This window comes from Lissotriton vulgaris, chromosome 11 (assembly GCF_964263255.1).
Source record: "Lissotriton vulgaris chromosome 11, aLisVul1.2, whole genome shotgun sequence".
NCBI classification, from domain to species: Eukaryota; Metazoa; Chordata; class Amphibia; order Caudata; family Salamandridae; genus Lissotriton; species Lissotriton vulgaris.
The window spans coordinates 284380907-285534339 of NC_141699.1; the positions used below are offsets into that span (position 1 = coordinate 284380907).

Consider the following 1153433-nt stretch of genomic DNA (forward strand, 5'->3'; position numbering starts at 1 on the left):
CACTTTGCAGGCTCCTGCTGTCTCCCTTGTTGACAGTTTTTCCATCTTTTCTTCCTTTTTCTTTTCTGTTTGTATGTATTCCCCTCTGTTGCTCTCGGAGAATATCTGGTAAGGAAAAATAAGTGCCATGGTCAGGGCCGGACTGGCCGTAGTGGAAATCGGGCATTTCCCCAGGAAGCTGGAAGGGTGGGGGCCGGTTTTGCAGCAGTGGGGGCCGGTTTTGTTACCAGGTGCCGGTTTTGCAGTGGGGCTGCAATATCGGTCCCAGTGATGAAAGTGCTGTTTCACACTTGCCGCCCCCCAATTCCCCATTTCGCCCGGGAACTGGTCCAACCAAACTGCCAGGGCTGCTTTGAGTTCCCAGTCCGACCCTGCCCGTGGGCTCCACTTCCACAAAAATTGAGCCCTGGTGAGCCCCAACGGCAACCACCGGTACATAGTAAGCACTGGCTGCATCTATTTGAGTAAAAAGGATCTCTTAACCTTGCTTTCAGCAATGGATAGCAATAGAAGAACAGTTTTTCTATAGGGCTGGTAGCGGCGAGGAAGTATTTGATAATATGACTTGTCTCTTTGTGAATCAGGTGTCCTCTTCCTTAAACTTCCTGGCAACACGTGCATCCTCTTACGCTGGGCAATAAAATGTCGGAAAGTCAAACTGATAATAGGGAAATGACGGAGAACTCTGAAAGTGCGCCTCACTGCTTCTTGCCACTATCTCTCTGATGACCTCAGGTAACACCATCGGTTTTCTGCCCTGACCTAGGGAGCCACCAATCCCCATATTAATGGCCCTCAATGACTCTCTTACAGATGCCGCTCGCCTTGGTTTTCCAATTCACCTTAGCTGGCACCTAGCCCCGGTAGGCAGTATTTGGGCACAGACTTCACTCAGTTGACATAAATTGGGCTCTGTTGACTTAGCGGCATAGAGTAGAGTGGAATGGCATAGAGTAGAGTGGAATGACATGGAGTTGAGTGGCATAGAGTGGAAGAATTTAGGGGCATATTATCAAGAACAGGCGATAAAATTAACGCTGCTTTATCGGCAGGAAACTGCCGCTAAAGTAGCGATAATGGGCTTGATAATAGGCCCTTGTGAATTCCCATAGCAGCCCAGGTTCTGGTGTTAACCTGGGCTGCTATGGGAATTCACAAGTACATTATCGCCGCTTTAGCTGTAGTTTCCTGCCGAGAAAGCAGAGATAATGTTATCGCCTGTTCTTGATAATATGCCCCTTAGAGTGAAGTGTCAGGGATAAAAGTGGAGAGCATTGAACAGAGTGAAGTGGTGTAGAGTGGAGTGGCGTAGAGCAGAGTGGTGTAGAGTGACGTAGAGCAGAGTGGTGTAGTGTAGAATGGAGTAGCATAGAGTTGAGTAGAGTGGTGTAAAGTGGCGTAGTGTGGGGCAGAGTAGCGTAGTGTGGAGTAGAGTAGAGTAGAGTTGCATAGAATAGTACAATTTTGGGTGTAAGTAACTAAAGCATCACTAGAGATGGCAAAAAGGATAAAAGCAACATAAATAAGAAGCTGTATGCCTGTGTTAACAATAGGAAAGCATATTGAATGTCCAGGAATAATATCAAAATGTTTATAACATTTAAAAAATAGCATGTTTAAAAAAAACTAAGAAGAACAAAGACGAGAAAGAACAAATGTGCTTGGTCCATGCTCTAGGGAGGAGCTAACACAAGAAAGGAAGGGAAGCCTACAGGAGCTAAGCAATCGAAAGACTGAGAGTGACAGTGAAAACAACTAATGGTATATTGAGGGCAGGCTGTTTCGCAGCACAGCTCATGTGCTATGTAAGTGAGACCTAAATAACATACAGCTTTGCAGTTGCTGTGTTTCTCTCAATGTGGTAGTCTGTCACAACTGCACAGGACACCCAAACCACCTTAAACAGGTGGTTTTCACTGCAGTCCATGTATGCCCCATCGATAGGTCTGGACATGCATTTTTCTAAGTGAAGACAGTTAACAGTACTCAAGGGTTAGTGGCCTGTGTCTGAGGAAGGGTACTGGCATTCCTGCTTTAACTCTCCTGCTTTTGTTGTATACTATACATCTGCCATCTTGTCTACAGTTATCATGGGCACCCTGGGCCAGTACTTCTCTTTCATCCAACATGATGGGATTTGAAGTAGTGGCAGGCTTTGTTATCTTACCTGAAATACAGTACTAAAATGAATGTCCATGCCTTGGAGCCACTTGACATCTTTGATAGTAATTGAGCACAAGAAGCATACCATGAGGTTTGTGATCTTTCAACAAACTGTGACAATCGAGATTCGAGCATTTTACAAAACTATGGGCCGGATGTAGGTCGGTCGGTAACGGCCGAAAATCGGTATTTTCGGCCGTTACCGACCGAGATTCACAAAATGGTATGTAGGGCCACATATTTTACAGATTCGGTAAATTTACAGATCGGTAAATTTACCGAATCTGTAAAATACCGAATCGGTATTTTTACCGATTCGGTAACAATGAGATGTAGGTGGGACTCTTCTGAGTCCCACAAGCCTTACAGAATCGGTATTTTACCATGAAATCCAACTTCATGGTAAAATACCGATTCCGGTGTGCATGCACATGTGTGCATGCACACCTGTGCCATATGACAGGCAGACCTGCCCTTAGGGCAGGTATGCCTGCCACATGGCCCCCCGAATCTTTTTTGGGGGTGCTAGAGGGTGTCAAAGTGCCACCCCCTGCACCCTTGTCAAAATCGGTATTTACCGATTCGGTAAATACCGACCGGTAATGCCCCATTCATTCCTATGGGCTTCAAAGCCCATAGGAATGAATGGGGCATTACCGGTCGGTATTTATTTACCGATTCGGTAAAAGGAACATCTGGATGTTCCTATATATCCACCCCTAAGATTTACCGATTTTTAATTACCGAATCGGTAGAATTCGGTAATTAAAATTCGGTAAATCTATTTTACCTACATCTGGGCCTATGTCCTTGCGGTAGCAGTGGTATATGAAATCACACCTCCTATTAGAACACAATTTAGTGGTTTAATTCATCTTGTAGGAAAGTAGTGTGATTGGTGCTATAACTTGCTATCTGGACACTATACTACCAGAATTGTCAATGGCACTGGATCGAGGAGCCACTGCACAGTAAAGTTACACAAGAGATATGATATCATAGCGCTCATAATGGAGTCAGATGAGCAGTCATAAGGCCATTAAGTGAGGATTCCAGTACATTCAATCCAATTTGGTTAACTGTAGAAAATTAGACCTTCAACGACATGAAGCACAGCCAACAAGTGTTATATCACACAAGTGACTCCTACAAGGCAGCAAAATAATAATAATACAGAAACAGACAATCAAAAATCGCATATTCGATGTCATAGTGCATACACATATGACAGGAAATAGAACACTTTGAAAAACTTGAGAGTACGGCAATGGGACTCAGAAAGAGAAGAATAAGTTCTGATTCCCCTAAGTAGACGTGGACAAAAGATGATGACACGGATATGTCAAGTGAGGGACCAAAGGGAACGGAAGAGGAAGAAGAAAGACAAGAATAGATGTATTAAAGTGCTTATGGGTGCAGTGAACAGAAATGGCAACCTGTCACAGAAAAGTATTCCACAAATTCAGTGACCGTGAATATGTAACAAACACACATTACCAAAGATCAGTGAAAACTTAAAAATATGCACACCAACCTCTCACTATGATCAAAATCACGAAAGTCAATAAAGTCAGCAAGTCCAGTAATTCTAGGTTCGTAGATGGCATCTGAAACAATGAATGTCTTGTCAGAAATGGGATTTTTGGTCAGCTAGGGCATGTGCCAAAGCCAGAAAGAAAACACCACTTTAGTCAGGATAAGGGAGTTACACTCCTAAAATAACCCCTGCTCACCCCCTTGATAGCTTGGCACGAGTAGTCAGGCTTATCTTAGAGGCAGTGTGTAAAGCATTTGCACACTACTTTCAGTAATACAGTGTAAGCACTACAAAAAAACACCACACCAGTTAAGAAAAAGATCCAATATTTTTATATACTTAAGACAAGACCAAATATGATAAAGTCCACAGTACAGTACTTAAAAAATCTTCAGTTATCAAAATATGCTTGAAAAACAGTTCCTTGATGTCGATAGCTCTGTCAGGGGCTTTCACGGCGTCACGAGTAAACCAATCCAAACAGTTCTGGCTGGCCGTGGTGTCGCAGGCCAGCTACGGTGTCGGTAAGACCAGCAAACGGTACCTTTTAGAAATGCAGGGAGTCAGCAACCTCTCATTGAGCTTCGAAAGCACGGCGTCCGCAGGCGGCAGTTCCGGAGGTCAGTGCAGGAGTCGTCGGGCCCTTGAAGTCACATTGCAGATCGAACTCTTCTCTGTTAAAGTCAGGAGCGCTGGTGTCAGCAGGCGTCGGGTGCTGCTGTGCGAAGTGCAGTAGTGCAGTAGCCTAAGGTTGCGTTGCGAATAGCGGCTCAGTAGCGTGTCAGATGCCGTCATCGGTGAGACCAGGGTCGCGGTGCAAAGTGAATGCGGTGCTTATTGCGTGGAGCAGCTGCGTCGGGGATACCAAGGCATCGCCTTCAAGCGCGGCTGTTGAGAGTGCAGTGCCAACAGGTCGCGGTGCGAGCAGCTGCTCAGTTGCGGCGTCAGCAGGTGTTAGACCTGGCATCTTTGGCGTGGTTTTCCCCTATCTTTTTTTCCTCTACCTCCTGTATTTTTTATGCTGTGCTGAATTTTGTTTTTGCTGGTTTAGATGCTTTGGACACTCTGCCACTGCTGATCAGTGCCAGAGTGTAAGTGCTCCCTATGTAAATTGCTATTCTGATTGGATATACATGTTTGGCATATTTGTATCACCATGAAGTCCCTAGTAAAGTGCACCGGGTGTGCCAGGGCTGGTGATGACAAATGCTACTAGTGGGCCTGCAGCACTGATTGCGCCACCCACAGGAGTAGCTCTAAAATGGTGTCTCAGGCCTGCCACTGCAGTGCCTATGGGCAGTTTAGAAACTGCCATGTCCTCCTGGTCAGTGTCCCCACGGACCAGGTCTAACCCTTCCCTTTTTGTGCACATCAGTCACCCCTATGGAAGGCCCAAGGTACCCCCCTGGGCAGGGTGCATTGTATGTGAAAGGTAGAGCATGTACTGGTGCAGGTGACATGCTCTGGTAGTTAATTACAGCCATTTTAGTTTTTCACTACTGTAAGGCTATCTTGCTCCATAGATTAACATGGGGGATGCTGGCTACAGGGGCTTCCAGCATTTGTTCTCATAGGAACAAGATAGGACATACGTATCTAGTATCCCTGAACTCAGAATTTAATAACACATCTTTCAGGAAAGGTTGTTTTTAAATCCTGTGTTTGAGAACAGCACTTTTAGAAAGTTGCTGTTCTCTTGTCTGACCCTTCTGTGTGGCTTGGCTGTTTGTGGATTGACTGTCTGGTTTGGGAGTGACAGGGGCTGGGGATTCCCCAGGAGGCTGGCTGAGTCAGCCCTAGGCTGAATGACTGCATTTGCAACTGGAGTGGTGGGAGGAGTTAGCACCTGGACCTGAATAGGGCTGTGCCTGCCTTCCACAATGCTGGCTCCACCTCCTGCTGGGCGGCTGAAGACCCTGCTCCTCACTCTGAAAGGAAAGGAGCAGCCAGGAAAACAAATTACTCAGGAGACACCCGGAACTGGTTCAGACCGGGCTCAGGGCCCACTTGCACAAAGAGAACAAAGAGTTTTAGGGGTATAAGAACAGGACCCCTGACAACAGAAAACTAGATCATCCTGGAATCAAGAAGGAACCTCTGCCAAGGAGAAAGCTGAATCTGAAGAAGTAAGACTGTCCTGCTGTTGCTCTGCTGGACTGACCTGTTGCTTTGCTGCCAAGGAGAGGGGAAGGACCTTGCTGTTGTGCTGTGTCCCCTGTCTTGAAGGAATGTCCAAGGGCCTGAGAGAGTTCTCTCCTTCCTAGAGTGCTTGATCCAGTTGTGGGGCCTCTGGAAGTTGTACCTGTGCTGGGAAGCTTGAAACTAATCTTGAGAGACTTTTGCTTTGAAAAGTGTTGCATCGCTCGCTTGCGGGGCGCATCCCCGACAGTGCAAGAACTTTCCCGCCGCTACGAAGGTCGAGATCGTCGCAGCGCCTGTTGCCGCTGTCAGAGCCGTCGCATCCTTCGTTTGCGGGACGCACCCGATCGGTGCGGGAAGCCTAAGATCGCTGCGAGTGTCGTCGCAGAGCCTGTCGTCGCTGGGTGAGATCGCCGCACTGCTTGCTTGCGGATCGCATCACGTCGCTGTGAGTGTCGTCGCAGAAAGCATCGCGTCACGGAGCTGCGAGAGAGAAGATCACAGCTGGTCCGCACATCGTTGCCCCCGAGATCGTCGCAACTCCAAAGATCGTCGCATCGTGCCTTTGCGAGAACAAACTTTCCTACTGAACCTACGCACCGGAATCCATACAAGTGGCCTTCCTCCCCATACAGACCGGATTCGCCGCAACACGCCTGCTGCTGCAGCGGTGCTGTCGCATCGCCTCCCCAGGGTCTCAGGAGCAACGCATCGCTTGTTTTGCACCGCACCAGCTTCTGCTTTTGGAACTTTGTTGCAACTAAAAGGTACTGTGAGTAAACATGATGTAACTGTGAACTTTTCACGCATCTGTGGATTATTCTATCGCAACCTAAAGAATTTTATCACAAACCTTAAGAACTCTTTTTGAAACCATATTCTTGAACTGTGTATGTTGGATTTTTGTCACTTTGGTCTTGTGTAGTTTAGATAAAATACCTTTATTTTTCTAAACTGTTGTGGAGTCAGTTTGTGGTGTTTTCACTGTGTTCCTGTGAGTGTTGGTACAAATACTTTACACATTGCCTCCTGAATAGCCTTGACTGCTCGTGCCAAGCTACCTAGAGGGTGAGCAGGGGTTATCTCAGAGGGTTTCCTCCTTACCCTGGCTAGAATCAAGGGTCCCTTTTTGGATAGTGGTACCTACCTCTGCCAACTAGAGACCCCCAGTTCTAACAGAAGGCATCGCCGGTGAGACCAGGGTTGCGGTGCAGCATTGCGGCAGGGCCCTCTGCAGTGCCTTCTGGACATGGAGTAGGCAGCGGCATCGTAGACGTCGTCGGGTTGCTTTTCTTGTTGCAGCACAAAACACACAGTTCCCAGTGTTGAGGGCAGAAGAGCTTGAAGTCTTTGCTGTTCCTGAGACTTCTTGAACAGTGGGCAAGCTCTACCTCAAGCCCTTGGATAAACTCACAAAGTAGATTGCAGAAAGTTCAGTCCAGTCCTTTCACTGCCCAAGACAGAAGCAGCCACTGTAGGCCAACACAGCAAAGCACAGAGCAAAGTGGTAGTTCCTCCTCAACGCTTCTCCAGCTCTTCTTCTTGGTCCAAAAGAGTTCTGAAATTCAGGGGTCAATGCCCCAATATTTATGTCCCAAAATGTTTTGATCTCTTAGGCAGAGAATGTCTGTGCCCAGCCAGAACCAATTCGGCCTACTCTGGTGTGACTTCCTGGCAGGAGGTGAAGACGGCATGGTCAGAGGCAGACCAGGCCCTTTGAGGTGCAAGGAAATCTCATCCCCTTTCCCCAATTGCAGCCCAGGTCGATTCAGCCCTTTCCTGACCCACCTAGACTATCTGGAGCCACTCCTGCTCCCCAGCATTCTGTCATTCAAAATCCAGACAGGCAATCCACATTCCAGCAGAGGCACACAGGATGACTGAGCAAGAAAGTACCTACTTTCCTAAAGTGGTATTTTCAAACAGAGGGGCATATTTACAAGATCTGGCGCATCTCTGCAAATCAGTAGGGATGCGCCAGAATAGATGCAACACGCAATTCTCTCCTTGCGCCACCACAGATGCGTCACATTTACAATGCGGTGCACAGTGGCGCAAGGATAGGCAGATGCGTGTAGCATCTTGTGGGGAAAGGTTGGCGCATTGCTGGAGTCATGTCACAAGTGTGATACAGCTCCAGCAATGCACAGTGGCCGCCCATACTTAACGTTGTGCTTCACTCCTTACGCCTGCTTCAATCAGGCGTAAGGGTTTGACGCAGCAGGGTCGTAAAACTGACTCCGTGAAATCTTGTAGATTTCACTGAGTCAGCTTTACAAGGCTTTCCTGCGATGGAACACCCACCCTGCGATGGAACGCCCAAATGAAACCTGACGCAGGTTTCATGTGGTGCAGTGCATTACAATGTGACACATCTGCCTAGATGCGTCACGTTGTACATAAGTTGCAATGTGGCGCATGGTTTACGCCGCTGCTGTGTCACAGAAGTGACGCAATGGCGACGCAAATGTGTCACAAGGGGCTTATAAATCTACCCCACAGAATGTAAAATTCACCTTCACTAAAAAATGTAACTTTAGATTCTGAGTTCAGGCATACTAAACTTTATTTTCTTACCTAATTCCCTGGGCCAGTTATGTTTATAAGATGTTATAAACAAACCCCCCATTCTGCCTATGGGGAACAGGTAGCCTTGCAAAGGCGAAAATCTAAATTAGCCGTAATTCGCGACCAGGACATGCCACACACACCAGGCCATGTCCTACCTTTTACATATACAGCACTCACCACACAGGGGTACCTTGGGCCTACCTTAGGGGTGGCAGACATGTTAGAAAAGGGAAGGCGAGGGACTGGCAAGTGTGTGCAATGGGCCAAGTCGAAATGGCTGTTACAAACTGCGTGCAGACTCCACAATGGCGGATTTGAGGTACCTTTTCAGGGCTACACACATTAGTGGCACAATCAGTACTGCATGCCCACTAGTAGCATTTGATTCACTGGCCCTGGCACACTCAGTTTACTTACTAGGGACTAACAAGTAAATCCAATATCCAATCATGGAAACACAAACCCATAACACAATTTACCACAGGAGCGCTGGCACTTTACCACTGATCAGCAGTGAAAAAAGAGCCCACAAACACTGCGCCAGCAAAAACAGAGTCAAAACTGGGAGGTCAGAAAGCAAAAACTCAGGGGAAACACGCCCAAAAATGCCAAGTCTAACAGGTCTCTAAGAAGATATGAGTTTACTGATAGTAACAAACATATTGCATCTCATCATATGAGAGAAAAAAATGTAATTCAAACACCTGGTTTGGTAAAACTTTCAATGGTAAGAAAGGCGGCCAGTTGTTGATTGTATTATCCCTGAGGTAAAGTCAATGACCAGATATCTCCAACGATGGTGATATATATTCCATAGTATGAACAGGTATCCGTCGAGTCTGTATAAGTAAGCACATTTGATACGTGCTGATAAGACACCATGGGCCAGATTTACAAGCCCCCTGCGCCACCAGTGCGTCACTTTTTGTGTCATACCAGTGGCGCATTTACTGCTCCATATTTACAAGGACAGGAAAAGCCACCATGCGTGGCTTTTCCTGTCCTTGTAAATATGGCCCCATTACACGCAGCACTTTGTATGAAAGGGGCGTTTCATGGGTGTTGCTGTGGGTGTTCCCTGGGGTTTAGGCGGGATGAAAAAAATGGGGGGCCTATAAAAGGGGCGTAGCCAATGTAACTAAGGGTGTGACTTTAAAACATGTGAGCTAAAAATCTGTGCTTAGTATAGTGTGCTGCCCGACTTGTATTTCAATGTTTCTGTCATTGCATCCAGATATATGATACAACAAGTAACATCATACCTACGAGTCAGGACAATTGGCTTTGTCATTGGTTGTTAGTTGCATAAGGTAAATAAGCAGCAAGTGTGGCTTTGTTGTATATATTATTGAAAACGCTTCCACTTAAAGCCCTGGTGCCACCACAACAATGTTGCTGCTTCTGAGTTTCAAAAAGAGAAGGGAAATCCAGAGAAAAATGAGTCTCATAAAGGATTTCCCTTCCCTTACAATGCTCACCTGGCATGACCTCATGCTGTCACTTCTCACCAGTGAGAAGTGAGCAGTGTGAGCACGCACACATTGATGTGCCTGTCACTGCAGTCCAGAAAAAACTGACCCCCTGTGCCAGGGCACAAAACAGAGCCCGATAGAGACCCGTTTCGAGGCACTTTGAAAAAACGGCCGGTGCTTAGCACCGGTGATACCCGGCCCACTTAAAGCCTTGGGTGTTACCACGCAACACCCAGGGAATCAGACGCATTTCTAGATTTACGAGGAATCGTAAATCTGGAAATGTGTTAGAAAGCTACGCCTCGCCAGAGGAGGTGTAGGGAGGCGCAACGAGGAGAAATGTTTTCATTTCTCCTTGTTTTTTACTTTTTCAATGTGTGCTGCATTCTACAGCACATATTGAAAGAGGAAATTGCCTGTAGTGATTGTTTTTGTGCAGGATAGTGCTCCTTCCTGCACAAAAACAATCTCCCCAAGACACAGGCATCCTTCCACTATCGAGCAAGGGTGCCTGCACTGGCGTATGGCAGCAGTTTGTGCGCCAGTGCAGGCGGAAGCACAGAGATGCGACATTTTGTTGTAAATATGTTTCATCCCTGTGCTTTGAAAGTGACTTAGTGTGGCACAGGCAAATGGCTTGCGGAATGGGCTGAGTCACTTTCTTGTAAATCTGCCCCTATGTAATTTCCAATTCAGAAAAGGGGGTGGTGATGAACAGAGTGTCTGAATGAAGCAGACCACTCTTACCCAGTCCAAAGATCAGGGCTTGATCCATCACCGTTATTTATCTCACTGCCCCATCCCAGCTCAGAACCTGGCTATATGCAAATCAGTCTGTCCCTGGCCCAGTGCATCATGGGAACAGGGCAGACTAAACTACCAAGCCAATTCTTCACCAGAAAGGAGACAAGCTACCGGGGACCAGTTTCTGGCATTTCAGCCGTCTTCGGCCCGGCTTGCTTGAATCCTGATGGAGCAGTGAGAAAGGGACTCATGTCTGAGTATACCCTGCCACACCTATAGTGGCCAAAAACGATTCAGAAAAGGGGGTGGTGATAAACAGAGTGTCTGAATGAAGCAGACCACTCTTACCCAGTCCAAAGATCAGGGCTTGATCCATCACCGTTATTTATCTCACTGCCCCATCCCAGCTCAGAACCTGGCTATATGCAAATCAGTCTGTCCCTGGCCCAGTGCATCATGGGAACAGGGCAGACTAAACTACCAAGCCAATTCTTCACCAGAAAGGAGACAAGCTACCGGGGACCGGTTTCTGGCATTTCAGCCATCTTCGGCCCGGCTTGCTTGAATCCTGATGGAGCAGTGAGAAAGGGACTCATGTCTGAGTATACCCTGCCACACCTATAGTGGCCAAAAACGATTCAGAAAAGGGGGTGGTGATGAACAGAGTATCTGAATGAAGCAGACCACTCTTACCCAGTCCAAAGATCAGGGCTTGATCCATCACCGTTATTTATCTCACTGCCCCATCCCAGCTCAGAACCTGGCTATATGCAAATCAGTCTGTCCCTGGCCCAGTGCATCATGGGAACGGTGATGGATCAAGCCCTGATCTTTAGACTGGGTAAGAGTGGTCTGCTTAATTCAGACACTCTGTTCATCACAACCCCCTTTTCTGAATCATTTTTGTCCACCATGAGCGTGGAAGGGTATACTCAGACGTGAGTCCCTAGCTCATTGCACCATCAGGATTCAAGCAAGCCGGGCCGAAGACGGCTGAAATGCCAGAAACGGGTCCCCGGTAGCTTGTTTCCTTCCCAGTATAAGAATTGGCTTGGTAGTTTGGTCTGCCCTGTTCCCATGATGCACTGGGCCAGGGTCAGACTAATTTGCATATAGCCAAGTTCTGAGCTGGGATGGTGCAGTGAGCTGAATAACGGTGATGGATCAAGCCCTGATCTTTAGACTGGGTAAGAGTGGTCTGCTTAATTCAGACACTCTGTTCATCACCACCCCCTTTTCTGAATCATTTTTGTCCACCATAAGATTGGAAGGGTATACTCAGATGTGAGTCCCTAGCTCATTGCACCATCAGGATTCAAACAAGCCGGGCCGAAGACGGCTGAAATGCCAGAAACCGGTCCCCGGTAGCTTGTTTCCTTCCCAGTATAAGAATTGGCTTGGTAGTTTGGTCTGCCCTGTTCCCATGATGCACTGGGCCAGGGTCAGACTCATTTGCATATAGACAAGTTCTGAGCTGGGATGGTGCAGTGAGCTGAATAACGGTGATGGATCAAGCCCTGATCTTTAGACTGGGTAAGAGTGGTCTGCTTAATTCAGACACTCTGTTCATCACCACCTCCTTTTCTGAATCATTTTTGTCCACCATAAGCGTGGAAGGGTATACTCAGATGTGAGTCCCTAGCTCATTGCACCATCAGGATTCAAGCAAGCCGGGCCGAAGACGGCTGAAATGCCAGAAACCGGTCCCCGGTAGCTTGTTTCCTTCCCAGTATAATAATTGGCTTGGTAGTTTGGTCTGCCCTGTTCCCATGATGCACTGGGCCAGGGTCAGACTAATTTGCATATAGCCAAGTTCTGAGCTGGGATGGTGCAGTGAGCTGAATAACGGTGATGGATCAAGCCCTGATCTTTAGACTGGGTAAGAGTGGTCTGCTTAATTCAGACACTCTGTTCATCACCACCTCCTTTTCTGAATCACCTATGTAATTTCCATGCATGTAGAATACTAGGAGTGAAACCGAAAAACCCACCTAAGGGGCGTGAAACAGTTAGCAGACACCTACAAATTTATATTCGAAGTACCGGCAAAATATGAACGAAGTATTTCAGAATTTACTCCAGTAGCTGCAGTAATGGGACAATGAAAAACAAGACGTGTGTATTGATTAAAATATACAAAAATTAACAACAATATTGGCTAGAAGTTCAAAAAATAAAGTGCTCACTTACATGTGACCATGAAGTCACCTGACAATAATCATCGAAATTAGCAAATGTGGTCTGTTTTAAATCATAAATGGCCAACATCAATACAGTCGAGACTCCAAAAATCTATATAAAAGGTATTATAAATTAAAATCAATGATTTGCATTTAAATAAATGACCCACCCTGGGGCTGTGTGGCCAAGCTGAGTATGAAGTAGGACGGTGTAAGAAACAGAGGTCTGGTAGAGGCCAGAAAAGGTCCTCAGGTAGCCTAGGCTACAAATGATTCATTGAAAATGTTACTTAGGAGACATGAAGGACTGGGTTTTCTCTAAGACCCAGCGGTGCCAGGGATAACACCTGAAACCTTCGTGGGTTACCAGTTCCGGCGTACAAATAACAGAGACACGGGACACTTCCTCCGACGTCAAAGATTCGAGGTTTATTTACTGCAGGGAACACAGAAGTCACAAGAAGTACATAGCATGTAGGTTCATTGAGACTGCTTCAAATTGTATCTGTGGATCGCTCCTTTTATACAGTTTTTCGTCATAAGATAACATGGCAAACAAAAGGTTAGAACCCAGTTCCCACAGTAAATTTCATAGGGGGTCGCTTTCATGTATTCAGGGCCCGGAACATAATTACAGTAGCATTTGGCAGTTCCCAACTGTAAAAGTACATCTTCCCACCATTAGTGCATTCCGTTCGACTGTAAACGAATCAAGGAAGAGACAGAAACAGGTGCAGAGGAAGACGAGGATAGCGAACAGATCGAAGAGAGTGTAAAGGGGGTGGTATCAGGAAACACGATTGCAGGGATCAAAGGAGACGTGTCTAATGAATGCGCAATTGAGACAATAGACCAGCACGGCAAGATGAGCCTCGAGCGGGGCCATCTGCCTTACAGTGTCATCCCCCTCATAAAAGACACCCTCAAAGGAACACGTGTCTTCCGCAAGAGTTTGGGAATCCCAGGGTTACGAAGCGGACAGTGTCCGTTCGCTGGCTACTTGAGGGCAAGAAACAAAATGGATGCCGTATCTAAAATGGAACCCGTGGGTTTAGATGAAGAAACCCACGAAACAAACAAACGGCTTAGGTCAGCACAGCGAAAACGCGTACACCCACTAAACTCGTCATTTGCGGTTCATAGATACCAGACTCGACCATATTAGGGCGAGTCGAAAACACCACTTACAATTATCACGGAACCTCAGACGCTCCTTTTGCCCTCATGTAGGCAAGCACTAGTCAGAATCAGAATCGATCTCGATATTCATCAGACAATCCAGATGTTGCTGCAACATCATTCTATCCATCAATGCTTCCTTGGTAACAGATGGCCGTCTTATACACGTCGTAGCACAGAGGCCACATAAGGCAGGACCACACTGCACACAAAGACAACACGTGAACAGAAATGCTACGACAACCCCAATGATCATCAGAATCTTCCAACCCCACGTCGACATCAGGCCCCAAAACCACCCTAGTAGCCTCCAATCACCTACGTCCACGTGTATGGACTCGGAGATCTTATGCAACTTTGAGATGGCTTGATAGACAGTTGGAGCGTTGTCAGGAATGAAAATCCAGCAACTCGAATGGATCACCTTACATACTCCACCTCGATCTGCAAGGACAACGTCTAAAACCATACGATTTTGTAACGTCATAAGCCTGTCAGCCTGAAGCTCTGCTGTAATGTTGCCAAGGGCGCTCGCAGTGATATTAGCGGTCGATTCCACCACTCGAGTCAACTGTCTCAGGTTCCTACTATTGATCATAGGTCCCCAAAACGGCAAGAAACCCTTAAAGAAGTCTCCTGCCTCTTGACCGGCAGTGTCCTCTTCGCTAATTATGCCTCTCACAACTCTGGTCTTGTGATAATCCGACCCAACAGTAAAGGTCGGCGGCAACAAATTCGCAATATAACATGTGCCTGAGAAGTCACGAGGCAGCCATGTATATGCGTGGTCATAACAAACAAAGTAAGTACCCTTGCCAGTCAGAAGAATCGGGGAAGAGAGCATTGGCAAAACATACGTTTCGGTGCAAGCACTCCTCCCAAACTGAGCTCGCGGGCTTCGGCCTATGCCTTTCAGACAGAAATTACAGAGATGGGGTACGATCCAGATCGGAGACGAGCTTTTAAGCTGCCGATCACCCACTGACATGCTATACTCAGCCTCACTCAGATCTCGGTATGCTCGCACCTCTTCCTCTGGGATAAGCGATGCGTCAAAGATATCTCTATCTAAATCAGCAATTGCTCTTGCCAAAGGCTTGTGGTACGGGCCAGGACCATGATCTGCAGTGCGTGGCTCTCAATGGGGGTAAGAATCTAGTGCGCTATGAAACATTGTTTGGAATGCTCGAGCTGAACCCTGGGAACTGTAAGGAAGAACCAAGTACGGAATTCCCCTATCAGTGGTATGCGGCATTAACCCACACACCCAACAGTTGGTAGTATTCATCACCAACTGATGCTGGTGGAGGAGCTGAACGAAGGAATTGTTCATAAATTCCGCACGTCTAACCTGCTCGTGTTGGGGTAAGATGTGGAAGGAATGAGGAGAAACAGTGGAAGTAGGTTTAGGTTCAGAAGAGGGGGTATGTGAAGCAGAAGGCAGTAAAAACTGTATCACATAATAAACTCCACCCACCAATAACGAAGAAACAGTTGGGAACAGAAGGAACACCTGAAACATAAAGCATTTAGTACGTATAATCCTATGCAATTCGAATCTTTGAGATTGAGTCTTTTCCAATTCCGACAGCTTTGAAAAAGCCATCCTCTAAAAACCGTCCGCAACGTTCTTGACGCACTTCGTTCTGTGTAGCAATAGTCAATCCCCAGGAGTTCCTAGGAATCGACGGCCTCCAACCTAATGTCAGGACCTACTAAGCAGAAGGAAGTACCCGCACGGCCCTACGGTCCACCCGGATGTAAGGTTCTTTCAATCAAACAATATATACAAAATTTCCTAGCTGTGGAAACAAACGCACATACAGAAAAGAACTCAGAATTCATACAAAAATCACAGTTGTTCGAAAATGTTCAGAAATGGGGGAACGTGAATTTCAAGGGAAAAAGCAAAAATAATTTTTTATTAGTCTCTAGTGTTGGAACGGAAAAAATATCTGCTTCTTCCAGGACGAGTCTGCTCTTCAAACAGTTGGCCGGATGGTGAAACAGAGTCCTGTCGGTCAGACAATAGCTCAGATCTTGAGTTCTCCAATGACAAAGGTTGTACTGTATTGTCCGGCTGCACTGAGGTATCTCCCACAGGCTGAGCGTCACTGAATGGCACAAAGTTCGGCAAAACCTCCGTTTCAGATGAGGCGACGCCCGTCCTCACCCACGAGTCCGCTGGTAAAGGTATTGGTACCTTTTTGGTGTGGGTGGCATGCACCCAATGCTTGCGGCCCTCCAAACGAACAGTAGTTCTCGTGGCAAGGAGCACTTGAAAGGGCCCGATGAACCTTGGCTCAAGATTTCCTTTTCGGCCAAAGTTCCTCGTAACCACCCAGTCTCCGGGTTGGAGCTGGTGGCCTGGACCCTCCGTCTGCGCCGGCAGTGCTTCAAAGACCTGTTGATGAATTAACCTCAGTTTAGCAGTCAGATCATGAAGGTAATCAATCAGTGTTGGAGACTCAAGATCGGTAAATGCACTGGGTCGAGGGACCCCCCAAATATTTGCAGGACGACCGAACACAATCTCATATGGGCTGAGCCCTACTCGAGAGTGTACAGTCGCCCTGGTTGACAGAAGAGCCAAAGGCAAAGCGTCAGGCCACGAGAGACCAATCGTAGCCTGAATCTTTGCGAGTTTTAGTTTGAGAGTACCATTGTACCCCTCAACCAAACCTGCTGACTGGGGATGGTTGGCGCTATGGAATTTTTGTGTAATTCCAAGGCCCTTACACACACTCTTCATCACACTCCCCACAAACTCACTTCCGTTATCAGACCATACAATCCGTGGCATTCCATACCAAGGAAAGTATTCCTTCAGTAGGATTTTCGCTGTAGACAGGGCAGTATTGTCTTTGAGAGGGTAGGCTTCAATCCATCGGGAGAATGCGCAAACCACAACTAAAACGTATTTTAGGTTATTGCATCGCTCCATATGGATGAAGTCCAACTGAATTACCTCAAAGGGACATGTAGGAGGAGCAAAGTGGCCAGGGGGTGTAGGAGTTCCCTTGCCAGGATTGTACATCATACATATCATACAATTCTTGACCAATCTCTCAGCACACTTAGCGATACCATCATTCTTCCATACAGGGGACAATAACTTGCAAATACCTTTCGCACTAATATGTGACAAACCATGTGCCATAGTCACAACAGCTAGCACATATGCATCCGGCAACATCCACCTTTTATTCTCCGACAAATCAATCCAACAGCCATTCGCATCCAGCTTTCCCGTACTCTCTTTCCACTTAGTCTTTTCAGTCTCGGTGGCCTCATTCTGAATCGCTTTCACACTCTCAATAGTGTCTTCACACATACCAGCTTCTGCAGGCCACCTTACCGAACTCGTATCATACATTCTAGTTGTAAGGTTTCGCGCAGTCTCCTTAGCAATCTCATCAGCAAATGCGTTGCCACGACCAACATCATCCGTCACCTTACGGTATGCACTATATTTAATAATCGCCACCTGCTTGGGCAATGTAAGTGCATCTAAAAGATCATTCACAAGCTGTCCATGCTGAATCTTCGTACCATGCGATGTCATAAAACCTCTCTCTCTCCGCAATCGTCCAAAGCTATGAGCAACACCAAACGCATACTGACTGTCAGTAAACACATTCACTCGTTTCCCTTTCGACAACACACACGCTCTGGTTAAGGCAATCAGCTCTGCCGCCTGCGCAGAGTTCTGGTTTAATCTTGCAGTCTCCACAACCGTACTCAACGTCACCACAGCATACGCAGTCGTCACATCACCATTCGGCAACTTAAAACACGAACCATCCACATACAAAGTACCGTCGGGTTCTTCCAATGGAGTGTTTTTTAGGTCAACACGACCCTTCGTTTCCTCCTCAGTTCGTAAGTAACAATCGTGTGGTGATACCTCATCTGATTCCATATTGGTTGGCAACAAAGTCGCCGGGTTTAGGACATTGCAGCGCTTTATTTGGATGTGACTTGCCAGAAGCGTCAACTCATAACCAGACAACCTTGCGCTCGTCAAGTGTTGGGTTTTCGTACGATTCAAGAGAGTGTCAACTGCATGCGGGACCATCACCGTAAGCATATTATCCATGACCAATCCTGCAGATTGTCGAATGGACACAGCAGCTGCCGCTGTCGCTCTCAGACAACTCGGCAATGCTCTAGCTACTGGGTCCAAGGTCGAGGAAAAATATGCACATGGACGTTGCTTACCACCAAATTGTTGCGTCAAAACACTCAACGCACCACCTTCCCTCTCATGAACGTATAATGTAAACGGCTTACTGTAGTCAGGAGTACCTAACACAGGGGCTGAACACAACGCATCACGCAGTTCAGAAAAACTTTTCTGACATTCTTCCATCCATGGCAAAGGAGTTGGAACATCTTTGCACGTAAGGGCTACCAATGGTTTCGCTAGCAATGAAAAATCATTCGAGCGATCGCTGCAATTCTCTCTGGGGTCAACCTTCTTCCCTCCTTTGACAATAAGTGACCTAGATAGGTTACTTCTTGGCAACAATATTGCAGTTTAGAAGGTGACACCTTATGATGTAAGTCACAGAGATGTTGCAACAAAGACACCGTAGCAGTTTTGCAAATGTCCTGTGTGTCCGCAGCCACCAATAAGTCATCGACATATTGGATCAAGGCCGCACCAGCCGGTAACACAAACGCATCAAGTTGGCTCTTCAGGGCTTGGCTATATATCGATGGACTCTCACAGTAGCCCTGAGGAGCGCGTTTAAACCTAAAGCTGCGGCCACCTAAAGAGAAACCGAATAAGTCCCTGCTCTCTTCAGCAATCGGAATGCTAAAGAAAGCATTCTTCAGATCGATCACTGAGAACCAGGACGCAGATGCTGGAATCAGAGTCAGTAAAGCCGTAATGTCAGGAACCACAGGGAACTGAGGAACCACAATTTTATTCACCTCCCGTAAATCAATGACAAAACGATAAACAGGAGGCTTAGATGGATTAGTGCGTTTCAGAATGGGCAACACAGGGCTGTTACACACGTTTCCCCGTGTCTCCTCGATAACATCTTTCTCGATCAAGTCATAGATGATCGCTAACAATGCTCGTTCACCATCAAGGAAGATACGATACTGGGGAATACGTGGTAATCGCACATTCGATTTCAACTGAACAACATAAGGGGAGATGTCAAGCAGGCCCACGTCATTGGGACCTGTTGCCCACAAAGATGCAGGAAGAGAATTCAATTCCGGTGGGGGCTTATCGATGGACAAATACATAGGAGAGATTACTCTCTCACCCAATGTAAGCTTCACTCCCGCAGGAGAACAATACAAAGTCGCATACAAACGCTTCAGCAAATCCAGGCCCAGAAGATTTTCACCACAACCAGTAGTCAAAATCAAAGAAGCTTTCAGCTCACGAGGCCCAATTGTGAGGGGAAAAGGGCGAGAAACCGGATTGCTAACAGGGGCGCCGTAGAATCCAACGGAAACATTTGTTAAGCCAGACAAAGGTGCGCCAGGGAGTTTCGAATGCATGATGGAACTTTTCGCTGCACCAGTGTCCAACAGAAAAGGCTCAACTACGCCTGAGGTGGCAACTGCGATGTAAGGCCCTCTCTGATCAACTGGAACTGATACTACTCCCTCTCCTTGTCTATGGCTGTCCTAGTAATTACCGTCGTCAGTGCCCTGATCAACGTAATAATCGTCCACATTGTACTGTGCGGATCTACCTGATGATGACCCACGCTGATCAAAACAATTATTAGAATAAGAGGAATTATTCGAACGATCATTTTGATTTTGCCCAACACCACGACCTCTACCTCGTGAAGCCTGCTGAGGACCACTACGGCCTCCTCTAGATGAATTTCCGCTATTTCGGTCACGCAAAACTGGACAATCAAATTTCAAATGACTCTCACCTCTATAATAGGCACACTGATTGTACCCAAGCGTAGATCTCTGCGAAGAAAAGTCATTTCGCGATTGTGACCTAGCGGGCTGCGACTGCGATGTATTCCGCTGCTGAGAATCATTCTGATTCGAGCGCGGAGGATATGCTTGTTGCAACAAAACTTTCGTTTTGAGCTCTTTCGTCTTTTTGTCTGCACGATCATTTTCCTCTTTCTCCCTATTTTCATAATATTGAGCCGTGGCCAATATCTGAGCAGAGGTAGAAACAGCCCACGCACTCTCTGAATTTTTTAATTTATTGCTTAGGTCCGGCAACAAATTCGAAACAAATTTGTCCACAAACAATCTCTGACCTCCCTCAGTGCCCATATCTTGACCACTATGATCGATGAATGCCTCCTCAAATCTCGTAAAGAAATCGGAGACACTCTCGTCCTTCTTTTGCTTGCAAGCAGACAATTTGTCCCAATTGACTTTCATAGCTGGCATAAGCGTTTTCATAAGAGTAATTATTCTCTGAGGAAGATCGGTAATGAGCTGTTCGGGCTTAGCCCCACCAACCTGTCGGACATCAGCCGCCACAAGAGCAGGCCAATCACCACCTAATTCGGCTACATGGTTTTCCTGACGAATTTTCGCCCATACCGGCTGTGGTACAACATTGCCGAACAGCATATCGATGTCGGCATGGTTCATAATCGTCGCATCCACTAATTGAGACAATTCTTTATAATACCCTGCAGGATTCTTGCGAGGATCGGGCAAAGTCTGCTTAACCTGCAAAACTTCCGATCGTTTCCATGGAAGGTGTATACACACTCTCTGGAAATGTGGCAGGATAATAGGAACGGCATTAGCATCACCTGGCATCCACACTGGTGGAACTTCACGCATGGGATACTGACCAGGTGTTGCCATCCACTCCTCAGTTTCGTCTTTAAATAATGCTCGGGGTATCACAGTGGGACGAAAAGATAGAAGATGCTCAAGAGCACGTCGAACATTGCTACCCACGAGTATACCACTCGCAAACTGAAGCTGAAGTTCAGTTACGTCAACCGGTACTTCGTTAACCTCATCATTAGATATTGCTTCACGTAAGAATTTGCACATTTCGTCAAACACAAATCTCTGCGTTGGCACATTGAATTGAGAGAAAGTATCAACAATTGTGCGCAGAGGATTTTTAAGGGGATACCTAATCCAATTACGCGCCATATTGATTAGTGTATCACGTTCCCTACCGCCAGGAAGCTGACTCCGCCGTTGGGGAGCATCAGAATCATCAGACCCAAGAAGCAGTCCAAAAGGAGAATAAAGATTAGCAACAGTATTAGGAATGCGTCTTCGGACAGACGGAGAAGAGGAGTAAAGTACAGGAGCAACAACATGAGGACTAAAGGTAGGAGCAGCAGGAGCAGTAGGAGTAGCTACAAGAGCAGAAGTAGCGGGAACAACAGCTTGAGAAGGTATAGACGGTGGAGCAGTAGAAACAGGAGCAGGTAGAGAAATAGGAACAAGAGGATTCGCAATAGCAGGACCAGCGACAGGCGGATTAACAGCTGCCAGAACAGCAGGTTGAGGAACAGGAGGAATTACAGGAACTGTGGTATCCTGTGCATATGGAGGTGGCGATTTCAGTAGATAGGACAACAAAGGATCCTCTACTGCTTCCTCTCCCTTCTTATCCGTACCCGTCGGTAAAGCGGGATAACATTTATCTACTGTCATACGCTGCAATCTATCAAAAATTTCCTTTTCCTTCTCTTCTTTATCTCGTTGAAACTGCTCTGCATTTCTCATCGTTGTAACAATACCTTCTCTCTTATTACGTTTAAGCTGCTTGATTTCTTTCTGCTTGGCTTCTTTACGCCATAACCGAAAGGAATCAAACATGGACGGCCTTGCTTTTCTTTGGAACAATTTAGCTTCAAGATTATCTAAAATCGGGGTCTCAAAACTACCATGAGGTGGCCAACTAAGGACACCATCCTCTTTAGTGTAACGAACCCAGCAATCATTGAATGTGATAGGACCCACACCATGGCGACTATATAATTCATAAATCGGAGTTCCAACTGGAGGTATCTGTGAGAAGTTGGCCCGATATGCAGCGTTCGCTATTCTAGCGACCGCTATGTATCGTTCCAAACGACCCTTATGGTGATTGGTTGTAAGTCAACCTATAGACCAGCTATCCTAGTAGCGTGGATACGAGCAGTCTAAGGCTAAAAGACTCGAGAGGGCGCGTTAAGCCAGCTGTTTACCACACATGTACCCCTTGAACACCAAGTGAAAGGACACCACACAAGTGTTATGAAAATAAACAGTATATTTATTAAGAATCACAACAGCCCTGTACTCTTTATGAGGACAGGGTACTAAGCACAAACCAAATCTCTTAGGAAAATACTTCAAGTGCACAATTACAACAAGTGTCCGAGGACACGGAAAGTTTAAGGTCTCGGGCGGACCCGATAAGGCAAGTCGGAAGCGAGGGACTCGGGACCCTAGAGTAAAGAGGCTATGCAGGCACCGAAATGCCGAGTTACCTAGCCACGAGGGCTGCGGCTGCACAAGTCTTACAGGCGTCGGGGTCTTCGCTGACGAGCCAGGAGCCGGAAGAAAAGGAGTTGCTGGCCGGCGACCAGTGATGAATAGTTCGTAGAGATCCAAGCCTGGATCGGAGATTGATGATACCTGAAAGCAGAGGGGACCAAGTTCGTACTACTAGCCAGTAGTCAGAGGGTACCAGGAGGGCACCGGTTGGCCGTCACCTCGACCAGGTGAGTGGGCGACGCTAGGCTCTGCAGTCTCACGGACCAGGAGGCGTTGTCGGCGACCACGGTGGAGGTGCGAGCTGTCCCACGAAGGATGATGCTGTCGGCGTCGCTGGGCCCAGGATGGGGCAACAAGCCTTGGCAAATCTCAGGGCCACGTGGTGGGCCTAAGATGGCGTCTGGAGTGGACCAGGAGGGTCCGGGATGCTTCTCGCAAAGATGGAAGCAAGGGCCAGTCTGGAGCAACCAGACTAGCAGTGTTGATTGTCGGATGTCGTCACAAAAGGGCACAAGCCAGCGGCTAGTGACCAGACAACGTGCTGAGCAGCGAGCAGAAGGGCCCCACGCAGATCGTGGAGATGCTGGGAGGCTGCACTTCGGTGCTGGAGCGGCTCAGGGTCGGGGCTTCTCGGACCCCAGAGCACTCACCAGAGAATTGCTCCGATGGTCATGCTGGTTAAGAGCGTGCAGGTTCTGATGATGGCCAGTCCCTCGAGGTCTCGTCGCACCCACAGATCACAGCTGAGCTGATGACGTGGGTAGAGGTCAGAGGTGCCAGGGAAGCCGGTTCTCGTCGAGCTGGGCCGTCGGATCCTTGAGGAAGGACTTGCAGCAAACCGCAGAGTTCTTAGATGGTGCCCGCTGATGCAGGGTGACTACTCCTTAGTCACAAGGGAGAAATCTTGAGAAGAGTCTCGAATGTCCTTTCGTAGAAAGTAGTTCTTGATTCAAAGATGATCTAATTTGGAAGGGTCCCCGCTCCGACCTTTATCCTAAAGAAAGGGGTGGGTACATGACTAGGTCCTGCCCTAAGGGTGGGACCAGGAAGGGGGGTAGTTACACCCCTCTCCCCTGCCGGACTTTCCCCAGGCCAGGGCTGGCGCCCCTGGAACTGGTTCTGACCGGCAGATGCGTAGTGAGCACCGGGGTGCCACTCCGCAGTCACCTTCTCGCAAAAGCCCTACCTACCCAGAATACACAAACCCTGTCTGGGACGGTGCGAACACCGCCCTCGACAGGAAACCCTTTGTCCAAGCGCTCCTCGCTGGAAGGACTCCCAGCAGCAGGAGGTCAGACTCGTGTCTGTGGTGGCAGCATCCATTTTGTGGAGCTGAGGCTTTCGTTAACTTTAACCGGGGTTCACAGTTACGTACATGTCGTGTCCCTCTAGAAGGGCGGAATGCTAACCTCGTCGCCAGCATTGGTGAGAGGGCAGCATCCCGATTCGTATGACACCTTACTCGACATGTCTTGATAACGCGACACCGTAGTTACCGATGTGGTACGCGTTATCATGGAACAGCCATTGGGTCTTGATTCCGCAAGCTGCAACCGGGCTCGGCTCGGGCCAGAGCACAGTTCACACGAGCCCACGCACTCTGCCTTCAGGATTGTCAAGGCCTGCCATAGGAGTGACTGATAGGAACTCGGGTGTCCATTGTGTGGTTAGATATAGGGCTACTACATCTAAAGCAAAGGGTGATTACACGACTTCGCCCCAGCTGTCATGCAGCCAGTTGTGTCAAATTTAGGAGGCCAGCCAGGGGTGGCATAATACATGCTGCAGCCCCTGGCGGCCCTGGGTACACCTATGCCCTGCGTTACGGGGTCTGATAAGGTGGCCCAGTACCAATTGGAAATGCACCTAGGGTACATGGAATCCATTTTAAAGAGAGAGCAGTAGGCCTGGGGTCCTGATTGGCAGGGTCCCAGGTCGACTATGTCCAAAAACCAGCTAAAACACAGGGCAAAAAGTTGGGGGCAACCATAGTCAGGATGTACCTTCCTACACAACCCCCCCCCCCCCCCCAAACGAAAGGAGATAAGGCTATCCTTGTCCAGGTAAGCCTCTATTACCTAAGTGGCCATATAAGGAAGGACCAGCTCTGGCTTGGTTTCCCCCTGTGTCATGGTCCACTAGGCAACCCCTCACCCTAAGGGTATCTGAGGGTCTCCACCATAGGGAATCTCTGTCTCTGGTGTGTCTTGGGAAAGAAGAAGGCTGATGCTGGGATGGAGTACTGAAGTGAGGCTCCTCTACCTTTGGGCTCAACTTCCTCCAATCACCATTCATCATGTGTGCCTTTCTTTCTTTAGCTGAGATGCACTGAGCTCTCAGGGTCAGCCTCTGGCTACCTAAAGCTGGAGGCTGAGTCCCTCTGTTTGGCTTACTGGAGGGACAGGTCAGGTCTGGGGTTTTTAGGCCCCATGTTTGGCTGTGCCCAACAGTGTCCAGCTGTGGGAGTTCCCTAACTATTTTTAAGGGGGATCCCTCAGGAGTCTGTTTCATTTTCACTTGGCTAGGTTTACCAGCTTCAGTGATCCTAATCTTCTGATTAAGGGGTTCTTTTGGACAGGGGGCCCTTTGGGGTCCACCACTGGCCTCCCTGTCCTCTTCAGCCCTGGGCTGACTGAGGCAGGGTAGAGAGGTGCAGGTTACCTGCTCCAGACTGGGTCCCACCTGGGAAGGGTCCACTGCCATCAGGGGCTCTGCCAGGCTAGGCCTGACTACCTCTGGGGCAGTTCCTTCAACAGGGGTAGAGTCAGTTCCCTGAGGAGGCTGGCTCTCACCTAGTGTCTGGGAGGGGGAAGACTCTTCTTCCTCCTCAATGCTCTCTGTTTGAGTGGAGTGATCCATTGTTTCAGGCTTCACAACCTCACTATCTGTCTGAGTAGAGGCTGAGACCATTTCAACCTTGCCAACCTTTTCAGGAGGGCACTCAGTTTGTGTTTGGGCTGTGACTGTCACAGCCCTCCTATCCTGCTCTGGAAAGTCTGTCTGAGCCTGGGCAGTGGCTACCACTGCCCTTCCAACCTTTTCAGGGAGGAATGGTGCTTGGACTGGGGCTGTAGCTATTACTGCCCCACTAACCTGTCTGGATAGGCCTATCATTCTGGAATGAGTGTCTTGTTCCACCTCAGCCCATGCTGAGAGTTCCAGGTCATTCCCCAGTAAGCAATCTACAGGTAGGTTATCTGTCACTGCCACTCTCATGGGCCCTGTGACATTACCCCAGCTGAGCTTGACTACTGCCATGGGATGCCTTCTCTTCGTTCCATGAATGTCCGTCACCTGATAAGTAAAACCAGGGGTCAGTTGAGCAGAGGGGACCAGATGGTCACTCACCATGGTGAGGCTGGCCCCTGTGTCTCTGAATGCCTCAACTTTCTGACCATTCACTAAAACTTCTTGTCTATACTTGCCCAAAATGTGGGGTCCAGTAGTGAAGTTGGCAAACCCCATGCCAGTCTCACAGACAAGAGTGTGGTCAGGGAACCTGGCTAAGCCATAGTCCTCCTGATTGCCCAAAGTAATGCCCACCACATTCTTGGGGGCACTCCCACCACCTGGGGGATTACCATTAGTGGTAACAGGAGGTCTGGGAGTGTTACTTGGGGGTATGTTTTCCTTATTGCTATTTTTAGGGCACTTGGCATCACTTTTGTAATGGCTCACCTGTTTACAGGTATGGCAATAAGGTTTCTTCTGTTCTGAAGGAGTGTTCTGGGACCCACCACCCTTGTTGGAGTTTTGGGGCCCTTGGGAAGTCTTCTCTGTGGATTTATCCCCACCCTTCTCTTGAGGCTTGGTCGATTCCTTTTTCTGGTCACCACCCTGGTTTTTAGGCCTAACCCTGGTTCTGACCCATTTGTCTGCCCTCTTACCCAATTCCTGTGGAGAGGTCAGATCAGAGTCTACCAGGTGCTGATGTAATAACTGGTTCTGACAATTATTTAAGATTTGCTCCCTCATAATTAGATTATACAATCCTTTAAAATCAGTAACCTTATTACCCAGTAGCCAGCCCTCAAAAGCCTTAGTGGCACAATCGACAAAGTCAGACCAATCTTGAGACTGCGTTTTCTGGGTATCCCTGAACAGCACCCTGTACTGCTCAGTGGTTAGGCCGAACCCTTCAACGAGTGTATTTTTCAAGACTTGGTAATCGTTAGCATCCTCCACCCTTGTGGTGAGGAGCTTGTCTCTTCCTTTTCCTTCAAAGGAGAGCCACAAGATAGCTGCCCACTGACTCTGGGGAACACCCTGCACAGTGCAGGCCCTCTCCAAAGCAGTAATCCATTTGTGGATGTCGTCCCCTTGTTTAAAGGGGGGCACTATCTTCCCAAGGTGTTTCGTATCGAAACTCTTTTCCCTATTACTAGGTACATTGCTGCCACCAGTGGGGACTACCCCACTTAACTGTTGCTCTCTAGCAAAGGCAAGCCTTTCTTTGGCCAGGGCAAGTTCTTCCCTTTCGATCCTCAGATTAGCTGCCCTTTCCCTAGCTTCGTACACTCTCCTCTGAGGGGACGTCATCCCTCTTTGAGAAGAGTTGTGAGAGCCATTGGTTTGAAGGGATCTGCCAGAGCCTCTTGACAGAGATCTAGCTCGTCCATTCCCAATGTTAAGCGGACCTGACAGTAGCGCCTGGGGTCCCCCAGTAGCACTATCATGTTTGCTTAAGTTGGACTGTGTTAGTCTGACGACTTCTACCTGTCCCTTATCTGCCTCATCCCCAGAGGGATCCTCATCCTCATCATCCTCCGCATCTTTGTTCTCAGTTGCGAGGTGGATGAGGTCAGGATCGTCTCTGGTTCCCTCGAGGGGAGGCATGTCTCCTTCTGGATTAGAAGGGCTAAGAAGCTTCTCAGCCTTTCTGGCATCATAAGTCTCTAGGAGACCAATCAGAAAGGAGGTGGTGGGGTTAGCCCCTTGCTTAATCTTCCTAGAGGTACATACTTGTCGTAACTCATGGAAGTTAAGCACAGTATATCTTGACGGGATGACCTGTGGAGGGTCAACTGACACAAGGGGAGACTCAGAGTTTCCTCCTTTGTCCGACATACTGTTTCTAGTGTGGTGTAAGTGATGCACCTACCTACACTATGTGTTTACCTACTTTTCCCTTGCTAAGAGTTGCAGCCAAGGTGTGCTAAGCCTTGAGGAGCTGCAACAGCTGGTTCAGTAGAACTCAGAGTATTCTAAGCTTCAGTTATATGTACTAACAGTACTTGTGCGATCTTTCAACAAGATATTCTTAGGATACGTGTGGTAAAACAACAGCAAGCTCAAATCCCAACCGCTGCCACCAATGTGAGAAGTTGGCCCGATATGCAGCGTTCGCTATTCTAGCGACCGCTATGTATCGTTCCAAACGACCCTTATGGTGATTGGTTGTAAGTCAACCTATAGACCAGCTATCCTAGTAGCGTGGATACGAGCAGTCTAAGGCTAAAAGACTCGAGAGGGCGCGTTAAGCCAGCTGTTTACCACACATGTACCCCTTGAACACCAAGTGAAAGGACACCACACAAGTGTTATGAAAATAAACAGTATATTTATTAAGAATCACAACAGCCCTGTACTCTTTATGAGGACAGGGTACTAAGCACAAACCAAATCTCTTAGGAAAATACTTCAAGTGCACAATTAAAACAAGTGTCCGAGGACACGGAAAGTTTAAGGTCTCGGGCGGACCCGATAAGGCAAGTCGGAAGCGAGGGACTCGGGACCCTAGAGTAAAGAGGCTATGCAGGCACCGAAATGCCGAGTTACCTAGCCACGAGGGCTGCGGCTGCACAAGTCTTACAGGCGTCGGGGTCTTCGCTGACGAGCCAGGAGCCGGAAGAAAAGGAGTTGCTGGCCGGCGACCAGTGATGAATAGTTCGTAGAGATCCAAGCCTGGATCGGAGATTGATGATACCTGAAAGCAGAGGGGACCAAGTTCGTACTACTAGCCAGTAGTCAGAGGGTACCAGGAGGGCACCGGTTGGCCGTCACCTCGACCAGGTGAGTGGGCGACGCTAGGCTCTGCAGTCTCACGGACCAGGAGGCGTTGTCGGCGACCACGGTGGAGGTGCGAGCTGTCCCACGAAGGATGATGCTGTCGGCGTCGCTGGGCCCAGGATGGGGCAACAAGCCTTGGCAAATCTCAGGGCCACGTGGTGGGCCTAAGATGGCGTCTGGAGTGGACCAGGAGGGTCTGGGATGCTTCTCGCAAAGATGGAAGCAAGGGCCAGTCTGGAGCAACCAGACCAGCAGTGTTGGTTGTCGGATGTCGTCACAAAAGGGCACAAGCCAGCGGCTAGTGACCAGACAACGTGCTGAGCAGCGAGCAGAAGGGCCCCACGCAGATCGTGGAGATGCTGGGAGGCTGCACTTCGGTGCTGGAGCGGCTCAGGGTCGGGGCTTCTCGGACCCCAGAGCACTCACCAGAGAATTGCTCCGATGGTCGTGCTGGTTAAGAGCGTGCAGGTTCTGATGATGGCCAGTCCCTCGAGGTCTCGTCGCACCCACAGATCACAGCTGAGCTGATGACGTGGGTAGAGGTCAGAGGTGCCAGGGAAGCCGGTTCTCGTCGAGCTGGGCCGTCGGATCCTTGAGGAAGGACTTGCAGCAAACCGCAGAGTTCTTAGATGGTGCCCGCTGATGCAGGGTGACTACTCCTTAGTCACAAGGGAGAAATCTTGAGAAGAGTCTTGAATGTCCTTTCGTAGAAAGTAGTTCTTGATTCAAAGATGATCTAATTTGGAAGGGTCCCCGCTCCGACCTTTATCCTAAAGAAAGGGGTGGGTACATGACTAGGTCCTGCCCTAAGGGTGGGACCAGGAAGGGGGGTAGTTACACCCCTCTCCCCTGCAGGACTTTCCCCAGGCCAGGGCTGGCGCCCCTGGAACTGGTTCTGACCGGCAGATGCGTAGTGAGCACCGGGGTGCCACTCCGCAGTCACCTTCTCGCAAAAGCCCTACCTACCCAGAATACACAAACCCTGTCTGGGACGGTGCGAACACCGCCCTCGACAGGAAACCCTTTGTCCAAGCGCTCCTCGCTGGAAGGACTCCCAGCAGCAGGAGGTCAGACTCGTGTCTGTGGTGGCAGCATCCATTTTGTGGAGCTGAGGCTTTCGTTAACTTTAACCGGGGTTCACAGTTACGTACATGTCGTGTCCCTCTAGAAGGGCGGAATGCTAACCTCGTCGCCAGCATTGGTGAGAGGGCAGCATCCCGATTCGTATGACACCTTACTCGACATGTCTTGATAACGCGACACCGTAGTTACCGATGTGGTACGCGTTATCATGGAACAGCCATTGGGTCTTGATTCCGCAAGCTGCAACCGGGCTCGGCTCGGGCCAGAGCACAGTTCACACGAGCCCACGCACTCTGCCTTCAGGATTGTCAAGGCCTGCCATAGGAGTGACTGATAGGAACTCGGGTGTCCATTGTGTGGTTAGATATAGGGCTACTACATCTAAAGCAAAGGGTGATTACACGACTTCGCCCCAGCTGTCATGCAGCCAGTTGTGTCAAATTTAGGAGGCCAGCCAGGGGTGGCATAATACATGCTGCAGCCTCTGGCGGCCCTGGGTACACCTATGCCCTGCGTTACGGGGTCTGATAAGGTGGCCCAGTACCAATTGGAAATGCACCTAGGGTACATGGAATCCATTTTAAAGAGAGAGCAGTAGGCCTGGGGTCCTGATTGGCAGGGTCCCAGGTCGACTATGTCCAAAAACCAGCTAAAACACAGGGCAAAAAGTTGGGGGCAACCATAGTCAGGATGTACCTTCCTACACAACCCCCCCCCCCCCCCCCCAAACGAAAGGAGATAAGGCTATCCTTGTCCAGGTAAGCCTCTATTACCTAAGTGGCCATATAAGGAAGGACCAGCTCTGGCTTGGTTTCCCCCTGTGTCATGGTCCACTAGGCAACCCCTCACCCTAAGGGTATCTGAGGGTCTCCACCATAGGGAATCTCTGTCTCTGGTGTGTCTTGGGAAAGAAGAAGGCTGATGCTGGGATGGAGTACTGAAGTGAGGCTCCTCTACCTTTGGGCTCAACTTCCTCCAATCACCATTCATCATGTGTGCCTTTCTTTCTTTAGCTGAGATGCACTGAGCTCTCAGGGTCAGCCTCTGGCTACCTAAAGCTGGAGGCTGAGTCCCTCTGTTTGGCTTACTGGAGGGACAGGTCAGGTCTGGGGTTTTTAGGCCCCATGTTTGGCTGTGCCCAACAGTGTCCAGCTGTGGGAGTTCCCTAACTATTTTTAAGGGGGATCCCTCAGGAGTCTGTTTCATTTTCACTTGGCTAGGTTTACCAGCTTCAGTGATCCTAATCTTCTGATTAAGGGGTTCTTTTGGACAGGGGGCCCTTTGGGGTCCACCACTGGCCTCCCTGTCCTCTTCAGCCCTGGGCTGACTGAGGCAGGGTAGAGAGGTGCAGGTTACCTGCTCCAGACTGGGTCCCACCTGGGAAGGGTCCACTGCCATCAGGGGCTCTGCCAGGCTAGGCCTGACTACCTCTGGGGCAGTTCCTTCAACAGGGGTAGAGTCAGTTCCCTGAGGAGGCTGGCTCTCACCTAGTGTCTGGGAGGGGGAAGACTCTTCTTCCTCCTCAATGCTCTCTGTTTGAGTGGAGTGATCCATTGTTTCAGGCTTCACAACCTCACTATCTGTCTGAGTAGAGGCTGAGACCATTTCAACCTTGCCAACCTTTTCAGGAGGGCACTCAGTTTGTGTTTGGGCTGTGACTGTCACAGCCCTCCTATCCTGCTCTGGAAAGTCTGTCTGAGCCTGGGCAGTGGCTACCACTGCCCTTCCAACCTTTTCAGGGAGGAATGGTGCTTGGACTGGGGCTGTAGCTATTACTGCCCCACTAACCTGTCTGGATAGGCCTATCATTCTGGAATGAGTGTCTTGTTCCACCTCAGCCCATGCTGAGAGTTCCAGGTCATTCCCCAGTAAGCAATCTACAGGTAGGTTATCTGTCACTGCCACTCTCATGGGCCCTGTGACATTACCCCAGCTGAGCTTGACTACTGCCATGGGATGCCTTCTCTTCATTCCATGAATGTCCGTCACCTGATAAGTAAAACCAGGGGTCAGTTGAGCAGAGGGGACCAGATGGTCACTCACCATGGTGAGGCTGGCCCCTGTGTCTCTGAATGCCTCAACTTTCTGACCATTCACTAAAACCTCTTGTCTATACTTGCCCAAAATGTGGGGTCCAGTAGTGAAGTTGGCAAACCCCATGCTAGTCTCACAGACAAGAGTGTGGTCAGGGAACCTGGCTAAGCCATAGTCCTCCTGATTGCCCAAAGTAATGCCCACCACATTCTTGGGGGCACTCCCACCACCTGGGGGATTACCATTAGTGGTAACAGGAGGTCTGGGAGTGTTACTTGGGGGTATGTTTTCCTTATTGCTATTTTTAGGGCACTTGGCATCACTTTTGTAATGGCTCACCTGTTTACAGGTATGGCAATAAGGTTTCTTCTGTTCTGAAGGAGTGTTCTGGGACCCACCACCCTTGTTGGAGTTTTGGGGCCCTTGGGAAGTCTTCTCTGTGGATTTATCCCCACCCTTCTCTTGAGGCTTGGTCGATTCCTTTTTCTGGTCACCACCCTGGTTTTTAGGCCTAACCCTGGTTCTGACCCATTTGTCTGCCCTCTTACCCAATTCCTGTGGAGAGGTCAGATCAGAGTCTACCAGGTGCTGATGTAATAACTGGTTCTGACAATTATTTAAGATTTGCTCCCTCATAATTAGATTATACAATCCTTTAAAATCAGTAACCTTATTACCCAGTAGCCAGCCCTCAAAAGCCTTAGTGGCACAATCGACAAAGTCAGACCAATCTTGAGACTGCGTTTTCTGGGTATCCCTGAACAGCACCCTGTACTGCTCAGTGGTTAGGCCGAACCCTTCAACGAGTGTATTTTTCAAGACTTGGTAATCGTTAGCATCCTCCACCCTTGTGGTGAGGAGCTTGTCTCTTCCTTTTCCTTCAAAGGAGAGCCACAAGATAGCTGCCCACTGACTCTGGGGAACACCCTGCACAGTGCAGGCCCTCTCCAAAGCAGTAATCCATTTGTGGATGTCGTCCCCTTGTTTAAAGGGGGGCACTATCTTCCCAAGGTGTTTCGTATCGAAACTCTTTTCCCTATTACTAGGTACATTGCTGCCACCAGTGGGGACTACCCCACTTAACTGTTGCTCTCTAGCAAAGGCAAGCCTTTCTTTGGCCAGGGCAAGTTCTTCCCTTTCGATCCTCAGATTAGCTGCCCTTTCCCTAGCTTCGTACACTCTCCTCTGAGGGGACGTCATCCCTCTTTGAGAAGAGTTGTGAGAGCCATTGGTTTGAAGGGATCTGCCAGAGCCTCTTGACAGAGATCTGGCTCGTCCATTCCCAATGTTAAGCGGACCTGACAGTAGCGCCTGGGGTCCCCCAGTACCACTATCATGTTTGCTTAAGTTGGACCGTGTTAGTCTGACGACTTCTACCTGTCCCTTATCTGCCTCATCCCCAGAGGGATCCTCATCCTCATCATCCTCCGCATCTTCGTTCTCAGTTGCGAGGTGGATGAGGTCAGGATCGTCTCTGGTTCCCTCGAGGGGAGGCATGTCTCCTTCTGGATTAGAAGGGCTAAGAAGCTTCTCAGCCTTTCTGGCATCATAAGTCTCTAGGAGACCAATCAGAAAGGAGGTGGTGGGGTTAGCCCCTTGCTTAATCTTCCTAGAGGTACATACTTGTCGTAACTCATGGAAGTTAAGCACAGTATATCTTGACGGGATGACCTGTGGAGGGTCAACTGACACAAGGGGAGACTCAGAGTTTCCTCCTTTGTCCGACATACTGTTTCTAGTGTGGTGTAAGTGATGCACCTACCTACACTATGTGTTTACCTACTTTTCCCTTGCTAAGAGTTGCAGCCAAGGTGTGCTAAGCCTTGAGGAGCTGCAACAGCTGGTTCAGTAGAACTCAGAGTATTCTAAGCTTCAGTTATATGTACTAACAGTACTTGTGCGATCTTTCAACAAGATATTCTTAGGATACGTGTGGTAAAACAACAGCAAGCTCAAATCCCAACCGCTGCCACCAATGTGAGAAGTTGGCCCGATATGCAGCGTTCGCTATTCTAGCGACCGCTATGTATCGTTCCAAACGACCCTTATGGTGATTGGTTGTAAGTCAACCTATAGACCAGCTATCCTAGTAGCGTGGATACGAGCAGTCTAAGGCTAAAAGACTCGAGAGGGCGCGTTAAGCCAGCTGTTTACCACACATGTACCCCTTGAACACCAAGTGAAAGGACACCACACAAGTGTTATGAAAATAAACAGTATATTTATTAAGAATCACAACAGCCCTGTACTCTTTATGAGGACAGGGTACTAAGCACAAACCAAATCTCTTAGGAAAATACTTCAAGTGCACAATTAAAACAAGTGTCCGAGGACACGGAAAGTTTAAGGTCTCGGGCGGACCCGATAAGGCAAGTCGGAAGCGAGGGACTCGGGACCCTAGAGTAAAGAGGCTATGCAGGCACCGAAATGCCGAGTTACCTAGCCACGAGGGCTGCGGCTGCACAAGTCTTACAGGCGTCGGGGTCTTCGCTGACGAGCCAGGAGCCGGAAGAAAAGGAGTTGCTGGCCGGCGACCAGTGATGAATAGTTCGTAGAGATCCAAGCCTGGATCGGAGATTGATGATACCTGAAAGCAGAGGGGACCAAGTTCGTACTACTAGCCAGTAGTCAGAGGGTACCAGGAGGGCACCGGTTGGCCGTCACCTCGACCAGGTGAGTGGGCGACGCTAGGCTCTGCAGTCTCACGGACCAGGAGGCGTTGTCGGCGACCACGGTGGAGGTGCGAGCTGTCCCACGAAGGATGATGCTGTCGGCGTCGCTGGGCCCAGGATGGGGCAACAAGCCTTGGCAAATCTCAGGGCCACGTGGTGGGCCTAAGATGGCGTCTGGAGTGGACCAGGAGGGTCCGGGATGCTTCTCGCAAAGATGGAAGCAAGGGCCAGTCTGGAGCAACCAGACCAGCAGTGTTGGTTGTCGGATGTCGTCACAAAAGGGCACAAGCCAGCGGCTAGTGACCAGACAACGTGCTGAGCAGCGAGCAGAAGGGCCCCACGCAGATCGTGGAGATGCTGGGAGGCTGCACTTCGGTGCTGGAGCGGCTCAGGGTCGGGGCTTCTCGGACCCCAGAGCACTCACCAGAGAATTGCTCCGATGGTCGTGCTGGTTAAGAGCGTGCAGGTTCTGATGATGGCCAGTCCCTCGAGGTCTCGTCGCACCCACAGATCACAGCTGAGCTGATGACGTGGGTAGAGGTCAGAGGTGCCAGGGAAGCCGGTTCTCGTCGAGCTGGGCCGTCGGATCCTTGAGGAAGGACTTGCAGCAAACCGCAGAGTTCTTAGATGGTGCCCGCTGATGCAGGGTGACTACTCCTTAGTCACAAGGGAGAAATCTTGAGAAGAGTCTTGAATGTCCTTTCGTAGAAAGTAGTTCTTGATTCAAAGATGATCTAATTTGGAAGGGTCCCCGCTCCGACCTTTATCCTAAAGAAAGGGGTGGGTACATGACTAGGTCCTGCCCTAAGGGTGGGACCAGGAAGGGGGGTAGTTACACCCCTCTCCCCTGCCGGACTTTCCCCAGGCCAGGGCTGGCGCCCCTGGAACTGGTTCTGACCGGCAGATGCGTAGTGAGCACCGGGGTGCCACTCCGCAGTCACCTTCTCGCAAAAGCCCTACCTACCCAGAATACACAAACCCTGTCTGGGACGGTGCGAACACCGCCCTCGACAGGAAACCCTTTGTCCAAGCGCTCCTCGCTGGAAGGACTCCCAGCAGCAGGAGGTCAGACTCGTGTCTGTGGTGGCAGCATCCATTTTGTGGAGCTGAGGCTTTCGTTAACTTTAACCGGGGTTCACAGTTACGTACATGTCGTGTCCCTCTAGAAGGGCGGAATGCTAACCTCGTCGCCAGCATTGGTGAGAGGGCAGCATCCCGATTCGTATGACACCTTACTCGACATGTCTTGATAACGCGACACCGTAGTTACCGATGTGGTACGCGTTATCATGGAACAGCCATTGGGTCTTGATTCCGCAAGCTGCAACCGTGCTCGGCTCGGGCCAGAGCACAGTTCACACGAGCCCACGCACTCTGCCTTCAGGATTGTCAAGGCCTGCCATAGGAGTGACTGATAGGAACTCGGGTGTCCATTGTGTGGTTAGATATAGGGCTACTACATCTAAAGCAAAGGGTGATTACACGACTTCGCCCCAGCTGTCATGCAGCCAGTTGTGTCAAATTTAGGAGGCCAGCCAGGGGTGGCATAATACATGCTGCAGCCCCTGGCGGCCCTGGGTACACCTATGCCCTGCGTTACGGGGTCTGATAAGGTGGCCCAGTACCAATTGGAAATGCACCTAGGGTACATGGAATCCATTTTAAAGAGAGAGCAGTAGGCCTGGGGTCCTGATTGGCAGGGTCCCAGGTCGACTATGTCCAAAAACCAGCTAAAACACAGGGCAAAAAGTTGGGGGCAACCATAGTCAGGATGTACCTTCCTACAGTATCGGACATAAGTCCTCCAGTCGGGAATCCGCACCACAACCTCTAAAGCAACTGAACAAAGTACTACGGCTAGGCATCGTGCACACTAACCGAGTTTAATAAACGTCAAGGGTTATTGGATTACAATATCCCCGCAAAATGCAAAAACCCTCGGTTTTTGGCGACTGCAGACGTCAAATAGAACAACTAAGAACAAAATACCAAGAACCACAAATGCAATGGAACCATGCAACAACTAAGCACCCACAACGACTAAGGACTTTGGGAGAAACCCACAAATACTTAACTCAAAGAACAATGGCGTCACCAGGAAGGCCCGTCAATCGTCTCGCTGTACCAAGGTCTACGCCAGGCGCCAAAACAGGTCTACAGTCAGGGCAGCAGTCCGTCGCAGCCGTCAGGAGGCGGGGATCTTCGCGGGAAAAGTCTTCGGGCCACTTATGTCGACAACAAGATCGATGAAGCGGGGTGCACCTTCCCTCGGAGATTTCACATGAAGTTCTTCACGATCGTCGGGCTTTGGACCGGTACCGCTGATGCAGCCCCACGTGGGCGCCAACCAAAGGACTGGGTTTTCTCTAAGACCCAGCGGTGCCAGGGATAACACCTGAAACCTTCGTGGGTTACCTGTTCCGGCGTAGAAATAACAGAGACACGGGACACTTCCTCCGACGTCAAAGATTCAAGGTTTATTTACTGCAGGGAACACAGAAGTCACAAGAAGTACATAGCATGTAGGTTCATGGAGACTGCTTCAAATTGTATCTGTGGATCGCTCCTTTTATACAGTTTTTCGTCATAAGATAACATGGCAAACAAAAGGTTAGAACCCAGTTCCCACAGTAAATTTCATAGGGGGTCGCTTTCATGTATTCAGTGCCCGGAACATAATTACAGTAGCATTTGGCAGTTCCCAACTGTAAAAGTACATCTTCCCACCATTAGTGCATTCCGTTCGACTGTAAACGAATCAAGGAAGAGACAGAAACAGGTGCAGAGGAAGACGAGGATAGCGAACAGATCGAAGAGAGTGTAAAGGGGGTGGTATCAGGAAACACGATTGCAGGGATCAAAGGAGACGTGTCTAATGAATGCGAAATTGAGACAATAGACCAGCACGGCAAGATGAGCCTCGAGCGGGGCCATCTGCCTTACAGTGTCATCCCCCTCATAAAAGACACCCTCAAAGGAACACTTGTCTTCCGCAAGAGTTTGGGAATCCCAGGGTCACGAAGCGGACAGTGTCAGTTCGCTGGCTACTTGAGGGCAAGAAACAAAATGGATGCCGTATCTAAAATGGAACCCGTGGGTTTAGATGAAGAAACCCACGAAACAAACAAACGGCTTAGGTCAGCACAGCGAAAACGCGTACACCCACTAAACTCATCATTTGCGGTTCATAGATACCAGACTCGACCATATTCGGGCGAGTCGAAAACACCACTTACAATTATCAGGGAACCTCAGACAGACCCACAGGACTGAACAATATGTTAGGACACAAGGTGTTCAAAGATAGCTAATTTATTATTGCCATAAATATAGTATCATATACGTAAGTAGTAGATCCAGTGCTCACACATAATTGTGAAAGTGCGTGAAGTGAAGGGAGTGATAGTGACAATTTAAAAAATGCACCTTATGAAGTATGAAGTAGGAGACAGACTTATCCAGGTTCTCACTGCCTAGGCCCATTGAAGCGTAAACCCCCCACCTTGGAATCAAAACCTCTCTCAGGGTCCCTCAGCCAATAGGTAGCTGCTGCTTCCTCGGCTGCTGCTTCTGAGTTCTGACAGCAGCCACACATGGAAAGGCCAGACGTGGCAGCCATCTTGAGTGCATAGTGTGGTCTGATTCAGCACAATGCCCTTTTTGAGTGCTTGCTCCTGGTGCAAGCTGCGAGCTGGGGCACCTTCCTGTGTGATGCTCTTCAAGCACAAGAGTCAGTGGCCCCTGAGAGGCCACACAGTTGAGGGGACGATTGTGGCCACTTGAAGGAGAACTGACCTCCAAATTATTGTTGCGGTTCCACAGGGGTTACAGGATTCCTGCCCTTCATCCAGCAGGATGCACTTTCCCCAACTCAGCTGGGAAGACCCATCCATGACAGGAAAACACAGATAATGGTAGGGCAACCTGTCAACACCTCAATTGGCCTCAATGTGCTGTTTGGAAGTGTGCACACTGGGGATGATGTTGCGATTGACTTTAAAGAAACAGTAAAACTTGGATTCCAGCTATTTTGCAAAGATGGAGAGGCTGTACCTGTCCGTCACACAACAAAAACTGGCCACAAGACTCCTATTAATGACTTCTACAGAGAGTGAGTACAGTGGGTCACTGCCCCAGAAACCTGTTAGTGCCCCACCTTTCCTACTTGTGGTAGCATCAAGGGGGCTTCACATTGGCAGCAGGCAACAGGGAGCAGCGCTTGGCCAACCTAGCTTAGATCACTTTCTTTGCCCCCACATCATCGGCCACTGACAGCCACCCTGGCTATGACCCCTCTGAATAAACTTTGATGTTGGCCCAACCTGGGGGAATTGCAATTTGGGGAATGCCATACCTGCCACTTTGTAAATGAGGGCATAATTTAGTAGCATATCACAAACACACCTCAGACCCTTAAAAACATTAGGAGCCATTATCCTAAAAGCCCAATCCTTGCCGCCAAGACTCACTTCAACGTCACCACCATAAGCAATACAAAGTCACTCATTGAAGGCGCTCTCCCTCCCTCACAAGTGATTCATATGTTGATATCTCCAACGGTGATGTTCTCATCAAACTACCCTGAATAATTAGAATCCCAGAAAGTGGCATCCAGTCAATGACTATAACATAAAGCAAAACCCCTATTTCAAATAAAAGAGACAGCAGTCGTACCCAAGAGCCCACAACACCTAAAGGAGGCCGGAACCAAAAACCACATCTTGGAAAAAGGGCAGTCCACCTTTGACTAGCAGAGACAACCAACAAGTGAGCTTATATATATATATATCTTGAATAATCTATGGTCTGTGAACCCTTTCTAGCAGTCTGAAGCCGCAGAATATATACTTGCCGCAGCTGATTCCCAACATAATGCCCCTTCAAAAAATGACATGTCAGGGGAAAGCCCCAAAAGGAGGGCTCGGTGGTTGACATGTGCAGCCAAAGTATACCAGAAGATGGGGCACAAAAGCAGGACGACCCTACTCCGGAGAGCAGTGAGACCCCAGCAACTTCAACAACCAACAAACAAATGAAACTATTTCTGATTGAAATCAGATCGTATATAGACTTGCTCAAGACAATCTTTAAAAAGTTCCCTCCAGAAATCCATAAAGATGTCAAAGAATTAGGAAACCGTGTTGGCGATCTCGAATGCTCGACATACACGTACAATGCTATGGGACGGAGCGCAAGCAATGCAAGACCAGCATGTTGGCCTTTAAACAAAACAAATGAACAAAGCCGGAAAGAGAATCCAGCGGATATACAAACTATATACGCAGGTGAGACTAGATTCCCATATCCCCACACCTTAGGGAAATGTCTGAAGCACCCATAGACCAAGCTGAACAGAGACAAGTGCTTAAATCACTTCCCACTGGGAAATCTCCAGGCCCGAGTGTTATACAAAACCTTTATCCCACTCCACAAGGCCACTTAGGGCCTGATTACGAGTTTGGCGGTGTGGCAGCCGGCCACATGCCAGCGCCCCGCTACCACAACGCCAAACCCGTAGTCTAACTGCCAGCCATGTGCCCCCCTGCATGCATCCCTGGCAACAGGGGGCCATCTAGGGCCCCCTTCGTTTCCTCACCACCACACTTTTCATGGCGGGCTCACCGCCATGCAAAGGAGAGCGGTGAGGAAACTCCAAATATGCTTGGCGGTGCCGAAGCAGCAAAGTCAGCAATTTGGAGACTCTGACCACTGCAAGACCACCCGGGGATGGCGGTATAATGGTGGTAGCAGCGGTTTTATGGAGGTCTGACCACCCAAATCGTAATATGCTGGTCAGCCCACCGGTGCGGCGGTTCCGCACCACCACTGTGGCTTTGGCAGTCCATCCGACCGCCAAACTCAGGATTAGGACCTTAGTCTCTTTGTTCAACTCTTTTTCCCAGAAGACTAGTCTTACCCCCACAATGGGCAAAGGGGAGAAAGACCTTATTCCCAAATCAGGCAAGGAGTGATCTAACTTTGAGTCTTATTTGACACTTAAATACATAGGCAAAACCTTTTACAAAATTACTAGTAATGCAGCTGGACTTTTTTCACCCCAGTCTGGTTGACCTTGACTAGATTAGCTTGATCTGCAACTGCCAGAGAGCAAATAACATCCGGTGCATTGGTCACATGCCTGACAAACCTCATAGACACAGCATTCCAGCTTTGCTGCTACCACCCAGTGTTGGGAAGCATTCATCCAGGTGAGCTGAGCCTTTCCTAGAGCGGTGCAAAATTAAAATATAACTTGGCCCAGTTATGATGAACAGAATAATGGCAGCAAACATCTTCTCAACAACTCTTATCCGGATCAATGGTCACTGTACTGACCCCATTAAAGTCACTAGGGGCACCAGGCAGGGAAGTCCCCTTATCCCTCCCCTCTTTACCCTAGTGGCAGAGCACCTGTCATGATAATCAGGGAGACACAGGGGATATCTGGCATATCATTTGATGTCTGTATATACAAAATAAATGTATTTGCTAATGATATCCTCCTTACATTGACCAACCCATCGGGAGCCTTATAGTCTTTGGTGAGAGCTGTGGATGAATTCAAACTAGCGAGGTTCTGAATTACCAATGAGAAATCCCACACCCTTAACCTAACAGTGCCTCTAGGCAACCTCTCCCAACTTCAAACATTAGTTCTCTTCATTTTGGGCACCACTTTCTTTTGATATCTGGGCCTCAATATCACAAAACACCTTGAGGGATGGACTAAGGCAAACTGGGAGAAATATGACAAGAAAATATCCTTAAAGACCATAGGAAATGGCACCTGTTATACTTACAATCACTGGGGCATATTAATATTATAAAAATTAATATCCTCCAAGAATTCTCTACCTATTTCAGGCACTGCCATCCCCTTTATCCGTGTAAAACATTAATCTGCTACAGTCCAAAAACAGCTCTTTTTCCGTGGTGGCAAAAACACTGCATATTTAATAAACTGCTTACGCTTCCCAAAGATAAAGGTGGACTGGCATGCCCAAACCCTATGTCATACTACTGGGCAGCACACCTCTGCTATATCACAGCATGGGTGGAGGGAGGCAGGAAGGGAGGGAGGAAGTGAGGGAGAGAGAGAGAGAGAGAGAGAGAGAGAGAGAGAGAGAGAGAGAGAGAGAGAGAGAGAGAGGCATATGAACTGTTCAGTAGCTTGTCGCCCCATGTGGGACTTAGCTTGCCTCCACCCCTCCCCTGATATGCTAGATTGAAATGCTCATACATAGCCACGCCAACTGATACTGTCCTTATGATACAGGACCATGTAGCTGTAAAAGAGGCAGTACCACCTTTTTCTCCACAAATACACCTATAGGTAGGGACCCTGACTTCACACCTGCTGTAAATCCCATGTCAATCCCTAATTGGCTGGAGGGAGACTGTAGAACGCTGAGGGACTTTTTCTGAGAGGAGACCATTAAATCTTTCAATCAATGTAAACAAGAATTGCAAATCTCTGAGACATCCCACGTCCAATACTGCCAGCTTAGGCACTGGGCCCTACATCCATCAAACACAATACCGATCACAAGACCACTTGTACATTTCTAAAAACTAGTCTGCACATTTACTGGCATGAAGGGTCTAGTCTACAGAACCTACTTAGTTATCCAAGTCGCCAATTCAACCACCATTTTCCTATATGAATCTTGCTGGAAGGATGACTTGGGAAGAGAACTACTGGTTAGGAAATGGGAATAAGTATGGCCGGATATGCCGAAAACACTCAGAAGCATTCCCTAAGAAGAGTCAGCGTGCAAAGCTATGTACCAATAGTACTTAACCTCTGTGAGTTTGAATCTTAAATATCCCTCCACAAAAGCTATATGTCGCTATTGTGAAGGTGAGACAGTCACCTTTCTACAATTACGTGGCCCTGTAAGCTAATTGAAATGTTCTGGGAGCAAACAGTAGGCTACATTAAAGAGACTTTGAGTTATCCGCTCCAGCCGACCTAGGAGTCTTGGCCTTGAAAATGAGGCCATTGGTCATGGTGGGTATCACTGGTAGTGACTGTACACTAATTCGCCTCATGACAGGAACTGCTAAACAGGTCATCACCCTTTTTTGGAAAATAAAGTCCCCTGAACAAGCACACTCTGGTTCCATAGGTTTGGGCAATTACTGGCTTTGGAGCAAATAACATATAAGATCTCTACTTCCGAAAAGAAATTTATGGGCAATTGGGAATCTCTTATAAATTATATAACCTTGCAAAAATACATATTCTTTAAACCCCCCCAACCATCGCCTACCCGAGATGAAGGGCATTGCAGATGTTAATCGAGCTGAGCACACTGGGATGTGGACACTGCCCCCGTGGAGATTGACCCCCTTTCCACCTTCATGTAACTTGCATTGCAATAAAGAAGAATGCACCCTTGTTTATCAGCCTTCCGAACCTGACAAATGCCTCAGGCACTAGCTTGGTTCAATCAGTTAACACTGTCCCTACAATTCTATACCTTACTCTTTGGGAGCCCACCATCCTTACCATAGAAAAAACTCTAACCTTTAATGCCAGTGGTATCTAAACCCCTCACCTATACATCCCCCCTCTCCTCTTCTTCTTTTTATTTATTCTTATTTCCTAGTTTATAGAGAGGCTGGGATGGAGGCTGTGGGTAGTTTTACTTTGGGCTCTATATTGTTCCCTTCCAATTATGTTTGACTCATAGCAGATATCCCATTGATGTATGCTTGTATCTTTTACTTCTCTAATGATCTAGGGCCAGATGTAGGTAGGCGTTTACCGGGTGGTAACGGCCGAATTCGGCCGTTACCGACCGGTTAGAGCAATTTGACATGTAGGTCCCTGTATTTTACAGACTCGGTAAATTTTATCGGTAAATTTACCGAGTATGTAAAATACCGAGTCGGTATCATTACGGATTCCGGTAAATTGGTATGTAGGTGGGACTCTTCTGAGTCCCACAAGCAGTACAAAATCGGTATTTTACCATCAAATACTACTTGATGGTAAAATACCGTTTCTGGTGTGCATGCACATGTGTGCATGCACACCTATGCCATATGACAGGCAGACCTGCCCTTAGGGCAGGTATGCCTGCCACATGGCACCCGAGCCTCTTTTGGGGGTGCCAGAGGGTGTCAAAGTGACACCCCCTGCACCCTTGTGACAGTCGGTATTTTCCGATGTGGTAAATACCGACCGGTAAATGCCCAATCAATCCTATGGGCTTCAAAACCCATAGGAATGAATGGGCATTAACTGGTCGGTATTTCCCGCATCGGAAAATACCGACTGTTTCCGATTCGGTAATTGCACATCTGCATTTACCTACATCTCGGTACTTTTATTTTCCGACCTCTGAAATACCGAGTCGGTATGACTCGGTATTTAAGAGGTCGGAAAATAAAATTTACCTACATCTGGCCCTAAGTGCATAGTTGACATATCTGTGTTTCTTAGAAACTCAATACAAATATTTAAAAAACAAAAATTCCCAATCTAACCACCTACAAACCCAACAACCTGCTACTAAATTAACAATTTCTAATTCAATGTAAAAAAATACAAATTCTTACAAACTATACCAAAACAAGTTAAAAACAATAATATATTATTAATAACTTGTCATATTAAAATAATGGTGTACTGAAGATTTTTTAGGTTTACGTTTTCAAGAAGTTTAATTCTAAACTCCTTTTTTTAACGTTTTGAGAATACGTTTATTGAGAAAACAAATAATGGAATACAGTACAAAATAAGAGGGGGTAGGAAAAAAAGGGAACAATAATGCATCATACAGACATACCAATGTTAGAATGAAAAAGAAAGCATTAAAACATCATTAAATATAACAATATAACCTACATTAACAAAAAGCGACCATACATCAAAAAGACGAATCAGGCAAGGAAAAGATAATATCATGACATAGCCAGAAAAATATCATAGTTATGGAATATCAAGGAGGATGAGCTACCTCTTGTTGAGCTGGAGACAACAAAAAGGAGCGTTGAGCACTACGATAAAAAAACTGTCTAACAGGTGACCATATAATGGAGCGTTTCATAGCTAAATAAATGGGATGAATGCAAGCAGTATCCAACCTATGATGATAACAGACTGCATACCACAAAGCCTGAAAAGATAGTTTTGTAAAGTCTGCCAATTTTTTCGTGATCTGTTTGAATGCGACTGCCAGCAGCATGTCCACAATCCTAGTGTTGGAGGTATGATTCTCCCAAATGGGCGATAAGCTTCCCAGAAATACGTGTGTAAAAGAGAGAGGAAAATGGGAGTTAAAAATTGAATTTATTTGATTCCAAACGGATAGCCAAAAACTAAAAAGATGAGTAGAGAATAAAAGCATATGTTTCAAATCAGCAATTGGTGAGGAACAGGACCAACAGGTGTCAGGAACAGCAGCATGGTGTGTGTGTAGTGCAGCTGGTTGTAGCAAAAGCCTATTATAAACAAAGAATAATGTCTGTGTGACATTTGCTGCCCTAGACGTCTTTCTAATTTTGACCCACAGTTTATTCCACATGAAAGAAGGCCAGTCAACCTCAAGATTTGTTTCCCAAGACAATTCCACTTTGGTCGTTGGTCGGACGGAAGGGGGGGAACGTAAATTAGAAAAAATACTAGAGGCTTTGGGACACGAAAGTAAAAAAGAGCGTAGACTGTTAACTAAGGGAGGTATTGGGTGCAAATAAATACTGGTATAAGCAGCAGAAAGTGTTTGCGAAATTAAGTGATATTTAGACTGAAAGGAAGGGGGTAAGTGAAGTTTCTGACTGGCTTCGGAAAAGGATAAGATCCTATGTTGAGAGAATAGTTGTTGGATCCAAAATAAACCTTTATCTCTCCAAGACTTCCAATAGAAGGGTGTCCCAGCAATTAATATAGAAGTGTTATGCCATAAAGAGGAGTGACAAAAAAGAGTCTAAATCAATAGGAGGTGAGGGTAGATAGGATCCCAAAAGTTTACATGTGTACTTGGAGATGGGGGTAAGTAGGGAAGCTGACTTACGTGCAGGGCCGGACTGGGAACTGAAAGCAGCCCTGGCAAATTTTGGCAGACCAGCCCCCAACCGGTGCGTAGCGAGCACGCGTAGCGCGCGAGCCCGACCGCCACTAGGGGGGTTTTGGGGGGGTTCTCTCCCCAAGAAAATTTTGGAAAACGATAGACCAAAATGGTGAATTTTACAGCACATTTTTCATTACATATTCAAATTGTATCAACTTTCAAAGCACAGTTAATAGTAGATGATGACCTTTTAAGAACATTAGGTTAGCCACCCAGTCATATGTACCCATAGACATTCTTTCAGAGAGCACCAAAAATAGACACAAGTAGTGAATCAGAGAGAACAAAGTAAAGTGAGAGTAACATTTTCTGGTTTCTCTGATAGAAATGGGTACCCCCAGCAAACAAGACATGTCACAAAGACTATATACATGGGCAATCACATGCAGGCCACTCTGTTATGGCATAGTTGTTCTAGAAGCAAGGATAAGTACATATGTTCAGCTGCTTTGAAGTGACAGGTCATGACTGCATGTTTGGGGCAAGTGTGGCTGCTAAACGTTTTCTTATCAAAATGGTGAACACTGCATGCATCTCATTGAGTGCACCATGTTAGTAAACATTCTCTGTTTGCTTTCACTGCTGCAGTGTGTGCATTGTCTAGTGGCACGACCTCCCAGGAAGATCCACACACATACACTTCACATTTGGGGACAGTGGCTGTCGAAGCGTTTCATGTAACCTTGTGTAACAATAAAAAAAACACTGCTTGTAGGTTCATGTGCTGCAAGTTTACCGAGACCTATATTATAGTACCTACATGGAATATAACACTCCATAATTTCAGACTCTGGTCTGCAAGGCTGGCTGCACTGTACAAAAAGACACGATTCAAACCTGGATCACCAGGTTCTAAAGTCAGCAGCTCTAGGCCCTCAGTCACATTACTTTCAAAGTAGGAAAATGGAGTTTATTACAGTTGTACTTGTTTAATTGACTCATGAAGACTAAACGGCTGGAGTCGAACAATGCTGATTAGATCCTGTTATTTGTAGGTGTCGTATAAACTATTCAGAAATTGCATTACACAGTGAGATATATTCCTAGTTTACTTGTCAAGGCATAAATAGATGTGAAAAACAGGAGTTAACATGAGCAATGCCTAATAGACTGCCAGTTTTCAGCAGATGCCTGAACCAGCAGACCAAGTGGAATTAAGTAATTTCTGCTTCACCTGTTTTTTGGAGAAATCCTAACACTGTGTCTTGTGAAAGAACAGGGACAGTGAGGTTTTGTGTTAAGGTTGGTTCATAATTTCTTTCTGTATATTATTATGGTAACCTAGTATTAATATAAGCATCATCCTACAGATCTGAAAGTTGTAACCCTCCTGAGTAGCACAATGGCTAATTGTGGTTGAAGTACTTAATAGGATGCATACATTTAAAAGTTTTACGAGAGAAAATACAAAAATGTACTTTTTAGACTTTAAGGTAGTACATTTTACATTTCATAAAATAAGTTCATTAACTTACTGACCTGTTGCACCAGCTCAAACAAGCTGCTGAGATTGTATGCACTGCACTTAGCTGGATTAAGGCATGACAATAATAGGATTTTAAAAGGTAATTACTTGCCCTTATAAAAATAATATTAAAAAAATATGACAGTGAGTTTGCGAACACAACTGCATTGCGGCTTGTTCATTAACCCACTTTGATGTTAGAGATATATAGAAGCTAGCAGAAAAGTTAAATGCATTAAATCAGAGCACTTATATTAATACACCAATTGGAACTGTTTTCTGCCAGTGGTGAAATGGTAGAAATCCGATAAACAGACATATGTGACTAAGTGCAAATTTACAGTGGCCAAATAAATGTTCACTATCAAACGACACTTCCAGTTTACCAACTCCAGTTTCCCCACAGGTGGTGAAAGGGTCGAGAGGCCAAGTAGTAGCGAGTTGTGCTGGATTCCAGTGGTGGCTGGTGACATATGAAAGTGGTGAGGCGAAATGTTCACGATGAGTGGCTGATGGCAAGACCAACCGTCATAAGGGGGGCAGCGGGGTGGGGAAGGCAGTTCGAGTCTTCCCTGGAGAAAGTTTTGAAAACAAGAGTGGGCAAATTGTGCATTTTCAAGCAAATTTGAGAAAGCAGGAAGGTTCATGTGGATATCCTAATTCTATCAGCAGCTAGGTCGCAAAGCAGTAGTAAGTGTCTTTTAACAACTTAAGCATTTTTCATGCTTTTTTTTAAAATTCAAATTAGAGAATTTCAATATAATTTAAAAAGAAGTCTCCTAAAAAAGACTGTTGCTGCACCCTGTAAGAGACAAGGTCGTATAGAAGCTTACACTACTTTCTATAAGTAGTACCTGAGAGGAGGTGAAGATAGAGATATGACATGAAATAGGCAAATATGTTTTAGTGATTGATTGTCACTAGAACAAAAGGTCATTAAATGCACTTAAAAGGGGTGGTGCAGGCTCAGGAGTAACATTAAGAAATATTTTTCTGGCTGACGTTTCAAGGGTCCCCAAACTTGCAGTCTTTCTATAATATGCCAACAACCAACCTCCCTAATGATGCTTTTACACCTTAATTTCACAAAATGGCAACAAAACTTTAGAATGAGAAACACGCTGTGCGACGATACAAACTGTGATTGAATTATAGACAATTCTGCACAATCCCCCAGAGGAACTCAGGATGAAAATGGCACGAAGAAATGACAAACTATCGGACGACTTGGAGACCCCTGGTCTGCGATGCTTTACGTGTTCACAAGGGACCCGGGACCCAAGAGGGGTGTCTGGGGTGGGGGTGAAATGCGTGTGATATTGAATAGATGATTATGTTTTGTTCCTAAACCTACATCTGCATATTTTTTTCACCTTGCCGTTGCCGAACAAACTAACGCAACTGCAGTAATGGGAAACAGAGGAAGCCTGGAAACTATAACAATGGTAGTCTTACTGCCGCGCCACACAGCCGTTAGGATACTGAAGGTAAGAAATGTGCCGGATACATCGACATCAAACTACGCACTTTCCCTGCTAACCGGAATGGTACAAGGAATAAAAAAGATGCAGCGACACGTAACTCTGACATATATTATCACTTTATTAACAATTACTTCTACTAATGAGACCTAGTGCTGAAAAAATACACCCAGAAAAGTGCCTTTTCAATGTGTTGCTGAGTTTGAATGAATCTTGCCCATAGCGATGATGGCAGTACAGAAAGGTAACACATTCTATACATTTCCTGCCTGCTGTTTACACATAAATCCATCATGTTCTTCATCTTTACCCTTATACTTTGATACTGCGGTTTCCTTTATCCTGTGACACCGAAAAAATGTTGGTGACTTATTAATCAGGCCCATTTGACAATCATGACTTACAAAATCAAAGACACATATTTAAACTAACAATTGGTTGCAATAAAGATTGAATATCAAGAGTGTTGCCTAGTTTACATGACCTAGAATGTCTATTAAGCAATGTATAGGGCAAACCCCATGGTCCTCCTGCAGCTGTGGTGCAGCAGGTAAAGTGAAATTGCAGCTAGCTTATCTTGTCCTTTACAACCAATTTCACATACTGATGGCACAAAGCAACCTTATTTTGCCTCTGCTAGCTACAGTAAAAGCTCTCGATAATTAATATGGAAACTTTAAAAAATATATATTTCGTCCACAAAGACACTGTAGACCAGATCGCTTTGCAGGTTTTCTCTCGTGAAGAGAAACTACAAAATGTGCTCACTCCTTTGTAGCAATCCTGCATATTTTTCAAGACAACTCCCCATCCCGCCACCCCATTACTAACATGTTTGCATTGATTTGTTCCAGTCTTGAAGATACACGCAATTTATCTATGCGCTCTCATTACAATACAGGCGGTAGACTACACTAAGTCAATGTTGTTTTGTCTTGATTTCATTTTTCAAGAGAACACAAAAGAACCTCGCCATTAAAATAGTCCTTTCTTCTCCAGCATGAAGGTGAAAGGTTTTTAAAGTGTTGTGATGTTCAGTAATGAGCCTCTATCTAAATTATCATTGGTGACAAACTCACCAAGCACTTTTGTTTTCGAGGACACATTATAGTTATGAAATGCCAGAGCTGCCACTTTCTTCCCTGTAAATTTAGGCTAGATTGCATCCCTTCAATGATCATTTATAGAACAGCTTCCAGTGGATTACCGAGAACTTGAAAAACACACACATACCAGTCCACAACAACCCCTTCTCCTTCCCTCGCCATTGTTTACCGGTGATATGTAAAATAATCCCCCCCTTTCATTCCCTCGCTTAATATGCCAATCACGGTACAGGAATAGTGCAAGAAATAAATGCATGCCATGCGACTAAATAAATAGGGTGAACATTAACATTAAATTGTGAATGTGCGCATTTAAAATTGATTACCCTTTCGGGAATTATTCTGTCGCATGTTTTTGCAGCATCTCATCGTGCTCACCAGTGTCAGTTTTGTGACCTGCTTGCTGGCACCAGCATTTCTTATGGCCCCCTTGCCTCAAATACTGTCTGCTGTGGTCTTGCAATGTTCACAGTGCGAGCTCCTTGCACTGCCCAAAAGTGTGATCGACGTGCATGAGCGCTCACCAGTGTGTCCTCTGCTGCTGCCCCATTCCAGTTTATCATGCTGTGCACCAGTGCAAGCATATCGTGCAGCTCACATTTCCACGCTTGTGTGTGATACTGCATCCGACGCAAACACATTAGATCGCCCAACAGTAACAGCTTCAGGAGTCACCTGCTTCTCATGTGGCCCATAGGTTGCCCCTCTGTGCCCCTGCCTTGCTGTGGATGTTCCTGTACTATGCTCACACAATTTAGCATCAAAGGTTCTCAGGAAGGGGACTACAGAACCCGTGCCCAGTCAATGCATGACCTCTTCGCTGAGACTGCAACTTCACTGGCTGTAGCACATTGTAACGATAGTAGCCATAGTGAAATAATAGTGTGCAGGATTACCACATATCAATATATTAAGCAAAAAATGTAGTGGGGCCACTGGTGAGATAGCTGGAGGCAGAGGCGCCACTGATGTAGTTGGGTGGAATTAACAAGGGCGGGAGGGGAGGGGCTGCGGGCCTGCTTTTTAAACCCAGTCTGTGTTCCCCTTGGTGTGTGTGACTATGGGCCTCCATACCCGCTAACGTTCATAGTCGTAGAGGACTTAGGGGGTAGGAAGACCCCCGGTTACAGGGGCTGAGGCTCCTTCCGGCGGTTTGAATGAGTGTTGCAGTTGGACCGGAGCACCTTCACTACGCCCAACTATGCTCTGCTATGGAAGGCCAGGCAGTGTCCAGTCAGGGTTCAGAGTGGGGTGGAAGAGCTAAGCCAGTTGTTATATTTACCATCTGAATGGCCTGGGTTGCTATTACACACACACAGCATTATAGATTATGAAATAAAACACAAGAGGTTTTGTACCACACGCATCTTGAAGTAATGTATTTCGTGGTGCTCTTATATGTGATAACGAAGACAAAAAGAGGCAAAGTGAAATTTAAAAATAAGTGCCTATGATTCACAATTTGATCAATTGGAGAACTCGGGATTAATCAGAGGTTTTCTGGCTTTATCATGTGCAAATCAGCCTTTATATGCACACAATTCTCCTACCCTATGCTCACCTTATATTGCCCCACAAACCTGCCACCCTGCGATAATCATTGCGGCCCTCGGTCACATGACAGTCAAAACTTGTTGGCCCCCCTAGAAAATGCTTGTGAGTAACCATGTTCTAGGCCCCTGTCAGTTTCCTAAAATGTCAGGTCACCTCGAGGTATTCGAACCATGTGCACGCAGGGTTCACTTCCAACCTGCTTTGGCTCTGCTTTTCGACAGTCAGAAGGGATGGTACAAGCGCCTTCCCAGCACCCACAGTGCATGATTCTACGTATTTGGACTTTGAAGCTCTCATTCTCATAGCTTGTGCTTGCTTTATAAAAAATATCACTTGCTATTTCAACATCGTGCTGTCACCCCGGAGTGGCATTGGTTCAACTTAGTTTAGACAGCATAGCCACAGGACGCTCGCGGCACAGATACAGATTGGGCCTCTCTGGTCCCGCTAGTGGCGTTGATAAAGAACAGAGTAGAGGGGCCTGGTTGTTCCACTTGGGGTGCGCTGGCGTGTGGGAGTAGCATCTGGGCCTTTAGGTTCCCTAAAAAGGATCTTTTAAACCCCACCACCCCGTGCCTCCCATAATTGGATAATTATTTGGATTTCATTTGTTTAGTTCTCCCATCGCAGGCCCGCACGCTTCACCCCTCCCTTTATTTTGGAAATGTGGAAACTGAAAGCGAAGTGCTTTTATTAAAAAAAGGGATAACCAGTTCTGCAATTTTGCATGACTACACTCACCTGCAGAGAGCAGACAGGGGGCCGGGAGCTAGTTAGAAACAATTAAATGTTGTGCCCAGCCTCGCTCTTTTTCGGTCCTTGACTCGTGACTAGTGTCTGCCTCATTGACCTCTTGCACGCGCATTTAGCGCGAGCCATCCCCAATGCGCATGATCTTCACATCCAGACCCCTGAACTAGGCAGCGCGCAGACGCGGGGGCCAGGCGGAGGAGGAGACATCTGAGCGCTGCCTGCCCCAATATATCTGAGCTAACAGCAGCATGTGGCGCATTTATTTAATTAATTTTACATGCAATACTGCCAGCGTTATGCAGAGACAGGCACAGCGGCACATTTAGCATTAATTATGCAGCAGATAGAATAGCTGCTGCTCTTGGACTGTCACGGTGTCACCAGGGACAGGTCAAAATTAATTCCAAACCGGCCCGGCGGCCCCCTGGCACAAAACCGCCCCCCCTGACAGAAAACCGCCCCCCACCCCATCCAGCCTACCGGGGGATTGCCCGGTGCCCGGACTTGTCAGTCCGGCCCTGCTTACGTGTAAAGGAGAGAAATTCTGTAAAGGAAAAAGGGGAAAAGAAGGAGCGTTCAAGCACAACCCAGGTGGGACAGTCAAGTGAAGAATCAAGAAGCCATCTTGAGGCTTGATGAAGGAGGAAAGATCCATGGTAGGTAGGGAAATTGGGGTAATTAACCCCTCCTTCCATTTTAGGTTTTAGCAAACGGAGCAAGGGCATGCGTGTTTTTTTTTTATTCCATAAGAAGGATGATAATACAGAGTTAATTTTTTTAAACTGTAACGGAATGGGGAGAGGGATATTAGAAATAATAAATGAAACTAGTCGAGCCTGCATCATTTTAATGGTGTCTAAACAACCCCACCAAGAGAGGTATAGTGAGTGCCATTTAGCAGTGAATGAGGACATTTTTTGAAGACAATTATCCATATACAGAGAGAGCGTTGAAGAGGGTGAAGAAGTAAAGTGGAGGCCCAAATATTTAATATAATGCGAATTCCAGGTGAAATTGGAGGAGCAAAAATCATCCTTAAATGTATATTTGGTAAGAGGCAAAATTTCACATTTGTCGCGGTTAAGCTTATAGCCAGAGACAGTTGCAAAAAGGTCTACTTCCTGTAAAAAGGCAGGAACAGAAAGCTGAGGATCGGAAAAAAATACTAAGATGTCGTCAGCGTAAGCTGCTAATTTGACATGGGAATCCTTGTACTCAAATCCTTTTATTTCCACATTCTGTCGGATCATAGATAAAAAAGACTCCAAAGCTAAATTAAAAAGAAATGGGGATAATGGGCAACCTTGATGGACCCCCCTTTTAAGTTCAAAATACGGGGAAGAAGTACCATTGACAAAGATGGTTGCCCAAGGGTCCGAATAAAGAAGGGAGATGTAAGAAATAATCAGAGGGCCAAAACCAAACCATTCCAACGTATGAAATAGGCATGACCAATTCACTCGGACAAACGCCTTTTCCACATCTAAGGCTACTGCAGCCATAGAGTGGGGCCGGTGCGGGGTTTTTGACATAATCTTAAAGAAAAGACGGGTATCGTCAGAAAGTAGGCGACCCTTTACAAAGCCTGCTTGTTCTGCGCCTAATAGCTGAGGGAGAAAAGATTCAAGTCGAATAGCCAGAGCCTTAGAGAACATTTTATAATCAATATTTACAAGAGATATGGGTCTAAAAATGTTACAGTACTTCAAATCTTTCCCGTCCTTGGGGATCAAACAGATAAGTGCTTCTAGAAAAGAACCTGAAGATTTCCCAGACAATGCGAAAAGATTCAGAAGATTAAGTAATTTAGGGAGGAGTATGGGAGCGAAATGAGTAAAAAATTCTACATTAAATCCATCGGGACCCGGGGCTTTGTCCTTCGTAAGTAATTGTAAAGCGTTAAGAAGTTCTTGTTGTGTTAAGTCAGCCTCTAGTGGGGTAAAGTCAATTTGAGTATCAAAAGATTTGTGAATACCTGATAGAAAGTCTGTAATGTGTGAGTTTGATGGTATGTGCTCGGGAGAATATAATGATTTATAAAAGAGGAGGAATTCATGTAATATTTCGGGGTCTTTAGTGTGTAGGGTATTATGATCATCAAAGATAGCTTCAATATCCAACTTATTATGCTTAACTTTTAAATAATTGACTAAAAGCTTGCCCGCCTTGTTTTGCCCACCATAATACTTAGCACTGGATTTCAGCAAATATAGAGAGGCGTTGTCGGTAGAAACCTTAATAAATTGAAATTTGTTGTCAATAAGTTCTGAAAGACAACTCTTAGATTTTGAGGAGTAATAGGTGTGTTCTAGCCTCTTTATCTCAGCTAAAAGATCATTGGTAGACTGTCAGGCCTTTTTGAGTTTTCTAGAAACAAAACCCATTATGAAACCTCTGGCTGCGGCTTTAAACACATCCCAGACCACTGAAAAGGGAAGGGCATCAGTCTGATTGATTGAAAAATATTCGTTAAAAAAGGGAATAAAAGAGGAATAAAAGTTTGTATCAAGAAGAAGTGAATTATTAAACCTCCATCTTCTGATTTTAGTATATTTGGGGGGCATATCCAAAGAAATAGAGATAGGGGCGTGGTCTGAGAGCAATATAGAGCCAATATCAGCACTTTGCAAGGATTGAGAAATATTGTGAGAAACAAAAAATAATCTAATCTTGATTGGGTGTGATGAATTGGAGAGAAAAACGTAAATTCTCCAGTAGTGGGATTACAAATTCTCCAGGCATCGATACGCTTATATTGTTGGACAGTTTGAACAAATAGTTTATATGCCTTATGCTGTTTAAAAGGAACCAATGAACTTCGATCTGTAAAGGGATCCAACACTTTGTTGAAATCTCCAGCGAGAATAAAATTCTCATCAATACAGGAAGAAAGGTGCTGAAACAAAGAGGAAAAAAACAAAGGGTCACCATTAGTGGGTGCATAAACATTCAACAAAGATAACGGTGCACCCCTCACTTGAAGTTTAGTACACTGCCATCTACCTTCATCATCAGACTGTTGAGAGAGTAAATTGGCATGCACCTGGAGAGAAAAAAACATCCCCAACCCAGCTCCTTTTCAGTTTTAAAGTCTCAGCGGCATTCAAATGGGATTCCTGCAAACAAACAATATCAGCTCCTAACTGGGACAGGTGTGTTAAAATACATTGTCGCTTCATAGGGGAAGACAAACCTCTAATATTCTAAGAGATAATTTTCAGAGACATAAATCCAACAGAAAAATGTATAACAAGAAGAGGTCACAATAAACCATTAGAAAATGAAAGGTAAAAAGTGTAACAATCTGTCTATATGAACATAATATGCAAGGAGAGAGAAAATATAAAGACTTTAAGATTAAAAGTAAGTTAATAGAATAAAGCCAAGAAAAAGAAGTAAGACTTTTGAACGAAAAAGAAAAAGGTAGTAAGAGAGATTGATATGAGAAAGAGGAGAAAGAAAAAAAGGAAGAGAGAAACGTCAGTGAATAGAAGAGGCATTGAAGGGGAGTTGATAGAAAAAATAAATGCTTGTAGGAAAATAGAGTAGTCAACTGGGAAAAGAACGAGAGTAAAGATAGGGAGGAAAAGGAGAAGACGGTGCAACACAAATATGCAACACAAGGAAAAAGGAAGAAACGAAATAGAAGGGAAGATAGGAGGGAAGAACCAAGAAGAAGAAACAACATGGGAGAATCGATGAGGAGAAGTAACATACCTATGTCAAGGGACATCACAGAGGAATGGGGGGAGGTAAGGCTATGAGGAGCGAGTGGCAAACAAAGAGGATGAAGGTACATAGAGTAATAAACAGGGAGGGACATGTCAAGAAAAAGAGCAACAATAAATGTTACTATAAGAGAAGAGAGAAATAAGCTAAATAGAACAAAAACACAAAGTCTTGACTAAACAACGGTTTAAAATGAGCTATGATGATGAATAGAACTATGAAAAAAACTGTGAAAATAATTTGACACAATGAATGTGATAACCAGTTAAACAACTTAAGACATTGAGGCTCTCAAAGTGTCCATAGTCTCGGTCGTGCTGAAGTTAATGAAACTCCTCAGTTTTAGTGTATCATCATAGGTCGTTGTTTTAATATTGAAAGTAACCTTGAAGAGGCAAGGATGGAAAAGTCCATATTTAGCACCCATGGCACATAAAGCAGGCCTCATATTCAAAAACTCCTTGCGTCGATTAACTGTGGATCTGGCATAATCCTGAGCAAAAAAGAGTGTAGAGCCAGACCAACAGATGCGTTGGAAGGACCTGACTGCAGAGAGTACCTTGAGTAAATCCAGGCACTCGAGAAAGTAAAGTATAACCCCTCTGGGTCTCTGAGAAGGGGAGGTGGCAGAGCGTTGATGACCAAGTCTGTGAGCTTGTTGAATGTTAAGGGAAGTTCCTTGAGGCATGTTTAACAACTTAGGAAGAAAAGATTTGAAAAACACTAGAGGGTCTGATCCTTCTGCGCCGTCCGGCACACCGGAAATGTGGAGGTTGTTTCTTCTGTTCCAGTTTTACAAATCCTCCACCTGCTGCTGCAATGACACAATCTGAGACAGGAGAGAGCTGAATTTCTCCTTTGTTTGAAAAAAGGAGGAGACACTTTGTTCCACCGTTGTGAGACGATCATTCATCTGCGACCAGTTTTCCGTTAGAAACTGCAATTTGGTAGTACTGTCCTCCATAAAGGGACAAAGCGCCCTTATCTCTTCCAGCAATACTTCCAGGGATACAGGCAAGGGGGTAGCGGATGGGGAAGATGGATCTTTTTTGAGTCTTTTGGTGTTAGTTTTACCTGGAGCCAGAGTACTCACAGTCTTGGGTGGAGAAGCTTTAGGAACTGGATTGAGCGAGTTATCCATTTTAGCGAACTCAGAAAAAAATCTAGATTTTTTAATGAACTTATGCGTGATACGTGAAGAAGAGAGTTCCAACTTCTTCAGTCTCCCCATCAAAAAGGCTCAAGGGTGATGAACATCCCATATGAAAGTCAAGGAAGTGCTATGATGAGGGACAATATCACTGTGCTCTACCAGAACCAAGGCTATACCATATGAAGGGATAATAAAAAGTAGAGCCGTATATAAAGGTCAGAACAAGCAATGAGACCAGTTGAAAAAAAATTAAAAGGTGAAGAAAAAATTCATACTGACATATGTATTGCTCGTTTTGTTGAAGCAATGCCTAAACAGGCATATTAACATCAATTGAAATAGTGGTGATTATAGCATTGTTTTCAAAAGTTGAGAGAAAGAAAAAAAACACACAAAAAATGTAACACTTGCATCTGGTCTGAAAGCACAGCAGCTGAGGCGCATAACATATATTCCAAGCGCTAAAACCAGGGCTCCCACCAGGCTCAGTGACAAGAAAAGGAGTCAGAAAGCTGATGTCAAGAAAAAGACCAAACCAGTAAAAAATTTAAAAGACAAAAACAGTCCAACGTAAGGCTCCAAAAGTAATAGGGCTCCATTGCGCCAAATGCTGAAGTTAGCAATGGAGGAAACTCGCCAAAAGCGTGTGAGTTCCACAATGCTCTCACGGGTATTTCTCCTCACAGAGAGAGAGTCGCTGCAAAATGGCGGCCATGATCAGCGCCGCTAAAACGCAGAACGGGACTTGCAGAGTTTCTGACTTTAGAGGCTGCAGAGAGTCACAAAAAGCAGCCTGCCGCCGCAGAACATCTTCCGACGTCCAGAACCGCTCACCAGTGAAGGAATGAGAGATACAAAATGCGGTTGCTCCGTCCCGTCCCGCGGAGCCTCACCGGAACGCCGCCATTTGGGTTGGGCGCTTAGCCACGCCCCTAATTCTAAACTCCTAATTTGTCCTTGATTAAGTTTTTTAGGTACCCTTGTTATATATAGCATTGTGGATAAAGTAATAGGAATTGCAGTGAAAATACCGTAAATGTATCTTGTACTGAAAATGTGGAAGTGTTAATATTTCGATTAAAATATCTAAACAAATTATTTCTGGTATTTTTGACGATAGCTATTTGCTAAATCAGCACAGAAGATTATTGTCACATTTTAATAAGGAAAGAAATCTGTTTTTAAAACTTTTTTTAATGTTTTTTTAAAGACTAATGTATTGTTTGTCCCACTTTCTATATTACATATACTATAATATCTAATAAAGTTTACAACACAGATAATTATGAATATCAAACTACTAAGTATGAAGTACCTCAAGCACCTTCATGTTGACACTGCAACATAGGCACAATCACTAGACAGAGTACCAGAGCAAGAAAATGCCATCAAAAGCACTTACTGACGTAGCAGAAGAGAATGAGGAACCAAATCAAAATGTTTCTAATTACCCTTTTTAAATACGGCCCTTGAAAGGCACTTCTGAGCCACCTGAAAGTTTCTTCTTTTTAGAAACCAGGACACATCTAGAACAAAATCTGTTGCCTCAAAGAAGCCTCAGTCACTGTGAATAGATACAAAAAATTGCCACTAGCAAATGAGGAGCAATTAAAAAACATCAACAGCACTGTGCTCACATTGTTAACCTGCTCATTTGTAGAAGTGTGAACATACCTAGTTTGACTCAGTTAGGCCCAAAGGGTAATGCATGGCACACCCCCTTCAGAAAGAAGGAGAACAGAGAGGTGTCTGTCACTCTTCCCTATGGCAAGCTAGGCTTGGTCAGATTCAGATTGTTATGAGCCCATGACTTTGCCAGAGCAACTCTTGTTAGGAGGGGTTATTTGTAGATGTGTCAACCCACACCTTAGACCCCGAACATAGTATACAAATATTGGTATTTTACAATAAAAGGTTATTTATCATGAACAATTAGTAATACAAAACTTTTTTATCGGAATAATAGTATTTATTATGGTAATTTCAGCAGTCATATATAGAATAAGAAGAATATTAGTGAAACACAAAGTATTCTACATCAAACATACCTACGAGTTGTAATACATTAGTCTAATCCCTAGCAAACACCTAAATACTTGTCATCACCCTCATTCACTCCCATACAACTCTCAACATATAATATCTGAAAATGATAGAGGAATTTTGAGGGACCCAGTGCCGAGTCTCTAAATTTATTTTTGGAGACCCGTAATGTTGACAGGAGAAAAGTTGTTTTTCCTTGACCATTATCCTCTATCATTTTCAGATATTATATGTTGAGAGTTGTATGGGAGTGAATGTTTTTGTATGACTGGAGTGGCTGTATTGGTATGCAATCAGGAGGACGCTTAGTAATGTTATTGTATATATAATCAAATGTTAGGATTTTGTTCTATAATTGTCTTGGTTAAATAAGAAAATGTACCAAAGATACTAATGTATTGTATAAAAAATGAATTCTTAAATTGCAAAAAGCTACTTTCTAATTATAAAAAATGACATGCTATAAAATAATAAAAAAATAATATATTAAAATTTTGATATACAAATAAGTTTTGAGGTCACTGGTATATCTGAAAAATTGTTGGTCAATGAGGGAAATATTGTGGTATTGATTTATGTTTTGCCTTCCTCTCTTTCCCCTAACCAAAAAATATTATAGAGGGGGTCCCATTATTTTTGCTGTTACATACATGTGAACACATTGTAATACACCATCTCCCCTTCACATTGCAGGGGCACCGTCAACACCCCCTGCAGAGCGTTCCCAGCCACTCTTCACTGATGACGAGGAGGACAACAGCAGCATTAACACCCAAGCCATTCAAGATATCATTGACCTCATCCGCCACTCACCTCCAGGATCAGGGCAGGTCAGCTACATCGAGGAGACCCCACCCACTACCCAGAGCACCCATCAGGAGGCACCCACAGCCCTGGCACTCCTCCAAGACCCCCAGGAACAACAAATGGTCTCCCAACGTCGTGTGCAGGAGTGCCAGAGGGAGACCAGAGAGCAGTTGCAGTTGGGCTTCGGCAACCTGGCAACCAAACTTGACGCCATCCTTGGTGTGTAGTCCAGCTCCATGGTCTCCAACGAGCCCTGACTGACATCCCTGGAGTCATGGCGTGGAAAGAAGAACACCTGTCCGCTCAGAGTGGCTCCAGCTATACCAGCCGTGAGCTGGCACACATTCGGAGGCTCATGGAGGACTAGGTGCAGATGGAAGTGGAAAGGATGGCAGCCACCGCTGCACATCAGTGGAATGTAGCTGCGATCTACCATGACCTGCAGATCCTCAACATGGCATTGCTGACACAAGGCGTGGCAATGTTGAATGCTGCTGCCCCCACATCATCCACATCTCCACCCCCTGGTGTATCCATGCCTCCATGTGCGGCTTAAATGCCAGAAACCGGTCCCCGGAAGCTTGTCTCCTTTCTGGTGAAGAATTGGCTTGGTAGTTTAGTCTGCCCTGTTCCCATGATGCACTGGGCCAGGGACAGACTGATTTGCATATAGACAGGTTCTAAGCTGGAATGGTGCAGTGAGCTAAATAACAGTGATGGATCAAGCCCTGATCTTTGGACTGGGTAAGAGTGGTCTGCTTAATTCAGACACTCTGTTCATCACCACCCCCTTTTCTGTATCGTCCCTGTGCGTCAGGCCTAACCACTCCGGTACCTGATGTTACAGTGCCACACAATGCGGCCAACAATCCACCTCCGGCACCTGAGGTGTCATTGGCACACAGTGCGGCCGAAAATCCACCTCCGGCACCTGAGGTGTCATTGGCACACAGTGCCGCCGACAATCCACCTCCTGCACCTGAGGTGTCATTGGCACACAGTGCCGCAGCCGGTACAGCAACACCCCCAGGTGGGGCAGGGCACACATCCGGGGACGAGGACGTGGATGGGATTGTGATCAGAAAGGCTCAGTAGCATTCATTCCCGCCACCTGGCCTGTTCCTGGTTGGTACTGCATATGGCATCATGACCTTCCACTGACCCCTGATTCACTCAGATCAGATGCACTCACCTTGGACAGCGACATGGACCGCCACATCCTGTTTGATGACCAATGACACGGCTACCGGACTGTGGACTGCACCCCTCTTCTTCCGCAGTACTTGTCTTCCACGCATTGACTCTGGCTGGCCCTCCACGGGCCTAATGGTGTGGTGTATTCGGCAGTGCCCTGTACCACTCCAGCTGCAGAACTGCACTGGATGTGCAGTAAACATCCAGTGACGCACTGCTGTGTCATGTCTTTCATCATTCATGTCTGTATGTGTGGATGAATGTAGGGACAGTGATTCCCCTTGCATCAATGATGCTCATCCTGTGGGATGCCAGTCTGAGGGTGCTACATAGCGATGTGTGCACGGGTCCCATGGACACCACAACAGGGACGCACACACCAGCCACTTTCTTGTCTGGACATGGACTGAACCACGCCCAGTGCCCACGAGTCATTTTTGCAAGCCCTGCACTGTTCCGGAGTACGGCAGACCAGACCACTCCGCTCACGCTCCCAGGAGGGGGCCTCATTGCTACCCATCACAGGCGTAGTCACTGGTGTTGTGCAGGTCACTGGTGTAGTTGTCAGCATATCACAGCCACTCCCTGAGGGCAGGTTTGCACGCACACCACACCCATCCGGCACAGGCGTCACAGGCCATGTGACCCCGCAAACATAAGGGGGCGATGATGTCACATACCCCTCTGCCAGTGGTGACTGGATGACGGACCCGAGGCCTTGAGGCCGGCACAGGCCTACCACCACATGGCGCTGACTGGTTTGAACAGGGTTTGTGGCCCACACTGCATTGCGGCCTGCACGGGCCTAACACCCTGCCACGTGGCGCTGACTGGGGTAGAATAGGGTTTGTGGCACATGCTGCATTGCAGCCGGCACATGCACCCCACCACGGGATGGCGAATTAGGGTGCACTGAGCCATTGGCACCATGATCTGCTGAGCGGGTGTGCAGCCTGCGATGATGGCACGTCCGGTCAGTCCGGACTGTTCAGGATTAGGGTGCCTTGCTGGACTGCAGTGTAAGCCGCACCAGCGGGCTGTGCGGGCCTTCAGCCACGTGGCCTTGCTTCCGGGATCACAGAGTTAGTGGCCCTCATTGGGCTGAGTGGCTGTGCAGGCTGCGATGTTGCCGGGTGCCCTGGTATGTCCCATCCCATGGTGTAATCAAAACCCAGCACCAAACGTGAGACCTGGTGGCCTGCGCAGCGTGACTGGTGCCATAGGGTGCCATATCCGCGGGCCCCGGGCTTGTGGCTTGCAGCGGAACATGGTGGGACTTGCAGTCTAAACGCCGGTGGCGGAAGGTGAGCAGTGAGGCCCGTGCGTTCATTGGCGGGCATGCTCCGATTGGCGGTGGGAGGGGCTAGGATGCCTCTGCCTGGGTGTGCATGGGCGGGCGGTGATGTTATCCTGTGCAAGTGTGTGTACTGTGCCAGTCATGTCTCTGGACTCTATTTCAGATGACGGCTCTGTCTCAGATGTGTGACCTGGTGTACTGCTATACATACCGGCAAGTGGTTGGAGACACAATGGTGGTAGCAGGTGAGCAGTGTGGCCTGGGTGCGCAGGATTGTCTCTCTCTCTCTCTCTCTCTCTCTCTCTCTCTCTCTCCCCCTCTTCTCTCTCTCTCTCTCTCCCCCTCTCCTCTTCTCTCTCTCTCTTCCCTCCTCTCCTCTTCTCTCTCTCTCTCTCACATCTCTTCTCTCTCTCTCTCTCGCCCCCTCTCTTCTTCTCTCTCTCTCCTTCGCTCTCTCTCTCTGTCCTTTGATGTGCGCAGGACACACCTTCTCATCATGTTTTTTTCTTGCAGGCTGTGACCTACGGATTGTGTCGAGGGGAGCCGCCGTGTCTTCATTTGGTTTCTGTGTTAATTTCAATAAAGTTTCATTGTTTGTTTTGGAAAGTGAATGTGTGATGCTCATTTCTGTGATGACACATGCATGTCACCAGTTGTGATTGTGCGACATCAGGCAGATTATTTCGTACATGTTTCAGTGTAGCTGATGTGGCATGTCTTTGGTCGGGGGGCCAGGGAGGGGTGGTCCTAGGTGTGGTGTCGGTGGGTGGTGTGGCCCTCTTGAGTGTCAGTGCTGCATGTTCAGTTGCTCTATGGCATCTGTTTGCCTTCAGGTGTGGATGTGGGCTCTGCTCCCTATTGTAGGCTGTGGTCCGACTTTACACCGGGTCAGGGCAGGTGTAAATGTCCTGCTGCTAACGCGCATTATCGCATGTTTTATGTTCATATCACCGGTCTGGCTGGTCGTTGTGAATATTGAGGTGCGGTGTTGTCACGGGTTTTGACACGGGAACGCCTACTCTGCATCTCATTAGCGATAGTTGCGGGGTCCTCTGTGGCGATGTTTTTGCAGCTGCTATCGCAGGAAAACTGGTGCTGTTAGCACTTGTGAATGGTGGGGTAAATTTATCACGACTTTGGCTGCGATAAAGTGCCGTTAATTCGGCGATTGCTCCTTGTGAATATGCCCATCAGTGTTTCATCTTACCATTCAAGTAGGCCTGATTTGTTTATAACATCTATGTATTATCAAAAAGCCCTGCCTCATAACTCCCTCCCATAGTTCAACTTTACAACATTGCAGAAAAAGGCAATGATCAGCGCCTTATGAGCCCTTAAAATTACCTTTGATAAATTAATAAACCCATTTACAAAGCCAAAATGTAACCAATTGTTTATTTGTAATATTTTTACAAACCAGCAGACTTGTTTATTGTACTAACTTCTGTGTTTGCAGACAAACGAATGGTTACAAACAAATGATTGATGAGGCTATGTTGTGACACGAGTTTGGAGAAGAACTCCCAGTCCCAATCATGTCTATCCGCAACAATTTTTCCTCAAAGTGGTTCCACACATGTATTGTCAAACAATATACAACGTACAAGTTCTGTACCCACTAACAAGAGGTTTCACAGTTAAAGTGACTTTTATGACTATTGCATATATCACACTACCTGCACTCTACTTTTTCCAAATGGTAAAAGTTATCATTGTGTTTACAGTAAATATTTACTTTTGCAGACATAAAGGAGTTTAAAAAACGACCTTTTCTTTCATTGGTCAGTTTCAAAAGAAATGTATGTACTTTATACAAGAAATGTTGAAGATGAAAATGTTAATGTTTTATAATTATCCTAGTCATGTACCACAATAAAAAAACGTACTTAGACACGTTTTTCAGTTTGTGAGTGCTTGCAAACAAAAGATTTTAATGAAATACTTTTCATCACTAACAATTGTAAAAAAAAAAAGCTTAAAAGAAAAAGAATTGTGATGACCTTCAATGTTTCATGTATCTATGCATGTCTAGTTTACGGCATTGACCTTGATCACTGCAGATTACAATCAAAACCAATTATAAAGGTAAAAAACAATAAAATCAAATATATACAGTGTAGAAATACACGTTAAAATAACCCACATTATCAATTGAATGTTACCTATACATTTCATTTAGCTCCAGTGTAGTAATGCCACATAAATAACATGATTTAAAAACAAAGACGACAAGGTAGCAATGAAATATTATTAATGCAGAGCTAATTGAAACCATTTTAGTAACTAATGTGTTTTCGTGTCTCCTTCCAATCTTACCAGATGAACAAATTGTCCATGACATTTTACAATTAAATGCACTCTAATTGTAGAAAAAAGGTTCAAGATAGTTGTTCCTCCACTGCTTGTATAATAGAAAAATTAAAAAGAAAGTGCAATACAATTTCCTTAGAAAGATGATCACATACACACACAACACATCTCTTCTATTCAGCATGCTACAAGACCAGGACCGAACAATATCCCCAACTGAATACTTAGGTCTTATTGACAAGAGGCATTTTGTAGAACATGCAGTAGTATTTCTGGAGCCCTCTTTTACATCTTCTCGCGTGCCCAAATGGCCCAAAACAAATGGGAATATCCAGGGAATATTCAGGGATTATTCATATATGATTAGTACATGCTTTTCTCAATTGGCCCTGAAACAATTGGGAAAATTGGTATATAACGTGTACAAATAGAATGGATTGTGCCGTCTGTGCACATTCATTAATTGAGCATTGGGAGGCATGTAGGACTATGTAAAAGAGTTTTCTTGTAGTATTACTCCCGTACTCATACATGCTTTTGTGAATCAGCCCACTGAGACCACACTTCAGGCTCATGGTCCATATTTAGATCCTCTCCTAACAACCCGGGGTATGAAAATGAAAACATGTCCTCAGTCACGTGCCCCATGGCAGGCCTCATGATTGAACCAAATATCTAATGCTTGTATTCACTTTTTGTAACTGGGGAGCAGAATCCAGCAAACAGAATGGATCCTTCCACAGTTCTGCAAACCATGTTTAAAATAAAGGATTCTTCACATGCTTAAATGTGCAAGTGCCCATTGAAAGCCATAATGTTTGTCACAGATTTTTGTTGAACACTCTAAGGCGGCTTATCCAAAGGCCTAACAAGCATAAAATATCTTTAAGACTGATTTTTATCCCCAACTGACTTCATCATTCTATCCAACCTTTGTGCATATAGGACACCCATTGGGAAACTTTACTATGACGCACCCCCATACCTCAGCTCGGTATGTGGTGGAGGAAACAGAGTTAGCTTGATGAACCTTGACCTTGAGGGATATTTCAATCAGTTGAAGCCCAACTTTAGATTTAACACTAGTACAGGCGCCATTTTAGTGAGAGATAGCAGCTTTGGCAACCTTTCTTGGCAACTGAAGTGGAGTTTGAAACCAATCTCCAGATTACCAAAATAATTAACATGTTCTTGCGTGTGCACAATTTACTTGCACAACTGTTATTTCAATCACTATTGTTTAGACATTTAAATAGGGATTTCACCATAGTATTTAATATTTATTTATCAGATAAAAATAGGAATCACACATCTCTCAACAGACCATGGGCCACTAATTCGATTGTATTAAATAATTAATACATTGAAGTGAAAAAGTTATTTATGACAGCAGCCAGGATCGTTTCAATGAGTTGACACATGTCAAAGTACCCATTACGAGAGCGTAGATAAATATAGTACCCTGCATAGAGACATTTAATAACCCAATGCTATTCCATGGCTCTTGGAAGATCTGTCTTGATCTTCTGCTTTGAAAACATGATGACACATTTCCAAGCTCGCTTCAGAAAGGGATTCTTTCACTATAATTCTGTGAATGGGGGGCAATTTACAAGTCGCTTGTGCCTCTTTTACGCCGCCGCTGCGTCACTTTTGTGACGCAGCGGCGGCGCAAAGCCAGCGGCATGCTGCAGGGTATTTACAATGTGACGCATCTGGGAGATGCGTCACATTGTATAGCCCTGCGCCACATGTAGGTGTTCCGGTGCAGGGGGGGTAGGGAGGGGGCAGTCTGGCGCCGGAATCCCTCCTAAAAGTGGCTGAGTGAAATCTACAAGATTTATAAAACACTTTGCAGGTTTGGAGGATTACATAACACAAGCATAGGCTGCAACCTACTGACTTACTTCCACCACCACAATTTCCTCATTTGCACACAATGCACTAATAAAGTGGTGCACTTCTTCAGTACTGCATACCTGTATCATGCTCGTAGGGTGTATCTGTGGTTTATCAACCCCCCCCGATAATGCACACCTGTCTATCACAGCCTGAGAGCCAACTGATTTGTGTATATCTCTGACTGGCAGCTGTTCTTACCTTTTGTCTGCATCTCCCCCTCTCTGTCATATCTCCCTTACTCTCATGTTTATATTAATCGTTCTATATGATTATGCAAAAACTCTATTTGTCTACTGAAAAATGATACTGACATATATTTTGTCTCTAAACACCAAAACGCATCTGGGGAATACATATGGTACACATCTGCAAGTAATTGGTGAATTTTGAAATACAACCTCCTTTTCCCTTACAAAGGTCTGATGCATTCTCACTGCCCCTGTTATATGCTTTTCCTCTAAACTAACTTGTTCTTGTATTTCCCCTGTTGGACCTGGCCCTCTCTGTAGTGCCATATCCAAACCTTTTGCCTTCGCTCCTCCTGTTTATTGCTGAATTGTTTTGTGGTGGCCTTAGGACCCCGTAAACTTTGCCCCTGCTAACCAGTGCTAAAGTGCTTGTTCTCGCTCCTTAAAACATGGTAAAATTGGCTTATACCCAATTGGCATAGTTAATTTATTCGTAAGTCCCTAGTTAAGTGGTACTACATGTAGCCAGGGCCTGTACATTAAATTCCACTATGCAAACACAACAGGTGATGGACCGAATGTGGATCAATGTCACACACTCTACCCAGTCCAAAGATCTGGGCCCATATCCATCGTTTTTTTGCACTCCACACCACCCTGGGTTAGACTTAAATTCCACTAGTAAGCCTATAGCACTTGTTGTGTCACCCAGTTAAGTAACCTTGCGACCTCTCTCAGACCTGCCATTGCAGCCTGTGTGTTCAGCTTGGAATTGCCATGTCCACCTGGCAAAATAAACCTCTTACCAGGCCCAACCCTTCCTTTTTAATACATATAAGTCTCTCATAGGGTAAGCCCTGGACAGCCCAGGGTATTTCTGCAACCTGTCCCTAGAGGAGATGGCAGAAAGGAAGACAGAGAGGGAGTTTATACTTGAGATGGCAAAAACTCAGAATAGAGGAGAAGAAACCACCCCTGGAGGCAACACAAAAGAAGGCTGAGAGCCTTGAAAGAGAGCAAAATCTTGCTGGCTAAAGAACTGAGTCTAATGGAGAAGGAACTCAAGACCAGACAGGCAGGATTCAGCAGTGTTGGTGGAAGCATACCTGCAGTGCCCTCTGTAGATAAGAGGATCCATATTCCCAAAGGTCTGGTACTTGACTTTGTTGTGAGGGACGACATAGGCCAGTGATTTGAAACATATGAGGTGGCTTTGCAGATGGATAAGTACTGTGAGAAGGATTAGAGGGCCAGCCTCTGGAAGCACATCCCAAGCGAAGGGGGGATTCCCTACTGGACCTAGATGAGGAAGACAGGATGAGTTATCCCTTCATGAAGAAAACACTAGTCAGAAATATTGGTTTCCCCCTGAGTAGTACAGGCAGACGTTTAGGGACACCCAGAAATTGCCCCAGCAGTCCTCGGTGGTTTGTGTGGACTTCTTTTGCAAGGCACTGGATAGTTGGGTGAAAGGCAAAAAAGTTAAAGATTATCAGGGGCTGTACAGTTTGATTGCGAGAGAACACATGTACAATCTTCTTTTTCCAGATCTGCGCCAACACCTGGTTGACAGTAAGCTGTCCCATGGAGCTAACTAAGGAAGCTGACCACTGGGTCAACACCATGGGCCAGAAGACTGTACCTGGGAGTGACCCCAAAAAGAGTGGTTCAGGTTCTTCCCAGCAGAGTGAGGGGGAGACTAAAGAAGATCCAGATATATCCCAGAGTAAGGCGAGGAGAAAGGGTTCCCAAGTATCTTCTGAGAACAATAAGGGTGGTTCTGGTGGGCGGTTGACCAGGACACCACATTTCCAACCCCTCTCCTTTGAGTACTTCCAGTTTGTCTTTCTAAAGAAACCACCCACAGGTGGCACCTCTACAGGGGTAAGTAGCCCCAGGACAGGTCATGCCATGATCTCTTTTAGCGGGGTGATAGACTCAGAGGGTGAACTTGTGATCCATGAGATAGGGAGTTGTCACTTCCACCAGGTGAAACTGAATGGGATCCCTGTCACTGATTTGAGTGACAGAGTGACACTAGGGCTAGCCAGACCATGATAGCGAAAAGGTTAGTTTTCCCAGGGTAGTACACTGGTCAGGTAACCCAGGCACATGTTAAGGACTTTATCTGCACTCTGGCCCTGGTATACCTAGAGTGGGATGGGGAGGTGACCTAGAAGAGGGTCATAATTAGGCCCCAGATGCCCATAGACTGCATTCTGGGGAATGAGTTGCCCCCGGTGTCAGGAAAACTAATAGGGGTGGCTGCCAAGGGCGCCATGACAGTTCAGTTTTCTCCAACAGGAGAGTATAGGAGTCCAGATGGAGGGACAGGATGAGGGAGGGTGCACGCTTGTCCCCTATTCAGCCACAGGGTAAAAAACCCTGAGATGAGTGGCCAGTCTCAGGCTACCACCCCTGAACTGGTGGAAGGTAGAGTGGACACAGGGTGCCTAATACCCGAGGCTGTTGCCCCACATTCAGAGAAACCTCAGGAGCCGACAGGTAACTCCATGCCAGCACCAAGGCAGGAAGAAAGGCCTACTCAAAGTCCCAGTTTAGATCCTCCACATGGCAGTGGATGGTGCATGGCCTGGCTGCTATCACTTACAGTTGTCAGTGGCCTCTGTTGGTTGCTGTCCACATGGGTCAAAATTTCCTTGGGCTGGGGACAGAAGTCTGATCCAAGAGGTGGAATGGGCCACATCACTTTGTTGGCCATGGTGGTACTGTCTGCCTATTGAGATGCCTCTGTGAGCAAGATATGGCCCGGTGCTGCACAGATGGGGTCTACAGGTTTGGAGAAGGCAGTTTAGTGACTCAGGAGAGTGTAGACAGAGGAATCTAACTGAATATAGAAAGGCGTAGCACTGACAAGTGGTCCTGCAGTAGAGGGCCTTTGTCCATGTTCTATCACCAAAGCAGAGCAGTCCATCAAGTTATTGATTTGTCTCCCCTGGCTTTAGGCTGGAGGGGGCTGTGTTGGACCTGGACCTCTCTGCAGGGTAATCCCCAAACCTTTTTCCTTCATTCCTCCTGTTTTTGCTGGCCTTAGGATTCTCTGCATTTTACCACTGCTATCCAGTGTAAAGTGCTTGTGCTCTCTCCTTAAAGCATGGTAGAATTGGCGTATACCCAAATGGAATATTGAATTTACTTGTAAGTCCCTAGTAAAGTTGTGTCATCTGCATCCAGGGCCTGTAAAGTAAGTGCTACTAGTGGACCTAGAGCACTTGTTGTGCCACCTACTTAAGAAACCTTGCAAACCTGTCTTGACCCTCCCATTGAAGGCTGCATGTGCAGTTTTAAACTGTCATGTCGAACTGGCAAATAAACCTTTTGCCAGGCCCAATGTATCTTTTTTAAGAATGTGCGTCACCCCTATGCTAGGCCCGGGACAGTCCTTAGGCAAGGGTGCAGTGTTTTTAAAAGGTTGGACGTGTACATTAAGGTTTTAAATGACCTGGTAGTGAAAAACTCTTACATTTGTTTTTCACTACTGCAAGGCCTACTTCTCCCATAGAATAACCTTGGAGTTACATTATTGCATTTAAAAAGCTGTAATTTCCATATAGGAACAGGCAACCAGATCATGATGGGTGTCTTTGGAATTGTAATTAAAAAAATCCAAATTTATTTGGAAGTCAGATTTGCCACTTTAGGAAAATTGGCATTCTCCTCCCTTGGCCATTTGATTTCTGCAGCCTGTCTCTTGGCCACATAAATGGGTGTAGTTGACAGTTGGGCTTTCTGTATTCTTCCTAGACAGCCACACACAATAGAGAGCTTAGGTGTGTCGTAACAGGCCATCACTGGCTGGATGGGAGTAAGCATGGGCGAATTTTGCGGATCTCGCGTTCGCGAATTTTGCGGATTTGCGAACTCGCAATCCGCAAAATCCGCGAATATCCGCGAATTTGCGGATTTTTTTTTTTTTGTGTGTTCGCAATTGTTTCTGCCAGTTCGCGAGGATTTGGTACTAGTTCGCAATTGCGAACTTACTTGTCGGCTCGCAACGGTCGCGACTATGTTGTTTCTACGTCTGGTTCATCATCACAGCCTCCCAGCACCCTCTGTTTTACCACTGGCACCCTCTCTTTGACCCATGCCACCCTCTGTTACATCAATGCCACCCTCTGGTTCATCATCACTGTAGAAGATGGGGGGGAAAAGCAAGCCCACCTGCCCTGCTTGAACTGACATGAATTAATTTGGGGTTAGTTTATTAACAACACCTGCCCTGCCCCAACTGACAATAATGAATTAGGGGCTAATTAATGTGTCACTGAAAGAATTTAAAGTTCCAGCCTGGCACCTGCTTGTCTGCTCCTTTAGCTGTAAATCAGGACCTTTGTGGCATACAGTTAAGGTCAGAGCAGGGTCACACAATAGTTGCAAGCAGGCAACCGAATTCTGGAGGGCCCCCTCAGGAAGCACTACAAAGAATTGTTACAAATCATGAGGTTGACCTTTTGCACCTGCTCATTGCTTTTGCTTTTGCTGAAATCGTTTTTCGTTTTTTTTCGCGCTATTCGCGGGGCGCGGCGTCGTGCGAAACCGACCGCGGAAGCCGCCAATTCGTGCGAATGAGCATTTTATTTTTTTGCGGCTTGTTGTTTCGCGAGTTTTTTTGCAGTATTCGCGAGCCGCTTGCAGCGCAACACGCGAATTTACCCCAAGGTCGAGTACGGGCGCGGCCATTTTGTTTGCGTGACGTATTTCCGTTTCCGCCCGCTATGTATAATCTCGCGCAGTAAGCGCATTGCGAGTAGAGGTTCGCACGAGATCGCGCGGGAAATCTAGAGGTTCGCACGAGATCGCGAGGAAAGTCTCGCGCGAACTTACTTTCGCGCTCGTGAACGGGCGCCGGCCATCTTGTTTTTCATTCATTTCCTGTGTCTGGGCATGGTGTTTAATCCTCTTGGTATCTTTGCCATCCTTTGCTTGTTTTCAGTTTTTTTTTTACGATTTTGCTTCTTATCTATCCCTCTCTTTTCCTAGCTGTATATTTTTGTCTTTTCTGCTATTTTTCTTTACTTTTAAACTACTTTTTTAAACTCTTTTCTTTTCTTCTTCCCTATCCTATTCTTTCTTAATTTTCTACTTCTTCCTACCTTACCTGCCCAGACCATGGTCAAGCCAGGCGCCGTGAAGCTGCCCAGGCACTTGAGGGCCGCAGCGGCGGCGGGGAGTAGTGCTGGACCCAGTGGCAGGACAGCATGCGGGAGATTGAGGGGGGAGCAGGTGACGCGACGGGAGATATTCAGCCCGGAGGAAGTGGGCGCGCTGGTCTACTTCGTCCAGCGCCGCCTGCCCAGGACCATCGCGGGAGGCGGCAGGATCGCGGCCGGCGGCTACAACATGCGGGAGCGCCGGAAGCGGTGGGAGAAGGTGTGCTGGGCCATATCCCACCTCTACGGGGTCCAGCGCACCTACAGCCAGGTCACCCATCGCTGGACGGACCTCCTGGACCGCGAGCGCGACCTGCTGGACCAGCTCGGCTTGGAGATCCCCGGGCTTGGTGAGTAGTAGTAGTAGCCATTTAATCACTCACTACTATGATGTTTTCTCCTGCTCTGTGTTGTTGTATTGCAAATATTTGTTTTTTACATGGAGCAAGCCAATAATGCCGCTGATGACGATTACATTGTAGTTAAATTATATTTCAAAATCTTCTGTGCATTTCAGGTGCACTGCTCTCCTTCTCAGTGGCGTTGCTACTATGCTTATTTGTTTCTATTTCGTGGTCTCATTGGCCTGAGTAACTATTATGTATGAGTGTACTTTACAGAACTGCGTAATGCTAGACACTAGGGGGCAGATTACATTTACAAGCCCCTTGCGCCACGTTTACGTTGCCTTGCGTGACGCAACAGCGGCGTAAACGTGCCGCATCCCTGCGAGTCATTTACAGCATGACGCATCTAGGGAGATGCGTCACGTTATAAAGCCATGGGCCTGCACCACAATGGGTGCGTTCCTAGTACGCAGGGTGGGCGGTCCAGCGGCTGTGCGCCTCGCAAAATTGCCTGCGTGAAATGTACAAGATTTAACGCAGGCACTTCTGCGACGCTGCTACGTCAATTCAATTCCTTATGTCTGCTCGAAGCAGGCGAAAGGACTGACACAGCATGTTAAGTATTGGGTGGCCCTGAGCATTACTGGAGTTGCATTGCGTTGGCGACGTGACTCCAGCGATGCGCCGCTCTTACGTGACGAGATGCGTCACGCAAGTGCCTACCCTTGCGCCAGGGCGCGCCGCTTTGTAAATGAGGCACATCTGCCGTGTCGCAAGGGTAGTTTTGCGTGACGCATTTGATCTGGCGCATCTCTGGAGATGCGCCAGAACGCGTAAGTAAGTATGCCCCTAAGGGGCAGAATTGCAATTACCGTTGCATCCCTGCAAAGTAGCAGGGATGCGCCATTAATTGTGCGGCCCGCTACCACCACCAAACATGGTGCGCCGTATTTGCAATGCGGCGCACCATGGGCCCAAAACGTCACTGAAGCTTTACTGCTGGAGTTGCGTCGCAACGATGGCGCAGCTCCATCAATGCTCTGGGGTACCCTATCTCCCCAATGCTGGGTCAAGCCGTACGTCTGCTTCAAGCAGGTGCAGGGTTTGTGTGACGCATCATTGTCCTAAAGGTGACTGATTGATATTTTGTAGATTTCCCTCAGCCACTATTAGGATGTGTTCCAGCGCAGGAATGCCCTCCCTTGCGCCGGAACGCCCCCTGATGGCGCAGGGCTTTATAACGGGATGCATCTCCCAAATGCGTCACGTTGTTATAATATTATACGCCGCACCATGGCGCCCTTTTTTGTTTAGCTGCTGCGTCACAAAAGTCACGCAAGAACGGCGCAAAAGAGCCGCAAGGGCTTAAATCTGCCCCTTCCTTTGTACCCCTGACAATAAGAAAAATAGTGGCGGTGGATTGATAGTTTGACTATTTAAATGACTGGTAATGTAGCAGGCAACTGTTAGTGTTGTCACTGATCTGACTGAAATCACAATGGAGTTTGTCTGTCACTTTGCGTCTTGCCTGCGGACTGCTGCCTGCCAGTCCTAGGTGAACGTTTCAGTACTTTGTTTAGTGAGTTACGTGACTTTCGAAGTCACAGGTCCGCAAATAAATGAAAAGTAACCATAATCAATATAATTTCGCGGAAATATTTTGTTATTGTTCTTTTGAAATGTTTGATTTGGTTGACATTGACAAGCAACAATCATCCATGTTTTCTGTTCTTTCTTTCATGTTGTACGTCAGCTCCCCCCAGGGGCGAGAGGAGGACACAGGAGCAGCAGGCGGCGGATGCTGTTCAACAGGGCCAGGATCGGGCAGGCGAGGGCTCCTCTGCTGGCCCCAGTAAGTTTTCATTTTAGACTAGTACCTATTTTTCCTAGCGTTCCTCATTTGACTTTTTTCAAAATTGTCTTTGCTCTTCTTGTAGAGTGTATCTAAATTCTTATCCTGCCTCTACTATGACTCCCTGTGGTATTACTAGATTATTCTTATTAGTCTGTCTGTGTAGCTAACTAAGATTGCACGGTTGGCGAAACTCCCATGATTCTAGTCAGCAATAGCTCTATCAACTTAGTGCAGTCCTCTGGGATTGTCCATAATGTCTTTTGAAGTGTTCTATCTGGACTCATGCTTGCAAAAATTGCAAAACCTTTCGCTCAGTCACTCTAGTCTGGACCAAAAAACACAGATTGTATTTAAGTTTAAAAGCTTTATTAAAAGTAAACACATTTATTAAAATGAAGTCATAATAAAACTAAACGTTTAACTGATAATGGAAAAGTGGTTAGTGCTGACGATTAATTGAAGACATTTCTTGTGGTCGAGCCGAGCTCTCACCTGGTTTCAACTTGATCTTGTTGTTAGAAGTCCATCTTCTGTCTGTGTGGAGAAAAATGGTGCGTGTTAAAAAAACAGCCTTCATCAGTTGTGCCAAAAAGTGCAGCAAGACAACCTTCCCTGAAAAAAGGGACATTTTTTTTAACTTTAACATAGACAGTCACAAATTACATTGTTTTCACATGTCTTCATTCCTAGACCAAAGACTAGTGAGTGCTTTATTCTAACATTCTTAAATGTACTTTGTAGGTGGAACATCTGGTGGCGGGGCCAGTGTGGAGGTGGTGGTGCTCGACACGGAGGCGGAGGGCGATTCTTCAGGGGAGGAGGCGGCGGCTGTGAGAGTTGAGACGGTGGTGGTGGCGGCCAGAGGTAAGCTCTTATATATTCCTTACTTATTGAGATTGAAGACTAGCTGGGAAGGCAAGAATATGAGATGCATGGCTGGGTGAATGATGAAGCAATGATGGGTGGAAGGACAACAGCCTGGGTGGGTGACACAGAAACTGTAGGTGTCCATATACCTGGATCATGCTACTATCTGACTCTTAGATAGCATATGTGTATCTAGAGCAGGGGTACTCCTAGTATGGCCCGCGGGCCGGTGGTGGCCCGGCAAGCCTTCCTTGGCGGTGCGCAGACCTTGCAGACAATCACTGCTCCCCCGGCCCCCACAGAGCAGAGGCTTTTTTGTATTTCACCTGTTAGCGCCCCTGCATCTCCACTCTGACAATCACTGCTCCCCCGGCCCCCACAGAGCAGAGTGGAGATGCAAGGCCACAAAGAGGTGAAATAGAACAAAGCCTCTGCTCTGTGGGGCCGGGCAAGCAGTGATTGTCAGGGTGGAGAAGCAGGGGCGCTACAACAAACAAAGCCTCAATAATATGTTCATGGTCTTTTAAAGACCTGTTAAGTACTTTGGTGTTGTTGTCTGTGTGTGCGCGTTGAGGAAGCGGTCTCAACCCGGGCTGAAGGCTGACACAGATAGACACACACACAGTGAGATGACAGAGGGGGAGGGAGAGGGAGGGCAGGAGGGAGAGAGAGATGGAGGGAGGGCAGGAGGGAGAGCAGGAGGGAGAGAGATGTATGTAAATGCTGGGTCTGGTGGCTCAGTGGATGAGGGCATCTGCTGCAGGGACCTGTGTGCAACCTCATGGTCACAAGTTATCGTTTTGCTTTAGCCCCGCCCCCTCTGACTCCGCCCCCACCAGTGCGGCCCTCGGCCCCAAACTACACTGTAAATATAGCCCCTGAGAGAAAGTTTGTGAGTACCCATGATCTAGAGAGAGTAGACGGTCAGTGGATGAACTAAGTGTAACTTTGAAGAGCATGTAACACTGCACCCGCACGTCCGTTCCAGTGTAGGAAAGGCAAGGAAAAGAACTTTTAATTTTGTCCAAATACTACCATAAATAGTAGCAGTAGTTTGTATTGCAAGCACTGCATAGATCCGGTTATTATGGTGGCCACTCCCTACCTCTCTTAATAAGTTTAGTAGTACTCAGTCATTCATGTGTGGATGTATCACTGGTCACTCAATAAAAAGCAAAGCACCTAAAGTCATCCCATATATAAGCAAAAACATCCCATGTGAAGTGATAGATAATCAGATTATTTATCTTCTTCAATTTTCCATTTCTAGTACTCATTTCCACTGTAGGGTGAAAGGTAAATTAATTAAGCAGTAGCCCTTGAGTTGTAACAGAGTATTCTCAGTGCCACCCGTACTAGAAAAGTAAGAGCTTCACCACCTGCATGTACTGGACGGGTACAGTAACGCAACGGCAACGCAAGTCTAGGTCACTCCTCATGGCGTGCGTCTCTTTTTCTCGGGTGCAAGTTTACTGCGCTGGCATTATGCCGGCTTGCAGAAAATAACGTACCAATTTTCCAAAACAAGAGATAAGAAGAAGAATAAGACTGGTGTACTTTCATAGTCGACTCCAATGGAAGTCCACAGTGCTCGTAGAATTTGTTCCTTAAACTCCCACTAATGTTAGAGCAAGGATGAAGAAGTGTGAGGTTAGATAGATACTGGCCTCAATAGTTATGTAATGCGCTTGCAAGTTGCTAGTTGTACTGCAACACAAATTTCTGCTGAATGATTGAGTTAATCTTAAAGAGCATTGGTTACAGACTATGTCTTACTTTCTTCATATAGGTTCTCCTTCCAAACGAACAAGGAGGAAGGAGCTGGCTAGAGCGGCCCGGCAACGGAGGATCGAGGCCACTGTTGCGGAATATCGGCGGCTGGTGGCCCTGGAGGACGAGGAAAGTGTGCAGTCGACAACAACAACAACGTCGTCTGCATCGGCCTCCGTGGCCCCACGGGCTGCCACCCAGCACAGTGGTCCACCCAGACTGAGCCGGGCTGCCAAAGGCAAACGCCACCGCCGAGCAGCAAGGCCAACAGCTGCCTCTCACAGGCATTGCACCTGCAAGGCAGTGAAGGCACGCCTGCGCCGCACTACCCTGATGGTGTCCCGCCTTCAGCAGGAGCTCGCCTTGCTCCGCGAGGAGCATGATGCCCTGGCCCAAAAAGTTAACAGCATCCACCCATAGTGTCCCTTGCCTCTTTTTTAGAGACTTTTGGGGGGTGGGAATTGGGAGTTGGGTTTTTGGGGACTTTTGAAGGACAATCGTTGGGGTTAGGGAGGGTCTTGCGGGAGATTATTTTGTTAGGGATATAAATATACTTTTTCAAACTTTATCTGAGCATACCTGTTTTTTACTGCTTGCCTGGTGGGTGGGGGTTTAACGTTGACTGTTTTCCTGAAAGTTTAGTTCCATTTTCTTCCTTTAAGTGTAAATGCCCAAATGTTTTCAACACTAAGTGCCTCTCACAGACTAAGTGAAGTGAATCCAAGAGTCCTAGGACTTTAGTAGTACTACCTTCAGTCTCTCGTCTCTCGTACTAATACTCCATTATACCCCCAAACCACCAAACGCTTATCTTACCTGTAATTTGTGTTTGAAAGTAGGGCTAGACCCAGGGCTGGCTCCACGGGAAACACCGAATAAGGTTGGCAATCTTGGTCGGATAAAATTTCCTCATAGCGGTGGTACTAGTGGTGTGACACAGTGGCAGTTGCATGCCTATGAAAAAAAAGAAAATGAAATCTGGTTTGTCCTCCTGAGCAATTCAACGGTACAACTGAGAATATAGCAGGTGACAGAAGTACAGTAGAGCAGTGCCACATTGTAGCCTAACAAATGGTAAAGTATAACTACTAATTCGGTTGAAGTTCTTTCACATTAGCAATGGTTCTTTGTGAAGCAGAGTAAGAATATATCCTCGGATTTCTTCACCAGCCTGTTGCTATCACCTTATCCTCCCCAGCAAGTGTGTGGATTTATTGCTGTAATAATAATTTAGTCACACATCAATCAAAACCACACAGCCCGGGGGAAGAGGGTTAGGGTTTGAAAAATGGATGGGTACGGGGGTTTTTGGGAAAGGTTTTGGGAGACAAGAAAAAATAGCACAGCATAGACAAACTATTGTGAACATAAACAAATCTTTGGGTACAAACCTATCCATCAATCTTTGAAAGTGCATGCACTACTGCATGCATGTCAGTGAAAAGTAAGTAGTACATTCGACAACTGTGGAAAGAAAGAATGCGACAGTACAGGGCCTGTGTGGAATTATTGATAACGATATTCAACATAAGGTCTCTGTAGCCAGATACCCGAGAGCCTTGCTGGTCACTATAAATCCATTCACAACAACACTCAATGGGGTTGGTCTGGAAGGTGTCAGGTTTACTCCCCGTGATCCAGTCGATGCAAATATGGTTCCACCTCCAAATGTCACCAACACCCAGAAGTGTAAACACAGGGTGTTCGAGCCATTAGGCGGGGGAGAAAAATAACAAACTAAAATAAAAAATGTGGGATGGGTAAAGGTAGGGTCAGCAGGGAAAGGATACCTGTAACAGAAGACAAGACAGGCATCAGTGAAGTGCTGTCCTAACATACAAGGGTACTCTCATATAGTCTCACTAAATAACCAAGGAAGTAGACAAGTACCTGAGCACCAAGAAAACATGACCTTGGATAGGAAATACTATAGCCCTTCTGCCACAATCTGTGAGGAAGGCCTAAGAAACACATAAACATATAGTTAACGAACACACTCCTGTCGCACCAAACACACTCGCGTTATACTAAGACATCAAACCCACTACTCACAACATACCACAAACTTGGTAGAGGACTCAATGTACAAAGGGGGTTCCAAATAGTCAAAGCAAAGATGTATGGTCCAACAAAAAGGAAGAGGGAAACGGTAGTGTGTAGGAAGCAAGAACTACAACACTGCGCTCTCTAAGTAATGACCCAGTAGAGAATCTTTGGTGAAGGTCAAACAGAAAAACGTAGTTGCGACCACCACTGAATTCTGCCAACAACACACCCCACGGTGCACTACACAAAGAGAACTGGGGTAGCCTGTAGTTACCTCACTACATGCCCAGTTATGGAGGTCCTTTGAAATACACAGTTATACAACGGAGACGCGTAGTTGTCCTTACTACCGCGCTCCGTTTTAATAGTACAAAAACGATCCCCGATGTGAACGCTAACACGTGGTATAGACCGCCACTGTGCTCCGCCACACACAATTCAACCAAACAGGAATTCATCAAAGGTAGAATTCTGTTAGAAAACAGTCACAGAACCTCCCTTAACAATCCGTTCAGGCAGTAATCAGCTGACCGCACGGGCGGCCGAAGAGTTTAGAGCGGCTTTACCTGAAGACGCGTGAAGTCCGTCTACCGCCAAGGACAGAACACGGAAGCGCTCCCCACTGAGCCTCAGGGGGGGGGGGGGGGGGGGGGGGGAGGTGATAGTCCACAGGAGACACGATAGAAAAGCATGCAGAGCGTCCGCTCTCATGCCGGTGCAGAACAGAAACCAGAATAACGCGCAACAGGAAGCGCGTCTGTTCCCCAGATAAACTTCCTGCAAGTCTCCCGCCTACTCATGGGAAATGTAGTTTAATAGTACGGTGGGCGCTTAGGGGCTGCGTAACCTGACAGAAGGTATAGTAGATAGAAAAGGAGAAATTGCTTTTTTTCTAGGTGTCCCCTCACTCACCAGGGTTGCCCCTTGGTGACATGCTTCATCATTGGGGCCATCCCAGTCCTCTACGGCCTGGGGCGTGCTGCGACTTGTGAATTACGTAGGAGCACTTACAAATGACTATGTGTGGTGCAGATGTGATAGTGGAGTGGACTAAGTGATGTGTTAAGGGATCAATTTAGAAGCCTAGAGAGAGCCAAGAAATGCAGTCACAGTCAGAGAAAAAGGCAAGGGATACTGTATCTATGTGGTTGTAGTGGTCCTGTTGGAAGTGGTAAGTAAGTTGCCTGCAGAAAAAAAATACTCCTATTAGCGGCACTCCTCCATTGCAGCCGACGCTTCGTCCATCGATGTTGGTCACCAGAAGACACCCTGTAAAAAAAAGCACAGCATAGACAAACAATTGAACATAAACAATTCTTTGGGTACAAACCTATCCATCAATCTTTGAAAGTGCATGCACTACTGCATGCATGTCAGTGAAAAGTAAGTAGTACATTCGACAACTGTGGAAGAAAGAATGCAACAGTAAAGGGCCTATGTGTAAATTATTGATAACGATATTCAACATAAGGTCTCTGTAGCCAGATACCCGAGAGCCTTGCTGGTCACTATAAATCCATTCACAACAACACTCAGTGGGGTTGGTCTGGAAGGTATAGTAGATAGAAAAGGAGAAATTGCTTTTTTTCTAGGTGTCCCCTCACTCACCAGGGTTGCCCCTTGGTGGCATGCTTCATCATTGGGGCCATCCCAGTCCTCTACGGCCTGGGGCGTGCTGCGACTTGCGAATTACGTAGGAGCACTTACAAATGACTATGTGTGGTGCAGATGTGATAGTGGAGTGGACTAAGTGATGTGTTAAGGGATCAATGTAGAAGCCGAGAGAGAGCCAAGAAATGCAGTCACAGTCAGAGAAAAAGGCAAGGGATACTGTATCTATGTGGTTGTAGTGGTCCTGTTGGAAGTGGTAAGTAAGTTGCCTGCAGAAAAAAAATCCTCCTATTAGCGGCACTCCTCCATTGCAGCCGACGCTTCGTCCATCGATGTTGGTCACCAGAAGACACCCTGTCCACTGCCTGCCTGATGCTGAATTGTGGCTCGCTACTGTGAAGCCTGACTCCATCCTTTTTTCCCCATTGCAGAGACTGAAACCCGGCCTGTAATTATTCAACGAAAAACAGGAAGTGATATAATATTACAACACCACTGATAAATAAATATAAGGTATGTAGGCTGTGGAGTGCAAAAAGTCACAATTTGATTTTCCTAGTAGACAGTACAATATTTTTGAAAGTGCGTACTCTGAGTCACCTTTTGAAGGATAAATAAGTATGGGCAAATTAATGTAGCGGATCTTGCCCCTCAAGCTAGGTGTACTGTAAACTGTGTTTTAGAACAAAATTAGATCTTCCTAGCAGTGCTCCCACCCAGACCCTTACTAAAGCCGGTCGCAAAAATGTAGAAGACCCCCAATCAAATCTCAAAAAACGAGGCCTAGCAGAAAACTGGTGACAAAACTTACTTTGAAAGTAAAAGTAGGCCGAAGTACCCCCTTCCTAATTACCCATTACCCACCGTGGATTGCATTCAAACCACTTGCAAGCAACCAAGCAAAAGTAGCCATAGCCAGCATCGCTCCAAGACTCGAAATCCCCCCCACTCAAACACATGCAATAGAAATACTGCTAACCCTAACGAACCCTAAGTTAAGAATAGTGGCAAAGGCTTTCTTTAACTATGCCAAATCCCCCCTTTCCCACCATGGATTTTCTTCAAATGACTTGCAACCAAAATTACACATTCTCACGAGTGCTCTAAGACCCCAGAACTCAGTTGGAAAAATCTAGAACACCCCGAAACACATGCAATCCTGCTGCTAGGGCTAACCCTAACGAACCCTAAGTTACAAAAAGTGCCAAAACTAAAGGCTTTTCCGCGCGGATTTTGTCCCAACCACTTCTACCCGGTATTAGACCTTCCCAGGAATGCCCCAAGACCCGTCAACCCAACCGCCAAGAAGCATAACACCCCCAAACAGGCCAAAAGCAAAATCTCATACTTGCAATATTTCTGGGCCTTCGGTCCAAACGCGCTGCGTAGCTAGGCCATAAGTCGGGGTTGGCACGACGGATTTCCTGAAAAGCAAATGCAATCAAGATTAGAGTGTCCCAGCAGTGCTCCCAGACCACGAAACTCACCCACAAACACCAGGAAGCCCCCCAAACAGGCCCCCGAAAACGCTACATAGAGCAAAATGTCAGAAATAGCCAAAAAAAAAATCGGCCTGGATTTTGTCCCAACCACTTCTACCCGGTATTAGACCTTCCCAGGAATGCCCCAAGACCCGTCAACCCACCCGCCAAGAAGCATAACACCCCCAAACAGGCCAAAAGCAAAATCTCATACTTGCAATATTTCTGGGCCTTCGGTCCAAACGCGCTGCGTAGCTAGGCCATAAGTCGGGGTTGGCACGACGGATTTCCTGAAAAGCAAATGCAATCAAGATTAGAGTGTCCCAGCAATGCTCCCAGACCACGAAACTCACCCACAAACAGACGGAACCCACCCTAAGAGCACCTCAAAGGCAAGCAAGTCATCAAAAACACAAAAAAAATTCCGCCTGGGATTTGGTCCAAAACACTTTTATCCGGTATTAGAGCTTCCCAGCAATGGCCCCAGAGCCGTCAACCCAGGAGAAAACGAGTAGAAGACCCCCAAACAGCCAAAGAGCAAAAGTACAAAAATGGGGACTTAGTCAATTTTTCACAAATTTCCCAAATCACTCTGCGCGCGCTCTGCAGCTAGGCCCTAAGTCCCCTCTGCCACCATGGATTTGCTTCAAACCTCTTGCAAAGTAAAGTATATATAGCCAGCAGTGCTCCCAGACCACGAAACTCACCCACAAACACCAGGAAGCCCCCCAAACAGGCCCCCGAAAACGCTACATAGAGCAAAATGTCAGAAATAGCCAAAAAAAATCGGCCTGGATTTTGTCCCAACCACTTCTACCCGGTATTAGACCTTCCCAGGAATGCCCCAAGACCCGTCAACCCACCCGCCAAGAAGCATAACACCCCCAAACAGGCCAAAAGCAAAATCTCATACTTGCAATATTTCTGGGCCTTCGGTCCAAACGCACTGCGTAGCTAGGCCATAAGTCGGGGTTGGCACGACGGATTTCCTGAAAAGCAAATGCAATCAAGATTAGAGTGTCCCAGCAGTGCTCCCAGACCACGAAACTCACCCACAAACACCAGGAAGCCCCCCAAACAGGCCCCCGAAAACGCTACATAGAGCAAAATGTCAGAAATAGCAAAAAAAAATATCGGCCTGGATTTTGTCCCAACCACTTCTACCCGGTATTAGACCTTCCCAGGAATGCCCCAAGACCCGTCAACCCACCCGCCAAGAAGCATAACACCCCCAAACAGGCCAAAAGCAAAATCTCATACTTGCAATATTTCTGGGCCTTCGGTCCAAACGCACTGCATAGCTAGGCCATAAGTCGGGGTTGGCACGACGGATTTCCTGAAAAGCAAATGCAATCAAGATTAGAGTGTCCCAGCAGTGCTCCCAGACCACGAAACTCACCCACAAACACCAGGAAGCCCCCCAAACAGGCCCCCGAAAACGCTACATAGAGCAAAATGTCAGAAATAGCAAAAAAAAATATCGGCCTGGATTTTGTCCCAACCACTTCTACCCGGTATTAGACCTTCCCAGGAATGCCCCAAGACCCGTCAACCCACCCGCCAAGAAGCATAACACCCCCAAACAGGCCAAAAGCAAAATCTCATACTTGCAATATTTCTGGGCCTTCGGTCCAAATGCGCTGCGTAGCTAGGCCATAAGTCGGGGTTGGCACGACGGATTTCCTGAAAAGCAAATGCAATCAAGATTAGAGTGTCCCAGCAATGCTCCCAGACCACGAAACTCACCCACAAACCGACGGAACCCACCCTAAGAGCACCTCAAAGGCAAGCAAGTCATCAAAAACACAAAAAAAATTCCGCCTGGGATTTGGTCCAAAACACTTTTATCCGGTATTAGAGCTTCCCAGCAATGGCCCCAGAGCCGTCAACCCAGGAGAAAACGAGTAGAAGACCCCCAAACAGCCAAAGAGCAAAAGTACAAAAATGGGGACTTAGTCAATTTTTCACAAATTTCCCAAATCACTCTGCGCGCGCTCTGCAGCTAGGCCCTAAGTCCCCTCTGCCACCATGGATTTGCTTCAAACCTCTTGCAAAGTAAAGTATATATAGCCAGCAGTGCTCCCAGACCACGAAACTCACCCACAAACACCAGGAAGCCCCCCAAACAGGCCCCCGAAAACGCTACATAGAGCAAAATGTCAGAAATAGCCAAAAAAAATCGGCCTGGATTTTGTCCCAACCACTTCTACCCGGTATTAGACCTTCCCAGGAATGCCCCAAGACCCGTCAACCCACCCGCCAAGAAGCATAACACCCCCAAACAGGCCAAAAGCAAAATCTCATACTTGCAATATTTCTGGGCCTTCGGTCCAAACGCACTGCGTAGCTAGGCCATAAGTCGGGGTTGGCACGACGGATTTCCTGAAAAGCAAATGCAATCAAGATTAGAGTGTCCCAGCAGTGCTCCCAGACCACGAAACTCACCCACAAACACCAGGAAGCCCCCCAAACAGGCCCCCGAAAACGCTACATAGAGCAAAATGTCAGAAATAGCAAAAAAAAATATCGGCCTGGATTTTGTCCCAACCACTTCTACCCGGTATTAGACCTTCCCAGGAATGCCCCAAGACCCGTCAACCCACCCGCCAAGAAGCATAACACCCCCAAACAGGCCAAAAGCAAAATCTCATACTTGCAATATTTCTGGGCCTTCGGTCCAAACGCACTGCATAGCTAGGCCATAAGTCGGGGTTGGCACGACGGATTTCCTGAAAAGCAAATGCAATCAAGATTAGAGTGTCCCAGCAGTGCTCCCAGACCACGAAACTCACCCACAAACACCAGGAAGCCCCCCAAACAGGCCCCCGAAAACGCTACATAGAGCAAAATGTCAGAAATAGCAAAAAAAAATATCGGCCTGGATTTTGTCCCAACCACTTCTACCCGGTATTAGACCTTCCCAGGAATGCCCCAAGACCCGTCAACCCACCCGCCAAGAAGCATAACACCCCCAAACAGGCCAAAAGCAAAATCTCATACTTGCAATATTTCTGGGCCTTCGGTCCAAACGCACTGCATAGCTAGGCCATAAGTCGGGGTTGCCACGACGGATTTCCTGAAAAGCAAATGCAATCAAGATTAGAGTGTCCCAGCAGTGCTCCCAGACCACGAAACTCACCCACAAACACCAGGAAGGCCCCCAAACAGGACCCCCGAAAACGCTACATAGAGCAAAATGTCAGAAATAGCCACAAAACAAAATCGGCCTGGATTTTGTCCCAACCACTTCTACCCGGTATTAGACCTTCCCAGGAATGCCCCAAGACCCGGCAACCCACCCGCCAAGAAGCATAACACCCCCAAACAGGCCAAAAGCAAAATCTCATACTTGCAATATTTCTGGGCCTTCGGTCCAAACGCGCTGCGTAGCTAGGCCATAAGTCGGGGTTGGCACGACGGATTTCCTGAAAAGCAAATGCAATCAAGATTAGAGTGTCCCAGCAATGCTCCCAGACCACGAAACTCACCCACAAACAGACGGAACCCACCCTAAGAGCACCTCAAAGGCAAGCAAGTCATCAAAAACACAAAAAAAATTCCGCCTGGGATTTGGTCCAAAACACTTTTATCCGGTATTAGAGCTTCCCAGCAATGGCCCCAGAGCCGTCAACCCAGGAGAAAACGAGTAGAAGACCCCCAAACAGCCAAAGAGCAAAAGTACAAAAATGGGGACTTAGTCAATTTTTCACAAATTTCCCAAATCACTCTGCGCGCGCTCTGCAGCTAGGCCCTAAGTCCCCTCTGCCACCATGGATTTGCTTCAAACCTCTTGCAAAGTAAAGTATATATAGCCAGCAGTGCTCCCAGACCACGAAACTCACCCACAAACACCAGGAAGCCCCCCAAACAGGCCCCCGAAAACGCTACATAGAGCAAAATGTCAGAAATAGCCAAAAAAAATCGGCCTGGATTTTGTCCCAACCACTTCTACCCGGTATTAGACCTTCCCAGGAATGCCCCAAGACCCGTCAACCCACCCGCCAAGAAGCATAACACCCCCAAACAGGCCAAAAGCAAAATCTCATACTTGCAATATTTCTGGGCCTTCGGTCCAAACGCACTGCGTAGCTAGGCCATAAGTCGGGGTTGGCACGACGGATTTCCTGAAAAGCAAATGCAATCAAGATTAGAGTGTCCCAGCAGTGCTCCCAGACCACGAAACTCACCCACAAACACCAGGAAGCCCCCCAAACAGGCCCCCGAAAACGCTACATAGAGCAAAATGTCAGAAATAGCAAAAAAAAATATCGGCCTGGATTTTGTCCCAACCACTTCTACCCGGTATTAGACCTTCCCAGGAATGCCCCAAGACCCGTCAACCCACCCGCCAAGAAGCATAACACCCCCAAACAGGCCAAAAGCAAAATCTCATACTTGCAATATTTCTGGGCCTTCGGTCCAAACGCACTGCATAGCTAGGCCATAAGTCGGGGTTGGCACGACGGATTTCCTGAAAAGCAAATGCAATCAAGATTAGAGTGTCCCAGCAGTGCTCCCAGACCACGAAACTCACCCACAAACACCAGGAAGTCCCCCAAACAGGCCCCCGAAAACGCTACATAGAGCAAAATGTCAGAAATAGCAAAAAAAATATATCGGCCTGGATTTTGTCCCAACCACTTCTACCCGGTATTAGACCTTCCCAGGAATGCCCCAAGACCCGTCAACCCACCCGCCAAGAAGCATAACACCCCCAAACAGGCCAAAAGCAAAATCTCATACTTGCAATATTTCTGGGCCTTCGGTCCAAACGCACTGCATAGCTAGGCCATAAGTCGGGGTTGCCACGACGGATTTCCTGAAAAGCAAATGCACTCAAGATTAGAGTGTCCCAGCAGTGCTCCCAGACCACGAAACTCACCCACAAACACCAGGAAGCCCCCCAAACAGGACCCCCGAAAACGCTACATAGAGCAAAATGTCAGAAATAGCCACAAAAAAAATCGGCCTGGATTTTGTCCCAACCACTTCTACCCGGTATTAGACCTTCCCAGGAATGCCCCAAGACCCGGCAACCCACCCGCCAAGAAGCATAACACCCCCAAACAGGCCAAAAGCAAAATCTCATACTTGCAATATTTCTGGGCCTTCGGTCCAAACGCGCTGCGTAGCTAGGCCATAAGTCGGGGTTGGCACGACGGATTTCCTGAAAAGCAAATGCAATCAAGATTAGAGTGTCCCAGCAATGCTCCCAGACCACGAAACTCACCCACAAACAGACGGAACCCCCCCTAAGAGCACCTCAAAGGCAAGCAAGTCATCAAAAACACAAAAAATTTTCCGCCTCGGATTTGGTCCAAACCACTTTTAGTGCTTCCCAGCAATGGCCCCAGACCCGTCAACTCACCTGCAAAGAGGTAGAACAACACCCCCACAAGTGCTGAGTCTTTCTTCATTGGGAGTAAACCAGCCCTCTGCTTTGATGGAAATAGGAGTCTGGAGGAGGAGGATAGAGGAGCATGTTCTTCTGAACTTGTGAACCTGAGGAATGCAGACTGCGGCACCTTCAAATAAATTAGCAAACAAGTGAAGACAGTTCTGCTGATGGGCTTGTTTTTGTGATTATCTGATTAAAGTTTGAATTATATTAACTGTGCACAACAAAGAAAGACAGACACACAGGAATAAAAGTGAATAAGGATGAAAAAGAAAGTTATTGATTCGTTGTCTCATTTTCAGGGCTCGAAGTCGGTATCACGGTCCAGGAATAAGAATAAGGCTTCGTCATCATACTCTGCGAATTCAGGCAGGGAGAGCTCAGTGTCACCTGACAGAGTAGAAATTCCCTCATCTATGTTGCTGGCCACCTCCTCTTCATCCGGCACGCTCTCTCGTACTCTGAAATCTGGTGGTATGAGGTGCTGATTCATCTTGATCATTGTTAACCTCTCCACATTTTTGGGCGAGAGGCGGCTCCGTTTGGGAGTTACAATCCCACCAGCCGCACTGAAAACCCGTTCAGAAGACACGCTTGCGAGTGGGCAAGACAAGTAGTTTAAAGCCAGGTTGGTGAGCTGTGGCCACAATTCTTTTTTCCCATGCCAATACGCCAATGGGTCAGAATTAACATAGACCTCTGTTGAGTCATTCAGATAGTCCTTCACCATCGACTCAAGGTCCTCATCCAAGGTTCCTCCACTTTGCTTAGCTCTTGCTGTGCCTCTGACCTTTTGAGAACCAAACCCACGCAGAGCTAGCCAATCCTCTTCAGCCTCCAATGTTTCTGTTGTCTTTCGTGCAGATGATCCGGTTGCCGGTGTCTTTAACGGCTGAGAGGTCACTTGTGCCACAGCCACAGGTGCAGAAGTGGATTGTTTTGACTGGGGATGGCCTGCTGATGTACTGCCATTTCCTTCAATTTCCAGCCGTTCTGTTTCAAACTTCTTGGCTGACAAGGCTAGCCAACGTTTGTACTTTAGAACATGTTCATCATCAAAAGGAAAGAATGCTTGGCCTGCCAGCGCCTTTTTGTAGCGTGGATCCAGAATAGTAGCACAAATGTAATGCTGTTCTGAGTGGATCTTTTTAAGACGTTCATCACCTTGTAGGAGCTCTAATAATTGCTCGGCCAGAAGCAAAGAGTCTTGGTTTTTATCTTTTCTAAACACAGAACACACCTCCTTCAGTTGGTCCTCCAGCATGTACAACAATGGGATAGCTTTTCCCAAATTAGAGTCCTCCTTGCTGACTGCACGCGTGAAGAACTCAAAAGGACGAAGCATGCGTGTCAGGCTTTCAACTATGTTCCATTGCGGCCCACCCATCCTCAGCTCCTCTGCACCCTCTTTAAGGAAATATTGATCGAGTTCCGTATACTGCTCATACAGACGCTCAAGCATGTAGAAGGTTGAGTTCCAACGTGTTACCACCTCCTGGATGAGTGCTTTCACTGGCATTTGATGTTGATATAGCAGGCTCCTCAGCTGCTTCCGGGCCTTAAAAGAATGGCTGAAATGCTTGCACATTTTTCGGCAGGTGTCCAATACACCGTACGCTGCACTGCCTTTATTACCCAAGAATTTTTGGACAACCAGGTTTATACAGTGCGCCAAACACGGCACTCTGAAATAGTAACCGTCCCTCATGGCCTTAACTATATTGGAGCCATTGTCCGTGGAAACATAACCAACCTTGCGTTTTAGTGGGGACAGACAGTTAAGGACCTTTGTGTTAAAGACATCCAAAATGTTTTCTGCTGTGTGACGTTTCTCCAAACCAAACATGGCTAGTGTTGCATGTTTCCGAGCACCTTTAAAAACAATGTTAGTGTCAACACCTGAGTTTAGCTTTGCTTTAGCCCCTGAAAAAGAGACCCAGTGTGCAGTGATGCACATGTAATCAGCGCCTGCGCCACTGGTCCACATGTCTGTTGTCAGATGTATAGTGTGAACAGCACTCTTCTGCAAAGCTGCCCCAATCACCTTCAGTGTATGCAGAAACAATTCCCAACTGGTATCACGTAGAGACAGTTTTAGTTGTAGTATGCCGTAGGCATTACAGAGAAACAGAAAACAAGGAGTCAATAAAGTTTGAAATAGTGGTATTATTCACCAAGTAACAGCAGGGGAAAAGGTTTTCTTATAAAAATACAGTTTAGACAGCACTGTAGAGATCAGATCTTATGACAACCCAGTGGCACTTGGTGCAAAGTGCTATATACAATTGGTGAGGTGCAGGTGCAAGTGCTTTTAAAAACAGCATTGGTGACGCATTACTGACAATATATACATCAATTCCAGGCTCCGGAAAACAAGTTACAATCACTTGGAAAAACAATTGTTCCTATGGGAGCATTGAAAAGTGGTAAGCGACAATTGATTCAGGCTGTAAGGTGACCTTACAGCCTGAATCAATTGTCGCTTACCACTGCACCTGCACCTCACCAATTGTATATAGCACTTTGCACCAAGTGCCACTGGGTTGTCATAAGATCTGATCTCTACAGTGCTGTCTAAACTGTATTTTTATAAGAAAACCTTTTCCCCTGCTGTTACTTGGTGAATAATACCACTATTTCAAACTTTATTGACTCCTTGTTTTCTGTTTCTCTGTAATGCCTACGGCATACAACAACTAAAACTGTCTCTACGTGATACCAGTTGGGAATTGTTTCTGCATACACGATACACCCATCCCAACGAGGTTTATGGGTTTTTCTCCTGTTATTTCTGCATACCAATCACCTTCAGAACATCTTCATGTAGTGCTGGAACCGCAACTCGGGCAAAATAGAACCGGCTAGGAACCTTCCATTTAGGGCAGAGCGCTGTCACTAATTCTAGAAAACCAACCCCTTCTACAAAAGAAAAAGGGAGAAGGTCCAGAGCTAGCATTTTAGCCAGCTTAGTGTTATACAGACGGGTCATTGGGTGGTTGCGTTCATATTGCGCTTCTGTAAACAACATCTTTTTAATGTTGCCCTGGACCAATGATTTACGGGATGATGATGATCTCTTCGACCCAGTTACGCTCGCTGATGAACTTTTCCGCATTGATGTCTCACTCTCTCCCACACTCTTAGTGTGGCTCCCATGGGGTGTGCTGCTGACATGGGAACTGGGTGTAAGTGAAGTGTTTGAATCGTCTTCTTCTACCTCCTCGTCATCAGCAGATGAAAAATCAACGTTTTCATTACGTGCAATTCCGGCTTTCTTGACCGCCTCTAGGTGCGGAAACCATTGGACAGCGTGCCTTCTCTCAAGATGACCTCTCTGGCCTCCGGTACCATAGTTAGAACCAAGCTTACCACGACTAACTCGAAGCTTACAAAGGCTACAAATGGCTACGTTTTCCTTTTTTGGGCAAACACTAAAGAAGTCCCAAACTGGAGACTTGAAATGTCTTCGGGGGCCGGAGGAGGCGGCGATACTGGTGGTGGTGGTCCTGCTGCTAATGCCAGATGAAGTGGAGGATGTGGATTGCCGAACTTCAGTACGTTTTGCACTTTCACCACCACGAATTGAGGTCGAGGACGAGGTGGGTACCTTCTTGCGAAGAAATATGGAAGCGGTAGGTTTTGGTGTACTACTTAACTCCAAATCTAATGATTCCATTTCCATTGCCTCCTCGCCGACATCATCATCACGCTCAGCAGCTTCTCGGGATAGGGTCAAAATGTCTCTTTGCTGCATGCCCGGTGGGGCTGCAGTGACCTTTGTGATGACTGGCTCGTCGTCATCGTGAGAGGCTTCATCACCAGCAGTATCTGTCACTTCTTGTTGAGCCTCATCACACTCCATAGGTTTGAGTTTTTGGACGACCTTCCTTTTACGCTTAGGTACCGGTGTCAGATCATGGTGTGCCTCACTGTCAGACCGCAGTTGTGGTTCCCAAGACGGATCACTTGCATCAGAAGGAGGTGGGCTTGAAGAAGATGTAGACACCCCCCTTGATCTTTTCCTTGCTAGGGATGTGGAAGACAATGAATGATCATCAGGAGGAGTGGCTTCCAATGATACCTCGGCTTCATTGTCGATTTCCTGATGTGCCCCTACTTCGGGAGGAACAACTATTGTGGGCACTTGTGAACCTCCATGCACCTTTGCTTGCGCATCTCCTTTTGCTGCCTCTCCTTCCACATGTACTTGGGCGTGTACTTGCACATGGTGTTGTTGTTGCGGCTGTGGTTGTTCAACACTTGTCAGATGAGTTACAACAACCTGTGTTGATTCAGGGACATTGCTGCTACTTTCTTGCGATGAGCCAACATCACTGGTCGATGGTGATTGGAGAAGTACACTGACTGCCTCTGAAGCACTCAAGGGCTTTGACTTAAGTTGGCGTGGTGGTGGAGGCACTGAACCCAATGGAGCAGGGGTGCTGCTCCCAGCTTGGTCCCCAGCAGAACCTGCTGCAGCAGGCGTACTTTTTTTTTTGCTCCCAAAAAACGTGGCGGGTGGCACACCAGCCTCCTTGGTAACTTGCTTCTTCTGCTCCTTACTAGCAACTTTCTTGCTAGAGGAGCTACGGAGAACTTTCTTTGGGGGCGGGGCCATCTTCTTCAGAGCAGGTCAGACAGCAGGCCGCAGTTGCACGAATTGTAGAGTTGTCTGAGGCCAGACGTGACGTCGCGTGACGTTATGCTGCACACACACACCGCTGCAGGACTTCTTCCTGGCACTGGTGGTTCTCTTGAGTCTTGTGCACCTAAAAAAAATGGAAGACAGAGGAACATCAGTTCAGTTATAGAGCACAAAAAAAATCGAAAAACACTGCAAAATCAGCACAATCCCAATCCATCCATGCCCTCCATAATGTTTAAATTCAAGACAACGCACAGAAAGACTAGGCCCATGCAAGACTCACTAGTACCCCTGGGCATAAATAAAGGTTGAAAAGTAGGCAAAATGGTTGGAGGCCTAACAACAAAGCCTGCATTCAAAATGGCCACTTGCCTCCTAGCACATGGCCAGGGCCTGCCTGTACCAGCACTCAAAATGGCCCCCACCCACATGGCCTGTCCCCATGAACACCCCCAAAAATCGAAAAACACTGCAAAATCAGCACAATCCCATTCCATCCATGCCCTCCATGATGTTTAAATTCAAGACACCCCACAGAAAGACTAGGCCCATGCACCACTCACTACCCCTGGTCAAGGCCCCAACAACAGGTCAAAAATCGAAAAACACAGAAAAATCAGCACAATCCCATTCAATCCATGCCCTCCATGATGTTTAAGTTGAAGACAGCCCACAGAAAGACTAGGCCCATGCTAGACTCAAATACCCCTGGTGAAAAGGCCACAAGTACAGGCCCAAAAAACGAAAATCACTGAAAAATCTGCACAATCCCATTCCATCCATGGCCTCCATGATGTTTAAATTCAAGACAACCCACAGAAAGACTAGGCCCATGCAAGACTCACTACCCCTGGGCATAAATAAAGGTTGAAAAGTAGGCAAAATGGTTGGAGGCCTAACAACAAAGCCTGCATTCAAAATGGCCACTTGCCTGCCAGTGCCAGCACATGGCCAGTGCCTGTAGCTGCACTCAAAATGGCCACCAGCCACATGGCATGTCCCTCCCCATGAACACCCCCAAAAATCGAAAAACACTGAAAAATCTGCACAATCCCATTCCATCCATGCCCTCCATGATGTTTAAATTCAAGACAACCCACAGAAAGACTAGGCCCATGCAAGACTCACTACCCCTGGGCATAAATAAAGGTTGAAAAGTAGGCAAAATGGTTGGAGGCCTAACAACAAAGCCTGCATTCAAAATGGCCACTTGCCTCCTAGCACATGGCCAGGGCCTGCCTGTACCAGCACTCAAAATGGCCCCCACCCACATGGCCTGTCCCCATGAACACCCCCAAAAATCGAAAAACACTGCAAAATCAGCACAATCCCATTCCATCCATGCCCTATATGATGTTTAAATTCAAGACACCCCACAGAAAGACTAGGCCCATGCACCACTCACTACCCCTGGTCAAGGCCCCAACAACAGGTCAAAAATCGAAAACCACAGAAAAATCAGCACAATCCCATTACATCCATGGCCTCCATGATGTTTAAATTCAAGACAACCCACAGAAAGACTAGGCCCATGCAAGACTCACTACCCCTGGGCATAAATAAAGGTTGAAAAGTAGGCAAAATGGTTGGAGGCCTAACAACAAAGCCTGCATTCAAAATGGCCACTTGCCTGCCAGCACATGGCCAGTGCCTGTAGCTGCACTCAAAATGGCCACCAGCCACATGGCATGTCCCTCCCCATGAACACCCCCAAAAATCGAAAAACACAGCAAAATCAGCACAATCCCATTCCATCCATGGCCTCCATGATGTTTAAATTCAAGACAACCCACAGAAAGACTAGGCCCATGCAAGACTCACTACCCCTGGGCATAAATAAAGGTTGAAAAGTAGGCAAAATGGTTGGAGGCCTAACAACAAAGCCTGCATTCAAAATGGCCACTTGCCTGCCAGCACATGGCCAGTGCCTGTAGCTGCACTCAAAATGGCCACCAGCCACATGGCATGTCCCTCCCCATGAACACCCCCAAAAATCGAAAAACACTGCAAAATCAGCACAATCCCATTCCATCCATGGCCTCCATGATGTTTAAATTCAAGACAACCCACAGAAAGACTAGGCCCATGCAAGACTCACTACCCCTGGGCATAAATAAAGGTTGAAAAGTAGGCAAAATGGTTGGAGGCCTAACAACAAAGCCTGCATTCAAAATGGCCACTTGCCTGCCAGCACATGGCCAGTGCCTGTAGCTGCACTCAAAATGGCCACCAGCCACATGGCATGTCCCTCCCCATGAACACCCCCAAAAATCGAAAAACACTGCAAAATCAGCACAATCCCATTCCATCCATGCCCTCCATGATGTTAAAGTTCAAGACAGCCCACAGAAAGACTAGGCCCATGCACCACTCACTACCCCTGGTCAAGGCCCCAACAACAGGTCAAAAATCGAAAAACACAGAAAAATCAGCACAATCCCATTCCATCCATGCCCTCCATGATGTTTAAATTCAAGACACCCCACAGAAAGACTAGGCCCATGCAACACTCACTACCCCTGGTGAAAAGGCCACAAGTACAGCCCAAAAAAACGAAAATCACTGAAAAATAAGCACAATCCCAAGCCATCCAGCCCCTCCATGATGTTTAAATTCAAGACACCCCACAGAAAGACTCAGTCCACCCACCACTGAGTACCCCTGGGCAAAAGGCCCCAAAACAGCCCAAAAATCGAAAATTCCAAAATTTTAATTGCAGCAACTGTATTGCCCCAAACAAACTTACTTGTAAAATTTCTAATCCAACAGTGATCCAAAGAAAGTCAAAAAGGCCTCAAATCCAAATATCCAGCAGCATCCACAAAAAGTAATCCTTCCAGCTCCAGACCCAAATGAAAAGTGACCAGGAGATGGACAAAGCACTGGGAGGAGCCTGCTGAACAGGAACAGGAAGTTGAAGACTGTGGGGCACTTCCTTCCTCCCACCCCCCTGCCCCCCTCCCCAAAATGGACTCCTCGCTAAAAAAGTGCAGGCAAATGTCAAACTAAGGAGTTATTCAGATAAAAATCATCATTTCTAGAAGGTTTATGCTGCTTGCTGGTGGATTTCTTGTGCAGAATTGCAAATTTATATTTTCGCTCGCCGCATCTCAAATCTCGCAATTGCGAAGTACCGCGAGACGTGATCTCGCCGTACTCGCGTTGACAAACTATCGCTGGCAAGCCGCGATGACGTAATCGCGCTCGCCAATTCCCGCGGGATCACACAGCAAGATCCAAAATGGCGCAGCACTCGCAAACTATCGAAAAAAACAACTCGGCAAACGATGATAAACGCCGCGCGCCGCAAAAATTGTATCACCAACGCCGCGCGCCGCCAAAAAAATCCGCTGCGTGCGAATTTGCGGATTTTGCGGGAAATCCGCAAATCTCGCGGATTGCGGATTTCCCGAAAAACCGCAAAATCCGCGAGCGTAACGGATTTTCCGCCCATGGGAGGGGGGAGCTGGGCACAGCCCCACTTACATTTAAATAGGCTGTGTACTGCCTGCACACAAAGAGCTGCATACTCCATGTAGTTAGTCTTGAGCTAGGGCAAGGAAGGCAGGGCACATGTGCACTTGAAAAGCATGCCTCTAGAAGCTTATTTTCACGTCAAAGGTACAACTGTGAATAAATACTGGACCTCAGATACCAACTCTTCAGTACACTTCTGGACCTGTGGTTATACCCTGCCAGGGAGAAGGACTGCTGTGCTGTTGAAAGGACTACCACTCTGGTCGACTGCTGCTCTGAAGGAACTGAAGGAACTGCTGACCTGCAGTGCTGATCTGCTGCCCTCTTACCTAGGCGAGAAGGACTGGACCTGAATCTCTTAAACCCAGAGGGACTGCCAGGGCTTGTTGGCTGGCCTCCTGATCTGAAGCCACAGGGATACAACAACCTTTCACCTGCTCCTGGACTCTGCCATCTGTGAGTCTACTCTGCCAAGTTGTGCCCCACGTCCTAGACACTTGGAAGTAGGCTTAAGGTGCTCAACCAGCCTCTGGGGACCCAGCAGAACTGATTCATCTTCTCTGCTGCATGGTGCACCACTGAGCAGAGCCGACGCATCGCTGCTGTTGCGTGGATCAGTATCACTGCAAAGACCTGAATCGTCTTGACAACCCATAACCTCTTCGGAACCGCTGATGCTCGATGCATCCTCGGTGCCAGCCATTGCATTCCTTGCTGAAGGCAGCCTCTATGACGATGCCGGACTCACAGCCATGCAGTGCCTCGGAACCAACGCCTAGCCTTGACTGCATAATGCATACTTGACACCTGACTTCACAACACTTCACAGACTAGCATTTAATGTACTTTGCTCAGCAGGCCTAACTGGGTCCCTGTAGCTATCCCGTGCTCCATCGTGGTTGGCAATAAATTTGTTGCAGTAGAGCACGACCAGATATCCACAGTTGGAGATTTGTGGTTTTTGGCACTATTTTCACTAAAATCTTTTAAACTGCATATCTGTGGATCTACTGATTGGATTTATGTTTGAATCCTGATGTACTTATTAAGAATAACTCTATTTTTCTAACTTGATGTGTGATCTTTTTTGTGTGGTGTTTTTCACTTTATTACTTTTGGAAATATTGCAAAAATACTTTACACACTGCCTCGAAGTTAAGCTTGACTGCTATGTGTCAATCTACCAGAGGGTTCAGCACAGGCTAATGTATGGTTGGCTTGTACCTCACCCTGAGAAGGATTATGGTTGCTGCGTGGCAAGGGCCCGCACCCCAATCAACCATCCGCCCGATTTCTTATATCCTCCTTCTAGTCAGATCTGCCTCCAACGACCTCTCTGACCACACTCATTCTTATGCAAATCTCTCATTAAGTTAGATCCAACACTCCCTCTGATGCACATAGCACCCTCTTCGTGAGACGCCCTGCCTACCTGAGATCCCTCTATGACCGACAGGCTTCTCTCCATATGATGCACCTCTTTACCTTTCTGTCAGATATTCCGTCGTCTAATCCTTTCCATCCTTGCTCGATCTCTCGTCCTCTGATTCACATCTCTCCCTCTTTGTCATGCTCTCTTAACGTGAGGCTCTCTCTCGCTCACTGTCGGGCTTCTGGCATGCTGATGGATATGTTCACCTTAATGCGAAAAACCGAAGCAGCGAAATACTCAAAGATTCCCTGCTTTTTTCCATTTTTCTTTCATTCACATTACTTAAGTACTTTCTGGCTTCTGAGAAGGGTCACAGAAGTCCTAGACATCAGCTGTTCAAGGGAGCTGCCAGCTCATCAGTGATGTTGTCTGTTCAGGTGGGATTTGTTGACGAGACCCTCATTTCAAATGGTGAATGTTCGAAAAGGAATCGTGCACCTACCTGTGGGACGATGAACGCTTTCAATGCGTGGTCCTAGCATTTGTGTCAATGATGAAAGATGGCTTCACAGCCAAAAAATGGTGGTGGCCATGCAAAGGTGGTTTTCTGGCTCATGACGTGCTGCTTGCTTATCATTCAATCATGCTGCCATTCAGTTGTCCAAACTATCATGGCTGATGCCAAGACTGCCCCAAATTGTCAGGCTGCTCTTTTAATCAGCTCCTTTGATTCAGATTCCATTTTGTCAAGGTCCTTCCCTGCAACTCTACTGTAGGTTTTCAAATCTTGCAAAGCTTCAGTCCAGTAAGCTGCACTCTGTGCTTGAGTCATGCACGCTCCAGTCCTGCATGTTACAGCATTGCAATATTCAGCAGAAGCATGTGCATATCATTAGTCTTCTCGATACTCATTGCCACTACTTTCCTGAGGGCACCCTTTTGTGTCCCATTTTACTACTAGGACTGATAATGAAGCTTCTGGATGATGTTGCATTTACTGCAGAACGTCTCAGAAAGAGGTGAATGATAGAGCCCTGCCTGATTGATAGTCGAATCCACGACCCTTTTCTACATTGAGAAACTCTTGTCTAGATGATTGTTACCTGGCTATCTGATTGTTGGCTGAATTAGACATTTGAGGTCATATTCACAAGCCCTTATCACCACAGGAACGTAAATTTTTATGACGTTCCTGTGGCGATGGCGGCTTCGCCTTTAATTACAAGGCCTCGTAAATAAGGCCCCCTTTCATGCTACACTTAGCGTGAAAGGGGCGGGCAATGGGTGTTGTGGTGAATGTTCCACTGCAACACCCACTCATTTTGAAGCTGTCCCCTTTTTACAAGTGTGACGTAAATAGGAGGCAGCACCAAAATTAAGACCAGGGAAAACCTGGTCTTAACATGGTGAAACGAGGAGAAATGTTTTTTTTTCTCCTGGTTTATGCTGTTTCTGGGTGTGTTGTATTGTGAAGCACACATGGAAACAGCAAAACACCATGAATACAGGTTTATGTGCAGGAAGGTGTCCCTTCCTGCACATAAACAATCATTATAAAAATGCAGATTTGCCAATTCTATGTGCGCTGCACAATGTAGTACACTTAGAAGTTACAATTCGCCATTCTGGATTGTTTACGTGCTGGAAGGGACATCTTCCTGCACATAAGCAATCATTCTACCTAACACACTCTGGTGCAAGGGTGCCTGCATTGGTGCTAGGCAGCTAGTTTAGCAGCAGCACTAGGGGAAACACAGAGTTGTGCCACATTCTTGTGAATACATTGCATCCCTGCGTTTTGTGAATGGCAGAGCATGGCGTTAGAAATGTTTGCTTAATGTTATGTTCCCTCATTCCCTTGTACATATGTCCCTTGATGTGTTAAAATATGGGAAACAGAACCACAAGGTCAATGTTTAGCAGCATCCCCACTAAATATTCAGGATGGATCACAGCAGCCAACAGTCAATGCTCTAGAGAGACTTGCTAATGTAATTTTATATGCATGAGGCCTTTCATGGGTTACAATGCTTGTGAGCCTGCTATAGGTCAAGCGCTGTGTGATATTTTTGGGCAGGATCGGAAAGGCTTGTCAGCTTAACTACAAGGGCCAAGAAAGCTCTCTGATTCTAGAAGTAGCTCTTGGACAGTGGTTGGACATCACTTCCCCATGGCCTCTAACCTTAAGGTACAACTACTCGCCTGTGCAAGCTGCATCTCCCATACAAGAGGTGCTTTTGTGCCGCCATGGTCCGACTTGTTCTCAAGAACAAAGAGCATCCGTGTTACCCTCCTTGATAGGATAGGGTGATGCAGGACTACATGGAAATCTTAACTGAACATCCTGCAAAGGAGTTAGGTAACTTTCTGCCCTCACAGTTTGAATCTTGTATGAACCTGGTAAACATTGACTAAGGAATTTGATAGCGATAAGTCCAAGGTGCAAGGTCAAGTGCAGGGCAAAGATATAGCATTTCATTATTTTCATCTGTAGTCCTAAGTCCATGCAACAGTACTTTGAACAAATTGATGGCTCTAGTGGAACAGTGAAAGCACACTGGGGGATACAGTGTTCTACTTAATAGAAGTCCTGAAGACCAACCACTGAAGGACAAACGTCAGTGTGTGAAGAGTGAGAGAAAGGGTGACGGTAGGACAGGCATGAGGACCTACTGACATAAACTGGCACTGGGTTCCGCAAAGGAAAGACACCCAGTGCTCGCAAATAGGATGTCCAGGCAACAAATAAACAAACATGGTTTGGGGCTTCTTATTTGGCACATTTACATATTTGCACATCAGAAACCTCTTTGATATCTGGTGAGTTACACAAAGTAAGTTAACTTCAAGGACCACCTCATTTGACAGATTCAAGCTCTGCCCTTGTTAATGAGAAGACAAGAGGTTATGGTGTAATTTATTGTGAAGATATAGAAACTTCTGGTATTTGCAAATCTAGGGCCAGATATAACACTTATTCATGCAGAGCATTGCAGCAGCCGTAAATGTTGTGTTGCGTGAAAAAGAGAGAGGAGGAGAACACCATATTTACAGAAATAAGACTCTCCTTTACCTTTCGCCAGCGCTGTGATCAGCTGCTGTGCACCTCTGAGACATCTTTGCACAATGGTGCAAGAGGAGTGCCTCCTTGAGTCTAGCATACGTTTAGTACTGGAAGTGTACCCTTCCAGTACAAAATACTATGCATATTCTGACTTTAACCCTTTTTTTTCTTCTTTGTATGTGTGCAGTAAAGTGCCGCACTTGAACAAAGTCTGAAAAGGAAGGAGAAATTAAAGCAATTCTCCTTCCTTGTGCCTACTCAAAAGGGCACAGTTTTCTGAGGCTAAGCCCTGTCTACTTTTATCAGTAAATAGGCTGTAGCATCAGAAACCTTGGGTTTTTGCCAGGGAAAGCTCATGCACCACCCATGGTACGTCCCCTTGGCACTAAGTAATGCAAAGCAGCACTATGCACAGTTTGAGTTATTTGCTGTTATTTCCAGTGCTAAAAGAATTTAACGCTGGAAAATAAGTCAGCAAAAAAAAAACTTTGAGCTGATTTACGTCACTTTTGTGATGCAAATACAGCATAAAATCTTACTAAATTTCCCCCCAAGTTGTGCTTTTGCTTCTGCTAATTTAACGTTTTATTGCAAAAAGTATTTTGTATTGTACCTCCAGGCACGATACCTGGTCAGTGATACCTCTTAATTGAATTCTAAAAATGTTGAGAGTGAAGCTCTGAAACAATCTGGGTAAAACAGAGTATTTCTAATATATTTCAAAATTTCTAATAAATGTACTTGAGTCTAGTTTCTTGGAAATGTGTTACAAAACTTTAACAAATAAAACATTTAGGTACACATCCAGAAAATTGATCGGCAAATCTAATCCTCTTGAGAAAGGTGGCAGCAGAAATAGTAAGTCCTAAAATCCCCCAGGAGCCACTCAGGAATTATCATCTCCTTCAGCTAAAGAACATGGAAGGGAGCTGAGGGGGACAAGTCTTAACAACTTAGGTGCTTAATTACAAGCACCTTGCCCCACCAGTGAATCCCTTTTTGTGACGCACCGGTGGCGCATTTTGCTGCCCATATTTACAAGGACACGAAAAGCCACCCTGCATGGCTTTTCCTGTCCTCGTTAATACGGCCCCGTTACACGCAGCACTTTGCGTGAAAGGGCCATTCCATGGGTGTTGCTGCGGGTGTTCCCTTGCAACACCCATGGAACCTGACACATGTCCAGATTTACAATAAAACGTAAACCTGGAAATGCGTCTGAATGCTACGCCTCAGAGGCGTAGCAAGGCGCATCGAGGAGAAAAGTATTAATTTCTCCTCGTTTTTTTTCTTTCTATGCGTGCTGCATTCTGCAGTACACATAGAATGAGGAAATCACCTCTTATGATTGTTTATGTGCAGGAAGGTGTGCCTTCCTGCACATAACCAATCATTAAAAAAAATTAAGGGGCATATTACCAAGCAATAGCGATAATTAGCGCTATTGCTTGGTTAGAGGCAAAAATTTACAGCTGAGCTGCGGCGATTTTTATCGCAGATGAACCTTTATATTACCAAGGTTTATCGCAAATGCGATAAAAATCGGCCGCAATGCATGAATATTGCTGAAAAGTCAGCGATATTCAGGCATTACCGAGCTAATGCTCTTAGCCATGTTATCCACCTCCCATTGGATAACATGGCTAAGAACTGCTCAGGGCAGGTGTTAGCTTTTGGAGATATTCGCGCTTAGCGCGAATATCTCCAAAAGTTGGTAATAGGAGATAGCGATGTTAGCGACTGTTTCCAGTCGCTAACATCTAAATATCACTGACATGCAAAGTGGGGCCCAAGATGGTCGCTATCTCCTATTAGCTGTCGCTAACTGGTGTTAGCGACAGCTAGGTAATAGGTAGATAATTTTATCTCCTCTTTCTTGGCTTTTAAAGACAAAAAAGCGGAGATAAACCCCCTTGATAATATGCCCCTAAGTTTTACAAGTTCTATGTGTGCTAATGACCCACACATAGAAGTTGAAAATGCCATTTCAGATTGTTTATGTGCAGGAAGCAACACCTTCCTTCACATAAACAATCATCCCCGTGAAGCAGGCATCGTTCCACCATAGTGCAAGGGTGCCTCCGTCGGCACATGGTAGCTAACCGTGCACAAGTGCATGGGAGAGGAAGGGGATCTGGCATCCCTGTGTTTTGAAGGTGATGCAGCGTGGTGCAGCCAAAGTGCTTGCGGTGCCGCGTTGCGGTACTTTCTTGTAAATAAGGCCCGTGGTTTATTCCAACTCAATCTTCTTGACTCACCGTGGCATATCTCATTCCATGGCTGGATCCCAAATGGTGATATTCATCTAAATATTTGGCCTAGTCTCTTTTCAAGGGATAGTATTTGAGGGTGACTTGAAGAGCAGAATCTACCACCTAGTCTCTGGCCAATCTCGTTAAGACAAACCAAGCTAGCTATGCACAGATGAAAGAATCATATCAAAGTCCAAGGGGGTTTCAGAGACTAACCTTTAAGCATCAGTCTCCAAATTCAAAAGAAAGAAGAATGCTATGTAAGGAAGGGGAGGAGGATCAGTGAGTCATCAGGCACCATCTCTTCAATCTTTCCCTACTTTCCCTCAGCCCATAACTTTTGACAGAAAGCGATCAAGGAGAATTGAAAGGGTCAGGTTCTGGCTGCTTACCAGACCTATTCGCAAGATACATATGAACATAATTGAGTTGGGTGAGCCACTGAAATTTCGAGCCAGGCGCAAGCCTGAAGCCTGGCTCTGACTCATCTCGAGGCCCTGTTGGAGTTCATGTTGGACCCTCGAGCCCATAAGGAGTAGAGGGTTCATATGGCTCCTGCCTGCCACCAAGTCTCTACCCAGGATGTGGTGCTAGGCCAGAGATGCTGACTTAGGAGGGGAGGAGCCAGGTTCAAGTCTTGGCTTCAGCTCAACATCCTGGGATTCTGGGCAAACCACTGAATCTCCAACACCTAAAAATGAATGTGACCTTGTGTAATGTAGCCGCTGCTCATGTAAATCGTTCCAATACCTTTAGGGCAAGTTAGTGCTTTACAAAAACTGCAGAGAAATGTACAAAGAGGTAAGAACAAGGAAAACCAAATACAAACCCATTTATTGGCTTATTTGCACAAAGTCTAACTGGAAAATCAGTAAAAATTGTGGCTTACCTGCTAAAACCGTGTGATTTTAGGCAAATATTTTATTGCACCAAAACTCATTTTCAATATTGCATAAGAAAGCACTTTCAAACATGTAAGTTCAAAATACCAGTTATACAAAAATCTATTGTATTTGACTTAATGGACAATAATGTTGCTGTATAAATATCTGGAGACACATACAGGCTTTAGCTGCATAATGTCTTGCCTTCTTAGTTAACTAATAGTTCATGTTTAAAAACTATTACTTTTAATAAGTACTTCTAAAGGGTGCCGAATTAATGTCATAGCTTCCACATGAAAAAGAAATGCACTTTTTTAAATTTTGAAGAGACTTTATTAGATTGTAAGTGATGTTTGTTAACTGATTTACCTAGCACCATTTTCAGGACACAACTAGTGCACAGACTCTAACAACCAAGCGAGGCCCATGGCTCTGTTGTAGCTCGGCTCTCCCTGTTAATTTGTTGCCTCGCCCATCTCTAGCAGGTATTCCACTTTTAACCATGGACATGTAGAAAGCACGTTGTTTACTGTCTTTGTTTGATTTTCAATTGTCTTTTATTCAAGAAAGAATTGCAACACAAGCTTAGGTCAACCAAGGGTACAATCCTTACATCACCAGGTCATGTCATGTTAAATACAGCAGCACGTGGAGACTGACACTACATAATAAATATTTCTGTTCAAGTTCATTAGATGATACTGTAATCAATTTGAACAGCTGTCCATGATCCCTAACCATCAAAACAAACATTAGCTAGACAATCAAGGACCTTTGCTCAACGTGCTCTTTCTCTATGATTGAATATGGCATGGTTGCTGCCAGCATCTGATGAAATTCAAACATCTAGAGCCAACTGGGGTGTGTGGTCCCTCTTCAGATAATACAGGAGAATACAGTCTCTCCAGTCCCACTATGTGAGTCGATGTATGCCTGTACAGGACACAGTATTAAAGTGTGATTGTGGTCATGGCACCCAATGAGTCACGACCATCAACAGTGGGTTGTACCACATCATGCCTTGTTCCTTATCAAAAGATGGAAGCCAGTGTTCTGGATGGTGAAAGCTACATGCATAGTTTGGCTTGGGCCACCAATAGCAATGTTCCATATTGGGAACCTGAGGGAGTGAGCGTTGAAGTATCCCAATTGTCTCTAGCCTGTTTGGTCCTCCATATAAGCACCAAAAGTACAGAGCCCAAAAAGGCTAAGAATGCTTTAATTAGGGTAGAGGATCTTTAATAAATAGTTAAAATAGATGGGGTAAAAAAAAATTACCTTTATAACCACTATCCATCAAGAAATCAACAGAGGAAGCATTTTCCATCTGGTGACCTGATCCGGTATCTTCATTATTATTTATTTTTATATTTCATTTTATTTTCAGTAGCACAAGCTCAACCCAAAGGCTTTGGACACTTTACATGAGAACCAGTTACATTACACAAGGTCACATTCTTTTATTTTGTTTAGACTCTGGAAGATTTAGTGCTTTGCCCAGAATCACAGGATGTTGAGCCAACACCAAGACTCAAACCTGGTCCCGAGATTCCAAAGTCATCAGCTCTGGACGTCCTGGCCCATAATTCTCTCTGCGAATTAACGCTGAATGTCTATTCCCTCTGGCACCCAGATACCTAACCACAGGTTCTCACCCCTCTAGTGGTAAGTCAGTGTTTAGTTTGGCCTTGCTTGGGACGATGGGAGACTTCTTTCACTTGATTGCCAACCCAGAGAAAAGGCCAAAATGTACAGACTTCCTCACTATTGGGGAAAGATAACCAGAATGGTCCTGCACATAAATTATAATGTCATCCACATTTAAGGATAACAGATAACTTTTCCCAGCATTCCAAGGTCTCCTGTGAGAGTGCTGCTCCTTTGGTATACGGATCAGAGCCTCAGTCGCAATCGCAAAAATTAGCTGAGAGAGGGGACATCCTTGACATGAGGAGGATAAACAGACATTTGCCCTTGTCTGTGGGTAACTGTATAATATGATGATGAAATCAAGCTCAACAAGTCCTCCCGAAATTGTCTGATTACTGCAAACATATATGACAACAACATGAAATCGAATGCCCTGCGGGCATCCAATACAGTTGTGGCAGCAGGGAAGTCTGGGTCGATCTGGTGAGTAAGAGTAAGAGATAAGAATGTACATAAAGGATCAGAGGTTGATCTGCCTGGGATAAACCATGGTTGAGCAGGTAAAACCAATCTCCTCGTGTAGGGCTACATCTTCTTTTTTATACTTAACCAAAATCTTGGTATTTATATTTAGAAGTTGAGAAGTGTGGATCACTGTGGAGAAGTGTGGCTCACTAGTTAGAAGCGGCAGACCCTGAAGCAGAGATCAGGCCTGGACCAGGGTTCAATTCCCGACGCGGCAGGGTCTTGGGTTTCGCGGCAGGGTCTTGGGTTTAAAGTCCGCAGATTTGATAATTCTCTCGCCTCGGCGCCTACTCTAATCAAGGGTCCCACGCTGCAACTCTGAGCAATAGCTTGCTTAATCTCCACAACATCCCCTACAATGCTGGGATGCCTGGCTTCCCCTTGGGGGTGCCCAGGAGAGGCATCTCACAGAGAGAGCCAGGAAGGGTTCCACAGCGTTATACAGCGCCGGGACAGCTGTGCGCTTTACAAGTATATTACATTTACATTTTACATTTACTGAGTGGTCTGTACGATGCACAATCATCCACTGGCTTACCAGGCTTCAGAAAAAAAACACCATAGCCGCTTCTCTTAGAGTGGTGAGTTACCCTTACTGTGTTATAGAAGTGTTGCCACCATCATACAAACCAGTGAACCGCCTTCCCATCTGGATCTAAGAGAGGCGCGTGCTGAAAGCTTTCATTTGCTGTGCCACGGGGATGGGGTGCCTTCAAACGCATGAAAAAATAACAGGTGAGCAAAATAAATGGAGTCTAATGTGAACCCTGGCTGCTGTGAGCACGCAAAAGAATATAAGTGTTATTATATGCTGTCATTTGTTAATAATAACTTGTTTTTTGTTTATCGCTTATTCTTTCCACCTCTGCTGCGTCATAGCGATGAAAATAATAGGAATTACTATTACTCATTTTAATGGTATTCAGTTTGCTAACCTACGAAGGAGGGAAGGCTGGGGTTCTCGGGATCAAAATGCATGACATCTATGTGGCAGGTGTAAGCAGCAAGTGTTAAATCACAGAGCCCTTTGGGGCAGATTTACAAGCCCCTTGCGCCGCTTTTACGCCGCCGTTGCATCACTTTTGTGATGCAGCGGTGGCGCAAAAGATGTGCCATGGTGCGGGGTATTTACAACGTGACGCAGCTGGGAGATGCGTCACGTTGTAAAGCCCTGCGCCAGAAGAGGCGTACCATCACAGGGGGAGGCGTTCCGGCGCAGGAACGCCTCCCAAAAGTGGCTGAGTGAAATCTACAAGATTTCACTCAGTCACTTTTGGGCCCATGCTGCGTCAAAACCCTGCACCTGCTTGAAGCAGGTGTAAGGATTGACGCAGCATTGTGCACATAGGGCCCCCCTGATCATTGCTGGAGCTGCGTCGCGCTTGCGAGGCAACTCCAGCAATGCTCCGCTTTTACGGCACAGATGCGTGACGCATCTGTGCCGTTTTTGCCCCATGGTGAGCCGCATTGTAAATGCAGCGCATCAAGGGTGGCGGAGCTGCAGCGCACAATTACTGACGCATCCCTGCCGATATGCAGGGATGCGCCAGTAATTGTAAATCTGCCCCTATATCTGTAAGTTTCAATTTGGAAAAAAAGGTTTGGCTTTTGCCCACATATTTAATTGAAGTCACATGTTAGCTTTTTTAGAAGTACAATGAGGTACAAGTGGAGCATCTTGGGAGGGGGCGCCGATGGCGATGGTCGCCTGAGAGCTCGGCTCCGGGACTAAGCCCGGAATTATCCTGAACATCGGAGGCTGAGGGGCACCCCAGACCCCGCATTCGGTTGAGCGAGGCGACGACACCCTGCCGTGGGCCCTGGTGGAGTTTGGAAGGAGGTGGCTTTCAAGAAATACCGAAGTTTGCGGAGTGGCGGAGTGCGACCCAATATGGCGCCCGGACCCCTTTGTCCCCTTGATCGAACCTACGGAGTTGAGGAGGTCTCGCGGGTGTCGCCCGGCACCCGGCCTCACTAGCCTCAGTTGGCTTAGACATTGGACGTTGGCTGGTTCGGACCCTCTACAGCGGGACCATACTCGATTGAACGACCGGGCGGGTGCCCACGCGTTGGAGGGCACCGGGCACGGGTGCCCTCAGTTCCAGGCGGTGGTCTGCACTGCGACTCCGCAACTAGCTGCGAGTTCCGGGCCACCCCGACTACATGGATGGCGCGACACTCGGGCGCCACAGGTCAACCGGGGGAGTTGGTGGCCCTTGCCCCGGAGCTATAGTGGGTGAACGGGCCGGCCCGACTCGGAGACGGGTGTCTCCGCCCCCTTATCGGTGCCCTCGGACGCCGTGGCGGTGGCGTGAGCCGAAACGGCGGAGTCTCCACAGGCTCTGGAGACGGCGATCGCCCGTTCCGGACTTGGGGGCGAAATCCCGGGAAAGTCGTGCAGGACACTTACGCACGGAGACGCCTACTCCGGGACCTTGGCGGAGAGCCCCTGGCAGCATGGGGAAACCTAAAGGAGCCAAGGGATCCAGCCAGGCCACCTCGGACTCTGAGGCCCAGGACAAGGAAGAGCATGGAGATCCTAAACGACCTGGTGGCGCACCACTCCAACAACAATTTGACCGTGTACTGGAGGCCATAGAGGCAACTCGGTCGGCCCTACAACAGGACATTGCCCAGGTGGCGACTGGCCTGGGCCTCCTTAGGGCAGACCATGGTAAACTCTCAGACCGGGTCAAGGAGGTGGAGAGCACGGTGAAGACTATCGAACCGGCGCAGAGAACCCTGGCTGCGACGATAAAGGATGCCATGTCCCGAATCGAGGCCCTCGAACGGAGGGCGGAGGATGCGGAAGGTCGAAACAGGAGGAATAACATTCGGGTAGTGGGCCTGCCGGAAAAGGTCGAGGAAGGCGATATGGTGCGCTACTTGGAGACCTGGCTCCGAGACACGGTGGTCCCGGAGGGCCTGTCCTTCTTTTACACCCTAGAACGGGCCCACAGAGTTCCAGCGCGGCCCCCACAGCAGGGTCGAGCCCCGAGGCCGGTGGTGGCGCGGTTGCTACATTTCCGGGACAGAGACCTGATCCTAAATGCCGCCAGACACAGTGGCCCATTCCAGGTTGCGAACAGTCAGGTGAATATCTTCCCTGACTATACCTACGAGACGCAGCGCAAGCGGTTCTCCTTCCTGGCGGTTAAGCGTGAACTCAGGAGTGAGGGCATCCAATATTCGCTCCTATTTCCCGCGAGGCTCCGAGTTATTGTCGACGACAAAACCCAGTTCTTCGACACCCCGGAGGAGGTCTGTGACTGGCTCGAACTGTACCGAACGGGGAAGGATGGTTATAACGCCTCGACCCATCAGGCGGAGGAACCGGAACAAAGGAGGCGATCTAAAAGGGTCAGGAACCGCCGCGGCCGTACAGGAGGACCCTCGACAGCGGAGACATCATCTGAGCGGAGGGGAGTGTTGGAAGTTCTATCGGAACTGTCGGGAGCAAGGGGCGAAGACATCGAAGAGGAGGAAGAACACCCGGGTGCTCAGGGGGCACCATCGGACTCGGAAGACTCAGTGGCAGACAGTTCCCACACACCGGCGATCACACCGAAATCGGTGGAGGACCTTTTGGACGGACAAGGGTAATGGGATAGGTTGCCTTGGTTTTTGGGTGGGGGCCCGGCAGGGGGGAGGCGGCTGCCGTTCTTTATTGCTGACAATGGAGGAGGGAGGGTTGGGAGGCTTCTGCCCCTGCCCCGAAAGATTTTGACACAGGGGGGGGCTTATTATAGTCCTGGTGGCCTGGGCGACTGCCTCCGCTCAGCCCGCACCTGGCCCATAAGGCCTTCCTACGGTGGCGACCGTAGGACTAGTGGGGTTTTTGGGGTTGTTCTCCGTAGCAGTTTGGATGGGATCTAGATGGTGCTGTTTGGGTCCTGTTCTGGGGTGGTTGGGAGGGGGTTTTGTTGGTTTCTGGGGGGTTTGGTTCTGGTTGGGGAAAATGGCCGCCGTCAGCGCTGGGAGGACTGTTGTTTTTTCTTTGTGGGGACCCGGACGGGGAGACTGTGCAAGAACACTCTGGGACAATGGCTGATGTTGCTAACTTGAAATGTATTACTTGGAATGTGAGGGGGCTTCACACTATGTCCAGGCGTCACAGGGTCCACGCTTATTTAGTGCGTAGGGGAGTGCAAATGGCGCTGCTGCAGGAAACGCATCTGAACAAGGCGGAAGGGGCGGCGCTTCAGCGTAGGTGGCGAGGGCAGGTCTTTTCCACGGCGTACTCTGCTTATGCCAGGGGGGCTCTAATATGGATCAGGGCAGGAGTCCCCTTCCAGGTCACGAGGACAGTGTTGGACCCAGAGGGGCGGTTCGTGGCCATATCAGGCACGCTAGGAGGGAGGGACTTGAATGTTTGCTGTGTGTATGCCCCTAATGTGGACCAGACTGCCTTCCTTTCCGAGTTATCGGGCTCGTTGGCCCATTTTTTTGCCGGTCCCCTCTTGCTGGGGGGAGACTTTAACTCCGTGGTAGATGTAGACATAGACCGCTCACATCCCCCGCTCCCCGATTCCCCGGTCCGGCGGACGGCTAAGGGCCGTCGAGATTGGCAGACCCGCTGGGGTTTGACGGACATCTGGAGGGCGCAACACCCCGCGTCTAGAGATTATTCGTACTTTTCGAGCCTTCATGAGCTGCATGTCAGACTGGATGGCTTTCTCGGTTCGTCTGAATTAGTCTCGGCAGCGGTCCGATCGGAGTATTTATCGCGGACCATCTCGGACCACAACCCCCTCCTGCTGGACATTCGCTGGTTCCTTGGGACGCCGGCGGTACCCACTTGGAAGATGCGCCCCGAGATCCTCGAGGACAGTGTCTTCAAGGCAGACCTAGGGGAGAGAATCATGGATTATTTTGCATCCAACGGCGGCTCCGCGAGTACTAGGGCGTTCGAATGGGACGCTTTCAAGGTGGTGGTGAGGGGGTACTGTATCTCTAAGAAGGTGGGCATGCGACGTGTTATCCTGGCTGATTTGGACACAGCGGACCGAACGCTCCGCGAGCTCGAAATTAGCCGGCCCGGACACCCGGAATTGCAAACACAAACGGTAGAGGCGAGGGAGAAGGTGGCGGTGGAGGTAGAGCGGCTCCGCTGTTTTGATTATAAGGCCTACACGGTCCGATCCATAGCGGAGGGCGACAGATCGAGCGCGTTACTGGCGTGGTTGGCCAACCCTACGCGCCAGTCCCAAACGACGACTAGGATGCGCAAGACGGATGGGACCGAGGTGTACACCCAACCGGAGATTCTTAATTGCTTCCGGCATTATTACGGATGTTTATACCGCAGTCGCTCCGCGCGTGACCCAGACCAGCTTGATAACTATCTTAGCCCGCTGGAACTCCGCACAGTGGAACAAGAAGTGGCAGACTCCCTGGGATCTGACATCGGCTTGGGGGAGATCCGCGGGGCCATCAAACGGATGGCGAGGAACAAGACCCCGGGCCTGGATGGCCTGCCGGTGGAGTTCTATGCAGCTTATGCTGACCTCCTGGCCCCTCGTTTACTGGTGGTCTACAGGGAGGCGAAAAGGCTGGGTCGCCTCCCCGGCTCGATGTGTGAGGCGTTGGTGGTTCCTCTCCTCAAGCCTGGCCGAGACTCGTCTGACCCGGGGTCCTACCGTCCCCTCTCAATGCTGACGGTGGACTACAAAATATTGAGCAGCATCTTGGCCTCGAGGCTGTTAGGACATATGAGCTCCCTAGTACACGAGGACCAGGCCGGTTTTATCCCGCGGCGAAATACGACCATGAACATCCGGAGGTTGTTTCGCTTGCTTGGGGAACCATTCGTAGATGCCCCGTCCCCGGTAGTTTTGTCGGTGGACCTGGAGAAGGCTTTTGATAGCCTGGAGTGGGACTACTTGAGCGCGGTATTGCGGAAATTCGGCCTCGGGGAGGGATTCATCAAATGGACAGCAGTTCTCTACGCTTCCGCTTCAGCCAGGGTTAGATCGGGCCCTTTGATTTCATCGCGATATCCGGTGGAGCGTGGCACGCGGCAAGGGTGCTCCTTATCCCCGCTTCTTTTTGCACTAGCGGTGGAGCCACTAGCGATGCATCTTCGCTCGGGAGCCCACTATACGGGCTTATGGACAGCGGCGGGCCCACATTACGTCTCACTATATGCGGACGACCTGTTGCTCTTCCTGGAGGATCCGGTCGACGCATTACGGGGAGCGGAATTAGCGCTAACGGAGTTCGGAGACGTCTCAGGCCTACAAGTGAACTGGTCTAAGACCTGCCTCTTCCCGATGCGTAGGGGTGTACCCACTCCGGCGCTCAGTAGGGAGATCAGATGGGAACCCGACTGCTTTAAATACCTTGGGGTATTTGCATACGAGCACTCCGAGGCAGCATGGACTTTTGGGCCACGCTGCCGCTCTCCGTGGCAGGACGCATCGCCCTGCTCAAAATGGTGGCGCTCCCCCGACTTTTGTATTATTTTCGGACTTTGCCGATCTGGGTCCCACCGGCTACGTTTCGCCGCTTGCGTTCTATGGTGGTCGGGTTCCTTTGGGGCACGGGCCGGCGGCGGGTGGCCCTCAATACTCTGATGAGGCCGAAGGACGAGGGGGGGCTCGCTGTGCCGGACTTTGAGAAGTATTACCTAGCGGCGCAGCTTCAGACATACACCCAGGAGATAGCCAGGGAGTTCAGAGGCCCGGTAGACGGTAGAGGAACGGGTATGGCCAGGCACGTCCTCTCCTTTATCGCGCTGCGACAGCGTTTAGTCCTTCGGGACCTGTCGATGGAGGAGCGGACTATCCGACTCTGTTGGAATCGGGCTCATAACAGAGGTCACCTGCGGACCCCATATGCACCTGAAATACCATTGGGAATGCTGACGGCCCTCCCCCACGGAGGAGACTGGTCGCGACTGGCGGACTGGGAGGACTCGGGTTTACAGCTCGTCGGAGACCTGTATGAGGACGGAGTGCTCCTATCCTTTCAGGATCTCATTGACCGTTTTGGGATCCCCCGGGGCGACTTTCTGCTGCACTCGGCCATTGTGCGAGTGATCCAGGCGCACTGGCAAAACGGACTAGAGGAACCTCAGTTGTCTCAGGTGTGCCAGTATGTAATGATGTCGGCGGGCACAGTGAAGGCGGTCACTTGCCTTTACGGCAGGCTGATTAATGAGGGGTTGGTCCCTCTCGCCACACTGAAGTCCCGCTGGGAAGAGGACATCGGCAGGGAAATCCCGGAGACGACCTGGTCCCAGCTGGTGAGGCGAGCATGGAAGGGTACACGAAGCGCCCGTTTCCAACTGGTCCACTATTACGTTCTCCATAGGGCGTACCTGACCCCGGTTAAGATCAGGCGTTATTTTGCCACGGCATCGGCGGAATGCCCTAGGTGCCCGGCTCAGGAGGCGGACCTCCTACACATGCTATGGGCCTGTCCAGGATTGACGTCCTACTGGCAGGAGGTGGCGGCGACTTTGGAAGAGGTGACGGGGAGGCACTTATCGTTCGATGCGGCGGTAGGGCTATTGCACTGGTTCCCCCATACCCCCCGGAATAAAATCACCAGTAAATTTATCGACCTGGGACTCCTACTTGCTAAGCGAGAGGTGACCAGGAACTGGAAGGCACGTGCTGGTCCTACGGGCGGCAGATGGCACGGTGAACTTTTGAAATGGGCGGCGGGTGAGAGCGCGCTGCGGTATCAGTTGGCTTGGAGGCAGAGCAATGAGAAGGCGCAGGAGGCCGCGTTAGAATGGGAAACGCTGGTGCAGGCCCTCAGGGATTATTGTACCCCCAGCGACTCCGAAAGTGAAGAAGCATCTAGACCCGAGTCCCGTTAGACACTAGCATTAACAGCACTATTACATTCCCCGTGGGTCAAGCAGTGGATCCTAAATTGATAAGCTCCCTGGCGCTGATGGTGGGGGGGGGGGGGAGGGGGGAGTTTCACAATGACTGAAAGTTTGAGGGGGGGGTATCTTTTTGGGGGTTGGGGTTTGTTTAGAAAAGCAGATGACGGACAGTGTGTTATCCGGACCAGCTCCAGCATCCTACTGACCCCAGCTACATTCGCCGCCCAACCCCAGGGATATGGGCTGCTTGGCTGGATAGCAATGCTACGGAAGGGGGTCGGTGGGCTATATCATGTAACAGTTGATTATAATATGATGCTGGTCGTTATTGTATTGTTGTACTGATTCCTGCAATAAAAATATATTTAAAAAAAAAAAAAAAAAAAAAGTGGAGCATCTTGGGAGCTCTGTGATGGTAGGAAACCTCATGTGCAGGATCATGAAGAAGGGCAGGATGGCTGGGCTCAGTCGACCATTAGGCAGAGCAGTAGGAATTCTTGCAAGATGAATTGGTGTATGAGAACCGAAAGATTCACCACAGTCTCTTTTTCATGGCAAGAAGAATGGCTGCAAATGTCCATGAGTCATAGAGTGTGGAACAGTGAAGGTATTGGATCCTACAGCTGGCCAGCCTGGATCTCAACAATTGGAAAAACAGAACAGGTTGGCTGGTCAGGATGATTAACAAAAAATTCTGAAACCACGCAGCCAAAATGTACTACGTGGCCAATAGGATTGTATTCCAAGAAAATGTATTTTCATTTAAACTTAGATTTCATTGGTTTCAAAAACAGACATAAACGGAAGACTGTCAGTACAGGTAGTTCAGCAACATGCAATCGTGTATACAATATATACAAATATATACAAATATACAGATTTACACACAATTAAAGTGAAAAATCAGACACAAAACATATTATTACACCAAAAACGATAGAACGCATACTATTCCAAATCAATTGCAAAGTACAAAATGCTGTTAGAAACAGTGCATTACTTGTGCATGGAAAGAAACAAAACTAGTCCTTAGAACTAAAAACCAATGGACAGGCGGAACTAAGATGGAAAGAAGGTGCCTGCCTGTCTCAGAGGACCTGTGGTCGAAATGTTTGTAGGATTTCACAGCTAGGGCCCGCAGGAGTGGTATGATTTACACCCTAGCTGCACCCTTTGGTCTTGCCACAGGTTGGGGATGTCAACGCGTTTCGAACCTTGGATGTTATAGGTTCTCCTCAGGACAGGGACTGGGAAGGGATTAATCTGCAAGAAGATTAAGGAATGGTGTCAGATATATACAGTGCATGGACCTACTCTGACTCAGCGCGGTAGGGGGAAAAGTATTACCTGCACAGCGGGCGAGGAGGCTGCCGGAGTGTAGGTGTACCGCACTTCAAAAGTGAAAGTCTAAAAGACAAATAAGCAAGTGCACAGTGCGGTCAATAACCGTTGTGTCAAACAAACGGCGTGGAACAAGCAGAAAAATGCGGCTTGTGGTGGTGGAATTCATACCTGCGCTTGATAAGGTAGAAGCCTGGAGGCGCAATGCCCACGACGCGGTGCATACTCATTCGGGAGGGCGGCTCACATGTTAGGCGCCGGTATTGTAGGCTGTAGTTAATCACTACAATACAGAGGGGAGACACCACGGGAAAGGTTAAAGCAACCCTAGTCATGAATTGGATGGAAAGAGCACTAAGGACGAAACTGGAGGTTTTCTCCTACCTGTGTTGGAAAGTGGGATGGAATTCGAGGGGCGGCTGATCAAAGAAACCGATTCAAGCCAGCAAGCGGGGGCCAATCAACCGCAACCCGCTGAAAGCAAAAAGGTGCAAATTAACTGAGGCATCTGGCTGCGGGTCCGCGTAGCAGTCCGGTTCATTTCAAAACTTCCTGGGGCACTTACTCGTATTAAGGATCCTGCTATCTACTGCCGCTCCATGGGAAAATCAATCAGGGAGTCTGCCGCGGACGCCGCCGCGTTGTATTTTAAAGAAAGGACCAAGAAAGTTTTCAGGCAGCATGGCAATCGAGGAAGGACTGCATTCCCGTCTTAGGAATGCTGGTAGATGTAGTTTGGATGTGACTGACATCGTGGAGAAATTAACTAAATTTGGGCGTACATACAAAATTAAGTTGGTAGTTTTAATGCACCGTCAGTGGCGGGGTGCCCAATAGGTTTAGTGACAGCAACCGGGACTCGATCACAACATTTAGGTGGAGGGAGCGCATCGCTACTGGAGCGAGGATATTGGAAAATTGGGTCACCTCCGGGGCTTCGGGGGCTCGTTGTAGGCACTTGGAAAGAGTGCATGGGCAACGCCTATGTGCGCATAGCTGACAGGGACCCCACAGTCTGGCAACCCTAAGTGACAGCAGTTACTAGTGTTCTATACGCTAAGTGCGACCTATTACACAAGTAATAGTCTGGTGCCATGTTACGTAACTCATATCTAACCAATCAGTGTAGCACAGATGTACCAGTGCGAAACCAACACTTTTTTTAACCATTGTCAAAATAGCCCAGCACACATCAATTACATGGATTATCTCATATTTGACAAAGTTGGCACGGTATGCAAAAACGCCCAGAGTTAAGGAAGGTAGTATAATTCAACATGATTCCACCGACCCTTCTTTTCAACAATGATTGACCTAACAATGCACATAGAGGGACATCGTGGATATGAAAGCAACATTTCACAGGCATAGTGATAGCAATTACCCAAAAGTTTCACAGGCATGGTTGTAGCAATATCGAACACGTGGATGTACAACACAAATACATTATCTCGTGGTAGGTATAGCGACCGTGTCTGGCACAAGATGTGGGAGAAAGAGCTCGTGAAGAACTGAATAAAACAGTCATTGAAATAAGTAGACAGAAGTAGAACAAGAAAGGGCGCAGCACAGTTAGAAAGCAGCTCAACCAACCTGGGCAGAACAGGATTCATAGTTCGGGAGAGGCTCATAGACTGGCAATTTCGGACTTTCATTGAGACCAGAATTGGATGTATCGAATTTCAGAATAAGGTATGCCTCTTTTTGAGAAAGGCGGAGGACAGGGTCTCCACTACCCCCTCTGATGACTGCCAAGACGGTCCATCTTATATCATGAGAGGTATGTGTTTGTTGCAGAAAGTGGGAAACCAAAGGTGCGGTAAGGTTCTTATTGTTTATTCTTGAGCGATGTTGGATGATTCTTTGGCGGACCTCCTGCGTGGTCTTGCCTATATACAACTTCTTGCACGGACATAGGATTGCATATACAGTGTATTTAGTCTTGCAATTAGTATGTTCATTATGGCGCCAGAATTTGTTCCCGTCCGTGAAGAGCGAACCCTCTATTGTGAGGTCACAGACGGAACAAGTCCCACACTTACGGTGGCCCTTGACTGGATTTGCTCCAAAGATCGTACTCTGGGAGTCCCTTTTGACAGGGGGACGAGTGGATGTAATCATCTGGCCAATACTCCTGTTTTTTTTTAGGGCAAAGAGTGGAGCGCCTATGTCTGGAAGAATTTCTTCGACCAAATGCCAACTTTTTTTAATGATTTTTTGAAGTTGGTTGGTGTGGGGGCCAAAAGTTGACACACAAACCATTCTCTCAGTTGCTGGTCTTGATCTCTTCTCAAGAAGATGTTCCCTGTGTGTCCATCTGGCTCTCTTCATGGAGTGCTTTAGTAACTTGTGTGGATATCCCCTTTCTTGTAACTTTGTGGTCAATGTCTGTCCGTGCAATTCGAACTGCTGAATAGAAGAACAATTCCGCCTGACACGGAGAAATTGTCCATAAGGAAGATTGTCCCTTAGACTCCTCGGATGATAGCTCTTGTAATGGAGTGCATTGTTTTTATCTGTTTTCTTTTGGTACAGCGAACAGGAGAGTCCATCATTTCTAGCTGATATCTCTACATCCAAAAATGGTAAGGATTTGCAGTCATAACTCAGACTGAATTTTATGTCCGGGCTCCTGTTGTTTAACCACACATGAAATTCTTCAAGTAACGTTGGGGTTCCATTCCAGACGCACCACACGTCGTCTATATATCGGAGCCATTGCTCAATGTGGTCTCTGTAGGGGTTATTGTTCAACACAAATTTCTCCTCATATTGACCCATATACAGGATGGCCATTTCCGGGGCAAATGGGCAGCCCATCGCCGAGCCTTTGATTTGCAGGAACATCTCGTCCTCAAATGTGAAAAAATTCTTCTTAAGGGCCAAGGTCGCAAATGCAATTATTAGGTCAGTGGGGACCCTGTGTGGGCGTGGTCGGCTTTCCAAGTAAAGTTCGATGACATCAAGGCCATCTTGCTGAGGAATCTGTGTGTATAAAGATGACACATCCATTGTGACCAACAATTGACTTGTGGGATCAAACGCCATACCTTCAACCTTATTTATAAAGTCCATAGTATCCCTCAAATAAGATGGAACCTGGACAACGAGGGGTTTCAAGAATATATCCACAAATTGGGAAATAGGTTCGAAGACCGAGTCACACCCGGACACTATCGGCCGGCCCGGGGGTGTTTGGGAGTCTTTGTGTACTTTAGGGAGAAAGTACAGATGCGGAGTCCGTGGATGTTGCTTCTCGAGATATTCCGATTCCTTCGGTCCAAGTATCCCTGCTTCTCTGGCAGAATTGACAAGTCTTTTCACTTCATCTTGAATCTGGGCTGTTGGATCATGTGTGATCCAGCGATACCACTCTTGGTTATAGACATGACTCCGTCCTTCGGTGCGATAAAGGTCCTTGGACCACAAAACCACCGCTCCCCCTTTGTCTGCTTGCCTGATGATTGCCTCTTGTTGAGTCTTCAGTTCTTGTATGGCTTCTTTATGTTTTTTAGTGATGTTATGGGGCACAAACGGGCGTTTCTTCTCAAGAATATTCAAAGATGACATGACGGACCGTTCAAAGGCAATGATGTTTTTAGAGGTGTTGTGGTTGGGGGGACAGAAGGTGGATTTGTTCCTCAGGCCTGAGGCTTCGGTGGAAACTTGATCAGTTGAGTCCTTGAAAAACCATCTCAGACAGACTTTTCGGAAGAATTCCATCACCTCCAATTTGATCTTGGTAAAATCCATGGCGACCCCAGGTACAAACGAAAGGCCCATTTCCAAGACTTCTTTTTCAGCTTTAGATAAAACTTTCCCTGAGATGTTAATAATGGCAGACGATTTCACGAGTTGTAATGTTTTTTGCGTGTCGTCATCTCCCACTGGGGTTTGAACCTCGTTCGCTTCTGCTGTTGGCCCTGGCCTAAAAAAGGCCTCTTGGGAGTGTTTCTATTCTGTTGGTTCCTTCTGGAAGTGCCTTCCCCTGCATCAGAGTCCTCCATCGACTCAGAAGAGGATGTCTCTGAGAATGTGGTGAATCTTTTCTTGGATCTCCCTTTTTTGGTATTAAGGTATCTAATGGAATCAGATCTACTGTAGAATTCGTCTTTCAAGTAGGGATACACAATCTCGATGTTAACGTTTTTTTGATCTTTCTCAAACTTGGAGGTCTTAGAGTTGATGGTATTGTCTCTGAAGGTGACCAGTTCTTTCTCAATCTTTTCCAAGAGAGCTTTTGCCTCAATTTCAGTGTGGTTATCTTTGATAGCTTGTAGTTGTTCCTCGATTTCCTCCTCCTCCTTTTTTAGAATTCGTTGGGCAGTTTCCACAGTATGTACCATCAGATCCCTACTGCATTTGGTGCTAATGAAGCTGAATCCTTTTCGGTAGACTGGGTCATCAGTGAATATGACAGGAACATTCTTGATTTGAAGACCCCATGGGATAGTTCCTGCTCTGAGGTTGGCAAGTAAGAAATGGCCATGGAGCTCTGTTCGGACATGCTTTTTTCGAAGTCTAATGAGTTTCTCTGCGTAGTTGAGCTGTTTGGCTGTGCTGCTAAGTTTAACAGAGGAGAAAAGAGTAGAGTCAGAGAGGAGTTTTTTAATGTGATCCTCACTGAACGACAAGAGTGTCCTGTTCAGCCATGTTAAGTTTACAGGAAGGCGAACCCGCCTGAAACCAGTTAATGTGCAAAATCAACCACTATTTTTATGTCAAAACACATGAAAAACCTTGCGAGCAATGGCCCGCTCTACCAGACTGTGGAACAGTGAAGGTATTGGATCCTACAGCTGGCCAGCCTGGATCTCAACAATTGGAAAAACAGAACAGGTTGGCTGGTCAGGATGATTAACAAAAAATTCTGAAACCACGCAGCCAAAATGTACTACGTGGCCAATAGGATTGTATTCCAAGAAAATGTATTTTCATTTAAACTTAGATTTCATTGGTTTCAAAAACAGACATAAACGGAAGACTGTCAGTACAGGTAGTTCAGCAACATGCAATTGTGTATACAATATATACAAATATATACAAATATACAGATTTACACACAATTAAAGTGAAAAAACAGACACAAAACATATTATTACACCAAAAACGATAGAACGCATACTATTCCAAATCAATTGCAAAGTACAAAATGCTGTTAGAAACAGTGCATTACTTGTGCATGGAAAGAAACTAAACCAGTCCTTAGAACTAAAAACCAATGGACAGGCGGAACTAAGATGGAAAGAAGGTGCCTGCCTGTCTCACAGGACCTGTGGTCGAAATGTTTGTAGGATTACATCCACTCGGCCCCCTGTCAAAAGGGACTCCCAGAGTACGATCTTTGGAGCAAATCCAGTCAAGGGCCACCGTATGTGTGGGACTTGTTCCGTCTGTGACCTCACAATAGAGGGTTCGCTCTTCACGGACGGGAACAAATTCTGGCGCCATGATGAACATACTAATTGCAAGACTAAATACACTGTATATGCAATCCTATGTCCGTGCAAGAAGTTGTATATAGGCAAGACCATGCAGGAGGTCCGCCAAAGAATCATCCAACATCGCTCAAGAATAAACAATAAGAACCTTACCGCACCTTTGGTTTCCCACTTTCTGCAACAAAAACATACCTCTCATGATATAAGATGGACCGTCTTGGCAGTCATCAGAGGGGGTAGTGGAGACCCTGACCTCCGCCTTTCTCAAAATGAGGCATACCTTATTCTGAAATTCGATACATCCAATTCTGGTCTCAATGAAATGTCCGAAATTGCCAGTCTATGAGCCTCTCCCGAACTATGAATCCTGTTCTGCCCAGGTTGGTTGAGCTGCGTTCTAACTGAGCTGCGCCCTTTTCTTGTTCTACTTCTGTCTACTTATTTCATTCACTGTTTTATTCAGTTCTTCACGAGCTCTTTCTCCCACATCTTGTGCCAGACACGGTCGCTATACCTACTACGAGATAATGTATTTGTGTTGTACATCCACGTGTTCGATATTGCTACAACCATGCCTGTGAAACTTTTGGGTAATTGCTATCACTATGCCTGTGAAATGTTGCTTTCATATCCACGATGTCCCTCTATGTGCATTGTTAGGTCAACCATTGTTGAAAAGAAGGGTCGGTGGAATCATGTTGAATTATACTACCTTCCTTAACTCTGGGCGTTTTTGCATACCGTGCCAACTTTGTCAAATATGAGATAATCCATGTAATTGATGTGTGCTGGGCTATTTTGACAATGGTTAAAAAAAGTGTTGGTTTCGCACTGGTACATCTGTGCTACACTGATTGGTTAGGTATGAGTTACGTAACATGGCACCAGACTATTACTTGTGTAATAGGTCGCACTTAGCGTATAGAACGCTAGTAACTGCTGTCACTTAGGGTTGCCAGACTGTGGGGTCCCTGTCAGCTATGCGCACATAGGCGTTGCCCATGCACTCTTTCCAAGTGCCTACAACGAGCCCCCGAGGTCCCGGAGGTGACCCAATTTTCCAATATCCTCGCTCCAGTAGCGATGCGCTCCCTCCATCTAAATGTTGTGATTGAGTCCCGGTTGCTGTCACTAAACCTATTGGGCACCCCGCCACTGACGGTGCATTAAAACTACCAACTTAATTTTGTATGTTAATTTAGTTAATTTCTCCACGATGTCAGTCACATCCAAACTACATCTACCAGCATTCCTAAGACGGGAATGCAGTCCTTCCTCGATTGCCATGCTGCCTGAAAACTTTCTTGGTCCTTTCTTTAAAATACAACGCGGCGGCGTCCGCAGCAGACTCCCTGATTGATTTTCCCATGGAGCGGCAGTAGATAGCAGGATCCTTAATACGAGTAAGTGCCCCAGGAAGTTTCGAAATGAACCGGACTGCTGCGCGGACCCGCAGCCAGATGCCTCAGTTAATTTGCACCTTTTTGCTTTCAGCGGGTTGCGGTTGATTGGCCCCCGCTTGCTGGCTTGAATCGGTTTCTTTGATCAGCCGCCCCTCGAATTCCATCCCACTTTCCAACACAGGTAGGAGAAAACCTCCAGTTTCGTCCTTAGTGCTCTTTCCATCCAATTCATGACTAGGGTTGCTTTAACCTTTCCCGTGGTGTCTCCCCTCTGTATTGTAGTGATTAACTACAGCCTACAATACCGGCGCCTAACATGTGAGCCGCCCTCCCGAATGAGTATGCACCGCGTCGCGGGCATTGCGCCTCCAGGCTTCTACCTTATCAAGCGCAGGTATGAATTCCACCACCACAAGCCGCTTTTTTCAGCTTGTTGCACGCCGTTTGTTTGACATAACGGTTATTGACCGCACTGTGCACTTGCTTATTTGTCTTTTAGACTTTCACTTTTGAAGTGCTGTACACCTACACTCCGGCAGCCTCCTCGCCCGCTGTGCAGGTAATACTTGTCCCCCTACCGCGCTGAGTCAGAGTAGGTCCATGCACTGTATATATCTGACACCATTCCTTAATCTTCTTGCAGATTAATCCCTTCCCAGTCCCTGTCCTGAGGAGAACCTATAACATCCAAGGTTCGAAACGCGTTAACATCCCCAACCTGTGGCAAGACCAAAGGGTGCAGCTAGGGTGTAAATCATACCACTCCTGCGGGCCCTAGCTGTGAAATCCTACAAACATTTCGACCACAGGTCCTCTGAGACAGGCAGGCACCTTCTTTCCATCTTAGTTCCGCCTGTCCATTGGTTTTTAGTTCTAAGGACTGGTTTAGTTTCTTTCCATGCACAAGTAATGCACTGTTTCTAACAGCATTTTGTACTTTGCAATTGATTTGGAATAGTATGCGTTCTATCGTTTTTGGTGTAATAATATGTTTTGTGTCTGATTTTTCACTTTAATTGTGTGTAAATCTGTATATTTGTATATATTTGTATATATTGTATACACGATTGCATGTTGCTGAACTACCTGTACTGACAGTCTTCCGTTTATGTCTGTTTTTGAAACCAATTAAATCTAAGTTTAAATGAAAATAAATTTTCTTGGAATACAATCCGATTGGCCACGTAGTACATTTTGGCTGCGTGGTTTCAGAATGTTTTGTTAATCATCCTGACCAGCCAACCTGTTCTGTTTTTCCATGAGTCAGAGAGAGCAGGAAAGGTTCTGGTGCTCAGGAGAATACTAGGTGAGAGACTGACCATCTTCTGATTGCTACGAGGATGTGTGTAGCGCCAACAGAGTCTTGCACGGCATTCATGGATCATTGACCTCAAGAAGGTGATGCCTTGCAGGACCAAAATTTGTACAGAAGAAGTGTTCAGAATTTTGCTGTGAGTCTGGCAAAGAATCAAAGAAGAGATCATCAGATGGTTCATTAACCTCTCAGAGGAGCAGGAACATAGTAAGACGTTAGGGGTTCCAAGAGAGTAGTAAAGGGACACATCGTGTTGCATAGCTCAAAAGCTAAACATAAGAGAACATCCCACCTTCTATACACATTGTACTGGCTACTATTACAGAACTCGCAACCAGAGTCGGATTGGGATCACAATTTGGCCCGGGTACTGCTGAAAAAAGTGTCCCACATCAGGGCCGGACTGGGAACCACAACCGGCCCTGGCAAAGTGCTCGGCCGGCCCCCCTCCCCACTCGGGGGTGTTGGAGGTGCCGCCGGGCTCTTTGCCGGGGCCGGTTTTCGACCGATTTTGGTACAGGGCCGATTTTGCAGCTATGCTGCAAAAATGGCCCTGTAACAAAATCGTCCCCCAGGGGCCCAAAACCAGCCCCCACCCGTGCGGCGCACTGGGGGATTGCCCGGTGCCCTCTATGGCCAGTCCGGGCCTGTCCCACATTCGAGGTGAAGATGGTGTGAGTTCACAACATCACTTGGCCCACTCAGCGAGACCTCATTCTTCCTCGCGCACTATGCCCTGAAGGAGAAGGGCTGTGCAGCCACGGCCCGTGGAGGGAGTTTCGGTGGTGCGGAGAGGCGGGGCGGGGGTGCTAAAAACTGGAGTATGGATAAATAAAGGAAAGCAAACAATTTAATAAATAAAACAAATTTTGTATCGCACCCTGCATCTCATTTTGCGATGCAGGGCGTGCTACGAAATTCGTTTTATTTATTACATTGTTTACTTACCTTCAATTATCCATACTCCAGTTTTTAGCCCCCCCACCCTGCCCCTCCCCCTCCCCGCCTCTCCGCCCCACCAAAACTCCCTCCACGGGCCGTGGCTGGGGCTGTGGGCGAGGTGGAAATGGCTCAGTGGCCTGAGCAACACCAGGCCCAGGGTAGCCAATTCTGGCACACAATCACCCACTCCCCATCCCACCATCAGTGTGATTGCTTGACAGGGCAGGGGGGTCAAGGAGAGGCAGCTGATAATCGCTGAATGGCCATATCACATGGCCGCCCAGTGAGGCTTCTTTACTCTCCGTGTCTGGCACCCTGTGTGGGCCGGCGAAATGGAAAAAACAGTCCACAGCGGGCACTGAGACACCAGCCCTTTGGCCAATGCCCGGGTGTCCGCAGTACCGATCCGTCCCTGCTCACAACAATCACATCATGGGAATCTATTGCATTGGGTATATTTTCCAAGAGTAAGATATGAATGAGCGTGAGGGTACGCTTTCTGAATCTAGGCCTTCTTTTAGGAAAACACCTACTGAACATGCAGTGGCAGGAACAATGGGGACCGAGCTTCGCCCAGTGGTCTGTGTCTCTCTTCACTACTGGGGTAATGCAGAGAGTATGGCGCTGCACTGGGAGGAGGCCCATAGGTACCGAAACCATCACACTGCAGCATCCTGGGACACTACGTTAATGCAATTTACAGAACTCACGGCTGAGGAGTCCCCGGAATCTATTACTCCCCTGGCAAAGTCGTTCATTCACCCAATTGATTCATTTCATTGATCTCCCTGGTGGGTGTTATTTATGGTGTAGGGTGTAATTTATAGTATGTGGAGACCATTACTCTTGCAGATGGGAAACACTCTTGGTGTGCCAGTGTATTTCCCACTTCATGACCATTGTACTTCCTGGTGGGTGTTGAGAAGCTCAGTATGTATTAAAGCTCAGTATATATTGGGACCATGCCCAAAAATCCTTCCCCACCATTTACCCGCCTGTTAAATGAGCTAAATGCTTATGCACTCCTCTGCGTTTCCCCTTTCCAAATTGTAATTCCCTATCATTATAAACCTGGGCCCTTATTTATGAGGCCTTGCGTCAGTTTTGCGCCGCCGGTGCGCCACTTTTTGTGACGCACCAGCGGCGTACAAAATGCGCCTTGTTGCGCCATATTTAAAAAGTGACGCATCTAGGTAGATGCGTCACTTTTTAAACCCCTGCGCCACATTATACCTGCGTCAGGTATAATGTATGCAGAGGGGGCGTTCCCCCGCAAAAAGCCTCGTAATAGTGACGCAGTGAAATCTATGAGATTTCACTGCGTCACTTTTAGGATGCTGTTGCGTCAAAATCTTGCGCCTGCCTCACAGCAGGCGTAAGACTGACGCAAGCCCTTTCACATGGGGCTTTCCCCATGTGAAAGGACGCATTGCTGGAGTTGCGTCACTTTTGTGACACACTCCAGCAATGCGTCACTTTTGCGCTTACAGATACGTCAGAAATACTGACGTATCTGTAAGTCCTTGCGACATGATGCGTCATACATTAAATATGACGCATCATTGGTGTCGCAAGAAGTGCGCAGTGAAAAGTGACGCATCACTGTTTTCACGCAGCGATGCGTCACTTTTCATAAATGAGGCCCCTGGTGTCTATAACATGACTGAAAGCTTAAGAATATTTGAGTCTCGCCTCCTGAGAGTTATATACGAGTGATAAGGAGAGATTGCAAGTATACATCTATTAGCATATTTACCATTTGAAAATTACTTACGTTGCATTTCTATTAATCTGGATATGTATAGGAAATTGACTAAATGTTCATTGTGGAGTGCTTTCTTATTTTTTTGTAACAGATTTGCCGTGCAAAACGGTAATTTGATTTATTGAAAAACCCAATAAAAATTATTTGAAATGAAACAAGGGAAGATCCCACTATCTGAACATCTCTTGAGACACTCTGGCTGAGTCCTGCAACTCAAAAAGCAAAAATAAAAACACCCTCTCCCTGCTACTAGAACCACACAAGTTTGAAACAAAACAAATGCAAACCAGATCCTTCACTGAAGCATCAACAAGCCTGTGAAATTTCTTATCAACCCAACGGAGACAAAGAAATTCAGAAGTGGCCTTAAAATTAACAATTGGCGGAGTTCCCAGAGTTGCACTACGCGGAGCTACGCGAAGTGAAAAAAAAACTCTTTCTCACTATGTGGAGCTCAGCAAGCAGCAGAGTAAGGTAGAAAAATGCAGTTTGCGGTGATTGCACAGTGCCGGATGCTTCTCCGCACTGTGCAATCATGGCAAACAGCACCATGCACAGCGCAAGCTTACCTTTTCTGCTGCTTGGGTGTAGATTTTTACTCGAGCTGCAGCTTTCTCAATGCTAACGGGCAGTTTCTCAGCGCGAGCAGTCGCGAGCATACGCGACCGCTCGCAATGAGAAACCTGACCCTCGCGTTGAAAAATCTCGCTGGGAGGTGGATATTCCTCGCTCGCGCTCTTGCCAATTTGACTTTGGTGAATGCGAGAGAGGAAAAAACTCTGCTCCGCAAAACGGAGTTTTTCGGAACTCCGCGAGCTCTGCTTAACGCGGAGTGCAGGAAACTCCACAAACTCCGCGAGCGGAGCGGGGTTCACCGCCCTGGGTTAGTTAGAAAAAAATGATTCACTAAACAATCAGGGCCTTATTTACAACCAAATTATGCATTGCGGCACCACAAGCGATTTTGTTGCGCAAAGCTGCGTCATATTAAAAGCACAGAGATATGTCATATTTACAACAATATGACGCATCCCTGTGCTTTCCTCTGCCTGGTGCACAATTGGCTGCCATGATGCAAAGGTGCCTGCTTTGCAGGAATAATTGTTTCTGTGCAGGAAGGGCCACCTTCCTGCACAAAAACAATCATTGATGGTGTTTTCCTCTTTCTATGTGTGCTGCTGACATAGAAAGAGGAAAAAATGAGGAGAAACAAAAGTATTTCTCCCCGTGGTGCCTCCTTACGCCTCCCTTTGGGTGGTGTAGGATTCTGACGCATTCCGAGGTTTATGAAATGTTATAAATCTGGGAATGCATCAGAATCCATGGGTGTTGCGTGGGAACACCCACAGCAACACCCATGGCACACCCCTTTCACGCAAAATGATGCATGAATAGGGGCCGTATTTACAAGGCCATGAAAAGCCACGCAGGGAGGCGTTGAGTGTCCTTGCATATATGGGCCAGCACACTGCGCCGCTGGTGTATCAAAAAAAGTGATGCACCACCGGCGCAAGGGATTGTGAATAAGCCCCCTTAGTTGAGTTCTTTATACAAGTTTAGCATTCTTACTGTTGTTAATCTGGAAACTTTTCCTTGGGCTCTAAAAAGCCCCCATTCAATTGACCAACTCACAGTTAGTTCACTTTACCAAGAAATGTCTCTCCTTTTCACAACTCTAAACCAAATAATTATCATTATTATTACCCCTGAAAGTTCACGATACCAATGCATATGTCCGCTTCTTTATCCCCTTCCATATGCCTCAATGTGCTTCAGTTTACAGATTAAGAATAGATAAGATGTGCTATAGTGATTTCGCGTATGGCATCTGTTATGGTAATAGATATGTCATGATGGTATTATGCACTATGGGGCGTCTCTTAATGTATGAAGGGTTGTCATAATGGAAGAAGTCACTGTGGGATGTCTCTTATGCTACATCACATTCCCATAATTTTTTTAAATTATTTTTATTAGTGTAAAAAATAAATACTATCAAACAATACATTCTCTTTTTTTGTGTCTAAACATTATCACTGTTTAAGTAGCAGCTTCTAAACAGTTTCAATTAACACTCTGCTCTGACTCAGTGAAGGAGTCTGATATCATCCGAGTGCTTTGTGTACCAATACCCATTTGATTTGGTTGTCCAGTTCATTGGCATTTCACTTCAGTAGCTTCAGTGAGTGTATCTTTGGGTTGTTGTGGTCATCCCTAACTATTACCAAGATGAATCTGCCCTGAGTTATGGGGCATTTCTCCCTGAGCTGTGCGGACAGGTACCAACCCAAACTAAAAAACGTCACCCACCTCACCATGCAGTGGCCTCCGAACTGGAAACCACCCCAATGCATGGTATGACTGTTGCCCCAAAATAATAACTTTCTGAATAACCATTGCAAGTATTGGTATCAATAGTCTGTACTCATCGGTCAAAGCAGGAGCTATGATGCTGCCAAGGGGCAGGGTGATAGCCTAGTCAGGCCATGGCTGGGTGGACCTGTTGGGACAGGCTAGCATCTACCTTAAGCATTAGTCCATGTAGTACAATTTCTCAAGCAATCTCTTTGATGTCATCGGAGTGACCTTTTGGAGTGTTGCATCCTTCTCTCTTCTATCATTTTCTGAGCCCTCGCCCTGAGTGCTATCAGTCACAATACCTACAGTTTCCCACTTGTTGGGGTACTCCCAGCCACGTGTCTTATGGATATCCACCGCAAGCTTAGCCCTCGCAAGTATCTCCTGGTCTTCTGTCCCCAACGGGGTCCCAGCAACCCTGTTGGGTCTTGGGCTCCTTGTTTCAGCCCACGCAGTCCTCCGGGGCCCACGGCACCTCCCCACGATGGTAGGCACATCTCTCGCTATTGCCGATCCACACGCTTTTTCAGGCTCTGTGTTTCACCTTGCCCCTTTCATCCCTGTCTCGCTGTGCCACAGGGGGACTGGGACCTGGGGATATTGAAATTGCGGGGCTCAGCACTGGAGCGTGGTACCCAAGCAGCCGTCACTATGCCGCCCTAAGGCCCACCCCCACAATCCCATAACATTAATGCCAATGTGAAGATGCCTTTTATGTAATGAGAGATGGCTACAAGCAAGGGCATCTCATGGTATAAGACATGTTATGGTAGACTTTTAATGCCACTACAAGGAATAGCTGCAATGGTAAAAATATGCAACTAAAGGTAATAAGTGTTGTAAGAAAAGGTGTGGCATGCCAGAGATAGGCACTATGCAGGGGGTGTTAGATTGAGTTATATTTGCATTTGTAGAGTTCACTATCTTGAAAAAGAATGGAATCCCTTTACTGTTGGTTGCATGCTGCTCTGAAAGCCAAGGTTAATTTGTTAAACCAGTGGTTATCGGTATTGTTAATATTGGTCATTAGAATTAGTTTTGTGCTATAAAAGATCTCCTTGCATGCACTTACTCCAGTTTCTTTGTGGGAGATTAAATTAGTAGGAGACAGAGGCGATCATTTAGTGAGGGGTGTGTGCGTTCCCCCATGGGCGTCCGCAGGGGGGGGCAACCCTCCTTGCCTCCCCTGCAGACGCCCATGAAAACCGTGACTTCAAGACAGGGTTCTCACTCTCTTTCCTCTCCTTTCTTATATTTGCTTCCCTGTGAAATGGATCCAAAAAAGAAAGACGCTTTTGCTGGAAATGCCGTATTTTTCTGACATTTTAATTCCAAAGGGCAGCATTGGGAATAAAAGGCTACAAATATGAAAAATAGATAAATAACTACATAAAGTAGGACAGTGGTAGCACACTGGCCAAACTGATTTTATTCACACTGAACACATTAGCGCTACTTTTAAAGAGTTTGCCAGTGAAGCGCTATTTTTGTTTTCTTGTCTTTGTTTTCCCTGGACTTGGAACTAGTGCACCAATCCTGGAGGTACTGCAATGTGTGGATTGGAAAACAAAATGTGTGCTGCGGCTCTGCGTCCAGGGATGTAGTCATTTTACCATACTGCTTACGTTTTGTAAGGATATAAGCAATGGCCATTGAAATGAGTCAATTCAGGGCCCTGTAGTCATGTCCTTAACTTTTCAGACAAAAGCACTCACTGATTTCTGAATAGTGAGTGTAAAAGCATTAAGGTAACCATGTTGTTCCTGCTTACATTTCCCATGGTTTGCTAAATTTTGCATTCCCTAAAAGTGTTTGCTTTTTCCAGGATGTTGTTACTTTTTTTTTTGTAGGCCGCATATTGCTCTTGTCTAGTGCATAATTTAAATTGAGCCGCATCCAGGTGTTTATAGCGGGCAACAATTGGGTTGTAGTTGAAGACAGTGGGAGTTTTTCTCAGTGGGGCAGTACGGTGTTCAGTGGGGGAGAGGATGTGGCACTATGGTCAGAGCTGCTGAATTAGGAACTGGGAAACAGGTTCAGCCTTAATAACCAGCCCACCAGACCACTCTCCTGCGACAGCACAATCACATGCTAGACCTTAGAATGTTTCGCAACACCTTAGAAGTCCTGGTGTCTTCGCACCAGCAGGTGGACCCTAGCATGACAAGTGTAGGTTAACCTTCAAGGCTTGTCCACCACTATCCATACCGAAGCTCACCTCCAGTCTTGTGGGCAGGCCTATGAAGCAGCACACCCTAGAACAACAGTCACAGAGGTCACAGGACCCTTGAGAAGGGCCAGCTCTAGGGCGGTGCAACCAGTGTGACCGCACAGGGTGCTGACTTTAGGTGGAGGCATCATGTTTGCAAGTATATTATGGTTTTAAAAACGCTTGCTGCCTCCTTCCTGGCCTCCAGCAATTTTCAGCAACAATAAAAATGTCATGATGACTCTGGTGATTAATGTTCTTCCTAGAGAGAGATCGGAATTTCGTCTAGTGGAAGTTTTGACTCATGGAAAGGTAGCTAAGAGGGTTAATGTACCGGCTGCAACGAACATGCGCTATGCAGATCACAAAGTGCACATAATGTAAATAGGTCAGTGGGCTACTGCTTTTGTCAGAGAGATCCTTTTGTTACTTGCAGTTTATAAGTTAAAATCCTAACTTAGAACAGTGAGCTATTAACTGTCATCTAAGAGCTGCATACAAACTGCAAGGTATAAATTAGTGTGTTATGTCCGCCCCCCCCCCCCAGTCTTTGATTATCCTATTGTCCCAAAACGTGTTCTTTTGGACAGAAATCAATTCTGATTATTAAGGAGAACCCCCAACCATGGGGAACATCCTTTACAACAAAACTCTAACAACGCGGTACCATTACAACGCAGGTTTTAAAACGAAAGTTGTTACAACGACTTTTGCTGGAGGGCACTCTAGGATAGGGAATAGTTTAATTTACTATCCAACACCTTCCCTACTATCCACGGGGACTGGAGTTGGAATAGTAAATTAAACTATTCACTATCCAGCGCCCCCAACGCAAGTCGTTGTAACGACTTGCGCTGTACCGGTACGGGTGGTAATACCACACGTTGTGCCTTCATAAATCCCCCAACCATGGTATTATGTTTTAAATTCCGGGTATTGTGTTTCTTCAGACCAATCACTATAAAACTACACGGGCTACTAGTATGGTTGTCATGTGACTCCTACACCTTGTAGTCCTTAGTCTTATGTAACATGTTCTATACAATGATTTACACACATATTGATTGTCTCTGTGTAATGTGTTTGATGTAAAGTGCTCTGACACCCTACAATGGTATGAGTGGCGCTGTAAATCAAATTAAATGCATCTCAGAGAGAGTGGTTATGGAAACTTGGGGGCACAGTTAAAGGGTGGTAGTGAGGGAATCCATGGCATAGGTGGTCATTGGGGGGCACTAACAAACATTAATGCACAGTACACCACCAGTGCTATGGCTGGCCCTGCCTTTGAGGCCAATCTGCCTCACCCATAGGTACCTCCATTGGCCTTGTTTCAGCAGTAGTAGCTGCAACTCACCAGGGATTGTCAATGCAGGATTTGCACGCACACCAAACTAAGTTCGTAAACTTCACAGTCTCCCTGCTTCATTCACAAGCACTTTTAACATGTGCTGTCTGCTGTGGGGCCACTGGAATTAATTATGCAGCAAAGGATGACAACATTATGCTGTAGTGTTGACTATATTATGCATTCAAAAAAAGTTGCAGGGTGATGCATTATATTTTCAGATATTTTATTATTTTGATGTGTGTACACATGCTAACAGTCTCTGGAAAGATTTTGCCTTATTAGTACCAGTGTAACATACAAACGCAGCAGTGAGAAAGGTGACCAGTCAACCTTTACAATAGGCCATCCACTCCACAGCAACACAAGTCACATTTTATATTAACTTTTGATATGTTTGAGCTACAAACAATTTATTAGTTTAAATGGTCAGAACATGCAGCAGATCTTGCATTATGAGGTAAATATGGCAGAGCCATCATTTTAGAGAAAACATTAGCAAACTAGGATATTTTGGCATTCATGTTTGAACTGCTGTTGTGGAAAAAGGGAGTATTGCTGATGACAGAAACTCCATGGCTCTGAGAACAATGGCTTGTGTTTCCACATTTTATCGTATTTGGTACATTCTGTGATTAGAAGCCTATCCCACTTTGTGAATATATTTTAATATCAATAACTCATTATAACCTTAAATAATCATGTGTATTCATTGGTTGATTAAACTGGGCAGTGAAATGCCAAACAAAAACTAAAAATTGGGATGTCTGCACATTCTTGCCACACCTCTGGCTCCACCCACAGATCCAATCCTTGGGTTATTCCCGCCCTCTGATTCCACGCCCACTGTTCCCCTACTTTTTGCCCCACTTCGACCACTGTGTAAGACTCAGCATCCCTGGACCTGTGATGTGCCGCCGCTGCAGGCGCCGCATGTGCCACACATTTACGGTGCCGGGCTTCCGCATAAGGGAGCTGGCCATTATTGTATCCCTAAACGTGCACACGTTGTCAGTTTGACATGGACTACACGTAGTGGGACTCTAAGTTTCTTTTCAAAAATATAGCTAACATTTGGACCTATACATGTTATTGTGTATAAATTAATTGAATGTGTGTAAAATTTAGCAATGCCCGGGGAATTCTACTAAAGGGAGCACCCATTGGCGAATCACTAGCGTGTGTGATTGCTGCATTATTTATTACTAACTTTGACGTTGTGCTTTCACTTTGGATAAAAGTTATCATGAATTCTAGCACCAAGAAGCCAATATTGGTAAATATGTGTGCTACAAATAATCCCTAACATACACTGTGCATACAGTATATTTAATCTGGTGCTTTAATCATAGGCTGTTTTAAAGTATTCAGTCCTGAACACAGCCTTGATTGGCGTCAGGTCGAGGATCCGGAAGTCTGCTCACCTAGCAGACAGAGATAAAGCACCTTGTCAGAAAGTTTAGTGTTTTCCCTACAGGTGGTGTTTGTTGGCCTGTGGCAGGGTCAGTCACATGTCCTGGATTCCTGGCATTTAATTGAGTCTATCCCAGTTCTGCGCCCCAGTGTTTCTTGTGCCCCACCTGGCACACATCATGTCAGAGGATGGTGATGACGTTAACATTTTGCCCCCCCCTGGAAAAAAGTCTGCGGACGCCCATGCGTTCCCCCAAGTTCATTTAATGACTGGTGTTATGAAAGGATACGTTACAGAGGTTTGGGGTGGTGAGGCTGCAGGAATATGCTTTCAAAAAAAGAGGATGTGATGAGAAGTGGGTAAATTGCAGAAATACTATAATATAGAGTGGACAGACAGGCATGCAGTTTAGGGTAGGCAACACTCAAAGAGACAGCGGCGGTTTCTACATGGGGGAGTTTGGGCGCCGCCCCACCTGATTTCTCGCCGTGCGAGAAGAAGGCAGAAACAAATGGTAGTTATTTATTTATAACTACCATTTGTTTCTGCCTGCCCTTCTCGCACGGCGAGAAATCAGCGAACTTCCTGGTTGGTTACTAATACTAACAGAGCCTCAGGGCAGGGGGGAGTGGCTTGGGGGAGTGGCTTGCCCACTGTTGTGAATACGGACTGTTTGGACAGCCTGAGAGGCTGTCCAAACAGACAGTATTAGCAACAGTGGGCAAGCCGCTCCCCCAAGCCTCCTCCCACTCTTCGTTCTGCAGGATGCAGACTCGGAGAAATGACGAAGTAAGGGCAGCCGGCCGAACCAATCAGCGCCGGCTGCCATGGAGGGGAGGGAGGCTGCCTGCAGCCTCCAGTGACGACGAGAGCCCACAAGACCACGTCAGACGCAGCGGCGGCGCACGGGCATTCGAAATCCAGAAGGCGGGAGTCTGCACTGCAGTCTCGGGACGGGACTCGAGTCGGGAAGCCAAGCCATTAAGCCAAGGTAAGGTTTTTATATTTCTTTGCCATTTGGGCTGACCTCTGATCTCCGCCGTGAGGGAATGAGAGTGAATGATCTTGGTGCCTAAGCCTCCTCCTGACCGCGCTTTTATTGGGATTGTCTCCTCACATGACACTGCCATGTGGTGTTTTCTTTCCATTTGTTCACTGTGCAGGTTTACTTGGTTTCAATATTCTTTGGCTCTTTTTTTAGGGGGATTCATTTGTACGCATTGGCCTCAATTTAGCTTTCTGCCCTCAGAGCTAGAAAACACTTCCACAACGAGTGTTGAAAGTAAAAGTAATAAAAAGTGCTCCCTACTTCCTCTCTCATTCCATCTACGGGAGAGAGGATGTGTCGATCACTCTGTGTCTACGGTTATGAGGTGAGCAGCAGGGGCCACTGGGAGGGGTCCGGGAGTCTCAGGCATATGTAAATAGTAGTGCATGTAGCCATACGCAATTGATTAGGAGTTCTGTTCCGCCGAATGCCAGTATTACATTGAGCAGTCAGTGTCACATTTTAGAAGTTTGCTTGCTAAATGTGGAACGTTGTTTTAGCCATAGTCTAGGCCCTGGGGATATGCAAAGATGTATGTATGTGCATTACGGAGATGTATGTGCATTACAGAGAGTGTGAGGGAGGTGATGTGAAAGGAGAAAAAGCTCACAAGAGAACGAGCTAAAAAACACTTCCACAACCATGGAGTGCTGAAAGTAAAAGTAATAAAAAGTGCTCCCTACTTCATCACAGGGCGCGAAGCGCGTTATTTGTCTGAGACAGTCACCCTATCCTCTGCACGTCACCCCATCCCTCACAGTGTTTAAGTTCATTTATACCCGTCCTCACCGTGCCAGACTGCATCGACCACCCCTAACTGCCACGTGACGTACATACCTAGGATCCGGTAGATCTAGATAGCTGGCACCCTGTGCTCTGTGGCAGAATCTCCACCAACACTTATATGGCAATATATAAATGGGCGGGTTGAAGGTAAGGGGTTCTCAGCAGCCTTCCAAACACCCTTTCTGTTGGTCACCCTTGCGCACTTCGCACGCTCGCGATGTAAGACTCATACGCAAATTTTACGCCCTGCCACTTTCAAATGTCACCAGCCGCCACTGCAAAGAGAGTAAGGCATGCAGAGAATGGAGGGTAAGGAGAGGGTCATTTAATTGAAAGGAAGGGGTGAGAAACTATCACTAGGTAAGTCATGGCCAATTTTCATGTGTGATTTTAAGAATATAGAGGAATCTTCTGGGGTTAGCAGGCAATCTGAGGATGTAAAACTGTAGAAAGAAATGGTGTTATTTGCATGGAGGATAGCATATCGCACTATAGCATTTGAATAGCGCTTAATACTTTCCAGACGCGAGGCGTCCACGCACCTATCCACACAGATAGCACGCTACATCGAGATATGTAAAACTATATATTGGCATGAAAGTGTAATGCACCCTTTGTAGAGAAAGGGGCACAGCCAGGCGTCACAGGTTCAATAAAGCAGCACCTAACTCGCCGTTTCATCCAGTTCGGGTTTAAAAATGAGCATGGTGGAGCAAAAGTACCTTTTATTTCATAGCAGTTGTATTCTCCATGGTCACCACCCGCAATAATACCCCACCCATAGCCTCACCTGTTGATTCGAAGTGAGTCGCACTCCGAGGGCGCCCTCTGTGTCACCTCGCCATGGTCACATTGGAACTGCAGCTTTACCTGTTAATTATGGAATATTAACGCCGCATCCTTCCCTCCAGGGCGTTGTTTTACCTCCTCCGAAGGAAGCCGTTAATTATTCGCACCCGTTTAGGACCAACAAAAAATGTCCTCTTACTCATCCTTTTCTGTTCAACAGAGACCATGAACCAAAAGGGGTTTGTCAAAACTGTTGAATTTACCATCATTCCTGTAATAATAAATAATTTTGTCTCATATATTATTGCCCGCAAACTCTTGTCGCCTGTAGGGGGCCACGCGCCGCCATTGTGAGCAACATTTCAAGAGGCCTAGTATCTTACATCATTTGCATTTTAATATGAAATTACGGGTGTGTTCACTTTTGAACAATAGCCACTAACGAGTCGTGGTCCAGCCCTTTAATTTCGCCGGGCAGTCGTCAGTATTTCCTTCACACTCAGGGTATTGATGCTGCAATAGCTCTCCTCCCCCATGGGCCTCCTCCCTGGAAGCGGCTCTGGTGGTTAATATTTAACAGGAAATGGGCTATAAATACAGGGAACGGGCCTTTTAATTAAATAAGTGGGATTTTAGAGGACCCCTGGGCTTGGGAGGCCGCTGTTTAAAGATGATTCATTGTCACCGCCTGGGACGTGCCGGGAGCTGTCACTCAGAGCGGGAGCGAGGGGGCAGATAGGCGCGAGTGATGGACGACCCTGGCAGCACAGGAGGCGCGTCAGCCGGCACTTGTTGTGACATGCCCACGCGGCTCCCCGTCCCTTCCTCAGAGAAGCGCTTTCTTATGTTGTTCTCTCCTTCTCACAGTGATGCCTTCCAGGAACCAGGCCTTTAAATGGAAGAACAATGTCAGGTACTGAGTACCTGTATTTCTTCTTTTTTGATGGAGAGAGTATCAGCACTTCTCATTAGCAGACGCCTACTCCTGGATAATGAGTGTGTGCACTTTTATATGTCATTCAAGCACAGCTTATTCCATCTTAGTGTTGTTATTTTGGTTGCTTGTAAAGCGCTTAATGCAACCCCGAAGCCAAACCAAGAGCTACTTTTGAACAATGTGTCAGATCCTGAGCTTCTAACAAATATAATAACTGTCTAAATAGTATAATAACTGTCTAATAGTATAATAACTGTCTAAATAGTAAACACAGCAGACATGGCCATCAGATTATTTTCTTTAAGGTCACACGCTTTTACTCCTACTGCTGCAGCCTGCACTTCAGATAGTCACTTCTTTGACGTACCGGCAGCGCAATGGGCTTGCCCATATTTACAAGGCGACATAAAGCTGCCCTGCATGGCTTTTCATGGCCTTGTAAATATGGCCCACTTTCACGCATTAGAATGCGTGAAAGAGGTGTTGCAGTGGGTGCTCCCATGTAATATCCATGGGACCTGACGCATTCCCAGATTGACAAGGTTTTGTAAGCACGGGAATGTATCACAGGGAGGCGCAACAAGGAGAAATACCATTACTTATCCTCATTTTTCATTTTTCTGTTTCCTGCTTTCTGCAGCACACATAGAAAGAGGAAAACACCTCTTGTGATTGTTTTTGTGCAGGAAGGTGTCCCTTACTGCACAAAAACAATCAACCCTACAACGTAGAAACCCTTGCACCATGGTGCAAGGGTGTGGGAAGGTTGAGATTTTGATCAATACCTTATCACTATCGATCTAAAACCCCGGTCTGGCCGACTGAATCTTTATTGCCTGTCATTGAGGAAAGAAAGTGCATCTCTTACCAAGTTAGTTCCCCCAGTAAAGGACTCTGCTTCAAAGGATCACAAACAACTTCTAGCTTTCAAAGATTTATTATAAGTTGCAGGTACAAGCATCTCAAGATGAGATTCACCAGATACACGGGCCCAACTACGTACACGTGTTCTCTGAAAGCCCTCAGACGAACAACGGAAACTATCAATACCAGTTCTAAAAACAATAGTGCCGTTAGCATAGACACATATTGAAATCTATCACTCATTTACAGGCGGAAGGAAAATACAGGTTAGGCTTTCCCTACCCTGTTCTAGATGGTATCCCTACTTAACCAGGTCTCAACCTATCAAAGGTGTCAGCAGTGAATGACTCCCAAGGGAAGCCACCCACTCTCAAACTCTTGGTGAAAACCTATAGATCTCCAATCATGACCCCTCTCTGCCTACCCATCCGCTCTCTAAAGGGTCCTCAGGCGTCTGCTCTAACTCCACCCAGGGGTGCTATCCCTAATACAAAAATACAACAACATTTAGGACGCCCCTCGTGAGACGCCCCTCACGTGGTGTAGCTTCTGGCTTTTTCCATGATGAGGCCTTGTGGTTAGAGTCGACCTTGCTTCTCAGACTCGTCTCCGGCCCGCTGATACCCCTTAAACATTCCGGAACCCTCCTCCATGTCTGGTCCATTTCTTGAACAAGCTTCTATTCATTATATTAATAATTGAATACCCCCCTTTTCTCTTCCAGACAGACATCTGCAGCCTAATCCCATTCTCATGGTTTTCCAACCGCATTGCAACATTCCCCAACCCAGACTAATACGTATAAATCAACATTTAAAGCTTTCCAGCTCTACTACATTTTATAGCATTCAACTTCTTCTTTAATTATTAGCATGTTAGTACTCATATTCTACTGATTTCGGTAAACACATCTATAAATCAAAAAGCCTACTCATTAATACTAAACATTAGTGCAATCCAAATTGTGCATCTTAATCACCTTCCCCCTCCCGCCTTGCTCTGGCCCTGAGGCCTACCACATTTCAACGTTTCCGTATGCCATCTTACATTTTAGCAGCTACACAACATGGATTCAGGAATAATCACGCTTAATAAAATTGTATTACTTCACACATTTCTGTATTAGTTCCACTTCTATTTAAACTTCTATATTAGCTACACATTTCAGAATACAACTTTGAATACTATCAGCACTCATGGCATTTCTCTTCATGATTTGTGCTTACTACGTGTAAGTGTGATGTATTTCTACATTTTGGTCAGTTTGCGCTCTCTCAGTTCCCCCCTTTGATGACCTCTCGGGGTCATCATTAATATTCAAACTGCAGTGATTGCTAGCATAACTCGTTTCTGTGTTTCCAAAGCCCTCAGACTCCGGTACTGACTATCTTGTATGGCAGCCAATCTCTGCAGCTGTTTTCTCCGAGCCCTCTCTGACCTTCTTGATCTGTACCATTTGAATACCCTCACCAATCCCCACAACACGATCCCACAGATCAATATTATGATGATAGGTTTTAGTATTTTCCACACAAAGCTTTTGCCTAAAGTGGTGAGCCAACCTCCAGCGTCACTTATCCCTTGGCCCACCTTCTCCCAGACATTTTCTCTGCTTAGGTCTTCGATCTCCTTGTGAATATCAGTTATGTTCCTAATAACCTTTTCAAGGGGCTTCGAATTGTCTGGAATGTAAGTACAACATTCTTGGACCTTCAAAGCCTTACAGACTCCGCCCTCTTTTGCTAATAGGACATCTAAGGCAAGACGGTTCTGAAGAACCATAGCCCTTATCGATTGCATCTCTCCTTCTACCAGCATTAAGGACTGAGCAGTACTGGCAGACAACCTGTCTACGACTGTTGCTAGTCGTCTAATTTTAACATCATTAAGAATTAATCCTAGAAAAGGGAACACAGCTCCAAAGACATCTCCAACCATTTCTACACCTCCTACATCTCTCCTTCCCCTCGATGATGTCTTGCCCTCGATGATCTCTAAGTCTTGGGCATGGTATATTTTAGGGAAGATAATTGCCAAGTAACATGAGCCATACCAATTATCAGGTAGCTTCACGTAAGCATTTCTTCCACATACGAAATATACATTTGGAATCACTTGCATTCCCTTCAGGAAGTCCTTGGTGTAGTACTCTAAATTGAAAGCATGTTCACAGCTAACTTCTCCCACGTATACATTTTCATAATACGTTTTGGCTCTGTGAAGACATAACTTTCCTCTCTGCGTTCTATCTAAAGCTATTGGACCACTACTACCCTTTCTTTTGTGTACCCTTTCTTCATCGGTCCAATCTGTTTTCCCTTGTCCTGATTTTTTCAAAATCTTTTGTCTCCTATTCCGATCATCCACCTGCCCTATGAACTTTTTCTCGACCTCTGACACCTTGCATGTCAGATTATTTCTGCGGGCATGTGAAGTATCTAAGGTAATCCAAGGAATGAAGAACTTGGCCAATCTGTCTTCACTCTTCCAGTAGTCCCATTTGTTCATCTGCTTATAATTTGGGACTTCTGGTAGCACTGAGTCATAATTGGAGAAATAGTATTCAAAACTATCTCTCCCATAAAATATACTAAGCAATAAGCTACATGTAATGCCATATGTCAGCGGGAGGTGATGATAACGAATGCCTTCATCTACAGACGCCGGCAACTGCATGCAGACATAGCAGTCCTTGACCTCCATGGCATCCACATATTCATACAATAATTTTGCATAAGCATTTGACCTAAAGTCACCTTGGGACTCATCTACATGTAACCTGCGGGCTTCTGCCGCTAATAACGCTTTCTCTTGTGTGTTCTCCCCTTTCCCACCAGCAACGGCGGGTGTAAGCGCCTCTACAGATTTCACATCAGTTACCTTTGCCTCTTCCTCACGTCCCTTTACATAGGAGACAGTCACTACTAAAGCTATTAATATTATCACTCCTACTATTAGTGTACCTATTATACATTTTGCTCTGCGGTTCTGGGTACCAGCCTCCATTTCGTCAGATAGTGTGGCTCTCTCGTAACTCTGCACAAAGTTCCTTTCTTTCCTTCTTTCCTTTACAGTCTCTTTACTCCTTTTGTCTTGAGAACCACGCACTGGAAGCTGACAACCTTTTCCGCCAAAGTTCCTTTTAGTCCAATATAGACAACCCTAGCCCTTCTCCATCCACTCAGGGAAAGTCCCTAAGATTCTCTGCTTCCTAGGCGCTAGGTAATCTTCTTTTCTTCGCGCTTATTTACAAAGTCTTTTTAAGCATCCACTATCAGGCGCTCGCCTGCAGCTTCGACAGCAAAATTCAATATTTCCAGACGAAGATTGTGCTCTTCTGCGGCTGATATCTTTGAACCAAAATCAGGGAATTGCAATTCTGTGAGAAACATGTCCTTTATCTTGCTGAGGCGGGGAGGACGGGGAAGCATGAATGTCAGTGACCCTTCTTGTTCGACACCGGGCACTAACAATCTTATCTCCACTGTCACGATGGGCTCAGAACTGGACACCACCACCGCTCGGATCCTCCCTGTCACTGGTTTCGAAGCCATCTGTCGCCAGATATGTCCACTCAGGGGTGGAGTATCTTCTGTTAGGCACCCGCACTCTTCTTGACCTCCTCAACTCCGGTGCTTCAGCGCCCTGAGCACCGTCTTCTGGGTCTGAGTCTTCTGATATCGGAGGAAGGGTTCTCTCCAGAGTTGACCTTAGGCTAGAGCTCCTTCTCTGCGGCCAATCAGCTTCTCCGCGTACCCTTCTACTCCGTCTTCTTCTCGTTGGTTCACGCTCTCTGTCAGACCTGTCAGTGTCTGACTCGTACTCCCAGCTACTTTCCCCTTCAGTAGCGTTGTCTGTTTCGCTGTTGTACTGACCGTCCTCAGCTTGGTCAGACTCGTTCCCTGCTTCCGCTGGCACCTCTACAGCTTGGCTAGCCCCCTCTATGGCTTCTCGGTCCGCTGCTGGACGTCTATCCGAGAGAGGAGCTGTTTCTATCAGAGGTGCTGGAACTCTCCGCGTGTGCGACGCGTGGATCCAATTGGGCAGGCCTCCCACTTTCACGGCTGTGTTTGTGGTCAGGATGATCTGGAAGGGCCCACGCCAATGAACATCCAAGCAGCTGCTTCTCACGTGCTTCTTCACCAGGACCCAGTCCCCAGGAAGCAAGTCATGACAAGGGTCCTGGTTCGATGGTACCTCGGCGGCCTGCACCTGAAGGGACACAGAATGAATGGCGTCAGACAGCCCCTTACAATAGTCCAGGATCATATCATCTGTGATGCTAATCAATGCAGCAGTTGGGACAGAAGGTAACCTCATTGCTCTTCCCATCAGTACCTCATGAGGAGACAAACCAGTTCTCCTATCCGGGGTACTACGGAGGCTCATAAGGACCAATGGCAGCGCATCAGGCCAACTCAAGGATGTTGATGAACACACTTTCGCAATTCTGGCCTTGATGGTGCCATTTATTTGCTCCACAATTCCTGAAGCCTCTGGTCGATAACTGCAATGCAGTTTTTGGTCTATATTCAAAGCTGCACAAATCATTTTCACAAGCGAGCTGTTGAAATGCGTTCCCCTATCTGATTCCAAAGAGGCCGGCACCCCGAAGCGCGGGATAAGCTCCCTGAGCAATATCTTAGCTACTGTGAGGGTGTCGCACCTGCGTGTAGGATATGCCTCAACCCATCTGGAGAAAACGCAAACAACCACCAGGATATAGCGGAGGCGGCTGCACCTTGGCATTTCAATGAAATCTATCTGCATTCGATTGAATGGACCTCCTGACCTCCCTATGTGGCTCAGTGCAACTGGTGTCTTCTTCCCTACATTCAACTGCTGGCACGTCACACAACGCTGGCACACTGCTTCGGCTGCTACTCTGAACTTGGGGTTGTACCAGGTCTGTCTAAACACTCTCAGCATAGCATCTCTTCCTAAGTGGACAGGACCATGTATTTGTCGGGCCATTGGGCTCACCATCTCATTGGGCAACACTGCTCTGCCATCTGCTGAAACCCAGAAATGGGCCTCCCCCACTACACATCCTGCCTTTTGCCATGTTTCTTTTTCACAGTCAGGAGCATTTTCTTGCATCTCCTTCAGTTCGTCCCAAGTATCAACAGTTTCCAATATCATAGCTAATTCAGTCCTTACATTTATTCCACCCACTTCCACCTCAGTGAAAGAGTACCCTGTTTCCGCGCAATACCGTGCGACTTCGTCGGCATATCTATTGCCTTGTGACACGAAGTCCATATTTCTGGTATGTGCGGTGCATTTCACAACTGCGATACCTGCTGGACATTGCAATGCCTCTAACAACAGGCGCACAAACTCTCCATTGCGAATGGGAGAGCCTGAAGAGGTCATGAAACCTCTTTGAGACCACAACTGCCCGTAATCATGAACTACCCCGTAACCATATTGACTGTCAGTGTATATGGTGACTCGGATTTGATTGCTTGCCAGGCAGGCACGCGTCAGGGCAACAATCTCGGCTACCTGAGCGGAGTGTACTCCTTCCAGGCATCCAGCTTCCACTACTCCAGTAATTGTACAAACAGCGTAAGCTGCTCTTAACTGCCCAACTTCGTCTCTTACACATGAGCCATCGACAAAGAAAATTCCATCGGGGTCGGTCAGTGGCTCATCTACGATGTCGGGTCTTGGTTTGGTGCATAGTTCAGTCACATCGAGGCAGTCATGGTCTGTACATTCTTCATCATCCTCAATATCATTTGGAAGTGGCATTAAGGTAGCAGGATTTAAAACAGAGCATCTCCTGAGGGTCACGTTCTCTGCAGCAAGAATGACTTGCTCATAGCGCGTGAGCCTGCTATTCGTCAGATACTGAGTTTTAGTCCTGGTCATCAACAATTCAACAGAGTGGGGCACATGCACCTCTAATGGGTGCCCCATTACAATATTCTCACATCTCTCAATGCTGACACCTGTTGCAGCAACGGATTTGAGACATCCGGGCAACGCTGCGGCTACTGGGTCTAAAGTAGCCGAGAAATACGCGACTGGTCTACGGGCATTCCCATGGATTTGGACTAACACAGACAGCGCGCATCCCTCTCTCTCACAGCAATAGAGCAAGAATGGTTTATCGTAATCTGGCATTCCCAGAGCCGGAGCACGACACAAGTCCTCTCTCAGCTGCAGGAACGCCATCAAACAGTCTTTGTCCCATGGTACCGGATCACTCACCTCCTTGTGCGTCAGTTTTTGTAAGGGCTTTGCTTTCAGTGAAAAGTTTGCGATCCACTGTCGGCAATATCCCACCATTCCTAGAAACATCCTGACTTCTCTCTGCGTTTTAGGCGCATTCATCTTCATGATGGCCTCTATCCTGTCTGGTGACACCTTCCGTTTCCCCTTCTCAATTCTGTGTCCCAAGTACTGTACCTCTGTCAGGCAGTACTGCAATTTTCCCGGGGACACCTTATGCCCATTTTCGGCTAGATGGTTTAACAAAGCAATAGAGTCTTCCCTGCAAGCTTCCTCTGTCTCTGACGCCACAAGGAGGTCGTCTATGTACTGGACCAGAACTGACCTCTGGGGTAGTACTAGACTTTCAAGATTTCTCTTCAGGAGCTGGTTAAAGATCGATGGGCTCTCTGTATACCCCTGAGGAATACGACACCATGTTAGGACGCGACCTTCCAGCTTAAATGCGAAAAGAAAATGGCTTTCTTCGTCCAAAGGGATCGAAAAGAAAGCCTGGCAAAGATCAATTACAGTGAACCATTCTGCTTGGAACGGTATCTGAAACAGTATCACTGATGGATTTGGTACCACTGGACAACACGAAACGACTATGTTATTAATCTTTCTGAGGTCCTGCACTATCCGGTATTTCCCATTTGGTTTCTGCAGACCCATAATCGGGGAGTTACATGGACTACCCACGATTTCCTTCAGTATTCCCTGCCTAATCATGGACTCAATCACGGGTTGTATACCTGCAATCGTTTCTGGTGTCAATTTATACTGAGGTGTTCTTGGGAACTCAGCATGAGGTTTCACTACGATTTTCACTGGGTCTACTCCTTTCACCAACCCAATCTCTTCCCCAGTGAAATCCCATACTTCCGGGGCAACGGTCTCTCTCAGATCCCAGGGTAGCTCGTCTACTGTCAAAGTGGGATATAGTTCCACACATATTCTGGAATTGGCGACTTTAAAGTCAGCATCATCATCATTAGTCAATACCTCCACGCCCTGTGGTGTGCAATATATGGTGCAATTTAACTTGCACAAAAGGTCTCTTCCTAGCAGACATACAGGACTAGAATCGCAAACCACAAACTGGTGCTCATCACTGTACTTCCCTATTTTCACCTGTACGGGTTCCGTCAGAGGACTGGTCATTCTTCTGTTAGCGACCCCCACCACTTGTATGGTCTCTCCAGACATAGGCAGGCCTGGCACGGCGGCTGACCTGATCGTGGATCTGGTGGCTCCTGTGTCCACTAGAAATGTCGTGGGGAACCCTGCCACTTCGGCCTCAACATAGGGTCCCCTCTGATCTACCTCCAGAGCTGCCCCGAGGGTGCAGTCATCCCTTTCCACCCTCTGTCCTGTTAGTGGGTCCACATAATAGCATTCCTCTCCCCCGACAAACAGGGGCATCTGTCTATAGGTCTTACCCATAGACCCTACTCTGGGTGGCTGTGGGAACTGAGCTCGGGGAGGTGGCCCCCCCCCTTTGAGCACTTTTCCCTGGTACTGCGTTACCCCTCTTGCAGGCGCACTCTGGGTCGCTTCCTCTTCTACCTCTTCGTCTCCTATCTCAACATTATAGGGACACTCGCGTTTCCAATGTCCCACCTCGTTACACTGGTGGCACCTAGTTGTTTTCTTTAAGGCAGTTATATCTATCCTTGGTCTAAAGGTGGAGTTCTCCTCATTGCCTTTGTTCTGACTGTACTGTTTCTTTCCTCCAGTACCTGTTCCTGGTTGCTGTTGCTGCTGTCCCCCCTTCCCTGCTGCCTGCATCTGTACCACCATCAGTTTCTCCTTTAACTTCTTAGCCTTGGAGTCTATTTCATCACAGCAGTACCTGGCATACCTCAATATTTCGTCTAGGGGTTTATTTTGCCAACAGATCAAGTGTTGCTGTATCATTAAACTAATATCCGGTCTCAGACCCAAGACGAATTTGGACACAAACTGCCCTATGTCCTTTGGATCCATTACATCCAGACCGCTATACTGTTTGAACGCCTTCAACAATCTCTCATAGTATTCGTGAACTGTCTCTTTGGGTTCCTGTCTGGTTCGGTCAATTTTTACCCAATCTATGTCTTGCATTGGCACCTTATCTTTCAGCCAAGTCATTACTCTCTCGAACTTTGCCATCACACTCTCAGACGGCCCATTAGTCTTAGCATCTCTCTCTGGCTCTATGGTGGGCCACTCAGCACTAACCTTGCATGCGGTCCACAAATCTCCTGGCACTACTATGTCAAACAGCGTGTTCAAATCTATCCATAAGACCTTTGAGATTTTTACGAATCTCTCAACTTGCTTATACCACTCCACTGGGTTTTCCCGCAATTTGGGGAAAGAGGTGGTAAAAGCAGCTAAATCCCCCCTACTCCAAGGGACGTGGACATAGGTCCCATTTGCGACTTCCCTCAAAGGGTATGTCTCTACCCCCTGCTGTCCTCCTGGTGTCATCATAAGTGTGCTTCTCCTGACGGTCCCTCTCTTGGACCACCTCTCTTCCCATTTATCTAGGGCCCTCCATGTCCTTATTCCAGTGTTCAGTTCCCTTATGTGTGTTTTCAATCCGATGGTTCGCCTCTCATCTAGGTCTCGGTCTGTGTAATGTAGCCTGTGGTTGCCCTGTAAGGCTTTGGTTCTTGACAGGTCTACCATGTACTTGCCTGCTAGTTCCACTAATTTCTCATGGGTTGCTCTCGCCTTTCGAGTTACGTCCTTTGCCATGAACAGAATTTCACCCTGCTCATACATGTCTATTCTTTCTAAGGGCAGGGTACCATCTACCATGTCATCCAGATCTGACTTTAAGCTGGAGACATCGAGCCTTTTGGCTTTTATTTCTGCTCGTAATATCTCCTTCGAGGGAGGTTCACAGGTGTCTCTCCCATCCCAACTCCGGGCCCTTCGTTTGGGTTCGGGAGAGTTGGGGAGTGCTCTCTCTTGTTCCCATCTCTCCAGATCCCATGCTCGGCCATCCGATCTTGGAAGGTGATGGAACACAGGCCTGTTACCCCCTAATTTACTCTGCCCGTTCTCTCCTCTTTTCTCACAGCAAGCCTCTCTGTTATTCTCCCTTCGATCACCATTCTCTCTTGGCCTCGTATCACTCAGTATCTGATACGATCCTTCCTTGTTTCCCATATACCCTGGGGTGTTCTCATGTCCGTCATCACAGGGACTGTGGTGCGGCCTTTCGCAACTCCCACTCTGCTCTCTATTGTCTGGCACGCAGTGGATACACTTAAAGCTGTCTCTGTACTCCCGAGCCCTTCTGTCTTCATCACTACATAGTGGGCGAGACACCCCCCCGTTTTCCAGGTCTGATCTACCTCCACTCCGGGCCCAATGGGTGCCTCTCCTACTGTCTTTCTCCCTCCCGTCCCACTCCGGACTGCTCTCTTCAGCCCCGCAGTGAGTTCGGGCTCTGCTGTCCTGCCTTTCCCTTTCAGCTTCCGCCACTATGATGCTCTTGTGAGCCTCAACTGCCTCATCCCATTGCTTCATGTACTCGTTTAACTCTTGGAAGGATTTCCGTCCTGGTCCCCTCATATCCTCTGGGTATCTAATGTTCCCCAGATCCCCTGCCGTGGGTACTGGGGTACTCCACTCTCTTGGTATCGGCAACTGGCTCGGGGAGTTGATCGTATCATTCCTCCTTGCCATCTCTGCTCTTTCTCTGTCCCTCCGTACCCGTTCCTCCCCTCTTGCTCCCTCTGGGTCATATATTGATACTATAGGACCTATGGTAACAGGTACCTGTAGTGCATCAGGTAACGCGTAGGATGTGGCACACTCCATTTCTGGCGCTCTTTGCACCACAAACCTCCCGACCACCTGTTGCACTTGGCTAGGCTGGGACAGTTCTTTCTTTGCAGCAGGATCCCATTCGGAACTGGGAAGTGGCCCATGCTCTCCTGCATTGCCCCCCCCTTTCTCGGCATCCCCCTCTGCCCTGTTATACGGAGGCGGCCTGTCTGTCAATAATCTGTTTATCAGGCTATCCTCTGTCTCGCTCTCGTCATCCTCTTCTAGGGGGCTTTTATTTCCGGGCATCTCTAACACTGGATACAATTTGTTTACTTCCATGTTATGCGCCCTCCATCTTTTAGCATCCTCATCCCACTTGGCATCCTGCACTGCTCTTACCGAGCGTTTCACTCTTTCCTGCCGTCTGTTCATGTTCTTTTCATGCGCTGCCCTAATCCATGCATTAAGGGCTTCAAACTGTGTTGGTCTAGGCAAGGGTCTCGTAGAGGTCATAATTGCTTTTAATCTATGTAGCACCTCTAATCTATACGTCCCGTACTTCGGAAACGTAAGTTCCTCATTTCCATCTGTCATCTTACTCCACTCTGAGATCCACAGAATCGTGTGCAGCCCAACATTTACCCCCATGTAATGAGCTGGCGTACCCTCCGGCGGGGCTTCTTCCCCTTCATACGATCCCCTGCGTTCTCTTTTAAACAGCGCTTTTAACCATTTAAAACACTTCATAATTATGCGCAAGATTTCCAGCTTGAATACTCTGTTTACTTCCTGATGACAATCCACCAATCCTAGCGCGGCTTTGCCAGCTGGCCTATCGCAGCGCGGTCTTTCACCGGCCGGCCAATCCCAGCGCGGCACCTTCTGACGTCACTAGTCTCCGCTTCGCAGCAGCACCCCTCCTTTCTCAACTCTCCTCGCGGTCATGCATGCGTCCCATTCATACTCCGAAAAATGACTACTTCCGACCAAGCGGTCACTTCCCTCGACTGTACGTCCACAGTCTATCTGTAATTATCAACTCAACTGACGAGATGTCTGTCGTCACTCTGATAGGTTCTTTACGCACACAGTAACTTCCGACCAGCGTCTGTTACTCGCGCACTCACTCCCCCTATCTGGTCCTTCGGGTGGTCACTGGTACCTCATGACCCCCTTTAGACTGATTAACAATTACTCTGAGTGTCCGATACACCCGAACCACTTAAGCTCTCCTTGAGCTTAAGATTTCCACCGGTTGCGCGCGCTCACAACCTGTTCCACAGTCTCTCTACAGTCATTCAACTCCGCCAAACATTACAACATAGATACAATACAAAACACCGCAATCTTAACACGCATGACCCTTTATACTCACTCTCGACCGATACTGCTGCTTTTCTGTCTCACGTCATCCGGTCCTTCTTCCGCGGGTGGTTCCTTCGATCATCGGTCTCTAGGGGGCTTGGGGTAATCTAACCTGGCCTAGATCACCTTCCTCAAGAAGGCAACCATCCTCTGCTACCAACTGGGAAGGTTGAGATTTTGATCAATACCTTATCACTATCGATCTAAAACCCCGGTCTGGCCGACTGAATCTTTATTGCCTGTCATTGAGGAAAGAAAGTGCATCTCTTACCAAGTTAGTTCCCCCAGTAAAGGACTCTGCTTCAAAGGATCACAAACAACTTCTAGCTTTCAAAGATTTATTATAAGTTGCAGGTACAAGCATCTCAAGATGAGATTCACCAGATACACGGGCCCAACTACGTACACGTGTTCTCTGAAAGCCCTCAGACGAACAACGGAAACTATCAATACCAGTTCTAAAAACAATAGTGCCGTTAGCATAGACACATATTGAAATCTATCACTCATTTACAGGCGGAAGGAAAATACAGGTTAGGCTTTCCCTACCCTGTTCTAGATGGTATCCCTACTTAACCAGGTCTCAACCTATCAAAGGTGTCAGCAGTGAATGACTCCCAAGGGAAGCCACCCACTCTCAAACTCTTGGTGAAAACCTATAGATCTCCAATCATGACCCCTCTCTGCCTACCCATCCGCTCTCTAAAGGGTCCTCAGGCGTCTGCTCTAACTCCACCCAGGGGTGCTATCCCTAATACAAAAATACAACAACATTTAGGACGCCCCTCGTGAGACGCCCCTCACGTGGTGTAGCTTCTGGCTTTTTCCATGATGAGGCCTTGTGGTTAGAGTCGACCTTGCTTCTCAGACTCGTCTCCGGCCCGCTGATACCCCTTAAACATTCCGGAACCCTCCTCCATGTCTGGTCCATTTCTTGAACAAGCTTCTATTCATTATATTAATAATTGAATACCCCCCTTTTCTCTTCCAGACAGACATCTGCAGCCTAATCCCATTCTCATGGTTTTCCAACCGCATTGCAACATTCCCCAACCCAGACTAATACGTATAAATCAACATTTAAAGCTTTCCAGCTCTACTACATTTTATAGCATTCAACTTCTTCTTTAATTATTAGCATGTTAGTACTCATATTCTACTGATTTCGGTAAACACATCTATAAATCAAAAAGCCTACTCATTAATACTAAACATTAGTGCAATCCAAATTGTGCATCTTAATCACCTTCCCCCTCCCGCCTTGCTCTGGCCCTGAGGCCTACCACATTTCAACGTTTCCGTATGCCATCTTACATTTTAGCAGCTACACAACATGGATTCAGGAATAATCACGCTTAATAAAATTGTATTACTTCACACATTTCTGTATTAGTTCCACTTCTATTTAAACTTCTATATTAGCTACACATTTCAGAATACAACTTTGAATACTATCAGCACTCATGGCATTTCTCTTCATGATTTGTGCTTACTACGTGTAAGTGTGATGTATTTCTACATTTTGGTCAGTTTGCGCTCTCTCAGTTGCCTGCATTGGTTCATCATTTCAGAAAAGGGGGTGGTGATGAACAGAGTGTCTGAATTAAGCAGACCACTCTTACCCAGTCCAAAGATCAGGGCTTGATCCATCACCGTTATTTAGCTCACTGCACCATCCCAGCTCAGAACCTGGCTATATGCAAATCACTCTGTCCCTGGCCCAGTGCATCATGGGAACAGGGCAGACTAAACTACCAAGCCAATTCTTCACCAGAGGCCAGGGTCAGACTAATTTGCATATAGCCAAGTTCTGAGCTGGGATGGTGCAGTGAGCTAAAAAACGGTGATGGATCAAGCCCTGATCTTTGGACTGGGTAAGAGTGGTCTGCTTAATTCAGACACTCTGTTCATCACCACCCCCTTTTCTGAATCATGCATTGGTTCATGGCATCCCATTGTGCCAGAGCACTGGAAAAGGATAGGTTTGCACCATATCTTATAGAACCTGCGCATTCCTGCCCTTCTCTTTTGATTCACAGCAGCACAGCAGGAAGGCTTGCTGCGCTGCCATGCGTCAAAATATTGTAAATGAGGCCCATGTTTTTTCTGCATTGTGATTGGTTATGCTGCAGGATTCGTGTTGTCAGTGCAGTCACTCACATTCTGTGTGTGTTTGAGCATGGGGCTTTGCCATTGGTTATGCTGGATTGCAACTCAGTGGTGATTAATCCTGGGCGAAGCCCTACGCTCGCCTAGTTTGTGAAGTTTGCGCTACTTCGCACTACGGGAATTGCACGTAGCACAGTGCAAACACGCGTAGTGGTCATTTTTTTGCTTGCTCGCAGTCCTCAACGTTAAGTTGGCAACCGCGAGCGAGCAAAATGACATCCTGGCAAGACTTTTTCCTCGTTCGCAATCAGCATCATCAAGTTGCCGATCACGAGCGTGGAAATTAAACCTCCCGGCGAGATTCTCAACGCGGGGAAGTCAGGTTTCTCATTGCGTGTGGTTGCGTACGCTCACGACCGCTCACGATGGGAAACTACCAGTCTGCGTTGAGAAACCTGCCGCTCGAGTAGAAATCTACTCGAGCGGCAAAAAAACGACTGCTTGCACTGATTGCACAGTGCGGAAAAGCATCCGGCACTGAGCAATCAGTGCAAACAGCATTTTGCACAGTGCACTACGCAGTTCGCGTAGCTCACGTAGTGCCAAGTGCACTTCGCGTAGCTACACGTAGCGTTACTACGCAAACTACACCCAGGGTTAGTGGTGATGCCTCCTGTTATATCAAGGAGGCAGCATTGAGCTCAAGATCCGCTAACTCATACAGTAGGCTACTTGCTGGCAGCTGGCGTGCTACTGGTAGCTTACAAGCTACTCGTTTGAGACTCGAGATCTATTCCTTATTCTGTTATCAGTCTCCTGGTATCCTGCACCGAGTGGTGGGACTGAAACCTGCTTCTCAAAGTGGTATCCCCAGGACATGCACAGCCAGTAGCATTCTGTAAGAGGCTATGCCACTTTACCCGACATGGGAGCACACCCTCCATATTTTCCATTTTTTATGTCAATTGAGGTGGACAGGTGCCACTTTCTTCCACCCACATCATTCCCATACTCCTTGTTTCAGCTAGTTCAACTCATGCACACTTTTCAGTGTTGTGCCTCAGGAAATCATCTGAACCTGACCAGTAACTTGCTCAAATACTTTTGTCTACCCGGCAAGTATTCATCTGATGTCTGTTTGCTCTATATTTACCACCGTTGTGACAAAGTCTTTACCAAATCGACAGTCTTGTATGCAGAGCAAGGGCATGACCACCATGTAGGAGGAAGAGGAACAGACAAGAAGAAAGTGCAGATGCTCCAAACCCCAGCGAAGTACTTAACATTCAATGAGCCGGTGAGCCATTCCAACAGTGAACACTCTGCTCGGCATGGAAATCATTCAGTCAGTTCAATTGCAACCACTATTTGTGATCACCAGGAAGCTCCAGGCTGAATGACCATTTTCCATATGATGCCTGAGAACTTGACTGGATAAAGCCCTCTCTAAGGTCCAAGGAAGCAGAAGTTCAAGCCCATTAGTCAAAGACATCTACAGAAAAGACCCTTTCACTGCTTGAGAGACCCCTGTGATTTGCCAGAGTCCAACTCCCTGAACAGATGTGGTGGTTGTAGTCAGCCATTGCACCATTGAGTCGACCAAGCCCCTGCACTGCTGAGCATAGTTACTCTTGAATATTACACAAAGTAACTAGACACTCCTCCATCTCTAGAGTATTGCTATGAGGCACGCTTGTATCCTGAGGGTACCACTCACCTGCCAGGACAAGCCTGTCCCTTCTGAACCATTTCTTCTCTATTTCTGCTTTTCCAATAGTCTAGTTCCTTCCTGCTTCATTCAGGCAAGGACAGAGGAGGACATGGCCACCATTCCAGTAGGAAAAGGGCAACACTGCAAGAAGATGTCGTCGAGTTCCCTAAGCTCCTGGTGCACAGTCAGCCTAGACAAAAGGTCCCAGGATATAACAGAAGCTACCACACAGCCTGTGAACTCACCCTGCCCTGTTGTTTGAAGGCTCCTTGTATGAGCTATTGTTGCAGGCTGCAGAGAACATAAACCTACCCTTATCTCTCAAAATGCAGATCTTGATGGATGATGAGTTGCCAAAAATCAACTTGCCCTGTTTGCTTGGGTAGGTCTATTGAGTCTGCAGTCTGTGCCAGCAGCCCATCTCCACCAACTTAACCTAGGGTGACCACCTCACTCCTGGTCACTAAGGGCACTGCTTCAAATCCTGGACTTTTGTGTGACAACCTAATATATTCTGGGTACTCTAATCATGTTTCCCGTCCATTTAACTAATTAGACATTGCTCCAGACAATATGGTATCAGAAACCAAGGATTTGACTGTGGTCTGGTCTGCCGTTGTGGCATTGATATTTCAGGGTAAATGGTCAAAATATCGATTCCAAAATATAGACAAACCAAAATATCGAGTCCAAAATATAGAATGGACAAAATATCGAATGGACAGAATATAGACATCAAAAATATTGTTTTGAAGGTAAGTAATGTAATATCGATTTTAAAAATATAGACAGTCAAAATATCGAGGTACATCATATAGTTTATTAAAAATATCGAAATTTTAATAATATCGAATTTTTTAAAGTGTTTTTTATGTTAGTATATGTGTGAAAAGTGTATATATTTGTGCAATTTATTTTAAGTAATTCATTTTATGTTATTTAATTTTTGAGTAATTTAATTCTGTAGCGGGTTGTGGGTTTATAGGGGAATAGGGTGAGAAGTAATTTAGTTATAATCAATTAAATATGGTAATTAATTAATTGGTATTTATTTAGAATACATTGTTAATTAATTTTTAATTGGTAAATAATTAATTCTTAATTGATCATCATTTTTTATTAATTGATTAATTGATAATTATGTGAATTAAATTAGTTTATTTTTTGTAGCGGGTTGTGGGTTTATAGGGGAATAGGGTGGGAAGTAATTTAATTATAATTAATTAAATATGTTAATTAATTTATTGGTATTTATTTTGATTAAATTGTTATTTAATTTTTAATTGGTAATTAATTAATTCTTAAATGATTATTTTTTATTCATTGATTAATTGATAATTATGTGAATAATAATTTATTTTCTGTTGCGGGTTGTAGGTTTATAGGGGAATAGGGTGGGAAGGAATTTAATTAAAATTAATTAAATATGTTAATTCATTTATTGGTATTTATTTTGAACAAATTGTTAATGACTTTTTAATTGATAATTAATTAATTCTTAATTGATAATTAATTTTATAAATTGATTAATTGATAATTATGTGAATTATATTAATTTATTTTCACTAGAGTGGGAATAGTAAAATTTACCCCTATGCTATCCAACGCTTTCCCTACTGTTGCACTCTCTGGAGTAGGAATAGTAATTTTTACCCCTACGCTATCCAACGCTTTCCCTACTGTTGCACTCTCTGGAGTGGGAATAGTAAATTTTACCCCTACGCTATCCAACGCTTTCCCTACTGTTGCACTCTGTGGAGTGGGAATAGTAATTTTTACCCCTACGCTATCCAACGTTTTCCCTACTGTTGCATTCTCTGGAGTGGGAATAGTAATTTTTACCCCTGCGCTATCCAACGCTTTCCCTACTGTTGCACTCTCTGGAGTGGGAATAGTAATTTTTACCCCTACGCTATCCAACGTTTTCCCTACTGTTGCACTCTCTGGAGTGGGAATAGTAATTTTTACCCCTACGCTATCCAACGTTTTCCCTACTGTTGCACTCTCTGGAGTGGGAATAGTAATTTTTACCCCTACGCTATCCTACGCTTTCTCTACTGTTGCACTCTCTGGAGTGGGAATAGTAATTTTTACCCCTACGCTATCCAACGCTTTCCCTACTGTTGCACTTCCAGGAGTGGGAATAGTAATTTTTACACCTCCGCTATCCTACGGTAATTATATTGTGTATTTTTTATTAATATTATGTTAATATATATGTTTTAACAGATATGATTGTATTTTTTATAAGTTAAATTACTTATTTAATAATTTTAAGGTAATTTAAGTATTTTTAAGTATATTTTAGCTATTTATTTTTAATATTTTTTAATTTTACATTAATTTTAAGAAATTTGATATTTTTATAATGTATATATATATAAACGATATTTTGGGGGCGATATTTTGGTACTTACCTGTTTGTAGATAGGAATTCGATATTTTGTCTGTCGATATTTTGGAATCTATATTTTGGGTAGTCTATATTTTGTCCCTCGATATTTAGTCAGTGATCCATATTTCAGATAAAGACCAACTTTATTCAACCCACAGTTCTATGGAAGGAGGTGAGACCAAAGTTAAGATGGAAATTAACCAACCTCCCCCTGACCAGATTAGGTCAGCACTTGAAAAGCATTCTCCTAGTCTCAGTGAAAGTACCCCAGATCATCAGTTCTAAACCTTTTGACTTCTGTGAACCCCCCCGTGAGCCATTACTTGATTTCCCTGGACAACCTCTGAGTCATTATTGGAAGCCATGGACCCTGAACCAAGCAATTTCTATGATTTAAGACTCACAACAATGCATAAAAATATAGAAACAAGTATACAACAAACAAATTCTCAAATATTAAAATCTTTTATTTAATTCAAATACAGAAATTTTACTAATTTTCATTTTCACTTCTTCATTTGAATATACTTTATTAGTTTTAATTCATTAATTTTAATATTTTTAAATTTTGTAAAACAGTCACGGTCCCCCCTGAGTAGGCCTCGCGTTAGTGGCCTGCTGAACAGGGCCGGACTGGGAACCACAACCGGCCCTGGCAAAGTGCGGGGGGGTTGGAGGTGCCGCCGAGCTCTTTGCCGGGGCCGGTTTTCGGCTGATTTTGGTACAGGGCCGATTTTGTAGCTATTCTGCAAAAACGGCCCTGTAACAAAAACGACCCGCAGGGGCCCAAAACCGGCCCCCACCTGTGCGGCGCACCGGAGGATTGCCCGGTGCGCACTATGGCCAGTCCGGCCCTGCAGCTGAAGTCAGTCAATGAACATCTGTACAGATGGACAGGAGTCTGGGAGTTTTAATGAACGAGTCTCTTTCTTTTTCGCCTCAAATTGAGAAAGTTATGTCCGCTTGTTTTTTATTATTCATAGATTTTGGAAAGAATCTTGCTTTTTATAGAAAAAACTGGTCATCTCCAAATTTTTCGCACACTGATTGACATGCAACTGGAGTATGCAAAAGCCCTTTATCTTGGGCTTCCTGCCTGTCGAAAACAAAGTCTCCAGTTGGTTCCAAACTATGCTGCCTGATTGCTATCCAACCCACCCCAACACATGCTACCAGAGCCAGTCGCATTCTTTCTCTGCACGGCTCACTGTTGAGGACCCTATCAATTTCAAAGCTTGTGCATTTGCTGTAAAGCGTTTCATGGCTGCGGTACCGCTTTCTATGAAGATCTCTTTTCCTGCTACGCACCTACTTAGAGTACTTCCATCTTCATTTGCGAATTTGGTTCCTGGTTCCCAAAGTGAAGAAATCTTACCAAGGGGGTAGACCCTTTGCTTACCAGACCGCTTTACTTTGGAATTCTCTCATGCCACATTTGGGAGCTCAAAGTAATTTATTGCACTTTAGAAAGCTACTAAAAACTAGGGGGGGGGTAATCTACAGGAAAAAGGTGCTGCACCGCAAGCCATTTTACTGCGCCGTGCTGCTTCATTTTCAGAGCTCAGGGATACGTCTTATTAAAAGCAATACGACACATCCCTGTGATTTCCCCTGCACTGCCGCACAATTGGCTGCCATGCGCAAACAAAGGCACCCTTGCATCATGTTGCAAGGGTGCCTGCACTGCGGGGATAATTGTTATTGTGCAGGAAGGGACACCTTACTGCAAAATAATGATGATTATTGGTATTTTTCTCTTGCAATGTATAGAAAGAGGAAAAACAAGAAGAAATAAAAGTATTTCTCATCATTGCGCTACTCCGACGCCTCCCCTGGGGAGATGCAGGATTCTGACACATTCCCAGTTTTACAAAATGTTGTAAATCGAGAATGCGTCATGTTCCATGGATGTTGCGTAGGAACACCCATAGCAACACCCATGGAACGCCCCTTTCATGCAGAGTAATGCGTGAAAGGGGCCCATATTTACAAGGCCATGAAAAGTCAAGCAGGGAGACTTTATGTGATTGTGTAAATATGGGCAAACCCCTTCAGCCGCCGGTGCATCAAAAAAGTGGCGCAACGGCTTGTAAATAAGCCCCTAGATTATCAGTTAACTACCTGTTTAATACTTCCTCTACGGTTCTTTGTTTCATCACCCAGACATTGTTTGGTAACCGCAAATACCTTAAATGAAGTAAATAAATAACTAAATAAAATAAACACAACTGAAATCAATGGTTTGCAGGTGAAAAGTTCAGGACTGGATACAGAGCTGTACAGAGCTGGAATGTGGTGGTTGGGTAAGGTCACCATTTCATCTTCTTGTTCGGTAGAGTTAACATCACCAAGAATTTTTTCTGATCACTTCGATTACGTGCGTGACCTGAAGGTAAAGGTTCAAAGTCAACTTTTTGTTCTCAATCCTTGCCTTGGATTCAATCATGCCAGACCTAAACATTATGGTGATGGCCCCAATTGCATCCCAGTGACTCAGGTGAGCCCATCAAATCCTGATCATGCCTTGGTCAACCCTAGGAAAGGTCATCTCTGAACAAAAAACAGAAGTTGGCTGTCCCTGACCAGGACCCAAAAGATGAACATCGACGCAACTATATGTGATTCAGAGACCTGGCACCCAACATGAAATACATGCACGCCTCTTCATACACTATAGGTTCAACCTCGGGCTCTTCCACCTGAGCAGGATGTTTGCTTTGGCGGCTGCCTCTGCTCCCAAACCAAAGCCTTCACTCCATATCGAGTAGCAAGCCTTCAACAGGCAGAGGAGATCTGGAAGAAACTCTCTATGAATCCACATCTCAATGTGTATCAACATCATGTCTGACGAGAGCACCGAAAGACGCTTGTCTGTTTTATACTAGGAACCATTTAGCTCGGTCTGCAAAGGTGATTGTAGTCTTTTGAAAGGAAAGACTGTATAAAGTCTAGAAAAATGCATACAGGACATTTACCATTCTGGTAGTCTGTCAGTAAGACAAGGCATTGCCAGTGTGATCATGGGCAACAAAAGGTTAAAGGTTGAACCCCTCTAGAGATGATGTAAAACCGGGAGATGTAGTGGAGGGCATGTAATGGTAGTCAATGCATTGGCACAGAATATACACAATTTCAACCAATCATCCTTCCTGGCAGCTAAGTCTGTCAAGTCCTTCAAGCTACTGTTTTTTTTTCACTCCATTTATTTAGACGGCACCACCTCTCTTCCCTTTACTTCAGGGGCCCATGGAGGACCAAAAAAAGAAAATTAGGGCAAAAACCTCAATGGCTAATGCAAATTCTTTTTTTTTTAATAATTCTTTTTAATTAAACCAGCATCAACAATATATATAATAGAGAGCAATCGTGTCACAAAAAACAAATTACTTGCAAAGGGTAAGGTGCCCAAAGTCAAATACAAAATACATATTTATAGGGATGAGGGTACATCAAAAACTGCATTTCTAGGCGGTACACAGATTTCACCTCTGTACAAGTTCCAAGGGCCCCACACAGCAGCCCATTTTCGAGGACGGCCCCTTGCAACATACACAGATTTTTCCCAAAACATACACCAATCTAAGCTAGTTTTCCAGACTTCAAGAGTGGGGGGTTGTTCTGATCCCCATTGTTGTGCAATGTTTCTCTTGGCGATCATGTAACTTAATGTGACCCACCGTGTCTGCGCTGAATTAAGGTCAGTCGGTTCCCATATATTAAGAAGGCACCTCCTAGCCTCAGGGAGCAAGGAGGAACCTAAAACATCATCTATGGTACTGTGAATCTTACTCCAATATTACGCAACATATTGACATTCCCAGATAACATGAAGGAACGTACCACTAAGACTGCATTTATGTCGACATGAATCAAAATTGGAGAGTCCCATCAACACCAGGCAGGGCCCAGTGACATATATCCTGTGTAATATCTTTAGTTGTACAAGTCGGAGTCTTGCAGGGATGGTCTCCACCCTCGGGGACGAGATTGCTGACTGCCAATCCTCATCATCCAGTTCTATGCCATCTCGGACCCACCTATCCCTAAGCTCGCATATCCCTAAGGTCTACTCTCTGATTGATTAACTTTTTATAAATCAAAGAAATCGTTTTTTCACGAAGGTGTCCATCCAATATCCTATCCTCGAGTGGGGAGGCGTCAGGAGGGTCAGCGTCTTCGGGTAGGGCTGCCCGTAGCGCATGTCGAATTTGAGCATAGCGAAAGTACTCGGAGCTTGTCAGTTGGAATTCTTTTCGCAAGCCCTCAAATGTCTTCACCTTCCCTTTACTCCAAATGTCCTTAACAAGGGAAATACCAATCAGGTCCCATTTATCAAACCCTCTCGTTTTCCAAAGTTTACCAAGACGATCCGAATCAAATAGTGGGGTCGCTAATGTCAGTCTATTGCTCCAACCCAGCGAGCGTGTGGCATCATGACAAACCCGAACCGCATGTTTGGTCGGTCCCGACAAGTCTAGTTTAGAGTACTGAGAGTATAAAGCCCTGTTGTAACTGTTGTTTGGCAATAACCATCTATCCATGGCATAGCCAGGGTCCATTGCGGGGCCATAAGTGCTGTGGTTGATCGCTGCCAGCTGAGAGGCCCAATAATATCGCTTAATGACTGGGAGGGCAATTCCCCCATCATACCAAGGCAGGGTTAACTTTGCTAATGCAATACAGGGTCTGCCCTCCCAAAGCAGACTTCGCTGTAATCCCTCCACCTCTCGGAAATAGTTAGCCGGAACCACATCCAGGGAGTTCTGAAGGGTGTACAGAAAACGAGGCAGGGCCATCATTTTGAAAAGCGCAGCTCGCCCCAACAGTGAGAGCGGAAGTCTCCTCCAGTTAGCGATGTCTCCCCTAAGTCTCTGTAAGGGTGGCAAGAGATTCATCGTATATCTGACAGTAGGGTCAAGAGAAATATAGATCCCCAAGTATTTGAACCCCCCCGAGCTTAGCTGGATGGGGCAACCACGTGGGGGAACCAGGGGATCCCCCTTGAGAACAAACAACACTGATTTACCCCAATTAATGGAGAGCCCAGAGTTTTTACCAAAAGACGCAAGAACGTCACAGACAATGGCTAAGGACGCACGAGGAGAGGTCAAATAAAGCAGAATATCATCCGCGTATAATGATACCCGGTCTTACCACTCTGGGGACCACCGTATGCCTCCGACAGATGGCTCCCAACGTAGCCAAGCTGCCAAAGGTTCCAGAGCCAAGGAGAAGAGGAGAGGAGAGAGAGGGCAACCCTGTCGGGTGCCACGGCCGAGAGGAAAAGTAGAGGAAACCCGATTATTGACAACAATCTGTGCTAGCGGCTCAGAAGACAACAAGCGCACCCAGGATATAAACTCAGGGCCAAACCCAAACTTAGCCAAGACTGCCCACAAAGAGGGCCACTCGACCATGTCGAACGCCATGGTGGCGTCAAGAGAAGCAATCACCGCCGGTTCCTGCAGGGTGTGAGCCCTTGCTATGACTCCATGCAGTCTACGTAGATTCAGAGCGGTGTTTCTATGTGGAAGAAAACCTGATTGGTCAGGATGTATAAGCCCGCTTACCACCTTTACCAGCCTATTAGAAAGGAGTTTGGCCAAGATTTTAGGCTCTGCATTCAACAATGAAATTGGTCAATAGGAGGCGCAGGCCTTTTTAGGCTTACCCACCTTGTGGATCACCACCACCGAAGCGATTCTCTGATCCAAGGGTAGGGTTCCCCTCTCGCGGTGCCTCAATAAACATGCCGTTAAGATATGGGGCAAGTTTGTCGGGTCTGAGCTTATAGAGTTCAATAGAAATCCCGTTGGGCCCCAACGCTTTCCCTTATTTTAAAGAACGGATAGCTTAGGCCATTTCATCAGGGCTGAAGGCACTATCCATATAAGTTGCGGTCCTCATCTGATAGGCAGGGGAGTTGTATATCTCTAAGCAACGAATGGGAGTCTTCCTCCAGTCTATCCGAGACCGAGGTATAAACCGTTTGAAAGTGTGTCGCAAAGCTATCAACTATGGCTTGCGGATCGGTAAGTGTGACGCCGTCATCTGTGACAATCTCAGGGACTATCCAAGAAGCCCAATCTTTTTTATCCAGCCAGGCAATGAGTTTCCCTGCCTTATCTCCAAGGTCTTAAAGCCTGCCCTGTTGCTCTGTGCCAAGTGCCCTTGCCCTGTCCGTGACCAGAGATCTATAATCATGCTGTTTGAGTCTTAATAGATGCAAACCAGCCTGCGTCACCCCCGCCTCCAGTTCCTCCTCCAACAGCTTTATCTAGTTTTCAATAGCCGTCACCTCCTTGTTCCTCTCATTCCTGACACCAGCTATCAGTGAGATCGCTTGGCCCCTAACCACGGTTTCGAAGGCTTCCCAAAAGGACACAGAAGAGGAAACAGATCCTACGTTATCAACAAAATAACACTCAAGAGCCTCGATATGGTCACTACGAAGCTTGGGGTCTCGGAGATACCAGGGGTTAATGGGGGCTACTCTACCTGCCGAACCCGCTGTGATGCTAATGCGAATTATTGTGGCCCAGACACCCTACAGTGTTCCGGAACTGGATGTAAATATCACACCGTAGTGCCAAGGCTACCATCTTTGGACACAGTTCAGACAGGAGTTCTCACTTGTCCACAGTTGCTGAGCTCTTCAGCTGTGTCAGTATTACCAAAACCACCTCGGCCTCAGTCATCTAGTAAATGTTCAAAGACTCCTCTTTCTAGGAGCAATAGAACTTGTCTTTCCTCCTAAAGTAGAACAGACCTTTAATTTCCAGTATTCTTCATAAGTGAAAAAGAGGAGAAAGTCTCCTCCTTTTGGATCGGTTTGACCTCAAGCTCTTCCTTCTTCCATGTGTACTTTACTGGAAGTTCTAGCAGTTGTACAGCACAACGAATTTTTCGTGCTCAGCGGGCTTAGAGGATGCATAGTTAGGCATCCCAGTGCGTCACGAACAAAAGACTTTACTTCCTTTTACTACAGGGGAATTTGTATTTTCTGAACAAATCACCCTTTGCCTTAAAAACAGCTCTATAAGCCCTCGCTAAGCTGCTGGTGACAATAAGGAAAACAATGGGCTACTTCATTAAGCTCAGTTCAATGACAAGATAGTGATTCTGGAGGCTGATGTGCCTACTGGCATTATGCACAGGGGTGAATGCCCATGCAGGACTGCATAAATGTCCAATGTAGCTTCACCTGGAAGATCACTCAGATGAGTTGCAGGAGCATCAGTCCATTTCTTTCTGAGTCCACCCATGAATCCTTTCATCCTGCGATAGTCACTACATGCTTCAAGAACCTTTACTTAAATATTTTATGAGACTGATCAGACACATAATGTCACATGAATATGATGGAACTGGAGGCCCAAATACCTTTACTTACCCAAGTTGAACAACAAAACAGTAATCAGGCAATTTGATAATAGAGCAGTGCTCTCTTACATCAACCTTCTGGGGGCACTCACTCTCCTCCACTCTACACACTGGTAATAGAGCTTGCTAGTAGCGGCCAGGTGCATGATACCTTTCCCCTCTTTTCCCTACATCGCAGAAACTCAGACTGGGGTCATAGTCATAGAGTCTTAGTCTGAGCTGCAGCTCATGCATCCCATGAGCTGGAGCTCAAAGAGGCAGTGCTTGGCTCTTTCCATGAGGCTAGTTGATACCTGGACACAGATATTATCATGACTCTTTAAATTCAAGGTGCAGGAACTTTGCTTCCTGGTTGATGAGGGAATCCCAATCCACGACGAAAGATTGGACCACTGACTCGTTAGGGGAGTACCTCCGAGCCCCGCTCGCACATCTTTGTTCTAAGATCCTTTAGAAGATACTGCTGGGTGCTCTGCTTACCTGGCGGCTTCAGGATGGCCTTTGTTGATCAGTTATTTGGAATTCCACCCCTCCTTCAAGGGGAAGGTATCCGTCTCACCATGATGCAGACCTGTTGAATTGGATTAGGGGAAGGAACCTCCATGCTCCCTACAGTCACTCAACTTGAGCACCTGGTTTTGGAGGGCATTTATCTCCCTGTCCTGCTTCAGCGCATTCAAAGCTTCTCAGTTGAAATGATCTTTCTCAACATCAGAGTCTTGTAAATAATATGGTTTTAGTTGGCTTTGGTCGAGGCAGACTCCAAGAACATTATTTTCAGGCAAATAACCTCCTGCAACCAACATTGGGGCATATTACCAACAACTAGCGATAATTATCGCTATGTTGGCTTAGCGGAAATATTACTATCGCCGCCCTTCACCTGTTTTTATCGCTGAGATGCCTTGCTATTAACATATAAGAAGGGGAGTTAGAGGATAGTCAGCTAGGTTCGTCCTCCAGACAGTAAGTCAAAACAAAAAGGTTTCTGTTTCCAGATACCCAAGAGCCTAGCTCAAAGAAGTAGTACAGTCAGCACACACTGGGGTTGATCGTGAGACATATGTTAATGTGTATAAAAAGGGAGAATTGCTCCTTTTTTAGGTGTCCCCTCACTCACCGGGGTTGCCCCACGGTGACATGCTTCATCATTGGGGCCATCCCAGTCCTCTACGGGCTGGGGCGTGCTACGACTTGCGGAGTTACGTAGGAGCACTTTTAAGGACTATGTGTGGTGCATGTGTTATTGTGGGGAGTGGACTATGTGTTGTAAGATAAAAATACCTGCCCAGTAGGTTTTCAATAAACTTTATTCTCGCCTCTAGGTGGTAATATTAAAAAACGGGGTGGGGAGATAGGCTACCCTAAACTCAATGTGTTCAGATGTTCCTATCAACTCCTATAGTCGACATGTTTCGTGCATACCCCAAGCACTTCTTCAGGACTACACAGGGACCAGCCCTGTGTTCGCCACTCCTTAACTCTCCAATTAGAATTAATCAGAATCACTTTTTAGATGCAGCAAACTATATTAAGTTCATGCAGACAATACCTACGTATTTTGTTTCCAGAAAACACGTGGTTCCTGTAAGATAAAAAACATCTTAAAAAATCATGGGGTGAATACCCCCAAGAAACTCCATCACACATAGTTGGCAGGCAGAAAATATGGTGATCTTCTGTGATCTAGAAACGGACGTAATGACCGTGGTTGTTTTCATGCACAAAAACGTGACTTATTTCGTGCATAATAACGTGAAAAAAACATGAAAAAAACACACACCACTCTCAGTGACACACCCAAGCATTCATCAGTCACACTCACTCATACATACTTTTCAAGAGACCTAACTGGGCCCCATGGAGTCGGAGGGGTATCGATATCCTAGCAACTCTGATGGAAGAAGAAAAACGAAGTTTTTGTAAATAACCACAGGTCCGCGCCGGATGGCGATAATAGCCACATCCTTTCTCGGGGCCCAAAAACGCCCCGTCCAAACTTACTTGTGCACCGGATACCGCCCGCATTCAGGCACCTACTTGTGTCCCTCCGGTCCGGATGTTATCGGACTGGGGGATGCGGTGTTCTATATGAAGGAGTGCCCTTTCCCTGTTCACGCTCCACGTGTGGCCACGCTCACGTGAACTAGAGCGTAACGCGCCTACCGCCTCTAGATTTTGCGGCGGCCATCTTGAGAGTACCGATTCCGTTTTCATATAACGAAAACGTTTTCAATGGTGCTCTTGGTTCATGGAAATACTTAAAAAATAATTTTAGATGATATGTGAGATATGATACATATTATCAGGCATTAATTTAACTTGGTCAATTTTCAAGTGCATCCCTCAATTCTTAACTGTGCAATGCGCTGGGGCAAGGGGTGTCCAATAAATATCGTTCTTTCTATAAGCTCATAGTATGTAATGTTTGAACACTGTTGGTTATTCATCGCTTCTTGTTAGATTATATAATCTTACTCAGATTCGCAGAGTGGATTAAGTTACCCTTGTTCTAGCTCACAGGCGGTTTTTGAAACAGAAGTGGCTATGTTTCTCCATTACTCTGTTATCTTATTTCTTAAATAGACTAATGATAAATCATTCAAAATAAATGGATTCGAAGTAACATCACCAGTGATTTGTGATGTGTCAGTTCGGTACTCGTATCGACACACATGATGCTCAATGGGTTTTGTTCTATATGAGTAGACACTCATATTAACAGAATTCTTCATGTGAACTGACCCCACGGGATATCGTCATTGAGTCCCACAATGTGTGAACGGAGTCTGAACACCCAACGTTGTTCTTTCTCAAGTAGTTTCTTTTCCATGTCAGCATTGGGCTGTTGGGTTTCTAAAACTACCCACCGTAAATCGTTGGGTGTGTGTGCCATTTCCAAAAAATGTGTGGTCATCTTTGTGTTCGAGTGTTTACACCTGAAATTGCTTCGATGTTCCACCATTCTCGTGTTGACCTTTCTGGTGGTCATTCCTATGTAATGCAGATTGCATATACATGTGATCATGTATACGACCCCTGATGTATTACAGTTCGAGAAATTTTTCAGGTCCCACACAAGGCCTGTGTTACATGCCACCTGTTTTGTAGTTTCGGTAAGGTGGCATACACTACAGTTAGAACATGGGTGATGACCTACTGGTAGTGGATGCAGTCTTCTGATTGGACCTTCCACAGTCCTTGGACGTGTATGTACCACCAGATCTTTTAGGTTTTTTCCTTTTCGATGACTGAACATAGGTTGGGTGATATTCAGACCGCCACTATTCAATGTTTTCCAGTGTTTTTTTATAATTTTCGTTACCTGTTGTGAAGCTACCGTGTAGGTAGTGATGCAGATGGGTCTTCTTTCAGAGGTGTCTGTTGGCGGTTCCTTTTGTTTTGCTTCCAGCAGTGCCTCCCTGTTATTGTTGGATGCTCTTTTCTTTGCTCTTTGAACTATCCTTTTGGGATACTGTCTTTGTTGTAGTTTTTCACAAAGCTCTTTTGCTTGTACTTCATAATCACTTTTCTCAGAACAGTTCCTCCTGAGCCGTAGGAACTGTCCAAAAGGCAGATTTTCCCGGAGCTGGCGTGGATGAAAGCTTTCAAAGCTAAGCAAGCAGTTCCTTGATGTAGGCTTAAAGTGCGTTGTGGTAGTTAGTTTGCCTCTTTCAGCCTTAATGTTTAGATCCAGAAAGACCAACTGGTCACGACTCATAGTGGAGGTGAACCTTAGGAAGGGATCTTGTAGGTTCAGCCAGTCCAGAAACCCATTTGCCTCTTGCTCACTCCCATTCCAAATGAGGAACACGTCATCAATATAACGTCTCCACAACTGGATGTTGTTGGAGTAAGGGTTATCTGCATTCAGGATTTTCTTTTTCTCTAGCCAGTGCACATACAATCCCGCCACACTCGGCGCGAATGTGCTTCCCATGCTAGTTCCATGGGTTTGTTTGTATATTGTTTGTTGGAACAGAAAGAAATTCTCGGTTAGCGCCAGACGGCAACATTCCAAAACCACATGTCTCGGTGTTTTGTAGTCCCATTCGTTCTCAAACAGGATGTCCTCCAGAATTTGTAGTGTCTCTCTGTGGGGGAGGCTTGTATATAGGCTCTCCACGTCGAGACTGATTAGAATTTGCATGGAGGCGTCAAAAACTAGGTCTTTTATGAGGCACAATACTGATTTAGTATCCTGTAAATAGGTCTCTGTTCTCTGTACTATTGGTCTCAAGAATGCATCTGCAAACTTGGAAAGTGGCTCTAGTATAGACCCGATCCCTGAAACGATTGGTCTCCCAGGTGGTTTCTCCAGTCTTTTGTGGATCTTCGGGATCGTATAGAAATACGGAGTCCTGGGATGTTTATTTTCCAGAAAATCCGATTCCTTTTTAGTGAGCCAGTCATTTACCAGGCATTCTTCTACCATCCCAGCAATCTCAATTCTTATGCGTTCCGTGGGGTCTGCCCTCAGAACCTCATAATTTCTTTGGTCAGCTAGAAGTCTCAGACATTCATCCTCATAGTCTGTGGAGTTTTGTATCACAATTGCCCCACCCTTATCGGCGGGTTTAATTGTAATGCTGGTGTCGTTAGCTAGTTCGTGGATGGCCTCTTTCTCAACTCTGCTGGTATTGTGAAATGTTTTAAAGGACCCTGTATCCAAATCTGTCACATCCTTTAGGATGGCCTTTTCAAATGCCAGTAGCTCCACTGGTAGACTGTTAGTAGGGGGGGTGAACGAGGACTTCTTCTTTAGTCCTGTGTCACTTGCAGTTCCCACAGGTTGGGGTTTATCTTTGAAATAAACCTGTAATTTTATACTGCGAATGAATTCCTTCAATTCACAGTACAGTTTAAATTTATCCAAATTTGTGGTGGGGACGAAACCCAGGCCTTTTTCCAAAACTTTATTTTGAATAGGTGTTAAAACTTTATCAGAGAGGTTCACCACTAGGCTCAGATGTTGCTGGTTGACGGTGTTGTTACCGGTCCTTGGCTCCTCGTGTGGGTTCTGGTGGTTTCCAGAGGTTGTGCCCATTGTACTTGCTGTCCTCTGCTTTTTCCTCGGCCTGGTCTTCTTCCTCTCCCTAAAAAAGGCTGTTGTGGCATGCCTTGCATTTGGGTATTGTCCCAAAATGGGAACGGTTGCTGTGGGTATGGATGTTGAAACGGGGGGTGCCCGTAGAAAAACTGTGGTGGGGGACCCTGGTAAGGTAGCCAGGGGTTCCCTCTATTCATTCTCCTCCCCGCTCTGCCTCATCTATTTCGTGGTTGGTTACGGTTATAACTACTGTCAGAAGAATCTGATCCTGTGTCTGAACCGCCACTGTCACTGCTATAGCCAGGGTTCCTCCCAGAAAGTACATATTCTGCTTTTATATATGGGTACACTTTTTCATGGGAGAAGGTTTTCTTATCTTTGTGGAATTTGGTGTATTTCGTGTCTTTGAGTGATATCTCGAATTCAGTCATAGATTTATTCAATTCATCCAGTCTTTTCTTGAGTTCAGCTGGTGATTGATAAGATTTTAATTTGACTTCCAAATCTTGGATCTGCACCTTCAATGCCTCAGCTCTGCGTGCAGCTGTTTTTACAATGAGGACTAGCCAGTCCCTTGTACAGTGCCAGCTGATCAGTGACCAGTCTTTTTTAAAAATTAGATCATCTTGGAAGATGAATGGTTCATTATTTACTATCAGGCCACGTGGTGCTGCATTCGCCCTGTGGTATTCACTCATCATTACACCATGGATTATAGTTTTTACCAGGTTACGTTTCAGTTCAGTTACCTCATCCCAGCTTTGTTGGGCCTCACTAGTATCTTTATAGGTAGTGCTAGAATGTGGAAGCATGGAGGCTATTATTCTGTCCGCCTCATCCTCTGTAAAGGAGAGCCCCGTAATCTCGGCCATGTTGATCTTCTGTTCGTATGTACTCGTGTGTGGACTAGAAAGTCGGTGTGTGTCACTATGTGGGTGTTTTATCAGACTCCCGCAGCTGCGCGCTGCAACGTGTCAACATATAAGAAGGGGAGTTAGAGGATAGTCAGCTAGGTTCGTCCTCCAGACAGTAAGTCAAAACAAAAAGGTTTCTGTTTCCAGATACCCAAGAGCCTAGCTCAAAGAAGTAGTACAGTCAGCACACACTGGGGTTGACCGTGAGACATATGTTAATGTGTATAAAAAGGGAGAATTGCTCCTTTTTTAGGTGTCCCCTCACTCACCGGGGTTGCCCCACGGTGACATGCTTCATCATTGGGGCCATCCCAGTCCTCTACGGGCTGGGGCGTTCTACGACTTGCGGAGTTACGTAGGAGCACTTTTAAGGACTATGTGTGGTGCATGTGTTATTGTGGGGAGTGGACTATGTGTTGTAAGATAAAAATACCTGCCCAGTAGGTTTTCAATAAACTTTATTCTCGCCTCTAGGTGGTAATATTAAAAAACGGGGTGGGGAGATAGGCTACCCTAAACTCAATGTGTTCAGATGTTCCTATCAACTCCTATAGTCGACATGTTTCGTGCATACCCCAAGCACTTCTTCAGGACTACACAGGGACCAGCCCTGTGTTCGCCACTCCTTAACTCTCCAATTAGAATTAATCAGAATCACTTTTTAGATGCAGCAAACTATATTAAGTTCATGCAGACAATACCTACGTATTTTGTTTCCAGAAAACACGTGGTTCCTGTAAGATAAAAAACATCTTAAAAAATCATGGGGTGAATACCCCCAAGAAACTCCATCACACATAGTTGGCAGGCAGAAAATATGGTGATCTTCTGTGATCTAGAAACGGACGTAATGACCGTGGTTGTTTTCATGCACAAAAACGTGACTTATTTCGTGCATAATAACGTGAAAAAAACATGAAAAAAACACACACCACTCTCAGTGACACACCCAAGCATTCATCAGTCACACTCACTCATACATACTTTTCAAGAGACCTAACTGGGCCCCATGGAGTCGGAGGGGTATCGATATCCTAGCAACTCTGATGGAAGAAGAAAAACGAAGTAAATAACCACATAGCCACTTCTGTTTCAAAAACCGCCTGTGAGCTAGAACAAGGGTAACTTAATCCACTCTGCGAATCTGAGTAAGATTATATAATCTAACAAGAAGCGATGAATAACCAACAGTGTTCAAACATTACATACTATGAGCTTATAGAAAGAACGATATTTATTGGACACCCCTTGCCCCAGCGCATTGCACAGTTAAGAATTGAGGGATGCACTTGAAAATTGACCAAGTTAAATTAATGCCTGATAATATGTATCATATCTCACATATCATCTAAAATTATTTTTTAAGTATTTCCATGAACCAAGAGCACCATTGAAAACGTTTTCGTTATATGAAAACGGAATCGGTACTCTCAAGATGGCCGCCGCAAAATCTAGAGGCGGTAGGCGCGTTACGCTCTAGTTCACATGAGCGTGGCCACACGTGGAGCGTGAACAGGGAAAGGGCACTCCTTCATATAGAACACCGCATCCCCCAGTCCGATAACATCCGGACCGGAGGGACACAAGTAGGTGCCTGAATGCGGGCGGTATCCGGTGCACAAGTAAGTTTGGACGGGGCGTTTTTGGGCCCCGAGAAAGGATGTGGCTATTATCGCCATCCGGCGCGGACCTGTGGTTATTTACAAAAACTTCGTTTTTCTTCTTCCATCAGAGTTGCTAGGATATCGATACCCCTCCGACTCCATGGGGCCCAGTTAGGTCTCTTGAAAAGTATGTATGAGTGAGTGTGACTGATGAATGCTTGGGTGTGTCACTGAGAGTGGTGTGTGTTTTTTTCATGTTTTTTTCACGTTATTATGCACGAAATAAGTCACGTTTTTGTGCATGAAAACAACCACGGTCATTACGTCCGTTTCTAGATCACAGAAGATCACCATATTTTCTGCCTGCCAACTATGTGTGATGGAGTTTCTTGGGGGTATTCACCCCATGATTTTTTAAGATGTTTTTTATCTTACAGGAACCACGTGTTTTCTGGAAACAAAATACGTAGGTATTGTCTGCATGAACTTAATATAGTTTGCTGCATCTAAAAAGTGATTCTGATTAATTCTAATTGGAGAGTTAAGGAGTGGCGAACACAGGGCTGGTCCCTGTGTAGTCCTGAAGAAGTGCTTGGGGTATGCACGAAACATGTCGACTATAGGAGTTGATAGGAACATCTGAACACATTGAGTTTAGGGTAGCCTATCTCCCCACCCCGTTTTTTAATATTACCACCTAGAGGCGAGAATAAAGTTTATTGAAAACCTACTGGGCAGGTATTTTTATCTTACAACACATAGTCCACTCCCCACAATAACACATGCACCACACATAGTCCTTAAAAGTGCTCCTACGTAACTCCGCAAGTCGTAGCACGCCCCAGCCCGTAGAGGACTGGGATGGCCCCAATGATGAAGCATGTCACCGTGGGGCAACCCCGGTGAGTGAGGGGACACCTAAAAAAGGAGCAATTCTCCCTTTTTATACACATTAACATATGTCTCACGGTCAACCCCAGTGTGTGCTGACTGTACTACTTCTTTGAGCTAGGCTCTTGGGTATCTGGAAACAGAAACCTTTTTGTTTTGACTTACTGTCTGGAGGACGAACCTAGCTGACTATCCTCTAACTCCCCTTCTTATATGTTGACACGTTGCAGCGCGCAGCTGCGGGAGTCTGATAAAACACCCACATAGTGACACACACCGACTTTCTAGTCCACACACGAGTACATACGAACAGAAGATCAACATGGCCGAGATTACGGGGCTCTCCTTTACAGAGGATGAGGCGGACAGAATAATAGCCTCCATGCTTCCACATTCTAGCACTACCTATAAAGATACTAGTGAGGCCCAACAAAGCTGGGATGAGGTAACTGAACTGAAACGTAACCTGGTAAAAACTATAATCCATGGTGTAATGATGAGTGAATACCACAGGGCGAATGCAGCACCACGTGGCCTGATAGTAAATAATGAACCATTCATCTTCCAAGATGATCTAATTTTTAAAAAAGACTGGTCACTGATCAGCTGGCACTGTACAAGGGACTGGCTAGTCCTCATTGTAAAAACAGCTGCACGCAGAGCTGAGGCATTGAAGGTGCAGATCCAAGATTTGGAAGTCAAATTAAAATCTTATCAATCACCAGCTGAACTCAAGAAAAGACTGGATGAATTGAATAAATCTATGACTGAATTCGAGATATCACTCAAAGACACGAAATACACCAAATTCCACAAAGATAAGAAAACCTTCTCCCATGAAAAAGTGTACCCATATATAAAAGCAGAATATGTACTTTCTGGGAGGAACCCTGGCTATAGCAGTGACAGTGGCGGTTCAGACACAGGATCAGATTCTTCTGACAGTAGTTATAACCGTAACCAACCACGAAATAGACGAGGCAGAGCGGGGAGGAGAATGAATAGAGGGAACCCCTGGCAACCTTACCAGGGTCCCCCACCACAGTTTTTCTACGGGCACCCCCCGTTTCAACATCCATACCCACAGCAACCGTTCCCATTTTGGGACAATACCCAAATGCAAGGCATGCCACAACAGCTTTTTTTAGGGAGAGGAAGAAGACCAGGCCGAGGAAAAAGCAGAGGACAGCAAGTACAATGGGCACAACCTCTGGAAACCACCAGAACCCACACGAGGAGCCAAGGACCGGTAACAACACCGTCAACCAGCAACATCTGAGCCTAGTGGTGAACCTCTCTGATAAAGTTTTAACACCTATTCAAAATAAAGTTTTGGAAAAAGGCCTGGGTTTCGTCCCCACCACAAATTTGGATAAATTTAAACTGTACTGTGAATTGAAGGAATTCATTCGCAGTATAAAATTACAGGTTTATTTCAAAGATAAACCCCAACCTGTGGGAACTGCAAGTGACACAGGACTAAAGAAGAAGTCCTCGTTCACCCCCCCTACTAACAGTCTACCAGTGGAGCTACTGGCATTTGAAAAGGCCATCCTAAAGGATGTGACAGATTTGGATACAGGGTCCTTTAAAACATTTCACAATACCAGCAGAGTTGAGAAAGAGGCCATCCACGAACTAGCTAACGACACCAGCATTACAATTAAACCCGCCGATAAGGGTGGGGCAATTGTGATACAAAACTCCACAGACTATGAGGATGAATGTCTGAGACTTCTAGCTGACCAAAGAAATTATGAGGTTCTGAGGGCAGACCCCACGGAACGCATAAGAATTGAGATTGCTGGGATGGTAGAAGAATGCCTGGTAAATGACTGGCTCACTAAAAAGGAATCGGATTTTCTGGAAAATAAACATCCCAGGACTCCGTATTTCTATACGATCCCGAAGATCCACAAAAGACTGGAGAAACCACCTGGGAGACCAATCGTTTCAGGGATCGGGTCTATACTAGAGCCACTTTCCAAGTTTGCAGATGCATTCTTGAGACCAATAGTACAGAGAACAGAGACCTATTTACAGGATACTAAATCAGTATTGTGCCTCATAAAAGACCTAGTTTTTGACGCCTCCATGCAAATTCTAATCAGTCTCGACGTGGAGAGCCTATATACAAGCCTCCCCCACAGAGAGACACTACAAATTCTGGAGGACATCCTGTTTGAGAACGAATGGGACTACAAAACACCGAGACATGTGGTTTTGGAATGTTGCCGTCTGGCGCTAACCGAGAATTTCTTTCTGTTCCAACAAACAATATACAAACAAACCCATGGAACTAGCATGGGAAGCACATTCGCGCCGAGTGTGGCGGGATTGTATGTGCACTGGCTAGAGAAAAAGAAAATCCTGAATGCAGATAACCCTTACTCCAACAACATCCAGTTGTGGAGACGTTATATTGATGACGTGTTCCTCATTTGGAATGGGAGTGAGCAAGAGGCAAATGGGTTTCTGGACTGGCTGAACCTACAAGATCCCTTCCTAAGGTTCACCTCCACTATGAGTCGTGACCAGTTGGTCTTTCTGGATCTAAACATTAAGGCTGAAAGAGGCAAACTAACTACCACAACGCACTTTAAGCCTACATCAAGGAACTGCTTGCTTAGCTTTGAAAGCTTTCATCCACGCCAGCTCCGGGAAAATCTGCCTTTTGGACAGTTCCTACGGCTCAGGAGGAACTGTTCTGAGAAAAGTGATTATGAAGTACAAGCAAAAGAGCTTTGTGAAAAACTACAACAAAGACAGTATCCCAAAAGGATAGTTCAAAGAGCAAAGAAAAGAGCATCCAACAATAACAGGGAGGCACTGCTGGAAGCAAAACAAAAGGAACCGCCAACAGACACCTCTGAAAGAAGACCCATCTGCATCACTACCTACACGGTAGCTTCACAACAGGTAACGAAAATTATAAAAAAACACTGGAAAACATTGAATAGTGGCGGTCTGAATATCACCCAACCTATGTTCAGTCATCGAAAAGGAAAAAACCTAAAAGATCTGGTGGTACATACACGTCCAAGGACTGTGGAAGGTCCAATCAGAAGACTGCATCCACTACCAGTAGGTCATCACCCATGTTCTAACTGTAGTGTATGCCACCTTACCGAAACTACAAAACAGGTGGCATGTAACACAGGCCTTGTGTGGGACCTGAAAAATTTCTCGAACTGTAATACATCAGGGGTCGTATACATGATCACATGTATATGCAATCTGCATTACATAGGAATGACCACCAGAAAGGTCAACACGAGAATGGTGGAACATCGAAGCAATTTCAGGTGTAAACACTCGAACACAAAGATGACCACACATTTTTTGGAAATGGCACACACACCCAACGATTTACGGTGGGTAGTTTTAGAAACCCAACAGCCCAATGCTGACATGGAAAAGAAACTACTTGAGAAAGAACAACGTTGGGTGTTCAGACTCCGTTCACACATTGTGGGACTCAATGACGATATCCCGTGGGGTCAGTTCACATGAAGAATTCTGTTAATATGAGTGTCTACTCATATAGAACAAAACCCATTGAGCATCATGTGTGTCGATACGAGTACCGAACTGACACATCACAAATCACTGGTGATGTTACTTCGAATCCATTTATTTTGAATGATTTATCATTAGTCTATTTAAGAAATAAGATAACAGAGTAATGGAGAAACATAGCCACTTCTGTTTCAAAAACCGCCTGTGAGCTAGAACAAGGGTAACTTAATCCACTCTGCGAATCTGAGTAAGATTATATAATCTAACAAGAAGCGATGAATAACCAACAGTGTTCAAACATTACATACTATGAGCTTATAGAAAGAACGATATTTATTGGACACCCCTTGCCCCAGCGCATTGCACAGTTAAGAATTGAGGGATGCACTTGAAAATTGACCAAGTTAAATTAATGCCTGATAATATGTATCATATCTCACATATCATCTAAAATTATTTTTTAAGTATTTCCATGAACCAAGAGCACCATTGAAAACGTTTTCGTTATATGAAAACGGAATCGGTACTCTCAAGATGGCCGCCGCAAAATCTAGAGGCGGTAGGCGCGTTACGCTCTAGTTCACGTGAGCGTGGCCACACGTGGAGCGTGAACAGGGAAAGGGCACTCCTTCATATAGAACACCGCATCCCCCAGTCCGATAACATCCGGACCGGAGGGACACAAGTAGGTGCCTGAATGCGGGCGGTATCCGGTGCACAAGTAAGTTTGGACGGGGCGTTTTTGGGCCCCGAGAAAGGATGTGGCTATTATCGCCATCCGGCGCGGACCTGTGGTTATTTACAAAAACTTCGTTTTTCTTCTTCCATCAGAGTTGCTAGGATATCGATACCCCTCCGACTCCATGGGGCCCAGTTAGGTCTCTTGAAAAGTATGTATGAGTGAGTGTGACTGATGAATGCTTGGGTGTGTCACTGAGAGTGGTGTGTGTTTTTTTCATGTTTTTTTCACGTTATTATGCACGAAATAAGTCACGTTTTTGTGCATGAAAACAACCACGGTCATTACGTCCGTTTCTAGATCACAGAAGATCACCATATTTTCTGCCTGCCAACTATGTGTGATGGAGTTTCTTGGGGGTATTCACCCCATGATTTTTTAAGATGTTTTTTATCTTACAGGAACCACGTGTTTTCTGGAAACAAAATACGTAGGTATTGTCTGCATGAACTTAATATAGTTTGCTGCATCTAAAAAGTGATTCTGATTAATTCTAATTGGAGAGTTAAGGAGTGGCGAACACAGGGCTGGTCCCTGTGTAGTCCTGAAGAAGTGCTTGGAGTATGCACGAAACATGTCGACTATAGGAGTTGATAGGAACATCTGAACACATTGAGTTTAGGGTAGCCTATCTCCCCACCCCGTTTTTTAATATTACCACCTAGAGGCGAGAATAAAGTTTATTGAAAACCTACTGGGCAGGTATTTTTATCTTACAACACATAGTCCACTCCCCACAATAACACATGCACCACACATAGTCCTTAAAAGTGCTCCTACGTAACTCCGCAAGTCGTAGCACGCCCCAGCCCGTAGAGGACTGGGATGGCCCCAATGATGAAGCATGTCACCGTGGGGCAACCCCGGTGAGTGAGGGGACACCTAAAAAAGGAGCAATTCTCCCTTTTTATACACATTAACATATGTCTCACGGTCAACCCCAGTGTGTGCTGACTGTACTACTTCTTTGAGCTAGGCTCTTGGGTATCTGGAAACAGAAACCTTTTTGTTATGCCTTGCTATTAGCAAGGTTTATCTCAGAAGCGATAAAAAACAGGCGAAATGTCGAACCATGTCGAAGTCTATAATCTGCTGCAAGACAATGAGATTGATATACTGACCCTAACAGAGACCTGGTTAGGTGACAGTTCAATGCCTGATATCATTGCCGCTCTTCCCAGCGGGTATGATGCCTTATGGCACAACCGCCCAGGTAACGCACGGGGGGGAGGGGTAGCTGTTCTATTTAAAAAGGCTTTGTCAGTGGAAAGATTGCTGTCAGAGACAGTCGACCTGGCTGACATACTCGGGGTAAAAGTCACAGTTAACAACTCTTGTTGGATGTTGTTAGCGGTTTACCGCCCACCCAATGCGACCCCACTGTTCCATGACCTATTCGGCCCCATTATGTCAGACATATGCACCCGTTACATGAAAATCATTGTCACAGGAGACTTTAATTTACATTGGGATAAACCCCATTGGGATTCATCCAAGCGTCAACTGGACACGCTGATGTCAACGCTAAACTTTAAACAACTTGTGAAGGCTCCTACACACATCAAAGGTCATGTTCTGGACCTGGTATGGACTACAGACCGAAATGTATCACTTAAAGAGATAACCCCGTGTATATGGTCTGACCATTATCTAGTATCTTGTGAGATACGCATTAATGGCCAAATAAATAATCCACCACCGGAAGTCAGGATAATTCGTAAATCGGCAGAGGTTGACCTGATAAACCTGACTAAGGTGCTCCCGCCAAAGGATTGGTTCTTGAGTCCACACCTTAGCTTGGACCAGCAATACGCGGATTTAACGCGAAGCTTGACCCTAGCTATTGATCAGATAGCTCCTAAAAAAACAAAACTGATAAAAGGACCTGGTAGGGAGGCTCCATGGTTTACGCCATCACTGAGGGACCACAAAAAGAAACTCAGAGCTCTGGAAAGAGGTTGGAGAAAATATCAGCAGGACTCAGCCAGAAACCTCTATCGAATCTCCCTCAAAGCGTACAAAAAACAAATCACACTTGCTAAAGCCGAATACTACGAATCCCGCCTAAATAAGGCAGCCAATGTACAGAAAGAGACTTTCAAGATTCTGTCGGAGTTGACTAAAAACCCGACAGATCCCAGTCCCCCATAGATTGCAATACCTTCCAGGGATACTTTCTGGAGAAAGTAAGAACTATTATCCAGGAGATAAAAAGTGGTACGTTAAAAGGGATGGATACACCTACAGTCCCTCATGAACCAGTTGATTGCTCCATCGCACTGTTTCCAGAGATTGACATACGGAGTCTGGAACAGCTGATGGATAGAATCAAATCTGGGTCTCCAGCGGACCCGTGTCCACCGAAAGTCTTTCAGGCAGCCCGTCCCTTACTGGAGGAGCGCGTTATCTCCCTCCTAAACAGATCCTTGAAGACAGGGCAAATACCAGCAGAACTTAAAGAAGCGCGTGTAAGACCCCTGCTGAAGAAGCCAGGCGCAGATCCTGCAATACTAAAGAACTACAGGCCGATCTCTCAGCTACCATTCCTTTCAAAAGTACTGCAACAACATGTACTAAAATCCCTGTCCAAGTACTTGGAGTCTCACCATCTACTCCATGAGCGACAGGCAGGGTTTCGAGCACATCACAGCACCGAGTTGGTGATGCTCGCGGTGCTGGATGAACTGAGAAGCCTGGCGGATGGCAAGAGACCGAGCGCCCTGATTTTGTTAGATCTTTCAGCGGCGTTCGATACCGTCAGCCATGCTCTGCTCCTAGAAAGAATGAGTGACTTCGGTATCAATGGCCTGGCCTTCAAGTGGTTGCAATCCTTCTTGTCGGGTAGGACCCAAAGAATACAACTTGGGGAAGAAACATCTGTAGTGGGGACGCTAGAATGTGGGGTACCTCAGGGCTCGGCCCTATCCCCACTTCTATTTAACCTATACCTGCAACCTTTGATTGCTTCCCTGGCGCGCATGGGCTGCACAGCATTTAACTATGCGGACGACACTCAGCTGTTGCTGAGTGTCGATAACACAAGTGCCGCACAACTTCACACCCAGAACATCTTGAGGTACACGGTCCAATGGATGACTGAAAATCTTCTAAAAATTAACCCAGATAAGACCGAGGTATTGGTGATTCCATCTGCCACCTCACCGTGGTGTGACCTCTACTGGCCAGCAGAGTTAGGCCCGGCCCCAAAACCAAGCCCAAATGTAAAGAGCCTGGGGATTAAACTTGATTGCGACCTATCAATGGTCAATCAGATCTCCTCCGTGGTGGGTAGCTGTACCAACATTATTCGACAGCTACGTAAGCTAGTACCTGTCATCTCCCAATCTATGCTACGTTCCATTGTCGCAGCTACCGTGATCTCGAGGCTAGACTACGGTAACGCTCTTTACCTTGGCCTGCCAAAAACCCTGACTAATAGGTTACAGGTCATTATGAATGACGCTGCTCGTCTCATCTTTAGACTGCCAAGACGCTCTAAAGCATCTCCCCTGCTACAGAGCCTCCACTGGCTCCCTATTAAGGAGCGAGCGGAATTTAAAAATCTGTGTATAGCTCACAAAGCAATCCACGGGCTGGCGCCCGCCTACATCAAAGACCGCATGGAGGTGTATAGCCCAATGAGAACCCTTACATCTTCAGACTCTCAATTATTGGTCTGCCCCCGGTACAAACTTGTTACCAAGGGAGGAAGAGCCTTCTCTGTGCTAGTTCCTCAGCTATGGAATACACTACCTGAGTCGCTTCGCAGGGAAGAGAACCTCCTACGCTTTAGGAAAAGTTTAAAAACGTTATTGTTTAGGAGGTCCATGAATACTATCTAGATTAGTGGATGCCGCTCTCTGTACTGCCAAGTTGTTGTTTGTACCATCGATTTCCAAGCGCCTAGAGGCCTGTAGGTGATTGGGCGCGCTATAAATCAAAAATAACAATAACAATAACAATAACAATAACAATAACAAATGCGTGAATATCGCTGTCAATACAGCGATATTCAGGCATTACCGTGACAATGCTCTTAGCCATGTTATCGACCTCTCATTGGCTAACATGGCTAAGAACTGGTCACGGTAGGCGTTAGCTTTTGGAGATATTCGGGCTTAGCGCGAATATTTCCAAAACAACGCCTGTGTTGATCATAGGCGATAGCGATTGCAGCGACTGTTTTCAGTCGCTGACATTTTGGCACGCCCACTTTGCATGTCATTAGCGATAATTATTGCTGACATGCAAAGCGGGCACCAAAATGCCCGCTATCGCCTACAAGCTGTCGCTAACTGGTGTTAGCGACAGCTTGGTAATAGGGCGATAAAATTATCGCTGATTTAGCTGGAAAAAGTCCCGCTAAAGCGGCGATAATGGCCCTTGGTAATATACCCCATTGTTCCTCTTCGCAAGCGATGTGTCCTTCTCAAACGTTGATACTAATTCACCCAGAGCCAAGGCAACAACATTTACATCTCCAGGCATGTGCCCATCCAACAAGGCTGAGGGGTAGCTAAACGGGATAGCTTATAAACATGTTGCAACAAAAGCACTTCTGAAGAGATGAACACATTGTTCAAGAGATTTTAAGAAATGTGTTTGATTAAAACTTTAGCTCCCCCTATGATGCCTTTTCTTATCTGATCTTATTTTTTACTTGCTCTGGAAAGTGTCCGCAAGTTGGGAATTGGAGAGTGGCAGGACGTATGAGAATGAAAAGGAAAACGTTTCTTACATCTAACACTCTGCAGTTTGTAGTTGCTGTAGCTCACAGGCTTTGCAAACTCCTGATGACCATCGTGGTTGAGAATAGCACAACATGCTTTTCTTTGAGGACATGCTCCGGTTTTAGGCGATTCATGATTCCTCCTCCGAACCCCAAATGCTCAAGTGGACAGGCCACCTTGGGTTATATATTTACCCAAGGGTAAGTAAATGTGCAGCAATGCATGGTATTATGACGCCTGTGTACTAGTAAGGAAATATCACAAAGTCAAAAACCTTAAGAAGTGCAACAGGACACTCCCTACTGGGAGGTCGAGTTCATGTGAATCAGAGTCTCACATGAGCCTTACAATATGCAAAACAATTGTTTCTGTTATGTAATGTTTTCCGTTTGCAGCATGGTCTGCTGTAGATCAAACGCGGTGACAACTCTGAATAACACAACCCAGACCTCTAAAGGAGTGGCCTATGAGCAGAAGAGGGAGAGGCTAGTGTAGAAAACAGTTTGGGCTACCTTCACTTTTTGGTGGGCCTGAATATCCACCAGGCCTGGATGAAATTTAAATTACGCTGGTGCAATTCACATAATTTTGGAAATTTCACTTTTTCGCTTGTTACAAGAAATTCTCAGAATTACACCATTACCCGCTTCACGCAATTACACACCATTTGCAGTAAAAATGTTCTGTGATACGAGCTAATCATGGTAAAAATTAGCCACAAATGCACACGGACAACAACATTGGAGCTGCTGCTGTTCATGGTGCTGTTGTTAAATGAGCCCTCCCGGCAAAAATGGACACAAGGAAGCATGTCATGCTGAAATAAAGATCGAAACAATGGATTTGCATTTCATATAATTGTGTGTAGTTAAGCAGAATTTCACATAATTCTGCCATAATTTTGAGTATTTACACAAAAGCAAATGATGCACATTTCACAGACTCTAATATCCACACAATAGTGTTCGGTAAATTTGTGAAATGAAAACCAAGTAGTAGCATTGCAGATGTCCTCAAAAGGGTTGTTGCCTCGGGAGGCCACTGGAGCTTTGTCCACAAGTGAAAAGTGCCGTAGGGAACACATACATTGTGTTTGGCTTGAGCGAAAAATATGGGAATGAATCTATCAATGTACCATGCAAGACCTGCCTTGAAGATACATTCCCAGGAAGTGGCTGGGCAAATGCAACAGACAGCTGTTTAGTTTTCCTTAGAGAACAAGAACGATCTGTGGAGTGCATGATATTCCCTCTTACATCTAAAATGTGTGAAGGCTTTTCTGAGAGAGATGGCAGTATTGGGGAAAAAGGCTTACAACTCAATGGACTGATTGACACAGAGTGGTGAGACAACCTATAGTAAAAGAAAAGAGAATGTGTGCGACAGCGCTGTTTGTGATCTTGCATTAATGGCTCCTTCTCTGAAAGATCTCTCACTCTTCATCAGTGGCGTAGCAAGGTCAGGTGGTACCTGGTGCGGAACATTTCTTGTCACCCCCGGCTTCACAAAATGGCAAAAATATGTGTTTAAAACACATATTTTTGGAATTCTTTGTCACCGCCCCTCAGTGATGACACCCGATGCGGCCCGCACCCACCGCACCCCCTTTCCTACGCCACTGCTCTTCATAGAGAAGTGATAGCGGCCAGGAAACAGAAACAGGAGGGACAAGAACACAGTAGCTCAGAAACCTTTGCTCACATTATTCTGGTGAGGACTACATTGAGGTCCCATGTACGAGTTTGGGCTTCCTTGGTTAAATAATTCTCTTTCGCCCTTCCCTAAAGACCTTTATAGCAGGCATGCAATTGATAGGCTGATGCTCTCTATTTTGAAGGTAAGCAGCAATTGCAGCGAAATGCACACAAGCAGAGGTGCATGCTAAATATGCTTTTTTTTGTAATTGTTACTATTTGAGGGTTTATGTTTTGTGTAGTACATACACAAAGTTAAATCAGCTTCTATTAAGATACATAAATCTGCTCAATTCTTAAGCCTCCAAGTCTCTTTTAGATTTTTCTTTGCGTTAGAGAGGCAGCAGCTAATATCCAAATTCAGTGACCTCAGTTTCTAAACCACAGCATTGAGTGACTTGGATCCTGTAGCTGGCAGTGGTGCTGACTGAACACGTCTGGACGTGAGGGCACTCTTTTGTATGGATGAATGGACATCTCTACTTAGAATAGAATCCCACAGCTAACTGGTCTATGTTGGTGAGATGAGAATGAGCATCATTGGGATATCTTGCATGATGTACATTATGCAAGGGATCATTGGAAGGTGGACAAAAATAATATGCAAATATCCAGGACCAATTTACACATTGTGCATTTTCTAGGGACTGGTTGTGTGGATATCTGGAGTTGAAGCTTTGACATTATTGGTTTGCATTAGTGTTGAACAGGTCCACTGTGAGTTCTCATTTGTGATTCTCCTGTTTGTATGTGGTTAGGGGATCAGAAAAGTTGTTGTCCGCTCACACCAAGTTTTCGACTGCCAATATATATCCAATGGATGGCGCAACAATACATGACAAATTCTAGGAGCCATCTTGGACAATTGTAGTGAGTGAGTCTCCCTGTTTCCGAATGTAGTACATTGTAGTCATATAGTCTGTTTGTATTAAGACCACCTGGTTGTGGAGCATAGCTCAATATGCTCAGAGAGCTAGCCTCACTACTGTCAGGTCTAATGTAACCCATCATCCTGTGAAGGATCCATGCGTGGTGGTGATCACAAACAAATGCGGGTTCAGAAATGTTGTACCCACTTGAAGGCTCGACCTGTTCCACCATTGGAATCTGTGCTTCACCCTGGGCTCCATCAGCACTAAATACTCCAGGTCACCAGCGACTTCTTACTATGGTCTGTCTAGACACTTCTGTAATAGATGAATAAATAATCGAGCATTTGGGAACAATACAATGCATGACGGCATAATTCCTAAAAGTTTCATTATTGTTCTCACTGTCAGAGGCCACGATGCGGTATAAACTGGCTGATAAGATTTGCAGAGGCACTGACAGTGGGTTGTCCATGTACCAGCCCAATATATAGGTAAGGACATACACGCCCAGTACACAAATGTGTTCCCATTATAGATAGACATTTGGTAAACAGTAACAGAGATTGTGGGGGCCGTTGGTAACACAAAAAGTTGGTCTTGGAACCCTTAATGTGTTCCACTTACCACAAACCTAAGGTAATAACACAACATGTGTGTGTATTTTGTAATGGTGACGAGCCAGATACATCGGAATGTGGAAATAGGTGTCCTTGAGGTTGAGTGTTGCCATGCAGTCTGTCCTCCTCAACAGAGGAATGACATAATGTACCATGGTCTTTTTGAAGTGGATGGATATGAAGCAGGGATTGAGAAGCCTTGAGTTGGGGAAGGGAGGCAGAGTTCCATCTCAATTAGATATGAGGATATACAGGACTGCACTTGCTGCCCTTGGTTGCATGTAGGTACTAACTCTACTGTCCCTTTTGAAGGCAACAACAGGAGATATCATTTGCTGAACTTAAAGTGCCATGTCTGGTGATTTGGTGGAACTGTATGAAACTCCAGGCACTATCCATGGTCAGTGGTGGAGAGCACCCAGATTAACATCACTCTTCATCTATTGTTGTTTGGTTGGGAAGCATGTTTGGGAAGTCGTTTGGTCGCAAAGGTACCCGTTTCTTGGGCACCTCTGGAACTGGTGCAGGCCTTAACCACAGAAGATTCCTTCTTAGTACATGCTTTGCATTTAATATTGTTTATTGTCTGTTTTAAAGGGCAGTTGTGGCTGATGGGGCTGACAACATCTGCCCATGGCCCCCTTTTCTGCAGGATGTGTTTGAGGCTGGCAAAAGTTGGACTTTGTTGCCTTTTGATAGAGGGCACCTATATCCTCTGCAGTGTCCTTTTCTACCTTTTTGACTTTTTCTATATCATCATCCAGTTGAGAGCTGAACAAACAAGACAGGGAGATGGTGTTGAACCTCTCCCCAAAATCCAAGAAATCCGAAGTCAGCTATGATGGTTCAGGAGGATACTGGTGTTCACCTGTCTGGAGGCTGTGTCTGCAGGATCCAAGGTATATGGAAATCTGTTTTTGGTGTAGGGTTTTATATAGCGCGAACTAGACCCGAGAAATCAGGTATCAGAGCGTTTTTCATGAGCACCAGGTTCGTTGCAGAAGGACACATTCATTTTTGTTATGCAAGAGGAGATTACGTGATTTGCCCTGAATCACAGGATGTTGAGCGTTGTTGCCGAGACTCGAACCCTGGTCCCCAGCTTCGAGGGCCACCGCTCTAGCCGTAAGGCTACATCCTCTATGCAAGCTTGCACTGGACATAATTTGCACATCTTGCACTATTACTTGTCCCCTTTTATAATAGGGATCAAGCAGAGGTTGCTAATGATCCTCCATTTCTTCCCACATGAGTCTGTCATAATATGCTAACAGCAGTAGTGAGATGTCAATATTCCTCTACGTAGAGGTCCCAACTTCTAGCTGCTTACCGACTGTCTAAAAATATTTTTACGTTCCATACTAAAAGTTGAGGTACCTCTCATCCCCTACATTAAAGCTCCCTTCCTAGCCACAGGCATGTCTGGAAAACCTTGGGGGGCGTATGTGTTTTGAGGTTAAGACTCTACTGGACATCAAGGACTCTTCAGGTATTGAGGGCCAGATGTACGACCCTTACATTTTGCGATTCGCAATTTGCGACTTGCAAAATGCAATTTAAAACAGTGTCTCAGACACTGTTAGCGATTCCTAAAGGGGTTGCAAATTGCCTGCCTCATTAATATTCATGAGGCAGGTGCTATTTGCGGTCCCATTAAGAATGCCAGCACTCACATGGATGGTGGCCTGCTGGTGTCAGCGGACCACCATGTCTGTGACTGCTTTTTTAATAAAGTATTTTTTTTTATTGCAGCCCGTTTTCCTTAAAGGAAAATGGAATGCGTTTAAAAAAGGAAAATTAGACATTTCTGTTTCCTTTTTTAAGAGCAGGCAGTGGTCCCAGCCACTGCCTGCTCTTAAAAACTATTTTTGCACACACTCACAAAGTGGAAGGGGTCCCCTGGGGAGCCTTTCCCGTTTGCAAGTGGTTTCAAGTAGGTGGTAAACTGCGAGTGTTTTGCAGCCACAAATGCGGTAGCAAAACAATGTTACATTGCATTGTGCTCGCTATTAGAAAGAGACGCCCCTTCCTAATAGCGAGAGTGCAAACACTATTTTGCAAGTCCCTGACTTGCAAAATAGTGTTTGTACTTGCCAGGACCCTTTTTTGCAATCGCAAAAGGGACGATTTCCCGTTTACAACCGCAAAAAATGGTCATACATATGGTCCTTAGTTATGTATTTATTTATTTAGTTTGACTTTTATATACCGCTAGCTAGACTCAAGGGTATTGGAGCACTTTACATATATTATAAATACATTTAACGAAGTACATGATGAGAATAGTGTGTGTCAAACAGTCATAGAGAAAAATATAGGACAATAAAGAAGTATGGTAGTCAAGGTGGACACAATAGAAAATAACAATGTTGCAATAGGCTGTTGGGGATGGAGACAGATTTGAGACTGCAGTATTCAGATGACCACCCCGATGGATCTTGTTAAAGAGGGGTGGATCTTTGGGCAACGTGGATCAGCTCGTGCTTGTGTTCTTCTTTAGAGGTGGTACGTCAATCAAGGTAATGATGCTCCCTCGGAAGCCATCTCTTGGTAGGGAGCCAATGCTCTTTTCAAAGCCAATCCCCTGGGGAATGGTCCTTGGCATGTGTGGAAAGCTAATGTCCTTGTAAGGACGGGCCTTTTGGAGCTGGTTCTGGACATTGACAGATGATGTAGTCTTTGTCCCGGGTACAGGCTTTTCTGGGGGTGCAAGAGAACATTGCTCTCTGGAGTCGAGGCCTCTCGGGAAATAGTAACAGGGCTCAGTTCATGGTGGAACTCCAGATTCTCAGATGGTTACCTCAAACTTCTTTGGATTCTAGTTCTTTAGCCTCCTTTGCAACCTTGAAGGCAGAAGACGTGGTAGGTTCTTGGCACTGCAAGAGGACATATTGCAACCACCATCTATCCCTTCAGGGGGTGAATAGACATTTTCCAATGGACTGCATTGCAAGTTGAACTTATGCTTTTGTCAAGGCTCCTTAGGAAGCAGAAGATACAGACCAGATGTTGTCCCATGTACGGGAATTTGTGGTGCAGCTAGGGCAAAATGTAAACGTTTTCTACAACCTCCCCTCAAACGAGCCATTCTCTTACAGCCTCACCCTAGGTTCTTCAGTTGAATCCACTTCTGGATAATGCTGGATGATGTGCTTGATGACGCTATGGAGGTTATCAGAGCCCTGGTTCTTCAGTGTCAAAATCCTTTCCATGTGCAACTTTCGAAGATCACTCGAAGACAAGCCCATACTCAATTGTGGAAAAAACCAAAGTGGAGTCTGCGTCCTGTTGCGCGGTTGGATTTGGGGGAGGAATCAAGAGTCACCTTGAACTCAAAAGGGTGCTTCAATGTTGCACCATTCCAAACCCAATCTAATGTGACAAGAGTCATCACAACATGTCATCTACAGCAGCACATGCTACAAACATTAGTTTCAAATGCATTTTGTTATACTCTGTCCGGAAGTTCCCTCATATTATCAGCATACCACAGCCTATCCCCATGAAATTGGTTACCACCTTCATACCAACACAATGGGGCATATTATCAAGCACGGCGTTAACATTATCGCCGCTTTAGCTGCAGAAAACTGCCGCTAAAGCAGCGATAATGGGCTTGATAATACGCCGTAGAGAATTCCGATAGAAGCTCATGTTCACACCAGAACATGGGCTTCTATGGGAATTCTCTACGGCGTATTATCAAGCCCATTATCGCCACTTCAGCAGCAGTTCTCTGCCACTAAAGCAGCGATAATGTAAAAGCTGTTTCTTGATAATATGCTCCGACGTTTGCTAATAAAGCAACCGGCAAAGAGAAGGAGAAAAGGGGAGGCGGACAGTGCCAGTTGTGCATCCATCCATCTTACTGGTTAGGCCTGACTTCCTTCCACATGAGAAAAGTTCCATCCATGCCACTAGGTGGCAGGGATTAGGAATCACATAACAGAATCACCTTTTATTTACTATGCCTTATTATGTTTTTGTTATTTCTGAGCCATCTTATTCTGTTACTGTGCCTTGTTAAGTGTGTTTTGTTCCTGGTTCTTGTATTTCTGTTCTAGTTATGTGTGTCTTGTTCTAGGGTCTTTGAGGTTTATGCTACGGTTTTGTGTTGTTTTTGCCTTATTCCCGGTTCTTCTCCACGTGTTGCACTATGCCTTGCTGGGTCGAAGTAGAGTTCCCAGCAGACCCTGCAGTGCAGGGGTACCCCAACCTTTGAGCCCCACCTAACAGGCCAATGGAGAACTGTGAGATATGGGAGACTCGTGGAACCCCATCACATTCTGCAAGGGGCCTCCTCATTTTGCGTTATGCCTTCCTTGCTTATTCTGTTATTTTATTTTGACCTGTAGCAGTTCTTTGTTGAGTTTGTTCTTTTTTCTGATTCCTGTTATATTGTTCGAATTCCTTGGCATTTCTGGTTACCTGTGATTGTTCTCTTTGCATTTGTTTTTTGTTTTTTATTTCAAAAGATGTTATTAAGAAATTTTAAGATACAGTAAGTACAGAGAGTATACTATGCATCTGCTGTCAGTTATACTTTCATTGCAGGGTCTCATTTTACCTGACTCTATTCCGCATTATGTGCATCGTATCCACGAAGCGCGTGCCTGGTCTTCTTTATCCCTTTTCCTCTGTTTTTGGCGTTATTCCTCGTCACGTCGGCCTTGCGCGTTTACTGTTTGTTGGCGTATTTGTACTATATTCGAGTTAAGCTGTATGCCCCTGGATAAGCACGAGACGGGCACGCTGCAGGTGCGGATCACCTTCATCCTCTAAATAAACAAAGCCCTGAAAGGCCTAGCAGGAGCCCGGGCTCTAAAGCCGCCTCTGGGACAGATGGCCTTTGGAAGCGGAGCCAGGCCTCGGTCTGCCTCTGTTCCCCTGTAACCGGTAACGGGATTAGCGCCAGGAGACACCGCCACTTCATTAACTTCCTAAGGAAGGACAAAACAAATCCTTCCTGTCCCTGTTCTGAAAAGAGGACTCCTGAAGAGAGAGGTATGCGAGGGAAGGGGACACCTGGGAGCGGAGGGGGCGCGGAGGCCGTGAAAGGGCCACGCACGCGCTCGTGTGACGTTCCGTAAACCAGAGCGCCAAGAAAATGTCACTTCAGCTTATTCTACGCCGGCGCTGCTGCAGCAGTCCCTGCAGCTCGATGACTGCTCCACTGTACCTGCAGCAGCCCTGGGCTTTCAAAACCAACCTCCAGCGGGTCAGGCCCCGGAGAATGAAAGGCCAGTCCGGCCCTGCTTGTAGGTAAATGAGAAGATGCTCTGGATATGGGAAACAGCATTGAATGACACAGGAGTGGAGGAAGCTGTAGAGAAAGGCGCTCAAGCGCTCGATGTAGGAGTGTTGGGTAATTGTGTAGGCTATATTGTGCCATGGGCCCCAGTGCAAGGAAGGAAATTAGACCCCATCCTAGGGCCGTGCCGCACCCCAATGCACACCCTGTGGTGCGGGATGGGGGTGGCATAACGAAACTTGAGGACCCCCTCTGCAACGTACATCAATGGGGTCCCTATGCTCCTAACCCAGTCTGGAGCACCCGTGTACCGTGCCGCAGGGGCCCCATGGAGCTCGGGGGCTGCAGGGGCTAATGTTACACCATTGGGGGTGGCAACCCTTCAAAGGGGCCCCATACAGCAAAAGACCAATAATACTTATGCGATAGGGGAGTCTCAGGGGGCCGCTCATAACATTCTGCAGGGGGCTCCATCATTTTGTGTTATGCCACTGCCCCAGCTCCTGTTTGAAGAGTGAAATAACCAGTGTTCAGTGGGCCCCTAAGTTCTCTGGGCTGCAGTGTCACTGCACCTGCTGTACTAATGACAGCTATGAACATGTGCTGGTGCCTCTGTCACTTTCCACAGCTCCCTTAGATTAAATACTGCAGGCACAGGGGGCTTCTAAACAAATAAGAGTGGGAGAAAGGGATGGAGAGAGAGGGAGACATCAGAGTAAGAGATGAGCGAGGAGAGAGAAGGAGAGAGAATTCAGCCCTGGGACATTTCCTAGGTCCATGCATGACTACCTGCTCCAGTCTGGGTATTTTCCTTTGAACTCTGGGACTTGTAGGGATGTTCATTTTATTATCATACCCAGACTACAAGTCCCAGGATTCAAAGAAAAAACTGGTCTCATAATTATAGACCGCTGCCTAGTCTTAAAAATGTTTTTGTTACACTTATTTGTTTTTAATGCATCCTGTTTTGCTTTAAGGAAAACAGGTTACGTCTGCTGATCTCAAAAGAAACAATTAATGGACGGAATGCTGGACAATGCAAACATTCACCCCCAGTCAGAAGGATCTGATTTTAATCCATCATTCTTTTGACCACCACACCACCCTAATTTGGACCCAGGCATATGCAGATCAGTCTTTACCCTGTTCCTTATGAGAACAGTCCAGCCTGAACTGCCAAGCCAGGTCTTCCCTGGACCATAAACAAGCATCCTGGGACCGGTTTCAGGGCATCACCCTCCTGCAGTGAGCAGGGAACTCACGTCTGGGCATACCCTTCCTACTTAGGGCGACAAATGCAAAAGAAGCAATTGATGGACGGAATGCTGGACAATGCAAACATTTACCCCCAGTGGGGGCCAATGTCACCCAATGTGATCATGTAGTGTAGTTCCTATATTCCCAATAGGCTCTGCGCATTGGAATAACATAAACAGCAGTGTAGACGTAGGACTGAGGTCATCTAGGTCTCTACTGACTATGTTAGACTTAATTAGTTTTTGCCAGCTAGCTCAGAGGTCACTAGAAACTTTCTCGAATGAATAGGGAGGGGTTAACTTCCCTGATTTAGACAAGAAGGGATTAGCTTCTGACAACCATATAACATGACAACTTTGCTCCCCCAGAATAAGGAGTGTATCTCCAGAGTCGTGTGAAAACAATAGACAGCTATTTCACTCATTCAATCGTGCATGCTTAATTTCACCAGGGTGCAGAGAAATAGAAAGACGGGCGTTTTCAATAAAAGGTGTTATTTTATTGAGCAGTCTTCTTTCTCATGCAAGAGAAATGAATTGCCACAATTGCAATACTTATTATGAAGTAAAGTGTGTACAGTAAAAGGAGTATTATAAAATAATACTGTAAAAGCATTGATATGGTTTCTTAGCCATAAGATACTTTAAAACGGATAAAATATTTACATACATAAAAACATTGGCTAACGAACTCAACTGGTGCTTCTAAGATACGCCTCCCCTAGTGTACCTGACCTAAGCCTAATACGTTTGAAGGAGTAAGTAAGTTGCAGTTTTAAGTTAAGTTAAGTTTTTTGCCAAGAATCTGAATCAAGAATTCTCTCTAAGGTTTGAATCAGCTCCGTACCTTGGTTATAGAATGAAGGAGGTCTTGTATCTCGTTTTTCAGGACTCGATCTCCCAGTAACCTGCAAGGGTGACTGGAAAACACTGGAGCTGGATTTCTCGGCGTGAGAAGAGGCAGCTTCTCCTGTGTGTCAAAGGGGAGGGGCGGCTTCCTTTGGCTCTCGCATCAGCTGGGCTTCGGATAAGTGATAGCCGCTCTGCTCCACACCACTGTGTGTTTGCTTAAGGCAAGTGTTGGTATATTTATACCTGGAAGGTGCCGTGTTTGACGTAAGGTTGGACATAAGACGTCAATAAAAGATGTCACTAAGAACTGACTGTTCCTTTAGTGCTCACAGAAGTTCAATGACAAATCAAAACAAAGACATGGGGAATTCCCAGGTTGCTGAAGGTTTGGTGTGTCGAAAGAACTCGTTGTGCTCTCTAGGAATCTAAGGAAGTAGCCTTGCCGTATTTGGGCTGCGTGGGCTATTACTGAATATGGGCGAGATCCGGTTGTCTTCATTAGGACATGATTTATCATAACCGCATGAAGGCATGAATCAGGGATATTTAATTAGGGTCCTAGATACACTCACAACAATCATAAAGGTGTAACCAGTCAATTTTCAACCACACACTTATTCTCAACCTCTGACTTGAAGCCAGTATCAGAAGGCAGTGACTTTATTTCACTTTGATTCCAATGTGGTTTAGGATATGTAGAATGTTCCACATGACAGTGAAGACCACAAGGAGGCGGACAACCAGCTCTACCCTAACTATACTGATGAGCTATAATTCGATTTATTAAATGGCAGTGGGCTAGATACATCCCCGGAGACACCAGTGGAAGAAAGTAACCTTTTCGCAATAATTTAGTGACGGGCCACAGACGTACTTGATTTACAGTTACCTATAATTGAAACCAAGGCAAACATGTTAACTGAGATCCTTTAACCAGGTCCAACTTCTTCTGAGCCACTTTTGCAATTCAATGAGCCAGTGCTTAATTTTTAAAGCAATGGGTGAAAGTGCCCAAAGCTCTGCTCAGAAGCCCATGGCCGGAGCTATTAAATGTCTGGGCACCAAACAGGCTGTGTATTCAGCACTTCGACACTCCCTGCCCCTTTATCTCAATATTGAAGGTGTCTGCTTTCTCCCTTTGTTACGGTTTTTTGGTCTTTCTCTTCTTTCTTTCCTCTTTGTGTGTTTTCACTCTTTTACTCTCCCTTAATGTCTGATGAAGAAAAATAAGTGTCAGTCCCCAAAAATGAATGCCGGTGGGCTCACTGACAACCACTGGCTTTCCTTGACTCCTCCCTCATGATGACCAGGCAAGTCAACGCCGTCACCTCTTCCTGCTTCAACACCCTCCGCATGCCCTGAAAGATCTTCCGTTGGATCCCCACTGGAACCAGGAAGACGGTCACCCAGGCCCTCGTCACCAGCCGGCTGGACTACGGGAACGCTCTCTATGCAGGGACCACTGCCAAACTTCAGAAAAGACTCCAGCGCATACAGAACGCATCCGCACGACTCGTCCTGGACCTCCCCCGACACAGTCACATCTCCACCAACCTGAGAGACCTGCACTGGCTCCCCGTCAACAAGAGGATCACGTTCAGACTCCTCACCCACGCACACAAAGCTCTCCACAACATGGGTCCCGAATACCTCAACAACCGCCTCACATTCTACACACCTACCCCCAGCTCTGCTCCGCCAGCCTCGCCCTTGCCGCCGTTCCACGTATCCGCAGAACCACCACCGGAGGAAGTTCCTTCACCTACCTAGCGACCAAGACGTGGAACACCCTCCCCACCCACCTACGACTGACCCAGGACCATCTCGCCTTCAGGAAGCACCTCCAGACCTGGCTCATCGAGCAGTAGCGCCCCTCCTCCCCCTCACAGCACCATGAGACCCTCGCGGGTGAGTAGTGCGCTCTATACATTTTGTGATTGATTGATTGATTGATTGATTGATTGACTGGCTTAAATTAATCACTAAATGAGGCTTTTACAAAGATTCTTATGGCCACTTAGTTCAAGTCGTACTTGGGCCCTTGGGTCTGTCAACTTGTTGCCAGGTGAAATTGGTTGGTCCAACCATGATTCCAATTTTCTTTGTAGTAAATAACAAACAAAGGTTGCCAGTACTGATATCAATGAGTAGTATACATCAGTTATAACACAGCACTTGAAACAACATTCAAGACCGGGAGCTAGTCAATAGCTTTTATTATAATTTGTAACTTTTTCAAAGAAAAAACATATTTTATAAAAACTTCATACAAAATACATCTTCAAAAACGGACACATAATACATACTAGGCAGGTGCTCAAATCAAAAATCATTCATCATATCAGACATATCACAGGCATCCAACAACATGCAGCCAATCTCTGGGAGAGGGGGTACTATAACTACAAAAACTACAAAAAGGTGCAATATTTACAATGCAATGACAATCACAAGACAAGGGGGAATACAAGAAAAAAGCCAAAGTCTGCGAAACAGTTTAAGGGTAGTATTGCAATGAATTATTCTAAAAAAGGTACATTCCTATATCAAATCTGAATATCCAGGGAACTTTGTTCGATCATTAAAGAAAGGTAATGTACACAAATCAGTGATAAGCAAAAAGAATCCTTTTAAAGAGCTTATCCCTCTTGCAGACAGCAGAATGGCTGGGGCCTACGCGTTTCGAATCCCGCTGAGTTTCTGGGGATTCTCTTCAGGGCCTTTACTCGTCTCTAAACACAAGACAAAAACAGGGGAAGAAATATGAGAAACTCAAAACATAAAAAGTTTTTAAACCAAAGTCAATGGATCAACATCAGATTCCTATCTCAGGTCCTACCCTTTCTTCCATCAGCTTACCAAAAAGCGGGGGTGCAAAGGGCATGAGGGGCCTCAACGTTCTGACAAGGTGGACTGAGTCCAGGTCTGAAAGAATTAATGCATCGGTGTCAGGAAAAAATGGAGTTTTATGAGGAATAGCTGGAGGCGATGAATGGAAGGCTAGGTTTTACTTACCTTATATATAAAAAGAAGCTTTTCTTAAACACGAACCGGGGGGCGGAATTTGACGTGTACCTGTCCGGGGGGAAAAAATTGGAAATATCAGAAGGGGGATTCTGGTGGTGCTAGGAGGGTGGCGCTCTATGGATTAGTAGCTCTCACCTAGTTAATGAGAACCGAAAGTTTCGGTATACACAGCCGCGGGAGGATAAACACTGCAACGAAGGTCTGAGGGAAAAAGGGGAAACAGATTCAGTATACAGAGCCCGCACAATGCGTGTTGAACCAAGTCAGAGTGGTGGGAAATGTCTTACCAGGAAGACGGGATAAGATGTTTAATGCAAAAGTTGACGATCTCTATCAGTGGGTGCTTTATTAATCTGAAAAAACCAGCGGTAAACAGGGTTAGCAGCGACCAAACATCAGATTTTTACAAGTTTGGCGCAATTCGTTGAAACGGCTTACCAAAAAAAGGCAGGTAAAACACGTTGGTGCCGCACGAAGCGGGTCACAAGTGCAGTAGAATTCAGGTAACCTGAAACGACATTGAAATGAACCTTTTAGCGGTTGTAATTTTCTCAATTGTGACAAATCTAACGGGGAGTTTCAAAAGGCTTACCAACATGTCTGCCACGCACGGTCAAAACAAGTTAATTTGGAAGGATTTACTGAAACAAAAAGGATAGTACGGGCATTAGTCTAACATTAAAGAAGGAGCGGCTGGCGGTGAGGGAAATCTAGATCGCAATACTTACATCGGATTAGTCTGACGGGACCTTTGGCTCGGCGGCGTTTCTGATAGCACTATACCCTGGCTCATGCGCAATGGCTGGCCGGGGCTGGTCTGATCTAACTATATAGGCTGGCCAGGTGGGCAGTCACGCCCTCACTAGGACCAAAAAGAGCGACGGAAAACACGGACCGGAGTTGAAGTTTTCATGCATACTATCCAAGTGACAAGGGAAACCAGGTACTCAAGTTAAACGGTTTAGTGTATAATGTTCTTACAGGCAACGCTGGATTAAAGTTTAAAAATTTCGCTCAATTCATTGAGCCCAGATACTGCCGTGTCGAACTTGACTATAAGAAATGCTTCTCGTTTTGATAATGCCAAATTTTGATCACCTCCTCGAGGGTTTTTTTCTATTCTTGAAATCACTGTCCATTTTAGATCACTGACTGAGTGTTGCATCCGCGTCCAATGTTGCACCAAAGGAGCATTCTCAACTTTCCTTTTTAGTCTGGATTTATGTTGCGAGATGCGTTGACGGACCTCTTGATTTGTTTTGCCTATGTATAATAAATGGCATGGGCATGTAATGCCATATATAACAAACTTGCTCTTACAGTTGCTGAATGTGTCATGCTTCCAGGAGATTCCATTATGTTGGTAAAGGGAACCTTCCACAGTGGATTCACAGCATAGGCAGGTGCCGCATTTGTGATGTCCAAGGATGGGGGGCATCCCCATCATTTGACGTAACGTCGCAGGTTTGGGGGCTGGCATAGCCGCTCGGACTATATGATTGGCAATATTGTTTTCTTTTTTAAAGGCAAATAGGGGCACATTCACAAGACTTACATCTAGATCCTTCACTAGATGCCAATTCTGTTTTATGACCTTTTTCAATTGGTTGGCATTGGGGCAATAGGTGGTGACACAAACTTGTCGTTTCAACTCAGGTTTATTTTTGCGTTCCAGAAGTGTCTCACGTGGGGTCCATTGTGCTCTCTTCATACAGGTCTTAACAAGTTTTTTAGGGTACCCCCTGTCACACAGCTTGGATATTAAATTTTCTGAATGGTATTGGAAATCTTCTTTAAATGTGCAGTTCCTGTGAACTCGCAAAAACTGCCCATATGGGAGGTTTTCTTTGAGATTTCTAGGATGATTGCTGTTGAACATGAGAGACGAGGAAACGCTGTCCTCTGAAGTCTAGGACAATCGGGGACGGCGGCAGACAGCTTGGGCCTGCCTTCTGCAGGTCTTTGTTATAGGGCAGCAGGAATAGATACCAGATAGCGTACTTGCTGAGCTCGCGCAGTACTTAAAACATGGAGACGGCAAATGACATGAATCCGGCCGGGGTCAAAAGACAATGGACACTTATTATATCCGCACCAGGATTTTGATGTAAGCCCCGTCATTTTCAGACTGGGGCTTGAAAAAAAAACAAGCGGATGGATGCAAGGGCCGGGCGCGGTCGGGCACAAATGGCTGCCGCAAAGCTCTGAAATTTTCAGAATCGGGGGCGTGTTTTTTGGTGAGTGACGGATGACATCACAGATAGAAAGAAGCTAAAAAACACGCCCCCGAATCCGAAAAAGACGGGGCTTAAAGGAAGTGACGCCCCTCTCCTCCAATGGCTGGCCAGCATTTACGAGGCCAGCCAATGGAGAAGGGGGGCGGGTACAAGCCCCCTACACTAAAAACATAAAATCTCGGAGCTCGGCCCACTGCTTACGCAGTGCGACAGAGTCCTCGACCTAAAAATGGCTGGCTGTTCAAGGCAGGCTCACCGCAGTCAGTCACAGACCACCTCTGGACAAAGGCTGTACTCCTGATATCTTTGGAGTTCTCCATCAATGAACCAGTATCACACCTGTACCTCACACAGAGAACTGCCTTCATTGAGGCTATTCTAGACATGTGTTATTCAAAGCTTTTCCACTGCTGAAGTAAATCTGTGATAGTCAGGATCTGATTCCAATGTGCTACCCTCAATCATAGGTCTTGGTTAACCACTTCCATGCTCATGACGGAACGGTTCCGTCATGAGCGTCGGTTGGCCTGTGCTTATGACGGAACCGTTCCGTCATGGTTCCATAGACCCAATGGAACGTTCAGCACAGCGCAAGAATTTGCGCCGCGCTGAACGGGTTAAGGATGGCTCTGAGGCTTCTTGGACTGCTAGCCTTGTGCATCTTTCTTGTCTACTGCATGCCAGATGGCCTATGTGGGCCATGCAGTGGAATCTCAGGCTTTAGTGGGCCCAGCACCAGAACTGTCTCTTTAACTTCATCCATATCTCACAGTAGGCGGGTCTGTGGTGGAAGATGAGGACAAACTGGCCAATGGCAGCTTACACTCACTTCACCATCCAGGTGTCACTGTAGTTTCATGTAAGAACAGGGACCCCCTGGAAACTAATGTAGTTCTTGGGACAGGGTAATAAACACAATGGAAAATATCTTTCCCAAGCAACTTTATGAACACAATAGTGAAGGTGACTGTAAACAAGTGAATGAGTTCAAAGAGATTAAAATATATGACAATCTTTAATAAAATTCATTAGAATCAACACAAACATTTCAATAATATAAACATTTCATTTGTTAAAACAACATAGGTGTTAAGGATTAATTCTTCGACGCGCGTTTCGACATGAAAGGGTGTCTTTGTCAGGAAAAGCCAACCAAATACTTGTGATTTATTTCACGAATTATTGATGTGGACAATCTTTCACAATGGAGACCTTGACACTTGATGAGGAGGTCGCGTTTTAAGCATTTTTAATATAAATCCTTATTTGAGGCAATTCTTGATTGTAGAGACCAGTATTAATTTTGTGATTAAAACTATTTAGATGCGAGTTCTTTAAATGGTTACAATTAAGTGTGAAAAAAACGGAGAGGTTCACTTCCGGTTCAACGTGGAGAACTAATCGCCGTTTAACGTTAGCTCGATATGATAATAACACTTCTCGAAAACGGGAGAAGGCGTCCGGACATGTAATAGAACCGGCAAGTTGATATGGGTAATCTCTTTTGAGAAGCGGTTCCATTAACAATCTGGATACGGGTCTCAATAGCGTGGATATAGCGCGGTCGACTGCCCTATATCCTCGCTAGTCAGACATCAACATTTTGGAGCATCAGGCAATCTGTCTTAACCTGAAAGATTTCCTGCCATCCATCAATTGGAGGCAGGAGCAGGTCCTTATGGACAACACAACCCCCTAGTGGTACTGCTACAAGCAGGACAGAGTGGGGTATTGTAGCAAGAGGTTCTAAATCTATGGAAGTGACTTGATCAGCAGTCAGTAGCTGAACCCCACATGCAGTTATTGGTTGAATAGGTTGAGGTTAACACCGAAATGGTATAATTTAAACACTGAATATAATGCAATTAATAAGGAACACCAGCTATTTAATTTTGAGGACTGATTATAACAGGCTGGAACTATTTGAGTGAAAGTAAAGTAACACTATATAGTGGTGTTTTTCTATATTGGAATATGTCTCTTATATGCAGAAATGCTTCATTGAAAACGTAACGCTATTATATGTATATTATCCCCAAAATATTTTTTTGTCATGTAGATAACGTTTTCTGGAACAGTAAATAATAAAAAGTGTGTTTAGAAAAAAGGGGTTTGGCCAACAGAACATCTTTCTGGTACCAGTTATTGAGCAGTATCTCTGAATGCAAGAGCAGATGAGCTGAGCAGAAGTCAGGTGGCAGATCATGAGTGGCACGTCCACTCTGAGGTGAAAAGGGGCATCCTTGACCAGAGGGGCATGTCCTGGTTAGGTCTGTCTGACACTGGTGAGAATGTGTAGTGTCAATTCACTATGTGCTGGACTTTCTTCTAGGAAAGTCACCAAAAGATGGGTTCCGAAAGAGTTGGGATATGGGTTTCTTGTATTCATGCCCATCACTGCCTTTCCTGCCTCGTGTTCTGAGGAAAGGTAGGGGAGAATGGACCCAAGTCATTGTGATAGCTCCAGACTGAGCCAGGCGAATCTAGTACCCGGAGCTTATGATCATTTGCCCTTCCATTCAGCTGCCACTTCGGGAGGGCCTCCTGTATCAGCGAAATGGTATGGTCCTGCACCCAATTGTTTGCAACCTGCACCTCCATGCATGGAGACTGAATGGTGATAGCTGAATGTGTTTGACTTGCCTGCATCAGTAGTAGATGTTTTCCTTGCAGCCCAGATGCCTTTCAACAAAGTCCAAGAAATTTGCTACCTGGTATGATGCTCGTCACACCAACCTTCTGCAAGCCACACTTTCACATGTGTTGTTTATTTATTTATTTATTTTATTTTGCATATTTATAGAGCGCTCTAATACCCGGAGGTGTCCTGGCGCTAGAAAGATAGACTGGTGTGATGGAGCGTGCTTACTGAGTGAAGAGCCATGTTTTTAGACCTCTTCTAAAGGCCATCAGATTCTGGGTCTGTCTGAGCGTAAGTGGAAGTTTATTCCAGGCCTCAGCCACCCCAAGAGAAAAGCTCCTGCCTCCCCAGCGAGCTCTTTTAATTCTGGGGACCTTAACCAGAGCCAGTTGTCCTGACCTCAAGGTTCTTACTGGTTTATGCCAGCAGAAAAGAGATTTCAAGTGCCTAGGTCCCGAGTCATGGAGGGCCTTGAAGACCATGCATACTGCCTTGAAAGTGATTCTTTTACGGATCGGCAGCCAATGTAGCTTGACCAGCTCCTGAGATACCGAGGCAAATTTGGGTGTGTCAGTGATTAGGCGAGCGGCTGCATTTTGCAGAAGTTGGAGTTTATTCAATATACTCTGCTGGGCGTTTAGCATCAGGCTGTTGCAATAGTCTAGGCGTGAGAGCACTAGACCAGTGACTATTGTTTTCCTGTGTTTCTTCTCAAGGTAGGGTAGAATTTTCCTGATGGTTTTGAGTATGAAGTGGAGGGAGGAGGAGAGGGCGCTCACCTGGGATTTAAAGGTCAGGGTGGTGTCCACCAGTATACCGAGATTTTTCACTTTGTCCACCGGTTCTGGGAGAGGTCCCATTTCGTCTGGCCACCATCTCGGGGACCAAAAGTTGTCTCTGTCACCAAAGAGCAGAACCTCGGTCTTTGAGGAATTCAGTTTAAGGCAGCTTTGTGCCATCCAGCGGCCAACTTCAAGCATGCAGTTTCTGAATCTATCGGCGGTGTTTTCTGTGTTGCCGGGAAGGAGGGACACCACAATCTGTGTGTCGTCGGCGTAAGCCGTGAGTTGAAAGCCGAACGATCGAATCACCGGGGCAAGAGTGGACACATATACATTAAAAAGGGTTGGGCTTAACGAAGAACCCTGGGGGACTCCACAAGGAAGTACAAAGGATTGAGATTCGTAGCTGCCCAACGCCACTGTCTGGGATCTATCAGATAGGAAGGCTTGTAAGATTTTTAAAGCCTTCCCCCGAATTCCACAGGCCCTCAACCGGTCCACCAATAGCTTATGGTGGACCGTATCGAAGGCCGCAGAGAGATCCAATAGGATCAGGGCTGCTCTGCCCCCTGCATCCATCACCTGCCTGATATCTTCCATAGATTTAATCAGGGCGGATTCCGTGCTGTGCCCCTCTCGAAAGCCGTGTTGGGAGGAATCCAGTAAATCCGCTGATTTCAGGAAGGCGCTAAGTTGTGCGTTCAGGTAGCCTTCTATTATTTTGGCCGGGAGGGGGAGTCTGGCAATCGGGCGATAATTGTTCATCTCCGTGATATCAAGATTGGGTTTTTTGAGCAGGGGTAGGATGGAGGCTTGCTTCCAACTAGCGGGATATTCCCCTTTCTCCAACATCTGATTGAAGAGGGGGGTGAGAACCCTGGCAATTGCATCTGGTGCGAGTTTAGTTATTGTCGTGGGGCAGGGGTCATGAGGGGAGCCTGATTTAATTTTTAGTAGGCGACTGCTCACTTCTTTTTCCGTAATGGGCGGGAAAAATTGAAGCATGGGTTCAGGTCTGGCGGGATCGAGGGCCTCCCTCGGTGAGGAAGTCATCACTATCCTGTCTAGGGGGAGAAAGATGTTTTCCACCTTTTCACGAAAGAAGGTTGCCAAACTTTCGCAGAGTGAGAGGCTTGCTGGAATTTCAATGGGTTTGGGGTTTGCTAGGGAAGCGACCGTGAGGAAGAGTTCTTTAGGGGTATTAGTAGCGTCTTCTATCTGACTCGTGAGAAAGGCTTTTTTCGCTTGTAGGATGGATTCCTTGTAGTGTCTTTGTTCCGAGTTAAGCGTTTTTTTGTCCGATTCCCTATAGTGCATACGCTAGATTTTTTCAAGTTTTTTGCACCTTGTTTTGTGTTCCCTTATTTGATCTGTAAACCACGGGGCGGCAGGCTTGGCCCGAGTGGAGTAGATGGTTTTGGGGGGAGCTAAGAGAAGGCAAGCCCGGTCCAGCCAGGTAGTATAAGTCTTAGCTGCTTCCTCCACATTGTTCGAAAGAAGGGGCAATGTGTTGTTTAATGTGTTGTCTAGAGAGTCCCCAGTGATATTTTTCCATTTTCTCACTAGTTTGGGGTTGTTTCTCTTGTTAACTGATTTTTCATAAGTGGTGAGAGGAATAGAAAAGTGGATTGCTGAGTGGTCGGACCAGAAGACTGGTAGAACCGAGGAGACTTTCAAATTGACCTGATTAGAGAAAATCCCGTCTAGGGTGTGTCCTGCTCTGTGAGTAGGATCGGTTACTAGTTGCCGCATGTCGATCCCAGCCAATAGGTCGATTAGTTCCTGGGTGTCAGGAGATGTCTTGCATTCCAGATGGAAATTAAAATCACCCAAAAGAGTGAATCTTTGGGAGCAAGCTACTGCTTCTAGTAATTTGCTCAAGGCTGTTAAAAATCTAGTTTTCTCGCCCGGGGGCCTATAAACAAGGCATCCTGTGAAGGACTGGTGATTAGAGAGGGTAAAATTGAACAGCAGAGATTCGTCTAGTTCAGAGGGACCGGGTTGAAAGGAGCCTCTGATGTCTTTGTGATATATGAAGGCTAGGCCGCCCCCTCTCCTCTTGTCCCTATTTTGGGTGTAGCAGATAAAGTCCTGAGGGGTGGCTTTCACTATATCTGGACCTGATGCTGCATCGGTCCAGGCTTCCGTGATAAATGCAATTTTTATGCCTGCATCCTGAATGTACTCGGCAACTTCTGAGCTGTGCTTAACAAGAGACCTCGTATTGAGGAGGAGGCAATTTGCCAGGGGGTAGTTGGTTGTAGAGCAGGAAGACTGGTCTCTTAGTTGAGCAATTGGTAGCCAGAGAGGTTTGAACAATGGTGACGAGCACTTGGGGCAGTGGGAAGGCGTAGGAAGGTGTTTGGTCCCGGGTTCCCAGATATTGCAGTCCTTACAGGGATGTACGATGTTTATGGCTAGGAGCGTGTCTCTGTTGTAGACAAGCCTGGGTAATAAGTAAGGTGCGGGAGCGACAGGGGGACTGGCCCTGGGCGCGGGTCCGGCGCGGACGGGCGCAGACGGGCTCTCCTTTGGCGAGCCTTCGGGGCGCCGTCGGCGCGCCCGCTGCGCTCGTCCGCTGCGCTTCCTCGCGAGGGGGGCCATATAAAGAAGAAAGGGCGGGAAGGGCGGAGCACTGCACTGCTCGGCCGGCTCCCAACCCAAAATGGCGGTACCCTCCGGAGCGGATCGCCTCCAGACGAGGGTTCGAGTGCCCAGAACACAAAGTACACAGTTTAAAAAGGCACACGTAAACACCAGTGTGCTTTGCTAAATAGCGTCAGAAATTAAAATCAATTTTTAAAACAGTGCATGAATCGCATTAGTTTTTGTTCTAAATGTCCCGGCTTCCGCCTCAGGACGCTTACTCCCCGCACCGAGACTATCAAGTCAGTCTCATGCAAGAAGCGCCACGATATTAAAGGAGAAAGGGCGGGAGGGGCGGAGCACTGCACTGCTCGGCCGGCTCCCAACCCAAAATGGCGGTACCCTCCGGAGCGGATCGCCTCCAGACGAGGGTTCGAGTGCCCAGAACACAAAGTACACAGTTTAAAAAGGCACACGTAAACACCAGTGTGCTTTGCTAAATAGCGTCAGAAATTAAAATCAATTTTTAAAACAGTGCATGAATCGCATTAGTTTTTGTTCTAAATGTCCCGGCTTCCGCCTCAGGACGCTTACTCCCCGCACCGAGACTATCAAGTCAGTCTCATGCAAGAAGCGCCACGATATTAAAGGAGAAAGGGCGGGAGGGGCGGAGCACTGCACTGCTCGGCCGGCTCCCAACCCAAAATGGCGGTACCCTCCGGAGCGGATCGCCTCCAGACGAGGGTTCGAGTGCCCAGAACACAAAGTACACAGTTTAAAAAGGCACACGTAAACCCCAGTGTGCTTTGCTAAATAGCGTCAGAAATTAAAATCAATTTTTAAAACAGTGCATGAATCGCATTAGTTTTTGTTCTAAATGTCCCGGCTTCCGCCTCAGGACGCTTACTCCCCGCACCGAGACTATCAAGTCAGTCTCATGCAAGAAGCGCCACGATATTAAAGGAGAAAAGGCGGGAGGGGCGGAGCACTGCACTGCTCGGCCGGCTCCCAACCCAAAATGGCGGTACCCTCCGGAGCGCCGTGTTGTATGTGTTAACGTTGGCCCAGCAAGGCCTTGCAGTAGACACAGTTAAGCGTTGTCTAGCCCTTTTCGGCCTTTTTATGTTTGCCTGATCATGTAAATGACCTATTGTTATGCTTTTTTATGAAAGGGTTGTCTCGTTTCCCACAACGCAATTTGTCATGGTGCAACAGAACTTGACCTTAGTTTTGACAGTTCTTCTGTGCATGACATTTGAACCAATTTACAGCTGCTTACTGCGACTGATGCTCAAAACAGTATTCCTAATTGTCTCAATCTCTGCATGCTGCTTAAGTGAAATACAGATACTCTTGTTGTAACCACCCTAAAACACTTTCTTTCGAGACCAGTTAGTGTTAGGAACAAAGGCCGCTGAATTACCCAAAATAGTAACGACATTCCATGCGGGCCAAACGATCACTCGGTCAACATTTTTCACTCCTCCCAACTATTTGTTATGTATATCATAATCTACAGCGCCATCGCCCGGTAAACAAGAGGAATCTGTTATTCTTGGAACCTGCTATACTTGGAAACTTCTCAACAATTCTGTCTGGGCAAGCATTCTGAATGAATATTGATTATCTTTTATTGGCGGGGGTCTTCAGCAGATACACTTCCCTGTCACAAGAAGACAATCCTCCACCCATGTTAACGGCGACCTTTTGGCTACAGTTAATGCATATCTTTGGAAAGGCGTGATGTAACTCAAAAAAAGCAACTGGTGCATAGTCCCTGAAAACAGCGATCTAGTACCACCAAAATAATGATACAATTAGTGCTGTGTTACTATTAAAGTACATTCCACGGGAAAACAAACATAAGGGAAGGCACTAAATAAACACTAATGCTCAATTTCTGAGGCAAGTAAAGGGCATCTTTCCCGTCCTCCATCACTAACCATCACCATACAAGAGTCACTCTGGAAGGTTCTTTTTTATGATGACGTCTGCTCGGGTGTTGAGACATACTGTATCATTCACCTGATGGAGACTTTACCATTAAGGTTGCATTTTCGGCAAGGCTGTAAATTTGGAATAGCACCTTTTCCAGGTGCGTACGACATTCGGGAAAGTCGGGGGCACTTACCCAGCTGAAGTGCAGACTGCAGGAAGCACATGAAGAGCGCCTTCATGACAGCTGTTTCATAAATTAGTTCCCATAAATACAGAAATGTATGTTCACGAGACCGGCTTCAAGACTAGTCCCGGCTAAACCACCTCTGCAGCCACCCGCCTTGCCTCGCTTTTGAAGGTTTATGGGAATCTTTGGGAAGATGTGGCCTCTTGGTGATAAGAAAATATCCTGTTACATGGAGTGGTGCCAAACAACAGGAATTCGCGAGTCAAGTGGTGCTTACGGCGCTGATTTTATGGACGAGGAAACGCTGTCCTCTGAAGTCTAGGACAATCGGGGACGGCGGCAGACAGCTTGGGCCTGCCTTCTGCAGGTCTTTGTTATAGGGCAGCGGGAATAGATACCAGATAGCGTACTTGCTGAGCTCGCGCAGTACTTAAAACATGGAGACGGCAAATGACATGAATCTGGCCGGGGTCAAAAGACAATGGACACTTATTGTATCCGCACTGGATTTTGATGTAAGCCCCGTCATTTTCAGACTGGGGCTTGAAAAAAAAACAAGCGGATGGATGCAAGGGCCGGGCGCGGTCGGGCACAAATGGCTGCCGCAAAGCTCCGAAATTTTCAGAATCGGGGGCGTGTTTTTTGGTGAGTGACGGATGACATCACAGATAGAAAGAACCTAAAAAACACGCCCCCGAATCCAAAAAAGACGGGGCTTAAAGGAAGTGACGCCCCTCTCCTCCAATGGCTGGCCAGCATTTACGAGGCCAGCCAATGGAGAAGAGGGGCGGGTACAAGCCCCCTACACTAAGAAACATAAAATCTCGGAGCTCTGCCCACTGCTTACGCAGTGCGACAGAGTCCTCGACCTAAAAATGGCTGGCTGTTCAAGGCAGGCTCACCGCAGTCAATCACAGACCACCTCTGGACAAAGGCTGTACTCCTGATATCTTTGGAGTTCTCCATCAATGAACCAGTATCACACCTGTACCTCACACAGAGAACTGCCTTCATTGAGGCTATTCTAGACATGTGTTATTCAAAGCTTTTCCACTGCTGAAGTAAATCTGTGATAGTCAGGATCTGATTCCAATGTGCTACCCTCAATCATAGGTCTTGGTTAACCACTTCCATGCTCATGACGGAACGGTTCCGTCATGAGCGTCGGTTGGCCTGTGCTTATGACGGAACCGTTCCGTCATGGTTCCATAGACCCAATGGAACGTTCAGCACAGCGCAAGAATTTGCGCCGCGCTGAACGGGTTAAGGATGGCTCTGAGGCTTTTTGGACTGCTAGCCTTGTGCATCTTTCTTGTCTACTGCATGCCAGATGGCCTATGTGGGCCATGCAGTGGAATCTCAGGCTTTAGTGGGCCCAGCACCAGAACTGTCTCTTTAACTTCATCCATATCTCACAGTAGGCGGGCCTGTGGTGGAAGATGAGGACAAACTGGCCAATGGCAGCTTACACTCACTTCACCATCCAGGTGTCACTGTAGTTTCATGTAAGAACAGGGACCCCCTGGAAACTAATGTAGTTCTTGGGACAGGGTAATAAACACAATGGAAAATATCTTTCCCAAGCAACTTTATGAACACAATAGTGAAAGTGACTGTAAACAAGTGAATGAGTTCAAAGAGATTAAAATATATAACAATCTTTAATAAAATTCATTATAATCAACACAAACATTTCAATAATATAAACATTTCATTTGTTAAAACAACATAGGTGTTAAGGATTAATTCTTCGACGCGCGTTTCGACATGAAAGGGTGTCTTCGTCAGGAAAAGCCAACCAAATACTTGTGATTTATTTCACGAATTATTGATGTGGACAATCTTTCACAATGGAGACCTTGACACTTGATGAGGAGGTCGCGTTTTAAGCATTTTTAATATAAATCCTTATTTGAGGCAATTCTTGATTGTAGAGACCAGTATTAATTTTGTGATTAAAACTATTTAGATGCGAGTTCTTTAAATGGTTACAATTAAGTGTGAAAAAAACGGAGAGGTTCACTTCCGGTTCAACGTGGAGAACTAATCGCCGTTTAACGTTAGCTCGATATGATAATAACACTTCTCGAAAAACGGGAGAAGGCGTCCGGACATGTAATAGAACCGGCAAGTTGATATGGGTAATCTCTTTTGAGAAGCGGTTCCATTAACAATCTGGATACGGGTCTCAATAGCGTGGATATAGCGCGGTCGACTGCCCTAAATCCACGCTAGTCAGACATCAACATTTTGGAGCATCAGGCAATCTGTCTTAACCTGAAAGATTTCCTGCCATCCATCAATTGGAGGCAGGAGCAGGTCCTTATGGACAACACAACCCCCTAGTGGTACTGCTACAAGCAGGACAGAGTGGGGTATTGTAGCAAGAGGTTCTAAATCTATGGAAGTGACTTGATCAGCAGTCAGTAGCTGAACCCCACATGCAGTTATTGGTTGAATTGGTTGAGGTTAACACCGAAATGGTATAATTTAAACACTGAATATAATGCAATTAATAAGGAACACCAGCTATTTAATTTTGAGGACTGATTATACCAGGCTGGAACTATTTGAGTGAAAGTAAAGTAACACTATATAGTGGTGTTTTTCTATATTGGAATATGTCTCTTATATGCAGAAATGCTTCATTGAAAACGTAACGCTATTATATGTATATTATCCCCAAAATATTGTTTTGTCATGTAGATAACGTTTTCTGGAACAGTAAATAATAAAAAGTGTGTTTAGAAAAAAGGGGTTTGGCCAACAGAACATCTTTCTGGTACCAGTTATTGAGCAGTATCTCTGAATGCAAGAGCAGATGAGCTGAGCAGAAGTCAGGTGGCAGATCATGAGTGGCACGTCCACTCTGAGGTGAAAAGGGGCATCCTTGACCAGAGGGGCATGTCCTGGTTAGGTCTGTCTGACACTGGTGAGAACATGTAGTGTCAATTCACTATGTGCTGGACTTTCTTCTAGGAAAGTCACCAAAAGATGGGTTCCGAAAGAGTTGGGATATGGGTTTCTTGTATTCATGCCCATCACTGCCTTTCCTGCCTCGTGTTCTGAGGAAAGGTAGGGGAGAATGGACCCAAGTCATTGTGATAGCTCCAGACTGAGCCAGGCGAATCTAGTACCCGGAGCTTATGATCATTTGCCCTTCCATTCAGCTGCCACTTCGGGAGGGCCTCCTGTATCAGCGAAATGGTATGGTCCTGCACCCAATTGTTTGCAACCTGCACCTCCATGCATGGAGTCTGAATGGTGATAGCTGAATGTGTTTGACTTGCCTGCATCAGTACTAGATGTTTTCCTTGCAGCCCAGATGCCTTTCGACAAAGTCCAATAAATTTGCTACCTGGTATGATGCTCGTCACACCAACCTTCTGCAAGCCACACTTTCACATGTGTTGTTGTATGTGTTAACGTTGGCCCAGCAAGGCCTTGCAGTAGACACAGTTAAGCGTTGTCTAGCCCTTTTCGGCCTTTTTATGTTTGCCTGTTCATGTAAATGACCTATTGTTATGCTTTTTTATCAAAGGTTTGTCTCGTTTCCCACAACGTAATTTGTCATGGTGCAACAGAACTTGACCTTGGTTTTGACAGTTCTTCTGTGCATGACATTTGAACCAATTCACAGCTGCTTACTGCGACTGATGCTCAAAACAGTATTCCTAATTGTCTTAATCTCTGCATGCTGCTTAAGTGAAATACAGAGACTGTTGGTGTAACCACCCTAAAACACTTTCTTTCGAGACCAGTTAGTGTTAGGAACAAAGGCCGCTGTATTACCCAAAGTAGTAACGACATTCCATGCGGGCCAAACGATCACTCGGTCCACATTTTTGGCTCCTCCCAACCATTTAAAGGATGAGGAGATACCACATCACTTGGTCCCAAAATACGTTTAGCTTTAACACCATATTATCCAAACAAAAAGTCATGTGGGACTCATTTAAATGGAGTAGCTCATCTGTATGTCAGAGGAATTTACGATAAAATTGATGATGAGATTTATGTTTCAACTCAATTGCACAAGAACAACAATCTCAGTTTCTGCCAAACATATTACAAAGAGCCATGTGCATTACAGTACAAACAATATGGTATATGTGAAGTGCAGACAATTCAGCGCTCACATAGTGATCATATTTACAACATATATTTCTTAGGACACTGTATTAAAACCCAATGATTGTGTAAGTTGGTACAGTAAGTAATGGGTAGTTCAGGCTAATCAAAAGTCCGGTATACATTTCTCATTAGTGACAACCATTCGGGAGGGATTGTCGACGTTTCAACCCTGAAATTTTCATATGGACTCTTCAGGACGTAGTCATCCAACTAACAAACCTGCACATGTTGGAGAATCCCTAAGTTCCAGTATCCAATCATTTTGTATATAGGGAATATATACTAAAGGTAACAATTATACTCACCACCAAAGTATGGTGTCTAGGTATATCTTGTTCATAGATAACCTCATCCAAAACAAGTCATATGAATACTCATATGAATACTCATGAGAAAGGATTCCTGAGGACCTATGACCAAATCACAATCATCATCATTGAAATATTTATTTTAACAAACTCCTGATTGATTGATTGATTGATTGAATCATTGCAAAGTGCCAGTACTAATGTCTCCTGTGTCACTAACACACACAGTGCACATAAAGTAGTCTACATAATCACCACATGCCTACCATTCATGGTGTGCAGAAGCACTAGCTAATTCATTACATGCTCTCATGAAATCTATCCCCAAGCGTGACAAACCAAAGGAAAACAAGTGCCAGAAATCATAGTTCCTAGTATGTCAACTCCACCAGAATACCCAACACACATAAAAATACAACCATTGCGTCCACCACGATGTACGGCCTGTGCATATTTATGTGTGTTGGGTATTCTGGTGGAGTTGATATACTAGGAAATATGATTTCTGATAGCTACTTACTTTGGTTTGTCACGCTTGCTGATAGATTTCATGACTGCATGCATTGATTAAACTGTGGTTATGCTGACCATGAACGGTATAGTTTGCCGATTAAATACTGCGGACGCGCTACTGCGCGCCCCAACACCGTTTAGGCTTTTGTCCATTATCGATCAGCTAATTCAGCCTTTGAGCTGAGTTACGATACTCCACTGGGTAAGGACCCATTTGTAGTTCCCTTCGTTCTTCTTTTACCCACACCTGACACTTTTTTCTCAGCTTTCCACTCGACTGCACGTTTACTCCATTTATCGATTTGTTTTTCTTCTGACTCTGGTTTTCTTGGTGGTTTGGTACTTATGCACCACTCACTTTTGGATCTCATTCGAATTGGTGCCCGCCACTTGTGCTGTTGACATTGTGGATTCCATTTAGTGCTTTCTTAACCCTTGTTGTAAATCTTTTGGCTTTCCGCTGTAATGTACATAGACCTAGGTAATAGTTTGCATTATTACCCCACAGAAGCCCCTGATGAAGGGCGTGTTTGTAAGCCCGAAATGCATTGGGATTTTTTGTTGCACCCTTTGATGCTGTTGTAAAGCATTTCTGTTCCGATTTTGTGAATCACTGCAACAATCTCCAAGAATAATAAATAAGAATCAAAACAACGTCTGACGATTTTGGAATACATTTCATTTTGTTTATGCCGATTATTCTTTTGTGAATTTTTTAATCTACTGAAAATGTTGTTTTAATTTTACATACATTTGTTGTAAAGATAGTACACTCTCTCGAGTGACCAGAGCAGTGCACTGGATTTCCCAGGTAATTATCTGGATATTTCCCTAATTGACCATGAACGGTTGGCATGTGGTGATTATCTAGACCAGATGATGTGCATTGCAGATGTTATTGACATCAGTACTGGCAATTTCCAATGACTAAAATAAATATTTTAATGATGGATGATTGCGACTTGGTCATAGGTTCTTGGGAATTAATCTATGCATGAGATATACCTAAACCTCATACTGTGGTGGTGAGTATAATTGTTAAATATATAATATGTTCCCTATACACAAAATGATTGGGTACTAGAACTTTTATATTTTCTTGTTTTTTCTCCTTCATGTGCCAGCGTCAGATGACTATGTCCTGAAGAGACCCATTGAATAATACAGGGTCGGAACATCGACAAACCCTCCCAATTGGTTGTCACTAATGAGAAACATATAAGGGACTACTGATGCACCTTACACAACAATTGGGCTTTTGTGCAGTGCCTTAAGAAATATATATTGTAAATATGATCATTATGTGAGCACTTCATCTTCTGTACTTCCCTTCACGTATATCACATTGTTTGTACTGAACAGCATATGGATCTATGTAATATATTTACAGCAGAAACTGAGATTGTTGTTTTTGTGCAATTGGGTCGAAACATAAATCTTGTCAACAATTTTATTGTAGATTCCTCCAATGTACAGATGAGGTTTCTTCATTCAAATGAGTCCCACATGACTTTTTGTTTAGATAATGCGTTGTGACCCCCGTCTCGTGGACGTATACAGGTCTCCTTGTATAGAACCCACTTTAACACTGACTGCACAAAAAAACATTGAGTGGATGATGAGCAACTGCAGGATTCTCTGGAGTGAAGAAAGGGAAGGTGGTGCATTTGAACGATCCTGTTAAGATGTGGAGTCCTATGCATCAAAATCTGATAAGCGCTAGTCAGGAAGCAACTGCCTGAAGGTCTGCTGGCTTATTTCACCAGGACCCAGGCCACTGTGACTGGTCTGGCAAGGAAGGTATGGGTTCTGGATATCTGGCAGGTTGTGATGTGGATGTCAGTGTACACATTCACTATCTACTACTATTTTGAAAATCAGATATGATGGTAATTTGCCTCTTTGGTCCTGTAGGACTTTCTGCTATGGTCCACTCCTTATACCCTTCAACTTTAGGAGGTACTGCTGTGGCCAAAGTTGATGAATCTGTGGTTATAAATATCATCAGAAGAACTGGTTCCTTACTTTTGGTAATGCTCATTCTGGTGGATACTCTACCTAACTGTAGATTCCTCAAAGCGATCCCACCTCCCAGTGGTGCACTCCTGAACATCATAGTAGGGTTCCAAGTTAGACTTTGGCACACAGTTACCTGAAATTCTTCATAGCGCTTCACATCTTCGGATCTGGATACCACTAGTCTGGTCCGTGGCCTCCCCAACCCAAGCAAGGTACCGACAAAACACAGTGATTCGTGGGAAGAGTCATATTTATTACAAGTAAGTGAAGCTCACAAAATTAGCTTAACATCATGAAGAGTCAAAACATGTGAGATAACATTACACAGTAAGCAATGAAGTACAGGCCTAGGGTCTAAATGCAAATGACAGAAAACATAAGAGAACTCAGCTATAAACACTCCAGCACCAGGGTCTCCAGAAATCTCACATACCTTTGAATGAATGAATTTATGATTTATATCGCGCTCGAATGCCCAAGGGCATCTAGGCGCTACAGCGGAGAGAAACTACCAAGGGAATAATCAGTGCATAAAAAGCCATGTTTTTATCGCCTTCCTGAAAGAGAGAAGAGTTGTGCTGTTCTTTATGGATAACGGCAATCTATTCCAAAGTTTGACAGTGCGGAAAAAAAAAATACTTCCTCCCCAGCTCACCCTTCTGATTTTTGTTACCTGAAGAAGTTTGCTTGTGGCAGAACGAAGTGTTCTGTTTGGGAGATACCATAGGAGATGTTGTTTCAAATATTCAGGTCCTATCCCCTGAAGTGCTTTGAAGGTCAGACATAAGGCCTTAAATTCAGCTCTTTTTTTCACCGGCAACCAGTGAAGATGTTTAAGGCCCTGGGACACTGACTGAAACTTAGGGATGTTCAGCAGCATCCTAGCAGCGGAATTTCGAACCTGTTGGAGTTTGGCAAGATGTTGTTTTTGAAGACCCAAATACAGGGCATTGCCATAGTCCAATCTAGCTAAGGCCAAAGATGTTACCAATGTCTTACCAGTGGATGGTGGAATATAAGGTTTCAGCTTCTGAATCAGTTTTAAGGTTAAATGTACCTGAGAAGCAACCTTATTAACTTGGGATCGAAATGTAAGACCGTCATCAAAAATTACTCCCAAATTGTAAGCCTTTTTTACTGGAATAGGAGGAGTTCCCATCGACTGGGGCCACCATTTCTCGGACCATATGGAGGGATCTGAGCCCACAAGAAGCACCTCGGTTTTACTTCAATTCAACCTTAAGCAGTTTGTATTCATCCAGTGGTCTACAGATGTCATACATTGAATGAAACGAGCAGCTGTCTCATCTGGATTACCAGAGATAGAAACCACGATCTGAGTATCGTCAGCATAAGATACTAAAGAAAAACCAAACTGCCTGATGACATCTGCTAAATGGGTAACATATAGATTAAATAGCGTAGGGCTGAAAGATGAGCCCTGCGGAACCCCACACTGAAGTAAGAATTGCTTTGAGCATTGATCGTCCATCTGAACAAACTGGCGTCTATTATTAAGGTAAGATCTAAGCAAGCATCATGCCAGACCTGAGACTCCCAGCCCACGTAGCCTTAAGATGAGAATGTCATGGCTCACGGTGTTGAAGGCACCTGAGAGATCTGAAAGAATCAAGGCGGCCTTCGCACCTGAATCCAACGATGATCGAAGCTCCTCCGCTGCCATGACCAAAGCTGTCTCCGTACCATGCCCCTCCCGGAAGCCATATTGTGTGGAATCCAGTGAGTTCTGTAGGGCACCAAAGGACGTAAGCTGTAATTCATAATTTTCTCCATCACCTTTGCTAGGAACGGGATCTTGGCTATAGGTCAATAATTACTATGGACACCAGGATCCAGACCAGGTTTCTTCAACAAGGGAAGGATAGAAATCCTCTTCCATGTCTCAGGGAAGACATGGACCAGACAGGTGGAACCACCTGCATCTGTGAGGGTCAGTATCCGCCTCCTTGTCCACTTTCCAGGGCACTGCCCCACGAACACCAGGCTGCATGAGAGGCAGTGATTAGGTGGCCAGGAGCTACAGCGCCATGCCCACTTCAGCTAAATGGTGAACCCTAACCCCAAAGCCGGTGTGTGCATGACATAGTTGGGTCAGGATTGCTGCACCTTACCCTCAGTGCTGTACTGCGGAGAATGTACTGGAGGAACACTCTGCTGACTAGAAGTGAACTTGGAAGTAGGGTTCCTGCTGGAAGACCCCTCTGCTGACTCGAAGTGAATGTGTACATAGGGGGCTGGGTGGGTCACTGACTTGTGCGCCTTCAACACCTCCGCCGCAGTGATGTCCAACTTGAAAAGGCAGAGGCCAGGAGCAGATGACCCTATTTACCCCTGGTCATCGCGGCAGTGGCGGGTGGAAGAGATGCGCATGACGTGCGACCCTGAATTTCCTGTCACCCCAACCACATCTTGTGTCTTGTGATGCAAGGCAATAGGAAGCTTTCAGCGCAAGCGAGTGCACCCAGACCTATGATTTCCGACACACCAAGAGAGTTTAAGGGGCCCAAACCATGGTGATCCCGGGTCCTAATTGGGGCACTTTGTTTAGGGATGTACGTTGTTACAACGCATGCTTTTACCATGCATGCTTTTACAACGCAGGTTTTTTAACGCAAGTCGTTACAACGATTTGCGTTGGGGGGTGCTGGATAGTGAATAGTTTAATTTACTATTCCAATTTCAGTCCCCGTGGATAGTTGGGAAGGTGTTGGATAGTAAATTAAACTATTACCTATCCTAGAGCGCCCCCCAGCGCAATTCATTGTAATGACTTGCGTTGAAAAACCTGCGTTAAAAAGGCACTGTGTGGTAGAAGTTGCGTCGTAAAGGATGTTTCCCTTTGTTTAGAGGGTGCAGAAGGAGAAAGATATACAACTGATGTCAGAGAGCAGGGGGTAGCGCGCATATGCATTTCCACTCTGTCATTTCCGGGAGGTACACAATCATCACAGAGCCACATTGTACATAGGCAGTGACGGCTGGTATGGCTCACGGGTGGTGAGGCGGGCAGGTCAGTCACGGGTGGCAAGAGGGGGGCACGCATATTTAAAAAATAAATTAAAAAATAAAATAAACGTATTGTCGTGCGGGGTCCCGCGTCTCTGCTCCTCCTCTTCTCCAACTTGGACGGAAGCAAAGCCAGGCCTCACTGACAAATCACAATGCTGCAATGCAGAGTTGTGATTGGTAAGCACCCACGTTCCCTTTACCAATCACAACGCTGCAATGCAGCATTGTGATTGGTTTTGAGTGTTCTGGTTGGACGCTCTACCAGGGCATGGGAGCCTGGGTTTGTTCTCCAAGCAGGCTGTAATGCTGCCGGCATGGAGAACGGGGAAAGTGCGCATGACTGGTTTGGGCGGCCCGAGAGGGCTGACCAAACAGTTATTGCATTCTTAGGAGTGGGGCAAACCACTCCTTCCCTGCCCTGCTCCAAGAACTCGCCCACAAAGCAGCAGGAAGCATAAAATGATAATAACTTAAAGTAATTATCATTTTACGCTTCTGCTTAAAAGCAGTGAGGCGATGCTTCTACGCCATAGCGGAGGAGCCGCCACTAGGAGCATTGCTCAGAAAATTCTCCAGATCCAGTCTGGGGCCTGGGGATATTCTTAAGGTGTGGAGTCTTCAGTTAGATAGAGGACGTGTTTGTTTGACCGCTGCTTTCTAATTCTAACTGACCATTTGCCACTCATCTCACTAAAAACGGGGTGGGGTCTCCTGGCTCAGCATGAGCTGTCCATTTCCCCCGGTTCTTAGGCGATCTCCAGTGGTTGTCATACCGCACTTTACGCGGGTGCTTCGCTTGTGTGTATGCTCTCCCGTTAGCAGAGAGAGAGCGATAGATGTTTGCCGAGGATCATGAAATTCGTTCAAGTGGAAAGCCGAGACTCGAACGCTGGTTCCTCGGGAGCACATACCTTCGGTTTAGGCGCCGATCTATAACGACGGGCGAGTCCAAAGAACAAGAAAACCCGGATCTTTAAATGGACGCATTTCCACTCAAGCTGTCAACGTCTTATCTTCACAAGCGGTGGAGATGCTGTTACCGTGTTATTTTTACACCAGGCATGTCATCGCCTCTCCTTCAGACCTGTCATCGCGGTGTGAGTGCGAGAATACCCACCTTTCCAATCCGCAAAACATCGGGGGCTGTGAATCAGGAGCGCTCGAGACGCGGCGGGGCGCGCGAGATTGGTTAGGGAAGGAGCTTTGCGGATGCTCCTCTCTGCTGCCCTGCAGAACCCTCCTGTTGTTCCACGTCGTTCTGGGACCCCGCGCACAGCTCTGCCCCCGCACGTTAGGCGTGACCTACATCATACACTGGCATTCACTACCAACCACCCCGTGCCCAGCTCCGCCACAGCGCCTCACTCCTGACCTTCACCGTTCCCTGTTCCATCATTCAGTGGTCGCACGCAGCTCCGCCGCAGCCCAGGGTTGTTCGCTATTTGCGACCCTCTGCACATCTCTCTGGCCCTACACCTCAGGCGCGACTTACGTTACACGTGCTATTTATTCTCTGTCTGTCACCCTGTGCACAGCACTGCCACTACACCTAGGCCTGCCCTACGCCGCATGCTGTTGCTATCACTGCCTGCCACCCCGTGCACAGCTCTGGCATTGCGCCTCAGGCGCGACCTACGTCACACACTGATTTCAATATCCGTGACCCGCTCACAGCCCTGCCACTACACCTCAGGCGTGAACTACATCACAGACTGACATATCTGCCAACTCACACGGTGACACCGTGTGACACACGATATCGGCTCCCATCAAACGGCCGATATCACATGGTGGCAGGAAAAACGAGCTGAAAACAACAGTAAATAGTGTTTCCAGCTCGTTTTCTGAGGCTTTGAACTGCCCACGTCCATTCAGGGGTGTGAAAACACCCAAGGACGTCATCGGCACCAGCCGCAGCAATGTGGTCAGAGTTAACCTCATCGAGAATATGAGAGAAAGAAGTGACAAACTGTGCAATTTAAACATATTGGACAAACCTGATATTATGACAAACATGTTTTTGAACATTTTACACTTTTCCTAGGTTACTCACAGTGCTTTTTAAAAAGCATATCAAGAACACCCCTTTTACCAATTCATTTATTTTTTTGTGGCAGGACTATCTGCTTGTAAAATATTTATCATTTCAAGTCCAGAAAATGCTCATGACTCATTGTCGGTAACTGAAGTTACAATTTTAGTTTTCGCAATGGGATGTTGAAAAATATTCATGATTGAGTCTGCTCTTAGATGCTGGTCTCAAAATATTAGGCTTAGTGGCAGTGCTTCATTTGAGCTGGTGGTTGTAAGTGGAACTCAGTTGCACTCACTTTTGGTGTCCTGCACTTATTTTTCCTCATCAGACTTTGTTTCACAATAAAAGTCTGTAAAACACAAAAGAGGGTGGAGAAAGATGGAAAATCGTGACAAAGAGAGAAAATAAATATCAATCAATCAAGACACTTATAAAGCGCACTACATGCGTGGTCGGTGGGTGTCGGTGCTGTTCCCAGTGTTGTCGGCCAAAAGGAGTCTTCCCAGGCTAAAGGGGTGGGGCAGAGGATGAGGACCTCTGTCTTGTCTGAGTTCAGCTTCAGTCGGCTGTTCTTCATCAATTCAGCGACGTCCTTCATTCCTTCGTGGAGGTTGATTTTGGCAGTGTGAGGGTCTTTAGTGAGGGAGATGATCAGCTGGGTGGCGTAGGAGTTGATGTGGGGGTCATGCTGTTGGGCGACGTGGGTGAGGGGTGCCATGTAGATGTTGAACAGCGTCGGGCTGAGAGAAGAGCCCTGGGGAACGCCGCAGATGATCTTGGTGGTTTTGGAGCGGAAGGGGGCGGACGTTCTGAGTTCTGCCAGAGAGGAACGATGTGGTTTAGTCCAGGGCCTTCTCTTGGATTCCGGCGTCGTGTAAGCGTGTTCGTAGTGTGTTGAGGCAGACCGTGCCGAAGGCGGCTGACCGGTCCAGGAGGATGAGGGCCGCTGTTTCTCCATTGTCAAGCAGGGTCCTGATGTCATCGGTGGCGGCGATGAGGGCGGTTTCGGTGCTGTGGTTGCTGCGGAAACCGGACTGGGATGGGTCTAAGATGTTGTTCTCCTGGAGGTAGTGTGTCAGTTGTTTGTTGACGAGTTTCTCGAAAAGAAACCTGCAGGAGTGAGATAAAGATCTTTAAAGAAGCACACCAAAGAGAGTGGCTTTGTCTCATTCCACATTTTGGTTACCTTGAGTACAGTATTTTATTTGGCAAGTGGTGTATGCTGGCCATTGAGAAATAGTGCTAGTCATACTCCTCTTGGCGTTTAAGGGGAGTTCCGTCATCTAAAAATACATTATCATTTGGCAGTTTCACATGGGAGACCTCCTCTACTATGCTGTGATAGTATTAGCTAATAATATTGGAGAAGCATCATGACATTCTCATTGTGTGCATTAATTACAGCATGGACTATGTTTTTATTGATAGGCTAATCGTACTGGTGAATACAGTTCTCAGTAAGGTTGTTTCTTTATTCAGAATGTCCTTGGCATTCACCATAATGCTGCAAAGGCTTCTGTGCATGTTTCTTTGTTTCCTTCACCATTTACATTTGTGCGGTGTAGAATTAGCAGTTTGTTCTGCCCTCCCATCCCAGTGCGCCGACAGACAGGCCAGTTGCTGAAGCTCCAACAGCCTCATGCCCATCCTTCCTCCTGCACCAACCCACTGTCTCAGAGCGATCTCCCCTTCTGCAGCAGCCCACACACAACCAGCTCCTTTCAGCCATAGGAGCCAGACTCAAAGAGTTATTGGTATAGCCGGGACCGCATGGCCCAATTTTGACTTTAAATCAGGAACAATTGCAGGTAGGAGAAGACAGTGACGAGCGTAGCCAATTTTGTAATCCAAGCAATTATGTCCATTTTAAGATTAGACAATGCTCTAAATTCATTGCCAAGGTCCTGATCCTGTTCTTTCTGCAGACACAGTGCAGTTCTCTTACACTGTCCCCTCTGCACCCTGCCAATTCTGCTCATCAGTGGAATCTAAAGATATTTGTAAGATGTGGGGTGTGATACACCCCCTGATTTCCAGCGAGCAAAACCAATAAACAGGTTTCTTTTAGGTGGCTTCAGGGAGAGTGGACTCATCCCCTGAAAATTGTTTGAAAAAGTTTGCGACAAATTTGCTTCAACACCATGCGAATTCTGGCAGACCCTTGTGCCTGTGTTCAGGAATAGTGACCTGTAAAGTGATGGGTACATGGACTGCCCGTTTGAGTGCAGGCTGAGCATTGTGCAGGTGCGAGTGCAAGGTGAGTAGTGCAAGCCCGGGGTGAGTGATGTGCCTGTTTGAGAGGTGTGAGCGCAAGGCAAGTGGTGTGCCTGTGTGAGTGACAGGAATGCCTATGTGAGGGCAGGGCGAGCGATGTGCCTGTGTGAGAGTATGGTGAGAGGAGGGAGTGCAGGGTGAGTGATGTGAGTGAAAGTGCGCCATGTGCCCAATTGAGTTTGTGGGCAGGTGACAGTGCAGAGAGGGAGGACAGAATCCATAGTGAATGATGTGCTTGTTTGTGATTGAGTGCAGGATGAGCAGTGAGAGTGACAGGTGAGTAGAGTGTCATATGAGTTCAGGGTGAGTGGTGTGCTTATGTGAGTGCAGAGTAAGTGCAGGGACAATGGCGTGAGTGCAGTTTGATTACTGTGAGTGCAGGGTGATCGTGAAAGTGAAGGGTGAGGGGTAAAAAGGATGGGTGAGTTGTCCGAATGCAGAATGTTTTCCCAGACACTCTGAGTAACTCAGCACGTTAATGACGCTTTAGTCCCCTCTGTACGGGGAGGGAATCGCGAGCTCCATTTGGCCCCCTCACGACTGAACACTAACGGAGTTGGCACTGTACATGGGTGGGGGGCCTCTGGCGTATGCACATCTAGGATGTCGTCTATGAGATGGAGAGGTGTGCCAACTAGGATTATAACACAGCACAGTCCAGAAGAATGATTGAGCAGGTTGATTGGGAGTATAAGGCTATACATGGGAAATGGGCAGGTTTGATAATGAGTGTGTTAATGGGGCCGAGCTCTATGCATTAAGATTGAAGAATGGGAAGCCAGTTTCCTGCGGTATTGGCTTGGCTGGCGTGGATGGCCTACGATTATGTCTTCAGGCACTTAGCATGAATGCACAGAAATGGGTGGTTTGGGGTGTACTGCCTGCCCAACGGCACAAAACTGATGAGGGGGCTGCATCATGCTCTGTGTTCCAGTGGTATCAAGGATACTCTATTTTAATTCTGGTACTCTGTGAAATGCCGCAAAAATGGCAGACTGTAAAGTGCGCGATCTAAATGTGTACTCTGTTGTCGACACACATGCTGTTGAAGTGCTGTTTATCACATCCTGAAAAGAAGTCGAAAGGTGAGATGCAAACTGATTAATATATCTGTGGTTGAAACCATGGTGAGCATGCCTTTTTCTGAAGGGTTATAGGCCGAAGCTTGCTATGGTGGAATGAGCAATAACATTTATAAATGTAAAATATAAAACTTGAAATAAATGTACAGATACACAAAATTACATCATTGTCATTATCATAAGGATACTAGGAATATTATTAAAATGTTGAAATGTTATTAATTGTCACTACATGCCATTCAAAACATTTATTACAGGCTCTCAAGGTGTCACCTTTAAGGTATGTGTCTTTAACAAATATCTATTTTGTGCTAAGTATGGAAATACATTCATGATTATTGTATATATTGGCTTCTGCTACATTCTTGAGAAAGTGCTTTTTTTCTGCGCAGTTCGTGTTGGCTGTATGTAAAGTGATGGTATGAAAAGTAAACAATAGGGAATGGGATCAAATCGAAGAAATAAATTGCTATATTGAAGATAATAAAACAAAAAATGTTAAGAACGGAAGAAGGCCTGTAGTTCTCCATTGATTACATGAATTGTAATGTAGGAGGGGGAAGCTTTTACAAGCTCTCTATTTTGTCTAGCTGGCCACCAGGGTAGCAACTGGTATCCTGAGAATACACTGTGCTGGACCAATCTCTCCTAAATTACCCCAAAATTCGGGAATATAAAAATGTGCTTGCGTTTCTTTTCTTGTGGCAGCGGCTCTCTGTTGTCCAATGTCAATTCTGCCACGCTGGCATTCCAGTGCAGGGAGGGCCTCAACCCTTCATTGGGCTCCTGGCCTTTAGGGGGCCCAATCAGCCTACAACCAATGAATATCTGTGATATATAAGAGACTCAAGGGCCCCTAATCCCATTATGCAGGGGAGCCCCATCATTTTGCGATACGCTACTGTATTGACGGTTGGCAAGAGGGTTTCTGATATCATTAAACTACTATATCTACTATTTAACTACTATTATGATATTTATCAGTTGTGGAGGGGCTAAATGATTTCCTTCAGCCTCATGATATGCCTAATGTTAGTCTTCATGAAATTCATTCTCCCACTTGTCTATCACATGACCACTCTCTCCCAGCACATCTCCCAAAGCCTCAGCCTTCTCCCCTCTTTATGAGTCATTCCGCATCCTTTGTGGCAGCAAAGTTATTTACAATAAGAAGGAATATGCAGAGTGGGGACCCAGGGGATAGGTGAAAAAAACGAAGCCTTGGATGACAAGTAAATGTTACATGAGGCTCAGTTAAAGTGTCAGGTGTCTGCCCAGCAGAGCCCATAGTTTTCACAAATGATTTGTGTGGCCTGGAATCGGCATCAGCCCGAAAACATACGAGGTGGGGGTGGGTGAGGGAGGTGGGGGTGGGTGAGGAGGGTGGGGGGGGGCTAAAGCCCTTTTAGCCCTATGGACGTTGCACAACTGGTACCACAGCCTGACCATTGCTACTCAACAGCTCAGTGTTCACGAGAGAGTGAGAGAGCGAGAGAAATTAAACAAGTCGTCTCTTGAGGTGCCTACTTTCTGAAAGAAATGTAAATGTGTGCTATGGGTTAATCAGAAACTTTAAAGGCTGCTTAGAAAACAGCATAGGCTTTAACGAACATTGCTTTGAAGCCTCATGGTCACAAAGAGATATGTGTCCTTTAAATTGCAATCTATAAAAATAAATATTCTAGGTACAGTCTTATCACTATAAAACCGCAAAATATTGGATTACTTATTTAAAATTATTAAAAGTGATGTCTAGTATAAAAATTCATAATTTTTTTTACCACATAATGTTACAATAATGTTTATAAATGATCTCAATAAAATATTTTAAAACAAACTGAGAATTGTTTTATTTTAAGATTTAAAAAAAAACCAATGTAATCATCTTTTTTTAACAGCTTAAATAATTTTATAGATTTGAACATTAGTTCCTATGGGTTATTTTTTAAGTCCATAGCTCCAGTATTTTCTATCGAAGGATGTTGCAGTACATGCGAGTGGCCATAGTTGGTGATGGACATACTCCAGCTCTGAGATAAAGTACACTTATAACTCTTTTCGACCTCCTTCGACTGCAGTAACTATAGAAGGGCAGTTTGTGAGTAGGCACGGGCTTACTCTTATGGGTGCGTGTCACTCCCTAAACCTCCACCTAATCCTCCCTTCATCGAGAGAGAGACCATCTCAACTCAAAAAGACAGGCTCTTTAACAATACAGCAGGAACATGAAGACTAATAAATAGCTAATTCAAGCTGGTCCCAATTTAAGGAAATGGTCATGGCCAAGTAGCACAGATGACACTCCATCAGACTGGTGCCCCCACAAAGAGGCCATCAAATGTGAGTTCAAAAGGAAGAGGTCATTTGTTCTATCATACTCAGTAGGACAGGAGGTTTCTTCTCCTTTACTATGCCAAAAAGTTCTAGAAGTCAGATTGCACCATAAGCAGTGAATACATACTCTGCACGCCAACACAGTGGTAGCAGCCTTAGCTCTGGTGGAACGAGCTCGAAGACCTTCTGGAGACTGCTTTTTGTCCAATGCATAGCAGATCTTAATGCACAGGACTATTCACCTTAGCAGAGTTGTTTTCGGGCACCGCCTTCCCTTTCTTCGCCCCAGAGAACCCCACAAAAACTGATTGTGACCCCGATGGTCTATTAAATGATCAATGTAAAAGCTCAAAGCTCTTTTGGGTGTCACCTGATGGAGTCTCTGGTCATTTTTAGAGGGGTGAGGAAGGGCAAAGAATGCTGGGAGGATGTTGCATTGCCCAACGTGGAAAGCAGTCACAACCTTTGGCAAGAAGGCCACCCAAGTTTTCGACACCAGTTTGGAAAAAAAAATTGTGTAGAGCAGTTGTACTGATAAAGCTTAGGGTTTGCTCATCCAACATGCTGAAGTGATCACAATGAGGAAGGTAGTCTTTAATGTCAGAAGTCACAACTTGCAGCTGTGCATCAACTCAAATGGAGTACACATAAGGACTGTCAAGACAAAGTTAAGGTGCCAATGTGTCCATCCAAACTGTTCATGAGGAAATGTTTTAAATATTTAATAATCAGCAACAGGTAATTTAAACAAGGATGTCTGGCCCAACTAACATATTATGACTGAAAGAGCAACAAATTAACCTTTATTAATGTCAGAGCAAGGTCTTTCTGGGCCAAAGACAAAACAAACTAAAACACATCCAACAGTTGGGTTTGCAAAGAGTCTGTCTTGTGGACTCCACACCAGGTCACAAATTTGTTTCAGCGACCCAGCTTGAATTGACTTTGTAGGATGGATGCCCAGAGGGTGTATGTATATTTGTTTGGTTTGAGCCAGTGATATCCTAAGATCTTTAGCGACCACTGGCAAGATCTCACTAGCCACGTCCAGAGGTTGTGCACGTATCTGTCCAACAAACAAACTATGTTACCTGACTGCAATACTAGGCTGCCTGAAGAACACATTCGTTGTCCGAACACCTAAATCCCTTTAAGCTCTCTAACTAGGTAAGTCATGGAGAATGAGTTGGGCTTCACGTTGCTGATTGAAGTCTGAACCATCAGACTTTCAGGAATAGGGTGCTTTATGAAGGAATCTGGGTCATCAGGCACCGGTCTGTGATGTGTGGTACGAGCCTGCACAATCTAAACCTCCTTACATGGAGACTGAAAGATAGCAGCTGACTGATCTATAACTTGAGGCATTAAAAGTGATTTGTGCATCCAGGCATCCATCCGACGCCTCAGGGAATAGATAGAATACAGTCAATTGCTACCATTTACTCTCCACACAATGAGGTGTAGCTTGTGCAGGTTCAGGTGGAGAGCCTGGCTCTGCTGCTGTGAAAGAAGATAGCCTGAATAGTGAGTAGATGCTCATGCTCAGATGTTCTGGGTGTCATACTCTCATTGATCAATCCGGAGCTACTAGGATAACTTGGGCCCGATCAGTAGAGATCTTATGAAATTGTACAGGAGTCCCATGTTCCACCCCAGGGAAAATGTAACTCCTAGAGATGGTCTTTGTGTGAACTCCAACATTTGGATATGGTGTGTTCTAAATAGTGGCAAAAACATCTTGCCAGGATTCCCCTACTGTTGGAGGATGCCCTGTGCTGCCTTAGAATGCAGACGCCATTCATGATCTGCCATCAGCTGAGCTTGTCTCCCCTAGCATTTAAAGATGCCACCAGGTGGTTCACAATCCGGGGGGGATGCCCTGATGTTCCAACCAATTTCAAAGATGCAGAGCCTCTTGGAACAGGACCCAGGACCGTACTCCACCCTGCTTGTAGTACTAACACATGGCGGATGTGTTGTCCATGAGAACCTGCACCAGCCTCCCATTAATGGACGTCAGAAAGGCCTTCCACGCCAGACAAATGGCCTGCAACTCCAACAGACTGATATGGAGCTGAATGAGTTTCTGCTGGAGACCAGAGTTCTGTGATCCCCACCAATGCCTGATGACCTCCCCAGCAATGAGAGATGCATCTGTCACAACCATCAGCTCTGGGTGAGGAAGGGAGGGGGGGTCTGCTGCTGGTTCAGTTGCAGATGAGCAGACAACTGCAGATCAACTGCAGTTGGCTCAGAAACATGAATAGCACCTGACTGGGCTCACTGAGACTTCAGATCCCACTGCAGCACCCTCATATGCTATTTGGCGTAGTTCAGAAGCAGTGGGCAGGAGGTTAGCAGGCCAAGAAGGCTCAGATCTCCTTCACAGAGATCCAGGACGAAGGCTAAAGCATTAGGAATATTTCCCCAATGTCCTGGACTCATTTAAATGGAGGTAAGGCCTTTAACTGCACCATGTCTAATACTGCTCCTGAAGGTATCAGAAGCGAATTTGGCTCACTGAACAAGAACCACAGTGATGTCAGGAGTTTCTCCATTGTCTGACCACAGCCAGTCCATGACTGACTGCAGAGAGCCTGCCTTTAACAGCCAGTTGTCAACATAGAGTACAACTGGTATCCCCAACCTCTGAAGATGGGTTGCGAACACCACCATCACTTTCATGAACTACTAAGGGAAACTGGTGTGCGGAATGGGATCCCTGCAAACTGATAATGCTCTTGTGCAACCGTGAACCATAGATGTCCATAGAACGTATAGGACAGGTACATGAAAATACGAGTCCTGCAGACTCGAAGACACCATCCAGTCACCCGAATCACAGGCAGATAGAACCTTGTTCTTCTGCAGGCAGTCATTCAGAGGCCAAAGGCCTCCAACCTTCTTCGGCATGAGCAAACTCCACAAGTCTCTTGATGGTTCCGTTAGAAATTAGAGCTTGCCCATTTTGTTTTAGAATGAACAGGTGCTCTCTTTAGAGCTGCTCCTTTGAGAGCTTCTCTGATGTGAGAGGAAGAAACAGTAGGGCACAGCCATGCTGAACTATTTGGAGGACCTATCTGTTGATGTAATGGATCGCTACCCTGGTAGGAAGTACTGGGTCGCGCCTCTCGTGTGGGGGTTGGGAACTACTAAGGGCAAGCTCAAGCAGCTTGGAGGCTCTTGCCTTATGGGAAAGGGGCTGGGAGAACGGATTCCCCAAATAAACAGTGTGCTGCCTGCCAGATCCTAGGCCAGAAAAGGACTGGGATGATTGCAGCAGAGGATGGGGAGATAGACGCTGCCCGTACGCCAGCCCCTTAGAATTGCCTCTGAATTTCTGAAATTGGTGAGGAAACACTTTAGCAAGAGTTAAGTGACCCAGAGAGCGTGCAGTGGCCCTACGTTCCTTAAAGTGTTCAAAAGACTCAGTCTTTTGCTGTAAAGATGTGAGCCTCGAAACGCATGCCCACGAGCAAGGCATGTACGTCTAAGAGAATTCTATGGGATGCATACATACATGGTGTCAGAGTATCACACGAGTGTCTACTGCCCTCTCCAGATAATCTGTAGTATCAAGGCCAGCACAAATCAAGTATGTGCCCGCATTTTGACCATCCAATTTGGTTTGAGCCAGTGATTCCCTAAGATCTTTAAAGACTAAGGGCAAGATTTTGCTGGCCATGTCCCAGGGGGTGTGTGTATATATCTATCCAACAAACAAACTACAATAACTGACCACAATACCAGGCTGGCTGAAGAGAACAATAGTTTTCTGAAAACCTCAATCCTTTTAAACTCTCTAACTGGGTATGTCGTGGAGAAGGAGTTGGGCCTCACCTTGGTGATTGCAGCATGAACCACCAGACTTTCAGGAGTAGGATGCTTTTTGATAAAATCCTGGGTCAACATGCATCGGTCTGTGACGTGTGGCCACCTATCTGTTCACAGGCCGGCAATTACACAGCTTTGAGCAGGTACCCATTTGAGCATCAATGAGAGCCTCATTGAACAGGAACAAGAGCTCAGATGTGAATGGCCCAAGCTGCAAGATTTCTGTAAGGACATTAATCGGTACCTCAGAGAAAAGGTAGATGTAAGTCCTAGACTTCAGCTGTACATCGAATTACCACTATAATGAGGCACTCTCCCCTGTTGCAGGGCCAAATGGCGAGTTCAGCCCAGTATCAAGGAAAGTAATTAGCTCATTGGCCTTCTTGTAATTTCATAAAAAATGGTCATTCTCATAATGGACGGGTTGGGTGAGGGGTGATTAACATCATCATTTCTGGGTGGTGGCTGACTTTAACCAGAATCTGAACTGAAAAAACAGCCTCTAAAGGCTTGTAGGCTTGTCCATTTTAGAAGATGAATAGGATTTGAATCAGGCTATATGGTGACTAGTTGCGCTTGTCTGATTTTATAGCGCACCATCAATTGAGATTCAGGGTCGGACATAGAAACCAGCACCAGATCTTCCACCGCTGGTACCAGCGTCGATATGGGGACTGACGCAGATTGGGGTGCCAGGGTAGAAGTCTGAGCTTGTGCCAGAACAGAGCTTGTGAAAGGCCCAAGGGGGTCAGTTAGCATCAAGGACAGATCAGCCAGCGGTAACCAGATTCACAGCCGCTGAAGATCATTATGGCCCAAAGAAACCCCAGAGGCAGTCGAAAGAGTGCCAAATATCTGGAACATGGTCTCCTTAAATACTTCAATCAGTTGCTGTCGCAGAGGCCCCAGGGAATTGGGGGCACAACGGGATCAAGTGGGGATCCAGAGAAAGAATGACTGTCATTTTGACGACCATGCATCTTCCGATTAGTTTGAGAGTGGCAGGATGGGGTCGAGTCCTACTTATCCTTCTTGATTTTGTGTGGACTTCGACCCTGAAGTTGACCTCTAGCAGGAACGACCTTGGGAACTTTAATGAGTCAACACCCTTGTTTTGGTACATGATCGAGACTTACGAGAGGCCCATAAATTCTTTTTGTGTTCTGTGATGTGCTTTCTTTCCCAGACCCAGACTGCCTTCGGGTGCATTTATCACACAACATCAAGTTGTCCCCAGAGCCCAAACACCCTAGACCCACTTTGTGCATGTCTGTCACTGACATCTGTTTCCAACAGCCTCAGCGGCATCTGAAGACTTTAGTTGTAGGAGAGGACATCGTTTCCTAGCACACTAGATTTCACAAAAGATGTTGGAGTACTGACAAAATTGGTAGCAGAGCTTTGGATGTGTGTTAGAAGGCAAGGAAAGAAACTGATAGTAGCGCTTAAATGCATCTCTGCACCGTCACTTCTGAGGCAGAAAGAAGCCTATGTGGAGTCGCACACTGTTAACTAGTGGATCGCGTGAGAAGCTATGAGAAGTTTCCCCATCTAGTCTGGTGCCTGAGGAATATTCTTAAGGAAAGCAATCAGCAGTTAAAAGTATCCATCAGAAGTGTATTTTCTGTAGGAGGCTGCACATCAACATTAGTTTGGCAGCTGCCTAAATAAGTATCCCCGCTTTCATGAGCAGAGGTTCCAGAAAGTTTAACCATCAGTTTCTCTAGAGATCACCACTTTCCTCATAACTCTCGTTTGCAAGAATAAAAGCACGTCTCCTTTGGACAATTTGCAAGGGGATGCCTCCTGATCTTGCAGAGCTCAATACTCTTTTTGCATTTTCAGAGGTAGACCAAAATGTTGCTGACTTTTTTCAAAGGTAGTCCCAAGGCCAGCATTTTGCTCATAGTCTCTAGAATCTCGGAGCAAGAAATACAAGCAGTGTCTGAGCGAAAAGAAGCTAAGGCTAAGGAAGAAGGCATTTTATTGCACTTCTTTTTAGGAGGTATCATTGTGACTGATGCCGGCCTTGTGGATGGAACTGAGCTATGTCCTAAGTCCATGTCCATGTCCACAAAGGGAGCGGCAAAAGACCACTGACGGAGGTGACTCCCTGATCATTTTGAGCATTGCCGCTTGAAACTGCCACCTGCTGTGGGTAAAAAAATGACAAGAACGGTGTCCATGTGATCTGTTATAACATCAACATGGGTTCATCAGAGAATTATGGCAAGTGCAGTGATGCCCGGAAGTCTTCACCCAGCACCAATCGAAACCCAATCTTCTTAGTTAGGAGGAGGAGGACATTTTGAAGTTGGATATTCTTTTTTTATCCTTGCGGTAGGAGAGATCTTTTGAAAAATGTCTTCCCTCAAACTTTTCTTCTCAGCCCTGAAGTGGGAGTGAGGCCTTGGCACAAGGCCAGAAATAAACTGTGAGTGCCATCACTGAGGTGATATATCACACCAAGTGGGACTCCAATGCAGCCTGATCATTGAAGCTGCTAGGAGCCCCATCTGTGGGTACTATACACCTCTTGGATAAAACATGATAATGGGACATTTTAAGATATGAGGCAGTATCCTTTGGTAGCAAAGGTCTGAATAATAGGACTGTGTGTGAATGCATTTGCTCAACATGTGAAACTGGAAAGATCTGTTCAATCAAGTGTTTTTTAACAAAAATTCAAGAGGTCCATATGTAGAATAAACCATGTGTGACTTTAACAATAAGGCTTGTAAGGAGTAGTTTCTTTTCTGTAACTCCAGTTCTGTAGTAGGGGTATCTCTGTTATAGTCATAATCTAGTGAATAGTCCCGCCCATGTGCGTGGACCCCGGAGCAATCAAAAATAATCTCTAAAGTGTCGAAAAAATGCAGAACTGCACAGACACTTAAGAGAGAATTTAAAGACATATAATGCAGCCTATAAAAGGCTACACTGTCCAGTACTTCAGCTAGAAATTCCACCAAAAATCCACAAAAACAGCAAAGCCTGTCCAGATTTCCTTTGTCTTCAGTACAAACCCCTCTGGAAGATAGAGAGGAAGACATGGACAGACAAGCCCCATAGGCTGCCATTATGTGGCTCAGAATAGGATACTGTGCCTTTAAGAGAACTTTCCAGAACTTCACAGTATCCCAGAATGCCTTGCAGGTCTCTCTTACTTTCAGTTCTTTTTGAAGGCGTAACACGCCCGACCTGTAGCATTCATTACATGAACATCTCTCCACCGGGGAGGAGGGCGGGCGCTTATGACTATAACAGAGATACCCCTACTACAGAACTGGAGTTACAGAAAAGAAACTACTCCTTCTGTAGTAGGGGATCTCTGTGTATAGTCATAATCTAGTGAATAGAATGGCAAGCCCATCCCCACACCAAAGCGGCAGTGGAGAAAAGAAACCAACACCACTATTGTGCGAACAAATTCCGCAGCGAAGCCTGTCCAACCTGAGCATCTGCTCTGGCATCAGCGTCCAGACAGTAATGCTTAGCAAAGGTATGAACTGACTTCCAAGTGGCGGCCTTGCAAATTTCTGCAATCGGCACATTACGGAGCAAGGCTGTCGTGGCAGCTTTGCCCTTGGTGGAATGAGCCTTAGGCTTACCCCCTAAGGTCTTATTAGCTTTCTGGTAACATAGTTGTATGCAGGACACAATCCACCTAGAAATGGACTGCTTAGAGGTCGCAAGACCCGTCCTGACTGATCCGTAATTGATAAACAATTGGTCTGACCTACGAATATCTTTAGTCTTATCCAGATAAAATTTCAACACCCTCCGAACATCCAGGGAATGTAAGGACCTTTCCGCTGGAGATGAAGGATTCTGAAAAAACGTAGGCAAAGTTATAGTTTGGTTGACATGAAAGTCAGAAATAACCTTGGGAAGAAATTTAGGGTGAGTACGCATAACAACCTTAGCAGCATGAAATACAGTATAAGGTTCATTACAACACAACGCCTGAATTTCACTCACCCTGCGGGCCGATGTAATGGCCACGAGGAACGCCGCCTTCCAGGACAGGTGCTGCAACGAAGCCTTATGAATGGGTTCAAAAGGCTCCTTCATCAAACTGGACAGCACCACATTCAATTCCCATGAAGGCGAAGGAAGCCTGACAGGAGGGAACACTTTCTTCAAGCCTTCCAAAAAGTCTTTGATCACAGCGATCTGAAAGAAGGAAGTCTGTGAAGGGCTTTTCCTGTAGGCAGTCAATGCAGCGAGATGAACCCTAATAGAGTGAACATTAAGGCCAGATCGCGCCAAATGTAGAAGGTAGGGAAGGATGACATCTTCCTTGCACGTCGTAGGATCAAAGTTCCTGGACACACACCAGATACAAAACCTCTTCCACTTGTAAACGTAGGACGTCCGAGTGGAGGGCCTCTTAGACTCCTTCAGTATGTCCATGCAATCTTCTGGTAGATTCAAATGGCCATATTGCTCTACCTCAGGAGCCATGCCGCCAAACTCAAGGATGAGAGGTTGGGGTGCACCATCTGCCACCCGAACTTTGTGAGAAGGTCCGGCCTGCACGGCAACCGTATGTGTGGAAGGAGGGACCGGTGTAGAAGGTCCGTGAACCACCACTGTCTGGGCCATTCCGGGGCAATCAGGATCATTCGTGCCCTGGACCGGGACAGCTTGATGAGCACCGCCGGAATCAGAGGGATGGGCGGAAAGGCGTAAACAAAGCTGTTCGACCAGTTGATCCAGAGTGCATTCCCCAGCGTCCCTTGCTGGTAGTACCTGGAGGCGAAGTCTCGGCATTTGCTGTTTTCGGTGGTGGCGAACAGATCTATGTCTGGAGTCCCCCACCTTGCGAAGACTACTCCTAGTACGTCGTCGTTTATGACCCACTCGTGGTTTTCCTGAATCAGTCTGCTCAGTGTGTCCGCCTGAACATTCTGCACACCTGGCAGATGGGTAGCCGTTATTGTCAATCCTCTTGCCAGAAGCCAGTGCCAGATCGTCTGCGCCTCCCGAGACAGGGTGCGCGATCTCGACCCTCCCTGCTTGTTGAGGTAATACATTGTGGTCGTATTGTCCGTCTGTACAAGCAGAGAGTTGGTCCGGAAGGATGGATTAAAGGCCTTCAGCGCCAAGTGAACAGCTCTGAGTTCCAGGAAATTGATGTGATACCTGGACTCCGTCTGAGACCACGAGCCTTGGATCTGTAAGTCCCCCGAATGCGCTCCCCAGCCCTGGAGAGAAGCATCCGTCACAATCGTCTGAGTAGGAATGTCCTTGTGGAAGGGAACCCCTCTGAGGAGATTCTCCGCTGAACACCACCACTTCAGAGACTGAAGAGCATGCAGAGACAGTCGTATCTTGTCGTCCCAAGATCCTCTCCTCTGGTCCCATTGGTCCTCCAAGCACTCCTGCAGAGGCCTCATGTGTAGTCGTGCATGAGGAGTGAGGAAGATACAAGAGGCCATCGACCCCAGTAGAGAAGACACCGTCCTCACTGTTGTAGATGGAGCGGTCATAAGAGCCTGAGCCTTCCGAAGGATCGATCTCCGTCGCTCCTCCGAAGGAGACACGCTTGCTGACAGCGTATTGATGGTGGCCCCGAGTATTGAATACATTGAACCGGGATCGGGACAGACTTGGACATGTTGATGTGCAACCCCAACTTGTTCAAGAGAACGCACGTCTTCCGGAAGTCTGCTTGAGCTTCTGAGAAGGAGGAGGCCTTGATCAACCAATCGTCCAGGTACGGGTAGACAAACACCTTGCCTTTCCTTAGGTGTGCCGCTACCACTGCCATGCACTTCGAGAATGTCCTGGGTGCAGATTTCAGTCCGAAAGGCAGCACCGTGTATTGGTAATGATTGGTGCCGACTTGAAATCGCAGAAACTTCCTGTGCTTGTGCGCGATGGGCACGTGGAAGTACGCATCTTGTAGGTCTATGGCACAAAGCCAGTCCCCCTGTTGCAACTGAGGATAAATCTGATGCAACGACAGCATGCGAAACTTTTCTCTGCGAATCCACTTGTTTGCCTGCCGCAAGTCCAGAATGGGCCTGAACTCGTTCTTGTCCTTTTTGCGAACCAGAAAGAACCGGGAGTACAGACCTCTTCCTCTTTGAGACAGAGGTACGTCTTCTATCGCCCTTTTCCTTAACAGGATATCGGCCTCCGCCTGGAGCTCGCGCAGTTGATACTGCGAGCTGACCGGAGGGATCGCTGGAGGAGGGCTGATGAATCGAAGACTGTATCCATTGCAAACAATATTCAGCACCCACTTGTCCTGAGTAATTTTTCTCCACTCTGCCAGAAAAAATTGAACGCTTCCCCCCACCGGAGCGGGTAACGGATGACGGGGAAGTAACCGCTCAGGGTCGAGACCCGGCCGGGCCCTTGTTCGCGGTAGAGGACTGCTGTCCACCTCTACCCCTCTGACGTTTTTGGAAAGGTCTTCGGAACTGCTGCTGTTGTTGCTGCTGCTGTTGTCCCAAAGACTGTCCTCTTCCTTTCCCTTGCGAGCCGAACCGCAGTTGGAACTGGCGGTAGGGTTTCTTGTCCTTGGGCTTCTCCAAGCCCACCGCCGTCAGGGTTTCTGCCTCGGCCTTCATCCGGGCCATCTCGTCATCTGCGTGTTTACCGAAGAGCGTGTCCCCGGAAAACGGCAGGTTGGCCACTCGCTGTTGCGCCTCAGGCTTGAGAGACGTAAGCCTGAGCCATGCATGGCGGCGCTGGTTGATACCGTGGCAGTAGCCATGTGCAGCTAACAAGGAGATATCCGCCGCGGCACTGATGGCCTGGTTCGAGACCAGCATCCCCTCCTTGACGATTTCCATGAAGTCCTCCCTCCTGTCACGCGGCACAAGGTCCGCGAACTGCTCCATGGAATCCCAAAGCGCACGGTCATATCGTCCCAGTAATGCCGAGTCGCTGGAAGCCTTCATTGTGGTGGAAGAAGTCCCACATGCCTTCCTTCCCGCCGAATCAATCCAGCAGCTCTCCTTGTCTGGAGGCACGGTGGAGGACGGGGAGGTAGAATGCGGTTTTCTGGCCGCCGTTACTATCACTGAGTCGGGGACTGGGTCCATCCTCAGGAAGGCAGGGTCCGAGTCCGGTGCCCTGTAGTTTTTTCAAAAGTCTGGACGGGGCAGCCTTCACCACCGCAGGTGTAAGAAACAGTTCCTGTGCCGGTTTAACCAGTCCCGGAACTAAAGGCAACAGAGGGCGAGACAGGTGCTTCTTGTGCAAAGTCTCGAATATCACAGACGTCGTAGGTGTAGGAGCCGTCACCTTGATACCCAACTTCGCAGCCCCCCTCAGGAGAACCTCCTGGAATGTACCGATGTCATCGATAGGAGACACCCTAGTCTCCGGGGAATCGGACAGAGTAGGTGAATAGGAGCGGGTCCTAGAAGTCGTATCGGACCTGGATCTATGTCTCCTATGGCGCCGCCTGGAACGGGTGGAGGACCTGTGCCTGCTCCTCGATCGTTCTCTCCGTCTGGAGCGAGATTTCGATCTCCTGGGCCTCGGACGGTCAACCGGAGTCTCCGGGGTGGCCGACTTGGGCTTACGTGGTTCCTTAGATTTAGGAGTCTTCTTGGGAGGAGTCGGGAGCCTGGGCAACGAGACCGACCTCGGCGGAACCGGTGGAGGCTTGTCAGGCAGAGGAGGCAACGGAGGAGGGGTAGGAGTCCTCGGACGCGGGCCTCTAGGTAACGGAGGAGGAGGTGAAACAGACTTCTTTGGAGTATACACCTCCGAGTGCACCGATCCCGGTGACCCACCATCCTTCCCGGACTGAGGGGAGCCCCCCACAGCCCTAGGCCGCACAGTACGATCCCTCGACGCCGCTGACCGGTGTTCAGGCGACGAACGTTGTCCCCTCGACGTCGAGCGTCCCTTCGGCGTCGACCGTCTCCTCCTCTTCGGCGTCGAACGCCTGCCATGCCTCGACGTCGACCCAGACCATCTTGACGACGATCCTCGGTGTCTTGACGGCGATCTCTTGCGCCTCGAAGGCGACCGCGACCGCTTCGACGTCACCTTGGAGTGTCTCGACGTCGACCTCGACGGCGACCTCTTTCGCCTCGACGGCGAACGCTTCCGTCTCGCCGGCGACCGCTTCCGCTTCGACGGCTGTCTCGACGACGAGGATCCCCTCGACGACGATGAAGCCTTGTCTCTCGACGGCGATCGACGGTATCGCCTTGACGGCGAGCGCCGACGCCGGGCCCGCCGACGCCGAGAGCTCGACGTCGACGCCGAAGACAGCGACAATGACAATGTCTCTGTGGTCGACGGCGGCCTATGCAAGTCCCTCGACGTCGACGGGCGACGTTTCCTCGACCCAGAGCCCTGGGGAGACGGGGAGCCGGCCTTGGACTTCCCTCTCGACGTCGTGGTGGGTGCCACCGACCCCGACGGAGAATGGGGACGTGTGCTGGGCTTCCTGCCCCTGGGGAGCCCCCCAGAGGCCTCAGCATGGGCAGAGGAAGCCTCTCCAGACCCACCTTGCGCCTTCTGTCTTCTTTCTTCTAGTCCCTGAAGCCTGATCTTCAGTCTGTCCTTCAGGGTCCTGCCAGAGAAGCCTTGGCAGATCTCACACTCCTCAGGGATGTGGGAAGAGGGAAGGCAGAGGATACAGACCTCATGGGGGTCTGACTTGGCCTTCTTCCTGGAGCACTCTGGGCATTTGTCAAATAATGCAGGCATTATGGACAACAAAGGGGTGCAAGAAACCAAGAAGAAAGCTCCAAAGTACTTTAAAAGTACACAAAATCGAATTTAGTGCAAAAAACACCAACAAAACCCTTGAAAAGGGAGAGCTCAATGCTCCAGGGTCCTGCTTGCAGGATCCGGAAAAAAGAACTGAAAGTAAGAGAGACCTGCAAGGCATTCTGGGATACTGTGAAGTTCTGGAAAGTTCTCTTAAAGGCACAGTATCCTATTCTGAGCCACATAATGGCAGCCTATGGGGCTTGTCTGTCCATGTCTTCCTCTCTATCTTCCAGAGGGGTTTGTACTGAAGACAAAGGAAATCTGGACAGGCTTTGCTGTTTTTGTGGATTTTAGGTGGAATTTCTAGCTGAAGTACTGGACAGTGTAGCCTTTTATAGGCTGCATTATATGTCTTTAAATTCTCTCTTAAGTGTCTGTGCAGTTCTGCATTTTTTCGACACTTTAGAGATTATTTTTGATTGCTCCGGGGTCCACGCACATGGGCGGGACTATTCACTAGATCATGACTATACACAGAGATCCCCTACTACAGAAACAGTTGCTTCTGCGTAAATATTTAGGGAGTCAAACAGATGCCCAAATATAAAGGAGTATCATAAAAAGAAAAGTATACAATTTTATCAGTAAACACAGTCAAATAATAAAGACTCCTCGCCAATAAAGAATAATTGAAAGGAGTCAAATTTAAAATGGATGGATTTGAGTCTCAAAAGACAAACAATTATGAACGTGTTAAATGAATTAGAAGTTGGACAAAAACAAGAATAACTTTATTGTGCACACCGAACCACGTAGCAGCTTGCAATGCAAGAAGGATGATATTTAAGATGCCTCCACGGTAATTTAAACTAATGAGAACATGAGCGCAAATAATGAATTAAGCACCATTCTTTGTTGTTACAATACTGTAACAAATGTGGCTCTAAAAGGATCAAGTATTTTTTATCGTTTAATGGAGGATCAACAAATTCAGGTTCCAAAGGCAAAAGGAACAAAGAAATGGACAGTAGCGTTTTAATTTATGTTTAGATTTCTCTTCAGGTTAACCTAGTCAATTTCTTAGCAGAAGTAAAAATGACTAAAAAGAAGATATATATATATATATATATATCCACTGCACGAAGTTCGCTTCAATTCGAGCCGCTTACGCCGGCCGGCCGTGGCTGGTTAGCGACGCCCAAAAATCCAAGACCACGATTCCTTGTTCACGAGTAAAAGCGATATTACTCGTGAACAAGGAAACGTGTTTTCCGAAACGCGTAGAGGGTTTGCCATCTAAATAAACTTTATCTGAAAGCAGCTGTGGTGCCGTGGACCGTTGTTTTGTGCGTGGAAACAAGACACAAACGGAGATCTTGGACATATATATATATATATATATATATATATATATTTTTTTTTTTTTCTTCACTGAAAAAAACAGAGGTTGCAGGGTCATTATAGTTAAGAAATAGAATTTAAAAGCTACGTGCAAAACCATAGAAATTCAACAGTTATAGTTACTTGAGCTAACTATAACTTATGCCAATGCAATGCTCTGCTTATGACCTCACAATTTAAACCCCTCATGATATGGTCAGTGTCATCACTGATGACATCTCAAATGATATCACTCATGACATCAGTGATGACATCATCCACAGAACAACTGACTCACCCATACACCTACTCACACAGCCACTCATTCACCCACACAGCTATACACACACCCACCTATTCACCCATACCACCACTCACACCCACCCACTCACACAGTCACTCAACAGAGCCGCTCACTAACTCATGCCACCACGCACCCGCACACATTCACATTCACACATCCATACAATCACTCAGTTGTACACTCACTCACCCATGCAGCCACTCACACAGACATTCACTCTCCAATACAGTCACTCACACACCCACTCCGTTATCCAAACTGCACCTCAAACACCCACTCACTCACCCATACAGCTATCTACACACCCAGTCACTCACCCAACAGCCGCTCAGTTACCCAAAAAGCCACTGAAACACCCACTCACCCACCTAGTCATCCACTCACCCCTACAGCCACTCACTCACACACCCACTCACCAACACAGCCACTCACAGATACTCACCCATACAGCTACTCACACAGCCAGTTATTCACCCAAACAGGCACTCACACACCTATACAGCCACTCCCATACAGATACACATAGCCACTCACATATGTTAGAAATAGTATCACTCATTAGTACTACACAAAGTATATTCATTTGACTTTTGTAGTATCTTAGTATATATGCTTAACACTCATAAACCTTAAGAAAACTTGCGCAACCAGTGGATGATGTTATCAGGGATGTTGTTTGAGATGTCATCAGTGATGTACTACGTGAGGTCATAAGCAGTGCATTGTGGGGTGTATGTTAAAGTTTGCTGTAACTGCTGAATTTCTATGGTTTTGGTCATGTAAAATCTGAGCCTAACTATATCGTTCCTGTAACCATTTTTTTTCAGTGAATTTCAACTTTTTAAAAATGTTATTGCCTAAATATAACATCCTTGAAATGTTTTCTTTTTTGTGAATTTCGAAGATATTTTTCATTTCCTAACTGTAACCTGTAACCTTTGAGAGTGGGTGTGTGAGTGGCTGTATGGGTCGGTGAGTGGGTATATGAGTGGCTGTATGGATGTGTGAGTGGCTGTGTGATTCTCTTAGTGGGTGTGTCAGTGACTGTATGGGTCTGTGAGTAGGTGCGTGAGTGGCTGTGTGGGTCTAAGTGAGAGTCTGAGTGTCCGTGAGTGGGTGTATGAATGTGTGTGGGTCTGTGAGTAGGTGTGTGAGTTCCTGTGTGGGTCTGTTGCTGGGTGTGATTGTTCCTGTGTGGGTCTGAGCAGGTGTGTGACTGAGTGGGTCTGTGAGTGGGTGTGAGAGTGTCTGTGTGGGTCTGTCACTGGGTGAGTGAGTGGTTTTGAGGGTGTGTGATTGGCTGTAGGGGTGTGTGAATGGTTTTGTGGTTAGGTGAGTCAGTGTTAGTGACTGGGTGTGTGAGTGGCTCTATGGGTATATATGTGGATGTGAGTCGTGTTGAGGGTGTGTTAGTGAATTTATGAGTCAGTAAGTGGGTGTGTGAGTGGCTGTATGGGTCGGTTAGTGGGTATATGAGTGGCTGTATGGATGTGTGAGTGGCTGTGTGGTTCTCTTAGTGGGTGTGTCAGTGACTGTATGGGTCTGTGAGTAGGTGTGTGAGTGGCTGTGTAGGTCTAAGTGGGAGTCTGAGAGTCTGAGTGTCCGTATGAATGTGTGTGGGTCTGTGAGTAGGCGTGTGAGTTCCTGTGTGGGTCTGTTGCTGGGTGTGATTGTTCCAGTGTGGGTCTGAGCAGGTGTGTGACTGAGTGGATCGGTGAGTGGGTGTGAGAGTGTCTGTGTGGGTCTGTCACTGGGTGTGTGAGTGGTTTTGAGGGTGTCTGATTGGCTGTGTGGGCGTGTGAGTGGTTTTGTGGGTATGTGAGTCAGTGTTAGTGACTGGGTGTGTGAGTGGCTCTATGGGTATATATGTGGGTGTGAGTCGTGTTGAGGGTGTGTTAGTAAATTTATGAGTCAGTAAGTGGGCGTGTGAGTGTCTGTATGGGTCTGTTACTGGGTGTGTGAGTAGCTGTGCGGGGGTGTGAGTGAGTTGAGAGTGGTTATGTGGATGTTTGTGTGTGTGTGACTGTATAGGTCTATGGGTATGTGAGTGGTTTTGTAGGTGTGTGAGTGACTGTATGGGTGTGTGAGTTGGTGTCTGTGAGGGTGTGTGAGTATATCTTGGTGTGGATGTGTGAGTGCTTGAGTGGGTCTGTGAGTGAGTGAGTGTGTGTGTCAGTGAGTGTCTCTGTGAGTAGATGTGAGTTCCTGTGTGGGCATGTGAGTACCTGTGTGGACCTGTGAGTGTCTGTGTATCTGTGTGGGTCTGTGAGTGGCTCTGAGCGAGTTCTTGCATGGCTCTGTCACTGGGTGTGTGAATGCCTTAATGGGTCTGTGAATGGGTGTGTCAGTTATTGTGTCGGTCTGTGAGTGGTTGTGTGTGTCAGAGTATCTGTGTGTGTGTGTGTGTGTGTGTGTGTGTGAGTGGGTGTTTGAGTGCCTACATGGGTTTGTGAGTAAGCCAGAGTGCCTACATGGGTTTGTGAGTAAGTCAGAGTGACTGCATGGGTCTGTGAGTGGGTTTATGAATGCCTTTAAATTTTCTTTTAAATAACGAACACATTTTTAATCGTGTATTGTAAAAATTCGATTAACTAAGACATAGGGAATACCTGTATTTAGTGATGTTCTTATGTATATAATGTTTTTTAGATATTTTATGATTGTACTCATGTATTTATGAACTTTTATGATATTTTTATCGAAATAAAGTTAATTGAATTTAATTGAATGCCTGTATAGGTCTGTGAGTGGGTGCATGACTGCCTGTGTGGGTCTTTAAATGGGTGTTAGAGTACCTGTGTGGGTGTTCGAGTGAGTCAGAAAGTGATTTTTTTCAAAGTGTTTTAAGGTTTGCAGATGTCACAGATTTACACAGGGGGCCATGCTGAGACTCACAGGGGATCGGCTGATTCCCGAAGTGGAACCCCCTGATATAACTCAATTTTGTCCCCAAAATAGGTCCTTCTCACACTCTTCTAACACACTCATTGGTTTAGGGTAGCTCTACCCTGACCCCTTTAATCATTTTCCAGAAAAATGTTAAGTCAGTTCTCTGATACTTAAAATTTCAGCCGCTCCCTTCCAGTCAGGTTGTGGTCAGGTTATCAAGACATTGCTGGCAGTGCATGAATTCATGGATCCACCACAGGGGATCTGCCTAGGGTCAGCGTCTGTAGATATTCCGTTTTATTTTTTTAATAACACCACAAAGACTGAATGAATTTACAACAAATCACAAAAAGGGATTTTCTGGACCAAGAGCTACCTCTCTGCCAAATGTGGTGTAATTCCGTCCAGTAGTTATGCTATAGTCGTGTTTAAAATCCCTATGAGAAATTGCATGGGAAATGCATTTTTTGACCCTTCCCGTTTCTCAGCCCCCACTTGATGGATCACTCTGAAACCATCCATGAAGAACTAGACATACTGTGGCACTGTTTTTGCGGAAAATTCTGTGCAAATTCGTCAAAAAGCGCGAAAGTTATAAGCTAGCCAAAAAATGCTTTAAACCGCTTTCCCTATGGAAACTAGGTCCAAACTATTATATATATATATATTTATATATCCATTCCCACTTCTGCTCCTATCCCCTTTGGGAGACTTCGTAAGCAGGCACCAACATGACTAGAGACAAAATATATTTCTTGATTAAGCAAAAACTAGACGTGTTTCAGTGGTTACAACCACCTTGCTCATATGGTGTCATCACCATTTTGGTTGCTATTAAATCACTGATGTAGCTATGCGTGTCAGCATAGACATGGAAAAGACAGTCTGCGTTCCTGTTTACTTTCTAATTAAAGTTCACAGTGCAAAATATAAAAAACTAAAACACAAACCCCTCTGCCTGCCATTTCCCATACCTTACCAGCCACCACTACATATTTCTCTAGTTCTTTATTACATAATTGGTAGAGCTATAATGCTTCTAGGCTAGACCCGAAGATATCAGGTGCCAGAGCGCTTTACATGAGCACGTTTTGTTACAGATGGACACATACATTTTTTATTTTTGTTTGGCACAGGGAGATTAAGTGATTTGCCCAGAATCACAGGATGTGGAGTGTTGTTGCCGAGACTCAAACCCGGTTCCCCAGCTTCGAGGTTGCCCGCTTTAGCAGTAAGGCTACATCCTCTCCCCGAATATATATTTTAAATATACATTGTGATCCCCAGGAGACCTCTCAATGCTTAATAGCACAAGAAAATAATCTACATAATCCAAACCTAAAAAGGAATAGCCACAAAAGAGGTGCATAAAAAAAAGTACGAACATCTTCCTGAAGCCATATTTCTCCTGACAGCGATCAAGATCTTCTGGACGGCAAGCATAGAAGCATTATAGCTCTACCAATTATATAATAAGAAACTAGAGAAATATGTAGTGGTGGCTGGTAAGGAATGGGGGTGGCGGGCGGTGGGGTTTGAATTAAAAAAAAGTCACTTAGCTGATCTTGCAGCGTCTCTCCTTGGTCTCTCCCGCGTCATGTCGAATGAGTCTCTTCCGGGAAGCACCCAGGCTCCCCACAGCCAATCACAGCACTGCAATGCAGCGTTTGATTGGTCTGAGCACCCTTGATCGGCGCTCAGCCAGGGAATGGGGGCCTGGGCATGTTCTACATGCAGGCTGTAATGCAGCCTGCATGGAGCACATGCAAAGTGTTCATGACTTTTAGTGTAGTTCCTATATTCCCAATAGGTTCTGCGCATTGGATATTATATCCTATAGATGTGACGTAGGACTTAGGTCGACTAGGTCTCTATCGAATATATTAGACTTAATTGTGAGTGCCAGCTAGCTCAGAGATCACTAGAAACTTTCTCGAATAAACAAGAAGGGATTAGTTTCTGACAACCGCATAAACATGACAACTTTGCTTCCCCAAGATAAAACATATCTTTAGAGTCGTGGAAACAATAGACAGATATTTTACTCAGTCAATCGTGCATGCTTCGTTTCACCAGAGGTGCAGAGAAATAGAAAGACGGGAGTTTTCAATAAAAAGTATTTATTGAACAGTCTTCTTTCCCATGCAGAAGAAATGAACTGCTACAATTGTAATACTGGCTGTAAAACATAATGCGTACAGCAAGAAGAGTTTTATAAAATAATACTGTAAAAGCATGGTATGGTTTCTAAGCCATAAAATACATACATAAATAACAAAGACTAAAAGAACTCAACTGGTGCTTCTAAAATACACCTACCCCAATGTACCTAACCTAAGTCTAGCACGAGGGTAGAAGTAAGTATGGTGTAGCATAGGTTTTAGTTTCTTTGCCAAGAATCTATCCAAGATTTCTCTTGGGGCCTAATCAGCTCCGTACCTTGGTTTAGAATGAAGGAGGTCTGGTATCTCTGTAGAGGGACTCGATTTCCCAACACCCCGCGAGGGGAGCTTGAAAACACTGGAGCTGGATTCTCAGCGAGAGAAAGGCAGCCTCTCTGTCAGTGCATCAGCTGGAGGGTCGGCTTCCTTGTGCACTTGGTGTAGCGAGCTGCGTCAGGCAAGTAGATAGTCGAACTGCTCCAAACCACTGTGTGGTTGCTAGGGCAAGTGTAGGCATATTTATACTTTGAACAGGCCAGGATTGACGTAAAGTTGGACATAATAACGTCATCAACGAATGGCAGTTCTTTGAAAACTCCACGAGTTCTGAGACAAATCAATATTCAAGCAAGGGGAAGTCCCTGACTGCTGAAGCCGAATTTTCAAAGAATTCGTTGTGGCTTTTCGAAACTAGTGGAAGTGTTCATGCCGGTATTTGAAATACAAGGGTTATGTCTAAATATGGTTATGATTTCTATGCCTACGTAAGGGTAGTGTGAATTATACCGATATAAAGCCATGAATCGGGAAAATTACACTAGGGTCCTAAAATGCTATACAACAGACTGTTTGGCCGGCATGAGAGAGACGGTCAAACAGTCATGTGCAGTTCACAGAGTGCACAAATACTCCACTCTGACATCAGGGGAGCCAAGCATCGCCCCGCCCTAGCCTGACGAAACTAAAAGTAAAATGATAACTTCAGTTATCGTTTTATTTTTTCGTTTACACTGTTCTGTGAGCAGTGAGACGGCGCTCCTCTGCCTTAGCAAAGACGCTATCGGAAATATGATCTTACCAAACACTGCGAACTGTGTGGTTGCAAAAGAGCTATTGTGAGTTTACAGTGGGCTTTCAGCCAGCCCATTGCTTACTGCTGGTTGGCTTTATTGTCACTCTCATTTGCTTGCTTCTTATTCAATGGCTTACCCCTCTCTTCTTATGTTTGTCTTTCTCCTGAAAAATGGCCTCTTTACAAATGCTTTTGAGTGGCTAACGCACAAGTTACTACTTGTGTAACGATATATCTGTAAGAGACATTAGTTAGTGATAGATTCCTTACCTTAGAATATCCCCAGGCGTCAGACTGGATCCAGAAACTTTTGCGTAGCAGTACCCTTGCGCGTCCGTAGGCGTCGTCTGCGGCCCCGCGTCCGTCGTCGGCGTCGTGATGACGTCGTCGGAGTACTTAGACGCTGCCTCCGCGTGCTGACATCAGTTCTTAGACACAGCTTTTCCGCGCCAGAAGCGCTGAGCCATGTTAAAAACCAACACTGGTGCCATTGAAACTAGGGCCCTGAAAGGGGATGACCTTAACCCTAGATATCGGTTCGCAGAACGGGGAGGATGGGTGGGTCGGTAAGGAATCTACCACTAACTAATGTCTCTTACAGATATATCGTTACACAAGTAGTAACTTGTGCATCTGAAAGAGACACGTTAGTGATAGATTCCTTACCTTAGAATAGATACCCCAGCAATACCAACCCCGGTGGTGGGTCTGCGAACCAATAATCACACCAGAAAGTCCTGGAGGACGGAACGGCCAAAGAAGCCATCCCTCCGGACTTGACTGTCCAGGCAATAGTGTCTTGCAAACGTGTGCAGCAAGGCCCCCGTAGCTACCTGGCAAATGTCCTGCAAGGGCACTCCCCCGGCCCAGGGCAGTCGTTGTTGCCGTGGCTCGGGTGGAGTGAGCCCGCAATCCAACAGGGGGCTCCTTTCTAGCCAAGGAGTAGCATGCCTGGATACACAAGATCCAAGGAGATGGTACTCTTATGTACCGCCTTCCCCTTCTTAGAGCCCACGTAGCCAACAAAGAGTTGGTCATCCACCCGGAACTGGCATGTGCGATCCAAGTAGAATGAGAGCGCACGTTTTGGGTCCAGACGGTGGAGACGCTCTTCCTCTTTAGAGGGGTGCGGTGGCGGAAAGAAGGTTGGCAAAGTGATGGACTGCCAGATGTGGAAGGCTGTGACAACCATGGGCAGGAAAGATGGCTTAGTACGCAACACAACCTTGCCTGGATGGACAGAAAGGAAAGGAGGAGTACAAGAAAGGGCCTGGAGCTCACTCACTCTCCTGGCAAAGGTGATGGCAACCAGGAAAGCAGTCTTCAGAGTAAGAAGGCGGAGAGGACAGTTGTGAAGTGGCTCAAAGGGAGCGCACATCAGAAATGTAAGTACAAGGTTAAAGTCCCACTGAGGCATCACAAACGGAACAGGTGGAAAAGTGTGTGTGATGCCCTTCAGGAATCGATTTACAATAGGGGACTTGAACAAAGATGGTTGTTCAGGCAGCCTTAAGAAGGCTGAAAGGGCAGAAAGATAGCCCTTGATAGTGCCCAGAGCAGAGCCCTGCTGGGCAAGAGAAAGAAGGAAGAGAAGAACCTCAGAAAGAGGGGCAGAGAGAGGATCCACAGCCTTTGCTGTGCACCATGCCACAAATCTGTTCCACCTGCAGGCGTATACCGACTTTGTGGAGGGACGCCTGGCTGCCAGAATGATGTTACAGACTTCAGGAGGCAAGTCAAATGGCCTCAACTGTCGCCGCTCAATCTCCAAGCATGGAGTTGGAGACTGGACAGGTTCGGGTGGAGGACCGTCCCCTGCTGCTGCGACAGAAGGTCCTCCTGAAGAGGCAGACGAACCGGGGGATCGACTGACATACTGAGTAGCTCTGGATACCAGTACCTTCGTGCCCAGCCCGGAGCCACAAGGATGACTTGGGCACGGTCGCGCTTGATCTTCTTCAGCACTCTGGGCAGAAGTGGTATAGGCGAAAGGCGTACAACAGACCGCAACTCCACTCGCGATGAAAGGCGTCTCCGAGCGAGTACCGCCTTGGAAATTCCAACGCGCGGAACTGATGACATTGCGCGTTCTCTTCGGTGGCGAATAGTTCTAACCAAGGCTCTCCCCACTGCAGAAAGAGACCTTGCGCCACGTCCGAGTTCACACGCCATTCGTGATCCATCATGCACCGGCGGCTGAGTTCGTCCACCTTGGCGTTCAGAGAACCTGCCAGGTGTTGAACCATCAGGGTCACGCCCTGATGTTCCAGCCATTGTCAGAGGCGCAGAGCCTCCTGGCAGAGGGTCCACGACCCACCCCGCCCTGTTTGTTGCAGTACCACAAGGCGGTGGTGTTGTCCGTGAACACCTGCACTACACTCCATCGGACAGAGGGGAGGAATGCCTTCAGTGCTAGACGAATCGCCCGCAGCTCCAAAAAATGTTGATATGAAGCCGGGACTCTGCCAGAGACCAGAAGCCTCTGATCTCCGCCTCTCCCAAGTGGCCTCCCAGCCCTGGAGGGACGCGTCTGTCACAACTACGTGCTCCGGATGAGGAAGGGAGAGGGATCTGCCGCAGACCCAATCGTGGACCGTGAGCCACCACTGCAGCTGTCTCGCAGTGCCCTCCGAGATCAGGACATGGTCGGATAGGTTGCCCTGATGCTGGGCCCACTGAAACTTCAGGTCCCACTGCAGAGCCCGCATCCGCCACCTGGCGTGATGCACCAGTAGGATGCAGGAGGCCATCAGCACCAGAAGCCGCAGCGTCAACCTGACCGAGATCCGGGATAACGGCTGAAAGATGGGAATCAGAGCCTGAATATCCCGGACCCGCTGTTTGGGCGGATAATCCCGAAACTGCGCCGAGTCTAGAACCGCTCCGATGAAGAGGAGCTACTGAGAGGGGCACAGGTGTGACTTCGGCACATTGATGAAGAACCCCAGCTGGTGCAGGAGGTCTGCCGTCGTCTGGAGGTGGCTGACGACTGTCTGGGCGAGCCCACCTTCAACAACCAGTCGTCGAGGTAGGGGAAGACTGAAACCCCTAACCTGCGCAGATGAGCTGCGACCACCGCCATCACCTTTGTGAACACCCGTGGGGCGCTGGTAAGGCCGAAGGGGAGCACGGTGAACTGAAAGTGCTCTTGGCCAACCGTGAACCGCAGGTAGCACCGGTGGGCCGGCAGGACGGGTATGTGAAAATAAGCGCCCTGCAAGTCCAACGCTACCATCCAGTCTCCTGGGTCCAGGGCAGGTAGGACCTGAGCCAGTGTCAGCATTTTGAACTTCTCCTTCCGGAGGAAGCCGTTGATGTTCCTTAGGTCCAAGATAGGGCGTAGAAAGTAGTGGGAGTAGCAACCACACCCTACTTTTGGCCCAGGAACGCGCTCAATGGCCCCCTTGGCCAAGAGGGCCGTAACTTCACCCTGCAGAAGTCGCAAATGATCCCCCGATACACGGTGGTTCTGCGGTGGCTTGGCTGGCGGAGTCGCCTCGAAGGGGAGGGAGTAGCCCCTACGGACGATCTGCAGCACCCACCTGTCCGACGTGACAGTGCGCCAGTGGGAGTGGTGATGTCGAACCCTGCCACCCACTAGCGTCACATGGGCCTGAAAGCACGGACTAGGAGGGTTTTGAGGCAGATGCTGCGGGGGAAGGTGTGGACTGACCTCGCCGTTGTCCCCGACCGCCGCCACAGCGGTTTCCACGGCCGCCACCGCGTTGGGTATTACCTTGCGGAGTGTGGCTGGCAGCACGTGTGGGTGCACCCCTTCCGTGGCCACGAAAGGAGTGAAAGGCAGCCGATTGCTGGCGTGGGGCCGAGAGGCCCAAGGAGTTGGCCGTAGCCCTGGAGTCCTTAAAACGCTCAAGCGCATGGTCTGCCTTGTCGCCAAAGAGGCGACGGCCATCGAACGGCATGTCCATAAGTGTGTTCTGGACATCGGCCGAGAAGTTGGCTGACCTCAACCAGGCGTGGCGTCTGACCGCCACCGTCGTTGCCATCGCTCTACCCAGTGAGTCGGTGGTATCAAGTCCATACCGGATAGAATATCTGGCTGCATCCCGACCTTCCACAAAGGCTTGGCCGAGTTTGGCCCGTACCTCCAACGGACACTCTGGCAGCACTTCCGCGACTGTATCCCACAGAGAGTTGGTGTAGCGGCCCAAGAGGCATGCGGTGTTGGAAGACCGCAGTCCCAGACTAAGGGATGAGAAGATCTTTTTGCCATACTGCTCATACCTCTTTGATTCCCTGTCCGGTGGAGCCGACGGGAATGCGATTTGGGAATTGGAGGCCTGGATGACCAGGCTCTCAGGGGTGGGGTGGGTGGACAGGAAACATGGGTCACCCGGGGCCGGGCGGTGGCGTTTGGCCACGTTCCTATCTACGGGCGAACCCGTAGCGGGCTTGGACCAAGTGCCCAAAAGAACATCATTTAAGGCCTCGTTAAACGGCAGCAGAGGCTCGGCTGAGCATGACTGCGGCTTAAGGACCTCGGTGAGGAGGTTAGTCCTCATGGCCGCGACAGGGAGCTCAAGGCTCAAGGCCTTGGCTGCCCTCATCAACACCACACTATAGGTTGCCCCCTCCTCCGTAGCCACGCTAGGAGGGGAGACAAAGCCAGTGTCAGGCGAAGTGTCTAAACCACTGGCTTCCCCAAGTTCACCTGCCCAGTCCTCATAAGACTGGCACTAACGTGTCAGAGGATCCTCAGACCCCTCCCAATCCTCCTCATCACCCATCACCTGGTACTCAGGGTCAGTAAAGGATGGGGCCGGTTCATGGAAAGTGAACTCACCAAATGGCGTCTGAATCGGCGCCGTAACCGGGTTGAGGGAGGCGTCGGGGACGGCGCTGCCCGAGGATGGGGCCGGAGGTGACACCTGTGGAGTCGGCGCCGGGAGGTCGTTAAATCCACCGGCGACGACCCGGATCCGGAACCGGATCCAGTGGGGCCCTGCGGCGCCGGGCCCGAAGGCGCCGGCGGCGTCGGGGCCGAAGCACCCGACGGTGTCGGGGCCGAAGCCCCCGACTCGCTAGGACCCCCAGACGGGGCAGCTGGGCCCGAAGGCGCCGCGGAACCCGTCGGGGGAGAGAGGGACCTCATGGCCATGAGGAATCGCTCGATCTCCCCCGGCGTCGCGTTAGGCCCAGGGACCGGAGGGTATGAAGCCGGACGCGACGCCTGCGACTCCGACGGAGCCGCGTAGGCGGTGCCACCTGAACCCCCGGCCGCGTCGCGCGAGCGTCGGGGGGAGTCGGAAGAGCGATGACGTCTCTTCGACTTCTTGTGCTTACCTGACGACTTCGACCTTGAGGAGTGATGTCGACACCCGGAGCTATGATGGCTACGCTCCCGCGACTGGTCCCTCGACCTCCGTCCGGACCGGGACCTCTCTCGGCACGGGGCCGACTGCAGGAGTTCGAGTCGCTTACGGGAACGCTCCCTTCTAGCTTTCGAAGTGAGGGCCCGGCAGTCGAGGCAGGTCTTGTCGTCGTGGTCGACGCTGAGACAGTGGAGACACCGGCGGTGAGGATCCGTGACCGACATCAGTCGATCGCAATCTTCACAGGGTTTGAAACCAGGCACCGATCGGTGACTCGAAGAAGGATGATCAAAAGATCAAAAAAGGGGGGGCGTGGCTGGCGGCCGAACATGGCGGCAGCATAGAGGACTAGCTCCGGCGGGGAAGCGACCTCTCCATCTATCCGCACGATAATCCGTGACTATTTGTTACCTCCAACGGCAGCACCGAACGCCCGGGACCGGGCGGGACTGGCGGCAGGTTCCCAGACGAAAATCGCGCATTGGATGACGGAGTTATTGTCGAATGTTGAATCGACCGGAGCACAGGCCCACCTCCGGGCCCTCAAGTGATAGCTGAGACCGACCGGAAGTGCAGCCTGCTCGGTTGCTGCAGACAGGAAGTGGTCGGTGCAAGAGGCCCACACCCAGTAACGGTCCTGCTCCGCGTCATTCGGCTCGCTATATCCAGCGAAGACTCATTGGAAGGGTGGCCGTACTTTATCGAGACTATCCTCCGAACTTTGCCCGACAGTCTGCCCTGGGGGGACCGTCAAGGCATCTCGCTTTTAGCAACGGAAGCCCCCTCCATCTTGAACTGAGATCAGCGTAGTGATTTCGCATTCACTCGATACCCCACCGGACCGACGAACTGTATTCCCTCCGTGATCGAACGATGGCCGGGAAAGGTGTGAAAGGCGGCACAACCCAGACTCGTATCGACCGCTTCACAAACGATAGGACCGATTCCCCTCCGGCGGAGGGAAGAACTCCCCCCGTGAAACCAGGCGAGTCTGGGGGAACGAAGAAGGCGACGCTGGATGATGTCATGAAGGCTCTCACACAGGTCCAAACAACGGTGGGCTCTATCTCGACAGAAATCACCCTTATCCGTGCTGACTTTCACAAGATGGCTGAAAAGGTAGGCTCTCTAGAGCTTGTCACGAAATCGCTGGTGGAGGATGTTTCGGAACTGCAGACGGCCATGGAAGCGGTCATGGCGGAAAACAAGCTCCTTAAGGACAAGCTCGACGACCAGGAGGGCCGCTCCAGGCGGAACAATGTACGCATTCTTGGCGTTCCGGAGTCTGAAGGTGTGAGGGCTACGGATCTATACGTGGAGGAACTCATCAAGACTCATCTCCAACCTAAAGGCCTGTCGACCTTCTTTTCTGTGGAGCGAGCCCACAGGGTCCCGGGAGGTCAACCAAAACCAGGGGCCGCGCCGCGGCCAATCCTAGCGAGACTGTTTAACTACCGCGACCGGGACATCATCCTACAGGCGGCACGTGTCTTGCCACCGGTGAAAATCCTCAACTCAACGGTGGCCTTTTTCCCGGACTACACGGCGGAGGTGGCCAGGCGGCGGAAAACGTTCTTGGATGTTAAAAAGGAACTTAGGAAACGTGAACTCCCATATTCTATGATCTTCCCAGCCAGGCTTCGGGTGGTGGCGGAGAACAGGACATGGTTTTTTGACGACCCAAGCACTGCGCGAGACTGGCTGGACGGCTGGCGTCCTGCCTCTCACTCTCGCCGCCCTGGACGGACTAAGAACGGCTCGCCTCACTCTGATCGCAACGCTGCAGGAGCCGAGGGTACGAACAGTGGCAGAAGCTCTCCGGTACGAGATGAGGCTGCTCTGAGTCTGGAGGTGGACCCCTGAACACATGTGCATGCTATTGAAGTCTGGAACTGTGGCTGGAACCGCCAAGGACACTAGGCCGAGGGCCTCCGTGGAGGGTATGAGGGGTCGCTAATTCCGGAGTGCTCCTCACCCCCAACGAGCAAGTAACTGTGTGTTTTCTTTGGGGTGGGTTTAAGCACTCTGCTAAATTGGGGTGGCGGGCAGTTTGGAGTCCGTGTAGCAGGGAAGCAGGGAGGGTGGGGACGTTGGGTGTGGGGGGGTTATGTTGGTTGATTGGTTTGAACTGTTTGGCTCTACTTCTCATTTTGAAACTGCTAGTGGTCACATATGACCGTATTCCTGACACCGGGTATATTGCCTCTGCTCCTCGAACACTGAATCGGCGCAGTTGCACGGGGTTGGGGAATTCCCTACTTGATATGGCTCCGTCCCACCCTCTAGGACACCCAATTGCACGCTTGATCACAATATGGCGGATCCCCCACAACCTGCTGTAGTAACGCATGACACGGGGGTGGGGGCGGTACCACCGCTTCGGGTAGTGTCCTGGAATGTTCGGGGGTTAGGAGATAAAGTGAAGAGAGGGCTGGTCTTACAATGTATTAAAAGACTGAACTGTGATATCGCCCTCCTCCAAGAGACACACTTAGTGGGGGTGGCCACCAAAGCCCTGGATAGGAGAGGATACCGCATGTTAATACACTCGGACTTTACTTCGGGATCCCGGGGGACGGGAGTCTGGGTGAAGAGGGCGTCACGATTCATACACCACTCCACGAAAGCGGACAAACATGGCCGCTTCGCGGCGGTGTGTGGGCAATGGGAGGGCGTGCCCATCAACGTGGTGTCTGTGTACATCCCACCAGCGCTACATTCATCGGCACTTCCGGACTTGGGCAACTTTCTTTTGGAACTCCCGGAAGGGGATCTGTTAGTGGGCGGAGACTTCAATGCATTGGCTGATACTGATATGGACAGGTTCCCGGCTCGCTCCCTCCCTACTGGCCCAACGAAATTCAGGGACTTCTTGGAGGCACAGGGTCTGGTAGACATTTGGAGACAACTTCACCCTACTGGTCGCCATTATTCGTACTATTCCTCCACCCATGCTTGCCTGTCACGCATAGACTATTTTCTCACACTGGGGGGCGGCAAACTCACTTTTGACAAAGTACAGATTGCACCACGGGGTATTTCAGACCATTCTCCCTTGACCGCTACACTGTCCTGTTCTGCCACGGCCCGCACACGTCTCTATCCCATTTACCCTGGTTATCTCAAAATTCCCCCGATCCGAAAATCCCTCAAAACTGCCACTAAACATTACTTCCAGGAAAACTCCGGGTCGGTGTCCTCACCGACGATTCTCTGGGAAGCTTACAAGACGGTGCTAAGGGGCCAGGCCATTGCGACCATAACCGATCATAAACGCAAACAAAAACTAGAACTGGTAGAACTGGAACTGCAGTTGGAACAAGCTAATGTGACTCATATGACCACACCGTCAGAGGCCACTAGACACGCGCTGACTCTCTGCCAGCAAAAGCTTGACGATCTTCTCCGCCGTAGGGTATTAGAGCGTATAGAATCGACAGCATGCAGAGTTTATGATGTGGGCGACAAAGCCAACAAATTGCTGGCTTGGTTGGACAAAAAGCGGGACGGGGGCAGGCACATTCTGCAGTTACGGGACCAAACGGGGACGTATCACACGCACCGTCCCAAGATCGTTGACCTCCTGGCAGACCACTTCCAAGGGGTGTACACCCCAGAGGTGGTGGTCACGGCAGAACAGGCGGAACTGGCACTCCAAGATGTAGAAGTGGAGGTACTAACGCCGGAGGCGCAAACTAAGTTAGAAGCGGATCTCACGGTAGAGGAACTCCGTATGGCGATAGGCGCACTGCACACGGGCAGAGCGCTGGGCCCCAATGGGATACCAATCGAATGGTTCCAAACGATGTCTGACACACTAGGCCCACCATTGCTGGCCATGTTCGAGAACTGCCGTGAGACCGGAACGCTACCCTTGGACCAGCGCTTGGCAACGATAGTAGCTATCCCAAAACCTGATAAACCTCCAGAATGTTGTACATCCTATCGCCCGATCTCGCTCATCAATGCAGAGGCGAAGATCCTGGCGAAGGTGATTGCTAATAGATTGACCCCACGCCTAGCCCAGCTGATCCACCCAGACCAGTCCGGCTTTATGCCACACAGGAGTACGGCATTAAATCTCCGTAGAGTGCACGGCGCGTTGGCACGTGCGCACTCCCTGACAGAACCGGCGGCCATCTTGTCGCTGGACGCCAGGATGGCCTTCGATATGGTAGAGTGGCAGTACCTGTTCGCAGTTCTGCATCGGATGGGCTTCGGACCGAAGTTTCTATCATGGATCCGACTGCTCTACACAGGCCCAATAGCTCATGTGGCGGCCAATGGCCATATCTCCCGAGCGATCTCTTTAGCGCGTGGGACCCGCCAGGGCTGCCCCTTATCCCCGTTGCTGTTCGCATTGGTCCTTGAACCCCTTGCGATCGTTCTCAGAACGACACCACTGTTGAAGGGCATCAGGTGGACGGAGACCTGGGAAGATAGAATATCATTGTATGCGGATGATATGTTGGTGTACGTGTCAGCCCCCGAACTGAGTGTTCCGATTTTATTGGCACTCTGCGACAAACACGGTGCGGCCTCTGGTTACACAATCAACTGGACGAAATCGGTCCTTTATGCTCTGAAGGGCCCTCGGCCAGTCCTCCCTGAACACTGTCCGTTGGTGGTGACAGATGTCTCCTTCCAATATTTGGGTATCCATGTCACTAGCGATACGGCCGTCTTTACCGACCGGAACCTGGCGCCCCCCCTCCTCCGCTTGAAGGCAGACGTGAGACACTGGTCGTCCCTGCCACTCACACTCTTAGGCCGCGCTGCACTGTTTAAAATGATGGCGCTCCCGCGCCTCCTATACATCTTTGAAAATACGCCAGCTGTGATCCCGCCCTCCTACTTGCAGAAAATCACCGCAGTTGTCACCACTCTGCTTTGGGGTGAGCGTCCCCCGAGAATAGCTCACCTCAAACTCAACTGCGGCTGGTACGATGGTGGAATTGCGCTACCGAATGTACAGCTTTATTACTGGGCATCCCACCTCAAGGTACTCAACCAATGGATCCATGCATCACACACTGACCCGGCATACATGGCGGACAGGGCCCAACTGGGAACACAAAGTCTCCTGGCCCCCCTCTATAACCCAAGTCTCCTTAGGGACCTGATTGGCCCCACTAAACACACAGTTACCTTATGGTACAGGGCACTCACCAAGCTGCAGTGGAAGGGAATCATCACGAAGCTTACCCCGCTTTGGGATACCAAAAAACTGGGTTGCCTAAGGACCAGTAAAGGGTTCACCCAGTGGGACAATATAGGCATCTCTACGGTGGGGGATCTCTGGACGTCCACAGGGGTGGTTCCATTCGAGCAACTTCAACAACAATATGCCCTGGGCCCGACAGAAACGTATAGATATATCCAAATCAGACACGCTCTCCTGGCGGTGTTGGAACCCGGAACTACAGTCCCGGAATCCTCACCCCTAGAAGACCGGCTCCTCACGGATTTCATGCAAACAAGGGCCACCTCGCTTACATATCGTAAGTTGCTAAACAATCTCCCAGACCCCCTACAGAAACTGCGAGAAAAATGGGAGGATGAGTTAGGTGCTATGGATGAGACGGATTGGAATGCTGCAATGGCGTCCCCGAGAGAGGCTGGGGTTTCGGCCAGGTTCAGGCTCATACAGTTAAAAATACTACACAGAACGTACTATACGAGGACCACCCTACACAAAATGCTCAGGGCTGACTCCCCTCGTTGTCTTAGGGAATGTGGGGAGGATGGCACATTATTGCACACGTTGTGGGGCTGCCCTCTCGTTGCCAGGTACTGGCAGCAGGTCATGCGCACGATTTCACAGGCCCTTGATACTTCCCTCACACCCGAACCGCGCCTTTGTCTCCTGAATATATGGGAGGGCACTGATCTTAACCTCAGACAACAGCAATGGGTTACAATTGGTACAATGGTGGCAAAGCGTGATGTGGCGCAGAGATGGGGGGTAGCGGAGCTACCTACTTTGGCGCTGTGGTGTAAAAACATGGACAAATTGATGATAACTGAAAGAACTGTCTACAAACTCAGAGCGAACCCAAAGAAATGGAACAGGGTGTGGGAGGCTTGGAATAGGTACAGAGGGGACATCTGTGACCCGCTACAGGAGGATGAAGACGAAGATTCAGAAGAGGAGGAGGGAATGATTGATTAACCTGTGGGTCACTGCGGGGTAGGACTAGAAACGTACTTTTATAGTTGGAAATTCTGCTCACGCTATGCGAGGGAGTGAAGGGGGTAGGCCTGGGGTTGGGGGTCGGTGTGTTCTACTAGCATCTTCTGTTCTATAATGCTTCATGTCTATGCACTACTATTGAGCCACTATGTTTGGTTTTGATTTTTTCATAAATGGAACAAAAACAAAAATGCACTTCAAAAGTAAAACTTCATGACTCCGATATTTACATCCTGGTGGTCTGCCATATCATCCTCATCCTGTGCTGCCGGACCGGAGGGTTGTCGGCTGAATAGCTGTGTAGAAGTACGTGACATTCTGTTCTTATCTCCTGTCATGATTACTGTGTAATTATACTGATGTAACGTGGATGATGAATATCAATAAAAGTTTTACACCAAAAAAAAAAAAAAAAAAAAAAAAAAAGATCAAAAAAGAGTTAGTCAAAAAGTGACTAAGGTACCACTTTTTCCGGATCTGCGCTGCTGGCGCGGAAAAAAGAAGAACTGACGTCAGCACGCGGAGGCGGCGTTTAAGTACTCCGATGACGTCATCACGGCGCCCACGACGGACGCGGAGCCGCAGACGACGCCTACCGACGCGCAAGGGTACTGCTACGCAAAAGTTTCCGTATCCAGTCTGACGCCTGGGGATATTCTAAGGTAAGGAATCTATCACTAACCTGTCTCTTTCAGATTTGCATCTTTCCACTGCTCACATTTAAGGAATTACTTTTTTTTTCCATTCAGCACCCCAATGAGAGTGCATGAGTTTTCTAGCTCTCCCCCTTGTGTGCTGCTTCATCCCTAAAATATATCCCCCCCCCCAACCGCCCCCCAGTACTGTGTGGGTCCCCACACTTCGCGCTTGTTTGTAAATAAATATCAACAGGGAAATTTTGCTGGGGTGTGGTTGAAGAGACAATTTAAGGGTTGTTTTTGTTTGACCTCCTTATCTCCACAAATTGCATGAAAGCACAAACTTTTGTACACAATGGCTTTTATGAAACTAATTGCCATCTGCTTCACTCATTCAGGTGGCGTATAAGGCGGGATGTGTACTTAGCATGACTCTTCTACTGGAGGCCCATAAATATGCTCCCTGAGCTACTGCAGAGAAGCAAATGGCTGAATCATGTGGAAAGTAAATTCATCCTTTTAACAATTGCTCTTTATTGGATTCTCTGTTTTATGGTTACAAGTCTATACCCACACACACACATAGTGTGTATGCATAGTCTTCTTCCTTTGACATTATGAAGGATAAAAATGTACACCAGTAATTTCAAGTAATGAATGACATCATAGGTGGGGAACTCTCACATTTCATGGAAACAAAAGCAATTTATGGAAAAGAAAAAATATTTTAAAATATCAAACTCACTCCCAGACTAGCACATTTTCTATGACATTTTGACTCTGTTGACTCGTCTGGGGTGTCTCCAGTAGGATCGGTCAGCAGCTTTGCTGTCATCACTGCATTGTACCCATGTGTCAACACCTGGCCCATCCATGCAGGATCAGGCATACCAGTCCCAGAGTTATATAACCCCAACATGTTGTTGACTTTTTAACAGAAATACCCGTGGGGCAATAGCTAAACCATCTCTCAACAGTTACTTCTCATAGGAGTCTTTCATCAGTTGTAGCACTTGCTATTTCTCGGAATCATGTCCTATTGATTGAATGCCGTTCCAGCTCCATTTGCCTGTTTTGTGCAATCAGGACAGTAACCTCCGCTGTGGACCATTTAGATATATTGCAGACCCACACTTTAACCTATGGGGTCTTAATAGACTTCAGTTCATGGTAATATTTATTTTGGCTACCCCTAAAGCTAAGTCGAAAAATGTACATACTCGTTTACTGTGCTTCTTTTGATGCAGCGAGCCAATAAGCATAGCCTAGCGAACAGTCGGTTCTCCAGTAAATTCTCTAACATGACCAAGTATTTCCCACCAGTATTGCTTACTATGGTCACATCCTCACACCATAAGGTTGAAGTCAGCATTGTCCAGCCTACATCTGGAGCAGGTGTCAGGGATTCCAGGATATATTTTTGCTAATCTAGCTTTAGTGAGATATGTTTGGGGAAGGCAATTATGTTTTGTGAACATATACCTTCTATTTCCAGAAACCTTTGTGGTGTGTTCCAGGGCCCCAAGCCAATTTTGTTCAGTGAGGGACATACCAATTAGTGTGTCTCATCTCAGCTTAGGTGCAGCTAAATCTGCATGAAATGTAGGTGCTAGGGCCCGGTAAGGTCTTGTGAAAGCTTATCTCTGCATACCATGTGTTAGTGGTATTGTTAGGGCATCCGATTTCTGGAGGTCCTTAGTCTCATTTCCCCATATGAGTGCCACTTTCCTTTTTAATGCAATATAGGTCAGAAAATGTCCTGTGTTTACCTCATAGTCCTCCATGAGGAAGTGGAGTGCATGAAGTATGCATTTGTGAATAGATCTCCAATCTCGATTACTTCAGCACTCGTCCATGATCTCGGTCTAAGCCAGTGTACGGCATCTGTGGGGGGACCATAAGGGTATTTCCAGAGACTATAAAACCATTTTATTTTGGTACCTGAGAAGTCAATACCAACAAATCTGATTCACTCATATGGCTCTAGGTACATTTTCCATGTCTTCCTTTATGTCCAAAATCAGCTCTAATATATTGATACCACTCTCAATGCCGCAAATCTCTACACACTCAATAGCTTGGGTGCTACTTACCAATTTAGAACTCCACTGAAGAAAGGGATGAAATCATTCCAGCAAAGTATACCCGAATCACTGGGGATAACTGTAGTTTGCTCAGAAGGCAACTGACTGTATGTCAATTTCTTACTGATAATGGCATTATTCCTAGTCCCTTGCCGTACTTCTTAGCCAGTGAATCTCCCTTGCCGCCAATAGACCCTTCCCTCTTTAAATAAAAATGCCTCCCCTCGTCTTGTACGTAAACAAGCCAAGCCAGATACTCAGTTGTTCTGCACTGGGAGGGCTGGAGGGACCCTGATGGAAGGTGAGGTACTAGGAGTAATGCCATTATCAGTAAGTAATGGACACAATACCTCCCGTCCCTGCCTCGCCTTCCTTCTTAACCAATGAGACAAAGCAAGTAAACAGACACAGACAACTAAGTTGCAAACACTCAACTTTAATAGAGTGCCCAGGACATATACAGAAATACCCCTATTCCTTCCTTCACAGAGGACACAACTCGGTGACCCAACACATTATCAAGACGTTCCAACTTAGCAATCCTGTAGTGACAAACAAAGGTAGATGGGGTAGCCCAAGTTGCAGCCCTACAAATTCCCACCACCCAGGTCCCCTGCAATTCTGCCAACGTTGGCACCATACCGGGGGTAGAACGCCCCTGAACCCCTAGTGGAGGAATCACACAGTTCACTGCATACACCAACATGACCAGTGAACGTATCCATCTACTCAAAGTAGCTGTAGATGGCTTCTCCCTGTTTTCTTGCAGGATCAAAATTCACAAAGAATGCACCTCCTTTGCAAAAGGACTTTACCATATCCGAGTACCACAGGAAAAACTGTTTCAAGTCCAAATAACGCAATTTACACTCCTCAGGCTCTGGACAAAATTACCTCTGACTGACGTGAAAGGCAGAATTGACCGTAGGCACAAATGATGGAACAGGAATCAGAACAATCCTATCCTGAAACGACCGACAAAAGGGATACTTATAAAATTAAGCTCCTAATTCCCACAACGCCTAGCAAAAGTAATGGCCACCAGAAAACAAGTCTTAAACAGCAAGAGTTTCAAATCAACCCAATCAAGGGACTCAAATGGGGAACGAGTCAAGGCCTCTAGCACCAACTGTATATTCCAACTAGGGAAATAACGCACAGCTCTATGAAACAAGCTCAACAAACCTTGGGAAAACCTAGGCATCAGTCCTTCCTCTTCCTTCAGATTTCACTGCCAACTGAACCCTCAAAGTAACGACTGACAGACACCCATGGTAGCTTCAGCTAGCAAAAACTGCATAATTGGAAATAGACTGGCTTAAGTAGGACCCACCTGTTTCCCTAAACACCAGATCGAAAAGGCCTTCCAATGTTTGGCATAAGAATCCAGAGTAGATTACCTCCTAGATGCCTGTTAAGTCACTGTCAACTTTTCAAGAACCCCTAGACCAGCTAAACCTCTTTGTACAACCTCCATGCCACCAGGTGCAACTTCCTCAACAATCCTAACGGAAGAGCCATAAAGAATAGAGGAGAAAAGACAACTGGAAGTGTGCATTCCTGACCGTTCCTTAACAACTCCAGGAGAGGGAACCAATTCGCTCAGGCCACAGTGGAGCAATCAAAATTACCTGAGCCCGCTGTTTCCTGACCCTCACCAGAAAAGCCTATATCAGATCCTGAGGCCACCAACAAGTCAACCCGCCCATTGCCCAAGCCTGAGGACACCTTAGCATTCTCTGGAGAAGCAAACAGGTCAAACTCAGGAAGACCACACCTCGAACAAATTATATTGAACAGACACGGGTGCACGGAGAAATCCTCTGCGGACGGAATATCCCTGCTTAAAAGATCTGCCTGGACATTCTCCTCCCCCCGAATATACAGAGGACTCTGAGCCAGAACATACTCTTGCACCTAGAAAATGATGTCCTGTGCAATTAAGTTTAGGGATTTGGGCCAGGTACTGCCCTGCTTGTTGACGTAAGACTCTGCCACCAGATTGTCTGTCTAACCCAGCACCATCTTCCCCTTCAGGATCAATTGAAAATGAACCAGAGCCAGCAGACCAGTTTTTAACTGCTTCTAGTTCGAAGACTTCCTAGATTCCTTAAGAGACCAGAACCCTTGGACCTGCTCGGTTTCCAGCAAAGCTCCCAACTGGAGAAGGTGGCATCCATTGATACCAAGCTGGAGAGGAAATGGACATCACTTTCTCTAGATGATCCCGGCCCAGCCACAACAGATCCCTGCGGACCTGTACCGACATCTGGATACAGACCTGAAGATCGGGTGCTCCTAACAACCAAGGGAGAGAAACCAGTCGATCAGTTTGTGCAGGTGAAACCTGACCCAAGAAACCAGAAATACAGTTGATGCCAAGTGACCCTGCACACACAACCAATCCACTGCCTGTGGTGCTTCCTCAGCCACCAAAGAATGCACCTGAGTCTGCAAGCTGACCAACCTCCTTTCTGAAAGAGTCACTAGACCCCTGTGAGTCGGAAAACGTGTTCTGATGAACACTATGTCCTAGGACGGAACCAAAGAAGATTTTTCCCACTTTATCAAAAATCTGTGCACCTGTAGGACCTGCAACACCCTTTCCACATGAACCCCCTGCCGGGACTCTTCTGGGGATTGCACCAACAGATCGTCTAAATGGGAATGAACAAACACTCCCTCTGGGTGAAGATGAGCCATGAGAGGAGCCAGAACCTTTGTAAACACTCAGGGTGCGGACTTGAGCCCTAAGGGAAAAACACTAAATCGGAAATGATCTTCCCCTATCATAAAACACAGAAACCGTTGAGAGGGAACTGAGATTGGGACGTGCAGATAGGCATCCTGGAGATCCATTGAGGCCGGAAAATCACCCGGACTGATCAGAGGAATTATCGCTTGAATTGTAAATATTCGAAAATGAATTGATTTTATCGCAGAATCGACCCATTTCAGATCCAGGACTGGCTGAAATGCCCGACTCCTTCTGAACAAAAAACAGGATAGTTAAGGTCCATTCTCCTTGCCCTGCAACTGGCTCTCAGCAGATGGCCACTTTCTCTATCAAGTCCCTGATTCCACCTAGAAGAGCCAGCCTTTTCCCCTTGGCAGCCGGAACCAGAGTCAGAAGGATGCAAGTATCTAGACGAACGTGCTTAAACTCGATTGCGTAGCCATTGGCCACAACATCTCTGACCTACTGATCGAACACAATCTGTCACTACACTGAAAGAAAATACTGAATCCTGCATCCCAATGGCGGAATCCCAGGAGAACTGTGATTGGCAGGAACCGTTCTTTGAGGTCCTCTTCTACTTGGAAGATTGCGCTTAGGAGAAAAACAGGGCTGAAACTTCCTCTCTCTAAAGGAGGAGTCACGGGCCTCATGCTTCGGAGATAACTTAGAGAATTTATTCCAACCACTCCTAGCTGGAGAACCCCCCTTACAGGGCAAGGTAAGCTTTCTTTCCTTAAATACATTAGAGATCATGGCAGGCAACTGTTCCCCAAACAGTGCCTGACACTCAAACTGTATTTTGATTAAGGAGGCATTCTCCCCAGGTTCTCCTTTCCACTGCCTCAGCCATAGAAATCTCCTGGCCGCGATCAAAGCCCCCATGGAAATGGTAGAAGAGCGTATGTCTGAAGAAATATCTGCAAGCAACCTCGTCTGCTGTTCCGTAGCTGCCAACAGATCAGAACACTCTGAACCCTCCTGAGTGGCCACAGCCCGTTTATCGAGGTCCTGCACCAAGGATTGCACCGAATAAACAGAGTCCACCTTTCTATCCATGGCATCAGTGGGAGTAAAGACATCAGGATTAATGCAGTCTTGCCAATCAGGGTAGCCAGAATAGAATGCAGGCGAACGGAATGAGGAAGAGTGTCCTCACCTTCTAAGAGGTACAATGTCTGCAGAAACTGAAGGGCCTGAATCTTATCTACATCCTTCCATTTCCTTATTACAATATCCCTAACAGGAACCTGGCATACCTAGAGAGCTTAACATATTTGTGAAAAAGGGGCCCGTCCTCTGCTGCTCAAAAGCATGGAAACCCCAAGTTTGCTCACACATGTGCCGGAATATTTCACTTTTCTTCTCGGGAGACATAATTTTCCCCCTGAAGAAACGGATGGAGTCTCAAATCTCAGACTGAAGATTCATTGTCTACCGGACACGTCATGGCCGCTTTACCAGGCTTTCCAGTATGAGCCTGAAGGGCCCTCACTACAGCTGCCTCAATCATGTCTTGCACCTCTTCCCTAGACATGAGAGGTGCACTTCCCCCATCTGGACTTCGAGGGTCACAAGCCCTCTTGTGGGGAAGAAGAACTTCCTCCTCCGAGTAAGAAGAAAAATCCCAAATCCAACCAGTGAGATGAAGCCAGTAAGGAAACACATACATCTAATCACAGCCCCACACCATTCCCCCAGGCTGCACATTGGAGAGAAAACCAACAAAAAGATAGGTCTCCTTCACGACAAAAGAAAACAGGACGAGGAGGGTGTCTTCATTTAAAGAGGGAGGGGTCTATTGGATGCAAGGGAGCCTCAATTGTTAAGAAGGAAGGCGAGGGAGGGACAGGAGGTAATCCTAGTTATCTCTTTCCCGAGATAGCCTCTGTGAAACTTGTCAACATCATGGGAAGTTTTTATCTCCCAGATACTTAAAACGTTTCAGTTTCCCCCCTGAAAAAGGTGTTCAGCAGTATCGGGTGGTCAGTACACTCCACAGGTCTCAAGGGGAACAGACTTGGTTACTCCCAATTCCTTCTAATGACAGACACGTCCCAAAAGTCTGATATTATCTACACAGCATCTTGTAAGGTAGCTGTTGAGTTGCATAACTATTAGAGGGCATCATCTACGTACATTAAGACTTCATTTACATTCTGACACTTTCGTAATCTTTAAAAATTCTGTTCAGAGTTTCCTGAGTGAAAAGTATTTGAAAAATCCACTGAACTCAATGTACAGTTTAGAAATTCTAAGAGACAGGAGGTTGCTTTTCTACCAGAATTTTGAAAGGTTTTTTTCTTTTACTTTTTACTTTTAAACAATACCTTATAAGCACACACTAGCAAAGCCAATAGCTTGGCACTTGCATTAATGCCAAAACCTATTTGCTTTGCAGATGCTTGTTATCAACAGTCTTCAGTGTGCAGTAGCATTCTTCTTCATTAATTGTAGCATACCTGTAACCTAGTGTAATGACATCTAACTGACCATTAGGTTATTCAACACTTCTCAACTAGAAATGATGAAATCTATGAAAGCATCAAAAGATATCAACTGCAGACACTGACAATACTGGCAATGTGACGACTCGGACCCAACCGTTCCAAGCGGAATATCCAAAGCCTTTACCTCTTGAGTCTGTTGATAGGAGAGTTGATGCATGGCAGCAGATGCTTAGATCCAACAAATCAGGAAAGTAAAATATTCGTTGAGATGGGCGTACAATTCCCTAGAATTTGGGTATTGTGGGGAAGAATTTTTGCAAGTTAAGATGCCCACCCTAAATGCCATTGTCACAGGCAACACCAGCCCCATAGTGGCAAGACAGGCATTTATTTCACAAAAAGTAGCATTAGCAAGCAGTGTCAGCACCACGTAGTTCACTCCTTCTGCACGGCTCATCACGCTCTCCGTCCATGTTTGTACTCCCCCTCTTAGTTTTTTCTTGCTTGTCAATAGATGCAAAGTAATGATTCAAGAACTACCCTTCATACAGCATCCTCCGTTTAAGTGTTACTATATTTTCAAATGTTCCAATTCACATCGTCCGTTCATTTGACAAAACTACTCCACACGATGAATATATCTAAGAAGCTGTTGTCCCACTTATACCATTTCAATCCTTCTCATAAGTAATACCAACAATAGGGTAATACATTTCCGAGCTTCCCTCAATATTGTGTCCTGACACTCTCCCCAGTAAGTAAATATTACACTTCCAACATGTATTTTATAATTTTTTTCATTACCACTCACTTGCATATTATGCATCCTTTGTGCAAATGTTTTATCTATGAATTTAAACCTGATGAAAACCTAAAAGGAATCACTGGAATGCTGGCCTACCAATACGTCTAATATATTTTTCATGTTTATGCCCAGTTTTTATCTTTTTTTTACTATCTGTGTGAAAATCTTTATTTTTGGTCACCCAAGATTGTTTTTGCTTTTTTACTAAACCCTGCTTTTGCTGGCAAGAAAACTCTGAGCACTTTACCCATGCTTTTATTTTACTCAAATATTCCTAGTATATGGTATGAAGTGTACATGGGCTTGCAAATTAAATGCTATCAGTGGGCTGCAAAACTCATTGTGTCATTCACTGTAGTGGAACTGTAAAACATGTTTCCAGGCCTACCATTGTAACCCTTGCTGTGCAGTTTTAAAACTGCAAGTTTCAACCAGTCATAATAAGTCATTTGACAAGCTAAACCTTCCTATTAATTATTAATAGGTCAATCCGAAAGTAGGCCTTTTTACCAATAAGGTAGGGTGCATGATATTTAAACGCAGGGCAAGTAAAAGATCAGGTAAAACATCCTTACAGTGAAAAAGCCCTAAAAGCTATTTTCACTGTAGCAGGGTTGGCTGTTCCTTACAAATGCATTCCGATACAATATTACGTTTAATAAATGTTATCTGCACCTACAGCAACGTAGTACATTTTTGGATTTTTTGAAATATTTAATAAAAGATCAAGTCAATGTTGAAGTGGGATTTGTAATACATATTTTGGTAAGATGACTTCTAAAAAATTGGCATTTTCACTGCCTGATTTCTATGATAGCTAAACATCCATTTTGTACTCTCCCTTTTGCCATCGAACAATTAGCATTTCAGTGGGTGAAGTATGAACTTGTTCAGAGAACAGGCACCAAAGGCCTTTTGTGTGGGGATGGGTTGCTGCTTTGCCCTTGACAAGATGTCCTGTGGAATTGGTCCACTGACTTAATTAACTTCAAAGAACCCTACCCTGTCAAAATGAGATGTAGCTAACACTCAGGCCTACCCCTTTCTTTTGTCCTGAAAGACAGACCAGCCTCCATCACGGTGGGCCTCTTCTTGGCGTCAGTGTCAGATCCCGATGGAGAGTCAAGACTTGATTGATAGGTGGCTGGGGTTTTTCATATGAGATTTGGGGCGCACTTCAAAGGATGGCAAAAAGATAACAACACAATTATTGTGCAGTTGTCTGGTGGGTGGTGAATTTTGATTTTGCTCCACCAGACTTCTGTCTCTGACTTTGTTGTGGGTAAAGTTACTGCCTACAACTGGAATTTAATGTTAGATGTGGGATGACACTAGGATTGCCATAGTTAACTCCCAACATACAACCACAGCCATCAGAGCCCAACTTTAGTGTGGCAGAAGACTTTGACCATCTTGAAAATGCCAGACGTGGATAGGGGTAGCCCAGGGAACATTTACCCCATTGGTTAGAGCATCCCCACAGGTCATTCCCACCGACTAGCTTGTGCAAAGCATAAATGTGGCATCTCTAGGCATCCACTTCAAAACACTCTTGGACCTGTGGAAGATCAGAGGAGGACAGAACCTGCTGCCTGAGGCCTAAGAAGAGCACAGAACCTGCTGCCCGAGACCTAAGAAGAGCCCCAAAGGACTGGATCTGCCCACCTTTTTGTACCCGGGACAAAGAAGAGGACTTCATGGGTAAGGGTGGCCTCCAGTTAAAGCTAAATGAACACAAGCTACAAGAGTTTTGTTCCTAAAATTACCCAGAGGACCGGTGGCAACAGGATCTGCACTGGAACCTATTGTGGCCTCTGACGGCCACCTTGTGAGTCTCCAAGTGCCTCTTCGGAGGCCCTGGGGGGGGAGGGGCTTTAGAAGTGTACTCCTGTGGTGAATTGGAACTTAAAGGACTAAAGTCAAAGGTAAAATCTTAGACCAGGACGCACCTCCATTGTGGTCAGCACCAAATTGTGCCTAGGTACTGTTCTACCACAACTACTACTATCATTGGTACTTTGTGCTTCTTGGCACTATTTCTACTTTAAACTTTGAAAAATCATATCACCTGTTCTACTTATTAGATTTTTGTCATTTTTGTTTATTTCATTTTACTCTATTTTTCTAATGCATTTGATGATTTCTTTTTGTGTTGCATTTTGGTGTTATTCCTATTTTAGCACTGCATACATACTTAACCCCTTCCGTGCTCATGACGAGCTCAGCTCATCTTGACCACACCCATTTATATTGACCCTCAGCACAGAAGAAGAATATCTCAAGCAGCGATGGTGTTAACACATTGCCCAATCTTAAGCCTGTCTGCTCTGTGCCATAGCTACCAGGGGGTTTAGCTCAGAGACATTGACGGTTCACCCTGACAAGGACTGGGATTTTTACTTGAGGTGGTTACACACCCCTCTTAAATAATAACTAGATTTGTTACAATTTGTACGAAGAAACAGCTATATAAGTCTAATACCACTTCACCTCTAATGGTGCACAATGAACAGGCACCACACTCAGGGAGACATTTATATTTCTTACAGAAAAGGTGAACCACCATAAATTGATGGGTTCCCCACCTGTCAACCTTGAGATAAACACAACCCATTTACCAAAGAGTGACTCACAGGGATTCTATTGGCAGAGTCTCATTCAGCTCTGCTGGCAGAAACCCTTAATCTAGATGCCTTTCTGCCATTGACTGGCTCGCCAGGTAACAGTGGCACTGTTCTGTTCTATTAGGGTGTGTTATGATCACTACTTTCCTTCTCAGGATCACCAAGGGAAGACTGACCAGCAGGAGTAAAATGTTAAAATGTCACTGACGATGAGCATTCAGGACATCTGTCTTTTGCTACGAAGAAACAAACCCTAGCTTTTTTGGTTTGCTGCAGCTAATAAAAGAAAATTTGAATGGGCCTCTTCCACATGGCGGCCTGCCCGATAGTCAACAGTACAGAAAGTTCATTTAGCACAGTTGAGGCTTTACTTCCATTACAGAGATTTTGCTAGGCAGGAATCTCTAAATGTGGTGGGTTGTCCTCTGCCAAGGGAGCAAAGGAACAGCCCCTGTTGATCTGGAGGGAGGCAGGTCACTTACCATAGTGCTGATGGTTGACCAAGGAGACACTCCATCACAAGCCAATCCAAATTTTCAGTAGAAAATACATTTTTAATTATGTGTCTAACCACAGATTCACACTGTAAATCCTGAAAAGATTTGGCTACTCCGCAGAAGCATGCCCTTGTTATGGAGTGTAGCTCTGCCCACTTTCTAAGTCCCTTTAGCTTTATACTAATATTTGAAGGTGTTTGCTGAGCTCTTAATTCCTTGTCATTCAAGTACATTGCCACTAACTTTAGAGGATGCGTGCGTTAACACACAACTATCGTCCATGAAAGACCACCTCACCACTGCCTGTGCTATGATATGCATCAATCTGTTAAAACACAATCACACACATAACATCTCCTTTATATGGGCACAAGTCGAAACCGAATCCAACTTGTGCTTTCAATTCCAGGGCAATCCACCCAGTTTTGTATCCCTACGTTGGAAGGATAAATATGGACTTTCAAAGCCAGAATTTGGAATGCGATCTTCAAGAATCTTCTTGTAGTTTCGGTGGTGACTTCAGGCATTTAAATAATCAGTGAACTAGAAAAAGTATACCATTCTCTGTCTTTGAGCATAACATGCCCCTGACTACCATTATAAAAACAGCCTATATTGTGTAAGCTTTAAACCATGGTGAGTAGACAAAGACCTTACATAGATTTAGAGATGGATTAGAGGCAAAAGCTGCAATTAAACATTAAGTACATTTCAATTATGACAGGAACAATGAAAGTAATAGAAGAAAAATTGTTAGACGATCTTTACATGCCTTGGATTGTTCTGGAGCATCGCTGATCTTTTTTTAATTTACACTGCTTATGCAATTAACACAATTAAAACATGTTTAAAAGAATATCAGTTTTACTTGGAAAAGGCTGCTGTCGCAAAAATTATATACAGGGGACCTGAAATGGCAAGATGACTCGCTGCTTTATCGTGTCCTCATTAAAAGAGCCAACATGTCCAGTCGACTGTTACAGTGCACTCAATCTCTGAATTGAGAAATAAGTGCCAAAGGCCAGGTCAACAGAGCATGTCCATTCTCATCTCATCTTACAGGCTGTGTCAGGCCACTTGATGAAGCAGGGGCTCTGGACAACTATCTGTATTAGTTGCACTCCTTGTTTCCTTTGACACCAGCTCTGCTTAAGTCAGAAGATTGTGAACGTTTTCTACACGAAAGGAAAACACAATAAACAAAGACACGGGTTAGACTGCTCTAGTAACTAAATAGTGTTAAACATGATAATCACAAACAAGTAGCCAAAAGTATCAGTCAAAGAAATAGATCTATTACTATACTGCATGTACAGTGAAAGGATAAGAGATGTTTTACTCAAAATATTGGCTGTATGAGAGCTCCCAGTCTCTGAGACCTGGGACACCCTCAAAGAGCAAAGGCTGTAACAATCAGGAGAGAATAAAATAAATACTTAATTAATAAACAAATTATTCGGTGTAGACATCCTGCTAAGATTTTCTGGATGAAGACATTTCACAGTGTCTTGCCATCTTCAACTGTAATCATTTTGTCGGGATATGATCTGCCAAAGTCTTTAAAAGCAGAATAGTTTGCATCCTGATTCCACAGGAAGAGGTCGGGAAGATCGCAATGTCGAGTAAAATAAGACCTTTGCACACGAAAATGATTGTTAAACATACGTAAATACGCTTCTTCAGCATGTGTCTTGCTTTAGATTTTGTTGCTTAGAAAGTACTACACAAGGAAGCTCCTACACCTTTTAGTGGAATAGCTTTGCAGTGACAGATCAAATAACTAGCCGGTCATCTCTGAAGTCGGTATGCCATCAGTTTTATTAGTAGATGGTGCTAGCTGATTTACAAGCGGGCATTCTGCAAATTTTACTATGAGGGTCACTGCCAAATAGAGAAACAGATGAAGTCATGCTTCTAGAAGAGTTGGTACTAAAACCTCTTTGGCTAAGAAATTAAGTGCAAAAACCTAGCCATCTGGAAAAACTTTTCTTTCAAATATGTTGTCCTTCCTCAGTAGATTGGAAGTTGCAAAGATTTGCATTGTCTCATTTTCTTGTGGCCTACCACAATAATCCATAAATTCATGTAAAACCAACGGTACGCAAAGACTGTACTTGTCAGGAGATGGAGGATTAGAAAAGTGAGTTTGCTGATAAGACAGGCACATTAGGCACATATTAGATCCTTCTATATATGATCAGATACACTTGCACTGCACCGCTCTGTCATGCACCGCCACTCGCAGAGCCACTTCTACTACTCTTACTGACAATGTTAGCTGGATGAGGTAATGAAGTGGGAGTATGGGGGGGGGGGGTTGTTATACTGGGTTACTATGTGTTGCTGTAATGTCCTGCGTAGCTCTCGGATGTAGTTTTTTTAATCATTCTCATGGTAGTAGTTGTCATTTTTCAGCATCTCGATTACACAATCGACCTCTGTACTTCATGTGAAAAATCAAAAAAATGAAGAACAATTAAAAAAAAGTATAACATTTCCCTACAAATCACTCAATCACAACAAAGAAGGAAAACATACAAATAAGGACTACACCCAACTTTCACCACCTAATAATTTTATTACCGTCAGAAAAAGAACTGTGTGATATAATAATCACAATCAGGCCATAAGAATCACCTTCAAACCCAGCACCTTTAGAAATGTTCAAGATGTCCTCCGCATATTCTGCACAGGAGAGGTAGCTTGAACCTTACATAACAATTTCCTATATCTATGGTATTTTTCCCCTGGATTAAAAACCTTCTACACAAGACTACTTCTCAAGGAGAAGAACCTCAACCCAACCAACCCAGCAAACTACAAACCAACATCCAATGACCCATTCCTATGTAAAATATTTGAAAGAGCAGTTTTCCTCAACTTTTCAGGTTTACAGAGGAAAACGACTTGATGTCAGACCAGACAGAGGAACAGAGTCAGCGCTATTATCAATATGGCATGACCTCCAATCTACAGTGGACAAAAATTGAGTGGTCAATCTATTTCTTCTGGACTTATCAGTGGCATCTGTCAATGTCCACCGCCATATGCTACTAAAAAGACTCCATCACAGAATACTGTAAAACACTCTAAAATGGATTGCCTCATACCTTAAAGAGACACAGCATGTGTACCTATCACCTTCCACATCAGCCCCTCAAACCCAACATTGTGGCGTCACTCAGGGGCCCATTACATATACTCTCTTTTTTTTACACCTACAGCCCTTACCAGACCTAATTAGATCAATCATCTTCAACTGGTACAACTATGCAGATGATAAACAAATCACAAATGAAACAGTAGACCTCTCCAAATCAAACCTTGATGACTTCCTCTGTCTTAAATGAATGTAGGATGACTAATCACTTAAAACACAACACCAGTAAAACAGAGACCATGACCTGTGGACAGAGGCACAAACAGCACCCTAATGCCTTATGGTCCAAGGAACTTGAGGCTCTCCAACCACATCAAGAAACATAGGATCAGATGGATAGATTCAGACCTATACATACCAACCTAGTAACAGAGCACATTGTGCACAATGAAAACACTGCAATGTGTCTTCCTTTACCTTGGATACAAACAAAAGCTACAATCTATCCTCAAGTCCAAGCTCGAATATGCCAAAAGATTGCATTGTGGCATCCCCACTTTCATAAGCAAAAGCAAAATACAACTAATCCAAAATGTTATTGCAAGATTCTTTCTCCACCTCTGCAAACACTCCAACGGCTGCAGCTATTTGACCAATGTTTAAGGCACTCTGTATTGCCCAGAGCCTTACATTGAAAAGGACCACAATATATACAAATTGAATTCCAGCAAAGCAAATTATAGGACACTGCGCTCCAGGCTTGCACCGTGGATCATCATGCAGCCTTACTATAAGAAATGCATAGGTGGTACTGCTTTCTCAGTATAAGAGGCCAAAATTTGGAACTCACTACCAGTCAAGATTCGAGGCATACAGAGGATTTAAAGTTCAGAAAAGAGGTGAACACATGACTGTTTCCACACTTCGTACATCCCATAACGCTGAACTAGAACTCGCAACAATAATCACTCCTTAAAGAACAATCTACAGTCCAGAGATATGGAACAGCCCTACTGCCCAGGTGGGTTGTGAAGGGCTGCCCTGGGTCTGATCAGGGCATTGTATAGTAAAATAAAAAAATATAACAATCCTGCTGGTCCTCACTAAAAACAAATACCATATCCTTTAGCATTTGTGCAGTCAATCGCAGTTCAAACAGACTGCATATCAGTTCCCCTAAGCTGCTTCGCCGTCGCACACTCGCAAGGTCTTGTCTATCACCCAGTAATGTAACAGTCCACTGCAATAACCAAACCATCATCAAATGAACACGCACTGAATAAATGAAGAGACCTGCCACAACTGCTGGCAATTCTAATTTAGTCCTGCAGGTCCCAATTAACAACATACTATGTCTGCCACTTGGCACTGTAAAATGAGAATCATAAAAGGGATAATTGTAATCAAGTTCATCCTAGCAAATCTCCAGACCATACGTCCCTCCAACCTATGACCGGTCAGGATTGTAAACAAACACAAATCCCAGACTGGACAACCCTGTGTGGTAACTGAATTCTATCATAAGAAATACCAAAAAAGAACCTGCAGACCTGATGAGAGCGGCCAGCTTACTAGAAACTCTAAACTGTCACACCTTTTCATCCACCACACAGTTCAGCGCTGCGTCCTGTAACAGGATAACCATACCTATGTGGTCTTCACACAGGTCATGAAAACGTGCACAGAGGATCAAAAGAAAAACACCTTTCAACCACACACCCTACACAGTGTAGTGTATTCATTATGTAGTCAAGCACTTCAGCACCCCACAGGTAAGCACGCTATAAAAGGTCTCAGTGTGAAGAAACGTGCTGCCTTGGCTCTTTGATAAGGACATAACAGATTTATTTTTCAAAATCATCGCAAGTTTACACAAGTGTCTTGGGGGAGATGTCCTAAATTCTCTCCGTCAAAACATAAGCATACACGACATTTACCAAAAGGAACATTAAATCATCTTCCAGCGCTTGGCATTTCAGTTTGCTACCAGTACGGACAGGCAATTTGGTATCTAAAAGTCAAACTAAAGGATCCTTATTTGTCAAGAACCAGCCTGTCGGGCCATGTTACACAGTCATGTCTGCCAAAGTAAACCAATTTTTCTATAAGGCATCCCTAGAGTTACTTTTAGTAACGCTGCTTAAACACCAATACACTACTTTTAGGGAAAGTGTTTGTCACAAGTTAGATTACAGAACTCTTAAAAGAAATAAAATGTCAAACTATATTTAGATAAAAAAGAAAAATAATTTATGACTATTCAGGAGCATAAAGGATCAAAACTGGATCAATCTTTTTTCTACAGCAAAAAACTGTCCTAATTTAAAAAAAATGACCCAGACAGTTGTGTGTTCTAACTTTTAAAACATGAGAAGAGTAACTGGATAAAAAAAACAGATTGACCTAGAGCTGCTATTGAACCTATGTTCAAATTCATAGTTGTACCTGTTGAGCTGTGCTGAGCTAGGCGCTAAGTCAGATCACAAGAGAGACAAACGCAAGAATCTCATGCGAGATGTCAGGTTGGATCAGTCGTAGAAACTGCTGGTACAAAGTGGGGAAAAAGGGTGAGGAAGCCAAATTGTGATGAATGAGTAGTAAAAGCTTCAGTAGCTATCGAGACGCTGAATCTCAGGTGCAGGCGATTAGATTCTCTGCCAATGCTTAAGGTAATCTAGATGCGGTAGATGATTCGAATTTTGCAAAATGTTGCACAGATTTTCGAGATGTCGCAAATCTTATAGGAAAACGGCAAGCTAATAGCCTCTGAGATGCCCCAAAAAGGCATTCTGGTTGACCACAGGGATTTTTCCCACCAGATAACAGACTTTCCAAAGCAGCCTAGAAGAAATAGGTATAAACATGCAGAGGCATATACATCCAAAGAAAAATGTATAGAAGGATGAATGTACGGGTTACTTACCTTCGGTAACGATGTATCTGGTTAAGACGTTGTTTAACCGCAGATTCCTTAACTTAGAATATCCCCAGGTGTCAGACTGGAGGCGGAATTCTTTTTGCAGTTGCACCTCTGCGCACCGGGGGACGCCACACAACTCCGCCCTGACGTCGTCCACATACGTGACGTCAGCGAGGTCATATAAGTCCCTCCCGGCACGCTGACGTCAGTTGTCTTCGGAGAAACTTTTCCGCAGCACAAAGCGGAGACACCAACAAAAAACTGTGAAACTGTGGAACAGTGTGCGAGGGATGAAAATTCTGTGAACAAGAAGGAGGATAGTGGAGACACCATCATAAAAGACAGAATTAGACACTGCCTACATATAAGTGAAAAGCTGTGAGAAAAAGCCCCGCAAGCCAAGCGAAGACCCTTCCCTGAGTGCAACAAAGGAAGAACATCTCAACAGACCGAAATAGACTAATATTGCCATGTAGAACTGTGTCGTTTATTAAGAACGGAGCACAGAAAAACAACAGTGCACCGTAGGAAGGATGAAAAGACTGGCCCTTTCCCTATAACGGAGGTTGAAACCAAGGCACAACCGACCCCCAAGAAGACAACCAAGAGGAGACCAGGCCCTGAGTCAATAGAAAAGAAGTAAGGAAGGGAAGGTAACTGGAGAGGAAAACAAATCTCCTTGTGCCGTATTACAGGAAAAAAGCCCTTCAGCAGAGGTTAACTGTATATGGAAATACTCAGAGGGGAGCCACAAACTGAACTCCTGTGAGAGCTAACCCAATGGCTACTGAAGAGGCCAGTGGAGAACACCACTCTGCAAGGTTTTCGCAGAACAGGGAGGCTGGGGGGACATTAAGGAATCTGCGGCTAGACAACGTCTCTACCAGATACATCGTTATCGAAGGTAAGTAACTCGTACATCTGATAGAGACATCTAGCCGCAGATTCCTTAACTTAGAATAGATACCACAGTCATACCTCAAAGGGGAGTTGGGTCTGCGATGAAAAAACAGAAAGCGCCAAGCATCCAGTCCGGCAATAGAGTGATGGATAAAGGGGAAAAACTGTGGCGGAACAGCCAGACATCAACCCAAGCAGCTCAAAAGAGCAGAAATAACGGACTAGTAGATATCCTAAAAACGCCAGAATGGTGCTACACCATACCTGTATAAAAAGGACAGGTAGAACGGCATGATCCCTGTACCAGAGCAAAGAAAGTGAGAGAGATAGAGGAAGAAGGACCACTCTCCGCTTAATGGCGCACGAGGAGTACACCGACTCAAGCTCGAAAGGAACTTGAAGAGACGCAAACAGAGCCTAACAGACCAGCCCATAGAAGGAAGCCGAAGGAACCGATGTCAAGAGCCGAAGACAAGTGCTAGAACCGGAACAATGCATTGGGAATAGTCGGCGGGAAAAGGACCACGCCAAGCGCACCCCCCAATCCCAAAAAGGGTAATTAGGGGCAATTTAGCATCAGGAAAAATATGCAGCAGGCAAACAGCCATAGAGACCTTAAAGTGGCTCAAACAAGAAGCATAAGAGTGCCCGACCAGGCAGTATGAAGTCAAAGTGAGAAACAACCCACAAGATAGACTTGCAGGCAGTAGTCAAGGACCACTGCCATCAGAAGAGCTATCCCGCAGAGGTAGCTTTAACAATAGTAGGTGATAAAAAAGGGCATATCCGAAGGAAGTGGCTAAAAACACCAAGTTAACTAATGAAGGGAAGAGTCTCAGAATCTGAGACCAACACTCCAGAAAAGACATGTAAAGGGTCGAACACCAAAAAGGGAGCATATTAGAAATTGGGAAATCACCCCAGGAAGCGGAAGCAAGGAGGACTCATGGGCAACTTGCAACAACTCCGAAAAGCTCTCCCACACATGGAGATATTGGTACAGATCTCGCAGCCTCGACAAGAGGTGGCGACGTAGGAAGAGGAATACCAAGGCAACCGGCATGTTTACATAAATGTATAAATATATAATTATGTAGAGACAGAACTAGTCAGGAGCATGAACATGTCCATACCGGATCATACCTAGTGCAGTAAGGGCAGGTTGGAGCAGTTTTTGAAGAGGAGACTATGAAACCCTCCAAGGAGGTGGATGGCCATGGCATAAGCAGATGGCACCAGGGACAAACACAGAACACCGTACAATGGACCACCAAGCGATGCGTGGAGCAAACAGGATCTCCAGGCCCAGGTGAGATAAGCAAAGCTATATAATAGCTTACAAGTACCCCACAAGGAGTATGCATACACCAAACAATGGGGAACTCCTCTTAGGGCAATAAGCCAAACCAAAGAGCGCAGTAACGAACCAAACCCGTAAACTTGAGTTCAGAGCAGTATGACATTACCGAGCCGAGCCGCCGGCTCAATACCACAGTCAGAGGACCAGACACAGCAACCCATGGAACATGGCCACAGCAGGCCAACAGGCATCTCAAAGCAAAACGCATCCAAGGGATGCCAATAAAAGGGTAATCACCCTTGATCACAGAAAAAAAGAAGAAGCAAGGCTCACTGCCCAGGTTAAACACAGAGCGCATCTAAAGGATGCGAAATGAAAAAGTACCATCACGGAAGACAGGCCTAAGAAGACCTCAGTTGTAGGACAAAAGTTCGCCAGGAGCCTGTGAACCGCCGATTCGACGTGAGCGTCAAACAGCAAAACCCCATCAAAGGGTAAGTCAACCAGTCGCTCCCGGATATTATCAGGGAAGACGCTACCTCGCAACCAAGCATGAAGCCTTAAGGCAACAGAACCCGACATAGCTCGGCCCAAAGAATCTGCAGTATCTAAGGCTGAGCGGATTGTGAATTCTGCAAGGTCGCGGCCATCCCGGAGGAGGGGAAGGAGATCAACGTGAGCACTTTCAGAGGTGGCAGAAAGCAGGGATTCTGGAGAGTCCCACAGGGCAGAGGTAGCCCGAGCCAAACACACACTATATTTAAGGACCGTAGGGCTGCACTAGTGGATGCAAAGATGTTCCTACCCGTCCGGCGCCAAAACTATGACAAGCTCCCCTTCTGAAGAAGGAGAAGGCGCCAGAGTGGGCAAGGCAAGCTTTTGGCGCCGCCCCGGCACCAATTCCACCTCATCCATGACAGTCTCCGACCCCAGAGAAAGAAGCGGAGGCAGAGCCTGGGAGGCGAGCCTCCGGCGCCGGAACAGACCATCCCCGGCTCCGGACAGGCGGCCGCCTGCCCGGAAGCCGGGGGTGTGCTCAAGGCAGGGCTGTGAGCACCGGCAACCACCTGCGATGCCACAGGGAGCAATGCGGCGCAGCAGAGGTGCCGTGGGTCATAGAGGGGGACCAAGCTGGGCCACACCCTAACGACTCCATGTGGACCATAGAGGGGGAACAAACCGGGCCGCACCTTAACACCACCACATCTCTGACGTTCGTGGAGGTCAAAGGCTTAATTGGCGCCGGGGTCGAACCCTCCTGAGACTCCATCGGAGATCCCACAAGAAGCGGAGGCTCCGAGGACGCCCCAGGAACGGGAGAGAACCCAAGGGAGGCCCGCAGAGCCAAGACATAAGGCTCCATCTGGGCCTGAGTCGCCCCCACACCCGGAAAGGGCGGATAGAGGGGGGCGACTGTCGGGAGTGCACGTCCGAATGTTCCGGGGACCAGTGTTCCTGACAACAATGAGGAGGGGAGTTTGAAGACCTCGGAAACAAGCGCCTCTACTTACCAAGTGGCGAACGACGGCCCCGGACCCCAGAGGGCGATCGACAGCGGAACCGAACAGCAGAGGGACCTACCTGCGATGAAGAGGCAAGGGGGGCGAGACGGCTCCGACTGGGACAACCGTGCCAAGAGAAGCTTCATACGGCGCTCCCGCGGAGACTTCGGCTTCAGGTGTTGGCAGGCTTCGCAGTCCGTGGAGTCATGGTGTTCGCCCAGACACCACATACAAATAAGATGCAGGTCCGTCACATACATCTACCGCGAACAGGAATTACAAGTTTTAAAGCCCAAAGGCATCGCACACTGTTCATGACGCAAAGCGTCAAAAAGGAGGCCTGAAAACAGGCTAAGGTACCGCTCACTGCGGATCCGCGCTGCACGCGGAATAGAAGGAAACTAAACTCAGCACCCCGGGAGGGACTTATATGACCTCGCTGACGTCACATATGTGGACGACGTCAGGGCGTGGTCGAGTGGCACTGTCCCCGCAGCGCAGAGGGGCTGCTGCAAAATCAATTCCGGATTCAGTCTGACGCTTGGGGATATTCTAAGTTAAGGAATCGGCGGCTAGATGTCTCTATCAGATATGCATAGAAAAAACATCGACATTCCCGTAGAGACACGTCATACATGCTAAGAAAAAGTATATCCACTCCATCGCAGGTAACCCACGTTATCCGCCAGTGAGCAGTAGGACGAGAAGAACAAGTTACTTACCTTCGGTAACGATATATCTGTAAGAAACATTAGTTAGTGTTAGATTCCTTACCTTAGAATATCCCCAGGCGTCAGTCTGGATCCGGAAACTTTTGCGTAGCAGTACCCCTGCGCGTCGGTAGGCGTCGTCTGCAGGCGTCCCCTGCGGCTCCGCGTCCGTCGTCGGCGTCGTGCGCCGTGATGACGTCGCTGGAGTATATAGACGCCGCCTCCGCGCGCTGACGTCAGTTCTTTGTACACAGCTTTTCCGCGCCAGGAGACGCAGAGCCATGAGAGAACCAACACTGGTGCCATGTAAAAACTAGGGCCCTGAAAGGGATGTCCTTAACCCTAGGTATCAGTTCGCAGAACGGGGAGGATGGGTGGGTTCGGTAAGGAATCTAACACTAACTAATGTTTCTTACAGATATATCGTTACCGAAGGTAAGTAACTTGTTCATCTGAAAGAAACACGTTAGTGTTAGATTCCTTACCTTAGAATAGATACCCCAGCAATACCAACCCCGGTGGTGGGTCTGCGAACCAATACATTCCTACACCAGAAAGTCCTGGAGGACCGAACGGCCAAAGAAGCCATCCCTCCGGACTTGACTGTCCAGGCAGTAGTGCCTCGCGAAAGTGTGCAGCGAGGCCCACGTAGCCGCCTGGCAAATGTCCTGCAAAGGGACTCCCCGGCCCAAGGCAGTAGTAGCCGCCGTGGCCCGAGTGGAATGGGCCCTCAGCCCAACAGGAGGCTCCTTCCGAGCCAAAGAGTAGCACGCTTTGATGCAGAGAACGACCCATCGAGAGATGGTCCGTTTATGGACCGCCCGTCCCTTCTTCGCACCCACGTAGCCAACAAACAGTTGGTCATCCACCCGGAACTGGCGTGTGCGATCCATATAAAATGAAAGCGCACGTTTTGGGTCCAGACGATGGAGCCGCTCTTCATCCTTTGAAGGATGCGGAGGCGGGAAGAAGGAAGGGAGGGTGATGGACTGCCCGATGTGAAAGGCCGAAACAACCTTGGGCAGGAAAGAGGGTCTAGTCCTCAGAACCACCTTGTCAGGATGAATGGACAAGAAAGGAGGTTTCACAGAAAGAGCCTGGAGCTCACTCACCCTCCTGGCAGAGGTGATGGCAACCAGGAAAGCCGTCTTTAAAGTCAGGAGACGGAGAGGGCAAGAATGAAGGGGCTCAAAGGGAGCACACATCAGAAAGGTCAGAACCAGGTTCAAATCCCACTGAGGCATCACAAACGGAACAGGTGGAAACATGTGAGTGATGCCCTTCAAGAATCGAGTCACAATCGGGGATTTGAACAAAGAAGGCTGATCAGGAAGCCTTAAAAAGGCTGAAAGGGCAGAAAGGTAGCCCTTGATAGTGCCCAGAGCAGAGCCCTGCTGGGCAAGAGAGAGAAGAAACAGAAGAACCTCGGAAAGAGGGGCAGAGAGTGGATCCACAGCCTTTGCTGTGCACCATGCCACAAATCTGTTCCACCGACAGGCGTATACCGACTTAGTGGAGGGACGCCTGGCTGCCAGAATTACATCACAGACTTCAGGAGGCAAGTCAAATGGCCTCAACTGCCGCCGCTCAATCTCCAAGCATGGCGGTGGAGACTGGACAGGTTCGGGTGGAGGACCGTCCCCTGCTGCTGCGACAGAAGGTCCTCCTGAAGAGGCAGGCGGATCGGGGGACCGACTGACATGCTGAGTAGCTCGGGATACCAGTACCTTCGAGCCCAGTCCGGAGCCACAAGGATAACTTGGGCCCGGTCGCGCCTGATCTTCTTCAGCACTCTGGGCAGAAGTGGTATAGGCGGAAAGGCGTATAACAGACCGCAACTCCACTCGCGCCGAAAGGCGTCGCCGTGCGAGTGCCGTCTTGGAAACTCCAACGCGCAGAACTGATGACATTGCGCGTTCTCTTCTGTGGCGAATAGATCTAACCAAGGCTCTCCCCATCGCAGAAAGATGCCTTGCGCCACGTCCGAGTTCAGACGCCATTCGTGATCCATCGAGCACCGACGGCTGAGTTCGTCCGCCCTGGCGTTCAGGGAACCTGCCAGGTGTCGAACCGTCAGAGTCACACCCTGACGTTCCAGCCATTGCCAGAGGCGCAGAGCCTCCTGGCAAAGGGTCCACGACCCCACTCCGCCCTGTTTGTTGCAGTACCACATGGCGGTGGTGTTGTCGGTGAACACCTGCACCACACTCCCGTTGACAAAGGGGAGGAATGCCTTCAGTGCCAGACGAATCGCCCGCAGCTCCAACAGGTTGATATGGAGCCGGGACTCCGCCGGAGACCAGATGCCTCTGATCTCTGCCTCTCCCAAGTGGCCACCCCAGCCCTGGAGGGACGCGTCCGTCACGACAACGTGCTCCGGTTGGGGAAGGGAGAGGGATCTGCCTCTGACCCAATCGCGGTCCGTAAGCCACCACTGCAGTTGTCTCGCAGCGCCCTCCGAGATCAAGACGTGGTCGGACAAGTTGCCCTGATGCTGGGCCCACTGAAACTTCAGGTCCCACTGCAGAGCCCGCATCCGCCACCGGGCGTGATGCACCAGAAGGATGCAGGAAGCCATCAGTCCCAGCAGCCGCAGCGTCAACCTGACCGAAACCCGGGATAGCGGCTGAAAGATGGGAATCAAAGCCTGAATATCCCGGACCCGCCGTTCCGGAGGATAAACCCGAAACTGCGCCGAGTCCAGAACCGCTCCGATGAAAAGGAGCTTTTGAGAGGGACACAGGTGTGATTTCGGCACATTGATGGAGAACCCCAGGTCGTGCAAGAGGTCTGCCGTCATCTGAAGGTGGTGGACGACTGTCTGGGGCGAGCCCGCCTTCAACAACCAGTCGTCTAGGTAGGGGAAGACTGAAACCCCCAACCTGCGCAGATGGGCTGCGACCACCGCCATCACCTTTGTGAACACCCGTGGGGCGCTGGTAAGGCCGAAGGGAAGCACGATAAACTGAAAGTGCTCCTGGCCTACCGTGAACCGCAGGTAACGCCGGTGGGCCGGCAGGACGGGGATGTGAAAATAGGCATCCTGCAAGTCCAACGCTACCATCCAGTCTTGTGGGTCTAGAGCAGCCAAGACCTGAGCTAACGTCAACATCTTGAACTTCTCCTTCCGGAGGAAGCCGTTGACGTTCCTTAGATCCAAGATAGGACGTAGGCCCCCCTTGTCCTTCTTGGGTACCAGAAAGTAGTGGGAATAGCAACCACGCCCTACTTCTGGCCCAGGAACGCGCTCGATGGCCCCCTTGGCCAAGAGGGCCGTAACTTCCTCCTGCAGAAGTGTCAAGTGGTCCCCCGACACACGGTGGTTCTGCGGTGGCATGGCTGGAGGAGTGGTCTCGAAGGGGAGGGAGTAGCCCCTTCGGACGATTTGCAGCACCCACCTGTCCGAAGTGATCGTGCGCCAGTGAGCGTGGTGATGGCGAACCCTGCCACCCACTGGCGTCACATGGGGCCGGAAGCACGGACTAGGAGGATTTTGAGGCAGATGCTGCGGGGGGAGGTGTGGTCTGACCCCGCCGTTGTCCCCGACCGCCACCACGGCGGTTTCCACGGCCGCCACCGCGTTGAAAGGATTGTTGCGGCGCGTGGCTGGCAGCACGTGTGGGGGCGCCCCTTCCTTGGCCACGAAAGGGACGAAACGAACCCGGTTGCTGACGCTGGGTCGAGAGACCCAAGGACTTGGCCGTGACCCTGGAGTCCTTGAAGCGTTCCAGCGCGTGGTCCGCCTTGTCACCGAACAGGTGACAGCCATCGAACGGTATGTCCATCAATGTATTCTGGACATCTGCCGAAAAGTTGGCGGATCTCAGCCAGGCGTGGCGACGAATCGCCACCGTCGTTGACATAGCTCTGCCCAGCGAGTCGGTCGTATCAAGACCACACCGTATCGAATATTTAGCTGCATCTCGGCCCTCAGCCACAGCCTGACCGAGTTTTGCCCGCACCTCCATGGGGCATTCTGGCAGCAGTTCCGCGACCGTATCCCACACAGAGTGGGTGTAGCGGCCCAAGAGGCAAGCGGTGTTGCAAGACCGCAGGCCCAAACTAATGGACGAGAAGACCTTCTTGCCAAACTGGTCATACCTCTTGGATTCCCGGTCGGGCGGGGCCGACGGGAATGCGGACTGGGAGGTCGAGGCCTGGATCACCAGACTCTCAGGAGTGGGGTGGGTAGACAGGAACTTGGGGTCGTCCGGACAAGGACGGTGGCGCCTGGCCACGTTCCGATCAACAGGCGCACCTGAAGCGGGCCTGGACCACGTGCCCAACAGAACGTCTGACAAGGCTTCATTAAACGGCAGCAGTGGCTCCTGTGGGCATGACTGCGGTTTGAAGACCTCAGTGAGGATGTTAGGCCTCACGGCCGCGACGGGGACCTCAAGGTGTAAGGCCTTGGCAGCCCTCAGCAGCACCACTGAATATGCAGCTCCCTCCACCGATGCCACGGTTGGAGGAGAGATCAAACCAGGGTTAGGAGAGTCGTCCAGACCACTGGCATCCCCCAAGTCACCTGTCCAGTCCGGGTCATACTGGCACTCGCGTGACAGAGGGTCCTCGGACCCCTCCCAACCTTCACCGAACTCTTCATCCTCTCCGTATTCGGAGTCAACGATGTAGACCGGCTCCTCGGGGTTCATGGGCCCCATCGGCGCCGGGACCGGCGTCGAGCGACGCCGGTCCGGCTCCGCGTCCGGCGTCGGGGAAGGTAGGGGAACGGCGCCGCCCGGAGCCGGCATCGGAGCCCCGCTGCCGGCCGGAGCCGGCACCGGAGAACCGGCGCCGCGCGGGGGCGGCGTCGGGGGTAACCCCGATGGTAACGGCGCCGGAGAGGCCGGAAGACCAGCCGGCGCCGATCCCGAAGGCCCTTGCGGCGCCGGGGTCGGAGCCGTCGGCGGCGCCGGGGTCGGAGCCGTCGGCGGCGCCGGGGCCGGAGCACCCGACGGCGCCGAGGCAGGGACACCCAAACCGCCAGGGCCCCCAGACGGTAGCACTGGGCCCGAAGGCGCCGTAGGCCCCGTCGGAGAAGCGAGCGCCCTCATGGCCATGAGGAACGCCTCGATCTCCTCAGGCGTCGCGCCGTGCCCAGGGACCGGAGGGTATGAGGCAGGCCGCGCCGGCGACTCTCGCGCAGCCGCGGGGTTGGGGTCACCCGAGCCCCCGGCCGCATCGCGCGAGCGTCGGGGGGAGTCGGGGGTACGATGACGACGCCCCGACTTCTTGTGCTTCTTACCTGATGAGCCTGACGAGTGGTGTCGACTTCCGGAACGCTCGGCGCGGCTCCGCGACCGCTCCCTCGAACGCTCTCTCGACCTCCGGCCGGACCGGGACCGCTCCCGGTCCCGACGTGGGGCCGGCACCCGGAGCTCCAGTAGCTTGCGGGACCGCTCCCGCCTAGCCTTGTTGGTGAGGGCCCGGCAGTCGACGCAGGAGTCCACGTCGTGGTCGGGGCCCAGACACCGGAGACAGAGGCGGTGATGGTCTGTGACCGACATTGTGCGCTCAGTCATCACAGTGCTTGAACCCAGGCATCCTAACAGGCACAAAGAGAGAAATAACTATCGAAAAACTTGGTCAAAAGACCGGCGTACTGCTCTTCAGATCTGCGTCCACTGGCGCGGAAAAAAGAAGAACTGACGTCAGCGCGCGGAGGCGGCGTCTATATACTCCAGCGACGTCATCACGGCGCACGACGCCGACGACGGACGCGGAGCCGCAGGGGACGCCTGCAGACGACGCCTACCGACGCGCAGGGGTACTGCTACGCAAAAGTTTCCGGATCCAGACTGACGCCTGGGGATATTCTAAGGTAAGGAATCTAACACTAACGTGTTTCTTTCAGATGTAGCGGAACAAAGGATAATCCAAGAACAGAGGTAACCAAGGAAGGACAGAGATAATAAATCCTACCATTGTAAAAGAAGACGTTACAACAGTAAATGTGGAGGTGACAGAAAGGCTGGGAAACAGCAACACAATGCCACAGAAGAGTAGGAAGTAGAAGGCATTACCCACTAAAGGAAAACAAGGGCAGCAGTCCAAGAACCAACGCCACTGACTGAGGAAGAGTGCCAGCAGGCATAAACAGGTGAAACAAAGAATAAACAGCATGGGTAAGTCCACCATGAAGATGAAGAAGACCGCCAGGGTGAAACAAAAGGGCTGCAGAAACTAATGGCAACACATAGTCAATTTTGACAATCACACATTGTCCAACCCATGGAGGCTTGAGAGACAAGTAAGAAAGCTGACCAAAGCTCCATGGAAACTTGAGAAACAAATAGTAAACATAACCATAGCTTTAGATGAAAACTGGGAGTACAGATTATGAGGGGAACAAACCCCAGGAAGGGGGGAAAAGCACCCAACATTGGATGACAGTGCAGAAGCAGCAGAAATACGCAGTTGGTCAGAAGATAGGATATGCCCAAAGAAAAAGTAATGAAATCCCTCCCACCAAAAAAGGGGGTAAACGGAACCTCTCAAGGGAGGAGGAAAAAAGAGGAAGTAGTCTGCCACATAGAAAAACGACACCACGAAAGGCAGGAGTGGCATACAGAGCTGTGAGGGAGAGAACAGTATCTCAACCTACGAGGAGGAAGGAAGATATAGGAAAAATGTGAAACATAGCCTCTTGTTAAAAAAGGATACCAAGACATTGATCCAAACAAACAAAGGGACTGGTATCCCTGGGGAACAGAACTGGAAAGAACACCAGACACAACAGCTACCCCACGGTGCGATGGCAGATATGTATAAACCCCCCTTTCAGGAAACAGCAGTGGCTGTAACCCAATTAGGTAGGGAACTACACCTAAAGGGAAAAAACAGATTCAAATAACACTAAAACTGCTGAAGATTAACAGCATCAAGAGCACGAGCACGTTAAAGTAGAAAAAGAGCTTACATAAGAAAACGATACCCAGGCCAAAGTATCTGCCTGCCTGTGGTACCATATGGACATAAGGAGAAGAGAACAGATGAAGTTGAAGTCTCTATAAGGGATACTAAGTGTATAGGTAGCACACAAAATGCCCCTAAGGCATACAAAATAAGGTCCTCGAAAAACAGGGAACAAGACTATAGTGCATCCACACAACATAACAGAATACCTGACACAGAGTAAGTACTCTAGTAGAAACAATCATGCTGCAAAAAGAATCTGTGGGAACAGGCTCCCATAAGACTGCAAAGTAAGATATGTTTCAGATGGCTGGAAACTAAATCTGTCACTGACCACACAAATTAGAAGAAAACACCTGCAGCAAGCAGGAACACAGAGGGAGAAGTACTCTACCCTATGAAGGCTGATAAGAGCCTTAACAAGGGGAAACAAATTGTCCCAACAAACCTAGTACAACGACAGATTTAAGACTCAGCACCACCATGATTATCTCTGAAGTAGCGTAAAGCAGAGTCAGCATGCTAGCTAAATAAGGAGTAGCCATCAAAAGGCATGTCAAACAATGTAGTTTGCACAGCCTCCGATAACCTGGAAGTACGCAACCATGCACACCAATGTAGAGCTATGGAAGAGGCCATAGCCCGGCCAACTGAATCAGTGCTATCCATACCACAGCGGGTACTAAGTTTGGCAGTCTGTTGCCCATCTCATACTAATGTAACAAGAGCACTCTGGGCTTCCTCTGGAAGGGAGGGCAAGAGGTGCTCCACTGAGTCTAACAAGGGGTGGGAGAGGCGGGCAAGGACACATGAAGTGTTGAGAGAGCGCAGGGCAGAACTAGAACAAAAGAAAATATGGCTACCACAACCATCAAGTTTCCTAGCTTCTCTTTTCAGGGGGACAGGAGGGATGAAATCAATATTTTGGGTGGCTAAAGCAGCCTGTACCACAAAGCTCTGATTAGATGGATGTCTAAGGAGACAGGACGGATACTCCAGGGCCGGGGGATGCCTGTGAGAAATGGAGTGTTCCACACGGAGCCCTGTTTCTGGTTTAGCCCAAGCACCCAACAGGATATCAAAAAGACATTCACTATAAGGAAGGACAGGCTCTAATTTAGACTGGTCAGGATGTAGAATGCCAAGTAAAGGGTTAGTTGACAAATCCACAGAAGGAAGTTGTGAATCCAATACAATCGAAACTCGATTGAGCATACCACCAGAGAGGAACTCTCTTCCGTAGACACACCAAGAGGGGAGAGGAGGCTGCAGAAGATTCTAAGCCACTGGAGTCACCAAAATCAAGTAACCAGCTAGACTGCATAGGGGGGTGGAACTGTGTCCGAAACGGGATGATGACACACCACACCTTCCTCTGTACCTTCACAGTCATGGTCCTCGGAAGGATAAACGGAAGGAAGGGCTCAAGAGAGCAGAGGAAAAGAGCCTGAGACGGTCGACTCCTTCAGCATATCACCCGATGCTGCAACCGAAGCCGGTCGGCTCAGAGAATGCGATACCTCAACATCAGGAGGAGCGTCAAGTGGCGTTGATGGCACCACCATCAGAACCGGCAGACAAGAGTCCGACGCAGACATCGTAGTCGACAGAGCAGAAGCCGAAGATGGTAGCCACGACAGGCTGTACAATGGCATCGCTATGGTGTCAGAAACCAGAAGCTAACCTGAAGCTGAGGGAGAACCCACCGGCAGGGACACAGGCATGACCTCATGCACCTCCGTGGGGCCCAAGGGAGCTCCTGAGAAAGGTGAAGTACCAAAAATAGAATGTAGAGATTGATTATATTTTCTCATCTGGGTCAAAGTCACCTCGGCCCCAGGATAGGTGGGGAGGCACAGGGCAGACTCATGTCCGACATTTCAACAGAAGAGCGGTGACCATTGGTAGGTGACAAAGAAGGGAGGCACTGCGACTTGGACTGCCTACTCCGAAACTTACCTCCGGATATTGAAGGAGAATGACGCCTGTGGGAGAGGTTCATAGAGCGGAAGCGCGGTCAGTCTGTAGAGTGCACCGGAGAGCGAGGACGACGAGAAAACTTTGATGACAGTGACATCCGTGCCAAAAGGAGCTTCATGTGACGTTCTCTTCGCACCTTCGGTCACAGCTGACGACAAGAGTCGCACTCGTCGGAGTCCTGGTGCTCACCCAGACACAACATGCAAACCGAGTGAGGGTCCATGGCGGACATTTGGCATCCACATGACTCACAAGGCTTGAATCCAGATGATATTGAAAACGGGTAGAAAAAGGCACACTGCCCCATCGTTGAAAAACGTCAAGTGGACCAAAAAAAACAGCTGGAGGAACTGTAGTGCATCTACGTTGCTAAGCGCGGAGAAGAAGTCACTGGCGGGAGAGCGTTTGGGGAGGACTTATTTGGACTCCGTTGACATCACATTCGGGAGACCACGTCACTACAGAGTCGCTCGATATTCAGAGGTACTGCTGAAAAGATTTCCGGATCCACTCTAGCACCTGGGGAGGATTCTAAGATAAGGAATCTGTGGATAGATATCTCTTTCAGATTGCAGACCCAAAAATCTTCATTCTTCAAAATTCTTCAAGGAAGGATGTGTTATGGTTGAAACAGTCAGTGCTTGAAATGGAAATATAGAAGTGCATGAACTCTTTGTCCCAGAATACCCATTTGATGCTGAAGAGTGCAAGTACTATCCCCTTCAAATTAGAGAAGTGAAGGTACCTAATAACATTTGCCCATTGAATGTACTGGATATAGTTTAAAGTGCAGCATTCAGATTAATACTGTCAATCATACTTCGTGATCTCTGCACAAAACACACTCTGCCAGACCTGTCGTATGCCTTTAATGTAAACACAGAAGGATTATTTTACCACAGATACCATGGACATGTCCAGACAGTTAATGGTTCGGGCAGGGAGGGGCACAGAGAAACGCCAGGGCTATAGTACAACAGATTGTGAATACTCCAACCACATGTCACCTGGGCATATCTACATTTACAACTAAATTCAAAAATGTGAAAACAAGCTGCGCAGCTTACAATATGATGGGCTATGCGGACAACAGCTATACATTGGATGTGTGCAGAAGCACCAAGCTATAGAGATCGAAAATTGGGTTGTAGCAGATTCAACATGTATTAAAATTGTCTGTAGAGTTAAGGTTGAGGCGGAGTAGGTAACAAACATGAAGAATCTAATATATTCCCATGAAAGGGTTCATTTGGATATTTGAGAGAGAGATGGTGCCATGCATCTAATCCTGAATGGGAGTCCCGCCCTTCAGAACCAGCCATACACTCGTGAGAATGGCAGTGATCATAGCAGAAAGATGGGATGATGTTACCTACGCAGACATGGAGAGAGAAAAGACAGACAAACCTAGTCTATAAGCTGTTATTTCTGAACAGAGATGCATATAATTTAATGTGAAATACTGTTTCCCTGTGTACACGACTGATGATCTTGTACAGATTGTTTAAAAAATGGTGCAATTACTTTCATTTCCTCTGTGATGGTGTTATGGATACTAGAAAAGAGAGAGACTAAAAACCAATAAAGATAGGATTTTTAAAAATTGTCACAAGTCTTCAACTCAGTCTCAAACAAAAAGGCCACTTGATGAACAATTGCAAGAATCTTTCTACAACAATCTGCTAGGCTCAATTAAAACCCTCAGTTCCGCAGGAATGGGGCCTGAGAGGGAAACGCGGGACTCAGCAGTCACTGCACTCCAAAACCGTGTCATCTTCTTCTTTGCAGTAGGTACCTTTAACAGGGCACAGATCCAGGAGGCTTGGAGACATGTCCATTGGTCCATTGAATTCCACGCCCCATGGAGACTGATTTTCGAAAGGCTCTCTCTATGCTGCTTTGAAGATCAGTCTACTGGTAGCCTGACAGAACTGCTCATCCTATGAGATTATGTTACGTGTATGGGGGTTTCATTTCTGGGTTCTCAGATACAGGAACGAAACCTGCCTGAGGCAGGTGAAGAGAGTAGGCTGTCCTAATTCTGAGCTTAAGATTATCTTTAAGGGACCCTAACAGTGATTTGGGGTAGCGCAGAGGAGACAACCCAGCATGAAGGAGGAGATCCTTAGTCAGATAATGTGAAGGACGAGCCGGGAGGCCACACTTCAAAGAGGTAGGAATTGGCTTGTTCAAGAGAAATATATGGCTCAAGCCTGCTTTTATAAGAGGCCTTGGGTCATAGACAGGTGAGCAGCTTCAGGTATGTTTCCCTGTACAGAAAGCTAACAGCATTTTCGGGTTGTCCATTCTGCAGTGATATAGTGAGCGGAGAGTTAAGACTTTCTGATAAGCTTATGGTTGTCCACTTACTTTGAAGGGTTTTCAAAGTAAGTGAAATTGTGGTAAACCTGGGAGTGGTCAGAAGAGGAGATTAGTGTAGGGATATTCACCTAAAGGTGCCCGACACTACATTCAAAGCAGATTGTTAAGTGTAAACACTATGTGAAGACTGCCATCCCACAAGTAGACGTGTCAGAACTTCGACAAACCAGCAAGAAGGAAACAGCTGTAATTTATGGAAGAGAGGGTAGATGCGGACAATGAATGAACATGTTACAAGGGGTGGGGATGCTAATCTCCTGTTACCTTAGTGATAAAAAAGGCCAAAGGTAAAACTCTTCAGAGGAAAGACAAGTGGGCTAGTGTGAAGAGGACTGCATTTGAAGTGAGTGGTGAAACCGATTCCCATTTACTGTGTGCTGATGTCCAAAAGGGAACCTCAATGTGGAATTCTTAGAGCTCCTTGTGTCATCAGAAATGTCTGAGCTTACATCTGGAAAAGTGGAGACCCATCTACTGGCTTTATCATAGACACAGAGGGACCAATGGCTCTGTGCCGCTCTTGGATCCCAAGCCAGGGACTCCCTGAATAAACATTGCGAACTTTGGAAGTTGTGGACTGTGCAGGATTTTACGAAGTTTACTAAACTTGCCCTGCTATTCAGTGAATGACAGTCCGGTGCTCCTTAAAAGATAAGAGGCATCCGCGGGCACTTGTGGGTAATGCACAGAGAATTCCCTTTACTTTCCACACTGATCTCGAGTTGGAGTTGAGGTGCGCTGTAGAACAATTACTCAAAAATCAATATCTTCAGAGTGACTGATCTAATTGTTGCCGTTTAGTTCTTACTTTAATTAAACAAAAATGTGAGCTTTAATTGGTGGTTTCCTAATGTAAGTGGTCTTCTGGTAAGGCCTCTACCTTCCCTCACATTCTCTGGCAAAAAGCCTGGTATCCGTTGCTACTTGGGGCAAACCAAAGTCTTGTTTGAGAAACAGTAATTGCCCATCAAGGTCTATCATAACTGTGTGAGAGGCTTTTTTGCCCCCGTAGAAACCTGGCTTTCGTCCAGCAGTTACGCTTGTTTACTTTTGTCAATCTTGGGCTGGAAAAACATTGGTAATTCTAATATCTTTCATAACTCATAATGAGACAGTTATCAAAATCCAGACACAAATTTGAACTCCTTGTGCAGAAATATGTTTTTGAATGAGTTGAACTGCAAAAGAGACCACAAACATTTAATATTTTTGAATATATATAACTATAAATTTAGAGAGAGTACCACAGATGGTACTAGAGCCGCGACACAGAAGCCTGATCAAAAGGCATTTTCTGAGACAACTTGTCTTACTTCTCCACGCCATATCCAATAGAATGGTAACTAGGCAACTTGACTATGTATAACCATTCAGTTATGTGTATCTGTAACCAATACATGCAAGCCACTGCAACAAGCAAAAATCTATTGCAATACTGGTTTAGATAATTATAACTTGAGTCACATTAACTAGCACGAATGATCACATGAACAAGTTAACATTGTCTTTTAGAGCGTAGCAGCAAACCCTTGCAGTAACCTTGGTACTCCAAAATGAAAGAATAATTCTGTATCCCAGTGAAACCGTTTTTTTCTTCAGGACAAGCTGATGTTTTGGTAAATTAGTTGTTGAGGAGCTTCTCATGCAGGTTCAGATATTGACAAGAAGGATGGAAGAACTTTCCCGATTACATGACAGTAGGTCAGGCCACTTTGGAAGATCTTAGTTTCAGAAGGAGATTCCTCAGGAAATTCAACTGACACTCTATCCAAATTTGCATGGCAAACAGAGGAGTAGCGTTTGGGGGTAAGCAGTTCATCTTGGTGAAGATCTGAAGTAATGACTAGTGGCATGGGCACTGTATTGTCCAGCTTCGAATTATGCGGCTGTGATGGGAGTAGCTAATTTGGTGTTCCATTATGCTTCTTAATCCAATAAAATGGCGAATGGTCGAGAACAACTTTCAGACCTCATTCACTAGAATTAAGAAAAGAAGGGATTTAGTGGAACTAGCATATTCAAGTAGGGCAAAGCTCAGATTTTATCATTTTACAACAGGACCATCTGTTATTTCCTTTAAGAATAGGGTGGAAGGTCCTCACAGCCAATAAGATTGCATTTATTTTTAAGCATGCTAATAGGTTGTCTGCCATTCTTTAAAATCAAGCAATGTAGGAAGTACACTGTGACGCCCACTTTGAGTCTGTTGTTATGAATATATCCTGAGCAGAGAAGCAAAGCCCTGTGAAGAAGTTCTTCTTCTAATCCTATGAAGACATAGCTTGGAATAAACATACGTTCCATAAATGAGGCCTTTACCCAACACTCACAAACAGTTGGAGAGGTCAAGTCAAGTCAAGTCAAAAGATTTGTATAGCGCGCTACATACCCAGAGGGTCTCAAGGCGCTTGAAGAAGGGTGGGGAGTTACTTGTCGAATATCCACGTTTTGAGTTGCTTTCTGAATGCTAGGTGGTTCTGAGTAAGGCGAAGGTGAGTGGGAAGTGAGTTCCAAGTTTTAGCTGCTAGGTAGGAGAAGGATCTACCTCCCATGGTGGTTTTGTTGATGCGAGGTACAGTGGCAAGGGCTTGGTTGGAGGATCGTAGCTGGCGGGAGGGGTGTAGAAGGATAGTCGTGTGTTGAGGCATTCGGGTCCGATTTCGTAGAGTGCTTTGTGTGCGTGGGTTAGGAGCCGGAAAGTGATCCTCTTATTGACGGGGAGCCAGTGGAGGTTTTTCAGGTGATCAGAGATGTGTTCTTTACGCGGGATGTCTAATATGAGCCTGGCTGAGGCGTTCTGGATGCGTTGTAGTTTTTTCTGGAGTTTTGCGGTGGTGCCGGCGTAGATGGTGTTTCCGTAGTCCAGTCGGCTCGTGACCAGAGCGTGGGTGACTGTTTTTCTAGTTTCGGTAGGGATTCAGCGAAATGTTTTTTTGAGCATGCGAAGAATGTTGAAGCAAGATGAAGAAACGGCGTTGACTTGTCTGTTCATCGAGAGTGAGGAATCCAGGATGACGCCCAGGTTCCGTGCGTGGTCCGTCGGGATGGGTGCTTTTCCAAGGGCCTCTGGCCACCAAGAGTCGTCCCAGGCGGAGGGGGAGGTACCTAAGATGAGGACTTCTGTTTTGTCTGAGTTCAGTTTCAGACGGCTGTGCTTCATCCATTCGGCTACTTCTTTCATTCCTTCGTGTAGGTTGGTTTTGGCCGTGTTAGGGTCTCTGGTGAGTGATAGGATCAGTTGAGTGTCGTCGGCGTAGGAGATGATGTTGAGGTTATGTTGGTGTGCGATGGCCGCGAGGGGGCTCATGTAAACGTTGAAGAGGGTGGGACTGAGTGAGGACCCTTGAGGTACGCCGCAGATGACTTCAGTAGCCTCTGACTTGAATGGTGGAAGGCGGACTCTCTGGGTTCTTCCGGAGAGGAACGAGGTGATCCATTCCAGTGCTTTTCCTTGGATTTAGATGTTTTTGAGGCGCTGTAGAAGGGTGCTATGGCAGACTGGGTCGAAGGCTGCGGAGAGGTCGAGGAGGATGAGGGCGACTGTGTCTCCATTGTCCAGTAGAGTTCGAATGTCGTCTGTTGCTGCGATGAGGGCGGTTTCGGTGCTGTGCTTGGCTCGGAAGCCGGACTGTGAGGAGTCGAGGGATTTGTTGGTTTCGAGGAATGCGGCGAGCTGGTTGTTGACAGCTTTCTCGATGACTTTGGCCGGGAATGGAAGGAGTGAGATAGGGCGATAGTTTTTGAGTTCGGTGGGGTCAGCTGTGGGTTTCTTCAGGAGGGCGCTGAGTTCGGCATGTTTCCAGCTTTCCGGGAAGGTTGCGGAGTTGAGGGAGCAGTTGATGACGTCACGGAGGTGCGGTGCAATAATGGAGTCTGCTTTGTTAAAGATGTGGTGAGGGCAAGGGTCTGTGGGGGATCCTGAGTGGATAGAGTTCATCAGACGGATGGTGTCCTCAGTGGAGATTGGCTTCCAGTCATTGAGGATGTTCAGGGGGGGTGGGGGTTCTGCAGGGGATTGGGTGGGTTGGTCTCCGGGTTGGTTGTCGAAGCTGTTGTGGATGTCTGCAATTTTGTTGTGGAAGAATGAGGCTAGGGAGTCGCAGAGGGCTTGAGAGGGGGTGATGTCGTTGGAGTTGGCTGAGGGGTTGGTAAATTCCTTGACGATGTTGAATAATTCCTTGCTGTTGAGGGCGTTGTTATCTAGACGGTCCTTGAAGGCTGCTTTCTTGGCATTTCGGATTAGTTGGTGGTGTATGCGGGTGGCGTTTTTGAAGGCGTCCTTGGTGCTGGTGGTTGGGTCTTTTTTCCAGGCCTTCTCGAGGGAGCGACAGAGTTTCTTGGATTTCTTAAGGTCATCGTTGAACCAGGAGGCCTTCTTGCTGCCTAGTTTGATTTGTCGTTTTTTCAGTGGTGCTAGGATGTCGGCGCTGTTGGATAACCATTGGGTGAGGTTGGTGGCTGCTTGGTCTGGGTTTGAGGAGTGGGCGGGGGGCTTTTGAAGAAGCGATGAGGAGATCTGGTCGATGGTGATTTTGTTCCAGTTTCTTTGCAGAGTGGGTTGGGGGTGGTTGTTGGATGTGGGCTTGTTGTAGGTGAAGTGAACGCAGCTGTGGTCAGTCCAAAGGAGAGCTGTGGTGTGGCTGAAGGAAACATGCTTGCTGGAGGTGAAGATAGGGTCGAGTGTGTGACCTGCGATGTGGGTGGGGGTAGTGACAAGTTGTTTAAGTCCGAGGTTTGCGAGGTTGTCCAAAAGGGTGGTGGTGTTGCGGTCGTTGTTCTTTTCAAGGTGAAAGTTGAGGTCTCCCAAAAGGATGTAGTCCTCGGAGGGGAGCGCGTGTGGAGTGATGAAGTCCGTGATGTCTTCACTAAATTGTGCGCGGGGTCCTGGTGGCCTGTAAAGGAGGGTGCCTCTGAGTGTGGTCTTGGGGTCGATGTGGATCTGGAAGTGAAGGTGTTCAGAGTTGGCGAGATTGACGTCTGAGCTGGTTGAGATGCGGATGGATTTCTTATGGACGATAGCGATGCCTCCTCCTGTGTGGCCGGTACGGTCCTTGCGAATGATCTTATAGCCTTCCGGGATGGCAATGGTGATGTCTGGGGCTGAAGAGGCATTCATCCATGTTTCTGTTAGGAAGGCGACGTCCGGAGAGATGGTGTCGAGTAGATTCCAGAGGTCAATGGCGTGTCTGTGGACCGAGCGGGTGTTGAGCAGGATGCATTGTAGGTGGTTGGGATCGGATATCTGTTGTGTGTTCGTAGATGAGGAGTTGTTCTTGGTGCCGTCGAACTTGCAGGAGTAGCAGGAAAAGGGTCCATGGGTGTGTCCAGGAGCAGCTTGGACGCAGTTGAGGGAGCGGCCGGGGTTGAGGGCTAGGAGGGTGGTGGCATCGTAAGTAATGCTGGAGGGGTGGACTTTACGAGGACCAGGGGCTCTGGTGCCGGGTGCGGTCCAGGAGCGGACGGGCGTAGACGGGCTTACCTTTGGCGCACCTTCGGCGCGGCCGAAGCGCGTGGACGCTGCGCGTTGGGTCATCTGCTTCAAATGGAGAGTGGAGGGGGCGGAGCATGGGCGGGTCAGCTGGGAGGCGGGATCTATGTGCAGGGAGGGTCTGGGACGGGCCAAGGGGTCAATACAAAATGGCTGCAAGGTAAACAGATGCACGAAAGTGAAATATCCAAAGCGCTACACACCTTGAGGTGCACCACAATGAAAGCGCCAGCAGAGGTTTATGTGGGGTAAGTAGCGCTATACACAGAGCTAATTGCAATCAATGTCAGTTGTTCAATAACACGAGCGCTGCACACAGCTCATTAAAATGAAATGCAGGCAGAAGTCACGAGCGCTGCACACAGCTAATTAAAATGAAATACCAGCAGAAGTCACGAGCGCTGCACACAGCTGATCTCGTCAGTGAAAATGTGCACATTAGTATTGGTGCTTACAGCCCACTGCATACAGCACAAGGCTGTTGGAGAGCACTTTGGAAGGCTGACAAAATGTCCAGAACCACCACACTGAGAAGGCTTCGTAGAAGAGAGGAGTCATCGGGAATCCTTCAGAAGTGAGGTAATTTTCAAAGTTAGTAAGACAACTTGCTGAAAAAAGTTTTGAAACTTTCCAAACCGAACAAATACTTTTCATTTGTTAACCGTAATAGTGAAATAGGCAACAACTTCGGTCAGGCGACAATTTGACCCATACATTTAAGTGTCTTCCTTCATATTTTAAATCTTGAGCTTTGTAATGGATCATGCCATGGAGGTGACAGACCTCAAGTTCGTGTTTAGCAACTAACTGATCACGAAGTGATGAAAGTATCCATGTTCAGAACTACAGATACCCCTTTACACAATCATGTGTATATTGAACATAATTGTGGTCTTCTGATGAGCTACAATTGAGGGTTGTAGATTGGGTTGTTGGTCATTCACAGTGACCTAAATGGGAATTCATAAGAGACCAAATGTGCTGTCTATCTTCGGTGGTCAAAAAGATGGTGGGGTTTCTATATTAATTTGGAGCTTGTTTTGCTTTATTACAGAGTTAATTTGTTTGACATCAAGCAGCTGGGTGAAACCAAACATATGCAAGCCTACTGTGTGTGCATGCACACCTGAATGTCAACATGCCTGAAAATGTGTGGCTGGGTAATATGCAGATCATAGAAATACATGTTTGCTGCACATTAAAATAGGTATTTCACACATATGACAATACGAAAGTCCTATGTTCCTGTCATGGAGTACCATCTTGTAAAGTTGTGTCTTTCCTCCTTCAACGGTTTATTCCACACACATGGAGAATTACTCCCCGGCTGGCTAACTTGATTTTGAGGGGCTTGTGGCCCCTTCTAATCTGAGGGGGTTTTAACCAAAGCTGTTTGGGAAACATATATCCCTTGAGCACTATATATGCAGTATATGTTACCCGATAGAAATACAGGTTCTATAACCTTCTTCCAGCATATTTTATGCAGAACCGGCAATACAGGTGTGTATAGAGCTTTACCTGGGATTTGCACACAAAGAGATTTATCTACATCCTCAGAAAATTCATACTCCTCTACACCTAAATAGGAGTATCTGCTTGATAGGAATAAAGAAATAATTATGTTGTTGGGAGATATTGTTTTTCCTGAGGAAGGTGGTTGTGCAATCAAATAACCCACCAAAATGTGTCACTGCTATACAGTTGATACACTAAATCTTTGGAACATCTGTTGATATTAGAAAATAAAGTCAAACAGTACTTTTATGCAGAACCGGCAATACAGGTCTGTATGGAGCCCTACTAGGGATTTGCACACAGAGAGATTTATCTACATCCTCTGAAAAGCCATTCTCCTCTACACCTAAATAGGAGTATCTGCTTGATTGGAATAAAGAAATAATTATGTTGTTGGGAGATATTGTTTATCCTGAGGAAGGTGGTTGTGCAGTCAAATAAACCACCAAAACGCGTCAATGCTATACAGTTGAGACACTAAATCTTTGGAACATTTGTTGATACTAGAAAATGAAGTCAAACAGTACTTAGGTTCAGCAGATGATTTGCTAAAGATTGGTGTTCATTTAATGACACTAATAATTGTATAATTAATTACCCCGCTATGTTTTATGTGTTGATGATGTTTTATCAATAATGTTATGTTTCATTTTGTTTTTACTTGAGTATTGGTCCATGGGTGGTTTGCATGAATTTTAGCTAAGAATTTGTTTTTTAATGTTGAATATGCTTGTACAAATATGATTTCTTATGCACTGTGCTTTTATTGAAGACAAATTAAATGTTCTAGAGAAATAATTAATTGGTACGGTGCATACATATTTTTATATGATTATATTTGGGTTTTGGTGATATTGGTGGATCCTTGGTTTGAATACAGGAGAGTTGAACTACTTAGCTGCCTGAAGGGAGCATTATATTTTGACTCCTTCGACTTACTTGTATGTATCATTTTTCAGCTGTTTGTTTCTAGACCACGCATATGCAAGTTCGAAGGCTGAAAAACACTGGACATGTATCTCCTTTCAAGTTGATGGCACTACTGACTGGAAGTACATTGGTAGGCGGATGGTTTTTCTTTTGTAAATCCAAATCAACATATGAGAGAATATGACTGTGAATGTGTATTTGGGATGGGGGGGGGGGGGGGGGTGAGGTGTGTGTGTGTATATATATATATATATATATATATATATATATATATATATATATAAATATATATATCAAAACACACAAGATGATGGACGGAATGTTGCACATTGGCAAAACATTCACCCCCAGTCACAGATCTGGGTTTAATCCATCATTATTTTGCTCACCACGCCACCCTAGTTCAGACATGGCCATATACAAATCAGTCTTGACCCTGTGCCTCATGGGAACAGTCAAGCCCGAACTGCCAAGCCATGTTTTCACTAGAGCGGAATCAAGCATCTCCTATGGCTTAGTCTCGTATTTTATACGAGACTAAGCCATAGGCGAAACGCGTCTTTTTCATGTTTTGCGTCCACTGAATTTTGAAAATAAACCCATCTGTTTGCAGTAAACCCTGTGAGTGCCTTTTCCTGTACAAATGGATGGTGGGAAATTGAGCGTGATATATATATATATATATCATTGAGCATTTGCATGCTGATAATCCCTGGTTCCATGGATGTTTGCAGGGCAGTATATGGACTCCCCTCACCCCCGTCCCTCTTGTGCCCTCTATTCACACCCCACAACCTACAAGAGGTGCAGTGTAACCATTATATTCTCCATTGACAACAATACAGTACTGCTAAAACAACGACGGGAAACAGAAATTAAAGATTTAAGGACCGCATCTACGAAGATGCTTTGGGTCTTTAGTGAAGGAAAACATCTTAGATAAGTTCTATGCTGCTTTGTTTGAGTGCTACAACAATATGGGTTGATGTCTGAACACCGTCATAATAACCCCCTGATCCAGAGTCCTTTGAGAAGTAATCAAGAAACCAAACCCTTGTAATTACATAGAATGAGTGCTACCAATGCACAAGTTACTACTTGTGTAACAATATATCTGTAAGAGACATTAGTTAGTGATAGATTCCTTACCTTAAAATATCCCCAGGCGTCAGACTGGATCCGGAAATGTTTGCGTAGCAGTACCCTTGCGCGTCGGTAGGCGTCGTCTGCGGCTCCGCGTCCGTCGTCGGCGCCGTGATGACGTCGTCGGAGTACTTAGACGCCGCCTCCGCGTGCTGACGTCAATTCTTAGACACAGCTTTTCCGCGCCAAAAACGCAGAGCCATGTCAAAAACCAACACTGGTGCCATTGAAACTAGGGCCCTGAAAGGGGATGACCGTAACCCTAGATATCGGTTCGCAGAACGGGGAGGATGGGTAAGTCGGTAAGCAATCTATCACTAACAAATGTCTCTTGCAGATATATCGTTACACAAGTAGTAACTTGTGCATCTGAAAGAGACACGTTAGTGATCGATTCCTTACCTTAGAATAGATACCCCAGCAATACCAACCCCGGTGGTGGGTCTGCGAACCAATAATCACACCAGAAAGTCCTGGAGGACGGAACGGCCAAAGAAGCCATACCTCCAGACTTGGCTGTCCAGCAAGTAGTGTCTTGCGAACGTGTGCAGCGAGGCCCAAGTAGCTGCCTGACAAATGTCCTGCAAGGGAACTCCTCGGCCCAGGGCAGTAGTAGCCGCCGTGACCCGAGTGGAATGGGCCCTCAGCCCAACAGGAGGTTCCTTTTTAGCCATAGAGTAGCACGCTTGGATGCACAACAAGATCCACCGAGAGATGGTCCATTTGTGCACCGCCCGTCCTTTCTCAGCGCCCACGTAACCAACAAAGAGTTGGTCATCCACCCGGAACTGGCATGTGCGATCCAGATAGTATGAGAGTGCACGTTTTGGGTCCAGACGGTGGAGCCTCTCTTCCTCTTTCGAGGGATGCGGAGGCGGAAAGAAGGTGGGCAAGGTGATGGACTGCCCGATGTGGAAGGCTGTGACTACCTTGGGCAGGAAAGAGGGTTTTGTCCGCAACACAACCTTGTCCGGATGGACAGAAAGAAAAGGAGGTTTAGAGGATAGAGCCTGGAGCTCACTCACCCTCCTGGCAGAGGTGATGGCAACCAGGAAAGCAGTCTTCAGAGTAAGAAGGCGGATAGGACAGTTGTGAAGTGGCTCGAGAGGAGCGCACATCAGAAAAGTAAGAACCAGGTTCAAGTCCCACTGAAGCATCACGAAGGGAACAGGTGGAAACGTGTGTGTGATGCCCTTCAGAAAACGATTTACAATAGGGGACTTGAACAAAGATGGTTGATCAGGCAGCCTTAGAAAGGCTGAAAGGGCAGAAAGGTAGCCCTTGATAGTGCCCAGAGCAGAACCCTGCTGGGCAAGAGAAAGAAGGAAGAGAAGAAAGTCAGAAAGAGGGGCAGAGAGAGGATCCACAGCCTTTGCTGTGCACCATGCCACAAATCTGTTCCACCTGCAGGCGTATATCGACTTAGTGGAGGGCCGCCTGGCCGCCAGAATGATATTACAGACTTCAGGAGGCAAGTTAAATGGCCTCAACTGTCGCTGCTCAATCTCCAAGCATGGAGGTGGAGACTGGACAGGTTCGGGTGGAGGACCGTCTCCTGCGGCTGCGACAGAAGGTCCTCCTGAAGAGGCAGACAAACCGGGGGATTGACTGACATACTGAGTAGCTCGGGATACCAGTACCTTCGTGCCCAGTCCGGAGCCACAAGGATGACTTGGGCCCGGTCGCGTTTGATCTTCTTCAACACTCTGGGCAGAAGTGGTATAGGCGGAAAGGCGTACAACAGACCGCAACTCCACTCGTGACGAAAAGCGTCTCCGAGCGAGTGCCGCCTTGGAAATTCCAACGCGCAGAACTGATGACATTGCGCGTTCTCTTCTGAGGCGAATAGATCTAACCAAGGCTCTCCCCACTGCTGAAAGAGGCATTGCGCCACGTCCGAGTTCAGATGCCATTCGTGATCCATCATGCACCGATGGCTGAGTTCGTCCGCCCTGGCGTTCAGAGAACCTGCCAGGTGTTGAACCACCAGGGTCACGCCCTGATGTTCCAGCCAATGCCAGAGGCGCAGAGCCTCCTGGCATAGGGTCCACGACCCCACCCGCCCTGTTTGTTGCAGTACCACATGGCTGTGGTGTTGTCCGTGAACACCTGCACTACACTCCCTCGGACAGAGGGGAGGAATGCCTTCAGTGCAAGACGAATCGCCCGCAGCTCCAAAAGGTTGATATGGAGCCGGGACTCCGCCGGAGACCAGAGGCCTCTGATCTCCGCCTCTCCCATGTGGCCTCCCCAGCCCTGGAGGGACGCGTCCGTCACAACTACGTGCTCCGGTTGGGGAAGGAAGAGGGATCTGCCTCTGACCCAATCGCGGTCCGTGAGCCACCACTGCAGCTGTCTCGCAGCGCCCTCCGAGATCAGGACATGGTCGGACAGGTTGCCCTGATGCTGGGCCCAATGAAACTTCAGGTCCCACTGCAGAGCCTGCACCCGCCATTGGGGTGATGCACCAGAAGGATGCAGGAAGCCATCAGCCCCAGAAGCCGCAGCGTCAACCTGACCGAGACTCGGGATAAAGGCTGAAATATCGGAATCAGAGCCTGAATATCACGAACCCGCTGCTCGGGGCGATAAACCCGAAACTGCGCCGAGTCGAGAACCGCTCCGATAAAGAGGAGCTTTTGAGAGGGACACAGGTGTGACTTCGGCACGTTGATGGAGAACCCCAGTAGGTGCAGGAGATCCGCCGTCGTCAGGAGGTGGCTGACGACTGTCTGGGGCGAGCCCGCCTTCAACAACCAGTGGTCGAGGTAGGGGAAGACTGAAACCCCTAACCTGCGCAGATGAGCTGCGACCACCGCCATCACTTTCGTGAACACCCGTGGGGCGCTGGTAAGGCCGAAGGGGAGCATGGTAAACGGAAAGTGATCGTGGCCTACCTTGAACCGCATGTAGCGCCGGTGGGCCGGCAGGACGGGGATGTGGAAATAAGCGTCCTGCAAGTCCAAAGCTACCATCCAGTCTCCTGGGTCCAGGGCAGCTAAGACCTGAGCCAGTGTCAGCATTTTGAACTTCTCCTTCCAGAGGAAGCCGTTGACGTTCCGTAGGTCCAAGATAGGGCGTAGGCCCCCTTTGCCCTTCTTGGGTACCAGAAAGTAGTGGGAGTAACAACCACACCCTACTTCTGGCCCAGGAACGCGCTCGATAGCCCCTGTGGCCAAGAGGGCCGTAACTTCCTCCTGTAGAAGCCGCAAGTGACCCCCCCGATACGCGGTGGTATTGCAGTGGCATGGCTGGAGGGGTCATCTCGAAGGGGAGGGAGTAGCCACTTCGGACGATTTGCAGCACCCACCTGTCCGATGTGACAGTGCGCCAGTGGGAGTGGTGATGGCGAACCCTGCCCCCCACTGGCGTCACATGGGCCTGAAAGCACGGACTAGGAGGGTTTTGAGGCGGATGCTGCGGGGGAAGGTGGGGGAAGGTGTGGACTGGCCTCACCAGTGTCCCTGACCGCCTCCACGGCGATTTCCACGGCCGCCACCACGTTGTATGTTAGTCTGCAGTGCGTGGCTGGCAGCACGTGTGGGGGCACCCCTTCCTTGGCCGCGAAAGGCACCCGTTTGCTGGCGCGGGGCCGAGAGGCCCAAGGACTTGGCCGTAGCCCTGGAGTCCTTAAAGTGCTCAAGCGCATGGTCTGCCTTGTCACCAAAAAGGTGACGGCCATCAAACGGCATGTCCATCAGTATATTCTGGACATCCGCTGAAAAGTTGGCGGACCTCAACCAGGCGTGGTGAGGAATCGCCACCGTCGTTGCCATCGCTCTGCCCAGTGAGTCGGTGGTATCCAGCCCACACCAGATGGAGAAACATGCCGCATCTCGACCCCCCGCAAGGGCTTGGCCGAGTTTAGCCTTGACCTCCGCCGGGCATTGTGGCAGCACGTCCGCGACCGTGTCCCACAGGGAGTGGGTGTAACGGCCCAAGAGGCATGCGGTGTTGGAATACCGCAGTCCCAAACTAAGGGAGGAGAAAACTTTCTTTCCATAATTCTCATACCTCTTGGATTCCCGATCAGGCGGAGCCGACGGGAATGCGGTCTGGGAATTAGAGGCCTGGATGACCAGGCTCTCAGGGGTGGGGTGGGTGGACAGGAAACAAGAGTCGCCCGGAGCCGGGCGGTGGCGTCTGGCCACGTTCCTATCTACAGGCTGGCCTGTAGCGGGCCTGGACCAAGTGCCCAAAAGAACGTCAGTCAAGGCCTCATTAAACGGCAGCAGAGGCTCGGTTGAGCTTGACTGCGGTTTAAGGACCTCAGTGAGGAGATTAGTCCTCACAAACGTGACGGGGAGCTCAAGGCCCAAGGCCTTGGCTGCCCACGTCAACACCACACTAAAGGTTGCCCCCTCCCCCATAGCCACGCTAGGAGGCGAGACAAAACCAGTGTCTGGCGAGGTGTCCGGACCACTGGCATCCCCAAGTCCACCTGTCCATTCCTCCTGGGACTGACACTCACGTGTCAGAGGGCCCTCAGACCCCTCCCAATACTCCTCATCACCCATCTCCTGGTACTCAGGGTTGTCAAATGATGGGGCCGGTTCATTGAAGTAGAACTCCCCAAGCGGCGTTGAGAGCGGCGCCGCTCCGGCGCCGGAACCGGGTCGAGGGAGGTATTGGGGACGGCGCCGGAGGTGACACCTGTGGAACCGGCGCCGGTGAGGTCGTCAGGTCGACCGGCGACAATCCGGATGCGGATCCAGTGGGGCCCTGCGGCGCCAGCGGCGTCGAGACCAAAGCACCCAGCGGTGTCGGGGCCGAAGCACCCGACCCGCTAGGGCTCCCAGACGGGTCTGCTGGGCGCGAAGGCGCCGTGGAACCCGCCGGAGGAGTGAGGGACCTCATGGCCATGAGGAAGCGCTCGATGATCTCCGGCGTCGATTGCTGCCCAGGGACCGAAGGGTATGGGGCTGGTCGTGATGCCCGCGACTCCGACGGAGCCGCGGGGCGGTGTCACCCGAACCCCCGGCCGCATCGTGCGAGCATCGGAAGAGCGATGACGTCTCTTCGACTTCTTGTGCTTACCTGACGACGACTTCGAACCTGAGTGATGTCGACTCCCGGAGCTGTGATGGCTCCGCCCCTGCGACCGGTCCCTCGACCTTTGTCCGGACCGGGACCTCTCACGGCGCGGGCCGACTGCCGGAGCTCGAGCCGCTTGCGGGACCGCTCCCGCCTAGCTTTCGAGGTTAAGGCCCGACAGTCGGAGCAGGCCTTGTCGTCATGATCGACGCCAAGACAGTGGAGGCACCGACGGTGAGGGTCGGTGACCGACATCAGTCGGTCGCAGTCCCCACAAGGCTTAAAACCTGGCATCCCTACCGGCACCGATCGGAGTCGAAGACTCTAAGAATGATCAAAAAGATCTCAAAATGTTTAGTCAAAAAGTGACTAAGGTACCACTTTTTCCGGATCTGCGCTGCTGGCGTGAAAAAAAGAAGAACTGACGTCAGCACGCGGAGGCGGCGTCTAAGTACTCCGACAACGTCATCACGGCACCCACGACGCAGACGACGGACGCAGAGCCGCAGACGATGCCTACCGACGTGCAAGGGTACTGCTATGCAAAAATTTCCGGATCCAGTCTGACGCCTGGGGATATTCTAAGGTAAGGAATCTATCACTAACGTGTCTCTTTCAGATATATATGTTAATGTCTGTGAAAGTTGAGGTTTCCGCAGCCAGAGATTTTCACTGAGGAGCTGCTCTCTTGCTCGAACAGGTAGTTGGGTATTTTACCATTTCAGGTGTTCTATACCATTCAAGATATGCACCACTTAACAATATAGTTAATATGCACTAAAGAGTTTTAATGAAATCAAAATGGCGTAATGTAAAGACAGTACTTCAGTAACAATAGAACTGTATTGTTTAAATGAAAGATTACCTCACTGAAAAGTGATCAGTATTAACTGCTAAAAGAAAGAATGGAAAAAACAAAAATGCAAGAACTGCATTTACCACAATGCTATATGGCCTTATGGAAGCCACATAACTGTGATAAGTTCTGTGCTGCTTTGTCTGAGTGCTACCACAATTTATCTTAACAAAAAAAGGGCACCTGCCAAACCAAGCCCTGTTGAGGTACTCCGGAATCAAATCCCATAGTATTAAATTTAGTGGTATGTTGGTCCCCTAGCAAAGGCATTGCATAACTTTTAGTTAGGACTTCTCAATCATAACAGATAGTTTGGATGTTTATCTATCCAATCTAAATTAGCTGTATTTTTCCAATTAAAATGTTTTAAACTAAAATTGTGTTATTTAATAAAGAAATACATCAGGCTGAACATTCAGATATATTGCAATAACTACAGCTATGTTTTTTCTCTCCCTGAAGAATAAGTTACTTACCTTTGGTAACGCCTAATCTGGTAGAGACATGAGGTAGCCGCAGATTCCTTACCTTTGAAGTTCCCAGCGGCAGACTGGATCCGGAAGCCTTTTTGTCGAGCAATACCCCTGCACGTCGGTAGGTGGTGTCGGTTGGCTCAGTGTTACGTCGTCATCCGCATCACCTATATAGGTGCCACCTCTGCGCACTGACCTCAGTTACTTTTCACAACTTTCACACCAGAAGCGTGGAGCCATGAAGCACACTGAAACGGGTCTGTTTGGAACAACTAGGGGCCTGAAATGGAACAGCCCTGACCCTTTAAACTTATCCGCAACACGGGAAGGATGGGTGGGCCGGTAAGGAATCTGTAGCTAGATCATGTCTCTAAGGCGCTACTGAAGGTAAGTAACTTGCTCATGTGATAGAGACATCTAGCCGCAGAATTCTTACCTTTAAATAGATACCCAAGCAATGCCACCCTCGGAGGAGGCTCTGCGGACAAGCTTAGACTAGAAAGTCCTGCCGGAAATCCTGTGGATTTGGCTGTCCAGGCAGTAATGTTTGGTAAACGTGTGCAGGGATGCCTGACAAATGCCAAGGACTGGAACTCCACATTGTAACACTGTGGTAGCAGCCTTAGCCTTCAGGAGGCTGTTACTTCGCCAGACTGTAGCAAATTTTGATGAATAGGAGGACGGATCATGAGATAGTCATCTTTTGCATCACTCAACCTTTCTTTGTCCCAACCTAGCCCACAAGGAGTTGGTCACCCACCCGGTCAAGGAAGAACGAAACTGAACTGAATGAATGAACAACTGAATTGAATGAATGAATTTTAGATTTATAAAGCGCCTGGCTACTCCAAGGGAGTGTCCCCGCGCTGAGCATAAATAAGGCCCTAACGAGTCCAGTGCAGATGGACTGAAAGTTCTGTCCAAAAAGCAAGATCTTCAGGATTTTCCAGAAGCTTGCCTCTGACTGCTCAAGTCTTACGTTAATTAAAATAGAGTTCCAGAGCTTGGCTGCATGCAGCCAGAAAGAGCATCCCCCCACAGCCTTGCACGATGAACTCTGGGGATCACTGCCAGTGCTGCTTCTCCAGATCTGAGTTTTCTGGAGGTAGTATGAGGCTTGATCAGGGAGAAAGGGTAGCTGGGACCCCACCGATACATTATCCTATGCGTAAAATACAGGGCTTTATAGGCGATTCTGTGTGTAACTGGGAGCTAGTGGAGTTTGGCCAAACCATGGATAATAGAAGACCATTTAGGTCGTCTGAGAAGCATCCGGGCTGCAGCGCTTTGTACTCTTATCAGCATCGCTAGCCTGTCCATAGATGTACCCAGATAGAGCACATTGCAGTAGTCCGGTCGCGACATTAGCAAGGCCTGCACTACTGTTTTAAGTGCAGCAGCCGGTATTCGCCTCAGAAGCTTCTTTATCAATCTCAGCACCCCAAAGCATTTGCCCGCTGTGGCCCTAATCTGACTGTCAAAAGAAAGCTGTAATTCAAAAATTATGCCTAGATTTTTCACTTTGGGTTTTGGGCTCGGGGTGGGGCCCAAACCGACCAGCCACCATGCCGAGGAGCAGATGGAGGGCTGTTTCCTGACCACCAGCACCTCAGTTTTCTCTGCATTTAACTTCAGGCAGTTAGCTTGCATCCATGTTGCTAGGTCAGCGAGACATAGTTTAAAATTGGTTGCTGCCCTCTCATTTTCATTAGCTAGGGTAATCAAGAGCTGAGTGTCATCAGTATATGACACCATCTTCACTCCATGGCTCTGGATCACATCGGCCTGTGAGCGCATGTAAAGATTGAACAGAGTGGGGCTCGGCAGCCACCCAACAGGCACTGCCCTCTACAGCAGGATAATGTCTAAGGTGTATGACTTCTGGATGACCTGAAACGAGTGCTTATGAAGGGCTCCACCCCTAATACCCTGTGTCAACATTCGATCCAGTAACACATTATGTGAAACTGTATCGAAAGCTGTGCTGAGATCTAACCTGATGAGTGCCCCTGATTTCCCTTCGTCAGCCACCCTACGTAGTGTCTCCGCTGCCAAAAACAGGGCCGATTCCGCACTGAACTGTGGCCTGACACCTGACTGGGTTTCATGTAGGATGTTCTTCTCTGCAATGAACTCTGTCAATTGTAAGTTGATATGCCTTTCTGCCAGTTTCGCTAAAAAAGGAAGGCGAGAAATGGGGTGGAAATTCTCTGGTTTAGAGGGATCGAGAGAAGTTTTTTACAGGACCGGGATCACCATGGCATGTTTCCACTCACCCGGAGGTCGTCACCCTCCAACGAAATGTTGAGCACTGAACATAGCCTGGGTGCAAGTGCGGGCAGTTCCAGTTTCCAAATAGCTGGAGGCACTGGGTCTAGTGGACAGCCAGATTTGATTTTAGCCACTAGTGCGTCCAGATTTTCCACTGTGATGCCCTCAATCTTGAAAGCACCCTCAGGGATCTGGATCCAGATGGTGGAGTTGCTCCTCTTCCTTAGAGGGATGCGGCAGAGCATAGAAAGTGGACAACTTGATAAATTGCCCCATATGGAAAGGTGTTACCACTTTTGGGAGGAAAGAGGCCCTAGTGCGATGCACCAATTTATCAGGAAATATCGTCAGGTAAGGAGGCTTGGATGAAAAAGCCTACGATTCGTTCACCCTCCTAGTGGATGTGATTGCCCCTAAAAATGCTGTTTTGATGTTAAGCAGCTGGAGGGGGCAATTGTGCAAAGGTTATATGGTGCACACATCAGGAATGTAAGAACCAAATTAAGGTCCCACAAAGGCATAATGAAAGGGGAAGGTGGAAACATATGTACAAGGCCTTTGAGGAATCTATTTACAATGGGAGAATTAAATAATGAGGCTTGGTCTGGCAGCCACAGAAAGGCAGACAGGGCTGAAAAGTACCCTTTTAGAGTACCCAGAGCAGAGTCCTGCTGGGCAAGGGTTAAAAGAAAAAGCAAAACATCAGAAAGGGAAGCAGAAAGAAGGATGATCAGACTTTTTTGTGAAATAAAAGGCTTTCAATGCCAATCGGATCGCTCAGAGCTCCAGCAAGCTGATGTGGAGTACAGATTCCGCAGGTGACCAGAGTCCTCTGGTCTCCACCTCTCCCAAACAGCTGTCCCATCCCAGAAGTGACACATCTGTCACTACTGTGAGATCTGGTTGGGGAAGGGAGAGGGGGCCAAAGGGGAGCACAGTGAACTGAAAATGCTTGTAGCACACCTTAAACCGCAGGTAGCGCCTATGGGCAGACAGGGTGGGAATATGGAAATAGGTAACCTGCAAGTCCAACACTACCATCCAGTCTCCTGTGTCCAGGGCAGACAGGACCAGAGCTATCACCATTCTTTAGCCCACTCTGCCACCCCAATTCAGACATGGCCATATGCAAATCAGTCTGGCCCTGTGCCTCATGGGAACAGTCCAGCCCGAACTGCCAAGCCATGTGTTCCCTGGACCGGAAACAAGCTTCCGAGGACCGGTTTCTGGCATTCCAGCCGTCTTCAGCCCGGCTTGCTTGAATCCAGTGGCAAAGTGAGCAAGGGACTCACGTCTGAGCATACCCTGCCACACTTATGGCGGCCAAAAGCGGTACAAAAGACTGTTCCCATAAGGCACAGGGTCAGACTGATTTGCATATAGCCATGTCTGAACTGGGGTGGCAAAGTGGGCTAAAGAACGGTGATGGATTAAACCCAGATCTTTTGACTGGGTGCGAGTGTTTGATTGATTCAGATGCTCCGTCCATCACCACCCCGTTTTGTACCGCTTTTGGCCGCCATATGTGTGGCAGGGTATGCTCAGACGTGAGTCCCTTGCTCACTTTGCCACTGGATTCAAGCAAGCCCGGCTGAAGACGTCTGGAATGCCAGAAACCGGTCCTCGGAAGCTTGTTTCCGGTCCAGGGAGGACATGGCTTGGCAGTTCGGGCTGGACTGTTCCCATGAAGCACAGGGTCAGACTGATTTGCATATAGCCATGTCTGAACTGGGGTGGCAGAGTGGGCTAAAGAACGGTGATGGATTAAACCCAGATCTTTTGACTGGGTGTGAGTGTTTGATTGATTCAGATGCTCCATCCATCACCACCCCCTTTTGTACCGCTTTTTGCCGCCATAAGTGTGGCAGGGTATGCTCAGACGTGAGTCCCTTGCTCACTTTGCCACTGGATTCAAGCAAGCCGGGCTGAAGACGGCTGGAATGCCAGAAACCGGTCCTCTGAAGCTTGTTTCCGGTCCAGGGAAGACATGGCTGGCAGTTCGGACTGGTCTGTTCCCAGGAGGCACAGGGTCAGACTGATTTGCATATAGCCATGTCTGAACTGGGGTGGCAGAGTGGGCTAAAGAACGGTGATGGATTAAACCCAGATCTTTTGACTGGGTGTGAGTGTTTGATTGATTCAGATGCTTCGTCCATCACCACCCCCTTTTGTACCGCTTTTGGCCTCCATAAGTGTGGCAGGGTATGCTCAGACGTGAGTCCCTTGCTCACTTTGCCACTGGATTCAGGCAAGTCGGGCTGAAGACGGCTGGAATGTCAGAAACCGGTCCTCGGAAGCTTGTTTCCGGTCCAGGTAAGATATGGCTTGGCAGGTCGGGCTGGACTGTTCCCATTAAGCACAGGATCATACTGATTTACATATAGCCATGTCTGAACTGGGGTGGCAGAGTGGGCTAAAGAACGGTGATGGATTAAACCCGCATCTTTTGACTGGGTGTGAGTGTTTGATTGATTTAGATGCTCCGTCCATCACCACCCCCTTTTGTACCCCTGAGAGTCCTTAAAGCACTCCAGCTCCACATCTGCCTTGTTTCCAAAGAGATGGGTGCCATCAAAGGGCATGTCCATGAGAGAGGCATGTCCATCCCCTGAAAAGATAGAAGTCCTAACCAGGCATGGTGTAGAACAGCCACTGTCAATGAGATCGCTTTGCCCAGCGAGTTGGTCATGCTGAGACTACACCGATGGCGATCTTTGCTGCAAATCTCCTGTCTGATACTGCTTGGGAGAAAATGACCAGGGACTCCTCCGGGACCTGTGGCAGCATTTGCGCGACCGTTTCCCACAGTGATTGGGAGTAACGGCCCAAAAGGCATGCAGTGCTCACTGATCGCAAGGCTAGTGTGAAAAAAAGTCTTACCCTAACTGTCCAGCCTCTTGGATTCCCTGACCTGGAGTGCGGATGAGAACGCACACTGGGAAAGTAGATGCCTGGACCACCAAGCTCTCAGGGGTACGGTGGTTGGTGAGGAAGTTTGTTTTACTTGGAGCAGGGCAATGTAGCCATGGTAGGGGGAGAAAGCAGGCCAGAATCAGGGGAGGTATCCAGTCCGCTGGCCTCACTCAATCCCTCATTCCAGTCCATTTCCTGATGAAGCTGGTCTTGTAAAGGGTGCAGGGACCCTTCCCAAACTTCCTCCAGTACTAGTCCCTTCAGAATAAGGCTGTGAAACCGACCTAGGACCCAAGGGTTCTGTTGGCGCCAATCCGGCTGTCGGTCATCAGAGATGAGAATCGGACTGTGCCGTCAGTGAGCACCGGGGCGCCAGGGGTCTCGAGTCGGGGCCAGCGCCGGGGAAGGTCGCAATGGTACGACAGGCCCAAGTCCATGGCTGGATTCATGGGGGGGGGGGAGGGGTGTCATTTGAGCCAGGCCGGAGCTGCCAGTGCGGATCACAATGGGGACCCCTCTGAGCCTACGGGCCATATGGCGCGCTGGTGGGGTCAAGCCACCCAAATATGAGGCACATTATGTCATAGAATTCTTTGATTAAGGCGGGAGTCGCTCCGGCTCCCAGAGATGCAGGGAAGCCTGGAGCCGAGGCGCAGGTTCCGGGGAGAGAGAGCTAGAACACCGAGACTCCTTCCTTATTTTGGCCAATGGATTTTGAGAATTCGAAGCACGCTTCGAATTCTTGTGTGTTTTTTGTGCTTCTTACCTGACTGACTCAACAACTTTGAGTGGGAGGACGAAGACTTGGGGCTCCCAGAGTGGTGCCTGAACCTTGCTCCCGACTGGGACCAAGAACAAAATCTCTGGGGAGAACAACATGGTGCCAAGCGCCGGGCCGCAAGCAGTTTTAGGGACCACTCCCTCAAAGGTTTCGGAACCATGGCCCGGCAGTTGCAGCACTACTTAAATCATGGTCGCGCTCCAGGCACCAGAGACAAACCACTGTCCGTCACCGACATAGTGTGGTGACAGGCACCGAAAAGTTTGGATCCAGACTTCTTGGACATGATAGGAAAACCTACACACCAAAAAAGAACTGACATTAGAGCGCCTATAAAAGTGATGCGGATGTCACTTCGGGTGCAGAAGACACCGACGATGTCACACGGAGCCGACTGATGCCATCTGCCGGTGCACAAGGGTATTGCTCGAGGAAAAGTCTTTCGAATGCAGTCTGACACTTAGGAAATTCTAAGGTAAGGAATATGCAGCTAGATGTCTCTATCAGATCCCCTAAACATCTCCTAAATAAGTCTTAACTGCTTAACCAAAACTACTACTGAATAATCAAGGTAGCTAAGGGATTCATGGACAACCATTTCAAGCAAAAGCCTCCGAACCCCAGCGACTGATACTGCCAAACCCTCCCTAGCTGCCTCAATATCGGACAGGAAAAAAACATTCAAACTGCATGAGGGTGAACACTCAAAAAGGAAAATCTGTAAATGAGGCTCAATTTTGTTCTATGCAAGTTTTGCCCGGGTTCTATAGTAAACATCTGGAACCAACTAAATACAAAACATGAAAGGTAAAAAAGACAAAGCTTGTACCATGAAGAAAAGTAAAGGGTGCAGGGCAACACCATGGTGAAATCCGTTAGCGAGCAAGATAGACAGCCTAGCTGACGTTCAAGTGGAAGGGATGGCTGTTACCTCTGTTGAGACTTGACAGCTGAAACTGAAACTGCCATTAGAGTAAAAACACTGTATCTTGACTCCAGATGTGCTTTTGTACTGCTACCAAAAAAAAAAAGACCCAATCTAGTCTGAGGCCTCAGCAAATACCATTTGTTGTGAGTTTTTTCTACTAATGGCTCGTACCCTGATCCGATCACAGGATATTAAGAGACTGTGGCACGGTGGAATACCATTGGAGGTAATGCCTTAATATTCTATAAAGGAGAAGGTGGATAGATGTGGTAAGGCTTGGAGGGAATATTAGTAGAAAACAACCATCAAACTGTGCACACCTCTCCGAAATGGGTTAAAGCCAGAGTGTCCCACTCTGCACCAGCTGTCTATGTCCGAGTTAAAATAGTGCACCATGTACAAATCCACCAAATTCTTCTATTATATAACCAGCGAGGGGGCTCAAATTCACCCAAAACCAAAGATACAGGCAGGTAAACTATCAAATTGCACATGAGTGTACAGCTGCCACAGAATATCCAAAGAGTCTGACTTCTTAAAGAAAACTTGGAGAAAGCAATTTTCCCCCAAAAATCAAAACAGCTCAAAGACTTTCCACTTGTTGAACTGTGATGATGAAACGGTCTATACCTTCTGCCTGAGAAAACAAACCGAGGTAGTGGAAGGCAAGTACCAGCAGGAAAATACAGGAATGAGACTGTTGCCAAGGAGAGGAGGAAATTACTAGGAAGAGAAAAGAATGGTGAAGAAAGAAAAAGTGGACAAAGACGATATAAAAGGGAAAAAGTGAGACAGAAGGGAAGGTGGAGATGACAAGGAAATAACAAGCATTGGCACAGCCATAGGTCTCACCTATACAAGTGCTATTGGCTTTGGGCATGTGTTTTAGCAATGTTGCACACCATTGTGGCTGCTGTTCTGCATGACTAAACGTTTGTGATGTGGAGTAGGGTGAGGTAGGGTAGTTTGGAGTAGGGTAGATTGGGATAGAGGGGAATGTGGTAGATTGGGGTAGAATGGAAGAGGTAGATTGGAGTGGAATGGGTGTTAGGTGGGGTAGAATGGAGTGGGATAGATTGAGTAGCTTGGATTGGGGTTGTTGGGTAAATTAGCAGGGTAGACTGTAGCAGGGTATTGAATTGTGTAGATTGGAGTGGAGTAGGGTAGAGTGGAGTCGATTGGGGTAGATTTGAGTGGGTAGATAGGAGTAGAGTAGATTGGGGTAAATTGGGGGAGAGTGGAGTGAGATATATCGGGTAGATGGGAGTGGGGTAGATTGGGGAAGACTGGGGTGGATTGTAGTAGACTGCCTTGGCGTTGGGTAGATTGGAGTAGGGTGGATTGAGGGGATTATAGTGGGGTAGAATGGAATGGAGTGGGTAGATGGGGTAGTCTGGATTGTGGTGGATTAGGAGAGAGGGGTAGATTGAAGTGGTGTGAGGTAGACTGAGATTGGATGGGGTAAATTGGAGTGAGGTGGAGTGGGGTAGATTAGGGTAGAGCATTCCTAACTCTTTCAAAACCAGAGTGGGGTAGATTGGAGTGGAGTAGATTTGGGTTTGGTAGATTGGAATGGGGTAGATTGAATTGGGGTGGATTGGGGTAGACTGGGTAGACTGGAGTGCAGTGGGCTGGAGTAGATTGGAGTGAAGTGGGGTAGATTTGGGTGGAGTGGGGTAGAGTGGATTGGCGTAGATTGGAGTTGAGAGGAGTAGATTGGAGTAGAGTGGGGTAGAGTGGGGTAGATTAGGGTGGAGTGCTGTAGAGTGTAGTGGGGTAGATCGTAGTGGGATGGGTTGGGTGGATTATAGTAGGGTAGACTGTAATGAGGTAGACTGGGTTTGTGTGCAGTAGACTGGGTTAGGGAGGGGTAGAGTGCCATATATTAGGGTAGATCAGAGTGGGGAAGATTAGATGGGGCGGATTGGACGGGGTAGATTAGAGTAGGGTAGTTTATAATGGAGCGGGGTAGGGTAGATTGAAGTGAGGTGGATTGGTGTGGAGTGAGTTTGACTGGACTGAAGTGGGGTAGATCTGAGTGGCATGTGGTAGAGTGGAGTGAAGTACAGTGGGGTGGATTGGATAGAGTGTGATAGATTGGGGTAGAGTGGAGTGTAGTTGAAAGGATTGTAGTGGAGTTGAGCTTTGGGTGTAGTGAGATAGACTATGGAAGAATGGAGTGGGGTAGATTGGAGTGGAATGCAGTGGGGTAGATTAAAGGTGGAGTAGAGTTGGGTAGATTAAAATGGAATAGGGTAGATTGGAGTGAGGTGAGGTAGTTTAAAGTGTAGTGAAATGGACTGAGGGGTGGATTGGAGTGGGGTAGAGTGGGGAGGGATTGGAGTGATGTAGAGTGGGGTGGGATTGGAGTGGGGTGGATTGGAGTGGGGTGGATTGGAGTGGGGTGGATTGGAGTGGGGTAGAGTGGGGTGGGGTAGAGAGGGGTGGGATGGAGTGGGGTAGTGTGAGGTAGGTTGGAAAAGGGTAGAATGGCATGGAGCGGGGTGGTGTAGACTGCAGTGGGGTTGATTGGGCTGAGGTGGGTTACAATGGAGTGGAGTGGGGTAGATTTGGGTAAAGTGGAGTGTGGTGGAGTGGAGTTGGGTGAATTGGATTGGAGTGGAGTAGATTGGAGTGGAGTAGGGTAGATTGGAGTGGAGTGGGATCATTTGGAATGGAGTGAGGTGGATTGGAGAGGAGTTGGATAGAATGCAGTAGAGTTGGGAGTCAAGTGAGGTAAAATGGCATAGATTGAAGATGAGTGGAGTGGATTGGAGTCGAGTGGGGTAGTAACACCACCTCCCTTCGGGACAATCTCGCCAACCTCGGACTCAAACAACTTGTCTTCACGCCCACCCACATCGCAGGTCACACACTCGACCCCATCTTCACCTCCAGCAAACATGTCTCCTTCAGTCACACCACTACCCTCCAGTGGACGGACCACAGCTGCGTACACTTTTTCTACAATAAAACCACCACTCACAACCAACCTCAACCTACCCTACGAAGAAACTGGAACAAAATCACCATCGACCAGATCTCCTCATCGCTTCTTCAAAACCCCCCTGCCCACACCTCAAACCCCGACCAAGCAGCGCTTAACCTCACTCAATGGCTAACAAACAGCGCCGACACCCTAGCACCACCGAAAAAACGTCAAATCAAACTTGGCAGCAAAAACGCCCCCTGGTTCAACGATGATCTTAAGAAATCGAAGAAACTCTGCCGCTCCCTCGAGAAGGCCTGGAAAAAAGACCCAAACACCAGCACCAGGGACAACTTCAAAAACGCCACCCGCATACACCACCAACTGATCCGGACTGCCAAGAAAGCAGCATTCAAAGACCGACTAGACAACAACGCACACAACAGCAAGGAACTATTCAACATCGTCAAAGAATTCTCCAACCCCTCAGCCAACTCCAACGACATCACCCCCTCTCAAGCCCTCTGCGACTCCCTAGCCTCGTTCTTCCACAACAAAATCGCAGACATCCACAACAGCTTCGACATCCGACCCGGAGACCATCCGACCCAATCTTCTGCCGTACCTTCACCCCCCTCGAACATCCTTAACGACTGGAACCCAATCTCCACCGAGGACACCATCCGCCTGATGAACTCCATCCACTCAGGATCCCCCACAGACCCATGTCCTCACCACATTTTCAACAAAGCAGACTCCATCATAGCACCACACCTCTGAGACGTCATCAACTGCTCCCTCAACTCCGCCACCTTCCCGGAAAGCTGGAAACACGCCGAACTAAGCGCCCTTCTGAAAAAACCCACAGCGGACCCCACCGAACTCAAAAACTACCGCCCCATCTCGCTCCTTCCATTCCCGGCCAAAGTCATCGAGAAAGCCGTCAATAACCAGCTCGCCGCCTTCCTCGAAAGCAACAAATCCCTCGACTCCTCACAGTCCGGTTTCCGAGCCAAACACAGCACGGAGACCGCCCTCATCACAGCAACAGACGACATTCGAACTCTACTGGACAATGGAGACACAGTCGCCCTCATCCTCCTAGACCTATCCGCAGCCTTCGACACAGTCTGCCATAGCACTCTTCTACAGCGCCTCAAAAACATCGGGATCCAAGGAAAAGCACTGGAATGGATCACCTCATTCCTCACCGGAAGAACCCAGAGAGTCCGCCTCCCACCATTCAAGTCCGAGGCCACTGAAGTCATCTGCGGCGTACCCCAAGGCTCCTCACTCAGCCCCACCCTCTTCAACGTATACATGAGCCCCCTCGCGACCATCGCTCGCCAACACAACCTCAACATCATCTCCTACGCAGATGACACCCAACTGATCCTATCACTCACCAAAGACCCCAACACCGCCAAAACCAACCTACATGAAGGTATGAAAGAAGTAGCTTAGTGGATGAAGCACAGCCGTCTGAAACTGAACTCTGACAAAACAGAAGTCCTTATCTTAGGCACCTCCCCCTCCGCCTGGGACGACTCTTGGTGGCCAGAGGCCCTTGGAAAAGCACCCATCCCGACGGACCACGCACGAAACCTGGGCGTCATTCTGGACTCCTCTCTCTCGATGAACAGACAAGTCAACGCAGTCTCATCTTCATGCTTCAACATCCTCCGCATGCTCAAAAAAACATTTCGCTGGATCCCCACCGAAACCAGAAAGACAGTCACCCATGCACTGGTTACAAGTCGCCTGGACTACGGAAACACCCTATACGCCGGTATCAACGCAAAACTCCAGAAAAAACTCCAACGCATCCAGAACGCATCAGCCAGACTCATACTAGACATCCCACGTAATGACCATATCTCTAGCCACCTGAAAAACCTCCACTGGCTCCCCGTCAATAAGAGAATTACTTTCCGCCTCCTAACCCACGCTCACAAAGCACTCTACGAACTTGGACCCGAATGCCTCAACACACGACTTTCCTTCTACACCCCCCCTCGCCAGCTACGATCTTCCAACCAAGCCCTTGCTACCATTCCTCGCATCAATAAAACCACCATGGGAGGCAGATCCTTCTCCTACCTCGCAGCTAAAACCTGGAACTCACTCCCCACTCACCTACGTCTCACTCAGAACCACCTAGCATTCAGAAAGCAACTTAAAACCTGGATATTTGACAAGTAATTCCCATCCCTTCCTCAAGCGCCTTGAGACCCTCTGGGTATGTAGTGCGCTATATAAATTTCTGACTTGACTTGACTTGAATAGAGCGAGAGGGGTAGAATAGAGCAGAGTGGGGTAGATTTGAGTGGAGTGTAGTAGTTTTGGGTGGGCAGGGGTAGATTGGATTGGGGTGGGGTAAAGTGGAGTGGGGTAGATTAGAGTGGAGAGGGGTACATTAGATCGTAGTGGAGTGGATTGGGGTAGAATGGAATGGGGTAGATTGGGTTAGAGTTAGGTAGATTGGGGTGGGTGGGGTAGATTGCTGTAGGGCAAATTGTCGTGGGGCAGACTCAGTGGAGACGGGTAGAGTGGAGGAGATTTGGGTAGATTTAGGCAAAGCGGGGTACCATTGGGGTACCTTGGAGTGGGGTTGAGTGGTGTGTGGTAACTGGTGTGGAGTGGAGGGGCATTGAGTCAGGTGGCGTGTTGGGTCTTGGAGTGAGCGGTGTAGATTGGAGTGGCGTGTTGTAAAGTGACTTATAGAGTGGAGTGGCATGTTGAGGAGAGGAGTGTCATAGAATGGAGTGGAGTGGCATGGAGTGGAGTGCCATAGAGTGGAGTGGCCTAGCGTGGAGTATGCATGCTGTGAGAGCGCACAGCCAATGCAGACAACACTTTTTTACTGAAATGACCATTACATTTGTACTGAAATAAGGATTTACTGAACACAAACGATGTGTGCAATTGTCAAACTAGTGTATTGATGCATTTCGCTCGTATTAAAATACTTGTTTCAACCACACTTCAGAATTACATTTTAAAAAAAGTGCTTCATTGGAGAAAGTACAGAGGGTGGCGAGTGGGTAAATAGGTGCTTATTGGAAGTCTAATTTTCTCTTTCATCCCTCATGAACATATTGTATTTGATCTGCTGTGTTCACTCCGTGATGTATTGCTGAAACTGTTTTTGCACTGTGTGGTCTCTTGAGCTCTGTTAATAACATTATTTTTTATTAAAAAGTGCTTCATTTGTACTAATTCTGATATATTCAGAAACATCAGAACAGTTCGTTTTTTTTTTTGTTGTGTGCCAGAAAAAAACATCCTACACCCTCTCCTTTCACATGAGTACTCAGCAGGATTGTCACATAAATTCTCTCACTTTGAAGTTAGGGAAAGACAAGTGAACACCAAGCTCCCTGTAAGACAGAGCTTGATATTTGACCTCTGTGTTTGAATGCATAGCAATTATGAAAAGATAAGAACAAGATTCAAAGGCCTGTTTACTGAAAGTGAGTTTGTTGAAGAATACAGTAAACAAGGTTGGGCAACAGGAGGGACAAACTCAAGCAAGACAGCCTAAAGCATATAAAGCCAGAAAATAGTAAGCCAGAAGATGAGAGTTGCAAACCACAAAGCCAATGGTAAGCAACAGGTCAGCTTTCAGAATGTCCCTAAGATGTCTTTAGCAAACCAGACAGCGGTCTGGTAGGCTTCGACCTAAAAATTAAAGGAGTTATGGTGAGATCATGAGAAAATGTGGACACAAGCAAATATGAGAAACATGACAGAACGTGGAAGAGAGGAAATGAGCAAGCTCAAGGACGAGAGGAAAGAACAAAATGGCAGAGGAGAGAACAGGCAAGAAAATGTATAGAGGGGCTAGAACAAGGGAAGACAGTTCAGAAAGGGGTGGAGGGCATCCAAAGCGAGCTCAGAGAATTGAAATGAGATGAAACAATAAAGAGGGTGAAGAGTCCACAGAAGGACTGGTGATTTTACACTAATCCCAGAAAAAAACGGATTGTCCCTTTACTAAAGATTATGGATTTTAACCAGTGTTGTCCTGCTTTTTAGGTCTCGGACCGGAAATGCTGGCTTGCCAGCTTCCGGTCAGAGAATTAATGATTTTGAGTACGGAGCTTGAACCCGCCTCTGTACTCGACCTCTCCTCAATTGGCTGGCTTCCTAAACGGAGGCCAGCCATTGGAGGAGAGATCCATCACTCCGATGTAGCCCCGTCCTTTTCGGATTTGGGGGCGTAATTTTTGCTGTTCTTTAGACAGTGACGTCATCCGTCACTCAGCACAGCAAAACACGCCCCCAAATCCGAAAATGGCCGTGCGTTTCTCCAAGGCATTTTCTCCTTGCCTCGGAGAAACGTGGTGGTGTTTTCGGAGCTGCTCGCCTCCTTAGGAGCTGCTCGGCTTCGCTCGCCTCCTCCATTCCCTCTGCCCTCCTCGTTGCGCTGCAGCTCTCCTCCGTCGTGCTAAACATCACATCGGACCGCATTTGGTCCACTTCTTCACTCCTCCCTAGGAGCTGCTCGGCTCCGCTCGCCTCCTCCCTTCCCTCTGCCCTCCTCCGTCGCGCTCTCGCCTCCCCCTCCCCCTCCTGCTTCCCATGCACGCAGCAGCAGCATCCCCGGGCGGAGGATGTGCGCGCGGGGGTCCCTGCCGGGAGGAGATGTGCGGCTGAGAAGGGAGGAGCCCCTCTCCCGTCTGTCCCCGACTCTGCCCATGACTGTGTCCGGCGCCTAAGTCCTCTTTCCTCTCAGCCTGGATCCGACTCTTTCCTTCTCCTATTCGTCGGTCCCGTCTCCACAGTTCTCTCTCTGGTTGGTGCAGCCTTTTAACTTATAGCGCTTTGCAGCTCTCTGAGGCGCTGTACGAAGTCCGCGTGAAGATAGTGGCCAGAAGCGCCGAGTTTTCCTGCTTTCATTGCTCCTCGTTTGCTGCGCTGCTTTGTGGAAGCGCCGCGAAGCATCTGCTAGCGCTATATGTCACGCAGTGAACCTAGCGACTTTAGCGGATGCAGGACATTACCTCCTCGTTACCCCCTCACCCCTCCTCAATTTATTACTTAAAGAGGCAGCCGCTACCCACAGACACATCCACTTCCCAAAAAGTTGAAAAGCCCCCTCCCCCCATCACACCTCCTGTTTTAGTTAACAAAAGCCCGTCCCACACATATAAAGTTGGCCTCGTCCCAATAGAGAGGGAGAGGTTACATAATGAGGGTGAAAAGAAAACCTTACTGTAGTAATGTAGGCTCTCAGGAGAACAACCTTACACCACAAAACCCACACCCTCGAGTAATTAAACCCCTGGCATCACGTTATCAATTGAAATACGTCACAAGATACGTGGAAAGATTAATTCCTTTCTTTTCTCCAGCCAGGATCTCTGCGCACACAGCCCTGCACTGCGTTTGCATCTTGATTCGCCTTCTGCACTTCATCAGATTAAAAAAAGTGTTGCTGCTCAACAAATCTTATTTTATTGGAGCGTGTGGCGTTGGCACCGCTCCTGCCAGACACTTGCAGTCACTGCCCGCTTCAGACTTCCGGGAAGTGCCAGTTTCAGGGAGTCCGTGCCAGCCTTCCCCGGTGAAGTGCAGTGCCCGTGTCTGCCACGGGAAACTAAAACCAAACATGTCTTTATCTAGGCAATCTTTAGTTTTTCTGCCGGCACATCCACGTTGTCACTCTGATGCTGTGACGCGCGAAGAATGAAACACCACAACAGCGCAGTCATTACCAAAAGAAAATACTGCTTCACTCCTAAGCATGGGGGGTGCAGCAGACGACCTTGGCGTGGGGGCGGGGGTCACCTCCTGCGGGGGGCCAGCCACCAGAGTAAGGGGGGGGCGAACCAAGGGTCTGGCTCGGATCGCAGAGCCCGAGCCCTGAAAATGCGTCATGCGAACCATGCAACAAACATCACGTAAAATATGACTGTCAAGTTCAAAAAGTGCATTTCTTTAACACGTGGACTCTTAGACATTAAAGGGCACAACAGACCCCTGCACTGAGAAGTGCTCACTAAAAGGGATACTTTCGTGCAAGTGGTGTCACACTTGAAAGCACTTTCATACACGACCATGAAGAAGAAACCTTTGCTGCAAAACAATGTGCAACGTAGTCTGTTGTGAAGTGATCTTAAATCCTTGGGCACGGGTTGTGCTCTGTAAAACTGACAACATATAGCATGGATTCTGCCTATGCCCCATTCTGTGGTATCGTCCATACAGAAGTCAGAACAACGCATCAATCTTTGATGTCAAGAGCTGCCCATCCAGAGACTGAATTGCACGGTGTAGATAGTTCCAGCTTCTGTGCATCACCGAATTGCGCACCCCCAATTCAGATCGAACTCTCTGGTATAGCACCTCAATTGAGCCCTATTGCATCCGAACGACCAACATTTCCCCCAGTTCCCTCCCACCTGCTGTCGCTTGATCGCCACTTCTGTCCACTGAGCCACCCCTTAATCTCCCCCACCCCCGCCGCCCTTACACCCACTCCCCCTCCCCCTCACCCCCCTCAAGGCTTCGCTCCCCCTGCTCGTGCCTGAAGAGAAGAGGTGCTTCTGCTGTTGAGCTATGATACATCTGCCTGGCTGACAATGGAAGTGCCCCAGTACAGCAGGCCTATTAAAAGAGATGGCACTGTCTATTTAACAGCAGAGCAGCCTGCCTGCTCAGTCCCGTTGAAAGAAAAGAAACTCCGCTGAGAGGGCAGCAAATGGTTAATTTAAAGGACATCAGTCGAGGTAAAGTCTGAAAAGTTCAGCTGCCTGCTCGGATGCGCTGGTCCTGTCCAACTGAAAGCACAGCGCCATCGAAGTAGACCCACCCCGTGGAAAAGTGCTTGTACTGTCCAAATGAAAGTACAGCAGAAACATTCTGGTACTCTCCAACTGAAGGCCTAGACCCGCACATGAGAATTGCATGTGGTGTTCAGTTTAAGATACACGAGCCCTGCTGAGATGTCTATGCTGTGAAACAAACTTTTCTGAGGCATGCTTGTGCTCTCTATTGAAAACCGGCAATGGCAATGCCACTGTTTGACTTATAACTAAACGTGCATATTCAGTCTCTGATGAGTTTAGGCACTCATTCACTAACTCATCTCACATGTGCCCTGTAGCTCTTTCTTCCACACATGCATCCTTCCATTCTCTGACTCATTATTGCATTCACCCACTCACCTGAATTCATTATTTCACTCATGATTAGTAAAACACACACTCCATGTAAGCAAACATATACAAGATACATTTATACAAAAGCAGAAAAAAGTTTTTAAAAAATGCTTTGCATTAAAGAATAAGGTAAACATAACTGGGTGGCCATCTTGGAATGGTAAAGTGTATAGTTTATCATTGTTTTAAGGTGCCAACATTGCGACTCATTTAGAAGCAATATCTCAGCCATCTTAGAATAGTGAATAGTGAACCAGTGATTCACCAAGGACAATACCATTGCACGAACACTGCAATAGGTCTCGCATTTGCGAGAGATTAAGCTATTGGCATTGTAAATGACAATGCCATTTATTTTGCTGTTTTCAAAACCAACACAAATAAAAAAATTGTCATTTACAATGTCAATAGCTTGGAACGTAATCAGAATAATCTAATGATGGGAAATGTCAAATGCTACTGATGAATCCAGAAATATCTTGAGCACTGACACCAATGAGATATATGATATATGATATGTGTGGCTGTGTGTGTGTGGCTCTGTGTGTGTGTTTGTGTGTGGCTCTGTGTGGATAGCTTTTTTTGTAGGTGGCTCTATGTGTGGGTGGCTCTGTGTGTGTGAGGGTGGCTGTGTAGGTGGCTCTATGTGAATGACTCTGTGGGTGGCTCTGTGTGGGTGGCTCTGTGTGGGTGGCTCTGAGTGGGTGGCTCTGTATGTGTGGGTGGCTCTGCATGGGTGGCTCTATATCTGTGTGTGGGTGGCTTTGTGTGTGTGGCTCTGTGTGGGTGTAAATGCAATAGGTCATGCATTTGCGAGCGATTAAGCTATTGGCATTGTAAATGACAACACCATTTATTTAACGATTAAGCTATTGGCAATGTAAATGACAATGCCATTTATTTATGATTAAAAAAAAAAATGCCATGAGCAATGCCAATAGCTCTACCTTTAATAATGCCGAGACCATTGCATTGTAAATGCTTGTTTAGAATTACAACGGCTTGATAATATTTTTACAGTAGCATCCCTGTCCGTATATCTGAAAACTGTTTTTAAATTTCGTAAATCTATTACATGAATGTGCTCTACTTAGGATAAGCAAATTGTTTAAACTGGACTGTAAAATTATTGCGTTTTTTACTTGTACTTTCATGGTTATTTTCTGTGCTAAATAACCGAATAAAGTTTAAATCGGACTGGTGATGAAGAAAGAAAAGAGGACAGGGAGAGAAGAAAACGTGGGCAATGAGGCACGGAATAGAAGAACGCTGAGGAAGTCCAGAAGAGAGAAGAGAGCAGGGTAGGACTTGCATAGATCAAAGGGGACTATCATAAACAGAACACATAGCTAAAAATGTAACCTTGATTTGCAAATCGGCGTATTTTTTTAACATTTAAAGATAAGCTGTAGAGGTGTTTTGCAAGGTATGGGAGAATGCACATGTGTGCTTACTTCCTGCAATGTTTGTGGTAACATTAGAGAAAGCAAGCGTAACCGACCCACTGGACCTTGGAAACTGGGAGATTGCCCTAAAAGGCCATTCCGTCTCTGTCATAGAATTGGGATGCAGAACAGAGGAGAAACCCCAGAAGGTAAGATTGAGAGGAAGGAAAAGTGGACAAAAAGAAGAAAAAAAAGTGTACGAGGCGACATTGGATGAAAAACGTTGGACCAGAGAACCGAAGGAAAGGGAGATTGGTGAGAAGAGAAAAAAAACACAAAGAGGAAACTTCAGAAACATGACAAAATATACTGTGGGGAAGAGAAAATATGCTTACAGGGCAGAAAAAAAGGAAAGGCGAGTTAAAGGGACTGAGAAGGAATGAAAAGGAGAGAACGGGAAGGAAGGGGTATAACATGGGTTTAAAGGACAGTCGGAACGAGCAATGGAGAGCCTACGGTGGTACAAGGAGGGAACTGGACATAACGAGACGGGAGAGCGGCGAGAGCGGCGAAAGCCCGTCCACGCTGCACATTCCATTGAAAAGCCCTGCATTAAAAATTCAGCAGCCAGTGAATTTCCAAGGGACTTGTAGTAATTAGATGACAAAATGCTGGCAAATCTACGGCATGCCGAAGATGTTACTCGGGGGTCGGAGACTCCACACTTTCAGCTGGGTAATTTGTAAGTGTCAATCACGCGCAGTCATTGGAGAGAAGGGACGGATCCGGCGCCTGCATTCTAACTAACTCCAGCGCCTCGCCCTGAGCCGTGCTGCCTGCCAGCGGCCCCTCCATCAAAGGCTGCAGCTGTCAGCTGCTCTCCAAGGTGGGCGGCCCGACACGCTGCCGGCGCCAGCCTCTCTCGAGCTGCACCTGGGCCCCACCCGAGTCCATTCAGAGGGAGAGTCGCTGCAGACAGAGGCGGCGGGAAGGGATGCGAGAGTCGCGAACACAGGCGAAGTCGCGATATGCGACTCACAAAAAAGAGGAATCCGGCGACATAACATTAAACAATATATACTTGAGGCGCTGAAAGTATGTCACAATCACAGACAGCTGCAGTTTGCATTCGGAACTCGCAGAGGGAGGCAGCAAACTGCACAGAGATTCATGAAAAAGACAGACGACTATATATTTGAGACTGCAGGCACATTTTCAGAAAAATATGCCAATAAATGGGAGTCACAGAAAGAGACCACACACTGTATAGCGCTCACAACAAGAGGCTGCATGCTGCATGTGGAAGAGGCTGTAGATTGTACTCAGGACTCCGAGAAAGAGGCTGCATGATGTGTACTGGAAGCACAACAAGTACTGCATGCAGGCTGTATCTGTGGCAGGCAGAAAGAGATCAGAAACTCGGATGCGAGGGCAGGGCAGTGGGTATATTTTAACTGGGACTACTTACCTGTACACTGCAGTTTTTTTGTTTTGTATTTTTTACTCTAGACATGAACGACCTGCTGAAAATAACAACATTTTTAGGTCTGGCTGGGGCCGCAGCGATCTGAAACCTTTTGTTTAGAATATATATTGAGTGGGTATTGGGCCAGCCCCCTTCAACCATCAGCTGGTAAGGGTCATATCACTCCAGCCATGGTTTGGTGCATCATTCCACCTCCAAGGAAGAAACGCCACTGCAATGCATGATTGACAATTTAACATTGAAAAAGTACACTCACTCCTAACACTTTTTGGTAGCATTGCAGGATAACACAGCAGGACTGTCAGATAAAAGTGCAGGCCTCAAAAATTCACTTGGGTTCACTAAAATAAAAGGTCGTGTATTTTGTTCTATCTGGAGTGTGGGGTGTGACTATCTCCTTTTGGGCAGGTTGTAGTGGTTAATAGTTTTCAGGGCCTCTCTTTGTCCCAGGTCTCCGTTAGCTCTTGGTTGTCAACTGGGGCCCTCCCTTGATTTTATTTTGGATGCACTGGGGTGATGGAAGTTCTCATTCCTGTATCTCAAAGAAGGCTTGCCACACTCACAACCTTTTGGTGGTTGGGGGCTGCTCCAATACCAACTGTTTAGAGTTACTGGCCATCCAGATACTTCAATCTCAGATACCTCAGAAACCACTAGTCCCATCAAAACATTACTTTGCTGGTGGGCCCGTTATTGCCCTGAAGCACTTTTAACACTGACTTACGGTCTCATATGGGAGAGCACCTGAAGATATCCTGGGCCCTTGAAAAATCGCTGGTATAGTGTTTTCTGAGGAGATCAGTTTTGAACGTTCAACGTGTCTGAACTCCCTCACAGCACACCAAGGGAGATATCGGTCCAGGGCTCGTCATCACTGAACAGAGGCAGGGGCAGACTGGGGTGGAAGTTGAAGTTTCATGGAGGTGAGTGTGGACGTCAAATTGTTCTTTCATAAGTGCACAGGAGTGCACTAAATGACTAGTGCCACTGCTAATCAGTTGGTCACGTGCACATTTGTAGATCGTAATAATTTTACTCATCCATTTGATTTTCCGATTCACCATTTCTTCCCGCTGACTCAGGTATCGCCCCATGGTATCTTGGGAGAGGCAGGCAGGTTTTAATTGAATTGTTAGACTCGTGCTGGTGTTGTTTCTGTCTGTTCAGCTGAGCTATTGAGCAGGCAGTTACTTCACTTAACCAGAACTTCTCCCAGCTTGTGGTGTACTTGTTACTGTCACTATGACATCCTGGAAGCACATTTCATCGAGCTTTTTCAGGTCGTTTGTAAGTGTAGCTCTTCAAAGCCCTGGATTCAGATGTTGGGAGAGCCGAGAAGAACATTAGCATCATTAGCAAACAATTGTGTTTTCAAAATCTTGGTGACCAGCTTTTCATGACTGTAGGCACTTTAAAGGATTTTCTCTGAAGTTTACATACTGAAACCCATCCGACCTGGAAATGGATAGTAATTCCAACTTTGAAACAGGAAACAGAAAGACAATAGGGGATAGGGTATAAAGCCATGGAGACAATGGGGCCCTTCCTAAGGATGTAAAGAAAGGTCTCATACACCCATGGCCCTCTAGGGAGGAACCATTGTTACCTAGGCAGAACAAGAGATATTAATCAAAGGGGAGCAATGACCCTACATGGTAAACACGGTCACATGCATACATGCAAAAAAAAAGCTCAAGGGGTCATATTATATATGGGTGACCTACCTAAGGTCCAGCAGCTTGTTTCCAGCCGTGAGGGCAACGGCTTGTAGAACGGAGCTCTTTCTCTGCTGCTGTGGGACGGGTGCGGCCAGCGGCTCCACGAACGTGCCGTGAGGGCAACGGCTACAGAGAAGACCACAACCCCCAGGTGCCCCGGGACCCGCGTCGCATTTCCGACGCCAGCAACAGCGCCCGGAAGCGCTACAAATCACCAGAGCGACTCTCGTCCCGCGGGACGCGCGCGGGCAGCGCCGGGCTAAGTCCGGGCAAAGGGCGGGCCATCTGTGGCCCTCAGAGGCCAGAGGAGACTGGGCTGGGCCACAGATCTTGTTTCTGCTGCTAAAGACATCAATTATAAGTGAGACTTAATATTTAAAAAAACTTGATTGTTCTTGTAAAAGTGCTTAGCAGTGCTTCATATTGGTGATTGTTTTAATTCATTATTTTTTACCCAGAGTTTTACACTAAGAAGACGTGATGTCAAGAGGTAAAGTAGATAAACCTACCTCTGGGCTAGGCACCATGGATAATTTCCTAGTTAAAAAGGTCTAAGGGTATGCATAATAAAAAACGAGCCGAAACAGCTGCATCGGTTAGTAATGGCCCTATTTCAGGCCCCTGTCCTTCTGAGGGAAACAATGAGGATGGTACCAAAATACAATTTGAACAACTTAGCCTCTTGATAAGCACCATAGAAGGAAAAATGGTGGCAAAAATGGAAGAGCTGTTTAGACCTCTGTCTATCAAGCTAGATACCTTAGCCTCAGAGGTAGATAGACTAGGTGGCTTACTGTCAGCACACCTGTTATCGGCCCGCCTGTTAGACCTAAGGCTGTGGAAACAGGGCAGGGTCCCTTGAGGGAGTCGGTACAGCAGGTCTGCCAGCAAGTTACTGTAGCAGATAATGCTCTACCCAATCCCCCACCAAAAACTGTCCTGACTGCACCGATACCAGCAGATCAGGGTGGTAGGCCAGATTTTAGACAAGTAAGAAGAAGCCGTTACATTTTTCTCCCACCTGACTGAGCACCTTATGTGGCTGTCTTGACTAACGTTCCAATTTTAGAAGACCACCTTGCCCAGTCACAAGGGGAATCTCATATCTCATGAATCACTAAAAAATAAAGCAGTAGCTTTGCTGAATTCCAACTGTGGATTTCCCACTGCATATTCTGATCAAATACTTTCGGTGAGAAGGGTAAACTGGATTGGCCCATCTAGAAAGTCAAACAATGGGGACTGTAATGTTGTCAACTTCAGACATCCCCAACATGTGGCAACAGTTTTACTAAGAGCATCATCATTACTGGCTGATGCAAATAGCATATGTGTCCGCCCACTTGGATATTTTTACACTCACCTGCTCAAAGCCCCGCCTAGACGTAGGAACTTTAGGCCTCTGTTTCAATCTCAGCCCCTCGCTCTAGCACCACCATACGTGTATAATGTTGTTAATCAAAATAGGAATGGGTTTATGGTGGAAACACAGAATAGATTTGATTTGCTTTCAGGCCTTGAGGCATGTGATTGACGGGAGGAGTCTACGGGCCAAGGAAATGTAATCCCTGGTGAAGTGGTTCATATGGAGATTACGCAGGTGAAATCGCATGGAAATAATGTAATCTCCTGGAATATTGCGGGATTGGGCACTAAGCTGACAGATTGTAATTGGGTCAGTTACATTAAGCAGTTTCAGATTATTTGTCTGTAGGAGACCTGGTCAGTGAACTGTGATTATTTTCTTGAGGGGTATAAAGCTTTTTATGTCCCTGCGATAGCATCTAGCAGAGGTAGACCTAAGTGGGGGCATGGTAACGTTTATTTCAGTGGCACTCTCTTGTAAAATACGTAGAGTTTTAACAGATAACTCTGGTATCATTGGCCTAGTATTATGTGGAGATAACTGTCTGGTTGGCCTGGTGAACTTTTATAATGCAGTTAACTTTTGTTCAGCTCCTAGTAATATATTAGCACTAAATGTATTTATTAGTACTTCAATGAATGAATGTCTCCATAATCTTATGATAATGGGTGATTTTAATGTTCATCCATGTGGGGACCCGCTGTTTAAAAATCTCTCAGATTTGTATTGCGAACGCACAGAGGGATTGCATCTGGAACACACATCGGAGGGGGAAACCTTCAATGACCTATTGACCAACTTGGATTTATCATCGACAATGGCACTGAGGGATCCTTTTAAGCGCTTTGAGATTCCCACTTTTAAGGGTCATGGGAAGGGTACCTTCATTGACTAGGTTTTGCTTTCTGTATCAATGCAGCCTTTTGTGGACTCTTTCATCATTGAACATAGTGATTTCAGTGATCATAACCCATTGACTGTACTTCTGAGGGGTCCCTGGGTGGCCAAGGAAGGTCGGAATTGTACCACTGGCAGGCTGAGCACTACTGACGGCAGAAGACGCCTGAAGTGGTCTATGATCTCCCCAGAGCGGTTGTATAAAGACATTAAGGATCACTGCACTGAGGAAATTGCAAAATGCACTCAAGAAGGGCTGGATCCATGTCAGGTCCTATGCGCTTTTCAAAGTATTTCAGATAAGGTGTCTCAGCTCCAGTAAAGCGTTCAGAGACTAGGGGACCAAGATGGTTTAATCAGGATTGTTCTAGGGCCTCACGTAATTTAAGGACAGCCCTGACAACAAAACCCAGAATAAAAGAGAATATCCAACAGTGTAGGAAAGAATACAAGTCTGTTATTAATGGACGTAAGGAGTTTTTAAGAGAAGACGCATGGAACGAGATTCTCGAACCCTCTACTTTGAAGTGTAGCTCTAGATTCTGGGCGGTAGTAAAAAGAAATTTTTTGACCCAGGACCCAGGGGATGGACTAGAATGTTGCATTACAAAGGAGGAATGGGTAACACACTTCATGCAACTGCATGGAGGCACAGTGAATGTTAACTCCAATTTTACTTCCTCTATAAGTGGTGACTATATTAGGTTTGATAGAGGCGAGGTCATTGAGGGCATAATGGGACTCACAGCCGGGAAAGCTCCGGGACCTGATGGGATCCGGAAGACTTATATAAGTCTGATCCCAGTTTTTGGGCACCAATATTAGAATCGGTCTTTAACGCAGCTGCTAAAATGGGCTGCCCACAGTCATGGGGGGTATCAACGATTGTCCCAGTTTTTAAGAAGGGGGACAAGGGTAGCCCTCTTTGCTATAGACCCCTTTCATTAATTGATTCTATGGTCAAAATAGTGGGTAGAATTCTACTGCAGAGGCTCTCTAACTGGGCGCTGGAAAACAGCATTATGTCCATCTCTCAGTACGGTTTCTGCAGTGGACGCTCTACCATCACACAGTGCCTTAACCTCTTTCTAATACTAAGTAAGTACACCGTTACTCAAAAGGGTACTGTCCACTTGCCTTCATGGATTTGTCCTCAGCTTTCGACTGTGTCAACAGGGGAAAGCTGTGGCAGTCCATGAGGGACAAGGGTGTTGACAGTGGGATTGTCAACTTTCTTGTTGATTTACACAATAATACTAGTGCTAATGTTAGGTACTCTCAAGAGTTATGTGTAACTGATAATTTTAACATTGGGAAGGGTGTGCGTCAAGGCTGCATCCTTGCCCCTTTTCATTTTAACTTTTATATAAATGAACTAGACAGCGTACTGCAGAAGGTAAAGGCTGACTGTCCTAGAGTCGGCAGGCGTGGTATTCCTGTTCTTTTATATGCAGACGATGCAGTTTTACTCTCTAGAACAGAGAGAGGTCTACAAGCTTTATTAAATGCTTTTAATAAATTTATGACGATAGGGACCTCTTGGTCAACAATTCTAAATCTTTTATTATGCAAGTTGGCCAACAACCAAGAAGGAACTTCTTATTTAAAATAGATAATGTAGCAATCCCCATCTCTAAGACATTCACATATCTTGGGGTCACTTTTGACTCCAAACTTAGCTGGGGCCCACACCTTGACAAAAAGGAAAAGGAATTGGTAGGGGCAAATGCTACTATTTTTAACTTTGCATCAAAACTGGGGAAAAAAACCTAACAATGCCATGATGAAACTTTATAATGCAAAATCAGTGGCAACTGCCGTTTATGGCAGCGAAATATGGGGTTATGTGGCAGGTGAGCACCTACAGATTGTTGAAAATTCTTTTATGAAACGCCTTTTGTGTGTCCCAGTAGGCACATCTAATTTTGTAGTGCACGAAGAGCTAGGGTCGCAATATCTTTGTGATATTTTTTCATTACGCCCTCTGACTTGATGGTTAAAATTGTGGCTGAATCAAGATATTCCATTGACCCACTTGATTATGAGAGATTACTTGTCTCAGGATAATGCAATGGTTACACCCTGGTTAAAATACTTGAAATCAAACTTTTCTAAAGCTTGGCCGTCTGGATTTGTTTGAACACCAGCATGGGATTGTGAAGGGTGATGTGGATGCATCCACATCACCCTTCACAATCCCATGCTGGTGTTCAAACAAATCCAGACGAGCCTTCTTTTTGGACAGAAAGCTTAAAAGGGAAGTTGATGAGCTCCTGAAACCAAGTGTAAGATTTGGTATGTTAAAAACCGCTGATATGATGGAGCCCTATTTGATGGGATCGCTGTCTTCCCATACGAAGTTTCTGCTAACGAGGTTCAGATTAAACATTTTCCATCACTTGCTGTTTAGACCTAAAAATGCTGCTTTTATTAAACCTGCAGCTCCCTGTGGCTGCGACGGTGTGACTCCACAGGATATGCTGCATTTTATATTTTTATGTAAATTTTATGAATACCCCTGCAAACGCTATCTGGTAGATCTTTTAAAGAAACTTAATTTTAACCATATCAGACCAGCATTATTGTATTTGCAACTTTTGCACAGTAACAGTATTCTTCAAGTTACCGAATTTTTTAAACTGTCTATTAAGTTGAGAAATTGTTTGGATCAATGATGGTATCTCTGTTAATTTGACTATCTTTATAATGAATTTGCTATGTATGAAATTTGCTGCACCTTGCACTTTTGCACTATTTACTCAGGTTTTATAATTACTGTGTGTCTCAATATGTTTCAAATTGTTCATACTGTAATTGCACTTTTATGATTTGAATCAAAACCGAATAAAGCCTTTTTGACTTGACTTGACTATATGGGTGACCACAATGGATAATACACTGGCGGGGAAGAAGGTTGCTAATTATCATCTTCTGGAGGAAAAAAAAAAAGTTGTACTACACTTTTAATTAAAAAAAAACACAGACCATGCATTCAGCTGCAGTCCACCAATGAAGTTTCCATTGAGGAGAAGTAGGGTTTATTTGGGCACAGCACAATCTGTTGGTGTCTAACTCTGTATGTAGACACAAAGAAATTGGTATCTGGTAGGTTTTGGGGATTTCAGAGCATCATGGAAAAAAGTTTAAAAAACTGGGGCACTTACTACTGCGGGGAGGAAGGTAAATCGACGTTGGCAGGATGGTACAATAGTGACGGGGATCTCTGGAGTTTCATCTTTTTTTTATTTATTTCTGGAATTATCTGTTCGCAACTATAAAAATCAGTCTTGGCCAGAAAGGGGTAAAAGGGACACCTAAAACACATACTACATTAGGAGAAATGTAAGAATGTGCACACCAGTGAGATAATAAATTGTGTGGCAAAAATCTATAATTATTTTCAAGGGCTACTGGCCTAAGGTCAACTTTAGCGAATTATCTAGGAAAAGAATGAGCCCCACTCCTCCCTACAAGGGTAAAAGGTCTCCAAGAGTCAATAGGGCCTAATTGGTTTTTGACCCCAGCAATGTAGCACTGGCAGGAGGGGGCAATATATTAGCCTGAAACTGACAAGACCACCCCTTTACTCACAAGCAAGAGCCTTGGGTCATAGTTCAAAAATATGATGAGCAGATTAGATCTGTTCTGTGTAATGAAAGTCTGTGTGTGACTTAAAGAATGGGAGTAGAAGGAAAAATGCAGGATGTATTGGAGGATATGTGTACCACGAGCTGTTACTTTAAGTGAATATGTCTTTAGATTTTCAGACTGTAGGAAGAAAGTTAAAGGCAAATAGCTTCTTGCCTGGCGAATCAGCGTTGCAGTAGGAAGATTCAGTTTTTTGGGTCTGGATAGAGACATCGTCCAGTTATGAGCAGCGAATTAAACTTATATTAGACCTGCAGGCAGGATACTTCGTGGAATCACTGAACACTGAGAGCGAAGCACTGAAGTGGTCTCAGTATATCGTCCAGTTCATAAGCTTTAAACGAATCTTGCACAGAGAGTGGGTGGCTTAAAATAAAGTCAGAGGGCCGAAATGCTAATGAGGAAGAAAGATGTCTTGAAACATCATTATAGGAACTGTACTAAAAAAAGGTTACAAAAATGTGGATCTTTTGGTTGCTACAGGGGAGTTCTTTAACTATGTTCCTTGTTCTTACCATCCCAAGAACACAAGTTCAGAGAGCAGGGCAACAAGCTGAGCCTGTGAGACTCAGAAAGAGGCCACAGGCTGTGTGTGAACCTTGGACTCGTGAAAAGGGGCTCTGTAGTTGGGACTTCATAAAACACACCCTTGGGCAGTGGGTAAAAGGTCTGTATCTTTGAGATCCACCAATCAGTATCTGCGTCTTCCTTCACCTCACTCAGCCCCTGCCTCGGTTGTTCATGGCTTTCCATTGCTAAAATAAGTTCGTACTAGTGCAGACCACAAAAGGTTATGATTAATATTATTTTGATACTTGTTTTTGACCAAGATTTCCTCTAAACGGTGTGCTTTGGAGCATAGTTTCGCATTTCATGATATGTAGCAGCCAGAGAGCACAGAATTCCACGCAGTTGTTCAAAAGACAAAATTAGAGGAAGGTGATGACCAACATTCTCGAATTTCAGCGAAGGGGTGTTTAAGGAGCAGAGCACACAGATCGCTCTGCTAGTCCCATAAGGAGAGAAGTTTACGAGAAAGACAAGGCAGCCTCCCAGTGAGACGGTTAAGAGGAGTCACGAGAGCTGTGACCCTCCATCGAGTTCCCCACGATGACAGATTTAATTGAAGAGAAAGAGCACGGACCCAACTACGAGACCCTAAACTTAGAAGGGATGTTTAGTGGAAAGAGGCGAGCGTAAAGAAACAACTCGAGGCCCACTTAGTTAAGCAATTCTTAACACTTTCATCACTTTGCCCACTCCCATCCATGCTCGCGGCCTTCTATCTGATAACTGCTGCTACCCTGCCTCTTAGGATGTAACTACCTGGCTAACTTGTTTCGATGTAAAGCAACCTGCTATCTATTGGTCTTGGGTGCATGCAGAAAAGTTTAACTAAATACATTAAATAAACATTTAATGGAAAACAGTGAGCAAGGGAGAGCCCTTAAGCCCATGTATGGAGAAATGGAGAGTTTCATAGGACAAAAGCAAGTGCACCCCTTTCCATTACAACCCCCCCTGCCATAAAAAATCGGCTTAGAAAAAAAAAGCGATTGCAGACTCCACTCTGAGTCAAAGGAAATGTGTTTAGAGGACGAGGAATGGACAGTCCTCCTCTGAGTCCTGTAACATGAGGTGCTCATGGATGGAGGTCAGCAGAGCCCACCCCTGAGCTCTGTGATGCACGGCGCTCAGTCGACAGGGCAGGCGCAGTCAGTCCCTGAGCCCTGTAGGCTGGGGAGTCGGTATATACAGATAAGCACAGACCACCCCTGGAGCCATAGGTGGTCAATGGATGACACAATATGCCTACGCCTCCCAGTTGTAAGAGGTTTTAGTGGACGGCAAGCACAGGCGCCTTCTGACCCCAGTGACCTGAGGTGTTTGGTGGTTGAAGTCGAGCACAGACCAGTCCAGAGGTGGTCAGTTGATAGCACCAGTCACCTCTGCTTCCCGGTAAAAGAGCTGCTAAATGGATGGAGGTGACCACAATCCTAATAGTTAACAGAAGGTACACTGTTCCAAAGTGCATATTGCTCACTTCCAAGTCAGGGAGGAGACAGGGGTCACCCAAAGTCATTGCTTAATAGGAGCTAATGCCATAACCCACCATTAGGTGGCATGCTTCATTATCGGGCATGCTCCTCGTCGGGCCGGCACTGCAATGCCCGACAGGTCCCGCGAGAGGGCTCTTTGCCGGAGATCTTTTTAGAAGAGTGCCGAAGAGATATCCAGGGTGCTAGGTTTTGCCTAGATGTGGAAAGTCAGAATCTGGGGGGGAAGTGAGTTAACATTTTATGATTTCTGATTGTCTGATTGTCCTCTACCGTAATTTTTTTGCCCCGCAGCATATGAACCTTTGACACACTGATCTCTTTCCGCAGCGCCGTGATGCCCCTGGGCTAAGTCCAAGCTTTAAAAGTTTTAGATTAATTCTTTCATTCATTCATTCATTCAAAAATGACTATAGGTACCGGTGCTATAATTTTACTCTGGGCGGTGGACCTATGTCAAAGTTAAAACCAAGAGATGGGAAGTAGTCAGGGATGATTACCTGGCGTTCCCTAATTGAAAGATTGTGTATGGAGTTTGTATCCTACAGGCAAACAGTTAGATAGATCTGTGTGTGGGACTACCTAGGCTACAGAAAATTGGTCGACATGTTTCAGAACCTAAGTAGTCCAAAGGGAACTAAGGGCATTTTTGTCAGGACCTAAATAGAAAAACCTAGCCCTCACTAAGAGAGTAGGGGTGCTCTCATTAAAGTTTATATCTGCAGGCTGTCGCACTTAAATAGGTGTATGTGTATCTCGTCTAGTGGGTGGCTCTCCAAGATTCAGGTCTGGGACCCTTGGGATAACGTGGATGCTACAACTCCTTCAAACATTTAGCCGAGAGGCTGTGGTCAACTGACCCATCGTCGACCAAGAACCCAGAGAGCACGGTGACTACTCCTTCTCCTTGAATTGGTAGTTTGGAGCAGGCACTTTTGAAAAGTGTATCTTTTGTTTACTAGTAGTGATATTTTGGGAGAACGTACACTGTCCCTTCTCTCTTTTGGGTGACCACGATCCGCCTCTGACACTTGAGGTGTTGAGTGGACACAGACGAGCCCAGGCCGCCCCCGGTTCCCGAAGGGATGCTCGGAAGTGCTCGCAGATGAACGCAGGCTCTGCTCACAGACTGTGCTGAGCTGTTCTGGCCCTCCCCGCGAGCCTCTCGGAGGAGCAGCGCTCAGCGTAGCCCAGCGCGCGCGCTCCGTTGTTGGTAAACATGCCAGCCACCACAGGCCATGCTGTGAAAAGAGGAAGAGCAACCTGCCACATCGGCCCCTCCTCGTCCTCCCCTGCCTCTCACGCACACAGCTGTTGTTTACTGTAACAGAAATAGGCCCGGCTGTGGGTAATTAAACTGCAAACACGAGACTAGCATCTTTTCTTGAACTATCTCCGTCGTGGCAGCTCTGGCTCCCCTTTCAACCCCTTTCAGGTAACCCTTTCAACCGGACTCCCACCCTGTGACCTCAGGTGCGTTCACTCAGCCATTCATCTCATGTACGAGGAGGAGCACTGCAGACCGCTGGGCAGGTTCACCACCTACACAGATGGCAACTGTTAGACCTGACATCCTTGGCGTGGTTTTTCCCCATCTTTTTGCCTCTGACTCATGTATTTTTGATGCTGTGCTGGATTTCGTTTTTGCTGGTTTAGATGCTTTGGACCCTCTGCCACTGCTGATCAGTGTCAGAGGGTAAGTGCTCCCTCTGTAAATTGTCATATTGATTGGGTATACCTGATTGGCATATTTGTGTCACCATGAAGTCCCTAGTAAAGTGCACTGTGTGTGCCAGGGCTGGTGATGACAGATGCTACTAGTGGGCCTGCAGCGCAGATTGCGCCACCCACATGAGTAGCCCTAAAATGATGTCTCAGGCCTGCCAGCGCAGGGCCTGTGTGCAGTCAGTGGACTGCCATGTCCGCCTGGCCAGTGTCCCCACTGGCTGGGCCTAACCCTTCCCTGTCTGTGCACACCAGTCACCCCTATGGAAGGCTCAAGGTACCCCCCTGGGCAGGGTGCAGTGCAGGGATAAGGTAGAGCATGTACTAGTGCAGGTAACATGCTCTGGTAGTGAGCAGCAGCCATTTTGTGTGCTCACTGCTGTAAGGCTATCTTGCTCCATAGAGTAACATGGGGGAGGCTGGTCCCATTGGATCCCAGCCTATCTTCCCATAGGAACAAGATGGGACATGAGTGAAAGATATCCCTGAACTCAGAATTTAATAACACATCTTTTAGTAAAGGTTGTTTTTAAATTCTGTGTTTGAGAATGGCACTTTTAGAAAGTGGCTGTTCTCTTGTCTAAACCTTTCTGTGTGCCTGGGACTGTTTGTGGATTGACTGTCTGGGTTGAGGATGACAGGGTCTGCAGAGCCCCGGGGGGTTATCTGAGCCAGCCCCGTGGATGAAAGGCAGCATCTGCTGCCAGGGAAGTGGGAGGAGATAGCACCTGATAGTGAAGGGCTGTGCCTGCCTAACCACAAAGCTGGCTCCACCTCCTGCTGGGCGACTGTCACCTCTGTCCCTGGGACAGGGAGGAAGAAGGAAACCAGAAACACCCCAGACCCCCAGAACTGGTTTGGACCGGGCTCAGGGCCCCCTTTGCACAAAGACTTCTAAAGACTTCAAAGGACTTCAAAGCCTTTTTGGGGTATAAGAGAAGGACCCCTGACTACAGAAAATCAGATTCTACAATCAAGAGGAACCTCTGCCAGAAGAAGGACTGCTGAAGGAGCTGATGGAAGATTGCCTTGCTGTGTGCTTTAAGGGCTGACCTATCCTGCTGTCCAACTGAAGGAGAGGAGAAGAAAGGGACTTTGCTGTGTGCTGTGACCCTGCCTGCTTGAAACTAAGAAGACTTTGCTGTGTGCTGTGTCTTGCAACTGAATCTCCAAGGGCCTGAGAAGAGCTGGCCTCCTGTCTGGGAACCCAGGGTCAAAAGGTTCCCTTGTAACTAAACTGCGCCAAGAAGATCGTGCTTCAATCCTGCTGAAAGCGTGACTAGTAGCTGTGGCCAAGGAGGAAGATCGTCGTGCTCATCGGCACGTTGTGGTGGAGAACCGGAGGTTGGTTGTGTCCCCTCCGTGAACTATCCCCCTAGCAAGCGTGGGGGCTTCTCAAACACTCTGCCCGCTCCTGACTGCATACACTACTGGCCGCCTAGGAACCGCCGCTGCCCGTGTCCAGAATCATCCCCGAGAAAATCGGCATCTGGCCGGGGCCGCCGAGGGCGAGAACCGAAGGAGCAGAGCCCTGATTGGCCCGGAGTGCCGAGCCCCCTCACCAAACGCCGCGCTGGGATTGGCTCCCTAGCGGCAGCGTCATCGCCTGGTTTGAGCTCTCATTGGCTTTGGAGGAAGGAGTCGCGTCGTCATAGGAGGGCTCGCCGGTGGAGCCGCGCTGTGAGTGGTCACCCCCTCGAGGAGTGCCTACGTCACGCAGGGGGCTCGCCGAGTGAGCCGCGCACCGATTGGACGAGCGGAGAAGCACCGCGTTTCAGCCCGTGAAGAAGAGCCGACCTCGCCGAGGGAGTTTAACAGCGCCCCGCACCCCTGGCCAGCCGTCCCTCCAAGGTGAGCAGCACCGCCTCCCCCGCCGCTCGTTGGATTGTCGAGAGCGGGCGGGAGAGGGAAGGGGACCGGCCGGGGCGGGGGCGAGCGAGATCTGTTTGGCGCGGTGCGCCGTAGGCTATCTAGAGCGCGAGGCTGTGCCGGGGAGAAGAGAGAGTCCCTGGACCCTGCGTGAAAGCGCGTTGGCAGCGCTGAAGGCCACATGCAAAGACGTACGTGGGCATTGTGATTATTGCTCGTTTTGAGGGCAATTCCAAAAACGATTAGTGGCATTATTTGATCACTGATAAAGAGACTAGAGACCATATTCGTTTCTCTAGAAGAAGCTTCCTGATGACAACAAGTGCAAACCTTAAGAATTAAGTTTCATAACAAAGTATTCACCAGTGCAACCACTAAGATTATGTGCAACATTTACCTGAAGAAATAATTAATGTATATTGATGATTCTTGCTGCTGAAACTAGATAAAGTTATATATATTTTTATAAAATATACTTACCTGTGTGGTCTCAGTTTGTGGTGGATTGGGGATTATTGTTGTGTTGAGTGCAAATATTATACACATTGCCTTGGGGATAAGCCTGCCTGCTCGCGCCAAGCTACCTAGAGGAGAGCGGAGGTTATCTACTGTGTGTATTCCTTCACCCTGACTAGAAGCAAGGGTCCCTACTTGGTCTAAGGTACTTACCTATGCCAACTAGAGACCCCCAGATCTAACATTGTTGGACAGCGGTGCGGATTCTGAACTAATAATTGCACTTGACCTGCAGTGATCTCTTGTACATCACTAGTCTAGTTTAGCAGCACAGGTTGCGCAAGATTTTTTCTTTTTGGTGAAACCTTTTGTTGAAAAGGTTAGGAAGCATCATGTCTGTGAAAGCGGCAAGCGTGAGAGTAGAATTGGAAGTGGAATTCGAAATTCAGGAGCTGTACAACTACAGAAAGGATATCCTGAAACAATTCTGCAAACAGCTTGGATGCCCAGCAAAGGGCAGCGCAAACAAGGAAGAGCTGCAGAAAGCTCTAAGGGCCTGGTGGGAGGCCAAACATGTCTCAGAAGAAGCTACTGAAGTGGAAGGCGCACCGGAGAATGTTTTTTCGCTCAGTGATTTGCCAGCGCGGCCAGCATCTAAGGCTGGCAGCAACCGTTCCAGTAGGGTTATTTCTCCAGAGGAGGTGGAGGAAAATCAGAGAGCTAGGGCTCATGAGATTGAGATTTTTAAACTCAGAGCCCAAGCAGATGAAAGGAGAATGCGCCTTGAAAATGAGAAGGCGGCGGAGGAGAGAAGACATGCTCTCGCTTTGGAGGAGAAGAAACTCCAATTGGTTCATGAGAGGAACATGAGGGAGCTGGACATCAAAGAAAAGCAAGGGGGGTCCAGCTCTAATGGTGGCAGCGCACAACCAGTACAGGCGGGTAAGGTATACATACCAAAGGATCTGGTACAGAATTATCAGAGGGGTGAGGATATTTATGCGTGGTTTAGAGCGTATGAACTAGCCCTAAAGATGAATGAAGTGCCTGAGAAAAGTTGGGGGGCAGGTTTATGGAAGCACTTTGAGGCCTCTGGGAGGGATGTCTTGGCACCCTTAGAAGCAGCAGGTACTTTAGCCTACCCCTCCATGAAGGAGGCTTTGTGCCTCAGGTATGGGCTCACTGCAGAACAGTACCGCCAGAAGTTTAGGAACTTCAAGAAGCTTGATTCAAGTACTTGGGTGGAGTGTGTGAGTATGTACACGCGTGCACTGGAAGGTTGGATAAAGGGCAGCAAAGTTACTGATTATGTGGGGTTGTGTCACTTGATTAGTTGGGAGCACTTGAGTAGTTTATGTGTTCCAGAGCTGCGCCAGCATCTTTTAGACAGCAAGTTAACTGATCCCAGTGAGCTTGCTAAAGAGGCGGACCGCTGGACTAGCACCAGGGTCCACAAGGGGGTGGTAAGTACCCCAGCCAAGGGTGGACAGGGTCCCCAGCAGAAGAGTGGGGGGGACACGGGTAATCAAAAGGAGTCTTCTAAAGGGCCCCAAAATAGTTCCCAGGAGAAAGAGTCTCAACCCCCCAAGTCTAAGAAGTCCTGGCCCCATAAGGGCAAGCAGGACAACAGGCCCCCACCTACTTGCTATGCCTGTAGGGAGGTGGGGCACATTGCCCCAAAATGTCCAAAGAAACCTCCAGCACCCACTGGTGCTCCAACACCGGCATTAGCTAGTGTAGCTTTGGGAGGGGATTTGATTTCTAGTGGGGAGGAGGGGTTAGCAGTGATGACCCTTGTCTCTTTAGGAGACCAAGAGATGGCCCAGGAAACCTTGCTGCCCTTAAACACTAAGAAATATGGGCAGAAGGTGACCATCAATGGAAAAGAGATAGAAGCTCTGAGAGACACAGGGGCCAGTGTGACATCTGTCAGGTGTCAATGGGTGTCTGAAGAGCAGATCATTCCCGATGTACTCCGTCCTGTGGTGGCAGCTGACAGTTCAGTGCGCCTCTGCAAGTTGGCACGTGTTCCATTTGAGTGGGGAGGAGTCTCCGGTACATTGGAAGTTGTTGTAAGTGATGCCTTGCCTGTAGATTGTCTGTTAGGTAATGACCTGGAGAGCTCTCCATGGAAGGAGGTAGAGCACAGGACTCACTTGGAAATGTTGGGCTTGCCTGCGTGGATCTGTGTGACCACACGTGCAATGGCAGCCAGTAAGGGTGGATTAGCAGAACTGGAGCCTGGAACAATGGCCCAGGGACCTGTCAAGAGAGGAAGGGGCAGAGGGCGCGGGAAACCAGCCCCCACTGTTCCCACGGTCCAGGAGGAAGCAGAACCTGAGGGGGATGCCCTGGAACCTACAGGGGAACAGGTGGCCGAACTAGGGGAATTGCCTGAGCTGTCCCAGTGGCAGCAAGATGGTGGTCCCTCCAGGGAGGAATTCTGCCAAGCTCAAAAGGAGTGCCCTTCCCTCATTGGTGTGCGGCAGCAGGCTGCAGACCAGGCAGCAGGCCTGGGGTCCAAGGAACATTTGATCTACTGGGAGGATGACTTACTTTATAGTGAGCCTAAGTTCGCTGAGCCCGGTGCAGCCCGTGTGCTGGTGGTACCCGAGCGCTTCAGGAACTTCCTACTGGGCCTGGCTCATGACGTGCCTCTCGCAGGACATCTGGGGCAAGACAAGACCTATTACCGGCTTGTCACCCACTTCTACTGGCCCCAGATGAAGAAGCACGTCGCTGCCTTTTGTAAGTCTTGCCAAACTTGTCAAGCCAGTGGCAAGAGCGGAGGGAAGTGCGTGGCACCCCTCCAACCCTTTCCTGTGGTGAGCACCCCTTTTGAGAGGGTGGGCATTGACATCGTGGGGCCCCTAGACCCCAAGACAGCCTTAGGCAACAGGTTTATCCTGGTCTTGGTGGACCATGCCACCCGATACCCTGAAGCAGTCCCTCTCAGGACAGTCACAGCCCCTGTGGTGGGCCGTGCCTTAATGGGGATCTTTTCCCGTGTGGGATTCCCCAGAGAGGTGGTTTCTGACAGGGGTACAAACTTCATCTCTAGGTACATGAAGTCTCTGTGGGAGGTGTGTGGAGTGACATACAAGTTTACCACACCTTACCATCCTCAAGGAAATGGGTTGGTTGAAAGATTCAACCGCACCCTGAAGGGCATGATTATGGGCCTAGAGGAGCCCATGAGGCGGAAGTGGGACGTCTTGTTACCATGCCTGTTATTTGCATACAGGGAGGTGCCTCAGAAATCCTTAGGGTTCAGCCCCTTTGAGTTGCTGTATGGCCACCCTGTCAGAGGACCTCTCACTCTGGTGAAGGAGGGGTGGGAGAAATCCCGTGGGAAAACCCCTCAGGATGTGTTCAGCTATGTGCTGGCCATCCGCAATCAGACCAAGCGCTTCAGGAAGCTCGCTCAAGAGAACCTGGAGGCTAGCCAGGAGGAAATGAAGAGATGGTATGATCAGAACACCTCTCTTGTGGAGTTCCAACCTGGGCAGAAAGTGTGGGTGATGGAGCCAGTGGAGCCTTGTGCGCTCCGTGACAAGTGGTCTGGGCCATATGAGGTGGTGGAGCGCAAGAGCGAGGTTACCTACTTGGTTAACCTGAAGACTCCCAGGCAGCCCCTGAGAGTTGCATGTGAACCGCCTCAAACCCCACTTTGAGAGGTCAGCAGTGACTTTGCTCATGGCTACAGATGCAGGAGGGGAGGAGGATAGTGATCCTCTCCCTGACCTCCTGGCAACCAAGGAGCAAGATGGGTCAGTTGATGGGGTGATACTCTCACCCACCCTGACCCCAGAGCAGCAACAGGACTGTCGCCAAGTCTTGGGTCAGTTCGCCCCCCTGTTTTCCCTGACCCCAGGTGTCACTGACTGGTGTGTCCACGATGTGGACACTGGTGACAACCTGCCTGTGAAACAGAAGTTTTACAGAGTGGCTGACAAGGTCAGGGCTAGCATCAAAGAAGAGGTTTCTAAGATGTTAGCGCTAGGGGTCATTGAGCCCTCCAGCAGCCCCTGGGCTAGCCCAGTGGTCTTAGTGCCTAAGAAAGCTGCTACCCCTGGTGGCCCCCAGGAACTCCGTTTCTGCGTGGACTACCGTGGGCTCAATGCGGTCACCAAGACTGACGCGCACCCCATCCCCCGAGCTGATGAGCTGGTGGATCGGTTGGGAGCTGCCCGGTACCTGAGCACCTTTGATTTGACTTCAGGTTACTGGCAGATTGCCTTAACTGAGGGGGCCAAGGAAAGATCAGCATTTTCAACACCAGAGGGGCACTTCCAGTTTCGTGTCATGCCCTTTGGGTTGAAAAATGCCCCTGCCACATTCCAGAGACTGGTCAACCAGGTATTAGCAGGGCTGGAGGAATTCAGCGCAGCATACCTGGATGACATTGCTGTGTTCAGCTCCACTTGGGAGGAACACTTGCAACACCTCTGCGCAGTGTTGAAGGCTCTGCAAAAGGCAGGCCTCACTATCAAGGCCAGTAAGTGCCAGATAGGGCAGGGATCTGTGGTGTACTTGGGACACCAGGTGGGGAGCGGCCAGGTGGCGCCCCTACAGGCAAAGATTGATACCATTCTGGCTTGGGAACCCCCCAAGACCCAGACTGAGGTGAGAGCCTTTTTAGGTCTCACCGGGTATTACAGACGGTTTGTCAAAGGTTATGGCACCATCGTAGCCCCTTTGACAGAGCTGACATCTAGAAATCAGCCCAGGAAAGTGAATTGGACTGAGGCCTGTCAAACTGCTTTTGACACCCTCAAAACTGCCATGTGCACAGCACCGGTGCTTAAGGCACCTGACTTTTCAAGTGAGTTCATTGTGCAAACTGACGCTTCAGAGCAAGGCGTGGGAGCAGTACTCTCACAGATCAATGAGGAGGGTGAAGACCAACCGGTGGCTTTCATTAGTAGGAGGCTACTCCCCAGGGAACAGAGATGGAGTGCAATCGAAAGGGAAGCTTTCGCTGTGGTCTGGGCTCTGAAGAAGCTGAGGCCCTACCTGTTTGGGACTCACTTCCGTGTTCAGACCGACCACAGGCCCCTCAGATGGTTAATGCATATGAGGGGTGAGAATCCAAAACTGTTGAGGTGGTCCATTTCCCTACAGGGGATGGACTTCACGGTGGAGCACCGCCCTGGTACAGAACACGCCAATGCTGATGGTCTGTCCAGATTCTTCCGCCTTAGTGATGAGGACTCCCAAGAGGTTGGGTAGTTCTCCCCACTTTCAGCTGGAGGGGACACGTGTTAGACCTGACATCCTTGGCGTGGTTTTTCCCCATCTTTTTGCCTCTGACTCATGTATTTTTGATGCTGTGCTGGATTTCGTTTTTGCTGGTTTAGATGCTTTGGACCCTCTGCCACTGCTGATCAGTGTCAGAGGGTAAGTGCTCCCTCTGTAAATTGTCATATTGATTGGGTATACCTGATTGGCATATTTGTGTCACCATGAAGTCCCTAGTAAAGTGCACTGTGTGTGCCAGGGCTGGTGATGACAGATGCTACTAGTGGGCCTGCAGCGCAGATTGCGCCACCCACATGAGTAGCCCTAAAATGATGTCTCAGGCCTGCCAGCGCAGGGCCTGTGTGCAGTCAGTGGACTGCCATGTCCGCCTGGCCAGTGTCCCCACTGGCTGGGCCTAACCCTTCCCTGTCTGTGCACACCAGTCACCCCTATGGAAGGCTCAAGGTACCCCCCTGGGCAGGGTGCAGTGCAGGGATAAGGTAGAGCATGTACTAGTGCAGGTAACATGCTCTGGTAGTGAGCAGCAGCCATTTTGTGTGCTCACTGCTGTAAGGCTATCTTGCTCCATAGAGTAACATGGGGGAGGCTGGTCCCATTGGATCCCAGCCTATCTTCCCATAGGAACAAGATGGGACATGAGTGAAAGATATCCCTGAACTCAGAATTTAATAACACATCTTTTAGTAAAGGTTGTTTTTAAATTCTGTGTTTGAGAATGGCACTTTTAGAAAGTGGCTGTTCTCTTGTCTAAACCTTTCTGTGTGCCTGGGACTGTTTGTGGATTGACTGTCTGGGTTGAGGATGACAGGGTCTGCAGAGCCCCGGGGGGTTATCTGAGCCAGCCCCGTGGATGAAAGGCAGCATCTGCTGCCAGGGAAGTGGGAGGAGATAGCACCTGATAGTGAAGGGCTGTGCCTGCCTAACCACAAAGCTGGCTCCACCTCCTGCTGGGCGACTGTCACCTCTGTCCCTGGGACAGGGAGGAAGAAGGAAACCAGAAACACCCCAGACCCCCAGAACTGGTTTGGACCGGGCTCAGGGCCCCCTTTGCACAAAGACTTCTAAAGACTTCAAAGGACTTCAAAGCCTTTTTGGGGTATAAGAGAAGGACCCCTGACTACAGAAAATCAGATTCTACAATCAAGAGGAACCTCTGCCAGAAGAAGGACTGCTGAAGGAGCTGATGGAAGATTGCCTTGCTGTGTGCTTTAAGGGCTGACCTATCCTGCTGTCCAACTGAAGGAGAGGAGAAGAAAGGGACTTTGCTGTGTGCTGTGACCCTGCCTGCTTGAAACTAAGAAGACTTTGCTGTGTGCTGTGTCTTGCAACTGAATCTCCAAGGGCCTGAGAAGAGCTGGCCTCCTGTCTGGGAACCCAGGGTCAAAAGGTTCCCTTGTAACTAAACTGCGCCAAGAAGATCGTGCTTCAATCCTGCTGAAAGCGTGACTAGTAGCTGTGGCCAAGGAGGAAGATCGTCGTGCTCATCGGCACGTTGTGGTGGAGAACCGGAGGTTGGTTGTGTCCCCTCCGTGAACTATCCCCCTAGCAAGCGTGGGGGCTTCTCAAACACTCTGCCCGCTCCTGACTGCATACACTACTGGCCGCCTAGGAACCGCCGCTGCCCGTGTCCAGAATCATCCCCGAGAAAATCGGCATCTGGCCGGGGCCGCCGAGGGCGAGAACCGAAGGAGCAGAGCCCTGATTGGCCCGGAGTGCCGAGCCCCCTCACCAAACGCCGCGCTGGGATTGGCTCCCTAGCGGCAGCGTCATCGCCTGGTTTGAGCTCTCATTGGCTTTGGAGGAAGGAGTCGCGTCGTCATAGGAGGGCTCGCCGGTGGAGCCGCGCTGTGAGTGGTCACCCCCTCGAGGAGTGCCTACGTCACGCAGGGGGCTCGCCGAGTGAGCCGCGCACCGATTGGACGAGCGGAGAAGCACCGCGTTTCAGCCCGTGAAGAAGAGCCGACCTCGCCGAGGGAGTTTAACAGCGCCCCGCACCCCTGGCCAGCCGTCCCTCCAAGGTGAGCAGCACCGCCTCCCCCGCCGCTCGTTGGATTGTCGAGAGCGGGCGGGAGAGGGAAGGGGACCGGCCGGGGCGGGGGCGAGCGAGATCTGTTTGGCGCGGTGCGCCGTAGGCTATCTAGAGCGCGAGGCTGTGCCGGGGAGAAGAGAGAGTCCCTGGACCCTGCGTGAAAGCGCGTTGGCAGCGCTGAAGGCCACATGCAAAGACGTACGTGGGCATTGTGATTATTGCTCGTTTTGAGGGCAATTCCAAAAACGATTAGTGGCATTATTTGATCACTGATAAAGAGACTAGAGACCATATTCGTTTCTCTAGAAGAAGCTTCCTGATGACAACAAGTGCAAACCTTAAGAATTAAGTTTCATAACAAAGTATTCACCAGTGCAACCACTAAGATTATGTGCAACATTTACCTGAAGAAATAATTAATGTATATTGATGATTCTTGCTGCTGAAACTAGATAAAGTTATATATATTTTTATAAAATATACTTACCTGTGTGGTCTCAGTTTGTGGTGGATTGGGGATTATTGTTGTGTTGAGTGCAAATATTATACACATTGCCTTGGGGATAAGCCTGCCTGCTCGCGCCAAGCTACCTAGAGGAGAGCGGAGGTTATCTACTGTGTGTATTCCTTCACCCTGACTAGAAGCAAGGGTCCCTACTTGGTCTAAGGTACTTACCTATGCCAACTAGAGACCCCCAGATCTAACAGCAACCCATGGCCCTATAGGGTTAGGATAATGATGGGAGCACTCACTTAGGTGTTGAGCTAGTTATGAAGTAATGAATACACCCAAAAAGTTAATTTGTGTACATATTTCTTCTTAATGTTTGGCATTATAAGCGCAAGTCAGATTTCAAATCCAATCATTCATTGTACAGAGGTAGTATCACGTGGACACATTTTTCAAGTTGTAAATGAGCATAACCGCAATAAACAGCCAGCCAACACGTTTCACCCCTTATGGACTTTTTCAAGTCGGTAGAATCAAAAGTGGCATGGTACACACAACTCTCAAGTACAATTAATTTTTTTGTTTTATCAAGAGGTTTTGATACTGCTTAGTAGTTTTTTTAATTCAACCTTTACATACTTCGTGTAATTTAATTTCGAGCATAAAAATGTAAAAAACCTGAAGTTTAAAATAAACTAACACACAATAATCAAGCCTTGGCAAAGCCAATAGGTCTACTTTACAGTACCAGCACATGTAAAGACAGATATTCACAATGCTGTCTGCATGCACTGAATGCAAAAACGTTGTTTATCCCATTAAAGCCTATCCTATTGGCTTTGCCAATGCCCAGAAAAAAGTAGCAAATATATTACTTTATCTGTAGAATGCATACAGAAGAGAAATAACTGAATGTGACAAAAATCATAGTTTATTTTATTTTTTCAGATTTAGACTAATGCTTCATTCATTCTTATGGAGGTACTCCCTAGGAGAAGGAATGATACATTGCCAGCAGATAGGGGTTTTAAGACTTCAGAGAAGGGTAGCGTAACGTGGTAGCAACAGGCTTTTAGGGTTCAGGGAAGGGTAGGTTTAAGAATTAGTAAAGAGTTTTAAGGTCCAGGGAGGGTAGTGTTAAGGGATACTAAGCAATGATTATGGTTCAGGAGAGTGTAGCACTATGGGGAAGTAAGGTTTTTTAGGTTTTACGCATGGGTATCGTTAAGGGGTATAAAGGGTTTATAGGGCTCACCGAAGAGTAGTATTAAGAGGTCGTAATGATTTTTAGGGTTCAGTGGTGGGTAGCATTAAAGGGTAGTATGGTTTTATATGATTCCGAGATGGGTAGATTGAAGAGGTAGTCTGGGTTTGGAAGGTTCAGGGAAAGGTAGCTTTAAGGGCTAGTACGAAGTCTTTAGGGCTCAGGGAAAGGCAGCTTTAAGGGCTAGTAAGAAGTATTTAGGGTTCAGGGAAAGGTAGCTTTAAGGGGTAGTAAGAAATCTTTAGGGTTCAGGGAATGGTACCTTTAACAGGTGGCAAATTATTTTAACGTTCAGGGAAGGGTAGGGTTAATGTGTATTAGAACATTGGAATGTTGGGAGCTCCATTGAAAACAATGGAGTGCTCCGGGCTTATAATGGCTGGTATAAGCCTGGAGCTTCAACATTCCAATGTTTCTTTGTTCACAGCTCTGGCTGTGAACAAAGGCTTCAGGGAACCTGAGGGGATTCCAATCCCCCCACGCTCCCAAAAGGCTTTGTTTTTTTTGTTAGAACATTCTGTCCTCTAGTGGCTGAATGTTCTAATAGCCTTATAGCCCTTCGTAGATGGGCTTTACCGCTATTAAAGTCCCTCTCCCTTGTTAAAGGCCCTCGCCTTCGGCTCGGGGCCTTTAACGCTGGAGAGGGCCTTTAATAGCTGGTAAAGCCCTCTACGGCGGGCTATAAGGCTATAGTAAAGGGTTTTAAGGTAGAGGGAATGCTAGCATTAAAACAGATGAGGATTTTTAGGGGCCAGGCAAGGGTAGTATTAAGGGGTAGTAAGGAATTATAAGGGTTCAGGAATTGGTACCATTAAAATGTAGTTAGGGTATTTTTTGTTTAGGGATGGGTCCTGTTACAGGGTAGTAGGATCCAGGGAGGACAAACTCTAAGTGGTAAATAAGGGGCTCTTAAGGTTCATGGATGGATAGCGTTAAAAGTAGTAAGGGGCTGTAGGGTTCAAGGCAAGGTAGCATTAACGGGTAGTATGGGTTTTTTAAGGTTTAGGCATAGGTATCTTTGAGGCGTTGCAAGTGTTTTTAGGATGCAGGGAAGGGCATCATTAAGAGATGCCAAGGGTTTAGAGTTCAGGGATGGGTAATATGGGTCTTTATGATTCACAGATGGGTAATATTAAGAGGCCTTACGTTTTTCCAGTTCAGGAAATAGTATCATTAAGGGGTATTGTAGGGGATTTAAGGCTATGTAAAGGGTAGCTGTAAGGAGTAGAAAGAGGTATTTAGGGTTCAAAGATGGGTGGCATTAAGGACTTGCAAAGGTTTTTTGTGTTTTATTTTAGAGTTTAGGGAAGAGTAGCATTAAAGGGTATCAAGGAGTCTGCATGGGTCACGGATAGGTACCTTTACGGATTAGCAAGTGCTGTTTAGGGTTCACAAAATTATTGCATTAAAGAGTAGTTAGGGGATTTTAGGCTTTAGGGATGGATGGCATTAAGGGGTAGTAAATGGTTTGTAGGTTTTAGGGACAGGTATTATTAATGGGTTTGCAGGATTCAGGAAGGGTAGCCTTAATGAGTAGCAAAGTGTTTTCAGGTGCAGGTTAGGGAAGTATTAAAGGGTAATCCGGTTCTTTATGGTTCATGGATGGGTAGTGGTAAGGGGTTTATAAAGTTCAGGGAGGGGCAGAACTAAGGGTTTAGGGAAGGGGAGTGTTAGGGGGCAGTATGGTTTTTATGGGCTTAGGGAAGGGAAGTTCCAAAAAGTATTTAAGGTTAAGAGAAAGATAGCGATAACGAATAGTAAGAATGTTTTGGGACTCAGAGAATGGAGGCATTAAGGGGTAGTGTGGGAGTTTTATGGTTCAGGGACAGGTAGCGTTAAGGGGTAGTATGAGGGTGTAGGATTCAGGGAAGGGTAGCATTAAGGGGTTTGTAGGGTTCAGGGAAGGGTTGCATTGAGAGGTAATTCAAGGTTGTTAAAGGTTCATGGAAGGGTAGCATTGAAGCGTAGTAAGACGTGTTTAGAGTCCAGGGAAGGTAACATTAAGAAGTAGTAAGGGATTCTTAGGGTACAAAGAACGGTAGCATTAATTGGTAGCAAGGAGTTTTTATGGTTGAGGAAGAGTCGTTTTGAGTGGTAGCAAGAGGCTTGTAAGGTTAAGGGAGGGTAGCATGAAGAGGTAGTAAGGGTTTTTATGGTTTAGGGGTGCATGACAAAGAAGTAGTACAGTGTTTTAAGGGTTCAAGGAAGGTACAATAAAATGGTAATTATGGTTTTTAGGGTTCAAGGATGGCTATCATTAAGGGATAGTATGGCATTTATAGTGTTCGAAGAAGTGGCGTGCTAAGGGGCTTTAGAGTTCAGGGAAGGGTAGCATTAATAGGTTTAAGTTTTTTTTTTATTGTTCAGAGTAGGATGCTGTTAAAGAGTACCAAGTAGTTTTTAGGTTACAGAGAAGGGTAGTGTTAAAGTGTAGTAACGGTTTTCAGGGTTCAGGGATAGATAGCGTTAAGGGGAAGTATGGTTTTCTGATTTAGGGAATAGTAGCTATAACGAGAAGTAGGTGTTGTTCAGAGTATATGGACGGGTAGCATTGGGGTCTTAAGAGGTTTTTTAGGAATTAGGCACGAGTAGCGTTAATGGGCAGTAAGGGTTTTTTATGCTTCAGTGATGATTACCTGTAAAGGCTGGTATGGGCTTTGTTTTAGGGTTTAGGGATAAGTAATGGTAGGGGTAGTAAGGCTTTCTAGGGTTAATGGAAACATTAAAGGGTAGTAAGGTTTTTAGGGTTCAGGAAAGAGTAGAGCTAATAGGATTTAGAGAAGGATTTAGAGAAGGATAGGGCTAATGGCTGGTAAGGCTTTCTTAGGGTTTAGAGATGAATGGCTTTAAGTGGAATTAAGGTTTTATGGTTCAGGGCACAGCACCTGGTGGGTAGTAAGAGTTTTTAGGGTTTAGAAAATGGGTAGCATTAAGTGCTAGTAGGAGTTTTGGGTTCACAGAAGGGTAGCATTAAGAGGTAGTACGGATTTATAGGGTTCAGGGATTGGTAGCTGTATGGATGGTTTGGCTTGAGGGGTAGTGAGTTGTTTGTAGGGTTCAGGGAAGATTTGTGTTAGGAGTAGTAAGGGTTTTTTACGGTTCTGGGATGGGTAGCATTAAGGAGTAATATGGTTTTTAGGGTTCACCGAAGGGCAGCGTTATTGGGTAGCATGGAGTTTTTAGAGTTCAGGGACTGATAGAGTTAAGTTGTAGTAAGATTTCCTGGTTGAGGGAAAGGAAGAAGTAAGGGGTATTATGATGTTTTCAGGGCTTAGGGAAGGGTAGCTGTAAGCAGCAGTAAGGGTAGTTAGGGTTCCGGGAAGCATAGCATTAAGGAGTATCACAGATATGTTTTTGTTAGTTCAGGGAAGGGTAGCATAAAGGTGTAGTAATGGATTTTTGGGATTCAGGGCAGGGTACCCTTAAGGGATAGTATGGTGGTTTTAGGGTTCACGGAAGGGTAGTGTTAAGCAGTGGTAAATATTTTTAGGGTTTATGGAACAGTAGAATTAAGGGGTAGTAAAGGTTTTTAGGGTTCGGGGAAGTGTAGCATTAAGGTGTAGGAAGGGGTTTGTAGGGGTTAGGGAATGGTAGCATTAAGTGTCAGTAAGGGGATTTTTAGGATTCAAGGCAGGGTTATAAAAAAATACAGTATATTAAATAAGCAAAATGATTTAGTATAATAAAATATTAAAAGTAAGGAAGTTAAATATTGTATTAGTAATGTCTTTATTAAATGTAAAAACATACCAATTCATGAACAAGTTACTTACCTTCGGTGAGTCTTTTTCTGGTAGAGACTATCTAGTTGCAGATTCATCACCTTTTGAATAATCCCTAGGCGTCAGACTGGATCCAGAAACTTTTCAGCAATACCTCTGTGTGCTGGAAGATGGCACCCTGTGACTCCTCATTGATGTGGTTCCGCTCTAGAAATGACATGTGGAGCCTACATAGGCCCGACTCCGGCGCGCTGATGTCAGCTGCTTTGGAGAGCGTTTGTCCCCAGAGACGCAGAGCCCCAAAAGCAAATTGGTGTGACCAATGTGCAGATTCCTAGATTTGATATCTTATTAATAGATAGAGTACAATCACAGAATGGGGAAGATTGGTGAGGAAACTGCAGATAGGTAGAGTCTCCACCTGAAAGAGCATTACCGAAGGTAAGTAACTTGTTCTAATACAGACAGCTAGATGCCGATTTCCCACTTTTGAATAAATACCAATGAATTGCCTATTTGGAGGTGGGTCTGTGGATGGACTTAAATTAGAAAATCCTGCAGGAACAACTGGGTAAAACGCCCCTTTTGGCGAACCAGAGTGTCCAGACAATAGTGCCTTGCCAACATATGGAGGGATGCCCACATAGCCGCCTGGCAGTGGTTGCAGTTTGGCCCTTTGAGAATGAGCACAAAGTACTTTTGGAGACTGCTTTTTAGCTGGTGCCTAGCAGATCTTTATGTGTTGCACAATCCAGCAGACAGTGGTTCTCTTCTGCACAGTCTTGCCTTTTTTAATTCCAAAGAAACTGACAAAGAGCGGATTGTCCACCTGGTGTTCTTTAGTCTGACCTATGTAAGAGCTCAGCATTCTCCTGGAGTCCAAGCAATGGAGTCTCTCAGCCTCCTTAGAGGGGTGAGGCAGAGCATAAAAAACTGGCAAGGTGATGGTCTGACCGATATGGAACAGCGTCACAACTTTAGGCCAGAGAGATGCCAGTATTCACAAAATCAGCTAGTCTGGGTAGAAGGTGGTGTTCAGCGGGTTGACACATAGAGCTTGTTGCTCCCTCTCATGCAGCGCCAACGTTTGGGTGACAAGGAACACTATCTTCAGTGTGAGAAGTCACAAGGAGCCGGTGTGAAGCAGCTCAAAGAGAGTACACATCGGAAACATAAGGGCCAAGTTACGGTTCCACTATGGCATGACAAAGTGAGAGGGAGGAAACAAATGTAAACATTTCAAAAAGTGCATAACAATAGAGACTTAAACAATGATTATTCTGCAACCACAAAAAAAGCCAAAAGAGCTAAAGGAATCTTTTCACTGTGCTCAGAGCAAAGCCTTGCCAGGCTTGGGACAAAACACACAACAAAACATCGATAACTTTGCCTGAAGGGGATCTATCTGCAGAGTACCATACAAAGCCCAACATTTGTCACAACAATAAGCATTCACAGTTTTGTCAAGAGATGACTGGCTGCCAAGATGACATCAAACAACTTCAGAGGAAGGTCAAAGGTGTTCATCTGTCACCACTCAATCTCCAAGTGTCAAGGTGGAGATTGCGACTGCCTGAATGCTAAACCCTGCTTTGCTTCTGCGACATTAGATCCTCCTAAAGGGGAAGTCTGATTGGAGAACAGATGCTCAAGCCCTGACGTTTGGGATATCATACTGTCCATACCCAGTCCGGGTCTACAAGGATGATTTGGGCCCGGTCAGTCCTGATCTTCTTGAGGACTCTGGGTAAGAGTGGCATTGGTGTAAATGCAGGAGTCCTGAATTCCACTCAAAGCAGACGTGTCTCCTATCTAGAGATGCATTAGAAACTCCAACACGCATAAGTGTAGGCATTGTGCGTTCTTGGCTGCGGTGAAAAGATCGAGCCAAGGATCTCACTAATTGCGGAAGAGACCTGGCGCCAACTCCTCGGGAAACCGCTAGGTGCAGACAGCTAAGCTCATCCAAGTCCAAGCAGCCTGAGAGCCAATCACATTTTAATCCAGGACCAAGGCTGAAATATCAGGATCATAGCCTGAATGTCCCAGACTCTCCGCTCCAGATGGGAAGAGCAGAACTGTATAGTGTCCATTATAGCTCTGTCGAAAGGGAGCATCTGAGAAGGAGTCAGGTGTGAATTTGGCATGTTGCTAGTGAACCCCGCGAATGGGGAAGGTTTGCCGTAGTCTGGAGGCGGCGATGACTGACTAAGGCGAATCTACCTTCAATAGCCAGTCATCGAGGTAGGGGAAGACTGGGACCTCTAAACTCGGCAGATGTGCTGCAACCACTGCTATCACTTTCATGAACACCTGAGGGGCACCGGTGAGGCAAAGAGGGAGCACAGCGAACAGGAATCGCTCCTGGTATGCCATGAGCCACAGGTAACGACTGTGGGCCTGGAGAACAGAAATGTGGAAATAAGTGTCCTGGAGGTCCAATGCTACCGTCCAGTCTCCGGGATCCAAGGCAGACAGGACCAAACTGAGCATCTTGAACTTCTCTTTCCATAAGAAGATGCTTGGAAGGCAAAGATCTAGGATAGGCTAGGAGGCCTTGCCATTTCTTGGCACCAAACAGTAGCCGCAATAACAACCACTGCCTATTTCTGATGCTGGCACCCTCTTGATGGCCCCTTTAGCCAACAGGGCCATCCTGATGTAGCAAGGAGAAAAAGTCCTCCATCAGAAATTCAGAGGAAGGTGGCAAGGGGGGTGGAGTTTTCAGTAATAGAAGGACATAACCCCGCTGTACGATTTGGAGCACCCACTTGCCAGATCATACTGCTTGCCATTGGGGCAGGTGGTGCCTGATCCTTCAGCCTACAGGATGGGTGTACTGTGTTGATGGCCTATTAATGAGGTCTGGTGGCTGCGGCAGCCAGCGTGGCAGGAGAATTGACAGTATGCTAGGTGTGGGTTCCACATCTTCTGTGGTGTCCGCATCCACGGCCACGAAAGGAAGGAAGCCTGCTGGCCTGAAAGGGTAGGGCTGGAATTGTGGGCGCTATTGGAAGACTTGGTCATGGCCACGGAAGGAGTGAAAGAAGGAGTTCTGTTGTTGGGAAATCCAAGGAGAGGCCTAGGGATCTGGCAGTGACCCGATTCTCCTTAAAGCGCTAAAGTGTTGTGTAAGCCTCATCACCGAATAGGCGGGAGCCATCAAAGGGCATGTTCATCTGGGAAGATTGGACATCCCCTGAAAACCCAGTCGATCTCAGTCAGACGTGGTAGCGGAGTGCCGCTGCTGAGGCGACAGCCCGGTCTAGTGAGTTGGTGGGGTCTACTCCACACTAAAGGGTGAACTTCTCTGCCTCTCAACTATCTAGCAACGCTAGGTTCAAGACGGCCCAGCCCTATTCCGGGAGCATGGGCAGCAGCTGCACAACGTAGTCCCATAAGGCGTGAGTGTATCGGCCCAAGAGGCAAAGTGTTCACTGATGCAATGCCAGGCTGGTGGAAGAAAAGATACTTTTACCAAACGAGTTCAGCTTCTTTGATTCCTTATCCAGTGGGGTGCTAGGGAAAGTGCTTGGGTTCAGTTTGTCATTTGAGGCTTGCACTACCAGGATCTCGGGCAATGGATGCTGGGAGAGGAAGTCCAGGTTTCTTGGCGCAGAATGGTGGCAGTGGGAGCCCCAATGCAGGGTTTGGTATAGGCTGCCAGCAGCACGTCGGTGAAGGCCTCATTAAAAGGGAGGAGGGCCTCCACAGAGCTTAATCATAGTTGAAGCACCTCAGTCAAGATGATGGTATTAAACTCGACAGAGGGAGCTGCAGGTCAAACACCTCCACTGCCCTTCGCATCACCATAGTGAATGAAGCTCCTTCCTCTGTGGCGAGGCCTAGAGGAGAAACCCAGCCAGATCTGGAGATATGTCCAGACCACTAATGTCAATCAGGTCCTCATGCCAATTCTCCTCCTGTTAGGATTCATCTTCCAGGAGGCCATTTCTCTCTTCAGCATCACCCCGCTCTGGGAGGGTGGGTCTGTCAAAAGAGTAACGCTGTCCAGCCTGAGCTTGTGTGGACATTGAGGTGGCACAAACTCTGAAATGGAGAAGAGGATATCTTACTCTTCATAATTGGCATTGGTGGTGCTGGGAACGGCACCGAGGGATCTGGTGTAGGTGTAGTTAATCAGTTTGGATCTCGGAATGAATGCAGAGGGCTCGGTTGGCAATTGACGGGGAGGGAACCTGTCGGTGGCAACCCATCAAGGGGACCTCTTGGCTCCATGGGGCTTGAAGGTGTGACAGAGGGAGTCGTTGGTCCAAAGGTATAGTGCATGGCATTGTAAAACTGCTTGAATTGGCCTGGGTCGCTCCAGCTCTGGGGAGCTCGGGAGAGCGTGGAGCAGACCGATCTTAGATGGTAGAGTGCAGTAGCTGGGCTTTGAAGAACAGTGCTTGCTAGGAGAGGCTGAGGAGCGCTTCAACTTCTTCTTGTGTTTTTTTAACTTACCTGACTTTAAATAGAACAACTTGCAGTGGGATGAAGTTCTCCACGGTATTGGCTTCGAGAAGGGCCAGCCCACAGGAGCTTCACTGTTTGCGAGTGAGATGCCTTGGGATGCACCGACTTGCAGTTGATGCAGGCCCTGGAGTTGTGGTCTAACCACAGGCACCACAAGTTAATAAAGTGGCGATCAGATACAGTCATCTGTCTGAAACATTCCTCACTTGGTTTAAATCCCATGTGGTTGTTGGGGGACATATCCATCGCACACTAACAGCCAAGCTCAAAAAGAATCAACAAAAGGTCTAAAAAAGTGGCAAAAAAATGACTGAGTTAGCTCTCCGGATCCATGTTTTTGGCGCAGACAGAAAGGAACTGATGTCAGTGCACCAGGGTGGCGCATATATGAACACCACGCATGTCACTTCAGATTCGGATGATGGCGATGCAGGGCCGCCTGGGCAGAGGGACTGCTCAAGAGTTTCCAGATCGAGTCTGAGGATGCAGGAATATTTTGGATGAAGAATCTGTGGTTAGAAGTCTGTAGCAGAAGCACAGTCTTCCAGTACTTGTCGGTGTAGAGTTTTGCCTTGTGGTCTTGTACGGGCTTCGGGTTCTACACAGAATCCTTTCAGAACTTGAAGTCATGACCCCAGGCACTACAGGCCAATCTGATGAGGGTCTGTGACATACATTTATTTGCTTTTTAAAAAAACAACAACGGCTCCGGTGGATAGATATAAAAACACTTACAATAAGTATGTATGCACAATGGCAATCTGGGTGGTATGGTGGAAGTCAAAGAAAGAAGCTGTCTACACATTGGTCAGTTTGTCAGTGTATTTCCATAGTTTATATAAACAGGTCGTCGTACCACCAGAAGAGTGCTCATCACGGAGGGCAACATAGAACGCAGCTCCATTGCGAGCGCCTACATCCCCAGAAACGATTCACCGCCATTAACGGAGGAATCTCTTTATTTACTTGAAAACACACTTACCTGTACAGAGAGTGCCACTGTGTGCATCTTGTCCCCTGCCTCTCCTGCCACTTCATACTTGATTTTACCACGGATCAACCCGACCTGCCACTTACACATGTTTGCCTGCTCATTACACCCTCCCAAGGGTTCCCGGCTGGGATCCCTGTGAGTCTTTTTGTTCACCTCTACTCCACGGTGCCACCACTCTTTTGATACACAGCAGCGCAAGCCCCCTTCAGGTGTCCCTAAATTGACAAGTCCTGAGGAGACCCGACACCCAACAAGGGTTGAAACGTCGTTGACAGTTAAAAAGAGACAGACCGTGAACAACAGTTGCTTACATTTCCAACTGTTGTACATTTATTGGATATAGTTTACTTGGTCGCCTCTTTCTGATGAAAAACAAATGAAAAATAGAAACCTTCCTTATGTATATGTTACTTACTTTTCACTATAGAAGTGTAGATTCTTTGTTATATTCACTTGGGACACACCGTCACTTGTTATAATGTGTATGTAAATAATTTGTACACTATGAAAAAAGTATTTGTCTATGTTCGTATAAACTATGGAAATACACTGACAAACTGACCAAATGTGTAGACAGCTTCTTTCTTTGACTTCCACCACACCACCCACATTGCCATTGTGCATACATACTTATTATAAGTGTTTTTTTATCTATCCACCGGAGCCGTTGTTTTTTTAAAAAGCTTTATACCCAGGCTCCTAGTGAGTAGGGTTCCCTTGTTGTCCTTTCATATACATTTATTTGCAACAGTTCCTAGAAGGTTTAAAATCTGTCATTTTGGGAGGTGACCTTTTTCTTGCACACAGGTTTTTACATTGTTTGAGGTACCGAGACGAGTGATCGCTCCGGATCCACATCTGGTGGTGCACAAAGAAAGGAACTGATGTCAGTGCATGGGAGTGGAGCCTATATAGGCTGCGCACATAATTTCTGGAATGGAACAGCGTCAGTGCAGAGCCACACAGTGCTGCCTACGGGAGCGCAGTAATGATGCCGACAAATTTCCAGATCCAGTCTAAAGCCTAGGGAATATTCAAAGGTGAGGAATCTGCTGCTAGAAGCATCTATCAGAAATTAAATTATCCATTTGGGAGGCAAGGAGCTTAAAACAATCTTTTCAGCACATAAACCTTAAAACTTGGAATTAGATAGAAAAAACATCATTCTATCAAGGAGCGTCATTTTTAGGAATCTCTGATGTTGATGGTGGAAAAGGGGAGGTGGCTGGGACTCTATTACAGCAAAATATTCCTTCCGACTGCCCTCCTCTGCGTTGCAGACAGAGAAGAACTATCACCATGATTATCCAGGAGACCTATCCTTGCAAAGGCACGTGTTTGACCTAAAGGCCAAGATCTGTTGTAACACAAAAGCTAGATTTGATAAAGAGCTCTTACACAGGCAACTTAATAAACAAACTGGTACAGCTGTTAGAGGGAAGTAATTTTTCGTTTGAAGCACACCATTCAGCCCATTCAAAATATGTACTCCTATCCATTAACATGTGGGTGGAGCTAATGCCTCTCTGTGTAGTACAATCTAGGTTGATCAGATAAGGTAAAACTATAGCTGTGCTGTCAAGCCAGGCCTAAAAAGAGTAGCTTGGAACATACAAGGTCCAAGTGTGTTTGTTGACATTTGGAAATGAAATGAATAGAGCAACTGTGCTAAATGAGGGTAAGAAATTAGAGTTTAATCAAAAGTGAGACAAATTAATTATGGTTTAAGACGTACCAAACATAGAGGAGGCAAAATATAGTTCGATTATTAACAGGTGCAGTCTGAAGACACAAAGGAGAGAAAATCTGAGAACAGTGTGGAGGAAATCAGTAATCAAAAGTTTTGGACTTCATGTTGTTACATTAATTACTGCATCTATTGCAAAACGATGGAAGTTGGACAAAATATCGCTGAGTCACTAATAAGGGTATGGTGGTTGCTGTGGTCTTGAGCCTTCTAAGCCGTCAAGTGGGGAAAAGTTAGTGAACTGAGCAGAAGTAGAGAGTCTTTTTCATAGGTCGTGATAACAATGATCTGAGGTTGAGGGGGTACGTCTTGTAGTATTGAGAAGTCAGTCATTATGTGGGTTGTAGCCATGCCGATATGAGATTGTGCATTTGGCACATAGGTAGCGGCCTGCACAAAAATCGTTAAGAATAAGTTTCGGTGTCTGGTAGTTTTAACAAATTTGGCATATTAGGCTTTATCAATTGAAACGCGGTATATATTAGCATGCAGATAGGCATTATAATACATATGTTTTAGAATGTTTATTAGAAAATGCAATTAAAGTTATATGCACAAAATACTTTATCGACAGCCTTATGTTACGAGTAATGTGCGGCTAATGGCAATGCGTTATATTAATTATATGGCAGAACACAATGACTTATATATAGCACGGGCAAACTATAAAGTGCATAACACCGCAGTTACCAGAAAATATTTGTGGAAAGCATGAGCAACAGTAAGAGGCATGTATGAGGCAGTGCACACAAACAGCGAGAATGGTAAAATACAGAAAATAGGACGTGGAGTTAGAAAAACAAAGGGCTTCTATAGAAAGTCCCACCATGGCCTACATATGGTAAGGAGTGGTGGCATGAAAAGGCCAAACCTCAACTCTACCGGATAGAAGTGTATGCAACACATCTGCCAAGGAGAGTTTCAAGCCCAGCCTTTTCAATGCACCCCCGTGAACTTTCTGTTTAACACCCGCCCACCTCTACCTTCCCTCTTTACTTCAAAATTGTTACATTTTTAATGCGACACTTTTAAAATTGGAGTTCTGAGTCCACTGGTTTCTGCCTGCACACTTGAACGCGGTTTCATAATAGGCCCAAACACATCCTCTGAGTCAAGCGATGTGTATAATTAACTCAGGACACCAAGAAAGTGCACATTCAGATTTTCAGGCAGACCGATCAGAATGTAGGAGAAGGGAAACGAATTTTAAGTAAGAGTACACAAGGAAAGACATTAAGGGCCAGATGTAGGTCGCCTAATACCGGTCGGTAACGGCCGTAATTTACGAATTTCGGCTGTTACCGACCGGTATTAGACTACTGAGATGTAGGTGGCCTCAATAACAAATTCAGTGAGTTACCGATTCGGTATTTTAAGGAATCGGTAAATTACCGATTTGGTAAATTACTGAATTTGCAATGTAGGGAGCACTCAAATGAGTGCGTTGGATAGGTAAGGATTCGGTATTTATCACCAACTACAAGTTGGTGGTAAATATAAATATCGAAAACCTTTGCAAAAGCAAATATTTTGCTTTTACAACAGTGCGATGTGGCAGACATACATGCCCTTTGGACATGTATGTCTGCCACATGTTCACCTATGCACTATTCAGGGGTGTAACAGGGTGCCAATGTGACACCCTGCCACTCTTGAATGAGTTCCCCATTTTACCGAATCGGTATTTACCGATTCAGTAATTCCAATTCATTCCTATGGGCCTTGAGGCCCATAGGAATGAATGGGAATTACTGAATCGGTAAATACCGATTTGGTAAATACCGAATCGTACCGATTCGGTAATACTTACAGAATATTTACCTACATAGCATTTACCGATTCTAAAATACCAAATGGGTAAAATTCTGTATTTTAGAATCGGTAAATCAAGATTACCTACATCTGGCCCTTAGTTTAAAAAAAAATCTCAATGGGGAAGCCACTTGAGCAGACTCCACAGGAAAAAGTGCAACACATTAATTGTCATCTGCACTAATTTGAGAAAACAGCAAAAGTTAATACTACAAAATCAGCTATCATGCAATATAGAGCTATACATCGCCATAAATGAGTTGGGCTGCAAAATATTATTCCACCAGATGAAAGGACATAAGGTTTGACACCAGAAACCATGTAAGTGAAAAATTACTTGTGTTGCAATTAAACAGGTACACATAACAAATATATTACTCAAATCCTAAAAAATGTAACAAAGAAGGATGATATAGACTTAGGGTCTGTTTTATAGAAGGGCTGTAAGGCATAATCATCTAGTGGTAATTTCCAATAAAGCAATTTCCCTTGGCATTCAAGGAACTGATAATTCCTCGTTCAGGGAATCTTCTGGTTAAAATTAAATTTTGCACGAGATGACGTTACCAACGCGTTAGCTAGGATTAAACCATACCACCTTTCTAAAAAAAAAGTCTCTTTCTACATGCCACACTGCCTTCAATAACGGTATAAGTAACATCTCTGTCAAACGAACACCAAAAGTTGTTGTTGGCATCTGTTTTTCACTCATGGCAGCTCTAGTAGTGAGGTGAGGTAAAGAGATCTAGCTAGACAGGGGGAGGGGGGGGGGGAGTGCTAGTGTTTGTGAGATGCTTGGTCTGGACCTGTGTGTGGAATCTTGCTGGGAGAGCGAGTCTGTCCCTTTGGAGGGCTGGTTGGTACACTGTGGGTGTAGGGGGGGCACGAGAAGGAGGTTGTGTGAGTGGAGTGTATTGTGATGGCACAGTTGCGTCTTGTGGATAGATATAGAGTTCAACCGATTTCCTGAATAATCATAGGTGACAATAACATTTACTGACTGGGTGGCTGGAATTGTGTGGGTAGTGGGGTGGGATGTGGAGTGGAGTAGGAGTTCTGCAGGTCAAGTATACAGAGAATGGTGCAATGTAAGGGGGTTTCCTGTGTGACAAGGTTTCCCATGTCTTGGTTCGTGAGAGTCAAACTATTTTATGATGGATGTAGAAGAATTTGTGGGATGGTGGAGACAGGATGTGTGTGGGGGAAAGTGAAGTTTGCCTGTGTGTGATGATGAAATAGTTGTTGGGCGAAGGAAAGTGTAAGAGTTGTGGGATGTCTGGTGTGTCAAGTAGTGACAACAATGTTGTGTCAGGGCTTCCCAAGATGATGCTGTGGAGTGTTTGGGATGGAGGCTGAAGTTACATTTGGAGCAGCACTTAGGATAGTGTGATATTCCTGTTGATGGATTGTTAGAAATGGAGTTTCTGGGTGTGTAGGGTATGCACCTAAGCCAGGCAGAACCCACAACTTTAGTCCGGGCAAGGGAGTTACACACCAAAGATAATCCCTGCTCACCTCCTTGGTAGCTTGGCAGAGCAGTCAGGCTTATCCCAGAGGCAGTGTGTAAAGTGTTTGTGCAAGACACTCACACAGTAGTGACAGACTAGGCACACCACAAAAGAGACTCCACACAAGGTTATATAAAAATATCCTTTGTATTATCCATAAAAACATATTAGATTACAATCAAATATATTACTGTGCCACCAGGCACTTGTCATGACTTCACAGGGATTATACAAATCACTTGGCCAATCGGACCATTGTCATACTCATCACAATTAGGTTGACCAGTAACTACTGGTAGGAGTACACTGAGCATAAAACATTATGCAAACACATCATCCACAGAGCAGCACACTAACCACCTGTAGCATGCACATATTAGTAATCCTCACCGGCAATGCAATATCCAAAGCCTAATCACATCAGGGCATAACACAGACCATTAGGCATACGAGGCAGTAGTTTGCTCTGCTACTTCTGCACACTTGCTAAGACAGCAAACACCAGTACACAGTCCCACACCAATAGGCCCGGTGTTTCACAAAACCTCAACCAGACAAGGACCTCCGTGGAGGCTTCCTCCCCATCTGGTTCACATGCTCCCTCCGGCACAAGGCTCCCAACTCGACCCCAAGGCAGCCTGGGATGCACAAAACACGATGAGGGCAGAAACCTGGCCCCGGTTGTCTGGATCATGAACCCAGAACCCCGAAGAACCGCAGCGGGACCTCGGCCACAGGCACGGGCCCAAAGACTGCAATGGCAGCCTACCCGGAACCCTCCGGGGCCGCGCGGACCGCTGTAGGAAATGCCCAAGTAGGCGGCCTCACATTTGCAATCCAGGCGAAGTGCCACCACAGTGCAGCTCCCACAGTGAGACCGATGGGGCCCCGGGAACGTTGGACTGCGGCTTCTGTAGGGCCATAAGCATACAGAGCGGAGTATCCATCGACTCTGCTCTCTTTGGTCCAGCCCTCCAGCTTGGCTGGGCCTCGCCCCTTTATGACCTGGGCGTTTGCTTGGCAGTCCCGGAGACAGCGGTCGAGCCATGAACAACACCAGCGGAGAGCCCTTCGTTAGCCTCAGCTCTCCCCTCCCGTTGTTTGACTGCCAAGGAAGGCGCAGTGCTGACCACGCTGTAGGGCATTGAAAAAGCACTCCTCCCAACCTTAAAGGGCTCTCAAAGCATGCTGGCACAATGACGAGCAAGGTGCTCCCAAATGCACAAGCCTTGACAATTCCAGACGCTGTTAATACACATGTCCTGCTTTTTACCTACAGAGCACACTGCCCATAGGGCTAGCTAGGATCTACCTTAGGGCTGGCTTATATGTAGTAAAAGGGGAGTGGCAGACGTGGCAACCACATTATATGCCACATCACGACGGCAGTAAACTGCGCGAGCAAACCCTGCAGTGACAGAGGACTGAGACAGGTTTGAAAGGCTACTTTGGTAAGTGGCACAGGCAGCGCTGCATGCCCATCAGTAGCATTTAATTTACTGGCCCTGGGTATATGGGATAACACTGTACAAGGGATTTACAGGTAAATTAAATATGCCAAACTGGTGTAGACCAATCTTACCAAGTTTAGAAGAGAGCACATGCACTTCAGCACTTATCAGCTGAGATAAGAGCTCAGTCTCATACAACCACCACCAACAGGTCAGAAAAAATATCGAAGGAAGGCAAAAGGTTCTGGGGTGACACTACAAAAGGGCCAAGTCCAACGTGGGTAATGAAATGTTGAGATATATGGGGTAGAACGTAGTGTCTGTTGCAGGTTGTTTGCTGTGTTAAGGCGGAAATAGACTTATTGTGTGCTGAAGAATTTTGTAGCGCAGACATTGTAGAATGAGTCAGGTACGTTTGTGTGAAGAGGAATATGAGGATTGCATATTGTGGAGGTGTGGTTTGTTCAGTAGTGTAGTTGCTGCAGATTTGTGAAGGCAACTGTTGTGCAAAGTGGTTACAAAGTACATTATTTAGGGAAGCACTGTATGCAAGAGGGTTTAAAACCTAAAACCTGAGGTTAGTCTGCAGTCATGAGAAGGGTGTGGTGGCTGTTGTCACTGTCATATGGGTGTACTTCTTCATATGACAGGGTGTCTCAAAGAAGGTAGTGTAATATATGGGGCATTAGGTACAGAGATGTTCTAAATGGTCCATATTTGACTAGAAATGATAAGGCAGAGATCACCGCAACCAAAAATAAAGCCTGATATTGGTACACCTTTACAACAGAGAAGTAGCAGCTGATAAACAAAACCCATAGACGCCTACAGGAATTATCATTACCACTTCAGTCTAATTTCAATTAGAATTCTATTAAGTAAGGAGCGGAAATGCACAGGTATTGTGTATATCTACAATCCTTTGGATGTGCTTTCTTCTCGAATATCTCCAAACATAACCTCTCCCAGTGACTTCTGGCCCAGACAAACCCAGATCCCGCTGGCTGTGTCTGCCTTATTCATTCCCTTAGTTTACAAGTCCTGTGGCCGCAAATCCCTCAGTAGGTCACCTTCCCAGCAAATAACAACATGTCTAAACCGGTTGAGTGGCTAGCTCTAATGGTATTTTGCGTACTGTGGTTCACATTGCTGTGTAGTGTCAACTTCACAATAAACGGCATTACAGCAGGTTGGCACTCATTCCTTACTGATGAAGAGCACATACTGTAAAGCAGCAGCAGGGCGGGAATAATATGCAATAAGATATGGCCACATTCTTCATTTCTTTTGCCTTTCAAGAACATGTGTGAGACAAGATGACTCAGAACCAACATGCAGTACAGAGGATGAAGAAAGTAATTTCCACAAGGCACAGTGCACCACCTACCTTGTGAAGAGACCCGACGGCTACTCATCCTCGTCCTCGTTTTTCTCCTTGGTTATTTTCTCCAGCAGGTCATCCAACTTTCCACTATGCTTGGACTTCTTTGGGGCATCTTTTCATCCAAAGGGGAGAGTGAATGGAAGAAACAGGATGGGGAGCAAAGGGAAGACAAATAATATATTATATGGGCAGATCTCAAATCACATCATATTGCTCATTTGTTAATTCCGATATTTCACATACTCATTTTCATGTGATGACATCTAAGATCAAACATCATGTGTGCGTGACAAGTGATTCTACAAAGAAAATAATAAACTAGGTCTCAGAGTCTGTAACATCTTCTATATAGAAAGGCAGAGGACTGGTCAAGCTCAAGAGGAGTCAAGGTGTGAAATGAATACAGATCATTCTATGTATACCATTCATAGTAACAATCATGATAAGACAATATGCTCTCCAAAAGAGTTAAACTATTTGAACTGCAGACTGAAGCTCACTGTTACTAAATGTTGTAATTTTACCGGGTATTTCAAATATCTGGCAGGCAAACATCACTCAAAATACAATTTTAGATAAAAAAAGAGCACTGGTTTCTAATTGAAGTCATAAAGTGGAAGATAAAGTGGAACATTATCATAACATGATATATGAAATTTGAAAAAATAAGTGGAGGCATTAACTCCAGAAGAAAGCCATTTTCATTACAATGTGCCATAACCACAAACTCAGACTTACAGAATGCAGTCTCAAAAGTAAGTAACCAAATGAACTGTGTGAAACATGGACATTTAAAAGGAACACAATCAAACTCTACCAAACATAGGACTCATAACCAAAGTTGGATGAACACAAGAAGTGTAAGCTGTACCAGATAAATTCAGCCTTGAGGGCAGAGGCCAACTAACCCCCACCACCGGATTCCTAAACTGGTTATCTTAACAAGGCCTGGAAGATGTAGCTTACAGAAATCGTCGGAAGCAAAACAGGCCCCAAAGTCACAGTAAGAACCGAAACTGAGCCAAGATTATGTGGCAAACCTAGGCCAGCATCCTTGCATTCATCAGTCTCTTTGTTCAAATCATGCTTCCTTCATTTTCCTCTTAATTGAAGTACTGTCATTATTCCTCCCAAAAGCACAACAAGAGCAAAGGGAGTAGCTCTTCGTGGAGCTTCGTTCCTGGGACTCATTTCCGGCGGTAGGTACAAATGAAATGCAGTGTATGTTAAGGTTTAGTTGGAGTGCAGGAGGACGATGTATTCATAAGCAGCATTCAATCAGAGAGGGTGGGGCTTGTAAAGGTTTTAGAATCACTGGGATAAGGGAGAATCCTGATATCTCCCTCAAGAGCATCAGTAGGCATGTTCCATTGCTGCAAAACCCAATAACCTACCCTAGAGAGAATGCATTTTGAAATAAAACACAAGTCCACAGAGGTGAACCATGGAACATGAAAACAAATAACTGGGTTCCAATAACTATAAAGATTTAAAAGAGAAAGATACACTGGAGGTTTCGCAAACAAATAAAAGACTGACAGACCAAGCATTATAGATATAGGAGACAAGGGAGGGCATACTGACATATACAAGGGACACAAGAGATATGACAATACAAACAAGAGACAGGCTTTATCCCTCGGCAAAATCACAGACGCTCAGCAGTGATGCTGCAAACACACAGAAAGAGATAGTGCGAGGCAAGTAAGCTAATAAATAGTGCAGGCTGGGCATGTAAACGTATAAAAGAATAGGGCAAATGAATGTGTCTGAACATATAAAAGAGGGGCACTGAGTGGCATACATAAATGAAGGGGAGGTACAGAGCAAATGGGTTACTTGGCTCCAATGTTATCAAATTCTTTTTTATCTCTTTTATCTTCTAACCTCCTTACTATGGGGCCAAAACTGAACACCAAGTATACCCCTGTAGCACTTGCCCATAAATGTAGCTGGGCAGAGCAGTTCAATGATTATTCAAGAGATGATGTGGGATAGAAAGCCGCATCTCCATACGTGTACCTGTAGAGGTGAATAAGGTCCAGCAAGTGCTCTACCTTGAAAAAGAGACAGTAAACAGGTTTGCCTCAGAAGCTGAGCTTGCTCGTACTCTGGCTTGCCTTCCTCCCTCACAGGGAGGATGCTGGCAGTCTTCTTGTCCTCTTTTTATTCTGCGTCTAGATCTATCATTAGTGGGATCCCTCAAGAATCCTCACTCAGTCCTACGTTGTCCAATTTCTATGCCTCCCCCTAGGCTGCCATTATTCAAGACTGCGGCTTTTCTTTGATGCCTGATGCTGTTGACACACAGCTCATCTTCTTTTTAAGTGTGATCTGGGTACTCTCGAAAACTTTCTAGGCTGCCTTACTGCGGAAAGATCCTGGATGCATGCAGTCTGTCTAAAGCTAAATGGAGACAAAACAGAGGCCATCAATCTAGGAGGCCGACCCTCCATCTCCGTTTCCGAACTACGGCCTCAGGAGCTAGGGAGCTTTCTTAACCGAGTCTCAGCAGCTAAAAATAAATGTCTTATTTTAGGTACAAGTTATTCTTGGTCCAACAGATTCACAACATTTTTCCATCCTTCTTCAGGGTATGGCTTTTGATTTTTCATGAAAATCTTTGCATTTCTTCCTACGGCTGTATGAAAAGAAACGCTCAGGCCTTCATTTTGGGCAAACTTGATTATTACAATTCTCTGTACATTGGCCGCCCAAAATTGCTACTACGACAGCTCCAAACCATCCGAAACTCTCTCACTCGACTACTTTCAGGGGCTCTTGCACGCCTCACCAACTTCTTCTTTCATGCACTGCTTCCCCATGGCCGGAAGCAGCCTCTGCAAGGCTTCGGTCTCTCTACCTCACTTGCCAAGGACTCATTTTCTTCAACAGAAACTTCACTATTATTCCCCTACCAGAGCCCTTAGCTCTTTTCCAGCTCATCTGATAAGAACGTGCAATACTATCAGGAAGCACGTCAGAGGATGTACTTTCCCCATTTTGGTGGCTATGCACTGGAATTCACTCAGGATGCAGAGCACATATAAACATACAAGAGAGAGGCGTCGGCCGGCCCATAAACGCGCTCTATAGACAGTGGAAGACATCCAACTAAGCATATAAACGACACAAGCAATGGAAGGCACATAAACATACTGGAGAGATAATGTCACATACATGAGACCGAGAAAGACAAACATGAAAATGAAAAAAAACAGTTAGCTGAGGGGATACAGAAAAAAAAAGAGAACACAGTGTCAGACATACAAATAGGCCATTGTACTGTATTTATTTATTATTTTCATACACCCTGCGAAGTGTAAAGGGTTTTCTGGCGTGGCCAGACGGATTTACCTATATAGCGCATCATACCTGAAAAAAGTTGTGAAGCACTTTGATTTGTAACAGGTTCGTGGGCGCGTGTTGGAGAGCATGGTATTATATAGAAGAAACAGCAATGAAGGGAATGTATGCATTCAAAAAGGGAATCATACAACACAAGCAAAAGTGATAGAGGGCGGAGGGCGTACACAAATACAGACATATAAAGCACTAGGACTAGAGACATCAGAAACGTGCAGAGGGAGTCTAAAAAACATGAGCACGAGACAGGCATACAAGGGAGGTCTGTGCATGTAAATGATACAGAGTGGACCATGTATGGACAAACGAGGTCAGCCGTGGCCTCCCATTAAATAAATGCAGGCGATGAAGCATGCCACATGAAGGCACACGGCCACACGAAGATGCAGCCAGGAACCCGTGCTTCCCCTGGGGCCTGCCGTCCGTGCAAAGTGGGTACCTGCTCCCAATGTAGCTAAATGACTATTGACATGTGTTCTCTCAGCTCCACAAACACTCCTGCTGGCTGCGAGCAGCAGGACGGCCGGCATCCTGCCAGGCCCGGCACCGGGAAGCAGCTGAGAAGGCCGGCACGGCTATTCCCTCATCGATCGAGGCCTTAACTGACAGAAGTGGAATTTCGGCAGGAGTGGCACACATTTTGTCGGGAGGAGATGGAGCCAGGGGTGTCCACGGGGGGATGTAGGCAGGGGGGCAATTTCCTGACCCGCCTCTGCGCGCACGCATGGCGAAGGACGCAGCATCCAAAGCCAGGTAACCCGGGAGCGCTCAGCAAGCGACTGCAACCTTCCCAGCTGAGGCACGAAAACATATTAATAGATACTTTAGCATTAGAGACACTGCACAATATACTTCACATAAAGCCTCACCGCACCCTTCACCAGCTGGCACGGAAAGAAGTGTATTATATAAGCAAGGAGTAAAAACAGAAAAAGAAAGAAAAAGAAGTGAGATAAAAATACTGATAAATCAGATATACGTACTGTGAAAAATGTATGAAAGACAGAAACAAGACTCAGGAAGGAAAACATGGAGGAAAGGAAAACATGATGTTGACGCTAACCAAAAGTAGAAAGAAAAAAAGGTTATAGAATGAATAAAATGAGAACAAATAGGTTAGGTAGCGTTAAAAGCAAATACCGGCAAATTTAATAAAAATGGGGAGGTCAAGAGAAAAAAAAAACAAAAAGGCGGAAGAAAAGATGTGCAAGAAACAGAAAGAGGAAATGGAGGAAGAAAGAGAAAAGGGAAAATAGGAATTGTAAAAAGGACAGGGAAAACTAAGGGAAGGGAGACATAAGTGAAGCAAGAAAAGAAAAAAATGCGTGAATGAAGGTAAAAAGGAAGAAAGAAGACAAAAGAAAGGTAGAAGGAATCAAAGATAAAATCGCCACACGAAGTACAGGCTCCACTGGAAAATTCAATCACAAGCATATCTATCAACTTGCAGGAGGGCAAATATGAGATCCCAGAGCACATCCATGCATCAACAGCCTTTTACGAAGGTCAGGCAGCTACCCCCAACTTGTCTTTGGAGACCTGTCCTCATAAAAATGCTACAGTAAGACCTCATCATAAATGCCAGTCCAACAAACCTCCACCACCCTAATGAAGCTTTACGCTTTAAGAAGCATACAATTTACTAAGGACTGGAACTGCCATGCACATCTAGTCTGGTCATCGACTACTACTCCTACTACTAATGCTGCTGCTACTGCTGCCAACGTTGCTGAAATCATTCATCAACCCCTCACTCCACACTACATAGTTTCTGTTTATCTTGGTTGCTCAGTAATATAACCCCAATGAACTTTCCTCAAGTTTTGCCACTGATTTACGGTTTATGTATTCAACATGTCGCCAGGAGTTTGTTCATGCATTCCCTAGAATAGCTGCACATAGGCAGGGGTATTACAGGGTATTGAATAAAAGGCTGCTCATGGAGCTGCCTTCTTTTCCCAACAACCATCTCTTCTCTCCATGACTTCCTGCTGTGCGTCAGGCCGTCAGTTTCTAACTCCGCTCACCAAACTGGGTCTCACCCAAACCAGACGATGCTCAACCTAGCTGCAAGAAGCCCCTTCGATGCTATATCCACCGGTGTCAGGTCTTCGCAATACTTACCCAACAGTACAGAGAACAGTGGATTCACTTATGGAATAAGTACATTCTCCTGACCTCTAATTGGAGCAGGGGGACAGTAAGTAAGGCAGTTGGACATCCTACAATTTTAGACTGCCAGTCTCCTTTCTACTGCAATGCGTTGGAAGTTTGCACATCATCGCCATTCCCATTTCCATTCCACTAGTCCTCATTCTACCGGTCCCCAACCTGTCCCTAGCAGGTCAATATACAGGCTGGTTCGCAAAAAATTAACAGCAACACAAAAAATCAACAGTAATGAGAAAAACAAACACAAAGAACATTCAAGAGTGGAGACATGCACCATGTGAAAGGCACAGGATAGCAACAAGAGACACATCCAATGTGGCGAGAAGGGTGTCGACAAGCAGATTCCACTTTCCAAACATTCATTAAACAATTCGCGGACTGAAGGACTAAAATCTTATCATTAAACGCACTTGGTCGCCCCCTTGAATATGAAATGTCCATTTCCTTCCGGGTATTTACCAGCCATGCCCATTCACCGTCTACCAGCCTCCAAGGCAATCAGAGCGGCAGAGCCGAACAGGTGGCTCGTGCCCAGCCATTTCTGGTGGGTCGCCCTCCGCGCAGCAACAGCAGGCTAGGAGGCCAGCTTTTTAACCACACGCACTTCATCCAGATGTCTCGTACCCCCTCCAGAGGCACTTCAGGGAGCCCACGGCTACATCAATCTGTGAGAGATATTCTGAGTGCTGTCAGAACAAAATGATTCAATGTGGGGGAAGGGTCAAGGCACGTGTGAAACCTTGGCCGTGTGAACACACTTCCTCCGATAGAGCTTAGCTGGCACTGAACAGGCTCGGAAAGATAATGCAGCCTAAATTTGTACCATTGCAATATGCCACCCCTACACCCCACTCCCCACCAATGAGACTTATTTAGGACGAGTTCTGGATCTAACCTGAACAGAAGGGGGCATATGTCATAGTCTACATGTTATGTGTAGGGACAAATTATGTTTTCTGCAAAAGTAAAATTCCTCCATTCTGGATATGGGTCCAGAACACCCTCCATCGTGTACCCTCTCAGGAAGAGATACCCGTGCAAAGTTATCTGGATACCATACTTCATAAGTTCCAGTTTGACAACATGAATGATGAACAATACAGACACTAGAAAGCAGTAGCGTAGTCAGTGTGTTAAGCCTCTAGTGCCATATTCATTCATGGATCGCGCTCTTAGTTGAAGGCCGGAAGCTCACTTACAGGCTAGTTCATCCCTACCACAAGGCATACTGCCATCAAGTCTCTAACAATTATTCTGAGGTGATAGTTAATAGGTGATGGGGCAAAAATTTAATGTGTGTGCAGGTGTCATGACAGCCCCCCCCCCCACTGTCCCCCCAATAATCCAAGCCTGACAAGTGGAAGATAACCAACAAGGGCATAGAGCCTAACATCATGGACAAAGACTACCTCCTGGCACTGTAAGTCGTGACTGGTGCCCTATAACTCGACCATCACAGATCTGGTCCTTCCACTCCCCCCGCCCAGGCACAGCGCCTGGTCCTCTAGCCTTTGGGCCCCAGCCTAGCTCTCATGATAAAGTCCTGCTCTAATAATGTACTTCCCTTCTTTTTAGGAACAATACCTGCACCCTCCCATGCATGCCTGGCTTGGGAGGGTAAGGGCCCCTCTATTCATGCACCTGCCCATGGAAATGCGAAATCCTAATTTCTAAGTAATAATGTCAAAGGTGAATTATCACATTCTGGACCTAGGCCATATCTCAGTGCCCACTACCTACAAGTATGGGTGGCCTGGGTTAGAGTGTGTTTTCAAATTCACTTTTCATTTATTTTATCGACGATTTCTACATTACACAGAAGTAATCCCAATGTCCTTTAGCACAGCAGAACAAAAGGTCATGCTCTGCATCTAAATACATACACTTGTATGCAATTAATGTAATTTCCTTACTTACTTTCCTTTACCGCATCCATATTTCTCCTAACATAGATTATTAGTGATTTATTATCACACCCAGTAATCTCTCAAGAGTTACTTTTACTTTAAATACCAATGAAGGCCTGTCATATGAGCAACCAAACCTTAATCTTAAACGTCAACCGGCTTTTAATGGAACATGATCTACATCCTATCCAGGCTCATTTCAGATTAGCATTTCTATCATAACTTTTGTCACGATCAAGTTCTTTTTAGGCCTGCCAGCTACTGGAATCAGTAGGGGAAAGTTAATCAGCTGTAACAATATTTCTGCACCAAGGGTATCCTCCCAAGATTTATAAGCTCAGAGTACCGCTGCCACCACCTTGAAAACCAGAACATATGTAAAGATTTTAAAATTTCAATCCAATCTTTTCTGATTATTTAAACTATGTTTTTTTCCTTTCTCTTTCGGTTGAAGTCATTTCTACAGAGTCTAATTTAAATTTATACCTCTGGCCAGAAGTCTTGCTGAATACATTTTTTTGTAACAAAAGTCCCTCAAAGAGGGTGCTATTCTCCCCAGATTAAAAGTGATGCCCTTTTTCTCCACACCTTAAAAGCTATCAGTTGCACAGTAAGGCGCATGGCACACTGGATGCACATGCAGCCTATTGCCATCAGGAATTTAATGAAATATCTTCCATTTTTACTGAGGGAGTACGAATGGAGGTTTCTTAATTTTGTCTTTTAGATACACTTTTTTTTTTAAAAGAAGAAAATGATTCACATTTTGGAATGCTTGCATATTTTTTACAGGGGTTTGATGTCCCATGTAGTGGAGTAAGTAGGGAAGTCCCATGATAGAGAATGGAAGTTTGCAGAAAAAGACATAACCATGATAAAGGTATAAACAGCTCTTATTGGGCACTCAAGGTGGGAAACCTTTACTGGCCCTTCTGATGCTTGGTTTCCAGGCCCCCTCATCGTTATCTTATATTATACGACAGGGGGTGGGGGGATGTTTTCCAGCAGGTCATTTGGCAAGCTCTCTATGCGCCGGATATGCCTTTGTGGGCAGTACAACCTTACTTTTCCTTCACTGAGTCCATGTCGGTGCAGCGTTGGAGGGATGGGGGATGTAACCTGAAGGGAGATATGTATGTTGAGTAGCGCTTTATCATGCAGGAGTAAGCGATGGCTTCCTTTTCTCTGGGCACCGGGCTATATCTTCAGTATATGAAAATCTCGAGTCCAGCTCGGGAGGTGTGGCTGTCTTTTCGCATGTACGACGTGGTTGAGGGGCGTATGTGAGTGGGCAAATATGGAGGAGGTGCGGATGCGTCAGTACGCAAGGACAATAAACTTGAGGATGATCCGACAGCCAGGTCGTTTATGTTGTCTGCATTAAGAGGGCAGCCAGAGTTGTTTGAGCCCGGAGCCGGACTGCATGTTCTGCACCTCTTACATTGGGGAGGAAACAAATGTAGGTGATGACTGAGATTTAAGGGCAAACGGGGACTAATTGAAGTGTTTTGCTATTTATTTGTTGCACAGGCCAAACACGAAAGCAGGTTGGGGGGATGGGGAGGATGAAATGCGTTACTTACCTGTAACAGCAGTTATCCAGTATTGGTGTCTTTCATAGATTCACATGCCTGAATCATTCCCCGTCGCCGAGACGGGAGCCTCCGGTACATAAAAAAGTAATGTCCTAAGGACATACATAGAGAATATAGGCCGAAGGGCCTCCCCTTTGGGGCCTTTCCACGTCCTTATGTAAAAAGGACCGAACTCTCATCGTTAGCAAATCAGCTCCGACCTCCCTCTAGAACCTTCCCGGGAGGAGCCTCAGTCCCTCAGATTTTCGTACGCACCCAGCTAGGGTGTCGCACTGTAGACAGAGAGGTACGTGAGTCCTTACCGGGGAGGCGGGAGGGGTGCATGTGAATCTATGAAAGACACCAATACTGGATAACTGCTGTTACAGGTAAGTAACGCATTTCTTATCCAGTATTTGGGTGTCTTTCATAGATTCACATGCCTGAATCAGAGTAGTTAGCAGTTACACATGCATAGTGGTAAAGCACATTCCCACAATCAGCAGGCCTGCATAAACACAGACAATGTGAGAGAAACATGGTAATATACAGTCATGCATATAGCAGAGATAAACAAAGACCATGAAGAATGTGCATACCTGGATGGCGGGACGAGGTAAGGCTCACCTTATTGGAAGAGATGGCGCAGCACCGCTTGTCCCACTGCAGCGTCCTTCTGCAGTTCGATGTCCAGGCAGTAGTGCCTGGAGAAGGTGTGCGGGGACTTCCAGGTCGCCGCTCGGCAGATGTCCAGGATCGTCACTCCAGCGAAGAGCGCCGCTGACGTTGACATCGCTCTGGTAGAGTGGGCAGCCACTCGGTCCGTCAAAGGCCGTCCGGCCTGATCATGGCAGAAAGCAATCGCTGAAGAAATCCAGCGGGAGATGCTCTGTTTCGTCAAGGGCAACCCCATGCGTGGGTTGCTGTAGGCTACAAAGAGTTGAGAAGACTTTCTGACGTCTTTGGTCCTGTCCAAGTAGAATTTGAGACACCTTTTAAGGTCCAAGGAATGCAGCGCCCTTTCCGCCGCTGTGGAAGGGTTCGCAAAGAACGACTTGAGGACAATTGGTTCGTTCAGATGAAAGTCCGACGGCACCTTAGGGATGAATTTAGGGTTGGGCCTGAGTACCACCCGGTCGTGCCTGAATTGGAGATACGGTTCCTGAATAGACAGCGCCTGAAGTTCGCTGACTCGTCTGGCTGACGTCAGGGCTAGCAGGAGTGCCGTTTTCCAGGAAAGATGTTTGAGTGAGGCCCGGTGTATGGGCTCGAATGGGTGTTTCATGAGTTGGTTGAGCACCAAGTTCAACTGCCAGGTTGGAGGGACTTTCCGAGGCCTCGGAAAGGATCTGTAGAGCCCTTTCAGAAATTGCTTTATCAGTCGACTGGACCATAGGGAGGGTCCAGATGGGGTCCTGGTGAATCTTGAAATCGCAGCCAGATGAACCTTAATGGAGGCGTGAGCCAGCCCCGATTGAGCCAGGTGGAGGAGGTACGGTAGCAGCTGCACCGGGGTGACCCGGAGGGGGTGTAAGTCGTGTTCCGAACACCACAGGCAGAACCTCTTCCACTTCAGCGAGTAGGTTTTGTTCGTGCTGCCCGCCCTCGCTTTGGCTAGTACTGCCCTGCAGTCCTGCGGGATCTCTAGGTCTCCGAACTCTCGGTGCTCAGGAGCCAGGCCGATAAGTTGAGCGAACGGAGGTTCGGGTGGTGTACCTGGCCTCCGGACATCGTTAAGAGGTTCGGGTGTTGTCGCAGGTGAATCGGGGGCCTGATGGACAGGCGAAGCAGGTCCGAGAACCAATGTTGTCTCGGCCAGTACGGAGCAATCAGTATCAGGGTGCACGGTTCCGTCTTCATCTTCCGGAGGAGCCTCGGTATCAGCGGGAACGGAGGAAAAGCGTACGCAAACACGCTGAACCAGCCGATGGAAAAAGCATTTCCCAGTGACCCCCGTTGGGGATGCCAGCTTGCGTAGCTTTGGCATTTGGCGTTCCCTGCCGTCGCGAAGAGATCGATCCTCGGAGTCCCCCATTGCGAGAAGACGTGGGCTACCGTGTCGCCGTCCAGCTCCCATTCGTGGGAGAGAGAGGTCTGTCTGCTGAGGGCGTCCGCGATAGTGTTGTCCTTCCCGGGAACGTACTCCGCTTTGAGGGAGAGTCCGTGCGCCACCAACCAGTTCCAGATTTTTTGCGATTCTCGTGAGAGAGAGAGAGATCGCGTTCCCCCCTGTTTGTTCAGGTAGTGCATCGTCGTGGTGTTGTCTGTTTTGACGAGCACCGGGGAAGTGCCGATACGTGGCAGGAAGGCCTGCAGAGCCAGATACACCGCTCTCAGTTCCAGCAGGTTGATGTGTAGTTGTTTCTCCTGGGCGTCCCATTTTCCGCTGACGCGAAGGTCCAACAGGACTGCTCCCCATCCTTCCAGTGAGGCGTCTGTCGTGATGACCAGTGGTGCCGGTGGCAGGAGGAACTGCAATCCGGTCGTCAGGTGAGTTCGGTTTCTCCACCACAGAAGGGCCTTTGTGATGGCCGGTGTGATCGTGATAATGTCCTCGAAGGAGCCGGAAACCTGTTTCCATTGTCTCGCCAGCGCCTCCTGCAGGGGACGCATGCGGAGCCTGCAGTGTGGTATGAGGAGAATGCACGAAGACATCATCCCTAGCAAGGAGGTGAATGTCCGTACCTTGATGCGAGGCTTCTTGGCCACCGCCGCGGCCAGGGACAGTATTTTGTTGGTCCTGTCCTCCGAGGGGAAAGCCTTCGCGCGCTTCGTGTCTAGGGTAGCCCCTAGGAAGGTGATCCTCGTTGAAGGGGTAGTGCAGGATTTCTTGAGGTTGATCGTCAGACCCAGCTGTTGAAAAAGAGCGCTGCAGGCGTTGGATGAAGCCGTCGTGCCTTCCGGGGAAGGCGCCTTCACCAGCCAGTCGTCCAGGTAGGGGAACACCTGGTGACCCCTTTGCCGCAGGAAGGCCGCCACTGGCGCCAAGCACTTCGTGAAGATACGTGGTGCGGATTTGAGGCCGAAAGGCAAAACCTTGAACTGGTAATGTCTGCCTGCTATTTCGAACCGTAGGTACTTCCTGTGCCTCACGAGGATGGGGATATGGTAGTAGGCGTCCTGTAAGTCCAGGGAGACCATCGAGTCTCCTCTTTCCAGTGCTCCCAGGATCTCCTGGATTGTGACCATCCGGAAGGATTGACTCCGCAGGAAGGCGTTGAGCGCCCGGAGGTCTAAGATCGGCCTCCACTTGTCCCCTTTCTGTTGGACTAGGAAGAAGTGGGAATAAAAACCCTTCCCCTTCTGGGACTTTGGGACTCTTTCGATGGCTCCTTTGACCAACATGGCGGATACTTCCTGGAGAAGGAGGTGCAGGTGTTTGTGAGCACGCTTCAGCGGAGGAGTGTTGGGAGGGGTGTTGACCAGTTCGAGGAATGTCCAAATTGAATTATTTGCAGTACCCACCGATCCGTAGTGATTTTTTGCCAATTTTTGAGGAAGTGGGTCAGTTTTCCTCCAATTCGAAAGGATTGAGACGGTGGTGGGACTGGCTGGAGTAAATGGTCACTGGCGGCCGCCAGCGCCCTTCTTGGCGGATTTGCCTCTGAAGGACGACCTCCCATAGGACGACTGACGGGACTGTTGTTTGTGCTGGGGCTGGTTCCTGTTGCTGTAGGAATAGGACAACCGATTTTGGTAGGAACCCCTGTAGGAGTACTGACCTCTGGAGCGGCCCCCCCGAAAGGATTGGTTCCGGGACTGGAGGGAGCCCAGAGCCCTCGCCGTATCGGTGTCCTTCTTGATGGCCTGGAGCGCCTCGTCTATCTTCTCTCCAAAGAGGAATTGACCGTCGAACGGCATGTCCAGCACCTTAGATTGGACCTCCTGCCGAAAGGACGTTGCTTTGAGCCAGCCTTGGCGGCGGAGCACGGCAGCCCCGGCCAACTGGCGGAGTCCCGTCATGGCTGCGTCGATGGCGCAGTCGATAATTTCTGCCGCGGAGTTTTGTCCTTCCGCTAGAAGAGCTTTCACCTCGTCCTGGACCGCGGCTGGCAGACTTTGTAGATAAGGAGCTATGTCTTCCCATAGCTGGCGGTTGTAGCGGCCAAGGAGGGCGATGGAATTCGCTACCTTGATGGTCATGGCGGACGTGGTAGAGAACCGTTTGCCTATGGTGTCCAGCTTCCTTCCTTCCTTGTCAGGGGGCGCGGACAGCGGCGAGGAAGGGTTGCGGGATTGTTTTTGGGCCGCCTGCGTCACAACCGAGTCCGGATTGGGGTGGCCGGTCAGGCAGGCAGGTGCGGTGTTCGGGGCCTTATATTTCTTGTCTAGGCGCGGAACCACCGCAGGCACCGAAGCAGGCGTGAGCATCAGCTTCTTGCCCTGTTCCCACAGAAAGTCTATAAGTGGAATAGACTTGGCCAATTTCTGGCTGTGTTCCTTGAAATCATGGAGGAAGCATTCCGTTTCCGCGGATTCCACTGCCATGTGAAACCTCTTTGCAGCTCTGTCCACCAGTTTGTGAAAACCTCCCACGTCCGCCGCCTCAGAGTGGCGCGGTCGCGGGGATGCCGGGGTAGACGAATGGTGTGATGACGCAGCATCGGCATCGTCGTCTCTGGGGTCCGAGGCGGCGTCTTGCACCTCGCCTTCCTCTAAGTCCGTCTCCTCCTCCTCGCTTTCCGATGAGTCCTCCGCCTGAGTTTGCGGTCGAGTGCGAGGTTGGGGTTGGTTCCGAGGACGGGCCTGGGGAGCGGAAGGTTGCGAGGCCGATGGTTGCGCTTGGGTGACCGGCACGTGGGTGCCGCTGTCGGCGTCCGGGAACCGTTGTTTATAGTCCTGCACCAGGGATTTCAAATCGTTGACCAGAGACAGTGGCAAACAGATCATCGGGGTGTTCACCGTGTCGACGTTCAGGGAGCGCCCCTGATATATAAGTTCGTCCCGGATCTCGTGGACGTCCTGGTGTTCCTCGTGAACCTCCTGTTCTTCGTCTGACTCCTCACTCTGGAGTGTCTCCTGTTCTTGCTCGGGTGCCAACTCCACCGTTGGGTGAACCGAGGGCGTTGGAATCGAGTGAATAGAGGCTTCGACCAATCTCGATTCCTTCCAAGATGGCGCCGGGGTCTCTTCCGACGACGTGCGTGAAGATGGCGCGCCCGCCGTGTGTGTTGGTGACTTGGGCACCTCCGTTAGGGTCGATGGCATCAAATTTTGTGGGGATAAGAGTTTCGCCGACTTACTGGTGGTAGGGCCTTGGACTTGAGATATCGTTGTCGAAGGCGTGCCTTTTGAACTTGACCTCGACCGTTTAGGTGACGATCCTTCGGTATGAGATGTTTTCGGCGAAGGCGTACCTGTAGATTTAGACCTCTTAGGTGACGAAGACTTAGTATTCGTACTGGATTTTGTATTCGTACTGGATGAAGGTTTCAGAGGAATGGTCGAGGAGACCGGTGCGCCTGAGGACGCAGTGGTGGTCGTCGTGGCCGTCGCGGAGGGCGATGAGGCCGTAGTGGTCGACACAGAGGTCGTGACCGAGGTGGTCCGCTTAGTAGATGGAGCGGGCTTCTTGAACCTCTGGCCATCCTTAACAGACACGGAGGAGGTGGTGGAACGTGCCTCCGAAGGTTTCCTGTGCGCCTTCTTAGGAGGAGTGTCTGTCTCTCCAGGGGACTGCACCCTGGGTCTCTTCTTGGAGACTTTAGAGGTCGCGGAGACACTACCCTCGGAAGATTCCAGAGTGTCTCGGACCTTAAGCCTGTCGAGCCATTCGCGGAGGCGAGTTTCCCTTTCCTTAACAGTCTTCTTTGGGAAGGCTCTACACACCCTACACTTGTCAGTGACGTGGTCAGGGTACAGGCAATATAAGCACAGGTCGTGCTTGTCCTCCGCTTGAATCCGTTGCTTGCCGCAGGAGGAACAGGCCCTTAGAAGGGCTTTCTTCTGCGAGTCCGCCATGGACGAAGCTTTCTTATCAGATTCCGACATGTAGTCGAAGATAGGATATATAACCTTTCCGTACAAAGTGTACTTCAGCGAAGTTTGAGACTTCGAAGCCAGGAAAACCTGAAGAGCTCAGGTTGGAGACTCCCTAGCACAACGTGCGGTAGAAAATCTGAGGGACTGAGGCTCCTCCCGGGAAGGTTCTAGAGGGAGGTCGGAGCTGATTGGCTAACGATGAGAGTTCGGTCCTTTTTACATAAGGACGTGGAAAGGCCCCAAAGGGGAGGCCCTTCGGCCTATATTCTCTATGTATGTCCTTAGGACATTACTTTTTTATGTACCGGAGGCTCCCGTCTCGGCGACGGGGAATGATTCAGGCATGTGAATCTATGAAAGACACCCAAATACTGGATAATAAATGGTTATGTATTGGCTTGTAAGGTACGCAGACTGTTAAATAGGCATTTTCTCTTGTATTGTATTTTTGATGAGGTCGAGTCTTATGAACTTGTGGGATATTAAGGCTTGCTTTAGAACTTATATAGAAGAAACGTGTATTGTTTTTCTACATTTACTCTTATTGGATACATCTGTAGCTCCTGAATGAGCAGTAATACTTCTGTTGCCTGTGTGGGTGTTGACGAAGACTGCAGGTCATTGGAATGTTGTAGAAGGACTCCTTATGGTTTCTACTGTCTATGTAATATCCACATATGTCAATACATTTTATTAAAAAAACAATAAAGATACATTTCAGAAAGCTCAGTTGTTCTGCAGTTGCTTAAGGCAGCATTGCTAAGCAAGCACCATTCATGCAGGGGTTTGTCAAGCAATGATATTCCACTATTGTTCCGCATGTGTATAGGCCCTAGCCAGTTCCTTTCTTAAAAGCACTAGCAAAGCCTCAAGGACATGTTGGCTTTGCTAACAATTTTTCGTGATGCTGTAGAGAGAGAGGGGAAAGCAAAATTATTTTTTTCGATGTTGTTTAACATTGGTTAAAAAATTTCTTTTGAAAAACAGGCACAATGACAGGACTTGTGAGAATTCACTGGCGCACAACAGCAGAATAAAAATGCACCATTTTCCATATTTTTTATTTACTGATCCAAGATGATGGACGCCACTGGATCAGTAAATAAACAAGCATTGGAAATGCAATAGGTCTTGCATTAGGAAAGTTTGAGCGATTGGTATTGTAAATGACACTTTTTTTATTTATGTGTTGGTTTTGAAAATAGCAAAATTAATAGCTTTGTCAGTTACAATGTCAATAGTTTTAACTTTCGCAAATGTGACACCTATAGCATTTGTAATGCACTGTGTGTTGTATTTACGTGACTTAGATGTATTGATATTACAAATAACAAGGGCTTTTAATTTTGTAAATAATTAATACTTAAATAAGTTATTGTAATTTATAATGGCAATAGCTTAAACGTTTATAAATAACTTTTGTGAAGATTATGTTCAGTGTATTTTATGGTGACGAAAATCCAAGAACATTGCATTTGCACCTACACACACACAGAGCCACACACACACACGCACACACACACACATATAGATGTGGTGGTGGTGGATCTGGGGGATATGGTGGTGGTGGATGTGGTGGTGGATGTGGTGGTGGTGGTGGATGTGGTGTTGGTGGATGCAGTGGTGGATGCGGTGGTGGTGGATGTGTTGGATGTGGTGGTGGATGTGGTGGATGTGGTGGTTGTGGTGGATGTGGTGTTGGTGGTGGATGTGGTGGTGGTGGATGCGGTGGTGGATGTGGTGGTGGATGTGGTGGTGGATGTGGTGGTGGCAGATGCGGTGGTGGAAGTGGTGGTGGATGTGTTGCATGTGGTGGTGGATGTGGTGGTGGTGGATGTGGTGAAAGTGGTGGTGGATGTGGTGGTGGATGTGGCGGTGGATGTCATGGTGGATGTGGAGGTGATGGTGGAGGTGATGGTGGATGTGGTGGTGGTGAATGCGGTGGTGGTGGTGGATGCAGTGGTGTTGGTGGTGGATGCAGTGGTGTTGGTGGATGGGGTGGTGGTGGTGGTGGTGGATGGGGTGGTGGTGGTGGATGTAGTGGTGGTGGGTGTGGTTAAAGTGTTGGTGGATGTGGTTGTATATGTGGTGGTTGTGGATGCGGTGGTGGATGTGGTGTTGGTGGAAGCGGTGGTGTTGGTGGATGTGGTGGTGGTGGATGCCGTGGTGGATGTGGTGGTGATGGATGCGGTGGTGGTGGAAGTGGTGGTGGACGTGTTAGATGTGGTGGTGGATGTGGTGAAAGTGGTGGTGGATGTGGTGGTGGATGTGGTGGTGGATGTGGTGGTGGTGGATGTGGATGTGGTGGTGTATGTCATGGTGGATGTGGAGGTGATGGTGGATGTGGTGGTGGATGTGGTGGTGATGGTGGATGCGGTGGATGTGGTGGTGGTGGATGCAGTGGTGGTGGTGGATGCAGTGGTGGTGGTGGATGGGGTGGTGGTGGTGGATGGGGTGGTGGATGTAGTGGTGGTCGGTGTGGTGGATGTGGTGGTGGTGGGTGTGGTGAAAGTGGTGGTGGATGTGGTGGTGGATGTGGTGGTGTATGTGGTGGTGTATGTGGTGGTGGTGGATGCGGTGGTGGATGTGATGGTGGATGTGATGGTGGATGTGGTGGTGGATGTGGTGGTGGATGTGGTGGTGGATGTGGTGGTGGATGTGGTGGTGCATGTGGTGGTGCATGTGGAGGTGGATTTGGAGATGATGGTGGATGGATGCACACATGGATGGATGCAAATGTGAATGGGTGGGTGAATGGATGCATGGATACGTTGATAGGTGTATACTTGGATGAATATATGGTTGGATGGGCCTGCCTGCATGCGAGGGTGGATGGGTAGGAGTGGCAGCACATGGAGATGGATGAAAGTGTGTATGGGTGGATTTATAGAAACTGGATAATTTCAGATACAATTTATAATAAGAGGCGCTTTGCAGGCAGAGAAGGTAGCATTTTCAATTGCCTCAGAAGACATGGTTGAAAAGTAGGTCCATCGCACTAGTGTTAAGATAATTTTGAGGCTTAATATTTTTTAATAGATCGGTTGGGAAATTCATCCATCTATAATACCATGGAACGATGTAATCATTCTAAAATCTACAGTTCTTTTTTAAGCTAACAAATCAGCCACTCATTAAAATGCACTTCCTGTACATTTTACATGTCTCCGCAATTCGAAATAGGAAGAAAGCCGGGTGGCAGAAAAAAATTACGTTTTCTAGCCCAGAGTCTGTCTGTAAAGGTGTTAATTGTATAGTAAAAACGCCCGACTGTAGTTGCAAATTGCATTAGAAACCTGGTATGAAGAAACCATCGGAGCAGTTCTCAAACGACCATCCCAGAAAAAAATATATATACTTTCGAATTAATTGGTAAACACAACAAGCGTACACATGGCGGAAACAAAGTTATCGAGGTAAAGCTTTGTAAATAAAGGGTGCAGTCTGTAACACTTACCTCGAAAGAAACAAGACGGAGGGCATTGCTGTGGGGAGGTGGGGAGGAGAAATGCGACACGGCCGCAGCAGGGGGCGGAGCAGGGAGAGCGGCCTTTGAAGTGCACTTTACACGGGCGGCCGGCCGGCCGTGAAAGTGAAAGCACGGCCAGCCGGCCGTGAAAGCCTTTGATGAGAGTGGGAGAACATTACAAAGAAGAAAACACATTCCTAAATGATAATCTAGTAACCTAGGAAAGGAGGCTGGTAGATCAGCATCCCACGCAGCCCAAACTGAAGAACACACACTTGAAACAATCTCTTTCTGTGGCAGAGGGGGCTTCATGGGCATCTTCTAGATTCAGATCGATACATACCTGAAACAGGCATTTTTCTAATTGTTCGAAGAAGTCATCAACTTTGGGCATGGGATACAAGTCACATGGGGATATTGGATTTACTATTGCGAAATCAATGTCCCTCAGATAAGTCAACTGAGACTAAGCTTTCCGTCTGAACGCGAGGGTTAAGCCGTCAGTATCGGGTAGTTGGTTGGATTGAAGACAGTTCACTTTTTCAAGTTCTGAATTGCAAACAAGCAAAACAAGTCAAATAAGGAGAAACGGCCAGCCGAGCAGCCGTGAAACTGAAAGCACGGCCGGCCGGCCGTGAAAGCCTTTGATCCGGCAGGGGGTGGAGCGGCACCAAGCTGGGCAACAGATGGCTGGCGATTTGATGCTGTGCACGCGCATTTTAGGTCAATGCGCTTGCGCATTGACCTAAAAGCGCACGGGCACAGCACCAAATTGCCAGTTGGGTAAAGTCTGTTTAAAGCCCTACAGTCTCGCTCTGCTCAATGCGCATGCGCATTGAGAGGCGAGACCTAAAAATGAAGACTGTTTTGCGCAAAAGCATAAAACTTAAAGAAAAAAAAAAGACAGCAAAGGTGTGGAGGCAGTGGGGAAAGCAGTGCACAGATGCAACGCAACATGGGTGGGGAAGAGAGCAATAAGAGCGAGAAGCACACAATGGAGATGAGGATCAGGGGAGAAGAACAAGGAGTGGACAAGGGTGACAGCAACACAGGGAGTAGGGAAGAACAACAGAGTGTGAGGGGGAAGACCACAAAAGAGAGACACTGAGCACGGCGGCGTCTTGGAGGAGCACACGAAGGCGAGGGAGAGAGATGGAACATAAAAACTCTCATGGAGAGCCTAATCAAAAAGAAAAAAAAAGCAGTTCCCAAAAAGTGAGCAGTAGAATGACACAAGTCCGAAAAAACAATAGGATGTTAAAAAGGTTATGCTCCACAGGAGGGATAAGTACAAGACGCAACAAGATGGAAAAGGCAAGACAACAAATAAGAAGCAAGGATGTGAGTGACAGTAAAGCCAACCAATGGTGTGCAGTGGACGAGCTTTAAGCCCAAGCTAAGTTCTTAGTAAGCCTACAACAGGTTTTTTTCAACCAGACCGCTACGCGTTCAGGTAGGTTCAACTTCAAAAGCATCACATCAGTGTTTTGTTTTTATTCAAGGCCGAGGGGGGTGGCAGGAGAGTGTTGCCAACATAAAGGAGCCAACAAAAGCAAAGCAACAAGGTCATCATCAATACAGTTTTCTTCTACTCTTACATCCGGTTTCTCTCCCATCTCAACCTGCTTATTGATTCCACAGGACTGAGAAGAGGTGAGAACAAGATAAGGCATCTCAGACCTAAGCGAAGAGGTTCAGTGGAACCTGCAAGTTGAACTGAGGATTGCTTTTAGGAGTAACTTCAAGAGGAAGCCTCAAGTGTGAAATGTCACAAAGGTTTGTGTCTATAGATTATCACTGACATGGCAATAGCTCTGCTGAAGTGTACACAAAACCAGATGGAGGGTCTGTCCCATGCAGAGTATTGCAGTGAGAGATACATTTAAGCCATCTTTCATCACTGCTTCTACCTTTTAAAACTTGGCTTTCATCACTGTTCCCAAAGGTCACAAAGGGCTAGTCTGTAGCATCCAGAGTACTGGCTTTTTTCGCAATTACAAATGTAAGCCAACTGAAATATAGTCTGTGCTAACTTTCTCACACAAGAGGCCACAGAGGCACAAAAGACAGTCAAGAGAAAATTTCTTTGTTCAGGTGATAGCCAGCAAAAGTGGAATCAGGATGACTTTGACTTATAGAAAAGTGCAATTTTACAGAGGCGTAAAGGGGTCTCATGCTCAACACCATACTAGGCTTACGTTTTACCAAGAAGGAAGCCATTCAAAAGACAAACTAAAAGTTATCTTAAGTCATGCACTGAAAGTGTTTATGTGCCACTCCAGCAAGACTCAGGTTCACATCAAAATACACCACAGGACATATCACTAGAGAGAACAGGTGCATCGGCCCAGTCACATGTCAACTTCTGTGGCAATGGAAAACGATTTTCTATCTTGCTCTGTAGAAACCAATATATTTAATTTATATAGCAGTTTTATATAGCGCTAATGCACCATGCGTTTTTGAAGCTCTTTACAGGTTAACCTGAACAGTGCCACAAAGTTCTTATATCAAACAAGAAAACAGTATGAGCTGGCTGGCATGTAGTTCTTACAGGTGTCTACTTTCGGATTTTTCTCCTTTTGCTGGACCATATATTTTTGCTGGCTTTAAACCTCTGTGCACTTTACACTTGCTAACCAGGAATAATGTGCCTGTGCTCCCTCTTTAAAGATGGTTAAATTGACATAGTCCTAATTGGTATATTTAACCTGCCTATTAATCCCTAGTATATGGTACAAAGTGTCCAAGGCCTCAAGGTTAAATGCCAGCAGTGGTTTTCAGTACCTACTAAGCCATCCACTACAGTGGCAGCGCAAACATGGTTTCAAACCTACATTTGTAGCCTAATTGCAACAGTAAAAAACAGAATACAAACTGTCAAAACAAACTATTTTGACAGGTGAAAACCTCCCTTTTACATATTAATAAATCACCCCTATGTAGGCCTTAAAGTCCATAAGGCAGGGTGCATGGTATTTAAAAGTAGGACTTGTAAACTTATCATGTTAACATGTCCATACAGTGACAAGCAGTCAAAAGCTATTTTTCACTGTGACAATCCTAGATGTCCTATGTAGAAAACAGGAGACAACATTTACAACGTTGTCTTTACAGCGGGATGCCTTTACCATGCAATGTCTTTACCACCCATGCCTTTACAATGAAAGGATAATATATTTAAGGTAAGTGTGAGAATAGAGATAGACCGATAGATAGATGTATGTATGTTTGTAGTTAGATAGATAGACAGATAGATAGATAGACAGACAGAATTTAATTTAGGGTAATGGAGTGGGTAGGGGTATTGGGTAAGGGTGTTTGTAGGCTTTAGAGATGTATAAGGGTATTTTTAGGGTTTAGGGGTGGGAGGGGACATTGGGTGGTAAGGGTATTTTAGGGATTGGGGTGATTAGGGGCATAGGGTGGTAACAGTGTTTTTAAGGTTTAAGAGTGGGTATGGGTATAGGTTGGTAAGGAGGTTTCAAGGTTTAGAGGTGGGTAAGGGAATTGGGTGGTAAGCGTGTTTTTAGGGTTTAGGAGCGGGTAGCAACCTAGGATAGTAAGGGTGTTTTTATGGTTTTGGGGCAGGTACACGTATAAGGTGTACGAGTGCTATCAGGGTTTAGGGTGGGTAAGGGAATTGGGTGGAAATTGTGTTTTTAGGGTTTAGGGTTGGGTAAGAGAATAGTGTAGTAAGGTTATTAAAAAAAAGGGGGGCAAGGTTGGGCTGCCACCCAAAAAGGAACATTTAATATTTATAATATTAAATATATACAAATGTATATGTAGTTCCCAAAAATAATAAGGGGTTTCACTTATGTATACTTACTTTGCGTTGTAAAGGCATGTGGACAAAGGTATGCTTTGTAAAAGCATGCGCTGTAATTTCATACATTCGTATAAAAACGGAGTACAAATAAAAATATTAATACTCTAGGTCTAGCAAGAAAAAATTAAACAACTATTTTATTAGTTGGTAAAAATCCAATTCAATTGTGAAGTCGGATTTTAGATAAATATTAAGGAAAAGTAACTTTTAGAAAGTTACATAGTCCCTGCCTAAAGTTGCTGGTAGCTAATTTGTGTTTGCTATCCGATTTCTCCCTGTCAGTGATAAGCATTTGAATGGGTGTGAAATGCTTCCCAGGAGCAATCAACAGCTGTGGGCATCCTTTTTGACACTACAGTTTGAAATCCTGCTGAAATGTGTCAAATGCTTCTTGACAGGTTTACATATGACACTTGGGCACTCTTGAAAAGAAGGAAATAGGATGCCAAGACAATTCTTGTGTATCTACTGTCTGGTTACCGAAAAACTTGCTTTTGTTACTCCAGACTACTTTTTTTGGGTTTATTGGGGTTACAGTGGCTGCTTCAAACTGGATTTTGGTGTTAGATGTGAACGGGCACTAGGATTACTATAGTACTTTCTGCCCATACACACCATTGGCCCTCACAGCACAAGTTTAGTGTGGCAGAAGACTTTCACCATCTTGAAAATGCCCAAAGTGGGTAGGGTTGGCTCTGGGAACTTTCACCCCATTGGTCAGGATTTGTCCAGGAGTCTTTATCATCCACTAGTTTGCTCAACACATAGATGTGACATCTCCAGGCACCCATGTCAAAACACTGCAGGAGCAGAGGAAGAACAGATGAGGACTGGACCTGCTGTCTGTGATCATAAGGAGCCAAGGAGGACTGGACCTGCTGTCTGTGATCATAAGGAGCCAAGGAGGACTGGACCTGCTTGTACCCAGGATAAATAAGTGGACTAAAACATGTATAAAGCTGACCTCCTGTTCAAGCTACAGGGATAGCTTGTACAGGCCTTTATTGCATCTGCCCAGCTGGCAACTGGACTTGGTCTGGACTTCCTGTTGGCTGCTACCTGCCACCCAGTGAGTCTCTAAGTGCCGCCCCTGAAATCTTAGGGTGGTGGTGGGGGAGTTGGAAGTGTACGCCTTTGGTGGATTGGGACTTAAAGGACAAAGTCTAAAAGTAAAAAATTTGACCAAGACAAACCTGGTTGGTGTATCTCACATGTGCTCCATCGCAGACAGCCGCAAATTGCACCTAGGTCCTGGTCTAACACTATCATTGGCTTTGTGCTTCTTGGCGCTATTCTTACTTGAAACAAAAAAAATGTCTTATCTTCGGCTTCCCATTTTGGAATTTTGCCATTTTGTTGTAATTTTGTTCATTTCATTTTACTCTATCTTCTAATTCGGTAAGGGATTTTTACTGTTTTGCATTTTTACAATATTCATGTTTTGGTACTGCATAAACACTTTACACATTTCCCTAAGTTAAGCCTGTCTACTCTGTGGCATAACAAACAACAGGTGAGCTTGCTTTAATTTAGTGACTTTAAGGGTTTACCCTGACAAGGCTTGTGATTTTTTCTTGATGTAGGTAGTCACCCATCCCAAATAGTAATCTAATTTCTTACAGCATCTGCTGAGCTCGTATGCCTTGATAATTAGGGATCATTTCAGATGGCTGACAGTCCAGGAAATTCTCTGAAGATTTTGCCAGCACCATAGCCTCCGCACCTTCTTGTACTGTATAGCAAATGTGACCCCAGTCACTCCTGTTGGTTGCAGTACCAAATGGTGGTTTTGAGAGCCAGATAAAAAGCACACATCTCCAGAAGGCTGTTGTGCATCGGCTGCAGTGAAGATCAAAGACCTCTAACTTCCACCTTGTCCCGGTGAACTCCTACACCCAGAGCAGATGCAGTCATCACTACTGTGAGCTCTAGATACGGTAGGGAGAATGACCTGCCACAAGTCAATTTTCAATCCTTCCTCTACCAAAGAAGGTCTTGTGCCATCTCATCTGACACACAGATACTGTCTGAGAGGTTCCCATAGTGAAAACCAACTGAAGATGTAAGTTGCACAGCTTTGCCCGCATGCGCCAATGGGCACGATCCACAAGGAGGATGCACAAGGCCTGGAGACCAAGCAGTCTCAGAACTGCATGTGCTACAACATAGAATCAAGCCTGAAACAAAAGGCTCATACCCAGAATGTCCCGGACTCGCTGCAGGGGAAGCACTGAACATGTCTGGAATGGCTCCCATGAAGCCTATCATCTATACGGGCATCCAGTGGAATTTTGGCTCTTAGGTGGGCAACCCTGGGGAAGACAAGAGCAAGATAGTTGTTGTCTGTATGATAAGGACACCTAACTTAGGGAATTACTTAAATATCTGTATCCCTGATTGTGTCCAGTTGAAATTTATCAGACACTTCTATGACTGGTTGAGTCAGTCAAGGTGGTACACACCTACCTTGACGTGGGGAATTCACAGACGATGGAGCATGCCACAATATAGGAAGCAAGGTTATTTTCAAAATATTTTTGAATGCCTGCATGGTAGAAGAGGTTACCACAGGCTGCACATCCATGTTTGACAAAGAATCACCATAATAATGCCCAACAGCATGGCCTATGCAGACAGAGATATCTAGCCCGGCCTGGAGAATACATTTGGATGTACACTGTCAGTTGTGGGCTGTTTATGCAAAGGTAATTCAAACTTTTTTCAGAGAGACTGGGAAAGATCTTGCTTGCTATAGACCAGAGGGCACAAGTGTATCTGTCCAAGAGGCAGAGCGCATTCAGAGGTAGGAATACTAAACTAGAAGAGAACCCCCTCTTGCCAAGATAGGCAAGTAGGTACGGCATTTGGATTTACTTTGCTGGCTGAAGCTTGCTCTAGAAGACTTTCCAGTGTTGAGTGCTCATTCAGGAAAGCTGGGTCACCCGGAGCAGGCCTATAGCACATATAGAGAGGGCAAATTACTGACTGTGTTGAGCAAGGCTTTAACCATTTAGCAGTCAGAGTCTGCCAGGGCTTCACTGGAAGTTACCAAAGGCTCAGAATTTGAAGGCCAAGCGGCAGGCAGATTAACCTTAGTGTAACCAGTTAACAACTGCAGTTCCAGCAGCTGTACTGCTCTGCATTCAGCTGCAGCAGAGGGGGCACTTTTCCACAATGGAGTGCGGCAATGGAGAGTACAATTTCATGGTGGGGTGTAAGACCGTTCACATTTTGGAGGTCTTAATACAGTTCATCACCAGTATAGTGAGATGGCAAGAAATTGTCCACCTCTTCCTCCTCATCATCGCTATGCGGAAAATTATGCTGAAATGACTAAAACATCCCATTAGATATTTCTCTATCATCTCTTTTGCAAGGACGGTATACTATTTCTTATTTAAAGAATTTAAGGTGTTAACATTATTCACAGATAAGGACAGCGTAATTGTGTCCAAATTATTTGGAGATTACTGCGAAAAGAACATGTTATTTATCTTTGGTAACAATCTTTCTGGTGGATACACTATTTAACTTATCAAAGTAAAGAAACTTGTTCTTCTGATGCATACTTCTACCTGGAGATTCCTCAGCTTGTAAAAAAGTACCATTGTAGTACCTCCTCAGTATTTGGCTCAAACCAAAAAGTCCTGCAAATCCACAAAGGAAAAATGCCCCTCTTGATGGACCTGATTGTTGCGGCAGTAGTGCTTCCTATGTGAATGTATGCATGTAGATGTCTCACAAATATTAAGGACAGGTACTCCACATGCTAGTGCAGTAGAAGTAGCATTAACTGTGGTGAAATGAGCCTGTAAGCCCTCTGGAAGCTGCTTCTTCACCAGTGCGTAGCAGATCTTTTTACGGAGAACAGTTCATTGGGAGATGGTCTGCTTTTGCACTGCCTTACCCTTGCCCTGAGAGAAACCCATCAGATGTTCTTTGATGCACTCAATGTAAAAGATTAGAGCCTTCTTGGAGTCCGAAAGATGAAGTATCTCTTCCTCCTTATAGGAATGACGTGGAGGAAGGGACGTCAGAAGGGTGAAGTCTGCCCAACATGAAACAGAGTGACCAGTTTTGGTAGAAAAGAAGTTCAGGTTCTCAACACCTACTTCTCTGATAAGAATTTAGTATAAGGTTTGTTGACAGAAAAAGCATGCAGTTTGTTCACATGCCTTGCCGAGAGGTGTGGTGCAGCCGCCAGGGCAGCTGACTTCGGAGCACAGGGTTCACGGTTCGATCCCCGGCTCCGGAGGCAGCTCAGCTCAGCACCATGTGACTCTGGGCAATAGCTCACTTAATTTCCATAACGGCCCCCAGCGCCTTGAGACCCATAAGGGTGAGTAGTTCGCGCTTTACAAATACGGATTTAAATTTTCATGAAGATGAGAACAACTGTTTTCAGAGTAAGGAGTCTTAATAATCAACTGTGCAGCGGTTCAAACGAGGTGCGCATAAAAAAGTGGGAACTAAGTTCAAGCCCCATTGTGTCACAACAAAGGATTTTGGCAGAAACAAATGTTACAAACCTTTCAGAAATCTAATCACAGCAGGTGCGTTAAAGAGGGCTGCTTTGGCAAATGCAAAATATGCAAAATAACTGATAAATTGCGTTTAACAGTACCCAAGGCAACCTCTTACTGGGCGAGGAACAAACAAACGACAAAACGTCAAACAACTTAGCTTCTTGTAGAGTCAGTTTGCTGGCTGGTGCACCAAGCACAAATGTATCCAATGACCAACGTTCACTGAGTTTTTTAGAGGGACTCCTCACCGCTAAGATGCCATCAACAACTTTAGGAGGAAGGTTGAAAGAGGTCAATTACCGCTGGTCAATCTCAAAGCATGGAAATGTGAAATATGCAGGATCAGATGCAGTACCTTTCCCTGCTGTTGCAACAGAATACCCTCCCAAAGCTGCAGCTTGATTAGAGGCTATATGCTCATACCCAGGTTTTCCAGGTACCACACTTCCCTGGTCCCATCCAGAGCTACTAGAATTATTTGGGCTGGGTCGAGTCTGACGTTCTTTAGACCTCAGGGCAGGAGAGGCAGCAGCAGGAAGGCATATATGAGTCTTGTGCTCCACTGCATGCAAAAAAAGTCTCTGGGGGAAACACTTTTTCGGAACTCCAATGCACAAAAGTGTTGACATGGCAAGTTCTCCGCAGTGGCAAAAGGATCAGGCCGTCATTCTCCCTATTGCTGGAAGAAGACTTGTGCCGTCTCCGGGTGTAACTGCCATTCATGTCCCAATAGGTGTCAGTAATTGAGCCTGTCTGCCCTGGTGGTTTAGGTTGCCAGCAAAAGCTGTGTCACCAGGTACATGCCCTGATGATTTAGCCAGCTTCAAAGCTACAGAGGTGTAGAGCCTCCTGGCACAGGACCCAAGACCCCCAAGCCATGGTGCTTGTTGCAGTACAACAAGGCACTGGTGTTGTTTGTTAAAACCTGAATCAGCCTACCCTTGATGGTCAACTATAAGATCTTCAATTCCAAGTGAATCATCCACAGCTCCGACAGATCTATGTGGCGACAGAACTCTGCCAGAAACCAGACTCCGCTGATCACCACTTCTACTAACCTAATAGTGATGTGTCTTTCACCACTGTCAAGTCTGGGTGGAGTAGGGAAAGGGGTTTACCACTGGTCCAATTGCATTAGAGCAGCCACCACTGCAGATCATTTACAATCTCCTCAGACAACTGGAGGGAATCACATGGGCTCACCTGCTGCTGGGATTAGAGATTATTTGCAGTAAATGTATGAGCTGCTGCTGTGTTATAATATTGAAAACACACCTCACTGTCCCTAAATATTAGATGAAAACACATATAGGGTGTGGGCCAGTGGGCATGTGCACTGTCAGTACCCTGGCCAAAGAGGGCACAAAAGAGCAGAAACTGGCTAAAAAATTCAAAGCGGTTCCGAATAGGGGCCCCCGGAAATACGTTTGGCCCAGGGCCCTCAAAAACCCTAAAATGTCCCTGACACTAACGTTTATGGTGTGTTTTGGTTATTTCGAAATAGACACACACTGTACAAGATCCAGGGCAAAGTACAAAGCCCATCCCACCAGCTTAGACCAACGACAGGCGAAGAATCTAGATATAGGGATTACAGAAATCACACGAGGACCGTCAGACTCAGCATCTCGTGTTCCAGCTGCCAAGCCTTTAGCGCTGGCTGTCTCTTCACTGCTTCAGGCAGAGCGAGGACTGCTGATCTCAGGCCTTTCCTTGACTGGGGACAACCTGGGGAGGCGGAGAGCATTGATCTGTGGGAGGGAGCAAGCCTGGGAGACCACTCAGCACTACTGTTTGTAAACAGAAACGTCTGCATCTGTCAGTGCACATCAATAAAGAGGCAGTGGGGAGATCTCCCCTCCAGTTAACTGCTTATGTCATGCTCCCTCATAACGCCTCTTTGCCCTACAAACGCCCCCCACCCCGATCTGTCCATCCTTTATGAGGGTCTCTGCTTTCCTCTCGTGTTCTATTCCATCATCTTTTCTTCATCTCTGCAGCTCTTTTCTGCTCCTTGGGATTCCCCGACTCACCTCTACTGCGCTGCTCTTCCTTCTCGCTCCCTTTTCATCTCTACAGCTCCTTTCTGTTCCTTGGGATTCCCTGACTCACCTCTACTGCGCTGCTCTCCCTTCTCGCTCCCTTTTCATCTCTACAGCTTCTTTCTGTTCCTTGGGATTCCCTGACTCACCTCTACTGCGCTGCTCTCCCTTCTCGCTCCCTTTTCATCTCTACAGCTCCTTTCTGTTCCTTGGGATTCCCTGACTCACCTCTACTGCGCTGCTCTCCCTTCTCGCTCCCTTTTAATCTCTACAGCTCCTTTCTGTTCCTTGGGATTCCCTGACTCACCTCTACTGCGCTGCTCTCCCTTCTCGCTCCCTTTTCATCTCTACAGCTCCTTTCTGTTCCTTGGGATTCCCTGACTCACCTCTACTGCGCTGCTCTCCCTTCTCGCTCCCTTTTCATCTCTACAGCTCCTTTCTGTTCCTTGGGATTCCCTGACTCACCTCTACTGCGCTGCTCTCCCTTCTCGCTCCCTTTTCATCTCTACAGCTTTTTTCTGCTCCGTGTGATTCCGACTCACACCTACACTGCGCTGCTCCCCTGTTTCTCTCCCTTTTCATCTCTGCAGCTCCATACCTGCGGTGCTTCACATTTCCAGAGATTTTGTCTCTTTACTATCCTCCTGTAACCTGTATATGCAGATTGCCTGGTCATCATCTGTATTTCCTTTGCTCGTTTTTCTGCTGTTCTTCGTTTCCTCCATGGCCCTCACTCTCATCCTTCAATCGCCTCAATCTTTCCGAGTGTGCCTACCCATATTCACCTTCACTAAGAATCATATCCCCCCGCTCAACATCACCTTTTTCTAAAGTCTATAGATAGTACTTTCATTAATGGTTGCAGCATGAATATAGGCATGCTTGCATTCACCCTAGCTACTTTTATCTACTCTCCATATTCATGTATTTTCATTTACTCCAGTAGTTCCCAAACGTTTTGAACCACAACCCACTTTTTAAAACGACAAACTGTTGTGACCCATCTAGGTAAATGGACATGAGGTGGGTGATTTTTTATTATAATTACAGTATTATGTGGAAGTGCACTGTCATTTGCAGACAGCACACTTTACATTGAAATGGGCACTAAATGTGCAAAGACATACAGTTTTACTGATGAAACTATATTGCACACAAACAATAATGTGCCGTTATTAGCTTTAAGTGAATATTTATCATGTGTGCACCAACAAGTAAAGTATATTGATTTGTTTGTTAAAATCTTTTTTTCCATCACACTTCAGGATTACAAACAAATGGGTCTCGTTTTGCTTTCCTAACTGCTAAATTTGTACTGTTTGTTTGTAGGTATTTACATTTTGTTCTGTGTGACAAATTACATCCTACAGGCTTTCCTTATAACCTGCACCCCAGCAAGACTGCCACATAAGTCACTTTACTTTGGTTTTTCTGATTGCAAAGTGAGAGGAGTGAGTAAACACCAAGGCCCATGCTAAAAAACAGCAGCAATTTGTCAGAAGACATAGGCTGGCATTTGACCTCTGTCTTTCAAGCGTCGGAAAATTGACAAGTACAGAATTTATAGGCATCGTTTTTATTGCTTGAACTTTCACGAGCCACCAAAAATTGGCTCAGGACGCACAGTTTAGGAAACACTGATTTACTCTCAACTACACCTCTTTCCATTCCACCTCGTGCCTTTTTTGTCCCATATTGACTTGCCCAATAACCAAGTGAGGTCTCTAGTTGCTCACTTTGTCAATTCTCTCCAGGCCAGGGATTCATTGCTTACGGGAAGTAAGCTTTGTTGAATCCACCTTCCATGCTAGGCATACGTAATGAAGAGGTGCAAACTCTCAGACAAGCACAATTGCCACATTCCTGTGGGACTTTTCACCCCAATCACCAGCTGCGCCTCCTCACCGTGAAAGTGCTCCGCTGTCTTCCTCCTTATGGCCTCCACAGAGTCCTCGGCATCAGCCCATTCCAGGACCAGTCGCCTCCCATAGAGATGGGTACTGTGGCACAGGGCGCTGAAGGCTTTCTGTAGAAAGGGGAGAAGGTGCAAAACATTTACATTAATGTACATCCAGAATCTGACTCCAGACTTTGGAAGTAAAAACACTGATATTGTTAAAGGCAGTTCAGTGGTAGTGCAATCCCTAGGTAACCCCAGGGCTTTAAGTGGGATGAAAAAACTTGGGGGGTGTCTCTCAAAGGGGATTGGCCAATGTAGTTAAGGGCGTGGCTTAAAACACATAAGCGAAAAATCTGTGCTTAGCATAGCGTGCCATCCGACTGGTATTTTGCTGTTTCTGTCATTGCATCCAGATATATAATACAACAAGTAACATTACACCTACAGCAAGCCAACGCTATTGGCTTTGTCAATTGTTGTTAGTTGCATAAGCAACAACTATGACTTCATTGAATATAATAATGACAATCCTTCAGTTCCGAAATGATGAGACCGTGAAGGAACCTTAACAAGTCTCTTCCAAGTGACCCCAAATGCAGTGAAGGGAGGTACCGCTGCAGAGTTAAGATTTTTTTTTCACCCGGAGGGTGATGGAGAAAATGGAAAGCCCGATCGGGACTCGTCTTGACACCTGTTTTTTAGAACTGCCGGTGCTTAGCACCGGCGGGACCCGGCCCACTTAAACCCCTGGGTAACCCTAACAAGTAATTTTGAGACCTTCACCTGGGCAGGCACCATTCTTTAATAACATGCTTAGACCTTCACCTGGGCAGGCACCATTCTTTAATACCACGCTTATACCACCCTCTATGCAGGCAACTTTTTTTAATGACATTAATGACACATTTGAGTTTCACAGTGACTCTCGAGGTGTGCCACATCATTGCTTAGTCCATTAGAATGAGTGGGCACCATATAGAGAGTTCGTTTGCTTCAACTTTTTCAATAGAAGACACAATTGAATATAACACATAAGAATGATTTACAACAATATAAAACTGCAACCAAATTGGATACTATAGGAAAGTGTGCACATGTTCTACAACTGACTGCCTTTTAGGGCAAATCACCTCCGAAACAGCCCGATACCCATAGCTCTATCACTTCAACAAAATGCACAAAACAAAATGACAAAATAAAAGGACTTTTGAAAGTGTTAGTGTAAGAAATTCAGCAACGATGGTAGGTCTTTCTTCTAATGTGCAACATTAAAGACTGCACACGGTCCGGGAATACAGGATATTTTCATGAGTCAAAAAAACCTTTGGAGGCAGATATGATTGAATAGTCAAGTCATATGCTTTACCAGACATGTGCTCAAGGATGTAAAGAAGCACTGGACATTAATAGAATAGCTTCCCCCGACTCGATTTTTAAACAAGACTTCAGCTATTTGTGATTGGACAACTTCACTACATTAAGGACTTAACTTTCCATTAACATATTAATTAAAGTAACATGAAACTAATTTCACCACCAACAAATTCAACTATGATCAGATTTGTTGCTATGTGTATAAGGTAAAAATGTAAATGCGTGGCCAACACTCACGCTAACGAACTGTAGTTTGTTAGTGTATAAACATTGGGCCAATTCACAAAGGCATTTTGTGAATGCATGACGTAGGCCGCTAGCCGTATTACTTCACGAAGGCTTAACTGCCTGTGAATTGGACCCAAGACAAACAAAATTGGAATTTTAAGGAAATACCAATACACAAAAAGTACAAACAAAAATGACTGCGCCATCTCTGCACTTTTACTAAAAGGGTGTTGGATATTTTTGTGATAAGTTCACAAAGGCATTTGTGAATATGTGTAATGCTCCTCTAATACCACTTATCTTACTCATATATGATGATGTGAATCGTTCCCATAGAGAAATAAAATAAACACTACCACTCTTACTTTATCAGGTGCAAGTGGGCACACGAACATGAATGTGGTCTATGTTATATTTTACCTCTTGAAACATTAGCTTACTTTTTTATTTATTTTACAGAGTTTTAAATAGCGTGAACTTGACCCGACGGTATCGGGTATCAGAGCGCTTTACATAGCACCAGTTGTGTTACATGAGGACACATTCATTTTTTGGAAGGCACGGGGAGATGAAGTGATTTGCCCAGAATCACAGGATGTTCAGCGTCATTGCCGAGACTCGAACCCAGTTCCCCAGATTAGAGGACGACCGCCCTAGCCGTTAGGCCAACTTCTCTACCCATATGTACATGCAACTAAACCAAAGTCTTTGGCTTATGACATTCATTTCTATCTCCCAGCCAAAACAAGAGTGGGTTTAAAATGAGAATGGATCAATTGTTTTGTTAGCCATAATTAGCTATGTTTAATGGATTTAATGAGTACAATCTGTTATCAGAAAATAATCTTAACTAAATAACCCTTCTCAGGCAACATCATTTTTGTACATGTCCTTCATATCGAACACATGAGCATTCGAGTCAGGCAATAAGTTAGCAGAAGATAATAGGTTTAACGTACATCCATCCACTGGCGGGGGTCATAACAGCTCATTTACGTTCAAAGGACTCATCTAGAGATACAAATGGTGAGGGAGCAAGGATTTTCTATCATACCAAAGGCTACTCATAACTTCCTGGTGGAGATTAAACAGCAGATGCTAGTCACTTGAATGGTAAAACATGGAGAAGTGGAGAAGTGTGGCTCAATGGTTAGAGCGGCAGACCTTGATGCAGAGCACTGGCCAGGGACCAGGGTTCGATTCCCGCCTCGGCAGGATCGGGCTTAAATTCCTCTGACTGGATATTCTCGCCTCAGTGCCGAATCTAAGCATGGGCCCCACGCTGCAACTCTGGGCAATAGCTTGCTTAGTCTCCACAACGGCCCCCGATACACAAGGGATGCCTGGTTTCACCATGGGATGCCCAGGAGTGGACACCTCACAAGGAAAAGCCAGGAGGGGTTCCCTTGTGGTAGGAGTACAAGCGCCGGGATGCTTACGGGTTACTGTTCGCGCTATACAAATACAACACACATCAGAATTTAAGATACTGGGATCGGCCTCTCTCGTTTCTTTCTTTACCTTCCCAACGTACGGCATCCATGGGCATCAGACTGGGCACAGAAGTAAAAGTGATGAACCTTAGGGTTATAATGAATTACAGGGTATTGTTTGAATTTTAAATATCTGTTACACCTGGCATCCTTGGCAGGGTTCCCCCTGACATTTTGCCTTCTGACCTCCTGTTTTGCAGACCTTATTTTTGTTTGCCTTAGTATTATGGCCACTTTACCACAGCTGACCAGTGCTTGAGTGCTTATGCTTGTTCCCTAAAACATGGTAACACTGGCTTATCCACAGTTGGCATATTGAATGTACTTGTAAATCCTTAGTAAAGTGCACTATATGCGCCCTGGGCCTGCAGCCCTGATAGTGCCACCCACTCAATTAGCTCTTTAAACCTGTCTCAGGCCTGCCATAGCAGTGCCTCTGTGTGCAGCTTTAACCTGCCATTTCGACCTGGCAAGTTAACCCTTGCCAGGCCCAAACCTTCCTTTTAGGTCTTGTGAGGTAAGCAGCGCATGCGCTGCTCTCATCTTCCGAGGCTTCTTGGAATCGATACACTTCCAGAAGCCTCGTCTCAGTTCCGCCTTAAATTTTAATTAGTGTGCGTCGTTTTGCGTCACGAATCATTCCAAAGGCAGTGCAATGATTGCACTGAAGGCATGACAATAGGCGCCGGTTGCCACCCTGTCTCCTTTAAGCCCCTCCCACCGGGATTGGATCTTTTACTTGCGGCGGGAGACCGTGTCTTCTAATTAGCCCCTGCACACTTTTTTGTGATCTTCCTTTGGCAAAGGCAGTGCATGTTTATAATTGCATCGCGCTTTCACTAAGTGAAAGCGTGATGCAATTATAAACACGCAATGCCTTTGCCAAAGCCGGGAGCTTTTTGAAGGCAGACACAGGAGAAGACCCATTGCATTTGGTGAGGGGAGAGAAAGGGGTTTACTAAGGACTGGCTAGTTTTGGGAAGTGACTGGGATCCTACTGAGGCTATACTGGGGCCCAGCACTGCGCCGCATGGCTCTCCTGAAGGGGTGGGGGCGGCCTGGCTGCTCCTGATTTTGAGCTCTACGTCTTGGCTGTGACGCTGCAACGAGTGACCCCCTGGAGGTCGGTGCTATGGGATGGGGGGGCCTCGGGAGCGGGACCCTCCCTCCAAAAAAGGGCTGTCTACTGTTCTGATGAAGCCTGCCCCCGCCTCTATGGCACCAGGTAAAAATGTAATGATCAGGACAGCACACTGCATTTTGTGTAGGGCGCTGCAGAGAACATGCACTACATTGCCATATACGTGCGAACTTCCGCTGATGACTGCCCAGCGCTGGGAACGCCCAGGGGGGAGGTCAATACATTGGGTGATTTATTTGTGTCTCTTCTTGCACCTCCGGGAGATGCATGGCCTCCCTGTGGGGCACCTTTTACTACGCAAGGCTCTTATACAAAAAAATCTATAAAGAACAACAAAATGGTGTACAGAGTTCCCCCGGGAGAGCTTAAGAAATTTGGCTCAACCTGTAATTCTCTCTCATAATACCTAGACGTAGGGTGAAGAAAGGGTCTCAAGTGTGCAGTGTCGACCCATATTCCAGAATGAAAAGGCACCTCACACAGGCTATCAACAGGACCACAACTGTAGCCCCAGTCGATAGTTGTTCAGCCTCATCATCGGTGCCTTGCTCCTTCGGCGGGCTGGCGGTGCAATGCCCGTCGGGCAGCGGTGAAAGCTGCACTTTTAGTGGAGATCTTTAATTCTGGGCCAGCGGGTGTGTGCGTGTGAGGGGCCAGAGGGAGTGTAATAGTGAGCGTGGTGGTGAGTTTAAAAGAAGTCAGGGAAGTCCTGTTGGTAGGCAATTTATTGGTCAGGCTTCCTGCTTCAGTAAAATGAAAAAGGGGTACTACGGGGTGGCAAGTGATGGGACCAACCCGTATTCAACCCTTTGTGTGCAAGTAGTGGTCAACATGTTTCACGCCCTAAGGGCGATTCTTCAGGACCTGGGTGCTCATAAATTACTTGGTTCCTTAAAAATTAATTAGGACACCAGTATACGACCTGAATTAGTGTCGTATCGTAATAGTTCCACAGAGGGGACTTTCTGGAACCTTAGTGTTTCTTCCTAGAAACCTCACGGGCCATCCAAGTGGGGCCAGCAGCGAGATGAGGGAGTCCTCTAGCGTCGCTGCAGACAAGCTGCTCTGCACCTACCCCTCCCACAGGACAACAAGGTCTGGACAGCCGGCTGTCCAGACCTTGTTGTCCTGTGGGAGGGGTAGGTGCAGAGCAGCTTGTCTGCAGCGACGCTAGAGGACTCCCTCATCTCGCTGCTGGCCCCACTTGGATGGCCCGTGAGGTTTCTAGGAAGAAACACTAAGGTTCCAGAAAGTCCCCTCTGTGGAACTATTACGATACGACACTAATTCAGGTCGTATACTGGTGTCCTAATTAATTTTTAAGGAACCAAGTAATTTATGAGCACCCAGGTCCTGAAGAATCGCCCTTAGGGCGTGAAACATGTTGACCACTACTTGCACACAAAGGGTTGAATACGGGTTGGTCCCATCACTTGCCACCCCGTAGTACCCCTTTTTCATTTTACTGAAGCAGGAAGCCTGACCAATAAATTGCCTACCAACAGGACTTCCCTGACTTCTTTTAAACTCACCACCACGCTCACTATTACACTCCCTCTGGCCCCTCACACGCACACACCCGCTGGCCCAGAATTAAAGATCTCCACTAAAAGTGCAGCTTTCACCGCTGCCCGACGGGCATTGCACCGCCAGCCCGCCGAAGGAGCAAGGCACCGATGATGAGGCTGAACAACTATCGACTGGGGCTACAGTTGTGGTCCTGTTGATAGCCTGTGTGAGGTGCCTTTTCATTCTGGAATATGGGTCGACACTGCACACTTGAGACCCTTTCTTCACCCTACGTCTAGGTATTATGAGAGAGAATTACAGGTTGAGCCAAATTTCTTAAGCTCTCCCGGGGGAACTCTGTACACCATTTTGTTGTTCTTTGTTGCTAGGACGAGTGCATTGGACCCCCTTAAAAATTGTCCTACCCCCTTTCCCCCTTCTTTTGATATCACAAAAAAATCTATAACTGGTGGGGGCTGCGAAGCCTACAGAACATGAATGTTACAACCCCTCCTCCTTATCACAGGCAGATGAGGGTCACACTGCTGTGCAGGGCTCTACTAAAGGGGGCGCAGTTAGACTTGAAACACCCCCAGAGGTGCTGGGATGAGGACCTGGGTGCACCACTATCAGACAAGACACTTAAGCTGTCTCCTAGAGTGTCTAGGAACACTTGTTTCAAGCATACTCAGTTCTGTTACTTGCACTGGGCATAAACCCCCCCCCCCCCCTCCGTCCAGGGGAGTAAATGCCATGTTTCCTGGCGCATCATTGAATTGTCCTCAGTGCGAGTGGACAACGCAGACTTTTTCCATATGGTATGATCCAGCCCGATATTCCTTCCATCCTGGATCACTATTCTCCGGGCTGTCCTTGGGGCTAAGGATCGGGGCCTCGAGCTCACCGCCACCACCACCCCTAGTATGCCTCCTGGGTCTACAGTAGTGCAGAACAGCTCAGAAGGTGAAGGATAGATCTGCAGACCCAGCATTGATTCTAGCCCACAGCAACTGATGCGGAGCTGGAGATCGCCCCCGCCCTAATATCTACAGATGGGGCATGGAAGGGATAAAGTGTTGGAATACGAGAGAGACGATTAGGAAGGAGCAGGCCAGGGACATCAGAAAGGTGCTGACACTGCTGGCTAGTGATGTGGTATTGTTGGCTTGCCACAGAGTGGACCCGGGAGGGCGCATGTTAGAAGATTAACTACTGTTAGGGGTTGCTCCCCCAAATGCTGAGATGCTGGACAGAATCTTAATCCTGGGGACCAAGCATGAGTCAGACTGAGTGTTTGTGAGAGACAGGCCCCTAGATGTGGAATGGTTTGAACACAGGATTAGTGAAGTGCGTCTCTGGACCATGGAAATGAGAAGCTGCTTTCGCAGGTTACTGTCGTGAGCGGAACTATCATCCACACACACACCCCATCGCCCTTCTGCTACAACTTTATACCCTTGATATGTTTCACCCTATGGCCTTAGCCCTCCTCGCTGAAATTTACAACTTTGCTGTATAACATGCTGCTTGATGGCTCTGCTCCACTGTGATGTGTTTGTTTTGATTAAACTATTAATATTTTTTTTTTAAATAATATATATATATATATATATATATATATATATATATATATATATATATATATATACATTTATATATATAGTAATTAAAAAAACCGGTGTGAGTTGATAATCCAACATAGAGCATATTTTGTAAACCTTGCCTTTTGTTATCTGTTCTGTTTGGGCTTAGTTGGAGTACATGGTTTCAGAGCCAAAATGGAAAATCTCCTTTACGAACGTGACAGGGGATGTGGATTCTACTAGACACCGAGGCAAGAACTATGGCTTTACATTTTCACAGAAATCTCTTATAGCAAAGAAAAATATTTATATATGAAACATTACAAGATCCAAGATGAATGATATAGTAAGAGCGTACATACCACTGAGGTAGCGGTCCAGAGTCCAAGTGACCTCACAATCTGGCCACCAATTAGAGCATGCCCTGGAATAACCATCCCAGAGCAGCAAGCTCCCCTTGAAGTAAACCTGTTGAGCAACTCTTTCTAGAGCTGATGAAAGCTGAAAGCGAGCAGTAGAATCCGAACAGGAAAGAGCATATTTGTGGAATACGAAGGATGCTCTCTGGGAAATTAAATGCTCTCCAAATCAAACAGAAAAGAAACAGAACAAGCATTTGCAATGCAAAAGGTCTCGCATATTCGCAACTTTAAGCTGTTGGCATTGTAAATGACAAAGCCTCATATTTATGTTTAAAAAACAAATACATAAATAAAAGACATTGTCATTTACAATGCCAATAGCTGAAACGCACCTACATGCGAGACCTGTTGCATTGCAAATGCTTGTTAATACATATGTCACCCCTAAGTTAGGCCATGAACAGCACCAAGGGCAGGGTGCAGTGTATTTAAAAAAGTTGGACAGGCACTTTTAAGTTTTACATGTCCTGGTAGTGAAAAAGTATTAGATTTGTGTTTCACTAAAGCAAGGTCTATCTCTCCTATAGGTTAACATTGGGATTACCCTATTACATTTTATGAGTGTAAATTCAAATTGGGAAAAGATATTTTGAGTTTGGTGTCACTGGACTCACAATTTAAAATCACAACGTATGGCAAAGTTAGATTTTAAGTTGCATGTCATTGAACGTTGGCATTTTCTTACTTTAACCACTCCATGCCTGTGCCGGTCTATGAATACACGTTTGGGGAGGGTGACAGCTGGGCTTTGTGCATTCCCTTTAGATAGCCACACACAAAGAGCTTAGGTGGGCTTGATGGGCCATTTGCATCCTGATGGGCCATCACCAGGCTGATGGGGTAGGATGGAGATGACACCTGCACCTGAATAGGTCTGTGCCTGTCCTCACACAAAGAGCAGCATACTCCCCTGTAGTGAGTCTGGAGCAAGGACAGGGAACGTGTGTACTTCCAAAGTCTCCAAACTTCAAAGGCACAACTGGGTATAAGTACAGGACATCTGGCACCACCAACTCAGTACACTTCTGGACCGGAGGACTGTGCTGTACTGGTAAAAGGGTGTCAGTCTGCTGGACTCCTGCTCTGCTGGGCCTGCCTGTTGCCCTCTGTGCCTGGTAGTGAGAAGGACTGGAATTGCATCTCTACACCCCCAGTACCTAGTGACCCTAGAGACTCCAAGGGCTTGCCTCTTGTTTTGAAGACTCAGGGACATCAAAGACTGCATTCAACCCTACTACAGCCCCTGGACTATGTCAACTGTAATTCCTGCTCTGCCAAGTGGTGCCATCCAGTTCTGGGCCCTTGGAAGTGGATTTTCTTGCAGTGCTCTGCAAAAATCCATGCATCATCATCAGTGCATCAGTCGGAACCCACGCAACTCACCTTGAAGCATGGGTGCTGCCGCCCAAGACGAGGACTTTGCATCGCTGCCTGCGCAGCTTGATGACAATGCATTGCCTTCAATGCAAGGGGATCGACGTCGACGCATCGCCAACTGCGCAACTTGCAACTGACGCATTATCTACAATCCTAAGGATTGATGCAGGCGCATCACCTCCGACTGCTCCTCACATCTTACTTTTCAGCTTTGATGCATTCTCAGAGAAGGTACTGTTTGCAAAGAGCTGTGCATGGCTCCTGTATTTGACCCTCGCTTCACTGCAGAAAGCCTTTACTTTTGCATTTACCTCCGCCAAGCGTGATCCGATTTCCCCGGTTAACCCATTATGCTTTTAAGCACCCTATTTCAATGTAATCTTTAAAAATTCATAGCTCCGGTGGTACTTATTGGATTTTTGTCATTTTGGTCTTGTTTTGTTCATTAAATTCAGCACCGTTTTATTTTTGTGTGGTGTTTTTACTGCTGTACTGTATTAGGTGCGCAAATACTTTACACATTGCTCTTAAGTTAAGCCTGCCTGCTCTGTGCCAAGTTAACAGAGGGTGAGCACAGGTTAATTTAGAGTGTGCATCTGACCGGGATTGTGGTCCCTACTTGGACAGGGTGCATACATCTGCCAACAAGAGACCCAATTTCTAATAGTATTGTTTGAATTTTAAGATTTTAAGTCTGAAAGTGGTAAAATCTTGCAGCCTTCACTCGAATTACCGTGACAGGCTGGACAGTCCACCTTGTAAAACACAAAGACAAACCCTGACAAGTGGCACTGTTCTAGCAAGACTGGTCCACTCATTCTCAGTGTACACAAGGCTTTCCCTCAAGAAGATACACAGGCTTCAGAAATCTGACTAGGATATCAAGGACTGGCGGTGGGGCTCAAATCACGGCACTCCAAGCCACTATGGGTGAACATGGCCTACATTGGCTATCTTTAAAAAGTAAAATCAGATTTAAGGGCACTCATGCCCCAGAGTGGTCTTGACAACTGAAAATGAATCCCCAAGAAACAATGCACCCCATATACAAAGATTCCTGTTCAGAAATGATACAGTGTGACATTTAACAACTTGCAATTTATCAGGAGTGTACAAAAAATGAATTTGGTTAAAGCACACAGACTTTTACCAAATGCGTTTGTATTTTGCGAACTGCCCTATGTACAAGTACATCAGTTCACGAAACACAGAATCATAGAGAGACGCAATTCGACCTACCTCATTAATATGTATGAGGTAGGTTACAAATTACAACCCACTACGACGGGCTACATTCCTCTTGGGAATGGCTTACCACTTCCCTTGAGATAGAGGCCAAATATTATTGTTTTGAAACTAGATTTAGTTTAAAAAACATTAATACATCCTTAATGGAATTGGCATCTGGATGGGACGCCCTGAGCACGTTGCTTCCAAATACCGATTCGGTATCCATTCCCAAACCCAAATTGAGATTCGGGAATGTCTTATTGAATCACAAATTGGGGTAGTGAATTAAAAAATGTCATTTTGCATTCAGAAAAGCTCGAATTTTACGAATCAGAACGACACCAATCACCATCTACATATCCCAGGACCTCTCGAATGCTACAAATGCACGTCGCAAGGAATTCCTTAATCTGCGTCCTCGCATGAGGGAACTCAACATCCAATATGGAATCCTTCATCCTTGTCTCTGCAAAATAACCCACAATGGCCGTTCCCGTACCTTTGATGATCCGCAGAAGCTTCGAGAGTATCTTCTCACCATCTCTTCACCCACGATGGACACCAATGACTGAAACAAAATTTCTTCTATTCTTTGCAATCATTTTTCTACTGTCTTGACGACTGTTGTGGCCTTGTCCCGGTTTCTTTCTTGTCATGTCTTGCTATAACTTCACTTCCTATCGAATATATCATACCTATATTCCCGCGTTTTCCTTGCTCTGTTGGATAGGCGCCCGCGTTGGCGTCTCCATGCTTCCTTTACTTAGATCTTCTCTTTCTTCTCAGGTCTGGCATCTTTGCCTTGATCTGTTTCTTAGCTGTTTCCTTCTTTTTTCCTCCTTTCTCTTTCTCCTCCTTTTCACAGGCCATTGTTGCATATTCCTTGCTCATTCATGTTCCGTTATCTTCTTTGTTTCCCTTCTTGTCTTTCTTCTTGTAGTCTCTAGTGCTCCTCATGGTTACTCCTTACTCTTTTTATGGATTGTGATGCTCCTCCATATTTTGTTTTCCTATATTTACCCGATTTGTATTGCTAACATGTTTGTCTTCCTTGTCTCTCCCTTTAGTTTCCTACCTGCAGTGTATTGGACCCAACTGTTACCCTCCTCCCTTACCTCCCATCATGTGTAACTTCGTAACGTGGAATGTTCGTGGTCTCGGCAACCCAATTAAGCGTCAAAAGGTATTGTCCCACTTATCCAAGTTGAATGCTCAGATTGCTTTTCTCCAAGAAACGCATTGTACAGATGTCGAATCGCTGAAGCTTAGGAGGGCTTGGGTGGGTCAAGTGGTGTTTTCTCCTGCGATTGATAAAAAAGGGGGTGTTGCTATTTTATTCCGTAAAGGTCTGGATGTTCAAATTTTATCATCTCAATCGGATGCTGAGGGTCGTTGGGTTATGTCAAAAGTGTCAATACAAAACAAAACTATGGTGCTCCTAAATATCTATGGTCCTGTCCGTCCTGACCCTAAATTTTGGAATGATATTAAAATCCTCATTTCGTCTATTGACTGCCCTAATGTTGTCATAGCTGGCGACCTTAACCAATGGTTGGACCCATTTTCGGATAGACTATCCTCCTCCAAATTCCAGCCGGATAAGACTCATAAAGCATTCCAATCTGCAATTGCCTCCCGTCCCCTTTTTGACGTGTGGAAAACCTGTAATCCTGACTCACTCGAATACACATTCTACTCTAATGTACACCATACTAGGTCCAGAATTGATTATATTCTAGTCAGTAAATCTCTTCTCCCTGCGATTCAGAAATCTGAAATTGGTTCTATTTTCCTTTCGGACCATGCACCTGTATATGCCACTTTTGACCTGTCCCACACTGCCACCTTTTTCAATCGTTGGAAATTTAACACTTTCCTTCTCTCTGATTCAATTTTTATGTCTAAAGTTAAAAGTTTCATCTCTGAGTACTTCTCCCTCAATTTACCCCAAGACACATCAGTTTCAAACAATTGGGATGCTTTTAAAGCTGCATTGCGAGGTTTCACAATCTCTTATGTTTCTAGGAAAAAGAAACTCAACAGGGACAAATACACCGCCCAACTCGCCAACATTAAGACCCTAGAACACTCTTACTTCTCATCCAAGAACCCTGACGCTCTCCTCCAACTTATTAAAGCCAAATCTGAACTTAATCAAATTGCCACAGTTGAAGCTTGCAACACCCTTTTAAAGGTAAAATCCAAATTTCATGGGGGTCAAAATAAAGCGGGGAAAATGCTAGCAAATTATCTTAAAATTAAATCCGAACGAAAATCAATTGGCTTTATTCTTAATGAAGACACTAATACAATGGTTTCCTCTGATGAGGATATTGCACAGGTCTTCCATAATTATTATAAACTCCTATATACAGATGATACACAACCTGGTGATGATGATCTCTCCCGTTTCTTCGAAGACCTTCCCCCTCCCCCATCTCTTCCTACAGAATTCCATCAATTAGAATCTGACATTACCCCTCAGGAAATACTCAAGGCTATTACCTCCCTTAAGAAAGCGAAAGCCCCTGGTCCAGATGGTCTCCCTATTGAATTTTATGCCAACATGCATTCCATTTTTGTTCCTCACCTTTTACAACTTTTTAATTCCTTTATTGCAAATGCCAAAGCGTCGGGCTCATTTTTGGACGCCCTCATAATCATAATTCCCAAACCTGACAATGACCATTCCCTATGCAAAAATTATCGCCCCATATCCCTTATTAATTACGACTGTAAAATTTTTGCCAAAATTTTAGCAGCCCGCCTCGAATCCCTTATTCCTCTGTTAATCACAACCGATCAAGTTGGCTTCGTGAAAGGCAGACTTGCAGCAGACGATGCCCGTGTTTTTGCCAATATTATTTCCCACAGTAACCGTTTTAAGGCCCCTCTAGCTGCCCTTTCACTAGACGCAGAGAAAGCGTTTGGTCGGATTAATTGGAAATTCATGTTTAAGGCATTGCATTGGTTTGGGTTTGGCCCCCACTTCATTTCCTTGGTTAGACTCCTTTACTCTGCTCCCCGCACCAGTGTTTTTGTTAATAATCAATTCTCTAAGTTTTTCCCCTTATCTAGAGGGACAAGACAAGGCTGTCCTCTCTCCCCTTTACTCTTTATTCTTTGCCTTGAGCCCTTCCTTATTAAAATCCGCTCTAACCCCCTCATTCAGGGATTCAAACAGTCCTCGATTGAGACAAAAATCTCGGCCTATGCCGATGATGTTCTGGTCTACATGGCTAACCCTGTCTCCTCCCTCCCCCCATTTTTAGAAGAAGTCCACTTATATTCATCTGTCTCTGGTTATAAACTTAATCTCTCCAAAACGGAAGTCCTACCCCTTAACTCATCCTGTTATCAATATATGTTTGCTTCAACCGATTTTGCATGGTGTCCCTCCAAGATCAAATACCTGGGTATTTGGTTCTCCTCCACCCTGCGTGACACACTCAAACTGACCTTTACCTCCCTTACTCAAAAAATTCAATCACTCCTTCAGACATGGTCTCCTCTTTTCCTTTCATGGTGGGGTCGCTTAGACACCATCAAAATGATGATTTCTCCACATATTTTATACACTGTTTCCATGCTTCCTGTAAAAATTCCTAAATTGTATTTTAATAGGCTAAACTCCATCTGCTCTAAATTTTTATGGAACAATAAGCGACCCCGGATTTCCCTACCAAAACTTATACGCCCTAAATCTGAAGGGGGGTTCGCTTCCCTGATTTCCAATCGTACCACTCTGCCTTCTTAATAAAACAAGCCTTTTCATTAGCGTTTGATTTTACTGATACCCCTTTACCCAGATGGATTGCAGTTGAACGATCTTTGTTAAAGGATTTTACTTTTCAACAATCCCTTTTTATGTCAAACTGTTCATTCTTGACAAATTACCCTGTGTTGAAATATTCCCATACACTGCTACACAATATCTTTTCAAAAGACTCATCACCCTTACAAACTTTTCTTTCCTCCAGTATTTGGTATAACAAATATCTTAAGTACAAGGGTAAATCTTTCTACTTCAAGTATTGGAAAGAAAAGAATATTATGTTTGTCTACCAATTTTTTTCAGATTCAACCATTATTTCATTTGATGAAATGCAAACTAAGTTTGATTTATCTGTACAGTATCGAAATGAATTTGACATCATTACCAATGCCATTGTGTCTCACCTATCTACCCTCCCTACGTTTGATATCCTTCCTTCCCTTACTCCTTCCACCCCTCTATACCCTATGTTTACTCAACAAATACCCAAAGCTGCTCTGATTTATAAAATGTTATTAGAGAATGTTGGTCTTAGACCTAAAACTGTTAATGAAGTTGCTTGGGAAACTGATTTCTCTTTTTCGTTATCTGTTGATATTTGGGATCGGTTATGGTCCAAACTGTTTAAGACTTCAGTTTCTGCCCGTATTACTCAATCACTTTTTTTCCTTTACCATAGAGCTCTTTTTACCCCTGTAAGCATTACAAAATTCTCCCCTTCCTCCTCACCCCTTTGTTGGTCCTGTTCCTCTCACCCAGGCACACTTAAACACCTTTTATTTGATTGCCCATCAGTTCTTACCTTTTGGAACTCAGTTTGGAAATACTGTATGCGTATTTTTCATTTCTCTGAACCATTTTCACCGTTACATATTTTTCTAGGTTCTCTATCTGATGTTTTGGACTTACATTCTTATAATGCTAAATTGTTTGACCTATTCATTGCAACTGCATACAAAGTAATCTTGTCTTGCTGGAAGGATAACTCTAAACTGTCTGTGCAGACATGGTGGAATTTTGTGTGTGATGAGCATAGAATTGCTATTGCTTCTTCTTCATCTGTCTCCTTAAAAATCAAGTCTGATCTTACCTGGCTACCTTTCTCCAACTTCTTATCCTCTCCCCCCCCCCCCTTAACTCTCCTTCCTTCCTTTCTCTTCCTTTCCTCCTCTTTTTCTCTTTCCTTCTTTTTCTTCTTTCTTTTTCTCTACGGTTTTCTTCAATTACATGATTTTACTACCCCGTTTTTTTCTTCTTTATATCTCCAAATATCTTTTCATGATTATCTCCTATTGACTTTGCGTTATCTCATGTTGTTATATTATGATGTATCATTTCTCTTATGCTCAATAAAACTTTATTAAACTGAAAAAAAGAACGACACCAATCACAAAATAGCTTAGCACTAGAGGGCTAAGGTGTCTCTATACACTTGTAACGCCTCTCAGTTCACAAACAGCTAGCCTGTTCTCCCAGGCACAATTCCAACGTCAAAGATTCCGGATTACAATCTTTGCAGTGAGTGGACTCTTTTCATTAAACACATGTTTTGCAATAGAGCAGAAGGAGGAATACCTTCCTGCTCTAGAAAAGCCATATTTGGATCCTAGAGTTGCACCATTCCAAGATGTGTGTCCAGGGAATGGGTAACAAGTTGATCAAAGGATACTGAGGCCATAGTGGTTGGGTGAAGTATGTGCTGGGTGCAGCTCGTGATGGTAAAAGGTGTGATGTACAATCCAAACATGGATGGATCAATGTTATTTCATGAAGGGTTCCTGTCCCTCTTCAAGGCTTTTTGTCATGTCTGTCCCCTGTCACTTAATTAAGGCCCCTGTGCTTAAGCTGGCCAAATAGTGTGTCATCTCGCAAAGCCGTGATTGACCGCAGCATATCAGATATGCTTATCAACCCCTCACCGCCAGTGTGATCCCGATTCATATGTTTAAACGGTAGGCACACATTTTCAAATTGACCAACTTGGTCATATAATATAACTAACAATTTTTCCATAGCATACATATTCCGGACCTTACTTCACCATGCATGCATGGGAGGAACAAACTGTTGCTTTCAAGCTTGAGCTTGAACAAGCCTGGCCTCTAAAAAAGATGTGATATTAGCTTGCCAATAAGGGTCATCAGTGAGTACATGCATTCATCCTTAGATTATTCCAGCAGCACTGCCAGGGACTGTAGGGGCAGTGGAATGCCCATTATGAGTTTTCCATGCGCCAATATATTAGACTAATACGCCTGAACATAACCACATGACCACCACATGTGATTAAGATACCCCCCTCACCACAGTTCTTTCAACAGAGCTCTAAACTCCCAAGCATTCTATGAAGTCTTGCGGGGGACATTTACGACCTGGTTAACAGTTTATTTATCCACTCTCCTTGTGTTGCACAAAAATAGATAAGTGAGTAGTTCTGTCCAAGATCTTAACAAAGGTCTCCTCAAATATCTCCACCCCTAAGTCTCCTCTCATTGGGAAGCGTATTTGCGTTTGGGTTTGGATTTGGATTGCAACTTGGATATATACGATTGGAATCATGTTATCCCTTTACAGGACTGTTTGTTAAAAAAAATCAGTCCAATTGAGATCTTTTCTCTTCCAACTAATTCCAACTTCTCGAGGGAGCCAGCCCAAAATAACAGTTGAGCTAATCCAAAATCGTTCTGCTGGCCCAGTCCCAGGTCCTTCCGAATTCCCTCCCTGGAATTGAAGACTTCACTGAAAAGAAATATCCCAACGAAGGGGGAGTCAATGTTGTTCCATCGTTTGAAACTTGGATCAAATAATGCCAGGGATAAAATCCGTGTTGTGTATGATCGGTACATCGAGGAGGGGAAACATTGTAGAGCCTGTCCTTAGCATGAGTTGTTTCCAATACTCCAACGTGTCACTGTTGTAGGCAGGATGATGCCTGCTGTTCATTTAGTTAGTTGCTTAAATTTAGTGGTTGTTTTTTCATAGCTGGCAAAGATTTTTCATTTTAGGGCCCAGGGATGTTTTGTCTAAGATCTTTGCGATGTACTACCAGGCTATCCTATCAAAGGCCTGCTTTGTGTCAAGCATGAGAGGGACCATTGGCTGCTTCATTCCCTCGGTCACCTCCTTTAGGGCCACTGTTCTGCGGGCATTACTGAAAGCATGGCGATTTTGAACAAAGTAGACTGCTGCGTGGAGGTGAAACTGGGCCATACTGTGTATTGGCAAGCGACTAACATTGATGTAATATTTTCATGCCGCTATTGAAGAGGGCAATGTGCCTGTAAAAAGAGGGTGTGGTCCTTCTCTAGTTTAATGAGTAGGGTGAGGGGCAATTCCAACATGTGTCCATAACTTGCCCTGTGTTTAAGAAATTATAGAAAACCCTTGCCAATAGTTTCGCTAAAAGGTCTTCAAATGCCTAATAGAAGGATATTGAAAAGTCATCAGCCATGGGGGCCTAATGGCTTGGTAGTTGTTTAAATGCTGCCCCAGCTTCCTCACCAGAGATGAACTCCTCCGGGGGTGTATGGTCTATGGGGTCCCACCTACCAGGAAAGGAACCCAGACATGTTGCATGTTGTTCCTGGTCCAGTGGCTGCTCAGTTATCAGGGTACAATAAAATTACATAAAGGTTCTTAATATTCCTGGGGCATCTGTGTGTTTCCCTCCCCTGTCATCTTTAATTTTTTTGATAGGATATATAGTGTACATCACTTTAAGCTTGTATGCCAGAAGTATATCTGCCTTATCTCCTCTCTTATAGTAGGATTGCCAAACATACAACAGCTTCTTTGACAAGAGGAAACATGGAATTTTCTTGTGCCAAGCAACATGCTTCTCCTTTCCTGTTGTCAAAGTCCCGTCTCAGGACATATGACATCATGTAAAGCGGGGAACAGGGCTTTTCAGAACAGGTAAGAAACTATAAGCTAAGAGACTTCTATGATAGTGAACAATCCTGATCCACCCATGGCTGCCATGTTTGTGCTTTTTCAAATTAACTTTCCAAGTTTAGCAATTCACAAGTCAGGGAAAATTAGCAAATATAAAGATTATAAAACCCTAAGCTTCACAACTCCTTATGACCTTCTGAAGAACCATAATACATAGCTGCGAAGAGGGGTGCAACCAAATAATAGTAGCAGGATAGCCATGAATAAGTTACACATTACACTGGAATCAAATTCCTCTTTTGGATGATGTCTGAAATATTTGACTATTTCACTGAATTTCACATAAGCTTGTGAGGTGCACATGTTCTTACCAAGTCCACCTAACTTGATAAGCGCACATGACTTACTTGACTCACGTTCACATTAACTCATTTCAAGAATGGCTTTGAATAAAGCACTTTAAATGTACTCAACTTCATTAACTATCTTTACTCCATAAAACTGGACCTAATAAAATGTACAATCACTCTACTGCAGGTATATTTGGACAAACAGGTATAAATTCATTCAAACAAATGTGTATTTAAACCAACAAAGTACATCATAACTTCTAAATGTACTGTTACAACAAAGACATTTTGACCAATGAATGAATTTCCACAATAACACCATTACATTCATACAGTAGGCACACAACGACCTATTTACTGGATTCAGCTGGACATGCACTCAGTGAACGGACCACAAAAAAAGCATGTTCAGGGAAACAATACTGCTGTCATGTGTTACCTAGGGAGACTAATGTAGTTTTTCAATATGTTACCCTACCTGTGCACTTTGTAGGCCACTTTTGTTTTGCACGTTACAAAAATCACACTTGTTTTTGTGCCACATTGTTATTTTACAAATAGGCTGCACATGTTTTAGTATTTCGTTCTTCTGCTGGGATTTTGCCGGAACATCTCATACAAGATCAAGCAACACTGCTCTGTTATTCTCTGTGGTTGTACACTAACACCTTGACACATAGAGAAATCTAGCTGCTGTTTTTGAACACATAATTTTCATCATATAAGCCGGGACTTGTCGTTTTGAAAACAGAGAGAGAAAGCATTCTTGCAGAGCAAAGGTCCCAAGACGAGAGAGCTGCGCCAGCTGATATGTAGAACAGCTACCTATGTATGCCAGGTATGGGGTTCGGCACTAATCCCAGAGATCTAGAATGTATCACTGTGCTTCCATAGTAAGAGTAGGCTTAGGCAGATCTGTCAGTCAATATGACAAGGCTTTTAGTGTCCAAGGCCTCTAAATTATGCTAATCACATTGTGACCTGCATATCTTTTCTAATTGCAGTGCAGTGGTTACATAATAGAGCACAATAGTTTCAATAAATATTGTAGGCTTTCTTCGTGTCTCTGTTTTATTTATTGTGGACATGTATGATTGAGAGTACGAAAGGTGATGACCTGCAACCAAGATTTCTGAGAGGGTCTACTTCTAGAGTGTTGTGTTCTGGTGTGCCAATTCAATTGTCTCTCTGGAGAGGTTAGGAGGGCAAGTGAGGCACTATTAGCTCGTCAGATTTGGGCCCATGGGTACTGATGTGGTATAGTAACTCAGCCTCTACATACTGATGGTCTGAGGTCCCAGGCATAGTCTTGTTTCTGAACAGAATCCCTGCAACACTTGCATGAAACCTCCTAATAAACAAAAATTGAAAGAATAAATATTCAAACTTGATAGATCTGTACTGTATGCTACATAACTTTAATGTGTGATGATGTTTGACTTAATATCATTTTTGCACCTGGAGTTAAGGGTACAAATGGGTGTAAACTACAATACTTAAAAATATATCTCAAAGATATTCAAGTTCATCTGATACAGTGGTTGTACACAATGCTATCCAAAATCCTTATATTATTCTTAATGATCACAAATACTTAGGGGCAGTACTCAACACCAAACTACATTATTTCAGAATAAAAGAATGGGAGACATGCAAGCTGTTGAGGCATAGCTATACTTTAGTGTCAAGTGTAGCAGACAAGTTGAGAATATACGCTTTTGTACATTCGAGTATTTTCTATTTTTAGGGGTAGCTGTGTTACTGATCCGGACCATCAAGGAACGATAAAAGCGCAATCACTCGAGGCACTGTTACACCACCAGAGAATAATATAAGAAGCCACCAAGGAGCAACAGAAGCTCAGGCCAGGAAACTGTGATAAGCAACCAGAGATTTCTGTAAGAGTTCAGCCAGAGAGACAGTTCACTTACCCCTAGAAGGTTAGACTGCACATGGGGTATGAGGTCCACCCTGGAGAGGTGCTACCCCAACCATTCAGAAGGGGAGACATTAGGAAACAAGAGACAAAGAGAGAAAACAAGTATGGCTTCCTACTGTTTAAAAAAAAAAGTCAATATTGTTCTAGTTTTAGCTGTAGTAGTAATAAAGGGAATTATTACATAAAATATAAGTTAATATGGCTCTAAGACGACATAGAGTCTACTAAATATAGAATGAAGGAAATAATGAATACATTTATTGCAAGATTAATTAAAATCATTGCAACTCTTCAACCAATACAATCGTGATTAAACTTTGCATAGCACTGCATACATTCAAAAAATCTGAAAGTTCCATATTTCAAAAATTATAAGAAACCTTTACAAAGGGTCCATTGTGAATCTCTCAAATAGATTGTTCGTTGAACATGTGCAAGCGACAACAGACTAAAACCTTTCGTGTGAAATGGACGCAGTACACAGTATAAAGACCGCTCTCCTGTGGCAGATTTTTGTAACAAACCTTACATGTGTGATTAAAAATCATAAAGGCATTGTGTTCTATGAAAAGAACGAGAAACAAGGGCCTGCGTCTTGCAGCCTTGTGCAAGAGAGGAGGTCGAAACACAAGGGCAGATTGTGATTGAAGACGAAAAGTATTGACGGCCGATTAAAACCATGTGAAAATAAGTAGAGTGCACGATCTTCCTTGTACAGTGTACATTGAGAGTTATAAAGGTGTGCTATTCAGTGTACAGTTGTAGTTAAGAAGAGTATCAAAAGGCAGCAGCTGACGACCTAAACCCTTATGCGAGCGGGCAGGACAGAATGCAGGGTCTCCCTGCACCACAGCACAGAGTTATGGAATATGCCATGTGGGGCAGTTGTGATTAAAGCAGCTTGAATACACAGCTTAAAGTATAAAAGTCCCTCTTCAATCAGATTGTTCACTAAAAACACTATACAGAGGGCACGTGCCCCAGATGTGATTAAACAGCTTGTACCATGCGCAAATACACAGGTTAAAGTATACAATCTACCTTGTTCAATCAGACTATTAACTGAAAGCACTATACAGATGGCACAATAAGAGGCTTCCATATCAACCTTTTCTCTAGAAATGTGCAGATGAATGTACTAAGACTTTCAAGTAGGTTAAAACATTATAAAAGAATTGAGCTCACATGACCAGCTTGAAAATGTACAAATTCAAGAATTAATGTCTTCCGCGTGCGGCTGGATATGTAAGGAGGCAAAATCTTCGAGTTAAATTCAGCGAGTCTTCCATTTTTGCCTACGTAGGGAACTTGCGTGGCTTTTTTCAGGCAGGATTTTGCAGCGGACATAAATTTGCCCAGTTTAGCCAAATCCGATGGGGTGGTGCTAGAAAAGAGAGCCGAGATTGCTTCTATACATCACTCCGCTAGCGCCAAGATGCCCTTTTCGGTACTCAAGCGCTCTACAAAATCAACTAACATAACATAACAGGTCCGTATCCCCTTGTCGGAGAAAACGGTCTTAATAATTTTTGTCATAACTGTAGCAGGGTTGGACAGCAGCATATGAGATGCAACAAAGACTCCTTTCTGTAATTACAAAGTCTACATCCTATATTGTGCAATATCGATTTCCAATTTGAATTTAATTATTTTATCTGTAAAGGCACCAGCATGGGCCACAATATCTCTTTCAAGCATCTCTTTCCCAGGTCTTGGCCTAGACATTGCTGTAATTTCTGAGCCTCAAAAGATGCAATAAGGGCTGTATGCCATTGTTTTTCCTTATGGCTGGCAATGTTGGCTTCCCATGATAACCAAAGGACTTTATTTATTGCACTTCTTATGGCCATGTAACTTATTCCTTAAGTTGTCCAATTCTCAATGGCAAATTTTAGGACTCACCCACTCTGCTTCGAAACCTGCTCCAGGGATTATTCAGTGCTGCATATATTGGCTTTAGCACCTCTTTTATACTGCTTACTGGAGCCTTCAGAACCCGATAGTAGTACTTTGCATGGATGCCTAAACATTCATATTTTTGCTGCATGAGGTCAAACATCAGTCATATCAAACTATTGTGTTTATGTCGTGGTAGTGAGGAGATACGCGTATAGCCCTGGCATTGGATTTTTCTAGCAGGGACTCGCTTTGTGCTGGAAAAGCTTGTTGTGAATAACCTACTGTAGACAACAGTTATGTTCTTATGACTCTCCTGATTGCTACAGTCGTGGGGCAATGTAGCACTCTCTGAGTTTGCACAGGGCACATATAGTTGCCTGGGCTTTTACTTTCATCTTGTGCTGGTGTACGGTCATTTTGCCCATATCACTAAACCATGTCGCGAGATAATTATAGCTTGTTGCCGATGCTATGGTCTGGGACCCCAGTCTCCATCTTTGTGATGTCTTTTTTGGTAGTGTGAGGGAACCCCGAATGCTGGTTCAACCCGATCTTAACCATGCAAGTCTTAACCATGCATATGCCTTTACCTCACATGTCTTTACAACAAAATATGCGTTGTTAAGGCATGTATGGCAAAGACATATGCATGGTTAAAACTCACGACCCATGCCCCCCGTCATGTGCCCTAAAACAGCTCCTCAGCCCCAAAAAATGAACCTGATCCCAGGCCCCCGTCCTGAGCCCTAAAACGGCCCAAGGCCAAAAAACGACCCCATCCTCTCTGCCCTGAGACCTAAAAGTAACCCACCTCCCCTCTGAGCCCTAAAAACTTCCCTGACCCCCTCAGCCCTGAAAACTACCTCTAACCATTAAAAAGTACCCCGACGCCCCCAAAACCCGGCGTCAGCCCCACTTACCTCACTGCGTCCTCTCCTGATCCTTCCTCTTCCTGGGACCGCCCATTTTGGATATTCAGACCGTGCATATGCCTTAACTACGCATATGCGTGGTTAAGGCACGGGTGGAAGAGGTGTGGCGCAGCGGCCAGGGTGCCCGACTCCAGACCACAGGGTTCAGGGTTCACGGTTCGGGCTCTGGCGGCAGGTTAGCCCCGCACCATGTGACTCTGGGTAATAGCTTGCTTAATCTTCCCGAGGGCCCCCAGCGCCAGGAAACCTCCGTCAGAGGTAGCTGTGCGCTTTACAAATTCTGGCATTTAGTATGGCTTGCATTGTTTGGGCAGATGTTGCTGAGGCTGCGTTGTTCCGGCTGTTTCCCATCTTTTTTGCGTAGTGACAGAATTTCACAACTTTTGCCTTATGCGGGTTGGCCACCAGGTCGCTGCGTTAATTAAAATAATGTAACCCCTTCTAAATATAGTTAACATTGGGGAACAAATACATAGAGCATAGAAGCACCCTCAATGTTGACCCACCTTGGAGAATACAAAACGCTGGCATTCCTCTGCATCATTTGATTGGTTTAAGTTGAAAGTCAAAGATTGTGTTGTGTGTCAATTCATGGTTCACCAAACTCATACTGTTGTACATACTCATGTTTTTATATAGTGCTTTATGGCTCACTGCAGCCGTTTCTAGGCACTGTAATCTGTGTTATTTAATTTAATAGTACTGCGTTTATCAACATCCAGAGTCACTTTGCGGGGGTTCAGACTTGTGACTTGCTGACTACTGCATGATTCAGCCACAACAGATACACTCATTGAGTCACCCTGCCATCAACTAATTCTTCCCTGAAAGTTTTATTTCTATGTGGCAAACATTTGGTCCTAATTTGTTCACAAAGCATGTGAAATTTACTGCACTAGGCAACACATTGGAATGTTATTCAGCACCCATCACTTCACTATTCCTTATAAAATGTTCCTGCCGTCTGCTCTCCCAGAAGCAGCAGAGCACCAATGATTCACTAATAAGTCAGAATTACAAAAGGTTGTAACAAATAAAGACCCACTCACCAAGACTTCTTCCTCCTGCGTTGTTTTCCAACTCCACCCCAAACTTTGTGGACAAACCAGTCTACTCCAACCACTACCATTTCACACCTGTGTCACTGCCACTCTCACAGGTTGGCTTACATCGTTGATTCGTGAAAGGAGAACAGTTTCCTTCTGTCTAGTGTATGTTATGCAGAAAAACACAACAAGCCATGTGAGGCCCTGAACAAAAACATGAAAAAAACACCCACGGATGCTTTTCCAGTTCTCAATGAGCAATGGGAATGGGTTCGGCTAAAACTGGGTCGGCTGCTAAGTAGTAAAACATCACTCTTATGACTTGTTATGACCTTTAACGATAGGGGTTTGTTGGCGCTGCAGCATATAGTAGTTGTCTTATCATATCTTGTCAAAATAGAAGCATTAGACATGAGCTTTAAACCGAGTGTCTAAGAACCAGGAGAACTTCGTGTGTCCATTTATCTCGTTAAACCCTTTTGCTGCAGGACAGATTGAGCCGCAGTCCAGAAGCGTAAGAGGACCAAAAGCAGTATTTTTGGAAGGAGGAAGCTCCATTACCTGAGCTGGGCCTTGTTAGAGACAAATAGGAAGGAGTTGAGCTAAGAACACTAGACCAAGTAGTCCCTAGATCCACCCGAGGAAGCTCCACCAGCAGAAGAGACATTCCTCGGAAGCAGACTCAGTATTCAGTAGGTAGGGAGGTGTTCCCCCAGAAATAAAAACATTTAGAAGGAAGCAGAGTGGCAAAACCCAGAACAAGAAGCAGCAAGTGTGGCTCGCTGATACACCCTGACTCTCTGGATTCCCACCGGCGGAAGGTGACTGCGCCAGGTAAGAGCAACAATGACCTTTAACTAGAGGCAGTGCCCCAGAAGTATCCATGAAATGCAGCGGTGTCTGTGGGATACAGAATGTCACTACCTGCAGATTCAGCACTATCACCACAGGAGGACTCGTCAACAAAAGTTTTCTGGTTGATTCAGCTTGTATTGACCTTCAGACGGGCAGTTAAGACGCGGTTCTCGGCCCTGATCTTATGTGCATTTACCAAGACATAAGCTGGGTTGGAACTTAGCAAGTGATTCAACATGCACGTAAGTATAACGAAACTCAGCTTTCTCTAAACATTATTTTAATACCAGACACTTATCCCGCTTTGGTGTAGGGTAGTAATATGTCGCCTTTTGGTCCTGAAGAAACGCCAAGGAATCCTTCTGGACTATTTAGGCGTGAAACAGGTCAACCTTAATAGATTCAATATGAGACTGTCATGGTTCATAATATCTAAGGCTCCCTGTTTTCTGTTTTTACTGAAAAATACAGACAGAAAACGATTTATTACTAGCCTACCAGTCGCGCGTTGCTGCGATCTCAGAAAAAAGGAAATTTAAGGAAACTTGTTATGATAAAATTTCATTTACATTGTGTCATTTTTATTGAAACGTATTTTGATATGGAAAACATTTTAAAGTGTTGTTTTAATTCTGTTTATTTATTCGAGTGCTTGTGGATACACTGTATTTTTTGTTTTTCCGTCTGGTGGGTACACAAATAAATCAGAAGGTTTTCCGACGCGTGATCTGGCCACATACAGTTGTCCATGTGAAAAGCACGGATTCTCCAAATCTAGTCCACACACTTGCAGCGATTGTCCTTGTGCTTTGTTGATGGTCATTGCAAAAGCAAGTCGCACCGGAAACTGTAAACGTTCAGTATTGGAAAGATTATGAGGGCCCTGGGGGGCCGATATTTAACAAATGTATTTTTTATTTTTTGCCAGAAACCTTCGCGGGAGTGTACTCAACAACTTCCCAAAGTTTCATGCCGATCAAATGAATGGTGTAGTAATGCATAAAGGACAAACAGACAGACATACTTTCGTTTTTATATACATAGATTCTGTCTATATTTATTTTTAGATGTGCATAAAAACGGAATTGGATTCTTCTTTGAGTGATTCTAAATGCTCACTAGAGGTGGGGGAGGGGTGACAAGGATCTGGATATAGGTCTAGTGACTTGTGCTCCTGAATAATAGTAAAGTTACTGGGGGGAGTCGCAGTTCCTAAGAAAGAGTAAGGTAGAGAGAAGGGAGTCCTGTTCTTTTGAGAAAAAGGTAGGAGATAGTGTGTCCTTTTCTTGATGCCCTCACACACCCGAAGGATGTCATGCTTCATCACGGGGCAATGCTACTTGTCGGGCCGGCGCCGCAATGCCCTACGGGTCCCACAAAAGGTCACTTTGTCGGAGATCTTTTTTAGTGATCTAGCTGTATGGGTGTGTGCAGGTCTGAGAATAGGTGGGGTGAAGTGCAGATATTAAAAGATGGTTAGAAGGAAGTTAGGGTAGTAAAGTTTAATAAAAAATATCTCTGTCCGTTAAAAAATCGGAAGGTTGTGTGCTGCTCGAGGGTGATAATGGCCCCCGGTAGCTAGACAAGTGTTAAGTCCGTTCAGGACGGGGGTAGGGTCGACATGATTTGCGCAGTTATGTGGTTTCAGGAGGAGATCCTTAGCGCTTCTACAGGACCGGGAGGGGAGTGAGGCAAGTGCTGGGGTGGTATGATGGCCTAGTACAATTTAGTAGTGCTACTCATTTGACCCATAGAATGATCTTATCTAGAAGGACAAAGGAACAAAGAGAAATGCACATAGTGAATAGAAAGGAACCCAACAAGGGGCATTGTCTCGATGTAAAGCGAAGGTTCCCAATCGGTTGACCATTAGCTTTCAATGCAACCAACTACTCTATCCACCCAATCATTCTTATTGCGGGGTGAAAAGTGTGAGCTAGCTTATGAATGGGTGGGTATAAGATGAACAAACAGATTGGTTAAAATACAGTTATTGATATCAGATGGTACTGGTATTTCAAAACACTCATCGCGAACATTGCGGCATGTTGCTCTCAAAGCGTTGCATGGTAGGTGAATAGATCACGTTATAGTGCCCAAATGGTCAACTGGTGCTCATGAACGTATTGAGGGTAAAGTTACGCAGTGCTTACCCATTGATGGCAAAACCTCTAAATGCACACTGTGCTGACTATGGTGAGTGGGATATTACCGCTTACCTAGTCAATGTGAGCGTAATGTCCCATAAGGCCAGGCTGAGATTTTTCCGTCGCAATCTGTATGGAAAAGTCAGCGTTAATCATGGGATAGTGAGCAAGGGTGTAACGGGAGCATATGGGGAGCAGCAATGAAGCAGTACTCAGTTACGTCGGTTTAAGCAGGTGTGTGAACCTACCCGACCTCTAGCCACCTTGGAAGGTGTTCTGTGTGGCACCTTCAATATTAGTGCTCAGTAAGGCGGGGGCGTGGCTGTGACCGTCACGTGTTGTTAGTTTGATTGGAGCAAAAGCTGCCAAACGTGATGGGACCATCTTGGAATGATGTAATAATAACAGTGCAGTTATGTGAAAAAAGGCTTGTTGTGAATAATAGGCCGCCGATGACTGCAGTTCCCTGGATCAAGGAACTCTCAAAACCAAACATACAAAAAACAACTGACTGCAGTAGACTCCTTTCTTCAACAGTCATCATCCCAAGGCACTCCGTGAGAATTTACCATACAAACAATTCATGAGACTAAGAAGGAACTGCAGTAGCACTAACGACTACGTGGTACAAGCGGAGACTCTCAACAATAATCTCCATAAGAAGACCTACCCCAAAAAAGTCATCAGAAATGCAAGGAAGAGAGCCCGTAATAACCTAAGTGAAGCACTCATGGAAACCACCACTAGAACACAAGAAAACACCATGACCTGTGTCACAACATTCACTCCCTCAAGTGAAGAGCATTATCCTCAAACATTGGAATATCTTCAACACAAGAGAACTGCAATTAGAACGTCCCAGGTTTGCCTTCAAAAGAACTCAAAAGACATACCGATCCACACTAGACCTCCGACAAACCAGTCTACTTTATGGGACATTCCCTCTGTCAAGGGTCGCTACCCGTGTGGTGATTGCAACGCATGTGCCTCCACCAGCCACACCAAGGACCTTAAGATAGGCTACCTGACCTGGACCCAACAACAACATACCAATTGCAATATGAAGAATTGTGTCTACCTAATCAGTTGCCATGCAACCCGTACAATGTGGGAATGACCACCTGACCAGTAAAGATTCGAATAAGTGAACACAAAAGAAACATACACCGCAGCACAACAAAAATGAGCAATTATTTCATTGAACAATGCCACACCATTCACTAACTTACATGAAATATCCCAGAGGCCAATACTGCTTGGAACGCCACCACTCTGTTCCACAAAGTGCAACGTTGGGTTTTCCAACTACGTTCAAACATTAATGGTTTGAACAATGAGATTCCCTGGATAGAATTACAGAATTGATCCTACCTCTCTGTCCATTCAAGAGACATCCATCCTTATTCTATCCCTTCCAACACACGCTGCCACGACTCTTACTATCCTCCTGGACACTACTGGTTATCAGTCATTATACCACCCCCCATTGAAACACTGCCCTTGTAACATCTGCATGCCATTGTGGCCAACATCCATACAATTATCACTTGTCCTGCAGCTTTATTACTACCGTGGCTCAAACCACAAACTTAACGTGGCAACATATTGTAAGTCCTGACATTACACAAAAGTCCTATAATGAAAGAACCCATTCGGTTAAAACAGCCGCTATCTGCTTCTTCAACCTTCCCCTCACTTTTCTTACATCAAGCAGTGACACCACTACAACTGCACTGCAGTCATCGGCGGCCTATTATTCACAACAAGCTGTTTTTTCACATAACTGTACTCTTATTACTACACCATTCTAAGATGGCGAAATATGTTGACCCTACCCCCGTCCTAAACGGACTTCACACTCGTCTAGCTACTGAGGGCCATTATCACCCGTGAGCAGCACACAACCTTCCGGCTGTTAAATGATGACAGAGGGATTTTTTTCTATTAAACTGTACTATCCTCACTTCCCTCTAGCCATCTCTTAATATCTGCACTTCAAACCATCTATACTCCAACCCGCACACACCCTTACGGCTAGATCACTAAAAAAGATCTCCGACAAAGTGACCCTTCGGTGGACCCGTAGGGCATTGCAGCACTGGCCCGACGAGGAGCACTGCCCCTTGATGATGCATGACACCCTTTAGGGTGTGTGAGGTCATCCAGTAAAGGACACACTGTCCCCTACCTTTTTCTTAAAAGAACAGCACTCCCTTCTCTCTTCCTATTTCTTAGGAACTGTGAGTCCCCTTAGCAATAATACTATGATTCCAAATGCTGTCAGTCATGACTGGCAGGCCAATAGATGTGCAGATAAACAGGTAAGGGGTTACAAAAAGAAAGGAATTTTAATAAAGGAGTAGATATGCACAACCTTAATTAAAAAATTGTTCATGTTTTCATATTAGTGCATTTATCATCTGTGGGCGTTCATATCATTGAAACATATTGGGGATTCAAGCATGCATGCACATACATCGGTTACATAAATATGGAAATACTAGTTTCAACTTGATTTTTTCACGAAACCCCAAATAAATATGGATAAAAACAGATAACATTAGCAAACTAGCATTTACAATGCAATAGGTCTCGCATTAAGTTTGAGCTATTGGCATTGCTAATATGGCATCACCAATTGAAACAAAAGTCTATAAATTGTAGGCCAAAAAAATGTGTATTTATTTTTGTAGCAATGGTGGCATGCTGCACTTTAGATGAATATGTTTAAAAGTAAAATGCGCCATACTGCGATTGCTACAATAGTTAATTGTGGATGCATTAACAATTGATGTGTGCACTGAAGGCTGGTGGTGTGTGTGCCTGTAGAAATTGTGCACTGATTGCTGTTGGTGTGTGTGCCTGTAGAAATTGTGCACTGATGGCTGGTGGTGTGTGTGGCTGGTGCTGTGTGTGCCTGGTTGAAGTGTGCACTGCCGGCTGGTGGTGTGTGTGCCTGGTGGAAGCGTCCACTGATGGCTGGTGGTGTGTGTGCCTGGTGAAAGCGTGCTCTGACTGCTGGTGGTGTGTGCGAGCCTGGTGAAAGCATGCAGTGATGGCTGGTGGTGTGTGTGTGCCTGGTGAAAGCATGCAGTGATGGCTGGTGGTGTGTGTGTGCCTGGTGAAAGCGTGCAGTGACGGCTGATGGTGTGTGTGTGCCTGGTGAAAGCGTGCACTGGCGGCTGGTGGTGTTTGTGCCAGGCGAAAGCGTGCACTGACGACTGATGGTGTCTGTGCCCGTTGAACAAGTTACTACTTGTGTAACGATATATCTGTAAGAGACATTAGTTAGTGATAGATTCCTTACCTTAGAATATCCCCAGGCGTCAGACTGGATCCGGAAATTTTTGCGTAGCAGTACCCTTGCGCGTCGGTAGCCGTTGTCTGCAGCTCCGCGTCCGTCGTCGGCATCGTGGGCGCCGTGATGATGTCGTCGGAGTACTTAGACGCCGCCTCCGCGTGCTGACGTCAGTTCTTAGACACAGCTTTTCTGCGCCAGAAACGCAGAGCTATGCTAAACACCAACACTGGTGCTTTGAAACTAGGGCCCTGAAAGGGGGTGACCTTAACCCTAGATATCGGTTCGCAGAACGGGGAGGATGGGTGGGTCGGTAGAGATCTATCACGAACTAATGTCTCTTACAGATATATCGTTACACAAGTAGTAACTTGTGCATCAGAAAGAGACACGTTAGTAATAGATTCCTTACCTTAGAATAGATACCCAAGCAATACCAACCCCGTTGGTGGGTCTGCGAACCAATAATCACACCAGAAAGTCCTGGAGGACGGAACGGCCAAAGAAGCCATCCATCCGGACTTGGCTGTCCAGGCAATAGTGTCTTGCAAACGTGTGCAGCGAGGCCCACGTACCCGCCTGACAAATGTCCTGCAAGGGCACTCCTCTGCCCAAGGCAGTCGTAGTCGCTGTGGCCCGAGTGGAATGAGCCCTCAGCCCAACAGGGGGTTCCTTCTTAGCCAAGGAGTAACACGCCTGGATACACAAGATGATCCACCGCGAGATGGTCCGCTTGAGCACCGCTTTCCCCTTCTTAGCGCCCACGTAACCAACAAAGAGTTGGTCATCCACCCGGAACTGGCATGTGCGATCCAGATAGAATGAGAGCGCGCGTTTTGGGTCCAGACGGTGGAGCCTCTCTTCCTCTCTCGAGGGATGCAGAGGCGGAAAGAAGGTGGGCAAGGTGATGGACTGCCCGATGTGGAAGGCTGTGACTACTTTGGGCAGGAAAGAGGGCCTTGTCCGCAATACAACTTTGTCCGGATGGACCGAAAGGAAAGGAGGTTTACAGGATAGAGCCTGGAGCTCACTCACTCTCCTGGCAGAGGTGATGGCTACCAGGAAGGCAGTCTTCAAAGTAAGAAGGCGGAGAGGACAGTTGTGAAGTGGCTCGAAGGGAGCGCACATCAGAAAAGTAAGATCTAAGTTCAAGTCCCACTGAGGCATCACAAAGGGCACAGGAGGGAACGTATGCGTGATGCCTTTCAAGAATCGATTAACAATAGGGGACTTGAACAAAGAAGGTTGATCAGGAAACCTCAAAAAGACTGAAAGAGCAGAAAGGTAGCCCTTGATAGTGCCCAGAGCAGAGCCCTGCTGGGCAAGAGAAAGAAGAAAGAGAAGAACCTCAGAAAGAGGGCAGAGAGAGGGTCCACAGCCTTTGCTGTGCCCCATGCCACAAATCTGTTCCACCTGCAGGCGTATACCGACTTTGTGAAGGGACGCCTGGCTGCCAGAATGATGTTACAGACTTCAGGAGGCAAGTCAAATGGCCTCAACTGACGCCGCTCAATCTCCAAGCATGGAGGTGGAGACTGGACAGGTTCTGGTGGAGGACCGTCCCCTGCTGTTGCGACAGAAGGCCCTCCTGAAGAGGCAGACGAACCGGGGGATCGACTGACATACTGAGTAGCTCGGGATACCAGTACCTTCGTGCCCAGTCCGTAGCCACAAGGATGACTTGTGCCCGGTCGCGCCTGATCTTCTTCAGCACTCTGGGCAGAAGTGGTATAGGCGGAAAGGCGTACAACAGACCGTAACTCCACTCGCGACGACAAGCGTCTCCGAGCGAGTGCCTCCTTGGAAATTCCAACGCGCAGAACAGATGACATTGCGCGTTCTCTTCGATGACAAATAGATCTAACCAAGGCTCTCCCCACTGCAGAAAGAGACCTTGCGCCACGTCCGAGTTCAGACGCCATTCGTGATCCATCATGCACCGGCGGCTGAGTTTGTCCGCCCTGGCGTTCAGAGAACCTGCCAGGTGTTGAACCACCAGGGTCACTCCCTGATGTTCCAGCCATTGCCAGAGGCACAGAACCTCCTGGCAGAGGGTCCACGACCCCACCACGCCCTGTTTGTTGCAGTACCACATGGCGGTGGTGTTGTCCGTGAACACCTGCACTACACTCCCTCGGACAGAGGGGAGGAATGCCTTCAGTGCTAGACGAATCGCCCGCAGCTCCAAAAGGTTGATATGGAGCCGGGACTCCGCCGGAGACCAGAAACCTCTGATCTCCGCCTCTCCCATGTGGCCTCCCCAGCCCTGGAGGGACGCGTCCGTCACAACCACGTGCTCCGGTTGGGGAAGGGAGAGGGATCTGCCGATGACCCAATCGCGGTCCGTGAGCCACCACTGCAGCTGTCTCGCAGTGCCCTCTGAGATCAGGACATGGTCGGACAGGTTGCCCTGATGCTGGGCCCACTGAAACTTCAGGTCCCACTGCAGAGCTCGCATTCGCCAACGGGCGTGATGCACCAGAAGGATGCAGGAAGCCATCTGCCCCTGAAGCCGCAGCGTCAACCTGACCGAAACTCTGGATAAAGGCTGAAAGATTGGAATCAGAGCCTGTATATCCCGAACCCCCTGTTCGGATGGGTAAACCCGGAACTGCGCCAAGTAGAGAACCGCTCCGATGAAAAGGAGCTTCTGAGAGGGGCACAGGTGTGATTTTGGCACATTGATGGAGAACCCCAGCTGGTGCAAGAGGTCTGCCGTCGTCTGGAGGTGGCTGACGACTGTCTGGGGCGAGCCCCCCTTCAACAACCAGTCGTCGAGGTAAGGGAAGACTGAAACCCCTAACCTGCGCAGATGAGCTGCGACCACCGCCATCACCTTCGTGAACACCCGTGGGGCGCTGGAAAGGCCGAAGGGGAGCACGGTAAACTGAAAGTGCTCGTGGCCTACCGTGAACCGCAGGTAACGCCGGTGGGCCGGCAGGACGGGGATGTGGAAATAAGCGTCCTGCAAGTCCAACGCTACCATCCAGTCTCCTGGGTCCAGGGCAGCTAAGACCTGAGCCAGAGTCAGCATCTTGAACTTCTCCTTCCGGAGGAAGCCGTTGACGTTCCGTAGGTCCAAGATAGGGCGTGGCCCCCTTTGCCCTTCTTGGGTACCAGAAAGTAGTGGGAGTAGCAACCACGTCCTACTTCTGGCCTAGGAACGCGCTCGATGGCCCCCTTGGCCAAGAGGGCCGAAACTTCCTCCTACAGAAGCCGCAAATGATCCCCCGATACACGGTGGTGTTGCGGTGGCATGGCTTGAGGGGTCGTCTCAAAGGGGAGGGAGTAGCCCCTTCGGACGATCTGCAGCACCCACCTGTCCGGAGTGACAGTGCGCCAGTGAGAGTGGTGATGGCGAAACCTGCCCCCTACTGGCGTCACATGGGCCGAAAAGCACAGACTAGGAGCGTTTAGAGGCGGATGCTGCGGGGGAGGGTGTGGACTGACCTCACAGTTGTCCCCGACCGCCTCCACGGTGACTTCCACGGCCGCCACCGCGCTGGATGTTAGCCTGCGGCGTGTGGCTGGCAGCACGTGTGGGGGCGCCCCTTCCTTGGCCACGAAAGGAGCAAAAGGCACCCATTTGCTGGCGCGGGGCCGAGAGGCCCAAGGACTTGGCCGTAGCCCTGGAGTCCTTAAAGCGCTCAAGTGCATGGTCTGCCTTGTCGCCAAAAAGGCGACGGCCATCAAACGGCATGTCCATCAATGTGTTTTTTGGACATCGGCCGAAAAGTTGGCGGACCTCAACCAGGCTTGGCGTCTAATCGCCACAGTCGTTGCCATCGCTCTACCTGGTGAGTCGGTGGTATCCAGCCCACACCGGATAGAATATCTGGCTGCATACCGGCCCTCCACAAGGGCTTGGCCGAGTTTGGCCCGTACCTCCAACGGACACTCTGGCAGCACTTCCGCAACCGTATCCCACAGAGAGTGGGTGTAGCGGCCCAAGAGGCATGCGGTATTGGCAGACCCCAGTCCCAGACTAAGGGAGGAGAAGACTTTTTTACCGTACATCTCATACCTCTTGGATTCCATGTCCGACGGAGCCGACGGGAATGCGGTCTGGGAAGTGGACGTCTGGATGACCAGGCTCTCGGGGGTGGGGTGGGTGGACAGGAAAACTGGGTTGCCTGGGGCCGGGCGGTGGCGTCTGGCCACGTTCCTATCTACGGGCGAACCCGTAGCGGGCCTGGATCAAGTGCCCAAAAGAACGTCGGTCAAGGCCTCATTAAACGGCAGCAGAGGCTCTGTCGGGCATGACTGCGGTTTAAGGACCTCAGTGAGGAAGTTAGTCCTAACGGCCGCGACGGGGAGCTCAAGGGCCAAGGCCTTGGCAGCCCTCATCAACACCACACTGTATGTTGCCATCTCCTCCGAAGCCACGGTAGGAGGAGAGACAAAATCAGTGTCTGGAGAGGTGTCCAGACCACTGGCATCCCCAAGGTCACCTGTCCAGTCCCCTTGGAACTGACACTCTCGGGTCAGAGGGTCCTCAGACCCCTCCCAATACTCCTCATCACCCATCTCCTGATAATCAGGGTTGTCAATTAATGGGGCCGGTTCATTGAAGTAAAACTCCCCAAGCGCCGTCGAGAGCGGCGTCCAGCTGCGCCGTTCCGACGCCGGAACCGGAGCGAGGGAGGCATCGGGGACGGCGCCGCCCGAGGACGGCGCCGGAGGTGACACCTGACGGACAGACCCCGGGGGGGGTTCGTAAGGTCCACCAACGACGACCCAGATCCCGAACCGGGTCCAGTGGGGATCCCGCGGCGCCGGGCGGTGGCGCCGAAGCACTCAACGGCGTCGGGCCGAAACCCCCGACCCGCTAGGGGCCCCAGACGGATCCGCTGGGCCCGAAGGCCCCGCGGAGCCCGTCGGAGGAGAGAGGAAACTCATGGCCATGAGGAAGCGCTCGATCTCCTCCAGCGTCGCGTCTCGCCCAGGGACCGGAGGGTGTGGAGCTAGACGCGACGCCCGCGACTCTGACGGAGCCGCGTGGGCGTTGTCACCCGAACCCCCGGCCGCGTCGCGCGTGCATCGGGAGAAGTCAGAAGAGCGATGACGTCTCTTTGACTTCTTGTGTTTCTTACCTGACGACGACTTCGACCCGGAGGAGTGGTGCCGACTCTCGGAGCTGTGGTGGCTCCGACCCCGCGACCTGTCCCTCGACCTCCCGTGGGACCGGGACCTCTCGCTGCGTGGGAGCGACTGCCGGAGTTCAAGTCGCCTACGGGACCGCTCCTGCCTGGCTTTCGAAGAGAGGGCCCGGCAGTCGGAGCAGGCCTTGTCGTCGTGGTCGACGCCTAGACAAGTTAGACACAGGTGGTGAGGATCCATGACCGACATCGTGCGGTCGCAATCCTCGCAGTGCTTAAATCCAGGCATCCCTATGGCACCGATCGGAGTCGTACGACTTCGAAGACTTCGCTACTTTCTTCAACCAAAAAACGGACAACATAAGGAGCGATCTCCTCATTGACGCAAGCCTCTACTCCAAAACCCACCGCATAACACCCAAGGAACAAAAAAACAATGCAACATGGTCATCCTATGACACTTACTCTGAAGAAGAAGTTGGCAGACTACTCAGCACCCTGAAACCATCCAATCACCTCACTGACCCTCTTCCTGCTAACGCTGTAAAAGACTTCTGAAGCCAAAATACATCTGAGAATTGCCTGCATGACGCACAAGGCTATACATCTGAAATCACCCGGCTACCTCACTCAGAAGTTGACAATTTCCGGCGGGTCTAGAACCACCAGAAGTACAAACAATCTTCTGCTGAAGCCTCGAAGATTCCGGAAGGAAAAAACTTACAAACGATCCTTCTCAGGAATGGCACCTAGTATCTGGAACTCACTCCCTCCTGAAACAAGGCGCATCTCATCCACTCTCCTTTTTAAGAAAGAAGTTAAAGCTATCCTCATGGCTAAATTTACTTGAACTACTACTCTTGATCTTTCAAGACTTTGCGTCGAGCTATATTACGTGTTTGATCCTTTTGCACATGTGTTTTTACTTGTATTATTGACCTAACCGATTGCTCATGCTCCCCCTTATTTGTACCACTGTATCGACCTACCTCATCCTACCTTACCCTCGTCGAGCTATATTACTTGTTTGACCCCTTGCACATGTGTTTTACTTGTATTATTGACCTACCGATTGTTCTTGCGCCCTCTTATTTGTACTACTGCATTAACCTACCTTACCTTACCTTCCTAATTATGCTCCCTCGTGTACCCACCCTACCACTCATTTATGCCTGTGTAAAGCGCTCTGTTATCTGCAAAGATCTTGTTTGCGCTATATAAAACATTCAAAATATATAAAATGATCCAAAAAGTTAGTCAAAAAGTGACTAGAAGTACTGCTTTTTCCAGATCTGCGCTTGCGGGCGCGGAAAAAAGAAGAACTGACGTCAGCACGCGGAGGCGGCGTCTAAGTACTCCGACGACGTCATCACGGCGCCCACGACTCCGACGACGGACGCGGATGACGCCTACTGACGCGCAAGGGTACTGCTTCCGGATCCAGTCTGACGCCTGGGGATATTCTAAGGTAAGGAATCTATCACTAACGTGTCTCTTTCAGATGAAAGTGTGCACTGACTGTGTGGCTGCGTGTGTGGTTGTGTGTGTGTGTGATTGTGTGTGTGTGGTTGTGTGTGTGGTTGTGTGTGTGTGGTTGTGTGTGTGGTTGTGTGTGTGTGGTTGTCTGTGTTGATGTATATGTGATTGTGCTTGGTTGTGGCTGTGTGTGGGGTTGTGTGTGTGTGGGTGTCTGTGGTTGTGGTTGTGTATGGTTGTGTGTGTGTGGTTGTGTGTGTGGTTGTATGTGTGTGTGGTTGTGTGTGTGCTTGTGGTTGTGTGTGTGGTTGTGTGTGTGGTTGTGTGTGTGCTGGTGGTTGTGCGTGTGGTTGTGTGTGGTTGTGTGTGTGGTAGTGTGTGTGTGTGGGGAGGTTGTGGGTGTGGTTGTTTGTGGGGTTGTTTGTGTGGCTGTGTGTGTGGTTGTGTGTGTGCGTGGGTGGGTGTGTGTGGTTGTGTGTGTGGTTGTATGTGTGGTTGTGTGTGTGGTTGTATGTGTGGTCGTGTATGTGGCTTTAAGTGTGTTTGTGTGTGATATTGTGTGTGTGTGGTTGTGTGTGTGTGAGGTTGTGTGTGGTTGTGGGTGTGTGGTTTGTGTGTGTGGCTTCAAGTGTGTTTGTGTGTGTGGTTGTGTGTGTATGTATGTGTGTGATTGTGTGTGTGTATGATTGTGTGGTTGCGGTTGTGTGTGTGGTTGTGTGTGGTTGTTTGTGGGGTGGTTGTGTGTGTGGTTGTGTGTGTGTGGTTGTGCGTGTGTGTGGTTGTGTAGTTGTGCGTGTGTGTGGTTGTGTGTGTGGCTCTGTGTGTGGTTGAGTGTGTAGTTGTATGTGTGGCTTTAAGTGTGTTTGTGTGTGGTTGTGTGTGTATGTATGTGTGTGATTGTGTGTGTGTATGATTGTGTGTGTGTGCGGTTGTGTGTGTGTGTGTGTGTGGTTGTTAATGTGTGGTTGTGTGTGGAAGTGTGTGGCTGGTTGTGTGTGTGTGGTTGTGTGTGTGGTTGTGTGTGTGGAAGTGTGTGTTTGTGGTTGTGTGTGTGGTTGTATGTGTGGTTGTGTGTGTGGTTGTATGTGTGGTTGTGTGTGTGGTGGTGTGTGTGGTTATGTGCGTGGTTTTGTGTGTGGTTGTGTGCTTGTGTGGTTGGGTGGTTGTGTGTGTGTGTTTGTGGGTGTGTGTGGTTGTGTGTGGTTGGGAGTGTGTGTGGTTGTGTGTGTATGGTTTTGCGTGGTTGTGTGATGTGTGTGTGTGTGTGGTTGTGTGTATGGTTGTGTGTGTGGTTGTGTGTGTGTGTGTGGTTGTGTGTGTGTGGTTGTGTATTTGGTTGTGTTTGTGGTTGTGTGTGTTGTTGTATGTGTTGTGTTTGTGTGTGTGGTTGTGTGTGTGGTTGTGTATGGGTGGGTGTGTGTTTGTGTGTGTGGTTGCGTGTGTGTGTGGTTGCGTGGGTGTGGTTGTGGGTTTGGTGGTGGGTGTGGTTGTGTGTGTGCTTGTGGTTGCATATGTGTGTGGTTGTGTGTGTGTGGTTGTGTGTGTGTGCCTGTAGTCTGAAGTCCGACATTTCTGTAAGGTTTGTAAGCATTTCCAGACAGATAAAAGGAGGAGCAACTGTATGAGGGAGTATGGCCTAACGAGCATAGCTGCCGACTTTGGAACTGGGACAGCATGTTCGATCTGGGCTCCGCTCAACATCTTGTGTCTGTGGGCAAACGGCAGTAATCTCTCCATGTCTCAAAATAAAAAATGCTTTCATGTAGTCTGGGGCTCATGTAAAGCGCTCTAATGTCCTTAGTTTAGGACTTCACACTATATGAAAGCTACCTGAAAAATAGGAGATGGAAGTTCAGAGGTGATGTGATGCTGGGGCAAAGCACCTGGCAAGGCTGATAAACTGCCTTAGTACAGTGAATGACCCCTGTCTCAAGACCTCAGTTTGCTACCGGCTAAGTATGATTTCCGTACAAACAGCATGCGCTCACTATAGGCATGACTTTCCTAAAGCCCTTGCAGTGCCCTTCGTATCCGTGCTTAAGTATATATTATTTGCGGCTCTTGGAAGAACTATTTTATCTAATACCCATGCATTCAAGACACTTTTTTTGCTTGTAGTCTGAATTCTGACATTTCTGTAAGGTTTGTAAGCATTTCCAGACAGATAAAAGGAGGAGCAACGGAACGAGGGAGTATGGCCTAACGAGCAGAGCTGCTGACTTTGGAACTGGGACAGCATGTTCGACTCTCGGCTCTGCTCACCTTCTTGTGATTCTGGGCAAACGGCGTAATCTCTCCATGTCTCAAAATAAGAAATGCTTTCATGTAGTCTGGGGCTCATGTAAAGTGCTCTAATGTCCTTATTTAGGACTTTGCACGATATGAAAGCTACCTTAAAAATAGGAGACGGGCCCCAAGAAGTGGGATAAAAAGTGGGGACACTGGAATGTATATAGAGGTGAGATCTGTACTTCCCCATCGGTGAAAATGGCAACGGATAAGGCTGGACCGAGACGAAGTACCGATCTCTAAAGTGTTTCTTTTTGTACATGCCCGATATATTTGATTACTGTATTGCATTGCTTGGCTATGGATGCTGACTCTGCTGTTGTTGTTGTTTTTTTTTTCTTTCAATAAAATGTTAAATCAAAAAAAAATAGGAGACGGAAGTTCAGAAGTGACGTGGTGCTGCGGCAAAGCGCCTGGCAAGGCTGATAAACTGCCTTAGTACAGTGAATGACCCCCGTCTCAAGACCTCAGTTTTGCTACCGGCTAAGTATGATTTCTGTACAAACAGCATGCGCTCACTCCAGGCATAACTTTCAGAAAGCCCTAGTAGTGCCCTTCCTATCCCTGCTTGATAATATATTATTTGCAGCCCTTGGAAGAACTATTTTATCTAATGTCCACACATTCAAGGCACTTTTTCTGCTTGTAGTCTGAAGTCCGACATTTCTGAAAGGTTTGTAAGCATTTCCAGACAGATAAAAGGAGGAGCAACTGAACAAGGGAGTATGGCCTAACGAGCAGAGCTGCCGACTTTGGAACTGGGACAGCATGTTCGACTCTCGGCAATGCTCAACATCTTGTGATTCTGGACAACCGGTGTAATCTCTCCATGTCTCAAAATAAACAAGCAATACTGTGTTTATTTGTCAAAGGTAGTGATAGATGCTGAGCAGATGGTTGACCCAAACAAGAGGGGATTCCAATTAGTTGAATGTTGTGATTACTTTCGAGGCCGCTTTGATGTTCTCAGTGGCTGCGCGGCTCACTGAGAACATCAAAGCGGCCGCGAAAGTGCTCCCAAAGGCTGCAGGCGGAAAAACGGTGCGCGCGCCCGGCGCTCGTGCACTGTACTCGATCCGCCTGCAGCCTTTGGGAGCTCTTTTGAAAGCCCCTTACTTAAAATCTCGCCAAAGCATCGCTTACGCGATAACTTAGGCGAGACCTAAAAATAAATATGGATAAATACAGACGGAAATGTCAAAAAAATAAATACCATAAAAGTGGCAGTCCTAATATAATCGGGCTGACAGAACTCCCATTTTTTCATTTTTAGCGCTGCGAAGGGGACTCCTTTCTTAACACCAAAAACGGTACTCCTTTGGCAATTTTAAAACACATCTCACCATATACAATAACCTACCTTCACATTCCCTCACTCATAACCGCATAAAGGGAAGACCTCCGACAAAAAGCCCAGTTGCGGGCCCGTGGGGCATTGCAGCGCTGACCCCACTATGATGAAGCATGACACCCATTTGGGTGTGTGAGGGCCTCTCTTCTGATAAGGAAGATATTCTTGAACACAGGACATTCCAACTGCCCCTCCCTTCACTCTTTTCTTTAGGAACAGCTACCCTCCTTTTGTGTACATGATTTAGCTTGTACTCAAAATTCTTTCACAGTTATGTGGTGGCACCTACTTTTAGCCCACAAACTGGCAGAAATGTAAAAACCTAGTGTGAAAACGTTTTCTAGACCAGCAGTTTGGTTTCTTGCTGAGGCGCAACCTATTTTTTTTCCTAAAGAAGGATATCATGTGAGAGAATTGTTGGAAAAGTGAAACAGGTTGCTCGCTCGTAAGGGGGCCTGCCTCCGCTACAGTAAGGGCAGAAGAGATGTGGTCCAGGTTGTGAGCCTGAGAGAGGGGAGGGTCAATTTGGTTAAATATTGGAGATACAACAGAAAGTTGTAACTCTGAAAATCCTTATTGTGGACAAGTACGAGTGAGTGAGCAAAAGGGTATGTCTTGCTACTGCGATTCCTGAGAGCCGGGAGTGTTGTGTTCTGGGTTGTCTAATCATTTGTAGCTTTGTGATGATATAGGAGAACGAATGAGAAACTATAGCTAGTCGGATTTGGGGTACTAAGTTGGTAGGAAGGTACAGCCCCTATACACGAGGTCCTGTTTTCCTGTGCATAGTTCGGTGTATGTGCAGAATCCCCGCAACAACCAGCAGTTTGGTTTCTAGCTGAGGCACACCCTATTTTCATTCGTAAGGAAGGATATCATGTGAGGGAATTGTTGGAAAAGTGAAGCAGGTTGCTTGCTCATAAGGGAATCTGTGACCGCCACAGTAAGGGCAGAAGAGAGGTGGTCCAGGTTGTGAGCCCGAGGGAGGAGAGGGTCAATCTGTTTATATATTGGAGGCACAACAGAATGGGGATGAGCGGAGGAGGAGATGTGGCCTTCCCCCTGCATAAAGCAGAAAGAGATGGAACTTTCACTGAAGCGAAGAAGTGAGGGCAGTGCTTGAAATGGAAATATAAAAGTGGAGACACTCATCATCCCTGTTTGCTACTGAGAAGAGCAGGTACTCTCTTACTAAACGTTTTGTACCCCTGCAAAGAAGTGCAGGGGTGCAATACGTTTAATAAGAGAGTTCCTGCAAAGAAGTGCAGGTACTCTCCCTTTCAAATTAAAGAAATGCTAGTACTGAGTACCTATGGGTACTGCCCATTTAAAGCTGGGTGAGGGCAAAAGAGGAGAAGGCAACAGAGAAGAGGGGAGAGAAACAGAGCAGAGGTGAGGGGAACCTTCCAAAACAGGAGCAGGAAGCTTCAAAACACAAGAAAACAACAAGGAAAAAAAAGCGGACTACCGCTGCCCCTCCCCTCATCATGCTTTTAAAGGAAAACTGATAGAAGTGAGAGAAAAGAGAGTATAAATTAGCAGAGGGGCACGGCAATTATCAAAGCTGCCATTCTCAGCAGAGGGCATAGCTTGGCGTGCCAATGTAAACAGGCGCTGCTTTCTCTCGACGCACCCAACACCCGTAGCCCTCAGGCAGCTCCCTGCTTGTTTGTGGATGCTGGCAAATTGCAATGCTAATTGCATAACATTTGCAACGAAAACGTGCCTTTAAATGAGCATACGACAAACACCAACAGCTGTAACAGTAAAACAGACAGACTGCTTTCCAGCCAAAAAACAGGACGACTTGGCTCCGTCTCAAGAGCGCCCTGACAACGACTAGCCGGGGGGCGGGGACAGGCAATGGCAGCGGGGACAACATGGCCGCTCCTGGGGACAAGTTTCCGGGAAGGCAATCCGAGCCAATGGTACTTTGGATTCGGCCGACTGTTTACCATCACCCTCCGCCATGATTGAAACGTCTTCAAGACCGCGCGGACTGACTTCGAGTAAGAATGCTCCTGAAAAGCGACAAAGGTTTTAAATTAGTCTGAATACGGAACCAATCAAAAGCCCTTCCCCATGTGCCCTCGGTATTTAGTGAACACATTTCATTCAGGGAGTTTTAATTTGTAAAAAACACATAGTTCAAGAGACACTTTGTTTTGGAGGCTGGAACAGACTGAGATGTATACACAGGGGAGAATAAATGAAGTTAGCCGCTCGTCCTACTGGTGGGGAGGGGCGATGCTGCCACAAGTTTACGCTAATTCGGGATTCCGAATTCTGTGGTAATCACCGAACACCCGCAACCTTTTTTTGACACCATGGCACCAGCTTCACAAACCTACTACAACTTGCCATGCCTGATTACGACAAGCAGAACAGGGATGTTTAACATTGCGCCCGATAAATACCGCACCGTGCTGTGTCGGTATTTACTGCGTGAAGTAATAACGTCCAAAACAATGGGCAGCCAGAATGAGGCCTAGAACGAGTGCGTCTGCTGTGGAAAAAGACAACAAGCATTTAACAACTCAATAATAATAATAACTGTTTGATGGATGGAGACGATGGAGTTGTTAAAGTTGTTAAATTGTAGTTCGAAACTCATAGTGTTGCAATATGGCAGTTGCAGTGTTGTCAAATTTGCATTGTAGTTTTGTCCTTCTGTACAAGTGTAGATGCTGCAAGAGCGCAGTGTTGTGATATGTTTTTGATGCAGTTGAAGTGTTCCATTAGTAGTGTTGTTACAGCTGAGTCATCATGATAGGGTGATCATGGTAGTGCGTTGTCGAGTTTTACTGTATCTGTAAAGTTTTAGGTACACTGTTGTGTTGTTACCAATGTACTGTTGTCAATGTAACATTGTTATGGCATACTCTAGTTGTAGTGTGACTGTAGAAGAGTATTTACAATTTAGTAAAGGTACTGGAGTGTTGTAGAGGTGTACATAACTTATTGTATTAGCTTCTGTCATGGTAATGTTGTTACTTTAACGGTATTCGTGAGCTGTGGTGGTTTATAGTGGTGTTGTAATTGTAGTGATGTACTTATTGCAATGATTTTTTTGTGTTGAGGGTCGTTCTTTCTTCGGACAGCTGAGAAGTAGCAGCAGCCTGGAGGGGAGCCAGCGGTTGCAAGGAGCCGCACAAAGCAAGCAAACAGCAATGCCTGTGAACCTCACAGGGCTTATCACAGCCCTAATACATACATCACAGTATTAATTTTAGCCTAAATGATGTTAAAACGGCACTATGATCAAACCCCCAAAACGGGACGTCAAAGTGTACAGAAGAAGAATATGTATTTAACACCAGAAATTCTAAATCCCAAATATCTCATCTTTCTCTTACTATCTGAGGGGTCGATCCGCCACCCCGTGTTGGAGATGGTCAAGTTAGGTCAGAGAAAAACGTCACCAACATCCCACGGGTGTTGTCACGCTTTTAGTCCTGTGAAGAACAGTACACAGTTTCTCTGCTGCCCGAGGACGGGAACCAGTGCCAGGGTCTTTATCCAGGGTTTGCACAGTTTTACTTCTGGTGTTCAGTTTTATTTTCTTGCATGCATTTTTCTTTTCAAAGCTGGCAAATCAAGGCGCAACCAAGACAGGGCTTCAAGGACTATGCGGTTTGCAGAGGTCAGCTCTCACAGTGGGCACCTCAGGTTTATCTCACCTCAGACCGTCAGAACCTGAGGATTGCAGCAAGTTCAGTAAATGAAACCCTGTCATGGTGATTCACCTGCTTCCTCCCCTTGCTCCTTCTCCTTCTCCTTCTCCTTCTCCTTCTCCTTCTCCTTCTCCTTCTCAACTGGCTGGACATCCTGCTGCTAGCAGGCCTGACTGGAAACTACTTGAAAATCTGCTGTTGCTTTAAGGGGACAGAGATTTGCTACCCCGAATTTAGATCACAGGTTAGGCTCTGCCCTTGGGATAGTCACCAAATGCCGCAATTTAGTTACCTCAGCTTTGCTCAAATCACGTGATTTGGAATAGCTAAGAGGGAACCAATATGAAGGGGTTTATTATTACTCCTCATTCTGTTTAATGTACTTCAAAGGTGGCTTGACCAGATTTGACAAAATGACAGTCAACAGATGTGACAACATATGAGAATTCATTCAGGACAATGAATAGGAACATGTTAGCCAAAGCAAGCATAACTTCTGAAACAAACAACCAGAGAGTAAGACCTATGGAAAGAATAAATGGGAACACATGTGTTGCGCATCTTCTGGCCCAGAGGCCATGAAGCCTTTTTTTCTACCGAATCCACATCTAGGATGACAAATCAAAAGCAGTTTCTGGTAGATAGTCTCTATCCAACCACACATTCCTCATCTTGCAATACTCCCCAGATGCTAGACTGGATCCAGAAAATGTTCTCAGACCTGTGCACCCATGCACCACTAGGTGGCAGTGGCTCCACTCTGCCCCAGAAGTAACATAGCGGAGACACTTTTAAGCGCCAACCCTGCGATCTGACAGTTTCTTATCCCTTTCTGCACCCTCAGAAGCAGATGTGAAAAACTTGTTGGTAACTGTGCTGAGTATTAACTTGGAACCTTTTTAGAGGTTTAAAAGAGGCCACACCACAGAACGGAGAGGCAGGGGGTCAGTGAAGAATCTGTGGTTAGTCAGAATACCCACCAGAAAGAGCATTACCGAAGGTAATTAAATTGTTCTTCTGATGGATACTTCTAACTGCAGATTCCTCACCTAAGGATAGATACAAAACAAGCATTTGCAATGCAATAGGTCTCGCATTAGGAAAGTTGGAGCTATTGGTATTGTAAATGACACATTTTTTATTTATGTTTTGGTTTTGAAAATAGCGAATTTAATAGCTTTGTTATTTACAATGCCAATAGTTTTAACTTTCGCAAATGTGACACCTATAGCATTTGTAATGCAATATGTGTTGTATTTACGTGACTTAGATGTATTGATATTACAAATAACAATGGCTTTTATGTTTTTAAAATAATTAATACTTAAATAAAAGTTATTGTAATTTGTAATGGCAATAGCTTAAACTTTTGTAAATAACTGTTGTGAAGATTATGTTCAGTGTATTTTATTGTTATGAAAATCCAAGAACAGAAGTGAAATATTAACATCTTTTTGTGACATTTGTAATAAAGCTTGAAACATTGAGAGAACATATTTGAACCAGTTGTTGTTGAATGGTTGCACAGATTGATGCTGTTGTTGGCACTGAGTGATGTTGTAGTGGCGACGAGTGATGCTGTGGCGTTCAGTGATGCTATGGTAGCGCATAGTGATGTTGTGGTGCCCGTGAGTGATGCTGTAGTGGTGCTGAGTGATGCTATAGATAGATAAAGATAGATAGAGTGAGGGCGATAGATAGAGTGAGGGCGATAGATAGAGTGAGGGCGATAGATAGAGGGAGGGCGATAGATAGAGGGAGGGCGATAGAGTGATGGCGATAGATAGAGTGATGGCGATAGGATAGCCCCCATGCAGCCCTTGTTGCCCACAAGATTAGCAAAAGAGTTATGACAAGTGATGTGTGTCTAGGAAAGCCCACCTGAATCGCCCTCCTCCCTCATTTTACTTAGCCATAATTAGAGGTCAGTTTCTTTGTGGCTCCCATAGTGTGGACTTTGTATGACGCCTCTTTCAGTGAAGACATCACTATTCTTCCCCAAACATAGGGAGGCACCGAAAGACCTTTGCCTCTGAAAGACCAGTAAGACGGGAGCTGTCCAGGTCATAGGTTACTTACTAGTTACAGGTTGATGACCTATAGTTTATTTTGAGTCCACTGTGCAAGTTCTTATCCAATACAGATCCAAGGAAAGATGAAGTTACTAAAGAAGTGCTCTTACTATAGTATATAGAAGATTACAGCAAGCATGTTTCGCTCAGCAATCTATGCCTAGACATACATCATGGCCTTTATGTGCTTTTAAGTCTGAATGTAATGGTGCTGAAATGTCACGCTGGCGTGTGTTAGCAAACGGGAAAAAGCCCACCAGCATCAGATATGTGTAATGTATTGTATGCTGGCCTGAAAGCAAGGATGTACAGTTTTCTACAATGTATTGGGGAGGCCTAGCTGCTAGTAATTGAAGACTAGAGGATTGTTTTGGGTGATCAAGGTTGATGTTAATTGGTCTTGGATCAGGTCAGACAATAGTCACGCAGATTTGCCTGAATGGGTTTTAAAGTCCTTGACATTCAGAGGATAAAAAAAGTTTACTTTATGTTAAAGAGTAGCAAGGCGCACAAAGAGCCCGGCTGCCTGGGGCCACTTTGGGACGTGGAAGGGGGTGTCCGGGGGAGGGGGGCTTCGCTGACATCATTTCCTGATTCTTGTTTCATGCCAATGGCATGGCTAGGTGGGTGTGTTCGGGGAGGGAGGTATTTAAAAGCCGGCCTCCGATCGGCTCACCTGGGGAGGGCAGCGCGTGAGTCTTGGAAAAGAAGGTTATTATTGCGCCTGCTGACAGCTGGAAGAGAGTGCTGCGGTGCAGATATCCAGGCGCCGCGCTCAGCTGCAGGGACAGTCCGGGTCCAGCAGTCCCCTGAGGTGCTGCTGAGCTGCCGTCACTGACGAGACGCTCCCAGACTTCCCGAAGGACCACCGAAGAGCGAGTCTAGGCTCCTGGGACTTCTCCGCGGACTAGGGGCTGCTGCGTCCCTGCACGGAGCTCCATCACATAAGGTAGGAACAGAGCCCCCTCTCAAAAAGCCCTCCCCGAGGCCTTGGGACGGGAGGAGGCAGGGGGCTCTCACCAGACAGATGTGGAGGCTTGTCAAAAGAAGCACTGTTTCCAGTGCACTCGTATTAGTTTGTTTCTTAGTTTAAGATATTAATTCGAGAGCAATGTGTGTTGTGGGACGATAAACTTAGTAATCGGGACGGAGCATGTGTGTTAGGAGGCATGTCTTGCTGATAGTCCTCGCAACGACTTTACAAAAATGTGTGACGTTTGTTCTCAGAAATGCAACAAAAACGAATATACGTAATGCGTTCTGTAGAGTGATTTTAAAGCGGTGCAGGTTTGAGGTTTAAAGAGCCTCGCTGCTCCTTCCCTGGGCCCCGTGCTGAGCGGCCCCCTCAGTCACACATTCATCCTGTCAGAGGCATTGCGCCATCTCTCCACAGTGCTGCTTTTCTCTGACGCCACAGCGGTAGACGGGGCTGCAGGAGGGGCGCGTTCCTGGAACTTTTAATGCTCATTATTGCTGCTCGCTCGGGAATGCCGAGGGGCCTGATAGAAACAAGATGTTTGCCAGGAACGGACTGAACCCTCCGCACGGCATGGGGGTGAAATGCAGCGACAAGCTGTAAAAATAATAACAGCCAAGTGCACTCCTCTATCTTGAAATTGTAAATTATATTGATATAGTGCTTACTGCCTTTGACGAGGTGCTAAAAAGGGACGTCCATGTGACGCAGAGGGTATTGTATTGTTGCACATAAGTGAATGTCGCCCTACATGTTTTCGTGTGAAAAGACAAGAAACGAGAGTGCCGCCGCGCTGCCCGCGGCGACCCGGAAGCTCTTGGCCGGCCGGCCGCGGCCGACCGGAAGTCCCGCCTCCCGAGGTCCGCGAGCTGCCGGCGCATGGAGCGCCCTGCCGTCCGGTGTAGCCCGGGTCCCCAGGAGGGGGCCGGGGAGAAGGAGGAGTGTGGCGCCTGTTGCGGGGCTCCTCTGACCTGAGGGAGCCCCGATTTAGATGAGGAGACGCGCCGTGAGGAGCCCCGCCGGAAGAGCGCAGTTGGTGAGTGGGGCCCAGGGCTGATGTGAAGTGCGTGCGTGCCTGTGTGTATGCCTGGGAGGGGTGGGGGAGGGGGGGGGGGGAGTGTGTGCGCGCGTGTGTGCGCGAGGGAATGTGTGTGCGCATGCGTGACTGTGTGTGATTGAGAGAGAATGCGAGGTAGGGGATAGTGTGCCTGTATGTGTGCCGTATGCCTGCGTGTGCATGCGCGCGCCTGTGTGTGTGTGCGTGCGTGCATGCAGAGGGGTGGGGGCTGCCTGTGTATGTGTGTGAGCAAGGGCTTTGCACCGCGCATGCGCAGCTACCAGACGCTCGCTCCCGAGGTGAAATCTGACCTCGACAAAGCGCGCGTCTGGTAGCTGTCCACATTCCTAAATACGGGCCACAAAAGGTCTGAAGCAGACACTCTCAATGCTCACGCATTGAGAGTAGGTCTGCTCGACCTAAAAAGTACCTCTCGAACTGGAGGAACTGTGGAGGAGATTCGACCAAAAAGTATTGCAGACCCGAGCAGGCGAAATGTCCTTCCCGTCTCAGTTAGCTTTTAAAGCAGTAGTGCTTCGTGAATGTATGCACTGAAGCATACGTCGCCACCTGGCAGATGTACAAGACAGGCACTCCACTTGCCAACACAGTGGTATCAGCCTTATTACTGGTGGAATGGGCTCTCAGACATTCCAGAGGCTGGTTCTTGGCCAGTGCGTACCAGATCCTAATGCACACGACTACCCACCTAAACAAGATCCTCTTCAACACAGCCTTCCCTTTCTTAACTCTAGAGAAACAAATAAAATCTAACAGTCCACTCGATTGTCCTTGGCATGATCAATGCAAATGCTTAAAGCCTTTCTGGTATGTAGCCTAAAGAACTTCATCTCTTTTGAGGAATGAGTAAGAGCGTAGCATGCTGGTAAAGTGACTGGTTGCCTAACGTAGAAGGGAGTCACGACTTCTGGTAAGAATGCCACCGAGTCCTCAGCACCAACCTATCTGAGGCAACAAGTGATGTAGGCCGGCTGCACCAAAAGTGCCTGAAGTTCACTCATGTGGCGAGCTAACGTAATCACAGTGAGGAAGACTGTCTTTAGGATCAGGCGACACCGTGAGTAGCAACATATCTGCTCAAAGGGCTCACACATTTGAAACGTTAAGATCAAGATAAAGTCTCACTGTGGCTACACAAACGGTTTGGGAAGGAACACTTGTGTACAATATTTAATACATTTAATCACAGCAGGTGATTTGAACCAGGACTGCTAGTCCGGCAAATATAGAAAGGCCAAAACGGCCACCAGATTATCTTTAGTAGTGCCCACTGCAAGGCCTTGCTTGATCAAAGATAAAACAAACACGACAACATACAATGCCTTTCCTTGTAAGAGGTCAGTTTTGCGGGTGCCACACCAGGTCACACATTTGTCCAAGCACCCTGCATCAATGGATTTCCCCCAGATGACCTCTTCAGTTCAGCAGGGAAGCACCAGTCACCACCCTTGGCTCTGGGTGTGGAGGGGAGGGGGCCTACCACTGAACCAACTGCGTTTGAGCACTCATCACTGCCTAAGTGGGACTTAGGTTTTCGGATACTGAATCTCACTGATGTCAAGGTGTTCATCATTGTCTCGAAGTAGTTTACGACTGACTGTGGTGAGCTTGCCTTCAACAGCAGTCGTCGAGGTAGGCAAAAGATCTAACCAGAGCAGTCCTCACTGGTGTCTCATACCACCTCCAGGTGCACTGGCCATTTATGGTCGGCCACATGGTATCTGCTGAGCTCATCCACCCTAACATTGAAAGAGACAGCTAAATGTTTGTCCATCAGTGAGAACCTTTGATGGCTGAGTCATCTCCACAGCCTCAGCACTTCCTGGCACAGCACCCATGACATCACGATGACATCACGCCACCCTGCTTATTGCAGTACTAAATGGTGGCTGTGCTGTCCGTCTGAAACTGGACCAGCTTCTCTTTGATGGAAGGGAGAAAGGCCTTCACATGTAACCAGATGGCTCACAACTTCAGGACACGGATTTTCATCACAAGCTATCGGAGACCAAAGGTCCTTGACATCCATATCCAGATGACCAACCCAGTCCAGAGATGATGCATCTTTTACCAAAGAGAGCTTGGGGAGGGAGAGACAACAGTCTGCAGCAGGTCAGGCTGGCATCTATCAGCCACCATTGAAGGTGCCAGCGGGCCCGCCTCGTCCAAGGTATGGATGTTGTTCAAGAGACAACCCCAGTGCTGAGACCATTACATGAGCAGATTCCATTGCAGAGCTTGAATGTGCCAATGGGAAAGCAAAATGCATGAGACAAGGAGGCAAAGAAGCCTCAGAATAGTCCGTGCCAGAAGACAGGACTGAGCCTGATACATCAGGACCATAACCTGAATATCCCGGACCTGTTTTGGAGTTTTAAAGGCCCCGACAGTCAGGGTCCCAGACCCTATACTGACTTGCTAGTTTCGGTACCACGTGGCGATCGTGCTGTCAGTGAGACTCTGCACTAGCCATGATTTAATGGATTGTACGAAGGCCTTCAATGGCAGACAAATGATACAAGCTTCAGCGGCTTGGAGGTAGCTCCTTTACTGTGAAGGCCAGCGTGGCCAGAAATGCACTTCCCCTTGAACTTCGCTCCATTCAGGACACAGCACTGTTTAAACGGAAACTGAAGACCCACTTGTTTGTCTAATTTGGCTTCCTGTCCTCCTTCCTTTCGGTCCCCTCTTTTCTCTCATACCTGTGGCTCCGCGCCGGGACACTCATGAGTATCTGTGCGGGTTATAAATTGTAATAACATAACATAACATGATGGCCCACAACTCCAACACACTGATATGGAGCCTGGCTTCTCTCGGAGACACAATTCCCCTAATCTCCACCTTCTCCAGATGACATTCCCAACCCAGCAGTGACACATATCACCACTGTCAGCCATGGATGGGGAAGGGAGAGGGGCATGCTATTTGACCAACTGTGTTTGAGCAGCCACCATTTCAGATCATAAACCTTCTCTTCCAAAATCTGCATGACCAAGGAACCTTTACACTGCAATGGGGGAAAGAGCCTCTTTCAGGTGGGTGGCTGACCAGCCCTCTAGGGAAGTAAAAAAGGCCCACAATTAATTTGGTCAAGGGGTGATTCAGCCCCTATTCTGGGGTCCTCCCCCAATACTGGAGCTCCACCTCAATACAGTTATTCCCTAGTGACCTAGTCAGTGGTTAATTTGTAAAATAATAAGTGCCGGGACTCTTGTCAGGAGGCAGCTTGCCCCAGCCCATTTCTCCCGGTAGTGCGGCCTAAAACCCGAACCAACTACTAACCATAAAAGTGGGGAGAGGAAGTAGCATAATGGCCGGAACTGGGGACTCAGGTTCGAATCTCTGCTTCGGCTCAATATCCTGTCATTCTGGGAAAATCACTTAAACTCCCCTTGCCTACCACCGGCTCAAATTTAGCATTTGAACTGTTCGAATTTACCGTTCCAGGACGGATGTCTTTTCATACAAAGTAGAGGAATGTGAATGCACTTTGCTGACAACCATGCTATATAATGACACACTAGGGATTTTTTTTAAATGGTGCACAATAAAACCAGGATACCTTTTTATAGCCACAATCATGTGTACCTGACCCGCATGTTATATAAAGCAGCTAGGCTTATTTCCTTCATAATGAGCCAAACATGTACAACACATGCCCCAGTATGTCGAGATTCCACCAGATACAATCAAGATTGCAAGCCTTAAAACATTATCCTGCCAAAGATTAGAACTCAATTAAAAATGCCCCACATGTGCCGACACTAATCTATTGTTAAACAACAATTTAACTCATATTAATCATTCCGCTGAAAATTAATAATTCCCACATACACAACCACACATTTCAATTCAATCGAGGTTCCCGCATTGCGTATACTGCCTCACCTGAATCTGTATCAAATGCCGATAATATGGCGTCCCATCTAATGAGTTGCCTGGGTAAGCAAAAAACCACACCCGTATTGTGTCTACTTTTATCCCCACCTCACGGCCGCCTAATTTAGGCTCAAATTTAGCACTGACAAAGAGGGGTTGAAAGGATTAAAGGTTTGTTCCCCCCTTTCCCGCTCGCCAGATTTCTTAACTCGAAAAGCCTTAATTAAAGGACAATCCGCTAATATCTTTTGTTGGATTGATATCTTAGCTGCCAGAATACATTGAAATTTAATGGCAGGAAAGATAGTCATTGGGTCACAAGCCCGTTTTTTAGCCGCCTGCACAAGATCGAGCCACTCTGAGCAGGGGAGGCTACATCAAGGGCAGGGGCCGAGCAGGCCCTATCCTGATATGTGTGCGGCCAGCGGCAGCTACTAGGCCAGGCAGTGCTTTAACAGCATCGAATTATGGAGCCGCCGCCGGAGCGACCACCACAGTGACCGTCACGCCACAATGCTTCCAAAAAAAGCAGAGTTGATTTGGCAATAAGTATGGCATATTGGCAATGGCATGGCTACTGCTACTTAGTAGTACTTCCTAGCTGTTACTCGTGGTGGGCTGGGCAACTGCATTGCCTTTATTAACTGATTAGGCCTGGTGGCGGTGCTGAGGCATGGAAATCGAAAAGAAGAATCTGTGCACTCTGCCTGATACCGCAAAGACCCTACCCCCGCAGAACCAATATCCGCCCACTGGCAACACTTCCGCCATCAACATATCATTAGAATATCCTCTTGGCTCAGGCTCAGTCTCACAGCCGCACACTCTTCACCTGGGGAGACGAGAACAATACTCTGCGTCGAGTCCGGTAGTGAGGTAAATATTTCAATATCATCAATTTCAATATGTGACGTGCAGCAGATGTGTGTAGACCCAGCCCTGATAAGTAAGTGCCGGTGCTAAGCACCGGAAAGCACTGGCACAAATTAAGCACTGGACCTAGCGTAGACTTCCTGCTCGTAAATCACAGCCCAGCCGCAATCCACAAGCAGGAGTCATTTGGAAAGGGACACCACTGGAACAGGGAGATTATTTGCAGGGGTGTATCTGTTGCTGGATATTTTGCCTGGAGATGAGCAGGGTTATGTCCAGAGGCAAAGCTGCAATAAAAAAAATAAAAAAAGCTGCCCACCATTTTTTCCTTGTATCTAGGAGTCCTTTACCCTTGCCTGGGGGGAAGGTTTGGGGAGCCGGGGCCTTTGCGCACTCACTTATGAGGAGTGGTACCATTGGAAATAGGAGACTTTTCCCCTTTCCAATGGTTCCACTCCCTTTTCTTTTTTTATGACCTGAGGCAGTGTTAGGACCCCAGACGCAGTGGAATGGTGGCTCGTCCTGTGGAACATTGAGGCACTCTCCTCGCTCTGGAGCGAGGACCCACCCTCAGAGGTGGGATGATAGATCTTCATGCTCACCAGGGCTCATTTTTCTCTCTTTTCACTTTACACAAAAGAATAACAATAACATTCAATTGTTAGCCATTTGCTGTGTGTTAAGGATACTCTTCTATTTCATGCCATTGACGCTTTGTTCTTGCCGGGTGTCCAATTGTTTCTTAAGAAATCTGAAGTCTTACAGATAGGCTCTCTTCTGATTTAATAAGAAGTTCGGGCTTCCTTCAAGAAGGTGCAAGAACAGATTGGTTCGAAGCAATCCAAGGTCAGTGCCCTTCCTCCCTGGTCCTGACCGACTATATTGTAGAAATAAAACACACTTGTGTTTAATTAGCATTGTCTTTTGCTCTCCTTCTTGCCAAGTAGAACCTCAGCAGTAGACATTTCTCGTTTTGGTGAACGAATCCTGTTGCATTTACTAGAAACCACAGTACGATTAAAGAGTCAGGGTATTGCATGTTGTTGGATAACCGGCAAACACCATACATCTCTGTGAATGAAGAGTCTGATGGAAGCATTGTAGCATATCTTTTTTAGACCAGCCTTCAGTTGCAAAAACGTCGTTACTCATTTCTATTTTTATTCACTTACTTTAACTGCTTTTTTATTTCAACAACTTGTTTCTTTTCGAAAAAACCTGACAAATCGCCCATCGCGGAATTCAAAATTTTGAGTAATTTTCTGAAATGTCTAGCCTTCAGGATTCACCTGTAGGTTTCACACCTCCTCACCTCACAAACGAGTAAGAAGAACACTTTACATTGGGAAAATGACCACCACTCTGAAAACTGCAGAAACTGTGGTGATTTTTTTTTCTTTTTCAACTCTGTTCTGAAATGTGGGAAGATTACATTTATAGCGCAGCACACCTCTTGATGAAGCCATTTTTAGAAAAGAAAACACACACACTTTCTTGCACAAAACGTCTACTCCATTTTCAGGGAAATGCCTCATTTTAGTCATTTTGCTAGGTTCGTACAGGTGGAAACCACAAACCATGTGTAACTCTAGAATACCCAACATGTGGTAAAAAGACCACATATTCGGCGGGCATGTCTTTGGTGGGATAAAAAAATGAAGACATAAGTACAGACTTCCCCAAACATCAAAAAAAGAGTCTCACAATGGGGTGAAATACTGCAGCACAAAAAGAAAGCCAAGTCTACAAAGGGGATGCTAGAAGGGGGGGCTGTTGTCTCGATGCTTGAAGCAGTGCTTCCGAGATTTCCACATGGCTAGCATATGCTCCAGCTCTTCATTTCCACTCTCTTTTATCTTCTCGCTCACGCGCACACATAGCGACACCACTTGATGCAGCGAACGGTCCAATGCAGAGCACCAGGGCTGGATAGCACATGCACCAGAAGGGGACCAGGAGCCCTTCATAACCCTCTCTTTTCCAGCTGCTAATTAGACGGAGACTACCGTCTGGAAAGGCAGGAGTAAGGGTAGGTGGTAACTCTCTGCTCCCCTCGTTGCACATACAGACAATACCTGGGGCTATGGATGGGAGAGGAAACAGCTCGGAGAACCCTTAACGACTGAAAATTGACTTGCTCGTCAGCCAGCTGATCACCGAGTTCTGTGGGCACTGCAGACTGTGAGGAGGAAGTTAAACTGAATTTTAAAAAAACTGCAGAAGCAGATGGGTTTGTTTATTCTCTTATGTTGTGAGAGGCAATTGAATACAAGGGTGCAACATGCTGTCTCAGTCTGAATCAGGGCTGTGGTTTAAAGGAAACAACCTCTCAATTGTAGACCGTTTGGAAACAGCTTTGTTTTCCAGGTTGGAATCGGTTGATGGGGTCAACAGTGGTCCAAACCAGCTTTCTTCTGACTTAAAAGAGGAGGGTAGCAATTAACTACATTAACTACATGAGAAAGGCGTTGAGTATATGCGCAGTGAAAATTAATTCTAAGCGTCATACCATTCTGATCTATTTAGAGCAGGCAAAAGACAGAGTGGCATTGTGGAGAAGTGTGGCTCACTGGTTAGAGCAGGCAGACCCTGAAGCAGAGGTCAGACCCGGGACCAGGGTTCAATTCCCGACGCGGCAGGGTCTGAGCCCAAGTGTCCACGGACTCGATAATTCTCGCTTCGGTGCCTGACCTAATCATGGGTTCACACTCTGCAACTCTGGACATTAAGCTTGCTTAATCTCCACAACGACCCCCCGTGGCGGGACTCCTGGCTTTCACCTTGGGGATGCCCTGTAGGGGCTATCTCACAGGGAAAAACCAGGACGGGTTCCCAAGGCAAGCGCGGAGATACCCCTTCGGGGGTCGATTCTGGCGCTATATAAGAAATATAATAATAATAATAATAATAATAATAATTGAGAGCCATTTTCAATATGACCTCCACAGGTGAAACATAGGCTCAAGAAACGGCGACATGTGAGCCAACACTGATGCACCACCTCATGTTTCTGCCTGTACAGGTGAAGCTACCCAACTTTGGTTAGGGAAATAACGAGGACATTATGCTCCTCTGATGACCACATGCACACAGCACAAACCTACTGATTACAATCAGTAGGTTTACTTAATGAGCTAAAATTATTGCACCACTAGAATACAGCCAAGCAAAGTATTGAAGAAAATCCTAGTTAAAACCCATTCTCTTGCTTTTATTGCATTAAAGCATGGATGGATGAACGCCAACATAATTTAATACTTTGCAAAATTTGAAATAAAAAATAAATATTGCCCCAGGAATCTATGGTGTCTAAAATAGGTCATTGGAGGATGCAAAGTGGATCTGAAACTTTGGTACCCTGAAAACAAAATGACAATTTGGACCTAATTTATATCCTATTTATTTGTTTAAATATAAAGTTTTATATAGCGCGGACTAGACCCAATGAGGGTATCAGAGCGGTGAACAGGGTAATTACCATCACCATGGCAGAGTACTTTACTCCCACCATGGTCGAGGGTAACTCTGCCCGACATATTTAGAGATGTCTTCTGCCCCTGCAGACACCTATTGCATTTCCAGGAACCGCCGTCAATACGGTTCCTGGAAATGCATTAAAAGTTTGACAGAGCGGGATTTTCTTTTTGAAAAAGAAAAAAATTATAAAACAATGATCCCCTTACCGTGGGAGCATTCTCCCATGGCATCTGGGTAATTTACAAGTTTTCACTGACTTTACTGCTACATTTTCCAGTTAGGTGACAGGCAGGAAAAACTGGCCATGTGTCCGCCCACTCTACATATTGCAAGTAGACAAATCTCATACAGCCCTTAGTCAGGCCGTCGGAGGTGTGTGCAATCGGTCGAGCCAGAATAGTCTCTGCCGTCTACACACTGAAGGTCCTCCCCGCCTCGAAATGAGGCCGGCAGACCATCAGGATGGCGGAAAGGGTACTCCTTTGCTGCTGTGATGGAGTACCCTTTCAGCCAACTTATAAATCAGACCCTTAGTGTGGTTAGAAAGTGTGAGACTGGAGAGAGGAGAGAAACACGATATCAACCTTCCATACAGAGATAATAATGCTCACCCTGATACATCTACAACTCTCAGAGACACTAACAACTGCTTAGGTTTGGAAGATACAGTTTGTTATTGGATGAACGGCAGGATCCTTCACTATTTCATGCATTTACGCCAGTTTCTTTACCCAACTGTTCTGCCCTGTGACGGCTCTCTCCTCACCTTTGCATCCTGCTTGGTGATAAAGTCCACAAAGCCAAAGCCACGGTGCGGTCCAGTACCACTCACTTTCTTAGGTAATCTCACGGTTTTCAACTCTCCAAAAGTGCTGTGCGAAGGGGTGGGGGGAGAGAAGATGGTGAGAAATACATGGTTATTAGACAAGGCAATGAGATTTAATTAAATCAAATTCTTTACGTGCAGAATTCGGATTTAATATTTCTGCATAATTCACGCAGGGTGAAGATTACTGCACCCCACCCTTTGGTTGTTCATATTTTTGCATAATACTCAAGAATTTTTAGCAAACCTTGAAGGAAACTGCATTTTTATCAACGTGTTTAACATTTCTTTAGCATGTGCTAAAGAGCAATTAGAAATCTGACATTATTTCAGAAGGACATTTTCAATAAATCTGCACAATTTCAGCAAACATTTAATGATAGAGAGAATTAGTTTCATTTCCAGTAAAAGTAAATCAGGGATGCAGTACACTTTCAAGAACGAAAGCAGAAACAACACCGTTTATTGAAAAATTAAACTGTTCAGCACATTTTCATTAAAAGCTCTAAGATTCTGCATGAATTAGGAAAACATATTCTAAAGATTAAAGCAACATTTCCTTTCCAAAATGAAGACAGCTGAAAGCGGAATGAAAAATTAGTTTTTGCAATATTAGCTTTTAATAATAGGTTTATGTGTGGAACTGTATATTTTCAGGTAAAGGCCAAATATACGGTTGTAACGTTTTTCTTTTTCAATTATGCAAAGGAAGGTTCTTTCCAACAGGGAAAGTAATGATATGTTGATCAATTAACATGTTAAATGTAGACTTACATCTTCAAAATAGAAGGCATTTGGTCAAGTTCAAGTTCAGTAATTTGTATAGCGCACTACTCACCCGGAGGGTCTCAAGGCGCTTGAGGAAGAAGGGTGGATGCGTTATTTGTCGAATAGCCAGGTTTTTAGCTGCTTTCTGAAAGAGAGGTGGTTCTGTGTAAGGCGGAGGTGAGTGGGGAGAGAGTTCCAGGTCTTAGCCGCTAAGTAGGCAAAGGATCTTCCTCCCATGGTGGATCTATTAATGTGTGGAATTGCGGCGAGGGCTTGATTGGATGAACGTAGTTGGCGGGTGGGTGTGTAGAAGGATAGTCGTTTGTTGAGGCATTCGGGTCCTAGGTCGTAGAGGGCCATGTGTGCGTGGGTGAGGAGACGAAACTTTATTCTCTTGTTGACGGGGAGCCAGTGGAGGTCTTTCAGGTGACCGGAGATGTGCTCTTGATGAGGGATGTCCAGTATAAGTCTGGCTGAGGCGTTTTGGATGCGTTGGGAGTTTTTTCTGTAGTTTGGCTGTGGTTCCAGCGTAGAGGGTGTTTCCGTAATCTAGTTGGCTAGTGACTAGTGCATGGGTGACTGTCTTTCTTTTTTCGGTGGGGATCCAGCGGAAGATTTTTTTAAGTATGCGCAGGATGTTGAAGCATGATGATGAGACGGCGTTGACTTGTCTGGTCAGCGATAGTGAGGAGTCAAGGATGAAGCCCAGGTTGCGTGCATGGTCCATAGGAGTGGGTGCGGTTCCCAGGGCCGGTGGCCACCATGGGTTGTCCCAGGAAGAGGGGGATGAGCCTAAGATGAGGACTTCCGTTTTGTCCAAGTTCAGTTTTAAACGGCTGTTCTTCATCCATTCGGCTACTTCTTTCATTCCTTCGTGTAGGTTGGTTTTGGCGGTGTTAGGGTCTTTGGTGAGGGAGAGGATCAGCTGGGTGTCGTCAGCGTAGGAGATGATGTTGAGGTTGTGTTGTCGCGCGATGGCTGCGAGGGGACTCATGTATACGTTGAAGAGGGTGGGACTGAGTGATGAACCTTGTGGTACTCCGCAGATGACTTCGGTGGCATTTGATTTGAAAGGGGGGAGGCGGACTCTCTGGGTTCTTCCGGCGAGGAACGAGATGATCCAGTCCAAGGCTTTTCCTTGTACTCCGACGTTGTTGAGGCGTTTAATGAGTGTGTTATGACAGACTGTGTCGAATGCAGCGGAGAGGTCGAGTAGGATGAGGGCAACTGTTTCTCCGTTGTCCAGTAGCGTTCGGATGTCATCCGTAGCGGCGATGAGGGCGGTTTCGGTGCTGTGTTTGGCTTGGAAGCCAGACTGTGAGGGGTCAAGAGAGTTGTTGGATTCAAGGCAGGCGGCGAGCTGACTATTGACGGCTTTCTCGATGACTTTGGCCGGGAAGGGGAGGAATGAGATGGGGCGGTAGTTCTTAAGTTCAGAGGGGTCCGCTGTGGCTTTCTTCAGAAGGGCGCTGAGTTCGGCATGCTTCCAGCTTTCTGGGAAGGTAGCGGAGATGAAGGAGCAGTTGATGACATCGCGGAGATGGGGTGCGATGATGAGGTCTGCTTTGTTGAAAATGTGGTGGGGACAAGGGTCAGTTGGCGATCACGAGTGGATGGAGTTCATCAGGCGGATGGTGTCTTCAGTTGGGTTCCAGGCGCAAAGGTTGTGAGGGTGTTGTTTTGGTTCGGAGGTGGGTGGAGTGGGTTGTTCTTCGGACAGGTTTAAAAAGCTGTTATGAATGTCGGCAATTTTGTTGTGGAAGAAGGAGGATAGAGAGTCGCAGAGGTCCTGGGAGGGAGTGATGTCGTTGGTGCCGGTGGTGGGGTTGGTAAATTCTTTGACGATGTTGAATAGTTCCTTGCTGTTGTGGGTGTTGTTGTCAAGTAGGTCCTTGAAAGCTGATTTCTTGGTGGATCGGATCAATTGGTGGTGTTTGCGGGTGGCGTCCTTGAAGGCGATCAGGTTGTCAGTGGTTGGGTTTTTTCTCCATGTTTTCTCGAGGGCACGACGTAGCTTCTTGGATTTCTTAAGGTCCTCGTTGAACCAAGGGGCCTTTTTGTTTCCTTGTTTGATCTGGTGGTTTTTAAAGGGTGCTAATTTGTCGGCGCTGTGGGTGATCCATTGTGTGAGATTAGTGGCAGCTTGGTTTGGGTCCGAAGATCTGGCGGGGGGGTTTTGGTTAAGCGATGTGAAGAGATGGTCAGTGGTGATTTTGTTCCAGTTTCTTCGAGGAATGGGTTTTGGTGGGATGTGAGTTGTGGTCTTTTTGTATCTGAAGTGGACGCAGCTGTGGTCCGTCCAGTGAAGGGCTGTGGTGTGATCGAAGGAGATGTGTTTGCTGGAGGTGAAGATGGGGTCGAGCGTGTGTCCGGCTAAGTGGGTTGGGGTGTCAACAAATTGTTTGAGTCCGAGATTTGCCAGGTTGTCCAGAAGGGTGGTGGTGTTGCTGTCATTTTTCTTTTCCAGGTGGAAGTTGAGGTCTCCTAGTAGAATGTAGTTTTCGGAGGTGATGGCATGTGGGCTGATGAAGTCAGTGATGTCTTCGTTAAATTGTGATCGGGATCCTGGTGGTCTGTAGATGAGGGTGCCTCTAAGTGTGGTTCTGGGGTCGGTGTGGATCTGGAAGTGAAGGTGTTCGGCGGTTGCGAGGTTGTCGTCAGAGCTGGTCGTGATTCGGATGGTGTTCTTATGGGCAATGGCGATGCCTCCTCCTGTTTGGTTTGTGCGATCTTTTCTGATGATTTTGTAGGCGTCCGGGATGGCTATGGCGATGTCGGGCGCTGAAGAGGTGTTCATCCATGTTTCTGTAAGGAAGGCAACGTCCGGTGATGTGGTGTCGAGTAGGTCCCAGAGTTCGGTGGCGTGTTTGTGGACTGAGCGGATGTTCAGCAGGATCCATTTCAGGTGGTTAGAATCGGAGCTGTGTTTGGAGGTGGAGGATTTGGTATGGGTCTTGATGCAGGCGAACTTGCAGGAGTGGCAGGAGAAAGGACCGTGGGTGTGTCCTGGGGTAGTTACGAAGTATTGTGGGGTGCGACCGGGGTTAAGGGCAAGGAGAGTAGCGGCGGAATACTTTATGCGGGTGGAGTGGATTTTGCGGGGACCAGGGGGTCTGGCACTTGGCACGGTCCAGGCGCGGACGGGCTTACCTATGGCGCACCTTCGGCGCGCATTGGGCGCGATAGCTGCGCGTGAACGCTGCGCGCAAAAGCATCTGTCATATGTGGATAGTGGAAGGGGAGGGGCGAGGGAGGGTCAGCTGGGAGGCGGGGCGGGCTGTAGTGTTAAAATCTAGTTTGCAGCATCAACATTATCAGCGCTATCTTGTCCCTTTCTAGGCTAATTTGTGCGCATAAGCGGCAGCCATTTTGAATGCCATGGCCTCTCTGCCCGCTGCCGATAGCCAGCGCGTCTCTCTCTCTCTCTCTCTCGCTCTCTCTCCTAACCTCGCAGGCATCACCCGCGCACTGACAGCCCCCGCTCTCACATGCTTGGGCCTTAAAACCCTCTCCAGCGCAACCCTGCCTCGAAACCCCATCCTGTTCCCAGCTCAACACCTCCCTCCATCCCTTTCATGATCCCGTATCCCTTTGATAAAACCCCTTTCCTCTGTGCCCGATTGTCCTGCCCGTTCCCAGGCCGCCACCTGGCCCTGCGGATGCTGTTTATTGCCCTATACAGTAGGAAGCTCCCCCCATCAAAGGATCCAACTGATCAAAGCACCCACCCCATGAGATCCGATCAACCACATGCATTCCGGGAATCGGCGGAATGCCCAGCTGCGTGACAATCATCACCTGTTGTGACCGGGGTGGGGACTTCTACTGTAAATGTGTGTGGGAACGGGCCAGAAGCGGGGATTCCGAGGATGTCTTTCCGTACATCAAAGCATTGACAAAGATGCGTTTTATGTAATAAAGCAATAAACTGGTGTATAAGAGGCCATGCCTCAGAGATGCGGTTAGAGCACCTCGAGAAGATACCCTGTTGTCGGAGTTGACGTGTTCTGCTCCGTCTGAATAAAACTTCTGTTCCCTGCCTTCCAGTCTCCAGCACCTGCCTCTTTGTTTGAAAGATTCGTATGGTATGAGAGGCGGTTAGCGCCGGGCAATACTAAAAAAAGTTCTCGATCAACATCGGCCCTACCATTTTCCTACAGTAGAGGACGGGCTCCGAGGCACAACAACAACTAAAATGGCAGCGATAACGAAACTAGAGATAGGCTGGGGCACAGAGATTAATTAATGACTGAGACAATGTGTCTTGAAAGCGCGACAATGATCGAGTAAAGAAACAGGCAATGCAAATTCCAATAAAGCAACACAAATAGCGCTACAGCTGGAAAAGCGCGAATCAAAGCACAGTGCTAAAATCTCCTTAAAGCGCTACAAATATTTCTATTATTCCACAATGCTAATTGCGCTACAGCGCTATGCTATATAGGAGCCAGCAGATTTGAGAGCAGCAGATCAGTAAAGAGCGTAGCCAACGATACCAGGTGAAAGCTGGGAGCGTGGGGAGCGACCGCTTCTGAGAGCTTTAACCTCTTAAGTGCTGCGTCGGGCGTTGGCCGACGGCAGCACTACCTCCCCAGTGCTGCGCACGACCATTGGACGTCCATTCAGCACTAGTTCCAATGGACAGCGCAGCACTGGGGAGGGATATTTGCGCCGCATCTAAGGTGTTAAAGTAAACAATGTTTTTAACTATGTCAGTGTATAAAATGAGGAAACATTGTTAAAAACAATCTTCGGTGGAGTAAATCTGATCTCCTAACTCATGTGTTACATCATGTTCTTACAAACTGAACTACAACAAGGCATCCAACAATAATGTGGGAAAGAGTAGCCCAGAGAGGCCTGGCACATCCATGCATGTATTTTTAGAGGGGTGCACGAACATCTCATTACAGTCCTTTGCTATGTGAACTTTTGCCTCGAGATTCAGACTAGAAAACACGCCAGTAACTGGTGGTTAATAGATCTGATATGGGAGTGAATGTATTTATTGCCCTGTTCATCAGAGAAAAACAGAAAAGTGATGGGTGAAAGGCATGAATCATTCTCACCAGGGATAATTACTCTGGGCTGCATTGTAGTCGATTGTTTATATCAGTGTCATTCTAGATGAGATGCAACCATATGCAATGTTATAGGCCCTCCTCCAATAGAAAAAGACTCATGTGAAATGTCAGGAAACGTCCCCTCTGAACAGAAAATAAGCAACCACTGACTTTGTTTCGCATTGTTATGCCTCAGCAGTGAAGTGAAGTGCAGCGTGAGTCCTATGATACAGTGGGCTACGAGACCCATGTCTGGGAATACCTGTCGTTAGGTCTCGCTATTCGATGCGCATGCGCATCGAGCTTGCGAGACTATGGGGGCTTAAACAGACTTTAACGAACTTGCAAGGAATTGTGGCGATTCCTTGCAGTGCCCGTGAAATTCAAGCTCAATGCGCATGCGCATTGAGCCTAAAAGCGCGTGCACATGCCCCCAGCCGTATTTTCCCTCAGGCACACTCCTCCCACACCCCCGCTCCGCCCCCTTCCCTGCCCGCCGTGTCGCATTTCTCCTCCCCCCTCCCCTTCTCTGCCTTCCCTCCGTCTTGTCTCTTCACTTCGCCGTGCCTCCCCTACTCTCCTCCCCCCTCCTCCTCCTACTCTCCTCCCCCCTCCTCCTCCTACTCTCCTCCCCACTCTCTCTCTCCCAGCACAACCTTTAAAATTCATTATTTTGGTTCGTCACGCTGATACCAAGGAACTTGCTATTTGCGAGGGTCCTTTTTTTTGTGGAGGTTCATGAAGATAACTTTTAAGTGGCCCCTCGTGTGCTTACCACTCCTGGGCCGAATTATATGGGTAGGCGACTGAAGAATATTACTTCCTTTTTATATACGCATTTTGTGCTTATTGGAAATTGTGGGAAATTAACTTTTGGCATGTTCCTTGGTGTTAACTGCTCTAGAAGTAGGACCTGGGACTGATATGCTTGTAATAGCTTTGCACAGTAAATTCGTTTAACTCCATTAATTAAAGGCACACCGTACCAGAAAATGTATTGATTCAAACCATGAATGAGTTTTCTTTTGGATTATGCAATTCATCTATTTGGAAGCATTCGTTTTGTATTCATTTAGGTTTGTGCGTTGCATGGGTACCTTTTGTATGGGTCTCGATCACTAGTGTACGAAAGCCAGTACTTCCCTCTCTGTAGCACTCCTCTCCCCGCTCCGCCCCCTCCCCTGCCCGCGGTGTCGCATTTCTCCTCCCCCTTCCCCTTCTCTGCCTTCCCCCTCCGTCTTCCCCCTCCGTCTTGTTTACCATGGGCGCCCGCTTCACGGCTGCCATGCACATAAGTGAAACATACAGGGGCACCATTTTAGTGCGCCCCCTGCGTTTATCATTTAAAAAGAATTTACAGCCATGGCACCCATTGCCGCCTGGTAGGTCACGCAGTGTGACATGCATCAGGGGCCCAGTGTAGCCCAAATAGCTGCTACTCGCCGTTCATCTGCTCCGTTCTGCGATGGTGCTTTGGCCCTGAATGTAGCAACGGAAGCATGAGGCTCGGGCAGAGCTGCTCTCCTCGGCCACTACCATCAACGGGCACAACAGTCACCCGAAAGCAGCAGCATAAGCAGAAGGCTTGACCCTGCTTTGGTCAACATACATTTGTTTGATATAACCACAACACCCGTTTTACTCAGGCCCGGTGCTGCAGCGCGACATATATCAGGGGCCCAGCGTAGCCCATAGCTTCTGCACGCTGTTAATGTGCTCCTTTCGGTGATGATGCTTTGGACCTGAAAGCAGCAATAGAAGTGGGAGGCTCGGGCGGAGCTGCTCTCCTCTGCCCTCGCCATCAAAGGGCACAGCAGTCACCCGAAAGCAGAAGCAGAAGGCTTGGACGGAGCTGTTATCTGTAGCAACTGCCATTGATGATCAGAGCAGTCACCCAAAGCGCCATGTCCAGAGCAGGTAAGGGACCCATGGGTTCGGGGAGCCATCCTGAGTGTTTGTCTGTACCTAACCCTTGCACCATCTCACCCTCACACCATCTCACCCTCACTCACCCTCACACCCTCTCACACCCTCACCCCATCACCCTCACACCTCCTCACCCTCACACCTCCTCACCCTCATCCCCCTCAATCCCACACACCCTCACCCACACTCACACACCCTCACTCATCCTCACCCCCTCATCCTCACACACCCTCACTCACCCTCACACCCCCTCACAACCCTCTCACCCTCACTCAGCCTCACACCCCCTCACACACCGTCACACACCCTCACCCACCCTCACCCTCGCACCCTCTCACCATCACCCCCTCTCCCTCACACACCCTTACCCTCATCCCCTTACCCTCACACACACTCAGTCACCCTCTCACCCTCACCCTCACACCCCCTAACCCTCACCCTCACCACCTCACACACCCTCACTCACCCTCACACACCCTCAAACACCCTCACTCACCCTCACACACCCTCACCCTCACTCACCCTCACACACCCACTCACCCTCACACCACTCAGTGCTACAACACATATTGTGTTGCAATAGGTGTCACATTTGCGAAAGATAAAACTATTGGCATTGTAAATAACAAAGCTATTAATTTCGCAATTTTCAAAACAAGCACATAAATGAAAAATGTGTCCTTTACAATACCAATAGCTCAAACTTTCCTAATGCGAGACCTATTGCATTGCTGTGCTTCTCTCCCCTGCTGCACTCTCCTGCTCTCTAGAGATGTGGCCTAACGACCAGAGCTGCCATCTATGTCACGTAAATACAAAACATGTTGCATTCCAAATGCTATAGGTGTCACATTCGCGAAAGTTATAACTATTGGCGTTGTAAATGACAAAGCTATCAATTTAGCTATTTTAAAAGCCAACAAATAAATAAAATATTTGTCATTTACAAGACCAATAGCTCCAACTTTTCTAATGCGAGACCTATTGCATTTCCAATGCTTGTTTAAGGTGGTCACACATTGAAAGACAAAAATGTTATAGGAGGAATGTTGAAATTATCTCAGCCAATCAGTTGCTTTTACAATAATGTGCCACTCCAGACAAGAACCACTTATATGCAAAGGTGACCTGCACAACACTCTGAAATAACAACCTTCATGTTTTCTACTTTTAAACAGATAAAATCACTTGAAAGGTTCATAGGAATACTTAGCCTGCAGTTATGAAATCTGGTCACGATCCCGCTCTTCACCAGAAATATGCCAGTTAGCAACTACAACTCAAAATAGTCAACAGAGATCTAATTCATAGCCCAGCACTAAGGTGTTATTTCTCTGAGCTATTTATAAAGAGAGGCCCAAGCTGCTTATTTATTTATAACGTTTCATATAGCGCAAACAAGATCCCGAAGGATAAGACAAAGAGCCACTTTACAAGCTTGACCGATCTGTAATCTTTGACCATACAGTGGCGTATAATAATATATGAGAAAATATGAATACTAGTGTAAAATGGAAAGATAGTATACAATAGTGTAAAACAAGGTTAAAGGAAAGATTCATCTAGAGCAGTGATAGTCAAAGTACGGCCGGGGGCCACGGCCCCCTTGACCTTTACATGAGGCCCCCCTGGTGAACAACAGCACCCGCTGCTGAGCACTAATATTCTGAAAAAAATGGAAATAAATGGACAAGCATTTATTAATTTGCAAATAAATGCTTGCTCGTTTATTTACCATGTTTTTAGAGCGCCTTAAACAATCCCTGGCCCACCCAGTCCCGCTACCGCCACCCTGCTGGCATCAGTGCAGCCCTCGGTCACACCACAGACAGTACTTTGTGGCCCCTGGACAAATATTTGCGAGTACACATTTATTATTATTATTTATTTATTAATTCAATTTGTAGAGCGCATACGTTTGCCCGTAGGCGTCTTGGCACATGATCTAGAGCATCAGACGTATCCTTAAGCGAGCAAGGTGTTGACAATACTGCAGGATGCTGTGTGATGGGGCAAATAGTACCATTTATCTGTACCCAAGGAAGACATGTACAAGGTGGAGCACAGCTACTAGCTGGAACAATAACCAGAGACAAGACAAAGGACCATTTCTGACATATGAAGAATGGTTATATCATTCATGACTTATGTTGCAGAATAATTTTAAATCACCCAATCTCGCTAATAGTTCACTTTAACATGGCGCTCAACAGGAAGGAAGGTCTATTTTCCCTAGATGTTGACCAGCAGGGCCTAGACAAAGGATCTGATGTACCCTGAACTTTTGGATTCACAAACCCTTCGATTTGCAAAATCACGAAGCCGGCACCTGCAATAGTGCGTTTTAATAGATACTCAATCCTATTTAAGAGTCAGAATTGCCTTTTTCGCTCACCAAACAGTTTTAAGAACTCATTCAGGATTGCTGTTAGGAGAAGCCATAAAAGAGGCATCCTCTTGTAAAATCGATTCACAATGGCGTGTATCGATGATTTATAACTGTAATTGTGGTTGCAAATCATTGATCAGATACTGACACCCGATAGGAGTGGTATGCCATTTTCAAACGGGAAGGTGTCAATGTCGACCAACTACCCGTTTAGGAATCATCTAATTTCTCCCACCCCCTTCCCCCTCAAATAATTAGCAAAACAGGAAAACATTTTTTTAAGAAGAACCTGTCCCCTTAAGGGCCATTGGCTGCACTAAAAATGATCATGTTCAGGAGGAATACGAAGACAGAGATAGAAGTCTGCTGTCTCCTGCAGGCCACCATCCTGGTGTTTGCCACCAATGGCAAGGGGTCGCAAACAGCAACCTGCTCAATTAATATTTATTAAATGGGTTGTTTTGGGACCCTCTCCAAAAGGCCATTTAGCAATGTGATGTGTTAATAAAATGGTTGCAACAAAAAATTACATGAACATTTCAAGAAGTAAGTGCTTGGTTTGAATTCACTATTTGTGATCTATACTTCCCTAAAACTGGATGATTTTTGTAGATTTTAAGACACAGAGTGCAAACTCATACAGTGGGTGGCACCTCACTCCATGTCCTTACATGTGTCATTACATGTGTCCAGTTCTGGCCTGTCATGCAATATCCTAATAAATGCTACGGGTGGTATGTAGTCTTAACTTGATTCCATTGACCAAACCAGGCTAACAAACCTAATAGCAAAAATGTGAACTGTAAACAAAGCATGTGTTGACATACAGTAAGGTGGCCACCCTCAGAGTTGGATTAAGAAGGCGGGCAGTCGGGCATTGGGCGGATGACTCAGGGTCACCCGTGGGCCATTTCTTAAGGGCCTCGGTCAACCAGCTTACAGAGCCGTACTGTCTTCCAGGCCCTGCCAGGCCTCTGGAATGTGGGGCCAGCATCCTGGGGAGGCAGTCTCTAGAGGGCAGGGGCTTACAGAGACGCCAGGCCAGTATTGTACTGGCACTGGCAGACTTCAGCTTGGCCCCGTAGGGACTGCCCAGAACCCCACAAGCAGTGTCCCACAAGCCTACCATGCTGTCAAACTGGCGCAAAAGAAGAGGAGAGTACAGCAGCCTACTGGGGGCAGGTGATGTGGCCGTTGTGCCATCTTCACCTCAGCCACACCCTTTCCGCACCCGAGCTAGGCGGGCCAGGTGTTGTTCTGGCTCATGGGCCATTCTTGCCCCAGGCCCCTCCACCACCCATGTGTAAGACTGGTCCAAGCAGCAGTGTTTTTCCCAACACATTTCCGGCAGGCTGCCAGATTCAGTTCATGGTGGGCGGGGGAGGAGGTAGTATGCAGGGGCCTTGATGAGGGGACAGGTGTTTTCATTTCAGTCCCAGTGTCTTTTAAGTCTTGATGAAGGGGGTGCGCTTTTGCATAGGCCTCGCTGTGAGGCCCCCTTCCCCAGAAAGAAAAATAGAGAGGATGTAATTTGTAAACTATGTGCAAGTCCCTAGTTGGTTCAGCATCCTGTGATTCTGAGCAAGTCACTAAATCTCCCAAGGCCTAAAATAAAATAACAAGCATTTACAATGCAACGGTCTCGCCTTTGCAAAAGTTAGCGCTTTTGGCATTGTAAATGACAAATGTTTTATTTATGTGTTGGTTTTGGAAACAGATAAATAAATGGCATTGTCATGAGCAGTAGAGAGTGAGTAGTAGAGAGTGAGTAGTAGAGAGAGTAGTAGAGAGAGTAGTAGAGAGAGTAGTAGTGAGTAGTAGAGAGAGTAGTAGTGAGTAGTAGAGAGTGAGTAGAGAGTAGTAAGTGAGTAGTAGAGTGTGTAGTAGAGAGTAGTGAGTGTGTAGTAGAGAGTAGTGAGTGTGTAGTAGAGAGTAGTGAGTGTGTAGTAAAGAGTGTGTAGTAGAGAGTGTGTAGTAGAGAGTGTGTAGTAGAGAGTGTGTAGTAGAGAGTGAGCAGTAGAGACTAGTGAGTGTGTAGTAGAGTGGTGAGTGTGTAGTAGAGTGGTGAGTGTGTAGTAGAGTGTGTAGTAGAGTGTGTAGGAGAATGTGTAGTAGGGAGTGTAGTAGAGTGTGTAGTAGAGAGTGTGTAATACAGAATGTGAAGTAGAGAGATTGAAGTAGAGAGATTGAAGTAGAGAGATTGAAGTAGAGAGATTGAGGTAGAGAGATTGAATTAGAGAGATTGAGGTAGAGAGATTGAAGTAGAGAGTGTGGAGTAGAGAGTGTGGAGTAGAGAGTGTGGAGTAGAGAGTGTGGAGTAGAGAGTGGAGAGTCTGTAGTAGAGTGTAGTAGAAAGTAGTGAGTGTGTAGTAGAGTAGTAGAGAATGTGTAGTAGAGTAGTAGAGAGTAGTAGAGGGTGTGTAGTAGAGTGTGTAGTAGAGCGTGTGTGTAGCAGAGTGTGTAGTAGAGTGTGTAGTGTAGAGTGTGTAGTAGAGAGTGTGTAGTAGAGAGTGTGTAGTAGAGAGTGTGTAATGTAGAGTGTGTAATGTAGAGTGTGTAAGGTAGAGTGTGTAATGTAGAGTGTGTAGTAGAGTGTGTAGTAGAGTGTGTAGTAGAGTGTGTAGTAGAGTGTGTAGTAGAGAGTGTAGTAGAGAGTGTAGTAAGTAGTGACTGTAGTAGATAGTGTTTAGTAGAGAGTGTCTAGTATAGAGTGTGTCGAAGAGAGTAGTGGCTGTAGTAGTGAGTGTGTAGTGAGTGTGTAGTAGAGTGTGTAGTAGAGAGTAGTGACTGTAGTAGAGAGTGTGTAGTAGTGTGTAGTAGAGAGTAGTGACTGTAGTAGAGTGTGTAGTACAGTGTGTAGTAGAGAGTAGTGACTGTAGTAGATAGTGTGTAGTAGAGAGTGTCTAGTATAGAGTGTGTCGAAGAGAGTAGTGGCTGTAATAGTGAGTGTGTAGTGAGTGTGTAGTAGAGAGTAGTGACTGTAGTAGAGAGTGTGTAGTAGTGTGTAGTAGAGAGTAGTGACTGTAGTAGAGTGTGTAGTACAGTGTGTAGTAGAGAGTAGCGACTGTAGTAGAGAGTGTGTAGTAGAGAGTGTGTAGTAGAGTGTAGTAGAGAGTAGAGTGCGTAGCAGAGAGTAGTGACTGTAGTAGAGAGTGTGTAGCAGAATGTGTAGTAGAGAGTAGTGACTGTAGTAGGGAGTGTGTAGTAGAGAGTAGTGACTGTAGTAGAGAGTGTGTAGTAGAGAGTGTGTAGTAGAGAGTGTGCAGTGATTTGAGTTTTACATCAAATTAAAAACGGGAACGGAACAAACTCATCCTATACATTATTGTGGTAGGTGCCCACGCATATAGGGTTAAATGATGCGTTAGATGCCACAGGTCCCACCAACACGCTTCCTTTATGATAGGAGAATGCCCAACATCGCGGAGATTTGCTCTCTGCTCAGTCCCGGATATTTGTATTTTCAAATGTATAATGTTATCCTGCTAAACGAAGACGATGCTCAAACTATAAAAGAAGAGGGTTTCACAGATATGTTAGTCCTTCCGGGCACACGAAATGACCCAAAGAAAGATCAAGTGACAGTTTAGAGCTCCAAGTGAGTCTTAATAAAATCAGTGTCTGGAACACATAGCATCAAAAAACGAGCGGGGCATCAAACTGCAGTGTCATTCAATCAAAGCTTCAAGGCTTCTGAGCGCTAGCCGAGAATTATTTTTTGTGAAGCACTAATCACTGTGGAAGGTGCCCCTGCTATCCCAGATGTGAGAAGTCAGTCTGATATGAAAATAAGCAGTATTTGGAATTAATGTATTTGGCAGGGGGAAGGTGGGGCGGCGCAAGACCGTACAGACGAGTGAACAGGAGCCATTTTGTACCGAGTGATTCTGCCTGTGTGCATGTAGACAAACCAGGCAGCAGCATGAGCATGTGATTCGGTAAAATAACAAGCATTTACAATGCAATGGTTTTGCCTTTGTTAAAGTTAGAGCTATTGGCATTGCTCTTGACACTCTGAAGCTCCACTCTGCATTCTGAAGCTCCACTCTGCACTCTGAAGCTCCACTCTGCACTCTGAAGCTCCACTCTGCACTCTGAAGCTCCACTCTGAAGCTCCACTCTGAAGCTCCACTCTGAAGCTCCACTCTGAAGCTCCACTCTGAAGCTCTACTCTGAAGCTCTACTCTGAAGCTCTACTCTGAAGCTCTACTCTGAAGCTCCACTCTGAAGCTCCACTCTGAAGCTCCACTCTGAAGCTCCACTCTGAAGCTCCACTCTGAAGCTCCACTCTGCACTCTGAAGCTCCACTCTGCACTCTGAAGCTCCACTCTGTACTCTGAAGCTCCACTATGCACTCTGAAGCTCCACTCTGCACTCTGAAGCTCCACTCTGCACTCTGAAGCTCCACTCTGAAGCTCCACTCTGAAGCTCCACTCTGAAGCTCCACTCTGAAGCTCCACTCTGAAGCTCCACTCTGAAGCTCCACTCTGAAGCTCCACTCTGCACTCTGAAGCTCCACTCTGAATCTGAACTCGGAAGCTCCACTCTGAATCTGCACTCTGCACTCCGAATCTCCACTCTGCACTCTGAATCTCCACTCTGAAGCTCCACTCTGCACTCTGAAGCTCCACTCTGAAGCTCCACTCTGAAGCTCCACTCTGAAGCTCCACTCTGAAGCTCCACTCTGAAGCTCCACTCTGCACTCTGAAGCTCTACTCTGAAGCTCCACTCTGCACTCTGAAGCTCCACTCTGAAGCTCCACTCTGCACTCTGAAGCTCCACTCTGAAGCTCTACTCTGAAGCTCCACTCTGCACTCTGAAGCTCCACTCTGAAGCTCCACTCTGCAGCTCCACTCTGCAGCTCCACTCTGAAGCTCCACTCGGAAGCTCCACTCTGCACTCTGAAGCTCCACTCTGAAGCTCCACTTTGAAGCTCCACTCTGAAGCTCCACTCTGAAGCTCCACTCTGAAGCTCCACTCTGAAGCTCCACTCTGAAGCTCTACTCTGAAGCTCTACTCTGAAGCTCTACTCTGAAGCTCTACTCTGCACTCTGAAGCTCCACTCTGAAGCTCCACTCTGCACTCTGAAGCTCCACTCTGCACTCTGAAGCTCCACTCTGCACTCTGAAGCTCCACTATGCACTCTGAAGCTCCACTCTGCACTCTGAAGCTCCACTCTGAAGCTCCACTCTAAAGCTCCACTCTGAAGCTCCACTCTGAAGCTCCACTCTGAAGCTCCACTCTGAAGCTCCACTCTAAAGCTCCACTCTAAAGCTCCACTCTAAAGCTCCACTCTAAAGCTCCACTCTGAAGCTCCACTCTGAAGCTCCACTCTGAAGCTCCACTCTAAAGCTCCACTCTAAAGCTCCACTCTGAAGCTCCACTCTGAAGCTCCACTCTGAAGCTCCACTCTGAAGCTCCACTCTGAAGCTCCACTCTGAAGCTCCACTCTGAAGCTCCACTCTGCACTCTGAAGCTCCACTCTGAATCTGAACTCGGAAGCTCCACTCTGAATCTGCACTCTGCACTCTGAATCTCCACTCTGAAGCTCCACTCTGCACTCTGAAGCTCCACTCTGAAGCTCCACTCTGAAGCTCCACTCTGAAGCTCCACTCTGAAGCTCCACTCTGAAGCTCCACTCTGCACTCTGAAGCTCTACTCTGAAGCTCCACTCTGCACTCTGAAGCTCCACTCTGAAGCTCCACTCTGCACTCTGAAGCTCCACTCTGAAGCTCTACTCTGAAGCTCCACTCTGCACTCTGAAGCTCCACTCTGAAGCTCCACTCTGCAGCTCCACTCTGCAGCTCCACTCTGCAGCTCCACTCGGAAGCTCCACTCGGAAGCTCCACTCGGAAGCTCCACTCTGCACTCTGAAGCTCCACTCTGAAGCTCCACTCTGCACTCTGAAGCTCCACTCTGAAGCTCCACTCTGCACTCTGAAGCTCCACTCTGAAGCTCCACTCTGAAGCTCCACTCTGCACTCTGAAGCTCCACTCTGAAGCTCCACTCTGAAGCTCCACTCTGAAGCTCCACTCTGAAGCTCCACTCTGAAGCTCCACTCTGAAGCTCCACTCTGAAGCTCCACTCTGCACTCTGAAGCTCCACTCTGAAGCTCCACTCTGCACTCTGAAGCTCCACTCTGAAGCTCCATTCTGAAGCTCCACTCTGAAGCTCCACTCTGAAGCTCCACTCTGAAGCTCACCTCTGCACTCTGAAGCTCCACTCTGAAGCTCCACTCTGAAGCTCCACTCTGCACTCTGAAGCTCTACTCTGAAGCTCCACTCTGCACTCTGAAGCTCCACTCTGAAGCTCCACTCTGAAGCTCCACTCTGCACTCTGAAGCTCCACTCTGAAGCTCCACTCTGCACTCTGAAGCTCCACTCTGAAGCTCCACTCTGCACTCTGAAGCTCCACTCTGAAGCTCTACTCTGCACTCTGAAGCTCCACTCTGAAGCTCTACTCTGAAGCTCCACTCTGAAGCTCCACTCTGAAGCTCCACTCTGCACTCTGAAGCTCCACTCTGAAGCTCCACTCTGAAGCTCCACTCTGAAGCTCCACTCTGAAGCTCCACTCTGCACTCTGAAGCTCCACTCTGCACTCTGAAGCTCCACTCTGCACTCTGAAGCTCCACTCTGCACTCTGAAGCTCCACTCTGAAGCTCCACTCTGAAGCTCCACTCTCCACTCTGAAGCTCCACTCTGAAGCTCCACTATGAAGCTCCACTCTGAAGCTCCACTCTGAAGCTCCACTCTGAAGCTCCACTCGGAAGCTCCACTCGGAAGCTCCACTCTGCACTCTGAAGCTCCACTCTGAAGCTCCACTCTGCACTCTGAAGCTCCACTCTGAAGCTCCACTCTGCACTCTGAAACTCCACTCTGAAGCTCCACTCTGCACTCTGAAGCTCCACTCTGAAGCTCCACTCTGCACTCTGAAGCTCAACTCGGAAGCTCCACTCTGAAGCTCCACTCTGAAGCTCCACTCGGAAGCTCCACTCTGAAGCTCCACTCTGAAGCTCCACTCTGAAGCTCCACTCTGAAGCTCCACTCTGCACTCTGAAGCTCCACTCTGAAGCTCCACTCTGCACTCTGAAGCTCCACTCAGAAGCTCCACTCAGAAGCTCCACTCGGAAGCTCCACTCTGAAGCTCCACTCTGAAGCTCCACTCTGAAGCTCCACTCTGAAGCTCCACTCTGAAGCTCCACTCTGAAGCTCCACTCTGAAGCTCCACTCTGCACTCTGAAGCTCCACTCTGAAGCTCCACTCTGCACTCTGAAGCTCCACTCTGAAGCTCCACTCTGCACTCTGAAGCTCCACTCTGAAGCTCCACTCTGAAGCTCCACTCTGAAGCTCCACTCTGAAGCTCCACTCTGCACTCTGAACGGTCAGACTCCAAAAATCGGCCCTAATCACAATAGTATTATTTCACCTGCGTGAATATAAGTCTTTGAAATTCTGGCCAGTGGTAATACACACAAGTAATATAAAATTGTTGTTCCAAAGAGCATTAAATGGAAATAAAACAAGTACCAGACCCATTGACGCCTGCACCTTAAAAGTGAAACTGACTGAAGCAAGCGCCAGGGCCACGTTGAAAAACAAGCACTGGCGTTGCCAATAGGTTTCGCAGTAGGAAAGTTTGAGCTATTGGTTGTGTAAATGACAAAGCCCTTTATGTATTCTAAATGATAACAACAGTGAAAGGCATTGTTATTTGCCATTGTAATAGTTCCACCTGTCGTACTGCACGATCAATTGGCAACGTGAGTGTTGTTCGTGTGTGAGTGGCGTTGCGTGTGTGAGTGGCGTTGCGTGTGTGAGTGGCGTTGCGTGTGTGGCGTTGCGTGTGTGAGTGGCGTTGCGTGTGTGAGTGGCATTGCGTGTGTGAGTGGCGTTGCGTGTGTGAGTGGCGTTGCGTGTGTGAGTGGCGTTGCGTGTGTGAGTGGCGTTGCGTGTGTGAGAGGTGTTGCCTGTGTGTGAGGCGTTGGCTGTGTGATTTGTGTTGCCTGTGTGAGTGGCGTTGCCTGTGTGAGTGGCGTTGCCTGTGTGAGTGGCGTTGCATGTGTGAGTGGCGTTGCATGTGTGAGTGGCGTTGCATGTGGCAGTGGCGTTGCATGTGTGCGTAGTTGAGTGGTGTTGCGTTGTTTAGTGGCGTTGCATGTGTGAGTGGTGTTGCATGTGTGAGTGGCGTTGCATGTGTGAGTGTTGTTGCGTAGTTGAGTGTCGTTGCGTAGTTGAGTGTCGTTGCGTAGTTGAGTGGTGTTGCGTTGTTTAGTGGCGTTGCATGTGTGAGTGGTGTTGCATGTGTGAGTGTCGTTGCGTAGTTGAGTGGCGTTGCATAGTTGAGTGGCGTTGCATAGTTGAGTGGCATTGCGTAGTTGAGTGGCGTTGCGTAGTTGAGTGTCTTTTAGTAGATGAGTGGCGTTGCGTAGATGAGGGTGAGGTGTTGAGGGTGAGTAAGGATGAGTGAGAGTGAGGGTGAGTGAGGTGTTGAGGGTGAGTGAGGAGTTGAGGGTGAGTGAGGTGTTGAGGGTGAGTGATGGTGAGGTGTTGAGGGTGAGGTGTTGAGGGTGATTGAGGTGTTGAGGGTGAGTGCGGGTGAGGAGTTGAGGTGGAGGCGTTGAGGGTGAGTGAGGGTGAGTGTGAGGTATTGTCATTGAGTGTGAGTGTGAGTGAGGGGGTGTGAGGGTGATGGGGTGTGATGGTGAGGGTGTGTGAGCGTGAGGGTGTGTGAGTCTGAGTGTGAGTTATTGTCATTGAGTGTGTGTGAGTGTGAGTGAGGGGGTGTGAGTGTGTGAGTGTGAGGGTGAGGAGTTGAGGGTGAGTGCATGTGAGGGTGACTGTGGAGTTGAGGGTGAGTGAGGTGTTTGAGGGTGAGTGAGGTGTTGAGGGTGAGTGAGGTGTTGAGGGTGAGTGAGGTGTTGAGGGTGAGTGAGGGGTTGAGGGTGAGTGAGAGTGAGTGAGCGTGAGGGTGAGTGAGTGTGAGTTTGGGTGAGGTGTTGAGGGTGGGTGAGGGTGAGGCGTTGAGGGTGAGTGAGGATGAGTGAGGAGTGAGTGTGAGTTAGGGTGAGGGGTTGAGGGTGGGTGAGGGTGAGGGGTTGAGGGTGAGTGAGGATGAGTGAGGATGAGTGAGGATGAGTGAGGATGAGTGAGGGTGAGTGAGGGTGAGTGAGGATGAGTGAGGATGAGTGAGGGTGAGTGAGGGTGAGTGAGGGGTTGAGGGTGCATGCTATTTAGAAAACAAAAATATGCTATTCCCTCAAAGTTATTACTAGCAAAATACTGGTAGTACGTGTGAGTGAAAACCGCAAGTGTAGTTTGCACAAAGCTCTAAAATAGCACTGGAAACAAAGAAAACAAGTGAAAGCAAGTTACGGTACCATAAAGTGGGTTTGAACTTTCATTTAATGTTCTTCCCGAAATGTGCTCCAGGCAACACGTTAATCTCTTTGTACGCCGTGTTTGTGCTGCACATTTGGAGGTTTAACAAAAACATGCTAGTTGGGGCAGAGCAACTCCATCGCTGCCGTACCAAAATGGTTAAAGGGACTGTAAGAAGGGGCGGTGCAAGGAAAACAAACTGCGACGTGCTGAAGGAAGGAGACTGTAAATAAAAAAAATTCTAATGAAAAGAAGCGGGACAGGTATAAATTACAACAAACTGTTGTCCAGCACCACAGCATTTATATTGGAAATACTGTGCTTCTGTCAGACGGTGGTCAGAGGGCGGAAACAGCAGGGGTCCCGGACAAAAAAACAAGCGTTAAGAGCGGCCGGGAAACTGAAAGCACGGCCGGCCAGCCATGATTAATTAGGGGAGGAGAAGCCGCTGAGCGCACGCTGGGCGAAGCCCTTTGATGTGCTGGTGGCAAGAAAGTGCATCATTTTCGAAGAACTGCCGCTTTAAATATGTGACTACATAAAGGATGAAGGCGGAAAAGAAAGTTCTCTCTTTCTGACTTCGGCTCCAGGTGGCGTTAGAGTCTTACACTTGTATATGCAACTGTTAAAGTAAATGGCAGAAATAAAACAATTACCTCGCAAGCGTTTTACGCTCTGTGAACTCCAGGTTATATAAAAGTTACCAGCATACACTGCGGTTTCTCAGGATAAACAAACACCAAAACTGTTGTCTGAACATCCAGACACTGTAGAACTCATGAATAAACCTCCCCTCGAAAGCCGCATATCTCAGACATACAACTATTCCAGACCTTTCCGTTAAAATGGAGGGGATTTGTTGAGACAAATATATCAGTAAACAACCTGGGAAGCCAAAACGAGCACTCGGACAGGAGAAACGCGACGTGCACCAGAAACAAACAAAAAAAAAATGAAACGCCGGATGGGGGCGGGAAAGCCTGGTGGGAGGCGTGAATGCGCGAGGGGAGCCAGGCGGATTGGGAGAGAAGCCTGATGGGGCGGGAGAGCCTGGTGGGTGGGCGTGAATGAGGGGAAGACTGGGCTGGGCTTGCATGCGGATTGGGAGAGAAGCCTGATGGGGGCGGGAGAGCCTGGTGGGTGGGCGTGAATGAGGGGAGGACTGGGCTGGGCTTGCATGCGGATTGGGAGAGAAGCCTGATGGGGGCGGGAGAGCCTGGTGGGTGGGCGTGAATGAGGGGAGGACTGGGCTGAGCTTGCATGCGATGCGCGTGCATGTTGACGGGCACTGCATGAAAACCGCGGGCTGAAAGCCCTTTGGTTTGACGAGAAAATAGCCGACTTGAATTCTCCCCATTTCCCATTCCTGCGGAATGGTAAAGGCTCGACCTAAAAAAGCCACACACATTAGATGCAGTCAAGGCGCGCTCACGAGGTCAGAAGGCACTCCACATGAACAACTACCAGACACATTGACGCCTGCACTTTCAAAGTGAAATGAAACAAAGTGAAACTGACTAAAGGAAGCGCACGGCCCATTAGATGCAGTCAAGGCGCGCTCACGAGGTCAAATCTCCAAAGGAGAAGCTCGTGACAGCCTGACTACAGCAGAAAAAGCTCGTAACAGTCTGATGTCCACAATATTCCCAGAAAAGTGGCAACATAAGTTGTCTTGCATAGACAGCAAAAGCTTCGCTTTTGCTTTCGTCTAGGCGAGACCTAAAAACGAATTTGATCTTGTGTAATTTAACTGGTGCGCATGTAAACTAATGCAATGCCTTTGGGCCAAGTTCAAACTATATAACACTATACAAACACAAAATATCCAGCCACATTCTGCAAAGACCCAAGCATAATTAGGGCCGGCTTTAGCTCTGGTGGCGCCCGGTGCGACAATCACTTTTGGAACCCCACATCCCTGGACTGCCTCCTCGGATTCTCTCACTTCCACCTGTAAAAGTGCGCCCCTCATCTCTCATATCATAAAATATTGCTAAACACCGGGCCCCCTGAGGTCACAGCACCCTCCTCCACAGGTCAGCGCCCAGAGCGGCCACACCAGTCGCACTGCCCTAAAGCCGGCACTGAGCATTATAATGAAAGCAGACTCTTTATATAAAAAACATCTGTATTAATTTTTAACATGGCTTTTCTACCTTTGCATGTTTAACTATCAGTTCAGATCATTACAGCAGCTTTAGTATTTTCGTATGTGCCAGGATGTTAAAATGCTGGTTAAACTAGTAACAAACAGGCCAGGTGGCCACCCTAGGCAGATCAGGTGTTGTGGTTCTTGGGTCAATTTGCTTCGAGGCAGCCCGGCCAAACAGCAGTGTTTCTAGCTTTCACCAATGTTACTGTCTCTACAATGCTAAATATAACAAACATTTCTCTAAAAATGTCTCCAGTAAGACTAAGCAAATGGCGATCCATGAAAGGGATGATCCCGGGATGTGGGCGTCTTTTCTGGGGGCGAGTGTCTGGGCCTAATCGTGATCCCAATCTGACCCTGGTCCGGCAGTGGCCGCCCTTTGCCAATGGTGGCAAGATGGGGCCGTGTGCCCCTGCTTCTGATGATGGAGCTGCGCGGTGTGATACTTTCTTTCAGCACCTGCAGGCGGCGGCTCGTTCCTGGTACCTCGCCCAGCTGTCAGGACGGATTCCTGCCGCCCACGTTAGCGCGAGGCCCGCCACAACATACGCGCAGGATGTGTACGTTTAATGAGGACCGGAGCACATGAAACCACTTACTGCTTCATTGGCAAATCTGTACACAAACAGGGGGCGTTCGCAAAGCGCGGGGCTTGGGATAAACATGCTAAAGGCCGCAAATGCTTTCGCGAGATGATATAAACTAAATCCAGAGAGTTAACCCGGCGCGCTGCTAGCATGCCCAAGCATTCATCTTGTCAATTTCCTCAGGGCGACATGCCGCGTACAGCGAGGGTTATGAATGTGGAAAATGAAACGGCACGTCCGGCCTGCGGGGCTCTGCCCTCCCCGGCTCCTGCCTCCCCCTGGAGCTGAGGTGCGTGCGGCGGAGGGGAGGGGGTGGTCGCCGGAGGCGCTGGCGCTAAATAGAGGCGTGAGGCGTCTGCACGGGGTGCAGAGCTGACTTTCAAAGGCACCGGATTGACAGAAGTGGGCCGCGGGAGACGGGGTGCAGAGCAGGAGATAAGAAGTCGCTCGAGCACACCTTCTCCAGTTTCCTCACTAGGCCAAGCCATCAATAGTACAAATGGGAGAGGAGACTGGCGCGATGGGAAGGTGGCAAACAAGCAACAACTTAAAAAGGTAGCACACGAATACCAAAGAAGAAAAAAAACAAATCAAAGCGGGAAGGAAACATTGCAGAGGGGAAACGAGCAGAATGGAGTTTAGACCAACAAGCATGTGCAATGCAATAGTCTCGCATTAGCAAAGTTTGAAGTTGTTAGTATTGTAAATGGCATTGTTTTTTATCTATTTGTTTTTAAAAGCGTCTGTGGTGTATTATTTATTCTAGTTTTATGTAGCACTATGTTCCAACGGTTTAGACGTCGCAGCGCTTAAAGTAACAGCTGTTACGGAAAATGGCATGTTGCTTTAGTAACTGGGTTTTAATGAACGTACAGAAGAAGCTGTAAGGAGTGGTGCTGGTGACTGCGTCCTCTGCTTGAAGTGCTTGTGCGTTTAGCTGCTGGCCTCTAGGAGCTACACTCCTGATTTTATCTCCTTTCGGGTTTCTAATATTTCGGCCCTCCTAAAAACCTAATTTGAGCAAAGAATTTCAAAGAGGACTCACCAGTTTTTAGCTTTTTTATGTGACTTGTGGCAGCACGGAAAAGGGTTTTGCTTTCTGAGGCTTATGTTTAATGGAATTATTTCTGCACCCCATAAAATGTCAAAGCACACATGATGCGCAGACCTCTTTCTGTAGACCCAAAGTACCACCTAAAATATTATTCCTTATCCCCATCACCGCCAAACAGCACCCGAACCGGAATTGGTACATGTGCTCGGCGGTGGTAACCGTCTCTGAAGTTTTGACGCGGTTTACTAGAATAATAGCCCGATGCCGAGATGTGCAACTCGCAGGTCATGGGTTCGGTCCTGTAGATGAATAAGCTATTTTTAAGCGGAACTGCGAAAGAAACAAGTTCACGAGCTACTCGTTGGAGATGCCTCTTCCACATCAACTAAGAACACAATATGATTCTTCTAGAAATTAAGAGGTGTGAACACGGAAATAACCCAGAATGGATTAAATGCGGTCTGAAAGGGAGGCTGGGAGGAAGGGGTAGAAGTGTAGGGTATGTGTCAAGCTGAAGACTGCGCTGGGTTAAGAGTGAGCAGCCGGCTGGCGAATGACACGAGACCTAGGTTTTCTGGTCTGCGGTCACATTCTAGGGTCCCCGTTCCTAATTCCTTCCCAGCTCTTGCTATCTGCTCCAGAGTCCCCCCATGACCCCTCACATCCCTCTCCGACCCAGGTCACCAGAGGCCGGAGCTGTTTCTCCTTCTTGACAAGGTGTTATCCAGCGACAAGCAATGACAGACTTTAGTGTCTACCCTCAGGGTCTGCCGGGCTCTACTCATCAGTGCTAAATGAGATAATGCCCCACCAGTGACACCTATGAAAAACAAGCAATTATTTAAACTTGGACCCAGCAGGTATTTGCCAATAAAAGCAACTTTTTACACCCTCCTAATTCTGGTACTTATTGGAATTTCGATTGTGAGAGTTAAATGGTTTGCCCAGGATAAAACAATATGGCCTACTGAGAGAGTCTGTAATTAAAAACATCAGGACCCGCCGTCTGTTGTCTAAAATGTCAGGACTAGTCTGCAGCCGCTCAGTTAAACAGCTCAGCAGGATAAGCGCATGCTGCAGAGAGTTAGATATAACTTGTCATCTACAATTCAATCTCCCGACAATTGTAACTCAGTGAGTCACCCGCCTTGGACCAATAAAATGATCAGCAATAAATCAGGCAATAAAAACACACATTCTTGCATTAGGCTTGTGGTATGTGAGGTGGCGATGGCAACAACCACTCAAGACCCCGGTCTCAGAGATCTGAGTTCGGCTGTTGTGAGAAGGGTGCACTGAGTTTATGAAGTTGTTTCTACGGGTCTGTCCACGCGCTCAGTCTCTGACTAAAACACGTCATCATATCATGTCCCCAAAAGATGAGAAATGTTCCTGCCCCATTATTTCCAGTCTCAGACCACCCGCACACCTCTTCCAAGTACCAATTTTTTTTATATTACTAGAGCGCTATAGAAACATTGTCATGTAATTTAATATAACTTTTCAAGTACGGCGTACAGGAGCATGCTATCACTGAAACTGCACTATATATACACGTTACACATTTAAACACGGAGTACTCCTGTTAAATTACTTATTACATGCCGATCAAAATGAGATCCCACAAAATTCGCTTACATCCTGGCCCAAATGCATGCGTTGCAGGCTAAAACTGGGAGTGCATCGAAACTAGCGAACTCCAGTACCAATCGCTACATGATCGCAGTACATGTACATTTCACACGTGTTTTCCATGTATGTACTTTTCGCCTTTGGGAAAAGCATTTCATCGTGGACATGAATTCCTGGCGTCCCCTCAGACTAGTTAACGCCCGGGCAGTTATCCTCACATTATCTAAATGCATGCTCCATCTGTCCCTGTGTACTGCACAAAGTTGGTTTAGAAGCAGAATAAAGTTAAACACGCTTCCACAATGGCAATCTGGGCTTGCAACTGTGACCCAAGCTGCTAAGGAAAGACATTTCGGTGGTATGTAGGGTTTACCAGCCACCTGTAGCGGAGACGGTCTGTTACTGCAATCACAAATATTTGACACATACTAGTCATTTGACTGACACATATGGTAGCAGTGATTTGTAGACGAAAAGTTCAGAACTGGAAACAGTGTCCACGAGGACATGGAGTGAGGTGGTCGCCCTCGTACAGCCCTGATGAGCCAGGTATAAAGGTGCTGCCCCAGGAGTGGTCCAGGAAGCGCTATTCCCCCCTTACGAGGGGGTCGTACTGACACTTACACTGATGCTCATCTTCTGCCAGTGTGGGCCGGTGCCCTGCACCACCCTGTTCAGCACCGTCACCTCCTCCACGTTGGACGCCTTGAAGCAGCAGCTCCCCGCCCTCCTGATGCTCACTTCGCTGTCAGCGAAGCAGAAGACACAGAGGACCGATTGGCGGTCCGCCTTCTCGAAGACTCCAAACAGGAGCCCCTGGGCCTCAGGGTCCAACATGGCGGCCTCAGCATCGAAGACGGACATCAGGCTGTTGTAGACGTCACCCTTGGCCCGGCAGCGTAGGCCCAGCTGGATGTAGGACTCCGTCAGTTTCTAGGTCTCAAGTGGTGGGCTCCGGTCACTCCGGGTGTGCAGACTGATCAACCCACATACACAGCAACGGCCTTTACGGTGCCCGAGCCCCGGAAACACGGACCACATAGGCCGATAAAGAGGAAATCGCAAGGGTGGACGGCAGGTTCAGAGGAAAGTAAAATTATTTTTTAATAGCAAAGAGATCATCTTCCTCTCATCGATGTACAAAAATGCTGTAGGATATTTATCCTATTTGTGAAGCGGAGGATCTCTGTCATTCACTCAAACAACGTGGATTTCACATAAACAAAAAAAATGCTTAACTCTAGAATTTCATAAAGAGCACAATGAAATACATACTTCATCCCTTTTTATTGAAAGAAAAAAAAAAGATCTTCCATGTACAGTGGTGCGGAGTGAAGATACTTCCAATGTTTTAACATCCGGGCTGGGGAGGAGACCTGGGAGGGCGAAAGCTGCCCGCGCACGCGCAGTACATGTAGCGTTCCCGTGCTCTGCGGCTCGTGCCCAGTGGCGGCACATGTGGATGGTGCAGGCAGCGTCTGACGCCTTCCGGGGCTCCTGTGGTGAAGAGGGAGCCCCGGCGCCAGAAAGGAAGTGTGGGAGCTGAAGTCCCGGGTCCCAGGAGGGGGCCCAGGTGAATAGCAGCAGATGGCAGTGCAGGGCTCCCGTGACTGAGGAGAGAGCCCCGCGTCGTGCAGCCAGAAGTATAGAGTAGCAGGAGTGCTCCGGAAGCGCACCGCAGCCAGCCGCCGTTTAGGAGGATTCCCCCCGCAGACCGGGTGAGGGAGGGATACTCCATTTGTCCATTGGTTGTGGCGATGAAGGCACAGTGCACATGTTTATAAGTGAAAGTGCATGCTGGCTTGCGGGGACTGAAGGGGTACAGGAGATGTGCACACGCGTGGCTGTTCGTGCGCGTACACCTGCGCAAATCGCCAAAAGCTGTGCGAGTGCCCATCTCCTGTCCCACTTCCGAGGCAAGTCGATAACAAGAACCCTCACTGGCAACATGTACGCCAGGCTCGACCTAAAAACCAGGAGAGGGGAAGAGGAACGCAGATGGGGAGCTGTGTAGAAAGGGAAAGTGAATGGGTATAATGAACAGAAAAAAGGGGCGGAAATAAAAGAAGGAAAAGGGGCGTCCTAAAGGAAAGTGCGAAAGAGATCAAATCAAGGTAAAGTAGAGGAATAGGAGCAATAGCAAGTGAAGGGCAGAGGAAGGGGATGAGTATGTGAAGGGTTGGGCTATGAGAATAGAGGAAGAAGGGATAGACTGGAAATGAGAGAAGTAGGTAAAAAAAAGAAGAGAGCAATTTTAGGCAGGTATTAAAAAAAAAGAATGCTTTGTTGTTATTTGGCCCTTACATAGCACACAACACTACAGACTTACCAGCTACTACCCTAGGTAATGTATTTTGTTGACATTTCTATAGGGCGGTTATACCCTTCACAAGGCACACAGTATTTGCTAGGCATCACAATCACAACTGGGGTACTGTAGAGGTGTGTTCAAAAGGAGCCTCATCTTGCCAAATAAGAACTGCATTCGCGAAATTGAGACATCATCCAATTTGTAAGATAATGTTGCTACTGGATAACATCCCCCACCAGAATTGGGGGGCTCTTCGGAAGACTTATATACACAAAAGTGATGGGGGAATGCTTGCAGATAGTCTAGCCACTGGTAATCATTCGGGGTACCATTCAAACCTATTCTTTATTTGTCATTTATGATCCCTCAGATTGGCCCCGGCCACATACATAACAGCTTTTTCCTGGAACATTTCGACCTGAACCGCCAAGCCAGGTCCTCTCTGAACCAGAACACAAGAAGCCTTAGAAAGGTTTTGGCCTACTTGGGAATCTTTAGTCGGGTGCAGCTTGGTTCTCGAGGCACAGCAAGCATGTAGCCCACGTCTGGACAAACCATTGGCCACTTAGGGAGTTACATCAAACACACAAAATGTGATAGGAAGAATGCTTGCAACAGGTATCGCCAGCAACATCTCTTTATCCAGAAGAACTTGAACCGTAAATGTTTTATTTTTACATTCAAGCAAGGCTCTTGAAAGCTGTGTAGACTGTCTATTGAGTAGACATGCATTTTAATAAAGAGAATCCTTCCACCATAACTAATCCTAGGAGGGCAAACCCCAATGTAGAATCAACTGAGTCTTCATATTTTACACAAAACAAGAAGAAGTCCATACAGGCCTGACCTATGTCCTGATTTACAGTTTGGGAGATGGGATACTCGCTCATAAACGTGCCGGATATTGCACCTCCAGTATTACCCGTGCCATAGGATAATGCACTTGTAATACGGCAGATGGAATATCTGTGATGTTTGTGATGGAGTATCTTATCTGCAAAACTCTAAATGAGGCAGACAGAGTGTCCTAAAATCAATCAATCAATCACAGCATTTACATAGCGCACTGCTCACCCGGAGGGTCTCAAGGCGCTGGGGAAGAGGGGGTCCGCTACTGCTCGATCAGCCAGGTCTTGAGCTGCTTCCTGAAGGCGAGGTGGTCCTGGGTCAGGCGGAGGTGGGTCAGAAGGGAGTTCCAAGTCTTGGCGGCCAGGTAGAAGAAGGGCTTTCCTCCTGTGGTGGCTCTTCGGATCCGGGGGACGGCGGCGAGGGCGCGGCTGGTCGATCGGAGAAGGCGTGTGGGAGCGTAGAAGTTGAGGCGGCTATTGAGGCATGCTGGTCCTTGGTTGTGCAGGGCTTTGTGTGCGTGGGTGAGGAGACGGAAGGTGATTCTCTTGTTGACCGGGAGCCAGTGCAGATCTCTCAGGTGTCCGGAGACGTGGCTACGACGGGGGATGTCCAGGATGAGTCGTGCTGAGGTGTTCTGGATCTGCTGGAGTCTCTTCTGGAGTTTGGCGGTGGTTCTGGCGTAGAGGGAGTTGCCGTAGTCCAGACGGCTGGTGACGAGGGCCTGGGTGACCGTCTTCCTGGTCTCGGTGGGGATCCACCGGAAGATCTTACGTAGCATGCGCAGGATGTTGAAGCACGACGAGGAGACGGCGTTGACTTGTCTGGTCATGGAGAGTGAGGAGTCCAGGATGAAGCCTAGGTTGCGTGCGTGGTCTGTTGGTTTGGGTGCGCAGCCCAGGGCGGGGGCCACCAGGAGACGTCCCAGGCGGAGGGAGAAGATCCCAGGATGAGGACTTCCATCTTGTCTGAGTTCAGTTTCAGGCGGCTGTTCATCATCCACTCGGCTACTTCTTTCATTCCTTCGTGTAAGTTAGTTCTGGCGGTGGCGGGGTCGTTGGTGAGGGAGAGGATCAGCTGGGTGTCGTCGGTGTAGGAGATGATGTTGAGGTTGTGTTGGCGTGCGATGTCTCCGAGGGGGCTCATGTAGACGTTGAAGAGGGTTGGGCTGAGTGAGGAGCCTTGAGGAACGCCGCAGATGACTTTGGTGGCTTCTGATCTGAACGGGGGGAGGCGGACTCTCTGTGTCCTTCCGGCGAGGAACGAGGTGATCCATTCCAATGCCTTCTCCTGGATTCCGACGTTGCTGAGGCGCTGTACTAGGGTACGGTGGCAGACAGCGTCGAAGGCCGCGGAGAGATCTAGGAGGATGAGGGCCGCTGTTTCTCCGTTGTCGAGCAGGGCTCGAATGTCATTGGTAGCTGCGATCAGGGCGGTCTCGGTGCTGTGGTTGGCCCGAAAGCCAGACTGCGAGAGGTCGAGGGATCCGTTCGTCTCGAGGAAGGCGGCCAGCTGCTTGTTGGCGGTCTTCTCGATGACTTTAGCAGGAAATGGGAGCAGCGAGATGGGGCGGTAGTTCTTGAGGTCGGTGGGGTCGGCTGATGGCTTCTTTAGTAGAGCGCTGAGTTCGGCGTGCTTCCAGCTCTCCGGGAAGGTGGCGGTGTCGAAGGAGGTGTTGATGATGTCCCGCAGGTGGGGTGCGATGACAGCGTCGGCCTTGTTGAAGACGTGGTGGGGGCAGGGGTCTGTCGGAGATCCGGAGTGGATGGAGTTCATCGTGTGGATGGTGTCTTTGGTGCTGATCGGGGTCCAAGCGTGGAGGGTGGTGGTGGGGGGCGGTGGTTCAGTTGTGGCGTGCGTCGGTTGAGAGCTGAAGCTGTTGTGTATGTCCGCGATCTTGTTGTGGAAGTAGGAGGCGAGGGAGTTGCAGAGGTCCTGCGAAGGGGTGATGTCGTTGTTTCCGGCGTTGTGGTTGGAGAGCTCTTTAACGATGTTGAAGAGTTCCTTGCTGTTGTGTGCGTTGTTGTCCAGTCGTTCCTTGAATGCAGTTTTCTTGGTGGCGCGGATCAGTTGGTGGTGTTTTTGGGTGGTGAGCTTGAGGGCAGTCATGTTGTTCGGTGTTGGGTCTTTGCGCCAGGCTTTCTCTAGGGCTCTGCAGTTCTTCTCGGAGCTCTTGAGTTCGTCGGTGAACCATGGGGCTTTCTTGCTGCCGGGTCTGCTGGGCGAGGTCTTCAGAGGGGCGAGGTCGTCTGCGCAGTTGCTGATCCACTTCGTGAGGTTGGTGGCCGCCTGGCTTGGGTTCGTTGCGCTGGTGGGAGGGTTCATGCTCAGGGAGGTCGCGAGCTGGTCGGCTGTGATCTTGTTCCAGCTTCTGCGTGAAACCTGTTGCTGGTGGTGGTGGATCGTGGTCCTGCTGAAGCTGAAGTGGACGCAGCTGTGGTCCGTCCAGTGTAGTCCGGTGGCGTGGCTGAAGGCGATGTCCTTGCTGGATGAGAAGACGGGGTCGAGTGTGTGTCCGGCGTAGTGGGTGGGGGTGGTCACCAGTTGCTTGAGGCCGAGGTTGGCGAGGTTGTCCAGCAGGGTGGTGGTGTTGCGGTCGTTGTTGTTCTCCAGGTGGAAGTTGAGGTCCCCGAGGAGGATGTAGTCAGCGGAGGGGAGGGCGTGCGGGCTGATGAAGTCGGCGATGTCTTCGCTGAATTGTGTGCGTGGTCCCGGGGGTCTGTAGATGAGGGTGCCGCGGAGGGTAGTCTTGGGGTTGATGTGGATCTGGAAGTGCAGGTGTTCGGCGGGTGCGAGGGTGTCGTCGGTGTTGGTTGTGATGCGGATGGTGTTCCTGTGGACGATGGCGATGCCTCCTCCTATCTGGCTGATGCGGTCCCTCCGGATGATCTTGTAGCCATCCGGGATGGCGATGTCGGGCGCTGAGGAGGCATTCATCCAGGTTTCCGTGAGGAAGGCGACGTCTGGGGCTGTGGTGTCGAGCAGGTTCCAGAGCTCGACGGAGTGTTTGTGGATGGAGCGGGTGTTGAGCAGGATGCACTTGAGGTGGTTGCTGCTGGAGTTCGGCTTGGTCGGTGCTGGTGTGGTGCAGGTCTGAATGCAGGTGAACTTGCAGGAGTGGCAGCAGAAGGGTCCGTGGGTGCGTCTCGGGGTGGCTCGATAGCAGCCCGGGATTCTACCGGCGTTGAGTGCGTAGAGTTCGGTGGCGTCGTAGGTCAGTCGGGTCGTCTTGCGTCGGTGGGGGCCAGGGGTCCTGGCACTGGGCGCGGTCCAGGCGTGGACGGGCGCAGACGGGCTTACCTTTGGCGCGCCGTCGGCGCACAATCGGCGCGCCCGCTGCGCGGGCACGCTGCGCGTACGCCCGGTCGCCAGTTATGGTGAAGTGGGAGGGAGGGAGGAGCTGGGAGGCAGGAGCGGGGAGGGTACAGAAAGAAAAGGGGGCGTGGCCGCGAGTACGGCGGCGGGGAGCGGGGCGGGGGGCACAGGGGCGCAGGGAGAACAACAACAAGGGGAAAAAGGTACAAATTACAACAGGGAACACTGGAGAAATACAATACAATGAGCACGAAATATCACAGAGGGCACTGGGGATAAAATCAGAATCACACGACAACAGTCAGGCAGAGGAGTAGGGCACACGCTGCAGCTGGTGGCCGTGTGGTGCGGGGGTGTCCTGGGAGCAGGTCATTAACATTAACACAGCCCCACTGTTTCGGGAGTTCATGCTAATCAACCATACAAGTATCTGCACATAAGCATCCTCAGTCTACTGACACGTCCATCTACAACAGGTATTTTGTAAGGTAAGCATGAAGTGACAGAAAAGCAAGGTGAGGATTGTCAATTGGGTAAGAAGAGGTCGCAAGTGCAATCCCTATAAATCAACTTGATAATTCTCTTTTGCACAGGTAGCCATAGTGGCAGATTCGTATCTTCCCTCAAATTCTATCTTTTGTGACTCTCTAGCCTCTCTGTCGCCTCCTATTGTCTACTTGGGAAGTAGGGACATGCAGGGGCACGGGGAGGATGCAGAGGCAAGGAAATGCCAGAAGTGACAAGGGAGCAAGAAGACGGCACCTGCAGCAGAATCCTGCCTCCTGTATTGCATAGAAGATATAAATGTGGGGCTATAGAAAAGGACACAGATTGCTCATCTGTTCCCACACCACGCACTGATTTTGGCCTACTGGTAAACCCATCGAAGACAGAAGACTGGCAGTGCTGTACAGAGGACCTCATCACCCTCTCCTTGAAAGTGGGAGTCTCTGTTGCTGCTCTGTCATTCACTCACCCCGGCAGAAGCATGCCTTCAAGGTGGGAGCTACAGCAACTAAACGAGATTCAGGAGCAGGGTTCAGGAAAGAGAACTTCCGTAATATTGGCAGCACACCCGAGGCTACAGGATAATAACTCCTTAGGTGATGGTACCACATTTCAGGCATACGATGGTAGAACAATAACGGCTTATGATGGCAGGACAACCTGGGTGTTTAGCAAAAGTGTGCACAAGTATACAGTGGTAGAACATCCCTGTGTAAAGATAAAACGTTGAGTACTTCAAGATGAGTTGCATTTATTGTGGCAGAAGAGGCAATGCACTTCTCTTTCCTTCCAAGCATATTATAAATATTCATCTTGGTCCCAGAAGCAAAAAAGAAAGGAATTCAATACCTGAACCGACAATAGACACTTCACTGCTTACTTAATGCACATAAACACAAAATCCAGCAGCTACCCACCTACACATCATTACACCCCAAAACAGGAGATAGTTCAAATTTCATTCCACAGCACAAAAATGTGTTTCCCAGAAACCACAAACGGGAAAGCCACCCTATGACTGAACAGGTATGATACACTGACATATGACGGGAGCACATCTCTGGCTTAAGGCGGTAGATTTAAAAACACACTATCATCCTAAATGGTATCTTGGCCCTATTAGCAGATAATGGATGCATACTGCTCCTCAGCTCAATTCTTCTAATGTCATCTGCCTTAGATAAATGGGGGCCTACTTTTGCATACTTCCTCCAAGTACCAGCTATTCAGCAACCACATGCTCCACTGGAGACGTTTTAGCATTTTTATTGATATTTTAAGATAGAAAAACCAAGCAACATGTTGCAGTGTACATGATAAGGCATGCCGTAGTCACACAATAAAAATAACACAATGACGTCCAACATCATACAACCCATCATATTAGCATGACTGAGTGGTGAATGTTCCAACATTTATGATATTATGTGACCTGTTGTGGGTGGGAGGTGTCGAGGGAGGATGGGGGAATGGGGGGCACAAATATATTTGTTATGCAAACAAGCTGCAGCCAAATTTCAGACTTTAACTCCACTTAGGCATATAAGAGGCCAACGGCGCATGACCTTATCAGGACCAATGGACATCTAACTGCCGATCCCTTGGGTGCTCCACTGGAGAATTAATACTAAGAGAGTTTCATAAAGTATTGATTTTTGTTCATACAGGGCTCGTCTCTTGCTCTTCCTCTTTGATCCTTAGTTTCCTCATGATAACTTTGAGCCAGGGACATTTAATATTGGTCTCAGTAACATGATAATAACGGAATCTCGAAACTAGCTTTGACACATTATGTCAAATTATGTTAACCGACGACCCTCACTTTAGTACTCCACAGTGATCCCAGTTTGCACCACATTACATTTACTCTAGAAAACAGTTAGCAACCCTGTTCACTTAGTGAAGATGCCAACACTTTTGAAAATGAAGGCGGCGTAGAGAGTGCATTGATGGTGATTTTGCTAGTCAAACATTGCATGGCAATGCCTGATCTACAGCGAATCCAAGTGCACTCTGGTGCCCATGCTTTGACAACCTGCCTTAGATGCAGCATTTCTTCTGCGGGGATGAATGCAAGTTATGAAGTATTACGAGAAAAATGTAAGCGAGACTCGCTTTTTGACACAATGTCGCTAACATTTCTTTATTCACTACCGTTATTTTGTATCAGCTACAGCTAACATCGCATTTATTTACCCTGTTCATTAAACAATACTCCAGGATGCAATCCCCGTTCAATAACACAAAAAAACAAAAAAAGTATTGAATAGTCTTCAACTGCATGACAGCTGAGGACTGACAAATGGGGATGAGAAAAAGAAAGACAAGATTTGAATGTATGCACTTTTAATTTCCAATCAGTCTTCATATTCACAGGGGTTACTAAAGGAAACATCTCACTGACTAACACTGAAGACTCAAAGATGGCCCCTTTTACAGGGAGACAGGTTCTAGTCGCATTCTGATTCTTAGAGAAGCCAGATCAAGGAGAGTACCACTAGTCACAATTCAATTCTAAGAGGATAGTAGCCAGGCGATAGACAGCAGCATTGGTCACAAGCAAATTCTCACAGGATGAAACCAGATCACAGAAAGCGGCTTTAGTTAGGTTTTGTTTCTCGCAGAATAGAAGCAGATCATGAAGTCCAGCTCTTGTCATGCAGTGATTCTCAGAGAAAAAAGTGCACTAATTGAGAGCAGCCTTAGACACACTTTCATTCTTGTAGGATAGAAGCCAGATCATGGCAGACAGGGGTAGTAACACTCCAATCCTCACAGGTTAGAGGTCAGGTTAATAACTAAAAATAGAATGATCAGGAGAGCTCAGCCTTCGTAAGGCATCAGTTTAAAAGATCTGTAGTGCCTGAAATAACCAGACATCTCACACTTCACATGTTATGACAAATCTTCAAATGGCTCCCTCGGAACACCAAAAGTGCCGTCCTCAGGCCCTAGTCACCAGTCGACTAGACTATGGCAACACACTCTACGTGGTTATCACCACACACCTTCTGCAGAGACACCAGACCATACAGAACTCTGCTGCCTGCCTCATCCACGACCTCCCCAGATTGGCCCACCCCTCACCTCAGGAAACTCCACTGGCTCCCTCTACAGAAAAGGAGCCAATTAAAACTGATGATTCACGCCAATAAAGCACTGCACAACCAAGGACCAGCCCACATAAACAACCAACCTGCCAGACAACTACACTTGCAATCCCTCTCACTTGCCCACACCCCACACATCCACCAAAGCAACAGCGGAGGACGCTCCCTCTCCTACCTTGAAAACTTGGAATGACCTCCCCCTGGTGCTACGGAACCCAACATCTCTTCTGGAATTCTGGAAGGCACTCAAGACCTAGCTGTTCAACTGAGTCACTGAACCCTCATGGCCCTCAAGTGCCTGGATACCCTCTAGTCGCGCTATACAAATCAACTGATTGATTGACCCTATAGAACCCACAGGAGACTTTGGGAAAGTCAAGATATGATGAGGAGGGTTTTGAAATTTAAGAAAAAGAACCATTTGCAATTGGGCATTTATGAGAAAGTGGTGGGGTCAAGAATGGGCAAAAGGTAAGTTGACTCCTACTTTGCATGACCGACTTAAGCAAACTCCATCAAAGACATCATGACGAGGCTTCTGGAGAACTTATGGAAACTATAGAACTTTGAGGCAAAACACATTCAGAGATTTTGAATAATCCTCAAACAGATGACAGCTCAACAAACATGGAGGAATTGGTCCTGAGAATCTGATCAGTGAATACATTATCTCAAGCAGGAGATTCCCTGCAGTTGAAAATATAAAAATGTATGTATACAGTGAAAGGATAACTCCTTGATGTGCATGTGCACCAAATCAATCATACAGTTTTTTGAGTGTGGTAAATGTCATCTTTGGGGAAATATTACAAATGTTATGGCCCTGCATGGATGATGGTTTGGGGCATTCACTGCTTCAGTACAGCCCTTGGTTAACAGATATGCTGCCAGTGTAAAATGGAGGAGACTGCACTGTACTAACACTTCAACACTGAAATGAATGTCGCCAGCTCAAAGAGAATCTCCTCTGCCGACTTGTTACTGAATACAAAGCTGTGAGTGTAAGATACATAAACAAAAACAAGAGTTATCCCTTTAGTAACACAGTAAGACCTAAAAGCAATTGCCAATGGAGAAATCCCATGCCATGAAATCAATACAGGAAGCTGAGGCGCTTTCAGTGGTATTCAAAGAAGGCTGCAATCTCGGAGTCCATGCTATTGAACAAACAGCGTTCTTTGGTCTTCCCAGTGGAATAGATAGAGCAGTAGATATGGCCCTAAAGGTGAGCTGTAACACCAGGATATGTATTACTAATTTGGGAAAGCAAGATTCCCACCCATTGTACTCCTATCAGGATCTAAGCAGCTAAATGACTGGAGTAAGAGTCTTCCCCAGCGCACTTCTGTCAGGATCCATGCCACTTACGTATTAGATGAAGAGCCTTACACTGTAAGCGCACTCCTTTGTGGATTCACACTGCTATCTTCAGAGAGCAATCTACCTACGCGCTCTTATACTATGATTCAGATGATGAAGAGAGATAAGAGCATCTCAGTTGTATCCATGTTAGGATTCAGACCATTAAAAGCAGGCATTAAGGCACACCGCCCAGGCCTCAGACTGCTAGCATCTGAGTGTACTTGTGTCAGGATTCAGACAACTAACTCAGCAGTGATTTCCATAACTGTGCCTTGTCAGTATTCCCCAGTCCAACTTCAGAAAGTATCCTGAAAACATGTAATGAGAAGGAAAACAATACCTGTACGCCTCCTGCAAATGTATGCATCACAATGTGTGTGTAGAATGTGAGCAGTGGTGGGGTGCTATTGTTAAGTTTGCAACTGGTGACCATTACTTCCTAAAATCGTCAGCTTCTTCACACAAGATCCATGTTTTGTGCCTGCGGACAGTACATATGTGTACTTGGGTCAGACTAAGGTACACTGTGTGGAATGATGGACCAAATGAAAAAAACAACACTTGGCTATTGAATGCAGCACAATTCAAGCCAATGGAAAGACATCCTGATGTCTTGGCTCGCCCCTCTTTCGTGGTAAACAGTCAATTTTCCTACTCTTCATTAACCTAGTCACTGGGCTCTTCTCCAGTATCTCTTGACCCACACAGAAGACCACAATATGAAAGACTGAACCTGGCTAACAAACACATTTGACTCCATGTTTGAGGTAAAAGCTTCTCACAGTCACACTTAAACAAGCAGTAAAACTAAACATACACTTGTTTCATTATGAATATTATGGGCACGATACAGGACATTTTTCCTGACTACGCAAAGTGATAACCTTATAATCTGGCAATGGGACTCTATTTGAACTAGCAATAATGACATCTCTCCTGCGGGCAACACCCTACACATTCCCCTACTTTTCGCATCTCCTAACACTGATCCTAAACAGCAAGACTCACTCAAATAACATTGACTCCAAAATGGACCATTACATTTGATATGAAACGGAGTCTAGTTTTTCCTATAAACACCATTTCAAGACATGAAGTCTTTTTACTGTTGAGATAAACAGAACAGTATATTCAATATCTGCAGGTGGGGGAAACAAATGGCCATGTATGCATATTTATACAAGGAGTAGTAGTAGCAATTGTTTATTTGGGAGGGAACTCACATGAAACGATCACAATACCAAAAGATACAAATTCATATAACATAGACAAGATAAACACTGAAAACAATCACATATAAAGATAGGAAAAAGAATATAACATGTTGCTCAGACATACAGGTAAAAAGTATCCTTCCATGCAAAGTGAAACTGTGATAAGCACCTACGGGTTCCCTGGAACAGCTGGAGTTGGGTCAGGCCCCGGGCCGAAAGTGACCATGGTGATGAGGCTTAATCCACACCTTCTTCTCCCTAGAACGGAACGGAAATGCCTGAGGCTGCCCCCCACCACCAATGGACTTGACCCTCCCTGGGGTAAATTTAGAACTTTGTAGCAGAGTGCTACTCATCCCATTCTCCCTTTGGTTTACCCAAGGGAAGGACCTTTCAGTGCTCGCTTCCATGGTTATTGGACCGATTTACACAATTTTAGAGCTGTTTACTTGCGCCTGGTGTCCTGTTATAACCATCAGGTGCATTTGTTTCAGGCCTTCTGGTCTCCAAACTTTACTTTCTTCACAGGGCTTGATTTACCAGCTCCTGCAGCAAAACCAGCATCTGGTTGGGCTCCTGGCCCTGCCTTCAACCAGGGGCTTTATCAGAAGTCCCTGCATAGTTCACCAGCAGAGCACAGTCATTGCTGCACTCCCCAAGCCCCGTGGCCTATACCATCCGATTCTCCATTGTACACGCTTTTTAAGAGGGTGTAAATAGCTCTAAAAGCTGGGTACCTCTACCCAATCCTAGGGTGCCACATCACTCTACCACTGCCTCAACCCTCCTTGATAGCATTCTTGGATCTTTAAATATGGTAGCTTTAAGTGGTCTATGGAATTAACTTTCCAGAGAGCCTCAGCTCTGCGCCCAACTGATACAGCTGCCAATCTCTTAGTACCAAACCTTCAGAGCAGAGCCCTTCTGGGGTTTGGCTCCAGAAATCTGGATGTCCTCTTTTGTTTCTGTGGGAGTAAGCTTTCCCAGACCAGGTGCAGTGTGAACAGCTAATTAGCACATGGAGATTTCCCTTCATGCCTTCCCTTTTCAGGAGCACAGACAATCACTATCAAATGGTGCAACTGTGTGGGAAAGATGTTGATCCTCCTGCTGGCCAGCAGAGTAATTACCCTGGCCAAGCAGGAGTGTGAGGGGAGGGGAAATATCACAAAAGTGTGTTTGGATCGGCACTTGGCGTACATTTTAACCCTAGGATTGATACCGAATGGCATCTCAAGTAGAGCGAAGCTCTGCTATGGCGCAGATTTCCCCCATAATGTGTAAATAAGTAAAGCGCCCAATGTCAAGCACTACAACCCTACGCTATGAATGGCCTCTAACATTATAAGGCATGCACAATCTCACCACCAAAACCTTAAGGGTCCCTTCTGCAACAGGTTGCCTGTGCGCAGATACCAGGATGAGCAAGATGGTAGTCTAAAATGCTCAGCCCACACGTTTTACTTACATTTTTGCGTGTAGTCCACCCAGAGCTTCTTACCCTAGCTGTACTGCAGCAGTCTTATCTTAAAAGGCAGACACTGGTTTTTACCAATTCCACAGAAGTTACCATGAGTGAGACTGAGTTGTTGAGACTCACTTCAGTAAAAGTCAAAAACTGGGTAGCAAGAAAAGTGAAAAATCCAAGGGGGATCAACTGGGTTGAGTCCATTTGGTACAGAGGATGAACTTGAAGGTCCTTGCTGAAGCATTAGTCAAGGCTTGACCAACCAATCACCTCAGACACAGTGGACTCCTTTCTTACAATAAAAACAGAACAGCTGTTTGAGTGTTGAAAGAGGAGTGATCCATCTTAGGAAGCTTGTATAACTTGTTAAAACGGATACAAAACTATAGATGAAGATACCAATGAACGGTGTTGTAGACAATTTGATCAATCATGATACTTCTCAAGGTGTTTCATCCACTGAACACCACAAGCGTGCAGGGGATGGCTTTCCAGGGCAGACAGGCGTCCACTATGTTGGGCACCTAGGAGGATGTTAGCGGGGCCAAGCTCTGGTACTGTGAATTGGTAATGCTGGCCTAATAACAATAGTAATACTTTCTGAACATTTTACTTACTTGTGCGTGTAAGGCGTCAGTAAGTCATACTGCAGAAGGAATACTGCGCTCTGGATGGGTGAGCTCAGTATCTCCAGTGGCAGTCCTGGAAATTCTTCCTTAGTATCAATTGTTTTAAGGCCATTGGTTCTAGAACTGGGACAAGGACCACTACATATTTTTTTTTAATAAGCAAGGTCAGTCTTTTTATATGTTTTGAATTATTAGTAACAACAGTTACTGCAACAGGAGCCTTCCTAAAGAAAAAGATATGAATTTTCATGGGTATATTCGGTGGCTTGGAGTGAAAAATGACAGCTGTCCAAAACCCTCAACGTATCCAATTATTTAAGTAATAGATTTAACACCATCATGCCACATTATTGCCACTTTACGGTTCTAGAAGCGCCAAAAGAAGCGGATCAGTTTTTCGATATGGTCCACATAGGGTCCCTCCTGTCTCAGGTCAGGGGCTCTCTCACTCAGCCACCACAGTCAGGAGTGCTCTTGGGAGGCATGTGCTCTCCAAATGAACACAGTGGCTGGGGTGTACGGGCCATTTCAGAGGCGGGGGCTGCTTAAACAATGGGAGATTTTTAAGCTCTTCTTGAAATTCAGCATGCAGGACTGTGCTCAGTACGTTTTTAGAGACAGGACAGATACCACAACGTAATTGTAATTGCATTTATATAGCGCTTACTACCCCTTATAATTATTTTATGTTTTTAAGCGATGAAAGTGGTTCTATAAGAAGGTTTTTTAAATTTGATAGCATCAACTCCACATCAGACAATGACGACAGACTGTGTCCCTCTGTCCCACTTCACCCCGGCACAACTATCCCTCCGCAACCTCACACAGTAAACTCGCAGCTGCCTGAACCAAGTAATCCCATGATCCTCGAAATAACATGTCTAATTCAAGCGAATCCAAATGCTGCAGGAATGCAGCCAACCTGGCAGGGGACATTAAGAATAAGCTGGGGAGCCCTGGCAGGATGGTGCCCTTTTCGAGGGGTGAGAGGCCGAAAGACAGCCAAAGGGCGAGTAAGGAGAGCCCTCCTTCCGCGGCTTTACTTCTTCATAATAGAGGACAGCTTAAAGGTATTTTGGTCTAAGGAAAAATCCCAACTCATATATTCATGAAGCAAGGAAGTGAGTTATATCTCAGGATTTATTTTATTAAATTGAACCATTTTCCTCCAAATAGTTCATTTTTTTTTTTTTTTTTATATTTTATTGGAGTTCATGGTGCAATGAAAAAGTACATAAATAACCACAAGCAAGGTATGATAACATCTGGTACAATTACATGATCACTCGAATAAAGCATCCAAAAACACGTTATTTGTCGTGGGGGGGGAAAAATAAATAAATAAATAAAAAAAAAAAAAATAAATAAAAAAAAAAAAAATAAAGAAGATCTATCAATAAATATAACAATATTACCATACAATGCCTTTCAAGTTCTTATTCTGTCCTCCAGCCATTTCTTAACCGGGGCCCATAATCGTCTTCCCATCTCTCGTTTTTTAACACCTTTAAATTCATAGAGACAAGACTCAATATTATAAATACCCAACAATCTAGACACCCACATTTGAAAAGAGGGGGCTGTAACATCCTTCCATCCGGCCGAGATTAAGATTCTAAGCACAGCGACCGACATAAAAATCAAAGCAGCCTCATCCTCTGTTAAAACCAGTTTTGAATCTGAGCCAAATAACATCAGTGTTGGGGATAGGTCGATCTTATGACCTAGCAGCCCCTCCCAAAATTTTGTTATTCCATCCAAGACAGGGGCCAATCGCACACAAGTGAAAAACATATGTAATAAGTCTGCTTGCCCCTTATTGCATCTCGGGCAGCAATCATCATTCCTAACACCCCAAGCAAATAGTTTAGCCGGTGTGTAATACAGATTAAAAACTGTTTTAAAATGCTGTGCCCGTAGGTTGGACGCCCGAAAAATCTTTTTATTTAACGATAATGCTAGGTCCAAATCTACGTCCGGGTTTCCCAGTTTAATTGCCCAGTCGCTTTCTACTTTTCCTACATCATCCTGTAATCTGGATGCCAGCATATTATAGACCTCTTTTATCTTCCTACATCCTCTTCCAATGCCCTCAACCACAGGGAAGTCTACCAGGGGTTTAAGTTTAGGCCTACAGGCCTGTATGATACCCGAGATTTGGCCATGTATAAGCCACTGATTTTCAGGTAGTCCATATCTTCTTTGCATATCCTCAAACCCACCTATCTTGTCTCCTACTATTAGGTCTCCAATAGTCTTCACCCCTAGCCCCTTCCAAATTTGTAGATTCCCATCATTTTTTAACTGAGGAAACAGACTCGAATTTTCCAAAAGAAGCGAAGGATTAATTTTAGGCACGTGAAAGAATTTTAAGATTGATTTCCATACTTGCCATGCCCCCAGTAAAGTCTTAAATCGTGCCTTCCTATAAAACCTATATTCCAATTCCGTCAACAATAGGCCTGTTGCTTTCTCCCCCATCAGTAATTTAAAGATTGGAGGGGGACCCTGGTTATCTGCGATAATCGCGCCAGTGTCGCGTTGAAACAGAATTGACATCTGGATCAGGAGACAAGCCCAGTGGTACAATCTCAAGTTCGGGAGTGCCATCCCACCCCTTTCCAACGGAAGGGACATGAGGGTCGTTGATCGTCTAACCTTACCGTACTGCCATATAAACTTAATAAAGGTAGACTCTAGTTTCTTCAAAATTTTCTCCTCAATATATAGGGGAATGGCTCTAAATAAATACAACACCCTAGGAAACATCGTCATTTTTAATACGTTTACCCTCCCAACCAGAGAGAGATGAAGAGCGTCCATCCTTTTTAGATCTATCTCTATGGATTTAATAAGGGGGGGGTAATTTTCCTCCACTATCTTACCCACTGAAGCATTAATCTTTACCCCTAAATATATGGCAGAATCGACATACCTTAAGTCGGGTCTTGGTATATTCCTGGAACAGATTATCTGTGTTTTGGATTCATTTAAAAGGTATCCAGAGCCTTGACCAAAAACTTTAGCCATCTGTACCAATTCCGGGAGTGCCAGCTGCGGGTTTGTTGTGATAACCGCCAGGTCATCAGCGTAGGCTAAGATCTTATTTTCGAAGCCATTATAGATCACTGGAGATATTCTAGGGCACTCTAAAATTCTCTGAATAAGAGGATCAATATACAAAGCGAATAGTATGGGGGAGCAGGGGCAACCCTGCCGTGTCCCTCTACTTATTTTAAACTTATCAGATTTCTCCCCCATAACCGTTATTGTAGCCACTGGATCTATATACATAGCTTTAATAGCCCTAATGATATTCGGACCAAAACCTCTCCCGGCCAAAATGCTCCAGAGGAATCTCCACCCCACCCGATCAAAAGCTTTTTCTGCATCGAGCAGGATCATGGCCATCTCTCCCCCCACGGCTTCCTGGGCATCAAATAAAGTTATCGCTCTACAGGTATGATCTGTCGTACCGCGTCCAGGAACAAAACCGTGTTGCCATGGAGAGACGAGACCGCCTATGACCCTGCCCAGCCTCTTCGCCCAGATCTTTGAGTAGAGTTTAGTATCGGCATTTATTAAGGATATAGGTCGATATGACCCCGGTTTCTCGGCTGGTTTGCCTTTCTTATGAAAGATTATAACATTCGTTTCTTTCCACGAATCCGGGACCACCCCCGAATACAGTATCCCGTTAAATAGATCTACAAAAAGAGGAACAATCACTTTTTCCATTACTTTATATACCTCCAAGGGGAGGCCATCAGGGCCTGATGCTTTCCCTGATGCTAACTCTCGCAGGGCAGATAAAACTTCATCAAACGTTATATCCTTATCAAGGGCTGTTTTTGTTAAATCATCCAGACAAGGTCCATTATCACTACATCCCTCCTCCTGATCATTATTGAAGGGATCCTCCTCATATAATTTCTGGTAGTATTTTTTAAACACCAGCAGAATATCCTTTATCTCTGTATATGTTATCCCTTCCTCTTCTATACACACAATCACATTCTTTGATCTTTCCTGTCTAATCCGAAGAGCAAGTGCTCTACCAGCTTGCTCTCCCGTTTCGTACCTCTTTGCCCTTGAGGATTGATACTCCCAGATAGCTTTCTGTGTAACCTCCTTCTGCAATGCCGCTTTTACTGCCAGCAGAACACCCTGACTAGCCTCACTATTACTACCTGAGGCAATATCCTTTATATGTTGTTCTTCTGCCTTAACCAGTTTATCCATTAGTTTTTCTACTTCGCTCCTATCTTCTCTTCTAAGCCTGGCGGCACAGCTGATTGTTTCTCCTCTCAGTGCAGCTTTGAAAGCCTCCCAGACCCCATTCCGAGATGTGCTGTATCTATTTGCCGCAAAAAATTCACCAGCCCAAACATTCAAGTGGTCAACAAATCTACTATCTGCCAACAGCCGTCTTTCAAAAGTCCAGTTAGTTTGAGAACGTTCTAACCCTCCCATAGCATAATTTAGCATCAGAGGATTATGATCTGAAATAACCCTTGGGAGTCTGCATATCTTAACTTTTTCAGATTCTAAAACAGAGACAAAAAAATAATCCAATCTTGAGTATCTCTGGGCTGGATTAGAAAAATATGTAAAGCCTGCATTTAAGGGTTCTTTAGCTCTCCATAGATCCTGAAGCCCATGAGAAGCTAACATAGCTTGTACCGCCTTAAAAACTCTGGGTTTCCTCCCCTGATATGATATGCTCCTCCCCCATTCAGATGAGATATTTAAATCTCCTGTAAAAACCAAAGGGGTGGGCCAATTTGCAAGCTCTATTTCTAGAAAATCGTAAATTTCAGGGTCGTCCTCATTAGAGCCATATACTGTACAGATAGTTAGACCCAATTCCATCTCGATAATCACCCATCTTCCATTGCTATCTACTTTCACTTTCCTCGCTTTCCCTAAACTTTCCCTTCCTAGAATGGCGACCCCCCTAATAGTTGATGTTTGAGTTGTACAGGCTAGTAATTTAAATCCATTTATTAAGAGCAAATTTCTCTTAGACCAAGGGAGGTGGGTCTCTTGTAAACAGAGAAGATCTATTCTATTATGTTTTACCAGATATGCTAATTTCTGTCTTTTCCTCCAATCATTTAATCCCCCCACGTTCATTGTACAGATATTAATGTGTGCCATCAAATTGAGTATAGCAACCTATATCAAAATTCTTTTCAGAAAACTTTTTCCTTGCTGACATCCTTTGACCATTACTGATTCTGCACCATTCCCTCCGTTTTCCATTTTTTACCTTATTCTCACCCACCCTTCCCCCTCCCTTTCCCCCTCCCCCCTCTCCACCCCCATTCTCACGCCTCCCTCCCCCCTCCAATCCGTGAGGCATCCTGAGGCCAAGGGGCCCCAGGTGTGGGTGACCGGGTGATCCGGGCATCACCGCTTGCTCGATCGCCTGAGATATCAAGAATCTTTAACCATATATCATTTCGGCTGGTTAACGTTCCCCCTCCTATTTTCTTAGTTCAGAGAGTTCATGCAGGTAAGCTTCTGCTTGAATCTCGCTTGTAAAGTTCCTTGATGTTCCTTTGTAGAGTACTCTTAAACGTGCAGGATTTAGCAGATAAACGGTTGCTCCGATCTTCTCAAATGGGGCAAAGAGTTGTCTCAGCCTCCATCGGCGTTCAACTGTTGCATGGGCAAAATCCGGGCGGACAAAGAACTTATTTCCTTGGAATTCTTTTCTGCTCGTTGGTCTAGCCAGATCATAAATTGCTTCTCGTAAAAGAAAATTTCCGAAGCAGACCAGAATGGCTCTTGGGTACTGATTCTCTTTTATAGGTCTCTTAGGGAGTGTCAGAGGAAAGCGGTGAGCACGATGAACTTCTCGTTCCAAATCCCATTTTGAAAGTTCAGGCATGGAAGACTTCAAAAGGTTGACAATATATCCCTTGGCGTCACTTCCCTCTGCCCCTTCTGCAATTCCCAAGAAGCGGAGGTTATTTCGTCTTCCCCGATTCTCAAGGTCCTCCATCTTTGTCATTAGGTCTTCGATAATAGCAGTTTGAGACTTTTCTCTACCTTGAAGTTTGATGACATCTGCTTCTAGGTTTTCTGTGCGGCATTCCACCGTGGCCATTCTGTCCACTATCTCCATACAGGTATTGTCTACCTTCTGGATAGCACCCTGAAGTTGTTGTATTGCGTCATGATTCCTTTGACTATCAATTTTGACATCCGAATGAAAATCCTTAATGGTCCTCAGGACCTCACTCAATAATGGTTCTTCAGAACCTCCTACTTTATCAGTATCATAGAATTGTTGTTTCTCCTTAGTCTTTTCAGTCTTTTCAACTGCCCCATTCTTAGGATTCTTAGGATTTTTCAATTCTGTGTCTCCTTTAAATGTGGGGGTCAGACTTTTCCGGAGGGGTCTAAATTTTTTCTTTGACTGCTCCTGATTACTCCCCTGATCCGTTGTTTCATCATCTAGTGGTTGGTGGGATTTTCTGAATTTGGATTTCTTCTTCTCCACTTTCTTTTTTGAAGCCGAGTTTCGACCCGGTTCAATATTGTTCTTTGTATTGATTGCTTCCAAATTGGCAGTTGGTGAATTTTCGTCCTCGCTGACCGCCCTTACTCCTCCAGTTTCGCTATCAATTTCGCTAGAGATTGAAACGCCGGTTTCATAAATTTCAGAATTTGTTTCCTCTGACGAATCCTCGCCCCCAGCTTCTAGTACTTTATCTTCAGGTATGATTTGTGCGTTAGTGCGCACACATTCCCGTTCTTGATCAACCGGATCTATAGCCATTTCTGCACTTGTGCTAATTAGATTAGGATTTACTCCATCGCTGGAGATCTTGTTCTTCATTACATCTTTTAGCTTTCCATTATTCCTGTCATCTCCCTTATCTCCTTTTTCCAGGGATTCTTTTGATAGCGGTATAAATATGTTAGATATCCTTGGTTGTGTTTCATCACATAGACCCGTTAGCTTTGCTGCGGCCTTCAAGCTTTTAATAATTTGCACTCTTTTAGCTTTCTTGAGCAGAAGTTCCATTTTCTCATCAACTTGGTCATCGGATTCCTCTTCTTCGGGGTTGCACTCATTTTGAAGCTCATTTAGCTGCTCTTGTTTCTTCTGTTTTCCCCTTTCACCCTCTTTATCCTTCCTCTTTTCTTTCTCCTTCTCGACATCTCTCAGGACATTTTTGCTTTGACTTTTGTTTTTCTCCAAATTATTTTTGTATTTTACTTTGCCGGTAGTAGTGCCCTCTGTATTTTCCTTTCCATTTTTGGCCTCCTTAACTTCTTGTGCCTTCAACCCTCGTGTTTCTGGTCTTCTAGTGGAGCCATTACTCTTTTGTTGATGAGTTATCGGTTGTTTTAGGCCACTATCATGATCTGATGTTCCCGCGTTTTTTGCAGGTGCTTTAATCGCCTCATTACATTCATTTACTTCATTTGCCTCATGTACCTTGATCGTTTCCTTGGCTTCATCCTCTGGGAGCACCTTGCTCGTGGTTTTGGTAGAGCTTATCTCAGACATTTTCAATACAATCTGCGCTAACTGGACTAAAATTTGAAACTGTGGTGCTATTGCCGCCGTAGAATCTTCAACAATATCCTTGAGGTTGGGAAGATCTGTATTGGTATAGTTCCACTCTTGTATCCCCTTCAAGATATTCTTTTTCGCGATCCTGTACTCGGTCTGTTCAGTCTGTTCAGTCTGCCCAATCTGTATTAGCTCTTGCAGCAGTCTATGCTTATTTTGTTTTCTTTTATATGTTTTTATGTGTGGATTCTCCTTAAGCCTGCTACTTCTCCCAGATTTCCTTAATATAATAATGATTCGCAGTGTGCACATGTAGACAAGTGTAGACAAATCAGGGTTTTTTTTTCCCCCTCTAAAGCAAGAGAAGAGGGTGTCTTACTCCACACCCCTTGTGAAATGGAATGTTTTTTTTTTTTGTTATTTAGTTATTTATTGATGCTCCCTGGCCCGTGTGCAGAGGCATGGTTATCCACCTATTAGCAATCGGTAGGCAGTTCTCTGATGACGCCCTGCACACCTCAACTGAGCTGCCGTCTATGCGAAGGGACCGCTGGTACAATATCCTGTGCAGAAACTTCGAGCGACTGGAGCCTCACAGCAGGCAAAGCGGCCACGAAAAAACTCCGGCACTCTACACCTCCATTCCACGGAGGGCGGGAGGGTCCAGGAGACGAAACAGCGGGGAAAAGTGAAAAACAGAACAGAAGAAGCCGTCTGCGCCGCAGGGCACACACCAGCGCTCAATCGCCGCTTGACACTCTCGACACTCTCCCGTTGCGCACAGCTCCCAGGTCCGATGCAGTGTCCGACCCCCAGCTGCCTGGCCAACAGCCCGGTAACCCAGCTGCGATCCACCTCTCGATACGGCGCCGCCGCTGGTAAGAGTTTTCCTTTTCTCCCACGGATGATTTCAGAATATGCACGATACTCGGGGGTATTACTACTCTCCCAAGTCGGCCATCAGCCATCAGCCATTCTAGAGTTGCTCTCAGGTCCTCAGAGCAAGAGTGGTGTGACTTCTCACACTGTCGCCATCTTGCCTCCTCGATCTAAACCTCCGCCATTACACACCTTCCTCCAAATAGTTCATGTGTGACTCCCATAAGACTATTTACAACATACTATATGTGTTATTACTTACATTGGAGTGATCTAGTCCCACCAGCCAATCCCTTAATTTTCTTCTTCCAACCCCACTCTCTATCACAACCGCAACATTTGAGAAACGTATGCACTCCTGAATCAGACAGACAGATGTGCAGTCAGGCAGGCAGACGGTCACAGAAGAGAGCGATGGTTTTTATCAAACTTTTGACCCTTTACCATAAAATGCTTTATTGAAGATGCCAGGGGCTCTTGGGACACAAAGGGAGCTAAAGCAATCTGGGAACCCAAGGACCTGACAGCTGACGGATGCAACGAGTTTCAGCTTTGGACTCCGCTAAAGGGTGTGGCCAGACTCAGCAAAGATTTTTCACAGTACACAATACCACAACTGGGACTTGCCATGGGGACTTTCAGGGAGGCATCGCCATAGTAAGAGCGCAGACGAGAATGGGTGAACTCCTGCATACCGACAAACGTTGGATAGGATAGGATGGAGAAAGGACTGGCAACAAAAAGCAACCATGCACAAGTAAATGTTCATATCAGCCATTCTTCCTTCCCAAAGCTTAACCCCGCCCCCCCCCCCATCTCCCCCTCTGCTGTATTTACCTCTGGAGGAAGTGACAGGGGTCTCAACAGCAGGCCCCTGCCCTGAAAGCAGCCACCAGAGGCTCCATCTCGCCGGGGAAGTGCCCTGAGGAAGCCAAACGAGCATTCCAGACCTGGAAAATGGCCCTCACTCTGTGGGTGTCATGGGAGAGCGGTCTGTTAGTTACAAAGGGAAAGCAACCCCTGATTCAGTGCAGCAGGTACCTCCATTCAGCACGGGTAGGAAGGGACCCTCATTTATTGAATAAGGCCACCTCCATATTCACCAAAGCAGGCATAAGTACCCACGTCTAAAGGAGTAGGGAACTGGGCTATATGTTGAGCCCAAATTAGAGGAGTGATCCCCACAGTCAACGTAATAATGAAGGGTTTTACCCATTCTGTGCAGCAGTATTTGAGGTCAAACAATAAGAGTAGCATGGATGAGCATCCACGGTTAAACGAAGAATAAATCCAGTGCTTAATTTGAGCCGGTGGATTACGGTACTCAGCACCATCGCTAAATTGTCAACACCGGCGCTGGAGAAAGTCTGCCTCAATGTGGCGCTGTCCGGATAATTTAGAGATGACCACAACCTCAGGTAATTTTTAATTTAATATACATAAAAAATGACTATTACCTGTCGCTAAAGCCATTCTTACAGCTTTTGGGGCCTGGAATAGTCTGAATTGTCATACTTGCAGAAGTGTGATGGTTAGTAGTTGGCAGCATGACAGGGGCAATGTGTAGTGCAAGCTGCAGTGTTCTCCTGACAAGAGCCCCGGCAATTATATATATGTTTTTTTTACAAATTAAGCACAGAAAAAATCCCAATGCAGTAACAGGGAGTGGGGGCGGAGGGGTGGGAAGGATGCATCAGTGGTGCAGCAAGGGGGCACTGGACCCTAAAACAAGCAACAATAATGACCGTCCACCTCCTAATTTAATAATTTAAAAAGGCACTAATTGCAACTGCAGCTCCTACGATAGCTACGCCCCAGGGGAGCATTCAGTGCAGTAGGAAACGCACAATTTTCCTGTGCTGCACATCTCCACTGCACATGGAGAGGCTGCACAACCAGTGCAGCGGCAAGGGCCGCAAGCTATGCCGAGGAAATAAAGAACTCCCTACGGAGAGTAGGATGTGAAATTCGTGCTGACGTGAATCGTTCACGTCGACCTGTCGTGCAGTTACTTCTTACATCCACTCGGACTCAGGGATTCTCCGGATGCACATTCAGTGCATTGGCTAAGGACCGAACATTACAGTACGTTCAGCTTCAGAACAATAGACAGTCTACGTAAAGCGCTTCGAAGCCTCGTCAGGGCAGGACTAGTAAGCGCTATATAAATGCAATTACAATACAATACAATACGTACCTTCGGTGCGGTGGCCATACGGTATGTGCACGAGAAGACCAATTCAAAGTATATTGCAGAGAAGCCAGCAGTCAATGACGTAGAGCGAGTTTCCCTAAAGAAACATCAGAACATCAGGGCGCCCAAATGTCAGGTGACACGCGTGTGCAAGCGGCGCAGCAAAGGTGTATTGGTTCTAATGCAAGGAAGGGAAATAGGCCGCGTACCCCTGTTTGGTTAGTAAATCGAGGGTGGGTTTGAGATTCAATGGTACAGAGATGGCATCATTCAGGATAGAAAGTATAATGCCAACATGTGGTGCCGCGGGTAAGCGAGACTGGGTGCAAGGCGCCGAGAAGACCAGCTGTACTTCACAATGCGCTACAGGAAGGTTTCCGCAAGTATGCACCTGAGAGATCGGCGCGTACACCAGCGAGTACGGAAGTCTGCAGACATGACTGGGGCCACTGGCTCTCGGGAGCACAAAGCAGCCATTCCCATTGGCTGTCAGGGGTGACGCGCTTTAGACAGCACCTGCCAGAGAGGGGTGCGAATCTGCCATCGCCTCGCATCAAGATTCAACACCTACAGCCGACAGCTCACGTTAATCCGAGGATGGTGCAGGCTGCGGGTTTACGGAATACGAGATCGGCTTCTCAGGGCCTCATTCAGTACACGAGCCCAGACCGCAGTCAGTGCATGTCAGCAGGGGCGGCCTTAGGCATGTGCAAGCTGTGCACCTGCACAGGGCCACCAAACCCCAGGGGCCACCACGCCAATATATATCCTTAATATAATAATCCTCTGAGGATGGATACATATTTGCGTGGCGGCCCCTGGCAGGGATTTGGCGGCCTCTGGCTCTGTTCCGCTTTTAAACATCTTCCTGAGCTCCGGTAGAGGGGGGGGCTCCGCCCCACTTGGACGACCTCTTCTGGGGCCCCCTACCTACTCTCCCTGCCCAGGGCCGCCATGAGCTTAGAGCCGCCCCTGATGTCACGACTGTCGTGCTCGCGAGGCGCAGACCGGCGATCGGTGATACAGGATTATTTAAAGTTTCCATGCAGAGGGAGGGGTGGAGCAAGGTGCCGATTTTTAACACAATGCTGCAAGTAACCACAAAGCACCGTCAAGATAAAGTGTACCCGAAAATGCAGTCCACGAGCACACCGTGCGTCAGCGTGATTAAGGGCAAGCGCCTCTGCTGGCAGACGAGACGGGTGTCTTTTAAGCATGCTGGGACAGGGGCCGACACGACACAGCATCCGCGCTCCTGCAATGACCGTCTGAAAACCTGGACTCTTCCTGAAGCCCTGCGGCCACCCTTCTCCCATGGGTGCCCAAAGAGTGTTTCTAGGCTCTGACGCCATCCAGGGTAGTAGCTTCAGGGGGAGGGTTTGGGGTGTTAACTTACACCCCCTAATAAATGCATATCCTGATAAATAGTTGGGTACAGGTGCCTTCAGTCTGGTATGTTAATGAGGTGTCTACCGGTTTTCACCAGTAACTGTTACATACACAAAGACTACAACGCACACACACTCTCTCTCCCTCCCTCCCTCGGTTTTAAAATTCCTCAAAAATGTTGGATATTACAAAATATTGTGTGTTCTCTCACTTAGTGCACCTACCACTCCCCATTCCTCCCCCTTCCCACTGCCCTTTAAGCCCTTCTCATGCACACTGCGTATCCTATAACGTATATGTCCTATTACAAGTGCATTATATGCTAAGGCACTTGCACAGAGCCTGGTGGGAGATTCAAGTCACCTTTATGACTGAGTAACTTGTCTGCCAAGCTCTAAATCAGGGCCTATGTACTGAGCATACAGGCTTATGCTGTGGGTGTCCTCATATGCACTTTAGACGGGCTGTACTAGCTTCGGCATGGAAAACATGGCTGCTCTCTATTTAGCATTTATCCTGGTGTTTCTTGTGGTAACCTCAGCTCTATTGCTTGGGTGGACACTACTGATAATCTTGCGTAAATTGTGTCATATATGGTCACTATTTTACAGTATTAAAAGATGCTACTGGCTCCAGAGGACTTTCCTTGAGCAGGAGTAGCTCTCACTACACGAGCTACTAGCATAGGCTATTGGTATTAAATGCCTATCCGAAATAACCGCCAAAGCATCACATGCCCTCCAGCACAAAGGACATAACAACAGCAATAGGTCGCCCGACTCAGCTTAAATTATCTTTCAACTATCAGGCATAGCCATTTTTATGCGAGGAGCAGCCACTCTTGGCAGGGACGGCTACGAGTTGGCTAGACAAGCTCTTAATAGGTCAGAATGCCAAAGCTAGACCAAGAATGCACAAAATGGTCAAAGATAAGCATTACTATGCCATACACACTATGACATGGACAAACACAATTGTGCGAGATTTAACCCGTTTGGTGGGGGAGGAGGGATGCATCATATACTTCTGGTGTCTGTTGTCCTTGACACCAGGCAAAGCTTTTAGGGAGTGATACTGTTTATTACGGAGGGACACCATTTCACACACACAGACGTACATAAATGTGCACACATGCATACACACACACATAAGGGGATTTTAATTGTCTCAGCTCTGTATCCATTCCCTGTTCTCCGATCTTTGAAAGTTCATGCAACTAAATAACATTTTTTTCACTTTGGCTCCTGTCGTCCGACACTTCGGTGGGTCAGCGCCGGTGACTGGTCAGGCTACTGCTATCATTCTTCTGTCATGGACCAATCTTCACACGCAGTGTGTGACTGATAGAGCAGGGACTACAACATGTCCAATCTCCTTGGTACTTAGCTAGATTGAGACTGGAGGCAGATGGTGTTTTTGCAGACTCTATAGGTTGGCCGAGTGTTTATCTGATTATCTTGGGGGTGTGTAATTTGTTTACCTGGCTGTCACTCTAAGGGTCTTGAGATTAGCAGTAATTACTTCTTTAATATGCACAGACTCTGAATAAGATACTTTGCTACACCTCTGAGAGTTACTTTGAGGGTGTTGGTGAGCCACCAGTAGCTCCAGAGACTATCTGAGACCGCTGGTGCAGGACACCTTCTACAGATCCAGCAAATTTTCACATTCTTGGACATCTTCTACAGTTGTGACGCACATGTTACTTACCTTCGGTAACAATATATCTGTAAGAAACAGTAGTTACTGTTAGATTCCTTACCTTAGAATATCCCCAGGTGTCAGACTGGATCCGGAGAGTTTTCGTCAGCAATACCCCTGCGTGTCACTAGGCGTCATCTGCGGCTCCGCGTCCATCCTCGGGATGACGTCGTCGGAGTACTTAAACGCCGCCCTCGCGCGCTGATGTCAGTTCTGTACATAGCTTTCCGCGCCAGGAACGTAGAGCCATGCAAGAAACCGACACTGGTGCCATGAAACTAGGTCCCTCAAAGGGAGATACCTTAACCCTAGATATCGGTTCGCAGAACAGGGAGGATGGGTGGGGTGGTAAGGAATCTAACACTAACTACTGTTTCTTACAGATATATCGTTACAGAAGGTAAGTAACTTGTGCATCTGAAAGAAACAGGTTAGTGTTAGATTCCTTACCTTAGAATAGATACTCCAGCAATATTAACCACGGTGGTGGGTGTGCGAACCAAGATCACACCACAAAGTCCTGGAGAATGGAACAGCCAAAAAAGCCATCTCTCTGGACTTGGTATCCAGGCAGTAGTGCCGAGCAAACGTGTGCAGCGAGGCCCACGTAACTCCCTGACAGATGTCCTGCAAGGGGACTCCCGACCCAGGCCAGTTGTAGCCGCCGTGGCCCGAGTGGAATGGGCCCTCAGCCCAACAGGAGGCTCCTTTTTTGCCAAGGAGTAACAGACCTTGAGCACAAAACGAGCCACCAAGAGATGGTCCATTTGTGCACCGCCCTTCCGTTCTCAGCACCCACATAACCAACTAAGAGCTGGCGTGTGCGGTCCAGAAAGAATGAGAGCGCACGTTTTGGGTCCAGACGACGGAGCCTCTCTTCCTCTTTCAAGGAATGCAGAGGCGGAAAGAAGGTGGGCAAGGTGATGGACTGCCCAATATGAAAGGCTGTAACCACCTTGGGCAGGAAAGAAGGACGAGTCCTCTGAACAACCTTGTCCGGATGGACAGAGAGGAAAGGAGGTTTAGAAGATAGAGCCTGGAGCTCACTCACTCTCCTGGCATAGGTGATGGCAACCATGAATGCAGTTTTGAGAGTCAGAAGACGAAGAGGACAGTTGTGAAGTGGCTCGAAGGAAGCACACATCAGATAAGTCAGTACAAGGTTCAAGTCCCACTGAGGCATCACAAAAGGAAATGGAGGGAACATGTGTGTGATGCCTTTCAAGAATCTATTTACAACAGGGGACTTGAAACGAGAAGGCTGATCAGGAAGCCTTAAGAAGGCTGAAACGGCTGAGAGATAGCCTTTGATAGTGCCCAGAGCAGAGTCCTGCTGGGCAAGAGAAAGAAGGAAGAGGAGAACCTCTGAAAGAGGGGCAGAAAGTGGAACCATAGCCTTTTCTGTAAACCATGCCACAAATGTATTCCTCCTGCAGGCGTATATCGATTTTGTGGAGGGAAGCCTGGCTACCAGAATCACATCACAGACTTCAGGAGGCAAGTCAAATAGCCTCTACTGTTGCCGCTTAATCTCCACGCATGTAGGTTGAGACTGGACATGTTCGGGTGGAGGACGGTCCCCTGCTGCTGCGACAGAAGGTCCTCCTGAAGAGGCAGACGAATCGGGGGATCGACTGATTTGCTGAGTAGCTCAGGATACCAGTATCTTCGTGCCCAGTTCGGAGCCACAGGGATGGCTTGGGCCCGGTCTCGCCTGATCTTCTTCAGCACTCTGGGCCGAAGTGGCATAGGCGGAAAGGTGTACAACAGAACGCAGCTCCACTCGCGACGAAAAGCGTCTCCGAGCGAGTGCCGCCTTGGAAATTCCAGCGCGCAGAACTGATGACATTGCGCGTTCTCTTCAGTGGCTAATAGATCTACCCAAGGCTCTCCCCACTGCCAAAAGAGACTTTGCGCAACGTCCGAGTGTAGACGTCATTCGTGATCAATCATGCACTGGCGGCTGAGTTTGTTGAATCACCAGGGTGATGCCCTGACGTTCCAGCCATGTCCAGAGGCGCAGAGCCTCCTGACAAAGGGTCCACGACCCCACCCAGCCCTGATTGTTGCAATACCACATGGCGGTGTTGTTGTCTGTGAACACCTGCACTACACTTCGCCGGATAGAGGGAAGGAATGCCTTCAGTGCAAGTCGGATCGCCCGCAACTCTAGAAGGTTGATATGGAGCCGGAACTCTGCCGGAGACCAGAAGCCTCTGATATCCGTCCCTCCCATGTGGCCCCCCCATCCCAGGAGGGACGATTCCGTCACTACTAAGCGCTCCGGTTGGGGTAGGGATAGGGATCTGCCGCTGACCCAATCGCGGTCCGTGAGTCACCACTGCAACTGTCTCACAGTGCCCTCCAAGATCAGGACGTGGTCGAACAGGTTGCCCTAATGCTGGGCCCACTGAAGCTCCAGGTCCCACTGCAGAGCCCGCATCCGCCACCTGGCGTGATGCACCAGTAGGATGCAGGAGGCCATCAGCCCCAGAAGCCGCAGCGTCAACCTGACAGAGACCCGGGATAAAGGCTGAAAGATCGGAATCAGAGCCTGAATATCCCGAACCCGATGCTCGGGGTGATAAACCCAAAACTGCGCCGAATCCAGAACCGCTCCGATAAAGAGGAGCTTCTGAGAGGGGCACAGATGTGAATTTGGCACGTTGATGGAGAGCCCCAGCAGGTGCAGGAGGTCGGCCGTAGTCTGGAGGTGGGAGACGACTGTCTGGGGCAAGCCCGCCTTGAACAACCAGTAGTCGAGATAGGGGAAGACTGGAACTCCTGATCTGCGCAGATGAGCTGCGACCACCGCCATCACTTTTGTGAACACCGGGGGGCGTTGGTAAGGCCGAAGGGGAGCACGGTAAACTGAAAGTGCTCGTGGCCTACTGTGAACCGCAGGTAGCGCCGGTGGGCCGGCAGGACGGGGATGTGGAATTAAGCGTCCTGCAAGTCCAACGCCACCATCCAGTGTCCAGGGTCTAGGGCAGCTAAGACCTGAGTAAATGTCAGCATCTTGATCTTCTCCTTCCGGAGTAAGCCGTTAACGTTCCGGAGGTCCGCGACAGGGCGAAGGCCCCCTTTTCCCTTCTTGGGTACCAGAAAGTAGTGGAAGTAACAACCACACCCTACTTCTGGCCCAGGAACGTGCTCAACGGCCCCCTTGGCCAAGAGGGCCGTAACTTCCTCTTGCAGAAGTTTCAAGTGATCCCCGACATGCAGTGGTACTGCAGTGGCATGGCTGGAGGGGTCACCTCCAAAGGGAGGGAGTAGCCCCTTCGGAGGATTTGCAGCACCCACATGTCCGAGGTGATGGTACGTCAGTGGAGGAGGTGAGGGCGAACCCTGCCCCCGCATCGAATCGACCTGAAATGCCGGACTAGGAAGGCTTTGAGGCAGATGCTGCAGGAGCGGATGTGGACTGACCCTGCCGTTATCCCCCAGCACCGCCACGGCGGTAACCACGTCCGCGACCGTGTTCAGACTGGTTCTGCGGCCTGTGGCTGGCTGGACCTGTGGGGGTGCCCCTTCCTTGGCCACGAAAGGGGCGAAAAGCGGAGTTTGCTGGTGCTGGCCTAGGCCCAAGGACTTGGTCGTAGCCCTGGAGTCCTTAAAACGCCCTAGCGCACTGTCCGCTTTGTCGCCAAAAAGGCGACGGCCATCGAATGGGATGTCCATGAGCATGGCGTGGACATCCCCTGAGAAGTTGGCAGACCACAGCCAGGCGTGGTGATGAATCACCACCGACGTGAAAATCGATCTGCCCAGCGAGTCTGTAGTGTCGAGTCCACAACTAATTGAGTACCGTGCTGCATCCCGCCCTTCCGCCAGGGCTTGTGCGAGCCGTGTTCGGGCCTCCTCCGGACACTGTGGCAGCACGTCCGCAACCGTATCCCACAGAGAGTGGGTGTAAGGGCCCAAAAGGCTGGCGGTGTTGACAGACTGCAGCCCCAAACTCAGAGAGGAGAACAGTTTCTTCCCAAACTGATCATAACTTTTGGATTCCCGATCCGGAGGAGCGGTCGGGAATGCGGTCTGGGACGTCGAGGCCTGGATCACCAGACTCTCAGGGATGGGGTGAACAGACAGAAAGTAGGCGTCGCCTGGAGCCGGGAGGTGGCGTCGGGCCACGTTCTGATCCACAGGGAGGCCTGTAGAGGGCTTGGACGAGGTTCCCATCAGAAAGTCGGTGAGGGCCTCGTTAAATGGCAGTAAAGGCTCCGAGGAGCTTGCCTGCGGTTTGCGCACCTCAGTGAGGAGGTTAGTCCTCACGGCCACGACAGGGAGCTCAAGAGCCAAGGCCTTGGCCTCCCTGTTGAACACCACGCTGATAAGTAGCCCTCCCCTCCGAGGCCATGGAGGGAGGAGAGACGAGTCCAGTGTCTGGCGAAGTATCCAGACCACTGGCCTCCCCTAGCTCTTCTGCCCAGTCCTAACTTAACTGGCACTGTTGTGCCAGAGGGTCCTCAGACCCCTCCCAGTCCTCCTCGTCATCCATCTCCTGGAAACCAGGCAAAAATGATGGAGCCGGGTCGTAGGTGAATTGCTCATCCATCGGCGTCGGAGACGGCACCGAGCGACGCCGTTCCGGCATCGCACCCGGACCGGGGCCGGTGCCGCCCGAAGACGGCACCGGGAGCGAAACCCTCGGGGTCGGCGCCAGTGGAGGAGTCGTGAGGTCGACTGGCGACGTCCCGGATCCAGGCCTGGATCCTGTGGGGCCCTGCGGAGTCGGGACCGGAGTCGATGCCGGGGACAAAGCAACCGATGGCACCGGGGCCGGAGCCGCCGGCCCGCTAGGGCTCCCAGTTGGACTCGCGGGGCCCGAAGGTGCCTCAACAGGTTCCAACGGAGGGAAGTGAGACCTCATGGCCGTGAGGAAGGCACTTATCTCCTTCCGGCGTCGTGTGCCGCCCAGGGACCGGTGGGTATGGAGCTGGACGCGGCGCTTGCGGCTCCGGCGGAGCAGCGCAGGCGATGTCACCCGAACCCCTGGCCACGTCGCGCGAGCGTCGGGGGGAGTCGGAAGAGCGATGATGCCTCTTCGACTTCTTTTTAAAATGCCTAGTCTTACCGGAGGACTTGGAGCCCGAGGAGTGGTGGTGACTCGACGAGTGGCGATGACTGCGGCTGCGCGACCAGTCCCTCGACTTCCTCCTTGACCGGGACCTCGAGCGGCGCGGAGCCGACTGCCGGATCTCGAGCAGCTTAGGGACCACTCCCGCCTGGCCTTCGAGGTCAAGGCCCGACAGTCGGGGCACGAATTGTCATCATGGTCGGCCCCGAGGCAGTAAAGGCACTGACGGTGGGGGTCGATCACCGACATCAGGCGGCGACAGGCCTTGCAAAGTTTAAAACCAGGCATCCCTATCGGCACAGCGGGTCGTAGTGGACTCGAAAATGGATCAAAAGAGATCAAAAAAGTTAGTCAAAAAATGACTAGAGTACTGCTCTTCCCGGATCTGCGATTGCTGGTGCGGAAAAAAGAAGAACTGACATCAGCACGTGAGGCGGCTTCTAAGTACTCCGACGACGTGATCCCGGCAATCACGACGACGGACATAAAGCCGCAGACGACGCCTAGCGACGCGCACGGGTACTGCTGACAAAAACTTTCCGGATCCAGTCTGACACCTGGGGATATTCTAAGGTAAGGAATCTAACACTAACCTGTTTCTTTCAGATACGCTTACACAGTCGGGACATCTACAGTTGTAACATGCTTCCACAGTGCAGGGCATCTTATACAGTTGTGGCATGCTTCCACAGTGCAGGACATCTTCTACGGTTGTGACACGCTTCTACAGTGCAGGACATCTTCTATATTTACTGCACGCTTCCACTGTGCAGGACATATTCTACAGTTGTGACACGCTTCCACAGTGCAGGACATCTTCTACGGTTGTGACACACTTTCACAGTGCAGGCCATCTTCTACAATTACTGCACGCTTCCACAGTACAGGGCATCTTCTACAGTTGTGACACGCTTCCACAGTGCATGACATCTTCTACAATTACTGCACGCTTCCAGAGTGCAGGACATCTTCCACAGTTGAAACACGCTCCCACAGAGCAGGGCATCTTATACAGCTACAGCACACTTCCACAGTGCAGAACATCTTCTACAGTTGTGACATGCTTTCACAGTGCAGGACATCTTCTACATTTGTGACATGCATCCAAAGTGCAGGACATCTTCTACATTTGTGACACACTTCCACAGTGCAGGACATCTTCTACAATTACTGCACGCTTCCACAGTGCAGGACATCTTTTACAGTTGTGACAAGCTTACACAGTGGCCAACATCTTCTACAGTTGTGACACGCTTCCACAGTGCAGGACATCTTCTACGGTTGTGACACGCTTCCACAGTTGGACACATTTCCACAGTGCAGGACATCTTCTACGGTTGTGACACGCTTCCACAGTGCAGGACATCTTCTACAATTACTGCACGCTTCCACAGTGCAGGACATCTTCTACATTTATGACACGCTTCAACAGTGCAGGACATCTTCTACGTTTGTGACACGCTTCCACAGTGCAGGACATCTTCTACAGTTTTGACACACTTCCACAGCGCAAGAAACAAGTACAGTTACAGCACACTTCCACAGTGCAGGACATCTACAGTTGTGACACGAGTCCACAGTGCAAGCATTTTCTACAGTTACAGCACACTTTCACAGCTCAGGACATCTTCTACAGTTGGGAAATTCTTCTACAACACAGGAAAGATTCCTACACACAGCTGCACTTTTTTGTGGCACGCTACTATACTGCAGGAACATTTTGACGAATAGGTATGGGATTGAATCTTATGGCACACTACCATAATGAGGAAATTGGTGAACAATGCCTCAGAAATGGCATTGGCGCACATCAACAGTGCCAGAGTTTTCTGAAGTAAACAGACTGGTGTGGAATAGAAGAGCAAATCTTTACAACACAGATGCACAAAAAGCAGACAGTAAAATTTCAACTCAGTTTGACAAAATTGAAGAGGCCAAATTTACAGGCCATTTTGAACGAGAGAATCAGGTAGCACACTGGCCACTGTTTTCCTATAACTGTCAAGAAATGTATTCATTCACGCCTTGTAACTGTTATAATCTGAGATAACGATGTGAATAAAAGTAACTCCTTTTAAGTTTCTATATTTATATGGCATAGTTTCTCCAAAAAATGAGTTCCTTAGGTATCAAACACGTGCCTCCTGGATGCGACCCTGTCACCTTTATCAAAGTTTAATCGGATTGTCAGTGTTATTGAAAAAGGTTGAGTGAAAATTGAAGACAGGGAACGACCCTCGATAGTTCATTCAATTATACAGGTTGATTGTTAACAGGACAGGGAATGTACTAAGACTCAGCAGTCCCTCTAAAGAGTGTCCACGTATTGACAAGATGGAGAGGTGACTGGTGCTGCCAAAATAATTCATAACTGGCATTTGTAAAGGCAAGAGTACCCCCCCCCCCCCAAAAAAAAACAAAAAAAAAACTGTACAGCAAACAGTCCAACGAGTTGTTTCAAAATCTAACCATTTTGCAAACCTGGCCGAAAAGTAGTATGTTAAAGCAAATTGAATGTGCATCTTTCCTCCGTGTCTAATGTGCGCAAATGAGCAAACTATCCTATAAAACACCACTGTTCGGCCCAGATGACCCACCACACAACTAGGGGCAGCTGTCCACTTGAGGCCACTATTAACTCACCCAAAGCAATAATTACAAGTTCACACTGTAGAAGAACTTTTGTGCAGTCACATTTACCACCAGTTTCACCATCTACAAGGGCTCTGACCATACTGACTGACCACCTGGAACACATTCAGTTTGCTTCTGATGTATGCAACAGCTTGTCCCTGGTTGATCTTCTGACCATGAAAATCCACCAATCAACAACACTTGACGATGCAACAGAGGAGGAAAGAAAGGCTTGCAGCATGTTGTCCTCCAATGCACTATCTAACACTCATTTCACATGAGAACAACATGCAATTCACCGTCACGAATTCTTTTTTTCCAAGGATATTCTATTTTCTCACAGATTCACCATCTACTGAAATAGTCCAAGGAACCAGACGGAATCTGGAAAGATCTATACCAGAGTACTTCTGGCTGCAGAGAAAATGACGCATAATTTAATGTCAGGACAGCGCTCCATGTAGGTACTACTCGACACCCATGAGGATTTACCTACTGCACAGAGGCGACGATGAAGTGACATGTCTAGATCAATCAATCAATCAATCAGCAATTTGTATAGCTCGCTGCCTACCCAGTAGGGTCTCAAGGCGCTTGGGGGGGAGGGGGGGGGAGGGGAGGGAGGGGTTCCGTTACTGCTCGAAAAGCCAGGTCTTGAGTTGTTTCCTGAAGGAGAGGTGGGCCTGGGTCAGCCGTAGGTGGATGGGGAGGGAGTTCCATGTCTTGGCCGCCAGGTAGGAGAAGGATCTTCCTCCAGCGGTGGCTCTGCGGATGTGTGGTACGGCGGCAAGGGCGAGGCTGGCCGATCGTAGCTGGCGGGTGGGCGTGTAGAAAGTGAGGCGGTTGTTGAGGTACTTTGGGCCCATGTCGTGGAGAGCCTTGTGTGCGGGGTGAGGAGTCTGAACGTGATCCTCTTGTTGACGGGGAGCCAGTGCAGGTCTCCCAGGTGGGTCGAGATGTGGCTGTGGCGAGGGATGTCCAGGAGGAGTCGTGCAGAGGCGTTCTGTATGCGCTGGAGTCTTTTCTGTAGTTTGGCAGTGGTTCCAGTGTAGAGTGTGTTCCCGTAGTCCAGTCGGCTGGTAACGAGAGCCTGGGTGACCGTCTTCCTGGTTTCGGTGGGGATCCATCGGAAGATCTTACGGAGCATGCGCAGGGTGTTAAATAAAGAGTCACATTTAGAAAAACCATTACTGAAAAACAACATTGTTCAACACTTAGTGAAGAGAAGAGGGACAGTAAGTCTGTGGGAAAAAATAGTATCCAACAGAAAAAAAGAATGTAGGTAAAAAGTTTTTTCTTTTAATTGATACTTCTCTCTGCAACTCACCAATCTACTGAAAGACGTTCTGAGCATGTTCCTGAGCTGACAGGTCGTACTTTGGAAAGGGCATAAGAGAAAGGCAAAGCCTGCTACAACTCTGATTGGTCCAAATCAGTCTTAGGGACTCATTACGATGTCGGTCCGAAAGGCGCAGAGCGGCATTCGGTTTTTCCTAATCCATGTCGGCACCCATGTTTCTGACCGACTCGAAACATTTCGGACTGACCGATTACGATAGAAGTTAACCATTCGGTCTTACTGACTCAGTTCTGACCGGCATTTGGAGACTCTGAGACGGTATGAGGCAAATCGCACAACTCTACGGAGCACGTTTCCACCCGACATATAAAGATGTCTGATTTGGACAACCTTTACAATTTGGTCTGTCTGACATGAAACGGCTGTCGGAAACTGACTTTGGGGGCCTGTAGCAGATCCCCCTTCACCCAGAAGCATCCGTTTGGGCCCATGGGGGTACCCATGGGACCCCTCTTTACAATCATACACAATGTGGCAGGCACCATGGAGTGCCCGCCACAGGGTGCAAGGTTTTCTGCAACCACCCTTTTTTTTCAAAGGGAGCCTGTGTTGTCAGTCAAAACACAGGCTCCCATTGAAGTCAATGGGAGTCCGACCGAACGGTATTCGGAAACATCGTAATCGGCCAGTCAGACTCGTCGAACCAGAGTCAATCGGAAACGATTCCGGCAAGGAGTCATCCGACCGACATCATAATGAGGTCCTTAGTATGTAGAGTTTATTGAAAGAATAGATAAAAGCAACGGATTGGCAAATATCCAAACTACCTGTACCTAAGAGTATAAGCAACAGCTCTTCTTTGAGCGAAATGTACCCAAATGCCTTTCGAGTATCTTTTTCGAGAAATCTCTTGGCAAAGCCTGTGTAAACCATGATCAGTTTTGGAACAATGTGCTCGAAACTGCCTAGACCATTTTGCTGGTGCTTCTTGGAGCGGTCAATATAGGGAATAGGGTCATGAGGACTGTCCAAATTGTGGAAACATTCCTCCTATAGAAGGATAGGAGGGGAAGAAGGAGATGGGGCATAACATTTTGAGACAAATGATATTCCAAGATAAACTTTAGAAGAATCCAAACTCAGAACTGTGTAAATGGAGGGCATGTAGAAATTGCCTGCAGCTTACTCACTGCGAGATGATGTCAAGATAAGTACCAGAGACAGTTTTCCATGTGGGACCTTCCAAGCTGCAAGGTAGAATGTGCTCAAACGCGGTCCACATCAGGAATAGCTGAGCAACATTTGCAGCCTTTTCAGAAAGCATTACTGCAGGATATTTAAAGAGCAATTCCAAAATGTGGGAATTGCTGAAAAAAACTGAGATGTGAACCATGTAAAACTAAGCAGGACTTAAATCAAACCCCTTCTTAACCAGGGAAATGCCAGGACAAGCATAACTGCACTAGGAAAGGGGTCAGTGTAACAGCCCTTAAGATCAAGAAAAAAATTAACTTCAATAATAGGAGTAGACAGGATCGACCCAATAATGCTGACCACCTCGTCCGGACACCTACTCCGACAGGGAAAGGCTTTGAGGCTTCATGCATGCAAAACCATGGCCCTGGTGTTGAGATGCAATATACCAATCCCCAAAGAAAAAGAAAAGGGTGTAGAATGAATCGAAGACTAATCGGTGGAAAAGAAAGCCGCTGAAATTGCGATCTTGGGTTTCTGGTTCTCCTTATCTAGTCCGGTGCGGTCAAGATCCCGTTTCTTTACCTCAAGGATTTGGGCGGTTCTCCGAGACGGTGGTGGTCCAGGCCTCAGAGCAATGACCAAGCCTCGACTCCATATTTATATATCATGTAGATTGGTCGCAACATCTAGTTCTTGCAGTGCAGGCATGGGTTGAAAGACATAAATTGTGCGGATGACAAGAAAGGAAAAAACAAGGGAACAGGACAGGCTGGGCTGTCACCATATGCAGCAGGGCTGAGAAGAAAGTGTCATTCTGAGTGTCGCGTGGAGCCTTTATCGAGCTGTCTCATCCCAGCAAGTGACGCCATGATGATTCTTCGACCAGAGGCATTCTGGCGCCATCTTGTGACTAACGCTCAGAAAACAGCTTTCAGACACTGCATGATGCTTGTAACTGTGAATCTGCACAAAACATTAATCATTGTAAATCAGACAACTGTACACTACAAATAAAGCTGCATTTTGAATTGCTCCTAGCGGTCGATATCTACCCAAGAGATTTAGAGCTAGTACCTGGGACAAGCCTCATTAAAGTTTCTAACTACATACCTTACTCCTTCTTCCCGTTACAGTAGTCTGTGAACATAACAGAGTTTTAGTAAAGAACTAAGATATTCTCCTAGCTCAAAGAATGAGGGCGCCCGCACAGACCCATGCTGCGGGAATAGACCGCGTTAGAGAAATTCAATTTTCTGTGCAGAATATGTACATGAAAATGTTTCTCATCTCTGCTGCTACAAGTTCCTGGAATAAACGAGTCCCTGAAAAAATTGCTTTCCATTTGTTTGAATGACATATTTCAATTGTTAAGAGGCTGTGAAAATGGTGTAGTTCATTACAGTCCGTGTGTGTGTGTGTGTCCGTGTGTCCAACCACTGTGACACATTCTCATTCAGGCGCATAATACCGCCGAAATGAAGAAAACACGCAGCAGCTAAAACTTGCACAGAGAGTTTATTCAACTAAGTGCAGCAACAATTCCCAAAGCGTTTCGAAGCCACTGGCTCCGTGATCCCGGATAAACAAAGGACATGGCAGTGGCACACACAATCGGAAGAGTGCAGATCGCGGCATAGAAAAGGTATGCACGGACAACGGCAATGCCCTACACTGCTCTTACACACAAAAGAGAGTATGCCAGACTAACATCTGTATATGATGGCAACAGTATTCCTTGGAGAGCCTGTAGCACCCAAAACGGCAGAGTCGGCTGGAACCATTCTGAGGACAATGACAAGCATGCATTTCCTTGCATTTCTACGAACGTCAATCCCTCCCCAAATTGGGCTCGTGAATTTAAAAGTTAGGGAATTTTGGAGGCTGACGTCAGCACTACCAGGATGTGGCACTGGAGAAGGATTCTGGAGTCCAGCAGTCGTAGAAAGAGTGAGAAGCCCATCCTCCCTCTGTGAAAGAGTGTGCTCCTGTACGGCTCTCCAAACCTAGGCCACAAAAAGATTTCACAACATGCAGAGACCATAACGGCAGCCCTCGACCACGGGAAGGAATGGCATCACTGGGCCTTCACAACACTGGGCGACTTCTACTTCCGAAGGAGCATGTGTGTTGCTAAAGACGTGTTGTGGGGTTATGTCATGTGTATGGAACGAAAATGCTTCTTTTACAAAAACAGCTCCCAGTTCACTCAATGCTGTCTGTAGTTATAGACATTTAAATCTAAACACGTAACTGTCCACACACGTGATTGAATCTTGCTATTGTCGTTCTTCAGCAATTCCGCTCTAGCGTCCGCATGTCATCACTTAAAATTCACCTTCTGTTCAGAATACTTTTAAACAGGATGCACGCTGTGCCTTTGCTATGAAAACATTTTTTAAAACATCAAAAAGTGTGGTGTGGTCAAGTAATTATCTGTAGAATTAAAAGTGAGCAAAGCCAGCCACAAAAAGTTATATTAAGATATTGGAAGGTGGGGGTCGGGGAAGGAGGGCGAGGGGAACTGTGAGAAATGCAGACTCTTGGGAGGAAAGGGAAACAATGGCACTGGTCTGCAATGTCTTTATATGGTTTAACGATTCTGCATTGGTAATCCCCATAACCCGTCTCCCTCGATCCACATTGTTATTTAGAGATCCTTTTTTATTCTCCAGCAACCAATATTAACTGAGAGGGATGGAATGAGCGCTGAAGCCCGCTGATAAGCATTCATGGTCCTAATACCAGCGTCAGTGGTGTGCAAAACATAGGGAAATAGGAGAAATGAGTGTCGGCGGGGACGTGCTGGTTTAAGGCACAGAGGCATTCACAATTTAGTTTTAAACATAACGACTTCCAGTCGAGCAGTAATGCAACAGCGACCCCTGCCGTAATGTGGAAGCACTATCATTAATCATGAAAATAATCGTAAAGCTGGTCTTCAGAGCAGTGCGGAAGAGGAAGGAATATACACGCAATTCACAATTACAATTCCTAATCGTCGAACTGCAGCTCACCCTACCTCTATGGTCCTCAGGAGTCTGATCACGATCCGACTTTAATTTGAAATCTTCTGATTTCAGACCTAAAAGCTGAAACGTCAGTGGCCAGACCAAATGAAGGTCGCATTTATGTATTAGACCGGGAAGGCGGCTTTGCTGCGCCCTCTCAGAATGCATAGGTCTGGCACAGCTGCAGGACAAGACATACATATTGTAAAAGCTTGAACCTTACACGACGATCAGACTCTCTCAGAGCACAGGTGAAGCAGCTTCACAGTCTAGACAGCAGATCTATCCCTCAGGTAAGCCTAGCTTAGTGGTTAGACTAGCGAAGGTTCACTCAGAGACACAGATGAAAACATTCACACATCAGACATGAGAATTATCTCAGATTACACCGGCCTTACAGAGGGATGCATTGCCCTGGTTAACAGCAAACACCAAACAGTGCCCTCTAGTTACACAGACCTTGTAGAATCGCTGCTAACACAGCATTTCCATCAATCTGGTATACATTTCGAGCAGATGTATGACCCTTTCAGCAAGGCTAAAATCACATAGTACAACATTTTGCACAAGTTTTAGACTCAAAGTCAACTCCCAAGGTCAACACATCTGATGTGCATGGTACGAACAACCACGTAAACCAATACTGGCTTAACATGCGTATCTTCCAAAGTCACAGGCCTAGACCAGCTCTGGAGGGGAGGATCCAGAAACACGTATACCGGATTGATTAGAAGTGCCACTGAGGCATACATAACATTACTGCACCCAATAAACAACAATACCTCGAAGATCAGAAATAATATGGGATAATAAACAATGCCTAATAAAATGCAAGCCATGCAAATAAGGCATAACATGTGGGCCTGCTGCTTTCCGCAATCAAAACCCGCGTGAACTGGTATTCACCGGCACCTTTTCCCTATTAAACTTCAGCAGGTTTCTATTAGTGGAGGTGGGGGGGTGTCTGAAAGAGCAGCTTGTATTGCACCTGGTAATTACCTGCTGCGGTAAACTTCGCACAACATGTTAACTGGCTCCTTGAACAAACAGACACACTCAAAATCAAGGGTTTGTAATCTTCAAGCCGCATAATTACATTAAAGGTAGACATTTTATTTAGTAAGAATTTCTGATGCTGCCATGTCAATGAAAGGGACACATGGATGCCTCAACTATAATATCCATCGCCTTTGTATATGTTCCTGAAGCTTGATTTGATGGCAGTAGCATCCTCTAATAAGCCTTTCGATTAGTCCTATTAATATTCTAGAAATAAAATATAAGACTACCAATATTCTCTTTATCTTGTTGACGGGAGGATTTCTGTAGAGACTTCAGTGTTTGAAGCTAAAAAAAACAAGTAAACATCAAATCCCAACTCCAAATGAGCCAATGTTTTGACTTCCCCGCACATACTCGAGAACCGACTCAAATGCGCAATTTAGATGTGGCAATAGGAATGGCTTGCTTTTTACGGTCTGTTAAACAGAGTTTAAATGATGAACTGTAGTAGGAGGGGGTGTCGGGCAGCCAAGATGGGGTTAAATAATCGACTGAAACGGGTTTAAGAATATTTTTCGGACAACTGTTTAAATAAACTAGTTTTCTACCTACCTACTTAGTCAAATAGGATTGCCCGAACGTGTGCCAGAGCAGACATGTAGTGGGCATAGTGCTTCTGTCCGTTTTACTTTAAGAATGACATGGACATCAGATTATGTTTGAGTTTGAAACCATGGCTACGCCGTTACTTCACGGCACGAGCAAGCCCCGTGCCATACATTATATAAGAGGTGTTGTGACTGGTTGGTGTATAATGTTTTTACACGATTAGAATCCACAACTGATTGGTCAAAATCCCGAGGCGCAACACATGCACTCCGAGCGCCCATAATATTCGTCCAGCAGTTGATTCGAAGGTCAGCCCGAGAGTTTCGAGTGGGCATGCGACGCTGTCTCCAACCAGGCCCACCCCTGACGTTTAGTCTCGGCCTCTGTACACAGCACATTTTGCTCCCGAACTTTTGTACTTTCTCCCCTTCCCTCAAGGGCTCACTCGGCACTTCTTCCACTCTCTTATTTGCACTCTGATAACAAAAAAACTTTCTATTTGTCGCAGGTGCAAAATATGTTTTAATACTGTCATTTATGGGTTTTATTTTAGCACAATTATTAATATACTCTTTCAAGTAATGGTAACAGGTTTCAGTATATGGGAAAGGTTTTATCTTAACACATGAGAAAGATTTTACAACAAGAAAGATTTCCATTTGTCGCACGTGCAAAATATGTTTTAATGCGGTCATGTATGGGTTTTATTTTATCACAATTATTACTATACTCAAGTAGTTTTAACAGGTGTCAGTATATGAGATCGTTTTTATTCTAACATAGAGGAAAGATTTTACCTTAACACATGTGCAACATTTACATATGAATTTAATGTTTTATTGCTGCTGTTATTATTGCAATGGTTTTAAGTAAGTATGCAAGTAAAATAAACTCGAAACTTGAGTAGATTCTGAAAAGACAGTGAGACTGAAGCTGATGTGAAGATAATATCAGAGAGAAATTGTCTACAAGTGATTTTACTTGAGAGACTTAGACACATCTATCCATGTCCATACGCCGTTGGAATCGGGAATGGTGTGCTTCTTTAGAACCACTATTACTCTAGACACTGTTAATTAATTGTCAGAAGTCTCCTCATCAGAAATCGAATCCGAAATCGAATGAATTTCGCGGGACAGTTTTACATCCTTGAAAAACGCAGACAGACTCCTGCGTTTTGCTTGTCTTGTGACTGCGAGTCTTTTCTCATTCCTGCATATCTTCATTTTTTCCAAGGGGTTGTTCTCTACACTAATAAAAAATTGTCCTGATGATGGTTTTTTAGACGCCTGCACCTGAGACCGAAACGTCGACCTACACATCGTCTCCAAAAACAATTTGTTTTTCCTTAGAGTCTCCACGGTTCATGTTTGACTTGAGTTACTCTGGTTTGATCAATTGGAGTTGATGTTTCGATTATGAACTGATTTGTTATTTGATTTCCGTTATCTTTTCATAATTTTATACTATGAGATCAATTTCTGTTTGTATCCCCACATTTTGATCTAATCTGATAAAATTCAGTTTCTCTAATGAAATAGATTTTTCCGTGTGCTTTCTTCTCTTTATATTGCTGTGATTTATCTGTGTCATCCTGTGGATACATTATAGTTAGATTGTATACAACTAACTTTCCAGATTAATACATACAAACTTTTGTGTCTAAGTCTCTCAAGTAAAATCCCTTGTAGACAATTTCTATCTGATACTAGCCTACACGGGTTGACTGGGTTACCCAATTTCCTTCACGGTGTGAAGATAAGGCAGGAGCACTGACATCAACTAGGTCTTATTAGGGAGACTTTAGCCTTGGGCACCTCCGTCTGACGAGGAAGGTCTCTAGGCTACAGGACTGTGCCAGAGCTGGTGGGACCTGGTTATTATCCAGCAAGAGACTTCATGCATCTGGAGAGTGATTCATTATTCAGAAAACTTTCAAGACACAGACATAAGCTGAGAAATGAAATTTCCGATCAATAGATGGGCAACGTGACGGAAATCGTGCACAGTACCTAAATAATAGGTTGAAATAAACTTTTTTTTTTCTCCTTTATATTCGTTTTTCATCATAAATCATCATCATAGGACCATGTGCTCCATTATATTATACACTGGATAGAACAGATCTTCTAAGCTGATTTAATATTGAGTGCTTCTTCCCTGGAATATTTTTTAACAGATACTAGGATGTTGAAGAAGGTTAATATTTGGAGGCAGCATTAAACGGGGAAAATATGTAAAAAAAAGTGTTTTCTTTTCTACACAAGTAACTCATACAACGATCAAAAGTTCAGGCCTGCTAAACACTACTTTTAGAGCAAATGTGTCTTCTGCCCCTGTTTACTCGTGAGTACTACATCAATACACTCACAAAATGTATGGGATCCAGGGTGGGAGTGGATATAAGCAGCAAGGACAGGTGTGAAGTAGAATTTGAAGATCTGAGCCAGGCGTGTGACAACTGCTTCAGCAACGGGATATTCCGAATACAAGTATAGGGTCTGACTTAAGGGAGAGGTACTACTTGCCTTGCCCTTGTATAGAATGCTCAGGGAAAAGAAGAGGTGATAAAGATCTCCATAAGAGCCTTGTAAAGAGCTGCCAAAACTGACACTTGGCAGCCTAATCAGAGGAGGATTAAGACATTTCCAGATTTGAGCACAGATCTCTCTGACTCTGGTGTTTCTGTAGGTGCAGACTGCATTGCTTGACAGGTGCTTTTCTGCCCTTTGAGTGAAGGAGATCACCCGGGGGTGAAGACCCTGCAGATAATCTGGTCATCTCAAACCGATGAGACGTCCAGTCTTCCCACACTGTCTGCCGCGGGAAAAGCAACGAGTCCCTTAATCAGGCTCAGGATCTCCCCATGAAATTCCTCAAAATCCGAGCCGTCCTCTTGGAACTTGGAGGGGTGAGGTATGGACGCACGGGTGCAGAGGGAGGACCAGGGAAGGCTGCCTGTGCACCAAAAGGGCTGGAGCCAAGATTTGCCTGCAGGCTGGAAGCTGAGCTTCCGGTGACAGGAGGACTCTCAGATGGGAACATTTCGGAGCTAGTGGAAAGCCCAAGGTCTACATTTACCAGGCAAAGCTCGGTTTTCTAACAAATGACATCCCACTCTGAAAATGTGAGTCGACAACACTAAGATGTGTCAACTTAGTGACTTTTCCCATAAACTACTTTTATTCCTTTTGATAGTTGGTGTGTGTGATGATTTCGCACACTTTTGGGAGACGAGATGGGTGAACAGTGCCCACCACGATGAAGAAAAGACTATAATGTTGGGCTGTAATGTAATTTTTTTACAAGACAACTGGAATTTGCATCTTATGGAATCAATGGTAAAGGGCGATCGACAAATTCTATATGAAGGTGAACTTCCAACCGCTTACGAGCAATTTTCTTACAGCACAGTGAGGAATGGATGTTTGACTGTCAGGGTCCGAAAACACAATCTGTCACATACATTTTAATGTAATTTTTCGATATCTCCAGACACTTAAACCATTGCTAGTGTGATATAGACGAAGCCCTGGCTCAATTAAGAACCTGCACTTAATTTGAAAACTGGCTTCGTATCATTTCAATGAGTCTGCTTCCCCCTAGTGGCGAAATGCCGGTCCTACACAGTATGTGTTCCTCTACCCGAGTCCGATTACTAAAGATCTTTTTACATTACGAACTTGGGGCCATATGTAGGTAATTTCTATTTACCAATTCTTAAATACAGAATTTTACCGATTCGGTATTTAAGAATCGGTAAATAGCATGTAGGTAAAAGTTCAGTACATTTTACCGAATCGGTAATATTCGGTATTACCGATTCGGTATTTACCGATTTGGTAATTCCCATTATGAATGGCAAGCCATTCACTATTATCGAATCGGTAATAGGGGGAACATATTCAAGGGTGGCAGGGTGTAACATTGACACCCTGTTGAACCCCTGATTCGTGCTTGTGTGCACATTTGGCACACATACATGCCCCTAAGGGCATGTATGTCTGCCACATGGCCCTTTAAAAAAACCACAAAATTGCTTTTTTAAAGGTTTTCGATATTTACCCCCAACTTGTAGTTGGTGGTAAATAACGAATTCTTAAATAAAAAAATGAACTCACTTGAGTGCTCCCTACATAGGATTTAAGGATTCTGTAATTTACAGATTCAGGGCCCGATGTAGGTAATCCCAGATTACCGATTCGTAAATACCGAATCATACCGATTCGGTATTTAAGAACTGGCAATCTGGATTTAGGTAATTTTTCCGAATCCATTACCGAATCGGTATGATTCGGCAATTACCGAATCGGTATTTACCGATTCGGTAATTGACATTCATTCCTATGAGCCTGTAGGCCCATAGGAATGAATGTCAATTACCGAATTGGTAAATACCGATTCGGTAATAGGGGGAAACATTAAAGGGTGGCAGGGTGTCACTTTGACACCCTGTTGCACCCCTCAATTGAGCATGGGTGCACATGTTGCAGACATACATGCCCTTAGGGCCCTTAGGGCATGTATGTCTGCAACATGGCACTGTTTAAAAAGCAAAAAAAAATGCTTTTTAAAGGGTTTTCATTATTTACCACCAACTTCTAGTTGGTGGTAAATAACGACTTCATAAACCCCTGTAGCACTGATTTAAGTGCTACCTACATGTCAAAATACAGATTCGATAATTTTACAGAGTCGGTAAATTTACCGAATCTGTATTTTAACATGCCCCTACATCCCAAATTCAAAATACCGGTCGGTAACGGCCGAAATTACCGAATTTCGGCCGTTACCGACCGGTATTTGCCTACCTACATCGGGCCCTCAGTATTTTAAGGATTCAGTAATTTACTGATTCCTTAAATTACCAAATCGGTAAGTTACCGAATCCTTAAATCCAGCCACCTACATTAGAAAAAGCTAAATACCGGACGGTAACGGTAAATTTACTGATTTTCGGCCGTTACCGTCCGGTATTAAGCTACCTACATATGGCCCTTGATGTTTCCGATTCGTTGGATAACGCGGATTTCCGCCAAATATCTTTAGGATGACTTTCCGAACAATTCAATTTCTTGTTTCAGAAAACCTACACTCCAATTAATAACTATAGTTAAAAAAGTAAATAACAGCATAAAAAGGAGAAAAAGAAGTGAAGTTACATACACTCTTGGTGACCTGCTCAGCACCCCACCCTCAGAGAGGGGGCAGGAGAAGGGAGGAAACCGGACACAGATCTGATTTTGTGTACAAACGTAACAATTTTTGTTAAGAATATATTTGTTTTGCATTAGGTGCTGTTACCAAATCCCGAAGTCAGAAAGATGGTTCAGTAAGTTAACGTTCACAGCTGTCATCAACATTTATCTGCAGCTCACTAGTTGGATTGCTGGCAAGGCCTCCTTAACATGTACCTTTTAAGGTACGCAAATTGGCTACTAGTAAATTAGGAAGTAATCTTTGTACATAACCCACTCTCAAGTCCTGAGTCGAATGACGGAAACAAAGGTGCATCATCAGCACCAACTATAATCAAGGAGGGGAGAATGAATCACTTTTGTCAATGTGCCAGAGTCTCAGGAAAGTTGTATCAGAGACCCTAAACCACACTTTCACAGGATGCGGTTTATGTTTTATATCCGCTCATGAAGTTTGATGGATAGTGTCATTGGAAGGTCTGTCAATTAAGTGTTTTGTTCTCCAAGTGATCTACTGTCCTCCACCAGGAGGGAGACTGTCTGGATAGCGGAAGGAGTGAGAGGTTAAAATTATCTCCTTTTCTGTTTGAAACTGTTTATTTGAGTAGGAGAGTGAGAAGGTTAAAAGAAACGTCTGTGTTGAAGTGGATGAGTTACTGGTCCACAACACCTAGAGGTTTGGTCGACATGTTCCGATCAGGGAGTGCCCTCATGGGTCTGGTGGACTTCATCAGGACCGGTATGGGAGAGGACTTAAGTTTAGATCCTCTATGTGTAGCGTAGGTAAGTCAAGCTCTTAGTCAGTGAACACATTTGCTTGAGCTTAACAAGTGTAATAGGCTCAACGTTTGGCCCATAACTTTAGATAGAGTGAGACACAGGAAGAAATAGACGATACATAAAATCTGATTGATTGTTCATCTCTGCCAGTCTTCCTCATCCTGAATGTAATCAGCACCACCAGCTTTACAGATATGCACACAAGGTACAACTAATACTCACATTGGTCCAGCCCATAGGCCCTTAAAATACTCCTTCCTTGAGAAGGACAATAAATATTAAAAGGCAAGAAGCGGTGAAGGGTGAGCTTCTAAGCTTTGCAGAGGTTAAAGGAATCCCTACAAAGCAAAGTTCTAAGCGGGAAGAAACTTCACCTGGCTAGAAAATGATTACAAACTCTTAATGTTGTGAAGGACTGCATAAAAATCTGCTGTTAAGCTTTGGTGATTGACTGAGAAAATTCTAGAAAAAAGTGAATACTGAAAATATTCTAAAGATGACACCTCTATATAAAATGGTGTGATGTACTGCATGTTTCAAAAGCATCAACACACTTATGTAGTGTTTCTGATTCTGCATGAGTGGATATACCTAAGGAAAACACATGTTTTGTATGGCACGTGGTTTTGTTGATGATGGCAGGCCCCACTCATAATGAGGTGAATATGCAGCTAAAATAAGCACTACGGGCAGGAGGGAGGAAGCGTGGGATGTGCACACTCCTGTGTCCTGCTTCCAAGATCAGAGGAGGCTGATCCTGAAGGAACTAGGCGAAGTAATAAAAATATACGAACTCTGGTGGAAAAAAAAATATCTAGCATTGAGGTCGTGTTTTGGTGCACTGTAGGCTTATGGTCAACATCATACATAGTGAGCCATGTGGATCCACCATAGTCATCATCAACACAAAAAATCTTTCATAGTTACAGACACTTCTTGACCCAACCACTAGATGGTGGAATAATGCACAGCTTGTTAGTTTAGAAGAGGATTCAAGCTGCAAAAGCCCCAGCATAGCAACAAACATATTTATGTGCTGATGTTCCCAGCTTGTGCCTTCTACTAGTTGCGCTGGTGTCAAGACCAGTGGCGGGTGTACTGTGCTGCAATAAGCAGCTACCAGTAGAGGCTCTTGGGGCTTTACTGCCTTTCATAGGGAAGCAGCTTGAGTGACAAAAGCTCAAGCTTTTGTAAGCCCGCACAGTGGCTCAGTTTGGTGGAAGCTTTTTATTGAAACATGATGGGTGAATATAGCACTGCTGGCGTTGGAGTGCAGTGTAGTTTCCTGACACTGTTATACAGCCACAATACATATTTTGAACTATTCTGATGACACCTCAAACCGGGCGGAAAGTAAATTTGCTCATGATGTAAAACTGAAGAACTTTCAGGAAGTTTAAATTGTTAGGGCGTGGCTAAACTAATTTAAACATTTTTTATTTCTCATACTTTTCAGTTTTTTTCTCTGTACTAGCGCCACACTTGCAAATTTAACGTAATCATCCATTCTCCATCAATGCAGCCATGGTTAATATATGAGGAAATGCTACAATGCTCGACCAGACATTTCCTCTTATTTTCCTATAAAACCACATTTGCTAAAGGTTTTAAGTGGATTCGAACGTCCAAACACAGTCTCAGTTCGAGTATCAAGGGTATGAATGCTCTGCTCTATAAATATGATCTCCAGATTCAGTACTGCTTGAAAGGATTCTAGAGGGAGCATTGCTGTCTGTGCTAGAGTGCATGTGTGTGATGACAATGGTATTCAACTGAAATAGTGGCTAAACCATGAGGTACTGAGGGGCTTGGCCACCCGTCCATGAAGCTCTCAAGCTCTGTGACAGGCTGCAATTTACTGAAAAGAAGAGCCATTTGGAGGATGTACATCAGTTCCCAGCAGTGGGATCCCTGTAGAAACTTTTGCTGCTCGAACAAATCAGACACCCATCTATGAAAGTCAGGAGACTGAGAACAAGTGAAGAAGTAAGTGACTTCTGATCCTCCTTGTTGGCTGATGAAAGCTGGAAAGAGCAAGAGAGCGCCACCTTCAGTATAACGAACAACTGCAGTCGAAGCTCAGATACTGGCAAGATCCTGTGTCCAAGAAGTATACCAGATCAACTGTTATATTCCATATAGGTACCATAATATAGGCCTCTGTAAACTGGTTACCCTTCACCTATATTCTCTCCCTACATTACACTTGTCACAGTTTACAGGAACTGACCTTTTACCTAGATATTGCTCTGCATTCAGAACGTGGGTTTTCCCTAGTTTGAAATCTCATACATCATGAATGAGGGTTTTTGGAAGCACAGCAGGACTGTCATCTCCTGTATTAAATCTATGTATAAAGTTCATGCCCGACGTCATCCTTAGGCCGACACAGTAATACAGCAAGGTAGGATCCATGGGGATACCTATGGGTATACATACATCACAGCTTGTTAAGATACACAGAGGAGACCGATACTTCCCAGCCGACACACTGACTAGAGACGCTGAGGTTCCTGCATGCAGATGCTCCAGCTCGCAGAGGTCTAACATCCCTTGCAGGGTGTTCAACTCGAGACCAGGATGGGGTCCCATGGTCTTTCACCTCAGGTAATGGGTTTGACTAAATCCTAGAGGGATTCTTGGCTTAACACCTACACCCATGCTAGATACTCGTAGGTACTTCTAGTTAGGGAAGACACTGTAGGAGTACGCATCTTTTATCATGTGTTTTATATACTTAAATGTATTCATTATTTTAGTAAGATGGTAGAACTATACCACCCATTTACGTTTATAGTTTTGTTAATCATTTATATCTTATGATGTCTAACGGTTGTTGCAGCACATCTTTTCCACACCAGAATAACAATAGTTCAATAAATGTTTATTGAAAACGCCCAGCCTGTTTTATTCGGTGTATCCCTCTGAGACAGACTAAGTAAGCACAAGTGACTGAGCGAAAGGTAGTATATTGTTTCCACGGTCCTGAGGGATCAGGGTTGTCATGTTCGAGGGTTGCCAGGAACTATTCTCTCCTTGGTAAGAGGAGATTCTAGTTGCACTGTGAGCTACTTGGTACAAAAGGGTCAACATACCAGGTGGGGGTGATCAGAGTTCGTCTGATACCAATCCTACAATGTATGTTGTCTAAAATCGCAGATCCTGTATACTTTTCATAGGAACTACACAACACAACAGTGATTGAACATTTGCTTGGCTGCACAGAAGTGTATTTGCCACTGGGGAAGGTTATGTAGAGACTCTGATAAAGCTAAGGGCATAGGGCAGTGCATGGAGCAGCTGAAAGGGTTTACTTCAGCAGTCTGGCAATGCGATGTGGGTGACCGAGACAGTCAGTGAGATGGCAATGGGTTGAAGAGAGTGGTACTTACCCAGAAGGGAAGAAGACACCTCTGCTTACGAGGGTCTCAATTAGATCTGTAGATCATTGTGGCTGTCCTGGCAAAACTCAGAGGCAGGACTTAAGGAGGAAGCAGCCTTATGATGGTCAATAAATGCCAAAATACATTTGCAGCAAGGCGCAGGCCAATTCAGGAGTACTAAAACAAGCCATGTCATCTATTTTGATCTGACCAGATTGGAGGTATTCTTTTCCCTCAAAAGGTCGTAAGACCAAATAAAAGAGGTAAGACCCATCACCACCAAGACTACAAGCCCTGAGCAAAAGAGCAAATTTAATCTCCAGACTCGAGTCAGAGAGCCAAGCTGGAGGAAGTGTCAAAGAAAAAGAACAACATGTTCCTAATATTTCCAATCTTGACAAATAACTCTTTACAATAGTAAAGGAAAATAAAACCATAACAACTGAAACAGAAATCCTGAAGAATTGCATTTGGAATGACCAGAACAGGGTTCTGGTGCTCCTAACAGGGGCAAAGGGCGATAACCTTGCGCTCAATACATTGTTTTGGATAAAAAAACAAGGGTGTTAGACAAATCTAAAATCACAGATTCAAATCAAGGCTTCACAAGTAGGTACAAAAGTTTGTTCGGGGACCTTCGCTTCATTAGAGACCGGAGAGATAAAGAGAGGATACAGACAGCTGCAAGACCAGAACAAGACCTACAAAATGAAGGAGGCAGTGTTTTGATATCCATGTCAAGCAGTGGAAAGCATGAAAAAAGCTAAATAAATTAAATACAAACATGAAGCATTCTGGCACTGGGAAAGCACGCGGGCATGCCAAAACCAGCAAAACTCTGCATTTCTTATGACCAAACGGACTGTACTTTTTGCAACCCGGAGCAAGAAGATAAATTCTTCAGTGGTCTGAAGAAGCTGGGTACATGATGAAGGCAAATCTTAACAGAGAAAGGAGAGAAGTCGTGTATATTCTTTCTTAGATGTGGATGCGTATACAATCTCACTTGGAGATTTGCACAGAAAATGGATCAAGCCTGAAAAGTTTTTTTTCCGGCCATATTTTAGTGAAAGAGTGAACATTCATGTGCTTTTTTAATCCTTCTTTTAGTAAGCAATGCATGGCATCCACTCACGTATATAGAGACTCTCTTAACAGTTGATCACTCATTGGAATGTACCTTAGCGTAGAAAGTAAGGTTCTTGAGGGCAGGATTCATGTTTACACTAGTTCATATTATAAAAACAGAACAATAAAAAAAACATTTGGGTGTTGCCTTATGCACTTGTGCTCCTCACAAAAAACACAGCCACCAGTCACAGTGATATAGTTTACTTTATGAAAGTGTGGCCCAACAACCAAACGTAAACCCTTCAATGAACCATGTCACAATATGTGGGTGAAGGTTATATACAGTTTTTTGCTTAAATCCATAATACTAAACACAGGGCACCAGTACAGGTGCTCCCAGGGCCACCAGAGCTGCACAAACACTGGAGGCTTCAGTACTGTTATGTTCAGTGTACCATCCAAGTATCCTAGAATTCAAGTACTCAAATCATGCAAAGGTTCCCACAATCCACCCACCCAATGCATGAACTACACAATGCTGTACCATAATCTGTAGGTAGCCGTACACTATCACACTTGGCATACACACCTGAAGAGCTCGCGAATTTCCTTAACTGTCGCCTGGAAGGGGATATTACGTACAAGAATCTTGGAGCTCAGTTGCTTCCGGGCAGTTTGTTTCTTGCGAGCAGAGGTTACTGTTGGCCTTGGAGTAAAACAGGATACAACAATTTTAGAATTTTGCAAAGAAAGTCATGCTGCAAAGAAAATGCCTGCTTAGTGAAAATATGTATCTGCATTTACATAAGACCCTTTCTTTTCTTTCTATGTATGCTTTAAAATACAGAGTATGATTGGTCGGCAGAGACACCACTCATGGAGTTGGTCTCGCCTCCCTTTTGGAATTCTCATTTATTTCTGATCAGCTGGAGCCTGTCCATCCTTTCCTCTATAAAATCTTGAAAAGATGTGCTCAGTTTCCAAAACATATTCTACCCTTGAACCAAGAGGTCCTATTGTCCCAGGAACTAGGCATTGAGTATTTTGGAGGGCCAGTAGCCTCAAAGGGGCCACATATGTAGTCCAATGTTTGTGTGTAATGATATTAACTACAGATTTTCTTTCTTTAAATACGATAAAAATAATATTTAAAAAAATATGCTCAGAGATATTGCTGAACATGTTATATACAGTTATAAAGATCCCAAGGTGGAGTTACACAAACATGTAAACAGAGCCTCCTCCCAAAACTTTCCTTGTAACACCATGCAGCCTTATCAGGGGCTGAAAGCAGCATTGTTAATACCGAGGCAAATCTAGGGAGAGCAGTGTGTGTTTTCAAACCACAACTTCTTGAGGCAGCATATCAGTGGAGGAATGAAGTGCCACTGGCTAAAGAGAAGAGGCATGGGATTTCCCAGAGAAAGGCTTAAAACTAACTAGGTGGTGTCTTTTTTGTGCTCTCTACAGTACATAGAAGACAAACACTGATATCAATACATTCTCAATTAATCTACAATAATATCAAGCAAGGGGCGAGTTGCCATCTGTTACTGCAGTTCTTAGACTACATCCTTTTGTGGAAATGTACTGGCCAGGGGAGTTGGCTATTGAGTAGTAGGTGAACAACATTTTTCTTCATGGACTGCGGGCCAACCTTGAAGTAAGTAACGTGTTACTGTTGGTCACAAGGACAAAAAGCTATGTTGACCCTTGACAGTGCAGTGATTTTCAAGATTAAGCAGGATGCCTTATGACTGCATAATCAGACCTTCAGCCAAGAGTTGAGGGAGTCAGAAAATGCCATAGAGGCCGGCTTCACCATGGTTGCCTGAAATAAGCAAGGATCTAATTTGTTTGGAGGTGGGAGTGTTGGAGGTGGTGCTGGTGTAGACAGGCATTGGTATGAGGAAATGCAGTGCTAACTGGAGTTGTTGTTCAATTTCTTTATAGAAGACATGGCATTTCTTTGTGAAAAAATGATAATGGTGTGTTCGTGGAGCTAAAGGGCACTGGTCAGTTCCTTTGATCCATGCAAGATTAGGTAAGATCTGAATAGTTTGAAAGAATTGAAGAATGTAAGACATTTTCTATCCATGTGACAAGAAAGTTTGCATTATAGAGTAAAATATAACTTGAGAGCAGAGCACCATGCATTTTCAAGCTTTCTGCATTGTTGCCTGGGAAGACTGTTGTGAACTAGCGAGTACTGCATATAAGAGTTAGCTTACTTTCTAAAGTGGGCACAGAGTTCCCTGCTTGGGAAAGGCATTAAAATGTAGCAACAACTGTTGTGTATGAAAGATTTCAGGTGAAGTTTTACAAGAGATTTGGAAATCCCCATGTACAGCTTTGCGGATGGACTCCCAGTGCTAGACTGAGTCTAAGAGGAAGCTATGGAACCAGGCCATGTCTTGGCAACGGTGAAGTGTACATTCAAAATGAGACTGCTTCAGAGGATGACATCTAGGCTGCCCATTTTGTGCATCAGACAACAGCGGATGTGATGAGTAAATATATTGGGAAAGGCAAGGAGCAGTTGAGGCCTGGTCTTCGATGTTCATTCAGAAGCTGAAGTCACTGAATATAATTACTTTTTGTTGTGTAGTCTCTCAGTGGTAAATATTCATAGAAATCCCATTGATCTCTGATTGCTAAAATGCTCATAGGTCACTATGATTTTACCCTCAACGAGTGCTCATATCCAAATTAGGTCCAAAGACAGTGGCAGTTTCAGCTCTAGTGGATTCTCCTCCTTAAACCCTACAACCCCTACTGCAAAAAGCACAATTTACTTACCTTCGGTAACAATATATCTGTAAGAAACAGTAGTTAGTATTAGATTCCTTACCTTAGAATATCCCCAGGCGTCAGACTGGATCCAGAAAATTTTGCGTAGCAGTACCCCTGTGCGTCGGTAGGCGTCGTCTGCGGCTCTGCGTCCGTAGTCGGCATCGCTGGCGCCGGGATGACGTTGTCGGAGTACTTAGACGCCGCCCTCGCGCGCTGATGTCAGTTCTTATACAAAGCTTTTCCGCGCCAGAAATGCAGAGCCATGATAAAAACCAACACTGGTGCCATGAAACTAGGGCCCTGAAAGGGGATGACCTTAACCCTAGATATCGGTTCACAGAACGGGGAGGATGGGTGGGGCGGTAAGGAATCTAATACTAACTACTGTTTCTTACAGATATATCGTTACCGAAGGTGTGTAACTTGTGCATCTGAAAGAAACAGGTTAGTATTCGATTCCTTACCTTAGAATAGATACCCCAGCAAAACCAACCCCGGTGGTGGGTCTGCGAACCAATGATCACACCAGAAAGTCCTGGAGAACGGAACGGCCAAAGAAGCCATCTCTCCGGACTTGGCTGTCCAGGCAGTAGTGTCTTGCAAACGTGTGCAGCGAGGCCCACGAAGCTGCCTGACAGATGTCCTGCAAAAGGACTCCCCGACCCAGGGCAGTAGTAGCCGCCGTGGCCAGAGTGGAATGGGTCCTCAACCCAACAGGAGGCTCCATTTTAGCCAAAGAGTAGCATACCTTGATGCAAAACACGACCCACCGAGAGATGGTCCGCTTGTGCACAGCCTGATCCTTCTTAGCGCCCACGTAACCAACAAAGAGTTGGTAATCCACCCGGAACTGGCGTGTGCGATCCAAATAGAATGAAAGCGCACGTTTAGGGTCCAGACGGTGGAGCCTCTCTTCCTCTTTCGAGGGATGCGGAGGCGGGAAGAAGGTGGGCAAGGTGATGGACTGCCCGATGTGGAAGGCTGTTACTACCTTGGGCAGAAAAGAGGGTAGCGTCCGCAACACAACTTTGTCTGGATGGACAGAATGGAAAGGAGGTTTAGAGGAAAGAGACTGGAGCTCACTCACTCTCCTGGCAGAGGTGATGGCAACCAGGAATGCAGTCTTGAGAGTAAGGAGACAAAGAGGACAGTTATGAAGTGGCTCGAAAGGAGCGCACATCAGGTAAGTCAGAACAAGGTTCAAGTCCCACTGAGGCATCACGAAAGGAACAGGAGGAAACATATGAGTGATGCCCTTCAAAAACCTATTTACAACTGGGGACTTGAACAAAGAGGGCTGATCAGGGAGCCTTAAGAAGGCGGAAATGGCAGAGAGGTAGCCCTTGATAGTACCCAGAGCAGAGCCCTGCTGGGCAAGAGAAAAAAGGAAGAGGAGAACCTCTGAAAGAGGGGCAGAAAGGGAATCCACAGCCATTGCTGTGTACCATGCCACAAATTTGTTCCACCTGCAGGCGTATACCGATTTTGTGGAGGGACGCCTGGCTGCCAGAATCACATTACAGACTTCAGGAGGCAAGTCAAATGGCCTCAACCGCCGTCGCTCAATCTCCACACATGTAAGTAGAGACTGGACAGGTTCGGGTGGAGGACCGTCCCCTGCTGCTGTGAGAGAAGGTCCTCCTGAAGAGGCAGACGAATCGGGGGATCAACAGACATGCTGCGTAGCTCGGGATACCAGTATCTTTGTGCCCAGTCCGGAGCCACAAGGATAACTTGGGCCCGGTCGCGTCTGATCTTCTTCAGCTCTCTGGGCAGAAGTGATATAGGCGGAAAGGCGTACAACAGACCACAGCTCCACTCGCGACGAAAAGCGTCTTCGAACGAGTGCCGCCTTGGAAATTCCAATGTGCAGAACTGATGACATTGCGCGTTCTCTTCTGTGGCAAATAGATCTAACCAAGGCTCTCCCCTCTGCTGTAAGAGGCCTTACGCCATGTCCGAGTTCAGACGCCATTCGTGATCCATCATGCACTGACGGCTGAGTTAGTCCGCCCTGGCTTTCAGGGAACCTGCCAGGTGTTGAACCTCCAGGGTCACGCCCTGATGTTCCAGCCACTGCCAGAGGCGCAGAGCCTCCTGGCATAGGGTCCACGACCCCACCCCGCCCTGTTTGTTGCAGTACCACATGGCAGGGGTGTTGTCCGTGAACACCTGCACTACACTCCCCCGGATAGAGGGGAGGAATGCCTTCAGTGCAAGCCGGATCGCCCGCAGCTCCAGAAGGTTGATGTGGAACCGGGACTCCGCCGGAGACCAGAGGCCTCTGATCTCCGCCTCTCCCATGTGGCCCCCCCCAACCCTGGAGGGACGCGTCCGTCACAACTACGTGCTCCGGTTGAGGTAGGGAGAGGGATCTGCCGCTGACCCAATCGAGGTCCGTGAGCCACCACTGCAACTGTCTTGCAGCGCCCTCCGAGATCAAGACATGGTCGGACAAGTTGCCCTGATGCTGGGTCCACTGAAACTTCAGGTCCCACCACAGAGCCCACATCCGCCACCTGGCGTGATGCACCAGAAGGATGCAGGAGGCCATCAGCCCCAGAAGCCGCAGCGTCAACCTGACTGAGACTCGGGATGACGGCTGAAAGATCGGAATCAGAGCCTGAATATCGTGAAACCGCTGTTCAGGAGGATAAACCCAAAACTGTGCAGAGTCTAGAACCGCTCCGATGAAGAGGAGCTTCTGAGAGGGACACAGGTGTGACTTCGGCAAACTTATGGAGAACCCCAGCAGATGCAGGAGGTTGGCCGTAGTCTGGAGGGGGCTGATGACTGTCAGGGGTGAGCCCGCCTTCAACAACCAGTCGTCGAGGTGGGGGAAGACTGAAACCCCTAACCTGCGCAGAAGAGCTGCGACCACCGCCATCACTTTCGTGAACACCTGTGGGGCGCTGGTAAGGCCGAAGGGCAGCACGGTAAACTGAAAGTGCTCGTGGCCTACCGTGAACCGCAGGTAACGCCGGTGGGCCAGCAGGACGGGGATGTGAAAATAAGCGTCCTGCAAGTCCAACGCTACCATCCAGTCTCCAGGGCAGCTAAGACCTGAGCCAAAGCCAGCATCTTGAACTTCTCCTTCCGGACGAAGCCGTTGACGTTCCGCAGGTCCAAGATAGGGAGTAGGCCCCTTTTGCCCTTCTTGGGAACCAGAAAGTAGTGGGAGTAACAACCACACCCTACTTCTGGCCCAGGAACGTGCTCAATGGCCCCTTTGGCCAAGAGGGCCGTAACTTCCTCTCGCAGAATATTCAAGTGATCCCCCGACACGCGGTGGTACTGTGGTGGCATGGCTGGAGGGGTCGCCTCGAAGGGGAGGGAGTAGCCCCTTCGGACGATTTTCAGCACCCACCTGTCCGAAGTGATGTAGCGCCAGTGAAGGAGGTGATGGCGAACCCTGCCCCCACTGGCGTCATGTGGGCCTGAAAGCTCGGACTAGGAAGGCTTTGAGGGGGATGCTGCGGGGGTGGACGTGGACTAGCCTCGCCGTTGTCCCCGGGCACCGCCAGGGCGGTGACCACGTCTGCCACTGCGCTGGATGTTAGTCTGCAGCCCGTGACATGCAGGACTTGTGGGGGCGCCCTGTCCTTGGTGACGAAAGAAGCGAAAGGCAGCAGGTTGCTGGCGTGGGGCCGACAGGCCCAAGGACTTGGCCGTAGCCCTGGAGTCCTTAAAGCCCTCAAGCACACTGTCTGCCTTGTCGCCAAAGAGGCGATGGCCTTCAAACTGCATGTCCATAAGGGTATTTTGGACATCAGCCGAAAAGTTGGCGGACCTCAGCCAGGCATGGCGACGAATCGCCACCGTTGTTGCCATCGCTCTACCTAGTAAGTCCGTTGTATCCAGTCCACACCGGATAGAATACTGCGCCGCATCTCGACCCTCCGCAAGGGCTTGGGCGCGTTAGGCCAGGCCTCCTCTGGACATTGTGGCAGCACGGCCGCGACCGTGTCCTACAGAGAGTGGATATAACGGCCCAAGAGGCACGCGGTGTTAACTGACCGCAACCCCGAACTCAGGGAGGAGAACATTTTCTTTCCATACTGTTCGTACCTCTTGGATTCCCGATCGGTGGGAGCCATCAGGAATGCGGTCTGGGAGTTAGAGGCCTGGATGACCAGGCTTTCGGGGTTGGGGTGGGTGAACAGGAAGCAAGGGTCACACGGAGCAGTGCGGTAGCGTCTGGCCATGTTCCTATCTACAGGCGGACCTGTAGCGGGTCTGGAACAGTTGCCCAGAAGAACGTCGGATAAGGCCTCATTAAATGGCAGCAGAGGCTCCGAGGAGCTTGCCTGCGGTTTAAGGACCTCAGTGAGGAGGTTAGTCCTCACGGCCGCGACAGGGAGTTCAAGAGATAAGGCATTGGCAGACCGTGTCAACACCACACCATAGGCAGCCCCCTCCTCCGTAGCCATGGTAGGGAGGGGAGACAAAACCAATGTCTGGCGAAGTTTCAAGACCACCGGCATCCCCAAGCTCACCTGCCCAGTCCTGGTAAGGCTAGCACTCACGTGCCAGAGGGTCCTCAGACCCCTCTCAATCCTCCTCGCCACCCATCTCCTGATACTCAGGGTCAAAGGATGGGGCCGGGTCATAGAAGTAAAAATCTCCTAGCGTCGTCGAATACGGATCCGAATTGAGGGTAGGACTGGGGATGGCGTCGTCCAGGGACGGCGCCGGGGGAGACAACCTGGGGGTCGGCGCCGGCGAGGTGGTAAGGTCGACCGGCGGCGACCCGGATCCAGCGGGGCCCTGTGGCGCCGGGACCGAAGTCGCTGACGGCCCGCTTGGGGAACCAGACGGAGGAGCTCGCGACCTCATGGCCATGAGGAAGGCCTCGATCTCCTCCGCTGTCACGTTCTGGCCAGGGACCGGCGGGTATGGAGCAGGCCGTGACGCCTGCGGCTCCGGCGGAGCCGCGTGTGCGGTGTCGTCCGAACCCCCGGCCGGGTCGTGCGAGCGTCGGGGGGAGTCAGAAGAGCGATGTCGCCTCTTCGACTTCTTGTGCCTCTTACCTGAGGACTTGGAGCCCGAGGAATGATTTTGACTCCCGGAGCTATGACGACTCTGGCTCTGCGACCGGTCCCTCAACCTCCTTCCGGACAGGGACCTCGAACGGCACGGGCCGACTGCCGGAGCTCGAGGCGCTTGCAGGACCGCTCCCGCCTAGCCTTCGACGTCAAGGCCCGGCAGTAGGGGCACGACTTGTCGTGGTCGGGCCCCAGGCAATGAAGGCACCGGCGATGGGGGTCGGTAACCGACATCAGTCGGCTGGAGTCGACGCAGGGGTTGAACCCTGGCATCCCTACCGGCACGTCGGAGTCGGTCGACTCGAAAAGCAGATCAAAAAGATCCAAATAGTTTCGTAAAAAATGGACTAAAGGGTACCACTTTCTCCGGACCTGCGCTTGCTGGCGGGGAAAAAAGAAGAACAGACGTCAGCGCGCGAGGGCGGCGTCTAAGTACTCCGATGACGTCATACCGGTGCCAACGACGGACGCGGAGCCGCAGACGACCCCTACCGACGCACAGGGGTACTGCTACACAAAATTTTGTGGATCCAGTCTGACGCCTGGGGATATTCTAAGGTAAGGAATCTAATACTAACCTGTTTCTTTCAGATATGGCTGGCAAGTGGCATTTCAAAAGTCATACATGAGTACTTCAATCTGCTTTCATAGTTGCAACACGGGATGAAAATGAGAACAAATGTGGACTATCAGAAAATGGTTTCCAACATTCCACGATTATTCTCTGCAAAGGTTACTTCAAATTTGAGAATAAATAAAGCAAAGGTGATGTCCCTAGGGCACAAGAGCAGGACCACTAAATGGAAAAACCAAGACGCTGTGTGTCCACTGGCGTCTTTTATACTGCTACGGTATTACATCTGGTCATGACACATGATACAATGTTTTAAAAAGCTAGGTATAAAGTGAACTGGCTACCAGAGTAACATGGGCGATATAGTCATACATGCTGTAGAAAGGTGCATCACTTACTTGATGGCTCTTTCAGAAAGTTTTACTTCAAGCTGGTGCTCATCAACAAGACAATGCTGTAAAAGAAGACAAAGGCAGGCACTTAAGAAGGCACTCTGGAAGTCTGTTGGAGCCCACAGCTAATGACCCATTGGTTATTTCTATTACAGCTTAAACGTTACATGCTCCTATCAGCTTCCTCCAACATACAAGGCCAAACAAGAGGCAAACTCTATATCACTAAGCAATTCTGAGCCAATGTTTCTGGATTAAACAAGAAACAGGCAATCCTATGCACCTTTAGTAAATGTGTTATTTTTATTCATTATGCCCCCTCCTCTTATAAGCCTTGGAACTGTGCGGAACCTTGTGGCAGAACTGAATACAAAGCCCTACAAATTAAGGTGTGAGTTCATGGTACGTACCTTCCTCGACCATACTGTTCTACATTACAGCCATTTCTGACCTCTTAATAACAAATTTAATCAACAGGCTTGATGCAGTACTAGTATCTTTGGTGATGTCAGATTACACACAAGTAGCATTATTATAGAGTATATCTCTTTTTGCTACCAGCAAATTAAGGTCAGAAATGTGTGAACTGAACCAGTTTCACAAACCTTTAAGGTTGTACTGAACATCTGCTATCAAGTTTGCTTCTACAGAGTAGTGCTGAACAAATAAACATGAGGTGGCTTGCATGCCTTCCTCGTACATATCAAAAACAAGAACAGCTTTTTGGATGCAAAATACTTCTACTCCTATGGAGTAAGAATATATTTCTGCAAGGAGTGGTGGCCCTGAATGCCACAGTAAACATTAAGTGTGATACATTTTAAAGACAGGCAGGTTTTTGTGAATTGTGGTTTGCCACCTTAATGTACGAGTTACTTACCTTTGTATCTGGCAGAGACGATTCTAGCTGCAGATTCCTTCACGTAGAATTATCCCCAGGAGTGAGACTGGATCCAGAAACTTTTTGCCACAGCATCCCTGCACGTCGGGGGCAGGGCAGCATCACGCGACTCCGCCCAGGCGTAGCCCGCGTACGTGACATCAGCGAGGTCACATAAGCCCCACCCCGGCACACCTAAGTCAGTTTTCTTCGGAGAACTTTTCCGCACCACAACGCAGAGCCACCAGACAAAAAACTATGGGAGCATGGGAACAGTGTGCGAAAGAGTATATAAAAAAAGAAAAACAGAAAGGCCCCATAAGGAACAGTGCAACACTGCAGTGTCCAAGGGCAGGGACAGAAGGAAGGACAGAGCAGAGTCCTGAGCAGCCACCCTGCCAGTACATAGACAGCCACTCCCCTCCTCTCCCCCGGGGACAGGGAACTGTGTAAAAAGTCATGACACATGTAGCAGGCCTACAACCTTCATCCCGAAACAAGGAAGGGGAGAGAGTCACAAAAGGCGGGAACAACCAACTTCAAAGCCACCCCAGCATAGAGGGCAACCACCCCCAAGAAGGGTAAGGCACGGCCAGAGGACCCCACCTCAGAGGTCAGTAGAGGGGTCTGGACCACTAGCAGCAAGAGGAAGGGAGGGCAGAGATTGAAGGCAAACCTACCCAACCTGGAGCAGCCAGAGCAGCGGGGCACAGGAGCACCAGAACCCTACCTTCCAAGAACCTAAGAGGAGGAAAGAACAGCAACCAGACAAAGCCACCGTCAAGAGAAAAAGAAGGTATGCACAGGAGACAGTGCCCCCCACCGGGAGGCGAGAACCGAAGACCAGCCCAGGGGTCCTCGCAGAACGGGGAGGAAGGGTGGGCCGTGAAGGAATCTGCGGCTAGAATCATCTCTGCCAGATACATTGTTACCGAAGGTAAGTAACTCGTACATCTGATAGAGACTACTAGCTGCAGATTCCTTCACGTAGAATAGATACCCTAACAATAGCCACGGGGAAGGAGGGTCTGGGAAAGGACACCACCAGTCTGGACAGGACAGAGGGCCCACAGGGGACAAGACCTGTAGACCAGGGAAGTAACCTTGTCCCTTCCAGGCAAGAGGACCCCCACAAGTTGAACACCAGCAACCCCAAGAGGGAAGTAGGAGGAAGAAGGAAGAGTGAAGAGGCCCATACACTCGCAACATAGGAACCAAGGGCAAGTCCTTAGAGGCCGAAGCACCCCACTCCACCCCCAAGGCAACAGAGCTTCCACTCAATGCCAGGACAGGCAGAGGAACAAGAAGAAGAAGCCTAGAGGGCCCAAGGAAACGAGGGAAAGAGGCGAGCCATCCCAGATGGAAGGCAACAGGCCAGACAGAACGGCACCTATAGCCATAAGCCACCAAAAGCAAGAAGAACACACAAGCATCCCAGCTCTCAGCACAAGAGTAGGAAGGAGAGGAAATGCCAGGACCCACTACTACAAGGGTCGCGCACACAACCTCAAGAAGCAATAGCAACATACAGAAACGCAATGGAGACACGCACCCGAAGGCAACCAGCACTCCCTAGCAGACCTTAGCTATATAACAGCTACCTCTAACCCACATAGGGTACGGTAAGTCCCAAGACATGGGAACCCTCTTTGGAAGAACTTCCGCAGCAGAGGAGAAAACAAAGAGTCACGGGGGAAAAACAGCCCATCGGAAGGCTTGGCAGCAGCCCAAAGAAAAACAGAAGGCCTAATCTCAGGGCCAAGTCTGTGTAACAATTCCAGCAGCCAACAATGTCAAAGTCCGGCAAGGAGGACTCAAATGCCAGAAAACACAACCTACAGCAAGGGCAACCGGTCCAAAAAGGCCCAAATTAGCTCAACTGTGCAGTCACTGAGGAGGGGAAGGAGGAGGAGGAGGAGGAGGAGGAGAATAAGGCGGAGGAGGAGGACGGAGCCCTGCCAGGAACCTCTGGATGGCAGAGTCAGCCGGGGCCTGGAACAACAGGATTCCATCAAACAGAAGATCAATGAGCCGCTCCCGAATATTTTCAGGGAACACGCCGTCCCGAAGCTAAGCATGGCGACAGAGGGCGACTGAGGAAGCCATGGCCCGGCGCAGGACCTCCGAGATGTCCAGAGCAGAGCAGAGAATAAACGCCACTAGCTCCCGGCCATCCAAAGCATGATGCCGTAAGTCCACCTGAACAGTCTCTTGGAAAGCTGGGGATCCCAGAGACTCCGCTGAGTCCCACAAACAAGAGGAGGCCCTAGCCAATACACACAAGGTGTTAAGGGTCCGCAGGGCAGCGCTGGTCGAGGCGAACATGTTGCACCCACAAGAGTCCAGCCAGCGGGTGTCCCGGGATGGCGGAGTCAAGAGTGGCGGCAGGGAGGGAAAAGCAGTCCGTAAAAGTGGACTGGCAGCAGAGGGGTATAGGTAAAGGCACGCCGGGTCATGCGGCGCCTGAAGGTGTCGGTGCAGAAGGTGTTGAGGCACTGGATCCCCCGAGGCAGGACGCCTCCAAGCCCCCGCCAGGGAAGAAAGGAGCGAACCCTCAAAGGGAAGCAAGATCTCCCTCCCACCAGAGCCCAGGTGGAGGACTTCCGAGAGATGGTCCGCCAGGAAATGAGCAATCAAGTCACACATGCGCAAAAAGACCACAACGCGTGAGTGAAGGGCGCCTTTTAGGGCCCCGCGGAGAAGAAAGCAGCTCCTCCGTGGGTGACGGATGTAAACTAAGGTGGCCGTCCCCGAAGCCAAGCGGGATGGGCAAAGGCCAGACCTGGAAGCCAGAAGGTACCGTAGAATGGGGGACCTGCCGTTCCTCCGACGAACACCTCGGTCTCAGAAAAGGCGGGGAGCCACCCTTCGACGCCGCCGGTGAAAAAGACACCACACGGCGGCCAGTCTCCAGGGGAAAAGGACATCAATATGCAGCCAGCCTCCGGAGAAGAGGGAGCGTCCGAAGACGAATCCGCGGCACGACCTCTGTGTGGAGCCGTAGAATCCGCACCTTGAGGCAGGACGCCAGTCCCATCCGGTGCTGAAGGAGAGACCGGAGAGCGAGGCCTGCAAAGTAGCCGCGTATGTCTCCATCTAGACTCTCAACACCCCAGCACCGTGAAACAGTAGATAGGAGGCCGACACGCGGGGCAGAATCACCAGCAGAGAGTCCACGCCCCCGGCAGGCCGAACACCAGCCCCCGAGACAAACTGCGACACTTACCCACCGGGGAGCGACGCTCTCGCGACATCGGAGAAGGATGAGGACGACGACCACGGCCGTATCTGAAGCCAACTGCTGAGGCTGATCGAAAGGAGGAACTCTACCTGGAGAGACGGGCCAAGAGTAGTTTCATCCGGCGCTCCCGCCGCGACTTCGGCTTCAACTGTTGGCACGCCTCACAATCAGTGGTGCCGTGATCCTCCCCTAAACACCACACACAAATGAAATGAGGGTCCATCGCCGACATAAGACTCCCACACGACGTGCAAGTTTTGAAGCCTGAAGGCATTCGCACACTGTTCCACCAAGAGAAAAGACAATGGTGAAGAAAAAAGGGCCCAAAACAGGCCCGCAGCAAGACCGGATCCGCGTTGCACGCAGAAAAGGAAAAAACGGACTTTGGCGCGCCGGGATGGGGCTTATGTGACCAAGTATGCGGACGACGCCTGGGCGGAGTCGCGTGATGCCGCCCCGTACCCGGCGTGCAGAGATAATGTGTTAAAAAGTTTCTGGATCCAGTCTCACACCTGGGGATGATTCTACGAGAAGGAATCTGTGACTAGTAGTCTCTATCAGATTCAAAAATACCACAAGGAGAAACATTAAGCTGCTTAGTGCAGAAATTCACTTCCATGTTGAATGACTTTACCCAGCTCGGAAAAATGGGGAGTATCGAAACTCCAAGCTCACTCTACTTCCATATCTTTATTAGCTACCATTCCATCTGCAGTCTTCTGGGACTGACAGAAAGCACACTGGCAAAACTTTGTAGAGGGAGGGAGAAAAGGTAAAGTAGACCAAGCAGGATTATGACTCTTGTTTGAAGATTCACAGAACGTATAATACCCGAGTCATCATGATCAAGAGGTAGGAAAAACATAAAGAGCACAAGTTACTACTTGTGTAACGATATATCTGTAAGAGACATTAGTTAGTGATAGATTCCTTACCTTAGAAAAGTCCCCAGGCGTCAGACTGGATCCGGAAAGTTTTTGCTTTGCAGTACCCCTGCACGTCGGTAGGTGGCGTTGTGCAGCCCTGCGTCCGTCACTGGCGTTGTGAGCGCTGAGATGACGTCACAGAGACTACTTAGGCGCCACCCATGCGCGCTGGCATCCGTTCTGTACACGACTTTCCGTGCCGAAACACAGAGCCATGCAAGATACTGACCATTGGTGCATAAAACTAGGGCCCTAAATGGGGATGACCTTAACCCTAGTAATCTGTTAGCAGAACGGGGAGGATGGGTGGAGCGGTAAGGAATCTATCACTAACTAATGTCTCTTACAGATATATTGTTACACAAGTAGTAACTTGTGCATCTGAAAGCGACACGTTGGTGATAGATTCCTTATCTTAGAATAGATACCCCAGCAATACCAACCCCGGTGGTGGGTCTGCGAACAAGACTACACCAGAAAGTCACGGAGCACAGAACAGCCAAAGAAGCTGTCACTCCGGACCTGACTGTCAAGGTAGTAGTGCTTGGTAAACATGTGCAGCGAGGCCCACGTAGCTGCTTGACAAATGTCCTGTAAGGGAACGCCGCGTCCCAAGGCAGTAGTGGCTGCAGTTGCCCTGGTGGAATGGGCACGCAGCCCCACAGGAGGCTCCTTCTTGGCCAAGGAGTAACATGCTTTGTTGCACAGAATGATCCACGGGGAGATTGTCCGTTTGTGCACAGCCTGACCCTTTTTGGCGCCCACGTAACCAACAAAAAGCTGATCATCCACCCGGAACTGCTGTGTACGCTGCAGTTAGAATGCAAGCACACGTTTTGGGTCCAGACAGTGGAGCCTCTCCTCTTCCCTTGAAGGATGCGGAGGCGGAAATTAGGTGGAAAAAGTAATGGTCTGCCCGATGTGGAAGGGCGTGAAAACCTTTGGCAGAAAAGAAGGACGGGTCCTTAAAACCACCTTGTCCGGATGAACAGAAAGGAAAGGAGGTTCGGAAGAAAGGGCATGGAGCTCACTCACTCTCCTGGCAGAGGTGATAGCCACCAGGAAAGACATCTTTAGAGTGAGAAGACGTAAGGGACAGTTATGAAGGGGCTCAAAGGGAGCGCACATCAAAAAGTCAAGACAAGATTTAAGTCCCACTGAGGCATCATGAAGGGTATGGGTGGAAATGTATGCGTAATGCCCTTAAGAAAACGGTTAACAACCGGGGACTTAAAAAGAAAAGGCTGATCTGGAAGCCGTAGAAAGGCAGAGATGGCCGAAAGATAACCTTTGACGGTGTCCAGAGCAGAGCCCTGCTGGGCCAAAGAGAGAAGGAACAGAAGAACCTCAGAAAGAGGGGAAGTAAGGGGGTGCACAGACTTTGCCTCGCACCATGCCACAAATCTGTTCCACATGCAGGCATATACTGTTTTGGTGGAGGGACGCCTGGCTGCCAGAATGACATCACAGACTTCGGGAGGAAGATCGAAAGGTGTCAACTGTCGCTACTCAATCTCCACGATGGAGGCTGGACAGGTTCGGGTGGAGGACTGTCCCCTGCTGCTGCGGCAGAAGATCCTCCCGGAGAGGCAGACGGATCGGGGATTGATGCTCATACTGAGTAGCTCGGGATGCCATACTCTTTGAGCCCAGTTCGGTGCCACAAGAATGACTTGGGCCCGGTCGCGCCTCATCTTCTTCAGTACTCTGGGCAGAAGTGGTATAGGGGGAAAGGCGTACAACAGACCGCAACTCCACTCGCGAAGAACAACGTCTCCCAGAGAGTGCTGCCTTGGAAATTCCAACACGCAGAACTGATGGCATTGCGCGCTCTCTTTGGTGGCGAATAGATCTAACCAAGGCTCTCCCCACTGAAGAAAGAGACCTTGTGCCACGTCCGAGTTCAGATGCCATTCGTGATCCACCATGCACCGGCGACTGAGTTCGTCCGCCCTGGCATTCAGAGAACCTGCCAGGTGTGGAACCACCAGGTTAATGCCTTGTTGTTCCAGCCATGTCCAGAGGCGGAGAGCCTTCTGACATAGGGTCCATGACCCCACCCCACCCTGTTTGTTGCAATACACATGGCGGTGGTGTTGTCCATAACACCTGCACTACACTTCCCTGGACAGGTGCACTTCCCTGCCTTTAGTGCAAGTCGGATCGTCCGCAGCTCCAGAAGGTTGATATGGAGCCGGAAATCCGCCGGAGACGAGGGGGCTCTGATCTCCGCCTCTCCTATATGGCCTCCCCATCCCAGGAGGGACGCATCTGTCACCACTGTGTGCTCCGGTTGGGGAAGGGAGAAGGATCTGCCACTGACCCAATCTCGATTTGTGAGCCACCATTGCAATTGTCGTGCAGCGCCCTCCGAGATCCGGATGCGATCGGACAGGTTGCCCTGATGCTGTGCCCACTGGAACTTCAGGTTCCACTGCAGTCCCGCATATGCCATCTGGCATGTGTCACCAGCAGGATACAGGAGGCCATCAGGCCAGAAGCCGGAAGGTCAGCCTGACAGAAACCCAGGATGGAGGCTGAAAGAGCGGAATCATAGCCTGAATATCCTGGACCCGCTACTCGGGAGGATAAACCCGAAACAGCGTCGAATCCAGAACCGCTCCGATGAAGGGGAGCTTCTGAGAGGGACTCAGGTGTGACTTCGCCACATTGATGGAGAACCCCAGCAAATGCAAGAGGTCAGCCGTAGTCTGGAGGTGGGTGAATACTGTCTTGGGTGAGCCTGCCTTCAACAGCCAGTCGTCGATGTAGGGGAAGGCTGACAGCCCTGACCTGTGCAGATGAGCTGCGACCACCGCCATCACCTTCATGAACACCCGAAGGGCACTGGTAAGGCCGAAGGGGAGCACGGCAAACTGAAAATGCTCCTGGCCTACAGAAGGAAGGAGATGTGAAAATATGGGTCCTGCAAGTCCAACGCCACCATCCAGTCTCCAGGGCAGCCAGGACCTGAGCCAGAGTCAGCATCTTGAACTTCTCCTTCCGGATGAAGCGATTGACGTCCAGGAGGTCCAAGATGGGGCGCAGGCCCCCCTTTTCCTTCTTGGGACCATAAAGTAGTGGGAATAACAACCACTCCCTACTTCCTGACCTGGAACGCGCTCAATGGCCCCCTTGGCCAGGGGGGCCGAGACTTCCTGACGGAGAAGAGTCAAATGATCCCCCGACATGCAGTGGTACCGAGGTGGCATGGCCGGAGAGGAGGACAGAAAGGGGAGTGCGTAACCTTGGCTGATTATCTGCAGCTCCCACCTGTCTGATGTAATTTTGCGCCAGTGGTGGAGGTGGTGGCTAATCCTGACATCCACCGGCGTGGGGTGCTCTCTGAAGCTCGGATTAGTAAGGCTTAGAGGCGGGAGCAGCGGGGTGGAAGTGGACTTACCTAGGCGCTGGTTACCAGACCCGCCCCTGCGGAATCCACGGCCGCGCTGAGGCTGGTTCTGCACAGGCTTGCCGGAAGAGCGTGCCTGGGTGCCCCTGCCCTGGCCACGGAAGGAACGAAACCCAGGCGTGGCAGGGTTCTTTGTGGAAAGACCCTAGGACTTAGCCATGGCCCGAGAGTCGTTAAAGTGCTCCAGGGCATTGTCGGCCTTATCGCCAAAGAGGCGGTAGCCATCAAAGGGCATGTCCATGAGCGAGCTCTGGACATCGGGTGAGAACCCAGTGGAACGCAATCAGGCGTTATGCCGCAACACCACAGTTGTGGAAATTGCCCTGCCCAACAAATCAGCGGTGTCTAAACCACACCTGATGGCAACTTCGCTGCATCTTTGCCTTCCGCCATCATCTGGGAAAGGACAGCCTGGACCTCCTCAGAACACTGAGGCAAGACCTCAGCTACCGAATCCCACACTGCATAGGAGTAACGACCCAATAAGGAGGCGGTGTTAACCGACCACAACCCCAAGCTGGATGAGGACAACAACCTCTTGCCAAATTGGCCTAGCCTTTTAGAGTACTTATCCGGCGGAGCCATGGGAAAGGCACTCTGCGACGTTGAGGCCTGAATGACCAGGCTTTCAGGAGTGGGGTGAGTGGTCAAGAAGGCGGGATCATCATGCGCCGGGCGATGACGCCTAGCAACGTTTTTATCCACCGGCGCCCCCGAGGCCGGTCGCAACCAAGTGCCCAAGAGGACTTCGGTGAGGGCCTCATTGAAAGGAAGAAGTGGCTCCGACGATGTAGACGCCATCTGGAGCACCTCCGTAAGGAGGTTGGTCTTAATGGCCACCGTAGGGAGGTCGAGATGGAGAGCCTCTTCAGCCCGACGCAGCACCACGGTGTAGGAAGCACCCTCCTTCATAGTAGGTGGAGGACAGGCAAACCCCGGGTCAGAAGACACATCAAGAAGTCACACTGCCGGGCAAGAGGGTCCTCGGAGTCGTCCCAGTCCTCGTCCAGCTCCGGAGTAGAGGGAGCCGGCTGCAGCGGCAGGGCTGGAGCCTGAGAGGGGGCTAGCGGCGTCAGAACGGCGCCGAAAACGGAGCCGGTCGGGGCTGAGCCAGTGCCGTATCCCAATTCGGATCCCAAGTTGGAACAAACTAGTCTGAGAACCGGGACAGGGGCGGGAGAAACGGCACCCGGCGGCGCCGGGGCCAGACTCAAGGTGGTGCCAAGGCCGGAGCCAGCGGCGCTGCACCTTGTGGCGCCGGGGCCGGAGTCAGCGTTGCAGGATCCTGTGGCGCTGGGGCTGGCGCCAGTGGCGGAGCTGCCGGGCCAACAGGATCCGGACACAGAACCTCGAGGCACTAAGGCGCGCCGGCGGGAGCCCGGGCCAAAAAAGGTGGTCCATGGCAGCAAGAAACTATTGCATCTGTTCGGCAGTCGCCGACGGACCCGGGTATAGCGGGTAGGCTGCAGGACTCCCCGGCCCCAGAGGCACCACAGGTGCGGAGGCCCTGTTCCCCTCGTCCATCTCCAGGGAGCAACGGGGGGACGTCGGGAGAGAAAACACGCTTCTTCGACTTCTTTTTATGGCTTCGCTTACCGGAATCTGAAGGTGAAGACTTAGAGTCCGAGGAGCTATGGCTCCAGTCCCGCAAGTGGTCCCGCAAATGGCCCCTAGACCCAGAGCAGCGGTGAGAGGAGTGCTGGACCTCCAGCAACTTCCGGCGCCGCTCCCGCTAGGCCTTCAGGGCCATGGCCAGACAGTCTCTACAGTCCCAGGAGTCATGGTCGGTCTCCAGGCAGTAGAGGCACACATCGTGGGGGTCCGCCACCGACATGTTTCGGAGGCACGACCCACAACACTTAAAACTGGGCATTCCTACGTGCACCAGGAGACAAAAAAAGGAGACAAAAAGTCTCAAAAAGTAGTCAAAAAATGACTGATGTACGTGCTCAATCCGGATCTGCACTTTCGGCGTGGAAAAAGAAAGAAATGATGTCAGCACGCATGGGTCGCGCCCAAGTAGTCTCTGTGACGTCACCTCGGCGCTCACGACGCCAGTGACGGACACGGAGCCGCACGACGCCACCTACCAACGCGCAGGGGTACTGCTAAGCAAAAACTTTCCGGATCCAGTCTGACGCCTGGGGAATATTCTAAGGTAAGGAATCTATCACTAACGTGTCTCTTTCAGATCCTCCTTTCTACAGGGGGGCACACTTGCTGAAGGATAAGAGATTTAATGTAAATGAGTTCCTCTTCTGGAAGAGAAACTGATTTAACAAACACTAACTTGCATGAGTGCTTGGTTTGGGGCTAGAAGACAAACTTCATTTTTTACCTGGGAGTACTTGCTCGCCTGTAATCTTGGAGGAATTGCAGGTCTGAGTAGGGTACCTACACATTGAGCAGCACATATTAAAAGGCAAGGCACAGGTCAGAAATTACAATGTATTAAGCAGGATAATGAGCACCATATCTCCCTATGTTTTTTTAACCACCTCAAGGTCCAAAGCTGTGTTCCATACAGCTTGGATCTGGGAAAAGAGAAAACTATACCACTGCTGACTCACCCTGGCAATTATGGGGGGACATACCCTTGGAGGCATGGTTTGTGAAGTAACATTATAAGAAATTGCTAGTAGGCACCTCCCATAACCTGCATTAATTAATTATCAAAGTGATTTTTTTTAATTCTTGGCTGAAGGAAGTTCTGAAATTGTAGCATTCAATTTCTTTGCTTGGGGTGAAATAAACAATGCCCCCTTATTTTCCATAAGAAAAGCTATTTCACTATGCGAACAATCCTTTGACAGAACTATCCAGAGATCTTTTTCTTTTTATGCCTACGAGAACTGGACTTGAGATGTCGGGGTCTACATCTTAAAAGTAGCTACCACCTGCCATGGAGGGATGACTAAAGGTACATAGACTTTAGCTTAATGTCAATGCTCTTGGTCATCATCGGGTATGAGATGGGCGTGAAATATTCAGTGAAAATCCACAATAATCACTTCATAAGGAGGGGATACCTTTAGACGTAAAAGTAGATGGTAATGTATTAGTTGTCTGATGCACTGAAGTCCCAGGGAGTTCCCGCTTTGTGAATAACTGCATTTTAAGCCTATGCAGTGTGAAGATCCACCTCTTGGAAACCAGGCTCTGAACCACCATTTTCTCTTTAATTTAGCTATAGAATGCATAGAGACTGGTGAGCATTCTATGTTAGGATTCGACACTGCAACAATTTCTTCTAATTATGCCTTAGGTTCTGACATAGTAGAGCAGAAATCTCTACTGCTGCCCTCACTAGATTTAAAGCCAGGATGAACTCATTACAGCAGTTCTCCCGCCTACACATTTGAAAATAGTGAAACAAGCCTAGTCCAAATGTCCAGCTGAGGGAATGATGTAGGCAGATGGCCCACAATCTCTTGATTTATTTGCATGGTGCAACAGGAAAAGTGTGGAACTGAGCTTCATAGGACACCCAAAGGGAGCATCCCATTTAAGGTCTGCAAAATCCTCCATATGGAGAACAATGAGAACAAAGGGTGAGATGAGGGACATCTCCAACTGAAGAAGATGAGATCTACTGAAAAACGGAATATTACGAGGCAAGAAACTGTACCAGAATCTATCTCTTGTGTCAAGTGTGGCCTCAACCATTGATATGGAGAAGTAAAAACCGTCCTCTAATGATGGTAAACTATTGCGACAGACCTCTAAACTTGCTCGCCTAAGCAAAGTGCTAGAATTGATTTCTGGATTTTGCTCCTTACCTGTCCATGGAAACAATAGGGGTTTTATAAGGGGTCTACCCATGGCAGAGTTGTCAAGGATTCTAGCAGGACAGGGATTTCCTTGATGCTGAATTATCAGACTTCTAATGGGGACTCTCACCCTCCCTCCCCAGCACAAGAGCATGGGGGATTTTAATAAGGAAAGAGCAGGTACAATAAATACTTCTATAAATAATAGCAGGGTCAGACAACTAACAGAACATGGGTGGAAACATTGTCCACGAACAAAGAAAACCCCAAGGGTAAAGTTACAACGTAAGATGAGACAAGGAGAATCTGTTCAGAACAGATACAAAATACTAACATGGGATGTGGATGCAAGGGGGCGTGAGATCCTAGAGCCATTGGAACATCTATTTGCCACATAGTTTAGCCCATTATGGTATTGTTCAGGACAGATGTAAATGCAATGAATGGCTCCTTGCATGGTTGTAACTGATGTGACGCTGAATAATACAAACTTGTAAGAGGGAATATATTTCTCTTTTCACAAGTCTTGGCCCCTGTTTCTCAAAGGGAATAATGAGTTACAGTCCATGGAAAATTCTACAACTACACCTCTTAATGAGTCAGCAGCAGTGGAAAGTTACCTCATGTACTCTGAATGTTTACCATTGACGTTTTAAGGGACAATAAATTGGACTGTGGACAATAATGTGATGTAAGAGGATGAGATGGTATTTTTTATGGTTATAGCACAGCTGCTGCATTAGAGTAGATGTTCATATACATATTAAGTTCTATTATACACTCAGGGACAGAAAAAGTATGGGAATTGAAGAATACAAAGTAACTGCTGCCAGCTTCCTGCACTCCGAGCTTTCTTCTTACAATGTAGTGTCAGTTACAGTGAGCCAGAAGTGTTCTGTTAGTGACAGGGAATTCCAACGCATTCAATAATGCATATGTGGAATATTAGTACTAGTAGCTGCAAATTCTTAGACGTGTCATCTATGGATTCCACCAGCTATCCAGGCACCACCCTTTCCCTGTCCAAGCCTCACATTTTCCTTGCAGGATAGTTCTCACCTGTAGCTGTCGAATGGCTTTCTGCGCATGCTCTGGCTTTTTGTATTCTACAAAGCCAAATCCCATGGATAGCAAAGCACCTGTGGGGAGAAGGGATGCATGAGATCATGGCGTCCAAGGGAAAAGGGAGAGGGTAACAGCAGAGAACCAAAAACATAAAAACACTCATTTACAGAGAAAGGGAGACCATGGACAATGAGAATTCAACATTTCTTGGAGCATGTAATGTCTGAAGTCCTCACCTTGTGGGCAGTTCTACAAAGCATTGTGTAACCACCCCAGCAGGAAGAAATAAGAAAAATAGCGGGGAGTAAATAATCTGGTAGGAGAATCTTTCATACCTTAAAGAACAAAATCTCCCTGTGATTCACTGGTATGACAATTCAGAACTGTTTAGAATACAAGGACTCGCCAATAGAAAAATCCAACACATCTTGGAGCTAAGACCCCCAACAGAGATCTCATAGATATGTCGTCAACAATCCATAAGAGAAGACAACCTCCAAAGTGCTCACTTATGGGGTGTGAGTACACTGCTCAAAAGAAGGCAATCTCTCAAGCCCTAGCTGATAAGATTAAAGAACATCTTAGCTGTGACTGATGGAAAGTTGACACATCACTAACAGCAGACAGCCTCTTAATAGTGTGTTGGCCTGATATCATGATAGACAAACTTTACAGCCCACTCTCATAAAATAATAATACATCACTTGAAAAACACAACCTCTCAAGGACTTACTGATGAAATGCTTTTTTAAAACGTAAAGAAAACTCAAATACACAACTCTAGGAACACAGCATAATGGTTGAAGAACATGAGTGAGTATGAGTGAGTATGAATAGGAATGTACAAAAATATATCATCATATTTGCAATAAACACACCTGGAACCCCAACCTCAAACAGCACTCAACAGCACCCCTTGTTGACTGATATTTTTGTTTTTTTATCCCTTGTACAGTGTTCTGCTGCACTCTAGGTGGTCTCTGCTATATAAATATCAAACATAGATAGATCTAGACTATATTAGGTTGAAAGAAGAGTCAATCATGGAAGGAGTCTCATTAAAAAAGAGTAAAAGGAACGGCAGCAGCAATAATATAAAATGGAAAGCCTGACAGAGTGTATAAGAGAAACGTTTTTGGGAAAATTAGCTCTAGTCACATTTTGGATTTCTGAATTAATAATAATAATAATAAATAATAATAAAGCATTTATTAAGCGCCTGGCTGCACAAAACTGTGTATCCCCGCGCTAACTGCTAGTGCAAAACAATCCAAAGGAAAAGAGTCCAAAACTAAGCAAAGGGATTACTATTTAGGGAACAGGTGAGTTTTTAATTTTGCTCTGAATCTCATTTCGGAGGGCTCCATCCGCAAGTGGATCGGAAGAGCATTCCAGTGTTTAGTGGCCAAATAGCGGAAAGACCTTCCTCCCATTTTAGCTCTTGTGAAGCGAGGGATTTTGAATAGCATCATGCCCGACGATCTTAAATCTCTCGTCGGGCGATGAATGGTAATGAGGCTTTTCAGGTAGTCGGGACCTCTATTCTGGGCAATGCGGTGGGCATAGCAGAGCGTCTTAAATATAATTCTCTCTTTAATAGGGAGCCAGTGGAGTTTGGCTAGCGCATTTTTGGAGGAGGCTTTTCTAGGGAGACCAAGCACCAGCCGTGCAGCTGAGTTCTGAACACATTGTAATTGGTGCAGTCCCTTCTGGTTCAGGCCTAACAGGAGAGCATTGCCATAGTCCAGATGAGGTGATATTAATGCATGAACTGTGGTCTTTCTGGCTTCGGTGGGCAGGAGAACGAGTACTTTACGAAGCACTTTTAATATGCCGAAGCATTTGCCTGTCACCTTATTTACATGGGATTTGCCAGAGAGGTCAGCGTCCAGCATAACTCCTAGATTTTTCACCAATTAAGAACTGCAACTGTCATTATTTGACTTTATTAACTACTTGCACAAAGTTGACCCATTTTCCCACCTCTGCAATACTCACCAGATTTATCCTTCTTCTTTGAGATTGTGCACTTCTTCACAATTCCAACTTTGGAAAATGTCTGTTGAAAGAAAAAGGTCTTAGCTGTATCTTTACTTTCTAATGCTGATTACATATGTAGCTGTTGAATAGCCCTTCCAAAATCCACCTGTCCACTCTAAAGTGGTTGTGACCAGTTCGCTCTCAGTAAGCATTGCTGAGCCAGCTTTCTTCTGCATCATGCACTTGCCAACCTCCTTTTAATCACTTTCTACCTTATGAACTTTTGTGAAGATTAAAACCAGCATCATATTGAAGTGAAATACAATAAGAGCAGTAGTTATGAACACAAAGGGGAAAAACACAAGTTATCTTCAGTGGAGCCTCCAGGCACATGCTTTCCGGCAAAATTGAGCAAATGTTCATTTTAATAGTTAACACAATTAACATAACAATTAGTTCCTCACACTACAGAAGTTCTCCAATCGCCAAACATCTACAGGAAAGCGCCCTCTCAATCTAGCACCCTCCTTTTCTTGTCACCACAGATAGGTTATGGGTTAAACATAAAGTCTTTCTCCATTTTAGTTTGGCATATTTATGCTTTCTGAACATATACAATAACGCTTCAGGTGATGTAGACTCGTATGTTAAACAACAGAAGGCACATAATACCTATTGTGTATCTTAAGCATCAATCTGGAATCACTTTGTGGACTGTCCATTCTTTATGTTAATGCAGTTACTTTATTCAACTAGAATATATCGATTCTGCCATTAGGATAATCTCCCATGGGAAGATTCTATGTAAAGTTGTGATTAAATTTCATTCTAATGTTGATGAGCGTTTAGCCAAGATATAGTTTCTGCCTGATCAAAATAGATCAACTTTCCAGTGAATCATGGTTTCTAGAGTCATTATTTCACAGTATACTGAACTATTAATTTACTTAAGAATTCAATTATGTTGACGTTTAGGAGCTCCTGCTTGCCTACACTGAATTCTTCCATGGCAAGCATTTTGCGCCCTCATATTCGGGGATGCAAAGAGAATTTTTCTTCAACACACATCAATCAGAAGAGATGGTAATGTTGATCTTCCTTTAGAAAGAACCATACTCAATGAACGGCTTGGAAAAAAGCAGAGGCAGTGTAGAGTTTTTTCTTGTGGCTAATGGGCACAGCAGCAGCAAGAGCAGTGGGCGCTGCAATCATTGAAGGTCCTGGGAAAGGTATGGGGAACTTGGTGAGATTGATAATACACTGTATCACAACCTGCATCCTGTAAATGTATTTAGAATGATGGCATGAGCTCTGAGATTCAGAACACCCTTTAGCTCAGCCAATAGCCAGTCAATGCCCTAGGAAAGTCTATGGAAGTTATAGGTACTTTAGGGCACTGGGTTATGTTATTAGAGATAACTATGCTGGGTGAATTTCAGTGTCCTTTTGAGTTTAAAACATTAAGTTGTCACTGAAATGTTCAACTAAAAGTAAACTTACTTTAACATTTGTTTTTTTTTCACAGAATTTCTAAGTTTAAAAAAAATGTAAAGTAAGATATAATTACAATTACTAACTATGCTGTCACTTTAACCTTTGTTTTTTTTAGAGAATTTCTAGGGTTTTTTCCCAATGTAAAGTAATATTTTTTACCTTACGCAATACCAACCTCCTGCCGTGCACTGCTGGGGTGGTTGGCCAAAGGTCCTGGCCTGTATCCAGGCTCTGCATACAAACCCTTGCAGCAGTCACTTTCACGCCACGCAGACCTTTGTTTGTGTGCGGCAATGGGTTGACCCAGGGCCTGGCTTGTGGCAAAACCCTGTGACCATCCACTAGCAGGCAAGCAACCCCACACCACATAAGGCCTTCTGGCATGCACAGTTTATGTTGGTCTCGCAGGGCTTGGCTGCACTCAAGACAGACTTACTGACTTTGGAAAAGAATGGCAACACCAAAATATAAAAAGTGGGCCAACAGGCTTAATCAAGAGGTGAGCATATCAATAATACAGAAGATCTAAATCTTTCTCTAAAAATCACCAATACTTGTAACCAAATGTACATTTCAGTAATTCACATAATGCAATGTGTAATAGTGATTATTATAAATACGTTTGATAAAGTTTAAATAATAAAAAAAATATCAATATGTCATAGTCTTTCTGTTAACCATGTTTATTACTGCATTTTGTGGGCTGAAAAATGTTACAAGAAAGAGTCAATTAAAAAAAAACAATAATAAAAACCAACGTGTCTTGGAGCCTTTCTTCTAACATTTTTCAGCTCACAAAATGCAATCATAAACACAACCACGAGAGGGCCTTGAACTCCAGCTGAAAAGCGTAAAGCTCCAGCTAAGAGTGATTTTGAATAATATGCTAAGTTCTCCTGGGGTCATGGAATCAATGACCCAGTGGACTTGCTGTTTTTTAATGTTCCTTGGAGGCTTCTGCGCTTTATGCTGCCCCCTCCAAGATTAAACATTTTTTGGCGGTTCTCCTGCCTCTTCTAGGGACATCACCAAAGTAAAAAAAAAAGTTACGGGGCGCTCCCTCAAAGAGCAGTGAATAATAAATGAGCGACCCGGATGTCTATTTATGATTCCTTTTAAAAAGAAAAATGTTTTAGAGTGTCCCCGTCCCCACACAGGACACCCTTTTAAATAATTATTGGGCCACCTCCATCGGTTGTATTATTTATTTAAGGGAGGTGGTGAGGGCCCCCTCCCTCCCTCCCCAGGCATCTGCAGGCCCCAGAAATCCCACGCCCCCAGGCTTTATTTTTTTCTTCTTCTAATAATCAAGTAGAGAGATGCGTGGGGTCCCTCCGAGCCTTTATGGCCTCAGTGATCCCGTTCCCCGGTGCCTAATGTGGGTGCCCAGGTGCCCACCCAGAGCACCCACAACAAACAGCAATGGGAACTGGAAGGGGAACCCCATTGCCCCACAGGCTCTCCTCATGCACCCATCCTAGTTGCATAAGGAGCCGGCATTGCTCCACCCGGTGAGAGCAGGTTCTTCTCTCTGCTCCCTCCAGGTGGAAGCAATTTCATTTTCCCTGCCCGTTGCAACTCTCTCTTGGTGGGAGCAGACACATTTTCCCTGTCCGTGCTCTTGTGGGCAGGGAAATGGTGTCCCGGTGGTAGGCTTCCCAGAACACCACAGTGGAGCCAGCCTTAGGGGTTGCAGTCCCCATGGCCTTAAGAGCCTCAAAAGGGACGCTGCACACCAGTCCAGTAAATATAGTAAATAAAGGGAATTGATAGTAGAAGATAAAATATGAGGCTATTGCTTTACTAGGTAAATCAAACACTAGACACAATTTGTATTGATGGCCACATGCTCATATTCTGCTTCTAAATATAAATGATCTCGGTATAAGAATGACATCACAATGAACCAAGGTGCCTAGTAATCAGCTATGATGTTATGATCATTACCAAGAAAACTGTTCACCAGATCCTGAATATAACATTACCAAAGGCTAAAAAGGCAAAGAGGTATGTGTAAAAACGGTTTCATTTGTCAACAAAATGGAGTGACAATGTACTGGTATCCTAGCCAAGAAGCTTGTTTGCAATATCTGTATCTTTATTTCAAACTTGTTTGAGAAAATGCATACTGAAAAGAGATTGTTTGGCTAGGGCTAGAGAAAAATGTAAGCAAATTCTCTGCAAAGCTATCATAGTGCATTACTACAATATAGGCCATGCACTAATTGTAATAAAATGGAAGTACATGGAGGATGTATATTTGGGAAATTCCTTACATGTTCAACAACCTTATCTCGTATTCCCTAGGCTATTCATGCACTTTAGGTAGAGAAGTAGTGAGCGCATGCGGCAATATATGAAGAAATGAATATGTTTGAAGATTGTATGACTTGATTTTGGAAATGGTGGGATGTCATTTGTTGACATATTACAAATTAATGCAGTTATGAGTGTGCTGCTTTTCTGAAATCAGAGGTTTGTACAAAATAGGAAGCACATTTGCACGACCTGCAATTAGAAATGGAAGACATTTGTAGGGATATTACAAGGCATTTCAAAATACTTGAGGGCAGTCATATATTGGATCTTACTTACATAGATGGCTGGAGATGGGTACGGGGGTAGATCGCACCCAGTTTGATTGCCTTCTATCAACATTCACTAAGATGTAATATTTCATATCCTTTCCACCAAGTAGAACTGCTCATTAAGAACAAAATCTGACTTAAGTCAGCCAAATTTGTTTAACTGTGCTGAATGCTGCTTTGTGACAGGAAGAGAAAACACACCATGCACCCGGCTCCCCCACACCTTACATTGCAATTTAAATGCATCAATTCAAATATAGTTGTAGACAAAAGTAATCTGGGGTCAGGGGCAATGAAAATACTATAATATTGGCTCTGATTTAAAATTGCAGCAACTGTTTCTATATAAAGAATGAATAGAGAGGGAAATTATTGGGAGGGAAGCCCCTGGCTTACAAGTTCATCTATTATAACCATTCACAAAACTTGAGGCTGCTTCAGGGTTAACTTGTGAGAACAAGTGAGGAAAATTGGTCCACAGAAACACTTGCGTTGCTAATGCACTTCATATTCTCCTCATCCTGGGTAGACCTACAGGCTGAGGTCGACTTAGCCCTTCAAGAGAATAAATCCACTGCTATTAGTCTTCCCCTTGATTCACCGACCATAACAGGGTTCTAGCTCACTGTGCTATTTTAGTGCTAGCTGGTTACTAGTTTGGATCCACTTCTTTGGCTGCTTTCACTAACAGGCATTGCATCATAGGTTCAGTTTGTGGCCAAAATTTCAAGAAAACGTTTACTGAGGTAAATATATTTCTGTTGGATGCTCTACCTGCAGATTCCTCACTTTGTGAATAATCCCCAGGCGGCCTCTGTTTTTCTGATCCGACAAGGCCGTTTGATGAGACTGACACTGGATAAGATATATAGAGCAACAACAGAATATTGTGATCTTATTATTTTTGGCTGAACCATCCACCAAAGGGGAGGTGGGAGGACCGGTGAGGAATCTGCAGGTGGACAGAGTATCCACCAGAAGGATTATGTTACTTACCCCATAAGCATCTGTTCTTGGCATATAGGGCTGCAGATTAACATTGTTTGCATACTCCTGCCATCTAGTGTGGTGCCCGGATGTTTGCTAGTTGTTTACCTTCGAAGAAGTCTTTCCTATCACAAGGTAAGGTGACTCCTCTTTTTGTGGAAAGTGTGCATGGGCGTCGACTTCATTGTTAGATGGTTTTCCAGCAAGAGGGTGAGAATTAAGTAAATATGTGTAGTACAGAGATGTCCATGCATATGTAAATAATGAGAACTGCAACTACAGGTGTCCAGGGAGGTGGGAGGGTGCCTGTGAATATACATCCCTACATGGCAAAAACAGATGCTTACTGGGTAAGTAACATCATCCGTTCGAGGCATGTGTGCTGTGGATACACATGCTTTGCATAGACTATATATCAAAATTCTCCCAAAACAGTGGCTAACCGGTAGATGTTGCGGTTGTCGGAAAAAGTGTCTTTAGCACTGCTTGCCCTACATTGGCTTGTTGACGTGCTAACACATCTACACAATAGTTTTTTGGGAAATGCATTTGGCATCGACCACGTTGCTGCTTTACAAATGTCAGCTATAGGAATGTTACCTAAAAAGGCCAGAGATGCCACTATTTTGCGAGTGGAATGCGCTTTAGGGGGTATAGATAAAGTTATTTTAGCTTATGCATAGCAAGTTTAAATGCATTTAACAATCCATCTTGTAATACCAGTTTTAGAGATAGGATTGTCTTTGTGAGGTGGAGCAAAAGCAACAAAACAGTTGCTTTGTCTTAGGATAATTTTTTGTCCTCTTAATATAGTTCAATAATGCTCTTCTGACATCAAGTGTATGAAGAGTTTGTTCTGCTACAGAATCGGGTTTAGGGAAGAACACAGGTAACTCAACTGTTAATATGAAAAGCAGATGCTACTTTAGGGAGGAAATTCAGAGTGGTGCGAAGAACTACCCTATCTTTATGAAGCTGAAAGAAGGGTTCTTCTAAGGTTAATGCCTGCAGGTCACCAACTCTCCATAATGAAGTGATTGCAATGAAGAAATGCAACGTTCTATAAAAGTAACTGTAAAGGACAATTATGTAACGGTTCAAAGGGTGGACCCAAAAGGCTTGTAAGTACAATGTTAATTTCCAACCTGGTGCCGGGGGTATTCTGGGTGGTATTACTTTCTTTAAGCCCGCCATAAAGGCTTTAATGACAGGAACTTTGAACAAGGATAAATGCTGTCTGTTCTGAAATTACGCCACTATTGCTGCAAGGTGCAAACAAATAGAAGTGTAAGCTAGACCAGTTTGCAGTAGGTGCAAAAGGTAACAAATATTCAAAGGAGTAATTTTGTTGTTGTTACAATAGACTACAAATGACTTTCACTTTGCTGCATAACAATCTCTAGTAATAGGCTTGTGGGAACTCATGCCTAAATGCTCCTTCCATACTTTCAACAATGGGGATTTCCACAAAAAAATCTGTTTGCCATATTCCACAACTCAAAATGCCCAAACTTCGCTTCCAGGTTCTCACACCCTCTATCCAAACGCAAAGCCCTATGGATGAATTGGTCAGGGATGTTTGCCTACGTTTATATCTGCAACACGGGAGATGCTGCCCGCCAACAGGTGAAGTCACAAGGGGACATCGGCAGTGGTGCAGGGACAGAGCCCAAAGTTCCACACGCGGACCAGCCAGCGAAGAAACTAGTTCAGGCGGCCATGGGGCCTACAGAGTGCAGGATTCTTGTGACCGAAACAAAGTGACAAGGGCTGGGAGGTAAGAAGCAACAGGCGAAGCTAGAACTGCATGGTCATGGCATGAATTTGCAGTAGAGGGACTAATAGCGAGGACTCACCTTAGGGGATGATAAGACCGTCATTGGAGCCCCCTCCTCACTCAGAGAACTATAAAGCATTGTAGCCCCAGGACAAAGGGGTGAGAAGTCGCGCAAGGAGGTACAGCTATGGGGGCAAACCTGCGATCCTCCACCCCTGCTTGGCCAGTTGAACTAGTTGAGAAACATCGGGGCGACCTGGGTGGAAAGGAAGGTGGGCCCATGCTCAAGATGCATTACAGTACAGCAAACACAAAGAGATGATGGACGGAGCGCTGAAGCTTTTCAGACACTCAGCCCCAGTCACAGATCTGGGTGGATCCATCATCGTTCTTTAGCTCAATTCACCACCCCAGTTCAGAACCAGCCAAATGCAAATCAGTCTGGACCCTGTTCCTCATGGGAACAGTCCAGCCCGAACTGCCAAGCCAGGTCTTCCCTGGACAGGAAACAAGCCTCCTGGGACCGGTCAGCCAGGCTAGCTTTAATGCAGTGGCAAAGTGAGCAAGGGACCTACGTCTGGGCATACCCTGCCAACTTACAGTCAAATAGAGCAAACACATAGGGATGATGGACGAAGCGCTGAAACTTTTCAGACACTCCCCTCCAGTCACAGATCTGGGTTGAATCCAAAATCGTTCTTTAGCTCACTTCCCCACCGCAGTTTGGACCTTATGCAAATCAGTCTTGACCCTGGAACAGAAACAAGCATCCTGGGACCGTTCGGGGTAACAGCCCAGAAGGGTGGACCACAAACTGAAGGGAAGTACCAGACAAGGAGATAGTGCATCCCAAAACCACGAAAGAGGCTCCCTCGGACGGAGAGAACAATAGTTCATGTCCAGGGGACACTGGGAGGAGTGAGGCTGGTACAACATTGGCAGCAAACACTGCAAACATTTATAAGTAATTAAAGACACTAAACTCTCCTTAGAGTCTCAAATAGCAGCAGTCGTAAACGAGGTGGGACTCCTTTGGGATGACCATAGAAAGCTGGCAGATTGCATCAAGGGAACAGAAGACCAAATAGGAAGCGCCCTGCACTAAGACGTGAGTAGATAAGGAAAAGGGGATGAAACACTTGTCATATAGATGGAAACCGCTGAAGGCAGGTCCTGATGCCACAAGATCAGGATTATGGAAATGTTGGAAAAATCAGAAGGGCTGAACATTGAACTATTCGTGGAGATTTAGCTGGACAAGACAGTGATCCAGGGGAAAACATTTAAATTCTTCTCAGTGGAACAAGCACACAGGGTTCCGTCGTATCCATCGTGACTGGGGGCAAACCCACGCCCATTCATGGTACAATTAGTGAACTTCTGGGACAGAGAGGTACTCCTTCAAACTGTGAGGAAACGTGGACCTTGGCTGATAGATGGTCATGCGATATACCTATACCCAAGCTATACAAACCTGGTACAGAACCAACAAGGAACATTAAAGAATGTATTGCGACAACTTGAATTACGGTATTCACTTCTGTACCCAGCAAAACTGAGAGTGGAACACAGAGGGAAAGTTCATATTTTTCTAATGGCACAGGATGCATGGTCATGGCTTGAAAACGGAGGTCTATGGACGGGACCCTCGCCGGGAGGGGAAAGGGAGAAGGGCTGGAAACTTGTGTCTAAAAAAAGGAAGAGCAAGCAGAAGGGGGAGAAACAGAACATTCCCTCCCCCACAAAATCACAGATGAGGGCAGAACAGGAACAAATCATCAAGGAACTGCAGCAATACACAAATGTTCTCAACACTAAGATATGGAGAACCTTCACAGAAGAGGGATGGGAAAGCAACCTGGAACAAACAGAAACGGAACATGCACACAAGAACAGCTGCCACATGTGACACTCATGTCATCAAGAGACCTGGGAACAAGGCCTTGGATGAGAGGGGCTTGGGGGGTCTGCTGATACACGGTTCTTACACAAGAAACTACTTATTGAGGAACAACGTTCAGAGAACTGCTTCACACAAGAGGCAGGCAGCTGAGTCCCAACGAACATTGCATAGTTGAAAATATTTACTTTTGGGATCCACAATTACAGTGAATTGGGGGGTGGTTAGATTTAAAATCAGTGCACAGTGAGGTAGGGTGGGGGGCTAGTGTTAGGAAAGTTTTCAACAGCAACTACACCCGCAGCCAAAATGGTCAGTCACAAAAGCCACATATGGGAAGTGAAACCATATTAAGGGGAGATTGTTTGTGATCACACCATGACACTCATACATTTTTTGATGTTACTGTCCAGGAATAATAATGGCGGGGGAGACAAAAATTGAAAGGAGTTTAGTGCAAAGGGCCCTCAATAGAATCAACTCAGATGTGGAGCACTTGCAAGAGACACACCTAATAGACAAGCAACATTGTAGTATGGGACATGGGCTTTACAGGCTAACAGGATATGCTCAATATACCTCGGGATCAAAAGGGAGGGCTGCAGATATTGATATGAAAAACACTCCCATTCCACACAAAACACACCATGGGCAGACTCACATGGATGCTACACTGCAATCCAGGGCGAATACAAAGGTGAGGCTGTGAACCTAGCTAGTATTCCTAGATTTAAAAGAACTCGTACAGGAGGACGACAGTTTTCCGTACAAGCAGCTATCGGATGGAACGCTCTTCCCCGTTTCCTCAGACTCGAACCCAACTACCTGACATTTCGTAAGAAATTAAAAACTCACTTATTCCCTAAATAAAATTCCTTTGTTTCCCCTCACTCTCCCTACCCCTTAACAGGATCACAAACTTTATAGCGCGGGGATGCCCTTGGGTCACCAGACGCTTTAAAAATCGCTATAATAATAATAATAATAATATTGGCTAATGTATATGTCCCCTCGGGCCTTCAGCTGGACACATTGCGGAAAGTGAGTAACATACTAGTGGAGGTTGGGTCAGAGCTGGTGGTGATTCCAACCTGGTGTTAGACACTCATCGGGATAGGATGCGGGCAAAGGTGGAGGGGGAAGCCACTAGATGGAAACTGGAGGGCTTCACCTAGGCGCTGGGCTTGAGTGATGTGTGGATTGATTACCTTTTCACCACAGGTGACTCAAATACCAGGTTTAGGGCTTTCTGGCTAGGGGCCTCGCCTAAGAAACGTTCCCCCCCCCCCTTGCTGGCGATGCTTACTATTAAAGCACCAAAACCTAAGGAGTCCTGGAAAATTGAGTCCTGGCGCCTCCCAAACAGGCAGGAAGAAAAACGACTAGACAAAGCAACAAAATTTTACTTTAAAGACAACACAGCCTCTGTGAGGAGTTCAGTGGTATCATGGAAGGCGTATAAGACCATGATTAGAGGAGTAAAGTTTGCTAGCGGGATAGGAAATAGGAGGGAGAGACGTGTCAGGCTGACCATCCAGGGAGAAGAGCTGAGGGGCTAGAGAGGTAATATGCAGCCAACCGGATCCCTTCAGGTAAAATTACCATGGAACTTAAAAGTGTGGCATACCAGGCAGTAGCTAAAAACGAGGCAAGAACATCCTACTTAGCAAAACAAAAACACATATAAGAAGAAGGGAACAAAACAGGCAAAATGTTAGCATGGCAACGGTGGGAGGGAGAGGGAGAGAATGGCAGTCGGAGAGGTAAAGACGGAATCTTGAGACCCAGTGTGCTGTAGTGACAAAATTACAGAAGAATTTGCTAGGTATTGAGTCCTTTTATGCCTCTCACTTGTGTACCCCTCAACAAGAGGTGCTAGACATTGTAAAGACTGTCCTATGAGATGGCTCGGAGAGGACAGGGTGGTAGACCTAGAGAAGGAAATTACGGTCCTTGAGGTCTCCACTGTGATAAGCAAGATGGAATCCAAAAAAGCCCCGGGACTAAATGGTTTCCCGGTTGAGCTGTTTAAGAAATAAAGGAGGCGTATAGTGGCCCCTTTCACACAGCAAATAAGAGGATTCATTAGGGGCCAGATGTACGACCCTTTTTTGCGCTTGCAAAAGGAGATCGGCCTGTTTGCAACTCCCCCAAAAAAAAGGGTAATGGCATGTACAAACGCTATTTTGCAAGACACTGACTCGCAAAATAGCGTTTGTGACTCTTGCTACTAGGAAGGGGTATCCCTTCCTAATAGCGTGACTCACTGCCATGTACTATTATTTTACAACCGCATTTGCGGCCAGAAAACACTTGCAGTTTACCACCTACTTCAAGTAGATGGCAAACCACTTGCAAACATGAGGGGGTCTCCAGGGGACCCCTTCCCCTTTGTGAGTGTGTTCGAAAATATTTTTTAAAAGCAGGCAGTAAACCCAGGGACCACAACCTGACCTTAAAAAATGAAACTGAGAAGTTTAATTTTTCTTTTTCTAAATGTATTCCGTTTTCCTTTAAGGAAAACAGGCTGCATTTAAAAACAAAAACTGCTTTATTTAAAAAGTAGTCCCAGAGATGGTGGTCTGCTGACCCCAGCAGGCCACCATCCCTGGAAGTGCTAGCCATTTCCAATGGGGTCGCAAATTGCACTTGCCTCATGAATATTGATGAGGCATGCAATTTGCGACCCCATTGGGAAATGCTAACAGTGTCTGTGAAACTGTTGTACATTGCAGTTTGTGAGTCGCAAAGCGACACAATTTGCAAGTTGTAAAATGTAAGAGTTTTACATCTGGCCCCAAATCTGTTGAACGCCTATATGACAGGCCTAAAGCACTAGTGCAGGGGGTACCCTGGCAGGGTTGCCCCCTCTTGCCTATGTTTTTTGCTTTGGCTATGAGGTCCTGGCAGAGGAGGTGCATGTGGATGCACAGGTATGGGGTTTGGCAGGGGAAAGGCATGTGGATGAATTCATCTTTCTATATGCAGCTGATATTTTACTATATTTGAGTAATGCAAACCAGTCCCTGGACAGACTGGGAGACATATTCCGCATATCTGGGGCACACTCGGGGTTCGCCATTAACTGGGACAAGATGCTGCTGTTCCCAATGGGAAGACACCGGTGGGAGGGCATACTTCCCCCTATTAGTGAGGGTGGAGACATTAAAATTCAAACACCTGGGGTTCTGGATAACCCAAAAACCTGATACATTCTATGAGGCTAACTTCGAACTTCAACTTAAAAGATTAGAACAGGACGTGATGAAGCATTGGCAGTCACTGCCAATCTCATTATTGGGTAAAGGGGCAATGTTGAAGATGGTGGAGCTCCCGAGGTTTTTATATATTCTCCAAAACAGCAGATACAAGATCCAAGCGGGATTTTTTACCAGGCTGGTTACACTGCATGGGGTGGAAGAACAGTCATGGATGGCCCCTAGAGTTCTTCAGAGGTAAAAAAGTATGAGGGGGGTATTGCCCTGCCAAACGTATGAAAATATTATGAAGCTGCACAAGTAAGTGTGGTGAAGAAGTGTGGTGAATAAGAAAACAAGTTACTTACCTGTAACTGTAGTTCTCCAGTATTGGAAGCTTTCATAGATTCACATACCTGAATCATTTCCCCGTCGTCGAGACGGGAGTCTCCGGTATATAAAAAAGCAATGGATTATCACAACTGATGAAACCACCAATTGATCCAATTCACAAAACTAATCTAAAATTCCTATCCTGGAAGGTAGCTCTATTGATAGCTCTAACATCAGCCAGAAGGGTGGGAGAAATCCAAGCCCTTACAACGCAAGAACCTTTTCTGCAATTCAGGGAAGACTGATTGGTGCTCAGAACGAATCCAAAGTTTATTCCAAAAGTACCAACGGATTTTCACTTAAATGAGCCATTAATCCTGAAACGATTCTTTCCTCAACCATCTACGGCGGCGGAGAGGACTCTCCACACTCTGGATGTCCAGCGTTGCCTGAAATTTTATTTGGAAAGGACAAGACCTTTCAGAAAATCTACACAATTGTTTGTGGCTTTTAATGCCCCCAGGAAAGGTTTCCCGTTATCAAAACGGGGAATTGCACGATGGATCTCAAATGCCATTCAATTCTGTCATCAGGTGGCGGGGAAGCCATTACCAGCACATGTTTGTGCACATTCCACAAGAGCGGTATCAGCTTCTACGGCTCTATTTTCAGGCGTCTCTATTCAGGACATCTGCAGAGCATCTACCTGGAGGAGTACGCATACCTTCACCAGGCATTACTGCCTGGATGCACATGCACAAAGCGATGTAGCAGTGGGACAAGCGGTGCTGAGGAACCTTTTCCAATAATGTTCTTAATGTTAGCGTTGAAATAATCCACAGTTACGTGAAAAGTTCACAGTTGCGTCACGTTTAGCCACAGTACCTTTGTTGCGATAAAAAGTTCCAAGCAGAGAAGCTGTAGCGTTCAAAAACAAGCGATGCGTTGCTCCTGAGACCCTGGGGAGACGTTAGCGACAGCCCGCTGCAGCAGCGGGCGTGTTGCACCGAATCCGGTCTGTATGGGGAGGAAGGCGATGACTTGTATGGATTTCGGTGCGTAGGTTCCGTAGGAAGTTTTCTCCCGCAAAGGCACGATGCGATGATTCTCGGGGGCTGCAACGATCTCCGGGGCGACGATGCGTGGTCCAGCTGAGATCTTCCTCTCGCAGCTCCTCGATGCGATGGCTCTGCGACGATTCTCGCAGCGACATGATGCGGTGAGTTCACCCAGCGGCGTCAGGCTCTGCGATGATGTTTGCAGCGGCGGAAATCTTCCCGCGAACGAAGGGTGCGAATCTTCAGGCAGCAGCGACAGGCGCCGCGACGTTCTCGGTCTTCGTAGCGGCGGGAATTTTCTCGCTCTGCCAAGTTTGCAACAAAAAAAAATGCAGAAAGTTCTTTAAAAGCGTGATGTCCAGCTCCCCAACACAGGTACAACTTCCAGAGCCACCACAACTGGCCCAAGCACTCTAGGAAGTACAGAACTCTCTCAGTAGAGTTCAGGGAAGCTGGGGGTGAAGTCCTTTTGTTCCTGGGACTTCAAAACAGGGGGCCAGCGCTTATCAGGCCCTTGGAGATTCCTTCAAGCAAGGGGACACAGTACAAAGCAAAGTCCTTCCCCTCTCCTTGGCAACAAAGCAACTGCAGGTCAGTCCAGTATCACACAGCAGGATAGTCTTCCTTCTTCAGACTTCAGCTTTCTCCTTGGCAGAGGTTCCATCTTGGTTCCAGGATGATCTAATTTTCTGTAGTCAGGGGTCCTGTACTTATACCCCTAAAAGTCTTTGTTTCCTTTGTTCAGGAGGGCTCTGACCCCGGTCTGAACCAGTTCTGGGTGTTCTTTGAGTACTTTGTTTTCCTGGCTTCTCCTTTCCTTTCAGAGTGAGGGGCAAGGTCGTCAGCCGCCCAGCAGGAGGTGGAGCCAGCATTGTGGAAGGCAGGCACCGCCCTATTCAGGCCCAGGTGCTATCCCTCCCACCACTCAAGATGCAGATGCAGTCATTCAGCCTAGGACTGGCCCAGGCAGCCTCCTGGGGGCTCCTCAGCCCCTGTCACACTCAAACCAGACAGTCAATTCACAAACAGGCCAAGGCACACAGAAAGGTCAGACAAGAGAACAGCTACTTTCTAAAAAGTGCTGTTCTGAAACACAGGATTTAAAAACAACGTTCCTAAAAGATGTGTTATTAAATTCTGAGTTCAGGGATACCCGACTTTTATGTCCTATCTTGCTTCTATGGGAAGATATGCTGGTAGCCACTGTAGCCAGCCTCCCCCATGATAGCCTATGGGGCAAGATAGCCTTACAATAGTGAAAAACGAAATGGCTGTAATTCACTACCAGAGCATGTCACCTGGACAATTACATGCTCTACCTTTCACATACACTGCACCCTGCCCAAGGGGGTACCTTGGGCCTTCCATAGGGGTGACCAATGTGCACAGAAAGGGAAGGGTTAGGCCTGGTCAGTGGGGACACTGACCAGGAGGACATGGCAGTTCACAGACTGCACAAAGGCACTGCGGTGGCAGGTCAGAGACAACATTTTAGGACTACTCATGGTGCATTTAAATATTTAGGTATATATATATATACTACAGCCCACTCTGAAGATTTCTTTAAAAGAAATATCCAACCCCCACTAGATCACCTTAAAAGAGATACGACACACTGGGGGAACTTGCCCTTAACATTGCTGGGAAAAGCAGCACTTTTTAAAATGATGGCGCTCCCTCGATTTCTGTATGTGCTAGAAAACACGCCGTTCTCAGTCCCGCCGAGTAACTTTACGGCTATAGCAGCCCAGGTCTCCAACCTGCTATGGGGAAATAGACCAGAGCGTATAGCGCAGTTCTAACTGGTCCGGGGATGGTATGACGGTGGAATAACACTCCCAAACATACAGCTATACTACTGGGCGGCGCAGTAGAAAGTAATTAACTAGTGGATGCATGCGCTGCAGACAGATCCCGCATTTAAAGCAGATAGATCAGCATTGAGCACGAATGGTATACTGTCTGCCCTTTATAATTGAAGACTAGCCCCAGCACTGATAGGGCCTGTTAAGCACACTGTTACAATACGGCACAAAGCTCAAGCAAAATTAGGGTGGCAAGAGGTCATAACCCAACTAACCCCTCTCTGGGATACAAAACAGCTGGGTAAGCTTCGGAATAGTAAGGGCTTCAACCAGTGGGACGCAATAGGTATATCCACAGTGGGGGACATGTCGAATAAGGGGGAAGTTGTCACATTCGAGCGTCTTTAGCAGCAATATGAACTAGCACCCTCAGAATTTTTTAGGTACACACAGATCAAACACGCACTAACATCGGTGTTTCCACCCGGTACTGACGTCCCGGAGGCATCTCCTCTGGAGGACAGATTGACGGACTGCATGCATAAAAAGGCGACTTCATTTACCTATCGGAAACTGGTTCACAACCTGCCGGATCCCACAGGATCCCTCAGGGAAAAGTGGTCTCATGACGTGGGCGACCTCAACGACACTGAATGGCAGGAGGCGTTGGCCCCCCACGGGAGGTGGTTATACCCTCACGACTCAGGCTGGTGCACCTAAAAATCTTACACCGATCATACTGCACTAGACATACCTTACACAAGATAGGTAAAACATTGCACCCTTATTAGCTGCGCCGTTGCGGGGATGAAGGTACCCTTTTCCACACCATATGGCAATGTCCTAAAATTATGGGATACTGGGCAAAGGTAATGAGGACGATATCACAGGCGCAGGAAGTATCACCGATACCAGAGCCCAGAAAATATATGTTGAATGTATGGGAGCCCAATGACCTGACTCACGAGGCCCAGGACTGGGCCACGCTAGGGATTATGGTCGCAAAGCGCAACATTGCACAAAAATGGGGATCGGCGGAGGTACCGAAACTCGCCTCATGGTGCAGAGACATGGACACCGCCATGATAGCCGAAAGAACGGTATTCGTTAATCGTTGGTGTCCTCGGAAGTGGAGTAAAATTTGGGAGGCCTGGAACAAATTTAGCGGAGACATATGCGAACCACCACAAGATAGAGAGGATGAGGGTTCGGAAGGAGAACAATAAGGAGGGTTGTGTCAATAACACGAGAAATTCTAACAGAAGGGGTGAGATGCATGTCACTGAACTACTTGTACCAAAAATGTATGATTGTATATTGAATATTTACTCTTTGTTTGTAAGACATCCTGACAGTATGTACTGTGTTATTATTGCATAAAATGCATTCAAAGAACGTTGCTTGGAAGTGCTCTTAGGAGCTAAGTACACATGGCACAAGCATATCATAATTGAAATACCAGAAGGAGTAGAACCACCGAAAAAGGACTGGATGAAAAAGCAAAGTCCTGTTAAGATAGGAATGAACGAAGTAAAGCAATGGAGTGTAATGAAAGAATCATCCGATGCGTACAAAGATAAAGGAATAGAAACAGGAAAAGTATGTACATGGATTGCGATATACTGCAAAATAATCTTTTAAAGACTAGCTGTTGACGTAGGGAAATAGCGTAAGTGTATCCAAGGGTATTATGATATGTTGTATTTAATGGCATTTTCACAAGGAATCTCACTGTTGAGACCTCGTATGTGTGTATCTAAAGTAAGACATCTTTCCTTCTTTTCCTTATTTCAGTAGGGTCATACCCTGCCACTATTTCAATTGTTTCCAGAATTAGCCATTTTATCTCTTCTGTTTTGTAAATTTTTTCGTTTGTAATGTTTGACAACTGGTGCATTTACTTTAGCTGTTTTAATCGCCGACCTGTGCTCTGTCAAACGGCTGGCCAAAGGCTGTCCTGTTTCTCCCACATAGCTCAAGTGACATGGGCACAGGAGGGAGAAAACAATGATTTTGGTCTAATAGTTGGTAAACATCCTTAAATGTGCTGTATATGTGATCAGAAAGAAGGTATCCATCTCAATGGCACTGTCACATGCCTTCGCATTTGGATATCCTCTAGTGATGGATTTTTCTTTCATCACAACTGCTTTTGTATCATAGTCTTGCAAGTTAGTCCAATTTCTACTTAGCCTAAAATTTGTGATTCTGTGATCAATTGGTAACATATTCAAAACAAGCATTTGCAATGCAACGGGTCTCGCATTAGGTAGGTTAGTGCTATTAGTGTTGTAATTACAAAATGTGTATTTTTTTTCCCCTATGGTGTTTTATAGGTTGTGCTGAATATGCGGCTTCGGCTGTGTAGTGTGCACAGTTGATAAAGCCGGACTAGAGTACAATTGCCTGTAAGTGTAGAAATCTATTAATGAAGGCAAAATGGAAGGTGACGAAGCCGATTAAATGTGGGTAATGATACTCTATGTGGTAATGTTTATTCGGGGTTAGCAGCTTAAAACTGCTACAGGGTTTGTTTATACCCATACGACCTTTTGATCAGCAGTTGAAAATGTAAAACGAGGGAAAACACAGGGGAAGCTAAAAAGCGAGTGAAGGGCGAACGGAAACCATGTGGTAAGGCGCTGCCTGATGGTGCGAAAGATAACATTTGGAAAACAGTGTTTGAAGTAGCCGAAAAGGGGTTGAGGGCATGTGTTTAAGCAGACTGTTTATAGCCGCGTTGGTGTGTGACTAGCAGCAATGGAGTGGAGGGAGGAGGGGCTGGACTGAGGAGAGAAAGTGTGCGCAGATAGGGAAACAAATATCTGTAGGTTAAAGCCCTCCAAATTATATGGAGATATAAGGGGATAAAAAGGTACTATAAGGCATGTGTATGTCCCGCAAACAGTTTGTAAGAGAAATATAGGTAGTAAGGGCAAATACATGCGGCAAGAGCGTATTAGTAAATGGATAGTGTGACTCTCCGTGGGCTAATGTTGTGCGCAAGATGATTGCGGTAGCATAGTGTGGAGCTGCAAAACTAAGCGAATGTTATATGTATAATGCAGTGGTTTTTGGGGAGCGGCTTGAGACCCTTACACTGTTTGCTAATAGTTACATTAGCATGTAACCAACAAAGGCACAGAATGGAGGGATGAAGGAGTGCGTGGGAGGGAAGGCATGAACGGAGGTGGATTTAAAGTGTGTGCGGAAAGCTGTTTTAAATCACCGCGTGAGGCACACAAAAATAGCAGATGGCTGCTTGTGTAGTGACCAACAGCAACCTGTAATTGAGGGAGAAGGGGTCTGAAAGGGGAAGGTAAAAAGTAAGGGGGAAACGGGTATGAGTGTGTAAAGTGTTTAAGCGCTACAAATTGTCCTGCGAGGCAGGGAAAAGTTCTTTAGTGCATATGTGTGGGCCATGGAAAGTATAAAGGGCAAAATGTATTCCTGATGGTTTAATTAAATGTGCAGCAACCGATTAGCATGTGGGTAGAAGCATCCTGCTGGATAATGCTAGTCTTGCATTAGCAGCTTAAAAACAGCACAGCGTCTGTGTATACATTTGCCACGCTCTGACCAGCACCAACATAGACCTGAACGTGCCCCCTGCGTGTGTTCTTCCAAAACACTGATATGAATAATTTGTTTTAGCAGCGATTTGGAACAGGGGTGCTTGGTGGCCGAACAACATCTATGTAGTATAAATGAAATTTGTAGGTAAAGTAAGTTGTGCCACTGGGAGAAATGAGATTACTGTGCAAGGGGCATTCATTTTAGCAGATAAGGAAGAAGCAGGGATGGACTTGCTTACAGATAAATAGGAAGAGTGGGCAGGGGGAAGAGGGTTTTTAAAAGTATTATTAATACAGGGGGGGAGTGGCAGGTGCTTAATAAGGCAGAATAAGGAACCAGAAATGTGATCTTGGTGGCATCCCCACAAGAATGAAGTTTTGATAATCTGTAAGTATGTGTCTTGATCTTTTTTTTGGAAGGGGATTGGGGGGTTTGTGCTAAATATGCAGCTCCGCTTTGATTTTGTTCACAGTTCATAAAGTCGTATAAGAGTACAATTGCCTGTGAGTGTGGAAATCTATTAATGAAAAGAAAATGAAAGGTGCAGAAGCCGATTAAATGTGGGTAGTGATGCTCTGCGGGGTAATGTTTATTCCGGGTTAGCAGCTTAAAACTGCTATAGCATTTGTTTATACCCATACGACCTTTTGATCAGCAGTAGGAAATGTAAACAAGGGACAACACGGGGGGTAGAAAACAAGTGAAGGGAGAACAAGAATCCATGTAGTAAGGGGTTGCAAGATGGTGCGAAAGATAAAATGTGGAAATTAGTGTTTGAAGCAGCCGAAAGGGCTGGAGGGCATGGCTGTTTATAGCCGCATTGGCGTGTGACTAGCATCAATTGAGTGGAGGGAGGAGGGGCTGGACCGAGGAGAGAAAGTGTGCACGCAAAGAGAAACAAAAATCTGTGGGTTAAAGCCCCCCAAATTATACAGATATATAAGGGGAAAAAGGGTACTATAAGGCATGTGTATGTGCCGCGAACAGTGTGCAAGAGAAATATAGGTAGTAAGGGCAAATACACGCAGCAAGAGCGTATTAGTAAATGGGTAGTGTGACGCTGTGGGCTAATGTTCTTTGCAAGATGATTGCGGTAGCATACTGTGGAGTTGCTAAACAGTGCACATGTTATATGTACAATGCAGTAGTTTTTGGGAAGTAGCTTTAGACCCTTACACCGTTTGCTAATAGTTCCATTAAAATGGAACCAACACGGGCGCAGAATGGAGGAAAAAGGAGTGGGTGGGAGGGAAGGAGAGAACGGATGTGGTTTTAAAGTGTGTGTGGGAATCTGTTTTAAATCGCATGAGGCACATGAAAAACTGCATGCGTCTGGGCAGTGTAAAGTACATAAGCCCCAGCTTGCAGTTTAAAAGCAGTAGGAATGCAAGAAGTAAAGAAAGTGAAAATGGGCCATGTGCGCGTTCTCCTGAGACGCTGTAATGACACGAAACTCCAGGTGAACTTTGCAGAATGAAAGGAAAGCAGCGCGCTGTGCTTGTACCACATATGCGTACATATGTCCTGTCCAGGTGCGCGCACATGCCCTGTCCGGGCAGGCATGCCATACGAAGACCGGGAGGGAACAAAACATGCTTCCCTCCCAATAGAAAGCATGCATTTGGCAGGCGTGCCAGTAAGAAGCATGGGTGGAGCTTCCACCCTCACTTCGCAAGCTAAAGCGACGAGAATAGATCTCCCCAGGAGCGAGCAGCGCATGCGCTGCGTCGCTAGGCGAGACTTAAAAAGGAGCTATTTAATAATGGATACATTTATGTGCAAATGAAGCTATATAGATATTAGCTACATTGGGTGCACAGGAAGCCCCCATGATGACTCCCTTCGTTTGTTTGTATAGCTGTCCTCCAAACTCGAAGGTGTTTTCTTCCAGCACAATTTGAAGGCACTCTATAATGGAAACAGTGCAGGCATCCTGTAGATGTTTCTCCATGAACCACTGTACTGCGTTGATTGTCTCTTTTTGAAGAATGTACTGAATAGAGCTTCAATGTCTAATGTGACAAGGATGTCACATGGGGGATTGAAGGTGAGGCCCTCAATCGAAGTAATGATATGCATGTTATCTTAATGTAAGATTTGATGCTTCCTGTGCACCCACTATAGCCAATATCTATATGGCTTTATATGAACATACATTTATTCATAATGAAATAGCTCCTTTTTTGAGTCTGTGACCAATTGGTCACAATACATAAATGAAATGTTTTTCATCTGGGTGGGAACACAGGAAGATCTGAGCACATTGCTCCTATGGCTTAATCTATGCAATCTCAATATAAAATTCACAGCACATTGCAGCCAAACACAAGTGGAATTCCTGGACATACTGATCCGTCACAACAATGGCCGGTTGGAGGTATATCTTTTTGTGAAACCCACTGCAAGGAATACACAATTGCATTTCAATACTTTCATCGAAGAAATCAGAAGCAGAGCATTCCCTTTAGAATAATTTCTTCATAATCTTAAAAATTGTCCAACTTGCAAGACTATGACACAAGAGCAGTCATGATGAAAGAACATTAATCACTAGAGGATATCCCAGGAGACTACTGTGAGAAGCCTTTAAAAGAGCCACATTCTATGACAGGGACCATATACGCTATAACCAAACATCACAAAGTGAGACAAAACTAGTATATGTCATCAGGCATTCACCAAAGAGTAAGTCAAATTGTCAGTTCTAATTTGCACATACTAAACAGTGATGCAGACCAGACTCTGAGGATTCCAAAACCCATGGTTGCCCATAGACATAACAAAAATCTTAAAGTCCATTTAGTGAGATCTCATCTGCAGAGATCAACACTAATTGCACAGAAAATGATTGATGGTAGTACACACATATTCAGAAACTACAAATGCAACCTATGTAAGATGTGACAGTGCCACTAGAGAGATACCTTTACTTTGAATAACTATACAGTGCATTTAAGGACGTTTACCAACTGTAAGACAAAACATATTGTTTACCTCCTCCTGTGCCCCAGGCCATTTGGGCTATGTGGGGGAAACAGGACGGTCTTTGGCCACTAATTGACAGAGCAGAGAACAGCGACTAGAACAGCTAAAATGAACGCACCACTAGTCAAACATTACACACAAGAAAATGCACAAACCAGCAGAGATAAAATGGCTAATTCTGGAAAACAACTGAAAACAAGCATTTACAATGCAATGGTCTCGGCATTATTAAAGGTAGAGCTATTGGCATTGCTTATGACATTTTTTTTCTTTTTTTAAAAAAAACATTTACAATGGCAATAGCTGTGCAGGCCTCAGTTCTCTGGCAGCAGGGGGGGGGTTGAGATGCACTGATAGAGCTACGTATGTGTCATTTCTCGGGCAGAAGGGGAGTTGAGATGCATGAGAGGTGTGCAGGCCTCAGTCTTACTTCTCTGGCAGCAGGGGGTGAGATACACTGACATGATAAGGCCGCAGTCTCTGGCAGCAGAGGGTGAGATGCACTGAGAGAGGTGTGTCAGCCTCAGTTTCTGACAGTAGGGTGCTTGAGATACACTGACAGATGATAAGGCCTCAGTGCTGTAGCGGGGGGAGATGAGATGCACTGAGAGAGGTATACACCCCATGGAATGATGATGTTTATACCACTTCCCGCTCACGGACACCACAGCTCCCACCCTTCCAGCAGGCCTCAGACACACACCTACCCCCGGGGGGGGGGGGGGGGCACTCACCTTTGACTTGGCTCTCGTACTCCGCCAGCACCCCTCACTCCTTCCGCAGCTTCCCGTGTGACGTCATCCTCAGCCCTTTAAACTCCCCTTACTCCACAAATGAAAAGTTCCTCTCTGCTCAGTGCCCCCCAGCGGGCTCCTTTGGCGTTGGGGGCTCCTGCCCTGGTAGGTAGGGGCAGGGCAGTGGTGCCAAGTACAAGGGCAGTCCCAAAGGGCAGATGTTTAAGGCAGAGTGCGAAGTCTGCTCCGGAGGAGGGCAGGCATAGCTCCCAGCAGCACCGACAGACAGGGCGAGGGCACGAAGGCGTTAATCACGAGATGTAGCAAATACTGCCAGCTTTCAGCATGAATGGGATCAGGCGCTGGGAGGCGCGGGGGGGAGGAGGTATGCAGGGTGTGAGGGTGGGGTGAGACACAGGGAGGGATGAAGGAAGGGGGCAGGGATGATGCAGAGTGACACTGCGAGGGTGGTTAAATGAGGGTGGGGTGAGGCAGAGGGTTTAAGGGTGGGGTGAAGTAGGGGGCAAGGTGATGCAGGGGCGAGAGGTACGATGGGAAGGAAGCGAGTGGATGGTGAGAGCGTGCAGGCGCATGACAGGTGAGGGATACGACTGTGAGGGTGAGGGAGGGGGCGACGCGAGGCTGGGAGGTGTGACAGGGTGGGTGACGGAGGAGTGGGAGATGTGAGGTCGGGGGGCTGCACACGGTGAGGATGTAAGGGTGGAGAAATGCAGGGAAGGAGTGTCGGTGGGCAGACGGTTCGTGGTGATGCAGGGTTAACACTGTGGGGGGAGGGGGGCTGAGAGGAAGAGGGCTTGAGGAGGATGGGAAGAGACACTGCAGAGAGTGAAAGCAGTAGTTTAATGCAGGGGGTGGGGCTGTGAGGGTGATAGGTAACAGAGGGGTGGGACTGTGAGGGTGCGAGGGGTGGGACTGTGAGGGTGCGAGGGGTGGGGCTTTGAGGGTGAGAGGTGACAGAGGGGTGGGACTGAGGGTGAGAGGTGAGAGAGGGGTGGGACTGTGAGGGTGCGAGGGGTGGGATTGTGACTGAGGGTGAGAGGTGACAGAGGGGTGGGACTGTGAGGATGAGAGGTGATAGAGGGGTGGAAGTGATAGAGGGGTGAGGGTGCAAGATGACAGAGGGGAGGGACTGTGAGGGTGGGAGGTGACAGAGGGGTGAGACTGTCAGGATGAGAGGGCTGGGACTGTGAGAGGTGACAGAGGGGTGGGACAGTGAGGGTGCGAGGGGTGGGACTGTGAGGGTGAGAGATGAAAGAGGGGTAGGACTGTGAGGGTGCGCGGAGACGCAGGGGAGGAACTGTGAGGGTGTGCGGAGACAGAGGGGTGGAAGTGATGGAGGGATGAGGGTGCAAGATGACAGAGGGGAGTGACTGTGCGGGTGAGGTGAGAGAGGGGGAGCCCACACTGCGAGGCCCAGGGTAGGCTGAGCAGAGATGTGCTGCAGGGACAGAGGCAGTGAGGGTGGACTGTGAGTCCGTGCAGGGGTTCATGGTGAGGCGGAGGAGGGGGGATATGTAGCAGTGGATAAAAGAGGTCGAACGAAGAGACCAGAAATAGTTTTTGGAGGGTGGAATCAGTGTGCTGGAGACTGGGGGGGGGGGGACGCGGAGGTGAAGGTATTGGAGAGAGTCTGGGGAGGGAGAGGTGATGGAGACAGGCTGGGGAGAGAGAGGCGATGTGGCGCTCAGATGGAGTCATCGAAAATGGACAGAGCGTGAGATTTTACAGGAGGTGTGATCTGCGCAGAGAGGTAGCTGCTCTGGGTGTGAGAAGAAGCGGAGTCGGTGGTGCAGAGAGGGGGTGGGTGTCGGAGAGGTGCCCCAGAGAGTACAGTCCTGCAGGCGTGAAAAGTGCAGTCAGGGGGTGAGCCAAGAAGGACAGGATACAGAGGGGAAGGGGTCGGTATGCCGGAGAGAGTGTGATTAGCCAGAGCGAGATGCATTCATTCATGCAGTCATTCAGAGGTCCGGTGATCCGTTGGGTGCTTCAAGAGTGAGGGGTGCAGAGGATCGGGGGCAAGACAAGCGGGGGACAGGAGCAGACGTCAATGGAGTTCTACAGGCCTTGCGATGAGATTAAATGTACACGAAGAGGAGTCGGTGGTGCAGAGAGGGGGTAGGTGTCGGAGAGCTGACAGTCCACATGTTTCCAAGGTTCTTCAGTGAGTGCAAACCGATCTATAGGTTAAAGTCCTCCTCACTGGTGAGCTGGCATCCCGCCCGCTCCAGAGGTTTGTCAGTGAGTACATGCAGATCTACAGTTTGAGGTTCCTCAATGAATCCATACCGATCTACAGGTTAAAGACCTCATTGGTGAGCGGGCAGCCCACCTGTACGCGGTCCATTAGTTGAAAATGAAAAGTAAAGTGCGCAGAGGTGAGCTGGTAATACGCCTGCCTCTGAGGTTCAAATAATGCATGCTGATTTACAGGTTGAAGTGGACGGTGGGGAGCGGCTAGCCCGCATACCCCGAGGTCCATACAGGGCTCCTGGGGCATACCGACGTGAAAGGCCAAGTGCGTACGAACTGCCGAGACAAGCCTCCAGGGAGGCATGCGTGCCTCGAGGGCGGAGCGGAGGGGAGGCCGGCAGGATTACCGCCAGGAGAGCAGGAGAGACGGAAGAAGACTGCAGGCGAGCACCGCACTTCATCTGCAAGGCACTAAAAGTATACTAATTCTTCCTGAAGAGTAACAGACCTGACCTGACCCCCCCCGCGCCCCTCAGTACATTCCCCGTGAGCTGCATGGGGGGAGGGGGGCATCCCAACAAAGCAGCGGTGACCACGTCACAAGAGACCCCCCGGCCACCACCTCCTCCGGGGGGCACCGCTGCAGTTTGTGCGAGATCACCGACCATCTGCCGGGCGGAGCAGGGTCGTGTGCTCTTTTCTGGGTCCCCGGGGAGGCGGTGCATGAGCACAGTGGAGGGCAGCTGGAAACAATCAGGGCTGGGGAGTGGAACCAAATCAAAGCGAGGGGCGTCACCGACCGAGAGCGTGCACACAGGGCGGAGGGAGCCAGGGAGACAGCACAAACAAGCAACAGGGGCAGAATATCACTCGTGCAGCCTGAGGGGGAGACACACCCCAGATAGCGGAATTGAAAAACACAAGAGGATGGGGAATACCAAGCTAGAGAGTGAAATGGGGCCTCTTCAGCAACACAAAACTACCCAACAACTGATGTCACGCCGCATACACGAACACCACAACTCTTAACAGTCATGTGAGAAACTTTTTGTCTGCGCCCTCAGCTTTAAGGACAACATCCCCAGAAAAGATAACAAACACACCCGACGGAAATATAGACAAGAACAAGACGATCCTCACCGGCAGACGAGAAAAAAAAATGGTGGCCGCAAGCTTCTGAAATTTTTGGATTCGGGGGCGTGTTTTGCTGTTCTGAGTGACGGATGACGTCACCATCGAAAGAACAGCAACACTTACGCCCCCTCCAATGGCTGGCCTCCGTTTAGGAAGCCAGCCAATGGAAGAGAATGGAGGAGAGAGGCGGGTTCAAGCCCCCTTACTCAAAGTCATAAAATCTCCGACTTCCGGCTGGCAAGCCAGCCATCGGTCCGAGACCTAAAAAGGTAGGGGTGAACCTAATGAATTAAGGAAAATAAGCGAAGTTTTGGGGATTTTTACTTTAGATACATACATACAAGGTCTCAACGGTGAGATTCCTTGGGAAAATGAAATTAAATACAACACACATATAAAGAACAGATGATGGACGGAATGCTGAACAATGCAAACCTTCACTCCAAATCAACAGATCTAGATTTAATCCATTGTTTTTTTGTCCACCCCAGCACAAAGTTTGGACCCCGCCATATGCAAATCAGTCTTGACTTTGCTCCTTATGGGAACAGTCCAGCCCAAACTGCCAAGCCAGGTCTTCCCTGGACCAAAAACAAGAGTCCTGGGACCAGTTTCAGGGTATCACCCATCATAAGCCAGGCTAGCTTGAATTCAGTGTCGCAGTGAGCACGGGACCATATCCGGGCATACCCTCCCCACTTACGGTGACAAATGCAAAAAGAACAGATGATAACCGGAATGCTGAACAATGCAAACATTCACCCCCAGTCAATAGATCTGGGTTTAATCCATCTCTTTTTTCCCACCACGCCACCCCAGTTTGGGCCCAGCCATATGCAAATCAGTCTTGACCCTGAACCTCATGGGAACAGTCCAGCCCTAACTGCCAATCCAGGTCCTCCCTGGACTGGCAATAAGCAGTAGGACAGCACTTTCATTTTCATATATTGAGGGTATTTCTGTACTGCATTACCATATACCTTAATATTATATACCTTTGTCTGCTTTTATTTTCTAGCCTAGGTGACCTCAACCTCCAATACAAAATGCCATCCTTATATTCTTCTTTCAAGACACGCCTCCTTTGTCTTAGGTACGTGAAGCCTCATCTGACAGGTTCCCTAGATGTACCAATTTCAAAGGTAATTTTATTTCTTGGGATTATTTTTCTTACATATAATCCTTTACCCGTTTAGTGCTCTCGCAGCTGTCTGCAAAGTTGGAGGCATTGTCCTGACAATATATAAAAACCCACTGGTTTAGAGGATCCTTAAAAATAGGATAAGTAAATATATGATTCACTGAATATCACTTACCATGATGGCATGTATCTCTCAGAGCAATTTCATGGCGGGCGAGCACGGTAAGGGTGTCGTCTAGCACTCATTCATTAGTATAGATTGTTCACATGGAGAGCATAAATGGTGAACTCTGTATCACTTTGTAGTGATTCATATGTTATGGCTATTAACTCTAGAGCCACCATGCATTTAAAGTCACTATACAAATGGTGATAGTATACTACTATTGACTGACCCAGATGGAAAGGGGTCTGCACTTTCAGAATGAAAGCATCTCTAGTTCGGACTACTAACTTCTTGGGAGTGGAAAGTGGTGAATGGGAGCTTCATGGACAGTGCTTGCAACTCACTGACACACCTAGCAGAAGTCTTTGGAACAAGAAAACTGTCTTAATAGTTAAAAGACAAAGAACAACTGTGAATGGGCTCAAATTGAGCCTCCATTAAAAAAAGTCAGAACTAAATTAAAGTAAATCTGAGAATGTCAGACAGCCTTGCTTTCAAGGGGTCAATCTGGCGGTCTATTCAATAAGCTATAAACTGTATCATCTACCGGAGAACACAGATTTGCTAGAGGAACAACGTACAGATAAGGTCACATCCACTATGTCATCAGGCAGGTGAAATGCAGAGAAGTGTCCTTGCTCAATTCCATACATAAAGGTGTAGGTTATGAAGATATGGGTGAAGAGCTTGCCCTTTCGACTAGAAAAGGACCTCCACCCTGAGGGGAAGATTAATAAGGGGACCCAAGGAGTGGTGTAGACGGTCTGCATACCACACCCTTCTTGGCCGATATGGGGCCACTAGAACGACTTCAGCCCTCTCCTGGTGGATCTCCCTAAGAACCAGAGGAAAGAAGGGTATGGGAGGAAACGTGCAGTGGAGAGGAAAGTTACACTTCCACCGAAATGCATCCCCTGATGCTCCTTGCATCAGATCGTGAAGAGTAGAGACCTTTGGGCAAGGCGAACTGGAATGACAGGCAAAGAGATCCTAGTGGGACACACCCCACAGAAGAAAACAAGTTACTTACCTGTAACTTTGGTTCCCCAGTATTGATAACTTTCATAGATTCCCATGCTTTTGTATCATTCCTCGTCGTCGGAATGGGAGTCTCGGTAACAGAAATACCATAGCAGTAGGTACAAAAGAGAAAGAAAAAGGCCTAGGCCTCATTCCCTTTTGTAGCATATCACCCTCTTTTTGTAAAAGAGACCAAACTTAGCCATCAGCCAATCAGAAGAGCCTCAACCCATAGAACCCTCCTGAAGGAACTTCAGAGCCTCAGATTTTCGTAGCCGTTGTGTAACAATCACCATATCTGCTGTAGGCTGAGCTTTCCTCGGGGAGGTGGGTGGGCGCATGGGAATCTATGAAAGTTACCAAAACTGGGGAACCAAAGTTACAGGTAAGTAACTTGTTTTCTTGCCCCAGTATTGGAACTTTCATAGATTCCCATGCTTTTGTATCAGAGTAGCAAGCAGTTAGCCATAAAAAAAACACATTTTGTGTAATAAATACATTGTAATAGCCAACATGACATAAAGATACAAAATGTGCAAAATAACGGAAGGTGGGATAGAAAGGAATGCTCACCAATTCTTGGAAGAGGTTCCTCAGGACAGCCTGGCCCACTGCTGCATCCTCTTGCTGTAAGGATTCCAAGCAGTAATGCTTAGTAAAGGTGTGGACGCTGCTCCAGGTAGCAGCTCTGAAAATGTCCTTAATCTGCACCCCCGCAAAGAGGGCTGTTGAAGAAGCCACTGACCTTGTGGAATGTGCCCGAACCCTGCCAGTCAGTGGTTTCCCAGCTGCAGTATGGCAATGTAGAATGGCACTTGTAATCCATCTCGCTATCCCCTGTTTTGACAGCGGGAGACCTTTGCTTGGACCACCAAAAGCAACAAATAATTGAGAGGATTTCCGAAATCCCTTGGTACGATCCAAATAGAATTTTAAATATCGTTGTACATCCAAAGAATGCAGCGATCTCTCCACCGGTGTAGCCGGCTGAGGAAAGAACGCTTTCAGAATAACCGGCTCGTTCAAGTGGAAATCCGAGTGTACCTTGGGTATGAACCTAGGTACCCTCAGGATAACAGTGTTCATTTTAAACTGCAGGAAAGGCTCCTGGATTGTAAGAGCCTGCAATTCTCCAATACGTCTCGCCGATGTGAGGGCAAGAAAGTGAGCCAATTTCCATGAAAGGAATTTCATGTCCGAACGATGAATTGGTTCAAATGGGCTTTTTATGAGTTGAGTGAGGACTAGATTTAGGTGCCAGGTAGGAGGCGGAGGCCTCACTGGTGGATAGACCTGGAACAAGCCCCTTAGAAATTGTTTCACAATTCTGGAAGACCACAACGAAGGACCAGACTCAGACCGTCTGTATCTTGAAATGGCTGTCAAATGAACCTTTATAGAAGAACGGGCCAGCCCCGACTTAGCCAGGGACAAGAGATAAGGTAGAAGTTGATGAGGCTTTGAAGTAAAGGGGTTAACTCTCGCTCTCCTGCACCAAATACAAAATCTCTTCCATTTAAAGCGGTAAGTCTTGTTTGTAGAAAAAGCTCTCGCCTGGGAGAGGACTTCCCTAATTTTGTTTGAGATTGGGAGATTCATAAATTCTTGCTGCTCAGGAGCCATGCTGTCAGGTGTAATGGCTGTGGATCTGGGTGCCAAGCCTGTCCTTCGGACATTGTGAGGAGATCTGGAATAGTCCTCAAGGGAAGAGGAGGAGCCAGCGACAACAGATGGAGTTCCGTGTACCAGAACTGCCTCTGCCAAGCAGGGGCTATCAAGATCATCCTGCATGGTTCCACTTTGATTTTCCTGATAAGCCTCAGGATCAGTGGGATGGGGGAAAGGCTTAGACAAATGTCCTTGACCAGGCTATCGAAAGCGCATTCCCCAATGATCCCCGGTGGTGAAGCCTGCTTGCTTAAGACCGGCATTTCTTGTTGGTCGGTGTGGCAAAGATATCCACTGCTGGTCTGCCCCACTGGTTGAAGACCTCCTCTATAATTCGCTGGTTCCACTCCCACTCGTGACTGACTGAGATAACCTGCTCAACCTGTTGGCGTTCTCGTTTAGAACTCCAGGCAAGTGTTCTGCTTTCAGCGATATCCCGTGAAGGATCGCCCATTCCCAGATCTGTTGAGCTTCCTGCGACAACAGAAGAGATCTGGTTCCCCCTTCCTTGTTCACATAATGCATGGCCGTGGTGTTGTCCGTTCTGATGAGCACTTGTGAACCTTCTAGGCGAGGAAGAAAAGCTTGTAGAGCCAATTTTATCGCTCTTAGTTCCAGGAGATTGATGTGGAGCCATCGATCGTGAGGAGACCAATGGCCACTGACATGTAGGTCTTGCATCGCTGCTCCCAACCCTCCAATGACGCGTCCGTTGTCACTACTTGAGGAGACGGATCGCTTACGAAGGATAGACCTTGGGACAAGTTTCTCTGATCTGTCCACCATAAGGCCGCTGTTCTCATCATTGGAGTGACGGTCACCCTGTCGTCGAATGATCCGTAAATCTGTTTCCATTGGATGTCTAGTTGTTCCTGCAGGGCACGCATTCTCAGTCTGCAGTGAGGAATCAGAGGTATGCACGATGAAATTACCCCCAGCAGAGATTTGTAGCGGCATACTGAAAGACACCTTCTTTTTTGTAAGTCCCGAGCCAAGGTCTGTAGTTTTTCCCTCCTTTCCAGGGTTGGGAAAGCCTTTGTGAGTTGTGAGTCTAGGATGGCTCCCAGGAAACGTGCCTTTCTGGACGGGACCAGGAATGATTTGTCTTTGTTTAAAGTGAGTCCCAGATTTTAAAACAAGTTTGTACAAGCCTGAACAGTGTCCCGAGCTTGAAAATGGTTCCTTCGCAGGAATGCTGCTACCGGCGCCAGCACCTTCGTGAAGATCCTCGGGGCTGAGCGAAGACCAAAGGGTAAAACCCTGAATTGAAAGTGGCTCTTGGCTACTGTGAATCATAGAAACCTTCTGTGTGCTGGGTGAATCAGTACATGAAAGTATGCATCCTCGAGATCGAGAGTGGCCATGAAATCCCCCGGATTGATGAGCCGCAAGATGTTTTGTAGAGAGACCATCCAGAAAGACAGGGAGATGAGATAGGTGTTGAGCTCCCTGAGATTTAAAATGGGGCGCCATTTCTCTAGCGTCTTCTTTACCAGGAAGAACCTGGAATAGAACCCTTGTCCTCTTTGGTCGGAGGCAACCGGCTCTATAGCACCCTTCTGGAGCATCTGATGAACTTCGAGCTGCAGAAGACGCAGGTGTTTCGAGGGAATGGCTGCAGGGTGCTTGGGTGGTGGGATTTGCGTAAATTCCAAGGTATGGCCTTTCCGAATGATGTTGAGCACCTAACGGTCCGATGTTATCTTTGACCAATTCTGAAGGTATTTGGTTACTGTTGCATGTGATCTTTGTCTCCCTGTGGCTCACATGATGTCACTGTGAGAATACCTGGTGACATCATAGAATGTTGGGGGCTTTGCCTGTAGTTTACTGGCAGTTGGTGCAGGCAGGCTGAGTGACAGGGAGGTCACCCTGGTGGGGTCCTTATTACCATCTTAACATCTGGACTTGTAACTATCTTGAATAAAGCAACTTGAATATATTCCTGACTTCTGGACTTCTTTTACCCACAACATTTGGCGACGAGGGTGGAGGGTCTACAGTCTGACATAGTGTAAACTGTTGTGGTAAAAGAAGATATAATGTACAGGTAGCCAGATAGTTTATCCAAGATGTAGGTTTATTAGAAGATCAATACATGTTCCATGTAAGTCTCAGGGAGTATCAAGAAGATAAGTAAATAGTAAATAGATAGTCCCACCAGGAGCTAGATGTTAGTTGCTCAGCCCACACTCCTCAACTGTCATTCCACAGACACACTCACATTCTAAACTCTCTGACATCACGCACTCGAACATTCCACGCAGACACCACACTCACTCTGGCTTGAGCAACTAGAAAGGAGGAGAAACCAGGTACAACATATCCCCTTTTCTTCACAGGAAATAAACAGCAAATAAACAGAATAACTTACAACTAAGCAAATATAAAATGAAAGATAAACTTGCAAAGAAGCAGACAGATCAAAAGGAAAGGGAGAAAGAAATAGGTGAAAAGAATAAAGGAAGCAAAGAAACAAAGTAAAAGGATAAACCATAAAACATGGCACATATCCCCTTCCTTTGGAGAAATCAAACAATGCGAACTTGAAAAGGCTTAAAGTGCAAAAACATAGAGTAGATACCCCACTGCATTATACATATAATGGAAATGCACAACTTTAAATAAAGTAACCTCAATACTTAATCTTATCAATAATAACGCTAAGGCGTATTCATACCTGCACTTCCTTAATAATAACGTTAACGCGTTTTGAAACTTGCGCTTCCTCAATAATAACTGCGCTTTAATTTATGAAGCTAACACGTCTTAAAACCTGTACTTTAATTTATGAAGCTAACACGTCTTAATACCTATAATTCCTAAACATTGAAGCTAACGTGTTTTGATACCTATACCGTGTTTTGATACCTGTACTTACCAAATTGAAGAATAACGCGTTTTAATACCTGTATTATCTAAATATTAAAGTTTGCGCTATAATACTTGCACCATATACTTGTGCCATATAATAATTAGAGAATTGCATTGCGTCTTACTACTTCCGCTTTAAAGTTAAATAGTACACACCTAAAGTTACACAAACTAGAGTGCACTATTAATAAATTATTTTAAAAACATGGCTAAAAGAACAAAACTCACACTACTGGATGTATAGTGAAAGTAAGTCAGGCATCACATAAATATGTAGGTAGGGAACAGTTAAAGAGTGTGCGCACTACTCTCACTGAATAAATTAATTAGAGAAAGAAGACCAGCTTCTTCCTAACAATATCCTACGAATAAAGATGGTATTTGTGCTCAAGAATATTAAATACAGTACCTGACTACTTTATGAGAAGGCTAAAAGAAGCAGTGAATAATATAACATTCAGCTAGAAGGAAAATTGTGTTATATTATATAAGACCGTGTTATTTGCTAAAAAGTTTTTGATCAGATTAGATTATTCATGCTCAAAAATTAATGTAGAATAATTAATACAGTTTAAACAATGTATATTATAACACCGGTGAGCGAACTCTCTCACCCGAGTTGACAACTGTCTCTGCATTCAGTTTATTTTACGAATTTGTTAATGTCTGCGCAGGATAAATACTTTCACTCATGTAGAAGCGAGGATTTCAGGTATTGCGCGTATCCTCTTTTCTCGACAGTCCCACAGATATCCGGGTGAACTTCACTTTTAAAGATGGTGGCACGTCTCTTGACGCAAGGCCGGGTGGCTCTGGGTACGTAGCTGCTCTAAACGTCACAAGGAGCTGAAGGAAGGTAGGCTTCAGGCGCTCCTCGCGCACTTCTCTTTTTTTTAAACTCAAGGTGACAGTTAAGCATTTTCACATCATATTGCGCAGTGAAATCCGAGTAAATTTAAACATGACTCGGAATACTCCCACAGTACACACACTAAGTGCAGATGACGGTCCCTTTTCCAATATATTTTAAAAAACGCACTATTCCCAGACGTGAGGGCTGCGCCGGCATTAGACCGAGATCTTTATCAGGCAGTAACACTCTCGTACACCAATTTGAAACGCTGCATGAGCTTTCCTTTTTAAAAAATAAAAAAATATGTGCTTTACATCTGTTTGAGAACACTCAACTTTGATGACCAGTTTTAATGGCAGCATTTCGACGAACTGTCTGACACCGAAAATATTGATGGAGTCCACAACACCTCATCAACAACGGTGTTCATAAAAATGTAGAAAGAAACCTTCGTGTCATACCAAACAAAGTGCACAGAAAGATCCACCAGATGGCGCTTGTTCACCACACTTATACCTGAACACGAATAGGCGATCTCTTCTATTGACGCTTATTCATCACACTGCCAAACACAGTACATCGCTGTTTGAATATAGATAGGCGATCACTTCTACCGCATGCTTGAAGACAGGAAGCTTCACAGTTAAAAGATTTGAAACACCGTATTCCACCGTTTGACTTGCTCCTCACAGAGTCACGCTATCTGTCACAATAAGTTCATTCAGATCAACACCCTGGGTTGGTAGGCTGTCCGTTCGAAAGAGACACTGGTGGGACTTACCAGGGTTGATCTCTTGTTCTCTTGTTTTCCGTTTCATCAGAGATAATCTTCTTTCATTTAAAATACCCAGATTCTTCGTTTTCAGTTTCAAAAGTTCCAGTTTCTTTACATCTTTATCATGCTTGCACGCTGTAAATTCTTAATACTTCTCAAAACGTCGCCTACGTCTGCCTACTCCTGCTATAGACGCTTTGGTGCACGCATTCTCGTCTAGCCATCCGGCGCCTGCGTCCATGCCTACCACGTCACTTGAATACCTCACTTGTACACAGACGGACATTATGCTGCTGCTGCAAGATTTTCATTTTCTTCATGTTCTTCGGCACGATCTCGGAGTAGTATTTGGTGATTGTAGTGATAAGTATCCTTGCTGTGAGGTGAGCATTCATCTTCTACTGGTTCTTCCATCTACTCGCAATATTAAATTTAACTTAACAAACACGATGTCACCCTTCAAGACTTTTCCATCATGATTCAATAATATATACTATTGCCTCAATCTTCCATTGACCCAGACTACGGAGACTACGTTTTATTATTTTAATATATTCTTTTGTTTATATGATGTTTTATTTTGGCTTGGACTTCCAGTTTCTTATTTATGCTATCTCTTTGTTTAGCTATTAAGAAATGATCGGTTCAATGTGGGGTCATGGTATTTAACTTTTAGCAGAGTTTACATATTATTTAAAGTAGGTTGAGTTTGCCATCTTTTGGCATGATTCGGTATTACATTACATTATTTTTACTTGTATTTTATTCAAGTGTTGATATTCGTGCATTTTAAATAAGTGCACATGAGTTGTTGACATGTTACACTAGTTTCTGTACTAGCCTGTATTACTGGAGTAATATGCACGTGAGAGTGTGTTTTTATTATTGATTATTTAAATATTTGGGTGGGGTTAATCCTGTAATGTGCACTTATGTGTGTCCCAGTTCATTTGCATTATTTGAGTATTTGTGTAAGGAAAATCCTGTAATGTGCACGTGAGAGTGTGTCCCAGTTCATTATTGATTATTTAAATATTTGGGTGAGGTAAATCCTGTAATGAATTACAAAAAGGGGGTGGTGATGAACAGAGTGTCTGAGTTAAACAGACCACTCTTACCCAGTCCAAAGATCAGGGCTTGATCCATCACCGTTATTTATCTCACTGCTCCATCCCAGCTCAGAACCTGTAATGTGCACGTGAGAGTGTGTCCCAGTTCATTATTGATTATTTAAATATTTGGGTGAGGTAAATCCTGTAATGTGCACCTATGTGTGTCCCAGTTCATTTGCATCATTTGAGTATTTGGGTGAGGGATATCCTGTAATGTGCACTAGTGAGTGTGTCCCAGTTCATTTGATTATTTAAGTATTAGGGTGAGTGTATCCCTAGAAGGGTGAGTGTATCCCTTGGTATTGTATTCTTGTGGGATCAGCGTATGCATGTTTCTTCCTTCTTGTGATGATTCAATCTGTTTGTAGTTCTTCAGTGCTGGTTCGCTGTTAACTCTGCGGCTCCTGTTATCTTTGTCGTTAATTGGATCTATGTTGTATAAGGGGGATCTATGTTGCATTAGGGAGCCTCGAGACGTCAGGTTTTCTTGTGCTACACATGTGTTACGCTTATTTTTTTTTTGCCTCCCTTTATGAGGAATGGGGATGGTGTACGTGTCATCTATTTGCCTATGTTCAAATGATTTGAGTATGTATGTTATTACTTTCTTTCGTCATATGGAAGTTATGTTTTGACTGTGCATGCTCTACTTTGACGTTGATTTCCGTTCGTTTATGTTGGTGTTGCTTTCTCTTATTTATCTTTTGTTACTTCCCTAAAGAAAGGAGATATGTTGTATGGGATCTTTGTCTCCCTGTGGCTCACATGATGTCACTGTGAGAATACCTGGAGACATCATAGAATGTTGGGGGCTTTGCCTGTAGTTTACTGGCAGTTGGTGCAGGCAGGCTGAGTGACAGGGAGGTCACTCCTGGTGGGGTCCTCATTACCATCTTAACATCTGGACTTGTAACTATCTTGAATAAAGCAACTTGAATATATTCCTGACTTCTGGACTTCTTTTACCCACAACAGTTACCCTGCCTCCAACTGATGACTTCTTGGAGGAGGGAACAGTAGGAAGAGTCAGGAGGCCGCTATTGTCGCTTGGATGTATCACGTCCCCGCTGAGCCTGTTTCCCCTTGTTGTAAGGCCTGGAGTAGTTGGAGGATTGGCCCTGCCTTTGTTGATAAGGCTGGCGGTATTGCTGGGATCCTGAGCCATAGGATGAATATCGCTGTTGCTGATACGATCCCCTGTAGTTCGTACCTCTGCCTCTGGATCCTTTAAAAGGAGTTTTGCTGTACTGAAGCGTACCCAAAGATCTGGCGGTCTCCGTGTCTTTTTTGATGTCTTGGAGAGTGTCGTCAATTAGCTTTCCAAATATTGCTTCCCCATCAAAGGGAAGATCTAGGACCTTATTCTGTATCTTAGGTCGAAACCAGGTCGCCTTCAGCCACCCTTCGCGACGGAGGACAACAGCCCCAGCCAACGAACGAAACGCCGTAGTGGCAATATCCATGGCACAGTCAATGATCTCCATCGAGGTCGCCTCCCCGACTTGAAAGATCTTTATTGCATCTCATTTCGATTCTGGAGGAAGCTGATCCAGGAACGGAGCAACATCACACCAAAGCTGGCGGTCATATCTGCCCAATATAGCCAGGGCATTGGCAGCTCGCACCAGAAGACTCGCCATCGACGAGAATCTCTTCCCAGCATTGTCCAATCACCGTCCTTCCTTGTCCGGAGGAGTTGTCAAGGGAGCAGAGGAGTTGCAGGATTTCCTCTGCGCCGCTTGCGAGATAACTGAGTCCGGTCTTGGATGGCCCGTTAAGGCAGCAGGCCCATCGTCAGGTGCTTTGTATTTCTTATCAAGGCACGGTAGCACCGGGACCACTGTTGCTGGATTTTTCATAGCCTTAATCCCTTCCTCCCACAGATGTTGCACTATAGGTATGGACCTTGTCGTCTTCCGATAAGGTTCCTTGAAGTCATACAAGAAACACTCCGTGGCCACCGCAGGCATAGCCAACTTGAACCTGCCAGCCGTCTTTCCATCAGCTGATGAAAACCCCCTAAATATGCTGGCGGAGAATCCACCGGATCCGGACATGGGGATGAAGGGTCCAGAATCATGTAGTCATCCCATTCAGTATCTTGATTCGTATCATGATCCGAATCATGATCCTCCTCCGAGGAATCCTCATGGCCGCCCGCAGGCGTGGAAGGCTCTTGTGAAATAGTTGCCCGTGGCTGAAGGGATGCCCGAGCTGGTAATTCAGGAGCAGCCGCCGAGACAGGAGCTGCTGGCGCTACTGGAGCCGGAACCGGCCTTGTAGCCTTAGATTTATAGTATTGCTGCATCTTATGCAGGTCCTGTAGGAAAGAGGACGGCACCGTAACCATGTCTTGACCTGAATAATGCTGTGATTGGCCAGCTCGGTGATGATAACCACTTTCCTGGTCATATCCTCCTTCAGAGTCCGTCTCCTGACATTTGACCAGAAGCTGAGAGGGACTATTAGCGTAGCCATATTGATCATCCTCCTCTGACTCTTCTTCATCAAATAGCAGAGCTGGTGGCAAGGGGGTTACTCTCCTAGGAGATGTCATCTCCGGCGTAATCCTTGTGACAGAAACAGTGATCCTTTTTTCTGATGCCAAATTGGTCGACGGTTCCGTCGACGGAACATGTCTCGTGGACCCCTGTTCACTCGTCGACGAGATAGGCGTCGATGAATAAATCGTCGACGCTCCAGCGATCGTCGTTGTTAAAGTTGTCATCGTCGAGGCTCTCGTCGACGACGGCGTAGTCATCGTCGTCCACGCCGTCACCCTCGTCGATGACTTTGCTGTCGACGTCGCTGTAGTCGTCGACGCCTTCGTCGACAATGCCATCGTCAGTGACCCTCCCGTCGACACTGTTGGAACGGTCGTCGACGCTTCCTTTCTCGACGCCGATTCGTTCGTCGTCAAATGTTCCGTCGACGGAACCAAATCTAACTTTGGCTTCAATTTCCTCGTCGACGGAACCTCCGTCGTCGACGCCTTCATCGTCGATGACTTTGAACTTCTGTCAGAAAATTGAGAAGAGGGTTTCTTGAAGGCTGGATCAATCTTCAAACCCTTAGAAGGCGTAGAAGGTCCTACCCTCTCCTTTTCACTATGGTGAGAAGATTCGCCTGGACCGAGGCTCTCAGACTCTCTGGGGGTCTTTTTTGAGGCCTTAGAAGGACGGTCCACAGAACCCCTACCCCTCTTGACTGACCTTCTAGATGACACAGCTGACGATGAATCCTCACTGTCACTGGAACCTCCATGTTTTCTCTCCTTCTGTTTCTGAAGCCAGGTCAGAAGTCTACCAGCCCGATCTCGGAGGGTCTTGGTAGAAAAAGTGCGGCAGATCTTGCAGTCCTCTGCCTTATGATCCGGATAGAGGCAATAGATACAATCCTTATGTTTATCCTCCACAAACAACCTTTTCTTGCCACAGGTGGAACATGGCTTGAAAAGGGCCTTCTTCTTTTCCTTGTCCGCCATTCTTTTCTAAATCCTGAAGAGAAAACTTGAAGAAAAAACCTTTGAAAGAGATGAAATGAGCAGAGCTCAATGGAGACTCCCTAAGCACAACGTGCGGTAGAAAATCTGAGGCTCTGAGGTTCCTTCAGGAGGGTTCTATGGGGTGAGGCTCTTCTGATTGACTGATGCCTAAGTTTGGTCTCTTTTACAAAAAGAGGGTGATATGCTACAAAAGGGAATGAGGCCTAGGCCTTCTTCTTCCTCTTTTGTACCTACTGCTATGGTATTTCTGTTACCGAGACTCCCATTCCGACGACGGGGAATGATACAAAAGCATGGGAATCTATGAAAGTTCCAATACTGGGGCAACGAAGATGCTCTTCACAACCTCGAGGTGGAGCCTCTACGCGTGGTCAGAAAGATAATACAGACTCCAATTGTCTGCTCAGGTGTTCAGCAAACCCACTAGATGATTCACCAACAGCCAGATTCTAAGGGCTTCTTAGCAGAGAGCCAGGGGCACCACTCCCCCTCGTTTTTCAAAATACCACATAGTGGTCACATTATCTGTTAGGATTTGGACTAACTGCCTTTGCAACGAAAGGAAAAATGCCTTCCGTAACCAGGTGAATCGCCCTAAGTTCGAGTAGGTTTTTGTGAAGACTTTGCCCCTCTGGAGACTAAAGGCCTCTGCCCTCTAATGTCTAGAGAGAATGACCCATTCCAGGATTGAGGCATCTGCCACCACTGTGGTCCCCCCTAGAGGGAGGTTGAAAGAGCCTTCCTCTGGAAAGTTTCTCATCTACACCCCACAATGCAAGTTTCTATGCAGTGTCCCCCAAAGCCACAATGGGGGCCATGAGTTCACCCCCATGTTGGCAGCGCTGCTTGCAAGGGCAACACTAGAAAACTGCCACGTGCGAGCAGGCATGTGTGACCATGAAATTCTAGAAACCAGCAGACCTAGCAGGCAAAAGACACACAGGGCTAGAATTCAAGCCCCTTCCTGCAATTGTAGGAGCAACACATGGATGTCATTGCCCCTATGAATAGAAGGCACTGAGAGGGCTTCATTTCGGATTTGGGCATAATTATTAACAAGTCTACGTTGTGAAGGAGGGATGTGGCCGACAGTAGGTTTGACAGCATCACCTCCGGAGTCCTGGATCCAGATAGGGAAAAACTGGGATATCTCACCTCCTGCGATAGGCTATCACAACTAACATCTTCTTTTGAGAAGACTTGTGGTGCTGATATCAGAATAAAGGGTGGAACTACAAACTTGTAGTGGGCCAAGCCCACTATAAACCACAGGTACTTCCTGTGGGACTTTAGAGCAGTATATGAAAACATCCATCCTGTTAGTCGAGAGATATCATCCAGTCTCTGAGATTAAGTGCCAACAGAAGCTGGGCAAGGGCATCTTGATCTTCTCTTTGCAGAGAAAGAGGTTCAAGACACAGAGGTCTAGGACCAGACATAGATCACTGTCCTTCTTTGGAACAAGGAAGCATCAGGAACTGCATCATTGACCAATAGTCTACTCTTGCACCAACTCCACAGCTTATTTCTGAAGCAATTCTGCCACTTCTTCAAGTAGAAAGAGAAGACAATCCTGCAAACTGTCTAACCTAGAGGAAACTGCTTGAAGGGTAGGTTCTACCAGTTCTCCACAACTTGTAAGACCCACTGGTCTGAAAATATAGCTTTCCAGGACTATGGACAAATGGAAAACTGTTCCCTCACTGGTCATGAATGAACTGACACAAGACATCTGTCTCTCGTGTCTATGCGAGACCTAAAAAATGAACTGACATAACTGTGTAGGTGTGGCACTTAAATGCGGGTCTACACTATCACTTTCAGGGCAGTGTGAAGTCACTGAGCAGCCATTCAGAGCCAAGTAACAGTGCTTGGGGTAATTGCCTTACCAGCGCCTTGAGACCCTACGGGTATGTAGCGCGCTTTATAAGTGTCACTGATTGATTGATTGCTGAGGAACATCTCCGTCTGGCACCTGAGTATATTCCAAAGGTTAAGAATCTGCAGTTAAATGTATCCATCTGAAGTCTTGAATATTGGGTCATTTGGAAAAGCTGCAGCAGAGAATGAAAGATTGTTAGGAAGGAAATATGCTGACTGGTTTTCAAGTGTGAACAACTGATGACAGATAGGTACTAGTGCAGCCTGACAACTCCTAGGCTGTGCATATCTAGGTGTTTATAGATGTATTTTTTGTTAGCATTGGCCAATAAACAGACATAGATCATTTAGAAAAAAAAGATTGCTTTGGAAACAAAGCTTAAGAAGCTCCCAACACCATTACCTTCTGTAGTGTCTCCTCTGTGGTTGTGAAATTCAGGTTTTTGATGAACAATGTACAACCTGGAATACTCTCATCCTCCTCCTCCTCCTCTTCATCATCATCCTCCTCCTCTTTTTCCTTTGCAGTGACCTGTGCAGGAATTGTTTCCGCTTCCATAATATTATCAGAATCTACAGAAAGAAGGATAAAGCTTGCTGCAGTTTGACCACAAGACATTCAGTTAAATATGAGCCCTGGGGAGAATTAGTGCCTCACATCTGCTAATGGACGCATACAAAATAAGTTTGAAAATCTTTGCAGAAAATTTGCCCCAAATAAATTTAGGAATCGATGAGGAAGAAACCTATAAACCAATAAGTCCGACCTTTCAGAAAATAAATTTAAGAGAGCATTGGGCTCCTTGTATGATAATCCAAATGAAATTAGCCGAGCAAAGGTTTATCACATTCTAGAACTTTCAGCAAAATTGTACTTCACACTACACTTTACATATTAAAGACTGGTTCCGTTCGCAAGTCGGTTGAGACTTGCTAGCACCATTTAATTTATTTGACTATTATTTTTATCCACTGATTCACACTGTGCACAGACCAAGACAGCAGTAGTATCACAAATGGTTATGAAATTTGCATTGTATTATACTAATGTTAAATTTAATCAATGATGAAATACTGCCTACCTTTTAAACATTTTTTAAATCTATTTTTGTACTGAGCGATCAATCTATTTACTTAAATTAAGAATGAAAGAATCTTTGTTGAAGAATAACCTTCAAAAGACAGAAACAAAGTAATTAGATGTAATTGAAAAGATAGATTAATACACTAGAGTGAAAAGTTAAATGTATGCATCCAATTCTTCTCAACACCATTTCCTACCCACGCAATATAACATTAAACAATTCTTTCTCATAATGCTGCACACTATTCACTCCTCAACAAGTCAGGCACCTTTCCTCTGTCCCTCCCTCCAATCAAACACCCTTTAAAAGGGCTGCTCCTTCTCCAGTTCTTCATCAGAGACATTAGTCTCCTGTTTAACACAAATGCACATTCTTCAGTTCATTAGAACTCCTCCACTATCCAGCAAACAAAACAAAGTCCCACAGGAACAGTTTCCTTGAAGCCCACCCTCCATTCAAAACTAAAAATTGTACTTGAGTTCTATAACTCTTCACTGTCTTTTGCATTAGTGCTCAATGAAGTCTGTAACTCAAGAAAATGCACGTTTGTTCCTATCCCTCACACTTCGCTTCATCCTAATTCTTTCCCACATTTCAGATGTCCATCTTCCTGTTCACTCTCTTACCAGTTGGAAAATTTGTTTTTTCTTCTTCTTCCACCTGAGCCGCCTTCTTGGAAGATGCTGTAGAAAAGATCCCCATAGGAGCCCATTCCAAATACAATGGCACGTGCTGAAACTAAAAGAATACAAAAATGAGGAAACATGTGGTAGGGGGATGGTCGATGTTCAGAAGAACAAAGTAATTAGAGAAACTGAACCATGTAACTCTTAAATGGCACACATATATTAGAAAGAATATGGGAAAGGAGCCAAAAAGGCAGATATTACTCACTATAATAAACTTGCCACACATATTCCCAATTAACACCTTCTTCTGAATTTGTAGACTTACATTTTGATCAACAAACCTGACGCGAACATCATGAGGCCCAAACATATCCTCAACAGAGCCCTGTAAATAGATTGTGTCACCATACATCCCAGTAGGAGGATGAGCAAGGAGAGTAGATGAACCTTTGTTAATCAGAGGAATTTGACTAACATACCAGATTTATTGAATTGAGTGACGTGCTCATATCCTTACATCCAGCTCACCACCTTCTCTTGCAATTAATGGGAAACTCCCCAATATTAGGAACTCTAGGTTGATAACTGCTGAGATGGCCAGTATAAATGAAACTATTAGTTTCAAACCCTGTTTACAGAATGCAGCAGTAATTACCAAAGTGGCTGAGATGTTAATCGGGAAATGTTATAGATTTCCACACGGAGTATTTCCAATATAGTTCACAGTTAATATATTTTCAATCGGTCCACAACATAACCACAAACACATCTGTAAATCATCTTTAAACATTAAACACAAAGGAAAATATTTGCAATCAGTTTTAAGAAAAACAATTCTTAACAGATGGCACACAGAGAATTAGTCACTGCTCATTTAAGGCCATTAATTCTATTACATCCACATTACCCTACATAAGCCACAGCCCCTCAATTCTGTTTCAGCCTACATGAGAGAAAATATATTTATGAAACTTTGGAGGGTGCCGGTTATTTACCAAAAAAATAAGATACCCATTATGGAGAGCAAACCTACCTGTAGGAAAGAGTCCCTTTTACATCATGGCATATTCATTATGTGATAACCATTAGGAACACATAAAAGTCAGTAGTTGCTCACAAATGTGGATAAAGAGATGAAATGTAAATTAATTAAACAGGTCAATTTTGAAACCAACTCTTTTGTAGTATTTAAAGAATGTGTGAACTGATGTCTGTAGCAGCATATCAAATCTCCAGAGTCGATCTGCCTCCTAACACCAATGATGTTGTGCCATTCCTCTGGAAAAGTTAGCGCTAGGTCTACATGGAATTTGACAATTTGCACTTGGATAACAAATGAAAGCAAGAATAAATCAGTATTTTCTATCTTTACGTAGGGGGATCCTGTTTTTTTAATCACACTTGATACAAAGAGCTTTGCAGATGTTGTGGTCATTGGTGGCTGAAATAAATGGAGAATGAAACGCCACTACTATCAGCCAGCCTCCACAAAGTGGAGCACAAGTACCTTGGTTCTAAAGCAGGAAGAACAATTGCTTGAAAGGAATCAAGTTGATTATTTTTTGGCAAACTCCCTGCAGTTGGCTATAGACCAGCTTTTGTAACAATTTGCCTAGGAAAAGTAACAAAGACACTGGATGAAAATTACCTGAGCTGTCGAATTTCTTAAGCAGAGGTTTAACCATAACTGATTTCCCAATTGTGGGGCACGTTTGAGAGATGTGTTAAAATATTAAACAAGTTAATTATAATAAATGAACCAAGTTGTTTCTCTGACTAGACACAGATGTTCTAGATATAATTGACCTAAGACGGGACTCTGATTGGTTCCAACATTTCCAACAATACATTATAGGCTTTACAAATTAGATCAATGTTGCATGTCTGTGTCTATGGCACGTTTTTTTTATCCAACGTGTGAGCAATTCTGTATGATTTTAACACAGAAGAAACTCAAATGAGTTGTCAAGCAGGCTAAACTAAACAGATTGCACGGATTTAGGGTACTCGCACTCAGAAATAATATGAAAAACTTACACTGGCAGGTTAGTCTTCTGCCTAATTTATTTAGAAAGGTATGCTGTACTTCCTGGGTGAATCTGTTTTTTTTACCCAATTGCTAAAGTCACATCAGCGTTTCTTTGGTCTCCTTCACTTACTCGCGTCTTAACAAACCTCAAACTTTAATGTCCTGAGCTCAGAAGAAAACTGAAAGTTGTTTTTTGAATGGAAAGTCTTCCAAGAGAATAATGCACCTGAAGTTAGACATGATTTATTAGCAGGCGTATCATGGGTTCAAAGTTTTTTTTCCTCAAATATTTATTAGGCATCAGGGTTTGCAAGCAAGCATTACATTACACATTTATTTTAGATCATGTTTATACATCAGATAATTGTTTTAGTACAGTGACCTATTTAACTAGAAATCATTCGCTATAATATACATATTCTAACAGACAATGAAGATTCTTGTACATACAAACGAACATCTGTCCAATGAATTGTCAACATTACATTTTTAAAGAAACTTTTGGTCCCTCCCACATTAGTCCCTTCCCCAAAACCAGTCCAATAACTTGGCCGCTATGAACTAATCTGTCCTGTTCCACAATGTTTCCAGCCAGGGCAAGAGTCCCGACAAGGCAGGTGAAAGAGGGGAGGAGGAGGAGGAAGAGATGGGAAGGGGAATAGGCACACATATGCACTCGGTGGTATAGTTAGGAATCAAGCACTTCATGTAGAGTCATGTGGTGTGTACCAACAATCATCGGCCTCCTCGCCCATCTCAGATCTAAATTGTACTATCAGATGAGCCCAGTCCAAGAAGATTTGCTTTCTCCGCAGTCCTCTGCATTCCTCATGCTGTAGCGCCTCCCTCTCAGCGGTAGCCCATTTAAGTACCTCCTCACTCCATCTACCCTCGCACAGAGCCTTACATAGGGTCCATGACCCCACCAGCCCTGTTGGTGCAGTACCACATGGAAGTGGTGTTGTCTGTGAACACCTGCACTACTCTCCCGTTGACAAAAGGAAGGAATGCCTTCAGTGAAATACGGATCGCCCAAAGCTCCAGAAAGTTTATGTAGAGCCTGGACTCAGCCGGAGATCAGAGGCCTCTGATCTCCGCTTCTCCCATGTGGCTGCTCCACCCCAGAAGTGATGCATCTGTCCCTACTGTGAACTCTGGGGAAGGGAGAGGGAAATGCTGTTGACTCAATCCTGGCTCGTTAGCCACCACTGTAATTGATGTGTAGTGCCCTCCGAGTTATGGACGCAATAGGGAAGATTCCCCTGATGTTCTGCCCACTGGAACTTCAGGTCCCAATGCAGAGCCTGCATATGCCAACTGGCAAAGTCCACCAGCAGGAGGCCATAAGGCCAAGTAGCCTCAGTGTCATTCTGACCAAACCTGTGATAGAGGCTAAAAGATCGGAATCATAGCTCGAATATCCCGGACTCGCTGTTCGGGAGGATAAGCCCGAAACTGTACTGTGTCCAGAACTGCTCCGATGAAAAGGAGCTTCTGAGAGGGTATCAGGTGTGACTTTAGCACGTGGCTGGTGAACCCCAGCGAATGCAGGAGGGCGCCTTATTATGGAGGTGGGTGATGACAGCCTGGGGCGAGCCCGCCTTCAACAGCCACTGTTCGAGATAGCGGACTACTGGAACCCCTGATCTGCGCAGATGAGCTGCGACCACAGCCATCACTTTTCTGAATACTGAGGGGCGCTGGTAAGGCCAAAGGGGAGCATGGTAAGCTGAAAGTGCTCGGGCCCACCGTGAACCGTAGGTAACGCGGATGGGCCGGCAGGACGGGGATGTGAAAATAAGCATCCTGCAAGTCCAGCGCTACCATCCAGTCTCCAGGGCAGACAGGACCTGAGACAGTGTCAAACATTTTTAACTTCTCTTTCCAGAGGAAGCGGTTGATGTTCCTGAGATCCAAGATAGGAAACAGACCATTGTCCTTCTTGGGCACCAGAAAGTAGTGGGAATAAAAACCACAACCTACTTCTGGGGCAGGAACTCGCTAAATGGCCCCCTTGGCCAAGAGAGCCGTAACTTCCTGTTGGAGAAGGGTCAAGTGATCCTCCGACATACGATGGAATTGAGGTGGCATGGATGGAAGGGTAATCATGAAGAGGAGGGAGTAGCTCCTTCGGACTATCTGCAAAACTCAACATGATGCTGAGCCAGTGGGGAAGGTGATGGCGAATCCGGAAGCCCACTGGCGAATGGTTGCCCTGAAAGGTCGGAAAAGGAGGGCTTGGAGGCTGCTGCAGAGGGGGCGCTGGTGGTGCCATGTTCCCGGCTGTGCAGACGCTGGACAGCTTGCGCAGGCCTGCGGCTCTGGGTGGAACGTGGCGGGCACCCTTCTGTAGCCACGAAAGGGGCGAAAAGCAGGCTGCGCTGGACGGGAGGTGGAAGCGAGTCCCAAGGATCTGGCCATAGCCCTGGAGTCCTTAAAGCGCTTGAGCGTGTGTTCTGCATTGTCACCAAATCAGCTATGGAAATCAAAGGGCATGTCCAAAATTGTTGCTTGGACATCACCCGAAAAGCCAGTGAACCTCAGCCAGGCGTAGCGTCTCAGGGCTACTGATGTTGAAATCATCCAGCTTAGTGAGTCGGCGGTGTACAGCCCACATCGTATGGCAAACTTTGCTATGTCTCTCCCATCAGCAACTGCACGGGAGAGCACAGTCCGGGTCTCCTCTGGGCACTGTGACAGCACCTGCGCGACCAAGTCCCACACCGAGTGGCAGTAATGGCCCAATAGACATGCAGTGTTCGTCGACTGCAGTCCTAAGCGGAGGAAGAAAACATCTTCCCAAGGCGGTCCAGCTTTTTGGATTCCCTAGCAGGTGGGGCGGTAGGGAATGCGCCCTTGAAGTCGAGGCTTGGAACCCCAAGTTCTCTGGGGTGGAAATTAGGAGAGGAAAAGGAGTCACCCGGGGCCGGGCTGTGGCATGCAATCCTTCTGTCCACAGGAGCCCCTGAGTTGGACTTGGACCAAGTGCCCAAAATGATGTCTGTAAGGGCCTCATTGAACGGCAGCAGGGGCTCCGAAGAGGCTGCAGCCAGATGTAGCACCTTGGTCAGGAGGTTAGTCCTGACCCCCTCCATAGGAAGCTCACAGTTTAGGGCCTCGGCCACCCTACGCAACACCACAGCGTACAATGCACCCTCCTCAGTAGCCACGGTAGGGGGAGATAGCATGTAAGGTCTGGGGAGGTGTCCAGACCACTGGCCTCACCCAACTCCTCTCTCCAGTCCGGTTCCTATAACTGGTCTGCCAAAGGGTCCACAGACCCCTCCCAGTCCTCCTCACCCTCCTCTGGCAGCCACTCAGGCCGATAGGGAACACCAGTGGAGAACAGTGGTGCAAAAGTACCGGTTGGCGCCGGTCCTGACGTGAGTCGACTCTGGTCCACATCGAAGGGGAGCTGGGGTCGATGTCAGCTGAGGACACAACCGGCGCCAGAGGTGTCGCCACTGGATTTAGCGCCGGAGGTGTCACAAGGTCGACTTGCACCGATCCAGGCCTGGATCCCTGGGGGCCCTGCAGCACCGGAGCCGAAGCCACCGGCATCGAAGGCCTAGAGCCCCAGCCTAGTCCACAGGGCTCGAAGGTGCGCCCGGCAGAGTCGGGCTGCCAAAGATGGAATGGAGGGCTTCGTAAAAGCTACGAAGTTGGGCAGGGGTCGATCCGGCTCCCGGGAAGGGAGGGAAGGCCAGAGTCAACCCAACAGGCTCCCCAGGCGGAGCCGGACGACTACCTTCCACTAACCGCGTTGCATCGGCCGACAGACGGGGAGAACGCGAAGAGTGACAGTGCTTCTTCGCCTTCTTCTTGTGCTTTGATTTACCCAAAGACAAAGACTTTGAAAAGGGAGTGGTGGTGACGACTCCGCGACCGTTCCCGCGACAGCACTCTCACCCAGGACCTCGAATGGTGTAGAGTGGACTGCCGGGCCTTGAGAAGCGTTCGAGACCTCTCCCGCAAAGACTTCTGGTTCATGGCCCGGCAGTCGGAGCGCGACTTTGGGTCGTGGTCGCACTCCAAACACCAAAGGCACACAAGGTGCGGGTCCGTAACCGACATCAGCTTGTGACAGGAGTCACAAGCCTTGAAGCTGGTTCGAGAACGGGACATCCCTGTGTGCACTAGGAGTCGAACGACTCGAACAGATGTCGATAAAAAGTTTAAAAAAAGAGAGTCAAAAAGTGACTCGAGGGACCGCTCTCTCCGGATCTACGCTGGCTGGCGCAGAAATAGAATGAACTGATGTCAGTGCGCAGGGGCGGCGTCTAAGTGGATATTGCAATGTCATTCCGCGACCACTATGCCAACGAAGAACGTGGAGTCAACTGACGCCACCCACTGACACGCAGGGGTACTGCTGAAGAAACATTCTCCAGATCCAGTCTGACACCTTGGAGTAATTCTGATATGAGGAATCCATAACTAATTGTCTCTTTCAGATTGGAAGTTTGGCTGCAGGATAATCAATGTTTGTCAAAAGTCCAGAACTAATTTCGTCAAGGGGTAACCTACAGCTGACCTAAGAGAACTATATAAAGGCTAGAAGAGGCTCCTTTCACCTTGCGTTTATGGACCTCACCTCTGCTTTCAACATGGTAAACAGTGGGGAGATGTGGAAGGATATGGCCAGGATGGGAATTGATCAGGATTAGTGCTATTAGAAAGAATGCACTGGGATATTACTATAAGGGTCAGGTATGGCAAAGATGGGGAACTCTCTATGAATATTCTGTAACACTTAGGGGTTAGACAAGGGTGTGTTATGGCTCCTCTTTCGTTTCTTATCTACAATAATTATTTAGAATCATACCTGACCAAATAGGGAAAGATATATGCCCAGAATTAAGAGCTCTTCCAGTTCTGTTGTATGCAGATGATGCTGTTTTAATGGCAAGGACCGCTAATAGTTTACAGCTTTTTTTAGACAAATTTTAGGGGGGGTCTTGATCTTAAAATGAATCAACAAAAATCTTTTAGAAAGAGTTAGGCTCATGAAATGTGAAAATCAGGTCATTCTTTTTAGTGGAGACGGAAATCTCAAGAGTGAAGACTGTAATGTACTTGGGCCTTTCTTTAGACTAAAATTTAACCTGGCAAAAGTTGCACCACTCTAGGGCTACCCAAACTCAAGAAGCTGTGGAGTGAATCTACTAATTTGCTAGACGGTTGATTCAAAACCCGATTAGAGAAATGAGAGAAATCTACCAGAATAAATGTGTCGCTGTGGTGACTTACAGTGGAGTAGGGTGAGGATATAAAGGCTCAGGGCAAAAACAGCAGGTAGAAAACAAGCTTATGTGTTGATTGTTGCCTGTCCCACAATCAGACTTCGCTTTTATGTGCCTTTCAGAGTTGGGTCTGGCCCCCTTGAGGGATAAGATAAAGCTGGATTCCCTATTGATATGACTAGGGTCTGTGGGAACCTGGAAGTGCAACTACAAAGGTTATAACGGAATTTTGTCTCTCCTTGAATATAATGTATGCCATACCATGGTTTAGTTATATAAGGAAGGAATTCATGGAGCTGGGATTGCTGGAATTGTTCTGCAACCCAACAAGTATTGATTCTAATGCTATATCTTAAGTACAGGACTTTTTCCAGATTAGACAAGGCAGACTCCTCCAGGCGCTTTTGACAAGTTTACTGCAAGTATCAACTATAATTTAAATCGCAATAGCTTGGGTACACGGAGTGGCGTTGCCACCCTTCCCTGTGTTTAGCACACTTTTGTGTACGATGTGGATAATTTGTTTGGATACTTATCTCTCTTCAGTGTTGAATGGTTTGTTTGGGGTTGCTAACTATGCTTACTGGGGATGTTCCCTGCTTCAGGGTGTGCAGGGATTGGTTTATCATATTCCTGGCTATATTTGCTGCCGTTCCATTTAATTAGTTGTACTCTTTGCCACATTAATACCGCCAACAATTTAATACAATGTTTAACAGAACAATGTGCCTGCTATAGGTGATTTACCTACCTCCTCCAACCTTAAAATTATCATTTGGAATGTTAGGGGGTTGAACAATGCAAAGAAAGGAAGGAATGTAGTGCAATATCTAGAGACATGGGATTGATATTGCATTTCTGCAAGAGACTTACCTCCCTAGAACAGAGGCTACTTCGATTGCTTCCACTTGGAGTCCACATAGATATTTCGCTGGGTTCAGTACCTATGCTCGTGGTACTGCGATTTTAATACATAAACACTTGCCATTTCACCTACATAAAGTACATAACTACACAGAGGGCCGCTACACCATGGTAACGGGACAATAAATGGGTCACTGTGAAGCCCTAGTGAACATATACGCCCCTAACATAGATTGTATGGAGTATTTTCATGATGTACATTCCTACATTCTGCAAATGGAGGCAGAGTTCACATGCATGGGGGATGATTTTAATTTACTAATTGACGCAAAACTACACAGTTCTTCCGTTTCCTCAGATGCTAAGCCGCAAGCGCACCAATCTCTGTTTGAGCTTTGCGATTCAATTGGACTGTTGGATATTTGGCAATGACATCAGACCACACCCCCCTACACACATTAGGCCGCCCAGTATGATACCTGGACCAGATTAGATAAGTGGTTAATTACTCCAAATGTGTCTACTTGGTACAAACGTATTAAACTACTCGGGTGTTTGCTTCCCCTCCCCGCTGGACCCATGAAGTAACTAACTTCAAAAGCTAATGTAATCCTTCTTTCTCTTTAGAAGTGTTGTGTTTTTTGTTTTTAATATATACACGTTTTGAATCCCGAGTTAACACAAGGGTTTCGAGCGAATTTTAAATGAGCATTCTTGAGAATACTTTGTCGCCTTTGAAATTATGAGCCTTTTTTGTGAGAATATTTTGCATATCCCAATGGGATGTTTTCCCCGTTGCGCTACACACATATTTCAATGTGGTAGCAAGTCCATTATAGACTCAAATTTTTCCAAAGAGGGCTGAAATGAGATACTTTGCCATAGTGGTTAGTGACACTTTCCATAGACATTTGAATATATGTGTCTTGCCAATACATCCTTCTTTTTGCATAATTACAGTTCAGGTCACTATTGCCTGTAATTTTTAGTAACCTGCATTTCACAAAGGTTTATGTTTAAATATTGACTTATTTGAATATTTGTTTATTGCTTCTTTGTTGAAGGCTCTAATGGTCTATGACCCTACGAAAGACCACACCGGTATAACTGTGAGTTGTACTACACCAACTGTTCCACAGGTTAGGATGCTCCTTAGAGTGCGCATACCGTTGTGGAACTTATAGTAGGTCCTGAAGAATGCTTAGCAATTTGCATATACAAGCAGAAACATGTTGACCAATTTTTACACCTAAATCGGATGTCACTGGCTACTTTACAGAACCAGTCCTCGTCAGTCCCACCTCTTTTTAATGGTCACTGGTCAGCCTCAAATAAATTAGTTGATAGGCTAGACACAGTCACCTTTTAAATTCACATTTCTTTCACCATCACGAACACACATATTTGAATACCCTGCTCCGCTGTGAACCAGGCGTTGAAGCACACCAGGGAGGCATTCGGCCTCTCTGGTGTGATGAAGCATGTCACCGACCAGTGCGGTGAGTGAGGGTTCTTTTACAAATACTGGCTTTTGTCCTTGGCTGCTTTGTTCAACCAGGATTTCCCTGGTTTTATTATAGTCACTCTTTCGTTGTTGTTTATTGATTTACAGGGGGTTCAGGAGTGTCTTTTTCCCTCTCTCTCGTTGTTATCCATTGTATTAAACTACTCCCCCGAAAGTATTCGGACCACGCCCCGGTGGTTTTGGAGCGGCTGGTCCCTAGGCCTGAAGGGGTGGAAAGACAGTGGCGATTCCCTGGATAGGCACTGCTAGATGGTCTCTTTCGAGCAGAGCTTCAGGTAGCTATTGAAGAATATTTTGAATTAAACATAGGCTCAGTTGCTATTCGGGTGACACTCTGGGAGGCTTTTAAGGCCTACCTCAGTGGCTTTGCATTTCTAAACATGCAGGAGTATTATAAGATTTCAGAGCCACAATTATGAGCATTGAGTGAAAATTAGAAGCTCTAGATAGGGAGCAGGCTGCCCGATCAGACACCACACGATATGGCACTAGATTGACCCTACTGACTGAATTTAGGGAGGCCGCAGAAATGGAAACTCTTTTTTAACCAAATACAGTAAGACCCGGCGATATGGAGAGGGGGAAAGGCCAGCGAAGACGTTGGCCAGGCTGGTGAAACCCAACACTGGAAGGGCCTATACAACTGAGATTCGCACCCCTGAAGGACAGATTCTCACAAGCACAACGGAAATATGAAATTAATTTTTATCATACTTCATAAACCTGTACATTTCCCGGAGAGTTGATGATGGCTCTGCACAAGCAACCTACCTGGTAGAGATTGTGGTGGTCTGGCTAGAAACATTTATGCAGGAGTTCCTTGCGGAACCCTTTTATAAAAAGGAAATCTCCAGCATATTCGATGCAATCAATGGATCCATGGCCCCTGGACTAGATGGACTTTCTGGAGATTTTGATAAGGCTTATAAAGACCTATTGGTACCGCATTTGTTCGAAGTTTATAATGAAGCCTTGGAACAAGGAGAATTGCCCCCTGTGAGAAAGTGGCTCTATATACACTGGACTAGAATGAAGTACAGTGTGTATAGAGTCTACCAACCCCAGAGGTATAACAGAGGTTAAAGTCAGAACTGACCTTACTCTCCAAAGTGGTAGCTTGGTCGAGCAGTAAGGCAGTACCAGAGGACAGTGTAAAGTATTTTTTGTAGACACTCAGTCAGCAAAAGGTTTCACACACAGATATAGGTGTTTTATTTTTAGAACCAACAGTTATAAAAATATACTTTTCTTGTTATTGGTTCTCTCATGTAATTACTTTGCAAAGGAGCAATAAAGTTTGGGCACACAATTATTACAGTATTGACAGTAAGCAACACAATCCTAAAACACACTATAGAATTGAGCTCAATGGGTTTTGCACATGCAAGTACAGTTGATTACTATATAGATTACTCTAGTAGTCCCAGGACTAGATCTTAGATTCAGTCCTGGGGTCTAAGCTGAAACCATGTTATCAAAAACGTTTTAGTTACTGTAGTGGATTTTCATGAATATAACGCGGTTTTAAAAGTTCACACTTAGAAACTTTTCAATGTAAATCTGACAATGTTATTCAACGGGAGAAAATTCAGGTTGCAGGTAAAGTACGATTGCGTTACTTTTGTAACCCAGCACTGGTCTCCTAGGGCCAGCACTGGGGGCTTAACTCAAAACAGGTAGGTAATTGCGTTTCAGTATTTCGTATGATTTTTAAAGAATATTTCTAGTTTTCAAAAGTAGACCGTGTTTCCCAAACTGGGGTCCGCGGATCCCCAGGGGTCCGTGACACATTCTCTGGGGGTCCGAAGGCAACAGTTTTAAAAGCACAGAAAAGTTTCTTGTATAATTAGCAGCTTTCCAGCAACAATAAAAGTGTCAAGATCATGCCAGTGATTAATGTGCCTGCTGGAGTGTGAGGAGAGTTTTGTTCAGTGGCAGCTTTGACTTAACTAATGTAGCACAGAAGGTTAATGTGCCTACTGCAAAGAACGTCTAACATGTATTTTAAAAAGCAGTATTTTAAGTGCATAAGTTCGTGGTTACTGCTTTTGTCACAGAGATTCTTTCGTTACTGTGCACTTCACAAGTGACAATTGTAATGTAGCAGAGGGACCTATAAACTGTCATCAAACAGCTGCTTGTAAACTGCATGGTACCAGTTAGTAACTTCTGTTTTTCCCCAGTTATTCATTATCCTGATGCTGCTAAAAAAGTTTATTTGGGTGGAAATACATTTTTAATGTTAAAGTCAGGGCTAGCCACCGGGTTATGTTCTGAATCCTGAGTTTGTGCTTTTCCAGACCAAGCACTCTTTAAACATTTTATATACACACTGATTTATTTACATGTATGATTCAATGTCTCTATATGTGTGTGATGTAAAGTGCTCTGGCATCCTACAATGGTATGAGAGATGCTATAAAACAAATGAAGTGCCTGTGACAGAGGGGCTATTACTTCAATATAAAATACTATGGACCAGATGTATGATAATTTTTTACATGTGCGAACGGGTTCGTGAACCCGTTTGCGCATGCAAAAACCTATTGGGCCATGTCCATTGCCTATTTCGCGAGTCGCAATTTGTTTGCGACTCGCTATATACGTTTTGCAACTTTCTATTTGGAAGGGGCATTTCCTTACAAATAGCGAGTCTCAAAACCATGTACAAATGTTTTGCGGTCGCAAAACATTCGCAATTACCACCTACTTCAAGTAGATGGTAATGCATTTGCAAAAGGGGAGGGGTCCTCAGGGTACCCCTTCCCATTTGCAAAGGCATGCAAAATTATTTTTTAAGGGCAGGCAGTGGTCCCAGGGACCTCTGCCTGCTCTTAAAAAATGAAACGAAAATGCTTCATTTCATTTTTCTTTACATGCATGGTAAATGGGCTGCATTTTCTTTTTAAAACTGCTTTATTTAAAAGCAGTCCCAGACATGGTGGCCTGCAGAGCCCGGCAGGCCACCATACCTGGGAGGGCTGGCATTCCCAATGGGCTCGCAAATTGCGAGAGGCTCATTAATATTAATGAACCTGGCAAATTTGCGACCCCATTGGGAATCCCAAACAGTGTTAAACACACTGTTGTACATTTCATTTAGCGACTCGCAATTTGCCACTTGCCATGTGTCGCCAATTGCAAGGCGCTAAATGACCCCAAAAGCCTTAGTACTTTGAGTATTTGTTTTGTATGCACACGTGTTTTTTTTTTCTTCGAATTACTGTTTTAATATTTGAAATTTAACTCATACAAATTGCTTGGGGGTCCCCGGCTTCCAGTGGTGACTCAATGGGGGTCCTCAGGAGTCAAAAGTTTGGATCCACTGAAAGTAGACACTTAGAAGAAATTTCATGGAAAAGCAGACAATGGGTTCCTATGGAAAAAATACAGATTAGTAAACCCGCTGTGATTACTTGTGCGGTTCAGTACTGGGCTGAAAAGGTACAGTACTGGCTTCTCCCCTGGACACAGGTGAGTACTTCAGAATTTGGACTTTGGCTGATTTTACGTGAATATTTCCAGTTTTCAAAACTTCACACTTAGAAAATTTTCGAGTAAAAAGGGGTCAATGTGATCCAATGGCAGGTAAGTGAATTACCAGTTTCCAGGTGAGTACTTGGTTGGTGAAGTTAAGGGTCTGGGTATAGACTCAGGGGTCCCCCAAGGTCAGGTAAGTACAGTTAGTTCAATCCCAGCGGCACAGGGGCGGCCAGGTGCAGAGCTAGGTAGGCCCAATGATATCCAATGAGGGAAAGGGGGCCTTCGGTTGGTGGCTGCTGGCTAGCAGGCCACGCGGCTCTGGGAGCTGGGCTCCTGGTCACTTGCTCAGGGCAAGGGGGGGGAAGTAGGATAGGACAAAGGGGTCACAGCCAGCGGCATTTGGGCGGCTGAGTGCAGGGTGCGTTTGAGCCGTCGGGCGTTCAATGTTATCCAATGAGGATCTTGAAACGGGAACAAAGGCTTCAGGCTCGGAGAAGGAGACTCTCCAGAGGCGACCAGCATTTTGAGAGGTAAGTTGGGATCTTGGAGCACCGGTAGGTACCCCAAAGGGAGGCACAGGGGGCTGTAGGGCGCCGGGTGAAGGGGTGTCTTTGGGTGTCGGAAAAGCTTACCCTCGGCTGGTCGCGGTTGGGGTGGCCCCTGGTTCTGAGTCTGCAGGCGTCGGCTGGTTTGTGGAGGAGGGTCTTTGAGCACTGGACTTCGGGTCCCAGTCACCTGGGAGACGTCCTCGTGGTCTTGGTTCAGGTTGGCCCGGCCCGGGCTCGGCTGGTGCAGAGTGGGCTTGTACGGAGCTTCCTGGTGAGCACCAGGTGGGTTGTTGCAGCAGAGCCTCTGCTGATGGGAGTCCCAATCTTCAAGAGGGTCAAGGCAGGCAGGTCCTCTGGGTGTCCCAAGGTTGCTGTCCGCGAGGGTCGCCGGGTTTAGGAAGGAGCAAGTTCCAGGATGAACAGGCCGGTAGGGCTGGGGCCAAGTCAATTGTTGTTGTCCTGTTGTTAGCAGCTGCACGGCGGGTCGTCTTCTTCTTGATCTTCTTTCTTGTTTTTGGTATCGGTATCTGAGGAAGGAAGGTTCAGGGAGCCCCTAAATACTAAATTTAGGGGTGTTAAAGGTACGGCAAGGGCAGGGACCAATGGGTCCCTGTCCTGGGGTGAGTACACCCCCTAGCCTGTTCTTCTCCTGTGGGAGGGGGGCAGGAGCCTAGCTGGGATTGGGTAGGGTTCCCCATCTACAAGATGGCCGGAGCCCGGGGTCATGCTTCACCTCGCCTCTTCCACCTGAGGGGTGGAGTTGGCAAAGTTTGGCAAACCCCCCTTCCTGACGTAGTTTTTCCCACCAGAGTGTGGGGGTAGAACTGGTGGGGGCCAGTTGCTGGGTACAGCAAATGGTCTGGAGAAGCTCTCAGAGGCGGCATGTCTTTGAAGCTTCCCCCTGTCCATCCTGGGGGAGGAGACATAGCACCTCGCCCAGGATGTGCATTGTTACAGACCCAGGAGAGCGGGGGGCTCTCCACCCAGGGGTCCAGCAACATGTCTGCTGTGTGGCAGCCTGTGAAGCCACTCAGCCCAGACGTGGATTGTAGGTTCGGGGTTTGGAGAGCCTCTCTAAGATCCCCTTTGGTGCATTTTACATTAAATCCCACACTGGCATCAGTGTGGATTTAATGCGCTGAGAAGTTTGGTACCAAACTTGTCAGTCTTCAAACTTGTCAGTCTTCAGTGTACCCATTATGGTGCTGTGGAGTTTGTAATGACAACATCCCAGCACCATATACTCTTAATGGCATCACTGCTCTTACAGGAATGGCCCTGGGTACTGCAGGGGCACAGGGCTCATGCACCTGTGCCCTCACCTCTGGCATAGGGCACCCAGCTAGAGGGATGACTGAAGTATGCCAGGACAGTGGGTTCTGTGGGCATGGCACACAGGGATGTGTGCCATGTCGACTCTTGTTTTAGTTCTGTACTTAGGTACTCAGCCTGCAAATGCAGTGTGTGGGTGCCAGGGTACAGGGCCCCTGAGGGTGGCACAATAAGTGCTGCGGCCCTTAGGGGTCTTCTCTGGTCACCATGCCCTGGGTACCTAGGGTACCATTTACTAGGGGCTGACAGATGGCCAGAGATGCCAATTGGGTCTTTGTTTCAGCATAGTTTTAGGGAAGGAACACAGGCCATGGGTACCTGGTTGGCAGGAGCCCAGGGCACACTCAGTCAAAGCACATCAGCAATTCAGAAGAAAAGTGGGGGCATACCAAGGCAAGAAAGATGGCACTTTCTCACACCCCCCACACAACAGGAAGCTGTAATTATACTACTTCCCAAGCCGGGTAAAGATTTGTCGTCACGTGGAGCATATCGGCCTCTTCGCTCATGAACTTAGATTATAAAATCTTGGCCAAAATGATTGAGTCGCCTCTAGCCCTGTTATTAGGCCGGATCATTTCCCCAGCTCAATCTGGTTTAATTACCCATAGATCGACCGCCCTGAATCTGAGGATGCTATTTGCTGTCCAGCATGGAATTTCACCAGAGGTGCCTGCTGCCGCGATATTACTTGACTCCGAAAAGGCCTTTGATTCTCTGGAATGACCTTTTTTCGTGGCAGTGATATGCAAAATGGGCATGCCAAAGGGTTTTATAGCTCTCACTGCGCTCCTATAACAGAACTCCACTGCTAGGGTCTGCTTGAACGGTACATTGTCACAGTCTTTCTGCCTTTCTCTGGGCACCACACAGGGGTGACTGCTTTCCCCGTTACTTTTAATTATCGCAATGGACCCTCTGGTTAGGCACTTTCAAGAACGTCACCTTTATAGAGGACTACAGTTCAAGACCAGCCTTTGCTTGTGTCTCTCTACGCGGATGATATTATACTTTATGTACACACCCCAGAGGAGAACCTTGCACCACTCATCAGGGAGATCATTCGTTTTGGGTTGCATTCTGACTTGGGAATCAATTGGGAGAAATAGATGGGACTGTGGGTTCCCTCTTGACTAGTGCTCCGACTGGACGCGGTATCTAGGGATACATATCCATACAGATACAGAGCAGATAACTAGACTGAACTATGGTCCTGCGATGCATACTCTGGAAGAGCAAGTCGAAAGATGGCTTCGCCTCCCTCTATCTCTCGCAGGGCAAGTCGCTTTGACCAAAATGATCGTCCTCCCTCGGTTTTTATACTTGTTCAATAATATTCCGATTCTGCTTCCCAACAGCTTTTTTCTTAAACTACGGTACCATTTGATTTGTTTAACTTGGGGTGGCAGAAATATCAGGGCCAGCGTGGGCGCTATGACATTGCCTTATGCCTGGGGAGGTTTAGGGGTTCCGAACTTTCACATACATTACCTAGTAGCGCAGTGCAGCTTTGAGCACTCCTGGTACCATCCAGATGCTAGATTGCCCTACTCATGACCTGAGGCTGATCTAGTGTTGCCTGCAAAACTTCACACATTATTACCTCTGGGCATTCCAAGAGACCCTAGAGACATGCAAACTGTTTCCACGACCAGCTGGGCCTAGAGGAAATTGGTTAGAATCACAACCGCAAATACACTATATTCCTCTGAAATTCCGGTTTTAAATAATGCATGGATCCCCATCATGACTGAAAAAATAGTTGTTGTTAAATATTTTGTCCACCCTAAGCGTGGAAGGGTATACTCAGATGTGAGTCCCTTGCTCGTTGCACCATCAGGATTCAAGCAAGCCGGGCCGACGACGGCTGAAATGCCAGAAACCGGTCCCCGGTAGCTTGTTTCCTTCCCAGTGTAAGAATTGGCTTGGTAGTTTGGTTTGCCCTGTTCCCATCATGCACTGGGACATGAACAGACTATTTTGCATGTAGCCAGGTTCAGAGCTGGGATGGTGCAGTGAGCTAAAAAACGGTGTTGGATCTAGCCCTGATCTCTTGACTGGGTGAGAGTATTCTGCTTAATTCAGAAACTCTGTCCATCACCACCCCTTGTTAAATATTTTGTCCACCCTAAGCATGGAAGGGTATACTCAGATGTGAGTCCCTTGCTCATTGCACCATCAGGATTCAAGCAAGCCGGGCCGACGACGGCTGAAATGCCAGAAACCGGTCCCCGGTAGCTTGTTTCCTTCCCAGTGTAAGAATTGGCTTGGTAGTTTGGTTTGCCCTGTTCCCATCATGCACTGGGACAGGAACAGACTAATTTGCATATAGCCAGGTTCTGAGCTGGGATGGTGCAGTGAGCTAAAAAACGGTGTTGGATCTAGCCCTGATCTCTTAACTGGGTGAGAGTATTCTGCTTAATTCAGAAACTCTGTCCATCACCACCCCTTGTTGTTAGATATGAAAAAATAGTGCAGCGCACTCTAACCAAATTTACAATCAGCAAGATTGGCGACCTATTTCCAGACGGCCATGTTTTTGACGGAGACAAGGAGGATAGATTTAGTGAAGCTACGTTTATGGACAAATTCATCCTTCAACGGGTGCGAAGCGCGCTTAGGGTTACATTTACAGAACTTCTCTTGGCACCAGCCAACTTCGGACTGTTAACCACTGTAATTTCTTCCGCGGGTAGTGCCTGACTGGTTTCGAAAATGTATAGTTCATGCATGACCGTTCCTGGAAAGGACACCAACATCAGGGAGACTTGGGAAAGGGATTTGGGGCATCCTATTCCAGACACACACTGGGACTTCAGCTGTGCACAAATTAAAGAAGTTTACTTAAACAGCAGACACCAGTTATTACACTTTAAATTATTACGGAGGGTCTACATGTCCCCAGAAAAAATACACACAATCGACGCTAGCAAGCCACACGCATGTTTAAAGTGTGGTGCACCACACGCAGACTTTGCACACTTCATTTGGAACGGTGCAAAGATAGGGTCATTTTGGCTGTTCGATTTCCGCTGAAATAGTTACGCTGATTGATAGGGATGTGGCATTATTGGGATGTGTGCTAAGCTTTCGTAAGCCTGTTCGTACATTTACTGCAATGGCCTTCCTGCCTGCCAAGCAGGAGATTGCCCTTAAATGGGGTTGCAAGGCCCCTGCCATGACCAAGGCCGGGCTCCAGAGTTTAGCCTACTGTAACACGAATAGTGATCTGTACGCAGACACCATATTTGCAGTGTCACTTGCAAAGGATATTTGGGGCCCCTTCAAAGCCTATTTAGTGGACATGAACACAACCCCCACTTCACAACCCCCGGACGGGCTGGTCCCCACAGGAGTTGGATGATACACTACAGCCGTGGTTCCCAAACTGTGCGCCGCGGCTCCCTGGTGCGCCGTTATGAGTTCCCAGGGGCGCCGCGGCACGATGTGGGCAACATGCAGAGAGGAGCTGCAGGGGCTGTTAGAAGGGGTTAAACAACAGCAAGGCCTCATTAACATGTAAAAGGTCTTTAAAAGACCTGTGATGTGCTCGGGTGCGGCTGTGTGTGCCCCCGGGATGCTGTCTCATGCTGGACTGCCACACACGAGGGAATCATGCAGGCACCCCTCCTCCCCCCTGCTGCCACGCGAGGCGCGCCTCCCCCTGCTGCCGCAAGTTGAAAACTTCAGTTTTCCACAAGTGTTACACATTGCAGGCACGGCTGCCATGTCGCGCTAGCTATAAATCTTAAGTTTCTTGAACACACGACTATTGCAGAAGAAGGTTGAGTATCAGCCTTTTGAATCAGCCAAGATTTATAGCTCGGATTGCTGGCAGGTTACTGTTACCAAAATACAAGCGTTTCACATGACGGGTTTGCCACGAATTCCCTGCGGATCGCTCAATGGCAATAAACTGTTCTGGTCACTCAGTGCGGAGTAGAGAGTAGATAAAACGGACTCTTTCAGCACACCCAAGCCTGTCATGTCAGTCTGTCGTGCGTGCACAGAGGGCATTTTTTATATTTTAGTCAGTTATTTGGAACAAAAACTCTTGACATTATCAGTATGGCACTGAGCAAAATATTACCGACCGAGCTTGCCGTGGTGGACTCCCAAACAAATGTTACACCTCACCACTTACAAATGTCACCAGCTACCACTGGAAAGGGGCAGTCTCAGGGTGTGAAGGGAGCAGGCATGGAGTAAAGGGGCAGTCTCAGGGCTCGAAGGGAGCAGGCACAGAGGAAAGGGGCAGTCTCAGGGCACGAAGGGAGCAGGCACAGAGGAAAGGGGCAGACTCAGGGCATGAAGGGAGCAGGCATGGAGTAAAGGGGCAGTCTCAGGGCACGAAGGGAGCAGGCACAGAGGAAAGGGGCAGTCTCAGGGCACGAAGGGAGAAGGCATGGAGGAAAGGGGCAGTCTCAGGGCTCGAAGGGAGCAGGCACGGAGGAAAGGGGCAGTCTCAGGGCACGAAGGGAGCAGGCACAGAGGAAAGGGGCAGACTCAGGGCATGAAGGGAGCAGGCACAGAGGAAAGGGGCAGACTCAGGGCATGAAGGGAGCAGGCATGGAGTAAAGGGGCAGTCTCAGGGCACGAAGGGAGCAGGCACAGAGGAAAGGGGCAGTCTCAGGGCACGAAGGGAGAAGGCATGGAGGAAAGGGGCAGTCTCAGGGCTCAAAGGGAGCAGGCACAGAGGAAAGGGGCAGTCTCAGGGCACGAAGGGAGCAGGCATGGAGGAAAGGGGCATTCTCAGGGCACGAAGGGAGCAGGCATGGAGTAAAGGGGCAGTCTCAGGGCACGAAGGGAGAAGGCATGGAGGAAAGGGGCACTCTCGGGCACAAAGGGAGCAGGCATGGGTAGAGGAAAGGGGCAGTCTCAGGGCACGAAGGGAGCAGGCATGGAGGAAAGGGGCAGTCTCAGGGCATGAAGGGAGCAGGCACAGAGGAAAGGGGCAGTCTCAGGGCATGAAGGGAGCAGGCATGGAGAGAAGGGTAGTATGAAGACACAAAGGGAGCAGCATGGATAGAAGACACAGTCAGAGGACACGAATGGAGCAGGCATGGAAAGAAGTGACAGTCTCAAGACACGAAGGGGACAGACATGGGTAGAGGGGGCAGGAGAGGTCATGAAGGGAGCAAGCATGGGCAGCCACAAGGCATAAAACAAGAGACGGGAGACATCTGGGGGGAGAGGGTTAGGAGGGTTCTGGCAGGCAGGGGGAGAGGGTGGCAGGGGAGAGAGTGTTGGTAGGGTTCTGGCAGGCAGGGGGAGAGGGTTGACAGGGGTGTATTAAATGAATTTTCGCATGCGTGTTTGCCTGTTGGGTGCATGTTTCCTCCAGTATGCAATGATAACACCGAGTGGCTCCGTCTTAACCTGGTGGAATTTAACTCCAGATTAACCGAGAGTTCTACTGGGTTTGGTCTAGAATAGATTCGAAAAATGACGATGGACCTGTCTGTAAACGCACATTTGAAGATTTTTTCAACAAAATACACTTTTTAAAAATGTCATTGTAAATGCATATTCCATATATTCAATAGGGAATATGCATTTACAAGTACATAAAAAGAAAGTGTATTTTGTTTAAAAAAACATCTTCAAATGTGCGTTTACAGACAGGGCCATCGTCATTTTTCTAAACTATTCTAGGCCAAACCCAGTAGAACTCTCGAATGGTCCTTGAAAGGGGAGGGCATTAAAATATTGCTGAAACATCAGTATGGTCACTGGCTCCAATACAGCCTCCCACGCCTGAGTTCACAACGCATTTACTTTCTCGATGAGAGAAAACGTATCAGCACAAAAAACAAAAGTTTGTTTTTCCCCTTTTTCAACTGTTATCTTTTTATTTTGTTACAAATATGATTAAATACCTTCATTGCATCCCAATTAATTTAAGGAAAACAACAGGAAGTACTCTCAAGGTCAGGCTTACATCCCCACCCACCCGTCCACCGATAAAAAAATGGGGGGAGCCACGGCCAACTGCCAATTTGATCAAGGGAGCCACGGGTCAAAAAAGTTTGGGAACCACTGCACAACAGGATTGGCATACGCCTCTCAGATGCACTTATTGGTATGTATATTTCATCTGGAGAGGGGGTGGAGGTGGAGGACTCGACCTTCTCAGATTACAGATGATTATTGTGGGGTTGGAAAGGTGTTCTGGTTACATAGATATGCAGTTACCCATGCAAAGCCCGTTGGAGGGTGGGGGAGACAATCTCGGCAAATGAATTCAATTTTCATTGAATGATTCAACGTGGAGTTACTACATATGTGAATGCTGTCTTTTAGTATTATGGAAATGGAAAAGAACGTTTAAAAAAAAAACCTACAATTTAATCAATTTGTGGTATGTGTATGGGTCTTATAGCTCCTAGTTGCATAACAGGAATATTAGGTTCCATTTAACGAGATTACGATTCAGCCGACTGCACTTCCTATTTATCTCACCTAGGAATGTAGCCTGCGGAGAACAATTGGCGTGGTGTCCATGTAACAATATTGCCTCGCAAAGTACAGTGCATTTTATTGTATTTTGTAGTAATGTACAAGTATGTTAAATACCTTGGGCCACTACCGTGAAACGCTCTGTGCACTAATACTGGGGTTTTAAATAAAGTAGCCAACGGAGAGTCTTCAGATAGGGAGAGATCGGAGTACGACAAGGGATCTTTTCCTAGAAGCTGAGACGCTGCATTCTGGACCACCTGTAGCATATTGATCAAGTGGCCAGGTATGCCCAGATACAAAATATTGTCACAGTCCATCCAATATGTGATTAATGCATAAATAACTAACTGTTTTCCGTGACTAGAGTGGTAGCTGAAACAAGAATTTAAGGGAGTGCAGCATAGCAAAACATAGGCCCACCACATAAGCCACTTGTGGCTTAAAAGGTCAATTGCTGGTCTAACTTAACTCCCAGGTTACAGAAAACTGTGGCCAGAGGGGCCATAGGATTTGACCAGCATTCAACCTAACACTGAAGGGGGAAGTTCCAAACAACAAGATCTCTGTCTTATTAGAACTGCATTGGAGCGCGCTGATCCACATTATTCTCAATGTATAGAAACAACTGAGTATCCTCTGCATAAGAGACTATCTTCACGCCAAAGGACTCCACCAAGGAAGCCAATGGGCACATATAGATATTAAAGTAAGTCCAAACCGAGCCCTGAGGTACCCCAAAATTAGGGGCTTTGGTAGCAGAAGAGTAGGGGGTCATCCAAACTGCCTGACTTTTGTTTTATAGGAAGGGTCGAATATAGGGTAGCACCTGACTCCGACTCTAATATCCTCAAGACACTGTAAAAGAATGGTGAGAGACACAGTACCAAATGCTGCTAATACATCTAGTAGGATCAAGACTCCATTTTCTCCTTGATCTAATGACATCTTAATGGAGTCAACTACTTCCAAGACAACTGTGTCAGTGCTGTGCCGAGGCCGGAATCCAGACAGTGAAGGGTGCAGCAGCCTATACTTCTCTGTTGAGAATTTGTCAACTGTTCCACCATTTTGGGGCATTTTCTTCTTTCATTTCAGGTGACTCCTGGGGATGTACTCAGCCTGTTGTGTAAAACATGTGTTGAGTTTGTATTACGCTGTAAACAAAGAGTCATACATGGTGATTGAGTTTAACTGGATGTAAAAATTCAGACAGCTATTTCCAGTGCTAGTAGTTCTCTGAATTTCCTCCATTTAAGGGCACAGTCTGTCGTAATTTCTCCTTGTACACAAATTTTACATGCAGTTCAAAGTACAAGGCCAGTGGACACTTAACCTTTATAGTCCAAAAAGAAATCCTTTTTTTCTCGAGCAGTCAATACTGAAATACATTCATACAACATTTACTGGTAAGTGGGGGCATTTAGTTGCATAGTAGAGATGACAGCTGCAGAGATATCAAGAAGTGATCCGAAACATCCCCTTCCAAAACTGATCCTGAGGTGATGTGTGTTCATAAGCTGGCAGAGGTAAGAAAACCGATATAGGGCTGGTGCTGGAACCATATTCAAATGGCACAGAAAGAGTAGTCCCATCTCACTCTGCCATATGTGTGCCAGACACTTTGGAAGGCACTTAGCCGCTGTTTGAGTGGTGAAAGGACTTTGGATGCAAACATTCACACAACCATACCGTAAGTCATTGACTTAATCCATCTTATGTTTGATGCATAGCACTTTCAGAAGTATAAATAGTGTCAAGCTTCAGCCCCACCCCACCCTGGGCATTCTGTTGGTATGGACAGCACCTACGAATCTGGCATACGCAACAGTGGACCATTAGGGTGGAACCAGGGGAAAAAGTGGTATTACCCAACAGTACTTTCAGATTTTAACCAAAGAAATAAGTCCATAATTGCATTGAGAAAGCAAACTCCCAATGTAGCTGCTCATGGAGTTCACGTCGGTCCTTGGCAGTATGGTAATGGTTGGCCAGTTTGTTTGCAAGCCTTGGAAAAGCTAAGAAGTGTTAGATGCCTTACCATTTAATAAAGCTGGTGACATACAAGTACCATAAATGTGGACCACATAGCACAATAACAGCTTACCTTAGAATATGCAAGCTTAGTAAAGGCTCGTTTGGCTTCTGTAGGTTCCAGGAACTCCACAATAGCTGTGATGCCACCTTCAGGGAGCACTACTCGCCCAAGATCCCCATAACGGCCAAAAACTTCCTCCAACTCTGATGTCTTTGTGCCAGCAGGAAGGTTCTTTGCCAAGATCACAGACTTACTGCGTTCTCCGACAGCCTGAGGCAAAGCAAGAAAGAAAACCATTTAAAGGGATAATGAAAATGTCATAAAAACAAACTAAAACACCTGCTTGCTAAGCTATATACCATACACTCTCCTGCTATTGGTACACTAGAAACAAATAATAACTAGGCTGAAACAACTCGATTCTGATAAATAGAACTGCTGCTAATTCTATCATCATAACCCCAAGAAACAAGATCTTGCCATGCCACTGAACGATGGCCTGCAGGATATTCGTCTCCTGTGGCAAAAAAAAAGAGACTGAGCTCAAAAATACAAGGAGTGCTAAAGAAAAATTAGCTAATTATCTTCATTCCATCTTTAAAAACTCATATATGTTAAGTTGCTTGATACCTCACAGCCTCCTCAATCACCCTGTTTAAGAATCTATTCTTTTTACTGCAGTTGACAAGAAAACATCTTCGTTAGAACTGGGGGTCTCTAGTTGGCAGGGATAGGTACCATTATCCAAATAGGGACCCTTGCTTCTAGTCAGGGTAAGGAGGAAACCCTCCGAGATAACCCCTGCTCACCCTCAAGGTAGCTTGGCACGAGCAGTCTAGGCTAACCAGAGGCAATGTGTAAAGTATTTGTACCAACACTCACAGTAACACAGTGAAAACACCACAAACTGATTCCGCAACAGTTTAGGAAAGTAAAGGTATTTATTCTAAACTACACAAGACCAAAACGACAAAAATCCAACATACACAGTTCCAGAATATGGTTTTAAAAGAGTTCTTAAGGTTGTAATCAAAGTTCTTTAAGTTGCGATAAAATAATCCACAGATGTGTGAAAAGTTCACAGTTGCGTCACCTTTACTCACAGTACCTTTTAGTTGCGACAAAGTTCCAAAAGCAGAAACTGGTGCGGTGGAAAACAAGCGATGCGTTGCTCCCGAGACCCTGGGGAGGCGATTCGACAGTCCCGCTGCAGCAGCGGGCATGTTGCGACGAATCCGGTCTGTATGGGGAGGAAGGCCACTTGTATGGATTCCGGTGCGTAGGTTCCGTAGGAAGTTTGTTCTCGCAAAGGCACGATGCGACGGTCTCGTAGGGGCTGCGACGATCTCCGGGGCGACGATGCGCGGTCCAGTGGGGATCCTCTCTCTTGCAGCTCCTCGATGCGATGGTTCTGCGACGATGCTCGCAGCAACGTGATGCGGTCCCCAAGCAAGTGGTGCGGCGATCTCACCCAGCGACGACAGGCTCTGCGACGACACTCGCAGCGATGTTCGGCTTCCCGCACCGATCGGGTGCGTCCCGCAAACGAAGGATGCAACGGCTCTGGCAGCGGCGTCAGGCGCTGCGACGATCTCGACCTTCGTAGTGGCTGGAAACTTCTCGCACTGTCGGGGATGCGCTCCGCAAGCGAGCGATGCAACACTTTTCAATTGCAAAAGTCTTTCAAGCTTAGTTTCAAGCTTCCCAGCACAGATACAACTTCCAGAGGTCCCACAACTGGATCAAGCACTCTAGGAAGGACAGAACTCTCTCAGCAGAGTTCAGGGAAGCTGGGGGTGAAGTCCTTTTGCTCCTGGGACTTCAGAACAGGGAGCCAGCTCTTCTCAGGCCCTTGGAGATTCCTTAAAGACAGGAGACACAGCACACAGCAAAGTCCTTCCCCTCTCCTTGGCAGCAATGCAACAGGTCAGTCCAGCAGAGCAACAGCAGGACAGTCTTCCTTCTTCAGATTCAGCTTTCTCCTTGGCAGAGGTTCCTTCTTGATTCCAGGATGATCTAATTTTCTGTTGTCAGGGGTCCTGTACTTATACCCCTAAACGTCTTTGTTCTCTTTGTGCATGCGGGCCCTGAGCCCGGTCTGAACCAGTTCTGGGTGTCTCCTGAGTACTTTGATTTCCTGGCTTCATCTTTCCTTTCAGAGTGAGGGGCAGGGTCGTCAGCCGCCCAGCATTAGGTGGGGCCAGCATTGTGGCAGGCAGGCACAGCCCTATTCAGGCCCAGGTGCTAACTCCTCCCACCACTCAGGTTACAAATGCAGTCATTCAGCCTAGGGCTGACTCAGCCAGCCTCCTGGGAAATCCCAGCCCCCTGTCACTCTCAAACCAGACAGTCAATACACAAACAGGCCAAGGCACACAGAAGGGACACACAAGAGAACAGAAACTTTCTAAAAGTGCTGTTCTCAAACACAGGATTTAAAAACAACCTTTCCTAAAAGATGTGTTATTAAATTCTGAGTTCAGGGATACTAGATACTTATGTCCTATCTTGTTCCTATGGGAAGAAATGCTGGAAGCCACTGTAGCCAGCATCCCCCATGTTAATCTATGGAGCAAGATAGCCTTACAATAGTGAAAAACGAAAATGGCTGTAATTCACTACCAGAGCATGTCACCTGCACCAGTACATGCTCTACCTTTCACATACCCTGCACCCTGCCCAGGGGGGTACCTTGGGCCTTCCATAGGGGTGACTGATGTGCACAGAAAGGGAATGGTTGATGGGGGCGGATCTTGCCGGCGTCCATGGTACACGCGTGAGCGCGGAGCTCCTAGCCTTTGCCCTGTAATTATCCTGAAAACTCATCCTGCGGAGTGCCCAAAAGACTCTACTAACTGCTGTTCTCCCTTAGTAGCCCCCAGGTGGGATCGACGGAGGCTGGGCGCCCGGACCGCCGCAGTACCGGGACGTCCTTGCTGGGAGGATCCGGCGGTGGCGGACCAGGCCTGCATCCCCGGCCTGGCCTGTGGAGTTGCCCGAGAGGCGTCGCTCGACGTGCGGCCAGCGAGCCGCCGGAGTGCCGGCAGCGCGCTTCACACGGCGGACTTGGGCTGCCCTGGAGCTGGAGTGATGGTGCGCACTACTAATGCGGGCGGTATCCTGAGTGCGGCCATCGGCCGTGCGCCGTGCCTCGGTGGGCCGCTTGGACAGTGAAGCTGGGGGTCCAGGAGTGCTTTCGGCGGTAAAGCCCCAGCTGAATTCCCCGACCAAGCCTGCAATTGTCCGCTGGGATAGCCGCGGTGAGACCTGAAGTACTGCAGGGAGTCCTGCTGTTTGAGCGGGATGCTGGACATAGCGGCCCGTTATCGGACTGAGGAGGATTAGCGCTGCTCAGCCCGCGGACCGGCGCGCCATCGGTGAGTGCCTTTTGGGCTCAGGAGGCTACGCAAAGCTTGTCAGCATATTTGAATTTGCTTCAGACCCCAGCAGCGGGGCCCTTGCGGGGACAGGAGACTCCGGGTGGGTGCGCAGCACGGACGGTACAGCGGACACCTTTGCGAGTTGCCTTCTTGTTGGCGCCATTTTGGGACTCGGCCTGCCTTGGTGACGGCCATTTGCTACACCGCCCGAGGCCTGCTACAGTGACATGGAGTAGTGGCTGGGACACCGAAAACGCAGAGGGAGGCTCCTGCTTCGCACGGGCGTCGACGAGGCAGGTGATTGTTGGCCCTGACAGTGGGCCCTTGGACACTTGTGCTGCATAGAGCTGTGGCAGACCTGGATACCCACTGCCTCTAGGACGCCTGGAGACCCTGGTAGGTGGAAGTTGGCGCAGTGGGGCCGTGTCATAGATTGGTCGCTGCGTGGCCGGCTGAAGGAACCCACGGTGGGCGCCAGTTGGTTCTGTTGTGGTGTGTGGCACTCTGGATTGAGGGACCGGCTGACCGCACACTTGTGAGCACGCCCGTAGGTGCCGGGTTTGGGGGCTCGGTGCTTGAGACACATGCCATTACGTGAGAAGTCGCTGTCCCGCTCAGACTAGACTGGGAAGCTTGAGGAAAGTTACGCTTTGATGTCCAGCAGGGCCAACATGGGCAAAAACGACAAAACTCAGCCCAAACTCTCCTTTTTTTCGAAGACGGCTGTAATGCCAGAAACCGGTCCCCGGGAGCTTGTTTCCTTCCCAGTGTAAGAATTGGCTTTTGTAGTTTGGTTTGCCCTGTTCCCATCATGCACTGGGACAGGAACAGACTAATTTGCATACAGCCAGGTTCTGAAACTGGGATGGTGCAGTGAGCTAAAAAACGGTGTTGGATCTAGCCCTGATCTCTTGACTGGGTGAGAGCTTTCTGCTTAATTCAGAGACTCTGTCCCTCACCACCCCCTGTTGTAAATATTTTTGTCCACCCTAAGCGTGGAAGGGTATTCTCAGATGTGAGACCCTTGCTCATTGCACCATCAGGATTCAAGCAAACCGGGCCGAAGACGGCTGTAATGCCAGAAACCGGTCCCCGGGAGCTTGTTTCCTTCCCAGTGTAAGAATTGGCTTTTGTAGTTTGGTTTGCCCTGTTCCCATCATGCACTGGGACAGGAACAGACTAATTTGCATACAGCCAGGTTCTGAAACTGGGATGGTGCAGTGAGCTAAAAAACGGTGTTTGATCTAGCCCTGATCTCTTGACTGGGTGAGAGCTTTCTGCTTAATTCAGAGACTCTGTCCCTCACCACCCCCTGTTGTAAATATTTTTGTCCACCCTAAGCGTGGAAGGGTATTGTCAGATGTGAGACCCTTGCTCATTGCACCATCAGGATTCAAGCAAACCGGGCCGAAGACGGCTGTAATGCCAGAAACCGGTCCCCGGGAGCTTGTTTCCTTCCCAGTGTAAGAATTGGCTTTTGTAGTTTGGTTTGCCCTGTTCCCATCATGCACTGGGACAGGAACAGACTAATTTGCATACAGCCAGGTTCTGAAACTGGGATGGTGCAGTGAGCTAAAAAACGGTGTTGGATCTAGCCCTGATCTCTTGACTGGGTGAGAGCTTTCTGCTTAATTCAGAGACTCTGTCCCTCACCACCCCCTGTTGTAAATATTTTTGGCCACCCTAAGAGTGGAAGGGTATTCTCAGATGTGAGACCCTTGCTCATTGCACCATCAGGATTCAAGCAAACCGGGCCGAAGACGGCTGTAATGCCAGAAACCGGTCCCCGGGAGCTTGTTCCTTCCCAGTGTAAGAATTGGCTTTTGTAGTTTGGTTTGCCCTGTTCCCATCATGCACTGGGACAGGAACAGACTAATTTGCATACAGCCAGGTTCTGAACCTGGGATGGTGCAGTGAGCTAAAAAACGGTGTTGGATCTAGCCCTGATCTCTTGACTGGGTGAGAGCTTTCTGCTTAATTCAGAGACTCTGTCCCTCACCACCCCCTGTTGTAAATATTTTTGTCCACCCTAAGCGTGGAAGGGTATTCTCAGATGTGAGACCCTTGCTCATTGCACCATCAGGATTCAAGCAAACCGGGCCGAAGACGGCTGTAATGCCAGAAACCGGTCCCCGGGAGCTTGTTTCCTTCCCAGTGTAAGAATTGGCTTTTGTAGTTTGGTTTGCCCTGTTCCCATCATGCACTGGGACAGGAACAGACTAATTTGCATTCAGCCAGGTTCTGAAACTGGGATGGTGCAGTGAGCTAAAAAACGGTGTTGGATCTAGCCCTGATCTCTTGACTGGGTGAGAGCTTTCTGCTTAATTCAGAGACTCTGTCCCTCACCACCCCCTGTTGTAAATATTTTTGTCCACCCTAAGCGTGGAAGGGTATTGTCAGATGTGAGACCCTTGCTCATTGCACCATCAGGATTCAAGCAAACCGGGCCGAAGACGGCTGTAATGCCAGAAACCGGTCCCCGGGAGCTTGTTTCCTTCCCAGTGTAAGAATTGGCTTTTGTAGTTTGGTTTGCCCTGTTCCCATCATGCACTGGGACAGGAACAGACTAATTTGCATACAGCCAGGTTCTGAAACTGGGATGGTGCAGTGAGCTAAAAAACGGTGTTGGATCTAGCCCTGATCTCTTGACTGGGTGAGAGCTTTCTGCTTAATTCAGAGACTCTGTCCCTCACCACCCCCTGTTGTAAATATTTTTGGCCACCCTAAGAGTGGAAGGGTATTCTCAGATGTGAGACCCTTGCTCATTGCACCATCTGGATTCAAGCAAACCGGGCCGAAGACGGCTGTAATGCCAGAAACCGGTCCCCGGGAGCTTGTTTCCTTCCCAGTGTAAGAATTGGCTTTTGTAGTTTGGTTTGCCCTGTTCCCATCATGCACTGGGACAGGAACAGACTAATTTGCATACAGCCAGGTTCTGAAACTGGGATGGTGCAGTGAGCTAAAAAACGGTGTTGGATCTAGCCCTGATCTCTTGACTGGGTGAGAGCTTTCTGCTTAATTCAGAGACTCTGTCCCTCACCACCCCCTGTTGTAAATATTTTTGTCCACCCTAAGTGTGGAAGGGTATTCTCAGATGTGAGACCCTTGCTCATTGCACCATCAGGATTCAAGCAAACCGGGCCGAAGACGGCTGTAATGCCAGAAACCGGTCCCCGGGAGCTTGTTTCCTTCCCAGTGTAAGAATTGGCTTTTGTAGTTTGGTTTGCCCTGTTCCCATCATGCACTGGGACAGGAACAGACTAATTTGCATACAGCCAGGTTCTGAAACTGGGATGGTGCAGTGAGCTAAAAAACGGTGTTGGATCTAGCCCTTATCTCTTGACTGGGTGAGAGCTTTCTGCTTAATTCAGAGACTCTGTCCCTCACCACCCCCTGTTGTAAATATTTTTGTCCACTCTAAGCGTGGAAGGGTATTCTCAGATGTTAGACCCTTGCTCATTGCACCATCAGGATTCAAGCAAACCGGGCCGAAGACGGCTGTAATGCCAGAAACCGGTCCCCGGGAGCTTGTTTCCTTCCCAGTGTAAGAATTGGCTTTTGTAGTTTGGTTTGCCCTGTTCCCATCATGCACTGGGACAGGAACAGACTAATTTGCATACAGCCAGGTTCTGAAACTGGGATGGTGCAGTGAGCTAAAAAACGGTGTTGGATCTAGCCCTGATCTCTTGACTGGGTGAGAGCTTTCTGCTTAATTCAGAGACTCTGTCCCTCACCACCCCCTGTTGTAAATACAAACTCTCCTTTGAGCAGCGACGAACCAAGGGGACAGAGGTGCCTGTCACGGATGCGTCCCCGCGGGGAGCTACCTCTAACGGTTCTACGGGAGCCGATATCCGAGACTTGCTGGTCTCGATGGAAAAGGGCTACAAGACAGCATCGCGTCCATTGGTACTAAAATTGATGCCCTAACATACCGTATGGACCGCATGTCGGAACGTGTGGACAAGCATGCCGAGCGGCTCGACATGGCGGAGAGGCGGCTGACGGAGGCGGAGGAGGCACAGTCGGAGTGGGACAAAGACCGCAAGCAATTTGGCAGACTCCTGCAGGTGATCCAAGACAAGTCGGAGGATTTGGAGGCGAGATCGCCGAGATCCAACATTCGCATCATGGGTGTGGCGGAGACCACGCAAACTGGCAAGATGGAGCTGTTCGTGGAGAAACTATTGAAAACACTGCTTGGAGATGAGGTTTTCTCCCCTATGTTTATAGTGAAAAGGGCCCACCGCACACTAGGGCCCAGGTCGAAGCCTGGTGCAAACCCGCATCCTATAATAGCGAAGCTACTTAATTATCGGGATAGAGACACAGCACTATGTTTAGCCAGAGACAAAGGCAAGCTGCAATATGAGGGAATGGATATCTCTCTCTCTATCCGGACTTTACCGCAAAAGTGCAGGAGGAAAGGAGGCAATTCGCTCCATACAAAAAACAACTGCGAGACCTTGGGTTGGATTATGCCATGATGTACCCTGCGAAGCTCCGGATAAACAGGCAAGGGCATTCACATTTCTTTACTGATCCCAGGGAGCTGCAAAAGTCTCTGAAGGAATGGTCCAGAGAGCGCAGGAACAGCCCGAGGAGTGACCGAGAAGACAGCAACGCCTCATCACAGTTGGACGAACAGGAATGATCGCTGAATGGCTGTTTGATTCGGATAGACCTTTGTACTGGCTGGAGCGCTCCCCCCCCCTTGGCTTGCTCGGACTCTGGCTTTGTTGTAAACAGCGTGGAAGCTGAGCGGAGTCTGCTCCTGTGCGGTGGAGCCCTGACAGTGCCCTGAAGTTACCCTGCTGGGTGAGAACTTTTTGATTTCTTTCTATGTCATGGGAGGCCAGGAGTTGTTTTCCAATATGGGCTGTTGCTGCTCGCCTAAGGGATATGTTTTGTTGCTTTTATGCTGCGGGTTGCAGGTGGAACTGAGATGCACGATGAGCCACGAGACGGGGAGGGGGGTCGGACATGTGCATTTCTCGAACTTGGGACTCACGTTGGCACTAAATGCACGGCAGGGGCAGGGCGTTGGGACGCTTTAGCATTGCAGTTTCGAACTGATAGATAACTGCTCTTGGCTGGCAACGTCTGCCCCTGCGCTTTCGGCACTTGAGCTCTGGAGAGAGCTGGTTAAGGGTTTGGTACAGTTGGTTTTTCAGGGGGGGATGGAGGCATGGTTGGGGGTGGTCGGCTGTGGACGGGGGGAGGGAGACTGTGAATTGGTCACGTGTGGGTGTGTTGCCTGGGAACAATGGGAAGTTCAATTTCAAGGGTTTGTACTGCCTAGTGTTATGCTCCTTGTTACTGCTACTATGGTACTACCTGTGTCTCTTGGGGGTTCAAGAAACTCTGCAGTGCACTACCCGCTTGTATTGAAGCTAGATGGAGGACAATGAGGATCTAACCGGGGACAGAAGTCCCGATCTACTGAGGGTGTTGACCTGGAATGTACGGGAATTAAATGACTATCGCAAGCTTAGAAAAGTGATGAGTTACCTTCACAGACACCGAATAGATGTGGCTCTCTTGCAAGAAACACACCTCCCACTTACTAGTACGATGTTGTCTGCGAGAGGGTTGGAGGGCAATTGTGTAGCAGCTGGTTTCACTACCCACTCTAGGGGGGTGGTGACATGGGTGAAACCCCGCTCGCAATTAATGTTAACACCTTTGCATGTGGACCCGGAGGGTAGATACACCATCTCACGATGCACGGGCAAAGGGCATGACTTAATTGTAGTGAATGTTTACGGTCCCAACTACGATGACCCCGCTTTTTACACTGTTATAAAACAGGGGTAGACCCAATATAGTCAACGGACCTGGGTATTCAGTAGTATAGACAACAAATGGTCCCTGACATACTTTCACTAATGAGAACAATCACAACTTTTAATATATGTTCTTGACTCCACAAACACGACTCAATCTATGGTTTCACTGACATAGGTGATGCTTGCCCACAGCCTCAAAAATCATTTACAATAGGTACCAGTAACAAATTAAAACCAAAAATAGGGGGGTTCAACTGGGTAACACATTTAATATATCATATGTTGACGAATGAGAATCAATGTCTCTATATACACATATTTACACAGATCATAAGACAAATTACATTTTCTTCTAAAAAATGAGAGAATGAACGTGCACAGAGAGAAGAGAATAAAGTGAGTGCTCAAGTGAATGATCAAGAAGATCAGAAAAAAGTGTAGGTCATTTATATACAAGGAACAATGAGCCTGTCCTGGGTAATGCTTGTAAAAAATACTTCTTTTTTACTCGCTAGACGCTATCTACAATTCCTTGGTTCTCAAATTGCACCGTTGGCAATAGGATTGCCAGGAAGAAGGGGATGGAAGGTGGACTGGGACAGGGGTCAGTAGGTACAGGCTCCAAGAGGCTTTTTACACAGCCCGTGCTGACACACACAGGACATATCTTGATTCCAGAATGGTATGGGGTGGGAATTTTAACTTTGTGATGCATCCGGACCTGGATTGGTCGACTGGGTCGGCTCGCAGTCCCGCGGCAGCCGCCGTTCTAATGCACTCGGAACTAATCAAGTTAGACATGGTAGACATATGGAGACACAGACACCCAGGCCGGGGAGGGTTCACTCATTACTCGGCTTACTACAACATACATACGAGAATTGATTACTGGTTTGTGTCTTCCACCCTACTGAATTCGGTTAAAAATTGTACAATTCTCCCACGCACGCTGTCGGACCACTCACCCCTGATTCTGCTCCTCGCTGCTCCTGCTAGGAAAATCCCCCCGTTTACTTGGAGGTTCCCGCCCTATTCTCTACTAGACGAGGCTTTTAGGGGGGAGATCGAGGAAGACATAGAGACATTCTTTGACACTAACTTGGGGTCGGTGGACAGTTTTCATACGGTGTGGGACACTTAAGGTTTACATTAGGGGAATGACGATGGCAAAGCATTCTGGGGTACTCAAATCCATTAGACACAGACTCAAAAGCATAGAGACGCAATTGGCTGACTTAGAGAAGCACCACAGGCGCACGTCGGACGCTGACACAGAAGAACAGATTCAAAAACTGATCACAGAATTCAAGGAGGAGGCTGACAGGGAGGTTAAACATATGGGGAAGTATGCCACTGCGCGGACATATGGGGAGCGGGACCGCCCAGGATCGTTACTGGCCAGATTGATGCGCAGTAGTAGACCCAGACTTGTCGTAGAGGAACTAGTGACATCCACTGGAGAGGTGGTTACGGAGGAGGCTGACATCATTGCAGAATTTAAGGATTATTATTCTAAGCTTTATAGATCCCGGTCTGAGCATATGGAGGAGGAGATTGACGACTACCTTAGTTATATCAAAATGCCCTTCCTGGAAAATTTCCAAAGGGAATTCTTGATGATGTCCATACAGCGAGACAAGATCCTAGAGGCGCTGGAGGGTATGAGATCAAGCGGATGGGCTCACGGTAGCCTTTTACAAGGCTTTCAAGGAAACCCTTGTACCCCTTCTGATGTCCCTTTTCGATGAAATATGTCAACAGGGGAAGTCCCCCAGGGAATGCGGCTCATAGAGACCACTTTCCCTTCTGAACGTGGACGCCAAATTGTACGCGAAAGTACTAGCTGCGAGATTGGCTATAATTGTCCCGGAAATGGTTGCTCCGGAACAGGCGGGGTTTGTTCCCGCAAGGAACCTGACATATAACCTCCGCACGGTCCTGGGCACCATGCAACACGTGAAGCAAGACAACAAAGCTGTTGCGATATTTCTGGACATGGAGAAGGCCTTCGACTCTGTGGAGTGGCCCTTTATGCTGAGGGTGCTGCGGAAGTATGGGCTAGGAGAACCTTTCCTTCAGATGCTAGGTGCACTCTATTATAACCCCTCTGCTCGTCTGAAACTAGGGGACATCGTTACTGACCCCATTGCCATAAGTAGAGGCACGAGACAGGGTTGCCCTCTGTCTCCACTACTGTACGCACTGGTGGAAGAACCCTTGGTGTGTGCGATTAGAGAATACCACGAACACGAGGGGATCAACTTCCCTACGTACAAGATTGGTATATCCACCTATGCGGATGATACCTTGCTATATGTCAGAGAACCGGAAACCAATCTTGCGTCAGTGTTACGGGAGGTGGTGAGATTTGGGGCATTATCTGGGCTACGCGTGAACTGGGATAAATCGGTTGCACTACCGTTGACACCAGTGACTGTCCCGTTCATTGCGGAATACCCGTTGCAGTGGACTACGGACTCCATACGGTACTTGGGGATTCGTCTGCACACCGACCCTAAGTTATTGGTCCGTGAGAACTATGGTAGAGCTTACAGTAAGCTGGTGGACGATGTGGAGGTCTGGTGTAGACTACCTCTGTCGCTGATGGGGCGAATTGAGATTATGAAAATGGTGGTGCTACCTCGGTTCTTGTTCCTTTTTAATAACATACCAGTGGTCCTGTCTCGGTCATTCTTTCGGCGCCTCACGCAAGTCCTAATCAGGTTGGCGTGGGGTGGTAAACAGCCCAGAGTCCAGTGGAAGATTTTGACCCTTCCCTATGAGCAGGGAGGTCTGGGCGCGCCGGACCTTGAACAATATTATCGAATAGCCCAGGCGTCTCATCTGCATACGTGGATTCATGGTAATCCCGATATACCGCATGTAAAATTGGAACGGCTGTTTGCGGAACCGGTCCCACTTCCGGCCACGATTTGTCACCCGGTGGACCGTAGAACTGAGGTGCTCGACTCCATCAGAGCTACGAATCATGCATGGCATGAATTGCTTAGAAAGCAAGACGGTGAGAGATAATACTCTCCCCTCATGTCTTTGGAGTGGGCTGCATGGATACCCCCTCTGGCGGAGAGAGGGGTAGTGAAGGCTCTACAGGAGCTGGGCAATCTGTTCCTTGACGGCACAATGAAAACTCTCCCCCAGGTCTTGCAATCACTGTCAGGGAAGTCGCTGCTACATAGCTTCCAGTACCATAGGGTACGCAGTGCCCTGCTGGAACTGCTCGGTCCGGAGCTGGCTGAACCTCCGGAGGTACCGGAACTCACCTATGTTATTAAGAACCCGGCCTCGGGTAAACTGGTGTCCAGACTTAAGAAAATGGGGGACCGCCATGGGTGTGGACTACAGTCTAGGGCGAGAGCGGCTTGGCAGGTAGATCTCCAGACGCAGATCACTGACGAGATGTGGAGTTATTGTTGCAACAGGACCAGAAAAATATCTTTGAATAGCAGGCACAGGCTCATTCACTTCAAGTACTTGCAGCGTTTATATTACACCCCTGAGAGACTGCATAGGTATGGTCTGAGAGGATCCGCGGAGTGCGAACGCTGTCATCTCCCAAGTGCGGACTTCCTGCAAATGGCTTGGTCCTGCCCAGGAATACAGAGATTCCTGACGGAGGTATTCTCCGAATTGGGCCGGATTCTAGCGAGCACAGCAGTGCCATGGCCTGACCCGGCCATGGCACTGCTTGGTTACTCCAAACCACTACCGGTGGCGTTGCGGAGACTGGCCGACTTAGCCCTGCTGACTGCCAAACGTACGGTAGCGGTGTGTTGAATGAGGGGGCCACTACCGACAAAAAAAAGATGGGAGATGGACTTACTATACTGCTGTACACAGTCGGAGACATACAGCAAACTGCTTCCTCCCAGGATTCGCCCCAAGGATTTCTGGGGTCTGTACAGGGCCTATCTGGATACTCGAGATTGCGCAGACTCGGGATCTGACCTGGAGAACGCAGGGGAAGAGGGAACTCTAGACGGGGTTGCGGATCACCTGGGGTGCGATGCTGCAGGCGTTTAGGGACGCCCCGGGTGTGTGGCGCTGACTCTGGACACGGGCTGCCTGTTGACATGCAACGGGAGGGACTCCTTGTCGGGACACGAGTTATACTTCGTGGTGGGGGGATGTGTCACTCGGGGGCCCGGTCCCAACTCTAACAATCGTAGATACTTGGACTGCAGTGATTGCGCCCCCGACACACAGGCGTTGTACGAGACGGTAGCACACACTAGGATAGCAGGCACACGTTGGGTTGGGGGGAGGCTGTTGGGATGGGGGGGTAGTTTGGGGGGTGGGTAGGTTGAACTGTTTCTGAAACGGCACTATTTCTATCCAATCAACCAGGGAGGTCGGATGTCATGCATGGCAAGTGGTAGCATGGGCGGGGGAAGGTTCCTCCTCATGGACACACAGTGGAGTAGTGGGGAGTCCTTGATGTGACCTCATTGTATGCTTTACATTCCTATTTGTCCCTCCATCACCCGATGATTTGCCGCCAGGCCTCTGGGATGTAGGCTGTGTAAGATATGACCCAACTGAAATGATGTGACAATTTGGATTGCTGCCGGCCTCCGGGTTGTAGGCGATAAGAGCTGTGCGAAAATTGGATGTACAATAAAGTATCAATCAATCAATCAAGGCATTTATAGAGCGCACTACTTACCCGGAGGGTCTCAAGGCGCTAGGGGGGGGGGGATGCGGGGGGGGGTGCCGCTACTGCTCGAACAGCCAGGTCTTGAGAGGTGGTCTTGGGTCAGGCGAAGGTCGGGAGGGAGGGTGTTCCAGGTCTTGGCGGCCAGGTAGGAGAAGGATCTTCCTCCTGTTGCGGGGGACGGCGGCGAGGGCGTGGTAGGTCGATCGGAGGTGGCGTTTGGGAGCGTAGAAGTTGAGGCGGTTGTTGAGGTAGCTCGGGCCTTGGTCGTGTAGAGCTTTGTGTGCGTGGGTGAGGAGGCGGAAGGTGACTCTCTTGTTGACGGGGAGCCAGTGCAGGTCTCTCAGATGTCCGGAGATATGGCTGCTTCGGGGGATGTCGAGGATGAGTCTGGCTGAGGCGTTCTGGATCCGCTGGAGTCTCTTCTGGAGCTTGGCGGTGGTTCCGGCGTAGAGGGCATTGCCGTAGTCCAGTCGGCTGGTGACGAGGGCCTGGGTGACCGTCTTCCTGGTCTCGGTGGGGATCCACCGGAAGATCTTCCGTAACATGCGCAGGATGTTAAAACAGGACGCGGAGACGGCGTTGACTTGTCTGGTCATGGAGAGGGAGGAGTCCAGGATGAAGCCCAGGTTGCGTGCGTGGTCTGTCGGTTTGGGTGCGGTGCCCAGGGCGGGGGGCCACCAGGAGTCGTCCCAGGCGGAGGGCGAGGAGCCCAGGATGAGGACTTCCGTCTTGTCTGAGTTCAGTTTCAGGCGGCTGGTCGTCATCCACTCGGCTACGTCTTTCATCCCTTCGTGGAGGTTGGTTCTGGCGGCGGCGGGGTCGTTGGTCAGGGAGAGGATCAGCTGGGTGTCGTCGGCGTAGGAGATGATGTTGAGGTTGTGTTGGCGTGCGATGGCCGCAAGGGGGCTCATGTAGACAGTGGGGACACTGACCAGGAGGACATAGCAGTTTCTAAACTGCCCATAGGCACTGCAGTGGCAGGCCTGAGTCACCATTTTAGAGCTACTCTTGTGGGTGGCACAATCAGTGCTGCAGGCCCACTAGTAGCATTTGTCATCACCAGCCCTGGCACACCCAGTGCCCTTTACTAGGGACTTCATGGTGATACAAATATGCCAAACATGTATATCCAATCAGAATAGCAATTTACATAGGGAGCACTTACACTCTGGCACTGGTCAGCAGTGGCAGAATGTCCAAAGCATCTAAACCGGCAAAAACGAAATCCAGCACAGCATCAAAAATACAGGATGTAGAGGCAAAAAGATAGGGGAAAACCACGCCAAAGATGCCAGGTGAAAGTGGGGAGAACTGCCCACCCTCTTGGGAGTTCTCTTCACTAAGGCGGAAAAACCTGGACAGACCATCAGCGTTGGTGGGTTCTGTGCCAGGGCGGTGTTCCACCGTAAAGTCCATTCCCTGTAGGGAGATGGACCAACTCAACAGTTTTGGGTTCTCACCCCTCATCTGCATTAACCATCTGAGGGGCCTGTGGTCGGTCTGAACACGGAATCGAGTCCCAAACAGGTAGGGCCTCAGCTTCTTCAGAGCCCAGACCACAGCAAATGCCTCTCTCTCAATCGCACTCCACCTCTGTTCCCCGGGGAGTAGCCTCCTACTAATGAAAGCTACGGGCTGGTCTCCATTCTCCTCAGTGACTTGTGAGAGTACTGCTCCCACACCATGCTCTGAAGCGTCTGTCTGTACTATGAACTCACTGGAAAAGTCAGGTGCCTTGAGCACCGGTGCTGTGCACATGGCAGTTTTTAAGGTTTCAAAAGCAGTTTGGCAGGCTTTGGTCCAGTTCACTTTCTTGGGCTGCTTCCTAGAAGTCAGCTCTGTCAAGGGGGCAACGATGGTGCCATATCCCTTGACAAACCATCTGTAATAGCCCGTGAGACCTAAAAATGCTCTTAACTCTGTCTGGGTTTTGGGGGGCTCCCAAGCCAGAATGGTATCAATCTTTGCCTGTAGGGGCGCCACCTGGCCGCTCCCCACCTGGTGTCCCAAATACACCACAGATCCCAGCCCTATCTGGCACTTGCTGGCCTTGATAGTGAGGCCTGCCTTTTGCAGAGCCTTCAACACTTCACAGAGGTGTTGCAAGTGTTCCTCCCACGTGGAGCTGAACACAGCAATGTCATCCAGGTATGTGGCCCTGAATTCCTCCAGCCCGGACAGTACCTGGTTAACCAGTCTCTGGAACGTGGCAGGGGCATCGTTCAACCCAAAGGGCATGACTCGGAACTGGAAGTGCCCCATTGGCGTTGAAAATGCTGACCTCTCTTTGGCCCCATCAGTTAAGGCAATCTGCCACTACCCAGAAGTCAAATCAAATGTTCTGAGGTACTGAGCAGCTCCAACCGATCCACGAGCTCATCAGCTCTGGGGATGGGGGATGGGGTGTGCTCCAGGAGCCCACGCAAAACCTGAGTTCTGGAGTGGCACCTGGCGCAGCAGCTTTGGGTACCAAGACCACTGGGCTAGCCCAGGGGCTGCTGGAGGGCTCAATCACCCCTAGCGCCAACATCTTGGAAACTTCTTCCTTGATGCTGGCCCTGACCTTGTCAGCTACCCTGTAAAATGTCTGTTTCACAGGAAGACTATCTCCAGTGTCCACATCATGGACGCACCAATTGGTGACACCTGGGGTCAGGGAGAACAGAGAGGAGAACTGACCCAACACCTGGCGACAGTCCCTTTGCTGTTCTGGGGTCAGGGTGGGCGAGAGGACCACACCATCCACTGACCCATCTTGCTCCTTAACTGCCAGGAGGGCAGGGAGAGGATCACTATCCTCTTCCTTTCCTGCATCTGTAGCCATGAGAATTGTCACTTCAGACCTCTCAAAGTGTGGTTTGAGGCGGTTCACATGCAAGACTCTCAGGGGTTGCCTGGGGGTCCTCAGGTTAACCAGGAAGTTTACCTCACTTTTCCTTTCTACCACCTCATATGGCCCAGTCCACTTGTCTTGGAGCGCACAAGGCTCCACTGGCGCCATCACCCACACTTTCTGCCCAGGTTGAAATTCGACCAGAGTGGTATTCTGGTCGTACCATCTTTTCATTTCTTCCTGGCTAGCTTCCAGGTTCTCCTGAGCGAGCTTCCTGAAGCGTTGTGTCTGGTTGCGAATGGCCAGCACATAGCTGAACACATCCTGGGGGGTTTTCCCACAGGATTTCTCCCACCCCTCCTTCACCAGTGTGAGAGGTCCTCTAACAGGGTGGCCATACAAGAGCTTAAACGGACTGAACCTTAAGGACTTCTGAGGCACCTCCCTGTAGGCAAACAACAGGCATGGTAACAAGACGTCCCACTTCCGTCTCATGGGCTCCGCTAGGTCCATAATTATACCTTTTAGGGTCCGGTTGAACCTTTCAACCAACCCATTTCCTTGAGGGTGGTAAGGAGTGGTGAACTTATAAGTTACCCCACACTCCTCCCACAGAGACTTCATGTACTTAGAGATGAAGTTGGTACCCCGGTCGGAGACCACCTCTCTGGGGAACCCCACATGGGAAAAGATCCCCATCAATGCACGGCCCACCACGGGTGCTGTGAATGTCCTGAGAGGGACTGCTTCCGGGTACCGGGTGGCATGGTCCACCAAGACCAGGATGAACCTGTTGCCTAAGGCTGTCTTGGGGTCCAGGGGCCCTACTATGTCTATGCCAACCTGCTCGAAAGGGGTGCTCACCACTGGGAAGGTTTGAAAGGGTGCCTTCACTTCATTCCAGTCTTGCCACTGGCTTGACAGGTTTGGCAAGATCTGCAAAAGGAACCAACGTGCTTTCTCATCTGGGGCCAGTGGAAGTGGGTGACAAGCTGGTTCAGGGTCTTGTCTTGTCCCAGATGTCCTGCAAGAGGCACGTCATGAGCCAGACCCATTAGGAAGTTTCTGAAGCGCTCGGGTACCACCAGCACACGGGCTGCACCGGGCTCAGCAAACTTAGGCTCGCTATATAATAGGTCATCTTCCCAGTAGATAAAGTGATCTCTGGACGCTCCACCTGCTGCCTGGTCTGCCGCCTATTGCCGCAGACCAACGAGGGAAGGGCATTCTTTCTGCACCCGGCAGAATTCCTCCCTGGAAGGACCACCTTCTTGCTGCCAATGGGTCAGCTCATGTAGGTCGCCCAGTTCGGCCACCTGTTCCCCTGTAGGTTCCAGGGCATCCCCCTCAGGTTCTGCTCCTTCCTGGACTGTGGGAACTACTGGGGCGGGTTTCCCGCGCCCCTTGCCTCTTCCACTCCTGGCAGGTCTCTGGGCCACTGTCTCAGGCTCCAGTTCTGCTGAGTCACCCTTACTGGCTGCCAAAGCATGCGTGGTCACACAGATCCACGCAGGCAAACCCAACATCTCCAAATGAGTTCTGTGTTCTACATCCTTCCATGGAGAACTCTCCAGGTCGTTACCTAACAGACAGTCTACAGGCAAGGCATCACTTACAACTACTTCCAAAAGACCAGAGACTCCCCCCCCCCATTCAAAGGGAACACGCGCCAGCTTGCAGAGGCGCACTGAGCTGTCAGCTGCCACTAGAGGGCGGAGTACATCAGGGATGATTTGCTCTTCAGACACCCACTGACACCTCACGGATGTCACGCTGGCTCCGGTGTCTCTCAGAGCCTCAACCTCCCTCCCATTGATGGTCACCTTCTGCCCATACTTCTTGGTGTTAGAGGGCAGTAAGGTTTCCTCGACCATCTCTTGGTCTCCTAGAGAGACACGGGTCATAACTGCTTGCTCCCCCCAGTCACTAGAAACCAAATCCCCACCCAAAGCTACACTAGCTAACGCTGGGGCGGGGGCACCAGTGGGTGCTGGCTTCTTCTTGGGACATTTTGGAGCAATGTGGCCCACCTCATTGCAGTGATAGCAGGTAGGGGGACCTTGGTTATCTCTTCTGTCTCTATTGTCCCGCCTGCCCTTAGGGGGCCATGGCTATTTTGGGGCCCTTGTGAGAACCCCTTTTGGTTACCCTTGTCCCCCCCACTCTTCTGCTGGGGACCCTGCCCACCTTTGGCTGTGGTACCTACAATTCCTCTGTGGACCCTGGTACTGGTCCAGCGGTCCGCCTCCTTAGCAAGCTCAATGGGGTCTGTAAGCTTGCTGTCTAAAAGATGCTGGCGCAGCTCTGGAACACAAAGACTACTCAAGTGCTCCCAACTGATTAAATGCAACAACCCCTTAAAATCAGTTACTTTACTGCCCTTCATCCAACCTCCAGTGCATGTGAGTGCTCATTCACACATTCCAACCAAGTCTCAGACTCTCTCTTCTTAGAGTTTCTAAAGTACAGTCTATACTGCTCTGAAGTAAGGCCATACCTGAGACATAAGGCCTCCTTCATATTGGGGTAGGTCATGGTACCTGCCATCTCTAAGTCCTCTAGAGCACTCCTCCCAGAAGCCTCAAAATGTTTCCACAGGCCCGCCCCCCAATGCTGTTCAGGCACACCATTCATTGTCAATGCAATCTCATACGAAGTGAACCAGGCATAAATATCCTCACTCCTATGGTAATTCTGCACCAGGTCTTTGGGAATATATACTTTACCCCCATGCACTGGCTGCGCGCTGCCACCATTTGAACTGGCATCCACCTCCTTGGCTTTAAGATCCAGTTCTCTCATGCTCAACTCATGAGCCAAAAGCAATTTCTTTTCTTCCAAGGTGCGGGCACTTTTGCTCTCCTCCGCCGCCTTTTCTCTCTCTTTATCCATTTCCAATTGCTTCATTTTCATTTTCAGAACTTCCAACTCATATTCTCTTACTCTCTGATTTTCTTGTAACTCTTCTGGGGTGAGGCCCCTGCTGGAATGGTTGCTGCCAGCTCCTGAGCCTACTCTGCCCACTGGCAGATCTGTGACTTGAAAACCATTCTCTCCATTCACATCATCATTTCCCTCTTGTGCCTCCCAATGGGCCTTCAAGATTCTACGCAGCTCCTCCTTTCTGTAGGCGCTCTTTATGGGGCACTCAAACTCAAGGCAGAATTTCCTAAGTTGCTCAACTTTGTATGAATACAAATCTCCAATGGCAAACTCCAATTCTACTTCTGCCCCCTCACTGAGTGCCTTTCCTTTCGCAGACATGATGCTTTGAAGAGTTACTCAAAAATAGAATCAAAAATCAAAAACCAGTAGTATGTGGTGGTGTAGTGGTCTGCACTCACTAGTGATGTACACCAATTACTGTGGGTCTAGTACAAATACAAGTTAATCCGCACCGCTGACCAACAATGTTAGAACTGGGGGTCTCTAGTTGGCAGGGGTAGGTACCACTGTCCAAATAGGGACCCTTGCTTCTAGTCAGGGTAAGGAGGAAACCCTCTGAGATAACCCCTGCTTACCCTCTAGGTAGCTTGGCACGAGCAGTCTAGGCTAACCAGAGGCAATGTGTAAAGTATTTGTACCAACACTCACAGTAACACAGTGAAAACACCACAAACTGATTCCACAACAGTTTAGGAAAATAAAGGTATTTATTCTAAACTACACAAGACCAAAACGACAAAAATCCAAGATACACATTCCAGAATATGGTTTTAAAAGAGTTCTTAAGGTTGTAATCAAGGTTCTTTAAGTTGCGATAAAAGTTCACAGTTGCGTCACGTTTACTCACAGTACCTTTTAGTTGCGACAAAGTTCCAAAAGCAGAAGCTGGTGCGTTGGAAAACAAGCGATGAGTTGCTCCTGAGACTCTGGGGAGGCGATGCGACAGGCCCGCTGCAGCAGCGGGCGTGTTGCGACGAATCCGGTCTGTATGGGGAGGAAGGCCACTTGTATGGATTCCGGTGCGTAGGTTCCGTAGGAAGTTTGTTCTCGCAAAGGCACGATGCGACGGTCTCGTAGGGGCTGCGACGATCTCCGGGGCGACGATGCGCGGTCCAGGAGGGATCCTCTCTCTCGCAGCTCCTCGATGCGATGGTTCTGCGACGATGCTCGCAGCGACGTGATGCGGTCCGCAAGCAAGTGGTGCGGCGATCTCACCCAGCGACGACAGGCTCCGCGACAACACTCGCAGCGATGTTCGGCTTCCCGCACCGATCGGGTGCATCCCGCATACATAGGATGCGATGGCTCTGGCAGCGGCGTTAGGCACTGCGACGATCTCGACCTTCGTAGCGGTGGGAAACTTCTCGCACTGTCGGGGATGCGCTCTGCAAGCGAGCGATGCGACCCTTTTCAATTGCAAAAGTCTCTCAAGCTTAGTTTCAAGCTTCCCAGCACAGTACAACTTCCAGAGGCCCCACAACTGGATCAGGCACTCTAGGAAGGACAGAACTCTCTCAGCAGAGTTCAGGGAAGCTGGGGGTGAAGTCCTTTTGTTCCTTGGACTTCAGAACAGGGAGCCAGCTCTTCTCAGGCCCTTGGAGATTCCTTCAAGACAGGGGACACAGCACACAGCAAAGTCCTTCCCCTCTCCTTGGCAGCAAAGAAACAGGTCAGTCCAGCAGAGCAACAGCAGGACAGAATTCCTTCTTCAGATTCAGCTTTCTCCTTGGCAGAGGTTCCTTCTTGATTCCAGGATGATCTAATTTTCTGTTGTCAGTGGTCCTGTACTTATACCCCTAAACGTCTTTGTTCTCTTTGTGCATGTGGGCCCTGAGCCTGGTCTGAACCAGTTCTGGGTGTCTCCTGAGTACTTTTTTTTCCTGGCTTCTTCTTTCTTTTCAGAGTGAGGGGCAGGCTCGCCAGCCGCCCAGCAGGAGGTGGAGCCAGGATTGTGGCAGGCACAGCCCTATTCAGGCCCAGGTGCTAACTCCTCCCACCACTCAGGTTGCAAATGCAGTCATTCAGCCTAGGGCTGACTCAGCCAGCCTCCTGGGGAATCCCCAGCTCCTGTCACTCTCAAATCAGACAGTCAATACACAAACAGGCCAAGGCACACAGAAGGGTCAGACAAGAGAACAGCAACTTTCTAAAAGTGCTGTTCTCAAACACAGGATTTAAAAACAACCTTTCCTAAAAGATGTGTTATTAAATTCTGAGTTCAGGGATACTAGATACTTATGTCCTATCTTGTTCCTATGGGAAGAAATGCTGGAAGCCACTGTAGCCAGCATCCCCCATGTTAATCTTTGGAGCAAGATAGCCTTACAATAGTGAAAAACGAAAATAGCTGTAATTCACTACCAGAGCATGTCACCTGCACCAGTACATGCTCTACCTTTCACATACACTGCACCCTGCCCAGGGGGGTACCTTGGGCCTTCCATAGGGGTGACTGATGTGCACAAAAAGGGAAGGGTTAGTCCTGTTCAGTGGGGACACTGACCAAGAAGAAAAGGCAGTTTCTAAACTGCCCATAGGCACTGCAGTGGCAGGCCTGAGTCACCATTTTAGAGCTACTCCTGTGGGTGGCACAATCAGTGCTGCAGGCCCACTAGTAGCATTTGTCATCACCAGCCCTGGCACACCCAGTGCCGTTTACTAGGGACTTCATGGTGATACAAATATGCCAAACATGTATATCCAATCAGAATAGCAATTTACATAGGGAGCACTTACACTCTGGCACTGGTCAGCAGTGGCAGAGTGTCCAAAGCATCTAAACCAGCAAAAACGAAATCCAGCACAGCATCAAAAATACAGGAGGTAGAGGCAAAAAGATAGGGGAAAACCACGCCAAAGATGCCAGGTCTAACAATCTTAATCCTCACTTGATATTACACAGCCTCATCAGACAATCACTCGTTCTTAAGCGTCTATTCTTATTCATCAGCACTTTAGAAGGTGCCACAGTTGTAACCATGCTCCTGGTGGAATGCACCCCCACTCTTTCCTGGAGTGAACACTTGGCCTTGTTGTGGCAGAATGTGATGATGGCAGATAGCCAACATAATAGTCCCTACCTGGACAGTGGTCAGCCTATTCCTAGGTGTCTAAGTGAAAAGTAATCCACATGCACATATCAAGCAAGAGACATGACTTCTCTGCTGTTAAGGTGGGATTTGGGAAGAAGGATCGTAGATTGAGGAGTTAATTTAGGTCGAAATCTGAGGGGATTTTGGTTACAAACTTTGGATTAGTCCACAGGATGTATTTATTCTTAGAAAAACAGAGATATTGGGTCACATGTACAACCGTTTTTAGCGGTTGCAAATGTAAAATCGGGACGTTTGCAACCGCTAAATAGGTCTGTGGCATGTACTAACTCTTTTTTACGAGTAGGTAACCTAGTACCGACTTGCAAAATAAGATTTGTGACTCTATTAGGAAGGGGCATGCCAAGTGCATCCCTTCCTAATTGCGACTCATAGTGCCATGTAAGAATGTTTTGTGACCGAAATGTGGTTGCAAAACTTTGCATTTTACTGCCAATGGAAAGTTGATGGTAGACCAGTCGCAAATGGTAAGAGGTCCCGAAGGAACCCCTTCCCCTTTACAAATGTGGGTGCAAATATTTTTTAAGAGTCGGCATGACTGCTCTTAAAAAAATTCAACTGAAATGTCTCATTTTTATTTTTGAAAAGCATTACGTTTTCCTCTAAGGAAAACAGAAAGCATTTTTTTTTAAATTGCTTTATTAAAAAAGCAAATGCAAAAACAACAGTTGAAGGACATAATGCAGAACAATATCATACATTCACCCCAGTACAGAGATCTGGGCCTAAATCCATTGTTTTTTGCTCACCATGCCATTCCAGTTTGAACACAGCCATATGCAAATCAGTCTTGACCTTGTGCCACATGGAACAGTCCAACCCGAACTGCCAAGCCAAGTCCTTCCTGGACTGGAAACAAGCATCCTAGGACCGGTTTTGGGGTTTCACACCTCTTCAGCCAGGATAGCGGATTCAAGTGGTATGGAGAGCACGGGACTCACGTCTGAGCATACCCATACCACTCTGTACTAATTTTCGGAGTGTGGTGCAGATATCATTCAAGACAACCCATACCCCCCCCCCCCCACACTTTTGACGATGAAAATCCCAAGTATGGTGACCTTAAAGGCCTCCCAAACCGTGGAATATTGTGGGACAGAGTTGTAATTTCGGGGGAAAAAACTGTTATTTCTTGCTCTAGCTCCTCCTTAAAGACGGGATTTAATAGGGTCTGTGGGGCCAGGCACCAGGAAATATAGGGTGATTCCTCATGAGGCGGCGTAAGGTTGAGGAGGACAGGTGAGTGGTCTGAGTATGTGCATGAAAGGTGAGAAGCATGTGACAGCCAGGGTGTTAATCCTTTAGTGAGTAGCCACCCATCTATGCGCGACCAGGAAGAGTGAGCACTGGAAAAGCAGGAGCCCTCCCGAGTTTGCGGAGGAAGGGTTCGCAAGGCGTCAATTAGATCATGGTCCTTTATAATGCAGTTGAGGGTGTAATGTGCGTTGGAGTAGTGATGGGGTTGCGGGTGTGACCAGTCTATTGTCGGATCCAAGGTGACATTAAAATCTCCTCGCACATCAAGTGTGTGGAACCTATGTCGAGTATTTTGCCCCAAAGGATACAATAGAAATCCGGGTCGTCAATATTGGGCCCATAGCAAGCTACGAAAGTTGTAGATTGGGTAGACAGTCGACCCCACAGGATGCTGTACCGACCCTGTGGGTCACCGTAACATCCGATGGGGGTGTAGGGAAGCGTGCGTTTTACCAGGATGGCCGTGCCCCGGGCATAGGAGGAGTATGATGAGAAGTATCTGTAGATTGCTCAATGGGACACAAATGTGGTGAGTGCGGTGGACGCAAGGTGCGTTTATTGTAGCATGGTAGTGGATATAGTGGCGATCTAGATAAGAAAGGATATGTCTACATTTAGGGTGATCCCCCAGGCCGCACACATTCCATGTCAGGAATTATCTTTGGGGGGGCTCGTTCGAGCCTCCATAGCAGTTATGCATATTGATAATGGAGAAAAACGGATGTTGTTTAGGTTGGTTGGTCAGCCAAAGCATGCATGTACTGAACAGTGCGATAAAAAGTGGTACGAAACATTCCACATTCTCTTCCCCCTCCCACAGCAGCATCCCAACCCTGCCGTGACATATCCCTCCCTTCCCCAAACTTCTCATGTGCCACACTTCCCAAAGGGGAAAGTGGGACTAATACATTAACCATTTCAAACCAAGTCAGGTTAGGGTTCACCTGAGTGGGTAGTAGAGAGAGGGCAGCCATTAACCCCTTTCTTCAGCAATGGTGCTGGGGTGGTATGAGTGGTATTCTTTACCAGTCCAAAGCGATTGTAGCCGTGTGCAGTAGAAGATGTGTTGCAGTTTGTTGCAGGGTGTACAGACTCCAATTAGTATGATGAAGAACAAGACGGATTGCCCGTCATCATGGAATATGCCACGTGGAGACGGATATGGTAGCCACAGATCATGAAAGAGTTGTCATTCCACATCAGACGGGTCGCCATCTTCTTGGGATCGGTTGGAGGGGGAAAAACGGTCAGTCGCCATTTTAGGTAGAGTTTTTAGGAAGTCATAGACGTGTTGAGTGTTTGTAAAAAAGTGTTGTTTTCCCTGGTGAGTGATCTTGGAGCATGCAGGGAAGAGCATGGCGTATTCGATGTTCATTTGTTGGAGTTTTTTCTTCACTGGGAGAAATTTTCTACACCCCTCCTGAACAGCCAGAGTAAATTCCGGGTATATGGAGAGGTCTGTGGCATCAAAGAGTACTTTTTTGTATTCCCTGGTGAGTCGGAGGGCAGTGTCTTGGTCCCGATAGTTAAGTAGTCTCGTAATAAGAGGGCGCGGAAGGGCGCCAGGCACTGGGCGGGGGGACCAGTGAGCGATGTGCTCTCTCTATGATGAACACCGGAGAGAACGCCTCTCTGCCAAAGGCGGCTATGAGCATACGCTCCACATATTCCTCCATTCTGCCAGTGGCGGTGGATTCTAGTACTCATACGATTCGTAAATTGTTGCGCCGGGAGCGCGATTCCAAGTCCTCATTCTTTGCGGCTATGAGCTTCAGAACTTTCTCCATATCCAGCGTCTTAGTGATGGTGGTGGTGGAGGTATCGTCTGAGTCAGAAATACGATGTTCAGTTTCCTTGAGTACTCTCTTCATGTTGATCGAACTTTTGCGCTAGGGTGTCAATGTGCGCATTCACAGTGTTTATTTTAGTTTCAATGGAGGTTAGGCTGGATTGTATGGCGAAAAGGAGGGTCTTCAGATCATCTGTGGATGAGAGTTGAGCACAGGCGGTGGATTGTTGGCCTTCCATTTCTGCCTGGGAGCACGAAGATTTCTTGGCTTCAAAGGTGATTTTGGGTTGTTTACCATTTGTGCGGCCCATGGCGAGGTGTTGACTTCTCGGGGGTCAGGCAGCGTTTAATCAGACTAGAAAGGCAGTCGTGAGTTCGTCAAGAAGGGAGGGCGTTGATTGCAGCACAAAGTGTCTACACTGGTCTAGGCGGGGCTCAATGGCGCAACTGTATGCTGGCCAAAAGTGCCTGCGTCCTCCTAATCCTGCAGGGTCAAGCCACTCCAGTCCCTATACTGCTACAGAGCAGACATAGTTGGGCAGGCCGATGGGAAGAGCGCCCAGTGGTGGCAGCAGAGTTACTGGCAGGTGGGGAAGCGGTCTTGCAGTGCAGCCTCTCCCCAAGCAGTGTGTGGTATTATCGTAATCAAAATAAGAGGCGAGTAGCGTCACCAGTGCCCTGCGGGTTCAAATCGCGCACCCTCGCAATGTCTATGGGGGCCTATGATAACTGGCTGGAGTGGGTGATGAGAATTCCAGCGGGAGCCAGGCAAAATGGCATAAGGGCCGCTTCAGGCAGTGTCAGCAGCTGGTGAGGATTAGGTGGAAACGACGGGAGAGCTCTCAGGCCGGCAGCGGGCCCTCCGCAATCAACTTGCGCAGGGGGAGGTCAGAAGGCCGCGTGTCTCCAGCGGAGAAGAACTAGAGGGCGCGAGGCGGGGGCATCAGAGCACCGAAGCGAACTCACCAGGGCTGTAGAGGCAGGGCAACACTCCTCCGGTACGGGCGGATCTCCAGACTCAGGAAGCGCACTTGGACGGCGCAGGCTCCGCCGGCCTACCCTCAGGCCCAGACAAGGCCGTGCCCAAATCCGGAAAGAGCGCCCGTCTTCAGAGCAGCGTCAGCGCTCACCACATTTCCCCCACCTGCTGGCCCCCCGCATAGGATCACCGGGGAGAGAGGGCATTGCGGTGGCAACACTGATCTCAGACGCCCTTTCAGTCGGCACCAGCCAGGATCTTACGGGCGACAGTGGGAGTCTCTCTGCGTATCCGCACAAGTAGCAGGCAGCGGGGGCCTCAACACACCACAGCAGGTGAGGCAGGTGTTTTCCGATCAGGCCAGCGAGGCGACACCGGCGGCGCATTCGGCCGGACCCGGTTTGCAGCTGGAGCCGGCAGGTCGCACCGTGACCGGCCGCCTAAGAGGCCGCGTCCGTCCCAGCCGCCATCTTGGTGCAGTCCGGTGTGCCACAAACGGAGGCTGATGGTGGAGTTGTCGGGCGATTTGCGGCAATATAATTGCTGTTGGAGGCGGCAGATGACTAGGGCTGCCTCGCCAGTACATTTTCAGGCGTGTGGGGCTGGATCAGAAGAGGATATCTGATGGATTGTGTCCCGAGCAGCAGGAGCCTCACAGAGGTGCGGCCATCTTGCTTGGCGCCCTCTAGCACCCCGCCTTAGCAACTTTTCTTTTATAATATGGTATGAGATTTATCAGTGAAGAGATGTCATGTCACATTTGGTGATGGCAACGGCCTAAGATCGGAAAGGCATTTGCGGCCTTGATCAATGTGGCCACCATTAATCTAACTCTATGACCCACATTAACTACGTGTCTGCCACTCTATCAGAAGGCACAGAAGAAGGTATATACTGGATTCTTTGATCTGCACTGAGCCAACGATGATACAACAGAGTCCAGTTAAGGATGGCCCATAAGACAGATTCCCAAATTTCATGATTTTATATGGCACCATGGACAATACTGTTTTTGAGGTTGTTAGACTGAATAAAAGAGGGGATATCATCCGCCCAATCAATCTCAAGTTCTAAATACTTTTGAACCTACACTGTTTCCCTACTGCAATAGATTACTATGATGAGAAAAAAGCTTTGTGCATGGTACCATATAAAATCAACAAATTTGAGAATCTGACTCTCAATAATAGTTCCCTCACTTACATTAGAAATCTTCAAGAGCAATTTAAAAGTTTTTTAAAATCTAAATCTATTTATCCCAAAGGAAGTAACCCACTAAGGATCAGATGTACAAAGCATTTTTTAGGTAGCAAAAAGTTCACTTTACAGAATCGGGCAGTTTGCGAATGCAAAAAAGCTTTTTTTAATGTACAAAGCCCTATTTTGCGATTTGGTAAAGTACTACCGAATCGCAAAATGGGTTTGCGATTTGGTATTAGGAAGGAACATGCTAAGGGCATCCCTTCCAAAAACCGAATTGTAATGGTATGTGTGAATCCAAAGCAAGTAGTTTGTGAAATAGTCTAGTTCAAAAACAACATATGGTTCGGGATGAGACATGCACAATGCAAAGCATCAGTGCTTTGCACGTGCCAGCTTTTAGAACCCCAAACAGATTTCAGATCAACAGTATCTTTCCACAGCTCAAATCCCCCTAAAGCTAATTGATCGATAAAGGACTTCGAATACAGTAATTTAGTGTGGGTGAGTCTAACTTTGGAAGAGGACGTAGCAGTCATCTTAAAATAAAAGGTGTAAAGATTGGATTGATTAAAATCATTAAAATAAGTAAACTTTTTCAAAAGAGTTTTTGAGCTGTATTCAACGGGAGCTGGACAATGTTCCCATTGTGTAAAATTAACCATATTTCTAAACATGTTGGCTTTATGCAGAAAATGATTTCCATAGTGTTGGTAGCAGAACAAGTCTGCATAATTAGCTGAGTTCAAGTACAAGTCTTTAGCATCAAAAGCAGCATAATATTTCAAATCAGAAAAAAGAGCCTGTACGGCTTGTACATCCCAATCGTCAGATCGTATGTCTTGTTTTACAACATCCCCCATCAAAACACAAAGTATATTGGGGACATTTATAACCTCTGTAGGGCCGTTAATCTGAAATTTAACAGCATCGACCACTATCCCATCCAATACAGGTCAAGCCGTGATGTTGACAAAAGTCTGGTCCCTTTTCATTTTGTGTGATGAGGAGTGAAGTGCCAAAGTTCCATCAATTAACCTAATTGTAGATCTTCCTTTAACATAATTTCCATTTACTAGATGGAAAACTACAACTACAAATCCAATTGACATGAATAAAACATTTTAAATAAGCGTCAGCCAAATGTAAGGCCAAGGGAATATCAAAAAATGTGTTTTAAACCAAACAGCTAAAACAGAAATGTTCGTTGGGGAACTCGATGTTGTAGAGTTAGTGTTAAAAGAAAAACGTGACTGGTCAACTCACCTGTCTGCACACCAGGCAACGACACATCTGTGAGATAAGCGTACTCAGTATCTTCATGAGGATCACCAATAATGGTTATTAACTCTATGCATCTCAATGGCAATGTCAGGCCTGATGGTATTTGCAGAAGCCAAAACAGAATTACTCAGGATAGCTGGACAAGAGACCGCTGGAGTCATACTACGACGAATCGGCCACTCGCTATGGTTCATTCGCTCCACAACTGAATTGCCCTCAAGCCGATACAGAGACGAAAATTTGACCTGCAACCCCAATGACCTCATGGCATCCTTGTAAGCCTTAGAGGCGAAGGCTGGACCCTGGTCTGAATGGAGGGTGCCACTTGCAAAAATTCTCCCAAAGACACACAAATCCCTTACGACAGTTTCAGTATCAGCACTAGGTTGTGGCCAGAGTATAATAAAGTGTGTGCACAAATCCACTGCAACTAAGATGTACTTATACGCAGTATCAGAAAAGAAAGGACCGCAGTGATCTAAATAAACGCACCCAAGTGGTTTGTTCGATATGTACAACTGTGTTTGTGGTGGCCGCGCAGCAGTTGAAGGTTTGATCTGCTGGCAAATGTCACAATGAAGGACATAATCACACGTGTTTGTACAATCTGTGCCACCAGAAACACAGCTGTAAGATAGAGACAGTCGCTGAAACGCCGGCATGCCCCAAGGCTATGCCCTTGTGAGCGGCTGTTATCAAGGATTGCCTGCGGTACGCGTTGGGAATCAATCTGTCACCAACGTAATTAATTCTCACATAGGGAACTTTATCAGGACTTTAATGATAAGAGAATTTAGAATGGAAACATCTAAGGTAATTACCGCCCTTCTCTATTGCAGCAATGGCTGCCAAGACTTAATCATCAATTTTACTTTTGGAACGTGTAACTGCTGCTACTACAAATGATGCCACTGCTGTCTATGCTGCTTCATCAGCAAGAATATTGCCAACAGTGTGTACTCCTACGCGCTGGTGACCTAGAGTATGAATTACAAATACGAGCGGCAGACGTTCTTTAAGGGCTGCGACTCAAACCCATAGCATTTTAGGTTTGATTGTGCCACTTTTGGAATCACGATATTCATTCTGAGTCCAAAAGAATAAATTTTCATCGTAAGACTGAACACAGTATTATGAGTCACTTACAATAAGAGTATTCACACAAGGATCAGCGTACTCCAGTGCAAGCACCAGAGCACTTAGCTCTGCCAACTGGGCGGTACAGTCCCCTAATGTCTGAGAATGCACGACATCGGACTTGAACTCTCCATTCACCATGGTACCCACCACAATTGTGCAGGCTGACGAATAAGCATGCTTTGACCCCGTCGCAGGTTGCGCCGAACCGTCAGTGTAAACGATACAATGGAAATCCTCTAGGGGGCGCAAAGACAAAGGCGCCGGCTGAACAAGTTCATACAGCAGGTACTCCTGAGTTTGTAAAGGGAATCGAAAATAAAGGTGACATCTGGAGACGTAAAGGATGTGGCCCATTGTATCCAATGAGGATGCAAAGCTTTCGAATTGGGTACACTCACTTTCGTCACTGCCTCAAGGGCAGGATATGGTGTAACAACCAACATGCGTTTCCCCTGCGACAGAGCTCTCTCTATCAGAATCACCATCTGCACTCCAGTCAAAACTTTTTCGACAGTAGAAAATCCCATTTCAGCTGAAGTTTACAAGTCTGCCTTGTAAGCAATAAGAACTGTGTATCCTTCATTAAACTTCAAGTACGTGAAACCCACCGCGCCTGGCACAATTCGTGTTACTAGGTTTGTGTGGTTGTCACAAGTCAGAAGGTATTTAGATTCAAGAAGATCAGACTGCAAAGATTGCCGAATAGATAGCTGAATGTTCTGGCAGCCAGCAAGATTTGGTAAAAGTAGGTTGTATCAAGGCATATAGCGGCTTGATACGCTGGGCATAATCAGGAATGTAAGTTCGCCCGAAATTCAAACAACACAGTAAAGATTGTAGTTATTTCAGAGCTGTTGGAGCGCGCAACTGTGCGCATTTCTCCAGGAAGTGAGGTGCCAAACCTTGACTTTCACTGTTGAGCTCATAACCCAGGATCAACACTGTGTACTCTGCAATGTGTGATTTTGCAAAGTTAAATTTGTAACCGAAGTCCGCAAACATAACAATAATGCAGTCAACGCGACCCAGATGCGGCCGTAATTCGTCGTCTGTGAGATAAGCATCATCAACATAGGAGCATGCATCAGGGTCGAGTATCTCTAAAATAGAGCTAATGCGAGCGGCAAAGACACCTGTGCTGTTCGTGTAGCCCATGGCCAATCTTTTAAACTGTTTTTGTTTGCCACCCGCAGTAAAGGCTGTCCATTGACTACTAAGAAAGGACAGGTTATGGCTAAAAGAAACACTGGGTATGTCAAGTGTGGTCTTAAACCGTTTTCTCACAAGAGAATGTCCACAAGGGCAGACCTGTGAGTATTCTGTACCGCGCAGATCTGACAATGAGAGTTCAAATAGCGGTAATCCAAAACCAGGCTGTACGACCCATCAGGTTTAGTCACAGTAAAAAGAGGATTATTCATGGGTGACACACGTTTCAATCACACCTTGCTATTCCAATTGCTCAAGGATTTCAGCAACTGGAGCTTTTGCTTCACGCCGCATGGGATATTGGGGTTGAGGCTGTGGCATTGACCGTAATAGAATCTCATGTCTGGCCCAAAGTTTGTCTCATCCACATTGAGTACAGTACAAAGCTGGTGCACTACTGTAACCTCCGCTGCGCTGTCGAGCAGTGTTAGCGCCCATGTCAGGTTCCAAAGCTGTGTTCACACTATCCGTGGCATACTTCGCTGTCTAAGCAGCAACTTTCTTTTTCTGAAACTGAGGGCGCTGACCTTGAAAGTCATCCTGCTTGCCTTTACCTTCCGTCTAGCAGGGCTGCTCACGACCTTGTGGGGCACCCCAACCTCTGCTGCGGTCTCCTTCACCGGTTTGCGAGACCGATGTTTCCTGCAAAAAACAAGGAGAACGTTGATCACAAACCTGAATCGATCAGGTAACTTAATGGTCGCGCAAATCATAAGTGTGCTCAGTAGACACAGGTATCGGCGATGCAGGACGCGACCCTCGTTTCTTTTGCTGCTTTCCCTGCTTCTTAGATTTCCAGTTTTGTTCAGGAAAAACTGGATGGTCGTCCTTATTAGACTTAGCCGTCTGAGTTTGCGGTTGAGTGGTTACCTTAGCAAAAGGCATAATACCCAAACAATTGCGTCCAATGGCCTTATAAGTCTCCGCAATGATTTTCCGTAACTGTCGGGGTTTATCGGCATTGGGACATTGCGCAAAGCATTAGACACCTGAAAGCTTACTGCATCCCCCTTAACATTAGAAAGGATGAGACCGGAAACTACGTCAAACACTCCGACAAGCCTCTTTCCCAATTGTACAGGTGCCTCTGGGACCGTGTTGATCCTGAACACGCTTGATCACAGAGGGCAGGACAGTCATAGACGGCGTGCCAAAGCACTTCGCATAAATTGCTGCAAACACTTTACCCCAGATCCCACAATCTGTTAACTCTGGTAGTAAGTCTTTCTGCAAACTAATGGTTAGAATCCTGTGTTTTCAACAGGAGTCATATTAGGAAAAACTGCTTCCAGCTGGTCAAATTTCTCGGCAAGCCCTTAAGGCATCTCGCCCTTATCCTGGGGGCGCTTGCCCATTACATTTTTTCCGGTCGGTCCAACTGGTTGCACCGCTGCCACAGGTGCCCCCACCTGGATATTGTATGAAACATATTGCACTAAAGCCCTATACACACCAACAACGGAGGCATAGAGTAATCGTAACTCAGCTATAGGGACTGTCAAATAACATGGATGCGGTGTGAACCCGACCAAAAATGGCCAAGTGGCCCCTGGAATAGACAAGGGACCTAACCGAACCGCAGATACGGTGCGGGGGAGGGCGCCATTTAAACCAAACTCGATGCTGCCAAGCAGAAAGTGGAACCTTCAGTGTCCTGTATAGTGCATAGTCCACAGGCACCGCCGTGGGTGCATATAAATGGTATGTACCATCATCCACATTCACAGCAGGAAACGTAACCCAAGAGTAGAAAAGCTCAAATGGGTAAGCCACTTCTGCACCAACCACAAAGATGACCGCCATTCTTTCAGCGGACACCACATACTGATGTAAGTGATTGCGGAGTGTATGCAACTATGCTGAACAATATCAACATCAGCCATAAGGACACAGTAGAGAAAAGCAATCAAAAAATTGTAGCACAGAAAGTGTAGTAATTCAAAATAGGAAACGTTTTATAAATCTCAAGCTTGAATTAATCTATATCTAATTCGTATAGGTAGGTTAATCCGTCACTCCTGTCAACCAAAAACAGGAGTGAGATTGTCGTGGACTGTTATAAGCACTACTCGAGTGTCTCGAACATAAGACCAAATGTTAGGTGCACCATGTTGGGGGGATTCTGTGTGGGCACAGAACTGCATGCAAGAAAGCAGGACCTCAGTGACTTGTGGGGTACCAGAAACTCACCTCAGAACCTGGAACACCTATCCAACTAGTATCTGTGTCTCATTAGCTCTCCGTCCTATAGCGAAGCTACCAATGATTAGACAAAACAGAACATGCAACTTAGGGTACCCTCAGGAATGGTGGGAATCAAGAACACTCTTTAGTTTTTATTATCATACCAGTCCACAACAAGAGTAATCAGAGACACGGAAAAGTTTAAAATGTTTATTTTAACTACGTTCTCTAAGTTGCAGTATTTTGGCTAACATAAGCAGGCATATGATTAGAAATAATACAATCAGCATTGCTACAATTCCAAAAAACTCAAAGGGAGAAATCATGATATAATGATAGTGGTAACAGGTCATATAGCACCTTGTGAGCCACCCTCCCCTGCTAGGAACTAGGTTTTATAATAATAATAGAAGGTCTCTTAGGCTTGAATGGGGAACCCCATACCGCCAAGATTAGCAGTGGTGAATCACATCACAGGATCAGCAAAAGCTCTCTCACGGAAAAAGGTTATCTTCCAAGTGCCCAAATCATGCAGGCAGTGCAATATTAAAGGCACTAGAATTTCAGTTGGTTGGAGCTGTGTGTTTGTTGTGTCTAGAGCAGGGGCTTATCAACCTGAATAACAGCATACATTGTTATGGTGACCTTGTAGGCTTCTGCACGCAGTGTACAGACTATGGTCGCGATGTAAGTCTAGGGACGTGAAAACCAGACGGTTCTCATGTGAGAAAACCAAGCAGTCTAACTTACAACAACAGTTACATGTAGTGTCATGTGCAAAAGCTGTGAAGTGGCAAAATATTGTTTAAAATTATAATAAGCCTATGCTAATATAACAATGTGTGCATGTAGGGCCCTGTCTTCACTACAATGCTTTGAAAATTAAAAAGCCTCAAGCTTGGATTTCATCCCTTATTATTCTAGAATAGTAGTGGAGCCCTAACGGAGCTCCACATCACAGATGTTTTTGAGTGGTTCTACTTTATATGGTTTTCATTTAATTTTTACAATAAATACGTAATTCATATGCGTCATCAGTATAGAGTTTCTTCTGACCGCAACCAGAACAGGACTTGAAAAGAGATATCGTCTCTCCGTTAGCCATGGTGACAGTTGATGACAGATTAAATGTCTCCCTGGCCCAGGAACAAAAAGTAATGTACCATAAAAACAACTTACAGTCTGAAAGTTGAAGGTAGGGCTGATTCAGTCCCAGGGTAGACCAGAAAAATGGCAAGATAAGGTAACTGAGAAGTTAGAGCAGATTTCTGCCTGGGGACTCCATGGCACACGATCGGAGGTAGAAATCTAAACTATGGTGATCTCTAAGGGGACACTTCCACCTCACTGGCTGAAGTTTGAGGTGGATGTGCTACTAAATAAACATTTAATGTTGTGGTCCATGGCCATTTTAACACGGTTTACTGATATTTAAGATAACCAGGGATTTCCAGCTCAGCAATGGGGTATATGATTCAACCATGTGAATATATGAAAGATTGAAGGCTGGAAAATCAAATTTTCTTTGGCAAACTATTTTTAGTTGCTATTCTAGCCACTATCTATTTATTGAAGTGATCATTTTGGTCCGAACCTTACCGCTTCATTTGTTGCTCAGAATGAATTCTCTATAATAATCCTCATTTCTCTGACAAACAGTTTGGTCGTGCCTCTTCTACTTCAAATATCTGCCTGAGTTTCTGCGATCTTCCCATTCCTGTGGATTTTAGGACTAGTGATCATCGAAATACTGCAACCTATCTCGCAGTTTCAAGTTCTTATGGACCCTTAATTAATAACCATAGCCACTGCCCGAATCTCCCCGATAGAAAGTCCAGGGTAACCCAGAGTCCTGAGATTTGGATTTCTCTTTCTGTTTTTTCTTCACACCTTATCCCTTTTCACTCGGAGCTTCCCCTAATGATGCCCCCGGATTGTGTTGTAGTTTCCATGAAGGCAAGTGTATTTCTGCCCACTGATATACATATTTCCAATTTAATCTTAGGTTAATCTATTTCATTTGATTTTGTGGCAGCATAGCAAGACGTTGGAGTAGTGCCCTAAAAGCTGCAATTCTAATGCTGCTGAGATACACCTGCCAACTCACACAGTGCCACTGTGCGGCACACAATAGTGGCTCACTTCACACGGTCACACAGCGAGGAGCTGATTATCAAATGGTGGGAACGAAAACAAGCTGAAAACCACTGCAAATAGTGGCTGTTCAGCTATTTTTCGCAGGCTTTGAACTGCCAATGTCCATTAAGAGGTGTGATAAACACCCCTAGACTTTGGCACCAGCCTCAACAATCTTTTTCTTTTCTTCTTCATAGGAAGCAGTTTGGATGTGGGGTGGGGTGGGGTGAGGCAAAAGTGCATTCTTAGCTACCTCTTGACATGAGGCCATCGCCCACTCCCTTGCATTTTTTATTTCAGTGGGCAAGTCTGCTGAGACCATTCTGAAAAACTCTCAGAATTCTTAAGTAATTTCATCCCCCACTTTACAGCTGTGTAATCTCTGTGTTCATCCTGAATTTATAAGCATATAAAGAAAGTTAGGAGGAATATTATTGCCAACTTGCTGAACCTCTCTAATCCACCCACAGAAAACAAAATAGCTGTACCCAGATCAGTCAACCCATGTGTGAATTACCCGCCTAAAAATAAGGAAGACGCTGCTATTGAAGTATACATCTAGTAGTAAAAAAAATCACCATATCAAAAATACATCAGAAAGATAGTATGACAGGCCAGTAATAGGGCACACCATATAAAAATGGATTTAAAAAGTATGTGAACACCTCACAGAAGCAACATCAAGTAGGAGAGGGTCAGTTGGATCAATTCTTCATGTTTTCATAATTGATGTTCAAAGGAATGGGAATGGAATCAGTCTAGACATGTATCACTTGAGTGTAGCTATGCTTGCCCGGAGTACTAACTCCTACCTGCTATGGGGGCGTCGGGGAGTTCGGGGCTGCGGCCTAATACTCAGAAACCTATTTCAGCTCATCACTTTCCTAAATTAGGTGCACACTGGATGCTCCTGTACTAGAGACATTTCCAAACATCATAAAAATGCTAGAGTATTCCATCCCACAATCTTTTATTTTTGGTGTTTCTGCATTATACATACAATTTTCAAGTACTGCATGCTTATTGTTGAAATGTTTCACTGATATACACTCGCTAGGGACAGGATGCCCATACTCTACAGTTGGAGTAAATATCCTGGGACAGAGTTCAGATGGATCAGGCTACTGTGCTACTTATGAAGGTTTCCTGTCTGAATTTCAGAGTCAACCTGTGGAAACATTACAGAAATACCATAAATGTGCATCTGTTTATCTACGACGTTATGATCCACCATTGGGGGCTCTTTTATTGTTGTTTAATTTGGTGTACGCTAACCACCATCTTTGTAGATTCCATAAAACAAGATCTGTTCTGATGAATATAGTAGAAGTGTATATCGATAAAAATGCAGACAATTGGCACGTAATTCTTTCGTAATGTATTTTTATGTGGTGTGCCCTGTTTCAAGTCTTTCAACCTCTCTTTCAGATATATTTTTGAAATAGAGATATCGTTCCATACTAGATGCATACTAGAATAGTAGCATCTTCCTGTGTTAGAATGGTAATTCACAAATCGTTTTGCTGACATGGGTACTGTTATTTTTCTTCATTGTGAATATGCCTTGTAACCTCAAGAAACATCATTATAGAAGGAATTCCAGTTGCAAGTATTACTAATAATTTTTCTTCAGGTAGTGCATTCTAGGGAATGAAAAACATATTCAATAGTCTATGCTTTTCTTAGGTGGGGTCTGGGGATATAACATACCTAGCTTATGGTTCTAAAGGGCAATTCAGAAGAGAATTTCATCCTGCTTAGTGGACATTTTCTATCAGTACATTAATGGTCTGTGCTTTAATCGGGGTGCAGGTGCACAATGCCAAATCATTTTGTTTATTTTTGAGTTGATCGTCTGTAACGTGTTATGTAAGCTGCCTGCATGCAGTTATGAGCTTGTTTAGCACTATTTAATACAAGTTGCTCTAGTTTCATACTGTTGATGACAGGTTCCATCCCGGTAACACTGGCAAAGTCAATTCGAGTAATATCAATGATCCCATAAACCTAGCAGGTTGCAGGACATGGGAAAATCCCATATAAATCCATTGATTAGATTAGTTAAACCAATATATATTTCTTGCTACCGGTAAGGAGTATACCTCGGTGGGCTACCTAAAGGCTTGTATGCAGTAAAGAGTCCACCGGCAGCATTTACAGCCTCAAATTCTACCAGTTTTTAGGTCTCACCTAGCAGCGCGCATGCGCTGCAAGGCAAAAGACTTTTAACAATCGCTTTGCTTTTTGTCTTAAAAACGTGCACGCGTTCCATTGCCTTCAATGGCAACGGGTGCACGTTTGGCGATTCCCTTGCGGGAGTGAGCTTGACACCATATGTTTGTAATTAACTTACAAACACATGGTGCCCCGGCTCGCTCCAGCAAGGGAAAGCCTTTAACTTTTGCCTACACTTTTTTAGGCCCACGCTTGTTTTTTTAACTTTCAGGCGAGGCGCGCGCTGGTTCTTTTTTGGATCCATTTCAGAGGGAAGCAACTAAATGAAAGAAGGAAAGAGATGTTGTGAACCGTTTCTTCAAGTCACGGTATTCAGTAAGTGAGGAGCGACTGCAAATGCTTGTTACCTCTGCAGCCACCGGAAAGTATATGTATTTAACCTTGTTGAAAATGCTACATTGTGGTAAACATCTTCCTCTGACGTCAGTTTACATTCTACGAGTCGCAGGTATTTTGTACGGTCATTATTCTCCGAACTTTAATTTGTAAAAACTACAGAAGGACAACTGGATTTAAATGTTTGAGGTTCTACTCCATAATAATGTGTGTAACAAGAGCTGCAAATCGTAAGCTGGGTCAGAGGATTTTGGACGTTTCCATGAACGACAAGCCAGAACCTGGCACCAGCAGGGATGTCATCACCTCCTTCAATGCTCTTTTTATTGGGCAAAGTATTTCTACTTCGTTGTGGTGGAGGTTTCCATGTTGCCACCTTTTTTTGGAGTCGCAGTTTGCTAGAAAATACATCATATGACTATTTCTAGAAAGGGGCGTGCAAGCACAGTTCATTTGCTGCACAGCCTTTGATCATCTGCTGAAGGGACAAATCTCTAAAAATGTCAGTTCCGACATACAGGTGCCCAGATAGCCCCCTCCCACCTCCGCCCTGTGGACAGCAAAGGTTACCTGTCATTGAAGTGGAGACAGTGGCCACATGACCCCTAAAAAGAAAGAACCCCGCTCCACATGCCCACACCGGGGCACACTTATTCACTCTATTAATCTTCAATAGCTGTTCAAATGTTTGAAACCAGGCCATTAAGAGCTACTACTCGCCTATCGCACTTCGAAGACCTCCTATATTCATGTCCAGAAGAGGGAAGTCATAAAATATAGCATACCTTTCTTCTACTTTCATTAATAACATTTCACTAGTTACACAAATAAAGTTTGGCTGGGAGGAAAACGTGTTGTAAGCAGAGCTAGCAAGTTCTGGGTCTCCAGTGTCCATGCATGAGAAGCGAAAAAGGCTATGTAGCCTGCAGCCCTCTCTAACAGGGGGAAAATCCTTAACATCGTGGTCAGTACACCGCGATGCTGTTACATCGCGGTCATTACAACGACCGTGATGTAACCACGCTATGCCATTACAACGCAAGTCTTTACATCGACTTGCGCTAGATGCGTGCTAACATTACAAATAGTGTAGTTTACTATCCCAACACCTTCCCTACTGTTAAGTGGACTGAAGTTGGAATAGTAAATTAAACGTTTCTAATGTTAGCACGCCATCAAGCGCAAGCTGATGTAAAGACTTGCGTTGTAATGGCATAGCGTGGTAACATCGCGGTCATTTTAACGACCGCGATGTAACGGCATGCGTTGTACTAACTCACATTGTACCGTCATACATCCCTCTAACAGCATAGGCAACTAACACCCAGGGTTGTCTGGCTGGCATTAGTATAACTAAGAGGTGTGGCTGGAGGAGGAGTCGAGCCGGCGACCAAGATGGCCACTTGAGCATCGGCTCCGCCAGCCGCCACATCATGACCGACTATCTGGCACACTATCCTGAGCCCCCGTCCCTACCATTGGGTGGGGGACCAGCGCCTGAGTCACTAGGCGAAATTCTGGTTCATTTGGTGGCTGTGGTGACCGAATATCGTCGCCGGAAAAATTGGGGCCTGTGGTATCGGAGTCCGGGGACCCGGCTCAGGAATCACCCGGGACGGAGTGCAACAACATCAGCCACAGAGACCGGAAGTGGCGGGACGGGTCCTGCTTTGTCGCATCCGGATCGCGACTGCGACGACGTGCGCCTCCCAGCCTACCATCCATCGCAGCACCAACCCAAACTCGATTGAGGAGTGGTGGGTTTCGGCCTCATTTGCGCTTGAGATGGCATCAAGCGACTCTGAAAAGTTTCAGCAGAAGACCTAAAAAACTACTCGACAGGTTCAGTCGAACCAAATCGATAAATATGCCATTTCCAAGGGGTCCCCCAGCGACGCGAAACAACCTCTAGCTGGAGGCACCGAAGGGGATTCGGTCAGCGACGACCCCACTATGAAGGACCTAATTGCCGCGATCGCTGGAGTCCAATCCTCCCTTGGCAAGATGGACACAAAACTGGACCCTGTCGCAATTGAGGTGGGTCTTCTCAGGACCGACCTCACAAAAACTACTGAGAAGGTCAAAAACCTTGAGGTTAAAACAAAGAGTCTTCTCGAGGACGTCTCCGAGCTCCAGAAGGAAGTGCGTGACCTTAAGGCAGCCTGACATCAATTTGATAGCAAGCTTGATGAATATGAGGGTCGGGCCGGCTGCAATAATGTCCGCATTTTGGGGGTCCCAGAAAAATCTGAGGGGGCGACCCCTGACGTCTTCGTCGAGGACCTTATCCTGAACCATCTCAAGCCGAAGGGCCTTAGTAACTTTTTCACTGTGGAGAGAGCACACAGGATCCCCGGAGGCCGCCCGAAGGTTGGGGAACCTCCGTGTCCCATCATTGCCCGGGTCTTGAACTTTCGTGACCGGGACGCCATTTTGCAAACGGCGAGGTCCACTGGTCCATTGGCATACGAGAACGCTTCGCTGTTGTTCTTCCCTGACTTCACACAGATGGTCCAGAGACAGCGACAAGGCTTCATGTCTATAAAGCGGCGGTTGAGAGACAGGGAGATGAAATACTCAATGCTGTATCCCGCAGGGATTGCTAAGGGGGCCCTCGGTTCTCCTGTTCTCCTTTGGAAAGATGCATGGCTGCCGTTAGACAGGGCCTGGAGTTCTCCGTCCTAAGCTGGAATGTCAACGGGTTGGGAGACAAGATCAAACGCACTATGGTGAACCAACTCATCAGACGGCACATGCCGGATGTCGTTTTGTTGCAGGAAACGCACTTAATGGGGAAGCGATGTATGGCGTTGCACAGGGGAGGATATAAACTAGTGGCTCACACTGGTTTCACCTCCGGTTCAAGGGGAGTGGGTATACTAGTGAAGAACTCCTTTCCCTTCACGATCCGTTCTACCTGGTCTGACAATTGTGTTCGCTATATAGGCGTATCGGGTCTCTGGGAGGGTAGGACGGTCACGTTCGTGTCTATTTACGTCCCCCCAGCATTGCAGGTGTAGTGTAGTTCCTATTTTCCCAATAGGCTCTGCGCATTGGAATAACAAACAGCAGTGTAGATGTAGGACTGAGGTCAACTAGGTCTCTACTGACTATGTTAAACTTAATTTAGGTTTGCGCCAGCTAGCTCAGAGGTCACTGGAAACTTTCTTGAATGAATAGGGAGGGACAACCTCCCCTGGCTCAGACAAGAAGGGATTCAGTTTCTGACAACCGCATAAACATGACAACTTTGCTCCCTCAGAATAAGAGTGTATCTCTAGAGTTGTGTGAAAACAATAGACGGCTATTTCACTCAGTCAGCAGTGCATACTTAGTTTCACCAGAGTGCAGAGAAATAGAGAGACGGGCGTTTTCAATAAAAAGGTGTTATTTATTGAGCAGTCTTCTTTTTCATGCAAGAGAAATGTTGTGATCTTTTAAACACACACCTTTTCACTGATCACTTTTTTCACACACACCAGCTCCGCTGCACTTGCAGGCGTGGTAGCACACAGGTGGGGATAGTCGGCCCCCCCTGTGACTGAACCCCATGATGAAGCATGTCACCTCTAGGGTGAGTGAGGGTTCTTTTAGAAAATAATTAATTTTCCATTTTCCCTTCATATAATTTAACTGACCATTTATATTTAGGTAGTTTTCACCTTGTTTTCACTGTGATATAGGGTTTCACTGGTGTTCCTTTGGCGCTCTTTTGTTAATGATAGTTATCTAAATAAGGGGTGGGAGAGTAGCCACTATTCCCTTCCTCTCTTGTTGTATATACACACAAGAGAAATTAATTGCCACAATTGCAATACTTAAAGTAAAGTAAAGTGCGTACAGTAAAAGTAGTATTATGAAATAATACTTTAAAAGCATTGATATGGTTTCTTAGCCATATGATACTTTAAAATGGATAAAATATATACATACATAAATACATTGACTAACGTACTCAACTGGTGCTTCTAACTAAGCCTACCCCGGTGTACCTGACCTAAGACTAATACATGGGAAGGGATGAGTAAGTAGCAGTTTAAGTTAAGTTAGTTAAGATTATTTTGCCAAGAATCTGCATCAAGAATTCTCTTAAGGGTTTAGTCAGCTCCGTACCTTGGTAATAGAATGTGGGAGGTCTGGTATCTCTTTCCTCAGGACTCGATAGTCCAGCAACCCGCAAGGGTGGGCTGGAAACACCGGAGCTGGATTTTCTCGGCTGGAGAAAAAGACAGCGTCTCTCTCAGTGCGTCCAACAGGAGGGCGGCTTCCGTGGGCACTTGCATCAGCTGGGCTCTCGGGCAAGTAGATGGCCGCTCTGCTCCAAACCACTGTGTGTTTGCTTAAGGCAACTGTTGGTATTTTATACCTGGATGGTGCTGGGTTTGACGTAAGGTTGGACATAAGACGTCACTAAGAACTAACAGTTCTTTCTGAACTTCAGGAGTTCTTGTTCAAATCAAAACAAAAGCAGGGGGGGTTTTCCCGGGCTGCTGGAGGCTTGGTTTGTTTAAAGAACTCGTTGTGCTTTCTAGGAGTCGATGGAAGTAGCCGTGCTGTGCTTTGGATTGCATGGGCTATTACTGAATATGAATCTGATTCTTATGCCTGTATCAGGATGTTATTGATTATAACCTCACAAGGGCATAAATCGGGAATATAGAATTAGGGTCCTAGATATGAACACGACACCCACTCCACGGATTGATGTCCATCATTACTAAAAAACTAAGCAATAGTAAACATTCAATGATGCATGTGTGTTTTCCGACCCACCCCAAAATACATATTTCGCATTTGAAATGGTATAAGGTAAATACACGAAAATTAGTGTTGGTACTGTACGCTTTTCAAGCAGTGTCATCATTCCGATAAATGCATATATATATCAGCTGAATGAATTGCGAAAATTACACATGAAATGGCCCTAAATACAGAAAAGAAGGTCGTGACCATTTCATCACATATCTATACAAATTGCTGTATATGTGCTAGAGGGTGAGGTAAAATATTGTCTCTAGTATCCTAAAATAGAAGCTCTGTTCTCTAAGAATAGTTCTACTTTAAGCAGAGCATCATGTGCCGAAAAAAAGGTAAATATTTTGAAAGATGGTCAAAAATAATTTCGTTTTCTGGGGAAAAGGTTCCAAATATTTTCTGTAGCTTTCTTTATCAAAACTGAAGGCCGAATTCAGAGTTCAGGGAACGCTGTGTGCTCATTGTTTTTATTAAGAGTTATTCTCGTTGACTGGAGAGAACATTATTTCAGACAGACCTGCAAAAAAGTGGTCTACCACATCAGGTGAAAGTTTGACCAAGAATGAAAATGTTGCAACTGTGCAGTTCTCTGCGTGATTGCTATCATCGATGGTTGGATCAGCAATGCTCACAGAAGGCTGCACCTGTTCGGTGCTGCTTTCCTCTCGTACCTCAAAGCAACCTACTCGTAGTGGTGAAGTCTCAACGAATGCTGTCATCAGAATCGGTAGCCGCTGGGGACAACACGATGCATGAGTCGTTACCGGACTTAGCAAAGTATCTATTTCCATTGGTACTGCTGATTGTAGTGTAAGACAGAGGTCCAACACGCATTCTTCTCCGCATAGCAGACATTGAAGCACAGGTATGATGCAATCTAGCCAGATCAGTCTGAATGAAAGAAACCAGGTTGTACTTAGATCTCCTAGCCAATCCGAGGACCTTAGTGATACGGTCTCGGTATCGTATTGCTAGGATCGTTTCTTCTATCGTTGCTAGAGTCTTGCCTGTGGATTGGCTTGCCATATCGGTGCAGAAGGAGCAAAAATAAAATTACTGCCACAAGTCCCAAGATTTAGGGTAGGCCGCCAAAGGCAGAATGGACATAATTCAGGAAGATGCCCAGAACTGTTTCAAAGGGTGCTAACAGTCCCGAAAAAATTGTCTTACATACATGTGCGATGCCACTGGTATCAGACATGTTTAAGATTTGGCTCAACACTTCTACGAAATGTACGGGGCAATTTGTTGATAAAAGGGTATGTATCTCTGCTGCTGTCCTTGAACCTTGCAGATCATATGTCTCTTTTGATGACGTCAAAGGCACAGTTGTTTGTAAAAGAATAGACTTCATTCTGCTTAAAGTATCAATTCGAAGAGAAGAGATATTCAACTGAGGCCATAACGCAGCCCCCATATCTGGATTGCTGTGTGGATACAATACTTGCATACAGCAAATGGCCTGGAAGTTACAGTTGTCAGATAGGCTTTTCCTGGCAGCATACCACAACAGCTGTGGTCACTTATTAAAATGTAACTACCGTTAGAAACTGGTCTAAAAAATGGCTCTATCTGTTTTGCAGGTGTGCCATGCAGGTGACATGAAAGGTTGTTTGAAGACCCCTCGCAGGCTCCATGCAAATTAATTCCTTGACACAGAAGTGTACCGCTTAGTGATTTTTTACAATTTTTACCACTAAGACATACCTCCTTGTTTCCTTCACTGTAACATCTGTGTGTATAAGGCAAATCCCAGGTTGATTTGATGTATTCTTTACCCAACCTTTCATACTGGCCTGCTGGTATATATTCTTGACAGTATTTGAACTGGAAAGTTGTTATCGGAATTGTAATTGTTCCATGTATTATCCATTCAATGACAGGTCTCTCTGACATGGTCAATGGTAATCTCTCAGGTTTTTCAATGCTCAGAATCGTATAGTCTGCTCCTTTTTGTGCCAAACTGATTTGTTTATCAGTAAGGTTAAAGATAGAAAACAATGACGTTGTATTGATTAAACGCCATGTACGTAGCCTGAACGTAGGTTTTGCAACGTCCAGCCAAGCTGTACAATAGAACGTAATTGAGACTGACCATGTTGTAACATTAGTAAGTCCTGCTCTATTCTATCAAAAGCAGATGATACAATGCTGTCCAGTGAATATATTCTGGAATACAGAGTCGTTAACCCATTGTCCACAACAGAAAGTGATATTTTTCCAAATTTATACGATCAATTTCTCGTATTTTTTCTGCTGTCTCAATTTGCATAACTTTCCATGCTTCGTTGTATGCAGCGTATATACTGACCGCTATGAAACGTTTTTGACGCTGATTGTGTGGTCCCATTATGAAATCACGCAAGTCAGCACCGTCTTTAAGTAAAGTCAAGTATTGCTTAATTTCAGCCAGTGTGGATTTATGTAGCCACTCAAGGCATAGTTTCCCTACACTGTATGTTGTAACTATCCCTGGATGTTGTCTCTGGGAGTATCTAGGGTCTGGTCTGGTCATTTTGAACCCCTGTGTTTTGTTCAGGAATCTATCTTGGCAGTTATTCGTGGCTGTTGGCCAGATCAACCACTTTTTCCAATCAGTATGTGTTCTGTTTTGGTGTAAAATATTAGATACGTCTATCTCCACATCAGTAGTGCTACCACTATCAGGTATGGGTTTCGGAATAGACGGTGTATTCAAATCTTTTATCATAGCTATGCCAAGATAAGTAGTTTGTTGAATTGTGTCATTCAAGAATATCATTTGTTCTGGGATCATGCAGGCCCTAAATAGTGCTTCTAGGCCTTGTACTTGCCAATCTTTGGAACCCCAGATTGTTTTTGATTCAATGGTGTTTTTCCAAAATTCGAAACCTAATGTAGACATTTTGTTATAATATTTTTCTGAATAAATCAATTTAGTATTTGTCAACATTGTTTTCATTCCTGTTCTATTTAACATTTTAAAATAAATCGTTCCGGGATCACTGTTATTAAACCCTGAGAAGTATTGGAATTTCTCAAAAAATGTTTTCGAACTGCCTTTTGGTGGAGTTGGACAGTGTTCCCACTGGTTAGAAGATAAGACATTTCTAGGCTGAGCAGTTTTATGTAGATAGTGATCACCATAATGGTTGTAGCAGTATAGCTCTTCATAATTGGATGAACCCTGTAAGTAATCATGTTCTGTAAATTTGGCTGACATTACTAAATCTGCCATCATATTATTATTGTTTTCAAAGTCCCAGTCATCAGAGAAGGTACTAGGTGTCACAAAATCACTTAATGAAATCTTGAGCTGGTGAGGATACTTTAAGTGCTCTACCGGGCCAAAAATGTCATAATCAGTTCTGTCCCATGCTACCCCACCGGGTATTGGAATGGCTGTGATGTTCACTGATGACATTTCTCTTTTCTCGATGTGAGAGGATGTGTGTGGCTTTAGGAACAAGTTCATGTTCTGACTTGCTGTGTCCATTGTACTATTATTTCCCCTCAATAAATTTTCCCAAACATAGAACCATGATGAGCCAAAGCAGAAGGAAAAGTACACCTAACCCAATCTAAAATTCAATCCATGGTGAAATTAGATATGTTTCTTTTAGTTTGTGAAAAAGTTCAATTGCTTTGTTTTTAAAGCTCTTTGTTCGAGGCGTTTCTTCATGCTCGCTTGGATCTTCAGAGAAATTGTCAAAATTTATGAAGTAGCCTGATGCAGTTCTGTCAATTGTTGGAATTGCTTCTGGATTTTTATTTGCTTTTGCATTTTTATTTGTTTCATTTGCATAGTTCGAGGCTACAACGTTGTAGACAGTTGTCTCTTGAGGAACTGGTGAGATTTGTGTTTCAAGAGGCACAAGTTCCATGGCTTTGTTGCATAGTCCTTTTTTCTGTACTGTAGGTTTATCAAATGTGATTAGTCTCTCAGTTTGAACCTCTTGGATAGTTGCAAGTTTTGGTATTCTGCTATTTCTTGGGAGTCCACTGGGCCTACTACTTATTATCGGCCACATGATTGTGGTTTTACCAGGTCGATGGATAAAACTCGGTTCTCCTTTTTACCAGCAAACGGCGGTAGTACAGTTGATCTTGTTCCGTAGATAGCTAAGACAGGTACTGCTTTTCTGTAAGAAGGCCCAAATTCCTTCTTTACCGCGATCTTTTCTCTGACCAGATCCCCAATCTTTGGAATCCAGACAGGTCTTCCTGGGACAGGTGGTTTTTCTTCAGTGGCTGTCGACTGTTGTTTCAACTTTATGTTACTCAGGTTTTTTCTTGTTTCATTTAAATCCTGTAAAACAGCCAAATGATCTTTGATATCAAAGGTTTTTTCTTCTACCACTGAAGTGGGACTATCAAGGTCCTGAAAATGCATTCTAGTTCCAAACAATAATTCGTATGGAGTGAGACCTTTTAGAGAGTTTCTTGGCAGATTGTTAAGACTAGGTTGGACACATGTTAAATGTTTGACCCACCCATCACCCGAACCTAATACCCTCGCCGTTATAGATTGCTTTATGTCCCGGTTTTTTCTTTCCACAACCGCATTTCCCTCAGGTTGGAAGGGAGAAGAGTACCGCAATGCGATGCCCATACTGTTCATCGCCTCTTTGTAAGCTCGAGAGCTGAATGCAGGACCCTGATCAGAATGTAGCATGCCAATTGCGTATGTGCTGATAAAGACTCGCAAATCTTTCATAACAGTTCTGGCGTCAGCCGAGCGCTGGGGTCTACATTTTTAAGTGAATTCGGTCTTAATTATTATGGGGACGCATTTCTTCGACTGGATTTCTGTGCTATAGATAGCCTGATGCTATGGAATAGTGATATCTGGGCTACAGGCTGGGCCGGTTCACAACTGCGATCTCTGTTGCAGTCCTTGCAATTTTTCGCAAAATAGTAGATATCTACGCTCATTTCCGGCCACTAGTACTCCGCTTGTAGTTCCATCAGAGATTTCAGGATCTCTTGGTGCCTCAGACCCAACCCCATAGGTGCTTCTTGTAGTAAGAAGATTCTCTGGTTCGTGTTTGGAATTACCCTATCCCCCACTCCAGGGTTTCGAGCAAACGGAACGGAGTTTACATCAATTATGCATGTATTACTGAGTGGCTAGTTGAGAGGTAATGCTGCATAATCGCCTTTTAATGAGGCTTTTACCACCAGCATGGTTTCCCCATCTATGTGTTTTTCTGAACGCTTTTCAGTGGCTACGGAAGCCGGTTGAACCGCTTCCGCTGTGGCTGTGTTAGCCAATGAAATCCCTGCAACGTGAACCCCATCATGTCGATGACTCAATGCGTGTATCACGTGAGTCATTCGTAGTTCTTTCTGCAAAAGAACTACCTGTTCCCAAAGCCTTTTATGCTTTATTGTAGCACCTGTGTCATCTTTGTAACCATTTTTGATTCATGTCTGCATGTCATTGTTATAAGATTTGACGCAGAAATACGAATCGCACACTATTAGTGTGGGGAATTCGCGATCGGTATTTTCAAGCGCCATCTTTAAAGTTCTTATTTCAGCTCGCTGAGCTGAACATTTCTTCAGTGATTCAGTTTTGGTAATCATTGGTTTGAATTTACCAGAGCGCCAGCGACCTTTAACAATCGCGCACGCTGCATCATAGGATTTATTTTCTACATCATAGTGTTGTGCGAATCTGTCCACATAGATTACGCAGGTATATTTTTATAGAGGTAGAATTTCAGCTGGCAGAGGATATTCGCGTTCATACACTAGATCATCTAGTTTTTTCAGTTTTGGGTCAAAATAGTATTTCACGTCTTCTGTAGCAAAAGAATTTTCCCATTCTATCCATTTTGGATCTAAGGCCACTTTAATCAGATTACGTGGACTTGTTAATGCCTCAAGGGCTGATTCTGCTGAAAGAACAGATATTCTCCTGCCTTGGACTAGGGCTCTTTCTGTAGCTACAGAAGTTCTAACTGCTGTTAGCATTTTTTCTGTGGAGCTGAATTTCATTTCAGCTTCAGTGTACAAATGTGATTTGTAAGCTATAGGTACCGTTTCTCCCTCATTAGCGGTCAGGTACGTGAATCCGCATCTTCCTGGGATGACTCGGATTACAAGATTGCGTGTATTTTTGCGAGTTTGCAATTTTGTTTTAATTAACATGTCTGTTTGCAATGATCTCAAAATCTCTGTGTGTTTCTGAGTCCAATTGGTTTGTTTGAAATCTGGTTTTATTAATTCATAGAGAGGTTTAACCCTCTCAGCATAATTTAGAATGTATGTTCTTCCGAAATTCAGGAAACCTAGTAGTGATTGAAAATTCTTCAGCGTTTTTGGTGCTTGGAGTACAGCACACTTCTCTAAGAAATTGTCTGCCTGGCTTTTGCCTTCACTTGATAATTCATATCCTAAAAATAAGACAGTTAGATGGGCAATTCGTGACTTTTTAAAGTTGAATTTGTAACCCTCTGAAGTGAGTCCAAGTATTATGGTATTCACCCTTTTTAAGTGAGTCTCCAGGTCATCATCTGTGAGATAGATGTCATCGACATATGATAATGCTTCATCATCAAAAATTTGTAGTAACTCTGTTACCCTTGCTAAGAATAATCCTGGGCTATTCTCGAATCCCTTTGGGAGTTGGCAAAATAGTTTTTGCGATCAAAATATTGAGAAAGCGGTCAAATACCTGCTTTCAGGTGCAATGTTTTGACAGAAGAATCCATTAGAGATATCTAATGTCGTTTTATATTTTTTGCGCACAATGTTATTCATTAGTGCTGCACTATGTGAGTTTTGTACTGCAAAAGTTTTTCAACAGGAGTTAAGGTGTCGTTAGTCCAAACTAGACGATATGAATCGTCTGGCTTGGAGACAGGAAACAAAGGATTGTTCATTTGAGAGGTGCATGTTTCGATCACCCCTTGGTATTCAAGTTGATCTAAGATCTCCCTGACTTGTTTTTTAGCTTCTTGCTTAACTGGATACAGTCTCTGTGCAGTGGGCTGATTTTTTAACTGGATCTTGTGGTGAGGTGAGTCCTCATCCCATCCTATATGATTTTTGTATAAAGCAGGTGCTTGGGCTACTGCCCATTTTCTTGCCAATGTGTATTTTTTATGAATCGGGATGTGATACGAGAAGGCAGGCATAATCATTTCTTCGCCATGAGGGCACTCCCTGACAAACTCTGGTGGCCAGTCTTTCTCAGCTAACAGAATGTCATAGCCTTTTGAGAGTTTTTCCCAAAGGAGACCTTTTATTTTTCTAGTTTTATCTCCCTCTATACGTAATGTTATTTCATATAGTTTATGGGGCACACTAACTCGTGTGTCTGCAGTTTCCACCTGAATGTACTCATTTGTGTCCTCTGTCTCCAGAAGATTCATCAGGATCTTGCGAGCTATGCTCACTTCTGCTGCGCTGTCTAGCATTGTCTGTGCCCACTCTCCGTTTTTCAGCTGCGTCCTCAGAATTCTCGGCATGTTTAATTTTAATACTTGCTACCTTCTTTCTGGGAAATTGTAATTTTTTACTTTGATGAGCAGGTTCCTTGTCCTTGGACTTGACGTGCTCTTCCCTGTGTTCTGACCTTCCTCTTCTTTCCGATTTCTGTGAGGAAGTCTGAAAAGATCGAGAGGGACGAGTATCAATATCTTGATATCTATCAGGTTTTTTTATTTTATCCCTATCTCTGAGGTTGTATCTTTTTTCAGAGGGTTCCCTTTAGGAAGACGTGTCTCCTCGGCCTGGAGATCCTTCTCTACGTTGAGGAGACCTTCCTGTGGACTGGAAACGTTTTTCCCTGGGAATGGTTTGTTTATTACCTTCCCAACTCTTTTTTGGAGTTTTTAAATTACTTTTAATAAATGTTTTTTCAGGACTTTGTTAGTTGGGGTTTTACCGGTTTCCCACCCAAACTATCTCTTCCTAGCTCTTGATAGGATTTTTCTAGGATTCTGGCGAGTTCAAATGGTTGTTCTGCTATATCTGTTTCCTTCAATTTCTGGAGGTTCTTTATATCATCTCTTGCCACTTGAACTAATTCTCTATATGCCTTTGTTAATTCTTTTAGTTTAACTAGGAGTTGTTCGCTTGACATTATTTCATAGTCTGGGTGTGTTGCATAATTGCATAGGACCGGCCCCGTTTCTTCTGGTCTTTCTATTGGACCGAGCCTGGTGATGTGATCTTTATGTTTTAGGGCGCCTTTAAACCAGAGCAGGTGCTCTTGGTATTTTAGTGGGATTTCAATCTCCTCGAAAGGAGTGTATTCATCTGGAGTTTCCTCTATTTTGTAATAGTGGAAGTCCTTTGTCGTAGCGTGTGCTGCTGGAAAATGTATCCATGAATAGAATATCTCTGTCTGTCGATATTCATGTGCCTCTATCACGAATATGACTGTACCACCTCGTGGTGTCAGTCCATTTTCTATAAGTTTTAGAGTTATAGTTCTTCTTACATTGACCGGAATGAGTATTGCATCCGGGTCGGTTTCATGGAGACTTACGTCTTCTTCTAAGAGCTGACCTGCTATTCTTGCTCGCTCCCTTTCTTCGTCACTTTCTGCCTTTTAACTGACTGAAAGTTTTCTGTCGCAGATCGAGTTTCAAGGAAACAAAGATTAGGTGCACAATATTTTGGAACACTGTATCCTTCAACGTTGATCAAACCAAAAACTAATACATAGGATTCTCATCCTACTAAGTTCCGGCGGATATTAACCTTTCACCCACTCCAGACGTCTATTGGAGTTTTTACGGGGAAAGGGTTCCGTGTGAAAAAGCACGACTGAGTTACTCTAGTGTCTTGCGTTAGATTATCGCCTTACCAAATGTTGGGCGCCATGTGGTGTAGTTCCTATTTTCCCAATAGGCTCTGCGCATTGGAATAACAAACAGCAGTGTAGACGTAGGACTGAGGTCAACTAGGTCTCTACTGACTATGTTAAACTTAATTTAGGTTTGCGCCAGCTAGCTCAGAGGTCACTGGAAACTTTCTTGAATGAATAGGGAGGGACAACCTCCCCTGGCTCAGACAAGAAGGGATTCAGTTTCCGACAACCGCATAAACATGACAACTTTGCTCCCTCAGAATAAGAGTGTAGCTCTAGAGTCGTGTGAAAACAATAGACGGTTATTTCACTCAGTCAGCAGTGCATACTTAGTTTCACCAGAGTGCAGAGAAATAGAGAGACGGGCGTTTTCAATAAAAAGGTAGTATTTATTGAGCAGTCTTCTTTCTCATGCAAGAGAAATGAATTGCCACAATTGCAATACATAAAGTAAAGTAAAGTGCGTACAGTAAAAGTAGTATTATGAAATAATACTGTAAAAGCATTGATATGGTTTCTTAGCCATATGATACTTTAAAATGGATAAAATATATACATACATAAATACATTGACTAACGTACTCAACTGGTGCTTCTAACTAAGCCTACCCCGGTGTACCCGACCTAAGTCTAATACATGGGAAGGGATGAGTAAGTAGCAGTTTTTTTATTTTTTTTATTTTTTGAAAACCTTTATTCAGTGCGGAGCACACAGCTATTCAGCCTAACATCCCGGAGGCAAGGCAGCATGGGTAGCAGGAGAGCAATAGTGCAAACCGATTCAAACATAATCGTCAAAGGTTATTTTTATAGTTTAAGGCAAAAATGCAACAAAAGAGCGCCCGAGGGCGCGAAAATGGAAATAGAGTCAAAAAGAAATCAGGGCGTCGGGGACGGGTAGGGGGGAGAATCAGGGAAACGGCCATCCAGGAGGGGACGGAAGAATGGGAGGGAGGGGGGGGGAGGGGGGGGGAGGACCACAGGGGAATTCAATACATTAGAGCTCAGTTGGTGTTACAGGTCAGGGCGGTACATGATCGTCCAGAGAGACTGGTTCAGGCGGCAAGCAGACATCTCCCCTATATTCATTCCAGGCCCCCCACACTTTGTTCCAAGTTTGAGGTCTCCCTCGTGCCACATAGACTGTCTTCTCCCGGAACATGCACCAGTCCATGTTAGCCTTCCATTGTACCACTAGGGGGGCAGTAGACGCACCCCACTTCTGAGCAATGTCCCTTTTGGCCACCATGTTCCCAAGGGTTACCCATCTAGTCTGCGCTACGCTGTGGTCAGAAGGTTCCCACACATTCAGGAGACACCTACGCGCTTCCGCCTGTGCAGTCACACCGGTAACTTCTTCCATGATTCGGTGCACCCTCCTCCAGTAGGAGGCTATTACGGGGCATTCCCAAAGGATATGTAGGAATGTGGCGAGGGCCCCGCACCCCCTGCGGCAGAGCCCGTCAGGCGAATATCCCATGCGCATCAGTCGGGGCCCCGTCACATACACCCGGTGCAAGATCTTGAATTGTACAAGGCGGAGACGGGAGGAAATTGCAACCTACTTAGGGGAGGAGATAGCGCTTTGCCAATCTTCATCATCGAGTTCCAGGCCATCCGCCACCCACTGGTCCCGCAAGCCAAGGAGGAGATCTGTGGGCACGTTTATCAACTTTTTATATGACAGGGAGATCGCGCTATCCGGCATGTGCCTATCCAATATCCTGTCCTCCAAAGGGGAGCTTTCCGGAATGTCGCCGTCTGGCGGTGTAGCCGAGAGCAGCGCATGCTTCAGCTGAGCATAACGGAAAAACTCTGTCGCACCCAGTTGGTATTCGGACTGCAGCTGGGGAAAGGTCTTAATCGTGCCCTTGGAAAGCATGTCCTCAACTCTGCTGATTCCGATGAGGTCCCATTTGTCAAACCCCTTGGTGTGCCATAATCTACCCATGATGTCCGAGTCAAAAAGGGGGGTGAACCTAGTTAGTTTGCCTTGCCAACCCTGTGCCCTGGTGACCGCCCGCCATATGTAGACCGCCGTACGTGTAGGGCCCGTCAACCGCCGGTCGAAGGACTTCGAGTATAGGGCCCGATAATAGTTGCCGTCACCCATCAGCCACCTATCCATGGCATAGCCGGGACTACCCACAGGGCCATAGAACCCATGGTTAAGGGCTGCAAGTTGAGAAGACCAGTAGTAGCGGCGCACGTCCGGGAGGGCGATGCCGCCGTCATACCACGGAAGCGTGAGTTTGTGGATGGCAACACGAGGTCGACCGTCCCAGAGAAGGGCTCGCAGGAGGCCTTCGAGGTCTCGGAAGTAGCGCGCCGGGACCGGATCTTGGGCGTTCTGCAGGGCGTACAAGAACCTGGGCAGGGACACCATCTTGAACAACGCAGCACGGCCAAGGAGAGAGAGTGGGAGCTTGCGCCAGCTGTCTACATCGCGTTGCAGACGCTGGAGAGGAGGGAGTAAGTTGAGGTCATATCGTACCTTGGGGTTGCCGGAGATGTGGATGCCCAAGTACTTAAAGCTACGTGTGGCAATCTGGATGTTACAGCCCCTGGGAAGTCGCGGAGTATCTCCTTTAAGGACGTATAGGGACGACTTGGCCCAATTTATAATCAGTCCCGAATAGCGTCCAAAGAGTCTAAGGACGTCACAGGCCACGATGAGGGATTTGCATGGGGAAGTCAAATAAAGTAAAATATCATCGGCGTACAAGGACACCCTGTCTTCAAAGCCAGGGGCCCAAGGAATACCGTGTAAGTCAGGGTTCACACGCAGTAAGGCTGCGAGCGGTTCAAGGGCCAAGGCGAACAGTAGAGGTGACAGGGGACATCCTTGTCTGGTGCCCCGATGTAAGGGGAATGGCGTCGACAGGCGGCCGTTGACCGTGACATTGGCCATCGGTTCGGCGTATAGTAGCTTCACCCAACTCACAAAGACGGGCCCGAAGCCAAGTTTGGACAGCACTGCCCAGTGGTATGGCCATTCGAGAGAATCGAACGCCATTGTGGCATCAAGGGACGCAAGGACAGCTGGCTCGACGAGGGTGTGGGCTCTAGCCATGACTCCATGAAGGCGCCGCAGATTGAGGGCGGTGTTGCGGTGGGGGATGAAGCCCGATTGGTCAGGGTGGACTAGATCGCCAATAACACCAATCAGCCGGTTGGCGAGCAACTTGGCAAGGACCTTAGGTTCCACATTCAGGAGGGAGATCGGACGGTACGATCTGCAGACGTCTCTTGGTTTACCCTCTTTGTGGATGACCACAATAGTAGCCAACCTCTGATCCAGGGGGAGACGGCCCCTCTCAAAGGATTCTAGGAACATTGTCCGCAGGTGCGGAGACACTGCGTCCGGGCGGATTTTATATAGTTCAACCGGGATACCGTTAGGCCCGGAAGCCTTACCGGAGCGCAAGGAACGGATCGCCAGAGCAATCTCATCAGAGGTGATCTCCCTATCTAAGTCCGCGCGGTCTTCCTCGGAAAGGCAAGGAAGTTCAATCCCCGAGAGGAAAGCCGACGAGTCCGCCTCCGAGAAGTCCGAGGCGGACTCATAGACCCCCTGAAAGTAGCTAGCGAAGGAGCCGACAATGGCATCAGGGTCCGTAAGGACCATTCCGTCATCACCCAAGAGTTCAGGCACCACGCGGCTGGCCATCTCTCTCCTGTCCAACCAGGCCAGCAACTTCCCAGCCTTGTCGCCTACATCATAGACACGGCCTTGCTGTTCTTTAGCCAAAGTAAGTGCGGCATTCGTGGCAAGGTCATGGTACTACGCTTGCTTCAGCGAGAGGGCATGCAAAATCGAGGGGTCTGGTTCGGGCCCCAGCTGGGACTCGAGACTCAAGACCTCCTGCTCAACATTCAGCAAGTCGGAATCCCTATTTCGACGGGCCTCCGCAATGATCGCCTGGGCTTCACCTCGGAGCACCGTCTTAAAGGCTTCCCACAACGCAACGGCCGATTCAACCGAGCCCATGTTTTCGACGAAATAGAGGTCAATGGCTTTGGCTAGGAGGGAGCGGGACTTGATGTTGCGAAAATACCACGGATTGACCGTAGCCGGTCGTTCCGACAAGACCACGCCAAAGTCAAATGAGACCCACAACGGGGAGTGATCAGAAATGCCCCGCGCTAAGAAGCGGGCTTCGGAAACGGCCGAGGCGTGCGACGCCAACGTAAGGATGTAATCAATGCGGGAGAGGCTCCCATGTGCGCCCGAGAGGAAGGAAAATTGGCGGAGTGTCGGATGCAGAAGACGCCATCCGTCCACCAGGCCCATAGACTCAAGGAAGGAGGGCAGCCACATCTGTGAGCTACGCAGGTCACGAGGCGGTTGGCGATCAAGCAAACCGGAGCAAACCGAGTTTAAGTCCCCCCCAACTATTAACAGGCCAGCCGGCATAGACAAAATGGCACCACCAAGGTCCTGAAAGGTACTGGATTGCAACCCCGGGGGGACGTACACAGAAAACAGCGCAAGGGAACGCCCTTCCCATCTTCCCGCCACAGCGGCGTAACGCCCTCTGTCATCAATCAGGGTGACATCTATTTCTAAGGGAAGGGACGCGCGCATGAGGATGCCCGCCCCCCGGGATCCGGAAGAGAACCCCGAGTGAGCCACCATTTTGTAACCCTTGCGATTCAGTGCCTTGCACGTATTCCCCACCAAATGTGTCTCTTGAAGGAGGACAATATCAGGCATGTGACGTTTAATCAGTTGTATCACCACCCCTCGTTTGACTCGGTCGCCCAACCCGTTAACATTCCAACTGAGAATCCGTAACTTCCTACCCCCCATCACCCCGCAGCCCACCCCACCCAGTCCCGCAAGACACCCACGTCAAATACAGTTCAGGAGCATAAAAGACCCATTGCCGAACATAGTAAAGAAAGGAAAAACCAACAAACGAGAGAACTGTTCCCAACACACCCCCCACCCTGCACCCCTGCATTAGACTAAATAGCCCCCCCAACCAGCAGTGTGCCTGTCGCCCCATTAACTAATCTACGAAAGACCCAGAGGAGTGAGGAATCTCCATGAATACGCCCCGCCACCCACCATGTAAGCGAAGGAGAGTCAGTTCTGTTATGAGTACCATCTGCGGCAGTCATTCGAGGCGGGGGTGCCACCAGCCCCGTGTTTATTCCTGCTGTTCTGCTCCACCAGAGGCGCCTCCACCATTATCTTCATGTTCATCCCGACGAGGCGAAACAGTGTCCAGCCATTCACTGACATTTTCAGGAAAGTCAAAGAAAAAGGCACGTCCCTTATGCTCAACACGAAGTTTAGCGGGGAACACCATAGAGTACTTGAGATCCATCTCCCTGAGGCGCCTTTTCACCCCCGCGTAGCTCTGGCGTTGGCGCTGTACCGACCTGGTGAAGTCCGGATAGAAACGCACCTCCGCATTCTGGTTTCGGAGTGGCCCATGTGATCTAGAAGCTTGGAGGATCGCATCCCGATCTCTAAAGTTGAGGAGGCGCGCCACAATCGGCCGTGGCGCCACCCCAGTCTTTGGCGGGCCACCCGGTACTCGGTGGGCACGTTCCACCGAGAAAAAGTTGCTGAGTCCAGAGGGTGCCAAATGATTTTTAACCAAGTCCTCCACAAACAGGTCCGCTGCAGCATCCTCGGATCCCTCCGGTACGCCGACTATGCGTACGTTCTGCCGCCTGGCTCGCCCCTCAAAGTCCTCCAGCCGCCTCGAGAATAGATCAGCGGTCACCCGCAAGTTGCGGACCTCAGTCTGTAGCTCGGAAACATCAGAGGTCAGGCTGGAGGTCTTAATATCCAGCGCCTTCACACGCTCGTTGGTCTTGCCCAAGTCGGCCCTTATCAGAGTAATGTCAACGGCCATTGAGTCCAGCTTGTGGTTCAGGGTGTCGTGCCGCTGTTGCATGTCGGCCCGGAGACTTGTGATGGAACCCATGATGTCAACGAGGGTAGGGTCCGATCCATCCGGCGAGCTCGTCGAAGGGGGTCCTTTAGACACGGCCCCTGATGCAGACGGTGACTTTAGGTTCACGTAGCGCTCGATGCGATTTTGCTGCGTTTGCGATTTGCCCCGGCCACCTTTGTTCGAGGACCTGTCCGGATCGCCTCTGCCCGCCATGATGGGTTCGAGAGAACAAAGGCAAGGTGCTCCCAAGTCCGGGTCTGCAGTCACACGGCAGACAGGGTCGAGAAGACAAGACCAGGGTGTAGAAGGCGCAAGCTGGAACACTGTCACTCCACCAGTTGGGGCGGCAGGCGGTCGCTACGCAGCCTTATTGTGCGAAGTGGCGAAGTCCGGAGGGACAATGGCACCGTCACGGAGCGGAGTTTAGCTCGACGTAACTCTGCACAGGAAGCACCGATTTGGAAGCTGGTTGCAGTCCCCGTCCCAGCAGACCACCAGCAAGAAAGTTCCACCAACGTGGATCAGGATTTCATGCAGGATATTTGTGGTGGGTCGGACGGTCCACGGAGCTCCGAGCTTACGTGGCCATCTTGGTTGCTCGCGAAGCTCCTCCTCAGTAAGTAGCAGTTTAAGTTAAGTTAGTTAAGAATATTTTGCCAAGAATCTGCATCAAGAATTATCTTAAGGGTTTAGTCAGCTCCGTACCTTGTTAATAGAATGTGGAAGGTCTTGTATCTCTTTCCTCAGGACTCGACATTCCAGCAACCCGCAAGGGTGGGTTGGAAACACCGGAGCTGGATTTTCTCAGCTGGAGAAAAAGACAGCGTCTCTCTCAGTGCGTCCAACAGGAGGGGCGGCTTCCGTGGGCACTTGCATCAGCTGGGCTCTCGGGCAAGTAGATGGCCGCTCTGCTCCAAACCATTGTGTATTTGCTTAAGGCAACTGTTGGTATTTTGTACCTGGAAGGTGCCGGGTTTGACATAAGGTTGGACATAAGACGTCACTAAGAACTAACAGTTCTTTCTGAACTTCAGGAGTTCTTGTTCAAATCAAAACAAAAGCAGGGGGATTTTCCCGGGCTGCTGGAGGCTTGGTTTGTTTAAAGAACGCGTTGTGCTTTCTAGGAGTCGATGGAAGTAGCCATGCTGTGCTTTGGATTGCATGGGCTATTACTGAATATGAATCTGATTCTTATGCCTGTATCAGGATATTATCGATTATAACTTCACAAGGGCATAAATCGGGAATATAGAATTAGGGTCCTAGATATGAACACGACACAGGCTGACACTTTTTGTGACTTAGGTCGGATATTTCTCACATTGCCCGTCGGCATCATGGTACTGGGCGGGATTTTAATGCTGTAGTGGATGGCGAATTGGATAGGCGCCCCTTCCGTGTGTTGTTGCCTTCTCGTCGGTGGCTATCCGACTTCATTTCCATGTCAGGTTTGTTAGATGCTTGGCGTCTCAGACACCCGTGCGCCACTGAGTATACGCATGCCTCCGCGGCACACCATTCCCTTTCCTGAATTGATCACGTGCTATTGCCGGCGGTTCAGGCGACCCTAATCCATGAAGTGGCCCATCTGGCGAGGGGGGTTTCTGACCACTCGCCGATTTGGCTTCGGTTGTGTCTGGGGCAGGGCGATGTTGGTAGAATGGCTCCCATAAGCGCGTGGCGTCTGAAAGACCCTGTGGTAAAAAAGAAACTTAAGCGGGCCACTGATAGCTTTTTCGCGAAAATGAAGGTTCGGTCACGTCAATGTGTTCTCTTTGGGAGGCTTATAAGACTGTAATAAGAGAAGAGGCCATCTCCCTAGTATCTGGGCAGAAGAAGATGAGGAGGGAAGAATTGGATAGAGTGGAGGCGGAGCTTGTGGCCTTGGAAATCGCGGCTTCCTCTGGGAGCGACCCTGAGGCGACTCATCGCCTCAGGCTACTCCAGGAGGAATACAAGTCTATGACACGTGAGGGCGTGAGGGCGCGAAGGCGCAACACGCCACAACGCAGAGTAGGATTTATGAGCACGGTGATAAGGCGGGGAAGCTAATTGCCTGGTTGGAAAAGGGCGACTGGGGGTCTCGTTTGGTCCCGGAACTGAATGTGGGCCCCGCGGTCACGTCGGATCCCCAGTTGATAGTTCAGGAATTTGCGCAATATTATGAGGAGGTATACACGCGGCTGGAACGTTTACAGAGGTTGACAATGCTGGCATGATCCGGGATATACTGATGCCTGCCTTGTCAGACGAAGATAGAAATTTCTTGGACTTCGCCCTTACAGACGATGAGGTGGCAATGGCTATTAGGGGGGTCCACTCGGGTAAAGCTTCGGGCCCCAATGGCCTTCCCATTGAGTTGTTTAAACCACATGCAGACCGATTGGCCCCGTATCTGAAGGATATGCACTTGGAAAGCCGCGATCGGGGGATCCTGCCGTACGACCAACGAGTCGCCAACATTTCGGTCATTTATAAAGAGGGTAAACCTAGATTAGATTGCTCTTCGTACCGCCTTATTTCCCTTTTGAATGCGGAGCCCAAGATTCTAGCCAAATTGTTAGCCACCCGGTTGGTAAAGGTCATATCGACCTTGATCCATCCGGATCAGTCCGGTTTTATGCCTCAGCGTAACACCGCACTTAATCTGCATCATCTCCAAAGAGTAGTCGTGGGTGCGTCTCGTATCCATGAACCAGCGGTTTTGTGATCACTTGACGCCACCATGGCTTTTGATCGTGTGGAGTGGCCTTATCTATTAGCGGTCTTGACGAAGCTGGGATTTGGCCCTGCATTCATTGGCTGGGTCCGTCTTTTATACTCGGCCCGATGTCTCGCGTGGTTGTGAATAACCATAAGTCGCATGACTTCTCTCTTGGAAGGGGGACACAACAGGGATGCCCCCTCTCGCCTCTCTTATTCGCTTTGGCTCTGGAACCACTGGCGGCCTGGGTGCGGTGGGACTGCTCGATTAGGGGGCTGCGTTGGACCACAGACTGGGAGGACAAGATATCGCTCTACACTGATGACATTTTGCTATATTTGACCTCCCCGCGCAGCTCCCTGGTCGTCTTTATGGATGTTCTGGCCATTTTCGGCAGGTATTCTGGTTTTGCGATTAATTGGGCGAAATCCGTCCTTTTTGTGTTGAGTGGGGACCCCCCTAGTGTACCTGATAATTGTCCTGTGAGACTGGAGTCGGTTAGCTTTCGCTATTTGGGGATCCAGATCTCTGGTGATCCCAAGGTGCGTTTCCGGCTGAATCTGTTGCCTCCCTTAGCTAGACTCCGGTCAGATGTTGCACAGTGGAAGACGATCCCACTTTCCCTCTTGGGCCGTGCCATCCTCTTTAAAATGATGGCTCTCCCACGATTCCTATACGCACTACAGAGCTCCTTCGACCCTGTGCCACAGTCGTACTTCAGTGAGATTGAGTCCTTACAGCGTAGTCTCCTGTGGGAGGGGCGGCCACGCATTGCATTGTCGAAATTGATGTTGCCGTGGTATGACGGGGGTATCGGTCTTCCTAACATTCGGAAATATTATCGAGCGTCACAGCTATCCCCCATAAACCATGCTATATACGGCTCACCGGTAGATCCTGGTTACGCGATGGACCGAGGTCAGGTTCCGGGGGGTGATTACACCTGTGTTTTATACGCGAAGCGTGGTCGATTCCCGTTGGTGGGACCTCCTTCGATTTCTACCGGAGTGTGGCATGCGGCCAATAGAGATATTAAGTGTGCCGGTCGCTTGACACTGGCCCCTCCACTGTGGAGTTCTGAGGAGTTGGGTATGCTCTGGAAGACCAAGGGGTTTGATCGCTGGGATTTAATTGGCATAACACAGGTCCGCGATATATGGGATCAGGCATGCTCTGAGCGCTGCTGTCCCCAGTGGTGAGACACTCCCAGTGGCCTCCCCATTGAAGGATCGTTTGCTTGATGGCCTGGTACCCACTAGAGTTATCTCCCTAACATATAGCAAACTCATCAATCACACCGAGGACCCCTTGGTGTTGTTGCATGGGCAATGGGTTGCCGATGGCTTTATACTCGATGACGAGGATTGGAGGGAGTCGGTGGCTTCCCCCAAGGAGGTTGCGGTCCCCATGAGACTCCGTTTGGTTCAACTTAGGATTTTACATCGCTCCTATGTCACGGGTCTGGGATTGCAGAAAATGGGCTTGGCTGGGTCTGCTGATTGCCGTAGAGGGTGCGGGCTGTCTGGAACTTTTCTGCACATACTGTGGGAGTGTGAGAGGGTTCGTGAATTCTGGACCAAGATACATTCCAAAATGAGTGAAATTTGGGGAGTGAGGGTTGAGCCAGAGGCCAAAAGATGCTTGCTGAATGTGTGGGAGCCTACGGACCTGCCGAGCTCTGGCAAGGTCTGGGTGGCTCTGGCGAGTGTGATCGCCAAACGGAACATTGCGCAACTCTGGGGTGCCTCTCGGGCACCTCGGGTAAGGAAATGGATGGAAGATCTTGACTGGAGTATGTTTCGTGAGAAATCAGTGTATCTGTCCAGGGGGCGACCCCGCAAATGGGTCAAAATTTGGGGAGCCTGGAATGCCTATCGAGGCGACATTTGTGAACCGCCTGATCTGGAGCCTACGGTGATGGACAGTGAGGACGCCTAGGCCCAATTCCTTTCTTTTTCATCTTACGCTGTCATTGTCGGGAGCAGCATTCACAAAAATGTAACTGTGGTTTTCCGATGCACCCTGGTCATTGTTTGTATGTTGTATTGTTGTTTTCTTTTGTTAAATAAAAAGATTTATAAAAAAAACAAAACTAAGAGGTTTTGCACCTCAAACTTTCACTTTTCTGTTGTCACGAGTGCGGTCAGTTCACACATGAAGCTGATTTAGTTTTTGCTGTGCATAAATTGGTTTGTAATGGGGCATTTACCGACATATACTAAATTTGACTGTTAACAGAATATCCATTTCTGACCATTGTTGGATTACAGTTGAGGGTCTTGCTTTATTTGGTGCCCCCCGTAAAGGTACATTCATGCCCCCCCCCAGCTGACAAACCTCCCCTGGCAATATCTGTTGTCGTTTCACCAGTGATAGACCAGCCCAGTCAACCATCTCAAGAGACTGAGTTCACATACAACAGCTAAACGATTTTTATGCTGTGCTGGTGTAACCCCTAGAAGCAGACAAGTACTCCTCTATAGACACGTGGCTTGAGGGGCGAATCAGTGGCTCCTTTAACAAGCTTTTGCAATGTAATAGGCCTTGCATTACGGGAGTTTAAGCAATTGACATTGTAAATTACTGCCTTGTATTTATGTTTTTAAAACCAAAACATAAATAAAATGCATTTTCATTTACAATGCCAATAGCTCCAACTCGTGTAAATGCTTGTTAGATTTCTCTTGGCCTAGAGGTTGGGAAGGTATACCTATTATCTGTGCAGGGCAGAGTAAACTGGCAAGTGTCCAAAGATCCCTCTCTCACATCTTACCTAAAGAGGACCCATTTTGGAATAAACCATCAGTCCTTCCAAAGGCTCAGTACATTTAGTGAGTTCCACACAACCAGATTCCCAGGTAGAACACATGGAAACATATTGATACATATACTACAAGTTATTATTAAAGGCCAACCTAGTGCAGAGTATCTGCAATAAATTAGTGATGAAAATCTTGTATACATTTCAATAGCGCGGATAGACTGTATACAGAATGAAGACACTCGCCATTATATTTGCCTGTATAATTTGCTGCATGACCTAGTCCTAATAGCTAGCAGTCCATGAGGCACTGGCCAAGCTGCCGACCGGGAAGGCAGAGTAGCACTGAAGCTCCGCCAGCATCCCAACGATCCTGGCAATATACTGACCTCTGATCCATCACCTCTGCTAGACACCCACCTGACCTGGCTGCCGCCGCACTGTAGACCACCTTGCTGTGGGAAAGAGCAGCGTAAACAGAGACAAAATCATCCGTACTGGCCATCACGCTGGCGGGGCCCAACCGCAATCTAGCCTAATCTCGCTGCAGCCGAACGGGAGGGCTCAGGAGGTGCGGCTGCAACTGGAGTATGCTGCGATGCCGGGCTGACCCGGAGATCGCAGGGCCTGGGGGAACTTTGCAGTGTGACAGTAAAAGATCCTGCTGACGTCTGGGCCGGGACTGTCGCGGCTGAAGGAGCAGTGTGTGAGTGAATCTGCGCTGCGGGAGAAGACGCCGTCTGGCCTTGGCCTCTGCGGGGAAGAGACAAGACCCACTGACAGAGGCCATGCTTGTGAGGAAGGCAGCATGGGGGTACACAGGAGGCCATACTGAAGGGCGGCACATACAGTACCAGGTAAGACCGGCCTGTGTCCCTTGGAGGCCCCGTAATGACAGGGACCACAGGTGAGCCCTAGGGGCTGGCCATCTGGCCGAGTTGGGCCTGACCAGTGCTGAATGTACCAAACATATGCCACTATCCCTGCCTGCACACTCCTAGCCCAGGCCTCTATGCGGATTTGGCTTCGGGGTGACTGGACCAGACATTAGGAGTCCGGAACTGGACCTGCTGTAGCGGAGTAGCTCTTACTTGTTTCCTGCAGCGATAGCCTGCCTGCATCCACTGGAACCCCTGCAGATCTACTGATCCCACAAAGGGGGGGCTGGGGAAAGCATGGGAACCAGCATGCCTCCTAGTACTGACTGCCCAATTTGCCGAGCACCACCCCTAGCAGAACAGCTATCGGCCCTCGCTGGTGCAGTTGAACAGAGATCAATGGCGTGCCCAAACTTTGATTAAGTACTCTCCTGAAAGATTATACCCTGCATTGACACCTAGGCCGCCTGTACCATACATAGGAGTGGATTCCTGCCCGCTGCACGGCTAAGGACTTAATCTAGATGAGCTGCTTACCATTAACACAGCTGGGGTTGCATCCTCTGCTGCCTTCGCCCACATCTCCCTCAGCTGCTTGAAACTTCATACACTCTCAGAGAGGACCGGCGGGTGGCTTCTCAGACTTCTTCGGCAGGGACACCCTCCCGGCAGTGTTGTAAACCCTCCTCCACTTTAGCTTGTAGCACTGGTTGCAACCCAGACCCGATTTTCATCAAACTTTACACCCACTAGGGCCTATGGTCTGTGGCGATCCAAGTAGTGCCGGCTAAACTTGGATGAAACCAAACCTCCTGGCACTGGCCCGGCTCCAGCGATGGCAGAAGGAGACAGTGAGCCAGACACTCCTGCTGAAGCACTGCCTGGTACAAATGCCACCATGACGGAGCTACGAGCAGTCTTCAGAGCATGGCTGCTTTGACACCTTGGATAAAAGGCTAGGCACAATGGTTGAGCGCCTGGACCACCAAGAATGGAAGATTGACACTGCTGAGGGCAGAGTGTTGGACCTGGAAGATGGGGCGGCTCAATCAGCCAAGAAACTAGTTCACATGGAAAGACTCATGTAAACAGTTGCAATGAAAAACAAGCATTTGCAATGCAATAGGTCTCGCATTAGGAAAGTTTGAGCTATTGCTATTGTAAATGACATTTTTTATTTATGCGTTGGTTTTAAAAATAGTGAAATTAATAGCTTTGTCATTTACATTGCCAATAGTTTTAACTTTCACAAATGTGACACCTATAGCTTTTGTAATGCAATATGTGTTGTATTTTCACGAAAATCCAAGAACAGAATTGAAATATTAACATCTTTTTGTGACATTTATAAGACAGACGTCATCGTTGTTCGAGTACTTTACGCTGGTGTTTGTATTCCTGTAAATCCCCAGCGTTGCAGGGTGCTTAAGAATTTTGTGATCACAGTTGTACTGTATTCCGTGCTGGGGGGGAGGGGAGGAGAGAGAGAGAGAGAGAGGGGAGGAGAAAGAGAGAGGGGAGGAGAAAGAGAGAGGGGAGGAGAAAGAGAGAGGGGAGGAGAAAGAGAGAGGGGAGGAGAGAGAGAGAGAGAGAGAGAGAGAGAGAGAGAGAGAGAGAGAGAGAGAGAGAGAGAGAGAGAGAGAGAGAGAGAGAGAGAGAGAGAGAGAGAGAGAGAGAGAGAGAGAGAGAGAGAGAGAGAGAGAGAGAGAGAGAGAGAGAGAGAGAGAGAGAGAGAGAAAATTGGAGTTATGCTAATGCAACCAACACTTACCTTGTCAATGGTCCATCTCTGTGCAGACTTCCAGATCCATCTACAAGGTTCATAAGACCTCCAGCACGTCCTGGTAACTGGCGTGTCACACTGGATTTGTTCAGGGTGCACTAACTTGTGTTAAATTCTATTGTAGCTAATACCGGTCCAGCGTTCGTCACAGAATATGTTTTTGACATTTTTCAAAAGTTTATGGTAGCAATAAACAATAACAAAGCCTCACTCATGAGTCGATTTCTTTCATCCACAGTGCTTTGCCCAACCTGACTCCTCCTTATCAAGGGGAATATCACGTAATTTCGCAAACCTGTCACTCAAATGTAGGAGGCGCAGCTACTGCTAGGCAGTGCAGTTTGTGAGGCATAATACTTTTAACTCTGCTTCAAAGTCCGCTCAAGCAGGACAAAACTGCAACAACATTATTGCATTTGATTTATGTCCACTGAAACCCGCTGCCATAACAGTTTTCCAGTCGAATAAAATCCGGCGCTCGTACTTTATGTAAATGAGGAGCTCAGAGGCTAGATTCTGTCGAATTAAAGAAAAAGCAAGTACATCTTAATAAATCTAGTTTATTGGCCTTTAGCGCATCGGTCTGTTTGTGCGGATGGGAGAAAGGAGAGGGCAGAGATTTAGAAAGAGGGAATGGAGAAGAGCTAGCAAGAAAGAGAGGTTGTGAGTAATAGAAAGATCAAGAGAGAGAGTTAGATAAAATGGTGAGAAGGGGCAAGAGAGAGAGAAAGAAAGCGAGGGGACAGTGGAGGGGCTAAAGAGATAGAGAAACTATAGAGGGACAAAAAGAGAAACAAAAGTGGAGATAGAAAAGAAAAAGAGAGTGACAGTCAGAAAGAGAGAGAAACACAGAGAGAGAAAAGGAGAGCGATCGCAAACTTGAACTTAGTCTGCCACTGGGGCACACCCTTTCTTCACCAAGGCTTCGGCAATAACTGTTGGCATCTGCGTGGGGGTTCTGATACAAGGCACCAGGGATTCGCCTGACAAGTGTCTGACTCCGCCCCTGTCCTAATGGCCTTCCAGACACGGGCTGTCGGAGCATTTCTTCCTTTGCACAAGAGCACAACGTTCGAACTGCTTTCCACTTGCACAGCTCCTCTGTAGAGTTCTAAGCAGTTGGTGGGGAGTGCCCCGTGAGCGAACAGCCTGTCCTTCGTGTTCACCTCGCTTGCCCAACGGAAATGTAACAAACATCACAACACAAGAGCCTGCCTATGGCCAAGAGGAGGCGCTGTGATACTCCAAGCAGGCAGGGGCCGTGCACTGTGCGTAGCACCAACACACACATTCTGCACGCCATCACTATTCATGCACGGCTAAATCACAACAAACTAAAGTGGGCTCAAGTGCTTGCTAATAATGCATTACCATTTCAGGTACCTGTGAAGACTGGAAGTCTGAGCTGCTGAGCAGAGCCAGCTGGAAATCCAACAATCTCTGACTTGGTTTACCCTGGCAGGCGCACAGCCCGCTGAGCTATCTTACGATCACTGTCAGAGCACAGTGGAGGGACTGGGAAGTGGGGGATTCTTTTCAAAGGCATGCGCTTCTGGCGACGTGTTCACCAAGGAAAAGTAGTAGCAAGTAGTAATACAAGTATCAGTTCGGTTCCTATTGTGAAGCATTCTGACGCCTTCGGGTAAAGTCCGTACTATATAAAAACGCATTAAATAAATAACTAAATAAAAAATGATACCCTTTGCAGTGAGGAGATTGTGAGTGTGGACTTGGCGCCGTCTCTGCACATGTCACGGGGTATGCGGCGGCTACTGCCATAGCACAGGGATGCAGGGCTGCTGAAAAAAATCAAAGTGCGCACTGAAAATAAAAAGTGTAAGCGGTGCCCTGAGCTGCGGCGAAAAGACACCCGAGCTTGGGAGACGAGTGTCTGGGCACCCCCAAAGCAACGCCGAATATTGGGAATACTCACTGTTACCTGGCAGCGTAGACTGCCTCTGTGCTCACACAAAGCGATACACGAGCGAAGGCGGGCCCGCGGCCCTTGTCCTTCTTCTACTTCCATGGCCCTGGTCTGCTCGCTGTTCTCAGGCTCGGGTCGTGCGCAGCTGATATTAGACCCGGGTCCTTGTCCGTACTCTCTTTCTGCGGCGGGTGGGCATGCGCGCGCTCGCTCTGTTCGTAGGAGGGACACAGTGGTCCTTGTTATCTTACGCATCTGTATAGGAACCCAAAAGGGGGCACACGGCGGCAGTCAGACAGACGCCATGGAGCCGCCGCTTCTGATCACCGCCTGCCTCCTGCTGCTCGGCGGGGCCCGCGCCGACCTCTCCGGTGAGTGCCAGCACGTTTTCTTCAAGCCTTTTCCGCGTTCGCTCTGTTCGTAGGAGGGATGCACTGGTCCTTGTTCTCTTACGCATCTGTATAGGAGGCTGAAAGGGGGCACGCGCCGGCAGTCAGGCAGACGCCATTGAGCCGCCGCTTCTGATCACCCCCTGCCTCCTGCTGCTTGGCGGGGCCCGCGCCGACCTCTCTGGTGAGTGCCAGCACGTTTCCTTCAAGCCTTTTCCGCGTTGTGGAATCCTCACATGCGGTGTGGCTTCGGGGGCTGTAGAGTGCGAGCACGTTTTCACATAAATGAAAGCGAAACTGACACACGCACGTTACACATGAATGAAAGCGCAACAAGCAGCCAAGGCGCCAAAGCGCGCCCACGAGCTCAAATATCCGGCAGGAGAAGCTCGTGACAGTCTACTGTCCACATTCCCCTAAAAGTGATCACATAAGTTGTCGACCTAGACATCAAAGCTTCTCTTTGCTTTCGTCTAGGCTCGACCTAATGAGGATGTAGAGGCCAGAAGCAGACTAAACCTCCATATTTTAGGGATACCTGAATCCAGAAACACTGGATGCCTTAACCAGTTCATAGAACAACTCTTGTCTGGCATGTTTGGCAAAGAATCTTTAATGTCAACATTTATGGGCGAGAGGGCCCACCACTTCCTAGGTACGTGCCCGAATCCAGGATGTCTACCGAGACAGCTGTGGTGTGCCCTGTTTCAAGTCTTTCATCCTCTCTTTCAGATGTATTTTTTAAATAGAGATATTGTTCCTACTAGATGCATATTGTTGAGCTTCAAGGACCGTGACACAGCCCTACGTCTGGTGAGAGAAAGAGGCCTGCTCAGCCAGCATGGGTCCTTCGTCTCTGTGTTCCCGGACTTTACTGCGATGGTCCAGGACACAAGCCGAAAATATACTGGTGTTATTGCAATTTGGGGCTTCGCTATGGGATGGTTTATCCAGCCCGACTTCGAGTGGAGGTGAATGGCAAACGGCACTGGTTTGGCACTCCAATAGATGTGCAGAACTTCTGTTGCCAATACTCATAGGAGCTGCGGCGCGACTCCCCTGGAAGATCACTGCCAGATGTTGACTCCAGTGCCAGCGCAGATCTCTTTTCTACTGGCTGACACTTCTGGCTCTAAAGTGAAACAAACTACGCATTGCTAGGAGCAGAGGACTATTGCACCTTGTACCTTTGTTGCTGGCTGTCTTTAAAGTGCCTCGGACAATGTTTATGTTTAAGTATGTGGAAACGCATAATGCTTTTTTCGTCCTTGGCACCCCCGTGTGTGGTTCACACATAAGTTGATTTGTTATCACTCTATGTTGAGAGGGATTATGTCCTAAGTAATTCTGTTGGGGTTAGGTTCTTCCAGACACAGCGAGACCGGGGATGTGTGGGGGTAGGTGGAGACGAAACACAATATATATTGGGTATGTTTGATGCTGTCAGAATCACAGTTCAATTGCAGTGCCGTACCATCTATCTCAACTACATTCACACTTGTCACACAACAAAGTCCGCCCCTTCGCAGACATCACTCTAGTGACATGGAACATATGAGGGTTGAACAATCAGCGTAAGGGCAAAAAGGTACTACAATATTTACAACTACATCAGCACAATATTGCCTTTTTACCAGAGACGAATTTGTTCCCTACTCCATCATCAGCAATCGCATCAACATGGGAGCCGCAGAGGGAGGAGCTTCGCGGGCAACCAAGATGGCCGCGTAAGCTCGGAGCTCCGCGGACCTTCCGATCCTCCGCAATTATCCTGCCCGTAATCCTGATCCACGAGGGTGGATACTCGTTGCTGGTGGCTACCTGAGGCGAGCACCGTTTTCAGAACTCAAATCGGTGTCTCCTACGCGGAGCTACGTCGAGTGGGACTCCGTGCCAGTCCGGTGCCATTGTCTCTGCGGACTCCGTCATTACGTCTTGCCGAACTGCGGAGTGCCAGCCTGCTTTCTTCACCGGAGAAGTGTGTCGGACAACGGTACTAGTTGGACGGCGGAGCGCACCTGGAACTGTCTTCCACTGCCGTCCCGGACACCATTCCGGGTTTCTGGGCTTGGACTCGCCTGGCATAGCCCTTTGTTCCTTGGGACCTAACATGGCGGGCAAGGGGGACCTCGACAAGCCGTCTAATAGAGGAGGGCGCACTAAACCGCAACAACAACAGCAGACTCGGATTGAGCGCTATACTCAGTTGAAAACACCGCCTGCTACAGGTCCCTCTGCCAAGGGCATCCCGCACTCGGGCTCGCCGGACGGCTCTGAGCCCACTTTGACCGACATTTTGGGAGCCATCACTAGTTTCCGGGAAGACATGCAGCAACAGCATGAAGTCCTCACACACAAGGTGGATGGCATGGCCGTTGATTTGTCCCTCATCAGAGCCGACCTGGGCAAGACTAACGACAGGGTTAAGAATCTGGACATTAAGACGGCCAGTCTCACAGCAGACGTTTCGGACATGCAAACGGAGGTCCGGAACCTACAGAGGACGGCGGAGCACTTCGCGAAGCGGCTGGATGATTTCGAAAGCCGGGCCAGGCGGCAGAACGTCCGCATCGTCGGCGTACCGGAGGGTTCGGAGGAGGCGGCGACGGACCTCCTCGTTGAAGATTTGATCAGAACACATCTTGCCCCGCCTGGCCTTAGCAACTTTTTCTCGGTGGAGCGTGCCCACCGGGTGCCGGGTGGCCCGCCGAAGACTGGCGTGGCGCCTAGACCCATCGTGGCCCGGCTGCTTAACTTTCGCGACAGGGATGCCATCCTGCAGGCCTCCAGGCGCCATGGCCCTCTCAAATTTCAGAACGCTGATGTTCATTTCTACCCGGATTTCACCAGGACAGTGCAGCGACAGCGCCAAAGCTATTCTGGGGTGAAGCGCCGGCTACGGGACCTGGGCCTTAAGTATTCTATGATGTTCCCTGCTAAGCTCCGGATCGAATACGAGGGCCATGCCATGTTCTTCGACTTCGCCGAAAACGTCAGCGACTGGCTGGACACTCTACCACCGCGTCGAGAAGCACAGGAGGACCATGAGGGTGGCGCGGCTGGCGGCCCGAACCCATGAGACTTGGCTCTGTAATGGGTGACTAATTGACTTTCTTGCTTGCCTCTGGGGCTATCCAATGTCGCTCTAAGTTGCCGTATTATCTTTTCTGTCAGTACATGGAGGGTGGCGGGAGGAGTTCGCGGAGAGTCCTTACTCCCCTGGGTGTCTTTTTGTAGAGTAGTTATGGGGCGACAGGCACACTGCTGGTTGGGGGGGCTTTTTAGTCACATGCAGGGGTGCAGGGTGGGGGGTGCAATTTTGTGGGGTTTGTACTGTGTTTGTTTTGTTTCTTTTTCTTCTTTAAGGCAATGGACTGTGTGTTTTGTTGAACAATGTATGATCGGGTCGAACGGAGTCGGGTGGGGCGGGTTGCTTGGGGATGGGGGGTAGGAAACTAAAAGTGCTTAGCTGGAATGTCAATGGATTAGGTGATAGGGTCAAGAGGGGGGTGGTGCTCCAGTTGATAAAAAGGAACATGCCTGATGTGGTTTTACTGCAGGAAACGCATTTAGTGGGCAACTCTTGTAGGGCCCTGAATCGCAAGGGTTACAAAATGGTCGCCCACTCTGGGTTCTCTTCGGGCTCCCGGGGGGCGGGCGTCCTTGTACGTGCGTCCCTTCCGCTTGAGATAGACGTCACCCTGCTAGATGATAGGGGGCGTTATGCAGCTGTGGCGGGGAGGTGGGAGGGGCGTTCCCTGGCCCTGGTGTCGGTTTATGTTCCCCCTGGTCTCCAGTCTAGCACCTTCCGTGACCTTGGTGGCGCCATTTTGTCTTTGCCCTCGGGCCTGCTGATTCTAGGGGGGGACTTCAACTCAGTCTGCTCTGGTACCCTGGATCGTCAGCCACCGAGAGACCTCTCGGGTTCCCAAACGTGGCTGCCGACTTTCCTTGACTCTATGGGTCTGGTGGACTGTTGGCGACTTTTACATCCGGCGCTTCGCCAGTTTTCGTTCCTCTCCGGTGCTCATGGAAGTCTGTCCCGCTTGGACTATGTCCTCACCCCTGCGGCGCAATCGCCTGCCATTTCTGAAGCGCGTTTTTTGGCAAGGGGAATTTCCGACCACTCGCCGTTGTGGATCTCCTTTGACTTTGGTGTCCTTTTGTCCAACCGCCCGGCAGCCGTAAATCCCTGGTACTTCCGCAACCACGACATGCGGGAACTGCTGGCCAAGGCCATAGCCTTATACTTTACGGAAAATGTTGGCTCAGTGGGCTCTGCGGTCACCCTTTGGGAGGCCTTTAAAACGGTGTTGCGGGGTGAGGCCTTGGCTCTCATCGCGGCGGCCAAAAGAACTCGTGATGCTGCTCTCCTGCAGGTTGAGGAGGAGGTCTTGGACCTCGAGTCCCGGCTGGGGCCCGAGCCCGAACCCGCCCTCCTGCATGAACTCGCCCTGAAGCAATCGGAGTATCACGATCTTGCCACGGATGCAGCTCTGCTCTTAGCGAAGGAGCAGCAAGGCCGCATCTATGACGTCGGAGACAAGGCTGGTAAATTGCTGGCCTGGCTGGACAGGCGGGAGATGGCGAGCCGAGTGGTCCCGGAGATCCTGTGCGATGACGGAGTGGTGGTCACTGATCCGAGCGCCATCGCCGAGTCCTTTGCTGACTATTTCCGGGGGGTCTACACCTCCGGATCAGATCGTTCCGAGGCCGACTCGGCTGAACTCCTCTCGGCGATAGACCTCCCCTGCCTCTCTGAGGAGGATAGGGTGGACATTGACCGGGACATCACGGCGGACGAGATCGCCTTGGCGATCCGCGCTTTGCGTACGGGTAAAGCTACCGGACCCAATGGTATACCGGTTGAACTATATAAGATCCGGCCGGACGTGATCTCTCCTCACTTGAAAGACATGTTCCTCCGTGCCCGTGAGGATGGCGTCTTCCCCCTGGACCAGCGACTGGCCACTATTGTGGTTATTCACAAGGATGGCAAGCCGCGGGATGTTTGTAGGTCCTACCGCCCTATTTCTCTCCTCAACGCCGAACCCAAGATCCTGGCCAAACTGTTGGCCAACCGATTGGTCGGGGTTATTAGCGACCTGGTGCACCCGGATCAGTCCGGTTTTATACCCCGCCGCAATACTGCCCTCAACCTGAGACGCTTACATGGCGTTATGGCCAGAGCTCACGCCCTCACTGAACCGGCGGTGCTGGCTTCCCTTGATGCCACAATGGCTTTTGATTCCTTGGAATGGAATTATCTGTGGGCAGTCTTGAAGAAACTTGGTTTTGGGCCGGGCTTTCTGGGCTGGGTGCAACTTCTTTATGCTAGCCCCCTGGCGGCTGTTATGGTGAACGGCCGCATGTCTGCTCCCTTCGCACTACAGCGAGGCACCAGACAAGGCTGTCCCTTGTCTCCGCTCCTGTTCGCGCTGGCTCTGGAGCCCCTCGCGGCGATGTTGCGCTCGCACCCCGACTTGCATGGAATCTCCTGGTCCCCGGGCTTTGAGGACAGGGTCTCCCTGTACGCGGACGACATCCTGCTGTATCTCACCTCCCCTTGCAAGTCGCTTATTGTGGCGTGCGATGTGCTCCGGCTGTTTGGGCGTTACTCCGGCCTGATTATTAACTGGGCCAAATCCTCTCTTTACATCCTAAAGGGCGACACGCCGCGCCTCCCCAGAGGCTGTAATATCCAACTGGCGGGACAAGGCTTTAAGTACTTGGGAATCTATATCTCACATAACCCTAAGGCAAGGTATGACCACAACTTGCTCCCCCCGCTCCACCGTTTGCGGCGGGACGTGGAGAGTTGGCGTAAGCTCCCTCTCTCGTTGCTGGGCCGGGCGGCGTTATTTAAAATGATGTCCCTGCCCAGATTCCTGTATGCCTTGCAAAATACTCAGGACCTTGTCCCGGCCCGCTACTTCAGGGAGGTCGAGAGTCTGCAGCGTGCCCTTCTTTGGGACGGACGACCTCGTGTCGCTGTTCGGAAGCTCACCATACCATGGTATGATGGGGGCATTGCGCTACCGGACGTGCGGCGATACTACTGGGCCTCTCAACTCACCGCCATTAATCATGGTTTTTACGGTCCCGTGGACAACCCTGGCTATGCCATGGACCGCTGGCTTTTGCACGGAGGCAATTACTATCGCGCCTTATACTCTAGATCCTTTGATCGTAACCTCACTGGCCCGACCAAGGCGGCGGTCCACACGTGGCGGACGATCACTAAGATACATGGCTGGCAGGGCAGACTGACGGGATTTACCCCACTCTTTGAATCCGATATTTTGGGTAAGCTTTGGCACACCAAGGGCTTTGAGAAGTGGGATCTCATAGGCATCTCGAGGGTTGCGGACATGCTCTCCAGGGGGGTGGTCAAGACCTTCCCACAGCTGCAGGCGGAGTATGAATTGAGTGCTACGGAGTTTTTCAGATATGCCCAACTACAACACGCAATAACTGCCGCCAGGCCGGAGGAGGGTGACATCCCCGAAAGTTCCCCTTTGGAGGACAGGGTGTTGGACGGGCATATGCCTGATAGCGCCATCTCTCTGTCCTACAAGAAACTGATCAACGTCCAGGTGGACCTCCTCCAGCGCTTGCGGGAACAGTGGGTGGCCGATGGGCTTGAACTGGACGATGAGGACTGGCAGACTGCTGTGTCCTCCCCTAAGGAGGTGGCCATTTCCTCGCGTCTGAGATTGGTCCAGTTTAAAATCCTTCACCGAGTGTATGTCACCGGCCCTAGGCTGGTGCACATGGGCTTCTCGCCGGATGGCCTCTGCCGCCGTGGCTGCGGAGCCCTTGCTACCTTTCTTCATATTCTATGGGAGTGCCCCGTTATTGCCCCTTATTGGGAGAGGGTTCATAGAGTGATGCGGGAGGTGACTGGAGTGGAGTTGGCGGCGGAGGCGCGTAGGTGCCTCCTGAATGTTTGGGAGCCCAATGACTATGATACGGCGCAGACCCGATGGGCCACACTGGGCAATATGGTCGCTAAACGGGACATAGCGCAGAGGTGGGGTTCTAATGCGGCCCCCCTGGTGGTACAATGGAAGGCCAACATGGACTGGTGTATGTTGCGCGAAAAGACTGTGTATACTGCCAGGGGGCGGCCTCAGACGTGGAACAAGGTATGGGGTGCCTGGAATGCCTATAGAGGGGACTTGTGTTTACCACCTGCACCGTTGCCACGAGATGAACGCTTGTCACCATAGACGTTGACGACAGCTGTGTTACTTCTGTATTGATTCTCCTGTTCTTCCTTCCCCCCCCCCCTCGCTTTTGCTACATTCTGTCTCAGTTCTTTCTATAACTTCTCCAGCTCCTTCCGCCTCCTACCGACTAGTGGTCTTCTTCATTTCCATTGCCTTCTTCGCGCCCTCGGGCGCTCTGTTTCAGTTATTGTTTTAAAAAATAAAAAACAACCTGCATTGTCCTGAAATGAATCGCTGGCACTATGACCGTTCTATACTATGCTGCCTTGCCTCCGGGATGTTAGGCTGAATAGCTGTGTGCTTTTTACAATAAAGGTTTTAAAAATTTTCAAAAAAAAAAAAACATGGGAGCCGCACTGTTTTTTCTCTAGCTATAGCACGTAAGCAATAGGAGTCTCCATACTGATAAATAAGAGAGAACCATTCCAATGATAAGTGTTTCGTACTGACACTGAGGGACTGTATCTATTAGTAAGCATATTTGCGCCGAACACGCCAACCTGGGATTTTATCAACACCTTCAGGCACAGACTGAACTAGTAGATGCGGAGCATATTTGTATGGGGTGGCTTCAACATATTGTTTAACCCTGAAATGGACAGCACAGAGAATGCCCCATACACCAAGCTTCTCTCGGCGTGCTTTACAGCAGCTCTGCGCTACATATACACTTGTTGATGCCTGGCTTCAGCGAACCCACTCCAACCCGCACACATATATCACTCTACACAACATAACACTCAGATCCGCCTTGACTACTGGCTCCTTGCGACCACTCTTACTCCCTGGATCAATTACATATCGCACCTTCCCCGCACCCTGTCGGATCACTCCCCTAGTAGTACTGCAACTACATATATCTAGAGTGGGTGGGGTTGAAAGGCAGGGGAGTTTCCCGGGGCTGGCGCTCCAAGATGAACCCTTTTGGATGGAGCTCTGCAACACTATTATAGAATATTTTGAAATAAATAAAGGTACCATTGATTCCTGGGCCACCCTGTGGGAATCCTTTAAGGCGTAAATGAGAGGGATTGGCATTTCCGAACATCCGTGGATCCTGAGAGACTTACACAACACCCTGTTTCAAATTGAGAAGAAGCTAGCAGTACTGGACCAGTCCCAGGTACTACAACAGTCGCCGACACACTTACACCGCTGAGCTTCCTTGTTGGCTGATTTTAAGGAGTCGGCTGAGAGAGAAGCTCATTTCCTGAGGAAGTACACAGTGGCCAGGAGGTATGGAGAGGGAGAGAGACAGGGTCTCATACTGGCTAGGCTGCTGCAACCCCCAGGGGCCAATCCTACATATCCGCCTTAAGATGATCAGATGGCACATATGTTACAGATACAATGGGTATTAAGAATTAAATTACTGACCTACTACACTGATCTGTATACTTCCTGCATGACCGATGAGGCAGCTAATAGAACCAAATGTCTGAAGGCAATAGCAATACCTTGGGGGCCCATTCACATTAGAAGAAATAATTCAGGCAACAGATTCTATGGATGACTCGAAGGCACCAGGCCTTGATGGGTTCACTGCGATTTTCTATAAAATGTATAAACACCTGCTAGCCTCACATCTCTTAGAACTTTACAGGGAAGCAATGGTCACAGCATACTCCCGCCCACTCTCAGAGAAGCGGTGATAATACTGATCCTCAAACATGGAAAGGCCTCACAGCAATGCGGTTCTTATAGGCTGCTTTCATGCTAAACTTCAAAAACCAAATATTAGCAAAAATAATAGCGACCCACCTCTCCCTCCTACTGGAACAAAAAATAACTCCCACCCAGTCGGGATCTGTCCCACACAAATCAACGGCCTTGAACCTATGCACACTGTTTGCGGTGCAACACAGACTATCTAAATCCGTGCCAGCTGTGGCGGCCCCCATTCAATGCTAAAAAGGCATTCGACTCACTGGAATGGCCTTTCCTGCGTGACATATTGCGAAAAATGGTTAGTCCCGTGGGTTTTGCATCCCTTATTACGCTACTATATACACAGCCCACAGCAAGCATTCTTATGAATGGGACACTAACTGCTCCTGTCCACCTATCACAGGGAACAAGACAGGGATGCCCTCTGTCACCCCTATTATTCATTATAGCTGTAGACCCCTTGATACGTCATTTACAGGCACACCACCTTCACATGGGCCTGCAATTCAAACCCAGTCCGCTCCTAATTACACTCTATGCTGATATCATCATCTATGTGCAGCACCCAAGCAAAAATACGGCATCTATCCTGAGGGAGATTATCCAGTATGGAGCCCAGCAGGATTACATATAAAGTGGGGGAAATGTGAACTATTCCCCATAACGGCAGCGACAAGTGTTTGGGGATACATATCCATAGAGACAAGGAACAAGTCTTATGAGTTAATTACAGCCCTGCTGTGGATAAATTGAATGCTTGAGCGCTTGTTATAACTCCCCCTTTTGATTGCAGGCTGTATAGCCATCATCAAAATGGTAGTCTTGCCCCAATATTTGTAACTCTTCCACAATATCCCTATCCCGCTGACTAACGCGTTCTTTGCAACTCTTCATGCCACCCTCACAAGTCTCATCGGAGGGGAGGGGGTGCGGACAGCTGAGGATCAGATGGGACACAATGATCCTCCCTTAAGAGCATGGAGGCTTCAATGTCCCTAACTTCCACCTTTACTATCTAGAGGCAAAATGACGTTTTTCTCTGCATTGGTAGTGCCCGGATACCCTACACCAGACCCGATGTCGATTTGGCTGCCCCCATACCGTTGGCAGCAATCCTGCCGGCTGGACTGCCGCTTGATTCACAGGATATCCAAACTGTATCCATTCGTTGGGCCTGGAAGCAACTGATACATACGACGGGTGGCCATTTATTGTATTCCCCAGTACTCCCTTAGATGCTATCCCTCAGTTGCCTATTACACAAGAAGCACTGGTCCAACAGACCCTTTCTAGATATTCATTGAGCACAATTGGGGACCTCTTCCCCAACGGACATGTACTCTTACGTACAGAAGATACATGCTTTCAAACTACCCCTTTGATGGAATACTTTGTGTTGCAGCACCGGCAGGGGGCACTTAGAGCCCAGATTAAAAGCTACCCCTTAGAACCGGATAATTTCCCACCCCTGACATTAATTATCAAAGACACGGACGAGGATCATTTAATCTCTAAACTTAACCATAACAGCCTGGCCTTACTCCCTACCCGAGATGCCAAGCTGTGTGATGACTGGGAACAGGATCTAGGACACCCCATATCCAACTCACAATGGTTCAAATGCTTGCCATAAATTATTACATATCAAATTCCTTTGGCGTGCATATGCTACACCCTTTAAACTATATTGAGTAGATCCAACTTGCTTGCCCGAATGACACAAATGTCCCTCCTCTTTAGTGGACTTTGCCCACATGACGTGGACCTGTAGTAAGATTGCATCATACTGGGGGGGATATTTTTTCCGACCTAGCACTCATGACTCAACTCACCATTCAACCCTCCCCATTAAGCTCTTGGAATACGTCCAGGACATCCCTACAACACTGCGCCAATTTGTTGCTCTTTTGCTGCTCTTGCCAAAAAAGAAATTGCTATACATTGGGGCAGCAAACAATTGTCCACTAGTAATGCATAACTCAACAGCCTAATATACTGGGACACAAACAGTGAGCTCTATACAACTATACAGCCACCCACCTCCAGGCCATATGACATCTGGCAACCGTTATGATATTATCTCCTCGAACCCGACACCACTGCCAATACACAATCCTGATAACCAAGTCTTTTGCATCTACTCGTACCATGTCAAAAAAGAGACCTGTGCACCACAGACCTGCATCGGGAGCACCCCTGTCTTCATCTCGTAGATTTCACCTTCCTGATGTATGTACAAAATAATGTACCTAAAGATGACTACTTGATGTCTGTAATAACAATGGTGAAAAGCAATATATAACTCCTAGAAAGAACACTTGCACTCCTTTTTAAATCACATGGGTAATCCAATTTGAGTTGGGGTAAGTCAGTGCTATTTGGTAATTCCTCCTGAGTATGAGGAAAATAGAATCAATCCAGTAGCAATATCCCTGAAGTGAACAATGTCCCCAAATGCACACAGGGTTATAATGTTTAAAAAAACAATTCACAAACGATTTTATTAGAAGTTCCTTTGAATATAGTTTTTATGTAAATTTCCTTGAATTCTTCAATTTTTTTCGATGTTATTTTCACATCACTGGTTTCCTTTTAACACATAAATGTCCCTTGCCCAATGCATTTAGGGCATTTAGCCCTTCATCAGGGGCTTAATGTTCTGTTAAGAAGAATATACACAACATAATAATGAATAACTGTCATAGAACATATCATTGCACGTTAAAGAAAACTTTTAAACATGTAACTTTTAAACATGTAACTGTGTTGCAATAAAATGGCCTTGTATCCCTGTGTTTATTTTGAAATTCAAATGGGTAAGTGAAAAAGCGGTCCAATAATAAGTGCATTATTCCTCAAATGCGGGTAAAAAGTCATGCGATGGTAAATGTGTAGGGAAACCAAACGGTGAAAAAGGATAAACAAAGAGAGAAAAGGGAAAGTGATCGCGATGGGGTTCCGGTCATGCAAACGGTTGTATGCGTGTCTAAACGATTCAAAGAACCGTGCTAAATACCTTCAGCATGCCGGTATGATATGTATGCGGCACTCTCTTGCATGGCAAAAACAAAGGTCACGTTTAGTTCCTGAAAAGTGTAAAAAACAAATGAAGAAGTGCCATATTTTGTTATATAAGTGTCTTTGCTATCATATAATTGACATGCATCGTGGTTGTTTTATTACACACCACACACTCACACGATGGCCTTTTCAGCCTCATTTCGCTGCTGTCACCCATGTTCATTGTACTCACAACATCATTTGTCCGTAGTGTTTTCACATTTTCCCGTTTGTGACAATCATCATTTTTTCATCTCTTCACTATTCTGGAACTATCTGGTGATCTTTCATTTTCGGTTTGTCTACATTTTTTATTAACATGAGGATCTTTCCTTTTTCAGACACGTGAGCCCCACAGTATTTTTTATACTTCACGTAATTTCACATGCACTTCCAACCGCGTGTTACCCGCTCTGAAACCTTGGGATCTGTTCTTTTCCCAGTCACGTGGGCTACTTAGTATTTTTTTCATTCCGTCCTCACGCATCGCGGAGTTCGTTCATATACGTGCCCAATCCCCATTGAATTTCTCAACTTCCGGAATCTTCACACGGAAGCAACGCTAGTGCAGACACTTGTTTACTCTCGCCACTACTACAGTAAGACGCTTTCTTGACCTCGGGTGATTTAGCGATATACCAGCACGCTAAGGTACACCATAAATTAATGTACTGTTTCACATTGTTGCAGATCGAAGATACTTGTTTGAATCGCGACTAAAGAGACCCAGAAACTGATAAACGCTTGTAAGTTCAGGTATATATGTGGCTTGTCACTATTTGATTTCGGATTACGCACCTCCATATCAGCTCAACCCGTGCAGTCTCGGTCAGAGAATTATTGTTTTCTAGAGTGGGGCTTGAACCTGCCCCTCTTCTCCATTGGCTGGCTTCCTAAACGGAGGCCAGCCATTGGAGGAGAGGGGCGTCACTCCGTTCAAGCCCTGCTTTTTCCGATTCGGGGGCGTCTTTTTTATCTTCTATCTTGTTTTCTTTCTCTCCTCTTCCCATTGGCTGGAATTTTACCTTCCAGCCAATGGGAAGAGGAGAGAAAGAAAACCACGCCCCGAATTAGAAAATTACGCTGCTTTCTCCGAGGCATTTCTGCCTCGCCTCGGAGAAAGATGGTGGTTTCATGGCGTTGTGCAGGTAAGTTTTTTGCCGTCTATTCCCTTGTTGTGCGTTTGATCCCTCGTGCTTTCCGCCCCCCCCTCGTTGTGCATCTGTTCCCTCGTGCCGCCCCCTCGTTGCTTGTGCTTGCTCTCCTGCCCCTGCCCCCTCGTTGCTTGTTGTGCCTCTGTGCCCTGCTTGTAATCTGGTTTTCGTGCCTCTGTGCCCTGCCCTGCTTTTGATCCGGTTTTCGTGCCTCTGTGCCCTGCCCTGCTTGTGATCCAGTTTTTGTGCCTCTGTGCCCGCCTGCCCCCTCGTTGCTTGTGCTTGCTGCCCCCTCGTTGCTTGTGCTTGCTCTCCTGCCCCTGCCCCTCGTTGCTTGTTGTGCCTCTGTGCCTTGCTTGTGATCCGGTTTTGTGCCTCTGTGCCGCCCTGCTTGTGATCCAGTTTTTGTGCCTCTGTGCCCCCCCTGCCCCCTCGTTGCTTGTGCTTGCTCTCCTGCCCCTGCCCCCTCGTTGCTTGTTGTGCCTCTGTGCCCTCTTTGTGATCCGGTTTTTGTGCCTCTGTGCCCCCTGCCCCCTCGTTGCTTGTACTTGCTGCCCCCTCATTGCTTGTGCTTGCTCTCCTGCCCCTGCCCCCTCGTTGCTTGTTATGCCTCTGTGCCCTGCTTGTGATCCGGTTTTTGTGCCTCTGTGCCCTGCTTGTGATCCGGTTTTTGTGCCTCTGTGCCTCTGTGCCCCCCTGCCCCCTCGTTGCTTGTGCTTGCTCTCCTGCCCCCCTCGTTGCTCGTGCTTGCTGTCCTGCACCCCTTGTTGCTCGTGCTTGCTGTCCTGCCCCCCTCGCTGCTCGTGCTTGCTGTCCAGCCCCTCCTCGTTGCTTGTGCTTGCTGTCTTGCCCCCTCGTTGCTTGTGCTTGCTGTCCTGCCCCCTCGTTGCTCGTGCTTGCTCTCCTGCCCCCCTCGTTGCTTGTGCCTGCGGTCCTGCCCCCTCGTTGCTTGTGCTTGCTGTCCTCCCTCCCTCGTTGCTTGTGCTTGCTGTCCTGCCCCCCTTCGTTGCTCGTGCTTGTTGTCCTGCCCCCCTCGTTGCTTGTGCTTGCTGTCCTGCCCCCTCGTTGCTTGTGCTTGCTGCCCCCGCGTTGCTCGTGCTTGCTGTCCTGCCCCCCTCGTTGCTCGTGCTTGCTGTCCTGCCCCCCTAGTAGCTCGTGCTTGCTGTCCTGCCCCTCCTTGTTGCTTGTACTTGCTGTCCTGCCCCCTCTTTGCTTGTGCTTGCTCTCCTGCCCAGCTCGTTGCTTGTGCTTGCTGTACTGCCCCCTCGTTGCTTGTGCTTGCTGTCCTGCCCACCTCGTTGCTTGTACTTGCTGTCCTGCCTCCCCTTGTTGCTCGTGCTTGCTGTCCTGCCCCCCCCTCGTTGCTTGTGCTTGCTGTCCTGCCCCCTCGTTGTTCGTGCTTGCTGTCTTGCCCCCTCGTTGCTTGTGCTTGCTGTCTTGCCCCCTCGTAGCTTTTGCTTGCTCTCCTGCCCCCCAGTTTATTTATTTATTTTATATTCTTCTATAGCGCATGAATAGACCCCCGGAGGGGTATCTCCGCGCTTATGCTTGCTCTCCTGCCCCCCTCGTTGCTTGTGCTTGCTGTCTTGCCCCTCGTTGCTTCCAACCAATGGGAATGGAGTGCTTTTATTGCCCAATGGCATTGCGTTGTGCTGTGATTAGCTAAAGACATGCCTGAAACAGGTGGCAGAGGGGTAAGACCAGTTTAGATAACTGCAGGTCTTTTTTATTTTGAAAACATCACGCAATGGCATTTTTAAATGTGAACAGCCAAATCTACCAGCACTTGCAGTAAAATATTTCGAAACGTTTTAGTAACACAATGGATTTGCTGTGCACTCATTAAATGTGATGTAATTCAGTAACTCTGTGAATTGTGTACTGTGCACTGATGATGTTGCATTACATTTTCAAATTATTTCTGGAAGTGCTTTAAATTTAAATCTACCACTTGTGCTAATGCGATAGCGCTGACACAGGTAATGGATTGGTAGGATTTCTTTGCACCGCCAACGGATACCTATTGATTTACATGATCATTTTTCTGACTGCAGTACTTATGTGCCTTGAGGGTAACACTATCCTATTGTACTGATAAAGACCCTGTTTGCAAATAACAACTGGGTTTGAAACGTTGGCGTAATTTGTTGACTGGATATTTAACGTACAATCTGTGGCTCTGTCTGTGTGTGTGGCTCTGTCTGTGTGTGTGTGGCTCTGTCTGTGTTTGTGTGGCTCTGTCTGTGAGTGTGTGGCTCTGTCTGTGAGTGTGTGTGGCTCTGTCTGTGTGTGTGGCTCTGTGTGTGTGTGTGTGTGGCTCTGTCTGTGTGCATGGCTCTGTCTGTGTGTGTGTGGCTCTGTCTGTGTGTGTGTGGCTCTGTCTGTGAGTGTGTGGCTCTGTCTGTGTGTGTGTGGCTCTGTCTGTGTGTGTGTGGCTCTGTCTGTGTGTGGCTCTGTCTGTGTGTGTGTGTGTGTGTGGCTCTGTGTCCGCTAATACTCTCTACTACTCTATAATGCTCACCTATTGCCATTGTAAATGACAATACCATTTAATTATGTTTAAAAAAAAAACAAAAAATGAAACAAATGCCATTTGCAATGCCAATAGCTCTAACTTTAATAAAGCCGAGACCATTGCATTGTAAATGCTTGTTTACACTTTTCAGGAACTAAACGTGACCTTTGTTTTTGCCGTGCAAGAGAGTGCCGCATACATATCATACCTGCATGCTGAAGGTATGTAGCACGGTTCTTTGAATCGTTTAGACACGCATACAACCGTTTGCATGACCGGAACCCCATTGCGATCACTTTCCCTTTTCTCTCTTTGTTTATCCTTTTTCACCGTTTGGTTTCCCTACACTTTTACCATTGCAGGACTTTTTACCCACATTTGAGGAATAATCTACTTGTTATTGGCCCGCTTTTTCACTTACCCATTTGAATTTCAAAATAAACACAGGGATATAAGGTCATTTTATTGCAACACAGTTACATGTTTAAAAGTTACATGTATAAAAGTTTTCTTTAACGTGCAATGATATGTTCTATGACAGTTATTCATTATTATGTTGTGTATATTCTTCTTAATAGAACATTAAGCCCCTGATGAAGGGCTAAATGCTCAAAATGCATTGGGCAAGGAACATATATGTGTTAAAAGGAAACCAATGATGTGAAAATAACATCGAAAAATTGAAGAATTCAAGGAAATTGAAATAAAAACTATATTCAAAGGAACTTCTAATAAAATCGTTTGTGAATTGTTTTTTTAAACATAAGTCCGTGTGCATTTGGGGACGTTGTTCACTTTAGGGATAACGCTACTGGATTGAAAAGCAATATATGTCATATAACTGTTAACCTTTCTGAATGTGTGGTACAGCACATAAAAAAGTTTTAAAAAAATAATAGCTATCATTAAGAGAATCTGCCATGAGGAGAGATCAGATGGAGCAAATGTATAGGAGAAATGAAGTCTTCTTGGTTTTGTGTCTTTTAGACTGATACAATGCCCTAAGGCGCAGAAAGTGCAACTTCGCTTTGTAGACCTGACTTTTCTCCTGGCTAATAGCTCCATTACGATGCGGTGTAAATCGGCCGCACCCCCACAGCTTTAAGGCTGGCATGGGGAAGTGGTGAGATGGGGTGGAGCTGAGAGTGCTGCTATCCGACGGGAGGAAGAACGAGGATTGCCCAGGAGAGTCACCTCTTTAGACTGGGACAGCATTCTGGAAGCGTTCAGGGCCTTGTCCCCGCCACCAGTACTGGTAGCTCGGACTTAACAATTGTTTCTAGCACCATGAAACCTTTCTGGTGTACGAGCGCTTTATTAATTCCCCAAACTTCAACTTTATTGCCTAACCTCAGTTTTCCAGTTTCCATGATTATTGAATTTCATTGTTTGTGGATCCTGTGCCATATGGTGCATACATGCTGCCTGAACGTTTATGAGCAGCCGGGAGTAGAGGAAACTTTGCCATATGCGCTATGAATGGTTGGTGCCAGACGAAGTTGGGGGAAAGAGGGAGGGAGGGATGGGACAGTAGTATTCAATTGTCATACACTTCCTGTAGATGATAATGCAAGTATACTGTACGGTGATTTCAATGTACTACGCTATTGTGGATAACTGCAAAAAGCTGCAATTGAAGAGTTGAAAACTAAAACATTTAATAAAATATATATTTTTTTTAAAAGTCACCTTGGCTTTCACAGTCTTTCCTATCTTTCGATTTTTCTTCTACCTCAAATATCAATTGACCAGTTTCTTTACTTGTGCATTTCAATTCATCCTGGCTTCCCTAGCCAAGGTTGTCTTTTCCACGTTCCTATTTTACCCGATTTGCCATCTTTGGGTCATACCTGTGTCTCATGATTGGACATTCCGGAACCAATCAACTGAACTTTACCATGTAATATGTTTGTGCTAGTTGAACTGTTTTTCTTTCATTCAGTTTGATGCAAAATGGAGCATGAGTTCGATGTACAGCACTATCATACCCCAGGATTGAGTGAAATATAATAACGCATAAAGTTTTCAATAAGGCTGAATGTAGCCTGTGCTGTCTCATTCCACAGATTGCACCAGGTTGTCTGGGTTGAATTCCTTGTAGTTCCTTCATAAGATCAGTTCAATCTGCCCGAAGATATAGAATAGTGTCATATTTTTGTCAGCTCACACTTGGATGTCTTGAAAGATGATGTGTGAAAAGTAGCATGGGAAAATATGTGAGGAATACACTGTTCTATTATCTCTTACCATAAGATTAGCAATGGTGGCATCACTCGTACACAAATATGGAGCAAACCAACAGAATACAGGCAGTCTAATGTTAAAATATATGTGCACAATAAATGGAAAGCAGAACAGATTTTATGAAATGTGTGCAAAAGGCAAAGGTTTTACATCATAGGCCAGGGCTGTAGCCCAAATCTCTGCGGTCACACAGGCCTAACATAATAGAAAATTATTTTGTGCACATGACAAACAAGTGCGGGAGAGTGAGAAGTAGTTATCCAGAACTATTATGCACATTCTTGTTGAACAGTCAAGGTCAAACATGTTGCATTTCACACTGGTATAACATTACAATTGCACAGGAAGACGTGTTTAACAACAATACTCAAATTAGGGACTGAAGAACACAGACTTGCAGAAAAAAAACAATCTGGCATGTTTGTCAATATATCGTATGAAATTGTCCAGAAGATTATATTGATCTGCAGATGAAATATTGCTTCATCTTACCTGACTGAAGGAATCCAGAGAAACTCCATTATCCAGCAAGAACTGACGAACATCCTGCACCAGCTGAGTTTCACCGAGAGCTACCCTCACTGCAACACTGCCTCGTCCCTCCTGGGCACAATGATGAAAAGAAAGTTGTAGGATATCAGACACATTCCTATAACATGGTGTTAGGTATAGCATACAGATAGAATCTCAAGTAGCCTAAAGCTGAAGGTCATTGAGCTATAGAACAACACAACAAAAACCAATTTCCTCCTTTCCTTTGATTACATGTCATAGCATCATATTTTTCTCTTCTGACACCCATATTTTAACATGGCCTAAGGACAGTGTAGAGCCTATACAGAAACCCAACATGAAATGATGCAGTTGGAGTACAAGCAGGTTTTTGCCAAAGACGATGTACAGCTCTGAGGCAGAAAGAGCTCACATTTTAATGGCTCAGGTAAAAAAAAAAAATCTAAATCCCTCAATAGAAAGCACTGGAGGCAATAAGTACAAAATGATTTTCATCATGATGAGAGAAAGCATCATTCAAGCTCTGTTTTGGATGAGGCTCTCTCATTAAAAAATAAATGACAGGAACAGACCATTGTAACAGCATTCACAGCATCATTAGAAAACATACAATCACTAATATGGGATGCTTCTGTATGCCCAAATGAGGACCAAATAATTCTCATAAGCATAACAACAAATATTAATATTAGAAATGTGATAGACAAAGCATACAGTGCCATGATCAGAGCAGGAGCAATTTTTGTCCCCATTGCTCAACAGTAAAATGATTAGGCTAAATTGGTGTACACTAGGAACTCAAATAATTTTCCCTTGATGTTTTCATCATTTTGTTGCACTATAATTAAAGATTAAGGTGTATATAAAAATAACGGTTAAAAAGCTTAACCCACTAATTCTCTCCTTAACCTTGGGAAGAAGATACTCCTGTTGCAGGTGTAAGGTCCTGTCCTTGGCTAAGGACAGTAGGCTGACCACCAAATTTAGTTATCTTTCCAAGAGATTTGGTTAGTGTCCTATCAAATCCTTAAGGCACTGGCACCTAAAATGATACAAGACCCCTGGGAGAGGGATTGAGGGGATGCAGCACTAAGGAAAATGCTACTTACCAGTATGCATCTGTTCTAGGCATGTAGAGCTGCAGAATTACACACTGTGCATAGATCGCCACCTAGTGTTGGGCCCGGATGTTAGCAGTTTGTTTTTGTCCAGAAAAGTTCTTTGGAAGTCACGAGATAGGTGACTCCTCCTTTGAACCCCATTGCGCATGGGCACGGACTCCATCCTCAGATTGTTTTCGCCATTAGGGAAATGATGAAGCTTTGCAAGAAAAGGAAGGATGTCCATGTAAGCTGTATCTAATTAAGATAATGCTGGAACAGACAAGGGTAGCCGGGGAGGCGGGTGGGCGTGTGTAACTCTGCAGCTCTACATGCCAAGAACAGATGCATACTGGTAAGTAGCATTTTCCGTTTGAGGCATATGAGCTGCAGATTACACACTGTGCATAGATTGTATAGCAGTACCCACTCTTAGCGGTGACCACCCCTATCTGTTGCAGTAGTTTGAAATAATGTTTTAAGAACAGCCTGGCCCACATTACCTTGTTGTTTGGTTTGCACATCTACACAATAGTGTTTTGTGAATGTGTGCGTTGTAGACCATGTAGCTGCTCTGCAGATGTCATCTAGGGGAATGTTCCCTAGAATGTCATTGAAGCCCCTATTTTCCTTGTAGAGTGGGCTTTAGGAGTAACAGATAATGTACGTTTAGCTTTGTGGTAGCAAATCTGTATGCATTTCACAATCCATCTAGCTATCCTAGATTTTGATATGGGATTACCCTTGTGTGGCGGTGAGAAAGACACAAAAAGTTGTTTGGTCTTACGAAAGGGTTGTGTTCTCTCAATGTATTATAGCAATGCTCTTTTGGCATCTAGGGTATGAAGAGCTCTTTCTGCTACTGTTTGTGGCTGCGAGAAGAAAACGGGCAGTTCCACAGATTGATTGAGATGGAAGGGAGAAATGACCTTGGGCAGGAATTTTGGATTGGTACGGAGAACAACCTTATTCTGATGCATTTGCAAGAAAGGTTGTTGAATGGTTAATGCTTGTAGTTTACTAACTCTCCGCAGAGAAGTAATAGCTACTAGGAACGCAACCTTCCACGTTAAAAATTGAAGATCACATTTATGTAAGGGTTCGAAGGGAGGTCCCATTAGCCGTGTGAGAACAATGTTTAAATTCCACACAGGTGAAGGTGGTACTCTGGGAGGAATTATTCTTTTAAGGCCTTTCATAAAGGCTTGAACAGCAGGCACTTTGAATAGAGAGAGATGCTGTCTGTTTTGCAGATATGCTGCTATTGCTTCAAGGTGCAGTCTAATAGACGTGTAAGCTACATTACATCTTTGGAGGTGCAGTAAGTATCCTATGATGTGTTGAATAGACACGTCTAAGGGTTTAATATTGTTATTGTGACAATATATTACACAGCGTTTCCACTTAGCTGCATAGCATGCTCTAGTGGTTGGACGTCTAGCTTCTTTTATGACATTCATGTAGTCTGGAGGAAGGTTAAGATATCCAAATTCTAGGATTTCAGGAGCTAGATCGCGAGGTTGAGCTGAGCTGGGTCCGGGTGTCTGATCTCTCCACAGTTCTGTGTTAAAAGGCTTGGAGACAGGTATCGTTTTTGGTGCGGTACTGCAGACAGTTGTAGCAGTGTGGTGTACCACGGCTGTCTGGCCCACGTAGGAGCAACTAGGCTGAGGGTTAGAGAATGATGCTGTAGTTTGCGTACCACTAGTGGCATGAGTGGTAAAGGTGGAAAAGCGGAAGCATCTGTTTGACCAGTTCATCCGTATCGCATTGCCTTTGGACAGTGAGTGTGGATATCTGGCGGCGAAGCTTGGGCATTTGGCATTTTAGTGGGTGGCAAAGAGGTCTATCTGAGGTTGTCCCCACATCTGAAAGAATGGTTGAAGAACTTGCGTATGAAGTTCCCACTCGTGGATCTGTTGTGTTTGACGACTTAACAGATCTGCTATGGTATTTTGTACTCCTGGAACATGCCGGGCTATTTTGAGGTATAGCCCACCACCATATGTCCTGTGCTAGTTGAGAGAGTTGCAGGGAGTGTGTTCCGCCTTGTTTTTGTATGTAATACATGGCTGTCATGTTGTCCGTCCGGACTAACACAGCTTTGTTTGATACTTGCTTTTGGAAAGCTTTCAGTGCTAGGAATATAGCTAGTAACTCCAGAGGATTGATATGGAGTAGCTTTTGTTGTATTGTCCACCTGCCTTGCATGGTGTGTTGCAGTATGTGGGCCCCTCAGCCGGAGAGCGATGCGTCCACTGTCAAGACTATTTGAGGAACTGGCTCTAGGAACGGTTGCCCTTTGGAAAGGTTTTTGGTGTTCCACCACTGCAGAGAGCGATGAGTCAGACCGTCCACCAACACTAGGTCTGCTAATTGATCTTGAGCCTGGTTCCATTGACGTGATAAGCACTCTTGAAGAGGACGCATTTGAAGTCTTGCATGGGGCACTATGAAAATGCAAGAGGTCATCATCCCTATGAGTTGCATGAACACTCTTGCTGGAAGTGAGTGTTGTGGCTGAAACTTTGTGAGAAGATCTTGCATGCTGGCTATCCTTACTGGAGTTGGATAAGCTAGCGCTGTTGAGGTGTTTATTGTGGCACCGAGGTACTGTTGTACTTTGGATGGTTGCAGATGGGACTTGGTGTGGTTTTTTGTGAACCCCAAGTTGTGGAGCAGTTGGATGGTGTTATGGTTGTGTTCTACACAGGTTGTATGAGCTGGCTTTTATGAGCCATTCATCGAGGTACGGGAAGACATGGATGTGTTGTTTTCGTAAATGTGCAGCCACTACTGCTAGGCACTTGGTAAATACCTTTGGTGCTGTTGTGACTCCAAATGGAAGTACTTTGAATTGATAGTGCTGCCCGTCTATTACAAATCTGAGATACTTCCTGTGAGCTTTGTGAATGGGCATGTGGAAGTTTGCGTATTTGAGATCTAGAGTAGCAAGGAAGTCGTTTTGTAACAGGAGAGGAAGGACTTGTTGAAGTGTGACCATGTGAAAATGGTCTGACTGTATGTATATGTTTAGCGGTCTGAGGTCTAGAATAGGCCTTAGAGAGCCGTCCTTCTTTGGGATAAGAAAGTATAGTGAGTAATCTCCCTTGTTTTGTTGGTGCAGAGGAACTGGTTCTATTGCACTTTTTTCTAGCAAGGATATTACTTCTTGCTTTAGCAGTGATAGATGCTCTTGAGACATTGGACGCTGTTTGGGTGGTATGTTTGGGGGGGTTGATGTTAGTTCTAGACAATAACCTGATTGAATAATTTGTTGCACCCACCTGTCTGATGTGATGTTGGTCCAGGCAGGAAGGAATTGTTGTAGTCTTCCCCCCACAGGAGTTAAATGGTGGGGGGGAAGCGGAAGAAAGCCATTGGGTAGGGGTGGAGGCAGAGCGGGAGTCGTTGGTTTTGCCTCTGCCTTTGTTGTTGTTACCCCTATGACCCCCTAATTGGTATCCCTTGGTGAATGCGGATTGACTATGGGTTGTGGAAGTGGAGGGGCTATCGGAGGCGTAGCCTCTTGTGTTGCCTCTATATGATGAGCGACGAAAAGAACGTCTGGGAGCTTGCAATTGCAAGACTCCCATAGATTTAGCTGTGTCGGTGTCTTTTTTCATTTTCTCTAAAGATACATCGACATTAGGGCCAAATAGGTGTTGCTCATCAAATGGCTGATTGAGGATGGAATTTTGCACTTCAGGTTTGAAACCTGAAATACGCAGCCAGGCATGCCTACGCAGAAGGACACTAGTATTAATTGCCCTTGGGGCAGTATCTGCTGCATCTAGGGCGCAACAAATGGAAGTATTGGTGATATTTTTACCTTCCTGTACGAGTTAACTGATCCGGTTTTTATATTTATCTGGAAGATGCTGCATTATGGATTCTAGTTCATCGTAGTGTGCCCTGTCATATCGTGCCAATAGCACTTGAGTATTGGCGATGAGCCATATGTTAGCTGCCTGTGATGCTGTGCGCTTACCAGAGGCATCAAGAAGTTTAGATTCTTTATCTGGTGGTGAGGCCTCACCTGATGTTTGTGAGTTAGCAGGTTTAAGTGCATTAGATACTACTAAAGACTTTAGTGGTGCTGGACCTCTAATGTAAACTGGTTCTGTAGGGGCAGCTTTGTATTTTTTGTCAATGCGAGGGTTGAGGACCCGAGCCCTAACAGAATCTTTAAATACCTCCGTTGCGTGCTTAAAGACCCCTTTAAGCATTGGCAAAATGGCAGTGGACCTTTGTGTAGTATCAAAAGTGTCCAATAAGAAATCTTCCTCCACAGCATCGGTGTGCAAATCAACCCCATGGTACGGGGCAGCTCTCTAGACTAGTAGTTTAAAACCTATAGTGTCTTCTGGTGGGGAAGGCCTGGAAGGATATACATCGTCTTGAGGGACATAAGGCACATCAGGGGTATTATAATCATCCCATGGATTAGGTGATTGAGGGGGACTATTAGTCCCTACTGGGTCATGTGCATCCCCACCTGTGTCATCAGTCTCTGTATTTACATCATCATCTTTAAAATTTAAGGCACTATGCATTGCATACAAAGCCATCAATAATACAGGCCCACAGTTTCTTAAAAATGCCCTCTCTCCGCCCCATCATTCAAGAATACTACGTTCATCCTCAGCTCACTTGCTGAAAGTCTCACGTACAAAAAAAGCTAACTGGGGTGACAGATGTTTCACTACTTCTACAGCTAAACTTTGGAACACATTACCCCTACACATCAAAACTGCCCCCACCCTCATTAACTTCAGAAAAAAACTAAAAACCTGGTTCTTTGCATTATAATCTTTCAGCCTCAGCGATGGCTCTGTACTCTAAGCGCCGAGACACCTATGGGTAGTTGCGCGCTATAAAAATCGCATAAACATAAACATAAACATAAACATCTGGATTATTTGAAGGTGTAGGCGAATGATGTGGTGGAGCAGGTGTAGGAGGAGGAATAGTATGGGGAGGTGGTGGAGAAGGGACCCTTAATGGAGAGGTTGCAATGTCTCTTTTCTTTTTTGGAAGAGGAGGAGTTGCAGGTGCCTCTAGTGGTCTCTTCCTGGAGCTAAGAGCTAGTTGGCCAGTCTTAGGATCCTTTACAAGAGTCTTTTGAGTAGGATCTGGTGTAAAAAGCTCTTCTGTGTAGGGCAGATCCTTTAGCGTCAAAGTTTTGGGTTCCGGAGGTTTTTTCTGCACAGACTCGGTAGCTGGTGTAGGGTCTTTTGGCTTGGAAGTATGACCTTTTGAAATGTCTTTTACCGGAACGTGTTTTTTCGGTTTCGGGTGTTTTTTCGGCTCCGAAGCGTGTGAGTCGGGGCCTTTAGGCGTTTTTTTTTTACTGAGCTCCGAATGCGGTGTTCTGGCACGTCGAGACCCTCTGCAAAGATGTCATCGGGGATCGAAGCTGATGAGCGAGCCATTGTTCTTCGAGGTCGTCGGTCCCGAATTGTCTTTTTGGAGCAGAAGAAGGCACAAGCGGAACGGTCTTTGGCCTCGTGCTCCGGTGAGAGGCAAAGGTTGCACACCTCATGTAGATCGGTGTGGGGAAACTTCGACCCACAATGAGGACACTTCTTGAATGGCGTCCTTTCCATGAGCCAGAGAGTAAGGCCCAGGTAGGCCCGAAGGCCTTCGTCGACGTCCGGAATCGAAGACTTCAAAGTGGTGCAGAATCGCGTTGAAGGGGTAGCGCGATCGAAACAATACCGTCGAACTGGGTGAGGATTGCGCGCCGAAGGAAAATCGGTTCCACACAGGAGCGCAGGAAACACATCCGAGCACGATGGCAGAAAAAAACAATCTGAGGATGGAGTGGATGCCCATGTGCAATGTGGTCCAAAGGAGGAGTCACCTATCTCGTGACTTCCAAAGAACTTTTCAGGACAAAAACAAACTGCAAACATCCGGGCCCAACACTAGGTGACGATTTATGCACAGTGTGTAGTCTGCAGCTCATATGCCTCGAACAGGATGTTTGTCCCAGCTTGATTATGCAGGGCTTCAGATTCATCCTTTGAGACAATGTGCAGCATAGCACAAGGAGCATAATACACAACCTTTATTAGAAATGAAGCCTGTAAGAGGGATGGGACTGTCCCTCTTCTCAACAGGACAAAGTGTTTAGTCTAATAGAGGAGACATTCTTCATAACTCGGTCAACAGTTTGCGCTGAACTCAGGTACCTCTTTACCTCTGATGGTACTGAAAGATGTGAAAGTACAAGTAAATCGATCTGCCATGTAGTAGATCGACTTATCATACATCCTTGAGGGCACAGGTTACAACTGGATGCGGAGGCAAAAAAATTAAGTCTGGCAGGTGATAGGGTCCACACTGGCCTCCAGGGCAGGCACATGGAGGAGTGTGGCTCAATGGTTAGAGCGGCAGACCCTGATGCAGAGTTCTGGCCCGGGACCAGGGTTCAATTCCTGCCTCGGCGGGTCTTTGGCTCAATTTCCTCGGACCTGACAATTCTCGCCTCGGTGCCTATTCTAATCATGGGCCCCACGCTGCAACTCTGGGCAATAGCTTGCTTAACCTCCACACCGGCCCCAACAGCGCTAGGATGCCTGGCTTCACCCTGGGGGTGCCCAGGAGTGGACACTTCACAGGGAAACCCAGGAAGGGTTCCACAGCGGTATGAGTAATAGCGCCAGGAAACCGCTTGGTGAAGGTGCGCTCTACAAATACCTTGACATTTACATTTACATGAAAGGGAAAAGCTGAGGGTACTTAGCAACAAATGCTCAAAAACCAAGATCAGTGGATCTCACTAAGCCTCCTTGAGTATCTGAGTAGACGTGGACAAGAAGCAAAAGCTTAACACAATGGAAATGGTCAGGGGAGAAGTTTGGTAAAGTAGGAGAAAACTATCACAGTTACAAGAAATTAAGCATGTCTATCTAAGGTTATGTAATATACAACATTTTTAATACTTTTGTGTTGTATTGCTATTTATATAGCATTGTCCGTACCCCTTGCGAAGTGAAAACCTGGTCTGAATCATGGAGTAATTAGCTGCTCATTATGAATCATTTACATAGGGCTTCATAGCCCTGATGAGGTCAAAGCACACTAAAATGTTCATCAGAACCCTCTGCAACCTTCAGATGTATGGTTATGTATGGTTATGTTGAGGTAGGTGAGCGAGGTGTAGGGGTAGTCTAGAAGTGTTGCACAGAGTTTCACAATGCAAACAAAAAGACGCAAGCATGCACCTTTTACATGGAAATTGATACAAACAGAAGCCAACATTATTGGCACCTGTATAGTCCGCTGGTTAAACCACTAGTTTGAAATGTGCACAAATATCTGGTGCATAAAAGGGACGCAGTTGGCTTAACCCACTAGGATATTGAAACCCATTAAGGGACATTTCAATCTATGTGCCAAAGGACGGCAGTTTTCAGGTCGTCTGAATACACAGCTATTCCGTTGAGGCATGTAATATGAATCCCTTATGTCATGTCCATCCTGAGGTCGTGTACATGCTTAAGAAGCTAGAGTCATATTTTGGGAAAAGGTTGCTGATTGACCATATTTTTTGTATGAGGTGTTCAATAGGTTTGTATAGAACCTCCAACTATAAGGGTTCTTCTGAAATGTAGGATGATTAGCAGTAGTTCAATTTGTGATCTAAGATTCATTCTATGCTTGAAGAGTTTGAATTAGGATTGTGGAAAAATCAGTCTTGCGCTATGAATATCCCTGTGGGTGATGAATAGAGTTTATAAGGAGATTCTTCTTGTGACGGGTAGCCAGTGCAGGACCTTAAGGACAGGGGAGAGGATGTGGCATAATGGCTAGAGCAGTCTATCTCGAAACTGGAGAACCAGGTTGGAATCTCAACAGGCACGCTCAATATCCTGTGATTCTGGGCAAATCACTTAATCTCCCCGTGCCTAACAAAAAATGTATGTGTACGTCTATAACACAAATGGTGCTCATGTAAAGCGCACCTTTGGGTCAAGTTTGCGCTATATAAAACTCCCTAAGAAATTAAAAGGGCAGAAGTGCTGTCTGGCAGCAGCATTCAAGATTCATTGACATTTGTGGATCAACTGTTTTGAAAACCCAATGTTGAGTCCGGTGGTTAACCAGGGGTTGCTGGGGTTTGATTATTTAATGGTCGCTCTGGAAGGGAAATATCTATTGTGATGTAATCGGAGGGCTGGCAGCACTTTTTGTCACATAGTTGACCTGGTTTTTAAATCAAACCGACATCCAGGCTCATTACTTCTTTTGAAAGATTGGGGGATGTAGGATCTCCTTAGGGCAGGCAGCGGTAAAATTATAGTATTTCTGTATTCCGCCAGTAAAGACAGCTCATAATATAGTAAACATATTTACAGTATAAACAGTAATAAGAAGATGGAATGAACACAAAACGCAACACAAATGCAACACAGTAATCATACAATGAAAGCAATCATCCTAATGATAAAGCTAATCTTATAAAGAAAACTGTAATGCTCCAGACAAAATAGTAATTTTTCGAAATGTGCATTATTTATTTCCATGTAATTACATGAAATGTCTGCAAAATTACATAAAATGCACATCCATCATTTAGTGCTTAATTTCAGCACAAAATGAGTCCTTGCGTCAATTTTTTGCATGAGCATGCATCTTGTGATAAACATTAGTGTAAAATAAGAAACCACCAGGAATAACAGTTTCTTGTATTCTGTTTCTGTGCATTTGCAGTAAATTTTGGAATCTCTGTGCTAATTTTTTTCACAGCAAATGGTGCATAATTAAGCAAAGTGAGGTGATGACGTAATTTCTGAAGTTTCATGTAACAAGTGTAACATGAATTTCACACAATTATGTGCATTAAGAAAAAGCCATTGAAAGTTCGCCCAGGCCGAATGGTAATCACACAATACAGCAATGAAACCAATGCCCCTGGCTAAACACTATATGATGCTCACTTAGTTCTTATAATCACAAAGTTTAGAACATACGTGGAATGAAAATATACAGAGTCAATGCAATAAAGAAAGGAATAAGCAAAATTATAGGGTGTTTACCAAGCGCTAATGGTCACTAAGCTTTAAATGGATGCAGTATCCAAATGGAGGATTGCAATCTTCCCACCGAAAATAGGCTATTATGGATTACTCTGTACGATTTAAGGAAAACGTCACGTCTCCTAAGGTTCAATAAGATCAAAATCAATAAACGGCAAGTTAATTTAACAGCAGTATCAAAGGTTTCTGTAAAGGAAGTGGACAGTGTCTCTAAGCTTGAGCGTGCGAGTCCTATGTTGGAATCAGATGAAATTTTAGTATTGTGGCACACCTTTACAAAAATTTTCTTTTAGATTCTTTTGAGGTAAACGGGTGTAGGGTGCCAGTGGGTATAGCCCTCAGACCTCTAGCATAGAAATCAACTATTTGTGTGAACGCGTCGCCTACGATTAGAACAACGTCCCCACTAAGCACACCAGAGAAGTGTGTATTAATAACATCCATATTATCCAAAGATTGTTTTTTATCCTTGTACTTCATTAAACCATGATTTCAATATCAAATTTGTTGTGTTCTACATTCACATGTAGAACAGTAACAAGTTTTCCACTTTTCGAATCAATCCCAATGCATTTCAGGACGAGGCCCTTCATCGGGGGAATTTCTCCTATAATGTGACTAACAATGCATTTTATCAGAGATCTAAGCAAAACAATGGGGAAAATGTAAAATAAAATATCACAAGGTGGTAAAGAAAAAGGAACGTGAGAAGTATATAAACCAACTGTGTGCAAAACCCGGGTAGAGCCTGAGATCAGGAGGGCGAAAGTGCTTCCATTTGGTGTATCGTAACCTGCTGAAAAGTCTAAACCGTGAACCGGAAAAAGAAGAAAAGTGACCAAAGTGTGCAAAATACATGTGCCGAGAGTCAGGAAGGCAATAGAACCCCTATTCGATGCAGTGTTAGAACGAACATGAGAAGGAAAGAAGTAACTAATGCAGCGGTAACATTAAGCGTAAAAAGTCTCTGAAGTGACATGCTAATAAAAAGTCGTAACTGTGGCCTACCATTAAAACACGAGCCTGCGTTTTACGGACCTAATTCATCCTTCTATGTTTGCGAATAACTTTGACACTTTGTGGACTGTGAAAGCTCTCTACTCCTAGCCACTTAAGGTAACTTCTAGTTCTCTCTCTTAGACTGCCTTAAGATTGCTTTGGTCTTCAGTTTCTATGCCATACCCTGTGTATGCACAGGCATCGGTGATGGCCCTGGGAAAAGAGTCTCTGAGGGCGCCGATGGAGAGGCAGCTGGTCAATGCCCAGCACCAGGATGGGTCCAGCTAGTGCCAAAGGCATTCCCTGAGGAGAACTCTGGGGACGAATAACACAGAGAGCAGGCCTACTAGCAGAGGACTTAGAGGGCCCCAAGGCGTAGTACATGAGACTGCAGCTTGATTCATTTCATCATGGCACACAGGAATTGAGCTTGGTAGGCTCCAAGCATCTGGCTTTCCGGAAATGCTAGCGCCACATATGGTAGTGGTGGCAATAACCTCAAAAGAGGCGTTGTGGCAAGCTCTGGAGTTGGTGTCCTACTTGTAGGAAAGTACCCGTTTTTGACATGTTCACCCACACTTTTTGCCCGGTATTTGATACAATTTTGACAGAAGTGCACTGGGTACCTGTTATCCAGGTCCCCAGTGCCAGATCTCTTTCCTTAAAACTGTACAATTGTTTCCCAATTGGCAATATCTTTGGCACCTCTGAAAGGTCCTATAGATGGTACCTCTGGTACCTACGGCCTGGGTATTGAAGAGGGTCCCTAAGGGCTGCACCATGTATTGTGCCACGCTAAGGGATCCCTCACAATACTCATGCAGACTGCCATAGCAGTGTGCATGAAATGGTGCAGACAAAAGTGAAGACACAACATAGCCCACCCCGTGTACCATGCCTACAGACACAGCATGCAATATATGCAAGTCACCCCTACAGGAGGCCCTACAGCCCTAAGAAGGGTGAATTATATTACAGTTGTGAAAATATCTGAATGAGCAGGTATGCCCCTGAGATGTCTAAGTTGATTCATAGACATTGCAAGTGATCAGGGAAGCCATCCTAAGGATATGTACAGGACACTGGTGAATAAGAGTTCTCCAGCTACATAATGGCTTCGCTGAAACCAAGGATGTTTGGTATCAACCATCTCGTATTAATAAAACCACACTGATTCCAGTGCTGGATTTATTAATACATGCACTCAGAGGGTACCTTAGAGGTGCCCCCCTGAAACCTACTAGTCCACTGGTGTGCTGGCTGGCTTGTAAAGTCTAGTCTGCCACCACAGACGCGCTTCTGAGCCCCTAAGAGGTGAGAACCCCACTCTAAGAGGTCAGGAACAATGCCTGCTCTGGCAGGTGGTGTTTATACCTTCTCCAAACAGGATGGCTTGCAATCAGCATAGCAAGGCCGCCTTTGATATGCAAACCTGGCATAACCCAGACCTGGAAGATGACACCCACTGCCCTGAGGCCCATTTGACCCCAGGACAGTCCTGAAATTAGTATGCAAAGTATGCGAGGCGCACACCCAGGTCAGTCAACTACAAAGGTGAGTTGCTGGATGTGCCCCACTACAGGACGTTTCCGCCATCTTGGTGCTGGCAGAATTTAGAAAACTGAAACAGGGTTATGCCCACTTCCTACAGGAAATGGTCATGTAGGGGGTGTAGTGACCCCAAGAGTAGGTAGCCCATTGGCTATTACTCTCCACTCCTGAATCCAGAACTTCAGATTCCACACTACAAAGAAGAAGAAGACACTGAAGGCCCAATCCATACAAGAAGTAAAGACTGCTGTGGACTTTTGGCACCAAACTCTACCTGCTGCACAGAAACTTGACAATTGCATAGACCTGACTCGTCCTGCCACTGTGCCTGCTCCACAAGCACGTGGTTTGCCAGCACTTCGCAAGCAGCCAGCATCTCCCTTAGAGTAGAGGAGCTACTCCATTGCATCCACGGACTGTGATGTCCAGTTTAAAAAAGCTGCTGTCCACTGGGTCCACAGAGCAGAAGCCGCCCAGAAGAAGGTCAGCACACTCGAGGAGATCAGATCCATCTTCCTGCCAAGCGTGAAGACGCCAGGACTTCCACAAGCCACCCTAAAACACCACCTAGGGTACTGGACCCTTGCTGCGACCAAAAGTTTTTGAAAGTCCAGCCCAGACACCAACGAAATCATGGCCGACCAGCCGACCAGAAACATCAGCACCACAGAGGCCAGCACTGAGAGTGGCTAAGCTGTCCTGTTTTTGTCCCCCTTGCTGATCCTGACTGACAACAGTGAGCGCCTTGATGCATAGGAGCCAGCAAACTACAAAGCCTCTGCACCCAAGCTGCATGGCCCAGGCTTAAGGAAACTGGCTGCTCCCCATGCTCCCAGAAACCTCATGACTCGAGCCCCCATTGGGAGCTCATGGACTTGTCCCCATGTCCCCCTTTGCAACCTATTTTCAAGCGCCCCCTCCTTACTACCGCACAGCTTCTACCTTCAGGAAGAGCCTCAAGACCTGGCTCTTTGGGTGAGTCGGAGCTACACGACTCCCCCACCCCCAGCACCTTGAGATCCTCACAGTGAATAGTGCGCTTCACAAATCCCTGACTGATTGATTGATTGATAGCGTGCAAGGCTGACGACCCATTCAGGGCCACCGCACTTGGACACACCAGGGCAGATAAGACTGGTGAAACTTTGGTCCTTGTCCCTTTACCACCTGACAATCAAAAGGGGTTTCATGGAAAATGCATGTGATTGTTCTTTCTCCCATAGGAAAGCATTACTCGTAAATCGCACAGTTAACATACCTAAAACTGTAAAAAGTCTATTACGAAAAAGTACTTACCTCTTTACGAAGTTCTTGGTTTCAAAATATATATAACAATGTGTTCTTTTTTTTCTAAATTGGTGTGGCTTTCCTTTTTGAGTGTGTGCATCATTTATTGACTTTGTGGGTGCAACAATTGTTTAACACTCCTCTCTGATAAGCCTAATGCTGCTCGACCTCACTACCCTAGATAGAGAACCATGGGATTGCTAGAGTAAACCCCTGTCCACTCAAAAGGAATACCTGGACTCTTTACACAACATACCTCCTTTTGGTCTACCATATAAAGAGCCAGCTTTCTACACTACTAACATAGGTTCCTTGGGTGGAGTGATGTCAACGAGCTCCGGCTTCTAGGAGGGCTGGACGTGCAGTGCTACAATGTGTCTTACCTTAAGCATTGACATTGCTATTCCCAAGAAACTGTAAGGGACAGAGCAGGTTTATTCTTTAATTGTCCATTCCTCTCCTTTTCTGTGTGCTTTTTAATGGATAACCAGCCCATCATCATAATTCTAAAATATTTCACTTAAAGACACACAGATTAGAAGGTCAATACAAGTTTCTGCACATACAATTTGGTAAACATTAAAACCAACTCAACTAGAAATACATTTTGCAATTTCACTAAGACTAGAAGTATCACTTTCAAATGGTAACTTATGTGGCAGTTCTACATTTCCTCTACAACTATGAAGTCATAACTTCAGGTAATCCATAAAGATCTCTGTGCAACACCACCTGGCTATTCAGCTCCATAGGAAAAAGGTGCAGCTAAGCCGTACAGAGCTAGTTGAGATATCACCTTCTAGATTCTGGCTCATTCTCCACTTTCACTCAAAATAGGATAAGAATTGTTAGTCATGATAGTAAAAATCCATTCTTCTAACTCACATCATCCAGCACTTGACTCTTTGTTGTGCTATACTTCTGCGCGATGGCATCAGCTACGGCGTTTGTACCCATAAATAACGTGTTCCAATTGTGAGAGCTGAAGGAGGAATAGAAAAATTGAATGCACATCATGTGCTCATCAATCAAGTGAAAAAAGTTCTTAAATATTGCAGCATAACTTGACCCTCTAAAATTGCAGAAAGAAGACACACCTTGAAAGGTATATGCAAGAAATGTATGAAAAAAGGCAAGAGAAAAGTAAACAGGACAAGTAAGAAGTGTGGAAGGTAAAGAAAGAAATGAGGGTGGTGAAATCCAAGGCTGGGCAAATCAAAGAGGAGAGAGAGAAAAGAGGACCTGTGAGAAGGATAAAATGCTAGAGAGAAATACATCGGAGGAGCTTACCAACCTCCTCCCTCGGTATGTGCCCGCTCGCACTCTAAGATCCTGCAGTCAAGACCTAATCCAACTGCCCAGAATAAAGAGAGCCCGGTGGGGCGGAAAGTCTTTCTCCTATCAATCATCCAAGTTGTGGAACAGTATACCCTTCGCTCTGTGCTCGGTAAAGAACAGAGCAAGCTTTAGGAGAGCTTTAAAAACCTGGCTCTTCATCATGCCCTAAACACCTCTGCACTCCCTTCCGTTCTACAGCGCCAAGACGCCTCGGCATAAGAGCGCTTAAAAAATAATTCAGTCAGTCAGAAACAAAGGGTATGGAGAAAGAAAACCACAGGCGAAGGAAGGGCAGAGGACAGAAGAGAAGAAAAGTGGAGGGATGAAATTAATAAAGTTCAGCTGGCAAGAAAAGAGTGCAGTAGAAAAGAAAGACAAAAAAGTGGAGTTGAAAATTAAACCGGTTGGAAAGAACATGTTTGGCATAAGAGACCAGAATGTGAAAGAGAAATAGAAAAGGTACGACCTCTTCATTTCAACTCATTGACAATCATGAGTTAGGAATTGTTCCCAAACCATCAACTTTACAAATCATAAAGCAGCTCTCTTTTCAAATTGCGGCTTCCAGGACGTTGCTATCTGGATGAACGCTAACCATCCATAATTAAATAGTTATAAAACAGAGGTCCTGATTCGTTAAAGGTATTGCCTTTGGACACCAAAGTTCTAGCTTAACTCACTTTGTTTTTTAATGACTCCATTAGGAAATTAATGCAGAATTGGTATTGCGCTAGACTCTAGATGCACAAGTATGAGAGGAGGTAGGACCCTGCCATTTTCAAATAATAAATCTCTGGCAAATCTTACTCCACCTACTAGACTTTCATTGTAGCATGGCTATGAATTTCATGCTTCTGACCATTTTAGTCTATTGTTCTGGACTCTGGGCCTTTCACAGGTTTTACTGGGCTAACTGCAGCATTTTCAAAATGCTGCAGTTCACCCTATTGACATAAGTCGAAGGCCAAACCTATGTCTTTAAACCTGGTCCAATTTTATTGCCTTCCTATTGAGCAGTGAATCAAATTCAAGGCACTATACATTGCCCTTAAGGCCCTTAAAGGCCTTTGACCAGGATGTCTTTACTTCAGTTTTATGAGTCATCCCATCTTTTATTGAAGCACTCCAGCACACCCAGAGTTCTCGAGAAATCACATACTGGAGGCAACACATTCAATATCCAGGCCTCTCTGCTCTCTATTCTCTATGATTATTTCAGCATAGTGGCTTTCTACAGACAGAAAAAAGGCTTGATTGACTGTGAACTCAGGGATGCTTTCACCATTCCTTGACTAGATTTCTCGGGGCCAAACATACTATTGCCATTCAAAATCAGGGATGAGCGATTTCCACAGTGAATAGTTTGTGAATGGGAATGCTACTTGTAATATAAACACACACAGTTGGGGTTAGCACCATACATTATCCATTTGTGGGGCAGAGGGGGGTCACAAAATGGCCTACCTAAAGAATATTAAATAGACAGGTCATAATGTGTGACCCCTTGCATTTGCATTCGCAAATGGAAAATATATTTTTAAAAGCAGCCCACGTGCATTAAAAGGACCGGTGATACTTAACATTTTTTTCCATTTTGGAAGACTTTGGGAGGCACAGGCAGTCACCCCGAACCACTTTTTGCCCTCCTCTAAGGCAGGCAACTCGATTACCAAAGGGATGCTGTCTTCTGAGGATGGCCTCCCCATTGTAAATCAGATGCCACCATCTTTGAAGTGTTGGCACCAGACCATGGTTTGCAACCACAATTGCATTGATAAACTACTGATACATCCCCTTCCCAAGCGCAATTAGTACGGCGATGTTCCTTTCACGCCCGCTCCTATTTGTGATTTGAAATTGCTCCCAATAGAAATTTTATAAGTTGGACACTTATTAAGTCTTAAAAGTGTTTGGACAAAGTAAAAAGGTATGTTACTGTTGTACGCCGGGATTTTGGGAATCATAGGTTTGCAACCACAAAATACCTTTTATCCATCAGGCCCCTAGATGTTTAATTTTGTGCAAAAGGATTTCAGGTAGTTGTGGGCAATACAAATAAAACAAGTAAGTCAAGATGATAAATGCAGAGAAGAAAAAGAGGTTAGGTAAGGAACGGTGGAAGAGGAAAGGAAAGAAGGAAAAAGAAAGGAGCATAAAGTCATAAAATAAGGAAGTGATGAAAGAGTGGGAGAAGGAAAGAATGAAGACAGGAAGGGTGAAAATTAAAGGTGGAATGAAAAGAGGAAAAATAGGGTGGAGGTGGAATGGTGAACACAGGAGGACTAAATAAAGGGCTACACTGAGAGAATAGTAGGTTGAGACAATATGGAAAACAAAAAATAAGAAAAAGATGTAGAAGGTAAAAGGGAGAGGGCAAGGGAAAGTAGCAAACAGTAGGACAGTTAGGAGGAAAAAGAAGTTTGGAATGAAGGAAAAAGAACACAAGAGCAAGGGGGAAGAAGTAAAAAGGAGATGAAGAGTTAGAGGGAGGAATTCAGGAAAGAAAGGGAAGAAAGGGAAAAAAAACAAGAAGAGAAAAGCTGGAAGAACAGTGGGAAACATGTCTAAAGAAATATATGTAGGCTTTGCGAAAAATCACATTACTTTTCCACAATAAATGCATTTTCCCTGGTCATCATATGGAGAGATATGGTATTGAAAAGGTGAGTGATAGAAAACCAAAGAATGTTACAGGGCAGCTATTGATTTTAAAATGTATATAGCGCACGAATGCCCGAAGGCATCTATTGTCAATATATACTTATGTCCGAGAGGATGACGGAGGAGGGAAACTAAAGGAAAGGGAATCATAACAATTGAAATGAAAAGATGATGAAGGGTTTGAGAGATGCAAGGCGATAGGGAAAGTGTGGGGGAGGCAAGCAGAAGATGGAGAGACCAAAGAGGTGGAATAGGTGGTGATGTAAAGAAGAGAGAGATGGATATTGGTAGAAGGAGAGAGGGAGTGGTGGAAGAGAGAGAAACAGATGGAGGTATAGAAATAGTGAGCAGGGCGGTTCACATATGTATGGTATTGGCAATGTGTAAATCGAGATGAAAAGGAGCATAGCTGTACAGGGTCAAAGGCAGAGGAACAATCGCAGAGTGACTCTAGGCAAGGGCTGTGGGTTCTGAGAGGGGAAGAGGACTATTTACTGCGCCTCGATGTAGCGTTCTTTAAAGAGGTGTGTCTTCACCTCCTAATGATATGAGAGAAAAAGAGGAAAGAGAGACATAGAAAGAGGGGATTAAAGAAGAAGGTAATGAAGGAGAGAGGGAGAAAGAGATTGAGAATGGGAGGAAAGACAGAAAGAGTGGAGAGGGAGGGGTACTCTATTGTACAACACATAAAGAAGAAGAAAACGTGGAAGAGAGACAGTATATATTAGGTACCCCTCCTTCAACCCAACTACACTTAAAAAACACTGTTTGAGGATCAAAAAGGGTATATGTGACACACAGCAGTCACTTCCAAAAACACACAATCGCAGGACATATATGTGACAGAGTAGATCCTCCTTCACATACAGATACATTTCCCATACACTCTGTAAAAACAAGCATGCCAAAGCAGAAAAGGAAAGTCCTACACATGCACAGTGGGGATGGTTTTGCATTTGTAGTTTGTGCAGAATGAGACTGAGGTTGTTTCGATCAGATTACTTGTGGAGTAAACTTTATGACATTAAGTAACATCACCAATATCGGCTGTCTAACTCTACCGTTTTGATTCTATTCTCATAGCAGTGTCTGCCAACTAAATTATTCACTAAAAAAAGGCAACCATGGATACATGTTACACCTGTGACTCTGTCAAGACAAAATCTTAGGCTAAGCAATTAAGGAACATCATAGAAATTATTACAACAGAACTGGAGAGCTCTTCAAACTAGGCACACATCAGAGCACCAGCATTTGAATGTGAGGCTCCTATTCAAGAGAAAAGTCCTAATTATCAACTTGAGCACCACTCACTCATATCCTCATCTACAAGAGTGACACAACTTTTGCACACGAGCTCACTGAATTAGATGTTCAGTCAGGCAGCCATACCTGGCACTGCTCGCTTTGTCCTTGGATGCTTTCTGCTTTTTGAAAGTAGACGATACGGCAGTACTGGGATCAGTCTCGTCCTCGTCTTTCCTTATAGTGGAGGGAAGTACATGAAGCATCCTACCCTAAAGAAAGGATTATGAGAAGAAAGAAGAGAGAAATAACAAAAGCATTACCCCCTTTTCACCACCAGGTGCGAACATCAAATTATCACACATCAAAATCAAGACTGGAAGCAAAGGGGCCGATTTACGTAAACTATCAAACAAGCAGCTTCAGAGCAGTCACACTCACAGAGAGTATGACTGTGGCCATACTCAAAGAGATTAACTGAGCAGCCACATGTATAGGCAGTGAAAGAAGCCACACAATTGGGCAATGTCACAGTCAGTACACATACACACAGACAGAGGCACTCAACTGCCTACACAATAACTACATTTCAGCCACAATGGCAGTGACCCAGCCAGCTGCTTGCACAGGCAGATACAAAGCAGTTATTCACCAGCACAGAGCAGAGAAGGAGAAGCAATTCCTTCACACATACAACTAAACCAAACACAAAGCAAGTGAGAGTGCCCAGCGCACACAAGGCAGTGAGAAAAGCATGCACATGCTAAATGATTGCATGCATGTTTCACAGTACAAATTATAACACAGGAAGTGACATAACTGCAAAAATAGGCAGTGACAAACAAGATGCATCCACAGACTGCATCAGAGTAACTGCATATGTGGGCAGCTTCAAAGTAGCTGTAGACACATATGGAGTCAAAGCAGCTGTACTTACAAGCAATGACAAAGGAGCAACACACTGGGAGGTCACAAAGGCCAATTTAAATACAATGAAAGTAAATAGACCAACAGGATCTTGACCCCTCATATAACAAATATGACAATTTATACAGCTAAGTGATCCAATGTCCACAAATATTTTATGAAACCCAAAACCAACTGAGGGAAAGGAATAGCATTTAGCGATGGCAGTACAAACTTGTGAATCCTTTTAATACGAGGCATTTAGGAAAGTTATGGCATCCCCAAATAGCTAGTGGTACATGACAGAAACTACTCAACACGCCTTGATATCCAAGAAAGAGGTCATTAGGAGTTAGATAACAATATTTACATTTTATTCCACTCACTCGGTGCACTTGGGGTCTCCAAGGTCTGTTAAAATAAGCAGTGAGACAGAACTCGTATCAGATTATATACCCCATTCTGAGGGTGCAGAATTTAATAAGCACCATACAATTTATATAAGCTCACCATAGGATAATTCCCTTTATAGGTATTGTTTTTCAACTCATCACTTTGTTGAGTTGAACTTGACAAAAACATACCTGGAACACATGGCCGTCCACTTCGGCATATGCCTTCACTGCATGCTCAGGGATCATAAACGTGATGAAAGCAAAACCCTTCGGCTTCTTTGTCAGACTGTCGATAGGAAAGTGTATCTCTGATATGGGACCTGCAAGAGTCCAAGCTGCCAGTCATGATATTCTGAGACACACAGTACAAAAGCACCTCTTGAAGCAACTGAGGAGAAATGACAGTTTTGGACATAAAAAGTGGGAAACTATCTTTTATATATTTTAAACCATCCTGATCACTATCATCTATGGGAATGTTGCCTCCTTTCTTCAGCCATTCACTACTCCCGGCTGAAGGATGTGCATGACAATGGATTATCCACTAATCTTAGAATCCAGAGTAGCTTGCTACAGACAATAAAGATTTTCAATGCCTTAATATGGGAAGTAAGCCATCCATTCAGGGACCCCATGGACCACTGTCTGCACCAAATATACAACCTGGGAAGAACACTGATGAGTGCCAACCATACCACCATCATCACCAAGATAACTGGAAACATGCAGAGGTCACAGCTCTCCTGAAGAAACCTGTGTCAGACCATAAAGAATCCAGCACTACATTCCATCCAAACTTCTGGAGAAAGATCAACAGGCAATCCTACTCTCACCTAGAACAGCACCACTTCTTGGGCATAACTCAGTCAGGAATACACTGCAACCACAGCACAGAAATCACCCTCTAGGCAGCAAAAGATTACATACAGAGCATCAAAGACAGAGAGGAAACTGCGGCTCTCATGCTCCTTGACCTCGAAGCGGCCTTCAACACCGTAACCCATGGCACCCTCAACTGTAGCCTTCATGATTCAGGAATTCAAGGATCTGCCCTGAGATGGATCGCTTCCTTCCTCTCTGACAGAACACAAGTCAGACTCCCACATTCACCTACGAACCAAAGAAGCCCATTTATGGAGTCCCCCAGAGAACCTCCCTCAACCAAACCCTTTTCAACGTGCACATGGCACCCCTCGCCCACATCATTAGAGCCCATGACATCAACATTGTCTCCTACGCCAAAGACACACAGCTCATCCTCTCCCTCACCAATGAGAGCAACACCATCAGGACTGCCTTCACCTCCTGCATGACCAACGTGGCCAACTAGATGAGGCATAACTGCCTCAAACTCAAAACTGACTAAACAGAGATCATAATTTTTGGAAACATGAGCTCCCCTGGGTCTCCTCCTGGTGGCCCACAGAACTGGGACCCATTTCCCACAGACCACGCCAGAAAACTTGGTGTCATCCTAGACGACAAACTTAGAATGAATAAACATGTGAATGCAGTGACCTTATCCTGCTTCCGCATTCTCAAAATATTCTTTTCAATTGGCTCCCCACACACGTAAGACGCACTGACACCCAGGCCCTCATAACCAGCAGACTGGACTACACAAGCGGGCTGTACATCGGCATCTCAAAGCTCAACGAATCCAGACCATCCAAAACACCACTGCCAGACTCATCCCAGACATCCCCAAAATCTTTAACATTACTCCCTACCTCACAGAACTACACTGGCTACCCATCCAGAAACCATGCCAAATCAACCTGTTCGCCCATGCCTACAAAATCCTCCACAACACTGACCTGCGCATCTCAACGAAGGACTGCAACCTACCAACCAACCAGACAGCTACGCTCAGCCTCAATTGCCCTTGCACTAGTCCCCTGCATCGGCAGAAGCAAGTCAGGAGGGCGCTCCTTCTCCTACATCACCCCCAAAGACCAGGAATGAACTCTCTCAACACATCAGGATCGCCCCTTTGTTGCTCAACTTCAGCAAGAAACTGAAGACCTGCCTGTTCAACTAGGAGCTCCGCCTGACCTACATTTCTGCTCCAGCGCCTAGATATCCTCACAGGTGATAAGTTGCGCCATACAAATCGACAGAACATTACATATATAAATGCTATTAGAATACAATAAAGTACAATTTAGGTTCTTATTAGATGTTGACAATAAGTCACCAAGTAGAGTTCAAATTGCTCAAGGACTCGGACATGGAGGGATCAACAGGATGCCCTACATAAACAACTGAACAGGCAAACACCGTGACCAGGATGAGCTGCTCGCATATATTAGCAAGAGAGAAGCAGTTCCTACCACACACACTGACATTCTCTGATGTACTCTCTGAAATACTTTGCTCGTACATCAGCAGTGCAACGATAATGGCGGAGATGCTCCTAAGAAAATGATCATTATATTACAGCATCGTTATCACCCAACCAATAACAATCACTGTGCTAGACGAACAAAATTCAATAACAATGAACTAAGAACTACAAATTCAACCAATGAATGTAAGGCACATGTTCAATGATCAACTTTCTAATTTAGAAATTCCCAGTGACTACTAGTTATCACTTCACTAGCCATAGGTGCATAACCAAGACATCTGAATAATCAGTTGAAGATACAGCTATTTCATTAAGGACCAGGTTCCTAGCTAGATATCAACTACAAAGCTTAAGAGTGGGACTCTGAAAATCTACATCCAACAAAAGGCAGAAAATCCCAAATCCTCATTCTCCTTAGACCTCTACCACACAAGAACCAAGTCCCATCAATGTGCATTATATTCAGTACCAAAATATCTGCCAGTAAAGCTCAAGGTACAAGCTACCCATCACCTTCCCAAACCCAAATTGATAGCGGGAGTTTCTTATGAGAACTCCCATCCGCAATATGAAGAATGTGACCAATAAAAGAGAGGCGGATGACCCCATCTTTATGTGAATTTCAGCAATTGTTTCTATTTTTATTCCCATTTTGAGTGGTAAGGTGGGAGAGGCAAGGCAGAAAAATATTATTAAAGACAAAGAAGCGCCATTTCACACCATATTTAGAGAATAATTTCTGCAGGTCGTCCTCTGTACAGCTGTATGGAAGATTCCTCACAAAGAGCCTTCCAGACTCGGACACGTCCTCTTCTTCCTCATTGTCCTTCTTGTCCCTCTTCTGCCAGGGCATCTCCTTTTCTGCTCGTGTGAATTTGTTCTCCAGAGCTCGCTCATCTCGAAACACCTCTATGTAGCGTCCACCTTGGGAAAAGTGAAAAACAATAGGAATCAGCAGCAGTAAGCAGACTACTGAGACCAAAAGAAAGCAATCCTCCCCAAGGACAATCCAGCAGCTACCATTTTAAATTCATGAAGGCATGTATCTTCCTATTCAAGCATGTCAGAGGGGATAAAGCCTTCAAATAGTGGCCTGTCCACAGACGCAAGTGAGACAGAATCTGAGTAACAGTCATGCACTCTTTAGGATGAAGTTTTATCCTTATGGGCTTCATACAATATACCAGCATTTTTTTTATTTTAAAACAGCTTGTTTTTTTTGTGTAATTTTATTTTGGTTGACATTGAGAAGATATCATGTTTGAACAACACAAGTAGCCCCTGAATCTAGATTCCAGTGCAGGTTGGCCTCTAGGCACTTGGGCAACCATGCATGTAGAGGCTGCAGTGCCTTTATTTCAAGCCTCTGGGGGAATGGAGAAAGATGAAAAAAGGGTACAAATGATCTGCTGCCACAGGAGCATACAGTACACTTTCAACATGGCTAAATTAGCGACATCCTTATGAGGCTTGCAAAAATCCAGTCTGAGGAGCAAACAACATATTACGGAGCCAAAGTTGCAAAACAATTGCTACCAATGGAGTCAAAGAAGGATTCAGAGTCTGCAGGGGTAGACCAACATTGGCCCCCTCTGAGGGCAAAGCAACACTTGCAGTCTGCAGGGGATAGCTCAACATGGACAGCCATCTGGAGGCAGAACAATAGAAGAACATTTGGACATGGACATATAGAAAATGCTGTTTTTGAATAGTGAAAAACTCTATTGGAAGTAAATTCCATTTTTAATTTCCACAGCTGTTCCTGTCCGTAGTATACATGTATTCTTCATTTGAATGCATCTGGTGAAATAGCATGTGCACATTTGGCATGACCAATATTCTTATGACTTATCTGGGATTTCTAACAAACTATCTAAGCAAAAAATGCCATCCTAAACTAGAAGGGACTGCAATGCTGCTCCCCCTTACATGCCAGAGTAGGCACTTTATTACTGTGCGAATAACTCTTACCCTTCTTGTAAAGGTAGTGGCACAGTCTAACAAAACTTTAGAGTTCTAACATTGTCACCTGCCTCTTTAACCAACATGGTATTTGTCTTTTTGTTATCAAAACAAGGATGCCACTTTACTCTTCAGTTTAGGTGCAGTTATCAGTTGGGTAATTTGGTATGACAATGTCATAGTTTACTTGATCGTTTTGTGTTGTAATCCTGTAGTCAACCATAACTATGGTGGTAGAGATGTTGCATCACATATGCTTTGATCTAAACACTTGTTAAGTCCTTTAAGTCATTATGAGACAATCACTTCTCCTTCCTTCTACCTGGATGCTACTACTACCACATACCCATGTAGTCATTGCTTCTTTTCATAGCAGTCTGCACTTCCTCTTCACTGCTGAAATCCACATATATGTAACCTGCAAGTAGTCAAAGACAAGGGAATTGCATTAGCTGCAGAATAATAGTGAATACAGATCAGTCTAGGATATGAACAGAACAAGAATGGGACCCCTGCTTTAGAACCTTCAGAGTTGCATTACATAGATTAAAATCCCAGAAACACTGTAGAAATGCAATTTCTATCACTTTGCCCTCTTTTTAAAGAAGGGATTCTGCTTACTAAACACAAGATACCCTCAAGACCCACTTACTCCACAGCACACACTACAGGTTGAAAGGGAGAGAGAACCTCCTGTCATTAAGTATTATGAAACAAAACAAACTTTTAACTTTATAATATTGAGCACAACTGATGATTTCGGTAGACAAGCTGCAATGAGGAATAAAGGAGTGCCAAGATAAAATATGACCCCCATGCATCTGAAAAAAGGCTGACCCTGTTAAGGAGATTGATATGAGGACCTGCAAGAGACATTTTAAATAAGAACACATTTCTATTTCTACCTAAGTGTTATGAAAATTATGTTCATCTTGCGGTTCCCTGAAGTTTCTGACCTCTTCCTAAATTGAGGAAAGGAGGCATATTTTTTTGTGTGCAAAATATGCCCCACGATTAGGTACTCTAAACCCTCTGGTGAAAGTGGAAGCTGAATGACAACTTTCCAACTAAAGACAGGAAACCTGGTGGGCTGTAGCCCACAAACCTGGGTAAAGATTAGTCCTGTGAGTCTTGTTGTTAATGGGTTCCAATTTTCTTTTAATCATAAATTGACACACTCAAGAAACCACTGTAGGAATATATTTTAATGTTTTTATTAAAATTGGAAACTTATCCTAGTGCATATTATGTGCATAATTATAACTATAAAAATGAATAAAACAGTGCCAATGAAAGTGATTATGAAACAAAATATTAGAACTAATTACAGCATAATAACGGCAATAGTTTTTCAGAATTTCCTTTCATGGGAAGATAGAATTGAGTCTTTGTTCTCCAACCAACCTCTTCTTGCTCTTAGCTAAGCTGTTTTAGCACCCAACTGAGAATTTATGAATTTCTAAGGGGGTCTCTCACCTGCATACCTTTACTTGAACAACAATCATGCTGTTCCAATTTGAGATGGTCACTTCTGCATGTCCTCTCTGCCTAATACTGGTCTGTAACCAGCTTAAATGCACTTTTCTGATGATTTTGTAAAAGGCAGGTTTAAAATAAATGATGCCAGTGTACAAAGGAACACAATCTTTTTGCATAGAGACAGAACTCTATAATGCAATAGAAAACATGCTAAAACATATATATGAATAACAGATGTGCTATCAAACTATAACAAAGGAAATGTTACCCAGTATACATGTGCAAATCAATCAGGAAATATATAGAACCGCCAATCAACTGCTAAGGTATCCAGGTGCTTGCAGGTTCCGGAAATCTCATTCGAACAGCCAGTTCATTAGGGCCCTTTGGAATTCAGGAAGTGAAGTGATGGTCCGCAGCTGCATGGGGAGGCTGTTCCAGGTCTTCGCTGCGATGTAAAAGTAGGAGCATCCTCCACTTCTGCTTTTGTGGATGTGGGGCGTGTGGGCGAGGGAAGTGGAGCGTAGTCTTCTCGATGATTTGTGGATTTTGGGCATGAGGTGAATGTAGGCGAGTCTTTGGTTGTGTAGCGCTTTGTGTGTGTGGATCAGCAGCTTGAATTGGAATCTCTTCTGTACTGAGAGCCAGAGAAGTTTCCTGAGGGGAGGTGCGATGTCAGTATGCCTAGGGTGGTTGAAGACGAGGCTTGATGAGGCATACTGCATGGTTTAGAGTCTTTGTAGGAGGTATGTGGCGATTCCTTTGTAGAGAGTGTTGCCATAGTCCAATCGGCTGGTGATGAGGACCTGTGTCACGGTGCATCTGGAAATCTGGGGTAGCCATTTGAAGATTTTCTGTAGCATGTGCAGTGTGAGGAAGCAGGCAGGGGAGAGAGCATTGATCTGTGATGTCATGTTGAGCTTGATACTAATGATGACTCCGAAGTTTCTGTCTTGGTCTTGGTCAGCTGGGGTGCGTGCAGGACGTAGGCCTGGGGGCCACCAGGAGTCATTCCAGGGGTACTATTATTGGCAAAGTTCAGTACTTCCGTCTTGTCCGTGTTCCGCTTCAGGAAGTTGTTCTAACTGCAGCATATGTTTATACATAAGCAGTGTGCATTTAACTGAATATATGGTATAAAGAGGGGGGGTGGCTTAGCCAGCTGCAAGATGGCCGCACCTTGAGTGGGCTCTTCTGGCCAAGCCAAACATCTGACTACAATCCTGCAGTCACAGCGCTCCTCGCTTCTCTACACCATGCCATCGCCACTCACCTGACCCTGGGGCACAGATTGGTTGCACTCCCGTCTCCCTGTGATGCTGCTGGGCTGAGATCCGCCGCTGCAGGTGGCCCGGGCCTGGGCCTCGTGACTGGCGCGGCCAACCTGGCCCCCTCGGAGCAGACGGCGGACTACCTTCAGGCCTACGACCCGTGTCCTGCATCCCGCTCCTGCCTTTCTCCTGTTGGAGCTGGTAAGTGCCATTGTTGTGGGGGCGCAGTGTGGCGGGACTGGGGGGGCGTAAGTCGTACTGCCCGGCCTGCTCTCACGTGGACACCATACTCCATACTCCGGCACCCACAGCTCAGGCCTTTCCTCATCGGGCCGGGCGACGCACCCCCTTGGCTCCCCGCTACGTGCCGGCTTCCTCCCGCTGCGGCCTACTGGCTCTCTGAGGCCTACTGCTGGATCGGCCATGCAGCCCTTCTGCCCCGTCACCCCGGGGGCCTGGCCTCCTTCGGGGGTGATTATCCGCCTGCTGCTCTTCACTGCTGCTTCTGAGCGCCGCCAGTCACATCCGCCGCCCGCCGGCCCCTCCCGCGAGGCCAGTGCTGGCCTAAGTCATTTGGATGCTCTTGGCTGCCCCCTCCTTGATCCGGCCCTGCGCCTTGTCTCCTGCGTGGCGTTGGCCCTTCGACCTCTGCTGAGCCCTGCAGTGTGGATGCCTGGTGCCTGGGATGCCCATTGCTCTACACTCCCCTGGCCTATGAACTGACTGCCTTGTCGGCATCCTCCCTGGGGGCCACATCAACCGGGCATCACCATGTGGAAAAGTACCTCCAGCTCACACTGCGCTTCTGCCTGCTCTTGGCCTGCCTCCCCCTGAAAACACCAGCGGCTGGCTGGCACCGGTGCTTCCTCTATTTTTCTGGCGGCCCTGCACGCACATCATTACTACTGTTGCCACGCCGGTCTGGCCCAGCCTTTTCACACCAGGTCCCGCCTCGCATCTTCCGGACTGGTGGTCCGGGTGACCATCTGGTTCACCCACTGGCGTTGGGTTTGTTGCTGGCAGCCTCCGTGCTCCACCTACCTCTGGCCTACCTGTTAACTGCCCCTGCCCATCGACTCAACTGCCTGCTGGTCTTGTGCATCCGCTTTCTCCTGCGCTGTTCTACCGCCTTCGGGTGCGCTGCTTTTTCCTCGTTCCGTAGCCTCCATTCTGCTGTCAGACTCCTCCTCCAGTCATGAGAAGAACCGACCCCAAGCAGCCCAAAATCACCCTTGATCAGCGCAGCTAGGCGCGTCAGGAAGGCGCGGGCGCTGACGGAGGGGACCCTTCGGCTCCATCCCACATGGCTCCAACACGTGAGGATGACCTAAAGGCCATCATCCTGGACGTCAAGTCAACTGTTACTGGCACAGCTGGATCAATTGTCCGCCTGCCTGGACACAGTGAAGGTCCGAGTCGACTCCCACGATGCCTGCCTTTTGCACGTAGAGACCAGGGTATCGGACGCGGAGGATGCCGCCACCCAAGTTCGTCAGAAACTGTTGCAGATGGACAAAATACTACAAATCATTCGGGCCAAGAACGAGGTTTTGGAGGCGCACTCCCACAGGAGCAACCTCCGCATCACGGGGGTGCCAGAGTCCACCAACACTGCCAAAACCAACCTGCATGAAGGAATGAAAGAAGTAGCCGACTGGATGAAGCACAGCCGTCTGAAACTGAACTCAGACAAAACAGAAGTCCTCATCCTAGGCACCTCCCCCTCCGCCTGGGATGACTCTTGGTGGCCAGAGGCCCTTGGAAAAGCACCCATCCCGACAGACCACGCACGGAACCTGGGCGTCATCCTGGATTTCTCACTCTCGATGAACAGACAAGTCAACGCCGTTTCTTCATCTTGCTTCAACATTCTTCGCATGCTCAAAAAAACATTTCGTTGGATCCCCACCGAAACTAGAAAAACGGTCACCCACGCTCTGGTCACGAGCCGACTGGACTACGGAAACACCCTCTATGCCGGTACCACCGCAAAACTCCAGAAAAAACTCCAACGCATCCAGAACGCTTCAGCCAGGCTCATACTAGACATCATGCGTAAAGAACACTTCTCTGGTCACCTGAAAAACCTCCACTGGCTCCCCGTCAATAAGAGGATTACTTTCCGGCTCCTAACCCACGCACACAAAGCACTCTACGAAATCGGACCCGAGTGCCTCAACACACCCCCTCCCGCCAGCTACGATCCTCCTACCAAGCCCTTGCCACTGTACCTCGCATCAACAAAACCACCATGGGAGGTAGATCCTTCTCCTACCTGGCAGCTAAAACCTGGAACTCACTTCCCACTCACCTTCGCCTCACTCAGAACCACCTAGCATTCAGAAAACAACTTAAAACGTGGATATTTGATAATAATTTCCCTCCCTTCTTCAAGCGCCTTGAGACCCTCTGGGTATGTAGCGCGCTATACAAATTTATTGACTTGACTTGACTTGACTTGACCAACATCTCCCACATGGAGGATTATGTGGAGCAGTTGCTTCGTGAGCTCTTTGGTGATTTCCTTTCACCTGTCTTCATTGTTGAGCGGGCCCATCGCTCCCTCGGCCCTTGCCCTGGCCCTGGCCTGCCGGCCCTACCCATCATAGTAAAAATGTTGAACTTCATTGACTGCGACGCCATTCTACGGTCTGCCAGAGAGAAAGGGGAGATCCGTCATTAGGGAAATTCACTTTTGTTCTATCCTGACTACACCACTGCAGTTCAGGTGGCTCACCATGAATTCCTGCTGGCAAAGCGCATCCTACAAAAGCACGAGATCCCCTCCTCACTGGCTTATCCTGCCAAATTGCGCGTCAAGCAAGGCTCCCAGACTAATTTTTCTGGATCCCAGAGAGGAGATGGCTTTCGGTAAAAAACTGGACAGGTCACATCGTTGCTCGCCCGCCACTTCCCAAGCTGCTGCTGATAACAATCTTAGTGACAATGGCTGACCTGCTGGCAAGCCCTGTTCTTTATGCTCTTGGGACCTCTTGTCACTCAGGCTCTTAGTTAGAATGGTGGCTATTGAATGCATGATGCCCCCTAGGCCAACACAGTTTATTTATTTATTGTTGGAGTGGTGTCCTCTACTTCTACTTCTTGATGCTCATCTCTAGTTGTCTGCCACCACTTATGGCTTGGCCAACCTGTCTTTCTGGCAGGGGTGTATGCGCAGTGCTGCCATGCCCTCACTGGATAATTCCCTTCTCGGACAAAGTCCTTTCCCTTCCTAGTTGTGGGTCCCTGGGGTGGGAATGGGTGGAACCTCAGCCCGATAGGGGGGTTGGTGTGGGAGCGGGGATGTGGGGTTTTCTGTGTTTCTTTGGTTCGGGGGGTAGGTTCATGTGGTTGGGGGCTTGGGATTTGCAACCTCCCAATGAGACAATACTGTTCTTTTCAGCGTTGGCTCATATTCCGAGCCCTTTCATGACATGTTTCCTATCTCCTGAAGTCCATACTCAGGTTGGGGGGATTGTATTGTCTGGTTTGTTGCCTCCTTATGAGGCCCTTGTTCTACTTTCAATTGCACTATTTCAATGTGATTCCACGGTTATTGCACTGCTGCTCTTCCTCGTTATCCACTGCACCGCTCACTGCATTTACACACATATTCTGCCTTCTCCTTCACCCCTTTCTGTCACTCCGTCCATTGACAAAGCGTCATGACTTACACTACACTCTGGACCTGGAATGTCCGTGGGCTTAACGACCACTGCAAGGCACATCTGGTACATGCCCATCTTATTCGGCATAGGGTGGACATTTGTTTTTTACAGGAGACCCATCTGTTACCGGCCACCTCCTCCAGACTTCTCTCACGACACTGGGGTGAAATTCACTCTTCCTTCTACTCCAACTGTTTACGGGGGTATCTATACTGCTGCGCAGAGGGCTCCCATGGCAGACCTTGCAGGTGTAGCTGTAAACTCCTTAGCACACGTTTGATAATTTAAATAGTATACATGTGTTTCCACTTATACAGCAAACATACATAATTATATCATTTTTAGTCAAGGTTGTCTTTGGTGTTGTTTATTTTCAGGAGACGTCACAGCCACGTCACAGCCAACACGTGTTTCGTCGTTATGGGAATGTAACCCACGACTTTCTCAAGGCTGTTAGGTAAAGAAAACGAACATTGTAACCTTTTTGTTTTGATAGTAACATGATGTTACGTACATTTAGATACATTAAGTGTAACCACATTTACTAGCGTGAGTAGGTGGTGTTCAGAGTTGTACAGTTTTCCCTTAGGTACATTGGTTATCACAGATATAAGTGCATATTCAGTTGATGTTTCTCAGCCTTGAGAAAGTCGTGGGTTACATTCCCATAACGACGAAACACGTGTTGGCTGTGACGTGGCTGTGACGTCTCCTGAAAATAAACAACACCAAAGACAACCTTGACTAAAAAGGATATAATTATTCACGAATGTATGATTGCTGTATAAGTGTAAACACATGTATACTATTTAAATTATCAAACGTGTGCTAAGGAGTTTACAGCTTTGTGTGGCTCTAGCCTAACCCAGAAGAGGGAGTGTGGTTCTCTTCTCCTTATAGCACCGTCCTAAGAAATATCCATTTAGAATAACGTAGGTGGATTTTCCTCTGTGGCGCCAATACCTAAAATAAATACCACCAACCAAGACCAAAAACCTTGCAGGTGTACATTGACTCTGGGGGGCGATTTGTGATTCTTCATGGCACCCTTCGGGCCCAGCCCCTGACGCTTGTTGCGTTGTATGGCTCAAACTGCGATGACCCGGACTTCTTCTCGCAAGTCTGGCCACATCTCATCTATTGGCCCTGCTGCGCTCCTCTGGGGGGGCGTTTTCAATGTAACACTGTCCGCTTCTTTAGACCGTTCTGTCTCTAATGTCTCTCATCCACGCGCGGATTCACTACTTAGCCCCATTCTCTCGGTCAACTCCCTGTACGACGCGTGGCGACATGCACACTCCGCTGTGCAGGCTGGCACCTGTGACACTGTTACTCGCGGCTGCTGGTCTCGTCTTGATTTGTGGATCACTATTCTGGATGCCTTGGTCTGGCTTATATCCGTTGATCATATGGCGCGCACTCTCTCAGATCATTCTCCCATTTGCCTATGCCTTCGTCTTCCACATTCTTCGTCCCGTGCTTTCTCCTGGCGCCTTCCCCCTAACGTGCTACGCGACTCGGTCTTTTGTGATGAAAAACAAACTGCAATTGTAAACTATTTCAAGCTCAACGAGGGTTCGGTGGATTTCCCGTTCACGCATTGGGTAGGGTTTAAAACAGTCATTCGTGGGAATGTATCTCCAAGCAGTCTGGCGTTCTCCGCTCCATCTGCGGCATTCTTGACAAACTGGAAGGGGAGATTAAGGCACTCCACGCCTCTCACGCCAGGGATCCGCACCCTGACACGCTTGCCCAGATATGCGGGAAACTTAATGACTTCACCGACGAGGCCAGCAGAGACCTTGCATTTCTCGGTAGGGAGGCATGGGCGCGCTGCTTTTGTGAGGGGAATCGCCCTGGCAAAACCCTTGCCAACCTCATCCACCAGCCTCGGGCGGCATCCTACATCACCATCCTTCAAGACAGCGGGCTTGCCCGTACGACCTCCCCTGAGGAAATTAAAACGCGCTTTACTACATTTTACACACAACTCTACACAGCCGGATCTGTAACATCGCGTGAGATACTCAACCAATATTTCGACACCCTTCAGCTCCTTTGGCTTCGAAATCCCCATCAGGAATTCCTTGATGAGCCCTTCTCAAAAAAAGAAATTCTAGGGGCAATCAACAGTATGCCTGGTGACAAAGCCCCCGGTTCGGATGGCCTGCCGGCCTCCTTCTATAAAGCTTTTGCCCCGCTTTTGATTCCTCATCTTGCCTCCATGTATAATGAGGCTTTTGAAACAGCTCAATTCCCCCCATCGCTACGCAAGGCATTGTTAACTCTACTCCTGAAGCCGGACAAACAGCCCGAACAGCGAGACTCCTATCGTCCTCTTTCCCTTATCAATACGGGCAATACAAATTTTGCCTAACTGCTTGCTTCTAGTCTCCTTCCTTTCATGCCGCTCATCGCCCACCCAAACCAGTCCAGTTTTATTCCTGGTTGCGCGACCTCTCACAACCTCCGGACCATTTTCTCTGTTCTTCATTAAATTAATACAGCACTCCCGGCAGTTGCCACCCTGCTTGATGCCACCAAGGCCTTCGATACCTTGGAGTGGCCCTTTCTATTTTATCTCCTCTCCCGGTTGGGTTTTAGCCAGGTCTTCTTACGCAAAGTGCAACTCCTTTACACTCTTCCTACTGTCCGTTTCCGGATAAATGGACAAATCTCGAAGCCATCCCCATCGGTCGCGGTACTCGGCAGGGCTGACCGCTATCCCCCATGCTCTTCGTTGTGGCAATAGAGCTCCTCGCAGCTCGGCTACGACAACATCATACCCAGAGAGGCATTGGTTTTGCGGCTCGTGCTCTGCTGGTCTCTATGTACGTGGATGACGTTACCCTTTATGTTCGCAAACCCCAAGACAACCTCAGCCCGCTGGTCCGTGAAGTGATAAATTTTGGAGGCTACTCCGGAATTCAGGTCAACTGGAAAAAGTCAGCACTATTCCCCCTTACAGACGCCACAACACCCTTCGTTCCCGACTATCCCTTTGTGTGGGTCTCGGAGCCCACCAGATATTTGGGCATTTGGTAGAGCAGGGACGTGGATGAACTTTGGAAAGTTAACTTTGGCCGTGCAGTGGACTGGTTCAAGTCCAAAATCCTTCTTTGGAACCGGCTGCCACTTTCTTTAACCGGGTGCATTGCCATCGCCAAAATGGTGGTAATTCCGAAGTTTTCTTTTGCAAAATTCGCTCTCTGCTAATCACTCTTATTTGGGCCGGTTGGCAACCCGGATCGCCTACAGCACCCTCACTCTCCATATGCCACGTGACGGGGTTGGTGCCCCTGATTTCAAGCTTTAGGCCCTCAGTGCTCAGGCCAGTTTTCTCCATGTCTGGCTTCATTCCACCCAGTTTCAACCCCACGTTGAGGTAGAAGCTGACCTCGCTGCCCCGTGGCTGCTCCCGACTGCCCCGGCAAAAACTCCTCTGCACTGAAATAGACACAGTTGAGACCCTGCACTGGGCCTGGGATGGGCTCCACAAATTTTCTCGCTCTGATATGCTTTCCGCGAGCAGCATGCCACTCGCTCATCACCCCGCTTTACTTCCTCTCCACTCTTCCGGGATTGTCAAGCACGCCACGCGCCTGGGACTCTCCACAGTGTCGGACCTCTACCCTGGGGACACATTTTTCCCACTTGCCGCCGATTCTGGCCCCATGGACACCCTGTTGTATTACCAACTCAGGGTTGTTTGCAGCAAGCTTCATTCCAATTTCCCTCAACCCCACCTCCTTCGATGGCCACTCTCGATCATCTCTATGCATCCTCCTGTCCTAAAAAATGGTCACTAAAATCTATACTTACACGCTATCAGCGTATTCCATCTCTTCGGACCGGGCACGCGTTGCATGGGGAGCAGTCCTGGGAGCCGAAATCTCTCAAGCCGACTGGGTGTGTTGTTGTAATCAGATCAAACGTCTCTCCCCAAACTATTGGTTGCGTCTTATCCACTTCAAGTATAAACATCGGTTATATTGGACTCCTGCCCAACTCCACAAGCTGGGACTTATAGCTAGTGATAGATGCCTGCACTGCTCCGCGCCCGACTTCTCTTACCTCGCCTGGCTCTGCCCCCGGGTCTCTGCATACTGGCGCGAGGTCTGCACTGCCATCTCTAAAATCACGTTGTCACTGATCCAACCCGACCCTCTGCTTTGCCTCTTAGGCTTCGTTAAATTTTGCCCGGACACCACCCGTCGTTTGACTGCCATGCTGCTGGTCCTTGCGCGGCGTAGGGTCTCCATGTGCTGGGGTCGCAGTCTTGCGCCTAAGGTTGCCCTCTGGCTTGAGGGTGCCTCCCGCTGCCAAACCCTCCTATCCGAGTTCTGGGACCTTCAACCAGCCAGGTCACACCCAGTTGACATTTGGGGTCCACTTGTGACCTACCTCTCAAATCATGATTCACAGCGCCCTGCAACCTCTCCTACACGCCTTGCCTGCGGCGGCCGCCTGTAAAGGTCCATGACATGTTTCCTCTCTTCTCCCGCTCCCCTACTGCTCCCTTCGTCCATTCACCCTCCACATTGTGCCCTTTCTGATATATGTTTCACCTCCTCTGTGGCTACATGCTATTGTCCCCATATCTTGCCCTTAGTATCACAATGTTAAGATTGCCTCTGCTGTGCTGTATTATATTGCTGTGCTTACTCCTTTACAACTGTGCAATCTTGCAACTGTGCAATCTTTCTCAATAAAGGTTAAAAAAAAAAATTACAACATATGGTATAAAGAAAAATGCAATGGAAAGAAACATAAGCAAAAACCTGCAAAGATCATAACAGGCAGATGGTGGCACGCACAGGTTAGTCACAATTCTGGCACCTGTTCACCTGAACAATATTTGTATTGTCATGCAGCGACCGAAAGGAACTGTTGAGTAAGTCTTGATGTGCTGATTAGTAATACCTAGGTATCAACATAACAGTGAAAGTAAGTCCCCCTAAAAATGTTAGATGAGGGAACTCACAGGTAAATCCAGAGGTTCTGAGAAACGAAGAATCTTTGGTAAAATAGATAACACTAAAATCAGTCACTATTCCTCCATTTACCCCTTGCCTATACAGTTTTCCCTAATAGCATAAGATATTTGGAAGGGGTCATGAGTAGGAGAAGGCAATGTTGACCAAGTTACTTCCCTTCAGTAATACTCTTTCTGGCGGATACTTTATCTAATAGGAGGTTCCTCACCTTTAGAACATTCCTAGCAGTCAGACTGGATACAGAAATATTTCAAAGCAATGCTCCCGCACACCTCTGGATGGCGCCATACAGCTATATATTGACTTTGTTCCGCCCCGGAAGTGCCAGAGTGGAGCCACATATAAGAACCCTCCCTGCCCTGTGCACCAACAGTTTCTTGCTCGACCCTTTCTGTGCCCTTGAAAGTGGGCCACCAAACCATTGCCCTTACTATGGGGAGGAGAGAGGTTAGTGAGAAATTCGTATTTATATAGAATATCCACCAGAAAGAGTCTTACGGAAGAGAAGTATCTTGTTCTTTTGGTGGATACTTCCTCAAGTAACAATAGATACCCAAGCCGTACCTCCCCTAGGTGGAGGGCTGTGGCATGGGCTCAGACAAAAAGGTCCTGCAGGACCTTTCGGGCAAAGAGCCCTTTATGTCTGACCGGTTTGCCAAGGTAGTACTGATAGGTGATTATGTGCACCAACGCCCATGTCTCAGTATGACAGATTGCAACATGGACTGGCACTCTGCGTGCCAATACAGTGGTGGGAGTCTTGGCCCAGGTGAAAAGGGGCCTCCAGAAGATATTTTTTAGCCAATGCATAGCAGATCTTAAAAGAAGGACTATCAACCTTGACAAAGTCCTTTTCCAAACCACTTTACCTTTAATTGTCCCAGAAAACCCCACAGAAAACTGATTGTGCTCCTGATGATCTTTGGTGCGATCATTATAATACCTCAACATTATTTTGGGGTTCAGCCAATGGAGACTCTCTTTCAAGCGGTGAGGTGGAGCAAAGAACATTGGGAGGGTGATGGATTGCCAATGTGAAACGATGTCACCACTTTTAGCATAAAGGCTGCCGTAGTCAGTAGTACCAGATTGTCAGGGAAAAACGTAATGTAGGGTGGGTGTATCAGAGAGCCTGGAGCTCACTCACACGATGAGCTGAAGTAATTGTGACAAGGAAGACTGCCTTTACGGAGAGAAGTCATAACTAGCAGGTGTGCATCAGCTCGAAGGGAGTACAAATAAGAACTGCAGGAGCAAATTACCGTCCCACTGTGGCATTACAAATAGTTTGGGAGGGAACATACATTTCAAACTTTTATGAAAATGCATAAGAATAGGTGAAATAAACAATGGCGGGTAGCCCAGTAAACGGAGAAAGGTGGAAAGGGCTGAAAAATAACCTTGAATGGTGTGTCCATTGCAAGTTCTAGCTATGTCAAAGACCAAACAAAAAACAAAATATCCATCAGCTTGGCTTGCAAACGGTCTGTCCTGTGGAACTATACCAGGCTACAAATGTGTCCAGAGCATGGCATAAATAGACTTCGTGAAGGGGCTAGCTAAAGGGATGACATCCACAGCTACAGTTGGCAAAGCAAATGCGGTCAATTGCAGCTGCTCAATCTCAACAAATGGAGGTGTGGATTGAGACCTTTCAGGTGCAGGACCCTGCCCTCCTGCTATGACAGAAGATCTTCCCAAAGTAGTAGCCTGATTAGAGGGCAGATTCACATGCTCGAACCTCCAGGTACCACACTTTCCTGGCTCAATCAGGGGCCACTAAGATTAGTTGGGCCCGGTCTTTCCCGATTTCCTTCTGAACTCTCAGCAGTAGAGGAAGAGGTGGGAAGGCGCAGAGGAGTCTTATGTGTCACTCCAGCCAAAATGCATCTCCTAGTGAGCGTCTTAGCAAGATCTCCAATGTACCAAAGTGTGGACACTGCACGTTCTCAGCAATGGTAAAGAGATTTAGTGAGGGGTCTCCCCACTGTTGTAAGATGCCCTAGACCACTTCAGGGTGCAGCTTTCCATTTAGTTCCAATCAGAGTCTGCTTTTTCACCAAAGAGGCTGGAGCCGTCAAAAGAAAATATATCAGACCCATAACACACAGTGGCAGCTGGTGACATTTGAAAGAGGTGGGCGTACATACTGCTCTGTGGCGAGTCCGAACCACCTACAGGGGTTCAGCGGGGGTTCCCCCCCTCGAGAATTTTTTTTAAAAAGAGTGGGCAAATGGTGCACTTTCAAGCAAATTTGATAAAGAGGTGGCTTGGCGAACACATCTCTGAGAGTAGCCAGAAAAGTCTCTTTGCACTTGCACAGATTCATTACTTTCCCTGCACACTACTCACCCTGCACTCATAGACCCATTACTCACCCTTCCTTGACACATCACTAAGCCTGCATTAACCCATCTACATCACTCACCCTAAACTCACAAAGGCACACTGCTCAACCTGCACTCACACAGCCATCACTCGCCCTTCACAGCACTCAAAGATTCACACTTTTGCTCTCCCTACACTCACAAAAGTAGACCGCTCACCCTGCACTCAGAAGGGCACACCACTTATCCGGTGTATTCACACCACTCAACCCTCACTCATGAGGGCATACAGCTCATCAAGTGTACTTATACAGCCACACAACTCACTTTGCGCTCACACAGACTCACATTCACTGTTGGATGTGTCCAATACACACCCAATAACAGAGACCGGTATCCCTGTTCTTGTGGCAGTCTCTCAAATCAGGCAATCTGCCTAGCTAGGCCCCGAAAGCATACTAGGTTTCCCCACTTCTGGGGAAGTCTGGTGGTTGCAGCCCTTACACGACCTGTAGCATACAGGCAGCCAGGTCTCACGGATCTTGGGACAGTATCCCAAAACAACATGTCTGCTTACTTACATCCTGAGAAAGCCTATAAAAACAAACCCAATCACCCTGACTTTAAAGGTTGTGCAGGCTCTACACAACCCACAACACAGCACTGACTGATCTCCTGGATCATAGGCTAACCTCGCAAGATAGCTTGTATTCCCAGAACAGCCTAAATTGTACCCATAGCATGCTCCCAGCAAGCTGCCATATGTGCACCCACAGCAGAGTCCTCTGCCAAGGCTGGCCTAGGACAAACTGGATCTCACCCTTAGCCGGGTCTCATCATAAATCAGCTGGGTGACTCAGAGTCTCCTGCCTCCTCCCTTGACCACTCATAACCTCTGTTATCTTGTCAGAGAGTCCCAAAGTCAGGACGAGAGAAAGGGCTTCCCTTGAATGCTGCCTTAGTGGCAGTGTTAAAAGAGGGCAGTGGTGACAATTACCTGTGCCCTGATGTCGTGCTCTTTTTTCAGCTGTGGTCTCCTGTGGTAATGGTATTAAAAAGCATAAGTAGTTGTACAAGTGTGAGAGCGGACACAGCCGAGCAGGCAATCTTATTATCAAAATGTTGGTCACTGCACTCATTAAGTAACATAACTTGTATTTGTAAAGTGCAAGTTCAGCCAATGGTATCTTGGAGCTGAATAACAGAGGTTTATTGTTAGTAACAGGGCTGCTGTACACTATACTCCGTATATAAAACAGGTCATCAGAAACATAAATCATTTATCTTATGTAGCAGATGACAGAGAATGCAACAGCCGTATCTTAGAGCTCGCATACAGCATATCTTTGTGTAAATATACATCAAAATTCGGCGCGCACAAAATGCAGACCTCAGTTCACATATATAGCTAATTGTGAGCAATATATACATAATTTCTGAGTGCCCAGGCATAAATTAGCGTTGCGTATACCCATCCTTTGGCTTTGATTATACAATGGGGCTGCTACTCCGAATAATGCGACTGAAGAGAGACTGCTCACCAGTGTCGGCACTCTCCTCTCTACTTCACCTGCTTCCTGCCCTCTCGGCTGTCACCAGTGTCAGTACCCTTCTACCCTCTTGAACAGGTCCATATCCGCACAGAGCTGTCACCTGTCCCTGCACCCTCCTCTCCACTTAGACAGGTCCACACCCTCCTAGCTGTCAGCATTCCCAACGCCCTTCTCTCTACTTAAACCAGTCCACATTATTTCTCAGTTGTCACCAGTTCCAGTACCCTTCTCTCCACATGAACTGGCCCCATCCTTTCAGCTGTCATCAACAATAGCACGCTCTTCTGTGAGAATCAGTGCCGGTCCTCCACCCCTCCTGAGGAGAGGCCTGTATCCTCCCTCCACTCCCGTCTACTGCTCGCCGTCCACCGGTCAGGATGAGGGCACACTGGGTCAGAAGGCCCCACCGTTCAGTCTCGGCACCAAAGGCGCCCTCCTCCGTCTCTTCAGTCCTGTTACCAGATAACAGCTGCAGGGACGTAACTACCACTGGTGCAGCAGGTGCAGTGATGCCATGTCCCTGAGGCCTTGGGGGTCTACTGAATCCAGTTTATCGTAGTATGTTTAGCTGTCCAGCAGCAAGAGGGCCCTTTTGTCTTATTTGCACTTGGTTCATGGCACCCTTGCTACGTCACTGAACAGCTGTCTAGGCGCCCTTGTCTTTCCTTAATCATGTCCTCGCCCACCGAACACTCTCGTTGCTCTCCTGGACAAGCGTCCATCCCCGCACTGTAGGCTTCCTCCCTGAACAAGTGCACACCCCCAGGACTCTACACACCCTTCTCTGTGAACAAGGGCCCATCCACAAGCGCCCGTTTCTAGGCACCTTCTTCTGTGAACAGGTCCAATTCCTAGCACTCGGGGCACCCCTTCCCTCGAGGGCCATCGCCTGATGTATTTTATCCGCGCCACTATTTTGTTTTTCTGCTGAAGCGTGGTATCCCGGCCATTGAAGAGACGGATAGTAGGCGACTAGGTTCTCAATCTCCTTTATCCCCATAGCAATATGGATCAGCTCTGGATGGGTAGTTGTGTGCCTGCATTATTTGATTGCGATACCAACACCGGTTACCATGCACGCTCTGTTTTGTTGCAATATATAAAAAATGCAAAAAATAAGGTTTTAACAACAAAGAAATTGCTAATAAATAGCAGCTCCGTGAATAGCCAAGTTCAGTTTTGGAGCACGGGAAGTACAAATTCTGCAAAATTCTGAAATTAGTAACTGTGACCCTTTGGCTTCCTCCTCCTCCACACTCCTCCTTTCCTTATACATCCGCATAACCTCACCACCCCTCCCCCCATCCCCTATAGTTGCACCTCCCTTCCCTTGACCTCCCCCCCCCCTGCCCCCCCCCCTCACTGAAGCCATTCTGACTCCCAGAGTAGCTTTCCTACCGCTGTGACCCACTGGTCCTGGTCTTATCAGATTATTTTCCGTCTGTAACCTGGCACTAAATGATAGACTGTCTCGGGGCACTCGAGGGAGTCAGAGAGAGTCGTCACTGCAGTCCATGTCCTGTCTGAGGTGGAGTCTGCGCAGACTCGAATCCTCGGCTTCCCGCCTGCCACACCCCTTTCCCAACTCGTCTGTAATGAGTTGGGAAAGGTGTGGGTGGGTGACAGTCTCCCCTCTCTGATTGACGTGGAAGTTTAGCGATCCAGGGCTTAGACTTAATACGCCTGGGGCTAACTTTCCCTCCACGCCATCAGGGGTGGAGACTGGGGCCTGATGCTAGGTCTTTGCCGAGCTGATGAGATCACAGCCTTCAGGGCTGTGAGGTTGTCGGCCCGGCAAACACTTAGGCTTCTTTGCACCTGCAAGGGGTCAGTCACGTCACTTGACATGCTTCCTTTGAAATTACGGCAGCGCCGGCGGTATTGGTGAGTGTTCAGGGCTGCTGCTGACAGTATCTGTGGTGATTGTGTAACACTAATGGAGCAAAAATGTAAAAAGTTAAAAAACTTATTTTTTAAAAAAATTAATAAATATGATTGAGCAGCTTTTGGGAACGGGGGGAGCCCCGACACCCTCAGGGAGAAACCGCCCTCCTTGGCATAATTATAACTGCACCGAGCGCAAATTATTGGGCATGTACCTCACCACATGACACCGCATAGCACACAGTGACAATACATCTGGGTGCCAATGCAGCATCAATCCATCCCATCAGTAGACCCCACCATTACTGTAAGTGCGCCTAGTACAAGCATTCGGTATGAATCCTAATCATCGGCACAACACATCAAGAGTAGCAATAGGGCCTCCAAAGTACCCACTTCCAAAGGGCACCACATGTGCGCAGGGGACCACTTCTAGGGCTCACATTAGGCAAAAGCTTTACAGTGGAGCACAGGTACCTACTACCAACTCAGCCTAATAACCATTACAGATGAAGGCAGGGTGCCTATGCATCTACCCTGAGCATGCTCAACAGTTCACCATTGTTCCTCGCCTTACAGGGTGTGCATGTCCTAGGAGGCAGCTTCCAAGGTACTGCGAGAGGGCACGTCCTGGGCTGGCCCAAAATGCCTTGTCCCCTAACAGGTCCCCACTGGGACTGGGACCCGCCAAAGGGGGCTCCACTATGGTTGCAGGGGCAGTGGGAAACAGGGGGGGGGGGTGTTGTACCCCGCCCACCTCTATAGGCCAGGACTCACCGGCCTTCCTGCTCAGCAATTCACCAGGGACGGGGGGCTGCAAGCAGCACACGGCGCAGCTCCGTCTCCTCTCTCTCACATAGAGAGCCGTAGAGGAGCACGAGAACAGCCTTGCCTGACTTCCCGGCAGCAGGGAGCGAAGTCTACCATGGCTCCATACTCCTCCTCCGGGACCCAGTGTAGTATTAAACTTAAAGTGATAAGTGCTTTCATCTGCCATTGATAGTTAACTTAAAGGCGCAAACATGCTTTGTGATTCCCTTCAACAACGTATTGATGCTGGGTAACTTAATAAATAGCCAAGGGCTCTCCTAGAGGGGTCACTTTTGCCAATTAATTTTACATTCTCCTTAATTTAAATGTAGAGAGCACCAAGGTCAAATGGAGGGCAAGTGCCCAATGTACTCAGTCATTTTTAGATGTTCATGAGCACCTAAAATGAAATCTTATATCACCTTAATGCACTGAACGCGAAATTACAAAAACATAAAAAACACATGCTCTAGGTGTAAAAACACAAACATAAGATTCAGCATATATGGACTGGATTAATAGGAAATGAATCACGCCTAACAAGCTTAGATAAAGACGAAAAACTGAATAAGAAACATTTGGAATAGCCAGATGAAATTTCCCCATCCCATTATTCCTAAGGGTATTACAGATGGACATATAGATCCTCTTTGGTATTGAGGCCGTTAGGAATCTTCGAATTTAATCTCAAGATGTATCTGGATTCTAATGCCTTAAATACCTCTCTCTATTCCTTCCTCTTAATCTCAAGCATAAAATATTCCAAGTTGTTAACATCACTATTATGTGCCTGTTCAAAGTGCATTGCCACTTGACAAGTTTGGTCCTTGTTTTTAATGGCTCCAATTTGTTGTGGGATGCCCCTGATGCCCACGTAAGATGGTACTCCCCATGTAGAACTTGTGAGAAGTTGGCCCGATATGCAACGTTCGCTATTCTAGCGACCGCTATGTATCGTTCCAACGACCCTTATGGTGTTTGGTTGTAAGTCAACCTATAGACCAGCTATCCTAGTAGCGTGGATACGAGCAGTCTAAGGCTAAAGACTCGAGAGGGCGCGTTAAGCCAGCTGTTTACCACACATGTACCCCTTGAACACCCAGTGAAAGGACACCACACAAGTGTTATGAAAATAAACAGTATATTTATTAAGAATCACAACAGCCCTGTACTCTTTATGAGGACAGGGTACTAAGCACAAACCAAATCTCTTAGGAAAATACTTCAAGTGCACAATTAAAACAAGTGTCCGAGGACACGGGAAGTTTAAGGTCTCGGGCGGACCCGATAAGGCAAGTCGGAAGCGAGGGACTCGGGACCCTAGAGTAAAGAGGCTATGCAGGCACCGAAATGCCGAGTTACCTAGCCACGAGGGCTGCGGCTGCACAAGTCTTACAGGCGTCGGGGTCTTCGCTGACGAGCCAGGAGCCGGAAGAAAAGGAGTTGCTGGCCGGCGACCAGTGATGAATAGTTCGTAGAGATCCAAGCCTGGATCAGAGATCGTTGACACCTGAAAGCAGAGGGGACCAAGTTCGTACTACTAGCCAGTAGTCAGAGGGTACCAGGAAGGCACCGGTTAGCCGTCACCTCGACCAGGTGAGTGGGCGACGCTAGGCTCTGCAGTCTCACGGACCAGGAGGCGTTGTCGGCGACCACGGTGGAGGTGCGAGCTGTCCCACGAAGGATGATGCTGTCGGCGTCGCTGGGCCCAGGATGGGGCAACAAGCCTTGGCAAATCTCAGGGCCACGTGGTGGGCCTAAGATGGCGTCTTGAGTGGACCAGGAGGGTCCGGGGTGCTTCTCGCAAAGATGGAAGCAAGGGCCAGTCTGGAGCAACCAGACCAGCAGAGTTGTTTGTCGGTCGTCGTCAAGGACGGGCACAAGCCAGCGGCTAGTGACCAGACAACGTGCTGAGCAGCGAGCAGAAGGGCCCCACGCAGATCGTGGAGATGCTGGGAGACTGCACTTCGGTGCTGGAGCGGCTCAGGGTCGGGGCTTCTCGGACCCCAGAGCACTCACCAGAGAGTTACCTCGATGGTCGTGCTGGTTTAAGAGCGTGCAGGTTCTGATGATGGCCGGTCCCTCGAGGTCTCGTCGCACCCACAGATCACAGCTGAGCTGATGACGTGGGTAGAGGTCAGAGGTGCCAGGGAAGCCGGTTCTCGTCGAGCTGGGCCGTCGGATCCTTGAGGAAGGACTTGCAGCAAACCGCAGAGTTCTTAGATGGTGCCCGCTGATGCAGGGTGACTACTCCTTAGTCACAAGGGAGAAATCTTGAGAAGAGTCTTCAAGTCCTTTCGTAGAAAGTATTCTTGATTCAAAGATGATCTAATTTGGAAGGGTCCCCGCTCCGGCCTTTATTCTAAAGAAAGGGGTGGGTACATGACTAGGTCCTGCCCTAAGGGTGGGACCAGGAAGGGGGGTAGTTACACCCCTCTCCCCTGCCGGACTTTCGCCAGGGCTGTCGCCCCTGGAACTGGTTCTAACCGGCAGATGCGTAGTGAGCACCGGGGTGCCACTCCGCAGTCACCTTCTCGCAAAAGCCCTACCTACCCAGAATACACAAACCCTGTCTGGGACGGTGCGAACACCGCCCTCGACAGGAAACCCTTTGTCCAAGCTCTCCTCGCTGGAAGGACTCCCAGCAGCAGGAGGTCAGACTCGTGTCTGTGGTGGCAGCACCCATTTTGTGGAGCTGAGGCTTTAGTTAACTTTAACCGGGGTTCACAGTTACGTACATGTCGTGTCCCTCTAGAAGGGTGGAATGCTAACCTCATCGCCAGAATTGGTGAGAGGGCAGCACCCCGATTCGTATGACACCTTACTCGACATGCCTTGATAACGCGACACCGAAGTTACCGATATGGTACGCGTTATCATGGAACAGCCATTGGGTCTTGATTCCGCGAGCTGCAACCGGGCTCGGCTCGGGCCTGAACCTAGCTCACACGAGCCCACGCACTCTGCCTTCAGGATTTTTAAGGCCTGCCATAGGAGTGACTGATAGGAACTCGGGTGTCCATTGTATGGTTAGATATAGAACTACTATACCTAAAGCGAAGGGTGCTTACACGACTTCGCCCCAGCTGTCGTGCAGCCAGTTGTGTCAAATTTAGGAGGCCAGCCAGGGGTGGCATAATACATGCTGCAGCCCCTGGCGGCCCTGGGTACACCTATGCCCTGTGTTACGGGGTCTGATAAGGTGGCCCAGTGCCAATTGGTAAATGCACCTAGGGTACATCTCGTAATTTAGAAAGAGAACAGCCAGGCTGTGGGTCTGATTAGCAGGCCCACAGCCAGAGAAAGTCGTAAACCAGTGAAACAAAAGCGAAAAATCTGGGTGATCATAGGATTGCAGACCCTACTCTCCTACAGAACTTATGACAACTACATCTTAATGCATAAACAGCAAATTCACTCCTACAAGAAAGGGGTTTCAATATCTGCCATTTAGTATCTGAAAATGCCAGAGGCACCTCCATTGTGTTGACACCATAATTTCATGCTTTGCATTAATGCCATTGCCTGAACCCTTTGCTTCCACTAAGCCATGTCTCTTGCTGTTTTGTCCCTGGACTATTATTAACTAAATCCTCTCTCGTTGTTCTTGCTCTACGGAAAGTCAATAGTGGTCTATGGTGTATCCTAGGACTTAAGATTGGGTCATTGCAAATTATGTACCAATGATTTGGAAAAAGGCATGTATCTTATGATGTTGCTCATTAAATCCTGTAATGAACCATATTGATTGCTCTGTCTCATTATGGGGTTTCCTCCTACTGTCGTCGGTGATGGTAAGTTTTTCCTTGGGTCTTGTGTTCGCCTTTGCTCTAGCTGCTTAAAGTGTGTCTCTACTGAACCCTCACCTTTCAAATCTCCCTGCTAGTTCCATTTGAGATTTGTGGAGCTGCTCAGTTTCACTGCAGTTCCTCTGCATGCAGAGATTCTCTGCGTAGGGTATGCTGTTTTTGAACTTCGTTGGATGGAAACTCCAAGAACGCAGCACAGTATTGCCAGCAGTGCTCTTCCTGAATGTTTTTGTCTGAATCTTTCCATCCACCACATAGATGGTTTAATCCAAGAACTCTACCTCGCTTTTGCTAATGTGTGAGGTAAAATGTAAATTGAGTTCATTACGACTGATGAACTCTATGAAGTCCTCTGCTGATGGTAGATATCCGCGCCACAGGACAAAAAGATTGTCTATATAGTGCAACCATAGAACCACATTCCTAGACATTTCAGTGGCTAAATCTTTGGCCACCACCTGCTCCTCCCACCAGCCCATATGCAAATTCGCATAGCTGGGGGCGAAGCAGGTGCCCATGATAGTGCCCCTCATCTGTATAGATCTGGTCCAAAAAGGAAAATGTTACTACACACAAACACCATCCTAGCACATGCAAGAGCATTTCAGTATACTTGTACAGTGTCAGTGGTCTCGAGCAGAGGAAATATTGGACTGCCCTAATAATCAATCAATCAATCAATCAGAGCATTTATATAGCGCGCTACTCACCCGGAGGGTCTCAAGGCGCTACCGTCTGTATATGAAATACTGGTATATAGGGAAGTCACGTTAAGTGTGATTATTAAGTAGTCCTGTTCTCATCCTATATCATAAATCTTCTTTAGAAAATCCTGTGTCTTTGGTATAAGAAACTAAACTTTTCACTGGAACCTGCAAGAAGTAATCCAGATATTCACAGGTATTTTCAAAGAGACTGCCAATGGCAGAGATGATGGGACGACCCGGAGGTGCACTAATGTTTTTGTGTACCTTTGGTATCAAATACAAAATAGGTGTGATCGGTGTGTCAACCTTAAGGAACTTGAACTCAGACTGTTTAATAAGCCCTAATGCACTCCAGTGCAATAAATCTGTGTGAAATCTCCTGGTTACTTCCTTCAAAGTACTTTTATCTACCTTGGCATAGCATTGTTGTCATTTAGCTGGTTCATAGCTTCCTCCTGATACATAGTGAGAGGCAAAAGCACAACGTTACAGCCCTTGTCAGCTTGTATCACTACTATGTCAGGAAGTGAGCACAACTTATTCACTAAGCTTTTATAAGCTGATCTTATCTGCTGTTCTATCCCCTTCAAACTGTGAATACATTCTTTTGAGGGCCTGTACTACCAGGTCAGTAAAGGCGACTATTGAATCTTTTGGAACCATAGGCAAAAAAATTTACCTAGCTCTATATGGTGTTTCAATCTACTATACACATTCAGATCTTGCTCCCTGGTCAGTACATTATCTGATGTCACATTTGAATCATTCCTAGATAAGCTATCCAGGTCACGTAATAGATTAAGGTCTGAGATCAACAGATTATCACCGCTCGCTAGTGTCTCTTGCTGCAAATGCCCCGTTTTTTTGCTGGTTGCAAAACATTTAGCTAGCCTGAGCTTATGTGGGAACTTAAAAACAGTCAATCTTAGTTTGAACATAGTCCATAGTTTCAGAGACACACTATGACAGACCACAAGACAGAATTTGAGTTTCTCATGCATTTAATGTGAGGTCAGTATGGTTCACGACATTCCCCTCTGTATTATCCCATGTTATTTGGTCTTCTTCTGTGGGCCCTTGCTGGCGGCTTGCCCTTCCTGACACCTGTTCTTCCTCTGCCTCTTCCACCTCCACGGAAAGTTATTTCTTGGCTTGCCAGGGGCCTGAGGTTTGTATTCCTGTCCCACTATAAAAAAGTAAGCTTGTCTTCTACTGATGGTACTATAGTCATAATTTGTCCTCCATCTTCGTTGTCAGTGTCTTCCTCCGAACTGAGTTCCGAGCCAGTCCCCATATTACTAGATGTGGCATTTGTTTGCAAGCTTTGCGATAACTTTTGTCGACGGATGACTTCAAACCGCTTGGAAAAGGTGAAAATTTGGCCCACTGGTAATCTAGCTTGTCCCGCTTTGCGGTCCTTTATAACTTGTTCCGATTTTTTCACCCTCTCTTGCATTGATCCAGTAATTTGCTCAACTCGTCGTTCAGAAGTTCCATCTCCTTTAGTATCATCTGCCTATCAATGTCTGTGTATTTCACTAGTATCGCCAGCCTCCTTTTGGAGGAATCAGCGTGGTTTTCTGCCCACACCTTTCACATATCCGGATGCGTATTTTAATATGGAGTGGCAATAAGAATTCTCAGACCCCTTGGTGCACGTCCAACTTCCAGGTACCGGGTCAATGACTTGCTCTCCCACCACTTCGATGTTTCACGTTTGATGAGCTTTTCAAGCTCTTTTAAAATCTCTTTATGCCCTTTGGGCTTAGATGGCATGCCCACTGCATTCAAGCCACTCGGTTCTTCAGCAACATCGATTTCACTAAACAGCTTTTCAGTATCGGTCTCTCGTTCTTTAATTCAGTCCATATTTTGCAACAATGTGGCCAATTCCCCATCAGTTACTGCGTCCTGCTCTGCGAAAAAATGCAGCTTTCCTCGCTCTTTTCATATACAGACGTGACTTCCCTATATATGAAGGATTATTTTATATATATATATATATATATATATATATATATATATATATATATATATATATATATATATATACACATAATATGAAAAGGAAACTCTTCCAATCAGAGCCATTATTGGTTGACACTTGATCTCCAAAACAGAAAGGGTTACATATCTGGAAGCAAGCATTCTAAACAATTCATAAAGTCAGCCCCTTGGGATAGAGAACTTCTACTTCTCGAATCAATATAAATACAATTAAATAAATAAAAAAAGATTATAGTGAAAGGAAAAATGACTTTAAAAGACAACATCTTACCAGTCTTATTGCCATAGGTGTTCTTGACAATCCGGATTGCAACTGGACGGAGAGGCACTAAGAACTCCCGGACATTTTGCTGTTAATGGAAAAAACATTAACATTTATTTAAAAGTCAAGACACAAGTCTTAATAGAAAGAGAGAAGCGTTTATTTAGCTACAATTCCACACAGGTCTTCACCAACCAAACCCCTACTGTTTCAGGTCTATAAAGAAGCAAACTGTTCCTAAATAGGTTAATAAATCATATTTATGGCCTTAATAACCACCACAAGAAAGAACTCAAAAGCATTTAATAAGCTGCACTACTGCAAAGAAAAGGGTTACAGTTCTGGCTTTCAAAACGAAATTGGTCACTCTTGAAGAGACAATCTTAATGGGATAGCATAAAACAATCAAGATTCGATTTTTTGTTTTCTGTATTTGATTATATTCTGAATAAAACTCATGTTTCTTATAAGAAAAGAGTTCTGGAATGTTCTTTCTGGTGGATACTTTATCTACCTGCAGATGCTTCATCCCCAGAAAATACAGGCGCAGACTGGAGCCGGAATCTTTTTCAATACCTTGTCCACGCCAGTAGAGGGTGCTGGTTCAATGTTGGCACTGGAAAAATATGCCATTGTGACATAACCGTTGGGAAAGTACCCATTAAGGCGTCCTGATGACAGTTTACCATCCATATTTTTCTCACAATTTGGACGAGAATCGCATTTCTATTGTTAAGGTACAGTGCAACACCAAGCTTGGAACCTTATTAAAAGGATTAATCAGTCACAAACCACAAATCAGGTTTTACTTAGTGGTGCTGGCAACCAGCAGTCCTTGAAGTGCCCTTTGGCTTTCTCTTGCCTACATTTGCGATCTACCATACTGGCAAGTTCAGAGACTGATTAAACATGGTGAATTTGTACTACATGATTTTATATACGGTACTAAGCAACAGATGAAAAGTAAGACACTGACTCCATGATGTATTAAAGTTAACAGTTTCATCTCGGATGAAAAAGAGGGGCCTCAGAGGAAACCTGATTGCATTATGATGGATCTTCTGAAAAAGGAGCAGATATTTTTAAGATCTATTGTGAACATCACATGCCCTAGGTGTTACTGTGAAGGATAGAAGAACATCCTCATTAGGGTACCGAGATATCTTTCATATCAAAAGCGAAAGGGGCGGCCCCAAGCAACTGATTGAGGGAGGTAAACAAGAACCCATAAAGATGTATCATGACAGAGGCACACAAGCAACGTCGCAAAATCGGTTGGAGAATTAAGCTTTTTTAAAGAACTGACACCTGGGCCCACTGCAAAGATATTGATTGCAATGACCCAACCAACAAATCCGGAGGTGACGGTGGGGACGTCCTTGACACAGCGTGAGAATCACGCTCTATTCTGGAACACAAGATAAATATAGTTGTAATGGATGTCAATCCTCTATGTACCAGTCTTTGTAAGGTAAACAAAATATAAAAGAACTGTAATTAGTTACACAAAGACTGACCACTAGTGCTGAAGATACAGAGGGGGGTACCCAAAGGAATATTGGACACACAGTTTGTGTCTTGAACAAGTAGAGGGACCCAGTTTCAACTGTTATGTTGAATCCCTCATCATAAATACAATACCACCTAGTGATTTATTGAAAGTCTTCTTGGGTTAGAGAGCCAACCTTGAGCAATATTTGCTTGCCTACTTAATTATAGATACAAAGACGCCATTCTTCAAGCAACAAAGGTGAACAGACATATGAGAATCAATGACACGTTTTTTTGTTCCCTGACTTCATCCAAATGGTGGACAAATAGAATAGGTTTTCAATGGGGTTGAGAGTAACTTTAGTGGCATATGTTGCATGATGCGGTTTCCTGCCTAAACCCTACATTTTGTTGGATGGGAAATCTTTGCACTTTGTCTTTCTGGATAACCTTTGGAATCGACTGCATGAACAAAAAGCTGTGGAAGAGTCTTCAGCTTCTTCTTGTAACCGACAGAGCTGATGCAGATCATAGACCATGAACGTGGAAGTAAAGAGGCCCGTCTTTCTTGCACAGAATGAAGTAGCAGAGGTGCAGAGTAAAGAGCTTGCTTTGCCCAAGAGCTTGCCATGCCAACTTATCAAGACACCTCTGCTCAATGTCAACCACCATGGGATGAAGAAAACTATTCTAACACTGTTAGGCTCACCATTTTGAGTTGATTTAAATGGTAGATATTTCTCTCCTTTCACAATCCTTTTGGCATTACTAACCTGTGGTGCAAGGTAAAATCTTTTATTGAGATGGCAGCGGTAGGTGCTACTGGCTGGCCTCTTTGAAGTTCTTTCCTGACAGGCCAGAATGATGTAGGGGTCCAGCTCTGGCAAATGGCACATTATGCTTGAAGAAAATAGCAGATGGGTGGTTGCAGAAGACGGTGAGGATGGAACACTGATGACAGGCAATGTTCAGGTAGCCCACACGTTTGTCAGTTATTTTAAGAACATATATGGAGCCAAGGCACACTGCTGCTGGGATTCATCCAGGATTTACCCATACCAATGATTTACTTGGAAGATCAGATGGCATAAGAAGGAAAACAAACAGAAGAGTTCTCAGAAGTTACTACTAAATTACATAGTTGAGGGCCCAGAGGTTCTAATGGTCTCCCCTCAGAGTTCTTTAAAAGAGTGTCTGACAAAATCTCAGAACATGCGTTATCAATGTTAGAAAGAGCTGGGACATATGGAGCCCTGTTACAAGAACTGAGAAAGGTCACAAATGTCATTATACATAAATGAGAGAAGCCAAAAACAGGATGTGCCTGGCATACACTAGTATCACTCTTCAATACAGAAGCAAGAATCCTCGCTGGATTTGTAATGTCTTAGATTTTCTGCTGGGGAGAAGAAACTTAGACGGTTATCTGGTTGTACAGAATACACAACAACTAACACTGAACCTGCATTGGTGCTGTCGCTAGATGAAGCCAAGGCCATGCCCAGATTGAATAGCCCTATATTCCCGAAGTCCTCCCGAAAATGGGTTTTAGACTGTATCTACTGTCCTGAATCAATATACTGTATAGGGCCCAACAGCTAAAGTGAACAGAGTTCTCACCAAGTCCTTTACGTTGCAGAAGGAAACAAGGCGGGGATGCCGCTTTTTACATTGTAGTTTTTTTAGGCACTGGAACCTTTGGTCTGCTGAATATGGAAGGATGCCCTCCTGAAAGAAGGTCTTAGTGGGGATTCTTCATTGGAAGACAGATTTCACTATACAGATTACATTCTTCCATATATTGCAGGATCCGAATCATCCTGAGTCCTCAGAATATTAGGAAGGTTTGTTCCACGTTTTGAAAGCTGCATCAACTGGACAAATCTGGGCTCAGACATTCGATTTCCAGCTTCCTGCCAAATGTGATAAAGGAGGGTTTAAGGACGTAGGGATACATATCATGTGAAAGAAGAAGTAGTTCCTCGACCATAACTTTAGATGCGGAATGAGTTCAAAGATGATGTGCAGTAGTGGTGTTCATTGCCCCTTTTGTTCATTGGTAGAGCAACCATTTACAGCCATATACAAAGTAATACTAATCCCTAAGATGATTTATATAATTTAAATTTTGCCATACATAGTACCAGTAAACTTAATTTAGAGACTCAATGATATACTCCGTAACCTATTTTGAGATGGACGAGAATCTTGGATATCGCTAACCACACACTATTGGTAAGTGTACCATGAAGGCATTGCGCTCTCTGATGTGCATAAATATCACTAAGCATCACAATTACTAATGGTGAATGAGTGGGTCTTCTCACCCCTGCAGGAATCATTTCAGACTAAACTTCCTTGCTTAAGGACGTCTGATTAACTTGCAATGCTGCATGGGAGGAGAGGGATGACCGTAAATTGAATGTGGCAGGTCACTGCATAACAGCTGGGTTAGGAATCCCTCTTTACTAGGTACACCCCATTATGCACTAGTTACTGATTGGCATAAATGAGAAAACTATCAAGCTTTTGTAAATGAGCCTTGATTGGTACTGCAAACCTGGCCAGTGGGGGAATAACAGTCTGAAACTCTACATAGAAGTTCAAAAGGTATTTGAACTGGTGGACACTGATGTTTTTAAATTTATCTGGCTCAGGCATGCTATACTCATGCACATTCTGCACAACATCAGGATTCATTACAGCACTCTACTTTCTGATGTTCTCATCTGTAAAACTTTGATTAACAACACTATGACACTGCAATGCTTTATATATGAATTTACAGTCCAATCAACTTAGAAGACTGCAGTCAGCACAGAATACTGCTGCCTGATTGGTGCTAGATGTCCCTAAACATCAGTCCATTAGGGCCTGGATACAAAAGCTGCACTGGCTAGGAGTCGCTCAACGCATGAAATTCAAGGCACTGTGAATAACACACAAGGAACTGCACAGAGTAGGTCCACGATTTCTTTAGCATACCTTTAATTGGTACTCCCCCAGTAGACAACGGCGAATGACAAATGCCTTCTTGATGCCCACTTTTAGAGTCAGGACAACCAACTGTGGGGGGGGGGGGTATGGGAAGGAGGAGTTTCAGTCATAGCACCATTAGGCTTTAGAACGCTCTTCCACTTGAACTCAGAAAGATACCCTCTCGGAGTTCAGGAAACATCTTAAAACCTGACTTTTCAAAAACTAAGTTGCCTGTACAGTTTGCTGTCCGAAAGAGCCTAGATACCTAGGGTAGTAGTGCGCTATAGAAGTTGTGATAAAATAACATAACACCACTAGATAACCTGAGATTGAAACAGGCCCATGGCTTAAAGGAATTGAAGGGCTCAGAGTTTGCAACACCCTCAAGAAGCTTTGCTAGAAATAAAAGTTAGTACATTGCACAAGCAAATAATGTCAAGTGGGTACCTTATTCTATACTACATAAGAGTGCCCCAAGATTTTCCTGCTCTGGAAAGGGGTTAGTAGCACATAGGCTAAGTTCACTGAAATACCATGGGAGAATGTTGCACGGACCATACTATTGGACATTTGTGATTAATGAGCCCCACCTAAATATACTAAACTTTATACAAAATGGCAGTGTTGGTGGCAATTTGAGATATTGCTACAAGAGGATCAATGTTCTGGTTTAGATTGATGCATGCTAACTGAAATATCTGTATCAGAAGCAAGGGGTTGTTCCAAGCTAATTTGATTGCAATGTCGTTCATGGGAATTCTGCTGTTATATTTCTTCTTCATTGTCCCCTTTCCTCACACATTTTTTCTGCCACCTCATTTCCCTGTCCCTCTACTCAGTATTACCTTCACACTAAAACAAACACTGAATTTTGCTCACGACTTTAAAGCAGAACTGCTTTAATGTGATCTATATGTGGGTGGTTCCTGTGGTAATCTGGATGCTGTTGCTGTACATGTATTGTCCTCAAATGACCTGCGTGTCACAATCAATATTTTTCTTTTGCTTTGTTTATGGTTGATGTGTAGGTAGTAAGAAAACAAAACAAAAAATCAATACTATTATTTTAAAAAGATCTAACCAGTTACATTAATCTTTTATACTAAGAGCCCAATTTACATATATTGGTGGAAAGAGAACTCCATCACTAACTGCAGCTGAAATCCCCACCTGCATTATGGCCCCCCAGCCTGATTCAGAAGTGGGCAGTTTTGACGACGGTGGGGACTACTCTATGTACACTATGGTCAAACCCTTCCAACGGTCTAACAGAGTATGGGCTGTTGGAATTTTGGCTACATGTTTCGCTAATTTAGATGGACTGGACATAAACGAAGCAGTTTTTCAATGGCCATCACTGCCAGGAAAAAAGCAGGCGATATTGGGCATTAAAAAATGTTCAATGTCCTCCCCCACCTACCCCATCCCCCTCCTCGCCATGGGAGGATCCTTCCATGGCAAGGAGGGCCAAACAAAACTCTGTCATGTTGCTGGAGCTGTATTGCAAACTTACAATACATTGACAGGAACCTCCATGATGGTGTTTCTTACCAATGCTAGAAATTTCTGCTGAGCAAGCAGACATTTTCTAAATTTGGTCGGCGGTGCCTCAGTGAGGACAAGGAGTAATTTACTCTGTCGTCCTGGCAGAGAGTGTGTCCTAAAATTCTTAATGTACACCTAAGCATCTTGAAAGCAAAAACCTATTTAAAGGCAATCCTCACTGTTTGAATGCAGCTGTCACTTAACAAGGATTTAAATGATTATTCCTCTCACATAAAAAGGCGGCTATAATAGGCACATATGAACTTAATTGTATGGGGTTCTTTCCACATATTTACAAAAGATGGACAAGTAACTATTAAAATGAGCATATAATGCTCCCTTCCAAAGAAAAACAAAAAACAACAAATCAAAAAAGCATTAGAAGTCTGCTCAGCACATTAAATGATAGGCTACAACTTTCTCAGTTCTCAATTTCAAATTTCCTAAAGAAAACCAACATTTGTTTTGTAAAACACTACACCATCTAATATGAATAATTCATATGTCTTCTCCCTCAAATAGCTTTGAGAATATTAAATAATCACAACATGTTACATTTAGAGAATTAAAATTCAGTTAATGTCTTTGGCTTTACACTGTACAGACCTATAAAGACTGACTAAAAGACCCACTAAAATAGGTCTGCCATTTCTCAGCTCATCCTGAATATCTACTCAGAGATAAGTTACCCCTCAACAATGTTCAATTGGATAATGATAATCTCCCTAGTGTTGTCTGTGTTCCCGCCCACCACTCATGCATGGCTAACCAAGGACTGTCTGGAAATGCACAGACCCCATTTAGGGAATCTGTTCTGTCTCACTGCAAATCCAAATTTTCTTAGTGAGTTGGTGCCTTACCTTCACCTACTTTGTTAAAGCCAGGGAGGAAAGTCCACAAAGATGTGCTTATCAACAAAAGTAGTCTGGGTTAATCTCTTCAAGCCTAGGATCAGAACATGACTGATCCTGGATTCTTATTAGTGCCCCCATAAGCCAATAAGTTGTATTAAGGAATTTTGGAGACTATATACTGCAGAAACTGAGGAATGCATTACCAGAAAAATACTTTATGTTTCTCCCAAAGTCTAGGAACAAGCTGCAGCGTCTGAAGGAAGCCCTTCAGTCACGACCTATCATGAAATAGGAGAAAGGTGACCTGCCCCAGTGCATGCAGAGGAGCAGACCTCTGGCTAGGAGGAGGTGGGCAAGGTTCAGCGGACTAAAGCCAGCATTAATGCTGTCTTGGGAAAGTGAGTTGCCCAAGATTCACAGCCTAGCTAACTAAAAACAAACTTAACATTTGCTTTGCAATAGGGCCAAAAACCTGTAGACCACATTCCATATTCTTTTATTTTGAAGAGCCTCCATCGCTATGACCAGCCCAACTTATGATTTTGTAAGAGGCTTTAGGGCTCCATTATCCAGCCTGAAAAGGATCTAAGAAAATTATTTTTCAATCTTATGTCTTGAAGTAGTGTCCTGAAATGGATACGATTTGAACCACCTTTCTGGCCCTCGTGGTTCTCAGAGACATCACAGCTTAATGATAGTTCAAACCAAACCTCAAGTACCAGGTTGTGGGAGCCCCTTTTCTGAAGCTTCGGACTGCAATTCGTGAGTTCATGAAAACAGTCCCAACAGCACTGTAACCCCAATGGTACCAATACATGTGTTAAGCAATTTCCAACATCAGTATGTCTACTTGCATTTGAGATCATATGGGGCTGTTACTGGTCTACCACGACCCCCGTTGTCCTGTTAAATACCACTGAATGTTTGAATTTGGACCAGTTATTTTCCACCTTAACACCATAACTGTTCAGTAGTGATTCAGAGCTTACATTTCGGTGCTTTTTTTCTGCTGAAAATGTTTGTGATTTGTGATGCATTTTTACATATTACATATGGCACTGCCTGGCAACATTTTTATTGCAAAACAAATTATCCTTGTGTCGCCTGCTTACATCTGCATGTTTAATGGTATCAATCTCACAGCCCGAATCTAGTGGTGGACTGAAAAGCTAAAAAGCACTGCAATAATTCTGAACCAGAAAACAAAATAAACTTGGAATTTAGTATGGGAAATAGAGCAAGTTGCTAACTGTTCCAAATAACTTAATCTATAAAACCATACCTAGAGACCTTGTATGAGGAAACTTCATCAGACACACAGAGCATCTGACCTGGTAAGCTTTATCTGTGATGAGAGAACAAAGAGGGTCTCCAGTCGTATCATGAAATGGATGTGCTCTAAGGGTCAGCTGTGTTCCATATTTTGGAGGCCAATTAGCTTAATTCGCACAAATGCCACACACTGATTACTAGAGTTCATTGTATTTTTTCCTTTGACTCACCCAGCCCTGGAGGTGCCTCACAGTTTCTACCTATGTATGCTGGTGTAGACGGACGCCCCCATAAAGTTATTAAGTTGCATTGTTCATGAAAACTGGAACTCATGCTTATTTGCTATCTCCCCATTGTTTCTCCATCCCTCTTGCAGATTATCAAACCAGATTTTGCACAGGGATCGGAATTGCAAGATGTGTGATAAATGTCATACCTTTGCAGTTTTACACTGATCAATTCAGACAGGTCAAAACTGATAAACTTTATCAGGGGAAAAGGCTCAGGAAAAGGCAAAATGTGCAAAAATGTGGTGTGTTTAATATTAGTGATACATTTTATGACTCAAGTTGAAAATTCAGAATATTTACCACACCCGGTAAATACTTAACACTAGGGTAATGTAATTACCAGGTTCAGTGAATAGCCCACCCTATTCCACACAACTTGTAATCAGGGAATCGGTCTTGTCCTGAATAAGGACACATCATTTAACTCAGTATTTGTGCCATTTTTCACTAACACCTCGTGGTTAGATTTGAAGGTTAGGCTTAGCAAACGAAAGAACTATATGTGTTTTGTAGCTGTCTTTTAAACTTTTCCTGTTTTGAGTGGTGTTGCATTTTAATGTGCTTTTTTGCAGTGCTATGGACCTTGTGTGACTGTCTATTGCCTTTTAGCTGTAGCATGATGTTAGACGGACCGGGAGGGTCGGCCGAGTATAAGGGGAGAGGTCTCCAGGGAGAGCCGTCTCCAGCGATCGTACAGACAAGTAACTTCCCCCCCACAGACGGACACCACACAAGGATAAGGTTAAACGATACTTTATCAGCAATTCTTTGAGTACGGTCAAATGGTACAAGGAGGTCTGGACTCAGGGGTCCCCTCGGTTCGAGTCTCTAGTGGGGAAAAGGGGTAGCGGGACAGTCTTGTTACCAAATGGGTGGATGGATAGCTCTCAATCCTCGAGCTCGGCGTTCTAGATGACCGGGCAGCGGCGGAGCCAGCAGGTCCCGAGATGGTTGAAGGTGGCGACGGTCCGCGGCGGAGCCAGCAGGTCCCGATGAAGATGGAGGTACAAACGGTCCGCGGCCACGCCAGCAGGTCCCGACGACGATGAAGGTTTACGGAGGTTGCTGCAGCGCCAGCAGGCAGTACGGTAGTTCGCAAGGTAGGGCTACGGCAGCGCCAGTAGTCCGTCAAGGATGAGTTCTTCTCTGCGTCTCTCGACTCCAAGATACAACTGCCTTCCTGCTCTGGAGCTGCCTCAGTTATAGGGCTGATGCCCTTTGATGTCCGGACCCTCGCACTTGGAGATCGGTGGGTCCAGGATGAGGGCGTCCAGACACCCAGCAGGGGGGTGGAGCCAGCGCCCGGGGAGGCTGGGGGCGAGCGGTACCTGGTGGGGGAGAGCCATCGACACCTCTTTCTCCCATTGACCTGCCAAGTAGTCCACTCACCTCCTGGGTGGATGTTGGTGCCGGGATGTCTGAGGCCTGGCCAGGCCCAGGGTTAGGGTCGGTCGGAGGCCACGCGGCCTCGTGGTGCAGTGTCCAAGATGGCGCCCAGGTCGGGCGCGCGGCCCAGTAGTGGATCGGGCCCAAGGGGTCGAGATGTTCCGAGGCAGGGGTCCCGGAGGGGACGGAAAACGTGAAGTGGTGGTGGGTAATACTTGAGGGACCGGGCTCGGGCCTGGTCGGGCAGAGGGGGAGCGGGTCCTTCATGTGGCCTGTCCAACATGCGTCCCCCCCAGCTGAAGGCGGGGAGAGTCACCCATCCTCTTGGGGACTCTCCTCGTCGAGGCGGAAAAAGCGTGACAGGCCATCCGCGTTGGCGTGGTCTTGCCCAGGTCGATGTTCCACAGTGAAGTCCATCCCCTGTAGGGAGATGGACCAACGTAGTAGTTTTGGGTTCTCCCCCCGCATCTGCATCAGCCACTGCAGGGGTCGATGATCGGTCTGGACCCGAAAGTGTGTGCCAAAGAGATAGGGCCGGAGCTTTTTGAGGGCCCATACCACGGCGAAGGCCTCCCTCTCGATGGTGCTCCAGCGTTGTTCTCGAGGCAGGAGTCGCCTGCTGATGAAGGCCACTGGTTGATCAAGGCCTTCGGGGTTCAATTGAGACAGGACCGCCCCAATGCCGTGGTCAGAGGCATCCGTCTGGACGACGAATTCCCGGCTGTAGTCGGGGGCCTGAAGCACAGGGGCGGAGCACATGGCGGCCTTCAGTTGTTCGAAGGCTGTTTGACAATCTGGGGTCCAGTTGACCTTCTTTGGTTGATTTTTGGACGTCAGTTCTGTGAGGGGCCCCACTATGCTACCATAGTCCTTCACGAACCGTCGGTAATAGCCCGTGAGTCCCAGAAAGGCGCGTACCTCGGTCTGGGTGATGGGGGGCTGCCAGGACTGGATGGCGGCGATCTTGAGCTGCAGAGGGGCCACCAGGCCGCTTCCCACCTGGTGTCCGAGGTAGGTCACGGACCCCTGACCAATCTGGCATTTGCTGGCCTTGATCGTGAGGCCAGCTCGCTGAAGGGCCTCTAGCACCTCTCGGAGGTGGTGGAGGTGGTCGGACCAGTGGTGGCTGTATACAGCGATGTCGTCTAGGTAGGCGGCACTGAATCCTTCGAGTCCGGCCAAGACCTGATTAACGAGTCGCTGAAACGTTGCTGGGGCATTCTTCATGCCGAAGGGCATGACCTTGAAATGATAATGGCCGTCAGGAGTGGAAAACGCAGAGCGTTCTTGGGCCCGGGGTGTGAGGCCGATCTGCCAGTAGCCCGCCGTCAGGTCGAAAATGCTGAGGTAGCGGGCAGCTCCCATGCGGTCAATTAGTTCATCTGCCCGGGGGATGGGATGTGCGTCTGTTCTGGTGACTGCATTCAAGCCCCGGTAGTCGACGCAGAACCGGAGTTCCGGTGTGGTGCCGGGGGTGGCTGCTTTGGGGACCAGTACTACTGGGCTGGCCCAGGGGCTGTCTGAGGGCTCAATGACCCCGAGCGTGAGCATCTTGGTTACTTCTTCCTGGATGCAGGCCCGTACCCGATCTGGTACGCGGTAGGCCCGGTGGCGGATAGGGGGGCTGTCCCCAGTGTCCACGTCGTGCACACACCAGGAGGTGACACCTGGGGTGAGGGAGAACAGGCTGGCGAACTGCAACAGAAGGTCTCGGCATTCTTGGCGTTGTTCCAGGGTGAGGGCCTCCGAGAGTCGGACCCCGTCCACGGAGCCGTCTTTCTCCCGAGTCCGTAGGAGGTCAGGGAGGGGTTCGGATTCTTCTTCGGCTCCATTGTCTGTGGCCATTAGGAGGCTGAGTTCTGAACGCACAAAATGGGGTTTCAGTCTATTAGCGTGGAGGACCCGGAGGGGGTTCCGTGAGGTTTCCAGGTCGATGAGATAGGTGACAGGGCCCTTGCGCTCGACTACTTTGAAGGGCCCCGTCCACTTGTCTTGCAGGGCGCATGGTTCGGTGGGGGACATCACCCATACTTGTTGGCCGGGTTCAAATTCGATGGAGGAGGCATTTTGGTCATACCACTTTTTCATGTCTTCTTGACTGGCCTCCAAGTTTGCTTTTGCCAGCTCTCTGAACCGTCGGGTCTGGTTGCGGAGGGTTAGGAGGTATTTGAAGACATCTGGAGGGTTCTTTAGAGGGGGCATTTCCCAGCCTTCCTTGACCTGGCTGAGCGGTCCCCGTACGGGGTGTCCATACAACAGTTCAAACGGGCTGAAGCCGAGGGACTTCTGGGGGACCTCTCGATATGCGAAGAGGAGGCACGGCAGTAGCACATCCCACTGGCGACGGAGGGGCTCTTCCAACCCCCCAATCATCCCTTTGAGCGTGCGGTTGAACCGCTCAACGAGTCAGTTTCCTTGAGGGTGATAGGGGGTCGTGAATCGGTAGGTGGCCCCACACTGTTGCCAGAGGGACTTCATATATTTTGAAATAAAGTTCGTGCCTCTGTCGCTGACGACTTCTCGGGGGAAGCCCACACGGGAGAAGATCCCCATCAGGGCCCGGCCGACTACCGGGGCTGTCACAGTTCGCAGGGGAACAGCCTCGGGGTAGCGGGTGGCGTGGTCCACCAGTACCAGGATGAACCGATGTCCTTGTGCTGTACGGGGGTCCAGGGGCCCCACAATGTCTATCCCGACCCTCTCGAACGGGGTGGTAACCACTGGAAATGGTTGCAGGGGGGCTTTTAGTTTGCGGCCGCTCTTTCCACTGGCTTGGCACGTGGGGCAAGATCGGCAATGCTGGAGTACATCATTCCTCATTTTAGGCCAGAAGAAGTGGGTCACTAGGCGGCTGTAAGTTTTATCCTGGCCCAGGTGTCCAGCCAGGGGGACATCGTGGGCCAGATTTAGCAAGAAGTCTCTAAAACGGAGGGGCACCACTAGCACTCGACTGGCCCCCAACTCCGCGATCCTTTGTTCACTGTATAGCAGCTCATTGTCCCAATAGACCCAATGTGTTCCGGAGGTATCCCCTGCGCTCTGGGCGAGGGCTTGTTGGCGGAGTCCCTCGAGGGAGGGACAGGTCTTCTGCTCTTGGCGAAACTGCTCCTGTGTGGGCCCCCCCTCTTGATGCCACTGGTCGAGGCCAGAGAGGTCCGGAGGTTGAGCTGGTTCTGGGGGGACGGCACGGTCGGCGTCTTCGACTGGAGCGACCGGGGGAGGAGGCGCCGGCCATTCAGGTTCCTCGGGTCGGGGATTGGTCCAGGCGGCCATGGACCGGGTGGTGACGCACGCCCAGTCCGGGATGCCTAACATCCCCAGGTGTTCTCTTCGTTCTACGGTTGCCCACGGGGAGCTTTCAAGGTCATTCCCCAGGAGGCAGTCTACGGGGGCATCATCTCGGACCGTCACCTTCAACATGCCGGAGACTCCTCCCCATTCGAAAGGGACGCAGGCCATCCGACACAGACTTTCCGAGTTATCGGCTGAACGGACAGGGCAGAGAATATTTGGTAGGAACTGTTCTGGGGTCACCAGGTGACAGCGGACGGCTGTTACACTGGCCCCGGTGTCACGGAGGGCTTCGGCCCGGCGTCCATTGATGCTCACCCATTGGCTGTACTTCCGGGTGTTAGCGGGTAGGGGGACCCGCGGGACCATGTCTTTCCCCCCTAAGCAGGCTAGAGCCATGGCGGCTGGCTCCCATTCTTGATGTTCTTGCTCATATTCTTCTTGTTCCTCGGAGATCTGTTCTTCCCCCAGGGCAGCGGCAGCCACCTGGCGGGGTCTCGGGCTCTGGTTCTGTGGGCAATTTGGGTCGTTTGCGTAGTGGCCGACTCGCTGGCATCGGTGACACGTGACATTGGCCCTATATCCCGGTCGTGCCGGGGTGCTGCCCCGGTTGGCCGGGGGAGTGGTGCTGGCAGCGGGGGCGGCCGGAGTGCTGTCTCTTCCTCTTCCTTGGCCCCCTCCTCCTCCTCCTCCTCCTCGGGGACGGTGCTGACCGTGGTGGTTTCGGTTCTGTTCATAGGACCCATTTCGGCCCACTCTGGTGATTTCCCACCGGTCAGCTTCGGCTGCGAGTTGCCGTGGATCAGTCAATTTGCTATCGAGGAGGTGCTGCCGGAGCTCGATGAAGCAATTGTTTGACAGATGCTCCCACACCATTAGATTGAAGAGTTGTTCGTAAGTTGTGACATTGCTTCCTTTGATCCAACCCTCGAAGGCTCTGCTGAAATAGTTAACGTACTCCACCCAAGTTGTACCCGGGATGCGGGTGCAGTCTCTGAACCTCTGGCGGTACATCTCGGGTGTGAGCCCATAGCGGGTGAGGAGGGCCGCTTTCATGTGGTCATAGGAGGTCATCAGATGGTCCGGGAGCTGTAGCAGGGCATCGCGGCCCTCATTGAGGAATCTCCCCCATAGACCGGCTCCCCAGTCGCTTCGATCGATCCGGTGGGAGGTCATAGCTATTTCGTAGGCCTTGAACCATTGTTGGATGTCGTCCTCTCGGAAGTATTCTCAGACGACATCCTTGGGGATGTGTACCTTCTTATCTGTTGCTCCCGGGGTGCGGGGTTGCTCGGTCGCCCCTGATTCCTTGTTCTGCTTGCGTAAGTCTATCTCAGCTAATTTGCGCTCATGTTCATATGCCAGTCTTTTTTCCTCGAGCTCTCTTTGTCTCTGTTTTTCCTCTCTTTCTTCTCGGAGCCTCAGATGTTCTAAGTTCAGTTTCTGTTCGGCCAACTTGAGTTCACCATCCATTTTGAGCCGGGCCATTTCTAGTTCGTGTAGTCTTGTTCTTTCTCGTTCCTGGATCTCGTTTTGCGAGAGACCCGTTCTTCGCTCCTCGGGAGCCGCGGTGTCTTTTTCTACTGCTGCGATATTTTGGTCCGGGGGTCTGACGGCCCCGGTTTCTGCCCAGGACTCCAGGGCCTGTTTGAAATCATCTTTGGTACTTAGACCGGTGGTAGCGATACCTAGTTCGATGCAGAATTGTTTTAATTCACGATGGCTGTATTCTTCCACTTTCTCCATCTGAAATTTCTCGGTGGATCCGCTTTCTTTGGTAGTCATCGTGATTTCGTCGTGGGGTGAGCTACTCTCTGTACGATTATGCGGTGATTCGGATCGCGCCGCTGGCCACCAATGTTAGACGGACCGGGAGGGTCGGCCGAGTATAAGGGGAGAGGTCTCCAGGGAGAGCCGTCTCCAGCGATCGTACAGACAAGTAACTTCCCCCCCACAGACGGACACCACACAAGGATAAGGTTAAACAATACTTTATCAGCAATTCTTTGAGTACGGTCAAATGGTACAAGGAGGTCTGGACTCAGGGGTCCCCTCGGTTCGAGTCTCTGGTGGGGAAAAGGGGTAGCGGGACAGTCTTGTTACCAAATGGGTGGATGGATAGCTCTCAATCCTCGAGCTCGGCGTTCTAGATGACCGGGCCGCGGCGGAGCCAGCAGGTCCCGAGATGGTTGAAGGTGGCGACGGTCCGCGGCGGAGCCAGCAGGTCCCGATGAAGATGGAGGTACAAACGGTCCGCGGCCACGCCAGCAGGTCCCGACGACGATGAAGGTTTACGGAGGTTGCGGCAGCGCCGTCAGGCAGTACGGTAGTTCGCAAGGTAGGGCTACGGCAGCGCCAGTAGTCCGTCAAGGATGAGTTCTTCTCTGCGTCTCTCGACTCCAAGATACAACTGCCTTCCTGCTCTGGAGCTGCCTCAGTTATAGGGCTGATGCCCTTTGATGTCCGGACCCTCGCACTTGGAGATCGGTGGGTCCAGGATGAGGGCGTCCAGACACCCAGCAGGGGGGTGGAGCCAGCGCCCGGGGAGGCTGGGGGCGAGCGGTACCTGGTGGGGGAGAGCCATCGACACCTCTTTCTCCCATTGACCTGCCAAGTAGTCCACTCACCTCCTGGGTGGATGTTGGTGCCGGGATGTCTGAGGCCTGGCCAGGCCCAGGGTTAGGGTCGGTCGGAGGCCACGCGGCCTCGTGGTGCAGTGTCCAAGATGGCGCCCAGGTCGGGCGCGCGGCCCAGTAGTGGATCGGGCCCAAGGGGTCGAGATGTTCCGAGGCAGGGGTCCCGGAGGGGATGGAAAACGTGAAGTGGTGGTGGGTAATACTTGAGGGACCGGGCTCGGGCCTGGTCGGGCAGAGGGGGAGCGGGTCCTTCATGTGGCCTGTCCAACACATGAGTTGTAGGTAAAGGTGGCTTGAGCGCCGATGGGGACGGTAGCGTGAGCCGACGGCTCCGTGCCTAAAACCCCGATATTATCCTGCAAACCGATCCTGATTGTGGCTCACAGCGGCCGGGCACACATCGGAATACCAGGGGCACATCCTGGGACCAATATTGCGGCATGAGAGGGCTCCATTGTCCTACAAGGGCTGACTGAAGTGCCAGAGGGACGGCAGGCTGACCGATACAATGACGACTGCGGTCGGAAGTCCGGAATGAGCCGCTGCTAAGGAGATCGCTGCTGGCAACCGGAGCCTGGAACCTGCGGACCGAGCAGTGCCTGTAGCGATGGGCGATCAGTGATTTTGCTGCCAAGGCTGGAGATTTGCGGGAGGCGAGCGGGCGAGATCGGACTTGACCCGGGAGGAGGATGTCGGCGAGATGGCCTAAGATGGCGGCCACTGGGCGGATTGCATGAACTACACAGCCCCAAAGCCTTGCGATCGGAGGATCCGTGGCCAGGTTGCGGCATTGACGGGCACTGGACTGGTGCTGCATCGGCTGGGCGTTCACTTTAAAGAGCCCCGGAACCACTAGAGGGTCTGTGCAGCAGCCGGGACATAGGCTGAGCACCGTTGTGGGCTGCATGCTGGGACGGCCCGATACCCTGCGGACAGACGGAGGAAGCAGAGAGTGAAGAGGGCCGTGCCGAGAACGACAGATGGCTGGAGGGTGTGCATCCCTGGTGGCCCTGGTGAGTGCGGGGCTGCGGGCCTGTGCCCGGTGCAGTAGAGGAGGGGGCCGGGGCAGGCCTGCGGCGCTGCACAGACGGCAGGTACAGCTTCCCTGAGGCCGGTGTGAGATTACAGACGCCCGGGAGAGGAGCGCACACTGACCGATTTAAGCACATAGGCGGCAGGGCGCTGAAAGTGAGGTGCTGGGAGTAGTAGCGGTGCTTGTTTCTGCGACATGTAAGCGCACTGGACCCACTTTGCTCGCCTGGACTTCACCGGGGATACGGAGAGGCCACCGGAGGAGAGCTGCAAGGGGGGTCTGAATGGTGGTGCAAAGACCGGGCATAACACGCCCCTGCTGGCCCTTCACGGCGGAATACGGAGGAGAAGCACGACCAGGAGGCCGGAGACCCCCTGTCCCGGGTGGTGAGAGGACGCGGGTCGGCTGAGGGAGCTCAATTTTGCGCAAGTGGCTGCTGTAAGGCGCTGAATGGTTGGACTAGACCTGGTGGAAAGAGTGCGGGACAGAGAGCAGTGGCGATAATCATACCCTCAGTCTACTAGCATGTTATGCCCCCATTGATTGACTGCGCGCACCTGGGCACACGCGCAGTGTGGACATCGGGGAAAGCAGCACAAGAGACCTGAATGGTGGCGAAGGGGTTGGGCTCTGGAGGTTCACTTTGACCATTTGTTGGCATGAGGGTCTCTTGACTCCAGAGTTGACCCAGGTCGAGGATACTGAAGACTTTCGGGGCTGAAGGTGCGGCCGATTTGGAGCTGTAAATTGCTGCTGAACACTGAATTGGGCGACCTGGCACGAGCGGACACATATTAGTGAATATACCAGCCCGGACACGCCTTGGGTGCTCCCTGTGGCGCGGGCAGCTCTTACTGTGGGTTGGGCGGACGCTATTGGCCACAATGAAGCCGAAGACAAAGGCGGAAGGTGCTGGGGCGCAGGCTGACGCCCAGGACGATGTAAGAGACGGTGAGGGCTCAGGGGTGGAACGAAGGCTGAACGAACGACTGGACAAAATTCTAGAAGCGATCACAGCGCCAAAGGAGTCCTTACATAATGACATCTCGCAGGTTGCGACAGGACTGGGACTCCTGAAAGCCGACCACTCGAAACTGGTGGACAGGGTGAAGGAAACGGAGCTGGTGTTTCAGGACCTGAGGCCGGCAGTGGTGACAGTAGAATGCAAATTGGAGGATGCCCTGCAGCGCCTGGCGATGCTGGAGAAGAGGACCGAGGACGCGGAAAGTCGAAACCGTCGAAACAACGTGAGAGTGGTCGGTTTGCCTGAAAAAGTGGAGGGAACGGACATGGTGGCTTACTTGGAGAACTGGTCCTGAACGCAGGATGCCCCAGAAGGCCTTCCCCATTTTTCATGCTCGAACGGGCGCACAGAGTCCCGGCCAAACCACCCTTGCCGGGCCGACCACCTCGACCTGTGGTCGCTAGAGTCCTTCATTTTAAAGATAGGGACTTATTGATCCAGAACTCATGCACGACGGGGCCCTTCAAGGTGGAGAATGGTACTGTCAAGCTTTTTCCGGATTATACACAGGACGTACAGCGTAGTAGGGCCTCCTTTCTAGCCGTCAAGAAGGAACTCAGAGATGAGGGGATCCAATACTCGCTGTTGTTCCCAGCTAAACTGCGAGTCATTCTAGATGAATCGACCCACTTCTTCCTGACCCCTGACGACGCCTGGACATGGTTGGACTCGTACAGGGCTGGTACTGATCGCAGGGACAGAGGGGACCGAGGACGCCCGAAACCGCCAAGAATACGCAAATCGCAACGTATCCGGAAGTTGAACAAAAACCAACAGGCACCTCTGCAGGCGCAACTGGCAGCTGACAAGCGGGGTGCTCTGGCGGCGACAGCGGTGATAACGGGGTCGCAGAAAGAGGACTCGAACAAAGGCTCCGATTCGGAGGAGGATAAGAGACATTCGGGGGCTGAACTGTCGGACGTGGACAGTATCATGGGGCCGGAAGTGACACCAAGGTCGGCGGATGATTTATAGTCGTACTATGCTGCTTTATGCCTATGGACTGCAATCTGAGGGGATGGAGCCCCTGGTAATGTATCAGATTGGTATAGCTGTACATGCTGCTGCTTGGGGTTGTAGGGCTGGGGCGGGAGCTGCTGACTGTCGGGGCTGACCACATCCCTATTGCACATAGCTCTGAAGAAGGAGACACATCTTACCAGGGTGGAGGGTCAGGCATTACAACAGAGATGGCGGGGACAGGTCTTCAGTACAGCTTACTCTGCGTTTGCCAGGGGAGTACTCATTTGGCTACGGGCAGGAGTGCCATTTCAGGTCACTAAACAGGTGTTAGATCAAGAAAGCAGATATGTAGCTATAGAGGGTAGGTTGTATGGTAGAGATGTTGTGTTGTGCAGTGTATATGCCCCAAATAGTGAGCAGGCTCGCTTCCTGGCTACACTATCAGGTGCGCTGGCGCCCCCATTAGCTGGCCCGACTATTGTGGGAGGGGATTTTAATGCTATCTCGAATGTGGACATGGATAGGTCACATCCTCCTCTGGCGGCAACACCGGTTAGGAACCTGGCTAAATCTAGGTCCGATTGGCAGGACCATTGGGGTTTCATTGATGTGTGGAGGGCTCACCACCCTCATGATAGGGACTATTCATTCTTTTCGGCTGTGCATGACCTACACGTACGCATTGACGCTATACTGTGCTCCCCCCTGATAGCACATATGGCGGCGCGTACCGAGTACCTTGCTCGAACTATCTCAGACCACAACCCGCTGTTGATGTCACTGGGTTGGCAGAGGGCGAGGACAGCGATACCGACGTGGCGTCTACGCCCTCAGACTCTGGAAGACCAGGTATTTCAGACGGAAGTGGGAGAGGGTATTAGTAACTACTTTCGGGAAAATTGGGGTACGGCAAGCTTGAGGGCATTGGAATGGGATGCCTTTAAGGTTGTTATCCGGGGGTTATGCATCAGTAAATTTTCGGGAGCTAGGAAATCAGTAGTAGATGACGTAACAAAGGCAGACGAGGCCCTGAGAGAACTGGAGAGGAGGAGGCCGGAGTTGCCATCCTTACAGGAGCAATTGCTGGCAGCCAAAGAGAAAGTGGCGGACGAAACGGAACGGCTGCGATGTTTCGACCAGAGAGGGTACCTGGCGAGTGTAAATGCGGAGGGGGATTAAGTTGGCACGCTGTTGGCCAAGCTGGCTGACCCGGTACAGAGGAGTGGACCGGTTATGCAGATGGCACTGGAAGATGGCACCCTGACCCACTCACAGGAGAAGGTGTTATCCCGCTTTGCAACCTATTATGAAGCTCTATATGGCAGCAGGAGGGGGGAAGCAGTTGAGGACATAGAGGAATATCTAGAGGGACTCCGCCTGCCACGATTAGAGGAAGACGACGCTGATGGGTTGGGTCAGGATATCACATTGGCTGAAATACGTGGGGCAATCAAACACATGGCCCGGAACAAGACGCCGGGACCTGATGGGCTGCCTATCGAATTCTACGCTCAATACATTGATGCACTGGCCCCCGCCTTATTGGAGGTTTATCAGGAAGCGGTGGTAGAAGGTCGCCTGCCGGGATCGATGCGTGAGGCCCCGATAGTCCCTCTGCTGAAGCCAGGACGGCGGTAGGCGGACATGGCCTCCTATCGGCCCTTATCCATGCTGTCGGTGGATTACAAAATCCTGAGCCGCATACTGGCGTCCCGGTTACTGCCGCATATGACGTCGCTGGTTCACGTGGACCAGGCGGGCTTTATTCCCACGAGGTGCACTGCTACGAACATTCGCCGACTTCTTAGAATCATGGCAGACAATCAGACCGGAGAGAGCTCTGCGGCAGTGCTCTCTGTGGACATAGAGAAGGCATTTGACAGCCTGGAATGGGCCTTCCTTTGTAAAGTCTTGGATGGATTCGGTCTGGGTGACGGATTTGTAAAATGGACGAAGGTGTTGTACTCTTCGGCCGCAGCTAGGGTGAAACTGGGCGAGGTGATCTCGGAGCAATATTCGATTCAGAGAGGCACAAGACAGGGATGCTCGTTGTCACCCCCTGTTGTTTGCACTGGCGATCGAGCCCTTGGCAGCACAAGCGAGGCTGGGGCGATTATATAATGGATTGGTGCATCGGGGCAGCCCGCATTACATCTCACTGTACGCTGATGATCTGCTTATATTCCTCCGGGAGATCGGTGATGACCTACGGGGGGCGACCTCTATGCTGTCCAGCTTTGGGAGGGTCTCCGGTCTTCGGGTGAACTGGTCTAAGACATGAGCTGGGTACCATTAAATGGGAACCAGCATGCCTTACCTATCTAGGGGTCCAGATTTATCATATGGACCAAGATTTGTTAGAGGGTAACATAGGCCGTGGTATCAGAGCTCTGAAAAAATGTATAGAGTTCTGGGCGACGCTTCCTCTGTCGGTCATGGGCAGAGTTGCACGGCTTAAGATGGTGGCACTCCCCAGGCTCCTGTACTACTTCCGTACGCTGCCGATCTGGATCCCACCAAGACTATTTAGGGATCTGAGGTCGCCGATAGGGGGTTTTATTTGGGGTAACGGTAGGCGGCGAATAGCCCTGGCAACATTAATGAGGTCCAGACCGGAGGGTGGCTTGGCGGTGCCGGACTTTGAACTCTATTATTTGGCGGCCCAATTGCAGGTCTTAACGCAAAATATTGCGAGGGACTACCGGGGCCCGGAGAGTAGCTGGGGAACTGGAATCCCTCGCCATGTGCTAGCCTACATAGTTCTGCAGCAAAAGCTGGACCTGAGGGACTTGACGGGGGAAGAACGGACCCTCAGACTTTGCTGGAACAGGATGCAGCGAAGGGCGGGGACTTCTCACCCATATGCACCGGAGATCCCGCTGGGCATGCGGACAGCGCTGCCGCATGGTGGGGACTGGACCCCGCTAGCGGACTGGGTACAGTTGGGGGTCCTGATGGTGGAAGACCTGTATGTGAACCAAGAGTTAGTGCCTTTCTCCGTGTTGCAGGAAACATTTGGGCTCCCAGGGGGGACTTTTTGCTTCATGCGGAGGTCACAACAGCAATTCAAAAGCACTGGAAAACCGGGAAAATGGAACCGGTGGAAACCCTTGCTTGCCAATACATAGTGATGGCGGCGGGTACGGTTAAGGCGGTGACCTGTATCCAGTCCCGACTGCTCTGGGAGGGCATGCGTCCCTTGGATACTCTTAAAGCGAAACGGGAAGAAAGTATAGGTCGGCAGATACCACTTGGGACCAAATCCTTAAACGGGCATGGAAGGGCACAATAAACGCTCGCTTCCAATTAATCCAGTACTTTGTGTTGCATAGGGCCTATCTAACACCGGGGAGGGTCCGGAAGTACTTCCAGGTCCAGGACGCGGCGTGCCCGAGATGTCTGGAAGTGGATGCAGAGCTAGAGCACATGCTATGGCTTTTTCCGCGCATGGAGGGCTACTGGGAAGAAATAGGGGAGCTTTTGAATGTGATCACAGACAGAAAAATAGAGTATGACATGGCCACTTGCTTGTTGCACTGGTTCCCGCACACGGCCAAGACCAAGGTAACCAGCAAATTTATTGATTTAGGGCTTTTGCTGGCGAAACGTGAAATTACCTGGCATTGGAAAGAGAAGGAGGGTCCGTCGTTTGAGCGGTGGAGGAGGGAGTTCTGCAAGTGGGCTAGTTGCGAGAGTGTGGTGAGGCTCAGGCAGGCCACCCGCTCAGGCCACGACAAAGCGCTGGAGGTAGCTCGGTCTTGGGAGGCTTTGGTCCAATCCTTGAAGGGCCAGCAGTTGACAGAAGAGGGGGAGTAGGTTCCACATCCATGTGATTGCAACAAGTAAAGCGTAGTTTTGCTGACCCAGCGATAACTCAATAGCGATTCGTCAAGAGATTTGGTAAGCGCCCACACCACCATTCATGTATGGGGGAGGGAACTGGGAAGGAGGGGGGGAGCTGGAAGGAACGGCAGTGTAGAACTTTAGTGACAGCTCCGGGGGGTAGTTCTAGTTTGTTGATTGGGGGTTTGGGGGGGAAAAAGAAAAGGGGATATAAGAATCCTTTTGTTGGCCAGACATGGTTATATTACGGTGTTATTCACATGCGCATTACGACCTGGAATGTTGCCGCCCGACTTCGGGTTGTGGGCTAAATGGCTGTGTAATTTGAATTTTACTGTGTCTCAGATAACAAATGGTGTTTATATGATTGTTGATCGGCATCACTGTGCGACAATATATTTGCAATAAAAAATATATTTAAAAAAAAAAATAAGTTGTAGGTAAAACCACGGCTGTGCTAAAATTACTTGTACTCTTCTATGCTTGAAGTGAGTGATTTACTAAATGTTGTTAATATTTTAGGGCGGTTTCTTGTGTTATCTTTCCTTGTGTTTGAACTGAAAATTGCCGTCGTGCCAGTGCCAACTGTTATTCCCAATAAGTTAGGTGTAGGGGCTTACACCTTTGAAGTTACCAGTCAAGCTCTTCCTTTACATGAATGGACTGTAGCTGATTTTCGATTGGACCTCTTGTTCGTATTTTAATGTTTAATACTCAAATATCTGTTCATAGTTAATATTTGCCTTTTGTAGCTCCATCTTTTCTCCTGAATAGTTCCCCCTATGGCTATTACCCAAACCTCTCTCTGTACAACAGGGAAGACTCCCTTCCAAATGCCAGTTCACTCAAAAATATTAAGTAGAAAAAATAGTTGGTGTCTAATTAACCCTGAGATATTAACATCTAAACTGGCTCTATGCTCCAGTTTTTTTTAATTTAGTCCATGAAACAGTAACATGTGGTCCCTAGAGACTTGAATGAGATTATTTAAAAAGCAAAATTGTACTGATTAGCATTGCAAAATTCTACATGGTCAGCTTTCATAATTTCAGGAACATTATCCGGAAAGTGTATTGTGTCTGACTAAACACAGAGTATCTCAACAGATTATAACATGTCCTCTGATGAGAAAGGGAGCCTAGTGTCTACCTCTGTAACATTGAAGGGGGCTCCCCGCAGCTTCACTGTATACTGAGTGGTGGGTTCATTTGAAGCAGGAGTAATCACATTCTGAAAAAAAGAAGAGAACAGTGTCTATGTCAAACATGCAATATTGCTTAGGCAGGGGGCTTAGGCCAGAGCCTAGACTCCAATACAAACTGACCCAAATCTGAAAACAACCTTAATTTTCTGATTCACACCTTCCCACCACATGGACAACTCATGTTAGTAGCTTGGTCTTCGCCACATATCGTTCATCATATCCTAGACAATCATTTTCTCTTACAGGGATCCCTACCCTCTCACTATCCAACTTCTTGCAGGGATCATCAGCATCTTCCCTTTTTCGAGGTAAGATTTTATTCTGCTAGAATTCCCATTTCCAGAAGTAACCACCCCCACACATTTGATCACCCCCTCTCACTAACATCACAGATAATGCTCTCCCAAGGTCCTCACTCAGAAAGATCTTACTAAGGAGTCCTGCTCTGCTACACCAAGCCAAAAAACACCTCTTTGCCTTCACAGAAATAAGTAAACTACTCTTAGATTTCTGGAATCTGTTTGTAGTGATTTTAATATATAAATTTTCATAGATTTTAGTGAGAAGTCAACACTTGCATTTCACGTGGTCAGGAACCAGAACCATGTGTACCTGACAATCCCATGTAAAATCATGTTAATTGCCACTCCCCTAATAAACCTATGACTGTGCAAAAAACAAAACAAAAAAAGCAGCACATGCAAATCTTAACCCGCTCCAGTTCAAACATACCTTTGATTTCAATCCTTTCTTCTTCTCAGATCCCTGAGCATGGTCCTTTATTAAATGCTTTTTCTTCAAGACAGTCGACTCCGGCTTGGGTTGGCTATCTACACCCCTATTGTTCCTGCTTCGTTCATTGTTGTCGCTCTCGTCCTCGGACCCGGACACTGTATTATCAACCTTCTCTTCCAGTGAAGGTGAACCCTTCACCACCTTTGATTTTAGATAATCCATGTCCGAAAGCTCAGAGCAAATAGCAATGTTCTTACCATCATCCTTAATGACTGTGAAAAAAATAATGGGTTTCAACTGTGTGCACATACACAAACTTCTACAAAATGAAGCTTCTTTGCACGTATGTAAGTATCATGTCAACCCTACACCCCTCTCACTTATGGAGCACTTCTAGAGAAACCTGTGGCCTCTGTCTGAAGTAACAATTTTTAGGCGGTAGAGGGCCACTTAAATTCCAAGCTCATCACATTATTATCAATGCAGGCACACCTTTACTGTCAATATATTATTTTGAAGAGATATTATATTGACTTGTACTTGGCTGATATTTTGGCATCTCTCTTCTCGTCCCCATTCCTCCGCATTTCTAATACTCACCCACACATTCCGATTCCGACATCCCTCTCAAACTCTACACATTTATGTAAGGGCCCAACAAGTTGCAAATATACTTGAAAATTACTGATAGCACTTCCACTTGATACCTGGAGCAAAGAAACTAGCTGTTTAGTCAAAAGTAGGATCTGACTTCAGAGTATCTGAGGCCAAGCCTGCTGGGCAGAGGTTGCATACATTGTTTTTCTAGACAGTACATCGGTTTCATGACTTTCAAGTGCAATAGGTGGCGGGTTTTATATTGTGTGGATGTTTTATCTTTCGTGTGGCTAAATAGGTAAACTTTTATTAACAATTTTCCACCGGTAGAATCAAACATTAGTGCCATCAGAGACATTTATTGGCAAAAACACTCGATGGTAAACTTATAATTCAACAATCTACGGTTTTACAGCTAAATCAAGCGATGTATTAAGGACTTACATACTCATATCCCTACTGCTTGGATTTCACAGTGATTGCACTCAAATTCTTAAGTTACTTTAAGGACCCATTTCTAGAATACAAAGCAAATTTAATTCTCATGTACTACTGATATATTTTCAGAATGTTCCAATCAAGAAGGTTTTTTTACCAGATTACAGACCAGCTACTGCCAGAAGTTAGACAGAGGTCACCAAATTCTCTGACCAAGTCTGTGGTGGAAACATTCTCCTAAAGGCAAAGGGTTCTCTGCACATGTGCTAAAACCTTCATCCATGTTGTTAGCGCATTACTAAAAAGATAATGAAAATAACATCATACCATTCACACCACTGCCACCATGCTCCTGTTCATCGCCACTCTCTTCCTCATCGTCGCTCAACACTTCCGATGAGTCTGAATCAAAGTTTAGATAGTCACTGTTTGGTTTGACCTTGACCTTGACTTTTGTGGTCTTATCAGTCACTGTGTCATTGCTCCAGGTGGCCACTTGAGTACGATTCTGATGCACTGCCAGAAACTCATCGAAAGCCTTATCATCCTTCAGCTATCAGCAATGGGAAAACAAAAATCATATCACATAAAATGCCCGTTTAAAAGTGTTCATATCACTCACTGTTCTTAAGCAAGATCCACTACCAAGTAAACAAATGTATAGAGATTTACAGAGACCATAGTTGCTCACATAAAATATTAAAATAGTCTGCAATTCATTAAAAAACATGTGGTATTAGGAGATGTTTGTTTGCACCATCCACTGACTAAAGGTCTTGGACAGCCTTACCTGGTCATCAAACTCATGGCAGCAGAAACCTGGACATCCATACAAACTTTCACAATCAAAATGCTGTAATAGCTATCACATGTGGCTTTAGGGAAGCAATCAGTTTACCTTTTGTGTAGTGTAAGTAAGCAAAACACATGAAATGTGGTGGGATTATAAAAGATCTAGAGATCCTGATGCAAATGTGTGTTTTTGTGCAAACTCTATAACAGAGAGGCGGCAGATTTTTGCTACATTTCTCAGCTGAGAGCTATAGATTAGAAAGTGAGACTGTCAGGGAGTACACCAAAGGGATGCTCCTTTGAGAGGCACTTGTAGAGAGGTAATGATTGCAGACTATTCTCTGAGTTTGTACTGGCTCCTAATCCAGGAAAGACATAAATTCAAGCTACTCACCCGTGCCTACAAAGCTCTCCACAACATCTGTCAGGCTTACCTCAACCACCACCTTAACTTCTATCAACGCTTCTAACACAGTACAATTGCCTTTTCGATTAACAATTGATTAAAATAAAACACAGGGCAAAAGCCAGGCTATTTTCCCTATAATCTTATTAACTGTGAGCATGTTAAAAGTACCTAAGAAAAATAGTAGCCATTTCTCTTACACAGACACGCCGATATGTGCATCCTTCTTCATTTGATTGTATATATTTTCATGGAGAGTAAAATGCACCACTTAGAATGGTAAATACTGAATATTAAAATGCCTAATAGAAATAAATGTATGTATAATGAGTTTCAATTAAAGTCTATTCCATAATTTAGCTCTGGTATGCGTGTTCTGAATTTTGGAAGAAAAGAAAACAAGGTACAAGGAGTAAAACTGGTCTGCCAGTGTCACACAATGTGGTTAAGGAGGAAAACAGGTGACATGAAATATATCTTGTTCACCTAACTAGATGGAATAGAAGGTCAATTCCAGGAAAGGTCTAGTAAATAGCACGTTGGACCAAAAGGTAAACAATATGGATGGCCAGACCTGAATAAATGTGTTCTCAAATACGTTTTCCAATGGCCATCTACTGAACACATTTAAGCCTATTTTCCAGGCAATCCAGCTGTTACAAACATTCCGATATGAGGAAACATTTGCAGCAATAACAACATTCAGTATGATCTTTATAAGAGAACACAGTACTGACTAAAGGACTCCGATATTTAAGCAGCAAGCCCTTTGGTTTCTAGGCTACACCAGCTTCCTAACACAGTCTGCTAGCTTTCTTAATAGGCTGGTACCTTTGGAAATCCAGCTGAGGACATGCTATGGTAAAATGTGAAGCAATATGTCCTGGTCCTAATGCCTTTTCTTATGGGAAAGGTAGCTTATGCATTAAAATGTTAATGTCAATTATTATCTGCAGTGCTGCTACTGGCCAGGTTCAAGTTTCATGCATCAGCCAAAGCAATACGCCTTCTCTTTTTCCTTCTCGGACTAGAGTAGAGCAACACATGCACACCATAATTCCTGAAGATCACTGTGGCAACTGCATGGCAATGCCTAATCGATACTGGGGATATTGTGAACATCCTAGGGCTGAAATGCCAAACTTACTGCATCAGAGTGTAGCTATGAGTTGCTTTCACAGCAGAAAGAAGCAAAAAGAATTAGTCCTATTAGAACTATGAACAGAATAACTGTTCTATGTTTAAATAAGGGAAGGAGGCAGAGTGGCAATTCAGTGGCAACTGCGCTTTATGTTTAAGACAGATGTGCCATTAAAGGTTCTTTCTGTGTAGAAGCACGACGACACCACACGGCTTGCAAAGTAAGTACTTAAAGATTGTATATCCTTTCTTACTAGGAAATGTGTCAACATCCCTACAGCAGAGGCGGTAACTTTCAAAGGAATTTAAGTGTGAAGTATTCATTAGCTGAGAATAGGAAAATGTAATGTGATAACAAACAATGGAGGTGATGAAGAATAGAGTAAAAATGAGTGTGTGGCTTTCCTGATACCTGCATCCTGTAAGGAACTGGGCTTCACCTAGAGGCAGAATACATCCAACCAGAGAAGAAAAAAAACTGATCTCCTTTATTACTAGGAAATGTGTCAACATCCCTACAGCAGAGGCGGTAACTTTCAAAGGAATTTAAGTGTGAAGTATTCAGTAGCTGAGAATAGGCAAATGTAATGTGATAACAAACAATGGAGGTGATGAAGAATAGAGTAAAAATGAGTGTGTGGCTTTCCTGATACCTGCATCCTGTAAGGAACTGGGCTTCACCTAGTGGCAGAATACATCCAACCAGAGAAGAAAAAAAACTGATCTCCTTTCTTACTAGGAAATGTGTCAACATCCCTACAGCAGAGGCGGTAACTTTCAAACGAATTTAAGTGTGAAGTATTCAGTAGCTGAGAATAGGCAAATGTAATGTGATAACAAACAATGGAGGTGATGAAGAATAGAGTAAAAATGAGTGCGTGGCTTTCCTGATACCTGCATCCTGTAAGAAACTGGCCTTCACCTAGTAGCAGAAAACATCCAACCAGAGAAGAAAAAAACTGATTAAGTGGGCAACGAAGACAAAAATTCTAGAATTGTGGAAAGATGTCACAGCTTGCCATATAGAACAGCCTGTGACAAGAGGGGGAACATGGAACAGCTTGAAGTGTGTTTTGGATGTTGTGCTTCATTCAATGAAAATATCAAAATATTCTCCACTTTGAGCTCAGTATGGCATATACTTTGTACTCACCCCTTCAAGAGCACCCACTATTTTTTCCTTCTTTTTAACCTACAAATAAACAGACTTATTAGAAAGATAATCTTAAACAAAAAAGCACAATTGCGTGCAATAAAGAATGCTATTCAAATAAAGACAACATACTAACATAATTTACGAAGAGACACTAGTATGGCTAGAAAAGCAGTATGCTTTAAAAGAAAAAAAATATTTGTAGACTATATTGGCATTGAAGAAAACCTGTGATTTGCATGCTACTGGTCTAGGTGATCTTTATCCCTCTAGACACTTTGCACTGATAAACTGCACTTGCACACTTAATCTTGGAAAACCTATTTGATGTATCCAAATTTATAGGAGAGGTGTCAAATGCGGACCTATTTATTATAGTGCTGCATGTATATGAGCTTAAAAAGAAAAGTGATTTGTGCCTTCATATATCGGGACCTTGAAAGTATTTGTGGTGAGCATAATGAGGCATACAATGGCTACACTGATGAACATGTTTAATTTCTCTTAAAAACCTGCAAAAATATAAGTATATATATATATATATATATATATATATATATATATATATATATATATATATATATATATATATATATATATATATATATATATATTTAAGCTCCTTGTACATCGATGGCACGAGTCACTCCCAAGCGGGTGCTGTTGCGCGGCGGTGCCCCGCGTTACAAATGATTGCTCCAATTCCTCTTAGATACCCAGCCGGGTCAGAAGAAAATACAGCACTCACGGGGTTATCAGCAGTCAGCAAAGGATTTATTCATATATATATGACTAACTTTACACAAGACTAACTTTACACAAGAAATAAACTGAACTCAGATTTTATAACATGCTGGTGCATCATCATGAGAGGCATCAAAATGGAATAGCCCGCTAACACTGGGATAGCCCTTGAGGTCTAGTTTGCAGTTTACAAATGTGATCTTATTGCTAGGAAAGGAAATCACATCCCCACTAAATCAACAATAATGGCTCAGTGACCCATTCAGAGAAAATAGGAGAACAACAAAGTGCACCTTCAATATGGTAATATAACAGAGTATCAAGGTTTATGCAAGGCAGACAAAAGAATTGTTGCACTACTGAGGCTCTCATTACGAGTTTGCAAAATGGTATCACCAGGGGTGAATATATCTACGTCCAATTTCAAGTGGCCCGGCATTCCACACCTGGCATTACCAGATGCAGAGAACATCTTACCCATCTATCAGGTGTTGATGTGCACCCTGTAAAACCATGGATTAAAAGGGCCAGAGGAAGACCACACAAGTACAGTTCAGCAGTAGTGGCTGGCACAGATCGGGGGAGGTAGGCGGGGCAGGTGGAGGTAAAGATAAAAAATTAAAATTACCTCCATGCATCTCTCCGTGTCGTATCTCATTGTCCTCATTCCTCCGCTCCAGCAGGAAAAAGAAGCAGCCAAGCTCCCCTGACCAATCACAATGCTGCATATTGAATGGGGGCCTGCGCATGTTCTCCAAGCAGGCTGTAATGCAGCCAGGATGGAGAACAGGCAAAGTGCGCATGACTGTGTGACCCGCCCAGGAGGGCCGGTCAAACAGTCATGTGCAGTTTACAGAGTGTCACTACTTCTTCCTCTGCTCTGAGAACAGAGCACCCCCACCCTGCAAAGACACAGGAACAAATAAAATGATAAAAACATCCAGTTATTATCATTTTATTTTTCCTTCGTTTCCACTGCTAAAAGCAGTGAGGTGACGCTCCGCCTCAGCGGAGGAGCCGCCACTGCAGCTCAGCGTCTGTCAATGTCCTCCAGCACAAAGAGAGAACTAATAATGCTCCTCTCAGAGAGACCAGAGTCTCCTGTCACCCAAGACTTCCTCCTTGCCTGGCAGCCTATACCCCTCCCTCCCCCGGCATGCACCATCCCTGCTGAAATTAATATGAGTGAATTTGTCACTAGAATGGGAGAAAGCATGTGGAAAGGAACTCTGGCCCGCATGTTTTTCTCATTATAGGAACAAATTCCTGTGATGTAAGAGATACCGACCGGCCAGAATATGAGATTTCAGAAAGTCTGAATCAGGATTCTAACCTAAGGGACAATCCCTATATTACAATGCGGGACGAGATTAGCCACATTAAACACTTTACAGCAAGATCAGATATGTATATTTCCCCATCCCAATCACAAACGATGAGGACCCATCTTACTTTCTTTGTATCAGTGGAATTTGTCTTCTTTGTAGGTTTCTCTGGTTGCTCTGGTTTCTGAGAGTGCTTGCTCCATGCCTTCGCTTTTGTTGGGTCTCCAAATGATTTGCAGAATTCAACCTTTGAGAAAAATAAGAATTGACTGTTGTTATTCCGATTTATGAAAGATAAGTGCTCATCTCCATAGGTGATGGTATGTGTTTCACAGTTTAACAAGGACTTTCAATCCACGGAACAGAGGCATTCATGAATAAAACTCTGATATTCTTCTACAAAATTAGAATCATTTAGTACATAAGATAGGTAAGCAAAGGAAAGAAAGGCAAGTTACTTTAATTATTATATTTTTTAAGCGTTTTAAGGAGCTATCTTGGACTAACAACAGTATTAGACTGCTTACATTGTAACAAACCGATACATGTTTTGCAGAACAGTGAGCAACAAAAGATATTCATTTACTTCAGGCATAAAAAGAAAAGAGAGGCTTCCAAAGTACGTGGACTGAATAAACAGGTAGGCTTAAGGCATTTCAGACTAGGCAACTAGTTTTATATTTACCAATTGCTTCAACGGATTGACAATATCAATTGCAACAGGGTGATGCAATAAACTTTCATGGTAAACAGAAGAGTTCATGTGCAGGGTGTAATATGGCGTTGAGAGGGAAAATCAAGAATGAAGATACACAACAAGAATGGCACTGTCAAAATCCAGGTAAAAGATAACCAGGCAGTGGAGTGCTATTCTTAGTTGTGTACAAGACAGAAAAAGGTGAAAACTGGTAGATTTCACTAGTTTGTTTACAAGAAAAAACGGAGAAAGTGAATATTCTAAAGTAAAGCCTAACAATGTACCTGTAGGTGAGAGATACCAAGACCGATATTTTACTTTGAAAATGGGGAAGAATACAGAGTCAAATGTGTTCATATAGAAGGGTTAATCAGTGGGAACGTATCCTTCTGGGCATTAAGCATCCAAATGTTGGCAGCCAACCATGTTTGGAGAGTAATGGATAAGCAGCGTTTGGTGTCATCACATATTGGTGAATATAAAGGTCCAATCCCTCAAATATTGTGCTCAGTGGCTCAAGGTACAAACTGAACAGAGAAGTCAAGTCAAGTCAAGTCAAAGATTTATATAGCGCGCTACATACCCGGAGGGTCTCAAGGCGCTTGAAGAAGGGTGGGGAATTACTTGTCGAATATCCAAGTTTTAAGTTGCTTTCTGAATGCTAGGTGGTTCTGAGTGAGACGAAGGTGAGTGGGGAGTGAGTTCCAGGTTTTAGCTGTGAGGTGGGAGAAGGATCTACCTCCCATGGAGGTTTTATTGATGCGAGGTACGGTAGCAAGCGCTTGGTTGGAGGATCGTAGTTGGCGGGAGGGGGTGTAGAAGGAAAGTCGTGTGTTGAGGCATTCGGGTCCAAGTTCGTAAAGTGCTTTGTGTGCGTGGGTTAGGAGGCGGAAAGTAATCCTCTTATTGACGGGGAGCCAGTGGAGGTTTTTCAGGTGATTAGAGATGTGGTCTTTACGTGGGATGTCTAGTATGAGTCTGGCTGATGCGTTCTGGATGCGTTGGAGTTTATTCTGGAGTTTTGCAGTGATACCGGCGTATAGGGTGTTTCCGTAGTCCAGGCGGCTGGTGACCAGAGCATGGGTGACCATTTTTCTGGTTTCGGTGGGGATCCAGCGAAATGTTTTTTTGAGCATGCAAAGAATGTTGAAGCAAGATGATGAAACGGCGTTGACTTGTCTGTTCATAGAGAGTGAGGAGTCCAGGATGACGCCCAGGTTCCGTGCGTGGTCCGTCGGGATGGGTGCTTTTCCAAGGGCCTCTGGCCACCAAGAGTCATCCCAGGCGGAGGGGGAGGTACCTAAGATAAGGACTTCTGTTTTGTCTGAGTTAAGTTTCAGACGGCTGTGCTTCATCCACTCGGCTACATCTTTCATTCCTTCATGTAGGTTGGTTTTGGCGATGTTAGGGTCTTTGGTGAGTGATAGGATCAGTTGAGTGTCATCAGCATAGGAGATGATGTTGAGGTTGTGTTGGCGTGCGATGGCCGCGAGGGGGCTCATGTATACGTTGAAGAGGGTGGGACTGAGTGAGGACCCTTGTGGTACGCCGCAGATGACTTCAGTGGCCTCTGAGTGGAATGGTGGGAGGCGGACTCTCTGGGTTCTTCCGGTGAGGAACGAGGTGATCCATTCCAGTGCTATTCCTTGGATTCCGATGTTTCTGAGGCGCTGTAGAAGGGTGCTATGGCAGACTGTGTCGAAGGCTGCGGAGAGGTCGAGGAGGATGAGGGCGACTGTGTCTCCATTGTCCAGTAGAGTTCGAATGTCGTCTGGTGCTGCGATGAGTGCGTTCTCAGTGCTGTGTTTGGCTCGGAAGCCGGACTGTGAGGAGTCGAGGGATTTGTTGGTTTCGAGGAAGGCGGCGAGCTGGTTGTTGACAGCTTTCTCGATGACTTTAGCCGGGAATGGGAGGAGCGAGATGGGGCAGTAGTTTTTGAGTTCGGTGGGGTCAGCTGTGGGTTTTTTCAGAAGGGCGCTGAGTTCGGCGTGTTTCCAGCTTTCTGTGAAGGTGCCGGATTTGAGGGAGCAGTTGATGACGTCTCGGAGGTGTGGTGCTATGATGGAGTCTGCTTTGTTGAAGATGTGGTGAGGGCAAGGGTCTGAGGGGGATCCTGAATGGATGGAGTTCATCAGGCGAATGGTGTCCTCAGTGGAAATTGGGTTCCAGTCATTAAGGATGTTCAAGGGGGGTGAAGGTCCTGCAGAAGGTTGGGTGGGTTGGTCTCCGGGTCGGTTGTCGAAGCTGTTGTGGATGTCTGCGATTTTGTTGTGGAAGAACAAAGCTGGGGAGTCGCAGAGGGCTTGAGAGGGGGTGATGTCGTTGGAGTTGGCTGAGGGGTTGGTAAATTCTTTGACGATGTTGAATAGTTCCTTGCTGTTGTGGGCGTTGTTGTCTAGTCGGTCTTTGAATGCGGCTTTCTTGGCAGATCGGATAAGTTGGTGGTGTATGCGGGTGGCGTTTTTGAAGGCGTCCCTGGTGCTGGTGTTTGGGTCTTTTTTCCAGGCCTTCTCGAGGGAGCGACAGAGTTTCTTTGATTTCTTAAGATCATCGTTGAACCAGGAGGCGTTTTTGCTGCCTAGTTTGGTTTGACGTTGATGTCGGCGCTGTTGGATAGCCATTGGGTGAGGTTAATTGCTGCTTGGTCGGGGTATGAGGAGTGGGCAGGGGGGTTTTGAAGAAGCGATGAGGAGATCTGGTCGATGGTGATTTTGTTCCAGTTTCTTCGCAGAGTAGGTTGAGGAAGGTTGTGAGTTGTGGTCTTATTGTAGGTAAAGTGTACGCAGCTGTGGTCCGTCCAATGGAGAATAGTGGTGTGACTGAAGGAGACATGTTTGCTGGAGGTGAAGATAGGGTCGAGTGTGTGACCTGCGATGTGGGTGGGCGTAGTGACAAGTTGTTTGAGTCCGAGGTTGGCGAGATTGTCCAGAAGGGAGGTGGCGTTGCTGTCATTGCTCTTTTCCAGGTGAAAGTTGAGGTCTCCCAGTAGAATGTATTCCTCGGAGGGGAGGGCGTGTGGGGTAATAAAGTCAGTGATAACATCGCTGAATTGTGCGCGGGGTCCTGGAGGTCGGTAGAGGAGTGTGCCTCTGAGTGTGGTCTTGGGGTCGGTGTGGATCTGGAAGTGAAGGTGTTCGGCGCTGGCAAGGTTGACGTCTGAGCTGGTTGAGATGCGGATGGAGTTCTTATGGACGATAGCGATGCCTCCTCCTGTTTGGTCGGTGCGGTCCTTACGGATGATCTTGTAGCCTTCCGGGATGGCAATGGTGATGTCTGGGGCTGATGAGGCGTTCATCCATGTTTCTGTTAGGAAGGCGACGTCGGGAGAAATGGTGTCTAGTAGGTCTAGTAGGAGCTAAATCTATGTCTCAGTAACCCCACATGACACTGTTGGACAGGCCGAGAAATGATTTATCCATCTTCATCGTGTGAGATGGCTGGTTAGGAAAGAGGTAAACCAACAAAGGGGTTGGTCAAGGTCCATGCAGTGTTCCAAGATTGAGAGATTAGCCTTTTGTGATTAACTATAAAACAATTTATTCAAGGATCAGATAAAATAATAAGACAGGAGTTCTCACTGCTTACATTGTGCAGTACCTCATTTAAATTGTTAGGGTGGTGTTCTCAAGACTACAGTAGAACCAGAAGCCACATTAATCATCAATAAGAGCTGACCTTTAGTTATCTAGGTAATGATTTGTTCGGAAGCACAGCTTATGATGTCTTTACCAAGGCGAAGCAGGTTGGAAAACAATTTGTGTCACATTTATCAGCTAATGTAGTTGGTAGAATTTGGCGATAGGAGTGATGTTCGGATAAATATAGTGAAATGGTTTAACAGAATTGGTGAAAGAGTCCATTTGTTCCTGTAAAAGTTTTACTTTGGGAGCAATAATGGACTGTTTTTAAATTGTCTTCTCAGAGCTTTTAGTTGTTGTGCAGAAAATCGTCGATTTATATGCTTGCTAAGTTTTATTACCTGTCTCTCAGACAACTAAAGGTGCTTATGTTTATTGATGTTCCACACTTTATCACCTACGGTCTACAAAAATTTAAAATAAACAAATTAACTTAATTGTATGCGTTATAGGGATCCTATGAAATAGTCGACAGAGTGTTAACTGTTTACAGCATTTATGCTAAAAGCCTTTTCAGTTTAAACAATAAGCTTTTTGTAGGCGGTTTGTCCAGCCCGTAATTTTTTTTTAATCATAGCTAGTAATAAGGAAAGAGAGCAATTACAAAAGAACCGATGTTCTGACAAGATTCAAGCGTGATTGTAAATCTTTCATCTGTGTCTGTGCAATGCGTTATAAGATAACCAGCATAGGATTTTGTCAAGCACACATTTTTTAAGACAGCTAAGGCGACAGAAATTGTTTCAAACACATTAGACTAAAATCGATACCAAACGCATAGGATTCCAAATAGCAGTGAATGATCAACCCACCAAAGATGAATCTCAGTCAGGTTTTCAGGATATTAAAAATGAAAATAGAGGTGAAAATGTACATAAAACAAATGTCAAGAGGAATTCTTTTTATATGCGTTAATCATTCCAAAACCAAACAGAATTTTTAAATACAGCGATTTGATCTCAGCCACAAAGTTAATTTCTACAATGAAAAGTTTAGCCACCTAGGAAACTTACCGAGACTCTTGCAGTGTCAATGAAGGCCTTGTTAAAGTGATTAAGAGCAGCTCTTGCCTCATCCTCAGAGCTAAAGCCAATGAAGCCAAACTTACGGAATTTTCCTTCCTTTGTGAACTTCAAGGTACAATCCGTTAGCGTTCCAAAGGCACTAAAGAGAGACCGGAAACGATCTTCTTTCATCTGAAAATTAAGAGCAAAGAACAATGACGGTAGGCTGATTATGAAGAGATAAAGCATGAAGACCTGCAAGGTAAAAAGTGGAGAAAAGGAGAAGAGTGAGATTGGAAGGCAATGACGAAGGAAAAACACTCAAGACAAGGCAGGCAGTGGAAAAAAACGAGCGGTGGCAAGGTAATAAATGGTTGACCAAGAGAGCAAACAGGAGGGTGAGGGAGCAAAAAGTTGGCTGAGAAAGAAGATGTGTGGGCCAGCTTCTGAGAGAGAATAGAAGACAGAAGAAGGGGTACAGAGAAATCAAGAGAATGGGGCGGGGAATTGGTGAATCAGAAAGGGGACCATGAGACAGAGAGACAGGAAAATTATCACTTTATGCCTGTGGCATAGATCACAAAGGAAAAAGTTCACTGGACAGGGGGAAAGCCGCTTCGCCTTCCATATTGGATCATCAAGAAATGGGCTGCTTTGCATTTGTGCAACTGGTAGTAAAGCAGTTACAATGCCTGCTTCAAACATTTAATATAGGGACCACTACCTAATTCATTCTACTTGCAACAGGACACAATGCATGCTTACAAAGCAATACGAGCATATTGCAATCCAGGCAAAGAACACTGTGATCAGTATTTGCATGAGCACAAATCTGCCTCCTTTGTGAAAGTGATAAAGAACACTGCATCTTGCCATAAACTGTAAAACAATTGTATATGAAAGATACACAACAGAAGAGCACCTGCACTCAAAATAGCCTGCCTGATTAATAAACAATCTCTTGGATGTCAACTGAAAGGTCGAAAGTCTGATGTAACAACCTGCCTCTCATTTTAGTGTCCTGGCAGACTCCATATATTTACTGGTGCATGAGATCTGTGTCAACACTATCCTGACAAGTGCTCTACACAATGTTGGCATTTTGCTCATCAGCAGCTTGCTAAGCCATGTTGGGTAATTTAAGTCAACCAAAAGTGGCACTTCTTTCAACATAGATACCCACTGCCCACGAGACCAGGCCATGCTACTACCAACAATAGGTGGCAACTGATTACAGCCCTGGGCGCATGCTTTTATACCATAATACCTTTGGGAAGACAGCCTACAAGCCTTCCATGGTAAAAATGTCACAATGGACCACGTATTTTCCCAGGGTGTGTGTGGAGTCCGGATGCGATTGTAGAGGTGTATGTGAGGTAGATTACCCATGTGGGATCCCCCTGGCTGTGTGCAAGTCCTAAAGAGGTAGGGTGTTCCACAGGATTAAGAAGTGGCCAGTGCTGCTACCAGTGCAATTGCATATTCAGTGGTTTCCCTGCATGTACTCCTGTGCTGCTCCTCAGACTTCCATCTTCCTCAGGAATTCTTTCTAAATTCTAGTGCAACTATCTGGCTTGAATTATTCTGTTAGACAAGGGAGATGGAAGGACCTTTTGTTGCAATGGACCTGTACCAAAGCAGTTGCAGTAAGGCAGCCAGTGACCTAGCTAGCCCAGCACATAAGCAAAAGTATGACCAAAAGGACGGCAGAAGATTTTACACCGTTTATATAGACTATGGCTGCTTTCCCAACACTCATCCTCGCATCCCACACTTTGTGTTGATGAACAGAGCTGTGTGAGAGCAACATACAAACTAATAGTGACAGTTTCACCTAAATTTGGCTGCCTTGCACCTGTGACTCACAGAAAGGAAAATACACTTAGAGCAGACTGTTTGTTCCAAACCCAACCTTTGAGATCAACTTTAAATTTGACGAGACAGTTGGATTTAGGTCAACAGAAAAACAACGGTTTATAGACTGACACAGAGAGCATATCTGGCATATTCCTTCGATTTCAAGAGTCATTCTACACATGTACTAAGGAAAGTGAGAACCAGAGGAGAATGCTGCGAGTATCTCACTATTTGCGTTAAGGTTTATAGGAACTGGAGTGAGAAAGAATTAGGACTATTTCCCCAGAACCCAATAATCACTCGTGGACCTGAGAGTCTGCACGCTGCATTGCCACATCTGCAACCGATGCCTGAGAGTGCCTGTCTGTTGCACCCTCCGTTGCTACTACTTCTGCAACCAATGATAGTGAGTCAGTGTGGTACACTCTAAATTGCCTTTAATTCTTCTGAGAACAAGGACCTTGATAGCTCATGTGTAGTAATCTGCACAGTCACTACATCTAGTCCGTAGGACTGGTCTGTATTGTACCTCTGCACCCAGAAAACTCTTCTTTCCTCAAGCAGTCAGCTCTGCAGAGCATGTGCACATACCTGCCACTGCTCTCCTCCTGCCTGGATCAAACTGAGCCACCTGCCACCATCCACGACTACCTAATGAAATCTATGTGATTTGCTGGGCAGTACGGTCCACTTAGGTAGCTCCAGTGACGCCACGTAAAGAGAAAAACCAAGAGTATGGATCAAGTATTAAATAGTGCCAACAGTGACCACTTACACAGCGTTTAACAGAGCAGTGTTTACTCCTATTTTTATAAACCTTAATGCGTGTCCCTAAGGTTTAGATGCATAGTACATTTAGATAAAGATTATAAAGCTTAAATCTTTATGCAAAAGTATAATGCTGCTGGGATTTAATAATTATGTGAGTGATATTTGCAGCCTGAAGTAGACAATTTACCATGCGCCATGTTTCAACAGCAAGCCCTCTTTAACTTTACAATGCCCTGCATGGTCAAAACCTAAAAAGGAGGTACTGGGCAAATCAATGAGCTCCAGGGCCTGCTGTAGGACAAACTTCCTTTGTTTCTAATGACACCAGAAATACCTGCCACAAGTGTTACCTAACCACCCTTGAGTCATACAGGCCATAAAGAACTAGTGGGATGCTAGTAATGTCCATAACCATGTCTATATCTATTCAATGAAAAATCTAAAGGTTAAACTTTTGCTATAGTTAGGCAAACTTTATTTATTCTTTCTATACCAACCAAACTTAAACTAAACAAACTTTAGAAATGCTAAAGTTATACTATAACTTAAAATGATGATTTATGCATCACCTTTAAATTACTTAACTTTATTTAGTTTTTCTATACAAATAAAAGTTAAAAGTTATACTTATAACTTTAATTTATAATTTACAGAACACCTTCAAATTATTATAACCTGCGCACTTCCATACACCGTGCATTCAACTCGGTAGCCATAATACATTAACTATAACTCACCACTCTACTGTGCACTCCGTTCTCACAATGATGTGATTTTCGATGTTGTGTTATCGTAAATGCTATAATTTTAGATGGTAATAATTACATAATATAGGGAATAAGCATTGCATAGAGAAGGCGCAACTTATAGTTATTGTATTGTGGCTCCCGAGTTGAATAGACTGGGTATGGAGGTGCGTGAATTATAATAATTTGAAAGTGTTCTGCAATTTCTTTAATTAAAAGGTATAACTTTAGAATTTCTAACCTAAAACTGGAGCGGTGCAAACTGGAGTGGCGCTAAGTGCAGAGTGGTACAGTGGAATGGCGTACAGTGGAATAGTGTACAATGGAGTGGTGTAGAGTGGAGTGTGGTACAGTGGAGTGCGGTACAATTGAGTGCAGTACAATGGACTGGAGAAAAATAGCGTAGAGTGGTGTACAGTGGAGTGGTGTAGAGAGGAATAGGGTATAGTGGGTTGCACGTCATCACAACGCAGGCCTTTACCACGCGTGCCTTGACAACACATCCTTTACCACAAATTTGCCTTTACCACACATGCCTTGACAACGAAATATATATATATATATATCCACCAAAGTTTTTCCCCAAAATAGGGAAGCCAACAGGTACGTGTGTAGTACTCGAATTTATTAAGGACAGCTTTCTGCAAGCATGGAACTTGGAACGCAACACTACATTATACGCACAACAATATCTTAAACAAAATTAAAAGGTAATTAAGCATCATGTGTAATTAAAACAATGTGACATTATTCCTGTTTACCAGTATGACCATAGAAAAAATAGCAATGCAGGATTTTAGCTATTTAATGCATTGAGAAGGAGCACAGGCCAAACAATAGGGTTTATTGTGTTTACAGAGCGATTATTGTGTTTCTAGGATAGGTACTGGGCCCAACACTAAAAAGTGGCGTAGTGTTGGTGATTCTGACCTAACGGAAGTCCTCCAGCATATATATTTGTAGGTTAGTCAGAACCTCAGCATATTGTAATTTATGGTCTCACAGAGAGTATGTGTGAAATCCTAGGGGAAATGCAGCCTAGAAGCAGCAACAGTCTAGCCCCCAGCACATATATATACATATATATATATATATATATATATATATATATATATATATGATGAACCCCTGCGTGTACAGCAAAGATCCACGAGCCACACCAACCGTAAGTGTTAATCAAGTTTGTTTATTCAGGCAGATAAACAAAGGTTACAGGGATGTTATAGAAATCAAACACAATTTTTAAAACTTTAGAAATTCACTGAAAAAACTAAAAGGTTACAGGGACGTTACAGTTAGGAAACAGAAATCATATTTTAAAAAACTTACAAATACACAAAGGTTACAGGGACGTTCTAGTTAGGCCCAGGTACAACAAAAGTTAAAATAGTATACTTTCTACACTACTAATGAGTTTTATTATTTCTAACAGTTGGATAGTACGCGACCGCTGATTTCTTCTGATCCAAATACGGCAACACAACAATTCCAGGACTGGCTAGGCCATGCTACCAATCTTTTAGTTCCTATCAAGTCTATATCCAAGAACAGATCCATTCCAACAGCCCCGTGGTACACGGATGAACTAAAAACGCAAAAACAACATAAAAGGAACTGCGAAAGGCATTGGAGGAAAACGTATGACATAGTAAGTAGAACACGCTACAAAGAATCACTCGCTTTTTATAAAGCAATGATAGTAAAAGCCAAAAAGTCCTTCTACTCAGACCAAATCGAGCAAGCCAAACACTCTAGCAAACAACTATATGAGATCACCAAAACCTTGTCAGGCAACGTTCCCGACTTGATTCCCCCTCCTTCCCAAGTAATGTGCGATGAGCTCGCCAATTTCTTCTTTGCCAAAGTGGATGATATCTACCAAGCCTTTGCCTCTAATTCCACTATAATGAACCCCACTCCTCCCAATATACATCCAGCTACCTTCGCCAGCTTTAAACCTCTAACGAATGACCGTATAAGAACTATTGTCGCCACAATTAAAACAGGATCGGCACTGGACCCTTGCCCTTTCTCTGTCCTTCCTCCAGTGATGGACTCCATTATACCGATCATTACACAAGTATGTAATTCTATTCTGAGCTCAGGGATATATCCCAACTCTTTAAAAAATACACTACTGAAACCTCTTCTAAAGAAACCAAGCCTCGATAAAACCGAACTAAAAAACTACAGGCCAATAGCCAGCCTCCCTTTCATAGCTAAAGTGGTTGAAAAAAGCTATGAATTCACAACTGTCGGAGCACATCGAGAAACACCGATTGCTGGATGATACACAATTCGGATTCCGAAAATATCACGGTACCGAAACTGCCTTAATTAAAGCTGCAGACGAAGTGAGAGCAATCCGAGATCAGGGTGGGACAGCAGTTTTGGTACTGCTTGATTTATCAGCCGCTATCGACACGGTCGACCATAAGATCTTGGTCGACCGTGTCGGTAAGATTGGCGTCTGCCAAACTGCAAGAAATCTGCTCGCCTCGTTTCTCACAGACAGAACCCAGGCCGTCACTTTGGGGCCATACCAATCTGCTAAGCTTTTGTTGCCATGTGGGGTACCTCAAGGCTCATCCCTCAGTCCAACACTATTTAATATCTATGTGTCGGACCTTGCTAATGTCATCAAAGCCTATGGGATGAGCCGAACCTCTTACGCGGACGACACGCAATTGGTACTGGCCATCAAAGGTGACGGAGGGGAGGTAGCCCAACGCTTCCAAAATGGAATGCTGGAAATAGGCGAGTGGATGGCAACAAATTGCCTGAAACTCAATTCTGAAAAAACTGAGGTAGTTATCTTTGGACCCCTCTCACCAGTTTGGTCTTCATTTTGGTGGCCATCCACATTTGGAGCACCCCCAACTCCAGCAGCCAAGGTTAGAAATTTGGGAGTCACCTTTGATGAGGGCCTCAGTTTTATGGATCAAAGTTTCTACTTCAGCTCACTATAAATTACGCATGATTAGAAAAATCAGTCCGTTTTTACCAGCAGCTGCCACTAAAACTCTGGTTAGTTCCTTGGTCCTATCGGCCCTTGACTATTGCAACGGTTTATTTTTAAATACCCAGGTCAGGGTCACAAGGAAGCTGCAGTTGATACAAAATGCGGCAGCACGTCTACTTTCAGGAACCCCCAAATTTGCGGCCATATCAGAAACCATTAAACGACTTCACTGGCTGACGATCCAGAATAGGATCAAATTCAAATCACTATGCATAGTGTATAAAGCCCTAAACAATCAAGGTCCGCACTTTCTAATGGACCAGCTGGTTCCATACCATCCTTCCAGACAGCTTCGGTCTTCTAATCGTAACCAGCTAGTGATCCCTCGGTCCAAAACAGTGTCTTGGGGCGATCGTCGCTTCTTGATAGCAGCCCCTAAATTATGGAACACCTTGCCACAAGACATCAGACTAAGCCCTTCACTCATGCAGTTTCGCAAGAGACTAAAGACTTGGTTGTTTAACCAATAGTTCCCCACTAAAGAAAGGTATTCGGTTGGAGCACATTACACTGAGCAGTATCTACGTAAAAGGTTTAGCGCCGAGGAGGAGCCAAGATGGCGGACGGAACGGACGCGTGAGTTCCCGGCTCCGCAGCCCGTCTGCTTTTAGATAGAAATCCTGCTAACTGTCCTCTGCTGTACCCTGTTTGACCGAGGCCACAGCCGCGCTGGAGAAAACGGCGTTCACCTGATGTCTCTCCCGGCTAGATCCGCTGCGGACTCGCGGCGTTTGCCGACCTCCGGCGTAGCCCCTGAAAACTGACCAGATGATCGCCGCCGGACGCCGCTGGAGTCAGTCGGTGAAACTCGCTGGGGCAGACCCGATCCCTTTGGGTGCTTGACATTTGCGGAGCTGGGCTGACTCGCCCTTCTTCATTGTGCCGGGACCCCATTTCACACCGGAGCGGTTGTTTGAAGGACTGGAGCGGGGAAAGCGACGCTTTCTTGTCCAGAGGCAGGCAACTGGAGTGGGCTCCATTTTGAGCGTCTTTACCGCCGCGCACGCCCGCACCAACAGCAAGCGAGGGGGCTCTCACTCATTGCAGCCCCCCACCCCCCCCAGACTGGGAACTGCGCTACCATTAGTGGCCCTACCCGCTGTTTCGTTTGTTGCTGTGGTCGCCCCCCTCCCTCCACGGCGGGCTGACCGTGGGGGCGGTAATGGCGCCTAAATGTTGGATCGGAAGCGTGGTGGCTCCCCTGCCCTCAACATCTGCAGCCCGGCCCGTCCTAACGCCCGAGGCTGCTCTGGAGACGCCACCGAGCAGTGCTGACCGGCCAGTATTGCGGGGTGCCCTGACTTGTGGCGACATCCTTTCAGCCCTAGCAGATCTAAGGGCGACATGGCGAAGGAACGCCCGAGGTCTGGAATGGAAGATCGAAGAAGTTGCTTCTGATATAAAGCGACTACGGCTGGCTGATTCCCTACTGCCTCTCACTGCTCCCGGAGGGGACACAGTGTTGCAACGTGAGGATACGGGGGACTGTTCTGTCCCTGGCTACAATGTTGAGTGTTTCCTAATGGACGAGGCTACAGTTGCACAATCTCCCTCCACTCCGACACCCGAGACTTTGCCTGTACAAATGCTGACATTGCTGTTTCTACAACATCGGAGTGGGTGCCATCCTGGGACAAAAGGAGAGTCCGTCGAAGTGGATGTTGATCTGGCTGGTGAGTGGGGACACTCCCCTCCTCTTCCTCTGCTTCGTCTTCATCGAGAGTGGCCATCTTTCTCCTTTGTTCTGCATGGAGTACACTCACAGCTGCTGCCTTTCCTGGAGGGAATCCGACGTACGGGGGAGGGCTGAGGTCTTCCTTCGGTGGTTCTGATCGATTGCCTGGCTACGATCCCGGATTGACCTGCTTTTAGACACATTGGTCATGTATCGTTTGCAATTACCCCCCACTACAGGTCGCCGTTGCTATCATGCGTACTGGTCTCCTCTCCACTTCAAGCTGCAATTACTGTGTTTGATTTTCCTTGTCCCTGCCTTGTGGGGTGATTGATTTTGCGGGTTGGGGTTCCGGGGACAAAAGTTGTGCTTGATGGTCCCGGACCTTAGGCCTGATCAGTTGGGGGGGACCCGGATTGGAATACTATTCCGATATGTGCAGGACCTCTCCTTGTCCCCGATGGCCTATTGAACTTGGTTGGGAAAGGGCGAATGATTTACTGATGATGTTCGTTGGACATTTTGCGTCATTGGTTTACTCTCCTCCGTTATGCAGCCATATTGGTTCTTTGTCTTGGTGGGGGCGGGCCTTCTTCATGCGCCTCATTTTGGGATCTGTCCGAGGTCGGGACAGGACTAGGTTCTTTTTATGCTGTCGGTTGCTTGGCTGGTTGGACCGGGATTAGGAATTTTACACGCTTGCTTAAGTCACACACGATATGATGTCTTTCCCCGACTGCTTTCGTATTAATATTTGTTTCTCAGTGGTCACAGACTGGTTGGGGATAGTGTTTTTGACTGGGGGGCTGGGAACGTTTAGAATGGCTCCTCCTCCCGCTTCACTTGTAGTTTTTGAGAGTTGTAGACTAGGGTGGCCTAATCTCACTCTCTATATTTCAGAGTTATATTTTATTATTTTTCTTCTCTTTACTTCTTTCTGTTCTTTTACTTGCACTACATTTCGGGTTCTTTAAGGGGCGACAGGCACATTGTCGGGGGGGGGTAGGCCGTAGCCTCCGCATTGGTGTAGGGTGGGGGGGTAGATTTTATTTTCCGTATTTAGTTTCTATGGGCCTTTTTCTCACTTTTCTGCGCTTTCTTGTACTGTTTTCCTTTCTGGGTCTGTGATAGGGGATGGTTGGGAGTGGGTGGCGCTGGGAGTGGTACGAGCATGGTTCCTGTGGTCCAATTTGTTCTTCTATTGTATTGCCACTCTGATGGGGTGCTTCAAGCAACTGTTGTTATTATTCCTGCTGCCTACTCATGTGGGGGAATTACTGTACGGACTCAGATCGTCTTTGCACCTATCCTTCCTTGACTTTTATTTAACCGAAAAACTTTAAAATGTAACCTTTACTGCTCCTCCTCCCTGGCGACATGTTTTTTCCAGTGTAACTGTTTTAATTGTTGCTATGTCACCTGATGCCGTTGGGGGACCGTATTGCTAGCACCTGTGCTCAAAAGTATTGTGGCCGGCCGGATGGTTGTAGGCCCGTATTTGTTCTTCTATTATATGCACAATAAAGGTTTCAAAAATTAAAAAAAAAAAAAAAAAAAAAAAGGTTTAGCGCCGAGACGCCTGCAGGTATTTCTCACGCTTTATAAATGGCAACAAATAAATAACACATATTTTGAGTGGCTGTATCTGTGTGCGAGTGGGTGTCTGAGTGCCTGTATGGTTGTGTGAGTGGCTGTACGGGTGTACGTGTAGGTGTGTGAGTAGCTGTGTGGGTGAATAAGAGGCGCTGTCTGACTATATTGGTGAGTGAGTGGGTGCCCAGCACCATGTGACTCTGGGCAATAGCTTGCTTAATCTTCCCGACGGCCCCCAGCGCCTAGATACCCTTTCGGGTGATTGTGCGCTTTACAAATGTGGATTATTATTATTATTATTATTATTATTATTGTCAGTGGGTGTAAAAGTGACTGCATGATTGAGTGAGTGGTTGTCTGGCTGTATAAAAGTGATGGGCTGTGAAAGGGGCTGTATGGGCGAGTGAGTGGCTGTTTGAGTGGGTATTTGGTTAAGTAGGTTTGTGTGTGAATGGCTGCATTGTACAGTAAGGGGCAGATTTACAAGCCCCTTGCGCCACTTTTGCGTCACTTTCCCCATGTTAAAAATGACGCAAAAGTGGCGCAAGGGCTTTGTAGATAATCCCCTAAGTTTCTGTGTGAATGGATGTATGGTTGAGTGAGTGGATGTGTGAGTGCTTAAATGGATGTATGAACGGGTATGTAAGTGGGTGTGTGAGTGCGTGTATGGGTGAGTGAGTGGCTGTGTGGAGAGGCTGTACGAGTAAATTGGTGTATTAATGGTTGTATATGGGAATATGCGAGTAGCAGTAGCAGTGAGTGGGTGGCTGTGTGAGTTGGTGGGTGTATAAGTGGCTCTATGGATGAGTAGGAGGTTGTGTGATTACTTGTTTGGGTCTATGAATGTGTTTGTGAGTGGTTGTGTGAGTGGGTGTATGAGAGGCTGGCGGTGAGTACCAAGTCAAACCACTCGGAGACGAACTGCCAAAGGTGGTCGAGCTGTACGGAAGGAGTAGAATTGGGATGCTTGCCTGATATGGTCAGTTGCCTTGTCCCGCCAACACTACAGCCCACAGGCTCCTGCCCAACTGTATCTGCCTGCACAATATCAGTTACAAAGGTAGCTGGCATGATCTGTTGTTTTGCAATAGGAGAGTATCGCTGGTGCCTAGGCAGAGCCGACAATGGTTATGTCCACTGCAAATGTAAAAATAGATTCTAAAATACGTATGTTAAAAAAAATGTGGTAGGGTAGTTGGCACTAATAAGTCTACTCGTGATAAAGGGTCCCCCAAAGTATAACACTTAAATGTAATGAAGGATCGATCCAAAATAGTATTTCCAAAATGAGCCTTAAACAAGCATTTGCAATGCAATAGGTCTCACCTTAGGCAAGTTTGAGCTATTGGTATTGTAAATGACAAATTTTTTATTTATGTGTTGGTTTTGAAAATACCGAAATTAATAGCGTTGTCATTTACAATGCCAATAGTTTTAATTTTCGCAAATATGACACCTATAGCATTTGTAATGCAATATATGTTGTATTTACGTGACTTAGATGTGATATTACACATAACAATGGCTTCTAATTTTTGTGACATTTGTAATAAAGCTTGAAACATTGAGAGAACATATTTGAACCAGTTGTTGTTGAATGGTTGCACAGATTGATGCTGTGGTGGCGCTGAATGATGCGGTGGCGACAAGTGATGCTGTGGCTTTCAGTGATGCTTTAGTAGCGTATAGTGATGTTGTGGTGCCCCTGAGTGATGCTGTGGTGGTGCTGAGTGATGCTGTGGTGATGCGATAGATAGATAGAGTGAGTGCGATAGATAGATAGAGTGAGTGCGATAGAAAGATAGAGTGAGTATGATAGATAGATAGAGTGAGGGTGATAGATAGATAGATAGATAGATAGATAGATAGATAGATAGATAGATAGATAGATAGATAGATAGAGTGAGGGCAATAGATAGATAGATAGATAGATAGATAGATAGATAGATAGATAGATAGATAGATAGATAGATAGATAGATAGATAGATAGATAGACAGACAGACAGATCCGGATGCGGCTTGCCGGACTTCGCATGCACGCAGCATGACAACGCGACTGTGACATTATGAATACATTTTTAAGTCTAAATAACCACAAACAAGCCCATTGCCCACCCCAATAAAAAAAAGAACAGCTGGGTGTGATAGTATAAAGAAACAGTCCTACCTGGTCCCAGTCCTGGCTCCTTGCCAAGTGTGCACGGTTCCCTGATGGCAGCACAGCACAGCGGGAACTTTGGTTTTACTTTCCGAGTGAAAGCCGCGTTAGATGCCGCCGAAGGACAGGGTCGTAATCAGTGGCTAAGGCGCGTAGTCCTTTGCTCTTACTTTAGTAGCCGTTAGTATTACCCGCTCGGCCAGAAGTGTTACCAGATACGATTGACTGCCATGTTTATTTGTATAATTAACAAATGCCTAATGTACGTTCGGCCTGCCTGCAGATAGTTATGTAAATCACAAAGATTACAAGTTCTCAGAGAATGGCAAAGTGGCAAAGAGGTGACAACAGCGAAGTAGATTATATCCTGCTCCGCCAAAAGTTTAACCAGAGATGAATGCTGCCATGTTCTTAAGTAATTAATTGATTCATGCACATCCCGTCCTGCCTGCAGCCTATTAAATAAATTAAGATTCCTGGGAAATGATATGGTGAGTAGCTTATCAGGCAGTCCAATACACTAGTTACGGTGATCGATAGATAGATAGATAGATAGATAGATAGATAGATAGAGTGAGGGCGATAGATAGATAAAGTGTATTTATGTTGCATGAGAAGAGTGTAATTATGTGGCGTGTAATTATGTGGCACTGAGTGGTAATATGGGGAGTGTATGCTGTATTCAGTAGAGTGTAATTTTGTGGCGTGTAATTATCTGGCACTGAGTGGTATTTGGAGTGTTTGTTAGCATTGAGTGCAGTGTAATTATGTTGCATATAATTATGTGGCATTGAGTGGTATTATGGGGAGGTTATGTTGTATTCAGTAGAGTGTAATTGTGTGCCGTGTAATTATGTGGCACTGAGTGGTATTATTTGGAGTGTATGTTCCATTGCAGAGTGTGTGAGGGTGCAGAGTGTGAGGGTGCAGAGTGTGTGTGAGTGTGCAGAGTGTGTGTGAGGGTGCAGTGTGTGTGTGAGGGTGCAGTGTGTGTGTGAGGGTGCAGTGTGTGTGAGGGTGCAGAGTGTGTGAGGGTGCAGAGTGTGTGAGGGCAAGGGGAGACAGAGAAGATAGAGAAAGTGAGGCTGGGAGTCGATTTGTTGGGAGGGAGAGTCCAGGGCACAACTCATGCCTTGAAACAAGGCTCTCTCGTTATGCCGCTGGCTTCTAAAGTGTTAATTGCAGTCTTAATTTCTCCCCTATTGAGTAACCTTTCTTCTGTCCTCCTTACCTCTTTATCCTTAGAAGGAGTAAGGTGAAGAGCATTGATCACTGAAGCGTGCGGGCGCCTCAGTTCTACCTAATAGTGTATTTTTTTAGTATCTCCCCAAGTTTACCCTATGTATTTAAACGATGTGTTTGTCGAATATTTGCGTGGAGTGGGGCAGATTTGTAACGTGTTTATTCATCAACATCCCCTTCTCATTTAACGGCATATGGGAAACATCACTGTGTAACTTCTGCCTCTGTTTGTGTTCCACCTTACAACCAATCACAGCCGGGAAGACCCGGAACCCAGCTCAGACATTCGCGGAACGTGCGCTCTTATCTTCTCACTACAGAAAACAACCGTGTTAGATCAAGTATGCAACTACAAGAGAAGAAACACCCTAGTTTCATGTGACAGAGGTCACAAAAGTATATTTTGCAAATGTACCTGAAAAGCACTGAATATACGAGAGACAGAGCGAAGGAAAGGGAGAAGGGTGAGGGAGAGAGAAAGAGAAGGAAGGGGGAGGGGGAGTGAGGTAGGGATGGGATGCAAGAGGGTGAGAGAGAGAAGGAAGGGGAGAGAGAGAGAGGAGAGGGAGGGAAGAGGGAGAGAGAGAGAGAGAAGGGCCGAGAGATGGAGGGAGGGAAGAGGGAAGGGGAGAGGGAGCAAGAGAGAGGAAAGGGGAGAGGGAGCAAGAGAGAGAGAAGGAAGGGGCAAGAGAGGGTGGAGAGAGGGGAGGTAAGAAGGAGGGAGAGAAAGAGAGAGAGAGAGGGGAGAGAGAGAGGGGAGGGAGGGAGGAGAGAGGGGGAGAAAGAAAGAGAGAAGGAAGAGAGCGAGAGAGTGAGGGAAGGAGGGGCGGGAAGAGGGAATGGGAGTGGGAGAAGGAGCAAGAGAGAGAGAGGGTGAGAAAGAATAGAGGGGGGGGGTCTAAAAAATGACTCTCCATCAGAAAATACTTAGAAGGTCCCAAAAGCGAGACCTGGTGGGCTATTCCAATGCTTGTTTTGTTTGCAGTGGGAAGAGGCTCAGAGGAAGCAGCGATGGAGGAGCTGGGTGTTGGAGATGTAAGCAAATGGTGGAAAAAAGCATTTGGTTGGAAGAGTAAGATAGAGAAGGGGGGGCAGGGATGTGAATGGGCAAGCAGCAGATGGCGAGGAAAGACCAAAACCAGAACTGCAGAGGAGCACACAAACTGTCCCTGAGGTGAAGCCTGGCATAGAACTCTGCCATGTTTTGTCACAATCATCATCTAAAGTGAGTCTGTCGTGAGTTGAGCTGTTCAAAGGTGGTGAATGCGTGAGCACTTCCTGAAATAAACTGTTATCGTCTGTTGTGACAGTGTACACGGCGACAGTGCAGGAGCAGCAACAGTCACCAACTTCCAGGGCATTCGGAAGCTTTCACACTAGCAGGGTGCAACACTCATTCATCTCGCAGATGGTTGACGCAGTTTGCTCAGGGTGGAGGAGCAGCTCTGACACCCTACATTTTGCATACGAGTCCCCGAGGGGTCTAAAAATGGCCCAACTCTTGGAAAGCGCCTGCAGTAAACACGACACGCACAAAAACACTCACAAAATTAAATCTGCCATTCTACGGTGAAAAGCAATGAGCACTGAAGTTTACGTGGGACGGCATGGACCGTTTTATAAGAGTGTGAATTCCTGCAGGAAGGTGCAGCGATCCCATGGGCGCTGTGCACGTGTGTCAAACCATTCGTCACAGCCGGTCAAAGAACAAGGCTGTTAATGAGGGGAAAGACGAAGCGGTTTGAGTCAATGAGGGAGATGCTGCAGGAGGGGTGAGAGAAACTGCGTGGGAGTCCAGCGCGGCCACGCTAATTCAACAAGCCATACACATATGAGAAATATGCATTTAATTGATATAAATGCTATTGATTTACATAGTGGTTATCCTTAAAAGGTGTCATGGATCCCAACCCTCGTTGGACACCCTTCTTGCATGAAAGTAAAAAACAAGTTATGTTGGGGAGAGCAATATTTATAGCTATGCTAACTTTACTGAGCCAACACTCCGATTATCCAGGAGTTCCAGCTCCCATGCAACAAAGCTCGCTCTGCCCTCAGACAAAAGAAGAAAAAAAAAGCGCTACATTGGTTGCCACATGGACCTTTCTGGCCCACACCCAAAATATAGCACTTCTGAAAAATTAATAAACAGATTTAGACATTAATGCATCAAAAAAGTATTCCGCAAAGCTTTACGATAGAGTAAAATCTCCATACCTTAAAACAATACTTTTTACTTTTGCAAAGAATAATAATAAAGGAACCGGGCAAACCGGATAAATGGAAAAAAAAGCACTAGTGTGGGAAGGGGAAAACGAAGGAACACAGACTACAGAGAAAACGGGAGACACCTTGGTGACTGGAGACCGCGAAGGAGGGGGAAAGGGAAGGCAGCTGGAGACGTTGAGTGAGGAGACCAGAAACGAAAGAATAAATAAAGGTGCTTCACCATGCGGTTTGAAAAAAAATCATAACCGTTGGCATCTGGTTGAACAGATTATAAAAAGTGGTATGTAAATATACATTTTTTATTTAAACTACTGATTTCCAGACATAGGCTGCCGACACCGCCTTGGCTGAAAGGACAAAGTTGCTTCCCAGCCGAATGCGTTTGAAATGCATCAACACCTTGCTTCTGAAAGACAACCACTGAAGCCGCCAGCAAGTCTGTAGTAGTGTGAAACGCCAAGTCTGGAGTGGTGTGAAACGTCCCAATAGGTAGTAGATGTGTTTGAATGGGAGTCTGAAGTGGCACAATAAAGTGAAATGTTGCCCCCTTGTAAAGATCGTTATCACAGAGAGAAAGTTTAAATCTTGCTTTGATGAACTTTCACATATGGGTTCTGTTTAAACAAGTTTCTTACGGAGATAAGAATGATGTACAAAGATTCCATTCTGTTTGCGCTGTAAAACGCAGCAGCCACAGGTACAAACTAGAAAGCACAGGAAAGGCAGGAAAAGCAAAGCAGATGGCCGCGTGTTCACGCGCACGCAAGCTTGTAGCCAACAAGCAAAGCTGGGTAGCACTTTTGAGAACCCCTTTTACAACATTAAACAAGCCTGAATCGACTCTCCCACAACTTGAAGTATTACCTTCCACAGCTCGCTACTCAGAACGGCCAACGTGAAGCGAACCATCCTCCCAATTCGGACCTGCGCCAGCGGATCCCGTTACTAAACCAAGCGAAGGATAACGACGTGAGCATGCACCTCAGCTGTACGTGAGCATGCACCTCAGCTGTACGGGAGCAAGTCACGCTGTGCGCGTTTCCATGTGCCGTGAGCATGCACATCGGACGTCTAGGGAGCTCGTCATCACCTTCTGCGTCGCCTGCTGTTGCCGAGCCTGAGCCGCTAACCCTGCACAGCTGAGGAGGAAAGACCGGCCTCGAGAGCAGCGGGGGACTCCTGAGTCAGCCCGGTGAGTAGGGGGGGGCGTGTAAATACTGTGTTTTTGGTGCATCAGGCTAGCGAGACAGGAGATGGGCACTTCGAGTGTGTGGATGCACGTGTGTGACTGTGTGTGTGTGCGCGTGAGCCCGTGAGTAGGTGGGTGGGTGGGGGGGGTGAGGGTGTGTGTATGCAGTGTGTGTGCCTGCGTGTGTGTATGCAGTGTGTGTGTATGCAGAGTGTGTGTGTATGCAGAGTGTGTGTGTGTGCGCGGAACTGAGAGAGGCATGGCTGACTGAGATAGGAGATGTGCACGGCTCTGGGGGCTGGGCGTGCGCGTTCACGATGTGTAATCGGCGCTCGTGGCCAGATCTAGGTCGCTTGAAAAGGAACTTGGTAGCAATAGGTCTAGCGAGACCTAAAAATGACACATAAATACATTGACAACATAGAAATATCATTATAAAAAAAAGCTGAAGACGTGACACTTTTGTAATCCAAACAATAAATCGATCTCCTACTCTCACCCTTTAAAAGCGCATCATAACCCCGTGGCGTGGCTCAGTGTTCCTCTCTCGGCTATACCACCGTTTGCCCTGGGAACATCTCAGTTATTTCTCACTGTTCAATGTCTTCCTCGGCTGTCGCGTTCTCACCAGTGCAGTGCCTCTCTCAGTTGTGCCTCGTTCAGTCCTTTCATTCCCGACCCTCCCTTCTAGTAGCCCCATTACAGTAGCACTTACTCCGGTCGGTAGTCCTTTCATTCCCGACCCTCCCTTCTAGTGGCCCCATTACAGTAGCACTTACTCCGGTCGATAGTCCTTTCATTCCCGACCCTCCCTTCTAGTGGCCCCATTGCAGTAGCACTTACTCCGGTCGGTAGATTCTTCACTATCAGGCGGGACATGATGCTCTTTTCAGGAATCTTGCCTTCTTCCACTAAAGTTACAATTCTCTCACGTTGGGTATGGGGGCTGCCATCTTTGTTTCCTTCACGTGACAGTATGACGTTTCCAAACACGTTTCATGATGCACAACGCAGAGCGCATGCGCAGAGTGGATGCGTTTGCTTGGGGTACGGCGAACGATATTCCGGGGAGAGAGTTTCGTGTTATATACGCGGTCATGATTTTTGTACGTTTTACGTTTTTTGGGCTGTTATCGAAGAAGGAACGAAACAACAACTAAACGCGGCCAGCTAGAACCCGATGGTGTTTATCGGCGATGTTTCTCTGGACGGGCGGCGAGGGCAGCTGCCACGCCTCGCCCCCGCGCCTTTTAACATGCCAAAGGGGTCTTGTAGCAGTGCCTTTTAAAGGACTCGGTTACGATGGTGGTGCAGTGCTGTGAGGCTCAGGCCCAGGACGAGGAGTCCCCCACCCACTCCTGGGTCTCGCAGCCATCGGGCCGAAAGTGCTTCAGTCGCAGCGTTTGGAGGGGCGTTGCTTCAGGGGTTGTTACACGCTCCTGATAAATGTATTCCCTAGCAAATAGTGGGTACATGTGCTTTCAGTCTGATATGTTGAGCTGTCTGTCAGATATCACCTATGATTTTTAGATGCACACTAAAAAAAACACTCTCAATCGCTCTGTTTTTAAGTTGTAATAAAAACTGTTGTTTATTTACAACGTATTGTCTTTGAAATAATCCTAACAATCCACAGTGCTATCCCTTTTCACTGCCCCTTAGCCCCCTCATGCTCTGCTTCAAATACAAATAATGTATTTTACGATGATATGCAGTGTTTCCAACATTTTTTGTAGTGAAAGCTACATCTGATTTGTGAATATCGCAGTGAGATAAGGGCCAAACAACTTGTGTATTGTTTCCAGAGACCCCACACGCCCAGCTTTGTTGACTTTACGTCTAATTTCCATAGAGCCGATGCTATGTTTGATCCAAATCCTTAAGAGTTCCCCAAATAGAAACAATTGGGTTTGTCGCCAGATTTGTTGTCACCGTGCTTCAAGACATTTCAATTATCAGCGGTCACCCAAAATAATAATTAAAATGCAGTTCAAATGAAAACAAATAGTAAAAATCAATCTTAACGTCAATATGGTATTGCATGATGTTCTCTAATGATGTGTCATTGGTAGTTTCAGGTAGTAATTCTGAAGAAGTCACCCACATGTTATCAATTTACTGAGATGGTTACCGTTTTCCATCTGCACATACAATCCTAGGCTTCCCATCTGAAGAGACACATTTCAGAATTTAATAAGAATAAAGGGTCTAGCAGAGGTTCTAGTTTAGAATATACATTCTATAATGGTCTTCCCTGCCTTAAAGCACTTTTAAAACTGTCTTGAATCATGAAAATGTCTTAATTTCTTGTAATTACCTCTGAGCATAATAATTGTGATTCCCTGTCCTCATTGACAGTGTTTTCCATATAGGTAACAAAAACAAAATTCCTTCCAGCTCTGAGAGTGGAAAAGTGTGGCTCAATGGTTAGAGCGGCAGACCCTGATGCAGAGGTACAACGCGGGACCAGGATCCAATTCCCGCCTTGGCGGGTCTTGGGCTCAATTTCCTCGAACCTGATAATTCTCGCCTCGGTGCCTAATCTAATCATGGGTCCCACTCTGCAACTCTGGGCAATAGCTTGCTTAATCTCCACAATGGCCCCAACAGCGCTGGGATGCCTGGCTTCATCTTGGGGGTGCCCAGGAGTGGGCACTTCACAGGGGAAAGCCAGGAAGGGCTCCACAGCGGTATGCGTACAGCGCCTAGAGGCCTCAGGGTATAAGTGCGCAATACAAGTACGAAGTTTACAGTTTTACAATAACACACATTCACACTGTAAATGGCTATCATTCAAACAAAGTGAGACTTGTTCATCAGCACCATAGTAACACAGTTTTGGGAACGGCACATGCATTTGATCTGAACTCCTAAAATAGAAAAGTGTTATGTTGTTCCGTGTTATTACAGATAGTGCACATGTTAGGGAAAGATAATACAAATGATTTATTTGGATTTGATTCAAATAGCTAAGCACCTAACATAGAAAACTGTAATGTTGTTTGATGTTTTTCTAATAAGTTACTGCCCTTGCTAGAAAAAGATGACTAAAGATTTTTTTTTTGTGCCATGATTCACATGGGAAAAAAATAATGCTTATCTTTTCCTAACAAGTTCACTAACTGTTATTAGAATAGTACAGAACTACATTTCACTTTTCTATTTCAGGTTTTCAGCTATTATGCAATGAAACACACCAAAATAATGCTTATTATATTTTCATATTAAGTGCACTAACTGTAATAAATCAGAACATTACACCATTCTATTTTTAAGACAACTCATGTTTGTAATTAAGGCATGACAATTACAGAGACCGGTACAAATATCAGCACACCTCCACGGCTCCACTCATAAATGAAGGTTAAGCAAAATCCAGCTTTTTAAATACCATTTTCTGAAAAAGCGACATCAATCCCAACAAGCATTTGCAATGCAATAGGTCTCGCATTAGGAAAGTTTGAGCTATTGGTCTTGTAAAGGACAATTTTTTTATTTATGTGTTAGTTTTGAAAATAGCTAAATTAATAGCTTTGTCATTTACAATGCCAATAGTTATAACTTTCGCAAATGTGACACCTATAACCTGGGGTTGCGCGTGGTGCTGCTGAGTGATGCTGCTGAGTGGTGGTGCTGTGGTGGGGCTGGGTGGTGCTGAGTGATGCTGTGGTGGTGCTGAGTGATGCTGTTGTGGTGCTGGTGTTGATTTATGCTGTGGTGGTGCTGAGTGATGCTGCGGTGGTGCTGAGTGGTGCCGAGTGATGCTGTGGTGGTGCCGAGTGATGCTGTGGTGGTGCTGAGTGGTGCTGTGGTGGTGCTGAGTGATGCTGTAGTGGTGCTGAATGGTGCTGTGGTGGTGCTGAGTAATAATGTGGTGGTGCTGAGTGATGCTGTGGTGGTGCTGGGTGGTGCTGTGTTGGTGCTGAGTGATGCTATGGTGGTGCCGAGTGATGCTGTGATGGCGCGTGGTGGTGCTGAGTGATGCTGAGTTGTGCTGTGGTGGTGCTGTTCTCTTCTCTGATGACTGCCAAAGGCGTGAAATGTACATATCAAGGTTTCCAGTACGTAAAGGAATGGCTTAATGATGTAATTTATTGTCAAGAACAGAATGCCATATTTGCTGAAATGTTACCTATCGCTAGTAGGCCGTCAGATATATGGGGACCACTGCTCACCTACCTTATTTCTCACGGGGCGCAGGATGGGTATTCAACGAGTGAGGTAGTACCCGCTGTTTATGGCGAGGTGCTGGATAGTTAACTACTCTGCCATTCTGGGATGTTTGCTGTCTCGATTTTTAAGGCGGTTTGTTATGTGGTTAGCATGTTCCCATGTCCCTAACACCGCAGCGTCAGTATCGATGCTTTTGGAGCATGCCAAGTTGTCTCTGATGCTACATGTACGTTATATATGCAATGATTCATGATGACTGTAACTGTGATTGCCCTGATGTGATATGCTGCTGTGGTGCCCTTTTCTCTTTACTGTCCTACTTATATTGCCTCATGTTTATGGAATGCGTTATATCATGCTCATTTCTGCTAATGATGGCACATATGTCATATTGCCCATGGAAGACTGGTTGTAATACTGAAATGTTGGAAAATAAAGTAAAAAAAAAAAAAAAAAGGTTACCAGTACGTATCAAGCAGTGCTTGTCGGCGAAAATGAATTGAAACCTACTGCATGGTTTCACAAAGACTGTCTTTGCACTATTTCTCCGCATTTCAACAGTATTTGACTGAGCGCATTGAGCGCTCTAATTACCTGAATGCTTCAGGAGGCGAGGCGCTCTGTCACACGAATGACAAAGTGCTAATGTGCCTTGGAGTGTGAGTCCAGATTCTAAAATGTCCGAGCAAATGTAAAATGGCTGCTTAGCCTGGATTTAAAAACACAACCACATTCCCAAAATGAAATACATTTGTGTGTGTTGCACATGGTATGTTTTAGCAACACAAGAGACAAAGCGCTCGAAAATGAATGGACGGGTTGATACTAAATACAGATTTAGCTCAGCGCAGAGTGAAGTAAAAATGATAGTACATCATGTAAACATTAAGTCAGATGCGAAAGAGCAAAAGATATAACTGCTCACAGGATACTTAAAAGCGGCCACATTCCTTTGAAGTGTGAAGCAGGGGGCGGGGAGCGGATCCCTTTGAAGTGAAGCTCGTACATATCAAGGTTTCCAGTACGTATCAAGCAGTGCTTGTCGGCGAAAACTAATTGAAAACCTACTGCATGGTTTCACAAAGACTGTCTTTGCACTATGTCTCTGCATTTCAACAGTATTTGACTGAGAGCATTGAGCGTTATAATTACTTGAATGCATCAGGAGGCGAGGCGCTCTGTCACACGAATGACAAAGCGCCTTGGAGTGTGAGGCCAGATTCTAAAATGTCCGAGCAAATGTAAAATGGCTGCTTAGCCTGGATTTAAAAACACAACCACATTCCCAAAATGAAATACATTTGTGTGTGTTGCACATGGTATGTTTTAGCAACACAAGAGACAGAGCGCTCAAAAATGAATGGACGGGTTGATACTAAATACAGATTTAGCGCAGTGCAGAGTGAAGTAAAAATGATAGTACATCATGTTAACAATAAGTCAGATGCGGAAGAGCAAAAGATATAACTGCTCACAGGATACTTAAAAGCGGGCGCATTCCTTTGAAGTGTGAAGCAGGGGGCGGGGAGCGGACCCCTTTGAAGCACGGCCTCTCGGCCGTGAAAGTGAAACAGCCTGAGGCCGAGCGCACGCTAGGGTAGCTTCAGATGCCTGTGGGAGGGAGGCTGATGGCTTTGATGTGGACGCGCATTCCGCACGAGTGCACCACACAAACTGTCCGAAATCCGCGATGGTTTCAGACCTTGGTTTGCCCTCTATACTCTCGACTATTATCGCTTGTGGGATTAATAGTCGAGACCTAAAAAGCAGCAGCGATAGTGAACAGGCTTTCTTGATCAATTCCCAGATATATACACTTGTTCACTTTAACGACGTGGAGGACAGGTTACATAACAAAGTGATCCATTGCACAAAAACCTCACCAAGGACAAGAGATCTGAGTACCATAAAATTATAGTTGAACGCTCGGAATTCAAACACATTCTCAGCTTCCAGCAATACTGCTTCTACTGCCAGATCCGGGTCAGTTGGGTGGACAAGTCCACACAGTGTGTGCAGATTGTCCCTAGTTGACTGCCCGGGATAATGCCAGACAGGTCTTGCAGTACCGGAAACGGAATGTACGGGAGTAAGCAATTTGCTACTGTCTTTCCCAAGATCTTTGTGTCAAGATTAAATAATGACAAAATGTGATGTTGGTCACAAATTGCCTAATTTTGACAACAGAGAGAGGTTGAGACATTGGCAGGAAGTGGTAGTTCAGGGTTTGAATGCCCTGTAAGTTTATGAACACCCACATACTAACATGATTATAGATATTCATCACTCATCTCCAAAATGTACCCACACTGGAAAAGGTTGGACATTTATACCCAACAAGGACAGCCTTAAAGTCTTTACCAGGGTGGAAAAAATGGGGGTTAGGGAAAGTCAATTTGCAATTGATTAACAGATGTTCATATGAGCAAATATTCAGGTGCATGTTTGCTTGTGCATAAGTGGAATTCACAAGTTTGCTATGAGTATGGTTTCCAGTTCTACTTCTGTAAACTCTTGTGAAATCCTGAAAGTCACAATTACTGCACAATGCAAGGCCACATGCTGCGGGTACACTAATGTGACTTTTTCATTTTAAAACGCAGACCCCAAATGTATTTTTATATTGCCCACAATGTTGCATTTGATCATTTTATGACTAATTCTTCATAGTTTTTATGTAACTATTTAGATGCATCAAACACGTTTGACTAAATATTGGCTAAAAGAAATGGTATTTAAAGATACGCAACAGTTTAGTTAAACATTGCTTTAAAGTTCCGATTTTTTGTGTATATATTTCATTTTAAAAACGAATAATCAATTTTGTCTTCATGCTTATACATATATTTGCACATAATCATGGAGCATTCCGGGAGCATTATAAATAGCCTCAAATTGTTAAACAAGCTGAGCTCACAGTGTTTACCTTGTCACTTAATCCTCTTTCAAATATCTATTCTGTGGTACTAAAAACTGGCAGCCAAAGAATTTGTGCTACAGAAGCTTGGGCTTCTTTGTCCAACTGGGCAAAACAAGCATAAAAACTTGTGCATGACTTTTTTGCATTCCCACCATCTCAACTTCCAGACCGATACAGAAAGCATTGACAAAGGAAGACACCCGAGTGTTCCAAGGGCACAAGGTAAATTCAGAATTTTCAAATTTTGTATTTTCCAACGAGTGCCTATCGCCATTAATTTCAGCAGAGGAAACCAAGAGCAGCACGGCCAGAACAGAAGTAATATATTTACTTTTGTTGCCTTTTTCTTAAATTTTTAGACGTACCTGAGGGATAAGAGGAATAGGTGGGAATGCATAGAGATGATGAAGAGGCCACTGTAAAGATAGCACCCATTTCTAAGTGGCCTGCTACAGCAAAGCATAGGAAGAATCTTAGGTGTTGAGTGTGTTCTTAGGAGATAAATAGACCTCTGAAAGTCGTCCTAAACTTTCATAGAATGAAGAACACCTGTTTTGTAAGGGAACAATATGCAGAGGTGATCTGCCATTACATTCTCTTTCCTTTTGATATGAATTGCTTTGGCAGTCAGCAGCTTACTTACCACCCAACTTACTATTCTGATTAGTACATGTTGATTGAAGAGGATTTTTCAAAAATGCATCGATGGTTTGTTAATGGCTATAATGTATCCCCAGATCAAAGATTTCTGATTCTTTATATTAGACTATTTCCCGTGAATCATTGCAGAAACACAGGTCGCGCCCCATCATTCCTCGCGGACATCGGTTATCACCCCTTATGAGGGCGAATGGAGAGGAAACCCTTCCTGAGAGAATCTAGATTTAGCCAGCACATTAGATGTTTTAGCTGAAAGGTTGCTGGAATTTACTGATCCCAACTCACTAAGGAAGGTTGCCAGTATTTTAGAAGGGAGATTACAGAAAACCTCTTCGATGGTGCCTTCCCAGAGTAATAGGAACACAAATAAAGCCATGAGACTCTGGACCATTAACAAAAAATGAGCTGGAGCTTTCTTTAACGGTAGGGGAGATATCAGAACTATTCTTAGTTGTTGTGTTCTTTTCTCTGGGAGAAAACCATTCCCATATTGGTCTTAAATAATGCTCACATGAAGGCCATGCTCTGCTGAAGTACTGACTTACATTTACAGTAGATTATCAATCCATATTACTCTAGACAAGTTGTCATAGCTCTCAACCTCTATAATGCTGTCTAATTGGATGTTGCATGAAGAAGCCAATTGTCTACAGATGGGTAGATGTTCCACCCATGAAGATGAAGTCTTGCTACAAAAGCTGCCATCATATTGGTGAATGCCTGTGGTGCTGATGGGATTCCAAAAGGGAAGAACCTGAAACTGGCAGTATAACTTAATCTTTGAAAATCTCGGGCATTTCTGATGTTTCTTCCATATGAGGACATGAAAGTAAACATCTGTTAGATTCACTGTTACCAAGAAAAGATTCTCCACTATAACTGGAAAGGTTTTCTGTAGGGATTCTATCTTCAACTGAACCTTCTTGATCTAGCTGTTCCCTTTCTGTACTTCGAGGAGCATCCTGAGGGTTTTGGTACTAAAAATACAATGGAATGTATCCCTTTACCCCCTTTCCTAATTCTGAACAGGTGAAATTGCCCCAGTCAGAATTAACCTCGGGATGGCTGACATCACTTTTTGTTTCAGGGGCAGGGTGCAATTATGGCTGTGGAGACTGGTGAAAGGGTAACAATATGTATCAAATATCCTGCCTTCACTTCTTTAGTCTCTTTGAAATGTCTTATCCTCCCTCCTACTGACTACCTCTAGCCATTTCTGTGATAGTCAGGAGTGCCGCGTCTTAGATGGTGATAAATTCCTATTCTTCTGTTCTGTCCAATTCCTGTATCCCTTTCCTTCACAGGTTCTTGACAAGGATAGTTGAGCAGACCTTCTTCATTGTTACCGGAATGCCGAATTTAACACCTCCAAATTGCACCCTTAAGGCAGTAGCCTTCTAAGCAGAATCAGTGTGCCATTCTCAAAAGGTGTGCAGTTCCTAGGTGTGGGGGAGAGTTCAGGTCTTTTAAGAAGTGCCCTCACACAACCAGGAGGATGTCAGGCTTCATCATTGGGCCTGCTCCTCGTCAGGCCAGCGCTGCAATGCCCGACTGGCACCCGCGAAGGGGCTCTTTAGCGGAGATCTTCTGTAGATTAAGCTGTATGGTGTGTGCGGGCTGGGTAGTGCGGTGAGTATGCAGTAGGGTTTTTAAAATAGGTCTAGGGCAACACTTTCTATTAATTTTATTCCATGGCGGGCACTAGCCTAACTAAAAGAAGGTAGCCCCGACTGGATGTAATGATCTTACAGGGTCGTGTTGGAGAAATGCTGGTGTAATGTAGTAGTAACCAGCGTTGCAGTTAAATACCAGGTCCAATTAGGCCGAGTGGTCTGAGACCCCTAAATAAGTGGATCTGAACTGACGGGGCATTATGGCAGAGCATTTTGTTGCTCCGACGTAGGAAGGAGCTGCAACTAGCTGTGTTCCTACCCTAGCTCATTTCCCCGCGGGTGCCCGTCTGGAATTGCAGCGCCGGCCCGACGAGGAGCATGCCCATGATGAAGCATGACATACTCCGGGTGTGTGAGGGCACTTCTTAAAAGACCTGAACTCTTCCCCACACTTAGGAACTGCACACCATTCTTTCAAATATATGACTTAAAAGTACATGTGCAGGACCTGTTTAAAAAGCTCCCGGTTCCTCTTGTTTCAAGAGACCATTCTTAAAAGGTACATATTTCTCCTGCTATAGTTGCTCCCTCAGCTAGTGCAGCAGCTCTGACCACATCAAATGAGACATCGCAAAGGTATTCATTCAATTTTTTTTCTAATAACTTCCAGCACAGCAGAACATTCAACACCATCCTGCATAACCTTTTATAAGTCCTTGAAGTTAACTAGAACAGACTGTAACATGATTGCACCATAAACCCCAGGACACATAGCCAGATGAGATCCTGTATAAGACTTCTTCAATATGGACTCCATTTTATTTTTATAAGTTTGGTCTTTAAGAATACTTTCTTCAGCCATATTGCAAAGGACATTTTTATCAGCGCACTTCCATTGCCTGGACACCACATCAGCGATATGCTTGTGAATGGGAAGGTCTAACAAGGGTGCTATTTAGAACTGCCTTAAAACTGGATCTGAAGAAGTACTTGAAGGCTACTTTACAGCAAATTCCATATTCACCTTGATCCGTCCCAAAATCTCCAGTAAAAGTTCTTTCTTAAGGTGCACCCCTCCCTGGTCTGATGAAACGTTTTGTACCACTCGTTCTTCTGAGCTGTACCTTGAGGATGGAAAGGCTTGAATACCATAAGATGACTGGTAGAAGCTGGGGTCCGTAGAGCCATTATACTTTCTATTACTATCCTCTTTATATGTTTCTCTACTGTAGGAGCCATCTTCTCATGCCTGCTTTTCCTAGTGACTAGAAAGGAGTAATGGGAAGAAGGGGAATCTGTACATCTCGCCGTCCTATAATGTTTCCCCATCATATATTACTTTAAGCAATAAGTAAAGAAAGGAAAATTTGATAAGCATAACTAACAGCTTTGGTTTTTAGAACTGCTGCAATACTTACCACGGTACAGTTTTTAAAAACAAAAGATATGCGCTACCCTTAACTGAATGCTTGCGAATGTGCAGCAGATAATAGCATCAAGCAAGCACACAATTTGAGACATTACTTCACCATTTACCAGTCAGCTGCACCCAAACGCAAGATAAATATCTAGCGGTACTGAGTGAAAAAGAGGGCAGGCTTTCCCATCGTCACTCGGGTACTCATAATAATTCCTCCGCCAACAACTAAACACCAGCATTGGACTTTCATGTAAAACTTACAGAACTTCCTCGCTCTGTGATTATCTCACACTCTGCACTTCCCTGGTCTTTCTTGTGCCTGGCCCAAACAGACTGTGGGATGTGAAGTAGCACAACTCAAGACTTCCTTTGTCCATGTCTCAGTCTGAGCAGCAGAAAGAAACAGAAATGACCTGGGGGAAGTTAACCCGTAGGATGAGTGCAAATTATTTCAGTTCCTGCACCTTTCTCCAGTGAGAGGTGCGTTCAGATCAAACGTAATGACTGAGACGAAGATGTAGGGAAGTAGGGATAATGAGACCACTGCCATAATGTGTCACCTCATTGCATAGCAGGTGATAATAGCCAGCCTCTGCACTGCATTGAAAAGTAGTACAATGGTATGCCAGGTAGGATCTCACACCATTCAATGCATTGTGCTCACATGCGCAGAAACAGGTATACAAAACCAACTGTCACCTCTGATTCCTACTAGGCACACAGAAATAATAATAAGCATTTATTGAGCGCCTGGCTACACAAAGCTGTGTGTCCCCGCGCTGACTGCAAAATGCAAACCCATCGAGAAGAGCTTGAACCATGAACATTACGGTGAAGTGCAAAGGACAGACCAAAAGAGAGAAAAACAGCCCGTGGTATCAATCATTAGGAGCTAGGAGAACAGTACGAATCTCAGCTGTAGCGGCAAAGGGCAGGCGCAGCACGTCGACCACCCCCATTTACAGAGGGGAATCTCTGCACCCCCAAAGTGAGATGTGGCAAGAGACCATGGGGTTATGCTACTGGGACTTAACGGCCATTCGGAGAAAGGTGTCAATAATGAACGTACTTAACAGGAAAGTAAAGAGTAAGAGTTTACAGACGAGCCCTGGAGGAGGTATGGAGGGTCTTACGACCGCAGTACTGGGGACCCCAACTCGAAGACCCCACCACAAACGCAAATCCCTTATTTTTACTATGTATTACCTTTTCACTAAGGTTCATCAGGCAGCCTTCCAGACCAGGGTTGTGAATAAACTACCGGGAACGATGAGCATATTGGGAAAACAAGTCCAACCGGTGCCTCCGTCCTGCACTGAACATTACGCATGGAACTACAAAAAAAAAATCCCATCAGCCTTGTGGGTCGTTGGGACAATCGTGCACAACAGCAGGAAGTCATCATCATATGAAAGTCAGGCGCTGAAGCACCATCTTGAGTGGGACATTATGACGCCTCCATGGAAATAAAAGAAACACTGAAGGAGGTGGGCTTCTTGCTGTTGAGACAGCAAGTTTTTCCAATGAGAGTAGACACCCGTAGCAACGACGCTGCCTGACGTATGTCACGTGACAGACAGTGCTACCAGCGTACCGGTGCATTTCAGAGACAGGAGGACGGAAGGGAAATGAAAGAACGATAGGTCAGCAGCTCAACCAAGGAATTGTGTGTGGTGGTCAGGGAAAGGGTGCATAAATGCACTCAGGGGGGCTCAGGAGGTGGAGACTTTTGGAGGAGAAGGACGAGGAGCATGATGAGCACAAGAGAGCGGTGTTTGGGGGGGCAGAGAGGGCGGAGATGTGAGTGTGTGTGTGTGTGTGCGCGCGCGCGTCTTTGTGTGTGTGTGTGAACAGCATGCCATCTCTTGTCTCACTGTAAGCAGTGAAACTGAATGTTGGTTTGCTTGCGGGACAGTAGATGTGCGCGCGCGTGTGCCTTTACATGCGCGTCCACGGTCCCTAATCGCCGCGTGTGCCCCGGTCTGTCTCCCTTGAGAGGCATTTTGACAACAATAGGTCTCGAGAGCAAGACCTAAAAACGTACCAGGGAATCTCTCAAGGGAAAGCCCGTCCTGCTCTCTGGAGTTCGATGGCGGGACTCTGATAGCAGCGCCATCGACACAGTCTGACTCCTACCAGACACAGCCCAACCCCAGGCCAGAACGCGGGGGCTAGCTGTTGCGAGGGAAGGCCTGTGCTTGAATCGCCCAGGCCGTAGAAAACGGCAAACCAGACAGTACCCCAGCAAGTTGTTGCTGCACAGAACCAGTGTGCCCAAGCGCAGTTCCGTGCAACATAAGACAGGTGGCGCTGCTGGGCTAAAATGAATAATGGAGAGGTCAGCGTACAAAACGAACTGAACATTACAATAGAAAGAAAAACGCCAAGTGTTTACATTTTTAAATATGAACATTTATCTACATATTTCCCGAAATCAGGCTGTGAGCTACTAAAAGGGGTCGGCGACAAACCAGTAGCTCGCAATCCACCGGTTGGAGACACATAACAGTAACTTACACCCTCCAATCTTGATAACCAAGCTACTTCCCTGTTCATTTTCACATGAACAGCGATAAGATGGGTATTTGAGGTGCCCTTAGGTGTGAAGTGAGCCCTACCCCATCGTGAATTAAAAGCAGGGTATCCTGCAGGGCTCACAATAAAAGATAGAAACACATTACATCACAGTGAACATTGCTCACCTTAGGATTGGCAGCTCTCCAAGGGGAAAAAATCCAGCCATTTGTTGTTTTTTAAGAGTCTGCAAAGGCCGAGATGGCATTCTAAATAGAACTTAAAAAAAATAGTATGTATTCATTTGTACCATGGCTTTTCTGCTTTTCTTTACTTTAACATAAGCCTGGTATTGTTAATGCATTTCTAGAACACATTTAAAAGTTTTTTCTACTTATAACCCCTGCTCTGTGCCCAACTCCAGAGTACATGCAACCTTACCCCCACAGTATTCCTTAGCAAGAATAGGCCAACAAGTTATTGTTTCTGTAGTGATCAATTGTTGGCCGCAGTTTTCACCCTTTCCACCCCCTCTGACACTCTCTCACCCATCCCCAATCTCATCCCTCTTACCCCCTCCCCTCCTTTCCCCTGCTGTCTGATCCCTCTGCTCCTTTCCCCTCCACCCCCTCCGATGCCTTAACACCCAACTCCAACCTTGCCCCTCTTACCCCTCTGTCCTCCTCTCTCCCACTGTCTGATGCCCCCACTCTGTCCCTCAAACACACTGAATCCCCTCACTCCTTCTCCCTTACTGTGCCACGATATACTCCTATTCCACCCTATCTTATCGTTCCACAACCCCAAAGATAGGAGTGCTCCTCTCTTCCCCAGCGACTCCCCCCCTCGTCCTCTCATAGAATCCATCAGACCTATGGGTTTGTGGGCGCTCACTCAACTAGCCTTCATCAGGTCAGAATCAGGAACACCCCTCTCGTCCCGCCTCCTGGGTTCCCTCCTCGTTCATCGCCTATCCCTCTCTCCCTTGATAATTTGGAACAAGCCCCCACCCCCACGGACCCTTATCGTCCTCCTTTTTTAACTCAATCGCTTCTTAATATTGAACTCCACCTCTCTATCTTGTCATTGGAACTCTCATCCCTCAGGAAAGACTTGACCACCCTCTCTGTTACTAATCCTGCCAATCCCCCCTCATTCGACGACGCTCTTCCCAACATTTCTCACCCCCTCAAAGAGGCACCTCTCCTCATGACATCCTCCACGATGGACTCCCCTGTAACTGCCTTCCCATCCTCCCTCTTACGCCTACCCACCCTTCCTCCCCAACCCTTTGACTGGTGAATCTCACTTACCTCTTCTAGGCATGAGCGGATTTTGCGGATTGGCAATCCGCGAATTTGCGGATTTGCGAACTCGCAATCCGCAAAATCCGCGAATTCCCGCGAATTTGCGGATTTTTTTTTTTTTTTGTGTTCGCCCGTGTTTCTGCCAGTTCGCGAGGGTTTTTACAATTTCGCAATTTGCGAACTTACCTGTCGGGTCGCAAGTTTTGCGAACTTGTTGTTTCTACGTGTCCAACCTGTTTGGGACACTCTTCTTCATCACTGCCACTCTCTGTCACCACTGCCACTCTCTGACTACTCATGCCACCCTCTGGCCCACCCATGCCACCCTCTGTTTCATCACCACACCCTCTGGTTGTCCAGTGTACATTATTTTCGGCAAAGCAAAGCACACCTTCCCTGCCTCAAGTGACCTGAATTAATTTGGGGCTGATTAATGTGTCACAGAATATTTTTTTAGCTGGCACCTGCTTCCTTAGTGCGCCCTGATTAGTGATCTTTTGCACTTGCTAAGTGCTTTCATTGTTGCAAAATTAGTTACAACACCTGCCCTGCCCCAACTGACAATAATGAATTAGGGGCTGATTAATGGATTTTAACTTCCAGCCTGGCTCCTGCTTGTCTCCCTTAGCTGTAATTCATGACCTTTGTGGCATATGTGTAACTATTCTGAGGTTCAGAGCAGGGTCACATAATAGTTTCAACTGGCAACTGAACTCTGGAGGGGCCCCTCAGGAAGCACTACAGGAAATGGCTACTAATGATGTGCCTGAACTTTTGAACCTGGTAAGTAGTTACTTTCAGTTTTGCTTAGATCATATTTCTGCAATTTCGCACTTATTCGCGGGGCGCGAACTCACGCGAACAGTGCGAGCAGTGCGAGCAAAATCCGCTGCTCGCGGATTTGCGGATTTTGCAGGAAATTCGCAAATCTCGCGGATTGCGGATTTCCCGAAAATCCGCAAAATCCGCGAGCGGAACGGATTTTCCGCCCATGCCTAACCTCTTCCCACTTTTGCAGCGGCCCCTGGGATAAACCTCATCCCTATCGCCGCTGGCTCGCCCAGGCCCCCTCCACCACCTTCTGCGACTACGGATCTTCCTATTCCTCACTCCACTATCCCCGTGATCCTGGGGATAAGCCGCACCCCCATCTCCCCTCGCTCGCCTAGGCCTACCCGGCAAAACACGACTGTCCACTCTGAAACTACTCCTGCTATCAATCCCAAACCCTTTAACTGCATGCTCACACTGTCGATCCGCTGCACGTCATGTGACTGAAATCTCACTTGTCATGGACTCCCATCAAAACACTTTCGAATACCCGGCAACATAACATTTATCCTCCCCTTGGTGACCCTATGTCTTTTGTAGATGAACTGTCTGACCTACTCTCCCAAGCCTCGATTTCCTACTCCATTAACATTTTCCTCGGAGACTTCAATATTCACTGGAACAATAATAATGACCCCGCGGTTTTAACCCTCAACGACCTCCTTGACGTTGATCCAACTTTGCCACTCTCCTACACACAACAAAGGAGTTACGCTAGATGCCATCATCACTAGCAAAGATTTAGCCTCCCTCTTGCAAATTGTCCCCATTGATTGGTCGGACCATCACCTCCTCCTCTTCACGATACACAGCTTTAGTCCTGCCCCTCCCCCCAAAAACCTTAAACTTAAGAAATTAACCAGAAACCTCCACCTTATTCCCCCAGGTGAACTAGAGTCTAAACTTAAAGCTAAACTTCAACTTCCTCCTCCCTCACACAATGCCAAAGATATTACTGAACACTACAACAAAACAATCATCGAGGTCCTTGACCAAATTGCACCAGCCAAATTAAAACCGCAAAAAACCATCCCTTCCAAATCCTAGTTTAATGCTGAACTCAATAATGAGAGACGTGCCCTTAGAATGTCCGAGCGCTCTTGGAGACAACACCCCTCTCCCTCTAACTTCGCCTTCCTCAGATTCGCTAGGAATAATTACAAAAAACACATCCTTAGTGAAAAAGGCCTCCTTCTTCCACACTCAACTTGATCGTGCCAAGAATAGACCCATGGAATTATTCAACATTATCAAAAAACAATTTGCTTCTGCCACCCCCAAATTGACCGCTTCTACCGAAAATTGTGAAGAAATTGCGAATGTCTTCTCTGAAAAAATTGCCAAGATTGACTCATCCTTTGATTTAACTCCCCCCCCCCCCCAGCAATGTGTCTCGCCCCCAACTTGTCCTCCCACCCTTGCCGCCTTTCTCTCTTTCGCCCCCTCTAGATCCTTTTCCCCCTCCAGATCCTGCTCATCTCCCGCTCACGGTCACCCCCCAGGATCTCTTCCCCCCTAGCACACAGCCTTAAAACAATGCATCCTGGCTTCATTTTAGCCCAGTTACCGAGCTCGAAGTACTCAACATCATCTACAAGCTCAAACCCTCCTCTCATACCCTGGACCCTCTCCCCACCAACATCGTACAAGACTTAAAGCATATCATCACTCCTTATTGGACTACCCTTGACTACAGGTTGTGTCCCTGTTTAACTTCAGCTGGGCCAAATCTCGCCCATCCTCAAAAATGCTACCACTGACCCCAACGACCTCAACAATCTACGCCCCATCTCTAATCTACCTCTTCTTTCCAAAACCCTCGAAAAATGCGTCCTGCTCCAACTAGACAAACACAATGACTCATTTTGCCTTCTGGATGTATTACAGTCAGGCTTCCGAAAGGGTTGTAGCACTGAAACTGCAATGCTCAACATTGTTGATGATATCCATCACTCCCTCGACAAGGGTGAGGCTTCCCTTCTCATCCTTCTTGACCTTTCTGCTGCCTTCGATACTGTCAACCACTCTACCCTACTCAATACCCTCAAAGTTCGGTTTGGCCTCAATGGTCCTGTTCTTGAATGGTTCACTTCCTTCTTCCAGCACAGATCCCAACAAATCAAAATCAGCAGCTGCCTCTCTAAGCCTATTCCTGTCTCCCTGGATGTTCCCCAGGGGTCTATTCTCTCTCTTTCTCTATTTAACCTCTTCATGGAGCCCCTCACCCTCATTCTAAAGAAAGCAGGTATCAATTACCACCTCTATGCAGATGACACCCAACTTTACTGTAAAATTAAATCCCATTCAGACATATGGCTGAGATACCAGCCACCCCCTCTCAACACAATCCCCAAGAATGGGAATACAGAAACATTTCTGAACTTTTTGGAAGGCGGGAGGGAGTTACCCTCCCTGCCGTATTTATTAAAATATGAAACAAAATTAAAACATTAAAATAACAGTTTCATATCATGTACAATTTCATTTCCACATTACGATGTTTTGGCTGACCTTAACACATTTCTAATACAAAGGTTCTCCTAGCCGATACTAACATCCTACAAATGCATTTTCAAATTGAAATTGTACATCCTAACGTTAAGGGCCAACGGCAAGGTCGTAACCGGTGTCAGATCCCTAAACCAGAACTCCCCCCTCACTTGTGAGGGGCGGCCGCACAGAGGACTGCACCTCATGTGCACATACCAATTTCCCTTTTCTTGACGGGGGCCCCAATTAACTCGACGCCATCTTAATGGTCGTCCGAGGACTCGTGTAAGGTGTCTAGAAGGTAGCGTAGACCCCCCTCCCCACCCCACACAACTTACCACATCTGCCGTCGCAGATGTCCTGGCCCCGGGAAATTCCCAGGAGGGGCCCGTAGCCCCTCCTATCCAGGGAGGGGCCTCGACCGCCTTCCCTTTCCTTTCGGCGTCCCATCCTTAGAAGGGACCGCCTCCCCGTTGAGGGGCCAATGGCCACCTCCCCCCGGGCGCTCCCATCCGTAATGGGTGACGCCCCCCCCTAGGGATCTTCCAATTACTGCTCACCGATCATGACCTTACCGCCCGACCAAATAATAAATACGACAAACTAAACTAGAGAGACTAATTACTAAAGAGGAAAAGACAAAAAGACATTCAAAGTATGAACTGTCTAAACATCACTGATAAACTCTGGTGCAAATACTTTTATTCGATTAAGCATACTGTAAAGAATTATCCACTTTATTGCATACTGAATCACAACTTTATTCAGAACAACCTGTAAGAATTAGTGAATTACCACGTCAAATAACTTTATTTCAAAAACAACTTGCTGTCTTCAGGGGCTGGTGGGTGGGTCAAAATTGGCTCTTCGTTCCGTCTCGAGCTCACGTGCAGCGGGGAGGTGCAGCTTCAGAGCACAGGAACAAGAGGATGCTTCCTTGGCTTGTCGCTCCTTTTATCCTTCTTCGGGCGGGCGTAAACCCGCCTCCGCCCGCCTCCGGGGGCGTGGCTGGCGGCTTCAGTGTCTAGGACAACCCACTCTTGGGCGGGAAAAAGCGCGCCCCGGCTACGCCGCTTTGGGCATACCAGCCGAGACTCGCCTCCCGCCCAAGATGGCTTCCCGGGGGGATCGGGGTACTCCACCATACGTTCGGGGGGACCGAGTGGTCGCCCCTTTCCATATGGCTGAGATACCCGCCACCCCCTCTCAACACAATCCCCAAGAATGGGAATACGGAAACATTTCTGAACTTTTTGGAAGGCGGGAGGGAGTTACCCTCCCGGCCGTATTTATTAAAATATGAAACAAAATTAAAACATTAAAATAACAGTTTCATATCATGTACAATTTCATTTCCACATTACGATGTTTTGGCTGACCTTAACACATTTCTAATACAAAGGTTCTCCTAGCCGATACTAACATCCTACAAATGCATTTTCAAATTGAAATTGTACATCCTAACGTTAAGGGCCAACGGCAAGGTCGTAACCGGTGTCAGATCCCTAAACCAGAACTCCCCCCTCACTTGTGAGGGGCGGCCGCACAGAGGACTGCACCTCATGTGCACATACCAATTTCCCTTTTCTTGACGGGGGCCCCAATTAACTCGACGCCATCTTAATGGTCGTCCGAGGACTCGTGTGAGGTGTCTAGAAGGTAGGGTAGACCCCCCTCCCCACCCCACACAACTTACCACATCTGCCGTCGCAGATGTCCTGGCCCCGGGAAATTCCCAGGAGGGGCCCGTAGCCCCTCCTATCCAGGGAGGGGCCTTGACCGCCTTCCCTTTCCTTTCGGCGTCCCATCCTTAGAAGGGACCGCCTCCCCGTTGAGGGGCCAATGGCCACCTCCCCCCGGGCGCTCCCATCCGTAATGGGTGACGCCCCCCCCCTAGGGATCTTCCAATTACTGCTCACCGATCATGACCTTACCGCCACAGGCCGGATAGTTGACCGGCTATCCGGACCCCCCACAAAACTCCTACCTAAAGGTCATGCTGTAAACTCTTTAACCAAGCTACGAGGTCTCCTATGAGTAAAGAATTCCCCACCCGGGACAAATGGACCCCATCTTCTAGATACATATGGTCCCCCCTGATACATCCATGAGGAATCGAATGCAATGTACTTGTACGGAACAGTCTACCAAGCTTGTTATTTACCTTCTTCACAGAATGATTTATAGCAGACACTGAATTAGCCCCCCGCCACACCTTTCGTGGAATCATATGGGACCATGCAATCGTGCACCCTGGAACCCTTCTCGCCAACCAACTTACTGTGGATAGTATCGCCTCGAGAAGTAGTCGTCTACCAGTGGTCACCAAATCATTGCCCCCAAGATGCACTATGATTATAGATGGCGGTGACCTTGTCCGCCCTAACAAACCCTCGAAAAAAGTTTGAAACTGGTCAATACAGAGCCCGCCCCTTCCGTAGAAGGTCACCCTGTACCCGTATTCCCCAGCCATGTGAATCATGTTATCTGCTTTGAATACGTCCGCGGCACGCCTCACGTATGAGTGGCCCACGACCCACACCACTTTTTCCTCAGCCGGTGATCTTTGACCGCTGGTTCCCAGGTGTCGGGTCGACTCCACAGTCCGCCCCGCCTCGTAAGCTTGCGAAACTGTAAACCAAACAAAAACAAGAAGCGTGAGTACATGATATCAGCTTCACAACATGTGCAACCGCACATACCTTTTGTAACAATTCGAGGACCAACGCCCCAACTGTTTCACCTTTTCCACACTCAGACCCCTGGCTGTAGCCTCTGTAGCAGCCCCTATCCGGAAGGAATGGGTCCCAAACTCGCCCGGGTTCAAGCCCGCGGCCGAAATTGCCATTGCAAGCACCCGCTGGAACTGAAACCTCGTCAGTGGGGTGGCATCAGCGTGTCTCAGCAAGGTCCCCCCCCATGATGCCGCCCTCTGCGCCAAATATTCCTCAACGCATACGACAGGGCACATGGGAGATCCGAGAATCCGATGGACTACTACACTGTCCCCGATCGCACCCTGATCGGTCTTGGACCTGGCAAACGAGACAATCATCGTCTCCCCCTTAACTTGAATGTGCTCTCGGCACAGTCCCCCCCCCCCCGTATCCTGCTTGTTCTTTGCCACCAGTTCGCTTACCCGCATAGCCCCATGGAATGCTAATGCAAAAGCGGCCCGGAATAACACTGTTTCTGACTGGGATGAACATGTCGCAGGGAGTACGGACAGTAACAGGGCCAACCTCTCCAGACCTATCGGGTGCCTTTCATCTACTCTGCGACCCTCAAGGCGTTGCCACCCACGCAGCGCTTTCTGTACTACAAAAGACGCTGTAGGGTCCTGGATACCATGAGCCCGTGCCATGAAGGAAATGGCGGCCCGATGCCTCTGGGCCGTGGCTACCGATTTGCCTGCCTGATGTAATGACAGCAAAAACTTTACGACAAACTCTTCCTGGCCCCAAAGCTCCCCCCTAGCAGAACCCAAAAAGGACCAATAGGAACGGAACGCCCCTTCATATGCCTTCCTTGTCCTGGGTGCTAAACTCTCTCCCACGAGGTTTTGTAGTTCGGGGCACCGAGAGACCAGAGAGCTTCGGGAAATGGTGCCGCCACCGGGTTCGCTGTGGGCAGAAAACCCCAGAAGGCCTGCATACGGAAACGAGAAAGCGCATCAGCAGCCTGATTCAGCACCCCTGGCACATGTCTCGCCCTAAAGAGCACGTTCAATTGCATACATAGTAAAACAATTTCCTTGAGCAATCTCAGAATCCATTTGCATCGTGCTGCCTGACTATTGATACACTCAACCACGGTCATGTTATCAGACCAGAACACCACAGAGTGATCCCGAAACCCCTCAGGCCATGTTTTCAAGGCCACCAGAATAGGGAACAGTTCGATAAAAGCAATGTTACTTGTAAGCCCACACTCGTGCCACCATGACGGCCACGTTTGAGCCGACCAGTGATTACCAAATATGGCGCCAAAGCCTATACTCCCCGCCGAATCTGTCCACAGCCCCAACTCCTCAGAGGACACCGCCGGCTTGTTCCAGACAACCCGACCATTGAAATCCGCCAGGAATGCCAACCAAATGCGCATGTCCTGGCGAATCTCTGCCGAGAGCCTCGTGCGGTGGTGCCCCTCTTTAAGACCGACCATGGCTTGTGCAATCGAGCGGGAAAAAGGGCGGGCCATTGGCATCACTCTAAGGGCAAAATTCAACTGACCCACAGTCTGCCGTAATTGATGCAAATTCACCTTAGTCTCCCCAATACATGTTTCAAGCGAGGCCCTGAATTTCCTCACCTTTTCTTTTGGCAACCGGAAGCAACCCTCTTCGGAATCGAGCTCTATTCCAAGAAACTCGAGCGAAGTAGATGGCCCCACAGTCTTACCTGGCGCCAATGGCACACCAAACTGACTCATCAGACCACAAAATTCTTTTAAAGCCTGTGCACATTCTGGGTCCCCGGCTGCCCCCAGGAACAGAAAATCGTCAAGATAATGCATAACATGCTGAAACCCCGTCATTCTTGTGAATGCCCATTGCAGAAAACAACTGAATTTCTCAAAATAAGCACAAGATATGGAGCATCCCATTGGCATACATTTATCCATGTAATAGCGCCCCTGAAACATGAAACCAAGGAGACGCTGATCGTCTGGGTGTACCGGGAGCAACCGGAACGCTGACTCGATGTCTGGTTTGGCCATCAGCGCTCCAAGCCCCAGGCGATTCAACATGGCGACGGCATCATCGAAAGATGCGTACCGCACCGAACAAACCTCTGGGTCTATCGCATCGTTCACCGAAAGACCTCTCGGGGCTGACAAGTTATGTATCAATCTAAACTCACCCAGGTCCTTCTTGGGGACCACTCCCAAGGGTGAACAAACAAAATTAGCAACTGGTGGCATGTCGAATGGTCCAGCAACCCGACCCCGGGTCACCTCCTTCCCAATCTTCGCTTGTACCACCGCCGTATTCTGCAGGACCGACAGTTGGTTCCTACAATGTGCTTTACCCTGAAAATTCCCCACTGGGATGCGGAAACCATACGAAAAACCGTCTCGCAACACCCCAGCGGAGACATGATCCGGGTATTCATTGAGCCAAGGAATCATTGCCATGGTATCAACCGGGGTAGGTAAAGGCGCCCCTCGGACTATTTCAGACCTGTTTGGCGCTTCCCCTACTTCCGTTATCACCCATTTTGGCTCTGCACATGGTCTCGGGATGCGAGGACTGTCCACACCCCCCACAGTCGTGCCTAAACTTGCATGACCCCTGGGGCCTTGTACACTTTCCCCTGTTAAAATTCCAGCAGACCCCTTTTTTACCTGTATTGCCATTCGACCTTGAATGATGCTCGTTGCTTGAACCCGCCCGAAAGGGCGCCCCAGATGAATGGCGGGAAAACTCGCCCCCGTTTCCCCCCAACAATGGCGCCTTTGTCATGCCTGATTTCTCCATTTTTTGCCAGGAAATGGAGTCGTAACAATCCCACGTCAGAGATGTGTCGAACTCCTTGGCCTTACGAAAAATATTATCATAACAAAACCACTGATTGCCCTCATATGTCTGAGAAAACTCCATAATACGTGTCTGGTACACGGGTAACTCGGCCAACAGTTCAGGCCTCCGTTCCCCCATAATTGCAGTGAATATGCCAAATGCTCTGCCCCAATTACCTATCGTCTCATCGACTCTGAAAGCGGCCATCTTGGCGCGCCAAACACTCGGGTGCATAAACTCTTTTTGAACTTTCACGTGCTCAATCTCGTAATGATCAGTTAATAAAGAAAACATGTTTATATATTTCTCAGCCCATATCCTCACCTTGATTTCCATCGGAATATGCTGAGCAACTTTCTCCCTTCTCGAGGGTACTGACCCCTCCCCCGCAATCGGCAGTAGCTGCTTACCTGAACCGGAAGCTGTAACCGTAGTCGCTGCCGAACTCATGCCCGCTGCGGGTTGTCCCACTGGAGCCTGCGGGGGAACAAAAGGACATGGAGCCTTTGCAGCCTCTCTTGATTGCCGCAACTGCCTCATTACTGCCCTGGCGTCATCTGCCGTAGCCCCCTCACTCTCTTTCCCCAACCATGCTGCCAGCTGTGCAGCCAACTCGGGAGGCATATCCTCCCCATTCACAGGGGTGATTACAACGGGAATTGGTTGCCCCTCCTTCGGGACCGGAATCGGCGCCTCAGTCGGTGTATCAGGGTGCGCCGGCGGCGCCTCGGGAACCGGGGCCTCTTCCCCAGTTGCTCCCTTCTTGGCCCTTCTACCTCTCCCGTTGGGGACTACACCCGGCAATGCTGGTCCGACGTGTCGCTTAGGGCCCCCTACACCGTTCATTGCCGCCATCTGCTTCTTCATCTCGGCCATGTCTTTTACGAGCATGCGGAGCATCTGATCGGTTCCGACCCGCTTTCCGGCCTTCTTGCCCGGCATTGTCCAACGCTGATTCTCTGAAAGAACAAAGACAAGAATTAAAACGCTCAAAATTGGCTCTTCGTTCCGTCTCGAGCTCACGTGCAGCGGGGAGGTGCAGCTTCAGAGCACAGGAACAAGAGGATGCTTCCTTGGCTTGTCGCTCCTTTTATCCTTCTTCGGGCGGGCGTAAACCCGCCTCCGCCCGCCTCCGGGGGCGTGGGTGGCGGCTTCAGTGTCTAGGACAACCCACTCTTGGGCGGGAAAAAGCGCGCCCCGGCTACGCCGCTTTGGGCATACCAGCCGAGACTCGCCTCCCGCCCAAGATGGCTTCCTGGGGGGATCGGGGTACTCCACCATACGTTCGGGGGGACCGAGTGGTCGCCCCTTTCCATTCTGCTCCTCAACGACACCCTGACTAAGATTCAACAATGGTTCCATCACAATCACTTGAAACTCAACCCTAAAAAAACTGAAGTCATTCTCTATGCCCCTAAAAATAACAGGCTACCCATACAACACTGGCTCTCTGACCTTAATGCTCTCAACTGCTCCCTTTCCACCTCTAGCTCTGTCAAATCTCTCGGAATTAGCATTGACCAAACATCAGCCTTTCCCCCCACATGAAAAACACTGCCAAGGAGCTCTCTTTTCACTTTTACACCTCAAAAAAATCAAACCCTTCATCCCTGCTGATGACTTTAAATCCGTTGTTCAATCATTAGTACTCTCCAGATTAGACTATGGCAACGCTTTTCTCTTAGTACTCCTAAAGTCCACCTAGCCCCAATCAAGTCAGTCCTTAACCTCGCGTCCAGGCTTATCTCTGATTCTAAGAGGCGGGAACACATCTCTCCCCTTCTCAAAGATCTCCAAATGCTTCCCTTGGACGGCAGATCCATCTACAAGAATGCCTGCATTACGCATAAAGCCTTGCATCCTCAGACCCCACTATATCTATCCCAAAAACTTCACAAAGCTGGCTGCTCCAGAGAATTGAGAAGCACCAATGCCCTCATGCTAGTCCCTCCCTTGGTTAAAAATAAATTCACCCAAGCACGCTCTTTCTCCTGTAAGGCACCCAGCATTTGGAACTCTCTCCCCAAAGATCTACGTTGCAACCCCTCTAGTTTACCTGCCCTGGTCATAAATCATCATTGGGCGAACTGTCATAATTGCGTCATAAATCATAAGCATTTGCGTCATACAGCTATCATAAATAGTCATAGTCATAGGTTCTTATACAGCGCACAAATCACCAATAGGTCTCAGGACGCTTGGCAGTAGAGAGGGAAAAACAGTAAACAGGTGTCGAGTGGAAGGCTGAAATTACTTAGGAAAAAGCCAGGTTTTAAGGCCCTTGCGGAAAGCCTGGCAATTGGACAGGGTCAACAGATGAGGAGGCAGCTTGTTCCAAAGTAAGGGGGCAATATAAAAGAAAGCCCTGCATCCATTTCTCAAGGTCCTGGCCCGCGGCTGTACCAGGAGGGATTAATCTCAATGTGTCTGGGCACCTGGCTGATCCTCTGTTAATTGCTTGCACTACGCTCTTGTCTGACCATAGTGTCAGCGTCATGTTTTGTAATTCCTGCTTCCAAACTGTTAGTGCCACTATGATAGGGAATAGTTCTAAAAATGTGATATTGCTGGTTATACCCTGCCTTTGCCAACTGCTTGGCCATTGGCCCGCACACCACTTCCTGCCTAGGATTGCTCCAAACCCTGTGCTGCCAGCTGAGTCCGTGAATAGTGTGATCTGTCTGCTAGTGACCCAACTTTCTCGCCAGATCAATACCCCATTGAAATCTGCCAGAAATGTGTCCCACATCACAAGGTCCAGCTTGACTTCCGCCCGAGCCTGACATGGTGGTGCTTATAGGTAAGACCCCTCGTTAGTTGGGTTAAACGCCTGGCGAACACCCTGCCCGCTGGGATAACTGGTTGCAAAATTGAGTTTGCCTATTAGTCTCTGAAGGTCTCTTAGCGTGGCCTTTTTGCGCCCGCGCAGGCCCCTGATTTCTGCGGAGAGCCTAGATGTCCCTGCCACTGAATCCAGTTCTATCCCCAAGAATGTGATTTTTGTCGCGGGCCCACAGTCTTTTCCACCGAAAGGGGGATCCCTAGCTCATTTGACAACTTCATGAATGCTGCCAGGGTTTCGCCACACTCAGTCGACGCCGCTGGGCCTGTAAAAAGGAAGTCATCCAAGTAATGGAGTTTCCCTCCCCGGGGATGTGTGACGTGTAGTGCCCATTCTACAAAGGTGCTGAAAATTTCAAAGTAGGAACAGGATACAGAGCACCCCATCGGCATGGCCCTGTCGAAGTAAAGGTCTTCTCCCCCCCCCCCCCCCCCCCACCCCCCACCCACACTGGAACCCTAGTAGGTGGAAGCTCGAAGGATGGACCGGGAGTAGGCGAAGGGCTGACTCAATGTCTGCCTTTGCCATGAGGGCCCCACGACCCGCCATTCTGACTAGATCAATCAATCAGAGTACTTGTATAACGCGCTACTTACCCGTGAGGGTCTCAAGGCGCTGAGGAGAGGGGGTGCCGCTACTGCTCGACGAACCAGGTCTTGAGGAGTCTTCTGAAGACGAGTAGGTCTTGGGTCTGCCGTAGGTGGGTAGGGAGAGTGTTCCAGGTCTTGGCGGAGAGGTAGGAGAAGGATCTGCCGCCGGAGGTTGTTCGTTGGATGCGGGGGACATCGGCGAGGGCGAGGCTGGCGGAGCGGAGCTGGTGAGTCGGGTGTAGAAGTTGAGTCTGCTGTTCAGGTAGACTGGTCCGGCGTTGTGGAGTGCTTCTTTGTGTGCGTGGGTGAGGAGCTTGAAGGTGATCCTCTTGTCAACGGGGAGCCAGTGTAGGTGGGGGGTGATGTGGCTGTGGCGGGGGACGTTGTCAATCAGTCGAGCGGAGGCGTTTTGGATGCGTTGTATTCGTCGTAGGTGTTTGGCTGGGATTCCTGCGTAGAGTGCATTGCCGTAGTCCAGTCTGCTGCTGATGAGGGCCTGTGTCACCGTTCTTCTTGTTTCGGTCGGGATCCACTTATAGATCCTGCGGAGCATGCGGAGGGTGTTGTAGCAGGAGGAGGAGACGGCGTTGACCTGTTTAGACATGGAGAGGGAGGAGTCGAGGATGAATCCTAGGTTGCGTGGGTGTCAGTGCTGTTCCCAGTGTGGCCGGCCACCAGGAGTCGTCCCAGGCTCAGGGAGTGGGTCCGAGGATGAGTATCTCCGTCTTGTCCGAGTTCAGCTTCAGACGGCTGTTCTGCATCCAATCGGCGACGGCCTTCATTCCCTCGTGGAGGTTGGTTTTGGCGGTGTGCGGGTCCTTGGTGAGGGAGAGGATGGGCTGGGTGTCGTCGGTGTAGAAGATGATGTTGAGGTCGTGTTGGCGGGCCACTTGTGCGATGGGGGCCATGTAGACGTTGAACAGCGTCAGGCTGAGGGATGAGCCCGGGGGGACGCCGCAGATGATGTCAGTGGCCTTGGATCGGAAGGGCGGGAGGCGGACGCTCTGGGTTCTGCCGGAGAGGAAGGACGTGATCCAGTCAAGGGCCTTCTCTTGGATTCCGCCTTCTAGGCGGTGTGTCTTTAGAGTGCGATAGCAGACCGTGTCGAAGGCGGCTGACAGGTCCAGGAGGATGAGGGCTGATGTTTTGCCGTTATCTAGTTGGCGCCTGATGTCGTCTGTGGCGATGATGAGGGTTGTCTCTGTGCTGTGGTTTCGTCTGAACCCGGACTGGGACGGGTCCAAGATGATGTTGTTCTCTAGGTGGCGGGCCAGTTGCATATTGACGATTTTCTCGATGACCTTTGCCGGGAACGGGAGCAGGGAGATGGGCCGGAAGTTCTTGAGGTCCTTGGGGTCTGCCTTGGGCTTCTTGAGGAGGACGTTGATTTTGGTGTGTTTCCAGCTTTCCGGGAATGTAGCTGTTTAGAAGGAGATGTTGATGACCTTTCGTAGTTGGGATGCGATGGCAGCGTCAGCTTTGTTGAATACGTGGTGTGGGCACCGGTCTGACGGAGATCCTGAGTGGAAGGAGTTCATGACCTTGCGTGTCTTTTCATCGTTGACGTTGGTCCAGGAGGTCAGGCGGTTGGCGCTGGTGGTGTTCACAGTGGGGGTGAGGTCAGGCGTAGTCGGGGGGTCATGGTGTTGAAGCTGTCATGGATGTCAGCAATCTTGCGGTGCAAGATGATGGCTAGTGAGTTGCACAGTTCTTGTTAGGGCGGTATGCCATTGGCGCTGGGGTTGGAGAGGTCCTTTACGATGCGGAAGAGCTCTTTGCTGTAGTGTGGGTTGTTATCTAGGCGGTCTTTGAAGGAGGATCTCTTGGCTATTCTGATGAGGTGGTGATGTCTGCAAGTGGCATCCTTACGGGCTGGGTGGTTGTCCGGAGTGCGTTCGTGGAGCCATATCTTCTCCAGTTTCCGGCAGGTGCGTTTGGAGGTCTGCAGCTCGTCGGTGAACCAGGTGGCTCTCTTGCTGGCGTGGTTGTTGGAGGGCTCCTTGAGTGGGGCGAGGGTGTTGGCGCAGTCGTCGATCCACTGTCTGAGGTTGCGGGCTGCGGTGTCTGGGTTGGTGGGGTCGGTGGGTGGGTTCTGGGGGAGGGTGGTGATCAGCTGGTCTTCGGTGACTTAGCTCCAGCAGCGACTAGGCAGCTGTTGGGTGCGGTGGTGCGTGGTTGGTTTGTTGAAGGTGAAATGGATGCAGCTGTGGTCAGTCCAGTGGAGTTCGGTGGTGTGGTCGAAGGCGACGTGGGTGCCTGTGGAGAAGATGGGGTCCAATGTGTGGCCAGTGGCGTGGGTGGCTGCGGTGATGAGTTATCTGAGGCCGAGGTTGGCGAGGTTGTCGACCAGGGTGGCGAAGTTGGCGTCGTTGTTGTTCTGGAGGTGGAAATTTAGGTCCATTGGAGGATGTAGTCTGTGGAGGCGTGTGCGTGGGTGCTGGGGAGGTCGGCGATGGAGTTGCTGAATGGTGCTCGGGCCCGGGTGGTCTGTAGATGAGTGTTCCTCTGAGGGTGGTGGTGGGGTCGGTGTGGATCCGGAAGTAAAGGTGTTTGGCGGTGTTGAGGGTGTCATCTGCGCGGGTGGCGACCTTGAGGGTGGAGGATGACTATTCCTCCTCCGATTCCGTTGGCGCGATCCCTGCTGGTGATCTTGTAGCCGTCCGGGATGGCTATGGTGATGTCGGGCGCCGAGGAGTTGTTCCACCAGGTCTCGGTCAGGAAGGCCACGTCTGGGGCGGAGGTGTCGAGCGGATCCCAGAGCTTGATGGCGTGTTTGCGTGCGGAGCGGGTGTTGAGGAGTATGCAGCAGAGGTAGTTGGGTCCGGTCCTTGGAGGTTTGGTGGTTCTGTTGCAGGTGAAGCTGCAGTTGTGGCAGGTGAAAGGTCCGTGAGTCCGTTTCAGTGTGGCTTGGAAGCAGGTGTGGTTATGGCCGGCGTTGAGTGTGTATAGGGCGCTGGCGTTGTAGCGGAGTCTTGTGTTGTGGCTTTCGCGGGGTCCCGGGGTTCTGGAGCTGAGCACGGTCCAGGTGAGGACGGGTGCAAACAGGCTTGCCTTTGGTGCGCCTTGATCGCGGCCGCTGCGTGGCCTCCATAAGAGGGGGAGAGGGAGGGAGGAGCACAGGGGAGGCAGGAGTGGGGTGGCCAATGGGTACCAGGGGGGCAGGGACGCAACAGTGGGAACAAAGGAGCGGGAGAAGGCAGCGGCATCAGGAGCAATGAGGCAGCTGGCGGCTGTGTGGTGGCGTGGGGAGCGTCATGCCTGCGAGCAGGGTCAAGGGTCGCTCCTATGCCACTGCGCAGCCCCCTTAAGAGGTGAAAAGGGAGGGAGGAGCAACTTGGAGGTGGAAGCGGGGTGGCTAATGGGTATCAGGGGGGCGGGGACGCAGAGACGCACCGGCTGGATTGTAGGAGCGGGAGACGGCAGCAGCAGGAGCAACGAGGCAGCTGGCGGCTGTGTGGTGGCGTGGGGAGCGACCTGCCTGCGAGCACGTCGTCTTCCGTAGCGTAACCCACTGAGAAAGCTTTTGGGCTTATCCCATTGTTTACTGAAGTCCCCTCTGGAATGACAGGTGGTGAATTAGCCGGTGTTGTCCTGGTGTATTTTTGGGAACCACCCCTAATGGTGGAATTACCAACCCCTCGTAGGAGGGAGGGGGCCCTTAATACCCCAAACTAATTTTCTTCTCTAATTTCCTCTTGACTACATCAGGGTTTTTGTTGGGCTGATTTCAGATTCCTGGTGCTGCCTGGGGGAGGGGGCCTGTAAATAGGATAGTAAAACCCTCCTCAAAGCCTTGTAATAGTATTGCGGCGTCTGTTTTCTTGGGGTATGTATTGCCACGTTCTCTCAATTTGATGGTGTTAGAGGGTGACTGAGTTAGCTTGTAATTTTGGAACCCTTTATGTTCCCCCGTGCCCCTTTTGTTTATCTTACTGTTTCTTCTTCTCTTTCTTGTCTCCCTTGTGTTCTTTCTTACGTCAGCACCCGGCTGCTGGGTGTCCCCACAACAGGAGGAGCAGATATGCTGAAACTTACATGATGCTCCGTTGGTGCATTTGTTAGCCTCAGATTTCCAGCAAATTGCCGCCGCCCCGCTACCACTACCATGGGGCGCTTTCCATGTGCCGAAGTGACTGGGATTTTGGGTAGGCCTCCAATTCCCTTTGTGAAAGGGACTCCAAAAGGACTGCTCTCCCTTTCACGCCCAGGACTTGGCTTCCTTGGCTACCATCATTTTATGAATGAAAACTGACACATCTTCGTTCCACTCCATCTCTGGGTGCGTTTGCATTTTTAGCCAGAAACCCTTATCGAATTCCAGCCATGCGTCCCTTGGGAATTGCCTTTGTGCGTTGTGTATGGTGGCTTCGTACAGCCATAGGTCGGCTTTGCAGCGCGGGAATTTTTCTACAATTATGCATGCCATAATTCTGAATGCATCTAACCAATTGTCAAAATTTTTCTCCTTTCACTCCTTCCACCTCCCACTTCTATTGTCATCCTTCTTATCGCAAATGTTTAGGTCTAATCCCTCAAACTGATTCTCTAGTAGTGGAAAAATGTCAATAAACTCCTTGCTCCATATTCTCTCTTTGACTGCCAGCGGTATGAGGCTAGCTAGACCTGTGACCTGTGGCCCTGGTGGTCAATGACGCTGGCCTAGGTGAGGGGCGGGCATATGATGCTGGTGCGGGGTTGCAGTGGGAGCGTGGCTTGGTATGGCCGTGCCTTCCCATGCTGCTATGGGTAACTCCACCTCCCCCACAGCTACCGTTGTACCCTGACCCCCCTATGCATTCAAGGCATGAGTGGCCTGGGTCTATCAGTTTACAAGGCAACCCAGACCCCTCCCTGTCTGTTTAGGTTTCTGCTCCCCCAGTTTCCTGCCTGCCCAGCCCCTTCAATAAGATTGGTGCAATTGTCATAAAGTATTCTTTCATTATTGCAATGATATGCTTGCTGCTGCTTCCTTGGTCCTGGAGCTTGGTCCTGCCGCCGCCGGGCTGGCCTCAGGCGGCAGGGTCTTTTTCTGAGGTGGCTTCCTGGGTGCCTCCGCACTCTTGGCTGGCGCCCTTCTTCTCCTCTTGGCTGCTAGTGGCCTGCTGATTTCATGTTGCTGGCTGCTCGGTCCCTCCCCTGCGTCGCGCAACATGTGCGGCTGAAGCCAGCCGCTCCCATGGGCTACCGATGAAGCCCAAATCTGCCAAAGTAGTTCGTTGAGATCCTCAGGCTGCCTTTGGCCCGCTCAGCGTTCCATTCCCCTAGGTGTTTCCCTGCCGGCAAATGCACCCGCTGAACGCCTTTGACTGGTCTCTCTGCTAGGGCGGGGTGCTGCCGCCTTCCCTGTATGCACCAACGCGCTCTTTGCGGCCAGGTATTAGTGCCCCTGGCTGTAGCTGTGTGTTTCTGCTAAGGCAGAGTGCTGCCGCCCTCCGTGTATGCACCAACTTGTTCTTGTCACAAAGTAATAAGGCCCTTGGCCGTAGCTGTGTGTCTCTGCTAAAGCGAGGTGCTGCCGAAAAATGAGCCAGTGATATCCAGTCTCGAACCAGGCTTGCCTTGACGCTTAGGACTGAAGCGCCGTACTTCCCTAAATGCAAGAAATTGTCTCGGCAAAGTCTTAAGTTTGTAACCACTTGTCAGGATATTTAACTCCACGAAACTCCTTAGGCGTGCTGCTACCAGGCAGCTAGTTTTTGAATTCTCCCGTATTGGTGCCGCTGCCGCTTCTGCCTTTGTGCCGCCCCTTTAACCGGAGCAGCTGAGGAGGCGGGACGTTGCGTGGAGCCCGGGCCTGGGCTTCCCTCACTGGCGCATGTTCATTTGATTGGCCTGCAGCTGCGGTGGTGGCGGTCTATTTCAGTTCTCCCGGGCTCGTACCTGTCTGTGCGCTTGTCCGGCTCGTTCGCTTGGTGGAGCCGGTGTGGGCACCCAGTCGTCTTCCACACGGGAGAGCGGCGCTGTGCCACACGAAAGCGGCGCTTGGTCACGCCTACAGTCGGCCCCTGTTACCAGGTCGAGGTGGGTTTCTGTCGAACACAGCACTGCCTGCAACCAGCACGAACCCATGCGCCACCTCTGATCGACCGGGGATTGGCCGGGTTGGGCACCCAGTCGTCGTCTCCTCCTAGATCCACCTTCTCCTGGTGCAACAACAAGGTGTCGCTACTCGTAGGCCCCGCGGAACGGGCTTCGTCTTTCTACTGGACAGAGATTCGCCTCAAAACAAGTACCGCCATTGCAGACAAAATCCGTCATAGGGCCGTTGCTGGTCCCCCCGCTCCACAAAGTTAGGAGCTCACTTGGGGGAGCGGCGCTTATATCCCCACCAGAAATATTGCACCTTGCTGGCGGGTTCCCCTATTTGGAGGTTCGTATCCTACACGGGCCCCCATTGGCCGGGGGGTGTGCGCCACTCTGTCGGCCGCCACGGGGGCGCGGGTGTTTCTACCGCTCCTGGGCCCCCAGCACGCCAGAAACCGGTTCTTTCTGGGGCTCACGTGGGTTATGGCCCCGGCTCCTGAGGCCCCCTTTGGGGACAACCTCTGCTATACCTGCTGTTTCAAGTATATATCTGTAAGGGTTAAAAAAATGTGCTTATATCCTGCCAGTACGTTAAATACTGGTGGAACCGATAGAAAACCGGCCAAGTGGCAAGCAACCCTATTCATCCAGGAGGAAGGAAAAGGGTGAAGCACAGAGACTGGAGGTGCAGTGCCTATAAAGGGTGTACGACAAAGGAAAGCAAGTATTTGCAATGCAAATTTGTCTCGTAATTGTGACAGAGCTACTGGCATTGTAAAAAAAATAGAAGTATGTCAATTGAGGTACACAGGTTGTTTAAATACCTCAAGGCTAATATTATGGTAGGCAAGAGGATGGGAGCTGGGTGAGAGGTTGACAGTCTCTTTTGGAAATGTGCACTTCATAATTTGAAGGAACACATATAAAATGTGTGGTGCCTTTGTGTTTTAACGTTTTAGTAAAGTTAAACCTATTGCTTGTGGGGTTTTTTTTCTATAGAGGGATAGTTTGGCTGATTAGGCAAATCTTGGTTTAGTCTGTGGTAAATGTTGAATCCCACCATGGTTGCCTCTGTCGTTAATGCTTTTGAAGATGATACAATTGCAATCAAGATGGGGAAATTCAGTTTAACCTCTCTAAAAGGGCAAAATCGGTGGCGGTGAGAGGTTAGGGTCATTGCCTGTACACGACAATACTGACACAGAAAACACGTTAGGCAGACACAGTCTACACACCTAACAATGACACGGGTTAGGTTGGAAGGTTCTACCCTCTTTCTTTACAAAAGACCTCTGTGAAGGAAATACATTGTGTGAGAATCTTGGATTATAACTGTAGGATGATGTCTGCACAAATAGCCAAAATGCTAAGGAATTAGTGTATACTATACTACAGATACATTGTTACATTACATATGAGTGGCTAGAAGCTATTAAATGGCGAATAACAAGAATATTTCAATAGGATTTTGTGACTTCTAAGAAGAAGTGACCAGTTTAACATATTTACGAAATGAAAGGGACAATTCTATGGGATGAATGATATTGCACCCAAGAAGAGAGAAGGCCGCGCGCCGTACCAACCTTGCTCAGTCTCAAATTCCCGCTCAGGGTAGAGATGCCAAGTCCTTTGTTTTTGCCAAACCTACATATACTTTGTATTGGGCAGGGATCCAGAGCACACTATATGTATCTAAATGATAATCTCATGTTCAAATATTTATTCATTCGGGATAGATCAAACCAAACTTAAATTTTCAAAAGTTTTATTCATCAGCAGTGTTCACCTCTTGGGAATCACTGTACCTGTCACTCAAGCCTACACGTGTTTCATCACAGCATGTGGCTGTGACTCTTCAGGGCTGATCTTAATGATCGAGGCGCGTGGTCGGGGAACCGGTGATAAATCCAACCCGGTCCTTATCGGGTGGTTTTTTGTTTAAAGGGTCACGGCACCAGTCGGTTGGTCCGGTTGCCGTCAGCAAACTGTTAAATGCGAAGTTCACAAAGGATAAGATTCAGTAACGGTATTCAGGCCGTGTACAGCCCGTGATTAAGCCTTGTACCGCTTCGGTCTCCAAGTGCGGTGAGTAGGTTCCCGCACTTGGAGACCGAAGCGGTACAAGGCTTAATCACGGCTGTACACGGCCTGAATACCGTTACTGAATCTTATCCTTTGTGAACTTCGCATTTAACAGTTTGCTGACGGCAACCGGACCAACCGACTGGTGCCGTGACCCTTTAAACAAAAAACCACCCGATAAGGACCGGGTTGGAATTATCACCGGTTCCCCGACCACGCGCCTCGATCATTAAGATCAGCCCTGAAGAGTCACAGCCACATGCTGTGATGAAACACGTGTAGGCTTGAGTGACAGGTACAGTGATTCCCAAGAGGTGAACACTGCTGATGAATAAAACTTTTGAAAATGTACGTTTGGTTTGATCTATCCCGAATGAATGAATACTTGAACATGAGAATATCATTTAGATACATATAGTGTGCTCTGGATCCCTGCCCAATCAGAATAAGAGGGAGGTTTTTGTACCTCTTCTCTTTACAGAGGTTAAAGTTTTCCTCTGGCCAAGAAGCACCTACCTTGATACCACGACAATCTAATACTTTACCGTGAGAAGTTGAGCGCCAAAATTTCTGAACACTTAAAAAACCTACTCATAGACTATTCATATACTTTGTATTCCATCAAAGGTGGTACATTATCAGCATTTACGAAGGGCCTGCTTTTGTCAGAACATCAGCAGATCACACTGCCTTTTTTATTGTATGGAGTTATTTGTACAGGAACCAGTGAGAGGTCAGACAGCAGTTTTGAGGCAGCTAAACTCATTCAAACTAGTACCTGTTTGGAAAAGGAAGGAGTCCTGCAGTTATGTGGCGATGCTGAGGCTGACAGAGTGATGAGTCAGAGGAACGAAACGAGCTAATAATGAATGAGAAAGCAGTTCTTCTTTGGAAATGACATGCCATTTCCTTCCACAGAAAGTAGTTTTACAATTTTGGTACCCAATTGGATAATGTTTGCAAGTGTTTCTCTTTGTAAAAAAAGACTACAGTGGTCCTCATCGGTTTCATCTCAACACATTTCTAATAATTGGTGAAATCACTAAACGTAATTAATGCTTATGACAACACATATGACCCTTACTCATCTTGTTTGTTTGTAGGTCTTTTTATAACATTCGACAATTACTATTTTCACTTCTGCTCATATCAGGTTTTTCAATTAAGAAAGCAATGTTTGAATGCCATAACATTCGTCAGTTTCTCTGTTCAGCCACGGGTGACACCCGATCCAGAGTGCTTTTGTTTCCTTTTGATCCAGCATCATAGCTTCTTAAAAGCTTTTTGGTGTACACACCTGAGCTCTTTATAAATTGCAGTAAACAAAACAAGCACTGGCATAGCCAATAGGTCTCGCCTTTGGGACCTTATAAGTTGCCATGCAGCAGATTATCCCCTAATAGCATGCTCACGCACTCAACATTTTCGAACAATCCTGCTGTGATCAGAGGCCAAACAGTCACAAAATAAATAGCCTGGATTACCGCACAGCCAGAACAAACCCCTTTCTAGAGGGCGTTTTCAAAGTTATGGTGCAAACATTTGAAAAAAAGCACGGCGGCGCGTTCTGTTCAATTAGCAACCTGATCCACGAGAAGGAATGAAGCTTCCACCCTGCGCGCAGCTGCTCGCTCCCTAGAGCAAAACGCTGAGGAAGTGAACATTGGAAAGGAGGTGGGCCATGCACCCGCCTTAGGCCATTTGCGTGCTTTCATTATTGAAAGGCACACGCAAAGGCCAATCCAATGTGTGGGAGGAGTCAGCCCCACACAGATAAGTTTAGAGGGCTCACAAGAAGCCTCCAATAGGCAGCGCATGTGCGCTGTGCTAGGCTCGACCTAAAAAGGGCGACACGTGCACAGAAAAAGCATGCTAGAAGCAAAACAGGCAGCTGTAAATAGGGTTTGGTTTACCCATATCATAGCAGATAAGCCGTTCTTTGCCAGACAGCGAGTGGTTGAGAGGAAGAGAAGAACAGGTCTGGTACAAAACACGAGACAGTGTGAAGGGAGGGCAGCGAGGGAAGTGCAATTCATGGCCCTGGCTGCGTCTCTGACTGACGGTGGATAGTCCCACATTACTCAATGCAGTGTCAGGATTTGGGGATGGGGGAAGGATGGAGCAGCTTGTAGCGGGCTGGAGAAGACAAGTCTCCATACGGGCAGGAGTGTTAGGGTCACCAGGCTTCGCCGTCAAAAGTCCATTCTCCATGCCCTTTCAAATCTTCTACATACTTTTTTCTGTTCTCTAAGTTTATCATTGAACCAGGGCTCTGATGGCCTTTTTCTTTTCGATCGTAGCCTCTTTTTGGGGACAGCTGAATCTACAGCTGTCTTGATCCAGGTATTTACCTCATTAACCATATTATCGACACCTGATTCTAGAATTGGTTTAGTCGTTATTAGTTGATTCTGGAAATTTGAAGAATTGATGTTACTCCAGTCCTGATATATGACTGTACCCAGAGTTATTAATGATGTCATTGGTTGCAGGGTGTCCCGTATTATAAATATAATAGCTTGGTGATCTGACCAAGTCACCGGGATAACTTCCGACACTTCTATCCTGTTATTGGAAGTAAATATTCCATCCAATGTTTGTCCTGCCTTATGTGTCCCTTGTTTAACCAACTGTCTCAGGGAAAAGCTAGTCATTCCGTCTATGAATGTAATAACGTTGTTATCATCTACCTTTTCAAGGTGATAATTGAAATCTCCTGAGACTGTATAGTCTGACCCATTTATGCTGTCTTCCAAAATAAGACTAATATTTTCTATCAACAAGGCTTGAGCTTTTGGTGGGTGTTAGAAATTACGTTACCAATTCTACAGGGGGTAGCATGGAGCACAACGGGCAGGCCAAACTTCAGAGGACATGTGTAAAGCATTCATGCATTGCCCACAGACGACACACCAGGCACACCACAAAAGAGACACAACACTGCTTCTGTTTGGAAAAAGAATACGTTTTGTATTGTCTCCAACCTGCAAAGGTAAAACACAATAACAGCAGTAATCACATGGGGGATTATTTACAAGGAAAATGGGAAAAAGAATAAAAGGTAAGTAAGTCCATTAGTGTCCAGCTGAAATGAAAACAATGTTAGCAAATGCATAAAGATAGGGTCAATATCGCAGGGCGAACTCAGACCTTAATCCTTGACCTGAAGGACTGGGTTCTTTAAGACCCAGCGGTGCCAGGGCACAACACCTGAAACCTTCGTGGGTAACCTGCTCCGGCGTACGAATCACAGAGACACGGGACACTTCCTTCGACGTCAAAGATTCAAGGTTTATTTGCTGCAGGGAACACAGATGTCACGACAAGTACACCACGTGCAACTTGGGGAGACTGCTTCAAATTGGTTCTGTGGATCGCTCCTTTTATACAGTTTTTACCCATAGGATATCATGGCACACAAAAGTTTACAACCCGGTTCCCATCATTATCCCCCAGAGGGGTCGCTTTGGTCGCTTTGAAACACATGAGGTCCGGAACATAAGTGCGGAAACATTTGGTGGTTCCCAACTGTAAAAACCCATCTTCCCACCATTAGCAAATTCCAATCAGCAGTAAAACAAATCGAAATAGGAACAAAGACAGGTGCAGAGGAAGACGGAGACAGTGGGGAGATCGGAAAGGGTGTAAAAGGGGAGGTATCAGGAAACACGAGATACAGGCATCAAAGGGACGTGCCTAATGAGATGCACGGCTGAGACAATAAGTCCGTGCGGCAAGATGAGCCTCGAGCGGCGCCATCTGCCTTACAGTAGCAACCCCCTCGTCATAAAGACACTCACAAAGAACATGTGTCTTCCGCAAATATCTTGGGAGTCCCAGGGTCGGGAAGCGGACAACGTCCGTTCGCTGGCTACTTGAGGGCAAGAGACAAAATGGATGCTGTATCTAAGATGGAACCCGTGGGTACAGATGAAAAGCCCACATAACAAACGAACGGTTTAAGTTAGCACAGCGAAACTGTGTACACTTACTAAACTCGTCATTTGCGGTTCATAGATACCAGACTCGACCATATTCGTGCGAGCCGAAAACACCACTTACAATTGTCACGGAACCTCAGACGCTCCTTTTGCCCTCATGTAGGCAAGCACTAGTCGGAATCATATTCGATATTCATCAAACCATCGAGATGTTGCTGTAGCATAGCTCTGTCCAACTGAGTCCCCTTGGTAACAGGTGGTTGTCTCATACACGTTGTAGCACAAAGGCCACATAAGGCAGGACCACACTGCACACAAAGGCAACACGTGAACAGGAACACCACAACAACTCCGATGATCATCAGAATTTTCCAACCCCAAGTCGACATCAGGCCCCAAAACCATCCAAGTAGCGTCCAATCCCCTACATCCACGTGTATGGATTCGGAGATCTTATGCAACCTCGAGATGGCTTGATAGACAGTAGGAGCATTATCTGGGATGAAAATGCAGCAGCTCGAATGGATCACCTTACATACCCCACCTCGATCTGCTAAGATGACATCTAAAACCATACGGTTTTGCAACGTCATAAGTCTCTCCGCCTGAAGTTCTGTGGTGATATTACCAAGGGCACTGGCAGTAATATTAGCTGTCGATTCTACCACTCGAGTCAACTGTCTCAGGTTCCTACTATTGACCATAGGTCCCCAAAACGGGAGGAAACCCTTGAAAAAGTCTCCTGCCTCTTGACCGGCAGTATCCTCTTCGCTAATTACGCCTCGCACAACTCTAGTCTTATGATAATCGGCATCTACGGTAAACGTCGGAGGCAACAGATTTGCAATGAAGCATGAGCCCATGAAGTCAGCGGGCAACCATGTGTATGCACGATCATAGCAGATAAAGTATGTACCCTTGGCAGCCAGAAACACAGGGGACGAGGACATCGGCAGAATGTAATTTTCAGTGCAAGCACTTGCTCCAAGTCGGGCTTGCGATCTTCGGCCACGACCCATAAGACAAAAATTACCAGTGTGGGGTACGACCCATATCGGAGGCGAGCTTTTAAGCTGCTTTTCGCTAGTGAACACACTATATTCACCTCTACTTAGGACCCTATAGGCCTGTACCTCTTCTTCGGGAATAAGCGAAGGATCATAGATATCACTATCTAAATCCTCTATTGCTATCGACAAAGGTTTTTGATACGAGGTAGGACCAGAGTAGGGGGAACGTGGTTCTCGAATGGGGTGGAAACCCAGTGCGCTTCGAAACATTGTTTGAAATGCTCGAGCTGACCCTTGGGAACTATACGGTAACACCAGATATGGAATTCCCTTATCCGTCGTATGGGGCATCAACCCACACACCCAACAATTAGTAGTGTTAACCACTAACTGATGCTGATGGAGGAGCTGAATAAAGGAATTGTTGCGGAATTCTACACGTCTAGCCTGTTCGTGTTCCGGTAACATATGAAAGGAATGAGGAGAAGCAGTAGAGGTAAGATTAGGGTAAGGAGTAGGAGTAGGTGTAGCAGGTAAGAAGTAAGACATCGTGTAATACACCCCACCCGCCAATAATGCAGAAGCAGTCAAAAACAATACAAACAGTTGGAATATAAAACATTTGGTACGACTGAGTTGCTGCAGCTTGAATCTGTGGACTTGAGCTCCCTCCAAATCATTCAGCTTCGAGAATGCCATTCCCTACGACCGTCCGCAACGTTTCTTGACGCACTTCGTTCTGTGCAGTAATAGTCAATCCCTAGGAGTTCCCAGGAACCGACGGCCTTTAACCTAGCGTCAAGACCTACTATCCAGAAGGAAGTACGCGCGCGGCCCTACGGCCTTTAATGCACAATATATGTATGCAAAAGCAAAGTCTCTCAGCTGTGGAAGCAAAAAGTACAGGGAATGAAGCTCAAAATATATGTACAAAAATAATTACAGTAATACGAAAGTTCAAAACTGATCACGGAAAACGAGATAATGCAGTTGTCAAATCAGCAAAGCAAAATCTTTTATTTGTCCTTAGTGCGAGATCGCAAAAAGTATCGGGTTTTCCCAGGACGTGTCTGCTCGTCAAACAAAGGATCCGTTGAAGAGACAGCGTCCTGCTGATCAGTTGAGTGTTCCGGTCTTGAGTCTTTTGATGCTGATTGTTCAACAGTGTCTTTCTGCTGCGACGAGGGTTCTCCAACAAGCTGTGCGTCGCTAAAAGGCACAAACGCCGGCAATGTTTCTGTTTCAGATGACGCAATGCCTCTCCTTACCCACGGGTCTGCCGGCAAAGGGATGGGGACTCTCTTGGTGTGCGTGGCATGCACCCAATTCTTACGTCCCTCGAGACGAACGGCAGTCCTCGTGGCCAGGAGCACCTGATAGGGTCCGGTAAACCTCGGGTCCAGGTTATTCTTGCGTGAAAAGTTTCTTGTCACCACCCAGTCTCCGGGCTGGAGCTGGTGGCCTGGACCCTCTGTCTGCGTCGGCAATGCGTCGTAAACCTGTTGGTGAATTAACCTCAGTTTAGCAGTCAAGTCATGTAGATAATCGATCAACATTGGGTACTCAAGATCAGAAAACATTCCTGGCCTAGGAACCCCCCACACATTCGCAGGACGGCCAAACACTATTTCATAGGGACTAAGCCCTACTCGGGAGTGTACAGTCGCCCTAGTTGACAGTAATGCTAAAGGTAAAGCGTCAGGCCACGAAAGACCAGTCGTAGCCTGAATCTTCGCTAGCTTTAGTTTAAGGGTGCCGTTGTACCCTTCAACCAATCCAGCTGACTGGGGATGATTGGCGCTGTGGAATTTTTGATTAATTCCAAGGCCCTTACACACACTCTTCATCACACTTCCAACAAACTCACTTCCGTTATCTGACCACACGACTCTAGGCATTCCATACCGAGGAAAATATTCCTTCAGTAGGATTTTCGCAGTAGACAAAGCAGTGTTGTCTTTGAGAGGATAGGCCTCGATCCATCGGGAGAATGCGCAAACCACAACTAAAACGTATTTCAGGTTATTGCATCGCTCCATATGGATGAAGTCCAATTGAATCACCTCAAAGGGATACGAAGGGGGAGCAAAACTGCCAGGAGGAGTTGGGGTTCCTTTGCCAGGATTGTACATAATACACACCATACAATTCTTCACCAGACGTTCAGCACATTTCGTAATGCCATCATTCTTCCACACAGGAGCCAGCAACTTGCAAATACCTTTCGCGCTGATATGTGCTAACCCATGTGCCATTGTCACAACGGCCAGCACATACGCATCAGGCAACAACCATCTTTTCTGATCCGACAAATCAATCCAACAACCATTCGCATCCAACTTTCCCGTACTTTCTTTCCACTTCGTCTTTTCAGTCTCGGTAGCCTCATTCTGAATTGCTTTCACACTTTCGATAGTGTCCTCACACATACTCGATTCTGTAGGCCACCTAACCGAACTCGTCACATACATCCGAGTGCTAAGGTTCCGGGCAGTCTCCTTAGCAATCTCGTCCGCAAATGCGTTACCACGACCAACATCATCCGTCACCTTACGATGCGCACTACATTTAACAATCGCAACTTGCGTAGGCAAAGTCAATGCATCCAAAAGATCATTCACAAGCTGGCCATGCTGTATCTTCGTACCGTGCGACGTCAAGAAACCTCTCTCTCTCCACAATCGTCCAAAGCTGTGAGCAACACCGAACGCATATTGGCTATCAGTAAACACATTCACACGTTTCCCTTTCGCTAACACACATGCTCTAGTAAGAGCAATCAGCTCCGCAGCTTGGGCAGAATTCTGATTCAACCTTGCAGTCTCAACAACAGTATTCAATGTTACAACAGCATAAGCAGTAGCCACATCGCCATTCGGCAACTTAAAACATGACCCATCCACATACAAAGTACCATCCGGATCTTCCAATGGGGTGTTTTTAAGGTCCACTCGACCTTTTGTTTCCTCTTCAGTCCTCAAGTAGCAGTCATGTTCTGCTACTTCATCTGACTCTGTGCTAATTGGTAACAAAGTTGCCGGGTTCAAAACGTTACAACGTTTTATCTGAATGTGGCTTGCCAAGAGCGTCAACTCGTACCCAGACAACCTCGCACTCGTCAAGTGCTGAGTTTTCGTTCGATTCAAAAGAGTATCGACTGCATGCGGAACCATCACCGTAAGCATATTATCCATGACCAATCCTGCTGATTGTCGGATAGAGACCGCGGCTGCCGCTGTTGCTCGTAAACAACTCGGCAATGCTCTAGCTACCGGGTCCAAGGTCGAGGAAAAATATGCACATGGACGTTGCTTACCACCAAAAGGTTGCGTTAAGACACTCAAAGCACAACCTTCCCTCTCGTGAACATATAACGTAAACGGCTTACTGTAGTCAGGGGTACCTAACACAGGAGCCGAACACAATGAATCACGCAATTCAGAGAAACTTTTCTGACATTCTTCCGTCCATGGTAAGGGAGTTGAAACATTCTTGCACGTAAGAGCCACCAATGGTTTCGCTAGCAATGAAAAATTAGGAATCCATTGCCTGCAGTACGACGTGATACCTAAAAAGGCACGCACATCTCTTTGGGTTTTTGGCACAGCCATTCGCGCAATCGCTGCAATTCTCTCTGGGGTCAATCTCCTTCCCTCCTTTGACAATAAGTGACCTAGATAGGTTACTTCTTGACAACAATATTGGAGTTTAGAAGGTGACACCTTGTGATTTAACTCACAGAGATGTTGCAGCAACGACACCGTAGCAATTTTGCAAATGTCCTGAGTATCAGCAGCCACCAATAAGTCGTCGACGTATTGGATCAAGGCCGCACCAACCGGCAACCTAAACGCATCCAGTTGACCCTTCAAGGCTTGACTGTAAATAGATGGACTTTCACAGTAGCCCTGAGGAGCGCGTTTGGCCCGGAAGCTACGTCCACCGAGAGAGAAACCGAAAAGGTCCCTGCTCTCCTCGGCAATCGGGATGCTGAAAAACGCATTTTTCAAGTCAATCACCGAAAACCACGATGCAGAAGCTGGAATCAGAGTCAGTAGCGCCGTGATGTCAGGCACAACAGGAAATTGAGGAACCACAATTTTATTCACCTCCCGTAAATCGATAACAAAACGATAAACAGGCGGTTTTGAAGGATCTGTACGTTTAAGAATGGGCAGCACAGGGCTGTTGCACACGTTTCCCCGAGTCTCCTCAATAACATCTTTCTCAATCAGATCATAAATGATCGCTAACAGTGCTCGTTCACCATCAAGGGAGATACGATATTGGGGAATACGTGGCAGTCGCACATTAGATTTCAACTGAACAACATAAGGGGAGATATCAAGCAGGCCCACGTCATTTGGACCCGTTGCCCACAAAGATGCAGGAAGAGAACTCAATTCCGGTGGGAGCTTATCGAGGGACAAATACATAGGAGAGACAACCCTCTCTCCTAACGTAAGCTTTACACCCGCAGGAGAACAATACAAAGTTGCGTACAAACGTTTAAGCAAATCCAGGCCCAAAAGATTTTCACCACAACCCGTAGTCAAAATCAACGGAGCTTCTAGCTCACGTGGCCCAATTTTAAGGGGCAAAGGGCGCAAAACTGGATTGCTAACGGGGGCGCCAGAGAATCCAACGGAAACATTTGTTAAGCCAGACAAAGGTGCGCCAGGGAGTTTCGAATGCATGATAGAACTTTTCGCTGCACCAGTGTCCAACAGAAAAGGCTCAACGACGCCCGATGTAGCAACTGCGACGTAAGGCCCTCTCTGATCAACCGGAACTGATACCACTCCCTCTCCTTGTCTTTGGCTGTCCTAGTAATTACTGTCGTCAGTCCCCTGATCGACGTAATAATCGTCTACATTGTACTGCGCAGATCGTCCTTGCGATGATCCACGTTGATCGAAACAATTATTAGAATTGGATGAGTTATCTGAGCGATCGTTCTGAGCACCACGACCTCTACCACGTGATGCCTGCTGCGAACCACCACGACCTCCTCTAGATGAGTTACCATTGTTACGTTCATTCAAAACAGGGCAATTGAATTTAATGTGTCCCTCCTGTCTACAATAAGCACATTGATTGTACCCTAACGAGGATCTCTGGGAGGAGGAGTCATTACGCGGCTGCGATCGATTCGATTGCGACTGCGATCTATTCTGTTGGGACGCATTCTGATTTGAACGCGGAGGATACGCTTGTTGCAGCAACACTTTAGTTTTGAGCTCTTTCGTCTTTTTATCAGCACGGTCATTCTCTTCTTTCTCTCTATTCTCATAGTATTGTGCCGTAGCCAATATCTGAGCCGAAGTAGAAACGGCCCATGCACTTTCCGAATTCTTTAACTTATTGCTCAAATCGGGCAATAAATTCGAAACAAATTTATCCACAAACAATCTCTGACCACCCTCAGTACCCATATCCTGTCCACTGTGATCGATGAATGCTTCCTCGAACCTCGTAAAGAAGTCGGAAACACTCTCATCCTTTTTCTGCTTACAGGCTGACAATTTGTCCCAGTTTACTCTCATAGCTGGCATAAGCGTTTTCATTAATGTTATTATTCTTTGAGGGAGAGCAGCAATCAACTGTTCAGGCTTAGCACCACCGACTTGCAACCCATCTGCCGCTACAATAGCCGCCCAATCACCACCTAGTTCGTTTGCGTGATTTTCTTGACGAATCTTAGCCCATACCGGTTGCGGTACGACATTGCCAAACAACATATCGATATCGGCAAGATTCATTACCGTAGCGTCTACGAGCTGCGATAATTCTTTGTAATACCCTGCAGGATTTTTGCGAGGGTCAGGCAAAGATTGTTTCACCTGTAACACTTCCGATCTCTTCCATGGGAGATGTATCCATACTCTCTGAAAATACGGCGGGACCGGAGGGGCAGCTGCGGGGTTACCTGGCATCCAAACCGGTGGAACTTCACGCATAGGATATTGGCCAGACTCGTCTGGTTGTTTTTCAATATCCTCAACAAACAATGCATGAGGGATTGGAGCGGGACGAAGAGATAGCAATCGTTCAACAGCACGTCGAACATTAGTATCCACTATCAGTCCATTTGCGAACTGAAGCTGAAGATCAGACAGGGCGGTCAGCACCTCGTCAGGCGCATCGGCCGCAATTTGATCATAAAGGGACTTGCACATTTCATTAAACACATATCTCTGGGTTGGCACATTGAATTGACAAAAGGTATCGAGGACAACACGGGGTGGACACCTAAGAGGATTTACCATCCAACCCATCGCCATATTATATAGCGCAACGCGTTCTCTGTTTCCAGGAAGCTGACTACGTCTCTGAGGACCATCAGAACCAGCGGACCCATGAACAGGTCCGAGCGAATGAAAGAAGCTAGTCGCAAGAGGAGAATTGCGACTACGAATAGAGGGAGAAGAATAAGACACAGGACTAACAAGAGAAGGAGTAGAAACAGTAGCAACAGCAGGAGTTAACAAAACAGGAGCAGTAGCAGGAGCAGTAGCGGGAGCAGGAGTATGTGGAAGCGGAGGAGCAGTAGGGATAGCAACAGGCAAAGGAGCAGGAACAGTCGGAAGAACGGGTGCAGGTTGAGGAACAGGCGGAGGAGGAATAGGCGGAAGAATAGGTACGGCAGGGACCACAGGAGCTGCGGTACCCTGTACGTACGGAGGTGGCGACTTCATAAGATAAGACATTAAGGGATCCTCAACTGGCTCTTCCTTCTTTTCCGACTCCGTAGGCAAAGCAGGATAACATTTATCTACAGTCATACGCTGTAATCTATCAAACACTTCCTTATCCTTAACCTCCTTATCACGCTGAAATTGCTCTGCTTTCTTCGCTATGGTAGCAACATTATCTCGCTGATTACGTTTAGTCTGTCTGATTTCTTTCTGTCGGGCTTCTTTGCGCCACAACCGAAAGGCATCAAACATGGCCGGCCTTGACTTTCTTTCGAACAATTTAATCTCTAGATTATCTAAGATCGGGGCCTCGAAGCTACCATGAGGTGGCCAACGAAGGTCGCCGTCCTTTTTCGTATATTTAATCCAGTAATCGTTAAAGGTAACTGGGCCTAGCCCATGCTTACTATAGAGCTCATAAGTGGGAGTTCCAACCGGAGGTATCGGACACGAGTCCTCCAGTCGGGAATCCGTACCACAAGGTCTGAAACAACTAAACAAAGTACTGCGACCAGGCATCTTGCACACTAGCCGAGTTTCACAAACTTCAAGGGTTACGGGATTTACCAAGTCCCAGCAAAGAACAAAACCCTCGGTTTTTGGCGGCTGCAGTCGTCAAACAACACAACAAAGTACGCTAGCAAAGTGTCACCGACAAAAACACTCACACAGCGTTAAACAACAAAAACACTCGCTAAAGTGTCAACAACCAAGAACTCTGGGAGCGACCCACAAATACTTAACTCAAAGATCGATGGCGTCACCAGGAAGGCCCGTCAATCGTCTCGCTATACCAAGGTCTACGCCAGGCGCCAAAACAGGTCTACAGTCAGGGCAGCAGTCCGTCGCAGCCGTCCGGAGGCGGGAATCTTCGCGGGAAAAGTCTTCGGGCCACTTATTTCGACAACAGGATCGATGAAGCGGAGTGCACCTTCCCTCGGAGATTTCACACGAAGTTCCTCACGATCGTCGGGCTTGGACCGGTACCACTGATGCAGCCCTACGTTGGGCGCCAACTGAAGGACTGGGTTCTTTAAGACCCAGCGGTGCCAGGGCACAACACCTGAAACCTTCGTGGGTAACCTGCTCCGGCGTACGAATCACAGAGACACGGGACACTTCCTTCGACGTCAAAGATTCAAGGTTTATTTGCTGCAGGGAACACAGATGTCACGACAAGTACACCACGTGCAACTTGGGGAGACTGCTTCAAATTGGTTCTGTGGATCGCTCCTTTTATACAGTTTTTACCCATAGGATATCATGGCACACAAAAGTTTACAACCCGGTTCCCATCATTATCCCCCAGAGGGGTCGCTTTGGTCGCTTTGAAACACATGAGGTCCGGAACATAAGTGCGGAAACATTTGGCGGTTCCCAACTGTAAAAACCCATCTTCCCACCATTAGCAAATTCCAATCAGCAGTAAAACAAATCGAAATAGGAACAAAGACAGGTGCAGAGGAAGACGGAGACAGTGGGGAGATCGGAAAGGGTGTAAAAGGGGAGGTATCAGGAAACACGAGATACAGGCATCAAAGGGACGTGCCTAATGAGATGCACGGCTGAGACAATAAGTCCGTGCGGCAAGATGAGCCTCGAGCGGCGCCATCTGCCTTACAGTAGCAACCCCCTCGTCATAAAGACACTCACAAAGAACATGTGTCTTCCGCAAATATCTTGGGAGTCCCAGGGTCGCGAAGCGGACAACGTCCGTTCGCTGGCTACTTGAGGGCAAGAGACAAAATGGATGCTGTATCTAAGATGGAACCCGTGGGTACAGATGAAAAGCCCACATAACAAACGAACGGTTTAAGTTAGCACAGCGAAACTGTGTACACTTACTAAACTCGTCATTTGCGGTTCATAGATACCAGACTCGACCATATTCGTGCGAGTCGAAAACACCACTTACAATTGTCACGGAACCTCAGACCTCACCTAGAAGTAAGCTGTAGGCGTAAAATAAATCATTAGGCGTGAAGACCCCTCATGCATGGCATCAGCATAAAAGCAATCAATAGGCTTAAATATTAACCTCAGGGGTAACATCAGTCTGCATATAACAGCCCTCTGCATAAAGATGAACACTAGTCATGGAAGCCCCTTGTGGATAAACTCCTTAGGCCAGCAACACTGTCAAATATGAATGGCATCAACAGCGTTAACAACAGGAGGTAAATCTGAAACCTGTCAGGCCTAAAATACCTTTAACAAGGGACCTCAACATCAGCACCTGGGGCCTATATCTCCCTATACCTCAGGGGTGTACTGAAGATGAACCTGGGGGCATACAACCACTAGGCTTAACTCGGGGCATAGGGCATCCTCCTCGATGCGAGTACACCATTTAATACGTCAACCCTAGGCATCGGTTCTATTGATGCCCAGCTCAGGAGTCTTAGTTCCTTTCGGGCCGCTTCAGTTTACCAGGGGCCAACTACAGTCTCCAGGGGGCAGGACGACCTCCGTGGCAGCCAAACACTAGTCCCGGGGGCAATGAGGGTTAGGCTCCCTCCTTGAACAACTCTGCATACAGGCGCCACAGCTCCTTGAGGACACAATCCTCCAAACACGGCCCTCAGCAGGTACAGCGCTTAGAGTACACAGCGGCGCTTTGGGGGCAGTCACAACAGCGCTGACAGCACTCAGGCCAGCAGCAGGCAGTACAGTTCAGGCACTTTAAGACCACCCGGGGCTTCTGCAGCACAGCGCTTCCACGATTATAGCACTTAGCAGGCACTCAGCAATACAGTTCTTTAACAGGCCAGTGCTTCCCAGATTATAGATCTTGGCAGGCAATCAGCAGGGCAGTCTTGGTTACAGCGCTCTTGGGACACAAGCAGTCTTCTGCAGGCCAGCACTTCCAGGCACACAGCGCAAGGGGGGCGGACAGTCCCAGCAGCAAGCCCTGGGGTAACACTCCTCACCTCCTGGGGGGGGTCCACGATGCTCCTTCCCCTCTAGGCGCTTCTTTGTGCAGCGCTTGCGTGCCACAGGGTCCTGGCAGCTTCAGGGACCTAGGGTGGCCCTCCTTCCTCAGGGGCCCTGGGGACAGAGCAGTAGGCACTTCTGGGCCAGGTCAGCAGGTAGTGGGGGCATCATCAAAACAGGGTGGTAGGCTTTCACCATCCCCACTGCAGCTTTTCCCTCCTCCTACACAGCAGCCTGAACTCCTGAAGTGGGGCTTCCACTATCCCTGGGGACAGTAGAGGGGTTCTAGATGGGTGCAGGGTCCAGCACACAGGCCCAAGTGGCGGTATCCCCTGGCATGAGGTCCCCTCACATTCCTGTCCCAGCTCTGTCTCTGGCCATCACATCTCTACTGCTCTCCCTATACCAGAGAGGCTGTAAGCTTCTAGAAGGTCCCTAAAAATGCTGGGATTGCTGGGTACCAGACAACTAGACCGCTAACCCACATCAGACAGGCAAACTAGTTCTAACTGGCTCAGGGGGAGGAGTAGAGCACCCTGGGTGCCAGGCTTACTCTCCAAATGCAGGGGTGGCTGGGTACCTAACAACTAGACTGCTAACCTCCTGCAGTCAGGTGGCACAACGCATAGCATTGGCAGCCATTTTAAATGCAAAACACAAATGCAGCATTTCACCAGGGTACATGTTTACAATGGGGGAAAATAAATGTACAGATTCTAACAGGAGGGGGGAGAGAGAGAGTCAGTGGATTCAGTCTCCCAGGTTATATGAATAAACAAAGTGGAATCCACTCAAAGTGATAGTGATCCCTAGAGTGATGGGGAACACACAGTGTTGTTTAAATGCCCCTCACACACCAACAGGCCCCTTGGTGTCATGCTTCATCATCGGGGCCTTCGCACCCCTCTACGGGATGCGGCGTGCTGCGACTCGCGAATATGCAGGAGCACTTGAAGTGAACTATGTGTGGGGGTGTGTGTTTGTTACAAAAGTGTGAGTGAGGTGAGTGAAAAAAGGGTGAATGGTTAAAAAATACCTGGCATGTGGGAGGAAAAAATACTTTATTTAAATCCCCGGCTGGTATTATTAAAACAAAAGTGCAGGGCGTGGTTTAAATAGATACGTATTAGGGTATCCAGACCACTGTATCAAGATGTCAACATGACAACAACAACAAAATAAATGTACACACCATTGCATTGCATTTAACATTACACAGGGCTTCTAATACCTCACATGGCCTATTCAGTAACCTTTACCATGGGGGAGACATCCTACATTAGGGGGGCGAAAAGCGAAAATTTTGGGGGAAAAAGGGCCAAGTCCAACAGTGGGCAATATAAGAGAAGCCCTTTGAAGGAGTAGTTGTTATTGATTTTTATCTGGAAATGCAGAGATTCGCAGTCTGGTGAGAAATTGCTCATACCTGCCGTTATTCTCAAGCCTTCATTGGCATTAATTGCAAGCCCCCTCCCCGCTTGTGTGTTCTATCAGCTCTTATCATGCTGTAGTGGGTGGGTAACGCAAAAAGCAGATCCGTATCCGATGCTGTATCTGCTAAGGTCTCCGTTATGAAGGCTAAGTCTATCTGATGACTCTCAATCAACTCCGCTAATTCAACACCATGCTTCACTAACAAACGTGCGTTGATTAGTACTGCTTTTAACCCAGTGTCTGAGTTAGTAGCCCTCTTAGTAGTTTTAATCTGGGAGCTTCAATTCCTTGGTAGCTCAAATCTAAAACGCATGTTGCATTTTACACAGGTCTTTGGTTCTTTCCTTATGACACCAGGTGGTGTGTGAGACCAGTCCTTCACTTTTTTGTGAGATGCCTGCCCTCACGAATTGATTAGCACTACCACTAGCGACAACTCACTGGGAGCAGCTCTATTGTGATTAACAGTTTCTGTTGGAGGCTGTCAGCTCCTAGTACCCCGTGCCTCTGGTTCTCCCAACTCAGTCTGGGTTTTGTGATGACACCCCCCCCCCCCCCCCCCCTGTTATACCTGCTGCTCAGTCAGTATGAGTGTGCTGTATGGAATGTCGGTGCATGGTGATGCATTGAAATGTTGGGTGCCTGTGAGTGTCAGTTGGAGTATGGGCTTAGCAGCAGGGAAGCTGTTCCTGGTGGGGCTTAACATCTAGCTTATCCCGTAATCTTACCAATGGAACTCATTACCTGGAACTTTGATAAATAAACCATTTTATTTAATCTACACCTTGGATTATGGATATTTCTTTCATTACTACACCCCGTGGCCAGAGAGGCCTGATGGGCAGAATGCCGACCCCTCCCTGAGAAAGGGGGGTGGAATATCGCCCACAGTCCTGCAGGGCCCTGGAGTGGAGAGGAGGAGACAACTCTGAGGTGGGCCATAGTGGGGTCAGAGATAACGGCCCATGTGGTCCTTTAGAAGGGGATTACCGGGTGGGAGGTGCACAGTCTCCCTGTGCTGATGCAGCTTTTGGCCTTCTAGAGGAGGACACACCCCGGTGCTGCCTACACCCAGGAGAGGGGGAGACACTGCACTATGACAGATTTAGCCACTGACCGGTAGTGAGTTTTTGGCCCAGGCGGGAATGGTCACTCCTAGCAGCACTCCCATCAACGGTCGACGGGGGGAATTGGGAAAGAGACTTGCCATACCTGCGGCCGGATGGTGCAACCTAAGGAAGATTGGATCAGCTACGGATGCCAAACCCCCAGCAAAAAGAAGATGTCCAATGCCACCTGGAAACTTATCAAGGACTGGAAACACATTCAGCAATGATCTTAGTAGGTGTAAGGGACACAAAAACAGCCTTAGAGCATAAATTGATGTAATGGCCCTAGACTTACCACAAAAAATTGGTGGATAGTTTGGAGGAAACCAAAAGAGTGCAGACACGACTGGAACCCACAGTTACTGAAAATGACTAGAAGATGTTTGCGTTCCAAAAAACCATTGAGCACCTTCAACATAAGACGGAAGATGCCATGGTACACTCTCATTGCAATATTTAGCTACTGGTGGGTGTCCTGGAAAGATCTGGAGGTCCCAGTAAGGAACTGTTCTTGGAGGCCTGCCTTCTCTCGGAAATGCTGTACGGCAAGGCAAAGATGATGTTCACAGGTGAGAGGGTGCCGGGCCGGCCGCCAGTGCTGTGTGTGCTTCCCAGACCGATAGTGGCCCAGCTACTCAACCAACGCAACCAGGATCACATCCTGCAAGGGGCACGCACGCACCCACAGCCCCTGGCAGATAGGGGAGCCTTGGTGAACATATACCAGGATTACACCATTACAGTACTGAGACAATGAGAAACATTCCTGCAGGTAAAACGTCACCTCTGGACACTGAATCTGAAGAACGCCCCGTTCTTCCTGTCACAACTGCAGATCAGTGACAAGGGAGAAACACACTTCTTTCTACCCGCCTCTGCTGCATGGGATTGACTTGAAACACTTAGCTATCCATTCGCAGACTTCCTAGAGCCAACCCTGTCCCTGGAGTGGCCCCAAAAGCGGCCTTGACGCTGGCCACGCAGATGCCTAAAGGCAGCCCCAAGAGTTCAGACAGAGACCAAGTCAAAGTGATGGCGAACATTCAACACCATCGATCCTTGGCCTTAGGAAATAAATGGGAGACATTGGTGATAGACTCAAATGAGGGGACTAGAGACTTTGCAGACTCTAAGACTGATTTGGAGGATGCCACCCTGCCTGTGATCACCTTGATGACTGCAGACACAATAGTGTGTCTTGAGCCGACATGGGAACCATTTCCATTGCAGACATGGAGTTCCACCCGGGCTGGACCTTATGGCAATCCGCTATGAACACCACAATGTAGACCTCACAGGGCCATGCCTACCTCTTCAAATGGTGTCAGATGCACAACCATTATGTTTATCTTAATTGGTTTTGGGCGACAGACACTTCAGGCGTGGAGGGGGCGGGTAGTTTTAGATCCACCGCACAAGGAGTTTGTGAAGGGGGGTAGAGATACAGATGGAGGCATACTGAGTCAACATTTGGATGCTGTGATACCGAGCAGACACTACTAAAGACAGGGGAACCCTACTCACAATGAACCAGGGTGATAGTTTTATATATGTATATGTTTGTACAGTAAGCAAACATATACATATTTTAGTTAAGGAATATAGACAATACCAAGCAGAATGTCTGTAGACACCTCACTCAGCCATCATTCAGAAGCCTCGCTTCAGATATGGTAGCGGTCACACTCACACGTACCAGTAGCAGGGTCACTCAACCTTCCATCCCCATTCTGTTAAACCACACAAGATTCCATAGGAGTCATACTAGCCCTGAATATTAACCATCTTTGAATATAAAACCACCTGTAAGAATGGGAGCGCGAACATGAAAACACGGGTCCACGACAGACGTCATAAACACCCTTTTTAAAATGTAAATAACTGTGCGATTAGGCTATTATGGTATTGTCTATATGCCTTAACTACAATATGTATATGTTTGCTTATAGTACAATGCACAAAACATGCACATTTTTCCCAAATTACAGGGCTTGAATTTATTACACTTTCAGAATGAAGTTGTAAATAACCATGTCATCAATATGCCCACAATGCCGCTGTTCAAACCAGAGACGGATTCACTTCGTTTTTTTTATAAACATTTCTTTATTAGGATATTTTTGCAACAAAACGTCCCGTCGCCCCCATGCCCCCTCGCCCGACCCGGTCACTTTTTTCATGTATTATATGAAGAAAAAAAAGAAAATAAAAGAGAGAAAAAACAAGGAGAACGGAAAAAAAGAAAGAGAAATACATCTCATTAATACATAGTCATGTGTCACCAACATATTGCCTCATATTACCGTCATATCAGGATTATTTCAAGTACAAGCCATTATACTTTAACATTCGTAGTGTTGGATCTACTGTATGAGGGGATCCGAAATTTCAAGAACTGCATCTCATTGGTACATAGTCATAAATCACCGACATATTACCTAATATTGCATTCATATTAGTATTAAATCATGTATATAAAACATTATACTTTAAGATTCATGATGTTGCATCCACAATCTAAGGGGATCCCAGATTTCAAGGCCCTTTTTTTCCTTTTTACTCCCTTCCATCTATATATAGCTCTCTCTAGACTATATGTAGCTAAGAGTCTTGCCCGGCACTGTGAAAATGTCAGGGGATTCGGATCCAACCAGCTAGATGCTAAGCAAATTCTGTAAACAGCCATGGAGATGAAAATGAGACCCTATATTCCCTTTGGTCTAACATCCCCGTCAATTCCTAGCATGATTTCACCTAGAGTGATTTCTATTCTTGAGTTCCATAGTCCAGATAAAAATGTAGATGTTTCGCGTCTGATGAGTCCTAGTGTGTCACATGTGGCGAATATATGTACTATATCCGCTTCCTGTGATGAACATCTTGGACACTGTGTACCTTTGCCAGTGCTCCATTTAGCTATTTGATATGGTGTATAATATAGTTGAAAATAGGTTTTATAATATTGTACTTGTAGTTTTGATGACATAAGTGATGTTTGCGAGAGCTGGAATGCCCGCTGTACTGAGTCCTCATTCATATCTAATTGATTTTGCCATTATAAAGTGTGTTTATCCATATCGTCAGGCAGTGTAGAAACTCAATTGTCTGGATTTTATGGAACTCTGCTCTACCCCCCCACTTTTTTCATTAAAAAGTCTATAATTTGTAGATATTTGAAGAAGTCATTGTATCCTAACCCGTACTCATTCTTTAGTTCTTCGAATGACTTGAAGCCTGTTGATGAAAAGAAGACACCACATTGAGAGATCCCTGTTTCACCCATCTTTTCATATATATGTCGGTGAATATATTTTTTGTAAATTATTGTTTCTACAAAAACTTGTGTAATAAGAACACCATCCAATTCCTAGAAGTTTGCGAATATGTTTCCAAGCATTGTATATGCCAGCTAGTGTTTTGAAGCTGACTTTTTTTAGTGACTATCGTAGGTCAGTCGCCACAGATGTTCGCCTGCTTCGGTTCCGAGAATAAGTTCTTGTGGAGTCAGAACCCCCCCCCCTCTTGTACGGGATTCCTATTTGGGGCCAGTAGGATCTTACTATATTTCAGAAGTGTGGCCCACCAGTTGACCTTGAGGTTAGGAACAGCAAGGTCCCCTCTATCTCTCGGGAGCAAGATATATTTGTAGGCTCTGCGTGGTCTTGTGTATTAATTGTGGGTTTATATAGCGCTAGGATAGACTCCCGGAGGAGTATCTCCGCGCTTCGACCGCTGCGAAACCCTTCCTGGCTTCCCTGAGAGATGGTCCCTTAATGGGTATCTCCAGGGTGAGACCAGGCATCCCCGGCGGTCTGGTGGGGCCGTTAGTGCAGATGAGGCAAGCTTATGCCCAGAGTTGCCGAGTGTGATCGCTGATCAGAGTGGGCACCGAGGCGAGAGAATTATCGAGTCCGCTGACCCTGGTCCAGAAACCTGCCGCGTCGGGAATCGAACCCTGGTCCCGGGCCGTCCTCTGCTCTCGGGTCTGCCGCCTCTAACCAGTGAGCCACACTACTGCACTAAATCCCCAGATAAATAGAGAAAATATATTATCTATTTCTTTAAATATGTGTTGATCGAAGTTTAGGCATATAGTTCTGAGAAAATATAAAAATTTCGGAAAGAAAATCATTTTAATAACGTTACATCTACCTATTAACGTTAGATGTAAATTATGTAGTTTACTAAGAATCCTTGTCGTTTGTTTCAGGAGTGGGTCTATAATGATTTTAACTAGTTGATCTAATTGGAGGTAATATTGACACCAAGGTATACCGCATTTCCCACTATCCTTTCATCTCTGTAGTTTGTATTTATAATTATCTGGGTCTTCCCCTGATTTAATTTATACCAGGAGATTTCTCAGAAGCGCCTAGCCTCTTCCATCATTTTGACGGCTTCGCTAGGATTACTTGTGGCTATCGCGATGTCATCCGCGTATGCCAGGGTCTTGGTGGTTCCGTTTGGAGTTATAACGGGTAATATATTCTGATTAGTCTCTAGATTGCGGATAAATTGGTAGATAAATATTGCAAACAATAAGGGGGAGCATGGGCACCCCTGCCTTGTCCCTCTGGTCGTATCAATCTTGCCCGACAATCCACCATTTATCATACCAACAGCTTCTGGATTATTGTATAAGCTACGTGTTGCATTTATAAATTGTTCCCCGACTCCACTCTTTGACATAGCTGTCCATAGATAGATGCAACTTCCGCTATGTCAAAGAGTGTGATTACCCTTTGTACATCATCAGTCGTGTATCTGCCGCGGGCAAATCCATGTTGCCGGACCGAGATGATCTTGTAAATAATAGGGGCTAATCGGCTAGCTAACAGTTTAGCGTGGATTTCGGAGTCGCAATTGATTAATGTGATCTGGCGATAGGATCCCAGTTCTGCTGGGTCCTTATTTTTTTGGGAAAGACCACAATTTTGGCCCGTGCCCATGATTCTGGTGGTTTCCCCCCTAGGAAGATTTGAATCATTAAATCTGGTAAATTTTTGTTTGTGATTTATGAAATTTGGCATAGAATTCGGCAGGTATTCCATCCAATCCTGCTGCTTTCTCCGGGGCTAGAGAGTTGATGGATAACAAGATTTCTACCCACTGAGGTGTAGCCGCTAAATTATCTTGGTTGGTTTGAGGAAGTTGGGTCGTAGTAACTTGTTCTAGATATTCCTTGATGAGTTCTTGATCCTTAGCGGTCTCTTTATATAACTCTTGATAGTACTTCTGCAGTCATCCCCCTCACTAGAACCTTACTTAAGGATTGTCACAAAACCTTTCCATCGTTTCTTGCTTACAAGATTTAGGTTTTATTTAATACATTTTTCTTTGGGTTCTTTTAAGCATTGGGCTAAACAGGAACTTCTCCTCTCAAGATACACTCCATCTAATTATGTTCTGTGAAAAGTACTCTGTGCCCCGTAAAAAATTTCTATTGCCCATACTAAGAGAAGCTGGATTTTTGCAAGTGAGACCAGCCCTCATACACTTGCAGCTACTGAGCAGCGTGCACACTACTTTTAGTGTAGCTAGCTTCTTGGTGGCAGCAGTGAGGATTAACAAGTATTGGGAATACCTGTCTACTTCATGATGTAGCAGAAGGAGAAGGGGGTAGTCACCTTTACTAAGCAGATAAACAGAGGTGATATAAGAGTTTATACTTGAACAAATTGTGATTTGTAATTAAGAGTGCATATTTGATTTTTGTATTTGCTTGTATGATTTTATATTTGCACAGAGTTTCTGTAGCGCTACAAAATTTGCCATTTGCACTACAAAATTTGCCATTTGCACATATCTGCACATATTATGCACAAGTCATGAATTGTATATATTTCGCTTATGTTTTAATAGTTGCTAAAAATTAGTATCCCCATCCGTTTGTGTATAGCTTTTAAAACTTTTTAACTTGTATGTATGTTCTTTTGATGCTGCTTTTATGATTTTAATTAATCGAATTAAAGACTTTTGACTGACTGACTGACTGATAGTATTTCTGAAATTCTGACCTAATCTCTTCTGGGTCTTGCCTAAGAATATTGTTATGATCTTTGATCTCTTTGATTGTCTATGCAGTATTTTGTTGTCTGGTACGGATAGCAAGATGATGCCCTGTTTGCTCACTTAATTCATATACTTTCTCTTTATGCATTGTGACTTTACTGATTGCATTTTCCGCAAATATTTCCATTAGTCTATTTTTTGCAATGGCCACCTTTTGTGACGCCATTTCTGTGTTTATACCCCCTTTGATTGCACTTATAAGCCCTTCCTCAGCTTCTGTCAGTTTGCCTTGTAGTTCTATTATTTTTTGTTTAGCCGCTTGATTATTCCTTATTGATAACCGTAGTGTTTCGCCCCTAATTCCAGCTTTAAGTGTATCCCACACTATTTCTAACGGTGCACCACCCAGGTTGTCTTCCAGAAATACCGGTATCCACTTCTCAATACGTTGGCAATATTTCTCATTTAATAGTAGAGCCCTTTCAAATGTCCAATTATGTTGATCTTGTTGGATTTTATCAATATCGAGATTTAAGATTAATGGGTTGTGGTCTGACCGAACCCTGGGTAATTTATCTATGTGACACTTAGTTATAATAGTGTGGGAGGCAAGCATATAGTCTAATCTAGCAAATTTCTGATGAGGATGGGAGCAGAATGTAAACCCTGATTTTTGGAGGTACTTAGATTGCCAACAATCGAACAGTCCATGTGTATTGCATAGCCCCTGAAATGCCCTGAAAACCTTTGGCTTCCTCCCCTGTTATTTGAAGTTGGGTCCGATGGACCAATCTGAAGGAAAGTTAAGATTAAAATCGCCACATATTACTATTGGGAGTGGCCAATGCGTTAGTTCACTAGATACAAATTTCAGCAATTCAGGATCATCTGTGACGCATCCATAGAGAGAACAGATAGTTAATTTCTTACCAATATCATATTGATATTCCGTGAATGCACATCTCCCAAACTTATCGGCTGCGGATCGCATAAATTGGAGCCCCCCACCTGTTGCCCAGATAGCCACCCCTTGTGTCTTAGTTGCTTGTGTTGTGGCAATAATAAGTTTATACCCCAGCATTTGTAGGAGATGATGTTGCGACCCCTCCACATGAGTCTCCTGGAGACACACGATGCTAGCCCCCATTTATCTTAATCCTATTGCAGCATTCTGTCTTTTTTGTGAGTCATTTAGGCCACAAATGTTCATAGAGAGTATTTTTAGCTTGGCCATATTTTTTTCTTTTTTTAAAAAAGATATTTCCTTCCTCGGTATTGTGCCTGTGATAGCGTACCTTTAGTGTTACTCCTGATTATACTTCGCTCATATTGGCTTCTTGTAGACCGGATTGCCCACCCACCCCTCCCCCCTGCCTCCCCATGCCCTTTCGTCCAGCCCTAGCCCACCCCTGTGTCTCCCCACCCCCCACCACCCATTGAGACGTCCTGGGTCATAGGGCACCCAGGTGTGGGTGTCTGTGAAGTCAGTACGCCTCAGCTCGTCCTGTGGCCTGGCCATGAGTACATACAACTGGGGTAGATAGGATGAGAGAAGGGAGGATCATATATGAAAATAGACCTACCCTTATATTAAAACATATTGGGATACGATCCTTAACCTTTCAACTCTACACATCCCCTTCTAGGTATACCCCCTAGATCTAGACAGCTGGTGGTATTGTTCCTTTTTGTCTTTTATTCCCTCTTTTTCTCAGTTGTTTTTATTTGATACATTTTCCTATTTTCCTGTGCTTTGCTTGGTGGTTTCTGAGATTTCATTTAAGTAGGACTCTGCCTGGATATTGCTTATAAAGCTTTTTGTTGTTCCCTTGTAGATTACTTTCAGACGCGCTGGGTTTTGCAAGAACACGGTCGCTCCGGTTTGCTCAAATGGGGTAAACAATTGTCTCAATCTCCACCTTTGTTTGACCGTAGCATGGGCAAAGTCTGGACGTGAGAAGAAGGTGAAGCCTTTTTATTGTCTCTTGTTTGTAGGTCTGGCAATGTCATAAATATCCTCTCGTAGGATGAAGTTCCCAAAATTAACCAACATGGCCCTAGGGTATTTAGGTGTCTTATGAGTGCGTTTAGGAAGTGTGAAGGGGAAACAATGAGCGCGTTGAATTTCACTATTCATTTCCCAGGATTGAAGTTCAGGGAAGGCTGTTTTTAGAAGATTGGACATGAAGCCCCTCGGATCGTTTCCCTCCGCACCTTCGGGAATTCCAAGAAAACGCAGGTTGTTTCTTCTGCCTCGATTTTCTAAGTCTTCGACTTTTAGCATTAAGTCTTTGAAGATTCCCTCCTGCTCTTTTTCCTGAGTTTGGAGCTTAGTAACGTCAGACTCCAAATTCTCTGAGAGTGTTTCAACAGAGGCCATTCTGTCCGAGATTTTAAAGCAGGTTTTGCCCACTTTTTTAATTGCTCCTTGCAGTTTTTTTTATGGCTGCATGATTCCTTTCACTGTCCATCTTAACATCTTTGTGGAAGAGCTTAGAACTTCGCTCAGCAATGGCTCTGTTGATTTTCCAAAGCAGCCACTATCTCCATGTTGCTGTTGGGCCCCCGCTTCATTAGCCCCCATGATGTGCCGATTAGATTCGGGTTCTGTTGTTGTTTTTGGAGTTGGGCTTTTCCGTGCATAGTTTGTTCTTTCTTTTATTTGTTCAGTGTTGCTCCCGAGATCTGTGGTTTCATCATATGCTGATTTACATTGCCTTTTGTTCCTTGTCCTCTTCTTTTCCAGCCTTTTCTTTGGGGTGATGTCTTGGTTTGGTACACTTCGTTTACTTGAGGCTGTGGGATCGGAAACCTCCAGGGTTGTTGCAGCTGGTGTATGGCCTGAGCTTGTTTTGCTCGCCTCACTTGCCTCACTTATCTCGCTGAAGATTGAGACTCCTGTTTCATAGATGTCTGAATCAGATTCCTCGGTCTCTGGTTGTAGCTTTCTTCCTGTGGAGGAAGTTTGTATCATGGGAGAGGGGTGGTCATGTCTCGGGAACTCCCTTAGATACATAGGTACATCTTTGCTTTGGTCTGGTTTGATTGGAGCTGGGCTAGGGTTTTTTCTCCCGGGATTATATCTGGGGACTGGTTTCCTGGAGCAGAGTCTGAAGCAGTTTTTATCCCCACGATAAACTGCTCCATATTAGTGGCATGGTCGAGATGAGTGATTCTGCTAGTTTCATAATTTTGCTCTTTTTCGTCATTCTGAATAGATCGTTGCGGTTTCTCCTTTTTTGCTGGTTTGCTCGTCCCTTCCTTGGGCAATGGGCTAAATATGTTGGAGATCTGTGGCTGAGAGTCTGTCAGTTGCCCGGTGGTTTTAGCAGCGGCCTTCAGATTTTTGATAGTTTGAAGTCTCTTTGCCTTCTTAGCCAATAGCTCCAGATTATCGTTGTCTTCGACAACCTTCTCAATTTCTTTCTCCTGCCCATTTTCCTTCTCCTTTCCTTTTACTTTATCTGTCTCTATTTTTGCCCTCTTGTCTGTGTTTTTATTTTTATTTTTATCTTTGTCTTTAGGTCTCTAGTTGCCATCATTTCTTTCATCCAATTTTCTTTGGCTTTCGACCCTCTGGTTTCTGGCCGCCTCTGCAAATCCTTCGTTTTCTGCATATTGTTTAAATTTGGCATTTCTGGAGCTTCTTTTTGGAGTTCTTGGAGTGCTTGTTGATCATGTTGCAGTCGGGTTTGCTCAGTTATTTGCTCACTGGGTCTGGCGAGGCCTGCCATATCCTGTGTCAGTGCCGTACCTGAACCTCTACCCGTAGCTGTAACTGATTTTGTCTTTGATTTTTACTTTGTCGAACAGTCTTAGTGTCTGTTTGTATCACAGTCTGAACTCCTTTGGCACTTCTTTTGATAAGCTATATTTTGCAACCAGATAACTTTAGCATGTGAGTATATACCATGGACATAAGTATTGGTTCGATGGAGCTGGATTATGACAGACACGTGAACATCCTCTGTCGGTGCTTTTGCTAGCGCCCCCAGCATCGCGGTGATCCTCTCGCTGGTTGTCAGCCTCACTTAAAAAACCTGTATTTACCCGTAGCAATTTACTCTGGTGTACTCTGGTGTACTCGTATCTTTTTTCCCCCCTGCCACTGCTTCTCTCCAATCTGTATCAAACTCTGCAGTTCCTTGCGTCCCGCTCCCTAAGTAACAGGGAGCTTCCGTGACGACAACCAATCACTGTGGCCTTTAACCCCGGAGCCCCGGAGTGTGCCGATGACACCTAGTGTGGAGCTGGCCGAGTAACCGATCGGTAGCTGGAGTGGCTATGCACCACAGAGCAGAGCGCAGGGAAGACAATTGTTGAACGCTGGTCCCGCTGTAGTTGCAGTTTTTGCCGGTCACAGATTACAGGTCAGTGGCGAGTGGCTGGTGGTGTATACTGTAAAGCAGCGTTTATACTGAGCGCTGACTCATCCGTTCGTGCACATGAGCTCCCGGGATAGCTAACCGCTGATCTCCCCCTGGAGCACTGATCGCCGATCACGTCAGCTACCTCTTCCGGCAAAGCCTCCCGCAGATGGGCTTAGGGGAGGATTGACAGCAGATCCTCAAATTAGTTTATTCCCCCCCTCCCCCCCGAGATACAGGGTAGAAACGGGGAGGTGCTAGAGGCGTAAGCGAGCAAAATAGTCAAAATAGTCAAAAATGCAGATATCGTACTTACAGTTGTATGACAAGCTCATATCACCTTATCATGACATCATGACATCCTAAGAAACGATGAAGATTAGCTGGGTAGAGCTGTGTTTAAGTCTGAAGTTGTTGTTAGTCCTTGTAGTCCGTACTTAACACAATCCAATCCTCAGCCTCGCCACACACACCATGATGACGCCACAGTAGCTCGGTAGTGCGGAGAATGGTCAAAGCGCTATTGTCTTTTTCTTTTTGCCTTTGAGAGTCTGTGTTTCTTTGTAGCCCCTCACACCTCATGACTTGAGCGATATGAGTTGGATTGAGCAGGGAGCAGGATCACTGCGATGGAGAGCGATGGAGAGCCAGGTGAGCCAGGTGATTTCATTGCCGATGCTCTCCAACCTCCATCTATTGCCGCAAACAAAAAAAAAGTTTTTTTTAGTCCATGGCGAGCTCTTGCAACCAGCACAGCAGGCACAAGCTTAAGCACAAGTGCGAGCATAGATAGTAGTAGTCTATGTTACGAGTAGTACCAGTAGGTAATTGTAATCTTGAGATAGTCTTATGATACCAGCATGGTAGGGCAAATCCAGTACTCAGGCCAGTACTCACGGAGCCAGATTCACTTAGGCAGCGCGCAGGACCTAGGTCACGGCTTACTTCTACGCCGGCAGGCCGTGTCTCGGTTGCCATGACAACCAGGCACTGGTCGATCGAGTGATCAATGACACAGCGCTCCTCTGCCTTCCCTGTCGAGTTAGAGCGCGGGAAGACGGCTCACCAAGAATAAAACACAGTTTACATCGAACACTCGGTGTAATTGCACCTAAAGCCCTAGTGCGGAGCGGCAGTGGACCCATTATCCTGCCATGCTCATTGACGGAGATTGTTCCGCTTACAACTAAATAAGTCTACATACGCATTCCACCACTATGTGGATAATGCGTTCCCTTTCCATCCCCCGTCCGCATTTCTTAACTAATATTACACTCATTCCTCCTGCAGCACTTGGAACTCTCCAGTGTTCCAAAATTAAGAATCCAAAGCTACTGATGTAGCAGGGCATTAGAAAAGCCTGCAATTTCTTACTCTAAGAGCCATCTTCACAGAACTTCCTTCCAAGTGGGGTAAGGCCAATTACAGTGCCAGTCATTTACACAAAGAATTTATTTGCAAATATTCCATATAACCATGTCCCTTTCCTTTTTTGAATGTCCATTGAAGTACCCGGCTGGGTTCTCACGTGAGTCCATTCCTTCCTTTTTTTCACTGCACTTGGGACACGTCACAGTCACCTAAGCTGCGCCCTTTTTAATCCAGGTACTCGCCCTCATTTTTAACCCTTCATTGAGTTTCTTGCATATGTGCCAGTAAATAGGGCCAAATGTTCCCCCTATCCCTTTTAGATGTCCCCACATTGACAGTCCTGAGGAGACCCTACATCAATAGGAGTGTTGAAACGTCGTCAACAAGTTTACAGAAAGGACCATCACACAGCCAATGTCATCATAAACTTAGGCTCTTGATCTTGTATAATAGAATGGTCGCTTCTTGTATTTATGGAAACCTCCAGTTTTAAATTGCACACTGTATTTAGTCACTTATAGTTCTATGTTACACTTGGGGACACAACACACTAAGTATACCACTTTTTGAATTTAAGAAAGTGTTTAATACCATTTCTTTGTGTATCTATAAAAATGCTAAATGAACAAACTGTGCAGAGAATCCTTTTTGCCCTTCGACAATACTAAGTCCTTTACAAATGTATCGCCATTGTGCATACGTATTGCCTAAATTGTTTGTCTCAACTTATCCACTGGAGCTGTTGTTTTCTTATATAAAAGTGATACCGGGCAGAGGCAAATATACACAACAAGAGCTACACCATACTCGAATCCCTGGGGACTAACTATGAAGGTTTTATCCTGGAATATAAGTGGCCTATGTAACAAGTTGAAGAGCGTAGCAATATGGAACTATTTAGCGGGACGCAACCCCAATATAATCCTCCTGCAAAAATGCACCTAGCAGGAAACAACTATAGGATGTTGAATCACAGCAAATACCTTACACTGGTACATTTATGATTCTGTTTGGGATCCAGGGGAATGGGAATACCGGTCCGAAGATCCCTCCCTTCACAATGTCCCAAACATGGGATCTCAGCCATCAGTGTGCGGGCGGTGGCTCGAGGTAAACCTGGTACTCACCTCTTGATACTTCTCCTCGGGCTACTGACTGAGGGGTTGGACAAAATGAGAAAATGGATAGGAGAGGTGTGGGATTTCCTACTCCATATGAGAGCTATCAGCATAACCCAACAGAGGGACTTAGGTAGGATGACGGTGTCCGGGTATAGACTTGGACTGACTTACCCCTGGCATCTTTTCTTGACTTAAGGGGGTTGGCAGAACTGTGGCAGGAAGAACACTCTGGTACATGACAATATACATGCAACTCCAGCAAAATGCGCTCCATGTCTAAGCTTGTCTACTTTCTGACACCAAGACATAAACTGGGCAGGTTTGGCCGTACTACTATCCTTGCATTAGGTATCTCTGTCCACTCAACCCTAATTATTCACCTACAGACACCCTGAGGACAAGGGGGGACAAGGTTAGATCCCTGGGATGCAACTGATTGGACTATTAGAAAACTGATCACTGAGTCCACAGACCTCTACTTTAAAGAAAACACAGGTATGGTCGACTCTGAGATCCAACTCTGGGAGCCATATATCACCGTCATGTGGGGAAAACTTATTGCACATGTCTGGCAAATAGAAGGAAAGACACAGAGAGGCCAGGTAGCTAAAACCAGAACTAGCACTCTGAAAGGCTGACTTTGTGACTGTGAGAAAATGTGTTGTTGGTTGACTGGGGTGTGTGCATTGGTCAAGCAGCAACCATGATCCTTGTCAGGTTGAGGTGCAACCCAACCCTAAATAAAACATGTGCTCAACCCTTTGGTAGATTGAAATGGAGCGGTCAGGCTTAATTTAGAGGCAACGTGTAAAGTATTTGTGCAACACTTCAAACAGTAATAAAGTGAAAAAATACACAAAAAGGATCCAAGAAAAAAAATAGAACTTCTTTGAATAAATAAACAAGACGAAACAACAAAAATCCAGTACAACCAGAGATATGCAGTTTTAAAGATTTTAGTGAAAATAGTACCAAAAAGCACAAAGTGCCAACTGTGTATATCTGGTTGCACCGGACCGGAGAAAAGTAAAAGGTTCAGGTCGACTTCAGTGGATCTTGGGCCGGCTACAGGGACCCAGTTCGGTCAGCTGAACAAAGTACCTTCAATCCTGGTGTGTGTACCTTTGCGAGGATCCACGTCGAAGATGTGTTGTGCAGCCGAAGTTATGCATCAATTTTGAGGTGCGTGCACTTTGACGATTCTGATGGGCTGCAATGCAGGTCTTTGTGACCGGTCCAGTCAACGCAGCAGCAGTGATTCTGCTCAGGTTTGCACTGCACAGCAGAGAAGATCCATCAGTTGCACTGGATTCACAGAGTCTGTCAGAGCTCCTTAGGTCTACTTCCAAGGATCAAGGAATGGGGTGGCATCACTTAGCAGAGGTAGACTCACAGATGACAGAGTCCAGAAACAGGTGCAAGGTTGTTGGAAGCCTGTTATGTCCCTGAGGCTTCAGATCAGGAGGCCAGGTAATCAGCCCTTAGAATCACTTTGTGTTCTGCGTTCAAGAGGTACAGGTCCAGGCTTTTTCAACAAAGCAAAAGGTTAGCAGATCAGCACAGCAAGGCAGCAGTCCTTCAGAGCAGCAGTCCAGCAGAGTGGCAGTCCTTTCAGCGGCACAGCAGTCGTTTTTCCTGACAGAGTATCCACAGGTCCAGAAGTGTAGTGAAGAGTTGGTATCTGAGGTCCATTATTTATACCATTTTGTGCCTTTGAAGTGGAGAGAAGTTTCTAAAGGCATGCCTCTGAAGTGCACAGGTCCCTGCCTTCCACCCCCTGCGTTCCAGACTAACTACAGGGGGTATGCAGCCCTTTGTGTGGAGACAGGACACAGCCTATTCCAGTGCAAATGGGGCTGGGCCGGCTCCGCCCTCCCATCCTGCCAGTAATGGCACACCCAGTCACACCTAAGCTCCTCATTGTATGTGGCTGTCTAGGAGGACTACGCAAAGCTCAACTGTCACCCACGCCCAGTCATGCGATCCAGAGACAGGCTGCAAACACCCACAGCTATGAAATAAAATGCAAAATTTCTAATAGTGCCATTTTTAGGGTTGTATTTTAAAATTCCATAACTTCTTCTCAGACAAAGTTACCTCCATCTACTCCAGTTTCACCTCGCACGCCATCCCTGAATCCACCAATATCCTCCCCCCATTAACACCTCCTCCCCCATTTTTTCTAACTTTAACCAAGCCTCCCCCGAACAGATTGCATAACTAATCTCCACCATAAGATCAGGACCACCTCTCGACCCCTGCCCACCATCCATTTTTTAACTCATCCCTCAATCCATAGCCCACTCTCTCACCAACATTTGTAACTCAATGTTCAGTACAGGCTGCTATCCCTCAGTTTGGAAAAAAAGATATCATAAAACCCCTGCTTAAAAAGCCTACCCTCGACCCTGAAGCCTCTGAAAACTACAGACCCATTGCCTGCCTGCCATTCCCTTAGAACATTTTTGAAAAAATAATGAATAGACAATTATCAGAGTTTATTGATCACAACCACCTACTGGACGACACTCAATTTGGGTTCAGGAAGAGCCACGGAACCGAAATGGCTCTCATCAAGGCAACAGATGAGATAAGTACAATCTTGGATCAAGGCGGCGCGGCAGTCCTCATACTACTGGACTTGTCCACCGCCTTTGACACGGTCGACCACACCACTCTTATCGACCGTGTCTCTTCCCTTGGCATCAACCACACTGCAAGGGCCCTCCTATCCTCATTCCTTGCTGATCGTACCCATTCAGTAAAAATAGGCAACTTTTACTCCCCAGGGTTCACGCTCCCATGTGGAGTTCCCCAAGGATCCTCGTTAAGTCCGACCTTATTTAACATCTACTTGTCGGAATTGGCCAGGATCATCAAAACACATGGGATGAGGCTAACTTCATATGCTGACTACACCCAATTGGTGTTAGCAGTGCACAATGACGGTGAAACAGTGGCGGCAAGATTCCAAGAGGGAATGCTGGCCATCAGCTCCTTGATGATGAGCAATTGCTTAAAACTAAATTTCAATAAGACGGAGGTAATGACCTTAAGATCCCTCACCCCAGGCTGGTCCCCCATCTGGTGGCCTAATGAGCTAGGTCCCCCTCCAGAACCCGTCACTAAAGTCAGAAACCTGGGGATCATGTTTGATGATAAACTCTTGTTTATTCACCACGCCAATGCAGTTGACTCTTCCACCTTCTACACCCTAAAAAAATAAAGAAACTACTCCCTTTCCTCCCACCCTCTGCAGGCAAAACCCTGATGTCCACATTAATATTCTCAAAAAAAGACTACTGCAACGCACTCTTGCTGAATGCGCAACAGAAAGTCCTCAATAACTACAGTTGGTCCAAAACTCGGCAGCCAGAATCTTAGCAGTTATCCCCAAGTTCCAATCCATCTCATCCACCATCCGCCAACTTCATTTGTTGCCCATCAGAAGCCGGACCAAATTTAAGGCACTATGCATCGCATACAAGGCAATCAATAATACGGGACCACAATTCCTAAAACAATCACTAAGTCTATACACCCCCAACAGACCACTACGCTCCTCCTCAGCACACCAACTTCCGGTCCCACGCACCAAGAAGGCCTCATGGGGAGATCGACGTTTCCTAGTCGCCACGGCTAGACTCTGGAACACCCTTCCACTGCCCATTAAAACTTGCCCCACACGTATCATATTCAGGAAACAATTAAAGACCTGGCTTTTCAGCCAGCAGTTTCCACTCTCAGCGATTATCCTCTGAATTACTGCGGAAGCGCAGAGACACCCCAGGGTATTTGCGCGCTATATAAGTGCATAAACATAAACATAAACTTAGGATTTTAAATTCTAATTCCAGAGGCACCAAACATGAGCTGGTTACCTATTCCTGTTTGGAAATTACACTTATAAAATGTAATAGGGTAACTTCCATGTTATCGTATGGGAGAGGCAGGCCTTTCAGTAGTGAAAAACGATTTTAAGAGTTTTTGAGTACCAGGACATGCAAACCATAAAAGTACATGTCCTACCTTTTAAATACATTGCACCTTGCCCTCTGAGCTGGCCAGGGCCTGCCCTAGGGATGACGTATGTATTAAAAAGGAAGGTTTGGGCCTGGCTAAAGGTTTACTTTACAAGGTCAAAATGGCAGTTTACAATTGCGCACACCCAGGCCACAATGGCAGTCCCGAAGCAAGTTGAAAGTGTTGCTTAAATGGGTGGCACAACCAGTGCTGCAGGCCCACTAGTAGCATTTAATTTACAGGTCTTGGGCACAAGTAGTGCCACTTTACTAGGGACTTACACAGAAATTAAGTATTCCAGTTGAGTATAAGCTAATCTGACATGTTTTAAGGAGAGAGCACAAGCACTTTAGCCTGGTTAGCAGTGGTAAAGTGTGCAGAGTCCTACAGCAAGTAAAAAGGAAGTCTGCAAAAGCATAAGATGTGAAGCCTAAAAGTTAGGGGGAAAACCATGCCAAGGATGCTAGGATTAACAGTGACCAACACCACCCCTAGCCTAGTGATCCTGATACAAGGGATGAGAGAAGACCTGTGAAACCTGGTACAACAAGAGGTGAGGTGGGCAACAAAGTGGGAAAACGGCTAACGTAGCTAGGCAAGAAAGGCCAAAGATGGATCGCTGCCTTCAGCACAGGGTCTGCCAAGCCCTCCGAATGCCCGGCCTAAAGCACAAGCCTTTGCTGCACACTTGGCTGACCTTTACTAGCAAGGGACACACACACACACAATTCAGAGTGCTTCATTAAAGATTTACCGGTGCCCAGACTCCAGACACCAGAAGGAAGTGAGCCGATCCCTAGATCAGAACTGTCAGAGCAGAAGATTTCTGACGCACTGGGCCAGATAAAAATCAGGAAATCCCCATATCCCAATGGCTTCTCCTCTAAGTTCTTTAAATGTGTAAAATCTCGACTAGAGGGCCTGCTCAGAGCAATGTTGAATAGGGCAACGAAGGAGGGCACCCTACCCAGAGTGCTCAGACGGGTGGTGTTAGATTTGGGGGTATCTGGTTGGCACAGGTAAGTACTTGTGACAAACAGGGACCCTCTCCTCTAGTCAGGGCAAGAGACTTACTCCTAAAAATAGCCCCTGCTCACCCTCTAGGTAGTGTGGCACGAGCAGACCAGGCTAAACTTCAGGGCGTAAGTAGTTAAGCATTTATGATCACACACAGTAATTGTCAGGATACACTCCACAGGATCCAGATGTAGCAAGTATGTTCCACCTCCGGACCTCAACAACACACTGAGATAAATAATTATACAGGGTATTCGAGTGATCGGGCGAGGGAAAGGGAAGGTAGGGAACAGCAGGGAAAGGGGGGCTGCAAAAGAAAGCACACAAAATTATTGCATTCACAGAAGCAACCTACTCTCAATCATTCTCACTAGTAGAGTCTGCTTTTCACCTGGATCATGCTCTCTATGATTCCTGCTTCTGCAGAGGTTTCTTTGAACTCGTAGAGTCTTCCTTGCTTAAACAACATAAGACATAAGATCTTGGCTAATATCACCAGCCTCATATATCATGCGTATGTAACCTCTGCCTAGGAATATACCCTCTGTTTTGTAAACCAAAATACTACTGGGAACGCTCCTTGCAAATAGAGGCTTGTCTTCTGGGTAAGGCAGAGTTACAACCAAGAACTGAGTACTGCATCACCTCTCTAAGGTATACCAGTGTAACAAAGTAGAACGCCTCCTTCCCAGCACCACAAAACAAAGTTATTCGAGTCAATGGGGTTCCGTCACCACACTGACCCACAGAGGTTCCAATAATGAGTACTCAACATTGTGAGGACCAAATACGGCAAGACGAAGTTAATATCACCACAGTCTTCCGCTTTGGCAATGTATTTAACAGGGCTCTACAATTATATCCAAATCAGTTATCCAAACACAGCAAAGTGTAGTTAAATCCAGTACCACTTTCCGCTTTGGCACTTGTAATCCTTAACGTGGGGTCCACATGCCATACTCCTAGTCTCTTCGTAACAGTAATGCGTGGTAAATCCACTGCATTCCGCTCTCTCTCTGTATCCACGACGAAACAGCGCTGTAAATTAATCTGTGCCTTTAACCTCAGGCGCCACATAAAAAAAGACGGAGAAGCCTCTCCACCTTCTGCCCTCACTAAACAGCGTTTATCAAATTGTCTTGTGCGCTATAAACAGCAAGCTGCCACAGCGGGTCCGCCGTAAGTAAATCAAGAACGCCCACCAGGGAAGGAGCGCTAGGAAACATACAGTACCTCAAACAGGAAAGGTGCCAAAAATGTCTTACGAACTCCAGGGAAGAACAGGAATCAGCCACCTTCCTTGACATGAACAACGAACAGAATCACGCACAACGTCCGCTAAGTCCGGCCCTCTATACATAAAGTAACTCCCGCAATGGCCTCAAGGGAAATAAAGTTTTTAAGAGGCCAGGCAGGCGCGGCTGGCTAAATCCTGACAGTAATTTAGGAATGCATCACAAACGGACACCAGTCTAGTATTTGTATCAAAAAATAATGTTTCTTTATATATCTGTTTAAGCAGGCTTAGATACAAGACCAAATAACGTTCAAATAATACTTTTATAGAAATTAAGAGTTCTTTAAAAATGCTTAATCTTGGGTCCTGTGCGCTTTGCACCCCTCGGGGCGACTCTAAGTGAAGGGAGATGAAAAAAAAGAGTCTAGCAATCGATGCGGATGCTCGGGTCCGATGTGTACACCTTATGGAGCGATACGGGCACAGTAACTTGGGTGGTGGAGTTCGTCGCACACACGTGCGGTCACAGGCGAAGGCGTGCCCGGGACGGGGTCGGTGGCTTTCCACTGGGAGTCCCGCTCGTAGGAGACCTCAAGGTGCGAGGAGCGGGACTGCGGGGAGAGATGCGGACAATCCGGGGCTGCAGGCGTTCGCGGTGCAAGGCGTTTGTTCCTGGCATACGAGGTGTACTTCTTTATTGCGCGATGATGTTCAAGCCGTACCTTCTGTGAGAGCGGCTGTCTGGAGCGGGCGGCGCCGCACTGTCTGCCAGTACGTGACGTACTGGGCGGCTCTCTAGTGCGGCGCGGCCTCCGGGCGAGAAGTGCTTTGTGGTACGCTTCAAGCGTACGTGTCGGACCTCACCGGGGACGTTTCGTTTACTGTCCGGGGCGGCCAGAGGCTTGTGGCAGTGCGGCACAAGCAGGCGAGGGAAGCAGATCAGGGTGCGGTGCGGCCCTGCTTCGATGCGTACCTCGGCTCGGATTTAAGCGGAGACACACGGGCAGGGGGGCAGCGGCACGGGGAACAGATCAGGGTGCGGTTGTAACGTCCTGAATGTCTCAGGATCGTTAACAGACAAGATAATGAGGACGCAACCACTTGTGTACGTTTAGTTACTTTAATGTTGGCAAAATATGTACAATAAATCAACAAAAGGAATAGTCACTGGAATCCTCCAGTCTTTCTACGTTACCAACCCACAGCGCGGATGGTCCTAACCGTCCTCTGCAAATACGCCGGTCCCGGCGTATGCCAACAGAGGGCAGATTATGCAATGGCCGAAAATGCCAATCGATATGCTGTGAGGGGCACGAAGAGCGAATGGGAGAACAGAGGAGTCCGGGAAACACCCAGCCGGGGTCTCTACCTGAAGGGAGCAGCCGCTCAACCTCTTCCTCGTACTGCACCGGAACGCGGAGTCACCTCCTGGTGCTGCGTCACCGATGCCCAAATCAAAGTATGGCGATGGGATCGAGAGCAGCCGCTCGATCGATCCTGGGGACCTCCTAGACTGTAACGCGGCAAACACCTCCCGGTGTGCGTCACAGCTGGTAGTCCCTGAATCTCGGGTCAGGCTGGGAGCTACGGCTCCTACCAGCGCAAGTGCTACGGCGCCTGGACTCAGCCGAGTCAAGGCGAGGCTCAATGGATGTCCGGTAGAGCTTCCGGGTCTGGAACAGGTTGAACTTGGCAAGACACGGCCCAGGGAGTAACGACTCGACCTACCTCCGTTCTTGCCGGACTGGAGCTACCACTCCGGAACGCTGCTCTTCACGAAGCGGGAATGTCGGTGTAACTCAATATCCGACAGCGTTCTTTCTCCAGGTTCCTCCTTTTATAGGGCGTGTTTCCTTGAGTCATGTAACGGCTCTCCCATTTACATAACATCTCAACCGCTAAGCATCCTGGGAGTTGTAGTCCATTTTCGCTGGTTACTGGTTTTCCCCCCGCATAACGGGAATTCTTGACAGTACATCCTCCCTCTCAGCAGCTCCCCACGGGGCCAGCGCTGGAAGGAAAACGTCGATGAAACAATGAGACCAAGCGCGGAGCATGAACCCCTTCAGCAGGTTCCCATGATTGCTCCTCCGGGCCATAGCCTTTCCACGCCACCAGGTACCACAGCTTGCCCCTACGCCATTTGGACGCCAGTATGCCCGATACTTCATACTCCACCTCCGACTCCACACATACCGGCCTAGGTGTCCCAGACTGCTTGGAGGTTGCTGGTTTGAGCAATGATACGTGAAAGACTGGGTGTATACGCAACGACTGGGTTAAGCACACCTTCACGTTCACGGGACCCATACACTTGGTAATCCGATAGGGGCCCATGAACTTGGGATGGAACACACTGTTCTTTCGAAATCTCATGTTTCTTGTGGATATCCAGACGAAGTCTCCAGGGCGGTACAGTGGCCCGGGCCTTCTCTTCCTGTCAGCTGTAGCCTTGTACCTTTTCTTGGCCTCTATCAGGACAGCCCTCGAGCGCATCAATGCGCCCTTAATGTGTGCCACCCTGTCCGCCGTGGCGGGAATCTTGTCCTGTTTGAGAGGATGGAGAAATGGCAAGAACCTGGGATGCTGGCCATAGTTGCTGTAGAACGGAGATGATTGGGTGGAGCTGTGAGTGGCGTTGTTGTATGCTATCTCCGCTACCCATAGCAAGTCGACCCATTCCTCCCCACCCTGGTCCACAAAACATCGCAGATACTGCTTGAGCGTTTGGTTCAGGCGCTCGGTTTGGCCGTCCGTTTGAGGGTGGTAGCTGGTGGACAGGGCGGTTTTGACGTGCAGCGCCGTGCACCAAGTTTTCCAGAATTGAGCAGTAAACTGCGACCCCCGGTATGACACAATCACCCCTGGCAATCCATGTAGTCGTACCACATTCTTTAGGAGTAGTGACGCCAATTCCCCGGCTGTAGGGACTCTTTTGCAGGGGATGAAGTGCCCCATCTTCGTCAAATAGTCCACAACCACCAGGATCGCTGTCATCCCTTGGTCTACCGGTAGACCCACCACGAAGTCCAGTGATATATTATCCCACGGTCTATCCGGGGTCGGAAGCGGATGGAGGAGCCCTTGGGTTCTGCCGTGGTCGGCCTTCATGGTAGCACACGTAGGACACGCCTGTCCCCACCTCCGGACATCCACTCTCATGGTTGGCCACCAGAAATGCCGTCCCATGCTAGCCACCGTTTTTTCGAGCCCAAATGCCCTGCACATGGAGAGTCATGGCACCAGACGAATGCTTGTTTCCTCAGTCTAGGCGTGGGTATCAGCAGGCACCTGCCTTTCAGGGGTATACCATCCTTCACTTACCATTCTTTGTGACTGAGGAGCCACCTCCGCCATGCGAATGAACGGATCCCTCTCTGGATTCCCCTCAGGAATGTATCCGGCTGGATAACACCCAATACCATCCGAGGGGAAATGATGGAATGCTCGGCAACAGGCAGCGGTTCTTTAACAGCAGATTGACGTGACAGGGCGTCTGCCTTCTGGTTTTCCGTCCCAGGCCGATACGTGATGTGGAAGTTGAACCCTGCAAAAAATATCATCCACCTCAACTGCCTGGGAGAAAGGTGTCTTGCGGCCGTCATGAACTGTAGGTTCCTATGGTCCGTATACACCGAAACCACATGCCTTGCCCCCATCAACCAATGCCTCCATTCGGTGAAGGCGTCTTTGATTGCGAGAAGCTCCTTCTCCGCAATGTGATAGTTGCTTTCGGCGTCGTTAAGTTTGCGGGACATGTACGCAACAGGATGAAGCACCCCTGTGTCATGATTACGTTGGGACAGGATAGCCCCCAGTGCCACATCCGACGCGTCCGCTTCTACCACGTAGGGGAGATCCGGATCAGGGTGAGCCAACACCGGTGCCTTACCAAAGGCGCTTTTCAGGGCCTCAAAGGCTGCGTTCGCTTCTGGGGACCAGACAAACTCCTTGGACTTCCTCAGCAGCTGTGTGATTGGGGCCACCAACCCTGAAAATCCATCTATAAACCGCCTGTAAAAGTTGGCGAAGCCAATGAAACTTTGGACGTCTTTCACTCCTTGAGGCACCGGCCACTCTTTCACCGCCTTGATCTTGCGTTCTGCCATCTCCTGTCCATCCGGACTCAGCATCACTCCGAGGAATTCCACGGATGTGACGTGGAAATCGCACTTGCTGAGTTTGCAAAACAGCATATTCTCCCTCAGCTTTGGAGCACTGTCTTGACGTGGTGTACGTGCTCCTCCACATTGGACGAATAGATGAGGATGTCGTCGATATATACGACTATGTATATATCCAGCACCTCTCGAAATACCTCATTCAGAAAGTACTAAAAGGCTGCCGGGGCGTTGCACAGGCCGAACGGCATGACGAGGTACTCAAAAAGGCCAAACCTGGTCTTAAAGGCGGTCTTCCACTCGTCCCCGTCCCTCATGCGCACCAGATGGTATGCCCCCTTCAGATCCAACTTGGTGTAGATACGAGCTTTCTTGACCTGTTCCAAAAGAACACTGATGAGAGGCAATGGGTATCGATTCTTGATAGTTATCGCATTTAACGCCCTGAAGTCCACACAGGCTCTCAGCTCCCCGTTGGTCTTTGGGATGAAGAAGAGTGGTGAGGCGGCCGGGGACTTGGACGGGCGGATGAATCCTAGCTTGAGGAGTTTATCCAGGTACCCCCGGAGATGCACATTTTCAGGTTCCGTCAGGGCATACAGCCTGCCACTGGGAACGCTTGCCCCTGGCACCAGGTCGATGTGGCAGTCAAACAGTCTATGTGGCGGGAGCACCTCTGCCTTTACTTCATCAAATACGTCCTCAAAACTGTGATAAGCCAGAGGGAGTGCCACATCTTTCTCTGCCGCTGTAGCCACCGTCTGCCTCCCGCTCTCTTCTGTGTCAGGGGGTTCCGATCGTATTCCACAATGCCGTTTGCAATATGGTGACGTCATTTCGATTCTATGCGTTGGCCAGTCCACAGTGGGGTTGTGCTTCTGTAGCCAAGGTAGTCCCAATATGACACCGTATTGGGGTGCTCTGATGATGTTGAAATCGATCTGTTCCGAATGGTTCCTTCCGTACTTCACGGGAAGGACCCCTGTGTGTTGCCCGATGGGCCCCGTCACCAGTCGCCTCCCGTCTACTGCGTAGACGTCTTCGGGTACGGCCTTGGGAATAAGCACTAGCCCTAGCCTGCACGCCTCGTTGTAATCCATGAACATACTTGTGGCCCCTGAATCCACCATGGCTACAACAGGTATCCACTGGTCGTGCACCCCCACATGCACCGTGAGAAATAGGTGCCGTTGTCCTTTCGTGACTGAGGTAGATAGTGAAGGGATGGATGCGCGACTCCGAGATGCCCCTTCATTGGTCTGGGAGTCCTCTAGTTTTCCGCCGGTACATCCACCACGGCTGTTACCGACCGGTTGGCCCGATAACGTGAGGTCTTCGGTTTGGCAGGGCACTCACGTACGTAGTGGCCTTTCTTGCCACAATATAGGCACAATCCTTGTTTACGGCGGGATTCTTTCTCCGTGGCTGTGAGACTCGCTCGTATCACGCTAACGTCCATGGGTTCTCCCTTGGCTGCGGTTGCGGGTTCGGGACTTCCCACAGTCACATAGGAGGGAAGGGCTCTTCCTTTTCTCCCATGATCACCTTTTCGTTCGCTTAGCCTATGTTACAACCGCAATACCAGGTTGATAAGGCCTTCACATGTCTTGGGTTGAGGGTCTATATGAGCCACGGCATCCTTGAGCTCATCGCATAGCCCTTGATGAAAGAGCGCCGTTTGTTTCGCAACAGGCCACTTGGTTTCCGCAACCAACCTACGGAACGCGTTGAGATACTGCACCAGGTCATTGGATCCCTGTCTCAACTCGAGCATTTCACGGTCCGCTGTGTACGAGTCTGCCCTTCGGTCGAACACTTTCAGGAGTTCTTCGCGGAAAGCACCCCAGTCGCATAGGATGGGGTCGTCCCTGCTCACCAGAAGTACGGCCCACTGTGCCGCGTTTCCAGCCAAATAGGAGATAAGGAATGCCACCCGGGCTTGACTCGTAGGGAACGCCTTAGGTTTGCACGATAGATGTAGCGCCATCTGTGTGAGGATACCTGCACCTTTTGGGGTCCCCACTGTATCTCTCTGGTGTTGCCAAGGGTATGGCAACCGGCATCTCCACTACTACCGCAGGGCTTTGGTTCGTGAGGGAGGTGCTGGGCGTGAGCGGGTCTCTCTGTATAGCATCCAGTCTGGCCTTTACATCGGCAGTTTCTTGCCTAGAGGCCGCCAATTCTACTTGCATGGCAGCTAAAGCAGCCAGTACGTCATCAAGTGTTGCCATGTCTGTTTATCGACCAGGAGACAGTTAATGTTAATAGGGTCAGATATTTTGTTGTTAACAGACAAGATAATGAGGACGCAACCACTTGTGTACATTTAGTTACTTTAATGTTGGCAAAATATGTACAATAAATCAACAAAAGGAATAGTCACTGGAATCCTCCAGTCTTTCTACGTTACCAACCCACAGCACGGATGGTCCTAACCGTCCTCTGCAAATACGCCGGTCCCGGCGTATGCCAACAGAGGGCAGATTATGCAATGGCTGAAAATGCCAATCGATATGCTGTGAGGGGTACAAAGAGCGAATGGGAGAACAGAGGAGTCAGGGAAACACCCAGCCGGGGTCTCTACCTGAAGGGAGCAGCCGCTCAACCTCTTCCTCGTACTGCACCGGGACGCGAAGTCACCTCCTGGTGCTGCGTCACCGATGCCCAAATCAAAGTATGGCGATGGGATCGAGAGCAGCCGCTCGATCGATCCTGGGGACCTCCTAGAATGTAACGCGGCAAACACCTCCCGGTGTGCGTCACAGCTGGTAGTCCCTGAATCTCGGGTCAGGCTGGGAGCTACGGCTCCTACCAGCGCAAGTGTTACGGCGCCTGGACTTAGCCGAGTCAAGGCGAGGCTCAATGGATGTCCGGTAGAGCTTCCGGGTCTGGAACAGGTTGAACTTGGCAAGACACGGCCCAGGGAGTAACGACTCAACCTACCTCCGTTCTTGCCGGACTGGAGCTACCACTCCGGAACGCTGCTCTTCACGAAGCGGGAATGTCGGTGTAACTCAATATCCGACAGCGTTCTTTCTCCAGGTTCCTCCTTTTATAGGGCGTGTTTCCTTGAGTCATGTAACGCTCTCCCGTTTACATAACATCTCAACCGCTAAGCATCCTGGGAGTTGTAGTCCATTTTCGCTGGTTACTGGTTTTTCCCCCGCATAACGGGAATTCTTGACAGTGGTACGGCCCAGCTTCGATGCGTGCCTTGGCTCGGATTTAAGCGGAGACACACGGGCAGGGCAGAACCGGCACAGGCTTCCACGGCAGGGTTTGCGAGGTGCACTCAGCGACGGCCCCAGCGGCCCACGGATCCAGACAGTCCACCGGCTCTCAGGGAAGGCATGGGAAGAGCCTAATGTTCCTGGGGCTCAGTTCAGGGGGCAAGCTCCCTTCTTAGCCCTTGGAGATCGTTCACAAATGCACAAGTTGAATCAAAAGTCCTTCTCAGTTTCTTTCCGCTCCTTCTTGCAGCAAGACACCCACCACAGGCAAGTCTCCCAGGTCAGAGACAGTAGTCCTCCATGCAGCTTTCCCAGGTCCTTCTCTTCTGGCAGAGATTCTTCTTGGCGTAAACAGGATCTGATTTGTTAGGAGCAGGGCTCCTACTTTTATACACAAAATCCTTTGTTCTTGCAGGCCAGGGGGGCCTTTGCCTAAACCAGTCCAGTCCCTGAGCACTTTGTTTTGCAGACTCGATTCTCCTTTCAGTGAGCAGGGCAGGGACATCAGACGCTCCGCAGGAGGTGGAGCCAGCATTGTGGTGACAAGTACAGTCCAGGAGTACTCTGTTGACAGTCTTCCCCTCTCTCTTCATAAGGTGCAGGGCAGAGACATCAGCCGCTCCCCAGGGGGCAGAGTCAGCATTGAGGTGGCAGAGCACAGCCTTATTCAGAATCAAGGGGCTCTCCCCCCACCCATCCTGGTGTAATTTCTCTATTCACCACCTGTCAGCCCCAGCCTGTCTCCTGGAATTCCCCAGCCCTGTCACACACAGAAACCAGACAGCAGATACACATCAGACCAGAGGCGGGCTGAAATGGTTAGGCAAGCAAATAATAACTTTCTAAAAGTAGTATTTGCAAACAAAGGATATTAAAATAAACTTTACTAAAAGATGTATTTTATTATTCTGAGTTTAGGCATACTAAACTTGACTTTCTACCATGTTCCCTGAGCCTGCTGGGATTATAGTGTGTAATAATTCCAGCAGCCCATTCTGGTCTATGAGAACAGGTAGCCCTACAATAGTGAAAAACGAAAATGGCTGTAATTCACTACTAGGACATGCCACACACATCAGGGCTTGTCCTACCTTCAGTGCTTAATTTGTGCCGGTGCTTTCCGGTGCTAAGCACCGGCACTTAAGTCTCAGGGCCGGGGCTACAAAGGGTGACTGCTGTTAAGAGATTAGCCTAACAAAAGGAAAACCCACAAGCTGTTACAGGCTGTAGTATCATGAAGTTCGTGTTTTTAAGCACTGTGAATGAAAGTGAATGCCCAATGCAGCTCCCCATGTGTGAACCCGTCGAGATTTAATCGCCCGGAGGCACAAGGCAGTGTTGTATATCAGAATGGTGGGCGCGGCATTTTACAATGCCATTTATATTTGCTTCATTAGGTGACGTGACAGTCTAAGTCCTCTAGCCAGGGGCGGGTGGGGTGCACACAGCACCAGAGATAAGAGGCAGGGTTGATTTTGAGTAAACACGTGAATCCCTCCCCCACCCCATGCTGACCTGGAATGCTATTTACTTCAAAGAGCAGGGGCTGGAGGAGGGGCCCGCCGCCCACAGTGTATTTGGCAGTTGGCGCCTTGCACGTGAGAGAAGTAACGGGTGCAGCGGGCCAGATCATTTTGTTTGCAACTCGCACAAATCCCATTCCTTTGGAGCTGCAGTGCGTCTTTGTGGATTGGAGCCAGGCTGCAGCCCCAGCCCCCACGTCGCCATTGACCGGATTGACTGGGAGAGCAGGAGTGTATTAGGTATGTTAAAATAGCAGCAAACACTTCAGCTTTAATGTTGTAAAGTGTAAACAGCGTGTTGCCATTTTAAAGTTTGGTATGAAGATGCCATCCGAAGATGGTCTAACAATGCTCCTGGCCTCCCTGCACATTTAAAATGAAGTTTGCATTAATTAAGGTTGTCAACGGGGCCCGCGAAGGCAGCTGCAGTTTCCACCGGAAGGGGATGCCTGTCATGCCCTGGTGAGCGAGGAAAGGAGGGAGGGAAATGAAGAATATTTAAAGAATGGTGCATATTACTAGAGAGACACACTCACGCGCGTCCTCTGGAAAGATGTAAGAGGTTTGAGAAGGTAGATGATCATGACCCCACAGCCCTGTGTTTGCTGCCACCAGCACATTAAGTTCTCAAGGAGTTAAAACAAGCCTGTGTTAACATCTCGCCTAGCCCCAGGTAATGGCGATTTACCTCTTTCAAAAATACAAGCAGTCGCAGTCCATGTTTTATGATTCGAATGACATGAATTAAAACTCGTGCAATTGGGGATAGCTCTGAGCTACATCGTAGTGGTTTCACCTGTCGGACTGGCACCACTACAAATGGGGAATATCACCATAAAGTAGAACCCGACTCCAGTTAAGGAAAGGAGTTCAGAAAGGAGATTTTTTTTTTTATCCTAATACGTGACTCAACATCTTTCAGCGGTTGTATGCGGTTTAAGAATAATACAACTCTGTAACAGAATGCTAAATTAATGAATGTGCATGTGAAATAATTCCTACGGGTTAGTGTGTAATTTTCCGCTTATTAAAACAAATAGCGAAAATCTACATTGTGTGACACATTGCTCTTAAAAGAGTACCAGGTACCGTGTAAGCAAATGGTTGCTAAATGCATTGTTTATAGAAAAGATACTCTTTCAAACTGTCTGTTTTATTGACTATAGTAAACAGCCAATCATAGGAAAGCAACTGTAATTTGGGTACAGGAGCATCTATGCATCTGATTTGCACCTTATGCTAAATGTAATGCCTTCTATACCCAGGAACCGACTTGGTGAGTACAAAATATTTCGCCTTACTGATGTAAATTGTCCTTCATGCAAAAACATAAGAAAATGGTGACACAATTTTCTACAAAGGGCATCTTTCAGGCTGATTTGTCACACTAAGTGTAAGATTGTTTCTAATAGTCTTCTAACTAGCAGAATGCAGATGACCGATGCCAGAATAATCATACTCTTGCATTACAACAAAATGGTTTAGAGCAAGAAATACCACTTGAATTAAAGTGGCGGTATGAAAAGTAATTTGCATATTCACGCCACCTCCTGCTTGGCTCATGGTGCCATATGGTTGGATTACTAGGCCTTATCTGATTGCTCCCTCATTTTTTTGGTGCCACACACTGAGCACCCCACTGCCCTTAAGATCAGGCTCATGGTGTGTAGCATGTACCACGGTGCACTTCAAACATGCTTCACTTGCGGCATGCTTTCAGTTTTGTTAAGGCCTCAGACCTCGTTGCGCTGGTGCGTGTGCACACGTTTTCAAGCGCTTCAAGTTTGCAGAGTGCAGCCTGGGACCAATGCGTGCTGAGCAGATTTTAACTATGTAACGTTAATCGTAGCACCAGCCCCCGGACATCATGGTTTCATAATTCAACAACCTCCATGACTTTCTGAACAGTGCTCCTCCCGCCTTGTCGTGGGAATTCTTTGGTGGCTATGCCAGTCATGGTAAGACTGAGAGTGGGCGCTGTGTGTCTAAATACAGGGCAAAGCTCTGAAAGCGTGCCACACCATGACCTCTCCCCCTCAACGTAAGCTGCAGATGGGCTAGGCTTCCCTTATCTCCAGCACATCAGAACACTATCAGTCAGATCACCGGTTTGTAGTGAGTGACCCCACAGATTCCAGCTACAGCTACCAGGCTGAGCAGCAGGAATTATTTACCCAACACCCAGTGAGTCTGTAGGTAAGTGAAAGATAAAGTGAGGATTTATCATGTTCCTGTTGCGGAGAGATCAGAGTTGTCTGGTGCAACTTTTGACTCTGCAGTAGCACAGAGAGAGTTAATATGCCTGCTGCAAAGAACGTCAATTCTGCATATCACAGAAAAGTATTTTTATGTGGGTAGCTCAGGGGGACTGCTTTTGTTATATAGATTGTTTTGTTACTTGCAATTCATACATTTCAATCCTAATCTACAGTAACCTTAAAACTGTTATCAAAGACTTCAGCTGCATGTAAAGTGCTATACTCGAGATGGCCACCATAATGCCAAGGACAACACAATAGGCCAATAATGGGTACCATTGCGTGAATGTCACCTTTGTGTCAGGTCTAGACACCATTAATACTATGGATGTCCAGAATATATTAAAAACGGTAATCAGGGTGGCACCATAAATTCAAGGATGCACTCAGTTTGTCAATGGTGGCCACCATTATACAACATGTGGCTACCTCAGTTTGACAATGATGCTAATATCCGAACACTGGCCACCACTGGGTCATGCCACCATTATGCCAGGGCTAGGCATTATAATGCATGTGAGTATTGTCCTTTCCCTAAATTGGCACATAAAGCACTGGAATGTTTCACATTCCAAAATGGTGCTTTAAATGCACTTTTAATGTCATCCTCTTCAGAATTTTCACAGGGCAGGGGAACCTTCTATCAAAACCTTAATTGGAGCAAGACTCCCTTGCTGAAATGCAGATCGGGTATTACAGAAGCCTTTCATCAGTGCCAGTTGATGGTGTGGGCGGAGCCAATAGAGAGTGGGTGGAGCCAGTGGAGGAAGTGGGTGGAGCCAGGTGAACGTGGGTGTGGCCTCCCAAAAAATTTAGAGCACCTGCACTTCATATTTTACAAATTAAGCACTGCCTACCTTATGCTTACAACGCACCCTGCCCTTGGGCCCACCATAGGGGTGACTCACACGAAGTAAAGGGAAGGTTTAGGGGCTGGCAAGTGGGTGCACTTGCATTATGGTTCGCACTGTTTCCCTCGAGATCAGTGTCTCTCCAGAGCACTCGATAAAGTAATATTCATCAATTCATTCGTGAAAGGTAATCAAGATTCTCTTGTGTAATTGATTTCATTATTTTTAATTTTGATTCATCACATGATTGTTCTCATGGTATTTAAGTAAGTGGCCCGGTGGCCCAAGGCATTTCGGGCTTTGCCCTTCCTCAGGGCCTGTGTAGTATTCTCAAAGTGACCAAGTACAATCTCAAATGAAATTTTCATGTACGTTTCATACTGTATACAAATAAATAAGTACAAAGTATTTGTGGTCATGCAAAAGGGAAAGAGGAGGAGGTTCCAGTGTAAGTCATGAAATGTAACACGTTGTTTTTCATGCATATCAGGGGGTGAAAGATGTGACTGTGTGTCATGCAACAGAATTCAATGAAATTAATGTGTCTACGACGGTGCCGTTCATGAAACAATGGAGATTAATGTGAGCACATGGTGTGTCGGTATTTTTCGTAAATACGTGCTCTAACGGTGAACTAGCATGCAATAACTGGTAGTGTGTGCACTTGCCCAGCCAGCATGACAGTACCAGACTGCACGCAGGGTCTGCAATGGCAGACCTTAGACACATTTTACCAGGCCGCTTCTGTGGCGGCACAACCAGTGCTGCAAGCCCACCAGCAGCATTTGTATTTACAAGCCCTGGCACTCCTGGTGTACTTTACTGGGGACTGACAGTAAACCAAATAAAAGAAGAGTGTCTATGAGACAAAGAACCAAAAAATGGAGCTCAATAACAACCATACTAGGATGTTTAGGAAGGCCCTCACTCACCACCTAGTGATGACATGCTTCATCATCGGGCCCCACCAAAGAGACCGAGTGTCTCTTTGGTGTGCTGCAACGCCAGGATTACTGCGGAGCTGGTTGGTGGGTATAGGGCGTGTTGAGTGAAAATGAAAATTTAGTGAGTGATGAGGGTATTTTTAAAAAAAAAATTTTGTCAGTAGTGTATCTGAAGCAATTTTTATTAAAGATCACTAAGGACAACAAGTATAAAATATATGTGAGGATCCAGTCCACTTTTAATTGAATGGTGGGATCCTAGAGAGTAGTAGTCAACATGTTTCTTGCCATCGAAACGGTGTCAATTTACCGGGCAATTCTTCAGGACTGGGTGTGGTAAACCCTGGCGGTATGGGCACTCTAAGGCCCACCCTTACCTAGGGACGTGATATGTGAAAATTATAAAAAAGTGGAAAAAGTGCGAAAAAATTAGGAATATTGGATTAATTCCTAATTACTCCTGGTTTAGGAGGCTTCTACTTATCGTTTTCTGCACCTGAAAGGTAAGGGACAGAGACACATAGATAGAACAGGACAAACAATTAGAGTTGCTCCTAATTGCCAGTAGTTTGTATGGTGAAATTGGTGCTCCAAACGTGATAGACACTCTAGCTGTGGAGAAAATAGCGCTATGTTTAACACCGCCTGGTAGCCAAGGGTTCGCAAGGGCTATGAGAGGTGGGGTGTACTATTTGTGGTACAGGCTAGTAGTGACTAAGGGATAAAAACACATGAAGATCTTCAAGGAAGATCGATAGTTTTGCGATCAAATTAAAATATAAACATATGATCATCAAGTTAAAATTGTCTCACTTTTGAGGTGTTAGGGATAAACACCATGGGTCTCAGGAGGGGGGTGGGAGCGTATTTGGCACACCCTAATTCATGGCATAACGAGAGAAAAACAATAAACCGGCATTAGAATCATGGTTAGTGGAGCGCGATCAATACTTAACTTGTTGCAGGTAGGTTGTTCCTACTTACGCCCTCGACGCTCGGCACCCGTGGTGTACCTACGTCGCCCTCGTACCGGACCCCGACGATGAGTGAGTGGGTTCCGTATGTTGTTTTTAATGCCGGGAGGCAAGGCGGCAAATGCTTCCGGGTGGGCGTGGCATGTTGTCGTCACGGAGGCGTAACTGCATCCGAGCGCCCTATTGGGCGTTATCTCAGAAGGTCCACCGAGTGAGAGTGGGCCTGCCATTCTATTGCCTGGGTAACCGGAAAAGCTTGCGTGGCCGCCCTGATGGTGACGCGGCCGCCGTAATGGTGACGTTGCCGAGTGGGCGTAGTTCCGTGACGTTAGTCATGGAGGCGTCGCTACGCGGCGTTATTTGTTGGTTCAGGGAGATGTGGGACGTCGTCTGGAGTTGCCTGGGTGACCATGTTTGTTTACAGTGTGCATTTTTTGCCGTGATGGTTATTTAAGCAAAGCGGGTTGCGTGGAGGTAAAATAAAGTGGTGTTTTAAAAGATAACTACCTACTCACGTGGGTCAGGGTTTTTTTGAAAGGCTCAGAAGAATCATAGAAAAAATACTGATATCGCAAGACTCTGATTCATTTGATCACTGTATTCCAAGGAATGTCATCATTTAGACCAATCAGATGGGTGCCCAGTCTGTAGACCCACCTTTGTTCTTTTTCAAAAAGAATGTTAGTGATGTTTCTTGTGCCACCTACATGCTCAATAATAGTCCAACGCATGTCGTTGGGGGTGTGATTGTGTTCCAGGAAATGGCGACTTAGTTTGGTGGTTAGTTTTTTACACCTGATATTGGAACGGTGTTCACCTATTCTTTGTTTGACTTTGCGGGTGGTCATTCCTACGTAACGTAGGTCGCAAGAACAGGTGATCAGATAGATGACATTATCTGTGTTGCAGTTGGTGTGACATCTTTGTGTCCATGTTTTCCCAGGTTCGAGTTCTAGTGTTTTAGTGTGTGTCGTAAGGTGGCACACTGTTTCAGTATAGTTCCATGAAAGATTACTTTTTGTCTTACTATCTGGTCTCAACCCTTAACACCAAAAGTTTATCATGGCGAACCTCGGATTGACATTCTCCGAATCTGAAATAGCTGATATCCTATCTGACTCTGACCAATTTGCTGACCCTGCTATTTCCCAGGTTATAGCCCACACCAGTGAGTGGGACAAACTCACAGAAATCAAAAGGGACAGGATACGCACCATCTTACATGGAACTATACTGAAACAATATCTCCTAAAAAACATAGCTCCACGCGGACTACTTGTCACAAATGCCCCACGCATCTTTCTGAATGATGCCACATTCAGAAAAGAATGGGCAATGATCGCATGGCATTGCACCCGCGACTGGCTTGCTTTGATTATAAAAACAGCTTTGCGACTCTCAGAAACCCTTCAAATTGAAATACAAGAAACTGAATCCAAATTCAAAGCAAAAATAACGGGTTACAAAAAGAAACTCGACGAAATAAATGAAGAGCTTAACGAGTATAAGGATAACCTAACCCAAGCGAAAGTGAATAAATTTCAGAAAGATTTTTAAAAATTCGAGTACGAAAAAGTGTATCCTTACTCAGCTCCTACATATACACCACCTTCCAGTAACCCTTCGAATGATGATATGTCAGATGATAATTCATCTAACAGCAGTGGATCCAGTTCAGGATCATTTAAACAAGGAAGAAGACGTGGCAATCGGGGCAACAGAAATAACCGTGGCCAACCAGGCTACCACAACCAACCACCCAGGTGGCAAGGGCCACCGCAAATGCCTACCATGGGTCACCAATTCCCATTTCATCAACCACCATACCCTATGATGGGCTGGAACCCAGGTTTCTTTCCCCCTCCCAACTATCAACCTCACTATCGCCAGCCTTTTTTAGAACAGGGCCGGAGAGGAAGGGGAAAGAGAAGAGGTGCGGGTCAACCAACGAACCATGTATCTTGGGAGACCGACGACGCGGTGAGCAACCACACCCGCAACAGGGAACAACAACCAGGATCGAGCGGAATTTAAGTCTAATAAATAATCTGTCCGAAAAAGTGCTTACCCCTACAGAAACTGCTGTCCTTGAAAGAGGTCTGGGCTTTGTGCCAACAGCCCGCCCAGACAAGTTTAAACTTCATTGTGAGCTCTCAGCTTTCTTCAGGAAACTAAAGCTGAAAGCATTCTTTGAGGGTAAGGAAGACCCAAATGAAGCCCAACGTAAAGGTGACACTGGGCTAAGATTGGACTCCACCTTTAATCCTCCAGTCCAAACAATACCGGCTGCCATCACCGCCTTTGAACAGGCAGTATTCTTGGATTTCGAGACCTACCAGGCTGCCCCAACTTACTGCAATTTCAGTACAGAGGAGTACCAAGCACTGAAATCTCTACAAAATGATCCCAAGATCACTATAAAACCGGCGGACAAGGGTGGGGGTCTTGTAATTCAAAACACCATTGATTATGAAAAGGCCTGCGAAGTCCTCCTAGCAGATAGGCGGAATTATACTCCCCTAACAAAAGACCCGACCCCGGAGCTGAGAGCACGAATCACCACTCTGGTCAGAAGAGCGGAAGAAAATGGAGAAATCTCCAAGAATGAGGCTGACTTTCTGAATACTAACGAAAGTACAGTCCCATATTTTTACACTCTCCCGAAGACACACAAAAACCGGCTACCACCGCCAGGAAGACCGATTGTGTCTGGCATTGGGTCTCTGTTGGAACCACTTTCCCGGTTTTGCGACCATTACTTAAAACCTTTGGTCCAAAACACCCCAACCTATCTCAAGGACACAAAAAGTCTACTGCAACTACTCCAGAACCTAGACTTCCCAGAAAACTCAGTCACCCTAGTGACACTGGATATTGAAAGTCTGTACACCAGCATCCCCCAGGACGACACCATCAAGGTCCTGGGGTCGGCTTTGGACTCAGAGGACTGGGACTATCAAACCTCTAAGGCCTTTATCCTAAACTGTGCCACCATAGCTCTCAAAGAAAATTTCTTTGCCTACAAAGACAAACTCTACCTACAAACAACGGGGACTTCTATGGGCAGTACATTTGCCCCCAGCGTAGCGGGTTTGTATGTAGCTGATTTCGAAGCTAGACACATCACACAACCAAACTGCCCCTGGACGTCTTCAATTAAAATTTGGAGACGTTATATTGACGATGTCTTGATGATTTGGACAGGGAGTGATGAGCAATTAAAAACCTTTTTGAGTTGGATAAACACATTAGACACCAACCTTAAATTCACCTCTGAACTAAGCAAAACTGAGATCACCTTCCTGGACGTCAAGATCCAAGTCAGTGGCACAAAACTGTCAACAAAAACTTACCAGAAACCAACAGCTCGTAACAACCTTCTCGAATTCACAAGCTTCCACCCGAGGCCCCTAAAAGAAAACCTCCCATATGGACAATACTTGCGAATCAGACGCAACTGTTCGGAACTCCAAGACTTTAGAACCCAGTCTGCAGAATTAACAGAAAAACTCAAGCATCGTGGGTACCCCATCCAAATACTAAATAAAGGGTACAAAAGGGCACGTAATCAACCACGTGAGTCACTCCTGGAAGACAAGGCCACCAACAATGAAACCATACCACTAACCTGTGTAACCACATACAATGCCATGTCCAACTACATGAAAAAATCAATTAACAGAAATTGGCGCATTATATCAAGCATCAAAACTGATTGGGAGAAACCACTATTCTCTTTCAGAAAAGGGCGCAGCCTGAGGGACAGCCTCGTACACACACGACCCAGAGCTGAAACCTCAACCACGGAAAGATCCATCACAGAAACTTGGGGTCTCCCACAAATCACTGGACACTTTCCATGTGCCAACTGCAGTGTTTGCCACCTTACGACTGTGTGTCATGCAACAGAATTCAATGAAATTAATGTGTCTACGACGGTGCCGTTCATGAAACAATGGAGATTAATGTGAGCACATGGTGTGTCGGTATTTTTCGTAAATACGTGCTCTAACGGTGAACTAGCATGCAATAACTGGTAGTGTGTGCACTTGCCCAGCCAGCATGACAGTACCAGACTGCACGCAGGGTCTGCAATGGCAGACCTTAGACACATTTTACCAGGCCGCTTCTGTGGCGGCACAACCAGTGCTGCAAGCCCACCAGCAGCATTTGTATTTACAAGCCCTGGCACTCCTGGTGTACTTTACTGGGGACTGGCAGTAAACCAAATAAAAGAAGAGTGTCTATGAGACAAAGAACCAAAAAATGGAGCTCAATAACAACCATACTAGGATGTTTAGGAAGGCCCTCACTCACCACCTAGTGATGACATGCTTCATCATCGGGCCCCACCAAAGAGACCGAGTGTCTCTTTGGTGTGCTGCAACGCCAGGATTACTGCGGAGCTGGTTGGTGGGTATAGGGCGTGTTGAGTGAAAATGAAAATTTAGTGAGTGATGAGGGTATTTTTAAAAAAAAATTTTTGTCAGTATTTTATCTGAAGCAATTTTTATTAAAGATCACTAAGGACAACAAGTATAAAATATATGTGAGGATCCAGTCCACTTTTAATTGAATGGTGGGATCCTAGAGAGTAGTAGTCAACATGTTTCTTGCCATCGAAACGGTGTCAATTTACCGGGCAATTCTTCAGGACTGGGTGTGGTAAACCCTGGCGGTATGGGCACTCTAAGGCCCACCCTTACCTAGGGACGTGATATGTGAAAATTATAAAAAAGTGGAAAAAGTGCGAAAAAATTAGGAATATTGGATTAATTCCTAATTACTCCTGGTTTAGGAGGCTTCTACTTATCGTTTTCTGCACCTGAAAGGTAAGGGACAGAGACACATAGATAGAACAGGACAAACAATTAGAGTTGCTCCTAATTGCCAGTAGTTTGTATGGTGAAATTGGTGCTCCAAACGTGATAGACACTCTAGCTGTGGAGAAAATAGCGCTATGTTTAACACCGCCTGGTAGCCAAGGGTTCGCAAGGGCTATGAGAGGTGGGGTGTACTATTTGTGGTACAGGCTAGTAGTGACTAAGGGATAAAAACACATGAAGATCTTCAAGGAAGATCGATAGTTTTGCGATCAAATTAAAATATAAACATATGATCATCAAGTTAAAATTGTCTCACTTTTGAGGTGTTAGGGATAAACACCATGGGTCTTGGAGGGGGGTGGGAGCGTATTTGGCACACCCTAATTCATGGCATAACGAGAGAAAAACATTAAACCGGCATTAGAATCATGGTTAGTGGAGCGCGATCAATACTTAACTTGTTGCAGGTAGGTTGTTCCTACTTACGCCCTCGACGCTCGGCACCCGTGGTGTACCTACGTCGCCCTCGTACCGGACCCCGACGATGAGTGAGTGGGTTCCGTATGTTGTTTTTAATGCCGGGAGGCAAGGCGGCAAATGCTTCTGGGTGGGCGTGGCATGTTGTCGTCACGGAGGCGTAACTGCATCCGAGCGCCCTATTGGGCGTTATCTCAGAAGGTCCGCCGAGTGAGAGTGGGCCTGCCATTCTATTGCCTGGGTAACCGGAAAAGCTTGCGTGGCCGCCCTGATGGTGACGCGGCCGCCGTAATGGTGACGTTGCCGAGTGGGCGTAGTTCCGTGACGTTAGTCATGGAGGCGTCGCTACGCGGCGTTATTTGTTGGTTCAGGGAGATGTGGGACGTCGTCTGGAGTTGCCTGGGTGACCATGTTTGTTTACAGTGTGCATTTTTTGCCGTGATGGTTATTTAAGCAAAGCGGGTTGCGTGGAGGTAAAATAAAGTGGTGTTTTAAAAGATAACTACCTACTCACGTGGGTCAGGGTTTTTTTGAAAGGCTCAGAAGAATCATAGAAAAAATACTGATATCGCAAGACTCTGATTCATTTGATCACTGTATTCCAAGGAATGTCATCATTTAGACCAATCAGATGGGTGCCCAGTCTGTAGACCCACCTTTGTTCTTTTTCAAAAAGAATGTTAGTGATGTTTCTTGTGCCACCTACATGCTCAATAATAGTCCAACGCATGTCGTTGGGGGTGTGATTGTGTTCCAGGAAATGGCGACTTAGTTTGGTGGTTAGTTTTTTACACCTGATATTGGAACGGTGTTCACCTATTCTTTGTTTGACTTTGCGGGTGGTCATTCCTACGTAACGTAGGTCGCAAGAACAGGTGATCAGATAGATGACATTATCTGTGTTGCAGTTGGTGTGACATCTTTGTGTCCATGTTTTCCCAGGTTCGAGTTCTAGTGTTTTAGTGTGTGTCGTAAGGTGGCAAACACTGCAGTTGGCACATGGAAAGTGTCCAGTGATTTGTGGGAGACCCCAAGTTTCTGTGATGGATCTTTCCGTGGTTGGGGTTTCAGCTCTGGGTCGTGTGTGTACGAGGCTGTCCCTCAGGCTGCGCCCTTTTCTGAAAGAGAATAGTGGTTTCTCCCAATCAGTTTTGATGCTTGATATAATGCGCCAATTTCTGTTAATTGATTTTTTCATGTAGTTGGACATGGCATTGTATGTGGTTACACAGGTTAGTGGTATGGTTTCATTGTTGGTGGCCTTATCTTCCAGGAGTGACTCACGTGGTTGATTACGTGCCCTTTTGTACCCTTTATTTAGTATTTGGATGGGGTACCCACGATGCTTGAGTTTTTCTGTTAATTCTGCAGACTGGGTTCTAAAGTCTTGGAGTTCCGAACAGTTGCGTCTGATTCGCAAGTATTGTCCATATGGGAGGTTTTCTTTTAGGGGCCTCGGGTGGAAGCTTGTGAATTCGAGAAGGTTGTTACGAGCTGTTGGTTTCTGGTAAGTTTTTGTTGACAGTTTTGTGCCACTGACTTGGATCTTGACGTCCAGGAAGGTGATCTCAGTTTTCCTTAGTTCAGAGGTGAATTTAAGGTTGGTGTCTAATGTGTTTATCCAACTCAAAAAGGTTTTTAATTGCTCATCACTCCCTGTCCAAATCATCAAGACATCGTCAATATAACGTCTCCAAATTTTAATTGAAGACGTCCAGGGGCAGTTTGGTTGTGTGATGTGTCTAGCTTCGAAATCAGCTACATACAAACCCGCTACGCTGGGGGCAAATGTACTGCCCATAGAAGTCCCCGTTGTTTGTAGGTAGAGTTTGTCTTTGTAGGCAAAGAAATTTTCTTTGAGAGCTATGGTGGCACAGTTTAGGATAAAGGCCTTAGAGGTTTGATAGTCCCAGTCCTCTGAGTCCAAAGCCGACTCCAGGACCTTGATGGTGTCGTCCTGGGGGATGCTGGTGTACAGACTTTCAATATCCAGTGTCACTAGGGTGACTGAGTTTTCTGGGAAGTCTAGGTTCTGGAGTAGTTGCAGTAGACTTTTTGTGTCCTTGAGATAGGTTGGGGTGTTTTGGACCAAAGGTTTTAAGTAATGGTCACAAAACCGGGAAAGTGGTTCCAACAGAGACCCAATGCCAGACACAATCGGTCTTCCTGGCGGTGGTAGCCGGTTTTTGTGTGTCTTCGGGAGAGTGTAAAAATATGGGACTGTACTTTCGTTAGTATTCAGAAAGTCAGCCTCATTCTTGGAGATTTCTCCATTTTCTTCCGCTCTTCTGACCAGAGTGGTGATTCGTGCTCTCAGCTCCGGGGTCGGGTCTTTTGTTAGGGGAGTATAATTCCGCCTATCTGCTAGGAGGACTTCGCAGGCCTTTTCATAATCAATGGTGTTTTGAATTACAAGACCCCCCACCCTTGTCCGCCGGTTTTATAGTGATCTTGGGATCATTTTGTAGAGATTTCAGTGCTTGGTACTCCTCTGTACTGAAATTGCAGTAAGTTGGGGCAGCCTGGTAGGTCTCGAGATCCAAGAATACTGCCTGTTCAAAGGCGGTGATGGCAGCCGGTATTGTTTGGACTGGAGGATTAAAGGTGGAGTCCAATCTTAGCCCAGTGTCACCTTTACGTTGGGCTTCATTTGGGTCTTCCTTACCCTCAAAGAATGCTTTCAGCTTTAGTTTCCTGAAGAAAGCTGAGAGCTCACAATGAAGTTTAAACTTGTCTGGGCGGGCTGTTGGCACAAAGCCCAGACCTCTTTCAAGGACAGCAGTTTCTGTAGGGGTAAGCACTTTGTCGGACAGATTATTTATTAGACTTAAATTCCGCTCGATCCTGGTTGTTGTTCCCTGTTGCGGGTGTGGTTGCTCACCGCGTCGTCGGTCTCCCAAGATACATGGTTCGTTGGTTGACCCGCACCTCTTCTCTTTCCCCTTCCTCTCCGGCCCTGTTCTAAAAAAGGCTGGCGATAGTGAGGTTGATAGTTGGGAGGGGGAAAGAAACCTGGGTTCCAGCCCATCATAGGGTATGGTGGTTGATGAAATGGGAATTGGTGACCCATGGTAGGCATTTGCGGTGGCCCTTGCCACCTGGGTGGTTGGTTGTGGTAGCCTGGTTGGCCACGGTTATTTCTGTTGCCCCGATTGCCACGTCTTCTTCCTTGTTTAAATGATCCTGAACTGGATCCACTGCTGTTAGATGAATTATCATCTGACATATCATCATTCGAAGGGTTACTGGAAGGTGGTGTATATGTAGGAGCTGAGTAAGGATACACTTTTTCGTACTCTAATTTTTTTAAATCTTTCTGAAATTTATTCACTTTCGCTTGGGTTAGGTTATCCTTATACTCGTTAAGCTCTTTATTTATTTCGTCGAGTTTCTTTTTGTAACCCGTTATTGTTGCTTTGAATTTGGATTCAGTTTCTTGTATTTCAATTTGAAGGGTTTCTGAGAGTCGCAAAGCTGTTTTTATAATCAAAGCAAGCCAGTCGCGGGTGCAATGCCATGCGATCATTGCCCATTCTTTTCTGAATGTGGCATCATTCAGAAAGATGCGTGGGGCATTTGTGACAAGTAGTCCGCGTGGAGCTATGTTTTTTAGGAGATATTGTTTCAGTATAGTTCCATGAAAGATTACTTTTTGTCTTACTATCTGGTCTCAACCCTTAACACCAAAAGTTTATCATGGCGAACCTCGGATTGACATTCTCCGAATCTGAAATAGCTGATATCCTATCTGACTCTGACCAATTTGCTGACCCTGCTATTTCCCAGGTTATAGCCCACACCAGTGAGTGGGACAAACTCACAGAAATCAAAAGGGACAGGATACGCACCATCTTACATGGAACTATACTGAAACAATATCTCCTAAAAAACATAGCTCCACGCGGACTACTTGTCACAAATGCCCCACGCATCTTTCTGAATGATGCCACATTCAGAAAAGAATGGGCAATGATCGCATGGCATTGCACCCGCGACTGGCTTGCTTTGATTATAAAAACAGCCTTGCGACTCTCAGAAACCCTTCAAATTGAAATACAAGAAACTGAATCCAAATTCAAAGCAAAAATAACGGGTTACAAAAAGAAACTCGACAAAATAAATAAAGAGCTTAACGAGTATAAGGATAACCTAACCCAAGCGAAAGTGAATAAATTTCAGAAAGATTTTTAAAAATTCGAGTACGAAAAAGTGTATCCTTACTCAGCTCCTACATATACACCACCTTCCAGTAACCCTTCGAATGATGATATGTCAGATGATAATTCATCTAACAGCAGTGGATCCAGTTCAGGATCATTTAAACAAGGAAGAAGACGTGGCAATCGGGGCAACAGAAATAACCGTGACCAACCAGGCTACCACAACCAACCACCCAGGTGGCAAGGGCCACCGCAAATGCCTACCATGGGTCACCAATTCCCATTTCATCAACCACCATACCCTATGATGGGCTGGAACCCAGGTTTCTTTCCCCCTCCCAACTATCAACCTCACTATCGCCAGCCTTTTTTAGAACAGGGCCGGAGAGGAAGGGGAAAGAGAAGAGGTGCGGGTCAACCAACGAACCATGTATCTTGGGAGACCGACGACGCGGTGAGCAACCACACCCGCAACAGGGAACAACAACCAGGATCGAGCGGAATTTAAGTCTAATAAATAATCTGTCCGACAAAGTGCTTACCCCTACAGAAACTGCTGTCCTTGAAAGAGGTCTGGGCTTTGTGCCAACAGCCCGCCCAGACAAGTTTAAACTTCATTGTGAGCTCTCAGCTTTCTTCAGGAAACTAAAGCTGAAAGCATTCTTTGAGGGTAAGGAAGACCCAAATGAAGCCCAACGTAAAGGTGATACTGGGCTAAGATTGGACTCCACCTTTAATCCTCCAGTCCAAACAATACCGGCTGCCATCACCGCCTTTGAACAGGCAGTATTCTTGGATCTCGAGACCTACCAGGCTGCCCCAACTTACTGCAATTTCAGTACAGAGGAGTACCAAGCACTGAAATCTCTACAAAATGATCCCAAGATCACTATAAAACCGGCGGACAAGGGTGGGGGTCTTGTAATTCAAAACACCATTGATTATGAAAAGGCCTGCGAAGTCCTCCTAGCAGATAGGCGGAATTATACTCCCCTAACAAAAGACCCGACCCCGGAGCTGAGAGCACGAATCACCACTCTGGTCAGAAGAGCGGAAGAAAATGGAGAAATCTCCAAGAATGAGGCTGACTTTCTGAATACTAACGAAAGTACAGTCCCATATTTTTACACTCTCCCGAAGACACACAAAAAACGGCTACCACCGCCAGGAAGACCGATTGTGTCTGGCATTGGGTCTCTGTTGGAACCACTTTCCCGGTTTTGCGACCATTACTTAAAACCTTTGGTCCAAAACACCCCAACCTATCTCAAGGACACAAAAAGTCTACTGCAACTACTCCAGAACCTAGACTTCCCAGAAAACTCAGTCACCCTAGTGACACTGGATATTGAAAGTCTGTACACCAGCATCCCCCAGGACGACACCATCAAGGTCCTGGGGTCGGCTTTGGACTCAGAGGACTGGGACTATCAAACCTCTAAGGCCTTTATCCTAAACTGTGCCACCATAGCTCTCAAAGAAAATTTCTTTGCCTACAAAGACAAACTCTACCTACAAACAACGGGGACTTCTATGGGCAGTACATTTGCCCCCAGCGTAGCGGGTTTGTATGTAGCTGATTTCGAAGCTAGACACATCACACAACCAAACTGCCCCTGGACGTCTTCAATTAAAATTTGGAGACGTTATATTGACGATGTCTTGATGATTTGGACAGGGAGTGATGAGCAATTAAAAACCTTTTTGAGTTGGATAAACACATTAGACACCAACCTTAAATTCACCTCTGAACTAAGCAAAACTGAGATCACCTTCCTGGACGTCAAGATCCAAGTCAGTGGCACAAAACTGTCAACAAAAACTTACCAGAAACCAACAGCTCGTAACAACCTTCTCGAATTCACAAGCTTCCACCCGAGGCCCCTAAAAGAAAACCTCCCATATGGACAATACTTGCGAATCAGACGCAACTGTTCGGAACTCCAAGACTTTAGAACCCAGTCTGCAGAATTAACAGAAAAACTCAAGCATCGTGGGTACCCCATCCAAATACTAAATAAAGGGTACAAAAGGGCACGTAATCAACCACGTGAGTCACTCCTGGAAGACAAGGCCACCAACAATGAAACCATACCACTAACCTGTGTAACCACATACAATGCCATGTCCAACTACATGAAAAAATCAATTAACAGAAATTGGCGCATTATATCAAGCATCAAAACTGATTGGGAGAAACCACTATTCTCTTTCAGAAAAGGGCGCAGCCTGAGGGACAGCCTCGTACACACACGACCCAGAGCTGAAACCCCAACCACAGAAAGATCCATCACAGAAACTTGGGGTCTCCCAAAAATCACTGGACACTTTCCATGTGCCAACTGCAGTGTTTGCCACCTTACGACACACACTAAAACACTAGAACTCGAACCTGGGAAAACATGGACACAAAGATGTCACACCAACTGCAACACAGATAATGTCATCTATCTGATCACCTGTTCTTGCGACCTACGTTACGTAGGAATGACCACCCGCAAAGTCAAACAAAGAATAGGTGAACACCGTTCCAATATCAGGTGTAAAAAACTAACCACCAAACTAAGTCGCCATTTCCTGGAACACAATCACACCCCCAACGACATGCGTTGGACTATTATTGAGCATGTAGGTGGCACAAGAAACATCACTAACATTCTTTTTGAAAAAGAACAAAGGTGGGTCTACAGACTGGGCACCCATCTGATTGGTCTAAATGATGACATTCCTTGGAATACAGTGATCAAATGAATCAGAGTCTTGCGATATCAGTATTTTTTCTATGATTCTTCTGAGCCTTTCAAAAAAACCCTGACCCACGTGAGTAGGTAGTTATCTTTTAAAACACCACTTTATTTTACCTCCACGCAACCCGCTTTGCTTAAATAACAATCACGGCAAAAAATGCACACTGTAAACAAACATGGTCACCCAGGCAACTCCAGACGACGTCCCACATCTCCCTGAACCAACAAATAACGCCGCGTAGCGACGCCTCCATGACTAACGTCACGGAACCACGCCCACTCGGCAACGTCACCATTACGGCGGCCGCGTCACCATCAGGGCGGCCACGCAAACTTTTCCGGTTACCCAGGCAATAGAATGGCAGGCCCACTCTCACTCGGCGGACCTTCTGAGATAACGCCCAATAGGGCGCTCGGATGCAGTTACGCCTCCGTGACGACAACATGCCACGCCCACCCGGAAGCATTTGCCGCCTTGCCTCCCGGCATTAAAAACAACATACGGAACCCACTCACTCATCGTCGGGGTCCGGTACGAGGGCGACGTAGGTACACCACGGGTGCCGAGCGTTGAGGGCGTAAGTAGGAACAACCTACCTGCAACAAGTTAAGTATTGATCGCGCTCCACTAACCATGATTCTAATGCCGGTTTAATGTTTTTCTCTCGTTATGCCATGAATTAGGGTGTGCCAAATACGCTCCCACCCCCCTCCTGAGACCCATGGTGTTTATCCCTAACACCTCAAAAGTGAGACAATTTTAACTTGATGATCATATGTTTATATTTTAATTTGATCGCAAAATTATCGATCTTCCTTGAAGATCTTCATGTGTTTTTATCCCTTAGTCACTACTAGCCTGTACCACAAATAGTACACCCCACCTCTCATAGCCCTTGCGAACCCTTGGCTACCAGGCGGTGTTAAACATAGCGCTATTTTCTCCACAGCTAGAGTGTCTATCACGTTTGGAGCACCAATTTCACCATACAAACTACTGGCAATTAGGAGCAACTCTAATTGTTTGTCCTGTTCTATCTATGTGTCTCTGTCCCTTACCTTTCAGGTGCAGAAAACGATAAGTAGAAGCCTCCTAAACCAGGAGTAATTAGGAATTAATCCAATATTCCTAATTTTTTCGCACTTTTTCCACTTTTTTATAATTTTCACATATCACGTCCCTAGGTAAGGGTGGGCCTTAGAGTGCCCATACCGCCAGGGTTTACCACACCCAGTCCTGAAGAATTGCCCGGTAAATTGACACCGTTTCGATGGCAAGAAACATGTTGACTACTACTCTCTAGGATCCCACCATTCAATTAAAAGTGGACTGGATTCTCACATATATTTTATACTTGTTGTCCTTAGTGATCTTTAATAAAAATTGCTTCAGATACACTACTGACAATTTTTTTTTTTTTAAATACCCTCATCACTCACTAAATTTTCATTTTCACTCAACACGCCCTATACCCACCAACCAGCTCCGCAGTAATCCTGGCGTTGCAGCACACCAAAGAGACACTCGGTCTCTTTGGTGGGGCCCGATGATGAAGCATGTCATCACTAGGTGGTGAGTGAGGGCCTTCCTAAACATCCTAGTATGGTTGTTATTGAGCTCCATTTTTTGGTTCTTTGTCTCATAGACACTCTTTTTTTGTTTATTGACTATTGACCGGGGAACAAGAGTGTCAGATACTCTCCCTACCTCTCTCCTTGATATCTAGTAAACCAAATAAGCCAATCATGGAAACCAATCAATGTATACACTTTTCATAGGGAGCAATTGCACTGGGGCACTGATTGGCAGTGGCACAGTGCCCTGAGCAGCTAACACCAGCAAAACATATGAGGCACATCAGCAAAAAGTAGAAGGGAGACTCACGCCAAGGTGCCAGGTCTAACACGTGTCCCCTCCAGCTGAAATGTGGGGAGAACTACTCTACCCCAGGGAGTTCCTCATCACTAAGGCGGACAAATCTGGACAGACCGTCAGCATTGGCGTGATCTGTGCCAGGGCGATGTTCCACCGTGAAGACCATACCCTGTAGGGAAATGGATCACCTCAACAGCTTTGGGTTCTCACCTCTCATTTGCATCAACCATCTGAGGGGCCTGTGGTCTGTCTGAACCCGGAAGTGAGACCCAAACAAGTAGGGTCTTAGCTTCTTCAGCGCCCAGACCACAGCAAATTCTTCTCGCTCAATTGCACTCCACCTCTGTTCCCGTGGAAGTAACCTCCTACTGATGAAGGTTACAGTTTGGTCCCAGCCCTCCTCAGTCATCTGTGAGAGAACAGCCCCTACACCATGCTCCGAAGTGTCTGTTTGCACAAGGAACTCTTTGGAGAAGTCGGGGGCCAGGAGCACGGGCGCCGTGCACATGGCAGTCTTCAGGGTGTCAACATGTTTCTGAAAGGTGTCAGTCCAGATCACTTTTCTGGGCTGCTTCTTGGAAGTCATCCCGTCAAGGGTGCAACAATGTTGCCATACCCCTTGACAAACCTCCTGTAGTACCCTGTGAGTCCTAAAAAGGCCCTCACCTCTGTCTGGGTCTTTGGGGGTTCCCAAGCCAGGATGGTTTCAATCTTGGGTTGGAGCGGCGCCACCTGGCTGCTCCCCACTTGGTGTCCCAAGTACACCACGGAACCCTGCCCGATCTGGCACTTACTCGCCTTGATCGTGAGGCCTGCCTTGCGCAGTGCCAACAACACTTACCAGAGGTGGCGCAGATGTTTTTCCCATGTGACACTGAACACTGCTACGTCATCCAGGTAGGCGGCACTGAATTCCTCCAGCCCAACCAACACCTGGTTGACCAACCTCTGAAGGTGGCAGGGGCATTCTTCATTCCAAAGGGCATAACCCGGAACTGGAGGACTCAATCACCCCAAGAGCAAGCATCTTTGAGACCTCCTCTTTGATGCAGGTGCTGACCCTGTCAGTCACCCTGTAAGCCTTGTTCTTCACAGGTGAACTGTCCCCTGTATCCACATCATGGACGCACCAATCAGTGATACTAGGGACCAGGGAAAACAGGTCAGAGAACTGTCCCAGCAACTGGCGGCAGTCATTCTGTTGTTCAGGGGTCAGGGTGGGTGAGAGGTTAACTCCATCCACTGACCCATCTTGCTCTCTAGCTACAAGGAGGTCAGGAAGAGGCTCAGTCTCCTCCTCCATTCCATCATCTGTGGCCAGGAGCATGCCCACTTTGGACCTCTCAAAGTGAGGCTTAAGGCGGTTGACATGCAGGACCCTCAAGGGGTTCCTGGGAGATTGCAAGTCCATCAAATAGGTAACTGGACTCTTGTGCTCCACAACCTCAAAGGGGCCTGTCCACTTATTTTGGAGCGCACATGGCTCCACGGGGGCCAAGACCCACACCTTCTGACCAGGTTGAAGCTCAACCAGAGTGGCTTTCTGGTCATACCACCGCTTCATTTCCTCCTGGCTGGCTTCCAGATTTGCCTCAGCAAGTGCTCTGAATCACCTAGTCTGGTTCCTGAAGGCCAGCATGTAACTGTATACATTCTGGGGAGGTTTCCTGGGAGATTGCTTCCAGCCTTCCTTGACTAGACTTAGAGGTCCTCTCACTGGGTGGCCCTACAGGAGCTCAAAGGGACTGAACCCTAGAGACTTCACTGGCACCTCACGGTAAGCAAAGAGAAGGCATAGCAAGAGGACGTCCCACTTATGCCTCATGGGTTCTTCCAGACCCATAATCATGCCCTTAAGAGTTCGGTTGAAGTTCGGTTGAATCTCTCAACCAACCCATTTCCTTGGGGGTGGTAAGGGGTAGTGAATTTGTAGGTTACACAACACACTTGCCAAAGGGATTTCATATACTTTTTTTTTTTTTTTTTTAAACCTTTATTCGTAACAAGTGGTGGAAGACAAGCATGAGATCATCAATGACATACATACAAAGCATATAACGATACAGGTGTGATGAAGTGCAGCGGCATACAGAAAGTGTCCAGGTGACAAATCCAGAGGGAGAAGTCCAGTGGGCAGAAATAAGGTCACGGCAACAGTAGGGGCCTGGGACTTGACACACCATTACAGAGCATATAAACACACCAATAATACGGACAGCAAGCAAATAACGGTCCAAAGGGGAGAGCAGTGGTAGGGCCGCGAGCACATACGCACAGCGTAGTGGCCCCCAAGGTAAGGCATCATAAGCTGCATCCCAAGAGAGAGGGCAGTAAAGCCCCGTTCCCCCGTCAACGGTAATAACATACTCCTCACATCGAGAGAGGCCGCAGTGCATTCATAGGGACCCTCACAGCACGTGGACTGGGCAAGTGGCAGAAAAACGTACAATCCCAACAAACTAATCCACATTAACCCACCCCAACCCGATCAGCGCTGACCGAATCAGAATCCTGCCCAGCCCTGGTAAGAAGGTACACCTGCAGTGGACTCCAAAAGTCTCTGGGCCTGCAGCGCACAGGCATCAATTCCGCGTAAACATTATATTGGTCCTGACAATAAATGACATCTCTCAGCCAGTCATCGAACCGCGGTATCCTGCCCCTTCCCCAGCAGCAGGCCACACGCCTCTTTGCCAGCAGCAGAGTGACATCCACAAACCTACGATACATCGCTGGCACCGCCCTGGTATAACCCAACAACAGGACCAGAGGGTCAAATGGCACTCCATTGTCGGTCATAGCCTGAAGAGCATCATGGACCCGCACCCAGTACTCCAAAATCACCCCACACTCCCACGCCAAATGGAGAAAATCAGCACCCGTCGCTTGACAACGAGTGCATCTGTCATCCTCCGCTAGTCGGAACCTGAGCTTCCTAGCTGGGGTGTAGTAAAAGCGCTGTATGAATTTGTAGTGTATGATCTTTAGGCGGCAACTAGAGGAGATGTTAGCGGTCACACCACAACAATACTTCCATTGGTCATCAGAAATGGAAATGCCTAGCTCAGCATCCCACTGGGTCCGCGCTCGCCCAGGTGAGACAGCACGTTGTCTCCTGATGGCACTATACAATCGAGACACCAAGTGACGTCCATCAGAAAGCAACAACTCATGGAGTGGCAGGGTCACCCCCGGCTCACCGGGGAACTCAGGCAACAGTGACCTCAGGCCCTGGCGCAGCCGGACATAGTAAAACATATCAAGTGGGGAGTACGCCCCATCCCCGAAGAATTGCTCCAGGGTACGGAAGGTGCCCTCACGAAACAGGTCACCCCAGGTGTGAATCGCAAGACGACTGCACAGGCGTCGGAAACCAGCTTCCTGCAGAAGAGACAGGGCAGGGTGATACATCAAAGGCAACGCAGGCGAGTAAATAAAAGCAACATCCAGCACCTTTGCGATGCGCTTCCAGGCATCAACAGTGCAGGTGACCGTCGTTTGGTGTGTGTCAATGTCCTAAACACGACCTAGGACCATGCCCTCCAACGGGAGAGGATGAGCGACCCACTGTTCGGTGGCCACCTGAGGCATGAACGGCGTGGGGCGCATCCAGTGGTAGGCGAAGTGCGCTTGAGCGCTGACATAATAAAGTTCAAACTCAGGGACGTCAAAGCCCCCATCGACGTAAGGCAGCGTCAGCGTAGACCACGCCACTCGTGGCTGTTTACCCCCCCAAAACAACCGAAGCAACTCTGAGCGGAGACGTGAGAAAAAATAAGCCCCAGGATAATACGGAATGTTTTGAAACAAATACAGGAAGCGAGGTAACACCACCATCTTGATGAGAGATGCCCTGCCCGCCATAGATAATGGCAAAGAACTCCACCTCGTGATGATGTCTGCCAAGTTAGTTATAGCCACACCGTAATTAAGCCGTAGTGTCTCCTCCTTGAGCAGTGACACAACAATACCCAAATATCGCAGGTCGGAGTCACACCACTCCAGGGGGTAGTCAAGTGGGAAACGGTGGACCGCCGCAGTGAGTGGAAAGAATTGGGATTTCTGCCAATTGATATGAACCCCAGATACACCACCAAAGACTACAAACTCACGTAGTAATGCATTAAGATTCGACTGTGGGTCTTTCACATAGAGAGTAACATCATCAGCGTACATGGATATGCCAATCTGCCGCTGAAGGCAATTAAACGCACTCTGTTGATGCAATTGCCGTATCCTACATGCAAGAGGCTCTATAGCAATGGCGAACAAGAGGGGGGAGAGTGGACACCCCTGCCTGGTACCTCTCGTGATCGGGAAAGGGGAGGACAACACCCCATTTACAACCACTCTGGCCATAGGGTCAGTGTAGAGTAGTTTAACCCACGAGATAAATATCCTGGGGAAGCCCATTCTGCACAGGGCGTCAATTAAATAACCCCATTCTACCGAGTCGAACGCCTTTGTCGCGTCTAGAAAAACAGCAGCCACCGGGAGCTCCGGGGAAATGGTCGGGATCAAGGAGAATAATGTGCGAAGGTTATGGGAGGTCGCCCGTCCAGGCACAAAACCTGACTGGTCAGGTAGTACTATAATGGGCATGAGTTCAGAGAGACGCACCGCCAATACCTTGGCCAGAATTTTAACATCGCAGTTAAGCAATGAAAGAGGCCTATAGGAGCCCACATCAAGAGGATCCTTTCCGGGTTTGAGTAAAGAGATGATAGCAACTTCCCTCATAGACCCTGGCAGGCGCCCCACTTCAAGGGATTCCTCGAAAACCTCCCGCAACACCGGAGCCATAATATCTACGTAACACTTATAAAATTCAGCGGGGAGGCCATCTAGGCCTGTAGCCTTGCCATTATTAAGCGACATGATGGCACTCCTGACCTCGTCGACCTCCAGGGGCCTACCCAGAAAAGCCCTGTGATCATCAGAGAGCCAGCGAAGCGACAGCTCATCCAAAAATCCCCCATATCTCACATCTCCGGAGTGCTGGGAAGTGTATAAGTGTGTATAGTGTTGCAGAAATGTGTCCCGTATAGTCTCTGAGTCCGTGCAGCGAGTGCCATCAGCCAAGACCAGTTCCAAAACATCTGAGCTGTGTCTCTGGTGTCTCGTAAGAGCCGCCAGGACCTTCCCCGGTCTCTCACCCTCACAATACCGTCTAGCTACCCAGTATTTTCCCCTATGCTTCGCTTCCCTGGCCGCTTCTTCCTCGTATTCCGATAGTGTACTCCTAAACTGGTGCATGAGATCAGGGTCAGGGCCAGCAAGTAGACCATTCTCTAGTCGATTTAGGTCGGCATCTAAATCAGCAAGTGTACGGACAATGGTCCTGAGTACCCCACAGCTCTTGGAGATAGTGAGCCCCCGAATCGTAACCTTGAATGCCTCCCATATTACCTCCACACTGTTCACAGACCCCTTATTCCTCGGAAAGAAAGCCTCAATCTCCTCACCCAACTCCGCCTTAAAAATGGGGTCCAGCAGGGCCGATGGGAATAGCCTCCAAGGCGGACGCGGTCGGTGTAGTCCAGGCACCGACACCACAACCCGAACCGGACAGTGATCAGAGAAGGTCCTGGGGAGGTGCGTCACCCCATGCAATCCTGCCACTAGCCCCCTGGAAAGGAAGATATAATCCAGCCTCGCCCAGGTACGGGCCTGTGTCGTGAAATGAGTGCCCTCCTTAACAGTGGGGTGTACATATCGCCAGCTGTCCACCAGCCCTGCCTCTTCCACAATGCCCCGCAAAACATCTCTGGCTTGTATATTGTACTGATGACTCCCCTCCGATCTGTCCTCAAGAGCCACCATTGCCAAATTAAAATCCCCCCCCCACACAATATGAGAAGCATCAACAGCAAGCACATGTCCCCACAGTGTAAGAAAAAAAGCTGGACTATCAACATTCGGTGCATAACAATTCACAAAAAGCACAGTGAGCTGTCCAATCCTTCCCCACAACAGTACATATCTCCCATCAGAGTCCAAGTGTGATCCCAACTCCTGGAAGGCAAGTGATTTTTTAATCAATATTGCAACCCCCCTTGCATAAGAGGAGAACGAAGAGAACTTCCTCACAGTGGCCCACCTCCCACCAAACGCATATGTCGGTGACCGGCCCAGATGTGTTTCCTGTAAAAGTGCCACCTGTACGGCATGTCGGTCTAGATACTGCAACACATTTCGGCATTTCCTGGCATCATTGAGCCCACGCACATTCCAAGAAAGAATCGAAATCTTATCCAACACTGCGATCGCCATCACTCATAGGGTATACGTGTCAAAGAGCCCCGCACACCCGCATCAGGCACACCATACGAGCCACGATAGGAGGCCGTAGCCGCCACATCATTACCCCACCCAGTAACAAGAAAAACACAATCAACCATGTCGTCTTCCAACCCCAGAACCAATCCCCCCCCCCCCAAAACCGGTTAACGCACAACCGTGCAACAGGCGCGCAGCTCCATACGGGAACATCCAGAGCGCATCGCATCCAACAAGTGAATGTACAGGGTCCAAAAAGTCCCTACCTCCCACCGCCCACCTGACCAACCCCAACCTGTCAGGACCCCCTACCACCCCCCCTCCCCACACCCCAGGCATCCATCCACACATCCAAAACACCATCCGCACAACAAAGTAAAGTGTGAACATAGTAGGGGAATTCCCGTTGGGGGTGCCCACCAGAGGTGCACTTCACCACCCCCTCACACTATGCCGCCCTCCCAGCCGATGAGGCAAAGATACGAGGCAGGCACAGTGGTAGGGTGGGTGCCCGGAGCAAGAATAGGAACACAACCTCAACCAACGCCAACCCAACAGTCACACCATGCAGCCTCACAGAAAAAACACAGAGGACCAGCCATCAGCCCACAATATCACACGCTTCGGAGCGGCAGCAGGCAGCGGCAGGTGAAACAATGTCAATAGGAAGCGTTCAACACAGTCATCATGCCATCAAAAACCTGATATGGGGTCTTCCTCCTCCCCCGCCGATTGACGATCGTTCTGTCCCATCCCATCCTGGCGGTCAGCAGCAGCACGTTCCCTCTGCAGCCGCTTCACAAAGTCTTCCGCCTGCTGCGGATTCGTGAAGAAAGTCTGCTTCGCCTGATGAGTGATCCTTAATTTCGCAGGGTAGAGCAAAGCGTAGTCCACCTGGAGGTCCTGAAGCTTCTTCTTAACCGCCAAGAATTTTCGCCGTTGTTCCTGCACCATCGGAGTGAAGTCAGGGTATATCGTGAAATTGACACCCTCGAAGGAGAGTGAACGGGAAGTGCGGGCCGCATGAAGAGCCGCATCACGATCCCGATAGTTCAGGAGGCGAGCAATGATAGGGCGTGGGGCCGCACTGGGGGCCGGTCGCGGTCCAAGCGAACGGTGCGCCCATTCCACAATAAACTGGGTCGAAAAGGATCCTGCCCCAACTGCCCCAACCAAGAGCCTCTCCACATACGTTTCCATCTTTCCAACATTCGTAGACTCCGGCACACCTACTACGCGAATGTTGTTGCGCCGACTTCTCGCCTCCAACTCCTCGTTCTTAGCGGCTATTACACGTAGGATATTGTCCATCTGCGCCAACTGAGTGGTATGAGTGGCCGCAGTGTCATCGTGATCGGAGATACGCTGTTCCGCCGTGGTCAGGCGCTCCTCATGGACATCAAGTTTCTGTACCACCGCGTCCATGCGGGAGGATAGTTTGTCCACCTTATCCACAATGGTGGCGAAGCCTTGCCGCATCTCCTGCATCATCTGCTGGAAATCAGGGGTGGACGGTTGCAAAACAGCATCAGCGGCAGTCGGAGGAGGAGATCGCGAGGAACCAGCCTCCTGTACCAGGCGGGTGCCCCTTCTGGAAGTCGCCGAGTCAAAGGAGAGCTTAGGTTGCTTATTATCAGGTTTGCCCATGGTGGTACACACAACACACGCACCAATGTCGTAAGCAGGGAGGCCTGAGGGTTGAATCTCGTAAGCAAGGCCACGGTCAACACAGCGACACACACAGCAGGGGATGCCTCGTAAACAATGTCAATAGTGGGTCGCAGAGTGTACACCTCCGTACAAAACCACCAGTAGACACAGTACAGACTCGCCAGGTGCCAAAAGAGCTGCCGCTGTAATAATAGCAGGATGTAGTCCAGGGGGGCCAAGTGATGACCCTGTCCACCACACCTTGAAGTAGAGAGGGCTGTGCCACTCACAGTCCGCAATCAGTGACTGCGTGTAGGGGTCAGCCCTAGCTGTGTTCCGCAGGGGCCAGGGTGGTGCAAACCAGGATCACGGGGCAAATCAGGCACAGCAGGGGACAGCCATGGGCCGTGGTATGTGAATGGCGCTAGCGCCGTGCAAACCACCAGAAGGGACTCGCCGCGTAGCCTATCCCAGCCGGCTCCGCAATGCAACGGCCGCTGCAGTGGAAAAGGGCGCCAAGAAGCAAAAGTCCAGGTCCGCTGTGGTACATGCGTTAATATCGCCCACAGCCCCTACGCCAACGCAAGAGTCGAAACACAGCAGGGAGTGACAATGCAGTCCGCGGGGGCACGCCGCCAAACAGACGAGTATAGCAGGCTCCACAAGTATGCCAGACACAATGATGCCAAATGAGCGAGCAAACGGTCCCCCCGTAGTGCAAACAGATAAGGTCCTCTCACCAGCAGCAGATCACCTCAATGTACAGCACGCCGTCCGCTGGCGCCCAGGGGTAGACCACAGAAGGGGGCACGAGCAGGCAGGCATGCCCCGCCACTCCCCTCCGTGAGATGGCCGGCGGTCCACTCAGGGGCGATGTCCACGCACCCGTCAGATCTCTACAGGGACAGCTCAGCGTGACCCCCGCGATGTCGTCGCTTCACCCCTGCTCACGATCGCCAGCCACAGGCGCCAACGCCGGTCGCGTCCATGCAGGTAGCAAAGGAAAGTCCCCGAGGGGGGAGGGGACAGGCCTCCTCCCCTCGTGACAAGCAGCGGGCTGGAGTAATCCGGGACGCCGGACAGCGGAACGCCAGGTCTCCAGAGCAACAGGCGGTGAATCTTCAGAGGCCACGAACTCCAGATCGGAACCACCGATCAGCGCGAAAATCGAGCCGAGTGTAGAATACACTCCTCCAAGGCAGAATCTCGGGTCAGATCTGGGGTCAGCGAGGATCCGAAGGATAACTAGCCGGATGAAAGCTCCGGGCTGCAGGAGCCTCACGGCAGTGCGGCCATGCTGCAGTGCGCCCTCTAGCGCCCCCCAGGATTTCATATACTTGGATATGAAATTGGTGCCCCTGTCAGACACCACCTATAGAGGGAATCCCACTCTGGAGAAAATTCCCATCAGTGCCCGTCCCACCACGGGGGCCGTCACTGTCCTCAGAGGGATGGCTTCAGGGTACGGGGCATAGTCCACCAGGACCAGGATAAACCAGATGCCCATGGCTGTCCTGGGGTCCAGTGGCCCCACAATGTCAATTCCCTCTCGCTGGAATGGCGTACTGACTACGGGGAATGGCTGGAGAGGAGCCTTTTGCTTCCTCCCACTCTTACCACTTGCCTGGCAAGTTTGGCAGGTCCTACAGTGAGCATCTGAGCTCCTACGCATTTGGGGCCAATAAAAGTGGGTGACAAGCCTTTCAAAGGTCTTGTCCTGCCCCAAATTTCCTGCCAAGGGCACATCGTGAGCCAGCCCCAGTAGTAAGGCTCTGAATCTCTGGGGTACCACCAGCGCACGGGCTGACCCAGGCTCAGCAACCTTAGGCTCTGAATACAGGAGGTCATTCTCCCAATAAATGAAATGTGTACCGGACTGATCACCATTGGCCTGGTCTGCAACCTGCTGCCGCACACCCACGAGAGAAGGGCATTCTTTCTGCTCCCTGCAGAATTCCTCCCTGGAGGGGCCTCCTTCCTGCTGCCAATGGGTCAGTCCAGGCAGGTCCCCCAGTTCAGCTATCTGTTCCCCGGTAGGCTCCATGGCATCCCCCTCAAGGTCTGCTTCCTCCTGGGCTGTGGGAACTTCAGGGGCCGGTTTCCCAAGCCTCCTGCGCCTTCTCCCTAAGGCCGGTTCCTGGGCCTCTCCCTCAGGCTCCAGGACCTCTTGAACACCCTTACTGGCTGTCATGGACCGGGTGGTCACGCTCGCCCAGTCAGGTAAGCCCACCATCTTCAGGTGAGCTGTCTTCCCCACCTTTTCTCAAGGGGAGCACTCCAAGTCATTCCCTAGCAAACAGTCTACAGGTATGGCAGTTCTCACAGCAACCTGCAGAGTACCAGAGACCCTCCCCACTCAAACGGAACCTGAGCCATTGGACACTGACTCTCGGAGTTGTCAGCGTTGACAACACAGCAGTATGCATGGGGTACAACCTGCTCTTGAGACACCAGGTGCTGCCGGACTGCAGTCACACTGGCTCCTGTATCTCTAAGAGCCTCTACCTTTTTCCCATTGATGGTCACCACCTGCCCATATTTCTTAGTGTTGGAGGGCAGGTAGTTCTCAGGGACCATCTCACGGGGCAGAGCACCAGTGGGTGTTGGTTTACCAAACAGGCAACACTTGAGATCATTGGCAAAACGACCCAGTTCACCACACTTGTGACACTTTATGGGCCCTCTTTGAACAGGGGTACCTGTCGGGCCCGGTCTGTTTCTGGGGTGGGGGAGGCTGAGAACCTTTCCCTTGGTTCCCTTGGGGATTACTTTGTGACCTCTTCTGAAATTCCCTCTGTTTACCCTTGTCCCCCCCCACTCTTCTGCTGGGGACCCTGCCCGCCCTTGGCCTAGTCTCCCACTTGACCCTTGTGGACCCTGGTGCTGACCCAGCGGTCTGCCTCCTGAGCAAGTTTCCTAGGGGGTTAGTCAGCTTGCTAACAATCAGGTGCTGACGTTGCTCAGGAAAACAATTACTAGACAAGTGCTCCCATGCAATTAAATCAAAGAGACCTTGAAAATAATTCACTTTGCTACCCTTCACCCAACCACCCAGTGCTCTGCAAAAAAAAAGTCACATATTCAACATAGGTGCTCCCAGGAATCTTTGCACAACTCCTGAACCTCTGTCTGCACAATTCAGGAGTTAACCCATACCTGGTCATCAAAGCTTCCTTCATGTGGGGATAAGAATTATAAACTTCAGAGGGCAAATCTAGCTGTGTGTCCTGCCCCTCGCTAAGGAACCACCCCCAGAACCCTGCACCCCAATCTCTCTCAGGGACCCGGTGGGAAGACATAGCTACCTCATAGGCCTTGAACCACCGCCCTATGTCATCACTTTAAAAATATTCTTTCACCACATCCTTTGGCATGTACACCATTGACTCTACCTGCACTGGCGATGCGCTGCCACCAGAAGGAGTAGTTTCCAAACTTTTAGCTTCCAGCTCCCTCAATTTCATCTCATGTTCCAATTGGATCTTTTTCTCTTCCATTGCCAACCTTTGGCTTTCCCTTGCCATTTGTCCATTAAGCCTTGCCATCTCCATTTCATGTGCCCTGGTTGCCGTCCTGTCTGCCAACTCCTCTGTCGACATGACTCGGCCAAAATCAATGACGCTTCACTCTGGTTCAACTTCCAATCCATTCTCAGGTGCCCATGACTCAACCCAGGCCCTCAGCGCCTTTTGGTATTGGGTCTTGTTTTTACATCCAGATTGGGAAACTCTAAAGTTCTGGCAGAAGCCCTTCAGCTGGTCTAAGGAGTACCTCTTCAATCTCTCCACTTCCCAGTCAATTCCTTCAATGGCAGAGATTACAGAGGCTGCACTTCCTCCATTGAGTGAACCAGGCATGACTTATTTAAAAATGGAGCTTTCTCAGCAAAACAAAAATCAGTAAGTCTGTGGCTGCATTCTTGGCCTGAACTCACTACGTGGTAATCAAAATAATGTACATAAATCATAAATGCAAATTCGAAATCCTCACCGCTACCTCCAATGTTAGATTTGGGGGTCTCTGGTTGGCATAGGTGAGTACTTGTGACAAACAGGGACCCTCTCCTCTAGTCAGGACAAGGTACTTCTAAAAATAGCCCCAGCTCACCCTCTAGGTAGTGTGGCGCGAGCAGACCAGGCTAAACTTCAGGGCGTTAGTAGTTAAGCATTTATGATCACACACAGTAATTTAGGAATGCACCACAAATGGACACCAGTCTAGTATTTGTATCAAAAAATAATGCTTCTTTATATATCTGTTAAAGCAGGCTTAGATACAAGACCAAATAACGTTCAAATAAGGCCCAATACTTTTGTAGAAATTAAGAATTCTTTAAAAATGCTTAATCTTGGGTCCGGTGCGCTTCGCACCCCTCGGGCGACTCTAGGTGAAGAGAGATGAAAAAAAAGAGTCTAGCAATCGATGCGGACGCTTGGGTCTGATGTGTACACCTTGTGGTACGATATGGGCACAGTGCCTTGGGTGGTGGAGTTTGTTACGCACAGATGCGGTCACAGGCTAAGGCTTGCCAGGGACTGGGTCGGCGGCTTTCCACTGGGAGTCCTGCTCGTAGGAGACCTTGAGGTGCAAGGCATAGGAGCGGGACTGCGGGGGAGGTGCGGACAATCCGGGGCTGCAGGTGTTCGCGGTACGAGGCGTTTGTTCGTGACTTACGAGGCTTACTTCTTTAGTGCACGACGATGTTCGAGCCGTACCTTCTGTGAGAGCGGCTGTCTGGAGTGGGCGGCGCGGCACTGGCTGCCAGTACACGACATACTGGGCGGCTCTCTAGTGCGGCACGGCCTCCGGGCGAGAAGTGTGTTGTAGTACGCTTCGAGCGTACGTGTCAGACCTCACCGGGGATGATGCGTTTACAGTCCGGGGCGGCCAGAGGCTGGTGGCAGCGCGGCACAAGCAGGCGGGGGAAGCAGATCAGGGTGCGGTGCGGCCCAGCTTCAATGCATACCTCAGCTCAGTTTTAAGCGGAGACACGCGGGCAGGGCGGCAGCGGCACAGGGAACAGATCAGGGTGCGGTGCGGCCCAGCTTCGATTCGTGCCTCGGCTCGGATTTAAGCGGAGACACACGGGCAGGGCGGCAGGGGGACGGACTTCCACGGCGGGGTTTGCGAGGCGCACTCAGCGACGGACCCAGCGACCCACGGATCCAGGCAGTCCAGCGGCGTCAGGGAAGGCAGGGTGTTATATCCTGCTCTTCCTCTCTCTTTGTCCCTCCTTAGTGTTAGTGTCTGCTTGTCTATGTCATGTCTCTGTGATGTCATCCATGATTCTACCTGTTGCTATTCAAGGGATTTATCAGTTACCTGGAGGCTGAGCAGGAAGTTATCTGCTCCCGGTGGGGTTTCTTACCATATTACATTCCTACCTGAATGCTGTACCTTCTATCTAATCTCAAGAATAAATATACTACATGTACATTACAACAAGGACCCTTCATCATTATTTTACTGAATTTAACACAGGGGAAGAGCCCAATGTTCCTGGGGCTCAGTTCAGGGGACAAGCTCGCTTCCAAGCCCTTGGAGATCGTTCACAAATGCACAAGTTGAATCAAAAGTCCTTCTCAGTTTCTTTCCTCTCCTTCTTGCAGCAAGGCACGCACCACAGGCCAGTCTCCCAGGTCAGAGACAGTAGGCCTCCATGCAGCTTTCCCAAGTCCTTCTCTTCGGGCAGAGGTTTTTCTTGGCGTAAACAGGATCTGATTTGTTAGGAGCAGGGCTCCTACTTTTATACACAAAATCTTTTGTTCTTGCAGGCCAGGGGGGCCTTTGCCTAATCCAGTCCAGTCCCTGAGCACTTTGTTTTGCAGACTCTGGCTTCTCCTTTCAGTGAGCAGGGCAGGGACATCAGACGCTCCGCAGGAGGTGGAGCCAGCATTGTGGTGGCAAGTACAGTTCAGGAGTACTCTGTTGACAGTCTTCCCCTCTCTCTTCACAAGGTGCTGGGCAGAGACATCAGCTGCTCCCCAGGGGGCGGAGTCAGCATTGAGGTGGCAGAGCACAGCCCTATTCAGAGTCAAGGGGCACTCCCCCCACCCATCCTGGTGTATACGTTCTCTATTCACCACCTGTCAGCCCCAGCCTGTGGTTAGGCAAGCAAATACTAACTTTCTAAAAGTAGTATTTGCAAACACAGGATATTAAAATAAACTTTACTAAAAGATGTATTTTATTATTCTGAGTTCAGACATACTAAACTTGACTTTCTACCATGTTCCCTGAGCCTGCTTCGATTATAGTGTGTAATAATTCCAGCAGCCTATTCTGGCCTATGAGAACAGGTAGCCTTACAATAGTGAAAAACAAAAATGGCAGTTATTCACTATTAGGACATGCCACACACATCAGAGATTGTCCTACCATATGCTTACAATGCACCCTGCCCTTGGGCCTACCATAGGGGTGACTCACATGAAGTAAAGGGAAGATTTAGGGGCTGGCAAGTGTGTGCACTTGCCCAGCCAGCATGGCAGTACCAGACTGCACGCAGGTTCTGCAATGGCAGACCTTAGACACATTTCACCAGGCCGCTTCTGTGGGTGGCACAACCAGTGCAGCAAGCCCACCAGCAGCATTTGTATTTACAAGCCCTGGCACTCCTGGTGCACTTTACTGGGGACTGATAGTAAACCAAAAAAAGCCAATCATGGAAACCAATCAAAGTTTACACTTTTCATAGGGAGCACTTGCATGAGGCACTGATTGGCAGTGGCACAGTGCCCTGAGCAGCTAACACAAGCAAAACATATGAGGTACATCAGCAAAAAGTTGAAGAGAGACTCACGCCAAGGTGCCAGGTCTAACAGTTGGCAATAGTTATGATATACAAGCAAGGGAGGAGTGCCCCTCTTACCGCCCATAGTGTCCTCCTAAACTGGGAAACCAAGATCTATCTTGGCAAAAGAACTGGCAAATCATCTGCTGCAAGTGGTGGTCAATCATGCTTTATGCCTGAAAAGGTGTTTGATTAGTTGGAGTGGCCCTACTTAATGGTGATGCTATATAAAATGGGATGGCTCATGACCTGAGTGAAACTTTTATACAAAGACCCCATAGCCAGGGTCAGGGTCAACAGAGCCCTCTCTAGGGAATTTAGCCCAGGCAGTGATACCTGATAGAGATGCCCGCTGTCCCTGTTCTCTTCGCAATGGGGATTGAACCCCTTGCAAGCTGTCTACAGAAAGATGCACTGAGATGGGGTGTGAGATGGGACTCAAACTGACAGGATGTTGTTTCCTTGTATGCAGATCACATACTCTTGTACTTAGCAGAACAGAACCACTCTGTTCTGGCAATAACCTCCACTATGGCAACATTAATGCTTCACATCTCTCAGGATCTTTATCACTTAAGTCTGTGACCTGTTCGTTAAGGAAAATCTGATGAAAATCCTCGGCTCCTACAAATGGATGCAGATAGATGGAGGAAACTGCCACTCTCCATCATGGGCAAAGTTGTCCTCTATAAAATGGTTTATTTGCTGAACTTTGTTTTTTTTTGTTTTTTTTTTAAAACCTTTATTTACGAATGCACAATACACAGCGTCTGCCTACAACCCCGCAGGGCCGGCCGCTATGACATAAACAGGCTGAGTGAAAAGTAGATTATGAGACAGCACGTTGTCGAAGCAATCCTTCAAGTCCACATTATCGGGTAGAGCATAGTATCATATAAGTAGGATAAGAAAGGTTTAATTTTATGTTTTTGTTGAGAAGAACAACAACACACAAACACATGGTATCATAGTGGCAAGGGTCGCTGGGGGAGGGGGGGCAAAGTGACGCGGTGAAAAAGGACTCTGGCAAGGGGGGGGTGGGCACGAGCGGGAAAACAAAACATGTAGTGAAATTGGGGGAGGAACGTAAATCATGGAGAGGAGGGGAGAGGGACCTCATAGTCAAGCGGAGGGGAGCAGATATCACCGCGATAAGTATTCCACGGAGCCCAAACTCTGGACCACTTCCCTGGACGCCCCCGAGCCTCATACACAGTCTTCTCTCGGAACATGGACCAGTCCATATTCTCCTTCCAGGCACTGAGCAATGGTAATCTAGGGGAGCCCCAGAGCTGCGCGATGTCCCTCTTTGCGACCATATTGCCCAGGGTAACCCAAAGTGTCTGGGCAGCATTACAATCAGACGGTTCCCACACATTCAACAGACAACGTCTTGCTTCGGGAAGCAGTGGGATCCCAGTGACACGACTCATAACATCATGCACCCTGGACCAATACGCTGCAATCATCGGGCATTCCCACAGGACATGAAGAAAGGTACCATCCATCCCACACCCACGCCTACATCGTCCATCCGAAACCAAACCCATTCGCATCAGACGCACTCCAGTCAGATACACACGGTGAAGGACCTTCAACTGGACAAAGCGAAGCCGTGCCGGAATAGCCACCTCCTTAGGGGAGGACACAGCTGACTGCCAGTCCTCGTCGTCTAATTCAAGGCCGTCAGCCGTCCAGGCAGCCCGGAGCTTCTCGAGTTGGTCAGCCCTGTTGTTGATAAGCTTTTTGTAGATTAAGGAGATGGTACTATCCGGGACGTGGCCGTCTAGAACTCGATCCTCCAAAGGGGAGGACTGCGGAATGTCGGTGCCAGGTGGAAAGACGGAAGACAAGGCGTGCCTCACTTGCATGTACCGGAAGTGCTCTCTATCATCAAGCCGGTATTCCAGTTTCAACGACTCAAAGGACTTAACCGCGCCCCGTGCCCATAGGTCCTCCACCGTGCTGATCCCAATCATGTCCCATTTCTCAAACCCTTTTGTCTTCCACAGGTTGCCCAACCGTTCCGAATCATACAGTGGCGTCTTACGTGTCAGCCTACCACCCCAGCCCGTAGCTACGGTAGCGTCCCTCCATGCCCGCACTGCACATTTCGTCGGGCCCGTAAGGAGTCGGAAGGGTGCCTTTGAATACAGAGCCCTATTAAAATTGCCACCGGGCAACAATAGCTTATCCAAGGCAAAGGCGGGGGCGGGCCCCGGAGCATAGGTCGCATGGTTGATGGCGCCCAGGTGTGAGGCCCAGTAGTACCGTCTAATATCCGGCAACGCAATACCCCCATCATACCAGGAGAGCGTGAGTTTGGACAAGGCAATGCGGGCACGGCCATCCCAAATCAGTTGTCGCTGTAAACTCTCGACTTCACGGAAGTAGCGAGCTGGGACAGGGTCGAAAAAATGTTGTAGGGCGTAAAGAAACCGGGGGAGCGACATCATTTTAAAGAGAGCCGCCCGGCCCAAAGGAGATAGAGGCAAATCGCGCCAACGTCGAACGTCTTGCTTAAGTCTACGGAGCGGAGCGTACAAATTTCGCTCATAGCGGACCGATGAGGTCATGGATACATAGATCCCCAAGTACTTAAAGCCGTCGGCCGCTACCAGAATGGGAAACCTGCGGGGCAGAGGCGGTAGAGTACCAGCTATAACGTAAACACAGGACTTGGTCCAGTTAATGATGAGTCCCGAGTTCTTACCGAAGGACGTGAGAACGTCGAAAAGAACGTTAAGAGACTTCTGAGGGGAAGTGAGATAGAGGAGGATATCATCCGCGTACAAGGAGACACGGTCCTCGAGGTCTGGGGACCATCGGATCCCTTTAATAGAGGGTTCCCACCGGAGCCATGCGGCAAGGGGTTCGAGCGCCAGTGCAAATAGAAGCGGGGAGAGCGGACAGCCCTGACGTGTGCCACGGCCTAAGGGGAAGGGGTCCGAGCATCTACCATTCACCGCGACCTGAGCAAGTGGCCGTTCGTAGAGGAGCTTGACCCATGCGATGAATTTAGGGCCAAAGCCAAATTTGGCGAGGGCCGCCCATAGGTAGGGCCATTCGATAGTATCGAAAGCCATTGTGGCGTCCAGGGAAGCGACCACTGCCGGCTCGGCGAGAATTGGAGCTCTCGCGAGAACACTGTGGAGTCTACGCAGATTGAGGGCCGTGTTCCTATGGGGGATGAAACCGGATTGATCCGGGTGGATCAGGTCGCAAATCACCTTAAGCAACCGATTGGCCAGTACCTTGGCAAGGATTTTGGGTTCCGCGTTAAGGAGGGAAATAGGGCGGTACGAGGCGCAGCGGTCACGAGGTTTGCCGTCCTTATAAATGACAACTATAGTAGCGAGGCGCTGCTCAAGGGGGAGGCATCCGGCCTCAACCGCCTCGAGAAACATGTGACGCAGGTGGGCGGCCATCTTGTCGGGACAAAGCTTGTAAAGTTCAATGGGGAGTCCATTGGGGCCCATCGCCTTCCCCGAGCGCAAGGATCGGATAGCGAGGGCAATCTCATCAACCGTAAAAGGGGCCTCCAGGGCAAGACAGTCCTCATCCGACACAGTGGGTAGGGTAATATCACGCAACAGTAGCCTGGAATCAGCCTCATCTCGATCGCTAACAGGCGTGTAAACCGTCTGGAAATGGTCCACAAGGCAATCAACAATTTCACCCGGATCAGAGACACTCTCACCAGATTCACGAACAATGACCGGTACAACTCGACTCGCACGTTGAGTCTTATCCAGCCACGCAAGGAGCTTGCTAGCCTTGTCGCCCACATCATACAGTCGGCCTAGTTGATTCGCTCGCAACAGTTTAGCAGCATCCGTGACACAGGCTTTATAGTCTGCTTGCTTCAATTCCAGAGTGTGCAGCAATGCAGGCATGTAATTCCCACCCAGCTCACTTTCAAGCGCAGTAATTTCGGTTTCAAGAGCCACAACAGCCTCCCTCTTCACCCTACGCTCTGCGGCAATAAATGATAGGGCGGAACCTCTAATAACCGTCTTGAAGGCCTCCCAAAGAACAGTGGGGGAAGTGACCGAGCCCACATTCTCAGCAAAATAGCAATCTATTGCCTTTATCAAATCTGAGCGGAGCCGGGGGTTTCGGAAATGCCAGGGAGGAATCGGGGGGACCCTGTTGCCAAGTAGACCGCCCACAGAAATCGTAATCAGCAAGGGGGAGTGGTCCGAGATACCCCGGGGAAGATGTCGCAGCTCCCGAACAGAGGACAGTGTGGAGGCCAGCATAAAAAAATAATCGATACGGGAGAGACTACCATGTGCACCAGAGTGAAAAGTGTATTGCTGGAGTGTGGGGTGTAGTGAGCGCCAGACATCTACCAAGCCAAAAGTATCAGCCATCTCACTGAGCCACATCTGGGACGGCAACAACACCCTGGGGGGAAGTCGGTCACATTCACCGGACATTACAGAATTGAAGTCTCCGCCCAGGATCAACAATCCGTCTGGAAGCCCAAGGAGAGTCCTGCCAAGATCGGCATAAGTGGTGGCCTGCAGTCCCGGGGGGATATAGACAACAACAAACACGATCTGTTTACCCTCCCACCTCCCAGAAACAGCAGCATACCGCCCACGGTCATCAAGGATAACATCGTCAATAGCAAGAGCAAGGGAAGACTTTATCATGATACCCACACCCCGGGAACCTGAAGTGAAACCAGCATGTGCAACCAGGCGATAACCCCGGCGGTCTAAGGCCTTGCAAGCATTTCCAATCAAGTGGGTCTCCTGAAGGAATACAACATCTGGGGTGTGGCGCCTCAAGAATTGCAGTACAATGCCCCGCTTGATCCTATCACCCAATCCGTTTACGTTCCAAGAAAGAACCCGCATTTCACCCCCCCCCCATTGCGACAAAGACATTCCACCCCCACCCCCCAGCAGAACCCACGGTTCAAAGTCATTTCAGAATGTGAAATACCATGAAAACCAAAACAGAACAAACTAAACAAAACACAACCCAGTCCCCAGAAACCAACCCCCCAACCGAAACCCGTTACAACACCCCCCTCCCTGCACCCCTGCTGACTAAAAAGCCACCCCCAACTGCAGTGTGCCTGTCGCCCCATATTATCTACAGAAAGAACCCCCCGAGGAGGAAGGGAGAAATCACCCGTTCCCGCACCGCCACGGGCAGTACCATAAAGCACGAAGTTGATTAACACAGTACAATGTATAGTCTCAATCAGAACCTCTGGGGCCCCATATTACTCCTGGGCCGTTGCACCACCTTCAGCACCACCAGGGCCTCCACCACCAAAGTCATCTGCCGGCAACGAGTCCAACCAGTCGGCAGCACGTTCAGGCTGATCAAAAAAGTAGGCACGTTCTCGAAATTCGATCCGTAGTCGGGCCGGAAACAGCATGGCGTATTTCAAGCCCCGATCTCTCAAACGACGCTTCACTCCAAGGAAACCTGATCTTAGTCGCTGCACTTGGGGAGTGAAATCAGGATAGATGGAGACAGAGTTATTGTCGTATTTCAAAGGGCCGTGCTTACGGGCGGCCTGGAGGATAGCGTCTCTGTCTCGGTAGTGGAAAAGTCTCGCAATGATAGGCCTCGGTGGGTTTCCTGGCTTCACTTGTCCACCTGGAAAACGATAGGCGCGCTCTACGGCAAAGAACTTGCTGAGCCCTGCCGGAGCAAGTTGAGCGACAATAAGTTCCTCGACCAACAGGTCGGTCGATACAGCACCATCACATTCCGGCACTCCGACTAGGCGTATGTTGTTCCGCCTGGCCCTGTTGTCATAGTCCTCCATCCGCTTGAGTAGCAAATCGTGCGAGGCGCGCAGATTACCAATCTCAGACTGCGCCTCAGCCATGTCCGTCACCAGACTCGACGTTTTAAGATCCAGAGCCTTCACCCGCTCATTTGTTTTGGCTAAGTCGGCCCGAATAAGAGTTACATCCACCGCCACCGTGTCTATTTTGGACACTACGGCTTCAAATTGCTGACTCATATCGGCCTTAAGTCCAGTGATGGCAGCCAAAAGATCTTGGAGCGATACTTCCGAAGGGGACGTCAAGTCCGTTTGAAGTCCTTCAGCACCCACACTCGTGACCCCGGGGGAGCCTCTCGGTTGGGTGTAGCGTTCGATCATATTGGACTGGATCGATCCCCCCCGGGTTGCAGCCTTCCGGCACTTTTCGGCCTCCGCTTTCGTTGCCATCTCGCGGTCAATGTTGGCCAAGTAGCCAGGAGAAACGGCGAAAAGGAAGAAAAATCCCGAAACTCCGATGTGCCAGTGGAGTGAGAGTATCGCGGCCTCCGTGCCAGTCCTACGGAGGAAAGTGTGGGCTGTGAGGGCAGCAGGCGAAGGCAGAGTAGGAGGAGACAAGAGCAATGAGGCTGGGAACCGAAAGTGAAAGCAGTACACCTGCGGTGGGCCAGATGCCAGGCAGCCGTTGTTGTTCAATTACGGGTCGGCCACAGTAGGTAGCCGAGTCCCCGGTCGCGCCCGTGGGCAGGCCAAAAAGTTGCAGATGTCAGAAAAATGGTCCCCAGGGTCCGTTTTCGACCAGAAAAGGATCGTTAGTATCAGTGAAGATATCGCTGCAAAAGCCCGTCAAAATGACCAGGATAGGTGAAGGATAGATAAGGACGGGCGGCGCGGGTCTCGGGAGCTCTCTGCTCAAGCGACCATCTTGGATGCCCGCGTAGCTCCTCCCCCTTTGCTGAACTTTGTTAATGTTTTACAAAATACCCTGTTTGAGGTCTCTGATGGTCTTTTCTGGGCATTAGCAGATGTAACGTGAGGCATACTGTGGGAGGGTGGAACACTGAGGACTGCCTGGACGTCCCCACCAAAAAGCCACTGGAAGGTGGAACCGCTTTCCCCGACCTATGTTTCTATTATTGGGCGACACAACTGCAAATGGTCAATGACTGGGTCTTCTTCTCTCTATAGGAACTCTCGATGATGGCAGATGGATGGTTGATGGACCTGGAGGGCCATGTCCTAGGATTATACAGGGAAAGGGGGATGAAACCAGCACCGACCCCTAGGGCCGTTGTGGTCAAGGTATTGCATAAAGCGACCAAGGTCCTGGGCTGGAGGACAAACTGACACTAGAAACCCTGCATTGGGATTCAGAGATACTGAAAGGACTATGAAACATAGAGGTCATAGAAAATGGGACCTGCTGGGAATCTCCAAGGTGACATCTGGCGCAGGAATAAGATAATAACTTTTGTTGAACTGCATGAGCAATATGATTTGTTTTGCAGCCAGTACCTTGAATACAGCTAACTGAAATATCTCCTGCAAACGATTTGTAGTGACTATTTGAGGCACGTGCACTGCTTTATTTTATCCCAAACTTATGAAATATTTAATTAATCTTTGGGTGATAGGTAAAACCCACCACTTTTATTATTCCTGACAGGGTGATATTCGTATTTTCTCATAATTTAAGCACAAAACATGCTAGTTTCCAGTTAACAATACAGAGGTTCACAACATTAGGAGATGAAACTTGGAATAAGCAGATCGTACTATGTTTTTTGATTGTCTTTTACATTTCTTTTTTTCTTTGTAGTATTGTTCCCTGATGAAGGGCAGGCTGTAATGCCCGAAATGCATTGGATGGATTAAAAATAATGCCGCATTTTGTTAAATGAATTGAATGGATTGTAAATGAATTACAATAGAACTTTATTTGACAAAAGTGTAAAATATAATTGAACTGAGAACAATTGAATAAAAGATGGAAAACATTGAACTAACATGGTGATAAGAATCCTCATTTCATACTGAGGAGAGCAAGGTGTGCCCGCAGGGATGCTTCTAGTGTCCCACTAGAAGCACGTTCTTTTTCTTGTTAATATCTCCTGCAAAGCCAAATAGCAACAATACAGGATGCCCCAGATGAGACTCACTGGAGTATAGGGTTTTGGGGTCCCCCCTGACCAACCATGCAATATCCAGAGTATATTCCTTTGCTACACAGTAGTCTCACCCTTCCCCTCAGACATCCTAAGGGATAAATGGGAGGGAGACCTAGGCAGACTTGAGGACAATGACTGGGGGAGTGGCATGCCTGGTACACACAATCATGGTCTGCTCCAGGATCCTGGAATACTGGGGTAAAGTAGGCTGAAGGCTGTCTGCAGTCCCTGAATTTGTGCTGATGCTCGCCCCTCAGGTGGTGACCCTGGGCATATTGGGGGAACAAACCCTGGACCACTACACACTCCTCTTTTATAATATTGCCCTGATGGTGGCCAGAAGGGACAAGATAAGTCTATGGGGACAGGACAAGATCCTTATGCTACTGGTCTAGGATTCCAATTTGGACTGGTACATGAGGGGCAAAAAACGAGTGTATCAGGCAAAAAGCTGCCCGCGGAAGTTTGAGAAAAGATTGGGCCCCTGAAGAAGTGCTGAAGAAACTGATCCCTAGTGGGATACGTGAGCAGGAGTCCTGGGTAGGGGGAGGAAATGGGTGCTATACTACTGAATGGAAAAATTGAATTACATATTTAGAGATGTATGAAGAGTTCACTCTTATGCACACTAGGAGCACAGGACAGTAGTTTTACTAGCATTGGTGCTGTAAACCAACTGGTATGTCTCACAACTTTGTTCATGGTTTGGTGACCGCTGTACCACTGGTTTGAATTAAAAAAATCAGTAAAATGGTAATAATAAAAAAAGTAAAGGTAGGCTTGAGAACATGATACACAAGTATCCTGTTCAGCCCCTTAATCAATCTATGTAATTACTTGAACACAAACTGAACTGAATTTGAGTAGTATGCTGTTGCCTCGCATTCCCTGCTACGGGGCAAGATGAGGTAAATTAAGACATAGAGTCGAACTCCCTGAAGGCTGGAAAGTGATTGTGTTATAAGGGATGCAAGTAGTTGTAGTGAATCAGTATACAGCAGAGCCCCGCACTAATGACAACAGTTGTGTTGTATTGCACACAACTTCATTTGTCTTTCCACTGTAACATATTCTAATTTATGTTGGTGTTTGCAGTTTAGAGTGTGGATAGCTGGCATGAGTGAGGAGATGAGGTGTGGTGTGTAGGGGCAAATCACCCACTGTATGCAGTGGCAGTGTATGCCCAGTTATTGATTTTAGTATCCCAGCATGGGAGACCTTATAAGAAAAGTCTAACATTATGCAACAAGTGGACTATAGTAAAGGCTACAGTTCTTGCCATGTAACAACAACTGCAAGTTCAGTAGCAAATGGAAATTGCCACACATTTGTCTTTGCATAGGTAACTAATTGGTTTTGGGCAGTGGTCTGACTGAGCAGCACATTGGCTAAAACCCTGCTATTATTCCCCTGCATGCCAGTAGGTGTACCCGGAACATGTATGGTTTGCTCATAAGTTTTATCTAAGAAGGTGTTGTTAGTGCTGTCATCCTTAGGGTGGTCTCCCTCCAACTTTTTGCTTGCTCACCTCCACTTATTGCTGTATCCTTTTGTTGGTCTTAGGACTCTGGGCACTTTACCACTGCTGACCAGTGCTAAAGTGCACATGCTTCTCCCCAAAAACATGGTGACATTGGTATGTACCTAATTTGCAGATTTAGTTACATGTAAGTCCATTTAAAATTGATATACTATATACCATATACCCAGGGCCTATAATCTAAATGCTACCAGTAGGGCTGCAGCACTGGTTGTGCCACCCACACAAGTAGCTTTTCATTTCTGTCTCAGGTCTGACATTGTATGGCCTGTGTGTGCAGTTTAGAACCACTTTGACTTGGATTAAAACATCTTGCCAAGCCTTAAACTCTAATTCTATTACACATAGGTCACCCCTAAGGTAGGCCCTTTGTAGTCCTATGGAAAGGTGCTGTGTAACTAAAAGGTAGGACATGTACTTTTAAATGTTCGATGTCCTGGTAGTGACAAACAGCTAAGTTCATTTTTCACTGCTGTAAGGCCTACTCCTCTCATAGGCTAGCATTGGGAATGTCTTTAAAACACAATTAAGCTATAATTCCTGATTAGAAAGGAGTAGCTAAATCATGTTTCATAGCTTTGGAATGGTCATGATGAATCCTCTTTAGTGGTAAAGTTGGATTTGACATTACTATTTTAGAAATGTCACTTGTAGAAAGTACGTGCCATCAGTACTGTGGATCGCCTCAACCACAGTCAATACAAAAGTATTAGAAACAGGGCACTCCTCTCGAGCTCTTATCTGTTGCACTGCAAAAAACGGGAACTACTCCCTCCAATGTGTATAATTCATCCAGGTATTCCAATGTACACTGATATAGCCACTGCAATTATATCCATTCATATTGTAGTCTTTAACTTGGTACTCTTCATCACAACGGAGACAGTTTACTTCAATCTGCGATCTTTATTAAACCTTTCCAATACCAACTGTATGCCAATCCAGACTTTGTACATCGGTACGTACAGATTGAACTCCATTTAGAGTGGGCACAAAGTGTAATTTCCCAATGCATTTCGAGCACAAAAGGCTCTTCGTCAGGGGTTTCTAGAACAAATAAAATGAGCAGCTTAACCAGTCAATCAATGTATAATTCTTGCCACATTATATGAATACGGAAACATAACAATCACTTTAACCAGCATGTGACACCCTTCGTGTACCCACCCCTTCCTCACACACATACATAACAAAATACTAAAATACTACACCCTACACCACCAAAGACTTCCAACAAATCAAACCGTGCCAGTAATACCAAGCAACTCATCCTCACCCTTGTCACCCCGATCTCCTATCCCCACTTGTACTCCTACCCTTTCCTCGCTCTCTGACTCTCCCTCTCCCCCACCTTCACCCTGTTCTTTGATGTTCTCACTTGAAAGAAACTGCCCGCAGTGTTCTCCCCTCCTCTTGCTCATCAACAACACACAGATTAATTCATTCCAAACCTCCACCTACCTCATATCCCTCGCAAATTTTCACTCAAAAGAAGCCTCCTGCACCCTCCTCATGCAGAAGTCATGTGGTGCTAGTGAATGACCATGCTTCTGGATGTTTAGGAGTACGGGAGTGAGTGCAGCTGCTAACATGGATTAAATGCCAGGAAGTATGAGGAATTAGTATGCTAATGGTGAGGAGCACAAGGGGGTGAGGAAGGTGCAGGAGGCTTTTTTTGAGTGAAAATAGCGAGGGATATAACGTAGGTGGAGGTTTGGAATTAATTAATCTAGTATTAGCTACATGTATATACACGTTTCATCTTTCTTTCCATCATGAATTTGAGTGTAGAAGGGATCCTTTGGTCCTGATGAAGAAGCCAGGGGAGGGCTTCAAAACATGTTGACAGACATAGGAGAAGCAGCTCATTATAGCACTGTATTGCTGACTCATTCACTTCTTTTAATACTACCAGCTCAACGGAATATTAAAATTTTCTTTCCATAAAGCCAGGTATTTTCTACACTACACATAGTCTTGTTCAAAAAGTAGTGCTCCCGTGTAGCCGTCCTGCAGCGGGCCGGGAAGACCACTATGATGAATCATGACACTAAGGGCCCTTTTTACGCGTGAGGGGTATTTAAACAAAGCTGTGTGTCTTTCCACCATTGTAGAAGACACACCTTATTTGGGAGATCATGGTGATATATCTATTCTAGGGTGAATCCATTTTGTTTCTTACATAAGAAAAAGAAGACAAGAGTGGGTAGACCTTCCCCAACAAATCTCGACTGATGCAATTGGGCTCACATAAGGCTTCATTAGAGACATTCCATAAAACATTAGGAAGATGGAAAGTTTATTGGCCATAATGGACATGAAAATGGGACCATTTCTCACTGTGCACCCAAGAGTGAATGTAACATTACTGAAACTCATACAGCAGTCCATTCTTAATGCGGAAATAGAGAATACAGCTCTCAGTCAAACAGAATTCATTGAGTTCCAGTACTCTTCTTTTGTCTTTAAAATTATTGCCCTCTTTTAAGGAGGTGTATGCACTATTTTAATTTTGGATTTGACCTGTAAATGAACCAGAAAAGATCAAAATGTTGTTCAATTCACGTGGTATTATATAAATGTCATTGTTATGTAAACAAATACGTTATTTAGCTGAAATTCTTTTTAGTTTAAAAAAAATACCTAATCTCTAAAATTTAGCTCATCTTGTACTTGGCTCTAGATGAAGAGCATACACTTAATGAGCTCCCGCTAATTTCCTATTTCCTGACTCTCCGATTGGCCAAACTTTCACAAACCCTCCAGACTAGATGGCGAGAACAAGCTCATCACGCTTCACCTTCCATTTTGAAAGTTCTAATAGGACAGCTGTAATCCTGCAGGTCAACACTTCCACTGAGCATTTAAAAAAAGTTTGCAATAGGAAACTATATTACCAGATCTAAAGTGTAACAGCATGACAAAAGTCAGTTTGTTTGCAAGGCTTAGTTCTCAAACTCAGATTAACTACTACGTAATCAATCTTCCTCCGAGGACCCCATCCTCCCCCACACTCAGAGCCTTAAACTGGCTCCCGATTCACAGGAGAGCCCTGTTTAAACTGCTTTGCATAACACACATCCTTGTCAGGCTCAGGCCCAAGATACCTACAAAATAGGCTCATCGCATATGTTCCAAGCAGGAACCTTTGATCAAGCAACCTATCTTTTCTGTGCCTCCGACAGATTCGCTCTGCTAAATATGGAGGCTGTATCTTTTCCCATCTGGGCCCTCTCCACTGGAACAAACTTCATCTTTCCAGTCGCATTTGCCCAAGTTTAGCTGAATTCAAAAAATATCTTAAGTCCTGTTTGTTCTAATACTGCCTCTGCTACAGCTACCTGCCGATTATGCGCCAAGATGTTCTTACGGGGATGAGTTGTGCGCTATATTAAGATCCAAATAACATAACATAACTACCTCCATTCAAAAGCAAGTTTCAAATGTTAACCACAAAGGACTGTTTTCTCAGGGCATGGGGGACTTAGCTCCAGTTGCCCTGGTTTATCTGAGGCGCAGCAGAAGTGGTACTGTTTTACAACTCATTAAGGGCCAGATATAGGAAGGCTATTACTGGTCGGTAACGGCCGAAATTAACGAATTTCGGCCGTTACTGACCGGTAACAGGCTTTTCTGGTGTAGGGGCCGAAATGAAAGATTCAGAAATTTACCGAATCGTTTTTTTAAGGAATCAGTAAATTACCGATTTCTTAAATACCGATTCGGTAAATTACCGAATTCCTAATGTAGGGAGCACTGAAATGAGTGCTTATCCCATGTTAGGATTCGTTATTTACCACCAACTACAAGTTGGTGGTAAATAACGAAAACACCCCAAAAAGCAATTTTATGCAAATTGCTTCAGTGCCATGTTGCAGAAATACATGCCTTTAGGGCATGTATGTCTGCAACATGTGCACCCATACACAATTGAGGGGTGCAACAGGGTGTCAAAGTTACACCCTGCCAGCCTTCAATGTTTTCCCCCTTTTACTGAATCGGTATTTACCGATTCGGTAATTGACATTCATTCCTATGGGTCGCCAGGCCCATAGGAATGAATGGCAATTACCGAATCGGTAAATACCGATTCGGTAAATACCGATTCTTAACGATTCGGTAATTTTGCCGAATGATTTGCTACATAGCATTTACCGATTCGAAAATACAGAATCAGTAAAATTTGGTATTTTTGAATCTGTAAATGCTATTTACCTACATCTGGCCTAAGTCCCCAATCCTCCTCTTTTGCATTATGTCTATCTGGAAGTCTTGGGCTAGTAGTTGAAAAGGTAAGGATTTACTTTTGCGTTCACACAGAATATGTGATATGGGATTTTAATCACTACATGTGACCACAGGTATATCAAAATAATGAAGAAAAGAGTATGGAGATATTTGCTGTGTCATATAAGAATAAGGAGGACCTTGTGAATTGTAGTTGGGGTTCTGATCTAGTATTAGACTCAAGCTAAAAAGATTGAACAAAAATTGAAACGAGAAAATGTTTTCCCTTTCTCCTTTAGGATACATAATGAATCATTTTATCTTTTGATTACTGTAGGTATAACATTTTTATTTTTCCTTCATTCCCGGGTTCAAATGCAAGGCATTTCCTGCTGATTCTGTGCAAAGGGATGTTTGGATTGAGGGCCCAAAATAAAGACTCAACTCGAACCCTTTGTTAAACACACTGCCATTTTAAAGGGAAAGCTCATGGAGAAGCCAGTTAGTTTATATATAAGCTTCGCCAAATACTTGTAATAAGAAGTACATTCAGAATTAGCAGTCAAATAAACCTACTTTTTCATAGACCAAACAGTGTGTTCTCTAATTTCATCTAAATTGCAACCAGTTGGGAGGCACACCATTCTTTGTTATTGCACCAAACAAAACAGTAGATTCTTTACTCTCTTTTAACCTGACCCAAACATTCCACTGCCGTAGAGAATCAAAACTAGCCCACAGAAGGATTTCAATCATTAGCTTTGATGGTCTGTGGAAAACAGTTTGCGCAGATGAAAGTGCACTGAAAGTGAGCCCTCATACAAGGAAGCGCTGTCCCTGAGTGCTGCTGCCCGACCTTCCTGCAACGCCTCGCGGCCCCCGCTTCGCGGGAGCCGCTCGTAGGCGAGACTTCCTTGGGAGAATCACTTTTTTACTCTCTACCTGTGCATTGTGCACCAACGCGCCCTTTGGACTTGAACAGCCTGCTGACAAGGGTAGAGGCGGGACTGCGAGGACCAGCATTCCGAGCGGCGGGGATCGGCCGCAGCTGGTCCTCTTCCCGCCCCCTCCTCCTCCCTTTAAAAACCTCTGTGGAGCGAGTGTGCCCTGTGAGCCCTCATACAAGGAAGCGCTGTCCCTGAGCGCTGCTGCCCGACCTTCCTGCAACGCCTCGCGGCCCCCGCTTCGCGGGAGCCGCTCGTAGGCGAGACTTCCTTGGGAGAATCACTTTTTTACTCTCTACCTGTGCATTGTGCACCAACGCGCCCTTTGGACTTTAACAGCCTGCTGACAAGGGTAGAGGCGGGACTGCGAGGACCAGCATTCCGAGCGGCGGGGATCGGCCGCAGCTGGTCCTCTTCCCGCCCCCTCCTCCTCCCTTTAAAAACCTCTGTGGAGCGAGTGTGCCCTGTGAGCCCTCATACAAGGAAGCGCTGTCCCTGAGCGCTGCTGCCCGACCTTCCTGCAACGCCTCGCGGCCCCCGCTTCGCGGGAGCCGCTCGTAGGCGAGACTTCCTTGGGAGAATCACTTTTTTACTCTTTACCTGTGCATTGTGCACCAACGCGCCCTTTGGACTTTAACAGCCTGCTGACAAGGGTAGAGGCGGGACTGCGAGGACCAGCATTCCGAGCGGCGGGGATCGGCCGCAGCTGGTCCTCTTCCCGCCCCCTTCTCCTGCCCTGCCTTCATAACTTGCGTGGGTAACGCGGACGCGGGACGCGCGCGGGGCAACGGCCGGGGCGAAGACCGGGCAAAGAGCGGGCCGTTTAAGGCCGTTCAAGGACGGCAGAGGACGGCCCAGGCCCCGAATCCCTGTCTCATCGCCCTGAAACCACCATCCAGGTAGGCCGATTGCCGCTTAGCCTCTCGAGGCCACAGCCTTTCAACACCTGGTTTAGCACTTTTCATTGCCAACGCCAAGCATGCGGCACAAAACAAGAAGCTGTACCAAAAAAGCTACGGAGGTAGCACAAGTGACTGGTCCCATTGACCTTTTCATCTCACGGGTAAATGAGACAATTGATAAGAGCATTGTACTCCTAGAGAAAAGAGTCTCCCTGGACCTTATGAACGCCAAGCGCTCCTCCCTGGGCTCCCTTGCAAATGCAAATTCACCCTCTCAGCAAGCTTCGAATAATTGCTCTTTGCCCTTGCCCTTGACCACTATAGGCACTGTTACAGTACCGAGTGCTGTTGACTTGTCGGTTACCTGTTCGGAGTCGGACCCGTCCTTTGTGGATCTGGAGGCGACCCCAGACCTAGAAGCCTGTCGGACACCCAGAGAGACGGAGCCGGGCCTGGATGGGTTAACTGCCAAGTCGACTCCTCATGTGCCTAGTGATTCCAGGGGAAAGGTCACTTTTATTCCAACAAAAGTAGTGACTAAGCCCAAAACTAAGGAGTCTAAACCCAAGGAGAAGACTAAAGTCAAAGTTAGTAACCACAATTTGATAACACCTACTCCACATACAGCGCCTGGTATTCCATGTTGGGTCGAAAACATGGTCACTGATCTCAAGCATGATCTTGAAGCCACAATAGCGGCCCAAATCAAACCCTTGATTTCTAAACTTGATAGGCTAACATCGCTCATTAATACTAAATGGCCCAACAAGTCTAATGAGCCTGGGCCTGTCCAGCAACAAGGACACGGGGAACTACTGTCCAACCCCCAACCGCCAGCCAAGGTCATCAAGCCCATAACTGGTAAAGCGAACCTCGTGCCATTTTCCAAGGACCAAGCTGCATTACATTCTCCCCATTCAGGGAACAACCTTGCTCAGCCGCCACCTATCCCCAATACAAAAGCGGTGAGCAATCCTTCATCCGTGCAGCAATCAGCCGTTGGTACCAAATCCAACACCTCCCAAACTACGGGCCCCAAAGGGAAACCTACGAATATCCTAGCCTCTCACTCTACTAGCAACTCTGAAACCCCTAAGCCAAGGCAGACCCGCTACAAGTCTATTAGTCTGCCACCTGAAGTTTCTCCTTTTGTGATTGTGTTGACTGCTGTCCCCCCACTGAAGGAAGGAGTTAAAGAGACCTATGTAGAGTTAAGAAATAAATGTGCACAGTGGCTCCAAATACATAAACCACTACCTAGTAGTATGAGTGGGGAAATTCTCACTGTACGTAGAGGGGATTGGGTGGGTAGGGGTAAGAAAACAATACCAGGGGATGTAATTACTGTTAATTTCAGGGATGTGGGGGCTGCGACTTTTATTTGTAATGCACCTAACAGCGGTCCTGCCACCCAGATCAAACCACTCCCCTTGTCCTACTTCCTCCCCAACTCGACAAGACCCAACTTCCACCGGCCAATCATTCCAAGTAATCAAGAGCCTGTACGTCCCCCCCGATATGCCCCTAACCACTGGCAGCAGCCGCCCTACTTTCCACCTTTTGTCCCGCACCATGTGGGCCCCCAGTGGCAACAACCTTTCCACCCCTTACCACCTTTTTTCCAACCTACCCAGCAGTGGCAACAACCGCCTCAGCCACCTACCCAGCAGTGGCAACAACCGCCTCAGCCACCACTTACTGCCAATCATCATCAATGGCAACAGCCACGGCAGGATCCATTTTCATCTCTGTCCCTTAACCCCTCCTATACACAGTTTGCCCACCCAAATAGATACTGTCTACTGGATGAGGTTGATTGACTTTCTTCTAAGGGAGGCTCAGACACTGACCTCCCTCATGCTAATATCGCCATGAAGGACGCAGTGCTGGACACATCTCTCCCTACAATCTTAGAGGTGTCATCACCTACACTAACTAGGGATAGTGTAGTTTCATCCAACCCCCATTGTACTGTGATTCCAGACGGAAACTCAGCACATGGCGAGTTAAAAATTCTTAGTTGGAACCTTGCTGGGATCTCAAGGAAACTAGGCCTCCCAGAGTGGAATGCTCTGGTTGATGCCCACAAAATCTGTATATTCCAAGAGACATGGGCCACTGAACCACTGCACCGGGTGGGGTTTGTCACCTTTTCCACACCAGCAATAAAATCCAAGGCAGGGAAGGGGCGGCCATCGGGGCGGCTAATTATTTGGATAAGTATCCTGCTTAACTGCAGGATAACCACCAAGAAGGCAGGAACTCCGGATATCCTTGGTGTCTCCCTATTGGGCCTACGGGGAAGTATAACTGTTGACCTTTACAATGTTTACATCAGGGGAACAAAAAATGGGTGCATTTCACCCACAATGATGGAGCTTGAGGCTCAGCTGGGAGAGCAGAGTGGACATGGCCATATCCTAGTAGCTGGGGATTTTAATTGTACATATGAACCACTCCCCCTAGAAGGAATACCAGACCTAGGAGAAGAGGATAGTAGATGGGGTATCCCTACCCTCTCTATCCCACCCATCAAGCGCTGGACTCGCAGTGCAATCCATCTAAATGCACTCACACTGGAGTTTGGATTAAGAGCTGCTAATGGTCGCACTCGATCTGACCTCCTGGGTGCTCCCACATTTAACAGAGTTGGTCAATGCACACGGATTGACTACATTCTGCTGGATAGGGGCCTCTGGAGCCATGTTAACGACATGGTTATTACCAATACCATAGAGAGCGACCATAACCCACTCTCCTTATCCCTAAAAAATCCTTGGCACATTGAAGTACTGCCAGCCTCTCTAAGCCGCCCACAGGGGATTACTGTTGCCACTTGTGGCAGGCGTCTAAAGTGGAGTAAGTTTATGTGTAACACCGACAAACTATCCACAATAGACAAAGTGGTTAAGGGCACGCACGCAGGCTGAAATTAGCTCTATTGATCTTACCATAGCAGCAGACAAGGCTACCGCTATTTTTGAAGCTGCTGTAAAAACTATTGGGGACCTCTTTTGGGTACAACTGCCATCAGGGAAACAGAAACCTCAACCTAAAGGCAAACACGATTGGTATTCGGCAACATGCAGGAAGGCCAAATCATGCCTAATAGAGGCAGTCAAAGGGAAGTTGCCCCTAACAATTCAAATTGCCAGAAGAGACCATAAAAAGGCCCTACAGGTAGCTAAAAGAGAGTGGGAGGATGCCTACTGGCTAACCCTTAAGGAAGCCAGTATGAAAAAAGACTCTAAATCCTTCTGGGATACCATAAGGGCACGAAATAGACCGGATAGCGACCTTATAACCTGCAGTATTTCGGGCGAGGTATGGGAGGCTCATTTTTCCAAACTTTATTCCTGCCATAATGACCTGAACGGAAGAGGGTCTCTCCAATCCTCTCCCTTCACTAACTATATTCACCTCCCTAGTGACCCTGACTTTACTTTGAAGGAAGTAGAATATGCTATTAACTCCATCATTCCACAAAAAGCCGCAGGACCAGATGGCATCCCCGGGGACCTGCTAAAATCTGATGGTGTTAATTGGGGCAAATTAATACACTCCCTCCTTCTTGCCATCTGTAGGGGTGCCCCAATTCCCGTGTCTTGGAAGGGGGCAGAGGTGGTTCCCATCCACAAGAAAGGCCCTAGGGATGACCCGTCCAATTATAGGCCGATTAGCTTACTAGATGTAAGCCAAAAAGTTGTCGGTAAAGTTATTCTACTCAGGATACTCAACTGGGTAGATGAAAATAAAATACTTACCGACTTTCAGGCCGGTTTTAGAGTAGGCACCGGAACGATAGAGCAGGCCTTTAGGCTTATGATGATTTACTGGAAGGTGGTAGTGATAGGCAAGGGCAGTCTTTATCTCGCATTCATCGACTTAAAGACTGCCTTTGACCTTGTCCCCAGGGACTTGTTGTGGAAGGTGTTGGCCAACATGGGGCTTCCAAAGTATCTTTTATCCCTATTGGTCAGGCTCCATCAGGACAGCTTTGCCCAAATTAGGTGGGGCTCTGGAGGGGAGAAAACGGGCTGTATTCCGGTCGAGAGAGGGGTACGCCAGGGATGTGTTCTGGCTCCCACCCTTTTCTCTTTGTACATCAATGGGGTGGTTGAGCCCCTACTCAAATCACCATCCGACGAACCATCCCTGGCGGGGGTACGTATACCGACCCTCCTCTTCGCGGACGACACGCTCCTAATCTCCAAGACCCCAATGGGACTACAGAAACTCTTGGATAACTTCCAAACCTTTTGTACTGACCGGGGCTTGGTTATAAATACCAATAAAACAAAATACCTCGTCCTTAATCCCCCCAAACAGCAAGTGCGTCCCCCTATCCTAAACTCCGAGTTCCTGGAAAGGGTTAAAGCATTTGATTATTTAGGGATACGTATCTCAGACAAAATGGATTGGACCCTCCATCTAGATAAGATGCTGCTGAACCACAAAAGGATCACAGGTGCCCTATTGAGGGAGCAACGTTCCAGTTCGTTCAAACCAATAGGAACAGTCCTAGAGATCTACGCTGCCAAGGGTGTCAGCTCTGCACTATATGGAGCTGAACTTTGGGGCTTTGCATCTTCTCAAGCTTTACAAAAATCTGAGAACAATTTCTGTAGACAAATAATGTCCCTCCCTCAAAGCACCCCACTTCTACCCTTATTTATGGACCTTGGCTGCACCCAGATTGGCGAAATTGCGAAATTCCGTCCTCTCCTATTATGGGCTCGTATTTGGCGGGTAGAGGAACTTAATGCCTACGCCAGAGGCCTGGAAGAAATAATGGCGTCACCACACTGGGCCAGAGTCAAATGGTTAGCAGACATGAAAATCTTATTGTCGAACTTGGGCCTATTGGATTTCTGGTCAAGCAGAACCTCTCCTCCTAAACAAGTACTTAAAAACCTTTACCGGGATTGGATTCGCTCCCAAAGGCACTCTAGCACATCCATTGGTAGGCTCACAGAGGATTTTTTAACGTTTAAAGACTGTCCCAGACGAGAACCCTACTTAGACATAATCGGGAAACCGTTTGCCCGCTCTTTGTATTTTAAATTTAGAACGGGCACCTTGCCATTGAATACTTTCACCAAATCATGGAAATCCTGCACAGATATAACTGATTTGTGCCCATCATGTTTAGCCCACCCAGAGACATTAGCCCACTTCTTATTCGTCTGCAAGGAATATGCCAATCCAAGAAGGGCGTGGCTGAAGAACTTGTGCCGGCAATTGGGAACCAGGAGCCATGATGTGGCAATTAGGATTCTTGTTTCGGACAGCTATGTACCCTACGCCTGTGCCCTAGCAAAATTTTTATTTTGGGCTTGGGCTATTCGAGCCAGAAAGCTTAAATACTCTGTTTAATCTCTTTTTAACAATATTAATTCTAGTAAATGTTATACTTTTTTGCTATTAACTGGAAATGTGTTGCCAAATTTATTATTAACTACAAATTTTTTTAACAAGAACTTGCTTTTATGATAATGGAATTTTATCGAAATAAAGCTTTTTGACTTGACTTGACTTTAAAATAATATGTGCATAATTAGTGCCTTATAGGTTTTACGTTGCAGTGAGTTGAGTACATTCAACACACAGAAAACAAGAATGATTTCCAAAACGTTTGTTAAAGGAACAATATTTACAAGAAACTGAGGGGCAGGTTTACAGGCCCCATGCGCCACTTTTGCGCCGCCATTGTGTCACTTCTGTGACCCAGCGGCGGCGTAAAGCTAGCGCCATGCTGCGATGGATTTCCAACAAGATGCATCTAGGGAGATGCGTCACGTTGTAATGCCCTGGGTCACATGAAACCTGCGTCAGGTTTCATGTGGGCGTTCCATCGCAGGGTGGGCGTTCCGTTGCAGGGTGGGCGTTCCGTCCCAGGAACACCTCGGAAAAGTGCCTGTGTGAAATCTACAAGATTTCACTCAGTCACTTTTCCGACGCCGCTGCGTCAAAACCTTGTGCCTGCTTGAAGCAGGCATATGGAAAGAGGAGACCTCTCGGTCACCCCGAACGTATGGCTGGGTGCCCCGATCGCCGGGGAAACCTTTGCAGGTGGGGGGCGTGTCCCCGGCCGGTATGCCCAAAGTGGCGTGGTTGGAGCACGCCCCCGCCGCCTAAGAGGGTTGTCCTAACACCCGCCTGGAAGTCCGTGCACTTTTGGGCGGGATGGGGATGCTGCCCCGCCTTCCCGCTGCAAGATAAGAGGCGCGGGAATCCAGGCAGGCGTCCTCTTGTTCCTGCGCTCTGAAGGCTGCACCACTCGTCGCTCGTGAGCCCTCAAGGGAACAAGCTGCAGTTTTTTTAACGTGGTAATCGTTGTTTTTTCTGTTTCAGTCGTCGAGGCGTATCTGGAATCCGAGGAGCTGCTGGAAAACAGGCAGAGATAAAGCAGAACGACAGATAGGCCTGGAAAGAAGAGTGGAAAGAGCTCCGAGATGGAACGGATGCTGCGCACACTGGTAAACCAAGTGTCGGCGATGGACAGGAAATTTGGTAAAGTAGACCGACTGGGTCGCGGCTTAGAGGTGCTCCAAAAAAAAGTGGAGGCTCAGGCGGGGCCCTCAGGGAGACCTAAGAGGATCGTGGGGCCTGCTTTGCCAAACGTTACTCCACGGGGGATAAGGGGAAAAAGTAGAAAGGGAAAGGGGGTCCTAGCGAGGCCCCGGTCCCGATTGAGGTCCCGCTGGTCCCAGTAACACCAGCGGCCAGCCCAGTACCCACACTGGATGGGGGATTGCCAATCCCTGTGATTATCACACCGCTGGATAAGGATCAAATACCCCCGAACTGGCGGTGCATATGGCGGCGGTGTTGCTTTGGTTGAAGAAGGGAGCGGGGGGATCTGCGGCTGCGGAAGATCCAGCTGAAGAGGCTAGGCAGATTATCGACCAGCTCAGGCAGGCAAGGGGCTCTGGGGCAGCGAACGTGCCTTCTACTCCTCTGCAGGTGGCAAACCTGGCCGCGGTCGAGAATCGGAATAAGTCGACGGACACGACCGGAGGTACGACAGAAGACGGTAAGAGGTCGCTCCCAAAAATGGGGGAGGGCGCTGTACCTTCAAGGCGGGAATGCTTGGCACAACATGTTCCTATGGCCACAAAAGAGATGGTGTGGGCGAATAAGTACATTAATATGTTTTCATTGTTGACGGATAATCGTGAGTTAGAATATGCCAAGACCCAGAAGGATTTGTGGCACCCCAGTGAATGGAGGGCAAAAATGGCAGAATTCAGGGTGGAAGAGTCTATGATGAACTGGATCAGGGCTTTTTCTGTTTTTGTAGCAATTATGGGTGAGCGAACACCAGAACTGTTGGGAGACCTTGCTTGCTACCAGAGCAAGATCACGGGCTTCCATGAGAAGTATGGAGGGGACGCATGGAAAGGGTATGACGTGTCATTTAGAAAAGCGAAAGAGTTTAATGAATCACTGACTTGGGATTGTTTGGACACTGTATCTTGGCATGCGCAGTTCACGCCGGGCTCGGCGGGTGGATCAGGGTCGAGTGCAAACAGCTTCAGGGCTTTTTAGCAGAAACATCCACAGCCCTTTCGACCAGCCAACGGGGGAGATGCTCAGTCTAGATCGGGCGGAAATGGAAATAAGTGAGGAGTATGTTGGTGTTTTAACAAGGGAACGTGTAGCAGGCTGCAGGGAACATGCAGGTTCAGGCATGCCTGCGCAGGTTGTGGTAACACCTCCCACCCCGAAACTAGCTGCAGATCCAGAGGCAATAATACTGGAGGAAAAGGGGGTACCAAGCAGGATTGACACAGTGCCTCGGATGTCCAAACAATTGCCCGCGGATATTCTGGCTTTGACTCCCTGGCTGAACAAATACCCTGACCATGTGTCCGCCGGGATCCTGCGAGATGGCTTCTCGTATGGCTTCAGGATCCCGGCGGGTGATTTTCGGGGGGCCCCCTTATGCAAAAACCAACTGTCCATTACGCACAACCCGGCGGTGGTCGCCACAAAAATTGCAAACGAGGTTCGCTTTGGGGCGGGTTGCGGGACCGTTCGGTGAACCACCAACGGCCAATTTTGTGTGTTCCCCATTAGGGGTAGTTCCCAAGAAGGAGCCGGGAGAATTCAGGCTTAAACATAATCTGTCTGCACCAAGGGGGGCTTCCGTGAATGAGGCAATCGATGCAGGCATTTGCAGTGTGAGGTATGCATCATTTGATGACACAGTGGTCATGTTGAATCGCCTAGGCCCTGGTGCATTGTTAGCAAAATCGGATATTGAATCCGCATTTAGGTTACTACCGGTCCATCCCCAGGATCAGCACTTGTTGGGTTTCGCATTTCAGGGGAAGTACTACATGGATATGTGCATGCCGATGGGTTGTTCAATTTCATGTGCCTATTTTGAAATGTTTCACTCATTTCTGGAGTGGGCATTCTCGTAGGCCTCAGGGCACCAACATGTGATGCATTATCTCGATGATTTCCTGTTTCTCGGCCCGGCGGGCTCTCAGGACTGTGCACGAGCATTGCAAGAATCCTGCGTGCTCATGCGGGGTTTCGGGGTTCCGTTGGCGCCAGGTAAGACAGTGGGTCCAACTACCTCCCTGGAGTTTCTGGGTATTGAACTAGACTCCATGGAGGGTTGCTTCCGTCTGCTGGCGGAGAAGATCGCCAAATTCAGGGCCTCCTTGTTGCAATGCCTTCGGAACGACAAGGTGACGCTGCACCAACTACAGCAAACAGTGGGACAGCTGAATTTTGCACTGAGGGTTATACCGATGGCTCGCCCTTTCTCCCGATCCATTGCCCAGGCCATGGTTGGCCTCAAGGAGGGGCACCATTGTACGAGGCTGTCGGCAGAGGTTCGCCAGGATATGCTCATTTGGCTGGCATTCCTGGCGGATTTCAACGGCCGGGTAGTCTGGAGCAAAGCCCCGGCCTCGTCAGCAGAATTTTTTTTATTTTTTTTATTTTTTTTGGGAACCTTTATTATTACTTCAAGCAATTACAAGTATGGGCCTACAACCACCCCGGCCGGCCGCTAGTCAGAGCAGAAGTACAGCAAAGCAATGTGAAAAGTTATAGCAGTTCGAAAACTGGGGTCATATAAATGTCAGGACATATCTTGTAGTCAGACGTACAGGTTTGAATTCAGGATTATAAAGGTTCATTTTATAATAAGGAAAATTAAATAGAAGTGCCATACGGTCATACATGGTCCTACAATACTGAGCATAAATCAGGATATCCGCAAATAGTACAAATACAAATGAAGTATTGGGGGTAAGGTACGCAAGTCAGGCTAAATGCAGGCACAAACCCGTTACGTAGCAAATCTGAACCCCACCCCTCAAAACGAAACATACTGTAGGAAACAAGAAGAACGACGACACTAAAAAGGGGGAAAAAGACTAAAGGGCCATAGAAACAAATACCGGACAATTTGACAAACCCCATCCCCCTACCCCCCACCCTGCACCCCTGCAGAAGGCCACGGCCTACCCCCCCCCCCCCCCCCCCCCCTCAGCAGCGTGCCTGTCGCCCTAATGGAGACACGAAATATAGAAAAAGAGGAGAAAGAGGAAGAGAAGAAAAAAGTGGAGGAGGGCCCTCAATCTTGCCGCCCGGCCCCGCCCCTCACAACTGCGCCCAGGAGACATCCCAAAAGCAAAATCAAAATATCCATGGAGAACATCAAACACCGACCACAGCAGCAATATAATCCCGGTCGAATGTCCCCAAAGCACCGTCAGCCAACAATAGGTCCACTAGACTCTGGACGGTATCATCCCTGGCCTTGTCTATCAATGGAACCGACATACGTTCCCTTATCAATTGGTATACAGAACGGCGTGGAGGGTCCAAGTGATCCGGGCGGGCCAGGCCGAGGTGCCGCTGCCTAAGAATTCAGCAACCCAAACCCATCCGAGCATGCATGGCGGAAATCCGGTAGTGTCGATGTTGACCCCGAGAGCATCCCAAAGTCCGAACACAGTCTCACCATCCAAGAAATGAGAGTCACACAGTCCGGCAAGCGCCGAGACATCGCCGGGGCAGCCCAAAAAATAAATCGGCGCTGTTTCCCCAGCCGCCAATTGGACATGTGCCCCGAAGAGACACTCGCATGTACAACCGTGCTGTCCAGAGCGAGCACAGGAGCTGGGTCTTGCGGCGGCTCCCGGAACCTAGGCGTAGCTGGAGCTCTCTTCATGGACGTATTAGCGGGCACGTCGGCACTCAGTTGAGATCGAACTGTGTCCGTTTGGGACGGCGGGACAGCAATGGCGGCCATCCTTCTACCCAAGTCCCGAAAATTACAGATCAGGGTCTCGCGCAGGATCGTTAGAGCAGCCAATACATCCCTGGACGTGGGCTCCTGTTTGCGCCGCCAGTACCCCGATCTCATCCGCACAGCAGCTGTTCGACCTGGACATGGTCCGCAGAGGAGGGCGCCAGCCGCCATCTTAGCCAGTCCGGCCTCGTCCCTCTTCACCTCACCTCAGGGACCGGGCCCCAAACCAGAGCGCTACAGGATTCACAACCGGGACTCAAAACTGCCCTGGCCCCTAACGATAGGATGTACAAAATTCGTATGCAATGCATTATGTCATGATGTTAGACTCGGTTAGGAAAATCTTTGTATTAGAGATTTGTTAAGGTTAGCCTGGATACCTGTCTTCATCAAGTCTAATTAAAGTTGAATTTTGTACATGATAAATGAAACGTTTTAATTTAAAGTTTTACATTTTGTTTCATATTTTAATAAATACGGTCGGGGGTCGCGAGGCCCCCCTGCCTTCCAAAAGTTCTAACTGTGTCTGTCTCCAACAATTGGGATTGGTGGTGGAAGGGGTGGCAGGCATCCCGGACAATAAGGCTTGACGCACCACGTTGTGTATGGGCAGGCCACGAGCAATGCTGGAGTTGCATCACGCTTGCGACAAGACTCCAGCAATGCTCCACCCTTCTGAGGGGTGATGCGTCACGCATCTGTTTATCCTTGCGCCATGATGCACCGCATTGTAAATGTAACCGTAGGCTCATCAGTAGCCTTTATTTCAATATCAAAAGGATTAGTTTCCTATTTACATGTCATATCAGGGAAAAATACCAGTACATTCAAAATTACACAAAAACAATTAAGAAACCGATATTTCATCACATTGCTGATTTCAATCATCACATATATTTCACTCAAACTCTCACACTCACTCCAACTTCATTCACACACCATACTCACAGATTAATCATCACCATAAATTTTAAATTGTTAAAGTTGTATACAAAATCACACCCGGATGCTGGAGACAGGCGATACGGCGTTGGAAGTTCGGCAACTAACGGTGCAGACCGCAGAGTGAGTTGACGGCACCTAGAGCATCAAAACGAAAAAGCCTAGATTTCCACAATGCGGGAGTCACAAGGTATACGTCATTTGCGTCCCAGGGAATTTTCGGTTTCAAGATAAACAAAACAGACCATAACTACGGCTTTTACCAAAATCATACAATTTAGTCCATTTGTCGGGAAGTCCACGGATGTGGTTTCTCCGAGTTAGTAGTGCTTGGTCCTGATGAGAACCCCGGATCCAGTGGGGGTTTGAAACACATATTTTGGTGCATTTTGTATACAACTTTAACAATTTAAATGTAGGGTGATGATTAATCTGACCTCTTGCACAACTGTGTCAAATAATGGAAATCTTGAAGGCCTGCACCTGCTAACCATATTTATAATATTTAATGGGGAGACCATGTGTTCCTCAGAACCTGGGTAGGTAATCATTTTAGTCACTCATAGTTATGTCAGAATTCCGTTAACATCTTTCAAACGGTATACACAGAGGCTGCATATTGATATATTTTCACATACCTCATTATCCATAAATCATCAACACAAGGCTCATTCTTTATTTCAAAAGTGTATATGATATGTATTATCCAATACACTCACATTCCTTTATGGTGACCATAAATCTAAGTTTGCACAGAATAGTCTTGTGCAAAGAGTGACAAATAAAGTGCTTGTGCAGTGCAATAAAGTGCTCCAAATAGTCCTTTGCCAAAAATTTGCAAAGATCGACTATGTCTCACTTAATTACCCTATATGTGCCAGGTCACTGTCATTCACTTGTTTCCCACAGGGTGGAAGTAGTTCAAGCTATGTCTTCTAAAGCGTTAACGTTTCGACCCTTGTAGTTTATATGTGTTACCAAAATCATCCTAAGGGATCTTCCTCAGGACTAAACCAAAATATAAGCCCATCCTTTTTATTATGAACAAGCAAGAACTCGACATGAGCCAAGTGTAAACCAGAGTACTTCTCTTGTGATCATGCTTGACTGTAACTAAACAAATCTTCCTAATAGTTGTATGCCCCACTAGGTAGCATCCAATAGTCAATTGATTGAAAATGAATCATGAGTAAAACTTATTGAAATGACTTGAGAGATTCCCTCGCTATATGTTACGAATATATGAAAAATACTTACTGGATCCTTAAAACATATTTTATTGATGTGTGGAAGAATTACTCAGCGGGCCCACAGTGGATCAGACTATAGACAAACATGTAAAAATGTAAAAACTTCACTACTATTGCAGTTCATTGAGGGTGTCATATAATGGCCAATAACGTGGATCGACCTCACTTACCCCATGTAGAGCATTAGCAATGCATCCCAATTCAAACCAACACGGATCACCTGTAAAATAGATACATATTTAAATATAAGACAAAAGGACCAAGATTCGACGAGTTCAGGTAGGAAAGAGAAGGCTCAATGTCTCACCCTCTCACCAGAGGCATTGCTTCATGCCAGCTTGAAAGAACTATGCTGTGTGCCAGACAAACCTCTTTAAGTGGAAAGATGCAGCACCACATGTGAATGTGCACGCTTGTAGAAGGAGATCCAATGTATCTTCTTTCTTCAAGACGGGTGATGGATGACCACATACATTATATCTAGTATTCTACACCATGATTTATTCAAACTCTTTCAGTCCATGCCGTACTGTGTACAAAATATGTATGCACCTGCACTCCCTTATGTTCAATATCAAATTGATGTCCCCACCACTGGGATTGGGTTTGATTTTCTTTCTATTACTAATCATTTGCTGTCCCGATCATTGTATCTTGAGTTCATGAAATGCTCTACTAGTAGGGCACCTTCAGTTTAGCAACGGATCCGAGTACAATGTTGTAGGAACCAAGCAGAATAGCAATGCAATGGGGCAGTAAACAGACACCAAAGCATGCAGACTGGATCAGGGATATGCCACATTGCAAAACACAGCTAGACATGTATACAGAGGACATACTCCAATCCTCTAGGCCACGTGATTTCTGGGAACCACTGGTGCAATACCTTCTCTCTACCCAAATAGAGGACTGATTAGGCAAGCTGGTGGGCTCATAGTTGCGCTATGATATGGGAGATTCATGTCTCATCAAGCCCTATTGCCGGCTGTTAGTAGGACCTATATATATAAATAGGTAGCAGGTGCTAAACCAAAGTTTCCTGATCATTTGATTTGTGATGTTATCAATGTGCAATTTCCTTATCTTTTTCTAATAAGTCAATGATTAGACCTGTAAAGCCAGAGACACTAAAGGCGGCAACTTGATGCATGTAAGTGATACAATCTAATGTATATATTACTATTGCAATTGTGTTGTATGCACACTGTGTAAAACTGTACTATTTGACTGACCATGTAAAAAAAATAATTTTAAAAAAGTTAAAAAAATGAAAAATCTTGTAGGAACCAAGCCTTATTTTCTTTTCTACTTTGGCTCAAACATGCCAGATCACAAGGGCACTTGAGCACATAGATTACATCTGTGCTACTGCAATTCGTCTGTTCAGTAAACACACATTTCATATTATGTATGAATTAATTGACCTCAATGATCAAATCACATGCTCTGCAGCCCCACACTTGTAGTGTCCCACAGTTGATGATAGGCTCAAATGTGCCCTTAGATCTACTGTTCTGGTGTGGGCAATAATGCTGTCATCACATAGTCCTTCACATTCCTACCCTTCTTAAAATTAAAAGTGGCTTGTGACAGGTGTCTAGCTCATCTGACACCATGTTTCAATGCTTATTAATTACTTTTATTTGTCATTGCTACGTGTGCAAAAAGTGGTAACACATACCACTCTATTTGGTTCTGCTTTCTAGGTAGCAGCATGTGGCTGATGAAGGCAACCAGATTTCATGTCAAGACCGGAGGCTAGTTCTATGCATAACCTTTTATTGCTACTCTCCTTGTGCAGCACTTTAAAGCAAACTTTTACACCATACTTAAAATTCTAGAAACTGACCCACCACTGCAGTCTATATAAACCAAAGCCATCTTTCTCTTTTATTTGCTGCTCCTTGCCAGTTAAGTATCTCTTAGCACTGTTAACCGATGTATTCATTCATGGTTAATTTGCAAGATTGTGAATTTTTTAACATAAGATTATATGAACTGATGTATATTTGAAATTTAAAGCTGTTTTAACAGTTTGTTTTAAATTTACCAAGTTATGGGATATATATTATGTTGCAGGATAATAAGAATAGTTGGTTTTAGAAGTGTATGATTTCTAATTTTTAGTTTTCCCAAAGTAATTAACAATAATTTTAAAGGAATTTCTCTTGCCTGTTTTTGCCCTTGTGCACTGCTCATCTTGTGGTTCATCAAGGGTGAGGGAAACGGACTCAGCACAAGGCATTTTTCAATTTGTGCCTCGCACTGACGTTGCTTGTTCCAGGTGCGAAGAGGGACGAGTGTTCCCTGTGTTTAGTTTACAGACAGTTCAAGATTGAGGGTATTTATCTTATAAAGGATATTCTGGAGAGAAACAATTGGTTGGTAAAACTGGATTTGAAAGACGCTTATTTTACCATTCCAACAGCGGAAGGGGATCACAGATTTCTGCAGTTCAGATGGTTAGGAGACCTTTACCAGTTAACATGCCTGCCTTTTAGACTGGCATCAACACCTTTGTGTTTTACGAAGGTACTGAGACCAGTGGCTTCTTCAATAATAGGGAGATTAATTCGAATGATTATCTATATCGATGATTTTCTAATTATGTCTCAGAATCAGGAGGAGTTGAGGACAAAGGTTTCTATAATTCTGCATCTGAGTCCCTGTTGTTTTTTTTAATCAATTTCGGAAAAATCATCTCTGATTCCTTGTCAGGAGATAGAGTTCCTTAGGTTTCAGGTGAACACTACACATGCAACTTTCAATTTACTGGAAAGGAAGGTTATGAAACTAAAATCAGAAGTAAAACAAATTCTGAAGAAACAGTTCATTACTTTGAGGTCTTTAGCAAGTGATAGGTTTATTTTCTTCCTCAATTCATGTGGTCTTTCTGAAACCACTTAATTACAGAGCATTGCAGAGACTGAGGCAGAAGACCTAAGGAAGGGATTGTGGAATGGGGACCAAGTACAGGTTACAGCGGAAGCACAGGACGAGTTGAATTGGTGGCTAGAAAATTTAGATGCATGGAATGGCCGAGCAATTTTGGGAATATGTCCAGATTTTGTATTGGAAATAGGTGCAAGCGTTTCCGGCTAGTGATCTTGTCTAGATCAGCAGGAAACAGGTGACAGATGGTCATGGGAGGAGATTCAAAGCCATACAAATGGTTTAGAGGTGAGAGCAGGTCTTGTTGCACTAAAGAGTTTTGGGAAAACATTTAAGAATTGCAATGTGTTATTAAAGATGGACAATGTGTTAGCAATCTGTTATATAAATCCATTGGGTGGCAGCAAGTGAAAGAATTTAACTCAGGTTGCGAAGGAGATATGGAGCTTCTGTCTGGAACAAAAGATAGGTTTGAAATCAGAATATTTGCCAAGTCAGTGCAATACTGCACCAGATTGGAACTCGAGATACCTCTGGGATTACAGCGAATGCAAGTTGAGGGTGCATCTATTCAGGAGAATTCAGAACGTTTGGGGTCCCTGGGAGGTGGATCTGTTTGCCTCAAGGTTGACATTACAGTTAACTCGGTATTACAGTTCGAGACCAGATCCCCAAGCAGAAGCAATGGATGTTTTTCAACAGGTTTTGAAGGGGCTTCAGGGGTATGTGTTTCCTCCTTTCATGATGATTCTGAGGGTGTTGTTGATGGTAAGGAGACAGAAAAGCATTGGATAATTCTGATCACTCCTTCTTGGGCAGGTCAGTCTTGGTTTCCAGGGTTGTGGAGTTAATAATAGAGGAGCCATATTTGATTCCATTTTCATAAGACATGTTGCTGGGTCCAGGAGGAGAGGCTCATCCTTTGGTTTTGAAGGGGGTTTCGAACTTTCTTGCTTCGAAGATTTCAGGGGAGGAAGACATTTTGAAGAACTTTCAGATCAGGCTCAAGAGTTGTACAAAGAGTCTTGGGCAGCTGGGACACGGAAACGTTACGTTGGAGCATGGAAAAAATGGGTTTGCTGGGTGCATGGAGAGAGGGTAGGATTTTTTCCATAGGAATGTATATTTTGATTTGTGGAGTAATGAAAGGAATTAAGTTGCTGAGGCCTTCTAGAACTAGGTATGGTTCTTTATGGGATGTGAATTACATTTTTACGAAATTTGAGTGTTGGCCATCTAATACGTTTTTGACATTATGGCAATTATATTGCAAGATAGCTTTACTATGTCTGATATAATTTAGAAGGGTTTTAGACATGAGAGCCTTGAATGTGAGTAACTGGTTCTACAACCCAGAAGGTATGATATATAATATTACAAAAAGAACTAAGACAATGTCTTCTTCAGTGTTTTATCCAAGATTTGATGACCATCCAAAGTTGTGTATTGTGCGTAGCTTGAACGGATATGAGAGCAGAATGACTAAATTCTGGAGGGATAGTGTAACTCAATTGTTAATTTCGTATGTGAGACCATTTAATCCTGTGAGTTCAGTGACTATAGCGCAATGGGTAAGATTTTGTATGCTAGAAGCAGGAGTGGATATGCAAATGTTTGGTGCACATTCAATTTGAGCTGCAATGGTGAGCAAGATCTTTATTTCTGGAGAACATCTTGAAGAGATTTAGAAGGCGGAAAACTGGTCTAATGCTGGTGTGTTTGCAAAATGTTATTCGAAACCTATGGAAAATGTATCATTGGTTGTGTTTTCACAGCTTTGAACATGTATAATGCTAGCCTCCGGTCTTGACATGAAGTGTAGATTCTCCTAGTTTTATGATCAGAGAATCTGGATATCTTTTTAGATATGGAGGCTAGCATTATCCAGCCCTCCCTTCCCAGGTACGGTTGCATTGGAGGGAGAGTGAAGATTTTGCTAAATAGAAGATTTGGGTAAATATATTGTGAGGATTACAGTTTATATTCAAAGGTATGTTGTTTTTTCCATAGATTGTAGAAATTACAGTCTACATTCAGTTTTATGTTGGTTTTTTCCAGAGAATTAATAAAGTTGGTGACCTGAAAAATAGAAGAAATCAGTGGAGATATAAATCTTTTTGTTATTGGTTTTTTTTTTCTGTTCAAGAAAGTTTAGCCTCAGAGCAGCTGTAAAGAGGAAGATGGCTGCTGAGCTTTGGTTTATATAGACTGGAGTGGTGGTTCTGATTCTAGATTTTAAATAGGGCTGAAAGTCGCCTTAAAGTGTTTCAGATGGAGAGTGAAAATAAAAGGTTATGCATAATGCTAGCCTCTGTGTCTTTAATGAAATCCAGATTCTCTGATCATAAAACTAGGACAATCTGCATTCTACCTACCCTTCTCATTGAGCTGTATGAGCACCCACAACTCCCTATCCTGAAGCATCTGTCTGTACAATGAAAGGCTGAAAGTTGTCAGTAGTCGGGGACCTACACAATTGGTGCATTACATTCAGGGGATAAAAAGGCTTCTAACACGCCACAGTCATATCAGCTTCCTGTGCTACTTCTTGTTGGTCGGGGATGTCGAAGGAGCAATGTGTGCATTATTTTGTACCATACAATTCCTATGGTACCAAGTGAGTCCTATAAGGGGTCTTACTTGGGTCTAAATCACGGGAACCTCCCAACCCTTGCAATTATGTCTCTAAAGATACATTTTTCAATTCCTCACTATTTGTCCAAGGTATACCACAGAGGACTGGCCAAACCAATCTGGCACTTCCTAGCCTCCATGGTTTATTTTGTCCAGTTCAATCTTACTGGCATCTGTTCCACGTGCTTTGGTGGTCCATACGTGAACTGCTGACCACAACAAAGTCATCCCAAGTAGGCCAATATCCTTTAAATCTCATTGGGAAATTGATGTTAACACCAGTACCACCTGTACCCAGTTAGCCTTGCTTTCTGGTCCTACCACTTCTTTTACAGTTCTTGGTTATCCTGAAGTGTCTTCTTTGCTTTGCACATCAGCTGAGCCAAAATCTTGATGTGCCTGAGAATATAATCCACAACATAATGGTTGGTGGACTAATGGGTATCATCCCAATACTCTGTGACCAAAGTTGAGGGACCATGGACAGGATGCCCAAACATAAGTTCAAAGTGGCTAAATTCTACAGCTTCTGTGGGTTTCCCTGTAAGCCAATAAAATACATGGTAGGGCGAAATGAGATCCCATTTCCTCCTAATGTTCTGGGGTAGCTTTATAATCCCCTGATTGATTGAAACTGAAGGCCAAGTCGAGTCAATCTGAACAGTTTTCCTGGACAAGGGCTGCAACTGCTGATGCAGAAGATCCCCACTGTGACTGCTTTGACCTGTGAGAATTGCATCCCTTCAGGGCTGCCAAATGCCCGAATCAGAGACTACACCTGCTACAGCAAAGAAGTGCCATTCACCTCTCAGTGCCGTAGCCACACTCTCATCCTCATGGTACCCAGCAAGCGTGACCTCAATAGGAAGGCAAGGCGGACATGCCGCTGAATGCAGCCCACTTCTGACTCCAATAGATTCCAAAAACGACTTGCCTCTTTCAGGTATTCTGCATGATAGCAGCAGAAAGGACTCTTGAGAACTCATCTAGCCCAGGAAGAGCCAAGGTAAAAAGCCTGGGTGCATTTTTTGAACTGTGGGTAATCGAACTGCACTTGAGTCTTATTCACACTACTTCTGATCACCTTTAGTGCATGCAGCCTACACAGAGAAAATGGCCTCCCCATAGGCGCCCAGCTGAGTGTTGTCCCCACCAATCACAACGCTGCCATTGCAGCATTGTGATTGGCTTATGTGAGGGGAGGGAGGCTGCCTGCTGCTTCTTCCTGTGGGACCCGGCCAGGAGCGGAGGTGGCGCGGTACCCAGTAAGGTACGTTTTTATTTTTATTTTTAAATCCCCCCAGCGTAAAAGCCCCACCCGCAAGTCATGCTGGCTGCGACTGCCCAGAACCCAAGGAGAGCACCTGAGAGTGTACAGTGAGAGGGCGGGTCAGTGAAACGCCTACATAAGAAGGGCTCCAGAATCAACCACTAACCTGAATATGGTTACGGAAGTGTGTAGTATTTAGTAAAAATATATGATAAAAGGACTTTCTTTCTTGCAAAGATAAGCACTAGGCTGGGCATTTCCTTTATTGGTTACATTGGTTGATTGTTGAGCTCAAGCACATCCACACTACTTCCCCTAGAAGCCTGTGACTGCTCACACTTGCTAGCCTGAGAGTCAAGTGCGAAAAGTGGTGTACTTGGCCCAGTTTGTAGATTCATAGTAGGGAAGACCCCAGGACATTCAGGGGCAAACAACTGCAACCCCGTCGTGCAAAGCCGCAGAGGGCCGTGGGGCTGGGGGGGGGGAGAGGGGTGCACATGGCAGACAGGGCTTATGTTCCAGCAAGGTATAAACAATCAAGTCAGCTTACTGTACCATTTAGTTCCACAGTAACTGAATCTCCACCAGAATTGGTGCATCACTGTGTCACAGAATGGAGAGGGACAGGATTATCCTGAGGGGACACCCATTATAGGCTCAAGGTAGGTCTAGGGTTAACCCCCCCCCCCCCCCCTCACCCGCCTTTAGGTTACTTGCTGGCACCTACCCCGATCCAGGCTGTGATCCTCAAGTGAAAATATCGAGTCACTGAAGCTAACCCTAGTTCTTCTGCTTGTCTTCAGTTGAACCTGAACAGCAATCATGCAAAATATTATCTCCTGTACACATCTCCCACCACACCACACAGAGTCTCAGGCCCTGCCCCATGTACAGCTTGGAATTCCACTCTGCCACCATCGATGTCCACAGATTCACCCACTTGCTTTGATGTGCTGAGCACACTGCTATCTATGGGGTCCTATGGGAAAAGGAGGCGGCAATTAGCTCCAGTCCAGTAACTAGCAGGGCAGAAGCTCTGGCTGCAGCAGGCATGTTCCATGGCTCAAGGAGGGGAGCAGCCCTTCATTCAAGTTGAGCTTTTTCATGTCTTCACATTCTTTCTAGGAATGTTCATAGTTCCTATGTAAAGTCTAAGCAGTTAAAGTAACCCCTCATGATATATACACTACCCTACAACAAATCCAAGTCAGCGCTCCTATGCGGGAAGAGCTTGCCCTTGATTTTCAGTTTATAGGTTAACAATATTTACCGGATTACCACTAGTTGAGTGCTCGGTGCCCAAGATAAAAATCTCACTTCGAGCTCAAAAAGAATGCGAGCGGAGCTGCACACCATGCAAGAAAAGAAGAGTAAAAATACAATACCAAAAAAAGTCACAGATATATCTTCAGAGGACTCCTTGAGGTATAATGGTGCCATGGTTTGGGGCCTCTGCCAAAATACACCCTAATTTTAGGAGTGGGCGATTTCTTTATGTTCTGCCGTAAGTAGATGTGAATGTTGATGCAAGTACACCTGTTTTTGCTAGTTTCACATGTACCTGTCACAGATTAAAAATAGTAGCGGAATGCTGAAGAAATGTTATGCACTACATGTAGTTTTAATTTAATCTGTGGAGCAACCTTGTTTTCGCTCCGCATGTGGAAAAGAAACTCTGGGTTTCACATATTTTATAATTTTACCTTAATTATCGCCCATCTATATCGAGGACATGTTTCTGCTCCTTTAGGTGAGATATTCCATCTACCAAATCTAAAAAAAAAAAAAATGAAGTTAGACGAGATGCTTTTACGATGTTTGTGTTTTATAGTAACCTGTACGCTGTTAAATACATATCGATGCTTTAGCAACTCCAAATATTATTAAAACCACAAAGACTGTCTTAGCAACCGAACTCCCCCTCGGTGTGCATAGGGCAAACATTACATGTACTATTCCATTCTTGAAAATGAGTGTCTATTAAACTTGCACCTGTAGTGCTTGTTTGTAGTTTCCAGTGTTTAATTTGTAAATACAAGAGTGCATAGGCCCAAGTTTTTCTTAGGAGCCCACCACCGGTGCTGCCGAATGCCGAGTTGTGAATACCGAGGCTGTCTCGTCTGACGTTTTCTTCTACTACCCTTCACGTCCTGTCCCTTTATGTAATTCTTACAAGTTCTTTTTCATCCCAGCTTTCTCCCGTTTGTCACTGTTTTCCTATCTTTATGTTTGTCTTTTGCTCTCCTTTTCTTCTCTTGTTCTCTGTGAAAGTATGATGATGAAAAACAATCACTGGTTTCCAAAATGTAGTGCTAGCTCTGACAACTTGGAACCATCTGCACAATTTAACACTGGATGTTTACTGTTTTCTGAGGCAGAATTCTACTTTATTAATCACTGCGGGTGTAATAGAGAAAAACAGACAGCAGGGGGGAGTGGTGACCTGCGGAAGAAGGTGCTTCTTTTGTTTGCCCAATCCCTTCCCTTTCCTAAATATTTCATAAGACTTGTGAACGAAGGAGGATTTTGTACCGGTTTCATTTGTATTAAAATGCATTATTAGATTTTTTTATTTGCTTGAAATTCAGTTTCAGGATGGTGAAGGTTGAGTGAGGTTTGACTCCCGTACCCTGAAGACGCCCATCACTAAAGTTAATATTTCTAGCTTCACAACCTTTCATGATTTGTGTTATATTTCATGTTTGCAATTGTTAATTGCTGTATAGAACAGTTAACGTAATTAGACCCCAGTTAAGGTAACTGTTAAAGTAATGAAAGATCAGTAACTTTAAATAATTCATACGTATTATAATTAGGCAGGGTTGAATGTTCCCGGTGTAGTTTTTCCAGTAGATATAGGGCCTGGTTTTGAGTTTGACAGAAAGGGTAATCTAAGGCAAATACACCCTAGTAGCCTGCTCTCCATATTCTAGGGCCGTCTGCTTCATAGAGACAGGCGGACCATAAGGTTTCCATTGCCGGAGATCCTATTGTATCCCTCCACAGAATGGCTTCCTCTGGCGACCTGTTGGGGTTGGACCATTCAATTAATTGGAGGAAAGGCAATACATCGCCTGCCCTATTTATGGTGGACAGAGAGAGTAACGTTCCTTTTTAGGTCGAGCCTAGCGCAGCGCATGCGCTGCACTAGCAAAACAACCTCTTGCCATCAGTTCAGCTTTCCTTAAAGCTTGTGCATGTGGGGCCCACACGCCATTGACCTTTGCGTCTGACTTTATTATGCAATTGGCTAATGGCGTGTGGAAGTCCCAGCTTTTTTTAAAAGGTTTACTCCCAGAGCGTTTTGCTCTTGGGAGCCAGCAGAGGCGTGCAGGGCATTATGGTTTTAATTAGCCGCGGCGCGCTTGTTTCCCTGATCCAAAGTCGGAGGACACGCCTCATGTTACACAACACCCTCTCTGCTGCTTTTCTTTCTAGATGTCTCCTCTGGAAATCAGAGTGCTTGTTTTCGTAGGCACAAGGGGAACCGACATGCTTACTCGAATCCGGTTCCAAAGCAATCAAATAAAATGATGGAAGTGTACGCAAAATATCTAGATATTTTTTCTATTTGGTTTTATATTGGCAACGTTGATTGACTGCTGGTTAATTTTTCCCCACTTTTCTGGTTGTGAACATGTTCATATTTTATTTGACATCTGTGTCCCAAGATCTTGTTCTAGACTGATCCTTCCTCCAACCTTTTAGACGACCTTTTGGTTACTGCATTGCCATATCATTACCAACCTCCAAACACACACAAGCACAATACTACTAATCCTTCATATGAATTATGCAATCAGAATGTTAGGCACCTACTCCTTCTGATATTTCCAGATGACGGGGGTTCATGAGCCCACTTTACATAGAATGTCAAAGTTTAATCTAGTGCCTCAAGTCTGCCTACCGCTCGCCCCAGCGACCCGTTCTGACAGCGCCCCTTTCTAATGTATATTTCACCAGTTAAAGCAAGAATCTTAAACTCCTGCAGTCCATAAAACAAATGTAATCTAAAGATACCACAGTCCGCTGATTTTAAGCGGGCTTCTAAGCGCTCTAGATGTTGTCAGATAATGGCAATTTCGAATATGGAAATGGTATATTTACAGGACCACAAACTGTAGTGAACTTGGGGAGCTGGGATTCAAAGTGTGGTATTGTGCTGAAGAATAGCTTTCATTAGTGCAGCAGGAGCAGTGGGACCAGGGCTCATATACCCGAGAAACCCACTCAACTTTCTTTATTGCTGTATTTCATAATTCATATAGCAGCCAGAAGGGGTGTGGGGTGGGGGCATTTTCTTCCGCACACACTGGCTTGCTAGCCACCTCCTACTGTGTATCTAAAACTTAGCACACTTTATAGTGCCTTGGAAATAACCGTCAGTCTCTGATATCTGTTGGGAACCTGACTGGATGTTTAAAGTAACACACTGTATGGAAATCTGTTCTGCAGAACCAACTGCCTCTGGGCGCTAGCATCAAGTGTTTCGTTCTGGTGGCAATTCTATTCTGCACAGTTTTTTGTCCCCTGATAAAGAAGAGTTGAAATAGTGTTATCAAATTTACTTATGGAGCTGTGAATCTGCGCTTGTGTCAGTAAGTGCTATGTTACCTCCATGACCAGATTGCATCTGTATAGAGTTTTGCTCCCATGTTTTACATTGAGCTCTCAAACATCATTTAGAATTTGATGAACAGCACAACAATACCTTGTTTATGTAAGAAAGATAGATTGGCTTAGCAAGAGAAGGTTATCTGGAACTCGTGTGTGGAAAGACATTGTAATTTACAATGGCAATAGCTCTATCACAAATGCGAGACCAATTGCATTGTGATGGAGCAAAGTTTCAAACTTAAAGAGACTTGCTCTAATTCAATCCTCTCATAGTCACATATAATGTATTAATCAACATGTTTAGTCTTATTAATAATACACCACACAACATTTCTAGTATCTAGGGGAAGCTTGACAATGTACTTTTACTAACAGTAACTCGAATGCATTAAAATGGCCGCCGCAACATGGGAATTTCACTGCGCATGCGTCTGACTCACTCACGTGGTGTGACGTCTTTTCTGCTTTGGTGGGAAATCTTTGCTTCTGCGCACTAGTGTCAGAAATGGCCGCTTCAAACCTCACATGCTAAGGCTTACGCTGTTGCTTGTACTAAACATTGTTCGTTCTGCTTAACTATTAATGCTATAGTTAAAATAAAGTAATGGGAATAGAGTAGAGATAAGTGGTATACAGTGCATCCATGTATTAATTGTTCTAAAACTGTTTCTTTTTTACGTTTCTGCTAGCTCGTATTTTGGCCTGATGTAACCTTGCTGTACACCATATTAAAAAAATGTGCGCCTGTGCAGAAGAACTCAAAATCCCTGAAGCATTGGCATTGAACCACAGCTAAACCCTGACTTACCTGCGATGCTCATGAGAACTTTACCTCCTGACCTCTCGAAAGGAAGCTAAATTGAACAAATTTGATACATTGTATTTGTTATTGAAACATTCATTTCTGGGTGGAATAAGTGCATGGGAAAATAATATTATGGTCGGGAATGATAATTTGAATTATTAAATGAAAATATCTCATACTGGTATGGTGTGATGACCGCTCCTCGCTTTTTGACAAATTGAGGGAACAGACACATTTACAACACTGGGGGGTGGTATATTGCCCTGGAAAATGGTATTACTAAGGTAGGCTTAACTAGTTAGATTGTCCGCCTTGTCCGAATAGCTGACCTGTCACTGACCCATCGCACACTATAGAGATCGAGACCAGAGGTGCTGACGGAGCACTCTGTCATTAGGATCGATAACCCAATCGGGGTCTGAGGGCGAAGAATCAATAACCCAATCGGGGCCTGAGGGAGAAGAATTGATAACCCAATCGGGGTCCGACTTTTAGCCGCAGAGAGGGGTGTGACGCTGGCATTGCACTTAGCTGAGGTTACCTGTCCTGACCTGCATCTGTCCTGTCCTGATCCACATTGGTCTGCACCTGTGTTGGTTCTGTTCTGCACCTGTTTATCCTTTTGGCATCTGAACTATTAAGAATCCTATCCTTTGTCCCAGTCTGTGACCAGGGTTGGTCTTCACACCATTCTAGGTAAATATAAATCTGTGTGGATATGTCATTGTATCATTTCCTTTTCTCACCCTCCCTTTGTTTCCATGCCTAAAAGAAGTCTCGTAATATTCCTACATATCATTGCTTTAATCATTCTTTTCCTAACTGAAAAGGCTTTAATTGCTTCTATATGGACTGTTGTGGAATTTTAGTTTACGAGCTAAACATCATCTGCGCCAGCTTGTCACCCACGTACGATGTGCACGACAGCCATTTTAGGTATCATGGTCTCCCTGTCCACAATCAATCGCCAGCGCGCCCCTCTGACCCAGCAAGCATCCTCTGCGCATCCTGGCTCCCCCTCCCTCCCTCTCATGAGCCTAACCCTTCTGCATGACCCTGTTCTTGGGAGTCACGCCTGCGCCTGACCAGCACCTCCTCTCCTCCCATGAATGCCCCTCTGTTGATAAACCTTCCCTCCGCGCTCAATTGTCCACGCAGCATGAATACCACTCCTTTGATGACCCCTTACCCCGTGTCCGACTGTCCACACAGGTCCGAGGCCATCGCCTAAGCCGGGAGATACCATTTACTGCCCCTTATTGTATGGAGTCGCCCCTCTTCAAAGGGCACACTGTTGATCAGGGCCTCCCCACCCCCTGGGATATGATCAGGCGCACACATCCTAAGACTTGGCGAAACACTCAGCTGCGTGATGACCCCCTCCTCTTATCAGCAGGTTGAGGACCTCTATTGTGAAGGTATATGGGGGTGGGATTGACACGAGGATTATGGGGATGTCTATTTCCTTACTTCACAATGTTATGATTGTAATAAAGAAAGGTCACATGCCATAAACCAGTGTATAAGAGGCCAGGCCTCAGAGAGGCTGTTAGAGCACCTCGAGACGATACCTTGTTGTCTGATCTGATGTGTTCTGCTCCGTCGGAATAAAACTTCTGTTTCCTGCCTTCTGGTCTCCGGCGCCTGCCTCATTGCTTGGTAATTGGAATGGTACAAAGGCGGTTAGCGCCGGGCAAATCTTGAAAAAGGTCATAGCCCTACCCTTTTTCTACAATTGGCGCCCACGTGGGGCCCATCAGCGACACGTGGATCCAGTGGGAGAGGTCCCGACGACAGAGTGAACGACTGCAACGATCGGGAGAGCTCGTGTCCGATAGACCCTCGTCTGACAGCCGATCATCCGACCTTCACTAGTTCCGAACAGACCTCTCTCGAGTGATCTACGGTCCTGACTGGGAACCATCAGGAGTGCCACGAACATCACGAAGAAGAGAGGACGATCGGGCGCTGGATTCAGAAGACAGGAAACCGTCCATGCGGTCCGGGTAAGGTCGTGTAGACACGACGAACTGAGAAAAGATTGTTTTGTTTGGATAATACTAGTATTAAGCTTTGTTGAACCCTCTGGAGATTCACCGTCTGCAAACTGAGAAAATAACAGGCTCTCTCTCTTTGCAAGCAGTGAAGGATAGGTAACGCAGACTTTTGTCCCCGTTGTAATCCGTCGTGCCTATCTTCCTCCCCCACTGTTTTCCCGAACTATCGTTCGGGGATTATTGTCTGGAGATTCTTTGTCTGCAAACAGGGAAGAACAAGGTCTCTCTTTGCAGGTAGAGAAAGGGTGGGTAACGCAAACTTTTCGTACCCACTTATTCTCCCCACTGATTGTTTGATTGACCGAACACTGATTGTTCGGTATTGGTTCTTTTGAGGTATTCACCGCCGGCAAACAACGGAGAATAGAAATATTCTGTCTAGTCTTTGCCCGCCGTGATAAGATAGGTAGTGCAGACCTTTGTCCCCGTTGTAACCCGTCATGCCTATCTTCTCCCCACTGATTGGTAGCCTGTACAGCCCGGACCGCTTATTAGAGATGAACCATCCGGCTCCACTGGAAGGCACCCCTAATAAGGACATGTTCACTAAGCATGGACTGGTCGCTATAGCTTATATTAAGCTATGGCATAAATATACAAAAAAGAACCCTGAAAGTCAGTGGCCACTGATAGGTTCCTTCGATGAAAACAAAATAAAAACATTGGAAATAGCGCTCCAGAAGAATAAGACCACGCCCACTATGCTCGATAGTATAGGCATGTGGCGCAAAGAAACGGAACAACGAAAGAAAAGAGAAGAAGCAAAAATAGGGAAAGAATTACGAAAGGCAGCCCACCTAGCCGCTAAGCAACTAGAAGAAGAAATAAAAGAAAGAAAGGAAGCTACACAAAACCAAGAATCAGGGTCGACAGGTCAATGTCCTGTTAGAACCCCCTCTGCGCTCTACCCTGAAGTGCCCTCCAAACAACGGGCGAACGATGAGTTACTGCTAGGTCCCCCAATCATCTACATGCCCCCTCCATATGCCCCCTGCCAACAAAGCTTGCAAGCCCCGAGTGCGAGTGAAAGTGACCTTAGTGCTAGTGCACCAGCCGTCACGGCCTCTGCACCAGCCACATTAACAACATCGTCAGACGACCCTGAGGCTAGCAAACAACCACCAGCCAGACCAAATAGGTTGAGCAAAGATGAGCGGGATGGGATCGACAAAATAGCAAAGACATTAGTAGAACGAAGGGAAAGCGAAGAGTACACAATGAGCATATATAATTCACATGCCGACAGCCACAGACGGCATTTCGTTTTGCGATTCAGCTACCACATCCTGAACGCATATGAAGATAGGTATCAAAGTAAGGGCCCCGCTAAACTAACAACGCTGTATAGGAAGATTGACGTTGGAGATGAGACTGAATGTGAGGCGACGGAGCTCTTCATGCAAATGCTTGAGGTCCTCCGCCACCTCACGGAACAAAAACCAGAAACCAAGGTTACAGTCCCTGAAACGACCTCAGTAGAAGTAGCCAATACTATGATGCCCATCAGAGAGGCGGCCCCTTATTGGATCCCGCCACGTGGCCTGGGAACAAGCGACGATATTAATCATGCAGATGCAAAAGGGAGAGTTGTGTATAATTGGGTTTACCAACCATGGGACCGACAAGATATCCTAACCTTTAAACAAACTCTGCCCGATTTGAGAAAGAACCCGACAGCATTCTATACCGAATTAGGCACAGCTTTGGGTTCGACGATAATGACTTTAGCGGACATTGACTTGTTCTTCGGGTTATGCCTGCCAGCTGACGTGTGGAAGCAAATCCGGAAGGCTGACCACACGGATCTGTTTGGACATACCTGGGACCAACTCGGTAAACTAGATAGACAGCGAGAGCCAGGAAGGAAACCAGTGAAGGACATACTGGAACTCCCAGACAAACTAGTTCAGAAGTTAAAGACACTGATCCCAGAAAGAAAGGTAGACTGGTCGATAGTCACGGCCTGTCGACAGAAACCCCAGGAAGACGTGTCAGAATACTTCTCCCGATTCGAGACAGTGTCCTCCGACTACAGTGGCCAAGATATGACCACTGCAACCGGACAGCACCTGTTTGTACAAAATTATGTAAAGGGCCTAACACAAGAGGTCTCCCAAAAATTGCAGACAAGTGAGAGTAGTTGGGGGGCCTCCAAACCCGCAGCTATCCTTCAGATGGCTCAGTATTACGAGCACCAAAAGAATGAGAATGATAGGGCGTCCTAGAAAAAAAAGAAGGATTTAAAGGAAAGGGTAATGATAGCCCAGATACAAGGTATAGCGGTAGGACGGGAACACCAAAGAGGGAACTACCAATCGACCACCCCCAGAAATCTACCGCCTAAAGATCACTCCCCAACACCACACACTGGACGTAGAGACATTAGCAATGACCAATGCGCCTTCTGCAAAGGATTCGGCCACTGGAAATCCGAGTGTCCGGTTCTGCTAGAGATGAATAGAAATAGGGACCCCAGGGATGTGGCGGGTGGACAAAGAAACAGAGGACAAGGACGAGGGCACACAAACGACACCAACAATGACAGATCAGGGAGATTGAACACATTTGACCGCCCCCGACAGAACCAATATCAACTATCTGATGGTGAGAATGCCCCTGATTCTGCATAGGACTGCCAGGGGCAAGGGAGGGATCCAGTCGAGCTCTGTGTTGACCAGCAAGGTCCTTACGTCACCGCTAAGGTCCTGGGTACAGAGTCTCCATTTTTGGTAGACACTGGGGCGACATGTAGTGTGTTATCGAAACGACTGATTCCAAGGGCACCCTTGTCTGGCTCACACATTACATCGATAGGTTTCGATGGGACGCCCTCCACTAACCCCCTGTCCGTACCTATCACCTTTGACCTAGAAAGCAACACCACTGACACAACATTTCTGCTCTCCTCCAACTCCCCAGACGCCATTATGGGCATTGACTTACTGAAACATTTTCGAGCTACCATTAGGTGTTCCCCGGATGGAATCCGAGTCATCCTGTACGACAACCCAGGCATGCCCAGACCCTGCCCCTTACGACACATGTGCTCCATAACTGACGCTGACCTGTCCTTGCTTGACACCCTGCCTCCGTATCTGTGGGCCAAAAATGACTCTGATGTGGGACGAATGATGATTGACCCTATTCATATAACTGTAAGACAGGACGCTATGCTCCCGAAACTCCCGCAATATCGGATATCCCCAGAGGGCGAGAAGGCACTGGTAGCGATCATTCAGTCTCTGGTAGATGCAGGAGTGGTTGAAGAGGTGGTTAGCAACGTCTGCAACAGCCCAATCCTACCTATTGTTAAGAAGCAAGGCGAAGGAGATGAGAAAGCATACCGCTTCATCATCGACTTGCGAGAAATTAACAAAGTGGTTGTACCCCAATACCCTGTAGTCTCCGATATCACCACCATTCTGACCCTCATCCCGTCCACTGCCACCACCTTCACTGTTATCGACCTTAAGAATGCGTTTTTCTCTATCCCCATCCATCCAGACAGCCGTTATCTCTTCGGCTTCACTTTAAAATCCCGCTCGTACCGATTCTGTAGAGCTCCCCAGGGGTACACTGAAAGCCCCAGCATATACAGCCAGGCCCTCAAAAGACAGCTGGATGCCTTCCAGCTACCAGATGGAGTGGTGTTGATCCAATATGTCGATGATATCCTTTTGGCGGCCGACACCACCCCACTTGCAATCACAGCCACTATCCAACTCCTACACTTTCTTGCAGAGAATGGCCATAAAGTTTCCAAAAAGAAATTACAGTTCTACCAGCCACAAGTGACATACCTAGGCCTTCTCCTGTCCCAAGAAGGGAGGAAACTCACGCCCGACTGAATCCAAACCATCCTAGACACCCCCGTCCCAAAAACACAAAAGCAAGTCCGCTCTTTGGTTGGCCTAACCTCTTTTTGCAGACAAGTGGTTACCTAATTTCAGCCTCATTGTAAAGCCCCTACTGGCCCTGCTGGCCAAAGATGTCCCCTCCCCGCTCCCTTGGACCCCCGGGTGTCAAACGTCCTTTTGTGAATTACGAAATGCACTCTGTTCAGCACCCGTCCTAGGAACCCCGGATTACTCCAAACCCTTCTCCCTCTTCACCCACGAAAGGGAGGGGTGTGCATTGTCTGTCCTGACTCAATCAATTGGTCCTAAGCAGCGCCCTTGTGCCTACTTCGCCACTCTTGATCCTGTAGCCAGAGCTTTGCCTGCCTGCCTTCGAGCAGTAGCTGCCGCTGCTGTCTCTATCCGTCAGAGCGAGGGAATCGTACTTTCCAATTCCCTCACTGTGCTAGTACCCCATGCAGTCGACACCCTTCTGAACCAAACCAAGACTCAACACCTGACTAGCGCACGACTGACAGGGTACGAACTGACGCTACTTGCACCCCACATCACACTAAAGAGATGCACGACTTTGAATCCTGCCACATTGTTGCCCTTGCCTGAAAATGACCCTGACGTTCCTCCCATACACGACTGTGTGACCCTCACGGACGAACAAACTCGGGTTGACCTCCGAGACACCGCTTTCACTGACCCCGATGGAGAGCTATGGGTAGACGGCTCATGCATCAAACTCCCAGATGGCACCACTTCAGCTGCCTATGCAGTTACGACAGCCCGAACAGTAGTTGAGACAGCCTGCATCACACAACGATCTGCCCAGGCAGCAGAACTGATAGCCCTCACACGAGCATGCATCATAGCCACAGGGACCACTGCGAACGTATATACCGACAGCCAGTATGCCTTCGGGGTGGTTCACCATTTTGGGCTTCTGTGGAGGGAGAGGGGATTCCTGACGTCCAACGGCACCCCTATCCTCCACGGAGATCTAGTCACCGCCCTGATTGATGCAGTTCTCCTCCCCAAACGATTAGCGGTGATCAAATGTCAGGCACACAAGAGGGTGACAGACATAGTCGGACAAGGGAATGCACTGGCCAACATCACTGCACGAACCACAGCTGAGAATAGGACGGTGACACGCATGTATGTGACCAGGTCACAAGCAGAGAAATGGACTGACGCAAGGGAAATGATCAGAGACATCCAGTCGGCCAGCACCCCTCACGAACTGACTAAGTGGGCAGGGGTGGGTTTGAAGGACGATGAGGGCTGCTGGCGAACAAAAGATGCAAACAAATGGTTGCTGCCTGACTCATACCTGATCCCCATACTGATGATGGCTCATTCCCCCGCACACATAGGATCTGCACCCATGATCAAACTCATTTCCAAAGTCTGGCACAACAACAAAATCCCCGACTCAGCCAGACGCCTAGTCCAACAGTGCCTTATCTGTCTGCAACACAACCCCGGGAAAGGAACTGTGGTGCCCCGGGGAGGGTTTGGGATCCCCAATCACCCCTTTGAGGTCCTTCAGATGGACTACATCCAACTAGAGAGATGCCGAAGCTTGAAGTATGTACTAGTCATCGTATGTGCCTTCAGCAAATGGGTAGAGGCCTATCCAACCCGTGACAACACTGCCATGACAACTGCCAAAGTACTACTGAAAGAATTCTTCCCTCGCTATGGCCTTTGTCGAATTTTGTGGAGCGACAATGGCCCCCACTTCATAGCTGAGGTTATCCAACTAATCCTAAAAGGATTAGGGGTGAAACAGAGATTTCACGCAGTCTTCCACCCCCAATCCGCCGGCCTGGTGGAACGCCATAATGCCACACTGAAGCTGAAATTGTCAAAAATAGTGGCCACCACTGGACTTAAATGGCCGGATGCCCTCCCGCTGGCATTGTTATTGATGCGCTCCACTCCCACCAAGCATCATTCGACCCCCTACGAGGTTGTATTCGGGCGACCGATGAACCTCTGGACTGCTCCCAAACCAACCTCCATCCATGACGTCCCGGACGTCCTACTGTCTGATTATTTGTGCAAATTAACTAAAACGTTGTCTGTCATTCATCAACAGGTGCAGCAGGCCATCCCCGATGCTTCCAGGGGCCCCGGCCACGACATCCAACCGGGAGATTTCGTTCTAATACGAAATTTCCAATGGACCAAGAGTCTGGAACCCCGGTGGACGGGCCCCTGGCAAGTGCTGATTACCACACGGACGGCGCTTCGAGTGGAGGGGAAGAGGCACTGGCTGCACGCGCATCACTGCCGGAAGGTCTCTGCAAACCTGGCCACGACAGAAAACGTCAGCACCCAAGAAGAGCTCCTGAACAAAGACCGACCGACATTGAACTGTTATCCCGATACTGAGGCACTCGAACTTGCAAAATTCTCTGATCCCACTGTGCCATCCAGAGAAGGGTATTTCCTGCGTCGAAAGGAGGGAGCTTCGGCTAAGTAGGCCACGGACTAAGTTGAATCTCAGAACGGTGACCTAAGCACAACCAAGGGTTGCTGGGAGAGAAGCTAAACGAAGTCTGTGGTTCTGCCCGCTACCGAGCCCCTTGAAGGTGATGGAAGCGCCAGATAAGAAGATGATGGAAGCGCCAGATAAGAAGATGATGGAAGCAACAGGAAATACCCACTATAGAAACCCAAAGACTGACAATTTGCACAAATCAAAGACAATCGCCCTCTTTATTGTCTTCCTCTTCTGCCTCCTCCTCATGACCTCCTTCTGGATTCTGGAGGAAAGCACACCGGCTCATGAGGCATTGCTACCTACTGCACAACCAACACCCCTGAAAGAGCATCACCTAATCTCCCTGTCGCCACAGCTCCGAGAAAGGCGCAGGGAATTCTGGAACAATTCCTTCGTGCAACTGTTGCACCAACACAACCTTGCTGCAAATGCTACGAACTGCTGGATCTGCGGGTTGCTCCCGCATGCCACTGGACACTCCATGCCCTTCATCCCTTCTCCTTTCTCAGTTCACGGCTCCTGCCTCGCCTGGTTGATCCTCATGCAAGAGAGCCACAAGGACAACGCCACTTCCAGCCAGGCAGTGTCGCACTTCTACTCTGGGTTCTGGCTGAACAAACCCGGAAAGACCTCTGCTCCCCTGTGTCCTGCGCTCACAGGCACCACCTTCCTTAAAGACATTCCAGCCAAAGAACGAGTCGAAGTACAGGTACTCCACAATCCAGCTAGATCCACGTTCTCTCATCTGCAGAAACAAACTACCGCCACTCTGACCGTGGCTCTGTCTGTTATCAATGTCACAGGTCTTGTGTGCCTAGAAGGCCAGGGAACGCAGCTGGTGGGTCACAGTTCCTGCCGAATCACCAGAACATTGGACTCAGTTGACCCCCCTTCTTTTGTTGCTTCTCCAAATATGTACTTTGTGTGTGGCACCAAAGCTTACACCTGGCTCCCGAAAGGTTGGAAGGGTATCTGCTACATTGCCTTCATTCTTCCCCCCACGTATGTAGCCCCTGCTAACCATCACCGGCAGAGGCGTGCAGATGACATTGAACAAGCCGACTCCACTGGAGCTCAATTCTTGGATGCAGCAAAGGGACTTGTTCCCCTGTGGGGCCCAATGGCAAACAGCCGCGCTATCCGACACCTGACCCAGACAGTAGAAACAACGATCAACATCACGGCTGGCATCCTCGCTAACAACACGGCGGAGCTTCAGGCGTTCCGCCTCGTGACCCTTCAAAACCGCCTTGTCCTAGATGTGGTCCTAGCCGATCGAGGAGGAGCATGCCGCATCATCGGATCTAGCTGCTGCACCTACGTGCCAGATAACTCGCCTTCCGTCTACAAAGCAATTGAGCACCTCCACAGACTTTCCTTGGAGGTTCACCAAGAACAAGAAGGATGGTCGCTCGGGAGCTGGTTTTGGGACACTCTGAAGAACTGGGGTTGGAGGGTGTTTTCCTTCATACTGATACCTGTTGTGATATTATGTGGGTGTTGCTTAGGTATCCAATGTCTGCCATCTTTGTGCGGCCTTGTTTCTAACTGTATGTGCCCAAAGACTTTGGACTTCCGAAATGAGCACATGAGTCCCCTCTATGAAGTAGAAATACGTGGCCTTATGGGGATAAATCCGAACTGACAAGTTGGCGAGACATGTTAAAAGGGAGGACTGTGGAATTTTAGTTTACGAGCTAAACATCATCTGCGCCAGCTTGTCACCCATGTACGATGTGCACGACAGCCATTTTAGGTATCATGGTCTCCCTGTCCACAATCAATCGCCAGCGCGCCCCTCTGACCCAGCAAGCATCCTCTGCGCATCCTGGCTCCCCCTCCCTCCCTCTCATGAGCCTAACCCTTCTGCATGACCCTGTTCTTGGGAGTCACGCCTGCGCCTGACCAGCACCTCCTCTCCTCCCATGAATGCCCCTCTGTTGATAAACCTTCCCTCCGCGCTCAATTGTCCACGCGGCATGAATACCACTCCTTTGATGACCCCTTACCCCATGTCCGACTGTCCACACAGGTCCGAGGCCATCGCCTAAGCCGGGAGATACCATTTACTGCCCCTTATTGTATGGAGTCGCCCCTCTTCAAAGGGCACACTGTTGATCAGGGCCTCCCCACCCCCTGGGATATGATCAGGCGCACACATCCTAAGACTTGGCGAAACACTCAGCTGCGTGATGACCCCCTTCTCTTATCAGCAGGTTGAGGACCTCTATTGTGAAGCTATATGGGGGTGGGATTGACACGAGGATTATGGGGATGTCTATTTCCTTACTTCACAATGTTATGATTGTAATAAAGAAAGGTCACATGCCATAAACATGTGTATAAGAGGCCAGGCCTCAGAGAGGCTGTTAGAGCACCTCGAGACGATACCTTGTTGTCTGATCTGATGTGTTCTGCTCCGTCGGAATAAAACTTCTGTTTCCTGCCTTCTGGTCTCCGGCGCCTGCCTCATTGCTTGGTAATTGGAATGGTACAAAGGCGGTTAGCGCCGGGCAAATCTTGAAAAAAGGTCATAGCCCGACCCTTTTTCTACACTGTGACATTTAAGATTTTGCTTAGGTAAAGTGTTTAAACTTTTCCAGAGTCTGTGGTTATATATGAATGAAATGTTATTTTTCTACCTATTATTCTTCCACCTTTGATCCCTTAGGACTTAATACAGGTGACAAGGATTGGTAAGTCAAATGTGTATAGGTACACGTCCCAATGTATATATAAAATAAAACCTGATTGGCAAATGGTTAAAAGGCTGGATTCACCTGTTTAAAGTGTGTATGTATATGGGCCAAGGTGAGTATGTTAATTGAGCAGGTGACTCTGCGCGCCTTCAGTATTTCTTTGGTAGCAGCATGATGGTCAGGGTAGTAGTAGGGTAGATAGGTAGGGTAGGGTAGGTAGTTATTTGTGCATTGATTATTAATTTTGTATTGATTTTTCATGTATAAAACAAAACCAGTTTGTATTGTTTTACGTTTGTCTGGAAACCCGGGGGCAGAATAGTGGGTGGTAAATGGAAGCCACACTGCAGTGAGGTCACTTGCCGATGAAGTAAGTGCGTAAAGCTAGGTAGAACTTGAAGCTCAGATTAGGGATTTCTATATGAATGTGTGAATAAGTGATAGCAAAGAAGTTTGCTGGTGAAGCTTTGGCCTTATATCACCTAGAAAGGGTACGCCTGAAGGAGTAACAGGTTCTTTAGTGCTTGTGTGAAGAGTTAGCGGAAGAGATTTTCTTGTAGTGAGTGAAAGGTAAACGGAAGGGATATACACGCAGTAAAAGAAAACTATTGTTCCTTTGAATTTAGTCAATCGAGCACAGTTGCGAATGTTTCTACGTTGTATATTAATGTATTTGCATTTAAAATTAACGAGAAATACGTTTTCATATTACCTTGCAAAGGAGGGAGTCAGTCGCGGTGCTGCACTGACATCACAAAGAACTGCGCTGCTATTGGTTGAGACAGCGGGTGTGTAGCTGAGGTAATATTGTAAAGGAATGGTAATTTAAAGTATCTTCTTCTTTATTCAAAAAGTATTCATGGAGCATAGGCACAGCCAAAACGTTTCGTTCCTCTTGCCTTTTAGGAACTTCGTCAGGGCAAGTTCTTTGTACAAGGTGAGCTGGAATCAAAGAAGTCAGGTAAATATAGATCAGAAGTGGCGGTAGTTCGGTAGATCAGAACAGAATAACCTTTAGACTTGGAAAAATGAGCCTCACAGTGAGAGGCCTCGAGTGGATCCGGTCGGTGTCAGTACTTCGGGAACGGGCACCCTACTACAGGTGCTCCGTGGTTATTGCCACATCTACTCGGATATTTTCCGGACCGGTGACGTTTTAATTAATTTTGTTCGACTCCTTTATCTTGGAGGTTGGTGTCGTGGGACCCAAAGTTATATGCTCCACAAAATTGATACTAGAAACTGTGTTGAAGATGATACATTCCTAACACATCCAATACTACTTTGGCTGTGGGGCTGACTCTAGTTTCCAAACTTCTCCCGAACCTTAGAATATCGACCGGATCCACTCGAGGCCTCTCACTGTGAGGCTAATTTTTCCAGGTCTAAAGGTTATTCTGTTCTGGTCTACCGAACTACCGTCACTTCTGATCTATATTTACCTGACTTCTTTGATTCGAGCTCACCTTGTACAAAGAACTTGCCCTGACGAAGTTCCTAAAAGGCAAGAGGAACGAAACGCGTTGGCTGTGCCTATGCTCCATGAATACTTTTTGAATAAAGAAGAAGATACTTTAAATTACCATTTCTATTGACTTTATTCGAGTGCACCTTCCATTCTGTTTTTTGTATTTCACTAATTTACACACCCTACGGCAGCGGGTGTTGGAAGAAGCTTGCACCATCCAAAATTGAGAACTAAATGATCCGTAGTGCTTGAACTGGTCTGCTGCCTTTGGTCCTTTGGTCTCATAATATTGTAAAGGAGTGGTGAGTGCAGAAACATGAGAACTAGTCTCACGAGAAAAAAAACGCGCAACTATTGGTCGAATTTATTTGAATCCTAATTGTTGATTGGTTATTGAAAATAAGAAAAGCGCTGGTATTTGAAGAGCATTTAAGTAAACAATTGAGTATAACTGCACATCAAATTGTTGGTACAAATTATATGAGGCATTTAAATCCAGCAGTTATAGGAAAGAGACCCGATAGGAAGTACTTAGGTTTCGCACAAGAACAGTACATAAGAGGAAAACCCTATATCATGTACGGAGAAAAGAGAAAAATTTAACTTTTACAGAAAGTAAAGAATTTTTTTTAAAGGATAAATTCATTAAAACTAGAGAAGGGATTATTATTCCACCACCAAATACGCCCGCATCATACATGATGGTAGAAAGGGGCTACCACACCTGTGTGTGGTTAGAAAACTGGACTGAGTACACTAAAGATGATGGTATATTGGCATTTCCAGAAAACTGTACCTTTAATGGTAGATTTTTGCACAATTTAAGAACTCGCATGAATGAGTTAGGTCCTAGACCTAGATTAACGCTGTATGAGGCATTGGAGGAATGGGAAACTGAAGCTTTTGAGCGAGACAGACCCAGAAGTAACAGAAACTTGAGTAAGTTCCATCCTGGATTTCCTAGAGAGACAAGAGATAAGCAAATGAAACAATGGAGACAGTCCATGTTAGTGGAGGGATTGTATCCTGTCTTAACTCTAGAAGAACCATCAGGAAGCAAGTGTACAGGGAAAACTAGAAATTTAATGACTAGTGGTGATTTAGATGATGATTATCTTGAAGATTTGGTAATGAAAAACCCGCCGCCTTATCATGAGGAAACAAATAGAGTTAACTCTAGCGCCCCGTTCTTAAAACCACCTTTGGTTCCGCAAGTTATGCATGAGACAACATTAGAAAAGGTATTACGGGAAAAAGAAAGAGAAGCAATAAATAAACAGAGAAGTGAGTTAATTCAGAAAATATCCCAATGAAATACGAGTCCTGAAGCACTAACGATTCCGGTAGATAGATGGATATATTTATTTGCACAATTAATTAAAATCATTGCAATTCGTACAAAAAGAATAATAAAAAGACATTTTCAGCTCTCAATTTAAAAGAAGAAAGGGAAATGTAAGTTCATATCTGAGACAGCAAGGGTTCATGAGTGGTATCTGCTGGTAGAATTGAATTGATCTTAGATATACATTTTACAAAACGGGTGGACATTTGAGCTGATTCCCTCTTCACACACTCCTCTAAGGCTTTGTGGCTGGTCCGCACATTAAGAATTCTCCAGATGGGGTGCACCCAATACGTTCGAAGGGGGAGTAGAGTGCTAGAGATACACAGGACGTGTGTTAAATTTTCTTCCCCGTTGTTGCAGTAGTGGCACTGGGAAGACATGTCTGCTTTGTACCTCCTTCCATATTTGTACCCCACCAGGGGGATTAGCCCAAAACGCAGTCTCATTAACTGATGTTTCACTAATGGCTTCATGGAGGATGACAGGTAGTGTGGTAAGGTTTTAAGCTCGTAGAGTTTTGATGCCCAGCTGCCATGTGGTCGTTTTTTCGCAGATATTGCATCCTGTTCCATGGACAGTATTTTTGTCTGTTTGGTCAGGGCTTTGGCAGCAGCCCCTATGGGTAGTGAGCTTTCCCATAGATCGTGGGCTTCTAAAGAGTCCAAGCAGAATGTTAAGAATTTATTCCAAGAAGTGCTGGGTTTATTTAACAATGACCAGACGCAACTCTTTAATGTGGAAGCTTGGTCCATTTTTGTTTTTGCACAGTAGGCAATGAATCATGCTTTCATAGTCCAATGTTGGGAGAACACGCAGAACTCCAAGCCGATTCCGGTAACTATGGGCCCTGTTGTTCTCCTATATGGAGATAAACAGTCCAGTCCTAAAACCCCTGTCCCGACTACATCTGTAGTGCAACCCAGAAAGGAAAACCTAATAATCGATGACCAGGCAAGTGAGTGTGAGTCAGTAATTTCCCTAATGGACTTACCTGTAAGGGAACCTGAGAGTGGTTCAATCAGGAAAACTACTCCCAGAAGCTCCAGAGAAGTACGGATGGAAACATTCTCAGGTACAGGGAGTGCTACTGTAGTATCCCCAGAAGAAATAGAGAGGTGGTCCCGAGAATTAGAAAAGCCAAAATCACAGCCGAAAGTTTTGGACATTTTTAAATGAAGAGTCGAACTAGAATAAATGATTGCTGGAAATGTGGGATTGGAAAGGTTAAATACATTCAGTGAGGACGACTTGTTATTTATATGTTGAAGTATCACTCGAAATACAAAAACGTTTCATGAGAAATTAATGAATTTGGCTTCTGACATGGGAATTGACATAGGTAAATCTAAAGTATTACAGAAAACTTACAGAGCTGAATTTTCTGACAAAGATTTAGAAAATATGAATGTGTCAGGACGAAAAGTGCAGAATAGAGTATTATTGACATTATTGGAGAAATGGGGCGATCTAGACAGATGGAAAGCTAGATAGACAAAGAAAAAGGAGAAAGCTCAGGCAAGTCGTACTACATCTGAATATTTACTAAAACAACCCGAAAAGGTAGAAAGGTTGTGTCCAATGAGAGAGGTGCCAAGCGGAGGATATGTGCATGTCCCATGGTCCCGACAGCATATTTTGTCATTTACAAATGATTTCCCAAAACTCAGAGAGAAACCTTAGAGTGGAATAGGCTAGTCAAAAGATTCATAAACATTTAGAAAGTATTGTTAAAAGATTTAGATGCGTTGCTTGACATTGTTGTTCCTGCAGATTTGTGGACAGAATGTAAAACTACTGTAGATTGGCCAAACGATGAGTACCCCAGAGACCCAAAGACAGGAGCCCCGTCATATGATGTTATGAAAAAATACCATCAATACCATAACGCATTTAAAGGAAAGGTACCCCCAAAAGAGACAGACTGGACAAGAATAGACAAAACTACCCAAAATAAAGATGAATCAGTCCATGCATATTATGAACGTCTTTTGCAGGTATTTAAGCAGTACAGTGGGTTGGAAAACATTGATACAAAAGACATGACACATTTTATTTATCGTTTTGTGTCAGGGTTAGGGCCAGAAATTTTGCAAATCATTAAAGATCATAAAATATGCTGTCAGGCAAAGCCTGTGGATGAAATTTTAAAATATGCAAAATATTGTTGGGATGAAATTGACAATAGACGAAAGAATTTTGAAAAAAAAGTAACGTGGGCTCAGGTAAAATTAGCAGAGCAACAGGAACTCCAATTGAATCAATTGAAAAATAATCAGAGTCAAGGAGAAGGAAGTGGGGGTAAACCAAGTGGAAGAATGAACAGAGATGAGGCAAAGAAAAAGTTTCCATGTCATGGGTGCGGAAAATTGGGGCATTGGAAGAACGATTGTAAGGCTGTGCAAAGTAATAATGTCCAAAATAACAATTTGTATCCACAGACGCAAAATGGGGTGTCAAGGAAGCAACTGGTAATACAGAACCAGTTCCACTTGCACCTATGCCAGATTTTGGGAGCCAAGCTAAATACAGAGTGGATACCACAAATTGGGAGGGAAACGGTAGGAAAGACACAGTGACACCACAATTTCTTTTGAGTGACACATTTTTCGAGGAAGACAGTTTCTGACGGGGCCTGAGAGGGTAGGACAAGGAATGAGTACTTGAGCATCCTTGCTGGTAGATCAGTCAGGTACATACATTGAGGGAAAAATTGAGGGACATGATGTTACCTTTTTATTGGACACTGGTGCTACCCGTTCTACTGTGAGAACAGCAGACGTTCCAAACCTACTCCTCTTGGGAGAAGCGATCCAAGTAGTGGGCGTTTCTAATAAACAGATTAGTACCCCTGTTACAGAACCCATGGAAGTGAGAATAGGGAATTTTGAAGAAATGCACAAATTTGTTGTGTGCGACTCCAGTCCAGTGAACCTGTTAGGCAGGGATTTGGTATGCAAAATGAATTGCACGATCTTTAGCACCCAAGTGGTGTTGAAATTCAGACCCCAAACAAAGACGGAATCTGTAAATTAATCTTAGCCAAACAGGGAACCGAAATTAAAAAGATGATTGTAGAAGATTTACTGAGAGAACTGCAGAAAACTGTAAATCCTGAGGTGTGGGATTTTACAGGAAAAGAAGTAGGATTAATGGCAAATGTCGATCCAATAAAAGTGACAGTGAAGGAAGGTGCAGTTTACCCAAATATTTGACAGTACAAAATGAGCCCAGAAATATAAGCAGTAGTTGCAGCAGAAATAGAGCGGTTGGTTGAACAAGGTATTTTAAAAGAAATAATGAGCAGTCCATGTAATTCACCTATAATTGGCATAAAGAAACCGAGCGGAAAATACAGGACTTGCAAGACCTTCGTAAAATTAATAACATTATCATCCCATGTCATCCAGATGTGCCAAAGGTGTCACCTGAAAAACTACAAATCTGTACCACATCAGTGAAATATCTGGGGCACTAGATAGAGAGAGGTGTCAGAAGAGTTACTTCAGAAAAGATCAAAATATTCAGAAACATGAATCTACCTCAAACACAGAAAGAAATTAGAATGTTTCTACAGGTTTTAGGTTACTGCAGGCAATGGATTGTGGGATTTGCAGTCCTATCTAAACCTTTGATACAGATGACAAAGAAAAAAGCGAGAAACCCAGTAGAATGGAACGAAGAGAGCATGACGGCTTTAAAACTACGGGAATTTCTGTGTTCAGCACCAGCATTAGGGATGCCTGATTATTCAAAAGAATCTGCACTGTTCTGTGATGCGCGAGATAATTGTCACTTTCAGTTCTAACCCAAACCCATGGACTGATGAGACTAAGTGGCATATTTTTCTGCTACACTAGATCCAGTGGCATCTGCATTGCCGGATGTCTGAAAGCGGTAGCTGCAACTTGCATGAGTCTTGAGCAAAGTGAGTCCATCATTATGGGACATCCTGTAACTGTGTATGTTCCACACAGTTGTGATTCTATTGACAAGAGCACGTACACAGTATCTGACTCCTAGTCGGCTGACTAAGTATGAGCGAATCATTCTAGGTACAGAAAATGTGACCATTGCCATATGTACTTTTCTGAACCCAGCAACCCTGTTACCAGGTTCACATTTTGAAGAGGTAAAGGAGGAAGTCGAACATGACTGTGTCGACCTCACAGAATACAGTACTAAACCACGCCCAGATATAAAAGAAGAGCCACTGATAAAATCAGAATATGAGCTATTAGTAGATGGTTCATGCATGCGACACATGGAAGGAGATTTGAGTGTTACTTATGCTGTGTGTACATTGGGGGGTCCAGTAGAAGCATCCTATTTACCCGGAGTCCAGTCTGCACAAGTAGCCAAATTATTTGCATTGACCAGAGCTTGCAAAATTGGGAAAAATTGAAAAGTGACCATATATGATGGTAGTCAGTATGGTTACGGGGTTGTGCATGACTTTGGCCAACTCTGGATGCAAAGGGAGTTTCTGAATTCTTCAGGTACTCCTATTAAAAATGGACATTATGTAAGGGATTTGCTGAATGCAATTCAGTTGCCAAAAGAAGTGGCTGTGGTCAAATGTGCTACTAAGCAATCCGGAAACGACAGAGTGACAGCAGGTAACAGATATGCTAACCAAGTAGCTCAACATTGTGCCAAACACAAAATGGCTATAAACAAGAAAATGGATGCATGTGGAAACAGCTGCAAACTTATGTTGTTTGAAGGTATGAGAACGTGGAAAGAAGTGAGAGACTTGCAAAATGAAGCAGAACAGAAAAAAAGGAAGAGAGGGAAAGAATAGGCTGTAAGAGAAGGGTTGGAGATGCTGATATCATTTACCTTGATGGTAGGCCTGTGTTACCAGAATGTATGCTTGCTCCTATGGCTAGGATGTACCACACAGACTCTCACATAGGTAGAGACGTGATGATTAGGTTGTTCATGCAAACTTGGTTCAATACGAGTTCCAGGAATGTAGCAGAGAGTCTTTGCCAGAGGTGCTTAATTTGTCAACAAATGAATCCTGGTAGGAAAGCTGTAGTTTGCCCTGGGAAGATTGGGAAAGCAGAAGGCCCATTTATAAGATTGCAAATTGATTTCATCCAATTACCCCCTTGTCGAGGGTTAAAGTACGTCCTTGTCATTGTTTGCCTATTCTCAAAATTGGTGGAAGCTTACCATACCTGCAAAAATGATAGCATCACTGTAGCAAAACTCCTACTGAGGGAGCTCATTCCTCATTTTGGCTTTTCAGTAATGATCGAATCAGACCGAGGGTCTCATTTTAATAAAGAAATAATTTATCTAATCTGTGAAGCATTCCAAATTGAGCGAAAACTGCACTGTGTATTCCGCCCAGAGTCTTCTGTAGTGGTAGAACAACTGAATTGCACAATCAAGTCGAGATTGGGAAAGATGTATGAATCTACCTGATTGTAGTGGCCTGCTGCTTTACCTCTTGTTTTGATGGGACTCAGAAGCATTCCAGACAAGATCACAGGCTTGAGTCCCCATGAAATACTCATGGGAAGAGCAATGAGACAAGCGTGGGTAACAGGACACAAGCTGATAAATATAACTGAGGATTTAGTACTAGAGTACTGCAAAGAACTGGCTGACCAAGTGCGTTCTATCTCTCAACAGGTTGGGGAAGACGCTGTCGCCAGACAATCAACTCCAGCACATGACCTGAATCCAAGTGACTGGGTAGTGATAAAAGAATATACTCGAGAATCTTGCCTAGCAACAAGGTGGGGAGAGCCACATCAAGTAATCTTGGTTACCACCACAGCTGTGAAGTGCAAAGGAATTCCGAACTGAATCCATGCAAGTCACACTAAAAGGGTGACAGAACCTTATGAAGTAGAAGCTGAAGGTTGTGCAGCTGAGGGGTCTGAAGACATTGATCCTTAAGTAGCTGATGAGGAACAACCGAGCACCAGTCAGGATGAATGGGTTCCAGTAGTTGACATACCTGCAGAGATTGTGAGAACCAGAAGTCAAACCTATTTAGATAGACAGAGTGATAGTGAAGATGAGACAGGAATAGAAGAACACACTCAGATTACAGAAACCAAAGCCAATAGTAATTCTGAGGAGGATCAGATAAGGAGAGATCAATGTACTCAGACGTCCGAAACAACAATCAAAACCCCTGAGTCTGAGGAGGGACAGATAGGTATTAGGGCAAAGGCTCAGGCGGAAGACTATCAAGAGATCAAAATACCTGAGCAGGACCAGATAGGTGTTGGAAAACGTATTCAGGAAGAAGAAGGTAAACAAAGTCAAAATCAAAGTCAAACTCCGCAAACTCCTGAACAAGGTCAGATTAGTCTTGAAGAACGTATCCAGGCAGAACTGACACAAATAAGCCCTGGACAAAGTCAGATAGAGAGGAATTCAGAAGATGACAATGAATATATTGTGCCACAATTGAATGAAAATAAAAGAGCATCCGAAGAAAATCAAACCACAGTGTCAGCAAAAAGGCTCAGAAAGAGAGATAAGTGGCCTGTGTTTATCAAAAGACTGAAATTTTGCCTTAAAACAATAAATGACGAACCGGAGCAAATAAATGAGATAACAAGTCAAGCTGGACCATCCACAGAGAATCCAAGAAGGAGGAGTCCACGACTGAAAAGATTGAATAATAAGTTCAAAGGCCCTGAATGGATCAATGTCATCCTTGAAGATTTCAAAAACTTAGAGATAAGTGATGAAAGTGATGACAAACTAATTGTTGATCAGATTGACGAAGAAGTGAGACCAACTTGAAAGAAAATTCACAGGTTACAAGTCTGTGGAAAAGTTACAAAGAGGAGTTAAATCTCCTTAGTCAAAATGGCTGATTATAATGTTGTCGGAAGACCAAAAAAATGGTATTAAAACATGCTTTAGAATATGCACATGTAGTATATTAATAGTACTCATAGCATGGTTAGGACTGACCTTAGCTATACCCTATGTAATGAGTAAAAACATGCAGAATAACACTAGTACACATGAAAAGGTAGATACACCTGACAAATTAGATACACATGGAAACTTAGATAGTCGTAAATAAGACAGAGCAGACTTAGAAGCACCAGGAGAAGTAGAACTACACTATAGTAGAGCTGACAATAGAACAGATTAACATGTATCCGCTAATCTGTTAGTACACTATATAGAAGCAATGAAAATTAGTGATTGTTATGTGTGTATGAAATTGCCCACATCGGTAGCTGATGGGGTTACCTATCACCACTTACTCCTGACATATGGTATCTCATGTAGTATTTTAGCTAGTCTATTTTATAAAACCGGAAAGTTGCAATATTACTGTTCTAATTTTGATGTAATTTTTCTGAAGTTCCTTTACGTAGAAATCTGAACCCTGTCCTTAGATTTAGAGACTCTACACATTTCATGGGCGAGTATTTTCTAACAGTAGGATCAATAGATATAGCTGAAGCACACAAAGACAATTTAACATGTAAACTTCACGAAAAGGAGAAAATATTTCAAATATTTCAAAATGTAGTAGAATCAAGGAGGCAAGATTTCCATATAAAGGCTACTGGATCAAAACGTAAAATTCCTAAGTGGGCTGAAAGTAATGAGTTCACCTAAAATGGCAAGACTCAAGCTGCTATGTTGCTGGATTTCAAAAAGAAAGGGAAACTCTGTCTCCATAGAGAGAAAACAGATTATTATAACAATATATTCATTGGTTCCAGTGAATGTGAAGACAATTTCAAAGTAATTGGGGGTTGGGGTTTCAAAGACGGAACTGAACCAGATTTTCCTGGAATTTATTATATTTGTGGGAACAAAGCATATTTTAAATTGCCTGATCTTTGGTATAGGAGTTGCTATTTCGGAATAGTATTCCCAAAGGTATATCATGTAAAAAAAAACACTGGAAGCAATGAAGAAAATAATGGACTAATACGTAATAAAAGAGCTACTTTTGCTGATATTGTAGGTGACATATTTAGTGCATTGATACCTTCAGTGGGAGTGGTTCTAAATACTCAAAGAATTTGTAAATTGTCAACAGTGGTAGATCGCTTATCGACTGACACTGCTAGCGGATTTGTGATGATCAATACCAAATTAGTTGCGGTAAGATCAATGGCTTTCCAAAATCGACTTGCTCTTGATATATTATTAGCAAAAGAGGGCAGAGTATACTGAAAACACAACATTGTTGCATGTACATTCCTGATGAAAGTGTTGAACTTGGAAAGTACTCAAGAAACATTACACATCTGAGAGAAGAATTGAAACCACTTGAGGTTGATAGTGCATGGTAGAGACTAATTAATGGTCTATCCTCTGTAGGTAGTTGGTTTTCTAACGTAGGAAAGAGTATTGTAGGTAGAATACTGATGCCAATAACAGGAGTGGCCCTACTGATTTTAGGGATAATGATTTGGTATAAGTGCTGCAGTAACAAAAAGACATGTACTGTAAACAAGAAAGTAAAGAAGAGAAATTTCGATGAAATTGAGCTTGAAGAGTTGAATGGGAATTTATATAAGAGAATGAAAAACTTTCAACTGAATAATGAGAAAAGACCTAATAGAGCGTTTGAAGAAATTGAATTGGGAAAATGTTAAAAGTTGGCATCTTTTTCTATAATTTGTGATGATATAAAATATCATCAAGGGGGCGATTGATGAAGCAAGGTTTCACATGTAAAGAGACTTGCTCAAATTCAATCCTCTCATAATAATGTATAATGTATTAATCAACATGTTTTGTCTTATTAATAATACACCACACAACATTTCTAGTTTCTAGAGGAAGCTTGACAATGTGCGTTTACTAACATTAACTCGAATGCATTAAAATGGCCGCCACAACGCGGGAATTTCACTGCGCATGCGTCTGCCACACTCATGTGGTGTGATGTCTTTTCTGCTTTGGAGGGAAATCTTTGCTTCTGCGCACTAGTGTCAGAAATGGTCACTTAAAACCTCACATGCTAATGCTTATGCTGCTGCTTGTACTAAACATTGTTCATTCTGCTTAACTATTAATGCTATATTTAAAATAAAGTAATGAGAATAGAGCAGAGATAAGTGGTATACAGTGCATTCATTTATTCATTGTTCTAAAACTGTTTCTTTTTGACTTTGCTGCTAGCTCATATTTGGGCCTGATGTAACATTGCTGTACTCCATATTTAAAAAAGGCTGCGTCTGCGCAGAAGAACTCAAAATCCCTAAAGCATTGGCATTGAACCACAGCCAAACCCTGACTTACCTGTGATGCTCTTGAGAACTTTACCTCCTGACCTCTCGAAAGGAAGCTAAATTGAACAAATTTAATACATTGTATTTGTTATTGAAACATTCATTTCTGGGTGGAATAAAAGTGCATGTGAAAATAAAATTATGGGCGGGAATGATAATTTGCATTATTGAATGAAATGATCTCATACTGGTATGGTGTGATGACCTCTCCTCCACTTTTGACCAATCAAATTGAGGAAACACAGAAATTTGCAACACTGGAGGGTGGTACATTGCCCTGGAAAATGGTATAACTAAGGTAGGCTTAGCTAGTTAGATTGTCCGACTTGTCCGAATAGCTGACCTGTCACAGACCGAACGCACGCTATAGGAGATCGAGAGCAGAGGTGCTGGCGGAGCACTCTGTCAGAAGAATCGATAACCGAATCGGGGTCTGAGGGAGAAGAATCGATAACCCAATCAGGGTCTGAGGGAGAAGAATCGATAACATAATTGGGGTCTGAGGGAGAAGAAACAATAACCCAATTGGGGTCCGACTGTTAGCCGCAGAGAGGGGTGTGAATGCCGGCGTTGCACTTAGCTGAGGTTACCTGTCCTGAACTGCATCTGTCCTGTCCTGATCCACATTGGTCTGCACCTGTCTTGGTTCTGGCCTGCACCTGTTTATCCTGTTGGCATTTGAACTATTGGGAATCCTGTCCTTTGTCCCAGCCCGTGGCCAGGGTTGGTCTTCACACCATTTTAGGTAAATATAAATCTGTGTGGATATGTCATTGTATTGTTTCCTTTTCTCACCCTCCCTTTGTTTCAATGCCTAAAAGAAGTCTTGTAATATTCCTATATATCATTGCTTTAATCATTATTTTCCTAATTGAAAAGGCTTTAATTGCTTCTATATGGACTGTGAATGTGTGTGGGTGCTGCACACTGTAATACAATTTATAGCAAAATTAATCCGATACGAGTGCTACCTTTGATTGGTGCCTGCTAACACCTACTAAAACATGTATTTAGCCTGGCACCTGAATGGCAGCCATTCAGGTGCCAGGCTAAATACATATCTATATGGACTGTGACATTTAAGATTTTGCTTAGATACAGTGTTTAAACTTTTCCTGAGTCTGTGGTTATTTATGAATGAAATGTTATTTTTCTACCTATTATTCTAACACCTTTGATCCCTTAGGACTTAATACAGGTGACAAGGATTGGTAAGTCAAAGTGTATAGGTACAAGTCCTAATATATATATAAAAGAAAACCTGATTGGCAAATGGTTAAAAGGCCGGATTCACCTGTTTAAAGTGTGCATGTATATGGGCCCAGGTGAGTATCGTAATTGAGCAGGTGACTCCGTGTGCCATCAATTGCAAATGCTTATTTCTACCTGTCACTGTAGCGATAAAGCTGGTGGTGAGGAACATAAAAAACAATAACGACCATACACCTTGAGAGAAAATTTCCAGGTTCTGCGGCTCATTTGTTGTTTTAAAAAAATATCTTCCACTTTAGGAGTTTGTGTTTGCAAAAAAATGCTAAACGTGTGGTGGACGACGGCCAAAACCAAAGTCCTCCAACCTTTTTGTACCTTGAAGGGGGCCACCTTCACCCCTGTGATGGAAGTTCCCTTCAGGTTACAGGGATTGCCTCCAACAGCCCGACAGCGGAGTACTGTCCGTCAAATTCGGAATCAGGCTCACAGTTTTATTGTTGATACATTTTCACTGATGAATATATTATGGTTTCTAATTCTACAGTGCACTGCAAAAACACAACAGAAATAGGGAAATAAATATTTCAGACCCTGCAGAGGGGGGTCTCAAACCAGTGGCGTAACGAAACTTTAGGGGCCCCCCTGCAAAGTACATAGAGGGCCCCACCTTCCAGACTCCCATTGAAGCTCTCAGGCCAGAGTACAGTGCTGAGGGTACCCCGTGGAGCTCAGGGGCCCACCGCACTGCCAGGGCCTTCATTATGTCACTGCATCCACACCCTTCATATGTCCCATTACCCCAAACTGCTACTTTTCTCTATGGTTCCCATCAACTCCCACCCAGATCTCATCATGTTCAAGCCACCTTGCATGTTTCATCATCTCCCTAACCTAAGCCCCATCACCCCCAAGGGCCTAAAGTTTCACATCGCTCCCCTAAACACCCAACCATGACACATCAGTGCCCAAAGCCCTCCTGTCACTCTCAAAGCCATATCGTCCATCACCCCATACACCAATGCATAACCTGCTGTCTCTAGAAGATTCTTCACCAAAAGTCTACCGTATCCTATTGTCCCTCTAGGGTCACAGTACTAGAAATTAAATATCCCAGCAAATTACTCCAAACCCAAATGTCCACCATTGTTATAAAACTCACTGAAGTCACTTTATACCCAGATCCAGGTTAGGGTCCATCACCCCAAACTTCTTATGGCATATTACCCACACACACATACCCCCCGGCATGACACATCAGTGCCCAAAGACCTCCTGTCACTCTCAAAGCCATGTCGTCCCCTTCCTTTCATTCTCCGCTGGCGCAAGCTCCCTGGCCCTTCATTCATCACTTCCTCTTTAACCCTCCTTCTGAGCGCAGACTGCGGGGTCCTTGCACTGCAGGCTGGAGGAGCGTAGAGAGTAGATGGAGAGAGGCCGGACTGGGGGGAGGAGGGGGCGTGCAAGCCATAGCCTTCCAAGCTTCAGTATCCTTTCATCACACAGAGGTGCCGGCCGTGGCTAGCACTGGAAGTACTTGACGACCTGGCCAGCCTATCAAAAAGTGGCACAGTGGGGGTCCCCTCCCTTGAATGGACAAATGAAACTAAGGGTCCTTCATGCATATTGAAGCCCTGTTCCCTCCCCACTGGGTGAAGCGAGTGCGATTCTTCTGATGTGTTCCTGATGCTCCCAAAAGTTGAGTCCTGTTAACCACTGGACGGCATCTGTTGCCCAACCTCAAGGCTTTACCAGAGACCCCCTCAGAACCTAAACTAAGTTACAAATTGCCACTTTAAAAAGTTCATTTTTATTAATCTCAAAGTACCTCACCTCGTGCATCTCATATTTATTCACATGATATTTTTATTCATTTCATGATAAGTTTATTCACCTTGTGATATTTTTATTCATCTTGTGATCTGGACCTCATGATATCGACCACCAATGGATTAACAGCTTAGTTGGCCCTGCCAGGATTCGGAGAAAGAAGAATTTGCTGATATGAGGGGAGGAAGGGAGCTCTGCATGTGGACTGCATCCTTGAAGTTTAGAAAGGCTGGTGTGCACTTGCTGTGTGAGTTGGATCGACAGTCCCTTGGACAATGGACTTTCCCATAAACATCTGGGAGGCTGCCAGCAAATCACTCAATAGTTCTACACTCAATTCCAGGAGTAACGTTTAACTGATATTTTTTATTTGTCAAAAATAGTGCACCCTTCACCTTGAAATAAATTAGGTTCTTTATATAAAATGTAGGTGGTGGTATTTGAGTTTATCTCATCATGCACTGGAGTAGTGCTTTGCGCTGTACGCTCCTTCTCCAAAGTGACACTATAACTACAATAATTTTGGCCTGGTACATTTAAGGGTAGCTTTGGTGCAGCGAGAACCAGAGAGGGGCAGCATGCCGCTCTGCCCCGCGGCCTCTGCCTGCTATGTCCTGGGAATCGGCCCCTCAGTCACGTGGCACTTTGGAAAATCCCACGGGCCATAACTTCGACATCCTGAATTCCTGCAAGCCCTCTGCCCATAGGGACAGCAGACTGGGTGTTGTTCCGTGGTGTTAGGAGGGGTCCCATCATCCATTTGTGCTAAACTAGGTGGCGAAGGGTGAGAGCCTCAGCTAAAATAAAGCACAGAATGGTCTGTATCCCAATCTGGCACCAGCCAATCAAAACGCAGCTCACTATAAGCATCCTTTAGATTGCCCATCTCTGTGCCTCTGCAGCCTGTAAAATTTGGAATTGACAAAATAAAATAAGGAGATGAGAATGCATATGTAGTTTCATGAGAGTACAGAACTATTATCTGCTTGCAAGACTCCCAATTTGCTTTCAAGAATAGCACACTTTGTGGATGGCTCATACTGCAGTGTATACAAATATCTCCATTTCATGAATACTTCTCAATGGACGGTATTAAACTCGCTCATCACAAGAAAGCAAACTCAGGTTGTTTACAAGCGGATCACAACAATATTGCAGCATGATGCACAGCAACTGGAAACACCCTGACACAAGCAAAAGACATCATCCTTTGTAGCTTTCTTCCCTAAGTCCCATTTCCTGAAATTCCTACAGTTAATCGCTTGCGAGCGTAAAGTACCCCAACGCCTGGAAAGTATGGCACTTTCTATTAAAAGCTGCACTTGCCTTAAAAGAATGCAGTATTCTTCCTAAAAAATTCATAAGAGACATGTACAAGTGCGCTACATCTCTCACATACAAGAAGCTAATTAATAACATGCCAGACCCGACGGTTTCACTACGGGGTAAATGGATGACAGAAGTGGGTGACATGGATGACACAGAATGGCAAGAAGCCCTGGCGTCACCCAAAGAAGTGGGGATCTCTGCCAAACTTCGGCTAGTACAGCTTAAAATCCTGCATAGGATATATTACACCAGAACCACATTGCATAGACTACAAAGGGCACAACATCCATATTGCCTTAGGGGGTGCGGGGGAGAGGGTACTTATATACACACCATATGGGAGTGCTCAGCAATAGCAGACTATTGGCGTCAGGTGCTTCGCACAATATCGCAGACAATGGAAGTGTCACTTCTGCCAGAACTGCAAAGATGCTTACTCAATATATGGGAACCCAATGATCTCACAAGCCATGGCCAGATATCTGTAGTGTTGGGCCTCATGATTGCTAAAAGGGATATTGCGCAGAAATGGGGGGCAGCTGACTTACCTCGTTGGCAGCCTGGTGCAAGAACATGGACCTTGCTATGATCACAGAACGGACAGTGTACGCAACTAGAGGGAGCCCCGGAAGTGGACTTAAATTTGGGCAGCCTGGAACTCTTTTCGAGGGAACATCTGTCATCCGCTGCCTGAATCCGATACTGATAGCTCGGATGAGTAATAAGAGTCGGGGGGGGGGGGAGAAACTGCCCCCAGATACACAATATACTATTGATTTTGTAAGGAAGCTGTGTTTGGATATATGTAAACAAATCATGCTAAAAGGTTGCTTGATTACTGTCAGTACTGCCTATTTGTTGATTGCACTTAATAAAATTTTTTTTTTTTAAATGCATAAGAGGGGGGCAGTCTTCTTTAAAGCATTCTAACTTTCTCCTCAACAGTACTGCACTCTCCTATAAACAGCGCAGCACTTTCTTAAAGCTGCTTTCCTTAGAAAACTGCTGTATTTCCCAACAAAGCCAAAGAACAGACAGGGAGGTGAGCAGCATAAGACACTATGTTTTACTTTTATTGCCGGCCGGGTCCCACCATGATGCCAGCCTCTCCCTGGCTGATTCCAATCTAAATTATCTGATTACCACCCCGTCATCCACTGAGACTCAGTCTGACGGTCCTCGCCATGGACTCTGTTACTCCTGCTACTAGGCTCAGCCTCGGATGCAGCGCAGACTCTGACTCACCTGACCTGAAGGCTGGGGCTGGCCTGCAGCTTCAGAGTTAGGCGTGAGCAGGACGGGCAGGCAGCAGAAGAAGGCAGGGGCAGGGCAAGGTTAGCCAGGCAGGGGCCGGGTGGCTAATACATTAATTCAAATTATGGCCGCCGGTGACGGACTAGTCTTCAGACAGTCCTGCGTAGGAGCGTTGTTGGGTCTTCTTGGGAGTTGGGATTCCACACCTCAGTCTCACGTCGTCACGTGCACTTTTAATTTGCACGCGTTCAATGCGATGTCCGGACAAATTCAAATCAGGGTATTGGTCACCAGCCCTGCCCCACCCTGAAGAACGCGCACACACGTCACGGAACCAACTGTGCGGCGCACACAACCATTTAATATAAAGAGCCTCAGAGAGAGGCCGGGGATGCGCACCATTTATTAAGAGCCTCAGGGGCCCCGGGGCACTCGTGTGAAGCAGTTGTTGTTGCGCACCATTTAATGGTTATTAGGTTCTGAGGCCCGGCGGGGTCCAGGCATGCATTAATGCCTTGCGCACCATTTAATTTCTTAAAGGTGAGCACCGCGCACCATAACCATTCAATTCATGATGAAGTAAGTGAGGGGGTGCCTGGGGCGTGGGGGCCCCCGCAGCAAGGGGGCTTAAGGGGCCTGTGTTACGCCCCTCCACCAAACTAAGGAACTCAGCTGTTCCTGCACGGCACACAGGCTCGTACAGGAAACCCCTCCACTACATGCGTGAAAGGCTAAATACAATGGGTGCTCTGGGCCTTATTTACAATTTGGAGGAAGGTCACAGCGTCACAAACATGACAGATATCCCATCTACATTTTTAGAAGTACATTATATCCAATGGCAACCAGTGGCAGCTCCTCCGCTAAGACAGAGGAGCGTTGCTTCACTGTTTTTATTTCAGCAGTATAAGAAAAAATAAAATGATAATAACTCAGTTATTATCATTGTATTTTTTCCTTTTTGGTGCACCCCAGCTTTGCGAGGTGAGGCGGGGCTGACAGAGGAGCTGAGGAGTGGTTTGTCCCCACTCCCGAGTGCACATGACTGTTTGGCCGACCCTCTCGGGCCGACTGTAACAGTCATGCACACTTACCCTCTTCTCTACCCAGGCTGCGTTACAGCCTGGATGGAGAACATACCCAGGCTCCCATGCCCATCTGAGCGCAGAGCTATGGCGCTTAGACCAATCACAGCACTGCATTGCAGTGTTGTGATTGGCTCAGGAGAGTCTGGGTGCTTCCAGGCTGCTCCCTGTTCCTGCCGGCCGGAGAAGGAGAGGCCTGACCAGGAGGAGCGGCAAGAAGTTAAGTTAAATTAACTTTTATTTAACCCCACCCTCTACCCACATCCCTCCCACCGCCACCTCTCCACCTCCAATCGGTACTGACATCCACTGATGACAACTGTAATACGTAGGACATTATATCCATTGCGTTTCTGATGGATTATCATTATCATTATCATTATCATTATTTGGAAACTAAAGCAAGCAAACAAGCCTACGTTAATGAATTTAGAGAAATGTGAATACATAGAAGCAGAACGAATTGAATACAAGGCAACAGTGAAAACAAACACACACACACTCTATGAGGAGTGCTCAAAGAAGTGCATAAAATGATTAGTGAAATTAAAATAGGCTGCAGAAGGAAAAAACAGAGAATGCAATCATAATAATAAAACTATGACTAATAAAGGACAAGGCTACTTCGGACGAGGTGCCCCAGCTGTAGTTGCGACAAGGGGGGCGGTATTGTTTTGATAGACACCGACAAATATGAACAAAAAATGAAGACCATGCTTTCCGATACCGCTACTTACTCCTTAATAAGAACTAACCCTTTAACATCAATATCCCAAAAAATCTGTAACCTTACCACTACAGCTCTCTCCGTAGGTGATATTAGCCAAAAAGAATTTGATTTTTTGAACCATCACCAGTATAAAACAGCATGCATCTATGGTATGCCGAAAATTCATAAGAGCGCAACAGATCCTCCATACAGGCCCATTGTATCAACGATAGGCACAAACACTGAGCCCCTGTCCAAATTCATTGATTCGATTTTACGTCCCCATATACCCAAGATTACCTCATATATTAAAGATACAGGTTCCATGATATCCAAAGTAGAAAATCTATCTTTTGATCCAAGTACAGATTTATTAGTTACCATGGATATCGAAGCGCTATACAGCAACATCCCCCAGCAAGAAGCAATGTTAGCCACAAGTTGGTTCATTGATACTTTTGACATTACTTGTCCAAAAGAATTTCTATTGGATCTTCTACAAATTGTTCTCACTGAGAACATTGTAGAATTTGGAAATACCCTCTATCGCCAAATAAAAGGCGTTAGCATGGGGGCTTCGGTTGCTCCATCCATTGCCAACATCTATATGGCAGCCTTCGAAACCAGGGTCATCGATAATGAAATAGCACCCTTTTTTGAGTCCATTTCCCATTGGTCCAGATATATTGACGACATCTTTTTTATCTGGACCAATGGGAAAGACTCACTCTGCGAATTCCTAGAATGGATCAATCTGGCAGATGCAAATCTTAAATTTACTGCCCAATACAGCGATAACCAAGTTGAATTTTTGGATATAGTCATTAAACATCTCAATAATAAACTAGTTGTCGATCTTTTTGTTAAGCCCACCGCGAGGAATACCCTCCTTCACTTTAAAAGTTTTCACCCACGGTGTCAAAGAGAAAGTATACCTTTCTCTCAGTTCCTTCGAGTTAGAAGGAATTGTTCCAGTCTAGCTGACTATGACATACAAGCAAACATTATGCGTCAAAAATTTCTCAGCAGAGGCTATCCGCATAGGTTAGTTAGAGACTCATACAAACGAGCAAGATTTTATGATCGAGATTCGCTACTTAGATCAAAGCAACCTACAATAAACAACCAATTAGTTTGCATCACAAAACATTCTACCCTTGACAACACAGTCCGACATATTGTAAATTCAAATTGGCACATCTTGAATTCTAATCCAACCAATGGCAAACTAGATAAACCTATGTTTGCTCATAGGAGAAACAAAAATCTTAAAGATCTTATTGTTCACTCTCGCTTTTCTGCAAGTGATGTCTGTTCAGAATTTGTTCAAAGGTCAATCAGTGACAACTTCCCAGTCAGAGGCACTGTTAAATGCTCATCCTGCAAATCTTGCAATAACATCTGAACAGGTGAGTCTTTTGAACACAATGGCTGCCGTTTTAATGCCAAGGACATGTGGAACTGTAAAACGGCGAACTGCATCTATTTTATTTTGTGCCCTTGCCAACTTGGCTATGTTGGCGAAACCTCTAGACCCATACAAACTAGACTCACGGAACATCGGTCAGCCATCCGTACCAACAAGAATTTGGCACCTCTAGTTAAACATTTTGCAGAAAACCATCATGGGCCGGATGACTTCAAATGGTGCATTTTAGAGAAAATTAGACTCCCTGACAGTAAAGGTGGTGACAAGGTCAGGAGAAAAAGGGAAGTCTTCTGGATTTTTGCTTTGGGTACCTTTAAGAAAGGACTGAACGCTGAAATCCCTTGGAAGAATGCCATAATCTAAACCCTCTGTGTCTACAGTTACCGTGTCCTCAGTTAGAGTTTATTTTCCAGGTTCCAGTTACCTTACTTGGAAATAATTTATACTGTGATCTTCTATCAACATATTGAACATGTTATCTCTCCTTTAATACATATTCATATACATTTCTTTGAATTATCCAGACCACTAGGAATTGATAAGACTTATTGGAAAAATAGAACTTTTTTCCTCGATTTGTTATATCTGGTCTCTACTATTGAATTTTCGATTGTGTCTTCTTTGATATCTATTTTACTGTTCTGCATATAATCAAGAGCATGCTGTTGCGTTCTGAATTTTTCCTTTTGGTCGATTAGATTCGTTTATATTTAGGGTTTGGGTTTCTATCCCTTATATTATCACTAACGGCCTATATAGACTCCAACTTAACTCGTGACTGCCCGTTCGAGGGTTATGCCTGGTTGCTTTTCTAAGCAGCGCTTTCCTCTGTCCTTGCAGTCAAATCATTTATTGTGCGCTGTTTTCATCTATAAGCGCCATCTTGGAATGGGTTAATTTCACTTCTAAGTCCGTTATCACTGTCTATTACGGAACTCCTCTATTCCGAATTTACGCGCCGTTTTTGGGCTTTAAATGCCGACCTCCACCGTAGCGTTCACTCTCTCGGCCGGAGGTACCTGAGCCACATTCCGTCCATTGGAACAGCACCATCTTGCTGCCCATGCGATTATCATCCACTTAAGGTAAGAACTAACTAGTGTTAGGGACTGCTTACTATCGCCAGACACACAACTTCTGTGCTGGTGGTTTGTCCACTTAGCCTAGACCAGCTTTCTTGTAACTTACATAGTACATCTTTCCTTTGTTCTTTAGAGTTAAGAAATACCTGGTGCTTTGAGATGCCGCTTTTCCAGTAATTTTAAAACAAAGAAATCGAATTAAGAAGCTCATTTTGAACATATAAGGTACTTGGCTGTTTTGTATCGATAGTGATGCGTTATTGTGGTTACTCACATAAGCCTTATGCTGGTGAGTGTCCAGTAGTTAGCACAGATTGACTAGCGTCTTTTCTATTTTAAGATAATCCCTGGGTTTCTTTATTTACAGCCATGAACGATTGGCTACAAGCTGAGGTTCATATCTATTGACGTAGCCCATACTACTTGAATTTATAACTCACATCTGAGCATTTAAGGTATAATTTTTTATTAAAGAACGTGATTAATTCACTATTTCACTAATCACTCAGACAACTTTTCAAATGTTTCATTATTTATGTTTCCTTTCTATCGTTTACTGCTAAATACGCTACCCACTGACCCCTGTATTACCTTTTCCTTCCGCCCCTCCTTTCTCTCACATTGACAGTTCTACCATCCACATTGATATCTGTGGCACCATAAGATTATTCTTTGCTATACCTACCTTGAGGCTCTACATGATATCCGTGTTTGAATTTAACGTGTCTTCACATTTGACAAGAACGTTACAGAATATTCCAGGTAAATTTATTGCCAGATCACCTTTCATATCTCTAGAGCTGAATAGCAGTAACAATGTATATGGGAAGACTTTACATGTTCAAGTGTTTCCCCACTGTATGTTATCACGTACTTGCATTATGTTGGTCTTTACACGCAGCAATCTACGTGCGTTATTTATCTATCGCCAGGACTATGAATGTGGCGTAATACGTCACAGACACTATCTCTAACATGGTTGGCCTTCAACATTAGATAGGCATATGTAACCTTATATCATTTCTATACCCCTATACCGTTTTTTCATAGGGTTTTTTCTTGATTAAATAATGTGTATCCTCTATAACATCTCTCTTTATCTAGCTTTTTTAGCACCACTCCCATCTTTTTCAGTTCCATTTTATATTTAATTAGATTATGTAGACTAATCCGTTTCATAATCTGTGCGGCGCCATGTGTTCAAAGTGACTTAACATGTTTCTTTTCCCATAATTTATGATCATATCTATTATAATTGTTCATTTTAATCAGGAATTAGCCTTTATCAAGTGGCTCTGACTATCTGAATGTAAGAAGATATCATCAACTTTGAATACACTGCATATGAATACAGTATTGTCCATGTGAGTCTATTGCTATGTACTATAGAACGTTTGATTAAGACTAAGTTGTGTCTATCACTACTGTCTTTTTGACATAGGGTGTTTAAATATTCAAATATGAATAAAGTTAAAATAGCGCACCTTCTGTAGAGACTGATCAGTTGTTTGCCAGTTAAGTACTGTACAATCTTGATGTTAACATTTGTCTATCATATGACAATAAGTGATCAAATCTAGAGTCTAAACCAGCTAGGTAGCGAAGATTTTCGAATTTGATTTATATAATATGTACTTGCTTTATTATGTGCCCCCCCCCCCTTTGTTTAAACATTTTTCTGTATTGTTAATAATTCATGTTAGTCATGTAAACCAAAACCAGTGATTTGATATTTGTTTTTCTTATAAATATAATTTCAGAGTACCATCAAAGACTCCTGAAGAAGGCGTTTTTTCTGCCGAAACGCACGTCGAGTTTAAATGAATAATTCTTCAGTACTTTTTATGTTCTTAACTAATGTGAATGTATTGTTTTTATTGTAACTTGTATGATTTATGCTATGTACTTATTGTTTATAAAACATGTTGTTGGTTCCTTATGAATCATACTTTTATTCTATCATATAGGTTGATTTCTGTGAATCTCTATATGATTTTTATTTATACTAATTAAAAACATATATTTTTATACAGTTCATATTCGATTACTCTTTTCACCACTGGTTCTGGACTGATTGCTCACTTACTTAGCTGATGGCCTAGGATTTTTTACCCACATTGGCCCCAGCACTGTAGTCCAGCTCCCAAGGGGCTTGAGCACAACCGCTATATCATAGAATCAGCCAGAGCTATATAGCCAGGTCATTTGTTTTTTTCGGAAGAGGGCTTCCAAGGGGGCCTGCCTAATTAGGATGGGCAGAGAGTTCCACAGTTTTGGTGCTAAGTGACTAAATGAGCTGTCCCCTAATGGGCACTCTATTAACTGTACGAATGCTAGCCAGCATGGTTCCGGAGGATCAAAGGTTCCTGGCAAGGCGGTAAGGCTTTATGAAGGAATGCAGATTGCGTGGACCCTTAAGTTGTGTACCAGATGCGTGGGGCTATGAAGGAGAGTCTCTGTTTCAGAGGCCACCAGTGCAGCTTTGTGAGTATGGCCCTCATGGGAGTCTGTCTAGGAAAATACAGTAGAAGGCGGACTGCCACGTTTTGCACTTGATGAAGTCTCTTAAGCCAGGCTTGCGACAACCCTAGCTACATTACATTACAGTAGTCCAGCCTAGACATAACCAGTACCTGGACTACTGTTTTTTTTGCAGACTCTGGCAGAAAGCAGAAGATTTTGTTAACGGTCTTTAAAACCCCAAAACATTTCCCTCCCAGAGCAGTGATTTGGCAGTTGAAAGTAAGCTTTTAACCCTGGGCTTGGGCGAGGGTAGAGGGCAAAGAGAGTTCGGCCACCAAGCGATGGACAAGAGGAAGGTTTGTTTGCCCAAGATGAGAACCTCCAATTTCCCTGCATTCAACTTGAGACAGTTGCGGTCCATCTACCAGGCGACCTCTGTGAGGCAGGACCTCAAAGAGATAGCCATGTTGATAGATTTCTGTGACAGAGTACTGGTGAACGGAGTGTCATCTGCGTACGTAATGATGTGGAAATCATGATGTTTGATGACCTCTGCCAGGGGGTGCATGTATAAGTTAAATAAAGTTGTCTCAGGAAGGAGCTCTATGGCCCTCCCTACTGCAATGGGAAAACCTGCTAATGGAAGGGTTTTTGAAACACCTGAAAGGTGCACTCCTGGAAGAAGGAGGCGACACATTGGAGGGCTTTGTTACTGGCACGCTACTCCGCAAACACTCGATCATGAGGTTATGGGACACGGTGTCAAATGCTGCACTGAGATCCAACATTAGTTGTGCTGCATTGTTGCCCCTGTCTAGAACTTGGACAAATTCTGAGGCAAGTAATAGGACAGATTCTGTGCTATAGGAGCGGGTGGAAGCCCGACTGCGTCCTGGGGAGTAGGTCCTTAGCCTCAATAAAGGTAGAGAGCTGCTGCTTAACATTCTTTTCTGTGATCTTGGAGGAAAATGGTAGCAACGAGATGGGCCAATAATGTTTGGGCTTGGTGGGGTCTAACAAAGATATTTTTAGTGATGGGACCACCATTGTGTGCTTCCATTGCTGTGGAACCTGGCGTGACACCAGGGAGCTATTAAGTAGCTTGCGAAGCACAGGATAAATAGCTTTCGCCCCTCGATCCAGAATGGATCAAGTGGGTAGTCAGACTTGACTGACGCAATAAGAGGAGACAACTCCTCAGATTCAATAGGTAAGATGTGGAGCAACCTAGAGCTATCATCTGAGGCTTCAAACCAAGTTTTGAGACAAGGAGCATCTCTAGAGTGTACTGGAAAGAGCTGTAGATAGTTGCCACTTTGTCGGAGAAATACTGTGCTGGAGAATTGCATCAATCCTCAAAAGGCACCATATAGGCTGAAACTCAGGACACAGGAGAGGGACTTGACAATGACAAAGAATAGAATAGAATTTTATTGCACAATTAAATAAAATCATTGCAATCACAGATGCTGAGATACAGAATGAAGTGCATAAGCTTCAATTTTTGTTCCTGTTGTCATTTACATTAAAAAGGATTAAAATTCATAATGGTGGAATGAGCGTTATGATTCTATGGATTTTTTGGAGACCAGAATGTCCTTTGCGGCCATCAGAAATTTCATAAAGCGTGCCGACATTTGTGCTGAATAACCCATCAAACATTTCACCAGGGCATCATGACATGTCCGAATGTTAATGTACCAGATGGGTCGAAGCCAATAAGTTCTTAATGGGTGCAGTGTTTTGCAGACACATAATATGTGAGTTTACGTTTCTTCTCCCCCCCCCCCCCCCACAAGCGCGGCAGTGCATAGATGACATTCATTTGTAACCTTGCCCATACTTGTAAGCCAATAGTAGGATCAAGCTGAATCATAGCCTCATTAGTTGGCACTTCATTATTGGCTTTATGGGGGATGACAGATAGTGTGGAAAATCCCTGCTGTTGTTTTAGAGCCCAGCATCCGTGCTTGAGTTTTTTTAACCTTGTTGCAACATTGACCTCTGACATTATTTTTGCCTGTTTTATTAAAAGTGTTGCTGCCGCCAGTATGGGTATGGGGGCTGCCCATATTTCACAGGCTTCCGGAGTTTCAACAGAGTGAGTAAGGAAATTGTGCCAGGTTGACCCAGGCTTGTTTATCATTTTTTATGTCCGGTCTGAACACCTTTAGGAAAGGACTGAATAGTAAAGAGGACTGGTCCCGTTTGGTTTTCCAGCACAGACACCAGGATGTACTTCTTAATAGGTGATATATACCCCAGAGCGTAATTGTTTTGAAAAAGAGAATACTCCGCAGGCACATAGTGCACCTGGGCGTATTTCAAGTAACTGTAGTTCCTTCTATTTTCAATTTAAATTGTATAGGAGAAAGAGTCACCTACTGTACTGTCTGGCAAAATGACCTTTCCACCACTCAATGTTTCTATAGATACTCATAAATGGTAAATGGGTAGTTTATATTCATTAGAACACCTTTGAGGGAACGTGAGGCTAGAAGCCAGGATATGAGATAATGTGACAAAAGGCCATATATTTGTTTAAAGAGATAAAGCTGGTCCATTTAAAGTAAACAAGTGTTGTTCATAATAACAACCTCTTATTATTCGATTTAATGAAATATGCATAATAATTGTGGACTGTTGTTGTAGATGTGGTCGCCCAGCAAGGCTCATACAGGCGAACATTATTGTCCAACAGCATCTAACACAGTGCCACATTATTTTTTCCGTCTATATAAAGATGCAGAAGTTTTGTTCGCCCGACATGGTGTATTTCTGTAACACACGCACAGAATTGTATTTGAGACACATGTTACAACAAGGCGTATGTACAAAAAACACTACCAACCGCTAATAGTCAATAAAGTTGCCTTTTAATTCTTTGGAACAAAAAAGAGGACAACCCACTCTTCCCACGTGGTTCAGTCGTGTGGTGCAGAAACGTATTTAAACAGCTACGGTCAGGTCTTTCTTTTTTTCTATCCTGACCCGGAAGCTGTACACTGCGAGCAGGGAGGCCGCCAGGAAAAATTCAGGTACTTGTTCTAGGCACGCCATGACAAAACCCGCATTAGCCGCGTGTAAGATGATAGAACGCACTGCAGCAAATTAAATAACAACCGACCCTGAGTGAAGTATGTAAGCACTAGTGGAAAACAATCAAAGCAGCCTAAGCAGGTCCCACTGTAACTGTAATATAATGAAGGTATGTTGAGGAAAATTTTGCAGTAATCCTTGCTTTTAACAACTACCAGCTAAATACCTATCAGTTATAAATAGGGAACCGATATGGCCGTTTGTAACTTTTGGGCGGGATACATAACCATCGAACCCGAAGTAAAAGGGCTTACATGAATTAAAAATTGATAACATAGTGCCAGTGCATCGACCAGCAGTAGTTTAGTAATAGGCGAACCAAGCCCGCGGTAATCAATTATCATTTATAACGAACACCGCATTTGGCAATGTATGCCACATTATACGACCAAGGAGTACTTATGTACCGTATGTAATGCCACACACGTGGCTTGTTACGTGATATGTATTTCTCAATCATGCTCCCTTAAAATCGGGACCTGACACCACTTGTATAGCTCCATAATGCTAATCACAGGACATCCAACAGCAAAACGTAATCAACTTCCCGTTTGCTATGTGGATAAATAACTTATACCACTGAATGTAAAAGTCCGTTTATACCCTGTAGGGTGGTTTTATGCAATCCTCAAAGACTGTCTATGTACATATATCCTGTATGGCTAAAAGAGTCCTAACATCTGTTTCCTAGTGCATGTGGCCACAGTGCACGTGACATAGGACTGCAATATGACTAATAGTAATACATGAAGTTAATCTGTAAAATTAGGTTAACACCTAAAAATGATAGACTTAGCCCCTTTGTGCTAGATACAGAAGGATTAACTATTTAACACAATGCGAGGCGAAAGAAACTGCATAACTAGACCTATAAACTCTTGTTTTAAGATGAATACGCGATTTACACGAAACGTCATTTATTAATAGGTGGCTAATTCAAAGGCCAGACGAGGCGGACACTTAAGATCACAAAACCAGGTTGGCGCACCCCTATAGAAGCACATCAGCTCAAGCTCCAGTAATCCAATCACGCTAGTAGTGTTGGTTGTAGTTATTGTTCTACTAGGTAAGTCCTGGTAACTCTGATTTGTAACCTTTGGGTAAAACAGTCACCATACCACGAAGAATGGAAATTCAATATTATATATTTTTTCAGAATTCCACGGTGGCTCCAGTGTACATACATACACTGAGAATACTGTTACAAAGAAGAAGGAAGCGTAGACCAGGTGAAGTAGATAATAAGATCTCTACTTTATTCTTAAGATCTCTTCATAGTTACAGGTGACCAGATGTAGTTAGATCCATTAAAGTGCCCCACCAGGAGCAGGCTGTCCACTGCTCAGCCCATCCACACCAACTGACTCACTCTTCCAAACCAAACACAATCAACATTCCATCTGACCTCATCACTGGCTGAGCAGCAGGGAGAGAACTTCTGTAGGGAGAGTGCATTAAGTAAAAGGTACATTACAACACATCCCCCCGTTATTATGATAGAAAACAAACAACACGTGTGAAGTTGATAAAACACACGTTCCAGCAAAAGAGGATGCAATAATAACAACATTACACATCATCCCCTTGCTATAATGATCATAACAACAAATGCATGAAAGTTGCCAAACATACAAATGAGGACAAAGGAAGACGCATGAGATAACTCAGATACTACACCCATCTCCCCTTCATAATGATCATAAACAACAAGAATGCAAGTTAAATAAAAACATCCTTCAAAACCAGTGGAAACTATCCACATAACTCACGTCCCAAACTACGGGTACAATAATGAGTAGCCAAATGCACTACAAACTAAGGCACAAAACTGTGACAGAAGAGGGATCTACACCCCTCAACTGCACAAACCAAAGACAGAACCAGGTCTACCCAAAAGAAATGGAATAAGACACAGCCCAAACTAAGACAGGGTAATAAAACCCCCAAAACACTCAAAAACCAATAAGGGTATCCCTTAACCCAAAGCAAACATAATATGGGTGTGCCTAAACCCAAGTCAGACATATAACTCTAAACCCAACGTGCACAGCCAAAATGCACAGTACAAACACCTCCTTGAGGTATTAGCCACATACAGGGTATCCTGAAAACAAATAGGAGAAGTTACACTAGAAGAAAACTTCCCACGTGTGTACCCGTAACACACAGTCCGAAAAAAAATAACTCAGCGTGCATATCCTTAACGCACAGTCCATATAATGAGTATACATAACCCACTACAACTCCAGGTATCCTTGAATCCTAGACAAAACTGGCAAAAGCTTGCAATTCAGAAAAACTAGCACAAAAGCACAAACAAAACACTCTTACAACATACACTGGAATTCAGTATACTTAAATCCAAACATAATGGCCAAACCCTGGAATAAAGAAAATCTAGAGAAAATGAGCACAGTCCTGAACCCAGTCAACAGGGAACACACCAACAGTCAAAAATGATGTGACACACAACCTACAGCTACCAGTAGGTAAACTTTCTCTATAAACAAAACACACACAAACCCCCAAAACCCTTTGAGATACAATAAATCCATGACACAAAACTCAAAAATACATTTGACAAAACATAGTAAAAAAAAATGAGATACTTGTGTGTATCACTGAAATACACAATCCTTAATTGTGCACATAACTAGAAATGCTCAAATGAAGGTGAGTGAGTGCATCACTGAAGTAGAAAAGTGTAAGTCAGAATTAAATCCATACGCCAAATCTTAATGGAGAAAAAGTACTTGTAATGTTGAATTCCTTCAATACGCGATGTTTTGGTACAATCCGCGAAGTTTTGCAGTAAGTAAAACAAACTTGTCTGCCATCCGTGAAGAAATCGGGAAGATCTCGTCGTTGCCGTAGTAGTAGCGGTTTCTATGGATACCAAGATGGCACCATGTGTGTTTACGTGACGTCTATGCGGGATGACATCACTACGTACTGCGCACAACCGGCAGAAGAAATGGAGTGCGAGGAAGGACAGAACCAGTCCGAAGACAAACAGAGTCCGCAATGGCAGAATGCGCTACAGGAGAGCAGCGCGAGCGAAGATAGCGCGAGGCACCAGAGTCAGAGCGCGCTTGGTAACTGTAAGTGTGGTCGTTACGAATCAAAAGAAAACAATGGCCAGAAAGCCTATCTTTCCTTCGTTATCCTCAGCAAATTGCACAATCGACAAAATAGAAAGTTTCTTCAAAATCCAGCAAACGAGCAGTGCAAACAGCAATATAAATCCAAGAGAACGCCCATAAGTAGTCATAAACCCATGATGCCAACGAGTCCAACATTATTTGCGAGGTGATGGATCTCAAACTCGGTCAAAATCCACAAATCCACAAAGTCAATTAAGTCCAAGTGAATAATCCACGGACCATTTCAATACAGTTCCCAAATTTGCAGTCCAGTTCAAACAAGTATCACAATAGCTGTCCAACGCTGCTGATCCGCTGCACATATAGTTTATTTAAGAGTCTCATCTTCTCAGGGACAACGTAGCAGAAACTGGCAGTCATTTTCCAAGGCAACAAACAGGCAAACAGAAACTGGCACAATTCAGTTAAGGGCGACCGTTGACAGGGTCACTGGTGGGGCATTTGGGGTGCCCAGTTTCTTCAAGTCCAAACAAAATTTCCATATCATATTGAAATTCTTCATACCTAAAGTCTTTTTTTAACTTTAGATCCTTTAGTCTAGCTTAGCACGCAGGTTCTTTAAATCGTCGCCAGTGTTACAAAGAAGAAGGAAGCGTAGACCAGGTGAAGTAGATAATAAGATCTATACTTTATTCTTAAGATCTCTTCATAGTTACAGGTGACCAGATGTAGTTAGATCCATTAAAGTGCCCCACCAGGAGCAGGCTGTCCACTGCTAAGCCCATCCACACCAACTGACTCACTCTTCCAAACCAAACACAATCAACATTCCATCTGACCTCATCACTGGCTGAGCAGCAGGGAGAGAACTTCTGTAGGGAGAGTGCATTAAGTAAAATGTACATTACAACAAATACCTTGCATTATAAGGTACTTCTTTTGTTTATTTCATAAAAATGTATATAATATGTCAATGCAACAAATAATCGTAGTGCATTTAGTAGATGAAATCTATATTTCTTTCCATATCTCTTTCCTTACTAAAGGTGGAAACTTTTGAGAAGGTCATCATTTGCTTCTCTTGCTTTTAATTCCAATGATTTTATTTCACCAGAAGTGGTAGATAGATTGCAGGATATCATCACCTCTGCTATGTTTAGGTATGTAGACTACATGTATGAAATTCTCTTATGTGAGATAGTGCACTATTTTCTGTAGACAACTATCTTACTTAGGACTAGGAATACATCATATCTGATTGTTTAAATTGCTTGTAGCTTATGCTGGTGGTCATGCCAAATATTTGACATGTTTAACTAATAAGGAATATAAAAGAATGTTATTTGTTAAAAGTATGCTCAATGTCAATTTTCATAAGATGTACATTTTTTTAACTGATTTTAATTGTATGTTTTCCATTACCTAGAAAGACTGTCCTGAAGAAGGTGTTAATCACAATACCGAAACGCTGCGTCGACAACTGTTTTTCCAAAAATAATGTTAATGAAATGTTTTATGTAATATGTTCATGATTGTATTGTATGGAATAAATTGCTTTTTGTAATATATGAATTGTTACTGTTGATTTTTAATTATAATTTTTATGACATTGTAGCATTATTATTTCCTGCTTTGTGCCTTCTCTAGACCAAAAGCATTACTGAACAGACTTTCTCACACTCCTATAGAATGGGATTGTTTTAGGGACTTTTTTTGTTTCTTGTTTATCATTAGCCAGATGTACATTTTTAATGAGTTATCCAGTGCTTGTTTGGCCTTTAGACAGAATGCTACAAATCATGCTTTGAGTATCAACTTTTGACATGTCAAGTTGAATTCTTTACGAATTTGCACGTGCGAAGTGGAAGAGGATAAGAGAAAAACTTTACACAAGCAGGCAGATTGAGCTCTATCCAGCCACAATGTATTGGGACTAAAAGAGAACTCGTCCATGACTTGGGAGTGTGCCTTCCTGATCTATACTCTGGGAATAGTGGTGCCATAATGGTTGCCTATTTAGAGACTGTTCCCTTGTATACCATTGGAGGTATGCCATTTGGGCCTGGTGCCTCGCCTTAGCACATTTTGTTGATAATGTGCATGGCCATATCTTCTGTTATTTCCTTTTGATCGCTTAGTGCGTGCGGTGGCTCAAAGCGAGTTGGTATGTTGGATGAGGTAGCAGAATTGTGACTTGTGCTGTCTTCACTGGGCGAGCCCACATCAGGAGCGTATATGTGATTTTCCCATGCTTGGGCTGAGATATTTGTAACAGTGGGTTGTAGATTTGATTTGAAGCAATTATTCATCCACTTCCAGAATCTCGTCTGGCCTCGAGATTTAATAATTTCATGAGCTTTGATCCAGTGAGATTCTTCAGCCATTCTTCGAAGAGAGAATCTTGCCTTCCTGTAGCTCTGGCGAATTGCTGCCACCTTTTCCTGGGCTAATCTATGCTCAGAGATCTCATTGGTGATGTTTTGCATGGTATAGTTTAATTTACGTTTAATTGCCGAAATTAACTCTTTTTGGGTTTTTTAGGCGATCATCTTTAAAGTGTGGTGTGCACAAATTTCTCTGCGTCCCACTGAGTTTATCCCTAATCATGCCCAGAAGTTCCCAAGATAGTGTCCGTATTAAGTTACCATTTTCCTCAGTTGCTCTTGACAGGATTGATTCTACTTCTCCTTCCATTTTTTTTTCTAATCGATCGACCACCTTATTTTCCTGATTGGCTCCGGATGGGCCTCCTCACCAATCAATTTGATTTTTGGCGATGGCATTGCGATGATAGAATATTGCAGGACAATGGCAAAGATTTCTTGAGAGGAGTTCTGGGCAGACAGAATTTTGGTATCGTAGAAATTGCTGCAAGATTGTCTAATACGGCTATGATACGATTTAAGGACCGACAATTAATTAATTTTGCTGACGGAATCATAGGCTCTACGCCAAGAATGCTCCAACCGCTAGCAGTTCTCTTTAAGTGTGAGCAATTTGTCACTAAACAACTCAGCTCATTGTTTATGTCTTTCGAGAGTCCGATTAGGAAAAGGGGTTGTTTGGCCTATTGCATCAGTGATCCAGCTTTCCTATTTTGAATTGGCTTTATCAGTACAACTATCGAGGGTAGGACAACTTGAGTCAAGCACCTGAGTAAAGCTGATGGGAGTCACCCTAACCCACTTGCATGACCGTATCACCTGGGCTGTTGAGAGACAGGGTAGAGGTTTGGCAAAGGAGACCCAAAAAGAAATTGCGAGATGGTGTGGCCAGGTAAGCAGAAGAGGGGAGTAGGTTGATAAGTTAACCAAACTGGAGAAGATACGGTCGAGGATATGCCCAAGTCTGTGGGTGGGGAAGGAAACAGATTGAGAGAGCTGGATAACTGAAGGTCTATATTTACAGCCCTCCTTACATGGTTGTTAAAATTCAACCCAGATTGAATGATAGGACTGGACATCTGATTTCCTAACCAATACTGGGTCCAAGACTGTGGATAATATCCAACTTAAACCAAAGTATCCAGTATTGGCAAAGCAAACAGGTCTGCTACAGAAAGCCGGGGTTCAATGGCTGTTTTTTAACGTAATCGTTAATGCAAACATTTGCAACAAAAATAAAAAAAGAGACTAAAAAACATACCATCACTTAAATGTTGTGGCCAAATTAAACAATTAAAAAAATAATAAATAATAGAAAAGTAGGTGGGCTTAGAAGGTAGAGACACATGTAAAAAAACATAGAAGTACTTTCTCGCAAAATGTACACCTCGGAAACACACGACTCATTGGTGGAAAGAACTGCATTTGAATTACTGCAGCTACATACAAAGTTATAAACACACAAGGATCACTGAAAAAGGATAAAATGGACAGAAAAAAACATTAGCAGAGTAAAGTACTGACGCACTAAAGCCTTGTTACTGATGTACACTTTGTTTTGCACAAGTGGGCAAGCAAACTGCAATCACTTACAGTGGAAGAGGTCAGTGACTGGAGTAAGCTGACCTTTTTAGGTCTTGGCTAGCGTAGGCTGCGCTTGCGCAGTCTCGCTGGCGAGATTTTATGTTTTCTAGTATGGGGCTTAAACAAGCCAGCTCTTCTCCATTGGCTGGCTTCCTAAACGGCGGCCGGCCATTGGAGAAGAGCTTTGTCTGTCACTTTAAGCCTCGTCCGTTTTGGATTGAGGGGCGTGTTTTTTCCTGTCCTTTCTGTCTGACAGGCCCGCAATCGCAAAAGGACGGGGCTTACAGACATGGCGAGTGCTAAAAAAACACTTTGCCCGAGACCGTCATAAAAGGGAGGCCGGAATCACCACCGCAGGCCCCGGGCCGCTGTTGGGAGAAGTGCGTGTAATTTTAACACTGTGCTGTGCCCCAAAAATATCACTGTTGCACCATGAGTCCGAGGAGAAGAAAAAAGCCGCTGACGTCACCGATGGGCCTTGCTGGGATTGGCCCCAGCCGTCTGATTTCCTAACCAATACTGGGTCCAAGACTGTGGATAATATCCAACTTAAACCAAAGTATCCAGTATTGGCAAAGCAAACAGGTCTGCTACAGAAAGCCGGGGTTCAATGGCTGTTTTTTAACGTGATCGTTAATGCAAACATTTGCAACAAAAATAAAAAAAGAGACTAAAAAACATACCATCACTTAAATGTTGTGGGCAAATTAAACAATTAAAAAAATAATAAATAATAGAAAAGTAGGTGTGCTTAGAAGGTAGAGACACATGTAAAAAAACATAGAAGTACTTTCTCGCAAAATGTACACCTCGGAAACACACGACTCATTGGTGGAAAGAACTGCATTTGAATTACTGCAGCTACATGCAAAGTTATAAACACACAAGGATCACTGAAAAAGGATAAAATGGACAGAAAAAAACATTAGCAGAGTAAAGTACTGACGCACTAAAGCCTTGTTACTGATGTAAACTTCGTTTTGCACAAGTGGGCAAGCAAACTGCAATCACTTACAGTGGAAGAGGTCAGTGACTGGAGTAGGCTGACCTTTTTAGGTCTTGGCTAGCGTAGGCTGCGCTTGCGCAGTCTCGCTGGCGAGATTTTATGTTTTCTAGTATGGGGCTTAAACAAGCCAGCTCTTCTCCATTGGCTGGCTTCCTAAATGGCAGCCAGCCATTGGAGAAGAGCTTTGCCTGTCACTTTAAGCCTCGTCCGTTTCGGATTGAGGGGCGTGTTTTTTCCTGTCCTTTCTGTCTGACAGGCCCGCAATCGCAAAAGGACGGGGCTTACAGACATGGCGAGTGCTAAAAAACACTTTGCCCAAGGCCGTCATCAAAGGGAGGCCGGAATCACCACCGCAGGCCCCGGGCCGCTGTTGGGAGAAGTGCGTGTAATTTTAACACTGTGCTGTGCCCCAAAAATATCACTGTTGCACCATGAGTCCGAGGAGAAGAAAAAAGCCGCTGACGTCACCGATGGGCCTTGCTGGGATTGGCCCCAGCTGTCAGGGATACCCGCGTCGTCATAGGAGTGCTGCGTCTGGATTGGTCCTAGTCCCGGGGATTCTTACCGCGTCATCAACCTGTGCGCTGGGATTGGCCCAGCCTTGAGGGCTTCCCCGCGTGCAGGCCTGGAAGCGGAGCTGTACCGAGGACTGGGGAGCCTCTCGGAAAGGAAACCTTCCGTGCTGGGAAGACGCCTGCCATCCCACAGACGGCCCAGCACCCGCCTGCCAGGTAACTCGCTCCGGTTCTAAAACGGGAGTTCGCCCCCCCCCGCAGTGATCTCCCGCGCGTCATTTTGTAGCAACCAACAGAAGAATGTTCTTTCATTAACATTGAACATGTATTGGGTTAGACTGGCGATTGACACACTAGTTTCTTGCAATTAAGAACTTGATTGTCCACCTGGTGCTGAATTAAGTTTAAAATGCTTTCCACGTTTTACCCACTTATTAAGATCTTTTTTTCAGTAGTTGATAACATAGGATCCACTCCGGCATATGTCATCTGTCCTCGCCTATTTGAAGCTCCAATATATCCGTGCAGACCGACCAAACTTGTTTTATTTTTCCTATTTATCCACCAAACATTTTAGCCATCTGCCTTACGCTACAGCTGTCTGCAGGTAACACATCTGCCCAGGTGTACAATAGCTATTTATGTAAATTACTTATTTTTTGCCACGTCTCCAATTATTTTGACACCAATTTCCAACTAAATATAGTATACTTCAGTTTTTGGCTATTCACGTGGAAGTCATCCTTTTCAGGTAGATTGTTTCATTTCTGCCTGCCTTGTAGTACACCCGAGCAGCTGCACGAAAACCCCTTTAGAAACGATAATGTAGTCAAGGCAATCAAATAGCTACATTGCTAGTGCATCACACAAAATGATAAGGCGAGGGTTACGTACACACTGACTCAAAGTCAAACCCTGTTCAAAACAAGCATTTACAATGCAATGGTCTCGGCATTGTTAAAGTTAGAGCTATTGGTATTGCTCCTGACATTATTTTTACTTATAAATGGCATTGTCATTTGCAATGCCAATAGCTTAATCGCTCGCAAATGCGAGACCTATTGTATTTGCACTCACACAGAGCCACATACACAAAGCCACCCACCCACATATAGAGAACCACCCACACAGAGTCATTCACATAGAGCCACCCACCCACACACACAGAGCCACCCACACACAGAGACACCCACACACAGAGACACCCACACACACACACAGAGCTACCCACACACACATAGCCACCCACACACACAGAGCCACCTACAAAAAAGCTACCCACAGAGCCACCCACAAACACAGAGCCACACACACAGACAGAGCCACCCACACAGACAGAGCCACCCACCCATACAGACAGAGCCACCCACACACAGACAGAACCACCACACACAGACAGACCCACACACACACAGACAGACCCACCCACACACAGACCCACCCACACACAGACAGAGCCACCCACACACACACAGAGCCACCCCCACACACAGAGCCACCCACACACACACAGAGCCACCCACACACACACAGAGCCACCCACACACAGAGCCACCCACACACAGCCACCCACACAGAGCCACCCACACAGATACACCCACAACCACACACAGAGCCACCCACACACACAAGCGAGTGGAGGGGGGTGTTAAAGTTGGCAGAGGGCACAGAAAGGACAGAGGTGACTGGCACCCACGCTCGAAGCGAGTGGAGGGGGTTTTAAGGTTGGCAGAGGGCACAGAAAGGACAACGGTGACTGGTACCTACGCTCCAGGCGAGTGTGGCGGATGCTAGGGTTGGCAGAGGGCACAGAAAGGACAGGGGTGACTGGCACGAGTGGTGGAGGGAGGATGCTAGTGTTGGAAGAGGGCACAGATGACATTAAGGGCATGTACATGTGCGGCTGGGTATGTGGGACTCGGCCTGGTGACTCTGCCGCAGCCAGCCCCCTTCGGCCTCCCTCGTGCCACAGTTGGCAGGCACACACTCTCCTTCCGTCCTCATCCCACGGCGGCGCCCTCAGCAGTGACAGTGTTAACGCACAGAGGCCAGAAGGAAAGGCCTGGAAAGCCGAGCCCCGGCGTGTCGCGGCCCAGCAGGCCCTGCTTTATTTAAAACCACAGGAACATTTGAAATATATGTGAACGCTGCTTCCTCGCACCCCTGCCTGCTGCTGCGCTCCAGACCGCAGCACTGGACCCAAAACAACAAACACAACAGCAGAGCTGCAGCAGTTCGCGGGCACACCTATGCAGCAGTCCCGGCACCCCGTGCACACCTATGCACAAGTACCAGCACAGCGTGCACACCTATGCATGAGTAGGGGCACCGCGTGCACTGTAGGAGCCCGCGTGCACTGTAGGAGCCCACGTGCACACCTCTGGGAACTTCACCCGTGGACTTCCTGCCTCGAGGTAAGGAAGGCTTGGTAAATCTACAGCAAAGTTTTAAGGTGGCAGCACGTTGCAGATTTTAAGACCCTCACCTGCACTTTTCGGAACCTCCTTAAGTTACTTGTGGCTGAGACGAGCGACACTGCACACTGAATGAAGCAACACGTGGGGCGCCTTGAAGTTACGATTCTGCTTTCTAGGTGCTTCAGGGCTTTAGATGCTGTTTCCCGACTAGCTGCTGCTGTTCGTTTTCATTTCGATCCTTTGTCTCCCCGCATCTTGTGTACATGATAACTGTTCCCCATTTGCTGTATTTGTGATTTTGTTATTGCCTGTGCTGTTCCTGTCTCTGCCCCCTGTGCCTGCCCGCCTCGCTCCCCGCTTCCCGCCGCCGTGCCAGCGGCCACGCCCCCTTTTTCCTTCTGTACCCTCCCCGCTCCCGCCTCCCAGCTGCTCCTCCCTCCCTCCCACTTCGCCATAAATGGCGACCGCGTGGACGCGCAGCCGTTTGTGCGCCGAAGGCGCGCCAAAGGTAAGCCCGTCTGCGCCCGTCCATGCCTGGACTGCGCCCAGTGCCAGGACCCCTGCACTGGGCAACCGACGCAAGACGACCCGACAGACCTACGACGCCGTCGCCCTCAACGCTCTCAATTCCGTCAGGAACCCCGCCTGCTGCCGCGCCACGCCGATACGCTTCCACGGACCATTCACCTGCACAACCTGCAAGTTCACCTGCCTCCGAACATGCACCGCGCCCGCCAAGCCAAACCCCAGCAGCGACCTCAAGTGCATCCTGCTCAACACCCGCTCCGTCCACAGACACGCCGTCGAACCCTGCTCGACACAACATCACCAGACGTCGCCTTCCTCACTGAAACATGGATGAATGCCTCCTCAGCCCCCGACATCGCCATCGCCATGCCGGATGGATACAAGATCATCAGGAAGGACCGCGTCAACCAGACCGGAGGAGGCATCGCCATTGTCCACAAGAACACCATCAGCATCACGACCGACGCCGACGACACCTTCACCGCCGCCGAACACCTCCACTTCCAGATTCACACCGACCCAAAGACGACCCTCAGAGGCACCCTCATCTACAGACCTCCAGACCACGCACACAATTCAGCGAAGACATGACGGACTTCATCAGCCCACACGCCCTCCCCTCCGCCGACTACATCCTCCTAGGGGACCTCAACTTCCACCTGGAGAACAACAAGGACCGCAACACCGTCACCCTGCTGGACATCCTCGCCAACCTCGGACTCAACACCCCCACCCACTACGCCGGCCACACGCTTGACCCCGTCTTCTCAGCCAGCAAGCACATCGCCTTCAGCCACTCCACCGGAATTCACTGGACCGACCACAGCTACGTCCACGTCAGCTTCAGAAAAACCACTACCCACCACCACCCGCACCAGGTTCCGCACAGAAGCTGGAGCAAGATCACCGCCGACTAGCTCACCACCTCCCTCAGCCAGAACCCACCTGCCAGCACACCGGACCCCAACGAAGCAGCCCGCAACTTCACGCAGTGGCTGACCGCCTGCGCCGACGACCTCGCACCACTGAAGAACCTTCCCAGCAAACCCAGAAGCAAGAAGGCCCCCTGGTTCACCGACGAACTCAAGGACTCCAAGAAGACCTGCCGCACCCTCGAGAAAGCCTGGCTCCTGGACCGGACCACTGACAACATGACCGCCCTCAAACACACGACCCGCAAGCATCACCAGCTCATCCGCAACACCAAGAAAAAATCACTGAAGGATCGACTGGACAACAACGCCCACGACAGCAAGGAACTCTTCAGCATCGTCAAGGAGTTCTCCAACCCCAGCACCGGCAACAACGACATCACCCCATCACAAGATCTCTGCGACTCCCTCGCCTCATTCTTCCACCGCAAGATTGCCGACATCCACAACAGCTTCGGCGCACCTTCCTCACATCCAACCGCCGAACCAACGCACCCCACCGCCACCCTCCGCACCTGGACCACAGTGACCACCGAAGACACAGCCCGCACGATGAACACCATCCACTCCGGATCTCCGACTGACCCCTGCCCCCACCACGTCTTCAACAAGGCCGACTCCACCATCGCACCCCAACTCCGAGACGTCATCAACACCTCCTTCGACACCGCCACCTTCCCGGAGAGCTGGAAGCATGCCGAGCTCAGCGCCCTACTGAAGAAACCAACAGCGGACCCCACCAACCTCAAAAACTTCCGCCCCATCTCGCTCCTACCGTTTCCTGCCAAAGTCATCGAGAAGATCGCCAACAGACAACTTGCCGCCTTCCTCCAGACAAATGGATCCCTCGACCCCTCGCAGTCTGGCTTCAGAGCCAACCACAGCACCGAGAACGCCCTCATCGCAGCCACCGACGACATCCGAGCCCTTCTCGACAACGGGGAAACAGCGGCATTCATCCTCCTGGACCTCTCCGCCGCGTTCGACACTGTATGCCACCGCACCCTAGTCCAACGCCTCAGCAACACCGGCATCCAAAAGAAGGCACTGAAGTGGATCATCTCGTTTCTCGCTGAAAGAACACAGAGAGTCCGCCTCCCCCCGTTTTGTTCCAAGGCCACCGAAGTCATCTGCGGCGTCCCGCAATGATCATCACTCAGCCCCACCCTCTTCAACGTCTACATGAGACCTCTCGCAGCCATCGCACGCCAACACAACCTCAACATCATCTCCTACGCCGACGACACCCAGCTGATCCTCTCCCTCACCAGAGACCCCGACACCGCCAGAACCAGCCTCCATGAAGGGATGAAAGCCGTTGCCGAGTGGATGAAGAACAGCCGCTTGAAACTGAACTCAGACAAGATGGAAGTCCTCATCCTTGGACCATCACCCTCCACCTGGGACGACTCCTGGTGTCCCCCTGCCCTGGGCACCGCCCCCAAGCCGACAGACCACGCACGCAACCTGGGCTTCATCCTGGACTCCTCCCTCTCGATGACCAGACAAGTCAACGCGGTCTCCTCCTCATGCTTTCACACCCTCCGCATGCTCCGCAAGATCTTCCCTTGGATCCCGATCGAAACCAGGAAGACGGTCACCCAGCCCCTCGTCACCAGCTGGCTGGATTATGGAAACACCCTCTACGCTGGAGCCACAGCCAAGCTACAGAAAAGACTACAACGCATCCAGAACGCCTCCGCCCGACCCATCCTGGACATCCCTCGACGCAGCCACATCTCCGGCCACCTGAGGAACCTGCACTGGCTCCTTGTCAACAAGAGGATCACGTTCAGGCTCCTCACCCACGCACACAAATCTCTCCACAACCTGGGCCCCAAGTACCTCAACGACCGCCTGACCTTCCACACACCCACCCGCCAGCTACGGTCCGCTAGCCTCGCCCTCGCCGCCGTACCTCGCATCCGAAGAGCCACCGCCGGAGGCAGATCCTTCTCCTACCTGGCGGCCAAGATATGGAACTCCCTCCCCATCCACCTTCGGCTGACCCAGGACCACCTCGCCTTCAGGAGACAACTGAAGACATGGCTGTTCAAGCAGTAGCGGCCCCCTTCCCCCATCCGCCTTGAGACTCTTCCGGGTGAGTAGCGCGCTTTACAAGTGTTATGATTGATTGATTGATTGATTGGTACAATGCTTTGCGTAAGAGTATCAGAGATTTTAGATTCCTCACAAAATTAAAATGGCTTTGTCAACCGCAAGTACAATTGCAATTATTAAACAAGGTTTGTGCAGAAAATGCCCCCGGAATCCCGCCGCGGCCGCACCGGAAGTCAGGCAAGGGCGCCTGTGACGGGGGCGGGGCCTGGTCTGGACCGGAAGAGGAGGCAGGCGGAGTCAATGCGTCTCGTGGCCCGGGGCTCCTGTGAGCGGTGGAGAGCCCCGGAGCCGCCAGCAGGAGGTTGCGTGAGATTGGCCCGGTAAGTTCCAAATAGCTAGAGGGGCTTGGTGCACTCCTGTGTGTGTGTGTGTGTATGTATGTGTGCGACGGTGACGGTGGGGGCGGGGGGGGGCTCAGTGCACTTGTGTGTGTGTGCGCACACGCGCGTGTGTGTGTATGTATGTGGGGAGTGTCTCTGTATGTATGTGCGTGCATGTGCCCTTGTGTGTGTGTTTCTGTTTATGCGCATGCGTGTGTTGTATTGGAGCTCCACGAAGGGATGAAAGCCGTTGCCGAGTGGATGAAGAACAGCCGCTTGAAACTGAACTCAGACAAGATGGAAGTCCTCATCCTTGGACCATCACCCTCCACCTGGGACGACTCCTGGTGGCCCCCTGCCCTGGGCACCGCCCCCAAGCCGACAGACCACGCACGCAACCTGGGCTTCATCCTGGACTCCTCCCTCTCGATGACCAGACAAGTCAACGCCGTCTCCTCCTCATGCTTTCACACCCTCCGCATGCTCCGCAAGATCTTCCCATGGATCCCGATCGAAACCAGGAAGACGGTCACCCAGGCCCTCGTCACCAGCCGGCTGGATTATGGAAACACCCTCTACGCTGGAGCCACAGCCAAGCTACAGAAAAGACTACAACGCATCCAGAACGCCTCCGCCCGACTCATCCTGGACATCCCTCGACGCAGCCACATCTCCGGCCACCTGAGGAACCTGCACTGGCTCCCTGTCAACAAGAGGATCACGTTCAGGCTCCTCACCCACGCACACAAATCTCTCCACAACCTGGGCCCCAAGTACCTCAACGACCGCCTGACCTTCCACACACCCACCCGCCAGCTACGGTCCGCTAGCCTCGCCCTCGCCGCCGTACCTCGCATCCGAAGAGCCACCGCCGGAGGCAGATCCTTCTCCTACCTGGCGGCCAAGATATGGAACTCCCTCCCCATCCACCTTCGGCTGACCCAGGACCACCTCGCCTTCAGGAGACAACTCAAGACATGGCTGTTCAAGCAGTAGCGGCCCCCTTCCCCCATCCGCCTTGAGACTCTTCCGGGTGAGTAGCGCGCTATACAAGTGTTATGATTGATTGATTGATTGATTGGTACAATGCTTTGCGTAAGAGTATCAGAGATTTTAGATTCCTCACAAAATTAAAATGGCTTTGTCAACCGCAAGTACAATTGCAATTATTAAACAAGGTTTGTGCAGAAAATGCCCCCGGAATCCCGCCGCGGCCGCACCAGAAGTCAGGCAAGGGCGCCTGTGACGGGGGCGGGGCCTGGTCTGGACCGGAAGAGGAGGCAGGCGGAGTCAATGCGTCTCGTGGCCCGGGGCTCCTGTGAGCGGTGGAGAGCCCCGGAGCCGCCAGCAGGAGGTTGCGTGAGATTGGCCCGGTAAGTTCCAAATAGCTAGAGGGGCTTGGTGCACTCCTGTGTGTGTGTGTGTGTGTATGTATGTGTGCGACGGTGACGGTGGGGGCGGGGGGGGGCTCAGTGCACTTGTGTGTGTGTGCGCGCACGCGCGTGTGTGTGTATGTATGTGGGGGGTGTCTCTGTATGTATGTGCGTGCATGTGCCCTTGTGTGTGTGTTTCTGTTTATGCGCATGCGTGTGTTGTATTGGAGCTCCACGAAGGGATGAAAGCCGTTGCCGAGTGGATGAAGAACAGCCGCTTGAAACTGAACTCAGACAAGATGGAAGTCCTCATCCTTGGACCATCACCCTCCACCTGGGACGACTCCTGGTGGCCCCCTGCCCTGGGCACCGCCCCCAAGCCGACAGACCACGCACGCAACCTGGGCTTCATCCTGGACTCCTCCCTCTCGATGACCAGACAAGTCAACGCCGTCTCCTCCTCATGCTTTCACACCCTCCGCATGCTCCGCAAGATCTTCCCATGGATCCCGATCGAAACCAGGAAGACGGTCACCCAGGCCCTCGTCACCAGCCGGCTGGATTATGGAAACACCCTCTACGCTGGAGCCACAGCCAAGCTACAGAAAAGACTACAACGCATCCAGAACGCCTCCGCCCGACTCATCCTGGACATCCCTCGACGCAGCCACATCTCCGGCCACCTGAGGAACCTGCACTGGCTCCCTGTCAACAAGAGGATCACGTTCAGGCTCCTCACCCACGCACACAAATCTCTCCACAACCTGGGCCCCAAGTACCTCAACGACCGCCTGACCTTCCACACACCCACCCGCCAGCTACGGTCCGCTAGCCTCGCCCTCGCCGCCGTACCTCGCATCCGAAGAGCCACCGCCGGAGGCAGATACTTCTCCTACCTGGCGGCCAAGATATGGAACTCCCTCCCCATCCACCTTCGGCTGACCCAGGACCACCTCGCCTTCAGGAGACAACTAAAGACATGGCTGTTCAAGCAGTAGCGGCCCCCTTCCCCCATCCGCCTTGAGACTCTTCCGGGTGAGTAGCGCGCTATACAAGTGTTATGATTGATTGATTGATTGATTGGTACAATGCTTTGCGTAAGAGTATCAGAGATTTTAGATTCCTCACAAAATTAAAATGGCTTTGTCAATCGCAAGTACAATTGCAATTATTAAACAAGGTTTGTGCAGAAAATGCCCCCGGAATCCCGCCGCGGCCGCACCGGAAGTCAGGCAAGGGCACCTGTGACGGGGGCGGGGCCTGGTCTGGACCGGAAGAGGAGGCAGGCGAAGTCAATGCGTCTCGCGGCCCGGGGCTCCTGTGAGCGGTGGAGAGCCCCGGAGCCGCCAGCAGGAGGTTGCGTGAGATTGGCCCGGTAAGTTCCAAATAGCTGGAGGGGCTTGGTGCACTCCTGTGTGTGTGTGTGTATGTATGTGTGCGACGGTGACGGTGGGGGCGGGGGGGGCTCAGTGCACTTGTGTGTGTGTGCGCGCACACGCGTGTGTGTGTATGTATGTGGGGGGGTGTCTCTGTATGTATGTGCGTGCATGTGCCCTTGTGTGTGTGTTTCTGTTTATGCGCATGCGTGTGTTGTATTGGAGCTGCGCGCATTGCAAGAAACTTGCAACAGCGCTCGTACTTGTGCGCGTGCAAGTTGGAAATCGCCTCCAAGAGAATGCGCGCGGCCAGGATTGTCTCCTGGGAAGCAGACCTGGCGACAATAGGTTCTCGGCGAGAACGCGCTTCCGAGCGCTTAGCCGTGACCTAAAAAGACATTATTATATTTTAACAGGTAACAGCAAAAGCTCATTTTTGTGCAGGGTTTCATATGAATATGCAGGGCATGACCCGACGTTTCTCAACACTTTTTTACTGTGTTTGTATTTAGTATATGTAGGCCCACTAGCCATAATAAAGGCACTATTATATCCATCATCATCTTCATTACAATTGTGGTGCGTCCTAATCAATGTTTTGCTTTTGTGTCACACACTTTTGTATCCCTATGTTTCCTGACTGCTGACTTAATCGCTGCCCCTCTTCATTGTAACGAATGCAAGTATTTTAACACAATTCAACTTAGTATTTTACTGACCAACCTCGTGGCATCAACGATGAAGGTACCCAGTTATGACCACAGGTAGGTAGCAGAGATACTTAAGCATTGGATGCTTGCTCATGGTGCACTTCATGGTTGCATTATTTATATTTGTATAGTGCACACCAGTAAACATAATATCTATTTCTATCTAGTACTTTTCATTACTCACTAGTACTCTGTCTCTACTACTCACTAACTCCTACACGCTCTCTACACACTATCTACTACTCACTCTATACTACTCTCCACTAATCTACACTACTCACTAACTACTATTGCATACAACTCACTCCTACTCTACTCTATACAAGTATACTCTCTATTAATCAACTAGTCACTCTCTACTAACTATTAATCACTGCTAATACTCTCTACTACTCTATAGTGCTTACCTATTGCCATTGTAAATGGCAATACCATTTATTTATCGGTTTAAAAAAAAACAATAAATGAAAAAAATGTCATTTGCAAAGCCAATAACTCTAACTTTAACAAAGACGAGACCATTGCATGGTAAATGCCTGTCCAATACTGTAGGCTGTGGTGGGCGGAAGCAAATGTGAATGACAGCTGAAGTGACCCGTAGATGACGAGGGCTGGCACAAATCCCCTCTCTGTGTATAGATGTATTTATTTTTCATTTCTATGTTTTTAATAACATGAGTCTGGCAAGGGCCAGACCTAAATAAGCAGTGCAGGGTGCAGGCTCATTAATATGCTCCAAGGAAAGTTAAAGAAAGCTGAAAGAAATATTCAGTGCTCAGGCTAATGATAACCCTGAGAGGCAAAGACCACCAACTTCGAAAGTAAAGCCGAGTGTGTATTCTTTAGTTCAATGATAGAATATTGAGCATGATTGTCCTCACATGTGTTTTGAGTGTTCTGTTCTTTTAATGAATTAGAACATTAACTGTGTGGACTCCATGATGCAGTTCTCGTTGTAGCCACTCCTCTTTGACTACTTTCTCAACAGTGATGTAACAAAATCTTACAGGGCCTACCTGAAATGTATGGTAAGCCCCCACCCTTATATCCCAAAGTCATCTTTACCCACCATCTGCTACTTTCACAAGGAACCACAGATATGTGCTATCCTACAGTTGACAAAGTGTCATGGCCAGAATGGTGGGAAGTTCTGTTTAGTCTTCTTCTTAATTGTTCGAGGAAAGGGAAACTCTTCCCGATTGCCGCAGTTCCACCCTGCAAGCAATTGCATACAGTGATGGTGTCAAGTGTCTCCGAGACAGTCCTAGTTATGCCGAAAACCCCACAAATGGAAAAAATCCTTCCTGCCAACCGTCTAACTCTTGATTGAAGATGAAAATGAATACTGTAAAAAATCAGTTAGGTACCAAACTCCTCATGACATCAACAAATAGAAAAGAGTGAGCCAAGCAAGCAATCCAAGCATATATTTCCAGAAGAAGATCCAACTGTTAGACGAAAATGTCTGGGACAAAAAACAATAGCAAAGGGGTGAATAATGGTAAACAGACAGAATATCCATTCCTTATTTCGACTTGCATTAATATCGAGTTCAGAATATCAGGATACAAAAATATTGACTGTCAGAATATCGTTGTCAAGAATATCGAGTCTAAGGTAAGTACTATCGTTTTTAACAATATCTAAGTTATTGATATCATTTAAAAAAATATTGGTCATTAATATCGTTTGCAAAAATATAGTATATCATTTTTTTAGTTAGTGTTATGTATTTTAGTATATTTTAAATGTATGTGGTTTTTGTGTTAGTTTTGCATTTGTTTTGTAATAGATCTATTACATTTGTATATTATATTAATTTTATTTTAAGTAAATTTTGTGCTTAGTTCCATAGTGGGTTTATAGGGGAATAGGGTGGGAAGGAATTTAATTATAATAAATTAATTAATAATTTTTAGAAGTTTTAATTTTATTTTAATTACATTTTGCGTTTTAGTTCCGTAGCGGGTTGTGGGTTTATAGGGGAATAGGGTGGGTAATAATGAAATAATAATTCATTTATTAGTAGTTTTTATTAGTTAATATGTATGTATTTAATATTTCGTATTATTAATTGTGGTAATTAATGTATTAATTATTTAATAATTACTTCATTATTATTAATGAATTGGTAATGATGTTAATTATATCATTTTTTTAGAAACAGGTTGTGTGTTGATAGGGGAGTAGGGTGGAAAGTAGTTTAATTATCTTTAATGAATTAATATATTGTATTTAATATTTATGAATAATATTTTGTATTATTAATTGCGCTAATTAGTTTATAAATAATTATTTATTAATTGGTTGCTAATTATTAATAATTCATTGGTAATTACGTCAATGGTGTCATTTTTTTAGTAGTGGGTTGTGAGTTGATAGGAAAGTATGGTGGAAATTAAATTATTTATAATTTATTAATTATTTTTTTTATTAATTAATATTCATGTATTTCATATTTATTGTTCATTGTGGTAATTAATTAATGTATTATTTATTGGTGCTAATTATTATTAATTGGTAAATATGTTAATTGTGTCATTTCTTTAGGAGTGGGATGTGGGTTGATAGGGGAGTAGGATGGGAAGTAATTTAATTTTAATACATTTTAAAATATTTTTATTATAAAAATGTAGTTCATTTTTTTATTGTTAACTGTGTGAATTAGTGTGTTATTAATGTTTTCATTGTGCTTGTTAATTGTTATTAATTAATAAATTGTAAATTAATTTTGTTAATTGTGTCATGTTTTTCAACATTGGTGGTGTCCTTCATAGGAGATTATGGTGGGAGGTAAATATTTATACTTAATTACTTTTTTGGTTAATTAATTAAAATTAAATATGCTAATTGTGGAATAATTTTGATGTATGAGTTGTGGGGTTTATAGTTGTACATTTTGGGAAGATATTTAAAAAAAAATTCATGATTTGATGTTAAATGTTATTTAATTTATTAATGTAAAATTAGTAATGGAAATTGTGTCAAAAAATGTAAGTGTGTGTTTTGGAATTTATTGGGGTGGAGGGTGGAAAGTAATTTAGTTTAAAATAATTTGTCATTAGTTGATAATTGTATTTATTTATTAATTGATAAATATTTTTGGTAATAATTATGTTTATTCTTTATTTAGGGATTTAGGTTCAGTAGCTGTAATGTTTGGTTTTATCCCCTCTGCTATCCAATACTTTCACTGCTGTTGCACTCATTGGAGTGGGAATAGTAATTTATTCCCCTCCGCTATCCAACACTTTCCCTACTGTTGCACGAGCTGGAGTGGGAATAGTAATTTTTATCCCTCCTCTATCCAACATTTTTCCCTACTGTTGCACTCCCTGGAGTGGGAATAGTAATGTATTCCCCTCCGCTATCCAACACGTTCCCTACTGTTGCACTTGCTGGAGTAGTAATATTAATCCCTCCGCTATCCAACACTTTACCTGCTGTTGCGCTTGCTGGAGTGGGAATAGTAATTTTTACCCCTCCGCTATCCAAATTTGTCCATACTGTTGCCGTCCCTGGAGTGCGATTCCAATGTCGGACGGACTCAGGTCCGTCCGACATCGGTCAGGACCGTAACCGACCGACCTGCTGTGGTCGGTTACGCCCCTGCAAGTAAGAAGCGACTGAACCCTGTTGGATTCCGAGCGGAATGCATGCGTCCATTATGAAATACAGGGGTGCAGTTCATCCCTGCACCCTGTGGCCGGCACCCCATGGTGCCTGCCACCGGGTGTAGGGATCAACGAAGGGGCACCATAGGTGCTCCGAGGCCGCCATTTGGTGGCCTCACACCCATGGGGGCTAGAGCAGTCAGCACAATGTCAATACTCAGTCATGCACTGAGCACAGCTTCTTGAAGTGTGCTGCCCATCAGTGGGTAGAGTGTTTCTTCCCTCCTTGAACATTAATGAATGCAACACACAGACCGCCCAGCTCTGGATTTAAGCAACTATGCTATCTGCCAGGTTAAACAGAACAGAACATACTGGCTGAGAACTCACCCAGCAGAGCTATCGCTCAGGTTACAAAACTATGCCTTAGGCAGCAGATCTATCCCTCCAGTTATACTGATTCTCTTGCATGACTGTGTAAACATCACACATATCAAAGCATGAGCAGGTTCGTTACACAGTCCCCCACATCCCCTGCAGCAGGGGTGGCCCAGATTTCCCCACACTTGGAGTTTTTTTTACCATCTCTGCAGAGTATGTGGAAAGGCATGCAAAACAGTGAAGAGAAGCCAGAGGCTAAAATTAAATATGCTAATTGTGGAATAATTTTGATGTATGAGTTGTGGAGTTTATAGTTGTACATTTTGAGAAGATATTTCAAAAAAAATAATTTATGATTTGATGTTAATTGTTATTTAATTTATTATTGTAAAATTAGTAATGGAAATTGTGTGAAAAATGTAAGTGTGTGTATTGGAATTTATTGGGCTGTAGGGTGGAAAGTAATTTAGTTTAAATAAATTTAACATTAGTTGATCATTGGTATTTATTTATTAATTGATCAATATTTTTGGTAATAATTATGTTTATACTTTGTTTAGGGATTTAGGTTCAGTAGCTGTAATGTTTGGTTTTATCCCCTCTGCTATCCAATACTTTCACTGCTGTTGCACTCATTGGAGTGGGAATAGTAATTTATTCCCCTCCGCTATCCAACACTTTCCCTACTGTTGCACAAGCTGGAGTGGGAATAGTAATTTTTATCCCTCTGCTATCCAACAATTTTCCCTACTGTTGCACTCCCTAGAGTGGGAATAGTAATGTATTCCCCTCCGCTATACAACACGTTCCCAACTGTTGCGCTTGTTGGGGTAGTAATTTTTATACCTCCGCTATCCAACACTTTACCTGCTGTTGCACTTGCTGGAGTGGGAGTAGTCATTTTTACCCCTCCGCTATCCAACTTTTTCCATACTGTTGCTGTCCCTGGATTGCGATTCTGATGTCGGTCAGGGGCCGTAACCGACTGACCTGCTGTGGTCGGTTACGGCCCTGCAAGTACGATGCGACTGAACCTTGTTGGATTCCGAGCGGAATGCATGCGTCCTTTATGAAATACAGGGGTGCAGTTCATCCCTGCACCCTGTGGCCGGCACCCCATGGTGACTGCCACCGGGTGCAGGGATCAACGGAGGTGCACCATAGATGCTCCCAGGCCGCCATTTGCTGGCCTCACACCCATGGGGGTCAGTGCAGTCAGCACAATGTCAATACTCAGTCATGCACTGAGCACAGCTTCTTGAAGTGTGCTGCCCATCAGTGGGTAGAGTGCCTCTTCCCTCCTTGAACATTAATGAATGAAACACACAGACCGCCCAGCTCTGGATTTAAGCAACTATGCTATCTGCCAGGTTAAACAGAACAGAACATACTGGCTGAGATCTCACCCAGCAGAGCTATCGCTCAGGTTACAAAACTATGCCTTAGGCAGCAGATCTATCCCTCCAGTTATACTGATTCTCTTGCATGACTGTGAATACATCACACAGATCAAAGCATGAACAGGTTTGTTACACTGTCCCCCACATCCCCTGCAGTGTGGGTGGCCCAGATTTCCCCACACTTGGAGTTTATTTTTACCATCTCTGCAGTCTATGTGCAAAGGCATGCAAAACAGTGAAGAGAAGCCAGTGATTGGCTACAGTCTCCTGTGTATGATAACACAGAACGATATCTTCCTTGAGAAAAAATGTTGGTAACAAACTTTCAAATTAATTCATTGTTGCTGGTATAAATGGGTTTAGGTGAAAAAAGTGTTGTGTCTCTTGTCAATGGTCACTGATCATGCGAGTAATATGCAAAAGAAACAGCTGATGGACGGAATGCTGGACAATGCAAAGATTCACCCCCCAGTCACAAGAATCTGGGTTAAATCCATCATTCTTTTGCTCACCACATCACCTCAGTTTCGACCCAGCCATATGCAAATCAGTCTTTACGCTGTTCCTTGTGGGAACAGTCCAGCCCGAACTGCCAAGCCAGGCCCTCCCTAGCCCGGAAACAAGCATCCTGGGACCGGTTTCAGGGCATCACCCTTCATCAGCCAGGCTAGCTTGAATCCAGAGGTGTAGTGAGCACAGGACCTACGTCTGGGCATACCCTTCCCACTTAGGGCGACATACGCAAAAGAAACAGTTGATGGACAGTATGCTGGACAATGCAAACATTCACCCCTACTCGCAAGGATCTGGATTAAATCCATCATTCTTTTGCTCACCACACCACCCCAGTTTGGACCCGGCCATATGCAAATCAGTCATGACTCTGTTCCTTGTGCGAACAGCCCAGCCCGAACTGCCAAGCCAGGTCCTCCCTGGACCGGAAACAAGCATCCTGCGACCAGTTTCAGGGCATCACCCTTCGTCAGTCAGGCTAGCTTGAATCCAGTGGTGTAGTGAGCACGGGACCCACGTCTGGGCATACCCTTCCCACTTAGGGCGACATATGCAAAAGAAACAGTTGATGGACAGAATGCTGGAAAATGCGAACATTCACCCCCAGTCACAAGGATCTGGGTTAAATCCATCATTCTTTTTCTCACCATGGCCCAGCTGAAATGCAATGAGGACAAATCCGAGGTGCTCTTTTATGGGTCCTTCCCCCCCCTGTTCAGGAATACGCTGTGGCCCCCGAACATTCCCAGCCCCAAAGAGATGGGGGGCCCAGCGAAAAATCTTGGCATCTGGTTTGGGGAGGACCTAAGATTCGAGGACCATATAAAGAAGCTCTCGGGTACCTGCTTTGCCACGTTGAGAATGCTTCGCAAATTGTTCCCATTGCTCCCCAGGGAGGCCAAGGAGACCGTTGCTCGGGCTCTCATACTGGCAAGGCTGGACTATGCGAATGCCCTGTTTAGTGGCATTCTGGCATATATGGTAAACCCCCTGCAAATCATTCAGAATGCTGCTGTCCGCCTTTTATTCAACATCCCAAGATGGAAGAGTGTGCGCTCTGACTTGCGTACTCTTCATTGGCTGCCTGTATCACAGCGCATCCTGTTTAAATCCCTGGTGCTCGCGTTTAGAGCAATCCACGATCAAGGCCCAACTTATTTGAGAAAGAGATTTGCCTTCTATAACCCCGCCGAACCCTCAGATCATCTACTCTGTTTAAAATGTCGTTTGCCCGCTTTAAGCGAGCCAGACTAGGCGGTCAGTCGATTATTGTGGTCGTTGCTCGGGCCTGGAACGCTCTCCCTCTTCATCTGCGCTCCATGCAATCTGTTGCTCAATGCAAGAAGAACCTGAAAACCCATTTGTTCAAGAGTGGAACCTAAGATGTGTTCTTGTCTTCTCTTTGTCTCCTCCCATTCGCGCCAGGATACTCCCAAGTAATGGAGCGCTTTACAAAACGGTTTATACATACATACATACATACATACGCCCAGGTTGGACCCAGCCATATGCAAATCAGTCTTGACCCTGTTCCTTGTGGGTACAGTCCAGCCTGAACTACCAAGCCAGGTCCTCCCTGGACCAGAAACAAGCATTCTGGGACAGGTTTCAGGGCATCATCCTTCATCAGCCAGGTTAGCTTGAATCTAGTGGTGTAGTGAGCTCAGGACCCACGTCTGGGCATACCCTTCCCACTTAGGTCGACATATGAAAAAGAAACAGTTGGTGGACGGAATGCTGGACAATGCAAACATTCACCCCCAGTCACAAGGATCTGGGTTAAATCCATCATTCTCTTGCTCATGGTCTGGACTGTTCCCATGAGGCACAGGGTCAAGACTGATTTGCATATGGCTGGGTCTAAACTGGGGTCACATGGCAGCAAAAGAACAATGGATTTAACCCAGATCTCTTGACTGGGGGTGAATGTATGATTCATTCTGCATTCCGTCCATCATTTGTTTGCATAGCACTTTTCGCCCTATGTGGGATGGGTATGCCCAGACGTAGGTCCCTTGCTCACTGTGCCACTGGATTCAAGCTAGCCTGGCTGATGAAGGGTGACATATCCTGAAGCCGGTCTCAGAATACTTGTTTCCAGTCCAGGGAGGCCCTGGCTTGGCAGTTTGGTCTGGACTGTTCCAGTGAGGCACAGGGTCAAGACTGATTTGCATATAGCTGAGTGTAAACTGGGGTGGATGCACAAAAATATAAATGCATAAAAATCTTTCAAATAACTGTGATGTTGTCATTTTTAGTGCTGGACCTTTTATTGAAATGGTTAGTACTTCACTTGCTATTACAGGTAGGCAAGACACTGAAAGCTCGAGCCAGGCTCGAACTTGAAGCCTGGTGAAGCTCAGCTCGAGGACCTGTTGGAACCTCAAGCCCTTAACGAGCCGAGCTTTCATGTGAGAGTTAGGGCAAGTAGGTGTGCAATGAACAGCAATAGATCTCAACTCCATATCCCAGGGGTCACGTGTGGTGAACAGATCTTTATATTATGTGTCACTGTGTAAAGGAGTGGTAGTGGCATGCCTAAATTATGAACTCCATTATGTCCTTGCAGTAAACACCGCTGTACCTACTTCTCTATGTGAACCAAAATTGGTTGTCTCATTCTTATTGCATTCACTGGACTTCTTTGTGACAATTATGTTGGCATCCTGTAGAGCTCCCGAGCCTAAAAGTCACACGATGGTAGGCTGATACAGGTCATCATAGAGTGACATACCTAGGCAAGACCATCATTAAATGAATAATGCATCTGTAGCTCCAAGGGCTATACTCGAAATATGTACATTTGTTCGAGGCGATGAAGGTTGCGGGTCCCCTTTCGCTGCCCACCTCGCAGGTTATTGATACTGGCCTTTCATGTCCGGCGCTCTGGAGGGGTCTGAGTGATGCCCGGATACATGTCGGCGCAGCGGAGGCGGATATTTCTCGCAGGCAGGAATCGATGCGCAGATGTCAGCGCGTGCCGATGATGGATGGGCGCGCGCCCGCGGACGGCTCATGGTTACCCGCTGCTTGTTTAACATGCATGCGGTCACTCTCACGGGCCTCGTCAGGCCTCCCGGTGGACCCCTGAGTGTCTGCCATCGAGGAGAGACATTTCACGGTCGGGAGATGAGGGGCTGGGGTCATCTTACCGGCAACGTGTTGGATTCGGCACTTGCTGCTACTTGAGGAAGGGCGAGTAAATGTTCATAGGGGAGGTGGGGGTTTAAATGATGACCCTTGCGCTGCCTTTTCTGTGAAATGTATACGCCTCTTCCCTAGGGTATCCTCACAAACTTGCATTTACAGGAAACAATTAAAATAGTGTCACAGAATAAGCCTCGTGTCAGGCTCATCTTCCGCTAGCTAGAGAGACAAAACATTAACGAGCGCAAGGCACGCTCCCTGCCTTCGACAACCAGCTCATGTAAAAAAAGACACGACTTTTACTGGCAACTATCTGAAACTTACAAACATACACGCAGCACACTCAGACCAAAACACAACAGCGCAGCAAATATATTATGGCATGGATAGCAGACACACGCACATATTAAACTTACGTTTCACGGACATTAAAACACAAGCAGAGCACACCCGCATGGTTCATCACAATTACTACAGGCTGGTGTGGCCTGGCCTATAGGGCAATCAGGCAGTTGTGCACGAAGGTCCGGCCTGCCAGTGTATGGGCCTTTTAAGGGCGAAGCCTACCTTCCTAACGACATCTCGGGGACATTCGGAAAATGTCTCTAGGAATATGTTCCTCCCATTACTTACCATTGGTTTTGTAGCTCATGTTTGCTTGCTTTCTATTTTCTGGCTCTATTTGTTTCAGGCTGTCCAGCTTGAGTGCTCCCTTCCCTTCCCCAAATTCTATTTACTGTATTCTTCCACCTGTACTGGATTTCTGTAAACAGGCCTTTACATTTTGTTCTTGTCACATTTGCCATGCATTTAAAGACAGAGGTCAAATGTGAGGTTCTGTCTTCCAGGGAGCTTGGTGTTTACTTTTCTTTCTCTGACTTCAAAGTGAGAGGACCTGTACTTCTGTAGCACAGGGTTTGGACCACCGAGGAGTCTATTTTTAATCGTACTATCTTAAAGGACGTGATGAGCCTAGACCACGTTAGCAAGATGGGATGGCTATCCTATGTAAAAAAAAATTAATAAATCTAGGACGTCAAGATTATTACGATGAACCACTCTTAATGTGTCATGTCCCCAGAAAGGAGTTTAAAAATCTTTGTATGCTGTACCTGAAAGAAAGAAGAATTAACGATGAAATGAAGAAAAAGGCAGTGGTTGCTCATCAATTAATAATGACCTCTAGCAACATACAACCATATGTAACATTATACATGAGTGATCGCAAACGTTTTTCTTAACGCGTTTCAGGCTAAATATTCTTTTTAGAGCTTTTAGTTTCCCAGATATGAACAATTGGTCAAGGCAATTAAGTAAATGCCCCTGTGATGATTTATCGGAACAATCAGATATTCATATTTTATTTTTTTGCAAGTTTTATATTACCCCAAAGAAGAGATGGATTGTGCCCATACTGAAGATCATGGAAGTTAACCAGTGTCGCCCTGCTTTTTAGCTATACAGAAATTAGATACCACATTAACTGTTGCATCTGTTTCTGCCTTTTTTAAATATATTTTTAGATTGCGGAAATCAATTTATGTATGAAAATTAATAAGTCTATTTTTACTCTGCCATGAATATTGTTTTTAATACTGTAAATTCTGAATGCACTTTTATAGTTGTTTTTAATGATAATAACCGAATAAAGTTAATGATGAATAAATGAGAGGATTTATGTGACTTTCATGCTGGCTTCAGGGGGAGTGCTCGCGGAAGCCTTTGCAATGTTATTTTGTTTTCTAGCACACAACAAAATGCATATGTCTGTAAATGAACTGTGCAGATATGTCAGAATATATCAGAATTAAGGAAACCCAAATGAAACACGTTTTTGGTAATTCAGAAGTGGTGTGGAAACAAATATTTTAATACTATCAAAACAAATCAATACACTGGGGGATGACATTTAGACCCATTATCATTTGTGTGCAGTATACCTTATCAGTAAAATTGAATGTCTGTGCAAATGCAAAGGTCATTTCAATTAAAAATGTGTTGTCTGTAATGGGCAGTGTGCTACTATACTATGCATATTCCACCCTATGCCACTCCACTCTACTCTGCACCACTGCAAACACTATATCACTCCAATCCATGCCACTCCAAACTGTGTAACTGCACTCTACTCTGTAGCAGTCCACTCTACGCCACTTCACTCTACACCTCTCTACACCACTCTACTCTATGCCAATGCTCTTTATCCCATACTATTCTACTACGCATCACTGCACTCTCCGCCACTCTGCAACACTGCACTCTATGCCACTGCACTCTATATCAATGCACTCTACTCTGTACCACTCTACTCTACTCCAGTGCACTGAATGCCAGAGCACTCTTTGCCAATCCACTCTACGCCACTCTAGTCTACCCTGCACTCTACTCCACTCTACTCTACACCACTGTACTGTACCGTGCACCACTCCACTCTACCCTGGTACAATCTACTCTATGCCACTGCACTCACCACACTCTGTGACATTGTTCTCAGAGTCACTTCACTCTACTCTGCGCCACTCGACTCTGACTACTGCACTCTATGCCAATCTATTTGACACCACTGCACTCTACTCTGCGTCACTGCACTCTACGCGTATGCACTCTACACCACTTTATTCAAACCAATGCACTCTATGCCAATCAACTCTGCACCACTGCACTCTACGCTACTATACTCTTCTCTGCAACACTTAATGCCACTGCACTCTATGCCATTGTACTGTATGTCACTCCACTCTACGTCACTATTCTACTCTGCACCTCTGTACTCTATGCCAAAGCTCTCTACGCTACTCTACTCTGCACCCATCTATACCACTGTATTCCATACTAATGCACTTGACACCACTTTACTATACACCATAACACTCTATGCCAGTTAACTAAACATCACTTTACTGAAAACCAATGCACTCTACGCCACTGCACTCTACGCCTACTACTCTGCATCCCTACACTTTACACCACTATACTCTACTCTGAAACATTCTACACCATTGCAGTCTATGCCTCTGCATGCTAAGCCATTCTATTCTACTCTGCACCATTGTACTCTACGCAACTGCTCTCTGCACCACTCTTCTCAGCACCACTCTACTCTGCACCACTCCACTCTACTCTACGCCACTGCATTCTTTGTCACTGTACTCTACAAAACTCTAGTCTACAAGCCTGCACTCTTTGCCACTGAACTCATTTCCACTCTACTCTGCACCACTGCACTCTAACCTACTCTACATCAATGCACGCCACATCACTGTACTCCACTCCACTCTATTCTACTCTGCACTACTGTACCCTGGGCCACTGCTCTCTGCACCACTCTACTCTGAGGCACTCTACTCTACGCCACTCTACTGAACTGTATGCCTATGCACGCTACACCACTGCACTGTACACCACTCTACGCTGTAAGACTCCATTCTGCACCACTCAACTCTACGCCACTCTACTGTACGGCACTGCACTCTATGACACTTTTCTCGTCTAGACTGCTCTCTCCGCCACTAAACTCAAAGCCACTCTACTCTGCACCACTACACTCTACTCAAGTGGCAGCTCCTCCGCTAAGGCAGAGGAGCGTCTCCCCACTGTTTATAGCGGTGAAAAAAAGAACAATAAAATGATAATAACTTGCCTTATTATCATTTTATTTGCTCCTGCTGCACATCTCGACGGGCGGGCAGATCTGCTCTGCTCTCAGAGCAGGGTGAGGAGTGGTGGGCACTATGTAAGTGCACATAAATGTTTGACTGGCCCTCTCAGGCTGACCCAACATTCATGCACACTGTTCATGTTCTCCATGTAGGCTGCATTATGCCTGAATGGAGAACATGCCCAAGCTCCCATTCCCTGGCTGAGCGTGAACCACGGTGCTCAGGTCAATCACAATACGGCATTGCAGAGTTGTGATTGGCTATGGGAGCCGGGACCCGGGTGCTTCCTGTTTCCACCGAAGAAGCCAGGAAGAGGACAGAGAAGAAGCTGCGACAGCCAGCTAGCCGGCCTGCCGGCAGGTAAGTGTTTTCTTTTTTAAACCCTCCTCCCCTACTTCCCCCTCCCCGCCCCACTGCTGCTTCCTGGGAGTATCCAACACTGCTCTACCCCACTGCATTCTATGCTACTCTACACCATTGCACTCTGTGTCACTGCACTCTATGCCACTCTATTCTATTCTGAACCACAGTACTCTTCGCCACTGCTCTCTGCACCACTACTGTGCACTACTCTACTCTCTGCAACTCTACTCTACACCATTGCACTCTATTACATTCTACTCTGCAAGACTTCCCTCTACACCACTGAACTCAATGCCACTCTACTCTGCACCTCTGCACTTTAGGACACTGCATGCATGCCCCTTTACACCATTGTGCTCTGTCACTGCACTCTAGTCACTCCATTCTACTCTGCACCACTGTACTCTACGCCACTGCTCTCTGCACCACTCTACTCTGCACCACTCTACTCAGCACCACTCTACTCTCTGCCACTGCATTCTATGCCACTGCACTCAACACCACTGCACTCTACCCTGCACCACTAAACTCCACTCTACTGCACTCTATCCAATGCACTTTATGTCACTACACTATGCATCACTCGATGCCACTCAAATCTGATGTGCACCACTGCACTCCACATCACTGCAATCTACACCTCTCTTTGCCATTGCACGGTCCTCCTCTCTATGCCATTCCCCTCTCCTACACTACTCCGCTATAAGCCTCTCCACTCTTTGACAATATACTCAGCTCTGTGCCACTGATCCAGTGAGATTACCAGCTTGGGTTACTCATAAACTACCATACTCACCTGGGCCCATAAACATTCACACATAAGCCGATAATCACTGCTACGATCAAGATTTTATATTTTCCTTCATGGTGAATTTACCTTTACACTAATTCTTAGCAACCCTATCACCCTAGATCTTAATTTCCTCTGGTCAATAGATCAGATTGTTAGCAGAATAGGTAGAAATGAGGTTTACCGTTATTTCTTTAAATGACCACAGAATCAAGAGAGTTTAAAAGTTTTATCTAGTGAATAATTTTGTGAGTCAGATACCAATACGTGTCATACACCAATTTCTTTAAGGAAAATGATCAAGAGTAAGACACAATGACTAAGTTAAATCTCAAGATGATGGTACCTTGAAAGGGTGGAATCAGTGAACAGTACAAGGAAATACTACACAGAATTATATCTACCTAGAATGGTGTGAGGACCAACCCCTGGCCAAGGAGCTGGAAAGGGGACTCCCGAGTAGTCAGGAGCCAACAGTAAAGGACAGGTTCAGAACAGGATATGTGACCTCTTCTAAGCCCAACGCCAGCGTCGCACCCCTCTCTGGCATTACTCTCTTCGATTCTTCCCCCTTCTGGATTGACAGATTCTTCTTCATCAATATCTCTGACTCTTCTCTCTCTCCGTTTCTTCTCTCTCTATTCTTCCATCAGAGTGCTCGAACAGCGTCTCTGACCTCCGTGGCATTCTTTGTCATCTGCGTCGGCGATAGGTCTGACAGTCTGCGTCGGAGCTGTGTCTTCTAACTGACTAAACTTACCTTAGTTATACTATTCTAAGTGTATGTACCACCCCCCAAATTTTCAATTTTCGTGAAAAGCCCTACTTCTGATTGGAAAAGGAGATGGGGAGTGGTCATCACACCATACTAATGTAATGTTTTTTCTTTAGTTCATTGTTCAATTTTACTGCCCCTTAATTTTACTTTCCCAAGCTTCATTCCCACCCGCATTTTACATTAGAAACATATACAATGTATGCAAATTTTGTCTACTTTTCCTTCCCTTATTGGGGTTGAGAGGTGAAGTTCCCAAGCACTTCATGGCTAAAGCATCCTTGGCTGGGTTTCAAATGACACATCATGGCTTCAGACGAATTTGGGTGCGCATGTGCACAGATTAGGTGGGATAGGGATTTCAGTCACTTTCCAGGCCCAATTACGAACTAATAATAACGTTAAAGAAAGACATGTTAGAACACGGAAATAAATGAATGCACTGTATACCACTTATTCCTACTCTAATCCCATTTACTTATTTAATCTTTTCGCATTAGCAATTTGATAAAACATAACAAGCTTTAGTTTAAGCATTGCATGTGCATTAACATGTGAGTTTCAAGTGGCCATTTTAATAGCTACTGCGCAGTTGTAAAGATTTTCCTCCAAAGCAAAGGACGTCATACTACGTAGGTGCAGAAAGTTCCTGCGTTTTCGGCAGCTATTTTTAGACACTCAGGTTACTTACTAGTAAAACACATAAGCAAGCTTCCCCTCGATTGTGTCAAAAGGTGTAATGCAATTATTAGTATTTACAAACATGTTGGTTACAGTATTACATGTTATTTGAGAGGATTGCATCCAAGCAAGTTTCTTAACGTACAAAACCTTGCTCCATCACCACTCTACTCTAAAACACTACTCCACTCTCTGCAACACCCTTTACTCCACTCTGCTCTACAACACTCAACAGCACTCTATGGCACTCCACTCTACTCCACTCTACTCCCTTCCACTCTACTACATTCTACTCCCTTCATGACACTCCACACCACTCCATGACATGCCACATCACTCCATGACACTCAACTCTACACCACTGTCCACCAATCCATACCACCCTACTCTACTGCCCTTTCTGACACTGCATTCCATGCCACACTCTTTTACCCCACTAACTTTTAGCTTGCTGAACAGCAGCCATGCTGGAGTACAACAAGGCTAAAACATATTGGCAAATGCAATAGCTCTTGCAGAGACTAGACCTATTGTCTTTGCCAATCCTTGTTTATGTCAGTGGGCCAGTTTATGGTCTGGTGGGCCGGTTGTTACTGATTTTGCCAATGTACCACAAGCAATGCCTGCATCAAGCACAAATGCATGCAGTATTCCATACCATGCAAAACACTTATGCAGCATCTTTACAAGTTCAAAAGTTGCTAACAAGGCCCACTTTTGTTTAGCTATCCAATTCACTAATAAGTGTCACTTTCATTTTGGTGCCCAGGCATTTTTTCTAACCCAGTCCGACCCTGATTACACACATGTTTTGCATAGAGTGCACACATCACATCATACACAATACATGACAACGTCAGCACACACATACAGCACGAATACATTCTGCTGCACTGCATATCAAAACCCAGGAGGGAGAAAAACATAGAGTTGTGCCTCCTGTGAATCTTTAGTCAGCCCTTAATTGCTATGGCACAAAGAGCAGGAAGTACTCAGTGACATGTGTGTGAAATGTGTGTGAAATTTAAGCAATATGAATAGTTTTAAAGTAAAAAGCAATGCAATAACATTTCTTTACCAATTTACAAAATAGAGAAAGTAATGCAATTTAAAATAATAAAGAAAACAGTTTAGTAACTCCCAACCAATTTAGAAAACTAGAGAAAAATATAACATAAAATTAACATCAAAACAATTAAAATCGAATAATGGGAATCAAATACATGAATGTTGAAAAATGTAAGGCAAAAAACAACCTAGAACAAGTAAAGCAATTTAAAATGTGAGCTTGCAGTTTTTTTTAACAGAGTTATATATTGCGCGAACTTGACCCGAATCGGGTATCAGAGTGCTTTACATAGCACCAGTTGCATTACATGAGGACACATTACATTTTTGTTAGGCACATAGAGATTACGTGATTTGCCCAGAATCACAGGATGTTCAGCATCATTGCTGAGTATCAAACCCAGTTCCCCAGATTCAAGGTTGACCACCCTAGCCATTAGGCCAACTCCTCTCTGCAGTTGTTACTACGTATGCAGATTTGTAGAGTGCACCATCACCCGAGAAGGTATCCTAGCACTGAGTAGGTGTGTGTCTAGCCACACCTAGGACCTAATGTGCCTATTCAAAAAGCCAGGTCTTCAGCTTCTTGCGGAATGCAAGAAGTGTAGCAGCAGGATATTCCACACTTTAGGAGTGATGCAGGATAAGGCTCGACCTGCGGCTATGGTTTTCATTATGCGTGGGATGTGTGCAATAGGAGTCCGGATGAGCGGTTGTGCTTGGAAGTTTTGTGAAGGCCAATGCAATTGTTGAGGTGTGCTGGGCCAGTGTCAAGAAATGCCTTGAAAGTGTGTCAGAGAAGTTTGAATTGTGCTCGTATGTGGACGGGGAGTCAGTTGAGCTCCTTCATGCGTGGTGTGAGTGTGGCATAGGAGGTTGAAAGTGATTCTGGTTGCCAAGTTCTGAATAGCCACCAGCCTCTGGTGAGTAGTTTGTTGACTGTAGCATAGAGGGTCTTCCCGTAGTCCAGCTTTCTTGTGACCAGGGCATGTGTGACTGTTTTACTTGTGCTGATTAGGAGCCATTTGAAAATATTCCTCAGCGTCTTCAGGGTCTGGAGGCAGTGACAGTATTGACTTGGGAGCTCATGTTGAGTTTACTGTTGATGATGATTCCGACGTTCTTTGTGTGGGTGGTAGGCGTGGGTGACGATCCTAGCTCTGATGGCCATCAGGTGGACTCCCACTGTCACAGGCCACCTACCTGGATCCCAGAAGATTCCAATGGGGTGGTGATGCTAGTTCCCGAATCCTCCTGAGACTTACCCTCGGTTTACAGGAGGAGACACTGCTTCTGTGGCAAATCTCAGGGGCAAGGGAGTTGGGATGGAGAGAGCTTGTAGAGTCAAAGATGCTGTTGGTTGTCTGCTCAACAGCAACACTGCAGCAGGCAATCACAACAGTCTGATAAATGGTACCTTCAGACAAACAAATAGGCTTAAGTCTACTGTTAAGTCTATCTATAAGGTATTACCACATGAAAGCTTTTCAAATCTCAACCAACCTTTAGTTTTGTTGTTGTTTTGTTTCCATTTAGATTAACCATAGGGGCTCCTTTGTCAAAATGTTTAAAACTGTAGTGAGTATGATTCAGCATCAAACCCACAAGCAAGTTTAGATGGGGTTACCTTCACCCAAGTCCCCTCTGGCAAAGCCCTGCCAACAGTAGGTATGAGTTGAACAAAAACACTGGTAACCTTTGTTTGCAGAACAATGTTATGACTGAGCTCAGCGCATAGTAAAATCAAATCTGTTCTTGCTTCCCTTTTTTCTCTTTTTTCCATCAAGGTGCAAGACTAATGCAGGACGTTCTTTGCAGTGAGGTCAAAGTGGGAAGATCAAGGGAGCTGGCAAGACAGACACCAGGAAGCCAGGAAACAGGTAAGTGGCAGACAAAGAGGATAAGTGAAGGGGGGGAGTGTGGACTGTCTTTAAATAAGACTGCTTTAGAACGTTCAAAAAGGTCACACTTAAGGGGGTGTGGCCAGCACGCTCTGAAACCCTCACCCAGTACCCCACCAATATCAGTCTCAAATCTGGCTCAAAAAACATATTCCCGATGGTATCGGCTCAAGTAGTCATGGGCAACAATATAGGCTGGTTGAATTAATCGATTCACTGAGTAAAGGCGATAGAAGAAACCATACTGCGGAGGCAAAGGTAACAAAGAAAATGGCGGCGCCCACAGACTTGCCTAGCCGCGATGCGAGAGTGAAGCTAGCTCTGCACCACTAGAGCCAAAGATTGGAAGGCTGACCAACAATCAGTCAGTGAGTGCGAGCTGTAGTGAAAGAGCACCCAGCGTGGCAAGAGAAACGGCGGAGCAGTCCGCGACAGAACAGAACGAATGAGAGCAGCAAGTGGACAAGGCACGGCCGAGAGAACATCGCCAGAATCACCGGGCAGCAGCTAGCACAGAGCGGAGCTGTGAATGCGAGCCACATTGCACCCTAATCTCAGCGGCTGCAAAGAGCATCTGATCAGCCAGCACAGTCAAGGACAATAGCGGTGCGGAGCGGTCAGTGTGGGTGGGCCACACATCAACTTCAGTAGCCGCAGTGAGTATTGGAGCAGCCTGTAGCAATCTAAGGCAATAGATGAAGTGAGCACAGACTGCACCACACATTAATATCAGCTGCCACAGTGAGTAGGCAGGTGACCTGTCCTCAGGACACCCCCGTGCCGCACGGCCCTCCAGCTGTGTCTGTGCCCCCTCGCTGCTGCTCGTAGTGCCGTTTTGCAGTCTGTCCCCTCCTGTGCCCTGTTATTTCCTGCCCCTGCCTCTGCTGTATTCTGTCTCTTGTGTTGTATTTTGCTCTGTTCCTGGTTTGTTGCCCCCCCTCGCTGCTGCTCGTAATGCCGTTTTTCAGTTTGTCCCCACCTGCGCCCTGTTATTTCCTGCTGCTGCCTCTGCTGTATTCTGTCTCTGTGTGCTATTTTGACCTGTTCCTGGTTCTCTGTCCCCCCTGGTGTGGCCCCCACACCCCGCTCCCACCGCCGTGACATCGCGGCCCTGTCCCCTTTTTTTCTGTGTCCACCCCGCTCCCGCCTCCCAGCTGTCCCTCCCTCCCACTTCGCCTTAAATGGAGATCGCACGGTCGCGCAGTGGTCACGCGCAGCGGGTGCGCCAAAGGCAAGCCCGTCTGCGCCCGTCCGCGCCTGGACTGCGCCCAGCGCCAGGACCCCTGGCCCTACATGACGGACCTACAACGCCACCACCCTCAACGCACTCAACGGCGGCCGAAACCCCGCCTGCTGCCGAGCCAGCCCTAAACGCACCCACGGACCCTTCACCTGCCAAGCTTGCAAGTTCACCTGCCTCCGGACCTACACAGCTGAAGCCGAGCCCCAGCAACAACCACCTCAAGGGCATCCTGCTGAACACACGCTCCGTCCACAGACACGCCGTCGAACTCTGGAACCTGCTCGACACAACAGCACCAGACGTCGCCTTCCTCACAGAAACCTGGATGAACGCTTCCTCAGCGCCCGACATTGCCACAGCCACCCGGACGGATACAAGATCACCCGGAGGGACCGCGTCAACCAGACGGGAGGAGGCATCGCCATCGTACACAAGAACACCATCCGCATCTCGACCAACTCTGACGACACCTTCACTGCCGCCGAACACCTCCACTTCCAGATACACCCGACCCAAGATGACCCTCAGAGGCACCCTCATGTACAGACCCCCGGGACCACGGACACAATTCAGCGAAGACATCGCAGACTTCATCAGCCCGCACGCCCTCCCCGCCGCTGACTACATCCTCCTAGGAGACCTCAACTTCCACCTGGAGAACAACAATGACAGCAACACCCCCACCCACTACGCCTGCCACATGCTTGACCCCGTCTTCTCAGCCAGCAAGCACATCTCCTTCAGCCACTCCACCGGACTTCACTGGACTGACCACAGCTGCATCCACTTCAGCTTCAGAAGGACCACGAGCCACCACCACCCGCAACAGGTTCCTCGCCGGAACTGGAGCAAGATCACCACCGAGCAGCTCACTGCCTCCCTCAGCCAGAACCCCCCCACCAGCACAACGGACCCCAACGAAGCAGCCAGCAACCTCACACAGTGGCTGACCGCCTGCACCGACAATCTCGCACCACTAAAGAACCCTCCTAGCAGACCCGGCAGCAAGAAAACCCCCTGGTTCACCTACGAACTCAAGGACTCCAAGAAGAACTGCTGCACCCTCGAGAAAGGCTGGCGTAGGCATGGGCGGAAAATCCGTTCCGCTCGCGGATTTTGCGGATTTTCGGGAAATCCGCAATCCGCGAGATTCGCGAATCTCCCGCAAAATCCGCAAATCCGCGAGCAGCGGATTTTGCTCGCACTGCTCGCACTGTTCGCGTGAGTTCGCGTGAGTTCGCGCCCCGCGAATAAGTGCAAAATTGCAGAAATACGATCTTAGCAAAACTGAAAGTAACTACTTACCAGGTTCAAAAGTTCAGGCTCATCATTAGTAGCCATTTCCTGTAGTGCTTCCTGAGGGGCCCCTCCAGAGTTCAGTTGCCAGTTGAAACTATTATGTGACCCTGCTCTGAACCTCAGAATAGTTACACATATGCCACAAAGGTCCTGAATTACAGCTAAGGGAGACAAGCAGGAGCCAGGCTGGAAGTTAAAATCCATTAATCAGCCCCTAATTCATTATTGTCAGTTGGGGCAGGGCAGGTGTTGTAACTAATTTTGCAACAATGAAAGCACTTAGCAAGTGCAAAAGATCACTAATCAGGGCGCACTAAGGAAGCAGGTGCCAGCTAAAAAAATATTCTGTGACACATTAATCAGCCCCAAATTAATTCAGGTCACTTGAGGCAGGGAAGGTGTGCTTTGCTTTGCCGAAAATAATGTACACTGGACAACCAGAAGGTGTGGCGATGAAACAGTGGGTGGCATGGGTGGGCCAGAGGGTGGCATGAGTAGTCAGAGAGTGGCAGTGGTGACAGAGAGTGGCAGTGATGAAGAAGAGTGTCCCAAACAGGCTGGACACGTAGAAACAACAAGTTCGCGAAACTTGCGACCCGACAGGTAAGTTCGCAATTTGCGAAAGTGTACAAAACCCTCGCGAACTGGCAGAAACACGGGCGAACACAAAAAAAAATCTGCAAATTCGCAGGAATTCGCGGATTTTGCGGATTGCGAATCCGCAAATCCGCAAAATTCGCGAACGCGAGATCCGCAAAATTCGCTCATGCCTAGCCTGGCGCCATGACCAGACCACAGACAACATGACCGTCCTCAAGCACGCCACCCGTAAGCACCACCAGCTGATCCGCACCACCAAGAAGACAGCACTCAAAGAACGAATAGACAACAACTCCACGACAGCAAGGAACTCTTCAGCAGCGTCAAAGAGTTCTCCAACCCCAGCGCCGGAAACAACGAATTCACCCCCTCGCAAGACCTCTGCGACTCACTCGCTTCGTTCTTCCACCGCAAGATCGCCGATATACACAACAGCTTCGGCGCACAGACCACGCACCCGACCACCGATCCAACGCCCGCCACGACCACCCTCTGCAACTGGACCCCGGTCAGCACCGAAGACACCACCCGCACGATGAACACCATCCACTCCGGATCGCCAACCGACCCCTGCCCCCACCACGTTTTCAACAAGGCAGACTCCATCATCGCACCCCAACTCCGGGACATCATCAACACCTCTTTCCACACCGCCACCTTCCCGGAGAGCTGGAAGCACGCCGAGCTCAGTGCCCTCCTAAAGAAACCAACAGTGGAACCCACCGACCTCACGAACTTCCGCCCCATCTCGCTCCTCCCTTTTCCTGCCAAAGTCATCGAGAAGACTATCAACAGACAGCTCTCCGCCTTCCTCGAGACAAATGGATCCCTCGACCCCTCGCTATCCGGTTTCCGAGCCAACCACAGCACCGAGACCGCCCTGATCGCACCCACCGATGACATCAGATCCCTGCTCGACAACGGGGAAACAGCGGCCCTCATCCTCCTGGACCTCTCTGTAGCGTTCGACACTGTCTGCCACCACACCCTCTAGTCCAAGAGAAGGCACTGGAGTGGATCATCTCGTTCCTTGCCGGAAGAACCCAGAGAGTCCGCCTCCTCCCGTTCAGATCCGAAGCCACCGAAATCATCTGCGGCGTACCACAAGGATCATCACTCAGCCCAACCGTCTTCAATGTCTACATGAGCCCCCTCGCAGACATCGTACGCCAACACAACCTCAACATCATCTCCTATGCCGACGATACCCAGCTGATCCTCTCCCTCACCAACGACCCCGCCACCACCAGAGTCAGCCTACACGAAGGGATGAAAGACGTCGCCGAGTGGATGAAGAACAGCCGCCTGAAACTGAACTCAGACAAGACGGAAGTCCTCATCCTGGAATCATCGCCCTCCGCCTGGGATGACTCCTGGTGGTCCCCTGCCCTGGGCACCACTCCCAAGCCAACGGACCACGCGCGCAACCTGGGCTTCATCCTGGACTCCTCCCTATCGATGACCAGACAAGTCAACGCCGTCTCCTCAGCGTGCTTCAACACCCTGCGCATGCTCCGCAAGATCTTCCGATGGATCCCCACCGAAACCAGGAAGACCGTCACGCAGGCACTTGACTACGGGAACACCCTCTACGCCGGAACCACAGCCAAACTTCAAAAAGGACTCCAACGCATCCAGAACGCCTCCGCACGACTCATCCTGGACATCCCCCAACACAGCCACATCTCCGGCCACCTGAGAGACCTGCACTGGCTCCCCGTCAGAAAGAGAATCACGTTCAGGCTCCTCACCCATGCACACAAGGCTCTCCACGACCTGGGCCCCAAGTACCTCAACGACCGCCTGACCTTCTACACACCTACCCGCCAGCTACGATCGACCAGCCACGCCCTCGCCACCGTACCACGCATCCGCAGAGCCACAGCCGGAGGAAGATCCTTCTCCTACCTGGCAGCCAAGACTTGGAACGCCCTCCCCATCCACCTTCGGCTGATCCAAGACCATCTCTCCTTCAGGAAACAGATCAAGACCTGGCTGTTCGAGCAGTGACGGACCCCTCCCCCTAGCACCTTGAGACCCTCCCGGGTGAGTAGCATGCTATACAAATGCCATGATTGATTGATTGATTGATTGAGTATCAGAGCAGCCAGCAGCAATCAAGGGCAATAGCGGTGTGATGCGGTGACAGCTGGTCGCGTCGCATATAAATATTAGTGGCTGCAAAGAGAAATAGAACAGGAACAGCTGTCAAGAGTAATTGCAGCAAAATAAGCAGTGAGGGCATGAGACCAGACCAGGCCCAAGCACAGCACACATTCCCCATCACTGCACTGGCACAAAGGCGGGCTACGGGGTACATCAACCACCTCTCACCCCAGAAACAAAATAAACAACTCAGAAAGGAAGAACAGTATAGCGACGGCCCAGAGGGTACAGAGGGTACAGAGGGTGCCATTAAAGCCCCGGTTACAGGGGGATTAGCAAACATACCACCGCTAAGGCAAAGAGGCGATTTGGAGGGAGATAAACAACACAGTATCTAGCCCAAACAAACACACCATAAACGGATGAAAGGGGGTCGCAACACTGCAAACTGTGCTTCACGAGCCATAAGACCCACGTGGCAATGCACAACAACTAAAGATCGCAGGAATATCATATAGCAATAGTCATGGTACGGATAAGCAACCCCCCAGGAGGCCCAGCCTGACCCCCTTCAGTGACTCAAAAGATAGACACCAGAGGACAAAGTCGTCAAGGAAAAAGGTGAAACCACAACTCAAATCTTAAACTTCATCTCAACAGCCCCACGCGATATAAGGGCTCATCATTCAGTGGCTGTACGGCACACATGCTAAAACTAGGGAAACCCGACAGGCCGTACAGGGCACTCCACTCTAAGGCAGGCAGTGGGGACTACTGTGACTACTGTGCAAGACCCATGATTCAACACAAAATGCACACAGTAAGATGGCAGGTGGAAAAGGTGGCAAGGCCGCACTACATACCAAGCTTGACAAATATGCATGAGCTAAAAGTGGAGAAGACCAGAAAACTGCGCAAGAGCAAGCCCAGAATCCCACCGGGCAGTCCAAACTCGCCCTCCAAGATATAATGACAGATATTAACAATATCCATTCGTCCCTGGAGTCACGACTGGATACGCTAAATATCGAATTCTCAGATGCCAGAGCGGACCTACGCAACATGGATGCCAGAGTCAAATACGTGGAAGAAGCGACCAATACAATATCCATCAACACTTCTTTTCTCAAGCAGTAAGTACAAAAGCTTCAAACCAAGCAAGAATTGATGGAGGCACAGCTAGATGACTACAAAATAGGGCACGCTGGAACAATGTACGCATACTAGGAGTGCCGGAATGCACAGAATGGCCAGCAAAAAACCTCTTTGTTGAAGAGCTAATCACTAAGTATTTGCAATCAAAAGGCCTCTCACACTACTTCTAAATTGAAAGGGCACACAGAGTCCCCGGAGGTAGGCCCAGACCTGGTGCCCCCCGCAGGCCAATACTAGCTAGAGTCTTTAATTTTTGAGACAGAGATGCCATCTTTCAAATGGCTTGCAGTGCCCCACCAACTACATTTGAGAACAGTACAATCACCTTCTTCCCTGACTTCACTAACAGAGTACAAAAACAATGTTTTGCAGCTTCCTGGAAGTGAAGAAAGCACTTAAGGAAAAATACATCAATTATGCAATGCTATTCCCAGCAAAATTATGTGTTGAGGCAAAAGGGAAGACATGGTTTCTCTCCACACCAGAAGAAACATAGGACTGGCTGGGTTGTTGGCGTCAAGTTGGAACTCATGCCCCACCCAGCAGCTAAGACATCAGACACAGTAGAAAGAGGTGATTGCCGGAAACCCATACTTGAACAATGGCAATAGCACTCATTGAAATCCCACTCAAAATCCACACTTGGAACGTCACAGGCTGGGAGATAAGCTAAACAGAGGGATAGTCCTGCAATATCTTAAGCGTCAAACCCCGATATAGATTTAATGCAGGAAACCCATCTAGTGGGAAACAACTGCAGGGCAATGAACAGTTAGAGGTACAAATTAGTGGCACATGCCGGTTTTACATCAGGCTTCAGAGGGACTGGCATATTAATCCTTAAACTCTCCCACTAAAAATGCAAAAGGCGTAGGCTGACCCACAGGGTAGATTTGCTGTTTTGAGGCAATCTGGGTGACCTAGATATACTAATCCTTGACTTGCCACTCGGAGCCCTGCTTCTGGGCGGAGACCTCAATATGACTCTGAATGACCACACAGATAGGTGGCTGCCATGTACTCCACTCCGAACCACTACGCCACTGTCAGACTTCCTTAGCGTCATGGGCCTGATGTATGTATGGCGCCATTTTAATCCACATTCATCTCAATTCACTTTTTCTTCTGAAGCACATGACAGCCTGTCCCGCACAGATTATATTCTGACGCATACTGCAGACATAAGTTGTTATAGGGAAGCCCGATGCCGTGCACGCAGTGGGTCAGACCACTCTCCTATCTGGGCCACTCTCACCTTTGACAAATGCCAACATATGACCGATATAGCTCTTAATCCACGGCTCCTCAAAATTCCTAATATAAAATACAAACTGATCCATCATACAGACCTCTAAACGTGGGCTTGGTAGAATCAGCACAAATGTTATGGGAAGCCTTCAAAATGGTGTTAATGGGCCAAGCACTTGCACTCAAGGTGGGACACAACAAAGAACGAAGGAAGAAGATAGAGCAGCTAGATCGTACAAAATGAAGACGAGTACACACAGACCCCAAAGGAGGCCAACAAACACAAGCTAGACATCAAGATATTCGAATACAAAGCTCTTTTGATGGAGGCAGCTAAGGTCAAATATAAAACAGTCCATCACAAACTATATGAAATAGGGGACAGAGCGCGAAAACTCCTAGCTTGGCTGGAAAAGCGAAAACAAGTCTAGCGTTGAGTTCCTATGTTACAAATAAAACCGTACTACCATTATCACAAGAAATCGTAGAGGAATTTGACAACCACTTCAAAAGGCTGTACACACCAGCCGTCAAAACCACAGCTGAAGACTCAAAACAACTGTTAGCAGATTTTCCCCTACTGACACTAACCCCTGACGATTGGGACTTGCTTGAGGGAGACTTCACAGAAGAGGAAATTCGACCAGCAATCAGCAATATACAATCCGGGAAAGCAATGGGACCCAGGGGCCTCCCAGTTGAATACATTAAAATCACAGCATCCCAGGTTGCACCATATCTACAAGATATGTTCCTTGAAAGTAACAAGAAGGGGGCCTTACCCGAAGATCAAACGTTAGCCTCTATTGTCGTTATACATAACAAAGATAACCCAGCTGATAATCGCAGCTCCTACTGACAGATTTCCTTAATAAATGCAGAGGCCAAAATCCGTGCAAAGATACTAGCTTCCCGCCGCACTCCCATCATTACAAAAATAGTACATGCGGATCAAGTGGGATTCATGCCATGCCGCAACATGACCCTGAATATTCACTGGTTACATAATGTTCTTGGTCGGAAAGACATAATTGCAGAAGACGCAGTAATACTCTCACTAGATGCAAAAATGGCATTCGACAACATTGAATGGCCATACCTCTTCGAGGTCCTGAAATCAATAGGTTTTGGCCCTAAATTCCTAAGGTTGGTCAGGCTCCTCTATACCAACCTCAAAGGACAAGTAAGAGTAAACAACCTCACCTCACAGACGTTCCCATTGAGAAGAGGAACATGGAAAGAGTGCCTCTTATCACCCCTGATTTTCTCCCTGATGCTAGACCACTCGCAACCTGGGTAAGAGGCAATCGACTACTTAGAGGATTAAAATGGACAGAGGGCCACAAGGACAGAATATCCCTATACGCTGATGACATCTTACGATGTTTTGAGTCGCCATTTCGGTAAATACTCAGGCTATACCATTAAGTGATCCAAGTCCATAATCTACACACTCAATGGACAAACCCGAAACTGCAGCCCGACTGTGCAGCAACAGCCACAGGTGAGGGTTTACGATACCTTGGGATTTCTATAACCCCAGATCCAGATCTATTCTATACCAAAAACCTCCTGAGTCCGCTAAGCAGGCTGCAAAATGATGTGTGACAATGAAGAGAACTGCCACTGTCCCCATTGGGGCGCGCAGCGCTGTTCAAAATGTAGGCAGTGACGCATTTTCTATATATCCTACAAAAGAGCGCATACAACGTCCCCGAATCCAACTTCAAAAGTATAGACAACGAGGTCAGAACACTGGTTTGAGATGGCAAAATACCGCGCACAGCCACACATAAACTAACAAGGAATTGGTACGACGGTGGGATAGCACTTCCAAGCATACGATTATACTACTGGACCTCCCAACTGGTGGCTATCAATCACTATCCATGGGGGAAACAATGGGTGTTATGTCATTGGCATATGAGAGGGGATCATGTATACACTGAAGAGGGTCAGGCCCAGGAAAGATCCTTATGGAACCTTGCAGATGAGGTCCCGGGTGTCCGAAGTGTAATGTGCACAGCTGACTGACTGGACTGGCCCTTCCAGTCAGGAAGGAGCAGATCGATTGGAGAGCATGTCCCTGGATTCCAATGTTGTGAAGGCTTTTGGATGATGATGGGGTGAGAGACTGTGTCCAATGCTGCATAGAGGTCCAGGAGGATGAGGTCCGCCGTATCTGCTCGGTCTAGAGTCATGCGGATGTCATCTGTGGTGGCAATGGGGGCAGTTTCCATGGTGTGGTTGGGTGTGAAACCAGGCTGAGTGTTGTTAAGGTATTTGGTGCGGTGTCTGTTAATGATTTTCTCCAAGACTTTAGCTGAGAATGGTAGCAAGGAGAGAACTCTTTGTAGTTGGCAAACATTGAAGGGTCCACGGAGGGTTTCTTCAGAAATGGGAGGTCATGCATGTTTCCAAGCATCTGGGAAGGTCGCAATAGCGGTGGAGTCATTCTGAATGGGTGTGAGCATGGCGCATGTTGGGGGCAGGGGTCAAATGGGGGTTCCTGAATAGATGGACTTCAGAGTGATGGCAGTTTCTTCTAAGTTCATGATAGGCCACGTGGTTAGCTGTTTTTTTTATAAGATCAGGAGGTGTTTGGAAAGGTATGTAGGGTCGAGTTGTGGGATGAGGTTTCAGCGAATGACTGTGATATTGTAGCTAAAAAATCGAGAGAGATTGTTGCACAGGTTCTGTGTGGGGATGATCAAGTTCGATGTGGCAGATGGTGAGCTGAAATGTTTCACAATGGCGAAAATGTCTTTGCTTCTGTTGGTGCTGGTATCGATGTGGTCCACCGGAGCCACTGGAGCAGCACATTTGGTAGTCTGAATCCTTCGGTAGTAGCATCTTAGGGTGGATGAGAATGTGTTCCCGAATGCATTGTCCTGGCTTATTCTCAATTTTTGCTCCAGTTGTTTGCAGCGGCGCTTCTTCAGCATGACTTCTTCCATGTACCAACTCGTATGAGGTCTGGATCTTGTATTGCTTTGTTTGGGGGTGTAATGGAGTCAGCATTTGAAGTGATTCAGTTGTTGAAATTCATGATGGCTTTGGGAGGCGGTTGCTGTGTTTGAGTCAGTGGGTGTTGAGAGTGGTGTTCCATTCCATGTCAGTTATATTAAACCAGTTTTGGCAGACTGGCCTGGTGGTGGTGCATGTGTAATGGACCAGGACAGGGATGCTGAAATTGATGAGGATAAGGTCTGTTAAGGGGACTGGTATGGGATCATCAGCTCTGATGTTGGTAAAGTTGGTAAAAATAGAGTCTAGGAGTTCTGTGGTGTTGTGGGTAGGTCTCTTGACTTGCTGGGTAAGGCCCAGGCTTCCAAAGTCTTCAATGATTGCTCTTGTGTTTGGGTCGGCGTGGTTTTCCAGATGGAAGCTCAGGTCTCCAAGTAGGATGTAATTGCTAGCATTGAGGTGCGAGTGGTGCAATGAAGTCTGTGATAGTGTTGGTGAAACTGGTGATCAGTCCCGTGGTCTGTAGAGGAGAGCGCAGTTTAGGGTGAAGTTGGCTGTGCTATGAAGCTTAAATGTCAGGTGTTCCATGTTGGAGAATGACGTGTCTGTGGACATGATGCATCTGATGGTGTTCTTGTGGCTGATGGCAATTGAGCCTCTGGGATTGTGAAATCTGTTTTACTTGGCAATCTTGTAGCCTGGGGGTTGGCTCTGGTGATGTCAGGGTCAGATGTAGGGTTCAGCCAGGTTTCTGTGAGGAAAAGTAGGTCACTGGTATTGTTGTGCAGCAAGTCCCAGATTTCTTTAGTGTGTTTGATAAATGAGCTGGTATTGAGGATCAATCATGCGAGTGCTTTTTCATGTTTATTTGTTTGATTAATTAAAATCTTACAAAATAGATACATATTTAAAATATTTTTAAGTAATCAGATATTTAAAAACGTCATGCACATAGTTATACTCATATTTTATAAAAACGAAATCTAATTAAAATTTTCCTTAAGATTTTTCACGATCACCGATAAAAATTTTACAAAAGCAGAGTTCATTGGTAGATCTTTCGGGTTTAGGCAAGCCATTACTGCTTGTCTACAAGTCCTTATACCTCGGGCATTAAATAACCTCCTGAGGATTGCTTTCCTTTCTGTATCCATTGCAGATGACAGACATACCAAGTGCAGAATATCTTCTTGTCCCAGTTTACATAACCTACATGTCATATTGCCCTCAATGGCCTTCCATGGTGGAAGATGGCACAAGCCTGGCCAGAGTCCAAAGCGTACTCTTATAAATGATCGCTTACTTTGGTGGGACCATGGAGTTTCAAGGTATTTTTGGACTTGCTTTTTTGTATATTCGTTTATAATTGGCCATGCATGCTTCCTTTTTACCAATAATTCTTTGTCTTTTAGCAGTGATAGGTGAGTAGCCAATGTATTAATTGTTTTTTTAAAGCTTTCCTGGGTGATTGTATTTTCCCAAATTGCTGTTATTCCAAATTCTTCTTTTGCTTTATTTAGATAAGCCCAGGCTTGAAGTTTACGATTGTCTCTCACTTCTTGCCATAAGGCTCGGGACAATTGATTATCCTGGTCATTTTTTACACGGTTCCAGACTTTCAAAATTTGGCCTTGTCAGGCGTATTGTTGATTGTTTATTTCAGACTCCTGCCTTACTTGTGCCTGGGAGGCATTGCATTGTAGCTGGAATAGTATTTTGTAGGTTTTTGCCACTGCGTTGTTAATTAAATCTGCATCCTTACAATTAAGTACTTTGGCACTGCATGTTAAGGTCGGTAATAGTTTAGCAGTTATGATTTTTAGTAAAGGACCGTATGTCAAGGCAGTTAGTTTCTTTTGTATGGTTCTAAAAGCCGCAATCAAGCTATTTGCTTTTCTAGTGATATCTTTCCTCTGGGGGAGAAAACTTCCATTCTCATTAAGTAGAACGCCGAGATACCGATAGTTATCAACTTGCTCTAGCTGAGTTTGTCCCAGCATCCATGCGAGTGTGGAGTGTTGTGAGTGCGGTTGCAGGACTGTGTGAGTGCGAGAGAGTGGGATTTTGGGTGCTGTCAGTGAGGTGAGTGTTGGGTCTGGATAGGTGCATGAAAACTTGCAGGAAGCACAGGAGAATGCTCCCTCAGTGTTGTGGGGTGCCACACGGCAGCAGTGTGTGGAGTGGCGGGTGGGGTTGAGGGTGTGGAGAGTCACAGTATGGTAGCAGTGGGAGAGGGAAGGACCATGGTTCCTGGTACTGGGCACAGTCCATATCAGATGGGTGCAGTCAGGCTTGCCTTTGGCGCATCCACGTTGTGGCACCCCTCCTGGGTGGGGAGAGATGTGATGTCACTTCCTCTGCAGATGGATGACAGGAAATCCAGTGATGTCACTTCCTTTGCAGATGGATGATGGAAATTAGTCCACTTCCTTTGCTTTTTCTTTTAAAGGCAGATTTGGTGGGAAATTAGTGATTTAACTTCCTGTGCGATGGATGATCAGAAATCCAGGTTTGTCATTTCATATAAGGGGGATGATGAGAAATCCAGTGATGTCACTTTCTGTGCAGATGGATGATGGACATGAGTCCTCTTGCTTCTTCTTCAAAAGACAGCTGTAGCAGGAAACTAATAATATCACTTCCTGTGCACATGAATGATGAGATATCTAGTGATGTCTCTTCTTGTGCAGATGAATGATGGCAAATCCAGTGGTGTCCTTTCCTTTGCAGATGGATGATAGGAAAAGAAACTGGGACTTAGGCACAATTTCAGGTTGATTCAGATTGTGTGGATGTTTAATACAGCAAGCGGGGTTTCCTGGTCAAAGTTTTTACCTTTTGATCTAATATACGTGCAGATGGATGATGGGAAATCCAGTGATGGCACTTCCTATGCAGATGGATGATGAAATTGAGTCCTCTTGGTTAGCTCTTTTAAAGACACCTTTGGCAAGAAACCAGTGATATCACTTCCTGTGCAGATGGATGATGGGAAATCCAATGATGACGCTTCCTGAGCAGAAGGATGATGTCCTATCTTGCCCCATCCTTCTTTCTGTACCTATTTATCCCTGTCTTTCTATTACTCTCTCTGCCAGTCTCTCCACCTTTGTTTGTCTCTCCTCCATTCCTGTCTCCCTCTACCTCTACTGCTACAAGTCCCTCTGTCTTTGTCCCCATGGCTTTCACTTCTCTTCCTTTCTCTGTCTTTCTCTCAGAATCTCTTTCTCTTCTTGTCTCTTGTTGTGCATTTTTCTAGCCACATCTTTGTCTCTCTGACTTTCAGTCTCTCCCACTCTTTCTCTCTCACTCTGCCTGTCTTCATCTGTCTTTCCTCTGACTGCACTGTAGTCCAAGTAGCACTTGGTTATATCCCATATACTCAATTGTCACCAGTCCAACAGGACCCACAGCAGGTTATTGTATTCATACAGATCTATCAGCTCCTAATACGGGTTTGCCATGAAAGACCACTGATGTTCATAGCTGGTCTGACTATTGCTGATGCGAAACTGACATCCTCCAATCTGCAGGGACATACTTTTTTTGGTGTCTTCTTTCCTTATATCTGCAGTGCCAGTAGACACTTCCAAAACGAAAGTAAGCCACATTCACAAATTGAAATTTGAGACTTTCTAAACTGTGCTATTTTAGTAGCACTTGTACTACACAGTTTTGGGAACATTTGTAGTATGTCATGAATTTAGATTACTTGAGCCAGTGATATTGTACAAGACTGAATAGTGTTTTAAGATAACTTTACTAAGGGTATCTGGATTGTCCACTCAAGGGATGTGGGGGTAAATTAGTGGCCAGTGTTGCATTTAAAGCACATTAATGAGCTCATTCAGTTCAATAGATGGATGTGTGTGTTCATTCCCTTTAGCCTTCTTGGGCACGTGTATCTTCCCTTGGATTAAAAGATTTAAAGCCAGGGACTCTGCTGAGATCAGGACATGGCTAAATAAAAGGAAGTGCATGCAGTCTGCAGAGACAAGGCAATTCAGGAGAAGAGGTTTAGCATACACAAGAGAGTACTTGAAAGCTGTAAAGGAGGGCAGGACAGAAATTGCAGGCTGGAGACAATTGGAACTCGTTGCGATCAGGAAACTAGACATGAACTAGGACAGCCTGCCAAAAGAGATATTAGAAAAACTAGACAAACACACACTACAAAGAACAGAAAGGTACAGGTAAGAATATTGTAGATAAACTACCACAAATTATAGTTTTTATACTCCTAGGAAATTGATCTCTTTGTGAAGGAAGATGTTCTTTCAATAAGGCTATGAAGAGTTAATCTCATGGAGTGTTGGTAGGAAAGTCTGGAGCAGAGTGTGGATCAGAGCGGCGAAAGAGTAAAGTCCCTAATGCATGTATGAAATGGTAAGAATAATTGTGGGGCCCAGGAGCCAAGATATAAAGCAAAACTCTACCTTCAGGACATGATCTAGGCAGTGTTTGGTGGCAGAAGGACTACGATTATAAAGGAAGATGGTGAGAAACAGGTGGTAGAAAATGTTCTGTCATATTGTGGTGTAAAGGCTGGACCCCAACAGTGCCATTGTGAGACCATCTGGTGGCCATATGACAGAATTTTAACACCAGGAACTGTTCTGCTGATCTGCTTCAGACTTCACTGTAGTAAAGACACACTACACGTTGATGAAATACAGTAGACTTTATTCAGTATCAAACTACAGGTGCTCCCAGCTGGACGGCAGTTCGTGTCATCAACATTCCAATGCTGCTTTCGGGTGACAGCTCGGGCAGTGCCAAGGTGGGAAGGAAGGAGGGGGGGAAACAGCAGGGTGGGAGAAACCATTTACTAAGTTACAACACATCTTCCTCCCTAGGGGAACAGCGGAGGCGGGGAATGAAACGGACTGGGAGAACAGTGAAACACCATAACCTTGTGTTCTGCGATTCAGACTATGTCCTAGGTCAGAGCCTAGGTAACTGATACATAGTTCACCTACACTTCCAAGCGGGTGTGGCCACCTGAGCTTTACCTCATGCTATATTGCCTGTGCCTGGACGGGGTGGTTCTTTTCCTGTGACTTTCTCTTCTCTGCCCCAGTTCCTGCCCTCTGCCCTCTGTCTCCTGACTCTGCTATCCCCTCACCTAACAGATCTCTCTTTGCAGTAACAGGGACAACTCGGTCTTGACTCCACACTTTTCCGTCCTGCATCACTACCACATTGCTCTTGACCTCCCTTATTCTCTCTGGGGCGTAGAACCTGTCCTCTTTATTCCCCATCCTGTCCGGCCTCCTGATGTACACCATCTGTCCTCTATTGAGGTTCTTTTCTTTTTGCACCCCACTTCCTGTCGTACCACTCTTTGTACTTGCTTTGCTTGTCTTCAATTCTCTTTCTCATATCCTCAGGATCTACCTCGAGATGACCTTCTTTCCCCATCCACTGCGGGGACAGCTTTGATCCCGCCTTTCTTCCTCTCATCAGCTTGAACTGTGAGTGTCCAGTGGTGGAGTTGGGGGTGGTATGGTAGGCCCATAAAGTTTCCATTACAGCGTCTTCCATATTTTTTCCCGACTTGCTGGCCAGCTTGATACTCTCCTTCAGCAAACGGATCGCCCTTTCCACTTTGCCATTTGCCTTGGGACAATACAACGGCGTGCGGATATGGGATATAGAACAGTCTTTTAAAAATTCCTTCATTTCATCCGAGATCAGTTGGACCCCATTGTCCGTTATTAATGTTGCTGGAATACCTTCTCTCAAGAACACCTCTTTTAGAAAACGTATCAATGACTTTGTGTTGATATTCACTACAATTTTGTGAGTTATCCAGTTGGAATAATAGTCTATCAATACCAATAGGTACCAATCTTGTGAGCCTGATCCATGAATGGGTCCCGTTATGTCAAAGCCCAGTTTTTTCCATGGTGCCAAAGGTACTTCCACTGGAATCAAAGGAGAATGCTTGGATACTTTGGACTTGTCACTGATGCTGCAAGCGTAACAATCTCATACCTTCTCCTCCATTTCTCGGTCCATCTCCGGGAACCAATAGTCTGCTCTTAATCTTGACTTGCATAGGCTTCTGCCCAGATGACCTTCATAGACCAAGGTAATAACTTGCTGCCTCATTCCCTCCGGTGGAACAAGTTTTCCCGACTTCATGACGAAATTCGCTTCCACTGACAGATCATCCTTTACATTCCAATACGGTTGGAATTCCCTTTCCAGCTCTTTGCACTTCTGTGGCCACCCCGTAACAATGTACCTCTTCTCTTTCCTCAATGTCTCATCCTTTTCCATATGATTTTCCCAATCTTCTTTCGTCACAGCTGCTACACTTATCTCCAAAATGGTGTCCTCCACCTTTTCATCTTCCGTATCGCTGCGAACCGGAGCCCTTGAAAGAAAATCCGCCACTCTGTTCTGTTGTCCTGGTATGTATACAGCTCTAAAACTATATCCCTGTAGGCCCAAGACCCACTTAGCAATTCGCGGGATCATTTCCTCCATGCTCTTCTTGGTGAACAGAGGCACCAATGGCTTGTGGTCCGTATGCACCTCGAATGGTACTCCCCAAACATAGAACTTGAAGTGTTTGATGGCCCAGTAAGCAGCCAGTGCCTCCTTCTCCACTGTAGAATAGTTGGCTTCCGGGGAAGTGAGAGTTCTTGATGCGAAAGCCACTACCTTTACTTGCTTCTCTTCTCTTTGCGATAAGGTTGCGCCTATTCCCCGGTTGCTAGCATCTGTTGTAATTATTATTTCTCTTTCTCGATCAAATTTTCCGATGAAGAGTGCCTGTATGATCGCATTTTTTATATCTCTGAAAGCCATTTCTTGTTTCTCACCCCATTTGAAAATGCTGTCTTTCTTCACCAGTTCTCTCAATAAATAAGTTCTGATAGCAAAGTCTTTAATGAATTTCGCCATGTACTCTGCCAGACCAAGAAATGACACCAAATCCTCTTTGTTTGCTGGTGTAGGGGCATCTCTGATGGCGTTGACCAAGTCACATTTAGGTTTGATCCCTTCTTCGGAAATGGTATGGCCCAAGTAATCCACTGAGCTCACCCCCAATTTGCATTTGCTCAACCTGGTGGTGAACCCTACTTCCTTCAACCTCCTTAGCACACCTTTTAAGTTCTCGCTATGTTCCTCTTCATTTGAGCCATAGATAAGGATGTCATCCCGGAAGCACATTGTTTTTCTGCATTCTCTGAGGATGTGCTGCATCACTCGCTGGAAGGCCTCAGCCGCCGACGCTAAACCAAAAGGCATCCGTAGAATGCCAAAAGGAGTTGTGAACGCTGTCAGAGACTGTGACTCCGGATGCAGCTCTATCTGAAAGTAGGCCAAGGACAAATCCAACACACTAAAGAATCTGGCCCCTTGTATAGTGCTCAACATCTCTCCAATTCTCGGGAGGGGGTACCGGTCTATCTGAATGTTAGCGTTCAAGTCTCTCAGGTCTACACACAGCCTTATGTTCTTTCCTCCATCCTTGGTCGTGAAAACGACCGGAGCCAACCAAGCAGAAGTCTGTATTTCCTTGATTACCCCTTGGCTGACCAATTTGTCCAACTCGTTTTTCAATGGCTCTTTCATACGTAGAGGGATGGATCGCGTTTTATGTATAACTGGTACTGCCCCTTCCTTGAGCGTTATTCTGTGCATATAGTTCTTTAGCATCCCCAGTTTTTCACTAAATACCTCCTTAAATTCCTGAGTAAGATCTCCAGCAATACTAGGGGGCTCTACTAAAAGCACTTGCTCACTGTTGTTGGGATCTAGCTTGATTCCTAGTTCCTTCTGATGCTTCCATCCCAGGAGATTTGAACCTCTCGTGGTGACATACACTTTCCCTACCGTGTGCCTATCTTTAAAAGTTATTCTCATTTTTGTCATACCCTCTAGTGGTATTCGTTCCTTGAAGTACCCTACCGGATTTATGTCAGCTTTCTCTAGCACCACACCACGTCCGGCAAACTTTTCTTCAAACTCCCTCTTGTCTATAAGTGTGTAAGGAGAGCATGAATCCGCAAAAACGTCAATTTTTCCTTTCCAAAGTAATTTCACATTTGGGATATTCATTACATTCATTTACATCATCATCTCCCCCCTGGAATATGAAAGTTTTCTCTTTTCCACCATATGTACTTTTGGGTTGAAATTCTTACACACCTTAGAAAAATGCCCCCTTTTGTTGCATTTCCTACATAATACATCTCTTGCAGGACACTTCCACTTGTTTGCTAGATGATTTGGGCTACCACACTTGTAACAAAATAATCCCTGTGGATTGCTGCGCTGACTGACCTTAGCCTTCTCCCCTACTTTACAAACAGTCTCCCCTTCATGTGCCCCTTTGCTCTCATATTTTTCCCTTGTTGCTCCCTCGTGTATTTTCATCTCTTTCATGCACAAAGCAGTGTGCTCTAACCCTTTAGCAATACTCAAAGCCTCTTCCAGGTCAGGATTCCTTGTAAGGAGTTCCTCTTGTATCCTTGAGTCATTCGTGCACCTAACAATCTGGGCTCTTATCATAGAGTCAGTCAATGCCCCGAATTCACACGTAGCAGATAGGCCTCTCAGAACCGCTACGTAATTTGTGACCTTTTCATCTTTCTTCTGTGCCCTTTTGTAGAATTTGTGCCTTTCCAACACTACATTTAGTTTAATTTTAAAATGTTCTTCTAATTTCATTAAAGTATACTCATAGACATTTACCCCTTCTACCTCTTCTTGTTCATCATCTACTTGCCGACCCGTTATGTCTTCAAACACTTTTCTCCCATGTCTGCCCAAATTATGCAACAAAATATGTTGCTTCCTCACATTGTTATAATTACCTCTCCCAATTGCTATGAGGTATGGCTTGAATATCCCTTCCCATCTTTTCCAGGGTATATCCGGCTGCCCCACCTCATTTAGAAAGGGTGGGGGCTGGCTCATTCCTGCCCCTGCCATGGCCATCAACCAGTAAACCCTCTAATCCTCTGCGCTGCTGCGGAGGCTAATCCTGTAAACTTGAGGAAGTTGGGTGGAATGCTACACTATTTTAGCCCACTTGTAAAGTTTTCCATGCAGCAATGGGTGACACTTAAATAAATTTAGGTTACCCCCACAGAAAACGAGAATACAACTGAAAAAACGACTTTTAAATGAGCTTTCACTTATTGTATGAGCACACTGAGGAGACCATGCTAGTCCTCTTTGTTTCTCTATGATTCCCCACAGTCAATCGCTCTGGGCGGGAACTTCCTGTGGAGAGCGTCGACGCCTCGACAGAGCCTCTCTGAACACCATGCCATTCCTCCTTCGGTCCGATGCCCCTTGCGCTGTGCCCCCAAACCGCCGTGAAGAGACAAAGTCAAAACGGACTCTCTTGTTAAAGTTCACCCTCGAGACGAAGACAAAACGAAGACTCACGATCTCACTCGCCACCTCTGGCACTGCTCACACGACCCTCTCTTGGTTCCTCATCAGCGCAAACGGCAGTTTTTTTATTTTTCCTCACTTGCTCCCTGCTCCTGCGATTCGCTTCAATAGCGGACACCTCAGAACATCCGTGAAGGTGAGCCCAGAACCTCTCATGGCACACCAATGTTACGCCGTCCCGGCAGTGAAGTTCCCTCTAACAGCACCGGCACACAGTTCAACATGCAGCCCTCACCGTGGACATGGCTTCGCTGGAGGTCACCTCGTCATGTCGCTACCACATCAAATGCTCGCTAGCTAGTGGTAGGTTGACCAGTTGCTGCGCTGGAATTCACCTTGTCACGCCGCTCGTAATGCTGTAGAGGGTTGATCAACAGGGGTAAGTCGATTTACGCTTAACTGCTTTTCCGTCCCAGCACCGACAGCTCCAGGGGGGGATGCACCACACTGACCCTGCCTCAGCTCCTTGACCCTTGTCGCCAAAAAGCGTAGTAAAGACACACTACACGTTGATGAAATACAGTAGACTTTATTCAGTATCAAACTACAGGTGCTCCCAGCTGGACGGCAGTTCGTGTCATCAACATTCCAATGCTGCCTTCGGGTGACAGCTCGGGCAGGACCAAGGTGGGAAGGAAGGAGGGGGGGAAACAGCAGGGTGGGAGAAACCATTTACTAAGTTACAACATTCACCTTTGTATTTCACTAATCATTAATGAACCAGCTCATGCTGGCTACAAAATCAGTCCATATATTGCTGGCCCAAAAGCATCCCATACTGACCATTCTTGATATATAAGAACAGTGGTTCACCTGGAATACATTTAAAAATAATGTATATTTAGAGGGAAACAATGTACATTCAGACCCTTATGTATGTGTCCCCTTGTGCTGCCAGGACGTCATTTTTAGTGACGTTTTGTGGCGTAGGAGCCTGCTCCATGTTTACGAGGCAGCACTAAGCCACTTTTTTTGGCTTAATGCTGCCTCGTAAATATTGTTCCCTTTAACACAGTTTTCTGCGTTAAAGGGGCATTCAATGGGTATTGCTGGGGGTGTTCCCATCAACATCCGTGGCTTTTTTTCACTGCACCAGATTTACGAGAAATTGCAGCACACATAGAAAGAAGAAAAAGCCTCCTGTGATAGTTTTTGTGCAGGAGGGTTTCCCTTCTAGCACAAAAACAATCATCCCCACAATGCAGGTACCCTTGCACCATGGTGCAAAGGTGCCTGCATTGGCATACGGCAGTTCATTGTGCTCTGGCACAGGGGAAAAGGACAGGAATGCAGTGTATCTGATATATTAGGCACATCCCTGCCCTTTTCTTTTTCCAATAGGGAACCGCAGCTGGAATACCTCTGGTGCTACCCTAAGGCAAAACCTCATAATTGAGGCCCTCAATGTATACAAATAACTTATGCCGTAGAGCCTTTGAGAGAGAAAAGCAAATATTTAACCTCTGGAATAATAAATTATATCTACAAATTAGTGTCCAGTGCATTTAACTGAGCACCTTAAGGAGGTTCCGGATTATGGAGGAACTGCCACACTCATGGATTTGAGTGAGATATTCGATCCATGTTCATATCCCATTATTCTCCAGAGGCTAGCAGATATTGGCATCCAGGACATAACCTTATTTTGATTTTGTTCCTTCTTGCAAGACTGGACATTCCAGGTGGTTTTGAAGCCTTATGAGCCCTCTGTTTTTCAGCTGCCATATGGGGTTCCCCTCCCAGTCTCTCCTCTGGTTCCCTATTAATAAACATGTCCAGTTCAAAGCTTTTTGCCACATGCACACATGGCTGTGTTCGGTTGTTTTATGATCGCCAACCTATAAGGCCTGCCTTTTGATATAAAGCCAACGTTATGTGAACAGCTGGGGCAAGAGACCGTGGGTAGTATGATGGTGACGTGTACAATGTGCATGTTATATTTGTGAATTAGGGCTACTATATATAGAGTGTGACTCGTATATCTTACACACACACAAGCTGCACTCTTCTGAGATTCGTGCGCGATATCAAATGAAAATGAACATAACATTAAATCAAATCACCAGCCCAGCATGCCATTCCTGATCAAACATCTTTATCTCGGTTTCCAGGACAACACACACACACTGCCTCAATTTGGAAACTGAAGAAATATCCACGCATTGTAATAGATGGACACGGTGAATGATTTTGTGCTGCTTGCCAGTACATTTCCACAAATACAAACTTGCAGAAAAGCTAAAATGCAGATAGGAAAATATCACGTTTTGCTGATTTACTGTAGTGATCTAAAGCTTTTGTTATCTGACTTGTAGCAAAGGCGATCACTGCTTTAGACAGCAGGTGGCACTGTGTGCTCAGCTATGAGGTTTACCCAAGCCCTGACACATGATATGATCGACCAGAAAAAAATATAGCGGTAAGTAGAAACCTCTATCTGTCTTTACGAAATAGCAAATCGCACGCGTTTTCTGGACTGTTTCCTCAATAGGAAACCAAAGGGGACGTTTCGTGCCAGCAGTGTACACAAGGAGAATTTCTAGGCTAGGGATTTCCGCCTGAGAAGTATTATTGACGCCATTCTGCTGGAAAAAAAGGAATGTGTTTTGTGAACCCCAAGTAAAATCCGAAAAGATCAATGAGCTGGAAAGCTTTTTCAGGGGAAATGCACTAGTTTTGCCCGGGATGTATGTCAAGAGAGGTGAACGGCTCGTATGCATCACGGGCACCTTTATTTTGCGGAAATGTAGGGTCTGGAGAATTCTTTTGTGGCTGCCATGTGCTTACAAAAAACGTTAAAAACTGACTAATGTGGCTGTTTTACTAGTCATATTTTATAAAATAACAAGCCTTTCAGTTGTGCCGTGCATTTTAATATTATTATTTATGAAGGAGAAAAGAGTAAATTACCACTTACAGAAGCATTCAAATCCCAGGCAGCTACAATGTTACGGTATAACTTTATAACACAACCTCTAACAAGCATTGGCAACTCCAATAGGTTACACCTATGCAAGCTCTATTGACATTGTCAATGTTTTTAGAAAGGAAACGAGAGTGATGTGAAAGGCCGCTAATGGTAAGTGTTGGTAAGTTATAGGTGGGCTTTAAACCTATTTTACTTTTTTGTCTAGGTGGTTAAAAGTAATAGGTACCAGCACATATTTATTGGAACTGGGATTTATTTTTAATCAGATGAAATGGGCAGAAATCAAGAGAGAAAGCCGGGCAAGGAAGAAAATAGCAGAAATTAAAACATCGAAAAGCGCTGTCAAAGGGCTATATCAGGTTGAACGAGAACCCTCTAGACTAGAGTAAGACTGAAAGTGCAGCGCTGTGAAAATAAGGCATGAGCAGAAGCAGCCCGTGAAGGTAAGAGCGGTAGGACGGCAGAGGGGGTGGGAATTCGACAGATGGAAAATTAACTATTTATTTAATTTCCCCTCAGCATTGTCTGTTGAATCCCCACCACACCACCGATCTTACTTGCACGGGCCACTCCTGGGCATGAGGTACAAGCTCATGTAGTTAACCGTGGCATTTCTCAACACTGACAATGAGCAACATCTGCAGGGTGGTAGGAGAAAAATGGACCCCACGACCCGCACCCTCTTATAGGAAGGTTACGAAGGCAAAAGTGGTATCTTATCAGTCTAAGGCTTGTCCCGGGGCATCCCTTTAAACTGCCCCTGCTCACAGAATAATAAGAACTAGGGGCCATATTATCAAGAAAGGGCGATACATTATCGCCGCTTTTATCGGCAGGAAACTGCCGCTAAAGCAGCGATAATGGGCTTGATAGTATGCCCTTGGGAATTCCCATAGAAGCCCAGGTTCTGGTGTTAACCTGGGCTTCTATGGGAATTCCCAAGGGCATACTATCAAGCCCATTATCGCCGCTTTAGCGGCAGTTTCCTGTCGATAAAAGCGGCAATAATGTATCTCCCTTTCTTGATAATATGGCCCCAGAGGCTTTCAGTAAGTATTTCTATCAATACTGGACCATGACCAATGCCAGCTTTGCTGCAAAATCAATGTAAGCTGGGACATACAACGAGGGATACAGATGATGCAGTGTTAAATAGATGATAAAAGGCACCAATAATATGGGGGAAAACTATATATGATGATAATGTGGTGCTATGGGTATTAAATTGACCGTCACTGGCAGGAAAATGTGGAGTAGAGGCGTTCCGATCTCAGACCCAGGAAAACAGGGGCATATTATCAAGACAGGCAATACAATTATCGTCGCTTTGGCAGCAGAAAACTGCAGCTAAAACGGCGATAATGAGCTTGATAATATGCTCTATGGAATTCCAATTGAAGCCCATTTTAGATGTCTTTCACATCTAACATGGGCTTCAATTGGAGTTCCATAGAGCATATTATCAAGCCCGTTATCGCCGTTTTAGCGGCAGTTTTCTGCCGCTAAAGCAGAGATCATTGTATCGCCTGGCTTAATAATATGCCCCAGAGTGACAACCATAAGAATAAATGGAAAGTAAGGGCAGGCTGGAAGCCCTTGTCAAGATTTTTTTTAAATACAAAAGCGCAAACGTTGTGCAGGTAAAGATACAAAAGACTTCGAAAGTGCTGGGCAGGCAAAACCTAAAAGGGAAAATAAATCACCATGTTACTTGGCACCCGAAACGAAAACAAAATAAACAGCCAGTATTTCAAGGTAATAGAACAAAAAATGAAATAAAAAACAGGAAATGTGGTCTAGCAGCTAGAAATGTCGACCTTTGAAGCGATGGACCATGCCTGAATCTTGGCCTCAACTCAATATCTTGTGATTCTCAGTAAATCACTCAATCTACCTCTTCCTAAAAAAATAAAATGTGTTAAATATTCTGGTGCTCTAATGCCATAGGTACAAATGTATGCTACATCAAACTGTTAAAACAATTAAAAAAATAAACAAATAAGTAACTATTTTGAGACAGATGTGAATATTGTACACAGGCTTTGTGCAGGCACTCAGAGTGAAGTTAGCAAATGAATAAGGTGAGCTGCCCCATTGCCCGTGCTGTATGCTGGGGAATGTTCCGGTGTGATGGTGGACAGAATGTTGGATAGAACATTGGTGAAGTAAAGATTATGTGACCAGCAGTTGCTGCCTGACCATCAGTGCTGCTGTATGAAATAAATGCACTGCAGGCTTACTGATGTTTGTCTTTTCAGTGGCGATGAGCTTCAGCATTGGTGTAACCTATGTGTAGCCCGACATCCCTTGGCTGTTGTCATCATCCCAAAGTTCTGCATGTCTCTCCTGGCCCTGCAAGTTTTAGGCAATTGAACCTGTGTCAGCTGTCACTTCTGGTAAGCGGCTGATTTAGCCATTGCCTTTGGACATTATCTGATTGTTGGAAAGTCAGGAGTTGGAGACATGTCTTGCATATATATTGCAGGGATCAATGGATTTATCCATGCATGCAGGTGTTGCTTAACTGGCTTGAAAGCTCAAGTTCTTTCGGAAACTCATGCAGTGATGCGTGGGTACCACGTTTCTGGAACAAGCCCACATTCCCATGGAAATGTGCGCTGAGCTGCGTGAGCATATTTTGGTGGCCATCTTTGTTTGGGGAGACTTTTTGTGTCCTACTAACCTGCGAATATTCACTTTGATTACATTTTTGACAGTCGTTTAAATATTGGGAGAGCTATCATTTCACCGGTACACAGTCCACATTACAGTAACTCACAAGTTCATCATCCTGCATTAACTGTGACAGGCCCGCCTCCTAAATTTACTCATCTTTCCCCAATCTGTGGATGTTGTTAATGGCAGCTTTTAGATCCTGTTGAAACCAAAATGTTCCTTACTGGTACTGCTTTTACTACTTTGGTTGGATTCAGGCAGCAACCGAGGAATACAATTGACATAAGAGTTTTGTAGTTTTAGTAAGATGGACAAGATAGCAGCTCCACTCCCATTCTTGCTGTGCAAGGCAACCCGTCATTGAACTGGAAGCAGTTGCATGATGCCTTTGAAGCTTATTTAGAACCCTAGATGGAGCTTTACTGCTAAAAAAAGGATGGCTTTATTAGTGTACAACTTAGATCCTGAAGGCAGGAGTATTGTTAAAACACTTTCTCCAGAAACTGTGATCATTAGAGTTGGTTCTGGAGAGTAGGGTGATGGCAATGATGTTGTTGATGAATATGCTTCTGTCATTAAAACATTAATGTAAAAGATTCAATCCTAAGAATAAATTTGTTCTGGAACATCATACATTTTTACAATATTCACAAGTGCTTGATAAGACCATTGATTACTTTGTGGTGGCATTACATTGGTTGGCCTCTATGCGCAATTATAGAGATCTCAAAGATTAAATCATACTTGATCAACTAATTGAAAAAAGAAGCAACCAAAAATTCATGAGAGGCTTTTGTCCACAAAGGACCCTAGTTTAGAAACAGCTTTAACCATTGCTAGGAGTATTGAGCATTCTAGCATATATGAAGCAAATTAGTGGAAATGGGACAACTCAACAGGTGCATCAGTTTGTCAAACAAAAGGACAAAACACTAAGGGGTATATTCACAAGAACGTGTGCTAAACATCACCCAAAAATGCTACTGCAACTTTACACATCGCAGCCTATCGCAGGAAAATAACCCTGCGTCAACGTGGAATTCACAACAAGGCGGTACCATGCAATAGTCTGCCAAAACCACGGCCAATGTCGGAGATAGAACCACCTCGACGGCGATAAAAATACAAACCTCAACATGAAAAAACATGCGATGGGCCAAAGCGCGATGAGGAAATCAGCGATAAGCAGCGCCAGGCCTGCAATACACACATCGCAGGTGGTAAAAATCACTATAAAAGTAGAAAAAACACTCAAACTGACCAACACTTAAGCACCATGGAGGCAGCAGGAGCAGGCGCAGAGGATGAGGGCAACCCCACAAGCACCCCGGACGACCAGCCTGGGACCTCGGTGACCGACAATCACTTCCAAATATAAATTAATTGTTGGTCACACTTAAGGGGATTGTTGTATTTTCATCTTTAGACCTGTCTGCAGCATAGCACCAAGTTGAACTGTGTGAGGAATCAAGGCATCTTGTCTTGTTTGTGGCACCTGAGGGGGCATATCATTACAGGTGCGTACCATTTGGTCTGGCCTCTGCCTCTTCGATGTTCCAAAGACTTATGAACAACCTTTTCAAGGACTTTCCAGGGGTTGCCAGCTTTCAGGACAATATCTTAAATACATTTTTATTGCAGGAAAGAAAAAACAACATCACATTGCATACAAATTTCAGAGGCAAAAATATCCAAACATAAATTTAACGGTTACATAAATACTGAGGATAACAGTGTACATCCAAAAGTAAATCATTTTAGTTTGGTTGCTGCCGATACATATAGATCAGATAAAAGTACCCCAAATGTTTTGCCTCGCTTTCAATGCCTTAGTACCCCTTAGCTTGGCCAATGAAAGTTCCATCGTATGTATTTCATTAATAAGATTCCACCACTCCATAATGTTGGGTGGTTCCTTAGAGATCCAAGTCCGTGCAATAACCAACCTAGCACAAGCAATAGCAATAGAAATCAAGTCTTTATACTTATTATTACTATCTTGTATATCTAGCAATACTAAATGTGCCGAAAGTGTTGGAAATATAATTTGTCTACTGTTTAAAGCCGCGGGTAATCCTTTCCAAAATGCTGTAAGTTCCGGACATTGATAGAGCATATGTTCCATACCGGCGGCTTCTAGATTGCATTTGGGACATTTAGTTCGCTCGCTGGGACCATTTTCCTGGGTCCAGCTAGCAATTCTTTGAGGTGTATAGTATATTTGAGTCACCGTTCTATATAATTGAAGCCTTAAGCTTGAGGATTGGACTACTTGGTTTATTTGTCTGAGCGAGGCTGTAATCTGGCTAGGATTGATGTTCACACCTAGTCGGATAGTCCATTTTTCCGCCATGTTTTCACAGTCTCCTTGCTTGTGGCTACTTAAGTAGGCATAGCTCTTACTAATAAGTGATTTAGTGTGTTTCGAGTAAAGATATTTTAAGGTATCTGAGTTTTCTATTTTCTTAATTTTCATTTCATTAACCAACATTTCTGACCTGTGGTGAAAGGGAAGCGGACCAGCAGACTCCCGGGGCACTCTCACGCCCTCAGGAGCACACACCCCACCGAGCGCCGTGAAGGCTCAGGAAACCCAAGACCCAGACTACAATTCCCAGGTGCCCCGGTGGCAGAGGCGCACCTGGGACGTGACTGCCTGCGCCAGGAGGCGCCTACAAACAGCGGAGCACCGACAGCTCCGTGGGGGGACATTTCTGACCTGTGGTGAAAGGGAAGCAGACCAGCAGACTCCCGGGGCACTCTCACGCCCTCAGGAGCACACACCCCACCGAGCGCCGTGAAGGCTCAGGAAACCCAAGACCCAGACTACAATTCCCAGGTGCCCCGGTGGCAGAGGCGCACCTGGGACGTGACTGCCTGCGCCAGGAGGCGCCTACAAACAGCGGAGCACCGACAGCTCCGTGGGGGGACATTTCTGACCTGTGGTGAAAGGGAAGCGGACCAGCAGACTCCCGGGGCACTCTCACGCCCTCAGGAGCACACACCCCACCGAGCGCCGTGAAGGCTCAGGAAACCCAAGACCCAGACTACAATTCCCAGGTGCCCCGGTGGCAGAGGCGCACCTGGGACGTGACTGCCTGCGCCAGGAGGCGCCTACAAACAGCGGAGCACCGACAGCTCCGTGGGGGGACATTTCTGACCTGTGGTGAAAGGGAAGCGGACCAGCAGACTCCCGGGGCACTCTCACGCCCTCAGGAGCACACACCCCACCGAGCGCCGTGAAGGCTCAGGAAACCCAAGACCCAGACTACAATTCCCAGGTGCCCCGGTGGCAGAGGCGCACCTGGGACGTGACTGCCTGCGCCAGGAGGCGCCTACAAACAGCGGAGCACCGACAGCTCCGTGGGGGGACATTTCTGACCTGTGGTGAAAGGGAAGCGGACCAGCAGACTCCCGGGGCACTCTCACGCCCTCAGGAGCACACACCCCACCGAGCGCCGTGAAGGCTCAGGAAACCCAAGACCCAGACTACAATTCCCAGGTGCCCCGGTGGCAGAGGCGCACCTGGGACGTGACTGCCTGCGCCAGGAGGCGCCTACAAACAGCGGAGCACCGACAGCTCCGTGGGGGGACATTTCTGACCTGTGGTGAAAGGGAAGCGGACCAGCAGACTCCCGGGGCACTCTCACGCCCTCAGGAGCACACACCCCACCGAGCGCCGTGAAGGCTCAGGAAACCCAAGACCCAGACTACAATTCCCAGGTGCCCCGGTGGCAGAGGCGCACCTGGGACGTGACTGCCTGCGCCAGGAGGCGCCTACAAACAGCGGAGCACCGACAGCTCCGTGGGGGGACATTTCTGACCTGTGGTGAAAGGGAAGCGGACCAGCAGACTCCCGGGGCACTCTCACGCCCTCAGGAGCACACACCCCACCGAGCGCCGTGAAGGCTCAGGAAACCCAAGACCCAGACTACAATTCCCAGGTGCCCCGGTGGCAGAGGCGCACCTGGGACGTGACTGCCTGCGCCAGGAGGCGCCTACAAACAGCGGAGCACCGACAGCTCCGTGGGGGGACATTTCTGACCTGTGGTGAAAGGGAAGCGGACCAGCAGACTCCCGGGGCACTCTCACGCCCTCAGGAGCACACACCCCACCGAGCGCCGTGAAGGCTCAGGAAACCCAAGACCCAGACTACAATTCCCAGGTGCCCCGGTGGCAGAGGCGCACCTGGGACGTGACTGCCTGCGCCAGGAGGCGCCTACAAACAGCGGAACACCTCCTGTCCCCGCGGGACGCGCGCGGGACCGCCGGGCTAAGCCCGGGCAAAGGGCGGGCCCTCTGTGGCCCTCAGAGGACCTGAGGAGGACGGGGCGGGCCACCCCACTTGGTCCCAACATAAGAGGTACAGAGACATATAACTGTATACATATTTATGTTCAATCGTCCAGTTTCGTTATCGGGCCCTACATAGTCCTCCCACGATGTCTTTTTGGGAAGAGCTTAATGCCGTGTGCGGCACTAACTATGTCCCTGATATTTTAACCCCCCCCAGAGTGGGCAAAGACACTGATCTCATTACCTGTACCACTCAAGCTGTTCCTGTATCCCCTGATTTAATCCTGTTCAACAACGAGGAAACTCCTTTAAATGCCAATCTAATGTGTTGTAGCTCCTCATCCCTCCCTGCAAATCCAATTGTTTTAACGCCACATAAAGCAGGGTCTACATTAAATAACCCTGTTTCCTCCCTTCAATCGACCCTATTGGCCGAATTTGAGCGATTGTTGAACGCTGCTCTGTTACCCCTGGTCACTAAAATTAAGGAGTTGGGAGACAGGTTGTCCAGTGTGGAACAAATAGTAAAAATGTCTCACCCACCAACTGTAAATTCGGCTGTCTCCCCACTTTCCACGCTCTGTATAAACCCGGACAAGCCAATTCCTACTGAACTCAGAAAAGCACGAACAATTGACCCTGCCTTGAGTATACCCTTCCCAAGGGGCCATAATAACACTCCCAACCATAATAGTGCTCCTTTTAAAGCCTCTAGATACCCTCAGCCAAGAAGACATAGAATTAATTTACCCCCTGAAGCTGCCCCCTACGTGTCCGTTCTTTCCGGGGTGCCTGAACTTGGTCAGGGTAATCATGAAACAAGCGAGGACCTGCTAAATAAGACCATCTTTTGGCTTAACAACAACAGACCGCTGCCGCCTGCCCTAGATGGCGGTATTGTGAGCGTCAGGAGGGTGGGGTGGTTAGGCAGATTGCCTAAAGACATTTCGGGAGACCTGATATTGATCAGATTTAAACACAGGAACATTGTCCCCTTTTTAAGACTTTCTCAACCAAAACCCGGAGATGGCCCTATTTCTACTTGGGACTTGTTTGATTTTTACCCGGGCCCCAGAGAAATGAACAATAACACTTGGTGAAAGGGGACTCTGGCCACCATGTGTTTATCCCAATATGCTTTTAACAATTGTATATATGCATTTTGTCGTACATGCTATGTCGTTTTTCCTTCTAATTAACTTTTAATCACTCTAAAGATTGGCTCTCCAGATCTTGCTTTTAATGGTTGCCATTTACTTATTTTAATGAATTGACCAAATTGTTTGTTTTAAATTATTCATGTAATTGTATGTTTGTATGATATTTTATGAAATTGTACGCTTATATGATATTTCTTTGTTGAATATCGAATAAAGCATATTTTGATTTTGATTTTGAATCTTTCATCTGAATGTATTTAAAATACATTGTGTCTCTAATTTTGTAGATTAATTTTAATGCGTTAAAGCTCAAAAAACCATCCGAGCCATATAAATCACCTAAAGTGCTTATATCATGTTCCAGCCACAAGGCTGCCGCGCCATCTGAAAAGAAGCCTGGTAGCCCTGTATTCCCCCAAATCTGTAGCTCCGCGTTAAAGAAAGGTATCTTACAAAAAATCATTATTTGGTCCCAGATTCTTTTAATATGTCTCGCGGTCTTAAACTTGACTCTATTAAAATAATTAGGGTCATGCACACGGTACAAAAACTGATTACTATCTTGTCTCAACATAAATTGATGGAAAAATAAGGAAGCATCATTGGTTATTAGGCTACGTATGCGTTGAAAAAAAGTTGCAAAAAAATCCGGGAAATTTAGACCCCCTTTTTCAATTGAGAGTTTCAAACAAGCCATTGATCTACGAGCTTTTTTATAGCTCCAGATATAACTGCTACATATGCTCTCTATTTTTTTATATATATGTTGTTGAGTTGTAGAGGAATAGATCTAAATAGGTACAGCAATTGGTACAATCTTCATCTTTATTAAATTTATACGTCCTACCAGGCTCAATGGAATCTTATGCCAGGAGGCCAAGATGGCGGACTGAAGACGCCGCCGAGAGGTCACTCCCGCAGGCACCCTGCACTCTGAGAGAGATACTGGCGTTTTCTCGTCGATGTGATTCGCCGCTAATTGCTTTTTGATAGGCGAAACTGTGGGGATATACATAGTTCGACAGAAAAGCTTCTCAACCTGCGGAGAGCAGCTTCTGTGCGAGACAAAGTGGTGGAATGGATCACTGGCGGACTCACCGGTGTGCTACGGCGGGGATCTGCCGAACCGCTGAACCGCCGCACCGCGTACTGCATGTGTGGGATTTGTGTGACAGCTGTGCTACTCAGGCTGTTTTCTTTTGCTGCTTGCTGCCGCTTCTCCTGCTTCACCTCATCGTTCTTCTGGACATTCTGCTCGGGCGGTGAAAGCTCCGTGTGCTTAGGGGCGTGCCGCGCTGAGGCAATCAATCGAGCCGACAGCCGACAGCTGGTGAGGGCTGGGTGCTGGGTGCCGGCTCGTGGTGCCGGCTCGTGGTGAAGGAGAGAGGCGCTCCTGCAAACAGAGGTGAAGAGAGCAATAACATCACTGGTGGAGGGGAATCAACTGCCCAGATGACACGGAAGAATCCTTTACGACAGAATAAAGTGGCGAAAGATGCTTCTTCCGGGGGTAATGCAGAAGAAACGACCCTGGTTTTCAAACCTATTAAGCCAATATCGGCAGCAGTAGTAGCGAGGATGCCACGCTCTACTTTAAAAACTCCTGAGAATTCGGCTGCCATAGAGAAACGGACCGGTAAGCTACAGCCTATTGTCCCGCATGCTTTACCTCTTACTACCCCTCCTGTACTCTCTAAGGATAAAACACTGATGCATAATATAAAAATTAATGAAAATGAAAGGAAAAAAGAGTTAGATTTAGGTGCTACAGGGTGCCCTCCATCACTATCTCTGACTTTTGCAGCCACTGATACCGATACTGATAATGCCGTTGAAGCTGCTATATCAAATGAGGTTGCTACATCCAGTGACAATTTAATTGTGGGCTTGGAGGGCTTCGATGTGTCCATAGAGAAGCTGGGTGAACCAGAAAGTACACACAGAGCGCCAATTATAGAGCAAGGAGATATGGATGCGTCTAATGAGCTCAATTCATTTTTAATAAATGGCGCTTCTCAATATAATGATCCTTCTGAATACACCCAACCTGTTAGTATCACTGGCAATATTACTACTACGGGCACTGGTCCTACTGGAGGGCCAACTACGGTGGCAACGGCTAGCGTTATGGCATTTGACACAGATATGGGAGATACAACAAAAGCTATAAAAGCTATAACAGGCACAGATACAGAGGATACCGAGGATACACATGGAATTGCAATAACGTATATTCCTCAAATATCAACTTCCCGGATACCCATGAAAGCATCAACTACAGCGAAAATACAAACACCAGAATTAACTTTGGGAGAACAGAAAATAAACAACGATGATGAGGATTTACAAAATCAAGAACATGACTCCAATGATGAATACGAGGAGTTTTTTGAGGAAGGGTGGCTGCTCGAAAAGAAAGACTACTCTAAACCACAAACAGAAGCTAGCAACCCCTCAAGCCTCAAGAAATGGGGAAAGCTAAGAGCCAAAGCTAAGAAAGGTGGGAAAAAATTGAAACCTGCTGTGCTAACTACCACTTTAGCTTTAGAAATCGCTGGAGGGAAATCGACAAGCGATCAAACCCCTCTGCTCAAATGGATGCAACCAAGAGGACGGTTTAAGAATACTTCCATGTCTGGCTCAGGAGCCACTTTTGCAGAAGTCAATGCCTCCAAAAATTTGCAACTCTCCACCGCTAACAATGTGGATTTGTTAGACCAAGATATAGACCTAGGATTGCTGGAGACATCTTCGATCAAAACTTTTGCTGACACTGCTGATACTATACCACCTAACACACTACCTATTGGATTAACACAATTGAACTCTAAAGGTAAAAATAAAGATACACTTCATGTTGATATTAGTTTAGATAGCGAGACCTTACCTGTACCACAAACTACACCACTCCCATTAACCCCAAATCCTTCCAAGACACCCTCTGAAGCTTCCTCCTTGGACCTTATCTTAAAAACTTTGATGATACACCGCCAAGAAACGCAACAGAATTTCCTCCAACTAAGGGAAGATAATATCAAGGTACATAATTATCTTCAGGAAGTTACTAATAAATTGAATGGGGTCACAAAAGACATCGAAGGATTACAACAAAGGGTCGTTGAAGTAGAGGAGACGCTGGTTACCACTTCAGCTCAAACTAGTCAACACAAAGAAGATATAGGGTCACTACATAGCAAAATCGAAGAATTGGAAAATAGGCAGCGCCGACAAAACCTGACACTTTTTGGAATACCTGAAGGGTCAGAGGGCTCGGATGCCAGGGCTTACTTGGTTAAACTTTTTCAAAGAGCCTTTCCAGACCTCTCTGACTGGGATTGGGACTCCCAACTACAACGGGTACACAGACTGCCTATAACTCTAAGGAACAAAGAAAGCAAATATCCACGACCTATTATGGTCTACTTCGGTAATTACTTGCTAAGACAAGCGGTCTCAATTAAAGCTAGACCGAATACCCCAGTGACATTAGACAATGTAACTTTCTTTGTTAAAACCGATCTTAGCAAGTCCACTATGGATAAAAGATGGGGATTACGCTTTCAAGTCCATGGGGGCAATAGTCTATCTTCAAGAACCGGCCCGCCTTAAGGTTATGAAAGCTGGCCATACTTATTTTTTCCCTGAGGTAAAGGAGGCTGAGCAACTCCTTGCAAAAATGAGAAAGAGAGAGGGGGGAGAGGGGAGGTTGAGAGAGGTAGAAAATGAGACTCATGCCTAACCATAACTGCATAGCATAATTTAACAAGATACTCGGGCATATATTGTGAATTTGATTTCAAATCTTTTTTTTGTATGACAATAATACAGAGTGTGGGGGATCCTGGGGAGACCTCTCTGATAGGCTGCCCCTTGAGCGGCAGCAGAAGATAGAGGTAGGCTTCTGGGTAGATACTGGGGGGAGGGGTCATGGGTTGAAGGGCTGGGTGGGACGGGTGTGCGGTTCTGCTGGGGGTGGGGCTAAAAGGGGAAAAATTGTATTGCAGGGAAAAAAAAGATGGGCAGATACAGAGACAAAGCTTTTTTATTTTTTAAACGATATATAATACAGAGGAGTACGAAAAATTTTGTTATAATTAATGTCCTTTTTTAGATGTTTGGTGTGGAATGTTGCTGGCCTCAATAGTAAAGATAAAAGGAGAATGGTACAAGAAGAAATGAATATGTATAGACCCCATATGGCACTTATTTCTGAAACCCATATCGGGTTTCAAGATCATAAACTTTTATCTCAAATGGGCTATGATCTTGTTGTTTGCTCAACGTTAGGGGCTTCAATCCGGGGGGTAGCTATTTTGAAACAGAAACATACAAAAATGGCTATCATTAAAACTGCTGCTGATGACAGGGGAAGGTGGGTAATTGCTCAGGTGCAACTTGCTGAAAAATATTATGTATTCTGCTTGGTTTATGGTCCTAACGTTGATGAACCCAAACTTTATGAGCAATTAAACATCGAATTACTTGAATGGGAGGGTGAGCTATTGATAATGGGAGATTTTAACTGTGTTATGAATTATAAGAAGGATTCCACAAGTAAAATCAACACAATAAGGATGCGTAGAGTTAGAGCAGCTATAGTGGAATTGGGTAGGATACACAATTTGAAAGATGTCTGGCGCACTAAGCACCCTACTACAGCTGGTTATACATACTATTCGGCGCCCCCATAGAGTCTGTTCCAGAATCGATATGGTATGGGCAACAGATAGAATTGTGGATAACTGTAATATAGAACTTTGCCAGAGAGTTACATCTGACCACAACCCTATATTGTTTGAATTTAAAACCCTTAACAAAGAGCAAACCCCCCGACAGTTTACATTCACTAGGTATCTATGTACAGATGCTGAATTTGTCTTGGGCATTAAAGCGCATATAAATGAATTTATAACTTTTAATATTAACTCAACCACGGTTAATTTTGTGTGGGATGCGTGTAAATGTAGCATTAGAGGCTATGCACAACAATACATTTTAAGGAAAAATACTGAAAGACGGAGGGCAGATAAGCTAACTTTATCTAGTATTCTATCAGTCGAACAACAAGTGATAGATGCTGTAATACAGGGGAAGACAAATATTGAAGAACTGAGATTAGGATTGGTGTCAATGAGGTCGGCATTAAAAAAGACTCTTAGGGAGAAATTTAGTTCCAAAATACATAAATATAAATTAGCCCAATATGAAGGGGGCGATCGAATCGGCAAGGTCTTGGCTTATAAGGTAGCCGATAAAAAAGCTAAATCCACTATAAAATCAATAATAGGGTCAGACTTAATCAAATATAAAAAATCTGAGCAAATTTTAGAGCAATTTGCTAAATACTATTGCCATTTATATACCGCAGATAATTCACCCTCTCAGGAAGAAATTACAAATTATTTAGATAAATATTTGCTCAGCCGATTAGATACTGAAGCAATTAAGCAACTTGGGGCTAAGATTACTATTACTGAAATAGAGCTAGCTATTCAAGCACTACCTTCAGGAAAGGCTGCGGGAGAAGACTGCCTGCCTATAGAACTATATAAAATTTGTGAGAAAGAACTCATACCGCTTTTTCATTTGGTGATAGATTCTGTAGGTCAAACAGGAAGCGCTCCTACATCTTGGAGAACTGCAAAAATAATATTTTTTCTAAAAAAGGGCAAACCACCAAAGGACCGAGGGTCTTATAGGCCCATCTCATTGATAAATACCGATGCCAAGGTCTTTGCCAAAATCCTGGCTCACCGTCTCGCCCCTATTATGCCTGATTTAGTGAACTGCCAACAGCATGGGTTTGTAGTGGGGAGAGACACCACTACCCATATTAATACCGCAGTGACTGCATTTGATGTAGCCTCGACAACTCACACCCCACTCGGAATGGTTATGCTGGACGCGGAGAAAGCGTTCGACCGAGTGGGGTGGGAGTATTTGTGGGCGGCATTGAGCGCATTCGGTATACAGGGACAATATCTCAGATGGGTTTGATCCTTATATAAACTACCAATGGCAATAGTTAGTTATGCTGGAGTTAATTCAGCTGACTTTGCAATTAAAAGGGGGACAAGGCAGGGGTGTCCTTTATCACCCCTGCTTTTCGCTCTAGCCCTGGAACCATTTTTAAATGCTTTGTCCGTCCAAGATAATATAATACCAATACAACATGGTGGCAAGAGTTTGGAAATAACCGCTTTTGCTGACGATATAGCTATATTCACTACAGACTTAGTTTTGGCACTCCCTGAGATAATTAAAGAAGCTAGTAAATTTGGAGAGATATCAGGCTATAAACTAAATGTTGGAAAAACCCAAGTAATCGCCAACTACAAACCTGCTCAACCGATATTGGGACTCTGTACTAATGCTATCTATTTAGGAGTTAAGCTTGCAGCAGAAATAGAGAAAATCGTAGCATTGAACTATGACCCTTTACTTAAGGAAATAACTACATCTTTAAAAAACTGGCATCAGGACAATATCTTAATTTATTAATGAGATGATTGTGAACATTATGAAAAGTTAGATAGAGTTTCGGAAATATTTAAAGTACCCGATCTTACCCTGAAAAATGACAAGTGGTAAATGTTATCAAAATGGAATGGATTGTTTAAGTCATCATGTGCCCGAAAGAGGTGTAGAGCCCAAAATTAAGATCCTGAGTGTAATTAAGGAGGCACAAGTGGCCAAGGATGAGGATCAGGTGAGGTCATTTCTCAGACTAATAGAGTATTATACCATATTTTCATAAAGATTGAAAGTAAAACTGCCTGCCTGCATGATTTGGTAAAGAAAAATGCAAAGTATGTGTTGGATGGCAGCTGTGATGAGGTTTTTGTGTCAATCAAGAAGAATATTGTTTCTACTCGCCCTTTGAAATCATTCATACTTGTGACGATTGTATAATTACTACTGATGCAAGCAATCTGGGCTTGAAGCAGTGCTTCTGCAGGAAAGGAGTAATACTAGAGTGGTGGCAATTGCATTTGCATGTAGGACACTATGTAGGGCTGAATCCATGTATTCCACCATAGAAAAGGAGGCTATGGACTTGTGGTGGGGTGTGCAATATTTCAAGAATTTTGTTTGGGGGCTCATTTTAAGAACTTATCACAAACCACTAGTCAATGTATTCAGTACAAGTAAAGGTGGAAAGGCTATTCCTCACATTGCTAAATGGCAAAACCATTTACAATAATGAGTATCAGAATAATTTGCAGTACGTCAAAATGTTGTAGCTGATTGTTTATTTTGCTTAACTTTAGAAGATGACCTGGAGGAGGAAGAATCCAAAAAAGGGGTGTTGGAGTTTGTGTGTGCTGTTAATGAAGTCACAAATGAGGCCTTGTCAGAGGATGAGTGGGCGCAAGCGGTTGAGGAGGAGTATGTTTTGAAAATGGCCTTCAAATGTGTTTCCAGTCAGTGGCCCAAATCCAAGGATTTGGATGAAGGTCTAGTTTCATTTTGGAGATCCGCAGATGAATTGTCCTTGGTTGATTGTATTTCGAACAGGTGTGAGCAATTGGTGGTTCCCCAGAGTCTTAGATCCAAAGTCATGGGTCTGGCCCACCAGGGACATATTGAAATCAATGCCATGAAACGTAGAATCAGAGAAGATTTTTGGTAGTCTGGGATAGACAAAGCTGTGACACAATGTGAGAGAAAGTTGCAAGTGTGTATTGAGTGATAAAACTCTCAACACACACTGTACTGAACAACACACACTGTACTGTACTGTCCCCAATTACTCATGAGCCCAGTAATAGAGTACCTTGGTGTAAGTTATCATTCGATGTGTCTGGTCCTTTAGGAGTTTTATGTACTTCAGCCAAATATGCATTAGTGTTGGTGGATTATATATCTGAGCAGATTGAAGTGGAATTTGTAAATCATGTGAACAGTAGTGTTGTCATTAATGTTTTTCAGAATTTCTGACTAATAATGGAATACAATTGGTGTCCAAGGAGATGTGTGAATTATTGAGGCGAGAATTGTATTAAGCATGCAAGAACTTTGTTGTATCAACCTCGCAGTAACGGTCTTGCTAGAGAGTCAGCAGCACCACTAAAGGCGTTGGTGAATAGTTTGTGTTGGAAAAAAGTAATAAAGGACAAGCTATGGGCAATGAGCAGAGGCGGCTCCTCCACTAGGGCGGAGGAGCGTTGCCTCACTGTTTTCTCACAGTGCGAGAAGAGGAAACATAAAATGGTAATAACTACCATTTTATGTTTCTGCTTCTTGCACTATGAGAAAGCAGAAGGCTTTGGTTGGGGGCAGGCGGGGGGGCAGGTCTGCTCTAGGGCAGGGGAGGAGTGGTGTGCCCACTGCTGAGGACCCTGACTGTTTGGTCGGCCCTCTGGGTTCGCCCAAACCAGTCATGCGCACTCGATAGTTCTCCATGCAGGCTGCAATGCAATTACATGGAGAACATGGCCTCTCCGTAAGCCCCTTCCTGGATGGCGCCCCGACTAATCACAGCACTCCACTGGAGCGTTGTGATTGGCTTAGGGGAGGGGAGGGAGGCTGCCTGCTTCCAGAAGATGGGGGACCCCGGCCGCCGAAAAGGTAGGTTTAAATATATATTTTTTATTATTAATAAAATTAACACCCCCACACAACGCCCCTCCCAAAGTTTCTTGGCTGGTTCTGGGCCATTAGGCGAAGGCTCCTGTCCACTTTTCCTTGTGCCAGGGACCAGCTGTAGTAAAATCTTACGACTCGAGGGTGCTTTAATCCCTAGGATCCTGTTTTTAACTATCTTCTCAAAGTTTTTATCAAAATCTTTTCAACATTGTGGATATTGTTAATCATTATTGCACTCATACTTTATTCCGGTTTTATCCTTTTTACTTGATTTTTAATTGAGTACACACATAGAAATTCTGCACATTAATGATTTCCTCAGTGTTTACAATTCTCATTACGTGATACTTGACCATTTGAACCTGGTGTACTAAATATCTACTTTTACTTGTGTTAACTGCATCATGGGCTCCACTACTAAGGAAGAATATGTGTGTATCTTTATGGATTTACAACCGAAATTAAGATTATGATACTAGACTCCCCTCCCACCCGTGAGACATGCCAGCTGTGACTGGCAATGAGAACATCCCTACCTATTAGTGCAGGTATCGCTCCATTTTTTCTTTGTTGAGAAGCAGAGTTCCTGGGTCTCATTTGAACAAAGAATGGATGGGAAAAAAGTGTGTAAACTCAGAAAGGCTCAAAAACATGTTGGATGTATCGAACAGGGTACAACAAAATATTGTGCCAATGGCAAGGGGGAGGTCAGTAGTAAAGGGCAGGTCAAATTTGAGAATTATGTAAGAATAAATGTTTCTTGTCAAGTTCAAAAAGGGCACTCTAAGTTTCCTGTACCCATGTTAGTTAAAGATGCCAAAGACCAGGTGGTGGATTTGGAGGGTGGTGACCGCCCTCATCGCCGCCACCGATGACATCCGAGCCCTGATGGACAATGGAGAAACAGCGGCCCTCATCCTCCTAGACCTCTCCGCGGCATTCGACACGGTCTGCCACCGCACCCTGGTACGGCGCCTCAGCAACATCGGAATCCAGGACAAGGCGCTGGAATGGATCATCTCCTTCCTCGACGGAAGAATACATAGAGTCCGCCTACCACCGTACAAGTCAGAGGCCTCCAAAGTCATCTGCGGCGTCCCTCAAGGATCATCTCTGAGCCCCACCCTCTTCAACGTCTACATGAGCCCCCTCGCGGCCATCGTACGCAAACACAACCTCAGCATAATCTCCTACGCCGACGACACCCAGCTGATCCTCTCCCTGACCAACGACCCCGCCGCCGCCAGAGCCAACCTGCACGAAGGGATGAAAGAGGTGGCCGAGTGGATGACGACCAGCCGCCTGAAACTGAACTCGGACAAGACTGAGGTCCTCATCCTGGGCTCCTCGCCCTCCGCCTGGGACGACTCCTGGTGGCCTCCCGTCCTGGGCACCGCACCCAAACCGACAGACCACGCACGCAACCTGGGCTTCATCCTGGACTCCTCCCTCTCCATGACCAGGCAAGTCAACAACGTTTCCTCGGCATGCTTCAACATCCTACGCATGCTACGGAAGATCTTCTGGTGGATCCCCACCGAGACCAGGAAGACCGTCACCCAGGCCCTCGTCACCAGCCGACTGGACTACGGCAACGCCCTCTACGCCGGTACCACCGCCAAGCTCCAGAAGAGACTCCAGCGGATCCAGAACGCCTCAGCCAGACTCATCCTCGACATCCCACGAACCAGCCACATCTCCGGACATCTGAGAGACCTTCACTGGCTCCCCGTCAACAAAAGAATCACCTTCCGCCTCCTCACCCATGCACACAAAGCCCTACACGACCAAGGCCCGAGCTACCTTAACAGCCGAGTCAACTTCTACGCTCCCAAACGCCACCTCCGATCAGCCAACCACGCCCTCGCCGCCGTCCCCCGCATCCGAAGAGCGACTACAGGAGGAAGGTCCTTCTCCTACCTGGCCGCCAAGACCTGGAACTCCCTCCCGACCGACCTGCGCCTGACCCAAGACCACCTCTCCTTCAGGAAGAAGCTGAAGACCTGGCTGTTCGAGCAGTAGCGGCACCCCCCCCCCCCCCTCCAGCGCCTTGAGACCCTACGGGTATGTAGCGCGCTTTATAAGTGTCACTGATTGATTGATTGATTGTGAAGTGTGGAACAAAAACAATGGTGGTAATGCCTGAGTCCAAAGCTGAGTATGTATGTGAAAAGTTGAGGGCAGAAAAAATGTCCATTTGATCACAACTTGTGGAGAATCATACATGCAGTTGTTCAGAAAGGGAGACATTCGTGCATCAAAAGTACAAAGATTATGCTTTGTAAAAAATGGTATAACATTCATCTAGGAAATTGTATTTATCTGTAAAACTCCTGTTTGTTCTTAGGGTTGGTTGAAGTTAACATCTATATTTATTGTCATGCCCGATAATGTAAGTTATATGCTTTTTTTTATTTTTGGTGTTATGGAATTTTGAACATATTGCCATTTTTAGGTGATAAGTGAAGGGGATGTACTGTGTTTGTGGAATATTCTGATGTGATGGTGGGACAGAATATAGGTGTAGAATGTTGGTGGGAGGTGAAGTGAAGATTCTGTGGTTGGGAAACATCCATTACAATGCAGTCATTACATTGCACTGCTTTCACAACGCAACTTTTACAATGCAACTGCCCTTACATCGCATGTCATTACAACCATGCCATTACAATGCATGTCACTACAAAGCATGCCATTACAATGCATACCATTACAACGCAAGCCATTACAATGCTTTATAAAGTAAGTAATAGAGATTTTTTTGTTTTAGGGTGGGTATGGGTTTGGGGTGGATGGGAATAGTAATTTTTACCCCTACACTATCCAACATTTTCCCTACTGTAGCACTCACTGGAGTGGGAATAGTACTTTTTACCCCTACACTATACAACACTTACCCTACTGCTGCACTCACTGGAGCAGGAATAGTAATTATTACCCCTAGACTATCCTACTGTTGCCCTAAAAATAATATGCATTGTAATGGTATGCATTGTAATGGTAGTTTTAAAAATGCGTTGTAATGGCATGCGTTGTAAAATCATGCGATGTAATGGTAGTTGTGATGTAAAAACGTGTTGTAAAAGCATGCATTGTAATTGCTTGCGTTGTAACATCATACATTCCTGTAGTCTGAAGTTACTGCCTGACCATCGGTGCTGCTGGATGGAAGCAACCAGCATACCTAATGTTTGTCATCTTTTAAATAACTAGTCACCTCTACTTTCTTAGACCTTCCAGGAGCACTGACTGCTGGGCAAGAAGAGAGTTGCAGGAGCCTCTGCAGGTCACAGGGCATTAAGTCATGTGCAAGTGGAAGGATGGAATAGCTGTTACAACAGCTTCTTGTTACAGTGATGGAGGAGGACTTGTAAGCCATCAGGGGCCCAATGAAAAAAATCAAAGGTAATCATGGTAATGAGGAAACAACATGTTACTCAGAAGACAGATTTTGCAAGTTGACCCTTTCCACCAAAACACAGTCAGTAAGTAAATAGAGGAATCATTTGATATGGAAGGTCAGATGATCTGATGGCAACATTTTGGAACAAGTCAACTTGCCTTGTTTGGACGTATTGCTTTACAAGAAGAAACAGAGAAAATGCACTGGGAGTGGCCTTGACGTACTCACTGTACTTCAGCCTCACTCCCAGAAAGTGTGGCATTCAGTAAACTCTCTCCATTGCACTGCAATCCCAGCCTCTGTCTTCTAAAACTGAGTTCATGAAGACATTTCCTGACTTCCTTTGACATACTCTTCTCCTCTCAGCTCACTACTTGAAATCCACAGTGTCCCATCCATCCCTTTAAAAAAATCATAAATTAATACATCCTAGTCCTCATCAAATTGTAATCTTGTTTCTGAGCTTGTTTTCTTTTCTGAGACACTTAGCAAGAGCACAGAGAGGGTTGGAAGGATGGTAGGTGGAAAGTAACAACACAGAGAATGTGGGAGGAGCAAGCAACTACATATAGAGAGGTGGGAGGGTGGGAATAGGATTAAACCCTATGAGGGAAACGACCTGCAAACAATTGCACTCTTATGGAGTGCTTCAACTAAAGGAAAAAAGTATCTCTGAAGTACACAAGTATGTTGCCCATGCACCAGGGGAGGGACAAATACATGAAGAGGAAGTGAAGCCAGCATTTGCTGACCAAAAAGAACTAACCAAATGAGAGTGACAGTGAAGCCAACCAATGGTAGGCAATGGGCGGACTCTAAACCCACTGTAAGCTAACAAAAGGTCTTGCACAGAAGACCTACAAAAGGAGACATCCTGTGAAGTTTTATTTAACCTCTGACCTCTTGGAATGTTCGAAGCAGGGAGATCTTGGCAAAGTAGATAATTGGTTTGTGCTGTAGGTTACCGCAAACAAAATAAGTGCACAAAAGTAGAAAGGGGCGTACCTTAAAGCACCTACAGCCCTGCATTTTTATCAAAATCAAATCGTGAAATGCTCCCAAATCAGCATGAAATGAACACTGTATCAGCAGCCAAACTACCCACAACTAAACATTTAGGGGCAGATTTAAAAGCCCCTTGCGCCACTTTTGCGTCATTTCTAATATAGGAAAAGTGACGCAAAAGTGGTGCAAGGGGCTTGTAAATCTGCCCCTGAATATTTTTGAAAGTAAAGTAAATTTCAATTCCCCTCTACATGAGGGCAACATAATGAAATGCCCTCAAATGAGTCTAAACTGTTCCTTAGATTTTCTATTTTGGCCACGAAGTATCAACGCGAAGCATACATTTAGGCAATCATGTTGGCGGTAAAATATCACCTTGGACTATTCAGTGGGGTTAATAATTTGCCCCTGCAGGTAAGCTTGGCAATTTAATGCTATGAATCCAAATTATGAGATAGAATTCTATGGGGGCTATGATGCTCTACAAAGCGAAAAGCAATGCAGTTAACAAAACAAGTCAATCAGTGGTTGAAGTTACCAAACTGAAATGCCTTACATCCTGGTAAAAATAGAACAATTACAAAATCAGCTTGTGCAGAGCAAGTGAAAAATGCAGAAGATAAAGAGGCCCGTAGAGCAAAATACAAACTGCTCCATGGTCTATATACCACTGAAATATCGAGATCTAATTTATAATTTTTGTAATCGGATTGAAAAAAAGAGCTTTTGCTACACAAACTATACACGTACATTGATAGCTCCTAAAACAATAAGTAAACCCTCTTAAGAGTCATTTCCCTGCAAACCTATTTCCACTTGAAAACCAACTGCTTATTTACAGGATTCTTTACCTGCATTAGACATGAAGTTCAGTTTTCCTGGTGGTTTGCAGGCTGATTATTTGCTGCCAGGCCAAAAGGAATCCTTATTGAAAAATCTCTCCAGGAGCCAGATGCTTTAGTAATTAATATGCACATAGCAAGAGCACGATTAGATCCAAATTTTGTGGGAATGGGTTCAAAGACAAGATCAAAATTAAGAGTTACATGGAAAAAAATATGCACATTGCAAGAGCACAATTAGATCCAAACTTTGTGGGAATGGGTTGAAAGACAAGATCAAAATTAGGAGTTATATGGAAAATACATGACAAGTGGTGCAATTTAAAGCACACTGGTATAGTAGTAGAAACATTTCTTTCTTTGTTTTATTACAACCGTAAGGCATGATACTAAGAATTATTAAAATACAAGTTAAAACAATTTCACAAAAAAGTGCATCATTATATCTGGGTTTATGCAGAGTTTTCGAACTCATTTGTAACCTTATTTGCAGGTTCAATGTCCGCTTTTCTTAGAAGTGAGTCAATCAAAGATAAAAGCTTCTCCTCTCGACAAATTAAGAAGTTTGATGTTCCCCCTGTCACACTGGTATAGTATTGTTGGCCTCACTGCAACAGGATTTACTAACTTTTACAGGGATTTTTGGGTTCTACCTCAAAGAATATTCAGAGAAGGAATAGCAACATTTTACAACCTATTACAGCAGCAGACCTTGCTGGATGTAGAATTTGGATTTCTAATATATGTAACAATTAGCGGGAAATGGTACATTCTGCAGCCCATTGAGGAATTTAGATTGGTCACAAACTTAAAAATAGGTTTTCCAAGATTCTTGATTATTTCTACCCAGGAAAACGTAGGACATTTATTCTAAGATGGCGCATTTTAAACTCATTTGATTATTGATCTGTTTGTGCTGTGTTTAGAACACCTTTGTATTTTCAAAGTGGATGTTAATATAGAAGACAACTATAATACTTTCAGGTAAGGATGTAACACGCTACAAGCATCATTTATGTTCTATAACACATATTAAGTTCCAGCTTTCATCTGATATGCTTAGCCACTTTCATGGCCTGAAATACAAGGCACGTTTGCAAAGATGTTGGCTGTAAAACACAAATAAAGTACATACAATTAGCATGATGCTTCCACCACCTGAACTGGCACCCAAATCTACAAAACTGGTATAAGTAATAATAGAAAGGACAACGTTAAAGACAAAGGGCCTCATTACGATGTTGGTCGGACCGACTCCAACATGCCGTCGGTGTCAGTCATACCAACATCTATGTCCGCAGTCAGACCGGAGCATAATAATGCGGTCGTTCTGACCGCTTTGCTTGAGGGACCGACCAACAGCTTCCAACGGGCTCAAGGAGCCCATCGGGCGGTCGGTCGAATCACATTCCCCACAATGGAGGCGGGCCCTTCTCAGGCACTGCCGTGGGGAATTACGATCCACCTTTCCGCCAGACCCTTAATGTCCATTCTTCAGACGTGAAAAGGCTGGTGGAAAGGCTTTTTTGGGACCCCTAGCAGGGCCCCTGTCCCCTGTGGCCCTCCGCTATGGACCCTGGGGGGGGGGGGGCACCTGTGGTGTCCCCCTAAACATCAGTGCATCCTGTGGCAGGTACCGAATGGTGCCTGCCACAGGGTGCAGGGATGTTTAAAAACCTGGCTTTTGGCATTGGGACTTGTGTGGGCGGGCCTTTTCCAGGCCGCAGCAAAAGCCTCAATGCAAAGAGGCATGTTCCCGACTGCCTCCATGGCGGTCGGATCCTAATTTGGCGGTTGGGACCGCAAACTACCTGTCGGGCGTTCCCTTCACCGCAATGATTCCTGTTCCACGCTTGTCTGACTGGCATCGTAATTGGGCCCTAAATATATTGCAGCATTTTATGACAAACACCTCTACAACAATTTAAGTCTATGAACCTTTTGTTTTCAGAGGTGAGGACAGGCTTTATAAGTTACAGGGATGATACAGTTTTCCTTGGTTTGATTTTGTTTTCTGAAAAGGAGTGCAAAACATTGTGTTTAAGGCTCGTTCAACCAGTAATAATGAACTTATAATTAAAACATCCTCCCTTTTCCTTGTCGTCCTCTTTCACACTCTCTCTCTCATCTCTCTTTTCTTTCTCTCTCACTATTATTTTTCTCTCCCATTTTCATCATTGCTTTACTTCTCACTCCATCTGCCCTGCTTTTCATCTTCTCCTCCTTTGTCTCCTCTTTTTCTTTATTCTTTCGATTTCTTTTTCTATTGCCTTTCTTCCTTTTTATTCTATTTCTCAGGCTTCTTTGTTGCCCATTTGTTCCTAACTGCCCACTTTCTTTCATTCTCTTTGTCCCATTCTATGTCTGATTTTCCCTCCTTTGTGTTTTCATTCCTGCTTCCAGAATATCAAAATGGAAACAAATGGCCCATTTATTTTCTTTGAGATGCATGGCAACCCAAGTAATAGCACCTGACCTGGACCTAGCATTTTTGTTTTGGTGCTAATTTTCAACATCAATATAGGATGTAAAGGCTCAGACGTTGATCAATTATGTATGATTCTGACTGACTTATTCCTGGTATTGTAGGGTCAGCTGTACTCTAAGAGTGAAACTGGACTGTTACTTCATCATGATGTAGTGTTCTTTATAGTGCGTGCCCTCAGCGTTTTCTTAAACTGGCACATGGATGGAGCAGACCTACAGAATCAATCAATGTCTTTGTTGCATAGATGAAGGAATATTGCCTTGTTTTTTTTCTTTTTTGCACTTCTTTGGATCCAGTGTCCAGATGTCAGGTTTGCTCCAACATTGTGCACAAGATCCAACAGCAGTGACGTTTTTATCAGCTCTCACCTTCCCCACTAATGATCACATATACTAAACATGAATGCCATTGGTAGAAGCTGAGAAAGGGCAAAGAAATAAGAGTGGACAGACACAGGTACCACTCTCTGCCTTCTAGTCACTTCTTGGGTAAAGAGATTTGTGGTTTGTTTGTATCTCTACAAGGCAAAGAGATGCTTTACTTCACGAGTTACTGAAAAACTGAACATCACTGTAAATGTGAAGTGAGATCTCTTAACCAATCTCTGTATAATCAACTGCTGTTCATAAAGAACTCAGACTTTATGAAAGCTAACTATAAAGAAACATGAATATCTTGCGAGATATGCATACACTTACATGTTTCTCCATCTTTAGAAAAAGTACCTCAAATGGTGAATATTGTTTTTTCTTGATTTCCGTAGAATTGGAAAATAAGGAGCACCATTAGCATTCTGTGAATACCTATATTTAGCAATTCATACACTGGAAATCTGTACACTATGTTTATTAATATTGATACACATAACAAAAAATCTCTTAAGAACCTGCTTTGTTCCTTCACAGAAAGTCTTGGCAGCACATGCAAAACAACAGCCGCGGCCCGTACAGGTAAGAGCAGTCGGGTGGCGGGGTGGGGTGGGCGATTCGACAAATTAAATAAATAATACATTTTCCCTCGTACTCGTCTGTCAGAATCCCCCCCCCCACCCGGCCTCACAGCTCTTACCTGCATGGGCCGCAGCTGCAAATCAAGTCTTTTAGATTTCAAGCAACTGTGCAAGGAGTAGTTAGTTTTCAAATCACACATGACTTTAGGATACTTCTCCATAGCAACAATGTAGCACAATTGACTACCAAGGAGGCTGAACAACATTAGGAAAATGGTACTAGAAGATTGAAGATGGCCGATGTCTCTCTAGGCACCACTGGCGTAACAAAAATTGAGGGGGCCTCCCTGCACAGTATGAAGAGGGGCCCCCTCCAGGCTCAATCAGGAGCTTTATGGCCAGATTGCAGTGCTGAGGAGGCCCCCTGGAGCTAGGCCCCCCCCCGCACCGCAGGGGCTGCGGGGCCCTGTGTTACCGCCTGCTAGGCACGTGAGAGTCTGTGGCCCAAACTATGAGTGCACTGCCTGGATACAGTAGGCAGCAACTCCAGGTCCCCTTATTGGTACCTGGCTACGAGTGTGCTGAGAGTCACCAGTGATGGTGAGTTTGTCAGCCACATAGGCAGGTGCACTGGCTGCTTAGTAGATCATGCAGCTAGCAAAGGTAGCCAGTGGAGTTCCACCATGGTGGGGGCGATTAAGTCATATTTCTTCAGGCCCTTTATAAGATGTTTTGCTGTGTGTAGGATACCCTTAAGTGTCGGGCCAGGGTGGATTATCGGAGGCTGTAGAGCAGGGCTTTACCACCGTCTATATGCAAGAGTGTGAGGGCTTGAACTGCTGTTCTGAAGTTGATTTCTGGGGTGAACCGTTTTGCTTTTTTTCTTAGTTTTGTTTTTGGTGTTTTCCTTGAGGGTGAGATCAGTGTAAATCCGATTGATTTAAATTTTGATGAAATTTGAGGTTACAAATTTGTCAAGGTTCATATTACTGAGCCAGGTTTGGACTAGTTATTGTTTGCTGTTCTTGGCAAACAGCCGGAACTCTTTCAGCCTACCTGTAATCATAATTTATTTAATTATGTAGTTAACCAAAGATTGTTGTTTATATATTTTGTGATTATACTATTTTATCCTCTGCTAATGCGAGAAGCGAATTCACTATTTGTACTATGTCAAGTATCCTTTATTTAACTGAAAACGCTTCCTTCTGTTCCTTGTAACTTCATCTATATTTCATACCTGTCTTTATAGAAAGAAAATTCAAAATGTAATTTATGTTTTAATGCTTTTTCTGTTCAATGTAATGATGCTCTTATGCCTGGCCTCAGCACCAGAAAATCAATAACATATAGATAAAGCAGCTTTTGTCACCTCAACAGAGTTCTTGCTCCAAGGTTTTCTGTGTGCAATATCGCAAACGATGCTGGGTGACTGCACTACTATGAAACTTAGAGCGAACTCGAAAGCCCAGCATACTAAAGATATATCAAGGTAAAGTTGTTAGTGTCTGTCTGTCCTCTTTATACAGCACTTTTAGGATTATTTTTGATTTTACTCTCGGTCTTAATAATGGAATCAGTGGTGAATGAAAACATGTGGCAATGTGTCTGCAGTGAATCAGGATGGTCTCCATTCACAAAAGGTATTTTGTACATTAAGCAGGCTAGACTAGGACGCAAATCCTTTTCTTACCTGGCCCCTAAATTATGGAATTCTCTCCCATTAAATCTGCGTGAGGAAGTCTTTTAGGAAAAAACTCAAGACCCAGCTTTTCTAATCTTCTCCCCCCTGTGTGGTATGTATTCTGATCCTTAGCGCGGAGATACCCCATCTGGAGTGAGTCAGGCGCGCAATAAATAAATAAAATAAATAAAATAATAGTACTACAATAGTACTACTCTTGTACTAAAAAATGGTATTCACTGAGCAGCGTGCATAGGTCTTCGCCTCGGCCTCTGCCATCTTTTATGTGACCGCGGATATCTCCTCATATGTAGACCTCCATTTTAGTAGTAAATATGGGAGGGACGGGGAGATACTGGAAAATGGGAAATACTTACTACATAATGGGAGGAGCTAAGGTAGTGTTAAGGAGGGGTTTGGAGAGGGACATACACCCACCCACAAAAGAGTAAGTCAATTGCTATTCACAAACTGCACTTCAATAGTTACTAAGGCCTAAATGGACCCAAAACAGTTGTAAATGTACTGCAGTTGAGATATGAAGTAAGTCCAACACCACACATAGGCAACCGCTGGTAGTGCAATCCTCTCCCATAGAAAATAATGAAGGAGAGATTTAAAATTGAGCCCATTGTTGTGTCCACTTCTCAGCAGCCTGGTGCCCGGGAACTGCTCTACTTTGTGTGGTCCCTTAGTTCCTGTTGTTCAGAAGATGCCATATAAAGCCCACGGCTGCAGCCGGTGGGAGTCTCTCACCTGGGTCTGTTCCTGTCATGATCCTGGTCGATGCTCCATCACTCTCAACTTCAAAATGCCAATTACCTGCCTATGGTCCACTTTAGTTTTTCCGTTCTCTCTTCTTTTACATTTTCATAATTGCTGTTCCTCTCCTGGTTTCTTCCAGACTTTCCCAATCCATTGTGTTTTCTCACATGTGCTGTTTGATGCCATTTTCTTTGCTTGTTCTTTTACTATTTAATGTCTTCAATTGGTTGGAGAGTATGTTGTAACAAAGCAGTGTCCTTTTGCTTGTTTCCTCCTCATCCTACATTTTTGCTCTTGTGACTCCCCCACCTGTATACTTGACTCCTGCTTTTCTCCAACCCTGTGAAGATGTCATGAGCAAGGAGGTTTTTTACGACTTTGGCTTTTCCGTAATTAGAATGTGGCAGCTTCTCGAGGGCACCTGCCTACCACATATTACAGTGTGTGGAGAAATTGCGATTACCGGAAACAGTCAACGATTCCTCAGATAGCATAAAGCCCATGTTTGGATTATGGGTAAGTGACCAGCTTTGAACACCCTTATTTTTTACAAAATAACTACATTATTTAAAATAAATTCTTTACATGACTTATTGTAACTTTTAATACATAATACATACGTATAAACATTTTACTTAGATGAGTATTTTTCTTAATACATCCTTTAAAATAATTTTATTTAAATTGCACATACATGTTATTAAAATATTTATTGCAAAATTAGGTTAGTAGTGCTTCAGACTGTTTTATTTTGCTCTACATTGAAAATATGCATGTACAATTAATTTACATTAAGATTTATATTACAAATAAAATATTTTTAAAAAGTTTAATAAACTATGTTACTTTTCCCTATAGTTTACCATAACAAGATCTCTGCCCATGATGCGGCGACATCTGCCTCCCTGTGAAAAGTAACTTGGCATAGCTTAACACTCGTAAATAAGCCTCCACCCCTTAACTTAGGGGGTGAAGACATGTAAGTCCACACTTTTTGGTAAATTTACTCTTGTAAATGGTGACTAGCCAAAAGTAGTACATTAACTACATGGTGCAACAGTAAATTTACATGTGTAGATCTACTCATACATATGTTAACCTTTGTGAACACGGCCCAAGATCTTTGCATAGTGTTCCAGGTTGCAATTCTAGGGTTCTACAGATCTTCCATCATTTGTGTTCAGATGAGAACAAATCAGCTTAGAAGAGTCAGTAAAATATGGTTGTATGACATTATAACACATGCTTTTACCCTGCATGCCGTTACAACGCAATTTTGTACCCCAACTTGCTTTCGGGGGTGCGCTGAAGTATGGAATAGAATAATTTACTATTCGAACTCCAGTCTGTGCAACAGTAGGGTGGGTGTTGGAGTTAAATCCAGCACCTTATACCCCCTACAGCAAGCCATTTTCGTTGTAATGGCATGCAGGGAAAAAGCATGCATTGTAACGGTTCTTTCCCCTAAAATATTGGTTTGGCTCCATAATGTACTCTTGGAATATCTCAATAAAATTGTGCATTTGCTCCAAAGATATACTCTTTGGGTATCCAAATCAATTTTCATAAAAAATTTGAGTGTGTGGTTTTTAGTAAAATTATTAATTCGGACCAAATAATCAGCTTTGATTCAAACTAAATGAAGAGCTCAGTGGAAAACTACATGTTGTAACTTTGAAGGATCCAAGAAAAAGCTGATAATTGTATCATAATGTACAGGCTGCGTCAGGTTAAAGGACACCCTTCAAAGTTCTTGAATAGTCGCAGTAGTCTTTTGACATTGGCAGTGAAATGAGATATAGAAGATGAACTCAGGAAGTGATACCCATCAAGCATTGTGAAATACATTAAGCCTCAATGTTACGGTAAGTGAAACAAATGAGAAAAACCTTGGACATCCTTTCTCTCAACTTATACGAATAGTGAACTTCAGAAGTCCTTCCACGCCAATGGAATCCTGGAAATGAGCATCAAACAGTTTCTCGTATTCAAATGATGTGGTATTTAAATCCCGTGGCATCACCGCAAGTGGCATCAAGACACTTGTGCCCTGATGACATCACAGAAAGGACCATCGTTATTAAGAATGATAAAAGTGTATATCATGTTTAGAATGTAAACGAAATCAACAAATTCAAAACACCACTGAGGCAGATACAAATACTTCACATGTAGGATAGCTCAGTATACCATGATAAACTGTCCGGAAAAATAAGCAGTATTTGTATGGCTGCACAGCACAGATGGTGTCAAAGATTGTCCAAAGCCATGTAAAAGGAAGTTCATATCAGCATATACCCCAGAAATTATCATGCTCCATGTCCTATGATGTATGTATTCTCTGTACCATAAAAGGATGCCTCAAAATGCCATGTTGTGCACGTGCCTGTACCATTAAATCCATGACACAACCCCCTCAAAGCAATGTTCAGATTCAGTTCATCCCCCGCACTTCAGGAAAACAGTGCATCAAACTCCATCAACGATGACGCAAGTACCTCCTTCCCCAGTCAACTCCTCTTTTTAACAGATTGAATAAATTCAACCATATAACACCAATGCTAAATGAGCTAATTTGGTTCCCCCGCCTGGCCCACATCATCGTCAAGACCAGCTGAAATCAGAGAAAATGACAAATTATACCACGTCTTCCATGTCAGAAAAATTAACCACCTCAAGTAGAAAGGACCAAACCAGCTGCCAGAAAATGCAAGAAGGGAAAGACAAAAAGGCAGGCCTTCTCCAATCACCACCCAGGATGTGGAATACCGTACCCATTCACATAAACACTGCTGCAATACTCCTATAATTAAGAAATAAACTGAAGACGAATATCTTCAGTGACTATCACCACCCTGCAGAATTTGATCAGAATCTTGTTAGTGGTCTGTTTGTCGTATCTTGCGCTCTTGCCGTCTGTTCAGTGTTCCCAGGTAAAATCATGCTTTTGAAATACCATTACATAACACACATGAAGGCACATTTGTCTTAATTTGTCAAAAGTGTATATATTTATATGTTTTGTATATATTACTAGTTTTCCACAGTTATATTCAACCCTGTTCCACTAGCAATGCTGATAAAGTGCAGAAAAGATGTTTATCGATAACACACCTGTTTCGTCCCTGGATAACGGCATATCTCCACAAGCATAGGCATATTTCCATATCTCTCCCAGATATACTAGCTTTCCTTCCCCATTCTACCATGTTTCTATGTCTCTCCAACAGCACCCAATGCTGACCCATGCCCTCGTGTTTCTCATTAATGTTGCCACTCCATGTGTTCTCATTGGCCTCCCCATGTCTCCTCCATCTCAACTCTCCAATCTGACCAGGGATCTTCCCATCAGCGTCCATCTCTCCACTGTCTTTTACTATCTCCATTCAAGCCCCCATGTCATCCCTATGCCCCCCTATGTCTGTGGATCAGACTCCCTTTACTACCATCTAACTCTCCATATATTCCCGTCATTTTCCTACGGTTTCCACGAATGCCATGATGATAATTCAGGTGGAGCGGAATTGAATTATCATATGGTATTCCATTTAAGCTGATTCTGGAGGGGCAACAGCATCTGTTTTTCCCAGGTATTTGAAAACCAGATCTGATTTTACCGAGCAGTAAATTCCACCTGGAAAAGCATGAGGCTTTGGCTGCACAAGCTGCTTAGGGCCCAATGTAGGTGGCCCATTACCGGTAGGTAAACCCAAAATTCGGTAAATTTCAGGCTTACCGACCGGTATTGAGCCATATCTGATGTAGGGGATGATTCGGTAAATACCGAATTGGTATTTACCAATTCGGTATTTACCGAATCATTATTTACCGATTCGGTATTTACCGAATCGGTAAATGGCATGTAGGAAGCACTTTTAAGAGCGCTTATGTGCTGTAAGGATTCGTTATTTACCACCAACTATTAGTTGGTGGTAAATACTGAATACCTTTGAAAATACAAATCTGTGCATTTTCAACAGTGCCATGTGGCGGGCATGTATGTGTGCCACATGTGCACACAAGCACTATTCAGGGGTGCAACAGGTTGTCAATGTAACACCCTGCCACCCTTGAATGTTTCCCTATTTTACCGAATCGGTATTTACCGATTCGGTTATTCACATTCATTCCTATGGGCTTCAAGGCCCATCGGAATGAATGGGAATTACCGAATCGGTAAATACCGATTCGGTAAATACAGAATCGTACCGATTCGGTCATACTTACCGATTTTTTATCTACATAGCATTTACCGATTCTAAAATACCGAATCGGTAACATTCGGTATTTTAGAATCTGTAAATTTTCATTACCTACATCTAGCCCCAAGTCTCTTGCGCTGTTTTTTTTCTCCAGAACTTAGCTAGGGGAGCCTGAAAGAGATCAACAAACTGCTACGACGGAACAGAATAAAAGCCATTGCACACACTGTTTAAACATTCTTTAATAAAATGCAAGCCTTCGGACGGTCGATAATGAGAAATTACCCTAGAAGAAAAAGTAACCTAAGGCACATGGTATGATATTAACCCGCTCCTGAAATTTTGAAATTCGTCAACCATGGAATTCTGGTCAAAGGACGGCCTTTTAGCTGTCTCTAAAACCTTCATTACCAGTTCTCATCAGAGTCCTTAATATGAGAGGGTGACCCATTCATGGAGGCACACACTTGTCTTCTTTTTTTAAAATCCTTTTTGGATTCGGTGCATTCAATCCTTTTTTAAATCCTCCCCCATAGGAAGTTACCCTTCCACAAACATGCTGTGGAATACGAAACAGTGTCCAAAGCTCAAGGGATGATTCCAACAGTTTGGGAGCGATGCAGTCCCATGATGGAGAATAGCACTGGTAAGTAATCCTGTCATTACCACTCCATCACTTTCTCTAACAAGAGTTCTTAACAAGTTTGAAGCTTCCAAGCACCATCTGACCTTTTTATTATAACACACATTGTATGACTACTTCTAAATATATTAACTTTAATGCAGAGTTAACCAGAATTCAAGGGGTGGACATTACTCTTGAACTTCAGTGTTGTGTAACCACACATAATTACCCCAAAATTCCGTAAGATTACACTTAATTATGCAAGAAGAGTAATTCTGCATTTAGCATTATTTTGTTGTGCAAAAATGCCTCCTCACATCTAAAATGCCGCTGAACGCGCGACACGCAGGGGAAGAAGGGCGGGCAGCGCCCTAGTCCCACACGACGGGCAAGCAGAGCCCTTTGCGCGTCACCCCTCCCTGAGCCTACCTCCTACGCAAGCAGCCAATAGGGAGGGGTCACCTGGGAGATGGGGGGCGTCCCCTATGTTATAAAGAGGCGCAGCAACCATGCTCGGCCTCTCTTTCCCGCCGGGATTCCTTAGGCTCTGCGCTGATCCCACCCTGAACCCTGACCCAGCTGCAGAGCGGCGGGGTAAAAGTTGTGAATTTTAATGGTCATGTTTTGTATTGCAGGCGGAGTCACAGGGCGATCTGGAAGCAGATGGACAGTAAGGGTACCTTTGCGGCAGAAGGATACAGTCTAGATACCTCTGCCTGGCACAGTAAGGGTGCCTGAGCCAAGCACCTGGAGCCGAAGGGGGTTCCAGGAAACAGCGTCGGCGCCCCGTTAGTCCTTCGGGCGGTCGGGGGCCTGAACCGACCGGGGGTGTGCCTCATCGCTCCGCCCTGACAGGGGGGGCGGGAGTATAACGAAATGGTAATTTACTGCACCGTCAGAGCATCGTCTCGCCGTGCAAGATGGCTCCTTAGGCATGCGGGTCAGCGAGGGGCTGCCGCATTGGATCGCCTGTAAGATGACCCACCTTAACTGCTACCTGTGTTGTACGAAATAAACCTGCAGCACTGCTTTCCCACAAATATGTCTCATGAGTTTCCTTTGGTATGTAAGTGGATAATGTGCAATGCGGGGCGAGCGCTGGCGGTGTGGGCACTATGAGCGTGGGAATGTATTTTGCATCAAGAAATAGCGCTAAATGTGACAGAAAATGTTTCAGCCTCTAAATGGCAGCCGCGTCCGGTAGTGGTAGTTCCTGCCGGGCGGTGACGTGGGGAGGGGGAGGGGCAGGGTGGGGGGTAGTAATGTATGGATTACGGACCTTAACAGGTAAGTAAACATATAAATAAATGCAACGAATTTCGTTGCGCGCACTGCATCGCGTTTGGTGATGCAGTGCATGCAACGAAATTCGTTTTTATTTATTTATATGTTTACTTACCTGTTTAGGTCCGTAATCCATACATTACCACCCCCCACCCTGCCCCTCCCCCTCCCCACGTCACCGCCCGGCAGGAACTCCCTCTACCGGCCGCAGCTGCTAAATGGACTCTTGGGTTAGGATTTTTCACCAACGTACTCTCGCCATTTAAAGCTATTTTACTATCGCAAAATGCCTCTCTCGTCCAAAATGGGGGAGAGAATGCATTTTGCACTAAGAAATAGCTCTAAATGTGATCATGTGGTAGGATTTTCCACCAACAGAAGCACATCATTTAGCACGCTTTGTTTAGCACAAAATGCACGCTTGTGCCCAAAATGAACACATGGATGCATTTTGTACTGAGCAAATAGTGCTAAGTGCAGTAGAATCCGAATGTGCTCTCGCTGTAGGATTTCCCCACCCCCAAATTACTTATAATTACATGAGCAATACTAATCGCATAATTATTGGTAATTCTGCATCAAAGAATAACGCGGAATTACTCTTGCATAATTTTAATAATACCCAGGCCTGCAGATAATCCGCTTCAACACATAAGTTAATAAAATTGCTGAACCAAAGGAGGCAGTGATAGTTGACACATCAATACAGTAGACATTAATAAAGGCAAACCCCAAGTGGCCACGGAGAAAGTCTCATACCTAGATACCCCCCTTTGTCTCTGCTGTGCAAGCTATCATCCCTCTGTAGGAGATTTCCTAAACAGAACTCCCAGCCTAGAAGTTTCAGAAGGACAACTTCATAGGCCATGAACATGCCAAGTGGAGTCTACCTACTAAGACTAGCTAAGGAGGGCTTTCTGTGCATTCATCCTGCACCAAACATGACAAAGAATGCATCCGAGACCCTGAAGGTAGCAGTCCTTTCAAGATCAACTTTCACTGCACTTCTTACATCAAGAACAATGGAATCCTGCAATCCTGAGCCATATCTTGATTCTGTTGTAAATTCCAAAATATGCATGGAAAGAAGGAAGCAGTGGAAAAAGGACAATCTTCATGGTCAGAGACCATAATTAAAAATGTCCCACAGGCAATCATATGTATTATGGAATACTTTATATTTAATATGGTATTTGTTATAATATGTGATATATTATTCAATGTTATGTGTCTTATGCTTCCTAATGAGCTCCTTGGTGCTAAATAAAACCAAGCACCTTTAAGTACTTTCTGCAAAACCGATGGGAACAAAAGTAGAAGGTCTGATTAGAAGGAACTTCCTCAATCACGAGGGTGGGGAGAACAGTAAAGTATTTGCCCCTTATTTAACTTTTGCATCTAAGAACATTCAATAGAAGGTAGCCCTGCAAGAAAAAAGAGTGACAAGACCCAAAGCAAACAGGCTTGTCTCGCTTACATTTCTGTGTACTATAAATGGAGAACATTCTCAAACGTGCGTCACTGGTGCTGAGGAAATATTGTCTTATTTGCCTGATGGCATGCTGAGGGTTTGGTCATGTGACATCAGGATTATTACAGTTCCGAGAAGCAGATGATTAGCATTGGACTGCAAATATTTGATACAGACGGAGAAGATACTTCTTAGATTAACGACCATCTCAAAGGCTAATTTAAATACCAACCCCCCATTCAACAAGATCCACATTTAAAGCAACAGAACCTCAAGTCAACCACCTGAGCCTACACAGTTACTGTGTTTTTTGAGGCACTGCAAACAATCAATGTGGTATGTTAGGTGTTGGAGCTGAAAGTAATTGTGTGTGTGTGTTATTTTTGTTCAGGGACCACTCCAGGAGGACATGGCCCTCAGCATCTCAAAGCACAAACTGTTGGCACTGATAACTTCTTGAGTCAATGTCTATTAAGGATTTCAGATCAGATCAACATTAACATTTGTGTGTGCTATACTATGACAGTTTGTAAGTCTAAAATAATTTTACATACCCAAGCTTATTCACCCTACAAGGCTATCCTAGATATCAAGCATTGGAAAGCCAATAGGTCTCGCCTATGTCAGAGCTATTAGCTTTGTCAATGTTGTTTAACCATGTTGTACAGCAGTGTGGCAGCTGTGCGATATGGCTGAAAGGTAGGGAAAAAGGAGTTATGATGCGGACAGCGTTGGTCGCATCTTAGCTTTTTTTCTGGCAGGAGCAGACGGGCAAGCAACAATGTGTGAGGGGGCTGAGGTGGATAAGGCAAGCAACTATGGTGAAAGGGGGTGGGTGAATGGAGTAAGCAAAAATTCAGATAGTGGGATGGAGCAAGTAACAACAATATTGCAAGCACAAAGAAGAGCCAAATATAACGACATGCCAAGCAACAACGATGGGCCAAGCAACAACGATAGGGCAAGCAACAACGTGGGAGGGAGGGGCAAGTAGCAATGAAGTAAGTGGCAAGCGAGGGGAAGTGAAGCCAGCACGCGCTGACCAAAGAGAAGCAAGAAAATGAGAGTGACATTGAAGCCAATCAATGGCTAGCAGTGGGTAGGCCCTGCATGCAAGCACAATGTCTCGCTAGCAACAGTGCATGTACTGTCTCAGGGAAGACATAAAAATACATAAATGCAAAAGACATCGGACCAAGGAATAAAGACAGAGGTGCATTACTCTTCAAACAAATGTTGCCATTAAAAACTAAGTAAGTAAACCATTATCATAGGTTAAAACAGCTCCGCTTATTCTTGTATGTAGGAGTTTTTTTTTTTTTATAAATGGAGGGTTGTTAGTAAGGTCCTCATTTTCACAGAGTAGTCTACTTCAAACTAAAGGATGTCACAATGACAATAAACACCTCCTTGGCTGCCCTGTGCTCCTGCTGCATTTCTACATACTGATTTTGAAAACATATCAGTAGCTATCAAAAGAGAATCCGACAAATCATTAACTTTTCAACTAAAGTCTAAACAAAATTGTATCCAAGTATTCCATTTGTGATAGCTTGTTTTTTTCAACAACTAGTAAATGCCTCTCCCGTTTGCTATTTTACAGTTACTTCAATTTCCTGTACACATAACAACTTCGGTACTGAAATAAGTCTACACATTTGCACAAGGGAATACCTAACTATGTAATCGCCTAGAGTTCTCCATCAAGGTGGAGATAGCTGAGAAGACAAACAAGGAAAATTATAGAATGGCAAACAGTCAAGAGAAGCATCAGTGAGCCATGTGAATTCATATGCCAATACCTATAATCAAACCATCCTTCGTGTTTGTTAGATATAAAAGTTGTATCCATTTCAGAAGTTTGGGTCTGAATCCCATTTTTTCAATAATGGTAAATAGAAAGGGCGACTCTATCGAACCAAATGCTTTATTCACATCCAGAGACGAGATTGCAAGTGTGGTGTCCCTAATTTGTACACTAATGCAATGTTACTGTATAAGTGTCGGATAATGATTTTAGTTGACCTATGAAGTATAAACATTTTCTGGTCTGGGTGCACTAGATTTGAGATCACACCCTGCAGTCTGTTGGCCAAAGCCTTAGCCAGAACTTTTGTGTCTGCGTTAAGAAGGGATATTGGTCTATATGAATCCCAGATATCCCAGGTTTCGCCTGCTTTGGAATAAGAACAATGGTCGTTGTGCACAAGTCTCTCGGTAGCTCCCCCCTCTATATGCTGCCATATACATATCATGCAATGGTCCAGCTATCTTTCCCTCAAGTCTATTAAAAAATTTTGCTGGCTGCCTGATTGGGCTTGGGGTCCTCCTTGAATGTAGCTGCATAAGGGCAAGTATGTATGTATGTATGTGCGTTCTTATATAGCGCTCGACTACCCTTGGGCATCTCGGCGCTTGCCTTGGGAACCCGTCCTGGCTTTTTCCCTGTGAGATAACCCATACTGGGCAACCCCAAGGTGAAAGCCAGGCATCCCGCCGCGGGGGGCCGTTGTGGAGATTAAGCAAGCTTATTGCCCAGAGCTGCATAGTGTGAACTCGTGCTTAGAGTGGGCACCGAAGCGAGAATTATCAAGTCCGTGGACAATTGGGCTCAGGACCCTACCGCGTCGGGAATCGAACCCTGGTCCCGGGTCTGACCTCTGCTTCAGGGTAGACCTCCTCTAACCAGTGAGCCACACTTCTCCACTGACAAGTGTTATTTCATCTTGCATTAGCTCACTCCCTAATTCCAGGCCAGCTGTCACTTCAAGCCATCGCAAGGGTAGTCTCCCACAAATTGTTCCAGGTTTCCTCACTACCCACAACAGCAGAGCCGCCAGGTTCTACAACGCATCCAATATGATTCCTATCCCTGTCACTAGTACTCAACCATGCCAACAGCTTCCACACTATATTGTCCATTTCATATATACATTTCTGCTGGGCAATATATGCCATTTTAACTTCCTCTGTTACTAGGGAGCGGAACTCTTCAGCTTTAGTAAGGATACTCGTTCATTTGGCAACTCATGGTGTAGAGTGGTACTATGCCTCCATTTCTATAAGCTCCTGTTCTATGTCTAAGTGACGTTGGGGGTTTACCCTCTACTCTCCTATTTCATCCGCTATATATAATGACCCCCAGATTGTGGCCTTGTAGGCTTTCCTTCTAGTCACCCATCAGTCTCTGTCATGGAGTTCTCTCTAAAATAGTGCTCCATAGCCATATTGAGACGTTCCATCACTTTCTTATTTGACAGGCACCAAGACACCATTCTCCATTTTGTTCTGCCTCTCAGCTTTTTTGTTGTCAGTGTCACACTTAGGGGCCGATTCCGATGTCGGACAGACTCGGGTCCATCCGACATCGGTCAGGAGCCGTAACCGACCAATCTGCTGTGGTCGGTTATGGCCCTGCTAGTACAATGCGATCGAACCCTGTTCGGTCGCATTCGTATGGTTTACAATGCAAGCATGCATTCCGACCGGAAAGCATGCTTGCAATGTGAAATGCACGGGTGCAGTTCATCTCTGCACCCTGTGGCCAGCACCCCAAGGTGCCTGCCACCGGGTGCAGGGATCAACAGAGGGGCACCATAGGTGCTCCCAGGCCGCCATTCGCCGGCCTCACATCCGTAGGGGCACTGCTGGGGGCCCCCAGAGACAGTTTCCGACTGCCTTTTGTGCCGGACACACCGGCATGAAAAGGCAGTGAAAAACTGCCATCGTACTTCCTTGGTTGTAAAGAGCGGACTGGGGGAGTACTGGAGGATTTCCGGAGGCAGACAGGCTCTCCGAGCCCGTCGTAGGCCATCTGGAAATGCGAGTCGGATTCCTTTCTGACCGAACCCATCGGAATGGCTCGGTCGGAAAGGAGTCCGTCCGACACGTACCGATTCGGTCGGAAGGGCTCCGAACATTGTTCGGAGCCCTTCCAAACCGAATCGGAATCGGCCCCTTAATGGTGAGTGGTCTGAAATCCTCCTCACTTTGAATTCAGCTACAACAAATCTATGGAGTGTCACCAGTGGTGTGAAGAAGTAATCTATCCTGGGGTGAATAATATGTGCTCTGGAGTAGTAAGAGTAACCATTTTCTCTCCCATGTGAATCCACATGGGCCTTCCTTGAGCCACCACTGGCGGGCACCGTGGCTTCACCTGTGAGAAGGGAGAGGCAGCCGCCAGTCAGCCCTCTCGCAGTCTACCCAGGGACTGAGGTCACATTCCTAAATGTAATGGGCTGGGTGGTAGCACCTCCTAGCCCTCTGCCCCTCCTCCGCAGCACCCTAAGCAGGAGCACTCCCCCCACCAATCCAAACCTGTGAGCTCCAATCTCCTCCTGGGGTCTAAATGTATTGGGCTGGTAATCAGGGCTGCAGAGCCATCAGGGCTTTACCAGATGTCTGCGTCGGGGCTTCCATCCCAACCCCTCCGGTATCCAGGGAAGGTCTATGGTGCCTCCTGAAGAAAAAGGGCTCTGTAGTCACCCAACAGCCCCCGGTACCATCAGGCAGCAAGGCTGCGGGAGCTTCCTCTCCTCCTACCACTCCCACTGCTGGAGCTTCCTCTCCTCCTACCACCCCCACTGTGGGAGCTACCTCTCCTCCTACCACTCCCACTCCCCGCCAAGGTTATTCTGCAGTCAGGGGGACTGCCTTACATCGGGGCATGGGAAACTCCACTGTATGGCCCAACCACTGTTTGCCTCGCTTCTCACCACATGGTCCCCTACGGCCTAGTAAAATGTTGGCCGGTGCTGCCTCTGTGCCCTGCTGGCATCTCCGCACTGCCCCTGGCGTCCCAAACATCCACGCAGTTCCAGTGTCTGGGCCTGTAGCTCTGCAGTCAGCTCCCCCTGGGGACAGGGGTCAGGATAATTAGGTTCATGGGCTCTGGCGCCAGAACTCCACGACTAAACAGCCGCGGCTCAAAGCCATTCCCCCTGGTGATCTCCCGTTAAAGTACAAAAACATGTTCTTTCTTCTGTGCCCTGAAGTGCTACTGCAAACCGTTTTTGGGTATGCTTCACCATATTCTGGGCCTTTGATTCATATCCCCTGACAGACAGGGCAATCCTAAATCTACCCACTCTTTCTGCTGATTCTGAAAATCAAAGGACAACGGCTGGGACAGCTTTTGTGAAACACAGTAACACCCAAAAAACAGAAATCACCGAAAATCAGACACTCTGGAAAGTTACTTTTTGGCTTCCAGCCAGGGATACATTGCTCGAAAGAAACCTGGGTCATGCACCAATGATTCTCATTGACCAGTGCCAGGCCCTGCAAACAGTGTGTCGGATAGCTCGTATGTGTGCCAGGGATGAGATCTTTGATGACTGGCATTCTTTTAAGGTTAGGGACACATCTGAAACAAGGCCCTACAAATAAAAGCTGCTGACTACCTAGAAGAAGGAGGGCTGCCAGCTGGATCCATTAGATTGCTAAACTATATCTCATTGGGTCATTAGCCCACCTGCATTGTAACTTGGAGCTGTGGAGTGGACCTGGATCCTAATCCGGCTGGAGGTCCTCCATCTGTCTTGAGGTAATGGGCAAACTCATTGTGTGGCATAATGCTGGAAGTGTACGAAGGACGCCATCTAGAAGAGGAAACCACATCGGTCCAGCAGGACAATGGACTACTACCAAAACAGTAAGGCCCAGGGAAAGATCAGAGATGCAGGTTCTTGTGGGGAGCTGCCATTTTAGTCCTCTACTTTGTAACCCTGTAGTTTACAAAAGGGGTTTGAGCATGCTCAGCACTCTTATCCTCCAGGAATTGAACAGTGAGTTGCAGGAGCAGGCCCGGAGCTACTGATACCTGCAAACAGCATTAAAATCAGCTCAGCGGTTGCAGGGGTATTTTTGGATAAATCTTGACGCCTTTGTGTTGGCCTGCCACATCCCCATAGTTATGTGAGCTGCCAGGGTTGAGGGAATCCTACCAGGCATGAAAGGTTCTTTGATATGGCTTTCATAGGTGTCTGCAATCGATAATTTTGAACTGTAATCACCTTGTTACAGGTTTTGAGCCTTCAAAGTTACCAGTCGATCACAATCAGCATTTTTTTAGAAACATGATGGTGTTTTCCTTTGAAACCCCCTTGTACTGCAGGACCAGAGATCCTGTTGTGGGTGCAACAGAGGACAACTTTAGTCCTCCACTGGATTATCACTTTGGGACTCTAATAACATAAGTGCTTCTTGTATTCATGGGTGAACTTTCTGTATTTTGGCCAGGTGTGCTTGGCAGGAGAAGAAATAGCCAAACAGAAGCTGGAGAGCATTGTGGGTCCAGCATACGGCATGGAGATTGGAGCACACGTAAATTGCTTTTGTCAGTGCCGCACCAGCCTAGAGCCTTTATGCTCCTCACTGTGACCGTCATCTCCCCTGCTGTCAGCCAATCTCAGTGCATGAAAGCATGTTTGGGGCCAGAGCTTCTCAGATTACAAATGATCCATGGAAGTCCATTGTTGGAAGATAACAAGAAGCACTATACTGTATGCATAAGAGCAATCTTGGAATACGTCTCACTGCCTCTTTCGCTACCATCCTACGCACTCCCAAAAGACCATGTCCGAAGGTGCATCATTGTGAAAGGCTCCCTGAAAAAGCCAATAAGTGGTGACCTATAGATCGAGAAAATCTCTTATCAAAGGGTCAATGATGAAAAGACCCCAAACACCACTGCTTGGGTCTGGTTTATCATGTAAATCCTGTTGCCCATGGTTTGTGATTTCTCTGTGTTTATTTATCTTTTCATTAGTGGCATTTAGACATCTGCAGAATAAAACATGTATTCCTTTTAAAGCGAAAGCACTGGCTAAATCATACCACACAACTGACACAAGCCCTGAGTGTAATATGAGACAGAGATTGGAACTGATCAGGGGATGCTGCAAAATGCATTGACTTCATATTATGGCTGTGGTATGGCTGAGATACCCGCCACCCCCTCTCAACACAATCCCCAAAAGGAGGGAAACCGGAAACAGTTCTTAAAGTTTTTGGATGTGGGATGGAGTGACCATCCCGGCCGTATTTATTAAAACAAAAAATTAAAACATTAAACGTTTTCATGTTATGTACAATTTCATTATCACATTACGAGTTTGGCTAACCTTAACATAATCTCTAATACAGAGGTTCTCCTAGCCGAACTAGCATCCTACAAAAAACATTCTCTAGAACACTGAAATTGTACATCCTAACGTTTAAGGGCCAACGGCAAGGTCATAACCGGTGTCAAGATCCCTAACCAGACTTACCCCTCCCACTTGGGAGGGGCGACAGCACAGAGGCTTACCTCAAGTGCAACTACTAACAATTTCCCTTGTCTTGACGGGGGCACTTAAGACTCGACGCCATTTAAAGGTCGTTCGAACACTTGTGTGTGGTATCTAGAAGGTATCGTTGACCTCTCCCCACCCCACACAACTTACCGCATCTGCCGTCGCAGATGACACTGGCCCCGGGAAATTCCCCAGGAGGGGGCTGTAACCCCTCCTACAAAGGAAGGGGCCTTGACCGCCTTTCCTTTACTTCCGGCGTCCCGCCCTTAGACGGGACCGCCTCCCCACTGAGGGGCCAATGGCCACCTCTCCCGAGCGCTCCCATCCGTGTTGGGTGACGCCCACTCATAGGGATCTACCAATTAGTGCTCACCGATCATGACCTTACCGCCTACCAAAAATAAATACGACAATTCTTACTCAAACCTATGAAAACATTGGTCGCTACGACCGAAAGAACATGCTAGAAATGTAACACTACATCAAATCATTTTAATCGTAACAACCTAGACGATATTCACCATACTTTGTTATGATTAACCACAAACTGATACTGTCACAGCCTGTAAACGAGATGGAAAAACAAACTTATAAATTCACTTTATTGCACAACAACTTGCTGTCCTCAGGGGCTGGTGGGTGGGTCAAAATTGGCTCTTCGTTCCGTCCCGAGCTCACGTGTAGCGAGGAGGTGCAGCTTCGGAGCACAAGAACAAGAGGACGTCTTCTGGTCTTGCGCCTTCTTTTATCCGTCTTCAGGGCGGGCGAAAACCCGCCCCTGCCTGCCCCGAGGGCGTGGCTGGCTGCGTCGGTGTCTAGGCCAGCCCACTCTAGGGCGGGAAAAAAGCGCGCCCCGGCTACGCCGCTTCGGGCATACCAGCCGAGACGCGCCTCCCGCCCAAAAATGGCTTCCCGGGGGGATCGAGGCACTCATCCATACGTTCGGGGGGACCGAGTGGTCGCCCCTTTCCATATGGCTGAGATACCCGCCACCCCCTCTCAACACAATCCCCAAAAGGAGGGAAACCGGAAACAGTTCTTAAAGTTTTTGGATGTGGGATGGAGTGACCATCCCGGCCGTATTTATTAAAACAAAAAATTAAAACATTAAACGTTTTCATGTTATGTACAATTTCATTATCACATTACGAGTTTGGCTAACCTTAACATAATCTCTAATACAGAGGTTCTCCTAGCCGAACTAGCATCCTACAAAAAACATTCTCTAGAACACTGAAATTGTACATCCTAACGTTTAAGGGCCAACGGCAAGGTCATAACCGGTGTCAAGATCCCTAACCAGACTTACCCCTCCCACTTGGGAGGGGCGACAGCACAGAGGCTTACCTCAAGTGCAACTACTAACAATTTCCCTTGTCTTGACGGGGGCACTTAAGACTCGACGCCATTTAAAGGTCGTTCGAACACTTGTGTGTGGTATCTAGAAGGTATCGTTGACCTCTCCCCACCCCACACAACTTACCGCATCTGCCGTCGCAGATGACACTGGCCCCGGGAAATTCCCCAGGAGGGGGCTGTAACCCCTCCTACAAAGGAAGGGGCCTTGACCGCCTTTCCTTTACTTCCGGCGTCCCGCCCTTAGACGGGACCGCCTCCCCACTGAGGGGCCAATGGCCACCTCTCCCGAGCGCTCCCATCCGTGTTGGGTGACGCCCACTCATAGGGATCTACCAATTAGTGCTCACCGATCATGACCTTACCGCCACAGGTCCGGATAGTTGACCGGCTATCCGGACCCCCCACAAAACTCCTACCTAAAGGTCATGTTTTAAAGATTTTAACCAGGCTAGGAAGTCTCCTATGAGTAACTCATTCCCCGCCCTCGACAAATGCACACCATCCCCCAGATACATACTGTCATCATTAATACAATTATGCGAGATCGAATGCAATGTCTTGGAACGGAACAACCTACTCACTTTGTTATTCAATTTTTTAACAGAATGATTCAAAGCAGGGATCGAGATAGCCCCCCGCCACACTTTTCGTGGGATCATATGAGACCACGCAATCAGGCACCCCGGAACTCTCCTCGCTAACCAACTTACCGTGGAAAGCATAGCCTCCAGGAGAAGTCGTCTACCGGTGGTGACCAAATCATTGCCCCCTAAATGCACTATGACTATGGACGGCGGTGACCTCATCCGCTCTAACAAGCCCTCAAAAAATTCCTGAAACTGGTCAATACAGAGACCGCCCCTTCCGTAGAAGGACACTCTGTACCCGTATTCCCCAGGTACGTGAAACATGTCACCTGCTTTGAATACGTCTGCGGCCCGTCTCACGTATGAGTGGCCCACGACCCACACCTCCTTCCTCACAGCCGGTGACGTGCGACCGCTGGCCTGGTGTTGGGTCGACTGCTCAGTCTGCCCTGCCGCGTAGGCTTGCGCAACTGAAAACAAACAAAAGACAAGAGGCGTGAGTACATGATTACAGCTTCACAACATGTGCAATCGCACGTACCTCTTATAACAATTGGAGGACCAGCGCCCCACACGTTTCACTTGTTCTACATTAAGACCCCTGGCTGTAGCTTCAGTGGCAGCCCCTATACGAAAGGAGTGGGTCCCAAATTCGCCCGGGTCCAAGCCCGCTGCGGCAATGGCCATTGCAAGCACCCGTTGAAACTGAAACCTCGTCAGCGGGGTGGCGTCTGCATGCCTCAACAATGTCCCCCCCCATGATGCCACTCTCTGTGCTAGGTAATCTTCTAAGCACTGTACCGGACACATGGATGACTCGGGGTCCCTGCGAATGATCGTGCAGTCCCCTTTCCCATCTTGGTCAGTCTTAGACCTGAGAAAGGAGACAATCATCGCATCCCCCCTGATCTGAACATGTTCCCTGCACAAGCCCCCCGTCACATCCTGTTTGTTCCTTGCAACCAGCTCACTAACTCTCATAGCCCCGTGAAACGCCAGCGTAAATGCAGTCCGGAACAAACAGGTCTCAAAAGGGGACGAGCATGTGTTAGGGAGTGTGTCCAGTAACTGGGACAACCTGTCTAGACCTATCGGTCGTCTCACGTCTACTCTGCGACCCTCTAGGCGTTGCCACCCACGCAGCGCTTTCTGTACTGTGAAAGACGCTGTTGGGTCCAGGATGCCATGGGCCCTGGCAACAAAGGAAATGGCGGCACGATGCCTTTGGGCCGTAGCCACCGATTTCCCAGCCCTATGTAAAGACATCAGAAAGAGTACTACCCACTCTTCCTGACCCCACAGACCCCCTCTCTCTGCCCCTAAAAAGGCTAAATAGGCCTGGAACGCCCCTTCATATGCCTTCCTTGTCCTGGGTGCTAGACTCTCTCCCACGAGGTGACGAAGTTCGGGGCACCGAGAGACCAGAGAGCTTCGGGGAAGGGTGCCGGCTCCGGGTCCGCTGAAGGAAGGAAACCCGAGAAAGCCTGCATGTGAAAACGAGACAGTGCGTCAGCAGCCTGATTCATCACCCCTGGGACATGTTTTGCTCTGAATACCACGTTCAGTTGCATACATAGTAGGACAATTTCTTTGAGCAGCCTCAAAATCAACTTACAATGGGCTGACTGACTATTGATGCATTCTACCACGGTCATGTTGTCGGACCAAAAAATGACAGAATGATCTCTGAAACCTTCTGGCCAGGTTCTCAGGGCCACGAGAATGGGAAATAATTCAAGGAAAGCAATATTACTCGTTAGCCCCTTCTCGTGCCACCATAGGGGCCATCTTTGAGCAGACCAGTTCGTGCCGAATATGGCGCCAAAACCTCTGCTTCCTGCTGAATCTGTCCATAGCCCAAGCTCTTCTGAGGACACGGCTGGCTTGTTCCAGACGACTCGGCCATTGAAGTCCGCCAAGAATGCTAACCATATCCGCATGTCCTGGCGGACCTCAGCCGATAACCTCGTGCGATGATGACCCTCCTTCAGGCCAACCATCGCTTGGGCAATGGAGCGGGAAAAGGGGCGAGCCATTGGGATTACCCTCAAGGCAAAGTTCAACTTTCCCACTAATTGTTGCAACTGATGCAGTGTAACCTTAGGTGTATTCAAACATACTCGGAGGGCTGTCCTGAATTTCAACACTTTGCTAGCTGGTAAACGGAAACACCCCTCCCTTGAGTCCAACTCGATCCCCAAAAATTCGAGGCAAGTCGTGGGACCCATAGTTTTACCCGGTGCCAACGGCACGCCAAATTGACCCATCAACACACAGAATTCATCTAAGGCCTGGGCACATTCGGGATTTCGGGCGGGACCAAGGAACAAAAAATCGTCAAGGTAGTGCATTACATTTCGAAAACCCGTTTTCTTAGTGAACACCCATTGCAGGAAAGTACTGAATTGCTCAAAATAAGCACATGATATAGAGCATCCCATTGGCATACACCTATCCATGTAAAATGATCCCTGGAACCCGAATCCCAAAAGACGCTGATCGTCTGGGTGTACCGGGAGCAACCGGAACGCTGACTCGATATCAGATTTCGCCATCAACGTCCCGGGCCCCAGGCGATTCAAGATGGCAACTGCCTCATCAAAAGATGCGTATCGCACCGAACAAACTTCTGGATCAATTGCGTCGTTCACCGAAAGACCATGTGGAGCAGACAGATTATGAATCAATCGAAACTCACCTGGGTCCTTCTTGGGGACCACCCCTAACGGAGAACAAACAAAATCCGGTACCGGGGGTACACTAAACGGGCCGGCGACCCGTCCCCGGCTAACCTCTTTCTGAATTTTCTCTTGCACTACAGATGTATGTTGTAGAACGGAAAGTTGATTTTTGCACATCCCTACACCCTGAAAGTCCCCTACCGGGATGCGGAAACCATGTGTAAAACCGTTCCGCAGCACCCCGGCAGAAGTCCGATCCGGGTATTCGCTGAGCCAGGGAATCATTGCCAAGGTATCAATCGGAGTTGGTAAAGGCGCCCCTCGGCCTAGATTAGACCTGTTTGGCGCCTCCCTTACCCCCATTCTCACTCGTTCTGGCTCTGCACGATGACTCAGGATGGGATGACCCACACGTACTACATTCGTGTCTAAATTTACATGATCCCGGAGGCCTGGTACATTTCCCTCTGTTGAAGTTATAACAGAAACCCTTTCTCCCTGTATTGCCTGCGGGCCTCGACTGGTCGTCGGTGCTCGTACTTGGTCGAAAGGGCGACCCCACATTTTGGCGGGAGTAATCAACAACATTGCTCCCAACCAATGGCATTCTTAACATTCCCGATTCTTTCATTTTATCCCATGTTAAAGAATCGTAACAATCCCAAGTCAAACTCTTGTTATGTTCTTTTTCTTTCCTGAACAGATTATCATAACAAAACCAATGGTTACCTTGATACGCTGTCGAGTAACCCATAATTCTTGATTGGTAAACGGGAAACTCAGGAAGCAACTCGGGCCTACGTTCCCCCAAAATCGATGTAAAAATACCCCACGCATTGCCCCAGTTACCAATATTCTCATTTACCTTAAAGGCGGCCATTTTTGCGCGCCAAACACTCGGATGCATTAGGTCCTTCTGAGTTTTTACATGCTCCACATCATAATGATCAACAAGCAAGGAAAAAATATTCACGTATTCCCCTGCCCAGATCTTTTCCTTTATCGCTAAGGGCACATGTTGTCCCAATCTCTCTCTACGAGAGGGTGCTGACTCGTCCCGTGCAATCGGCAATGGCCGCTTACCTGAACCGGACGCAGCTTCTGCCGCTTGCGGCTTGTCTATCCCCGCCAACGGTGCAGCCACTCTAGCTGCCTCTTTCTTCTCACGAAGCCCTTTTATCAGCGCCTGTGCCTCGGCAGCCGTGGCGCCATCACTGCTATCCCCCAACCATGCTGCTAGCTGTGCTGCCAGCTCGGGGGGCATGTCTTCCTTGGGTGTCGGGGTGACGACAACGGGGATTGGATTCCCCTCGACCGGTACTGGGGTCGGCGCCTCGAGCGGGGCAGAGGGAACCGGGGCGTCTCCACCGGCTGGAACCCTTCTCGGCCTCTTAGGTCTCCCTCCAGCCGGCGCAGGGCCCGAACCCTCCTCCCCATCTCGCTCCGCCAACCGTTTCTTTATGTCGGACACCTCTTTGCAAAGGGCCCGCACCATCTGGTCGGTCGTCATTCTCTTTGCGCCTTTCTTGGGCATCTCTCCGAGGAAGTATCTGGAAGACAAAGAAAAGGATCAAAACGCTCAAAATTGGCTCTTCGTTCCGTCCCGAGCTCACGTGTAGCGAGGAGGTGCAGCTTCGGAGCACAAGAACAAGAGGACGTCTTCTGGTCTTGCGCCTTCTTTTATCCGTCTTCAGGGCGGGCGAAAACCCGCCCCTGCCTGCCCCGAGGGCGTGGCTGGCTGCGTCGGTGTCTAGGCCAGCCCACTCTAGGGCGGGAAAAAAGCGCGCCCCGGCTACGCCGCTTCGGGCATACCAGCCGAGACGCGCCTCCCGCCCAAAAATGGCTTCCCGGGGGGATCGAGGCACTCATCCATACGTTCGGGGGGACCGAGTGGTCGCCCCTTTCCATTATCGACCTATCAATCTCTCACACCAGTGTAATACATACTCAACAATACTAAGAAACATGAGAACAGACTGGATAAGTATTGCTTAAAGTTAAGTTCACTTTTGTGTCAGATTGCTAACAGGTATCTATGTGAATTGCTTAAGCCAATAATGTAGGACTTTGTGATATACGTAACTGCTCATTACTGGTTGAATTAAGTTTACTACCGTACTTGATTATATAACCAAAAAAAGAGTAAATAAAAATGCAAAATCACTACTGGCATGGCAGTATTATTGGTTGTTATCATTGTGTCTTCTGAGTTTCTGTTCCACAATCCTTCCCTATGAAATCCTTTGATCATTCTCCTCAGTTACTTGAAGATCAAGAACTAAAGCAATGTAGTTTATGCTCAGTTTTGGATCTAATATTAAGGTGAATATGGCACACTATGGGTAAAAGGATCTGACTAAAACAATTAAATCCCTGATTTCCCTAGGATACCCGAATCATTTTCACACTGAGCAAGTAAGCACTTAGGGATGACAGATTTGTGGCAAATAATGGGAAGAAGTGGGAGTATCTTCTAAAGGTTTTTCAAACGAATGAAACATGTAGCTGCATGTTTATTTACTTGTGGTTTAAAAAAGAGTTCATGGTGAAAAATTATACCAGAGTTGTGAACCATAGAACAAATAGAGAGAGCCATGTTTATCATTGTTAGACATCAAGCCTCAGCAAGAGCTACATGCACTAGCTCCCTGAATTAAACATTGGAGGAAGTTCTCTAGAGTGACAACTGCCTCTAAGTCAAATCAGTAAGTATCTGAGTATTGTTGGCCTAGCAATAAAATAGGAAGCTGTAAGATTACATCAGGTTAGTAAAGTGGGCGTAGTAGACATTGAAGACTTAGGTGCCTATTCCAAAGGTAAATATTCTCGCTTAGTTTGACTCACTTTTGTATATTTACTACTGTTCACCATATCTGAGTGTAGATTTACCCCTAAGTGTAGACTTGCAAGTCTCTGCCCCAATGGAGACTTATACAACAGAATTGAAAAGCGTGAAGTTAATACCAGTACATTTTCACACAAGGGTGAAGATCTCTGCAACTGTGGCACAGATCTCCATATCGGAAAATATAGTAGACATTTTTAAAATATATTGATCTTTTTAAAGAATAATATAAATATTATAATATAGAATTTGAAGTTGAAATAATTAAAATATTTATCCTCCACATAGAACTAATAACATCAAATGTAATTGCACATTGGTTCATTAAATAAAATGTATATTAAATAATTAATTATATAAAATATATTTATTTCTAAAAGAATAATAAGAACATTCTCACAATCAGTAACACTTCATTTTTTTATTTAATATGCATTACATTTTGTTAAAAGTTATATGCTGAATACATGAAACTATTTTTAAATTTTTTAACAAAAGTTTAGAAGTTTAACTTAGTTTTTTTTAAATTAGCTTATTACATTTTAAAAAGACAATAATTATTTAATAACTATTTACAATCTGATAATATTAAACAAAATGTCCCAATATACATTATTTTCAATGGGAGTGTGTTTCGGTACCTGTCAGTCACCATGTGTAGTGATTGATTCTCTCCTAGGGCATGTGGGAGTACATTTAGTACTATTTTGACACATCTAGGAGTGTGGTAACTTGGGGGGGGGTGTAGTTTGTAAATAGCAATGGGCTTAATCTTTTGTGGACGAGTATTTGTATGTGTCTGTCCCTCTTTAAACCTCTCCTTAAATTTCTCTATGCCCCTTATTTTCCAGCTACTCCCCCTTGTCCCTCCCAAATGTATTACTTAAAAATTGACATAAGTGTGCAGAGATCTACACCACAGCGGTGAAGATTTCCTGATATAACAGATAGGGGAGGTGGAGGCAGTGGAGGAAGTTTCCCCCAATAGGTTAGTGAATAGCTTTAGTATGTAAGTAGTGCTACTGTAGTATTATTTTACATAATACACATGCAATTTATAAATAGGTTCCTATGTCTTGGTGGAGTATTGAGGGACTCCACACTGAAGAGCTTAAGCAATAAATGGCACTTAGGCACATCACCTAGGTGTGTTTCTAAACAAATTAATTCAGCCAGGTCTGGTCAATCCGCCCTAGAGATTCCATATGACTGAGATGTGAGACTGTGTTCCAGGCTTTCACATGATCCAGAAGGACATCGGTGGCCTTGCAGCCAGCATAACATATCATTTGAAGATCATCAAACTTAAGAGTCTAAGGAATGGTTTGGTCTGACATTTAGTATTGACTTCAGGAGTGAACAAAACTGAGAATGTTCACCTATGCGTAGATTATAGAGGTCCAAATGGTGTGACTATCAAAGATCAATATCTTTTATCATTGATCACAGAATTGCAGATCATGTGAGAGTAGCAACTATACTCACAGAGCTTGTTTTATTTAGTGCTTATCACTTGTTCATAATTAAGAATGTGTGTCAATGGAACACTGTTGGCAAAATTATATTTGCTCTTTTTGAGGACAAGTTGGTGGATTTTGGTTTACATATTTCTTCTGCTGTGTTTAAACAGTCATCGTAATTGAAATATATGTAGACATTTTGACGTATTCACATAGTTCAAGACATTTAATGCAAGAGCTACAATGTTGGCGAGAAAACGAAAGAATGCCAATTCCATAAAGCATGGAAAAGTACCTTTGAAGAGATTAACAGGAAAAAGCAGCAAAACACTTTGGAAGCAAAGAATAGGCATTTACGCAATTGAAGACAATTGTTTGCTACAATATAATATCACAATTAGAGCTGTGTTACCATGTGTGTGTTGTATAGAAAAGATATACCCATCAGCATAGCAGTCAGAAAAAATAAATAAATATTAGTGTAAATGCACTCTCTTTACATATTTGCAAGCTCAAATAATATTTGTTGGCATTGGATTGAGAACCTGTGAGATTCTGTGATTCCTTTTGAAACTGTCACAGAGGATCATCATTTTGCGTATCTGAAAACTGAAATGTATGCCAGTAATATATATGTCTTGTTTCTCCATGTTTACATCTATACTTACATTTCAAATTACGAATGGGGTTGCAATGTATGCTGCTAATGAAAAGGTAAACCAAATAAGGAATCATTGATTGTTATTCCACTAGCATGTGTAGTGGATAACAGTTGCATCAGAAATCATGGCAGAAAATCATCTGATGTAGATATTATGTCCTAAGTATCGTTTACGAAACTATAGAGACATTTTTTGTTTATTTTTCACTCAATAATCTTCAGGAAGGTAATATTTTTGTAAACAATATTAAGGACTCAATATTATGTCAGACGACATTCTGGCCAGAATATTCTGGTATCATACAGTGAAATACAATTCATTTACGTGTAGAAGCAAATACTATTCCCACATGCTACTCACCAAGTAAAAGAACAGCTTATGAAGGCTTCAGAACAGGTTTTAAAGGAATTACATTTGATGTGCAGAAAAAAGTATATAGATTGATATGAATATGGGGTTTATCATGTTTTTGGTGAGTTACAGTCATGAGAGATAATGAAGTATACATTACAAAATGTGATTGCTGAGCACAAGGAACATATTTGAGTTTAATGATTACATTTAATTTTAATTTAGAAGAAAAACGTGAATTAGAACATTATCTATACTACTAATATAAAGAGAGAACTGTGTCCTTTGAGCGAGGTAAACTCGAAAAGTACACCACCAATCAAAACACCCAAGACATCTTTGAAAACCTCAGGGCAAGCAGAAGGACATAGGCTATTAAAAATAAAAAATATACGTTGTTTAAAAAATTTAGAAATAAAAATAAAGTAGTCCCTTGCACGTAGCGGCGGCCGCAACGTCTGCATGATGACATCATTTGCGCTCCCAACACTTCCTGAACACTTCCTGAAATGGCGGTGAAGATCGCGACCTGCTGGGCGAAGTGGCGGCCTGTGCGGGCGGGGCGCCTGGATCGGGACCGGCGGCTGAAGTAAGGATCAGGCTCTCCAGGACACGGGCGGGAGGGGGCCGGGCCGGGCCGGGGCGGGAGGGGGCCAGGCCGGGCCAGGCCGGGGCGGGAGGGGGAGGGGGGCGGGAGGTTGGCCCTGAACAACGGCGGCTGAGGTGCCTTATCTCCGGGACACAGACAATGTTGTGGCGGGCGGGGGCCGGGGCGGGAGTGCACGCAAGCCTCAAATGCTGCCCCCAGCCCCTTTCTGCCCCATGCAACGCTGGGGCGGGCTGCTAGTAGAGCTATAAAGAGAAAATAACATAACAATCCATACTAATATAATAAAGAGAGAGCCCAAACCTTTGAGGTGGGTAATCTCAGGAACCACAGCACCAATCACCAACACCCAATACAGCGTTGGAAAGGGCAGTTGCAGTAAAAGGACATAGGCTATGCAGACGCCCACCATATTTATGAAAAAGGTTAAAGAATCGTGCCAGCAAAGTAGTCCCTTGTGGGCGTGTCTGCGTTGTGCTGTGGGCGTGTGCTGGGGGCGTGACAAACACTGGGGGCGTGTGGTACGTTCCGCCCTTCATGTCATGTCTCATATTGTGTGCTAATCCCACCCTGCTCCCTTTAAATACACCTGCACCCCATAATCATAACCCACCCTTACTCCTTAAAGTACCCCAACACCCTTAAAAATTAACCTATCTTAACCCTATAAATATACCCTGTACCCCAAAACCCAAACCTACCCCTGAACCCTAAAAATACCCCTGTACCCCAAAACCCAAACCTACCCCTGAACCCTAAAATACCCCTGTACCCCAAAACCCAAACCTACCCCTGAACCCTAAAATACCCCTGTACCCCAAAACCCAAACCTAGCCCTGCACCTTTAAAATACCCCTGTACCCCAAAACCCAAACCTACCCCTGAACCCTAAAAATACCCCTGTACCCCAAAACCCAAACCTAGCCCTGAACCCTAAAAATAACCCTGTACCCCAAAACCCACACCTACCCCTGAACCCAAAATACCCTGTACCTCAAAACTCAAACCTAGCCCTGAACCATAAAAATACCCCTGTACCCCAAAACCCAAACCTACCCCTGAACCGTTAAAATACCCCTGTACCCCAAAACCCAAACCTACCCCTGAACCCTAAAAATACCCCTATACCCCAAAACCCAAACCTAGCCCTGAACCCTAAAAATACCCCTGTACCCCAAAACCCATACATATCCCTAAAACTACCCCTGTACCCCATAACCCAAAACTATATCTGAACCCTTAAAATACCCAAACACCCCTAAACCTATACCTCAGTACCCCAAAACATATACCCCTATACCCATACTTACCTTATCCAAACATTAAAAAAAACATGCTTTTACCATTCATGCATTTACAACGAATTTTGTTGTAAATGTATCCGTGGTAAAAGCTTATAAAATGTAATGCCCTGCGGTACAATGGCATTGCGGAGTCATGGTACTTTCGTGATGAAAGTATGCGGAGTGATGCTATGCGGAAAGAAAGTTGCGGAATAATGGGTGTTTACCCTCCCCCGGTAAGTACATTGGTGGCACAGCGGCCCACATCTCCAGCAACATACTCATGTTTTTTCACCACCCATTTGAAAAATGCACAGGTCTCTCTCATTGATGGCCAGCACCGACATACACTTTTAGACACACCTCCCGCCACAAGTTCTAAAATTGCGAACTTTAGAGCTGGGGAGCTACGTTCGAATCTCGGCATCAGCTCAACATCCTGTGATTCCAGGCAAATCACTTTGTCTACCCGTGCCTACCACAAATGAATGTGTTCTTCTGTAATGTAAATTGTGCTAATGCCATGTGGTTGAGTTCGCGCTATATAATATTGCAAGCAAAAATAAAGTAGGGAAACTCGAGTTCAACTTCACACACTATTGAACGCGCACTCTTAAGTGCATCAGCAGTGCACTGTGAATCGGAGCGTTTCACAGGCCTGTCACTGATATGAAATGCTATCAAAACGAAAGCCTACAAAACAATATACTACTGGCCGGCAGCAATTCATACCCGGACAACGTCGGGACGGGCTGCTAGTGAAACAAATAAAGATGCAGTATGCAATAAGTGTTCATAAGGTCAAAAAATATAATAGAAGTAACACGTGTACATTTTTCTATCCAATAACAATATATTTATATAGTGATAATGACTGAATGTCTACACTGAGTAGAAGTTGAATCTATACTGAATAAGAAAAGACCTGAAATAAGGACATTAACAGTATCTTTACTTCTAAACGATGGAGAAAGTATATACAGGAAAATTAGAGTGGAAAGAAAAGTGTAAAACGAAAATAGTAAGGCAACATCTGATCATAAAATTATATTTGCTATAATAATTTTGATAAATAATGTACAGCAATAAAAGTAAACATTTTACAAACAGAAAACCTTACTGAGGTTTACCAACTTCACATAGCAAACGAATAAACCACATTTTAGCTACGTGACAAAACATGAGTTAATGGTAATCAAAAAATATCTCTCTTTACAATGTTTGGGGCATAAGAACTGTCAATTTTGGGATTGTTGCAGATAACATTCCACCATGAAATAGTAGGTAATCTAGAGAAATCTTTCCAACATGAGGTAATTTGCAAAGAGCAAATGAAATAAACATGTTTAGTGCTTTATAATCATTAACATTACTACTACTGTTGATAGAAAAAAGAAAAACGTAGAGTATATTTGGAATTGTAAGAGGTAAATCCAGATTATGTATGCTGTCCATAGTTTATTCCATAAATCAGTAGGACAAGCTGCCTGCATGTCGATTTCCCATTATACTCATACTGATTTCATTCACAGAGAGCTAGATTGATATAACACCCCATACAGAAAAGCCTTTGGAAATAGTATCTCCCATAGTTAATCTCAATAAATTTCTGAGCAATATGTAAAATTGTGCACAGGGGTGAGGCCATGTCAATCAAGGAGTTTTTGTATAATCAAAATGTATCAGCATATATTAAGATTGTGTAATATTTAGTAAAGTAAATCATATTTGTAAGTACCAAAAAGAGATTAAAGGTTCCTATTTCAACAGTTATGAAAACCAGGATAAACTTTTCTCATTCCAGTCTTTCCAGAAAATATAAATCATATCAATTTGTATATTTTTACTACACCATGTGATGGAAAATGTTCCTTTCAGATTGTTTGAAATAGAAATTCATATAATAAATCATAATTATATACAAGTAAATAACATGTCTTTTTTAATCGATCATGCTCCTTTGATACTGTTTCAATACCTATAGATTTGAGGCCCAACATTATTACATACTCTTTGGGAGAAACAGCATGTGAGAAAACAGCATTCCGTACCCATCGTCTTTTACATTTCATGGATTCAATATCATTACAGTGTGAATCTACAGAAGAGAAATGTAAGCACTAAGGGAAGTCAAATCAGTCTTTTAATTGGATTACACAACCCTCTTACATTCCAAGAAATTACATTACATATTTATACATGCCATGAACGAATATACATAAAACACCACACTCTGTAATAAATAAAACATAACACATGAGCATAATCAGAAAAGGCAATGTGGGAATTAGAAAAGCATTCGCACACTCTAGTCAAAGAAGCTATAAGGTGATCAATCTGTATGATTCTGCAAAGCATACACAAATTTCAAGAAATGGAAGAAAAAAGGAGAAAAGGCAGTTAAAATATAATGAAAACAGCAATTCATAGGTTCATAGTACCCAAAATTCATAAAACTCAATTCATAGAACCCATAATTGAAAACTGAGATAAAGAGCAAAAGATAGTCATGTTAATTTCATGATGGCGGCACAACAATGGCTGGTAATAAAATATTATGAAAAAGGAACCAGTAGCGGCTACTACGGAAGGTGGGGCTGAGGATGATAACAAAAATAAAAAATATCACTTATAGGATTACGGCTGCAGCTTCCCCTCCTTCCTCTCTTCTTCCTAGCTCATGGCAGCATACAGGCTCCCCTAAGCCAATCACAGAGTTGCTGTCACTAGCAATCTTGATTGGTCTGAGCGGCCTGTTTGGCCGCTCATGCAGCGCCTGGAAGCTTTGGGACTGTTCTCCACCAGGCTGCGCAAAACAGTCAGGTGGAGAAAGGCTAAGTGCGCATGACTATTAGGATGTTCCAAGATGGTGGGCCAAACTGTCATGCGCACTTACGGTGCACCAACCACTCCTCCACCCTGTGACCCCAGCCATGCCTCGCCCTAACCTGGCCCCATAGCCCGTACTAAAAATAAAATAATAATTACGCTGTTATTGTCATTTGATTTTTCCTTTTTCCACTGCTCTGAGAGCAGTTAGGTGACGCTCCTCTGCCTTAACGGAGAAGCTGCCACTGAAAGGAACTTAACACTGATATAGTAAGACAAAGTGCATCAGTATGCAAGGTATCCAAATTCTCCATTTTACTTCTTCTAATGTAGTCCTTAAGATACAAGAGATCATCAAAAGAGAGACTTTTTTCATTATGTATACCCATTAAAAAGCAGGCATGAAAAAAAAATTATATCTTAAATTGATTTGCTGTGAAAGAGTCTTTGGGTTAAGAAATCCTTCTTCCAATCCCCCATTGCTCTAGCTAGGTCTTAAATGATGAAAAACTTGTGAGCTGTCTAGGTTAGTACCTTTTATCTTATAGCTACGTTAATGGCTTGAATGACTTTAGTGTGTTCCAAGAATAGAGGCAAGCTTGAGGAAGGCACTTTACCAGCATCCAAAAAAGGTAAAGCAAGTACAGAAATTTTTCTGGTATTAAAAAAAGCGTGTTTTGTGATAGGCAGCAATGAAGAATAACATAATTTCAGCAGGTGATGCCTTAAATGAATTCCTAAATGTTATTTAAATAAGACTCCAGCGGAGTGATTTTCCTCAGGAGATTGGCCACATGCCAGCTGGTCAATACGATAATGATTTGGTGGCCTTGTCTACGTGCTAAGGAGTGGTGGTTCAAAGGATTTTAATGTCAATAGAAGGAAATCAAAATTATACTTGGGCGAAATTTGAACCATGCCTTAGTAATGAAAGTAAAATTAGTCTTTTGGCATTACTATTGTGGTGCAAGATTACCAAAAATTATGTGATTACACCGGTTCATTTGTGCAAAAATACCTACACAAGAGCACAAGAACAGAGCGCAGGATGGCTGCTGGGTGCTGCTGTTCCTGTTCTGTTCCACTAGCACTACTTTCCTAGCGCAAACTACATCCTTGTGTTCATTTTGTATGCAATGGTGGATTTTGCGCTTAGAAACTAATGATAAATGCAGGGTTACGCTCCTCAAGCAATTTTGCTGTCATTTTGCATAATTACGCTGCGGCAAATTACATTCACCTCTATTTGATCCGGGGAGCACTCTGTTGCTGGGAAAAAAATAAATTCTCCTCAATCCAAGGTCAAATGCAGGTGCTGGTTATTTACAAAACATGGTGGCTGACAGAGAAGTGCCACTAACCATCTTGTCTATATCATGCCCACCCTCACTAGTAAAATCCTCCAGAGAAAAAGATTAACATTGTGGCTTATCATTTCGCCTGCGCACATAAAAGCAGCCAAGCATGGCATGTAGTGCCAGTAGATTGTATTACTAAAGTTGCAGTATTGCTGGACCGTACTACAATTTCAATACATTAAAAGATTTTCCTAAAAGCACACATTTTTCATTATTTACGCTACTATCTTTTCTGCAGTTGACACAAGTGATCTTAAAAGGAAATTATTGACTACTTGGCGATCCACTATAACTTGTAGTAAGTAACAGAGGAACACAATGTATTTAAAAGTTTAAGAAAGATTTGAGTAAGTTGTGGAAAGCGGAATTATATTTTTCATTTGCATTTCAACTTGTCAGTGAAAAGAGACTGATCTGCATAGTGAAAGTAGCAGGAATAACCACAGCTGAGATACTCAATATCCATAAACAAGTGCACGAGGCAAGTGGTTGGAATACAATTTTAATGAAAGCTCCCAGTTTCCGTTTTTACTGATTGTTACAGATAGTTACAGACAAAAAACAATCTATTTACCTGTCTGTATGCATTTTGAAATATTTAAAAATACAGAAAATAGGTTTTCTTGTGGAAGATGCTCACTATGGTCAAATATGCATGCTAGGTCAATAACTGTGCACACTGACAGGTAGGGGAGTTCAATAAAGGAAAAAAGGTTTTTCTCATGATGCTTAAATAACTGCAGGAATACAGCTGTTTAAGCTGTTCTGCGATGCAAATGATTTTAGATTACTGTATGGTACTATAAGTGGCTAAAACTCAATGAACATTGAAACATACGTAAGCATTTGTTGATTAAATAAATGTTGAATTATACCCATTACAGCTTAATTTGTTGCACTAAGCACGAAATAAATATGGATAAACACAGACACAATTAGCAATAAATAAACGTGGATAAATACAGATTGAAATGTCAAACAAAAAAATTCCATAAAACCGAGAGCCCTATTTATAATTAATCAAAAACTAAAATATTGATAAATTATGAGAAAAAATTCTGCTCTCCCTTTAAATGCCCGAGAGAAAATTGAAATAGTTTTGTATACTCTGATTACTCTCGGAGTACATGAGTATGCATCAAATTATTCTAATGATTGCAATACGTCACCATGCAGAGTTTTCCCCAGAACTGTTCTAATTTGCTACTATTCTCAGACTCTCTTTTATCACTGCTTTCTTTTTCAGCAGAGTATGGCCAAGGGAAACTCACTTTTCATTAGTACCAAAAAGAGAAGTCTTTGTTTTTCTAAGAAACATTTTATCAAACGTCATTGCTTCAGTTACTTTCTTATGTACTTAGAAAGTGTTCCAAAACATATGTCTTTTATTACCTCTTAAACTAATAAGCCTTGGCTCCTCCCTATTCTGTATCCCTTATAATATTAAGTAGACATAAATCATAGTTTTTAAAACATAGTTAACTGAGCGACTGCTTGCTGAATGGTGCGTTTGTAGTCCTTCGCAAACTTCAGCTGATCTTAGAAATGTAGAGCTGGTAGTCAGATCCGATTCTGAGTGCCATAACGCTTAAAGTGAGCACTCGGAGCACCAAGTAACATACGAGCAGAGTTTTTGCCACAGTTTAGGGATGACTAGTGTCTTAAGTAGTTGAAGAGCTGGAGGACCACTATTTTACCACTTTAGACAGTGGAAAAGGGCTTCTTGACCTAGGAACTTTCAAGGCATGTGCTGCTTTTGGTTGGAAATATAGCAGCATTTGTTGGCATCTGTAGTGCCCTGTGGGACATGTTCTAGTGTTCCAGTAATTGCTCTATGTAACCAGCCACTCTTAAAGGGCTGGCTCTCATACTCATCCCACACCCATCCTTCACAGGTGTCACCGGTCAGGTGTCCCTGAAATAAAAGTGGCCGGGAGCACGTACCCTGGACCAGTTCCAGTAACTACAATCATGCCTCTGTGTAGTTATTCCACCTGCATTCGGGTCGTAGGGTTCAAGTCCCACCATGGCGATGAGCTGGTCTGACCCGCATGTCAGCTGACAGAAGCTATGAAGTTCGACTTGGGGGAAAGTGTAGCCTGTGCATAGAGCACCCGTACTAGCACGCTGCACCTGGTTGTTAAGGACGATGGTGTCCACCTGTTAATGTTCCTGCAGCTGCCTGCCTGTCTGCCACGAGCCAGCACCAGCACACTGACTGGTCTTGTCCCCAGATGCTAGAAAAATGAGAGAACTGGCCTCATGTCCCACTGCCACAATCCCAGTAAGGTAATAGCATACCCGGAGCAGTGTCCGCATACCCGGTGAGCCTACGAGTTGAAATGAGTGAAGCTTGATCGGTGAGAGGGGATGGAGTGCTGCAGTAGACATAAGGTGCCCTCAACGTTTGAGGTGCGCTGCCGCGACAAAATGAATGAGACCACCTATGCCACTGAAGAGCCCGCAGGTGAGAAGGCTGCCATCTGATCGTTCAGCACCCACCCCGTCACCAGAGAGGCAGATCAGGCACACACCAACACCGCCGCCAGGAAGAGGTGCCCCACACCACCTTGCACAGAGTGGAGAGAGTCTGCAGTCAATGGTAATAGAGAATGCTGCATGTTAGCCTGTACAAAAGGGGGTGGTGATGGACGGAGCATCTAAACCAATCAAACACTCACACCCAGTCAACAGATCTGGGTTTAATCCATCACAGTTCTTTAGCCTACTCTGCCACCCCAGTTCAGACATGTTAGCCTGAGGCAGCTCACTGCAGGTGTGACGCTCCCCTTTGTCAATGAACAGCAATTACCCTGGAGGGGCAATGATAGACGCCATGACTGTCAGGACTGAGCAAGGCCCATTAACTTTAAATCCCCAAACACTCCCATTGGTTTTCAAAATTCATTACTCCCGACATTTCAAGCCTACCAGGTCCATTTCCAAGCGATGGTCTTCGATTTTGCATGAGTCCTTGCTTCGACAGTGGCAGCGGATTTCCAAGATGGCCACCAGTTTTCCTGCGAGGTTGCCGGTCTAGTGTTTCGGGCCGGTAGCTCCCGTAGCTGTTTGCGCTGTCCTTTTTCTTTTGAACTGCGCACTTCAACTGATTTTCGTGACGGAGCGGTCGCATTTCCTTTGGCGGCGCTTCGTTCTCTCAGCTTTGGTTCTATGAGTATATTTACTCACGGAGGAAGACTTCGGAACTCGTTCTTGGAATTTGTGAGTTTATTTAGTCCATTTCTATCATTTCCACTTGAGGCATTTCTTAATGAACCTTGTACTAATTGTTAATATATTTGTTTATATTTGTTTATATATATATATATATATATATATATATATATATATATATATATATATATATATATATATATATATATAAGAATCCACAGTCCTGAGGCGCCGAAAACAGCAAACGGACACAACCAGGTACAGACCACAAGGCAAGGAATTAAAGATGAATGGTGTGCTTTATTCCATCAATGGGGACGGTAACATGATGCGTTTCGTCCGGGAAACCCGGACTTGATCACATGACATGACCCAGAGACATAAGTGGTTAAATACTGGTAATAACGAGACTCCTCCCACAAATTAACAGACATAGAAGAAATATCCTTCAATATACATGACGGTCAGCCAAGATATAATATAAAATGCAAATTTGTGCATAATATGCAAAAAGGTATTCAGTATGCAATTTAAAATTGAAAAAATCTGTTTAGAAACATGTAGGGCAAGTGCCCAATGGATGACCACAGTATAAAAAAATATATATATCTCATGACTGAGCGATATAAATTAATGTCAGGGGGACATGTTAATAAACCAGTAAATAGATGTAAAAACCACAAATAGAATTTTAGTGCAAGAAATAAAGTGCAATGTGCATAATCTCAAAAATTGAGGAGCGAACAATGTATATCCAGGTAAAAACCTGGAGCAGAATGTAAACATTGGTGATAAAGTGCAAAGTGCAAAAAAAGTGCAGAATGCGGCAGTGCATTATCTTTTTAGGGGGGAAAAAAAACACATTATCGGATCAAGATTGAGCAGCAGGAAATCGGGCATACCTAAAATACATAGTAATACAGCTGGAAATAGGTAAAATGTATGAGAATTCATCATTAGCAATTAGTTCACAGAGTAGAGCAATGTATTTCTTCATAAACCATCCTCGACATGAAAAAATAGATTAAAACCATATAAATAGGTATAAAATCCATTAAAAAAATTAATGCATATGATGGAGTAAAATATTTACAAGAAATTATTGAGATCTTCTCTCATGTTGAGGCCATTAGGGATCTTACTGTTTAACCTCAAAATATATTGGCTTTCCAACTGTCTAAGTCTCTTCTCTCTGTCTCCGCCTCTTTTATTAGGAGGGACTGCGTCAATGACAAAATATTGCAGGTCATTAAGATTGTTATTGTGCACCAGCTTGAAATGGCGTGCCACTGGATAATTAGGGTCTGAATTGACGATGGCATGGAGATGCTGTAAGATCCGATTGTATACTTGCAACTTCGTGCTGCCGACATATTGCAAATTGCACGTACAATTTAGAACATAGACCGCATGGTCAGTTTTACAGGTATACAAGTTGTTGATAGGGATCACAGCATCCGTTAGACCCTCAACAAATTCGCTGGTGTTCACACCAAATTTACATGCCCGGCATGAACTACACTTCCGAAAGCCTGTTTTGTTAGAGAACCAATTAGATTTTGTAATGGTTTCAGGACTAGTTCTGACCAGAGCATCCCTCATAGAGGGTGCTCGTCGGAAAGTGATGTTGGGCATATCTCCCAACAGAGGGCCCACCACAATATCTGTTTTTAAGATGGGCCAATTAGATTTAATAATTTGCCTCATCTTTTTGTGTTGGTTGTTGAAAGTGGTGATAAGGCGAATGGTAGATTTTTCAGATGTACTAGCAACCTCCTCAGGTGTTACTAAAACGGGTTGTTCTACCATTGCCACTGTTTAATTAGATAAAGCCCTTTTAAGAGAGTTGGTGAGGTTATTCACATCATAGCCTCTACGTAAAAATCTCTGATAAGATCCATTCAGACAATTCATGAGGTCAATCTCTTGTTGCATATGCGTCTAATCCTTAAAAACTCCCCATAAGGGATGCTTTTAATAAGATGGTGAGGATGGTTACTCTGAGCGTGTAAAATAGAATTTCCAGCTGTGGACTTTCTATACATTCTAGTCATGATCTCGTTCTCTCTAATGTAAACCTCCACATCTAAGAAGTTAACACTTACATTACTGATGTTGGCAGAAAATTCTAGATTTAAAGAATTGTTATTGATGTTACTAACAAATTCTTCGGCTGATGTTTTACCGCCTTGCCAAATTATGAAAACATTGTCAATGAAGCGCCACATCTTTACAATACCTGTTTCATCTTCCTCCAAACAGTTGCGGATCCCACCGAGGACGTGCCTCTCCCACCAGCCCATGTGTAAACACGCGTAGCTGGGGGAGAAGCACGAACCCATGGCGACACCACGCAGCTGCTCGAAGATTTCATTATTGAAAAGGAAAAAGTTATTTTTGAGGCACAAGTCAATCATACTGATGAGCATTTTGCTATGTTAATAATGCTTGATGTCTCTAGTAGACAAGAAGTATTCAATCGCATTTAAACCATCAACATGATTAATAGAGGTGTACAATGAAGTAATGTCCATGACTAGAAACAAATAATTAGGTTTCCACACAACTTCTTTCAGTTTCATCAAGAAGTCACCTATGTCTTTTAGGTAACTAGGTAAGGCCTCCATGTATTCATGTAAATAGAAATCAACATATTTGGAGAGGGGTTCCAACAGTCCATTTTGGGCGGAAATAATTGGTCGCCCCGTTATAGGTGTAGTACCTTTATGGATCTTTGGTAAAAGATATAAGGTCGGTGTGATAGGGAAATCCTTTTTCAAGAAATCAAATTCTTTCTTACTAATCAATCCTTCCCTCTTCCAAGATGCCAGATTTGAGTGTACAAGTACTTTTACTTTGTTGAGTTCATTAAATGAGGCCTTCCTATAGCAAGCCGGGTCACTTAATTGTCTTTCCGCTTCCTCTAGATATAAAGTACGTGGCCACAAAACGATATTTCCACCATTGTCCGCTTTATTGACAATGATATCGCCTTTAGATTTGATTTTTCGCATGAGCAAAGAGTATTGTTTATCTCTAAAGCTTCTACTTTTCTTGTTCTTAGCCACAGTTTTATTAAGTTCTTTAAGGTCTTCCACGACCCTATCGTTAAAGATGTCGATGGCATCCCGAGGCATCACCGGGACAAACGTAGATTTAGGACAAAAAGGACTATTCCCAGCACTGCCACTACTGATTCCCATAGAACTTAATATATCCTGTGTGTTATTAGGAGCATCATCATCATTTACAAGAGAATGAGCAGTCTTGAGAGCCATAGTGTCCGCAATAGTAAAGTTTTTGTGGCTCTGGGATTCATTCACAATAGCCTTGGCTTTTTCACTCTTCTTATTGGTAGTATGGAATTTTAGAAGCTTTAGTTTCCTTATGAATTTAAAGGTGTCGATCCTTGCTTGCACATACTTGAATCCATTATTAGGGCAATAGGAAAGACCCAACGAAAGAAGCTGAGTTTCTGCTGCATTCAAGTCAAGTTCTGTTAGATTAATCACAGTGTTTTCTACATCGGAGTTACAAAGATGCAAAGTGGTGCTCATAAGATTTTTGTCTTTTTCTTGTGAGTTTTTTTCTTTTGTATTTTTTTCTTTTTCATTTGTGTTATTTTCATTTGTTTCAATTTCTCCATTATTATCATGTTTGTTATCATTGGTATCAACTTCAATAGACACAGTTGTATCATCACACGATAAAATGGTAGGTAGTTTTAACATCCTGCTTATGATTTCTTTTGGGCATTCCCCCTTCCTCTTTTCTTTTTCCCGTAATTGTTGGCGTTTCCTCCTCTCTTTACAGGATTTGTTTCGCCTCTTCCTCCTGTTGGCTGTGTCCCTCTCGACCTCAGGGTGTTTCGCTGATCTTCCACCATAAAAACCAATTCCTCAGATGGAGTAAAGCTACTAATCCCAAGTTGCTGCACATTTGTTTCATCATCGGAACCCCCACTGCTGTAGATGGAACTCATGTCGGTGTCTGATCCTACGGGGGCTCCCACCTGTTGGTTTTGGGGAGTTTGAGATGTTGTTGCTTACACTGGCTCAGATGAAGTCAGTGCTTGCCTTTTGGCAGATTAGAATTTCCTTGAGAAGGTAAAAATTCTCCCATTCTCGTAGTCAGCCTTGTCTCTAGCAAATTTGAAGGCTTTGCGGGTTTTTATGGTCTCCTCATATTTGTCAAGACGTTTTTTAATGTCTTCCCGCCCTTTGGTTATTGCCTCTTGTTGTTCCATGGCATTTAACTCGAGGTTCAGTTTCTCAATCTCAGTCATTAGTTCGACTCTATCGATTTCGGCGTATTTGATTAGTATGCATACCATACCCATGGATGCATCAAGGTTATGCTGTGCCCACTCCTTCAGCATGAGGGGATTGGGGTTTTCAAAAGAAGGGGCTATTAAAACTCTCAAGCCTCGAGGAACCCTTTTAGCTTCCTTGTATTTCTCAAGACTCTTTTGTTCCCACCATTTAGTAAGCTCCGTCCGGAGCAGTTTTTCAAGTTTCTTTAACTTAGACTTAACATAATCTCCTTCAATAGTTTTTTCTTTGGGTTTCCCCCCTAGGGTAGCAACTGCCGGCAAATTTAAAAAAAGAGCATCTGCTGCTTGCTCCCTGTCTCTGAAAATGTCAGCTGCCATCGCCAATATAATTACGGAAAGTCAATAGTACTTAGCACTAGTTAAAAAAGTCTTTTCACGTGTAATCTTTACCACGTATAGGAAAAGATGAACGATTGTATCCTTGAATCTCGTTGAGCCCATGTATGACCCTACGGTAGCCACAAACGTCAAACGGCTCACCTTAGATCTTGCATGAGTCCTTGCTTCGACAGTGGCAGCGGATTTCCAAGATGGCCACCAGTTTTCCTGCGAGGTTGCCGGTCTAGTGTTTCGGGCCGGTAGCTCCCGTAGCTGTTTGCGCTGTCCTTTTTCTTTTGAACTGCGCACTTCAACTGATTTTCGTGACGGAGCGGTCGCATTTCCTTTGGCGGCGCTTCGTTCTCTCAGCTTTGGTTCTGTGAGTATATTTACTCACGGAGGAAGACTTCGGAACTCGTTCTTGGAATTTGTGAGTTTATTTAGTCCATTTCTATCATTTCCACTTGAGGCATTTCTTAACGAACCTTGTACTAATTGTTAATATATTTTATATTTGTTTTTATATATATATATATATGCTGCTTGGGCAGACACCTTGTAGGAAAAGACACTAGAGAACAGTTAGCCAATCTGCTAGGACAGGTAAGCCAGTCAGGTTCTGAGCAATAATTGATCTCTATTTAGTTGGGTATTAGTCAGTACATGGAAAATTGCAGTAGTTGCTCTGTTACAGGAGAGAAGACACAAGAATAAGACGGCATGTCCAGCAGAAGAAGACCAGGCGTGTTTCTCTTTATTCCCAATCCCCTTTCCCCCTTCTAGCTGTCAGGCTCTAATAGACCTTGGCAACTTGGATTGGGGTTAGAGGAAATTACATCTGCTCCTGCGGAAGACAGAGTTCTGGATAACAGGTACTTGACAATGTCTGCATGGCAATTACTGTCCCCGCATCTGCTCCTGTGAGGCCTGTACATTTGAAACAACCCACAGCATCAGGTAAGCCACCGCAACCATATAAAGAGTATCTGCAGTGCAACTTAGTAGCTGTGTGGCTGTACCATACCACTCAACCAGTAACTGTACCAACATTTCCAGTGCCTGCAGTGCGACTGCATAGTGGTTTATTGCGCCACACCAGCGACTCGGATGCCCCTCAAGGCCCGCAGTGCCAGGAAAGAGGCTGGGAACAGTGCTGCAGTGTCACCTGCTGGTCATTTGTGTTTACTGCACAAGTTTAAAGTGAGCAAGTTACAAATAAATGGCCCGGAGCACTTAGTGGGCTCCCGCAGCCCATAGTTGAAGTGGCGGCAGCACCCAGTGACATTGATTGCTAAAGAGTCTGTGGTGCATGCCCGCTGATGGACAGCTGATGCCTTAGATAATGAATGACACCCAGAAGTTCAGTGTGATGGCCACACGAGGGCACCAGGCGCACGAGGACAAAGCCCTCAGTAAAACCAGTGGAGGAGCTGGAGGCGACTGTGCAGTGTGCCACCGACCAGCAAGTCAGAACTGCCCTGAGCCTGGTGTCCCTGGTATGAAAAGAGCAATCTGACTTCACCAGTACAACTGAGACAGTGCAGCATCTGCCAAAGGAGCTGCCAGGAGTCCATTTAAATCTGAGGTCATGAAGCTTCAAATAGCCCAGAAATGTCCTGCAAAGACAGCGGAGCCACCAGGCAGCAGGATCGACTAGCCAGTCAGCAATCCTACAACAGGCCAGGGAGGAGAGCAGCACAAGCCACTGAAAGACAGGCTCCCATAAAAGGCTCAAGGTGCATTGGCCTGAGAGAAGAGGCCATCCACAGAGAGAGAAAGACTCGAGGTGTAAGCACCGCACCCTTGAGTGAAGAAGGGAAGAAGGAAGAGAAGTGACCTTCCATCCATGGAGCGCAGCACCAAGCAGATACCTGAGTGAAGGACAGGACCTATGAGAGGTCCATGAGGAAGTAGAAAAGTTAAGTCCCAGTGTGAGGACTGGGCCTGTGAGAGGCCGTGATGGAAGAAGAAAGTCAGTCCTATGATCAGGACGTGACCAAAGATGTCCCTGTGAAGAGAGCTCCACAGAGAGAGACCTGGACAGAAAATTCTGAGGAGAAGAAAGTGGCATGATGCCACATCCAGGAGAAGAGAGTGGCAAGATGGCATGTTGCCATGTCATGAAGAAAAATATAAAAGAGGAATAGAAGAGGGTGGTACAATGCCATGTGGCAAGAGACAGTGATGAGCAGAAGAGTGTGGCACGAGGTTACAGTACAACATCGCAAAGAAGAAGATGAAAGAAGAGGAGAGAAAGGTGTGTAATAGACCTGTCACATTGAAGATCACTGACAGTCATCAGTGTATGTCATTGTTCTTCAGTGCATCACTAGAACCACCTGAGGAGCACTGTACATCTAGCATGGAGCCTTATGCCTGCTAAACATCCACAGAGTACAAAGTCATCCCTGGTGCAGTTGGAGGCTGGCCACCCAGAGACCATCTGATGGACTAAGTGTACCTGAGACCTGCTGAAGAGAGCATACTCGACCACTGCACCATCCACCCTGGGTGTTGCACGAGTGACTTGGACATAGCCCTGTTAGGAGTTCCGCTGTGACCTATTTGCGCAGCCTGAGAGAGGTCCCGCACAGCCTATGCAGTCCCGTGGCAATCCTGGAGCAAGGGCCTCAAGGGAATTCCAGTGTAAGGGAATCCTGGCACACGAGATGTGTTTGCAACATCTCCACAAAAGGCCCCAGGCGGCACTGAGGTCGCAGAGAGAGGCTGGTATTCTAAAGACTATCTGGAAGATCCCCGTGTACCTGAGTTCTGATGGCAAGAGCACACAGACCCTGAAACAATTGCCCTTTGTGGCTAAATGTGTGACTTGAATATTGTCCTGTTGGTGGTTCCTCAGCAACTCATTTGCGTGCCCTAGGAAAGGCCCAGCACAGCCTACACAGTCCCGTGGCAGCCCAGTAATGCCTCAAGGAAGCTCCCATGTGAGGGAGTCCTGGCATGAGAGAGAAGTCTGAAGCTCCTCCACCAATAGGTACCAGGAACCATCAAGGCCTTTGAGGAAGACTCCCATCCATCGCAATGTCGCCCCCTGTCTTTGAGGGTTTGCGGGCCAAGGAGCCAGGGTGCCATTGAAGAATTCTCTGCAGTGGACTGCTCCACTGCTCCTGGTGCATTCCCCAGTTTGAACTGTGTTGAATCACCCTCAACACCGTGGAATCAAACAACACTGCACAGAGAGACTGTGACAACATGGACAGTGGATTGAAAGAAGCCTAGACTTCATCCAGATTGCACTCATGCCCAGAGTCATTTGGTGAAACCAAGAGTGTGTACCGTGATACTGGGTGTGCCCCGCTGCACCTATTTACTGATCCTGTATTTGTCCTGCGGACTACCTGAAGAGACTCAGTGATGTTTTGTTATGTTGTTTCTTCTCTCCCCCAGGTTAGACTTGTTTGATTCTTTTCAATAAAGTTTGGGAGGGATGTTTTGTCCTGCGGGACACGATCTAATGTTCCTGTAATTGCCGTATGTAACCAGCCACTCCCAGTGGGCTGGCTCCCACACTCATTCCACACCCATTCATCACAGGTGTCACCGGCCATGTGACCCTTCAAATAAAAGGGGCTAGTTCCAGTAACTACAATCATAACTCTGTATAGTTATTCCACCTGCATGCAGGCCTAGAACCTAAGCCACCATAGCATCTAAAGTAAATAATAGAACATAACACAATAACATTCACAACGCAACAATATGCCAACATAAATAAAACATGACAGCGGACATCCCAACAAAGCAGCCAAAAATGCAGCACAACACATGTGGTACAACACAGCAAAATCACATCCATATAATGCACCAGAAAAACACAGCAGCACAAACAACAACAGGACACATCACCACCACAACAAATCTGCACAATCGTTGCCACATATTATCATCTTCAGAATGCTTTAACCTACAGCCAAGAGCATGAAAGAGTGCCAATCATAATATTTAGTCATCCTGTCCTACATGTTCTGGAGCTTTTTACTTTGTCTTCCTTAGGAAAACATGACTGACACAACACTCAGAGCGGGGAAGACCGGAGGTATCTTATGGAAATCTGCCTCTTACAAAGCACTTAACAATAAAAGGATGTGTTTTAGGAAGATTCACTTAGAAAAATGTGCCACCCACAATGCAGTTCCTCAGAAACCACTTTGCAGATCGTTGTAAGTTTATTTCTCTTTATTAAACTTCTCTAATTTGCTTTATGTGTGCTGGTTCTCAGTGGCGCTGCATTTCACATATCAGTTCACATATTATTTCAAAATATTTTTATTGAGAATAAATTTTCCCATATACAAAAACAAAACAGTCGTCTTACTTTTGTGCTGTTCTTACAATGGTTGTTCTGTCCATGCACTTATTCCATGTTTAATATTATCGCACTAGTACATCATGCTTGATTCTGTGATGTGACACTATTCACTCATAATCATGTTCAGATATCTATTGAATTTGTCATGGCTAGAAATAGAACATCTTCCAGGGCTTCAATGGTCCACAATGAGGTTTCGGTTCTTGGATTATAGCACTAAATACAACCCTCCCATGTACTTATAGATTAGACCGACCATTGCAGCCCATGCAGTAGGAATGAGAACATTTATTTCATGGATGTATGACGTTACAACGCATACTTTTACAACGCATACCTTTACAACGCATACCTTTACAACACATTTTTTACAACGCAACATCCATTACAACACATTCCATTACAACGCATGCCATTACAACTAATTTTTAAAAACTACCTTTACAACGCATTCCATTACAACGCATACTACCTTTACCACGCATACCATTACAACGCATAACATTACATTGCATGTAAGGTAAGTATTGGATAGTGTAGGGGTAAAAATTACTATTCTAACTCCAGGGGGGTGCAACAGTAGGGTAAGTGTTGGATAGTGTAGGGGTAAAAATTACTATTCTAACTCCATGGGGTGCAATAGTAGGGTAAGTGTTGGATAGTGTAGGTGTAAAAATTACTATTCTAACTCCAGGGGGTGCAACAGTAGGGTAAGTGTTGGATAGTGTAAGGGTACTATGCATTGTAATGCTATGCGTTGTAATGGTATGCGTTGTAATGAATGCGTTGTAATGACATGCGTTGTAGTGGTCTGCGTTGTAGTGTCATGCGTTGTAATGGTTGCATTGTAATGGCATGCGTTGTAATGGATGTTGCGTTGTAAAAGTTTTGTTGTAATGGTATAGCGTTGTAAAAAGTTGCGTTGTAAAGGTTGTTTCCCTTATTTGATTATCAGGAGTAACATCATCCTCAAAGTAATAAAAATATTGTTTCGAATATAAATATTTTATCCAGAGTGTTCCAACAGTGCTCAGTTTACAATGTTATAGAAAGCGGTGAGTTAGCTGCTGAGAACTGTGGGGCATATTTACAAGGCCCCTGCACCACCGAAGGGTCACTTTTTGCGAGGCCCGCGTGGTGCTGTGTCCTGGTTCATATTTCCAAGGCAGTGCTAAGCAACTTTGTTTACCTTAACGTGGCCTTGCATTAAAGTGATATGCAATGGGTGTTGCTCTGGGCGTTCCCAGCAACACCCATTGTTTTTTCACACTGTCCCAGATTTACAAGGAATCGTAAACCTGAGGCAGCTACACAAACGTATGCCTCCCCTGGGGAGGCATATAGGATGAGCAATGAGGAGAAATACTTGTATTTCTCCTCGTTATTTGCTCTTTCTATATGTGCTGCATTCTGCAGCATGCATAGAAGGAATAAAACACCATTAATTATTGTTTTTAGTGCAGGAAGGTGCCCCTTCCTGCACAACAACAATCACCCCTACAACACAGACACCCTTGCACCATGGTGCAAGGTGCCTGTGTTGGTGCATTGCAGCCCATTGTGCGCCAGCGCAGGGAAAAAGGACAGGATGTGCCATAACTCATAGATATGACACATTCCTGCCCTTTTCTTTTGATACAGAATAGCACAGCAGGATTCCATGCAGTGCTGCTCTGCGCCAACACAACGTAAATGAGGCCCTTCGTTTTTTGTTTGTCTTGATTTCATTGACAGCCAGAAGGACAAGCAGAAAGAGCAAAAAAGAATATTGAGCTATTCAATATATTCTTCTGGATGGGTGTTGCTTTGGGCCTTATTCACAAAGTTAAATGTACACTTTTGTGTAAGTTTACAATTTTTTGCAATTCACAAAGCAATTTTATGAGTAGTATCCTTGCGACTGCCTACCTTTTTATGTGTCGAGTCTCCACAACGAGTGTGGAGACTCCGCAGTCGTAAAGATACTACTTATAAAATTCCTTTGTGAATTGCAAAAAATCGTAAACTTACACTAGAGTGTAAGTTTACCTTTGAGAAACACACTCAGACAGTATTTATACGCCTAAACTCACAATCCAAATTCTGTGGCAATAATTCTTCCTCGAGAATGGTGTCAGAAGTTAAGAATATGATAATACCTACAGAAAATGATGCGGAACATCTATTGTGAAAGTAAGGAAACATAAAATGGCAAAATGAAGTAAAAACTAGGCTGCCGGGTTCGAAAAATGATATAACGGAGCAGAAATGATTTGCTTGTATTTAGGTCCAAAAGGAAATTGGAACTTTGATATATTGTACCTTTCCTTATCTATCTAATTTAAACATTACAAATTGTCGAGCTATGACATTTTATATGTCTATCCTTTGAAAAATATACCTTGAAAATCCATTTTGCCTCCCATATTTAAACAGGCAATTGTGATTGTTGAATGTTTTGTCAAGTACAACTTTAAATGCTTCTGTGTTATAGTGTACCCTGATTATTAAATTAGTCTAAGCTTAAATTCCTACGTTTGTAGAGAGCTCCTGTACAGTGCTTAGTTTGTAAAAAAATAAGCAAACATGCCAGTGCCCTCATCAGGCGGCCACTTGAGCTTGCACCCACAATTGCCCTTGCCAGCGCTGACAATGACAGTAGCAACACAAGTACCAACTATCACACTCCTACAAGTGTGACAATTTAAACTATTCTGGGGCCCTGAAGCTAAAAGAAGGGCTTAAGAGGCAGGTATTAAATATTAAACGTATATTGGTTTAATAAACAACTGTTGTGCTCATGTCTAAATTAGCTAGACAACGCCATCATGTGACAGATGGTCATAAGTGCCAGTGTTGACAAATAAGTGCCGGTGCCAGGTACCGGAAACCACAGGCTCAAATTAAGCACTGCTTGCATTTGTGGAAGATGCACAACTAATGCAGTTCTAACACCCGAAGGAGAGAGGTTTGAGAGTGTGTGCTCCCAGGAGGTTGGGACTAGACTAGCTAGCTCACAGCGTTACGGTAAAAAAATTGTGTGATCAAAAGATTTTGGGTTTTAAGTCATTTGCTTGCAATAGAAATGAGACAAGAGATAATATTATTTAGGACTATGTTCCACATAATGTAGTTCCTCTGCAGAATCGGTTTTCAGTCCAGCACCTCGGGGTGCAATGAGTTACAGAGACAAGTTCACACTAAAGCCACTGATGAGTGCAGAACAGTAGGGTTAATATCTGCGATGTACAGCTTAGCTTTGCCACCAGTGGGGTAACGAAACTTAAGCGGGCCCCCTGCAAGGAACATGGAGGGCCCCTCTCCTGACTTAATCAGGAGCTCTCAGGTCAGGGTAGTGTGCTGAGGGGGCCACTGGAGTTTGCCCCCCCCCCCCCCCCCCCAGCACCGCAGGGGCTACGGGGACCTAAGTTACGCCACTGTCTGCCACAGATCACGTGCATGAAGAATGTGCCATGTGCACGTCCCACAATACATCCTACTCAGAACATAACATTGATGAGATTTATTTACGGTCAGAACGAGGCTATGTGGAAGAGTTTGGTCCCACTACAAAGCATGATTAGATCCCTTAGCAGTACTCTGATCATAGACTGTGATAGGACACTAATCTTGTTTAACACTCCTTGTCCTATTAAAGCCCTATTAAAGTCAAATGGGCTTAAGCAGTCTTTGAAAATGAAAGCAGGTTCCCGGACCAATGGTTGGATGGCAAGATGCATCAATAGTTGGGGTTCATTGGACACTGGTGCTCCAGCACCTACTGCACCATTGATAGTTATTCCCCTGGCTGTCAAGCAGGAGGAGGCACTTCATCAGTTTGGCTTTATGCCATACTGTTAAATGGGCAGTCTCTGACTATTTTACAGCCTGGAAGGGTGAGTAGCTCCTTCAGCCTGCACCAAGGTCATCAGTCTCTATCAAGGACAAGTACAGAAACGAGCTTCCTCTTCCTCCAACTGTGCAAGTATCAGGCAGCAGGGAGAGGGACTGCAGACCTTCATGGACAACATTTAGAGGTCGCAGCTGCGACCCCTAACTTGCTCTATGTGACCCCTGGCACTGCATTTTCGACCTCTGTCCTAGGAGAGGACAAAATAAGTGCCAGGAATAAAATGACAGCTTGTCCTTGGGAACGTTGGTTGGGGCTCTGCTCGCTCTGTTGTCAGTCATTTTTTATTACACTCATAGTGCATATTGCATTAGTCACTATTACACTCATCGTGAATATTACATTAGTCGCTATTACATTCACAGTGAATATTACATAAGTCACTATTACAGTCATTGGGGAAATTGCATTAGTCACTATTACACTCAGTGAATTTTATATTAGTCACTATGAGTGTAATAAAACATGGAATACAATTAGGTGGAACATGACCTTCTGTAGGAGCTGAGGTGAATAACAAAATGCTTTTAATGTCTAATTTGTGTATGCTCGCAAGTGTGTTTGTCTTTACGTGAAGGAGAGTGTATGTAAATGTGAGAGTGGGTGAAAGTGAAGGTCAAAGGGCGTGTGATTTCACTTCCGCTACTTTTGGTGAATTATCGTGCATGCAGACTCTGTGTACCGAAAGTAATGAAGCGAGTTTCTACAGTGCAAGCGTGAGATTAGCAGGGAAATTAATTCATGGTATATGTTAGTAATAAAAAGAAAAAAACGCGAGCACCATGGACTTTCCTCAGTCATCAGCTAATTTGTAACTGTAGGAAAATGACAGCCCTGGCATATATAGGGCCTGAAAATGCAAAGCAAGCTTTGCTCCCCTCTACCCTCTCCTGGGATTTCAATTCATATTGCAGCGGCCTGGTGAGCAGTAAATAGTGCGAGTTTTATGACCCGTCCAGCACTGGCTGCCTTCAGCCCTCCGGAGCTGGCACGGCTGGAGATGTGCCCTAATGAGCCCTCTCATATCCCCGGGTAAACTACAACCAGGTGTGCAGGGCCAGGCGAAAGCAAGCTGAACAAACTAGGCAATGTGGAGCTTCAAAGGTGTGGGAAGTGGGCAGGGAGACAAAGGAGGGCAGAGTGAGAGGAAAAACTGGGAAGTGAAGAAAAAGCTCTAGGATTGGAGAGATGAAAACAGGAAGTTTGAGGAAGAACGAAGGCTTGAATTCTTAAAGTTTCAATATCAACAAGAGAGGTAGGGCGTAGACACTCCTGTACCCCGGTTAAATGTATCATAAACAACAAAGGAGTGACTGTGGTGTAAAGGAAAGATAAAAAACGTGAAAGTTTAAATGTTTAAGAAATAAACTCCGCTGTGCGCCGCACGCGTGATCAATGCTCACACGTGTGCAGGACACACAGCGGGGCAGTCTCAAAGTCCCTAAATGAGCCCAAAAGACTATCTTCAACTGGAAGAAAGTCTGGGCTCTTGCTGGTCACCCTATAATGGGTGGAGGGAAAGAACCTTACTTCTTTGAAGGACCCTCACTCACCACTAGTTGGTGACATGCTTCATCATCGGGTCCCCGCTGGGGTGACCGAATGTCTCCCCAGCGTGCTACAACGCCTGGTTACAGCGGAGCAGGATGTGGTGAGTGCAACAGTGCCCAAATTAGGAGGTGACTAACTGTGATTGTGCAAATGTGTATAAAAATTAAAAAATGCAAAGGTTGTGCCTTTAGAAATTTTTTTTACTAATGGCCAGCCCGCATTGGTTAAAAACAAAGTGAGCGGACTCCCCAGGTTCTTAATTAAGGACCCGGAATCCTAAGTCAAAGACAGAAATTTGGTCGACATGTTTCAGCTGTTTGTTTGCGTATAGCTCAGCTTTCTTCAGGACCTATATCAAAAGTCCTCCGGTGGTGTGCGCGCGCTAAGGCGCACCCTCCCGAGAGGCTCAAAGTGTGAAAAAGATATATACAGTGTAAATAAACGGAAAATTTCCATCAACACCCCGCTACACAATTGGTAGGGATGTATAAAATGACCTGTAGGAGAGAAGGGACAGACAAGACCACAAACACATAAACATGAAGAAGAAGAATTACTTTCTTCGTTTATGAAGTTTTAATCAACAATGGTTTCACAGATGGGTAGGTTTAGGCATCATGCATATTTTATGTGCCACCAGTACTGGGGTGCTACCTTAGATTCCATAATTTGGTGCATCTAAATTGGCCATAAGGACCGTCCCTGTAATTGGGTCCGTGTCCGGAAATGCTCGGTACTCATTAGGAACGAGCAGTATGCCACTCGATTTCTAATCAAAGAGCGGCCCTCTCAGCTCACATGCCCTTCAAAACAGGCGGAACGCCCAAAAGGTGAACAAAATCCTGTGGCATGCCCTCACTGGAGTGAGGCGCACTTCTGGTCTTTCAGTTCGCGGTAAGGCAAATGGTACACATATTGTACGAGCATTGTAATATGTCAAAAGCACATGTGTATCACGCAATCAATCAATCAATTAAGGTATTTTAGAGTGCAATCTACTCACTTGGAACGGGTCTGAATGTGCTGAGGGAGTGGAGGGGCGGGGGTCCACTTGAAGGTCTTACGGAGGAGATGGAGGGTGTGGTAGCAGGAGGATGTGATACCTTTGATCCGGTGGTCCATTTGGATTTTGGAGTCCATGATGATTCCGAGGTTGCGTGCCTGGTCCGTGGGGGAGTGGGGAGGCTCCGAGGGCGGGGGGCCACCAGGTGTTGTTCCAGGAGTCAGGGTGTTGGCCCATGATGAGTATCTCAGTTTTGTATGAGTTGAGTTGAAAGCAGCTTACTGTCTCCCTGTCACACAGAGCACTTGGAAGTTGCAATGCAGACAAGGAGGAGTTACATACATTTATGCCAAAGCTCCTGTTTGCCAGGGCTGGTTCAAAGATCAATAGGGTGACCAAGACAGGCTGGGAGATCCTTCCTGGTTTTCTTTCATAAATAATTTTACACTGACGCTATCCGGCTGGAGAGCCCGCCTGTGAGTTAGAACTTATTCAAAGCATGCCATATCTATGTAGCTATATCATGTAATGCATCTCTTCTCCTACACCTACACGTATGTCCTTCATGGGGGGCTGGATCAGATGCCTTGCTGGAAACCTGTGGAGAATGCTGCATTTCCCACAGACGAACACCATGGATTCCTTGAGTATCCAGTGCAAATATTGTGATATATTAGTGGATTCCTTCATAGTTTTCTGAACCACAAAAAGCCGTTTAGCCGAACTTGGAGTCCTTTCACCAGTCGACGTGCAATACAGCAAGGCAAAACATTCCTTTCTAGAAACAAATGGCAGTGACTGTATGAACGCGGACGGGCTACTAAGTATGTGAAGGATTCCATTTAAACCTCAGGGGATATCAATTGAGCCTAATGGAGCGATGCACTTTCAAAATGGCCGCCTTTCGAGCTTCCCATGTTTACTATTTCTGAAATAAAATGAAGAAAAAACACAACCGCTCTAAATCTGGAGACAGTTGCTTTGCATTTGCTTTTTATCGAGCTTACCACTGGAACAATGTTAATAAGCAAGCTCGGATTCGTCAGGAAAATTAAAGGTTAAGGGTCACATTGTTATTGCTCACAGAAGGTTATTGCTCACTACAGGAAAATAAGGACCCTGGGTGTTCTCACAGTACTGAATACATTATTTTTCCTGCGCTGCTGCACTCTCGGGACTGGATAAGCCATACGTTTTGGCCCATACAGTAAATGCCACAACTAAGACCCAGAAAAAAGGATGAAAAATAATACATGCAGGAAACATTCAACATGCTGACTTTGATGACTTAAATTGATGAGTTGGTAGTGAACCTTTGGTGCCTGAAACATTAAAGAAGACAGTATTGGCAAAGCCAATAAGTCTGGGCTTACCAGGCAGGTAAGGTGGTTAATTTCTTTTTTTATAGTTTATTGCCAGAATGTGCCAGAAACAGAAAAAAATCATGCATCCACCACAGGCTTTCCTTAAAAATTTTACATTTAAAAAACATTCACTAATGTGGTCATTTTACTGGTGCTTTAAAATATATATAAAAGCCTTTCAGTTGTGTAATGCTTTTTATTTTTATTGTTTCTGAAGGAGATAACAATAAACCATCAGCTAACGAAGCAGCCGAATCCGAGGCAGCTATAAATCTTCAATGTCACCCAAACACTTAAAGGAGACAGAAAAGAAGTTACCATGTAACTGTGCATCCATTCTGCAGGAAAAATAAATGCGTTTTAAATGTAATATAAAAAAGCTATAAGAAAAAGTACACTTGGAACCAGGTTTATCACTGAAGAGAAAGAAAATATATTTTGGTGGATGAAAACGATGTGCACAGGCTTTGTGCAGTCACTCAAAGTAAAGGCTGACAATGGGTACAGTGGGTTGACTCTGTTACTCCATGCTGTATGCAGTAATGGGCGGAAGCAAAATGTGAATGACAATTTAGCAGACCAATGCATGAAACCTGCTGACCGAAAGCCCCTCTGTATGTATGTATATTATGTATGAACTATTTACAAAAACAATAATCTGGTGCATTATTAAATTCATATTATTTGTGTGTGTATATATATATGAGTGTGTGTGTGTAATATATATACACACACACACACACACATATCTATACTAATATAATAAAGAGAGAGCCCAAACTTTTGAGGCGGGTAATCTCAGGAACCACAGCACCAATCACAACACCCAATACAGCGTTGGAAAGGGCAGTTGCAGCAGAAGGACATAGGCTATGCAGACGCCCACCATATACATTTAAAAGGTAAAAGAACCGTGCCATCAAAGCAGTCCCTTGTGGGCGTGTCTTCGTTGTGCTGTGGGCGTGTGCTGGGGGCGTGACAAACGCCGGGGGCGTGTGGTACGTTCCGCCCTTCTTGCCATGTCTCATATCGTGTGCTAATCCAAACCTGCTCCCTTTAAATACCCCTGCACCCCATAAACTTAACCCACCCTTACTCCTTAAAATACCCCAACACCCTTAAACACTAACCTATCTTACCCTATAATATACCCTGTACCCCAAAACCCAAACCTACCCCTGAACCCTAAAAATACCCCTGTACCCCAAAACCCAAACCTAGCCCTGAAACCTAAAAATACCACTGTACCCCAAAACCCAAACCTACCCCTGAACCCTAAAATACCCCTGTACCCCAAAACCCAAACCTAGCCCTGAACCCTTAAAATACCCCGGTACCCCAAAACCCAAACATACCCTTGAACCCTAAAAATACCCCTGTACCCCAAAACCCAAACCAAGCCCTGAACCCTATAAAATTACCATGTACGACCAAACCCAAACCTACCCCTGAACCCTAAAATACCTCTGTACCCCAAACCCCAAACCTAGCCCTGAACCCTAAAAATACCCCAGTACCCCAAAACCCAAACATACCCCTGAACCCTAAAAATACCCCTATACCCCAAAACCCAAACCTTGCCCTGAACCCTAAAAATACCCCTGTACCCCAAAATCCATACCTATCCCTACACCCTAAAACTACCCCTGTACCCAATAACCCAAAACTATATCTGAACACTTAAAATACCCGAACACCCCAAAACATACCTCAGTACCCCAAAACATATACCCCTATACCCATACTTACCTTATGCAAACATTAAAAAAAAACATGCTTTTACCATTCATGCATTTACAACAAATTTCGTTGTAAATGTATGCGTTGTAAAAGCATATAAAAAGTAATGCCATGCGTTACAATGGCATTGAATAGTCATGGTACTTTCGTAATGAAAGTATGCGAAGTGATGGTATGCGGAAAGAAAGTTGCAGAATAATGGGTGTTTACCCTCCCCGATAAGTACATTGGGGGCACGGCAGCCCACACCTCCAGCAACATACTCATATTTTTTCACCACCCAATTGAAAAATGCACAGGTCTCTCTCATTGATGGCCAGCACGACATACATTTTTAGACACACCTCCCGCCACAAGTTCTAGAATTGCGAACTTTAGAGCTGGGGAGCTACGTTCGAATCTCGACATCAGCTCAACATCCTGTGATTCCAAGCAAATCGCTTTGTCTCCCCATGCCTACCACAAATGAATGTGTTCTTCTGTAATGCAAATTGTGCTCATGCCATGTTGTCGAGTTCGCGCTCTATAATATTGCAAGGAAAAATAAAGTAGGGAAACTCAAGTTCACACACTACTGAACGCGCACTCTTAAGTGCATCAGCAGTGCAGTGTGAATCGGAGCGTTTCACAGGCCTGTCACAGATAAGAAATGCTATCAAAATGAAATCCTACAAAGCAATATACTACTGGCCGGTAGCAATTCATACCCTGACAACGTCGGGACGGGCTGCTAGTATATACATATTCTCTAAGATCACAGAAGTGCAAACCAACGTTCCAAGCTATATGTGGGGTTTATGAATTGAATAAACCCCAAGCATAACTTGGAACGCTGGTTTGTGCTTCTATGACCTGAGAGCGTGCTATACTTGATAACTTTGTGGAATATTAATTGCCGGTTCACTCCGCCGGTCTGCGCACCACCCCTCGTTGGGCAGTGTTTTCCAGAAGGAGTATGTGATTTTTGTATATATACACATATATATATATATATATATATATATATATATATATATATATATATATATATATATATATATATATATATATATATATATATATATATACATATATATATAAAGTTCAGGATGCCCTGCTAAAGAGACGCCATCCAGGTGAGGATTCCTTTCTTTATTGAGGGTGACAGACACAGCAATATGCCTCCTCCATTGGTAATGCTGCCAAACATGTTTCAGGCTCCTCCGCCCTTGATCACTGGTCCTGTGCAAAGAGTCACTGCAGCTGTGAGGACTATTTCAATGCTCGACCCCACCCACTTGGGCTTTTCAATGCAGCTATGCTTTCTGGGTCTTGAAGTCCTTTGCCTTCACCACACTGGATGCTGTATAAAAACGAGTTCCCTGCAAAAATATTTCTTTCCCCACAGTGGGTCCTCAGGAGGGGAACATTGTCATTACTGCCAATATGTTTGTCCCGCAATCGTGAAAGCATAGCTGCATTGAAAAGCCCAAGTGGGTGGGGTCGAGCATTGAAATAGTCCTCACAGCTGCAGTGACTCTTTGCACAGGACCAGTGATCAAGGGCGGAGGAGCCTGAAACATGTTTGGCAGCATTACCAATGGAGGAGGCATATTGCTGTGTCTGTCACCCTCAATAAAGAAAGGAATCCTCACCTGGATGGCGTCTCTTTAGCAGGGCATCCTGAACTTTGTGTTTCAAATTGCGGCGCGCCTCGTCGCTGAGACGCCCCCGCCGCTACCCAAGCGGGCCACACACAGAACTTAAAGTGTAACTTGTGGAGGTGAGGAGCCACGATTGCGGGACAAACATATGGGCAGTAATGACAATGTTCCCCTCCTGAGGACCCACTGTGGGGAATGAAATATTTGTGCAGGGAACTCGTTTTTATACAGCATCCAGTGTGGTGAAGGCAAAGGACTTCAAGACCCAGAAAGCATAGCTGCATTGAAAAGCCCAAGTGGGTGGGGTCGAGCATTGAAATAGTCCTCACAGCTGCAGTGACTCTTTGCACAGGACCAGTGATCAAGGGCGGAGGAGCCTGAAACATGTTTGGCAGCATTACCAATGGAGGAGGCATATTGCTGTGTCTGTCACCCTCAATAAAGAAAGGAATCCTCACCTGGATGGCGTCTCTTTAGCAGGGCATCCTGAACTTTATATATATATATATATATATATATATATATATATATATATATATATATATATATATATATATATATATATATATATATAGTGCACCAGTCCAATCTTCTGCTTCAAGAAGGCACTAACTCCGTGAATAAAGTTCCAAAGTAAATTCTTTTATTTCCGATCACAGCATAGACGCGTTTCGGCGGTGTTCCACCGCCTTGCTCACTACAAATGACAATCACACAATCCACTGTTAATGTATGTTGGGTTTGACAGGTTCCTTCTGGTTCCCCCTTGGTTGTTATGGTAACCTGTCATGTCATTACAAACAACATAGAAGAGTTCTTCTATGCCTAATACCACGTAGACATGATCATTTGTTCAAAACATTTTTGAAAACATACTTTTGTAGTTTTGCGTTTGAGTTAATGTTACATCACACTAATCCCACATGCGGCTGTCACAGGGTGATTCGTAGTAATTTTATAACAAGAATATAGTTACATTAACACAAACTGCTTTTCGCTGCACTTAAACAGACAGTGAAAAAAGGATCAACTAAGTCTTAATAAACTAAAGGTGCATATTCTGTACATTCTCATATGGCCGGGATGCCCGTCACCCCCTCCCAACACAATCCCCAAGGATGGGAAGTCGGACGCAGGCTTGAACTTTTGGAAGGCGGGAGGGAGTCACCCTCCCTGCCGTATTTATTAAAATATGAAACAAAATTTAAAACATTAAATAAAAGTTTCATAATCATGTACAATTTTACATTTATTACATTTCGATGAAGACATGTTCTTTGGCTAACCTTAACAGATCTCTAATACAAAGGTTTCCTAGCCGAGTCTAACATCCTGCAAATGCATACATTCTAAATTAAAATTGTACATCCTAGCATTAAGGGCCAACGGCAAGGTCTTAACCGGTGTCAGATCCCTACTACCAAAACTCTCGCCCTCACGGTGTGAGTGGCGCATGCGCAGAGGACTGTACCCTCATTGCCAACTGTAATTTCCCTTGTCGTGGTGGGGGCCCCCTTTCCACTCGACGCCATCTTAAAGGTCGTCCGAGTTCCTGTGTGAGGTATCTGTAGGAAGGACAGCGTGGCCTCCCCCCCATCCCCACACTCTCTATCCGCCGTCGCGGATATCCGGCCCCCGGGAAATTAGTAGGAGGGGCATATAGCCGCCTCCTCCCCTGGGAGGGGCCTATGGCCGTCTCCCCTTAGGCGACCCATCCTTAGTGGGTGCCGCCTCCCCATGGGAGGGGCCAATGGCCGCCTCCCCCCGGGCGCTCCCATCCATTCTGGGTGGCGCCCCCCTCTAGGGACCTTGAAATTACTGCTCACCGATCATGACCTTACCGCCCGACCAAAAAATAAATACGACAGTTGTTCACCTACTAAGGAAGGAAAATATTCAGCATGCCTAATTGTATCAAGACTGTTTACTCCTAAAAGAAAAAACAGTATCCTACAGACAGAAGTCACATCCTCAACCTAAACATTCATTTACTTTTATGCAGAGGAAAAAAGGGCCTAACACAGGAAACCTTTATTACAAAACAAACATTGCCATAAGGGGCTGGTGGGTGGGTCAAAATTGCTGCTTGTTCCGTCGAGGGCTCACGAGCAACGAGTGGGTGCAGCCTTCAGAGCACAGGAACAAGAGGACGCTTATTCGGATTCCCGCTCTATTTATTCTTCTGCGGGAGGGCGTGTACCCTCCTCTGGTACGCCTACAGGGCATGGCCATCGGTGTAGGTGTCTAGGACAACCCCTCTTGGGCGGGAAAAGGCGCGCCCCGGCTACGCCGCTTCGGGCATACCAGCCGAGACACGCCCCCCGCCCAAAATGGTTTCCCGGGAGGATCGGGGCACCCAACCATACGTTCGGGGGGACCGAGTGGTCGCCCCTTTCCATATGGCCGGGATGCCCGTCACCCCCTCCCAGCACAATCCCCAAGGATGGGAAGTCGGACGCAGGCTTGAACTTTTGGAAGGCGGGAGGGAGTCACCCTCCCGGCCGTATTTATTAAAATATGAAACAAAATTTAAAACATTAAATAAAAGTTTCATAATCATGTACAATTTTACATTTATTACATTTCGATGAAGACATGTTCTTTGGCTAACCTTAACAGATCTCTAATACAAATGTTTCCTAGCCGAGTCTAACATCCTGCAAATGCATACATTCTAAATTAAAATTGTACATCCTAGCATTAAGGGCCAACGGCAAGGTCTTAACCGGTGTCAGAGCCCTACTACCAAAACTCTCGCCCTCACGGTGTGAGTGGCGCATGCGCAGAGGACTGTACCCTCATTGCCAACTGTAATTTCCCTTGTCGTGGTGGGGGCCCCCTTTCCACTCGACGCCATCTTAAAGGTCGTCCGAGTTCCCATGTGAGGTATCTGTAGGAAGGACAGCGTGGACTCCCCCCCATCCCCACTTTCTCTATCCGCCGTCGCGGATATCCGCCCCCCGGGAAATTAGTAGGAGGGGCATATAGCCGCCTCCTCCCCTGGGAGGGGCCTATGGCTGTCTCCCCTTAGGCGACCCATCCTTAGTGGGTGCCGCCTCCCTGTGGGAGGGGCCAATGGCCGCCTCCCCCCGGGCGCTCCCATCCATTCTGGGTGGCGCCCCCCTCTAGGGACCTTGAAATTACTGCTCACCGATCATGACCTTACCGCCACAGGCCGGATAGTTGACCGACTATCCGGCCCCCCAACTCCTCCTAAAGGTCATGCTTCCTCAAACCCCTTAGCCATGCTATGAAGTCTCCTATGAGTAAAACATTCCCCTCCCGGGACAGGTGAACCCCATCATTCAGATACATGTGATCACCCCGAATACACCCATGAGGAATGCTATGCACTGCGCAGAGCGAAACAATCTACCAATTTTATTGTTTACCTTGTTCACCGAATGGTTCAGTGCTGACACCGAACGGCCCCCCCGCCATACTTTCCTGGGAATCATGTGGGACCAGGCAATCGTGCACCCCGGGATTCTTTTTGCCAACCAGCTAACCGCAGACAAAACTTGTTCAAACAACACTCGTCTACCAAGTCATTGCCCCCGAGGTGTACTATGACTACAGATGGCGATGACCTTTGCCGCCCTAAGAGACCCTCAACAAATGACTCGAATTGGTCAAAACAGAGCCCGCCCTTCCCATGGAAGGTCACTCTGTACCCGTATTCCCCAGCTGCGTGAGTCGCGTCACCTGCTTTGAATACGCCCCCGGGGCGCCTGACGTATGAGTGGCCCACGACCCATACCACTCTCTCTCTATACGGTGATCCATGACTGCTGGTCTCCTGGTATTGGGTCGACTGCAAATTCCGCCCCGCGTGACAGGCTCGCGAAACTGTAATTCAAACAAAAGACAAGAAGCGTGAGTGCATGTCAATTGACTTTACAACATGTGCAATCGCACATACCTTCTGAAGCAATTCGAGACCATCGTCCCAACTGTTTCACTTCATCCGCACTCTGACCCCTGGCTGTAGCCTCAGTAGCAGCCCCTATCCTAAAGGAGTGGGTCCCAAAATCGCACGGGTCCATGCCCGCAGCAGCGATTGTCATTGCTAGCACCCTCTGGAACTGAAACCTCGTCAGTGGGGTGCCATCATTGTGCCTCAGCAAACTCCCCCCCCCATGTAGCCGCCCTCAGTGCCAAGTATTCCTCTATACACATTATCGGGCACGTGGGGGACCCTCGCACGCGCTGCACAACAACACTATTTCCCGTAGCCCCCTGGTCGGTCTTGGACCTGGCTATCGTGACTACCATCGAATCACCCTTAATTAGGACGTGATCCCTGCACAAGCCTCCCTCAACGTCTTTCTTATTCCTTGTGACCAGTTCGCTCACCCGCATAGCCCCATGGAATGCTAATGCGAAAGCTGCCCGGAACAGAACTGCTTCGAATTGGGAGGAGCATGTCTCGACTAGTTTCGCCATGAGTAGGGACAACCTTTCTAAGCCAATCAGGCGCCTCTCATCTTGCTTGCGACCCTCGAGGCGCTGCCAGCCGCGAAGGGCTTTTTTCACCAAAAAGGAACCTGTTGGGTCTTTTATGGCATGCACCTGCGCCATGAATGAAATGGCCGCCCTATGCCTATTGGCCGTTGCCGCTGATCGGCCTTCTCTGTGCAGTGCTACCAAGAACCCCAGGAAGGATTCCTCCTGACCCCACTTCTGATTCCCTGTCGGACCCAAAAATGTGCAATAGGAACGAAACGCTCCTTCGTATGCTTTCCTCGTCCTGGGGGATAAGCTTGCTGCCACGAGGTCTTGTAATCCGGGGCACCGATTAGCCAAAGTGCTTCCGGGAATGGTGCCGCCACTAGGTCCACTGTAGGTAGATAACCCCTGAAAGCCTGCATATGTGAATGAGGAGTGCATCAGCCGCATGATTCAGTACACCCGGCACATGTTTCTCCCTGAACTGTACATTCAGTCTCATGCAAAGCAGCACAACTTCTTTCAACAATCTCAAGATCCATTTGCAGCGTGCTGCCTGTTGGTTAATGCATTCGACAACAGTCATATTATCAGACCAAAATACCACAGAGCTGTCTCTGAAATCCTCTGGCCATGCCATCAGAGCAACAAAAATAGGGAATAGCTCCAGGAACCCAATGTTACTTGTGAGACCGCTGTAGTGCCACCACGCCGGCCATGTTTGCGCCGACCATCGGTTTCCAAAAATGGCGCCAAATCCCACGCTCCCCGCCGAGTCAGTCCACAAACCTAGCTCGTCTGAAGACGCTGGCGGCTTGCTCCACACTACTCGACCGTTGAAGTCCGCCAGAAATGCCAACCAAATGCGCATATCCTGGCGAACCTCTGCAGACAGTCTCGTACGGTGGTGTCCTTCTTTGAGACCAACCATAGCTTGTGCAATAGAGCGTGAGAAGGGGCGGGCCATTGGTATAACTCTCAAGGCAAAGTTAAGCTGACCCACTGTTTGCTGTAACTGGTGCAGGGTCACTTTCTCCTTACTAAGGCATAGCTTCAGGGAAGCCCTAAATTTGGCTACCTTTCCCACCGGCAAACGGAAACATCCCTCCACAGAATCGAGCTCAATTCCCAGAAACTCCAGTGAAGTAGATGGTCCAACCGTCTTACCTGGTGCCAATGGGACTCCAAACTCCCTCATGAGGATGCAGAAATCGTGCAGCGCCTGCGCACATTTCGTATCGCCTGCTGCCCCCAAAAACAGGAAATCATCGAGATAATGCATAACATGCCTATGCCCCGTGACCTCGGTGAATGCCCACTCTAAAAAACAACTGAACATTTCAAAATAGGCACAAGAAATGGAGCAACCCATAGGCATGCACTTATCCATGTAATAACTCCCTTGGAATGCAAAACCCAGCAATCGCTGATCCTGCGGGTGTACCGGGAGCAACCGGAACGCCGACTCGATATCTGATTTCACCATCAGCGCCCCAGGGCCCAGGCGATTCAGCATGGCCACGGCCTCATCGAATGATGCGTACCGCACCGAACAGACTTTTGGGTCAATGGCCTCGTTCACCGAGGAACCCCTTGGAGCAGACAGGTTATGGATAAGCCTAAACTCCCCTGGGTCTTTCTTCGGGACCACCCCTAATGGGGAACAGATGAAATCCGCCACCGGTGGGCGATGAAAAGGCCCTGCCACTCGCCCTAAGCTGACTTCTTTTGCAATTTTTCTCTCTACCACACTTGGATTATGTTGCGCAGATAACTGGTTTTTACAAAAGGAGTCCCCTCGAAAATCCCCCGCCGGGATGTGGAAGCCGTGCAAGAATCCCTTCCTCAACACCCCAGCAGAGACATGCTCAGGGTATTTGTTTAACCAAGGAGTCATAGCCATGAGATCAACGGGTGTAGGCAATCGGTCACAATGTTCTACCTCACTCCTGCTTGGACCCTCCCTTTCCTCCCGCCCCGTTATTTTTCGATCTACATGAACTCTCCGGGTGTGAGGAATTCCCACAGCCCGCACACACATGCTTGAACCTACATGTTTCTTGCGGTCTGTTACAGTTGCCTCGATTGAAGCCCCAACAGACCCCCCGCTTTCCACCATTCCCGCCGGTTTTCGGCTGGTGATCGCCACCGGCGCCTGCTCGAAAGGGCACCGCGGGTTTTTGGCGGGAGACCCCTGACCCACTCCCGCCTGGCGAGGATGTACCTGCCGCCCCCGGCAGGAGCTGCTTATGCCATGAGACCGAGTCGAGGCAGTCCCATGTCAGAGAGGCATCATATTCTTTCGCTTTTCGGAATTTCATGTCATAACCTTTCCATTCCTCTCCCTCATACATTGCATAAAAATCCATAATACGAGTTTGATAGCAAGACAGTTCAGTTAATACCTCGGGTTTACGTTCCCCCATAACTGCAGTAAATATAGCAAAGGCCTTCGCCCAATTCGTTATCGTTTCATCCACCCTGAATTCCGCCATCTTGGCGCGCCACACGCTCGGGTGCCACAAATCTTTCTGGGTTTTAGCATATTCCATCTCGCGATGGTCAGTTAATAACGAAAACATATTGACATACTTGTCTCCCCATATTAACTCTTTTGTGGCCATAGGGATGTGCTGTGCCACCCTCTCCCGCCTTGAGGGTAATGAGCCCTCCCCCGCCATTGGCAAAGCGAGCTTACCTGATTCGGTCGTTGTTCCCGCCGTTTTCTCGAGACCAACTGCCGGTCCTACCGGTGTCACCTGTGGGGAAACAAGAGGAAGATTCGCCTTTGCGGCATCTCGCGACTGCCGCAACTGCTGGATTAGTAACTTGGCCTCTTCGGCCGTGTCTCCGGGCGCCTTGGCACCCCCTGCCTTTTTATTGAGCAATGCGGCCAACTGGGTGGCCAATTCAGGAGGCATATCCTCATCGTTAGCGGGGGTAATCACAACCGGGATCGGTTGACCCGCGTCTGGGATTGGTACCGGGTCGTCAGCTGGTGTGACAGGGGTGTCCGGGGGCACCTCAGGGACCGGAACCTCCCCTGAAACCGCCCTCTTCTTGACCCGCTTCCCTCTACCCTCAGGGACAATTCCCGGCAAGGCCGGGCCTATTACCTTCTTAGGGTTACCAGGATTGCTCAGTGCAGCCAGTTGCTTTTTGACGTCCGCCAAACCTCGACCGATCGATGGGACTTGTCCGAGTTTCCGCTCCATGCCAGCCATTCGGTTCATCAACAGGCGTAGCACCTTATCCGTCTCGGAACCCTTTCCTGCTTTCTTGCCAGCCATGGTTTCGATTATCGGCTCCTTAGACGAGCAACGAGGTCCTGGACTCTTCGCCTTTGAGTAACTGAAAGAAAAACAACAAGATTACAAGTTCTCAAAATTGCTGCTTGTTCCGTCAAGGGCTCACGAGCAACAAGTGGGTGCAGCCTTCAGAGCACAGGAACAAGAGGACGCTTCTTCGGATTCCCGCTCTATTTATTCTTCTGCGGGAGGGCATGTACCCTCCTCTGGTACGCCTACTGGGCGTGGCCATCAGTGTAGGTGTCTAGGACAACCCCTCTTGGGCGGGAAAAGGCGCGCCCCGGCTACGCCGCTTCGGGCATACCAGCCGAGACACGCCCCCCGCCCAAAATGGTTTCCCGGGAGGATCGGGGCACCCAACCATACGTTCGGGGGGACCGAGTGGTTGCCCCTTTCCAAGTGTGCTCGCGCGTGTCAAACATGATCAGGTCCCGATTTGTGGGTTCCTGACGTGTTGAGCCCTCATACACAATCATGCTCCTGCTAGGCACATGTGTGGTTGCTATCTAATTGCTCGGATTGTATTCGTGTTTGCTCCCCATGGATCTTAGCTGGCTCACGATTCTTACTGAGTAACGCACTTTGAGTAAAGTTCGGCATTTTAATTCTAGCTGCCTGAATGTCGGGTGATCAAGTGATCTCTCTATACTCACGTAAGAGTAACCTCACGCCCAGGGGAGTTGTGATTGGTTTTGGAGCGCGCTCATCATTACAGCTGGAGTGTGCAGTGTTTTAAGTGGTGCAAAAAGATTAATTAGAACTACTAGGTGACTACGGTACTGTGCTAAACCAAAGTGTATATACAAGTAGTGTGGGTGAACGTCAGATGTTAAAGGATTGGTTCTAAAGGGGTGCAAGGGACAGGCAGGGTTGGTTAGAGGTGCACATTAAGTGCCTCGTCCGCATTCAGCCCGTTAGGGATCTTAGAATCTAGTAAGATAATGTACCTAGATTCTAGCCATCTCAAGGCTAACAGCCTGTTTCCCCCGGGGATTCTTTGGAATACTGTCGATGACATAGTGTTTTAAGTCATCCATGTTTCCTGCATGTTGCCTGTTAATGTGTCTAGCAACTGGGTATGCCTGGTCGTCATTAGTGATGGCTCAGTGATGTTGTAGTATTCTTACGTGTGCCTGGTGTATCGTGCTCCTCACATATCTCTTTCCGCACGTGCACTCTAACACGTACACGGCAAACTCAGTTTTGCACGTGTAACTCCCTCTGATGTTATTTGGTGAGTGTCTGAAGGGTAGCCTGACCCTACTTGTATTGGTCCCATATTTTCAGGCTTTGCACTTGGTGCACTTACGGAAACCTTTTTGGGTGGCAACCAAGTGGTAGTTGTGATATTCGTGGGGGCATTGCATACTAATTGGCTCCGCAGAGACTTGGCTTTCCTGAAAGTTACCGATGGTGATTTATCACTGATCAGTCCTAATGTTGGGTCATTTCGAATCAGAGGCCAGTGCCTTGTCAGTATTGTGTGCAGGTTAGTGTGATATGTGTTGTATCCTGTTATCAGCCTGGGGTTGTGTGCTGTGATGTTTAATGTGCCCTTATCAGTCTCACTTTGTTTCTCTTTGAAAAGGAGGTCCCTCCTATTCAATTCCTTACATTTAAGGTCTGCTTGCTTGAGTGTTTATGTGGTGTATCCCCGATTTCTCAAACGCAAGAAGAGGTAATTTTTGGCCTTATTTAAATCCTCCTTCCTGCTGCAATTTCGTGTCATTCTGAGACACTCCGCGTACAGTATTGATTCTTTCAATTTGGCCGGGTGAAAGCTCTGCGCATGTAATATGGCATTCCCTGCCGTAGGTTTCCTAAATGTGCGAGTATGGATTTTGTTGTCTGCCACCAGAAGTTCAAGGTCCAGGAATTGAATAGTGGAGGTGCTCGTGGTGCAAGTGAATTTGAGGTTCAGGTTGTTGTCATTATGCTGTGTCGCAAATTGCACTGCGCTTTCTTCAGACCCTTCCCATAGGACGAAAATATCATCAATGAATTTGGTATACAGTTTGACATTGTTGGACGTTTGTTTGTAGTACGTCACCCCCAGTACTTGCTCCTCCCACCAGCTCATATAAAAATTAACATAACAGGGGGAGAATATATATTCACTGAAAAAACCATAGGTTTCAGACATGTTATAGTTAGGAATTAGCACTTAAAAAACCTTAGAAATTCACTGAAAAAACCAAACCACATTTACTGGATGATGTCATCAGTGATGTCATTTGAGATGCCATCAGTGATGTCACTGACAATGTCATGAATGATGTAATATGTGACATCATCAGCAGTGGATTGCGGGCGCGTGAGTTATAGTTAGTACAGCTAACTATAACAGGGGTATTTCAATGGTGTTATACGAGTGAAATGTCCAGCTAACTATAACACCCCTAAAACCTATGTTTTTTTCAGTGAATTTCTAAGTTTTTTTAAATGCTAATTCCTAACTATAACATATCTGAAACCTATGGTTTTTTCAGTGAATTTCAAAGGTTTTTAAATGCTAATTACTAACTATAACATGTCTGAAACCTATGGTTTTTTCAGTGAATTTCAAAGGTTTTGTAAATGACAATTTTTAAATGTATTTATTGTTATTTTTTTATACTGATTTTCTAAATTTTTTTAAACAGTTTATTTTTAGATATTTTATTTTTTAAATTACATTATAATTACATTGTACATTACATTACAAAATATACTTTCTAAGAATTAATTACTTTAGTTTTAATACTTTGCAAATAGGCAATAGAGTTTTAACTACAGTAGTTACAGTTGTTGCAATGGGCAACTCAATTTCAAACACAATGCAACATTGAGGTCAATGCGAATTTCTAGTTAAATGCAGTTATTACTTTTTGGATTACTTTTTTAACCACAGGACTGGATCCTAAATTCAGTCCTGAGACATCACCTGTAAACAGTTGAGTAAAAGCGTTTTGTTACAGTAGTGATTATTAAGGAATATTATTGTATTTTAAAAGATGACAGAAACATTTTCACATAGAATCACCAATGTTATCCTATGGGAGGAAATTCACTTATCAGGTAAGTAGTGTTAACGTTACTTTTTCTTACTCCGTGGTGGATTCTGGATCCAGCACTGGTGCATCTCCTGTAAACAGTTGAAAGAATGTGTTTAAGTCATACAGGCAATTTATAAGAAATATTTTTAGTTTGTGAAAATAGACACTTAGAAACTTTTCTGGTGAGAAACAGACAATGGATTCCTATGGTGGAAGGAAATACAAGTTAGAGGTAAGTACGGTTAGAATTACTTTTCAGGATCATTACTGGGCTCAAAGAAGCAGCACTGAGGTCACTCCTGATAACAGGTGAGTACATCAGAATTCGTAGTTCTGCTGATTTTATAGGAATTTTTTAAAGTTCAAAAACTCCACACTTAGAAGAATTTCCTCCAAACCAGTCAATGTTAGCCTACGGAAGGAAATTCAAGTAACTGGTAAGTAAGGT

At 46.7% G+C, this 1153433-nt stretch overlaps 1 protein-coding gene across 1 annotated transcript; it reads right to left on the reverse strand.

Moving 5' to 3' along the window:
* Positions 1-265052: 265052 nt before the first annotated feature.
* On the reverse strand, positions 265053-808991 carry RBM19 (RNA binding motif protein 19). The gene is made up of 25 exons (XM_086943257.1): positions 808437-808991; positions 791120-791302; positions 785899-786018; positions 783703-783741; positions 780539-780764; positions 779174-779448; positions 778387-778467; positions 754640-754718; positions 730203-730274; positions 728615-728818; positions 725734-725864; positions 724391-724515; positions 719885-719981; positions 704995-705105; positions 618299-618499; positions 594706-594817; positions 593398-593567; positions 552239-552299; positions 550235-550314; positions 536953-537008; positions 528732-528848; positions 449414-449519; positions 391914-392034; positions 361142-361250; positions 265053-265464 (listed from the first exon to the last, which is right to left on the reverse strand). The coding sequence occupies exons 1-24, from the start codon at positions 808470-808472 to the stop codon at positions 361162-361164; spliced, it is 2892 nt and encodes a 963-aa protein (XP_086799383.1). The 5' UTR covers positions 808473-808991; the 3' UTR covers positions 265053-265464; positions 361142-361161.
* Positions 808992-1153433: the final 344442 nt, after the last annotated feature.

Excerpts from the sequence above, each read along its gene's own strand:
- RBM19 (XM_086943257.1), bottom strand. The coding sequence starts at position 808,472 with ATGTCCCGCCTGATAGTGAAGAATCTACCGACCGGA. Across the intron at positions 791,303-808,436 it reads TGAAGAATCTACCGACCGGA|ATGAAAGAAGATCGTTTCCG; the intron begins GTAAGTGCTACT and ends CTTAATTTTCAG. Across the intron at positions 728,819-730,202 it reads AAGAAGCAATGACTACATGG|GTGGACGCTACATAGAGGTG; the intron begins GTATGTGGTAGT and ends ACTTTTCCCAAG.